This window comes from Balaenoptera borealis (genome assembly GCF_965194805.1).
Source record: "Balaenoptera borealis genome assembly, chromosome: 1".
NCBI lineage: Eukaryota > Metazoa > Chordata > Mammalia > Artiodactyla > Balaenopteridae > Balaenoptera > Balaenoptera borealis.
The window spans coordinates 108,116,676-109,270,108 of NC_138860.1; the positions used below are offsets into that span (position 1 = coordinate 108,116,676).

General features: G+C 35.6%; 2 protein-coding genes, 3 long non-coding RNA genes and 1 pseudogene across 13 annotated transcripts; 3 read left to right on the forward strand and 3 right to left on the reverse strand.

Annotated features, from left to right (window-relative positions):
* The first annotated feature begins 26,225 nt into the window (after nucleotides 1-26,225).
* Nucleotides 26,226-26,752, forward strand: LOC309626254 (small ribosomal subunit protein uS12 pseudogene; annotated as a pseudogene). The gene has a single exon. The product of its transcript is annotated as a small ribosomal subunit protein uS12 pseudogene (transcript).
* Nucleotides 26,753-26,758: 6 nt separating this feature from the next.
* LOC309626360 lies at nucleotides 26,759-136,648 on the reverse strand. 4 transcript variants are annotated; one of them, XR_014243132.1, is made up of 6 exons: nucleotides 136,495-136,648; nucleotides 136,346-136,412; nucleotides 87,719-87,781; nucleotides 44,925-45,182; nucleotides 37,521-43,397; nucleotides 26,759-37,223 (listed from the first exon to the last, which is right to left on the reverse strand). It is a non-coding gene; the product is annotated as an uncharacterized lncRNA (long non-coding RNA). The 4 variants fall into 4 exon arrangements; XR_014243133.1 differs by having other exon boundaries at nucleotides 26,759-37,626; nucleotides 43,325-43,397; nucleotides 136,495-136,646; XR_014243134.1 differs by having other exon boundaries at nucleotides 26,759-37,626; nucleotides 43,325-43,397; nucleotides 45,090-45,182; nucleotides 136,495-136,643.
* On the reverse strand, nucleotides 111,416-122,774 carry LOC309609642 (endogenous retrovirus group K member 25 Env polyprotein-like; the record flags this gene model as incomplete). Its single annotated transcript, XM_082351353.1, has 3 exons — nucleotides 122,604-122,774; nucleotides 115,898-117,564; nucleotides 111,416-111,475 (listed from the first exon to the last, which is right to left on the reverse strand). Exons 2-3 carry the CDS (start codon nucleotides 117,512-117,514, stop codon nucleotides 111,416-111,418), a joined length of 1,677 nt encoding a protein of 558 aa, XP_082207479.1. The 5' UTR covers nucleotides 117,515-117,564; nucleotides 122,604-122,774.
* Nucleotides 136,649-136,692: 44 nt separating the features above from the next.
* Nucleotides 136,693-952,634, forward strand: DPYD (dihydropyrimidine dehydrogenase). Of its 5 annotated transcripts, XM_082383233.1 has the most exons (23): nucleotides 136,693-136,897; nucleotides 176,234-176,344; nucleotides 248,790-248,872; nucleotides 331,287-331,374; nucleotides 350,126-350,287; nucleotides 366,122-366,318; nucleotides 372,298-372,379; nucleotides 381,270-381,357; nucleotides 483,402-483,509; nucleotides 485,545-485,714; nucleotides 501,259-501,469; nucleotides 523,917-524,101; nucleotides 556,318-556,533; nucleotides 609,030-609,194; nucleotides 666,909-666,977; nucleotides 676,002-676,085; nucleotides 724,517-724,637; nucleotides 725,452-725,571; nucleotides 792,374-792,516; nucleotides 826,900-827,079; nucleotides 911,716-911,859; nucleotides 936,464-936,604; nucleotides 939,436-952,634. In XM_082383233.1, exons 1-23 carry the CDS (start codon nucleotides 136,859-136,861, stop codon nucleotides 939,604-939,606), a joined length of 3,078 nt encoding a protein of 1,025 aa, XP_082239359.1. In that variant the 5' UTR covers nucleotides 136,693-136,858; the 3' UTR covers nucleotides 939,607-952,634. The 5 variants fall into 5 exon arrangements, 4 of the variants coding, with proteins under 4 accessions (XP_082239359.1, XP_082239360.1, XP_082239361.1 ...); XM_082383234.1 differs by lacking the exon at nucleotides 826,900-827,079 and having other exon boundaries at nucleotides 136,738-136,897; XM_082383235.1 differs by lacking the exons at nucleotides 792,374-792,516; nucleotides 826,900-827,079; nucleotides 911,716-911,859; nucleotides 936,464-936,604; nucleotides 939,436-952,634 and adding an exon at nucleotides 757,823-763,466 and having other exon boundaries at nucleotides 136,738-136,897.
* Nucleotides 952,635-980,002: 27,368 nt separating this feature from the next.
* On the forward strand, nucleotides 980,003-1,006,833 carry LOC309626465. Its single transcript, XR_014243205.1, has 2 exons — nucleotides 980,003-984,346; nucleotides 984,659-1,006,833. It is a non-coding gene; the product is annotated as an uncharacterized lncRNA (long non-coding RNA).
* A 110,420-nt stretch (nucleotides 1,006,834-1,117,253) lies between these two features.
* Nucleotides 1,117,254-1,127,979, reverse strand: LOC309626511. Its single transcript, XR_014243240.1, has 2 exons — nucleotides 1,123,657-1,127,979; nucleotides 1,117,254-1,123,339 (listed from the first exon to the last, which is right to left on the reverse strand). It is a non-coding gene; the product is annotated as an uncharacterized lncRNA (long non-coding RNA).
* Nucleotides 1,127,980-1,153,433: the final 25,454 nt, after the last annotated feature.

Sequence of the window (1,153,433 nt, forward strand, 5' to 3'; positions counted from 1 at the left end):
ATTGGAGTGACAAATATTTGTCATGTAGCACATTCAATGGAAAATTTAAAATAAGATTAGTAAGTAACACTGACTGATTTTCACACACCAGAACAGAAATCAAATCACATCTTTAATATACAAATTAAAATTGTATTTACTCTCTTTTATTTCAGCTTTTAAGTATTCAAAGCTATCTTGAATAAAGAAAGACAGAATGACTCTTGGATTAGAATAGAGTCAAAATAAAATTCTCAATTTTACTAAACCCTTGTCCATTGCTATTATGCTGTGTATGAAAATTATGTGGTGGGTTACCTTTAATACTAACCATTTAGGAGCCTGAGAGGGTGATTTCTCACTGTGTAGTCACCCAGCTTATCAATCAAGGAAATATACTTCTTATACTCGAAAGATGATTGTTCCCAAATCAGACCTCACTGACAGCAGTGAGAGTTCTCTTGAAAAATGCTGTAAGTAACTATTATGGTTTTAAAATTTACCAAGATAAAAATATATCTTTTGACTATTTTGTCCTTATCAAAAGGTTTTCCTTTTTCATTAACTGTAAACAATAACTGTAAATAATTATGTTCATTATTTTCTTCAATTTTTTAAAAACAAAATGTAAACATAACTCTAAGATAGATAGAAAGATAAAGAGTTGAAACATGGAGGGAGGGAAGCAAAGTTGGTGGGAGGGAGAAAGGAAGGGAAGAGAAGAGGAAGGGAGGGAGGGGGGAGAGAGAGAGAGAGAAAGAGAGAGAAGGAGAGAGAGATTTTCTTCTGATCTATTTTGGTGCCTAGTTCAAGGTAATAAATACAGTTGCGAAACTGACTGTGAGAAGCCACACCTAAAACAATAACATTTTGTCCAAGGAAAGATGTTTTATGGATTCACGTAATTTGGTCAAGAACAGAAGGCTTTAAAATTTGTAAAGGATAGATTTTAATCCTCAAACCAGCTAATTAAGCTTCTTCTGTACAACATACAGCTTTAAGTTAACAGTAATTAATATAGGCAGCTTGGAACCTCAGGAAGCTAAAGCCAGCAAGTGCTTTTTGGTTCACTCGAGAGGATGCGGTTTGATTGCTGGCGCCAGTAAACAGGTTGGGAATTGTCAGCATTGTAATTAGCAGCAAGTTTCTGGATTCTTAGCCTGCCAGACTAGTGGGCTGATGCTTGGAGCAGTTGCCCCAGGGGAGAGAGGGAAAAATAAAAGAAGGGAATTTGAGCAACCTTGCAATGCTCTGCCAGCATATGCCACTGGACCAATGTTTTTCTTGGCAAAGGTCTATTTTAAGACATCTAGCAGTGGTTTCCACAAAATATGAAATTCACCATAGCAACCAAAATGGCAAGTATCTCTAGGAAACTTTCCTTGATTGGCTATCAGGTCAAAACTGTGTTCAGAGCTGTATTGCCTCCTGTGCAGCATAGGCTGTACTCTGCACAATGTGATTATTAACAGTACGATTAAAAGGGTTAAAATCTGTTTTGGCAGCAATCCTGTAATGCTCCGCTATAAAGCCATCAAAGAAAAGGTTATGCAAACCTTATTAACCCTTCGTGTAGTACAAACAGAAGGAAACGTCAACCTTAATACCACCAAGAATCCAATCCTCAGTGCGTAAATGATAATTTAAATGCACTTTTCTTAATTCAAAACCATGCGACTGTTGTGGAGAAAGGTTGTCGGAGATTTAAATATCCAAACAGTATTTGCAAGGACTCTAAGACTAAGGGCTACATTAATAAAGTTTATGGGTAATTTATAACCCAAACGAACGAAAATTAGGCTAGCTTTTAGAACGTATTCGATAAAAGTTCGTGTGTGTATGTGTGTGGAAAATTTCACTGATCTTACAGCAGAATAGGATCTGAAACAACATATATACTTTAAGTAGCTACAGGATAAAAGTACTAAATCTACTTACCTTGTGGCCAAAGCATAATAACAAACACTTTCTCTTTAAAGCAGCTCTGCAGTATATTAATTTTACCTTCCAGTTGAAAAAGGTCAAGGTTGCTGAGCATTGCTAAAATACACATATTAATTTCTCCCAAATAAACGCTTGGAATCATATCAAGGGTATTCTTACTGTCACTTTCTACCTTTGCCAAAATATGAGGAGGCTTCAAAGAGATAAACAGGATATAGAGAGACAAACAAAATAGCTTTCTATTCTGTAAAAAAAAAAAGTCTCAAATGGATCAATGTGCAATTGCTGCAGGTGGATTATCAAAAGTGCCCAAGAAATGGCTGTGTAGATCTGGCACCCAGGTGTCTGGTGTTGCATTTAACGGATCTTTTGTGGGGAGAAAGATTACTCCTATTTGTTGGAGAGAGTACAGTTCTCTAATCCTCCAGGACAGAATCCTTATTGGAGTAAACCAGCAACACATTTCTTACCCACTCTCCTCTAGACTCAGAGAAATTCTCCACAGTTATTCATTATATTCAGTGAAATTAGATGCCTACAGGTGGCCCCAGAATGTGCCTCCAGGCATACAACCTGCTGTAAATTTTTAAGTTACATTAACTTAGCAGTATGTTGTCTTCTAACAACAGTTCATTCAGTTTATGAGGAAAGGGAGAAGGAAGCAGAAAGAGTCTTTCGTGTTAAGCAGCATTACAGTTCTTGCCCAACCTGTTCTTTCTTTGAAGGTGGTAAAGGATATTTGCCAGAAGCAGGGCTGCTGGCGTGTTAGTCGGGGCTGTGTCTCCTTATAGAGTCACATGGGCTGTCACAGACAGCAGGCCTCAGTACTGTGTCCTGTAACTGGTGTATTGGGGGTCAATATTAAAAATAGACGCAGAGCAGTAGGACTTTTTCTTTCATTTTTCGTTTTCTTTCTTCCTTAAAAAAAAAAAAAAACCTTTAAATGACTTCTGTTATTAAAGTGTTTTGTCATCAGTGGTTTTTCATATTGTGTTAGAAAAACTTAGTTCAGCTTTATCAAGGCATTTGGGTTTATCAGATGTTATTGCAATTTCTCCTGTACCACACATCCTATATGCTGTAATTGTTTTTCCTGGGCTTTTAGGTTACCAATCAGTGAGAGGAAGACAGAACTCCTTCATAACTTTTTTGTCATTGGGTTTCACACTCATCCTTTCTTTGTAATGATGTAATTGTCATTTAATGTATGCAGTTAAATCCCCCTGCGTATGTTAGGGTACAATTCTCAGAACTGATGAAAAAACAAAGATAATATCTGAGTTAATATACTTTAAAAGCAGAAATTAAATTAACATTTCAGGTGCAATACACAGGTCTATTTAAACCTCAGAAGACCTAGTTCTAGGTTATAAAGCTCTTTCTCACAGCCACAAGCAGAACCAAATCTGGCTTTCACCATTCTAGTCTCCTTAAACCTGTAGCTTAGACTACAAGTAACAGTGATGATATGTGTATTTTGAATATATGTTTTGTTTATACAGGGTCATAGCTACATTATTAAAAATGAGAAAACTTTTAAAATATAGAAACAGGTTTTTATTGTAATGCCTGTAGCATAGACATGGGCAAAATGAATAACTTAAGGCCAATTTGGTATTTATCAAGTCATCTGCCTTAATGCAAGGATATTTAGACCATCCCACGTTTCATTTTACAGCTTCTGACGAACATGCTGAGATCAAACAGATTGTATAGTCAAAAGAGCTAGGATATCTTTCAGAATAAATCAGTAAATATCTATTATGCATGTACTCTTCATGAGTCATGTATTCATGGCTGTCAACATTTATGAAGCACCTACTATGTACCTGGCATTCTTCTAAATGTTGGGGTGACATTGTCCTTAAGTCATTCATGCCCTCTAGGACATCTCACAGTCCAGGCTCTTACGAGCTCTGTGGGGGATTCAAAAGAATGTAAAGTAACATCTTCCTTTCAAGAAATTTACAAGATTGTGGTTAATATAACAAATATTAAATTGTGTAAAAGTGAATGTTGCTATAAGCCATTACTGTTGTCTCTATTCACCAGAAAACACTTACCCATCACAGATATAATAATATTAAAAATTCTTTCTAAAAGGACTTGTATTTCTTTTCCTTAGAGTATAGACTACCTTTCAGAACCGAAGAGACCAAGGAAGCACCTGATAAGAAAAGAATTAAGTACACAGTTTTTCACCTCAAAGCAATAGTTACTTTATTACCATTTCTAAGGTATTATAACACCATTTATAACTACACATAATTATACTGTCCTAGGAAAAATTGTTAGTGTATCTATGGTTATCAGAAATTTTATTTTAGTAACTATTAAAATGATAGTGAATACATGTAATTCCCAAATCCATTAATAATCTTAGGCTCCAGAGTCAATAAATGTCTTTTGAGAATGTGATGATAGGCTTTCTCAAAGAAGGTGCTAAGAGTACAATGCTGCAGTTAAGATCAGTGGTTCTCAAAATGTGGTCTCTTGATCGGTAGTCTCAGCATCACTTGGGAACTTGTTAGAAACGCAGGCTCCCAGATGGCATCACGGGCCCACTGGATCCAAAAATCTGGAGGTGAGGGCCTGCTAGTCTGTTTTAACAAGCCTGATTCTGATGCCTGCTAGAGTTTGAGAACCACTGCTTCCTATTGATTAAAAATAATTCACACTGTTCTATCCAACAGTGACCCAAATATCAATAATTTAGGCTCTGTTGTAGATTTATAGTAATACTTTATTATTAATTACTAATTATAGCAGATACTTTAAATTCAAAATCAGGACTTCACCTCACTGGCAAATTCTGTAACATTTGGGAAATATTTTAGGTTCCCAAATATTCCACTTTATTTGGAGATCTATGTATATGGAACTTATATAGTACTCTTATTAGTGTTATATAATACTCTTAATAGTACTCTTATTGCTAATAGCTTTATAATTCTGATAATGCATATTGAATTGAATTTTTCCAGAATTTAAACTTTTCTTTTGATTTAAGTTACTATCATTGTAGTAATTCCAATAGCTTCCCAAATTTTACTCTGGTGTTAAATTATGTCCCAATGCAGAAGCAAGGAGAATCAGCTTCATTTTATAAAAGGCGTAAAGCATTTAATAAGTACTTTGTGTGTGTGTTATTGTCCCATGGATCATTATTAACATTTTCTCATTCATCCATGACACAAAGAATTTTTAAATTCTCATGTAAGTGAATTGCCCTGATCAAATTCTTTGAGCATTTACAAAACGTTCCAGTAAGTAATACAATAGTATAAAATAAATTTCCTAAATATGTTTATTAGAACTTCATTTGATTAAAGTTTACTTAGAATATAGATTATTGTATAATAGTAAAAATGAATGTTACTGGTTAAACAGTTAGATTATATCAGTTCTCATTATGCCGATTGGAGACTTTCATAGAACTATAATATGTTCTTAGTTTGTCAGACCACAGCTTTTTATTCAAGCTTTCATGGAAATACTAGGAATTTAAAGGCTAAAATAATGCAGCTCTAAAGTGCAGGGAATTGTTTCTGTTTATACTTTAAATTCAAATTAAAAGGACAACTAATAAACTATATCACTCTGGATTGTAAGACCTAGAATAGTTCTCTGATCCATTAAAGTTGTCTTTTGTATTTAGCACAAAAAATAATCTCAAACCACCCTTGAGTTAATGTTAAAGTAACCGATTGACAACATAACTGAAATTTTTCTCAGTCTAACGTCTTCCTTCTATTAATAAGACACTGTACTTGCTTTTGACAAAGTGTAAGTTTAGTCATATGCATTATAGGATGCCAGAATATATAATGAAGGACTAATGATAATATTTCTTAGTAAAAATACAACTGTTACTAATGTATAAAGAGAGAAGGTGTAGGCCAAATATCAAAAAATTACCTAATGGAGAATATGTATAACATTAAATAATACATCGTGTAGTATTTCACATTATAATTTTAATGCATTAAAGTGTTCTATGATATCCTGTTTTCTCAAAAAAAATTTTTATAGTTGCTCCATTACTTGTCAGAATAATAGAACTTTCTGTCTCTAAAAATACATTCTGACTATGAGCAAAAGACTATAAATTCATTTTAGAATATGATCTTATTTCTTTTTCACAGTAGAGATGAGCAATGCTGTCCAGACTTAAACACTAAAGAGGGAATCTCAATGGTGGAACAATTTATGCACACCCAGTTTAGATAGAATGATTGACCAGAGATATGTTAGAAATCCAAGTTATTCTTATGGAGGAAAAAAGAAGTCCATTATTTTGACAGTTAACATTTAAGATTAAGCACTTCAGATTATCCAGAAAGGAAAATGAAATCATTTTAGTAAGTCTGAAGTTTGATGGATTTAGTTATTAAATTAAATAGACACTAATTTAAAGGTTAGTACTTCAGACCTCAAACAAAGAAGTTTTGACTGTAAAAAAGGATACAAAATACGTACCAAGTAGCCTATCTTTAGGCAGAAAAGATACAATTTGGAAATGTCAAAAACAGCTTATTTTTCTCTTGTATTTTTATTAAATGTTTCAGTTTATTATTGGTTCTATTTCTTAAGTTATAGGGTGGATTCAGAGGTGTTCAATTATTACATTGTTGATGTTTCACACAGTCTTTTTTGTTGTTGTTGTTTTGTTTTGTTTATGGCTGTGTTGGGTCTTCGTTTCTGTGCGAGGGCTTTCTCTAGTTGTGGCAAGCGGGGGCCACTCTTCATCGCAGTGCGCAGGCCTCTCACTATCGCGGCCTCTCTTGTTGCGGAGCACAGGCTCCAGACGCGCAGGCTCAGTAGTTGTGGCTCACGGGCCCACTTGCTCCGCGGCATGTGGGATCTTCCCAGACCAGGGCTCGAACACCATGTCCCCTGCATTGGCAGGCAGATTCTCAACCACTGCGCCACCAGGGAAGCCCACACATTCTTTTTTTATGTAGCAAAGGTAACTTTAAATATTTTGTAAAGGAAAAGTCAGTTTGAAAATTTTGTTAACATTATAAAGCCCATTAAAATCTTTCTCAAATGAGTATATGGATTTACTTTTTAGCCACATCTCATTTGGCTTATTGTGGACCTCTAGTGCTGATAATCTCATCATTGTGGATTTATACTTAATATAAATTAGTATGTTGATAGCTGGAAACTTATCAGATGTGAGCTCATTAATTATCAACAATAAAACATTAGTGGTTTAAAATCTCTGTTCTAGAATGCTTGAAACCTTTTGCAAAATTGACTTAGTCACATCTCAACCATTTTATTTGCAAACTGCTACCTGATGCTACTTAGAAAGTTTTTCAATATGCATATAAAAGTAGATCTATGCAGGAAATTTTAAACAATTATTCACCCGAAAACGTGTTATTTTATAGTTTTTGAACTCTAGTTTTTAAATGATGTACGTTTTAAAGTTTGTAGTAAATAAAATTTCCTAAAACACTCAAATAATATTTATATAACAAACATTTTCCTGTAAAGAAGAAAACTTGAAATTTTTAGCCATACAGGAAAAGATAATTGGAAAAAAATACTAAGGAAATAAAAGTGAAAGCACACTTTGGCCAAGTATTCAGTCCAAGTATTAAAATTAGCATGTTAAAATATGAAATATTAGGTGTAACATGTTTATTAAATCGAATTATTTCTATTACCCATCCTTTCTGTTCTTTCTTTTTGATATATATTGATTTTAATGCCATGACTGGCTCACTAACAAGAACCAGGCCAGATCAAAATTTTAGCACTTACCTCAAATTTCATGAAAATAGAATCCAAGAATGTCATACTGCAACAAGGTCTGTTTTCTTGCGTCAAAATGAATTATTGTACATTATAAATGATACTCCATGATGTTTTTATAATGATTCATGAAACTATGGGGCTGACATTTTAGCGCAAAGATTGCCATAGAATGCTAATAAAGCAGGAAAACTAATTTCAAAGTACTCCTAGATGATGATAAAGCAAGGTATTCAAATAATTTAAATCCTTTTCTATCACTGTGTATAATGCTTTTAAAAAAAATCTATAAAAACAATCCAAAATATTTTAGTAGCTAAATTAATTGGGATTAAGAGTTTCTAATCAAAGCTAGGCCATGATAAAAGGCCATCACATGATATACTTTTGCTTTTACATCTCTTAGAAAAATATGACCACTTACAAAACGTGCAGTCTTTAGGATGATTAAATAGCTTAGTCTAATGTAGAAACAATTATAAAATATATCATTTATATCCTTTTAAAATTATGATCTATTTTTCTTTAAAAAAACTTTATATCAAATTTGAAATTCTGTTCTGATTTATTAACTGTTATCCTAATTTATCTTGGTTTCTTAGTCTTTAAAAAGGAATCCCACATATCTCATATACATTAGTTAAATTTATTTAAATACATTTAAAAATGTAAAATAATATTTTAAATAACCCTCACTTGTTAGTCATACTAGCTTATTTGAAAAAACTAGGCTATTGTGTTGAGGAAGCCACTATTTATTTTCAGTCAAGAGATAAAAATCCAGGTTGACTTAAAAGATTCTGAAATGATTTCCCAAAATTATATTTGGTGAATGGTGATTACTGTTTTCATTTTCCTCTCTTTAACTTTACATGTTGTTTATCAGCAGAAAGAACACATGGTAAAAATTTGTTTAGAGAAATTTGCTTTAAAAGAATTAGCTTCATTTCGATTTCTCTCCACTATTTAGTAGGAGGGACATTTATATGGATTTGTTTTTTTACATTTATTATAATACAAAATTACACTAATTTAAGGAATAAAGTTTATATTTAGGAAAGGCATTTTCTTTATTTTATTTTCATTTTCTAATATACACAATTTGCTTTCTGTGGTAGATCCATATGGCTTCAGAAATTAATTATTTTGAAAAAAAATACATTAAACTGTAATGTATTAAGTTCCTTTAGTAGTATATTTTTAAGAACTATTTATGAATAATTAAATGTTATTCATACATATCTATGTATTTGATTTACATTGATTTGTGAGGATTACTGTGTTTCCAGTTTGTCTTTACTATGATTATTATATTTTTCCCCAAGGTATCTAATTTTAACCAGAAGAGTAATTTGTCAATGTGAAATTCTTGGTATAGCAAATTTAAAATTTAAACTACAAATAGAGGTAGATTGAAGTACATCTACTTAGTGTTTAAATGTGATCTTAATTTCTGTGAATTTCATGCTCTCATCCCGTTCATCTCTTTTTGCAAGTGGCCACTTTGTCATATGCTTTAACTGTAGGAGGACGAAAAAACTCTAAAAGTGCCCACCATCAGCATAAAGTGAGGCATTTTGAGCTCTACTGTGCAAAATGAAAGTATAATATTCACTGCAAAGAAGACTTAGAGATCTATTATCCTGTCATTTACCTTTAAAGGCACTTCGATTTCTGGAGTAGGTTAAACAAAGGAAATTTGGAATGGATGTCTCTTTAAAATTTAGTAAAATTGGAATCCTGAGGCTTGAAGACCACTGAATACCTTCAGCCATGTTCCAGACAACACATGGATGAAGGATAATTTGTGATGTAACAAGCTATAAGTGTCAAAATATGTGAGCATAAAAAAAAGGGAAGCTGATTTTGTGAGTTCACTTATGTCACAGCCACCGAGGGAATGGGTTAGTACACTGAAACGTATTTCCCAGTTCTGGACATCAGTGCAGTTCTGCTTCTGGCCTTGAATTTAGGATTCCCTGCTGAAGTCAAAACTAGGTTTATGCTGTCCTGAAGGGTCAGGAACAAACTAGGTTGTGATTATAGAAGCAGTATCTCTGGGATCACTCCTAAATCCTCTAATAATCCTGGGTATTGATTTGATTGATAACAGGAACCTCACAGGGTAGAATATCTCCCCTCAAGCCTCAGTCCTGATGGATTCTGGGTGCATGTATAGGAAGGACTCTATCTTTGAACTGATGATAGAATTGTTTTCAGAGTTTAATGCTGAAAGAGACTTAAATGGTCATTTGGTACTATTACTCTTATTTTAAAGATGAGAAACAGCTTTAGAGAAATCACAACTTCCAGTCTTAATATGATACTATTTTCTCCAAGAAAAGTCCTGCTGATAGTAACAACTCCAGAGTCACGGATCACGTCTAGTTCAACATGTATGGGGTTTAACCTGCCAAGTATTTGCATGATCATCTCTATAATTATCACAAAAAATTTCTTCCTCACATAGTATATCCCTAATTGTCACATTCTTTACTCAATTACTGGGTAATTTATGAAACTTATTTAATTTATAAAATATTTCTAGGCCTTTATTTGAAGTGAAAATATTGTTCAAACATAACATGACAAACATGGGATTCTTTTATCCTTTATGAAACATAGAAACTAGAAGGACAACTCTATGTCCAGTTATTACTGTTAATATTTACATTAACACTAAAAATAACTGATTTTCACATTCAGCACATCTTCTCATTGGCATTCCCATGATGGCACATCCCCTCCTTTTCTGTGTAAATCTGATTAAGGGGCTGCCCCAGCTGTCATTTTGCACACAAAACTTCCATGCCATTTCAACAACGATCCTATTTACACAAGGACCTCAAGGTTGAACATTGAAAGAACCTAACCATTACTGAATATTGAATCATTTCCCTCCACATAAAACTGCAAATATGGTCTGAGAGCCAATTTCCCGATTACCTTGGTTGAGTAGGACTAATTACTGCTAAACTGGGTGCAGCCACGGTCTGCCACAGCAAAGCTAGATCCTTCCAATGTGAGGAGAGCTCTGCCCACCCAATGATTGTCTCATACTGTAGAATGCTGTGATTACTCATGCTTATAGTAATGATTAACTTTTAAAAGAATGCTAATTGTAAATAATCATAACAGTATACTTTATTTGAATGCCTCCCACACGGCAGGCATTGTATAAAGTATCTATTATCTCGTTTTACTTACTTCTGAAACTGTGTCAGGTACTATTACTGACATTTTATAAATAGGAAAACTGAGTTTCATAGGGATTGTCACATACCCAAAGCCACACAGCTAATAAGTTCAAGAGCCTAAGGGCTACTTTATATTCAGTTCTTCCCACTTCACTGCCATTTCCATGTTTTCTTAAAACAACCAGTGAAGATGAGTGACGCCTGAGAAGAGCATCAGTTTAGGAATTAGTAGAATTGAGCTCTATTTCTGCTTCGGCCATTAGCTGAAATGTGACCTTAAACCAGCACTTTGTGTCTCATTTCCTTCATCTGTAGAATTAAGTGATAGAACTAGCTGTAGCCTTCTGTGATTTTAAGTAATCTCAGAGATTTTTTTTTTTTTGAGAAAGAAAATTGAAAAAAATATCATTCACAGTAATAATGCCATTGAACAATATTTCTCCAGTATTTCCCAGGTTCTCATCTGATTTCATGGCTTCAATCACAGAACAATCCTGTTCGTATAAAAAGAAGTCCGTATTCTGACCAGATCAGTGAAGCACAGAGAAAGATATGGAATTGACTTATCATGGGTCAGACTCTTACAGAGTTTGAATTTAGCATCATGCATTTATTATGCAACATATATAAAAAAATTAAATGGATGATATGAAGCAAGGTGGGAATTTAGTACAAGCATAAAGGATATTTACACTATGTGTGATGAAGCATAAAAATACATTTATCTCCCTCAAAAAGCAAAAATATTGTATATATTCATGTGAAACACCTTAGGCTATATCAAGAACACTATATTTAAATACTTAAATACATTTACATACTATTCAAGTACATATATTGACTTAATCATAGCAGCTCTAGGGATTCATGATAAGCTATGGAAATTGTCTATAAAAGATAAGTGAATAAAAATTAACTGTAGCACACCAGCAATTTCAGACACATATACATACCATTTTGAAAATCTGTGCTTCTGCAATGTTAACAGTTTCTTATGTATTTCTCACAATGATGCATCCATATCACATATACAGTTTCCTAAACATATTGTATTTTTCTTAGAACATCAAACATCATTATGTCCCATGTCAATTTTGTAATATTTTGAAAGAACAAAATATGGTATAGTAAGCTGACATATTTTCCTTCGTTGAAATATTCTTTTGTGTGTAAACTTTTTACAGATTTTTCTCACCATTTTCTCCTTTTCTAAAGTTGACAAAAATGTAAATGATGGCAAAATGAAAAGAATTATCATTTCTTTCAGCAGTTATTACTCTGTGCCCTCATATTGCTATTGCATAGATATTGGCAGAATGCCACAATTTTTGTATTAGAAATAATAATAAATAATTGTTCCACAGAATTTGTAAGCCCCTAGAACACTTTCTTGGAATATATGATTTTCACACACACAAAAATATGTCACTTTAGGCTATTTTGAGGTAGTAGAAATTTTGGCCAAAAAAGAAGTGTGGTTAAGTTTGATTTCACTCATTTATTTATTCAACATGTATTTATTTGAACTGCTACTACGTGTCAGACACTATGCAAGGTGCTGGGTTTTGTTGCTAAAAAACACAAAGTTCATACTTACCTGAAGCTTCCAGAACAATAAGAGAGACCAATAAGCAATTAAACCAATAGAAAGAAAAGTAATTACAAATTGTGAAAACTTCCACAAAGGAAATTAACATCTTGAGGAGACAAAGATTAACTGGAGGAAGCCAACTGAGATAAGGTGAATTTCTGAGATCAGGAAAGCCAGGAATGGAACCAATCCTTGGTGAAGAGTGTTCTAAGCTAAGGCAGGATCAAGTACAAAGACACTGAGACATATCAAAATATTTTAGGAATAAATTGTCTGCTTTGTCCTTCAGTTTCATTAATTAGCATGATTCTCAGGAAAATTCCAACTCTCTATTGAAAGATTTGCTAAAGGAAGGCATTTTTTTAAAGTTGTAGTAATTTAGAAAAATAAAGAAATTACTCCTAAGAAACAGCTTTAAGAGTGAGGGTAGATGAAGTATTTAATATCTAAAATATTATTACTTATTGGATATTATATTTTTAAGAAACATATCCCAGAGCAAAGATCTCTGCTTGAATTTACTGTTTATAGTAGTCTGTAAGATAGTTTGATGTGTTTTTATAAAACGCAAAACTTATTCTGATAATTTTCTGTCCTTAGAGGAGTAACTGTTCTTATTTGTTTCTTCTTATTTACAATGAACACAGTTGAGTCCCAAAATACACACCATATTTGGTGAAGACAGAAAAAGCTAAAATTTGCTTGTCAAAAACATCTAAAAATATTTTCATGTAAACTCATTGTTTCAGAAGAAAGACGTGGACTATCTGAAAGATTGGTTTACTACACTATCCTGTCATTATATTATACACATACATGGGTGCTAGTTAGAGACTGCCTTACTTTATTTTGAAATATTTACATTGTATGATGAAAAAATAAATTAAATAATATTTAATAAAATAATTATAGATGTTTTTATGAAACTGAATTTTAATCAGTTTTACACACAAATTCATGATAATAATAACATATCTACCTAATGCCAAATCAAATTAATAAAAAGTAACAGTAAAATCAATTAAATTGGTTTTGTACACAAAATATAAGGATTTGCCTTTTTATGACTATTCTGAAATTTGTTTAGGTCTAATTGTTCTTAATTGACTAGTACAAAGTGACAAGAATTAAATACAAAGTTGAATTAGTTCACTAACTTTGCATTTCTCTATCAGATGATAATGCCATTAGATTTAAAATAAATTAAAACTAGTATACGTCTCGTAAATCTTTAGCCTAGTACTTGAAATAGGTATCATCCAATCTTCAGATTATTTCTGACAATCCTAATTCTCATTTAAATTAATTCTAAAACATAGATAACCGTTAAATGTCATTGTTCAATCAATTTTGAAATAAATTTAGAACTTAATAGGGACTAACACATCTCTTCTGAGATGAAAGAAACAGAATCCAAATCCACTTTGAAGAAGGTAAATTCTAGAGCAAGCATTTTGTGAAAGTTGAAGATATCAAGAATTTCTCAGAAAAGCTCATAAAATACAACATGATAATCTTAACTGGAGGCTAAAGCTTGAAAGTCGAAGCTAAATTCTGGTCCCATTATAAAGGTTATAATATAAATATTCTTTACCCAAAGAATGAATAGTCACTAGGCAAGAATCATGAACATCTTTTCCATTTTTGCATGGAAAAGAAAGAGGGAATAATTAATTCAGAAATATTTCATACATGTTTTACACAGATGAGGCAAATTGGAAAGTATGTTCCAATTTCAGTTAGGGTTTGCTTGTTAAGGTTTTAAGCCTGCTGCAAATACTTCCACTTATACAACAAATGATGTCATTAAACATGCTTCAGCAAATCTTGTGTGAAAGATAAAATAAAGCAGATATTTATGTACAGATAGTGATTCAGGAAAACATGAAGATGTATTAATCTGGAATCCAACTAACAGAGTTAGGGGGCTTTCTGTGGTTTCACATCTCCTTATGAATACCTTCTGGTACCCATCGCACTTTATTGTAATTACTGGTTCACATACCGTTTTTCCTCCTCACTAAGAGCTCCCTGCGTGATTTTCTCTAAATCACCTGTTATCTTTCCTGAATCTCCAGTAGGTATTCAGTAAACTTAAAAGGAAAGGATAAATGAATGAATGAGAATGGGAAAGGTAACTGAGATGAAATTAAAATCAGCTAAGCATAAAAAAGGAGTTGGTTAGGGAGAGGGGAGAGCAATTTTTTACCCCAGTCCTGTTTACAAAACCATGGAGAAATGGAGAATGTTGAAGGATAAATTAAGAAACTATACATTTTTGGTGTTCCAAATTGCAGTAAAGATTTGGCATGTTTTGGTAAGGAGGAAGAAAAGGAGCTTGATGAACCATGATCTTCTTTAGACACATTTATATTCACATGAGGATATACATCATAATTTCCTCACATCTTTACACTCTTGCCTCATATCACATCTTCGTGGTATCATTATGATCTGATTCTATTTCCGCTGATTGATCCTTATAGCTCTGTGGGTCTGCCTCATTGTCGTGCAGAAGTTTAAACTCATATGCTTTGTTACTTCAATAGTTGTCCTTCAAGGAACAAAGATGTTCTGTATGTAAGGATGCTGTTTCCACTAAAATGTCATCTTAGCCAGTATAGAAGGGTAAAAATGGAAACAATTTTGGATAACCAACAGTAAGAGTAGCCATCTGTTTCTCAGAAAGATATGAATGTGTTTTCCTGTTTCTTTCTTTAAATAATCCATAAGATTTCATTCCTAAAATCTAAGATTATGATATATTCTCCAGATAAAATTTATATTTTATGACCAAATAATTAACTTGCAAAAATCTTGGATAAACTTTAAATAACTCATCAAATATTGTCGATGGATACTACATAGAATGATCCAGTAGCCATCTGGAGACCTGTTGGATGATCGACCTACCATATTCCAGATTGAGAAAGCAATCAAAATGAGGAAAATGGGAAGAGTACCACACCAAATGGTGTTCCAGCTAAACTATACAAGTGTGGGTACACAGCAAATAGTGAATACTTTCCCCACTTGTTCAAAACCATATGGACATGGAAAGATAGATGCAGACATCTGAGGAACACCCATTTCTTAAGAGAAAAAGAGAGAAGATAAATTAGGATACTAAAAGCTACTGTGTTAACTGACAGGAAGTCGCTGACTTAAATTTTTACTAAATTCTCTGTTATCTAAAATAATTTACTTTGCAATATTATAACTATGACAATATCCCATAACCTCATAAAGTAAATGAGATAATAGAATAAAAATATTTTATAGAATATGTTGAAATACATTGAATTAATTTCAACTGCATTTATTTTTTTCAGGTCAAAATTTTTAAGAAATGCAAACACTCTAAACTTTAGGTGTTATCTAGTATTTCTATATGGTATAAATTCCACAACTTTATACTGAGGTCATAGTTGCTTTTTAAAATTTCAGTAGAATAAAGCAATCTAAAAAAAATTTATTAAAACACCTAACATTTAGAACTTATTTGGATTATAATATTAGGTTACATACACCTACTCCTGTCATTGAGAAAAATTTTAATCTCATAGAAGCCTATAGAGAGGTTTTGTGTGTATGTGTGCAAAATATAGCAGATGATTTATTTGCTATTGTCACAAAAGGTCTTGACCAATTTCAGACAAAGCAAGGAACTATATTCTTGCATGGTTTTGACCATTGAAACATGTCAGTGCCAAGTTTACTAACCAGTAACCAGTACACCCAGTACAAATATTGGAAAACTCAGCCAAAACAACAGGACTCCGAAGTACAAAGTAAATGTATGCATAAAGAGAAAATATAAGGGGCGTGTTTTGATTTTTCCTATCTATCTTAGTTACTTTTTCCTACTAAGCATTTTATTATGAAGCTGCTTGGAATATATAGTAATATAAATGATACATATGTAGAGATAACTCCAATGATAATTGAATCAATGAAACTATTTAAACCCATGTTGACTTTTGCAGAATATTTTAGCATGCAGTGCTATACTTATCTCATCTACATTGGTGTAGAATACAGGAAACAGAGAGGAGGCTTCTAGAGGTAATTTTAGAGATAGTATCTTAGAAACATGTTCAAATAGTTGTTCAAGTGCAATGCAAACAACTGAAATTCCACATTTAAGTTTGCAAGGAAGAAAGAAGTCAGAAATATGTTCTCCTCAAATATTGTCAACATTTCTTAAAACCAACACCCCTCAAACTGTAAGTAAAAATGTCAAACTCCACAGTCTTAAAATTTACTGACCAATTTATTTTTAAACTGAGACTACCTCAATTTTAACAGCATTACTATAATACTGAAAAGGTATGGAGCATTTTCTATGTGTCAGGCACAGTGCTTAGTTGAAATGGATTCTTTTATTTAATTCTCACAACCACCCTGTGGGATAGGCATTATTTTTTCCATCTTATGGATAGGAAACGGACACAGAGAGGTTAAGCAATTTGTCCAAGAGAAAACATTAGCAATGTCAGAGCAGGGCTTTAAAAAAGCAATCCGACTGAAGAGCCCTTTCAGAAATTTATTACCATGCTATGCTGCTTCCCTTAAAATGATCTACCTAAAACATTCTGGTACTCATTATTTTTAGAAATGAAGAAAACTCACATTTGAAAGGAGTCATATCTTTGCTTGGTAGCTAACATTAAGATTTAGTTGCTTCTAGATGAAATTTGATATAGCTGATTTTTTCCCTAAGGGTTTGGTAAAAATTAGTATGCCAGGAATTCCTGATATATGTAAATCATTTTATCAATTCAATGAAAATTAACTTTAGTGGGGTTTTTTTTGCTTATAAACTGATCAATACATTCCTAAGGTATTTTACCCTTTACATCTAGTCTTTCTTTGTAGGAGAAGTATTGATAATGCTTTAGTCTATATGAATAACTCATATTAAAGATCTGGAAAACCTATTTCAAGTATCAGTATCAGTTGAAATTCATGAAAATTAATCAAAGTATTGGCAATCATGAATATGTAAAAATTAATACTTGCCTGCTCTAAGTTTAAATGGGTGAAATCACTTATTCGAATATTAACTCTTACCTTTCACTTGGAGAACTGACTCCCAGGTATGAATGAAAAAGGCATACACAGATTGGATGTGGTAAAATTAATATTTTTATGCTAATGAAATATTATTACACTAATGAACTGAAAAATCAATTTATAAGCTACAACTCTGAAGTGATATACTTTTTTTCATTTATGGAATCTATCTTAAGTTGAAAAACTGAAAAAGAGGAAACTGCTTTGTGTCATATCTCCATACTTTAAATGGAGATGTCATAGGTCTGATATACTCTACTTCTCTACTTGTGCCTGTGTGTATATCTGCAGTTGTCATTCATGAAAGCAATTAGGGCACAGGTGTTAGACCTGATTCCTGTCTCATACCCTCATAGCCAATTCATTCTCAGCATGTAAAGTTACATAATCAATGTATTTAGGTCCTTTATCTGTCTCTTTCTGTCTCTCTCTCTCACTCTTTCTCTCAAGTTTCTATTATACATGGAAAAATATTCCCCAAGATCACATAGGGGAGAAAATTCTTACGTGTTCTATGTAACAGTCCAATTTTCCTAACCTATGAAAACCAGAAGACTGCTTTTCTTTGTGGCTTTTTCTCTTCCTGATTGTAAGGTTTATAAAATTAGCCTATTGGAGACATACATAATATACTGTAAATTATTCTTGAGACCTATTTCCTTTAATGATTAACAAATAAATGTCTTTGTGATGCTTGACTTCTGTGTCAGGCGGTATATAAATGCTAAATAATGCTGTTTACACCATTTACAAAGAATATGAATACACATAACCAATATCTGCTGGCTTCATGTAGCTATACTTTGAAAAACTCTGAAATATATATTCACATTTTGAAGGTTTCTCAAACTTTCATAATTATGTATTTCCCAGTTACAGTAGTTCAAGTTCAATAGCTATTTCAGATGTCTAGTTTAAAAAAAAAGGCCTTTCCCCCCATTCCACTGTAATGTTGATTTTAAAATAAATGACCAATTACTTCTAGTAGTGGAACTTATTTTTTCAAAACAGAAAGAAAAAAGCATTTGAATATTTTAAATAACCCACAGATTTTTAAATTATATGTGTGTGTGTATATATATATATATATATATATATATATTCTTTTTTAAAATCGTGGTAAGAAGACTTGACATGAGATCTACCCTCTTAACACAATTGTACATGTACAATAAAATATTGTTAACTATACATAAAATGTCCAGCAGATTGCTAGAACTTATTCATTTCACATAACTGAAACTTTATATCCATGGATTAGCAACTCTTCTTTTCTCCCTATTCCCATCCCCTGGCAACCACCATTCTACTCTTGGCTTCTATGAGTTTGACTATTTTAGATAGCTTATATATGTGGAATCATGCAGTACTTGTCCTTCTGTGACTGACTTATTTCACTTAGCATAAGGTGTCACATATTGCAGAATTTCCTTCCTTTTGAAGGTTGAATAATATTCCATTGTATGTATATACCATATTTCTTTATCCTTTCATTTTTTTAATGGACATTTAGGTTGTTTCTACATCTTGCCTGTTGAGAATAGTGCTATAATGAACATAGAAGTGCTAATAACTCCTTGAGATGAGATCCTGATTTCAGTTCTTCTGGATAAATACCCAGAAGTGGAACTGCTGGATCATATGACAGTTCTATTTTTAACTTTTTGAGGAACTGCCTTCTGTTTTCCACAGCAGCTCCACCTTTTTACATTCCCACCAACAGTATAAGGGTTTCAATTTCTCCACATCTTCGCCAACATTGTCTTTTGATTTTTTGATCATAACCATTTTAACGGATGTGAGGTGGTATCTCATTGTGGTTTTGTTCTTCATTTCCCTGGTGATTACCAATGCTGAGCATATTTTAATATACCTGTTGGCCATTTGCATATCTTCTTTGGAGAAATGTCTATTCAAGTCCTTAACCCTTTATTAAAAAATTGGATTATTAGATTTTTTTGCTATGGAATTGTAGGAATTTCTTATGTATTTTGGAAATTAACCCCTTATCAGATATATGGTTTGTAAATATTTTCTCCCATTCCATATGTTCACTCTGTTGATTGTTATTCCGTAAAGACAAAAAACAAAAACAAAAAAAAACACCACAACAAAAACACCTATTAAACTAAAAACAACTGTAGTAAAGCTGCAGGATACAAAATCAACATAAAAAATCAGTTGCATTTCTATACACTAACAGTGAACTATCCGAAAAGGAAAATGGGAAAATAGTTTCATTTACAAAAAAGAATAAAAATACTTAGAAATAAACTTAACTGAGGCAATTAAAGAAGTACACTAAAAAACTACAAAACATTGATGAAAGAAATTAAGGAATAGAATCACAGAAAAATAGGGAAATATCCTGTGTTAATGGATTAGAAGGTTTAATATTGTTAAAATGTCCATACTACTCAAAGAAATCTACAGATTCAATGCAATCCCAATCAAAATCCCAAAGGCAATTTTTTTTATCGAAAAAGAGAAAACAATTCTAAAATTCATATGGAACCTTAAAGGACCTCAAAGAGCCAAAACAATCTTAAAAAGATTAACAAAGCTGTAGGCATCACATTTTCTGATTTCAAAATATATTACAAAGCTACAGTATGGTGCTGGCATAAAGACTGACATATCAACCATAGGAACAGAATAAAGAGCTCAGAAATGAATCCACATATATATATAGTCAACTGATCTTCCACAAGGGTACAAAGAATACATAATGATGATGGGATAATGTCTTCAGGAATGGTGTTGGGAAAACTGGATATCCGTATGCACAAGAATGAAATTAGACCCTTATCTTACACCATGCAAAAAAAAGAAAGAGACCACCTCAAGATGGGCCTAATGACTTAAATGTAAGACCTGAAACTGTAAAATTCCTAGAAGAAAACATAGAGCAAAAGCTTCATGACATTGGTCTTAGCCATGATTTCACTGATATGCCACAAAAAGCACAGGCAACAAAAACAAAAATAGACAAGTGGGACTACATCAAACTATATATGTATATTCTGAACATATATATATATATATATATATATATATATATATATATATATAAACATATATATATTCCTAATGTACATAATATATATGTTCTTCAAAATGTAATTTAACCTGTAGTTATAGAGCACTAATGTTGTATTCATGCTTTAAGTTTGGCAAGCATGTAAAATAATATAAGATCAAATTATGTTCTCAAATATTTTAAAAGTGCATGACGTATATTACAAGAATTAGGAAAATAGGTCTTTTAACTTACCCTATAATCAAATAAAATAGCTGCCTTTTTTTAATTAACTTGAAGTAATTAAATTCAAATGTAAGATCTATAGTATGTGATATTAATAATTAGCGGACCTATTTATAACCACTAGATCACTTTTCCTATTAATATAATTCAAATATTTTCCCACAATCTGTATTCAGCATATCTAGAGCATGTAGACATGTGCAAATATAAATTATACAATATAATTATATATTTGGAAAGAAATACACATTTCTTGAGAATTTCAAGGAGAATTGCACCAAATTAAAAGTTATGAATGTGTTGGTTTGGGACAATGAAGTTTATATTTTCATTTATTAGAGAATTGAGAAATCCTGGAGAAAGTGTAGTTTTATGGGAGTAGGGCTTCTAGGCCAGAAAATCTTCAGATTATAGTCATGACTATATTGCAAGAATAATTTATGACATAAGCTCTTTCAAAAATATGTTGATCTGCTCTAATATCACTTAGTTTGGGCTTGAAATTTAACTTTAATACGTGAGATTAACTCTTGATCCTATAAATATATGAGGTTTCTGGTTTCTTCAGAAAAACTTTACGAAACTGATGTAGCAGTTTTAGGAACAGGAATGGAGTATGGAGAACTTTATTCCTCTCCATGATTCATGCTTTTATCTTCAAGTTCAGGGTTGTTTAACATGTTTCCTGACCTAAGTCATTTTATGTGTCGAAATAGTCATAGAGGAAAAGTTGAATCTCAGGTATGCTCGTTTGCTATTAATACTTTTAGGGTCATTGTTTCACTCATTTGGCAAGTACTTATGGAGAGTCATTTCCTGTTCTAGGGACTTTGAATCCAGATACATATAAAGTTCATGCCTTCATGTGAGCTTTAATGTGGACAATAAATAATAAGCATATGGCAATAACTCCTCAGAAAAAACTGAAGTAGGTTAAGGAGACAGAGAGTACAGATTAGGGAGTACTACCTGGCATTTGATCAGAGAACTGACTGAAATGAGAGAAAAAAAAACATTTGACTTTCTGGGGGATAAGCATTCCAGAAGGAAAAACAGCAAGTGCAAGGGCCCTGAGATGGGAACATGCTTGATTCATCAGGTACTTTATTGTCTAAGCCCATGTCTTGGTACCTGCTGTCTCCCTTGCCTGGAACTCCCTTCACCTCCTTTTATTGATCCTTAAGACTCAGCATCATCTCCACCACATTTTTATAAAGCCTTCAAACTGGTGCAAATGCCCTCCCTTCTCTGCTCCTATGGCGCTTGCACAAAGCTCTAGCTAATTCTTTTGCAAACATTTGCATTTTCTGTTATTGTGTCTATCTTCCTACTTGATTATTAACTCTTCAAAAGCAGGCGCTGTCTCTAATTAACTTTGGTTGTCCCAGGGCCTAGTACACTGCTCAGGATGTCACAGCCCTCAGTGTAGAAAGATAATAATATTTGGTCATAAAATTATTTATACAACCTGTTTTCCTTTCCTCGGATTGTAATTGGAAAACCTTGATTTAAGTCATATCCTCAGGCAAAAACAAATAACTAGGCCTATTTTTTAGATATGTTGTCATTATGAAAGATTCCTAATCTTAAAATTCAGCATTTTTCTGGGAATCTTATATGAATAAAACAATATGTTAAAGACTATTTGTTTTGTATCAAGAGACAGAAATCACACTAAGTGGAATAAATATAAAATGTTTAAAGGAGAATCAAAAGAAGAGAACTATTCCAGATTGAATTCTTGCTTCATCAGATTTTCATAATTAGAACAATTATCAAACTAAGAAAAATTTTTCTAGGTCTGGTATCTATATTATTTAATATTATAATAAGAAAGCATGTAAGAACATGAAGATCATTAAAAGATAAATTAGTGGCATACATTTATAATTTATCTTTTTGAATGCATAGATACAACCTAAATTACATATATGGTTGAGTTTTGTAATTTATGCCTCTTTCAAGAAGATATTTTATTTGCATTTTTTTTTAAGTTTAGAACATTACTGCATTATCCTAAATGTTTTATTTCCTCTGGATATGAAGCACATCTGGCTGAATCATTTTGACAAAGTACTGCCTGGTAGGCTCAGAATCCAACCCAATCATATGATCATTGAACAAATGGCTACTGTATTTCTTGGATTTGATGCAAGTTTATTCTCCAGTGAGGTTGCTCTTTTCTCACTTGGCAGTGTACTGTCAGCTCTCAATTAACTGCACATCGATGCTCTGTATATACTGAATACTGCTGCCTTTCAGCTTTTTCTTCCTTCCAAGACAGCATCCGCCTCACCTCATCATCCCATTCTCCCAGACGGGCCTTCTTCTCCACCTGGTTCTCCTAACTTTATCGAAATTAAGTGAATGTTTACTCTTCTAGGCACTTTGATGTGCACTGGGGATACCCACTAATTGAAAAAAAAAACATGGTCTAACCCCTTAATAAGCTAAAGTCCTAGTGATGGAGATACCAGTGTAGAGAGGAGCACATGAATGGATAACCTCATTACAATGGGAAACGTCATGAGAAGTCTGTATAGAGTGCTGAGTAGACTCAAGCAAAGATGCTCCACTCTCCTTGGCAAGGTTTCCTGGAGAAATTACCACCTGAGCTGAATCTGGAACAAATACAGCACTTAGGCATAGAGGGGGAATAAAAGGCATATGCAAAGATACAGCAGAATGAAAAGGAAAGTGAATAATCAGAGGACCATATGACCAGAAATAGAAGTCTTTAAATCCAGAAGGTGAGGAATATCTTTGGAAGGAACCTTATTTGTAACAATGCTTTATTTTAATCTCTGTTAATCCCATACTCTGCATAAATAGGCACTCAATGAGTATTTTTTTTGTTTGACTAAATGAATATTAAATTGACCTCTTAGCAAACTCAAATGTGTCCAGTGTTGAAAATAAGAGAATTGGTATTAAAGGATATACCAAAAGGGTAGTAGACTCCTGATATTTTCGATATTTGAAATCTGAAGTTTCCAAATTTATAAACAGAAACACTGCTTTCAGTGTTGGGTTATTTCAGTTGAGAAATTCTTTCACCAGAAGTTAATCACTTTTGTTTTTGACTCTCTAATCTCCTCTTCTCTTTTGAAGACCAGTTCCTTTCCACAAAGAAATAGTTGTGTTTTTTAAACCATTCTAAGTGAGATGCTTTGTATGCAGAGATGGTTAGAGAACAACAGGCAGCACTGACGCCCAGTGAGTAACTAAATTCACATACTAGCTAAGTGATTTTCTTCAAATTACCAGAGTTGAAAAAAAAATAATTCAAATTTTAAGGTTCAAAAAATGATCACAACTTTTAAATGTCATAAACCTTTGGGGCAGTTTGTGAAGAGTCAAATTTCAAATGGTAAATCCATAAATGGTGAGAATCTAATACCAATGACAATGTTCACATTTCCGGAGTCTTCCTAGCTATTGGTTCTCCTGTTACCTACTTATCAGAATTATTAAATCTCTCAGTCTTAAAGACTGCTGAACCAGAAAGAAAAGTCTTCAATCAGTCGCCCTCCTTTTTGAGCTATCCTTGTTCATACTTCCATTAGGCTAAATATCCTAAATTAACTTAATTGCAATACCTAAAGGCAAGTTTGCAGTATGTGAAAGTGCTTTGGAAAAAAATGAAGTGCTCTAATATTACCAGGGCTGCTGAAAGATGAGTGACACATCAAAGAAATTTGAGCTGGTTTTTTCATGATAATTTAAGGGACTCAAAGTCCTTCTAAATCAAATCAGTCCTCTAATATATCCTCTGGTCTAAGATTCAACAAAGCACTAGGAATAGAAATTTAGTGTTACATTTATTAGCCAACACAAACAATTAAACCATGATACGGTTAATTTTTTTCCTTCAAGGTCCTATAGAACTGTAAGGATTTAGAATAACTGGAAATACTATAACCTACTAGACCATTTTAATAATACTAGCATGATCATCACCAGATTGAAAAGACTAGAAAACAAAGAATTGTCAAATATGATGAAATAAAATGTTTGCCCATTTATGTTTTGCTTGTTTATATTGTTGTTTCTAATTACAAGGTGATATACAAATTTAATAATACCAAAATAAAGAGAATAAAAAGAAAATAGATCTTCATTCCAACCCCCTCCTCCCATCTTTCTTATAGATAATCAATATTAAAATTACATTTAACTGTGGATGCCTTATTCACTGAAATACTATTGGACTTCTGGATTTGATTTCATACTCATCATAGGGTACCTGGATTCAAGAAAGCGAGGATTTGACCAGGAGGCGAGGATTCAAGTCTTTTGTTTCTCCATAGTCAAAAGTATTTGATTCCAAATATTTAAACGTGGGATTTTTCTATTTATACTATTTTTGTGAGTCACAGCAGCCTCAGTGACTATCTAGGAGTGTATATCTCTAACCTACACTTTAGAAGAGGTGATTTCATTTTGCATTGCAGCACATGATGCATTATTAAAAGTAACAGTTTCCTATAAACTCTTCAAATTTCCAGGCCAGTCTTCTAAGGTTACAACTACCAACAAGGGACAGGCAGTTATGGTAAATGGGTGAAATGGGTCTGCTGGAGGCTGTGCTACACTGGAAAGTACAAGTGCTATGTAGAGGGAACAGCTGCTGTTCAGTTCCAGCCAATTGTTGCCACGTGAGAATATGGGCCCAGTGTTATCAGAGCCTCCAAATTTTCAAGAGAAGCTGTAAACCCAGAGATTCATGTAAAAAACAAATACCCTGGTGTTTAAATACTGTCTTAAATTTTTTAAAAATATCAGGCAGAACAAACAACATGTTTATGGGCCAAATTCAGTCCACGGGCAGCCAATTTGCAATCTCTGCTATCCGTATATAAGCACAACTTTGTTCCCACTGATTAATTTATAATTCACATGTTTGAGCATTGACCCAAATATGTCTGGGCGTGATCTCAATAATCTGGATCAATACATTTTCATCCATGTCAGCTATTTGCCAATGCTGCTCAGTTTTCATGATAAAAAGTACTTTGCCCAACTCACCTTGGTTGTGGAAACATGTTTTACTTTTCTTTTAAATCCCAACCTCATTGAAATATTCAGATAAAAGCTTGATTGAGTAAATAACCCTTTAAAAAACTCATGATGGGATGCAAGGATAAATTTTGTACAGTTCATAACAAGCTCACTCTCCAACACAAAGAGAAATAAACATTTTCTGAGGAGTTGAACATGTCACTACCTTGACCCAGTGTTTTTCAAACATTGTTTCAGGAAACCTAAAGGATCTCAATTTCCTTAGAAGCCACATCATTGAGATAACTGTAGGTTGTCATTTTAAATGTGGATTTTACTTAAAAGCGAAAAGTTTGATAATATTTGTTCATCAGATTATAGAATTAAAAATTTGATCTGGGTGGCTCCTTCCTGCCTTGCTTCTCTCTTTCGCTCAGGCCCGTGGCGCTGGCAGGATGGGCAAGTGTCGCGGTCTTCGTACTGCCAGGAAGCTCCGTAGCCACCGACGAGACCAAAAGTGGCATGATAAACAGTACAAGAAAGCCCATTTGGGCACAGCCCTGAAGGCCAACGCTTTTGGAGGTGCTTCTCATGCCAAGGGAATTGTGCTTGAAAAAGTAGGGGTTGAAGCCAAACAGCCAAATTCTGCCATCAGGAAGTGTGTCAGGGTTCAACTAATCAAGAATGGCAAAAAAATCACCGCCTTTGTACCCAATGATGGTTGTTTGAATTTTATTGAGGAAAATGATGAAGTTCTGGTTGCTGGATTTGGTCGCAGAGGTCATGCTGTTGGTGACATTCCTGGAGTCCGCTTTAAGGTTGTCAAAGTAGCCAATGTCTCTCTTTTGGCCTTATACAAAGGCAAGAAGGAAAGACCAAGATCATAAGTTTTGATGATGAAAGCAGGATAGTAATAAATTTCCATATGCCAAATCCTCAGAAGATCCATGAGCTACATGATATGGGAATGGATTTGCAAATGGTATTTTAAAACTTACTTTTATCATATTCTTATAGGAGTTTGCAAATCAACATATGATGTTTAAAATAAATAATTATATGTGTTTAAAAGCATGGATTCTGAAGTTAGATCTACCTAAGTGGTTCATCTAGGACTAATTGCAAATTTTTAAGCCTCAGTTTGTTCATCAGTAAGCTAGGGATGAAATAACATCTATTGATACCTCACTGTGTTGCAGTGAGGTCCAGATGAGATAAGCAACATAAAGGGCACAGTACAGTGCCTTACATATAGGAAGTATTCCATAAATGTTATTACTGTTGTTCTCCTTGTTATTATTGTTTAGCAAACTGAAGCTCATATAGGAAAGGTCACAAGAAATTAACATGACATTGTTTGTGAGCAAAGTGATGCTGAAGTACAAAAGGCAGAATGACTATTTCTTCTTGGATGAGTCAGTGTAGACTTCCAGAAGATGTGCCATTTGATCTGGGTCTTGAAGATGAATAGGAGTTTTATCAAGAGAAGAGGTGGGAGAAGACCTTTCCAAAGAGGGGGCAGGAACAGTCTGGGTAGATATAGAGTATTCGCAGGGATCGGAGAGCTCAGTGAATGGTGAGAAGGTTGGTACAATTTAGTCAATAGAAGCCAGGAGTGGAGAGACAGGAAATGAGGTTAGAGAAGTAGACTGGAGTTAAAATATCCAGGTGAGTGTAATTTTTAAGCAATGGGAATTCAATGAAGATTTTCAATAGGAGAATATGATCAGAATTTTAAAGGAAGATCATTCTAATGGTATTGTCTGGGATAAACTGAAGTGAGAAGGTAACTAATATATGTACGTGTTTAATATATGCCAGGAATTATATTATACAATAATTTTCTCAACAAATTTGAAATGTTCATATTATTACTTCATGTCATACATGAGAAACTGAAGCTTGGAGTAAGTAGTTCACTATCCAAGATCACATATATAGTCAGTGGTGCAGCTGTGCTTTTAATCATTTTGAAAGATTCCAAAGCCCTGTATATTTCCACTAGTCTACATGGTAGGGAAATAGGATATGAAATTATTGCCATTCATCCAGATGAGAGGTGATGTAGGACTGAAATAAGAAAGTGGCAGTGAGGAATTGATATTCAGAAGCCAAAGAAAATAAGTAGACTTACATTCCGAGGAAAATGAGTAGATTTTTTTTTTTTTTAAACACATTCAGTGTAAGAAAGGAAATAGAAAGCACTAGTCAAGGATAATTTAGAGGTTAGGTTATAAGACTGAGAAAGTATTAACAGAAGTGGCAACATTCAAGACCAAGAATCAAGTAGATGAACTATGATTTTTTTTTCTGGAAGTTAAAGTATAATTGGTTCAGAAAAAAATTTAATTTGTGACGCATTGAGTTTTAAGTGTCTAGAGGACATCCAAAGAGAGAGGTCTAGTAAGGAGCTGGAAATACAGCTGCGGGTTAAGTGTCAGGGATAGGCAGCACACACTGTAGTTGAGGTCTTGAGGATCAGTGAGATTACCTGGGCAGAACATGCAGAGAAGAGAAGCACTGACATCATTCAGTTAGATATGTTTACACGCTTTCTTCACTATTAAAGGTCAAGGTCTTCAGGATAGTGCCTTTATTGTATGCACTTTTGAATACCTCAGAGATTTCACACTATAGTACACATAGTAATTGCTTCACAAATGTTCTTTGGATAAATGAGAAGAGAACCAAAAAGGAGAATCTAAGGAATGGGAAAAGGGAAGGGACCCAGAAAGGAAATTGAGAAAGATTGGTTAGTGATAGGATGAGAAGAGAAGGAGAAGAATGGAAGCCAAAGGAAAAGAATATTTCAAGATATAGAGAATTGTCCCACAGATTGAAGTGCTTCAGAGAGATGAGTTGGGACAAGGACTTAAAATCAGCCATTAAATATGACAGTGGGAGAACACTGAAAAATCTGTTTCCTAATTCTCAACTGATCACTGGAACTAATTCACTGGGACTTTGGAATACATCCTTTGATGAGCTGGGAGTCAACCTGTATAAAGCAAGTTTCCAAACCCACAATTTAGCAACATAACTAGTAGTATAGATCTAGTGTAAGAGACTAACAGGCAATTAATTGTGCTGAGTTTCATTACAGGTGTCCTAATTTAAAATGTTTCCTGCTGATAGGAGAGGGTAAGTGTATATTAAAGGAAAAAAATGAAACAAAATATATTTTCATTGTAATTCTTTAATAATTAAAACCCCCAAACACAGACATATTATTTGAGAATGCATTGATTTGCCTAAAGATTTCAAAAAATTTGTCAGTTAACATCTTCTCACAATGAAAAATAAACTGAGAATGCAAAAATAAGGTATCACAATTCTTTGAAAAAAAAATCAGATGTCTTTGATATTTCTGTTTTTGTGTTTCATGCTTCCAATGCTTGTATCTTTCCATGACAAGCAAATAGCCATTCAGTCTGATACGAATCAGTATGCTGTTCCTGGAAAATTAAAGACTCATAAATACGCTATACCTTCCTGTAACTCAACTATTTTCATTATTCTTTCTAATCAGATGGACTTTTTGGATAATAAGTATTCAGACATATTCAGTTATGTATGATATAGTGCTGTTTTAATATTTCATTGGAATGCTTTGAGAGAAAGGCACTGAAATCTAATAATAATTGCATTTGAATAGTATTGTTTTAGTGTTAAAAAAATAGTGGTAGAAAAGTAATTGTAGTTTCTTTACAAAAATCAGCATAGGTGTCCTCTAAGCATCAGACACATAACAGTGCTTTACAATTTTATTTAGACAATGTTTTATAAAGTCCAAAAGTAACAACCAAGATTTTTTTTAACAACAAGAGAATCTGACACCTCTGAAATACTGAGCAATCACTGATCAAGAACTGGCATGACCTCTTAAAGCCTGTAATAGCTAACGGGAATATAGCTATAGGCTATAGAGTTAGGGATTTAAAAATGTCAAGCAACACTAATAATTCGTGCATCCTGGGACCGTAAAGCTAGCAGCATGTCAATAATAATGGCATGCTCTTTGGAAAACAGGTACAATTAACATGCTAGTGTTTTAAGTTAAGAGAATATTACAAAACTTTTGTAAAAAAAAAAGATTTTCTCTGGCATAGGATGTTGCTGATTTTGTGTTTTATGTTGCTGCTACCTATTATGCCTCCTAGACATGTATCCCAAATGCAGGGCTACACATACTGTCAGTTGACAAAGGGCCTGACATGGCATAATAGCAAAATGTGTAGGCAATAAAAATAAATGTGCATATACACTACCAAATGTAAAGTAGATAGCTAGTGGGAAGCAGCCGCATAGCACAGGGAGATCAGCTCGGTGCTTTGTGACCACCTAGAGGGCTGGGATAGGGAGGGTGGGAGGGAGACCCAAGAGGGAGGAGATATGGGGATACATGTATATGTATAGCTGATTCACTTTGTTATAAAGCAGAAACTAACACACCATTGTAAAGCAATTATACTCCAATAAAGATGTTAAAAATAAATAAATAAATGCACAAAATAAATATCAATACCTAACAAGTCATGTGTGCTAGAGGATACAAGAGATTTCACATGCAGGAAACATTTAAGAAAAGAGATGACAAAATAATGAAAGCTATCTTTAAGAAGGCTACTCTTTTGTTAAAATAAAATTTGCTGAGATTTGTTATTTTTATTTTTATTATTTCAAGATAGCCTATCTTAGAAGCCACACAGTGCTTAGAAGCAACACTTCGATTCAGTGCTTTAAGAAGCTACTTGGCTCTTCAGAAACGGTCTTTTTTTTTTTTTTTTTTTTTTCCCCATGGCCTTCACTTTTGAAAGCATCCTTAAGAAAACAGCTGCATTTGAAGAGGAAGGGAGTACCGGACACAAGAGAAACGGGAAATGGTGTTTTATTGACCGATTTTTTTATTGCCACTCTGGGAACCAAAAAAGTGGCTACATCTATCAAATAAGTCTCCCTCAAAAAAATCTTTAGATCAATCTTTAATGAGAAAGAGAGGGGAAAAAAAATGATATTCACCCAGGTCTCGTGTCATGCAAAAAATTCTATATCTTTTCCTAACTCATCAATATGCTCATGGTTCTTAAATTTAGTATTTGAATTAAATGCCCAAGAGCCTTGAATGACATTCATCCACCCATTAAAAGATATATAGCTCAATTATATGGCATCGATGAAATCCTTGATATGATTTGTGACCCTTTAACTAACGACATTTCCTCTAAAGTGACAAAATCGCAACAAAACATAAAAAAGGAGCGCCTCATTACAAAGGAACCCGCCATACATTATTTAAATCTTTCCCTCTGAGAGGAAGAGCTAGAATGCATACTGAGTAACTGCTACTCAACATGAAATGATTCTTTTTCATAAACTCAGAGTACTGATTTCTGACTGGTCATGAGGAGAAAAACAAATACCATCTGCAAATAATAATTAGAATGTAATACTATTTAAGCTTCTGAAAAGAACATAAAATATGTATATAGAAACTCTGAAGCTAATAAAAATATAATGTAGATTACTTCAAAGCGTTTCACATTTATGTTGCTCAAGCACTAATAAAATGAAACAATATTAAATCCACTTTTCTTAAGTCCTATTTAAAAATCTCTCAGTTGAATCAGGAATGGTTCAGCTCACTTGAAGTTACAGCCTGGTTTAAGAAAATTGCATTTTACTGCTCTTCTATTGATTTTTAGCAAATTTAACTCTGTCACTATCTGCTGATTCCGCTTATCTTTGAATTTAAAATGTCCACAGTATTTACCCAGCATTGAAAAATTACTGTTTCGACGTATTGTATTTTTAATGCAGCTCTATTTTTTGGTTTACATAGCTAGTTTGCTACCAACAGGACACTTTGATGTCATCCTCCTTTGTAGCATACAATGAAATCTCATATCTTTCTTTAATCAGCAATGACAAGTTTACTGAGAAATAAAACCATTTCTCATTTCCTTCCTTTACCCCGACTCCTTTTTTTTTTTTTTTTCCCAGTGATCAATGTTTCAATTGCTTTGCATTTGTAGTTTTCAATAAAACTTGTATTTAGTATTACTGGGTAGTTCAAAACTTTAAAATTATTTTCAAACAAATGCAACTTCAGTTTCAAATTACCCCAAGCAGAGATATCAAATTTTAGTTTCTTATTTAGCTTACTGGTGAAAATTCTACCCAAAGATAAATATATTATTCAGTTTCTGCTATCCATAAAACCACATATATAAAATACACATAACATTCAAATCACAAGGCGTTTGTTGAATGCTACTCCCATCAATTATGCTTTATTTGCCTATGAGTTTGCAAATGATTTATTCAGAAGATGAGCTTGGGGGATGTTTAAATATTCTGGTAAACAATTAATGTGCATCAATCAATCAATATAAAAACCAGAATTTTTTCTAACTCCTGTTGAATGTGATTTTTTTCCCTAAAATATACATTACCAAACAAAAGCTATAGATTCAGTTGCTAAGCATCCATTAAAAATGTAATAGCCACATGTGATGAAAGTCAGATCACTATGACAAAAAATGAAATTTACATTCTTCATGCAAATTCATCCTGATATGCAGCTCTCAGCAGTGTAACTGTAGGGGTCTATTAGTAATTTTATTTTACTCATGAAAACATATAGGGTTATTAATAGGCACATATAAAAATGTCCACTTTCCTGAGATTTTAACTAAAAACCATGGCATTTTGCCTACTATTTGAATTTACTCTGGAGATTTAAAAAATTATGTTAATCAAAATAAATTTAATACCATTGGGTTGTACACTGATAAATATATTTGTGTTTGTTTGTTTTGTATTGTTTTTAGCATGAAATCTTCCAGGCCACACTGCAGACCTGAATTTTTGACTCACCTATCAATTAAGGAAGAAACAGTGATGAAGGAGAAGGAAATCAGGGTTCATTAAATGCCTATCATTTATTCATTCATTCTACTTTCTTTTCAACTTGTTCCTATTGTGAACAGAATGCTGTGCCACAGCGTGCCTGGTGCCAAGTAAATTTCATACACGTTAACTTAATGCAGTCCATTCGTAAACATTTTCCCTGCCTGTATTTATTCAGTGAAAAAATGCTGAAATAAAGGTGTTAGCTGTGGTGTTTACCATGAACAAAAATCATCTCATAGCAACATTGTTCTTCCTCAGACCTCTGTTACCAGGACAAAATTGAGCTATTGTGTCTATTTCCAATTTATTCTTGCCCTAAGACCATTCTTCCATATCTGTAGTTACTAGCTTGGTGGCAATATAACAAAACACAGTAATCATTAGTACCATGGCAAAGGTCCTTTAACAACTCTAAGACTTGGCTTTAAATACCCTAAATGAAATTAATAAACTCCTATTAGTTTCCAAACATTTCAGACTCAAGTCTTCCAGTCAATATTGTTTATAAAAAGGCACTTAAAGTATACATTGAAATAATCTCCTCAGGAAATAATTAATTTTATAGTATATTTCGTGAGTTGAAAAGGTCTTGTTCTGTATGATTTTTAAATTATTTCTCAGTTATTATTTTCGCAACTTCTTTGGGATTTTAGAAAAACTCTCAACTCACCCTTGTTGTCTTACACTTGAAAAGGGGAAGTATTGGAAATTTTACTATACATGAAGCCAAGTGCCTCAATTATTAGTAATAAATATACAAACCAAGTTATCAAATATATCCGAATTTGTCATCCATGAGTAAGTGATGGAATGTTTTAGTATATGGGGACTGTCTGATAGTGTATTTTTGTGCTGTCAGACAGACACATCAGCTGATGAAGGGCACTCTTTCTCCATTATTAGGGGCTGAGTCTATTTTTTAAAATAAGATTCTTGTGATTATAACTATAATATCTAATTTTATGCAATTTTGAAAATGTGTAAAAGTGTAAAGAAATTTAAAAGAACACAAAGGACATTTCATTATCTCCTTAAGGACATTTCATTATGCATTTTAAATATAGTTAGAAAAATGCAGAAATAGGTACAAAATATAGTTATGCACATACATGCAGATACAATTCCTCATGAATTTATGTAATCCTTTCTTAAAGTTTGTTTTTCAATTGTCATTTTTTATTTATTCTAAAGCATTTCCCATATTATGAACAATCTTATGAACAAGTTTAATTATTTGTAATCTCTTTTCCTCAGAGTGTATTATAATTTATTTACCCAGTAACATCGTGTTGGATGTTTAAATTATTCCTATATTACAAATGTCACTGTCATAAAAACCTTTCAATACAACTTTTAGTCAGTATTCTAGTTTTTCCGTATGACAGATCCCCAGAAATAGAATTTACTACCTAAAATGATACAAATATTTTAAGGTTCCTGATGCATTTTTGCCAAATTGATTTTTAGAATTATCAATTCATTCCCACTATCCATGTTTTAAAATGTTGATCCCACTGTCCTTATATTGTTTGTAAGTTCCAATTTCAGTAAAATGTTGCTAAATTGATAGCGGAAGTGGTATCACGTGTTGTTTAAAAGTGTATCCTCCATCATCTAAAGAGGAGGGCCAGACTGCATTAAGATATAGGCTCACAGCAGATGGTGGGGTCCCACAAGTGATCTAGCCTGGCTAGAATTTCTCACTAATAAACGTGTAACTAGACTTCCAGGTGAAGCTCAGGGCCAGACAAATCTGGAATTTTACACTGCACATGCATTGGACTTGACCTCCAAACAAATAGCCTCTTTTGGGGTAGAAAGAAAAGAACTTCCCAAATCCATAGACCAGGATGCACCCCTTTTGTCTTCGTGTCTTTAAAATATGGACTTCATATTAAAATGTACTCCTAAATTTATAGATGAAGGAGATTCTTTGGTAGATAAGCAGAGACAACCTATCCATTTATGCTGTAGTAATAATTTAGTGATAATTATCTTTGCAAAATGATATCATTCAAAATAGCAGTTTTCTAAGTAGCTGGTGAATGATTTGGAAAGAACCTCATGTGATTGTCTTTAAAAACACAAAGCTTCATCTGTAACTCTACTTTGCTTTATACAGTTTTAACTATAGGAACTGGTAAAAGCATATAACAGTATCACTAATAATCAGATTTAAAAAATCAGGAAATTATTTTGACTTTTCTACTTTCTCATGAATAACATTTCACTTATTAGTCCATATATTCAGCTACTGGCATCAGTTAATAAAATGGTGAATGGAGCTACATTTCTGAAATTAAATTTTATTATCTAAACTGAACTCACCTTAACAAAAGATCATTTAGACTAATTCTATATGTTGCCAAAATAAATTCATTCAAATTGGTTACTGAATAGAGAAAACCTTAGACCTACCAAGTTCATAGAAAAGGTAGTATTGTAATTAGCTGATAGTTCAAATCAAGAATCTACAAAAAATAGCAAAGTTCATTTGACAGTTAGGAAATATGTTCAGTTAGTACTTGGTAAAAAACTGTTACAGAAGAATCATAACTCAGAAATGGCATAATTTATATCAATTCAAAATTGTAAAATGGCTTAATAGGAAACATTAGTTTAAATGTTCTGGAAATAAATTTAACCATCATATAAATTTATTCATGAGTGAAAGTTTTTTTGTGTGGGCATCTGGAATGTGTTTCTCTAACCAGAACTTCAGAAGTTACACATGAACAGAAAGACACCACCCCCCCGCCCCCCGCAATCTATTGGTGCCCAGGATTTAATTAATTATCAATTTGGAAAAATATGAGAGTAACAATTTCTAGATAATATGTGAGATAGCACCAACTCACCTTATTTGTTTCTCTAAATGCTATAGAATAACAATAGTGTGTACTACCTATGTGTTTAATAATTTTGAGACATTTTTACTGTGTGTCAATTCAATGTTTGTAATAAAACTCTAATAAATAGTTGATATACTGTGTAAATTTAATACATTATATGTACAATTATTGAAGATCATCAGAAATGTTATAAATATGTTAGGGATAGTTGGTATATAGTTTCATGTCCTCTGCATTTCAAAATGTTGAGGAAATGGATCCATCGTGCCCTTTAAAAATGGGAAAAATCCCATTGTTTATCCATTTGAAGCACAATACAAAAGGCACAATCAAGGGACATATATGTTGAAACCAACAGTTTCTCCAAAACTTTCTAGGAGTGTGATAAAGTTCAAATGTACTTCAATAAGTTCCTTAGAAGAGATTTGATGTTGAATAGTCTTCTTAAGTCATTTCAAGTACAAGAGCTGCCATTAAGATGTCTGAGACAAATAGTTGCAGACTGGGTATTTTTCTGTAATTGTGATCCAATTTTACACTGGTTTTAAGGTCATAAACGCTCAAAGGGTATTCCTGGTATATGATCTCAGTCTCCAACAGATGAGACTAGTCCTCATGAGTACATGTTGCAATGAGACTACTTTCAAAATTGAAGAGATTATTATGGAAGTACGAGCAGGTTAATGTGTTGGGAAATATACAAAAGATTATTAATAAAGCAGAATGAACATAGGAATCAATTGCTTAAGTGTCACAGGTTACTGACATCTTCATGGTGACATACAACTTCTTTTAGACTTCACTTGTGCTTTTAAAAGCTTTTGAAATAAATACAATTGACTTTATCATGTGTACAGACATGATTCTTTTCCTTTGGACAACAAGAAAGACTTTTTTTTTTTTAATTTTCCACTATTGGACATTATTTCCAAAGTTTAAGGGCTATAGAACAAGTGGAATAGCTTTCATTTTATAGTTGTGGCAACGCTACCCAATCACAGTTGTAGAGCTGGTTATTCTTTAACTTCTCTTACACTCTTGGGGCCCTCTGCCTTCCAAGACATAAAAAGAGAAAATGAAGTTGCATTGTAGTAGAAGAGATTAAAGCTACATATAACAGTTTCTAGACAGGAAAAATTGTTAAATTTTGAACACACTGAGGGAAATTGATAAATCAATCCTCTCCCCCCAACCCCCACTCTCACCTCTCTAATTGCTTTAAAGACATTTCTTTTTTTTTTTTTTTTTTTTAAGAATGAAGGGAACAAGTACTTTTTTTTTTTTTTTTTTTAAAGAATTTCACTTTATTTATTTATTTATTTATTTTCTATTTTTGGCTGTGTTGGGTCTTCGTTTCTGTGCGAGGGCTTTCTCTAGTTGCGGCAAGCGGGGGCCACTCTTCATCGCGGTGCGCGGGCCTCTCACTGTTGCAGCCTCTCTTGTTGCGGAGCACAGGCTCCAGACGCGCAGGCTCAGTAGTTGTGGCACACGGGATTAGTTGCTTCGCGGCATGTGGGATCTTCCCAGACCAGGGCTCGAACCCGTGTCCCCTGCATTAGCAGGCAGATTCTCAACCACTGCGCCACCAGGGAAGCCCAAGACATTTCTTTCTGAAGTTAAACTGGCTGGTATGCTTAATTCTGTTTTAGAGATTGTCATTGTTATACACGAGTTAGATGAAAAACATTATATCTTAAACTAGAAAAATAAAAGATATTTAAAATAAAGTAAATCAAGTTACATGGATATGCCACCTTACTCTTTTCTTCCAAACCATTAATAATTACCTTAGAAAAAAATTGCTAAGCAATCCAATTTGCTACTTTGAACCCCCAATTTTTTATTGAAAATTTCAGGAAAAAAGAAAAACCTGAGTCACTACAAACAGATTCGCTTATGCTAATTGCATTTATTTGAGACAAAACTCAAGTACTTACTTCTCATCATCTTCATCATTGGGGACATTGGAAGCAATCTATTCCAATAGAAAGCTGAGATATAAAATACAGAAATATTTCCTGCTAAAATTTTGGCTCAAGGAAACTGAAAAAAAGAAAAAAGGAACACGTAGTCTTTTTAGTGTTACCATCTCTTTAAAAGCAAACACAGAGCTCCCCAACAGGTATGCCAATACACCCTGATGTATGCAAACGGACTATGAGTGTGCCACAGTAGTGATGCCTGCAGCCCTCAGGGCTTCTGGGTTGGGCCTGGGGCCCAGACCTTCCCCAGCTTTCAGACTCTGCAGGAAGAAGCCTTCTTTTTGGTTTTTTTCACCCCAGTGTGCTATACAAATGCTACTTTCAATGAGTGCTATGATGTGGAAGAATTTAAGAAACCCTGTTGTACAATATACATGGTAGATGTTGATGTCGGTGGTAGTGTTGGGAATTATCCTAATTTCAATGATAAATACTTAAATGTGGGCTCATAAAACCCCTGGAAGGAAAAGAGGTAACTTCTCTTTTTAATCTACTAGTTTTTAAAATAGTTTGTGTTTGATGCAGTCATCTTCAAAACATCCCAGAAAAACGTGAACAGTAAAGGAAACTATTAAATGCTTTAACTTTCTTATATTTACAGCATAGTAATTAGTAAAACTCCCTCTCCCTCTAATAAACAAAACAAAAAGGATATTTATTTTGATATCCTGGCTTTCTACTTTCATAAGTCAAGTGCACCATTCCATAGACTTTAAGACCACTGCTAATAAACATCATTTTCTCGTTTTATTTTTGCAACTACAAGTGGAATTTTAGGGAAATTCCAAAAGTAAGGTAGTTCTTTTGCTTTTCGGTGGGTGTATTATCTATGTAAGAGTCTATATAATTCCCATTTAGTGGCCAATATATTTCTTCTGGTCTTTGGAAATACACTCACAGAAATTACCATGACATTCTTGGCTCTTGTTGAAAATTCTTCCATTTTCCGAAGCATCCACATCTATAAAACTGTTGATTAAAAATCAAAACGAAAAACCCCCATGCTTACTATTTTGTTTTTAGTTTTTGTATTTGCAGTTCTATTTTTATTTCAGTATGGTCTTTTATTGTCTTTAGATTTAATTTAGTAGACTTCGCCTTTAGAATAATTTCCTTGTAAAAATGTAGTAATTTAATTTTAATGTTACCACAGAGAAATGAAATACCAAGAATCATAAGCCTTGACTACCGCACAGGATTTTAAAAATAGAGTAGAAAACATTGTCTCAAGGCCATCATTTTAACTCACCATACTTCACAGAAACATTAGGTGTACTAAAAAGTTGACAATGTTTGAAGACACTTTTGTTATCATAAATAAATATTTACAAGTCATTGTAGCCACCTCAAATTTCAGTTTAACATCCTGTAAAATGCAGACAAATGAACACAGTAATTTTTTTTTTTTTTTTTTTTTTGCATGTGTTGGGTCTTTGTTTCTGTGCAAGGGCTTTCTCTAGTTGCGGCAAGCGGGGACCACTCTTCATCGCGGTGCGCGGGCCTCTCACTATCGCGGCCTCTCTTGTTGCGGAGCACAGGCTCCAGACGCGCAGGCTCAGTAGTTGTGGCTCACGGGCCCTGTTGCCCCGTGGCATGTGGGATCTTCCCAGAACAGGGCTCGAACCCGTGTCCCCTGCATTGGCAGGCAGATTCTCAACCACTGTGCCACCAGGGAAGCCCAACACAGTAATTTTAATGTATAGATGTTAAATGCTAGTCAATATAACACTCTATTTTATAACTCATTTAATTTCACAGCTTGTGAGGTAAGAACAATTCTCCACACTTCACCATCCTGCCTCTACAGCTTGAAATATTTATAGGATTATCAATGTGAGCAGAAAAATGCCAGGTTCAAAAGATAAAAATAAGAAATACAATGTATTTTCACCTAAAATGATAGGGCATTTAATAGTCAGAGATTCGGGGCTAGGCCTAGAATGAACTCTTCATAAGAGTTCATGTAAGATATAAACAGGTTTCATAGGGTGAGAAGTTGTGCCTGATAACCTGGATCCAACTGTTATACTTTCAGAGTTTTCAGTCAGACCAAAAACCCTCGACACTTATTTTTAACAAGGATAATGATGGCTCTTTGGGGAAGATTGTTTTCAGTTTGCATAAGAGCCAAGTGGCTATGAAAATTACTCTTAACTGGAGAGTTCTAGAGTCAAGCATGGTGAGTTGGGACAGATCGCCTGGAAGAATGCTGAGATTATGTAAGTTATTGCTATATCCCAACACCTAAAACTATACCTGGCACATAATAGGTGTTCAACAAATAGTTGTTAAATTAATAAACAAATGTGGGGCTAGAGAATGATTTCCCTTAGAATCCTTGACAATTGGTCATAACTCTCCAGATCTGGTGACCCTGGACCCAGTCATTTGTTCCCAAACTCCTCCTATCTGCATTCAGGTAAATCTCAAGTCAATTATCTGCATCTACACATGTGTAAACTGTGACCTCCATAGAATCCCAGTTCCTCAAAATTCATGGAAGGGAATGACTTTAGGGTCACATATCCCAGCTTTCCACACTGAGCAGGCATCTAGTCTCCAGATATTAACTATAACTCCAAGGGATCTTTCCCAAACCTGCCTGGACAGGAGAATCGATTAGAGCAATTATTAAAAAAAAAAATTAAAGATTCTCAAGTTTTCCTTAGCAAGTTCTAATTCCAGAAATCTTCATTCTAAAGATACACCTCATTTATCCCTCCAGGGAATATGGGATTTACATATACACACTACTATATATAAAATAGATAATCAACAAGGACCTACTGTATAGCACAGGGAACTCTACTCAATATCCTGTAATAACCTATATGGGAAAAGAATATGAATAAGAATAGATATATGTGTATGTATAACTGAATCACTATGCTGTACACCTGAAACTAACACAACATTGTAAATCAACTATACTCCAATATAAAATAAAAACTAAAAAAAAAAGCAAAACACACACACACACCCACACCTCCACCTTGGATGATTTTTATCAACAGGCCCAGTGTGTGAAATGCTTTCCTAAAGCACCCATCTGCATTTTCAAACATCTCTATTAAAAAACTTCCATGAACAAACTTGCCTGCCCAAATTTTGGCATAAGTAGGCTACAATAGACATCTATATTTATTCATTTCTGCAGGGTTTATTCACCAATATTTAATGAACATCATAAGTGGAGCACTTCAGGGAGAAAAGTGAAAAGACAGGATTTTTCATATACTCCTAGAACTAAGTATTTCCAGGTAAAATAACCCTGGAATCTTGATTCATTGTGGAGTGAAAGGCAGGCTTTGAAGAGTTCTGAGCATGACTGTGACATAATCAGATTTGAATGTTGGAAATATCACTTTGGGAGTGAAGTCAGACATAGAGTGGGTGGGGACATTTGACTTATGTCAAGTAAGTGGTAAGAAGGTTATTTCTGTGATCCAACCAAGAGAGGATGAGAACATGCACTGGAATGAAGGCAATCCAGATAGAATGGCACAGGATTGTTTCCATCCAATTTCAGCAAACAAGAATATTAGACTAAGATAATCAATCACATTGAAAGTCATATATAAAAGAAATAGATATCAGCAAGTACCTAACATTGATAAGTCATGCTAGTAGTCATTGCTTCAAAAATATTAATCAAGTACTTATATGTTTGTGGTCAGGTTGGAGATATAAAGGTGTATACAGTGCATATGACACAAACCCTGCTTTCAGGGGTCCACTTTTAGCAAGAGAATCACAATGAGGCAGAGACAATTTTCATAATATAGTATTTAAAAGAAGGGCTATAATGATATTATTAAAAAGTATCATCATATTAAAGAAGGGGATGCATTTAACATCTTAGAGAATATTTATGCGGGAACATATTGAATAAACGATCCTTTCAGAAACTGTCATTTCTTGAATAGTCTTCTGTAAATTATGGAATGGTTTCATATATTTATTTACAATCCATTCTCCTTGAAAAGGAGTGGTGGGTGGCAGGGTGATATTTCTGGTCATAATCAACAGCGAGAGGCATACAACTCCAACAGTAAAATTAAATCCATAAAAAGCACAGAAGACTTCCCAGAATATTATTTACAAAAATCACCATGTTTTGGATCAAACTTCTATTTAAAATTGCTTTTCCATATTACTCTATTGAGGCTTCCTACTTAATGAGATGTCTGGCAGGGAAGATTTGGAGAACATTTATTTAAAATGCCAGAACTGCTTTCCCCTTGCTAAAATGCTAGCAAGATGCTTTGAAAGTGGCAACACATTTGCGAGACATCATTGTCAAATTTCCCCTAAAGGAAAAATGTGAATAGATAGTAAGAGAGCCGTGAATCAGATTGTCAGTGCCAAGCTATGCTATTGAATTTCCACAAACATGTTCCTAATTTTGCAGTCACTTCTCCATTTCAGGAATGAATTCCACTATTTGAATTATTTTTTACTGATGTTTAATCTCACATGACCCTTTATCCTATCATTCATCATATTCTATCATTTGTCCTACTCCTAAATAATATGTATGTAAGCAATTAAAGCAATTTAAAGATTAGCCAATCCAGCACAAAAGTTAATAAAACAAACTTGCTTGGCCACAATCAGAATGCATTCCAAATTGAAACAGAAATAGCATACTTGGTCTGCCAGATTGGATTATCCATTGGGCTAGGTAGTCTCTCAGTGACTCTACGTATTTCTATGATAGATCTGACTGCCCTGTATTGATGTTAATTTGTTTTCACATCCACATCATCTACCTTTCTTAATAGAGTATGTAATTTTGGAGGAGTCGTACTATGTCTTTTCAACTTGGTATCTACAGAAATCCCTGGCACAAAGTTATGCTCTCGATATTGTATGATGGATGACTGATTGACGGCCTAAAATAAATTAATGAGATTCTTCTCTGTCTGACTATTTATATTGGGCTTATGCCCTTTTACTTATATCAGTAATTCAATTTTTGGATTGGCATAAAATTTAATTTGAAATTCTTTGAACTTATATGTGAACTGAAAGCCATGATATAAAAATAAATACTATATTATTTTTCATTCTAAAAATGAACAAATGTATTAATCAGTTCTGAAATTCATGAATATTTAATAGAAAATATTTATCTGAGTACTTGCACGCTCCTGGAATATTTTTTCAAACAGGAAGAAAAAATTACCAGCTATAAGCTTGAAAAACTGTCATGAAAAAAAAAAAGAAACCTAGAATAAAACTATTTGAAAGTAAGAGAAAACAGCTGCTGACTTCCAGAAATAATATAAGTATTCAGTAATCCGTTTCCAGTATTCATCCATTTGTTCAACTGCATTTTCTTCCAGTGTTCTCTGAAGGGTAATTAGGTAAATACTTAGCATTCTCATAATAATAATAAAAAACGTATTTTGCCGCTCAGAGACAATACACAATCTAACAAGGGAAAGAATAGTAAAGAAAAGTATAGTTATGCCAGATCTAAGGGGAGGACGAGCATAAAAGAAGCAAATAACATAATCAGCTAAGATGTCAGAATGTAAATCAGTGGAAAACATAACTGTACTTTATAAATAAGACAATAGCCCAAGATAATTTGTACAGTCTCCCCATGATCTCTGTTATCATTTATACTGAAAATAATGCCATATGAAATGTTGTCATTTGTATATGAAGATGGTGCTATGACCCATCAATAACAAATCTACAAAATTGTTTTGTTTGGGGAGTAGGAAAGGGTTGGCAATAAATTCATTCACACTCTCTCATCTGGTCCTCTTGTGAGCAATGGTGTACATTGGCAAGTTGAAGTTACAGCTGCAGTCGGAGAGCCTAGAACAAAACAAAACAAAAATCCGGTGAGTGAAAAATCAATCAGATTGTAATTAGTACATGAGGGAGACTGAATACCCTAACCTGACATACTAGTACCAAGTTCTGACCAACTAAGCTCGAATATCCATATGGTGTCAAATAATACAACTACATTTAATCCAGTTTTAAAAATAAACTGGTGTCATTATACCCTGATGAATTTCAAAAAGCATCCCCAGTTCCTTTTTATTGTAAAGCCTTCAGCCTGTGCATTCAAAATAGAATGTCAGGCATCACTTAACGCTACAACTATGAGAAAATAAAAGGAAAATACTTTGTATGTCTCACCCTTTTTTGGTGGGGAAACACAACCCAAGTAATATTTTGAGTGGTCGGATCATATGGGCCAGGCCAATCACTGACAGGTGAGTTTGATGTCCCCACAAAATAAATGAATAGGAATCATTACATTTTTTGACTAAATGCCACCATCAGAATGTTGTAAGAAGGTGTGTTTAAATGTTAAAGTATTATCCAGCACAGGTTTTATAGCCAAGCAAAAATAAAAACTATCATAGCCAAGCAAAAATAAAAACTATCACTGACCCAGAAGCTACCCTATGCCTTGTGCTATACACGTTCCTTATATAATATATTGTGCTTGATCCTGACAATAGAACTATGTGGTAAGAATCATCTTCATTTTCAAGGTAAGAAACTAAATCTTGGAGTAAAAAACTTGTCTAGAGCCAAAGATAGTGAAAGCTTCAGAATTTGGCCAGAAAGACTTACTCCAAATACCATGATCATTTTTATTTAAAATAAAAATAATATAAATATAACCAAAAAACTTGATAGAATTCAGATAATTTGTATTATTTATACTAACAAATGGATATAACTATTGACCTAAAAACCCAAGTGGAGAACATGGATTTTCAGAGAACCATAATTTGTGACCAAGAGTTTTATAGATATGGGACATATTGACAGAGATATCTTATTTTCTCAGTTATTCTAGATTTATCTTAAAGACTTTGCTAGACTGGCAGAATTCCTGGGTAGTTGCAGCATTCCAGTGATTCTAATGTTTTAAGAGATGGTTATAAACCAGAAACTAAACATCTGTTAGGCTAAAAATAAAAGCATTTCTTTTGTTAATTTACCCAAGACTTTTTAAAATGCTACTATCAGCATGGCTTATCAAGACCCCTATAAAAATAGATAGCCCAGTATTCATTGTATTAACCACATGCTCCAAGTGCAATCAAAGCAATTCTAATTTACCATTCTCCATGAATTTTTTCCATTTGAACAAACTCGGGAACATTATTTTATTTACAGATTAGGTAGGTAGCAACTGAGAAAGAGTAAAGCTACATACTATATGTATATACACATACGTGCAAACTTTCAAATAATTGATATGCATGTATGTAAGTGAATCACAGCAAAACAATAATTTCAAAAACAATTGGAAGGTTGGTTTAAAGGTTGTCCCTCTGCATTCCCAGGACCTCCTATGAATTCTACTATATTACTTACCATGTTGTATTGTCAATGCCTTTCTCCGTAACCAGAGTATGAGCTTTATAAGGTCAGAGACTGTGTCTTTTTTCTCTATGATCCCAGTGTATAACGCAGTTCTGGCATTCACTATTTACTTATTGAATAAATAAATATATAATATAAAGTAAAATATCAAATTACATAATGGCATCATAGGTTAATTCATATTTGCATCCATGGATGGATCTTTCTTCATAGTACCCTTGAATTCTTGGAAATACATCTTTAGTTCACCTAGGCACAAATTTTATAGAAGAAAGTTATATTTAATCATGTATAGATGAAATAGAATTATTACTCAAAAGCAACAGGAGCCACCTATAGTGCCCATGACAGAAGCTGAAAGGAGTTGACTTTCCTTGAATTCTAAGCAATTGTTGCATGCTGGTCCCAGGACAATAATATAAAGCTGGTAAAGTTTGTAGTTGAGGTGACCTTCACCCTCCATTTTTTGAACTTCTTTGACCTTTTGCCTCTGTTCCCAGGCATCCAGAGCCTTTGGGATGTGCTCTGACTGTCAAGACTCTGATGTTGTGGAAAAAGAGCATAAGCTTTGCCTCCACTCGAACTAGGTAACCGTCTTGGTTGTGAGTTAATTTCTCTGACACTTAGTCCCCTCAGTGTAAATTTAGAATAATAATGATGTTCCTCTGGAAGAAAAGGTGTGGGCCTATATGAAAGGAAGCAAGTGAGAATACTCTGTAAACTATATGACATTGAATAGATATTTAATATTATATGAAACAACCTTAAAATTGGAGAACTTCTTATGTCCTCTCTGCTCTGAAGTATCTATGACCTAAATAACTTCATTCTCTCCCCTCATCTAACAGTGCAACTGTTGGGACAAAAAATAATCTGATTGTTGTCTAAATTTTTTCACTTTAAGCTAAAATACCTGATAAACATAAAACCACCCTAGCTTGTTGATATTTTTAAAGAGGCGATTGTGAATCCAGTTATTCTAGAGGCTGCTGGGGACAAGTCCCACTTTTGTCTAATCTGATTGCTAATCCCTACCCTAATACATACAGGGGTCTGAAAGGTGGCATCCTAGAAGGAAAAGACTATTCATCTCAGTTTAAGCCTCCAACACATAAAGGATGGTAATTTAATTTCCTGAAATTTGCTTGTCTGAAAGTTTAATTGACAAACCAAGACACTAAAATAGTTTTGTATCAAATATATAGAATAGTGGTACTAACTACTAGATGACTTATGTTTCTATGGTGATTGTTAAAATTATATTTATGAAAGAAACCAAGTGTAACCATTTTAGCAATTCTAGAAAGGCATACTCTAAGAGGTAAAATTAAAATTAGGGAAAATGAGACCATTTATAATGGGTCGTTATGACTCAATAAAGATGATTATTGGTTCTGCTTAATAAAACTGTCATCTAACACAAAATAGATATTAAGCTAAATTACATTACATTATCATTCTGTGATTGTACAAAATTCAATGCAAAGCTTTCTTTAAAAAAATAAATCCACAAGCAAAAAAGACTCAATATTAACCTTTTCTACCGATTTTCAAATGGTTTTAACTAAGGAAACCATGTAAAGACTTAAAAAAATGTATGCTGTAAAATGCTGCTTTTTACTAGAGCAAATGACCAAACATTTATTATTTACATATTTTTTAAAGGATCTAGCTTTGATATAATACTTGATAAGGGCAGGATCAGCCTTTCTCAAATTTTTCTCCTGTTATTCAGCTTTATTCCAAAGGTCTTCTCTCCTGTCAGTTTCAACTGTCCTCTCTACTGACTAAATCATGTAGAGGAATCTTTGGTTTACCTACCTCTACTATCATTTCTAAATCTGATTACACTCAGGTAATATTTCTCTAAATACTTTCTGTACTCCCAGAATCAAAATCAAACATGTGAAAATACAGACTTCTAGACATTTTCCAAACCTACTGAATCAGAAACTCTGTGGTGAGGCCTGTAAATCTTCATTTTAAAGTTCTCCTGAAGTGTTTTTTTAATATCTCTGGTTTGAGAATCATTGTACTTGAACCACTGACAATTAGAAAGGACAACCTATCAATGCTAGCATATACTATTGCTAAGTTTATCACTTAGTTGGTTTATATTTAATCTATACTGTAAACACTTATTGAGATATACAATTTGCCAGGCTGTTTACTAGATGCTAAGGCTACTAAGATAATGATTCATCCTTTCTTGCATGCATCTTGTAGCTTAATCATAGGATTTTCCTCTCTGGAATTACTACCTCAATATTTTGGCATTATTTATTCAAGACTTAGTATAGAATCCTGAGTTCACAGCTTCCACGAGTATAAACCAAAAAAGGTTTTCAATCAAATAAAACAATAAAGTCATTGGAATAAAACAATACTGAAAAGTATATAAAGTAGACTAGACATAGATGGAGAGAAAATGAGTGAATAGGAAGATTGAAGCATGCAAAATGCTGCACAAAGAGAGAGATGGAAAGAAAAAAAAAGACATTAAAGAGAATTTAAAAGACGTGGAGACAAAAAAGCAATCAAGAAGCTCTGACATATGTCTAATAATAATCCAAGTAAGAAATAATAGTGTTCATAGGGAGGGGGAAATAGTTGAAATGATGGCTGAAAAATATCTTGAACTGAAGACAGAAATGAGTCCTCATATCAAAAAGTTAGATAAAAAATAAAACAAATTATACTTAGTCACTTTTTGTCATGAATTGCAGAACATCAGGGACAAAGAGAAAATCTTGGAATCAAATAGAGATAAAGGAGAAATAAGTTCCTTATTTACAAAGGAACAATCAGACTGATAACAGACCTCATCATCATTAGGAGAGGCTAGAAGAGAATGGAGTAATAACTTCAAAGGCTGAGGAAATAACATTCAAAGTAAAGTTAACATTTACAAAAGAGGGTAGAATAAAAAAGTTTAAAGACATACAATGACACACAAAGTGTGTCACTTGAAAGAAATACTAAAGGACATATTTCATTAATAAATAAATCCATAGAGATTTATTTATTTATAAATAAATAATTTATAAAGTATAAATTAGGGAGCCACTGTGCAAATAAGTGGGTAAAGTATATTGCTAAATCTAGCTAAGTTTTAGGTAGAAATGACAATAATATTGCAAACACTAAGTTTTATTGTTTAAATACAAACTAGAACTAAATGATAGATAATGCAAATCTTTCTTAACAAGAGATTTATAAAACCAGATGTCAACAGGCAATTTTATAGCTTAAATTAATTTAAGGTGATATCAAGAGGCACTTGAATTAACATTAAATGTATAATCAAAAGTCAGTTTATTTTCCTTTATATCATCATTTAAATAGCAACTTAAACTCTATGGATTTAAAAACAGATTTTATTGTTACTAGTTTTCCCTAAAAAGATTGTTTTGTTTTAAGCAACAATCAGTTCTGTTACATAGTTTTTAATTATTATATAATTTAGAAGGTTTCTTATGAAGTTGGATTGATGTGCTACAGATCAATTACTCTCATTTATATCGCAGCTATATTTTTTAAAAAAACACATGTTCTCTTACTTTTTTCACTGCTTAATATAGCATTTTCCCCTGAATTAAACAACAACAATAACAGCAAATTTTGAGTAACAGTTCTTGGTAAAGTCAAGGAGGTAAATTCCTTTTTTCCTCTCTAAGAGATGTTTGGCCCTGTTTGTAAGAGTTTTTTCAAGAGTACAACAAGGAAATAATATGAACTTTCATATTTAATGAGAAATTCAAAGGATAGTCTCAGTTTAGTATTTATTAAAAAAAAACTGTTGGCATGACTGACATCAATACGCTGTCAACGTCCACTAGAAGTTATCAACATTTGGTTGGTTCACTCAATCAGGAAAAAGATAGTTACTAAATTCACTGAAAAAATAAGTAATTGAATCATTTTGGTGTGGATAATTCTTTTTGAATCTATTTGTGTAGAAACTGTGAAAATAAATTGATTAAAGTTTTCTTTTCTCTACTAATTGTTACAGAAATGCAATTTTTAGTCTTTTTTCCTAGATTTTTTTCTTCCTACATTTCCATGTAATTAAGAAAATGATCCCCTTACTTTTTTCTCTACAATTAATGGGTGCATTCTTCTTTCAGACTCCTTAATCTTATGTCCCTGATAAACAACTCTCTAGTTGTGCCACTATGACTTCCATTCCTGACTGCAGGTTGTAATTATGAAGCACGAAGATAGAAGTGTCCCTTTTATCTCTCATGATGCAGCATTAGAGGATTTTTTTTTTCTGTACAATTAAAAGGCTAGAAATACACTAAAAGTGCCAACACAATTAGAAGAAAAACTACTATGAAAAATACAAACATTCTACACATAAAATGTTCAAAAACAAACAAAAAACATCTGCTGCTAATTGGGCTACATAAAACTGAAGAAAACAGGTCAATATAGATATTGAGATCAAATGGAATCCTTCTTGCAGTAATCCAAACACATTAGTATTCTAATATATCTTAGGTAATCTATGATTTAAAAAAAAGAATATAAGGAAAGAAAGAAAAGAAATTGTGGAAAATTTTAATATGTTAGAGTTATATGTGGCAGTAAGAAGCTGAATGGAAAAAAAATTGAGAAATGTTGGGAAAAAGAGAACATAAAGAAATCGTTAAGAAAAAGAGAACAGGTAAAGGGATTCCATGGTAATGAAAAGGCATTGCTCAGTTTTATTTATTTAGTTAATTAGTTATTTACCATTGTCTCAATTCATAAAACCTGGGCATTCCCAATTTTTAAAAATCAGTGATAGCTATAAATATTAAAAAGCCATTTTCTTCAAATTTGGAATAATGTTTACAATGTTACTATCTCCTGGTTAAATCTTGTACTTGTGCAACATATGTTCTAATGTGAACCTGAGATCACAGACTGCCATATCCACATTTTATAAAGAAAATTTCAGGTACTGTAATCAACTAGTTGATTATTCATTTATATTAGCTTGCAGGAAGTTAATACTGTAACTTGTCATAATACAGGAAACCTGAAAAGTATTCTAAATGCATTAAAGAAGGATTTCATCACCTATAGAGTACCTACCATATCCAGGCACTATACATTTGTTGTATCATTTATTCTCACATTGAGAGAATAAAAGACATTAAATTCTAAGCACTGTGGATTTAACTATAAGGAGGATTTTCTTATAATATGAATTGTTAATATTTTTTTTAAAAGATAGATATTTATTTTAGGTGGTTTAAGGATTTTTTTTTTTTCTGGAAGGATTTTGAACATGTGGACTTATTTAGGTCAATTTCAACCCAATAATTGTGTGTCTGACAGATTCTCAGCTGCTTTTATTAAAAAACAGATTTTCTAAATAATGACCATAGTCAAAAGTTCACCACTGTTTATAGTGTGACTTCTCAGAGTCTCACAGTCAGCATAGCATTTTGCCAAATTGAAACCATGTATGATACTCATTACTTATTAAGATGGTATTTCTTTGTAATAATTTTATAGTAAATTGCTTACTTATATATACTTATGATTTCTGATTTAGAGCATTATTGAAGCATTTATTTTTCTTACCAAATGTAGCATTCTTTTTGAGGACAAGGATAGACTAAGCTGGACCGCAGTGAATGGTTGTGTAGGTTGCTTACTGCACAATCCTAGAGGAGCCATTCACATTGTATGCCTTGCAGATTTAAGTATTTATTACAACACTTTTCTGCTGATGGCAGTATGATGGCTTCTTCTAATAAAATTAGTTTATTATGACAAATTCCTCAAGATGGACACAAAAATGTCTTGAGGAAGAGTGTCTTTTCCAAATTGTACAACGATGCCCTATGAATTAGTGGCTGGCAGCTCTGTTAGGTCAGATTGTTCAGTGCCTGGCACATAGGAAACACTGGGGAAGTGCTCGTATGTTCAATGAAGATAATTTTTAAAATTTATACCATATTTTATTAGTTTCAGGTTTACAACATAGTGATTCGATATTTTTGTAGATTATACTCCATTTAAAGTTATTATAAAATATTCCCTGTGCTGTACATTACACCCTTGTATCTTATTTATTTTATACCTAGTAGCTTGTATTTCTTAATTCCCTTCCCCTACGTCCCCCCTCCCCCCACCCCTCTCCCAACTGGTAACCACTAGTTTGTTCTCTGTACCTGGGAGTCTGTTTCTGTTTTATTATGTTCACTAGTTTGTTGTATTTTTTAAGATGCCACATATAATTGAAAACATGCAATATTTGTCTTTCTCTGACTTATTTCACTAAGCATAATCCCCTCCAGGTCTGTCCATGTTGTTGCAAATGGCAAAATTTCATTCTTTTTCATGGCTAACATTCCATTGTATATATATTTACGCACAACAGCTCCTTTTCCTTTCATCTGTTGATAGATACTTAGGTTGCTTCCATATCTTGGCTATCAATGAAGATAATTTGAGTACAAGAGATTTAACAACAACAACTAAACTTTACTGAGTTCTTACATATAGTATTATATGTAATACATAGGTATTTCACTGTGACTAATGTTTTAATTTTAAAAAATCCACTGAATATAAACACATCTTAAATGTAATCTGACTGCTATAATGATAAAGAAAATTAAAGCTTTAAAGATATTTTATACCCATTTGCACTATTTGTATTAAGGAACACCTTGATTAAATGTAAACTGCATCCTTAACTCTCATTTTCAATCATGGTAAATTTCCGAAGTCACCAAATGCAGTTTGTTATTAACTGGGTAGAGCGTTTGATAATTGAGTGGATTACTATAAGAAAATGAGGTTTTTATGGTGGCAAACTCCCCACATATTGAGATGTCTCACTTGATAATAGGCTGGGAGAAAGAGTACCATGCAAATAATCGTTTAAAAAAGAAATTACATTTGCTCTCACAGAGGAGTGGTCAAGGAGAGGTAAAAGGCTGAGGGTGGAGTGATGAGAGTGGGGTGAAATGGACACTGTGAACCAAACCCACTTGGAAGGAAGCCAGGATCAGCCTCAAACTGAAGGCAACATCTGAAGAGAGCCTTAAAAATAGGTTTTTCCAGTAAGACAAGTCAAATAAGGCAGAGGCAGTTTAGATCCTGACATTTCTAAAATGTCTTATTCTTATGCTGCAGACCTCGATTATGCTCTCAGAACTCACTGTGTCTCCCTCTGTCTTAGCATTTGCTATTTTATACTGAAATATATATTTATAGTTTCTCCCATAGACTATGATATTCTCCAGGTCAGAAGAAATACCCCAACACCTAGCACAGAGCCTTGTATCATTGGCTTGTTGAATGAGACTGACCTTTGGTATTGCCTTCTTCACCACACCATCCATAATCCCCATTTCCACCTTCCGTTAATACCTGACATATTCCTTGTTAAAGCATTCACCACTTGGTGTTCAATTATTAATGTGTTCTTTTCCTAATTAGACTGTGAGATCCTTGAGAGAAGAGATTAGATACTATTCATTTTATGATTGTCATTGACTCGCTGGCACATAGCAGGGTTCCTGTTTTTTTGTTTGTTTTTTAATAGTAAACTATCATTAAGTATTTCACTATTACGATAAATGAGTCTGCTATAGGTAGGAGTGAGAGGAGGGAAGATGGGATAACTTTTAAGGCTGGAAAAATATGGGGAAATTCATTGTTCGGATTAACTGATTAACAACGAGGAGCCCAGGATGACTCCTGTGTTTTGTATAACAGCATTCGCCAAGGTAAGCTCTACTAGAAGGATAAGTTGGGGCGATAATAATGAGTTGAGACATCTGTGGGACATCCAGGCATCTAGCAGAGTCAGATACATGGGTCAGTGCTCAAAAAACTGGGAACAAAGATTTAGCCCTCAGGAAGAGGCAATAAAGAATAATAACAATAAGTAACCATTAAAGCACTTTCTAAGTGCTGGTATTGTTCTAAGTGCCTTACATTTATTATCCCACTTAACACTCCCATAAATCCTGGGAGACAGGCATAACGATCCCAATTTTATAAATTAGAAACTGAGGCCCAGATCTATTAAACGGTTTACCCCGGGTCACACAGCTCCCAGCCAAGTAGGATTCAAACCCAGACAGTCTGCTTCTAAAAACCACACTTAGTAGAAATCCAGTGTGGAGATTCAGACTTTCATTTTTTCCTTTCCCATCTATGAGCTGTGTGACCTTGGTTATGTTGCCTACTCATTCTGTGCCTCAGTTTTTTCATTTGCAAAATGAAGATAATACTACCTATCTCCAAAAAGTGTTTGGTATACAGTAGCATTCAATCGATGTTAAGTCATTATTTTTATTAGCCTATCATCAATGAATGTTGCAATCATGGAGGAAAAGGAGATTGGGTTAATGTGGGGAATGAGAAAATGAGAGGATCCTTGATCCTTTAAGGGGAAGTTGGATAGACAGAAGTCTACTGTGGAGGCTGTGTGATCATCCCAAGGAGAAAAGGGAGGTGAGGCTTCTGGACCTGGGGCCTGGGAAGAATCTTGGAAGTCTGGTCCAGTGCAGAGGCAGTGTGTCCTCCTCTTATCAGAAGCACATTAGGTGCTGAGAGGATGAAACAGGGGGGAAGATGCCAAATCAAAAGGCTGGTATGCCATCTAAATGCAAGGTCCAAGTAAAGGGATTGAGCAAAGAAAAATGAAGAAATTCAGCTTAGATGGTAGGAGGCAAAGCTTGGAGAAGTGTCTTAAGCAGGTGTCAGGGTCTTTCTAGGATGCCTGTGACCTAGAGTGTTGGGTAGAAGACAACTCTTAAAGACAGTGGTCTTACATGAACTGAGTTTGAGAGAATAGTCAAGATAATAGGAAGGAATGAGGATGAAGCATCATCACAGAGCCAAGGGAGGAAAAAGATGTTGACATACGTGGGGAGCTGGGAGGTCTGAGTGAGACCACATCTTCTCCAGCATCCCCAACTCAGTTAATTCCTGCCACAGCTCTATGAGGTAGATATTTTATTTATCCCCATTTTTTACAGTATAGAAAAAATTAGGCAACATAATTGCCAGTATCTTGCCTGGGGTCACACATTTAGTGAACGCCTGAGTTGGGATTTGAACACAGGCAGTCTGGCTCGAGTCCACGTTTGTAATCATCTATTACACATTCCTTATTCCTGCCTGCTTTACTCTTTCAGGTGGCTCACTTTATTTCATCCCTTCTATATTTCTAATGATAGATAATCTCTTTATATCACTTCTACTCCACCTCCTCCATGCCCAGCAAGCCTAGATGGGGGTGGGGGTGACACATTTTTAGTTTTTCACAAATTTCCCTCTCATAAATATATCTATACTCTGAGACTTCTCCATACCTCCAAAGGCTTCAGGTTTTTTGACACCAGTTTCAGAATTAAAAAAAATTTTTTTTCCTGCATTTACCTCTATATTATTCTGAAATATTGACAGTTTTGGAGCAGAGTTAAGGTAGAGGAGGGAGGGTAGTGACACAGGAGGAACTTATTAAGAAAAAAAATTGGTTAGCATTTCAGAACTAGTTAATGAATTACTGAGTCACAAATGGTGGTGTTAAAAACAATTACTTTCTAAAATAATAAGGGTTAGATAAATAATACCGTTTGGCTGCTTGGTGATATCTAAAATGTAAAACATATTCCCAAATATGTGTTATATCTGTATTTAAAGAGAGAGCAAGACAAAATAATGGAATATTAAAAACTCAGAAATGATTACATCATTTGTACCCTTTCCCTCTTTAAAGCATAAAGGATTCAAAACGCTTAATGAGCTTGAAGATCTTACCAAGGTCCAATAACTCAATACTGTTAATGATTACATAGGATGTATTAAGGATCAATAAACTCTAGAATTTAAAACAATCTGATATGAAATTACTTCTGTATAAATTAAAATTGCAATTATAAACAACCAACACATAACTGAATATTAATGTTGGTTGAATAAACAGATCACTGCATAATTAGAATAAAAGAACCAGGCATAAATTACGGTGGTTTACTTTCAGGGCTAATATTCTTTTTGAATAGTTTAATCTCAGATAATTACCTATAGATTTTAAAAATCTAATATTCTATTAAAACTAATTCTTTTTTCTATGTATATTTTCCATTAGCCGTAGATCTATTAAGTATCCAATTCTGATGCTAGAGACAGTGAAAAGATTCATTTGGGTGGATTTTATTGTTGGGGTAAATATAGTATGTGAAAATTAATCTTGAACTAAATTCAAAATTCCAATTTCCCCAGCCCACACTTTCTCTCTAGCTCAAAAGTTTTTAACTTTGGGCGTACTTCAAATTACCTGGAGAACGTTTAAAAATACCGTTTTGCTGAATCCCACCCAGGACGATTAAATGAGTCTCCGGAGGTGGAGCGTTACTGTTTCTCATAATCTTCCCAGTGATTCCAGGGTGCATCCAGGGCTGTGACCCACCACTCTGGCTTTTTTTATTAGGTTTGATCTTAAGAGAATTCTATTGCTAGTCTGGAATGTTAGAATTTCCAGGATGAAGAGGTGGTGGGTAAAAGCTACTTCATTCATTTATTCATTCACTATGAAAACATGTATATTGAGATCCTAGAATAAAATGTTGTGTGAAGGTCTAGGGAACACGCAGACAAATAATAACCAAGCCCTAACTCTTAAGAAACTTACAGTCTATTGTAAGGGAGAAAAGACAGGGGAAATGTATCTTAAAAGTTACAGAATTTAAAAATAAGGCTAGACAAGTATATGTGGCCAAAGAGTAGAGGTTATTGAAATTTAAAAACAAGTAATTTAGAATTCTCATAAAAAGTCATTGGAGGTTTCTGAACATGATCAGAGTTATGTTTTACAGGAAGAAAGTGAATATAGAGAATCAAGTTATATAATTATTTTGATATTTTAGATCAAAGTTAAATGAGAGACTAACAGCAAAAATGAGAATCCGGATGGGGAAGCAGATGTTAGGAATATTGTGAAGGCAAAATCCACACAATTTCTAAACTCAAGACATGTGGTGAGGATGGTGGGGTGGGGAGTGAGACCCCAGTGCAGTATTCCTGTCTGGTTTTCTAGGATTATGGTCCTGCTACCCAAGGAATATGAAAGTGTGTGGAGAGAGGAGAGAAAAGCTTTTGGACGCGTTGAGTTTGAGGTGCTGGTGGCATGTCAGGTTGATCCAGTGGGCGGTGTGGAGTGAGAGAGAGTGATTTCAGGAAAATCCTCACAGAGATTAAAGTAGGGAGAGACAAGAGCTACATTCCACAGAAGATTAGAAAACTAAAGGAAAAAAAGAAAGCGGATCCTTAGGAAATACCTGCATTCCAGGGCAAAAAAGGGAAGGAGGCAAACAAATCGTCAAAGTTAAAAGAAGTCAAGGAAGCCAAAAGAAATACATTTTAAGATAAGAGTGATAAGTAATATAAAAAAGCAAAAGGTGACTCAGAATTAGTTCTGAGGAAAGGCCGTGAGTTTGCTAACTAAAGAGTCTTGCTATCTACAGCTGGGGTACAGGACGCCAAATTGAAAAGTAGCTGAGGGGCGAAATGTGTGGTAAACAACAAAGCGGTGAATATTGACCGTTCTTTGAAGAGTCATAATCTTTAAAAGAAAAAGATAACTTTTTAGTAGTATATGTTATACGGATATCATATTTAATTGAAGGAATAAGTCTAATTGCTACATTGCAGAGGAGTTTATGGAAAGGAGGGATTAGAATAAGTGGAAAGAAACAAAGTAAAAGGAGAAGCCAGCTCACTGACTAAACAGCATTTGACAACCACGATCTTCTCATCACATCTTTTTCTTAAAAGAGTCCTCAGCTGAGATCAACTAGTATGGCTTGATTAATACTGAACTTCAATTGGACAGGCAATTAATAGTAAGATAAAATGATAAGCCTGATGCTAGGTAGTTTGTTTGAATATTGCTAAAAATTAATGAAAGAAAGCAAAATTAAAGAATTCATACAGTTCAAAGATAAACACTTACAAACACATTACAAAGCAAAATGCAAGAATTTATAACATGTGAATATTAAACAAATTTTAGTATAAATTATTCATAGAGTCAATTAATAAAAGTATTATTAAAATACTAGAAATGTAGAGAAAATTTAATTATTTAAGACAAATTGAAACCAAAATAAAATTCTTTGGCTTTATAAATTTGTGATCTTAAGTGGAAAAGCTTCATTCAATCCATTTTGTTGTATTTTTCTAACTGATTGATAAGCTCTTGTCACATCTACGTGGTCTGGGAAATGCTGCCGAGGAAGTTATAAACTGTTTCTACACATTTTCCTCTAATTCTTTCATTTTCAAATAATTCTACCTATTGTTTGATAAACTTAAGATTTTTTTATTACCTTTTTTCTTTCCAGGAACTGCAGTTTTTAAAATTAAGGCAGAACTGTGGTTTCGATTTTTTTTGTTTAAACATTTTCAGTTTGTCTTTACCATCTTTAATTGTATTTTATGTACTTGGAGATTCCTACAGAGTTACTCTCTCACTTTCAATACTGTCTTATTTATATGCCATCAGAGTAGGATGATTCTTGCAATATATGTTTGCAGCAGCATGATACGTTTGCTTATTAGGCAGTGACCACTTTAGAATTGTAGATTATTTTTTGGTTTGTCATTTTTGTACAAATTGAACAAATAAATTGTTGATTTAATCTTATCATATAAAATATTCAGAATAAAAATAAAAATATTATACAAACAAAATTACTGGTATCTTGGTACTTCAAATTGGTGTCATAGAGTTGAATGTGAAATACCAAAAACCTGTATTGAAATCACTGCTTTGCTAATAATATCTTAGTTCTTATGTCTTAAAATAGTGGCATTCATACTTGGTGGACTTTTATAAGTGAGGCACTGTATGTTCAGTGGTTCAAATTTACATGATGCTCTATGATATTCTGTAATTTAATTATTATGACCCTAGTGTAAAGTAATAAAATTGCTAAGGTAATAAGTTGCTTATTAGGGGAAGCAATTCTCTTGCCATTCAGTTTTGTTCTTTACATTAGACTGTAATGTTAGATATCCACAGGAAAGAATACTAATACTTTAATAACTGTGTTTTTATTCTTTGAATTGTTTATGAGATTTTTAAAAATTATCATTTAAATTATTGTTTTACTTGAAGAAAATGGTTTATTAAATTATTTTGCACTTCCATTGTTTGCATTTAACATGTGACAGTAAATGATATGAATGTAAAAGCAATTCTATTTCAAGTGTTTCAGTTTTAATAATTTAAGATCATGCTTTAGGTGAGGAAAACTACAAAAAAATTAAGATTGCCTATTGTGATTTAATTTTTAGAATTTTTAATTTTATTTATTTTGTTTCTAATTTTATTTATTTTCTTTGGAATACCCACACATTTCACACACATATACATAGATGTTCTGACTCTACGCTTCTGCTTGAAAGTTGTGTTATGCCTAGAATAACCTAGTTTGTCCTTCCCACCTTTCCAAATCTCATTCATTCTTCAAGATACTGTACAAATCCTACCTGTTCTAAAAATTTTCCTTAATCACCATAGCATGAAATTCTCTCTCCTTCCTCTGAATGTCTTTAGTCTTTAATATTTATATCACTAATTCATTACACATGTACTTCTTCCTCGTAGTTCTTGGAATGTTACACTGCTAAAATATTTTTACTTAACTTTTATTTACAATCAACTAAATTGTAAAATTATTGAGAACAGGTTGTTTCCTGAGTAGATCTTTATCAATTTGATCTCTGATTGCCTTTTGCAAAAAATAGCAAATACAAGATAAACAAGCAATAAAATCTCCACTGCAGCTATATCTTATATGGGAAAGATATATATATAGATATATGTATGTAGAGACTTTAATAACAATTAAATATAAGTTAATTCTGATTAGCCTATTACAACTTTTCAAATTTATTCTCATGTATGGCCTTATGACTGATAATAACTCGGAAAGGTGAGTTTCCTTACAGAGGAAACTGATATTTAGATGATTCTAATATGACTGCAAAGATTTGATTATTATTACTTAATTAGCTAGGCAAGCACCATAGTTAGAACTCTAGGAGTCTTCTAAACCAGTGCCTATCAAAATATCTGTAGTGATAGATGAGTTTACCACCCACTTTCAATGTCACCATTATTTTTTAATAATATAATATAAATTAATTACTAGGAAAAGAAAAACCAAAAATGTATACAAAGCACAAATCTAAACTTTTTGTTATTGGATTCAACGGCCATCAAATGACTTTAACAAATAGCTGTAAAAGTTCTGACATGGTTATCCTCAATGTGCTTATCATTTTGGTTGGGTAACAAATAGCACAGGGACCAGCTCCAGTCTCTGGACTACACTTTGAGTATTGTCTATGTCAGTCATGACATATTCCTTCTAAGAGAATCATTTTCATCCAGAACATCTGCCACCTAAGTGGAGATGTTTACTCACAAGTAATCTCTGCTTCCCACCATTTAGAGCTGATTGAATTGGGACCAAAGAATAGGCTGGCTGGCAATCTATGAACTGTGGCCAGGCTTGAAAAGATGATGGGCCCTTCAGTCTTTTTGTCTCTGGATTTAGATCTAATAAGTGAAAAAATGATTTTCTATGATAGCCCAAGGTTTTGTACATGCTTAAAATATGAGCTAGCAGAAACTCTGAGTAAACTGTGAAATTTGGATTGGGGCAGAGAAGAAAGAGGAAGAAGTGAAATACAGCTGAGTCATATTAATAGTGGCTCACTAAAGATTCAAAAACGCTGATGCTGAGGTACAAAAAGCTGCCATAACTCTAGAATTGCCTTTTAACTCTAATCTCTCTTAGCCCCAGGCATGAAACAGCATTTTCTTTGAATGTCCTAAGATACAGATCCCATACTTCTTGCAATGTACATATATATCCTAGCTGGCATAAATGGGTCTAAATTATAGAAGAAACTTAGCTTATCTAAGACATAGTCCAAGGCTCTTTCCCTTATTCCAAATAAGCTCACTTCAGAAACAACAGATGTCGTATTTGAAAGGCAGGTTGTTAGTGTACCTGTCTCTAATTGGCTTCCAGTCTGCAATGAGATTGTAAGCCAAACTGGGTTGGTCTGGTGGAACTTTATGTTTGCTATCAAATATCTGTCTCCCACGTACTTATCTCCTTTTAAAATTCTTTGTTTCCAACATATTCCCTCCAAAAGATTGCTTACAACATTTTCCATAATTAATTATAGTCTGATTTTTCTCAAGGAGGGAATCCTTTAAAATTTATATTAAATTATTTCAGTAATGGATGCGCCTCTACAGCTTACCTGCCCTCTGTCTGTCCTCTGATTTGCAGAACTCTTTAGAACCAGACCTCTGTCTAATGGACCAGGCATGTGCTTTTAGTTTGTATGAATCCAGACGCATATCATGTGTTAGTGGCTTTTGGAATCACCCCAGAAATCAAAGGTGCAGGTTTGAGATTGAGTGCACAGTGATTCTCAAAACATGTTTTATTGCCCTGATGCTTGTTTTTTTTCTTTTTTCAAACCAACGTGTTCAGATTATTTTTAACTCCTTAGCTACATTAAAGTAGCATACTTGCTTTGTAGTAAAGAAGTATCTTTTAGTTTAAAAATGGAAACATAAGTTCTTTTATTATTCTCCAGTAAATTCTAAATTTGAAATTACTGCTAAACTAAATGGTTTATATCAGAAGGTAACAATATGGGGTATTAGATTAAAACAAACTCCATGTAATCTTATTGAGCCAGTAGGACACAGAAATAAGAGAAAATGTGTTTGAATCACAGGAAAGAAAGGATGTTGGACGGATCTGTAAAATGCTTTATGTTGTGGTATCAGCTGATTGATAGCAGCGATTCTCAGAAGGGTTCCAATATTATGCCTTTTAAAAGCTGGGGATTAGTGCAACCATGGTGAACAGCACAGCGACACTCTGGCAAAGAAAAAGGGTCAGGGCTGGCAAAATGTGGCAGGTGTCAAAATAAAAGGTTAGGCTCTGTGCCTGGGGACCCATCTGTCAGATACAAGTATGATAAGGCAATTAATGTATTTATTTATATTGCTCATGACAAATCACGTACTCCATAAAAATGGTCAATTTAAACATTCTCCACTGTTCTCTAGAAGTTAGAATTAATATAAAAATAAAATGTTCAAGACAAAAAGCAAAGTCTAATAATAAAATGGCTTGTCTATATAAATAAATAAAGGTTTGAGGAATTATAGTAGTCTACATTGCAGGATAAAAACTATTAGATATAACATCTTGACAATATAGTGATTATATTCAGGATAATACAAAATCCATATTTATGTTGCAAGATAATTTTGGTGGCATTCTTTGTAAGTTCAGCATGCTTATTATTCCATTAGGTTAGATTTCATAACCTAATAATAAAATGAAGCCCAGAAAAACTATGAGGAAATAGAAATTTAGAAATCCAAGATATGTCTTGCATTTTCTTTAAATGTTTAGTTCACAACCTTGTCATTATTAGAGCTTTCGTTTTCACTTTGTGACTAATCCTGACTCCTCTTTAATTTATCTATCATTTATTTAGCTTTCTCACTACTTCTGCTTTACAATCTGTTTAAACTAGAGTATGTTTAGATTCAATATTCATCAGTGATACATTTTTACATATAAAATAAATTATTGTAAATGTTTTAAACATCATGCTATTTTATTAGTCAATAAAAATCTAACCCATAATACTGAGAAAAATGAGATTTACTACAGTCTAAAGTTTTATGCAAAAACTGACCCCCATATTTTCCCCTGAATAAAATAAAGCTCTCAATTATCTTGTTTTAATAAGTGAAGCTCACACCTTATGGCAATACCAAAATTTGAAGAGAAACAACATATAAGTCTATAGTGTAATATGCTATATAGAGGGAAAGTTCAAGTTATTTAATTGTAGGAGGAAAAAATGCCAATATGACTATATTATTGCCAAGTTGCACATTTTTTCTGCTAAGCGATGAAATTTAACAAGTGAAGCCATTGGAATAGTAAAGAGAATCAGTTGGCTTTGGAAAGAACAGAGGTATTATATTCAATAGGTTTCTTTTCTTTATGTTGAGGCAGCATTTATGCCCTCATCAGTACTTTCCATTTATTAGAAGGATATTGGTTAAATTCTAAGTCAATGATTTTTCTCTCCAGAATTTCCTTCTAGCCCTTGACATTATTACATTATTAAACTACCTTCTATTGGTCATATGAAACTTGGCTTTCCATAGTATAACAACGTTAGAGTAGGAGTTGAGGAAGGAAAGTAAATTAAAATATATTAAACACAAACTATGTTATATTTTCTATTTAGTGTTCTGATACATGATTTACAAGTTATGTTTGAAGTTTAATTGTAATTAACCACTGCTTAAAATCGAATTCACTCATGGCTTCATTTCCTGATTCAGAGTTCAATGTTGTTCCTATTGCCGGTTTTATTTCATTTGAACCTCAATCTTCTTAATTAGCTCTGTTTCCTATCTATTTATTTTCATTTGCCTGAATGTACTTGAAAATGCATCAGGTCAAAAAAAATTCTTATTCACCATTCTGTACAACTCTTCAAAACTCTAGGGTATGCTACATGATAAAATAATAATTTCAACAGAAAATCGTGATATCACTGAATTTTGTTATGGAGTAACAAGAATAATACATCAAACAGAAGGTAAGATTTTGTTTTACTACTAGACAGTGAGAATTCTTCATTTTAAGTTTGTTCTTTTGCAGTATATGTTCTATCTTTATATGGGAAGAAAATATATAATGGGGCTCATTTTATAAAAAGAGAAATCACCTCAATTTGTACTTTTATTTTTCTACAGAAGTATATGAAAAAAATTTTTGCTGGGTATCCACTCACTTCAATTCAGCTATTTGAAGAAATTATGAAAATTCTGATGAGTTTTAAACTTCTCATTTTCTCCAACATAGTATAAACATGTATTGGTCTATCATCACAGGTATGCTTTCATAAATTTCCTCTTACCAATCAGATAAAAATTCATACCAATTTGCAAAATTGTTTTCTCTATTTTTCTTAAAGCTTAACACATATGAGAATATTTGGGGAAAAATTCATTTTCTCATCTGTCATTCTTTCAATCCATGGTAACAGTAAATGGTATTCATGAGTATCTTAATTATTTTAACAAAGGATGAAATTCTTAGTATAAAATCTGTTATGCAAAGAAAATACTCTAGTGCAATTTTATTTCATGTTATGAAAAAAATGCTATCATTTTCAAGAGTCTTTTTGTTTACAAATCTTTGAGATGTGTTCCCACCAAACATCAAATGATGTTTTTCATCAGCATAAAATGATGTTGGATCTCATCCATTCTCAAAGCATCATCCGTACCGCCATTTCATACCCTCCATTTTTGTTCCTGCTATAGTTCCTGGTTTGTTTGTTTTTTAAACGATCAATCACTCATACCTCACAAGGTAAGTACTATTATTATCCTCATTTACAGATGAGGATACTCTGGTATTAAAAAAGGTTAAATAATTCTTAAAATGTGAACCCATCTTATTTTACTAGTTAGACTTCTATCCATCTACTTACTTGCTCAAACAAGGAATGCCAGAATGTTGAAGAACTAAAGAGCATAAGTGAGAAAGTTACACTACAAGGTAAGAAAAAATTTAATAAACTATGAAAATGATAAAAAAGCAGCCAACATTCTGAAACAGCAAAAAAATTTGTTGGGGACCAAGTATATGGATATTAAGATGAAAAGTGGCAATGAAATATGAATAAGAAGCAACACTAGCAAAATGTGTGAAAGCTTAAGATAATGGAAAGGGAAGAATAATAGAAATGGTGATGGAAGAAGCATACAGTTTTTCTTGGCCTCTAACATATGATTATTGAATAATTCTAAGAGACTATTTCTTGTATTTGTTTCAATAAAATAGAGAATAAAGAAGTATCTATGTTTCTGGGATTAAAGATGTTGTAGACCTTCATGATCTTTTGTGACTTTTCAGGTGAATAGTTTATTATGTCAGAAGGCATTATTGTATGATGGTTTAAAGGATGGACTTTGTAGACAGCCAGGAGCTCAAATCCTGGCTCTCCAACTTCCTATTATGCTTATGATCTTGGCAGTGGAGTATCAGAGCCACCTCCTACTGGATCATGATAGCTGATTATGTGCATCTCTTCCCAACATCATGTTCACTGTCATCACACTGATAATTTGAAATCAGCCAAGTTGAGATTAGTTACATGGCAAAAATTGGCAAACCATATAAATCAGGGCTTTTACCCCCATGTGCCAGCTTACCAGCACACCCCTGGACCTTGGGAAATTCCCTAATCTTTCTGGGCTTTTAATTTTTTTCATCTGAGAAGAAAAAATAAATACGACAGGTCCTCATAATGTTCTGCATACCTTTCCATGGATAATATATTTCACATGATGCCTGGTACTTAGTATAAACATCAATAATGGTAGCACTCTAGTAATTTAATTCAGCCTATTACATAAAACACTGAACCATTTTGCTTTTCTAATACACTAGAAAACATTTCAATTAGTACATCAAAATTCCAGGAGAGGAGGATTTGTAAAAATTATTTTACTGGCTTTACAGATGGAATGATTTCTCCTATATATTTTTAGATTTTGTAAAGAAGACAATTGCTAATACTTGTATATTTCTTCTGTACATTAGTTTAGAAAAACTTCTGCTTTCTACAGTGAGTCATATAGAAGCTCAAGGGCATCTTTTGGGGTTTTAACCCACCATCCCCTAAATTAGATTAAGTCAATGGCTTTAGTTCTTCAAAACTTCTTGATAAGTTAATTCAAGGACTGATGTTGGCTGTATACCCCACTATTTGGAAAGCTCAAACAGAAAATTCTGAGCCAGAGGCCACTATGTCTATCAAGATGACAGGCTGTACGTATACCTTGAAACTTTGAAGGTAGCAACTGCAGGAAATAAGGAATTTAAGAAAAGATTAAACAGTCTAGAGATAACCCCGCTTAGTTGCTTACTTAACAACCCTCTCATCTAGGTAGTCTTCAATATGGATTTATTCTTAAGATCCTTGTTTCATTTCTCTGGCCTTGGAATATAATTCTGTGTAATATTTTAAGATAAGCTATACCTATCCACTTTCCACTATAGTTCACAAAGTATGAAGATCATCTTATTGTTAAAAATATTAAGTTGAATTGTAATGTCCTTTAGTACTTCAAAGACTTCATGGTAGATTGTTTACAAAAATGACTAAAATAATCCCTCCTATCCCTGTCTGCACACAACTTTTGCATTATGACTTTGCTGTTCCTCTCATCAAGAGCTAAAGTTTCTCTGTTCCTTCAATCTGGGCTTTATCAGGTGGCTTGCTTTGGCCAATAAGACATCAGGAAACATGTTGAAAGTAGAGATTTGACAAGCACTTGCACATCTGCGCTTGCTGTCTTTGCTGCCCTGAGACTGACATGTGAAGAAGCTCGAGCTAGCTTCCTGGAGTATGAGAGACCACATGGGGTGGAGATGAGCCATACCAGCTAAGGTCCCCAAGATCAACCAACCTGCTAAACACCAGGCACATGAGCAAGCCCATTCTAGATTATTTAGCCTTAGATGACCTGTCTGCTAACTGGACAATCAACTTATCATCCCACAGAATCATAAGCAAAAATAGAATAGTTGTTGTTTGAAGCCAGAGGTCAGCCAACCTACAGCCCATGAGCATAATGTAGAACACGACATGTTTTTGAAAATAAAGTTTTATTGGAACACAGCCATAGTCATTTGTTTATGTATTGTCTATTGTTGCTTTCATACTGCAATGGCAGAGTTGAATAGTTGTAACAAAGACTATATAGGCTTCAACGCCTTACATATTTACTATCTTCCCATTACAGAAAAAAAAATTGCTGATCCCTGTTTTAAGCCACTAAGTTTTGGGGTGGTTTGTTAAGTAGCAATAGAAAAATGACACAGACTTATTTTCCATAAAAGGGAATATATCTCATTTCTTAAGCTAATAAAGTCCTATGCTCATGAACAAAATACATGCATTTTTTTCAGCGTCAATAATTTCTTTTATGGCAAAAATAATACCATTTTGGTTTGCATGTCTAAGGTACAGTTATGAGGACTGCTAGCTGTACACCAATATCTGTTTTTTTCCTTTTTCCATAGTAATACATTTGGCACCGGGCTTATAGCCACTCAGTCAGAGATTACATCTATGAGCCTGATTCTCAGTAGTGTGTGACCACAGGACAAAGTTGGCACTTCTGGGCTATGAATGGAAATGATGTACGCATTTACTGTGCTTTCTCCATGCTCCCATTCCCCTTCTCCTTCCATTCCCCTAACTGGAAGGTACAGAAACCTGATTTACCATGCAGACAGGTAGAATGCTCTAGAGAATGGAGGAGATACAATGAAAGGAAATTTAGTCAGTTAAAAACCATGTGGAGTAGTGCCACACCCCCCAACTTGGACCACGAGTTAATGTTGGACTATTAACATGAGAGAGAAATAAACTTGACTCTTCCTTAGGCCACTGAATTCTCCTTAAGAGTCTTTTTGGCAGCAGACTAATCTTATCCTAACTAATACAATAGTTTTGTGCAATATATTTTGGTACCCAAATGATTTAGTTAGTACAACATTGGATCTTGGGTCAAAAACTCTAGGGTACTTTGATAAATTTTGCCCCAATTTTCTGAATTGGCTAGAGGCTAGTCACTTATAGGAATTGTGATTTTGTTTCCCTAGATAAAAATATACAACTCCAGATAGGCTAAGCAGGAATTTTGAAAACTGACCTTACTAATTCCTATTTCTACCAAGTAAGAGGGCCACAATAACTGGTGATTGCCCTAGGCATGTGTCATTTTAGTCCCAAGAAATGCTTATATACCAACATAGTGCCTTAGGTAATATAATGGGAAATAATCAAGGTGAGTTTTTTGGCACTTGGACAGCTAGGGATAGTTCTCCTTGAAAAGACACATATACTCCATTTTGAGGCAATGAGAAGAAAACTGGGGAAGAGGATTTTAGTTACATTCCGAATATACACTCAATGATGGCAGCCAATAAGTCTCAAACCTTAGTGTGTGAGGGGAATTGTTAAGCATGCAAATTTTAGTTCTCTCTCTTCCTCTCCTCACACTCCCAGAGATTATGTTTCAGTAGGACCAGGAGGCTTACCTATAATCTCCATATTTAAATATTACCCTAAGTGATTCTGAGATAGGGGGTCAGTGACTCCTCTTTGGAAACCACAGCCATGACAGAAATTAAATTCACGTATTAAGAGTTCCAGGAAGTGGAGAAATCTAGATGTCACAAATAAATTGTGGAGAAAAAGAATTAAGGTTTCCAGAAGAAAAGCTTCTAGTTTTTAAATATTCTTTCACGAACAATTTTGTTGAAAAACTAATGAGGAATAATTCTGCTGAAAAACTAATGAGGAAACTAATTACCAAACACAAGAGTAAAAAGGAAATTGACCTATTTTGCCTGTGAGCTTCCTACTCAGTGTTCAGTGTCCAGTTTAAAAGTTATATCAGGCCTCTGTCACGTGCCTTCATCATACTCCATAATTGCTGGATCAGAGCAAGAATCGCGTTGAGTTTAGTTGTCTAGTTGCATGTCTTCCCGAGTGGACTAAATGCTCTTTAAGGAAAGAAATTGTCTCTTTCTTGTGCACCAAGTTGCCAGCGGCTGGATGGAGGGGGAAATGGGGAGATGTTGGCCAAAGGGTACATCCTGTAATTTATAAGTTGAATGAATCCTGAGGAACCTAATGTACAGCATGGTGAATATAGTTAATAATAGTGTGATTGTATACCTGAAATTTGCTTATAGAGTAGATCTTAGGTGTTCTCACTATAAAGAAACAGAAACAAAAACGATAACTATGTAAGATGAGAGATGTGTTAATTAGCTTGTTTGTGGTAATCATTTCACAATGTATAGCAAATCATTACATCTTACACCTTAAATATATACAATTTTGGTTTCTCAATTATACCTCAGTAAATCTGGGGCGGGGGGGTGGGGAGGAAACACAACTGACTTAAAACATAATCCATCTCTCCAGATTATGTTTTTAACAGAATTGTTTACAATTTAAGTAAAATATATTATTTGCCTGCTTTAAAATTCAGGTTTTATAGTTTCTGTGTATTCCAAGCATGCCAGAGAAGAAATGAAGGACACAAATACATTAGAGAAGAAAAGGAAAGAACTTGTGAAAAAAGGTACAAATGCAGCCTGAAAAGGGTGCAAGCCAGTCCCAGAAAGCAGTTAGCCAGCTGCACGAACTGGGAGAAGTCACTTAACCTCTTCTCTACCTGAATCTCATTAGTAAAATTAGGAGAAAGGATGAAATAATTTATAAGGTTGCTATTAGCTTTAAAATTTTTATGAGTTCAGAGCCTTTAAAAACTTGGCGTCTTCAAAAAAATCAGCACTGAGAATTTTTTTTCAATATTCCTTTTATCTATAATGGAAACAAGTTAAAAATAATTGGCCTAATGTTCACAAATCCATTAAATATTTACTGCTTACTCTCTTGATGACCATTTTGATTCAATATGCATGTATAAATCATCAATATTTCCAAAATTCAAAAATGTGCACTAAGGAATTTTATAGCTTCTGTGATGGCTTTGAACTAAAATATGATATACTTTCTTGTTTGTGTAAGTGTTTTTATGCTTATCATTTGTCAGTAAGCCCTAGAATCTAAGTATAATATTATATATACATGCTAAGTGCTTAGTTTATCATTATAATTTTCATCTTGAATTGCAAATTGCATAAATTTTCTAGAGTTTCTCCATTTATTTTTTAAGTGTTAGTGTCCAGGTAACAACCAGAAAAAAAAAAAGGAACTTCTCCAAACCATGTGGTATGCTAACACTGAAAATAAAATGAGTGTTATTTCCCATGAGGGAAAAGTAGTTAAGGATAAAGAGGAGATATACATAGATAAGAACATTTGCTTATACACAAATAATGCGATCATTCTACTTTATAATTCCGTACATTTTTCTTATTTTAATTGAATCTATGTCCCTGCTAGTATTTTGCTTTTTTAATAAAGAATTTATTATTGATTTTTCTTCTTAATGACATACTGCCATCTTTTTTTGTATTTACCCCAAATATTTATAGAATAATTCTCTATACTTGATGTTGTACAGTAAATATTTGTTGATGTTGATTGATTAACATTTTAAATGCTGCTTCCAACACTTCCTTCCCATCCTCAATGTGACAAATACTGTCACTACCTACCTTCACAGCCTTCCACCCCTGCTTCTTCTAGGGACATGTGAGGCTGTTGTGGCCAATGAGACACAAGACTACATCATCTTGCAAGATTTTTTTCATACTCTTCAGACAAAGGGGAGGGATGCCTTTTCATTCAATCTTTGAATAGTCTTTTGAGAAGCTATCTGAAGCTATTGTAGCCTTCTTGTAAGGCTGGAGAGAGTAACACACATGCAGAGGATGGCAGAAAAGAGAGATTCTGAACCAACTGTGTAGTACCACCCTACATCTAAAAAAGAATTCTTGACACATGACATAATAAATTTTCCTTATTGTTTAAGGCACTTTTAATTGGGTCTTCTGTATCTTGCAGCTGAAACTGATACACTCATTCCTTTATTTCCAATGTCCATACGTATAAACATGGTATTCTTATAGAGCCTACATAGTCTGAAATCTTAGATAAGAGTAAAATAGCACACCAGTACTATTTCCTTTGAGAAAAACACTGGTCACAGGTGTAAGCACTACCTCAACTATATAATAATAATGACAGTAGTTTACAATCATTGAGCACTTTCAATGAATAAAAAGGACATTGTGCTACGAACTTCACATATATTATTTTATATTCACAACAAACGTCTAAATTGGGGAATAACATTATCTATATTTTTAAAATGCAGAAAATGTGGCAGCAAGATAATAAGTAACCCAAAGCTAATAAGTGAATAAACTGAAGGTTTGATTGGAATCAGCTAGTTATCATTATGCTATCTCTTAATGAATATGTGTATTTAAGATATGGGGTATATATGGGTTTTTGGCAGCATTTAGGAATAAAATGAACAGACTAGCACATCACCTTGGTGTTCTCTAAGCTTATCACTCATAGCTCTGTGCACAGACTGAACTAATAATTTACAGGTATGGGAGTGGGGGGATATAGCACTGTATGTATAGCATATGTAATTCAAGGAAGAATAATTAAATGACATGTAGCAACACTAATATTTCTCTACATTAAGAAAATTTTACACGTTCACTGATAGTTTCAAAGTTATAGATAGACACACCTCTGAACACAATTAGAAAAACATGCCATATTTCCCTGGACATACTTTATACCCCTTCTATATTGAAAAAAAATACTGAATTGAATTGGAAAGCAGACCATTAAGTTGAATCAGAGTTTATCATTTTAAAAATTACTCTTTTATTGACTTTGAGAATCTAGGAGACTCAGGATATAAAGTATGTTTTTTTTCTGAGTAGACCACAATTCAAGATCTACAGTGACTAAAATTTGGTACTGAAATTGTCAAAATTAATTTTCTTAAACAATTTTATCACTAACTAATGATATATCAATATTTTACTCAATAGACATGATCTTTAAGACTAATTTTTAAATTTTACATATTATTTTATAATATATAATATTTGTTATATAAAATTGATATATATCAGTGAAAATATTTTATATATAAAAATCATGAAGCATGAAAATATAACAGTCATGAACCCTGCAGCCAGCTCAGGAAGTAGAATATTACCCATGTCACTGAGGCTGTACATATGCTTTCCTCCAAACCCCATCCCCCTGCCAATCCCAAAAGGTAACCAATATCTTGAATGTTGGGTTTATTGTTCCTTTGCTTTTTCAAATAGTTTCTGTTGTAGGTGTATCTATTTCTAGATTTTGAAGTGTATAACATGATATTATTAGCTTCGTGGTTTGCAACTTGCTTTTCTCACTCAAGGCTATGTTTCTTAGATTCACTGTCTTGCATGTAGCTATAATTTGTTCGTTTTCATGGCTACATAATTTTCCACTGAGTGCCTGTATAACAGTCTCTTAATTCAGTCACTTAACAAAGAATATTTTGGGTTTTTTCCAGTTTTTAAAATTTCTACTAAAATATGTTTATTGTGTGTACAAATTATCTCTATTTTTAAATTTCTTTCTTCTTAATGTATCAGCAATTGAAAGGGTGACTGGAAGTCTCTATGATTGGAGATTTATCACTTTGCTCTTGTTTCAACCATTTTTCCTGTATATATTTTAAAGATGTTTTATTAGGTGCACACAATTTAATTATTTAATATTTCTGATGAATTTTTTGACATGTATTTGGCCACTTTATTCCTAATTATGTTGCTTTATTCATTGAAGTTTATTTTATCAGTCTTTAATAAAACTACAGTGGGTTTTAAAAATTAATATTTGCCGGCTATATATTTTTCTATACTTCTTTCAACTTTTTCATGTCCTTATGTTTTAGTGGTGGCCATTTAGAAGAGGGACTCTAAAATTGTCTTTTTAGTTGCTGTTTAGTCCATGTCTTAAATAAACTTCCCTAGAAAATGGACCTTGAGGCAAAAGCTTATGTGCTATGACTTTCTTGGGTATGCAATCCAGAGAAGCAGGAGTGAAGGAAAACCTGAGGATAATAAGGAGTATATTTTTGAGCTTGTCACAGCTTTGCATCACAGTTGGTTGTTAATTGTTGCAGGATATCCCAGAAGGGTTATATGTAACTATTACAACTTGGGACAGTCCAGTGAGGGGAAGGAAAAGCAAACAATTTATTTGCAGGATCTTCTGTTTTCTTTATGCCCCATGCAGTAATAACTCCCCAGTGTCTGGGTTGTGTTAGTTGGCCCCTCCAGGTATATGCTGGGGAAGCCAGAGCCTCCAGGCATGTAATACAGCCAACGGGCAGATGTAATGTCTTTATGTCAGTTGGTGCAACATGTGAAGGCTTCTAAATTTGTGGCAATGAAGGTGGCAGTGGCAGTGGCAGTGTCCGGAGCTTCATAACTGTGCAAGGTGTGACTGTTTGCTAGAGTGTCTCTCCCTCTACCCCGTCACTAGTGAGGGAAGTGTCTGAGGTCTGGAGATGTAGGTGGTTTCAAGCAGATCTCAGGTAGTGCATAAACCAAGCCCAGTTTGGTCCATCCCTGGCACCACTTGGATCAGCTTGCAGTCAATCTCATGTGAGTACAAGTGCCCACACTTTTTTCTCTGAGAGCCGAGGTGCAAGTCCAATCTGTTTAGGAGGTAGTGAATTGTAAGAAACTGAAAAGCTTACAGAGTTTTAGCAAATCATAGTTACAGGCCTCGTTGCTGCAGCTGGTCCAGTGCTATAATTAAAGGATTTAAGGAATAAAAAGTGCAGAGAGTAACAGAAATGCAGAGAGAAAGAAGATGGCATTATGCTAGGTTTAGAATATTTAAAACTTGTAAGGATTCAGAAATTATATCATCTTTAGGTTTTTCTTATTTTCATCCCCCCTCCCACTAACCACATGTCAAACATTTTTCACTTATTATGGAATTGATCTTCTTAACATTTACCCCTTTATGAGTACTTTTAGAATGAAAAATACATTTTTTAACTTCTAAATGCAGTGAGAATGGATTTGTTCTGTAAATTCTAAAATTGATTCTACTTATGAGTGGTCCATCATGCAGCAAAATGTCAATTAGATAACGAAGTTTCTCACTATCCTACGTGATTCTTTGAATGAGGCTATGAAGTTAAGCCACTATAAAAAATATAAGAACAAAACGTAAAGCTGATTGTTCTAGACCCTATATAGAGAATGTATTTATATAATACAAAAGTTATTTGAAATGTTAACCAAAAAGGTTCCTAGGTACAACTTGATGGGATATAACTCAATACTGGAAGACAGAAAAGAAGGGTAAATATATTTTTAACAAGCTTAGTGGAAGGTGGAGGAGCATAACATTTTATGACAAGAAGATATTCCACACCTACGTAGAAATCTTCAAACTTTGGAAGGAACAGAGGGAATAAGGAAAGAAGGGAAGGGGACAAAAGGAGTGAAACCATTGGAGAATTCTGTAAAGAATTCCCCTCCTGGGTATATAGCCAAAAAAACAAAAACACTAATTCAAAAAGATACATGCACCCCAATGTTCACAGCAGCATTATTTACAATTGCCAAGATATGGAAGCAACTTATGTGTCCATCAGCAGATGAACGGATAAAGAAAGAAATACTACTCAGCCATAAAAGTGAATGAAATTTCACCATTTGCAGCAACATGGATGGACTTGCAGGGCATTATGCTAAGTGAAATAAGTCAGACAGAGAAAGGCAAATACTGTATGATATCACTTGTATGTGGAATCTAAAAAATAGAACAAATTAGTGAATATAACAAAACAAAGCAGACTCACAGATATAGAGAACAAACTAGCGGTTACCAGTGTGGAGAGGGAAGGGGGGAGGGGCAATTCAGGGGTAGAACTGCGTTGCGTCTTTATTCCTGTCCTGCCCCTGGGTTCTTCAGAACCATTTTTTGTTTCTAGATTCCATATATGTATGTTAGCATACGGTATTTGCTTTTCTCTTTCTGACTTACTTCACTCAGTATGACGGACACTAGGTCCATCCACCTCACTACAAATAACTCCATTTCGTTTCTTTTTATGGCTGAGTAATATTCCACTGTATACATGTGTCACAACTTCTTTATCCATTCATTGGTCGATGGACACTTAGGTTGCTTCCATGTCCTGGTTCTTGTAAATAGAGCTGCAGTGAACATTGTGGTACATGACTCTTTTTGAATTATGGTTTTCTCAGGGTATATGCCCAGTAGTGGGATTGCTGGGTCATATGGTATTTCTATTTTTAGTTTTTTAAGGAACCTCCATACTGTTCTCCATAGTGGCTGTATCAATTTACATTCCCACCAACAGTGCAAGAGTGTTCCCTTTTCTCCACACCCTCTCCAGCATTTATCGTTTGTAGATTTTTTGATGATGGCCATTCTAACTGGTGTGAGGTGATACCTCATTGTAGTTTTGATTTGCATTTCTCTAATAATTAGTGATGTTGAATATTCTTTCATGTGTTTGTTGGCAATCTTTATATCTTTGGAGAAATATCTATTTAGGTCTTCTACCTATTTTTGGATTGGGTTGTTTGGCTTTTTTTGATATTGAGCTGCATGAGCTGCTTGTAAATTTTGGAGATTAATCCTTTGTCAGTTGCTTCGTTTGCAAATATTTTCTCCCATTCTGAGGGTTGTCCTTTTGTCTTGTTTATGGTTTCCTTTGCTGTGCAAAAGCTTTTAAGTTTTGTTAGGTCCCATTTGTTTATTTTTGTTTTTATTTCCATTTCTCTAGCAGGTGGGTCAAAAAGGATCTTGCTGTGATTTATGTCATAGAGTGTTCTGCCTATGTTTTCCTCTAAGAGTTTTATAGTGTCTGGCCTTACAGTTAGGTCTTTAATCCATTTTGAGTTTATTTTTGTGTATGGTGTTAGGGAGTGTTCTAATTTCATTCTTTTACATGTAGCTGTCCAGTTTTCCCAGCACCACTTATTGAAGAGGCTGTCTTTTCTCCATTGTATATTTTTGCCTCCTTTATCAAACATAAGGTGACCATAGGTGCATGGGTCTATCTCTGGGCTTTCTATCCTGTTCCATTGATCTATATTTCTGTTTTTCTGCCAGTACTGTACTGTCTTGATTACTGTGGGTTTGTAGTATAGTCTGAAGTCAGGGAGTCTGATTCCGCCAGCTCCATTTTTCTTTCTCAGAATTGTTCTGGCTATTTGGGGTCTTTTGTGTTTCCATGCAAATTGTGAAATTTTTTGTTCTAGTCCTGTGAAAAATGCCAGTGGTAGTGTGATAGGGATTGCATTGAATCTGTAGATTGCTTTGGGTTGTATAGCCATTTTCACAGTGTTGTTTCTTCCAGTCCAACAGTATGGTATATTTCTCCAACTGTTTGTACCATCTTTAATTTCTTTCATCAGTGTCTTATAGTTTTCTGCATACAGGTCTTTTGTCTCCTTAGGTAAGTTTATTTGTAGGTACCTTATTCTTTTTGTTGCAATGGTAAATGGGAGTGTTTCCTTAATTTCTCTTTCAGATTTTTCATCATTAGTATATAAGAATGCAAGAGATTTCTGTGCATTAATTTTGTATCCTGCTACTTTACCACATTCATTGATTAGCTCTAGTAGTTTTCTGGTAGCATCTTTAGGATTCTCTATGTATAGTATCATGTTATCTGCAAACAGTGACAGCTTTACTTCTTTTCTGATTTTGATTCCTTTTATTTCTTTTTCTTCTCTGATTGCTGTGGCTAAAACTTTCAAAACTATGTTGAATAATAGTGGTGAGAGTGGACAACCTTGTCTTTTTCCTGATCTTAGAGGAAATGGTTTCAGTTTTTCACCATTGAGAAAGATGTTGGCTGTGGGTTTCTCATATATGGCCTTTATATGTTGAGGTAAGTTCCCTCTAAGCCTACTTTCCACAGTGTTTTTATCATAAATAGGTGTGGAATTTTGTCAAAAGCTTTTTCTGCATCTTAGAGATGATCATATGGTTTTTCTCCTTCAATTTGTTAATATGGTTTATCACATTGATTGATTTGCATATATTGAAGAATCCTTGCATTCCTGGGATAAACCCCACTTCATCATGGTGTATGATATTTTTAATGTGCTGTTGGATTCTGTTTGCTAGTATTTTGTTCAGGATTTTGCATCTATGTTCATCAGTGATATTGCCCTGTAGTTTTCTTTTTTTATGACATCTTTGTCTGCTTTTGGTATCAGGGTGATGGTGGCCTCGTAAAATGAGTTTGGGAGTGTTCCTCCCTCTGCTATATTTTGGGAGAGATTGAGAAGGATAAGTGTTAGCTCTTCTCTAAATGTTTGATAGAATTTGCCTGTGAAGCCATCTGGTCTTGGGCTTTTGTTTTTTGGAAGATTTTTCATCAGAGTCTCAATTGCAGTGCTTGTGATTGTTCTGTTTATATTTTCAATTTTTCCTAGTTCAATCTCGGAAGTTGTACTTTTCTAAGAATTTGTCCAGTTCTTCCAGGTTTTCCATTTAATTGGCATATAGCTGCTTGTAGAAATCTCTCATGATCCATTGTATTTCTGCAGTGTAACTTGTTACTTCTCCTTTTTCACTTCTAATTCTATTGATTTGTTTTCTCCCTTTTTTTCTTGATGAGTCTGGCTAATGGTTTATCAGTTTCGTTTATCTTCTCAAAGAACCAGCTTTTAGCTTTATTGATGTTTGCCATTGTTTCCTTCATTTCTTTTAAATTTATTTCTGATCTGATCTTTATGATACCTTTCCTTCTGCTCACTTTGGGTTTTTTTTTGTTCTTCTTTCTCTAATTGCTTTAGGTGTAAGGTTAGGTTGTTTATTTGAGATGTTTGTTGTTTCTTGAGGAAGGATTATATTGCTATAAACTTCCCTCTTAGAACTGCTTTTGCTGCATCCTATAGGTTTTGTGTTGTCGTGTTTTCATTGTCATTTGTTTCTAGGTATTTTTTGATTTCCTCTTTGATTTCTTCAGTGATCTCTTGGTTATTTAGTAGTGTATTGTTTAGCCTCCATGTGTTTGTATTTTTTGCAGATTTTTTCCTGTAATTGATATCTAGTCTCATAGCATTGTGGTTGGAAAAGATACTTGATACAATTTCAATTTTCTTAAATTTACCAAGGCTTGATTTGTGACCCAAGATATGATCTATCCTGTAGAATGTTCCATGAGCACTTGAGAAGAATGTCCTGAGAAGAACATTGAAAGAATGTTCTATGAGCACTTGTTTTTGGATGGAATGTTCTATAAATATCAATTAAGTCCATCTTGTTTAATGCATCATTTAAAGCTTGTGTTTCCTTATATATTTTCATTTTGGATGATCTGTCCATTGGTGAAAGTGGGGTGTTAAAGTCCCCTACTATGATTGTGTTACTGTCAATTTCCCCTTTTATGGCTGTTAGTATTTGCCTTATGTATTGAGGTGCTCCTATGTTGGGTGCATAAATATTTACAATCATTATATCTTCTTCTTGGATTGATCCCTTGATCATTATGTAGTGTCCTTCTTTGTCTCTTGTAATAGTCTTTATGTTAAAGTCTATTTTGTCTGATTTGAGAATTGTGACTCCAGCTTTCTTCTGATTTCCATTTGCATGGAATATCTTTTTCCATCCCCTCACTTTCAGTCTGTGTGTGTCCCTAGGTCTGAAGTTGGTCTCTTGTAGACAGCATATATACAGGTCTTGTTTTTGAATCCATTCAGCCAGTCTATGTCTTTTGGTTGGAACATTTAATCCATTTACATTTATGGTAAATATTGATATGTATGTTCCTATTACTATTTGCTCAATTGTTTTGGGTTTGTTATTGTAGGTCTTTTCCTTCTCTTGTGTTTCCTGCCTAGAGAAGTCCCTTTAGCATTTGTTGTAAAGCTGGTTTGGTGGTGCTGAATTCTCTTAGCTTTTGCTTGCCTATAAAGGTTTTAATTTCTTCATCGAATCTGAATGAGATCCTTGCTGAGTAGAGTAATCTTGGTTGTAGGTTTTTCCCTTTCTTCACTTTAAATATGTCCTGCCACTCCCTTCTGGCTTGCAGAGTTTCTGCTGAAAGATCAGCTGTTAACTTTATGGGGATTTCGTTGTATGTTATTTGTTGTTTTTCCCCTGCTGGTTTTAATATTTTTTCTTTTTATTTAATTTTTGATAGTTTGATTAATATGTGTCTTAGAGTGTTTCTCATTGGTTTTATCCTGTATGGGACTCTCTGTGCCTCCTGGACTTGATTGACTATTTACTTTCCCGTATTAGGGAAGTTTTCAACTATAATCTCTTCAAATATTTTCTCAGTCCCTTTCTTTTTCTCTTCTTCTTCTGGGACCCCTATAATTCGAATGTTGGTGTGTCTAATGTTGTCCCAGAGGTCTCTAAGACTGTCCTGAATTCTTTTCATTCTTTTTTCTTTATTCAGCTCTGTGGCAGTTATTTCCACTATTTTATGTTCCGGGTCACTTCTCCGTTCTTCTGCTTCAGTTATTCTGCTATGGATTCCTTCTAGAGAATTTTTAATTTCATTTATTATGTTGTTCATCATTGTTTGCTCTTTAGTTCTTCTAGGTCCCTGTTAAACATTTCTTGTATTTTCCCCATTCTATTTCCAAGATTTTGAATCATCTTTACTATCATTACTCTGAATTCTTTTTCAGGTAGACTGCCTATTTCCTCTTCATTTGTTAGGTCTGGTGGGTTTTTATCTTGCTCCTTCATCTGCTGTGTGTTTCTCTGTCTCCTCATTTTGCTTAACTTACTGTGTTTGGGGTCTCCTTTTCACAGGCTGCAGGTTCGTAGTTCCCATTGTTTTTGTGCCTTCCCCCAGTGGCTAAGGTTGGTTCAGTGGGTTGTGTAGGCTTGCTGGTGGAGGGGACTGGTGCCTGTGTTCTGGTGGATGAGGCTGGATCTTGTCTTTCTGGTGGGCAGGTCTGCATCTGGTGGTGTGTTTTGGGATGTCTGTGACCTTATTATGATTTTAGGCAGGTTCTCTGCTAATGGGTTGTGTTGTGTTCCTGTCTTGCTGGTTTTTTGGTACAGGGTGTCCAGCACTGTATCTTGCTAGTCGTTGAGTGGAGCTGGGTCTTAGCGTTGAGATGGAGATCTCTGGGAGAGCTTTTGCCATTTGATATTACGTGGAGCTGGGAGGTCTCTGGTGGACCAATGTCCTGAACTCGGCTCTCCCACCTCAGAGGCACAGGCCTGACACCTGGCTGGAGCACCAAGACTGTGTCAGCCACACGGCTTGTTTTTAGGTTTCACTTCACCACAAAGCTTCATAAGGTCTGAAGACAGTGAGCTTCCTTCTTATCATGGGCTGTTTAAAGGTACATCCTCGTCAGTGCTGTCCTCTACATTTTAGCGAGTCCAACAGCTGGGCAGATGGGAACCATTAAGAAATGATGCACCTCTTGGTGTCTACCTGTATTTTTCATTTTACTCATTCTGGTGGGTGAGTAATGTTATCTCAATCTGGTCTTAGTTTGCACTAACTTGATGATCAATGATATTAAGCATGTCTTATCATATTCACTGGCTATTTGGACGTCCTCCTATGTGAACTGTCTATTCAAATCATTTGCCTATTTTTCTCCTGGACTGTATGCTTTTTTCTTGTTGATTTGAAGATGTTCTTAATATATTCTAGACAAAAGTCTTTTGTCAGATATCCATCTGTCTATCTATCTATCTATCATATATCTATATCTTTACCATTGTTTCTTGATTTTGATTCTATTAATGGTGTTTTTGATCAGTGGACATTCTTAATTCTATGCAGTAAACCTTACATACTTAACTTAAATATTATCCAGTTAATCATTCTTTCCTTTTTGTAAACTTAATGTTGTGTCCTGATGAATAAATCTTTGCTTACTCCAAAACCAAACAAAAAATCCATTATGCTTTTTCTTAATCTTTATTGTTTTAACTTTAATAATTTGATCTACAATCCTTCTGAAATTTACTTTTCTGTATGGCATGAGGTAGTTGTTGCATTTCTACACAGTAACAATGAAGCATCTAAAAAAAAAATAAGGAAAAAAATTCCATTCACAGTAGCATCAAAAACAATAAAATACTTGGGAATAAATTTAACCAAGGAGGTGAAAGATCCATACACAGAAAACTACAAAACTTTGGTGAAACAAATTGAAGAAGAAGCAAAAAATGGAAAGATAACCATGTTCATGGATTAGGAATTAATATCTTTAAAATGTTCATACTACCCAAAGGCATCTATAGATTCAATGCAATCCCTATCAAAATTCCAGTGGCATTTTTCACAATAACAGCAAAAAAATTCTAAAATTTGTATGGAACCACAAAAGACGTCAAATATCCAAAGCAATCCTGAGAAAGAAGAACAAAGCTGGAGGCGTCACACTTCCAGATTTCAAACTATACTACAAAGCTATAGTAATCAAAAGAGTATGGTACTGGCATTAAAAATAAACACACTGATCAATGGAACAGAATCAAAAGCCCTTAAGGAATACTCAGTGGGGAAAGGATAGTCTCTTCAATAAATGGTGCTGGGAAAACTGGATAACCATATTCAGAAGAATGAAATTGGACCCCTATCTTACACCACTGACAAAAAATTAACTCAAAATGGTTGATTTAAACATAAGACCTGAAACTGTAAAGCTCCTAGAAGAAAGCATAGGAAAATAGCTCCATGACATTAGTCTTGTAATGATTTCATAGATATGACATCAAAAGCACAAGCAACAAAAAAGCAAAACTTAATCAGTCAGACTACTTCAAGCTAAAAAGCTTCTGCACAGTGAAAGAAATGAACAAAGTGAAAAGACAACCCATGGAATGGGAGAAAATATTTGCAAATTATATATCTGATAAGGATTTAATATTCAAAATATATAAAAAACTCACACAATAGCAAAAAATAATCAATTAAAAATGGGCAGAGGAACTGAATATTCATTTTTCCAAAGAAGACATACAAATGACCAACAGTTACATGAAAAAGTACTCAACATCACTAATCATCAGAGAAATGCAAATCAAAACACAAGACATATCACTACACGTTAGAATGGCTTTCATCAAAAAGACAAGAGATAACAAGTACTGTCAAGGATGTGCAGAAATTGGAACTCTTGTGCACTGCTGGTGGGAATGTAAATTGGTATAGCCACTATGGAAAACTGCATGGATGTTCTTCAAAAAATTAAAAACAGAACTACCATATTATCCAGCAATCCCACTTCTGGGTATATATCTAAAGGATATGAAAACAGATCCTTGAAGAGATATCTGCACTCCTGTGTTCAATGCACCATTATTCACAATAGCCAAGATATGGAAACAACAATGTGAATGATGAATGAATAAAGATGTGATAAATCTCTATCATCTATCTATCTATCATCTATCTATCTATCTATCATCTATCTATCTATCTATCTATCTATCTATCTATCTATCTATCATCTATCTATCATCTATCTATCTATCTATCATCTATCTATATATCACATACACAATGGAACATTATTCAACCATGAGAAAGAAGGATATACTGCCATTTGTGACAACATGGATGAAACTTGAGGGCATTATGATAACTGAAATAAGTCAGAAAAGAAAGACAAATACTGTATGATATCACTTATATGTGGATTCTAAAAAGGTGAACTTTTAAAATAAGATGAATAAGTTCTGGGGAACTTAATGTGCAGCATTGTGATTACAGTTAATGATACTGTATTATACACTTGAAAGTTGCTAGGAGAGTAGTTGTGAATGTTCTCACCATAAAAAAGAAATGGTAATTATGTAACGTGATGGAAGTGTTAGCTAACACTATGGCAGTAATCATTTTGCAATATATAAGTGTATCAAATCACCACATTGTACACCTTATACTCACACAGAATTATGTGTTAAGTATATCTTAATAAAGCTGGGGGAATAACTATCATTTTTTCATATGGATATTCAATGGAACCAGTACCCCTTATTCTCCACTGCCGTGCAGTGTCATCTTTGTCATACATAAAGGGACCAGGTGAGTGTGTGTCTGTTTCTGAATTCTCATCTGTTTCTTTGGCCTATTATTTTGTCAGTACCATACCGTCTTCATTACTGCAGCTTGACAATAAGACATGGTAACTGGCACTGGAAATTCTTCCACTTTATTCTTCTACAAGATCGTCTTGACTATTTTTGGACCTTTGTATTTCTATGTAAATTTTAGAATCAGCTAATCAATTTCCACCAAAAAAAAAACAAAACTCTTCTGGGATTTAAGTTGGAATGCATTGAATCTATAGATCACTTATAAGGGGGAGAATAGTTATACACTATTATATCTTCCAATTCATGAACATATTATATCCATTCATTTATTTAGGTTTTTAATTTCTCTCAACAATGTTTTGTAGTTACATATTCTGTTAGATTTATATCTAGATAGTTTATGTTTTATGCTATTGTAAAAGTAATCTTTAACATTTTTATTTTATATTTTCTGTATATATAGCTGGTATATAGCTATACAGTTGATTTTTGGTATATTGACCTTGTATTTAGTAATCTTGATGAATTCACTTATAAATTTTAGTAATTTGTCCACATTTTTTTTGGATTTACCACATATGTAATTATATTGTTTATAAATAATGACAGCTTTATTTCTTCCTGTAATATGATTTTCATTTCTTTTTTTCAGATATTTTTGCACAGACTGAAACCTCCAGACACTCTTGTCCCATTCCCAAACTCTGAGGAAAGCTTTCAATAAAATGGAAAAGCCCAACTGTTCCCAGCTTACACAATTCTTTTTTTTTCATGAATTGTATTTTATTTTTCCTTATCTATTGATATGATTGTATGTGTTTTCTCCTTTTTTTCCATTAAGGTCAATTATATTGATTTATTTTTGGTTGCTAAAACACCATTACAATTCATGGAATAAAACTGACTCATTTTAACACACTTCACTTTTTGGTGCAGGATTTTTTTTCATCTGTGCTCATGTAAAAAAATTTGTGTGATTTTAATTTTTTATAATATTTCCAGATTTTCTGGAATTATACCCTCATAAAAAGCCCTCATAAAAAGAATGGGAAGTTTTTCTTCTGTTTTTTTTTTTTTTTTAATCCTCTGGAAGTGTTTCCATAGAATTGGTGTTGTTTCTTCATAAATATTTGGAAGAAGTCACTGGAGAAATCATCTTGACAGGATTTTTTTGTGTAAAATTTTCAATAATGGGTTCCATTGTTAAAATAGACACAGAATTATTTAATTTTCTATTCCTTTTCCTGATGTCTTTTGCAAATTTTGTTTTTTAAAGTATCTATTCCTTTCATCTAAACTGTCAAACGTATTTGTGTAGTCATTCAAAACATCCTTTATTATCTTTCTAATATCGATAGAACCTATAATGACATCTCATTTTTGTTCCTGATTTTCGTAAGCTGATTTTCTCTCTTTTTTTAAAAAAACGTGGTCAGGCCTGTCTCCTGTCTGTGATAATCAATTTTATTATTCAAAAACAAAAGACAACTTTGCACTTCATTGAATTTTTCTGTTGTGTGTTTGCTTTCTATTTCATCTATTTCAACTTTTATTTTTATTTCATTCAAACTATTTTTCTGTGTTTAATATGCTGTTCCTTTTTCTAGCTTTTTGAGATGGAAACTTTGATATTGATTATTAGCCCTTTCTTTTCCAATATAAGATGTTAAAGCTATAAACTGTCTCTAGAGAACATTGCTGTAACTAAGTTTTCATGTGCTGTATTATTATTTAGTTCCTAAGATTTTCTCATTTCCACTGTGGTTTTGTCTTTCAAGCATGCAAACTATATTGCTTAATTTCCAAAACTTGGAGATTCTCTAGTTATCTCTGTTATTACTTTATAGCTTAATTCAGCAGTGGCCAGAAGCCTATACTCTGTATTATTCAATTATTTGAAACTTGTTTTTGGAATTCTTTTTATTTTTATGGAACTTGCCAAGTTTAGATTTTGGTACATATTCAATATGCATTTAAAGATAATGTATATTCTATCATGATTGTATGCACTGTTCAATTTATGCCAATAAATAATTTCCTGTGTTGTTCAGATCTATAGTCTTACAATGTTTTTGTCTGTTTGTTCTATCAGCTATGAATAGTGGTGAGTTAAACTCTCTCATATGCTTTGGACTTGTTTATTTCTCTTTTTACTTGCATCAACTTTTGCTTATATCTATCTATCTATCATAATATATATTTGCTATGTTAATAGGTGTATACAAATTTACAATTGTATATTCTGTTGTTGTTTTGACCTATTATTAGTATGAAATAGTTCTTTTTTCTGTATGAATTCTTCTAGTCTTAAAACCTAGTTTGTCTTATATTAATGTAATACCCAACTTCCTTTTGAATACATTCTCATGATATATCTTTTCATATCCTTTTACAGTCACTCTTTTTGTGCCCTTATACTTAAGACGTACTTCTAATAAGTAGCATAGTTAAGTTTTATTTTTTGTCTTTTAGTCAGAATATTTAATGCCTTTTTATTTAGTAGAGTTACTGAGGGGGTTGATAGGTATTATATAATTTGTTTTCTATATAACCCATCTGTTTTATAGTTTTATGTCCTTTCTTAACTTCTTTGGGGTTAATTATATTTTGCCATTCTATTTCCCTACTGTTTGTTAGTTCTATGTTCTTTTTTCTTCTGTGATTGCCATAGTTACTAAAATATGCATACTTGTCTATAAATTATTGCTTTTTCACTGCTGAGGTCTTGGAATGGTTTGCCTCAATTTATTCCACTCTCCCCTTTTGTGTTATTATCTTCTTGGCTTTATTAAGGTATAGTTGAGATAAAAATAAAATTTTAAGATTTTTAAAGTGTGCAATGTTATGATTTATGTATATATTATGAAAATATTATCCTCATTGAGATAATTTTTTGTTATTATGATGCACTTAATTATATAACATTGGAAAGTGTTCAAGACATTAGTATTATTACTTAATATCAATATTCATTTATATTTACTCATATACTTACCTTTTTCCTTTCTTAATTATTTTTCCCTTCTGAGATTATTTTCCGTCTGTCTGTAGAGCTCTATTTCTTTTCTTTTCCTTTTTTTGGTTTAACTCTTCTAGCAACAAATTCTATCAGTCTTTATTTGTCTGAAAAACTATTTCATCATAGTTTTGGGAGGATACTTTCTCTGAAAATAGGATTCCCTTACAGCACTTGGAATATCATTTCATTGTTTTATGCTTTTGTTCTTTAAAGAATGATCTATCTTGTTGTTCTTTTAAGGCAATGTTTTTATTATCTTGACTGTTTTTATAACTTTATTTCTGTCTTTAGATTTAAGCAGTTCTACTATGGTGTCCTTACATGTGGTTTTGGTTATGTATAGCTTTCCCAGTTTTGGAAAAACTTCTGAACTGTATGGTAAATATCTTCCATCATTTTCTGAAAATATGTGACCATTATGTATTCAAATATTTCTGCTTCCTTATTCTCTCTCTCTCCTTATGGGAACCAGTCACATGTACATTAGATCTTTTCACTATGTCATACTTTCATTTACGTTTTTCTGGATTTTCATTTTTTCTGTGCTTCAGTCTGCATGATTTCATTAACACACTTTGCAGTTGACCCCCCATTTAAAGTTCTCAATCTGTTATTTTATTTTTCAGTTCTAAAATTTCTATTTATTTATTTTTACATATTATAATTCACTAGTAAAATTCTTAATATTTTCACCTATTTTCTCCACCTTTCCCTCTATTTAGTTAATATTAATCATATTAATTAAAAGTTCTTGCCTGGTAATTTCTAATATCTTTTTATCTGTTATCATCTCTCTTTTTTCAGTTTTTAATTCCTGTTTCCTTTGTCTTTTTGCATGTCTAGTAATTTATAATTGAATGTCATTCATACATACTGTAGAGTCACCTTTTGATGTTATTTTCCTGCAGAGAGGGTTCATATTTTCTTTTGCCAGGCAGAAAAGTGAGGACTTAATTTAATCAGGGGGTGGACTAAGTCAGGATCAGTTGTAACTCTGGTATGATTTTTCCTAATTCTGTTTTGCTTTTCTTTTCTGCATCTATCTACTACTTCCAAACTAGAGGTTAGTTTGTTCATTTGGGTTCATTTCCCTGGTAGATACTGAAATATTACTCTTGTCTACTCATTTTAACAAGAGTGCCAAAACCACAAGACATTTTTTAGAAACTATCTTCTTAGCTCTCACCTGTGTACCTTCAGAAATTGGCAAATATCCTGCAGGGAAAACTTGCCATGTGCAAAGGTCAGTTTTCTACCCCTCCTTTCTTACTAGGCTCTTAGCCCCACAGGTCCCAAATTTCATCTTTTAACCAGGTTACTACTTTTAACTGTCCCTCTGTCCAAAGTCTTGTGTCTCCCTAGTCCTCTCTGCTTCTGTAGTTCACCAGTACCTTTAAACACATTTTTTTAATTAACAGACTTTATTTTTTAGAGAAGTTTTAGGTTTACAGGAAGATTGAGCAGAAAATACACAGAAGTCATATGCATTTTTAAAATCTCCTTCCATTGTTCTCAACAGGAATGCTGGTCTACTGCAAGATACTCTTATCATACCAACAAGCAGATGTACATTGTAAGCAATACTTCTGGAAGGGATCAATATATTAAAGAAGAAACATTAACTTAATATATACAAATTCTCCATGCTGCAGACAATATACTTATATATTTAAATGAAAGACTGGGAAAATATTTTCAGCGAATATAAAAGGCTGACTATATTATACAAAGAGCTCATAAGTTGATAACTGGAATAATACCTCAATAACTAGCTAAAGTTTATAAAAGTTTTAATGAGAAGCTAGATTTAATAGAGTGACATTTAATTTTAAACTGATTAATTTATCAAAATAAAAATGAAAAAAAGTAGTTTTTGTCCATTAAATCAGTTCTGATAAGTGGTACATATGACTTCGTAGGTATTGGACCCTGACCTTAATGCAGTTAGCTGGATTTTGCTTTAAACTGGAAAATGCTGCATTCAAATCCTGGTGCTATCACTGACCTGGCTACAAGAATACCACGATCTGAAATCCCTGCTGCTCTGCTTCAGTCCACTAGCTTATACTTAGATATTACTGGCAGAAAAAATTAAGTGAGTCTGCCATATCCTCTTCAGCTATGATTTGGTTTGCTCACTACTCTCCTTAGTGCCCACCCTGTAATCAAATGAATTCCCATATGCTCTCCCTCCCCATTTCTGACTTTCTTCCCTCTCTATACCAAAGTCCTATTATTCCTATGATTAAAGTACATATGGGTTATAACAATATCCACCATTTATGAGGAAGTGGTAAAATTGGCAATTTAAAACATTGATAGTGTCAGAGCAAGATTAGGCTATATTACGAAAGCAGAAAAACAGTGAAAGAAACTAAATGTTCAAAACTAAGAGAATGGTTAGGGAAATTATCAGTTTATATATATATTTTATCCAATCAACATTTTAGTACATATACTATTTTAAATGGATTGCAAAAGTATTTGGAACATCATGGATATAATAAACATATTAAAATCAAACAAAAATTAAAAAGCTTAGAGAAAATAAAATCAGAGATAAGGTTGGTACAAAAAACACGCATGGGTTTTGCACGGTTTTGGAAAAAACCTGCCTCTGTTTTTTGAGCTTCTCACAAGCCAAAGAGGAAAGAAGCAGTCAGTTATGAGACCACTGTCTGAAACATAATAAGTATACCAGTTGATTAGAAGCAATATGATTTGTCCTGAGATCTGAGAGAAACTTCTGCCTTAGGTAAGTTCCCTCCCACCTAGATGCAATAACTAAAAAAAAAAAAAATTTTTTTTTTGAGCAGTAAACTGCTTTTTCAAGAGAAGTTGTATACAAATCCCTGCTATTTGAAAAAATGAACTAGATTAAATGGGCCTGCTTAGATATAACGAACTCGAAAAGATTTTCTTAGCAAAGAGAAGTCTTAGAATGAGCAAAAGGGTACAAAGCAGTGGAAAGAACATCAGCTTTCAGGTTAGGCAGACTAACCTGAACAGACACCATTTCAATCATTTAGGTCCTGAGACTGAACAAACTACTCACCTCTTTGAATCTCAGTTTCCTCAGCTTTGAAATGTAGTAATCTTTCCTTACAGGGTTGTGAAGCTTAAATAAACGAGAAAAAGTATGTAAAGTACATGGCATACATAATGTGCTACAAAAATATTGATTTCCTTCCTTCTTCTCTGCTTCATATTTCCAACATCTTAAGTTGATTTTATTACTATAACAGATTTATGTATTAATTACTTTATAGACAAGAGCGCTTTTTGTAGGCTAGGGCCTATTAACTAATTAAAACTAAGCTCCTGTTACTTGTGTTAGGTGTTCCGCTAGGCACTGCACTAGGTGATGATATATGCTTGTGATTGTAAATCTTCCTTTGTGTTTGTGATTATATTCACTCTTTCATACATAATGTAAAGAGCTTGCATCTTCCTTTTTTATTGACTTGCGTTTTCTGCAGTTTGTCCCTTTTAATGGTCTTTTGCAGAGCCAGCATTTACATTTATTTACCATTCTGCTGTTTTTTCTCATTTATAAATTATTAACCTGCAATTTTATCTTTATTAATTTTTCCCTGCTTTTCTTCTACTCATTTTAAAGAATTATTTCTAACTTCTTCATTTGAGTGATTAATTCATTTTCATTCTTTCTTGTTTAATATAAGATCATTTAAGCATTCAATTTTTTTCTGAGTATAGGTATGGCAGCATCCCACCAGTTTTAAACCTGCTGTAACTATAGTTTTGATTTCATTGTGTATCTGAGTAAAGAGAATATTTTCTTCTAGATTGGCCAAATCTATTGGTTGCCCCAACATCCCAATATCTGTTATCCCCTTCTTATGTGGCAATATGTTTTTTAGCTGAGCACATGGTCACCATCCTGAAGACTACTACTTCCTAGTTGCTCTTGAAGCTAGGTGTTGCCATGTAATAGTTCCACAAGGAGATCTGAGTGAAAGTGATGGAATGATGAAGTGATATAAATGCTTACTCTGAAAATGAAAGAGTGTGCTCCCTTCTTCTCAATGTCTGAAATGCAGACATGAAGGAGAGAGGTGCTGAGGCAGCTAACTTGGACCATGATGTGGAAGCGAAAGGTTGAGGTGTGTAGAATAAGAAAGTAGAAGATGCCTGGGTCCCTGATACCAGGAGCTGCCCTATCCACCCTGATGGTTTATGATAGAATTCTTTGTGTGACAAAAATAAACTTCTAACTCATTTAAGAGCTGTTATTTTGAGGCTCTGTATCAGCAGCTATAATTATAGCATAACTAATACAGTTAATAATTTTTTGTTTCTTTGCATTGTTAACAAGGAATATAGAAAGCATAATTTCTGCCCAGAATATGTTGAGATATTTTTGGTTGCCTAATAAAATGATCAAGTTTTGTAAACATTTTCTGTATTTTGTTAGTTTTCAAAGCTATGTAACTGTGCGTGTGTAAGTTTCACATTATGTTTATATTTTATTCAACTACTTAATCGTATTAACACTTTCCATATTATGCTCTATAAAATACTACTTCTGCAGAATATTAATAGGTTCACCTCAAAATACAAAAGTTTAATAGTCCCTATATGCCCTGCTTCCTGTCTTTATTGTAGTGGTTAATAACACAGACTCTAAACTAGATTGTTTGAATCCTAGCTCCCCCAATTGACAGGCTGTGTGAATTTTCACAAGTTATTTAACCTCACTTTCCATGTCAGTAAAAGAGGAAAAATAACAGTACAGTACTTATAGGACTGTTCTGAGGACTGTAAGATGAATATATATTATATTGAACATAGTGTCTGGCAGAGAGTAAGCATTTTTAAAAACAGTTAGGTATTGATACATTGCATATATAAGGCTCTGAGAAGTAATGAAGTAGTGGAATCTGCTTAGTATTGCTTATCCTATCAGTTCCCAAACTTGAGTATGGGACACTTTGGTCTTAGCCAGTTGGGGAAAAAATGTATTCCATGGAATACTGGTTTTGGAAATATTGAACTAGATTATTCAGATCCACTGCATAATGGGAATTCTTCACCTTAACATAGGGTACATGTATGCAATTTGGGAGGTCTGCGAACCTGTTTAAATTGATAAGAGTTTTTGGTGTATATGCATGTGTACCTGTTTCTGGGGAAAAGATCCATGGAGTTTATCTTATTCTCAAATTTCTCCATAATGCATTTTATGTTTAATTAAAACATCAGAGACTAAAATAGCAAAAGTCATTTTCTACTGTTTTATTGTTCTTCTGTTTCTTGTTTGACTCAAGTTTATCCTCTACATCATCATTAAGCTTTTTGAGATATCAATGGATTGTTATTCTTTTAATATAATTTTTAATTTCTTTACAATTCTTTCTTATTTTAAGTCATTCCTTTACCATTTCACCTGAACATTGTCTCTCTAAATGACTTTCTTCTATTGTTTTCTAAAAAACAATGATTTCTTGCACACTTTTTTGAATGCTGATTGTTTTCTAATATTTCCTTCTGGTTCCTGCAGCAAATCACTTTCAGAAAAAAGCCCTTTCACCAGGTCAAGCAGATGCTTCTTTTCCATTGTCTTGTATTGTTATTTAATATATTCAGGTATGGCCTTTATTTTTTTGGTTTTTCTCATTATTAAACAGATGATATCTAATCCCACTTCAAATGAATTGGTTTAGGTGGTGAATAAACTTACTTATTCCAACACATTTTCCAACAGTGATTCTCAATAATCTTTTCAGATATAAAGCTGATGGGGAGGATTTTATATATATATATATATATATATATACACACACACACACATACATACACTCCGTACATTTCACATGAAATGTGAATTTCTATCAGATTTTGCCTATTATCCCTCCTTCATTTGAGAGAACCTTTCTATACCCAAAATTGATACTCTTCTACTTCAAAATAATGCAAATATCTCTGCATAAAATATATTTGAAGTAACTTGGTTTATTAGGTTGGCATTGCTCTGACATACACACCGGACAATTACATTATAAGAAAGACAATTTTATCTTTTTATTTTTTATTTTTTTAATAGATCTTTATTGGAGTATAATTACTTCACAATACTGTGTTAGTTTCTGTTGCACAACAAAGCAAATCAGCCATTTGCATATACATGTCCCCATATCCCTTCCCTCTTGAGCCTCGCTCCCATCCTCTCTATCCCACCCCTCTAGGTCATCACAAAACACTGAACCAGTCTCCATGTGCTATGCTGCTGCTTCCCACCAGCCAACTATTTTACATTCGGCAGTATATGTATGTTGATGCTACTATCCCTTCACCCCAGCTTCGCCCTCCCACCCCATGTCCTCAAGTCCATTTTCTATGTCTGTCTCTTTATTCCTGCCCTGCAACTAGGTTCATCAGTACCATTTTTTTTTTTTTTTTTAGATTTCATATATATGTGTTAGCATATGGTATTTGTTTTTCTCTTTCTGACTTACTTCACTCTATATGACAGACTCTAGGTCCATTCACATCATTACAAATAACTCAATGTCGTTTCTTTTTACGGCCAGGTAATATTTCTTTGTATATATGTGCCACATCTTCTTTATCCATTCATCTGTCGATGGACATTTAGGTTGGTTCCATATCCTGGCTATTGTAAATAGTGTTGCAATGAACATTGTGGTACATGACTCTTTTTGAATTATGGTTTTCTCAGGGTATATGCCCAGTAGTGGAATTGCTGGGTCATATGGTAGTTCTATTTTTAGCTTTTTAAGGAACCTCCATACTGTTCTCCATAGTGGCTGTATCAATTTACATTCCCACCAACAGTGCAAGAGGGTTCACTTTTCACCACACCCTTTCCAGCATTTATTGTTTCTAGATTTTTTGATAATGGCCATTCTGACTGGCGTGAGGTGATACCTCATTGTAGTTTTGATTTGCATTTCTTTAATAATTAGTGATGTTGAGCATCTTTTCATGTGTCTCTTGGCCAACTGTATGTCTTCCTTGGTGAAATGTCTATTTAGGTCTTCTGCCCATTGTTTAGCTGGATTGTTTGTTTTTTTGATATTGATCTCCATGAGCTGTTTGTATATTTTGGAGATTAATCCTTTGTTGTTTCATTTGCAAATATTTTCTCCCATTCTGAGGGTTGTCTTTTTGTCTTGTTTATGATTGCCTTTGCTGTGCAAAAGCTTTTAAGTTTTATTAAGTCCCATTTGTTTTTATTTCCATTACTTTAGGAGGTGGGTCAGAAAAGATCTTGCTGTGGTTTATGTCAAAGAGTGTTTCTCCTATGTTTTCCTCTAAGAGTTTTATAGTGTCTGGTCTTACATATAAGTCTTTAATCCATTTGGATTTTATTTTTGTGTATGTGTTAGGGAGCGTTCTAATTTCATTCTTTTATATGTAGCTGTCCAATTTTTCCAGCACCACTTATTGAAGAGGCTGTCTTTTCTCCATTGTATGTTCTTGCCTCCTTTGTTGTAAATTAGGTGCCCATATGTGCGTGGGTTTATCTCTGGGCATTCTATCCTGTACCATTGATCTATATTTCTGTTTTTGTGCCAGTACCACACTGTCTTGATTACTGTAGTTTTGAAGCTACAGATTTTTGTAGCTTGAAGTCAGGGAGCCTGATTCCTCCAGCTCTGTTTTTCTTTCTCAAGATTGCTTTGGCTATTCGGGGTCTTTTGTGTTTCCATATGAATTGTAAAATTTTTTGTTCTAATTCTGTGAAGAATGCCATTGGTAGTTTGATAGGGATTGCACTGAATATGTAGGTTGCTTTGGGTAGTATAGTCATTTTCACAATATTGAATCTTCCAATACAAGAACATGGTATATTTCTCCATCTGTTTATGTCATCTTTGATTTCTTTCATCAGTGTTTTATAGTTTTCTGAGTACAAGTCTTTTGCCTCCTTAGGCAGGTTTATTCCTAGGTATTTTATTTATTCTTTTCATTGCAATGGTAAATGGGAGTGTTTTCTTAATTTCTCTCTCTGATTTTTCATTGTTGGTGTATAGGAATACCAGACATTTCTGTGCATTGATTTTGTATCCTGCAACCTTGCCAAATTCATTGATTAGTTCTAGTAGTTTTCTGGTGGCATCTTTAGGATTTTCTATGTATAGTATCATGTCATTGGCAAACAGTGACAGTTTTACTTCTTTTCCAATCTGTATTCCTTTTATTTCTTTTTCTTCTCTGATTGCTGTGGCTAGGACTTCCAAAACTATGTTGAATACGAGTTGCGAGAGTGGACATCCTTGTCTTGTTCCTGATCTTAGTGGAAATGCTTTCAGTTTTTCACCATTGAGTACGATGCTTGCTGTGGGTTTGTCATATATGGCCTTTATTATGTTGAGGTAGGGTCCCTCTATCCCCACTTTCTGAAGAGTTTTTATCATAAATCGGTGTTGAATTTTGTCAAAAGCTTTTTCTGCATCTATTGAGGTGAGCATATGGTTTTTATTCCTTAATTTGTTAATGTAGTGTATCATATTGATTGATTTGCGTATATTGAAGAAACCTTGCATCCCTCAGATAAATCCCACTTGATCATGGTGTATGATCCTTTTAATGCGCTGTTGGATTCTGTTTGCTAGTATTTTGTTCAGGATTTTTGCATCTATGTTCATCAGTGATATTGGTCTATAATTTTCTTTTTTTGTGTGATATTTTTGCCTGGTTTTGGTATCAGGGTGATGGTGGCTTTGTAGAATGAATTTGGGAGTGTTTCTCCCTCTGCAATTTTTTGGAAGAGTTTGAGAAGGATCGGTGTTAGCTCTTTTCTAAATGTTTGATAGAATTCGCCTGTGAAGCCATCTGGTCCTGGAGTTCTGTTTGTTGGAAGATTTTTAATTACGGTTTCAATTTCATTACTTGTGATAGGCCTGTTTATATTTTCTAATTCTTCCTGGTTCAGTCTTGGAAAATTGTACCTTTCCAAGAATTTGAGAAAGACAATTTTAGACAATAAATATGGATGTAAAAATGTGTAACAAATAGTAGTTACTCACATTTTTATTTCATTTATCTGTCCTAACATCTATTTGATTGCACAATATTTTTATTTCATCTCTGCAACGTCATCTACCTCTTGCTTCCATTCATTCTGTTATTGTCCTAGTTCAGATTCTTAATACCTATCACCTGGATTATTATAGTAATTTCCTTACTTGTCTCCACACCTTCACTTTATTCTTTCCATTACCCACTACCAGAGTTTTTTTCTTAAACCAACATCTCATCATGTTACACCAGGATTTGGGTCTTGAAAGACTTTGAACAGTTTTACAGGTCTATTTAATACAATTAATACCTCTTATCCCAACATTTGAAATTCTCCATTACTACAGTCAACTTACTTTTTTTAGGCTTTTACACCACTGTACACGCTGTATGCATGCTCAGTCAGGGCAACTCCACAATCTTGCTCCATCTTCCTTACGTTAGTACCTTTGCTATACTGTTCCCTCTACATGAAAACTTAGTGTATTAAAATCCCATTTCCTCTTCCCCAATTTTAATCTCTCCACCTTTTGTGCTCCCATGCTACTTGGTTTTAACACTTATCACATTCCACCTTCTATCATAGCTGAATATAGCACTTATTATTTGTACACGTATTTGGAACATAGCAGATGATACCAGATCTTATCTTCCTTCTATAGGTGTCTCTTGGATTTCTAATAGGATTGGAAAACTTAAGATTCTTAACTATGTCTAACGATTCTCTGTCTTATCATCATCTAACATAGTATTGTACATACATAAATGTTAGGTTATTAATACATACTTAATGATGGTATCAGATACATTTAGTGATAGACTGGAGTAGAGCCTGAAATCCCTTCTTCTGGACGCAAGCCTCATTTGGAAATATCTGAATTTGTTTCTCTTCTATTTAGCAGCATCTTTTAAACTGAAACTAAATCACACACATCAAAATGTGTGGATTTTCTGCATCTCTGATTCTGTAATTTTCTTGTCCAATGAGTAATAAAAGTATTTTTCACACTTTTGGTTAGTTCATGGCTATCCTTACTTCTATCCCTGTTCATCTTTGACCCTCTTTCTCCTCACCCAACTCCAAGCTTGCTGTAAGCATTGCTTCTCCCATTCAGTGAAAGAACTTCTTTAATGTATATACAATACCAATTTTGAATATTTAAGGACTTTTTCTCATCTAATACATACACAACTTGGGACACTAAAATTCTCACTCAACCACAAGAAATATCATTTATTTTTCCATTTACTGTAAAACAAACAGAACACTAACCCAAATACATACCTACTCACACACACAGAGGCAACTCATTCTACCATAATTTCTTATGCTGCCTAGAAAATTCTTATTTTCAGTTTGAGTGGACATAGCTTAAGAAATACACCTTTAAATATTTCATTTAATATCTAGACACTTGTACTCTTTCTTTCATTGCTCGGGTTTATATTTTAAAAATTCATGTTCAAGAGGCATTATTGAAAAGATCAAAGCATTTGATACACAAAAAATTGCCTTCAATACTTTCCAGAAATCAGTTATTTGTACACTAGAAATATAAATATTGAGTCAAAATTTGCAAATCACATATTTGCTTCATAAAATAACCAAAAATGGCACCAACATTCATACCTCTTTACTGTGTCTAATCTGTACAATAGAAAAATAAACCACAATTTTTATTAAATTCAAATAAGTAGCAGAAGATTCATAATTAGTGGACATGTTTGCATTTAGCATTCATTTTGAAAATATTTATTGAGCACCTACCATTTGCCAAGCACTCTTCAGTAGAGGATGAGTGTTTCCTTAGCAAAAGGTACCAACAATTTCAGTTTAATTTAATTTTTTAAAATTTAATTTTATTTATTTATTTTTTATACAGCAGGTTCTTATTAGTTATCTGTTTTATACATATTAGTGTATATATGTCAATCCCAATCTCCCAGTTCATCCCACCACCACCACCACCCACACTGCAAATTTCAGTTTAATTTTAAAGAGAATACTTTAGTGGGAAAAATGTAATCAATAATTTGTTTCTCAACCTCAGAACAATTAAGTTGTCCCTGTTTCCAAATACCCAACTGGAGAGTTTCCAACTTGCCTACGTCTCTATTGTAGTATGAATAATGTTTCTAACTCACTAATTTTGCTGCTAATCAAACCCTGAAAAGAGATTCTTTATACTTTCAGATATGCTTTGAAAAAAAGCCTTCCAACATATGCACAAGGGAACTATAAGTTCATTAGTATACAGTTTTTCAAATTGTAGATTCATGGTTCATTATGTTACCTTAGAGATAAAAATACAATTTTACACTTATATGACAGTAAAAAGAATTAGAATTAACAGCTGATTATGAGTTTTAATCTTTGAAATTAATCTACAGGCATCTAATTTAAATATCTCAAATCAAAAGCTACCTTTAATATTTTATCACAAACAATACTTAAAACCTAAATTAGATCCATTTAGAGGAATGCCTTCCAAAACCATGCAGTATCTCCAGATTTTAAAAGAATTTCCATATTTTATAGTATAGGTCCTAATGTAGACAAATCTAAAAATATATGCAGACTTTGCATTTTAGCAACATTTGCTATGCTTCTTATTTGACTCATTCTTTATTCATTTAAAGTTTGTGCCTACATATTTCAATGGGAAATGGATTATCTGTAATCCAGTGATACAACATAACACTCCAAATCACAGAAGCACATATCACATACATTCTGGCCAAGGAAATGTCTCAAGTTGTTATTACATGTCACTAAAGCCTAAATTAGCTCCAAGACCAATCCAGGAAATTTAGCTAAATACTAAGCCCTCTAAAAAGCTTTACCTAATTTGGAAAGGCTTCCACCAAATTCTACAAAGCTGTATAGAATAGAATATTCAGGTTGTGTGTTAGAAGAAATCCTAACACAGCTCATCTTCCTAGGAATATAAATTGGACTGACCTTATGGACCTGCCTTTCTAGCACTAACTCTAGCCATAACTGGGTATTGAACACGAGGCCTGTCCTTTGAAGAGTATTTGTGCATAAATGAATCTTTGGTTACAAATTTTATAAAGGTAATAAATTTTAACAAGATATTTTTCTCAGTTCTTATGATACTCCCTATGCAATTACAAATAATAATATGAAGTATAGGTATATGTTCGTAGAGGATACCTTTAAGATATTCTAAGAGATACTTTGGACTAAACTGAGAGATAGGGAGAACATTGTTCATTTTATTTTTCATCCTGACTCAATTATTCCTTTAGAGTCCGCCTGAATTTCTTTGTCTTGAACATCTTTTTTCATTACAAGAAGACACATTCACAATTATTTAGTGACATTTAAATGTGTAAGAAAATGCTCTGCTGTTTAACGTTTGTCAAAATATGAAAAATCATGTCCAGCATAAGAGACCGAAAGAAAAATACATATATACATATACAAGCACTATAAAGTTTCTAAGGAAAGTCAACATAAACAAAATTGTTTGAGGATGAAAAAGGTTATGGTTGCAAAAAGTATACATCTCTTTATTTACAGTATCATGGAACAGCCCAGGATGATCATTGAAGTTACATGACCAAAGAATTAACTTTTTGATCAAGAAGATATGGTAGTCTTTCTAATTTGTTGTTATTATGACATTATATGAAAGTATTTGACTAAACAGCAAAAGTACTTATTACTATTTATTGCAATTATTTTATACTTCTGTTTTAAAAAACCTCTTTTGAATACTAGAGAAAGTTTCTGAAAACACTGGATGTCAGTAAGATTTTTCATGATTTTGTTAAACCTCTCCCTCTTCTACTCTGTCCTCAGAATTGCTGCCAAATTCATAAGTCTAAAACATGGCCTAATCATGTAATTTCCTTGCTAAGTTACCTTTGGGTAATTCCTTTAAAATCCTCTTAACCCATCCAGTGTGAATCTAAACCAAGTCTTTAAGTACCCTTCTAAGATGGCAGCTTCCCCCAGGCCACTGTGCCTCATTTAGCATGTCACACCTCATTTATAATGTCTGTCTTGTTCTTCTACACCTGGCTCACTCCAACTCTTTCCTTCCTATCAGTTCCGGGTACCAAAGTGGCTCGCACCTTTCTTGAATTGCTCAGGCAGGTCCAAATTTCTCCCTTGCCTGAATTACTGCAATAATTGAAAGTTATACCTTGAAGTACTATATGTGATGATACAGACAACACTCAGTAAACTAATGCCTTCCAAAAGTTCATTTATAAGCTACTTATTAGAAGATGAAAACTTATTCACTCACAAAAATGCTAAATATAATTAATATTCCATGCTATATTTTGGATAATCTAAAATGTAGCTAAAATATATTACTGATAAAAAAATGTAGTTTCTAAAACTTCCAGTGAAAAGATGTATAGTATACTCAAGACTAGAAGTCAATTATATGAGGTATTTAAAATATCCAAATTCATAGAATCAGAGTGGAAAGGTGGTAGCCAGTGGCTGGGGGGAGAGGGTAGAGGAGTTACTAACCAGTAGGCATAAAGTATTAGTTAAGCAATATGAACAAGTTCCAGAGATCTGCTGTACAACATCATACCTATAGTCAACAATATGGTATTCTACACTTAACAACTGTTAAGGAAGTACATCTCAGGTTAAGTGTTCTTACCTCAATAAAATAAAATTTAAATAAAATAAGACAAAATAAAATAAAATAAACCTGGAAGTCAAACATGCATCACTCCATCATCTATTCTTTGTACCTCCTTGGCAAACTATGCAGTGTCAGATATTCTGTAAGTGCTTTTTCTGGTCATTCATTGCCAAAACTTACTGGCTTGAAACAACTGTTTTATTTGCTTGCACGTTTGTAGTCTGGGCTGGGCTCAGCTTCTGATTCTTCTGACGGTCCTATTGCTGGTCACTTTTGTAGGTAAATTCAGCGGGCAAGTCAGCTGTGGGCAACAGGGAGGTTGAGAGGGCTAGGCATCTCTCTTTCATGTAGTCTCAGGGCCTCTCATTCTCCTCGCTGCTTCTTATGGCCTTTCTAAAAGCATAGCTGAATTTCTTGTCTAGAGGGTCAAGGCTCCTATGAGTGCAAAAGTGGAAGCTGCCAGACTTTTTAAGGCTTAGGCCTGGAACTGGCACAGTCACCTTAGACCTATTCTTTTAGTTAAGCACATTGTTAGTCCAGTCCAGATTCACAGGGAAAGGACTGCACAAGGGAACAAATACCAGGAGACTAATTCATCCAGGGCCACCAATGGAATAGACCACCACATGGCTTAACCACTACTTATTGCCTTGGCTGCTGATAATACAGAACAATGTATTCCAGGTTCTAATCACTAGGGAAAAAATGACTTCAGCATTTTGGTAACATGCAAAATTCAAGTATATGGAAAGTAAATGCTTTAGTATATACAGAATGTAACTTGGTTATACTTTTGACAAAGTTCTACTTTAACCACAACTTAAGCTATAATTCCTACCTATGGGTGTTATTGAGAAGTTTTCACTTTTTTCCATGTTAATTCATGATTTATAATGTTGAATACATTTGTGAAATACTAAGCTTTCTGAAACAACAAACCACACAATGTGAGTAAACTTGAAACGTACTGGCTTTTTTTTCTCCTCCCCAAATATTTGGTATGAAATTTGCTTCCATTTCATAATGTGGAGTTTTCTCAGAAACCAATTTACTAGAATCACATAGAAAAAAAACAACTAATCAAAGTATCCCAAATAATGAGTTTGCCAGGTTAATATTTAAAGATACCACCATTACTTGTAACATTTTAACCACATGCAAATATTAGTCCTAACAGCTTATAATGAATAACTTCAGAGTAAAGTGGACCTCCCTCTTCAAATTCCACCCTCTCCATATCTTTATGGGGGAAAAAAAGGTATGTTAGTTAGCATCTCTTGATTGCAAAACCTGACACTCAGGTAATCTACATAATGTTAGGTGGTCAGGATGAAGATACAAAATATAAATAAGGAAAACAAGATTCTCAAGTGACCCAGGGGTCGTTAAATAGAGACTATAACATATAGAGTTCCCAGAGATGACATGACTCAAGACAGCTCTAGGAAGATCATATCACCTCTCAGTCCCAGGAAGTTGTCCTTAACCACTATTTTCTTTCCATCACTTGCAAATTTTGAACTCTACCCCTCACTTTTTTCTACCTTTTGGTTTCTGCTGACTCATACGTCTGGCTGTTATTTTCATCTGGGACGCTCAATGACATTTGAGATAGGGTGTTTCTTAATTGTGCAAGACTCTTTCACACACTGCGCAATATTGACTGGGCCTCAGACAAATAAACGCCTGTAGCACACACTGTTCGTTGTTAAACCAAAAGTATCCCACCACTTCTCCAAGCTTCCCTAGAGGGTGAAATGTCTCCTACCCACTCAGGAAAGAACGACACGGGGTAATAGGAGCTTTCTGCCTCCTCTCTGGCTAACAAATGGCTAGCTGTCATAGCTTGTAACAGGTAGGAGTTTTTCCACAAATGTTGGTCGCAATTCATCATATTTATTCGATTGAATACAAATAAAGAGACCATAGTCTTAACACATAATCCAACAATAATGCTTCTAGGTATTTGCCAAATTGATTTGAAAACTACGCTCATACAAAAATCTGCACATGAAGCACAAGAAAATATGCTCAACGTCATTAGTCATTAGAGAAATGGAAATCAGAACTCCAGTAAGATACTGCTTCATACTCCTTAGATGGCTCTAATAAAAATAATGGACAACGACGAGTATTGGTGAGAACGGAGAGTAATTGAAACTTTCATACATTGCTGGTGGGAATTTAAAATGGTAAAACTGCTTTGGAAAACAGTTTGGCAGTTCCACAAAGAGTAAAACATAGAGTTAGCATATGCCCCAGCAATTCCACTCCTAGGTATAGACCCAAGAGAAATGAAAACATATGTTCATATAAAAATTGTACATAAATATTTATAGCAGTATTATTCTTAATAGCCAAAAAGTACAAACAACCCAAACGTCCATCAACGGAAGAAAGGATAAACAAAGTATGCTATATCCATAGAATGGACTATTATTCAGACATAAAGACCAGTTAGTATTGTTACATGGTACAACATGGATGAACTTTGAAAACATTATAAGTTAAAGAAGTCAGAAACAAAACACAACATATTGTATGATTCCATTTATATGAAATGTCCCCAGATAGACAAAGCCACAGAGACAAAAAGTAGATTAGTGATTGCCAGGGACTGGGGGCAAGGGAGACTGTGGAGTAACTTCTAATGGATACAAGTTTTCATTTTGGGGAGCTGAGATTATTCTGGAATTAGACAGTGGTGATGATTATACAATATTGTAAATGTACTAGAAATACTTAAATATACATCTTTAAAGGATGAATTTTATGGTATGTAAATTATGTCAAAAATTTTTTAAAAGTAAGATAAAGCTAAAAATCAATATTACATATGCATGTTTACAGAAACTTTATTCATAGTCACTAAAAGTTGGAAGCAACCAAGATGTCCTTCTTTTTGTTAAACAAACTGTGGTATATCTAAATAACAGAATACTAGTCAGTGATAAAAGTAATGAGCTAGCAAGGCATACAAAAATATGCATGAATCTTAAATGCTTATTACTAAGCGAAAGACGTCGGTCTGAAAAGGCTACATACTGTGTGAGCCCATCTAAACGATATTCTGGAAAAGGTAAAACTATAGAATGGGTAAACAGACCAGTAGTTGCCAAGGGTTCCAGAAGAGGGAAGGTTTGAATAGACGAAATAAAGGAGATATTTTAGGACAATTAAACTATTCTGCATGATACTAATAGAGAATATATGACATAATGCATTTGTCAATCAATACCCATAGAACTTTACAACACCAATAGCAAACCTTAATGTATGCAAATTAAAAAGAAATTATTTAGGAAATCAAGAGATCCCAAGATAGAATGCAGACTGTGACAGAAGAATCTAACTGTATTACAAATGCACAAAATAACCTTACTGAAGGAAGTGGGGGAACAGGTGTTAACCAAAGCAACTTTGGAAATTCGCAGAGTCTGTAAAACTAGGCAAAAGTAACTACAAAAGCAATGTATTGCTGCTTCCCACTGGATCGTGGGTTAACAGTTCTGGTACTGCTATACATGTGCACTGAAATTGAACAATTAAGTAAATGGATGGTGGATGGTGGATGGTGGGAGTCAGTTCTCTCACTGTTGGAATAAGAGGTTACAGAAAAGCAAGGGGAGAAGGTTAGATGATCTATGTAGTAGTGGATTAGAGTTGAAGACATCAGTATGAACTCACATTTAGTTTAATATAGTCACAGATAGATACATAGGAAGTATTTATAGATATTTATCTACACGAGGGTTAGTATACATACACATATTTCCTTGCTCTGTCTGCTGAGAAGGCCTAGAAGCAATGACACTCCAGTAGCAGTAAGAATACCTAGTGCCCAGATCTTGGTTTCTAATACCATTCTCCAATAAAATGAACCAGGGCTCCTTGGAGAAATCGTTGCTTCCAGACTGTGCAGGAAATACACACGATGAGCCTGCAGCATATTGTAGTGCCAGAAAGAAAATGCTAAAACACACACACACGCTGTTATAGCTGAATGTTTGTATCTCCTCCAAATTCATATGTTGAAGCCCTAATCCCCAATTTGGAGATGGAGGCTTTGAGAGATAATTAGGTTTAGAGGAAGGTGGGGCCCCCATGATGGCATTAAAATCAGAGCTTACTCTTTCTTTCTCTCTCATTCTCTCTTTCTCTTTCTCTCCCCACCATGTGAGGATAAAATAAAAAGGCAATCATCTGCAAACCAGGAAGAGGGCCCTCACTGAGGAACTGAATGAGCTGGCATCTTGTTCTTGGATTTCCCAGCCTCCAGAACTGTAAGAAATAACTTTTTTTAAAAAATTAATTAATTAATTAATTAATTTTTGGCTGTGTTGGGTCTTCATTTCTGTGCACAGGCTTTCTCTAGTTGCGGCGAGTGGGGGCTACTCTTCATCGCGGTGCGCGGGCTTCTCATTGTCGTGGCTTCTCTTGTTGTGGAGCACAGGCTCTACACACACAGGCTCAGTAGCTGTGGCTCACGGGCCCAGTTGTTCCGCGGCATGTGGGATCTTCCCAGACCAGGGCTCGAACCCGTGTCCTCTGTATTGGCAGGCAGATTCTTAACCACTGCGCCACCAGAGAAGCCCAGAAATAAATTCTTGTTGTTTAAGCAACCCAGTCTATGGTATTCTGTTACAGCAGCCTCCTGAGTCGACTAATACTCACACACACACACACACACACACACACACACACAAATGGAATCTTAAAGCAACACTGAAGCCAACTTAAGGAGCTCTCAATGTTTAAAGCTGGAATAATTTGAGTAACAAAATAAAGTGGTACTGGATTATAACCTAAAGTATTAAATAAATATCCATGAGTCTACACTAATATAAATTAATTATTGAATAAGTAAATACATGGGAGAGAATTTTAAAAGCTTCCATGCAGAAGAATTCCAGGTAATTTATATAGATTCTCAGCCCTCAAGGAAGGGGAGCATGACTTCCCATCCTCTGTTCTTTCTGCCTATCCAAACCTACCTCTGATTCGAAGCACAGATCAGACTCTATCTCTTTTATATACTTCTCAACCTATTCACTCTTCCCTACCAACCACTGATCTTCTTTTTTCTAAACATTAAATATGAGCTTTTATAGTGACTTCATCACTCCGTTCCCGCCCCGCGCCCCCTGCAAATACAGTATGGAAGAAGAGAGAGGGAAAAAGTGTAACTTCACAGTGGAGAAACCTGACAAATACAGTTTCAGGCAAATGATCAAGTTTAATATCAAAAGTGATGTCAGATTGATAGCATATACTCTTGATATTATGCAATGAGAATGGCATTTCACTTCTGTGGTCTTCCTCCCCAAAATCCTTAACCCAGTGTAATCATGAGAAAAACATCAGACAAATCTTCATTAAGGGTCATTCTACAAAATACCTAGCCAGCACTCCTCAAAACTGTTAATATCATCAAAAAAAAAGGATTTCTGAGAAACTACCAGAGCCAAGAAGAATCTTAGGAGACATGCCAACTAAATATAACATGGTATAGACGATGGGATCTTGCAACATTAAAAAATTTGGTTAAAAACTAAGGAAATATGAATGAAGTTTGAACTTTAGTTAGTAATAGTGGACCAATATTGGTTCATTAACCTGACCTATGTACCGTACTAATTTCAGATGTAAATAATAATGAAAACTGGATGTGAGATACATGGGAACTCTCTGTACTACCTTTGCAACTTTTCTGTAAATCTAACATTTTTCTAAAATAAAAGGTTTATAAAAAAAATAAAGAGACCATCTAGGGTCTACGTAATGTCATGTAATATTAGACTTTGATCTTTCACTATGTGCTCTTTCATAATTTTTATCAGAATTCCTGCCTAGACAGCACAGTGCCTTTGAGGACTGTTGCTCCAATGGAAGGTCAACTTCCACTTTATCTGGTTAAGTTGTGGGGGACACTTTCCACGATCCTCAAAAGTGTGAAACTTAGCACTCGGTCTTTGCAGAAACGAGCCTTCAGTTTCTAAGACCCTACCTATTCAGAGGGCCTCTACTCTGTGGAAGCTGCACTCACTTTTCTTTTTTCACACTCCTTCCCATTTCCACTCAGGACTGAGGGTCAACTCTCATTCTCACCCCACTCCCAAAACATAAGGCCTCTACTAACCCTGTCCTTTTCTTTCTCAAAATATGAATTCATATCTCAAAAAGGGCTTCTTCAGCCAAAAATCCCTCTACCAGAATGACAAAATAATCTATTTTTCTAACTTTGCTTGATGGGCAGGAGGATTGGAAAATAATTCCTTAGAAACAAGACAGAGCTTCCTTCCCAGGAGCCAGATGAAGGGAGAGAGGGAATTCACAAGTAATTCACAATTAATGAATTAACATTCACAACTAATGAATCACCTACCCACAGTGATAGACAAAATGCTTCTTCTAAAGTAACAACCAACCAACAAATGAACAAACAGCAATAATCCCCCGTTTCACTACCACCACTTCTAAAGGTATATAATAAAATTTTATTCCTAGGAACACCTGAGTCTCTAAGCAAAATTCTAAGGTTGAGAATATGATTGAGCCACACATTATTACAGGAGAAGTTTGGCTCCAGGATCCCAAATAAACACTAGACAGTCAGGATTTATTAGATAACATAGTTGCATGCTGCAGAATATGGCCACCTTACACAGAAGAAACCAGCTATGAGTACTTGGTTAGCAGATTGCAGAATATCTTGATAATTTGCTATGTATTTTTCTTTTTCCTTTCCTCATTTTTTGCCTTTCCTCTATTTATTCAGTCAGATTATAGCCTGAAATGAGGGTTGTAAAACACGAGTAAAATGAGTCAGATTTTATCTTTTTCATTTTAAAACCTGAGATCCAGGAACAAGGTTATGCTACATCATAATATTTGGGAAGAATATGTGATCAATCTCTATATTCCTCATTTTTCCTATCAAGAATGAAAGATTAGTCACTTGTGGGTTTCTCAGAAAAGAACTCGAGCTCTGCTTGTTTTGCATCCCCTCACGCTCATCCCATCCCTAACACATTCCCAATGTAGCTACCGTAGCAAAATAATGTGTTCCCTCTGTTCCATAGGCCCACAGTAGTAACTGAGAGAGAACAGGATGCTTTGGAGGCCTTGTCTTCAGGAAAGAAAAGCAAACTGTACTTACATGTGTGGACAGTGAACAAATGGATGATGGTCATCTCATCTTTTATCACAGAGAAACATGAAAATGACCAAGGACCAGGTGCCCACCCTCCTTACTAAGATGCTGGCACTTTGTCAACTGCCTAGAATTTAGAAGAAGCAACTCTGTGTGAAAGGGAAAAGAAGCCTTACAAAGAGCGAGATTTTGGTTTTGCCATTTGACTGATTAAGGATTCAGAATAAAAATTAAGTTCTATTAGAGAAGAATTTAAGTTATATTTCTGGTGAACCTAACTAAGTCTGAACTCTAAGGTTAGTAACTGCTACATTTTTATCAACACTTGAAAAATGGGAAGAATGCCTTTCTTGATAATCATAACTTTGAGAAATCTCTGTTAATATAAAACTGAAGGAATTATATTGAAGGAGAAAAGTGAGGAAGATTAGTTATATAAAATATTCCATATGTTTCCTTACAGTTTTCAGCCCCCTTGCAATTAGGAGGGTAATATAACTTGTTTTGGCTATCGGACTATGAGTGGAAATGACACGTGTCATTTCGAGTTTAAGTATTTAATTGCTAAGATGAAAATTTCCTGCATCTTTTTAATGTGCTGCAGTGACTGAGGAGGCCACATGTTCCAGAAGGTACAACCAAAGGAAAGTGAAACGTCTGGCAACTAGGTCCCAGGATGACTGTATGGAGCAGAGGCTCCGGGTCAACCCACATGGGAAATGTAACATGAGTAAGACATAAACCTTTGTGGTATTAAGCCTGTGAAATTTCTGCCATCATTTGTTATTGCAGCATAACCTAACCTATACTTAATAACATTCAAAATTTAGAATACCATGAATCTACTAAATATCATATTTTGTGTTAAGTGAAAAAAATCAGGTTATAAATCAAGGTTATTAAAATAATTCCAATTGTGTAAAACAGTTGTATAAATTGACATAGATTAAAGCATTGATGGTGGAATTATGAGTGTTACATATTTTCTCCCTTACTTTTTTTTTACATTTTTATTATCACATATTCAGAAAAAATAAATTATGAATACAAAATGATCACATATCCCTCAAAACCTCACTAGTGGATTGTATATAGTCTTAGGTACCATAATAGCAAGTAGGATAATTTTTCTTTCAAATTAAAATCAAAATTTGCAGGGCACAAACTTCTGAATTTCCATAACCTGATAATTTTATTAGAACATCAATTCAAAGCTATAAGCATATGTTGAGCATTTATTCAGTGCCCAATAATGTGTCATATGTTTTCTAAGACAAAAAGAAAATACATGTCAGTTACTGGATTATTACACTCAAAATCTTACTGGGTGACAAAGACTTAACCAAGAATTGGTCCACAATGGCACATAAGCATAACTCTACTTCATTCTACCAAATATATTAAATAAAGCACTGAGTTGAATGCATATGCATAATACTTCCTTGAAGCAAACTTGATATATTATGGTAAATCTCAGGCTAGACCTTAGGTGCTTAAATAGGCGGATCAAATCACAAAATATTAGAGTTTGAAGACATCGTGGCAATACTGGTTAAGAAAATGGGCTGTGAATTTGGAAATATCTATGTTCAGCCTGAACCTTTGATATTTCTGGCAGTGTGACTTTGGTCACGTACTTAAACTCCCGAAAGCTCAATTTCCTTTACTATAAAACAAGCATAATAATATCTCCTGAGATAGATTTAAGTATTGAATGAGATAATATACATAATGCACTCAAGGCAGTGCCTGGCATAGAGTAATCTCTCAATAAAAGGTAGATATTTTTATTACTCCGTCCCACCATGTAGTTTTACTCTGGGAATAAACATAGAAGTTAAAGAATTCGGGGATTATGTAAAGTCATAAGGCTACGTGAACTCATACTATACTTGAAATGTAGTATTAAATGTACTAAATATTCCAATAAACATATGACTCTAATAAATACGGGAAAATAGGCTATGAAAGGTAATCACCATGTAGTTTTCCAACTAGGGATTCTCAGAAGCTACCCCCACCTTTTGATCTCACCTCATGACTGACACTTTCCATCTGCTTTCTCCTTTATCTACTTTATTATGTCAAGGGGATGGGGGCGTCCCTGGTTATAAGCTTTCGTTGTATCCTTCATGGTTTAGAGTGGATAGTACAGCAAGTTAGGGTAGGCAGTGTCAACTAGGGGCACCAGAACCAGGGTGAGGATCCAGGTGAGATTTTGGAGTGAGAATGAGGATATGGCTCCACGGGATGTGGCTAATTAACTGTAGTGGAAGCTGGGGAAGGAGAAAATAGAGGAATAGAGAAGTTCAAGAAATATGGGAATGGTGACATTTATTCCCCCACCTATAATAGCGTTACTCATACTGGTATATTTATCATCAGGTAACTGGATACCAAGCAAGGTCAGGAATAAGAAAATTATAATCCTTAGGATTATTGGGAGATGTATCATGGAGAGGGAGAAGGAATGAGTTGAATGACTTGAAGAACTAGATTAGGTACAGAGAAAAAATGGACAACAATCCAGAAGAGGGCAACAACATGGGAAAAGGAAGACTGAAATAAATGGAGGCTGGTTTGCATTGGGGTAATGAGGATACTGCCCTAACTTTGTCCTTATTAGTCCTTCTAGTCTCAAGAATTGTCAACACTGTGGCAATTGAGAATAACAGGAATAGCTGTTTTATGACAAATAAGCTTGAGAGCACTGACACAGTTCACAACCACCTTTAGCCAGTGAAGCTACCCAACTGTGCCAGACTCAAACCAATGACCTTGAGGTGAAAAGTTCTATTGTCACAACATTTCTGATCACCAAGCTTTCCATGTTTTTTAAACTCCTTTCCTTAATATTCTACAGTGTGCTTATTTTCATGGCTATAAAGTCATCCTCAGATTTTCAGTGATATTTGCTGCTATATTGCAGAGTATTTTAACTGATGTTAGTTCAAATCAATTCTGGAGAAACTTTCCAGCCAAGGGAATTGCAAGCTAGCTGGTTGACACTGGAGGTCAAATACTCCAGGGTATGTGTCTCAAATCACTTAATTCTTCACAGCAAATTAGAAATGGGACTCCAGCTGGTGCTAAAGCATAAGACAGACTTGCTGTATAAGGACAAGCTGCTGCTTGGATTTCGAGTCTTTATATTCCTAAAATAAAAAATATGAGACTCCATTTCCCTCCCCCAATCTCATTCTTTCAGAGAAAAGCTTTCTTAACAACAGCAAAAATCTGGCCAACTGATTTCAATACATAAATCTTGCCAAGGTATAAAAATAAAATATGATTTAAACAGCAACCTGTAATCTCCTGTTGACGACCAGCTGTGCCTCCTATTAGTATTAATGGAAGTTACACAGGCATAATAAGAAGGAGGGGAAAATGCCACCTTATGCTTTTTGCACACCTTAACATTTTTACAGCAAGTCTGATTACGAGGGTTTACTTGAGCAGCAATTAAACACTGATTGATTACTAAGTACAATTTGTATTCCAGGCAACATGCAAATGGCAATGAAATTCTCGGATAGGGAATGTAATAAATTCTTCTCACATCAGAGAGAGAATCACATTTTTTTAAATAGCAAATGTTTTCTTACATGCAGAAAAGAAGTTCACTGTAATTTTTTTTTTAATAATACATTTTTACCCAAAGACAATAAGCCTTGATTCATTTTAGAAAGAATAAATGATATAATTTCTTCAAATTGTACTTCCCAGTTCACCTTCAGACTACATCTCTCTTTCCATTATGACAAACCATACGGATGAAAAGTGTAATATTCAGTTACAAATATACTGACTTTGGCTATAGTCACAACTATAAACAACATTTTTTTTTCCATCAGATTTTGGCACTGTGGAAATAATGTCTACGTTTAAATTGAAAGTGAAATGAAAGGCTGATTTATTAAATGTCTATCATGTGCCAGATACTATACTAGGTGTAGGCACTATAACAGAGAATAAGAAAGAAAGCAGTCTTTGATCATAGTACTCATGACATAGAAGGAGAAACTGACACTAGATGGGTATACAAAACAGATATAATGTCAGTGGGTGTGCAGCAAAGAAAAATGTTCAGTAGAAAGATATGGATGTCGATGTGTATGTCTGCCTATGTATGTCCAGGGGAAAATGACAGAAAGAGAGCATTCAGAGCTTTGTACTTGCTGTTCCCTGAGTGTGGAATATCCTCATACAACATTGTTGACTGGTCACCTGCTCAGTATCATTTTGGTATTAATCCAAGGAAAAAGACTAGGAAGAGCTAAGAAGTTGGTGTGTTGGATAAGTAGTAAGGCCAGAGTGGCTGAAGTGGTGTGAGTTGGAGAAGACTGGGAGGAGAGGAGAACAGAGATACAGGATGTTCAGATCCTGAAAGGCCTTGTAGACCATACTACGGAATTTGGATTTTACTTTAGTTTAATGAGAAGCCATTGATAGGTTTTGAACAGGGGAGTGTTATGATTTAACAATATTTTTCAATCATCGATCTAGTTGCTATATGTATGTAAGGAATACATTTTATGTGGGTTCTCCCTTGCAATCTGCATTTTTCCTGAAAAACTGGCTCATATATAACTGTTTTCACTTCTTGACAATGGAATGTAAAAGACAAACTGCAGTTAATAGTCTTATAATCAGATGTGCTTAAAAAGAAAAGGCAGAAATGGGCAGAAGACCTAAATAGACATTTCTCCAAAGAAGATATACAGATTGCCAACAAACACACGAAAGAATGCTCAACATCATTAATCATTAGAGAAATGCAAATCAAAACTACAATGAGATATCATCTCACACCGGTCAGAATGGCCATCATCAAAAAATCTACAAACAATAAATGCTGGAGAGGGTGTGGAGAAAAGGGAACCCTCTTGCACTGTTGGTGGGAATGTAAATTGATATAGCCACTATGGAGAACAGTATAGAGGTTCCTTAAAAAACTAAAAATAGAACTACCATACGACCCAGCAATCCCACTACTGGGCATATACCCTGAGAAAACTATAATTCAAAAAGAGTCATGTACCAAAATGTTCATTGCAGCTCTATTTACAATAGCCAGGACAAGGAAGTAACCTAAGTGTCCCTCAACAGATGAATGGATAAAGAAGATGTGGCACATATATACAATGGAATATTACTCAGCCATAAACAGGAACAAAACTGAGTTATTTGTAGTGAGGTGGATGGACCTAGGGACTGTCATACAGAGTGAAGTAAGTCAGAAAGAGAAAAACAAATACCGTATGCTAACACATATATATGGAATCTAAAAAAAAAAAGAAAGAAAATGGTCAGAAGACCCTGGGGCAAGACGGGAATAAAGATGCAGACCTACTAGAGGATGGACTTGAGGATACAGGGAGGGGGAAGGGTAAGCTGGGACAAAGTGAGAGTGGCATGGACATATATACACTACCAAACGTAAAATAGATAGCTAGTGGGAAGCAGCTGCATAGCACAGGGAGATCAGCTCTGTGCTTTGTGACCACCTAGAGGGGTGGGATAGTGAGGGTGGGAGGGAGGGAGATGCAAGCAGGAAGAGATATGGGGACATATGTATATGTATAGCTGATTCACTTTGTTATAAAGCAGAAACTGACACACCATTGTAAAGCAATTATACTCTAATAAAGATGTTTAAAAAAAAAAAGAAAAGGCAGAAATTGTTACTGTTTAGGTTATTGTTATGAATGGCAGGGAGAGATGGAAGAAAAGTAAGGAAAGAGCTATGATGTCTATAAAACAAAAATTTAGAAAAGACTACTTGAGATCTTGTTGTCCAGTAGCTTACTTTTGGGGGAAGGATGGTTGTTTATATTCTTTGTGCAGATTTCCAGTATAAAGACTTCATATCTTCCTTAGTAATTTGTTCTAATATTTCATCACTTTGGCATAGAGGTTATTTTCCTTATAGGCAATTAAACTCTTTTATAATTTATTAATTCATTTCTTGATCTGATGTCAAAATAGAAAACTGCTCGCTATTCTTATCAAAAACCTATTTAAATGAATCATTTATTCAAATTTAGCAAGCTTTATCTTCTCTAGGCTGAATGATCTCACATTCTTCATCTTTCTCTACTTTTATTGCTTTAGCCAATTTTTTTCTTATTCTCAGAACAATCTATTTTAAAGTGTGAATTGCTTTTTGTATCACTGCATCATATGAGTTGTTTTGAGATTTGTGTTGTATGCTTAGTAATTCAGCTTAGTGCAAATGATGGGAGAAAGATGACAATAGAGCTTATCACCTAGGCATGGATTTACTATATGTATCAACCACAAATACATGTATTTACATAGGATGTAGTTGATACATATAGTTACATATGTAACTTATATGTTTGATTCTTACTGTAGCACAGAAAAGTCACCATTTAGATAATATCATTCCCCAAACATCAGGATTATTGTAGGTCACAGGTAGACTAGACTAGACTAGACTAGAATAGATAGATACATAGTTAGGAAGATAGGTGGATTCTGTAGGAGAATATAGGCTACTATTACACTATTTCAAGATGAAACACATACTGAATGAAGGAGTCCTAGGCAAGAATCCAGGATATGCCTGGATTCAGTCTTGAGAAGATACACAGTTAATCTTACTAAGCCTCTTTTCTTTTCACTGTGATAATTAATATGAAGTTTAGCATAGTAGACACTTTAAAAGTTAGTACCATTCTCCTTGAAGAAAACTAAAAATGCACTTTTTAAATTCCAATGCATTTACAACAAACAAACAAACCCACACATTTCTAACATTATCTTATCAATAATAACTTCTACACACACACAAAAAAAGTAGTTATCAGAAATTCCCATAAAATACATGAGCATCAGTTTCTCTATCTTTAAATTCTGATTGCTGTGATGATTAAATCGGAAATTATATGTAATGTTCTAGGCATACAGTAGCTGATCAATAAGGCAGGTATTTTTATTAGTCCTAAGCAAAATTAATGACTAAGCATGCATGGTTCAACAGAGGACACCACACAGCAATCGATGGTAGTTAAGGCTAGTACAGATGGGAAGGTGGCTCTGTCCACACATTCTAGTCATTCATTACCCAGCAACAACAAGTGTGGGCCAGGAATATCTTTCCCTAGAACAATAGTGCATGCCAAGATCCTAACTGTTCAATACAATTTCTCAGAAAGAAACATTTGGTGGCCTTTAAATAGAAAGCATGATGCCAAAAGGATGCTTTTGGGTCCATATTTTTTAATCTCCAAATTGCAAATAGTGGTGTTGAAAAATGTTTCTCGACTGAAAGATATATTCTTTAGGGGGCCAAAGTCAATCCTGAAATATGTTAATGTTTTTATATCCCAATGATGGCACTGAGGGGGACAAAAAAATAATCTAAAACCCTTAAAAAACAAACTTTTGTGTGTGTGTAACACAGATGGTTGGAATAAATTATGGGACTCAATAAAAAGCAGTTCAATTTACTTAGTTTTAAAATCCATTTGAACATTTATCAAAGATCACATTGTGAAATGTATTTGCGCTACTTGGAAGAGTCATGCTAATCAGTATCCCTCACCTTCCCACTCCTCTGATTGAAAAAAAAAAAAAAAGGAAAAGAATAAGATGATATTTAAAATAATTTCTTTCAATTGAAGTTCAAAACAAGATAGTTGAATTTATGATTTCAGTGATGACTAACCTTAAGCAATAAATCTCAACAGTATACTGAGTGATAAAATATATCTATATACACACAGACATGTCACAAACATGTAATTATTAGTGCTTCTAAAAGAGTGTTAAAATACTTTAGGAACGATTATCCTGCCTATGATACAAACTGTTGTTGGGTAGGAAGAAATTTTCCTCTACCTTTCTAGGTTCTTCTGGCTGGTCTAAGAATTAAATTGACATGAGACAGATTAACAAGAGAAAATCAAACAAAAATTTAGTAACATGCATACATGGGAGAGACCCAGAAAAACTGAATAACTCGCCAAAATGGCTGAAGCCCTCACCATAAACACCATCTTCAGCTAAAGACAAAAGAGGGATAAATTGGAAGATTGGGATTGACATATACACACTACTATATATAAAATTGATAACTAATAAGGACCTGCTGAATAGCACAGGGAACTCTACTCAATACTCTGTAATGGTCTATATGGGAAAAGAATCTGAAAAAGAGTGGATATATGTATTTGTATAATAGATTCACTTTGCTGTACACCTGAAACTAACACAATATTGTAAGTCAATTATACCTCAATAAAAATTTAAAAAATAAGAGGATATTGAGGGTGGGAGAGTCAGTTTGGGGAGGTATCAGGAAAAACATAGTAAACAAGGGTGATTGCGATGCAGATTCAAGTCACTGCTTTCTCTGCTGATAAGAGTTTCTAGATATTTGGTCATCCTCCTCTCAGGCACAGAAAGACACACTTAAAATGGAGATTCCTCTTACAAATTATGTTTCTTCCAAAAGGGCAACTCCTATGTGGTTTTCAGAGCCCTTTCATGTCTGCTGTTTCTCAGAAAATAACCAGTTTAAAACAATTAATATGCCAAAGAGACATATTTTGGGCTGGCAAATGCTGCTCCCCAACACTACCAAATAATTGTTCTCTAGCATTCTGCAAATTAGATGCAATTTTTTTTTAAAGCATAATTTGATAACATTTTCAATAGATGGAGAAGGGATTGCTCAGGACACTTGAAAAAACAAAACTAATGAAACTCTTTGAATGTGTTTAAGACATGAAATAAGAAAATGGAAATATTTTCCAATTTATTTACTTTATACAGGTGACTATATTTATCAAATATTGCCAAGTAAGTTGCTAAGACAAGAATGAGAACAGGAAACATGTTTCAGAGTAAGCTTCTAGCTTGGAGTTTCTCTGATTGCCATACATGATAAATTTCAACTTTTAAATGTCTAAGGATGCACTGGGGCAAGTGCTACTGGGAAAATATACAAATATGCTGATTTTTAATCCATTTGTTTGTTCAATCAACACATATCTGAGTGCATCTACTTATTTCTAGACACTATGTAAGCTAAGGATTCAAAGATTAACAAGACATAGTCCTTGCTCTTGAACAATTCTCTCTGGTGGGTGAGACAGACTCATAAATGTATAATATTCAATGTTAAATGCTAATACAGAAGTATGAAAAGGTGAAAGGGGACTATCATGTACTAGCTGTATCATGCATTCAGGCAAAATATTTGTTAAGCATATACAGTGTGCTAGGTAGTAGTCCAGATAGTGAGGGTACAGCAGTGAACAAAACAACTTTACAGAACTTAAGGTAGATGATGAATGGACACATAATTAATTAAAGCAAATAGAATGCTAGTTTGCAGTAAAGCAGGAAAGGGGGTATGGTGAATGTGAGAAATGGGAGCTGCAGTTTTAATTAGGTAGTCAGAATAGACCTTACCAAAAAGGTGAATTTTACATAGATGCTTGAAGCTGATGAGGGGCTAGTTGTTAGAATATCTGGTAGAATATCACTGCAGGCAGAGGGAACAGCAAATGTGCCGCAGACCGGCTGCAGAAAGCTAGAAGTTCCTGGTGGTGAGGGGTAAGGAACTGAAAAGCACCAGTATGGGGTCAGAAGGGCCAAGACAACTGATGGTTGCAAGGCTAGTTTATTCAAAGAGCATGAATGTATATATAGGTTTAGTACGGAACGAATACCAGACAACAAATCAGCAAACCTTGTATTTCCACATAATTCTGTCGCCACTATCTATGCGCCATTATCTATGCGCCATTATCTATGCATCACTATCTATGCGTCAGCATGCCTTATGGGCCGTTCTTTGGAGATACAGACTTCCCCCTCAGGGCAGCACGTCCTTCTTCTGGGGAGCAACCAGGGGCTCTTAGATCCAGAGCAGGCACCTGGAACGAAACTGGCCGCAAGCCATTTTCCTTTTTTACGCTCAATACCGCAGCGTCAGGAGTGCATACCAAGAAAGAGACAAGCAGTTCTCCGCAAAGCAGAAAGCTGAATAAGCTTACAGCTTGGGGGCCACCACATTTCCCCCTTTTTTATTATTTTTTAAAGCTTGATAATGTAGTTTTAAGCCATGAACATCCTGACGCAAGACAGCGAAGCGCCCCATTACAAATCTAACAATACAAGGTAATAAACCGATCACCAATAAAAGTAGTACACCAATTGATATCAGGCCTGAGAGCCCTCCATGAATCCATTGTATCGGATTTAGCCCTTGTAGTTGATCTAATAATCCTTGAATCAAATTCTGGGGTCCATCTTCGTCCAGGTGGGCCTCTTGAATAGCTTGTATTTCGGCATTTAACTTTTGAATATCAAGGCTAATGTGTCCATCAGTCCATACACTTAATATATGCATTTTTACTTTTTCCCAATCCCATTGTGAATCATTATATAAATGTTGAGTTACACAAATCCAGGTATATTTGGCATGACAAATCAAACGCATTTTTAATTTTAAAGCCATAACTTGATTCCCTATTCCTATTAGAACATTTTTTAATTCATCTACTTCCGTTTTTAGTTGGGTATCAATATGACTTTGTAGGGCTAATGCTACACTAGTATTTTTAGATAACTGATTAACATAATGAGCCTGGTGAATAGTTTGTGAAAGAGCAATCCCAGCAGTGGCCGCAGTAGCAGTTAAAGCTGCTAAGGCTAGGATTGCACATATTAGAACACCTATAAATCTCTTTGGTCGTTTTAATGCTTCAGTCAATTCCAGCCAGGCTTGCATGCCAGTGTTATGATACCATGGTTCAGACAAATTAACAGGTAACATTACATAAGAAGGTTGCTTCATAATCATAACAGATGTAGATCCTTTAACGGGCAAAACACAACTACTAAAGATACAATTAACACAAGTAATATTATAACCTATAGGATTCATAGTGTTTTCTACAATTAAATCTCCAATCAATAAAGCATAAGGAGGAGCGACGCAAGTAATCACCGGTCTATAAGAAAAGGATAAGGCAAGTTTCCAGAATTCCCATTGCTTGTAAAAAACAAGGCTGTTATTATTAACGGGGACAGAAGAAACTAGTATGGTGCCATTATCATAATCTAAAGTACACCAGACAGAGGCTTTAGTCCATGTATCATTACAAACAGGAAAATCAAACTGCGGGAATTCAGAAGCCATAAAAGCAGGAAATTGTAGTCCTGTGACAGTCTTTACGACCGTAATTTGATGTCCAGCTAATAACGTCCCTTGATTACCTATGGTAGTTTCAATACACAAATAATGTCCAGTATCTTCAATTCTCAAGCGATATATGCATAGAGAATGATCCAACGAAGTATTAGAAGCAAGCTTAGTTACTCTAGCATTCATGTGAATGGGAACGTTATCCTTATACCAAAATACAAAGGTGGATAAATCTTCTCGTCTAGGAACAGTCTGTTTGCAAGGAAGACAAATATTAGATCCCACAGCTTTATAATTTTTACGTAAATGAGTAAAAAATTGAGAATTTACAGTGGTTTGGTAAGAAATAGCATGTTCTAAAGCAACAGCCTTAACACAACCAGAATTGGTACTCATAGGACTTAAACAAACAGGGAGAGTATTAAACCAATTAGAGTAATTAACAGAAGTATTAGTAATAGGCAAATTTCCTAGCACTCTTCCAAAAGTAGAATCATTATAGAAAATTGGAAGGTCAGCTTCAGACCATGTAACAGGTTGTAATAAAGGAGGATCGGGTACATAAGCCCAATAAGATTTAGCCTCTATAGGTGGGGCTGCCAATACAGCTATCATGGCTAAAAAAAAGGTAAGAGGAGAGCGAGGATGAGCACTCTCCTCCATAATCCTACGTGCTTGAAATACTAAACATTGCAATTGATACCAAGTAATTTGATTTCGATCTCCCCTCGCCTCCCTGACAAGTTGTCTCCTACTCCATCGCCGCATTCTTCTCGTCCGCCGGGGGAACCGGTTGGGGTGTGCTGTGGTCGATTGCGAGAGCCTCAGGCGACGCATTCTTCGAGTCAGGGTGTTTATTGGTGATGGCATGATAATGTCGAACCAAGCGCTCCGGGAGCCACCGCGGAGAGTCTGCCTCCCTAGGGAAAACACAAACATGGCCTCGGCCCCATACTAAAACAGGGTCTGGTCCATGCCAAAGGTTAGTCATGGGATCTTTCCATTTAACAAGCGCTTTTTCAGTAGGGGTTCCCGAAAGACCCGTAAACAATCGTTCATAAGGCGTGTGACTAAATGCATCTAAAGTTAAAAAATTTAAAATAAATAAAGCATGATTAAGCATAATCTGAGGAGATCTATCATATTCCCCCTTTTTTATTTTTTGTAATGTAATTTTTAATTGTCGGTTGGCACGTTCTACAATACCTTGACCCTGAGGATTGTAGGGAATGCCTGTTTTATGTGAAATATGGAAAGTTGCACAAAAATTGGCAAAAGCTTTACTCGTATATCCTGGAGCATTATCTGTTTTTAAAGCTTTAGGAATTCCCATAGATGCAAAACAATGAAATAAATGAGTAATTACATATTTAGTAGATTCCCCAGCCAAAGGCGTAGCACATATAAAATTAGAGTAAGTATCAACAGTTACATGAACAAATTGTAATTTACCAAAAGAGGGAATATGAGTAACATCCATTTGCCAAAGACGATGAGGGAGTAAACCCCGAGGATTGACTCCAAATTGTGGAACAGGAAGGTGGGGTAAACATTTAGAGCAGGACTTAACAATGTATCGGGCTGTTTCTCTAGAAATAGAGAATTGTTTTTGAAGCATAGCAGCAGATTGATGATGTAAATTATGTGATTGAGTAGCAAGATCCTGAGGTTGAGATAAACTTAAGCCTATAATCTTTGTATTTTCGTCAGCCAATTGATTTCCCAAAGACAATGGGCCAGGGAGACCTGAATGGGCTCGAATATGTAATATGGCTACAGGAAACTCATGCTGACGAATAATCTTTTGTAGTTGAAAGAAAGTCTGAAACAATTGAGAATCAACAGTATTGCCAATTATAGCAGTTTCTATGTTACGCAAAATAGTAACCAAATAATGGCTATCTGTATAGAGATTAAAAGAACAATGTGAAAAGATTTGAAAAGCCAAGGAAATCGCATGTAATTCAACTCGTTGGGCAGAGGTATGATCTGTTTGTTCTTTATGAAGTAAGTCATCAGAAATAACCACAGCGATGCCATTGGCAGAACCATCAGTAAAAACATTTGGGGCATTGAGAATAGGAGTTGAACAGATAGTTTTTGGAAAAATAAATAGATGTTGAGTAGCAAAATGAAGGAGCTTATTAGAAGGATAATGATTATCAATAATTCCTGAATATCCAGCAAAAGCAAGAGCCCAAAAATCAGAGACAAATAATAGCCAAGAATATTGATAAGTAGTATAAGGTATAATAATAGAATTTGGTTCATATCCTACCAACTGAATATTTCTTCTACGACCCAATTGAACAAGGGTTGCTATTAACTCATAATAAGGTGTAATGACTTTATTAGGCGTATTTTTCATATGAATCCATTCAAGAATTCCTGTTTCTTGCCATAATAAGGCGGTAGGGGTATGTGACGTAGCACAGATTATTAATAGTATAGGTAAAGAAGGCTCAATTCTAGTTAGCTGAGCAGATTGTATTGCTTTGTTTACAAGCTTGAGTGCTTGTTGAGCTTCAGAAGTTAAAATACGAGGGGAAGAAGGATCAGGACTTCCCTTTAGGATATTAAAAAGAGGCTGTAACTGACCCGTAGTTAATTTTAAAGAAGGTCGCAGCCAATTAATATCTCCTAATAACTTTTGAAAATCATTTAAAGTTTTAAGAACGTCAGTCCGTATCTCTATCTTCTGAGGTGTAATATTATAATTTGTGATATACTTACCAAGATATGAGAAAGGTGGGTTCATCTGTACTTTGTCAGCAGCAATGACTAGTCCTGATCGTGACAAATGACTTTGAAGGGAATTATAAGCCTTAAGTAAAATATGTTTATCAGAATAAGCAAGTAATAAGTCATCCATATAATGAATAAAATATATCTGAGGGAACTGTTTACGAACAGGGGCAATAACTTGAGCTACAAACTGTTGACATAAAGTAGGACTATTAGCCATACCCTGAGGCAGCATTTTCCATTGATAACGTTGCATAGGTTCTATAAAATTTAAAGAGGGTAAGCTAAAAGCAAATCGCAACTTACCAGCCGGAAATAGAGGAATAGTAAAAAGGCAATCCTTAAGATCAATAATAATAATCATATAATTTTTAGGTATGGCTGCAGGAGAAGGCAAACCTGGTTGCAGAGCTCCCATAATTACCATAGTTTGGTTAACAGCACGTAAATCTTGCAATAAACGATATTTTCCCGATTTTTTCTTTATAACAAATATAGGAGTATTCCAAGGGCTATTAGACTTTTCTAGTCTGCCCAAAGCAAGCTGTTCATTAATTATATTATGAGCCGCCATTAATTTCTCCTTAGAAAGGGGCCATTGGTCCACCCAGACAGGATTATCAGAAATCCAAGTTATAGGGTCAGCATGTGGTGGAGGAGAATCCAAGGCCCCTAGAAAAAACCCAAGCCTGTTTTATCCCGTTTATTATCAGTCTGTAAGGGTAATTTATTTCCCTGTTGATTTTTTCCCAAACCATTCCTAGGATCATAACCTTGATTTAACAATATATTAGTTACAGTAGGGTTGGGACTAAGCAATAGGATTCCCATTTGTTGTAATATATCTCTTCCCCAAAGGTTAACTGGCAGTCCGGGCAATACGTAGGGTTTGAATATTCCTTGATTACCTTCAGCATCCTGCCAATGTAGGTATTGCGAACTTTGTTGTGGAGAATTAGATTGGCCAATACCTTGCAACTGTGTAATGGTTTGGTGCACGGGCCAATTTTTTGGCCAATGTATAAACGAAATAACAGAAACATCAGCACCAGTATCTAATAACCCAGAAAAAGGCCTTCCATTTATTTTTAATACCAATTGTGGTCTTTCCCTACCAATTTGTTGAATCCAGTAAACTGCATCAGAGGAACCGAAAGCCCCAGTTCCTCTTTTGTTATGTTGTAAAATTTTTCCTTCTGGTATGAATGGAATTAATAGAAGCTGAGCTATTCGCATACCGGGTGTGATAAGAAAAGATCCTTTTGATGTTTGAACCATAACCTTTAATTCCCCTTCATAATCAGCATCAATCACCCCAGGAATAATAGTTAAGCCTTTCATAGACATACTACTTCTTCCAAGGATTATACCAACTGTTCCCTGGGGTAAAGGCCCAAAAGTTCCCGTAGGAAGGGCTTGGGGTCCCATATCCGAGGTTAATAAGAATTGGGTGGAGGCACAGAGGTCCAGTCCTGCACTATTTGGCGTGGCCCTTTGAAGGGAGGAGATTCCATTCCCTGAGGAACAAAGGTCTGAGCTGGAGGCGGTGGAGCAGGTTGTGGGGGGATTATTGACATTGCTCCAATTGTTTGATGGGGCCGGAGCAGGCCCCTCCGGAAGTTTCCCGACAAGGGAGTTCCATCTTTATGAGTCACTGATCGACATTCTTTAGCCCAATGCCGTCCTCTTTTGCATCGGGGACAAATTGTGGGAGGAGGAGATTTACCTTGAGGCACAGAACTTACGATAGGCATATTAAGAGTATCAACAGTACAATTTTTTGCAAAATGACCTGGCTTCCCACATTTAAAACAGTTTTTACTTTTAGCATTTGGGCCAAATCCTGCCTTAGTTAGGGCTGCAGCTATAGCTGCTCCCTGTAAGTAAGATGATCCAATATCAGAACAAACTCGAATATAATCCTCTAAATTTCCTTTCCTTTTCCATGGACGTATAGCTGCTTGACAAATATTATTAGCATTTTCGAAAGCCAATTATTTGACGATAATTGCTCCAGAAGGACCATCAGAAATAATTCTATTAACAGCCTGTAATAATCTAGCCACAAAATCAGCATAAGGTTCATCTGCCCCTTGCCTTATTTTAGCAAGGTCTTCAGTCCTAGTGGAGGCAGGTAAATGTTTCCATGCATGTAGAGCTATATGATTGATCTGAGCATAAGCCACAAAAGGGAAAGCTAATTGATCCTGTAATAACTGATGTTGTCCTTCCCCAATCAACATCTCATAATTTACTAGCACATTATGTGCAGTATTTCTTTCAGCTTGTTCAGCAACCTTTTCATAATATTCTGATTTCCAAAGTAAATAGTCGCCACCAGTGAGACAAGCACGAGCAATAGATTTCCAGTCTGCTGGAGGCAATGCTTCTGTTGCAATAGTATCCAACATAGTAATAGTGAAAGGGGCTATAGGCCCATATTGTGCACAGGCTGCTTTTAAATCTTTCAAAACCTTAAAGGAGAGAGGCTGATATTCCCGATTATTTTGTTGTGGATTTTGAGGATTGGGTCGTTCCACCACCGGGCAGCAGAATAAAGGATCCTCCCCTCTATTAAGAGCTCCCCGTACTGCTTGTTGTAAAGGACTAAGCTTAGGAGGGATAGGGACAGAGACATGTAATTGCTGTAATCGCGGAAGAATATTTTCATCAGGATATTTTTCAGCCTCATATTTGGCTTCTTCACCCACTAAATCAAAAGAAAAGTCATCATCATCAAGTGAATTAACACTTTTTATCCTCGGTGGCAACGGAGGAGCAGTAGCTACTGCAGCAACATGTTCTACAGATTTAGCTGTTAATTTTGGAACTGAATCATAAATTGGATTAAAACAATCTCTTATTAAATTCCACAAGCTAAAAATGGAAACTGAAACAGAAGATGGTCCATGAGCTTCATGATATTTAGATAATTCATCTCCTACACGAGTCCAAATTGCTAAGTCCACTGATCCTCCTTCAGGGAACCAAGGACAAGCATCATATACTAATTGCAAAAATTCCAGAAGTTGTGAGGTAGTTACCTTAGTTCCACGGGCTTTTAACATTGAAAGCAAAACCTGAGCAAATAAATCACGCTCCTTAGAGCCCTTTTGTCCCATATTATTTTACTTCTGACTCTTTCTCGAGTTACCGTCCTAAAAACGAAATTATTTCTTGTGGCCACACTATCTCACTCGAGAGTTCTACTTACCTGAAATCTTCCGAAATGCCTCACGCACTCAGGTCCCTGTTCGGGCGCCACTTGCCGCAGACCGGCTGCAGAAAGCTAGAAGTTCCTGGTGGTGAGGGGTAAGGAACTGAAAAGCACCAGTATGGGGTCAGAAGGGCCAAGACAACTGATGGTTGCAAGGCTAGTTTATTCAAAGAGCATGAATGTATATATAGGTTTAGTACGGAACGAATACCAGACAACAAATCAGCAAACCTTGTATTTCCACATAATTCTGTCGCCACTATCTATGCGCCATTATCTATGCGCCATTATCTATGCATCACTATCTATGCGTCAGCATGCCTTATGGGCCGTTCTTTGGAGATACAGACTTCCCCCTCAGGGCAGCACGTCCTTCTTCTGGGGAGCAACCAGGGGCTCTTAGATCCAGAGCAGGCACCTGGAACGAAACTGGCCGCAAGCCATTTTCCTTTTTTACGCTCAATACCGCAGCGTCAGGAGTGCATACCAAGAAAGAGACAAGCAGTTCTCCGCAAAGCAGAAAGCTGAATAAGCTTACAGCTTGGGGGCCACCACACAAATGGAAAGGCCTATCTGGATAGAGTTGGAGTGAACAAGAACAGCAGGAATTAGGGGGAGAGAGGAATCAAACAGCTAGATCATGCATGCCTTATAGGGCACTGTAAATTTTACTGAGTAAATTGGGAAGCCGTGAAGGGTTTGGAGCAAAAGACTGATGTAGTTATTACTTTATAGATTAAATAAATCAATACAATCAATTATTTTGTAATAGGACGTTATTCAAATATTCAGATTATTTTGTCTAGTTAGATGAGGCTTAAGTAGTGTTCACTATTTGCCAGTTTCTGGCAAACTTAAAAAATAACTTAAAAAATTGTAGCCAGGACTATGATATTAATAATTCTACTTGCCAGTTTCTATAACTCTTAAAAAATTTTCATCCAGAAATACAATATGAATGATTATTTTCATAGAATGGACTGTAGAATATTATCGACAATTTTGGTATTCAGTTTTTCATATAAAATACTTCATATGAAAATTACAGAGTGCCTAACGTGTCAAGCACCATGGAAGGAGTAAGGAAGGTCTTCCTTGCACGCACATATACAAATTTATAAAAGGTATATGTGCTTGTGTATTTGCTCATGATGCAATAGAGTTTTTAAAATAACTTTTACTTTTTCCTATAATTAACTAATATGTGTTTGTTACTTATCCATGTATATTCAGACCATATAATCTCATATGTTCTTTGATATATTGTCAGTACCTTTCACTGTGGGTAAAATTCTACAACCCCAGTTCTCAAGACTGCATAAGATTTAACTGTATCCATTCAATACAGTTATCAATCCGTCACCTTTTGTAGGACATTTATGTTGTTACCTTTTTGTTTTTGCATAAACAACATTGGAATGAACCATATTTTTAGGTAAATTTTGCATGGAAGCATAACTTTTTTTTTAAGATAAAAAAATAAGAAAGGAAGTTGCTGGGACAAAGATAATGCACATGTTTAAAATTTGGGTATGTACTGCTAAACTGCTGTAACTATACACCGTAAGAAATTTTTACTCATTATAGAGTCTTATGAATCCATTAATTTTCCTATGCCTTGATCACTCCTTAAATTTTCTTTGCCAGTCTGATAGGTGAAAAATCATATCTCATTATCATTTAATTGGCATTTCTTTGATTACTAGCTTGGTTGATACAATTTCACTTCTTTATCATCTGGTTGTATTCTTTGTTTTTTTGTGAATGGCCCATTAATGCCCTTTATTTATTCATTTATTACTAGAAATCTTTTCCTCTCAGGCTTTCTGTATGCTGTCAAGTTTAGAGAGAGTAATAATTAATATTAATTCCAACATATTTATGTATGTACTATCACTAGGTACCGTGTTAGGCATGAAGAATGAAAAGATAAGACACACTCAATATTAAGAAGGACCTCACAATATAGAGGAGGTGGTGATCATGAAAACAAACCAAGGAACAAGAATAGCCTGTCATTCATTATTCAGAAGATTAAAAATGGATCTTTATAGTTTCATGTTGGAAAATAGGAAGGTAGCCACTGATTGAGAGACAGAATTCCTTCTGGGGTTTAGGTTTTTCTTTCTAGACTTTGATTAAAACCATAGAGATCTGTTTCATTTTTTTGATTCCACATATAAGTGATAACATACAGTATTTGTTTTTCTCTTTCTGACATTTCACTAAGCATAATGCCCTCCAAATCTCTCCATGTTACTGCAAATGGCAAAATTTCATTCCTTTTTTATGGCTGAGCAGTATTCCATTGTGTATAGATATATCACATCTTCTTTATTCATTCATATGATGATGGGCACTTAGGCCACTTCCATATTTGGCTACTGTAAATAATGTTGCTGTGAACCTTGGGGTACATATATATTTTTGACTTTGTGTTTTCATTCTCTTCAGATACATACCCAGAAGTGGAATTGTTGGACCATATGGTAGTTTTATTTTTAAGTTTTTGAGGAACCTCCATACTGTACTCCATAGTGGCTGTACCAATTTACATTCCCACCAACACTGTACAAGCTTTCCCTTTTCTCCACATCCTCACCAACATATGCTATTTGTGATTTTTTTGATGATAACCATTCTGACAGGTGTGAGGTGATATCTCATTGTGATTTTGATTTGCATTTCTTTGATGATTAGTGATGTTGAGCATCTTTTCATGTGCCTGTTGGCAATCTGTATGTCTTCTTTGGAAAAATGCCTATTCAGGCCTTCTGCCAATTTTAAAATCAAGTTGTTTGTTTGTTTGTTTATTTGTTTTTTTGATATTGAGTTGTATGAGTTGTTTATATTTTTTGGATATTAACCCCTCATCAGTCATATCATTTGCAAATATTTTCTCCCAGTAAGTAAGTTTTCTTTTCATTTTGTTGATAGTTTCCCTAGCTGAGCAAACGTTTTTAAGTTTAATTAGGTTCCAAGTGTTTATATTTGCTTTTGTTTTCTTTGCCTTAGGAGACAGATCCAAAAAAATATTGATTTATGTCAAAGAGTGTTCTGCCTATGTTTTCCTCTAGGAGTTTTATGGTTTCCTGTCTTACATTTAGGTCTTTAATATATTTTGATTTTATTTTTGTATATGATGTGAGAAAATGTTCTAATTTCATTCTTTTACATATAGCTGCCCAGTTTTCCCAGCTCAATGCATTGAAGAGACTGTATTTTCACCATTATATCTTTCCCCCTCCTTTGTTGTAGATAAACTGACCATAAATGAGTGAGGTTATTTCTGGGCTCTCTATTCTGTTCCACTAATCTATGTGCTTGTTTTTGGGCCACTACCATACTGCCTTGATTACTGTAGCTTTGTAGTATAGTCTAAAGTCAGGGAGTGTGATACTTCTTGCTCTGTTCATCTTTCTCAAGATTGTTTTTGCTATTTGGAATCTCCAGTGTTTCCACACAAATTTTAAAATTATTTGTTCTAGTTCTGTGAAAAATGCCATTGGTATTTTGATAGGGATTGCACTGAATCTGTAGATTGTTTTGGGTAGTATAAATATTTTAACAATGTTAATTCTTTCAACACATGAACACAGTATATCTTTCAATCTATTTGTGTTGTCTACAATTTCTTTCATCAGTGTCTTATAGTTTTACGAGTACAGGTCTTTTACCTCTTTTGTTAGACTTATTCCTAGGCATTTTATTCTTTATTAAGCAATTATAAATAGGACTGTTTCCTTAATTTTTCTTTCTGATAGTTTGTTTTTAGTGTATAGAAATGCAACAGATTTCTGCTTATTAATTTTGTATCATGCAACTGTACCAAATTCACTGATGAACTCTAGTAGTTTTTTGGTGGCATCTTTAGAATTTTCTATGGTATCATGTCATGTGCACACAGTGACAGTCTTACTTCTTCCTTTCCAATTTGGACTATTTTTATTTCTTTTTCTTGTTTGAGTGTTGTGGCTAGGACTTCCACTGTTATGTTGAGTAAAAGTAGTGAGACTGGGCATCCCTGTCATATTCTTGATCTTAGAGGAAATGCTGTCAGCTTTTCACTGTGGAGTATGACATTAGCTGTGAGCTTACCATGTATGGTCTTTATTATGCCAAGGTATGTTTCCTTTACACAGACTTTGTGAAGTTTTTTTTTTTTTTTTTATCATAAATGGATATTTAATTTTGTGAAAAGCTTTTTCTGCATCTATTGAAATGACTGTATAGTTTTTATTCTTCAGTTTGTTAATGTGGTGTATCACATTGATTGATCTGCAGATACTGAACCATCCTTGCATCCCTGGGATAAATCCCACTTTATCATGGAGTAAGAACCTTTTAATGTATTGTTGGACTTGGTTTGCTAATATTTTGTTGAGGATTTTTGCATCTATGTTCATCAGTGATGTTGACCTGTAATTTTTTGTGTGTGTGTGCGACATTTTTGTCTGGTTTTAGTATCAGAGTAATGCTGGCCTTGCAGAATGAGTTTGGAAGTATTCCTTCCTCTGTAATTTTTTGGAATAATTTGAGAAGGATAGGTGTTAACTCTTCTGTGCATGTTTGGTAGAATTGACCTGTGAAGCCATCTGGCCCTGGACTTTTGGGGAAGTTTTTAAAATTACTGATTCAATTTAATTACCGTAATTCGTCTGTTCGTATTTCCTATTTCTTTCTTTTTCGGTATTGGAAGATGGTACATTTCTAGGAATTTGTTCATTTCTTCTAGGTTCTTCAATTTATTGGAGTATAATTGTTTGTAGTAATCTCTTATGATCCTTTGTATTTCTGTGATGTCTGTTGTAACTTCTCCTTTTTCATTTCTGATTTATTGATTTAGGCCTTCTCTGTTTTTTCTTGGTGAGTCTGGCTCAAGGTTTATCAATATTGTTTACCTTTTTAAAGAACCAGCTTAGTTTCACTGATCTTTTCTATTGTATTTTTAGTCTTTATTTCCTTTATTTCTGCTCTGATGTTTAGGAGTTCTTTCCTTCTACTATCTTTGGATTTTGTTTGTTCTTCTAGTTCCTTAGGTGTAAGATTAGGTTGTTTACTTGAGGTTTTTCATATTTCCTTGGGTAGGCTTGTATCACTATAAACTTCCCTCTTAAAAGTGCTTTTGCTGCATCCCATAGATTATCCATTGTTGTGTTTTTGTTTTCATTTGCCTCCAGGTTTTTAAAAATTTCTTCTTTGATTTCTTCAGTAATCCATTAATCGTTCAGTAGCATATTGTTTAGCTTCCACGTGTTTGTCTTTATTTGCAGTTTTTTTTTCTTGTCATTGATTTCAAGTCTCATGGAACTGTGGCTGGAAAACATGCTTGATATGATTTCAATTTTCTTAAATTAACCAAGGCTTGTACTGTGGCCTAACATGTGTTCTGTCCTGGAGAATGTTCCATATGCACTTGAAAAGAACGCATATTATGATGCTTTTGGATGGAATGTTATCTATATATCTATTAAGTCCACCTGCTCTAATGTGTTATTTAAGGCCAGTGTTTCCTTATTGGTTTTCTGTATGGATGATCCGTCCATTGATGCAACTGGGGAGTTAAATTCCCCTACTATTATTGTGTTACTGTGAATTTCTCCCTTAATGTCTGTTAATATTTGCTTTATGTATTTAGGTGCTCTTATGTTCGGTGCATATATGTTTAAAATTGCTACATGTTCTTGGATTGATTCCTTAATCATTACGTAATGTCCTTCTTTGTCTCTGTTACAGTCTTTATTTTAAAGTCTATTTAGTCTGATATAAGTATTGCTACCCCAGCTTTCTTTTGATTTACATTTGAATGGAATACTTTTTCCCCATCCTCTCGCTTTTAGTCTGTATATGTTTTTAGATCTGAAATGAGTCCCTTGTAGGCAGCATATTACATGGGTTATTTTTTTTGGTCTCCATTCAGCCCCTCTATATCTTTGATTGGAGCATTCAGTTTATTTACATTTAAAGTAATTATTGATAGGTATGTACTTATTGCCATTTTGCTAATTGTTTGAGGGTTGTTTTTATAGCTCTTTATTGTTCCTTTCTTCTTATTTTGTTCTTTTCCCTTGTGTCTTGATGACTATCTTTAATGTTGTTTGAATTCATTTCTCTTTTTTCAGTGTGTATGTATTACAGATATACATATATATATATATATATGATTGTTTTAAGTTGCTGATCTAATTTCAAATGCATTTTAACAACCCTGCATTTTTACTCCTCACCCCCTCACTACTACTGTTTTTGACATCATATTTTACATCTTTTTGTTTTGTGTATCCCTTAACTTCCTATTGCAGATATAGATGATTTTATTACTTTTGTCTTTTAACCTTCTTACTAGCTTTGTATGTGGTGGATTTACTACCTTTAGTGTATATTTGCCTTTACCAATGAGCTTTTTCCGTTTGTAATTTTCATGTTTCTAGTTGTGGCCTTTTCTTTTTCCCTTAGAGAAGTCTCTTTACTGTTTCTTGTAAAGCTGGTGCTGAACTCTTTCTCCTTTTGCTTGTCTGTAAAACTTTTGATTTCTCCATCAAATCTGAAAGAAAGCCTTGCCAGGTAAAGTATTCTTAGTTGTAGGTTTTCCCCTTTATCACTTTAAATATATCATGCCACTTCCTTCTGGCCTGCAGAGTTTCTGCTGAAAAGTCAGCAATAGCCTTCTGAGAGTTCCCTTGTACATAACTCATTGCTTTTCCCTTGATGCTTTTTAATAATCTAGCCTCTGTCTTTAATTTTTGCTTTGTCATTTTAATTACAATGTACCTTGGTGTGGTCCTCTTTGGATTGATCTTGTTTGGGACTCTCTGTGCTTCCTGGACCTGGAGGTCTGTTTACATTCCCAGGCTAGGGAAGTTTTCAGCTATTAAACCTTCAAATACATTCTCTGCCCCTTTTTCTCTCTCTCTTCTCCTGGGACCACTATAAGGTGAACATTTCTATGTTTTATGTTGTCCTAGAGGTCTTGTAAACTGTCCTTCTTTCTTTTCATTCTTCTTTCTTTTTTTTGTTCAGCTTCAGTGATTTCCACTACTCTTGTCTTCCAGCTCACTGTTCCATTCCTCTGTATCATTTCATCTACTGTTGATTCCTTGTAGTGTATTTTTCATTTCAATTATTATATTCTTCACCTCTGTTTGGTTCTTCTTTATATTTTCTAACTCTTTGCTAAAAACCTCTGACTTCTCACTTTGTTCATCCATTCTTCTCCTGAGATCTTTGACCATCTTCACAATCATTATTTTGAACTCTTTATCTGGTAGACTGCCTATCTAGCTCCACTTCACTTAGTTCTTCTGGAGTTTTATCTTGTTCCTTTGTCACTTCATTTTGCCTAAGTTGCTGTTTTTATCTCTATGTATCTGATAGGTTGGTTACGCTTCCTGACCTGGGAAAAGTGGCCATTTTTGAAGATGTTCTCTGAGTCCCAGCAATGTACTCCCTTCTCTCTGGTCACTGCAGCTACATGTTCTAGGGGTACCCCCTCTGTTGGCTGCATGGGTACTTCTGTTGTGGTTGGCTGTGGGTGGCTGCTGTCAGTCTGGTTGGTTGCTAGGCCCTGCTTTGTGTGGAAGCTGATGGCCACTCTTTGGTGGGGCCAAGTTGTGAAGCAGCTGACTGTGGAATCCCGGGGAGGGGGCCAGGGTCCCAGGGCTAGTGCTGGCTCACTGGTGAGCAGAACCAGGTTCTGGGGTGGGTGGTTGCAGGGTTAGGGTTTCCAGAGCTAGTGTTGGCCTGCTGGTGGGTGGGAACAGATCCTGACATCACTGGCTATGGGTTCTGCGGTGTCCCAAAGCTGGTGCTTGCCTTTTGGTGAGTGGGGCTGGATCCTGGGGCAGAATCAATGTAACAAAACAGAAAAAGACTCACAGATATAGAGAACAAACTAGTAGTTACCAGTGGGAAGAGGGAAAGGTGGAGGGGAAAAATAGAGCTAGAAGATTAAGAAGTACAAACTAGTATGTATAAAATAAATAAGCTACAAAGATATATTATAGAGCATATGGAATATAGTCAATATTTTATAATAACTTCAAATGGAGTATAATCTCTAAAAATTTTGAATCATTATGTTGTACCTCTGAAACAACTAATATAATATTATAAATCAACTACACCTCAATTATAAAGAAAATAGAGGGACTTCCCTAGTTGGGCAGTGGTTAAGAATCCACCTGCTAATGCAGGGGACATGGGTTTGATTCCTGGTCCGGGAAGATCCCACATGCCATGGAGCAACTAAGCCCGTGCGCCACAACTACTGAAGCCTGCGCACCTAGAGCTCGTGCTCCGCAACAAGAGAAGCCACTGCAATGAGAAGCCCGCGCACCGCAACGAAGAGCAGCCCCTGCTCACTGCAACTAGAGAATGCCTGTGCGCAGCAATGAAGACCCAACACAGCCAAAAAATAAATAAATTAATTTAAAAAAAGAAAAAAGTTTAAAAAATTAAGAAAAAAAAGAAAATAGAGATCTGCTTTTTAATTATTAGAAAATAATAGATGACAATGACATTAATACATGGTAGGAAACTCACTATATTGGTTTCTATGACCATGGTGACTATCAGCCAGGTTAACATGTGGAGGAAATGACTGAGCCCATCCCCAGAAATCACTTGCCTTGGTTGATTTTCACATATTTACCCAAGTGAGTATATGAATATGCAATTACACATACACTGCAATCAGAGTGATACTTCAAAATACATATTTGATCATGTCATTCCACTGCTTTAAAAAACTTCCATTACTTCTCATTTCTTATAGGATAATATTCAAAATCCTAAACTAAGATTAAAACACCGCAGTCCATTCTTGTTTCTACTGCCTCACTCTGGGACACTTTACCCCTAGCTTCCTGATCTGCAGATATCAGAGCCTTCTTTCCCTTCCATTAGGATACCATTGTTCTTGTAGTCTTTGCAGAGATTATTTCCTTGCCTGGAATGCTTTTGATCTCTTCTTTTTTGCCTTCTTAACTTCTACTGTCCTTCAGAAATTAGCAGCAAGGTCATTTACTCAAGGTGTCCTTCACTGATTTCCCAGTCCTTCTGATATAACAGTTCTCTATATTTTCCTTGATATTGTTATTCATAGTAAATATTATATTTTTGTGTGATTACTTGACAAACGTTTATCTCTCTAACTCACCTGCAAGCTGCATAAGCAGACTTCATTTCTTTTTTGCTTACCATGGTATCTCTAATGTTATTCACTATACCTAGTATGTATTAGGCATATAGTTATTTGTGGTATAAATAAATATATGAACAAATATAGGAATATCTCAGAATACTGAAATAAATGATGAGACTTTATTATATGAGTCAATTTTTTTTTATGTCCAGACACGTGGATAATTAAGTACATTTTACATGCAATATATTTTATCAGTGAAATAATATACAGTGGTGATAATGCAGCTTAGGTCCCCTGGGAAGTGGACCTAAGATAGAAATGTGCATGCAGGAAGTTTATTTATTAGGAATTGCTATCTGGATGAGGACCTGTGGGAGTGGAGAATGAAGCAGGATGGACAGAGGGAGAAGTTGAACTCTTGGCAATTCCAACAAATGTCTCAGATGATCCCTCCAGGGACCTCTGAAGTTGGGATGGCCCCTCAAAGATATCTTGAATTTAGGCAAGTGTCAAACCTTTATGGTCCCACATCAATCAGTTACTGGATGTGCATTACCTGAGGAAGAGGAATGACCCTTAAGTGAATAGCTCTCTTTAGCCAGGGGCGATTTCCGAAGAGTGACTCGGCAAAGTCACTCTTCCACCAACATGCCCAGCAGCTGTGAGAATGAGTACCTTAGTCTTAACCTGCAGGGAAGGGTGGGAACCTGTGAGGCACATCAGACATCCACTGCAGTTGACCAAAAGAAACACTGAATAATTTCAGTAAGGTTCTGTCTCAATCCCAAATATAAACACACTTGAAACTATGAAAGAGTAAAATCTCAGCAAGAAAACCAAGAGACAGCTATTAACTGCCAGCTGCTGGGATTATGGTAAGTTTTGATTGTGAGAGACAAGCAACAAGCCTGAGAAAAAGGCCTCGAGGTAATGACAAAAATTCAGGGAATATTCATTCTAGAGGATATTTTTTTCCTAGTTTAAGTCAGCTAAGTCTATAAACCTCTAACTCACACTGCATTTTACCCCAAATCATTCATAGTCAACCATACCCCAGTGGTGTATTTCTGGAATATGAGCATTGGAGAATATATCTTTAAACATTTAACGTGTAAAACTGCATGGTGTTTTGCAATGTACAAAATACTATCACATATTTTGTCATTTAACTCTCATAATAACCCCATTCATTTAAATCACTTACTCAAAATCACTATGTGACAGTATGAGTTTTTGAACTAGTGGCTTAATTTTTGTGATGACAAGGATATTGTCTTTACTATACACTGGGGTATCACTAATGCCTATCTCAGGGCCTGAAACAATAGCATTCAGTAAGTAATCATTGAATAAATTTCTGACAGGAATTTATATTTTCTCTTTGTTATCTGTGATTTTTATGGCATTACATAATATATATGCATATATGTAGCACCCACATGTGTGTATGCATGTGCACATGCAGGCTTATAAAGGATACATGGCATATGCAGCTGAATAAATTATACCATGTTTATTCCATAAAATAGGACTAATATATACATTATTACCTTTTTGAGCAGGAATACTTGATATATTTGAGCCCAACTGAATTTTAGTCATTATCCTCTTGGTCAGTTTGGATAGGAGTTAATCTGGCCTTAGAAAATCAGATGGGGGAAAAAAGGTTTCATGCTAAATCAAAGGCTCTGACTTTTTGGGAGAAAATCATCTTCCAAAGAATGTTTTAAAAATTGCTTAATTCTAGACTAAAGAGGGGAAATAAAAGCATATGGAAATCTAAATTTTTATTGTGTTTCCAAAATCGTGGTACTGAATAACTTTCCAGAAATGAAAGATGACTCATAAGCCTTCCTTCTGACTATGGTAATAATAATAATATTCATTTGTGTAATGTAAATTATTAGGCTGAGATGCATTTTGGTAAATTTTTACACTATTAGATATGCTGTCCCTCTAAAGCCTACAAAAAATTAATGTGGAACACCTGATATTTGACTGTGCTTCCAGACGGAGGGACAGCTTGACAAGTGCCATCATAATTTACAACTTTGAAAAAGTGTAGTGTGAATGCATTTGCAGTAAGCTTTAAACAGCTTGGATTATTTACAGGTACAACTGTGTTTAATGTGGAATTTCAATGGATTTAAAATATTACTAGATTCCATCACTGATAATGGAGTATAGGTGTGGCATGTGAGCAATGTGATTATATGCCTTAATTAAATATCTCAGAATAGGATACATCTGTTTGGTGAGATTGAGAGGATGGTAAAATAACATTTAAATTTTCTATTTGATTATTGAGCATCACTGAAGAAGCTCTCACCTTTGGAAAGACGGCATATTTTGGGCTTTTATCCTCTATGGTGGTTTAGGAGAATAATAATCACATAAAATCAAAATGCAGATATAGTGTCTAACTCTTAAGGATAATGTGGACAACTAAAGTATGGATTGCTAACTGATAAGATTTGTATTAGTGTGCAACCTAAAACAACACATAAATCCATATCTCTGGTGGTCAGGAAATTGACTATTGAAACTTTCTGGTTAAACTGGAGAAGGAATCATACATATTAAAATTATATATATCATATTATATACATATCATATGTGGATAAATGCACACATGTGTATATCCTTTTCTCTCCTTCTAATTATGTGTATATGTACGTATGATATATGTATGCATATATAAAAAATATCTCCAAGAAAGAGGATATAGATGACTTTGGTGGTGCGTAAGGTATGGTCGTAGGACGATGAAGGAAATCAGACTTTGGAATATTACTCCATGAAAAGAAAAGTAGTTAGTTTGACACATTTTAACTAGAAAATCATTGATAGATACTATGATTTTACTTCCCAGGAATAAGTGGAACATTGAGAAGAATATATGGTAAAGTGAAACTGTAAAGTAAAACTAAAGTTTCTAAAATGAATTGCTTACTGCATAAACTAACTTCAGGATTTACTGAGTTCATTCAGTCACCTAGTATTCCTGGTCTCATGTTTCAGTCCTGGCCTAGAAACTGAATATTCAGTAGGCTACCAAGCCAGATGTGGACCCTCCCTTCCTGGCTTACATTCTAAATAGAAGACAGATATTAAACAAATCACACTCAAATAACTATGCAAATAAAATCTGACAGGGCTATGGAGACAAAAATAGGGTGCCCTGAAAGAGAACAACAGAGACAGGGTGGGTCTAATTTTGTTGGTGGTGGGGATAGGTCAGGGAAGATTTCTCTGAAACCTAAAGTACAAGTAGAATGGAGGACATGTGTAAAGGGAGAAAAGTGGTTGGAGAATGGGAAGATTACTTTGTGGCTGGAAAATAATGACTCATGGCAAGAGTAGCCCTAGGTGAGGTTGGAGAAGAGGGGAAGAGCAGGTTATTCAGAGGTCACCATGGAGTTTGTATTTTATTCTGAATACAGTGGGAACCACTGAAAGATTTATGCTCTGTGTGTGTGTGTGTGTGTGTGTGTGTGTGTGTGTGTGTGTGATGAGCCAATCGATACTTTTTAAAGCTCAATCTGGAGGGAAGAGGGGTAAGAGTAGAAGCTGCAATACCAGCAGCCTGGATCTTGGTGGATGCAGTGAAGATGGAGAAATAAAGAAATGTTCCAAGATGTATTTAGGAGGTTGGATCCTGAGAGCTTGGGATGCATTAAATGTGGGAGAAAAGGGGAGTCAAGAATAGTCCAAGGTTTCTATGTAACTTTCTACTTTCTCTTAATATACTATTAGATTTAAGAAAAAAGTATCCAGCCTCAATCCAGGTTCTGGACGGTAATCTGATGGTTTGTTTAAAGTAGTCTTCCCAACCACTCAAGGTAGTGAACACTCACACCCCAGTTATTCTGTCCTAGTCCTCTAATCTTCCAAGCAGGCATCTCAGACTCCTATTAGTTTGCTCACTTCCTTACGCTGAGTAAAATTTCCATGAGACTGATGTGTCTTCTTGAAGATTATGGGCAGAGCACCTAACACAGTGTTTGGTAATTGAAAATGTTTACTAAATATCTGTTGAATGAATGAAAATGTTTAATAAATATTTGTTGAAAGAATAATGATAAAGAGGAAATACTAGAATCCAAGGTGCTCACTATCTAGTCAAGAGGACTAAGAAGTGTGATAAAAGCCTTAACAGAAGTAAGCAGGACGAGTTACAGGAGAAGAGAGGACGATGGAGGGAGAAAGGAGGGACGTCTGGAGTACAGATACACTCAAAAATGAGGAGAATATTTTCTGGATTGAGACCGTCTCTAAATGAAATCGTTCCCCTCTCCCCAGCAAGCTCTAGAACAAAACATGAAGAACAATTCTTCAAAAGAGCTTCACATTTTAGAATAATTTTTTAAAACAGACATTAGAACGCACTGCCCTGCAAAAATACAACCTTGATTTTGTACCACCTACAGGACTTGCTACTTGCAGCTTCTGTCTGTAGAAATTTTTGCTCACTTCCATCCCGGGCCCCCTTTCTCTTCGCCCCCGCCCCCAGGGACTGTCAATTCTCAGAAGACCACTGCCCTTGCCTGCTCCCGCCTATTTGTTGGATGGCCTGAGGAACATTTACTACTACCTTATCCCTGAGGAATTCTGAAGATGCAGCTGCCCATAAGACAATGTTTCTGCACCTCGCAGGGCTCCTGCGGAAGGAGAGAAAAGGAGTAATTAGTTACTTAGAGCGCCGACTGTTTTTACCCTTAATCACATCTGGCCCCTACGTACCTAGCTCAGCCTTTAACAGTTTACACAGCAAAGGCCAGTCCCCAGAGCGAGCGCTCTCTCCCTCCCTTCCTTCCGCGAGTAGAAGGAAAACAAGCTGCTAGGCTGGGGGGCGGAGGCGGGAGACGGAGGGCGGGCTCCTTCCCGCCACTCGGCCCACGGTTCGGCGCGCTGGGAACCGCGGGGCCGAGCGCGCAGCCCCGCCCCGGGGGCGTCACCGCCCGGCGCCCGCCCCGTCCCCGCGCCGCCTGCCTTCTGCTTTCCATATCCACAGGCGCTCGGGAAAGCTGTTGCTTTGGTCTCCGGCTGGAGCCTGAGGACGCGGGGAGGGTTCGTCTGTAGGAGACTCCAGGCTGTGGGCAACGCCATGGCCGCTGTGCTAAGCAAGGACGTGGTGGACATCGAGGTACCGACTGCGCGCGGGCTCGCTTAGGGAGCGCGGGGGACGCAGCTGGCGGGTGCCCGGAAGGCCGCCGCGGCCACCGCAGGGCCGGGTAAAGTGGGAGAGGCGGGAAACTTTGCCTCCGCGGGAGGTCTGCGGGGGAGGCGGAGGAGCGAGGACCCAGAGACCCGTGTGGGCTGGCAGGGAGGGAAGTGGGGGGCCCGCGACGGTAGGGGTGTTCTTTGGCTTGGGACCTGGCTGTTTACTTCGGAGTGGGGGTTAAAGAAGTCCCTGAGTGGCAGTGACTGAAGAACCACGAGTGTTCGAGAGAGATGGATTTTCTCAAAGGAGCGCTCATGTCTCACGCAGTCTATCCCGCACCTTCCCCTTTGCCCCTGTAAGCGTTTCGCGTTTCCAGACACCTCCAGTCTGCTGCCCCACCTCCAGTCGCGGAATTCTGCATATTTGCAAAGTATAGAAATAAAGATCTGTGTGTCAGCTAGAGCAGCCCCTGCTAGCCTTAGTATTGCTTATGAAAATAACATAGGGAAGAATGGGATAAGGTATTGAAAGCATGAAAAATACAGTGCCTTCAGAAATACAAAATAAACTGTATTTTCCTCTCGTCAGCAGTTTTTGATTCTCTCTTGCACTCTGTTTCTGTAAAAATGTCATCTTTCTTCCTGTGAATAAAGTCCTCCCTGAAATACATGACCATTTCCTTTGACTTCTCCCTAAGACCTTTATGTATGCGATGAGACAGATATAATAACAAACAGTGATTTTAGACGTACTAACCCAATGTCGGCACGTTTGAGCTAAAATAAACTGCTTTGTAGTTTTTTGTTGTGTTTTGTTTGGGGCTTTTAAAAATTTGAGTCTCCTACGCTGGTAAAACGTGTGTATGTGCACGCCTGTGTTTTCCCTAGAATGAAAAATTTTTCGTTTCCTCAGTCCTTTCAGTGGCTTAAGTAAAATTTTAAAACCACCTGTTTGCAGAAGAGCTGCTTTTTGCCATTGTGCTGCCACTGTGTTATCTCTGTCAGTGATTGAAGGAACTTTGTGTTCTGTTTGGGGGATGGTAGTAGTGTTTTCTCCAGATTCCATACATTGGTTTGAAAAATCCACTCTAGTAATAAGAGCCAAAGTATATTATGTGGACATGTCTACTTAATTTACTTGTGGTTTCTCTTGTGGATAGTTTACTTTTTCATATTGATCAATATGATATATTTAACCCAATATTTATTCATGCACAGGGTAAAAGATACTTGATTTACGTCATTGTCCTTTTTGGTCCTTGTTACTTTGACTTCACCAAATGCCCCCTCTGCCCCCCCCGCCTTTTGAAGCAAAGTCAAATAGTAAGTTTCTGACAGTGTTAGGCAGTAGTGATGTACTGATTTCAGAGATAAGAATGTCAGAGGGCAGATGGCTTTTGGCTTTTGAATTTATCTGTATCTCTTTTGCAGTTGTCCATGAAATCAGTTCATAACCATATTACACTAAGGAAAAAGATGCCAGTGAAACATTAACAACCAGCTTAATTTCTTGAATTGTTTCAACTAAGACCATTTAAGAAAGTCAAACCCTCACATTTACTCCCCTTAATCTAAACTTAGTTGGCTCGATATTACTTGTGATATAGAATAGTGGCATTCAAGCTTTTTCACCTTTTATGTAGTTCATATATGCACCACACTTTAATCAGTAACATCTTTCATCGTGCATGGGAATTTTCTTTTCCCTCAAAGTAATACCCACGATTCAGGAGCTAGAGTACCATGAAAGGGTGTGAAATTAATCATTAAAATATAATGCAGTGAGGAAAAATACATTAAATTTAGAGGAACACATCCAAGCATAGATGTCTCAGGTGATCCTATTGACTCACCAAAGCTCTTTTTTTTTTTTTTTTTTGGAAGAGTCAGAATGAATTATGAAGGTTCAATTTTCTATCAAATTTGAATGTATACATTGGATTTGCCTTTTTTGAATGAATTCTTTAAAATCATTGTCTAGAGATTGATCTGCTTGTGACCATTGCCTTGTCTCAAATATGTGGAGAAGCATGTAATCTTTAAAAAAAATTATCTGTATAAAACAGTAAGTGTTCAGTTGATAAATGTGAAAAGAACAGAAGGTGATGGTGACAACCTGCTATGATAGTGACTTAATTTTCTCCTTAAGCTACCTATAGAACCTCAGTTTTCAGTGAAGCAGCCAAGAAATATTTTTGTTTCTGGGGACAAAAGTTATTGAGGTTTACAAAGTTGTTTTGTGTGCTCACTCCATATTTCTAGCCTCAATCCAATAGCGCATCAGGGTTTGAAGGGTTGGGAGCATAAAAAACAGTCAGAAGGTCACCAGACTCCAAAACTGAAATATCCCTGGGCTGGAAGATAGGCATAGCAAGGATGCATTAGTAGGTAATAGATACTAGGCAATAGAATCTAGCTCATACACTAAAAAATTATTGTAGTAATGGTAGCAGATGTATGAGAAGTCAGACATTTTTCCAGACCTATTAATGTGGTTCAGGGCCTGGGATCTGGAGCAAACTGCCTGTGGTTGAGGTCTATTTCTACCCCTTTTTAGACAGGTGACTTTGTTTAGGTTACATAGCTTCTCTGTGTCACATCTGCACAATCTGCTAAGTAAGGAAAATAATCATAGACAAGATAATAAACAAGATATAAAATAGACAAGATATAAACATAGACAAGATGTAAAATTAATAAATAAATGTCACAACTTCACATCTTGTTAGGAAAAGGACAAAGCATGTTAAAAAATAAAAATATAGAACAACTATCTTAGGAAAATCACTGTCTGTGAAATAACTACTATTTTAAAGTTCATTAATGGTAGCTATATACTTTTAAAAGTTATTTTGCTTTGTGGGCTTACTTTTTGGATATAGCTAAATTTTGTCAAGAATGACTTTTGAATACAAATTCTCCTGGGAAGGTTTCAAGAAAGGTGAATATCAGACATTGATCACTTTCCCTGACCTCAGCAATACCTTAACAATAATTCATTTAGTTTGAACTGACAACTGGTCTGTTGTCAATATCTACACTTTTAAAAGCAAGTAAGAATGATTTTGGAAGAGTTCACTTTTGTTCAATGTCTTGTTCCCCTCCACTGACATGGGTAATTGAGAATTTACTGTAAAAGTATAGCAGAATGAAAATGTATGCAGGTACAGTGAGCTTTTAATTAATTCTTTGGATATTAGTAATTTTGGTAAGTATTTATAGCTGAACTAAATTGCTGTCTACCCCTTTACTGTTTCCACAATCCCAAGTCAAGGTCTATTCTTAGAATTGTCAGTTAATGACTCATAAGGGGTTATAAGCTCATTTCAAATTTATCTTGAATAAAAAAGGGATTTCACTCCAATGTCCACAAAATCATAATGCTTTTAGAGTTATATAGAAATGGTTTCTGAATTACCGATACTGTGACTTCTATTCATTTGAGAAGATAATCTAGAATTTTCTGTGTTTATTAATTGAGAAAATAAGATAATAAAATGATGGCTTTGGGAAATGGCAGTATAATGGAAACAACTTGGAGAAAGTAAATTTTCAGGAGAATTTTGAAAAAAGGCTTCTGAATTGGTAGAGATGGCAAAAGATATTTCAGAATGCCCTTTATCATAACTGCTTTTGCCCCTGGGGAGGGAGGTGGTTCATAGATCCAAAGGAGAGAATAAGGATTCAACTTTGCAGAAGTTATGGGTTACTTATTTATTTATTTAAACTTAAATGTTTTTTACTGCATCCATTTTTGTCTCCTTCCTTTTATTGATTGGGCACAACAAATCTCTGGGAATGCTATCTTGACTTGCCAAGGCTTTTAAAGCATTAAAAAAATTTTTTTAAAAAAATTTGTTTTGTGAGTTTGAGTTGTTAAAAATGTTATTGTTCTCCTTTTTTTAAGCTGTCCCGTGGACAATACTTAATTTTATTTTAAAGTATTTCTCCTTTCTAAGGAACTTAGCTGGGCAGTAGAAATGTGTCTGATTATGTGATTTGGAAAGTTACTCCAAATTTGGAGAGTTATTCCAATGATAGCTCCTTGCAGTTTTAAGGTACTACACATTCCTATTGTTAAGAATGGTTATATATGTATTTCATTACAGTTTTAAAAAAAATTTTACCTCCTACACATGAGGTAGATGGCTAGTTTCAGTGGTTTAATTAAAAACTGTGAGATTAATGACTAATGATGAATCTATCACTAGGGAGATTTTTAGATTGGATCTGCTTAATCTTAATCATAGCAGGTAGTGTTGACTGATTGCCTAATTGTTAAAATGTGCTAAAGTTCAGTAGTCTCCTTTCTTACATTCTAGAAGGAAAACCCAGTTTTGGAAAGCTCTACGTTTACAGTAAGGAATTAGTAAGAATACCAAGAAGATCTCTAGTCAGAATGCTGAGATAATTGGATGATCATTAAGCAATCATATCTTTCCTAAACTATTGGAATACAGCATTTTACCAAACTCTGTATATAAACAAGCAACAACACAAGAGCTGAAAAATAGACCTTCCAATAAGGTAAACATGTGTGGTCACTGTGGGAGAATTCTAGTAATTAGCATAAAGTTAAGTCACAAAATTAGAAACACTAAAATTGAAGACAATGAGACTAAAAAAAAATTGTCATGAAATAATATGACAAAGGAACTGTAAGAGATTTGATATAGTCTAGGCTTCAATGTGGCTAAAGAGATTGAAAAGTAGAATTGACCAATTTGCTTTTCTGCCTCTTAGCTAAATGGACACAATGATAAATAGGAGGAAGAAATCTTCAGTCCTTAAAACTGTAAGGAAAGTTCTGGTCATTTATATCCTGCCTTAATTAAAAAATATTTAATAAGGCATTCTAAGGTTATAAATTTATCTGATTTTGATTTTCAGATGTGACATGTTTCCCTTCTGGACTTCATTTGCTCTTAATCCTCCATGTTAAGACAGAAGGTATTTTTTGGCCTCAAACATCAATAATGTGGGTGTTCACAGATATCCTGGAGCCAATTATACTAGTGATAACTCTTAATAGGATTATGTCTTTCCTGTGGTTTATAATTATTACTGCTTCCATTGCTTTTAATTAAAATGTTATACTAGTAGATATGAAACATCTGTATTTAACTCAACATATAACTTCTTTCAGACTCTTCACCACAGTTATCTATATATTGATGTTAGGAACTCATTATTTTTGTATAAAAATTTTTATTTTGTATTTCACAAAATCAAGCTTCATTTCATGGTTAGTTTGAAAAATAAACCAAAACAAACAAACAAAAATTGTGTTAAAACAGTCCTGAATCCTGGCACTATTATTTTTTTATTTGTGTGATTGTGGTCAAGTTGTTTCCTGGACTATCATTTCGTCCTCTGTTAGTTGGTTTTAATCTTAATTTATTTCATGCAATAAATTAAGGATTTAATTTACTAACTTTAATTTTATTTAATAAATAAGGATTAATTGGAGTCATGTACATATAATGCCTTAGACAGCATCTGTCACTTAAAATACGTGCTTTTTGAAAAGGTAGTAGTTATTGTAAATGTTATTATTGCATATATCATCTGTGTTATGTAAATGTCATTTGGCTAGAATGTTGTTCAACTCCAAGAATTAACTAGTGGTATCAAAAGCTGTTAAAATATGTGAAGAAAGGGAGAGTTAATGAAGTTAAAAGAATTATGAGTGAGGCTTATTACAGATTAAAAAATGTTGCAGACATGACTTATGAGAAAATTCCTGAATTCTTTTAGTCAGTATTACCAATGAGATGGGGGAGTTTTTAAAATTCAGGTCAAATTAAAGAGACCCTCTTCATTTTGAGTTTTATTTCTATTTAAAAAATATTTTTAATACCCACTGTATTACCAACCCTCTAGTATAAGCTGCAGGAGATTCAAAGGCAGTATGTGGCACAGGCTTTGTCTATATAGAATTATCCACATCTAATTCTCTGGGGAATAAGACTCAGATTCAGCATTGACTGTTCTCCTACCCCTTAACCCTTGCTGTTTTACTGCAGTGTACATATGGATTGATTTTCTGGTGTTTTTCTGAGTGTTTTTGTGACTAGATCAGGCCCAAGCATTGGTGAAAATGATTTCTTGGCATTCTCAATGATATATAGAAGGGATTGGTGTTATCCTTTTCTGAAAAGAAATCCCTATACAATTATTTTAAGAAAAAGTGTCCAACTCCATATCTCTTTGTGTAAACTGGACTAAACTTATAGTTTCTCTAAGTGAGCATATTAGCTTCAAAGGAAATTTCTTTCTGGACTTCTAAGCATCCCTGCACACACTATATTTGTATTTATAACTTTTTTAATTCCTAGGAAGGAGGGAATTGGAGATCAACCTATTTTGCACCAGGAAAAGGTAAAGTGTGCTCTTTCTAAAGGATGACTCAGATAATAAACTTTTTATACTAGGTTATAGTAATTTAATTTCTTTGAGGATTTCAGCTTGGTTGTGTAATAGCATTCTCACTATCTTCTACCTCTATCATAATAATTAAAGAGACAATCCGTGTCCCTACCTCCCAGGTGCTTGGAAATTGATATTATGAGTGCTTATGAATGTCCCCTTGAGGCACTCCTGGCTAGGCCACTTTGAAGAAAAATCTCTTCATCAGTAATGAAGCCCTGAGGGCCACTTCTCAGGGGACCCACACAAAATTACATGTCAACTCCAGGCCTGATTTATACAGATGGTGCTCAAGGATGGAGCCTGACTGCACTTCTCCCTCCCCCAATATTTTATTACCTACCACTCTCTGCTGATCCTCCACATGCCCTTCCCCACTTTCACCTCTCTCCCAAGACTTCATCCTCCAGTTTTCAACTTGTTTTACCTACTGAAGATTGACTCATCTAAGTAGATCTGTTTGTTTAGTCTTTGTGAAATCCTTTGAATGATATTAAAAATTGACCATAGTAGCATGTTAAAACTTTAGAAATGTTAGTATGTTTAATTAAAGGCCAAGAGGAAGTCTTCAGCAAAACAATAGAAGATAATGTGTATTTACTATATGTTAATTAAGATAAGTATCCTGGGATAGGGGCCAAGCCTGGGGATATTTTTGCTCCATAAGTGAGATCCCTTGCTGTCTGACCTTGTGGAAATCATTCAACCACTGTGAAGAGTTTGCTGATTCCTCAGTGAGTTTGCTATTGATCAGTCTTTTACAGATGGTTTGTGATACAATATGGCAATGGTGAAATCGTTTGGAAACGTGACCTGCTGGGTGATCATATTAAGGAAATGCAAGGTAGTGGTGTAGAGTTATGTATTTTACATGCTAGGTAGGATTAAGTGCACCATTTATACCAGCTATATGGATTTGATATACTTATTCACCTGATTTTTAAACTTTCTTCATGCTTGCCTGCTTCCTTTTCTTTTTTAATCAAATGAATGAGTTAAGTCTAAATCTCTCCTGAGTACACAGAAAAAGTCCGATCCTTCTTTATATGTCTGGAGTTCTGTGAGGGTGATCTGGAATTAATAAATTCATATTTTTGTGTGTCTGTAGAGTGATGCTGTATTTAACTAGGAATTAAGACCAGAGATTCCGAAAGGAATCAGTTTTTCCAGTGTGCTTTTTGATTGATAACTGTCAGTGGAAACTAGAGTACAGATAGTGGATCCCCAGCCCCACAGAAATTCAAGTTACCTTTCTCTGACTCTTTGCACCACAGTGTCCTCAAAGCTTTCGGAATCTTCTTCCAAATGTTCTTCCATGACAGATTTTGGGGAGTGCTGGTGAAAAGTTTGAAATCCTTGGTAATTCATAGAAGAAAAAGTCATTCAGTTCTCTTCACAGATCCTTAGGATTAAAGCATAACAACATTCACAGCAAAATACTCTTTTTTGGGGGGTTAATTTTCATTAATTTTTAAAAATTTCTCTAACTTAATTTTAATTATTTTTCATGATCATTACAGAAGATTTAAAAGATGCAAAAAAAAAGTGAAAAGAAGATCCCAAACATACAGTCACACCACATGAAACAGTCATGCTGATAGTAATTTAGTATTTTCCTATACATGAGGTTTTTTTCCCTAAATAGTTTAATCACGTATAATATTCATTTAGGTATAGTTGATTTACAATATTGTATTAGTTTCAGGTGTATAACATAGTGATTCAAAGTTTTTATAGATTATACTCCATTTAAAGTTATTATAAAATATTGGCTATATTCCCTGTGCTGTACAATATAACCTTGTAGCTTATTTATTTTACACATAGTATTTTGTATCTCTTAATTCCCTACCCTTATCTTGCCCCTTTCTGATTCCTTCTCCCTACTGGTAACCACTAGTTCTCTGTATCATTGAGTATGTTTCTTTTTTTGTTATTTTCATTCATTTGCTGTGTTTTATTTTATTTTTTGATTCCACATGTAAGTGATAACATACAGTACTTGTCTTTCTCTGTCTGACTTATTTCACTAAGCATGATACCCTTAAGGTCCATCCATGTCATTGCAAATGGAAAAATTGGCAAAATTTCATTCTCTGTTTTGGCTGAGTAATATTCCATTATACACACACATGCACGCACACATGCACACACACATGTGTGTGCACGGCCCCACCCACCAGCAAGCAGGCTGCCTTAAGACCCCCTGAACCCACAGCCTCCCCTGGGCATGGCCCTGTCCATCAGAGGGCCTAAGACTTGATGCCACACACCAGGGAGCAGGCACTAGAACTGGGAAACCCCAGCGCCCTTCAACCAGAGACTCAAGGACCCAGCTCTTTCCTCCCGTGGACAGGTACTAGTTCCAGAACCCCCTGGGTCCCACCCCACCCACCAGTACGTGGTCACCAGTCCCAGGTCAGTTGTACCTGGCAGCCTGCCATGGCAGGACCCAGCTCACTTACCAGCAGGCCACCACCAGCACTGGGACCCAGTGGGCCCTGACCCCTCCTACCAGCAGGCTAACACCAGCTCTGAGAAACCTTGGGCCCCTCAGCCAGCCACCCCAGGGCTGGCCACTCACCAGTGGGTTAACACAAGCCTTGGGACACCCTGGGGCCCTGCAGTCAGAGACCCTGGGACTTGGCTCTGCCCAACAGTGAGCTGGCACTAGCCCTGGGACCCCATGGGCCCTGGACCTACCTACCAGTGTCCAGCACAAGCCTCAGGCCCCGCCAACCCTGGCCCCACCTACCAGCAGGCCAATATCAGTTCTGAGATATCTTGGACTCCTCAGCCAGCTGCCCTGTTTTCCAGCTTCACTCACCAGCACACCAGCACCAGGTTTGGGACACCCAGAAACCCACAGCCTGCCATGTCAGGAACCGGCACCACAAACTAGCAGACTGACACTAGATCCAGGAACCTTAGCTCTGCACACCCACTCCAGAGCCCAGCTCTGCCTACCACTGAGCCAGTACTAGTCCCAAGACCCCCTGGGGTTCCACAGCCAGCTGTCTTGTGACCCAGTGCTGCCAACCAGTAGCCAGCAGCATCTGCACAAGGCAAGGCCTGGCAACCAACTGGACGAAGGGCCGGCCACGCCTACCAGGCCATCCACAGTAGTCAGCCTGCCACAACAGAAGTACCCATGCAGCCTTCATAGAGGCACCACTAATGCATATAGCTCTGGTGATCAGAGGGGAGTATACTGCTGGGATGCATAAGGCATCTCCTACAGAAGGCCACTTTTCCCAGGTCAGGAAACATAACCAATCTACCAGATACATAGAAATAAATACAGCAACTTAGGCAAAATGAGGTGACAGAGGAACATGTTCCAAACAAAGGAGCAACGTGAAACCCCAGAAGAAAAACTAAGTGAAGAGATAGACAGTCTTCCAGATAAAGAGTTCAAAGTAATGATTGTGAAGATGATCAAAGAACTTGAGAGAAGAATGGATGAACAAAGTGAGAAGTCAGAGGTTTATAACAAAGAGTTAGAAAACATAAAGAACAAAATAGAGGTGAAGAATACAATAATTGAAATGAAAAATACACTAGAAGGAATCAACAGTAAATGAAATGATACAGAGGAACAAATCAGTGAGCTGGAAGACAGAGTAGTGGAAATCACTGAAGCTGAACAGAAAAAAGAATGAAAAGAAATGACGACAGTTTAAGAGACCTCTAGGACAACATCAAGCTCACTGATATTCCCATTATAGTGGTCCCAGAAGAAGAGAGAGAGAAAGGGAAGAGAACATGTTTGAAGGTATCATAGGTGAAAACTTACCTAGCCTGGGAAAGTAAACAGACATCCAGGTCCAGGAAACACAGAGAGTCCCAAATAGGATCAACCCAAAGAGGACCACATGAAGACACACTGTAATTACAATGGCAAAAATTAAAGATAGAGAATATTAAAAGCAATGAGGGAAAAGCAACGAGTTATGTAGAAGGGGACTCCCATAGGCTATCAACTAACTTTTCTGCAGAAACACTGCAGGCATAATATATTTAAAGTGATGAAGGGGAAAACCTACAACCAAGAATACTCTACCCAGCAAGGCTTTCATTCAGATTTGATGGAGAAATCAAAAGTTTTTACAGACAAGCAAAGGAAAAAGAGTTCAGCACCACCAAACCAGCTTTACAAGAAACGTTAAAGAGAGTTCTCTAAGGGAATAAGAAAAGGCCAAAGTTAGAAACATGAAAATTATGAAAGGAAAAAGCTCATTGGGGAAGGCAAGTCCACCACATACAAAGCTAGTAAGAAGGTTAAAAGACAAAAGTAGTAAAGTCATCTATATCTGCAATAGGATACACAAAACAAAAAGATGTAAAACATGATGTCAAAAACAGTAGTAGTGAGGGGGTGGGGAGTAAAAATGCAGGGTCGTTAAAATGCATTTGAAATTAAGAGATCAGCAACTTAAAACAATCATATATATATGTGTGTATATATATATATATATATATATAGCTATATATAAACCTCATATTAACCACAGACCAAAAATCTATAATACATACACACACGAAAAAGAGAAGGAATCATATATAATTTTATATTTGCTTTTTTTTATCCTGTCAGAAGTATTTCCCTACATTCTTACTAACTTTTTAAAAGGCAGCATGATTCTCTGGGAGTGGAGATACCAAAGTTTTTTGAAAACATTTATTATCAGACATTTGTTTTTAGTGTGGTTATTAAAAATAATACTTCAGGGCTTCCCTGGTGGCGCAGTAGTTGAGAATCTGCCTGCCAGTGCAGGGGACATGGGTTCGAGCCCTGGTCTGGGAGGATCCCACATGCCGCGGAGCAACTGGGCCCATGAGCCACAATTACTGAGCCTGCGCGTCTGGAGCCTGTGCTCTGCAACAAGAGAGGCCGCAATAGTGAGAGGCCCGCGCACCGCGATGAAGAGTGGCCCCCGCTTGCCACAACTGGAGAAAGCCCTCACACAGAAACGAAGACCCAACACAGCCATAAATAAATAAAAATAAAATAAATTTAAAAAAAAGCTTCAACAAAATTCTTAAAATGTTGTAAATATACTTGAGAGGGTGGCTTTAATGATTTATAGTGCATTTCAGTTCTGCCCTTCTAACCTACAGTGATTCAACTGAATTAAGCATCTTTAAAAAGTATTTTTTAAATGGAAAAGTGTCTCATTATTGGGTACAAAGACAGAAAGGACAAAATGGAATTGGAACCAATCACCCATTTGCCTCATCCTCCCACCACTGACACAAGGCTGTGGAACACTCAGGCATCTGGATGTCCTTTCCTTTGATGTGGATATGACTTGATTTGCACTCAGTCCTGATCTGATGCTTATTTCTAGATTGTGGCTTTACTGCCTGATGATGGTTCCTTATTTTTTCTGCCCTGGGAGAACAGGATGAGTAAGGTTGGGTCTCAAGTTGTTATCTTGAATGAATAAATCTCAGGATGTGATTGCAAATGAATAAATGTAACACCAACTGCAGATGTCCCAACATGTGACCAAGGATGGAAAATTTTACATTGTAGCCCCACCTTCAAAATCACTCTGTCAGGCCAGATTCTCAAAGGATTCTTTCACCTTAGGTCTTTACATCAGAAGAATGAGTAGTGTGTGTGTGTGTGTGTGTGTGTGTGTGTGTGTGTGTACACACAAACACATGTATGTTTGCAATTTTTTCCTTTTTCTTTCCTCATAGTACTTAGGAAGAGGAAAGGGGCAGTTAGTGTAACTACTTTTGCTTCAACACAGTTTTCTCACATGACAAATTTAATAAAGCAAAACTTTTTTTTTGTCTTAGATGTGTTAACCAAAATAACTTTTTAAAAAACATTTTCTTTTCTTTATTTTTATTTTTCAATTTTTTTAATCTTTTGGCTGTGCCTCGTGGCATGTGAGATCTTAATTCCCCGACCAGAGATCCAACCTGTACCCCCTGCATTGGAAGCATGGAGTCTTAACCACTGGACCGCTAGAGAAGACCCAAAATAACTTTGATTCATGCTTCATTTTAAAGCTAAAATTTACTTGCAACCTGAACTCTGAACATTGGTATGCTTAAGCCTCTATATTTTTTGAAAGAGATAAAAACATTTGTAGAAGAAAATTCTCATATGTTCATGAATATTACTGCCCATCACCCCTTCACACCAAAACTAGACAGTAACAAACAAAACTTTAAAATATTTTTATACATGTTAAGATCATATTATCATGAAAGGATTCTAGAAGAGAAATTATCCACTGCAGGTATGACTGTTTTAAGGATTTGAAATATTTTTGAGTTGTACAAATTCATATGGCTGCTATCAGTGTATGAATGTGTATGAAATGAAACCCTTTGAAGGTTAATATTGATTTTTAATTTTTAAATAAACAATTTGATGAAAACTCCTGTCTGATTAGTTCAATTTGCATTTATTTGAATATTGTAAGTTTGAACATTTTTTCACATTTTAAAATAGTTTGCATTTTCTTTTTTTTTTTTAATTTTTTTTTATAGCTACTTTATTTATTTATTTATTTATTTATTTATTTTTTAATTTTTGGCTGTGTTGGGTCTTCGGTTCGTGCGAGGGCTTTCTCTAGTTGCGGCAAGCGGGGGCCACTCTTCATCGCGGTGCGCGGGCCTTTCACTATCGCGGCCCCTCCCGTTGCGGGGCACAGGCTCCAGATGCGCAGGCTCAGTAGTTGTGGCTCATGGGCCCAGCTGCTCCGTGGCATGTGGGATCTTCCCAGACCAGGGCTCAAACCCGTGTCCCCTGCATTAGCAGGCAGATTCTCAACCACTGCGCCACCAGGGAAGCCCTGCATTTTCTTTTAAACAAATTATGTTAACAGAATTTTAATGTAGTAATAAAATAAGAGAAAATAAGAAAAACAAATAAGAACAGTAGAAATATCACCGATTTTAAGAAAATTAAGTGGTAATGAATTACAAAATCAGAACAAAACTAATGCTATTTTGGAAACATACCATCCACTAAAACTACCCTCAGATAAATTCAGAAACGGCAATAGATCAGTAGACTTAACCTATTAAAATATTTATTGATAATATGTAATGGATCATTATTATTTATTTTAATTGTAATGAAAGGGTAGCATGGATTAGTGATTAAGAGTATAGGCTGTGGAAGGAAAGCACTAGTGTTTGTATCCTAGCTCTGCCACTTACTAGTTTTTGACCTTAGCAAATAACTTTAACTTTCTGTTTGTTTCCTTGCCTGAAAAATCGGGGCAGTAATAGTACCTATATCATAAGATTGTTGTATGGTTGAAGGAAATAGTGCATATTCAGTACTACATATTTTTAATAGTTCTAACGCATAGCAACTGTGTAATTAATGTCAGCTTTTAAAATATTAATAATGGCTACTAATTATTGTTTTGACTCCAATGGACTTTGTATCTCTGAATATGTTGTTTTGATATTTTAAAAACACAGAAATTTACTTTTTTTGTTTTGTCCATTTAAAAATATTTATAAATTTCTTACTATGTGCTAGGCACTGGTCTAGATTTCAGAAACACATCTGCAAACAAGACCAAAAAGATTTCTGCTCTCAATAAAATTGCACTACAGTAGACGAATAACAGACAGTAAAAAAACTTTAAAATGTGTGGTAGTTTTAGACAGTATGACGAGTTTTGGTAAAAATAAACCAGAATAAAATGATGCAGAATGACTAGTAGAGCCTTCTTTACATGTAGCAGTCAGAGCAGGCTTCCTTATGGAGGTGACTTTTGAACTCAAACCTGAAAGATCAGAAGTCTGCCATGGCTTTTGAGTTAAAAAAGAAAGCAAATCAAAGAGGTAGGATAGAACTTAGTTTGAAGAGCAAAAAGAAGTAACCGGTGTGAGGGAGATACAGGTGTTGTATCTAATGGCATTAAGTTTGAAATCCCTATTTGATATCAAAGTGAAGATATCAAATAGGCAGCTGGAAATAAGCATCTGAAGATCAGTGAAGCAGTCCTAGTGGAGATAGATATTGGAGAATTATGGGGCTAAGACCACTTAGAGACAGTGGAGCTGGACAAGGGGCTGAGGAGTCTCTGGTATCACAGAGACCAGGGAAAGAGGAAGGATGTGTTAAAGTCAGCTGTCTTTATTGCTATTGAGAGGGTAAGATGAGGGCATAAAGGTTCTTTAGTTTGTTAACATGGAGAAATTGTGAGCTTGACAATAGCTAGCTTGGAGAAAGGAGCCAATAAGAGTGGACTGAGAAGAGAACAGAATATAAGGAAGTGATAGTATGACAAGTGAAAACTCTGGGGAAAAATTCTGCTGTAAAGAGGAACATGGAAATGGGGAAGTAGCTGGAAGGGGATAAAAGAGCATATACACATGTTAATGGAAGAGGTCCAGTGGAAAGAGACACCAGTGTTGAATACATAGGAGGGATAATTACATGTATGAAAGGATTCTTTTGGTGAGAGGGAATAGGATTGATAATATAAGCATTGGAGTAGAAGAAAAGGTAGAGAGGTGGTATATTGGGTGGTGGGAAATTGAGGGGGTTCCCATGTGATGGTTTTTATTTTCTCAATAAGCGTATGAGGCAAGATCGTTAACTGAGGCTAAGAGGAAAATGGAATATAGATTTGAAGAACAGATGAAAGTATGAATAGATTTTCTGCAGAGTGGGAGAATGAAAACAATAAGAAAGTACAGTAGGATTGTTAGTCAGTGTTTGTTTTCCATTTGGAATTTGTCAAAAATTTAACATGAGAACAGTGAACATAATTGGGAATTCTCCAGCCACTTTTAGCTGCTTGGGTAGCTAGAGAACGTAGTTAAAGGGCTTAATTGGGTTCAGATTTGCCTGGGCAATGAAGTTGATGTGAGAGAGTTTGGGAAGCGAGTTAAGGGTGTTTTGAAGACGAGGGAAGTCAGAATACCAGGGGTGCACTCAGTGGATTGGCAGTCTTAATAAGGTCAAAGAAGTTTTGTAAGGGGGAAGAGTATAAGAGGTGAAGATTAGAGTGGTGTGTTTGAAATAATGCTTTTGGAGGTGGTGCAATAATTAATAACAAGGCTAAGGGAGACTGGTGGCTGAAGTGATGTGGAAGAAAAAAAAATTGTTGGTGAGACTGTTGAGTAAGAGGCAGATGCTGGATGATCTAAGTGGCTGTTGAAGTCACTGGACTGCTGAAAAGAATGGAGGGTATGGAAAGAAAACTCCATGTTAAATTTTCACTGAATTTGGGCAGAGGGTGGTGTGGTGACCCAGGGGTGGGTAGATGACAGGAACACAGAGTTATAAGGAGGAGAATACAGAGGAAAGATGATGTGAAGATACATGAGGAAAGATGGCCATATGACTACGGAGACCGAGATTGGAGTGATGCATCTGCAAACGCCAGAGCCTCCAAGAGACAACCTACAGGTTTCAGAGGAAATATGGCCAGTTGACGCTTTAATTTCAGACTTATAGGCCTTAGAACTGTGAGCCTGTTGTTTTAAGCCACCCAGTTTGTGGTATTTTTTAATGGCAACCCTAGCAGATGAATACAGATTTTAATATGAATTGCAAAAAAGCTGGGATATTTGTGGAAGGAAGCAAGGGAAGGAAGGATGAGATTTTGGAAGTAGATATAGTAAGGCTAGGGATAACTAAAGTTTGTAAAAGAGAAGATCTTTATTCACATTCTTAGTTTAAGGAAGTAATTAGGGTTAAATATCATAATATATTTTAGAGAACCCTACATATGCTATTAAAGTCCTAGTTCTGCCACTGTATAGCTTTGTCAAATTAAGCTAATTTCCTCCGTATCTATAAAATGGAGATCATGATCATTGTCCTGTCTACCTCATACTATTATTGATTGGAACAAATGAATTAAGAACAAATGCATCTGGAAGCTGATGTTATCACGAAGTTCTTTAACTTACAGACATGTACAGTCCTTGTATGAGGGGAAAATATGTTTATTGTCAAATATGATAAAGAACCAAATATATACATTCTAAAATCTACACTAAAAATTAAATATGTATTTTTCCAAAGCTGAAGTTACCAACAAGGTATATACCTTCATTCAGTTTTATAAGTAATTGTTAAGTATCTGCTATATCCTAAGCACTACATTAAGTACCATGTGGGAACTGGCTAAAAAGATAAATGCGTCTTCCCTCAATGAGCTTATGACATCAGAATGGAATTTGAAGCAAATTCACAAATAAGTATAAATCAGGACAGAAAGTGAAAAGTGCTTGGGTGTGATGGTTCAGAATTATGGTGTTAGAATTAAAGTATGCATGTTATAAATCCACATTCATGCAGCTTGGTGATTTAGTTTTACACTATTTTCATTTTATTAAATAAATGATAATAAAGAGATTCATGTAAGTTGTGTTATAATCTTCTCCCACTTTCACTCCAATCTCCTGTCATTCAGGGGCCAAAAATGAGTTAGGTGTCTGTTTCTAGGGACAGGTAGAGGAGGGCTCTCCTGGCTGAAATGGGTCAGGTGTAAGACAGGTGTAAGTACAGGAGCTGGCAGTGTTAGAGTTAAGAAGGGTGATTGTGGGTCTGTGTAATCACAGCACTTCTTTCCTCCCTGCCTTACTTAAAAACATGTTTCCAGCCTTACAAAGATATATTAGTTTCGGAAATGATAAAACCAAGGGCATAGAAAGGTTAAATGGTTTGACTAAAGTCAGTAGTGAACTAGAAACTAAAATCTATGAATATGAGCCCAGTTTTACATTGCTCTTTATTCAGACATTAAAATACATGACATGAAAATGAGGAGTCAAAGAAGTACAGGAGTGGGAAGTCCTTCAAACGTTACCTCATTTTTTCCCACTGTATGCGTTCACAAAATTTCTCAATAAGATGTTTTATATTCAGTTCTTCAAGGAGTCCTTCACATGTGTAAATGAAACAAGGTATGAATGGCTTCTAATCCACAGGCCAGATGGTTGCAGTGGAGGGGAGCTGATGGGGTTTCATCAATCACTTCTCAACATGGTGTCAACTGACCAGTTTTGCCCTTTGCCAGGCTATGTTGATCTCTGACAGGACACAGTCTTTAATTGTTGGAGAAATTAGGAAAAATAGGCAAAATGGACTGCAGAACTGGAATTGGCTTTGGGATTCTATATATATATTTTTTTTTTTTTTCTTTAGTTTCTATACATTTAGACATTTGTTATAAAACATTCACTGGATCCCTTGACTGAAGGACATTATTCTTTTGCAATTCTGCTTTATAACAGTGATGATGCCACTGTCAAGACAATCAGTTCATATTTGAGAATTAGAAAAAAATCGTTACAAGGCTATGATCTGTGGTTAATTTATATAAGCCTAACCATTGCCTCTTTTGCATCTTTAGTACTAATACAATTTTGAATTAATTATGCTACAATGGCAAATACTTAGAGTTGCATATTGTGTAATTGTAATTTACAATGTTCAAAACAAAGCAATTTGTCTAGTTCTCAGTTAATCTGAAAATGAAATAAATCAGGAGTCTATGTAAATATTTCATGTCTCAATTTTAAAATAGTATACCTCCATATAAACCTGTGGTTTAAAAATACAACCTTTGGGTTTGATAACTTTTATTCTTTGAGTCAACTTTTCTGGGGATATTAAATTACATTGGCTAGTTATGCAAATGCTCATGCTATTACTCAAGCTCACCAGTGCCTTTTAATATCCATGGGAACTACTTTGGATTAATATGGAACTTTGAGTTCTTTCCATATTATTCAGGTACTGTCACTGAAATGATATGATTACCTTGCTGCCCAGTGAATCCTGTGGAATAATCTCTGAATTATCTCATTGTTTTAATAAAGGTATCTTTAAATGTAATTTAATTAGTGTAACAAATGGACAAAATAAAAATAAAAAATAAAGAAAAGCTTTTAAGGAAATCAGTGGTGCTCTTTATTATTCCTCCCAGTGATAGGCTGGTAAACAACTGATTGGGAGTGGAGAGAGGGGGACGGGGAGCAGGGAAGCCATGATTTGTAGTGTTTGCTGATTACCGGGGGTAAATACATCCTCCACAGCAGGTTTTACACCCTAAAAACATGAAGTTGGGAAAAAATGTTAACTGTAGGCTCTCCAGTACCTGCTGGAGCTGGGTCCAGCACAAACAACACTGACTTCTCTGCAGCTCTCTCCATCTTCTCTCCATTCCTTTTCTAGAGGCAACACTTTTAGCTGTTCCTGCTTTTAATTTACCCACTAGTATAATTCATCTGTCACATTTTTGGACATTTTTCGTCTTGTCGGCTATTTGCCTAGCAGTTTTGGAAAAGTACAGTTTTTTAAAAGACCACCTAAAGGTTAAATTAAGATTTTAAAACACTAAATATTTGGATCTCTGGGTTCCTCTAGTAGAGTTGAAACTAATTTAAATTACCAAATAGTGGGCTAGAAAGTGAAAAACAGTGAAATATAAGATAGTTCCAAGAAAAGTTTTCCAAGGAATAATTTAAAAAAGATATTAGTGAACCTAAAGATATTGCTATGTTAATAATAAAATTAATGTAATAACATAGGACATTTCTACAGCCTTGCTCATATTAGATATTGCTTTGCTAGTCTAGTATGTTTTGCCTATTTCAAGATTCTGGTTATGGCAGAAGCTCTACTTTGGAACTGATTCATGAATTGTGAGAAACACCATTTTTTTATATACTTAAAAGTTGTCAAATGCTTCAGTTCCATAACCTGTATTTTTAGGAGGGTTAAATTTAATTTTATTTAAAACTTTTCTTACCTTTTCCAATAAAAATTATTATGTTCAATGTAAAAAAAAAAACAGCAAAAGAAGTCTGAGATCTCTCATTCTCTGTGATAATGTTAAACAGATCATTTCTAGTACTTCAGGTTTTTATTTCACTGCATAGTAAATACTACAAGAGATGTATTAATCATCCAGCCTTTGCTTCCTTAAATCTTAACAAGTGTGTAAATAGCACAAATGTTGCTCACAATCAATTTTGTTATGTAATTATGTAGCAATCTTGTTAATTTACATCACAGAGTCTTCCATTAAGTCAAATCCTCGTCTATGCCAACATAATAACCTTAATTACAAGTTAATATCCATAATTTTTGAGGAAAATGTTTATACCTTTGAATAAGTTTAAATGCCAGGAAGGCTTATAGAAAGTATGTGGACCTATACAGTGATGGAATTGCCTTTTATCAAACACCTGGAAGTTACTACAGTTATTTAGATTGAAATAGAGAGTAATAGATGATTGTTTCCTAGTAGTATGCCTCATTTTAGAAAAGTCTTAAAAGGTAAATGGTTCTGTTTAGTATACTCTTTTTACTAAATATTCTATGACTAAAATAAATCTCACTAGAAGCTGAATGCTACTAATTTGATAAAATTATTACTCATTACACAGCAATGTAATTCTGCTTAAAATTTATTTTCAGTTATGAATCTGTAAAATGACAGCTGAAGTGCAAGAAGCTTTGTATTGAAAGTGACAGTGATAATTTACTCATCTTGAGATGAATAGTATTTCAGTGGCAATGGAAAACTTTTAATGCTTAAAGAATTATTTTAAATATGGGGATCATGTGATCTTTCCTGTGGAAACAAAAGAAGCCTAGTTTTATCCAAAAAATCTGAAACACTGAACTTCTGACCTATTATGCCTCTCTCTGGTCTTATTATTTATACAGCTCTTGATTGTTGTTCCATTTCTGCTTTTATATATACTTCCAGTCAGAAGTGTGGTCAGAGACAATGTAAAATAGTGGATAACTCAAAATGTTTTGTAGCTTCTTTGTAGTAATATTTTTATATGCATATGGTAAGGTAATGGAATCAGGAGACTTGGTCCTAATCTTGACTGCCTTTAACTTGGGTTGTCCTTCCTAGGTTCATCTGTAAATGGAGGTCCCTTACGGCTCTAACACTCAAAGGAGGTGCAATTCAATTCACTGTGAGCCTCATTTATGTTATATCTATACAAGGTGCTGAAGATACTGAGATGAGTCATAGCCAGTCATTATAGTTGATATGCTCAAGTCTTGTTGGGCAGACAGGCACATAAGTAGACTTTTTTTTTTTTACAGTGTAGATTTCAGTTGGAACACATGATCTAATAATATATGTAAAAAATTTTATAAACTGGAAGTGTTAAGCATATAATTTCTATTATAATGGAAGTAGTGTTACTTGGCATTTCTAAGTTGTAAATTGTATTTTTGGTACCAGAGCATCTGTGATTTCTTCACAATTAAGGAAAGATCTTAGCTTTTCAGATAAGATGTCTGGACTTAATTCAAATTCAACAATTGAAAGGCACTGGTAACATGCTGTATTTCACTGTCAGTTTTTTTAGTCTATGTGTCATTTGTAAGATAACACCAGTACTCAAGTGATGTGTCAAAAAGAATTGAACACTTTTTCCTAAGCCAGTTCTGTATCCCAATTTTTATTTTCTGTGGTTACCCTTTCTCTTATAATCGCAAATTCTTGACATGGGAGATACACTTATTTTTCTCTCTCTTACAGCTTGCATTCATTGTCATCACCTCCTTCCAGAGTTTCCTTAACAATATTTCTAAGATTTGCCTCTTTCTTTTCATTTAACCTCGAAACAGGTAATCAATGTATACCAGTTAGTTTGTTAGATGCTGTGGCTAACAGACAGATAATAGATTTTTCTTTAAGTCTGACTTGTTCATGTCTTATTTACATTGTTATATGTCCAATACAAAACTCATTTCATTATTTACAATGAATATACAGCAATCTTTGAGTTACATACATTAAAAATAAATATGAAGCTAATATTATTGCTGCCCATGGAGGAAGTAGAGTAGTGATTAACAGTATAGAATCTGAAGACACTGCCACTTTCTGGGCAAGTTACTTAACCTCCTTGTGATTTTGTTTCCTCATCTATAAACTGGCAATAATAATAGTAATGGCATCATAGGATCAACTTGAAAAGCACTTAGAATGGTGCCTCGTGTACTGGAAGCTCCCATTTAACATCAGCTATTATAAACAGTCGTCCAGTGTAAGAACATTAGAAAAATGTGCCTAAGTATTTCTACAAAGAAGAAACGTTATAAAATTTTGAGAAAGAGGAGTTAAGCTGTCTTCTTGTTTGAAATATATATTAGGCTGAGAATAAATTCTGAAATTAAGTCCAAAAATATTGATAGAGACAGTATATCTTGGGAGCACAGAGTGTGTAATCTACCACAGCCTGGTAAGTTGGGTTTAACATGGCTTGGTTCGAGTGTGGATTGAAGGCAGGGAGTGTGCAAAGGATGGTTATGGAAGGTTTCCAGAAAACAGTGTACAAAGGAACATTGGGTAAATTTTTATTCACGTCATCGTGCCATATTGTAAAAAATTCATGTCAGTTAAAATGGAGAAACCTATTAGCAGTCAATCAATGGAGATTAAAATGAATCTTTTTTTTTTTTCTGTGCTGGCACAACAAAGTTTCTATTGATCATTTTTTGAAATGAGTAATTTTTGGTTTAGGATTTTTGATGTGATGGATTTCAAGAAAAATACTAACTTATGCTGATGTGATTTCCCATTTTTCTTTTAAGTACATAAGCCAAATGCTTTCATTTTGATGTTTATATATATTCTGGCTCCAAATAGTTTGCTTGTTGATGGGACTATCAGTGCTTCCCACACCTAGTTGGCCACCAGAATCACCTTGGGCACTGTAAGAACCAGTTTATGAGGCATATTATAGAAAAAATTAATAAAAGTGTCTTAAACAAGACAGTGATTTATTTCTTCCTCATGTAAAGCATCCCAGAGACACATAGTGCAGGGCATGCAGCACCTTTTTCTTGTCAGCAGGCTTCTGTCTTTACACTCTGATATCCTCAAGTCCACCTCATTGTTCAGTTTGGAAGTTAGAGCTCCAAAAGGATGGAGGAAGGGGAAAAGAAGGGTGCACCCCTCCCTTTAATGAGACTTCCTAAAAGACCCACACTTCTAAATACTTCTTACTGGCTGACACTTAGCTGAATATATGAGTGGAGAAATCACTTTGTTGCCATTTAGAGAATTTTTCTATGTTTTTTTGTCAAGATGCTTTAGAAAGTTAAGTTGTGTGGGAGAGAGTGACCGTTAAAATATGGTACTCTTGTCTCTACTACTTCCACTTCTGCTCAAGGTCGAGTAAAAGGGAATGAGTTTACATTTTGTGTCAGGGGTCCCCAAGACCACTGTCAGACTCATTGATTCACTAGAAGTATTCACAGAACTCAGAAGTTATTATATTCATGATTACAGTTTATTACATGAAAGATATATTAAAATCAACAAAGAGAAAAGGAACATAGGTCAAATCCAGAGGAAACCAGGCACAAGCATTCAGGTGTCCTCTCTCAGTGGAGTTATGTGGGACATGCTTAATTCCCCCAACCACAATGTATAACCACATGTGTGAAGTGTTGCCAACCAAGGGCACTGACCCAGGCCTTAGTGTTCACAGTTTTTATTTGTCATTAGTCACAGAGGCATATAGTGCTACATGGCTGACTTCAGTTACTCAAGCACCAGACCCCCAGAGAAAAAGCAGATGTTCATCATTAATCACACTGTAAGCTTAAACTATCTAGTCAGGTTAGTGTAGCATGGCCCAAGACCTTAGGCATATAAAAGTACTCTGATCAGAGCATTCCCAGCTTGGTTCCCAGGAGTGGGTCAAGGACCACTTCTGAAAATAGTCCTTTTCTGGTACTGTGCAGGATTTGAGCAACTCAGGCCTACTGAATGAACCCGTTCCTGCATACCTTCCCACCTGACAGTAAAAAACAAATGAAGCATATGAAACCATGGTTTTTAATAAACTAGCTATCAGGCAACAAAAGATTCTGATCCCTGAGAGACAGCTAACAAAGGAGGAGAGCCCCCAATATTTGCCCAGCTTACTCTCTTGAGAGAGTTTATAAGCTTCAGCTCAGGAAGTGGGAACCCACCCAGGGCCTGTGGACTCTGGGGAGACCAAGGCCATTGGAGTTTGTAGCACAGAGTAACAGAGGAGAGTGCTTCTCAGAGGGAAACCCGGAGCTCTGCAGGGGGCCTCCCCCTGAGTCTTCCACAGAGGAATGATCAGCACATGAATGTGAGAAAAGTGACCCAAAGCTGGGTAAAGAACAATCTGAGAGAACTAGAGGGAACAGTACCTGACATTTACACTGGTCTGGGAAGAATGCCTGCTCCCACCAGCCAGACTGGAACACTTCATGATTCATAGGGCATTGGGCACTTGCCTCAGTAGTGGAAAATAATTAACCCTAAACTAAATGCTGCTCAGATACCACCTCACAAATCTTAAAAGCAAGACCCAAGAGGATCAAACGATTTCCACATAACTATGTCTTAGAACAAAACTCAAGAATATTAATAGGAATACAAAAACATCCCAACAAGGTGCAATCCACAATACCTGGCATCCAATTAAACATTACTAGACATTTTTGAAAAGAAGTAGGAAAATACAACCCATAATGAGGATAAAAATGAATGAATTGAAACAAACTCAGAACTGACACAGATGTTAGAATGAGTAGAGGACATTAAAATAGTTATAACATGTTCTATGTGTTCAAAAAGTTAAGTAGAGGCACAGAAGATAAGACAGAAGTGCTAAATTGAACTTATAGAAATGATAACTACAATATCTATGATGAAAGATACACTGGATAAGATGAAACACTGATTAGATAGTGCAGAAGAAAAGATAGTGAACTTAGGACATAGCAATAGTAAATATCTGAAATGAAGCATAGAGAGAAAAAAAACATGAGCTGCAAGTTGTGGGACAGCTTCAAGTGGCCTAATATATATGCGTACATGGAATCCCCTAAGGAGAGGAGTGGTGATGGGATGAGAAATCAGAAAAAAATTTGAGAAAATAAATCCATAGGTCCAAAAAGCCCAATGAAGCCAAGCAGAAGAAATATGAAGAAAATCACACAAAGACACATCATAATCAAATTGCTGAAAACCAGTTATAAGGAGAAAATCTTCAAAGCAGACAGAAAAAAACAGGCAAACTAGGTACAGAAGAACAAAGATAGGGTAAACAGATTTCTTCTTGGAAACCATGCAAGTGAGAAGACAGCAGAGCGACGTATTTAAAGTACTGGGAAAAACACACAACTCCCAACCTAGAATACTATACCCAGTGAAATTGGCATTCGAAAACTAAGGTGAAAAAGACTTTTTCAGACAAAAGCTGAAAGAACGTATCGGCAGCAAACCTGCACTGTAAGAAATGTGAAAGGAAGTCACGTCCTTCAGACAAGGAAAATGATATCAGGCAGAAATATTGATTTACACAAAGGAATACAAAACTGCAAAAATGGTAACTGCATGGGTAAATATATGGTTTTTACTTATTTAAAGGTCATAAAAAGGTAATTATTTAAATGAAAACTATGTAGTGTGGGGTTTATAATATATATAAAAGTAAAATGCAACATGGATAAAACATTGAAAACATTGTGCAAAATGAAAGAAAGCAGTTACAAAAGACCATATATTGTGTGATTCTGTTTATATGACACGTCTGGAATAGGGGAATCCATAGTGAGAAAACAAATAATCCAATTAAAAAGGCAGATGCAAATAGACGTTTCTCAAAGAAGTCATACAAATGGCTAATAGGTATATATGAAAAGGTGCTCAACACCTCTAATCATCAGTGAAATGAAAATTGAAACCACAATGAGAGCCTACCTCACACTGTTAGGGCTGTTATCAGAAAGACGAAAGATAATGAGTGCTGGCGAGAATGTGGAGAAAAGGGAACTCTTGTGCACTGTTGTTGGGATTGTAAATTGGTACAGCGATTAGGGAAAAGAGTGTGAAATTTCCTCAAAAAATTAAAAATGGAACTACCACATGATCAGCAAGCCCCCTTCTGGATATATATTCGAAGGACAGAAATCAGTATCAGAAGAGAAGATACTTGCACTCCCATGTTCATTGCAGCACTAGTCAAAATAGTCCAGATACAGAAACAACTCAAGTGTCCATCAATGGACGAGTAAATAACTAAAATGGAGTACACACACACACAGGAATATTCAGCCATAAAAATGAAGGGAATTCTCTCATTTGCAATGTCATGGATGAACCTGGAGGACATTGTGCTAAGTGAAATAAGCTGGGCACAGAAAGGCAAAAATAGGGGCTGGGAGGTGGGGGAAATGGAGAGATGATTGTCAAAGGGTACGAAGTTTCAGTTATGCAGAGTGAACATGTTCTAGAAATCTGATACATACAGCGTGGTGACCATAGTTAATCTGTATTACTTGACATTTACTGAGAGTAGACCTAAAATGTTCTTCCCCCCCCACACACACAAAAGGTAACTGTAAGGGGATGGGTACTTTAATTAGCTCGATTGTGGTAACATTTCATGATGTATATGTATATTAGAACAACATTGTATACCTTAAATATATATATAATTTTATAATCTCTCAATTATACTGCAGTGAAGCTGGGAAAAAAGAACAGATAAATCGGTAGTCAAGAAGTAGATTAATGATTGCCTGAATCTGGGAGTTTGGGGGAAATGGAAAGTGACTGCTAATGGGTATGGATTTTTTTGGGGAGGGGGAATTGATGCAGTGTTCTAAAATTGATTATGATGATGGCTGCACAACTCTGTGAACATACTAAAAGCCATTAAATTGTATACTTTAAATGGGTAAACTGTGTGGTAAGTGAATTATATCTCAATAAAGCTATTATAAAAATTACTTGAAAAGTTAAAAAAAGGTGAAAAATTTGAAAAAAAAGTAAAATGTATGACAACAGTAGCACAAAGAGAAATACTGGGCAACTTGTTCGTCATCAGAGAGTTGACAAGAGCTTTTCTAGTAGTGATAGGAGCAGAAAATTATTTCAATGAAGACCCAGTGGGTGGCTGAACATTTTTTAACTGGAAATATACATGCATTCCTCTGTGAAGTGTATATGCCCTTTTTGTATTTATCTTTTAGCATTTTCTTGTTTTCTTAATAATTTGTGTGAGCCTTGTATATGTTATAGATTAATGCTTTGTCATATTTCTTTGATAAATTTGATATCGTTTAATAAGTGTTTGGAATAAGATTTCTGAGTTAGGATGGGAAATCAAATATTAATATCTAAAGTCCATTCCAACTCTAATGTACTAAATCCTAGAGACCCTGAGAAGATGCAGAGAGTTAATTTTATTTATTCCTGAAAGGAAACCAGTTTAGGTCAAGTAGTATTTAATTACAACTGAAGAGTAGTAAAAGAGGCTTCATTTCTTCATATCTTAATTTAGGTTTAAATCAAAAGTATTTAAAGTGAGATATTTATGCCCCTAGTTGGAATTGCTAGATCATGTTTGTTAAAGAATTGAGATATCTTGATCTGACTTCATACTGCATATTTTCCATTAGCTAATACTACTTTTTATAATAAATGGAGATCATTCTCTTAGGCACTCAAACAAAGGTCATTAAGAATACAAGATATCACTTAAGAGAAGGGGCTTAGATAGTAATTATATCCATGAATTTTATATTAATTAAAATAGTTATTTAATACACAAAATTATATCTTTCTCATGGAACTGATCTTATTTCATATATAAATTTGATTTTTCCTCCTTTTAAAAACTTTTCATAATTTTTTCTCCACATCAGTAAGTATTTTTTTAAACACGATTTATAAGTATGTATATTACTCAACTGTAGACAGACCATAATTTAACTTTTCTCTTCTTGCCAGGTATTTTCCAGGTTTTTGTTGTTATAAACAAGAAGTCATACTTTCTTTTAAGAGGATCTCCTTTTTATTTTAAAGATTACAAGGGAAGCACTTCAGAAATACACTTCAAATCTAGCCTTTCCTAGACTCACCTTCTGGGCTGACTTAGCACCATGCATTGCTCTATGAACATACTTAGACCACTTTATTTTTATTTTTTTGTGTCTACTTCGTCCAGTGGTCTGCATCTTCTTTTGTCATAGGGACCACATCTATCATATGTTGGAGATGTCTGTGTTGTGTAATAAAATCCAAAATTTTGACCCTAGAACATGTTCAAAGTGGATAACAAGTAATTCATTTGTTTTCTTGTCAGAACTTGTTGCTGGTGTTATATTACCACAGATTGCAAGGTTCAGTTCAAAGTGTTTCCCTGCTGCTTCAGCAAGTGAGTTGCACGATTAAACCTTCCAATGAAAGTAGGAAAACACTGACCTCCCATTTTGGAGCAGTTAATGATTATATGGCTTAAAAATCTTTGTAAGTACTGACAGATACTGAATGGTGTTCTTTGTCCTCTGCAATAGAATGAACACTAAGAAGAAAACAAAATTCTGTTTGTTTTGCCATCATTAAAGTTCGTTCTCCAGTGGAAGTTTTTTGCTGCTTTTTATGACTGTTTTGCTAAAGAACTTTTCTTATTAACAATTTTTTGCATAATTTTACTAATGAAAAATTATGCTTGGTTTTGAGGACAGGAGGATATATAAACTATATCATTGCTTTTGAGGCTTTTACTGAACAGTTTGATGAGAGGGCATATATATTAATAATTACTTAATATCCTATCTGATGTGTCCAATGACAGTGGCAATAGGTTATCTAGAAGTTCATGGATGTGATCTAAATAGAGGCAGGGACAGTTCTTCTTAATTTTTGGAGGAAATAGTTCTTAGTTCTTAAAGGAAAGTTAGCATTTAAACTAACATAAAGTGGCTGCATCCTAGACAGGAAGTGATGTGAGCAGAGGTGTGGATGTAGGATTGTACATAGACTCAATAAACAACAAATAGGTGAGAGTGGAAGTAGGTTGGAGTGGTAGGTGGTACCAGATTGAATAACAAAGTGATAATTTTTATTGGCACTAGGTATGTAACAGGGAGACATTCAAGCTTTGTGGTGTGTCTATGTGTGGGTACCAGATTGAATAGCAAGGTGATAGCTTTATTGGCATTATGTATGTAATGGGGAGACATTTAAGCTTTGTGGTGTGTATATGTGTGTGTGCACGTGCATTTATATGTGTGTAGGATGTCTGTTATATAGGAAAGAGAGAAAGTACAGAATTGAGGTGAATAGTTTAATTGGGAGAGTATTATTATATCATGATCCAAGTATACTGTAATAGGATCTGCAATAATTTGTAGAAATAGGAGAAATAGGAAATACAGAGGCTGGGCCAAATGTAAATAACATTGGCATTGAGTGGGTTTAAGGAACAAAAGAAATAGTAGTTATAGATTGACCGCATGTGAAGTTCAATTTACTGGAGAAGTGGTATTATTGACAGAAGTCAAGTGGAGTTAAAAAGTTGGGTGAAAAAGACAATACATTGGTTTTTTTTGTTTGTTTTTGTTATTGTTTTTTATAAATTTATTTATTTATTTTTGGCTGTGTTGGGTCTTCGTTTCTGTGCGAGGGCTTTCTCCAGTTGCGGCGAGTGGGGGCCACTCTTCATCGCGGTGCGCGGGCCTCTCACTGTCGCGGCCTCTCTTGTTGCGGAGCACAGGCTCCAGACGCGCAGGCTCAGCAGTTGTGGCTCAGGGCTTAGTTGCCCCGCGGCATGTGGGATCTTCCCAGACCAGGGCTCGAACCCATGTCCCCTGCATTGGCAGGCAGATTCTCAACCACTGCGCCACCAGGGAAGCCCCAATACATTGTTTTTTGATGTGAAGAAATTGAGATAATGATGGAACATGCAAGTGGGTTATTTGGCATTCAGTGAAGTAGATAACTGTAGATCAAGACAGAGAGAGATCTCAGGGTTTGGAATATAGATATAAGACTCAGCTGCAGAAAAGAAATCATCAATAAAGGGGCATGCAGAAGAGGTCCAAGGACCCTTAATTGTGGTCAAGAGGGCAATGGAAGTCACAAAAGTAAAGGCAGTGAATAGAAAGAGAGGCCTTAAAACTCTGATACCAGAGAAACCAAAGACGATGTATTTCTGGATAGAAGAGCAAATCAACAGCATTGAATATGGCATAAAAGTCATGGAGAGTTGAGAAGTAAACTAAAGCTTATAGCATAATTAAAAAAAACGTTTTCAAAAGTTGCATTTTCTTGATTTTAAATAGTTCAACTCCCAAACTCACCACATCGTTGCCTCACACTTATCCTTCTCAAATTCTTACTGACCCCCTCCTGGATCAGGTGGATCCCAGCTGGGTCCTTTCCTTGCCTGGTGCTGCTTGCACCAACTGAAGGGGAGCAGGTTCGGCACAGCAGAGCAGGAAACTTTATTTATTGATTAAGGAATGAGGAAGGGAAAGCTACGTGTTCTACTGAACCATTCTCCCTCAGGGAGGGAGGCGAGAAACTTTTAAGGGCTAACAGGTGAGTATGCCATCAGAATTTGGGAAAGGGGCGGCAATTTCCAGAAACAACCAGAGCATGAGTAGTCCTTTGGGCTTCTTTGCACGCAGCACAAACTGTGTCTCGCAAAGTGCAAGCCCCCTCTTTGGACGGAGATCTTAGCATGGTAATGAGGAAAAGGCAACTTGTGGACACTTTGGGTCTCGTCTGCACAGGCGCTGCCCTCGTGGTTGGGCTGGAACCGGTTCAGGGCGGTTGACTGTCTTGGCGCTTTCTGGCTGGGGCTGGTTCAACGGTTTTGCCTTAGTTTTTGTTAAGCAAGCACAGTTGTGGGGATAGACTAGGGGATGGTGGGGCGGAAAAAAGGAAGAAAGTAGGTTAGTCTCTGCACAGGTGTGGATCTCTTCCTGGTGGCAAAAAGAAAATGTATCTTATGATAATTCTTCATGTTAATAAAATCAAGAAATTAATAGATCACTTAAAAATAATTTTAGTTTTTATTTCTGTTATAAATCACTGGCTAGCCCATATATGTTTCCTTTTAGCTGTTAACCATATAAATGAAGGGCAACTAGTCAATCCTTGATTTATTACGATTTTGTGAACCTGAAAATCATGCTACTTGCTCAATTTAGTTAGTTAAAAAAAAAAATCTAAACTCAGCCAAGGTCATACTCTCTTCTTTCCCCTTAAATCTTGTTTTCTAGCTTTTCCATTGGCTCTCCAGTATTGCTTTATTTTTAGCATGCTGGCATACACTTAGCCTCTCTTGAACTAAAATGACCCTTTGTCTTGTAAACACAGCTCTTTTGAGAAACAGTGTATCTTATACACAAAAGTTAATAGATTAAAGGTAAATTGTAATAGTTTTCATATTACTTAAAAAGACTCTCAAAGGCTGATTTTTGAGGCCAAAAAATTTCTGTAAAGCAAGTTTTGAGATAAAGTTACTAATTTTTCTTGAATATAAAAAAGTATAAATTCTAGAATATGAATTTTCTTAATTATCAGTGAACTGGTGAATATCTTTTGGTAATGTAATAATTCTCTTTAATTCTCTTTGTGCATAATTTTATCTTGAGATTCTGTGTATACATTCATATATATATATACAACTCTTGCTAATGTAAGATACTATTTTAGCATGAATTTTTATAGTTATGCCTTTTCCAAATATTGGTTTTTATTTAAATATATAATGCAGGGATACTTTGCAATGATATATTAAATAGAAAATAGTTTATAAAGTAGTGAAAGTTTTAAATAAAATGGGTATAGTACAGGTTCTCATCTTTTTTATTTTTTTAAACTTTGGGTTTGTTTATTTATTTATTTATTTATTTATTTATTTATGGCTGTGTTGGGTCTTCGTTTCTGTGCGAGGGCTTTCTCTAGTTGCGGCAAGTGGGGGCCACTCTTCATCGCGGTGCGGCGGGCCTCTCATTATCGCGGCCTCTCTTGTTGCGGAGCACAGGCTCCAGATGCGCAAGCTCAGTAATTGTGGCTCACGGGCCTAGGTGCTCCGCGGCATGTGGGATCCTCCCAGACCAGGGCTCGAACCTGTGTCCCCTGCATTGGCAGGCAGATTCTCAACCACTGCGCCACCAGGGAAGCCCTTTTTATATTTTTGATACCGCTTTATAAGGGTTTTCATGTGACACTTTGTTTTCAATTCCTGTGATGAAAATATATAAACAGTACATAACTAGGTATATATGCTATTCAAATGGTTAAAGGAATAAAGGAAGATACATAATTAATGGCTAGTATTAATTTCTTTGTCAATATTGTTTTTATTTATTAAAATTTAAGCTATACCATGTAATATCTCTTTAGTTTAATCTGAAGTTTCTTCTTGATAAAATAAAAGTGTAGACTCAATGTAGTACCACTGCAATCTTAAGAGAAAAATATCTTTTAAGTTAATGCCCAGGATTAACAGCATTTGCATAGTTCCACAGATAGTAGAATCCTTTACATGGCTGTTACGGACTGAATGTTTGTGTCCCCCTTAAATTTTATGTGTTGAAGCCCTAACTCTCAATGTGATAGTATTTAGAGACAGGGCCTTCTCGGAACTGTGAGAAAGAAATGTCTGTGAGATTCTTTTATAGCAGTCCAAGCTGACTAATACAGTGTCTAAGTCAGAATCAGTCACCACCTTTGGTATGCTCTGTTCTGTATTAAGAATTAGGAGATTAATATCAGATGTATAAGTTATGGATCCTGTGTTTGAATTCTTAATCTTTTCTGAAAGACATTAAAAGACGTTTTTCAATTAGGGAGCACTTAGGTGCCTAATGTGTGGTGTGTATTCTGTAAGTGAAGGAGAGTGCATACTGGACCCTGCAAAGGCAGACAGCAGCTTCACGTGTCAGACCTTTGCTTGTTGAATAGGAGAGTGACATGATGAATGCAATGTTTTAAGATACATAAACTATTTTATTTGTGTTCACTATTGGTTCAGTAGAAATAGATCAAATTTCCCAGGCATGGAATTCCCAGAGTGACTAGCATTCTGAAGGGGTTCATTCACTTCCAGTTGATGAATTTTTTGATATTTTATAAATTCATCACTTTTGACTTGCCCTGTCTTTCTTGGGAAGGAAATGTAATGTGAGTTCACCTAAACATGTTGCAACCAAAGGTCCATGAGTTATATAGAGTTGTATGTATTATAAAATGATATCTACATTGCTATATACATGTACTGGATTTTAAAAATCTGTAATTGAATTTCATGACCCTTCCATTTTAATTTGTGAAGAGCATGTTGCATTTTCAGGCAATGTGCCTTTGTAATTGCAGGCTTAGGGCAAAGATAAGTTCAGAGACCAATGATTTGGTTTCACCTGGGATACATCTCTACTTACAGTCTCATTTATAGTTATCTTTTCACCTGTTGCCTTCATCTGTTTCTATATTCCTGTATGATTCATATATACATATGTATTCAAAATTAACAATACAAGAATATGAATATAAATGGGTTGAGTGGAGTCTAAAATCTAGTCCCATCGTATACTAATTGATAACATGTATTAAGCACTTTCTGCATGCACCATTCTAAGTTTTATATGTCATTTTATTTAATCCTCAAAACAACCCTATGGGGTAGGTACTATTACTAATGACCATTTTACAGTTGAAGAAGTAGAGGGACTGAGAGTTTAAGTAACCAGCAAAAATAGTAGAGCTAAAATCTAAGCCCAAATTTAATCTGAAACACTATGCATATTGCTTAGTAAATATTTAATACAATGAAAGTTGTAAAATTTAGGACTGTTAGAGACTCCATCCTTCATCAATTATGTATTAACTGCAGTGAGTTAGTCATTGTGCATAAAGGAAAAAATGTTCTTGCATAGAGCTAGTAAAATGAAAAATATGGAAGATAAGTTATTTGGAAAGGTAGTCCAACCTAAAGGAAAAGAAATCTGAGCCTGGACAAAGAATGAAAGTGCATTAAGAATAATTAGATTTCTTGACCCGGACTGATTACCATGGTTTTCCAAGGTTTTCAGACTTCAAGGTTATTTATATCTCAAGTGTGGGTGCAAGGTGCAAAATGGAGGCTGCATTCTCTCCTCTTCAGCTCCCAACCCAGCTGGAGTTCTGAGCTTATCCAAGAACCAAAGACACCTTTGTAAATTCCTAAGTTACTTACTTAAACTTGCCTTATACTGTGACTAGTGATAGACATAGGAAAGGGTAGGGTAATTGGCTGAGATTGGGGCCTGTAAGCAAGAGACTGTTAAGCAAATGAGTACTGAAAAGTTCAGTTCTCCATTGATGAACATTTGTTAGATTGTTACCTGGATGAAGCAAGAGATACTTAGCAAAAGCATTAAGCAATAGTTGTTTCTGTTTTTCTGTTAGCTGAGAATATTTCTAGAGGAAAAGAATGGCAGCACAATACAATGTTTTGTTGAAATCAAGATAGTTATACCGAATTATGAAAAAATGAGAAAAGCATGTTTTAAATTTTACTTATTTTTTACCTGATGCAATGGAAAGTAGGAGACCGTTATAGAGAACTCAGGATAAGTTATCAGAGACAAAATTTAAGCATAATTTAAATAAGACAAAATCTAATTCATTAAGTTCAGCCTGTAAATAAAAAATGTCAGTGTATGTGTATTATGTTAATGGGTCAGTAAGCAATGACCAGTACTGAAGAGGAAACATTTGCTTATAATTTAAAATGCAAAGGATGAAGGGAGCTTAATGGTGCAGTATGTTTTAATAATCGATATTGTGATATAAAACAAAGCTGTGTTTTTAGAAAGAGAATATGTTGGCCAAGTGGTTTTCTGCAATTGGAATTCACGCTCTCAGTACTCAGTTCCAGTATTTTTGGGCTAAGACTTAATGCTTTTATTTGTGAAGTGAGGGCCTGTGATTGTAGGCAATATGGGCTCCTCTTTGTGTTCTCTATGGCAGTACAGAAGGATGCTCCTCAGATGCACAATTCTAGTTTGTGTGTTGTGGCGTTCCAGCTGCTTCCCAGAATAGCACTGACAGACAGCACAGTGACAACGCATGCCTCTGATTTGATCTCATGTGTAAATCTGTCTCTGGATCATATTCTATCATTTCTTAACCTAAATAAAATTAGTGCAATGAAATTTTCTCAAATTCTGTTTTTTGTCTTTAGAATCACCAGTACATTTTTATTGTGTTACTGAAAATGGGAAAGCCAAAGGCCAAATTCTTTGCATGGGAGAAAATCTCCCTTTATAAGCAATATGCCTTATATCTGAAGGGGTTAATGGGCCTCTTATAGTGCTCAATTTATCCAGAGAGGGGACCCTGTGACCCTTTTAGGACCTGGCTTTGGTCATTTCTTAGGAAGAACACAATTTAGAACTCTCCTGTATTATTCTGCCAGCTGCTTAGTTATTGATGATATTGACTTTTAGTTTTAAAAAGTCTTGCTTTGGAAAATTGTTTTTAACAGCTCTCAACCACTCATGTCTCGTATTTTTATTTTATATCACTTTTCATTTGGGATATTATTAAGTCAAATCCTTGGTAACCATTCTCCACAATCCAATTTATTTTTAGCCAAGATCCACTGAATTCAACTCACTGCCTTTTTGCAAAAGGTTAACCCAATATTTCATGTTGTGTTATACTTTCTACTTATGCTGTGTAAAAGAAAAGTTACTGTGATAAGCAGCCAATAAGTTGCATTCAGAATATTTATTCTCAAAGTTACATTACTATGCCGACATAGATAAACATAATCATTTATCACAATATGGATTGTGGAAGTAAAAACTAAATGAAATACAGCCATCTTTCTTGCATATTACCCAGTTTTTTATTTTCCTTTAAATGTTGGCCACAATAACTACCTTTAAAAAATGTCATCTTTTTATTTATCAGTTTGAATTAATGTGTGAGATTAGTAATGGTTCAGGTTGAATAACTAAAAGAAAACTGCATCTATTTGATAATAAGAAAGTGTTTTCAACTTTTTTTGTATAAAAATGAGATTACTTATGTTTTCTTTCTTTTTTTTAAATAAATTTATTTATTTTTGGCTGTATTGGGTCTTCGTTGCTGCTAGTGGGCTTTCTCTAGTTGCGGTGAGCGGGCTTCTTCTCATTGTGGTGGCTTCTCTTGCTGCGGAGCATGGGCTCTAGGTGCACGGGCTTCAGTAGTTGTGGCACGCGGGCTCAATAGTGGTGGCTCGTGGGCTCTAGAGCGCAGACTCAGTAGTTGTGGCGCATGGGCTTAGTTGCTCCACGGCATGTGGGATCTTCCCGGACCAGGGCTCGAACCCGTGTCCCCTGCATTGGCAGGTGGATTCTTAACCACTGCACCGCCAGGGGAGCCCACTTATGTTTTCTAATGTTGGCTCTTATTACTAGGTTGCTTTGGCATTATTTCATCATAAGGAATACACTGTTTAAAACTCATAGCTCTATTGTTTGTTTGTTGTCCAGAACACAGACATCTAAATTGATAGATTGAAGAAATATCATGTATATCATATATAGCAATTACTAAAGGTAATCTTCATTTATACTGGGATAATAAAATAAATCCCAATGATATTTATTAGAATGAATGCAGTATACAGTGAAATCCACTGAATGTAGAATATGTGTTTATTATTATTATTATTATTTGGTAACAGCCTTATTGAGATATAATTCACATACTGTACAATTTACCTGTATAAAGTGTAGAATTCAAAGGCTTTTAGTGTATTCATAGCTGTGCTGCTATCACCACAATCAATTTTCATCATCCCCAAAGAAACCATATACCCTTTAGCAGTAATGTTGCATTTGCCCCTAATCCCCCAGCCCCTGGCACCCACAGTCTACTTTCTGTCTCTATAGCTTTGCCTATTTTGGACATTGTGTATAAACAGAATCATACAATATGTGTTATTTTGTAACTGACTCCTCTCAGCACAATGTTTACTATGTGCATGTAAGCTGTTTGTGAATTTCCCAGATTTCTTTCTGTTATTGATATCTGTTTCGATTCCATTGTGGTTGGAGAACTACTTTGTATGATTTTAATCCTTTAAAATTTATTAAGGCTTGTTTTATGGCCTAGCATCTGATCTGTCATAGAGAATGTTTTGTGTACACTTGAGAAGAATGTATATTCTGTTGTTGGGTGGAGTGTGGTTATAGATATCTATTAGGTCTAGTTGGTTTACAATATACTTCAAATCTATTTCCTTTTTGTTCTTCTGCCTTCAGTATAGGATTCTTGGTTGACAATTTTTTTCTTTTAGTACCTTGTAAATGTTATCCTTCTACTTTCAGACATTTATTGTTCCTGATGAGAAGTCAACCATTAAACTTATTGGAGTTCCCTTGTACATATGAGTATTTTTCTCTTGCTGCTTTCAAGATTTTTTCTTTGGTGTTGACTTTTAGCATTTTTACCAATGTGCCTATGTGTGGATCTTTTTGCGTTTATCCTACTTCAAATTTCTTGAGCTTATTGGATATATATTTTAATGTTTTTTCTGTCTTTTTTTTAAATCAAAATTTTAGTCATTTTACTCCTTTTATTTTTTTCTCCTCCTTTCTTTCCTCTCCTTCTGATATCCTGCTACAATATTTTGGGGTACTTAGTGGTGTACCACATATCTTTAAGGCTCTGTTAATTTTAAAAAAAATTATTTTTTCTCTTTGTTTGTTGGATTGCATAATCTCTCTTGAGTTCTCTTAAAATTTGCTGATTCTTTCTTCTGCAAGTTAAAATATACTATTGAGCCCCTCTAGCAAATTTTTCATTTCAGTTATTGTAGTTTATTATCTCCAGAATTTTTAAAATAATTTCTATCTCTGTATGAATATTCTCTGTTTGATGAGATGTTGTTACTATACCTTCCTTATAATGGCTGATTTGAAGTTTTTATTAAATCTTATACCTGGAACCTCTGAAAGGCAATTTCTGTTATCTGTTTTTTTTCTTGCATGGATCACATAATCCTGCTTCTTTGAATGTCTTATAATTTTTTTTTTATTAAAAGCTGAACATTTCAGGTAATATAGCAATTCAGGATACTAATTTCCCTCTCCCCCACCCCAGGGATGGGGACTTGTTGTTGTTTGCATATTTGTTTAGTGATTTGGTGGACTACTTTAGGGAAGTCTATTTCCCTCAAGGTGTGAACCTCTGATAGCACTCATGTAGGGTGAAGTCGTGGGTGTGTGCCCAGTAACTCTGGGATGACAGTGGTTTTAGTGGGACTCTCTGTGTCTTCTCTTTGGATTTCTTTGTTAAACTATCCACCTCTGTTGGTATCACAGCCAGTTCTTAGTCTCTATTGATTGCTAGTTGATTGCTCTGCTGTTTTTGACAATGCCCTGGGATATAAATTGCTCCACAGTGTGATTCAGTTAAATTTGGGCCCCTTTGCAAGGGTAGTTTTCAGGTGAGTCTTTGTGGCTTCTTGTGGCCCTACAGGAGCTGTTAGCTCTTTCTTTCTGGTAAACTGTCTGCCTTATGATTTACTTTATTGCTCTCATGAAACTACCAGTTTTGTCTTAATTGTTTGGCATCAAAATCTTTATTGTTTTTGAGACTACCCTTAGGCTTGAACTTCCTATGTATTAATTCAAATACAGTCACTTCTTCTGGGGAGAGCTGTCTGTTCTTATGGCCTGCCTCTTTCTCTGGGAAAAATCTCTGAGCTACAGCTCCAGATCTAGGGGTGGTTACAGTGGCCTGCTTTTCACAGAGTGACACTCCTGCTTTTATGAGCAGGGCCCTGGTATAGGCAGTAACCTCTGATCTCAGTTTGCTTCTCTTGGTTTGCTAACTCTAAACCATGAGTGAGCTGAGATGACGGTGATCAGGACCCCATTGTTACTGGTATGTTTGCTCCTGAAGTAGAGCCTCTGCTCTATGAGTGGGGGCTGGGTGAAGCAAAGGAGCTCCTGACTTCTCAGCTGCACTTTCTGGCATTTAGTTGCTGCATAGCTGGTAGAGTAGGGAGAGGGGATGAGAAATGTTCATGTCCTGCCTCTCTCTGGGAGACACCACAGCCTCAGCTAGAGGCTGGGGGCAGAGGGAGCTCTGTGTTCTTGGCTGTACTCACCTGAGGTAGAATTTCCGTCAGGCTGAACTGGGAACGTGGAGGCTGGGGGCAGACTGCACTTCAAATGCCACAGACCCTCGCCATTCTTACCAAGTTTTAGATTTTTCCTGAATAAATGTTTCTTCATTTGCTCTTTGGCTTTACGACAATTTCTGGAGATTTCAAAGGATTCTCAGTTTTACTAATTTTTATCAGTTATATTGTTCTGCTGGGGAGTTGATCTGCAGAGGTCCTCATGTGATTGTTCTGGAAGACTCCTAGTGGTTATGTTTTAAAGCATTGCTTAAGACAGGGATTTGGAATTAATTCTTTATTCAGTTACTCAGGTGCTGCTTTACATGTGTGGTTAGAAAGGTTTTCTCTTCTACTTTATACCTCACAAAGTCACAGTAAAATATATTGATTTCATCTTTGGGTGAATTCACATGTAAGCCCAACACTCAGAAGAACTGAGTTCTGATTCATTCCCTTCCACATATTAATTGTGAGATCTTGAACAGGTTACTTAACCACCCTGAATTTATTTGATCATCCAAGATTTGGGGATAATAGTAGCTGTTTGTAAGTTAAATTAAATAATACGTTTGAAAGCAATTGGTAAAACTCTAAAAACTTAAAGTAGAGAGTATTATTACTACTTTAAATCAAATCTGGAATGAAGTGCCTCTCTTTTCATTCTCATGTAAGAATACTAATTATAAAATTTATCTTAAAGAGTTATTTGTTATATTTCACATGTTTTTGAACTCTGTATTATCATTAATAAATATTTTTATAAAGTCAGCTGGGATATCACCTAGTAAATAATTACTTTAGATAAGTTTGTTGTGGAATTACAATAGTAGAAGGGAAAAACAACATTTTTAATATATGTCTTTGGGGTATGTGTGGGGAATCTTAAAATAAAATTTGATTTTTTAAAATGCCAACATATTTACACTTGCTTATACTTTGTTTATACTGTCTTCAGAGTATCCTGGCTTTAAATCCTCGAACACAATCTCATGCAACTCTCCATTCCACTTTGGCCAAGAAATTAGCCAAGAAACATTGGAAAAGAAATCCTGATAAGAACTGCTTTGTAAGTACCACTGATACATGAGTTTATGCTGAAAATTATCTCATTCTACACACTGTAAGACCAGATTTTATATGTAGTTAGAAACATAATTAAATATGTGTAAAGTACAGCTGTGATTTTTTTCTTATTTTAAATATTTTATATTTGAATAATCTCAAAAGTGTGTTTAACTTTGATGCTTAAAAAATCTGTTGAAATAGTTTAAAATCATATAAATTTAGTTTGGTGCCAAAATTTATTTTCTTAAAAATCTATAAAAACCTCTTAAAATCATTTTGTAATGACACAATGATACAGAAGAGTTTCAAAGTTATAAATATAATTCAGTTGAACAGGGGTATACTAATATATACAAACTGTTGTAAAATATGCTTTGGGGGAACATTTGAACATTAGGTATTCAATATGAACATCTCATAGTTCCAGGTGAGGTACAGGTGCAAAAATCTGAGATTACTGATTGCTAGAATGTTATTTAATTGGGCCCATGAAATGATTACTGGGCTGGGATTGTTAGGCCACAAATGAGGATTAAGTACAACCTTGAAGGCAATTTTAAAATGCTGTCTTAGGGGGTATAAATCTTTAAATTTGGGAAAGCAATTTCCTTTTTAACTGATTTCCCAAAATTAATTTTCTCAAAGTAACTAGTGAGCTAATTAATAGTATTAGCTTATTTAACATTAGCTCTTTTGGTACCTTGTGTATATATTCTGTTCAATACAATGATTTTAATTTATTTTTATGCACTTCTTTCCTCCATATAAACTCTTCGAGGATAGGAATTGAGGGTATGTACTCATGTGCATTTGTTTTTATCTGATTTTTAATCTTTCTGTCACTGACCAACCAGCAAAGTTTTTTGAGTAAAAAAAGAGAAATAGAAATACGGAGAAACAACATGACTTGAGATGATAACACAGCCACTTACTAGCAGATCTGGATTTGAAATTCAGTTTTCCTTGCTCCGGCTTTGTGAGCTTTGCATTCTACTATGACATTTCTAGTAGAGGTCTCTGGAAGGACACTAATGTGGTCCAAATTAGATCAAGGAATAGATCAACTATCAGTCATGTTCCTGTATAATGATGTGAACAATTGAAGGACACTGAAAAAAGAATCACGTAATTTTCAGACTTAGAATGCCTTTAAAGATTATCAAGTCCAACTCTCTCATTTTAAATGTGATCCAGATAAATTAGATTAAATTAGATAAATCTCTAAGGGCCCCTTTATAGATTATTAAACTGTTTATTTAGAAAGAGAGGCTTTCTCTATTATTATTATTGTTATTGTTGTTATTTTATAAAAATTAGCATTTTCATTCCGTAATGTTAGCCTGTAAACTGAGTGGTGCATATTGGGTTGGCCAAAAAGTTCATTCGGGTTTTTCCATAAGGTGTTAACAGAAAACTCGGATGAACTTTTTGGCCAGTCCAATATTATCATATTTTTTGTAACTGGCAAAGATACAGTGAGAAGTGTATTTCTCCATTGAATATATATTGGCACAAATTCCTAGAAAAGCAATTTGACAGTATCTTTGGCAATATCTTTGACAATATTTGTTAATACCTGTGTTAGTTTGCTAGGGCTGCCATAACGAAGTACCACAGACTGGGTGGCCTAAAGAACAGTTTATTTTCTCAGTGCTCTGGAGGCTAGGAATCTGAGATCAAGGTGTCAGCAGGGACGATTTATTCTGAGGCCTCTCTCTGGATTGCAGCTGGCTGTCTTTTCTCTGTGTCTTCACATGGTCTTCACTCTGTACTTGTCCAAATTTCCTCTTACAATGACACCAGTATCTCAGATAAGATCCACTCTGATGACCTCATTTTAATTACCTTTTTAAAGGCTGTCTCCAAATGTCTCCAAATACAGTTACATTCTGAGTTACTGGGGGTTAGGACTTCAATAAATTAATTTGAGGGGATATACATACAGTTCAGTCCATAATAATACCTTTAAATTATCAAACACTTACACCCAGTAATTCATCTCCTAGTAAACTATCCTAAGGAAAGAATTAGGAATGTAGGTAAATAATTAAATAGAAAGAAGATCATCCCAAAATTATTTATTTGTAGAGAAAAATGTGGGGGAAAAAAACCTACTGAATTCCAACCATTGGGTTATGGTTAAGTGAATTAGGGCAGATCTATTCAGTGGTAAATTGTGCAACCATTAAAATTACTTTTGAAATAATTAATAATCTGAAAAAATACTTACAATCTATATTATATGAACAAGGCACGAAACAGCACTGTACTTAAGAATGATTGTATGCACTTTTACACAACCACACTTATATACATAGTCACAAAGAAAAAAAGAATGAAATGTTAATAGTAATTAATATTTGTTTTCTTAGCACTTTTGTATATTTCAAATTTTCTATAATGAGCAAGTGTTAGAGGAAAAATAAAAGCTTTAAATATATGTTAAAATAATCTCAATTTATAACAGCAGATATATTGCTCTGGATGTAAACCATTTTGAAAACTCTATGTGATACACTGGATTAACAAAGAACAGTGAAATAACATTCCCAAGGGGAAATATGGAGCTAGAGCTGAAAGTTATCCTCAGTGTCATTAAAGAATGCATTTTTTTTCCTTTTCATTATTATTCTCTTTGTGCATGAAGAATTGAATAAAAGTATCACCACAAGATATGATTTATTTTTTAATTGATAAGTTTTCATACTTGAGTTTTATAATCACTCATCTAAACTAAAAAGCCTTACAGGTAAAACAAACATAAGAAGATTCTGAAAGGTGAAGAGAAGGCCAACCAGCTAGGGATATGGACCTGAAACATGACACAGTGATGAGTTCCCTGGGTTTTCTTTTATCTGCCTTGGAGCTGAAGAAATTGGAAAACCAGAAATGCTAACTGATACACACACACACGCACATGCACGCACACACACACACACACACACACACACATACATACATACATACATACACAGATCTCAACAAAGTCTGCTCTCTCTAGCCAAAATACCAGGAAAGGAACAGTCTAGCAACAGAAGACTTTTCGACAGTAACTGCTTTAATCTAGCCAAACACAACAAAAAAAAATTGTGACCTTATCCCAATGCATTCATAAAGGCCGAGTGGGAGCCTAGACTTCCATCTTGTGATGAGAGGATGAGATGCTCCAATCCTTCTGCTGGGTGAAAGAGTAGGGAGTCAGGATTTTCATACCCACTAGCTAGCCGGTAACCAAGGCAGCCCACATCCCCAGTCACCCTCTCTGGTGTCAGTGGTGAGACCACTGAACTTCTACCCCTATCAAGAAGAGAAGACCCGGGGTGAGGCTGAAAAATACCCCAAAAGGAAATAATAGCTAAAAACTTCCCAAATTTAACAAGAGACATAAATCTACAGATTCAAAAGCCTCTGTGAAACACAAAGGAATCCATAGCAAGACGTATCATAATTAACCTCCTGAGAACTAAAAAGAAAGACAGTATCTTAGAAGAAGCCAGCCCGCTTGCCTCAAGGTAAGGACAGCTCCTATGGGCAGTTGTGTTCCAGATCCTTGCCCTGTAGCTTTGACTAAGACTAGACACTATCACTGACAAATGCTTGCTCAGCATTTTTTTTTTTCCCTACCCTGCTTCACCCCTCCTGTATTGGTGTTTCCTGAAGAGCACTCACTCCATAATCACGTGAACCCAAATCCCTGTTTCAAATTTTGCTTTTAGGGAAAACGAACTTTAAATTGCTAAATTAAGAGCCAAATCTTGGCCTGTATCAGCAGTACTTGACATAGGCAGTCACTCTCTTTTTCCTGAAATATTTTTTTCACTTGACTTCCAGGATATCAGACTCCCTGGTGTTCTTCTTTCCTTATTGGTATCTCCTTCTCACTCAGCGTATTTGTTGGTTATTCCTCATCTTCTCACCCTTAAATATCAGAGTGCCCAGGGCTCAGATCTTTCTTTCTCTCTTTAGAGACTCACTAAGTTGGTGATCACATTTTGTCTCCTCATTTTAAATACCATATATAGACAGATGGCTCCTGCATTTATATCTCTTGCCTGGACCACTTTCTTAAATTCTAGTCCTCTATAACCAAGTGCCTAATGAATACCACCACTTGAATGTCTAATCGCCATTTCAGTGTACACATACTGAAAATCCAAATTACGATCTTACCTCCAAAATGTATTATTCCTGGAGTCATGTCCATCCACCCTTTCTCTGAGAGCAAAATACTGAGTCCTCGATTTTGTTATTTCTCTCACCTTCCATACCTAAGTAGAAGATCCTTTTGGCTTCAAATATATCTAGAATCTGATTATTTCTCACCACTTCTACCACTACCAACCTTTCTAAGCCATCACCATTATCTTTCATCTGGATTATTTCAGTTGCTTTGTAATGGTTTCCATGCTTATGCCCTTTCCTGGTAGAGTCTCTTCATAATAATTCATCTGAGAAATCCTTTTAATATTCCTGTGCTCAGAATCTTTCAGTGGTTTTCCAGCTTACTTGGAGTTTGCATAATTTCCTTTGTACAGTTGTCACCTCAGCAAGGTCTTCTCCAGCCACCCTATTTAAAACTCTAACCTGCCACCCTACCAAGCTCTCTTTAGACTTCTTTGCTTAATTTTTTTTATAGCACTCATCACTGATATACTCTTTTTTTTTACTCACTGATTTGTTTATTGTCATTTTTTTTCCACTAGTATATAAAATCCAGGAGGGCAGGGATTTCTGTTTTGTTTGTCATATGTTTTGTTTCTTAAGCTATGTCCCCAGCTTCATGAACCCTTGGTGCTTACTAAAGATCTGTTGAATGAATATGACCCCTCTTTTACATAGTCCTTACATACTAGACATAAGGATCACATATTTTCTTGTATAGTGCTATACAGTTTCCAGAGTACCTTTGCATATTCCATTTGATTTTTACCATGATGTGAATGGACAACCCAGATTTGTTTCCTCATTGTACTGATCTGTTTCCTCATTTTACTGACTATGCTGAAAATGTTAAATTATTTACTTAAACTCATTGAAATTACTTAGTGTTGGAGCCGTATCTAGAATTCTGGTTATCTGAATCTAGTGTGTCCTTTCCAGTGTATTACCTGGCCTCCTTAAAAAACACGAATAAGATGATTAGAAAATAGATATGTTAAAGTTAAGGAAAATGTAGATTGTAGTGGTGGTCACATTTGTGACCAGTAATCTTACATCATTTCTGAAGGCAGCCAAAGAGCTCATTTTGATCCAACTTCCCAACTACCAAATAGAAAGGCTTTACTTATTTGTGTTTATTTTGTTTTATTTTCTAATGATTTTGCTTTGGCTTTACAATTCTCTGTTTTGGTTTGACTCAGATAATTACTGCCTTATCATTCTTAGCATATCTGCATGGGGCTGTGGTTTGGGTTTATTAGGGTAGAGTCCTCTCTGTCTCTCTCTCTTTCCACTTTGGTCCTTGAAGCAACCGTATGTCAGGCACTGTATTGAATGCCACTCAAAGGTGAATAAAATATGCAAAATAAGTAGTCTAAAATTGTCTATTAAATTACATCACATTTACTTTTAATAAACAAATATTTGTTTATAGGCTTTTTAGAAAATAGGCATCTGTTTTGGCCTGTAGAAGTACCCTAAGAACGGCAATTCTGAAATTTTTTACCCAGGAATTTCTTTCCTTGCCAAGTTAATACCATTCTAGTAATAATTAGAAATTCTGAATTCAGTAGGGAATTTAAACTGGCAAATGTGTTTTTACTGGTTAATGAAGCACGAAGAAGTTATTTCCAGTATCTTTTAAGCAGGTGTTCCATAACTGCTGTTTATTTTTGCCATTTTTGAAAATGTTGAACTGTCTTAATTACATAAATATTTTGTCCTCATTTTCCGTTAGCAATTTTTAAAGAGCAGAAAATGTTACAAATCAGAAAACTTATCCTGGGTGAAAATAAAAAGGAAAGGCAATTAAAGACAGCCAATTATTTGACATGTTTTGAGAATTTTAGCTAATTTGTTTTAAACACATGGCACGTAGTAGGTGCTCAAAGTAAAATAATACAAATAAAAATAAACCATAGTGTATATTAAGAATTTGCTGACTGCAGTTATATTTCAAAGTGCTTTCTATGAAGTAATTCTTTTTAGCCTCAGAACCACCCTGTGAGGTAGGTATTATATTTTATCTCCATTCACAGATGAGGGAAGCTTAAGAAACCTGTCTAAGAGTCCACAACTAAATGGTAGAACTAGAGGCTGAATCCATGCAGTCTGGTACCAGAGCTCTTTAAGTAGACTATTAAAATAAGTAAATAAAAATAAATCACTGACCTTTTTTCTTCTAGGAGGTGACTAAAGTAATATATAGGTTTTGGTAATCATTTTTTTTTCCCCTGGGTGAGCTTCACAATCTTAGTCACTACTTTGTTTCTACATTTATTGCCTGTTTACAATGGGCCAGGCATTGTGCCGCTTAGCACTCTGGAATAAAAATGAACATGATGTAGGCCCTGCCACGAAGGTCTCACATTCTTTAGAAGAAGAAAGAAATACCAACGTATAGTCCTCTTTCAAAGGACGAACGCTGAAGGAATTTTAATTATCAGTATGAGTTGGTCAGATTTGCCTTGAGATGAATCAGTCTAACTTTCAGTATGGAAGATGGGTTCAAGGAGAAAGATGGGAGGCCAGGTCTCTGGGACTGATGTGCAAGGCTGGAAGACAAATCATGGAGACCAGGGGCAGGGGGCATGTAGGAGAGAGGATAAGCTTGAATATATTTAGGAGGTGTCTTAGTCTGTTTGGGCTGCTATAACAAAAATATCACAGACTGGGTGGCTTAAACAACAAACATTTATTTCTTATACTTTTGGAGGCTGGGAAGTCCAAGATCGAGGCACTGGAAGATTTAGTATCTGGTGAGGGCCTGCTTCCTCATTCATAGATGGCTTTTTGCTGTGCCCTCACATGGCAGAAGGGATGAGAGAGCTCTCTGGAGCCTCTTTTATAAGCACTAATCCCATTCATGAGGGCTCCACCCTCATAACCTAAAAGCCTCGCAAAGGCCTTACCTCCTAATACCATCACAATGAGAGTTAGGATTTCAGCATGTGAACTTTGACGGGACACAAACATTTAGTCCATAACAAGAGGTAAAATAAATATGACTTGGGAGTTGACTTTATGTGTATGCTTAATTGTTCATAGGATAAATTGAGAGAACTCGTGAATTCAATTTGGGATCTTTTGAGTTTCTTGTACCTGTGGGTCATCCTGTTTAGTTTAAAGGTTGAAGCTCAGTAACGGGGTCAGGAATGCAGATGAAGAGTTTTGAATAATCAGAATATATGTGGGTAATTAAAAGCCTGTGGGCAGAGTTACCCAGGAAGGGTGTGTGGAGTGGGAAGAGTATGGAGGTTAGACTTTGGGCAGGGATTAGGGAGAGAGGAGTTAGACACTGGCCTCAGGTGAAAAGTGTAAAGGAGGCACCAAAAGACTCAATAATCAAGGTAAATAATACAAAAATATAAATCATACAAAATATATAAATAATACAAAAAAATATAAAATGTGTATATGGAAGCACACTTCTTTCCTTTTGCCTCAGGCTCCATTGTGGCTCAGATTGGCACTGAGCACCAGGCAAGGGCAGGCAGAGATGAGAATTCAGCCAAGAAGTGCTATGATGGGTGAGATGAGAACCAGAGGAGCGTAGTGGGAGAGTTCCTACAAAGAAGGAGAGATCAGTGTGCTTTTCCTCTAATACCGGAATACCGAATGTGGCTATTTTTTCTACTTCGGAAATTATCCTTCTAGCTTGCCTTATCTGCTGAGTCCATTTTTCCCTCTCAATTTTACATGACTATTAAGAGATGAAATCCACGTAGTTAATAAAGTTATTAGTCAACCAGTCTCATTCAGAGGGTTGCCCAGCTACTTGGCCCTGTTAAACTTGATATAGAATGCAGGTCCCAATATTGGTACATATCAAATTCACAATATGAATTTTTATTTTTAAGCTCCAAAATTAAATGAGCTTTTGACCAGATTCACAGTAAGAAAGCAATCCTATTCTGCCCTGGCCTTTTCTTACACCACAGTTTAAAACAACTTCTCAAGCTTGAGCTTTCTTTCCTGATTGCTGACAATAGCTTTCTTCCAAAAATAGACTCAATGCCTGAAGGAGTTTCTGGAATTAAAAAAATAACCAAAACCAAGATTCTTTACAACTTAATGCCTTCTTCAATAGTTGAAAAATACATGGTTTGTATACATAATACAAATATCAGACTAGAAACTCAGGCATGCAGGAAATAAAACCTCCTTTATTTTCCTATAACTGAACTTAATTTTTATTTTGAACTTCTCTAAGAGTAGAAGTTTAGTCACTGTCACTTTCAGAATTCTCTTTTCCCTGTTTGTCCCCCCACTCCCCCTTATTTCTCTGAGCTAATATCTGAGTTTCTGGGGATTTGGTGGCAAGTGTGATAGGTGAGCTGAGCCCTGCTGATTCTTCATGACATCTTTCTTCTAATAACCATCACGGGGAATGTGGAGTCATCCTTCATTCCCATTCACCGGGTCCCTTCCTGTCCCTCACCTCTCTTCTACTTTGAAGTCACTCTCGAACACATGACAATCATTCTAATGTTCTTCTCAACACAGGGGCTTGGGGAACTTCACGGTTTAGTCACCTTTTCCCAGGGCTTCATCTAGTTAGTAGTGGGTGACAGGTTCTCCAAGCTCATGATTTCCACGCACCTGGCTAGGGTTTGTCATTCCCCCTGTCTCCAGCCTGAGGAACTGAGCTTCTTTCTCTGGATCGACCATTATTCCTGGACCCTTCCCTTTCCTTTTGATCCTCATTTTGTTTTTCCATTCTTAAAATATTTATATAGTTTAGATGGGAAGGTAAGAGTGGAGGATAAAATTTGCTTTTAACTCATCACACATATCCTCCTAAATCCACACTGTCAATCACCCAAGTTCTTCCAGTTTCCTTGAAAACTTGACTTCTGAAATCCGAAGTCTCACAGAAAATCTTTGTGTCGCTGCTTTCTGCACTTACATTCTTCTCTTTAAGAAATGAAAACCAGTGGCCTAGCTGCCTGACATGTGTAAACTTTAGGAGGAAGGAGACAAAAATTACAGTAAAGCATCCCCTATCCCACAAAGTCTGATTTTGAATTTGGATTTAACAGAATCGGTGATTATCTCCCATCCTTCATCCAGCAGAGTATCAAATGAGGTCTCTTGGGGTGGGAAGTTAGGGTAGGGTAAGTTCCTACTTTGGGTCAGAGAGACTAAGAAAGAAGGGCTAGGCCAGGCAAAGCCATTCAGAACCCTGTGTTGGGAAGCTGAGATAGTAACTGCAGGACTCTGAGAGTGAGTGTCTCCTTAAATTTTGTGACATAGACACCTCACTTATGTCACCATAGTACTGACCCTGAAAACTGCTGCCAACCAAAGGCTTGCACTGTGCCGGAGGTACCAGCATGCCTTGGGACCCAGCAATGTCCCCATGAGTGTTTAAACTTGGGTAGCAACTGCCAACCTGCAGCAGGGACTCAGATGGATTTGGATGGCACAGGTGGCCCCAGAAATCCTAGCTGGCTCACTGGGTGGGCTTCCCTGGTCCTTACATTAATTTCCCAGTAATGCTACTGCATATATTATTGGATTTTTTGGAATCATTAATCTGGTATGGTTTTATCATTTATATTTTAAGAACAGTTATCCTGCTGCATTTGTTGAGAACATTGTAATGGATTAGAAAAATAAGTTTGTTTTTAAATAGGTATATTTTAAGTGATCTTTATTGGACAATCTCTTCCATTCTTCTAACAAAGGTTAGAAGTTATTACTGTATAAATTTAGTAATTAACTTTATGTGTGTGTTAGGATAGACATTAACTAGAAAAAACTAATCCTTTAAAGAAAATGCAAGTTTAAAAGTTCAGCAGAGGGAAAATTTTACAGAGTTAAAATGTACTGTGAAATGTGACTGCCTAAAAATCCTGTTGTCAGAATATACAACTTTAAGAAGAACAGGGATTCTGAGCCTGAACTCTTGCTGCATGGTCATTTAGACATAATGTAAACGGTGTAATTTTGAAATTGGGATGGGGTCTTCAGTCATATGAATTTTGACACATAACCAGTATTTATTTTAATATAGTAGCATACTGCTTATGTGAAGGGCATTTTTGGTAGAAGTCTTAAAGTCTAGTTACAAATTTCTAAAGGAGAATTTTGGGCAATCTCAATTTCTTTAAGAATACAAAGTAGACTCTGTACTTAAAATATGAAATCATTGATTGGTTTCCATTGTCTGTATATGAATTATGAACTCCAAAGAGCATCTTCTGAACATTTTTGGGCATTGATCCAATGGCTGGAAATAAGGTACTTTTTGTAGCATTGACCTCTCTTAGATAATTAATATATTGCATCACGTTTTTCCATATTTATACAACACTGATCTTGGTTGGCCTCGGCCTGCAGCGGCTTGAAGCAGGGTTTCTGTTCCTGGCCAGAGATTAAGGTTGGGTCATGGCAGTGAGAGCACCGATTTCTAGCCACTAGACCAGTGGTCAGTGACAAGGCCCTGGCCCTTCGGCTTTGCAGAAAAGAATTCCCACAAAGACGGAAAGTAGTGACACAAGTGAAGTGTTTATTAGGAGAAAAAAAAGAGTACAGTACGTGTGGATAGACACATGGGCGGACTCAGAGAGAGGGTTGCGCCCTCGTGGTAGTTTAAATCGCTTTTATGGGGCATTTCTTCCAGGTTTCCCTTGGCCAATCATTTTGATTTGCCTGGCTCAGAGTCCATATTTGGTATATCTCAGGATCCTCCCGTGTGTGCATGCATCTCTCAGCCAAGATGGATTCCACCGAAGAGACCTATGGGTAGCTTGACATAACTCCTCTTTTGACCTCCAAGGAGCTTTCTGGTCGGGAAGGTCTCCTTGACTTCAAGAATGAGAAATATATGGTCTCTTATCTTCTATCTGGGCAGGGCCCAGCCTCCTCTCTCGATTGTCCTGCTATTCTCATCTTGGAGTATCCACAGGGGACAAACTCCAATTGCTTACCCTGGTGGGGGGTGCCCATCTACCTCCTGCCTCAACACTACTATAGATAAATTATTTTACTAAATACTTATAGTATATTTGCTTGAAATCTGGGTTGTACAGTTTAATTAATTACCAAATATTAATGGAAGGCCAAATATGTGCCAACCACTGTGAAAAGTGGGGAAAGGGACAGATGCTTTTCCTGCCCTGACAGCTTACAGTCATTCGAACAGACATTAAACTCATTCACAACCAAGTGTTGTGAGTATTGCCATCCATGGGACTTATAGCTGAAGTATGTAACCTAGTCTCAGGATTTAGGGTTAGAAAACAGAAAATTCTGTTTTCTCTCTTGAGAAAACAGAATTTAAGTTGAAAATGTAGATGAAGGAAGGAAAGAAGAAGAAGGATCCCACCAGAGTACAGACTGTATATTGCAGACACTTAAGATGAGGGAGGATATTGAACTAACGATATTGATACTTTAACAGTTTTAGTGCTGCATGGCTGTGTAGAATATGGGGGAAGTACCAAGTGATAAGACAGAAGAGATCAGAGGGGAGTAGTACAAGTAACAATAACAGTAAGGATATTAATAATTACATTTATTGAAAAGTTCTGTATTCTGTTTCTTTCACTGAGAGAAGTGCATGCCATCTCATTAAGAAAGCACACTCTGCTACCTGCTAGAATTTGAAATTTTGCCATATATTAGGTTCTGTCTTTGAAAGTATGTGTTTTCTTGGCACTTTATTCCACACATAGAATTAGAATAGTATTGTCAGAGATTTATTCTCCAGGCAAAATATGTAATAAAATGTTAATTGACTAAAAAGAAGAAAAGTGTTAACTCTTGATTTCCTGAGGCTGTTACAAGAAAGCTTTGCTTTAATTATTGATTTCAGAATGATCACAACTTTCTCCACATCCATGTGACACACAAATTAAACTCGTTTGTAATTGTCAGCTGTCAGCCCTGTTACTTTTATTTTGTTCTTCTTTAGTTTGAAATTTTATAATAGTTAAGTGGGAGTGAAATTTTATAGTAGTTAAGTGGCAGTTCTTGTTGTTGTTGTTGTTGTTTTTAACCAACTTTACTGTTAATTAGAATGGAGTGTAGTTATCTAGTCAGGGTTTAAATTGAACTGGAAAAAACTTTCCTCTGAGTAAGGTGTGTTTCAGTTAGCTTTATTAGCAAAAGAAAGAAATCTTTCCCTTTAAAGCTAGCTGCCTTATCTTTGAGGTTGGCTTTTTATGAAAGAAGACAGTGGAACCTGAAGGGATGACTTATCAGCAGAAAGGTTGGTTTAAGAGTGAGTTACAGAGATACACTAATTGGGTTCAATTATTGGTTCTGCCATTTACTACCTATGTGCCCTTGAGTAAATTCCTTAATCTCTTCCTGCCTCCATTTCCTCTTCTGTAAAATGAGGGTAATAATAGCATCTACCTGATATAGTTGTTGTTAGGATTAAATGAGTCAATTTGCATACTGTACTTAAAACACTTCCTGGCATATATATAATCCTCTATAACTGTCATTGTTTAGCATTGATGGGTTGATGCTCCCAGGTCTGTTTCTGTTACTACATATGTAGGTCCATAATGATAGTGGGTACAGAACAGAGTAACTAAATATGGAAACAATGTGGAAGGGTAATAAACAGGAAGATATTAAGGACGGTAATGGAAAACAGAGCAGACATTTCCTGTATTGCCCAGAAATTTCTTAGCAGCAAGTTGTTTGTGTGTGTGTGTGTGTGTGTGTGAGAGAGAGAGAGAGAGAGAGAGAGAGAGAGAGAGAGAGAGAGGGAAACAACAGAGGTACCAGATTTTCTGAGCACTGCCTAATATATGCATGAAGTTGGAATGAATTATCTTCCTGTGAATTTTTTTACCATACTTTGCACTCTCCAAAAAGCTTCAACGTGACACCTTGGTCCTGCCCAGTTTCACCAGTCTATAGCTCTTCGTTGTCATGGGGATCTCGCCCTGGCCAATGCTCTGTTGTGTGAGCCCCTGTAGGGAACTAAGTGCTAACCTGAAATGTTTCTCTTCCCTTAAAATGGCCGAGAGTGAAACATTTCCTCTAACCATTTGACAAGGAAGTTTCTCTTTGGAGAAGTTGTTCATATAGATTACATATTAGTCCAGGAATATTGAGAAGGGAATCCAAAAGATCTGAAACCAAACTGATTTGGTTTGTTTATATAGAAATTCTTTGCATAGTCATAAATACTAAACTGGAATTATATGATGTATTGTAGGTCAATAAGTAGTATATAATAAAGCAGATGTGTTAAGACTATGTCTATAAAAACAGGATATGTATATTTTAAAAGATATTAATGAAGCATATTACTGTATTTGCAAATAAGAAATAACTTTGCATATGGGAAAATAGAGTGCTCTGAACTAAAGAAATCAGCTAAATTGTCTTTAGAGCCTAATGGTATATTTTACCTTTGCAAAACATTTATTTGGTGCTCATAACAAATAAATATGCGAGTTTTGCTGTTTTCCGAATGGGCATACAATGGCAGCTGTCTTTCTAATCGCTCCCCTATTCAAACACTAATCGGTGGAACCCACGTAGAATGCTAGGCGCCTGAATAGGTAGACAATGGCAGCAGCGTTTTTAATCACAGTCCTATTCAAGCACTAATCGGAGTGATGATTAAGGGACATTAGAGGGAGCACTTTGACATCTGATCCTTTGAACTGACGTCTGTGCAGGCTGCACTCCACAGAGCTCACTCGGCCAGACTGATTTCCTTAAATAAAGTGCAGTGATTTCCAATGTAGGAAATATTACATTAGAGCCTATTGAAATGATTAGGAATTGAGGAGCTTTTCTTTTAGTGAGGATTTGGTGTATGCCGTATACTCACAAAGCTAGAACATTAATATTGCATGCACTCTGGGTATCAGGGACTATAGAGAAATAGCTTGAAAAAGATCCTCCTCTAGTCACACACTTACAATTGAATATGAACAGAGATGTGAAACTCTGCTGTTATAGTCCTCCATTATGGAAGTTTATTTGGATTTTTATATAACTCAGTCAAGATCGGAACATCCTAACTGCACTGCACTTTTTTGTTTTCTTTAGACCAGGGTATTTTAGTGTTACCTCTTTTCAGTTGCTTTAATAACAACAAAAACAAAAATTGTGTTATATCCTATGCATGGTTATACTTTGATTCAGTAGTCTTTCATAAGACAGAATGGAATATTTCTTTTTTTAGTCTCTCAGAATTTCTAATATCTATTTAAATTTTACTAACCTATTCTCCAGAACATTACACAGGATTGATCCTGAAAACATTAGTATCTATTCAAGATTTGCAGATTGGATCAGTGGTTAACATTTCAACATCAACATTTGAAGATGTAGCTCCAAATATCTGTATATTTCTATATCTATCTATCATCTATCTATCCAAATTTATAATTTATGTAAAAGAGAAAAAATTTTTCTTCTATCTTCTTATGTTCAATATATGAGGTCTATGAATTAAACTGGCAAAAAAACATTAATAGAAGAAAAGGTGTACACATTTTATTTGATGTTAACAGTTTATGTCCATGAAGGCTTTCATAGATAAGAAGTGAAGACTCAAAGAAGCAGTTAGACTCATGGGCTTATATACCATTTTAACAAAGGGCAGTATATTGTAGAGAAGTGACCAAAGGAAAACGGATTTGACTTCTAGGGGTGGTTAGTTGTGGGAAGGAAAGTATGTGGGGGAAACTAATGGCTGATAGGACTTATTTTAGTAAGGTTTGTTTTTGCATCTTTGTGTCAACTTTCTGTCTCCAGTGATAAGGGTTGTTCTTCAGGAGAAGGGAGGAGGAACGCATTCAGGAAGGGAAGTTTATGTCCTGCTTTTAGACAGATAGTGGAGGACAAAGAGCTCTTTCTGCACTTGCTTTTTCTTAATTGCCTTCAGCTCAAAATAATCTTTAAAAATTGAGTAAAGTAGCATATTTTGGGATAGCATACTCTGATTGCCTTCATGTACAACCTCTTAGGATTGAGTTCCCTATAGTTTTTATGTTCCTTAGTTATAGGATTCTTTTCTACAAGAGGCAAATATTTATCATAAATTCGGGAATAAATATGACTGTGGTGTATACTTTTGAGGGTATCTGCCCCCCAATTCACAGGTGCATAGGTGTGGGCCCTTGAAACTATACTTGCACCATCTGACTCTGACCCCAATTCTGGGGTCAGATTCTGAATCTGACTGAGAAAACTCACCCAACCCAGGAAAAGCAGATTCTGTCTTAGAAATCTGGGACAACAGATAACATTTCATTCTAGGTTGTTTCAGTAGAAAAAAAAAAATGAAACCTGGGTGTTGTGGGGTGGCCATTTTCCACCTGCCAATTATATTAAAAGCAGAAAAAGCCAGTCTAAAGAGAGAGAAGATTGAGGCAAATGTAGATAAAAAAGCTGCCTGGGTTACTCATGGCTTTTCATCAGGAGAGTTTTGCAATTTTGTGTTTTGTGAGATACTCTTGTATCCAAATATAGTCTTCTTTTTTTGGCTTAAACTACCTAAAGCAGATTTTAGGTATAGACAACCAAAAAATCCTAAGGGGCACAGTGGTATATATCAAATTCTAATGACTTAGAAAAGGGTGTTTTAGTTTTAGGGAATATGTGAAAATTATAATTAAGTAGGAAAGGAAAAACAGAGTAAGGGGTAAGCATAGTTAAATTTTATGTGTTGGGTGAAGCAGTAGAGTGTAATGTAATCAGCTCCCACTTAGAGACAGACTGCCTGGGTACAAATCATGTCTCTGCATTTACTAACTTGACCTTGGGTACTATTCTTCACTTCTATCAGCTAGCTCTAGTTTCCTTCAATAAAAAATGGAAATACTAATAATTATAGCAATCTAATTAAATTATTTTGAGGAGTAAATGAACTAATGAATTTTAAAAGGGTATAATACAAAGCTTAGCACATGGTAAATGCTCACTAAATGGTGTGTTATTTTATTATTTTATTTTTATGTGCATATGGGGAATGTCTCAGGGTCAGATGATAAAACATTTATCTAGGATTTCTTACATCTTCAGTCATAATTTACAGATAGTAAAAATTGAGTAAAGTGATAATACATTTATTTATCCTGTGTGACTTTTTTTCAAATGTCATATACTTTTTAAAAAATAGAGGTAAAATTGGTGTGTAACATTATATAAGTTTCAGGTGTACAACATTGTAATTCTACATCTTTATACACTACAAAGTGATCACCACCAAAGGTCCAGTTACCACTCATCACCATACAGTTGACCCGCTTCATCCATTTGGGTATTTGGTAAACAAATCCAGGTTGATATAACCATATGATTTTCATGATTAAATAGACCCTTTATCATAAACTCTCTCAGTGTTCCTTATTCTATAAGAGACAAAACGTATACAGATGTAGTATTCTTTGTTTATTTCCATGTTACATGAAGTAATTGTAGTTGGTTATTTTGGATTACTTCCATTTTTTCCTCCCTGAGCTCCAGTAAGAATACAGATAGCATTTATGGTATACTTTTGCCCTTATTATCTATTCGTTCATCCTATCTATTTTCTATCCATTTGCTTTTAGGTTTATTATGTTTCATTTTAAATTGCCTCTCATGTGTTTTGAGAATTGGAATCTATATCTATACCTCTATATTAACCTATCTATCTCTCTTTATCTCTAAATCTATATCTATATGCCTTCTTTTTAAAGTTATACTCTCTGGTTTTAAAGCCAGCAGATTTGTAACCTACAAATCAACAAGTAATCTACCCAAATCATTTCCCCACAGCACTGCCTAAGAAAGTTTGACAGTGTGGTTGTTTTTCTTGCACATATTTGGAATAACTTTTCTATCATATTTGGGTTCTTGCCATATTTTGGTTTAGTAGGGGAGGATTTAAAAGAGTGAGTAAAAGGAAGAGGGCCAGGAGGTCCAGCAAGGAGAACAGATTTTTGAATGTGGAATATGCATAGTATGTTTGGGAGGCAAAAATCCAGTAGATAATTCAGGCTCCAGAAGGGATTCATGCCTGAGAGCAACAGAAGAGTTTTGGAAGGAAGGGTGGAGGTGAAAATGTCTAGAAAAGAAGACTGGATTGAGCTTGTGAAAAAAAATTAAGTACACTTTAGGGATTTGGATGTTTTTCTTAGGGCAGTAAACTCATGATTTTGACTAAGATACTACCATCATAAAAGTAATGTTTTAAAATTAATGAGTAATCTTTAGAATGTTAATTTGGAACTTACTTTTTAGTTAGGGGCATCAGTAAAGGTGGGAGTTATGTGAATAAAGAGAATGGGATTAAAGATTCTTCAGATATTGTGAAAATTATTCAGGAAGAATGAACAGCACTCTTTGTTGGATGAAAAAATTAAATAAAATGCCATTCATCATTCATTAAATACATATTGAGTACCATAGTTGGGATATAAGAAGGTATCCATACTCGTATTAGGGAGAAACAGGCAGCAATGGCATGTAGCACTGATGTACGGTGGGAAATACCAGCTATGGTGCCATCTTGGCCCATTGTTCTCCCAGCTGGCATAGTGCCTGGCATATAGTAGGCACTCAACGATTGCTAGCTATTATATTCATCCTTGATAGATTTTTCTGTCACTGTTGCTGATTTTTTCTCTTATTATTGCTCTTATTATAGACATTCAGTGGTAAAGTCACTTCTTGCTAATTACTGGTAATGTTACACGTTCTGTGGTTCTGGCTGTACCAGAATTGCTTCTAGGCAGAGATGAAAAAAAAAGAAAAAACAAGTGGAAGAGAAGATAACTTCACTCCAACCCAGAAAAAGGCTGAAAGAACTTATCAAGCCTCAAACTTTGGGTATATATTGGACAAGTTATCTGCGATGCAAGGTTTAGACTTTATCAGATGTATACTAAGCTTTGTTAGATTAAATATCGTAGCTTGTAATTTTTTCACGGAAAGTGTTCTTTTGAACACTCTTACTTATCTCTGCTATAAAAGCATTATTCCTTTTTACTGCATTTATCTTATACCTTCTTGGAAAAACACTTCATAGTATATTTTGTCCAGCACTGAAACATTGCTTGCTTTGTGATGAATGTCATCATCATAGTAACCTAGTTTTAATCTTTTGAGTGGGAAATATTATGAATCAATTGAACAAATATTTAATCCCTCAAACAGAAATAAATAGAAATGGTGGCATTTCAGTCTTCTTTTCATTCATTCAACAAACCGGGTTTGGACCAATGGTAGAAAGGTGAAGAGTACAGGTCGAAATAAAAACAATTATATTTTTAAGATAAATCTTGAATAGATATTCTAAAGCATAGAAAAATTCTAGAACATTGGATAACGTTGGAAATTCTATACGTATTTGAGAACTAAATAACTGGATAATTGTAGAAGTTACCTTTGCCAGGAGGGAATACGATGAATAACCGGAGAAGATGATGGGTCATTTGAATCTTGAAGATGCAGTGGGCCTTTAACCAGGCAGGAAAGAGAAGGGGAAAAGGAAGCAATACAAGCAGAAGAACAGCATGTGTAGCCTCATAGATTTATAAAACAGTGACATATTTTCAATGAACTGCAGATAACTATAGTATTACCAGAATAGACAGGATAATAAGGACCAGCATATGAAGGCCTTTAAATGTATATTACTATGCACCCTTTTAGAAGAAGAAATTAAACAACACCTACTTAATTTTCACAATAATTCAGTGATGTAAGTGCTAGAGTTATCCCTATTCAAAGGTGAGGGGACTGAGAATTAGAGGTGTTAAGTTCCTTGTCCAAGTCATGTAGCTAGTAAGTAAACTGTTAACACCTAGGGATGAAACTGGACATCTGCAAGTCCTAGCACACTCCAGAATATATAAAAATATGTTTATATTTTTGCAAGAAGAAAGTAAATGTTTGGAATATTTTTGTACTAAACTGAAACAAGATAGGAACAGTTGTTACGTTTACCCACCTTTTTTTAGTTGTTTTCATTACCAATATATCATTAGGCAAGTTTTACTGGGTTTGCCCAAAATTCAAATCAAGTTTTCCAAAGAAACTAATTTGCAAAAGAGTGATCTAATTATACTCAGCAGCTTGATATATCTGACAGAAAATTGTCTCAAAGCAATAATGTTATTGTACTGTCATAAGGGCAGTAACTTTAAGAAAAATAAAAATATTTTATTATTAATTTAAAAATAGATATTTTAATAATGGGAATAAACATCTAGAAAGCTACATGTGAAAGATCAGTAAAATTCAGTAATGCTGAAAACAGTGCTGAAGTGCTGAAAACAGTAATGTTGATGAAAGAAAAAAATTTTTCTGAGATTTGCCTTGTATTTGAGTCTTTCATTGGAACTGTTAACACAGTGTTGGCATCAGAAAAGAATCCAGACAGAATATATACTCAATAAATCATTTTAAAACTATCATAAATAATATCAAGATAGCAGTTCCAGTTTGCATTTATAGAATATTTTCCTCCAAGGAACTCAAAACACTTGACATTTATCTTACCACCTTGGTGAAGTATTTCTATGGTAGGTATTATTGTTCTATCATTCCTCTTAAGAGAAAATACATAGAAAGTGTCAGGAGTTGTTTTTTTTTAACAGTTACCTAAACTTTTTTCTTTTTAATAGCCAAATAAGTCTCAGTAAAAGATAACTTTATCCACTTAATTCCTCTGGCCAAAAATATTGAATTCTTGATTTCTTATTTTCTCCACACATCATATCTAGTCTGTTAAAAAATTAGCTTTCCCTTCAAAATATATACAGAAAAGACAGCTTCTCACCTTCTCCACCTCACGGGAGCTTCATCTATATTGTGATCTGTGGGTGTGGTTTCTCTTAGAATTATGTGTACAACTGCACAACCATACCTGGTCTTCTGGCTGTTACCCTGGCCTGGACATTTGTTTGGCTCAGGCAAGAATACAAATAGAGGCCCACATCTCATATATCTGAATATTTACAAGCTATTATGCAAGACAAAAAAGTGTTAAAAAATCATATTCTAGCATCCAACTTTAACAAATACATGTTCATAATGATAAAGTTGAAAAATATGTTTTTTGTTTTTTGTTTTTTTTAAAGATCTTATGTGGCCAATTTACTAGTTTTTTTTTTTTAATTAATTAATTAATCAGTTTATTTTTGGATGTGTTGGGTCTTCCTTTCTGTGAGGGCTTTCTCTAGTTGTGGCAAGTGGGGGCCACTCTTCATCGCGGTGCGCGGGCCTCTCACTATCGCGGCCTCTCTTGTTGTGGAGCACAGGCTCCAGACGCGCAGGCTCAGTAGTTGTGGCTCATGGGCCTAGTTGCTCCGCGGCATGTGGGATCTTCCCAGACCAGGGCTCGAACCCGTGTCCCCTGCATTGGCAGGCAGATTCTCAACCACTGCGCCACCAGGGACGCCCGAAAAATATGGTTTTTATACATGGCTGTTCTGTTGGTGGGCTGGTGATGCTTAGGTGAGTAATAAAGTAAACGTGTATAGTTTATAAAATTGCTATATTTATATTATGAAATTTATTTTTTCTTGCCTTTGTTTCAGCAGAAACAAACTGTGTTGTGATAATTGAACATGCCATATAATTTGTATTCTAGTGGCAATAATGTTTTAAAGGATTAAAATATAATGGAATTTATTCAAAATATACCAAGTTGAATATATTTCATTAAAATGTAAATTAAAGTAAATATTTAAACATTTACAAACTATTTTCATATATTTAAAACTTTTTTTCTAAAATATTCACATTATTTATTAAAATGGTATAATAAAATAATATAAACAAAATCATTCAATGAAGTAAAACAATTTATAATTATTAAATATCAAAATATTAAAAACAAATATTTAACTGAAGTTGGAATTTATATTGAACTTTTTTGTAAATGTTATCAAATATTAGTATTTGATAAAAATAAATCAATTTGAATATAAGCTTTAGTTTTCATGTCTATGGTACTATAAAGAATCATGTTTCACATATTATATCTAGATCTATATATGTGTACAAACTTAACAGTAATATGGATTGTTTAATATTACTAGTTAACCTCTGGCTGCCACGTGCAGATTTTGTAAGGATTGTGTGGGGGAGGAAAAACACATTCCTTTCCAGGCCCTGGGCCACACTTAGCTCGTGTTCTTTGTAGATATCTCTGGTGACAGTGCTCCTTCTGGACCAAGCCCTTTATAAAAATTTTTAATTGGCAGTTAAGGGGAGGAGGTTAAAAACTCTTCCTGAACCTTTTGTTTCTTTAAAGCAGTCAGCCTAAAATAATCCTCAAGCCAAAGAAACACATTTTGGGGTGGCAAATTTTGTTTCCCTACAATTATAATAACGTGTTCCTGGAATTATAAGTTAGAAGATGGAAAGAATCAAGTCAGTGGACTCTTGGCACTCCTAGAAAATGATACAAGAAACATCGAATTTATGTTATCTGTAAGGAAGGACTTTAATTCTCTGTTGTATATTTAAAGGCTTCTGCAACTCAAATCCTCCCTTCATTCCAAAGCAGTTTTTATCTCATATGTCAGTAATGACATACCCACACTTATTCATTTTATTCTCTTTTTTTGAAGGAGATAGGTTGGAAGATGTAGAGAAGTGTTCTCTGGAGCCTCAATGGTTTAGAACTTTTCGGATTCTAAACCCTTAAAATGGTTTAGAACCCTTTTAGGGTTTAGAACTGTGTCAGCACCTAATATCAGTTTCAGAATGATAGAAGCAGGCATTTGTTCTTTAATAAATGTATTATGGGTATATATGTTTGAGAGGTAGAGGTTCTCCAGTGTGACCATCTCTTGCCCAGATCTAAAGCAATATTGAACTTAGGTATTCTCCTATATGGTCTCCTTGTTTTCCCCTTTTCCTCAGACTTTTAAAACAAAAAAACAAAACCTTAAAAACCCCATATTATTATTATCTTGAAACATAAAATACAGCATGTCTTCTCATTGTCTTCCCATCACAATCGAGATAAAATACAGTGTTGTACAATCTTCAACACTACCCTTCTTACTCCAACTTCTGTTGTTCTCCCAATGACTTACTCTGGAAGGAAGACCTTGAGTTTTAAAGGAATTTTTAGGTTCACAGGAAAATTGAGGGGAAGGTACAGAAATTTTCCATATATGTACTACCTCCCAAACATGCATAGCCTCTTCCATTATCAGCATCTCTCACCAGAGCGGTACATTTAACCGCTTTAAAAATCCTCTGTGCTCTGCCTGTTCATAGTTCTCCTCCCCTAGACCCCTGGCAACCACTGAACTTTTTACTGTCTCTTTAGTTTTGCCTTTTCCAGAATGTCATATAGTAGGAATCATACAGCCTGTAGCTTTTTCAGATTGGCTTCTTTCACTTTTTTTATGCATTTAAGATTCCTGCATGCCTTTTCATGGCTTGATAGCTAATTTCTTTTTGGTGCTGAGTAATATTCCATTGCCTGTATGTACCATAGTTTATTTATCGATTCATCTACTTAAGGACATTTTGGCTGCTTCCAGGTTTTGGCAATTAAGAATAAAGCTGCCATACATATCCATGTGCAAGTTTGTGTGTGAATAATAATTTTTCAGCTTCTTTGGGTAAATACCAAGGGGTGTGATAGCTGGAGCATATGGTAAAAGTATGTTTAGTTTTGTAAGAAACTGCTAAATTGTCTCCCAAAGTGGTTGTATCATTTTGCATTCCCACCAACAATGAATGAGAGTTTCTGTTGCTCTACATCCTTGCCAGCATTTGGTGTTGCATAGTTTAGTCATTCTAATAGTTATGTATGGTATCTCGTTGTTGTTTTAATTTGCATTTCCCTGATGACATATGATATGGAACATCTTTTCATAAGCTTATTTGCCATCTATATATCTTCCTTGGTGAAGTGTTTGTTAAGATCTTTGGCCCATTTTAAAATCAGGATGTTTGCTTTCTCATTGTGAGTTTTAAGAATTCTTTTTATATTTTGGATAATGGTACTTTCTCAGATAAATCTTTTGCAAATATCTTCTCCCTGTCTGAGGCTTGCTTTCCCATTCTCTTGACATTATCTTTTCAGAGAAGAAGCTTTTAATTTTAATGATGTCCAAATTATCAGTTATTTCTTCATAAGTGCCTTTGGTGTTGTATCTAAAGAGCCATTGCCATACCCAAGGATCATCTAGGTTTTCTCTATGTTATCTTCTAGTTTTATAGTTTTTCTTATATTTAGGTCTGTGATCTAGTTTGATTTAATTTTTGTGAAGGGTGTAAGGTCTATGCCTAGATTATTTTTTAATTTTTTTTTTTTTTCATGTAGATGTCCAGTTTTTCCAGCACCCTTTGATGAAAAGACTGTCTTTGCACCATTGTATTGCCTTTGCTCTCTTGTCAAAGATCAGTTTGTGTGGGTCTATTTCTGGGCTCTCTGTTCTGTACCATTGATCTATTTATCTTTTTTTTTTTTTTTTTTGGCAGTACCACACTGTATTGATTACTGTAATTTTATGGTAAGTCTTGAAATTGGTTACTGTCAGTCTTCCAACTTTGTTCTTCTTCTCCAATATTGTGTTGGGTGTTGTGGGGTCTTTTGCCTTTCTATGTAAACTTTAGAATCAGTTTGTCAGTATCCATAAAATAACTTGCTGAGATTTAGACTTGGATTACATTTAATCTATAGATCAAGTTAAGAAGAAATGACGCCTTGACAATGTTGAGCCTTTCTATATAGGATCATTTATTTATCTCCATTTATTTAGTTCCTCTTTGATTTCATTCATTAGAGTTTTGTAGTTTTCCTTGTATAGATCTTGTACATATTTTATTAGATTTATACCTAAGTATTTCACTTTTTTGGCTGCTAATGTAAATGACAGTGTGTTTTTAATTTCAAATTCCCTTTGTTCAAGTATAGAGGAAAGCAGTTGACTTTTATTAACCTTGTGCTCTGCAAGCTTGCTATAATAGCTTATTATTTTCAGGAGTGTTTTGGTAGATTCTTTCCAATTTTCTACATAGACAGTAATATCATCTGTGAACAAAGACAGCATTATTTTCTCCTTCCCAGTCTGTTTACCTTTTATTTTCCTATTTCATTAGCTAGAACTTCCATTACGATGTTGGAAAGGAGTGGTGAGAGGAAGTGGTTTAGAGGGGATATCTTTGACTTGCACCCGATCTTAGTGGGAAAGCTACAAGTTTCTCACCATTAGGTATGTTGGCTGTAGATTTTTTGTGGATATCCATTATCCAGTTGAGGAAGTTCTCCTCTGTTTCTAATTTACCAAGAGGTTTGTTTATTTGTTTGTTTTTTTTTATTGTGAATGAGTATTCGATTTTGTCAAGTACTTTTTCTGCATTTATTGATATGATTGTGTGATTTTTCTTTTTTAGCCTGTTGATGGATTGTATTAATTTTTGAATGTTGGATCAGACTTGCATATCTGGAATAAGTCCTACTTGGTCATGATGTATAATTCTTATTATACATTGTTGGATTTGATTTGCCAATATTTTGTTGAGGATTTTTGCATCTATGTTCATCAGAATGTTGGTCTATAGTTTTCTTTTTTAATAATGTCTTTGTCTTGTTTTGGTATTAGGGTAATGCTGGCCTCAGAATGAGTTAGGAAGTATTTTCTCTGCTTCAGAGGATAACTCTGAAAAAGGTTGTAGTGAATAGGTATAATTTCTTCCTTATATGTTTGGTAGAATTCACCAGGGGATAGAATTCACCCTCTGGGCCTAGTGCTTTCTGTTTTGAAAGGTTATTGATTATTGATTCAATTTTGTTAATAAATATAGTCCTATTCAGATTGTCTGTTTCTTTGTGTGTGAGTTTTGGCAGCTTGTGTCTTTCAAGATATTGGTCCATTTCATCTAGATCATCAAATTTGTGGGCATAGAGTTGTTTTTAGTATTCCTTTATTATCCTTTTCATGTACATAGGATCTGTAGTGATGTCCCCTCTTTGATTTCTGATGTTAGTAATTTGTGCCCTCTGTCTTTTTTTCTTAGTTAGCTTGGCTAGAGGCTTACCCATTTTACTGATGTCCTGAAAGAACCAGCTTTTGGTTTAATTGATTTTCTTTATTGATTTCCTGTTTTCAATTTTATTAATTCCTCTCATTCTCTAATTTTGCTTAATTTGCTCTTCTTTTTCTAGTTTCCTAAGGTGGAAGTTTAGGTTATTGATTTTAGATCTTCTTTTCTAATATATGTATTTAATACTATAAATTTCCTTCTAAGCACTGCTTTCACTGCATTCCATAAATTTTGGTAAGTCGTATTTTCATTTTTATTTAGTTCAACATATTTTAAACTTCTCTTGAGATTTCTTTGACCCATATGTTATTTAAAAGTGTGTTATTAAATCTCCATGTATTTTACAATTTTCCAGTTGTTTTTCTGTTACTAATTTCTAGTATAATTACACTGTGTTCTGAGAGCAGACACTGTATGTTTTGTAGTCTTTTAAATCTGTTAAGGTGTGTCTTATGGCCCAGAATGTGTTCTGTGTTGGTGAATGTTCCATGTGAGCTTGAGAAAAATGTGCGTTCTCCTGTTGTTAGATATAGTCTATAGATGTCAATTATGTCCAGTCGATTGATGTAGTTGTTGAGTTCAACTATATTATTACTTTTTCTGCCTGTTGGATCTGTCCATTTCTGATGAGGGGTGTTAAAGTCTCCAATTATGATAGTAGATTCATCTATTTCTCTTTGCAATTCTATAAGTTTTTATGCTGACTTAGTTTGACATGCTGTTGTTAAGCATGTACACATTAAGGATTTTTATGTCTTTCTGGAGAATTGACCCCTTTATCATTGTGTAATGCCCTTCTTTTTATTTTTTTATTTTTCTAATGATTCTTCCCTTCACGTTAATGAACACATCCGTTCCTTCACACGTTTACTTTATTTATTTAGAGAATTTAAGTTCTACTCTTTTAGCAAATTTCAATTATACGTTACAGCGTTATCAGTTATACTCACCATGTTATACATGAGATGGTCAGACCTTATTCATCTTATAATTGAAAGTTTGTACTCTTTACTAACCCATGGCAACCACTTTTTTTACTGTCTATTTCTATGAGTTTGACCTTTTTTTTTTAGATTCCACATATAAGTTATATACCATGTGGCATTTGTTGTTCTCTGTCTGGCTTCCTTTACTTACCATAATGACCTCCAGGTTCATCCATGTTTTTGCAAGTGACAGGATTTCCTTCTTTTCAAAGGCTGAATAGTATTCCACTGTATATATACATATACCACACATTGTTTTTCTCCAATCATCCATCACTTGACACTTAGGTTGTTTCCATACCTTTGCTAGTGTGAATAATGCTGCCATGAACATGAGAGTACAGATATCTCTTTGAGATAATGATTTCATTTCCTTTGAATATACATCCAAATGTGGGATTGCTGGGTCATTTCGTAGTTCTAGTTTTAATATCTTGAGGAACCTCCATATGTTCTCAATATAGTGGTATCAGTTTATATTCCCACCAACAGTATACAAGTGTTCCCTTTTTTCCACATCCTCCCCAGCATTTATTATCTTTGTCTTTTTGATAATAGACATCCTAACAGGTGTGAGGTGATATTTCATTGTAGTTTTGATTTGCATTTCCCTCATGATTAGTGATGTTGCTCACCTTTTCATGTACATATTGGCCATTTGTATGCCTTTGGAAAAATGTCTAAGTCCTATGCCCATTTTTAAATTGGGTTATTTTTGCTATTGAGTTGTGTGTGTCCCTTGTATATTTTGGATATTAACTCCTTATTAGATATGTGGTTTGTAAATATTTTCTCCCATTTCATAGGCTGCCTTTTTATTTTGTTGATGGTTTCCTTTGCTGTGCAGAAGCTTTTTAGTTAGATGTAGTCCCCCGCTTATTTATTTTTGCTTTTGTTGCTTTTGCTTGTGGTGTCAGATCCAAAAAGTCTTTCCAAGACCAATGTCAAGAAGTTTTTCTCCTTTGTTTTCTTCTAGGAGTTTTACAGTTTTAGGTCTTATGTTTAAGTCTTAATCAATTTGGAGTTGATTTTTATGTATGGTGTAAGATAGGGGTCAGGTTTCATTCTTTTGCATGTGGCTTCTTTTTCTATGATAATTTTCCTTGCTTTGAAGTCTGCTCTCTCTCAAGTTAATATATCTACTCTTGGAGGTAAATCTGACAATATTTTGGGGGCTTCCCTATGATTGGGTTCCCTGGAATTTTTCACTCTCAGACTTGTTCACATTGAGCATGCAACAATTTACCAATTACAGTTCAGCTTTTCCTACCCTGGCACTGGTTCCTGTGGCAATTTCCTCTCCTTAGTCTTTACACAGGTACGCTCTGACTCCCTGTATGCACCTGTCTGTCCAGTCTTGGGGAAAACACTTTGCTCTGGGTCCTCCCCTCTTTTACAAGCCCAAGAAAAGCTGTTGATTTTTCAGTTTGTTCAGGCTTTTTACTTGTTGTTAGGTTGCAGTAGTGACTTCCAGGCTCTTTACATGCAGAACCAGGAACTGGAAGTCTGTGTCTCCTTAATTTTTCATGAAACATCATACAGCTTCCTGCTTCATGGCATTTACACTATCTTTTTTTTTTTTTTTTGTCTGAAATACTCCTTCCCAGATATCTGCATAGCACACTCTCTTAACTTCCTTCAGATCTCTGCTTATATGTAATGTAATTGGAAAGATCTTTCTTGAGACTGAAAGTCACATAGCAACGTCTCCCATCCCAGCATTTCTTATTATCTCTAACCACATTTAAGTTTCCTGTATAGCATTTATTATCATCTACATATTTGCTGGTTTATTTGTTTATTGACTTTCTCCCTCTCTAGAATTTAAATTTCTTGAGGGCAGTGGCTCAGTCAGTTTTGTTCACATCTATATCCTCAGGACCAAGACAAATACTTGTCAAAAGTATATACACAGATTAATGAAACAAAGATTCTAGAAACGAGTCCATGTTATTATCTCAAATCTAATTAATGACACAAAAAAAATACAGTCACACGTATCAAAATTGAAGTTCACATTTAAAGTTTGGTTTTTCAAATTCATTTGCTTCTTTGAACACCAGTATTTTCATGTTGTATCCATTTTGAGGTGGATTGGAATTAGAAATATTTAGCCCCCAGTGGGCTCGATAAATTGTTTTCTCTAACCATCTAACAGTATCTTTTAGTGAGCAAAATGATTCTCAATTTCTATAAGTAAATATAATACAGCTGTCATCCTGGATTTTAACTGAAAAGACTGTTTTAGGTCATAAGAAGAGAAATATCACATAGCTTATATCTTTGGATTGTTATGATGAGACGTTTTTATTTTGTCTGGAATTATTCTGTATAAAGGACTTGAAGAGGAGCATATTATGCTTTTTCTATGGTGCCCAAATGAAATCAGTAATAATGTTTCTTACCCTGATGCACTTAAGACCTGGACATTTTATGAAATTGTGAGATCCTTCGAGGCATACTTTGTAATATTGTTTATAGGTTAAAATTTCACAAACAGAATAATCTAGCTGAGGAGAGCACCACTACTGCAGATAGGCCAGTTTTCCCATCATTACAAATTGAGTAATCATTTAGTATAGCACTTCCCAACCTTTTTCTTTATTTTTCTTTTGTTTTAGAACACACATAGAAATATTTGCATGCCACACTGAGATACCAGGGAGTATTTGGAGGTGTATAAATGGGGCTTGGTAAATGAGTTAGTTACATTTCCCTATATAAGTTAATTTATGTAAATAAAAATATGTATATATAAGTAAATATATGAAATAAATATGTCATTATATAAAACAAATATATATAAAGAATATAATATAATGTAGTAAAAATCAAGTACAGAAAGAAGATATTAAGTATTTATAATTTATAATTTATAAAAACAACCTTTCAAATAGGATATTTTTGAAATTATTAAGATCAGAAAGTTAACAGAAGGACCTGTATAGTTTTCAAATATATTTTCAAGTGTGGTAAATTTTGAATGTGTACAATGACTCAGTTTTTATCAATATAAAAAATGTTATCACTTTACATCCATCAGTATGTCCTGCCACACCTCTAACCCATTTGCAAAAAGCCGATTAAGAAGCTCCCTTATGGAAGTCACACTGAGAGGCCACAACATGTGTGATTACTCTACATTTGCCCTCCTGTGGCATCTGTTGATTGAAACAATCAAAGGTGACAATGTGGTTTGGAAAGTGAATGGAAAAATAAAAATTATTTTATATGTACTTTTGGAAGTGCTTCTTGAGTTTCATCCTAGTTTTAAGGAAGGAAGTTTTCTATCTGTGCCGTGTAACTACATGGATTCCCATGTCTTATATTATAACATCAGAGATGATTTGAGCTGCTTGATGATAGGGTTTGTGTCTTAGTCATCTTTGGTTCTTCTATGTCTGTATAACCACTTATAGCTCAATAATGAATAATTTAAAAAGGCAGCCCTATGTATGCTAGTTTAAAATGTGTGTCAGTGTTGATACTTTAAATTATTTTAGATCCTTGTTTATATAAATCTTATTTTTAAAAACCTGGGGTTTTAGGCAGAGACATTATGGTCATGGTTTGACCAGAATAACTGTTTCTTAAAAAAAGCTTATTGGTATGCCCATATACAGTTCTCCCAATTACACATTCCCAAATATTGTCGCTTAACTGTAAAAAAAAAAAGCTTTAAAACAGGAGTGCCAGTTACCACATTATAATATGGTCAAGTATTTTATAATTTTATAACTAATTTTAAAAGTAAAAGCAATGTACTTATATTGGTATGATATAGGTGAAATTTCTGGGTTACTTTTGCAATAAATTTAAGTATAACAAAATAAATGCAATGTTATTGACTCATGCTCATTTGAAATCTATCTCTTAATGCTATAACACACTTTATTATTATTTATTATTAACTTTCAGCAAATATTTATTATTATTATAAATATTATTAACTTTCAGCAAATATTTCTTGACAGTAAATTGTGGAGAGAATGGAACTATGTAGATAATCAAAGAGTGAGGGAGGATGGCAAGAAAGAGACAGAAAAAAAAATAGAATGAAGAAATGGTAGTGATGGAAATGCTATGATAATTTTCCATTATATAAATGAACGAATATCCAGTAATCAATAAATTATGAATTTTAGGTCTCAATATTTCTTATTCTTTGGAATAAATGTTTTTAAATATCTGCAGAAATATTTTGATATTTTCAAAGGTATTGTCCTAGAACAACCAAAACCACAGAGATATACAAGCTTGAGTACACTCCTGGAGAGAAAAATTAAATGCATTTCATGTATTTCAGTGGACAAGCTTACTCTGCTTGTTAAAGCTGTTTGTTTTTCTTTTCTTTTCACATCCAAATAATAGGCAGGCAAATCTTTCTCCTCACCAACTAGTGTCAATAAATAATTTTATACTGTTGAATTCTCAAAGCTCCTGGTGAGAATGTCCAGAAGCCTATGGAAGACGCTCATTTTGAGTGCAGTGCACATTTTTCCCCCTCTACCTCTGCAGCAGTATTTCCTCTTCCACATGCAAACATATAGCCTAGGCTTGTCATTTTAAAAAAATTAGTTGAAGTATATATTATAACTAGAGGTATTCACAGATGTAACCAGCTACATCTCCTTCCCTCATCCAGACCTCAAAATCACTGCCTATTCTCTGGAAATGCCAAGCGCTCATTTCTCTTTTACTCCTAAACCCTCCACAATCTGGTTTCCACTTCCTCTGCTTGAACGAAATCACTCTCATCAAGGTCACAAATGGCCTCTGTGTTGCTAAGTCCAGTGAACATATTTCCAATCATTTTTCTTACTAGAACTCTCTGTATAATTTGATATATGTATCAAATTCTACCTATCTATCTATCTATCTATCTATCTATCTATCTATCTATCTATCTATCTATCAACATCTTCACCTTGGATACACCACTGGAACATTAGTTGCAAAATAAAACAATATTTTTACAGAAATCAGTTCCACTTATCTCTGTCTAAGCAGTCTTCCATTTATTTGATCAAGTACTTAAGATAATCTCACACCATTCAAATACTTTCACTAAATTCAATCTTGTCCTCAGGTCTCAGCTAAGATTTTATATCTTCTGGAAAACCTTCTCTGATTACTCCCTGGCCTCCCAACACCATGAACCTACCTCCAGTATAGCCCACCTTCCCTCCTTTCTGCTATCCCTTATTTTCTTTCCCTTTCTTCATTCAATCAACTAATCTGTTGAGGACTTATTAATTCCCTGGCACTGCTATAAGCATTTAGAATACAACTAGACAAAAATCTTTTCTTCATGGAACTCTCATTCTTGTCAGGGAGACAGACAATAAAAACTTACAAACAAGTAAATTATATTATACTATTAAGAAATTTCTTACACTGTGTTTACATTGCTGCTTTACTTGTCACTCTTCCCAATGATACTATAAGTTCTTATACCTACTAAGTGCCTAGCATCTTACTAGGTGCTTAAAAGGTTTTATTCAGTCTAAGATCTGCCTTTCCCACTAATTGGTGAGTTCTTTTCCCAAATTAGCCTAGCCTCCATTCCCATATTCCAGGGTCTTATACAAATTAACTTTAGACTAATGTCACTTTCATGCTTTGCTAGGACCCTAAAGAGAAGTTCTCTTTGAACAGATCTATACTACTATGTTACATGCATTATTATTTTCCTTTTATTACAGTTTGGGGGTTTACTTGTTTATTGATTGCATTCCAGAAACTTAGTGTTATATATACTTTTATGTAACATTAGAACTTATACTGTTATACTGGATTTATCTTCAGGTTATAGACTTTTAGAAGAGTCTGCTGTTAGTTGCTACATATAAAACAGATTTTACCTGATTCCTGGGCAGTACATGTTGATCTATTTCATTAATTTTAATGGCTACATTATATTCTGTTATATACATATGTAATTACATATCTGATCATCCTTTTTTATTTTTATTTTTTAAAATTAGTTAATTTATTTTTGGCTGCGTTGGGTCTTCATTGCTGTGTGCAGGCTTTCTCTAGTTGCGGCGAGCAGGGGCTACTCTCTGTTGTGGTGCGCAGGCTTCTCATTGCAGTGGCTTCTCTTGTTGCGGAGCATGGGCTCTAGGCGCGTGGGCTTCAGTGGTTGTGGCACATGGGCTCAGTAGTTGTGGCTTGCGGGCTCTAGAGCACAGGCTCAGTAGTTGTGGCAGACAGACTTAGTTGCTCCGCGGCATGTGGGATCTTCCCGGACCAGGGATCAAACCTGTGTCCCTTGCATTGGCAGGTGGATTCTTAACCACTGTGCCACCAGGGAAGTCCCTGATCACCCCTTTTTAAAAGACTTTTAGTACTTCCCAGTTCTATACCATTACAAACCACGTTGTAGTGAAGCTCCTTCTGTCTACCTTCTTTTTACATATCTGCACGTTTCTTTTTGGCCACACCATGGGGCATGTGGGACCTTAGTTCCCTAACCAGGGAACCTGTGCCCCCTGCATTGAGAGCACGGAGTCTTAACCACTGGACTGCCAGGGAAGTCCCTCTGCATGTTTCTATAGTATAGATTCCTAGAAGTGAAATTGCTTGTTCAAACAATGAATGCTGACAAATTTTCCTCCAGAAAGGGTTTACCAGTTTATACGCCCCCAAAAGTGTAGCTGCTGTTTCCCTTTCTTCTTTACAGATCTTTCCTGTGTGTGTGTGTATGTGTGTGTTTAATTTTCATATCCTCTGTTGATCATATAGCATTTCTTTATGAGAGGAAGGGAAGTTTGCCCTTGAATCTGTAGCCTAGCTCATGTGTCTCTGCTGGATGCCCTCGTAGCATGCCACATCACATTTTATCCTTATTACTAATATCACTACTATTTTATTTCACTTTTTTACTATCACTCTGGTTTTTTAAAGTCATAACTTCTTGACTTAAATATACCATTAAGATTAAAAAATAGTAATTACAGCTTGGATAGGTCTTTAGTACAATAAGTCTCCTACATACAAACGAGTTCCATTCTGAGAGTGCATTTGTAAATCCAGTTTGTTCATAAGTCCAACAAAGTTAGCCTAGGTACCCAACTAATACAATTGGCTATATAGTACTGTACTGTAATAGGTTTATAATATTTTTCACACAAATAATACATAAAAAGCAAACACAAAAAGTAAACATTTTTAATCTTACAGTACAGCACCTTGAAAAAGTGCAGTACTACAGTACAACAGCTGGCATACAGGGGCTGGCATCAAGTGAACAGGTAAGAAGAGTTACTGACCGGAGGAGGGAGAGGAGGTGGGAGATGGTAGAGCTGAAGGATCGTCAGCAATAGGAGATGGTGAGGAAGCCAAAATTTCACTCACGTGTGACGTTGATGGCACAGGTTCTGGTTCTTTGCTGGATTCAATTCTGTCTACCTCCTGAAAAAATGATCCAGGGATGTCTGGGTAGTAGCTCTTTTTTTCTCATCATGGATGACACGGTAGCACTGGATTGCATTCTGAATGGCTGCTGCAACCTTCGTGTACCATTCTACGTTCGGGTCCTGTGCCACAAAAACTAACAGTGCCTCCTCAAAGGAAGAAAATCCCCTTGCCATTTCCTGCGTTGTGAGTCTCTTCAGTTCTTCAGTTACTTCTTCCTCTTGTGTCTCTTCTCTCCGTCCTTCTCTGGGCCTCCAGTTCCATTAGGTCTTCATTAGTAAGCTCCTCGTGTTGCACAGCAAGGAGTTCAATGCTATAGGAACCAGTGACGTCTACCATCTTTTCGCCTCGCTCCACTCTCAATTATTTTCACTTTTGTTTCCATCGTTATTGCTCGGCGCTTCTTGGCAGGACCAGCTACATCACTGCTGCTTTTACACTTGCTTCCAGACATCCTGGGCTTGAAATAAAGGTACTGTACTACTGTACTCTATACAGTACTGTACCGTAAAGTACACAAAAGCACAACCACTCGTAGAGGATGCACGCACGTGACAATGTACGCCAGACACGTGAACTAACTTACGTGATTGGACGTGCGAAGGCATGTTCGCATCTTTGAAAGTTGGCAACTTGAAGATTCATATGTAGGGGACTTACTGTATGGAGTTTTTTCATTTTACTTATTTAAAACAAGTTTTTTTTTTTTAATTATAGTTTTACCTAATAGCTGTTCAGGATAATGGTTGGCGCTTTTGTCCAAATGATCGTATTTTTCTTGTTATGTTATCATTTTCTCATTATACTGCATTGTAGTGAGAATGCCTGTATAAAAATTGCTTTTTAGAATTGACTGTAACATATTATTTTAAATTTGTGTAATATTAGGTTATTAGTTTTTAATGTCCTAAGAACAACTGAAAGTAAATATATCCCCTAATTATGGGATAGCATGTGAAATTTGATATATGTTTATTAATTTAAACTTGTTAGCTGTGTTATTTAAACAATACTATCAGGTGTCTGTTTAAATGGGACTGAATACTTGGTGAGTACAATTTAGTTAGGGAAGATGAGCAGTAATTAAGTAGATAAAATTTTGGGTACTATAAATATATTGTGGTGAATGTAAGTAGAGGGAAATGAGAGGAAGTGACTAGACAGGGAATCTAGGTTGGATGGCCTCTGAAGAGGTAGCATTCAAGTTAGGCAGCCATATATTTTATTATGTGTTGAAACTCAATTTAAAATTTTTGCTTTGTATTTTATCTGTTGGTATATTATTGTAGCTGTTTTATTTTTGTTTGCTTATTAATACATTTTTGTGCATGCTTTTATCTTAAAAAGTTTGTTTGTTTCTGGCTTTGTTTTGTTTTGTTTCTCCTAAGTAGTATAGATTTGGATTTAATTACAGTTCAAGGTGAAAAACTTTGTCTATTATTGGTGAATGCAAATGATCATAAATGATAAATTTGTTAAATGCCTTCTATTATTTGGTTTTAAAATCTTTTTACTGTTTTCTACATTTTAGTGCATATACTGAGCTATATTTACCTCTGTCTTCTGCAATAATTTGGTAGGAAAATTTCCTTTATTGGTAAAAAAGGGTACTTTAATAACTATATTTAAGCTGACATTGTTCTAACTTTAAAAGTCAATAATTGAATAGTAGTAAGGATGTTAGTATCTTAAAAGTGTTTTCTAGCTATAAATAAGGTATTTTAAAATACGACCTCATAAAAATATTTAGAATTTGTTGTTTTCCATGATTATGAAAATCTAAGGCTATCTCATTTAATCTACCAGAGAGAAATTTTAAAAAAAGATTAAATTGTTATGAATACTGGTATTAATAGTGGAACGTATCTTTGTCATTTATATCTTTCTTCTGTTTACCAGTGAGTCGATATACAGTGAAAGAAAGGTTTTGCGTAGTATACTAAGGAGACAGAAAGGGAAGGAATCCTTGTTACTGCTCTGTGTTAAAAAGGACAGTGAATAATGTTGCTAGACCATGCAACAGTCCCATAGAGAGCATTTTATTTTAACCTGTTAATTTTTTGGTTTAGAAAGAGTACTGCTTAGGGTCATTTGGGTAATAGGCAAGAAGATATAAAGCTGCAGAATAAAACAAAGATAACAAAAAAATAAATTGCCTGATATTTTCAAAAACAGAGAAGTAAATGGTCCAAAAGGGAGAGAATGATTAAAAATTACCAGTGGAAAATAAACATAAGAAAAAAAATCAAGTAGAAATTAGAAAAACAGAAATAATATCAAACATTAACTATAGGTCACTGTAAATTCATAGAACTATAATACATGTATTTTCATTCAAAATTAGAACTAGTCACATAATATTTGTCAAATACATTCTGCATTTGGCATTAAAGATTTCAAGTATATATTCATTAAGCATATATTATGACTAATATTAAAATTGTTTTGACAGTAGTATAGATTTGATACTTCTTAATTGAAGTACTAGACAGTAATGTCTATTTTTCTTTCCCAGAGCCTAGATATTTAGGTAGTTTAATATTTTTAAATCAAAGTTTATTTTGGTAAACATACTAGTTTCACCAATACATTAAATTTGATCGCTGGTTACAGAATAAAGTTCAAGTTTCAAATGTCTTTATGGCAGGATTTCCCTTGTAAAACTCTTACTACAGCTAATGTTAGGGAAGACTTGTAAAACAGCAAAACAGAAGTACTGTCTTTATATTATCTAGAAACAGAGGAAAACAAGCAATGTACCCACAAAATTCACTTTTCAATAAAATTCATTTATAAAATATTATCCTAAGAATTGTAATCCTATCAAGTTTTTCCATAATCACTTAAATAATAGCTATTAAAAAAAGGAAAAAAATCACATTTATTTTTGAAGAAAGACAAAAATACTTGCCTGTGTTTCTGGATTATTTTAGTGGATTTAAGAACAAAAATACTGTAATTACACTAACTACAAATTGAATAAGATGGAAGCAATTTACGTATGATTCACATTTAAATAACACACAGTTATAAAACATTTTCCTATGGATTATAATCCTATCAAACTTTCATTTGAGCCATTGCGTAACCACTTAATAGTAAAAAAAACAAAAAAAGTGAGAGAGAGAGAAAAAATTCCTTTAGTAAAGGGAAAAACAAAGCATCTTGCTATGGTTCTGGATCTTCAGAAACAGACTCATGGGAAGGTGAGATGAACTAGGAAATTGACTTATTTCTATTTTCAGGCTATGTGATTAGAAGACAAAATTCAGTGCTTGGTATACAGACCTTTCTTGTTGTCAGGGGAGGATGTACTGAGTGAGGGAGTTTCTTCAGGGGGGTGGATTCTTCAGGAAGTTCATCTTCACTTTACAGAATTGGGGGAAGGTCAAGGGTTTCTCTTAATACCTGCCCCTGAGTATCCGTCTGTAACATCTCACGTTTAACAGAAAGACTTAGACCACCAGAGTCTGGACCAGCAACTCCACGTCAAGTGGGAGAGTTGAGCCCAAAGAAAGCCCAAAACACCTGCCAGTGCAAGGTCAGTTTTGCTGTTATGGAGGACCTGCTCTGTCAGGAAGGAGTTGCCTTGATGGAAGGGCCTGCTCATGTGGCTCTAACCCTGGGACAGGAGCACGTGGCACCTGGTCCATTCTGGACTTGAAACTCTGCAGCTGCACAACACCACAGCTGGATGTTCCTCCTTTCCCAGAGATCTGTTCATCCAGAGCATTTCCAGGTAGTCCTCCTTGGTCTCTGCTAAGTGCCCCACTTGGAGTATTGAGGATTTTAGGATACTTTTCAGAATATTTAAATTCTTAATAATTTGTCTAATGTGTAGGCATCTTGTTTTCTTATGATATCAGAGTTTCCCTCAGCCAACAGATCTCTCATTCTATTATCTGAGTTTTTTTCTCATGGAAGATAAGCTGCCTTTGATAATAGCCAATGATATTTTTTGAAATTATTTCTAAAAGACTTTTGGCAATAATTTTAGAGATGTCTATCTCTTTACATGTGTAGCTGATCTTTTCATCTCTGTTGGGAAGTTTCCCCTCCGTCTTTATGGAATAAATTCACTCTAAATTGGATACTTTGTGAAAATGCATTTTTTTTTTCTTTTTTTTTTGATTCAGTTCAGGAAAAACTTGAAGTTTCCACCAGAGCTTTTGCTTCTACCTTTCAGTGTGTGTGTGTGTGTGTGTGTGTGTGTGTGTTTTCTGACTGCAATGAAGCTTTGCCAGTTTGGAAACTTTTGATACAACCTTTAAGTACATAAATTCTCCTATCTTCTTCAGTTAGCTTAGTTAGCATTTATTTATTTTTATTGAGTTGTTAAATAAGTAACTTATCCATTCATCTGTTGATGGACATTTAAGTTCTTTCATGTCCTGGCTATTGTAGATAGTGCTGCAATGAACATTGTGGTACACGACATTAAATTATATCTCTTTTTGAATATACTGGGTATATGCCCAGTACTGGGGTTGCTGGGTCGTATGGTAGTTCTATTTTTAGTTTTTTAAGGAACCTCCATACTGTTTTCCATAGTGGCTGTATCAAGTTACGTTCCCACCAGCCGTGCAGGAGGGTTCCCTTTACACCACACCCTCTCCAGCATTTATTGTTTCTAGATTTTTTGATGATGGCCATTCTGACCAGTGTGAGGTGATACCTCATTGTGGTTTTCATTTGCATTTCTCTAATGATTAGTGATGTTGAGCATCTTTTCATGTGTTGGCAGTCTGTATGTCTTCTATGGAGAAATGTCTATTTAGGTCTTCCGCCCATTTTTCGATTGAGTTGTTTGTTTTTTTGATATTGAGCTGCATGAGCTGCTTGTAAATTTTGGAGATGAATACTTTGTCAGTTGCTTCATTTGCAAATATTTTCTCCCATTCTGAGTGTTGTCTTTTCATCTTGTTTATGGTTTCCTTTGCTGTGCAAAGCTTTTAAGTTTCATTAGGTCCCATTTGTTTATTTTTGTTTTTATTTCCATTACTCTAGGAGGTGGGTCAAAAAGGATCTTGCTGTGATTTAGGTCATGAGTGTTCTGCCTATGTTTTCCTCTAAGAGTTTTATAGTGTCTGGCCTTACATTTAGGTCTTAAATCCATTTTAAGTTTATTTTTGTGTATGGTGTTAGGAAATGTTCTAATTTCATTCTTTTACATGTAGCTGTCCAGTTTTCCCAGCACCACTTATTGAAGAGACTATTTTTCTCCATTGTATATTCTTGCCTCCTTTGTCAAAGATGAGGTGACCATAGGTGCATGAGTTTATCTCTGGGCTTTCTATCCTGTTCCATTGATGTGGCACATATATATATATACACACACACAATGGAATATTATTCAGCCATAAAAAGGAACGAAATTGAGTTATTTGTAGTGAGGTGGATGGACCTAGAGCCTGTCATACAGAGTGAAGTAAGTCAGAAAGAGAAAAACAAATACCGTATGCTAACGCACATATATATGGAATCTAAAAAAACGGTCCTGATGAACCTAGTGGCAAGGCAGGAATAAAGACGCAGATGTACAGAATGGACTTGAGGACATGGAGGGGAGAAGGAGAAGCTGGGACTAAGTGAGAGAGTAGCATTGACATATATACACTACCAAATGTAAAATGGATGGCTAGTGGGAAGCAGCCGCATAGCACAGGGAGATCAACTCGATGCTTTGTGACGAGCTAGAGGGATGGGATAGGGAGAGTAGGAGGGAGGCTCAAGAGAGAGGGGATATGGGGTTATATATATGCATATAGCTGATTCACTTTGTTGTACAGCAGAAACTAGCACAACATTGTAAAGCAATTGTACTCCAATAAAGATGTGAAAAAAAACAAATAACTTAGCTGCATCAATTAATTTCTTCAAAATGACTTTTAATTCATCTTCTAAGAGGGTTTAATTTTCTAATGCATTCTTTATTTTAATTAAAGTTTAGTTGACTTACAATATTGTATTAGTTTCAGATGTATAACATAGTAATTCGATAGTTTATTATAGAGTATACTCTGTACAAAGTTACTGAAAATATTGACTGTATTCCCTTAATCCCCATCCCCCCAGAAACAACTGCTTTGTTCTCTGTGTCCATGAATCTGTTTCTGTTTTATGCTTTTTCATTTGTTTTATTTTTTAGATTCCACATATAAGTGAAAACACACATTATTTGTCCTTTGTCTGACTTATTTCACTAAGCATAATACCCTTCAGGTCCATCCATGTTGTCACAAATGGCAAAATTTCATTCTTTTTATGGCTGAGTAATATTCCAGTGTGTGTGTGTGTGTGTGTGTGTGTGTGTGTGTGTGTGTGTATCACATCTTCTTTATCCATTCATCTGTTGATGGACACTTAGGATCTAATGCATTATTTATATTCCCTTCCAAGTTCCCACCATCTATGTTATCTTCTCCAAGAGCAGTAGCCCAATCCCTCATCTTTAGCTAGTGTTCACCCAAGGCTTGATCTTTCTTTATCTTTTAGAATTCATTTCATACACACTTTAGAGTTTTCTAACATTTTATTTTGTTTAATATGTTTGTTCCCTTTCCCTTTTCCATTCTCTGGCTTCTTGTGAAAGTAGTTTTGTACTTCCCTCAAGAATGAAATTTTTATCCAGTGCACTGCTTTTAGTGTTATCTGAAGTCGTTCTTAATTCTTCTGATGTATTTTGAAGGCTGTTTTGGTTGCAGATACGTGAAATTGGCTGTGTTTTGATGTGTCTTCTAAAGACTGAAACTTTCTTGGAAATTCAGCTCCCAGCTTAACTTATTCTAAACATTTAGATTTTTCTTATTTTGGCTCTTTTCTAAAAGGAACTTTCTACCTGTGTATTAAAGATTTATAAGTTTGCATATTTCTAATGATTTGTTCCTGAATCTGGCTTCTGTTAAAGTTGATTCTAGTCCTCCAAATTCTTTTTGAAGCCCTCTGATTCTTTTTGAATCAGATTAATTTTCTTAAAAATTTGTTCTTTTCTCCAGAATGTTTGCCCAGAACCAAACATTGTAATTAGGAATGTTTTTCCATCCATCTTTATTATTTCTTATTATTATTCTTTTATGGTTGTAAATGTTTTTATTTTTGTGAGGATAAGGCATTTACTTCCATGTGGCCTGGTTTATTCTTATAACTGCTGCTTTTTTTTTTTTTTTTGGAAGATAGTTTCATAAAGCACAGCAGCACTGGAAAATGGAAGCAGACTCTATGCTAACTACTCAGTATTAGATAAGTCGTGTGACTCGTGTGTTATCTGATGATCTCTTATTATCTGAAGACATCCTTCATGTCAGCCTTCTAATAAAAGTGTATCTGAAGATAATTGAAGATGGTGTGTAATATATTTTGAAAGAAAAATTAAATGTTAAATAAATTTTGCCTGTTTGTTTACACAGTTTAGTAGATTTATTAAACATTTTAATTCAGATAGTGTTCTAGTTTAGACTCTAGGTTAGGTGTGGTGTAGTATGTCTCATACTTGGATAGGAAAAAATCAGCCTTGAGGTTGTACTCAGCAATTTTATATAGGTTGCTGCTCATCAGATGTGCCCCCATTTGGCAGCAGAATCTTAATTATTCTTTTCAGAGTGATTCACCTAGTTCAGAAATTTAAGTATGATAATGCCCAAGGAGTTTATTGATCAAAAATTTTGAAGACTGCACATGACTAAACTAATAGCGTAGAAGTTCCTGAAGAGTTGAACTAAATATAAATCAATCGTTAATTAATCCAGTAAGTGGATATTGAGCACCTACTATCGCTCAAACACTGGGTTATGCATGAACTTTTATACACAGAAGAATGTTTAGTCAAGTGAGGGAGAGAAACCCGTTAATAAAGGACTTTAATACAAGAGAAATAACCAGACAGACAGATACCCAAGTGCTAGAAAGCACTTCTGAAGCATTAACCCAGAATGGGATTAATGGGTTTTAGGGAGATATGCCTGTAGGTGATGTCAAGATACAAAGAATGCACTGTGGGGTCTGGGTATTGACAGCCAATTGGTTCTCATTAATAAATTGGTAAACTATTTCTGAGGGAAATATATGGGACCAGTTCTTCCTAACTTTCAGTGTGCCAGTTCGTTAGTTTATAATGAGGAAAGTAACTCTTCCATGTATCAGAACACTAGAAAGGAACTCCGTTAAAAGCCAAATAATAATCAGAATATTACTATGTGAGCATCAGATCGATTGAATTTCAGTAAGATGAATAGCAAGTTGCCATTCTGCAAAGCAATTTCACAATGGAGATGACCTTTTTAGAAAATGCAGGTGTTCAGTGCTCATTGGCTACAACTCCACCTTACAATTTGGATAACATCATCATTAATAAATAATAATAATTATTATAATGCATTACATGTATTATACTGTGTTCCATTTTAAAGACGGGGAAACTGAGGTTTAGAAAATTACTAGCCCTGTAAAAAAAAAAAAAAGAAAAGAAAATTACTAGCTCTGTAATATTAGGGAGGTTATTTCCACTATCTGGTGCTCAGTTTCCTCATCTATAAAATGAGGATGATATTAATATATACTAATCTTAATAATACTAACATATAATAATAATATTGTTAGCAAATGTGACACCCTATATATGGCACATAACAAACACTATGTAAGCCATAGTAACACTTAGTCGGTATTATTATAACTAAGAGAAAGCAGAAAGAAAATTAAAACAGAGAATTAGTTTTTAATGTGAGAATTTCTGATTTTAAGAATCTAGCTAATTATAGTTTAGTCTCTAATGTTGATCCTTGAATATTTGTTAAAAGTGGCCTAATTTCCACTTCATTTCTCCATTCCTTCATTTGGTTTTCTTCAGTCATCATATAACTGTACTTCCTGACTGGTTCAGACATGCAAGATTTAACAGCTCAGTTTCTTTCAGGTGTTCAGTCCTGGTTTACCTGAATCAAGCACAAACACACACACACATAGACATCAATTCTTATTTATGGTGCTTTACAATTACAGAAAGCTTTCATATTTATTTGTCCAGCTCCCAATTATTTTTTTTTTCTTGCTGCTGGCACCATTAGCCACTGTGAAATTTATAAAAGTAGATATGGTCTGGTTTGATATTTGCAGAATTTTGGGGACTAGGGTTGAATATCTAATTTTGATTTAAGGTCAGAAACTTTCTGTAAAATGGTGTAAATATATGGATATCTGAAAAAGACTACATAAGGGAGGGAGGTCCAAATGTCCTTGCATATTTAAATTATAATTACTCTTTCTTGAATTTCCATCATAGTATATTACCATTCAAGAATTTCACCTTTGACCTTGACCTTATATGTAGTATCTACACTTAGGTGATTTATATATACGTCATAGTTTATAGGTGAAAGGAATAATAAGTGAGGTGATATACTACACTACCTTAAAAATAAGGAGGATCCTAATTAGACCTCATCATAGCGAATACTTTTAATTACTTTGTTTGAATGAGAATATTAAATAAAGTGTAACAGAAATGACATATATATGGGAATTAGGCAAGTGATAATTTGTGTTCCAAAATTATAACTTGTTAGAGACATATTTTAAAAAATTTAATTAAGATGTCCTTCTCTATATATCTTTTCTATTACTATAGATATGACAGTTTCCTTTGTCAAATATTACTCTTTGAGCATCATTGCTTTGTCAAATGATAAAACAGTGATATACTTAGGAAAGACATTAAAGTTCTATTCTGTGTTTTACATAAATTATGTTGTTTTATTTTATTACATAGACAATTTATGAAAAAAGAGAACAATGTATTTTTCCCTTTCATTTGCAAATTAGTAAGGAATCATGGGAGATATATTCTAAAAATGGACATATATTTTAAAAATCATTATTGATTTGATTTTAATATATCATTTATAGAGGAACAGTTGGTAGAGTTATATTTATAAGCAATGAAATACAAAAATCACCTAGCCTGGTGGTTTTTAGTAGGCACTTTGCATGATTAAATTAAGTTGGAAAAAATTGGAGACTTAATTCTATAGATGACATTATTGGTAGTTTTATTTTCCCTATGATCTCATGTATTTCTTATCTCTCATGGTTGCACAGCACCCCTCATATTATTCCTCTTCTCATTTTTCCTTTTATTCAGTCACCCTAGTATTCTGAGGCTGATTTTCTTAGAGATTTAAAGCCAGATTCTGGTGTGAAAATCCATTTGTGTTAAAGAATTCGTATGAAATAAAAGGACTATTGAATCAAAGCACAAAATAGTTCATTAAGAAGCATTGTAGAAGTGAAAAGTGTCCTAATAAAGAGTTTTAAACTTCATTTTCATAACTAAAATTTTAGTTAACCTTAATTTACTTCCTTAATTAATACTACTTTGCAAGTTAAGTAACAGAGAAACTGGAAATTTAACCTGCATTTTACCATTTGTAAGAGAGGTACAAAAAATATTCTATACCAGTTGTAATCGTGCATGACTTTAATCAGATATTTGGAGACCTATTTCAATTGCCTGCAGTGTTAGCTATTCAAACTGAAAATATTCTGTAAGATTCCCTTATAACTTGAGAATCAGATGACTCATTTTCCTTAGACAGCTTAGCTTGTGCAATTTTAGCTGTGGAGAATGAGCTGTCCATTACTCTTTATCACCATTCTCTGCTGAGTGCATTTGCTCTTTCTTCCTTTCCATTGCTTGTGTTTGTTTATCTAATTTGGATTATTAGCATGCCATAATAGTCTATAATTTTTTTCCCCTCAGTCATTTACTTCTCAGACAGGAAATTTCTTAGTGCTCCTGAGGACAACAACATGTGATTTTTTTGTTTTTGTTAAAGGAAAGTCACAAAATTAAAGGTTTGGAAGAGACTCATGTCTTTAGGAAAAGCTTTATTCAAGCATTGCTACAGAATATTTGCCCATATTTTTTCCTGTAAATATGCATAAAAGGAGATAGAACTGATCATGGCAATCTTTATATTCATCAGGTTTGTTTCTTTAATTTTTAATATAACTATTATAATGCTTTGAGAATTATAAAAGATCATTCTTTTCTTGTTTGTGGAATGCTTAGAGTGTAGTGCAGGTCCTGGTACCATACGTGTAAGGTTCAAGTCTGAGCGCTGTCAGTTGCTACCCAGGAAATCTTAGGCAACAAGTTATTTAACCTCTTTGCCTCACTTTCCTCATCTGAAACAACAAATTTAGCAATGGCTCTTTTGTAATTCTTTTAAACCCTACCCTCTGTTGTAGGGTTTAAAAGAATTAGAACAATGCCTGATACAGAGCAAGAATTCAGTAAAAGTTAGCTATTAAAGAATTTTTGATAGCGTTAGAGAATTTTAGGAAATATACATAGAGCAGAGCAAAGTGGAATGAATCACTTGAAATCCTACCCCTCAAAAATAAAGTCACAAACATTTTGGTGTGTTGTTTCAGTCTTAGTTAATACTTCTATATTTTTATTAAATATGGGATTATATAGATACCTCTTAGTTTATAACCTCGTTTTGTTCACTTTAAATGGAAAATTTACATATTATTTTATCACATATCATACTACATATTATTTAAATGCTTCTAGTACCACAGTAATATGATAATTTATGTATTCAGTACCCTAAAGCTGAACATGCAATTTTTATACAGGTTTTGTTTTGTTTTGTTTTATTTTTTTGCTACTGTCAACAATGCCTCAATGGTATTGATATAAAGGCCCTGATTTCACATATTTACATATTTAAGATTATTTCCTTAAAATATACTGTATAAGAAATTTCTCTCACATCTAATCTTCAATTGTTAGTTATAACTTAAAGCAAACTGAAACTGATTACATTTCAAATGTTTGGAAACGTTTGACTCATAATCTCATAATACACAGAAAAAAGTCCTTAATCTTTCCTCATTGTTTTCCTCTGAAAACTCTTTGATTTTTTATTTGAGCTTCTCCAAAACAAACATAGCACTCAAGATGCTGAGTAATGGTGATGGTACAGAGGGAGATAACACTTGCTGTTAATTATACAATACCGTTTTATAACTATGACATGAATAACACTGATTCATATCTAATTAGGCATAATTGTATAATTAGTAATTTCATATATTTGTAGATTTTTTAAAAAGACAATTTAAATGTGTATTATACACATATATTGTAAGTATTCATATAATAATATTGTTTGATATTTATATGCTATATACACACAAAATAAAACTTTTAAAATTAGATCTGCTGCCCTAATAACGTAAAATATAATTGCATGTCACAGCCCAACCTCCTATCTCCTCTACAATGACACTTCACACATCCTCTTAAAGGATGAACTGTTTTGAATTTATTTTATTTTATCTATTCAATATGACATTTTAGGAGAATAGTCACCATTTTTAAAAGTTCTTAAACAGAAATGATATTTTCTTATTGTTAAATAGAGAATATGAAAAAGAATATGTATAACTGAGTCACTTTGCTGTACAGCAGAAATTAAACACAACATTGTAAATCAGCTATACTTCAATAAGATATTAAAAGAATGCAGATAAACAGTACCTTAAAAAAAACAAAATATGGTGTATATATACAATGGAATATTACTCAGCCATAAAAATAATGAAATAATGCCATTTGCAGCAACATGGATGGACCTAGAGACTATCGTACTAAGTAAGTCAGAAACAGAAAAACAAATACCATATGATGTCACTTGTATGTGGAATCTAAAATATGACATAAATGAACTTCCATGAAACAGAAACAGACTCACAGACATAGAACACAGACTTGTGGTTGCCAAGGAGGAGGTGGGTAGGGGAAGGATAGATTGGGAGTTTGGGATTAGCAGATGCAAACTATTGTGTATAGAATGGATAAACAACAAGGTCCTACTGTATAGCACAGGGAACTATATTCAATATCCTGTGATAAACCATAATGGAAAAGAATGTATATATATAATATATATATATATATAAAAAACTGAATAACTGAATATATGTATATATATATATATATAACTGAATAACTTTGCTGTACAGCCGAAACTAACGCAACATTGTAAATCAACTATACTTCAATAAAATAATTTAAAAAAGAGAAAAAAATAGAGAAATGTCTTAAAGTTTTCCATTGATATTGACTATTTAAAAAATGTTTTGAATGCTTTATTTCCATCTCAGTTTAATGTTACTGTATCTTCTTTGCAGATTTTACTATTTATCAATATAAAACAATCTTTTTCTTTGCATTTACCTGGCCCATCCTATTATTTATAATTGTCATTTGATATAGAGGTATATCTTGTTATTTTTTATTCTGAGAATGTCTTTTAATAGAGAAGCTTAACCATTTTACATTTATGTTTAATTGGTATATTTGGACTTGCATTCAAATGCTATCTTAATCCCTACCCTACCCTCATCACATCTATGATATTTCTCTTTCTTTCTTCCTTTTTTGCTGAAATTTTAATCTTTTCCTTTAGACTAATAAATCATACACTGTATATTGATTCTATAAGTGTATAATATTAAATTTTTAACATATTTGAATTAATTGACTTCTCTATCACAATCAGTAAATACCAGAGTCAATAAATGGAGTGAGGCTCTCTTTCATCCCTTCATTTAAGCTGATAAATATAGCATGCTTTTATTTCCTGCCTAATGATCCTTTTTATTATTTTGTTAGGATAAACTTGTGTTTTAAATCTGTTTTATTTTTAAAGTACTATGAGACTTTTCAGAATAATTTATTTTTACTAAGCTTCATAGGTATGTTAAGGACACATTTTACCAATTGCTTATGTTTTTTTACAATTTTATCCCTCACTTATCTTTAGTTTTTACACTACATCTTTTTTTTTTTGTACTTAAGAAATAAAATAAGTAGAGAGAGTTCTTGACTGAATAATTATTTGAGATTCTTTTTTGTAGCAATTGTATTCTTAGTTTTCAACAGTCACTGCATCCCAAAAGTATTTGGTTGTTCCTGGGAAGAAAATTATTTATTTATTTATTTATTGGCCATGCTGTGCAGCTTGCAGAATCTTAATTCCCTGACTAGGGATCGAGCCTTGCCCCCCAGCAGTGGAAGTGTGGAGTCCTAACCACTGGACCGCCAGGGAATTCCCCAAAATAATTTATATTGAGGAAAAATATACAGTTCAGTGTCAAACATGTTCTAAATACCTAGCAGTAAGTTGGAAATACAGCACTGATTCTTAGTGAAAGATGAGCAGTGCAAGTCAGACCTGAGGGTGGCTAACTAAAAATGATGACTGGGACAGCCATTCATCCCTCCCTTTTGTTCATCATATTTAATCCCACAAGCTAAAAGGTAATTTATCTGTTGTGCAGTTTTTTAGAAATCTACACTTCTTGATGAATACGTGTTTTATAGAAGCACATGATGAACTAATATTTTAAGAAGTTAAAAAATTAGTAAACGAGGAATAGTGATTTAAAAAGAGAACAGAAAATATTATGTGATGATTTTCTTATGCTTTTAAGACAATGATGCTAAATAAGTATCTCCCTGTGAAGGGCTCATGTTGTAATTCCAATGAATTACAAACTCCTTACCACGGTTTAACAAGATTCTTTATGATCTGGATCCTGTCTACCTCTCCTGTTTTAAGTTCTACCATTATGCACTTTATCAAACTTTAAGGAACACTGTTTCATTTACTTGAAATTAGCCAAGTTCATAGCCATCTCAGGGTCTTTGCAATTCCTTTTTCCTCTATCATGACCTTAGAAACTATGCCTTCCCTGACCATTCTGTTTGTACTAGGTCCACATCTCCCTCACTATCGCATTACCTTCCTTTCTTTCCCTAAAGCATTTAACAGTATTTGAGGCTATCAGTGTTAAATGTTGACATTTGAAGTGTGTATTTTACTATATTTTAAATAGATATTTGAAGTATATATTTGTATCATTTCTCTCCCCTCCTTTAAAATGTAAACTTTACGAGGACAGAGAGCTAGAATATTCAGAATAAATTCTAAAAGTATTATTACTTTATTTCTAGTAAATCCATACCAATAAAATCCATAAAATGATTTATGTATGCAAATAATATGGAGTGTCTATTTCAGAGTATTACTCAGTTAATGAACATTTGACTTTTTAAGGAGAGAGGTGCAGCTATCATTTAATCTAGTTAATACACGAAGCAAGGTCAGCCTGATTGTATGCTATAAGTGTTTAGAAAATCAAGTTTACATTTCCAACTTAGCTGAGGAAATAAAAGTTCTTATGCAGCAGATATCACATTCACAGGGGGATTGTCAGAGGCTCCATAAATAATGGATTTGGGGAAGACAGTGGAATTATTCAAATCTACCATGTAATGGCACATGGGTGTCACTTTTTACTCTGTTTTGTTTTGTCTTAAAATTGTATTCAGTTTACATGTAATTGGCTTGTGCTGAGAAAAATTATGATAAAACTCTACGGAATGTACTGAAGGGAAACATTATTTGCTATGAGGGAAAATAGCTTCTTCCAGTAAATCTGTATGTTCTAGTGGGTCAAAGTGTCATTTTAATTCCTAAGAACATCTAGATTGGGCTGCTGGAGAGGGAGTTATTGCTGTAGTAAGAAGCTGTAAAGCAACATTTTGTTGATTATGTTCAAAATTGGTTAAATGCATAGAACAAGTTGTCCAGTTTTGAGCCCCATTAATAAGAAGGAAAGTTGAGAAATGCAGTGGATTCCTGAGATAAGCATGTGTATAAATTGAGAGTTGAAAACAAATCAGAATGATGAAGCAAGGCTAAAGCATTGGATTGTTCAATCTTGAGACTATAAGAATAGGGAGTTAATAACAGTCTTTAAGGATGAAGAGTTCTTACAAAAGAAAGATGACTAGCTGTTTTCCGTCTTCAGTGAGAACAGAACAAAAGGATGGAGTTTAACAAATATTTATTGGACATCTCCATTGAGTGCAGAACAAGAGGATGGGACACGTAAGGACTTTAGATTAGAACTAAAGAATATCCTAAGAGTGAAGATTTTAATTCCTTGAGAGGTGGTGAAGTTTGTTTTTTGGAAGTCTTTTAAACAATATAGATTTTCACTTCATAACTACCAATAGGCAGTAGTTTCAATTCAGTTCAACAAACATTTATTGCATTTTCAAGGCCCCCTCCAGTTCAGTGGTCTCAGCAGCAATCTGTCAGTGAATACAATATTGAGCAGATCTTTGTAGAACTAGTAATATATAAACTATTTAAGATAATACCATAATCATGTTAATTATGATAATAATAATTTAGTGAAATTAGTAAAAGGTATTAATAGTATCATTTGGTGGAGAGTTATACCAAGTAAGCTCCTATATGAATTGTAGGATATGTTTAAGTGTATGTATGTAATATATGTGTATGTAATATGTATAAAATGCTTAATTTAAGAATTAAGATATTTGGACTATTTAAATATATTATATAGATGTCTTCTGATAGAAATAACTAAATAATATATTAGTGAGAGAGGAAATTATCTTGAATTGCAGTTTAGTATGATTTTCCTTAAAAAAGTACATTTGAGAATTAAGCCCTAAAATAATTTTTTCATCTTTGCAATTTTAACATATTCACTGACAATTTTATTATACTTGTTATTCTGTTAATGATTGCAGCCAACATTTAATTATTCTAACAAGGATGGCAAGATATCTACTCAGTTTATCAAGTTGAAATATTTAATATGCTTAATAGAAATATTACTTTATAATAATTTAAATAATACATTACTTTATGTATTACTAATAGTCATTAAAGAAAAATTAAGATATGCTTATCATCTTCCCCTGTGAAGCAAGTCAGTTTTTAAGAACTGTATCAATAAAGTAGTGCTTTTCAAAGGAGCTCCTGCATACTAGAGAAGGTCTGGGCCTTTAGCCCAGGGGAAATGTCTATAAAGTCTCTTTTGTTTAATTTTAGTATTTATGCAAATTTTTAATTCTACATCTAATATGGTTTTAATTCATTCATTGAATGCCTATTATGGTCAGGCACTGCTTGATGCCCTGCGAACACAGCAGTGAACAAAATATAGGAAAATACCTTCTCTTGTGGAAATTGCATTCTAGTTTGATAAAATTAATAGCAAACAAAATAAGTAAAATATGTAGTATGTCAGATTACTTTAAGATTTGTTCATTTTGACATTAAAATATTTGAATTGCTTATGCCAAGGAACAATATTTTTCCCCAGGTATTCCTTTGGATAGTTGGTAGGATGCTGTTTCAATGATCCTATCAATGTCAGGAAGCTGGTTTAATTAAGAAGTACTTATATCACATATTCATTTCAGCAACGTGGTGATTATCATTCTTTTTTAGCCTTCCCAGCATTGGCGATTGCACACAGTCATGTGGGGGAGAGATGCCATCACTCTCTTTTCCTCACTGCTTACTAAGTACCTCCAGATAATCACTAATAAGTGAGATCCAGAATCAAGTCAAAGAGGCAGTGCAGTGCAATATTTCCAGGCTGTGTTGACGGAAATTTTGATAAGTATATTTTTTGATGACAAGTTAAGCCACTTGTGGTTTATGATGGGATGAAAGGGATAAAAGGGTCACTAATCTTTTGGTCCATCTTCTCTTGTCTCTGTGATAATCTCATAAAAGGACTGATTCAGGGAAAAACGATGACTGATAATGCCATTAATTTAAAAACTGATACTGTAATTTTCATCACATGTAAATTATCTGAGCCTTGCAATCTGCATAATCAACTCTCTTCATTCAATTTTCAAATTTCATTTTCATTGCAGCATTTTGGTCATGTACCATAAATAGACTGTTTTCCTTATAATTTTTTAATGAATCATGCCCAAACTTGTAAGAATGTTTAAATAGACCAAATTTGCAAATCTCTGTATTAGAGTGAGCAATGAATTTAAGTTGATTTACCTTATTTCAGTTTTTAACTTCTGACAGAGCATCATATTCCTTCATGATGGAAATTTCTTAGACCAACGCTTGTCTCCAGTGAAGTGCAGCAGAGAAAACTATACACAATCTTGTCTATTTCATTAAAAATTATCTAAAATTACAGTTATTGATACTTCAAACTTTTAAATACGTAAAACTACCTGTTTTGCTACTCAAACCAGTCAGGAAAAAAGAAGCAAACTCATGGAGACACAGTATAAACTGAGAATGTGGCTATAGCTCCTGGAGCATTCAAAGTAGCTATAGTAGCAGGTGAATCTCCTTGCCTTTCATGGATTTGGCATCATTGTACACATGACTCCATTCATTTTTCTCTAATTAAATACAATATTTTAAAATAATAATAAAAAGAAATAAAAGGAAAAGACTCAAATAGCCTAGTGAAATTTTCTTCACAGATTATTTTATCTTTAAATGTTTGGAAAATGAACATACCATCATAAATAATGGTGAAATGGTGAACATGGAAAAATTAAGGAAATTAGTGAAGTTCATGCTTTCATCTAAGAAAAATACAGTATTTGGTTAACCTCTATTCTCAACTAGTTATTCAGATGTCATTTGAATATATTAAATTTTATGATTTAAACATAAATAACAACCCTATTTTCTGCTTGGATGCTTCTTTCTGATACAAAGCAGATCCAACCAAAATCTTACAGCCCTGGGTTTCAAAAATGTATTCCCATTTCCATCAGATAAGTGTGGAGGGATTCTCTTTTCTTTTTCTCTGTTATGAACTGTTATAAATACTTTATAATTTTCAATATTTTATGATTGTTTCCTATGTTATTTCTTTTAATGTTATAAATTTTCCTCTAAAAAATCCATTTTAGCTTCATTTTATAGATTTTATTTATTGTGTTGTTCATTGTTGCTTGGTTCCTCTTTAGTTCTTCTACGTCCTTGTTAAATGTTTCTTGCATTTTGTCTATTCTATTTCCAAGATTTTGGATCATCCTTACTATCATTATTCTGAATTATTTTTCAGGTAGACTACCTATTTCCTCTTCATTTGTTAGGTCTGGTGCGTTTTGACCCTGCTCCTTCATCTGCTGTGTGTTTTTCTGTCTTCTCATTTTGCTTATCTTACTGTGTTTGGGGTCTCCTTTTCACAGGCTGCAGGTTCGTAGTTCCCGTTGTTTTTGGTATCTGTCTCCAGTGGCTAAGGTTGGTTCAATGGGTTGTGTAGGCTTCCTGGTGGAGGGGACTAGTGCCTGAGTTCTGGTGGATGAGGCTGGATCTTGTCTTTCTGGTGGGCACGTCCACGTCTGGTGGTGTATTTTGGGGTGTCTGTGGCCTTATTATGATTTTAGGCAGCCTCTCTGCTAATGGATGGGGCTGTGTTCCTGTCTTGCTGGTTGTTTGGCATAGGGTGTCCAGCACTGTAGCTTGCTGGTCGTTGAGTGAAGCTGGGTCTTGATGTTGAGATGGAGATCTCAGAGAGATTTTCGCCATTTGGTATTACGTGGAGCTGGGAGGTCTCTTGTGGACCAGTGTCCTGAAGTTGGCTCTCCCACCTCAGAGGCACAGCCCTGATGCCTGGCTGGAGCACCAAGAGCCTTTCATCCACACGGCCAAGTACGTGGGGAGTTTCTTGCCTTTTGGGACGTCTGACGTCTTCTGCCAGCGTTCAGTGGGTGTTCTGTAGGAGCAGTTCCACGTGTAGATGTATTTCTAATGTATCTGTGGGAAAGAAGGTGATCTCCGTGTCTGACTCTTCCGCCATCTTGCCCCGAGTCCCCATTTTATAGATTTTATGTCATTTTTTGTCATTGCTTTTAATATACTTTAAAAACAAGCAACAAAATAACAAGGAATGATTGTGTGGCAAAATGTACCCTAAACTAGTCAAATAGGAGCAATTGTCTGGGAATATATTTATAACATAAATGATTAAGAAAAATGTCAAAGGATATGAATAGGCAGTATCTAAAAGAGACAGTATAAACAGCCAGTAAACACATGAAAGGATGCTCAACCTCATTAGGAGTCAGGTAAATGTAAAATGATTTCCAGCCTTAAGGTGGCAAACGTGTAGGAGATTAATAATATCTAGCATTAGCAAAGTTGCAGGTAACTAAGCGCTTTCATACACTACTAGTGAGTTGTAAATTGGTACAAAATTTTGGTGAAAAATCTAGTAATATATATTAAAATGAAAAAAAAAAAGTCCTAACATGTCCACTACGAAAAAGTTTATCCCACAATAAGAAAAATTATCATCACCCATGTACAGTGGTACGTATTATAGTATTATTTGTAGCAATAAAATGCTAGGATAAAAAGTACATTTCTATCATTAATAAAATTACTAAAAATATGGAACTTGATGTAGTTTTTGGAATTTTAGAGACATATTTATTGATCTGGTAGGATATCTACATATTCATGTTTTGTGAAAAAAAAATTGCTGACTTTTTAAAAAGGTGAACTTTATTGGAAAACACCCGCCCCCCCACCCCCCCCACACAGGAAAACTACAGCATAAAGTATATGTTTCTGTGAGCATGGAAAACTCTATAGAAAGATAGTAATTGTGCTTAAAATGACTAGTACAGAGGATTAGAATAGACTTTAATATGGGGTAGATTATTATTTTTTATATAACTTCATATTTTTTTCCAGTTTTACAAGGAAAATATATTAATTTTACAATTGAACATCTAATTATTAAATAAAATTTGAAATTAAAGAAAAATTAAACTTAAATATGCTAATTCACTTAAGCACAATTTTAAACTTGTTTTTTATATTGGGGAGTATACTGAGAAAGGATTGAAGCTTGATAATGTGTATTACTAAAACATTTTTAAGGAAGTTGTTGTGGAAAATGTTGATGTATTTTGTGGGAAAGAGTTTTGTCTATTGGTTGGTTTAATTGATGAGGAAAGAAGCCTGGTTTCGAAGGTTACAAACTTATTTTTCAGAAAATTGAATCATGGGAGTCTGCTGAAATCATTGGTTCTAGTTGCTACACTCCTTTTTGGGCTAGCAGTGGTCCTGTTAATTTGATGTGACTGCAGAGTTTATAATGTTAAATTCAGCAATAATACTCAATTTCCATTATTTACCAATTATTTAGTACACATAACTATTTTCCACTCTGAGATTTCATGGAAAAGACATAGTATTGGATAACATGGAAAATGTGACTATTGATTATAGTTGATTGGCAAAATTTCAAAATTTTTCCCAAAATATCTTTCATGAAATTAATGTTTCAGGAAAATATACCCTTTTTTTCACCTGTCTTTGAATACCCACAACTTTCAGCCACATGCCTTTAACTATTACATCCAGCCATTTTGATAAGTTATAGCATTGATGTATTCAGAGAACTGGAACTTTTATCTTTGCTAATTCTAAAATGCTTGATGTGGTGAGAAATACACCAAAAATACTTCCTGCTATTTAGCTATTAATTAAGTATAAAGATAACGATCTAAGACTTTGGTTTTTATTATGGTTACTAAGCTTATGTCAGAATTCCATCTTTTAGTCTAATTTGTTTAATCAGAAAAAAATCAAAACACACCTGTAATTTATGATTATTGGACAAAAGGGAGAGAACTTATTATTCATTTCATACCTCCTGAAATGAAGGTTATATTTTTTTACAAGAAAGAAAAATCATATATTAACAGATGATAAGAAACTTGACACATATTTCAGATACACAGATACTATGTTTCATGTGTTTCTAGTGTTGAAATTAAAAGGATATATGTCTTAGAATTTCTACTCAAATGTATACCTCTATGTGCCTACTATCTGCTATGTTAGATTTTTAATCAATCAATATTTTAAAAAAATTGTTAACACATTCAAGTGTTTAGTTCCTGAGGATGGAGTGTTCATGAGCACTGAATTTATACTTTCCATATTGATCCACTTATTACTGATACTTAAAATTTTAGAACTGATAATCACTTACTATTCTGGGCAATATAAATTATTTAATCAGTTCCAAACTTTTGAAATAATTGTCTGATGTTTTAGAAACCAGAAACAAAAATTATAATAGGAGTTTAGACTATAATATATTGCTGCAAGGATAATTATTAAGGGAAAACACAGCTGACATTTTCTGATTTATGCACACAATCAGAGATGGAGTCCAAGGACTGTGACATAATTATCTTCATGCTAACAATTTTTGTAAATCTCTTGACGGAATTTTAGCTAATTTTAAAATGCCTTCTGAAGATTAGCACTTAAAATTGTTGGGGAAAATAGCACAATTTATTAGCAAGGGTATAATTGTAAACCTTCTAAATACTCATTGTGAATATCATTTAGACAGTAACTCCTGCTTTAGCAGCTGGTATATAAGACACCAGTTTATGGAGTCTTGAAACAACAGAGAGTGGAATCTAATTAAAGAGGATTACATGCCAACGAAAAATTATTAAAAACAGACTAATAGACAATTGTTATGAATTTAGAAGTCTCTGCCAACTTCTCTTTTTGATACAAATTTATGTAAGTAACTGTCAAGTAAAAACCTTTATTTCTTCAAAACCAAAAGGATATTAGAAGGCTTTATTTTTGTGACTTAAAAATTATTGCTTTTCTGAATTTTAACTTAACACAAGAACTTAAATGATTCTATTAAACTTTTCTCACATATTTAAAATGCACGTGTGCTTTTAAAGATATATGATTAGAAATACTATTTTAGGGTCTTTTGTTTGTTTGATATCTATCTAGTACCAAGCATTCCATGTTTATAGAGAAATCTTAGGCATATGTTTTTGTAAACAAAAATCAGTTTATCAATTTACTGTTTATGGAGACTTATGTTGGATTGGATTGCATATTTTTTTTTGTAATGTACATTTAAAATTTTTGATGCACTGAAGATTGTTAAATTTCAGTACTTCCAGTACTGAATTACTCCTTCCTGTTTGAATTGACTCACTTTGCTGCGATCTCAAGGGTTTTATTCCGAACAAGAGAATGAGATAGCTTAACATGATACATAGCCAACTTTTAATTATTTTTTAATAGAATTTGAAAATAAGTGGTCCTTCCCAGCACTGGAGAAAAGACTATGTTCGTGTATGTTCACATCTGTGAGTTTACCTGATGTCTAACTTTACATCGTACATGCTATGTATGGTACTGTTGTAATACATCATGCGTTGCATTATGCAGCCATATGGTCTGTAGACATTTGTAGATTTTGACCAAAGTAAACATATTAAAGATTAAGTGCTAAACACTGAGAATAATGTGTTTTCTATGTAATTAAGTGCATGAATAAGCAGATTGGATTCAGTAAATGAGACACTTGTTTAAGATTTTTAAGGTGGATGATATTCCTAAAAACAATCCTTCACGTGAAAAACTTAACTATCTAAAATTGTCTTTGAGATGTAGAAAAATACCACTGATGTCAGAGTAGTAATAATGGAATTATTCCACTCCCCCAACACTGTCAACCTTGACCTCAAACTTTTCCTCATCTGCTGAGATATCCCTATTCTGGAAAGAACACCCACTGCTTCTGAGATAAGCTGCCCAAGGACAAGGGATTGTTTAATTTTAAAGCCTCCAGATTATATCAAATTTTTAATTTTGAATAGGCTTAAGATCCTATATAGAACAACTGTGTACCTCTGCCATTCTAGTGGTGGTAATTAATTTAGTGGGGGCATACTGATGTTAGTAAAACTATTAGTAAATAGTTTATTTTCAAGCTTCCACATGACAAAGGTAAATAGCTGTTGGATCATGTGATTGATGGGCATTTTAATGTAGATTACGCAGACTGGTATTGATCCTTCTCTACGATAACAAATCAGCCAGTATATGAAGTGCTTGGTACCATGAATTTATTAGTATTAAGAAAATGAATTTAATTTTTTGTTTTGGTAGAAATACCTTTTATAGAAATTAACTCATAAATATATAACACTTGAAGAGTTGTCTTTTGGGAAAGTTCTGATCTTGTTGGAATTAGGTTTTTCTTATTGGCCTCATTTAGCATAGCAGGACTCAAAATATCTACCAGAGGGTTATTTGAAGGTATACAAAGTTCTGTCATTTATTTGAAGTTCATAGCAAGGAACTGCCGAAAGGGAGCTAATTCATGGTGAACTGTGGTCTGCATGCACTCCAGTGCTAAAGAGGTATTTAAGTAGGAGGGCACATACCCAAACTTAGGAGACAAATAAGGTGATCAAAGCTTCCATTCCTTCTGTAGCTTTCTGTCCATCTTCCACTGTATCACTGAACACAGGAAGGTCTAGTTTGGCCAGTAAGCTTTTGCCATTCATCAAAAAAATATACACCCATGCTATTTAGTAGATATCATAGGCTGAACTGGATGAGAGTGCTGTAAATGAGCTAGGATTTGAAGCAATGTCTTGAGAAAATGATAGAAATGTAGATTATGATTTGTAATCCAAATTTTTCCCCAATATTCTTATTTTTAGCAGGCATATTCTATAAACATCAGTTTCTAGTACTTTCAGGGCTTTTTTGGTTTTGTTCTGCTTTCTTGTTTTTTTTCCCTTCCATTTTAGCAATTTATTAAGCACTTAATTGGAAGTCCTTGTTTTCTTACTATAGTGACTTGAAAATAGTTTTCTTTTTGATTTTTTTTTTTTTTTTGGCACCACAAAGAACATTTTGTTGTGACTTACAAGTATGTACAGGAAAAATTATCTTGAAAAGTTTGGGAGATTCAACTGGCAGATAGACTTGTTTGGGTTAGCTATACCCAAATGTCCATTAGGAGTACTTAACTCTAGAATCACAGGAGAAGATGAGTTATAGAGCTCAACAAGGGCAGTGTCTATTCATGTCCAGTAAAGCACTGGTAATGAATGATCTCTTTGTGGAATGCAAGAATACTCTATGCTGTCTCTTTTGAAGTAACACTTTTTAAAGTCTGATTTCTTTTCATTAGAATCTATGCTCACTAACCAACATTGATTTTTATTTGCCATTCCATATTGAATTTCCTGAAAGTTAAATTTCACTGTTTATGTTATCATAATAGTCTGGTCCATGTAACAGTTTCATGTAATAAATGACTGCATTTGCACTGTAATTTGGTATCTCTGTTTCCTTTAACTTGGTTAATGTGAGACAAAATATGAAAGGCAGACTGACAAAATTAGCTATTAGTCTGCAAGACTGAATAACCAAATTTGGACCATGAAGTAGTTGTCAAGATAAGGCTACAATGGAAGGCCTCTTGGAGGAAAGATAGCTAGCTGCCTTCACTGACATCATTTTGCACTTTTAATTGAAGCTAGCATCTGATTCATGTATGTGAAAGTTCCTAGACCATCCATTCAACAAGCCTTTAATGGTTAAGTACTATGTGGAAATGTAGTAGTAAATAAATTAATAAAAAAATCCTCTTGCCTTCATAAATAGTCAATATTTATAAATAAAAAACAACCACTTGCCTTTATGAATACAGTCAGTATTTTTAAAATACCATAACATGTAATATAATGTTAGGTATAATAAATGTTATGAAGAAGAATAGTAAAGTAGGGAAAGGCGGCAGAGAGAGTGAAGATAAATTCATTTTTAGAGACAGTGGTTAGGGAAGATGTTTATAAAGAAGTGCCATTTAAATAGAGACCTGAATGAAATGAGAGAGTAAACCATGTGAATATTTGGCAGAAGAACATTTCAGGCAGAGGGAGCAGCATGTGCAAAGGCCCTGAGGAGAAGGGGTGCTTTTGTGTAGAAGGAACAGCAAGGAGGCACTGTCACGGGAGCAAATTGAGTTCAGGAAGCCTGGTAGCAAATGAGATCGGTCCTATCAAACAGAGCTTGAAGGTGAGCAAACTTCGCAGTTGAAGTAGTAGATTTTCATTATTTAAATTGCTCTTTGAAAGGCTATTCCCCCTCAAGATTAGGTGAATAAGTAATAATGACTTCTAAGAAGCAAATATTAAGATTTGTATAGCGATTTGAGATTGGCAGTGTCTGGCACATAGTACTCCACAATATTTTTTGAAATAATGATAATTGTTTTTCATTTGGTTATCCTGTAAACCAAGTGAGATTCATTGAAAATCTAACCATACGGGGACTTCCCTGGTGGTCCAGTGGTAAAGAATCCGCCTTCCAATGCAGGGGATGCGGGTTCGATCCCTGGTCAGGGAACTAAGATCCCACATGCCTCAGGGCAACTAAGCCTGTGTGCCACGACTACTGAGCTCGAGTGCCTCAACCAGAGAGCCCGCGTGCCACAGACTACAGAGCCCACGCTCCCTAGAGCCCGCGCACCCTCAACTAGAGAAGAGAAAAAAACCCACACGCCACAACTAGAGAGAAGTCTGTGAGCTGCAACTAAGAGCCTGCGTGCTGCAACAAAGACCTGAAACAGGCAAATAAATAAATAAATAAATATTAAAAAAAAAATAGAATCCAAAAAAGACAAAATATAACCATACGTTATGTAAAGGACTATGTGGTAATTTGAATAAGAAATTAAGATTAAAAAGTAAATACTCAATCTTGAATTTTGTTTACCTACTTTAGATATAGGAATTAATGCTCAGCAGGTAGGATTCTGCAGCAGAACTGTTTAATTTTTGCTCACCTTGGGAAAGTACTAAAATATTACTTAATTCTTACCATGGATAAGAGTTAAAATTTAAAATACTTAAAGGTAATTGTAGCTAAAATACATTTTGACTTAGACTATGAGCCTGGAAATGAGATTTATTCTATCCATTTAAAAATGTATAGCACTATTTGAACAGTGCTTTCTTGTTTAGAGCATATTTTCACATACATGATCTCATTTAATTTTTCCTCACAACACTTTGAAGTGTGTGTCATTACTTTTATCATTTTCATTGATATCTTCATTTCATGAGGAAATATTTGCAGATTGAGATGTTAAGCATTTTCCTAAGAACATATAAACAGTTTACTTGCAAAGCTGGAACTTAAAAACAGATTTCCTGTCTCCACAGCTCCTACGTCTCCTACTATATTATATTCTATTTCACTGTGACTCATACGAGATTCTCCTAGACAGGCCTTGATTGTAAGCTGGCCACCATTAGTGAAATGACATTAGCTAAACATGATTGTCTTAATGTTCACTGAAAGGATTAGACTAGTTAAGACATACCGAAGGGAAAAGCAATTATCTATTGAAATATGAAACTCTGGATTAGAACTGGAAATCGTATATTGGTATTAGAATATTCATCTGGAATTTAAAAAATCTGAATATAGTTATTATTTCTTACTTCACTCATAAAGAACTTCAGTGGGGCTAGTTTTGAGGTTTTTTCTGAGTGCCAAGATTTAAAACGTAACATTTTACTGGAAGAGTAAGTTCATCTAATTGACTCATTCTTTGGAGGAACTTAGACCTTAGGAATTTCTGACTTCATGAGAAACATAGGCATTGGTATTAACTTTTCCCTGTTTGCCTTACTGCCTAAAGAAAATCATTAAATTAATCAATGCTAAATTACCTTAGAGTTGTAGCTTTATAGCTTGGAGTGTGCTGTTTTACGTAAATTGTTCAGATTTTGAAATGTAAATTTATAATTGCCTCCATAAAACTTGTGACCTCGGTGGTGTTAATTCCCTGTGGGTCCTGCAGGCTTCCAGTCATCTGAGATTTGTAATGATCGCAGTAATATGCAAGGATTCTTCCACTGGATGTGGGACATACTTGCCTGATAATAGTTTCCTTATTGAATTATTGAATTGAAATTGTGTTTTTGAACATGAAGAGGTTTTTTTTTTTTTTTTTTTTTTTAACCTTCGTATCCCCAGTGACTACCGTGGTGTATCTGGCACCTATTAGAATCTAAATAAATATTGAATGAATGAATGAGTGAATGACTTGCTTTCATTTTAGCTTGGCAACAGGATTGACTTGTGCAACATAGTTTTTATGAGTAATATGAATACTTAAACTTAAGCATCATTATCAAACAATAGAAATTTGCCAGCTATTGGACCCCTTGCTTCTCAATGTACTTGGACATTATATTTGTAACTTTCATTTCTATGTCGTCTAGGTCCATTACAAAATCATCCTTCCTCATATTAAAATTTGGTGCACATAGACATAGGGCCATAGATGGGCTTCAGGGGATCCACTGGCTCATTGAAATTGTATGTAGCATATTGTATGTATATGCATATGAATTTTTTGTGAATATTTAATTTTTTAAGAGGAAAGGATCATGATTTTCATTATATTCTCATAGGGATCTTATGATCAAAAAGTTAAAAATCTTCTTTTTCCCATAAAGACTGTATTGATTTTACTTTATTACTCATTAGAATCACTTGGGAGACATGAAAAATGCACTTTTTTCTACCTCACTCCATAATGTCTGATTCATTAGGATTATGGTGGGGTTCATGGATACTCTTCCTCTTCCTCCTCTTAATTCTTTTCCTTTGCTTCCTCCATTTATTGAAAACCTTCTATTTGGTGTACTAAGTGATTTACATGTATTATTTAATTTTGATGGCAGTGCTAGAAGGTTCAAGTATATTTTGCTTAGGATAAACTGAGTGTCCTGCCTAAGGACCTATAACTAGTAGGCAGTAATGCTGAGGTCTGAGGCTAGAGCCAATTCCACTACCTTTGCCTTCTCGCCCCTCCTCAGCCCCCCTTAATCTGGAAAATTTTGCCTCATTTCAAAGACATGTTTAGAAGTCATTAACTCATAGACATCTCTGCTCTAGGAGAGTTAATTCCTCTCTCTTCTCTATGTTATCACTGGATTGTTATCAATATGGGGGTCTTTTCTTATTTACCTTTATATCCCTGATGCTTAGTATGATGCCTAACAGTAGATTTTCAAGTTTTTTTTTTCTGAATTGAAATTTAATTGTTATTAACTTCAGCTTTTGTTATTCAGTAATTATGAGACTAAAGTTCTAGTAGCTGTGCCATTAACTCTCTGTGACCTTAATAATATAAAACTGTTTCCTCATTTATTAAAATTAATTTACTAATTTAAAAAAATTAGGTTACTATGTAAATTTTAGATCCAATCTATTTAGTTCTAGTTATTGTGATTATTTCATAAAGGAAATGCTGTCCTAATAGAAATTAAATTATATGGTAATACCATCAATTCTTTTGTTTAATAATGTAATTTGCTGAATTTTTTGCTTCTTTCCTGCCCCATCCAGCATGTGAATCACTAGATACTTGGTTGAATTTGTTATTGTTTGGTTTAGTTTAAGCAAAGATACTTCAGTGATCGTGTTTAAACTTCTCAGCGTTCAGAGATCTTCTTGTGTGTTACTTTGCCTCCATGTTGCTGTTGATATTTTACTTATTTGTTTTATCATACTTTTATACAATCCTTAATACAGATGAGATATTAAAACACTGTAAAATCTATCACAGTTGAAACCCTAGACCTTCTCTCAACCCATGGGGATTCATTTGGCAGGAGGCCACCAAAACCAGTTCTTTTTGATGCTTAGTTTCTAGTTTCTACTTTAATTGCTGCCAAAATCTGAGCACTTGGGAATTTAATTGCTCATTATATTTGTCACAGTGGTGTCACAGACCCAAATAAAGACTGTTGCATGCAAAATATTTATGGGTATTAATTTTGCCTAAACATCTGTATATTGGATTCCTTATTTTTCTACCTTGTAAAGTATAGCACATCCAGAAAGAAATAAAACAGTATTCTGTACGAACTTATGCCTCACTTTATTTGTAAACTATTACCATCCAATCCAGTTATCTAAATTTAACAACAAACATATAGAGGAGGACCTATGAAGAACTTTATTATATTCACTTTATTCAGTTTACTATTTTGAAGCAGTCTCTGCGGGATTTGAGTCTGGCTCTGAGGACAGACTCCTTGGGTTCAAATCCCTGCTTTATCCCTTACTAGGTATATGACCTTAGGCAAGTTATCTTAATCTCCCTGTGCCTGTTTCCTCAGTTGTAAAGTATGGATCTCAATGGTTGTTGTGCAGATTAAATGGGTAAAGTTCCTAGAAAAGTGTCTAACACAGAGTAAGTCCTTCATGTTATTAGCTAGTTTACTATTAATATAATTCATCTTTATACGCCAAAAAACTATAACATTTACCTTGGTTGCTGATATGGATTTCCAGTTTCCTACTAATTAAGTAGAGATAACATTTGCCTGTTGTAGCCAATGGAATGTCTGGTCAGCACTAAATTCAATACTTTTCATGTCCTTCCATTTTTTCTGTGTGTTCCCACTTTCTTGCTCCATGGTATTTAGGCTAATAGGCCTGTTTTTTGTTCCAATGTTTTATTACTAATCACTGATTTTTCTTGTTCTTGTACTTGCTAATCTGAGGAGTAGTTTGTTCATTCATTCTCTCCCTGTGTCCCCTTTTCCTTTTTAGTTACCCTTTGCCTTTCCCTTCCTTCTTTCCTACAAAATAGATTGTCTGTCTTGCATCTGCTGTGATGGTTGCAGCTCTCTCATGCAATTATCTTGGTCAAGGGAAATTACAAGGCACTTGAAAGATAGGAAGTATCAGTCATCACCACGGGTGAGTTCATTTTTAGAATTGTTTGAAAGTTTTTTACATCCTGGAAAGTCCCCTATGCCTTACTTATACCTGAAATTGTATTTTGGGATAATCCTACACTAACATATAGAATCCCCTTGAAACAGGAGGGAAGGGGGCAGGGCACAGCCTTTAAAATAATGACATAGCCATAGGACATTACAAAAACTGGTTAAAACCAACTAGGTACAAGATGGTGGATGATTTGGCTTCCAGGGTACCTTGAGCCTCATTAAACGTTCATTGTAATACATTAGCATGCTAAATGACACATGCACTAGCGCCATGACAGTTCTGAGCCCAACTATAAAAGGTCAAAAAGTGAGTGGTGGCTCAATTCCTGGAAATCCCCACCCCAGCCCCAAAATAATTGGAATAATCCTCCCACTCATTAGCCTATGAAATTACCCAGCAAGTAAAAGCTAACCACCTCATATTTCGGGGCCTCTTGCCTTCTGAGATGGCCCACACTCTGCCTGTGGAGTGTTTCTTTCTTAATAAATCCACTTCTTACCTATCACTTTGTCTTTCACTGAATTCTTTCTGCGACAAGAACATCAAGAACCTGAGCTTCATTAAGTCCTGAGACCAGGTGTGTGATCTCAATTAAAAGACAGTGGGTTCAAGTCCCAATCTGGGTTTAGGCCAGGTTTGAGTCCTGGCATGTGGCTTCAAGTCCCAATCTGAGCTACATGGTTTCACCCTGTAATGAACAGCGTATTAAGTTATTTGTTATTTAAACATAAGTTTATAATTTTTCTCAGATCCGTACTCATATGAACTGGGCTGAGAATAGACTTTGATAGGAAGACATTGGCTCCATTTTACTTACAGTTGTCCCTAATGTTAGGAAAATGTTACTGATGGTGGACATGAGACTGAGTCTCTCTGCCTCTCATCTAAAGCATCTGATGCTTAATTTTATTTATGGAGAGGATGAGCAGATAAAAATGTTAGTTGCTTGAGATGTTTATCTCATTCTGGAAAAAGACCAACATTTGTCTTAATTTGAATTTAACTCTTGTATCTCTTCTTTGGTACTTTCATATATTGTTCTTGAAAAAAAAATCTTGGATTTGATTTTTTCAGGACACAGGTATTTTTGGTGAAGGTAACAATTAGACTGTTTAAATGTTTACAAGACTTATTTATTTCCTCTATTGTACTGTTGGGCACAATAAGTTTTGTGCAGACTCAGGGAGTGTGAAACATGGAGCATTCTTTCCTTTTCTGTTATTCAATACTCATTTTGGGTTCCCATTCCACTTCATGGTAAAATATGTCATTTTAAGCACTTCCAGATAAAATCACTATTAAATTTGAGGCTTCTCATCATTAAAATGAAGAAATACCTTCAGATGCTCTGGAACACTTTATCTCTCAGTCACCTCTGATATCTTTGCCTGTCCTCAATTCCTGGAGCCATAGTGAGCTCAGTGGGGCCACTTAAGGCTTCTGTGTCCAATTTTTCTCTCACTCTGTCTTCAGAAGAATGTTGTTATCTCCTATCTCTGTGGCTGGAAAAGCTAGATAATCAAGCAGTCTTTCCACCCTATTGTTTATGTATGCTAGGAATAGGCCTTTAAAAACTCAAAATCCAGTAATTTTGTTTGTTTCTTCCTTAATGTCCTTCACGAACTTGTTTCTCTGCAGCAGTGGAGACCAAAATAAAGTTTAAAACCACAATGCGGGTAGCGAAGAGGAGGAAAGTGATGAGGGATTTCAGGACCAAAAGAAAAAACAGACAAACAAGAAAGTATATGTATTTTTTCTTTATGCTCTCAATTTACCACATAGAAGGGAGGCAGATGCATTTTTCTGTAGTAGCATCTAGACTCGTTTGAGATTCTGAAACCATCTGTATAATTTTTAAAAATATAAATCTGAAAGAGTAAAATTTCCACAAGAATTCTGTTTTGAAAAGGTTGTCTACACATGGATTTTACTGTGAATTGACCTTTTCCAAAAATTGATCAGATTAACATTCACTTTTTTGAAATGATTTATAAATTATAAGAAATAAAAAAGCTTATTTTTTATTTTTGCTTTTTACATTTTATTATACAGTTTTTCCCAAGGGACTCAGAAATGGATATTGGGATGAAAAGAGGTTTTTGTGGACTGCATCGGTGTTTGCTCTTGATTCTAAGCTGCTGTGTCACACGGTTGTATCAGGCTGCCTTAAATATTTGTTATCTATGACTTTGTTTTGCCGTGGGCATTATTGCTCTGGTCTAGGGAGTTACTTTAAATGGCTAAATTGAGATCTTAAAATTCTCTCTTAATTACAGTAGCGTGACTTTCTAGCCTTTCCATTGGTTTTAATGATTAAATCTCACATTTCCTATAGGTAGCGTGTGAGAAGACAGTACCCTAACTGAATACAGTTGTTCTTAAATAAAGATTCAGATATAACGTTATTTGATTTTGTTAATCTCTGTTGGTAAAATCAAAGTTTCTAAGATTTTCTTGAAAACCAACCATACAAAACAAAAATACCTTGTCAAGGTACAGATTTATTTCTATTAAATGACTCCATTTAGCAAACACATTTGTATTTATATATGTGTGTGTATCTGTGTATATATTTATGTATATCCAAAGTAGGAGATATATTAAAAATGAAAAATATGCCCAAAACAATTAAATAGAAATATCTATTTCCACATCTGATTTGTAAACCACCTGTGGGGAAGTGATAGGTGCTGTTTTCCATATCAAGAGCCAGTAAAGTTTGAAAGAACAAGGTTATGAAACCTTTTTACAACTTAAGATTTAAATGTAAGACTCTTAGCAGTGATTCATCTAAATTGATGGGGTTGGCTTTATGGCAAACCTAGAAAAAAATAAGTATAATTATACGACCACAGGCAAAACATGCATTGTTTTCCATTAACAGTTAAATTCGGGAAGAGAATGAGATATAGAATCAGTAATCCTGAATTTGAGTATTGACTCTACCATAGTCACGTAATTTGAATATATTTTAGATGAAAACAATTTGAGTTAGATGGGAAATTAGTTGGAATGAATAATCCCAGTCAATGAATATTTATTTTTTCTTAATACTTTTTAAGCTTTTATTTCATTTTTAGCCATCTATTCTTGTTTTATGTTTATAATAGCATTAGCAACAAACAACCAAACCAAACCAAAAAGGAATTAGCTAAATAAATAATAGCACATGGGTGCAGTAGAATATTATGCAACTCTAAAAATTGTATTGCGAAGTCTGTTTAGAATCATGAATAAATACTAGTCATCTGTTATTAAGTTTAAATATATGAAAGTTAAAAACAGTACATTCCAAATATTATATAACTAGTAGTTGTGTTTGGGTCTTTTCAGGTATTCACTTAGCCCAAGTGGCACTATTTGAGTATCAGTTGTTCACATTAAGCTATGTTGTAGGTTGAATATAGCAAATAAAGGTAACTGATTTTATTATATGACTTTATTTTCGTTTACTGCTTTGTGTACATCCTTATACCTCTTTTTGGGTGTGCAAAAGTAAAGAAAGCAAACTGATTGGAAACTTTTTTTGGACAATTTGAAATATTAAAACTTTCATGAACTCATTGGCAAATAATCAGAGGAAGCAGAAATCTTAATTAGTCAAGTGCATATTTAATAGAAAAAATAAATATTGGAAAAGTCAAGTCCTATCTTATATTAAATTTCTTTTGCTAGCAATTATTTTGTTGTATTATATTTTACAAAAATAGCATATTCAGCATAGAATATACAAATACTTCCAAAATCTTTATAAAAACTCTTAATTTTTTAAATCTTGAAGTCAAAAAGAAATATAAACCTATAACTGAAACTTTGGAAAATATTGAAAACTATAAGTAAAAAAATAAACCCTTGTTTATTCAACATTTTGAGATAATCTGAGTTACTATTTCATTTCTAGGTCTTTTTTGGCTTTGCTTGTTTTGTTTTCCAAAATTGTAATCATATCATACAACATATTCAATTTTATAGTGTCTTTTTAAAAAAATTACACAATGTCATACAAACATTGGCTAACTCTATCTAAACAGCATTTGTAATTAATGCATAATATCCCTCAAATTTAAAGTGCTTTATTTAACCATTCTTTTATTGTTGAAAATTTAGGATCCCCCCCAATATTTCACTGTCATAAAAATGCTGCATTGAACATCTATGAATATAAAGCTTCTAAAAAATATTATTATTTCCATAGAAATATTTGAAAGGGCACTATAATCTTTTCAGTGTAAAATTTATATTTGTCCCCCCCCTCTTTTTTTCCTGAATAAAGAAAGGAAAACTCTGCTTTCTGCCTTAGAGGTCCAGACTAATTTTTATCCCAGAAGTACTGGGAAAGTGTTCTTCAAAGGCCATCTAATTCAAATAATTTAGTTATTCATCTTTGCAATTATAGTCATATAAATGTCATTCTTTAAGATTATCACTGTATAGAGAAAAAGTTCATAATTTAGTTCATGAAGTATCAAAAATTTATCAAGGTAAGTTACAAGAATTGGATCTTTAGTACAGAATTTTAGTAAATAATAAAATGTTATTTTATTATTATTAGCTGGTAGCTAACACTTACTGTGTCAGATACTTTGAACTTCTTGATCTGCATTCTTTAACTGTAGTAATATATTACTGCATTATGATCCCTTCACCAGAATTTGAACTCTCTTCTAAAAGCTTTTTATTGCAGTATTACATATGGAAAACTAAACACATCTTAAGTATTCAGTTCCATGAATTTTCACAAAATGAATTAAACTGTGCCCTAGAAGACCCTCTTCTGTCTCCTGTAGTCACTATCCACTAATTTCCAACACCTTGATTAGTTTTACCTACTTTTAAAATAGTAGCTTTATTGAGATATATTCACATACCATAAGGTTCACTCATTTAAAGTGCATATAATTCAGTGGTTTTTAGTATATTCACAGTGTTGTGTATTGATCGCCACTAATTTCAGAACTTTCATGTCCCCAAAAAGAAACCCTGTTGCCACTAGCAGTAATTCCTTCCCTCTCTGCAGCCCCTGGCAACCACTAATCTTCTGGCTCTATGGATATGCCTGTATTCAACATTTTATATAAATGAATTGATACAATGTGACCTTTTGTATCTGGCTTTTTCACTTAGCATAATGTTTTCAAAGCTCATCATGTATCAGAACTTACCTTTTCATGGCTGAATAGTATATCATTATATTGGTATACCATATTTGCTTATCCATTTATCATTTTATTGACTTGCATTTTTTCTACTTTTTATCTGTTATGAATAATGCTGCTATGAACATTTGTGTATATATATATATATGTGGATATATGTCTTGATAACTGTAGGTTTATAGTCATTTTTGAAATCAGGAAGTGTTAGGCCTTCAACTCTGCACTTCTGTTTTTAAGAAGGTTTTGGCTATTCTGGGTCCCTTCTATTTTCATATGAATTTTAGAATCAGCTTATCAAAATCTGCACAAAAAAGATAAAGTCAGCTGGGATTTTGACAGGAATCGCATTGAAACTTTAGATTAATTTAGGGAGTAGTGCCACCTTAACAATATTGTCTTCTAATTCATGAACATGGGATGTCTTAGCATTTATTTTGGTCTTCTTTAATTTTTGTCATGATGTTTTTTACTTTTCAGTACACAAGTCTTATGCTTCTTTTGTTAAAGTTATTAAGTAGTATTCTATTTTTTATGTTCTTATAAATGGAATTGTTTTCTTACTTTTATTGTTGAACTATTCACTGTAGCTTTGCTTATTTTTGTTTCCAAGTTGTTTTTTTAAAGGTAATTTAAAACAATTTATTTATTTAATTTATTTTTGGCTGCGTTGGGTCTTCGTTGCTGTGTGCAGGCTTTCTCTAGTTGCGGTGAGCGGGGTCTACTCTTCGTTGTGGCGCGCGGGCTTCTCATTGCGGTGGCTTCTCTTGTTAAGGAGGACGGGCTCTAGGCACCCGGGCTTCAGGAGTTGTGGCTCGCGGGCTCGAGTGCAGGCTCAGTAGTTGTGGCACATGGGCTTAGTCACTCCGCGGCATGTGGGATCTTCCCGAACCAGGGCTCGAACCCGTGTCCCCTACATTGGCAGGCGGATTCTTAACCACTGTGCCACCAGGGAAGCCCAGCTTTGCTTATTTTTGAAATTCATGTAAGTGGAATAATTTTCCTATGTGATCTTTTGTGTGTCAATTTATTTAATACTATGGCTGTGAGATAATCCATGTTATTCCACATAGATGTAGTTTGTTCATTCTCATTGCTATGTATTTTCCATTGTAGTAATATAACACAGTTGATTTATATATTCCATCTTTATGTGCATTTGACTTGTTTCCCGTCTGGGGAATTTGGATAGTGCTACAATTAACATTCTTGTATACGACTTTAGGCGAACATATTATATATTTGTTCTGGGTGTATTCCAAGACATGAATGCTCAGCTTCTGAAAGTGCTACCAAAAAGCTTTATCAAGTGGTTTTAACAATTTACAGTTCCACCAGCAGTGCTGCAGTTGCTTTTTATACTATAAAAACCCACTTTTGTATCATCTATCTTTTTCATTTTACACATTTTCAAAGTGTGTAGTGAAGTTTCATTTTTAAAATTTGCATCTTTCTCATTACTAATGCTGTTGAGCATGTTTTTTTAAATTAGTTATTTGTATAGTCTCTGTTATATAGTGTTTATATAAGTCTTTTGCCCATTTTATATTGAATTGTCTGTTTTATTTTCATATTTACTTGTAGGAGTTCTTTATTTATTATAGATATAAGTAATTAAAACAGTGTGATACTAGCAAAAATATAGGAAATTGAGCAGTTGGCCATTATGGACTCCAGAAACAGACCCTATGTATACTGTGTCTTACTTTATGGAAAAGATGAATTAAAGTGGGGAAATGATGGCCTTTTCAATAAATAGTACTGATTTAACTGCTGACCTGTATGGTGTGATTTTCTATTATACACCATATACAAATATCAATCCCAGATGAATTACACATCTAAATGTGAAATGCAAAGTAATAAAGCTCTGTGGAAAAAGTATAGGAAAATAAATTTATAACCTTGAGGAAATCAAAGATTTCTTAAACAGGACACAAATAGCACTAACCATAAATTAAAGCAATAATAAATTGGGCCTCTTTAAAAATAAGAAATTCTCTTTATGAAAAGATACTATTAAAAAGTGAAAAGACAAGACACAGAGCAGGAGACATTTGCAACTTACATATCCAAAAAAGGACTTTTATTCAGAATTCAAATTATTTTAGATACATTTTGCTAATTTTCATTGTAAAACATATAACTGTGTTAAAAAGGATCTTTGCCTTAATTTGGCTGATCTAAAAAAGATATCAAGGTAAGATAATGGTATATATAACAATGGGTTTTAAATCAATGAATTCTTACACATTGGAAATTATTAATCTAAATTCTGTATTTTTGTGAAATCCAGCATACTTATTTACAATTTAAAATAGAACCCATTAATGTTTAAATTTTTATTATTTAGTTTTACTGTCTGTTAAATTAACTAAAATGCTAAATCCAACTATTTTATTTTTTTTTTAAATCCAATTATTTTATTACCTAAATACATGAAATCTAATGTGCCAAAAGATTCATATGGATACATTTTTTAGGCTAAAATTTAATCCTATATATTATGTTCTGATAACTTATTAGGGTCATGTGAGATTAAGTTAGTTTTACATATAAAAACATAATTAAAATTAAAAAAAAAAACTCTTAGAAAATTCAGTCCAGTAATGCTAAGAGCCTGATGTAATGTCACAATTTTAATGATTGGACTTATTTATTTTCAAATACAGATACATATATATATATTTGTGAACAATTTGTATATAACTGTTATTTAAAGATCTAATTTTAAAATTTTGATTTCAAAATGTTTGAACTTTTATTATTATATTATGCCTGGGCTTTATCTTTCCATATCAGTAAATACTAATATTTTAGAACTGGGTATTTATCATATACAATTTATTGTGATTTCAAACTTTATTGACTTTCTTTTGAATTCCAGTTGGCTTTGATATACTTGAGATTATTTTAGAGAACTAATTTTTAAACCTCAAAACTCTAGAAGTTGTACTACTTTTATATAATATTCATTTCTTCTATTTACCCAATTTTGAAAAATTGATAAGAAGACTTCTGTGACAGCTGTATCATAAAACGTTGTTATTTTGTTACTGTTGAATTCACACTGTCAATTTTAATGAATCCTACCCAATTAAAATGGTGTGCATATTTTTGAGTCCATAATCAATATAATCAATTATATTTTACATAATTGCATAGATATAATTTTATCTCAGGATGTTGGAGGATTAATGCATTTTTCTAATATGTTGCAGAATTGTGAGAAGCTGGAGAATAATTTTGATGACATCAAGCACACGACTCTTGGTGAGCGAGGAGCTCTCCGAGAAGCAATGAGGTAAGTCTGGGTCACCATAGCAACAGTCACAGATGTGGTAAAGAAAAAGTCATTCTTCATTATTGGGGGAACAAATGAGTTCATTGCCACCATTCAGCTCTGTTCTCTAAGGTATTAATTTGTCAGTGGAGAGACTTCCCTTGAGGCTGTACTTTGGTTTTGAAGCTGCATAAATGTTAAGCCTCAGTGCACAGTAAAAAATGTAAATGTTTAATTTGTTACTTAAAATGCTTAAGGGGTGTCTTGTTTTATATTTATACTAAACTGTGTGATTGAATGGAAATGTTGTTCATCTACATTCTGCCTGTATAAAAAAATAAATAGTACAATGGTGTTTTAACTGAGTAGTATTTTCTCCTAATTAATATTTAATTAAAATATTTTATAGGATTATACCATAGTATTTTTAAACCGATATACGTTTTCATACTATTATAAAGCATACAGATTAACTTTTTTTCAAATACAGCAGTCTGTAATGAACCTGATGGGTTTTCTTTTTTTTCCTTTTTAACATTACTATTTCTGAATATTTTTCTGAAATCTCCCTAAACTTAATACCTTTTCAATAACTTTTAGGAAGCAGTCTTTAAATCCATCTGATCAGAATCAATGAAGGCTTTTACTAGACATTGAAAATGTGTGAAGAATAAAACTTAGCATCCTTACAGCTGGAGAAATGACAACAAATGATGTTAATCTTAAAAGTTCTGAGCTTGAACCTTTGAGTGGGATAATTTCCAATATATTTGTACAGAAATAGTATATTTGCCTTGATTTAGCCTGTGGAACTAAAATTGATTTTTAAAATATATCTCCTTCTATCCATGCTCATTTTTTAAGGGCTTAAATTAAGGCTAAAGAAAAAATTTTAAATAGGAGAAAGGATAAACCTATGAAGCTCCCTAGAAGGGTATTTTGGGCACAATTTTTTTATTGCTGGCACACAGTTACCATATACTTTAGTCTAGAAGCTGCTCTCATTTAGTGACCTCCCTTTTACCACGCAAGCAGCAGGGGAAAGTAATTAAATTTAATAGAAGCTGCCCTCATTTTGAAGCCACTTCTATTTAAAACCACAGGGGGAGGTAATTAAATTTAATGGAAACAGTAGCTTCTACACAAAGATACATGGTACTTCTATATAGATGATTATGATGTCACAAAAAGAGGAATAATATATTACTAATACTGAGAAATTACCAGCTGGAGCAAGTGAGCCTATTTTATTGTTAATATCTTTACTAATAAAAAAGAGGGAAAAATAAAACTGAGTCCACAATAGAGAATTTGTATCTATATACAATGCAAGTGGACATTCTCAGAAAGTTAAAGTTATTGAAAATAGTCGTAAATATAAAGTAAAATGTATTGTGGAAAAGGCCAATGCAGAAGTCATGACTGAACTGCTGTTTTTCAATATATTCTTTATCCTCTACCTGAGGTATAAATTGAAAACATCATTTTTGTAAATGTTTATTATAATAACTTTGAATATGTTAAGCATAACATCAACATTTATTTAGAACTGTACAGTTATTCTCTGTATTTTTATATCTATTCAGTTTGAAGTAAACCCATAGACCCACAGGAAGACAAAGAGAATGCCAGCTCTGAAGCTTTGAATAAAAGGCCAAAAACATAGAAAGAATTGCAAAGGGGCAATGTGAATGAAAATGGATGTGAGTGAGGGAAATACAATGAACAAGGGAAGGATGTAATTAGTATAGAAAATTCATCATCAAGAAAAAAAACAAATTGAATTATGGGAGAACTGTGTTGGAAGAGATTATTAAATTCTGCCAAATTTTGTAATACTTGCCATTTTCGAAAATTCTGCTTTTTAAAAAGTAGAGATGAATTAATGAGAAAAACAAGTATTACCTGATTGGAGTAACCTCTCAACCACCCATGCTATGAGATAAAGCAATAGGCTAGATAATTTAAATCAGCATTTAATCATATGGCTGTGTAATGTACTTTGTTTACATTGGCAGCATATTTTACACATACATACACACACTCATAATCTTTAGATTTACTAAACACAACTAAATAATCTTGTTACCAAAAGCATTCAACAGTTTAGTGTACTGTGGGCCTAGCACTTTTTAAAAACTTCTGGTTTTTGCCTTTAGAAAATACAGCAGGAGCTCATTCTTTATATGTGAGACTATGGAAGCATGTAAACAAAAAGTTATAACGTTATGTGACTAATAGAATAAAAGGAGAATGCATCAAGGGGCAAAAATTAATTGTTCTCTCATCTATGATCATTTTTTTTTGTCTTCCATGAAGAGTGTCAAATCAAAGAAAACCATGGAGAGGATAAGAAATTTGATCTAGGCCTTGAATATGGCCAGTTTTACAGGTAGAGGGAAAGGTATTGAACAAAAGTGCAAGATGTATTTCAAGAACAGTAAAATGGTCTGATGTAAAGCAAATTTTTTTCAAGCTTTTTTGAATGTATGTTTTCCTGCAAAACTCACATAGGCAGAATTCTTTGGTAGTATCTCTCCTTATATGCCAAGAATCCTTGGGTATAAATAAAGCAGTACGAGGTTGGCAGGGATGGTGGGAACTATTCAGAATTTCAGAGTGTGAGAGGGGGCAGTGGGAGACAGGTATGAATAATTTGCCAACAATTTCAGTTAGCTCAGGGGCTGGTCTCAGGAGGCTTGTTGGAAATGTGTTTGTTACCATATACTAGAGGTCAGTTACATAGAGTCTAGCTTGCCATGATAGATACTTTAAATTACTTCAAGGAGTGATTGTGGTTTTTAAGGAAGGGGATGACAGAATTAAATATACTGATAAAACTATGAAGATTATTTTACAGCTTTTTAGAACTCTAATAGGGTAAGAAAATACAATGTGGGGATAGATACGATCATTCATTTATTTAATAAACATTTATTGTGTTTCTGTAATACACCAGGTAATGGGGTTACAGATATGAATGAGAGAATCTCTGCCCTCAAGGGGCTAATGGCCTAGTTGGGGAGACAGATACAAAAATCAAATGCCTGATGTGAAGACTCAGAGCCCCAGTACTTGAGTTGTTTCCCTGGTCCCAAAAATGCCATGGCATTTTTTCTCTTGGTCCATGGGCATGACATAGCTTGGCTATTGAACATCCTTTTTTTCTCACTAACTTAACCTCTGCAGCAGCCCTCAGGTGGCTCCGGGCACCCACAGTGGTACCCTCCTCTTGAGTGTGTCTGTAGTCTGGAGAAATTGGAGCAAAACTGGACTGAATCTGAAGAGTGACATTTTGTGGTTGCTGTGTTTGGGCCTTATCATCAAGTTGGGCATTACCTCCTTATTTATTAAGGTTCTACTACTGCTATGAGCTTAGAACAAAAAAGAGAGGTCTCTGCCCTTGCTCAATTCTCTGTCATCTCATCCAATCCCTGTTCGTGGGCAGTCTTTGCCATGCAGTCTTGGACATGTTCTTTCATCAGTGTCCCAGCTCAGGAATCATTTTAGACCCCTCCGGTGCTTCTTCCTGATCCCAGATGTGTGGATCTAATCCTGGATGTTAGGACCTGTGGCCGGCTGTTTAAAACGTATAAGGGGCTACAGCCTACTCTGGAATGTGCTGGCTAAATGAAACAAGTATTTTATTAGGTTTTAACTCATACCCAGACTGGGAGAAAATAATTCAAAAGTTCGTTTTGGCAGTAGAGTGGAGGGTACAGTGGAGGGAATGAGAGATCTAGAGAAATCAGTGACCCCACTAAGATAAAGGTAGAAGGGTATAGAGGTCAACAGAGTAGAGTGTGTTTGAGAAATTTAGAAATATTTAGAAGGTAGATCTGATGAGACTCTGTGACTTAATAGCCTCAATATATGAAAAACTTGATTTAATCTCTGTTGCTCTGTTTAAAACCTTTTAAAGTTTTCTTATGCTTTCAGAATAAAGTCTAATTTATTTGTGTATCCTACTAGATAGTAAATCTCATGAGGGTAGGAGGATTGCTATTTTGCTCTCCTTTGTATTCTTAGCCTTACCATAGTATTAGCATATTAGGTGCTTAATAATTATCTGTTGAATTATTGATAAAGATAAAAAATAAGAAGAAGGACATTTATCAAGGGCAAGTCAAAAAATTGTTTTCACTTTGTATGCAACTTTTTTTTCCTTTCCAGTTTTATTGAGATATAATTGACATACAGCACTGTGTAAGTTTAAACTCAAATGTTTTTATTTTGAGTATTTGGATATACATTAATTGAGATAAGGAAAGAGAAAAGAAGAGGAGGATTAAGTAAGACGATTTTAGTTTTCAGATGAATTTGAGATAGCTATGGTAAACTCATGTGTAAATTTGCAGTAGGCAAAGGAAAATACAACTCTGCAACTCAGGAAAAAGACTGGAGGTTGCAGACTGGGATTTGTTAAGTATTTTGATATTTGTAGCCATGGGAAAGCATCTGATTTCGAATGATAGTGCATGGAATCAGAAAGGAGGAGAGTCTAACCAGATGCCTAAGAAAATACTTGATTTAGGAAAATATGTGTCAGAGAGAAACGTATTTTGGGATTTAAAAATTTTAAATAACTTTCTCCAACAGAATAAATTGGGACTCTGATATGGTGTGTCTGAGCACTTGAACTGTGGCTAGTGTAACTGAAGAACTGAATGTTTAATTTTATTTAATTTTTATTATTTTAAATGTAAATTGTTACATGTGGTTAGTGGCTATGGTTTGGACAGCAACGCCCCAGAGGGATGTTTTTGAGTTGCTAACATGAAATTCACCTTTCTCTCACGGATGGAATTATCATCAAAGGAGAGTCTAGGGTAAGGCTAAACCACGTTCACACACATCACACATACACATCATGCACACTCTCAAGAAATGAAGAGTTAAACTGGATTCAGAACATAGTAATGGATATAAAACCAAAATTAACAAATATGATATGGAGGAGACAGGTGACTATTATTTTCTAAAGACATGACTTGTATGTAGAAATCTCTATGGAATTAACAACAAAAACACTCTAGAAATTTATAAAAGAATCTAGTAATGTGGTCAGTTTTAAGATAAAGATGGAAATTTGTGAACTTTTCTGTGTATTACCTATTCTATGAAGATCCTATGAGGTAGTTACATTAGAGTACACCAATCATCCAGAACGTGTTGAATTGCTCGGCAAATGGTATAAGAGGCAGTTGTTTTGCTGTTTAGAAAAAAGAAATCACCTTATATTTTCACCTCACAGGTGTTAAAGGAAGTTTCGTGTATATTAAAGAGCTAAAGTAATTTTCAGTGAACATGATGATACTCGTGCCACTCAAAAACACTGTGTTAAAGATCATTTTAATATCCAGATATAACTAAATACGCCACAATTTACCATTATGTATATATATTTATTGATATACCATATATATTATTTTATATTCTAGAAACTTCATTTTCTTATTGTTTCCTTAATAGTAGACAATTAGGTTTTACTCAATTTGTTTACTGTTATATTCTATAATTTGAGAAACAGTTTCAGATTGTCCATAATTTCTATGTCATGTGCATAGTATATTTCATGAAGTTAAATTTATATGAAAAGGGGTATGTTTGTTTCAAGGTTCTTAGTACTTATTGGTGCACTCCTTTCCTTAAATGCAGAAGTAATTTCAGATAAATTACATATGTCATACATAATGGAATTGACTGGAAAACTTCGGTGTGGTCTTAGAATGTAGAATGCCAGAGGGAATATTTTTTGTTTAACTTATAGAGTCCATTGTAGTTCCATGGCTGTGTGGAAATACTGTACAGGATTTCTGAAAATGATGACATGAAAAAATTTTAAGGACAGAAAAAAATGTATCATCTCCAGGTGAAATCTCTGTCTATAGTATGATAATAGTGAATTTAGAGGTGAAATTCTCAATTTCTTTTCATTTTTTTCCCCTTATCTCTGCCAATTCAACCCTCTTATCATACCAAAGTGATTTGATTACTGTATTATATTTTGCACCTGTCATAGCCCCTGTAATAACTTCTAAACATCAAGGGGAAAAGTGGGACCTTTTTAAAAAACTTGGTGACTCTTTGTCACCTTTTTACTTCCCCAGGCAGTAGTGGGCCATGTGTAGTAGAAATAATGAAATTGGAAGGTACTTCAGTTGAATAACTTAAGAAAATGGGGTGTCAAAATCTGAAAGAAAAGTTACATATAGAATATAGTTCATTAAGAAAAAAATGTAAAAAACTATACGAAGCTTTCTGATAATGACTTAATACACAAAAATATAGATTGGTGAGATCTATGGATATACCTCTATGGTGAGAATATAAATTACATTTTAGAGTACAAGCATAGCCAATTAAGGGTTAGTATTTTATTTGCAGAGCCATACATATTCAGTGAGAGCTGTTACATTTAGGTGATTAATCTAAACTACCAGGACATTGTATCTCTGAAATCTATTCCTTTTTGCTCAGCTTTGTCACGTGTTAGGAATTCTGTCACTAGATGGTGATGTTGAGTTGCACAGTTTATGTTCTTGGCTTTTTTTCTGGTGTGTGTAATAGTAATTGTAGGGGTACCATAAACCCAGCCAAGTATCCAGAGTTAAAACTGAAAGTATAACTATGTAAATTAGGAAAATAATTTTAAGAGATACAGTACATTGTAAATATCATTTAAGTCGAAAGGTAAAAAACCTTTAAAGCTATTGCTTTACTTTAGACTCATAGACTTTGAGAGGTAGAAGGGATATAAATAGCAATCTAAACTTTTCATTGAAAGAGTGAGGTCTGAAGAGAGATTCAAAGACATTAAAAAGAAGTATTTTTCAGTTTTTCCCTTCTAGATGTGTTAGTCTATAAAGTACAACTTTAGTTTCATTCCTGTGTTAATATCTAGTGGTACTGAGGCTGTTTGCCATCTGATCTAAGGGATGTGTTACTCCTGGTACCTAGATATTGTTTTAGTTGCTTATTGTTTTATTGTTTTAGTTATATTAATTTTGCATCCCTTGCTAAGCATAATGGTTAAACTACACTGGTATTTCTTTAACTGGTACGTCTACATGAATTGAAGTAAAAGACTGTCTCTATGAGTAATTTTGTCCATCTGAATAAGACTTGGAGATAAGAATATTACCACTATCCTACTTAACCTTACACTTGTAGATAAGTTTGTGTGTGTATGTGTATATATAATATGCAGAAATGTGTGTTTGTATATATACATATGTCCATATATATGTACTCTATCTCTATTAATTTCTATATTTATTTCCATCTCTATATGAATCTCCCTGTCCCAGTCAAGGAAATCTTGCAGTGTGACAGCATTTGAAATTTGGAGATCCATTTGCTTTTTAGACATATCTGTTAGAATTACAGTTTTATGCACAACTTTCAATGAAATTCTTTTATAATGGTAAAAAAAGAGGAGGGGGAAGAGAAGGCAACCTAAATATTTATGAATAGTGAATTGAATAAGTAGTTTAGAAAACAAATCTAAGGCATGAGAAAATTTGAAGTGGTGTTGAAGAGAAGTATAAAATAAATAAAATGAGAAATTATTAAAATATTTCTCATGAAAGCAGCAGGTTGTTTAATGGTATGAAAAGTAAACACAAATTGTTTAAAATCCTGAATATGTTATATAATGATCAGTGATTATATATGATTCAATATCAGTAAGATATTTTTGTTTTCAAAAATAAAGGTAATTACAAAGCCCGTGTGTGTGTATGTGTGTGTTTTAACTACATGCAAAATTTGACCTGTGAAATTGGATACAGAAGCAATGTGTAAGCTTTCTATTTTAATCATATTTCTTGATCCTATAATAATTATATTTCTCCAAATTTTTTTTTTGCTAAATGAATCAGCAGGAATCTCTGGAAAACACCCCCCACCCTCTGCCCCCAGTAAGCAGGTTACAAGAGTATCCTCTTTTCTTCCATGCAGAGGAGAATATCTTGTCTTTATCACTTCTGTTAGAGAGAGAGGCACATACTCTACTATGCACATAAGCACATGTGTCTGTGGTTTGTGTCACCTAACATAGAAAGAGGGCAACCAGGCTGAATATCTTCAGATTTTATAAAATATAAAGACAAAAGCACACCATCACTTTTTCTAGATAATGATGATGAAACTACTTTAATAACATTATTGAAATGCAGCTTAGAAAATGTAGATTAAGCATTAGGAAAATGCTTAATTATGTAAAAATATATGTAATTAATGGCATTTGATTATATATTCCGTGTAATTAAGTTAATGTAATTTGTGTACTATGAATACATATGTATACACACAGTTTACACATGTGTGCAAATGTGCACACATGTATGCACACACATATACATTTGGTATTATCTGTTTACTGCGTAACTTAGGAGTGTTACTTTCATTCATTTCAGGGATGAGTGAAAGCAAGATTTGTCATTCAGTTTCAAATGGGCCAAAGATAATTTAATTTTTTCACCGTTCATGGGAAATAGAAGAAAAGTTCTATGTTAATTTTCACTAATGTTTAATAAAACCAAATATATGTGTAATACCTGAGGATTATTTATGGATTTGGTAGCAATTGGCATATATGAATTAGGAGCTATGTTAATTTGCTGTTTTTCTCTACTTTGAACTTTAATTAGAACTTGAATGTGAGAAATGATTACCTACTTATTAATTATAAATTCTGAGAAACAACAGCACAAGTAAATCAGGCATGACTTTATACAGTTATATACTTATAAAATGCATTATCATATTCGTTAATCCGAGCATTGGTTCTTTCACCCTGGTGCCCACTGTGTAACTAGACAATATTTTCTTAAAAGAAACATGTACAGAAAAAAATCAAATTAATATTGTAACTGCTATTTTATGACAACTTGATACATTTAGAACGATAAAACCAAAACAGAAAATATGTATTATTATATTAGAAGTTACTATTTAAAACAACATTAGCAACAACATAAATAAATAGTCCTTAACTAAGGTAAAAAAAATTGCATTTTTCCCTTAGTAGCAAAAGATTGTGTGTTAAAGACTGCAGAGAAAGGATACAGCTTTTGTTTTGCTACTGAAGAAAAGTACAGAGCTGTCTTACTCTAGAATGCTTATCATTTTAGATACAGACTTTGAATGAGCAGCTAATAGCTAAAATTATTTAGGAGATAAAAATTGGTACTGTGAGGATTAGCTTTAATTTTAAGTATCCATAATTGAAGTGCCACATTATGATTTTAATGTTATGATAATCTTGTTAACAAGCTGTTGTGTATATACTATCATATTTTAATGTAGTTACAAAGCTTAAGTAAACCATAAAGTAAATTGCTTTTTGAATCAGGCTTTTACAAGTGGAAAATTAGTGGTTTACATGTTTTGAATACGTATTTTGTAATTATATTTGGCATTTTCTACAACTTAAGAAGAATAATAGAATGGGTTTATAGATAATTCATTATTGTTTATAAGTACATTGGTATATTTTGTTATTGCTCATTCTAATTAATTTAGATTCATTCCGCATATAACACAATAGCTGATTCTATTTTTTTCTGTAATAGTCTTCTCTTCTAGAAGATATACATTGCAGTTTAGTTTTTCTATTTACCATTTCTCATATATCAGCACACTACATTTAAAAGAAAATTTCTACCCTTTCTTATCTATTATTTCTACAGGTTATTGTGATGTATACTGAATTCTATCCATCGAGAGTTTGTGTTTACTCTATTTTTTGGGAAAAAAAAAGTCTCTCATGCTGACAGTTGGTGAAGATAGCTAACTGGTTAGATTTACTTTTTCTGAATTTGTTGCTTCAATAAACAGAACATGGTAATTTGATAGTCTAAAGCAGAAGTAAGCAAACCGTTTATGTAGAAGTCTGGATAGTACCTTCAGCTTTCTGGGTCATATGGTCTCTAATTGGAACTATTCAGTTGTGCTGGTATAGTGCAAATGCACCCACATAGACAATATGTCATCCAACGAGTGTGGCTGCATTGTTGTGGCTGTGTTCTAATGAAATTTTATTTATGGAAATTGGCAGCCAGCTGGATTTGTCCCATGGGTCATAGTTCACTGACCCCTGGTTAAGAGCAAACTTGACATAAACCAATTAAAATAAATTTCAAAGAATTGTTTGGTACATATATTATGAATTTGTGATTTTCTCTGATTAATAGTAAAAATACTATGAAGCTCTTCCAATGTTATTAATAAGTGTGACTTAGAACATTTACTGAGGTGTCATATCTCCTAGTTTCTGGGCTGTTCCTTGAAATTGAATAAGTTACATTTCCTAGATTACTCATGCAAGTGAACAAGCATGATTAAGAATTAAATCATCAGTTGCAATTGTAAAATCACCAATATGCAGCCAACATGAGGTATCCATATCAATGCCACTGAATCAGCATTAATCTGTTATGCTTGTGGTTGAAGAACCATGTACATTATGAAACAGTATAATGTTACTCTCCGGTTTTACACTAGTTAACCACAATGAGGTACCTATGAAAATACAACATTGTGATATTATAGTTTATCAATTATTTTTATAAATGGATGAAGAATCATGGCATCTACTAAAGCACATAACATGATAGCTGATATTTATTGGAAAATATTCATTGTGATGTGTTTTTTGTCTATTTAACTCCTTTATAAAGTTTTGTACCCATGGGACTCTCTGAGGAATTACCTCTATTTTAAAATTTAATCAATCAATATTTACTTAATAAATCAGTGAATAATGAATAAATCTTTTTCTTCTAGTGCACAAAGAAGTTTTTTCTAGGATTCAGTGAGAGGCCATATGGGATACTCTGTACTCTTTTTAAAAAAATGTTACTGATGTTTAAAATTCAGTCTTCCTAATATCTTCCAAGAAACCTCCTAAGAAATTTAGTTAATTTAGTTCATGTCCTAACTTTTAGCCCTATAGTTCTCTCCCATTTTAAGGGCCATTACTTTGGCTGGCAAATAGAAGAAATAATAGTAGTCATTTTATTTAGAAATCTTCCATAACATCAACTTCCATCAAGTTTTAGTGGAAATGGGTGCCTGTCATTGGACCTCATAGGTGATAACTTTTAGTCGATATCTGTGCTGTGTTTACAAACCAGTTATCCTGCCAGTATCTCCCTCTATCTTTGAGGAGAGTTTAGAGCAATCTTTTTTTTTTTTTTTTAGATGGGTAAGAAAAATGATTTACAATAAGGTTAAATTACTTACTGGTATTATATTTGTCATTGTCATATTTTTCCTTCATATTTCATTTCTTCCTTCATCCACTTAGATGTTGCTTATAATTTCATATTCTGTAAGGGAATATTGCTTGAGACATTTCTCACCCAGGGCTAAGAACTGTGTTGAAATTTAAACAGTTTGGATGAAAAAGCTGTTTGAGGAATCAGATTTTTTCTTTTTAATAGTGAAACAAGAAATTTTTTCATTGTAAAGAAATAAATTACTAGTTTTGACATATAGTTAAATGATTGCATATGAATAAAATATATTAAATAATTAAAAAGCATTGGGTAGCAAGTTTGAGCCAGTTAGAACCATTAATTGAAGCCTGAGAATCATTGCTTAGGTTGGGTCATTCCATTAAAATGAAAGTCTATTTTTATTTGGTAGTAATACAAGACTTGTCTTGCAATTCATATTTCTTCAGGATTATTCTGCTCACTTGAAATTTTTAGAGAATTGATTGTCCTTTCAGCACTTCCACCAAAATATTTACCTGCTTTTAAGGGTCATGATAAGTATTTTTGTCACATATATTTCTATAGATGATATAGTTATTCCAGAAAGATATCTTGACTATATCAATACTAATACATACTATTTGCAACCTATAAATATATGAGCAAGCTTAAGATTATCTAAACATGCTAAATTATTGTATGCCTCTGATTATTTATTATTTTTATCTGCTTATATGTAACAATAAATACATTTTATATATGATGTTGCATAGAAGTAGTATATTTACACAAATTTCCAAACAGTCTATTTAGGATATGAATAAATTCCTTAAGTTTTATATTTTATATCCTCATAAGTATGTAACATGGTAGATTATTTGGACTTGACTCAATCTAGGCTCATCTGTTAATGTTACAGTACTCAGGTTTTAAAATGTACTTTGGAAAGAAACCCTCAGTGTTTGAAAACATATAACTATTAAATACACACACACACATACAACATATATATCACACACAAACACACACACACACAGAGTCACACTCACATGTTCCTTGTAGCATAATTCAATTGAATATCTTTGAATGTCTTATCACATTCCAGGTTTATCTTGTGCTCAGAAGTGATTGTAGTTATCATATATGTTTCCTAAAAACAAAAGTAAGCAAGCCTTTTTCTATTCTTGATTATTCAAATCAGTGTAATTATGGGGCCTGCCAAATACCAAGTGTGGGCTGGGTGCCAGAGTCAAGGGGTGAACTGCCCTCAACCTCTGCGTTCAGAGCATAGTGCCTTGGGGTAGGACTCCCGGTAAAAGAGATGGCTTGTATAAAGTATTTAGATAGAATCCAGCGATGTGCAGAAAATTGTGTAAGTCATTAACATGTATTTATTAATTTTAAAATCATAAGAGAAGATTAAAACAAAACCAGTGGTGAGGAGCAATGGATGAAGCTAAAAACCTAGAAATAGTCACAGTTAGGAGGTTATTGATAAGGAAACAAGTTACCATCAGCAAGGGATGATTTCCTTGTATTGGTTTTTTAAATTACAGTTTATATACTCAGTGAGTTTTTCATCTTGACTGCTATTCTTGAAATATAGATGTATCAGGTGTTTATTTGTGGTTTTAATTAATTTCTTTAAATTAGTAACCTCAGGCTCTTTTTATTAGGTTGGAAATTAAATGGTATTAGAGTTTATTAGGACTATCTGTATCAAGAATTACAGTGAGCCTTAACATAAAATTTGAATTTCAATTTATAATTTGAGATTATAATTTAGGATAAGTTATATATATATATATATATTTGTAACATGGTTATGTTTTCTAATAGAATTTTAAAATTTTGTGTGTATATTGGAGTGTAATATACTGATTGATAGTACAATTTATTGAATTTTAAGAATGAAGTTAAGGTAAAGAAGTCATGGTACATATATACAATGGAATATTACTCAGTCATAGAAAAGAACGAAATAATGCCACTGCAGTGACATGGATGGACCTAGAGATTGTCATACTGAGTGAAGTAAGTCAGACAAAGACAAATATCATTTGATATTGTTTATATGTGGAATCTAAAAAAAAATGGTACACATGAACCTATTTACAAAACAAAAATAGAGCCACAGATGTAGAAAACAAACTTATGGTTACCAAAGGGGAAAGCGGGGGGAGGGACAAATTGGGAGATTGGGATTGACATATACACACTGCTATGTATATAAAATAGATAACTAATAAGGACCTACTGTATAGCACAGGGAACTCTACTCAGTACTCTGTAATGACCTATATGGGAATAGAATCTAAAAAAGAGTAGATATATGTATGTGTATAACTGTTTCAATTTGCTGTACAACAGAAACTAACACAACATTGTAAATCAAATATACTCCAATAAAAATTAATTTTAAAAAAAGGATAATTTTAACATACTCCACTCAATAGCTTTCCTTTTGGTGTTTTTCCGAAATGAAAATTCAACACTGATCAAAAAAAAAAAAGGAATGAAGTTATACTTTACATGCAAGAGTCTCAAATCTCATCTGTGGCATTTTAGAAGATTTGAATAAGAAAGAGGGCTTTGTTATTACACTAATTTTTTTATTGTTTTGAGCTATGTATGTATTTGTGAACTCTAGTAGCATTTATATCTAAAAGGGTGATTCTAGTATAATAGATACAAGGCCACTGAAAACACAATGACATTGAAAGTTTGTGGAGATAGCTACTCTTAGACATGGTTCAAATATTCATTATTTTCTTTTTTATTTATTTATTTATTTATTTATTTATTTATTTATTTATTTATTTATGGCTGTGTTGGGTCTTTGTTTCTGTGCGAGGGCTTTCTCTAGTTGCAGCAAGCGGGGGCCACTCTTCATCGCAGTGTGCGGGCCTCTCATTATCGCGGCCTCTCTTGTTGCGGAGTACAGGCTCCAGACGCGCAGGCTCAGTATTTGTGGCTCATGGGCCCAGTTGCTCCGCGGCATGTGGGATCTTCCCCGACCAGGGATTGAACCCGTGTCCCCTGCCTTGGCAGGCAGATTCTCAACCACTGCGCCACCAGGGAAGCCCTAAATATTAAATTCTTAAGTGTGCAAAGCACAAGCAGGCACGAGAGTTACAGTCTTGAGCAAATTTTTATGAACTTTATCATCATAGTGTAATGAGAGAAGAGGTAGGCATTTATCAAATAACCACATAAATGTATATTAAATTGTAACTAAGATAATTCTCCAAAGGAGAATTGTATTGGTAAGAGTGTAGATTATAGGATGATGTGACAAGGAAGATTCCCCAAGGGGGTTAATTGAGCTGAGCTCTGAAGAAGGGCTAGGAGGCTATAGGCTAAGAGAAAAGGTGAAGACATAAATGGGAAACCACTGTGGTGCACAGTTCTTTGGGAATATGGTGCATGAAAGGAACCTCAGCCAACCTAGACCTCTCCATTACCACTAATTCACCTTGTAGTTTACCAGAAGTCAGGCTAGCCAAACAAGTGGGTCATTCTTAACTCTTTTTATTCTTCATTTTTCTCATACACTGCACTCTATTAGAATTCCTCAGAAAACATTGTTTACTTTCTTTAAAAATATATTCAGAATGTTCAAACTCAGTAGTTCTGAACCTTGAATGCACATTGGAATCACCAATGAGGGGACAAGGGAAGTTTAAAAACTTCCAGTTCTTAAGCCAAACTCCAGACCAGTTAAATGAGAAGTGTGTGTGTGTGCGTGCGTGTGTGTGTGTGTGTGTGTATGTGTTGGGGAGGCTTTAGTTAGCATCAATATTTTTAAAGCATCTCAGGTGATTCCTGAATGCAGCCAAGGTTGTGGACTATACTTCCAAATGGGCTCCATAAAGTCTGTTCTCCACACAGCAGCTAGAATGACCTTATTAATTTGTCAGATCATATTTCTCCTCTGATCAAAACCCCTCATTGGCTTCCTACCTCACCTAAAGTAAAAGGGAAAATTTCTACAATTTTCCCTTTTACAAAATACCCCTTGTATTTCAGATTCTCTTGACTGCTTCTCTGACCTTATATTTTGTGACTCAGTTTCTCTCTTACTTACTTCCAGCCAATTTCTCTCTTACTTACTTCCAGCCACTTACTTACAGTGGCCTAACTATTTAGAAATTAAACAACAAATTTAAAAATAACCATGGTTCAGAGGAGAAATCACAGGGGAAATTTAAAAAACATTTTGAATAATAATGAAAATAAAACTTCAAAATATGTCAGATGCAATTAAAGCATAATTGAGGGGAAAGTTTACAGACACTCTGGAAGACAGTTTCACAGTTTATTATAAAACTAAACTACCCTTACCATTTTTACTATATTTGGAAAAAAGATTAATTGACCATAGGTGAGTGGGTTTATTTCTGGGCTTTCTATCCTGTTTCATTGATCTGCATATGTTTTTTTTTGCCAGTACCATGCTGTTTTTATGACTGTAGCTTTGTAGCATAGTCTGAGATCAGGGAGCCTGATTCCTCCAGCTCTATGTTTTCTTCTCAAGATGGCTTTGGTATTTGAGGTTCTTTTGTGTTTCTATACAAAAGTAAAAATCTTTTGTTCTAGTTCTGTGAAAAATGCCACTGGTAATTTGATGGGGATTGCACTGGATCTGTAGATTGCCTTGGATAGTATGATCATTTTTAAAATATTGATTCTTCCATAGTATATCTTTCCATCTGTTTGTGTCTTCTTTGATTGCTTTCATCAGTGTCATAGTTTTCAGAGTGCAGGTCTTTTGCCTTCTCAGGTAGGTTTATTCCTAGGTATTTTATTCTTTTTGATGTGATGGTAAATGGGATTGTTTCCTTAATTTATCTTTCTGATCTTTCATTGTTAGTGTATAGAAATGCAACAGATTTCTGTGTATTAATTTTGTATCCTGCAACTTTACTGAATTCATCGATGAGCTCTAGTAAGTTTTCTGGTAGTGTCTTTAGGATTTTCTGTATATAGTATCATGTTGTCCACAAACAGTGACAGTTTTCCTTCTTTTCAAGTTTGGATCCCTTTTATCTCTTTTTCTTCTCTGATTGCTGTGGCTAGGATTTCCAAAACTATGTTGAATAAAAGTGGTAAGATATTGATTAATGTTAAATCAATTAATCAATTAATGGTCAATCTATGACAAAAGAGGCAAGAATATACAATGGAGAAAAGTCTCTTTAATAAGTGGTGCTGGGAAAACTGGACAGCTACATGTAAAAGAATGAAATTAGAACATTCTGTAACACCATACACAAAAATAAATTCAAAATGGATTAAAGACCTAAGTAAGACTGGATGCAATAAAACTCCTAGAGGAACACATAGGCAAGACACTCTTTGACATAAATTGCAGCAATATATTTTTGGATCTGTCTCCCAGAGTAATGGAAATAATAACAAAAATAAACAAATGGGGCTTAATTAAACTTAAAAGTTTTTGCACAGCAAAGGAAACCATGAACAAAACAAAAAGACAACCTACAGAATGGGAGAAGATATTTGCAAATGATGTGACTGACAAGGGATTAATTTCCAAAATATACAAACAGCTCATACAGCTAAATATCAAAAAAACAAAAAACCCAATTCAAAAATGAGCAGAAGACCTAAATAGACATTCCTCCAAAGAAGACAAACAGTTGGCCAAAAGGCACATGAAAAGATGCTCAACATCACTAATTATTAGAGAAATGCAAATCAAAACTACAATGAAGTATTACCTCACACTGGTCAGAATGGCCATCATCAAAAAGTTTACAAATACTAAATGCTGGAGAACGTGTGGAGAAAAAGGAAACTTCCTACACTGTTGGTGGGAATGTAAATTGGTACAGCCACTATGGAGAACAGTATAGTGGTTCCTTAAAAAACTAAAAATAGAGCTCCTGTATTCCCACTCCTGGGCATATACCCAGAGAAAACCATAATTCAAAGAAATACATGCACCCCAATGTTCATAGCAACACTATTTACAATAGCCAAGACATGGAAGCAACCTAAATATCCACTGACAGATGAATGGATAAAGAAGATGTGGTATATTTATATAATTGAATATTACTCAGCCATAAAAGAATGAAATAATGCCATTTGCAGCAACATGGATAGACCTAGAGATTATCATCCTAAGTGAAGTAAGCCAGACCGAGAAAGACAAATATCATATGATATCGCTTATATGTGGAATCTAAAAGGAAAAAAAAGACACAAATGAACTTATTTCCAAAACAGAAAGAGACTCACAGACATAGAAAACAAACTTATGGTTACCAAAGGGGAAAGAGAGGTGGTGGGAGGGATAAATTAGGAGTCTGGAATTAACATATACACAGTCCTATGTATAAAATAGATAACCGTCAAGGACCTACTGTATAGCACAGGGAACTATCAATATAGTCAATATTTTGTAATAACCTGTAAGGGAAAAGAATCTAAATATGATTTTTTTATATATATATAACTGAATTGCTGTGCTGTACACTGGAAACTTACATGATATAGTAAATCAACTATACTTCAATAAAAAAATTGTTTTAAATAAATAAAAAGAAAAAAGATAATGGATGCATACATCATTCTTTTAAATAACAAAAAAGAAAAAAAGACCCAAATAAAAAGATGATCTACCTGATAAGATTCAGAACAAAGCGAGAATGTCCACTCTTAACACTCCTTTTTAATACCATATTGGAAGTCCTAAGTAATGCATAAAACAAGAAAAGGAAATAAAAGTTATACAGATTGAGAAGGTAGAAATAAAACTGTATTTGTTCACAGATGACATGATTGTCTATGTGGAAAATCTGAAAAATATTGACAAAAAACCCTTCTGATATAATAAACAGTATATCAAGGTTGCAAGATACATGGTTAATATACAAAAATCAATTGTTTTTCTCATACCAACAATGAGCAATTGGAATGTGAAATTCAAAACACATTATGATTTATATTAGCAACCCCCAAAATGAAATACTTAGGTATATAAATCTAACAAAATATATATAAGATCTATATGAAGAAAACTATGAAACTCCAATGGACAAAATCAAAGAAAAACTAAATAAATGGAGAGATTCCATGTTCTTCGATAGGAAGACTCAGTTTTCTTAAGATATCAGTTCTTCCCAAGTTGATCTTTAGCTTCAATACAATCCCAGTCAAAATCCTAGCAAGTTATTTTGTGGGTATTGACAAACTGATTCTAAAGTTTATGTGGAGAGGTAAAAGATCCAGAATAGCCAGTACAATATTGAAGGAGAAGAACAAAGTCAGAGAATTTACACTACCCAATTTTAAGACATTCTAGGTACAATATTGTGGTGTAGTATTGGCTATAGAACAGACAGATAAATGGAACAGAATAGATAGCCCAGAAACAGACCCACACAAATATAGTCAACTGATCTTTGACAAAGGATCAAAGGCAATATGATGGATACAGGATAGTCTTTTCAATAAATGGGGCTGGAACAACTGGATATCCATGTGCATAAAAATGAATATAAACACAGACCTTACAGCCTTCACAAAAATTAACTCAAAGTGGATCATAGACTTAAATGTAGAATGCAAAACTAGAAAATTCCCAGAACATAGGAGAAAACATAGATGATCTTGAGTCACTGATAACTTTTAAATACAATACCAAGGCATGATCTGTGAAAGAAATGTTGATAATCTGGACCTCATTAAAATTAAAGATTTCTCTGCAAAGACACTGCCAACAGAATAAGAAGACAAGTCACACACTGGGAAAATATTTTCAAAAGACACATTTGATAAAGGACTTTTACTCAAAATATACAATGAACTCTTAAAACTCAATGATAATAAAACAAGCAGCCTGATTAAAAAATAGGCAAAAGATCTGAACATTTTAGTGACCCTAAAGTACACTATGGACTTTGGGTGATCAAGATGTGTCAATGTTGATTGATCAATTGTAAAAGATTATGGCCAGAAAATCTCTACGATTTTAATATTTTCAAAATTGATATCTATCTCAGCATATGGTTTATGCCTAGTGAATATTTCATGTGGACTTGACAAGAAGGTTTATTCTGCAATTGTTGGGTGTAGTGTCCTATAAATGTCAATTAGAGACAGTTGATAGTGTTATCTAGATCTTCAATATCCTTACTGATTTTTATTTATTTATATACTTATTTTTTTCTGAGAGAGGGTTGTTAAACTCTTCTAGTATGATTTGAAATTTGTCAATTTTCTCCTTTTGTTTCTAACAGTTTTTATTTCATGCCCCATTCCCTCGTCCCTTTTTTTTTTCTGTTTGCCTTTTAGAACTTTTTAGTCTCCATAAGCCTCCCACACACCACTAGAATTCTGCATATATCCAGCAGGGAGACAGACGTGTTTGTCCTCTTAATGTTCCACTTATAGCACCCCTTCCCTTGTGCCAATGATCACTAAAAGTTTTGGTAATTTCTCCTCAACTCATCTTGAGAACACTCTCCCTTCTCAAGATCTTTAGTTTGTGTAATTTTCCTTGCTTTTTCAGATCTCTGATGCCTCTGAAAATGTTTGTGGTTTATTCAGCTTTTTCTAGTTTTTGGCAATTCAAGCATCGATTGACCTACTGTGACCTACTACATTCTGTCTAGAAGTTGAAGTCCCCCCTCTGTCTAGCTTAACACATTGTGTTGGTTATTAAATTTATGTACTGGTTGAATATAAGCAATTACATGTCATTATAACTTTAGAGAAAAACAAATTTTGTTTTTCTTTTGTTTGTTTTATTCATTTCAAGCAGAATATTTTTTCTTTTAATTAAAAAAAATTTCTTTTATATTGGCATACAGTTGATTTACAATGTTTTGTTAGTTTCAGTACAGCAAAGTGATTCAGTTATGCATATACATGTATCTATTCTTTTTCAGATTCTTTTCCCATTTAGGATATTACAGAAGATCCTTATCCTAAATAATATCCTAATAATAGTAGAGTTCCCTGTGCTATACAGTAGGTCCTTGTTGATTATCTATTTTATATATTGTAGTGTGTACATGTCAACCCCAAATTTCTAATTTATCCCTTCCCCACCCCCACCTTTCCCCTTTGGTAAGCATAAGTTTGTTTCTGAAGCCTGTGAGACTGTTTCTGTTTTGTAAATAAATTCACTTGTATCCTTTTTTAAAAATTCCACATATAAGGGATATCATATGATATTTGTCTTTGTCTGACTTACTTCACTTAGTATGATAATCTCTAGGTCCATCCATGTTGCTATAAATGGCATTATTTCATTCTTTTTTATGGCTGAGTAATAGTCCATTGTGTATATATACATATGTATATATGTATATATAAACATATATATGTATATACATATATCTTATATGTATATCTTTTTTTAAACATCTTTATTGGAGTATAATGGCTTTACAATGTTGTGTTAGTTTCTGCTGTATAACAAAGTGAATCAGCTATATGTATACATATATCCCCATATCCCCTCCCTCTTGTGTCTCCTTCCCTCAAGCAGAATACTTAATCCACTTTTTTTTTTCCTATTCTCTCTAAAGTATTTTTCCTCTTGGGTCCTGTTCTCACTTTGCATTCATGCCTTTAGTGATCTCACCTACTTATTTTGCCTTTATTCGTAGTCTGTGTGTTAGTTAGTGTCTCTTAAATCTGTATTATCTGCCACATCACTTTCTTGAACCCCAGACCCAAAGCTCTAAATGCTTATTTGACATTTGCATGTTTGTCGTGCAAAACTCAACTGCCTTAAACCAAAATTAATTTGCTTTACCTTTCAATTGGTCAGTCTTCTATACTTCCAGAGTTTTAATTTTGGCTCTGTCCCTCAGACTGACTGTAATTTTTAGTAAGCTCCTTAACTTCTATGAGCCTTATTTTTCAAAACATTTTTAATTTATACTTCATTTAAATGAATCGAAATAGAGCCCCAGGTCATTGCTTGTTTTAACAGAATATTTTAGCAAGTGTCAAGTTAGTGTTTATCTATTTTTTCAAAACCATAATAATATACATGCAGGTTATCCCAAATGTAAATGAAGTAATTCACTACTTTGATAAGAATTAGTTATCGATTGGTCTTGTCAACTCAGTTCAGTGCTCAAAAGTATAGGTTTACAAATCCTAAGAGACAAAGCTTAATTGGTTTTAATTGGGCTTTTTATATGACCACTTAAGCACTTACTTTTCCTAAAGTGACTGTTTTTACAACTAGAATATGCAACCTGTTATCTTCTAATTTCTTTAATTCCCTCTTCTTTACTCAGGAGAGAGTTCTGTATCACTGAGTATGCTACACCTGGGTGAACACAATCAAATGCCATAGACTTTGGTGTAGGAAGAGAAATATCAGTGAGATTCTGTAGGGATAGATAATGTCAAAGACACGTTGTAGGATGTGTCTAATTAAAGTTTTATGAAGTAAATGCATTTATTTATTTTTCTTAATGAATTTGTATAACATGTTAAAATCCTCAGAAATAGTGAGTTTTGGGACAGAGCTTTAGGACATGATACCGTAGTATGTAATTTGAAAAATTATATTTAGTTTTCGTTACTATTATATTCACAAGTGTCTGTTCCTGAAGAAATTCTATGTGTGCTTTTATATAAAATAAAGTTTTTTGGTATCCTTATAATCTGATCCTCAGTAAGTTCTGATAGTACTTAAGGAACAGGTGGTATTTATATAGAGCTCCAAATTATATGTTATATCCCATTATATGCACTCCTTTTTTCCCCCTCAAAGATGTCTGCATTAAATGAGAATTAGGGTTAAGAAAAAAACATTTAACATATTAACAAGTTTGTTTTTTCTCTAAATAGAATGTGATAAGACTTTTCATTATTCACTAGAAATAACATTTTATTGCTGTTAGCACAACTGTTCATAAAGCTACTCCAGCTTAAAAACCTTTTAAGTGCATTTTTTACTTCATTGACAAAATTCTCTTTAACGGTGGTCTTAACATGTGGAATCCAGGGAGAGATGGAGTGGAGTTATCAAGCATTTTCTAAAGATCGTTTTTAATGCTTCTATGAAGATATTAGCACTTTCATAAAAGTTATTTATTTTGGCAAAATTAACCAAGGAACACATAATATATAAGCATCACTGAATATAACCCTAGATGATAGTCTCCAGATACAAATTTCAAGACTACTTTGTATACAAGGAGACTTTGCTCTTTAGCCTTATTTTGTTTAATAATTGAAAGGAAAAAAACAACAACTTTGTAATCTTTGAATAGTAAGATATATGGTGTTAATCATTTAAAACATTTGGAGAAGACACTTTTTTTTTCAGAATGCTTCTTATCTCTCTATCTCTGTGTAGTCGCATTTTATAGATACTTGATATAAGTATGTGTGCCCATATTTCCATGGTCAAAAAATACATTCAATCATATTATTAGGAGCATTTGCCATTACAAGTAGTTCTAACACACCTTTTGATTAATATCTTTAAATTTTTTGTCATATTATTTTTATCCCTAATATAAAATAATAATTCAGAAATCCTTATATTGTATATAAAGGAAGAGCATGAAACAAGATTATTATACTAACTCAGTGATATAAAGAAGAGTATTTCCTGTAGGGTAGTCCAATTACAAAATAGTAAAACAGTAACAAAACAAAATAAAGTGTTTTTTCTATTTGTTTCAGTAAGTTTAGCACAGCAGGAATTGTAGCATTCCTCCTGGCTGGTGTGTCAAATCTGCAGTTTGAAACATAACTGCAAATAGGAGTTATTTTAAAGACATTATATATAAGCTAATAACCTTAGCCATATAAATGAGATAATTATACAGCATTTAACATATTTAATTTGCTTTTATTGTAATAATTTCATACCTTCGGTTTGAGAAAATAATGTGTTTATTTGAAAAGAATAATAAACTAGTATGTTGAAGACATGTAAGAACAAAACTTTGAATCATTTAAATGCTGCTTTTGCCTGTATCAAGTTTTTTGCAGATGTCTTTTTACTTTACTGTATCTTGATGAGCCAGTTCAGTTTAGTTTGAGAAAAAAAATGTTACTGGTGGGGTAAATCAAACAACAACAGCAACCTTAAGGAAAACAAACAAAAAGAAAAACTGATATAGGATCCTATAGAATTTTTGAAGAAAAAACCTGAAGCCATTTCAGGGCCATACCTTGGACTATAGCCTGAGAGGGAAAAATGTGTTCATTATATAGATTTGTAGACATGTAAAACATATATTTTTTAATGGTAAAAGTTCTAGCTTTCAGAAAGATCAGTCAAGGCATGAAGGATAAGTAGACGGCTCTGACATCTGCACTAAAGAGAATATGGTCCCTAAATTAAGGATCTCACATAGTGAGTCTTGCAAAGATTAAGCTGGGAGTCTTGGTAACAGAGATATCTGAGGAATATATCTGGGACACCCAAAGGGCAACAAATGGTACTTTGAGTAGTAGAAATTGCTTCTGACTCAGTGGTTTCTTGTATATTTCTTCAAGTTCAAAGTTCTTACTGGAGCATGGATGGCCCTGAACCTGTGTGAGAATGTGCTTAGTGGTTCCTGGTAGCATGGCACGTTGTATGTAAATGTGGAGACTGTAAAATGAGTTTAGACAGAAACTTTTAGTCTTGCCCTCCGACATTTAAGCAGTTTCTTATTTAGGCAGAAGAAAGATTCGTCTTAATTAAGGCTTATGTTCATAATTAAATAGTTTTAAAAACCTGAAAGAATTCACTAAGAGCCAGCTGTCAGAATTGTGCTGTATCTGACTACAAATTTATCTGGAAGGTGTTTCACTGCCAACCTTTTGGAATATGTAATCTAAACAGTGTGACTCCATGTCTTTACCTTTCAGTCATACCGCTACCCACTACAATCTGGCTTCTTTGCATCTCTTTTTCTATTAAGCATAGTGCCCTTTCTTTACAAAGTAAAAGCTCAACTCACATACTGATGTATTTTACTTTGATTTATTATATTATTTACATCCTGCTTACTTCTAAAATAAAAGAGGATCTGTTTGCATGAAGATAAGACACTACTATTCAAATAATAAAATAAATCATGTTTATCATTTATTGCAAAGTAAACAATTAAGAAAGGCATAAAAAATTTTTAAAAAATGCTAGGCAGTGAATAGTTAATATACATGGCTGAAAATTCGATTAGAGAGGGAGGAGGCAAACCATAAAAAGTTTCACAGAACACAGGAATTTGCCATTCTCTATGCCCTTTGCTTCCTCTCAGTCTTCAGTTCTCTCTGAAGAACTGAAATCGTACCTTCTTAGAGACACCTTCCTTGGCTGCTATCTAAACATAACCCAAGTTACATCATCAACATTTCTTATTCATCTTTCCTAATTTATGTTTCTCCTGAGAATTCACAACTATCTAATATACTGTCTATATTACTTGTTTATATTTAATGTAACTCCCTCAATAGAATAAAGCTCTATGAAGGCAGGAAGTTTTTTGTGTTTGTTCAATGTACATCCCTACCATTTAGAATTGTTCCTGGGGCATGACAGATGTTCACTATGTATCTGTTGAATGAACAATGAAGGAATTAATAATTATATTTGACATACATGCCCAAAGATAAGGACGGAGATGGGCTGTAGTGTGGAGATCTGAGAATGCAGGACATAAAGATGATAAGTATGGAGATATAGTTGAAGCCATGGAAATGAGTGTAGAATGAGACAAAAGACCACAGTAGACTCTTGAAGAACTCCAATATTAACAATTTAGGAAAGGAATGGGAAAACACAAATGAAAACAAAGGAGACTGGGGAATGACCAAAAAAGCAAGGGGAAAATATACTATTTTTAAAGTTGAAAGAAAGAGAATGCTTTAAGAGGGAGAGAGTAGACAACTTTATTGAATGCTTCTGAAAGATTAAATAGGAGGAGATCTGAAAACGTATTCTCTGGAGTGAATGGCATGGGCATACTTAGTAACATGAGTGTATCCATGGAGAAGTAGGAGCAGAAACTAGACCAGAATAGACTGTGGAATGAATGAATAAATAAGTAGGCAGGAAGAAAATGGGGATGGTCAGTATAGGCAACAAACTTCTTTCTACTTTTTGGCTGTTCATAGGAGGAAGGAGATGTAGGATTCAGAGAAGAATGTTATTACACTGGAGTGACTAAAAATAATTAGATGCTAATAAGGAGGTTCTAGGAGATGAAAGGAGAAGAGGTGAAAATTGAAAGCATGTGACTTTAGAGACAGTAGAAGGAGATGGAATCCATTTACATTTGTGGGGATTCACCTTTGATAGGAAGAGGACCAGAAACACCATTATGATAAGGGGCAGAAGAAACACAGTGGTCATTACAAGCAGGTTTAGAGAATTGGTGACAGCTCTGTTAGGGAGCATCAACTAAAGGCTTTTGTCACAAAAATAAAAAGGAAGGTTATCATGCTGAGGATAAAGGAATGGAACAGAAATGGCTTGGCAGTCAGGAGAAAAGATGAAAGTTTTCCATAGTTGTTCCGGAGAATGGAAGAATGAGAAGTTGACCAAAGAAATAGGTCCCGTTTCTGTGAAGTCTTGAGAGCTCAGATAATTGGTGACATTGGCTATATTATGGTGCTGGTTTCTGCATGTATGTATGGTTTTCTCTGTGGGCATGAAAGTTTTCATTCAGAATATGAATTTTCTAAGAAAAGCATAATGGAAGAACTGAGAAACAAGGGGATAGGCATCTTTATAGAAGGTTCTTTAAAATCATTAAAATGGAGTTTAAGTAAAAAAAGGGATGAACTAAAATAGATAAAGAAAAAATGAAGGACTCAATCATAATAGCTGTAATTTATTGCTTACTTACCTTATGCCAGGAACTTTTCTAAATACTTTATGTATGATTACTCACTTAATTCTTGTGACAATACAATGAGGTGGGTATTATTATTACTTAAATTCAAGGTATTATTCTTACATTAATTTCACAGTTAAGAGAACCATGCCTAAGGTTACACAGATAGTGAATAGCAAATCAGGGACTTGAACCATTTGATAGTCTAGTTCTGCGTGTCTTCACTTTATCTATTTTTCAACACAGAGTACAGCAGAGATCTTGGAGAACATAAAGACCAGTAGTAACTGGGAAACTGAGCAAGCAAAATGGGAGGCTAAGAGATTCATGTTGGAATTGTGGGATTTTGAATTAGTAAATTCAGAGAGAATACACTTTAAAGTGACAACAAGGTTCTAGTTTTGGCATGTGAACTTATATTTTTTCCTGCTCTCCTCCAATGGAACAATTCAACACTCCAGGTATAAAATACTTTAGTCACACTTACTGTAGATTATGTTTTTTATATATCATTTTTGAAACATAGGAGTGTTGTTGAGTCATTGAGACCCTAGTAATTTGTTACGGATTTTTAAGAAACTGGATTAAAGTATTCTCAGTGAAAACTCCATGGGAGAGCATCTTGAGGTAATAATCTCAAGAAATGGGTCAGACAGAGATAAAGACCAAAATCACAGAGTAGCAATACATGTTTATTTCACGTTATGATGGATCACATAGTTTGTAGTTCACCTTTGTTATTTCAGATAACTAGCATGGACTTTCAGAAGGTAATTTTTTTTTCAGGATGAGATCTTATTCATGCAGGTATAAATTTGCCTCTAGAAGTTACTGTCATATACTCAGTAATTTCCTTGAAAATTTGCTTATTGATCACACAAATCAGGGTCACATTTTATTGTAAGGCTAGGATAATCATTTGTGATTCCTAAGAAATACTGAAGTTACTCAAATGTACAAACTTCCTGGAAACCTTATTTCAGTTGACATAATGTGCCCGACTAATCATTATATAAATCCTCTATGCCTCAATGTTGCTTTCCATGGGTGAGGGGAGGTGTACCACTGAGGTAAAGTACGTGGGTTTCCAGGCTCACCTTGAATGGATATCAAGCATGGCATGTATGAGGACTCTGAAGACAGCAATGTGGATGGAGTTTGGTGGAGGAAGATGAGTTCTACGACCCATTGGCTATGGAAAGGAGTATGAATTTTATTCTAAAAATCAGAAGAAGGTAGTGGACACTTATAATCTCTACCCTTTTTAATAGAAAATTAACATTCAAGAAGCTTCAGTAATTGCAGATGAGAACTCTCTTAAGTGACAAAGCTATAACTTATACTCTTGTCTGCTTGACACCAAAATCTGTTTCTTTTCAATACCACCTTTAGTTTCTGGTACAAAGAAGATTATTCAGCAAAGGTTTTGGAACATATCCAGGCTAGGTGACATGGTAGATAAAACTTTAAGCACTGAAGTGAATATATCTTAAGTATCAATACTTTTGATGTGTTTAATATAATATTATTATAACAATAACATAAACATTTAATATGATCTTTCTGTTTTTCAACACTATGCTAAATACTTTACATGGATTATCTTATTTCTCCCTAATAATAATCCCATGAGGTAGGTACTATTATTATACCCATTGTATGTATGAAGATACTGCGATTCAAGTGTGTCAAGAAACTTGCCCATGATCATACACTGAATAGGTGGTAACTTCATAACAGCAAAAACTATTTCACTATTTATTGGGTTATTATGGAGAATTCTGTTAAACCATGGTTTATTAGCTTAGTTTGTGGTTAGCCTATCTGTGGTTAGTTCTTATAAAAATAAAATAAAATAAAATAATATCCTATAATTCCCATTCTCATTGATCTTTTCCAAGATATTACAGAGAGAATATCCAGAGATCTAAATTAGGAGAATAACTCTGGAGAAATAGATGTCAGGGGAGATGACTGTAAATGTAGGTTAGGACAATGTCCTTATGGGGAATATAGCCAAATAGGATTTTGAGAATATTTATTCAATTATTCAGCAAATATTGTAAACCTACTCTGTGCCAGGTACTTTGGGGGAAAAAAAAAAAAATTGGTGGGTAGGGGCCAGCCAAGCTTAATACATTTCTGTCTGTGATTTAACTTTTCTGCAGAACTTGTCAGAACCTAATAGTCCCTGAAGTTAGGCTGACAGGAGTCTATGATACGCCAAACAAAGGACTTTCTAGTAACTATTGACCTTGCATTTCATATATACGGAAAATATCACTCAGCAAAAGCTTATCATAAATATTAAGATGCAGTTATATCTCTAGGTACAGTTTGATCATATCAAAAGCAAAAATAGATTTTAAAATAGACTTACTGAACTCTGAAGAATTCATATCTGAATTTTCTATCTGAAAAATGACCAAACAGTGCCAGTCTCATGATGCTTAGTTTAGCACAGACACATAAACGTTAGCTAATCTAAACAGTGTGCTCAGCCAATTTGTCGCTGTTCTGGAGTGGTATTCAGCCTACTTAGTGTTATGAAAGAAGGGGCGAGCTGGAGAATCTGCCCTTTGCCTCTAGGTTGTTAAGCCATCCAAAGCTTGGGGTGCATGGCTTTTAAAATACACATCTCTAATTCAGAATTTCTTGTGATATCATACAGTTATGCTCTTCCACTTGAGTGTATACTCTCTTCAATATTTTATGTTGAAAAAGAAAAAGTAGAAATGTAAGCTACTAGAGTTTTGGCCACATGTTCAACTTTTCCTTCTGTGACTTTGAAGGTAGTAGACTGCAGATGTAAAAGATCTTCCTTCTTAAATGAATATCCTTAAGCAAAATAGTTTTAAAAATATGCCTAGTATCTTTGTTTATACCTAAGGGTTGCCTAGCTATCAGCTGCATGCATGCTTTTCATTGAACTGTGTATGTTTGTGTGTGTGTGTATACATTTGGTATGGCTTCTAAAGGCATGTAATAATTTCAGGGGAGGAAAGAGAAAAGAGAGCAAGATAAATGTAATACATTTTTGTACTTTCTCCTCATAATTTTTAAAGATAAGAAGGTTCTGTTACTAAATATGAACGGGTAATTTGATCATTACCTGCTATTCATTTGAACTAACTATAGTCAACAGATACTGGAGAGTGAACAGAGGGAACTCTTTTGGAAAGCCATGTAGTTTCTTCAAAGGTGATTGCTATGCTATGTGTATTTAGATAGAAGCTTTCCCATGTATAATCAGCTTGCTGCTGTCCATTTTGCTGCCAAATATTCCTTCCCTATGGTAGCATAATACTGTTACCAAGGGAATAGCTTATGGCCAACACTTACAGTAGTGCCACAAATTAATTTCACAGTTATCAGGATATAGGATGATAACAGTAACGTGAGCTACTGTGAAATTACCATTGTACCCATGGAGTTACAGTGTAATTATTACTTTTGTGATAACTAAAAAAATAATTCATATCACTACTGCTGGATGTTTGTTCTCTCTTCTCTCTATTTCTCTGTCTCTCCCTCCTTATCTCTCTTTCCCCTTCCCTTCCTGTATTTTCCTCCTTTGTTGGTTCAGAATCTCCCTGATGTCTTTTTTCACAAGTAACAATAAAGAGTAATTTTTATACTGGCATTAAGAAAGAGTTACAGTGAATTGGGGTGAAAACTTATTTATGTGAGTCATGTCCATAATTAGGATGTTTACTATATAAGTGCTAAAACTTAGATTTTCCTGGTGTATTGAGAGGATATTTTAAATTTGTGATTAGTGTGGAATGAGAAATTACAGTATTATTTTCATAGAAAATTAAATCCATATGTTGAATAGAGGAATCCATTTAATGTGATTAAAAGCCCTGAAGAAAAATGAATGTTACCTAACTTCCTTAATTAGCTGTGTAATTTGACACACACACAAAAAACCTTCCTTAAGCATCAATACTTATGTCTGTAAAATGGGGGATAATAATAATATCTACCTAACAGAATTGATATGTAGATTAAAAGAGAAAGTGAATTTTAAACTGTACAGTACAATACAAGTTTTAAGATGTCACCATCATTGCTGTGTCTTTAATGGGGGCGTCGATTGATGAAGTACTGTTTTTGTTAGTAGGAGAAGATTTATAGGGAGACCTTAAAATCACAACAGTAACACAGGGAAAGATCGTTTTTATTGCATTTTATTAGAATAATAAGTAGTATTTCATTATATCTTGGTACAACAAAATGAGACATGCAATCATTATTACAACAGTTATTTTTAATAGATAACTTCCTCAGAGAATGTAATTTCTATTTTATACTATCTTTATTGAGCATATACGTATATTAAAGAAAAGTTAAACACTCTTATGCATAGAAGTGTGTATACTATGTTCATTGTTTAAAAAAAACTGCAATGATGAATGCAAAATTTTATTTGCTATGTCAAAAAGTGAAATTGTTAAGATAAAGGTAAAAGTATATAAAGTCAAATTTATGTAGGAATATTTGTTCTGATTATTTGCTGTAATGTATACTATTCTCCATTCTACTTTAGTTTGATTTTTAATATATTTTGTGTATTCTATTAGTAGGACCCACATATGACTTACAGTTAATATTTTTCACTAAATGTTCAATAGTTGATTGCATAGTTATTTATTATTCCAACACTTTAAATTACATATCCCTAGCATTTAAACAATTGATAAATGATGGAATAAAATAATATGATCATATTTGTTGTAGGTAGATACATTTGTTGAATGAATGAATGAATTATGATGAATATATGTAGTAAGCTGCCTCCAGTTGCTGAATCTCTTTTTAGAGAGGATAGGAAAGTACAAATAGAAACTATTTTCTCTCCTATATTTTTCTGCTACCCATTTTGAAATTACCGAAGACTGATAACTTACATAAAGGAGCGTGACTTTAACTGAGTTTTCTGGTTCTCTTATTAATCATCAGTTTTCTTATATTATTTTAATGACACTTATCTGTGGTGTGACATATTTGAGGCTTAGCTTCATCTTTGGTAAAATGGAGATGCTGCTGCTGAAATGCTGTGGAACTAAGTTAGAAAAAAAAATATAAGAAGTATTTAGCGCAAGAACGGCCCGCTGCAGACTGAAGAGTCAGTAGCAGTATCTTTCTCTTTTCCTCTGGGAGATGGGCAAAGTACTATGACTAAATTGGTGTCAGAAAGGTATCTCTGATTAAGGTCTTCTGATAGTATAGTCCTTCTTTGTATTTAATGGGCCTAAAATGAACAATTATTAGTTGAAGTATCTTTATACTGCATTATGACTGCATAAAAGTGTTAGCAGAAGAAGGTTCTCTTTGAGAGCTATGAAGAAGCATCAACTTATTCCCTCATTTAAAAAATACTTATAATTTTTTGAAATCAGTTTCTTAAACCCAAAATATTATGAACACTGTGCTTCCTAGAGCAATTAAGAATCGAAAAGATTTTGTTTTTTTCTCTTTTCCCATTACTAACTCCTTTTCTATATTCCTATTTCCTTGTCTTCCCCCACAATTTAACAAAAAAAGAAAGGTCTAATAAAATATTGATGTAGCTGAATATTTAATTGGACAAATTTCAGTGATCAGAATAGTTTTAGACAAGTCTATAAAATACTTGTTTTCGTGTTGTCCGCAAATGTGGGATACTGATTGAAATGAATTAGTTTAGTGTAACATTTAAATATTCTTTTTCTCAAAGAAAGGGGATTTTGAAGTAGTAAAAAGAACTGTACCTGGGGCCAATTGATTCATGAGCAGACCATGATATAGTTACTAGACTTAAGCCGAGTTTCCCCGTAAGCTTTCTGCCTTATCGCAAATGCAAATTTCTCACTCCTTCAAAAATGTTTAGCACAGCTATACTATAAATACACACTAGACCATAAAACTTGTTACAGTACTGCTAATGCTACAGTTGCAAAAGCAGAGTACTGTGGTTTCCAAGTTAAGTAGAGGTTTCATTGGTTTCAGTTTTGTAAAAGATTTTTATTCCCTCCTGAATTATAAAGTGAATCTAGTAATTCTTAACTGGGGGAGTAGGTGTTATTACCCCTCAGGGGCCATTTGAAAACGTGGGGAGGCGTTTTTGGTTGTTGTCACAATGATGGGTGGGTGCTTTGGCATCTAACAAGAGTGCATCACAGATCTCAGACATCCCCTGTACAAAAAAGAGTTGTTCCTTACAAAATGTGAATGATGCCTCTTAAGAAACTGTGGGTATAACTGACCTGTCATATTGGGTATTTATTTATAATATATATATAACTCTTATTTAGACACTTTGGATGAACCAACTGCCTATTTCCTGACTGAATGTATAAACATTAATAAAGAAGTTATAAGCTCAATAGAGTAGCTTATCTACTTATAAAACATATTATGATAATTTAATAGATAATTGGAAACCTTTTGATTGCAGTTTATACTAAAGCAAAGAAGGACATTTACCGTGTGATACTTGTAGATAATCTTTAATCATGACTATAAATGTGATTAAATGATGTATCGATTTTTTTTCCTAATTGAATATTTTGAACTCAACAGAATGTCCTCTCTAGTAATTCTACTTTTCCCAATATAAATGATCATACATAAACCTAATATTTTGAAGAATTGTAAAGAAGGGTAAAGAAGAGATGTAAAGAGAGTAACAAATAATATTCAAATGATAGGTGAACATAGAAAATAATCACACTGTTTTTTACTTTTTCAACATATGTTATTATCCACATTTTGCCAAAAAAAAAAAAAAAAGAGTGTATTCAGGCAATTGCTCTGAAACAAATGTCAAAAAAGTAAGAGAACCATATAAATCACATTGTTGCAGAATATTCTATACCCTCCCTGGAAACATGGTACTTCTGTTTGAAATGCATAGATTCTGTAGAAAATCTGTTCTCTCCTGGGTCCTGATGCGGAATCCCTCCAGGCGTTGTACCATCCTTTTCAATATGTGTAAGAAAGAACTTTTAGAGACTAAAATGCTAATATCATTCCTCTCCCTCTTGTGCAAGGAGAGTGGCCTCTTCCAGCAACACCTTTTCTGTTTAAAAAGAGCATAATCCTGAAGTCACTTGGGTCTATGAGTAGTATCTGTTTTGAGCCCAGAGTAACTTTGAGACAGAATTTATCACTTTTCTCCATCAACAGAAAGAGTTCTTTCTTAGAAATTGTTAGTAAGCAGTGGATAAATTACTGAAGATTTTCTGAGGGAGGTGAGTGAAGGATTTACAACACACATGCCAGCTTCCTGTCAGTGTGGATCCTCAGTAACCTCTCCCTTCTCCAAAGGCGCACCTTCCCTCTTGCACACATCCTCAGGTACTGCTGGTGTGATTCTCTGCTCTTTGATTTGATTCTCTCCCTTGCACTATTGAAGGCCTCCCTCCTTGATTTTTCAAAGCATCCATCTCTAAGTCTATCAGAGATTTAAAGAGGTATTTTTATTAGCCATGTGTTGAAGCTTTCTTGCTAATAACTAGCTGATACCAGCTGTATTCAGAGACTGAACGTGTTGATTTGGGGGAAAGAGTTGAGTGATTTGGGGACATGGAGTCCTTTGGGAGATGTATCTAAAAAGACATATTTATGTTATACTTAATTTTGTTATTCAAATATTGCTTTTCTGAGGAATTGAGAAAATTGTGAAATAACAAAAGGAACTCAGGCCAGCATGAGATCCCATGGGCTGAGAAAGAAGTGTGGGAGGTGAGAGAAAAGCAGAAAAAAGAAATGGGGCTATTTAAAATTTTGCTTAACATCTATAATAAAAAATATGATTTATTTTCTGGGAAGAAAAACCTAAAATTCATGTTCACAAACTATTTTCCCAGAAATTAAACTACTAGAATTTACCACACAGGTTTTTGTATCCTAGTGATCAATAGTAAGTATGTGAGTAATAGCTTATCATTCAGTTTTAGAAAAGAAAGAGATGCTGTTCAATGATTGATGCTCCCAGTACAGTCAGAAGCCTTATCATTAAACCATATCTCATATAAAGCATTTTTGAAGGAGGCTCAGCTTATATGGTCCTGTTATATTTGTTTCTGAAATATAATATGTGGATATCACTTTCAAAATTTTAATACTGAATACTTAACAAATTATTTGTAATATTTTAAATTGGGGCTGTTATATGAATCTTTGCCAGATTCTGGATCACTGTGAATTTATTATTGAGTGAGGATACTAATGTGTCCCACCGAGGTAGGTCATCTTTTGTATTGGTTAATGTGATTCATATTCAGCCACAGGATTTTGTGTTCAACTTGAGAATAGAGCTTGTATTTTTGCCTTTGCACTATACTTCCATCTTGGGTGGAAATTCAGGGGAATTGGTTTTTTGTCGTTTACTAACTGATCATTCTTGGGAAAATTAGATTAGATTCTATAGGTCTATGAATGCAATGATTATTTTTTCCTTATTTTGTATCATTTATCCATCGTTACGTTACAAACCATCCCAAAACTTAGTGGCCTAAAACAACAGTTTACTGTTTCTTATAATTCCTTTGGCTGGACTCAGCTGGATAGTTCTGCTGTTCTTAGGTGGGCTCACTTGTGTGGTTGCAATCCTGTGGGACCTCAGTTGGCGCTGGAATACCAGAATGGTCTCACTCACATGGCTCTCCCACATGGCCTCTCATTCTCCAGTAGGCTAAACTAGCATCACATAGCGTTGCGGTTAGATTCTAAGAGAGCAAAAGTGAAAGCTGCTGGGCCCCTTAAAGCCTTGTTTCAGAACTGGTTCAGTGGCACTTCTGCCACCATCTTATTGGTCATGGGGAGTCACAAATGTAGTCCACATTCAAGAGGGAAGATCCCATCTCTTAAAGGGAGAAGTGGCATGCACATACGAGGATGGGAGGGATTGTTGGTACCCTCTGAAGAAAATCTATCACATATTATAATAAAGTACTTGTTACATTGTACTGCAATGATTATTTCAACCTTTTCATGCATATTTCCCCACTGTGGTATAATTTTTCCTAGGGGAAGACTTATTATTAAACTTTGTCTTTCAAATGTGTGCAGTAGGTGACCAATAACAGTCAATGGCAAAGTGAACTCTGTGCAGAGGTATTGATAATATCAATGTTAATGCTCACTTATATTTTAGCACTTAATGTATAAATATCTTCTATTTTCAGAAAAGAGCATTTTGAGAGTCATTAGCTCTATTTTTAAAAGTACGTTTATTACCATAGTTTTACTCAATTGAACTTGTTTGTTCAGAGTTTAGCTTTTTTTTTTTTTTTTTTTAAAGTAAAGGACATCATAAAAATTGCAGAAGGATCATTATTTTGAATTTTGTATCTTGGACTTCTAGTCTTTGCCAAGAATCGTTCTTTAAAGTGTTTGCTACTTCTCTGCCTACGGGTAAGTTGAATCTTGTAAATAGACCTCTTTCTTCTTTTTCATGTATTACAGAGTAGCAGGGGAACCTTGCCATGAAAGACTGCCACTATTCTAAATGAAGACTAGAAATGCAGGTTGACAATGTAAGCCAGCAGTTATGATATAGCATCGTGAAACTTCTTTCTTTCCAAAGTGTCATTATGATCTATTTCACTGTTTAGGATGAAGGTCTCACTTCTTCCATTTCACTTTAGATATAGATGCAATTATGACTTAACTAAGTTATGCTTTCAAATATTTATACTGCTTATATGAAGTATCCTCCTAGGAAATCTGTGAAATGAGAGGGGAGGCTTTGTTTTCTTCTTGAATTTACATATTATTTGTCTGCATATATAACTTGAAATTTTTAGTAGTCTTTTTCTGTAATTGAACAAAATGTTCAATTTTCTCATTACTATTGTATGAAGAATAGAAGGCGGCATGAATATTTTAAGGACTGCTCTTAGTTCACAGTGACCTGTGTATTTTTTCCTCCAAAGCCAGGGAAATAAAGCATAAATTATGAAGCTGTGATTAAGTAGTCTAGAAGTTAGGAACTTCCATGCAAAAAGAGAACGATTTACCCAATTTTCCCCCTCAGCAGTTATGCCAACATTAGTTTTTTATTTCCACCCAAATTCTTGCAGGTATATGCTGTATTTCAACAAACTTTACCTTTGCAATTTTTTGCTATTTTAAAATCAAACAAAATAAGTGATAACTGCTCGTTGCCAAGATAGTGTAAATTAACTCATGGGCCTCAGAATGTGTAAATTAATAGAAGCCCTCAGAAATCACACTCTTTAGCCTAAAAAGAATGATACTCTTCAGGTGTAAACTTCTCAGGTGTCTATTCTAAGGTTCATTCAGAGACGAGCTAATAAAATGACTAATATTCATATCTCCTCAGGTAGGGACCTAATCTTGTATGAGCATATTTCCAGGATGAGGAGGATGAATATTTAATGGATGTTCCCTTGGTATAAAATAAGATAATCTCTGACAGATGGTGGTTTTAAATGAGAACATTACAGTAATTCAGAGTGGACTGGACACATTTTATCTTTCTGCTTTATAAAAAAATATTATTTGCAAGGGTGATGTCTTTTGTGTAGAAATGAAGGCTAATCACAAGTCACAAATGTAAAAATTTTTACATATTGCACTATTTTTTTTTTTCATTTTTATGTTTGGAAAAGGCATGGATTTCCTTAGAAATATCATTAAATTTTGGGGGCACCAACCATCATATTTGATAGGATTCGTAAAGTAATGGTTACTAATAAACATGTTATAAAAAGAGAAGGGAATGCTTTTTAAAAAAATTGCCTTTGTTCTTTTCAGAGTAATAAGATTTAAATGCCATTCATCTTCTATGAGGTCGTCTTGAGTATTTTTGGAGAAATGCTGAGCCTTTTTTTTTTTTTTTTTTTTTTAATTTGGCTGAGGCATATCATTGACCTAAGATTTAAAGGCCAAATTGGGCACACATTATTTCAGTCAGGAGGCAGTGACCTATAAGGAAAGGTCATCTTTCTCTTTCAACTCACATAAAGATCAATTAATAAACACAGAGGTGTCTGATGTGCTTGAAACCCACTGAATATTTAGGTTCCCTTTGTGTTTAGAGAACTGCTATAAAAACATATGGCATGAAAGACTATTGATGGGTGGGCATCATTGCCTAAATGAAAGCTTTGAATCACAAATGCGTGTGAGTAGTTATCTTCTTCCACTTGGAAAATACTACTCTAAATATATATTCAAAATGAATAATATGCATAGCATAAAACAATGGCCCAAGCTGCTTCATATGATACTAGTAGAGGAAATGTGTGTTATATCTCTGGTACATACTCCAAAAGATACATATTTGATCTTTCTCATATTCAGTAAAGCATATTAAAATATGGTAAATGTTATAACAGTAAATGTTATCACCAAGGAAATAGGCATATTAAATTAAATTAAATTAAATGTTTAATGGACTTCATGGTGTTTGAAGCTTGTTGGAAAGGCAAGTATATTTTTATTTTTCTGCTATATATTTTTCCCTTCTACAAAGTCTGAGTTAGTTATATTCTCTTTTAATGATTTTATTAAACTGCAAAATGTGAATCTAATTCGCATTACACAACAAAAATCTAACAAATGTCCTTGTGTTTACTAAAGTTAGAGCGCCATGTACATCATAGTTCTACATTATTTCCTGACACAAAAGTTACCAACACAGGAATTACTTTCCCGGCTTCTGTTGGTGTTAAAATTCCTCTGGACACACATTTTTATGTATTGGCTACCTTTATTCCTGTGTACTTAACGCTGTGAAAAATGAGACATTAAGAAGAAGTTGATATAGATGACTGTCAAAATCACAGTCTCATAACAATGCCACTTTGGATAACATCTGTCAGCTTAGTCACGTAATATGAATCCCTTGCATGTTTTTCATAGAAGTAGTTAGAAAGTATTCTGAAAGGGGAGCAAAGAGAGGGGCTGTGTTTTTAAATATAAACCATCTATGAGAAACAGTGCTTCCCTAGTGCCCTTATGAGTAAGAGGAAATATATAATCTGGTTGATTCATAGCCTATTGTATTAAATGAGAACCCCCCCCCCCAGAATACATTGTGTGCTCCATTTCTTGAAGACAATGGTTTAGTCTTGTAAAATTGTATATATTTACATTTTCCTTAATACACTTAGAGACTTAAGTTGTATTCTCTTGTTCTGTATATCCTTTTCCTCTAAAAAGCTTCTTCATATATCCCCTAGAGCTTTTTGCCAGGGAGACTAGGTTACTGAATAGATATCTATACTTTCAAATGTTGTTATGAAAAGCTGAAAAATTGGTTTTATTTTCACTGTAAGAGTAATTTGAAAAAAAAGGAAAAGAAAAAGCATGGCTCATGCCTAAGGAAACACTATTGCTTGGAGAGATAATGATCACTGGGAATTGAGATGTCCTTAGTTTTGCTTTTATTTACTATTCCTTCTATATTGAACATTTTTTTGTCTCTTGGGGATAGAAATTCAAATGAGATCAAATATTGCACATCAGATTGGTTACACCATAAAGTGACTCATGTTCTTGTAAACTATTACTACTATTCCTAACAAAAAATGTAAGAGGATATTAAGGTCAGTGTAGTATCAGTCCTGCTCCTTAAACCACAATTATGTTTATTGTTTCTACTCTGAACTTGCCTCTCCTAAGATATCATCTGTTGCCACGGGGAGCATGATTTTATTAGAAGTATGAGGGATTGTGTGGAAAAGCTGATGTTTCCTATTACTGACATGGGGACAAGTCTGGGATTTAGGATAAAGTACTGATCTTAAGAGAGGTATGGCCTTCCATTGAACAAGTTGTCATGAGGTTCTATCTCCAGCTTTATGATCCCCAAGAAATGATGCCTTCTTATTCTTGCCTGAAAGTAAAATAGTGTAGATTCTTCCCTTGTTTATCAACATCATTCCTGGGGTAACAACCCCTTCACCTTCAACCCAAGAATGAAAGTACATCTTATTTCCTATGGTCCAAGTCCACTCGTATAAAAATATTTTTTTTAAATAAGAAGGATTTTTTAAAAATAAGATGATCAGTATGTATCTACATAAAACTGAGCCATGGAGTTCTTAATATTGTAGAAGAGGCCAATCACCTATAGTCATAATTATTCAAAAATTATTTTGTCAAGATCAAAGTTTTCTATTCTGTTTTTATATTCCATAGTCTTGATTCTATAAGAACTAGGAACAGAATGTTTGAGAGACAGGTAACACAGGAACAATAAATGTTAACATTTTGTGCTTCTCCCTTACCCCACGCTCCCCCACTCTCCAAGAATTCTTGAGAATTCAAGTGCCTGTCACATCATTGCACATTTCTCTAGGATTGTGCCTTCATTATGTTGATTCACATTTTATATTTTTGAGTCACAAAGAACCATAGCAGCACCCTGATGGTACTACCAGCTGATATTCAGGGAATATATTCTAAGGCTTGATTCATACAGACAAATGCAGAAAAGGAGTTTAGTCATTTATTCTGTTTTTCAAATGTAGCCAAGGAAAATAGTTTACTCTTTATATATGACTTAAGGCAGTTGACTAATCCTGTTAATGCTAGAGTGGGTATATATACAATAGTAGTATGATTCTGTGGCCTTTTTCTGAGTGGGCCTTCCCCACCTACCCCCTTGCCTTTGCACCACTTTCACTTTCTGTGTTTTTGTTGGAAGTTTTAAATGTAAATAGGCAACTGAATGAAATTGGAATGCAGCTTGGCAGGGTGGGAAGAAAAGTGTGTGCATGGCAGTGTCCGGAGCAAATGGGTAATTCCCAATGCAGATGTTCTACCTGCAGATAATCAAGAGCTCTCTGTGGTAGGCTTCCATTTTCCGGGAAAGAGGTAGCTATCAGGATGAGGACCTTCAATAGAGCATGTGCCAAGCAAGGCTGCAGTGACTGTCATCGTTTATATTGTTAACCACAGCAGCTATCTGGTGCCACAAAAGGAAATGGGATGATGGTGTGAAAAGAAAGGCGAGGTAAAACGACTTGCAAAGTGAGGATTGTGGAAGTAGTAGTTATGAGTATATCTCCTACAGTGAGTTATGTAACTCACAGAAACCGGGCAGTATGAACTACACCTCCTGCATAGAACTTCTTTGTTTGCAGTGGTTTAATTGTGCATCTATTAGCGGGAGAGGATAAGGAAGAGAGAAGGTGGAAAATAGTGGCTGGGTTTCCTGCCTCAACATCTTAAGTGCCATCTTTCTGTCCCTTAAAGTTTCCTTTACAATGTATACTGAAGAGTACATTCTAGTATTTAACTTTTGTGCCTAAAAGCTTTATCAAGGGATAAAGGACTGGAATGAGACATGGGCTGGACACAAACATGAATCAGTTAGTCAAAACCCCAGTATTCTCACTTTCTGTGTGATCTTAGGTAGCTCTCTGAACCTTTGTGAGGCTCAGCTTTCTCACCTGTAGTGCTGGGTGTAAAGATGTCTATTTCTCATGAATGATGTGGTTGTTGTATTTAAATAATGTAAAATTTTAAGCATTTGAAAAGTGGATAATATTGTTAATAAAATACTGCTTATTGTTGGTTAACCACATTAAGATATTTTATTACTGGTATAGAAAAATGAGAGTTGGCTTGCTAAAATCATTTATATAATTCTTAGGCTTTATGTAGAAGAGAAGCAAACAATTTGTGTCATTAAGAAGCTTTTAGGAAATTGTTTATACTACAATTTAGTTTAGTGAGTTTAGTGAGAAATTTATGAATGCTCATGGGGATTCAGTGATCTCTATCACACCATCATTAAGACATCATACCCAATGGAGACCATTTACGACGTGATTCACATTCTTGATACAAATCATTCTCTTTCAGATTTTATAGGGTATTTTTCCTGCCCTAAACTAGACTTCAGCTATAAAAGAAATGTTTAGTGATGTTTAAGGAATGGCTCCGTGTAAATAAAAATGCATGGTATATGTTATATGGTAGATACTCAATTAATGTTTTTATGCGGCCATAAGAGAATGGATGGACAAATTAACACATTCCCAGTGACACCTCAGAAATAGTGAAGCTTGAACTCTAAATATTGAATAATTATGTGTCCAATTTTGTGAAAAGCATCTTATGATCTTAATATCGTAAGTAATTTTTGGTAGCAATAATATATCACAAAATTACTAGTTTCTGATCTTTGTATACATTAATGATTAAATCTGGCCACAGTATATTTAAAATTATTATGGTAATTTCATATAATGGATGGAAATAAAAGTCTGCAATGGAGATACAGGTGGAGGTTTAGCCCTAGCAGCACAGGTAGGATTGCTATATCATGAATAAAAATGCTTGTTTTCTGGTTTTCTGTGGCTGTGTGCTCCAAGCAGATTGCACCATTAACTGTTGTGAGAGATGGCTAGTCATGCAGCAGTCACAGTCATTCTGGACATTATTCAGCTTCTAGAATGATGTCTCTTATTTCTTCATTCTGATATTATGTTAAAGATACAGTCATATTGCCATTGTCTTTACATTTATTGTATTCTCTTAGAGATGTGGTGTTGTCTTTACCTGGAAAAGCATCCGGTATCTTTATTTTTATTTTAAAATGTCAGTGAAATTATTCTGAGAATTGAGTGACCAAGTATTTAAAGCTGAACATACGATACATGCAATACGATTTATATGAATTCTTTATTTGCCGTTTGACAAGTTGCATGTTTCCATCTGGCTTCTTTTCAGTTAAAAGAAGGGATAGAATGAGGTTTTGTAGAATACTACTTGCTTGGTAGAACTTAGAATATACCTCCTTCTGAGTTGACAGCTGTTGCAGTATGTTCAAGAAGTATCCATGATTTCTTCCCTGTGGCGTCACCAGGTGCTGCAATGCCTAGAAGAGTTAACGAGGCACTAACTTTTACAGATGTCTCCACTGGTATCCACATGTAAGAACTCCCTTGATTAAAACTTTGGGCAAACAGCAAGTCAGTAACTAAACTAAGCAATGTGTTATTGTGCACAAATTCTTTTTTAAAGTTTTGTTCCTTTGTTCATAAATTTTAAACAAAAATAGAAAAATTTGGTGAATTGTCAACTTTTTCCCTTAAAACTGTAAATCAGAGTCTTTATTACATCCTTTATTTGTTTATTCTTCATTCATAATTTAACTTCAACTGAGCATTTCATTGAAATAGTTTTGTTAATAATTCTGCTTAGTTCAAAAAGAGCATGAGGGTGATTATAAAAAAACAGCACAATAAGTTAATACTGTTTTTTCTAGATTCTAAGACATCACTGATTTAAAAACATCTTTTTTGAGAGAATACTACTGTATTAATTGCAATTATAAAATACAACTTGATTTCAGAAGCTTTATTGAAATCAAAATGTAGAAATTAAGTTATATAAGTAACCATTACATATCAAGCACTCAATAAATATTAGTTATCTCTAATCATTGTCCCTAATCATTACGATAATTGTGCAAAGAAGGTATTTTAACCCTAATTTATGAATGACAAATCTATAGTTTATCCTGGAGATGGAGTAATTTATCAGGATCTTACAGCTAGTAAAAGTTAGAGCTGGTTCTGTTTGTTCAGCTTCCAAAATCCATACTCATTCCACAGTACCAAGTATATACATAAAAATGAAAGTAAATGGTACTATCAGGCCAAAGTAAAAATAAGGCAGAAAAATAAGGTGTAGCCAGGAGTGATAGTAGAGTACAAAATGCATACAATGACTTCTTATATACTTGATAAATATGAACCATAAATTCGTCTATAAGTACCTTAGGAGCTAATGCAAAAAAGGAAACAAAACCCAATACAGACATGAATCACTGGATCCATAGAGAAAAATAAGCCAGCTGCTGGATAAAAGCTTCACATTTTCTGGTACAATAGAAATTTCTACTGTGGAAACAAAAAGAGGATTCTATGTAAATCGGTACTTTAATTTGTAGTAGTAATAATACTTATTTTACTTTACTGTAAATTTCACACAATAAAGACTTTATTCAGGTATACCGTCTTTCTTAATTTTAGTGTCTCTCTCCCCTATACTTCCAAACAGAACCATTGCAATTTTTATATCTTTTGTGTGTGTGTATGCAGTATGATAGATACAATAAGGGACTAAAGCTTTGGATATAACTTCTCAAACTATAATTGGAAAGTAGACTCAAAATTTAAGTCCATTGCTAGCATGCAATCAGTTATATCCTGGTCTCTTGAATTTAAAAATGCTTACATCATGTTATCAAGATCATTGTGTTATTTAAAATCTAAAAATATTATTTTAAATATAGCATTTTTCTCTCAGTCTGTTTTCAATAGAGCTAGGGATTTTATTTGTTTATTTTAAATTTTATATAATTTCTGTACTTCATGGTCATATTCCTGGCAAGAGTTTATTTTTAAAACAGAGTTTTCTGAAAATTAAGATATAAAAAGAATTGTCATAAGGTGGCAGTATGTTTCAATGATAACCATCAGTATAGAAAGAGAGCTTGTTGCACCAAGTGGTTCCTTAACCAATGTTGTGCTGTACATAAAAATTCACTGTACCTAAGGGTTTTTTTGTTTTGTTTTGTTTTTTTTTTTGAGGAAAATTGAGCAGCTATTTCTTAGGGAATATGTGGAAAATTATCAAAGATACTACTCTTGAGTTTTACCGTTGCTAACTCCAATTTGTTAAATAGGTTCAAGTATTCACTGCTGCATAAAGGGAAACCTTTCCCTTCACCCTGTCTATGCCTATATACAATGACGTAACAGTGAAAAGAAATGATTTCTATTATAATCATTGACATGTTTTAGTGAGAAGTGATAGCTAAGTTTACACATTTTAAGAAATATATCTTAGGTTATAGTAATTTTGAATGTTGAGGGTAATAATTATAATTTTCATTTTGGTGGTATTGAATACAGGAGTTTTTGGACATGGTTTAATAAACAGCATTCGTGTGTGGAGAAGTGATAGAAAGAGAAAGAATTTAAGCTTCTTAATGAAATGGACTAAGTTTAATTTCCTGCCTTCCTATTCATTAGCTTTGAGACATTGAGCCAGTTACTTTGTCTCTGAGATTTTTCTTCTTATTAGTAATTTGGAGATAATAATAATGTTTACTAAATAAGGCCATTGAAAGATTAAATGAGATGACATTATTGATGTGCTTACTAAACTTTGAGATATTTTAATTATTATTACAACCAAAGAAAATATTTTTTTATTTCTAAGTATTTTCTGATGTGACCTTACTTGGAGGACACATTTGAGGTTTATCACATTTAGTTGTCACATTTTTATGATATGGTACATAATTGCTACTTAACCATGCAGCCAAGCTAGAACAGCAACCGAAAAACAAAAGCATGTCTTGCTTATCGTCCCTCATTTATCAGCGCTTCAACATTTTTCACTTATTACCCATATTATGAAAGAGGTTACTAGGACATAGAGGACATGATCTCTGTCCTTAAATACCTTCCCATCTGGCTAGAAAAATAAAACTGGAAAAGTAATGGTAAGACCTGTGTTCTAGCCTCAGTTCTGCCATTAGCTAGCTTTGCAATCTTGAATATGTCTCTGTGGTTCTGTTCTCTCATTTGTAAATTGAACTTGATAATCTGTAAGGTCCCTTCTGGCACTTCTATCTTAAGAACATTTCATGCTATGAATTTGCAAATAAGTAAGCACTGAATTGCATGTTAGTGAGTGAATGTGCAGTAGATGTTCAAAGAAAGGAGAAATTAATGTGGGCTTGATGTTTGGAGTATCTTTGACACTGTTTCCAAGAAACAGATTTATAGTTGCTCATAAGCAAAGGGAAAGTCATTTTCATTACAAAGTCATTTTTTCTATATTGCAAGTGAAAAATCAGGCATACATAATATGAAAAAGCCTGCCATATATAAATTTTAAAATATTAATATTTTAGATAATCTGGGTTAAAAATGAATCATTATGGATTTTCACTGCCAGCTGGTAGGTGGCAAATAATGACTACCCAGGGAAGAAAAGGAAGAAAGACATATAAATAAATAATTATTAATTGTAGTTAGTAGTTTAATCATGGTAAATAGTAGCCACACTTCATGTGGTATTTAAGATAATTTTGTTAGAAGTATATAATATCTGTCAGAAAACTTGAATACTACTTTAATTAAAATTGAAATGTAGCCTTTTCCAGCCTTTATGAACTCTTAAGGAGATACACTAAAAATGTCAAACCTTACAAAAACAGTGACAACTAAGTCTGATGGACAATTTAATAGTCTTGAAGAATTACATACTACATATACATCAGAAGGAATTCCCCTAAGAAAACTTTGGCTAGGTTTCTTATTTTTATTGTGCCTGAAATTTATATCATAAAGACTGCCTGAGACTGAGGGAGGAGGATGCTTCATTGCTCTAGAATCTCGCTCCTGTCTCCACCATGCCTCCTTCCTCCTTCTACATATAGGCAGATCTTGAAAGTCCTAAAGAAACTGGATAGGAAGTCTGCAAAACTAATCAAGTCATAGGATCTTCTTTGAAAGGTAGTCCTAAGATAGTCACAGGACTTGGTCATGTGAAGCAGATGAACTCTGGTAGCAATGCCTGTAACTGTTACCCATTGTCTTTTGTCTAAATATAAGTACATAGACATGCACGCACCTTGGAAGAATTTTAGGACCTCAACACAGTCATGAAAGCATGACTTCTATGAAAAAAGAGCAGAATACAGGAAGAGATAAGATAAGGGAGAGAAGTAAGACAGAACTGCTAAGAATCTAAAAAAAAAAAAAAATCCCACATTGGAGACAGTAATGAGTAGAACTAGGGCTAAAAAAATAAAATCTGTGGTAAAAAGAAGAAATTTGAGCAGTTCTTAGTAATGCAGATGAAAATTATAATGTTTAACATGAGACAATCAATTATATTAAGGATCAAATGATGGCCCAATATATATGATTTCAGTGATTCACTCAAAACATTTATATTCTAGCTACATTCTAGGTATACTAGATCTCAGTCAATTCTCTAGGGATACAGCAATGAACAAAGTAAATACTGTACCTGCTCTCACAGAGCTGACATCCTGTGGAGGGATGAAGAATTATAGACATGGGGACATAGAAATATATAATACATTAGGAATGATAAATACTTTGAATAAAAAGAGCAGAGTAAGGGAATAGAGAGTAGGGGGGCAGAAATAGATGTGCCCCAAAGAGAAAGCAAAAATGTGGAAATGAGACAATAATCAGAGGCATAATAGAAGAATATTTTATTTACCTTGCAGTAATTTCTTTTTCTTTTTGTTACTGTCAAATTATTGTACTGCAATAATTAAGAAAATTTCTATCAATATCTAGGCCAAAGAAACAGATTATAAGAGGGGGAAATATCAGTCGGCTTCACACATCTTATTTTCAATTCCATATGTCAGAAGACAGTGGAGAAATTCTATCTATAGAATTTTAAGGAAAAAATATATTGTGTTTAATAGTTTTATGAAAAGCCAAGATGTTTATCTATGGTAGTGACAGAAAGATGTTCTTAAACATCAAGTGTTCAGAATATATACCGTTTAACCTATTAGGGAAAATTACTGGAAAATGTTTTCCAACTGAATGAAAAAAATTGAGAAATCAAGAATTGAAGTTTAAAATATCTTGTGTACAAGTGAATGTAAAAGACAAATATTCTTGAAAGAATAGGTTTTAATGCAAACATGTCAATATAATGATGATAATTTGCATGTAAGACCCCAGACTGTAATAATGAAGAATGAGTAATTATGGAGTAGGGAAATTAAAGAAGTCAAAAATATACAATTTTACTTTTAACTGACCAGGAGAAAAATAGGTTCACTTATGCTATTAAACAGAACACACAGAGAACAACTAGAAAAATTCAAAGTAGAATATGTGCCTTGTAAAACATTGGGGAGACCAAAAAAAACCCAGAAAAATGTTATGTACTAATTAACACTGCACTATTTATAATGAGAAAACTATTAAAATTAGGATGCTTGATAGAAGCTCAATAGTAGTGAGAAATATGATAGCAGTAGGCAAATCAGTAAAAATTAATGAAGATATCAAATAAAAAATGAAAAACTGATAACTCAGTCTAAAAGCTGGTTTTTCGAAAAATCATTTATTTAGATAGAACATACCAAATGGATAAAAATAAATGCTATGAAACGTAAATTGAGAATATTAGGAATGAGGAAGGAGATCTACCCATAGATGCAGAAAAATTATTAGTTATTGCCCCACCTGAGGCAGGGCAGGAGTTTGTTTTTAATATAAATGTCAAATAGCTCTTTAAAGTTGATAACAACTGATGGGTTATTAATATGTCTGTTTCCCATTTACTTTCCAACCCTGGACACTTTTTAATACTTGCCAATCTGATGTGGGAAAAATTACATTTTGATTTAACTGTAAATTTTTTGATAAAATTAAGTTTAAACATTTAAAAATATCTCAAATGGATGGCCATTTGTTTTTCACAATTGCCAATTTTTAGTATTTATAGTGTTATGGTCTATTTTATCTACATACACACAAATAAATACATCCTATATGTATAGATGTATATGTGTGTGCCCATATATATTTATATTTTATATTTTAATGTTTTAAGATGTATTAAGGATGTAATAAATAAATGTAAGAAATAGAATATTTGAATGAGACTTGTGCAGTAAATAAATTGTTACACTGAAATTTTGGATATCATATCTAATATATTTCATGTCATTGCCTATGCTTGATCTAACATATATAAAGATTTATTTACAAGAGTATTATAAATTTTCCCAGTTTAATAATATAGAAATGACTGTTATATTATCCAGTCATCCTAGACTGAGCCTATATCAAAAAGCTGTCATGGGGCTTCCCTGGTGGCATAGCGGTTAGGAATCCACCTGCCAGTTCAGGGGATATGGGTTTGAGCCCTGGTCCAGGAAGATCCCACATGCCACAGAGCAGCTGGGCCCATGGTCCGCAACAAGAGAAGCCACCACAATGAGAAGCCTGCACACCACAACGAAGTGTAGCCCCTGCTTGCTGCAACTGGAGAAAGCCCACGTGCAGCAATGGAGACCCAACTCAGCCAAAAATAAATAAATAAATAAATTTATTTAAAAAAAAAAGGTGTCATGAAAATATAGTATGTTTTCTAGTTACTCAAAATAGTATGTTCTCATGTAAGGTGTTAGTCACTTACAATTATCTTTTTTTTTAAATTGAACTATAGTTGCCATACAATATCATGTTAATTTCAGGTGTGCAACATAGTGATTCTACATTTAAATACATTATGAAATGATCATCACTGTAAGTGTAGTAACCATCTATCACCATACAAAATTATTACAGTATTATTGACTGTATTCCTTATGATGCATTTTACATCCCTGTGACATTTATTTTATCGCTGGAAGTTGGTACCCCTTAATCCCTTTCACCTATTTCAGCAACCCCCCACCTCCCTCCCCTCGGGTGACCACCAGTTTGTTCTCTGTATCTATGGGTCTGTTTCTGTTTTGTTTAGTTTGTTCATTTGTTTTGTGTTTTATATTCCACATGTGAGATCGTACAATATTTGTCTTTCTCTGTCTGACTTCTTTCACTTAGCATAATACCCTTTAGATGCATCTGTGTTGTCTCAAATGACAAGATTTCATTATTTTTTATGGCTGAGCAATATGCCATTGAGTATATATATACCACATCTTCTTTATCCATTCATCTATCAGTGGACACTTTGGTTGCTTCCATGTTTTGCCTATTGTAAATAATGCTGTAATGAACATAGGGGTGCTTTTTATTCCAGTGGGTATTTTCTCATTCACAACATTACTTATGCAATTATGTATTTTTGTATGTTCTAATTTGGAAAATGTTGGTACTCATAGAAAAAATGCATGCAAAAGTTTTAAAAAACTTTTGAAAAAGTTTTGTTCTTGAAAAGTTTATTAAATATATCAGTCATTTCCTTATTTACATAGCTTAAGTAATGGCATTTTATCTTTTCCTAATAGTTAAAATCAATATACACACTCATATATCATACTGCTACAAAAACATTTATTTTCATTAACTAATAGACTTTTATTAATCAACTGTTGGAAATTTAGAGTTATACTGATAATAATGTTCATATAAAGCAACTAGGGTAACGTAATCTCTGAACTCAGGCAACTGCAGTTTAGTTATGGAAGTGCAGCATGAACGTGTTAATGAGCAGTGATACTTGGCATTTACAGAGCCTCCCGCCAAAACACTCTTCCTTCCGGGTCTTCTGATAGCTGGTTTTTTAATATCATTTGGACTTACTTCAAATATTGTGTCTTAAGGGAAGCCCCAACTACCTAATCTAAATGATCCTCGCTCCTATTAGTCAATCGCTTTTTTGTGTGTGTGTTTTTTGTTTGTTTCAAAGCATTTATCAGTAGCTAAAATCATACTGATGATTAATTTGCTTACTGATTTATTCCTTTATTTTCCCCAACCTCCACTCCCACTCAAAATGGAAGGTTTAAAGTAGAAGGGTGATAACTTCTTCCTAATGTCTCCTATTTTCTGCTTTATTTCCCCAGACACTGTGTTCTTTATAAGTTATGGAGAAAAATAATGTTTGAATATTTTAAAGTTATTATCCCATGTGGAAAGAGCAGCTAATTTGTGGCAGAAGTTTGAAAATATGTGCATCTATATTTTAACAGCTAAGAAATATTTCTAAATTAAGTTCACATTTGACTTCGAGATGTTTTCCACAAAATATATTGAGGGTAGTCTTGAGATCTTGTCCCATACTTTGACAGTGTTAATTTTTTTTTTAATCTAAAAAATGTAATGATTTAACAGTCACAGTCTCATAATTGTTCAAAATGAACACATCATTACTCAATGACAAATGTTTTCTAACCTGGTATGTTAAATGTTGTTTTATAACTCAAATGTATGATGGAGATTATTCTTATGCTTGAAGAATGTTGGTAAAAGATTGAGGAGTTTTTTTAAGGTAAAAAACCTTAAAAACCTAAAAAAATGATGAATTGGTTGAAACTTGCTGTTCTATTGCTTTAGAAAAATTTGTATAATTCTATCCAGCTCTTGTATTCTTTGAGCATGAAAATTGTTATACCAGAGAGTACTTCATTTCTTCCAAAAAATCTTTTTCCTTCCTGCAGAATAGTGCTAGTAAATGGAAATCAAGGCAAGACCAGCAATTTCTACCTAATTTGTAAGAATCTGGGACATTCTGTCAACAGAAAGATGAATGGCTATAGAAAGTCATCTTATAAGCTATAACCTAGTAAATGCTATTTTTTTTGGTAATTTTATTTATTTATTTATTTTTGGCTGTGTTGGGTCTTCGTTTCTGTGCGAGGGCTTTCCCCAGTTGCGGCGAGCGGGGGCCACTCTTCATCACGGTGCGCGGGCCTCTCACTGTCGCGGCCTCTCCTGTTGCAGAGCACGGGCTCCAGACGCGCAGGCTCAGTAGCTGTGGCTCACGGGCTTAGTTGCTCCGCGGCGTGTGGGGTCCTCCCAGACCAGGGCTCGAACCTGTGTCCCCTGCATTGGCAGGCAGACTCTCAACCACTGCACCACCAGGGAAGCCCATTTTTTGTAATTTTATATGAAAAACTGAATAGAGTTTTCATTTTTAAAATCTAATGCTCTTTATTTTTTATTTGGGGGGGGATTATGTGATATAGTTAATATTATAAATAAATTTTATTTATTTCTTTTATTACTATATGACAAATATTTATCATATCTTGATAAAATAGCTTGTATTTTGTGAAATTTGGCTAAATTTGAAAGAGCTCTCATTTAACCTTCAATAAGTGGTAGACTAATATGGACTTTTCCTTGTTAGGAAAAGATGCATTTTGAAATAAATACTTGTGATTTTGGGAGTCCTACAGGCATAAAAAGTAGTTTTACTTACAGCAAAAAATGTTGAACATTTATCCCTCTTGTAGTAGGAATTTAGCTTTTGTAATTGAAATATTCCCATTTTCACACGACTGTGAAATAACTGCTTAACTGCTAAACTGCAAAGAAAATGACTAAATTTAGAATGTGAAAGGATACTTGAAATTTTTACATTATCATCACAGATCTTAATGTCTTCTAAAATGCCAATAAAAAGGATGAGTGAATTTCTTTCACTGTCAATCTATGATTTGTGGGAAATTCTTGCCTATAGAATGATGTTTGGCAATGCTTGCTTGCATAAAAAGAGTATTTAGAATCAGTGAACATAGAAATAAATGCTGATAAGAGCACACTCAGGGTAAAAGTACATTTTCTGCTTCCCAGGACTGTAGCCCGATTACAGTGAATTTTAGAATTATTATGTTTAATACACAAATATGCACACAGTATTTTTTAGAAAACTGTAGATTATGTGTCTCCTGGCATTACAAAATCTAGAACTTTTAGATATAGAAAGATGCTTGCTCAGTAATTTCCATAATTAGGAAGGGATATATGTACATATTTGAGATAATTCTTCTCAGATTCCCAAAACTTCAGAGGAACTGATTGCTCTTTTTCTGGGTCATCTCCTTCTTAAACTGAGCCATTATAAATTTATTCATGGAAACATTTAAGTAAAAAGTAGATATTGTAGTAGTGTGTTTTCTCTTAACTTTGCCAAATCGCAGCCTCTCTTTTGTGCATCGGCAGAAAGAACAAAATCATAAGATGAAAGAACCTAAAATGACCATCTGGTTCTGGCCCTATTTAAAGAGAGGACTGTGGAAATTAATTCTAGATGTTGTTAAAAATTTGGCTGTTATTTAGTCTGCATTTGAGATTTGTAGAGGATCATTGCATGTATCAATTAGCTATTGCTGCATAACAAGCAATCCCCAATCTCAGTAGCTTAAAACAATAGTATTTATTATTGTACATGAGTATACTTACGCATCCCGTCAGGGCTAAGTTGTGCAGATAGCTTTGCTGATCTTGACTAAACTCTTTCACATGTTTGAGGTTGGCGGCCTGTTGGGAGGTCTGGGTAGCCTTGGCTTTTACAACTGGACTCTCCTCCCTGTGGTCACTCATGTAGTAGCTACATCAGACTAGATAGGAGTTGTTCACACAGGAATGGCAGGGTTCCAGGAGAGGGGGCATAAGCATGAAAGATCTCTTGAGGCCTAGCTTCAGAACTGGCACACGATTTGCCACATTCTCTTGGCCAAGGCAGTTCACAGCATCAGCTTAAATTCAAGGATTTGGGAAATAGATCTACCCTTTGATGAAAGGAGCTGCAAAGTCACATTGCAAAGGGTGTAGATATGGGAAGGGGTGAAGAAATTGTCCCATTTTTCTACCACTCTATTATAGACAACTTCTTGCATCAGTTACACATGTCTCTCCCCAAAGCAAAATGTCCTCACTTCCAACTCAGCACCATCAGAAATCTTGTCCAGTTCTAGTATCATGTTAATTACAGGGTCTCAAAAACTACATAAAGTTCTGATGTGATTCCTCAGATGCAGCTTCAAAAAGGGGGAAAATGAGAGGCACCAAACAGTCACTGGTCCACAGTAATTCTGAAACCATGCTGGAAAAATATTATCAAGTTCCTCAACTCCAAAAATAGGAAATGTTCCTTGATTAGGTCCTGACTCTTCCCCTTGGGAGTAAGTTTCCAGTTCATTGTTCCCCATGGCCCCTTCTGAGATTTTTGCTCTGCTCTTTGTGATGTCCTTCCTAATCTGTTACTTTTCTCGGCTACTTCTGAAGAAATACTTCTCAGGTCCATTTTGGGACCAGAGTAGTTTTCTTAGACTTATTCCTCTCATAGAAAGTTAGAGGCCCAGAAGATATTTTGCAATTTGAACAATTTAAATCGCTTTTATTACAAGTTGGTGGCTCTTTTACCTATGAAACTTACTATAAAATTTTGTGGACTTTCTCTATGTCTGTTATAGTTTACTCTTCACCACAAAAGCCAAACCACAATTGTTTTCCAGAAATGCTTCTCTTTATACACTTTATTATTGCTATTTTTTTTGATTTGGTGTCTGTGAGACCACACCTTAAAGATTTCTAGAAGCCCATGTCTTTGTCCTCATCTTTTCTGTCCCCACTGGACACCACTTAATTCTTTTAGAGATCTTAGCAAAGGGCCTTACAGCCTTAGCCTTGATTTGATTGTACTCCTTGGGCCTCATTTCACTTTGAAAATCTTTTGCCAGCTGGGAAGACTAGAGATGAGAAAAATTTTATTTTCAAACTTAGCTACCCTCAGCTTCACTATATTCCCTCTAAAATCGACTTGCAAATGGACAAGTACTTTCTTGGTTCACTCTTTATTAATATACCTTATATGTAGTAAGACCAACTGCCATTCCGAATATATCACCTGAAAAGTCATCTTGCCAAGGTCCATAAATTCATTAGGTATATTATAATATCTTGCTTTAGATTTACTACAGGGCACAGTGTTAAATTTGCTGCTACAAAACACAAGTCGCCATTATTTTTCCAGCATCCCTAATAATTCCAGCACCTTCCCAACCTTCACTAATAATTCTCTTGCCATTTTTCTATATTTTGTAAGAATTCTACGCCTCTGACTACCTCCTCATTGTAGAGCCAGTGCCGCATATTTTAGGTTTTTGTTATGATAGTACTGAACTTCTAGGTACAGTTTTCCTATCAATTAGCTATTGTCACATTAAAAACCGCCCCCAGCTCATTGGTTTGAACAATGTGCATATATTACTGCTTACCAGACTATGGGTTGGATGGAGAGTCCAATAGATTGGCATTAAGTTTGATTGATTGGCCAGTTTTTGCGCCAGTTGTTAGTATCTCCTCAAGAGTAAGGCTACCAGAATGGAGCCCGTGTTTGGGCAGAGCTGCAACTCCTGGCTTGGGGTCCCTCTCCTCTGCCATCACCGAGCTGCCCCTGAGCCCCAGGGCAGGGTGGCCTCACTATGCTGCCAGATCTGGAGAGGTGCCACTGACTGAAGCCGCAACCCTCCTGGGGACCGCAGGCTGGCCATGTGGCTGACAGGGTCTTGGTGCTCCAACTGTGTGTCAGGCCTGAGCCTCTGAGGTGAGAAAGCCTAGATCAAGACATTGGACCACCAGAGACCTCCTGACCCCACCTAATATCACATGGAGAGAGCTCTCCCAGAGATCTCCGTCTCAGTGCTAAGACCCAGCTCCACCAAACGACCAGCAAGTTCCAGTGCTGGACACCCCATGCCAAACAACTAGCAAGACAGGAACACAACCACACCCATTAGAAGAGAGGCTGCCTAAAATCATATTAAGTTCACAGACATCCGAAAACACACCACCGGATACGGTCCTGCCCAACAGAAAGACAAGAGCCAGCCTCATTCACCAGAACACAGGCACAAGTCCCCTCCACCAGGAAGCCTGGAAAACCCACTGAACCAACCTAACCAACTGGGGGCAGACACCAAAAACAATGGGAACTACAAACATGCAGCCTGCTGAAAGGAGACCCCAAACACAGTAAGTTAAGCAAAAAGAGAAGATAGAGAAATACGTAGCAGATGAAGGAACAAGGTAAAAACTAACCAAGCCAAACAAATGAAGAGGAAATAGACAGTCTACCTGAAAAAAGAATTCAGAGTAATGATAGTAAAGATGATCCAAAATCTTGGAAATACAATGGAGAAAATTTAAGAAACGTTTAACAAGGACCTAGAGGAACTAAAGAGCAAACAATGATGAACAACACAATAAGTGAAATTAAAAGTTCTCTAGGAGGAATCAATAGCAGAATACCTGAGGCAAAAGAACACATAAGTGACCTGGAAGATAAAATAGTGGAAATAACTACTGCAGAGCAGACTAAAGATAAAAGAATGAAAAGAATTGAGGACAGTCTCAGAGACCTCTGGGACAACATTAAATGCACCAACATTAGAATTATAGGGGTCACAGAGAAGAAGAGAAAAAGAAAAGGTCTGAGAAAATATTTGAAGAGATTATAGTTGAAAACTTCCCTGATATGGGAAAGGAAATAGTCAAGTCCAGGAAGTGCAGAGAGTCCCATACAGGATAAATCCAGGAGAAACACACCAAGACACATATTAATCAAACTATCAAAAATTAAATACAAAGAAAAACTATTAAAAGCAGCAAGGGAAAAGCAACAAATAACATACAAGCGAATCCCCATAAATTTAACAGCTGATCTTTCAGCAGAAACTCTGCAAGCCAGAAGGGAGTGGCAGGACCTATTTAAAGTGATGAAAGGGAAAACCCTACAATAAAGATTACTCTACCCAGCAAGGATCTCATTCAGATTTGACAGAGAAATTAAAACCTTTACAGACAAGCAAAAGCTAAGAGAATTCAGCACCACTAAACCAGCTCTACAACAAGTGCTAAAGGAACTTCTCTAGGCCGGAAACACAAGAGAAGAAAAAGACCTACAATAACAAACCCAAAATAATTAAGAAAATGGGAATAAGAACATACATATCGATAATTACCTTAAATGTAAATGGATTAAATGCTCCAACCAAAAGACATAGACTGGCTGAATGGATACAAAAACAAGACCCATATATATGCTGTCTACAAGAGACCCACTTCAGACCTAGGGACACATACAGACTGAAAGTGAGGGGGTGGAAAAAGATATTCCATGCAAATGGAAATCAAAAGAAAGCTGGAGTAGCAATTCTCATATCAGACAAAATAGACTTTAAAACAAAAGACTATTACAAGAGACAAAGAAGGACACTACATAATGATCAAGGGATCAATCCAAGAAGAAGATATAACAATTGTAAATATTTATGCACCCAACATAGGAGCACTTCAATACATAAGGCAAATGCTAACAGCTATAAAAAGGGAAATCGACAGTAACACAATAATAGTAGGGGACTTTAACACCCCAGTTTCACCAATGGACAGATCATCCAAAATGAAAATAAATAAGGAAACACAAGCTTTAAATGCTACATTAAACAAGATGGAGTTAATTGATATTTATAGGACATTCCATCCAAAAACAACAGAATACACTTTCTTCTCAAGTGCTCATGGAACATTCTCTAGGATAGATCATATCTTGGGTCACAAATCAAGCCTTGGTAAATTTAAGAAAATTGAAATCATATCAAGTATGTTTTCTGACCACAACGCTATGAGACTAGATATTACAGGAAAAAAAACTAAAAAATACAAAGACATGGAGGCTAAACAATATGCTACTAAATAACCAAGAGATCACTGAAGAAATCAAAGAGGAAATCAAAATATACCTAGAAACAAATGACAATGAAAACACGACGGCCCAAAACCTATGGGATGCAGCAAAGAAGTTCTAAGTGGGAAGTTTATAGCAATACAATCCTACCTCAAGAAACAAGAAACATCTCAAATAAACAACCTACCCTTACACCTAAAGCAATTGGAGAAAGAAGAACAAAAATCCCCTAAAGTTAGCAGAAGGAAAGAAATCATAAAGATCAGATCAGAAATAAATGAAAAAGAAATGAAGGAAACGATAATAAAGATCAATGAAACTAGAAGCTGGTTCTTTGAGAAGATAAACAAAATTGATAAACCATTAGTCAGACTCATCAAGGAAAAAAGGAAGAAGACTCAAATCAACAGAATTAGAAATGAAAAAGGAGAAGTAACAACTGACAGTGCAGAAATACAAAGGATCATGAGAGATTCCTACAAGCAACTCTATGCCAATAAAATGGAAAAACTGGAAGAAATGGTCATATTCTTAGTAAAACATAACCTTCTGAGACTGTATCAGGAAGAAATAGAAAATATAAACAGACCAATCACAAGCACTGATATTGTAACTGTGATTCAAAATCTTCCAACAAACAAAAGCCCAGGACCAGATCGCTTCACAGGGGAATTCTCTCAAACATTTAGAGAAGAGATAACACCTATCCTTCTCAAACTCTTTCAAAATATAGCAGAGGGAGCAACGCTCCCAAACTCATTCTGTGAGGCCACCATCACACTGATATCAAAACCAGACAAAGATGCCACAAAGAAAGAATACTACAAGCCAATATCACTGATGAACATAGATGCAAAAATCCTCAACAAAATATTAGCAAACAGAATCCAGCAGCACATTAAAAGGATCATACACCATGGTCAAGTGAGGTTTATCCCAGGAATGCAAGGATTCTTCAGTATATGCAAATCAATCTACATGATACACGTATTAACTAATTGAAGGATAAAAACAATATGATAATCTCAATAGATGCAGAAAAAGCTTTTGACAAAATTCAACACCCATTTATGATAAAAACTCTCCAGTAGTCATAGAGGGAAGTTACCCCAACATAATAAAGGCCAGATATGACACACCCACAACCACATTGTTCTCAGTGGTGAAAAACTGAAACCATTTCCAAGATCAGGAACAAGACAAGGTTGCCCATTCTCACCACTATTATTCAACATAGGTTGGAAGTTTTAGCCACAGCAATCAGAGACGAAAAATAAAAAAGGAATCCAAATTGGAAAAGAAGAAGTAAAACTGTCACTGTTTGCAGATGACATGATTCTATACATAGAGAATCCTAAAGATGCTACCAGAAAACTACTAGAGCTAATCAATGATTTTGGTAAAGTAGCAAGATACAAAATTAATGCACAGAAATCTCTTGCATTCCTATACACTAATGATGAAAAATCTGAAAGAGAAATTTAGGAAACACTCCCATTTACCATTGCAACAAAAAGAATAAAATACTGAGGAATAAACCTACCTAAGGAGACAAAAGACCTGTATGCAGAAAAGTATAAGACATTGATGAAAGAAATTAAAGATGATACCAACAGATGGAGAGATATACCATGGTCTTGGATTGGAAGAATCAACATTGTGAAAATGTCTCTACTACCCAAAGCAATACACAGATTCAGTGCAATCCCTATCAAACTACCAATGGCATTTTTCACAGAACTAGGACAAAAAAAAAAATACAAATTGTATGGAAACACAAAAGTCTCCAAATAGCCAAAGCAATCTGGAGAAAGAAAAACGGAGCTGGAGGAATCAGGCTCCCTGACTGCAGAGTATACTACAAAGCTACAGTAATCAAGACAGTATGGTACTGGCACAAAAAAAGAAGTATAGAGCAGTGGAACAGCATAGAAAGCCCAGAGATAAACCCACACACATATGGTCACCTGATCTTTGATAAAGGAGGCAAGAATATGCAATGGAGAAAAGACAGCCTCTTCAATAAGTGGTGCTGGGAAAACTGGACAGCTATATGGAAAAAATGAGTTTAGAAGACTCTCTAACACCATACATAAAAATAAACTCAAAATGGATTAAAGACATAAGTGTAAGGCCAGACACTATAAAACTCTTAGAGAACTACATAGGCAGAACACTCTATGACATAAATCATAGCAAGATCCTTTTGACCCACCTCCTAGAGAAATGGAAATAAAAACAAAAATAAACAAATGAGGCTGAATGGAACTTAAAAACTTTTGCACAGCAAAGGAAACCAAAAATAAGATGAAAAGACAACCCTCAGAATGGGAGAAAATATTTGCAAATGAAGCAACTGACAAAGGATTAATCTCCAAAATATACAAGCAGCTCATGCAGCTCAATATCAAAAAACCAAATAACCCAATCCAATATTGGGCAGAAGACCTAAACAGATATATATTCAAAGAAGATATACAGATTGCCAACAAACACATGAAAGGATGCTGAGCATCACTAATCATTAGAAAAATGCAAATCAAAGCTACAATGAGGCATCACCTCACACCCGTCAGAATGGCCATCATCAAAAAATCTTCAAGTAACAAATGCTGTAGAGGGTGTGGAGAAAAGGGAACCCTCTTGCACTGTTGGTAGGAATGTAAATTGATACAGCCACTCTGGAGAACAGTATCAAGGTTCCTTAGAAAACTCAAAATAGAACTACTATACAACCCAGCAATCCCAGTACTGGGCATATACCCTGAGAAAACCATAATTCAAAAAGACACATATACCCCAATGTTCATGGCAGCTCTGTTTACAATAGCCAGGAAAGGGAGGCAACCTAAGTGTCCATCGACAGATGAATGGATAAAGAAAATGTGGCACATATATACAATGGAATATTACTCAGCCATAAAAAGAAACAAAACAGTTATTTGTAGTGAGGTGGATGGACCTAGAGTGTGTCATACAGAGTGAAGTAAGTCAGAAAGAGAAAAACGAATACTGTATGCTAACACATATATATGGAATCTAAAAAAAGAAAAAAAAGGTTCTGAAGAACCTAGGGGCAGAACAGGAATAATGACGCAGATGTAGAGAATGGACTTGAGGACACAGGGAGGGGAAGAGTAAGCTGAGATGAAGTGAGAGAGTGGCATGGACATATATACACTACCAAATGTAAAATAGATAGCTAGTGGGAAGCAGCCACATAGCACAGGGAGATCAGCTCATGGTTTGTGACCACTTAGGGGGGTGGGATAAGGAGGGTGGGAGGGAGACGCAAGAGGGAGGGGATATAGGAATATATGTATATGTATAGCTGATTCACTTTGTTATACAGCAGAAACTAACACAACAACGTAAAGCAGTTATACTCCAATAAAGATGTTAAAGCAGAAAAAAAAAGAGTAAGGCTACTGGCTGCTCTCCTGTTTATATTGTAAGCCCACCTGTGAGGTGTGAGTTTTTGACTAGAGATGGAATTTGGAAATTCTTGAGTGGTATTCTTATGTGGTATTACCTGCCACAGGTGCTTGTTTTCTACGGCTGATTCTGTGTCCTCTGAGCTTGCACCTGAATTTCTCAGATGTCCTACCTTAGTGTAATGGCTGTTGAGCGTAGTGACCTTGAGGTGGTCCAATAGCCTGTCTGTAGCCATGGCCCATACAAATGTATTAAACAAAAAATTTCTTGAGACATTTTGCTGTGGTATGTTAAAATATCCAAGCAATGAAACATAATCTGCAAAAGCATTTCCTTCCCACAAACTCTATAAAGAACTCCCACAAGTTTATGACAGTGTCATACATTAATACCTAAAACAAAAAGCAAAGAACCTCATCAGAGTGAAAGTTAAATGTTGAAGAACATTTAAATCTATCACAATGGTAGGGAGCTCAAGGCATTTAAGCCTTTAAGCCTCAGAAAGGATGAGTCTTTTTAATGTTTTGTGGCAGGAGAATATCATTATTAAATATTTAAAGAAGATTAAGGAATTCCCTGGCAGTCCAGTGGTTAGGACTCTGTGCTTACACTGCAGAGGGCACGGGTTTGATCCCTCATCGGGGAACTATCATCCTGCATGCTGCCTGGTGGGGCCAAATAAATAAATAAATAATATTAAAAAATAAATAAGGAAAATTAGCTTGGTAGTAATAGGTAGGATAGAATGGAAGAAGCAGACACAATGTGTCAAATGTGAAAAGATGAGTTCACAAAAGAATTAATCAAAAATGCTTAAACCATTAACATCTCATTGGTATATTCATTCATTCATTCATTCAACAAACACTTGTTGAATGTATAAATTGTTGGGTACTGTGCAAAGAATGAGAGCTGCAACATGAATTAGAATTAATTTCAGTTTCAAGAAGGAGAGAATTATAAAATAAATGTATAAAATAAATCTTACGCACAAAATATGAGAAGCTATTCATAAGTCAGCATTGTAGGTCCAAATAAAGTACTATAAATATTCTTAGGAAAACCAGTCTTATTCCTAGAGTTTTATGATTATTGTAAAGCATGGGCTAATTATGAATAGAAACTATTTTTACCTCTTTTAACCTAATATATGAAAATACGATTTGACAGATAATTTTGTGTAAAGAGATAAAGTAAAAGTTTATTCTTTGGCTTGAAACTGCATGAAAAATGGTGGAAAGTATGCATTGATATTAATGTGAACATGTATATGTAAAGTCGCCTTTATGCTAAACCAAAATAGATGGCTGTAATCTAAATCCAGATCTCATCTTTTAAGTGCTTTGGAATTGCACAACAATTTCTGAGCTGGAAATGGGCCAAATAGTAAAAAACTGTCTCAGGAAAGCTGAGTCATTTTCTCTTATACTATATTTTAATTTCATAATGCTAGAATTTTATATATAAGGATAGAATAAATACCATATGCATCTAACATTTTTTCCCTTTCTATGCTTTGTTCTTTTTTCTTGTTTTTCTCTTCTTTCTTTCTGTATTCTTCCTTCTTGTTTCATTGTTACTTTTTTCACCCCTTTATCAGTTCTCTTCCTTTTTTATTCTGTTCTTTTTGTTTTTGTTTTTCCTTTTTTCTGAACATTGTCACCTCTTTCTTCCAGTTTCTTATTCTCCTTTTCTCCCCTCTTTCTCATGCTTTCCTTCTTACCTCAACAGACTGTCAGCAGTGTTCTTATTATTTTTTATATATAGTGTTATCTTACTTTATTTTAATTCTAAATTAATAAAATATTTAGTAGCTATTAGTACAAGCAATTATGACCTGATTAGAAAAAAAAGTAAAATCCTTGAGGATGTTTTCACACACAATAAATGCATGCTAATTAGGTTGGTATGAAGCTTTACTTTCAGAGAGAAATAAGATTCATAATAGATGTTTGAATGAATATTGAGAATCTTAATATCCTATTTGGATTTTTAAATCCTCGTTTCAGATCCCTGGCATAAATCAAAATAATCGAGTTAATAAATCATGATAATTTAAAATATGCATTATCTTTTTATGATGCATTCTACTGCTATGAAAAAACTTTTAATTAATTGGCAAGATTATTTATTTATTTATTTATTTTGAAATAAATTTATTTATTTATTTTTGGCTGCGTTGGGTCTTCGTTTCTGCGCAAGGGCTTTCTCCAGTTGCGGCAAGCGGGGGCCACTCTTCATCGCGGTGCGCGGGCCTCTCACTGTCACGGCCTCTCCCGTTGTGGAGCACAGGCTCCAGACGCGCCAGCTCAGTAGTTGTGGCTCACGGGCCTAGCCGCTTCGCGGCATGTGGGATATTCCCGGACCGGGGCACGAACCCGTGTCCCCTGCATTGGCAGGCGGATTCCCAACCACTGCGCCACCAGGGAAGCCCAATTGGCAAGATTATTGAAGTCAGTTTAACAAACTTGAACTCCTACTATGTGTGATAAACTAGCCTAGGAAACAGAATATATTATTGGATATGATAATTAAGATCCTTTCTCTTTCTTGATTGAGGAATTCAGAGAAGTGATAGGTCAGTTTTGAGGGAGATAATAAAGAAAATCAGTCGAAGAGGTAGATTGGATGTGCTTTTGCTAGGAGGAGGAAAGTCGAGGGGAATGATAGAAGAACAAGAGGGAGAGACTTGTAAAGGTAATTTAAGAATATCATACTGTACAGTTTTAAAAAGCATTGGTTGCATGTAGGGGCAGCAAGTGGGAGATAAATGAGATGGTAGCTACATTAATTTGTTTATCTAGCGTTTATTAAGCCTCTTCTATTAGCTGGGCACTGTGCTAGGTATAGAGTGATGCAGAGAGGAATAAAAGTGGGCACTGCTCTGAAAGTTTTACAGACTAGAAGGGGAGACAGCTGGGTAAATAAATTAGTTTAACCAAATACATAAACAGAGAAAGGTAAGACACAATGGGGGCATTGGTCTTTTCTTTGTTGGTTAATCAGGAATGTTAGAGAATGCTGTTCTTATTGGGTATTCAAGGGGATGGGGGAGTAACATTTATTAAGCACTTACTACATTACAAATATTTAGCAAGACTGTAGATATTTAATCTCCTTTTGTCCTGATAATAACTCTATGAATCCACTTGTATAGGTTCAGAAGGTGAGGCTCACAACAGTTGTGACTTGTCACATTAATAAGTGGAAAAGACAGGATTTGAACCCAGATCTATTTGACTTTTAAGATAGTACTATTTTCTATTATCATTTTTCAAGAGTCTGCACTTCCTTTGACAGTTATTAGAAAATAGTATGACTGCCATATAATAATATGATTGGAGATATCCAATCATCCTGAAAATAAATAATACTCTGGGTAGTAGGTAGTAATAAGGCTCTATGCTAGGGGGATTGGAAGGAAAGAATGAAGATAGGAATACTTGTGGAGAAAGAATCTGAGGCCAAGAAAGAGAGGATTCAGAGAATAACTAAAGAAGTTTTGACCTAAGTAATTTTTTTAAATATGGAAACTAACTTAATCAAGTGAGAGAAAAGCTGGGGAAAATAATGTATCTCTTTCCCTTCCTTCTACTACCTATTTGCTCATGACCTCATCATGACTTGGCAGGAATATGACAGTGACCTGTTGTTCGTTCTTTATACTGACACCAGAATTAGTTCCTAAAGAATCTTCTGAATAGTAATTCCCCACTCTCCGCTGTACAATGATGTTTAAACTCCTTATCCCAGAATACAAATGTATTAATCTTTTTCACTATGTGCTGCGGGTTATATGAATTCTCCAGTATCATACTACAATTGAGTAAATTTCTCTCTGACTGCATCCACTCTAGAATGTGTCCCATCTATTATACTTTCATTTCAATGACAAAACTTCCTATTTCCTGATTTTCTGTTTGGTTCTTTTCAATATCCTCCCATTTCTTTTTCATTTCTGCTTGTTTTTGTTTCATATGTTATTCTTTTGTTTTTAAGGAATGGTATTTACTACTTTTTTTTTACAGTTGAACTTTTAAAATATATTTTATTTTATTTTTTTAATCTGGGTATAGTTGCTTTACAATGTTGTGTTAGTTTCTGCTGTACCAGCAAAGTGAATCAGCTATGTGTATACATATATCCTCTCTTTTTTGGATTTCCTTCCCATTTAGTTCACCACAGAGCATTGAGTAGACTTCCCTGTGCTATATACAGCAGGTTCTACTCCATTATTTTATTTTATTATGAGGATTATAAACATAGTAATCTTGAAATTTTCAGATTACTCTGTATTTTCACTTTGTAATAAATTCAATTCCTGATTATTGGCAGTCTTTTACATAAGTTTTTCATTGTCTGTTTTTAGAAATTTTGTGTGTTCGTGTATATTGAGTGATTGTTGCGCTTATTTGTTTTTCTCTTGAGGAAATGTGTTTTTCTTCCCTTCCCATGTAATAATTCCATGGTTGCCTCAATATGGATCTCATGTCTTTTATTGGTGGCTCTGGAAGTTATCCCATAGTAATATTGTGTTGATGTTGTATCTGTGGTAACCACATGAGGGGTGGCTTGACCCATGTCTTAGAATCAAGTCTGTGTTAGCTTCCTTCTGTCTCTCTTTGGCATAAAGCTTTATATGAGTCTTTATTCAAATTAGCACAACTCTCAGTGTTTTTCTAATTTCTGACATGGTAAAGATCCATGATTTTAAGCAGAGAGTCGTATTCCAGTCCCCCATCTCAGGTGGGGCACTTTTGGTCTCAGTTATACCAAAAGAGTTGATTCTAGGCTCTCTATGCTTGCTTCAGGGCCTGGAGCCCATCAGACCTGTTGCTTCCAATCTGCTTGCTACTCTGTGTTTTTGTTTCTTTTCCTATCCATTGAGGTATCTCGGTTGTTCTTTAGGTTACCTCTGCACTTTTAACATATGTATATATGGAGGGAGGGAGACGGGGTGGCAGAGAGAGAGAGAGAGAATGTCATGTGGCTATTTGAATTGAAGATGAACTTCAAATCAAAATTTTACAATGTCATTTTAACCAAAATTCTTAGAAGACTAGTAAAACTTAGTTCTAATCCAGACTATATTTCTGGACATTTTTTTCTAGCTACCGCTTCTCAGGTACCTGTTACTCTAACCTTCCTGTAGAACAGCTTTTTCAGGAACACACCATGTAGTTTTATGTTCCATGCCTTTTCTCATTCTGTTTCTTCCACCAGAATACCCCGCCCCTTTCATTCTCTCTCTGTCACAGTCATTGTTCTTTAAGACCAGATTGATTAAAAGCCACTTTCCGTAGAATACTTCCCTTGAGTCTCCCCACTATAAACTTATCACTGCTTTCTTTTTGCTTCTGGAGCATTTTGTACTATCTTTTAATTTATCTCACCATATATAGCCATGATTAGGTGTTTAAATATTTGCTGCCCAACAATATGGTTATTGTGTAAAGTCATGGATCACATTCTATTCATTTTTGAAACGCTGGTGTGTGTTTGTCACATGGTAGCTACTTAGAAAATGCCTGATAAATAAATATGATGTTATTGCTGAAACAAATTAGAGTCATGTCTTTTCTTAATAGCATCTCAGTTTAGGAATGTGAGTTTAATACAAATATATATGTATACACATATATATAAAAGATTATACAAGGTGGCAATACAGTATAAAAATTGTGTGTCTTACAAATATTCATCTAAAACAAAATATCATTTTAAAAAAAAATATATGTAGTGGTTTATATACAAAATTAACCAAAAATATAGTTTATTATTTGTCTTCTAAGAGAAATATACCAATGTTAATTTAGACAAATGCTGTTTTCCACTATTATGTAACTTGATGGCTAGGAAGGAAAGGAAATATCAAAGAGAGTGGTGAGGTTATAAGAAGCCACATGAATAAATCCATTGGATTATCGAAGAATAGATAAGCATAATATTAAAAGCCAAATTGGCAGTGAAGACTCAAAATTCAGGATTTTAGCAATTTTAAGAAGTATAGACTAGAGATGGAGAGAGACAGGATGACAGAAATAAAAAACCTGACCTAATGAGTAGTCAACAGATCTTTGGAGTTTTAGGGCCTTAGGAAAGTTAGTGAAATATTTCTGAATACCAACCCAGGAAAAGGTGTATGTCTGTGGGATTCAGTAATTCTGGCTTATAGCTTGGGCAGCAAGTAAACAAAATACAGGTCAAAAGACTTAGTCCCCGAGAGACATGCTTCAGGTAAGGTGTTGGTGGGATGAGTAGGAACACCAGCAAACAGAATGTGTAAGTGAATACATGTCTGTTTTGAATAGCTACTTGGGCTTCAGCCCTTCATGTACATTATTAAATTCTCATGATTCTAAGGTAAGTATTATCTCATTTTCAGATGGAAAAAGGTAGGCATAGAAAGATTAGGTGGCTTACCCAAGCCCCACAGCCTTCAAGTAGCAGTGACAGGATATAAGCCCATATTTTCTGGCCCCAAACTGTTTTCTTTTGATACACTTTCTAGAAAGGAGCTTGACGTTTCCTGTGCAGGAGACTAAAATGGCATGATGAAGATAGAAATAAATGGGAACTTCAGACTGTAGTGTAGGTAGAGGCGGTCAGTTCCTAACACTTAAAAATGGAATTAAATACCTTTCTTAAGGACTTTTTAATCCCAAATTAAGTCAGACTGCCAAGAAATACAGGGTGGAGGAATTGGAAACGTTCTATATCCTCATCACTTAATGTAGCCGAACATTTTGGACCAGATCAAAATTGTCAGATATTTTACCATTTTTATTACTGTGGGTTGGGTTTCTTTCAAGTTCTTCACATTACTTTTAAAATAAGGGTTTCCATGTCACTAATGAAATTTTAGGACAGGTCTCACTATTGGGTTCAAACTATGTTCCATTTATTAAAAGGTTCATTTCTCTCATTTAAAAAAATTTAGAGTTTAAAATTTTGGTGATCCTTTATTGACTCCCCAAACCGAAAACTGAATGGTGTTTATACTTTTTCTTAAGAATTTTACTCTCCTAGTCTCATAACATTTGAGAAACATGTGAAGAGGACATCAGACCATGGCCCTTTTATGTTAGAAGGCACTTAGAGACCACTTAATCATACACCCATACCTTTAAGATAAGAAAACTGAGGCCTGATCAGGTTAAATGATGTGATCAGGGTTATATAATTTGTTCATAACAGAATAGGAGCATGAAGGCACTCTTTATCCAGTGCTCTTTCAATGCAGAGGACAATTATGGATTAGATTCTTGAATTTGTCTTCCCCTGAGAGTTTATTTTTAGGTGTCTTTGCCTCATGACTGAATCACTTCGTGATGGGAAATGTCTATAATGAGATGATCAGTCAGGGGCAGGTGTTCCTTTTTCTTGGGTAGTGTATATTATGGGAATTCAGTAGTGCAGACAAAAGAAATGGTTAGTGCCAAGCTGTCTTTGGGGGCATTCATTTGGTAAGGCTATGCGGAAAACGATCATTTTTCTCCTAAAGAGATTGTACAATTTCCTCTTCTTGGAATCCACAGAGAAACTTTGTAAATATTATAAATATTTCCTCTGGAAGCAGATGTATGTAAGATGCCTATTTTTCAAGTTAGCTGCATCATAAATATTGTATTTTAATCTGAATTATAGCTCTCTAAATTACTTTTAAATATATGAGAAAGGGAAAGTCTTAATAAGGCAAAAATATTCATTCCTATTGATAGTAATGTGAAGTAAATTACCTTGAAAAAATTTTAATTTTCTCAAGATAGAAATAATATAAGCCCTCAAAAACCAAGCAAGTGCATAGTCTTCTTTTTATTATTATTATTATTTGTTTAATTATTCAGCAAACATTTTTTGAGCCCCTGGTATGGCTATCTGATGGAAGTCCCAGAATAAATCTGAAGTCTCCCAGCCCTTGTTAGTCACCCTCTCGCTCACTTCCTGTTCCAGGCACCAGCATCTTCCTTCAAAACCTCCAACCTCTGAGCCTCCTGCCATCTCACAGCATTTGCACATGTTTCATTTGCCTTCTCCCTTCCTCTCCTCACTTGGGGTAACTCCTACTCATCCTTGAGATGGCAGGAAGACTTCCCTGATCCCCTGGTCCCACTGCTCTATGCTATTATAATCCTTCTTCATCTTCAATGAAATGTTTGTTTGTTTAACCCTAAGCTACAGAAAGGAAGTATCTGTGTCTGTTTTTTTAGCCATTATTTTCTCATGACCTTATTCCTAACGGGTGCTCAATCAATATTTTTTGAATGAATGAATGTCCCCTGACACCTATCAGCTACTTGGGGATATAGTTAGTTTAAAAAATAATTATAGTATAGTGTGAAAAATGTGGGGATATGAAGTAAATGAATAACCTTTAAGCAGGGAAAGGAGGTAATTGAGGAAGACTTCTCAAGAGGAGATGATACCTGTTCTGCATCCTGAAGGATGCCCAAGAATTTGCCAGACGAGGAATATGAGTGAGGAGTCATCCATTTTATATTGAGGGAAAAGTAAGAGCAAAGGCAGGAAAATGGAAAGAATATGGCATGTTTAAATAAAAATATTGCTTTTGTATCAGCATTACGAAAATCAATACTGTACTGTCGTCTTATATATAGAACTTTACCAACACCTCTTCAATAAAAAAGGATTTATGCACTCACTCTACTGGGAGAACAGATTCATATCTTCCTAGCTTGTAAAACAATTTCCTCTCCGTGGGATTGTTCGGAGAGGAAAAAATATCAAGAAGGGAACAGGTGGGACATTTCACAGCTTGAATAAAAAGGTAGTACATAAGAAAAATTATTCTCTAAAAATATTTTTGAATATAAGTTTCTCTTCTTTCTCTTTCTGTTTAAAGTAGAAAATTTAGGTGTCCTATCATATGAAATGTGTTCATGTATTGGAAAAATATCCATTCTAGATGTGGGAAATAAAAGAGGCAAAAAATTATACCTCTATCAGAGGTGCTTCCCTTGAAAAAGCAAGATTCATTTGCCTCCCTGACTACTTTCGCCAACCTAGGCTCCAGTACCTCTTTTCATTGTTGACATATAAATTTGCCTACACTAACTACCCAAATACAGAATTGGTTACTAACACAGTCTCATTAAAACTATTAATAATGAGCTAAAGAAGAGATCATTTGGAGAAACGAGGTAATGATTGCCAAGTCATTTCTAAATTTGACCCATCATGCTAGTAGGGTATCTGTAGAGATCAGTTTATTTTTGGCTTTGGGTGTGGCTGCTGTTTTCTTTATAAACCTATGGATGCACATAACACATCTTACATATTTTATTTTATATAATCTTTCATGGTTACACATTCTATTTTTATTCAATATGATACCACTTCACTTCTGTATTCCACAAACTCCCTTGAAGTGGCTTGGAAGATATTTTTTTAAATGTTTTCTACTTATCATTTATTGGGCAACATTGTTGTTGGTCCTCTTCATAATTATCTTATTTGGTTTTCACAGTAACCTGTGTGGTAGTCATTATTTTGCAGTTTCATCATAACATTGTGCTTCCCATTAGCTGTGGAAAAACAGTGCTCATTTATTCCATTGCATTCTCCATTGTTCCTAGACAATAATGATTTACAACAGTGATTTACATCATTGAGCATTTATTATGTGGCAGACACTAAATGTTTTACATGTATTAATTTATGCAATCCTCCCTATAGTTGTATGGTGTCTAGTCTATAATTAGCAAGTTAGATGAGGAAGCTGGGGGCACAAAGTATTTAAGTAACTTTTCTAAGATCACAAAGCTAGTAAGTGATAGAGCTGGATTTAAGTCCAGAATCCATCAAACTATATTGTCTCTTATGGTATTGTGTTGTGATGAGTACCTACTGGCTGGTGTGTGGGTAAAAGAAGAGAGATCATTTGAAAGAGATTATGTGTTTGTGATTGAGGTGAATCTAAAAGTAATTGGGCAGAGAGCTCTGTGCTACTTTCAGTAGACAGTAGTAAATACTTCCAGTTCCTCACTTTTTATATCTTCCTCAAGCCCTGTATTACTTGGCCTATCCACAGGACACACCTATACACATGTAGACACACACACACACACACACACACACATCCTAGAGAAACATATCTGTTCATTGTGTCCTTAGCATTATACTAAGAAAGAGGAGTGAACAGATTGGGCAAGTATGTACATCCCTCATCTTTCCATTACCACACCTTTGCATCATCTGAGAACGTGTATTCATTTGTCTGACTTCTCCACTGTGAGCTTCTTGAGGGCAGAACCCAAGGCTTTCTCATCTTGTTTACTCCAGAATGCAGCAGATTACAAATCCTCAGCAAATAACAAGTGCTCTATAGGTATCTGTTGATTGAGAAAAAAGGGAAGGAAGGAAATGAATGAAAAAACGAAGGAAATGATGTGTTAAGATTCCATAGACCACAAACATATTTAAGTTCTATTACTTCCACTCAAATTCTTCATTTAAATTTCTTAGATTTAATGGTGCATGTGACAAACTGTGACAGCACTGTCAGTGTTATAATGCATTTCACTAGAAGCGTAGTCAATGGAATTTTCCATTTTTATAAAAATATATGTGATTTGCCCCTAGCTTTTTATTTTGCTGTTTTTAGAGTTTAAATAATATTAAGCTGTAGGCAGCTAATTTTGATGACAATGTTCAAGATGTTATTTCTGAACATTGTGTCCTTTGGCTTCTAGACTAATTTTTTTCAAAATATTCTGATAATGATCAGACCATCATAACATTAGTTCATTTCCAAGCAGTGCTATTACCTGAAGCCTTGGTCCACCTTAAGATATGAATTAAATTAAGAAGATTAAATGTTTATATTCTTATCTGTTTTTCTCCCATATTCATTAATTTCCTGAAATTTCTGCATATTCTTCTTGTGCGAGGTCAGCGTTGACTCTTAGGCATTAAACTCCCAAGTACTGAAATAGTGTTTTAAGTCAGTTCACACAAAACCTAGTGGGAAGTAATAGTGGTCTGGACAACATCTTTAACAGAAAAATTTTGGTCTTAATTATTTTTTTGCCACAATATATAATGTTCCAAATGTTATAATTATAGTGACATAATTATTTTAGGCTGGTCATGATTACAGATGTTGAATACATTTTTAGTTTACCTATTTTGACTCATAGTTGTGATATCTGTAGGTTGTTTTTAATTGCTTTTATTTTGTCTATCTGGTATTTCTACTGAAAAGATTGATCTTAGTGATTTCTGTAGGTAATTTACATATAAGAAACTGCTTTGTAAAGAATAACACGATCTGCAAGTGTTATTGCTGGGTACCTCGTAAAGCAAATGAGGAATTTTGTTAGATTGCATTTGAAGCCAACCATATATGGCATATATTGTATAATAACGACTATAACATATATGGTTTTCTTATATCAGAAACTTTCTCAAGTTCTCTGGGGCTCCTGGCTATCATTATGAGAAATACTGCAGAAATGAAATGATGATACCTACAGACTGGACTTTGGAGAAAGTCACACCTGGATAATAGTCCTGAATTCAGCTTTCACAACCTGTGAGGCAAGCCCTGATATCACCATACACTATTACGATTTTAGAATGAAGTGGAAGAGAAAACTGGGAATCCCAGGACTTTAGGAAATGTCTATTAACTTAATAATCACCAGGATCACAGAAATAAGCAATAAAATATTTCAAACCTAAATCAGAGAGAAAATTTTGTGCCTTACTATCTTTAAAATGAGAATAACAACAGTATCTACCTCATCAGGTTCTTATAAAGATATAGTGAGTTAATATTTATGTCTACCTCACTGAGTGGTTATGAAGAGTAAATGAGTTAATATTTATAAAACACTTAAAATAGTACTAGCATATAGCAACTTCTACACAAGTATTTATTAAATAAATTAAACCAAATATAAATATTTTTCATTGTAAGTGTATGTTATTTACATAAGTTTGAAAGTCAATTATTAAAATAATTTTTCCCAAACATTAAAAACAATAACTGGCATATTCCCAAAGTTCTGGTTGTCTTTTTCAGCCAATTTAAAATGAATCTATTTCCAAGCAGACCAACAACAAAGACAAGGGACCCAACCATTTTCTCACTGGAGGAGGAAATAGTAGAGAAACCAGAAAATCAACTGTTATAGTCCAATGTGTTAATTACTTTGATAAAGAAATCCACAGGGTGCTCTGGGAGATCAGAATGGTAAGAACCAGGGGGCTCCATGAGAGACAGCTGAGATGAATTCTGCAGCAGGTTTGAAGTGCGGCTCTTCAGGCAAGGGACGAGCCTGTTGGAATACATAGAGGTTGAAAAATGACTTGACCTGCTCATGGAACTGCAGGGTTCTAGAGTGGGGCAGGTGTTGCAGCTGGAGCTGGAGGAATGCAATAGGCAGGGGCCAAGTTCAAAGGTCATTATATGCCAGTTCTCCCTTTAAGCAGGAGAATGTCATGATCAGATATGGGTTTTTAAAAAGATCACCAGGATTGTGTAAAACACTTGAAAAAATTTGTGCTGAATACAGTTTTCTTTTACTTGGGGTAATCAACATAGATTTAACTAAGTAAAAGGAATGAATATTTAAATTTAAATTTAATTTAAAGTGTGTTTAAAAACTTTTACTTTTAGAAAAGGAGGAGTGACATTATTTTTATGAAGTAAAACGTTTAGATAAATTTGTACGGGCTCCACACTTGAAACTGAATACTAGTTCCAACAGGAAGAAAATTCAGATATGGCATTTGCTCTCAAAATCTGTTCTTTCAGCACCTAAAGTATTGCAATCACTGTTGCACTTACAAAGAAAAAAAAAAAACTGAACAAAAATCTCTTTTACATGAAGTAAGTCCAGTATATTTTTAAGTCAACATCTTCCAAGTAAGTGTCAGTAAATTCTCTCCTTCGCCGGCACAGAACTTAGAACATGGTGGCTTTTTAATAAATGTATTCCTACATTCCTGCTGCACTTAGATAGCTGAGATTTGGATAAATTTAAATACTATTATTGGCAAATACCGTCTTATAATTTTAAGACCAAGTATTTTATTCAGCTGTTGTTTTAACTTAATTAATGACTCCCTCCAGCACTTGTGCTGTCACTCACTCACTCTTTCTTTTTTTTTTTTTTTTTGGCCAGACCTGACCCTTTGTTCTGTTAGCTTTGTGAACCACCGGCTACTCAGAAGTATACTTCATTGTGGTCTTCCTATTAAAACCTTTAACTGGCCCCTTGTAAAACTTAAAGAGGATATGGGAGCATCGTGGGTTGGCTTTGGCCTTGGCAATTAAAATGACCAAAATGAAAATTACACAAGATAATGTGATTTTAGTTGCCAATCAACATCTAAATCTTTTTTATATTACATGTTTTATTTACACATTGCAAAAAATTCAAATAATATAACATTGTAAAAAGTAAAATCTATCCTAAATCTTAGTCCCCATGCACTTAAGTAGGTTTACATATTTACGCAAATGTTCTTTTTTCATGATCAATATATCCCACATATCTAGGAATTGTATTTTATTTATAGATTAAACTGTTTGACTTTGTTTCTCTTTTACATGTTTATTAGAAATCAAAGATCTGTCAATATTACTATTATTATTATATTTTTTCTGAAATTGCCTGCACAAAGTCATAAAATGTAAAGCTTTTTCAGTTTTGAAATTTGCTGAAAATTTTGCTTTTAGAGCATCTGTGACTAATATAAATTACTTTTTTTGGTTGCCCTTCCTAAAGGGGCTTCATTGACATTAAGATAAACATACAACAGGTGTTCCAAAGTTTGAAAATATAATTTGCACAGCATATGGACATGCTACGAAAAATAATTTCTTCTTTCTAGGAAGCCTGGAAGGATTCTCAGTATAAATCAAAGAGTTTATGACACTACTGGGGAAATAGTCCAGGTGAAACAAGATTATTGAGTAGTAGGAAAGCTATAATAAAAACTGTCAGTACTGTCACCTAGTTCTCTCTGAGGTCTGTAAAGGATCAAAAGTGTATTGAGCATCATGTAACAGCTGTCTAGAATGTGAAGGGAACCACAATTGTGCTGAGCAACAATATACTGGTTTGAAAAATAATTACATATGGCTTGTTGTAGTTAAAAATGGTAGGCTAGACTATAAAATGTATTGTGAATCCTGGGTTTTTGAAAACGACTACATGCTAACTAAACGTGTAACTGATCTTTATTATGGATGTATGTCGTCACATGTATGTAAATGTATTCAAATTAAAATGGTATGTAAAATATAGGTATTTTCTTATTTGCAAACAGTTACCTAAGGAAATATTTTATTTGTGCATAGATAGCATATTTTGTCAGGACAAAGTGCTACCTGACCTTGGAGGGTAAGAAATACTTTGTCACCATCTCACCAGGTGGCAGCAATTGAAAAGGGGAAGGGAGAAATATGCCTTACACAGGCATTGAAAATACAGAAGTACTAGGAGATAATGTGTGGAGCAGGAATGAAGGAAAGCCTCTTTCATCGCATGGATTCTCATATTTGCTATTTGCTTTTGTTAGTTACTTACTCAACTATACACCCATAATAAAGGTCAGTTTACATTTTTAGTTAGGATATATCCATTTTTCAAAAGCACAAACTTCACAGTATACTCAGTTGCCCAACCTATCATCTTTAATTTAACTGATTTTTGGGAGAAGAATATGTTTGTGTCATACTATTAGCATGAAGAAACAACCAGAAACCTCATGAGGAAAGGATTCTGTATAAATGGCATTGGGTCACTGATGAGATTGACATGTATTTTAGCAGTATGATTCCTGAAGAAGTGCATTGACAGGAATTTTCCATAAACATTTGTAATACTGAGAACCAAAGATGGGTTACATAGTCTCTGCCCTGGATGAACCCATAATCTTTTTTTTTTTTTTTTAATGAATTGCATTAGGCAACAGAATTTATTTTCCTCTCATTCCTTTTATTCGTTCATTCCTCCTATATTATTGGGCAGGTAAAATGTACATGGTGTAGTAGCTGCTGTGTGGAATACGGAGAAACCACATATGCATCCATAACTTGCTCTCAATATCAAGCTCTAGTAGACTCATTGGTCCATAGTAAAATCCTACTTGTTCTTCAGTCTCCAGCATAAGTATCTTTGTTTGAGAAGGCTTCTCTGATTTTCCTGAAGTAGAAATATTTTTTCCTTCTTCTGAAATCCCATAACGAGAAAATGAAGATTTAAAGCATATATTTATGTTTGTCAGATATCCACTACATTTAATGTATGTAAATAACTGTAAAACATTATACTGTGACTCTTCACTGACCCCCTTCATATTAAAGGAGAGAAAGCAATGCATAACTTTCAGAGCATTTTGAGGGTTATAGAGAATGCCTGTTAAATAACTAAAGAAGTACATACTATTTGGTGTAAGTGTATAATATTTAAACATTTTCACAACAAACCTCTGAAGTACAAATTATTATCTCCATTTGCATATGAGAAAACTGATCCCCAGAGAGGTTAGGTCATTTGCCTAAAGTCTTAACACCAGTACAGTGAAGTCAAGAATTAAATATGGGCAATCAAGATCCAGAGCTTGTTCTCTTAACCTCTATGCTATGCTTTCTGAGGTAATACATTTAAAGGCTTTGGACAAGCAAGCACATTTGAGCACTTAGTAATTAATATTAGTGTACACATAAGTCTGGGTGTGTGCACACACACGCTCTATATATCATACCTATATGCTATGTATAATCTGGCTTGTTTATGCTGCCTATATTTAGTATAACCAAGTCTTACAAGTAACCCTATCCAGGTACATGGCTTATCACCCTCTCATTACTGCAAGACAGAGGAAGCTCTTTATGTTCTTCTTGAATCTGGCCATCTTCTTCAATCCCTTTAATTACTCTCAATCCCCACCATCTTTAAGGTGGATAAAAAATGGTTTCCTAAGAGTGTTGCCAAGTGGACCATCCCTCCAGGACATAAAGCAGGACTTTTATCTATAGTATTCTCTGGTTTTCTTGATCAAAGTATACCTCTGTTGTAGCTGCAAATGACAGGGATAAAATTATATCATAGGTTTTAGGGCCTAGATATCTACTTGGCAGAAAAAAACATTTAATAAATACTTTGTTCTGTATTCATTGACTTTAAGTGTTTCTGTGTTATTGACATGTTTTTAAAACTTGTGAATGTGTAATATTTACTTTTTTTTTTTTTGGCTACACCACGTGGCATGTGTGATCTTAGTTCCCCGACTGGGGATTGAACCCATGCCCCCTGCATTGGGAGCACAGAATCTTAACCCCTCGACCACCAGGGAAATCCCTAATTACTTGTAATAGTTACAATATAATAACATTTTTTTATTCCATTTCAACAATTCAATTTGTAAGTCATGATCTTGTACTCTTCAAAAAAATTTATAGCAGAGAGAAATTGGAAATGGGGGCACTCTTCCTTCACTGCTGTAACCTACATTAGGCAAATAAACCTATTTTCTTTAGATTTTGGTATTGGTATTTAAATCTTGGCTTATTATTTAAAACTGCTATTTCTAGTATCTTAAAGCCCCAGTAGATTCTGAAAGCCTTAAGGACTGACCCCACTTCCTTTAATCATACTTGGTTCTCTTTTCATACCTAATTAGTTCTGTCTTATGCATATATGCATGATGTATGTTTATTTTCTTTCAGTGACTTCCTGCAGTTTATAATATATACAGATTCCATCACATTCTTCTTGTTCCACCTCTGTACAACAAAAACTTAAAGTCCCATTGGCTCCTGTAAGAAAGAGAAAAATCTAAGTTTAAGAGCAGCATTCTTCAGATACTCATGATGATACTCTCTTTGTGTAGTAAAATAGGGCGATATGTTTGTTTAAAAATTTTCAGGAGGTAATATATACTAAGTTCTTATGGAAGTGTTTTATTTGCTTGCAGGACAATGTGTATGCAAATTTATGGCTTCTTATGCTGTTGAGGTTTCTGTAGCACACACAGTTTTTTCAAAAATAAGAATATGCTCAAAAAGTATCTTTCCAGTAGAAGTGGCTATAGCCAAAGCTGTTTAAAGCTGTAATTGAATTAGCCTTCGAAACTGTGTAATATCATAAAGCTCTAATGTTTTCATCTTGACTTGAGAAGCCTCTTGAGGAGATGGTTAAGACTACCTTCCACTTTTTTTTTTCTTAAACTAAAATTGAACTCTAGGAGAGAGGATACTATAGCCTTTTTCTAGCTGTGACTTCTCAACTGCTTTTTTCTCAGTCTTCAGATTACTCTGAGAAGGAGGCACTAGTGTTGTCAAGAGATGAGGTCAGTAAAACATCACCTTTTAAAATTTTGAGTTGTCTTCATACCTGAATGGGCTAGATGGGTGTAAGATGGTAAATATGTTCCAGTAGTTCCTTCAGCTGCCTTGGCCAGTGGTTTCATTATGCTTCTGGGAGATTTACAGAGGCTCAATATTCTCATCTATGAAGTGGACATAAAAGTGGTCTTATTAATTTTTAAGAATCAGTTATATATGAAGATCAAAAATGAGTATTATTTTTAACTTTAAGTTCCTTCATTTAACTCAAAATATGCAAAAAGTGTAAAATGCACATTTTTAGCCATTAGTATTTGAGACAAACAATTTTTTGACACAGACTATAGAAATATTGTAGAAAAGTTTTTAACTATGTTATATTCCTAGACTCATGATCATCCAACAAAATGTTTTGAGCATTGATTGTGTGAATTGTGTACTGTTCTAAATTTTGCTTCTTTTGAACTGTCTTGGAGCACCCACATGTGAATGGAAATTTCTAGTGGATAAGTAGCTTTACTTAAAAATTGTTTTGTTGTTAACCTATAAAATCAAATAAATATTAAAAGCCTTAAAACATGAACATCATTGGTGGGGTTAAAAGGCAGAATGGTGCACAGGATAAAAAAATTCAGTTATTGTAAATGATGTTGCCATAGCTTTCCAGCCCAGCGGAATGTAGAAACTGGGCCAAGATGCATATTAGGAATATTCAAAGTTAGTTCCAAATACCCTTGAGTTAGTAAGAACCTGTGGTGTAATCAGAGAAGCAGAGTCAGAAAGTATATAGGAAAGGCTGTTAATGGAATACTGAGAGAAGCAGAGAGAATTATTGGAAGCTGAGAATGGCTCTTGTATATTTAATGCATCAGAACATTGGATTAGTCTCATCATGTTTTAAAGATGCCAACCAGCTTTCTTGGGTCCTTTTATTATGACAGAATCTGGGTGCAAGTGATGTAAGCTGTGGAACTCAGATATATGTATGACACTTCTAACCTCCATTTCTTGATTCACACGCCTTCCATTCAATCTGATACTCCATTCTGCCCAGTTTCAGTAGAAATGTTGCCAAGTTGGGGAAGGATATTAGACTATATATTTGCCTACACTGGTTATTATAGGGTGGAGAAGTTAGATCCTGTACCCACTGCTACACCTGAATTAGTTAGACCTTCCAAATAAAGGTACTGAATATCAAAGATCTGAGGAAATATAACATGAATATTAAGAAAATATTTGAATTTTTTAATGTAAATACTGACTTGCCCAGTTTGATTATATAAGCTAACGTAGATTATACATAACCTGATGAAACAGTGCTGACTTGATTGAACCAAAGTCTAGCAAAAAACCCAAAGCCAATGCAATGTGAGCTTTTAAGTCTTTCAAACAGATTTGTGTGATTTTTTTAAACTGAGAAAGAAATTAATTATTATTTAAACTCATGGATTAGAAAATTCTTCAACAAGCATATGTTACTCTTCCAACTGCTATGTATGCTTAACAATAAAAGAAGCAGGCATCTGTTCTCAGATGTGTGAAGAATGAAATGCTTTAGTTCATTGCTCACTATAATGTTTTTTGGTGTCATACTACGGAGTAAAACTGTCCAGCCTCACTGATATTTGGGGAGAGGAATCATAGCTCTCTTTCCCTAGAGAAAGATCCTGGATAAATATATCTTTAATAGTTTTTGTCCTTTAAGTAGCGGTACTAAAGTTTTCATACATTTTTTATGGTGATGTTGAATCATGAAGGATTAACATTATTAAAGATTGTATATTTTGCTTTTAATGAAATCTGTAGTTATCCTGCCTATTAAATATAAAAATGAAAAAAGTTCATCATTGGTAAAAAATCTAAGACTTTTTATTGCTTGAAAAATAATTTAACGTACTCAGTATAAATGTAATTATTTGGGGATTAAAATATTACATAAATGTTTATCTGAATTAACTTTTGCCTCTTACAATGCATTTAAAAATAAACTGCACTATAAAAGAGTAACTTTGAAACATAAAAGGGGAATTAAATGACTGACGATAAAAACAAGTGTAATTTAAATGTTACTTCTAATGAAAAATTTATGTAGGACTGTGGTTTGCAATAATTGTTGACATATTCCCCTAAGTACTGTGTCTGTGATTTTTCATGGTATCAATCATTTAAAGCAATTTAGGTAATAACATTCTGACATGCATTTCTGCTATTTTATTTACACCATTTGCCTACATCATTGTAATGCAGTACCTTTCTGATTTGGTACAGTAAATGCACTCTGTAATATCTATTATGGCATGGTCAAAGGATAATTTATTGTCAAATAGAAAAATAGGTCAACACTAATGTCACTTGATGATCAACTCCCCCCCCCAAGTTTAATAAAACATCTCCCCAGTATGCATTCCACTGCAGTGGTTGGTATTTTATTAGGACTACCTGGCTATAGCAGTAGTGTAATTACTGAGCTGTCAAAGTGATAAGTGGGATTAATGGCAGCCTGATGCACTTTAGTCTGCAGAGCGCTTAGAGAATTGCAAGATGGTATTATTATCAGAGTCTGCCCATTCTGGCATATTCATGGCACCAAAGAAAAAAAGAATGCTACAATTCAGGTTTCCATTGCCCTGCCTCATTAACATCTGACATTTCCAACAGCTGTTATTTGTGAACTAGCTCAATAATAAAAGGAGAATTATTTGGTAAAGAGGCTTAATAACCACAACTAAAACTCCTTACGTTGTCAGTGCTGTTAAGTGAATCTGTTTATGTTGAATATAAGATTTCTCTGGAAGAACAGAAAAATACACTTTGAATTAATTTGGCTCATTCATACCTGCTGACATTATAACTTTATTTTTTAATTGCCTTATTATTCAAGTTGGGTGTTAGAAAAAAGAAAAGCCGAAAACTTGTGACTTAATTAGGGACAACCAGAATCTTCTACCTATGTATCTATATCTTTATCTATCATAGCAAGTATTTTTGTTGCTTTATTCTTATGGAGTGACAAATATTTAAAAAATTGTCAAAATGACTTTTTTACAAATCAGAAGACATTTAAGATTGCTTATTATTTTATAGCTATTTTTATTTTAGCTACTATATTTTACCACATAATAGGAAATCCTTTCAAACCACTATTAATGTACAACATATTTATCCATGTGAAGATAACACATATAGGTATCACCTCGTTTCAACATCAAGGACCAAATAGACCATGCTTTGTTTTCTTTTTGGATTGTTGTCCTACTGATCATACTTCCAAGAAATTCTTTTTAAACTCAGTGACAGTGTTTTAGGGGAAAAAAAACCCATAAGTATAAGAAGATAGGAATTCAACTAAATTATAAATGTGAATCTAACAATGGCATTTAGAGAAATGATAGGGGAGAGGTTTAATGACTGCATTTCAGAGAGGACAATTGATTATGAAAAGCCTTCGGTACTCATTGTGTAAAATTTAATTTAGAGAGAAGGCTAAAGGCACAAACCAGAGAGAAGAGATCAGATTTAAAAACAAGATATTAATTAGGTACTGAGAAATTGGTTCAGACAATGAAGAGGACTCTCTGACTCACAAAAGAATGACAAGGAGCGGTATTGTTTTCTTGAAGGAAATGAACCAACGTCTTTACACATGGAAGTGGGTAGAAAATGAGCCAGCTAGTGACCTTTGTCACTGAGCAACGTGGGACTCATTCTCAGTGAAATTCTCAGAGAATTCTCGTCTTCTGACACATGTGACAATGGTATATGTTAAATTTCAGATCACCAGCTTAATTTTTCACTGCTCCCACTTTCACTTTATGCCAGACCAGATTCCATTAGTTCACCTACCCTCTCATGTTTTTTTTCTCTCCAGGCCTTGGCACATACTGTTTTTATCCTTCGTCATTTTCTTGAATGACCCTGCACTCCAAATCCCACCCTCCTTTGCTTCCCTAATGCCCACTCATTCTTCAAGAATCCCTTTAAGTGTTATTGTTCCCAATAAGCTTTGCCTGACTCTCTCCCTCCAGGACTACTGTTCCTCTTATATGCTCCCTTAGCATGCTGTTTTTACCCAAATTCACATTGACCACTCTGACTACTACAAGTGCCTTTTATATGTCTGAACTTCCTCCAAACTGCAAGTTCCATGAGAGCAGGACCATGGTGGTCTTGTTCATCACTTTTATAACCTCATATCCCAGGTTCTGCCATGTAACAAGGGCTCATTAAATATTTTTCAAATGAATACACAAATTTGTATATGAATGTACAAACCAGTGGTTTCAGTCCTAAAGTAGTAATTATAGAACTGTGATTCTCACTGTGTGGCTCCAACCATGTTTATCAGAATCACCTTAAAGGGGTTTCCCAAAATGCAGATTCCCAGGCCAATAACTCAGACTCAGGAGGGGCTTCTCTGTGGAAATTATGACATTTATCAAGCTTCCCAGGTGGTTCTTAGGAACACTGAAGTTTCAACATGTCTCTGGTCATTTCCCCAGAAAGCAGATTCTGATACGAGATTAGTATGTGGGAAGTTTATTAGAAGATCCACACCTGTACAAGAGTGAAGGAATCAGGATTGGACAGACATAGCTGCAGTAGATCCCTGCAGACCTGTTCCCCAAGTGGGGGCAAGGAGACTGGGCCTCTACCTCCCCTCACTGACCTGTGTTTGGAAACTGGCTGCAACTGGAAAGGGGGCATGACCTTGGTTCCGCCTGTTCTCTTCATGTGAGGGCACAGTGCTGGAGGAATAAATGCTTCAGTCTGAAAGGGGGTAGATCTGGTCTATGCATTGAGGCATCTACTGCAAAGCCCAATTGCCATGTGAATAATGCGTAGGTTAAACGACATCAGAAAATTGGAGGAGGGAGGGAGGGAGGGAGGGAGGGATGATGGCAGGGGAAGAAGTAGGCTGGGGGGAGAGGTGGGTGGAAAAGTGGGAGGGATGAATGGAGGAAGAAAGGAATTTACACGTGGTAAAAAGAGAGACTTTACCTTTGTGTTTGTATAATAATTGTGGTCTAAAAGGCATATGAAACTTTTATCATAAAAGACTCCATTCTCTAAGCATTATCAGTGTAGTGAGGGATCCAAATAAGACTGATTTAGTAAATGGATGGATGAATGATGTATCTTAAATAAGTATGATCTTCTTAAACTCTAGGAGGAACACCAAGAGAAAGGGCAGTTATTAGCCTCAATGGTGCCATTTCATACACCTTAGGAGGTGTGCAAAAAGTGAAACACAAGTACTCTATGTTTATTGCTTAAAAAATTTTTGTACCTAAAAATAGTACAATTTTATTTGTTCTTACTAGACACTAACTCTGAATGGGTATAGGGTAGAGAATATATAGAATATTATCTCACTTACTTTATAGCTTCTTTAATTCAGTTATTTTATTCCCTAGATGCCTGAAATGTGCAGATGCCCCCTGTCAGAAGAGCTGTCCAACTAATCTAGATATTAAATCGTTCATCACAAGTATCTCAAACAAGGTAAATTTGGATTCAGTTCTGCAAATGAAAATTAATAACAGCCTTTGATCTTGTTCTCTATCTATTATGACCATGATTAAAGCATAAAGCTTCTCTTAGTAAATTGGGTTAAAGTATTAAAAACATGATTTCTATAGGCGTGTGAAAACGTGGCACATCTTATTAAGTCTCTCCCAGTTTGTGATAAGATTGTGAAATGCGTATTCACTGTTTATTGTCTTAAAAATTAGTTCATGTTGAAATTAATCATTTTTTAATACAAAGCATTCACTGAATAGATTTACTCTAGCTTAGGCTTGCTAAATGCTTATAGATGGGAACTGTCATTGATTATCAAAACACATTAAAATCTGTGACGTATCTTTGTTTTAAAATGTGCTTTGGTATTAACTCTGGCACATTGAAACAAATCAAGGGAATTTGTTTTAAGATTTGGAATAATTCATAGAGACTGACAGAGTTGTAACCAAAAACCCCCCAACAATTAAAAAATAGAAAACAGACGTTTATGGACATGAGTAGAAAAAAAAGGAATTTTGATCTTTCAGTTTTTGGGTTTCTTTTAAATCAATGTAAGGCTAAGCCTAATTTTTATTCACTAAGAGAATGATTTATTGATTGAATAATTAATTAATAGTATCTTTTGTTTGTGAAAGGAGCATTACAAGCTCTTAGCCAAGTATCTTATCTTTTAACTGAGCAAAAGCTGAAGGAATCTTCCCATAAGGATGTAGTGAATCCTTCTTTTCACAGGGTTTAACACTTAAGTTCTAAAATGCTGCAAAAATCCAGTTGAGTGCCCCTTCAACTACTAGGTACCTTTTAATATATAAAGATCATTTCTCAATATGTCAATGATTTAAAAAATATTGTAGGAGAAAAATTATAAATTTATATAGCTTTAGGATTTCAAAAGAATTAGAGGTTATTACTTAGGTATAGGACGTGGTATTAATCTACGTGGTCAGTTTCTTTAGGATTTGAAGTCCAGGTTGAATTTTTAGATTGAACGCTTGTGAACCCAGGGAAAATTACTTATTTCTTTACCTTCATTTATGAAAGATAGCATCTGTCTTACAGGATTATGGTATAAACTAAATAATATTTGTGTGTGAAAATCTCTAATATGGTAATTATTCAGCAAATATTTTGTTGATGTGGAATTATTAACTTCCCTATTCATTCAATATGGTAAATACTATACAAGTGATTACTTTTTTTGTAGCCGGTGTTATTCATTGAACACCTACTATCTGCCAAACACAGTGACAGGCACTGGGTAAGAAAGGGTCCCTGCTATGACCTTGCCTTTTGGAAATTCATAATCTATGAGCAAAGCCAGATACATTAGAAAACAAAGCAACACAAAAACCTAGCCATAATTCAATATGGTTAGTGCTGCAATCCATGCAGTTCAGGAAGAGTATTCAGCATATGAAAAAGCAGGAATATGGGTGTATACACGGCATATTTGGAGAAATATAATAAATTCAGTGTAGCTAAAATGAAGCCTAGATTACACGAAGAAGAGTGATGGGAAAGAGACCAGACAATTAGGTTGGGATTAGGTCGTGAAAATATTTTAATTCTATGCTCAATATTTGAGACTTAATTCTGTAGATAGTAGGAAATCATCAATGATTTATGTTTGTTTTGTAAATAAGATGGAATCTGAAAAGGGATACTAACTTTGTAGTATCCCAAACATTTATCATCACAGGATCTCTGTCTTGTATGTGAGAATGAATAATTTATGTGAAATGTGTGCATGAAATCTCATTTATTTAATAATAACCTCATGAGAAAAGGAGTAAAGCAAAATGTCCAAAATTTGAAGTAGAAAGTGTTTTGGCTAAAATTATATCTAAGGTAGTACTCTTGGCTTCATGCATGAGGAGATACTAGAATTATGATCCATGCTAGCTAAATTTTCCTTAGATATTCTATAATTCAAAAGTGATTTTGTGATTCTAATTAGTGTATAGCACATTCATTTAACGTCTACAATAGTTTATTAAAAAAAGACAAAATGGGAATAACGATATTCTTTGAAAAGTTTATAAAGTGTCTAAACAAGATCAGAATCATTTCTATTTTAGGAAAAATGTTGTTTCATTAATTCTTTACTACCTGATGAAGCATTGCACTTCGGTATTTATTTAAACAGATTTCCGTATGAAGAGAAGATATTTAGAGGTATTTAATTGAAAATGTAATCTTTTGCCAGACTTTTAAGGAACTCTGTTGTAAGTAGTATTTTGTTGAAGAATCATTACAGCAATCATGAAAGGTCAGAGATTCTTGTACTTTAAAGCCTGCAGCTTTTTAGCTATTTACCAGCTGTGTACAATGTAGGCTGTCCCACATTGCTCTGCCAGTGGACTTCAAATCAGGAGGGGGGTTCTTTCCAGGTTGAGAGGGTAATTGAATCACCCAACTCAATGAACCTTGTGCCTTTTTGAGAAAAGGATGTCACTTGTGTTGTATTGTGTTAGGTTTCTGTGATTCAGTGGAGTTTAGGCCAGTACTTCCATTCTTTACTTTCTTACAAACTGGATTACAGCTCTCGTTTCCAAAGGTACACTCAATTCTGTCGTACCTCTTCAGTCAGTTTTTCTCTCCTTCGTTCGTGCAGGCTGTTGTTTGCAATTGTATCTCTCAATCGGAAGTACACGTTTCAGATTAATCAAACTGTGACTACTAGGTTATAACTTTTGATAGTTTTCTTTTGAAAAAACAGTATGCATAAGGTCAATCTATAAATTTAGTGAAAAATGACTTAAAAAATGTTTCTTCGTTTCATGATGCTTTATTTCAAACAATAGTTATTTTCTCTTTCAAAATTTTATATTAAGTTGTTAAGCTTTGGTTTTTCCACAGATTTGCATATTTTACAGAATCTGTGTACTTAGATTTTGTGACTTTTATATCTAGATAAATAAATTTAATAATATACATTAGAAAAAATACTGACTAAATGACTCAATGTAAAATAAAAGACTCTTCTTTATCATAGATTCCTATTGAAAGTAACAAGAAGTCAGAGGAGCAACACAATTTAACCAGCAGAATTTATTGATAAATATTCTTGATAACAATATTTTTATTTAAATATGTTATCTTGATATATGTGTGTGTGTGCATATGCACACACATGCACAAAGGTTACAAAGCAGAAGTACAATCAATAGATTTAGTCCATCCTCCTTTTGGGTTTGCTTTTCAATTTCAATGGCTAAGTGGTTTATACCCTTATCAAATAAAATGTTGATCATTTTCAGAATAATTTTTTAAAATCGTAACTCTAATTACGTTACACCCTTGTTCAAAAAGCTTCAGTGGCTCCCCATTGCCTAGAAACTAATGTCCCATTACATAACCTATTATGTAAGCCAATTGGGCTTTCTCCCACTATTATGAAAGAGAAGTAAGCAGATGAAAAAAAAGTATTAGGAAGTCCATAATTTATTACTCAGTAATTTAAAAAATATGAATATTTTGGATACATAAAACAAAATGTAGTGATGAGATTTTAGGTTTTCTTTGGTACACAAGGCTAGTTCCCTCACTTTTATTGCCAGATGATAGTGTGAGCACCTCTATCCATCCCAAGAAAACTGACAGAAATTTACCTACCTGCCATAAGATGATGTTCAAGGGAACACAGCTTTTAAAGTCTATGTGGTGCTCCAAGAGGACTAACAAGCCATTATCCTTCGGAGTTAAATCCGCCATTTGGTTTAAATAAGTAGTTCTGAACTTGTCTGTCAGTTTCCCTTACAGTTGAGATGCCAGTTTTTGAGTAATGTGAAAGATGTATTTTTTTTCTAGGACTGATTGTATTCTAAATTTTACAACAAGTAAATATTATGGGTCTGTGCCATTTGGGGACCTAATCTGAGTGGGTCTTGTGGCATAGACTAAGGTACTGTAATTCTAATTGGCCCCTCCCTATCATAATGTAATAATTCTATCCTTTTAAAACTTGATCAGTAGTATTGTTAGTGCTTGATTAGCCAATATTGGATTAGCTTTATTCAAATTTTTGCCAATTTTCTTCAGTTTTTTTTCCCATGTTGAGATTTCCAAGGGAAATCAGTTTACTTTTGCTTACAATAAATACTTTAAATCTTTATTCAGTAAGGGTATGGTGTTGACCAACTCTTTTTGTTTCTGAAACTGTTTATGCATTTCTTAACTCTTGAAAAATAGTTTGACTATGTATAAAATTCTGGGTTGGCAGTTATTATTTTTTTTTACCTCTCAGACAATATCATTTTAGTGTCTTTGGTCATGCATTGGTGCTATTGGAAAGTCACCAGCAGCCTAGTTATTGCTCATTTGAGAGTCATAATGTCTTTGGAGGGGAGTTGATTTAAAGATCTTTTTATCTTTAGTGTTCAACAGTTTTACAGTGATTTATCTAAGTCTGGATTTTGTTTTATTTATTTTGCTTGGTTTTCCTTGTGATTCTTGAATCTGTGGATTGATGTCTTTCATCATGTGGGGGAATTTCTCATTGTCTTTCTCCTCGCTTTATGGAGCTCTCATTAGATATATGTTAAACATTCTGACTTTATTCTCAATGACTCAATTTATTTTTTAAACTTTCATCTCTGTTTTTTGGGGGTTACATCTTAGATCATTTTCTTCAATTCTACTTTCAGGTTTACTAATACTTTCTTCACCAGTTTCAAACATGTTGTTAAAATGGACCACTGAGTTTTGAATTACAGTTTTATCTTTCATTTCTAGGAGTCCTTTTTTTACATTAAAAAAAATCTGGTAGCTTTTTATTTATTTTTCAAGCCTATCTTTAATTTTTTAAAACAGATAAAATTACTTATTTTTGTACTCTGGGAATTCCACTATCTAAAGTATTTGTGAGCCTGATTATATTGTCTGTGATGTCTACTGGCTCCACTCATAGTGTTTTGTTTCCCTGTATGTTTAATATTTTTTTTAATTTTCATTTTTTTTATTATTATTTTTTAACTTTGGTTGCTCATTTTCTTTGAGGCTTTATCTGTGGAAGTTCTTTGAGGACAGCAATGAAGACATGTTTCTTTAGAAGGAATTTGTATTTGCTATGTTCTCAAAGGCCCTGAAAATGAAAACCTTTTTTACCTGGTTTGACGAATGCCTTTAAGATGGTTCCACTTATTTCTCTGCTTACTGCCTTGTCATTTTCAGTCCCTGGGCATGAAAGCTCATGGATGCGTTCACAGTGACTTTTTAAAACATATTTTACCTATAATTTTAACTTTTTAAATTAGAAGAGTCATAGTAGATAACTATTTCTCAATACATGTGGAAAAGTGCTATAAATATTTAAGATCTAGTGGGTAGTCTAGAATGATTGAAACCCACATTTTTATTAGTAAATACTGAAATAGTAATTGAGAAGACATATGGAAGAAACTGTTGAAAAATAAGACAAAAAGATTTGCCATCAGATATTGATACTCACTATAAAGCTACTATAGTCAACATAATATAGAGTTGGTATAGGAATGCACATTTCTGGAACTGATGAAAGTCTGTAAATAGAACCAAGTAAGTAAGAGAACATAATATATAATGAAGAGGACATTTTAATTCAGTGGAAAATGATGAGTTCTTTGAAAAGTGGTTCTGATATAATTTTACTTTACTTTTAGAACCCTTCATCAGGCCATCTAAGATAAATTTTAGGTGGACTAAGTTTTTAAATATAAAAAGAAAAAGATTTAAGGATAATTTTGAAGCTGTGAAATATGTGAGAGAAAATTTTACTACACACATTTTAAAATGTATTTTAAAATAAAATCTAACCAAACTTGAAACAAGTGAACATTTTTTTTGCTCTGCATGTTTAGGCTAAGTGGTAACTTCTCTGTTAAATCAGAGTTCCTAAAAATTTAAATGAGAAAAAATAACCTGACCCTGTGTATGCATGGGCAAAAGTTATAAACATTAAAGAAAAGGTCATGCAAATGATTAATGACCATATTAGAGATGTCCTACTTCCATACTGGCCAGAAATATGTAAATCAAAGGGTGGGACACCAGTTTTCTCTCATCATATTTTTAAAGTTAAAAAATTAAATAGCCTCCTATGCTATTTAGCAGAAAGGAAGCAAGAAGTCTCATACAGTAGTAATGTATATGAAAATTTCAAATATATACCCTGTTGTACTAGCAATGCTTTGCTATCTGTTCTTCCTAGAGAAATAAAAGTATGACCATTTAATGGCACATGTACAATAGTATTTATTATACCAATCATAGCATTGTTTGAGGTAGCAAAAACTTGAGACAACTATAGTGCCATCCATCATTAGGAAAATTGCTATATCTGTTAGGTTATATTTATATTATGGAATGTTATGAGACTATGCATTATTATTATATTTGTTGATCTAGAGAGATATCCCTATTAAATGAAAAAAGTACGTTGCATATTAATGTGAATAGCATAACACTATCTTTAAAAAAAATTCTAATTTATATATAAACTAAAAGTGGCATAGAAGGAAATAACTTAAACTTTAGATTCCTCAGTTGATTGAGGTTGAGGGCAGGGTAAAAAGGTTATTAACATTTTTCTTATAAATGTCCATATTATTTTACTGCTACAATGAGCATGTATATTTTTAAAAATATCTATTTATTTTATTTATTTATTTTATTTATTTTTTTGGCTGTGTTGGGTCTTAGTTGCAGCATGCAGGATCTTTTGTTGCGGCGCATGGGCTTCTTTCTAGTTGTGGCATATGGGTTTTCTGTCTGTAGTTGTGGCGCAGGCTCCAGAGCGCATGGACTCTGTAGTTTGTGGCACGTGGGCTCTCACGTTGAGGCGCGTGAGCTCAGTAGTTGTGGCGCGTGGGCTTAGTTGCCCCGCAGCATGTGGGATCTTAGTTCCCTGACCAGGGATGGAACCCACGTCCCCTGCATTGGAAGGCAGATTCTTTACCACTGTACCACCAGAGAAGTCCCAGCATGTATATTTTAAATAAAAACAATAAATTAAAATTCAATAGTAAAATAAAATAAAGCTAAGGGGTTACAGAATAACGTGTGCAGGCCTTATTCTAAGTTTTTATTTTGGTATAAAGGATGAGAGAAAGATTCAGCCTTTTTTTTTTCTAAATAACTAATAGTTCCAAATCTGTTGAATAATACATTTCCCACTATTCTGAAATGCCACATCTATCATATACTTAATTTTATATTTATTCCCCTGATAGTATATTTATTTTCAGAATATCCTAACTCTTCTCAACATGTAAAATTGATTTTATGAAATGGAAAGAGGCTCTACAAAATAATTATTGAACACTGTGTTTGGACTCTAATAACATATTAATTTAAATTTATTAATGCAAATGTATGCTTATCTTACCTCATTCATTTATCAGTTGGTATAACATTAAATTTTCTGGAATTCAGCCTTTAATATATAGCCTCTCAGTTTTGAGTCTAGCAAATGGTAGAATGCTAAATTTACTAGTGCTAAAGACAAAAGACTATAATATTATTGTCAAAATGTCCCCTCTTTTCTAATGCATTGTACTGGAAAAGATAGATGGATGTTAAATTGTCTATTGAATCATTAATGCTTATGCAAAGTCTGTCCTGTTTCTGTTTTATAATATATGTCTTTGGGCCTTTACAAGGTTACATTTTTACTTTTAATCACAGCCAACACATGTAACATTAACTACTTTTCTTCGTATTCACTTCAAAAGATTAACATTTAGTTCTGAAAACCTATAACACAAAGCATTATTAGTCAATCCATTATAAAATATAAGCAATATAAAATCTAAAAGTAATATAACTAAATGAGAAAAGATATTCATGTACATATGAAACCAATTTTATATGAAACAGGTAAAGCCACACTGTGGTTGTGTGTATGTTTGGAAACATTTAAACATATGCTATTGTAAATATATTTTAAAAATTAATTATTTTTAAAACAGAACAATGATTTATAGTCTATATAGTATATGTAAATTAAACTGGAATTACGGCTTTTTTCTTTAGTATAATCCAGACAAAGAAAAATCTATACAAACACATGAGATACTACTTAGAATATTTGTCATTATTAATAAGTAAAATTCAGTGTAACAGAATCTAGACAAATGGAATTTTAATCTAACTAACCATCCCATTATATGGAGAAGAAATTTGAAATCCAGCAAGGTTAAATGATTTATCCCAGGTCACACAACCACTTGATAAAGTAACTGGATTTTCCTGAGTGTGCTTTTTCTTGTGGAGTGTGCTTTTGTTTGCATCACACTACACTATTTATATGAATGAAGTATGTATATTTATAAGTCATTATTAAAATATAAAGAGCTAAATAAGTAACACATTTGATATCATGACAGAGTTTTATAAGTAGTATTAATATATTGAAGAGTGGGCAAAATGTATAACACAGTAGACGTCATCTTAAAGAAATTTGGGTTTCAGTTTTAGACAACTACTTTGATAAATTGAAGAATTTTAAGTAAATTATTATAATCAAAACTAATTATAATCTTGAAAGTAGTTTGGGTTTAAATTAATGCACTTGGAAAGGAGACTTTTCTGATAAATCTATTTGTACCCACTGTACAGATTGTAACTGACAGCTGGTTTTATGAGCCATATATAATAACACACTATGGTAGACACCAAAACACCCTGTCAGTTAAGAAATCTCTCATTTCTGTCAGAGAAGAGCAAACCTTCATAAAATAGTCTGACTTTATTTTGCTTGAATAGAAGAAAATAGGAGTGTTAAATTATAGTCTATTTCTAATATCATAAGTAGTAAAATTTTGTCAAGTTATTATCATATATGTGATGTGCAACAACGGTCACTGAGTTTGTTGTTTTAAATCTTGTTTGGGGTAAGATGATTTGGAGTGAGATTATTTGAGCTCTTTCTTACCTTCAGGTTTTTTTTTTAATTTTATTTAGCTATTATATATATTTGTTATTGAAAATATAAATTTATTTTTAAAACTTGGCCAAAAACTTGATTGACTTGTACTTTTTTGCCCTTTTCAATAACAAAAGATTTTTAAAGAACAAAGAAACAACAACAAAACCTCCACAGTTTTTCTTTTTGTAGCCAAATATTAGTAACCAGTATATTTAAATTATATCCGAGATGACACAGTTCTCAATTATTTGCTGAGTAGGCAGCGCATGTGATATAGCTTTGTTTTTAGTGTAAAGCCTTTCAGAAGAGAGAGACATATGAAGTGCAACAATACATCCAGATACTAAATTTCTAGTTCAAATTTTTAGACACCAAATGCCCTTTTAGTATAGAATGTGTGTATATATTTGTTTAAGTATGAAGAATCATATTTAAGCCATATTTCTGGTTACTTTTAAAAAGATGTACAGTTTAGTTGGGTTGTAAGGAAAAATAATCTCAGTAAAAAATAAAATTTATAATATAAAATTAGATAAAAATCTTTTAGCTTTTTTATGTAGTTTATAAATAGGGGATTCTATCAATGTTAATTTTACTTCACCTTCAATTTCTCAAATTAAAATATTTCTATTTGCTTTCAAGTTATGTAATATTTATAAATGATACTTGTAGATTTCTACTTCCACATTTTTTTTCTTAACTTTAATGATCATTCTAACATTATGATCATGACTCTAACATATGTGTTTCTATATTTGCATTGCAGTTTAGATGTAGAAAGGCATCCTATCTCCTTGAAGAAATTATATCATGAATTATGGTAAATTACTATATGCAAACTCTAGCATACACTAAATGAAATAATCTTACGTTCTACTGTCTCTTTCTGTGCTTCTTAATATCTCTCTAAGAATGAAAAAAATTATACCTTTGTAAATTTCTTACAAAATCTATTGCACATTTTATTATTTTCTCTGGATAAAGTGGGCTTTTTAGTTTTCACAACAGATATTCACATTATTTACTTTAAAATGATCATTCAAAACTGTGAAGTACTTGACACTTTTTGAATTTTACCTAAATGTTTATTTTTGATATTAAAAGATAAATGCTAATCAATTGAGTTTCTAATATTCTACTGCTTGCTTAGAGGAAAAGAATATAGATTAGATATGGTTTCTGAAATTTTAAAAATTAATAAAAGACACATCAGAAAAATATACAACTATCATAAATTTATATTAACAAATACAGTGGTTGAAAAGGTGTAGTGCAAAGAAAGGACATACCTGCATTATGCTTCCAGTTGGAAAATGGTGAAAAATTGATAAAGCTTTTTAAAGGAAATGTTATTTGAACAATGATATATGATATGAAAAGGATACATATTGGTATAGATGATAATTGTATTCCATTTAACCAGAACAATCTAGAGCAAAAATACTGATTCTTCATGTATATCTGGTGCTTACCAAAAGACCTCTCACAGAGTAGATGCTCGTAAATACTTGATGATTAGTGAATTGAGTACATGTACACATACACACTAAGTTGTCTTAACTAACTTGGGTAATATTATATGTTCTCAGGTCAATTTAATAGAGAAAGGTGGATAGGGTGCAAAAAATTGGAGAAGTAGAAGTGACAGTTTTACATTTCTATAATGTATATAAATTATTATGCCTCTACTTACATGCCTCCATGCCATTTCTTTTTTATGACTTAGTAGATTGATGATAGTTTTTCTTTCTGTACTTTTTGCTCTTTTTTGCTGTCTTCTACTTCCTAACATGAGTTTTCTTTAATAAGTGTTAAAATCTTAAACTCTTAGAATTAACATGTTAAGAAAACCTTTTTAGGGAGAAAAAGCCTAGGGGAAGGGGTGGGGACTTAAATTCATTAAATCTGCCCTATGCTCCATAATGTACTAGGCATCTTATCTGTGTCAAGTATTTAAACAATATTTAACATAAATATGACTAATTAAGAAGGAATTTTGATCTGTATTTCTTAGGTGATGAAACTGAGGCTGAGAGATACTACATTTTCCTCCAATCATATGGTATAAGCATGATTCAAATCCAGGAGCATATGGCTCAGAAGCCCGTGTGTGTGTGTGTGTGTGTGTGTGTGTGTGTGTGTGCACGCACTTGAATGTGTGTTTTCTAGTTCAGCATCTCAAGGTCAGATAAAAACTTTATTTTCTACAAGAATGATTTTTTTTTATTTCCTTACGCATTGAGACTAAAATAAATTCATAGTTCTAAAGTCTACACATGTAAAAATTTTGTAAAATTTAGTGTATGTGGTATGAAGGGAGGATTTTCAGAATAAAAGCATCCAAATCTATTCTTCCATCTCCATTTGTCTCTACAAGAATGTGAGTACTGTGAGGGCAGGAATTTTTGTGTATTCTGTTCGTGATATATCCCTACCTCTCCTTTGCCAAATATGTGAAGATACATAGATTGTTTATTGAGGGATGGTGAGTGCCAGAGAGATGTCCTTTTGCCTATACTTTTGTATGTGCTACTAGAGATATTTTCTATTCAACTAATGTACATCATGACACTCACCATTATATAGCTCAATCCAGAAATACAAGTAATGTTAATTCACCCTTCTCACACATGCAAACTTATTGAAGTTTAGCCCAAGTATTTTTTAAATGCAACAGATTGGAGTTTATCTTGGAAGGGTGCTTCCATCTGTGAAAACACTCATTGGAAGAAGGAATAACACTTTAAAATAAATCCACCAGCTGTATTGATAATGCTGTAGTGACATGAAGGCCTGAATATGATAGAACTATTTGTTAAAATAGTTATACCATATGAGAGAATAGCTGGCTTGTGAGTTTTTTGTGTTTCTTGATAATGACTTTAAAAATCATTAAATTGTAGAGGGATGACACTAATGAAGTTTCAAGCTATAACTTTAAAATGAAAAACAAAGAATAAAAGTTGAAGTTATCTTAAAATTAACTCACATAAATGGCACAAGTTGTACCTTAGAATATGCTTTAAAAGTCCCAATGAGTAATAGAAAATTCAGCACCGACAAGACACTGGGTAAGTTAATGGACTGGATAACAGTCAACGCCTGTTCTTTTGTGTTGAGATAAAAACAGCAAACATATCAAACATCATTTTTGTCTTTTAGATTTTTGTTTAAAGAAGGGTAAAAGTCATCATCCTTTATATATAAAATAAATCTGTGCACAAAAGATCAGATATTTATTTTCTATCCCTCCTAACATAGCCCTGTACATTTTTTCTTTCACACAGTAGAAGACTAAAATACTTGTGACTGATTGAATAACATGAAGAAACCAGTTGAAATGGTTGTGTATTTTCTAGAAGGAGACTGCTGGGTTGTCTTTAAAGTACCCTTCTAAATTTAAATTTTATAGCCTTTACTTTTAGAAAGGTTTAAGAGCTCACAGAATAGGAGTCAAAACTCTTGTTTAGAAGGAGGGCTCAAGAAATCTTCCCACTTACTATGAGAGAAATAATTGATATTGATCTTGACATTCTTGATGGGAAGAGTTGAGGAAGTGTTCCCTTTCTAATAGGTTTCTGAATGTCTTTGACTCTGAGTACCCAGATCTCTACACATGGAGTTATCTACCGTTTCTTCAAAATTATTTGTAAGAGGTCGATTGCAAAGGTGACTTCTGAATAGTTGCTTTATGTTGGCTTAGCCCATTTTCAAAACCATGTTTCTATATTCTGTGATATATGCCAATGATTTCCGCTTTTTAGGTTTAAATTGTTTCTTCTTCAAATTCCCTGTATTTCCACTCCCTTTCTGAGAATTTCCACATCATCTGTACAGTAGTCTTCCTAGTTAGTCCCGTAGTACTGTCACCCTTCTATTAAAAACTTCAATTAAATACCAAACTTTTAAGCTGACAGAGAAGATTCTCCATAATTTGGTCCAAACACATTTTCCAGATATATCTCCTAATCATCATTTCCTAAGTGAATGAATGAACTACTCTAGCCAAACTGCCAAGTCATTATGCTGAGACATATTTTGAACTTTTTTGATTATTTACTCATTTCAAGCTACAATGACTGTATGGCATTCCCTCTCATCTCTTAGGTCTGTCACCTCCAGAGTCATTTTGAATACCACCAATTTTAAAACTGATTCTAAACCTTAGCCTGAAATGACTTCTTACTCCGATAGCAAATCATTTTGATATCAGGGAACGTAAATTTGGCTTTAAAAAAAATTGTCATGGTGATGTTTTAATTTAAGAAACATTCAGTAATTCTTATTAATTTAAAAAATTTTATAACCTCCTATAATTTTATTTTGATGTAAGGGTTACACTTGGAGTTATGAGAGTGCTGAAGAATTACTAGACAGCTTTATTGTCAATGATAGGCTAGGATAGATCAGGCCCTAGTAAGTTTGATAGCAGTAGCATATCGTGAGCCATAAGTGTAATTTTAAATGTTTTATTTGTTGCATTTAAAAAAAATATGTATCTCTTTCTCTTCTTCTGTCATTTTTTTATGTGCAGTCTTGAAACTAATTTGGGGCTCATAAAACAATCAGTATTCTTGTGGAAAGATCCTTAGGTGTTTAAGTAGATTATATTCTTTCTGCATTTTTTTTTCCTCAAATATCCTTAAAAGTTATCTGCAATTGACATTTTTTGCTATGATACTCTTTTTATGTTATAAAAACTTCTAATTATGCAATAGGATTTTTTAGTCAGTGAGTCAGTAAATATTTGTTAATCAATCATGTCAGATGTTCCTGATGTGTCAAGTAAGATGAGGAAAGAATACTGACAATGACTTTGAGATTTTCTCAGCAGTAATTAACTGCTTGCTTAATTGCAGGTGCTGAGTTAGTGGATCAATGGGTTTAAGTAGGAACTAAAGAAGTTTGCTTAGGAATAGACCAATTAATTTTAAGTTCGTAACTGTTCATTATGAACAGTTTGTTTAATGTTTACCACTATTAGGCAAAATTATCCAAAACCAGACCAACGACCAATGAGATAAGTCTGTATTTGTTTACCATTATCATACTAAAGCATTTTGTAAGTAAATGCAAGGTGACACCTAAGTATTATTTAATTTTTAGGAAAAAGAACTATTAATATGTAACATTAAAATTTTAGACTGCAAATTTACATCTTTACTTTTAGATTTGTGTACAGTAGAGATGCAAATTATTTCCATTCAATAGAATATACAACTCCAAAAGTTATGTTTTATTGCCTATTAGGATATTGTCCAGTTTTGCATCTAATTTAGCAGTCTTATTCAAATATCCCTTTATTAAAAAATTTTATTTTCTACAAGAATGATTTTTTTATTGCCTTACACATTGCCTATATAATTCCCAGTCCTGTAAGTGTACTTTTTAAAATAACAGCTTTATTGAGATATAATTCATATCGCATACAATTTGCCAATGTAAAGTGCACAGTTCAGTGACGGTGAATAAATTTGCAGAGTTACAATCGTTACCACAATCAAATTGAGCATATTTTTATCATCCCAAAATGAAACTGTATACCCATTAGCAGCTGTTTTCCATTTCTTTTCAGACCCCCAGTCATAGGCAATTATCAATCTGCTTTGTCTCTTTAGTTTTGCCTATTCTACATATTTTCTATAAATGGAATCATATAATATGTAGTGTTTTGTGAATGGCTTCTTTCACTTAGCATAATATTTTCAAGGTTCAACCATGTCCTAGCATTTATCATTACTTCATTACTTTTTATTGCCAAATAACGCCGATTATATGGATATACATTTTTTTTAGCCTTTCATCAGTTGATGGCCAGTTGAGTTGTTTTCATTTTAGCCATTAGGAATAGTAGTGCTATGGACATTAGTGTACAAAGTTTTGCATAGATATATGTTGTGAATTTTCTTGGGTGTACACCGAAGAGTGAAATTGCTGAATCTCATGGTAACTTTACTTTTAAAACTTATGAGGAACTGCCAAACTATATTTTAAAGCAGCTACATCATTTTACAATCCCATCAGTAGCTTATGAGAGTTTCAATTTCTTCACATCCTTGCCAACACTTTTCATTGTATGTCTTTTCAACTATAGCCCACTAAGCAGGTGAAAAGTGATATTACATTGTCATTTTGACTAGCATTTCTCTGATAGATGATGTTGAGCGTCATTTCTTATGCTTGTTGGCCATTTGTATGTTTTGGAGAAATGTTTATACTAATACTTTGCTCGTTTTAATTGGCTGTTTGTTTGTTATTAGTGAGTTGTAGATATTCTTCACATATTCAAGATGCAAATTTCTTATTATGTATGGTTTTCTCCTGTTCTGGTTTTCTTTTAACTTTTCTGATGGTGTCCTTTTAATTTTGATGAAATCCAATTTATCTATATTTTTGCTGTTGCTTGTGCATTGTTGTCATATCTAAAAACCATTGCCTAATCCAAGGTCATGAAGATTTGATCCTATGTTGTCTTCTAAGAGTTTTATATATTTAGCTCTAAAATTTATATCTATCATCCATTTTTAGTTAACTTTTATGTACGGTGTAAGGTAGAGATTCAACTTAATTCTTTTGCATGTGGAATTTGGTTATTACAGTATCACTTGTTGAAGAGAATGTTCTTTACCTATTGAATTGTCTTGGAACCCTTTTAAAAATCAGGTGAACATATTGGGTTGGCCAAAAAGTCATTCGGGTTCCAAGTGTACTGAAGAAACATTTACATGTGTCAGATGTGACTGTTGGTTTCTAAGAAGACAAATACTCCATTGAGCAATACTCCATTGTATACTATATCTTCTTTATCCATTCATCCGTCGATGGACATCCGGGTTGCCTCCACATCCCGGCTTTTGTAAATAATGCTTCTATGAACATGGGGTGCATGTAACCCTTCAAATTAATGTTTTCGTTTTCTTCATATATATGCCCAGGAGTGGAATGGCTGAACCACATGGTAGTTCTATTTTTGGTTTTTTGAGGAACCTCCATACTGTTTTCCACAGTGGCTACACCAATTAACTTTCCCACCAACAGGGCACAATGATTTCCTTTTCCCAGACAGAGGCTTGAGGGCCTGAAATAAGGTGGTAAGCACAGAAATGGAGTGGAGAGACAGATCTGAGAATAAGAGAAATATTGTTAAACCACCATGAATGCTGTTAAAACCATGCATTTAGATCTATTTTAAAATGTTTTACTCAGTTATGGAATGCCAGTTTGATTCTTTTTTAACAGATTACAATATTCTAATTATATTTTTATTGTTTCATCTATTTTGTGTGTCTTTTTAGACTGAATTTTTATTAAAATTAAAGTTTTCATCTGCTAACTTTACTTTCTGGATCACCTGTGGGTCTGCTTCATTTATTTATTTGTTTTTCTGATTATCAGGGATTTAATTCTGTCTTTTCTTATGCCTAGAAAATTTTTATTTAGTGCTGGACATCTTATATAAGATGATTGGTGTTAAAACTTAAATAAAGTCCTGGTAAAGTGCTAGGAATGTAGTGAAGAGTCAATAAATAGTAAAGATGATTGTTGTTGTTTATTATCATCAGTATTTTATATAGGAATTTGTATTTATGATTGAAGTTAGTTATGGAAGCAATGTATGTGTTTTTGAAGACCTTCAAAAGTACTTTAAACAAAAGCCAAAAGAAAAATAAATGCATTTGTTTCATATTGTTAAATATATTCTACCATCTCTTTTTTAAAAAGTATTTTTAGAGCATTTTTATATTTATTAAAAAATTGTGAAGATGGTACAGAGAATTTCCATACAAAGTTTCATATTATTATTAGCTAAGTTTATAGTTTCTTCAGATTTCCTTTGTTTTCACCTCATGCCCTTTTTCTGATCCAGGATCCTGTCCAAAATAACAGATTACATTTAGTTGTCACATCTCCTTAGGGACCTCTTGACTGTTACAGTTTCTCAAAATTTTCCTCATTTTCGACAGAATACTTGACAGCTTTGAAGAATACTGGTCAGGCCCAATATTTTAATTTGCATTAGAGGAAAACATGCTTCTGAAATATTCAACTTATTATTTATTATTTAGTAAATGATGATGTAGTCGTATAACTTATGAACAAGTCGGGTTCCAAAAAAAAAATTTTTTTTAACATCTTTATTGGAGTATAATTGCTTTACAACGTTGTGTTAGTTTCTGCTGTATAACAAAGTGAATCAGCTATATGCATAGGTATATCCCTATATCCCCTCCCTCTTGCGTCTCCCTCCCACCCTCCTTATCCCACCCCTCTAGGTGGTCACAAAGCACCGAACTGATCTCCCTGTGCTATGCAGCTGCTTCCCACTAGCTATCTATTTACATTTGGTAGTGTATATATGTCAATGTTACTCTCTCACTTCGTCGCAGCTTACCCTTCCCCCTCCCCGTGTCCTCAAGTCCATTCTCTATGTCTGTGTCTTTATTCCTGTCCTGCCCCGAGGGTCCTCAGAACAATTTTTTTTTTTTTTTAGATTCCATATGTATGTGTTAGCATACAGTATTTGTTTTTCTCTTTCTGACTTCACTCTGTATGACAGACTCTATGTCCATCCACCTCACTACAAATAACTCAATTTCGTTTCTTTTTCTGGCTGAGTAATTAATATTCCATTGTATACATGTGCCACATCTTCTTTATCCATTCATCTGTCGATGGACACTTACGTTGCTTCCATGTCCTGGCTATTGTAAATAGTGCTGCAATGAACATTGTGGTACATGACTCATGGTTTTCTCAGGGTATATACCCAGTAGTGGGATTGCTGGGTCATATGGCAGTTCTCTTTTTAGTCCAAAAATTCTTTTTTTTTTTTTTAAATTATTTATTTATTTATGGCTGCGTTGGGTCTTCTTTGCTGCCCACAGGCTTTCTCTAGTTGTGGCGAGTGGAGGCTACTCTTTGTTGCGGTGCGTGGGTTTCTCATTGTGGTACTCTCTTCTCTTGTTGCGGAGCACGGGCTCTAGGCACATGGACTTCAGTTGTTGTGGCTCGCAGGCTCTAGAGCACAGGCTCAGTAGTTGTGGTGCACGGGCTTAGTTGCTCCATGGCATGTGGGATCTTCCCGGACCAGGGATTGAACCTGTGTCCCCTGCATTGGCAGGCGGATTCTTAACCACTGCGCCACCAGGGAAGTCCCCCAAAATTCTTAATGAAATGTAAAGGATTCTAAGCTAATCTATAATAGTCAAATGTGTGGAAGGGAGCGATTAGGGATGAACTTGTTAAGGTTTAGGCCTATATAATGAGTTTTGTCTGCATATTTGGTTAATAGGATATTACTGAAGGAGGATACTCAACACAGAGTGTCACAGTACATAGTATCCACGGACAGACCAGATGAAATGAAGGGAAATAGAGCCCTGGTTGCTTTTAATTTAGTTAAATGGAGGATAACCTGGATAACCTGAGCATAATCTTTTTTTTTTTTTTCTTAAGGTTTAGATTTTAAGCTTGTTCAAGCAATCTACCTAACTAATCTTTGTTAAAACTGAAAAGATATTTATAGCAGGATAGAGTTAGATGCCTTGTGAAAGAAAAATAGTTACAGAACATTCATATTTTAAATTTTGACTACCAAAATTAATTATTCATTTAGTAATATGATGTATATTGAATACTCCTATATATTACTTTGCTAATAATTGCTTTATAGCTCCTGATGGTAAACAGTATTATAACCTCTGCATCTTATACATATCTTGATTTTCAATCCAGTAATCTAATAGAAAAAAAATAGGTCATAATTTGAATGTTTAAAAGGTACATTGTTACATAAGAAAATTTTATTTTATTTTATTTTTGCAGAACTATTATGGAGCTGCTAAGATGATTTTTTCTGATAACCCACTTGGTCTAACCTGTGGAATGGTATGTCCAACTTCTGATCTTTGTGTAGGTGGATGCAATTTATATGCCACTGAAGAGGGACCAATTAATATTGGTGGATTGCAACAGTTTGCTACTGAGGTATGTAAGATGTATACATTGTTCCCCTCCCCGCAAAGCACAAAAATCTTAAAATAACTTTAATTCTTGATGCTTTGTTGATATTCAATATTTTTAGTGTGATATACAGGTAAAGTGTAAGTGTTTTGTGCCATAAACAGTATTTTTATTCAACAACTTGGCTTCAAAAATGGAACTTTCTAAAACCATGTCAAATTAATTGTAATCCCAGAAGGTTATTAAAATACTTTCACTGAAAATTATATAAAGTGGAGGATCTGAAAATGGGATATATTCATTAACTTCACATTGGAGTGTGGCTAGGAGCCCCCATTATGAAAAGACTATCTTGCTTAACTGATTCTTTTTCCTGAAACTGTCTTTAATCTTTACAGCTTGAAATAATGCATCAGTATTCTTCTGTAATATTTTTTGAGTAATAGAGGTTGTAGAATTATCAAACACCCTGAAACTGAATAATATTCTTTAACATTAGCTTTTGTGAATTTATGGATTAAAAGCAGGTGTGTTATTTGGATGCAAATTTATAATGAAGTAATATGAAAATATTTTGTCCCTATTTATCCTGTAAGTTTGCGCCATGTCTTTCTTTTATGAATCCTTTTTAAATGACTTTGATTCTCTGGGACATCTTATTCTCTCTGGGGTCTCCTTTTTGGAATCAACTACCAGGTCAATTCCCATGTATCATTTAAATGACCAGCTTATATGGAGGTTCCAGTAAAATTTTGTAATCCTTGGTGTCCAGTTGGCTAGAATACCAAATTAAATGCCTGTCAACACTAGATTTTTAGTTAATGACTTCCCTGTCTGATTTTGTCAACTTAAACGCAATATTTTCTTTCTTTATAGGACCCTTCCCATAGTATCCCTCAAGCTTAAATCTCACTTTGCTTTTAGTAATAAATCAGGGTTATTCCCTTCCTGCTTTCTGACAGGTTAATTCTAAGGAAGGGCTCCTGGGAATGAGAAAATAGAAACAATTTGAGGTTGTGAGTTGTTGCAATAAATTCTTGGATTTAATTTCTTTTCCTACCAAATTCAAAATTGCATTAGGCTTACCTGACCAGTGCAAGGTATGATCTTTACAACCTGAGAAAATCCTTAGTTGATGGAGAAGATTCACTTGAATTCTTCCACATTTTTCTTTGGGGACTCATTGCCTCTTCATTAAAACAGGGCAAGCTTGCAAGGATGTAGTAAGTAAAAGGTCACGCAATATGTATACGAACTAAGACTGCATTTCAAAACAAGATGAGTTAAAATAATATTGTTAGTTTGTCAGTGACCTGACAACAGAGAGGGAGAAGGCGAAAGGGGGAGAGCGATAAGGAAAGGGAAGGGGGGGAGAGAGAGAGAGAGAGAAAGAGAGAGAGAGAGAGAGCGGGAGAGAGGAAACAGAGAGAGGGAGAGAAAGGGAAACACCATTCCTCTGAGAACTCTCACTTGGTTTTAGTGAGGTTACTACCACTGCTTTCCAAAGCACTCTATTTATTTAAGACATAGCATAGATTAGAATGGCATTAAGTGCATTTTAAGTGACTCATGGAATTTAGATAGGAATGTATCTTCTTATTACGTTCCATTTTTACTTTGTATTACTGTGGCTTCAAATGTATCTATCAAATCATAAATAAAAATATCCCAGTAGAACTATATAGAAAAGCTTTCCATTCTTTTTTTTTTTTTTTTTTTTAAGTTGACTACTTAGGGCAAGTTATTTTAGAGAGTTCTGTCAAAGGGTTGTTTACTTAAATATACCCAGCTATCAAAGTTGTGAAGGTAAGCAGAAACAGACTCACAGATATAGAAAACAAACTTGTGGTTACCAAAGGGGAGAGGGAATGGGGTGGACAAACTAGGGATATGGAATTAACAGATACAAACTACTATGTATAAAATAGATAAGCAGCAAGGATATACTATATAGCACAGGGAATTATACTCATTATCTTGTAATAACCTAAAATGGAGTATAATCTGCAAAATACTGAATCACTATGCTGTACACCTGAAACTAACACTAAATCAACTATACTTCAATTAAAAAAATAAGCAAAATACAATGAACTAATTGGCTTCCAGTGAAAAGAAAAAGTATAAATATTTTAAATAATATTAAAATAAAAATATTAAATTATTAATTTATAAATAACAGTATACAAAATACTATTATTCTTTCAAACTACTAAACTACTGACATGAATACTTAAGTCAAAGTGGGACATGATGCAGATAATTTCATGTTTTGGTTGTTTGATAAAACAATGATTGATTTTTGACCTTTAAAGAAATATAAATCTATTTTTCAGCCAAATTAAGCAAAGGTTAGGAAAGCAAAGTAAAATAGTATGATATTTTTCAAAATTGTTTTTCCTATAACTTATAAGTGATTTTTAAAATATCAACTCTGTAGTCTGCCATTATCATTTAAATCCGTACCTTACACCTTTCCATTTGAACATGGGCATATGATTTGGAGGGACTGTGGTAGAAAAGGAATAAATCACACAAAGGATAGCATGAGGAGAATCAGGAGACCAGCTACTCAGCTACTTTCTTTTTGCCCTGTATTGTCAATCCTTTGCTGTCCTCACATCTGCGGTGACCTTGCTTCATACACTTTTGTGTGCCTGTGGGACAAACAGGCTACAGGGTGATTCCAAATCTCTCATGGAGGCAGTTTTTCCTAGTTCAGTTAGGTATAATAATAGTGCTTCAATAAAACAATTTTGGAAATAATAGTTTGCTATGGATTTTCATATCAATTTCATCAGGGTCTTAAAAATTTCTCTACACAAATGTAACACTTGAAAATTTTATTTTAAAATGTGTTTGATCATTTAGTTAAATTTTAAAGAAATCATATATTTATCACATTTAATAAACCAACTACACTCTCATTACCTCTCAAATTTAACTAATGAATTGTTGCAAAAGGATAATGAAATGAGAATGCATTTTTCTACTCATTTCTAAAGTTTGAAAAACAACTATAAGTAGATAATTAGCCGCATGTCAAATCACTTCCCTTCTACTGATGTTAAAGAGTTTTAGAGACAATTTAGAAAAATTAAAATTGAAAGTCCAAGGTTCTAAAGTTTGACTCTAAATCTTAAAGTGAATGAGGTTCAGAGGATTAGTACTTAAGATTGCTGCCTCAATTATGAATTTTTAGGAATACATTAGATTATGAAATTGGTATCTAAAAACAGTATCTGTTTTTCCCAGTAAATGTTTTATGAGATTATTTTAATACCCATTAAATATACTGTTTTGTGTGGCATATACTTCTTGACACTGTACTTTTAGTTTACTTTTCATATTTTCAGTTAAGAATGGAACTGACAAACGGAATTCCAGACTAAATCAGATGACTCACTGAGAACAGAATTACTCTTTAGGTTTTTCTCTAATTGTATCTCTCAGCAGGTTTTTTATATCACCTCTCATTTGTAATACCCAGTTCTTAGCCCACCATCATATACTATTTATATACCATCATATACTATTTATATACCATCATATACTATTTGTATTTATTTCTATGTTTTATTGAGTAGGCACAGTTGAAATCAAATTGACCAGTGCTTATAATATAATAAAAAAATACACTGATATGATTCAAACAGCCAGGTATTATGAGGCTACATTAAGTAACCTAGTAAAATTACTTAAATGACATCAATATTTGTATTTTGTTAAATGCTACAATAAATACTTAAAAGAATTGTGAATGAAGAAGGAACATGATTACTTGAGTTAGTGATTATTTTAATAGGACAAATATTATTTCTACCATATCTTCATCTTGAACATGGAGCCACTGAAAGCCTTAAACTTTTGCCTTCTACAGGTATATCAGAGGAGAATATAGACACACATACACTAATAAATAATAGAGTATTGCATGTCCTCTCTCAAATAATGTTTTTTTGTGATGCATCCCATCTATCAAATAGATAAGTAGAGACGAATAAAAAATATAGGCGCAGTCCTCATATTAAAATCAATTATTAAGAAAAAGTGCATAAACTGAAATGTGAGATTGGATATACTCTGTGTGTTATGTCGATTGCTTTATAAATCAGTTAATAAAACAAATGACCGAGATACTTTGGAGAGTGAATGAGAACACTATTAATAATTAATTCAGGGCAACAGAAACAAACCAGGACTATACCAGGAAAACTGGCTTGTATGAACACCCAGTGTATTAAGCTCCCACTAGGTAAGGATTCAGTTAATCAAACAAACATTGATTGAACATCGATTAGAATTAAGTATTGTTGTAGGCTGCTTCTACATACTACATGTCCTGAGAAACATTGTAGTTTCTCAGGAAATAATACAAACCAACAACGAAATTTCATAACAGACTTAATAAGGCATATGCATTTACATTAGTATCCCTGAACTAATAATCCAATCTTCATTAATTTTTTGTTGTTGTTGTTAAATTGTTTATTTGAGATTTTTCTTGTTTCTTGAGGTAGGCTTGTATAGCTATAAACTTCCCTCTTAGACTGCTTTTGCTGCATCCCATAGGTTTTGGATTGTCGTGTTTTCATTGTCATTTGTCTCTAGGTATTTTTTGATTTCCTCTTTGATTTCTTCAGTGATCTCTTGGTTATTTATTTAGTAACGTATTGTTTAGCCTCCATGTGTTTGTGTTTTTTACGTTTTTTCCCCAGTAATTGATTTCTAATCTCATAGCGTTGTGGTCAGAAAAGATGCTTGATATGATTTCAATTTTCTTAAATTTACTGAGGCTTGATTTGTGACCCAAGATATGATCTATCCTGGAGAATGTTCCATGAGCACTTGAGAAGACAGTGTTATCTGCTGTTTTTGGATGGAATGTCCTATAAATATCAATTAAATCTACGTGGTCTATCGTTCATTTAAAGCTTCTGTTTCCTTATTTATTTTCATTTTGGATGATCTGTCCATTGGTGTAAGTGGGGTGTTAATGTCCCCCACTATTATTGTGTTACTGTTGATTTCCTCTTTTATATCTGTTAGCAGTTGCCTTATGTATTGAGGTGCTCCTATGTTGGGTGCATATATATTTATAATTGTTATATCTTCTTCTTGGATTGATCCCTTGATCATTATGTAGTGTCCTTCCTTGTCTCTTGTAGCATTCTTTATTTTAAAGTCTATTTTATCTGATATGAGTATTGCTACTCCAGCTTTCTTTTGATTTCCATTTGCATGGAATATCTTTTTCCATCCCCTCACTTTCAGTCTGTATGTGTCCCTAGGTCGGAAATGGGTCTCTTGTAGACAGCACATATATGGGTCTTGTTTTTGTATCCATTCAGCAAGCCTGTGCCTTTTGGTTGGAGCATTTAATCCATTCACGTTTAAGGTAATTATCGATATGTATGTTCCTATTACCATTTTCTTAATTGTTTTGGGTTTGTTTTTGTATGTCCTTTTCTTCTCTTGTGTTTCCCACTTAGAGAAGTTCCTTTAGCATTTGTTGTAGAGCTGGTTTGGTGGTGCTGAATTCTCTTAGCTTTTGCTTGTCTGTAAAGCTTTTGATGTCTCCATTGAATCTGAATGAGATCCTTGCCGGGTAGAGTAATCTTGGTTGTAGGTTCTTCCCTTTCATCACTTTAAGTATATCGTGCCACTCCCTTCTGGCTTGGAGAGTTTCTGCTGAGAAATCAGCTGTTAACCTTATGGGAGTTCCCTTGTATGTTATTTGTCATTTTTCCCTTGCTGCTTTCAATAATTTTTCTTTGTCTTTAATTTTTGCCGATTTGATTACTATGTATCTCGGCGTGTTTCTCCTTGGGTTTATCCTGTATGGGACTCTGTACTTCCTGGACTTGGGTGGCTCTTACTTTCCCATGTTAGGGAAGTTTTCGACTATAATCTCTTCAAATATTTTCTCTGGTCCTTTCTCTCTCTCTTCTCCTTCTGGGACCCGTATAATGCGAATGTTCTTAGGTTTAATGTTGTCCCAGAGGTCTCTGAGGCTGTCTTCATTGCTTTTCATTCTTTTTTCTTTATTCTGTTCTGCAGCAGTGAATTCCACCATTCTGTCTTTCACGTCACTTATCTGTTCTTCTGCCTCAGTTATTCTGCTATTGATTCCTTCTAGTGTAGTTTTCATTTCAGTTATTGTATTGTTCATTTCTGTTTGTTTGTTCTTTAATTCTTCTAGGCCTTTGTTAAACATTTCTTGCATCTTCTTGATCTTTGCCTCCATTCTTTTTCTGAGGTCCTGGATCATCTTCACTATCATTATTCTGAATTCTTTATCTGGAAGGTGCCTATCTCCACTTCATTTAGTTGTTTTTCTGGGGTTTTATCTTGTTCCTTCATCTGGTACTTAGCCCTCTGCCTTTTCATCTTTTCTGTCTTTCTGTGAATATGGTTTTTGTTCCACAGGCTGCAGGATTGTAGTTCTTCTTGCGTCTGCTGTCTCCCCTCTCTAATCTTCATTAATTTTTGATATTTGGTTTTGGAGGTGATTAGACCTTAGTACAAAGGATAGGATCAGGTATGGGGAAAATGTAGCATCATAATACTCCATACTTGCATAGCACTTCAATCCTTTTTTATACTATCTCACTTAAAAAAAAATCTCACTTTAAAATGTTGAAAAACAACCATTAAGACATGTAAACTAGCCAATGTTTTTCCCATTTTAGGCATGAGGAAACCAAGGATCAAAATGATTAGAAAATCATAGTTTGTTAAACAAACTCCTTTAGCCCTGGACAATGTTAGGTACTTTACTTAGAACTTGACTGATACTCAAAATAACCCTCTAGGTAAATGTCATCACTCTCATTTTTTTGTATGAGTAACAAGAGGCTTACACAATTTCACATGTAATAAAGGGCAGAGGCTTACACAATTTCACATGTAATAAAGGGCAGATAAACAAAACATCTAATTCCCATTATTTCACAAACTGTCACTTGTCCCGCCTCATGTTATAATTCATTGATACAAAGTCAATGTAAACTTGGGTTTTCTGGTTGCAAGCTCACAGTGTTACACCTTGTTGACTCAGCCACAAATACCTCAGTCACTGTACCTTACAACTCACAAAATGAGGTCACTGTACCTCATTTTCTGTTAGATATGAAGCAACTATATTAAAATAGGTTGTGTAAGACCAACACATATGGCTTAGTCATTTTCTTTATTTATATATGTTACCAGTGAGCTTTTTTGTTTCTTTTCTTCTTGCCATTGAAGGATTATTATACAGCTAGTATTCAGGTTTCATGGAGCCTGAGATGATAAACTTTGGGCTCCTTCTTTGAAGAATTACACAAAAGTACTGCTACAAATTTAAATGCAGGGCCTTGGAAGGGACCCATGCAATTGAGAGCCCTGAAGTTTAAGCTTTTATCTAAAGTTTTATATTAATTAGGAAAACCTAAGCCTGATTTTGTGGTAACTGGTCTATAAATACATTTAAGAATGAGTCTAACACATTTATGATACAGTTTGGCAAACTGGTTAATAAGATCTGCTAGTTCATGTGTATAATCTAAGATATATTACCATGATAATGGATAGTAACCAATATTTATGGATAATAACCAATATTTATGGCTAATGCCTTGTGCAGTTCATCTATAAATAGAATATGGATTAGCGAATAGTTGTTAGATTTGATGACACCTCACACTTGCCTTATTGTCCCAAACTTGTATCATCTTTGAATAAAATTTCTCCATACTACTCCTATTTGAAAGCAGTGTTATCAATAGTTTGTGAATACTGTTCATAGAAAAGAAAAAAAGTATTTCTGAGAGAAATAAGACGTACATGAAAGATATGCATTAAAGAGTAATAAAATCAATAGTTTGTATCAATAAAATCAAGAGGGCTGCTCTTGGGGATGCAAACACAAGTAATGTCCATACAGGCTTCATTTGTGTCTCTCCTTTTGGTCTTAATGCAATGATTAATAGAAAAAAATAATGTCTTGATAAAGATTTCAGTAAATATTTGCCATTCTTTTCCAAAAATCTTTAGAAATTTATTAAACATACTTAGTGTGGGGTTGGGGGGTGAGATGAATTGGGAGATTGGGATTGACATATATACACTCTTGATACTATGTATAAAATAGATAACTAATGAGAACCTACTATATAGCACAGGAACTCTACGCAGTACTCTGTGGTGACCTAAATGGGAAGGAAATCCAAAAAAGGGGGGGTATATGTATACATATAGCTGATTCACTTTGCTGTACAGTAGAAACTAACACAACATTGTAAAGCAACTATACTCCAATAAAAATTTAAAAAAAATACTCAGTGCTGGCACAATGATGAATAATTAAACTGCAGTATGGATAAATTGTTAGATGATTTTCATCACATTTTAGTTTGTCTTAAAACTATATATTAGTATCTGGAGTTTTAACACATAACAATACGTTCAGAGATTTGGGGCAATAACATTGAAATTTACCGAAATCACATGGTTTTTAAGATTATTTGCTATTAATGTTTTTTTTGAATTTGTTTTTTATAAGTTCAAATATATATACTCTTGTGGGCACGTTACAGTGTAGAAGGATGGACTTTCATTCGTTTGAATCTTAACAACTTAAAAATATGTATTTTTTTCTCAAATATATTTGATGAGTAGTACTATAAAGTAGTACAAAGCAGTAATAGTGTATCAGCATGAATCACTTGTAAGAGCCATTATGCTGGGAGTTAAAATTTAAATACTCATTTGCTCCAAAGTGTAACGATAAATGAAATATAATAAGCACACAAGAAAAGTTAATAGCTGAACTAAAAAGGAAGATAAATACCTTTTGGGGCCAGAAATGGTATAGAAATATTCAATAGTAAACAGGGGACTTGGGCCACTGTCTGCTAGGCTCTGTATAAGCAAACAATCAGGGGCTGCTGGGGAGTTTGACTGGTGTGGGATAATAAGTACCAAAAACATTATGTATCGTAGAGGACTGGATTTACCTACCCCTGGTAGAAAGTTTTTAAAAAAAATAGGTGCAGGGCTAGGGCTTATATGAAGCTACAAAGAGAAGCAGTGAGAGCTGTGCCCCAGTGTTTTGGGCATGTGCCTAGTGGCCCAGTAACTTGCTTCTGTGTTATCTCTAAGTATCACCTGGGGACTAGAGCCCTGGGCTTCCAGTTAGAGACCTGGTTCTGCAGTGGGGTAGAGGGAGAGGAGTGATGCTGGGTGGAGGCCATCACGTACTGTACATAAGAAGCAAGAGGGTAAGTGCAAAGACAGAAAACTTTCTCTCAGAATAAGTCTGGAACAAAAAGTCCAAAGCCACATTAAAAAAGCTAATGCTGCCAGTGATAATCAAAAGACTCAACCTATAGATGATTTTATCCTAATCAAACCAAATACTACCATAATCAGGCCTTTAAAATAAATAGAAAACAATATCCATAAAAATAAGGTAAAATTATGAAAAAAACCAATGAATTTGGTATGAAAAATAGTTGATTGGAAATATTCACTGTAGTAAAAATACCAGTAAAAAGTTAAATTTAGAAATGGAATAGAAAGAGATTGGTGAAGAGCAGCCTTAAGGCAGTTATGGTAGAGAATTTTCCAAAAGAAAGGAAAGATGTAAGCCCCTCTATTAGACACACGATTATAATATTGTGAAATACCAAAGATCTCAAAAGAAGCAGCTTCCAGAAAAAGAAAAAACAGATTACTTTAAAACCAAACAACATTTAGACTGACCCCAGACTTTTCGTCAGCATCCATAGATGTTAGAAGCCAAGAACACTTTTTTTAAAGGACTAAGATAAAGAACTGTATTTCTCCCTTAACAATACAAGCATGAGTAAAGGTATTTTAAGCATTTAAAATCTAAGGTGACTTATTACTCACCTTGTTATAAGAACTGCTAAAAGTTATTCTTCAGCATGACTGAGACAAACTTGGAATGAGAGAGAGATGTAAGAAATGATGGTAAGCAAATAAACCAGAAAAATATGGTGGTAAATAAAATTAACTATTGACTTTAAGGTAATGATAACAACTCATTTTGGGGTGTTAAAAAAGATAGAGATAAAATTTTATATAAAATTGACAAGGAAGGTGTTGAGATGGGTGTGGTAGAGCACAGTTAAGGGTGCTAAGGGCCTTTAGTGTTGGGAGGAAAGAGATACTTGATATCTCTCTTCAATGTTTTAAAAACATTGAAATATCTATGTTAAAAATTAAAAGGTAATCACAAAAAATATAGAAATACCACCTGTAACTTCTAAGAAATCATAGAATCAAAGAGGGGTGGGTGGGTAGAAAACTTAATCCAGTGAGAGACAGGAAAGGAAAAATAAAAAACGAGAGAGAGAAGCAAATACAAAATATGGTAAACAGGAAACACAGAGCAGATAGTAGAAATACGTACAAATATATAGTTAATCATAATAACTTACATTTATTAAGTTTACTTATTAAAACATAAGTGACTTTATTATGGATTAAAAATAAATACTCCAAACAGCTATATGAGGTTTAGAAGAGAAAGACCTTATCAGATATCTTGAAAATAAGGTGGTTGAAAAAAGAAACCTTGCAGATAGTAACCAAAAAAAGTTAACGTAGTGATATTCATATGTAACAAAAGTGGAATTTTAGGGAAAGTGTACTAATAAAAATAAAGAGAAAAACAATTAATGAAAAGAAGAATAAATGTCTTAAAAATATAAAATTCATAAATTTACATATACATTACAATATGGCCTTACTCAAAATTTGTAAGATTTTTTTGAATAAAGTTTATTAGATTGATTTAATAAATCCAGAAAGGTTCCTGTACCCAACTAATATAGAGTGAGTGCATATAGATATATATGTGTGTGTATATATATGTATATATTGTTTCCAAATAAATACATACAGACTGCATTTTTCTGCAACACAACTAAATTAGAAATCAAAAATAAAAATGTTGTCAAAATGAAGGCAATAGCAACAAATTTAAAACACACATTTGTAAATAGCTCATGGGTTAAAGAGGTTATCACAATAGAAATTATAAAATATTTAGACCTGAATGACACAATTTCCATTGACAACCTGTAAAATGTAGCCGAAGCCGTTTTTACATGAAAATTTATTGTGTTAAGTGTGTATAACAGAAGAGATAAGGATTATATATAAGTAAGCAGGTTTCATTTCAAGAAGCTAGAGAGAGAGGAAACAGGTGGAGGAGGGATGTGTTGGTGGTAAATGTGGAAAAAGTAGAAGAAAGGAACTGAAAATAATAGAAAAATAATGAAATAGAAAATGAGAACAAAAATAATGATGATCTACAAAGAAAACCTGGCTCTTTGAAAATAGTTTAGTAAATGATTATCTGGCATATCACATAACAACCAGTACATTTCAATTATGGCTGCCTTCTAATTACTGTTCTTTTATTATTTTATTGATCTGCTTATAAGTAGTTAACCATTACTGCTGTTTCTAGAAAAATCATATTAAAAATCAGTTGAAGCTGATAGGACGGGGGAATGATCTCTCCAGTCTACCATGTCTCCATCACTCTCTGTTGCCTCCCTGCTCTCCTTTTGTCCCCAGCAAGCTGTAGCATGGATTGCCTGACCCCCGGCAGCTTTATTTTCCAACTCCAGCATTGAACACATATTTGAGTGACTAACTAGGTACTAGGCAGTGTCTGGGTGCTAAGGATACAGTGATGAACAACATAGGAATGATACTAGCCCTCAGGGAGCTTATTGCCTAGTGAGAAAGACAATAAAGCAAGCAAATTACAATGAAGTGCGGCGAGGGTGCAGTCAGACAATACTGTGGGAGCCAGTAGCTAGGAACCCTAACAGATAGTCTAGCAGGGAGGGGAAGCTGAGTTGAGAAAGTGAAATTTAAACCGAATCCTGAAAGGTGTTCATCAAGTGTGGTAAAGTCGGGAGTGGGTGAGAATTCAAGGCACAGAGAACAGCATGAGCAAATTCTGAAGGCAAATGAGTGCTTGCACTGATTAGTTTGAACCTACATATGATTTTGGATCAGTAAAGTTGCTCATAACCAAAGTACACACACCTATGTTTTCTAATTGTATTTTGTCAACTTAACTATTTAATTCAGTTGTAGCCTTAAATCACGAATAGAACATATAGTTTAATCATAATAAAAATATGAACTATAATGTAGAAAAATAAGTTAGGAATCAGTTCTGCTGTCTATAAAATGAGCAATCATACCTAACTTTAAAGATTCTTAGGGCTGGAGATATAAATGTTAAGCACCTACGAGAGTGCCTTATAAAGAGAAAGCATTAATCCCGGGAGGTTATCATCATTGATTTATTCAATCTTCACAATAAATTGTTGAAGTAATTATTACTCTCTTAATTTTAGAGCTGACATTTAGAGAGGTGAAATCCTCTCCACAATAACATGTGTCATTTTTTTAAGATTTGGCTAAGGCGTTATCTTTCTTCCCTTCTGGGATAACATTTCTTTCTCACCAGCTCCAACAGCACCATGTATAAAAATGAACCCTACACATGGACAGATTGCATTGTAATAATTTTTCTATATTTAAGACATATGAGTACCCTGTAACACAGGGAACTACTTACTGGAAGGTCTGTGTTTGTCTTATTCATACTAGTATCTAGTGCATAGAGGGCACATAAAGATATTTACCAAATTAAGGTGGAAATTTAATGGAACAGAATATTCTGATTTCAAATTACACAGTATTTTTACCATGCCAGCGATGTCTCACAATAACGTCTATTTTAATAAGAAAAGAACGAAACAACATTTTTTAAGAATCACTAATGCATTAATAATTTTGATAACTAAAAATTTGCCATAGCGTGAAGTTTTCCTTATTTCTGATGTGTTTGAAACACAGGTCCCACTTTTGGTGTCCCTTGTTTAATTGTGGTGAAGAAACTGTCAGACAGCCCAGGAATATTTCTTTTCAAAGGATGAGTGCAGTGAATAGTATGTACTCAGTACTTCCTTTGACTTCTTTCACAAAAGGAAGCAAGTTACAAAGAAAATTACATAGAAGCGTCTCCTAGAAGGCATGTAATTTGAGGTAACTTACTTATGGATGCACAAATAACAATCTCTCTCCATTTAAGCATTCAAAAGGTAACCAGACTGTCATATTGCTAATTAATTAACTCAAAGAAACTGAAACCAGCAAAATGAAAACCAAGTATTATTTTTATTAAGTTTCCTCTTAGACCTACACTGATGAAATAGTATCTCTTTAGAAATGACCAGAAATTATGTTTTATTCTATAATAAAATCAAGTTAAATACTTGCAAAAATATAAAAGTCTTATGGGATTTGTTGAATACAACTCACCTTTTACAATATATGCTTCAACTAGTGGAGATATTCTGAAATATCCAAGAAAACTTTGTCATGATTCCCCTATAGTTTATAGTTGCTATTGCTTGGTTAATAAGAACAAGTAGAGTAGTTGAGGAAGAAATACAGCTACCAAATATTTGTGTTTATTTCCATTAAGTACCATTTTAGAAACTAAGATTTAAATGAGAAAAAGGGTACTCTCAAATTAGAATCGGTAAATATCTTTGCATTTACCATGTTATGTCCTTTTCCATTTAGAAAGCACTGCATAATTATTAGAAAATTATACTGTTTCTGTCTCCAGAACGTGAGGAGGCTTGGGGGAAAATTACATGGCCCCTCTCTGTGTCTCAGTCTTTCCATTTTAAAAATCAGGAAAATTTCCCCCTTGCCTCAAAATAATATGAAAATTATGGGGAAAATGCTAGTAAAGTCAATATGGAGTGATGAAAGAAATGCACTTTCCAGATGAGTGAAAAGTCAGAAATCACAGGGCGATTATACAAGGAAATCTATTTAAAATGTTCCTCAAGATTATTCACTTACAAATAACCTATAAATAACCATCCTTTTGTATCACTGAGGAAGAACTGCATGTGTTACTCATTTGTTGAAACCTATCACTGGAGTTCAGGAATTTTGAAATTCATCAAAATCTTGCTGGATGCCTACTGTGTGGTACAATTCTCCTGTGCCCTGGCATTCATTACAGATGGGAAGAGAAACCCTCAGATTAGGTTTACATGTATCAACTCATTTAATCCTCATATTAGCCCTATGAGATAGATATTATTAACCCCACTTTACAGTTTGAGGAGACTGAAGCATGGAGATGTGAAAGCACTTATTCAATACTGTACACTGTGAGAATGACGGAGGTCACGACTCAACCCCAAGAGCATAATTTTAAAGCCAGACTTCTAAACATGTTGCTTTTGTGATGAAGTTTACAAAATTTCATCCAAATATTCAGTTCATCTGAAAAACTACCAAGGTTGATGCACCCTACTATAAAACTAAGGGGGAAAATCCAGTGCAATAGTAATTTACAAATAACAGAACAAAACATTGACCCATCTTCAGTTTATGAGTCCATTTTTGTTCACCTGTTCAAATTACTGTTAAGTACATTTATTTAGTTTTCAATTTTAATTTTGAATTTTTTTCTTTTCTAAAGTTTCTTTTATTTTTTTTAAACAAATTCAAGTTTCCTGCTAAAGTTCACATTCTTATGTATTTTTTGAACATGTTCATTATAGTTATTCTAAAATCTATCTTTGATAACTACACTTACTGGATTATGTATGCATATCTTTATGTTTTCTGAGTTATTGGCAGTTCTTAGTTCTTAGTTAATGAGAGGCCTGGGCTTCTTTGATCAAAAGCCAGGCCTTGTATATGAAAATTTGTAGATGTTGCAGTTGACTTATTATCCTCCACAGAAGGTTCACCCTACCATTTGGGAGGTAGACAGGAGTGAGACCTTATCACCTTCATCTAAATCAGGCTGGGTTACATGTCTACCTCTGGTTCGCCCCACTTGCAGAGTACAGCCCTCCAGAAGTTTCAGCTGTATGCTAAGGTGTTTACTAGGACTTCTTCTTCAGCTACTCCTGTACTCCAGTTGTTTCTTCTGGCCTCTCAGAGTGCAGAAAGCTCCCTTCTGCTTTATAGAGATTTGTTTTGTTTATAAACACTGTGTCTCTCTAGTCCTAGAAAATTAGCTAAAATCTCTCTTACTGTCTCTTCTGAGCTGTGGTCATCTATCTACAAGATTCCTCACTCTGCTAAGAAGTGGCGAATTCCCTCAGGGTAAAAGTAACTCCTAAACTGTCATCTCACTTCTCTGCTGTTCCCTTTTTTCTGAGATCTTGACTCCTCTAGTCAGGCTTACTTCAGAGGCTCTCCAGTGCTTCCAACATATTTTTGAAACGTTATCCTTCAAAAGCTAATCTATCATAACCAGAAGCAGGTGTCATAAATTATCTACTGAATGTCTATGTGCCAGGTTAGTGCTCACTGCTGGTTATACAATGGTAACATGTTTCTAAAAATATTTAAAACAAATAGTTAATAAGTTATATGTGTGTGTTTTTATATATGACATATTCTCTGACTCAAGAACTAATGTTCCGCTGACTAACATGGAAACGTGACACACATGGTAAATGGTTTCGTTAATAGCATACACAGTATGATACAGGAGCTCAGAGGAGGAGCAATTAACTTGGACCAGGGCTGGAGTAGGGAAAGCGAGTCAGAATGCTTCCTAGAGGACCTTAGACAGGAATTTCAAAGACTGAGAAAGAGTTAGTCAAGCATAAGTTGCCATTGGCTTGACCCAGTATAACTTCTAAGTATGCTAATACTTAAAATGTACTGCTTATTTCTATTAAAAGCACAAATGGATTTGAAACATTAAAAATATGTTTGAGGATGTAAAAGTTAGCTTAAAAATTTTAACCATGCCAATTGATTTCTCCGTAGGTGTTCAAAGCAATGAATATCCCACAAATCAGGAATCATCTTCTGCCTCCCCCAGAAAAAATGCCTGAAGCCTATTCTGCAAAGATTGCTCTTTTGGGTGCTGGGCCTGCAAGTATAAGTTGTGCTTCCTTCTTGGCTCGATTAGGCTACTCTGACATCACTATATTTGAAAAACAAGAATACGTTGGTGGTTTAAGGTAATGCCTACATTTATTTCATGTTCACAGTGTCAAAAATGATGGGGTAAAACGATTATGAATATTGTTGGTTCGTAATCGTATAGGAACTTCAGGCTCACAGATGGTATTTTAAGTGTTCTTTTTCCAAATGCTCAAATTTTGATTTCATTATTCACTTTAAATTTGCAGTTGGCTTTAAGCAATATTTATTTTAAAATTTCTCTGTCTAGTTCTGTGAATTTAAGAGAAATCTCAGCAAAATATTTTATGAATAGAGGAACCAATCATATGAAAGTTTATTTCAGGACTTCCCTGGCTGTCCAGCAGTTAAGACTTTGCCTTCGAATGCAGGGGGTGCGGGTTAAATCCATGGTCAGGGAGGTAAGATCACACATGCCTCGTGGCCAAAAAAACCAAAACATAAAACAGAAGCACTATTATAACAAATTCAATAAAGACTTTAAAAAAATGGTCCACATCAAAAAAATATTTAAAAAAAAAAAAAGAAAGCTTATTTCACCCCTGTGAATCTTTCCTTTAACGGCAATATATATATGTGAAAATTATGCTAATTAGAGATGGGGAAACCAAACTCCACAGAATATAGGATGATTCATTTTGTGGTGTACACAGACGTTCTGTCCTGGTCACGTATTTTCATTCTCCAATCTCTTTAAGTTTTGCATTTGATTACAATTATGTTAGAATCTACTAAAAATGTTCCATTTTAATGTACATTTATGCAGTGTTTATCACATAGATACCATATTATTATTTGCTATTAATCAGCATCATTATTAAACCAGGATTCAGTCACATAATCATTTATTCCCATGAAGATTCATACACTGAAATGGAAAGTATTCACTTTGTATCTGATTTTCAGAAATTCATATCAAGCTTAGAAATTGGATGGAGTTTGCTTTATTTAAAATAAATGGAACTCTATAGAATATACAATGGAGAAAAGGCAATCTCTTCAACGACTGATGTTGGGCAACCTGGACAGCTTACATGTAAATCAATGAACTTAAAACACTCACGCCATATAGAAAAATAAACTCAAAATGGTTTAAAGACCTAAATATAAGACATGACACCATAGAAGTCCTGCAAGAGAACAGAGGCAAAACATTCTCTGACATGAATCTTAGCAATATTTTCTTAGATCAGTCTCCCAAGGCAAAAGAAATAGAAACAAAAATAAGCAAATGGGACCTAATCAAACTTAAAAGCTTTTGCACAGCAAAGGAAATCATCAACAAAACAAAAAGACAACCTATGGATTCACAATAAGGAAATGGGATTTAAGTGAAATAGTTTTAGTCATAGAAAATATTTTGAGAACGTGTGTGATGTAACACAAATTTAAAGTGTGGTACCTGTAGCGTAATAAACTACAGCAAAGTTTTATCAGAGTATGAGCATCGTGCTTTAAAAAGAATGGAAGGAGGTTGTTACTGGTTAATTCCATTTAGATGAAAGAAACATGAACATACAAGAACAATTATTTTTTTAGGTTATCTGGGCATTCCACTGATTGTACTAAAGGATTTGTGGCCACAGGGAAAATTTCTTTCAAAACTTTAGATTGTTAAAAGAGCACGTATAGAAGAATGAAAGTCTGTTTTTATAAGTACAACAAATTTGGGAAGTAACCATTCCAATTAAATTCCGTCTTCTATCCTTGTATCCCCTTTCTCAACATGCAGTCTTGAGGGTAATCTCCCTCCCTTCCTCCCTTCCTTCCTTCCTTCCTTTTTTATTTATTGATCTCCTACTATGTGCTAGTCATTGTCTCCGGCCCTAGAGATACAAAGGTAAATAAAGCAAAGTGCCTGTTCTCATGGGGCTTTTCTGGTAGTGGGGGGGTAGACAATAAAGCAACAATAAACCAAATATAGAGTATGTCAGGGTGTTTATAAATGCATGAGGGGGTTTCAAAAATGGCAGTTTAGTGTTGTCCCTAGAGCATTTGATATATGGAATAGATAATTTTAAAAATATGGTTATCCTCTAGTCTGTACAATAAAATAATCTTCAAAGAGAACTATGTAATAATTGGTGATTATAATTATTTTTATTCACTCCCCTAAAACAAAATATTAGCAATTAAAACAAAATAATTTCAATATTAAAGGTATAGTTCACAGTTTCACTATTTTAAAGTTTAAACCCAAGTTAAAAACTTCTGGTCACACAAAATGATAGAATTGAAGTAGATTCATGTTGCTTCATGTGTTATCATTTTATCAATCACAGATCAACTGTTTAAACATTGGAATACGTAGTCTTGCAGGGGTGGAGACACATGCTGCCTATGGCCATTGGAATGAGGAATATGCTTGTAGGTGAATCAGCATGTGCCAGTGGCTGCTGTTTAACTGGAGTTCTCCATATTAACTGTTCTGTAGAACTCAGTTTATTAATGAATGGGTAATAAAATTGGGATTATTTAAAGCTTACACATTTTTTTAACATCTTTATTGGAGTATAATTGCTTCACCTTTGATAGCTCAGCTGGTAGAGCGGAGGACTGTAGACCTGACACATGTGGATATTTATTTTAAAAACATTTATTACTAAAACTCTATAACAACTGTAGCCATTATTTAGAATTTAGATCCACCAAAGAGTTTTTTGGGGGGAGACAGTGTTTAGAATATCACGGACTTGTTTAGAGTTACCTGCTCATGGTGATAATACAAAAAGGCTTATTTTTGTCAGTTTTATAACTTTTTAAATCGTCTAAAAACAGTGCACCTCCTTATTGCCTGCACCTGAACTTAGTGTGTTGCTGGTAAGGGAATAGAGTACGAGTTTAGGGGTTGAGTGACTCATAGGAAGGAGTTGTCTGAGGACATGTGTTGGGGTGGAGGAACCAAAGTTTAGTTTGGCGTATAAAAAATTTGAGATACCTATTAGACGTCCAAGAGAATATAAAGGTCTGGAATTTAGGTTTGAGGATAAAAATGTGGGTGCCATCACATATGGACGGCATTTAGAGCTCTGAAATACGGAGGAATTTGCCTGGTACCTGGGGTGGTAGTGTTCCTGTTAAAGCCTGCTGACAACCCTCTGCTCCATTGCCCATCCCCTGAACACAGCATGTACACTTTTTTTTTTTCCCTCCTCCCCCTTCTGTTCCTCCCCCTTATCATTTTCGTCATCTTGAGATGCCTTTACTTGTCTGAAAGCTGATCATATGTCACATTTCACCTGATGATCTCATCTTGCAATAAGCTAATTCTCCTTTGAAACACTCTCGTTCACATTTGGTATTTTATACTTGTCACGTTGTACCATGAGAGTGTGTGTGTGTGTGAGTGTGTGTGTGTTTGTGTGTATCGCCCATCTGTCTGCTGACCTCATCTACTGGTGAATATAATTGTGTCATGTTTATAACAATCAATAATTACCTCCTTATCCCCTGCCTACTTGATTATGATCAAATCTAACTCTTTTTAGTATCTCACATTACTTTTATTTCCTATAGAAGATGCTTGGAGATGTGATTCTCACACATTTATTCATAACACATGTGCTAAGTAAGTGTGGGCTACAACGCTTTCAGGGCAGTATGTGATTCTAAGCGGAGCTGCTCAAGCCCTAGCAGCCTGGCATTCCATTTGGTCTGCTGGCTACTTCAGCTTTCAGAGTTATACTTCCTCCTTGCTCCGGTTTCTTCTTGCTAGGTTGAGTGTGTTCTCCTTTTTTTCTGGTCAATAGAAAAATTGTTCCTGCTTCATTAACCTGCTGTTTCAGAGCTGTATCTTAAATTAGAACCATTGACCTAAACTAGCATCATTTTTTTTTTCTTACATATTGTATACTTCTATTCAGAGCCCATAAAAATCCCAAGTCAGAGGAAGGTACTCAGCCTCAGAGTGTATCTGTCTGTATTTAGAGGCTCACCTTGCTGTGGTTGGTTTATTTAGCTGGAATTTTTGCTTTCCCGTCTAGCCTTTTGAGGACTTTCATCAGACTCCAATGTTAGTCCATTTTCAGTCTCTCTTCCGCAGACTCCCTGGCCTATCAAGATTGGGTGTCTGTTTGTGCCTACTTATAATCCATATTATTTAAGAATTTTTCTCCTTAGCCTCGGAAGGTACAAGGAGGGAAAAAAAATATCCTCTATCCTCTTAGGTCAGTAGTTGCCTTGTGAAATAAACTAACATAAGACAAATTAAGGAGAAAAACAGTGTTTATTAACACATGTATTGTACATACATGTGGGAGAACTCAGTGATGAGTCATTCAGAGAAGGGGGGTCAGAACTTCAGGTTTATGTAGCATCTTAACAAAGAATGATAAATTTGTGGAGAAGTGACAAGACAAAGGAAAAGGGGTTTATGCTTTTAGGGACAGCAAACTGTGAGAAGGTAAATATATGGGAGAATCTAATGGAACATAAGAGTTATTTAGTAAGGCTTGTAATGTAAATTCCTCTTGGTGCCCATCTTTGGGCTGGTAAGGGTCTACAATTGTTTCCTGGTGATTAAGAGTTTTGCCCTTCTTGGTACAGGAAAGGAAGACACACCGTTGCGAATTTATGTACTGCTTTTTGGCAGATAATAGGGGACCGGAGAGCTTTTCTTGTATCTGTTTCTTCTTAATTGTCTTCAGCTCAAAATAATCCTGTGCCAAAGTGGCATATTTGGAGGGGCATATTCTGCTACCCTACAAAGGCAGAGTCCTGTGTGGTGCCCAGAGCATTATGATAACCGCTGAGGTAGTGTGGTTGGCCAAAGATCAGCTTAGGAGGTTTTTCTCTCTTAACCTATGCCCTAAATCACTCTTATGTATAATCTTACACCCTAACTAGATAGAAAGCTCCTTTAATATAGGGCCTTGATTTTGTACTGTTCACTACTTTGCATTTTCTATAGCACTGAGCATGGTGCCTTGCTGATTGATGTATGGAAATTAATTGAATAATCAAGTTCTTAGGTCACCAAAGAATGAAAAGACTACAGATGCACTTTCGAAGACCTTGCACTGAATGATCCAGAAAGTTCATCTTCAACAGTTATTTATTTATTTTACAAATCAATCTCTATAGTGCTTGGATATAGCTCTTTCACTGAATGTACTACATTCTGTTGTAATGATCTGTTTATATATCTTTGCTCACAAGAATGAGAGCTTATTAAAAGTGGTAATTTGGTCAAATTCACCATTAAATCACTGCAGCTAACACTGTACCTGGTACTTTGTAAATGCTTGTTGGATGAATAGATGAATGACTACATGAATTGCTATATATTCATGAACATATGTAGCCTTTTTATTGCTATAAGATATTGAAAAGTTATTTGAACTTACCTTTAATACTATGTATGAACTATTAACTCTTGAAGTGATTGTATTTGAAGACAGAAAACAATGAGCACTGAAATCAAATAGGATTACTTTTTAATGACTGAATCCTTTGGGGACACATTGCTTTCATAGAAGATTGTTTTACTGTAAAAATATTCTGTAGATCACATTACGGAACTTATTCTGTAATGTCCTGAACAGCATGGTAATACAAAGTTACAGATTTGAATTTGAACAAGCTAGAGGTATAGTTATAGAGTATATGTGTGTATGTACATATACATATATGTATATATGATATGTATATTAAACACTATACTTTCAAATTTTTGTTTTTTTAAGATTTTCTTTTCTTAGGAATTTATAGAAGTGTTAGTAAATAAATCAACTAAATACTGTAATAAACTTAAAAGTATAGTCCAATTGTCTACTCACTATTTGTTTTTCATTGTTTTTATTTACTTTTGCATCAGTTTCTACTGTTTCTCTTGTAACCCATATCATATTCTGTCATGCATATAAAAATGCATATAAAAATGTGATATGATATCACATTATGTGATATGAAAATGCCCTCAGAAGAGATACTTATTCCTTTAATACTGATCAATAAAGACATGTTGCATTTTTTAAATTGGTGATTTTCCCACAAATGCTTCTCGTTTTTATTTTCAGTATTTCTGAAATCCCTCAGTTCCGGCTACCATATGATGTAGTAAATTTTGAGATTGAGCTTATGAAGGACCTTGGTGTAAAGGTAAGTGAAAAACATAACACTTACATGTGTATTGCTCCAAAAGAAAGGAGTAAGCTCTACACTAAAGATTAACAACAAAATGTCACACACTTTAGGAAAGAACAATTAAAAGCTACACCAGGCAGAAGCAGAAAGATGCTTCTCCTTGCTTAGGGCATTTGTCTGTCTACTGTCTGAATGCCACTAGCCTGGAAAAGGGCAATCAATAGTTCTCATCTGGCACGCCTGCATGTGATTAATTGTCTGTAAGAAACAAATTCCTAAATTGCTTTAGGGGTTCAGTGCAGCTAATAGAAGGATTTGGTTGCTTTAATCACGTTTTTTTCACGCAAGTTTTGTGCACTCTGAAACATTCGTATTTCACAATTTGGAACATAATTTCTTATAGAGGTTTATTTTATTTACTATATGCGTAATGTCAATAGTGTTACTGTGATAATCCTTTTTCAACATAAACAGTTAATCAGCAAGGTAGAAAGCAACAGCTCTGTATTTTTAATTGTTTTGTGAAATAAATATTGTGTTCTTTTAAAGATGGTCAAAAAATTAGTACATTTTACTTTCGTAATATAGCTTTAGATATTCCTATTCTTTTGTATTATTTAAGAGTATCATACTCTGGCTCTTCACTTGAACCTATTGCTATTTTTATTTCAAAAGTTTTACCTTTCTGTAATAGCTATAAAATAATAGATTAACAGAGTGCTATGATTTACATAATACATTCTGTAAGTACATATAGGAGCTGTTTTGAAAAGTGCAAACTATTCATGGCTCTTGCATTTAGAAATAAAAATTAAAATAATCAATAAAAAGGGAAACACTCAAAACAGTATTTTTGTGCATTTACACTTATAATTACATCTTATTTGGCAATGGTTAGGCGATGAAACATTTACACATAATCACCAAACAAAAAATCTTATAGCAAGTATGCAGTACAGATGTGCACAACTTTATGAAAACAGAGTTCAAAAATAGTGTTCAAAATAGATTTAAGGGTGATTACTTGCTTTATATAAATATATTCTGAAAAGTTCTTTAAATGTATTTCATTTTGAATGCAAGTTCTTACCTAAATCTCATTAGATAAGGACATGATTATTGAGACTTCAAACTAATATATTAAGTGATACTTCAGATTGAAGATGAATCAAAAATTAAGACACCTCTGAATTCATCTTATAAGTAATTACAAAATTGCATTTGATTTCTACTGTACCAGATATATTGCATAAATTAGGGCATACCCATTTCTCTTACTAGGAAACTCAAAACATAATAGTATTCAATGCACTGAGTGCCAGAAAATGTACATTTCAGCTACAATTATGCCACTTTCAAATTTTATAGTCAGATAACCTTGACAAAGTCAATTAATGTCCCTTGCCTTGGTCAATATTTGTTCAAAGGGAAAAGTATGCTACTACAATTTGTGTAAAATATAAACGTATCTGCTTCTTTATGCCTGGAAATATATGTGCTCTGGAAATGTATAGAATCTGATAGTATAGATTGCTTTTGGGAAGGTGTATGAAGGAGTTTATCACCATTTTGTACATTTGAATTTTAAACCCTATGAATTTATGAAATTATCAGGAAAGAATTAGAACCTGAATTAAAGAGAAGGTTAATACTGTCTTGTCCATCACTCTGAGGAGAGACAGTAATGAGGTTCTTTTTCAGCTTTGAGGACTTGTATCCATTGATGAAATACTTGCATCTTTTATGACTTATCAACTTTATTCATGAAAGGATATATATTTTTAAAAATGTTCTACACTTGTTACCACATTTTTCTCATCACCAAATTCGTCTTATAACCTGCCTTCCGTTTTTACCTCTCAACTAACACTGTATATTTTAAAGTCAACAATAATTTCCTGGCAATGAAATGAATTTTTCTCTGGGTTTATACTGTTCGGCTCCTGTGCAGCATGTGATATATTCTGATATGTATGCATGCATGTATCTATGCATGCATGTTTGTTCATGTATGTATGTATTTTTAGCTTTCATGATCTAGCATTATCTTGGTTATTATCTGATTTTTTTCTCTTTCTAATAGGTTTGTTTCATTTATTTGATAAATAATTACTGAGAATTTACTTTTGCCTAGAGGTGTGCTAAGGACTTGTCTAGAACCATCTTTCTTTTGAACTCCAGTCCTGTAATCTTAATAGTTTAATGAACACATTTATCATCCAAATAACATACACTCATCATATATAAACTTAGTTTAATTCATCATCTTCCCTCCCAACTATGTTCTTCAGCTAAATTTCTTGTTGAGTAATTTCAATTTATTTCATATCTAATAGCTGATAGATTAGTTCTTGTTTATTCTAAGACGAATTTTTCCAGTCAAATATTGTGTCACAAAAAACCCCTCTATTTGTATGTTATATATATATATTTTTTTTTCTTCCACTATTTCATTGTCACTAGTATGTTATAAAAGTGGTAATGCATGGCATCTTTTCTGATCTCTGAAATAGCATTTTTATCATATTGAGTAAATGTTTTCTTTTTCTAGACTTAGAATAGTAACATATTCTAAGTTATTTTGTTTTATTTTAATGGAGGAGGGGTGTTAAATTTTTTAATTGCCCCTTTTGAAAATCTGTGTTCAGATAATGTATTGAGTTATATTAATCTTTGCATTTCTGGATTATATACATCTTGCATATTGTTTTATTATATCTGTACATCTAGAACTAGGTTTGTTCTATGAGTTTTTTTAAAAAAAATTCTTTTGCATTCACTTATTTATGCACTGAATATTAAAACTGTAAATACAACAGGGAATAGATTCTGTTGCTCGCTTTATAGAGTTTCAAAGCTACTGAAAGTCTGTCTTTGTTTTGCTTTATTTTTTATTTGTTATCTTTGTGAGTTTTGGTTATGCTATAGATTTTGGTTATAGATTTATGCTAGCTTTATAGAAATAAATTTCCAAGCATTTCATTATTTTATTATTGGTAAGAATATTGTCTTGATAATTATATTTTTGCTAAATTTGAAAATTTTATCCATCTGATTTCAGTCTTTTTATGAGAAACAGAACATTGATGTTTTAAAAAAAATCTTCCACAGTCTTTCCACCTATTTTATTCTTATGCTAATTTGGTCAGTATATATTTTCCTAGAAAAAATTTCTGTTTCATTGAGACTTTTGAATTAATTAGCATAGATTTAAACATATTATTCTAGTATACAATAAAAATACCTCATCTGTGCCTGTGATGGTATTTGCTCTCACATCTTAAAACTTATATATTGTGTGTTCTTAACTTTTTTTCTTGATAAGACTAGATAGTGGTTTCTCTAGTTAATGTAATCTTTGAAAGAATCAGGTCTCAGAGTTTTATGTTTCCTTATTCACTAATTGCTGACTCTATTAATTCTTTCCCCCTGCTATGATTACACTTGCTTGTTATTCTTTCTCAACCTTTTGAGTTGCATACTGATTTAATTTTTATTTTTCTAGGTTGAATAATTTTTCCCTTTTAAAACAGAGTTTTTAGGATAATGTTTTTATTTGCTTCTGTATTCTTGTGATAGAATTCAAATTTTAATTTTTTACTTTACTTATCAGCAAGTTATAAGATTTTTAACTTATCAAGTATACTCTCAACTAATTTCACATCAAAGGATTTTTCCTAGTATAATAAAAATATTCTTTAGAGGAAATAGCCTCTAAGCTGTTATATTTTTATAAAACTATTTTAGAATAAAAATTTCAGCATAAACCACTGTCAATTATTTTTAACCCTAGGTAGACTTTAACAAAGTCCCCTGTGATATTTGTGTCTGAAAATGTTACCAATCTTTTAGACTAAATACTCTTTTCTTGTTTTGCAATTCAGAATTTAGGTATATATAAATATTCTTGTTTCATAGTCTTTATAATATTTCTACTGACTTTATTTTTTAAAGCTAAAAATGTAAATCCCCATAAAGATTTTATATTTTTCTAAATATGTTTAAAATATGTATATTTGTCATTTTTCAATATTTTGACAGAATTCTACTTTGATTAAACTAAATTTATAATCGCTAGGAATTTGTCTTCATAATTTGAACAAAAATATCTGAGATATCTTTTTTTTTTTTTAAAGAGTTTTTTTTTTTAAAGAATTTCACTTTTATTTATTTATTTATTTTTGGCTGTGCTGGGTCTTCGTTTCTGTGCGAGGGCTTTCTCTAGTTGCGGCAAGTGGGCGCCACTCTTCATCGCGGTGTGTGGCCTTTCACTGTCGCAGCCTCTCTTGTTGCGGAGCACAGGCTCCAGACGCGCAGGCTCAGTAGTTGTGGCTCACGGGCTTAGCTGCTCCGCGGCATGTGGGATCTTCCCAGACCAGGGCTCGAACCCGTATCCCCTGCATCGGCAGGCAGACTCTCAACCACTGAGCCACCAGGCAAGCCCTGAGATATCTTTCTTGATAAATTTTCTACATCATCTTGTTTGTCATTATGCTTATTTGCAGCAAGCATTTCCATATTATAGGATGTTACTGAAAACTAATATGAAGTCATATTTTATGTCTACTGGAAGGCGAGAAACATGTACATTAATAGCCAACAAAATAATTTTGTGTCTAAAAAGAGCTGAATTTATTTTTTAAATTATTTTATCTTATTTTCTATGTTAGAGATTCTGGATATACTTGGTCTATTTAGCCAAATTTTCTATGAGAAAAATGTGAAGAGCATGTACATTATTATCTGTATTTTTTAATAATGGGTGTCACATAGTTCGTTTCAAAAAAGAGTTCCACACCAAAAAAGTTGTAAACCTTAATCCTACATTAAAATTATTATTATATGTATGAAGACATATTATGGATGCATAAAGAAAGTTTTTGTCAAGTCCTGGAGTAGATATTAGGTGGAACTTTGGCTCAGGGCTTATTATTCAGCCCTTCTATTGAAATAGTAATAACTCTTACACTAAGCTTGATGTGGAGCGAATTTTATTCTGAATTTAGCTGGGATGTTTGAGTACCCAGGCATATATTATTAAAGCCATTAGAGGGACGTTAATATATGCTATAATCCATATCTAAGAAAATCATGACGGAAAATATTACATATATGAAAAATGTGGGAGAAAAAGGAGCAAAAACACAAACAAAATGCCCATAATGTGATTTTTCTACCATCATATATATTTAACAAATAATCTTAAGACTTCATAGTATATCAGCCACAAAATGTTTTTGATGTCTGTAGTTGTCATATAATCCCAGTTTTAGTTAAGTTTTACACGTCTTGGTCCAATTTCCTAAGTCATAATGTAAGCAAAATTTTAACATTTTGTCAAAGAATCTTTCTCCTTGTTCTTTCTGAGAGTGAGTTTTTGATTTGATGGCAAATGTTTGGGGGTTTTAGGCTTTAGAAAAGGGAAATTTGACTAGATTCCCCAACATAGGGAAGAGTTCTTGTGCTTGCCACTCCACTGATTATAGTTTTTATTGCTTTGTTCTCATTTGCACCATGGAGCTACTTACTGCATAGTTATGGTTATTCTCCCCCTGTCCCACAGTGTCTGGCTACAGTAAGTAAAGTCTTACTGGTCCCAGTCCCAGTAAATTAACACTAGGAGTTAAGCTACTTGTCTTTCCAGTTTTTGATACACAAAAGTATAATTCAACTTTTTTGATTCCTCAGTTGCACGCTGTTGCCTGCTAGGGTGGAAACAGACTGAGAAACGCAAAATATCTGTGCATCCTTTCTATATGTTACAAATTCCGGGACATGTTCACTCTATCAGGGTGGAAAAATTGGGATATTTTCAATCCCGTTTGACAAATCACATAACGCCACTACTCAACTACGCACACGCACACACACACGCATGCACACAAACACTACCTCAGGAAGGATGGGGGTCTTTCTTCAATTTTTTTGCTGAGTCAATTAGTAAACCAAACCTAAAGTCAAGTATTCTGAGTATCACTTCCACTGATAGACTCATTGGCAGGGCACTCCACTGCTCAACTTTGGAAATTGTAGTATTATTCAGTTTACTAAAATTTTATTTAGAATATTTGGACCTGTAGTTTTCTTTTATGTCTAACCTTCATTGTATATTGGTATTGAGGTCATTTCAAAAAATAAGCACTAGAACTTTTTATCTTTCTTTATGATCAGAAATAGTTTAATAAAAAATCTACTCTTTGAAAAATAAAATTCTAAAACTTCATTATCCATTACTTTTAATAGCATCTAACTCTACTAACTCTAATAGTAATACCCACTATTAGATACTTAGTATTAAGTACTTTTAATAATATGTGTTTATTTAATTGTCCAATTTATTTCATGGTATTTGATATGTTCCAGAGTTCTGAATATTAGTTATTAATCTCACCTTGGTTGTCCCCTGGTTGTAAACTTTCAAATGGTTCCTTTATCTGCCAATAAAATTAGAACTAGTATTTTAGTAAAACAAAAATGCCCTCCTATGTTATATGCAGAGTCATTTTATCCCCCTACTTTCTCTTTCTATTCTTTGTTTTGCACTTTATACTCCAGAAACACTACATTTTCAAGTAGTTCTCCACATGCAGTATGTTGTTCTGTGCCTTTGAGGATGGTGCTGGTTCTGCCCTTCATTCTCAAGAGACGTTAGAGCATAGCTGTTACACGTGCTGGTTCTGCAGTTAAATTACATATTTGACTTTGGTAAAGGTTGTCAAAGCTCTCTTGTCCCTTACTATCATCATCTGTAAAATGAGGATAAAGATAACCACCTCATAATGCTATTGTGAGGATGAAAGAAGTCCATCTATGCAGTATTTAGAAGAGAGTCTTGCACTTAATTAGGTACTCTATGCAAGTTAGGTGCAATTATTGTTTTAATGGGTAAACTTTGTTCTTCTGCTATGAAACAGTTTAGAGACTTTTGTTTTTAGGAACATGTTGACTTCAGAACTCAAAGAAACCTACCAGACATTGTGCTTCCTTATTTATAATGGTAAATGAGTGCAAAATTGCAGCAAAGTCATGTATTTTAGAGAGTATATACTGGCACATACCTGAGAAGTAGACCCCTTTACTTCACTCAAGTGGCTAGTCCCTGATCTTCATAAGGTTCATCTTCCGCCCTGTGGAGGGCAGGCATATTAAAGTCTCCGGCATACTAGCTACCCCTTGCTTATGCTGTCCAATCTGCATGACGTTCTTAGTGTAATGGATCACTATGATGTTCTGTGGTATGGCCAGGTCGTTTCAGATTATATATATTATTACAGAAGAGAGTTGACATATTCCTGAGGCAAACCTGTAAATGAATATTCTTATCTTTCCCCCATGAACGTGAACTGTTTCTGATCCCTCTTCCACAGAAACATGATGAAAAGTGTGCATTCATCATATCAATGGCTACGTGCAGTGTACCTGTGGCCTTACTAATCTGCAATAATACCACATCTGTCACAGACACCGCAGTCAGGGCTACACTTTGGTCAAGCCTGCAGGAGTTTACAGTCATTCTCCAGAAATCATCTAGTCTCAGCAGGGCCAGACTGGGAAATAAAACAGAAGTATAACATGGACCACCACCATCTTTCCCCATCCCACCGACTCCAGGCTATCATTGTGGTTGATTTACTCTCTCGACCAGGGTTTCAGAAGTTTTCTGGCCTTCCCAATATTATAGCTATAATAGCTCTTACTTTGCAGACCAGAGACCCAACATGGGGATTCTTTCTACTGACATGTATAACAATTTTTATTATACACTTGGAGACTTGGGAATAACCACTAACTGGATCTGTGATCCCCTTAGGCCCACTGTGAACCAGACTTTATCCAGGTTCCATTTTTCACCTTATCACTGTAGGTCCCCACTCTTCAGGTGTCAATGTCAGTGAAGAACCTTGTCCAGTGTCCTTGAAATGTGTGATTATTCCCCTTTCCCCAGTGTACAGTCACCTGGGTAAATGGCTATAATTCCCTTTGGAGAAGGAATAGAGGAATCATTATAGTATTTACTTGCCAGGATGTTTCAGGGTCTTTCTTTCTAGGGACCTGACCACCTCTTCAGTCAGCAGATTCAAGATCTGAAAATAGGCTCATGTCTGGGAATTGAGCAAAGTACTGTGATTTTTAATAGAAGTATCTACACTCTGACTCTTGACTTTACTCATCTTCCCTGGACAGTGTCCCCTACCAAAATCCTATCCATTTTTTAAGATGGCTTTATTGACAGGGAACTATTTTCAATATCTTACAACAAACTATAATGGAAAAGAATTAAAAAAAGAATATAGATATACACACATATATATGTTTAACCAAATCACTTTGCTATACACCTGAAACTAACACAATATTGTAAATCAACTATACTTCAGTTTAAAAAGGGCTTTATTGAAATCCCACTACTTCTCTTTTTTCTCATCTATATGACTGCAGCCAAAATGAATTTCTCCATCCCTTGAGTTCTTGTAGACATGTGCTGATCACACTCTGTTATTTATTATACTTATTTCTGTACATCTTCTGCACAGATCTTGACTGCACATTGAGGCAGAAACTGTCTCATTTATCATTTTATTCTTTAAAATGCCCCACATAGTGCCTTGAACATACTAATTAAACTGTGAAAAGCTACTGACTTGATTTTAAATACACTAGCTTTTCTTCTGGTACTTAATTAAAAGGCAAAAATGCATTTAGCTATGAAGTAAAACATGTTTGTTCTATTTATATACTATTTAGTATACATAAGCCTATATACTAAAAGACAAACATATTTTCATATCTATATATGGAATCATACATATGTGTATATGGAGTTTTTATTATTTTTGATGTTAAAGATTAAGGTTTTAGTCATTCAAATGCCAAAATACAGTTACCGAAATGTTTTTTCTTACAGATAATTTGTGGTAAAAGCCTCTCAGTGAATGAAATTACTCTTAGCACTTTGAAAGAAGAAGGGTACAAAGCTGCTTTCATTGGGATAGGTGAGTAGCTTACTTTAAAATATTTTTCTTCATAATATTTTTTTACTTCCTGATAATATCCAGAAGAATAACTACCTTCAGACATTTTCATGGTAGAAGTTGTGTTTGTTCAGGGAGGAGCAGACAGAAATGAATGGCCAAAGAAAATTTCCTATTTTGTAACGTGTTGTACTGCCTCACCTCATTATGGATTGACTTTGGCAAGACTGTCTTTATCTTCCCATTCTCTCACCATACTCTCATCACCAGCGAACATCTAAGAAGCAAAGTGTTTTCAAGTCATGCCACAGAAGCTCAGAATTTGGGCTTAGAAATATCTTGATGCTGTAGCTTTCTCTTTATGATTAAACAAATTGGTTAAGTTGATATTAAAGGAGAGAATTAGCTCATTTTCTTTTTCTATTTTTTTCAATATTTTCTAAAGACTTTTCATATTTGGCTGAATTTTAAAGATGTTTAATCATAGTTCTGAATGTCACATGGACAGTGTATAACTGCTAAGGCAATTAATGTATCTTATGGTTCCATATTTTGCCTAAATATCCCACGGAGATTGAGTTTTCTAATACTTTTCCCTTCCACTTCCTGTATACTGAGAAACCAGAAAGAGCAAATGGTTGATTTAATTTATTCTTTGTCTTATGAACTTTGTATTTATTCTCTTATATGATCATACTATGAACAATTATGGCGTATAAACTAAGTGCATCCTCATGTCTTTTAGTTTGTCTCCTCTCTAGTTCATATTCTTTGAATAGGAATGTCTAATAAACCTGCACAGAGGTGAAAACTGTTCCATCTCTTTAAGTAATCACACACTGGATAACATTTGTTTTAGGGCTCTCTTTTTTCATAGTGTTTCTGGAGTAAAATAATCAGGAATGCTTTACTGCCTACTAAATTTTCTTATCAGGACGGTATGTGTTCTCTTACTAGATAATTGATACCAAGTCTAAGACCATCTCTGTCACTCCCTTTACTTAGATGAAAAATTATGAACAGGAAGATAAATTTTCCTGCCTTCTAGCTCCTAAATATCTGTACTGACCCTCCTTTCTTTCAGAAACTTGAGTGCCATTGTCAGCAGTATTTCCCTATGTTATCTAAGTACAATAATCATGTGTAGATACAAAGAGGAAAGAGAAAATATCTAGAGATATATTCTCTAGGTTCCATTTTTAGCAGCACTACCCTTGATTTTGGTTTTATTTTTCAACATTACATTTGTACTGAGAATTTTACTTAAAGAAATTGGGCAAGTATTTTTTGATGTATATTCTACTAATAACCAGCAAAATTGGATCAGTAAGTTGCTGTTACTCTCAACAAATGTGTATTAAAAAATGTTTGGTTAATAATAAATGAAAAATTTAGTCAGGCAATAGAGCTGAAACATTGGCAGTGTTTTCAAATAGCTATTTGAAATTCACCATTGTGGTTTCCTACAGCAGTTGTAATGTAAAAGATATATTTTCTATTAATGGAGTTGTATATGCTAATGCAATTTAGTGTATCTCTATGAACTTTGTCTACAAAGAATCTCTGTACTGAAGAGATAAGGGGCCAAATAAATAACCAATACATTGAAATATCTCCAAATTAATTGCTCAAGAAGCAAATTATAACAAAATTTGGAAGAGCTGAATTTTATCACTCTGAGTGTTTTCAGCCATGGAGATATCTTCCATCTGCAAGAATCAGGAATGTTTCAGAGTTTTCTTTTCTTTTATTCCATTAAGTCCCCTTACATATGTTATTTGATAGTGCTACATCCCATTCACAATACTCCATTTGACTCTGCACTGAGGTGTGAATAAAACATTTAAAATGTGAAGTCCTTTCATATTTATGTTTCTGTGCATTTTCATGCTGAGAAGTGACTCTTTTGACATTTTGGTGTAGTGATGTGTAGAATGCAGTTATGTTCTATTTCAGTATTTTGTATGAAACGTATACAAGAAAGTTTCATTTTGTCAAAAAAAAAGGATCTGTGTGTAGAAGACAAGTAGCCTTATTCTCCAGGAAGTATTTATTTGACACTCTTGATTGCCGAGTTGGGAATTTGTGACCTTTCTATTACCGTATAACTGCCTATTACTTAGACAGCCTCACATCCTTACATGCTTTTGTTCATTCACCATGCTTCTATGTTGTAATTAAACTTCACTCACTTTGTTTATCTCCTTTTTCCCACTCAGTATAGAGGAGTACATTTTGGAATAGGAAATCTACATTACTTAGGATATAGGTTTGGCCACTTTAAGAAAGGAAAATAATAGAGGCTTAAATAAGATATAAGTTTAGTTCTCTCTCATTTTAACAGTATGAACCATCCTCAACACCTAACTTCCATCTTTGGTTCTCAGGTGGCCAATATTTCCACATTCCTGCCAACAAAAATTGGAAATAAGGAAGGGGACTCCTTTCCTTTTAAGTTTATGACCCAGAAATTGCACATATCACTTCTGTTTGTATCTTATTGTCTACATCCTTGTCACATAAACATACCTGGCAGCAAAGGATGTTGGGACATAAAACCTTTAGCTGGGTGGACATAATGCTCCATTAAACTTCTATTTCTATAGAGAAGGGGGATAATAGATATAGAGAGAGGAAAAAAATACAGGTCTCTGCCATACATGTGCATCATCATTTGTATCTGACACATGGAATCCTTATTGAGAGAAATCAGTAAAGCAGTTAATAGCAAAGAAAAAACTCTTGGAACTTAGTACTTGCATGCTGGTTACATAGGTTACTTAATGATAAAAGAGTATTTTCTCCTTCTGTAATTGGGAATACCGTATTATAGCTCTTCTGTAATTATAACTACTGTCTCATCCTATGTTAGTTTGTCTAAAAGAAAAAAAGTTATTTTTTAATTAAACATGACTTATTAAGGATAGCTTTATAAATCCATTGCATTAACAGAAGTGTGTTCTCATGTTTCCTGATTTTTAGTATTGTGTATAATATTGCTGGTGAAAACTTGCTCACTTTTAGGTTTTTCCCTAACTAATTCCAGAATCCATTAAGGAAATTATCTCATTGTGTGTACATCATTGTGAGACTGAAAGAGTACGTCTCTTTACCCATGAGATGTTTAGTTTTTTCTAAGTGAAATAAAGGTAAGTGAGATAAAGCTCTGTGTCTTATTCAAACTGGATTGAGTTGTCTTTGAGATAATTGGTATTTTTTTAAAAGACTCTAAATTTTGGGTATTTTTACTGAAATAAAAGCACCGGCACAGTGTGTTACTTTCAGTATTCAGAAATAGAGTTAGAACATCCTCTGTACGAGGTTTTTTCAGAGTATTTGATGGCTTTCTTTGGTTGGTATTGAAATCAATATAATGGTTTACAACCATGATTTTTTTATTATTAAAAAATGAGCACAAACAAATAGAAAATATCAAAAAGTGTGCTGCACATTGTTGTGGTGTTACTTTGCGAAAAATATTTTTCCATCATATGTGTATTTGTTTTTGGTGTATGTGCTTGCACGTGCATACTGCATTATATGGAAAATATGTTTTTAAGATGTGGCTTAATAGTCAGTGCTTGAAAGCCACTGCTCTACGTTGTAAAGACCCTCAAGTACTAATTGCTTTTTCCCCATAGTATGCCCAACACCTCTCAATAAGCAGCTGTTGAGTGAATTAAATAAGTATTGAGTGACTATAATGTTCTAGGTATATATTTTTTTTAAGTTCTTTGGGTGATTATATTCTGGAGCCAATCTAAGCATCACTGTTCTAGGTGACTGAAGAATTGAATCCTTAATCTTTGCTTCAAAGGAGCCTATTTCTCTTCCCATTTCTGATTGTCCATTTTATGGTACTTTACCTCTTATATTCTCACAAAACATGGCAGTGATGAAAAGGCTAAGCAAGCATGTCAGGGAAAGAACATCCACTAAGACACCCTCAGAAAAATGGTAATACTTTATAGATTCTTCTGGCAAAGTATTTTTTTTTCTGAATTGTTGTTTTTAATACTTGAGAGAGGGAAGAAATTACGGGGTGAATACCAGTAAAATCCATAATTACAGTCACAGTAAATACAAAGGAAGCAGAGGCTGCAGGAAGATATTATAGAGCTGAATAGTCTCTGTCTCACCACTATATGCTTTACTTGTGTTGACTCTTGAATTCACTTCTCACTATCACTATTCGCCTCTCTTCATGTTACTAGGCTACTCCTTAGCCTCCTAACCAGTCTCTTTGGCCACTGTTAACCACACAACAGAAATAGTGATCTTTCTAAAATTAGATCTCATCATGTCATTTCCTCATTTAAATCGCCGCTACCCCCCACCCAATTAGCTCCCTATTTCCTTCAGGATACAGGAAAAACTCCTTAAACTAAGACTTTCAAGGCTCTTCATGATTTATTCACAACTTATGTCTTAGTCACTTATAAAATTGGGTGTTGCAAACATGTGAAATGTTTTCACTTTTACCTCATCTCAATTTTTTTAACTTGGTTTTTGGACCTGGTGTTGCTTGGATCCAGAACTGTCATTATTTTCATATTTGAGTTCTTCCATATCCTTTTTTCTACTTCATGGAGTTCTCTCTACTTGTGACGATCCACTCCCTACCTTCACTCTTTAGCCTGGATGAATGAAGCCACTTCCTTACCACCAATCCTCACACCATTATGTCCCTGTTCCCTCTCTGGATGTTCAGATCAGATTTTAGCACTTATTTCCATGTATTATAATTGACTGGTTACATGTCTGTTTCTGCTAGTAGAAGTTAAACTCTTGTAGGCTGAAGAGTCTGTCTGCCTTACTCACTGATAAATCTTCAGTGTATAGTGTAGTCCCTGGCACATAGTAGAAAGTCTATAAATATTTTTAAATTATTGATTTTAATGCAACTGTTTTGACTATTTGCCAAAATAAATTGATAGGATGTTAAAATATGTTGGCAATTCTGGAGTATTATAATATTAACCAAACACAAGGGAAAATAGCTACTACATAATTTTAAAGTTGGCATTACACTATAAATGAAATAAACAAGTAGGAATAGTGATATGACTGGTGGTGATAATGCTAGTAGTAGCAGTATTAGCTAAAATATTCCATTCTCAATTTTTAATATAATTTATGACATTAACTTTTAAAATGGCCCTTGAGGTAGATATTATTAACTCTATTTTATGGATAAGAAATAAAGATTAAGCAAAGTTAAAGAAAACAAGTAAATAGCCAACAAAACGTGGAAAGTGAGTTATATAGAGAATGTAGGAAAAATGTAATAAATGCAAACATCCATACTTCGACATAAAAAGCTGTTTCAGGGGAACCTACAAGGTGGCAGATGAGTAAGACATGGAGATCACCTTCCTCCCCACAAATACATCAAAAATACATCTATCTACCTGTGGAACAGCTCCTACAGAACACCTACTGAATGCTGGCAGCAGACTTCAGACTTCCCAAAAGGCAAGAAACTCCCCACGTACCTGGGTAGGGCAAAAGAAAAAAGAAAAAACAGAAACAAAAGAATAGGGATGGGACCTGCACCTCAGGGAAGGAGCTGTGAAGGAGGAAAAGTTTCCACGCACTAGGAAGGCCCTTCATTGGTGGAGACGGGGTGGGCCGGGGGGAAGATTTGGAACCATGGAGGAGAGCGCAGCAACAGGGGTGCAGAGGGCAAAGCAGAGAGATTCCCGCACAGAGGATCGGTGCCGACCAGCACTCACCAGCCTGAGAGGCTTGTCTGCTCACCTGCTGGGGCGGGCAGGGGCTGGGAGCTGAGGCTCGGGCTTTGGAGGTCAGATCCCAGGGAGAGGACTGGGGTTGGCTGCGTGAACACAGCCTGAAGGAGGCTAGTGCACCACAGCTAGCTGGGAGGGAGTCCAGGAAAAACACTGGACCTGCGGAAGAGGCAAGAGACCATTGTTGCTGGGTACCTGAGGAGAGGGGATTCAGAGAACCACCTAAACGAGCTCCAGGGGTGGGTGTGAGCCGCGGCTATCAGTGCAGACACCAGAGATGGGCATGAAACTCTAACGCTGCTGCTGCAGCCACCAAGAAGCCTGTGTGCAAGCACAGGTCACTATCCACACCTCCCCTCCCAGGAGCCTGTGCAGCCCGCCACTGCCAGGGTCCGATGATCCAGGGACAACTTTCCCAGGAGAACACATGGCATGCCTCAGGCTGGTGCAGTGTCACGCCGGCCTCTGCCACCGCAGACTCACCCTGCATTGTGTACCCCTCCCTCCCCCCGGCCTGAGTGAGCCAGAGTCCCCGAATCAGCTGCTACTTTAACCCCATACTGTCTGGGCAGGAACAGACACCCTCAGGCCACCTACGTGCAGAGGCGGGGCCAAATCCAAAACTGAACCGCGGGAGCTGTGCGAACAAAGGAGAGAAAGGGAAATCTCTCCCAGCAGCCTCAGGAGCAGCGGATTAAATCTCCACAATCAACTTGATGTACCCTGCATCTGTGAAATACCTGAATAGACAACAAATCATCCCAAAATAGAGGCAGTGGACTTTGGGAGCAACTGTAGACTTAAGGTGTGCTTTCTGCATCTAATTTGTTTCTGGTTTTATGTTTATCTTAGTTTAATATTTAGAGCTTTTTATCACTGGTAGATTAGTTTATTGATTTGGTTACCCTCTACCTTTTTTTTATATATATATATATATATTTTTTTTTTTTTTCCTTTTTCACTTTTTGTGAGTGTGTATGTGTATGGTTTTTTGTGTGATTTTTCTTTTACCATTTTGCTTTTACCATTTGCCCTAGGGTTCTGTCTGTATTTTTTTTTTTTTTTAAGTATAGATTTTAATGCTTGTCATCATTGGTAGATTTGTTTATTGGTTTGGTTGCTCTCTTTCTTTTTTTTAAATTAATTTTTAATTTCTTTATTTTAATATTTTTTTATTTTTTACTTTAATAACTTTATTCTTTTCCCTTTATTTATTTATTTATTTATTTTTTCCTTTTCTTCTGAGCCGAGTGGCTGACAGGGTCTTGGTGCTCCGGCTGGCTGTCAGGCCTGAGCCTCTGAGGTGGGAAAGCCAAGTTCAGGACATTGGTCCACCAGAGACCTCCCGGCCCCACTTAATGTCAGTCAGCGAGAGCTCTCCCAGAGATCTCTGTCTCAACACGAAGACCCAACCCCACTCAACGACCATCAAGCTCCAGTGCTGGACACCCCATGCCAAACAACTGGCAAGACAGGAACAGAACCCCACCCATTAGCAGAAAGGCTGCCTAAAATCATACTAAGTTCACAGAAATCCCAAAACACACCACTGTATATGGCACTGCCCACCAGAAAGACAAGATCCACCCCCACCCACCAGAACACAGGCACCAGTCCCCTTCACCAGGCACCTACACAAGCCACTGAACCAACCTCACCCACTGGGGACAGACACCAAAAACAATGGGAATGACGAACATGCAGCCTGCGCAAAGGAGACCACAAACACACCAAGTAAAACAAAATGAGAAGACAGAGAAGTATGCAGCAGATAAAGGAGCAAGGTAAAAACCCACCAGACCAAACAAATGAAGAGGAAATGGGCAGTCTACCTGAAAAGAATTCATAGTAATGATAGTAAAGATGATCCAAAATCTTGGAAATACAATGGAGAAAATACAAGAAACGTTTAACAAGGACCTAGAAGAACTAAAGAGCAAACAAACAATGATGAACAACACAATAAATGAAATTTAAAATTCTCTAGAAGGAATCAATAGCAGAATACCTGAGGCAGAAGAACGGTTAAGTGACCTAGAAGATAAAATAGAGGAGAAAACTACCACAGAGCAGAATAAAGAAAAAAAAAATGAAAATAATTGAGGACAGTCTCATAGACCTCTGGGACAACATTAAACGTACCAACATTCGAATTATAGGGGTCCCAGAAGAAGAAGAGAAAAAGAAAGGGACTGAAAAATATTTGAAGAGATTATAGTTGAAAACTTCCCTGATATGGGAAAGGAAATAGTTAATCAAGTCCAGGAAGCACAGGGAGTCCCATACAGGATAAATCCAAGGAGAAACATGCCAAGACACATATTAAACTATCAAAAATTAAATACAAGGAAAAAATATTGAAAGCAGCAAGGGAAAAGCAACACATAACATACAAGGGAATCCCCATAAGGTTAACAGCTGATCTTTCAGCAGAAACTCTGCAAGCCAGAAAAGAGTGGCAGGACCTGTTTAAAGTCATGAAAGGGAAAAACCTACAACCAAGATTACTCTACACAGCAAGGATCTCATTCAGATTTGATGGAGAAATTAAAACCTTTACAGACAAGTAAAAGCTAAGAGAATTCAGCACCACCAGACCAGCTTTACAACAAATGCTAAAGGAACTTCTCTAGGCACGAAACACAAGAGTAGGAAAAGACCTGCAATAACAAACCCAAAATAATTAATAAAATGGGAATAGGAACATACATATCGATAATTACCTTAAATGTGAATGGATTAAATTCTCCAACCAAAAAAAGTAGACTGGCTAAATGGATAAAAAAACAAGACCCGTATATATGCTGTCTACAAGAGACCCACTTCAGACCTAGGGACACATACAGACTAAAAGTGAGGGGAAGGAAAAAGATATTCCATGTAAATGGAAATCAAAAGAAAGCTGGAGTAGCAATTCTCATATCAGAAAAAATAGACTTTAAATTAAAGACTATACAAGAGACAAAGAAGGACATTACATAATGATCAAGGGATCAATCCAAGAAGAAGATATAACAATTGTAAATATTTATGCACCCAACATGGGAGCACCTCAACACATAAGGCAAATGCTAACAGCCATAAAAGGGGAAATCGACAGTTACACAATCATAGTAGGGGACATTAACACCTCACTCTCACCAATGGACAGATCATCCAAAATGAAAATAAATAAGGAAACACAAGCTTTAAATGATACATTAAACAAGATGGAATTAATTAATATTTATAGGACATTCCATCCAAAAACAACAGAATACTTTCTTCTCAAGTGCTCATGGAGCATTCCTTGGGTCACACCAAGGTATAGATCATACCTTGGGTCACAAATCAAGCCTTGGTAAATATAAGAAAATTGAAATTGTATCAAGTATCTTTTCCAACCACAACTCTTTGAGACTAGATATCAATTACTGGAAAAAAATCTGTAAAAAATACAAACACATGGAGGCTAAACAGTACATTACTAAATAACCAAGGGATCACTGAAGAAATCAAAGAGGAAATCAAAAAATACCTAGAAACAAATGACAATGAAAACACGGCAACCCAAAACGTATGGGATGCAGCAAAAGCAGTTCTAAGAGGGAAGTTTACAGCAATACAATCCTACCTCAAGAAACAGAAACATCTCAAATAAACAACCTAAACTTACACCTGAAGATTAGAGAAAAAAGAACAAAAACACCTCAAAGTTAGCAGAAGGAAAGAAATCATAAAGATCAGATCAGAAATCAATGAAAAAGAAATCAAAGAAATGATAGCAAAGATCAGTAAAACTAAAAGCTGGTTCTTTGAGAAGATAAACAAAGATAAACCATTAGCCAGACTCATCAAGAAAAAAAGGGAGAAGACTCAATAGAATTAAAAATGAAAAAGGAGAAGTAACAACTGACACTGTGGAAATACAAAAGATCATGAGAGATTACTACAAGCAACTCTATCCCAATAAAATGGACAACCTGGGAGAAATGAACAAATTCTTTGAAAAGCACAACCTTCTGAAACTGAACCAGGAAGAAATCGAAAATATAAACAGACAATCACAAGCACTGAAATTGAAACTGTGATTAAAAATCTTCCAACAACAAATGTCCTGGACCAGATGGCTTCAAAGGCAAATTCTATCAAACATTTAGAGAAGAGTTAACACCTATCCTTCTCAAACTCTTCCAAAATATAGCAGAGGGAGGAACACTCCCAAACTCTTTCTACGAGGGCACCATCACCCTGATACCAAAACCAGAAAAAGATGTCACAAAGAAAGAAAACTACAGGCCAATATCACTGATGCACATAGATGCAAAAATCCTCAACAAGATACTAGCAAACAGAATCCAACAGCACATTAAAAGGATCACATACCATGATCAAGTGGGGTTTATCCCAGGAATGCAAGGATTCTTCAATATATGCAAATCAGTCAATGTGATAAACCATATTAACAATTGAAGGAGAAAAACCATATGATCATCTCAATAGATGCAGAAAAAGCTTTCGACAAAATTCAACACCCATTTATGATAAAAACCCTCCAGGAAGTAGGCATAGAGGGAAATTACCTCAACATAATAAAGGCCATATATGACAAACCCACAGCCAACATCATTCTCAATGGTGAAGAACTGAAACAATTTCCACTAAGATGAGGAACAAGACAAGGTTGCCCACTCTCACCACTATTATTCAACATAGCTTTGGAAGTTTTAGCCACAGCAATCAGAAGAATAAGAAATAAAGGGAATCCAAATCGGAAAAGAAGTAAAACTCACTGTTTGCAGATGACATGATAGTCTACATGGAGAATCCTAAAAATGCTACCAGAAAACTACTAGAGCTAATCAATGAATTTGGTAAAGTAGCAGGATACAAAATTAATGCACAGAAATCTCTTGCATCCCTATACACTAATGATGAAAAATCTGAAAGAGAAATTAAAGAAACACTCTTATTTACCACTGTAACAAAAAGAATAAAATACCTAGGAATAAACCTACCTAAGGAGACAAAAGACCTGTATGCAGAAAACTATAAGACACTCATGAAAGAAATTAAAAAGATGATAGAAACAGATCGAAGGATATACCATGTTCTTGGACTGGAAGAATCAACATTGTGAAAATGACTCTACTACACAAAGCAATCTACAGATTCAGTGCAATCCCTATGAAACTACCACTGATATTTTTCACAGAACTAGAACAAAAAATTTCACAATTTGTATGGAAACCCAAAAGACCCCGAGGAGCCAAAGCAATCTTGAGAAAGAAAAACAGAGCTGGAGGAATTAGGCTCCCTAACTTCAGACTATACTACAAAGCTACAGTAATCAAGACAGTATGGTACTGGCACAATAACAGAATTATAGATCAATGGAACAGGATAGAAAGCCCAGAGATAAACCCACACACATATGGTCACCTTATCTTTGATAAAGGAGGCAAGAATATACAATGGAGCAAAGACAGCCTCTTCAATACGTGGTTCTGGGAAAACTGGAGAGCTACATGTAAAAGAATGAAGTTAGAACATTCCCTAACACCATACACAAAAATAAACTCCAAATGGATTAAAGACCTAAATGTAAAGCCAGACACTATAAAACTCTTAGAGGAAAACATAGGTAGAACACTCTGTGACATAAATCACAGCAAGATCCTTTTTGACCCACCTCCTAGAGAAATGGAAATAAAAACAAAGATAAACAAATGGGACCGAATGAACCTCAAAAACATTTGCACAACAAAGGAAACCATAAACAAGACGAAAAGACATCCCTCAAAATGGGAGAAAATATTTGCAAACGAAGCAACTGACAAAGGATTAATCTCCAAAATTTACAATTAGCTCATGCAACTCAATATCAAAAACACAAACAACCCAATCCAAAAATGGGCAGAAGACCTAAATAGACATTTCTCCAAAGAAGATATACGACTGCCAACAAACACATGAACGGATGCTCAACATCACTAATCATTAGAGAAATGCAAATCAAAACTACAATGAGGTATCACCTCACACCCGTCAGAATGGCCATCCTCACAAAATCTTCAAACAACAAATGCTGGAGAGGGTGTGGAGAAAAGGGAACCCTCTTACACTGTTAGTAGGAATGTAAATTGATACAGCCACTATGGAGAACAGTATGGAGGTTCCTTAAAACACTAAAAATAGAACTACTATACAACCCAGCAATACCGCAACTGGACATATACCCTGAGAAAACCATAATTCAAAAAGACACATTTACCCCAATGTTCATTTCAGCTCTGTGTACAATAGCCAGGACACAGAAACAACCTAAGTTTCCATTGACAGATGAATGGATAAGGAAGATGTGGCACATATATACAATGGAATATTAGTCAGCCATACAAGGAAACAAAACTGAGTTATTTGTAGTGAGGTGGATGGACCTAGAGTCTGTCATACAGAGTGAAGTAAGTCAGAAAGAGAAAAGCAAATACTGTATGCTAACACATACATATGGAATCTAAAAAAAAAAAAAAAAGGATTCTGATGAACCTCGGGGCAGGATAGGAATAAAGACACAGACGTAGAGAATGGACTTGAGGACCCAGGGAAGAGTGAGCTGGGACAAAGAGAGTCGCATTGACATATATACACTACCAAATATAAAATAGATAGCTAGTGGGAAGCAGCTGCATAGCACAGGGAGATTAGCACGGTGCTTTTGTGACCACCTAGAGGGGTGTGATAGGGAGGGGATGTAGGGATATATGTATACTTTTAGCTGATTCACTTTGTTATACAGCAGAAACTAACACAGCATTGTTAAGCAATTATACTCCAATAAAGATGTTAAAAAATACATAAAAATAAAAAATAAAAAAAATAAAAAGTTGTTCCAGATGCAATGACTGAAAATGAACAATTTAGCTGATGACACCTGCTTACATGGAGTTGTCCAACTTAATGATCTTGAATATGGGACTTCATAATCTGCAAGAATTAGGCTTTATAGTTAGCATCACTTTTCTCATTGTTACTACCAATTGGTTTTCTCCCAGTACTGTCAGAAAAGAATGTTTTTTAAATGTGATGAAGCCCAAATATTGTAACAGTGGAAGAAGAGATAATTACAATTAAGAAAATCCATTGAGAGATTATGGTGTTAAATTTTCTCTAGTGTGGCCTTTAGTTAAATCTCCTGTGCCTTCTTAGAGCCAGAATTCTTCTCTGTGAAAGTTATTCTTAATTAGCTTCTTAATCAGTAGTTTCTAAATTGTACACAATCATGTATACTTCCTATTTATTTAGAAGAAAATGAAATAGGTTTTTAGCCCACCCACTTAACTTCTGTCTACAGATAAAAACTGAAGTTGTTTAAGAACTATGCACAATTCTGAATAGATTATTTTAAAATAATAAGCCTGTCTTAATTGTAAGTGAGAAAAGGGCATGGATATTTTGCCAATCCACTTTTTAAAATTTGTAATAATGTCTAATCTAGTGTCACTTGTAAGTACTCGGGTATAATTGTGAGATGGCTCCCAAGAATTCAGAAATGAGGGAAATAGAATTCCAGCTGAGAGTTCATTAAATCATCACTTAATGAGTTCAAGCAAAGCCCCCAGAAGGAGATAAAATAGATGTAGGGCAATTAGTCTTTGATCATATTAACATATCTATAGAAAGTGCATCTTAATCTGCAGAAGCAGGTAATAGGGGCTGGTCAACTTTCCAAGCATAGAAAAGGAGAAAAAAAAAAAAAAGAACCTGAGGAAATATTGGCAGTGTCTCTTTAAAGGCACATGAATCAATGAACCTGGAGTTATTTGAGCCCCTATCATGAAGATACATAGTAAGTCCATTTTAAAGATCCCTAAATCTCCTTGTTCTAATTTCAAGTTCACCAAGCTGGCACTGATTCCTAAACAGTTTGATTATATTAGGAGACCATGCTAATCATGTTGGTAAGAGTAATCCTGGTCCCTAGGATGGTTATCACTGCTTCTCTGAGTAATGTGATACTCTAATTTGAAGAACTCTCCACCTGAGATAACACTACGTAAAATAAGCTATAAATGTCTCAAACATTTTTTGTGGCTGTCACTGCATTCAGAATAAGTCCAATTTTCTTAGTATGACTTTCAACTGGCTACCATAGCTGTCCAAATATACCCTTTTTTCCTTAAAACTATACCCCTTATTGACCTCTCCCACTACCACATCTCTAGCCATTCCTCAAAAGTAACCTGTACTTTTATAACCGCCATTATACCTTGGCTTATACTCTTTCCTTTACTGAGAAAAATTTTCACTCGGTCCCCGTATGGTAAAGTCAATACATATAATATTCATCTCAAATGGTACTTTCTACATGAGACTGTCATACTCATCCTGCTGAGATAAATGTTCACTCTATGTTCACACATAGCAAAATGTTTTATATGTCATTTATAGGACTGAATTTAGTTTTCTTCGTATTTTTGGTGTGTTCATATATCCACTTCTCTGCCCCATGCACAAATATGCAATATTAAAAACCTGTGAGAACTGAGATTAGTTTTTTAAATCTTTGTATTCTACAGTTTCAGCACATTTCTTGACACATAGTATATCAATACAGTTTTTTGAAGTAAAATAATTGGAAGAGTGAAAAGAAAAGAGAAATAAAGGAAAAAATGAAAAGTAACATCATAACTTATTGAGAAGTTTAAAACTATACTTGATCATTTAACCTTGTTTAAAATTCATGTACTTTCCAGGCATCTTTTTTTTTGATGAAATGCAAAGACGTGTTCATGGTTTTGATTACCCACTCAAAGGCAATAAATTTAAAATTCTGTTATAGTGAATGTCATTCTTACGCTTATGTCTATCATTACATCAAGTATTACACTGCTAAATTGAATATTAGGGGTTTTTTGATAAAGGCAAAGCTATTTGCTTGAGGGTGTTTAATAAGTGTTTTATGATGAAGATGGTGATACAGGAAAATCTTTTTTAAAAAATGCCTTTTTCTGCTGGTAGAATTCCTGGAATATTGTAGGTGCTCAATAAATATCTGTTGAATTAACCATTTGTTTAATTAAAACATATTGATTGCTTTCATATGGTAGTCAAAGAGGAAGTAATTTATTTAGCAAGAGGGTTATTTTAAAATATTCTGTAGTCCATGTTCTTTTTATTAAAAAATTATAAAAGAATGTAGATTATATTTTAAAATATTGAACACATCTTTGGATGGAGACATGGAGGAATTTTTATTATATTTCTCTCTATATATTTTATGAAACGAAAATATATTTCACTTACTGTAGTTGCTGAAATTAAAGAAGCACCTTGTTAAAGCAGTTTTTTTAGCAGTTCCCAATGGCTTATGGCCAATGGTTACATCTTTTGATGGGTGAAAATCATCATCTGAACTTGGAAGGGGATATTATTGAACATTCACTATGGGCAACACGATGGATGTTTTTAAATGTACTAATCATCCGATAGGTATGGGTTGTCCTCTAGAGGTAGAATGTTGATGTCGAAGGATAAACTTCAGAATAATTAACAAAATTAGAAGTCACTAAGATAGTGGATATTATCATAGAAGTATTAAGTAATGCCACAGTACACAACCTCCATCCCCAACCCCCCAATTCAATGAATTTGAAATTCACAACTACATCGAACACATATGTACAAAACATCAATGATTTCCAATTAAAGATGAGGCATACTACTAGAGAGCTTTATTCATTCTACAAATTACACAACTCTGCATATCTTACCCTTTTGTAAATCACTCTATGTGAAAGTTGGTAAAGTAAGGGAGTCCATTATACACAGTGAAAGAGAGATTAATAAGAGAAGCATGAGAAATGATATGGAAATGGCAGAGTTGATGCAAGGTAGAGGAAAGTAGGTATATTTCTACATATGCTTTAGCATTCTTTCTAGAGATACTTTTTCCGTAGAATAGAAATGAGAAAATTCACAGGCTAATTTGTGTCTTATTTGTCACTTATTTTCTATTTATACAGGTTAGGCTATACCATCTTTGGCCAGCAGCACTAGATCAAATGAACTAATATTCTTTTCCATGGACTTTTAAACACCTTCTTTGACATAAATGCTTAAAAACAGTATGTTCTAAAGCAAGACGAGTGCTTTGAAGAGGAGACTTCATTAAGACATTGTATTTTAAGTAATACATCTATTTTAAAAGCAATTCAATTGAAATTTATATCAAATCAGTTTTTCTCCAGATCCTGTCTTTGAATCGTTTAAGGGGCCTCCAGCAAAATCATGTTCTGAATTCCCCAAGGCTCTTTTGTATGACACAGATTTATTTAAATGAATAAGTGGAAATCAATGGGGGAGAACCTAGTTTGGTTACATTACTCTTTCTTAATTTCTTAAACTCATATTACTTCGTAATATTATTTAAGTTATATAAGGAGTTAATATATGAGGAAAACAATACTTCATGATTAATTTATAACTATTAACTCAAACAACATAAACCTTTAGAGTATATTTTTAAGCATATTTGCCATGGACATTTAAGAAAACAATTTTAAAACAAAATTTTGATTTATTTACTTTCTTATCTCAAAATATGTGAGAAACTTGATGTGTGTTATCTTCTGATTAGCCATGCGATGCCGCCTGGTGTGCAGATGGAAAGAACATTACACATCAGAGGCTCTGTTCATCAGAGGCTCTGTTCACATCCCCTACCTCCCCAAACAAAAACTTACACGACAGAAAATTAACAGATGTTCACTTTGCTTGTGTTACTGAGATAAATTGTGCATCCAACTCTTAATTCATGTTAAATTTGGAGAAGATATTGATATTGAGTTAATCAGTCAAAGATTATGTCAGTACATCCAGTTTAGTGGAAAAAAGTCATAGTAAATGGAAAATTGCTTCCTTGACTCTTTAAGTTCCTATTTTGTACTTCTACTCTTCCTTTTTTTATGTACATGATGGTTTTGTTTTTTGAACCTTAATATTTATACTTTACTGATAAATTTATCAGTGCCAGATTAATGTATTTTTAAATTGACTGCAATTTAGTATCTCTATGGTTGTTTCCCTTTTACTGAAAGGAAATAGTCTTTCTTCTGTATTTTATAAAGACCATACCATAGTCAGGTGCATTGCCACTGTTCTTATTCCTTTAATCTTACCATTGGCTGATCATATTTCAAAGTATATTTTTAAACTTCTACCATATGTGCTAAGGATTATAGATTACAAAATAAATTTAAAGGGTTATGATTCATTTAGAAAAACAATAAAACTACTTTAATGCAATTAATAAATAAGAATTGTGTACATATGAATATAATAAATATAGTAGCTAAATTTCTTGGAGTACTGGCTGTATTCTTTGCATAAATTATTTTAATTATCTTGAAGTAATTTTGGATTGGTATTATTGATACTTTTGTTTCACACATACATAAATTGTGTCTAAAAGAAGTTAAGTAATTTTCTTAGTACTAGAACCTAGATTTGAATGGAGGTCCATCTGAAACCAAAGCCTTTCTCTTAACCAATACAATAAGGTGGCGTTGCTCATATATAATGGTTTAAACTTTTTAAATTCATTTTTAAAAATTGTGGTAAAATGCACATAACATAAAATGTATTGTTTTAACCATTTTTTACATGTACAGTTCAGCGACATTAAGTACATTCACTTTGTTATGCTACCATCACTACCATTCATTCACAGAACAATTTTCAACATGCAGAACTGAAACTCTATACCCATTTTTTTTTTTTTTTTCCAGGCAAGGCTTTAATGGGACTCCTGAGCAAAAACAAGTAACACATTTCTCTGCTCATTCACTGAGGTGGGGCTAGCTGGTTCCTTATATGGGGTGAGGGTAGGGGTGGGTCCAGGTGTTGGGTCTGGAGGGGTGGTTTAGGTGATTTGTCCACCCCTTTGGTGGTGTTGTGGGCAGGGGGCATGCACAGTTCTCTGATTTTGTTCTGGACCCCCTGCTTTTGCTCAGAAGTGGCAGATGGGTTTTTGGTCTTTTTGTATCTTGTTGTCCATAATTTACCCCAACTGTGCACGCATGCACATATTTTTAGTCCCTTATAGTTTCTTTGCATTTTTTTTTAACATCTTTATTGGAGTATAATTGCTTTACAATGGTGTGTTAGTTTCTGCTTTATAACAGAGTGAATCAGTTATACATATACATTTGTCCCCATATCTCTTCCGGCTTGTGTCTCCCTCCCTCCCACCCTCCCTATCCCACCCCTCTAGGTGGTCACAAAGCACTGAGCTGATCTCCCTGTGCTATGCAGCTGTTTCCCACTAGCTATCTATTTTACGTTTGGTAGTGTATATATGTCCATACCACTCTCTCACTTCGTCCCAGTTTACCCTTCCCCCTCCTCATATCCTTAAGTCCATTCTCTAGTAGGTCTGTGTCTTTATTCCCGTCTTGCCACTAGGTTCTTCATGACCTTTTTTTTTTTTTTTCTTAGATTCCATATATATGTGTTAGCATACGGTATTTGTTTTTCTCTTTCTGACTTACTTCACTCTGTATGACAGACTCTAGGTCCATCCACCTCACTACAAATAACTCAAATTTGCTTCTTTTTATGGCTGAGTAATATTCCATTGTATATATGTGCCACATCTTCTTTATCCATTCATCTATCGATGGACACTTAGGTTGCTTCCATGTTCTGGCTATTGTAAATAGAGCTGCAATGAACATTTTGGTACACAACTCTTTTTGAATTATGGTCTTCTCAGGGTATATGCCTAGTAGTGGGATTGCTGGGTTGTATGGTAGTTCTATTTTTAGTTTTTTAAGGAACCTCCATACTGTTCTCCATAGTGGCTGTGTCAAGTTACCTTCCCACCAACAGTGTATGATGGTTCCCTTTTCTCCACACCCTCTCCAGCATTTATTGTTTGTAGATTTTTAAATGATGGCCATTTTGACCGGTGTGAGATGATATCTCATTGTAGTTTTGATTTGCATTTCTCTAATCATTCATGATGTTGAGCATTCTTTCATGTGTTTGTTGGCAATCTGTATATCTTCTTTGGAGAAATGTCTATTTAGGTCTTCTGCCCATTTTTGGATTGGGTTGTTTGTTTTTTTGATATTGAGCTGCATGAGCTGCTTGTAAATTTTGGAGATTAATCCTTTGTCAGTTGCTTCGTTTGCAAATATTTTCTCCCATTCTGAGGGTTGTCTTTTCGTCTTGTTTATGGTTTCCTTTGCTGTACAAAAGCTTTTAAGTTTCATTAGGTCCCATTTGTTTATTTTTGTTTTTATTTCCATTTCTCTAGGAGGTGGGTCTAAAAGGATTTTGCTGTGATTTATGTCATAGAGTGTTCTGCCTATGTTTTCCTCTAAGAGTTTGATAGTGTGTGGCCTTACATTTAGGTCTTTAATCCATTTTGAGTTTATTTTTGTGTATGGTGTTAGAGAGTGTTCTAATTTCATACTTTTACATGTACCTGTCCAGTTTTCCCAGCACCACTTATTGAAGAGGCTGTCTTTTCTCCACTGTATATGCTTGCCTCCTTTATCAAAGATAAGGTGACCATATGTGCGTGGGTTTACCTCTGGGCTTTCTATCCTGTTCCATTGATCTATAATTCTGTTATTGTGCCAGTACCATACTGTCTTGATTACTGTAGCTTTGTAGTATAGTCTGAAGTCAGGGAGCCTAATTCCTCCAGCTCCGTTTTTCTTTCTCAAGATTGCTTTGGCTCTTCGGGGTCTTTTGTGTTTCCATACAAATTGTGAAATTTTTTGTTCTAGTTCTGTGAAAAATACAAGTGGTAGTTTGATAGGGATTGCATTGAATCTGTAGATTGCTTTGTGTAGTAGAGTCATTTTCACAATGTTGATTCTTCCAATCCAAGAACATGGTATATCTCTCCATCTATTTGTATCATCTTTAATTTCTTTCATCAGTGTCTTATAATTTTCTGCATACAGGTCTTTTGTCTCCTTAGGTAGGTTTATTCCTAGATATTTTATTCTTTTTCTTGCAATGGTAAATGACTCTATACGCATTTAACAACTGTCTCTTCTCCCCTTCCGTCATTCTCTGACAACCACCATTCTACTTTCTATGTCTATAAATTCAACTACTCTAGATACATCCTATAGGTGGAATCATACAGTATTTGTTCTTTTTTGCTGGCTTATTTAGCAAATGTCTTCCAGTTTCATCTATGTTTTAGCATGTGTCAGAATTTCCTTTATTTTTAAGGCTAAACAACTTTCCATTTTATGTATTACTGCATTTTGTTTATCCTTTCTTCTGTCAGTGGACACTTGGGTTACTTCCATCTTTTGGCTGTTTTGAACAATACTGCTATGAATGTGGGTAAATATCTTTTAGGTCCCTGCTTTCACTTAATTTTGGTATATACCCAGAAGTGGAATTGCTAGTTCATATAGTAATCCTATTTTTAATTTTTCAAGGAAATGCCATAATATTTTGCATAGTGCCTGAACCATTTTACATTTCCACCAACAGTGCACAAGGGTTTCCATTTCTCCATATCTTTGTCAACACTTGTTATTTTCTGATGTTTTGTTAGTAGCCATCGTAATGGGTATGAGGTAGTTTATAGTGATTTTTAATACTTTTATTTGCATCCTACCTATTACCAACAAAAACTTACAGTGCTAATATAGATGTAATGAATATTAAAAATATATAGGATAAGTGCAGAATTAATCGAGAAGATGGATTAGCAGATAAAAACCTCTCTGAGTAAAAATGAAATTGTATTTATCTTTTTGATGTCATGAGGACCTCAATTGGATTTTAAGCCAAAAGGATGGGGAAAGGGCCAAATACAGCAAGAAGATCAGTTTAAAAGAGGTAAATTGGAGAGAGGAATATTAGAAGACAGAACTTAAATATCTTCTATTTGAGCTTCTATCTAGTGGGAAAAAAAGTTAAATGAGAAGTCAGCAAAATTTTTATTTAAAAAACAGCAAGTATTTTACATTTTGTGGGCTGTAGGTCTCTGCCTTTATAGTGCAAAAGCAGGCATAGAAAAGAGTAATTGTAAACAAAAGAACACAGCTGGCTGTGTGTCAATAAAACTATATTGTAGGTGGAAGGCCAGATTTGCCCAGCAGGTTGTAGACCAAGGAATTACTTAAGAACAGTAACTGCTTATATTTTCTCATAGTTTTGAGACAAGAGAAGCCTTTACCTGGACGTCCACATGCAGTGTAAATCAAGTTAATTTTTTTGTCTAATACCACCTAACTTGTTTTGAGAGTATGGACCTGTTTTTTGAATACTTTCAAGAACACCAATGTAAAACCTGTCTTTGAAGCAGAAGATGTATCCATCACTGATTATTTTGTACTAGCACTTTAAAATAGCCGGTTTTAGGTGGGTCCCCACATTTTCGTGTTCATTAAAGCACCTGGCTTCCTCACATCTTAGTTACTATTTTAGCAAATAACTTATCTGAAACGTGTATCCAGAAATATTTTTCTTCCTGACGCCATGCCTATATTAATTTTTTAAAAACATTACTAACATAGGTAAACCTGCTATTTTTTTCCCTCAGGTTTAATTTTTATCCTTTTAAAGTAGTCTTCAGTAAATAAGTATATACCTAGTTTCACAATCAAAGAAAAAACAAAAACACATCCATGAATTAAAGTCGCAGCAGGAATTGAGAACTGAAATTAGTCAGTTGTCTATGAAGTGATTGATGGTTCTAAGGTGTAATCTTATAAATTGTGATTCATGCTTAGTTTTATGTTTTCTCGTCAATTTTTTAAATGAATTTTTTTGGAGTATAGTTGATTTACAATGTTGTGTTAGTTTCTACTGTATCTCATCAATTTTTGATAGGTAAATAGGAAACATACACAATAAAAATCTTTGTTTTTAGGCTAGGACATGATTTATTAAATATATGTAACTTTCCTTTGTACCTTATTTTGTCCTCTCAACTCTCCATTATAATTTCTAACAATTAGCACCTGTTGATTCAGCCCAGGAGTAACAAAGAGACATTCAGACCGTAATTCCTCTTATTCTTGGTACTCAGGGAAGTAAGCTGGGCATTATTTGGAACATATCCTTACATTTTTATGTAAGTGTATCCATCGTCTTATACAAAAAACAGATAAGGTGTTTGTTATGTAGCAAAGTTTATTAAAGACCATAGAAAAAGTATAACTGGTAAGGGAAAAGAGATAACATTAAACTAAATACTGAATAAGAAAAGAATGTGGATAGTGAATACAACTTATGATTTTTCTTAACTTTAAAGACAGTAAGATCAGGTAGAAATGCAGTTTTTTTGTGCTAATTGGTGGGACAAATCGTGTTTTATTTTATTTCAATATCTGTTTGACCTACTGTAAAAATATATTGAATTCAGGACTGATTTATTCAATTTTTGTTTTTTCTTAAATTTGCGTTAAACTGCATTCAGGTTTGCCTTTATGCTACTTAGAAAAATGCCAAAACAAAAAAAGTATATGAAAACTAAAACCCAAATGCTAACCAAGATTAATAATGAAAAATCCTATTGCCATTTTTTGGAAAGTATAATCAGTTATTATTATATTGTTATTATAAAATAGAAACCTTTTGTGTATATAGACTAAAGTTATTTTCTAAAGAATACCACTCTGATATGGTCAAATAAGTAAATTTTTGGAGTTGTGTTTGCATATGTATGTTTTCCTCTGCTATTGACTGTAGAAATTCTTGATTAATGGGGGACTCTAGGGAAAGTTGAATCACTGTTATGTATCTGTGCTTTTCCCCCTTCTAATACATATTTGGTAGCTATTGACTAGAATTTCTGGTGGGAAAATTCTGGGCTACTATAGAGTGGATCATATAGGGACTAAAGAAAACTAAGTCTCTAATGATTGGTTCAACAGAGAGGTTTCCTATTAGAGTGGTATAGATTTGGCCCTAAGGCTGTCTTAGGTTTCTTTGCAACTATTTTCCATTATATTTAAATGTGTTCTTTTTTCTTCTACATATGTGTGTGTTTCTGTGTATGGTATACACATATTGCATACACACATGCACATATAAGTTATGAAACAATCCTTCTTGGTTCTGGGCAGGTTTTTTTGGGGGGGTGGTGGGATTGTTTGTTTTGTTCTAATTCTTAGCTACCAGCCTTTTGCAATTTAACGTCAACTTTCTGAGAAATGGAAGCTTGAGGAGGATAAAGTGAGGAAAGGGTAATTTTTTCAAGGCAACATAATCTTAAGGTTATTTTCATTCTGTCGCCCCTTTTTTTCTGTGTAAGAAGAGTCAAAAAGCAGTCTAGGGGAAGCAAACCTCACTCCTAGACTTTAATAAAAGTTTTCTAAGAATCAAGACCTCTAAGAACAGGGACCAAAATGAGGCACAGATTAAAAAATGTTTTGATTCAACATCATATTAAAAAAATAGTTTTGAATAGTTTAACATATGTAGCTGTATTTTTTACTTAATTATGCCCATACAACCTGAAAATGCTATTTGAAAAATCTAATATTTATAAGTTATCTTTAGAATCCAACTCTGGCATCACTGGAAAAAATATCAACAGACATGTGCTTAAAGTATTAACAATAATAAATGACCTTCATTCTTATAATTTTTCTAATGCTAAGGCTTTCACTCCCGTTATTGCTTATATTACTTCATTCAGTTGTTCATTCAGTAAATATTAAATTCCTGATAGGTGATTAATATGTCCTTGCTATCAAGAAGCTTGCAGTTTTAAGGGGAGATAAACAAACATTTCCTGATTGTTCCCCAGGTAACTCTTTCTTTCTTTCCTACAATATGTAACATGGTGGCACAACCTCTAAACATTGTATTCACTTACTTATATGTGTTCCTATTAATTCATCCTAGCCATTAGCCTCTATATGAAAAAGACAAATCAGGGAACATGTAGGAGGCAGAAGATGAGGAGGACACCAGATATAGGGAATATCATCTGGAACAGCTCCATATTGTTGCTGGAGCTTTTACTGCCAGGGGTGTGTGCTAGAAAGTAGGGTCAAACAGATAGAACCAGTCAGATTCTGTAGATGTTGCATGATATGCATGTGAGTTTAGTTTAGTTAGTGTATTTCCTTTTTACTGTGGAAGATGAAGGAATGTGATGTGAGAGGTAAGAGATGAGAAAGATTAATTTGGTGGCACTATGGAAATGGATTGGGGAAGGACAAGATCAGATACTGGGAGATTTTACATTGTACCTATTGCAATAATTCAGGTAAAATAAAATTGAGCGTCTGAAGTAGGGCTGTGAGAGCTGAGAGCAGGGAACAAATGTGAGGAAGTGTAATGAGTAGTTCTTAGCATCTGATTAGATATGGTCAGTGAAGAATAGGAGCAAGAATCAGCAAGGCGGGTGCAAAATTTAAGGAATAGCTCTAAGTCAGGATGTCTCCAACACTTCTTTTGACCAATTGCATGGTGGTGTCAATTTACCAATAGAATAAGAGAGGGGAAGATTATGAGTTCTGATTTGACCTCTTACGTTTAGGATTCCTGTGATATCCTGGTGGAAAGATCCAGTAAGCCCTCAGGTATACCTGATTATGTCTGTAAATCAAGTGTGAAGTGTGGGCAGGAGAGGTAGATTTAGTATTACTTGCTGTATGCTCTAGCAGAAAAACTATAAGCCTTAAAGCTGGTCAAATTCAATTATTATTCCACCATTCATGATTATTGGGAGTAATAGAAATAATGTAAGTTATTTTTTCACTGAAATTGGCATGTGGTAGGAATAAAAAAATGGCAATCATTAGTATTATCAGCTTATAGGTATTATGTGAAGCCATAGCATCAGTGGAATTACATATTTGTTCTTCATAACCGCCCTATGTGGCGTGAGAAACTAAGGCCCAGTGAAATTGTATGACTGCCCACGCTCACAGAGTGGGATATTCAGACACACTGCAATGACTATGTTCTAATTCTGTGTTTAGGGATATTATTTCAACATGACTTATTCATAGTTATTTTTAGTTCTGTTATTGTCCCATTCTTTTGACCTTAGCATAGATTAGATAACTCTCTGGTTAGAGGGATCTTTTGTGATAAGAGAGAAAAAGTAAAGTTAACTCACATGAGTACTGAACTTCTGTAGTGCGATGCTAGTATTAGCTGCTGATGTACAGAGCCAATATTCTCAAACCTGGTTATTACTTGCTAAGGAGTTGACTTGGAAATACTAGAAATTTGTCATAAGTAAGTTGGAAATATTAAATAATTACACGAAAATATACCTTTTAAAAGAAAATTTTGTATAATACATGTATATTTAGAAAATAAATGAATTGGGAAAGAAAATTTTTACTTTAAAACGCATAATCTTGCAGTCCTTAAAAAAGCAAATTTCCTTAACAAGAATTAACATAAGATATAGTTTATAAAATTTATTGATTATTTTTCCCTAGAGACATGTTTATCATATAAAGTGAGATGTGAGTTTACCATCCTTTTTTCAATAACCAATAAAATTCTTTTGCAAAAGAAATTCAATTTTGCCATAATTTGTTCCTGTTTAAGTTTGCTTCTTCCCTAGAGTATTCTTACTGGCTTTCTGTATTTTCTCTTTTACCAAAATATAGTACTAGTATATGGCTTAATACATTTAGAAATTCTCTTAATTACATAACTATTAAATAGATACATCTCTAAAATTAACTTTTTGCCATCATTAGAGTTCAATGTTGTATTCCCCTGACGTCTGGCAAGAAAATATACATTATGTATTATGGAAATGTGAAATCAATCCTCACAGATTCTTTTAAGTTTTCACAATGCAGAATAACTGAACATACGGTCTCCGCAAACCACTGTAGGTTGATTGGTAGAGGAAATAAAGGAGTGGGGAGGAAAATCTTAGGCAAGTTATGATCTCAGGATTTATGTTTACCCTCTTGACAAAATGAATTTGTAGTAATGAGTTGCATTAAACTCTACCTAATACTTATTACTACAGACCTAATTTATGTTAAATCAAATAAACAGATCTTTTTAAACATTGGTAATTGTTGTTGTGCTAAATTCTTTTTCCCTCAACATTGTAACTTTTTAGAATCCTGGTAACAATATATAATATTAACCACTGGCAATCATTATTTGTATTCAATTTTTAAAATTACACTGGTTTTATTTCTATTAAAAAATAACTAATTTTCCAAAAATGCTTAAACCTGCTATTAAAATCACCTACCTTTCAGCTGAAAAGTGATGTATACTTTTCTTATCAAATTGGCTTTAGTGGAGAGTTCCTTTTTATTTATAACAGGATGCTGAAAGGATTCTGGGATCCTGTGGGAATTTTTACCATGTTCCTGATCATTCCACCAACCAGTGTAGATGAGTGGCAGGACACAGCACAGGCTTGTTGATCACAGATGTGAGCTCTCCTCAAATGGTTACAATGGAAATGAACTAAAATCCTGAGCCAAGTCATTCAGAAGATTTTAAATGTCTATTAATCAGGCTAGCAAATGTTTCATGATTACTTTGTGAAGACTGTTTTGAAATGCAGCTTTTTTTTAGGGTCCTGAATCTAAGTTGTGGTAATTGCCTTTGTTGAGTGTTTTGAAAGAGCCTTAAAAGCTCTATCAGTAACTTGATAAACTTGAGAAAAGTAAGAAAAACCAATAACTCTAGAAAGTACACTTGGTGTTTTTGAGAGTTTTTCTTATCTAATGCAAATAAATCACATCTGTCACATTGTAAATGTCAACTTTGGCTTGAACCATCAGTGCCTAAGTGCTTTGCTAACGTTTTTTTTGAATGCCTACTATGTGTTAGAGGCCTTGCACATATGATCTCATTGGATCTCATGTAAACTGCACTATAATCCCAGGGAGCAGGTGTTCATTACATCAAATTTAATGCTGAAGAAACGATGTCTAGGTGGAAAAGTGGCTTGCCTAAGGTCACCAAGGATCTCAAGAACTAAAGCATATATCCAAACTTTGTGGTCTTCTTACCATTCCACAGTACCCCATACAATAATCACAGGAAAGTAAGTAAAGAGTGGTAAAATGGCTTAAGGGAAGAGGAGAGGTGAGAAAGTTGTAGCTATTGCTTTAATAGAGAAATCTGAATACATTTTCTGGCAAGGCAAGAAGTAAATGGAAAACAAAAGTTTGAAATATTTAAAGAGGAGAAGGTGGGGAAGAATATGAGACTAGAAAAGAACAGCATAGGCAGCTGTGTTAGTGTTTGAAAGTTGTAAGGATACTTTTCCTCATTGAGAGTTTGGTGATGATGGAAAAAATTCTAAGGTAGAACATGAGAGCCAAGTGAGTGGGTGGGGGAGTAGGGGAGGGAGAGAGAGAGAAGAGAAAACCTTATCTCCAGGAACACACCCAACAGAAAATGTTAAGTGGGGAAAGGAAACTCCACAGCAAAGTAGAGAAATATAGACAAAGAACATTAAAATGTTCCTTAACTACTTTTACATTTATGGGATATCTTAGCTAGTTAACTTTTATGGGGTAGAAGGAAGAAAAGAACAAAACAAAACATTTTATTTTAACAGATGGAACAAGTGGGAATGATACCTTTATTGAACATTAGTTTTATTTTTTATTTGTATTTAAAAAAAGTAATATCTCTTGAATGTATTACAATGAAATAAGTTATTATTTTTTCAATGGAATTCTAAGAGATCTACAAAATTGTTATCCCTTCAAGCATATAAAAATAAAACCAACACACAAAGCTGGTTTGAGCCAGTTTGTCTAGCTATAAGTTTTACTCAGCTATAAATAATTAATTGCTTTGAAAAGGAGTTAATGCTATCAGGTCACTGAATAACCCCATTAGTAACTTATTATGACAAATATATTATTTTCAAAAATGCAGGAACAGTAGTATTTTAGCAGATTACTAGTCCGTAGCAAGAGCTTGTGTTTTGCTTGAGTATAGTGATGAAATCTGCCACCATGCCATTAGAGAATATTACTATTAGGAAAAATGTAGGGCATTTTGTAAGTTAAAAATTGAGGATAAATTCATCCTTAAGCGTATTATGCTATGTTGCTGGAGCTTTTTAGGCTCCAGTAACCTGGATGACTAAAATGAATGTACTATATGAATGATGACTATATGAATGTACAATACTCATGTATGAGGAGGTGGAAATGGAAGAAATGAAAGTGAATGAGGAGAAAGAGACAAGAGAGCAAAATAAATGTATGTAAAATTCAATACAGAATGACCTAATTGAGCATTCATTCAAAAACTTGAGTTCTTATACTTTGTGCATGTATTTCACTTTTAAATAATCTAAGTCATCTATAGAGCATAAGTGAAAAAAATAAGTTAACAAGTCTTATTTGCTGACTTGAAAAATGAGGTAGTTCATTTTGAGCTAAGCCTTTAGGCCAAAACTTTAGTCAAAAGAAAAAAGTGAGTTCTGCCAAAGACTTACTTAGCCATATGTTAAGGAACAATAGTTCAATATATGTAGTATGGTAACTACTTCTTATTATGGATTGACCTTTTTAAACTATAACTATTCAGAACAATACAGGTAACCAAAGAATTTCCATTACTGAATATATGGAGCAGGTACCACCCATATACTGGTGCACAAACTGTATTATGTAATATAAAAAAGGTCATTGGAATCTTTCTCCCAAATCTCCAAAGTGCCAATTTACAAGCAGCCTATTTGGATGTATCTAATTATATCAAAATTTTATATTCATCCTACAGATATTTCCCATGATCTCTTTTAGCAGTAAAAACATTCCAGATTTTTTAAATTTCCAGCTAATTATCACCTGGGCCTGAAATTATAGAGGCAGTAAAGCAGTAAAAGTTAGGAGCAGGGAATTCAAGGTTAGAAAGACCAGAATATAATCCCAACTCTGTCTCATATTAGCTGTGTGCCCTTGAGTAAATTCTTTTAACTTCTCATTGTTTAGGTTTCCTTATCTTTTAAATGGAAATAATAATTTGCCTCATGGGGGTTACTCTGATGATTAAGTTAATTTAGCACAGTGCTTAGTACCAAGGGCTCAGTGGTTGTTAGTATAATTTTCATTGAAAATATGGATTTCCCTTAAAATCCTTGGGATCATTAGATAGGTTAAAAAATACTTGTGAGAAAGGAAAATTAAAAAATGAAACATTAAAATTTGAGAAAAAATTGTACTTCATTAAAATTAAAAAATGCTCTTCAAATGAAATGGTAAATACTCTCTCTCTATATATATAGAGAGAATTTGTATATTTCCTGAATATGGTAGGAATTCTTTATGGCATATAAGATAAATAGTCCAGTTTAAAAAAAAAAAATGAGGCAAAAGGTTTGAACAGACAAATGAATATGTAGGACTAGCCAATAAGTATATGACAAAGATGCTAAACATCAGTAATCATTAGAGAAATGCAGATTAAAACCACAAAGGGAAACCACTTCACACCCACTAGCATGACTAAGGTAAAAAGACTAATAATACCAAAGATCGGCAAGAGTATAAAGCAACTGGAACTTTCATACATTCCTGGTTGGAGTGTAAAATGTACTTTGGAAAGCAGTTTAGTAAATTTTTATATAGTTAAACATACACCTACCCTGTGATGCCACAGCTAGATATTTAACCAAGAGAAAAAAGAACATGTCCACAACAAAGACTCCTACATGAATATTCATATTAGTCAAAAATGGGGAAAAAAACCCCACAAATGTCCATTAATAGATGAATGGATTAAACAAATTCTGGAATATTCACCAATGAAATATTACTCAGCAACAAAAGAGAATGAATTAGGGATACATGAAACAACATGGATGGATCTTGATAGACATTGTATCGAACAAAAGAAATTGTAGGTACTGCTTGTTAAGCATTCAGTAACGGGGAAAACATTGTACTTGGCTTCATGAAGACTAAAGACTCATGGGGTGTAGAGTAACATAATTTCAAAGCATCGTGGTAATGTATGTAGTGACTGAGAGTTGCCCAGTTTTGTGGGCACAGTGAGGATGCCCAACATTATCCATGGCCCTGATGAATTTAAGTGTAAGAATGTTTTTTAGGGTTGGGGGAAGGGAGTCATGGATACTTACTAGAGGGAGTGGCATCTTTACTGAGTTGAAAGAATGATTAAGAGGTAGTAGGAAAAGAGAAGTTGGAGGGAGGAAGTTATTTCTGACAGAAGGCTCAAGAGAGCAAGTTTTCAGTGAACTAGCATAATAAATCCTGAGTACTTCAGTGTTGTTGGAGTGTGTGAATCTCTAATTGTTGAGTGTTTGGGTTGGAGAGTTAGGCAAGAAGCAGATCACAGAGGGTCAGCTTAGCAAGCTAAGGACCTTGGGCTGTTATTCTATTGAATATGAAAGACGATTGAAAGGTTTTAAGCAGCACAGTCTGTATGGATGCATTTGAGAGTAACAAGACTGGACATGTGGAGGTAAGCTGGGCAATTGTTATACAATGTAGGTAAGAGGTGATTAGAGCTTGAACTTGGGCAAAAGATGAGTTAAGCAATTAATATTTAGGTCTAAAGTCTTAGGTCTTTTTCCTTATGATTTAAAATTAGGAACCTTAATGAGGACATTGGAAAACAAATGGCCACTTAGTAAGTAGCTATTAGAATTATATATACAGTCTTTTACTCTTAAATTACTGTAGCTTAGGCTTTTCAATGTTGTATTAATCTCTATGTACATAGGATAAAAATCTAACATTCTCTTAAAAGTGAAAATTATTATTTTCACCAAATAAAGCTATATTGTCCCAGCAGTGACATTATTGAAATGATATACTTTGATCAGCATTTTCAGACTATGTAATATTATTCTTATAATTGGTTTCAAAGCATTTTCTCATATTTATCACTTGGAATATTAAAGCTTATTAGGAAATGTGTATTTACATATTTGAGAAGATTAATTTATAAAACTAAACATAAACATAACAACTAATTGAAATGCTTAAAAGGGCATCAACAAAAATTGAATTCTGGTATAACTAAACAAAATGTTTTCTTGATGTTGTTCTTGTGGTTTATTTGATGCAAACTGCAGGTACTGTCTGTAGAATAAAACTAATAGAATTTTATGAACGGAAATAAGCAACTAAATAACTTTTAATTTCTTCAGGTGTGGTCCTATAGGTATATTTGAACCATTAGTTGGCCTTAAAAATCTTTTAATATTTGTATGAAATTCAAAAGCATAAGCTGTATCTGTTTTTAAAATTCTTCAGGAATAATTCTAATTAGCCAATTGTTATAGTTAAATGAGAATGCTCTCTGAGAAGAGTTGAGGAAACAATCATCTTCAATATCCCCCATTAGTTGTATAATAAATATATTTCTATTTGGAATATATTATTGATGTTAATTTATTAGTTTTCTGATACCACTAGCAGAAGAAAAATGCAGTGTGAACTGAATTTTCTGGACACCTGTTGCTCCTTTGTTAGGGAACCATTTTTTATCAGATGTACCTGTGACTATAAGAAAATGGATGGTTTTTCATTTACATACAATGTATTAAAAATAAAACCAGTTGCTTAGTCTGTAATGGCAATAGGATGTGATGTCATTGATTGACAGAAGCCCCAACACTGTCAAAAAATAATTTGGTTTTATATTACATTGGCTTATATAAAATATTGACAACTTTAAGAGTCACAAGCGTGAGCCAACTCATGGGCAAGACTGTGTATGTTAGAATTTAGAAATTTAAAAATAAAAATTTTAATACTTTCTAGAAGTTTTTGTAAATAAATATCTACAGAGAGCCATAGCTGATTTTTTTTGCCTTACATCTTGCTTACTGGTGTGATAATTGTACAGTGAAGTTGCTAAAGAATACAGTTATGCAATGGGCTTAAGAAATTACAGTTGAACTTAAAAGTTCAAATTCATTCTTGGAATGTAGACCGAAGAGAGAAAAGTCACACCTACAAATAAATTTTCTAGTTCTATTCAGGTTATTGAAAAGAAAATAGAAAATTTTCCAAGTATTAACACAAAGTAAGATATGATACAGAAGTTCTTATTTTTATAATTAAAGTGAGACTTCTATTTGAAAATGTCAGGCTGAATACAAGCATATCCTTCTATCTTACCCTGAATTGCCACTAAAACAAAAGCAATAGAATTTTTCAAATGCCATAAACCCAGAAGAAAAAAGAGTAGGCGAGAAAACAACAATAAAACTTTAGAAGCTGAAAATCAGATGGCTATATGAGATCGGACTGAGCAGACCCTAGAAAACTGCGTCCTGAACTGGACAACAAGGAATCCACTTAAACTTTCAATATTAGTAATACCAGGCAGCTGTGAGTGTAGGAGTAAAGGAAGAGATTTGTCAAAAGTCTGTTAAAAAGCAGCTAAATCTCTTGATCCCTTGTCTACCTTGAAGAGCTTAAGAACCCCATTTGTTCAGAAGAGTAAACCCAGTGCCTAGACTAGAGGACACGAGGCAGAAGGGTACTCTAGTGAAAAAAAGGAGGATTAAGTGAATTTCTACATTTTGAGTGAGTGAATTTCTCTATAAGTTGAGAAACTTTTTATCCCTTCTCTCACTGGGCTCTCAGAGCAACTGCTTTGTAGGTAAAATATGACAGTTAGGCATGGTTGTTTGTTATAAAAGATGTGTTGTTATGACTTGTAAAGAGATCAATAGCTAATGGAAAATGGTACTTTAGATTTATAAGAGAAATGGAAATACAATAACGTCAGAGCTCAAGAGATGTTGCTTTTTTGAGAAGTTCCTTCAATCTTCTAAGTCCTCATTCTTGCAGAAGAAATAATGATATTCTTTAGCAATTATTTTTCTTTAAAAATTAAAGAGGAAAATGTGTCCTTATTTTGAGTTTCCTGAGCATGCTATTCCCCCCTTTCAGCCTTATTTCCCCCCAAACAGTGAAAGCTAGATGACTCAGAAAAATATTTAAATGTCAATATTTTTATTAATTGCCTCACAACACAAGATAACACAAGTCCATTCATATTTATCTCAAATGTGTACAATTTTTAAATTTTGTTTTCTTGAGTGGGAGGAGATGCCAGCACTTTGTGTACTCATGTGTGTGTTACACTCATTTGATTGCTTCTTCTATAAGAAGACTATTTTTAAATATTTTAACTTTTATTATTGAATCCCAAAGGTTTTATTTTCCTTGCCCTAGCTGAGTTTTAGGAATCAATGTGTTTAAACAAAAACAAAATTAAACTGTGACACTCCATGAGAGATTACCACTCTCACTTTGGAGCTGGGATGGCTAGATGTGTTTCAGCAGGCAACATGGAAAGAAACTCACAAAAAGCATCTTCTGAGCGCTGAAACAGCAGTCACAAATGTGTCTCGCTCTGTTTGAGGCTTAACAGAGTAGTGGAGCTGAGCTTCAGTGAGACCATGTTTTTAGCCTGTAAGGAAAAAGGGATACATATTAGTTTGTAACAAAGCGGTGTAGTGATTTTAAAAATCAAATCCATGACACTTCATTGTGGGATCACATAGGATTTTATTTTCAAAATGCCTCATTGCAAAATTAATTGTCAAGATTTTTTTCTTGGGAAATGCAAGTGTTTAATCATATTTGTGTATATTCAAGTAGAACACAATAGATAGAAAATATCCCTTTTATGGTAGCCCATATTTGATTTTGATTGATTGTTTTTCAAGCTATTTTTATTATTGTTTATTATTATTGCTATTTAATATTTTATTTTTATAAAAGATATTTCTGATAGATAGGATAATATAGTCATCGAATTGTTTTTTCTAAAGGTATGTATTTGCTGCTCAGATCAGATAATACATATTAGTGATTCTGTACAGAAAGGTTATAAGGATATCAGGTTATAGCCTTACAAAGGTTATATAAAGGTTACAATAAGATATCTCACATAATCTTGAAAATTATATGGAAATATATATATATAGTTATTTTATTACAATTCCCAAGACTTCTTCAAATTTTAAAAAGCCAAGTAAAGAAATCTTATTCCTTTGGTACAGTTACTATTGAACATTGTTATATTGGTCAGTAAATTTTATATATTGATTGGTATAACAAAATTCCTTGAAAAAAAAGTCTCTCCTGATGAATTGGTAAACCTTCTTTCATTAGATATTGATATCTATGTAGTTTATAATCATCTCATTTTTACTCCATTGCCAGGAAACTCAGAGTTAATGTGAGTGTTCAGTCATTGTAATTATCCAATTATTAGATTATCTCAAATATTATACTATCTCAAATACATCATGAAAGCAGGAGAATATATATTATAGGTACATATCTGTAACCTATTTGGCCTTACACAAATTTGTGAATGGCATCTCTACTTATCCCATTAATTTTTGAGATTGTTGGGTTAGTTGAGATAAGATGGGGGTTATAAACTACAGATGACACCTTGATAAGTTATTGTACATACAGATAGCACATGCACAGTATTGATCACTGCTCGACATTAAGTTCAGACTTAAATAGAGATCTGATTCTGATTTCTCTCCTCAAACACTTTTAAGCCCAAACCTACAATTTCACAGCTAAAGGCTTGTTATTTAGCATAAGGACAACATCATATGCTTATCTTTAGTTAAATGCATTTGTGTATGGAAGAATAAAATTTTAACACTATCACTTATTTTAAACCTAATACAAAAGTGTTTCAGATCCTTCCCTTGTGGGAAACTAAAACGAGAAGATAGAATGGATAGAGAAAGAAAAGGGAGGAGGGATTGATTTTATGAAAATATAAGGACAAGAACATATCAAGGCATAAATAAGAAATTCAAATTTTGACTGCTAAAGACAACTTTTACCCATGTCCATTATTTTATTCAATTATTTGTCATATTTTTAACAATTATTATTGGTCTAGGCACTCTACTAGTCACTAACAATTCCATGATTATTTAGACATACTTCCTGGAGACTCTCGTAATTTTTTTTTTTTTTTTAAATCACTGTACTAATGGTAGGGTGGGAGTTTTTTAGACAGAGAAGGTGAGGTAACTCCATTGCTGGCAGAGAAGATCGTGTCCACCACAACACAGGAACTTGAAAGAACGGAGTGAAATTTGAAAACTGTGGCAAGTATTGTATGATGTATTCCTAAGATTCATGCTGAAGGGTTAGAAAGTATATGACAGGGATAGGGCATGACAGCAGGGCATGAATAAATTGTTATGGGTCATATCTGAGGTTAAGAAGTTTATGGAGTTTGGATTTATTCCCAAGGCGGTGGGAGGCATCTGGATTTCTGGATTGATGACATCGGAGTCTCCATGCTTTAGGCCTCCAGGCTTAAGAGCATCACCATACCAAAAAAATTGCAGTGGTACTGTTACTCTCCCCTCTGCCCTCAAATTAATATTCTGTAAGGTTAGTTGATACCTGAGTGAAATCATGGTAACATGCTTTTCACGTCGCTTTTCTTACTGACTTTGAATCCCTCAGATCTTGATCTGAAAAAGGATCTTGCAAAAATTCACATAATTGTTATTATAAATTTACTGGAAAGGGGACCGTATCAATATGTATGGCTTTTAGCACCATACCTTAATGAGAGAAAGTTTATGAATAATCACTAATGATATCGATTCATACTGGTGAAATGAAATATTTATAAAACATTTCCTTTATGCTTAATTGGGTGGGGACTTCCCTGGTGGCACAGTGGTTAAGAATCCGCCTGCCAATGCAGGGGACACAGGTTCGAGCCCTGGTCCAGGAAGATCCCACATGCCGTGGAGCAACTAAGCCTGTGCGCCACAACTACTGAAGCTGGAGTGCCTAGAGCCCATGCTCCACAACAAAGAGTAGCCCCCGCTCACCACAACTAGAGAAAGCCCGCGCACAGCAACGAAGACCCAACACAGTCATAAATAAATAAATAAATTTAATTGCATGGCAGTTTCCAGTTCATTAATTTATTGTCAAATCAATTTTGGTCTTTGAGTTGGCTTTGAGTTCTTATTGTTCAAGACTTGTTAGTCAAAGAGAATGAATAACATGAGACTGTGTTTTTGAAAAGAAAATGAAAGTGATACAGAAATTCTTTTTTGTAGTATCTGTATTATTGGGCTAATTTTAAGGCAGTAAAGAAATGCAGTTTACATCAGTTGTCTGTTCTTTAGGTCGTAAGGATGTTATGGGGTGTCTCCAGTGACTCATGATCCATAAGATCATCCATAATATCTGGTATTACAAGTCGATCCATTTTCCATAATGTGTTTCCCTAGAGAGAAAAAAATTCAGAAAGATTTTACAGTTGTCTCTTTGTTCCAGTTTCTTTTTGTAGGCTTAAAAATTACTGTGGGTAGACAAACTGCCCTTCATTGTCTTCTGAAATGATTTAAATAGCTTAAGCAAATTTTTAAAAAAGTATATCCCTGCACCTGTGTTCTAGAAATTTGATGTTAGGTATATTCATAGAAACACAGCATACGTTATAAATTTATTATTTTTGTGGGTATAGTTCTGAATGGATATTATGACTGCATTTATTTGCCATTTTAGATATGTAGTGTGATTTAGCTCAGGATAAAGCAATACAGAATCCAAAAAATATAATACCATTTAGGATTTTTGCTGTAAAATCTATTACACTGTAGGAGGTTTCACATTTCTAAAGTGCAAACAGTGAGTACTGTGGGGTCAGGGACTAACCAGTGAATGAAAGTCAGAACTCAAAATGAAGTGCCTTTTCTGTTTAACACTGGGCAATGATAGAAACTGATAATGTTTGATTAATGAACGGCAGCCTTGCAGCGGGTGAAAACATCTGCAAGAAGTGATTTATTATTTCAAAGGTATTGGAAGCTTGCAGTATCTTGCAGATTTAAGTATGTGTGCCTGAGTAAAATAAATGAGATGCAACATGTGAAAAATGAAAACGCATTACTTGTAAAGGATGTGTCACAAGCAGGGTATTTTTGTTCAAGTACACTTTGTCATGGGGACTTTTAATGCTGTTCTGAATACAAATCATTTAACTGGTTCATAAAATCGCCTCAGTTGGAATTCTTGCATCTATCATCCAAGACGTAAATGAGGGTTAAACTTAATGTGGTGTAACAACATCCCTTAAATGTTCAAATTCTGCATCATATACAACTATTAAAATTGCACATATGTTTTATGTATAAAGATGAATAAATTGTAGATACTTGAAAGAACAGTCCCCAAACAGAAACAAGGTTTGAAGTCTTGAGGTCTTGACACTCATCAAATACTCTGAGTTAAGGATTTCACTGCAACTATTATAGCTAGACGTTTGAATAATCTATCATTTTATGATTGAACAATTTTTAGTTAGGTGACGTTATATGATAAATAATAAAATGCAATGAAGGGAGTGGTACTATTTTAAGCACTGCTGTTGGAGTTCTAATGTGCTTGTGTGTTGTGTATGTGAGTGTGTGTGTGTACACACCTGGAATTATTCACTGTTGCTTAGGTAAAAATGATACCTTTTCTATGAACGTAGTTACCTTATATTTCACATATACTAGGTAATTATTTCAGAAAATAAAATTCAAAATTCTTTCCAGTTACTAGTAACCTGATAATAGTCATAGTGGGTTAAACCCAATGAAAAACAATGTGACAATAAACTTGGAACAGTAGCAGAATTATGCCATCAAGACTACTAATTCCTTTTTGTGTGGTTTGTGAGATGTATCTGCTTGTTTAACGCAACCCTAAAAGGCACTTCTGCAAAGTTGAGTGTTGTTACTATGAGGGACATGCTCTTCAGATCAACAAGATTTTTAAACATGTAATCACTATCATAAGAAAACTAACCTCTATGAAAGAATCTTTTTTAGTATTATGGAACTTATTATATGTTATCCTTAATGAATTAGAAAGTAAATTGGAGCAAGGTTTATGCATCCCTTTTGCCCATGGTAGCTTTAGGACTGAGCATAAACTAAATCCTTTTTAAATGTTTTATTGAATGATTGAATAAATGAAGAGATTAGTAAAGAAAATATTATTCACTGCAAATTTACTCATTCATTTAACAGAGTACTGGGGAACCTGCTTCATGTCAGGCATTGGGCAGGTTCTGGAAATATAAACGTGAAGAGGACACACATAATCCCTGCTCTTAAGGAGATCCTAGGCTGATGGGAGACAAATATTAAATACAACACATACCGCATCGTGAAACAATGTTAAAAGTGATATAATGAATTGTAAAGGACTATGAGGCTGCATTCCAAGGGGACCTACCCTGCGTGGGAGACACGGGAGGGATCATGTAAGCTGAGCGGGGAGAGAGCAAAGAAAGGAGACTAGTGGCCAGAGAGGGGAGGTATCTGGATGGGGAGTGAAAGAATCAGGTCTCCATTTTTTTTTTAAACATCTTTACTGGAATAGAATTGCTGTACAATGGTGTGTTAGTTCCTGCTTTATAACAAAGTGAATCAGCTATACATATACATATATCCCCATATCCTCTCCCTCTTGCGTCTCCCTCCACCCTCCCTATCCCACCCCTCTAAGTGGTCACAAAGCACCGAGCTGATCTCCCTGTGCTATGCGGCTGCTTCCCACTAGCTATCTATTTTACATTTGGTAGTGTATATATGTCCATGCCACTCTCTCACTTTGTCCCAGCTTACCCTTCCCCCTCCCTGTGTCCTCAAGTCCATTCTCTATGTCTGTGTCTTTATTCCTGTCCTGCCCCTAGGTTCTTCATAACCATTTTTTTTCTTTTTTTCAATTCCATATATAGGTGTTAGCATACGGTATTTGTTTTTCTCTTTCTGACTTACTTCACTCTGTATGACAGACTCTAAGTCCATCTACCTCACTACAAATACCTCCATTTTGTTTCTTTCTATGGCTGAGTAACATTCCATTGTATATATGTGCCACATCTTCTTTATCCATTATCTGTCGATGGGCACTTAGGTTGCTTGCATGTCCTGGCTATTGTAAATAGAGCTTCAGTGAACATTGTGGTACATGATTCTTTTTGAATTATGGTTTTCTCAGGGTATATGCCCAGTAGTGGGATTTCTAGGTCATATGGTAGTTCTATTTTTAGTTTCTTAAGGAACTTCCATACTGTTCTCCATAGTGGCTGTATCAATTTACATTCCCATCAACAGTGCAAGAGGGTCCTCTTTTCTCCACACCATCTCCAGAATGTATTGTTTGTAGATTTTTTGATGATGGCCATTCTGACTGGTGTGAGGTGATACCTCATTGTAGTTTTGATTTGCATTTCTCTAATGATTAGTGATGTTGAGCTTTCTTTCATGTGTTTGTTGGCAATCTGTATATCTTCTTTGGAGAAATGTCTGTTTAGGTCTTCTGCTCATTTTTGGATTGGGTTGTTTGTTTTTTTTGATATTGAGCTGCATGAACTGCTTATAAATTTTGGAGATTAATCCTTTGTCAGTTTCTTCATTTGCAAATATTTTCTCCCATTCTGAGGGTTGTCCTTTCGTCTTATTTATGGTTTCCTTTGCTGTGCAAAAGCTTTTAAGTTTCATTAGGTCCCATTTGTTTATTTTTGTTTTTATTTCCATTTCCGTAGGAGGTGGGTCAAAAAGGATCTTGCTGTGATTTATGTCATAGAGTGTTCTTCCTATGTTTTCATCTCAGAGTTTTATAGTGTCTGGCCTTACATTTAAGTCTTTACTCCATTTTGAGTTTATTTTTGTGTATGATGTTAGGGAGTGTTCTAATTTCATTCTTTTACACCTAGCTGTCCAGTTTTCCCGGCACCACTTATTAAAGAGGCTGTCTTTTCTTCATTGTATATTCTTGCCTCCTTTATCAAAAATAAGGTGACCATATGTGCGTGGGTTTATCCCTGGGCTTTCTATCCTGTTCCATTGATCTATATTTCTGTTTTTGTGCCAGTACCATACTGTCTTGATTACTGTAGCTTTGTAGTATAGGCTGAAGTCTGGGAGCCTGATTCCTCCAGCTCCCATTTTTCTTTCTCAAGATTGCTTTGGCTATTTGGGGTCTTTTTTACTTCCATACAAAGTGTGAAATTTTTTGTTCTAGTTCTGTGAAAAATGCCATTGGTAGTTCGATAGGGATTGCACTGAATCTATAGATTGCTTTGGATAATATAGTCATTTTCACAATGTTGATCCTTCCAACCCAAGAACATGATATATCTCTCCATCTGTGTGTATCATCTTTAATTTCTTTCATCAGTGTCTTATAATTTTCTGCATACAGGTCTTTTGTCTCCTTAGGTAGGTTTCCTCCTAGGTATTTTATTCTTTTTGTTGCAATGGTAAATGGGAGAGTTTCCTTAATTTCTCTTTCAGATTTTTCATCATTAGTGTATAGGAATGCAAGAGATTTCTGTGCATTAATTTTGTATCCTGCTACTTTACCAAATTTATTGATTAGCTCTAGTAGTTTCCTGGTAGCATTTTTAGGATTCTCCATGTAGACTATCATGTCATCTGCAAACAGTGAGTTTTACTTTTTCTTTGGTGATTTGGATTCCCTTTATTTCTTATTCTTCTCTGATTGCTCTGGCTACAACTTCCAAAACTATGTTGAATAATAGTAGTGAGAGTGGGCAACCTTGTCTTGTTCCTGATCTTAGTAGAAGTGGTTTCAGTTTTTCCCCTTTGAGAATGATGTTGGCCCTGGGTTTGTCATATATGGCCTTTATTATGTTGAGGTAAGTTTTCTCTATGCCTACTTTCTGGAGAGTTTTGTCATAAATGAGTATTGAATTTTGTCAAAAGCTTTTTCTGCATCTATTGAGATGATCAGATAGTTTTTATCCTTCAATTTGTTACTATGGTGCATCACATTGATTGATATGCATATATTGAAGAATCCTTGCATTCCTGGGATAAACCCCATTTGATCATGGTGTATGATCCTTTTAATGTGCTGTTGGATTCTGTTTGCTAGTATTTTGTTGAGGATTTTTGCATCTATGTTCATCAGTGATATTGGCCTGTAGTTTTCTTTCTTTGTGACATCTTTGTCTGGTTTTGGTATCAGGGTGATGGTGGCCTCGTAGAATTAGTTTGGGAGTGTTCCTCCCTCTGCTGTATTTTGGAAGAGTTTAAGAAGGATAGGTGTTAGCTCTTCTCTAAATGTTGGATAGAATTCACCTGTGAAGCCATCTGGTCCTGGGCTTTTGTTTGGTGGAATATTTTTAATCCCAGTCTCAATTTCAGTGCTTGTGATTTGTTTGTTTATAGTTTCTATTTCTTCCTGGTTCAGTCTTGGAAGTTTGTGCTTTTCTAAGAATTTGTCCATTTCTTCCAGGTTGTCCATTTTATTGGCATATAGTTGCTTGTAGTAATCTCTCATGATCCTTTGTATTTCTGCAGTGTCAGTTGTTATTTCTCCTTTTTCATTTCTAATTCTGTTAATTTGGGTCTTCTCCTTTTTTTCTTGATGAGTCTGGCTATTGGGTTATCAATTTTATTTACCTTCTCAAAGAACCAGCTTTTAGTTTTATTTATCTTTGCTATCATTTCCTTCATTTCTTTTTCATTTATTTCTGATCTGATCTTGATGATTTCTTTCCTTCTGCTAACTTTAGGGGGTTTTCTGTTCTTCTTTCTCTAATTGCTTTAGATGTAAGATTAAGTTGTTTATTTGAGTTGTTTCTTGTTTCTTGAGTTAGGACTCTATTGCTATAAAGTTCCCTCTTAGAAATGCTTTTGCTGCATCCCATAGGTTTTGGTGTATCCTGTTTTCACTGTCATTTGTTTCTAGGTATTTTTTGATCTCCTCTTTGATTTCTTCAGTGATCTCTGAGTTATTAAGTAGTGTATTGTTTAGCCTCCATGTGTTTGTATTTTTTACAGGTTTTTTCCTGTACTTGATATCTAGTCTCATAACGTTGTGGTCAGAAAAGATACTTGATACGATTTCAATTTTCTTAAATTTACCAAGGCTTGATTTGTGACCCAAGATATGATCTATCCTAGAGAATGTTCCATGAGCACTTGAGAAGAAAGTGTATTCTGTTGTTTTTGGATAGAATGTCCTATAAATATTTAATTAAGTCCATCTTGTTTAATGTAGCATTTAAAGCTTGTGTTTCCTTATTTATTTTCATTTTGGATGATCTGTACATTGGTGAAAGTGGGGTGTTAAAGTCCCCTACTATGATTGTGTTACTTTTGATTTCCCCGTATATGGCTGTTAGCATTTGCCTTATGTGTTGAGGTGCTCATATGTTGGGTGCATACATATTTAGAATTGTTATATCTTCTTCTTGGATTGATCCCTTGATCATTATGTAATGTCCTTCTTTGTCTCTTACAATAGTCTTTATTTTAAAGTCCATTTTGTCTGATATGAGAATTGCTACTCCAGCTTTCTTTTGATTTCCATTTGCATGGAATATCTTTTTTCTTCCCCTCACTTTCAGTCTGTATGTGTCCCTAGGTCTGAAGTGGGTCTCTACTTGGAGACACCATATATACGGGTCTTGTTTTTGTACCTATTCAGCCAGTCTATGTTTTTTGTTTGGAGCATTTAATCCATTTACATTTAAGGTAATCATCAATATGTGTGTTCCAATTCCCATTTTCTTACTTGTTTTGGGTTTGTTATTTTAGGACTTATCCTCCTCTTGTTTCCTGCCTAGAGAAGTTCCTTTAGCATTTGTTGTAAAGCTGATTTGATGGTGCTGAATCCTCTTAGCTTTTGCTTGTCTGTAAAGGTTTTAATTTCTCCTTCAAATCTGAATGAGATCCTTGCTGGATAGAGTAATCTTGGTTGTAGGATTTTCCCTTTCATCACTTTAAATAGGTCCTGTCACTCCCTTCTGGCTTGCAGAGTTTCTGCTGAAAGATCAGCTGTTAACTTTTCGGTGATTCCCTTGTATGTTATTTGTTGTTTTTTCCTTGCTGCTTTTAGTATTTTTTCTTTGTATTTAATTTTTGATAGTTTGATTAATATGTGTCTTGGGATGTTTCTCCTTGGATTTATCCTGTATGGAACTCTGTGCTTCCTGGACTTGATTAACTATTTCTTTTCCCATATTAGGGAAGTTTTCAACTATTATCTCTTCAAATACTTTTCAGTCCCTTTCTTTTTCTCTTCTTCTTCTGGGACCCCTATAATTCGAATGTTGGTGCATTTAATGTTGTCCCAGAGGTCTCTGAGAGTGTCCTCAATTCTTTTCATTCTTTTTTCTTTATTCTGCTCTGCAGTAGTTATTTCCACTATTTCATCTTCCAGGTCACTTATCTGTTATTCTGCCTCAGTTATTCTGCTATTGATTCCTTCTAGAGAATTTTAAATTTCATTTACTGTGTTGTTCAACGTTGTTTGTTTGCTCTTTATTTCTTCTAGGTCCTTGTTAAACGTTTCTTGTATTTTCTCCATTCTATTTCCAAGATTTTGCATCATCTTTACTATCATTACTCTGAATTCTTTTTCAGGTATACTGACTATTTCCTCTTCATTTGTTTGGTCTGGTGGGTTTTTACCTTGCTGCTTCATCTGCTGTGTGTTTCTCTGACTTCTCATTTTACTTAGTTTACTGTGTTTGGGGTCTCCTTTTCGCAGGATGCAGGTTCATAGTTCCCCTTATTTTTGGTGTCTGCCCCCAGTGGCTATTTTTAGTTTAGTGGGTTGTGTAGGCTTCCTGGTGGAGGGGACTTGAGCCTGTGTTCTGGTGGATGAGGCTGGATCTGTCTTTCTGGTGGGCAGGTCTGCGTCTGAGGGTGTGTTTTGGGGTGCCTGTGACTTTATTATGATTTTAGGCAGCCTCTCTGCTAATGGGTGTGGTTGTGTTCCTGTCTTGCTAGTTGTTTGGCATAGGGTGTCCAGCACTGTAGCTTGCTGGTCGTTGACTGGAGCTGGGTCTTAGAGTTGAGTTGGAGATCTCTGGGAGAGCTTTTTCTGCTTGACATTACTTGGAGCCAGGAGGTCTCTGGTGGACCAGTGTCCTGTGCTCGGCTCTCCCACCTCAGAGGCACAGGTCTGACACCCGGCTGGAGCACCAAGACCCTGTCAACCACATGGGTCATAAGAAAAGGCAGAGAAAGAAAGAAAGAAAGAAGGAAAGAAAGAAAGAAAGAGAGAGAGAGAGAAAGAGAGAGGGAGAGAGAGAAAGGAAGGAAGGAAGGAAAAGGAAAGAAAGTTATTAAAATAAAAAATAATTATTAAAAATAAAAGAAAATTAAAAATTAATAAAAAAAGGAAACAAAGAAGAAAGAAAGAAGAGAACAGCCAAACCAAAAAACAAATCCAGCAATGATGACAAGCACTTAAAACTATACTAAAAAAATAAACAAACAACAACAAAAAAAAACAGACAGAACCCTAGGACAAATGGTAAAAGCAAAGCTACAGAGACAAAATCACAGAAAGAAGCATACACATACACACTCATAAAAATAGAAAAAGGAAAAAAATATATATATCATTGCTCCCAAAGTCCACCACCTCAATTTGGGATGATTCCTTGTCTATTCAGGTATTCCAGAGATGCAGGGTACATCAAGTTGACTGTGAACATTTAATCTGCTGCTCCTGAGGCTGCTGGGAGAAATTTCCCTTTCTCTTCTTTGTTCGCACAGCTCCTGGGGTTCAGCTTTGGATTTGTCCCCGCCTCTGCGTGCAGGTCGCCTGAGGACATCTGTTCTTCACCCAGACAGGAAGGGGTTAAAGGAGCAGCTGATTCGGGTGCTCTGGCTCACTCAGGCCAGGGAGAGGGAGGGGTACGGATGAGGCCAGCATGATGTTGCACCAGCCTGATGCATGCCGTGCGTTCTCCCAGGGAAGTTGTCCCTGGATCACGGGACCCTGGCAGTGGCGGGCTGCACAGGCTCCCAGGAGGGGAGGTGTGTAGAGTGACCTGTGCTTGCACATAGGCTTGTTGGTGGCTGCAGCAGCAGCCTTAGCGTCTCCTGCCCGTCTCTGGTGTCCACGCTGATAGCCATGGCTTGCGCCCGAGTCTGGAGGTTGTTTAGGCGGTGCTCTGAATACCCTCTCCTCGCTCACCCCGAAACAATGGTCTCTTGCCTCTTCGGCAGCTCCAGACATTTTCCTGGACTCCCTCCCGGCTAGCTGTGGCTCACTAGCCCCCTTCAGGATGTGTTCACGCAGCCAACCCCAGTCCTCTCCCTGCGATCCGATCGAAGCCTGAGCCTCAGCTCCCAGCCCCAGCCCGCCCCGGCGGGTGAGCAGACAAGCCTCTCGGGCTGGTGAGTGCTGGTCGGCACTGACCCTCTGTGTGGGAATCTCTCCGCTTTGCCCTCCGCACCCCTGTGGCTGCGCTCTCCTCCATGGCTCCGAAGCTTCCCCCACCCACCCACTCCCCGTCTCTGCCAGTGAAGGGCCTTCCTAGTGTGTGGAAACTTTTCCTCCTTCACAGCTCCCTCCCAGAGGTGCAGGTCCCGTCCCTATTCTTTTGTCTCTGTTTTTTCTTTTTTCTTTTGCCCTACCCAGGTACGTGGGGAGTTTCTTGCCTTTTGCGAAGTCTGAGGTCTTCTGCCAGCGTTCAGTAGGTGTTCTGTAGGAGTTGTTCCACATGTAGATGTATTTCTGATGTATTTGTGGGGAGGAAGGTGATCTCTACATCTTTCTCTTCCGCCATCTTGAAGGTCTCTCATGACCCTGTCATTTCTCCAGCTGTTTCAGCTCCCAGTTCCATAGTAACCAGCTGTGGATACAGCCACTTTTCATTGCTCTTCCCAAACTTCGCCCAAAAATGTGTGAGTGTAGCAGACTTTTCCAAAGTTTGGTGCTTTATTTAAATCTTTCTTCTTATATTGAGGAAAAGTTGAAACCTCCGCATCACCAGTATCAACTGCTGTTATGAAGCCACAGTGAACCGCCTCCTGTGTTCACAAAGCATCTTACAGATCCCAGCATTCTTAACACTCCTGGTTCTTCTGCCTCAGACTCTTTTGTCCACAGAGGTCACTTGGTCACAGGAGGCACGGGGCAGGTGATGGTGGTATGGACAGTGGTTTCTGAGTGCACAGGAGCGGGTGGTTTTTGGAGGGAGCTGTCCTCGGTTAAGCGGCACAAAGAGGAGACCGAGAGCAGTGGCCTCGGTCAGGAGAGGGAGGGCTGTAAGAGCGGACAGCGCCAGCTACTATCAGGTGGGCTCCATTCCGGTGGCCTCCTGCCCCACATCCCCTAAGTTTCTGATATTGGGAAGGAATGGTGGCCTCCCATTGCTGAGACCTTGATCCTTGGTAGGCGCATGTGGCCGCCTACAGATTTCCATTTTAAAGGAATCTCTTTGTCAGCTGTATAGAGGGAAGAGTAGAGGTGGGAAAATCATTTAAGAGGCTTTAGTAATAGGAACACAAGATCATGGCATTGATTCTGCTCTTTTCAGGAACGCAGATCTCTGCCTATTATAGTATCTCGACCTCTCCCCTGTCTCTCATTTTCTCTGTTCTCTGGGAGCATTCATGGCCTAAAAATAAGGGGCTTTTCATCATTACTGTTTGGTACCTTCCAACTCCCCCTTCTTATATTTAACTTAGAATTATTTATGAAATCTTAACTATCATTTAAATTAAACACAGGAATACTTGTCTGGCAACAAGACAGTCCCCCCAAATTTTTCTTTGTACTTTTTGCTTATTTTCAAAATTTTGACTCCCCTGAAGTGTCAAAAAAATTAAATACCATCTTTTAATTACCAAATAGTAATACATGGTTAATTGCATTGTGATCAGATTTAAATACATTACTATATGCAGCCACAAAATCATTCAAAACTGCAAAAGAAACATTATTTTTAAGTAACTTATGTGCAGACAAAATTATAACTAGAATAAGAAATATGAAGATTTAATAACAGTCATGAAAGAATTTCTATAACCTTTGTGTTTTCTAAAATTTGCTAACCTTCACTGTCAGGAATATTTTCCTCATCTTTTTTACTTATAAATCAGTTTTAAGTGGAAATAGGCATGATCATCTTGAGAGCTCCTTATGTAGCTGAAAATCTTCATTAAATTGACTTCTCCAGGCTGAATAATTACAGTTCCAATTAATTAAAGACTAAAAATTGCTTCCTCAATTAAACTGAAATATGTAGGCAAACATATGAAAATATAAGCCTTCTAGATTTAAGAGTTTTCTTAGAACTCCTTGCTAAGATGTCAAATATTAATATTGCCTAGCATCCTTAACATCAAAGAACATACAGAGGTATGTCCTTCTTTCTAATTATGTAGATATAACATATGTAAAACAAAATTAAGATCCAGGGCATACTTAGTAGGAACCTAATAAGAATTCATAATAAATATAGGTTTCTGGTTCTTCCTGTCTTTAAACTGGATCTGCAACCCTGGACAAGTTACACCCTTCCCAGGTCCCAAATGCAGGGTTGATATGATGATGAAAAGAAATGACACATGTGAAAAGTTGATAATTATGCATCAGTCTGTAATCTTTATAAATATTAATTGTTGGTACTGACATTGATTCCCACTTTTCATCTCCTATAAAACTGAGCACAGTTTCAGACTCATATAAATGACATAAGCAGACTCTATGTCCTTATGTGCGTCCTTCATAAGAAAATTTGAACACCAGCCAATCCCACATTAAGATTACTTCTTGCAAGGTTTTGTACCTTCGACTTAACATTGTGGGGCATTTTTTAGGCTGCCTGTGGGGACAGAAGGTAGCGCTTGGTGATTTAAACAACTAGAAACTAATTGTCAGTATTGAGAGATTTTCATAATGGACGAAAATTTGACAGTTTACACTTTCAGTAGGGTTTCTGTTCTAGGAAAGAATCCAGGATAACAAGAGAAAGAACCATAATTTAGGTTATTTTGTAATAAAAGTATGAAAGAAATGAATACATACAAAAGGATACCTATGTGCTTTGGAGGAGATAGTTCAGAAAGTGATTGTGGACAGTGAATATTAAATAGCTGTATTAAAGAGCTATTTAAATAGTCTTTCTCCATTCCTTTCTACATATACACACATATAAAGCTGTCATCGCACAATAATTTGAACTAAATGATTTTGGGATTTAAAGAGAAAAGTTGAAGTGACTAGTACTCCATAAAATCATACAATATTTTATATATGTGTATATATATATATAATGTATATAATATTTTATACACACACACACACATACCGACACATATAGAAAGACAGAGACAGAGAAATTATATAGTATAAGCCAGTCATATTGGAAATGAGAGTAAAGCCCAAAGGACTTGAGAAAGTATTGAAAGATAGAGGGTAATAAAACAAAATATCAAGAAAGACCTAATTTAAACAATCACTGTCAACAAGCAGATTATGAAATTGACCAGTCAGGAGGAATAACCAGGATGACCAATTTTCTAATGGATTTTTGTGTTTAAAGTGTGTCAATTCCCTATTGCTACGTAAGAAACAACCCCACATTTATTTGCTTATGATTCCGTGGGATGGCATTTTGATCTGGGATCAACCAGAAGTTCTGCTACACATGTTTTCAGCTGTTTTTACATGAATTGGAATCAGTTAGGAGGCTGCTTAGAGGCTGGTTGGCCTGGGCTGGGCTTCTCACATGTCTCAGGTCTCAATTGGGAAAATTGGATTTTTTTAAACTACACATTTATCCCTCTTCACATGATATCCCATCCTCTATCTCTCTTCACATGGTATCTCATCCTCAAAGAGGTTAGCCCAGTTGTTCACAAGGTAGGTTTGTTCCAAGAGAATGAATGTACAAGCTTCAAGCCTTCTTGAAGCTAAGGCTTAGAAGTCACACAGTGTTATTCTCACCCCATTATTTTGGTCAAAGCAATCGTCACAGGATAATCCAAATGCAAGGGCAGGGTCATAGATTCCCCTTAAATTTTAAGGAGAGGAATGGCAAAGTCACTTACAATGGGTCGTGCATACAAGGATGGAAGGAGTTCTTATGGCCTTCTGTGCAAACAACCTACAATCCACAGGTAGTATGTTATATTGAGAAAACAGTAGATTTTTTTTTCCAGGTGGTTTCTCTTTCACCATAGGCTTCCTGCATAAAAACTGTTCTATGGAGGATCTCATCTGACTGAAATGAGATAGCAGGAGTCATATGCCTATGCATAGTTCCAAAGAATCATGTATTCCAAATGATTATGATTGAAGATTCCAGAACTGTAGTGCCTGGGTTTAAACTTAGTTTTTTTATTGAATGAGTTACTCAATAACTCCTTGTTTCAGTCTTCTTAACTTTAAGTCTGGAAAATAATATAACTGCCTCAAAGGATCATAGACACAATTAAATGATTTGGTACAGATAAAATGCGTAAAATAGTGCCTGGCATAAAATAAATGCTTAACATGTGTTAGCTATTGTTATATCTTAATCCCAGTTCTCCTTACAAATGGTGAAATTTTTTGTTCTAGTTCTGTGAAAAATGCCAGTGGTAGTTTAATAGGGATTGCATTGAATCTGTAGATTGCTTTGGGTAGTATAGTCATTTTCAAAAAGTTGATTCTTCCAATGCAAGAACATGGTATATCTCTCTATCTGTTTGTATCATCTTTAATTTCTTTCATCAGTGTCTTATAATTTTCTGCATATAGGTCTTTTGTCTCCTTAGGTAGGTTTATTCCTAGGTATTTTATTCTTTTTGTTGCAATGGTAAATGGGAGTGTTTCCTTAATTTCTCTTTCAGATTTTTCATCGTTAGTGTATAGGAATGCAAGAGATTTCTGTGCATTAATTTTGTATCCTCCTACTTTACCAAATTCATTGATTAGCTCTAGTAGTTTTCTGGTAGCATCTTTAGGATTCTCTATGTATCGTGTCATGTCATCTGAAAATAGTGACAACTTTACTTCTTCATTTCTGATTTGGGTTCCTTTTATTTCTTTTTCTTCTCTGATTGCTGTGGCTAAAACTTCCAAAACAATGTTGAATAATAGTGGTGAGAGTGGGCAACCTTGTCTTGTTCCTGATCTTAGTGGAAATGGTTTCAGTTTTTCACCATTGAGGATAACACAAAAGACCCTGAATAGCCAAAGCAATCTTGAGAAAGAAAAACGGAGCTGGAGGAATCAGGCTCCCTGACTTCAGACTATACTACAAAGCTACAGTAATCAAGACAGTACGGTACTGGCACAAAAACAGAAATATAGATCAATAGAACAGGATAGAAAGCCCAAAGATAAACCCATGCACATATGGTCACCTTATTTTTGATAAAGGAGGCAAGAATATACAATGGAGAAAAGACAGCCTCTTTAATAAGTGGTGCCGGGAAAACTGGACAGCTACATGTAAAAGAATGAAATTAGAACACTTCCTAACACCATACACAAAAATAAATTCAAAATGGAGTAAAGAACTAAATGTAAGGCCAGACACTATAAAACTCTTAGAGGAAAACATAGGCAGAACACTCTATGACATAAATCACAGCAAGATCCTTTTTGACCCACCTCCTACGGAAATGGAAATAAAAACAAAAATAAACAAATGGGACCTAATGAAACTTAAAAGCTTTTGCATGGCAAATGAAACCATAAAGAAGACGAAAAGACAACCCTCAGAATGGGAGACAATATTTGCAAATGAAGAAAATGACAAAAGATTAATCTCCAAAATTTACAAGCAGCTCATGAAGCTCAATATCAAAAAAACAAACAACCCAATCCAAAAATGGGCAGAGACCTAAACAGACATTTCTCCAAAGAAGATATACAGATTGCCAACAAACATATGAAAGGATGCTCAACACCACTAATCATTAGAGAAATGCAAATCAAAACTACAGTGAGGCATCACCTCACACCAGTCAGAATGGCCATCATCAAAAAATCTACAAACAGTACATTCTGGAGAAGGTGCGGAGAAAAGGGAACCCTCTTGCACTGTTGGTGGGAATGTAAATTGATACAGCCACTATGGAGAACAGTATGGAGGGGTTCCTTAAAAAACTAAAGATAGAACTACCATACGACGCAGCAATCCCACTACTGGGCATATACCCTGAGAAAACCATAATTCAAAAAGAGTCATGTACCACAATGTTCACTGAAGCTCTATTTACAATAGCCAGGACATTGAAGCAACTTAAGTGTCCTTCGACAGATGAATGGATAAAGAAGATGAGGCACATATATACAATGGAATATTACTCAGCCGTAAAAAGAAACGAAATTGACTTATTTGTAGTGAGGTGGATGGACCTAGAGTCTGTCATACAGAGTGAAGTAAGTCAGAAAAAGAAAAACAAATACCATATGCTAACACATATATATGGAATCTAAAAAAAAAAAAAAAAATGGTTATGAAGAACGTAAGGGCAGGATGGGAATACAGATGCAGACCTACTAGAGAATGTACTTGAGGACATGGGGAGGGGTAAGGGTAAGCTGGGACAAAGTGAGAGAGTGGCATGGACATATATACCCTACCAAACATAAAATAGATAACTAGTGGGAAGCAGCTGCATAGCACAGGGAGATCAGCTCGGTGCTTTGTGACCACCTAGAGGGGTGGGATATGGAGAGAGGGAGAGTCAAGAAAGAGGAGATATGAGGATATATGTGTATGTACAGCTGATTCACTTTGTTATAAAGCAGAAATTAACACCTCATTGTAGAGCAATTATACTCCAATAAAGATGTTAAAAATAAATAAATAAATAAATAAATAAATAAATAAAAAATGAACCATTACAATACACTGAGATAAATGTAAAAAAACAAAAATCCCAGTTCTCAATAGTGAATAAAACTATATGTCCTTATGATATAAATCAATATAATCTATAGTTTTAATTCTATTTCTACCTGTTTTCTGTTACTTTTTACTTGTATAGCTACTTTCTTTCAGTAATTATGTTCTAAACTTTATTCTCAAAACATTAATTTTAACCATAATCATATAACAGAAATAAAGTTTATTCCCCAAGTATCTGGTTTCCTATCAAGCCCAAGACATAATATCTAATGAGATGATCCACAGACATTAAATTGCTTCTAAGGCTCAGCTCCCTAATTCCTTTTCTTATTACGTTAACACAGTCCACAGCACCTGGCCCACTTTTACTTTAGTTTTAGATTAGTTTGCCTATAGTGCCTTAGACATTCACTCTAAACCCCAGACTGATTTCCATAGTTCTATCAAAGGTTAGTTTTTCTGGATGACAGCTGCTACTTGATTGAATCCAGTATGGATCTCACCACCTAGATTCCTTACTACTATTTCTGTTAGACCTAAACTATACTGATAGTCTCAAACCATCACCTAGTAATAGCTGCAATTAAATCCAGACCTGATATTTGGTGGCCTAGTTATGATCGCAGAGTTCCTTTCAACAATAAGTTTTCATGTTTCTATGAGGCTATTGTCAAGGTGAAAGATAATGAAAATTTGATTTGGTAGTAGCAGCAGAAATGAAAATGAGAAGATGAATGAAAGAGAAAGGGCAGAGTTGACTCATCAGTAATTGGCAAAATATCAAATGTATGAATTGGAAAAAAATAGAGGAGAGTCTGAGGAGACTTTTGTTTTGGTAATCCTATTGGACATAACTTTTGTGATGATATAGTACTTGACAGTGTAATAATTTTAATATTTTATTAGGAAAACAAATACAGAGTGAATGTATTTATCTTTATTTTCAGAAGTTATATAATTATACAAAGGTACTACGCAGATATAATATAGTCTGATAAGTATTTTAAGATAAACTTTCTTTGGCTTATTTAGAGAAATTATAAAGATGTAGCACTGTTGAATGAAATTATGTTCAATAGTTTATTACATATTATAATAGGCAAATTTCCCTCTTTGAAAACATGTGTAATCTTGGATTTAAAGTTTTCTGCTTTTAGTAAGAAACACATACTATATAAGTATATATTAGAATAAAGACTGTATATTATACTGTTATCTTTGTTTTTCCTAGTTCTATACATGGTATATCTCACCTCCAGGGAATTTGTCTTCCATTTCTAATCAGATAAATAATTGGGCTCTGTACTTCCCATTGTTTTGGGCGACCACATATAAAATTTGCTTAGAAAAAATATATAAACTCATGTTAAAATTTAAGAATAATATACGTCAATTTAATTTTCTTTATTTGTGAAAAGGACACCAAAATATTTAAACTTATATTTCCTAGTAAGTAAGCTCACATTTCTTCTTAAAGTCAACATCAATAATATCAAAAACATCCAAACACATTTTTTTTTCAGTAAAATCAGAATATAGATATATCGTATACTCCAAAGTATTTTAGGAGCTGCCAAGAGCTGCTTAAATCAGACAAAAACTGTAGAAGAGAAAGTGAAAACAAATATTATAGAGTCAGAAGTGAGAGATCTCAGACAGCATGGCAATCTGCCCTTCTTTGCATAAATAAGTGTTGGAACTTGGGTGGGCAATGCTTGTAGGAAAAAACAAAAACAAAAAGCTCTTCCTGTACTTGATTTTGTTCAGCAAAGCAGAGTAAGTGAAATTACTCAAGGAATCCCACATAAAAAAGCTATATTTGCAGGAAGCCATCTGTGTGCGTGGCTGCAAAAAAAGAATAGAACCTTTGGGTTAATAATCTTGGAACGTTACCTTCTCTCGCTGCCTAACCACCTCTGCAGGATCATCCTCTAAATAACCAGTCTAAACGAAGTCAAAACATTAGGTAATGAGTAATAAGATATTATTCTGGCCTTAAAACATAAATACTGTAAGAAATTGTGGAAAAAAGCAAATACATTTACCAATAGATGAATCATACTCCCCAGAAACATACTGCAGTTGAACATATAAAAATAATGACTCATATTTTGCTATTTATTTAAAACAAGAAAACAGCGTATCATCACCTCTATGAGTGAAAGCTGTAAAGCCTAAGTGCCAGAACCAAGGCAGAAGAATAGGAGGAGCTAGAAAATGAGTTGGCAGAATATAAGAAAGATGACAAAAAAACAACATAATCACTTAAATAAAGACAGAATGGAAGAAAAATTAATAAAGATTGCAAAGCACTGTAAAGGACATATAACATGGAAATGAGAACAGCAAAAAATGATATGGATAAAGGGAAAGAATTGAAAGAGAAAATAATAACTATAAGAAACAGTCAAAAGAGATCTAACATACACATAATTGGAGTCCTTCAGAAGAAAACCTCTTCCTCCTCCAATGAAACAGAACAAATATTTGAAATAATAATTCAAGAAAACTTCTATGCATGAAATAAAAGATTATAAATCATACTTTGAGTGTCTTGCCAGGAAAAATTACCCTGGAGTGCTTAAGACTGTGAAATATCCTAGGAAAATTAATGGATTTTTTTTAAAGAATAAAAAAATATATATTTCGGTTATATAGGGGAAAAGATCATGTCATACTTAAGAGAAAAAAATATTAGACTGGCTTCATACAACTCTGCAGCATTATTCTAGAACAGAAAACACTGAAGCAATACCTACAAGAGAGTCAAGGAAAGAAAGTATGAGCTAAGTATTTTATTTTCAGCCAAACTGTCCTCAGGTATAAAGTCTACAGACAAACATTTTGAACATTCAAGAACTCAGGAAAGATTGTTTTCAGGAGACCATTCTTGGTGAAACTATTAGAGAACAAACTTCAGTCAATCAGAAAAGATGCTGGAAGGTGGGTCAAAAGTGTTAGTGCTACAAACATAACTGAAGAATAAATTCTAGAACAAATGTGGGGATCATGGTGATAGAACAGAATATGAATGATATGTGCTATGATAATGCTGAAATGATAAAAATAACAGAAATATGGAGGAAAAGTGGGAAACAATGTGGGGCTTTATCTTTAATAGCTAGGTAATCATTTAAAGCTGACTGAGTCAGCTTTAAAAGTAATCATTTAAAGCTGACTGAGTCAATAGAAGTATAAGTACGTTGAGCTTACGTAAGCACATTACTCTTAACGTGTAATGGAAAAGCATAAGGCTGGAAATAGTATTGACTAAAGGCCAGTGGTGGAGAATGGGTGTTAGGGGAAGAAATCTTATCATTTTTCATATTAGGGAACTACTGATGCTATCTAAAATATTAGTAGGTTGAGGGTATTGTTTTTGTAAAAATATCAAAAGAACTACCCATTTTATTTTATTTTATTTTTAACATTTTTATTGGAGTATAATTGCTTTACAATGGTGTGTTAGTTTCTGCTTTATAACAAAGTGAATCAGCTATATATATACATATATCCCCATATCTCTTCCCTCTTGCGTCTCCCTCCCTCCCACCCTCCCTATCCCACCCCTTTAAGGGGTCACAAAGCACCGAGCTGATCTCCCTGTGCTATGCTGCTGCTTCCCACATATATATGGAATCTAAAAAAAAAAAAAAGTGGTCATGAAGAGCCTAGGGGCAAGACAGGAATAAAGATGCAGACCTACTAGAGAATGGACTTGAGGTTATGGGGAGGGTGAAGGGTAAGCTGGGACAAAGTGAGAGAGTGGCATGGACATATATACACTACCCATTTTAAATTTTTAGAAAGCAGCTGACCAAGTGGTAAAACATGGAAAAAACAGGAAAAATAACATGAAATAGGATGACTGAGCTCACCAACTATATTGACTATATCATAAAAGGCACAAAACAAAAATGAAAACAAATCCTTTAGATTACATCTCAAATCAAGACCCAATTCTATGCTTTATTTAGTAGGTACAGCTCAAACAAAGTGAATTGGAAAGGCTGAAATAAAAGGATGATAATGTTACACCAGGTAAATGAAAACAAAAGTAAAGCAAGGGTCATGATGCTAATAACAGGCAAGGTGAAATTCAGTTCAAAAGCAATAAAATGAGAAATAGGGCACTTTCTAAGACCAAATGCTGAAAATCACAATGAAGATGTAGTAGTGATGAAAATCTATCTATATAATGTTCATAACTTTTATGCCAAACCTGACAAAAATTGCCCAATTCTCCCCAAAAGAAAAAAAAAAAAAAAAACTATGTATGAGTCTTACCAATCTCACTTATAAATATTAATACAAAATATTAAATGAAATTTATCAAGCAGATTCCACCAACACATTTAAAGAATAATGCACCAGGAAAAAGGGAGGTTCATTACAGAATAGAAGCATTGTTCAACATTAGGGAAAGTTAGTGATATACTATATTAATAAGTCTAAGGAGAATATGATAATTTATATCAAAATTGGGAAGTCATTTGACAGAGTTCAATAGTCATTATTGATTTTCAAAGAAAAATACTGTAAGTAGGATGAGATGGATATATTCTTAACACAAATATATATCTATCCTAATGCATTTCTAACATAGCATTTCTCTAATGGAGAAACATTCTCAGTAAACTCAGGACCAATACAATAATAATAATGTCCATTTTCATTATTGTTATTTCACATTTACTGGAAGTAGTAGTCAGAACACTTAGGGAAAAGAAAGAAGATAGAGATATAAGAATTGTATTGGCTGAGAAAAAATATTTCATTCTAGATGAGTACCAAAGAAAAATCAACTGATAAACTTTCACAAACAAATTTCAGGAAAACTGGAGTTCAAAATTTGTGTACTGAGATCAGTAGCTTTTATATATGCAAACAAAAAATGATTCTAATTAACCTATTAGAAGATGTGGTGAAATGAAAGTATGTATTTATAAGAGCAACAGAAGTTAAAATATATTGTAATAAACCTAAAACATCATTAAATCTCATCAATTAAAATAATATGGTATTAGTGCATGAAAAGACAGATCAACAGAATAGATTAGAAAAACCCAGAAATGGACACAAATGCACATAGGAATTTAGTATATGTAAAAGGTGGTATTCCAAATTAGTGTGGAAAAACAAATTATTCATTACATGGTTTTGGTATAACTGGGATATCCTCTGCAATAAAGTTGGATCTATATTTCACATCCTACACTAAGATAGAATAGCATGTTTCACAGAAAAGGAAGTAAAAAATGACCCTTAGACAGTTGAAAAAATGCTGAACTTCACTCATAATAAATGAAATGCAAATTAACACTCCATTGAGATGCCATTTTATCTATTAGACTGGCAGATTGTTGATGAGGCTGTGAGGAAATAGACACTCTCATACAATGCTTATGTAAAGCCATCAATTCCACTTCTGAGAAATTTCTTTACACATAAGAAATGATGTGTCTACTAGTTTATTAACTGCAGTACTTTTTAAAGTAGCAAAGTAATGGAAACAACCTAAATGTCCATCAGGAGAGACTAGCTAATAATCAACAAATAAATTATGGTATATTTATACAACAGAATACTAGGAAGCTTTAAAAATATTGAAGAACATCTTTATATATCAATGGGGAAATATCTCTGAGACGGATCAGTAAAGTGAAAAAAGTTGGTGTACAACAATATATGCTGTCATTTATGCAAAAAATAGGGTAATAAGAATATTTACTTGTGTATGCATGAAAATTTCATATATTCAGTGCTATCCAAAAAAGTTAAAACAGTGAAGACAATCGGGAAGAGGGACTGTTCACAATGTATGTTTCTGTATCTTATCTTTGAACTATGTGAAAGTATTACTTATTCCAAAATGTAACTTTAAAATATTTTCCTTTAAAAACATGTGATAAGTTTCACTCTGTAGTGCCTTATCATCTGACATATATACACAAATATTTGCAACATGTGGAGCCCTGATAACTAAGGGTAAAAAGCAATGGGAAGACATTTTAACATGACATTTTGGTAGTTATACAAAGTTACAGTTTTGTTTATTACATCTTAGAGATGGAGGAGCTTGAGAGTTCTAGTTCAAATTTTATAGACAGTAATAATAAATATGTTTGCTGTGTTGTTCTCAATGGTAGTCTTCTTTGCAGAAAGCCACGGAAGCTAGCCCAAGTAAAGAGATTCATTGTAAATATAGGACATGAGATGTTGCCAGGCTTTATGGGAAGTAGAAAGCATCAGGAATAGAAATAAAGCTCTTCATTTCTTGGTTGCCAAACACTCTTGTATCTGATCTCTTTTTGTTTCTGCTATTTTCATCCTCTACTTTTCTCTATAACTTTACATGTGCTTACTGTACGTGTCTCCAAAAGAAGTCCTTAACCTTCTGCATTACAGATATCAACCAAATTCCCCACTACAGACTGCGTATAGTATCTGGGTGGACTGATCAGAGGTTAGGACCTGGATTAAGCATTCATCCCCCGTCCAACCAGTTGTGTCCAAAGGAAGAATCATTTGGTTTATTCCCACTGTAAGACTTGGGACAGGCTAAGCACTGACATATGTCTTTTATATTCCATGCATGTGTCAGCCAGGCAGTCATAATCTTCATCTAAGAAAGACAGGGAAGCTAAAAATCACTTTTCAAATTGAAGAGGAAAAGTGAAGCATTGACTTCATAATAAACATTTTATGCTAGAAGACCAGCTACTGGGATCTATCTCTTTAAGGGGATTGACCTCTTAAAGTCATAGCAGGCAAGAATAAACAAGATATTTAGACTAACTTTCAGACCTTAGAGCTAGAGCACCAGAGTCAAGTATGAGTCACCTTTTTCCGCTATCACCTTACTGACCTCTGTGACTTTTCTATAAAAATGACCATTTTATTCACCCAGGGAAAATTTCCATGACGCATGGCATCTGTGAAGGGTCAGGAGCCTCCAGGCAGTGACAGTTGTTGCAAATGTAGGCTGTGTCCTAACTTCTCCAAAACTACCTAGGAACCACTTACACTGGTTAGGCCATGGTGTTGGATGTTGGCCTTGTCGGCCATGGTGTTGTTATGCGACCGGTACAATTACAGACTCACATAATCTTTTAACAGAATAAATATGTCAATAAAAATACCTCTGCTAGAGGTTGAAAGCAATACTAAAAAAAAAAAATCTTAAGTGCCTCAAGGGGAGTTGGAAAATGCCCTTTCTCCTCCTTAGGAATTTATTTTTAAAAAACAAATCAATGAATTTGTACTCTTCAAATTCTGCAAGTCACTGTGTAACCTGACTTCATTCATATATATTTAAATATTTTGATGAGTTGTCAGTTATATATGCAGACTAGATAAAGAGATAGATTCTCTGATGATTGATTGCCCTTGGGTTGCTTCTGTTTCAATAGTTAACTCCTTTTTTGTGATATCATAAAAATACAGTTTCTGTCCCTATATTTCAATTAGGTTGAGTAGAATAAGAACCAGCTTTCACATGACTGTTGACCTTATCAGTGTCACTCAGAAATCATATCGGCTTGCATAGGAATGTGAAGCATCATTTAGTGATGCATACATGTGTTTGAGGATCTAATTTGGTTATATTTTTTTAATGGATCTTAAGCCTCCAGTGGGCTCCTTAAATTAACAATGAGATAATTGGAATCAATGTCATAGCTGAAAATCCTATTTCTTTGTTTACCTACCAATTATATGAAATTAAATACACAGACATACACCACTGCAACTCAAGGACCCAGCTTCATAGACTATTTGTAAGACCGCTGTCGTTTTTAATGAGACCATTGATTATTTGATATAGCACATCACTTTAATGATCATTAGGAAAGGAGATTTTTTTAAACTTTCAGAAAATTCAACTGTTTCTTATTTGTACTTTTTAAAATGCACAGTGCTTACAAATTCTTATTTCCAAAATGTCTATAATAGATAAGAAAAAGACAGGATGGGAGGAAACAACCAAATAAATATGCGCAAAATAACAGTTAATGTTGAGTATAGTACGGTAGTTTTGTTCAGTGTCTGAGCCGTGGGACAGCAGATAACAGAAGATGATAGAACATTATTCTTAATTCAGTACACATACATTTATTTTACGACAATAGCATTATCAATAAGGGGTAAGGAATGAGCATTTATTAAATGTTTATATATATCAATCATATACAATGACTTTTTAAATCACTGTGGCAATTCTAGAATAGACAGTCTTATTCCCAGTTTATAAATGGGGAGAGCAATAGCTGCACCCTGGCCACACTTAGCCCTTGGTCTGCAGACATGACACTAAGGATGGTATAATAACCAAAGAAGAGGCCGCAGGCCCAGGAAGCAGGCTCAGGCCTTTGGTGAAAGGAATTCCATCCCGAAGCGTGGACTCCAGGTGGGCACATAGCTTAGGCTCCACAGAACACCTCACCCCTTGGAGTACAGCCAAAAAATTACTGGAACATTTCCGTCTGAAATCCAGAGCCAGGAGCGCAGAGAGGCTGAGTCTGAAGGCAGTGCTGTTCCAGACCTTCTCTTCAGAAACATCACTCTCAACAGATCTCTTACGGTGCTTTGTGCCTCTTCACTTTTTTGAACACCCCATCTAAGTAAACAGAGCTTGGACTGAATACATTCTTTCTTCCTGGTTATTTGCATTTTAAGTCTTTTATCTCTATCTACAGATTGCAAGCCTTTGTCTCCAGTTAAAGGAATTTCAGGCAATTGCAACTAGATGGAGGAGATTAGATTTGGTCCTGAGGGTTTTTCTTTGTCCCTAAAAATCCTGCTCTTGTCAGTTGTACTACACCCAGACATGGATAGGTTTTATTCTGACACTGTTCTATAAGCCTTGTGGAAGCATAAGTGCCCACTTTGGCCACCAGTGTTAAATAATGTAAAATACTCACCTACTATTTTTTTAAATTATACTTCTCTATTTTTCTATTTTATTCTTGGAACTTCAAAGACATCTGTTGGTATCTGTCATATTGTTCCCGGTGAATTTGAGGTTCTTTCTTCATTGCGAAAGAATTCGGAGACGAAGTGATAGGTAAGAAGTGTATTTATTTAGAGGGTAACACACTCCGCAGACAGAGCGTGGGCCATCTCAGAAGGTGAGAGAGAGCCTCGAGATATGGCGTGGTTAATTTTTATGGGCTGGTAATTTCATAGGCTAATGAGTGGGAGGATTATTCCAATTATTTTGGGTAAGGGTCGAGGATTTCTAGGAATTGGGCCACCGCCCACTTTTTGACCTCTTATGGTTGGCCTCAGAACTGTCAGGGCACTGGTGGGTGTGTCATTTAGTTTATGCTAATGTATTACAGTGAGCATATAATGAGGCTCAAGGTCCACTGGAAGTCTAATCTTCCATCATCTTGGACCCAGTTGGTTCTAACCAGTCTTTGTCTTGTACTATGGCTATATCATTCTTTTAAAGGTTGTCCCTGCCCCCTTTCCTCCTGCTTCAATATATTCTACCTACTTATTCCTGTTTTAGTTTTTCTTCTGCCTTGTGGATGAATTTTTCAGTATCATTTCTAATTATCTTTGTGACATCTTCAGAGCAAGAGTTATTTTTTCATTTATTGTTATTTTATTAATTGTATTTTATTTCCATTATTTTATATCAATTATTTTTTTCAAATCTGTTGTTTCATATTTAATTTCCCCCTTTTTGTACCAGAAGTTGATACTTTGTTAAGAAAAACCAATATATCATTTTCTATTCTAAGCATTCTGGACATACTTATTGTAATGTTTTTGTCAGCGTGTTCCATAAAATTAGTTTATTTTTTTGTAATTCCTGTTTCACATATTGACTTAGATGGTTTTCCTTCTTAACATTTGAATCCTTTGTAACATTTGTTTTTGCATATTCATTTGTAATAGAATTTAAAAATTTTGTGTTGGTTTACTTTTCTCTCTCTCCTCATCTATACCCTCCTTTCCCTATCCAGTGGTTTTGCAGTTTCCTAATCTGTTCCTCTAGAACTTTAGTCTTGAATCAGGTCTTTGAAGGGAATCAGAATATGCCTCCCCAAAATATGCCTCTTAGGCATAGGATTATTTTGAATTGAAAGCAATTAAGAATCACAGATACAGGAAGAGTACTCTGCCCTCCCCTTATCTGCCTAAAAACAGGGCATAAATTTCTCTGTGTGGAAGTGCCCCTTAGTCATGCCCCTGCCCACCAGGAAAGGAAGGGAAGAGGAACTCAATGCCAAAGATTGGATTCAACACTTGAGACGAGTTTGCATAAACAGACTTTACTAAAATAACCCTTATCTTTCTTTATTTCCCTCATATAGTTCTTAGTCATTTCCCCATAATTTGTCTTCCCTTGTAGCACAAACCTCCTTTCCTTTGTTAAAAGAGTATGTAAGCCCCCAAGTCAAACTGCCTCTTTGAGTTTTGCTTATTTTCTGTGAACTCTTATGCATGTAAATATTAATAAAAACCATACATCTTTTCTCCTGTTAATCTTTTATTTGTTGAATTCACAGGTCCCAGACACTGAATCTAAGGATAGAGTGAACGGTTTTCCTCCTTGACATCTTAATAATGTGTCTGGGGGCTTCTTCCCACAGTGATCTAATGTCTGAAGTGGTTGATGTCTTGGTTTGATTAATAGTGAAGAGGCTGTGTCTATGCCCAGCTATCCCCTGTAGGCTCACATTTTAAAATGTCATAGTTCCAGACGGCGTGTTGGCAATGGTTTTGGCCACTTTTCCCTGGCCGGTTAGCCCAGCCCCAGACCTAGACTTTCAGGGGAAACCTGGTTCCATATCCTATCTCATTTTTAGTCCCCTTTACTTTATGAGGGCCTTAATATTGCTTGCTGTTTTATATTTCTGTCTCATTTTCTGGCCCAAGATGACCTTCATCTTATATTTGGCACTAAGTCTTTTCTTTTTAAAATTTACTTATTGTTGGCATATCCCATCTTGATTCATAATTCTTATTAATATGTTTGACTTCACATTTTAGATTTAGCTTTCAGATCTCTTAAATATTATCACTATCTTTTTGGAAACTCTTAATCAAAAGCATGTAATTAGCAAGAAAACCAAAGAAAGTTGTGTGGCTTCAGCAAATTTGTTAGTGTTAGAAAAGCATGCCCCACAATTTTGTGTTAGAATTACTTATATATTTTTGAAACTTGGGAAGAAGCCAGGGACATTTTTTCTTAGTAATGTGCATGTTGCCTATATCCTTAGGCTTTAAAGACCAAACTAAGAATAACCAGAAACTGCAAAAATGTTGACTGCTCTGAAACCATTTTGCACATTTCACCTTAAAAAATAGCCCATCCTCAAACTTAGGTATATAGTTTATACAAGTGAAGGTAATGACACCTGTATGTATATTAAAAATTCTGGGACTATCATTATAAGACTAATGACAGCGAGCAACTATTTCAACAACGAGCGTATCACCCAATATCTGTGTTAGTCGAAATTGTGAAAGTCACCAGCAAGATTGGGGCCATTATTTGGCTTAAAAGTTTTCCAGTGAGAGTCAAACAGGATGAATAGCAATGGACATGTATGACTTATATTCCCAGAGAGATTTTTTTTTTTACATGTTGTGTGTATTAAAATATTTTGTTAATCTCATTTATGCCCAGCTTTTGAGTAGATTTGGCAGTATATCTGTATATCTGTAGTAGTATGACTAATTATCTCTATATGCATTTATCATTAAATAAACCTCACAGGAGACAGCAAGATTGTTTACTTAAGCAGTATAATACCAGGGACGGTAGATAGCTCTAGAACACAAGATTACATTGCCAGAATGGCACTATTTATTAAGCTATGATAACGCTAATGTTCCTCTTTGATGTATAGCATGTGCGACTTCAGCTGAACTCGTAGAGAGCCTTAAGGATGTTTCATTGAACATTTAGTATGGCAGCCAGCCAGAATACATTTAGCCTAAGCCCAGATGACGGGCTGGTAATGAGGTAGTGATTGATGACCACAGCTTCCTTATGAAAACCTGCTTGATATGCTGGGGGGGAAATGCATTGCCAGCTCTTTTCATTTCACTCCCTGTTATATTAGTTATTTTTACTATGGAAGAAGTTACATGGTCTTGTGCTTATGTACTCTTGGCATTACTTTTAGGTTACAATTGAGTGGTGGTATGGAATTTTAGAAGTCCAACCCTGTGGCTGTATTTATGTATAATTCAAGTCTCAATTTCAAAGGGGTCTTTAAAAATCATTTCAAAAAACTATAACTGTGTTATCCATAAAATGATCTAATATTCTTATTTTGCATCTTTTAATGTTATGGTTTCTCTGACTCTTTTATCCCCTTACTGTATTATAAAGATCTCTCCACAAATTTTTTTTCCTACTCGCATACCTTTAAAGAGCAAACATTTGTCCAAAATTGCAAATTGTGTTTCAAGAAAATTCCATTTTCATTTCTTTTTATATTTTAGCAGTTTTCATGTGTTTCCTTTTTCCTGAATAAAACATAGAAAAGTTATTCATTCATATCTACTTTTTTACATGAAATTCCTTCAACTTAGTTCTGAATAACAAGTTCCTTAGAAGCACATATTTTTCTGTCCATCTCTTTATTGCTTTATGCATTTGATCTCTTACTCTTTGTCAACATAAATCATTTCTCAAATTGGTTTCACATAAGTGCTTATGATTGCAAAATGCCACTTTCTAGAATGACCACTTTCATTGCCTACTGACCTGGGACAAGGTGGAGCAAGGCCCAAGACTGACATTTCACCCTTAATAAATCTTGCTTGTTGAAATGCCAGCAACAAATAGGGTTTGCTAGATTGACAAGAGAAGATAAACTATACTCTGAGCTGGCTTGATAGTGGCTGGCTGGGCTTTCAATTTTGCCGATCAGAAGAGAGTTTATGCCTTTTCTTGACTTACAGTCTTTTGGGCTTGGAATGACTAACAGAATGCCCAGTACTCTTGATCCCACTCCCATCATTGGGGCAGCTCAGACTATGACAGTTTGAAGTGACTGGGAAATCCTTCTGGGATCCCTGTAAGCCACATTAGGTGCGGTATCAGCAAAATGAAAATCGGTAAGCCACTCTCAGAAGCCTGTTACATACCTACCTTTTTGTTGTTGTTTCAACTACCTCCATTTCTTCAATTATTTAAGTTATTATAGAACCTAGAATGAAACATATCAAGACAACAGGAGTATTAGTGTCCCATTGAGGTTTGGCTTATGTCTTGAAGCTTTTGACAGTACCGCCTATTGACAGGCTTTCTGAAGGGCAGGAAGCTGTATTACCACCGTAATTCTTTGCTTTGCTCCCCAAAACAAAAAAATAGTAGCAAATAGTGTCGTACCAAAGTCGAAGGCTTATGCCTTCCTATTATAGAACTTATCTTTTATTAATAAGTTGCTTAGCACTAGTACCACCAAACCATACTCTCTTACTGGAGATAAATAAACTTGTTATTTACTGGGAAAAGTTTCTAGTAACAAAAACTTGACCTGAAATGAATTATTTACAGGTTTAGAAGAAAGACTTGCTAAGTCAATGCTACAGCTAAGAAATAAGCCAACACTTTCTCCAAAACAGCTTGAAGCTGACAAAACATTAAGCTCCGAGGTCCTAGAGAAGCAGCAGTTCAGGGTCTTGTTAGCTTCAAGCGGCAGGAGAGACAATACTGGCAGAATGCTCAGAGGAAGGAACAAACCCTCCAGGAGGAGGGTGGAGGGAGCTAGAAAAAGAGTGACTGAGAAGTCGTGGAGAAATAGAGCAGCGTCAGATTAGACACATAAGAGATGGAATACAGAGTATTTGAAGGGACTTAGGAAGCAAACAACAAAACAAAACAGACTAAATTAAGTGGTTAAGGAAGGAAAATGGAAATGAAATAAAATGAACCGTATGGAAAACTTTAGTACAAAATATTAAAAAGTGTTAAGTATTAGAACACTGCATTTGTAGTACATTTATATAGTGCTTTATAGCATATTTGTATTATTTTATTCAATTCTTATACCCCTGAAAATAGATTTTATTATCCCCATTTTATAGGTGTAATAATAAAATTTAAAAGATTTGTATAAATCATAGTGCTGTCTAGATTCTAATTTCTAAAACCCATTCATAGAATTTGCGGAATATATTGATCTTAAACAAAAGATTGCTAACATTTGAAATAAACTTTTGACTTTTAAGGGGAGTGGGGTGCTATTTTAAATAGAATGATCCAAAATGGCATCTCTGAGGAGAGTCACTTGAGTAACTGAATTATGTGAGGATGTGAGTCATGCTGGCTTTACTACATTTGATAAAATATGGCTGTATCAATCTAAAGTAAGGGGCCAGTATGAGATGACAGTGGAGAGGCAGGATGTACCAAAAGAAATAATGCCTCTGTGAGCCGCCTTCAAACTATCACTAATGCCCCCTAAATGCTCCGGTTACCAGACCCCCGGGATGGGATAGCTCTGAGGCAAGTGTCCTACACTGGCTCCCAGAATCCCTAACAGATCTGAGCTCATTACTCATGGGTTAACTTTTTGGAAAACGCCCTTTGTTTTCATTCTTCCCTTCCCTGACTCATGTCCTCATCCTCCAAGGATGTAATCATCTCCCAAGTAAAGTACTTGCAATTGATTTCTTGTCTTAGGCTGTTTCTGGGAAAGCCCAAACCAAGTGGTAGCAACCTAAGCGGTAAAAAGATGTCAGATCTAGCATGTGACTTAGAGGTGGACAGATAGCATTTTCTGCTAGAGTAGTTATGGTCTGGGAGGAAAACAGAAAATCAAATAAATCAGTGATTTGCTTTTTTTTTGTTTTAAAGATAACTATTAACTTAAAAGGAGGAGAGATAATATCTAATGTGTGTGAGAGTTTACTAATTGCCAGGCATTCTTCTAATTCTGTTACACATGTTAAGTCAAATGAATTATGCGTATCTCCCCATCATTGGGATTCCCAGTTGAAAATTCATCCCAGGTCCTTTTGTTAGTATGTAGAGGCTAGGATTTGAACCCAGGTGTCTAGTTTCAAAGTCTAAGCACATAATGCTCTTTTACATATAATACATGGCCCATAAAACAGCACAGTCATACATTAGTATTTACTAGTTCTATTTGCATATAATGAAATGAGAATCCTGAATTTTTCTCCTTTTAACCATTTTAATTTTCATATATAAATCATTTTGTAAGTCTAAGTAGGACTTGGCTATCACCTCACAAATCATGGTTGTTCTCATCTCCTAAAAATTATGAAGAGGTATTATTATTATCATTGTTATTATTGGTAAGATTTCCAAGTACTAGATTTCCTATAATTAACTGTTATTTGATACAATTGTTTGAGACTATTGCTATGTGCTTGATTGCAGGACCTAAAATAGCAGGCAAAACATATATGATGCCAAAGGCATTTTTTCTTATTACTAGTTGATTTTCAAATAGCAATTTAACCATTAATGTCTGAGAATTTTTTCTCTTTGGCATACACAATAAGAGAATCACTGTGTATACTGGGTGATATCTGGGGATGGAATATGTATCAAGATGCAGGGAGGAGTGATGAATACACATCGGGCGTGAGCTAAAGCAGGATGTGGAAATAGGTTCCTGGAGTATAAATGGAGAGTATTAGAGAGCTGGGGCAATAGGATGGGTAAATCCAGGAAGCAAGTGCTCCTGAAGATTTAGTCAATGGAAGTGACCAAAGTTTCAGAGACTTTTTCTCTCCCTTTCCTTCCATATCCAGGCAGTTTTCATATCCTAAAGAGTCTACTGCTAAATGTCTCTAAAATGGGTCCCTTTCTTATCATTCCTTAGTCCTAGCACTTGTCTTTTCCTTACTAGATAGTTACAACTCAGCTTGCAAACTGGTCTTTCTCAGGATGGCATCCAAAGTCTTTAGTGTGGCTCAAAAGGCTCTTTATAATTTTTGCCTTTTTGAACCTGATAGTATTATAATTATAATAATGTATTTTATTTGTATATATTATATATGCTATATATATAAATATATATTATTATAATTCAATGCAATTAGCAATGTAGTGTCAAATGATAATCAGTTGATAGCACTCAATCCCCCTGAGTCATCCAGTCTGGAAAAGATGTTCCAAAACACAGTACATAGAGAGAAGGAAATGTGTTATTCAGAGCAGGATTTTCTGTCATAGGCAAGATGAGGAAGGGGGAACTTGCAAACTTGCTGGCCTTGCAACAGACAAAAGCATAGTTGGGCCTCCAAGTGCAGTGTCATAATTGGGAAGGCGAGGGGGCGTACATTCTTTGGTACCTAGAAACCTGAGAAATTGAAGAGCAGGAGGGTGATCTGGGAAGAATACCTGAAACAATGTGAGTTGCCACAGGCTGGGTCCTTACACTCTCAGTTTATAATGCAACAAGAGGTGATATGCAGGTAACAGCAGTTTACTTACTTGGAAGCGATAATTGAAATGATTATAGTTATTAAATTATTGTTGTTAATATTTACATACAAAGTTTCATTAATGCTGGAAGGCAGTGTGCTCTAAATTAAAGTATGTAGGCTTTGGAGCCAAATCCTTGATCTGCCACTTAGTGAATATAATACCTTGGGAAGTTACTTCAACATATTTAAGCTCCAATTCCCCCTTAGATAAACTAGAAACAGTAATATATTTCACTGAGATGCTGTGGGAATTGAATGTATGTCACCTAGAAAATACCTGGCACATAATATGTATTTCAAGAATTATAGTTCCCCTCCAATCTCTTCCCTTTCTATGTCTTTTCATTTTGACAGTTGTCAAGCTAATACAGAAGGGAGACATGATAAGACTTGATCCTTCTCACCTATACAAGTCAGGCAAATACTAACAACTGATAGCAACTTAACATTGTTTTAGAAGACTATTGTTTATGTTGGAAATATATACATCATATTTAGAAACAATAGACTGAAGTAGAAATGTGAGAGAGAACACAAACCCATTTTCAGTTAGGCAGAAGTTTTCGGAGGGACTTAGAAGTCATTGCTTGCTTTTTTTCCTGTCATTTGGAGTAACCAGTTATAGGCATTGGAAGTATTCACTTCCAAATTAAATTGAGATTAAAATCATCTTAAAGAACTTGAAGTAGCTGGATATCTGCATGATATTTTTCCCATTACTTTAATAATTGTTTTCTCATGTAAATTATGTTGGTATCATTGACATTTAAAAATAATTATAACTTTGACTAGGGCTTAAAACATTTTTTCCTATTGATTTGTTTCAACAAACATTAATGAAGCACTGATAAATGCAAGACACTCTGGGCTTGGCACTGTGGGAAATATAAATTCATTAGCTTAACAAATACTTATATATTTCTTGCTATGTTTCAAGATCACAGAGAGTGAAAAATAAGAAGGAAGTGGTCTCAGACCTCACTTTGCCCACAGGCTAGTAGGTACACAGTCAAGAGGACAAGCTATTTTATCCTTGATTTTTTAAATGACCCAAAGAGGGCAATGATTTATCTGTGTTGAGGGATTTATCATCTGCCACAGCCCACATGAACTTCCTCCTCCATTTTCCCAGTTACTTTTAGTGATGTCGTGGTTATTGTACTAGGTTGCAAAACTTCAGAATTGAGAATTATTGTTTTATCATTATATTAATTTTCCAAGGCTACCATAACAAAGTACCACAAAGTGGGTGGCCTAAACAACAAAGTTTGTTTTCCTACAATTCTGGGAGCTAGAAGTCTGAGATCAATGTGTCAACAGGGTTAGTTTCCTCTGAGACCTCTCTCCATAGCTTGTAGATGGCTATCTTCTCCCTGTGTCTGTCTTCACATGGTCTTCCCTTGTGTGTGTCTGTGTCTTAATTTCCTCTTCTTATAAGGATGCCAGTCTTAATGGATTAGGACCTACCCCGATGACCTTAACTTAATTTTAATTTAGTTACCTCTTTAAAGACCCTATCTCCAGATACAATCACATTTTGAAGTATTGAAGGTTAGGACTTCAACATATGAATTTTGGAGCACACAACTCAGACCATAACAATTACTGTCCTGTATATCATCTACAATTAATCTCTAATAATTCTATATCATTTTTTTCTTCTATTGTATCTGCTGTTACTCTATTTCAGATGTTTATAAACAATAATATTTTCTCTTATAGACATGCTCTCTGTATCAGAATTTCTTCTTTCATTTCATCCCGCCAACTAAAATTATCTTCCTTAATAATTCTTTTCATTATATTGTGTCCCTGGTCAAAAAACCCCTCATTAAAATGCTTCTATTGCTTAGGGCTGACTTTATGAGGTCTTGGTAACAACTGAACACTCTATGGTTCCAAATTTATTTCCAATTATTCTGCAGTGAATCATCTCTACTCTAGGTTGGTCATTCTTTTCACTTTCTATGACAGTCCACCTTCAATAACTTGTTCTAGTCTACCTGGCTAACGTAGTGTATGCCAGGTTTCCCCACTAATAAGTTACTCTTTTGCCCCCTTTTCATACTCTTAGGAAGGAAGTCATTATGAGCAGGCCATACTTAAGAGTTGGGGAGTTATGCTCCCCTTCTTTGAGAGTAGAGTACCTACATAAATTATTTGGAATTATACTGTGTGGAGATTTGTCTATTCTTCCTGTTTATTCATTTATCTAATCATTTATTTATATAAGTGTGAACTCAAGGATGCTTATTTTGTGCTTTGGGATATAATCTAATATTAAGCTATTTATTTTGTTGCTCTAATTTTTCCAGCTGTGGCCATTAGGAGTTCTGTAAGTTGGCTCCAGTGCTTCTTTGATGTATGCCCATCATCCTCTGTGTGTGTGTGTGTGTGTGTGTGTGTGTGTGTGTGTTTGTGTATTTGTGTTTTAGCACTTAACTTCTGGCACTACAAGAGACTACAGGTATATCTTGCATATTTTTTGCCCTAGTCCTAGAATCAGCCATTTCTCCAAGGTCCTTTTATTAAAAACAAAGATCTCGGAGCTAAGTATGCTCATTGCTACTGCAGTGTTATTGCTTCTAGGACCTCTTAACTGACAGAGTAAGAAAATATATATGTGTATACTCACCTGTGTACATACATATATCTATAAATATATAATCATCTGTATCTATACTAAGCTGAACATGAGTACATACTGGTGTCTCCAGCTCTAATTCATTAACACTTGGTCATTTTAGCATCTTCCCTTTATTTGCCTATATCCTCCTATGCCAACAGTGAGAAAGCTGACACCCATCATCTGCCATTGATTTACCTAATTGTTCAATTCCAGTGTACATGTATAGTGGTATTCAAATTAACTCATATCCCTATCCTAACACATTAAATATAAAATAATATATAAGTACAGGTACATATATTTCTGTACTACTCAAAGTACCTAGAAGAGTGATAAATTTATAGTAGGTTCTCAATGTTTGTGCTAAAAATAGTTAATATTTTTATTATACTCAAATTCAAATTTCTTTGATATCCAAAAGACATTCAGCTTCTTACAATGCTGACATGGTCATCATTATGAATTTAGGTACTCTTATACGGTAGGTGTATAAATTTGCCAATTATTAGATAGTTGAGTTTGAAGCAAATATGATAGTTCTCTTAATGGGATGAAAACTTCTAATTATCCAATTTCATATAAAGCTATAGTACATTTGCAAATGGGAGGCTGATTTTTTTAATTAGAAAAGATAATAAAAATAGAACCATAAAACTCTAATTAAAATGATTAGATGAAGGCAGAAGTATGAAGGAAGCCTAAAAAGCTTAGACCTCCACGTGTTGGGAGACTGAAGAATGAAAGAGCATATACTAATAAAAGTCATACACTAGTGAACAGTATAAAAAGTAAATATGGATTTCTGGTCTAATATGGGAAACTGTAAGCTATTTGAAGCTTGAGTGAAATGTTTTGGCCAATTATGTTTGCCTGATTTTGAGAAGGTGATATGGAAATGGTTCTTATAACCAACGAGATGCTCTTAGTGAGAAATCTAAATATATTCAAATGGGTATGGAAACACCAATACATAGCAGAACTTTAATATTAATGTCCTATGTATACCTTGAGATAGTGATGTAGCCAAGTAGTCCTGGAATCTGAGTTTGATCAAGGGTAATAATTCTAGGGTTCCTATATATACATATATTTTTTACTTATTCTAGGGAATTTTGCCTAACTATAACATTAAATAAAAAACAATGACTAAATTGGTTCTCATAGCATTGAGCTATTTTATATTTTGAATCAGTCATGGCAATTACAGATGTGTGAATTTGCTTTAACTTCCCCAAATCTATTTTTCAACTTGAGAAAAAGCTGTCAAATAGTATAGGCACAAATGCCACTGGCAATATTTAAAAATGCTTTAAGCCTAGAAAATAATGTTGCCATATTAAAAATATCCATTTTTAATGGATAAAAATTGCTTCCAGATTTCCTAGAAACTAAGTGAAATTTGAGTTTGTATATATGGTAAAAATACAAAAGATACCAAGACTAAGGAGGAAAACTGAAACTTTTTAAAGGAATAAAAAACATAGCTGCTCGATTTTTGATGCTGGTCAGTATTGTAAAAATATAACCAATGGTTCTAACAATATCATTAGTTAGCTTTTCTTGAATTGTTTAAAACATGGGTATGGATTGAATATATGTAACACATTTGAAAGGAAAGGAAATTATTTTTTCAGAATTCTCATGTGACATTATAAACAGTTAAGTACAAAAATGCGCTTAGGGGCTTCCCTGGTGGCACAGTGGTTAAGAATCCGCCTGCCGATGCAGGGTACACGGGTTCGAGCCCTGGTCCGGGAAGATCCCACATGCCGCGGAGCAACTAAGCTCGTGTGCCACAACTACTGAGCCCGTGTGCCACAACTACTGAAGCCCTTGCGCCTAGAGCCCGTGCTCGCAACTAGAGAAGCCACCGTAATGAGAAAGCCCGTGCACCGCAACAAAGAGTAGCCCCCGCTCACCACAACTAGAGAAAGCCTGCATGCAGCAACGAAGACCCAATGTAGCCACAAATAAGTAAATAAAATTTAAAAAAAAAATTCGCTTAATTCCAATTGCATGGAAAGTAGTTAACTTGTTATCTTTACATATTACTAAATGCTAAAGGCAACTGAATCAATCAGAACACTGTATTTTATCATGCCAACCAGCATATCCATTTTGATCATAAACTGGTAGTTGTCAGTTTGATGTAAATAAGATTCTTGAATATAATTTGGTGTAAATTGTCTAGGAATAATTTTATTAAGCATCTCTAGCAATTCTAAGAGAAATGAAAATATGTTTTGACTACCTAATTGATTGGAAACCAAACAATTGATTACATTTCTATAGAAGATTAGATTTTGTAAACTAACAATCTGTATAAAATAAAATAATAAAACTTCGTCAAAGTATATAATCCATATAACAACCCAGTGATGTGACACATTAGTCGGTTACAGTCTGGAGTATATCACACACCAAATATAAACAAAATAAAAATAATGAAGATAAATAAAAACATCTTCATTGAGATTACATACTAGTTGCAAAACTGAAACACAAAACTACATACTCTGATGTTTCTGGTATATTATTATTTCTTCTATGTTACACTGCCTTATGATTTGATCTGGTTCATTGACAAAAGCTAAGCACTGGTCTATAAGCAAGGAACCCTGTGCTCCGGCTGGACTGTTCCTTTCACGGGTCAGTGATGATGGTGCCATGGTTGAAAGTGGTGCTTTTGAGGCCTGACTATCTAGATTCAAATCTATTTATTTCTGAAGTGTATGACCACCTGGGTTCAAATTCTATGTGATCTGTAGCAGTGCCACGGACAGTGTACCCATAGACTGGTACCAGTCTCTGAAGTGGTTGTTACTGGTCAATAATAACCTGGTCGATAATAACTGACAGAGTAATTTCATGTATGATGAATCAAATGGTAAAATATCAGGGCATACATTTGTATGCTTGCTATTTTTTTGAATTCATATTTCTTGTAATTTATTTTTATATTGTTTTACCAAAATTATTTTTTGAAATGGATTGGAATTAAAGAAGAATGGTCCCTCACCACAGAGAGTTTGAGAAACACTGATCTAGAACAGCACTAAGCAATGCTCTAATTTCCTCATCAGTGGAATGGGACAAAAAGAAAGCAGGGAAATGATTTTTATACCATTTAGGTGACAGCATTCAAAAGGGTCTACTGTAGCATTCCCAAAATTCTTTCTCTATATACTTGCCTATTTGGTTTCTTATGCAGTTATCAAACCTACAACAGGTCTGGCTGTGGTATGACCTATGTTTCAGTGGGACCAAGGGGCAAACAAGAACTTTTCAAGAGAAGGCAGGTTGGAACTTTTTCCTTTTTTTCATAAAAATTTATTCTTACTTCAGGGTGAGAACTGATGGTTTAATCGTACTTCTCGAACTTTAATATACATACGAATTACCTGGAGATCTGCTTCCAGCTGACTCAGTGGGTCTGGGGTGGAGGTTGGAGTTTCTGCATTTGTCACAAGCTCTAACGTGACGTAGATGCTGCAGACTTGCAGACCTTGCTTAGAGAAGCAAGGGTTTAACAAGCCTTGTTTCTCAGATACACTCTCCCACCTAAGTGTCCAGCAGCAGACACACGCCCCACTCAGAGACAGAATCTTCCTGCACATAGTCTGTAACTCTCCCTAGGTCATAAGACAAATTTCATCCTCAGCCTGGCCTCATCCTCAATAATGGTGTTTTTCACTGGACATGTAAACCACCAAAAGTTAAAGATCCAGCAAAGCTAAGGGTCTAGAAAGTCTAGTGTAAGCCTAACTTTATTTAAGTTTAAATTGTTTTTTTAATGCTAACTTGCAAATATGACTGGTCTGTTCCAGTCACCGTATCTTAGTGATCTATAAGCCTGGTAAAAGGCTTATAATTATGCCTGAAATCAATAGCCCATTGTCAATTTATTTTATTGTAGATTGGTTTGGTGTTCTTGTATAGTATTTTGTACATTTTCAAAACTGACTTCTGTGGAATCATGGTCTTGTGGTTTTGATGAAGAAAGTGTAAGCATTGTAAACATGTACATTGTGCATTTTTTTTCTTTCTTCATAGTTAATCCTCATCTTAATATGTAGGATTTGGGCCTTTTGATCATTTATGAATTGTGAAAGAAAGGCAGGAAGGAATGGAAGGAGGGAGGAAGGAAAGGGGCAAAGATGGAGGGAAGAAAGGAGAGAAAGAGAGAAAAGGAAAGAAAGAATATTTTCATAACCTTAATTTTAGAACAAATCTCTGCTCTAATAAACTTAGAAATTTTAACACAACTGTAGCATATTCATTCTTTGGGCTTTCTTTTTGTCAATAGCATTAAAATTGAAATGAAAAATTATAATTATAATATTTACTATTGTACAAATCATTCACCTAGGACATATGTATGTGTATATATATATATATTTTGTGTGTGAATCAGTTTTCTACTTATTGTGTCATCACAGTTATCCAAGCACTCTAATTTGAGCTGATACGTGAGTAGTGACAGTTATTAATATTTCTCATTCTTAGGTTTAAAATATTGCCTCGCTTGGAAATCTTGGTTCTAGTGCAACATCCAAACTATTTGTATGAATGATTAAGTGAACTATCCAGAGTCTCTGTATTATCCCTCTGGTCTCTGAATAGTAATCCTATTTTGTCTCAAAAAGATAATATTTTGAAGAAGAATTCTCTTCTTAGAATAATTTCTAATTTCATTATCCTAAAATTACATTTGGATACTTGAATGTTAAAAGAGAAAAAGGATGAATCATTAACGTACGTAGGGAGGCTTTTTTTTTTTTATGACGCTGAGAAAAGTGTGAAAGTAAATGAAAAATGAACAAACAACTGAATTTACCATTCCGTCATTGGACTAGTATTTATTGAATACCTACTGTGTACTAGGCAGAAAGTATACAGACAATAACAAAGCAGGGACTTCTCCTTAAAGAATTCACACACAAAAAATAAAAAATTAGAGTGTAGTGTAAAGACCGATAAAATAGACTCAAACGCTGGTTATAATAATAATAAAGAAGGGGGATACAAAGTGGGAATTTCATATCTCACTTTGGGGTAGGGAGTGACACTGGTCTGTAAATCTTCTCAGAGGAGTTGATTTATCATTTGCTTCTTAAAGACAAGGTAAGAAATAGCTAGACAAAGAAGGAGGGCATGGTATTCCAATCAGAGGGAATCAATAATACATGGAGAAATGAGAAGGAATACTCTGTTCAGGGTACTACACGATGAAAGTCAAATTAGTCTATAGGGAGTGAAGTGTAGTTGTTAAAAGAATAGGAGAGATGAGACTAAAGTTCAAACAACTTGAATAGGGCCTTATATTCCATGCTAAGGAGTTAAACACGGGGGAGTCCCTGACTGTGATATGGCTAATTTTCCATTTCAGAAAATTTTCTCTGCCAGTATGGTGGGGAACGATTCCAATAAAAATGAGCTAGAAGCAGGAAGATCAGTTTGGGAGATTATTTTTGTCAGCCAGGAAAAGGTTAGGGCCTGAACTATGGTAGTGAGTTTGAGAAGATTAACTTGAGAAATTATTAAGTGAAAAAAATAGGATTTTGTGATTTAATAAAAATGAGGTTTGATGACGAGGGAGATATTTAGGTGGATGATTCTTACTTTTCTACATATCTGATGAGCTGGATAGTTGGTATGTACTTTGCACTACACTTTTCTTTTTTACATGAAGGTAGCCATCAATTCAGTATTGGTCATCATAGATTCTCAGCACACTGTCAGGCTCATAGTAGGTACTCTATAAATATATTTTGAATGAATGATTAGCTTATTGTTCATAAAAAGGGGAGATAGGATCAAGAGTACATTTGGGGAGGAAAATGATGGATCAAATTTTGGACATGTTGAATTTGATGTATTATTAGGCCAACCAGTGGAAAATGTTCAGTAAGTAATTGGATACATGGATATATGAATTTTTTTAAACAAGAATCATGTCTTAATCACCTCTTTTTATTCAACAGTCTTTAAATGTGTGTTAACTTGAATCATAGTTGCCAACAACATTCAACAGTATTTCAGAGTTTAGCAGCCTAAGCTAGTTCTTTTAGGCATATATAAAAAAGTTGAAATGGTTCTGAATTTTTAAAAGCCTGAAATCTTTATCTATTCATCCACTGATAGACACTTAGGTTGTTTCCGTATCTTGGCTATTTAAAAAAAAATTTTTATTGGGGTATAGTTGATTTACAATGTTATGTTAGTTTCAGGTGTACAGCAAAGTGAATCTGTTATGCATATACATATATCCACTCTTTTTTAGCTTCTTCTCCCACATAGGCCATTACAGAGTACTGAGTAGAGTTCCCTGTGCTATACAGTAAGTTCTTATAAGTTATCTATTTTATATATAGTAGCGTGTATGTGTCAATCCCAATCTTCCAGTTTATCCCACTCCCCCCCGCTTACCCAGAGTAACCATAAGTTTATTTTCTACATCTGTAACTCTATTTCTGTTTTGTAGGCAAGTTCATTTGTAGACTTTTGTAGATTCCACATATAAGTGATATCATATGATATTTGTCTTCCTGTGTCTGACTTACTTCACTCGGTATGACAATCTCTAGGTCCATCCATGTTGCTGCAAATGGCATTATTTTGTTCTTTTTTATGGTCGAGTAATATTCCATTGTATATATGTACCACATCTTCTTTATCCATTCCTCTGTTGATGGACATTTAGGTTGCTTCCATGTCCTAGCTATTGTAAATAGTGCTGCAATGAACATTGGGGTGCATGTATCTTCTCAAATTATGGCTATCGTAAATAGTGCTGCTAGGAACATTGGAGTGTATGTATCTTTTCGAATTATGGTTTTCTCCAGGTATATGCCCAGTAGTGGGATTGCTGGGTCATATGGTAGCTCTATTTTTAGTTTTTAAGGAACCTCCATATTGTTCTCCAGAGTGGCTGTGCCAGTTTACATGCCCACCAACAGTGCAAGAGGGTTCCCTTTTCTCCACACCCTCTCCAGCACTTACTGTTGAGAGATTTTTTGATGATGGCCATTCTGACCGTTGTGAGGTGGCTATTTTTAATAGCTGCATTGAACAGTGAAGTGCACATATCTCTTTATGATACAGATTTCATTTCCTTTGGCTATATACCCAGAAGTGGGATTTCTGGATCAAATGGTAGTACTATTTTTTTTTAATTTTTTGAGGAAGCTTTATAGTGTTTTCCCTAATGGCTGTATCAATTTACATTATTACTAATAGTGTACATTTCCTAAAGAAAACGTGATATATATGTATATATATATGAATAATATATGTATGTGTGTATATGTACACATACATATACTATCCCGTTGTGTGTGTTTGCGTGTATACATATACATATACACACACACACACACACACAATGGGATAGTATTCAGCAGTAAAAAAAAAAAGAAAGAAATTCTACCATTTGTGAGAACAAGGATGAACCCGAAGGGCATTATGCTAAGTGAAATAAGTCGATCACAGAAAGACAAATACTGTATGATCTCACTTATATATGGAACCTATAAAGGTCAAACTCATAGAACCAGAGAGTAGAATGGTGATTACCAGGGACTGAGGGGTAGGGAAAATGCGGATATGTTGGTCAAGGGGTACATGCTTTCAGTATAGGCTAGGTTCTATGGTTCTAATGTAGAGCACGGTGACTATAGTTAGTAATACTGTATTGTATACTTGAAACTTGCTAACAGAGTAGATCTTAAGTATTTTCACCACACACACACAAAACAAGCAAAAACACTTGTGTGAGATGATGGATGTATTAATTTGGTCATGATAATCATTTCATTTCATATGTTTATTAAATCATCACATCTTACACCTTAAATATATACAATTTTTATTTGTCAGTTATACTTCAATAAAGTTGGGGAAAAAAAGTAGATCAAAGCCTGCCATTATAGAATAAATAAGGAAGAAATAAAAGGCAGCTTTGATTGTGGAAAGAGCATCGATGTTTGAATTAGAAGATCTCGAAGTCTCAGTTTTGCCCTTAACTAGCTTTTGGTACCCAAATATTTTAAAAGTTTGTAAGCTTCATTTTCTCACTACTAAAATGAGACAGTGAGCTCTGATGATATCCAAGGTCTCTGCAACTTATAACATTAAATAATCCTGTATATTCACACTTAAACATGGTTTTTAAAAATACGTTGAAAAGTGCATGTTTTGGTGAGTAGGGAAGATGTACATTTGATTTCTTTTGGTGGGTAATCATGATGCTTTCATTGTTAATGAAAATTAAGTGGGCTGAGAATTAAGTAACTGGGTCCAGACCCCAGCTTGGTCACTTAGTTGACTATGCAGTTTTGGACAAGTCAAGCCCCTTCTGGGAGCAAATCATCCTCGAAGTACTTTTTATCTCAGTTTTATCTGGTTTTATAAAAAGTTTCTATGTTTGATTTTGCTCTGTCAAACTTATGGGGCAAATAACCTCACTGTGTTGTAAATACTATATGCTATAATATCTAATAGGTGACTCTTGATCTACTGAAAACAGAGTGAAAGTGTTAGATTATCTGGCAGAACCATTGATGTTCGATTAATTCTTCTAGCCCCAAGTCTCTGTCCCTTGTAATTCCTTAACATCTTACCTGCACCTGTGTAATTTCTCCTTTGTAAACAAAATCTCCTGGAGTTATTATCCTTTAAGAGTGAAATCTGTTTCTTGTGGGAACCCGATTTGATACACCGTGTTATAAAACTTTGTTAAAAAATTTAAATCAACTTTAAAGATTTGTCTCATTTTAAAACATTTATTATATTTTAAATCACTATATTTCAGTGCCATGAGTAGAACTTTGTAGGTGCAGTATAAAATTTCCCATAGGTCAGTTATTTGAGTATTGACCCCATGAGAGATACCACTGGGATTATAAGTAAGATCCAGTCTCTCTGGCTCTTCATGAGCCGGAAAGTTAGAAAAAAAGATGATCCAGCAGCGAAAATTCAAAGAAAATTATAATATTGTAAGTATACACAAAAGAAAATACATTTGACCCTTAAACAATTGGGGCGTTGGGGGGGCCAATCCTCCATGCAGTCAAAAATCCAGGCATAACTTTATAACTGGCCCTCGGTATCTGCAGTTCCTCTGTATCCACAGTTCCTCCGTATCTGTAGTCCCACATCCTTAGATTCAACCAAAGTTCAGATCACGTAGTACTATAGTACTTATTATTGAAAAAAAATCTGAATATAAGTCAACCTGCCCAGTTCAAACCCATATTGTTCAAGGGTCAACTATAGAGTAACTACCACTTGTATGGTGCCCATAGTTCTGGCTCTGTGCAATTGTCCTCCGTACGTTCAAGGAATCTAATTTCATTTTCTTTTCTATACTGTGTATGGAAAAGAAAAGTAAATTTAGATTTACTTTCTAAATCTAATTTCATTTTCTTTTCTTTACTCATTGTTGGTGTTAAGTGACATGTAATGATACCCTCATTATTTATTTAATATAATAAAATTTATAAATTAGAATGAATTCATTATATGTTTATATTCATACCCTACCTCTTTAAAACTGTAATTTTAATTTGTAAATGTATATAAAATAAATGAACAGATTTAGACACATACTGGCAATTCAGGATTAGTAACAGTTGTTTTGGAAGTTTCACCAGCACCTATCAGCGTGCTCCTTCCTCTGTCCTCTCCTCCTGCCCTCCTTCCTCCAGGATCAACACATCTCTCCTCCTTCAGCTGACTCATCCTTCACCTCGACCTGCTACACAGGGAAAAACATATTTGCCATTTGAGAAATGGTATGTAATGAAAATTTCTACATATAGCATCAAAATGCCTACATTTTGTGATTGAAACTACCTGTTTATGTAAAACAGGTGATGAGCATTGTGTTAGAGGATGAACAATGATAAAGAATTTATTAAAGATTTTAATGACATGCACACTCTTCCCTAATTATTTTCAGAGAAGTATGATTGATTTCTATAAGCACACTGAACAGTTTGCCCCCTTGTATTATCAAGACATAAAATGTTTTTCCTTTGAAAGAGGGTTTTTCAGACAAACTTCATCAACTATTGACAACTGAAATTATGCTTTGATTGTGCAAATAGACTTTACATTAAATTAGTATATGATTTAAGACAAATTTAGATAAATTTTCCCAGAAGAGAACAATGCCTATCATATCAAGGCTGCTTAATTAATATTTATTGAAGGGAGGAAGGAATCTAGGGAAGGGGAGAAAGAAAGTAGGGGGAGAGGGAGGGAGGGAAGAAAAATGTATGCCTAATTTGGCTTAACCTTTTTATTCTAACATTTCACATTTTAAGCAATGAAAATCTGATTCATAACATTCACTAGATTATTCAATACTCTACATTAATCAATAAAAAAATGTCAAAATTAGATACAATTAGACTCTTAATGGAAAAACATTCATAACTTGTTGTCTTGCCCTTGATTTTCTCAGCATTTCAGAGAAGTGCCTGCTCATAAAAAGGAAGCTTGAGGTCAATTACAACCTTGTTTAGCACTGGAGGTGGGTGGAAAGTAGGGGGTAGAAGAAACAAACCCTATTGCCATGACATAATTTGTCCTGGGGCTTTGGAAGGCATTTTCCATATAATGATTAAAGCTTAAATTAAAGATATATTAAAACCAAAATTAAAGATGTAATTTGTTGCTTAATAAATGATATATGTTTTATAACTTCATTAAGGATGCTACCTTCCTTAATTTTTGCAGACCATGAGATTTTCAGTGAGGTGCATATTAACTGCAGAGATAATAATGTTTCTATATGTTAATAATTTTAAATGAAAAACACTTGAGCTATTTTCCAGCCACATGGGAGGAATCATTTACATCCTTAAAGGCTTATTTTACCATTAACCCCTTCATTTGAGTAGAGTGGATATCCATATGTAAAGTATTAATTCTTTTTACATTAGTGCTAATGGCAAGTATTTTAGACCCACTGGTGTGAGAGGATTAAAAGCCACAACGTTAGGCATGCACCAACATTTCTGAGATTAATCCTTGTTAGAGCAACCTAGTGGGAATATGTAACTTGATTTTCTGTTTATTGATCAGATGCTTCTTGTTTCTTTTATCATGTGAAATGAAACTCCACAGAGACAATATCATATTGCATTAATATGCTGAATTTAATGAATGCAACACAGGATTAAGTTAGTCTCTTAACCCTTTCTACTTTTAATATCAATTACTATATAAATGCAGGTTTTAAGGAGATATCTGTGGAAATAGGATACACTCTAAATATTTGTCATTATGGCCCAAATAATAGATGAGCCATTCATGCTTTTTCTAGTTGTAAACTAATGCTTGAAAGTCATGTTAACAATAAATCTCTGGGAATATTTACTTTCATTTGGTAGAAGGAGGAATTAAGGAGTCAGTGAAGAAGAGAAGCGCTCTGAGATTTTGTTATATATTTTGATAAGAGGCAAGGGACAACATGTCTGTGTTTTCTCATTTCTCTGTTACTCCTACCCCTAACCCATCCCACTCCACCTTGTTGCCATGTTAGCATAGAAAATATTTCCTGGCCTCTCATCCTCATGTTCACTTTAATTTGGCTAGGTCCCAGGAGTGACATTCAAATATTGACTAACCAGCAAAGCATGGGCACAGACCAATCAGGAGGTGCATCGGTTATAAAAGACTTGGTGATGAATGACTTGATTGTTTGGCTAAAACTTAGCCTGGCCTAGTGGTCATCTTATCCCTAATTTGTCTGGGTGTCTTAAACCATCTTGGATAATGGCAGTCAATGGATTCTTGGTGATTTCTATCCTATAGGAAGGTTATGAGATAAAGGTAGGAAAGGAGAGAGACCATTCTACCTAAAGCAGCTATACCTACTGATTCTTGTGAATGATTTTCGAGCTGGTAAAGGGGACAAGATAAGTCAATTAATTGTCTTATTTTTTTAAAAAAAATTTATTGGAGTATAGTTGATTTACAATGTTATGTTAGTTTCAGGTGTACAGCAAAGTGAATCAGTTACACATACATATATCCACTTTTTTTTTTTTTTTTTGGACTCTTTTCCCATATAGGCCATTACAGAGTATTGATAGGGTTCCCTGTGCTATACAGCTTATTAGTGACCTATTTAATATATAGTAGTGTGTATATGTCAGTCCCAATCTCCCAATTCATCCCACCCCACCCCTTTCCTCCTTGGTATCCATACATTTCTTCTCTATGTCTGTGTCTCTATTTCTGTTTTGCAAATAAGATCATCTATAACATTTTTCTAGATTCTACATATATGCGTTAATATACGATATATGTTTTCCTCTTTCTGACTTCACTCTGTATGATACTCTCTAGTGTCATACAGAATGCCATCCATGTCTCTTCAAATGACCCAATTTCATTCCTTTTTATGGCTGAGTAATATTCCATTGTATATATGTACCACATCCTCTTTATCCCTCCCCCCTAACCCTTATCACCTGGTAACCATAAGTTTGTTTTCTACATGCGTGACTCTACTTCTTTTTGCAAATGAGTTCATTTGTACCCTTTTTTTTTTTTTTTTTAGATGCCACATATAAGCCATATCATATTATTAGTCTTTCTGTGTCTGACTTACTTCACTCAGTATGACAGTCTCTAGGTCCATCCATGTTGCTGCAAATGGCGTTATTTTATGGCTGAGTAATATTCCATTGTATATATGTACCACTTCTTTATCCATTCCTCTGTCAATGGACATTTAGGTTGCTTCCATGTCCTGGCTATTGTAAATAGTGCTGCAATGAACTTTGGGGTGCATGTATCTTCTCGAATTATGGCTGTTGTAAATAGTGCTGCAAGGAACATTGGAGTGTATGTATCTTTTTGAATTATGGTTTTCACCATTGAGAATGATGTTTGCTGTGGGTTTGTCGTATATGGCCTTTATTATGTTGAGGTAGGTTCCCTCTGTGCCCACTTTCTGGAGAGTTTTTTTTATCATAAATGGGTGCTGAATTTTGTTAAAAGCTTTTCTGCATCTATTGAGATGATCATATGGTTTTTATTCTTCAATTTGTTAACATGGTGTATCACATTGATTGATTTGCATATATTGAAGAATCCTTCCGTTCCTGGCATAAATCCCACTTGGTCATGGTGTATGATCCTTTTAATGTGTTTGTGGATTCTGTTTGCTAGTATTTTGTTGAGGATTTTTGCGTCTATGTTCATTAGTGATATTGGCCTGTAATTTTCTTTTTTTGTGATATCTTTGTCTGGTTTTGGTATCAAGGTGATGGTGGGGATCAGGGTGAGCTTGGGAGTGTTCCTTCTTCTGCAGTTTTTTGGAAGAGTTTGAGAAGGATAGGTGTTTTACTTTTTGATAAAGCTACAATATGTTTGTTACTAACTAATACTTCTAAACCATACATATACATATCCATATGCAGCTAGATAAGTAGATATGGAGTTACTTGTGTACCTGTAGTTGTGAATATGTTTGCATGCATCATAATATATATTATACACACACATGTACACACATATGCAAAGTCTATCCTCAGTTAAGAAAAGTTGGGTTCTGGGACTCCAAGCTCCCAAGGCAGGGGACCTGGGTTCAATCCCTTGTCGGGGAACTAGATCCCACATGCATGCCTCAAGTAAGAGTCCACAAGCTGCAACTAAGATCTGGTGCAGCCTAAATAAATAATTTTTTTTAAAAACCCAAAAACAAAACAAAAACAAAACAAAACAAAACAAAAAAAAAAACAAGAGATGAGTTCTGTACATAAGCTGGCATTTACAGTAGTCAGTTTATAGCACTTTGTTTGGTCAGATAGTATAGTACTGTTAAGATATCTAAAATAAATATTTTTAGTTCCACAAAGCTTTCCTGAACCAGTGTTCAAGAAGTGCTACTTGATTTTGTTCTAAATGCCCTCTTTTCTGCCCCTTACCCAGCTCTGCCAGATCTGGGCTCCGAGTTTCATGCTCTTCTACCTGGATCTGGGTGTCTTTTACTTGAGCACATTGCAATTAGATTTATCATTCTATTTACCACTTGACTGGGTCTGATAGCCCCCAGTTTCTTTACCATTTAAGATGCTGGCACACCCCTGAGTTCTTTCTCATTATACCATTAATTTAGCCTGGCATTAACTAGGAAAAAAATGAATGCTTGGTGGTATTACTTTCATAGAACAACTCATTAAAACTGATCAGCTTCGAGCATACATAGAACAGAATTGGACTGAATTGGCACACTGGATAGGTTAAAATGTTACTATCCTTTCAAATCAATATATATTTTAACTATCTGGTTAATAGTCATTTTAAGAGTCAGAATAAACATAATTTTCCATTACTAAAATTCACATAGAGAAACAGATTCCTTTACTAATTCACTTCTGTTGGCTGAGGTGGAGTCATTGTTCTTAAAATAAAAATGTCAAGATGATTCCCACTTCTGTTTTCTAGGTTTTTTTTTTTTTTTTCCAGAGTTTTCAAGCCAATCAAAATGTCATGGATTTCATTACATCTTTAAAATCAAATGATAAAATAAATCACTCCTCCCTGGTAAACAGCACCATACCCTGCTTTATTGGTTTTAGAATATCATTTGACTACCCCTGCCAAATTTGGGCCTTTTGAACTGATAAACAGAGAAAAGGCAGCTCCTGTGAAAGGAATCTATATTTATCCTTTACATTTTCACTAGATGCTGATTTCTCTATGGGAGGAAACAGGACAAATGTACTTTTTGCCAGGACTTCATGTAAAAACCTTGTTACCTGCCATATTTCAATTTTTTCGTCTAGAAATATTTGAAATTCACTTATAAATGTGTGCTCTGAGCTGATGACTGATTGATTCACTCTTGTTTCTTCTCTGCCTAAGGCATAATATATATCCATCCATCCATCCAGTTCTTTATTCCTTCATTCAATAAACATCTATTGATCATCCCCTATGTTAGCTGGTGTTATGATTGACACTTTATGTAATTAATTTCATTTGATCCCTATAGCAGTCTTTCAAGACAAATGTTAATATCTTAATTTTGTAAATAAGAAGGCTGATGTCCAAAAGTTAAACAGCTTGCAAACATCAGATTGTTGTCTTCTGCTCATCTTTGTTTCCTAACACAGTCCTTTTTACATAGGGAGCACTTACTGAATGTTTATTAATGAATGAATGAATGAGCCAGAATACATTTTATTATAGCTAACACCTATTTTATACCCATGAAGCACCACACATACTTCCGTGTTTGTCTGTGTTCTCTCATTTAGTCATTACAAAAGCTCCACTAAGTTCAGTGCTATTCATGACCTTATACTTGCTTTATGGATGAGGGACCTGCGGCAAAGGTGGCAAATTAATATGCTCAAGATCAAACAGCTTGGAAGAAGCAGAGCTGGGAATTGAACTGAGGCTCTGCCTTTGGGGTCCATGTTCTTCACCACCTTGCTCTGTTTGTTTGTTTGTTTGTTTTTGTCTAGCACAGTACATGATGCATCATGAATGCTCAAAAACTGTTTGCTGCAATGATGATGGTGATGATGTGGAATGGGAATTTTTGTCTGATGTATTGAAAATGCTATTTTATAGGAACTAGGGAATTTTCAAATTACAGTTGCCTGAATTGTCCCTGTAAACTGCAAGAACACTTTATATTTACTTTAACAATTAAATATCTTATTTCTTATTTTTATAGAAAAATAAGAATATTTCTGCATTTGTTTGTAAATGCATTATCATATATATGTATGTGCATAGAGAGAGAGAGACATGGGTATAGATATAAAGATATAAAACTAATAAACTGTTGATGTCTTTTCTTTCTCATATCAATTTGTAATTTAAAGTTCCAAAATGTAACAGTGTACCTAAATGTAGGATTTGAAAACAACTAATCATGATTATTTTAAATGATGATTTTAGTAAATTATGCATTCTTTAATTGCTTAAACATAAAGATTTTCACACAAAGAAGTCTGGCACAAAATTATAACCTTTATAAGGAAATTCAAGATAGAAAAAGTGATTCCACTTTAAGTCATGTAGCAATAAGACAAATCACTATAAAGTCTGTTTCTGTAGTCAGTTGATCATATGTCCACAAAGACAGCTTTGCTTTTTAACCCATTGTGTACACATTTTTCAGTATTTAGCTCTGTCGATAGAGGACCCTGGAAGCAGTGAGGGTAATGAGGAGGAATGATAGTTTAGATGTATTCTTTCCTGGAATGCCAGTTGAATTAAATCTTTCGTTCCCACTGCAGACATACAAATCTATACTCTCCTTTCAAGATGAATCCAGAATCAGGAGTCTGCATTCTTTTATTCTTGGTCAGGAGATTAAAATTGATCACAGACCACACAAGGGAGTCGGCTGTAGTATCACAGCTCAATGCGGTTAACGAGGACAGCGCTTGCCTTCTGATCTCCTTAACTGTGCGCTTACAAGTTACAAATATTATTGATTCCAGGGGTCATCTGAGGCTGTGGGGAGGTTGTGTGACTTGACAATATTTTGCTGTTTTTTAAGGGATAAGAGCTTTGAGCCTTGATAGCAACTGGAACAGGGATAGTTTAAATTTGACAAATGAAGATTTATACTTTTTTGAGCTGGCAAAATCCTTCATGTAGAAATAATGAATGAAAATTTGAGAGTTGATTTAACATAGGTCAAATGACTTGCAGTGAAAGAAGGAAAATAACGCTTTCATTATTACCCTTTCAACAAAATGAATTGATGATAGGTTTGTCATTGTAGATCTGTGCTTTAAACAAATGAATAATGCTTAGAAAATCCTTTTTACAAGACATCATTTAAATTTAAGTAGGCATAGTTTACCTAAAATCTTTGAAAATGTAGCGTAGGTGGGATATGTGAATAATTACCTGCTAATCTGTAAAGCATGTTTTTATCTTTCTTATGAATAAAATGACTGTATTAACATTCAGAAAATTTAAGGTGCCACAGATCATTGTATGCTAAATTCTCAAAGACTAGGTTATGGTTCCTTTTTTTCCCCTGATAATAAAGATTATAGACTATCCTAAACATATATTCTATGTAATGGTGGAAGAAACACTGTATTTAAGAGCTTTTGCTGGATTAATTCTGGCTTTGGCACTTACTAGCTCTGAGACTTCAGAGAGCTTGTTTCACTGCCTTGAACCTCAGTTTGCTCATTTTTTAAATGGTCCTAAAGATGCCTAGCCGATAAAGCTGTTGTGGAGCTCCAGTACACAAGAATTATTGTTAAGTGGCAAAACACGCTACAAACGTTAACTCAAAATATTTATTACTACTGAGCTTATATGAAGTTGAGCCTGAATTTAGGACAGGGGGTGCTGAAGAGAGCTTCTGAACTGAATTCTGTCTCCTCTCCTTCATAATCTACAGAGTACACTGGCAAGACAGCAAGTTAGAGTCACAGAAGTGTTCATCGTGGCTAGAATTTACAACTATTGGATTAGATGCAATTGCTGATATTGGTTTTACATGAACCATGCTGTAAGCAGCAGAACTCAAACAGCTTAGCAGTAGACTATGACTTATTTAAAAAAACTGAAAATATTTACGATAAGAAATGACCCTAATATCATATTTCAGAAACTGAAAAAAAAAAAGATCAAACATCTACTGCTCACTTCATTAAACCACAGGCATTTGGGATAGAATTCATTATTCTATGTTGACTTTAAAAAGTGTAAGATTTTTACTGATGATGTCAAGATATATGCTTTTATACCATGGTTAGAGTGGTTCAGGTGCTTTTGAGTATAATTTAATATTTGACTGTGTGTATATTGCATAGTTCATAGGGAATTTCAATCATTTCCAAAGAGCAACCCAGAATTTCAATTTGATCTCCCTGATTAATCCACCATCCACTGTTACTGTAGTTTCTTCACCTCGTAGTAGTAAAAGAGAAGATGATACTCTTCGTCTATGTAATAGACTCCATTATAATGAAAATATTTTCAATTATTATTAAATCTCTTATGTCTGTATAATGCTTCGTGATTCAAGAGTTCTTGGAAAAGCTCAGGGCACGAGGTGCTAAAAACTTCAGTTTACAGAAGTAAAAGCTAAGGTACAGAGAAATAGGCTAATTTGCTACACATCACACAGCAAGTAGGTGGGGGAACTGAGAGCAAACATAGGTGTTGCTACCGTGGCCATGTATTTCACCTGTCCGGGAGTCATTATTTGGTTTTGCTTTCAGAAGTCAGAAAATTTGTTGCAGGGTGAACCACATATCAGTGGGCCCTTTTGTGGGATTTCCAAACCTACTAGAGGTGGAACAACAGCTCCCTAATTCAAAGCTTCAGTTTTGACGAAATTCTTTAAGAAGCCCTCCTAAAGGCAGTTTCTAATCAAACAAATATTATACAAGCTAAGCTACATCCATTTTCTGTTATTCGCTCAGAATTTAATTAATGCAGAGTTGCCATTGTTGACTAATTTTTTCTTCTTAAAAAAGCATTTTAGTATGAATATATTCTCCACTGATACTGATTCCTAGAAAGGCATGTGATATATTGCTCTTCTAGCAAAATCTTTTCATACTTTGGCAGGCATTACCACTAGAATACCTTGCAGTGTGGGTGTCAGTATAGGGTTTATCCTGTTTCCTCTTCCTCTTCTGATTTGCCTCATTTAAATTGATTTTCATAGCTACAATACATATATTTCTATTTTGTTGTTTTTATTCTCTTTTATGTTCTCTCTCAATAAATCTCCTTTAGTTATATTATCTCCAAAAACAACTAATTAATTAATTAATGCTTTTATTTCCAAAATTATAGTATAGTGACCTTGTACTATACTTAAAATTCAAGAAGGATGAGTCCTAAAATCAAAAGTACTCTTTAAACACCTGTTTCTTGGTACATTTTTCTGCACTGGAGATATATATATATATATATATATATATATATATATATATATATATATATATATATATATATATATATATATATATATATAAGTCTGAACTCATACCTCTCTTCTCTTGGCTTCCAGCATACTGCTTTCTCCTGCCTCTCCTGACTGACTGATCCCTCCTCAATTTCCATTTGGGCTCCTTTTCCTCTTTCTTCCTTTAAATGTTGATATGTTATCTAGGGCTCCACTGTTGGCTTTCTTGTCCTCAGGATTAGCTCATTAGCATTGATGGCTTCCAGTACAGTCTGTTTGCTGATACTTTTCAAATCTCTTGGTCCAGACCAGATTTCTCTCATGAGCTTCAGACTTGAAATTTTACTTGTTAATTATCTGTAGATTAACTTTACTGGCTGTCCCACGCTCCATTAAATATGTTCAAAGTGGAACAATACTGTTGCCCCGGCATCTGCTCCTCTTCCACTGTCCTGGGCCACAGTCAAGCACACCACTGTTGAGGAACCCACCAAAACAGGAAGCTGAGGCTCAGCTGTGACCCTTCCTTTCCCTCTACTCCTTTCAACCGCGAGGTGCCAAATCCAATGAAATTAACCCTTAAAGACCTTCAGGATATGTTTTTATTCTCCTGTATGTATCCCCACTGTCAGTATCTTAGTGTGAATCCTTTTTTTTTTTTTTTTTTCCCCATTAAAGTTACTGTAATAGGAGAAGAAAGTGAAAACATACCTCTAAGGAATCCAGAGGCACAGTTTCAAATCCCATATACAGAATTTCTTTGAAGTAGTAAAATTTTATTCGAAATTTGCATTTCATTCCTCAACATCTCCATTTTTGTCTTAATATAAACACCATCATTTAAAGTACTTATCTTTGATTGAAATTGTTGCCCCAGGAAAGTAGGCTGTGTTTGTACTGAGGCCGTGGACACTCCCTGCAATGCCATGTTAGTGGAGGTTACTAATAATCCAAGTTGAGAAGTACAAGGTGAGTGTTCCTGTCTTATCCGGATTTATGCAGCATCCCCTTACATGATCTAGTTCCTTCATTCTCACTGCCTGCAGATCAGTTCTACATACTGCTACCGATTTGTCCTTGTTAATATACAAAGCTGACGGTATCATTTCCCTGCTGTGTTTCCTCTGCGTAAAATCCAAACTCCTTGGTGTGGCTTGCATGGCCTTTTATGGTCTGGGGCCTGCCTATCTGTCAAATTTCAAATTTTGCTATTCCTTCTCTCCTATCTGCTCCCCTGACCACACCCTAGTTTCACTCAGATTGAACTCTTACCCCTTCACACCTTTGTATATGTTGCTGATTCTTCCTCTTTCTTTTTCTACCATGGGAAACATTCATCTTTCAAGGCTGAGCGTAAGTGTCATTGTCACCAGCTGAGGTGAACTGTGTTTTGTAAGGGCTCCTGTGCACTTACCTAAGCATCCGTTTGTCATAGCACTTATCTTGCTTTCTTCTATTTCTGGTTATGTGTTCTTCTCCCACTAGATTGGAAGCTATTCATCTCTGTATATCCCAAGTACCCCTGTATCCCAAGTACAGTAGGCACTCCATAGGTATTAATGAATAAGTGCTTAAATAAATGAAACATCCAAAATTTCTATTTTCATCTTATCTTAATAACAATTAAAAATCACAACTAGTATCCAAATTTGAAAGTTGAACAGGATAGACTGTAGTTTTTCTTGGCTTTTTTAAGTAACAGAAATTTCAGATATGTAGTGGATGTGGATATGTAGTGAATATACATTGAATCTGCCAAGTTTTATATGGTTAATTACCCATATCAAAGGAAATTTCAATTGGCATTAAGTTTTTAAAATTATCTGTAGTTTTGGTGGTTGTTGTGGTGTTTTATATTAAAATTATGTTAAGTATTAAGAAAGAAAAATATCAAGGAAGGTACAAGTATGAAAGTCATAGGATTTTGGAAGTTAAAATACATAAAAGCCAATTCATTTACTAGTATTTACCACATGCTAGTCACTGTGGTAAGCATTTATCATATTATTGAGATATATTATCTAAATTAATCTATCTGATTTCATAGATAAGGAAATTGAGACTTGAAATTTAAGTAACTGTGATTATGCAGGTTATACAGCCAATATACAGTGTAGTAAAAATATGAACATAGTTATGTCTGACATCAAAACTATAACTTTATTTTACCAGATCTTAATATATTTACAAATTCTTATATAAAATGGTATTTATATACTTGTCAGGTGTGGATAATTACATTGCATTTTGGCATTTGAGACCACACTCCATGCACTTGGAATGGCAGCTGGATAAGTGGTATGGTATAGTTGAATTAATCTTAGTGAATGTGATTCTTTAACCATTTTTGAGTCACAGGCTCTGTAGGGGGTATAATGAAAGGTATGGACCCTCTGTGCACATACACAATAAAATGCACACATGTACAAAGATACGTTTTCATAGTCTTGGATTCCTTGAAAATCACAGGCAAGTTTCAGAATTTGGTTTCTAGATAATCTGCCTATTTTGTGGATGAACAAACTGAGGTTCAAGGTCAACCATATGTTTCTGAAATGGTTGACCATGTCTATCCATCAAGAGTGTCTTTGGAAAGTGATTACTTTGTGGAATTTTCTGAATTCCTAGAAAAGTATTCTAATTTCAAGACTCTAACTCAGCAGTGTGTCAGTAATACTAAGCACATTCCAAGTATATTTAATCATGGAAATAATTTAATATTTTTCTTATTACATACACATTTCTTGAAAAAAATCTACTAAGTATTTTCTTGTAAGATTTTTAAAAACTACAGCAGTGACTTAGAATAAGATAAATAAATTTGCACAGAAATGTATCATTTGAGTAAAGAACAAAATGCATAATTAAAAGATAAAAGAATTATATGGTAGCAAAACCAATATCTATGATTGTGAATTGCATTTTCTACGTGTAAAATTAAGTTGTTTCAGCAGTATAGAACTGTACTATGCTTACTTGTCCACATAACAGTTCTATAAGGAAATGCATTTTTGTAATTCTTCTAATTTTAAAGATGAGGAAACTGAGGTTTAAAATTTAATGACTTAGGCATGAGCTTATAGCTAATAGCTAAAAAGTAGAGGTCAGGAGTCCATTAGAAGTCTTTTGATTCTGAATCAGGCAGCTCTCCATTGTTTCACAGATAATGCCTGGGGAGAATCAGGTAGATGCAGAAACAAGTTTCAGCAGCTGAGAGAGTCACCAAGCACATTTGGTGCATGGTCTTTATTTTAAGGCCTGCCACTTGCTTCCTCAGACTTGTATTGTTTCACTTTGCAGAGCTCTGAAGGCCAGAGCATACTTGGGTAATTCAGAATGATTCTTAGCTTTCATTTCAGTTTTAATCCATGACCTTAACTCTTGCATTGTGTTTCACTCTTTTTATTTCAGTACTATAGCAAAGGTTAGTTTGGCTTTAAAGAAAACAGTTTAACTGCATTATCTATTATAAATGCATGTTATATTAAAAATTTTTTACATAAAGTTTTTGATATACAGAATACTTTAGCCTCACAATATAGCTGTAAAATTCATTAGAACGATTACAAATAAAGAGGTTACCAGTACATATATTTAAGAATTTACTTGAGTAAAAAATTTAGAAGTACAATTAATAAATACCTTTGAGAAAGTAACTAATACAATACAATGAATGTATGGTACATTTACTGGTGATTAACACATTAGTAATACTTTTGAGATTACATTTTTAAAGGGGTGTTCTCCCTTCTACAGAATGTGTGTTTACGGTGGCAGCTTTAATGCTGTTTCCTGCTGTGCAGTTCAATAAAGTATGGTTTTAGGTGGTTGGTTGAGGGTTTTTTTCGTAATGTATGTCGATGGAGATAAGTGTTTTAATTACTTTTTTAATGTCTGTGCTTTTGTATTTTTCTCCTCTCTTCTCTTTTATTTCCTGCTGTTGAGATTACTGCCTCATCTCCACAGCAGGTAGCTGTAGCAAATTTGTTTTCTTTGTAAGCCTGGTAGATTTATTTTGTAATATAACTGTTCCTTTTAAGTATTTTATTATTAATGATTTCTTTACTTTAGAATATAGTATACTTACATAGTCCTAAATAGTAATTTTCTAACACCATCTAAGAATTCCAGTCATTAAGAAAAAAAAAATCTTTGCCTGAGGCATATTCTTTGAACTTTTTTGCTTACCCTTACTTCATGGTGTGAGGATTAAAATTTAAGGAAATTGTTTTATAACAAAAGCCAAATGAGAATGAGAAACAGAGAAAAGAGAAGGGAGGAAAACAAATAGAAAAGGCCCAAGAGATAAAGCACACTTTAATAAATAATACCAAAAATCAAAAGGACATGTATAATTTTGTGACAGAAAAAGAAAATTACATTAACATATTTTTTCTAAAAGAGGGATTTTAATGAGATCTTATTTTTATATTAAAATTAAATTTTAATTAGTAAAATAACTTCTGCTAATTACAAGAAAATTGGATTGCAAAAATATAAAGAAAAATAGTTCATCTTCTTGTTTTTGGTCCAGGATTTTGTTGTTTTGGTTCCTTCATATGTCCCTTTATATAGAAGAACAATAGATAAGGTGGATCCTGAATATAGAAGTTATTTATCAGGAAAGTAAAAAAACACTCAAGGATATTTTATCCATCTTTGAGTTCTTGGACAATATTTTATTCATTAAAATAAGGTCTCTCTCTCTCTCTCTCTATTTTTTCCAAATGTGTAAAAGGAGTAAAAATTATGAGACTACAAATGCATAGTGAACCTTATTCTCATTTTGTTATATGAAATTGCTAGATATTTTATTACAGATTAAAAATCCTCTAGAAGAATTTTAACCACTTAGATTCAATTTACTTCATATGTGTTGATCTTGTGAACACATTGCTTTATTAATACGTTTATATTGTCTGTCATTCATACAAACTCTAAATTGGAGCCTGATATTAAGCTCTAATATGAAATTTTATGAACTGATCTCGTTGGTATAATAGAACTTATACATATTTTCTACATGAAATCATAAAAGCAAACTGAAATACATTTGTAACTTCATAGGAATTATTATATTTGCTTACTTTATTCTCTTCTCCAATGCTTTTAAAATTCTACTGTTTTCATAATTAAATACAAAAAGAAGATCTTAGTTCAGCGTCTCTCCGATTTTCAAAATTGTATGAGTGTTCTTTACTCCTCTTAGTTCTGGATGTCATTATTGTTATATGTTTCTGTACAGAAAAATATCTTGTGTAATGGGAAAAAATATGATTTGAGATGGTGATTTCATTCATAACATTTTTTAAAAGTCTTCATCTTGTTATGCTCTAACGAATTACGTGATCCATACAATTAATGCTTGTGGTCACATTGAGAGAGAGAGACTAGACAGCAGTTATACAGAACAGATATTTAATGGGGATTTGAAAAATCAATGAAATGAATACTATTGTGATATATGGTGATCTGATTTCATATGTGTTATATTGAATCACTCCACTCTTTCTGAATTCAGTCTGAACACTCAAGAGCTAAACGCATTTACAGTGGGTTGTCAGAAAAAGATGGGGAGTTTTATTGAGAAAAGAATCACAATAGGGCATCATTGATCTGTTCTCTTTCTAATCCATATATAGATCCTAGAATTATAACCCTTATGGCACTGTTTTCCCTTGGAAGTAAATCCTTTGAGTCATATAAGTGATCTTTAAGTGACAGATGAAGAACTTTATAATCCATTGTGAAATTGTGGAACGCTTAGGCCCTTGAAAAGAATATTTTATTTCCATATTGTAATCTCAACTGTTTGGGCTTGATATCGAAATAGTTTACTTTTTCTAGTAAGTATATAAACACATATATCCATAATACATGTATTTATGAGTTATACCTACATTTACATATCTATATACAGCCATTTAAATATCTTCTTATGATTAATTGCAGTATCTTCTGTTTGTGAAAGTGTATACTATGAATCTTTTATAATGTGAGTCTTTATTTTCCATAGTTTTTATATTTTACCCAAGACAGTAATAATGACTTACATTTGAATGTTGTTTTAGATTTACCAGAGTGCTTTTATGTGCACTTTTCCACCTCATTTCAGAACAACCCTGTACATAAGTCAGAGATATCTTCGTTCCAATCAAGGCAGTTAACTCGACTTACTGTGGTAATCATTTTGCAATATATACAAATACTGAATCTTTATGTTGTACACCTGAAATTAATATATGTCAATTATACCTTAATAAAACATAATTAGATAAAATAAAGGAATTTGACAGCCACAGTGTTAAAAGTAATTTTACCCAAATACAGCTAGAAAGGGGATATAATGAGACTAGAGCCCAGTTCTCCAGACTCCTAGGTCAGTGGTCTCTGAGGCAGGATGTTAACTAACTGATGCAATTTGAATGATGCCTTAACCAATAGAGAGTCTTAACCTTGCTATTTCCTGGTCTTGAAGCACGTATGGTTTGCGTCCATTGTAGTCTGTAGAATGAATGAGGTTAGAGGAATACCCTTGTCTTACCACAGCCTTTCATTCTAACCAGTCTGTCCAACACTGACCGCTTAAGTGTGCAACAGTGTGAATTGTGTATATCATGGATTAGATGAACATTTAATTTATGGCTATCCGAACGTATCCTTTCATTATATCAAACAAAGGCTTTTAGGGAGAGAATGCAAATAAAAGGAAATGTTTATTTCACATCTATGCAAAGAGCTTTACATATATTGTTTTCATTTTACTCTCCTAACAACCCTATGATGAGGCCGCTGCTGCCCAGAAAGAATAATTTACTTGCCCAAGGTCAATGGCTAGTAAGAGCTAGAATGAGAATTTTAACGCAGAAAGTCCGACTTAGAGGTTTCACTCTTATTCAGTACGCTGTATTTACAAATGATAGAAATAAGTCAGTTGGCATTAAGATATTTTAAAAAGATTTAATAAACAGAAATAAAGAAAAACAATGGTTACACAGGGACATTTCTTACAAAGACACAACTGCATAGCTGTGGTAGATAGCCTCGTGTCCCTTAGTGAGAGTTTGTTTAATGAATCCACGTTTAACCTTCACATGTTAATATTCTTCCTCATGCGGCGCCATTCCCCAAACCAGGCTTAGCAATGAGGACTGAGATCACACAACGTGCTTTCTTCTTTGAGAAGACAGCAAAATCTCAGACACAAAAGTACTTGGAAAAGTGAAAAACTTAGGACATTTGCCATCAACTACATTTTGCTGTGCTCAGCCAGTACACTTGAGAATAGGACATAATCAGAGGGATCTTATATGTCTACTAAAATCTTCTTATTGAAAAAGCACTCGTGTGAAATAACAGGATGGTATACCTGCAGAGAGAGTTCAGAATACTAGAACATTGCCCATTTCCATAAGCCAGGAAACTGAGGCAGTCTCACAATGTTCTGTTCTGTCTTCTCCACTTCTGTGGGATGTGTGAGGCTGTCTCCTGTGGCATGTCTATCTGATCACCATCTTCCGCATGACGGCTTAGCTGTCATTCAAGTGAATGCCTTCAAGAATGAGAGGCGTCACACAAATTGTTGCTCAATTCAGTTAGCACTGAATGAGTGGACCCAGTGAAGTAACACATGCAGACATTATAAAATCTGAGAAATTCTTAAACACGTCCTACAATAGCTATGAAGACTCAGCCTTAGAAACTTATTCCTCGTCTGTTACTTACTAGATGATAACACAAAACAGAATATTTAATGTCTTGTTAATGTTAATTGAAGTTGTGCAGAACTTAATATGAGTACAAAGAATTTACTAAATACACTGCTGTTGTTTATTCTGTAGTTGTTTCAGAGGGAGGTGCTTTGGAAACAAAGCAAAGATACAGATTTCAAAGAATATCAAATATTGAAAAATAACCAGCAGATACCCAAGGGGAATGCACTTAAGAAGGAAGACATTTTAGAGAGGAATTGTGCTCGAGAAAAGAATCGCAAAACAAAGATGCAGCCTAGGGAAGCAGCCAGTCTTTTCTCTACCACTAGATTGGAACATTCTGTGTTGTATGCGTATCCATAGCCTTACAATGGAACTTAATACATATACGTTGAATGATTACTTTAGACATCACTTGTTATGTAGCAACACATTATAACAGGGCTTAATTATAACCTTATACATGGCAAAGGCAGCATTTTGAAGTTAAAGCATACACTCTACAGCCAGACCATCCAGGTTAGAAATTGGCATTACTACTTACTTGTTCTATGACCTTCAGCAAAGTTACTTAATCTTTGTGTGCCTCAGTTTCCTCATATCTAAAATGCAGATAATAATGCGAGTTGTCTTATAGAGTTGTTTTGAGCATTAAATGAGTTAGTATATAAAAATCACCTACCTATATGTCAGACACTTAGAACAGTGCCTATAAGTAATCAATACATGTTAAGTTAGATTTTCTGTAGTATAAGCAACATTTTAGTTCTTTCTTTTCTTTTTGGAGAACTTGAAAATGATAATCTTTCAGTACTTCTTAAGAAGGTGTTCCTTTGTATAAATGCATGCTGAAACACCAAAAACTTCAGTAACTATTCTAGGGGAACAAAGAAACTATCTGGCCTTCTTGAAAAACAAAGAACACTATACGTATACTACCCTGAGCTGTTTTGTTTGTCAAATCTTTGTCAATTCCTCTTTATTCATAATCCTCCTTCTTCCCACTGAAAGGTGAATTAAAAAGTCATTTCAGTGTCATTTTGAAATCATCCTGGTATAGACACATACCTTATTTATTAATATGCCACCTACTCTCAGGGAAATCTTCCTTTGATAGCTGGGTATTTGCAAGTTTCATTATCTTTCATATTTCACTTAAGGTTGCTTCATTTTTCTTCTTTTGTAGCACTTTGTTTAAATTTGCTAAGGTTTTAATACTTTACTTTGATTTAAGCTTTATTCTTCCTTGCCACAAGATGTGGAATTTGAAAAAAAAATTATAAACTACAGAATAATAAACCTATCATAATATTAATAGATAGTGTTTATTGAGCATTCACTATGTGCCAGGTCCCAATGCTTTATATATATATGTATGGATAGATAGATAGATAGATATTCCTTTAAGTCGCACATCTGTGAGAGAAGAGAAATATAATTATTATCTCTGTTTTAGAAATGCAGAGGTGGAAGATCAGAGCAATTAATGAATTGTTTCAGGGCTCTCTAGAAAGATAAAGCCTTTAAGAGATATATAAAATAGATGAATAGGTAGATAGATAGATAGATAGATTGAGTGGTATGATTTATTTCAAGGAATTGGCTTATGCAGTTGTGGGAGCTGGCAAATCTAAAATCTGTAGGCCAGGCCAGCAGACAGACAGAATTTCTTCTTTCTTAAGGAAACCTCAATTTTTTTCTTAAGACCTTTGGACTGATTGGATGAAGCTTATCCAGATTATTGAGGTAATCTCCTTTACTTAAAATCAACTGATTATAGATATTAACCACATCTATAAATTGCCTTCACAGTAATACCTGGATTAGTGTTTGATTGGATAATTTGATGTGTGTACTTAGCTATGTACACATAAAACTAACAGTCATAGGAACTTACAGAAGATCACAATCAGATAAATGGGAGAGGTAGAACTCACACCAAACTCTGTCTGATGACAAAGACCCTCTTCCTAATCACCCAGCAGCATCATGGTTAGCAGAGAATAGGGTACTTCTGCCAGCTGGGCTGGACTGCCAAAGAGTATGTGAGCAGAGCTTCACATACATGGTCCTAATAGATGATCTGCCACCCAGGTAGGGGAGAAGGGCTCCGTGGACACTGGGAATCTAAAAGTGAGCATGACTTGAGGTGTGGCTAAATAGGCTGCAGAGATAACCCAATCATAATCATCCCATCCAGTTACTGGCTCATTTTTCCTCTCCTCAAGCCAGTATCTATAGGTCAGAACATTTAGCTGGTGCCCTCTTGAACATTTACAGGGAGAATCTGACCCAGTAAATGTTAAATTCATTACAGTGATAAATGCAGAGTGGGGTGAAAGCACAGGAAACTCAGTTGTCCTTGTCAGTGTATGATTCAAGTGAAAAACTGAAATTTAAATTTTACCAAAGCTTTTTTCTTGTGAAATAATTCTTGCAGGAGACAAAAAGTCATCTCTATGGGTCAGGCGGTGTGTTTAATACGAATGCCTTGCATTTCTTTATATAACAGTTATTTTAGCAGTGGGTCTATAGAAAATAAGCACAGATGTAAATCTCCCTTTTACCTTAACCATGGCAAGTAATGAAAAAGCTCAGATTAGGAATTAGTAAAGGAAGGATCTTAGACTTCATTACCAGAAACTGTAGAATTCTTATCCACCACTTACATTCTCTGTGCTTTGTTTTTGATCTGTCTTAAAGGTGTTTGCTTATCATATCACCTTGAAATTGGAAAACCCTTCACATTGTTTTCCTTGTTGTGGTTTTTTAACAGGAAAATGGGAAAATGAAGTACCATAGAACATATGTAATCTCTATAGTATAGTAATATGAAAGGGGAGACAGGTCCTTATTATTTAAATATGTATATTTTATATATATATATAAAATGATACATGTTGGCTTGACTAATCAATGTAGCTTAAACTACAATCATCTTTTAATAGCTTTCAAGAAAAATTGTTTTGTCATTAGACTCTTCAAGTACATATTCAGCTATATTTATGTAACTGTAACCACCCCCATCTCAGTCCTTCGAAAAGAATTGCATTAATATATATAACCACACATTTATGTAATAGTTTCCATGTTACAAATACACTAAGAGATATTCCTCCGTGTCAGAAAATGAAGAAATAAAGGTATCCCCGTTTTGTTTATAGAGAAGCCAGAGCAAAGACCAGTCAAATGACTTGCCTAACTCTCTTAGATAATTAAAATAATTTTAAAAAATGGTCTTAAAATAACCTAAAAACAAAGGGCAAATCTTTTGGGGGGAGGAAATGAAAGAGGTGCTAGACAGGAAAGAAAAATGTTTGATTTAATTTGAAGGGACAGCAGTGGTTTATTGCTGGCTACGCACTCAACCCACCAGCACCTTCAGTTTTCAGGTCAGATACAGTATCAACCTTATCGCACACAACAAAACTCATCTCCTGGGCCATGCTTTTTACTCCGAGTGTCTACCAGCAACTACCATTTGCTTTCATTTAACTATGAAATAAGCTCCTGTTTCTCTGGAATGGTCTATTGGTAGACTGAGATTTGGATAGTAAATAACATTAAACTATAAATTTCCCCCTTATGGAATTGAGATGAAAAGCTTTCCTGTAGTGGGGTGAAAACTATCAGATTTGCTTCATTTGTAGTTTGAAAACATTTTAACCAGCTATTCATATTCTTTTCAAAATGTTGGCAATTATTTCCTAATTAGTTGATACATGCATGTTATAGAACATTTGGAAAATAAGGAAATAATTTTTAAAAACCCAGAATATCCACAATCTCACCACCAGAAATGATTACAGTTCAGATTATATAGTTTATATATTTTTATAAAACTTAAATCATACTATACACAGTGTTTTATGTCCTGCTAGTTTATTTAACACTGTATTTTGACTACAATCTGTTACCACATTTTTCAAATGTTTGTTTTAATGGCTGCATTTTGTTCTGTCATGTTTTTCATCTCTTAAAGTAAAACTGGATTATTCATTCTGTTGGCATTTTGATATTCCTCCACCCTTTCTCTCTCTCTCTTATATTTTTTTTCCACTGACCATTTTTGTACATCAAACCTTTATTTGCATGTCTTAGTATTTTCTTATGATAGATTCAAAACTGTTTTTTAGAATTAGATACAAGTTTCTACCAAATTTCTACCAAAAGAGCATAACAAATCCCATCTTTAACCTTGCCATATAGTGTAATTTTCTTAAACCCTTTACTTTTTAATAGAGGAGAAATCATATCTCATTGTTTTAACTTGCAGTTCTTAAATTACTAGGGGATTTAAGATTTTTGGTGCTTATAAACTATTTATATTTTTTATTATCCCAATTTTTGTTACCCTTTGTTTATGCTTCTATTGAAAAGTTAATATGTTCCTCATTAAAACTGAGAAATGTCTTTATATAGAAAAGACATTTTATTTGTTAAAATATTCTTCTAGCTAATCACTTGGCATTTAATTTGTTTATAATATTTTTGAAGTGTAAAACTAGCTGAATTTTTGTGGTAAAATACTTTTTTTTCCTTCGAAATTTTTTAGTCTTTCCTTCCCCCCTACCCCCTTAGAAAGACCTTCCATATTCAGGAACTAGATAAACATATATCCATATTTTCTTTTAGGTTTTGTGATGAATTTTTTATATTTAGCACTTTAATACACCAGAAATTTATTTTTATTTATGACATGAGGAAAGAATATAACTTGATTTTCCCCTTAACACTATATGTGAGTATCCATGTTTCTGTATATGTACATGTGCACATGAATGTGTGATTTATGATGTATTCTTAGTTATGTATTAAAGGTATACTCTGAGGTCTGTTACATTGTGTTATGTACATTCTTTTATGTTAATTTGGTTATAGATTTTTTTCCTCTAAGAACCACATTATCTTAATGATTACAGCTTTCTACTTTCTTTCTAATAGTCGGTAGGAAAAGTCACTCCTCCTGCTAATGATATTTTATAAATTTTTTTACTTAGGTTTGCCAGAACCCAAAAAGGACCACATCTTCCAAGGCCTGACACAGGACCAGGGGTTTTATACATCCAAAGACTTTCTGCCACTTGTAGCCAAAAGCAGTAAAGCAGGTATCACATATTGTCTTCTGTTCCTAATGTTACCTGTGTTGTTATGTGTATTATGAATGTATATTAAGTCCAGGCTCAGTAGGAAATTGTCCAGATCTCCAATGCATCCTTTTATAACACCAATGTAAAATGAAAAAAAAAAAATCTGATATTACTGTGAGCCAGAATCATCTATCTGTCCATCCTCCCAATCAAACATCATCATAAGGATTTTTCACTGTGTTATATACAGGTCTAAACTGCATTATGAAAAGTTGCTTCAAAATAAGAGTGCCCTTAACAAACATCAGAAGATGTTCTTAAAAGAAAAGGCAGGAACTTCACTTTGGGAACTGTTTTATTTTTTTGTTTAAAATAGGACAAGTGACCATGTCTTCCATGATTTGTATCCACACCAGCAGAAAGATTCAGTCTCTTCTTGAACCACAGTTTTATGAAATTAAAATAAAACACTTCGATGGATACCCTAATACCTAGTCTCTGTGTGAAATCACTTCACACACCAAAGGAAGAACAACTGGAAGCTATGCCTGTCCTCTGCTTTGACTGGGCTAGAGTCATCGTCTTAGTGTTAAAGAAGCTATAATATAGTCCCTAAAACCCGATAGTCAAACTCCTTTAAATATATATTTTTAAAGAATTCTGGGGCTTCCCTGGTGGCGCAGTGGTTGAGAATCTGCCTGCTAATGCAGGGGACACGGGTTCGAGCCCTGGTCTGGGAGGATCCCACATGCCGCGGAGCAACTAGGCCCGTGAGCCACAACTACTGAGCCTGCGCGTCAGGAGCCTGTGCTCCGCAACAAGAGAGGCCGCGATAGTGAGAGGCCCGCGCACTGCGATGAAGAGTGGCCCCCGCTTGTCGCAACTGGAGAAAGCCCTCGCACAGAAACGAAGACCCAACACAGCCATAAATAAATAAATAAACAAATAAATAAATTAAAAAAAAAAAAAGAGTTCTGAACTTCAGATAGTCTAACATCAATTACACATGGAAAAGATAAGAATCTACATTTATTCTCCTAAAATTGAAAAAGATAAGAAACTTTCTCTCTTAGATTAATCTGTAGAACTTTACAGCTAAAGTTGTGTACCATCTTCGTCCTCTTCCTTCCAAGAGAACATGATGCTTGCTAGGGAAGATCATTGTACACATAGCATGTATTTGAGAATTACAAAAGGCTAATTATGTAATCCCAAATACAAACTCTTTCAAGCAAAATGATTATGCTATCTGTGGTGCCATTTCAAAAATTATAGTAATTTATCTTGTCAACAGTTTTATTTAATCCAATAATACAGCGCTACCTAATACATAGCGAACACCTGCATTTTACTTTTTAAAGAATCTTCATATGGGCATCAAATATTCATATAAATGCTGTTGAGAAATGTTCACTTGGAGAGTCATATTTCTTTTATTGCTCAGTTTTACAAACAAAACCAGGAAAAAAGCAGTAAAAGGGAGGAAGTTTTATTTTAACTATTTCAAGAAAATAGTTCTCAGAAATTCTTCAGTTACATAAAGGGAACATATTCAGCATGTTAATTTTCAAAATTTACTAAATATACTATGCAGCAGGGCTATATGTTAGAAATCTTATAAGATGATTTCTAAATAAAATGTTTTAATGAAATACTGCAGATTATTAACTTAGATCACAAGGATCACTTGTTTTCTTCTAACAAACAAATTTAATGACAATAAGTTAAAAATACATATCACAACTTTGACAGAGAGTTTAAATTGATTGATTCCAGTTTATTATGACCCACACTCTTCAAAATGTGTTATAGCTATCCTTCTAGAAGGAAAAAAAGAAGTTAAAGGTATTGACTATGAAATTACATGTATGAGCATATTTTTAAAGTGGGAATAAAACTGTCTTTCAATGAAGCAGAATAATTTGATAGTGACACTCCATCCTCGAAAACTGCAAGCTGCAATTTTACACTGCTTTGAGTACAAGTATCTTTTGAGCTGTCATGCAGAAATGGTTTCTCTACTTGAAAATGGGGTCTTCCTTTCATCATTCAGGAATGTGTGCCTGTCACTCTCCATTGCCATCGATACGGGGAGCCGTGATTGTACTTGGAGCTGGAGACACAGCTTTCGACTGTGCAACATCCGCTTTACGTTGTGGAGCCCGCCGAGTGTTCATCGTCTTCAGAAAAGGCTTTGTTCATATAAGAGCTGTCCCTGAGGAGGTAAAATGGAACCATCAGAAAATATGGAGTTGTCATGCAACAAATTTTAGAAGATGTAACTGTTAATGTGCAGTCTCCTAGTTTAAATCATTAGACTGTTCTTCAGATTGTGAGACGCACATTTAAAAATTTCTGGGTTACCCATAGTTGCTTTTTCTAGTACAGACATTCAAAGTAAAAGAAAATTATTTTATAATACTGATTTGGATACAATGAGAAGTTTATCTTTGTCAATACACAAGTGCTTCTTATTCTCAGGGTTAATATCTTTGAAAGGTACTGTATTTAACTAGTAACAGTGGAATGTGCTAAGTCTTGCATATCCAAATACTAGATACTCTTCACAAAATATATGGATATTAATTAGGAGAATGTGGTAATTAGAGACATTCGGAATTTTCCATAAGTCAAATTTACAAGCTGCATTCAGATATATATATATATATATATATATATATAATACGTATAGTTAATTCATTCTGCTATGAAGGCAGTAGAACAAAGAGTTTTCCATTTATTTCTTAAAAGAGCTCTAACATAAGCATTATTTAGAATTAATAATTAGTTAACTTACTAAAAATGACAGATTTAAAATCATTTCATTCTAACAGGTGACTGGTGACTAATCTTGGGTGAAACATCAGCTGGGTACATGCACCACAGACTTCTCAAATTTTAACATTAAGGAAGATAATGCCTTATAAAGGGTATTAGTTCTGAGAACAAGAACCAAATGTATTTATAGAAAGATAAATTACTCATTTTATCCAAATCAGTATTATGAATTTGATTTGCTTTAGAATGCCTGAACATATTTGGAGTCTCTATTCTAGGCAAGAATTATAACTGTAGTCAATAGGTAATTTGTCACATATAGACTAACCACATTACAGATTAATCTCACTAAAATATCAGAGTCACCACTGGTTCATGACTGAGTTAAAAATGTCAACTTTATTCTCCAGGTTTTTCTCTATCCACTCTACCCTTTCAGACTTTTCCAAAATCCAAGGTGGAGATAGTCTTGTAATCATAGGAGTTTTTTCTGGAGCACCATTTTATTTTACTTATTTTTTATTTATTTATTTATTTATTTATTTAAACATCTTTATTGGAGTATAATTGCTTTACAATGGTGTGTTAGTTTCTGCTTTATAACACAGTGAATCAGTTATACATATACATATGTCCCCATAACTCTTCCCTCTTGCGTCTCCCTCCCTTACACCCTCCCTATCCCACCCCTCTAGGTGGTCACAAAGCACCGGAGCTGATCTCCCTGTGCTATGCGGCTGCTTCCCACTAGCTATCTATTTTATGTTTGGTAGTGTATATATGTCCATGCCACTCTCTCACTTTGTCCCAGCTTACCCTTCCCCCTCCCCGTGTCCTCAAGTCCATCCTCTAGTAGGTCTGCGTCTTTATTCCCGTTTTGCCCCTCTTGCCCCTAGGTTCTTCTGACCATTTTCTTTTTTTTTTTTAGATTCCATATATGTGTGTTAACATATGGTATTTGTTTTTCTCTTTCTGACTTACTTCACTCTGTATGACAGTCTCTAGGTCCATCCACCTCACTACAGATAACTCAGTTTCGTTCCTTTTTATGGCTGAGTAATATTCCATTGTATATATGTGCCTCATCTTCTTTATCCATTCATCTATTGATGGACACTTAGGTTGCTTCCATGTCCTGGCTATTGTAAATAGAGCTGCAATGAACATTTTGGTACATGACTCTTTTTGAATTATGGTTTTCTCAGGGTATATGCCCAGTAGTGGGATTGCTGCGTCGTATGGTAGTTCTATCTTTAGTTTTTTAAGGAACCCCTCCATACTGTTCTCCATAGTGGCTGTATCAATTTACATTCCCACCAACAGTGAAAGAGGGTTCCCTTTTCTCCACACCCTCTCTGGAGCACCATTTTAGGCATCAATTAGTGCAATCTTATCATGGTACAAATAAAAGGAAAATAGCTGTACTGGAGTAAAGTGACTTGCCTAAGATAAAAAAAGACAGAAGCTAATTTGATTCATCTTTGTCTCCTCATGCATAGCATAGGACCTCAGCAAATAATAAGTACTTGAGCAATATGTTTTGAGCTAAATATTTTAAATCTTATTTTTCTAAATCTAAAGTCAGAGAAGTTTTCATTATGAAAGGCTGCACCTTGAAAGTTGGAAGGCAAGACACCCCTGAATGACAATGTCAGTTTACTTCATACTTTATATGATAGTCATCTTCCATTGGCAAGGGTCACTAGAAATGAGTAGTGGCTATTTCTTCTGCATAAGTAGAACACACATAGACACACAAAACGAGACCAAATAATTAATTACTTGAGAAGGTAGAAGTTTTGTTTGCTTGTTTGTTTTTTTGTTTGTTTAATCAACCTACATTTATTGAGCATCCACTGTGTATCAAGCACTGCTTTAGGCAATTGGAATACAGCAGTGAACACATCAGATAGAAATTCTTGCCCTCATGGAGCTCATACCTAGTAAGGAAAGACACTCAACCAAACAAATTGTCACATAAATGTATGTTGAACAGTGGTTAATGCAATGGAGAAAATAGTTAAAATAGGAGTAAACAAAGTGTGAATTTGGGGAGAGGGTATGGTGGAAGAGGAGACAGGACTTGCCATTTTAAATGGGGTGGTCCAGGAATGCCTCTCTAATATGATGACTTTGGGGATAGAGATGAAAACATTGAGGGAATGTAGACATTTGGGAGAAAAAGGTTCCATATCAAGGTAAATGCATTCATCCTTGATTGAGGAAGGCTCTTGGACTTCTAGGAATAGGGGAAAAAAAAAAAAAGTCAGCATAACTGGAACAGAGTATGAGAGGATAGTATGTGGCAGTATGTGGTGAGGTCTTGTAAGTGTTCATAAGGTCTTTAGTTTTTACTGAGTGAAAGGGTAAACAACTGAACTGTTTTGAGCACACAAACATCAAGATCTGAGTTAAATTTTAAAAGGACTGCTCTACTGATAATTGACTAAGGGGGATTGGGTCAGAAGCAGGGAGGCTATTCAGGGGCTAATTGTTAAAGCGGCTGGATTATAGGAACGAAAGGATCAGAGTCCAGGCATGGCTCAGTCAGAAGACCAAAGCTTGGTGGGATGAACTGTGTTTATCAAAGTATTGGGAGGAAGCTATGGGTTGGTGGGATAACTTGTTGTACGCCTGCAGTTGAACTTAGTAGAACTCAGGCGGATCTGGGGCTTAATTAAAACTAGAAGAACAAACGTTTGGATGTTTATTGTTAGCTTACAAGAAACTAAAATGTTTACATGGTCTTAAAACTACTGAGCTGTGAGCTCTATGAGAACAGTGCCTTGATCATCACTTTTTTCTTCCCCTGCCTAGCACAATCGATGCCACATAAGAAGTGTTCAACAAATAATTGTGGAATGAATGTTTTCTGGAGAGAATAAGCATCCAGGGCTTCTAGCATTAAAAAGGCTCATAGTTTCCAAGTTAGATAAATGTAATTACTTGATTTGGTATACATCAAAGAGGCCCACTTCCGCCCTTTCACCGGAGGGAGAGCGGCGTGGGGTGAGGCTGGGTAGAACTGTGGCGAGGTGTGTGGAAGGCGCCTGCGGGCTGAGTGTGTGAGTGGACGCGTGAATGTGTGAGTGCGCGCGTGGTGCGTGCAAGGCGAGTGCGTGCGCCCGCCCCCGTGCCCCTCTCCCGGCCTACACCTTGATCTTATTTGATCGGGTTGTGACTCCAGCCCCGCCGGACCAACCCGAAATGAAAAGCTCCCCTCCTGCGAAGCCCCTTCTTCGGGGCGCTGTGCAGCGAGGCCCCTTGGGCGGTGGCAACGCTGCGGTCCCGGAGGTCCCGGAGCTGGTCCTACGGGGCCCGGCGCTCAGAAGTGATGAATTGATCAGATAGACGAGGCTGGGCTTGTCCTGGGCCACTGATTATCGAGGCGATTCTGATCTGAAAAAAAAAGAGGCCCAAGACATGGTAGTGCTAACACTTATGAAACTGGTAAGTCAATATCATGCATCTACTTCAAGATACAGGTTTTGAAAGAATGTTCTCAGACAAATTTTCAACCTATATGAAGAATTTAATATCAAACCCAGTTTCTTTGTATTTCTTCTATTCCTCCTATGCTTTCTACCCCCAGTACACACAAACTGCAATCACACTGGTTTCTTTGAAGTCAATGAAGATTGACATTTAGAGTTTTTCTCAAATATGTATATTGTTTATTGGGCTTTGGCTCTTTGATGGAATTTGGAAATAACATAATTTGTCTGTTGGTAAAAGGCCTTACTGTCAGGCATGTCAGCATGTATATATCCAAATCTGTGGTCTAATTCTCAAATGATTTTTGAAGGGGGAGGGAAATACAGAACAATATAAAGTTTTCCCATCATTTAGTGGCAAATATGAATTATTACATAGGCCAGTTAGACTTAACAAGGAATTGTTACATGGTTAGTAACAAAGAACCATATAATTAGATCCAGAAATGTTTTAATCTACTAAGTTAGGAGGCACCACTGATAGATTCTGCAGTGACAAGCGCATCCCATTTCTCTAATGCAGAGGTTTTCTTACTTCAGTGTGCATCAAAATCACCTGGAGGGCTTGCTCAACACAGCTTGCTGGGCCCTAGTCCCAATTTCTGACTGAGTAGCTGTGGGATGCGCCTGAGAATGTGCATTTTTAACAAGTTCACTGGTGATGTTGAGGCTGCTGATCTGCTGCTCTAGTGTACCATCAATGTGGCTTCCAGCTGTCTAATTAGAGCCATAAGCAGTGTGGTGTTTGGGGGCACTTTCCATCTTAGTTAACGAAGCATTAATGCTACAGGATATAAGGTTTGATGAAATGAAGATATGGAGGCATCATCAGCATATTGATGTAATTCTGATTCCAAATGTCTTTCAGTCTCCCTTGTGGCCTCACACACATGCTAAATAGGACGCTACTGACAAACTAGCACTGCTCAGCCATGGGTCCTTAGGGAAACCAGCCAATCATTCAGCACTGTCCTCTAAGAAGATGAGGGAAAATCTGTTAATAATTCCCTCCAGAACTTTCTGCAAGCTTAAATAGGTGAGATTAAATTTCACAGGATAACAGAATCCCCAAAAATGCTGGTATTAAAAGTTGTTGACAGATCAGATAGAACTGCAAGAATGCTTTAGGCAGTTGGGAATCCCTAGAAGGAGGCATGAAGGTCAGGACTCAACAGACCCTCTTGAGTTGATAAATTTAAAGGATAAGGTTAGGGAAGGACTTTGTAGTTCTTATTAATTATTACTGAGAAGAATATGGTACAAAATTATTTTAATAGCGTAGTCCCACACACAGAGAACATACCAAGAATCTATTGTTCACATAGTCAATTTCCCAATGGCAGCAAAACATGACAGGTCTTTAATTCTGCTATATTTTAAACGGGCTCTCTATCTTACTCCCTAGCACCCCCTGGCTTCCCCCCTGTTTATTTGCCAAAATGATAACTGATTTAACTTTGATGATGCCTGTTTCTATGTATTTTAGCTATTCAGATGGTCAACTATTTTGATAACGCTACTTTATTATTTTTAATAATAAAATAACAGAACCAGATTGCCTGGTCTGTTAGTCAAAAATTTCTTCAACTATTATTACAACTCTGAAATAACACATCTTAGTGTGAAAAAATATACCTTTTAATTGAATCCTTCTGGTACCACACAGCATGCCCCATTATAGATCATTCATGTGGCATGATCCGTAGGTCTCCCCTCAGATATTTTTAATATCAAATAATCATGTTAAAGCTACATCCGTAGATACTTTCATCATCTAAATATGGCTAACTAAACATTTCCTACCAGTAGCTAACGTTTTCTAGTTTTTTAGTTATGAGACATATGACCGTGGGACTATTTTTAGAAAATAAACTTTATAAGGTGGCAAATTTAATTTTACTTAGTAAGGGTGATGCTTATAGCAGCTCTTCAATATTTGTCACCTGCACATCATTTCGGTTGACGTTCTCCATGGAAGGTAATCAGAGACCTGTTAGCATGGTTGGAGATATGAAGGTACCTGCAAACAAACACACACACACAATTGTCCCCAGGAACACAAAGTTAATTAATGGTAGTTAATGACTCCCTTGGTACTAAGATATTAAGTATGCCTTTAATAATTTATGATGATGTGGGAATGACATTCCAAGGATCTGTATGTGTTTACATTTTGAAAAGCCTGAAATTTCAGTGTAGTATGAGAGGTAGAATGGAACAGTCAAAAAGGAATTAACTAAAAGTTGAAGTACTTGGTTCTAGGTTATATATTCTAGTCTGATGTGCCCATCTGTAAAATCAGTGTTATAACTATGCTTCTCAGAGTTCCTTCTATTTCCCCAAGTTCTGTATTTTGAACATTTAGAGAAAGATCTGTGAATGATAATGGAATCTGGACAGGAAGGCTTTCTTTATCTCTTCATAGAATGAGAGCAACTCTGTACTGAAAATTTTAGCAATATCTATAAATATTACACTTGAAACGAGTTGCAATTAATGTTTCCTCAGTCAGTTGGTGAGGTAAAATCTGCTGCACTCAAGACATGGATATCAAAGAAGCTGACAGGTGTGGTTGTCAGAATTCTACACTACATGTGATAATTCAGATGGTGAGTGGAAAAAAAGGACTGCAAGTAGGCCAGGAGCCAACAAATCCTGTGCCCATTCATGATTATATATTCTAAATGCTTAATTATTTTAAAAAATCCCAAGGGGGTGGCTGCATTGTGTTGACTTAGGAATATCTGTAGAGCTCAAAACTATGTACCTTTTTTTACCAACTTTCCAATGTACATATATATACTATATATGTGAAAAAAATATATATACACATACATACACACAGATTCATTAACAGTGAACATTTTAAACTGGTATCAAGTCACTATCAAACCTTATTAAATAATGATATTTTGTTATTACTCTATTAAACTTTATGTTGCTATTACTCTATTAACTTTTATGTGAAATTTAGAAGCGCCTCTCCCATTAATAATATTCATCTCAGCTTTCCAATATCTTTTCTTATATATAAATTGAAAATATTAAAAATTAATTTGTATAATTTTTTAAACACATGTTCGACATGCATACAATGTAAAATATAAAAATAAATGAAAAGCACGCATGGATTAATGCAAAAACCAAAAAAAATTGTCATTCTTTTTTTTTTTTTTTTTAAGATTTATTTATTTTTTTATTGATTGATTGATTGGTCGCTATGTTGGGTCTTCGTTTCTGTGCTAGGGCTTTCTCTAGTTGCGGCAAGCGGGGGCCACTCTTCATCGCGGTGCGCGGGCCTCTCACTATCGCGGCCTCTCCTGCCGCGAAGCACAGGCTCCAGACGTGCAGGCTCAGCAGTTGTGGCTCACGGGCCTAGCCGCTCCGTGGCATGTGGGATCTTCCCGGACCAGGGCTCGAACCCGTGTCCCCTGCATTAGCAGGCAGACCCTCAACCACTGCGCCACCAGGGAAGCCCCTGTCATTCTTTTTAAAGTGATTTTTTTTCTCTTAAGAGGTGAGCTCATCCTTCAAGGTCTGCTCTAAATGTCATTTTCTCTTTGAAGGCTTCCTTAATCCCATTCTAATTAGCCTCTCCCTCCTGTGAGACCTTATATCTCTTTATGCTTCCAATATTAGAGCACTTACCGCATAGGGTAGTTATTACTTTATACTCATCCCACAAATTAAAAGTGCAGTCTCCTTCAAATGGATTGGCTCATTCAACTTGGGTCTGACTGAAAGTATAGAATAGTGCTTGATCCAAGACAACAGATCAATGAAGCATGTTGAATAAAATATTTTAGGGACATTGAAAACCTTATAGGAAGACTTTAAATGAATATGAAATATTCAAAATATATAATTTATATTTATATATATACATATACCTCAAAGTTACTTCTGAGAGCTTTTAAATAAGTAGTTATTGTTATTTAATTATTTATATTTTAATTTAAATTTTTAAAATGTATTATATTACAATATCTACCTAGTATTAAAAGTAGATTGAAAAATGTTAATTGTTCCTGGTCTTCAGTCTCTTAAAAAATAGCTGAGAATTTTTTTTAAAAAAAGGAAACAAAGAAATTCAACCAAGCAATGTATGAAACCAAAGGAAAAATGAATAAAAAGTTGTAGAATCAGAGAGGATTAACGAGTTGCATAAAACAGAGGATCCTGATTTGTACAGAATTTATATGAAGAGGCATTTCAAGATGGAAGAAGGTACTGCAAAGGCACCAAAGTTATGCAGAAGGTAATTTTGTGAGATACTCCAATAGCCAGGAATGCTTGACTGTAGCAAAATCTAAGATGAGGAACAATAAGAGCTAGTCAGATTTAAGAAAATGTTGTCAATCATAAATGAGTAATGTTTAAAAATACCCTCTTCCTGTTAGAAAAGATGTATTTTATGATACCTGTGCAAAGGCATTTTAAGCCTATAAATTATGCATGCATTGCATTTCTGGTTTTTGCAGCTCAGTCATGACACAAAATAGTTAAGGGGCAACTATATTAAATGTGTAGTACAACTCTCATGTGAAGAAATGTTTCCTTCTGTTCAAGATTCTTCAATTTTAAAAGCTTAAAATTAAAAGAAGCCAAATGCTTGTAACACCATAGGAGGTACTAAAAGAAGGAAACTCAACTTGTGGTTTCAGCAAACTTTTTTGCCCAAGAAAAGAATAATTGCAGAATTAGCTTGTAGATTCCAGAGAGTGGTAAGCATATCAAAATTGCTCTGCATTCCACCACAGACTGTGAGTCTGTATAAACCAAAAAGTACAAAATACATTAGGAAGTTTTTAGTAAATTAAAGATGAGATCAAGAGTGGATCGTCAGAGTTTACTGACTCTTTCTTTATCTTCCTTCGTCTCCTTGGTAACCAAAATAACCAGAAGATTGGATTGTGAAATCAAACTCATATGAATTAGAGATATAACTTGCATCGAGCTTTATAAATAATTTCAAGGATATAAGTAAACATGAAGTGTGGGGTAAACAAGAAGAGGTGAAGACCGCTAGTACAGTTCTCCAGGTCCCATCCTGCTGCATCAGGGTGTGCTTTTATCCAGAATAATGTAGGGTCTCTAACATTTGTAGCTCCATCACTTACACAAAAAGAAGCTGTTTTAACTATAAAACATCTCCAGTTTATACTCAGATAGTTACATAGTTTATTTGACTCTTTAGAGAGAGGCTTGCTGTATAAATCCATATTTCCCAGGTTTTGTTTACCATAGCAATCCTAGACTAGCAGGTATATCTTGCCAAAAGCTTTACGCAGATAAGGGCTCTCCCACTTGCAAATGCTGGTTGATAGTTTGTTTTCCATTAACATGTTTACAAGGGGATTTAACCAGGTCACTTTCCTTTCTTTCTTGAGATTAACTCTTTTACTGTCCTACATCTTCCCTCACCAAAGGAAGATAATCTATTCCATACCAGAATTTCTCAGTAACTAATTCCTACTCATCCTTCAAGATTAGTTTATGCTGTATCTTTTCCAGGCTGACCTTTCTTGACCTGCACAACTGCTGTGTAAAATGCCCTTTTATCTGTCATTAGAACAGAAGGTGTTTATATGTTATCACACAATATAATTGCAGATTTGTCTGCCTCTATGAGATTTTTGAAAGTAGGGATTATTTTATTAACTGCAGCACCTAGCACCATTTTTGTACATAATAAGTACTTAATAAATGTATGGTAAATTTATAAATTAATTGGACTCATTATGTAGTATGAATAAATTTAACAGTGATGAAATAAAAGATAATATTGTCCAGGATTATCACTGGCCAAAGCAGACTACCAGACAATTTTGATTTGAAATACCATCTCTGAGGTCCTCATGTTCATACAGAATTGATAACTTGTTAAATGTCTAGCTATTAGAGGATAATCTTTACAAAGAATATAGTTTCTTCATATCGTTTCTCAAACTTTGGCAACTAGAATTTAATGTATGCTAGTTTTGAATTCTGCTAATTATGGTTTATAACCTATGCTTACTTTGCCTATATGCAATCTAAAAATGAGTTGACATCATGCTTTTAATTATAGTAAATTAAGTTGTTTCATAATTTCCACAGTATGATGCCTGTAATATTAATCAGACCAAATCATCACATTACATAAAGTTAATCATTAAAATGATGATCATTATTGCATGTTATAGCACTCTATTTTTATTTCACTCTGCATCAACCACATATTTTCCCTGAATATGGAGATAAAAATCAAAGCTAAGAAGTGTTTTTTTTTTCACTTTCCTCATACAGTATGAAAAGAAAGTAACAATTTGATTTATTGAACCTCAAAAATGGAACCTTATAGATGCTTTTGTCTTTTATTCCCTTGAGTAATTATTGGTGGAGAAAAAGACAAGAGATATTTGTATGTTTGCTTGATGTACCAGTTGTTCCTCATGAGAACAGGCTCCATCAAACAAGTAAATAAATACGTGTGCCATGAACAGAAGTGTCCATATACCAAACTCTGAGCTGCTGATTATTAATGATCATTAACAAACATTAGGTATTAAAAGGCACTAACACTGACATCTGTGAACTAATTAGCACAGAAGGCTGATTAATTTGAACAATAAAATATTAAGACCCACTGCATGAGGTTAGACCACTGGTCACTTTGGTCCATCATTTTCATATGGCAGTGTAACTGACATACTGAGGAAAAGTACCATTTGCTTTCTGATTTCAAACTCACAACATAGGATGTTCTGGTCAGGTAGCATGTCTTTTGCATGCTCTGTGTTCCTTGCTTTGGGATGGATGTTTAGTAGCTGTTGACTCCACATACTACTAATTGGTTTTCCTTTTGTTAGCTTGAATGTCCTCTGGGTTTTCATATTAATCATTCATTCTGGTAAACAAAATGTTATTCAGTGTCTACTGTGTGCCAGTCATTTTGATAGATACTGATACGGCTGAAATTCACTTGATAACCTTCCATGTGGCATATCAGCTGGAGTATATCCTGATTTGCCAGGCATCTGTCTGAATGTTCATTTGTGTGTGCTTATCATTTGTTAAATATTCGAGTGTCACTCCTGGACACTGGGGATAGAAAGTTAGTAAGATATTCTTTCTGTACTTAAAGAGTTTTTTTGAAGTTTACTGTCTAACAAATAAATGTATTTAAATTCTATTTTAATTTTCCACCTTTATATCTTGAGATAATATGTTTTATGTCTGTACTATTTGCTTTATGAAGTAGTACTTCTTTGTTCTAAACGTATCCTTCCTCTGGATTCAAGGAGTCTCCATGAACTAATTTACAATATTGGGTTCATAAGTCCATCACTTGGTTCCTGTATTTCATGATTATATAGTACCTCTAAACTTACTTAGACTAGGAAGCTTGGATTTCCTCTTCCCACTGAAGGCAGCCTTTATCCAGCCAACTCCTTACCTTTAATTTGCCTTTGGCTGGATCCTTTCCTGTTCTAATTCGCCTTGTTTTGAGAGTCAACAACTGGAACCATACAAAGTCTCATTATTTCAAATATACCACAATTTCTGCCTTTGAATGAAACTGAATACCACAGGATTTTGTTCCAGCCATATCAGGATTTTAGCTAAGCTTTGCCATCTCTTAATATACCTTTGGTTTCTCTGATCCTCAGTTTCTCTTCTGTAGGAAGGAAATAATACTTCTTCCCACAAAGTGTTGGTTGTGAGGCCAGCAAGCAGCAGAGTGCCTGAGGTCGGTTGATAAATCTGTAAATCATGATGATATCCAGGGTGTCATTGGCTTTTTGAGCCACAACAGGGAGAAAAACTTGGTTTCAAGAAATACTTAAAAAATAACTAATATATAGGTGTCATATCTCCTGTGTGAAAATTAAAATGAGTTATATATAAAGCACTTAAAGGGTAGCTGCTATATAAGTATTTATTATTATTATTTTTGTCTTGTCAGACAGATTTCTTAAACAGTGAAAGTAAATTCCTCTGTTGTCCACAAATAATGCAAAGGATATTTCACTTAACATATGGCTTCACTTACTTTCAATTCTCATTTTCCTAATATTCCCCTGTTGACTAAGATATATCTTATTATCTCAGTTCTTTTTTCAATATAATATCAATACTTTCCAAATAATTACATATGTTCGTCATGTCTTTCTATCTTTCCTTTAAAAGCTTTTTCCCCTCTTTTATGTAAAATGAAAAATCTAGGCACCTAATAGCAAAATAGCAGGAAGGAGTGTGATTTGTGTCTGTTGCCCAATAGTCTAATCTTAAATGTTTGAGAAAGTAAATAACATTGCAAGTTTCAAAAGCTGAATTTTAGAATAGTCTCTTTGGGGGCCAATGTATATACCTGCTGACTTCCATGCACTGTCAGATAGCTGGCATGAATACTAAATATTTGGTATCAACCCTGGCATATATGGAAAATTATGATATGAGCTAAGGATACATTAACATATGGTTTCTTCATGTTCATAACTCTACGTAGGTTTTAGACTATAGGTTTTAGTCAAAAGCCATGGTAAGAGTACTACTAAAGCATGTTCAAGCATAAATCATTGGTAACCTTATTTAAAATTCTTAAAAGTTTTGATTTGTTTGCAGTGTTCAATTTTTGTTTCTAAATTAAATGCCAAATTTGGCAAAAAGTATGTGAGATTATCTACATATAATAGTATATACTAAGTATTCATAGTTAAGAAGAGTAGAATGGGACAAAACAGACCCTAAATCAGTCTGAGACATGCTCCCAATATGTGTACAGCCAAGTTCAGGGTTTTATTTCTGCCCTCCACAGAAAGGAGTACTATTATAAATACACATCATGTATTGATTTATTCAAACGATAAACATTTGGCATTGTTATCCAGTCAAGTTTGGCATTATCATTAAAATTTAGCATCACTTGACATTTTTGAAACACAATAACTGGTTTATATTGAGCTATAAGGCACTGCATTATGCAAATAGGACAAAAATGATACAGAAAACATATCATGGTATGTTTTATTTATTTTGTAATTTGAGGTATTTAAGGAATATTTTGCTTTCCAGACATCACACATTTTTATTTTGTAGAAAATTAAAGAGTAGTCCAAGTTTCTTGGGCCTTTCCTTTTTTTACCTTTGTTGTTGGGCTACCTTTCTATTGGAGTCATAATCCTATTGCTAAGTGGTACTAAATAGATGGAAGAATGATTTGGGGAAAAAGTGAATTCAGAAAATGACAACTACAAATAAATTGCATTTATTTTCACCTTCTACATGTTAGTTCTGCTTTAGGTGTTTTACATTTCTGAATTGCCTTAAACAACACCACATACCAATTAGTTAGGTATTGTTATCCCCTTCTTATATATAAGGAACTTGAAGGTCAAAGAGATTCAGCAACTATCTCAAATAAGCAATGGAAGTGGGTTTCAAAACTGATTCAGTTCCACTTACTTCTCTTTTCCTTCTAAACCATGAGCAGTTTGAGATCCACTGTTCTGTATACTTACCACCCACACTACCCACTTATGTAGTACTTTTGCTATTGCTAACCTCTTAATTTTATAATGCAAAGTAAAATATTGTGTGATAATAGCTTAGGTAGTTCAATTTTTAAGCCATTAAAACCAGTATTCGGGCTTCCCTGGTGGCGCAGTGGTTGAGAATCTGCCTGCCAATGCAGGGGACACGGGTTCGAGCCCTGGTCTGGGAAGATCCCACATGCCGCGGAGCAACTGGGCCCGTGAGCCACAATTACTGAGCTTGCGCATCTGGAGCCTGTGCTCCGCAACACGAGAGGCCGCGATAGTGAGAGGCCCGCGCACCGCGATGAAGCGTGGCCCTCACTTGCCGCAACTAGAGAAAGCCCTCGCACAGAAACGAAGACCCAACACAGCCATAAACAAACAAACAAACACACAAATAAATAAATAAATAAATAAAACTGTTAAAAAAAACAAAAAAAAAAACAGTATTCAAAAAATATCCTAAATAAGATGTAGACTGAAATAGCTTCTTGCCAATATTTGGCAATATATTGCATTTCTCAAATTAAAAAAAAAATTATCATCCCTCAAAGGAGTCATTTTAGATTCTTTTTCTAATTACCCCCACACTGTTATTTTAATATCCTAGATATTCTGTATATCTGTTTATAAGCTATGGCTCTATGCTTTATGTTATCTAAGAATTTTTCTTCCCCAAGAATCAATTTTTCTCCCTTATGGGCAATATTAGTCTCATGGAGAATACATGGTATAGATCAATTAAGTTCAGAGACAGCTATAATCTAAAATGACAGTAGTTCACAAAATGCCACTTCTGGACCAGCAACAAAGCATCACCTAGGAATTTGTTAGAAATGCACATCCTCAGGACTCATCCAGTCCTACAGAACTAGGAACCTTAGGGGTGGGCCTATGTAGTGTTTTAACAAGCCCTCTAAGGTGATTCTGATGCACTGTAAAGTTTGGAACTGCTAGTTACGGATAGAGTGCTGAGAGATGGGTCCATGGCTTCAGAGCAACATTGAGCAAGTTACTCTATGGCTCAGTTTTTTCATCTTGATGTAGCCCAGATAATTCCTGGTTTGAAGCCTTACACACACAGCTTTCTCAGCCTCACTTGTCAACTGACAATCTACCTGTCTTCCATGGGGTAGGGAAAGAATAAGACTCGAAACCCTCTCAACCTCTTTAGTGGGATGTTTTTACATCTTTTGAAAAAGACTACTCAACATACTGGTTAGGATCACATTACCAAATGCCTGGATTTCCTCCAAAACAGTAAGTGGAATAAATAAATATCAACATTCTGTCTTAATAGAAATCCCTTTATGGGCACGAAAACAAACAAAAACTAGGGTGTCTAATTTTATGGCACAATAAATTATGTGAGATATGTGGAATAACTGGGAATTTGTCAAGAGGAGCATACTTGTTTCCTGAAATTTTCGTGTATATTTTTACACGAAAAGTAAAAATAAATCTTATTTATTTCTTGGTTCTACAGAATTCCTCCAATCTATTTTCCTACCTACCATTCTAATCACTTACTTCCAGAGACTGGCTCACCCACTTTATTGACTTTTTTCCAGCTTAGATATATACAGTCTGGTAATAATAATAAGAATTTATTTTCATATAATGCAGGATTAAAAAGAGAACTTAACCTACAGAAATGAAAGCGTAAAGAGACCAGGCTACTGTAGTGAGAAACCTCACACATCACCAACCGTAGGGCATGCACAACCTAAAACTTGAGAAGTATCTTGTGATGCCATGATCTATAAAATTCCACATGACAACTTCAGTCTAAGACTCTCCTGAGTCAGTGATTTATAAAATGTGAATAGCTGATAACTGAATCTCAGCTTTGGTGAAAGAAAAAACTTCACGTTTATTTAAACATTATAAGCTTTAGCATGTATAATTGAATTAAAAATCAAATATTAAATAAAGAAGAAACATTTTCATGTTTTCCTCTCTTCTGTTTCATTTTAGATGGAGCTTGCGAAGGAAGAAAAATGTGAATTTTTGCCTTTCCTGTCCCCACGGAAGGTTATAGTAAAAGGCGGGAGAATTGTTGCTGTGCAGTTTGTTCGGACAGAGCAAGATGAAACTGGAAAATGGAATGAAGATGAAGATCAGGTAGTCCGTCTGAAAGCCGATGTGGTCATCAGTGCCTTTGGCTCAGTTCTGAGTGATCCTAAAGGTAGAGTGCTCGGGAGCTGAAATGTGTTAGGCAATTGTCTGTTATTTTACTGCCATAATGGTTTCCAGCTTTCAGGGAATTGTTTTTCACTTGAACATTCATTTCCTTCTTCTAGTATGGAATGCAAGAAATCTTGATTTATAAGACGTAGAAATGGTTAATGTTTATAGAGAATTATTTTTAAAGTAGTGGGAATTGAGAAGAACATTAATCTTTCTTTTAAGCTTATAATCAAAATACATGTTCTACTTTGTAATAATTTTTGCCTTGTTTCCTCTATAAGAATAGCTTTTTCTTCAATTAGACCTAGAGTAAGAAAATGTGACAGATAAGTTGTAAGAGCCAATCTTCAATGATTCAAGCAAATTAGGATCTAATGAATAGTCAAAAATAGAATTCATGTTGACTACTATCTTCATGCCAAATCATCACTAGAAACATCAAAATTATCAAATTAGGAAGTTTGAACTCCTGTCATTTCATTTAAATGGCATAAATGGACATGCTAAGAAAGAACAAAATGCTTAAAAAAAAGATAATGAGAAAAGGAAATGTTTTATATAGCATTCCAAATGAATAATAAGTCAATCAACTAAGACTATTTTGTGTTGTTTTCCCCACACACAGTGTTTTTGTGGGCCATTGTATATAAAGCCTTGGTACCTCCATGCCTTCATTTTGCAAATCTTTTACCTTTTACTACACGCTGTCAAAATGACAATTAACTATTTTATTAACTAAAAGGAAAATAAAAGAAAGACGTTTCTCTAGGTCAGAGATTCATTAAGAAAAACAGTAACTAAAGAAAAAAAAATCTAAACCTGACGAGTCCTATAACTTCCTACTATATCCATGCTAAAATTACATTTTGTGTCTGAAATAGAAAGAGATATATGCTTGCAAATGTGCATATTTCTGCAACAGATAAGTGAAAATTTTAACCACTCATCAAGATATTTTATCTGCAGGACATCAAACATCTTGGTATTTGGAAACATCCAGATGTTTAATGTCATCAAGATAAATGTTTTTGAATAGCTGGATGATGGCCTGAATTTGTCACTTTTCATCTAGACGTTTATGTGATATGTAGACATAGTCACAGTGTGGTTTGTTATTTGTTGATGAGTTCAGCAAGGAAAAAAAGAACAACGTATAAATTGCATTCTATTATCTAAAAAAATCATACTGTTCTTACTGCTCTGCATATGACCAAAAAATGAGTAAAAAGTTGAATCATATTTAACTTGCGATTCTGTTGATTATTTGCCTATCAAAAAATAATTTATTTTACCATCTAAATTTATGTTCCACAACTGACAACTCTAATATTAAGAAAAATATATCTTTTCCTAAGCAAACTTAAGTAGATGTGACTTAGAAGATCATAGGAAACAGCTTTCCAAAGCTTATGTTCCTGTGTGTGTGAAGAGTGAAAGATTTAACTTAGTATATAAAATACGAAGTAGAAGAAAAGAGAATTTGATTTATTTGTGCTTATTTGACGAAGTCATTTAAGAATTTATTTGTGTATTTTATTCCAAAATTTACTTGTGTTTGTTTCTTCCAGTGCTCTACATGTGTTACGCCTTATACATTAGAGAAATCAAGGAAAAATGGTTCTTCACTTTCCTTTCTTCCCCCCTCCTGCTGACTTGAAAAACAAACTGCTTGGGAAATTTTTCCTCAAATAGAATTACTTGCTTTACGAGGGCCCTTCAATATTGACATTAATAAGAGCTACTTTCAGGTTAGAGGGGAGCTGGAAGAGCTGGAATATTAAATAGCATTCATGCCTCTACTGCTTTCTAAATATATTCAATATTGTTTTTTGAATGGAAAGCATTTAAAAAATAGTAGAGAGAATCATTATTTGTTAGAAGTTGATCAAGAAGATCTTATCTAAATGGTATTTAAAATCTTAATCATTTCAAAGAAAACTTTCATGTGCACATGTATCAGGTATAGTGAAAATCAGTTTATAGGAAGCAAGTTGTCCATTTGGGTAAGAAAAGAAGATATTCATGTCTCTCTCTTCTACCCTGAATATTATCCCATCTTGATACCCGTGTGATGTGATTTATGTGTGGTACCTTTGTGATTATTACATATGTGGTATGATATATTTTAATATATTTACTTATAATCTCTTTACTTAAACATCAACCTGCTTTTCTACCCTTCTTGTTCCATCATTCCCAACCTCACTTTGCACAGGCTCCAGTGAACTTCATGCCAAACTCAGTGACATCTTTTCAGTCCATATTCTATTTTCTGCATTTGACAGTGTTAAATATTTCTTTCTGTTTGAAAAACTCTCTTCTGAGTCACTTAACCTTTCTGAGCCTCAGCTTTCTTCCTCTATAAAAAAACAATGATAATAATATATACTCTTCCTACCTCTCAGGACTGTTGTCAGAATTAAAATGAAATAATGGGAAAGTGCTTTGGAAATGAAACTGTAACACATTATTAATGTTTATGACACTCCATTTTCTTTCTTTTTTTAAAAAAAATTATGTACTTTATTTATTTATTTTTGGCTGTGTTGGGTCTTCGTTGCTGCAAGTGGGCTTTCTCTAGTCGCGGTGAGCCGGGGCTACTCTTCATTGAGGTGCTCGGGCTTCTCATTGTGGTGGCTTCTCTTGTTGAGGAGCACGGGCTCTAGGCGCATGGGCTTCAGTAATTGCAGCACACGGGCTCAGTGGTTGTGGCTCGTAGGCTTAGTTGCTCCGCGGCATTGGGATCTTCGCAGACCAGGGCTCGAACCCGTGTCCCCTGCATTGGCAGGTGGATTCTTAACCACTGTGCCACCAGGGAAGTCCAACACTCCATTTTCTTGCTTTTTCTTTTAATTATTCCTTTCCTACTGTCACTGACTGCTTTTCTTCCTCTAGCTTTCCAAAGTTCAGACTTTGCCCATTTCTCTTCTTAATATATTTATTCCTTCACTGAACTGATTCATTCATTCATTCATTTATTCATACATGCATTAATTCCTGTAAGAAATATTTAATGAACAACTTCTATGTGCCAAGTAATAGCTAGATTACAGTAGGCACTCTTGCACTTCTGTGTAAAATGACTCTGCAATCTCTTTCTCCACTCTCTGTGTCTCAGAAGACATTTCATCATATATTTATGCTCATGCATGTAACAATGATTTAGTGAGTTTCCAGTGAATGCCAGGTACCAAGTTGTATTCTGGAGAGTACAAAGATGAATGAGGCATTCCTTATACTTAAAAACCTCACAAACTGGTGTTGGAGGCAGACCTGCAAACAAATAGTTGTTTTATCAAGTTAAGAATACATTTAGAGAGATATGCCCAAAGTAAGGAAGGATCACCTCATCAGGTTTCCTTAAGGCAGATTTCTTCTCAAGTTCGCTATCATACCATAGTTCTCCTATCACTGAAGTCCAAAAATGGTATCCCAGATTCAGATATCTAATTCCAGTTTTACTTTTCATTAAATTCAACCATTTTACCCTACACAATAGGATGAAGCGCCTACTCCTTAGTACTTGAGAACTTCAGCAAATGATTTTATGTATACTACGTGCCTGACTTTACGTTCCACTGTTCCCTGTTGAACTGTTCCTGCCAGTATCTAATACAGGGTGAATTCCAAAGCGGTTAATTTAGAAAGTCCTTGGTGAATGCATTATGTAAATATATGCTGAAGAATTCAAGGAATGAAATAAACTTGACAGAGTACATATAAGGTACAGTGATAATTTATACTCAGCATTGTCTGATTACAATAATATTTTAAATGAAAATAGTAGTGAAATGAAATTGTAGTGTCTCAATTATATCAATAATAGGTATTTGTAAAGGTAAACTAAGTTGGGAATTTGCAGAAAATTAAATTTTTAATCTTATTTTTTTCTGATATACTGCATCACTTTTGCAAGTCCCTTAATTTGTGTGTTTCGCAAAGGAGAATATAAAATAACTTTATTTAGTATTAAGCACCCAATATATCTGTAATAAATATTTCTTGTCAGAAAAATAGTAAGTGCCTCAATAGCTTAAAGAAAAGTACGTCAAATTTATAAAACAAATTTGTATAATATCCTTGGATTACAGTTGCTAATTATTTCATTGTTCCTAAGGCTTGTAACAATTATAAGTAATCATCATTATTTTATTTAATTCTATTTTATTTCTCTTTTTTTTGGATTGTAGCAGTAAGTGGGAAATAAGAACAAAAGACTCTGTATTCCACATCCCTGTGCATGGAATATATGTGTGCTTATTATGAGCACAATTTAATTGAATCCTTCATTAACTACTGTCCAAATTCTAAAGGCAGTGTGGTGTCCAATTTCTAATTTGATTGGTATGATAAAGTCTTAGCCTTATTTAATATGTTTCCTATGAAAAACTGAGAGTGGTTCCACATTTTCAAAATTCTCATCCATTTTCTCTAAGTATGTAAGATTCCAAATCACCTCAAATTTAGATTTTAGTATTGAAGACTGATTTTAAAGGCTGTCAGTAAATTAAGCACAAGCTACCTTTAACTGGCATTTCTACTCCACAAATATTGCCCTTCACTGGAAATTATTAAACATTTATTTATTTATTTTAAAAGTGTGTATTTCGTAATATAGGAAGTCTCCTCTTCTATTAAACACCAACGTCAGTGTTTATGGAATTGAATTTTCCCTCTTTTTGTTTGTTTGGACAATGTCAAGTTTAAGAGACTTTTTCCTTATTTTATTCCCTTCTCTTTCTGCTTTGAACCAAACTGCCAGTTGTGAAAGCGTGCATATCTTCACTGTTGGTTTGGAATTGATAAGGAGAATGCGTTACCATTTTCACTGACCTCACAGTTTCATTTTTCCAATGGAGGTGATAACAGTCGCCTTGTCCTCACATTCCTAGGAGATCTAGTTGACATAGTTTTATGTGTCTTTGACTATGCTTTCAGACAACTGAAGGAAGGCACTTTAGCCTATGCCATGACCTCTGTGCCTCTTTCATACACTACACCACGTCATCCTCTCATTCTTTTGAAATGTCCACTTTGAAAAGAGCTATTTTCATCTTCCAGATGTTTTCATCTTCCAGAACCTATTACAATTTATCTTCCAATTAGATTGTAAACCTCAAAAAGGCATAGACTGTGCCTTTATAGTAAGTTGTAGTCCCAATAGTGGCCAACATATTATTGTACCCATAATAGATGCACAATATATATTTGTGCATTTGGCTTGACTTGATTCATGTTAAGATATTAATTTTATTACACCTAGTTGTTATTTTTTCCTGTTGTGGGGTCAGTTTGGTTTACTTTTCTTAGAAAGCATAAATGTCAGACAAGTAGTTCTGTTTTTCTATTGCTATTGATTTTTTTCCCTGTTTTGGCGTAAATTGTTGCACTCTTTATAATCCAATAAATATGACACTAATTAGAGTCCATCTGGTAGAGCAGCTTAGAGCAGGGGCTCTGGAGTCAGGCTACCCAGCTGGAAATCTGGCTCCCTTAGTCTCTTCATACTCCGTGGTCTTGTGGTCTTGATCTTTTAAGAGGGAAGATTATAGCATCTACCTTCTAGAGTTATTTTAAGAATAAAAAAATTAATAATATATGTAAAGCACTTAGGTATATGTCAAGCACATAGTGAGCAAGCATCTCGCACATTTTAGATATTATGCTTGTGTAACAAAGTCATATTTTAATAATTAAATTGAGTTATATTACACCCTTATGACGTTATGAATGTTGTCTAGGAGTAAAAGCATTTGAAAATTAGGACTTCATTTGGGGCCCCGCAGGCTTCGTCCACATGTCTTTATAAAATAACTGAAGCAGATGCTCTTACAATGTATGATTTTTTAAATGAGAAAATGTTTCCTATATTTGGTTACTTTTACTTACAGAAAAAAGATTACACAGCTTGTAACTGTATCACATGTTTTAAAAATGTTTTATTATCAATTCTGATGATTTTCATACCACTGAGAGGAATTTTCTTTCAACTAATTTTTAGTAGTTAGAAAACTCCATTTTGGGTTTTCATAAATCAAGTACATAAGGAGCAGAGGATATGTTTAATATCTTTGTTTTTTTCCTCTTCAACATGGTAAAACTGGGCCAGATTTTTGGTTTGTTTGCTCACTTTTATCTTAAAGTGGAAAGAGAAGCACTTCAGAGGATACTAAGTTTGAGCTCTTAAGCATTTGAAAATTAGGGTATGAGCTAACTAAGATTAAAAACCTTTGTTTTTGGCAGGAAAGATAGGATGAATGGTGTGTAAAGCTGACTCAGGATAACGCTGCGCAGCACTGCTCAGGAGAGCAAATCACAAGGTGACTGAACTCTCTGGGCGTAGCAGGGAGTGCCTGGCTTTTCTTCTAGGAAAGGAGTTTATACACTTCACCCAGCGCCTACGTTTTCTTCCTGCTCATCTCACTAGAGACAAGGAAACACGAAGCCCAGTTCTTTCTGAAGATTTTAGGAAACCCTCAGAAAGCAACTTCCTTCATAGCATTAGTTGCAATTAGTTCCATAAGGGAGTGAGGTTTTTTGGGGAGGGGGGGGGGCGGGGAGGGGGATGGTGGTGGAGAGGCTTTAAAACTGCTTACCAGTTCCCTCAGAAAATTATTTCAAAACCTCATGGGGTAAATAAAAGGTTCTGCCAGTACTAGCTTCAAGTGTAGTTTGATTCACTTGCCTCCTACCCTGAGAAAAGATGCAGGCCATGGGTTAGTTTGCCTTGTTCTGGCCTAAGCCAGAGCTAGAAATTGCGAGGTAGGCAAGAAATGGTGTGCATGAGACTGTGACAGTGCAGATATTCAGGAATTTTTCAAGTGGGCCCATTTTTTCCTCAATTATTTTAGGTGTTGGGAAAAACCTAGAAAAGGTGTTTTAAACTGAGCACTGGATGAGTCAAGTGCCCAATAATAATAGTTACCTGTGCTTGAAAAGACATGGCATCAGTATGTTTGATTTGTTTTTTTCCTTATTAAAATGTTACTTATATGCTACTTCTCTAATGGAAGTGGGAACACTGAGGCATTTTAATAACCCCTTTTTTTTTTTAACCAATATGTTTCATTTTTCAAACAATAAAGTATGTCCTTCAGAAACCACTCATGGCACTTAGAGATTCAGCAAACTTTTCTTTGAACAATTGTCCACTCTTTGTGGCCCTCAGCTTTCATCATTCCTCTTCTGCCTTACCAAAAATAAAGAGGAAGGGGAAAGAATGGAGTACCAAGTTGAAAATGTGTCATAATTGGTCAGATTATCCCTGTTGCATGCATTTTTATAAACAGAAATGTTTACAATATAGTTTCAAAGAACAGGTTAAGGAATACTGTACTTTACTGATAGATCGGAGAACTTTTTAACTAATGGCACAAGTGTTAGAGGAAGGGCCTCACTAGTGATTAATACAACTAAGAATGGATGAGAAAGAACTGAAAAATAAAGTTGTCAGTCCAGTGTAACTTATGGATATGTTACAATACAGTAACTTGCGTTGAAGTTTTCCTTACATACATTTCCAAACGTGCTGGAAGGGATTTAAGAGATAATGTATTCTAGACTCCTAATTTCACAGATTTATTTGTTTAGCTAATGACTTTTTTTTTTTTAAACATCTTTATTGAAGTATAATTGCTTTACAATGGTGTGTTAGTTTCTGCTTTATAACAAAGTGAATCAGTTATACATATACATATGTTCCCATATCTCTTCCCTCTTGCATCTCCCTCCCTCCCACCCTCCCTATCCCACCCCTCTAGGTGGTCACAAATCACCCAGCTGATCTCCCTGTGCTATGCGGCTGCTTCCCACTAGCTATCTATTTTACATTTGGTAGTGTATATATGTCCATGGGGAGGGGGAGGGGTGAGATGTGACAGCATGAGAGAGTGGTATAGATAATGACTTTTGCTGGCCTGCTATTCCAGGCCCTGGGCTGTATTCTGGGGATAACGTGTGGAAAAGGTGAATGCAAACTTTGCCTCCAGGAATGCAGTTTAATCAATTGTGCTGGGAGAAGTTTAGAGTCCTAGGGAAGCGCAAAACATAGTCTGAAGGTTCAGAGAAACTTCCTAGAGGAAGTGGGTTGTAAATTGAAGGCTGAGTGATGTGTAGGAGTTTCCAGGTGGAATGGGGGTGGAAGGGAGGGAGCCACGGGGAGATTATGCAACTTGCTCAACACCATACTGTTAGATTAAGTAGTCATTTTACAGTCATTTTTAAAAGCTATATTAAAAAAAACAGCATGTCTTTAGAAAGTTGTCATCAGCCTACTTATTTCATGCATGTTCTCATCTTTATAAATGAAGGTCTGAATTTTTCATTTTTATTTCTAAAATTGAACTTTTAATTTTATGATTTTTACTATTCATTCTCTCATTATTTTTCATGCAATGAACATTTTATAATATCCAAATATCTTATAGGCCCTGTCCAGGCACTAAGAATACAAGCATGAGTAAAAGAGAGTCTTTGCCTTCCAGGGACTCAAGGGCTAATGAGAGAAACAGGCTTGTAAATACATAAATTGTAGCATAATGTGCTAATTTGAGATGATATTTGGACTGGGTTTTAGGGCTTGAGTAGGAGTTTCTCTGTTAGAGGGAATATTCATACACAAAGTACAAGCTGATGAATGGCCTCAGGTGACCAGACAATAGTGAGAAAGTCTGTTTAGCTGGAGCAGATGCTGTATGATAAGATAAGGTGGGAAGTGGGTAGGGGTAAGATGGCAGGAAATTTGGCTACAAATTTATGTGGAGTTAAGAGACTTATATGCTAAGCCAGGGGTTTTGAATTTTATCCTATAGACACCCAGGTGACAAATGAGGGGGTTTAAATATGGGAGAGATTTTTTTTTTTTTTTTTAAAGAAATCTCCATTTTAATTTTTCTTTCTTTCTTTCTTTCTTTATGGCTGTGTTGGGTCTTCGTTTCTGTGCGAGGGCTTTCTCTAGTTGTGGCAAGTGGGGGCCACTCTTCATCGCGGTGCGTGGGCCTCTCACTGTCGCGGCCTCTCTTGTTGCGGAGCACAGGCTCCAGACGCGCAGGCTCAGTAGTTGTGGCTCACGGGCCCAGCCGCTCCGTGGCATGTGGGATCCTCCCAGACCAGGGCTCGAACCCGTGTCCCCTGCATTGGCAGGCAGATTCTCAACCACTGCGCCACCAGGGAAGCCCCTGGGAGAGATTTTTATGTTAATGAGGTAATTCTGGTAGGTGATGGATCTTCCTTATCTCTGCTTGGGTTTGCAGCATTTGTAATATTCTTCAAATAGTTGGGAGTTAGAAACCATGAAGTCACCTTTGAGGTGGTTCATATCAGAAGACAAGTGTGTTTCCTAGTATTGGATGCCTGAAATACGCAAAGTTACTCACCAGTCACAGGTTAAGATCCAACAATTGCAGGTGCCCTGTTGGGAAGCTGCAGCAGTAAGATTTTCAGTGTTCAGGGAGGGAGACAACCTGTGCTCAACTGGGCAGCTGCCAAGCTATAGGCTTGACAAGGGTGTGTCATGCATGCCTAATTTCTTCTTCCAGATCCACTAATTATAACTACTGAATTCAGCTTTTCTAAGAGAGGTGAGTAAGATACAGAGAGACACCGCGAGTGTTATACCAATAATTGTTTCCCCACATGGAAGGAAGCATCAGGAGTGTGGAATAAGCATGTTGCTCCAAGGTGGCCTGGGATTAAGACAGAATAGTATCGATGAAACCAGTTAAAAGACTGTTTTCGTCAGTTTGCGTGGCTACTAATTAAGGCCCAGATTAAGTTAAAGGCCATAGAACTGCAGAAGAACATTCAGAATCCAGACATATTTTTTACGTAGACAGTCAGGGTTTGGTCATCTGGTAAAGGGGTGGAATATGGAGTATCTAGCATGGGAATCTGATCAGATGTTCATGATGCCTACAGAACTCACAAATGCAGCAGACAGAACAGATCTGAGGGAAATGGTGATGTGTGTCGTTTGGATTTGCTAATCCATTCAACAACTGGAAATAGGACGAGAACTAAGAACATTCTGATTGAAAAGAGACATTAGGAATCATTATCTATCATTTGTCTGTCTTTTCACTGTCATAACCTAGTGCCCAGAACCGTGGTTATTCATTGATTGAATTAATGAATAAAAGCTGTTATAACTTGTACTTTAGATAACAACTTCTTAAAAGTATGATGAAAGAGGACATGTGGTATTTGGAAATCCAGAAGGATCTCACCTACCATATTATGAAGAGGAAAAAAATCAGCTTTTGTTATTGCTGCTTTTTAGGTGGTAAATATCTTTGGAGGACATGGCATCAAGACAGTTTTAATCCATGGTTCTGTACCTTCCCCCTTTCACTAATGCATTTTGTTCCTGATGCTACCGTTTCATTTCATAATGCCTGAGTAATAAAAGATTGGTATATCCTTTGTATCGTTGGCCCAGTGATGAGAATGAATCCTTTTTTAGCCTTCCCTGTACATTGTCTGGCTTTTAACTGTATTTTAGGCAAGAAGCGTTCTCAGGAAACCAATAGTAAAACTGTACATATTTTCTTAAAAATTGTCCTAATTGTCAGATTTTTTTTCTGGCTGAAAGATTTATTGTCTTTCTATTATAGAATACACTGTGCAGAGTGAGGATAAAGTGGTAGGATTTAAAGCAAGTACTGGCATTTCTGCAGAGTAACCATCCAAAATAATGGAATCTTTGCACAGTTTTTCTTTGGAATTATTTTAAACGGGTGAAGGTGATGAGGAGGGAGGTCAAACTGATAACAGTGTTGAAAGTGATTTGGACTCAACATCACATCACTTACAACTGCCTTAGACATCCATTTGAAGCACAACATGATATTTCTGTAATTATTTTACTTCCCTCTAATAACTGCATAGGAATAGGTTTGTTTCCCCAGTGAATAGCTCTGTTCAGAGCCTTCCCTTATCTTTGTTTTCCAGGTTTCACTAGTGGTTGATATCATATGCATTCTTACAGGGAGACAGTGGATAAATCAGTACTTTTCCATCAAATCAAAGATTACATACAAGAAGTAGAGCAGTGGCATGTAACAAGTTTTGCTGGGGAAAGAAGGTAGAAAATGGACAAAATAACAATTGTTTCAGAGAACAGAAATTTTAAAACATAGGAAAATGTTATTCAACATAGAGTGAGTATAATACATGTCCAGAGCTTTGTTTACCATAGCCTATTATATTTGTCTTTTAAATACTAGTTAGCTTATGGTATACTTAAGGTTTATTCTGAAACCTAATATTCTTGTGAAGTGTTAAACTACAATAAGCTGCTGCTGTGAGATGTAAAATCAAGATGTAAAATATAGTGAAATTATAAATTTAGTAATGATGTATATTGTATACTAATGTTCTTAGTAATATGTATTTGGTATTACAGATTATTTTTGTTAATTACTTTGCATTTGTATTCTTGGCTCAAATCACAAGATAAAAATGACAATATACCTATTTAAAATAGTCTTTGGTTAAATTAGATATTGACCTACATACATGTAAGTTGTAATTTCATCAGTTGGAAAATTACATTGAATCATATTTAATAGATAGCCCCCCAGTATGGAAGCTACCCAATTCAAATGTAATATGCACATGTAATTTATTAGGTGTCTCGAATGTGCTGGCATTGCTGGAGGTGAAAGCCAGCACTTACTTGAACATAAATTCAGAGGTCTCGCCTAAGCTTTATATGTTCTAATGCTATCCAGTGCCAACCTTTTTTCCATGCTAGCCATTCTTATAATATTTTGTAATTATGAAGCTTTTTAAATGTTTTCAAAGGACTTTCATTTACACAGCCATTTTTTCCATACAAGTGCACGAAAGAGTGTCAAGCATATTATGTTCAGTGAACATCCAATGATTTTCCAAGACCTCTGAAAAGCGTATTGACAATTCACTTTGTTTAACATGGCCCAATGTTTTCCCTGTATTTGCACACTGCTGCCAAATGAGCTACTACATCACCAGTATCATTGCATTACTCTCATAGTTTAGAATCTAAAATTATTCTCCCCTGATGGTGGGATTGAAACCAAATGCTTCAGTTTAATTTTAACACCCTTCTAATCCGCCCTCCTACATACTTGTGGGACCTTATTTCCCATTCTTTCATTCTATATTTATTGAGTTTACAAGATTCTGGGTTAGTTTCTCCTGGGTTCACACACACAAAAAAAATACATTGTCCCTGTCTACAGGAGCTTGCAGTCTAATAGAGAGGGAAAAATGCAAAATGCCATTAGATAGACTCAAGGAGAAATAGATAAACTGCTAGCATAACACACAGGGTGGAGAGATGACTTCCAGTTGTAAACATCAAAGAAGTTTTTATGGAGGCAGTGGCACTGGTAATAGAGATGAGGACTGGGCAGGAATTAAGAGACTAGAGACGGGAAAGCACATTTCATCACAGTGAACAGGCTAGATACCTACAAGGGGTAATTCCTTTGGCTAGATCACAATGCACACAACAAGAAATAGTAAAGGTGGAGAAATGTATCATTGCTAATTCACAAAATGTTTTAGTGTTAGGCTAAAGTATCTGAATTTTATTCTAAAGTTGGTGGGTACCGGAAATCTAAAGGGCCATGTCAATAAAATATGTTCCCCTCACGCACAGAGGGAAACATATAATTAATTTTGTGTCTCCTTTTTGGCTCCTGCTCTTCTCCTATTTCAAGCTATACAGCTTATATACTCTAAATTATGTTAACAGTAGGACTGCAGGGTAACTTATTCATATTTTAACCCTAAGTACCCAGCACAATCTCAAGGGTTCACTGAATGAATGGATAAATGGATGAATGAAGAGATGGATAAATGTTGGGATGAATAGAATGAAATGATTGCTTTATTCTAAATACTCCTACAGAAAATTCACAGTTAAGAGAAAAGCATATGAAAGCAATGTTTATGTAAAGTATCACATGAAGGCCAGCAAGTCCTCCTTCTGTTGAGGGAATGGTCAGATGCTTGATACTTTCACTTGCATTGAAAATAGTAGCTTTCTCACTGGTCACCCTGCATTTACTCTTGCTTCCTTATAATCCTACCAGAATCAGCTTTATAAACAGGAATTACATCATTTCATTCCCCTGTTCCAAACCCTCTAGTGGTTTCCTACTTTATTTAGAATAAAATTCTTCCCACAGCTTATGAAGCCCTCCTTGATCAGCCCTCTGCCTATCTCTAGGCCCCCTCTCCTCTTCTCTTGCTTGCTTTCTTCCACTCACATAAAGCCTCCCTTCTACTCTTCAAGTACATCAACTTCAGCTCATTCTAACTCCTCTGTAACTCCTCTGTAACTCCTCCTCTTCAGCTCATTCTAACTCCTCTACTCTTCAAGTACATCAACTTCAGCTCCTCTAACTCCTCCCTCCTTGATCAGCCCTCTGCCTATCTCTAGGCCCCCTCTCCTCTTCTCTTGCTTGCTTTCTTCCACTCACATAAAGCCTCCCTTCTACTCTTCAAGTACATCAACTTCAGCTCATTCTAACTCCTCTGTAACAGTTCCCTCTGCCTGGAATGATCTGCCTCAAGGTCTTCACATGCTGGCTCATTCTTATCCTTTGTTTTAGCTCAGATGTCGTCTCATCAAAGAGCCCTCTGTGCCTCTCCATCCCCACCATGATCTTCCATTTCTCAGCCCCCTCACCTCATAACACTCTCATTGATATATCTCTCTTCATAGCCATTTTCACTATCATATAGTTCACTTACTTGTTTACCTTTTATTTTTTATCTTCTGCCAACTGAAATGTACATCCCACAAGGACAGTTCCCTTATCTATGGTTTACTACAGTGCCTACAGCTGGATTTAGTACACAGCAGACAATATTTGCTAATTGAATGAACGAATGCAAGCTAGTACCGTATTTTTTTCCTATGCAATCATTATTAAAGTCCCAGAAGAACATCCTGTATGCACTGCCTTGCTGTCTGTGCCAGATCCTTTCTCCTTAACCCCTTTTATTCTGCCTTTTGCCTTCATCATTTACCTGCACATGTCATCTTTTTACTGCTCATTGAACTCCAAATCCCCAAATCTGGTTACCTACCTTACATTTCTCCTGTATCTGACATTTCTTGAAATGATCACTTCTTGGCTGTATGGCTCAGAAACATCTTGATTCTCATGAAACTCTGATGATTCCTCTTCTGGCTTTAGTTCAGGTTGTGATTGCTGCCACTTTAAAAAATAAATGGTTCATTCTATTTTAACCCAGGTTTGTGTTCTTTTTCTAGAATTTCATCCATCATGTGACTGTATCTAATTCCAAGGTGTAGGGCCCTCTAGTAAGGTCTAGGTGTTTATCTCCAAATGCCTCTGAAGGTATTCCCAGTTGGTACAGCTGTGGCGGATTTGTAGTTAGGTTCAAATCCTGAGAATGTGATCTGTGTAACTTATCTCAGTCTCAGTTTCCTCAGCTATAAAATTAAAATAATACCTATTCTGTGAAGATCCAGAGAGATAACATATACATTGCCTCATCCCAAACCAACCACATGTTCCTGGGGCACTCGATAAATGTTTGTCATTATTATCATCATGAATTCTATTGAATATAGCCTTTGTCAATACCAAAGATAGTTCTTGACTGCATGGTAATACAACCAGTACTCTATATAAAGAAGCTGTATTTTTGAATCGTGCATTTACTTATGTGCTAAAATTGTTTAAAATAAATTCTACTGTATGTTTTAAGTTTGCACTGAAGTATGCCTACAGCCGATTGACAAGGAAAAAAAAAGTCATAAGATGGATATCAAAAAGTAACATTAATGAGCTGCTAAAGCTAAAATTACAGGAACTTATGAAATTGGTTAAACATAAAAACCATTAAACTGTTTACTGAAGCTTCACAGATATACTGCAGCTAATGAGCATTTCTGCTATTTAAATAAGCCCAAATTGAACACACATTACATGGATACATAATTAGTCATGGCAGTCAAACACACATAGACTTACTTTTAAAGCTCTATTTAGGAAATCTTTTCCATTTGATTTATTTTGTTAATTAAAATATTTTTCAGTATTCACTTATATTTTAATAATATTGTTTTCACAAGTAGTGTAATTTACTTCTGGCTTTCTATTTGTTTTTATTTATGCTTTAAATGCAGCAAATGAGGATTTTATATTAAACATTTTTTAACCCCTTTCTGTAATTATTTATATCACTTGATGGTATCATCCAGCATTTTAAAAAGTTCTTTCACTGAGAAGTATACATAAAATATTTCAGTAGCCTTTCCACTTTTTTCACTGTCTCCTAATTATCAAGAGGTATTAGGCACCCAAATGTGCATAGAATTATGATGATTATGGTCCAAATCAGATTAAAGGATGATCTATTCCTTCAAGGAGTTTGTAGTCTTAAGTAGATGGTATCATTGAATATAAATAAGCAAATCAAAGTGCAGCATTTGGGAATCCAACTGAGAATTTGAAAACAATCCCCATATATTTTCCTCAAGGACACTGACCTCCTTGAGGAGATCTCTTCCAGAGAAAATGAAATCAAATCTTCAAGGAGTTTAGTGTTTTAAATAGACGGAATTATTGCAGAGAAATAAGCAAATCAAGGTGAAGTGCTTAGACAATTTTAATTCTGAATTGATTAGTTGGTCAGTTTAGGAAATGAGAATGAGACTCCCTATAGAATACAAGTAAAACAAAAGGAGTTGCTACAGGCTATTATTGACATCCATCTTTTGTATTTAACTTGGGGAGCCTAAGCTTGTCTTGGGCATGGAGGGAAAGAAAATTAAATCTGTACTTTTACACTGCCTGAATTCTACAAGCATATCCAAACTGAGCATTATTTAACCATAGCAGTAGGAAAGTCAAATAGTTAAATCAATCAAAAGAAATTAGCGAAGTGCCTATTCTTCTCTAATCAGTGTGTTTGTCACTGTAGAGACTTTCTTTAGAAGCTTTGGGAAGCTTTTGGAAAATACTTGGGTTTCTTCTCTACAATGAACTGATTCTCTAATTGTGGAAATAAGACCTACAAGAAAGATAATTGCTGCCCCTCCAACCCCAATCTGCTTCATTTAAATTATTCCCATGGTTCCCAAGAGTGAAACTTTAAGAGACTGTTTCTGGCCTATTCCTGGCTTTTTCTTTCCCTCACACCAAGGGTCAGTGGCAAGGAGAGCTTTGGCGTGAGAAATAACTGGATTCATATACTGGCTTTACCACCTCTTGGCTGTATTTAGCATGCTAATACCTACCTTAAAGAGTTGTGCTGTGGTCTAAATGAGACTACTGTATGGAAATAGTCAGCATCATGTCTGCCTCACACAAGGGATCAATGAATGCTGATTGCTTTCCTTAACATTCTTCATTAGGTGAGGAAGATATAAATGAGATGTAAGAAGTAACTAGGAGAGAATTTCCTTTGGTTGAATTGTTAGAACATGGTAACTGACTGCATGCTGAGATAAGTAGAGAGAAAAGATTCAAAGATTATGCCAAGATTAAGATCTATTTCTAGGTTTTTTTGAGAAGGAAGAATAGGAAAAAGCAGCAGTGAAGGTTAAAGAGTGATCATGGAGGCAAATGGAAAAGCGGAAAGTGTGGTGTCATTGAAGCCAAGATAAGGGACTTTTATGAGGAGGAAGTGGTCATCTGTTGAATGCTACTGAGAAATCAAGGAAGACAGTGCCATGCGTAGGGTGAGACAGTTGAGGCACCGACCTGCCCTTGCACGATCTTGAGCCTAAGGACCTTCTTAAATCTTGTTCTCTGGGTGTCTCACCCCACCCCACCCTAGTTCCTGAAGTGAGGTGATGACGGGAAGGGTCACTGCCTGTGGCAATCTGGATCATCTTAGTGATAAGAGTTTCAGTGAAGCTTTGGTGGTCACAATGAGTAGGAGACGTGAAAAAGCAAGCTTACTAATAATTGTGAAATGTGAAAATCCCAGAGGAAGCTTGTGAACTGGGTTTTAGATGTGACCATTTAGAAGGGACAGTAAAGCATCCACATTGGAATCTCTAACAGGCAACTAGAAGTGTCAGAATAAAAAAGCAGAAGGTAGTGTTTGAGATCATTTCCAGAGAGATGAAGTTAAAAGCACAAGACAACTATATTTTCTGACACAGAAAAGTGTAGTAGACAATATTTGAGAGCTGGGAAGAGGATGATGACACGATGAGGAGGAGCCAGATAGAGCCTAAGGACAGTTTAAAAAGAAGGAGAGTCCGGATAGAGTAGCATTCCGCAAATCAGAGAAGGAGATCAAAATTACCGTGATTTGGATATTGGATGCTATAGAAAGGCAAAAAGGAGGAGAACTGAAGTCACGGAATTTGGTGACCATAGAGACCATATTTTCATAAGAGGGATACACTGGAAGGAATAATTGGGTGGTAAAAAATGTACGTAGTGTAAATTACTCCAGAAATTAGATAAAAGAAGATGTAAGAATGGCAGTGAGATGAGAGAACCAGGTTAAGACCAGTTTTTCAACATAGAAGATGAGAGAGGAGAATATGAGAAAGACAATAGTCTAAAAAGAATCAGAGGTACTTGAGGTTCTGTAGGAGCAGGAAGGTACAGTATCAAGGTTGACTTTTGAGGGGTTTACAGAAAGAAAATGATGAATTGTCATTGTCCGCTCCATTGTGTTTGGGAATGGACAGCATATTGATTCGAATACTCAGAGGCAGAAGGGAGGTGTGAGAACAAAGCTCGTGCCAACCGGACTTGATATTCTTAGTTGAAGGCATTCTGTGGTTCTGTCCCCTCCTTACCCCAGGTTATTCTGTTTAAACACAGCTCTGATATCCTGGCCCCGTAATTAGAATTTATTTGCTCTTGCTGAGATTTTGCTTTCAGCTCTGATTTACTGAGATTATTGCCTCAGCTCGCCTTTTTGTTTCATTGTGCTTTGGTCCTCTTGGCTAATACGTTATGTAAAATTAAACAACAAGCACATTGATGAATTCATCTGTTTTCAAGATATCATTTTATTATAAATGTTGAAATTTTTTATTCCCCCCATTGTTTTATAGCATCTCAAACTCTCCAAAGAATACTAATAATCCTTCTTCATTATGATTTCTGTTGTATTGTTTTATTGTTTATGGAGAATTCATTTATATTTATGTACTAAAATATAACATTCTTGACATCTTTTTATAAATACTGAGAAATATACTTGTCATATGCTTGTGGGTTTCTCTTCTACATATATGACAGCACAGCTACATCAGTTTAATTGACCTTGGCAATCTGCATCTGCCAGTGATGTGTCCCTGAGGGACGGTTTCTGCAATTTTAAGCTGTGGCTTATTGAAGAACTTGTGTGTCACAATACAATTAAGTCTATATGAAAAAATCATCTCATGCATAACATTAAGTTGACTAAAAGTTCCTATTTCAAAACCATTTCTTGTTTTAAAGCTACCTCAGAGTGTCTTTGTTTTTTAAGTAAGCTCATTCGAACATAGTAGTGATTAAAGCAGAAAATTAACATAAATCTTGAATGTTTGGTATGAATTAAGGATGTTTTCATTCCTTTTAAAGACTGCATAAAATTCCAGGCACCATAACATTTAACACATTTCTATCCCATTTGCAGAATAATATAGACTGTGAATAAGCACGTTTTGCGATTCTTTTTCAAGTTCTTTTTCTGTTCATCTATGGAACTACCAGGACATATGCTGCAGTCTCCAACAAGATGCAATCTCATGGAAATCTGTGGGGAAACTGTGTATGATCATAACAGAAAATCCCTCTTCCCCCACCCCCATTATTTTATAAACAAGAAAGAAAATAATACAATCCTTCTATTAATATTCATTTAACACTTCATAGGATATGGCAAGCAGTTATTTGGTTTGCAAATGTAAATATACATTTTTCATCCACTTATGCTTTCATTCCTTCCAAGCTAGATAAAGGCAAAACAGAAGATATCCTTCTGAGACTTATTTTTATTGTATTCCAAGTTAAACGTATCAGCAGAGATGTCAGAGAGCTGTGAGGAGTCCATAGGAGGATAGTTACAATGACGAGGAGGATGAAAGTCCCTCTAATAAGAAGCAGCTAAATAAATGAACTCCTTCCTGCCAAATTATGAATAAAAGCATATAGATTTTTTTCACTGAATCCTTAATTTGAGTTCTAAGTTAAATACTTTGGAGCTTTAAAAATATGATTAAGTAATAGAAATAACTACATTTCAAAAGAGTCATCGAAATCGTGAAAAGTGTTATTAGGATCCACAATCAGAGTCAACAAAGTTTCAAAAAATTAATTAATCCCCTCTCTCTGTCTCTCATGTTTAAATATTGAGTCCACTGTGCCTACAGGGAAACGATCCTAATCATTTGATGTTCAAGTTGTAATGAATAGTCATTCTTGTGTTAGCTGCTTAGTGCCACTGATTGAAAACATTTCTGACCGACTAAGGCATCACTTATATTCTTATAAGCTGTCCATGTTCTATTTTTTCAATTTTTTCTATTTTTTCTATGATCCTTTATCGTTTGGACAAAGAAAAAGTTAAAATATTAGATATTAAAATGCAAACAAATGATCTCTGTTTTGATTGATGTAAGCTTTGCTATACTATTTAATAACATCATAACCAATTGCTTGATCTCTCATTTTTTCTATTTATTTCTTAAATGAAACTATGAACATGTTAAACTTGAAGCCCTCTAAAAAGAGTAGGGGGAAAATTAAATAGGTGATTTTCAAAAGGGGGCTGAGATAATTTTTGCTGTGAGAGAAAAGTTCTGTTTTGGAATACAGTGTCATAGTTATTTGATTATTTGTGAGGTTAGTTGGATGTTACAAATGATAGAAAAATTAAAAGTTTATATTCAGGTCTGACTTAAAGTTATAATTGAGTTAAATATTGAGGAAAGAAAGCACATTTTAAAAAGTAAACATGAGTATGTATGAATGTTCAGAGACATAAAGTAATACAAAGTGTATCCAATGGAAAGACCCATGAGTAGAATAGTGCTTTTGAATTCACAAATAAATATTCCTAGGTTGGCTTATAGTGTTGGTGCTAAATATTTTAAGAAATGCAAGAATTACTTATTCAACTTCTAGTAACATCTCCTATTTATTGACTGAGTTAGTGATAGAGCTCTAATATTAAAGTGAATCATACCATATGCATTTGTAAATCATAAAAAAGTTATAAAGCACGTTACTCATGAACTTCAACTTAATTCAGCAAGCATTTATTCAGCACCTACTATTTAAGGTGCACTGTACTGAAGAGTAGATTCAAGTTTTGCGAGACCTGAAGCCTATATAACTTGAAGACTTTCTATAAAAAAGAAAAAAATTACAAATTCAAATTTAGGCCTTGAAAGAGGCCCATGCAAGTGAGGGACCCTGAAGCTTAAGCTTCAATAACTTCACAGTATATATGTCTTTGACTCTAATAGCTGCTGTGGGAAATCAAAGATAACTAAGGCATAATCCCTGCATTGCTCAAGCTTAGAGTGAAATCTGTGCTAATCTTCAAGGATATTCTTGTAAAAAAATGAGGAAAATGTATAAAAGAGCTTTGATCTAGTGAAATAATTTTGAATTCCTTCTCATTTAAAAACCATCTTTATTTCAGATCTCTATGTAGGACAAGGTTGTATCAAAGTCTTGGACAAATAAGGTCATTTCTTATATAGGAGAATTATTTTTTACCCCTTGCATGTGAGTGTGTGTGTGTGTGTATGTTTCTATACCATTCAATGATGGTGTGTTACAGTTACCATTATTATAATAGGTTGAATTGACGAGCCATGCTCACTATTGACGTTTTGCAACTCAGGTAACTGTCAACAGATGGTAGTGATGATCTGTTATGCAACGGGGAACAAATGCTAAAGGTCTCTTTTCATGTGACCTTTAAAGACAATAGAAAAATCTTCTTAGAATGCCATTCTGTATTGAAAATAATTACATGAATATTTAATTTTACTCTCAATGAAGGGTGAAATTGCATCAGAGGTACAAACAATAGAAGATTTTTAAATAAAAACCTGAGCATGATGGCATTAATCCATCTACTCATCCATCCATCCATCCATCCATCCATCCATTGAATTGAGTGTCTCTTATGTTTTAAGTGCTGTACGAGGCTTGGTGGCATAGTGGTAAGCAGCATAGCATGGACACATTCTTGTTCTCATGGAACCTACAGTCTTGTGCAGAAAACACAGTCAACAGTAGTCCCTTAATAGTTTTCTAGAATTCTAATATTCTTCAAGTATTCTTCTAATATTCTACAAATATGCACCTGGGTTTATTTTTATGTTTTTTTTCTATTATTGCTCAGAAAAAAATAATTTTAGAATAACATGGTTTACATTTGGCTATTTTATTTTAAACTTAAATTATTCATCTATTCAACAACTAATTTTTGTATTCTAAGAACTTCCAATATTTTCTCCTTTTGTTTATATTGTTATATTTTCTTTTCAATTGGAGTAAAAAATAGCTCCCTTAGTCTATCTTGAGAAGCTGTGCTTAAAATTCATGATATGAATACCTGGAAAGAACATTTCATCTTAAACACTGGCTCAGTTTGCTCCATCATATATGGTACTGTCTACCTTTCTTCATTTCTTCTCTAGATCAACCCCTTAATCTAACTTAGTTTCTTTTATCTCTTTCAAATATCCAGATCGTGTGACGAGTGAATTTCCTTTAGGTAATTTTTCTTAAAGGGACTCAACCTCTTCCTTTTCCTGACATGTTTAGATTCATTGGAACACAGCATATTTAGCAGATAATTTAAATCTCTTTTACAGAGCAATTTCCACATGGAACTAATGTTAATGGTTGTATTTGTAGATTTTTACAAAATAGAACAGAAATTGCTGGCTAAATGTAACTGTATTCTGGGTCCATTAAATCGCTTAACATTAAGTGTAAGTAATTTGATGGAAACGTAGAAGATATTGTCTTGTTTTGTTCATAAAACTTGCTGTGAAAGGAAGAGATTGGCAGTTGATTCAAATTCACAATATAACTTACATCTATGTTACACAGGAATAAATTTGGGATCATATGAGTAATAACAAATTTGTGAAAATAATGGTCATGGACAAAGTTTTAGAAAATGCATTTTATAACCATTAGAATATTTAAAGGACTGTAGTCTGCCAAACTTCTTACACATAAATACCAGATCTGAAACATTGCCCAAATCTGTGGTCTTTAACACCTACATGTGAGTTTTATTTTGAATTGGTTAAGTCAGTACACTTTGAATGTGTTGTTAACTAAGACATTTCATTAACTTTCCATTTTTATGGTTCATTAAAAACAGTTGCTTGAATCCCTAGAACAATAATTACGTCATAATTTTTCTTAATTTTCAAATTATTATGTGATGCACAGATTAGTCATTGCCTGTTGTCTTTCACTTTTTTCCAGTAAAAGAAGCCTTGAGCCCTATAAAATTTAACAGATGGGATCTCCCAGAAGTAGATCCAGAAACTATGCAAACCAGTGAACCATGGGTGTTTGCAGGTGGTGATGTTGTTGGTATGGCTAACACTACAGTGGAATCCGTGAATGACGGAAAGCAAGCCTCTTGGTACATTCACAAATATATACAGGTAGGTGTTTGCCATCAATTTCAGTTAATTTTTTTCCAATGGATAAGTACTTCTTTGTTTTTGCTACTCATTCATATGAGCATTTCTATAAGGTATATAGTAACTATATGTGCAATAGGTCAGATACATATTTGCTTGGATACAATTTTTTAAACGTGGACTGGATAGCAGACCTGTTTAGGTGATTGAAAATTCATTTGTGCATTTCTACCAGTGGAATACTATGAAGTTATTCATCCTGTATTCAAAACATTTATCAATGCTTAAAGACATAGCTAATACATTTATCAAATCTGGATGATATGCAGTATGATATAGAATCTATATTCCTAATAATCTTGCACAGTCCAGAAAATTATGTTGTCTGTCCACATGGATCAGTGAGTTCCTATTCAATTCCTAAATTATATGCACCTAATTGAAAAAAAAACAAATATTTTATAAATTTCAATTGTAATTATTTTTTCACTATTTACTGTTATGATACAAATGCAGAATGTAAAAATGATAAAATACAAAGTTAAACATACTCTGGTACAGTAATTTTGTGCTCTTGGGGAAAAAAGCCATATCTACTAGATTTCAGTTGTCTTACTTTTTGACAAAATGCTCTGTTCTTTTCTTGCTCTATAATTTAACTAAATGTAGACACAGTGACCTCATTTACATAAAATGTTTCTGGAAAAGTTTGCTCTTGTAAATAAAATCCTTATTTTCCTTTCCTATTCAAGAAAGGCTCTAAATTCACGATATAATTCCTGCCTCCCTTCTTTGGGTTTCTTTGGTTGCTCACATACTAGCAAAATTCACTTTGTCTTTAATGTTTCCTTGAATATTTTTCTTCCTCTTTGTCACCACCATTTAGTCTATTCTGGTTGTTCTCTACTCTTTCTGTAATTCATCCATGACTACTTACTTACTAGGTAGGGCCTGGACTTGGTACTGATTACATCATATTTTTTATGTTGTTAGTTAACCAACCTACTCCCACCTCACCTCGGCATCTCTGAGTAGTGGGGCTTGAGATGTTGGGATCTGGGCCAGAGTGTGGTGTGGTGTCCCATAGAGGTAAAGCTCTAAGAATGGGTGTAAATCACAGCCTATTGGTTGTGCATAGAGACAAAGGAAGCAGTGTTTTGGGGAGATGATAAATCTAAAATTAAGAATTCTGTCCAAATCATTCATAAATCGAAAGGGACTAGGCTAGGAAGAAAAGGGGAAAAGGAATGCAATTTTAACAGACAGAAATCTGGTAATACAGAGGAGACATGTCGTTAGTGGTTTTGGCTCTAGTTGCTGCAGCATCTGTATTTTGGAGAGTCCATATGGCCTCAGAAATTCACAGCAGGAACAGTTCAAGACAACTACCCAGGATGGACTCCTGCTTTGGCTATTTCACTTTTTCTGTCCCAAAACTTATCACTCTTTTAATTTTCTCATTCTACTCTTATTTCTTATTTTCATAGTGTTCTCCCAAGGCTCCCAAGTGCGTAACTCCCTAATCTGTATCTCCAGTAGGGCATTCTCTTCCATGATCCAGCTGTCTGCTAAACATCTTCACTTGTCTAAACTACATTTCAAATTCACCACTGCATTTGGATATATATCTTACCTACACTTCAAACTCACTGCTTTTAAACCAAACATGATCTCCTAAACTTGCTTCATCTCCAGTATTTAACATTTCTGGTTCCCAGAGTCAAATCCTCTACATCAATGCTCCTCAAACTCTGGATTACTCAGACTAATAAAATTTTCAAAATCAATTTGGAAACCAATATAGGGCTGATTGCTTCTTGTTTTGCTGAGTAACAGCATTAAAATAAACACTCAAACACATGAAATTATAATATTTACTCGCATTTATTAACAAGAAAGTTTATGAGAAAAGTAGGAAACAGCACAGTCTCAGAATAGAGATAATTCTTAAGAAAACACAGTTGAAAGATTTATGCTAGTGTGTTCACACACCTATTTTTCTCATAAAACAGCACTGCTGTACACACCCTTATTTATGAGTTATTTATCTAAATTTTCTTTTCTTCTCTCTCTCATATATGCCTGGTCAATTCTATCCCTGTAAAGACTTTCATACACTTATTTTAATTTGCTTATTTTTTGTGTGAAATACGATTTTTGGTTGACTAGACATCTCACTGACCAGCCTGTTAACTCCTTGAAGAAATGAAAGTAGACCCAGGAGAAGGGAAAAGGCTTTTGTGCTACGCCAGATAAAACCTAGTGAAGATGTGAATTCAGTTTGCAGAAGTGAAAATGGTGGGAAGGCAGAGATGCTAGAGAGATTTGAAAAGGTAAAATTGAACATAGGCAAGTGGAGAATGGCGTGTGTTATTGTTTTCTAAATATTTAAATCCATTTGTAGCTTTTAAATTAAAAGACATAGAGAATGTTTACTGTATTTTATGATGATGGTGGTTTTGTAGTGCTTCACAATTATCATTCAGAAAGATTCTTAAGGGTATTTTTTTTTTTTTTTTACTTCACTGTTATCTTTCTACTTCCCTGAATCTGATAAATGTGTGCTGATAAAAATGAGCAATCATTTTACTTAGTTGCCACTTACTCATGGAAAGAAAGACACAGACTCTTAGGTATTATGAAAAAAAAAAGTGCATGTGCTTTAAATATGTATTGCTAGGAATGATAGTGTTTAAAATATAAAAAAATTAAAAATTTGTGACCAGTAAAAGTTTTGGGTTTGGCTGAAGAATTCAGACTGGTCAAAGAGAGTATTGAATGGCATTTTAGAAATACAGTAAAAACAGAAGGTAGATAAAATCTCTGTCAGGTAAAATGAACACTTTCACTTTCCTGTGAGGGTGTTGGATACAAAGTGCTAAGCACTTATGAGACTAAAAAGCAACGTATAGACAAAGTAGGATTTTTCTCTCTTTACACTGTCGGTAACTTAGTTCTGGCCTCTATCACCTCCTAAAATTGCCCCCAATTTCCCCCTGTCAAATCCAAGGCCCCTATGCTGCAGCCAGAGTCATCTTTCTAGAATACAAATTTGATCCTAATTTCCTCACTTAAAACCCTTCAGAGGCTCCTCTTTATACTCAAGATAAAGCCCAAACTCTTTAGCTTGTGATACCAATTTGAATTTCCCCCAACACATCAAGATATCTCCTACATCTGGGCCTTTCCCGACTCCACCCATTTCACCTGTCTGTATCCCGGTTGTCCTTCAGGTTTTGCTTCCTTCTCCTCTTCCAGAAACACATTCCTTCTAGTGTGTTCTTTAGCATCCTATGTTTCCCTGATTGAAGCCTTCTTACTAGTCTGATGCTACACAAGCCAGTGGCGTGCTAGTTTACTAATATACCCTCAAAATAAAGAGTGTATTCATCATTAAATAGGAAAAAACGTAGGGATAATTGATTTTAAAGGAATTTAAAGAAGAGTTAAGAAAACTAATATATTTGTTATATAAGTTAATTAGCAAATAACTAGTGTTTTCTTACCAATGTAGCATTAGTTTAGAAAAATTTATATAATGCCTGAAGTGTATTCATGAATGAAGGTTTATAACACCTTGTCTTATGTTATACTTTGGGGAAACATGCAACACTAGATAGTGGACTTAAAAAAATGATTTTATACGTACATTATAGTATTAATTCATACATGCAATCATTGCAATTGGATATTTAGAATTTCTTTGAAATACACTTTTTCAGGTAAATGAGATTATTTAAAGACACACATGTTGGGATTTCAGTAATTCCCATAGTGATCTGAAGTGAGCTTCACTTAAATTTTATTAGTTAGTTTAATCAATTACCACTTATTGAGTACCAGCTGTTGGGTCTAACACTTGACTTTGAGAGGGTACCAAAGTGAATAAATGAGGAGAAGTATAATAGAGTAGTTAGAAATTTGAGCTCTGAACTAAACAGATCTGATTTCAACAATACTTTCAAACTGTATGACCTTGGGAAAGTCACTTCATTGCTCTAAGATGTGGTCTTCTTAGGGGTAAAGAAATGATTTATTAGTAAAGGAGCAATAAGAAAGTTCCTACCCTTTTGGGTTTCAGGGAAGAATACATAAGGGAGTTTATGGAAAGTTCTTAGTAAAGAGTCCGAGCTATAAATATTTATTGTTTGTGAATTATTAGAGATTATTCCCTTTGGACTGTTAAAATGGTATCAGAGAAAAATTATAAAATAGGAGATTTGAATAGAAAGTCAAAGTATAGTATTTTAACAGATGAAGATTGAAAGAGGCTGTTTCAGGTCATGACAAGAACATTTTATCTAACCATTCATTTATTCATCCATATACATCCATCTGTCTATCCATGTAGTCATTCATGCATGGATTCATTCATTCATTCAGTAAGCAGTAGTTTTTTAAATGGTACTTTACAAATAGTTATGGAAGCATACACATAATACAAAATAACAAATGTAGTAATAAAAAATGTAAAGGCACGAGGCAGTAGGAAGAGATAATGATTGATTCTGCCTGGAGGTGGGTATCAGGATATGGAGTGAGCAGACTTCATAAAAATCAAGATACACGTAAAGAGGGAAGATAAGAAAAACTGGAAGAATGCTGAGTGATTTGAATCGCTGGAACTTAAAGAAGCCTACTGGATAAGATTGCATAGCTTGCCCACTGTGCAAGGGCTACCCAAACAAGGGTACCAGTTGCCTGAAATCCAGACCAAGCTCCACTCACCAAACAATGGCATCTTTTGCTGTGCTGCTTCTATTCAGAGGCAGGAGTGCCTTCCTTGAATTTTCACAAAGGTGCTTTCTGCCTGCTCCCTAAGCCTTGCACCTGTGCTACAGCTTTTTTTTTTTTTTTTTTCACCGAAAGGCAGTCTGGGCTAGTGGAGGCCCTGAACATGGAGACTATATAGGAAACATGGGAGAAAGGATCTGGAATTTATTATACTGGGGTTAGAACATGATGAGAATACCCAATTTGGGAATTTAATTTGGAGTATGTAATGAGGCAGGAATGTGGTTAGGAACTGTTTGAATAAAGAAGTGATAGTGTCAGATCTGGAATTTATATAGAGAGAAATATTTTTCATTTTGTCAACAGTTTTCTCCTTGTAAGTCATTATTTTAAAATATTAAACTTGCCCTTCTTTAGTTGTACTAATAAGTGATCCAATATGACTTCACCTTACTTGTTCATAATACTATGATATTAGTGGAGTCCAGGCATATTTGAGTTTTCTTCTTTCACTTAAATGAGAATACTGACTATCTAAGATAATTTTGACAGTGTACCCAAAGAAAGAGTATGTGACTGAAAGAATGTCTACAGGTAAACAAAAAAATTCTATAAATTTTCAAATTTGCACTTTTACTTGTATCTTTGTAATGGATTTATTTAACTAGTGTGTGTATGTGTCTGTGTGTGTGTGTGTGTGTGTGTGCATGTATGTGGACAGGTGGATAGATAAAAAGTTCTGTAATAGGAAAAAAAAAGAAATTAACCACATTAACCCATCAGCCTTTCTTCTCTAAAGGAGCTTATAATGATGTTTGAATTCAATTATTTCATCCAGGTGAAATAGTTAGAGAAAAATATATATGATGTAATAGAAAGCTAAATTTACTATAACAAATAAATGCTAAATTAGTCAAGGAACAGAAATCAATGTTAACTAGAATTATTAGAGAAGACTCAGAAGAAGTAGTCCCTGATTTTTATCCTCCCTGGAACATGCCTTTTATATTCACTTGTCAACCATTGAAATAACAGCCACTAATTGTTTAGCATCTATCATACATCGTACAGTTTTTGGTTATAATGACCCTGTTAAACAGCCATCGTTATCTATGTTTCATAGCTGGAAAAAATACTTTACCAACTTTACTTTACCTACTTTACTTTAGGCTCAAATGATAAACCTATTAAAGGTCAGTGTCCTGTTAGAAGTGAAGCCAAGATTTGAACACACAAATGTCTAGCTGTTAAGTTCCCCTGTACTGAACTACTTCCCTGGTACATTTCAACTCTGGAATCTTAGTTTTCTTGCCAATTAGCAGCAGTCCTTGATATCTTCCCCTACAGTATGTGTTAAAATTTAAAAATATAATAATGCAATAGAACTTCTCCTGAGAGTTCCTCTGTAGTTTGAAACTGAAATTAGAAGATTGTGATTGGAGGCTGTAGTCTGTGTATAACTTAATTCTGGTTAAAAATATACCTTAACCAGAATGATTAAGTGTATAGAAAAGTTCTAGGAATTTGAACTTTCCAGAGAAAGAAAATAGAAGGGCAATTAGCTCAGTTAGTATGATTAAAGACTATTTAATTATTAATTGGAGTAAAAATTAGACATTTAATTATATAGGTAAATCCAGAACATTTATCAGTGATAAATTGGTTAAATCCAGAACATTTATTTAAAAACACAGGAGTACAAAAAAGTTATCTTGTCCTATGAAACAATAATCAATAATTTTTTGGTTAATCTGAAAAAGTTAAAATGGGGACGTATAAAAAGGATATACACATATATTAAGCATATCATTGTATTTTAAAGCATTTAGATATTTTCTCATTTTCATTTCTCTTAAAAAAAATAAGCAGGGCCAAGATCTTTTCAATCCAGTCACTGGAGTTCTAGCATACTTCTTATCTAAACCTACCTATAATATATTGTCTACAGCTTCCATTTTTGTTTTTTAAAGTGGAGCCACATTTTCATGGAACATACATAGCAATTTTCTGGGTTTTTATGATTGCCCTGAAGTCATTTCAGTTGTTTCTGTCACACTTAATTTGACAGCAACTGTTTTTTAGTAACTCACCTTTTTATCATATCTTTTGAAAACATTCAACTTAGTTTTCACAGAATCAACCCTCTTTCTTTTCACATTCGTATAGCTCATCGATTTATATAATTTTTATTTACAATTTGAGCCAACACAAATGGGGTAAAGAATGTACAACTGACTCTTAATAAGCACACAACTCAACAGGTAGAGTGGAAGGTTCATAGGCACACAGGAGCACCCCACCCATTACAAAGATTCAGTACTCCTTGGCCTTCCTTTGTATATCTCAGAGAGGAAAAGGAGAGAAGAAACTAATCTAGTGAATCTGTTTGGTGTAACCAACTTGGTTAAGAGAGTGTAAAAGATGCCTAAGGTCCTACTTTACCAAAGAGGACCTTAATACCTTAATACCAAATGTTCTTTACAAAAATACAATCATTCAGAAGATTCAGCACTTACTTTGTTCTAGTACTGACAGACAAACAAAAATTTAGTCACAAAACGTAGAGGGAAAAAACGCTATATGGTATCTCACCATGCTATGCCCTTCTCTGAGAACTTGGAGGTAGAACACAAGCTAAATTCTTCTAAGTCTAATCCTAGATCAGAAGTTCATTTTTCCTAAAGTAATCATGGTAGTTCTCAGAAAATGATCTTCTAAACATGAGATATTTTGTCAAATAAAGCAATCTAAATATATGGAAATTATCTCAAAAGTCACTGGTTTGATTACATCATTAGAGTGATCCTTTAGTCATGTCATTATTCTGTGATTCAGAATTCTATTTTAAATTCACTATCTCTTATATGTAACATTAAAAAAAACACAATATTTATTACGGGTAGTGGAAGGGTTTATCTAAATATACATGCTGCTGCTATGAAATCAGTTGTGGTGGTACAAAGATAAATATTGAAAGGCAAAAGACAAGAGTTATTAGTGGAAGGATAAATATGGAATGAATAGAAACTCAGATAAAGGACAGAATTTGTATAGAGCTTATTCAACTATAGGCAAGAAATGAAAAGGATAACGCCTGGTTTCTTCTAGGTAGAATTCATGAGAAACTGCAAAGGGTAAGGAAAGAGGCATTGGGTCATTAAACATTAAAAAAATGTTTTGGTTACTGAGTTTACAAGTGACTTTAGGTGTCACTGAATACTTAGTTACAGAATAGTTGAAGTTAAATAGTTACAGACTATTGTTTATTGGCACAGCATTTGAGGTCAAATTTCTACAACAACAAAATGTTAATTTTGTTATTGGTTTAGTTTCAGTGTTCCTTCTATATACATGAGTTTGTCTACATGCATGTTCCCAAATGATATTCTTTTTTTTTTTCTTTCTCAAACTTTACCCTTAATTAAATAAGCTGTATTCCTATAATAAGTATCCATGTTAAAGTGCCTGATACTGTTATGATTATTTCATTTATGATTATTTCTTTATGTTATACTTTCCATTTTGTCAGTCCCTCCTGAAACTAATTCTTGTGGCAAAATTATCTTAGAATGTATGTACAAGATACACACATAAATATTAGAGCATCATACTAGATCTAAAATGTCTTTCCTAACCCTGTAAGATCACAGAGCACAGGTATCTTTAAGTTTTAGCTTTCTACAGTGTTTTTTCAGCTCAACTTTCTACAGTGTTGTTCGGCTTCAGTGAAGCTTATATGATATTTTAATAAAGGTTATAATGAACTTCTCTCACAGTTAATGTGATTCTACTTAGTTGTGTGTAGTATATGGGTATATTTTGAAATAGGTGTTTGTAAAGTTCTTCAGAACTATCAAATTCCTTGCATGGATGACCTGCTTCTCTACTGCTTGAGGTTTTTGTGTATTTTCTTTTGGTTTCATTGAGGCACAAAAGAATAGTTAGTTGTTGAGAGAACTAGATCTCTCAGGGGGTTAGTAATGAGATACAGAGCCTTTAACCTTTTGGTCACTAGTTCAGATCTGCCCCAGGTCAAGAGTGACAGAAAGTCATTACCATCTATCTGATGGTAGTTCAATAGGCTATGTGAAACAAATTTGTGATTTCAGTACCTAGTGGAGAGAGAGACATGCCATAGTCCCACCATATAGTGAGTACAACATGGTAGTTGTGATTTTAGTTTGAAGAGAAAAGAGTCATCCAGTCATTGCTAAGTATTTCATTTTCTCTCTGTGAGCTGAGACTCCTCTTGGTGGATTTGTTAATGGAATGTTGTGAGAAAGCTAGGTTTGTGTTCGTGTTGTTTTGTGATTTGGGGCCATGAGATTCCCATCCAGAGGAATCCCTATCTGTCATTGTCGCTAATAGGGTAAAATTCAGCCTCACTAAATTGACTTTTAAAAAGTGATTTCAGTCTCAGATGGTGATTAATTCAAGATTCAAAGTTACATCATTCATGTCTGCTGTTTCTTCAATGCCCTTCTGCATATATTTTTTAAATGTTTCATTTTCCTCTTTAATCATTAATTTTATCTACATTTGGACATATGACTGAACATTTAGAGAGGCCTATTCATTCTTGTGAATCTTTCACATGGGAAATACTGAGTTAACAACCAAGAATAGAAAATTGTAAGGACACTTTGAAGATGGGGAATTCAAAACTGGGCACAGTGCAGAAGGATCATTGCTATAAAGCTAATTGAATTATGTGCATTCATATCAATAAATGAAATCTTTCACCTTCTGCCATCTTTAGGATTTGAGATTATGTGAAGGATTTTATCTATCTAATACCTTTAGTGAACTGTCAGGTTATTAAAACTTTTTGATTTGGGGGTCTCTTCGAAAGGTCTCTTTCTAAAGAGAAAAAAGTCCTATGTTTATACTTGAAAGATTTATAAGATCACAGCATTTTCTTAATACTGGAATATTTACAATTTTATTTTATATTGGGGTCAATGATTTTCCAAACAAACCCACACTGTTGGATTGTTAAAACTTTAAACCTATCTCTAATAACATCTATGATGTGAAAATAAAGCCCAAAGAATGGTAGTGACAGTGCCTTATGTTTAAGATTTCTGCGCTGGACAAAGATGAACAGTTGCTAAAAAAACATGACAGTCTGGGATTTTAGAAAACAAACTTAGAAGAAATTATCTATGTCCAAGTCTCTCTTGCTTAGAAGACCTTCAGTGCCAACTTTAAATAAAAGGCACTTATCATCATCGTTGCTTAAAATATCACTTTAATTCCACATCTTCAAAGGCATTCTTTTGCCCTGAAATATACCAGTGGTTTCTACAGTATCTGAAGAACTATGATTTGAGAATTAGAAATTTAAATCACACAGGCTTAATATTAGAGTATTTCCGTTACCCTTTGCAGGTTTTGAGGCAGCTTATTCGACCTTACAGTCTCACCAGGACGCTAATGGGAAAGCCTTGCAGCAATCTTCACAGGAAAGTTTCCAAATGTCAAGTGTCATCTTTCCAGCTGTTAGATGAATGGGTAGCCAAGAGGCATTTATTTGGGTGTGCAGCCCCTGTGAAATCTGGGTGAGGCAGGAGAAAAGGCTATAATTTGGTGGTTAGTTTACCAGCATTGGTATAGTTGCAAATATCTTAACCAGGCAAAGGACTTCATTTGTGGTTTAACGATTGACAGCCAGCTACAGTCTTCTTCTACTTAGGGAATAAAAATGCCTTTCAAAAAAGGCATCATCAATATGTCATACTAATTTTTGAATCCTCCACTGCTTCAAATAAAAACAGGCTTATCAAGGGAGCTGGTTTCTTCTCTAAACCCTTCTCCAACTGAGAGGAGGTAAGGCTTTTCAAATGACAGCTGTATTAAAATCTGGAGGCCTATTGAAAAAGTGTCCTTTAAGATATATTTCAAACTCTTTAATTCCTGTGTTAAAAGAAAATTGGAATAAATCATTGGCCACTGTCAGGTTGAAAAACAATGAATATCAATAAAAAGACAGTTTTAAATCATAATGGATTTAGTTTGAGATAGTGATAGCCTCCAAAAAATAATATTGAAGTATGTCATGGCTAAATGCTGTTTCCATGCTAAGTTTTTCCACTTGGTCAGGATCACAGTATTGAGACGACTTCAGCCCGGTTTCTCATTGGAAAACTGGGCCTTTAGACTGAAAAAGAATCAGAAGTGCATGTGATCTCATTTTTATCCCTTTCAATGGGAAGTAGTAAAGTTAAATTTGCTTACAGTTATTGAAAAATAAAGTCCATTTTAAGTGCTTGTAAATAAGCATACAATAAACCCTATTGTGCTATCTATAGAATTTGCCTTTGGTGGTACATTCATGTTAATTTTTGGTGTATTCCCTAGCTAATGTTTAAGGTAATTATTATCAGAGACAATACTTTTTCTATTAAAAATTCAATTTTAATAATGTGTAGCTTTTTGTATATGAAGGGGGATTTATTTTTTATATCATCTATATGTTGTAAAAGGAAATCAAGGAAAAAATGAGGAATGAGCCTATATCTAATGGAGCTATCAAAACAAAACTATCTAGTTGGTGATAGGGGAAGAAAATGCCATGACTAATAAGTAATTTTAACGCCTTTTATTGACTTTGTATAAGGTTCCAAACCTTATTAAATGGCAGCATTTGACCTGAAAAGTAATTTAAAATGAAATTGTCTCCATAAAGGCAGAATATTTCCTTACCAATATAGCAGTAGATTGCTACTTCAGGCAGATAACTCAAGATTAGAATGGGTAGAAAAAATAACTCTGAAAAATCTGATCCATGCCATACAGAACCTGATCTCAGCGTGTGCTGATGTTGAATGAAAGAACTTAGCCACTGCAGTGTCACTTGGTCCAAATGGGCTATAGGTGTTAAGAATTCTATACCGTATCTTTAACACCTTAATGCCTGGAGCTGTATGGTGCTAAGGACAATATCACAGTAGAACAAAGAACTAAAAATCTTTAGTTTACTGGGGGAAATTCAAATGCAAAATAACTCAGTTGAAAATTTTAGCTAGAATTTTATTCTCTGCATTCAGTGATTTAGTAAAGTTGACTCTTATACAAGTTGTAAAGAATCCAAGTTTGGGATTGATATGTACACATTACTATATTTAAAATAGATAACCAAAAAGGACCTACTGTATAGCACAAGGAACTCTTCTCAATATTCTGTAATAACCTAAATGGGAAAAGAATTTGAAAAAGAATATATACATGTATATGTATAACTGAATCACATTGCTGTACACCTGAAACTAACACGACATTGTTAATCAACTATACTCCAATATAAAATAAAAATTAAAAAAAAGAAAATTATCCTGATAAGGTGATGTAATGGAAACCTAAAAGTCAAGAGACCTGGGTTCAAGCCCTGACTTAATTATTCATTAATTATCCCTTCAGACCTTTGGGAATGTCACATTGCCTTTTGGTTATCTCACTAATGGCTCTGAGGCAGCACAATATACTTATAGAGGTGGAATTCCCAGTTTAAAGACTTGAAACCTGTTAAAGTTTCTGATGTGTTATCTTGTGCCTTACTATTTTCATCCATAAAAAGGACAAAATTATAATTTTTTTGTGGTTCTGAAACCCAAATAATACATGTTAAAAATAAAGAATCTAATTTACTGAACACCTGCTACATGCTCATTTCCTTTTTAGGAGCTTAACATTCATGTTACACTGAAAAATTACCTCTGGAGTAACCATTTTTCCCCCATTTTACAAATTAGAAAACCTATGCTGAAGTTGTTTGAGAGAGATATGAATATCATCTGATTCAACCCCTTAATACATAGGGCAGGAAGCGCTATGTATACATAGGGAGGAACAGACTTTGAAAGATTAAATTCAATTTATAGGAGAATTGAATAATAGAACTATCTTCTGAAAGGGTTTTAAAATAAGTATGTTAAAGATCCTCAAAGAGATAAAGACAGCAATAAGATCCACAAAAAAGAACAGGAGAAATGTAATGCCGTCGTTAAGGTGTTGAAACTGTGTGATGGCCATGTTGGGGCTGTAGCCAAGTTTTTTCATCCTCAGCCCTGCTGTTCATTTCGGTAACTGTCGAGCCTCTTCCTTGTGGTGTTCTCTTGGCTGAACTTTAGCCGAGCTTGTGGAAGGCAGAATACGTAGGTAAGTTCCTGCCAGTCATCAGAGAACTCTGTACCAGAGTGGGGATGAGAACAAGGGTACTGGGCTTTTGTAATCCATACAACTACCCCTCGAAATGATGTTATTTCATTTTTGGATGACTTAGCATATATTGCATAGTCACTGCCTGCAGGACAACATCCCATGGGAATGTAGCCTTCAATGTGATGTTTTGTCAGTTTTGTTCTCTATGGTATCCTCGATGCCTAGAACAACGCCTGTGTTATAGTAGGTGATTGGACAACAAACGCCTACCATATGGTAGGTACTTGATAACTGTGGTTGAAAAATTGAATGTGCTGAGGATTACAGGGCACATGAGGTTTAGGAAGTAGATTTTACAAATTCACTCGGATCATTGGTGATAAATACTACTTTCAACTGCTAAAACAGGTGGTGGGGTACGGTTAACATGGAAATGGAAGGGTGAAAATGAGCATAACGGTGTTACAATTTTTCTCGTCTGATTCCCGCAACATCCTTCACAATCGTTGTTTTAAAGATGAGGCAGATGAGTTTTAAAGAGACCTAACTGACTTGTTGAGGGTGGCACAATAACCTCTGAGAGACTGTACTGGTTTTCTCCCTGTATCCTATCCCCGCCTTAGCCTATATCAGAGACTTCTCCTCCCAGAAACACAGAGTTAATAGCTTAACACAAAAGCAGGGATTGCCTGATAGGTTGTTGACTTACAATTTTGAGCTTTTTATTCCAAGTCTTAATATTTAACATTGCTGCTGTCACCTTTCTTAAATGTCAGCTTCTGTTATTTACCTTCATCACTCTCACCTTGCTCATACTGACTCCTTTGTACTACATGGATTTGCTGTCAGGCACCACCTTGTGCTGGTCACCAGGCTTTTCTTACACTAGTCATTGACATCTTGTCAGCAGTGTTGCCGCATTTGCCCCTGGGCCTGTGAATATGGCAATTGTTACCTTCTTGACTGACACTTTTGAAAATTTGTCAACATGTGATTTATTATTTGGGAGGGATCCTTGGCTAACTTAGAAGCCATTTCTTAAAGTACTGTATTATCCTTTTAACTGACCCTTATGGTTGTATGAAGTAGAGGTTCTGTGTAATAGTCTACATGCTGTTTACTTTTCTAAAAATTAATTAATTAATTTTAAAATTAATTAATTTTATTGAGGTATAGTTGATTTACAATGTTGTATTAGTTTCTGGCGTACAGCAAAGTGATTCGGTTATACAAATATATATATATTCTTTTTTTAAATTCTTTTCCATGATAATTTTTTACAAGATATTGAATATAGGGCCCTGTGGTATACAGTAGGGTTTTGTTGTTCATCAGTTTTATATATAGTGATTTGTATCTACTAATCCCAAACTCCTAATTTATCCTTGTCCCCCTTTCCCCTTTGGAAACCATAAGTTTGTTTTCTATATCTGTGAGTCTGTTTCTGTTTTGTAAATAAGTTCATTTGTATTATTTTTTAGATTCCACATGTAAGTGATATCATATGATATTTGTCTTTCTCTGTCTGACTCCACTCAGTATGACAATTTCTAGGTCCATCCATGTTGCTACAGATGGCATTATTTCATTCTTTTTCATGGCTGAGTAATATTCCATTATATATATACTACATCTTCCTTATCCATTCATCTGTGGATGGACATTTAGGTTGCTTCTATGTCTTGGCTATTGTAAATAGTGCTTCTATGAACATTAGGGTGCATGTATTTTTTCAAATTAGAGTTTTCTCTGGATATATGCCCAGGAGTGGAATTGCTGGATCATATGATAACTATATTATTAGCTTTTTAAGGAACTTCCATGTGGGTTTCCACAGTGGCTGCACCAATTTACATTCCCACCAAGAGTGTAGGAGGGTTCCTTTTTCTCCATACCGTCTCCAGCATTTATTTTTTGTAGACTTTTTAATGGCCATTCTGACCAATGTAACATGATACCTCCTTGGAGTTTTGATTTGCATTTCTCTAATAATTAACGTTGAGAAATTACCTATTGGTCATCTGGATGTGTTTTTTGGAGAAATGTCTGTTTAGGTCCTCTGCCCATTTTTTGATTGGGTTGTTTATTTCTTTTTGTTATTGAGCTGTATGAGCTGTTTGTATATTTTGGGAATTAATCCCTTGACAGTCTCATCATTTGCAAATATTTTTTTGCATTCCGTAGGTTGTCTTTTTGTTTTATGGTTTCCTTTGTTGTGCAAAAGCTTATACGTTTGATTAGGTCCCACTTGTTTATTTTTGCTTTTATTTCTATTGCCTTGGGAGACTGATACATTCTGTTTTCTTAATGGATGATATTATACTTAGTAGAAGGTAGAAACCAATGTTATTGCTGTAGCTAAATTGATAAATTGGGCCATTCATTTCAAAGTCATAAAAAGGGTATACCAAAACTCTGTTGATACACACATGACCCTTTGCTCACCTCCTTCTGGTATCTGCTCAGGTGTTACTTTATTAAAGAAGCCTCTGTGGGTACCAAATGGAAAACTTCCCTGACCCCAGCCATACTATTCCCTAACCCACATATTCTGCATTCTGTTTCTGAGGAAAAACCACTTTAAGACACAATATTTTGGGTCCCTGGACTTAATACCAACAGGTGTGTGTAGAGGGGGAGTGGTTCTGTACACCACCAAGCAATACTCACGACCCCAGTTGGGTATCCTACAGTTTAACTCAATTCTGACACTATGTACCTGGGGATAAGTGTCATATCCCACAGGGAAGAGGTCAATCCCACAAGACTGACACCTTCCTCCCTTCTACCACTTCAGGTACCAGTCACCAAGTCCAGGTTATCACATGTGTTTCTGACTAATAGGCTATAGATTGGAGGTTCCAGCGACCCCCCTCTATCTTAGGATGCCAATCACAAGAGCAGGTTGTTATCTGTACTTCTGACAGGCTGTAAATCAGATGTTCCCATGATCCCCTCCTTGGGTTCAATTAATTTCCTAGAGTGGCTCATAGAATTCAGAGAAACATTTTACTTACTAGATCACTGGCTTATAATAAAAGGATATAACTCAGGAACAGCCAGATGGAAGAATTATTATGTAGGGCAAGATATGGAAAAAGGGCACGGAGTTTCCATGCCTTCACCAGGCACACCACTCTCACCCAAATCTGGTGTTCCTACCTTGGAAGCTCTCCACATCCTGTTCTTTTGGATTTTTATAGAGGCTTCATTACCTAGGTATGATTGATTAAATCATTGGCCATTGGCGATTGATTGAACCTCCAGCCCCTCTCCCCTCCACTGAGGTCAGGGAGTCAGGTGGGTGGGACTGAAAGTTCCAACTTACCACAAGGTTGATTCTCCTGGCAACCAGCCCCTATCCTATGGTTCTTTCCAAAAGTCACCTCATTGACGTAGCAAAAGACACTTTCATTGTTTTCATCATTGAGGAAAGTCCAAGAGTTTTAGGAGCAATGTGCCAGAAACAGGACAAAGACCAAATATATATATCTTTCATTATGAATCACACTATCTCACACACACACACATACACACACACACACAGAGATACATTAATCTATGTTTGTGTTTGTCTCCCACCCCCTAGCCCCCATCACTCTGTATAAGATCCATGAAACTAGAAAGTGTAATTTGTTTACTGCTGTGTTCCTAGACCTGGTCACAATGTCTACCATATAGTAAGCACTTCGTAAATATTGTTGAAAAATTGAATATGCCTAGGAAACATTTTAGGTCATGGGACACATGAGATTTAGGAAGCACGTTTTACAAGTACACTTGACTAATTGGTGATTCTACATTGGGTTGCTCTATTATTCAGCTCAGGCCACCATAACAATATACCATGAAGTGGGTAGCTTAAACACCAGAAATTAATTTTCTCACAGTTCTGGAGGCTGGAAGTCTGAGATCAGGGTGCCAGCATGATTGGGTTCTGGTGAGGGTTCTCCTGGCTTGTAGATGGCCACCTTCTTGCTGTGCTCACATGGTGGAGAGTGAGCTAGAAAAAGAGAGAGAGAGAGAGAGAGAGAGAGAGAGAGAGAGAGAGAGGGAGAGAGAGGGAGAGAGGAGCGCAAGTGAGCTGTGAGCTAGCTCTCCGATGTCTCTTCCTATAAGGGCACTAATACCATCGTGAGGGCCTCACCTCCATGACCTCACGTCCTCATCTTAACCTAAGTAACCCTCAAAAGCCCAGTCTCTAAATGCCATCACTTTGGGGGTTAGGGCTTCAATATATGAATTTGGGGAGAACACAGTTCAGTCCATAGCAGTTGCTAAAAGTGCTGGTACTTGGAAATGGGAGTAAAGTTTTACATGGAAACTGAAGAATTAAAGAAAAAAAAAAAAAAAAAACATGCCAGGTAGAGAGAAGAGTACATGCAAACCCCCAGGGAAAGTTAGAGTTTGGTGGAAGTCACATGTGACTGATATGTATATTTATATAGAGAGTGGAATAAGGTAAGTTTGGATAGGGACACAGGACCAAATCATGAAGGATCTTGTAGACTATAATAAAGAGTTTGAATATTAACAAAATGCAATGAGAAGCCAATGAAAATTTTTAAACAATCAAATTTATGTATTTAAAAGGCTATTCTGGTGCAAAGTAAAGAGTGGATTTCAGTAGGAGGCAAGGAAAATGGGGAAACTGGGGAAACCAGTAAGAAATAGTCCCAGTAAGAGATAATGGTGGCAGTGAAAATGAATGGAAGTGCTTGGATTCATATATTTTGGAGACACTGCCATTAGATTTGCTGGTGGAAGAGAAATGGGGAATGAGAGAGAACAATATCAAGAAAGATTCACAGATTTTTGGCTTAACCTGGGTAAATGGCAGTGTCATAATAAAGTAAATGGGAAAAACTAGGAGAGGAATAGTTTTTTTCTATTGAAGAACAGAGGAATGTTTTCATGATACTACTTTAAGTTGCTTAACAGCTGGTAGTTAGGGGTGGAGGTAGGGTTTAGATGGAGAAAAAGATCACATTGATTTGAGTTAATATCATTTAATTTTGTAGCCTTATTTTGTGTTCAGGTTACAAATATCTTATTAAAAGCAATGTGAATATAGTCCTTTAAATAAGTGAATAAAATGGGATCATTATTTTTTAGAAACTTTTTTATAGACTCATATCTTTCTAAAATTTTCATTATAAATAATAATTTCTCAAAATGGAGAAATGAAATCTGATTTTCTGTTATAATTATAATCACTGTACCTAGGCCTTTCCATCATGGAAACAGCTAATCCAAATTAATTTCTGCTTTGTAAGTTTTTTCCCTCAGATATTTCTTCAAATGGCAAAGTAACTGAGCTGGAGTTAATTAATGCATTAATCCAACCTATGAATTAATCTAGCTGTAGGTAGCTGCACAATATTATTTATTCTTTGCCTTAAAATAATCTCAGAATGGATGCTTCTAGAGCAGCTGTACCCCAAGATAGGGACCATTATAGTTATATCACAATGAAATATAAATAAAATGAGTAAGTGAAAGCTGTTTGATGATTTTACATAGGAAGCAACAAAGTGATAGTTATTTTCTCTTTTTCAATCAAACATAACACTACCAATAGTCCTGCTTTTAACAGTGCTTTCTTAAAAAAATCATTCTACTAAAGCAAATTGGGGAAAAAGTGAAATTGGGATACATAATTATGATGTGATTTGCTTTTCCCTCAACAGAATAACAATTATGTATGCAAATTTCTCTGTGATTCCATGACCCAGCCAGGTATAATAGAAGAATACCAGTGATAAAGAGTAATAATAAAATAATAGGTCATTGTAGTGTAGCATTGTACTTGTTTTTATTTCTATTCTCAAATGAAAAGCATTATGATTGATTATCTCATTAATATCTGACTGGTATATACTTTTCTTTCTTTTTTGTTTTTTTTAATTTGGACCTTAGATATAAGAGTCTGTTCACCAGCGTTGGTTTTTTTTTTTTAATTAATTAATTAATTAATTAATTTTATTTTTGGCTGCGTTGGGTCTTCGTTGTTGTGCACAGGCTTTCTCTGGTTGCTGTGAGCGGGGGCTACTCTTTGTTGCGGTGCGTGGGCTCCCCATTGCGGTGGCTTCTCTTGTTGTGGAGCATGGGTTCCAGGCACATGGGCTCCAGGTGCATGGGCTTCAGTAGTTGTGTCATGTGGGCTCAGAAGTTGTGACTCACGGGCTCTAGAGTGCAGCTCAGTAGTTGTAGTAAGCACGGGCTTAGTTGCTCCGCAGCATGTGGGATCTTCCCGGACCAGGGCTCAAACCCATCTCCCCTGCATTGGCAAGCAGATTCTTAACCACTGCACCACCAGGAAGCCCTGCTTTTCATTTTTGATAATAGATTTTTCAGTGCATGTGTACATGTGTTTTGTGTGTGTGTGTGTGTGCGCTTAATCAAACCATCATGAATAATTTTTAAGTCAGTTTCCTATTTTGAGGGCATTAATACTTTAGAAAAACAATGTTTATGTAAATAGGGGCAACTTGATATAATGTAGTAAGGGAAAGCTCTGAATGCAGATCTTGCTCTACCATGTATTAGCTGCTTATCTTTGGACAAGTAATTTGCTTTCTTTGAACCTCACTTTTCTCATCTTCAGTAGGAGAATGATGCCTAACTTGAAGAGTTGTGATCAAAAAGAGAGAATAAGTACAAAACACTTATCACTGGGCCCAGCATAAGTATTATTTGCAAATAGACAAGTATCTTGTTCATTTTGAGAATAAAGTAGTGACCTATTTTTACAGTGGGCCTTAACATTTGGAAAATGTATTGATGGTTGTCAGAACTAATGCCTTTTAAGCAGGTAAGCACTTTTTAGAGTATGTGCCCAGCTTATTTGAAAAATGTAGATATTTAAGATGATGGTGGCTAAACTTGAATGTCTCACTTGAGAATAAGAATTAGGAGAAGCGTTAATACGGCTAAAGAAATGGTTTTCAAGCTTGGATGCACAGTGCAATCTCCTGGAGAGATTTTTAAAAATTACAGTGCTTGAGTCCTACTCAGAGCAATTCTGATGTAATTAGCATGGAGTCTCTCTTGCCAAGACATCAGAATTTTAAAAAACTCTCCAAATGTTTTAAAATGTAGAGTTAAAAATGACTGGGCTAGACCTATAAAATATCAACCATTCTGGATAATGAAGCAGAGGAAGTCAATTTGCAGAGACAGAATAAACCTAGATGCACACAGAAGAGAGAGCAAGAGACAGATCCTATGGCTTTCCATGAGGATTCCCAGCCCTTCCTGGATGCCTTGCTGTTTTCCTGCTGAGTTACATGAGATACTTTTATACCCTCATAATAACCTTCTGAACCTAGTTTCTGTTACTTGGAACCAAAGGAGTCCATTTGAATCTGGAAGTTAAAAGTCATGGAGGGCCGAAAAATGTGTTATTTTAATCTGGATCCTGGCAAAATTGTGAGGTGAATTTTTATGTCACTTTGTGTGACTGAATTATAGAATACCTGTATTTACATAGGAACTTGATTGCCCAGAACAGTTATTTACCATTCCTACTAGATGGCTCTTTTGAGAGCCTTTGCTAAATTCAGTAGTCTTCCAGAGGTAAGAGTTGAATGTTACTCTACATTAAAATAGTAGAATATTGGACTTTTTTAATATCTGGAATACAGTTAATGATTATTTCATCTAAACTGATTATCATCTTATGGGAACTGATGTAAAAAGAGGCTAAGTACCCATGGACGGTAGTCTGATGCATTCAACAAATATTTTAAGCATCTTTCTGCTAAGTCTTATGCTTGGTGCTGAAAGTAAATTAGATGGGAGACACATACATGTAAGCAGCCAAGTACAGAGTATGATAAGGGAATAAGTGAGCTTGTGGATAGCTGGGGAAGTTTCCTGGTGGAGATGACAGCAAGACTGACTCTTGCAGGATTAGTTGGAATTTTCAGAGCAGAAAAGCCAGGCAGGAAGTAACATTTTAGGAAAAATAAAAAGTCATAATGCATAGATGCATTAATGATATTGTTTTGTTTGAGAAATTATAAGTGGTTTAATAAACTGAAGCATAAGATGTTGTGAGGGAACGGTAGTAGACGAGATTAGAAAGTGTGAAAGATGTGATTAGAAAGTGTAGGGAAAGGAAAGAGCCCAGATAACAACTGGAATTATATAGTGCTGAAGAGATTATACTGTATTCTGCAGGTAGTGAAGCTCCTTGAAGGATTTTGTAGATGGAAATGAAATGAGAACATTTAAGTGTAACTCATATAAATTTGGGAACTCTCATGGTCTATGCATGTCATCGAGTTATTTTTTTTAGATTGAATTGTAAGTAACTAAAATCTTTTCTCAGTCTCCCCTAAAAAATTCTGAGGGGGAAAAAGCAAATTTTTACAAAAGTCATCTTTCGACATCTCTCTCATTCTCAATATCTCATGAGGCTGACAATGGCTTTTATAAAAGAAGTGTTACTTTTTATTTTTACTCTCTAAAAATCTGCTGAGTATTTAGTTTTTCCTTAATCTCTATTTTTACCCTTGCCCTCCATCCTGATCTCAGTTCTTTATCACTTCAACCTCTTGATTCTGTAGTTTTCTTTTGGTTTCTATTAAGTGCATTTTGAACAACCAGAGAGATTGTGGTGATGTCCAGATTATAAGTTGATTCCTGAATTAGAGAGCGGAGAGAGGGGGAAAATTTTTAAAATTCAAGTTTCTGTATTGAACCCTTTTAACTACTTTAGCAGACTCCTCAGTTTCAGAAAATAGAAGGTAAATGAGATATCCAACAAAGGACAATGAGAATGTCGAAAAGCACTGTGTATTAAAAATAATTATAAAGATATAAATAATGAGGGTTGCCTTATGGAAAAGTGATTTTATTTATCTTTGTCTCTACAAGGGGCAGAGTTGCCTTTAAGAGTAGGTATTTTATATGTAATATGATATAATGTAATCTAAACATATATTTTGCAAATATTTCAAATTCTAATGGTCATACTAATTTGAATAGGTTATAGTCACTGCCCTCAAGGAGCTTATGTTCTGTTTGAAGAGAAAATCAACATGTACTGCACAGTATGATGACTACTGAGGTACAGCCATATTTTAAATGAGAAAATATCAAAGAAAAGAGTCAGCTACTTTAGACAACTATATGAAGTCTATTAAGGAAATGCCCCAGGAAGCACATTCTTGCACGAATGAGTTGAGTTTGGAAGGATGATTAGGAGCCTGATGGGTGAAGAAAGTGTTAGGTTATATTTCAGGCTAGTCGGAATACCTAAGATAATGCTTGGAGACAAGTGGCAGTGTGATGAATGATCTGTGGTTTTAATTTTGTGTTCAGTTGGTTGGTTGGTAGTTTTATTTACATTTTTCTGTATGTGAGTTCCAGAGACCTTGTCTGTTTTGTTCATCACTAATTTTTTCACTTATTACAGGATAATCACTCTTCTACGTCAATACATTCTTTTTTTCTGTGTCATTCCTGACGCCAGTATAACATTCTTTGTACAGTAGTATCATTGGGGAGCTAGTCCTCATTATTCAACATCTAGGTTGTTTCTTACATTCATTATTTACTAACACTATCAGATGACTGGAAAAATAATACAGTCTGAAATTGAAAATCTGAATAACATATTCTTTAGAAGGGAATGTACGATGAGGTACATTTTGAAGGAGTTGAGTTTTGAATTAACGACAAAGCATCCACATCCAAAGGTCTTGAAGTCTCTTGGAAATCTGAATTTGGAGGTTGCAACTTGGATTTGGGAGGAATTAGCCTTGTGGTGAGAGCTGAAATCTGAGATGCTTAAGTTCCCTGAGGAAGGGTGCAGAGGGGAACAAGCTTTTAAATTTCAGAAAATGAAGCATACATTAAGCCTTGAGTATAGTGTGAGGTTGAACAGACTGGTTTGCTGTAGCACCACACTGTGGTAAAAAGTCACAAAGACAAAACCAAAATATAGCCCTGTATGTACAATATGAAAAAAGACTGCCTATTACAACTAAAGATTTTAGGTTATGTCATATCTGCATATACATCAGTAGTAGTTTTGTCAATTAAATAAAGTATACATTTTTATAAGAAGGTATACTTCTCATTTGAGTTTTGTGTATATATTGATTTTTTTATCATTTGTTTTGTTGTTTGCTTTTCGTTTTTGTTTTGAAGCTTAAGGAAAATCTTGCAGAGTTTGTCCACATCATTCCCTTTCTAAACATTAAGGCAGCAACCTTCTTAAGAATTCCAAAGCAATGCTTTATGTATTTAACACTATGTAAATTAAGAAATGCAAGTTGAACTACACATATATATCTACGTCCTTGGGCTATTGTCTAATGCTATATAGCTATAATTATTGACAAACTAAAATTCATCTGTGAGATTGAAGAGATCAGTTATTTCAGTACAAAGCCATGAAGAAAGGAGAAAATATAGTGTCATTCACCTCACCTAGTAATGAACATGGAACCATAAGTATTTCTGCTATCATCATCAGATCAAAGATTGCCCAAAATTTCTAAGGCTCCTCAAACATGGAAGGTGCTTCTAAAATTTCCCTGGTGTTAACCAAATTGTGGTGTCAGGAAATTCTTCCATAGTCTAACCTTGAAGTTCCTTGATTCAATTTAAATTATGATTATTCAGAGCTAAGAAAATCTTACCGAGGGTGTTTATTTCCTCACCTATCCCTGTACATACTCACACAGACACAGACAGACACACACCTCAAATTAACATGACTCAGATTATCCCTCACTTCCTTATAATATACATTATAACTTTTGTCTTTGCTAATAATCCTTTTAATAGTATTGCCATCCACGTGAGAACAGAAGACATTATGCTCACAATAGGACTGCACAATATTCAGAAATGTCCCTTGAAACCCAGAACATTGTTGGCAGAAGATGCCTTCCACAGCTGAAGGCTAGATGCCATCAGGTACCTCTTTGCAGGCACCAGAGACACATTAGTCTTTCAATTGACAAGTTTGATGTTTTTTTATATATTACGTGAACTTAACTTTACATTATAAATGGTGGAGGTCTAGAAATAATTTTTATTTAGGTCATGGCAATCTTTATCTACATAAGACACACTCCTGTAAAATTAAAGTTCTGCTCAAACAACTTTTGAGTGATGATTCACAAGACAAAAGAGTTCTTACTTTAGAATTAATTAGACCTGTCCATTCAGTAACCACTTTGGCTGAGAAAATTCATCCTCTTTATATTTGCCAGTATTATTTGTCTTTCAGAGATAAACAGAGAGAAAGGGAGGGAGGAGGACAAGGAGAGAGACAGAGACTTTTTTCAAAACATTTTTATTGGAGTCTAATTGCTTTATAATGGTGTGTTAGTTTCTGCTTTATAACGAAGTGAATCAGTTACACATATACATATATCCCCATATCTCCTCCCTCTTGCGTCTCCCTCCCTCCCACCCTCCCTATCCCACCCTTCTAGCTGGTTACAAAGCACCGAGCTGATCACCCTGTGCTATGCGACTGCTTCCCACTAGCTATCTATTTTACATTTGGTAGTGTATATATGAACATATATACACTACCACTCTGTCACTTTGTCCCAGCTTACCCTTCCCCCTCCCCGTGTCCTCAAGTCCATCCTCTAGTAGGTCTGCATCGTTATTCCCGTCTTGCCCCTAGGTTCTTCATGACCATTTTTGTTTAGATTCTATATATATGTGTTAGCATACGGTATTTGTTTTTCTCTTTCTTGACTTACTTCACTCTGTATGACAGACTCTGGGTCCATCCACCTCACTACAAATAACTCAATTTCGTTTCTTTTTATGGCTCAGTAATATTCCGTTGTATATACGTGCCACGCCTTCTTTATCCATTCATCTGTCGATGGACTCTTTGGTTGCTTCCAAGTCCTGGCTGTTGTAAATAGAGCTACAATGAACATTGTGGTACATGACTCTTTTTGAATGATGGTTTTCTCAGGGTATATGCCCAGTAGTGGGATTGCTGAGTCGTATGGTAGTTCTATTTTTAGTTTTTTAAGGAACCTCCTTGATGTTCTCCATAGTGGCTGTATCAATTTACATTCCCACCAACAGTGTATGACGGTTCCCTTTTCTCCACACCCTCTCCAGCATTTATTGTTTGTAGATTTTTTCATGATGGCCATTCTGACCGGTGTGAGATGATATCGCATTGTAGTTTTGATTTGCATTTCTCTAATGATTAATGATGTTGAGCATTCTTTCATGTGTTTGTTGGCAATGTGTATATCTTCGTTGGAGAAATGTCTATTTAGGTCTTCTGCCCATTTTTGGATTGGGTTGTTTGTTTTTTTGTTATTGAGCTGCATGAGCTGCTTGTAAATTTTGGAGATTAATCTGTTGTCAGTTGCTTCATTTGCAAATATTTTCTCCCATTCTGAGGGTTGTCTTTTGGTCTTGTTTATGGTTTCCTTTGCAGTGCAAAAGCTTTTAAGTTGCATTAGGTCCCATTTGTTTATTTTTGTTTTTATTTCCATTTCTCTAGGAGGTGGGTCAAAAAAGATCTTGCTGTGATTTATGTCATAGATTGTTCTGCCTATGTTTTCCTCTAAGAGTTTTATAGTGGCTGGCCTTACATTTAGGTCTTTAATCCATTTTGAGTTATTTTTGTGTATGGTGTAAGGGAGTGTTCTAATTTCATTCTTTTTACATGTAGCTGTCCAGTTTTCCGAGCACCACTTATTGAAGAGGCTGTCTTTTCTCCATTGTATATTCTTGCCTCCTTTATCAAAGATAAGGTGACCATATGTGCGTGGGTTTATCCCTGAGCTTTCTATCCTGCTCCATTGATCTATATTTCTGTTTTTGTGCCAGTACCATACTGTCTTGATTACTGTAGCTTTGTAGTGTAGTCTGAAGTCAGGGAGCCTGATTCCTCCAGCTCCATTTTTCTTTCTCAAGATTGCTTTTTCTATTCAGGGTCTTTTATGTTTCCATATAAATTGTGAAATTTTTTGTTCTAGTTCTGTGAAAAATGCCAGTGGTAGTTTGATAGGGATTGCATTGAATCTGTAGATTGCTTTGGGTAGTAGAGTCATTTTCACAATGTTGATTCTTCCAATCCAAGAACATGGTATATCTCTCCATCTATTTGTATCATCTTTAATTTCTTTCATCAGTGTCTTATAATTTTCTGCATACGGGTCTTTTGTCTCCTTAGGTAGGTTTATTCCTAGGTATTTTATTCTTTTTATTCCAATGGTAAATGGGAGTGTTTCCTTAATTTCTCTTTCAGATTTTTCATCATTAGTGTATAGGAATGCTAGAGATTTCTGTGCATTCATTTTGTATCCTGCTATTTCACCAAATTCACTGATTACCTCTAGTAGTTTTCTGGTAGCGTCTTTAGAATTCTCTATGTATAGTATCATGTCATCTGCAAACAGTGACAGCTTTATTTTCTTTTCCGATTTGTATTCCTTTTATTTCTTTTTCCTCTCTGATTGCTGTGGCTAAAACTTCCAAAACTATGTTGAATAATAGTGGTGAGAGTGGGCAACCTTGTTTTCTTCCTGAACTTAGTGGAAATGGTTTCAGTTTTTCACCTTTGAGGACGATGTTGGCTGTGGGTTTGTCATATATGGTCTTTATGATGTTGAGGTACGTTCCCTCTATGCCTACTTTCTGGAGGGTTTTTATCATAAATGGGTGTTGAATTTTGTCCAAAGCTTTCTCTGCATCTATTGAGATGATCATATGGTTTTTCTCCTTCAGTTTGTTAATATGGTGTCTCACATTGATTGATTTGCGTATACTGAAGAATCCTTGCATTCCTGGGATGAACCCCACTTGATCATGGTGTATGATCCTTTTAATGTGCTGTTGGATTCTGTTTAATAGTATTTTGTTGAGGATTTTTGCATCTGTGTTCATCAGTGATATTGGTCTGTAGTTTTGTTGTTTTGTGACATTGTTTTCTGGTTTTGGTATCAGGGTGATGGTGGCCTCGTAGAATGAGTTTGGGAGTGTTCCTCCCTCTGCTATATTTTGGAAGAGTTTGAGAAGGATAGGTGTTAGCTCTTCCCTAAATGTTTGATAGAATTCGCCTGTGAAGCCATGTGGTCCCGGGCTTTTGTTTGTTGGAAGATTTTTAATCACAGTTTCAATTTCAGTGCTTGTGATTGGTCTGTTTATATTTTCTATTTCTTCCTGGCTCAGTCTCAGAAGGTTGTGCTTTTCTAAGAATTTGTTCGTTTCTTCCAGGTTGTCCATTTTATTGTCATATAGTTGCTTGTAGTAATCTCTCATGATCCTTTGTATTTCTGCAGTGTCAGTTGTTACTTCTTCTTTTTCATTTCTAATTCTGTTGATTTGAGTCTTCTCCCTTTTTTTCTTGATGAGTCTGGCTAATAGTTTATCAATTTTGTTTATCTTCTCAAAGAACCAGCTTTTAGTTTTATTGATCTTTGCTATCGATTTCTTCATTTCTTTTTCATTTATTTCTGATCTGATCTTGATGATTTCTTTCCTTCTGCTAACTTTGGGGTTTTTGTGTTCTTTCTCTAATTGCTTTAGGTGTAAGGTTAGGTTGTTTATTTGAGATGTTTCTTGTTTCTTAAGGTAGGGTTGTATTGCTATAAACTTCCCTCTTAGAACTGCTTTTGCTGGATCCCATAGGTTTTGAGTCGTCCTGTTTTCATTGTCATTTGTTTTGAGTTATTTTTTGATTTCCTCTTTGATTTCTTCAGTGATTTCTTGGTTATTAAGTAGTGTATTGTTTGGCCTCCATGTGTTTGTATTTTTTCCAGATTTTTTCCTGTAATTGATATCTAGTCTCATAGCATTGTGGTAAGAAAAGATACTTGATACGATTTCAATTTTCTTAAATTTAACAAGGCTTGATTTGTGACCCAAGATATGATCTATCCTGGAGAATGTTCCATGAGTACTTGAGAAGAAAGTGTATTCTGTTGTTTTTGGATGGAATGTCCTATAAATATCAGTGAAGTCCATCTTGTTTAATGTAGCATTTAAGGCTTGTGTTTCCTTATTTATTGTCATTTTGTATGATCTGTCCATTGGTGAAAGTGGGGTGTTAAAGTTCCCTACTATGATTGTGTCACTGTCGATTTCCCCTTTTATGGCTGTTAGTATTTGCCTTATGTATTGAGGTGCTCCTATGTTGGGTGCATAAATATTTACAATTGTTGTATCTTCTTCTTGGATTAATCCCTTGATCATTATGTAGTATCCTTCTTTGTCTCTTGTAGTAGTCTTTGTTTTAAAGTCTATTTTCTCTGATATGAGAATTGCTACTCCAGCTTTCTTTTGATTTCCATTTGCATGGAATATCTTTTTCCATCCCCTCACTTTCAGTCTGTATGTGTCCCTAGGTCTAAAGTGGGTCTCTTGTAGACAGCATATATATGGGTCTTGTTTTTGTATCCATTCAGCCAGTCTCTGTCTTTTGGTTGGAACATTTAATCCATTTACATTTAAGGTAATTATTGATATGTATGTTCCTGTTACCATTTTCTTCTTGTTTTGGGTTTGTTATTGTAGGTCTTTTCCTTCTCTTGTGTTTCCTGCCTAGAGAAGTTCCTTTAGCATTTGTTGTAAAGCTGGCTTGGTTGTGCTAAATTCTCTTAGCTTTTGCCTGTCTGTAAAGTTTCTAATTTCTCCATCAAATCTGAATGAGATCCTTGCTGGATAGAGTAATCTTGGTTGTAGGTTTTTCCCTTTCATCACTTTAAATAGGTCCTGCCACTCCCTTCTGGCTTGCAGAGTTTCTGCTGAAAGATCAGCTGTTAACCTTATGGGGATTCCCTTGTATGTTATTTGTTGTTTTTCCCTTGCTGCTTTTAATATTTTTGCTTTGTATTCAATTTTTGATAGTTTGATTAATATGTGTCTTGGCATACTTCTTCTTGGATTTATCCTGTATGGGACTCTCTGTGCCTCCAGGACTTGATTAACTATGTCCTTTCCCATATTAGGGAATTTTTTGACTATAATCTCTTCAAATATTTTCTCAGACCTTTTCTTTTTCTCTTCTTCTTCTGAGACCCCAATAATTCGAATGTTGGTGCGTTTAATATTGTCCCAGAGTTCTCTGATAGTGTCCTCAGTTCTTTTCCTTTTTTTTTCTTTATTCTGCTCTGCAGTAGTTATTTCCACTATTTTATCTTCCAGGTCACTTATCTGTTCTTCTGCCTCAGTTATTCTGCTATTGATCCCTTCTAGAGAATTTTTAATTTCATTTATTGTGTTGTTCATGATTGTTTGTTTGCTCCTTAGTTCTTCTTGGTCCTTGTTAAACGTTTCTTGTATTTTCTCCATTCTCTTTCCAAGATTTTGGATCATCTTTACTATCATTATTCTGAATTTTTTTTCAGGTACACTGCCTATTTCCTCCTCATTTCTTAGGTTTGGTGGGTTTTTACCTTGCTTCTTCATCTGCTGTGTGTTTCTTTGTCTTCTCATTTTGCTTAACTTACTCTATTTGAGGTCTCCTTCTCGCAGGCTGCAGGTTCATAATTCCCCTTGTTTTTGGCGTCTGCCCCCAGTGGCTAAGGTTGGTTCAGTGGGTTGTGTAGGCTTCCTGGTGAAGGGGACCAATGCCTGTGTCCTGGGTCGATGAGGCTGGATCTTGTCTTTCTGGTGGGCAGGTCCACGTGTGGTGGTGTGTTTTGGGGTGTCTGTCACTTTATTATGATTTGAGGCAGCCTCTCTGCTAATGGGTGGGGTTATGTTCCTGTCTTGCTAGTTGTTTGGCATAGGGTGTCCAGCACTGTAGCTTGCTGGTCGTTGACTGGAACTGGGTCTTGGCATTGAGATGGAGATCTCTGGGAGATTTTCGCCATTTGATATTACGTGGAGCTGGGAGGTCGGTCGGTGGACCAATGTCCTGAACTTGGCTCTCCCACCTCAGAGGCACAGCCCTGACACCTGGCTGGAGCACCAAGAGCCTGGCATCCACACAGCTCAGAATAAAAGGGAGAAAGAAAAAGATTTTAAAAATAAAGTTATTATAATAAAAAACAAAAAATAATTATTAAAAAAATTTTTTTTAAGTAATTAAAAAAAAAATAAAGAAAGAAGAGAACAACCAAACCAAAAAACAAATTCACCAATGATAACAAGTGCTGAAAACTATACTAAAAAAAAACCCAGACAGACAGAACCCTAGGACAAATGGTAAAAGGAAAGCTATACAGACAAAATCACACACAGAAGCATACGCATACACCCTCACAAAAAGAGAAAAAGGGAAAATATATATATATATCTTGCTCCCAAAGTCCACCTCCTCAATTTGGGATGATTCGTTGTCTATACAGCTATTCCACAGATGCAGGTTACATCAAGTTGATTGTAGAGCTTTAATCCGCTGCTCCTGAGGCTGCTGGGAGAAATTTCCCTTTCTCTTCTTTGTTCGCACAGCTCCCGGGGTTCAGCTTTGGATTTGGACCCGCCTCTGTGTGTAGGTGGCCTGAGGGCATCTGTTCTTCGCTCAGACAGGACGGGGTTAAAGGAGCAGCTGCTTCGGGGGCTCTGGCTCATTCAGGCGGTGGGGGGGAGGGAAGGGTACAGATGCGGGGCGAGCCTGCGGTGGCAGAGGCCGGCGTGACGTTGTACCAGCCTGAGGCGCGCAGTGCGTTCTCCCAGGGAAGTTGTCTCTGGATCACAGGACCCTGACAGTGGCAGGCTGCACAGGCTCCCGGGAGGAGCGGTGTGGATAGTGACCTGTGCTTGCACACAGGCTTCTTGGTGGCGGCAGCAGCAGCCTTAGCGTCTCACGCCTGTCTCTGGGGTCTGCGCTGATAGCCGCGGCTGGCGCCCATCTCTGGGGCTCCTTTAAGCAGTGCTCTTAATCCCCTCTCCTCTCCAGGAAACAAAGAGGCAAGAAAAAGTCTCTTGCCTCTTTGGCAGCTGCAGACTTTTTCCCGGACTCCCTCCCGGCCAGCTGTGGCGCACTAACCCCTTCAGGCTGTGTTCACGCCACCAACCCCAGTCCTCTCCCTGGCATCCGACCTCCGAAGCCCGAGCCTCAGCTCCCAGCCCCACCCGTCCCGGCGGGTGAGCAGACAAGCCTCTCGGGCTGGTGGGTGCTGGTCGGCACCGCTTCTCTGTGCGGGAATCTCTCCGCTTTGCCCTCCGCACCCCTGTGGCTGCGCTCTCCTCCGTGGCTCCGAAGCTTCCCCCCTCTGCCACCCGCAGTCTCCGCCCGCGAAGGGGCTTCCTAGTGTGTGGAAACCTTTCCTCCTTCACAGCTCCCTCCCGCTGGTGCAGGTCCCGTCCCTATTCTTTTGTCTCTGTTATTTCTTTTTTCTTTTGCCCTACCCAGGTACGTGGGGAGTTTCTTGCCTTTTGGGAGGACTGAGGTCTTCTGCCAGCGTTCAGTAGGTGTTCTGTAGGAGTTGTTCCACATGTAGATGTATTTCTGATGTATTTGTGGGGAGGAAGGTGATCTCCACGTCTTACTCTTCCGCCATCTTGAAGCACCTCCGAGACAGAGACATTTTACAAACAAAAGACCTGATGAAATGTTCAATAACCTCTGCAGTCAGAGAGACAACATTTAGCAAGCACCTACTATGTTTCAGTAGGCCATGCACTTTGTAAAGGGTTTTTTGATTGAATCTTTCCAATTATGTAAAGTTGCTTTATTACTATGTTCATTTAACAAAGGTAATTTTACAGTTTTGAGAGATTACAGTTGAAATTTCTAACTGTTTGGTACCTGTTAGGTTTTTGAAGAAAGTCCCCTCATGCACATGAATACATTACCCACTTTCCAAATTAGATGTCTCCCTGTGGCTTTTGATCTCCTGCATTTTCCAGTATCCCTAGGAGGTAGGAAATTAGGCAACCGGCATTCATGCTGCTGTACTGAAAATGGTAAAGGAGAAAAGGAAAGGATGTGTTAGGTGGCTTTCCTAAAATCTCATAAATAGAGTGAGGTTACTGGAAATTGAATTTAGGACTCCTGACTTGCTGTTGCCCGTATCTCTGAGCACTAAAGACATTTCTACAAATTAAGTACAAAAAGGTTGGGCTAATGGGACCAAGGAGATACATTCTGAAATTATTCCCTTTTGTGTTTGAATCTCAGAATGTTTTAAGTGTAGTTTTTTTGTTTATTTAATTGATATTATTTCCATTAGTACTCTCTAAACTACCTTTTAAATTAGAAAAAGATGATATTATATGAATTTGGTTCTCTGCTAACTGACTTTTGTGCTAGTTTTCATCATTCCAAACAGACCAATGTAATCTATATTAATTTAAATGCTGTGTTGAAGTGATTTTTGTAAAAGATGATATGGAAAAATCAGATGTGATACAAGAATAATTATTGGCTGTTTGTTTTTTTGCAGTCACAATATGGAGCTTCAGTTTCTGCCACGCCTGAGCTACCCCTCTTTTATACTCCTATTGATCTGGTGGACATTAGTGTGGAAATGGCTGGATTGAAGTTCACAAATCCTTTTGGTCTTGCCAGTGCGACTCCAGCTACCAGTTCATCCATGATTCGTAGAGCTTTTGAAGCTGGATGGGGCTTTGCTCTGACCAAAACTTTCTCTCTTGATAAGGTAAGAAATTATTTTTGAAGTCATGTTTCAATATCTATCATGTATTTTAATTAGGGCATAAATATTATAATGGAAAGATTTTTGTGACCAATAAATAACAGTTATTAAACTACTGGATAAAACCTATTATTACAAATGAGTCTTTAATTTCCTTCCATTCCTTCTGTCCCATGGAGGGGGAATGGCATAGAGTTTTCATTGTGTTTTGTCTAAGAAGCATCAAAAATATAAATACTACAGAGTGTCTATTTCATTGAATAATCACAAACTCACTTATTCTTCTGTTGGCATTATTAATTGTTTTGTGATTTCTGGATGTATGTGAATGAGGACATATGCCTCAACTCAAAGTTAGAGAGACAATGAATTTTATTTGCACATAATCCTGGAATCCAAGTCATGTCAAAAAAAATCACTTATTGTAACTTACTGGTGCTGGGAATAAGATGCTTCTTGAATTTTTAAATACAGAAACCTTTCCCCAAATACAATACCTGAGTTTAATTTGACATTATGGCGTTGTACTCACAATGCAAGTGGACATACTTAGTAGAAAATAAACTACATATTAAAGTTCAGATTGATTCTTTAAAGTACAGAAAGCATATAAGTGAATGTTTTCAAAGTGGAATAATTTATGCAGTGGAGGATTGCATCCTTATACGGTTTTGTATTAGAAAAAAGCAGCAAAATTTAACATTTTTAGGCCCTTTATTGACAAAATTGTAAATGATACACCTATCGATATATTTAGTACTTACTAGTAGTTAGTAATAATTAATGTATATGAATGTGTGAATCTACTGACTGAGAAAAGAGTATCATTATTTAAATCAGCCTTATCCTTAGGCAAAGAAAATAATACACAACAAATATGCCCCATTAAGCACATTCTCTTCTTCTTTCACCTCTTACTAGGATCAATAGTTGGCATTATTATGGCTAAAACATCACAGCTGTTTTATTCTGACAGCTTTACAAGATGCTATGTGTAAGTGTGATCAAGAATATCTAGAGAATCCTCAAAAGTTAGAAAACTAGTGCATGAAAAAAAAGTTAAATATTTTAATGTTTAAATAGCTAAAGGGAGGTTTTTTTCATAAATTGGCTGAATACTTAGAAATGCTTTGGTTAAACAAGGTGTAAAAATAAACAACATATTGGATTTAGCTTTAGAATATCATTAATCAATTGTTTACAACCTTGTAGAATATTGACATTACATTTGTTTTTATTTCAGTTCTTCCTTTAAGAATTACTTGGAATATAATCCAAGTGTTTGACTATAATCAAATGTTTAATCCGTTGAGAAAAACTGAGTCTCTGATATCACTTAATGACTACTTTAGTTATGCTATTTAAAAAATTGTATATGTAAACAGAAATAGGGTGGCTAATCAGGTATAAGGGAAGAATTGTAGGGGAAAAAAAAGTGTTTGCTTTGAACTTCCTGTTTGCTTACAAAAATTGAATTCTGATTAATCAGAGACATCTGTCTTTACTCTGTTGTTGACATGCATTGATTTGTGAAGCTATCTCTTTCAATAACCTAAGAGCAGTTGCCTTTATTAGGATCACCAGCAGAAATAAATGTGGGAGCTAACTTCCTTCTGAACCTCCAATTTGAATTTAATCTACCAATTCAGAAGTCTGTGATGCTGGTTCAAAAGGAGAGTTATGGACAAATGCAAATTAAAGTTGGCACATAAAATATAATGACAGGGGGTTTTAGGAAGCTCCACTTTACTTACTTTGATGGTGCGTACAACAAAATATTTGTGCAAAAACTATTTTAAATGTATTTGTGCAGATTGTAATGACATAAATAACAACGCCACCTTGGGCTTATATAATTCTATTTTCAAAAATGATTTTTTCCCGTACTTGATTTTGCAAAGTAGTCGTTTTGCTTCATAGAGATCTACTTCTTTTCGTTTTGTGTTCTTATATTGTCTCTAATTAGTGATTACCTTTTTGTGAATTTATTATCGTCTTATGAGTTTTGTGCTTTCTTATTGGTGAAATATTGTAGTATAAACACACGTTTTTCACAGCCTCTTACTAAAGACATCTATTAAAGTATTATGTGTACTATACATTTGTGTGGCATTATAGCATACCAATTTAGATTAGCCTTATTACAGTTTAGTATGTGATTTCAAGAGTCTACTTAAAATGTATTAAAATTCAGAGTCTTGACATTTGAAATTTGTATGCTCTTAATATGACAAAGGTTATTCTATGGAGTTTTGTTATCATATGAAATATTAATATTTCACAATACAGTTTTGATGAAGTACAATTTGCCGAGCTTGCATATGATAAAGAAATTAAATGCTTGCCAAGGGAGTTCAGTAAAAATTAGAGCTCTGCCTGAACATCTGCTGGAAATTTTATTATCCTGTCCTACTGACAGTGTGGCTCCCTCATTGTTTTTCTAGATTGACAGCTGAATATTACACTGATTTCTGCCGCAAATATGTTTAGGTGAACTTTGTTTCCCTTTTCTTATTTTTTTGGGGAGTTTGGAACATGCTTTGATTTTCATCCTACATATATATTTTTTATACTCTTGACATTTGTAGATGCCAGATTGAGGTCTAATATGCTGTAGCAACGAAAGACCATTGACTTACAGTGAAATGCCAGTTGATATCTCAGTAAACAGAAATATTATTATTCTTTACTGTGCAGTCTGTATAAAAGCTGTATGTGCTTTCTTTAGGGAGGCAAATGATAAGATTTTTAATGTCAAATATAAAAAGATCTATGTTTGCTCTTGTGTTAAATAACATCAAAGGTGGCTTTTATTAACTATATTTTTTCTTCCCAAATCAGACTTTCCTAGAGTGTCCCAAAATACCTAGCTTGCTTTTCTTGAGATTCTGTTTATGTGTTATAAAGACAATATTTGAAATATCATGATAAAAATATTTAAAATATAATTGTAAATTTTAATATAAATATATATTGAGTTCAAGTTTAAAAAGGTAGGGGAGAAATCAATCTGTCAAGCTTAATTAAAGCTAAAGTGTCCTGACAAACCAGAGTAATGCTCTGTTTAACTGGGAATATTAGAAATTGTTTAGATGTCACATAAAATAACCTCCTGACCTGTGTTTGCATTATACTGATAAGAAATAGATAAAACACTTTGTTTTTGCTGATTATATCATAAATTTTTTCTCATAGGTAGCCACATATTATATACTGCAAATATGGAATATCTAACTGCAGGGTGCATATATCTTCATCACTACACAGATAAACTCAGAAGTGTTTCTAACTATCATAAATCAAATTCAAACCTAAGCAGAAGTTCACTTCATTTATAAGCTACATATAGCTATTACAGTACACTTGTAATTTATTTTTAGTAAGAAAATGTCTTGAATGCATATATTTTGTTTTAATAAGTATCAAATAATTAGGTATGTAGGTATACAAATAATGAGTCTCTCTCAGCATAAAATACTGAAAACTAAAATCTGAGAAATATTTAAGGTTCTTCATTATTTCTTTGGCATCAAAGTATTGATTGTAACTGTTTCCATAAAATACAATCTTATACCACATAGCACGGTGCTTAGTGTGTAGGAAGAGTTTGATAAATGTTTTATAGATATTCTTTGGATAAATGAATTAGTAAATGAATACATAGATTTCTTGGCAACAGCATATTGAGTTTATTTTTCTTCCAGCCATATGAACAGACAGTTAACACATAAAAAATGGATTGTTCTGATTATTGATCTCAATCAAGGGAGAAAAGGCCAATTTAAAATTTTCATATCCCAGGTCGCTTTTATAGTACATGTATACATGTCTAAAAATGAAAATGTCAGTGGAATTTCTAAATGCATGGATTGTGTATTAAGATTTAGGTTGTTGACTAAGCCTTTAAAATGCAGAGAATTTTTGAGAAAATGGAATAAGTATTGTACAGTATTAGGACGGGAAATAAAAATTATCTGGCCAAATTATGTGTCAATAGCCCTGACAGAAGAAATGTAGCCTGTTCTTGAATGCCTTTAGTGACAGAACATGCTAGATCTTTAAGGCACTGCAGCCTGTTATAGCTATAGAAAGATCTGTTTTAGAAATGTATTCCTTTTATTGTCCCCAAATCGGCCTTCTCATAAGTTGCATCCATATTTTATAGTTCTGCCCTCGGAGACATCATGACATAAATTAATCTAACTTATTAACATAAATGAATTGTTGATTTTAAAATATGGTGTTCTTTTCTTTTTTCCTTCCAAGTAAATAAATACCTTAGAGGAAGGCTAACAAGTATGGCGAGGCAGTGCCATCTAGGGAAAATAAATTTGACCTGGGCAACAACAGTCTCTGTCCAAAGTTGCTTCTGTATCACTATCTTGAACATGTTGTTTGAAATTGCGGGTCGTTGTTATGATTATTATTTTTATACACATTACTAACTACCATTTATCAATTACTTAGAATGTATAGATATTGCCAAATACTTTTCATAAGTTATTCATTGAATCTTCACGACATCCCTATAAGATAGATAGTATAATTTTTTTAGATGAAATACAGCCCACCCTTGAACAACACTGGTGTTAGGAGCACCGACCCCCTGCAAAGTCAAAAATCTGCTTATAACTTTATAGTCAGCCCTCCGTATTTGTGGTTCCACATCTGCATATTGGACCAACCATGGGTCCATATAGTACTGTAGTACTTAATTACTGAAAAAAATATGCATATAAGTGGATGCAGTTCAAGTCTGCATTGTTCCAGGATCAACCGTAATAGTCTGAGAAAGCTAAATAAGTAGCCCAGGAGTTGGAACAACAATTATTTATTCACTCAGTTATACACATTGGTAGTTTGGCTGAGCTCACATGGGAAGTTCTTCTGCATCACATGATGTCTGCTGGGCTCATTCATGCATTTGCAGTCAGTTGGAGGGATGCCTGGGGACAGGCAAGATGGCCCCACTCATGTGTCTGGTCGGAGTTGCTGTAATTGCTGAGATGGCCGGGCCCTTTTCTCCATCTCTTCATAATCTCTCTTGTCTCTTGGTATCTCAACATCAAGGAGAGTATCTTGGGCTTGTTCACAAGGTAGCAGTGTTCTAAGAAGGCAAAACTCGAAGCTGCAAGGCCTTGCTGAGACCTCAGAAGTCACACACTGTCACTTCCACTGTACTTTCTGTGACAAAGCAAGTTACAAGGTACAATATACATGCTGTATTCAAGAAGTAGGTAAATACCATCTGCTCATTGATGGGAAGAACAGCAAAGTCATATCACAAAGGGGCATGCATACAGCATGGAAGGATTATTGCAGCTGTCTTTGTAACTTGCCCTCTGGTCACAATAATTCACATCCCTTCCACGTGCAAAATGCATCCACCCCATTCTAAGACACTCAAAATGTCATCCAATCATGATTTGGGGCTCAATGTCTATGATCTAGTGATCTGTATCAGGTCCTAACCCATATAAGGCTGTTCGGGTTCAGCTTCACTTTATCCAGGATTCTGTGAAATAGAAAGACAAGTTGTCTATCTGCTATACAGCCAACATATAATGATATGGTCATGAGAACCACAGCAGATACTCTCATTCAGGTAGAGAAGAAATGGAAGGAAAATAGCAATCACTTGTCCATTGCAATTTTGAAATTCAGTTGGGCACATGTTGTCAGGGCCCCTTGCTTAATTAAGATCCAGTTCTACTCTCTAGTAGTGGTTCCCTAATCCATTGTTCCTATCCACTATTGGCCCTAACTTCTGGGATCTTGCTTCTGTCCTCTGAGTTTTGTTTTGCTTTGTTTTGTTTAGAAATGACCACTGATGGTCCATGTTGGCAGTTGAGTAGCCTTTTCAGCCTGTTTCTGCCCATAGAAAGTTAGGAATCCCTATTCCTCGCTTTATTTTGAATTATTCCTTTTAGTCCTAGGTCATAGTGATGTCACCACAAAACTGTCTTAAAAACTTTTCAGATCTGTTAAGGGCCGACTCCATGCCCCAAAGCCACATCCATAAGTCTTTTTGAGACAGACTTCTCTTCATTTTGAATATGTCTTGCTGCTGTGACACAGTGTCCTAAAGATTCTTAGAATCGATATTGTCTACTTGAAAGAATCTACTAGGACCTGATTGAAATCTTTGTAAAGTCCTAACAAAGTATCATATAGCAACGCTCTTGATGTGATCTTTACCCCAGGGTCATTTCTTATTTGGAAAGTCTTTTTCCTTCCAGGAGAGATGAAGTGTGAAGAATAGCTTTATTTTCCAACCCAGCAAGTCCTAGGCTCCTTTGGTTTACTCACTCTAAGTTTGCTAACAGTCAAATATATCCTTATTTGGCTCTTTTCTCTCTTACAGTACCTTACTATACTTGGGCAGAAACACTCAACTGACACTTCCAGCATTCTGTCTAGAGATTTCTTTAGTCAGATCCGCAAATGCATTATATACATTTTCTATCTTCTGAATGATCACCAGTGACATTCTTGCCACTTGTTCTGTCACTGCATAATACAGGCCACTCTTTTTTTTTAATTAATTAATTAATTTTATTTATTTATTTGGCTGCGTTGGGTCTTCGTTGCTGCGCGCGGGCTTTTCTCTAGTTGCGGCAAGCAGGGGCTGCTCCTCGTTGCGGTGTGCGAGCTTCTCATTGCGGTGGCTTCTCTTGTTTGTGGAGCACGGGCTCTAGGCACACAAGCTTCAGTAGTTGTGGCACGTGCTCTCAGTAGTTGTGCCTCGTGGGCTCTAGAGTGCAGGCTCAGTAGTTGTGGCGCACAGGCTTAGTTGCTCCGCGGCATGTGGGAATCTTCCTGGAGCAGGGCTCGAACCCGTGTCCCCTGCATTGGCAGGCAGATTCTTAACCACTTCGCCACCAGGGAAGTCCCAAGGCCACTCTTTTCCCAGTCTCCAATAGCAATTTTCACACTGTGTTTCAAGCCTCCACTAACATTCTTCCAGATTACTAACAGACTACTCTTGAACTTTCAAGAGAGGCCTCTGCCTGCCTCTCAATCTGAGATCCGGTGCTGCATGTTTTCGATTTTAGGCTAGCAAATATTTCTGTATCATTTATCAGTTGCTGTATATCAAACCACCCCACAATTTAGTGGCTTAAAGCAACAAGTAATCTGCTCTTGATCCTATAGTTTGGTAATCTGGTCAGGGCTCAGTTGGGTAGGCCTTTTTTGCCCCATGTGATGTTACTTATTCTCACTAGCGCATTTGTGGCCAGGTGACAGACAGCTTGGTGGCTGGCTTGTCCCTGATGGCTTCATTCACATGCTTCGGTCCTCAGACGGGACCCAGGAGCGTGGGAATGGTTCTACTCATCCAAAGGCTTAAATTTGCCATGCCAGGTTTTGAACCAAGGTCTATTTGGTCTATTTCAGGCTCTTTCCTCTATATGATGCTGTTTCCTGATTTATCCTCACTGGACCTCATTACTTTATGTCTAAAATGAAGGCAGTTTGGCTCCATCCGCGTTTGGAGTTCAACTGAACAGGTGCACTGAGGGCCTCCCACCCCCTGCTTCAAGCAGAGTGTCACTTAGGATTTTATGTCTATTTTGTTTCTATCTACCATTTCACTGAGAGAGAGAGAGAGAGAGAGATCGAGAGAAAGAAAGAGAGAGAGAGAGAGATTTATGAAAAAGCTCTGGGAATCCATTGTCATGGAAAGCCAATCTTCCTGTACCATCCTTCTCCAGCCACCCTGGCCACCCTCCTAGTCCTCCAACATGGTAGGCTCTGCCTGGAGGGCTCTGCCCTCAGCTTTTTATACAGCTACTCTTGCTTCTCATTCAGTTTTCACATCAAAAATTCTCTCCTCAGAGAATTCTTTGCTGACCACTCAAAACTCATTCTGTCTGTCCCCCATTTCCCTGGTTGTTTTATCTTCACCGTGCTTGGCACCATATGAAATTACCATGCTCTTAATCACTTATTTATTTACTTGTATATTTTCTGTTTTAGCCATTTGAAGTAAGCTTCATAAGAAGAGAGATGTTATCTTTCTTGTTTGCTACCGTATGCCCAGTGCCAAGAACCATGTCTGGCAGATAGGAAGGATGCAATACATACTTGTTAGATGAATGAATAATTATAGGATTCTAATTTAAACCACAATTCCACATGACAGCTCTTCAGTTACTTGGAGACAGCTCTCATGTCCTATCTGCAAGCCTTGTCTTTTTCCTTTTTAAATAGTCCCATTTTCCTTCCCATAATAAGGTTTGCAGACTTTTCACCGTGTCGGTTGTCGGTTCTCCCATGTGGATTTCCAGAAACTTGTTTCGATCCACATTATGTTAATGGAGAGGAAGTTGCCTACATTTGCACAAATTGCCAGCACCTATGAACCAGACAAAAATCAGGACTAACATTGTCAGGACTATAAATGCAAGAAATAATATTTAAAGGTGTTAAGAAAAATTTCACAAATATGATACATAATTATATTTTAGAGCCTAAGTAATTCTCTTTGGATTACAATACAGAAAATCACAGTTTACTCTTATAACTCCTTTTGGAAGGCCTTATGAGAAATAAAGGTCTGAATTTTTAAAAGATTATATCAAAACTAATATATTTTATTATTATTGAGCTTCTACATTACTTTATCATGAAAGTCTATGAAACAATGAATGAACAACATTCCATTGCATTATTTTCACTGCTATAGTTCTGGCTTTAAATTTAGTACATAAATAGGTTTTTTTTTATGTGTAGTACTATTCTCCTATTGTATATCTAACTATACATTAGCTAAGGACTATAATTATTTAAACACATTCAATATAAGCTTTTCCTCTGGGAAACTTTTAACATGCTAAAACCATAAGTGATTTCTGTGTAGTAGTAGTTTGATTTTCACTGGTTAGGTTCTTTAATTGTTATTTAGATGAACTGTATTCATAATTTTGACTGAATTCATAATTCATAAAATTGACTCACCCTCAGATTATAAAGAATAGGTTTTTTAAAAGGCTACAGTTCACATGTAGTAGCCTTACGGGCGATTTCATCCAAATGTTCACTTCAGGACTGTTTAGCAAGCTCTTCTCTGAAGCAAACTTGATCGCTTCAACAACAAAAGAATGTGTGTGTGCTTGCATACCCATTTGTGTGTACACTTGCAATAATGAAGCTAAGTCTTGCAAGTTAGAATCCAATAAAAATACTCCCTACCTCTCCCCAAAGTTCTAAATGAATAATTTTCAAGCATGCCATGTATGCCAGGCTTAGTTTGTTCAGTAAAATATAGATTATGATGTTTCCAAACAGGTTGACATACTTCTAATATTAAACATAACTCTTTTAATTGTAACCAAAGTAGCATTTTTAACCAAGTATATTATTAAAGTTATTTAAATTGTTCTCAAATTTTTTTGCCTTCTATTTCACAATTTGGGCTAGTCGACTATGAAGGAGACCAATCAATTTTCCAATATAATTACGTCTTCACCTCTTTTCCATTTCAGGCTGCGATTTCACACTTGTTAATTAGTTAATCATTTTGGTAGAGTGGACAAGGTGAGACTCAAATAGGCTTTTTGATAATATAAATTGTTGTGTACAATTTTGGTCTGGGTTAGCTGGTAACAGAACCTAACTTGTAGTGGAAAATACCTCTTATTCAGCTCCTTTTTTCTTAAGCAACTAGTGTCAAGGTTAATGGAAAATTCTCATAATTATGGCTAATGGAAATTTCCTTAGAGTATAGCCCTGCTGTTGGGAAACTGATTTTACCCTCATCCCATCTCACTTAATCTTTTTGCAGATTTTAAATTTAACTAGTTGAAAAATATCCATATTCTGGGAATGTTTGAATGATGCAGTCTTGGTTGAAATTAAGATGACTTGAATTCCATAATACCGTCCTTGGCTTTGTATTTTCTTTATTGATTTTTAACAAGATTCTAGTCATACTACATAAAGATAGTCTTTAACCTTCATTAAAAAAAAACCACTTTAAATATAAAACCCAGTGATTAGCTCACTGTCAAATTTTTATTAAAGATATACCTCCATTGGCTATTTTGTTATAAGAATTTATTCAGTTTTAAATTGCAGTTCTATTTGTGTTCCTTTTTCTTACGTGACTTGCGATGAGCTTCATGTTCAATATTCGTCACTTCACATTCACGACTATTTCTGAAATAAGGTGTCACTAGATGCTTAAGGAAATAACTGTTTTTTTAGAGAAACATTCAGCCAAACTTTCTTTTCATACATCAGTTACCTTTACTTACCCGACTTACCCATCTGCTTCTTTCATTTCAGCTAAATCCCTGCCCTTTTCATCCTGCTCTGCTTATTCATTTGCATGTTTTCCCACAATATCCCATATGTTTGGAACAATTTATCATTAGCTTCTGCCAAATTCACTCTATATTAAAGTTAAAATTTATCTAAAAGTGTCATAAGTGTCACTTTTAGGTATACTGACTAGACTGGATGTATTTTGAGAACTGTTGTTGTCTTTATATACACTTTTTTTTTCTCATTCACTCAAACATTTGTTAGGCACTGACCATTCATATGGTGTGCATGTGTGTGTGTGTGTGTGTGTGTGTGTGTGTATGTGTATAAATGGTTTTTGCTCTACAAGGTTTAAACTCGTTCAGAATATACAACAAAAAGATGCAGGAAGACCGACTAAATGTTGACATAAGGCAGCAGAGATTCTTAGACTAAAAATGTTACTTCAAAAGCAGTATTTTCCTCAGTTTTTTAAAAAGAAAAATAACTCCACATTTGAGCTGTATCTTTATTCTAGGCAGAAAGGATAGTACACGGACATCCATGGTCTTGAGAGTGCCAAGCATATTTAAGATTCAGCAGCTGAATCTTAAGTGAGATTCAGCATAACGCATCACAGGGTGGTATAAGTATCTGTGGCGACTATGGGAAAGGCCTGTTAGGCTCGGAATTTAAATGTGATTTTATAGGCAACAGGGAACTAAAGAGGTTTTAAGTAGAGGAATTACATAATTCAATTTGGAAGTCACTATTAATCACGATGTAACTCCCATTCACCATTTCAGTAATGACTTCCACTTCCCCCCAACACAGTCTCTTTTTTCTGATTAATCCAGTCTAATCACGAGGCTTATGTTTGTATCATCTATACCTTATACTTACAATATACATCTATACTTCTCTAAACCTTCTGTAAAACAAGACGAAAATATCTGTTTTCCCTTCTTTATGGTATTCTAGTGAAGATCAGTTTGAGTTAAAAAAAGAAATTGTAAAAATGATTTTTTAACATGTGAAATACTATATCAGTAGAGCTGTCATTATTGTCACCACAATCTGCATGCCAAACTAAAATGTTAATAGTTATGTAATCATTTTTTAAAGCATAGAAAATCACTATATTTTTGCCCTTCTCATTTAAGGTCTTATCTCCACTAGTATCACCCACATCTAAGCCGCCACCATCATTTCTCACTGAAAACTACGCCAGCCTCCAAACCACAGTCTAAGTGATCTCTTACAACCTAAGTCATATCATGCCCCTCCTTTGCTTAAAACATTCTAATGGCTTTCCATAGCCCGTAAACTAAGATCCAAAATTCTTGTACAAATCGCTTTATCATCTAGCTCTTGCCTGTCTCTCAGACCTCATCTCGTTCTACTTGTACCAATTAAGCTACAGCCACAATGGCCTTTTCTAGTTTTCTCCAATGAGCCAACCTCATTGTCACCTGTTGCCTTTCACTAATTGTTCTTCTTGCCTAGAATTTTTGGGCCCTTACATTCAAAAAGAAGAAAGAAAAAAATCATTGCTAATGGGGAAGTGTAAATAATATAGGAAAAAATCTATTGTAATAAGTACTTTATGTTTATTGCAGTTTATCAGATAACAGAAAATATAGAAGACAACTGACCAATTAAACTGTGAAGGAATGGTCACATATTCTTCATTTCTGTTCCTTTCAAATAGCAGAAGATTTGTGACTTTTAAATCATTCAATAAAATTCATCTTTAATATTTCTGAAAAGCAAAACAGATAAAGAATTGTTCTTTCTTATAGCTGTTGGAATCTCATTAGTTACCAATCATAAAATCCCCCCAAAAAGGAAAGGATTTTATAAGGATCAGAAATTGCACTGCAAAGAGCAGTGGATGTTATGTAACATACACACGGGCTCAGAGGAAAACATTTTTAAAAACGCTTTTTCATCTAAACTTAATAAGTATTAATGTAAATGTTAAAACACCAAGCTGTGATTCCTGATTTCTGAACCTGTTTATAATTCACTGAAAACTAGAAAATGCTTCCCAACTCTAGAATGCCTTCCATCAGTGTGTATGGGGTTTGTATCTATAACTGCTATTAACATTAATAGGATTTAATCGAATAGTTCTCTTACACGCAGATCAGAAAAGTCACTCAAATTATTATAGGCATAGTCAGTCGTGGAGCATAATTCATAGTACATGTAATTTGCAGTGTTTTACATTAAAACATGAAATAAAACATATTAAGAAGTTGCCGCTATAGCCATTTTTGGAGCAAGTACTTAAAGTATATTTAATATTGAACTTTCAGTATTAAATAAAAGACAAGTTTATAAGCAGTTCAATAATTGGACAGACTACATATTGATTTTTTCCTTTGTTGTATAATATTACCCACTTCTCCATCCAGAACCATGTCGTACCGGGTTGAAGAGTGCTAGAAACAGGGTCGCTGTTGTGTATTGGAATGTGGAGAGACGGAAAGGCTGTCACAGCAGTCAGTAAGATCTGAGAGGTGTTGACTAATTGCCTGCTAATTACACAGTAAATTGTCTAATTAAGCTGATGGTTAATTAGGGTACGCTTGCACAGCAGTCTTGTGGAATTTGTGTCTGATGTCTGGGAAGCAGCTTGTGTAATTGGCAAACTGGTAAGGACTGGCAGAGAACATGACTGGAAAACTCATGCCAGTGGATGACAGAATAAGGATTTTTGTGGAAACAAAGGGGTTTTCATTTTTATACTGAAAGTTTTGTTTCAGTTCTGCAGCTATTCTGTAGTGAGCAATTGAGAAATACATTTGAAGCCTAGATTACGTGAGCAAAGGAAGGCTTAAAGTGTGCTTCAACATGTTAAATGTGCTGTTTGCTTGGCATTTATCAGCTCTGATACACTATATCATATTATATTAATATACACATTGTGTTTTTACAGTTCCCCCTTTTAACATGTTATTTGGTGTTCGTGTGCAAAAAAAAAAAAAAAAAATTCCACGCATTTAAGGGGAAAAAAATGCCTCTTTTATGAAAATATGAGAAGACAACAAATATGACTGATTAAAAGACATTTGAAGTAAGAATTTTGGGTTAATTATTTAATTTTTAATTTATGCTTCACCAAGAGCCATAAAATATTAGACATACTACAGGTATGTTTGGATATACTTTTAAGAAATAAAAAAATTTTATTTGTAATGGGAGAATTTCAGTTTTATTATTTATACAATTTTACCACATAAATGGCTTTTGCTTAAATTTAGTAAAATATAAGAACAGAGTACTTCGGTATTGAATTACATGTATTTCATTTCTGAATGCATGTGAGTACTGTTGGAGTTATAACTTGCAAAATGTTAGTGCCTTAAAAATAAAAGATCTAGAAGTTTGTTTTGTTGCTATTGTTGTTCTTTATAGCTGAGGAAGTATAACTTTTCATTTCAGAAAGTTATCTATGGTTGAAATACAAACATGAAAATTCTCCTTGTAAATAAACTAAACTAATCCACTGAAGAATACAGGCCCTTTATAAATGAAGTTAGGTATACACATACATCTCCCTTTTAAAAGAGACCTGAATACAAATGATTGTTTCTGCCATTTGCCTCTAGATTCCAACATTTTTGAGGATTTTGAAATAAGATTTTGAATAGAACTTTAAGTTGCAGTTGAAACAATGGGTCACAGATGCATAATAAATCTTGGATTTATACTTTTATGTTAATGAAGAAAGATAAAATTTTAAGTGTTTCAAAACAAGATTTCTGAAAGAGAAGGTCTTGATTAAATTATAGTGTCAACATTTTTTATTGCATTCTTAGCAAATAAAATGCATGTATGCCTGTGATTAGATGAATGTGTATGTTTTTTATTCTCACTGTTTTCCACGGAGGATTTGAAGTTGTGTGTATGCTATATATTTTTAAATAGAAAGAGAGAAATACACATTATATACTCTGTAAAATATCTTTGAATTAGCATTAACCTTGGAGATATATACATGGTAAATGAAAATATTTGCTATTTTAACACAAAAGGTATTTTTTAACCTGTCTTAAAGCAATACCTTAAAATATTAAGTCACAGATATTAATAAAAGATGTAAAATAAAATTCTTTATTTCAAGGGTAAAGAAAAATCATATTCATTCCATTTGGAGTCTTAGGTTATGAAGTCTTTATAAAGAAATTATGCAAGATAGAAGAAAAGTGAATTTACCAAAGGAATACAAGGCTAAACACTGAAATTGCTTATTTAAAGGTATATCTCCTGAGGGAGAGAAATCAGATAGAGGTCAGTGTTGCAACTCCAACCATTCTACATTTTGATCTACTCAGTTTTTCATTTTATTCCTTAGAGAGTAATATGAAAAGTTTATTTATTGTAAGTGATATAAGTTTGCATAAGAAGAAATCACGTATATCTGTCTATCATTGTTGATAAAGTTTTAAAGAAGAATTTTTACAAAACACAATCTTCAAAAAAAAATTCCTCATTTACATTTACATATAAATTTCAATGTTTTTTCTATTAATTCAAAAGCTAGATAATTTCCATTTATATATAGCTATCACAAGACTAAAGTATATATATGTATATCATGAGATTATGTAGTTATCTGTTGAGAACTTATAATACTTTACTTTGGTCTAAGTATATTATATAAAATATGTATATTTTATATATCTATATATGTGTGTGTGTGTGTGTTATGTAATCACAGTTTTTTTTTTTTTAATTCTTTGGAAAGTTTTATCCCTGCAATTAAAAAAAAGAAATACAATATTTAGCAACCTTAGCTATCAACCTCATTCTAGAATTCTTTTCTTTTACAATTTATATATCATAAAGTTCACTCTTTAAAAATATGTATTTCCACGTTTTTTAGTGTATTTAGTGTATTCACAGAATTGTGTAACCATCAACACTAATTAATTTCAGAGCATTTCCATCACTCCAGAATAGAAACTTTATACCTACAAGCAATGGCTCCCTATTCCCCCCACCCCCAGCCCCTGGAGACCACTAATACACATTCTATCTTCATGGATTTGACTATTTTGTACATTTTATATAAATGGAATCATACAATATGTGACCTTTTATGTCTGGTTGCTTTTACTTAGCATGATATTTTCAAGAGATCATCCATGTTGTAGCATGTATCAAAACTACATTCCTTTTTATGGATATACTAACATTTTGTTTATCCATTCATTAGTTCATGAATATTTAGAGTCTTTTTCTACTTTTTACTTATTATGAGTAGTATTTTCTTGAACATTCATGGATAAGTTTTTGACTGGATGTATGTATTTAATTTACTTGTGAATATACCTAGGAGTAGAATTGTTGGGTAAGACGGTGACCCTATATTTAACTTTTGTTGAATCACCAAACTTTTCTCCAAAATGGCTGCACCAATTTGCAATGCCACCAGCAGTGTATGAGGTCTCTAGTTGCTTCACATACTCACCAACATTGTTGGTTGTCTTTTTTATTATAGCTATCAGAATGAGTTTGAAGTTGTTTCTCATTGTGATATTCACTTCTAGTATAATTGATAACTAAATAGTAAAAGTATGAAAGCCTAATAATTGCCTTAATATTCTTTTTTTAAATTAATTTTTATTGGAGTATAGTTGATTTTCAATGTTGTGTTAGTTTCTGCTGTACAGCAAAGTGAGTCAGTTATACCTATACATAGATCCACTCTTTTTTAGATTCTTTTCCCATATGGGTCATTACAGAGTATTGAGGAGAATTCCCTGTGCTATACAGTAGGTTCTTATTAATTATCTATTCTATATATAGTAGTGTGTATATGTCAATTTATTTACAAAACAGAAATAGAGTCACAGATGTAGAAAACGAACTTACGGTTACCCAGGAGAAAGGTGGGGGGAGGGATAAATTGGGAGATTGGGATTGCCTTACTATTCTTAATAACATATCACCATAACAACTAGTTGTCATAACTAGCAGTTAAAATAGCTGCCATTTTTCACTCTTTTCTCTTGATCTAGGAAGTGCGGTCATCAGGAAAGGCTGATCCACTTCCACTGCAGGCATGACATGAGAGCAAGTCTTTCTGAAAATTAAGAGTTTAGGGTTGGGGGTAGAAGGCAACCTGTAAAGAATAGCCAGTTTATATGGGTCCCCGGCCTTTGGGAGACAGTGTTACAGGATGTCATATATTCAAAGAGTACTCTCTTACTGTTTGGTTATTTATATAGTTCAAGGAAATGGATAAATGTTCCAAGCTATATTATGAGCATAACTTACTAAATTAGAAGCCTAAGGAGAAACAGTTAATACACTCTAGATAGCAAGACTAAAGAATATCACTCTAGGAATCTGGAGCAAATGTTTTTCCCTGCTCTCTGCTACCCTACTTGGTACTTTTCTCATTCTGTGCAAGAGGGGGAGGATCAATGTATTCATTCCACAAGTATTTATAAGCTACTCTATTTCCAAGTGCTGTACGTGGACCCTGAGGATAGAGTGGTGAGGAGCATGGCAAGGAACATCCAGTCTTCCTGGACTTTACAGGAGCATTCTACTGGAGAAGAAATGGTATTGGCCCAACGTTGTAGACTGAGTAACGTGAACCTGTATAAAATGTATAAAGGAGACTGCAGTAGCAGCCTTGGTGACTGATGGCTTGAAGCTAGAGATGGGGAGGGACAAGGCAAGAATGACTCCCAGATCTCTGACTTGGCAGCTGTTTATGGTTGCCCCATTCATAAAGAAAGTGAAGATAGGAGGAGAAAAACGTGGTTTCTGTGTTCTGTGCCAGTCACTGAAGTAGGACTTTTCAATAGCAAAAGAAAATTGTCAGTGGGTACTTTCATTCTCCAGCTATAATTACTTCAAATATTTGGAAGGAAAAGGTCACCCTGCTAGAAGAATTGCAGTTATTAAAATTGAACTGAAAATGTTAATAATTTTTCAGATGAGATATATGTACTAATGTAGAGTTTGAAAGTTTGAACTCAATTTAATTATTCTAAAATAAGATCTAAAACTAACATCTACAGGGGAAAAGTTAACAGAACAGGTTGTTAAATCAATATGATTAATTAACTTGATATAAATAACTTGAGTATTGCTGTTTATCTGTAAATCATTTATCATGGTACCAGCTGTAAAAGAAAATCTTAATAATAATGATAATGATGTATGTCATCCTCCCACCCATCAGAGGTATCATGACAAATTGTTAACAAACTGTCTTAACAGCACTTCACAGATTCAAATGCTAATGTAATAATAATATAATCAATAATAATAAAATCAACAATGGAACAAATAACTTTGATGCAGCTTAGGAAGGGAAATTTATTAAAACTTTGAGTTCACAAGTGAATAAAGTACCAGCACAGAACTGTTCATCCATTTAAGTCCATATCTGCATTTTGACTCTTGATTTTCAATGAAGGAAAGAGGGAGCAGAGAGAAAGGCATGAGAAACATTTTTACAGTTTATTAAGATGTGGAAACTGATCGATCTCTCTCTCTCTCCTTCTGTCCCTCTGTCCTTCTGTCCCTCTCCCTCTCCCTCTCTTTCCTTCTTTCTCTCCTTCTTTCTCAAATGGAGTGTTGACTATTCCCATAGAATCAGTTACCAAATCCGAACACTCCATACACATTATCTTCCATCCCTGCTCTGACTTTCCTTGTTCAAGGCCTCATTTGTCCTCACTTAGAACATTTCATGAACCTCTTGAAGGGTCTAATTTCCATGGTCTCTCCCAATAGAAATTAATGCGATTATTTTCAACCAAATTTATCCCCCTAAAGTATATTTGGGCATGTCACTATCCTTTCTACCTGTAGGAGAAACTTCATACTCCTTACCATGTCATACGAGGCCCTCTGTCATCTCAACCCAATATTTTCTTAGCCTTGATTTCCACTCCACCTTTTAACAAAAAGGAGGTTTAGTAACAGAGAGTCTATGATTTTTTTAAATAGAAATGTTCCCTTTGTATATACAATTATACAATTTCCTATAATTGTATAATACAATTGTGTAATATCTCATACAATTTCTCAGACCCCGTGTGTTCTTTTTATTATCCAATCTACAGACTATGCTTGTGCACAAGATTTATAAATTGCTCACTGCTCTAGTCACACGTGCCCGAGGGCACCCTCACGTCCCCCGAAGATGCCGGGTGCTGCCTTTCCCCAGCACTTGTTCATGTGGTGAGCGTCCATCTGAAGACCCCTCCCCAGTATCTTGCCTGTGGGAAACTCAATTCAGCCTCAGGAGCCAGTTTAGATGTAACCCTCCCTGGAAACTTTCTCCTCCCTTAAAATTGCATAAACCTTTGGAATACTAGAACTGCCTGTTTTAATAGGAAGAAGACGAAAATTGCAATGGAATTGCAACTAACACACTATGTAACCTTGTAAAATGAGGTAGGTGAACCAACTTATTAGCCAGCTCTTTTCTCTTTTACCATGCTAAATGTTTAATTAGAACATTTAAAATTTTTTAGAGTTATCTGAGTTCCAGATTTATCTTCCTCTGAAAAAACTAGCATTGGGTATTTCTTATATATATATTATATGTCAGGAGTTCTGAAAGCCACATAATTTACATTTTGTTTTTTACTACTCACAAATCACTACAGTAGATGTCATAATCCCCACTGCATGGTTAAACTGAGGCTTAACAATTTTTTTGTTTTCTAAATTTTTAACCTTTTTTTTTTTAAATTGAAGTATAGTTCATTTACAATGTTGTGTTAGTTTCAGGTGTACAGCGAAGTGATTCAGCTATATATTCCTTTTCAGATTCTTTTCCACTATATGTTATTACAAGATATTGAATGTAGTTCCTTTTCCACTATATGTTATTACAAGCAATAGGTCCTTGTTGTTTATCTATTTTATATATAGTAGTGTGTGTATGTTAGCTTAACAATTTCTGTGTCCCCTTGTTCTTTGTGTCTGCTACAGTCATAGTTCAGTGCCACAAACACAGCCGCCACTCAGCAAAAGCCAAATTCCCCTCTTCTGTTTTAAGTTAGGATTTTTATTCTTCCAGATGGAAATATGATGTAATTTATCATTTGATACAAACTGATCAATAATATTTTTTTCATAATTTAGCTATAGGTTGAATTTAAGTTGCTGTAGGTTTTTAGGAAAGAAATGAGAAACTTATTAAAAGATTTACTATCGGTCTCATTTTAACTATCTTATTTTATGGGACAAGATTTCTCCCTCGTAAGTCCCACTGCTCTTGGGATCATGTTTGACTATTCATTGGTCATCATTGTTTTGTTGGTTTTATCTCTCTGGCCCTTGTTCCAGTAAGATGTTTTACACTCCATGAATTCCCAGTTCTTGGACAAAAATGACTCAACTCCAACATTCACCCAGTTTACTAGCAACGTTTTATGTTAGGTAGAGCTCATTTAAATCCAGTGCCCGCACAGGGAAGGTGATGACCCTGGACTCACACCTTTATTTCTTAACATTTTTAAACACTGCACATAATTTCAGAGGCAGCAAAAACGTTTCTTCTGAATTGAACTCCTCTGGGCTCTGGATTTCCCTGGCTTTCTTCATTGCTTATATTTTAGTTCAGTGGCATGAATAGGAAAACCGTTAGTACTAGGCGAATATCCTCTCCCTAGTGCTCTGTGCAATATTTAAAGGTGTCCTGACATTATAGATTATGCTGAAATAATAGAGCCTACTTGGTATAACATTTTGTATTCATATTTACTATAAAATGTATTGCTATATCACATTCCTTAACTTCCTATAGAAAGAAGGTAATGTACAATAGAGAAGTGCATTTTTTAGAAACACTGAAATGAAAGTTGTTGATTTTAAAAGACATTTTGTCACAGATGAGTGAGAGAGAAAGACATCAAACCAGCAAGTCTAGCCAATCCAAGGTTTCATTCGTGCATCTCTTCTGCTTAGTGCTTTCCCCTTCGGTATCATTAGCATTTTCATTTCGAAAAATGACAGTCTGCCGTAGAAGAAGTAAAAATGTTCAACCTGTGGTTTAAATTATTGATTTTTTTAAAATATTGAAGCAGTATTTCAAATGGATTTTGTTAGAGATACTTCTGGGTGGGGGGTTTCAAAGGTAATTTGATATCCAAAAGCCTGTATATTTCAAAGACTTTTCATTCTTTGAATTTATTTAGACTCTGGTTGATGGGATAAAAATGTTTATTGTCTTCAGGGTTGTAAGTAGCAGATCATTGCTGCTTGAACTTGAGACATATCTTTGCAGGCTGTGCTTTTTGTGATTTATGCTGTGATCAACTGGCAAAATAAATCTTAATTTGGAAACAGAAGCTGCTTTTAAAATGAAGGAAAATGTACTATGATTTGCATGCATAGAAGTTCAACAGTGGTAGCTAATTTATTGTAATAAAGCATCCAAGGTGTGGTTCTGTAAGAATGGATTTTAATGAGGCTCCTCAAATTGTGTTATGCTAATAGGGAGTAGAGTGTGGCTACAGAGGTTTTCCTTAAAGTCTTTTTAAGTCTCTTGACGACAGTCAACACTCCCATATGAACAGAAAATGTTTTGACGAGGAGCGGGATTACTGACTGCTGTGTGTTATGCTATGCAGGTAGTTTGCTGTTTGCAGCATGTTTCTACTTATGGAAAAAAGCTACTTAAAAAAATTACATTATATCAAAATGGCTTGATCTGCAATCATTCTACAAGTCGAAGCCTTATTGAAGTCGGTGAGGGCTTGGAGTGCAAATTTATGACCGTGTCGAGCTTAATATGTGGAAACTTGCGTCATCTTTTGTGATGTGAAGTATCACACAGCAATGGCATGACACAAATTTGAAATAAAACCTGATAGTCCCTCCTTGGCAAGTGGAAATGAATCAAAAATACCGTATCAGAAGAGCTCCGTTTGAGGCATTGGGACATAATAGGGAAACCTGCTACTGAATGCTGAATACATGAGATATATCCATAATAGTCCTGTTGATGTTTCAACCAGCTTAAAAATGCATTCCCAATGGCAGTGCTACCATGAAAGTTGGGTGGAGAATCTGCTGATGTTGCAACTTTTGGGGGAAAAATATTTAATCTGCGGATGCAAAACTCTAGGATCAAATCTTTTAGTAGAGCCTACCTTCCTCTAAAAACTTGATACAGAGGAAAATATGACTGAAACAATTTATGTATTACTATGACATAGATCATCTGATTCAATCTTCATGACAGCTCTTAGAAATAAGAATTTTATATCTTTTCATATTGTTTCATAATACTGTAATTAAGGAAACTAAATCCCAAAGAAGTAAGTAAACTATTCAGGGTCACACAGCTATTAAATGGTGAAGCCAGAATTCTTAGTCAGGTTTACCTAACTCCAAAACCAATGTCTTTCTACTACACAGCACTATCTCCCCTTATTCTTAAAAAATGTTACTCTAAAAATGGCATCAAAAGAAACTTAAAAAAATAATGATGACACAGAAGAGCAGTGAGCCCTCAACAATTGCACAGTATATATGATATTTAATTATTTTTTGGTTTCAGGGGCAAAGCCATTCATACCTGCTCCATTCCCCCATTCATTAGGACCTTACCCAATTGAAAACAATTCTTGTGTGTTTATATTCCAGGAGCTGTGGGTTAATGTACTCACTAAATCTCCACAAGGCTATGCAGTATATATTAATATTAGTCCCATCCAGTAGATGAGGATGAGACACGGAATGGTTGCTCTAGTGAAGCTGTTAGTAAGTGGTAGAGCAGATGAGAATATCTAACATAAGGAATTGTTGTGAATAGTCACTGAGTTGATGATAGTGATGATGATGATAATGTACTAGTAAAGGTACTATAATTATCAATACTTTATAGAAAGGAAACAGAGTCACAGAAAGGTTAATGATTTGCCCAACCAACATCATGCTGTGGTGGTTGATTTGGCATAGTGATGAAAATACTAGATACATTTCTTGGCATCTAGTAAGTGGTCAGAAAATATTAAGGGTAACATTATTAAGGTGCATGTTTAGAGCAAGAATCAAAATTTTGTTGAATTATAAACTAATGAATAAAGCCCATTTCTGCTTTATTCTGATTCACCAACCAACTTTCATGGTAGCACTGCCATTGGGAATGAATTTTCAAGCTGGTTTAAACACCAACAGGACTTATTATGGATACATCTCATGTATTCAGTAGCAGGTTTCCCTTTCATGTCCCAATTTGCTAGGGGACTCTGTGCAAGTTATTTCAACTCTAAGTTTCAGTCTCCTATTTGTAAAGTTGTTGCAATGAAATAGTAATAACTATAATTTACCGAGTTCACCCATGTGTCAAGTACATTTCTAGCAGGTAATAGAAGTAAAACCTTAACAAGTGCTGAGGGCATAGTAAGTGCTCAACAAAGGGTAACTATCATTATTGACATATTTTCTCATCTTCATGATAGTAGGAGAGGATTAACCAGGGCAATGACCTCAGGTCAAGCCTGTGATGTGTCCTAGAGTAGCTCTAGCACATGTGGTTGTGACGTGAATAGACCCCTCAGGGACAGTCTGAGAATTACTGAGTTAGGATTTCCCTGAGTTTGCTGTGCTAAATTCATCCAGTTTTTAGAACTGAGCTTTTGCCTTGATGTCAAAATAAGAACATAGGCTGTAATCTTTTTTTTTCTGTTTCATTATATTCATTTGTTTGTTTTAGTGTTTAGATTCCACATATAAGCAATATCATACAGCATTTGTCTTTCTCTGTCTGACTTATTTCACTAAGCATAGTACCCTCCAGGTCCATTCATGTTGTTGCAAATGACAAAATTACATCCTTTTTTATGGCTGAGTAATATTCCACTATATATATATATATATATATATATATATATATATATATATATATATATATATATATACATACACACACACACACACACATATATATATATCACATCTTCTTTATCCATTCATCTGTTGCTGGACACTTAGGTTGCTTCCATATCTTGGCTATTGTAAATAATGCTGCTATGAACATTGGGGTGCATGTATCTTTTCAAATTAGTTTCTTGAGGAACCTCCATACTATTTTCCACAGTGGCTACACCAATTTACATTACCACCAACAGTGTAAAAGGGTTCCCTTTTCTCCACATCCTCATCAACATTTTTTATTTGTGGTCTTTTTGATGACAGCCATTCTGACAAGTGTGAGATGATATCTCATGTGGTTTTGATTTGCATTTGTCTAATAATTAGCAATGTTGAGCATCATTTCATGTGCCTGTTGGTCATCTCTATGTCTTTTTTGGAAAAATGTCTATTCAAGTGTTCTGCCCAGTTTTTAATCGGGTTGTTTGGTTTTTGATATTTAGTTGTATGAGCTGTTTATATATTTTGGATATTAACTCTTTAGTGTAGCACATGCCCCAAACTCATTAGTTCCTTAAAAATATATTTTTCCTCATAATAATTTCTCCTAAAAATAGGGTGTCCGATATCAGCAAGTATAAATAGTTTCATGAAGCTATGGATTGTCTTTTCAACTAAGTTTTATGTCCTCAAACAGTGGTATCATCTAGTCAGAGCCATCGTTTTTCAGACTTTACACCTGTAGGTTCATACCAATTTGTGGTTAGCTTATGAAAAAGAAATTAAATTTACAATAGGCACAAATATTCTTTTGATATATATAATCATTTAAGATGGGGACACAGATTGAGATATTACAGATTTTCATAGGACCCGTTTTGAGTATCTGAAAGGGATAACAAAGCTTAGTATTCATGTCATATTAAAAAATTTAATTACAGAAAAATTCAAAATGTAAAAAACATGTCCATCCCCAAGCTGCAATAATTATAAGTTCAAAGCCAACTTTCATCCATTTTTACCTCACCACTCTTCCTGTTCCCGATTATTTTGAAGTAAATATCAGTTGTTTTATGATTTAATTGGTAAATATCTTAATATATATCTCTAAAAAGATTCTCTTTTAATATGAAAACAGTACTGGAATAACAACTAAAAATAATTAACAATTCCTTAATATCATAAAATATCTAGTCAACTTTTGTGTTTGCTTCTAATTTTGTTTATTTGTTTACTTGAATTAGTATGTCCAAATAAGATCCCTAAATAGCAATTGTATGATATTTCTCTTAAATCTCTTTAAAATTTTCCCTCTTTAAAATTTTTTCTGTCAGTTTTTGTTAGAAAAGCCAGCTGATCTGTCCTTTAGAGTTTTTTAAAGCCTAGATTTCGTTGATTGCCTCCCTGAGCTTTCATTTAAATTATCCCTAGACCCTTAGATTTATCGTAATGTGGTGGTTAGATCTAGAGGATTGATAGTGTTTGTTGTTCTTGTTGTTGTTTTGGCAAGAATATCTAGTAGGTATCTATCCTAATCTATCAGGGTATACAAAATAGCCACTTTTCTCTATTGATGATGGTTGTAAGTAACTATTGGTCATCTCAAGAAATCATACATCCCAAAGAACCCAGGTTACATTCGTTTTTCCAGTGTCTCAATAGTACACTGATTTAGGAAACAAATTTTGTTATGACTCTACATGGATCTGTTAATTTATTTGGTGTTGCATAAACATGATACTTTAATTCTATCTTACCTTCTTCAAATGTTAACTAGAATTCTATAAAGAGTAATTTCCTACCATGAATTATTTGGTTACACTGAGCTAGAGTTCATATAGGAGAAGCAGGATAAATGCTTTATTTTTTTCCACTTATTTATAAGCTTTCACATGACTCTAATATGCTTGTATTTTTTGACAGCTGCCTTGTTTTTTGATGGGACAAAATGTTCTAGGCTCACTTTGCTTACTTCCTGCCCTGAAGTAGAAAGTCATTTCTCTGAGTAATCTGGTTCCACTTAATAAAAAAATAGTATTTAGAGACCATAATCTGGGTCCTGAGGCTGCCCACTGATGCTAGGTTGGTCATTGCTTCTAGGCTTTTTTAGTAGACAGCGATCTGAGTATTAATTGTTTTAGAATAAAATAAATAATGATACTTATTATTTCCAATTCCAGTTCAGAGCTATATGATTTTTAAGTGACATTGTCAATGTTACATCTATACTTTCTTTCTTCTATACTATACACAGCAAACCACTATCCCAACAAGTTTAATACCAAAAAAAAATTTGACATATATTTTATTTTGTTTTGTTTGCCATTATTTTTGTCCCACTGGAGATGTACAAATCACAGTGCTTTAAAGTAGCTGTGTTGTGTAGCACCTCTCTGTGTGGTTATGCTACTGGCTGCTTTTAAATTATGTAAAATATGTGCCTGGTCCAGAGTCAAATGTAAACAAGATGTAGTCAAAGAAGTCAAGCTTGTATTTCTGTTCTTTCCCCCTATTCTCACTCTATCCCAATATTTACCTAGTTACAAACATAAAAATATTGATTGGAGATTTAACTGAAAATGTGTTCAGATATGTTGGGAGGTTGGAGGAGGGTAAGTTTGCATGAGAGGTAATATAAAAAGAACTAAAATCTTAACTTTCGTAATGGGAAATTATAGGTGAAGGCAGAGGCAGGTGGGGGACTTTTTCTGCACAAAGGTGACTGGCCTATTCTCAGTACCCAGAAATACAAACTTTTCTTTTAGTTGCTACTCCTATTATGAAAACTAAATTTGCTATCTTTGATTGCCAATAAAATAATAAAAATTCTTCCTTGTTATTGCTAATGAAACTGGCCTGCACATATCCTTTATTTATCCAAACCAGTTTTTTACCCATGTGTAACCGAATCTGGTTCAGCCTTTACCTGAAGAAAAACACAGTGGAATGTAAGTATATATTTTCTATTAAAGTACTCACATGGAAACGGTATCTTTGCCTCAAGTTCTTCACCCTAAATAATCTAATGAAGTGAGTCAATACTTATAGAATTGTAGCAATCTTAAACTCTAATGGAGAAAGAAAAATATAGGTGTCTATGATGTGTGCATTGATTTTTAGCAGTTCATCCTTAGTGGAAAATGTAATTGAATGTGTGTTCAGGTGGATAACACCACTTTAAAGGAGGAATAAGGCAATTTAATGCAATGGGAAGAACTGAATACATCCACATATTAAATAACTGTATAGTTCACTGATTGACAGTAAATCTTTATATCTAGATTTTATATATATATCCCCTAGACTGTTCTCTCAACAACAGCACTGTGCTTCGTCAATTGTTGTCGACATGTAGTATCACTTTTATAACTTTCAACGTGATAGACCTTTGCTTCTCCCACCGCCCTCACCACCCCACAATAGGAGAAGGTAATGCATCTGCTTTAGTAAAAGCTATATGGAAAAAAAAAGATACTTTCAAGGCAATGATGATTTATCATCCACTATCAGTAATTTCTTTCTCTAGGAATGGGTGTGTGTTTCTTAATATATCTATGTGTGTGAATGATCATACATATACAGAGAGAGAAGGAGAAAGTGGAGCTTATACAGTTTTCTAAGAGGAACTGGTAATTTAAAATACTTGTTAGATAAAAATATGTGCCAATGCAGGTATCAGTTAGATAAATGAAACAACCAAAGGAACTGTGGCTTCTTAACTTTAAAAAATACCTTTAACTTTATCAAGATTTTAAGGTTCTAACAAGATGGTTATATTAATATATGCAGTTTTATTTATCTGTTTATGGTCTACCTCTCAAAGTAGAATGTAAGCAAGTTCACTCATTTTTTAAAATGGCTCCCTAATTCTCATAGTATGGATTGGATATAGCAGGATTTATTCAACTATTTTTTTCTTGATGGACATTAGGGTTTTATAAATTTTTGTCACTATGAAATGTTCATATTTGGTGTTCTGGACTATTATTTCTCTAAACTAGATTCCTATAAGGGGAATGTTGATTCAAAAGTATATGTATTATTTAATTTTGAGAAACACTGAAGATTAATTTTCAAAAATGTCCTAGCAGTTCACACACCCAATAACGTAAAAGTATCCATCTTCACCGTGAATTTCAGCATTGAATGTTATATCAATCTTTTCAACTTTTTGACTGTCAACGTTTAAAACATAAAGGTAAGCAGTTTAGCCAACAAAACAAGTTTATTTGGGAATAGCAGAGAAATTGCAATTCAGGACATGCCGACTATGGGTGAACCACAGACGTGTCTGAAGAACAAAGTAGACGAATATTCTTTCATAGAGGAAAGGAGGGAGTTGAGAGGGGCTGTTTGAATGAAGGTTCATTGGAGGAGAACAAGAGTTTAGGTTAGTGGCAGTTTCTCATTGGTTGAATGTGGCTGTGTCTCATTGGTTGGGCTATTGCTGGGCAAGGAGAAAATCTTGGGAGTGGTGGTGCATGAGAGCTTCCCCTTCAGGGCTTCCCAACTCCATTTAGAATAAGGTTTTCTTTACTTATTTTCACACACCATATTGCAAAATCCTATGGGTGAAAAATGGCATCTCCTGGTTATCATGTGCATTTTCCTGACTACTGGTAAATTTAAGTGTCTTTTTACATTGTTATCAATATTTACCTTCCTTCCTCTATGAAATGACTGTGCACTTCCTTTAACTATGTTTTTTCCTTTTTTTCCCGAAGCTTTATTGAGGAATAATTGACAAATATTGACTAATTTTCTATTGAGTCATATGTCTGTAACATTTTGAGAGGTGTTTTTGCACATAGAGTATAGTAATCTTTAACATAGTAGTTTTTATACCATATTTTCTTTTAGCCTACTTTTTATAACTTTTTTAAAACAAAAGTTTGCTGTTAGCAAAGTAATATGTGCCCGAAGTTAAACCTCAAATAATACTAAAAATATATTTATGAAATTCAGCTGTTCCCTGCCCCACCTTTTCACACTGTTTTTTCTTGCTATTGCAAAGCAACTACTTTCAATTTTTACCATTTTTTAGGTTTTTAAAAAAGTATGAGTCTAATGCACTTACATTGCATTTTTTTAGTTATACATTTTCTATTGACTTCCTGTTACAGTTCCTAAGAATTTCATTCTCAATTATTAATGTTTACCTTACTTTGTCTATGTAAATATTGTTCATTGTTGACTCAAGTTGTGTGTGATGATTGTTTCCTTTGACTTACAAATGTTTGTTTTACATGGATTTAATAATTACACCTTTTAAAAAAGTTTTATTTTTTATATAACTCATTATTTTTTCCTATATATTTTACCTGATTTCTTACATATGCATAAGCAGTTTTTCCACGAAAAGTTCCAAAGATTCAGTCAGTTTACTCATCTTATGGAGACCACCCACTCCTGTTCTAACCTATACTCATATCTCTGAGTCCTCAATTTACTTTATGCTACTCTCCATGTTTCCTGAATCCCATTTCTTCCTTTCTTGGTTTGAGCTCTTATTTGCCTAAAACCAGTCCTCCAGAAAGCTCCACAGAAAGGGTGTATAGTAGGTACATTTAAAAAATTCTCATTGATTTAAAATTTCTAGCTTAAAAGTTATTTCTCTTCAAAAATTTGAGGCGTTTCTCCTTGCTTTTTATCATTTAAATGCTGCTATTGGGAAATATGTTTTTCAGGCAGAAAGAAAGGAAAAGCAGGAAAGTGCAATGTCTATATCAGGAAGCAAAGCTTTTTCAGAAATTCTCAGATTACTTCTCACTGACCAGATCTATGTCAAATGGCCTCCCCTAAGTGGAAGGGAATATACAGAGGCAAGTCTTAAATTGGGCACATTTTCCCCTAAATGATATCAGGATTCTGTAAGAACAAAAATAGGACTGGGTATTAGATAGGCAGTGAACAATGTCTGCTGAATTTGGTTTTGATATAATTTTTTTTCACTTATTATTTGACATTTAAGGCTGTATTTAGTTTATTTGCTGTTACAAATAATTTCTTTGCTGTGCATTATTTGTATACACATATTTTGTATTACTTACATTTGAAATAAAATCCCAGAAATGAGATTATTGTTCAAAAAGTACATTTTATTTCACCTTCTGTTGCTAAATTCTTTCAAGTTTTCCAATGTAAACTCCATGAAGTTTCCTATTCCCTCAAGTTTTACCAATACACAGTTTTATCATTAAAATAAATTCTGATTTGATAGGTATATAATGGGGTGTCATTTAAACTTCTTTGATTACTAATGAGGTAAAACATTTTTATTGTTTCTCTTTATTTTTCATATGAAATTTTATTTTGTCAGCTGTTTATTCATATTTTGGGGCCATTTTCCTATTAGAAGGTTCATCTTTTTCTTAGTGATTTCAAACCCTTTATAATCATACATATATTTTACTCTTCCCAGCAGCAGTTGTCTTTGGATTTGGATTGATAGTCAAGCTCAGAGACTCAGTATCAGGTTTACTTAGGTTTGAAAAAGATCTGGGACAGATCTGTTCAGCATGCAGAGTGACAGCAGAGTGGAAGTGGCATGAGTCTCTGGCAGAGTTTCCAACATCCACAAATCATTCTGCACTGTGGACTTCCATGGTTACTATAAAAGAGGCTGCCTGGGTGAGGACTCTCAGTTCAGAGACACCATCAGCTCTCGGATCCATCCGGTCTTTTTTACCTTGCTAGTTTATGGCTCTCTCAGTGGTAGGTACATCATTTGATGTAGCTGCATCTCATCAATTAATTAATTAATGACCAAACTCAACAACAAGGTGCAGCCATCCAGTGAGTAGAGCATAACCTCAGCAGGACTCTCATTTAACTTGTATGGGATATACATTCTTTGAATTACTGTTGCAAGGAGAATTTGGCCAGAGGTCAAGTCTTTAGGCATCTCTGAGGGTAGAACAAAGGTCAGCAAACTAAGGCCCACAGGCCAAATCTGTCCCCTTGCCTAGTTTTGTAAATAAAGTCTTCTTGGAACACAGCTACACCCATTAGTTTATATTGTCTGTGGTAGCTTTCATGGTACAATTGCAGAGTAGTTATGACTGAGACTTTGAACCACAAAGACTGAAATATTAACTAAATAGCTCTTTACAGAAAAAATTTTGCTGACACTAGAGCTAGAAGAAAGGCCACAACTCAGCTGTTAATCCTTTCCTTCTAATAGATGGAGTATTAATCCAAGCTCTCCATGCTGCAAACATTTTCCCATGTTTTCATTTGTATTTTTATGATTATATGGTATGGAAGTATAGATATTTTAAATTTTTATTAAGTCTAGTTTGTCCAATTTATTTGTTTCTTTGTTTTCATTGCTTTTATACTTAGAAAATGTATCAACATATAAAATTGAGGTACACTGTAACATATATTTCTTCTATTTCCTCTTGTTCATTTACTTATTTTTACTTTATAAAATTTAGTGTTTATTTTGGTGTATGGCAAGTCATAATTATTTTTAGCTTATTTTTCACTAAATGATTTATCAATTGTCCTAGGACAATTGATGACTAATTCATATTTTCCCATTAACTGAATATTATAGCCTAACTATCCACCATATTCACACACATGCCCGCATACACTGGCTTCCTATTTTGCTCCATTGTTCTTTGTGTTTCTTCTTGCAACAAAACCATACTGTTAAAATTACTGATTTTTATTATATGTGTTAATTTTACTAATATATATTATTGCCCTTTTCTTCTTTTTACATTTCCTTAGCTATTCTCGCTACTTTATTTTTATAGGCAAAATTTGGAATCATTTTTTTATAATTCCAAAAGTCAATCAAAGGAATTTTTATTGGAATTGCATTTTATTCATGATTTATAGAATTTATACAATAAAAATGATGTCCAAAATTTGTTATAATTATATTATATATGTTTCATTCAGGCTAAATAAAAGATTAGGAAAGATATTCAAAATGACAAAATTACGTCTGTATGCATTTTCTATATTATATACCACCATAATATTTTGTACCTAAATATGAAAAACACATATCTTATATGTTTATTATTCATTTGAGGGTTATTTATTAATTTTAATGGGAAGTAACTGGTACAGACTAATTGCCCTCTAAATTTTTACTGAATGAATGAACAGTAAATATATTCAAAATTTCTAGTATACAATTACCACAAATAAAATTAGTCTGTACATTATTTTAAGAAGAGAGTTGACTTAATACCTAGACACTAATCAAAGAACACCAAATATCTAAAAGTTATTAGAGATAGTCCCAGAAATTTAAAATGTGAAATAACGTCTATTGGAACTCCCGATCTATATCTAATTCGAAATATATCTTTAGTATGTTCTCATATATGTAATCAAACGTTGAAAGTATATATACCTGGGCTGTATTGGCATTTACACTTCATTGTGTTAATGTCCATATTTACACTCAGAATTTGAAATAATTATATTTCTATTCTTTCTCCCTAAACTGCATTGTTCATCATTAGAATATTTTATTACAACTTCGACTTGTCATTTCAGTGACCTGTGATCAATACTTAACATCTGTTCAAAAATTCAGTATCTTTTTTTAGATTTGTTGAACTATAATTGATAGACAAAAAATTGCACACATTTAGTTTTTACATTTCGATCAGTTTGGACATATGCATGCACCCACGAGTGATACTATCATCACAACCGAGACACTAAACATATTCATCACCTCCAGAAATTTCCTTGTGTTTTTTGTGGATTTTTATTTTTATTTTTTGGTAAGAATACTTAACATGAGATTTATCCTCAACATATTTTAAAGTGCACGATACCATATTGTTATAACTATAGGTACAGTTTTTTACAGCGGACCTCTAAAACTTACTCATCTTGTATAACATAAATTTTATACCCATCACTAATAATCAGGGAAATTTGGACCTAAACCACAAGTAGATATTACCTCACACCTGTTAGGTTGGCTGTTATTAAAAAAACAAAACCATATAACAACTGTTGGTGAGGATGTGGAAAAAATGGAACCCTTATACACTGTTGGGTGGGAATGTGGAACTGTACAGTTGCTGTGAAAAACAGTAAGGAGGTTCCTCAAAATATTAAAAACAGAACTACTATAAAGTCCAACAATCCCATTTCTGGATATATACCCAAAACAGTTGAAATCAGGATCGCAAAGGGATATCTGTGCCCCACATGTTCATTGCAACATTATCCACAATAGTCAAGGTATGAAAACAATCCATATGTCCATTGACAGATGAATGGATAAAGAAAATGTAGTATATACATGCAATGAAATATTAGCCTTGAAAAAGAAGAAAATTCTGCCATTTGTAACAACATAGATGAACCTAGAGGACATTACGATAGGTGAAATAAACCAGTCACAGGAGGACAAATACTGCATGATTCCACTTATGTGAGTTACCTAAAATAGTTAACTCATAGAAGCAGCGTATAGAATGGTGGTTGCCAGGGACTTGGGGGGAGAGGGAAAATGGGGAATTATTTCTCAAAAATTCAGTATTTTAATGATTTGGGGAACATTTTATCCTATTTTCTTCTCTTTTTAAGGTCATGTGAGCTAACAAGATTTGGGTAAATGTTGGGGTTTGTGATAAAACTTCTAAATCCCACCCTTAAAAATGGATGTTTATTGAAAATTGGTAACCACAAAAATGCAAACTATCAGGTGGAAGAGGATTTGCAGGTTTATTTGCTGTCATCTGCCTGTTCCATCGTTATCAATTAGTATGCTTACCAATAGGTATGTTAGTTTTGTTTTGCTTGCAGCAACTTAAGTCTAAGTGAGAAGTATATAATGGGATGTCCTACAAGATCCCAAAGACAAGAAATCAGTTCACCTAAGGAAGAAAATGTAATTAAAAATTGCAACCATGTCTGGACTCTCTTTAAAATGCTTGCCCCCAAATCAATCTAAAGTTGTGTATAGGGCTCCCACAACCAAGTGGATGAAGGAGAGTAAAGACAGTTCTCAGAAAAGAAGTGCTGGGTAGATAATCTAGTAGGTGTCTACTACATTATTCTCAAATACTTCAGTTAAGAGGAACTCTCTAGAGACAAATAATTGCCTCTTTAAACAGCTTTGGACGTTAGAAAGCATAGTTGAAATGCTTTTGAATAGTTTCTAATTATTGTGCAAGTTATTCCTTCTTAAGGTAATTTGAGAAAAAGTCTAAACCTCCTTTATATGACTGTCCTTCAGATAAATGATCAAAGCTTTTACATATCTCTTGTTTTACCTTATCTAAGCTAAATATGCTTACTTCTTTGAATTACTCCTCATATGATATCATTTTAAGTCTCTTAACCAATTTTTGTTGTTGTTATTTTTTAATGAAAGTGTTCAGTTGCCCCAAACTGGAAGCAGTACTCTGAACAGCTCTGAAAAGAGTGGGACCATCACATCCTTTTTTCTAATACAAATTTACTATTAATATATTCACTATTTTTTTGTGTGTAGCTTCCTTTTTTTTTATAACCATGTTGAAATAAAAGCACCATAGTATTTTATTTTTTTTCCATTGATGAACTATGCCTTTTCTATCTTGTACTTGTGTATTTGGAGTGTTAGATCCAAAATATAATTACTCATTACATGCTTTTTTGCTAAATTAAGTCTATCATTCTGGCCCATCAACATCTCTTTGGAATTTGATTCTGTATCCAATATATTGGTGTCCCTTTCTGACTCTAGCTTTTTTTTTTTTTTCTTGTCCTGTCTTGGGACTGTCCACCTTAGTCTTTATGATCTCCCTTAAAACATATTGAAGGTAGAGGCAGTGTAATTTGCGACTGTTGGGGAAACTTTATTGATCTCATTACACATACACATTTGCAGAAGTGAAGTAGGCATCTCAAGCTTTGTACAAAGTTTTTTTTAAAAAGAAAACACAAAAATACACATAGCCATCAGAGAAATGACACTACAGTCTATGTAGACTCTGAAAATCTCCACCATACACTGAGAGAGAAAGGATGTGTAAAAGGCAAGTATATACAACGGACTGTTACTCAGCCATAAAAATAAACAAAACTGAGTTATTTGTAGTGAGGTGGATGGACCTAGAGTCTGTCATACAGAGTGAAGTAAGTCAGAAAGAGAAAAACAAATACCGTATGCTAACACATATATATGGAATCTAAACAAAAGGTTCTGATGAACCTAGGGGCAGGACAGGAATAAAGACGCAGACCTAGAGAATGGACTTGAGGACACAGGGAGTGGGAAGGGCAAGCTGGGACAAAGTGAGAGAGTGGCATGGACATATATACACTACCAAATGTAAAATAGATAGCTAGTGGGAAGCAGCCGCATAGCACAGGGAGATCAGCTCGGTGCTTTGTGACCACCTAGAGGGGTGGGATAGGGAGGGTGGGAGGGAGATGCAAGAGGGAGGAGATATGGGGATATATGTATATGTATAGCTGATTCACTTTGTTATAAAGCAGAAACTAACACATCATTGTAAAGCAATTATACTCCAATAAAGATGTTAAAAAAATAAAGGGTATGTATGACCTAGATCTTTGCCACATTGTAGCACTCACAATCTCCAGCTTAAATTCTTTCCCTTTACCAGGACAAGCAGTGTGGCATGTTATCAGGAGACCTAATTCAGAAATCTTATAATCCTTTTGTGGGTCCAATTGTGTCAGCTAACATGTGCAGCTTCAGTAAATTAGCAGAAGCCCTCCTGAAGACCAGAGTTCTCCCAGTATCTTTGTGCAGGTGTACTACTCAGAGCAGTGCACAACCTCCCCAATACCCAGTATCAATTCACCAAAATAAGGTTGACATCAATATTATATCATATATATTGGAACTAGAGGAGGGTAAAGAATGTTAATGCACAGAAGACCATTGAACTATAATAAATGTTTATATTTTATCACATACTGTTCCAAGTACTTTACATGTACCTTGTTTTACCTTATCCAAGATAACTTTTTGAAATGTTATCCCTAACTGTTTTCATGTTACCAAAGAGGAAAGTGAAGTAGAAAGAGGTTGTAACTTGTCTAGGTACCACAGCTAGTAGGATGAAAGAATTAGGATGTGAACTAGGTAGTTTGACTTTATTCTTTTTAACCAATACACCATACTGCCTCTTCATATTAAAAAAAAAAAAAAAAAAAAAGCCTCTGAAAATGCCAGGGGAATGGGTGCAGTAGGTTTATGGTAATCAGTATTGACCTGTGTCTCTTAGTCTGGTCTCTTAGTCCGTTGGAGTAATTTCTTCTAATTCCCCTCAATACCATCAGCACATTTAATAAATATGATCTCTCTATATCTGTATTCAGGTCTTTATATGGCTGCCATCAGTTATTTATAAAAATGATGATCATGACTTGGCTGAAAGTGGAGCCCTTTTGTTCAATATTAGAAATCCTTTTCCATGTGAATAAGCAAATATTTAAGTTTTTTTTTTTTTCCTAGCTCATATCCTTCATCTTATCTAAGGGAACAATCAGATACCTTACTTGCTGTGGTTCAGGTACTTGGGATCTTCCACATTTCTCTATATATTAGATTTGTAACCATTTCAAAAAAGAAATAAGATTATTTTGAAATTACTCCCATTACAAAATTGATCCAAGACATTGCAATCCAATTATAAGATTGTTATATGATGCTGTGGTTAGTATCTACAGTCTAAGTTGTGAACTGTTAATAGAACTTAATTTTGTTATAGAAATAGAAACTTACCAATATGCTAATGAATGAAATTCAACATTCTCTTGTTTACAACTAGTATTAAACTGTGTTGCCTGTAACTACTGTTTTATTTTTGCTACTGGAAAATCAGAAATAATAATACTATTTTTAAAAAAATCAACCACAACCAAAAAAGTTTGTGAGGAAATAATGGCATTTTATTTGTGTCCTTTGTCTTTGCAATTGGAGCTTCCCCTGAGGGCTATTTTATCACACAAGTTGTACATCTGTAGGCCTGCAGTGTATAAATTACTCATTCTTTAGCCTTTGGTAATCAGAACCATGAGGTTTTATTATGTTTACATATATCAGATAAAAGACTTCTGGAGATCTATGATGTTTGTGTAACCCTCACCTAAATTTGAAAATAATTATATGTAGTGCTATGAAACATTACAGATGTTAGCAGTGCATTTTGTTCCTAATGAGGTTGATATATTAAAAGGCCGTTCCTTTGTATCATTTTTGCAAGGACAAGTGCAACTAGTAAACATTGGTGCTGACTCTCCACAGAGGGCCATCAGGACCATGGCGCCAGCTCTGACTAATCTTGGAGTTTCCTGAAAACTTGTCAAAGTGGCCATCATTTTAAAAAATATTTTGGAAAGTATTCCTCTACACATTTATATTTTGGAATCAGTTATATATTGACCAGCTGTATTTCGTATTGCTGCTTACTGTCAAGCAGCTTAAATGTCTTAAGCCTACTAAACCTTAAGAAACAGAATCATCTTTATCTAATTATTTGTGTTTCACCCTGTAAAGCTTTGTAGGAAAATCAAAATGGTGCTTTCCCTCATCCCCATCCTTTGCTTTGCTCTTTAATCTGACCCTTTACACTTAGGACAAGGGGTCTGGAAACTATGGCCCACTGGCCAAATCTGGCCTTCTGCCTGTTTTTATACAGCCCATGAACTGAGAATGATTTTTACATTTTTAAATGTTTGGGTGGGGGGGGGGGAAATCAAAGGAAGAATAATATTGTAAGTAGTGAAAATTATATGAAATGTATGTAAGTAGCAGTAAGAAATGAAATTCAGTGTCCATAAATATATTTTCATCAGAACACAGGTTGCTTTGTCATTACATTTTGTCTATGACTGCTTTCATGTGACAATGGCAGAATTGAGTAGTTGTGACAGAGATCACATTGCCCGCAAAGCCTAAAATATTTATTACCTGGCTCTTTACAACAGAAGTTTACCGACCTCTGCTCTGGACAATCTTCCTGTCCTTTGTAAGATTTTAAGCTTTCTCTCTGGACAGGTTTTTCTTCTTTCTGTACTCCAGAGAGATATTTTTCAGTGCCCTCCTGTTCACTGTGAGTTCAAACATCCCTGAAGCGTTGGCATATTGTAAGAAAGTAGGAAAGTATTTTATTTTTGCAAATTATTTATTTGGAGATGACTGGTCAAATGTTTGCTCTTATTGATGTGTACAAGATAAAAAATTTTAAAGACCACTGCCATATATGTATATCATAATCTGTTTTCTGTAAAATATTAAAGTATGCAGGATATTAATTGGCAATATGTGAGAAAAAGTTTCAGAGTCCTGTGGGTTTGTGAGATAATGGATTATGGAAAGGTTGACAGATAGGTTTAGTACTGGATATCTTACGGCCTTTCATATGCTTAGGGTGCATTGTGAATCACCAAGAGGAGCTATAACTTTGATGTTTTCCCAAGGTGGTATGGTCAAAGAACTTCCCATCCATACCCAAATATCCCAGCAAGCACCCTTGGGAAATGTTTCATTTCATAGGACATTTAAAAGCATTAAATTTTATTGTATATGTGAAAGCACAGAAGATATTGTAGAGCACTATACAAATATGAGGTATCGTTTGGAGGGGCTTTTACCAGTCTTGGCACTTGGACAAGCATTTAAGTGACTGAATTAATTGCTACTTAAAATATATTCATTGTTATTATTATAGTTGTTTAATTAATTAATTTTGAATATACTTAAAGTCAGAACATGATTACAGCCCAAAGGAAAACTGAGCACTGGATTGTTCCCTCTAACCATCTAATGATCTCTAAGGCTACTTCAGCAAGCTAGTGGTAGACTCTCAAATTAGTATTTTAGTCAAAGTGATGGAAGATTTTGATTGTAACATCTCTACCAGGAATCAGTTTATTTTTAGGTCAACCTGTAAGAATATTTTGTGGTTATATCCAGCATTTGCATCTGCCCACCACTTTGCTGTTATGATTTTGATTATACCATTTTCAGAATTAATAACTATTATGATTAAAGTAATTCATTAAGTAATTTAAATGGTGAAATTCTACAGTTCATGCTGTCTTCTGAAGGATGAGTGGACAAGAAAGTATATTATCTCAGAATACTGGGTTTGAACCAACTGACAAATCCATTTCTAGGGGAAGAAAAAGTTTTCCTGGACCCTCGTAGGGTCCCTGGCTGGATTCTAAAAGTTAAACTGACAAAGACAGATTAAGAGACAAAAAGCATACACATTTTGTTGAGTTTTTACATGTACACAGAATACTTCACAAGACAATGAAGACCCAAAGAAGTGACCAGAGCAGGAAGCTTTAATACCTTTTAGACAAAGAAACAATAAATTTGTGAAGAATGGACAAGACAAAGCAGTTTGGACTAGGGGGTAGTAAGTGGTGAAGAAATAACTAGGAAGTTAAGGGTGAGTTTAACAAGGTTTGTTTGTACAGATTTCTTGGCCCCCAATTCCCCGTCTCTGGTATAAGAATGTCTCCCTCCTCCAGGTACAAGAAGGGTACTTTTCACATGAAAGTTGTATAACGTGTTTCAGGAGAAAAGGGTGAGAGGAATGAGGTCAGCATGACCTTTCTGCTTCTGCCATTTTAAACAATTTCTTCAGCTTAAGGTGTTAAATACGCCAACGTGCCATATATTGGGGTAGCATGGCCTGAAACCCATCAAAGCAAAGACTTTGCCATTCAATTTTCTTTCTTACAATAATGCCTAAAAAGTGGTCCTGATAATTAAAATAGAGTGCTACTATGAATAACACATTCTGAAGTTCAGAATTCTCAGTTTCTTTGTTTGCTTGGTTATTTGTTCTTGTTTTATTTTATTCTAATTTGTAAAGCCTTTCCCTATGAAGCCGTATCGACCACCTTTTAAGTGTAACATGAATGATTATTCCTTATGAAACTAAAAAAAAAAAAAAAAACAACTTGAAAAAACTAGAGGACACAGACAGGAAGTTTTTCAAATGTCCTTCAGTTTACTTGTATGCATTTCCTCAGAAGAGACTGGTACAAAGCAGTTTGGAGTTTATAATAGCTGTGAAAGCATTTATTGTTCCAAGGCTAATTTTAACCTGTGATAAAGATTGCTTTTTGTATTCAATTGAATGTGATATCCAGTAATTGTTTGTCAAGGCTAAGTGCTGTAGGACATAATACATTTTTTTAAATGGTGTTTTGTAATTATAATGCAAGCATCTTTATGGCCTAATATATGAAAGAATGTTATTGAGTTGGGGTGTAATAATTATGAAAAAATAGACTTTAAACTTTATTATTTCAATTATTAAATCTCATGGCTGCTTAACTTACATTTAGGGGAGTTTGACTGTATATTTTCTCAGATGAATGATCTTTTGTTAGCTGATTGGTTTCACAGATTCTTGGCAGAAACAAACTTCTTTTTTCTCCCTCATATTGTGTCTTCTTATTTTAGTCAGTAGAATATTGGTGGGGAGGATTCCCTAAGATAGCCACAGCATGTGTGTGTGTTACCTAAAGTGGTTTTAATAATGAGTTTGAGATTATCCCAAAATCATAAATTTGTGTCATGGATGGAAAACGTTCAGATAGTAACATTTCTAATCTGAAAGATTTGCATGTTGAATGTTTTATAGTTTTATGGATAAATGACTTTTTGCTATCCTAATCAGTGGTGGCAGAAAGTGATGGTAGGGATCATGTCATACAACCTCATTATTTTCTTAGAGGGACACTAGAACCAGTATTCTCTAAAATATCATACAGGGCTCTATATCAACAGAGGTGTTAAGGTTGAGGAAGAACACACCAATCTTAGAGTTTTAGATGACTTACTCTAGAATACTTCCACCATCAGGTCTGCATCCTATCATTTTTTCTATTTCCTGCTTGATATTTTTTTTGTTTCTTTTTGTTTTACTTTTTTTAAAACCATGAAACGTAGCATGCATACCAAAAAAGTATGTGTAATTTAGATATATAGTTTAAGTAATAATAAAATGCGTTTATTATTTCTCATTTCACAAATTAAGATGTAGAATATAAGACATTTCTGTACCTTTGACTCTATGCACCCCTCCTCAGTTGCATTCCTTTCTCTTTCCTCTAGAGGTAATAACTTAGATTTGGGGATAATCACTTTCTTGCTTTTGTTTATGTTTTGCCACATATGAATCCCTAAATAGTATATTTAGTTTTGCCTGTTTTAATACTTTATATAAGTATGATCACACAGTTTATATTCTTATGCTTTTCACTTATTGTTTAATCTTCTGGTTTTCGCATTTATTTTAGTTGAATTAGCATTAGTTCATTCATTGTCACTGCCATATACTATTTGCTCATCATTCCTTTTATTTGAAAATGTCTTTATTTTATCCTCATTCTTTTTTTTAATGTTTTATTTATTTATATATTTATTTATTTATAATTTGGACTTATCGCGGTGGCTTCTCTTGTTGCAGATCACGGGCTCTAGGCACGCAGGCTTCAGTAGTTGCAGCATGCGGGCACAGTAGTTGTGGCACGTGGGCCCTACAGTGCGTGGGCTTCAGTAGTTGTGGCACATGAGCTCAGTAGTTGTGGTACATGGGCTCTAGGGCACATGGTCTTCAGTAGTTGTGGTGCGCGGGCTCAGTAGTTGTGGCTCATGGGCTCTAGAGTGCAGGCTCAGTAGTTGTGGCGCACGGGCTTAGTTGCTTCGCGGCATGTGGGATCTTCCCGTACAGGGATCGAACCATGTCCCCTGCATTGGCAGGCAGATTCTCAACCACTGCGCCACCAGGGAAGTCCCTATCCTCATTCTTGAGTTATAATTTTGAAGGTATACAGTTATTCTCAGTCAACATTTCTTCTTTATAGAAAATAGATTACTCTTTTCTGACTTCCACTGGCACTGTCAAGAAGTGCACTATCAATCTGCTTTTCCTTATAGGTAGTCTTTTTAACTTTGGTTCCTTTTTAAGTCTTCTCTTTGCTTTTAGTGCTTTATTTACTACAAGGTACTAATTTTATTTATTTATTTATGAAGTAAAATTAACCTACAATATTATATTAGTTTCAGGTGTACCATGTACTGATTCAATATTTTTATACATTATGGAATGATCATCATGATAAATCTAGTTACCATATGTCACCATACAAAGTTATGTTATTGACTATATCCCCTATGCTGTACATTACATATCTGTGTCTTGTCTATTTTATGACTGTAAGTTTGTACCTCTTAATCCCCTTCCCCTATTTTGCCCATCTCCCTATACCCCTTGCCTCTGGCAACCACCAGTCTGTTCTCTGTATCTGTGAGTCTGTTTCTTTTGTGTTGTTTGTTGTTTTTTAGATTTGACAAGTAAGTGAAATCATGCAGTATTTCTCTTTCTCTGTATGATGTTTCACTTAGTATAGTGCCCTCTAGGTGCATCCATCTTGTTGCAAATGGCAAATTCATTCTTCTTTATGGCTGAGTAATATTTCATTGTATATACACGTCATGTCTTCTTTATCTATTCCTCCATCAGTGGATACTTAGGTTGCTTCCATAACTTTGCTATTGTAAATAAAGCTGCAGTGAACATTGGGGTACATATATCTTTTTGAATTAGTGTTTTTGTTTTCTTTGGTTAAATATCCAGAAATTGCTGGGTCATATGATAGTTCTATTTTTAATTTTATGAGGAACTTATATATTGTTTTCCATTGTGGTTGTACCAATCTACATTCCCACCAACAGTGCATGAGCGTTCCCTTTTCTTCACATCTTCAACAATGCTTGTTATTATTGTCTTTCTGATAATAGCCATTCTGACAGGTATGGGGTGATATGCCATTGTCATTTGATTTGCATTTCTCTGATGATTAGTGATGTTGAGCATCTTTCCATGTGTCTGTTGGCCATCCGTACACCTTCTTTGGAAAGTGTCTATTCAGGTCCTCTGCCCATTTTTTAATCAGGTTTGTTTTTTGTAATTGAATTGTATGAGTTCTTTATGTATTTTGGATATTAATCCCTTATTGGACGGGTCATTTGCAAATATCTTCTCCCATTCAGTAGGCTGCTTTTTGTTTTCTTGATGGTTTCTTTCATCTGTGCAAAACTTTTTAGTTTGATGTAGTCCCATCTGCTTATTTTTACTTTTGTTGCCCTTCCCTGAGGAGACAGATCCAGAAAAATATTGCTAAGACCAGTGTCAAAGAGCTTACGGCATATGTTTTCTTCTAGAAGTTTAATAGTTTCAGATCTTATTTAAGTCTTAATCCATTTTGAGTCTGTTTTTTATATGGTATAAGATAGTAAGTCTAGTGTCACTATTTTGCATGTAGTTGTTCAGTTTTCCCAACATCATTTATTGAAGGGACTATCTTTTCCCCATTGTATATTCTTGCCTTCTTTGTTGAATATTAATTCACCATGTAAGTGTGGGTTTATTTCTGGGCTCTCTATTCTTTTCCATTGATCTAATGTGTTTTCCTTGAGATTTTTGGTGTCCCTGGATCTGAAGACTGACATCTTTCATTAATTCTATTAAATCTCTGACAATACTTATTGAAATATTTTCTCTTCTGATTGTCCCCATTATCTTCTTGTGAACTCCAGTTAGATTTCTCCTTTAATTCTCAATCTGTGTTTCATGTCTCTTTACCTCCATCTCATTTGTTTGTGCTACCTTTCAGGTAATTTTCCCAGATATATCATCAAATTGACTACTTCTCTTCATCTATGTCTAATCTCTTATTTACCCCAAACTATTAAGGTTCTTTTTTTTCCCAATTATTACTTTTTTATTTCTAGAAATTCTTTTTTTTATATTTTAAATTTTTATGGTAAGTTTTGAATTTCTTATTCTTTGATTATACATTCAAGCCTCTCTTTTATTTTTCAAACATACTAAACTTTTACATTCCATATTTGAAAATCTCAGTATCTGTGGGGGATTTTTGTTTTGCTTTGTTTTGTAGATTTGATTTTATAGCTTTTTCTTCCTACTGACTTTAATTTATGATGCCTTTTTTCCCCTCATTTGATTAGTAGAAATCTATTGTGAACTCACATCCCTGGGGTAAAATTTCCTCCAGAGAGATTTTGATACTGCTTCTACTTATTATCTGAAGACACTATGGCCAAGAGCCTTTTTTTTTTTTTTTTTAAATAAATTTATTTATTTATTTATTTTTGGCTGTGTTGGGTCTTCGTTTCTGTGCGAGGGCTTTCTCCAGTTGTGGCGAGCAGGGGCCACTCTTCATCGCGGTGCGCGAGCCTCTCACTGTCACGGCCTCTCCCGTTGTGGAGCACAGGCTCCAGACGCGCAGGCTCAGTAGTTGTGGCTCACGGGCTTAGTTGCTCCAGGGCATGTGGGATCTTCCCAGACCAGGGCTCGAACCCATGTCCCCTGCATTGGTAGGCAGACTCCCAACCACTGCGCCACCAGGGAAGCCCCTTTTAAACCAAATTTTCAACTTGTGGTTTTGGGGCCCACACAAGTTTGTATTCTTAGGAGAGATATTTTCTTTCTCATCCAATATTTAGGCTCAAATGGACACATACCCCATCATTACTCTATAGTTATTCTTTAGCTCAGAAAATGAGAGCATAACTTTTTGTTGGTGCTACCATTATTTGGAGGCTTCTTGTCACATGACCACCATGCTTGTACCCTGACTATGTGGCTCTGTCAGATGTTTCTAAGCCATTAGAACTCAGGCTGTAGGCCACCTGGGACTGGCAGAAACCTTGAGGGCAAATATCACCCTACAAAAGGTTTGCCTTGTGGATCTCTGCTTGGTTGTCATTTCTGATCTCTGAGAAATTTCCTTATTTTGACACAGGTACAGTTGTGCATCTTTTGCTTTTGCTTTTTCATATCCTGTCAGGTATTTTTAAATGCACTATATTGTGAGGGCTTTCTCTCAATATCTTATTAATCATAATGCAAAAATGGAGAACTCCTGTCTGATTCTTTTAGATGTCCCCTTCCTTAAATAATAGCCATTTCATTTACAGTGGCTTCTCAAGTAAGACCACAGCATTTATACAAGTTTTATAAAAAGTAAAGTTTTTTTTTTTTAATATTTATCATTTTCAATGAAAATCCTGCCCTAATACTTGAAGATGTTTAATAATTATTAGAAGTGACTCATGCTTATACCTTCACAGCTGCTGTTTTGGGCCCTAAAAGATTTCTTCAAAGCATATCACATGATCATCTTATGAGCAGGCCAGCAGAAATTTCTAAGTTAATTACAGTTTGGCAGAGTATATCCAAAACCTCTTATCTGAACAGTGAACCCAATAATTTAATCAGTCTGTCTGCTGATTAATCACGTTCTAATCCATCTGATATCAGCACTGAAAAAGCTCTTCATCTGTTTCTTGTAAGACTTATCTCTGTGAATGCACAGCTGCTGTGAGCTATTGGTATTAATAACTTGAATAAGAGACAGAACACAATGGATTCTCAAAGCCTGTGAAAGAAGTTTGAACTCTTTAAAACAGTCATTCAAGACTCTCTAATTTGACCTAACTATATGCAATCTTCCCATCCTAATTTCCTGTTGAGTGCCCAGCTTCAGCCCATGCACAGTTGCCTGAACTTTCACAACTTCTACTTTGTCTCTAAAGTTGGTGAATTGATGAATGAATAAATATTTATTTATCAAATACCACATGTCAGCCATGTGCTCTATTATGTCATGTAATATCCTACAGCCTCTCTGTGATATAGTGAAGCCATTTTGATAGATGAAAAAGTCAAAGAGCAAATCAAATTACTTTTTAGTGGCCTGTTTGCAAAGTTATAAACTCCTTGAAAAGGGGCAAGAGGAAAGACAAAAGGCTACAAATCTGTGACCCAGAATTTTACCAGTCAGACATGAATAAAATTCAAAAATTAAATCTCCATATTTGTGCAGTGTGAGAAACCCAATCTTCTAGATGTCTGACACTATCCAAGAGGAGGAAGACATTTGGCCCCAGGTGTGCACTAAGGGCATGTGAGTAAAATTCCTTCCTTGACATAGACATTCAGTATATTTAGTTTCTGTTCATCATTTCCTTTTTAAGCCTAAACAGGTTCTAAATTGTTTCCCTAATTATTCTACTGCACAATGTGCTGTTGTTTGTATGTTTTTCCTCTTGCTCCTTCCACTCTCTTACCTTCCTTACAGAGGGTAGCTATCAGTCAGTTCTGTCCAGCCCAAGATTGAGATTAAGTGCACCCCAGGCCATTTGTGTTGACAGTCATCAGCACACCAGCACACTGGAAATACAGAATTCCCAATGTGTTCTAAAACATGAGAAGGTTTCAAAGGGTTCTTAGGACTTTGATCTTGCAAAGTTTGGGGCCACAGGAATAAGAAATGGATTATCAAGGTTGGTTCAAGACTATGGAAAGTTTAATTTCACTAAATGATAATGATTTTGTCTTTTTGCAGCCATTTTCCAAATTAATGACACTTTATGAATGCCCATATCGTAATTTCTTCTTTCTAAGGTGAACCTGCATAGACTAGTCCTGGGTAGAAGACTTGTTTAATAAGACTACTTGTTCAGCTCTCAGTTACTACATCTTTGTTTACATGAGCATCTGTGTGAATCCTGATTAATTCTACCCTGCTAGATACAGTTAATTAGACAAACGGTGACTATCAAACCCAAGTTATGCGTGTCAGAGTCTCCACCACAGGAGTTGGTGGGCCTGAGAGATTACAAGTTTTGGGGAGAGACTATACATCTTGTAACTTGGGACCTGTCACAGACCTGTGTTCTATCATAAGAACTGAAACAGAGGACGCCCTCTGTAGAAAGAGAAAAGAATGAAGCGATATGCAAATAGAAGCAGAGAAAAGAGACAGAGGAACATTCCTAACATTCTGGCATTATGTAATATATTTCTTTTCCTTAAAGCTCATATGCCACATCCCACTTTTAAAATTTAAGTTGTTCAAGTTGATTTATTTTTCTTGCAACTAAAATTAGTCCTAATTATTATCATATACATCAAATGTTAAATCACTAATAATTTTATTACTCATATCACATAAATACATCTAGATTCTAGTCTCATCTCTAATGCTCATTAGAGCTGTGCAACAGTGGACAAGTCACTTTAATTTCTCTAAGACCTGGTTGTAGCATTAACTGCATGATGACAGAGTTGTGAAGATCAAATAGATGATCTATGTGAAAGATCTGTGCTATACAAATCTAAATTATTATTGTTTCTGCATTTTCAACACCACTGTTTCTCCGATAAATTATTTTGTATTTGTAGGATAACATTGTTAATCTTATTTACAGTGTTTTCCCTATGGATAGACAGATTTAAAGTTCCTGATGACAAATGGGTAAATTTTGTCACTAATTTAGGTTTTTGAGTGCTATCATTGTATAAGATACTAAGATGGAAAATTTATGTATTAAGAACAAATTCTCATCCTACCCATGTCACCCCTCCAAAACAACCAAGTGGAAATTATTCTGACCATTATAAAGTTTATTTTAGGGAGTAATCAAATATTAATATACTTAGTTCATGAAGAAAATAAAATGTTAGAGGGTTCTTTCATAACAGTGGAGTTGCACTAGAAACTGGGCCACTGTTGAATTTTATTTTACTTTTTGCTATTACCAGGGTAACAGTATGCCAGATTTATAATGATGGAATCATATTATGTAACAGGATATTTGTTAGATTTATCTGTAAAGTGAGTCTACTCTTTTATGGAATAATGAATACTTAAATCCCACTTATATAGAAGATGATATCTTTTAGAGGATGATTTTTCCTGCAGTGCATTACATTTTTGAAATTCTAGTTATTAAAACCAAATAATTAAAAGATTTTTTTGGATAAAAAACAACCAATTCACAGCAGAATCTTGGAAATTAAAAAGGAACAAATATCCCTAAGATTTAAGTTGCAGGTTTTCAGGTAAACCAACAAACCTTTAGCGATAGCTTATAACAGTATTCACTATGCTAGCACAAAGCTCATTAAACAGATTTCTCATTCTACCATGTGTTTCTACAGTTCAGGAATAAAGCTTCTTTGAAATTGCATATCACTAATACTTTTAGAAAGCCTTTGTTGCTCCTCCATCTCCAATTTCTCCCCCAGCATCTACCTACTCCAAAAAGTAACAAAAGTAATTGTTTTAAATTATTCTCTTACTTATTTTTAATTTCATCACAGAAGTATGTTTTAAGTATCATATTCTATATTTTTTTACATCTTGCTCTTTTCACTCAACAACATATTTTTAAAATTCATCCGTTGTAGTATAGTAGCTGTGGTTCACTGTGCAAATTTTATTTTTCATTTTCAACTACCATTTTTAGACCCCAATTCTTTTCCTAGTTTTTTACCAAGTCATCTCTGCAAACTTTCCTTTTCCTATTCATTGAGCCCATTGTGACTATCTTACTCCAGAAGTAACCATGGAAACAGCATGGTTTTTTGTTTTTTTAGGATAAGAGAGGTCAAGTAAATGAACTTAAACAAACAAATATAATCAGCCTATTTACCATTTCAATCTCTTTACTAGTGCTGAAAAGTCACTATCATCACTTCAAATGTTAAGAGGTCACTAGCACTCCATTTTATAATGGTAATTACAAAATCACATGAAGCAGTGATATCACCTAATGATTTCTTATAAATAAACATCAATTTTTTAAAAAGTCTGAATATTGCTAATGTACTGAACACTAGAACTATGGTAATTCATCTTCTTCGTTATAGAGAATAAACTCTTATCTGTTCTAACTATTCTTGAATATGTTTATTTTGTTATATTAACTCCCTTAAGCAATGCTCATATGATTTTGCTGTTAAATATTAAAGCAAAATATCATCTTGTAAAATCATACTCAGATTCTAGTATTCCCAGGTCAAATGCTTTAGTAAGTTATTGCCCAATTATTGAAGCTCTAACTTTAATCAGATAACCAAGGATAATTTGTTGTATCCAAGTTTTCATTCATCTTTCACTTAATTTAAAAAGTCTAAGTCTCAAGTCAGTGGAGAAGATTTTTGACAAAGTAGTGGTAAATATGACTGAATTTGGGAAACAAAACCTAGAATAAAATTTATATTATTGATTTATCACTGGATGACCATATTGGAATTTTGGCACTTTAGTTGAATTTGGAATATGCTGAATTTTTTAATTGCTGTGATGGTAACAGTTGACTCATGGATAGTTGACAAGTTCTACACAATAGGTGGCTGTAATCTGGGCCGTTATTAAGGATCTTTTTCTTTGCTTGAGTTAAGGAGAGAGAAAACTGACCTGTATAGAGAGGCACTACCTGTCATAAATCAACATAAATGAGTAAACAATCCCTGTCATACAATAGATAAAATTTCCCTTTGATTTGCCTTGTACTTGCTGTTGGATCTTGGTTAAAGAAATCATTGATAATCCTCCCACAGTATATTTACAGTTTAACATTGGATTATAGAAGAGGAAAATAAAACAATCCCAACATTAACAGTAGATTCAACTCACAGTACACAAAATCTCTAATGGAAGAATTTGAGGTTTTAAGGTATCACTGAGGGAGGACATTTGAAGAAAGAAGCATTTGCTTGACTGTCCTCCAATTAAACGTTGTCATCTTATTGACCCTTTTGGCTGTTGTGAGTTCTTGGCCGAATTGTTATTAGGAGGAATACTGTAAAATAGCATATGGCTTAAAATTCCTGGACTATTGAGATTTTCCTTATTCAGTATAGCTGTGATTCTTCCACTCATGTCTTTTTTATTTTATGATATTAAAAAAATATCTACACATTCTATGAAGATATGGGCACAGCCTAGGGCACAGATATAAGAGGCAACTATAGTTGGTTAGGGTCCTGATAGGAAGAAATCATCTTATCAGGACTTTAACCTAAGAAATCTCTTAACCCAAGAAGTCCCCTAGGTGGCCATGGACCAGGTTAGGAATTCTTATCCACTTGAACTGGAAAAGCATAAGAGTTGGTTTATATCTGAATGGGGCCATTCTATTTGGATCCTAGAGATCAGATAAATCCAGCAACTTAGGGTCAACAGTCAAAAAGGTCTTAGAAGCTACAGGGTGATCAAGTTCAAATATGCTTTCTGTCATCAAAGATCTGCAGTAGGCTAGGATGGGGAGAAGTGGAGTAATGGGCAATCTGCATCACTGCATGATGGTATCGGGATCTAGCCATAGTGTGGGGTGGGGGACTGTATTCAAAGAAGGGGTCCCTGAGGGATCAGGGGAAGCAAGTAAATGGTCCAGTAGGAAAGGATTTAAGCAAAGAACGAGTTCCTAAAATTTGACTATAAGCCCAAACCCATTTGTTTGTTCAGCAACAGAATGAGGCCAGCAACGAATACCTTATAGTTCCTGCCTCAGGACAAGACCTATTCTAGTGCCTAGGGTTCTAGTTTAGGTTCCTTCATAATACATTATTTGAAACAACAAGGACCTACTGCATAGCCCAGGGAAGTATATTCAGTATCTTGCAATAACCTATAATGGAAAAGAATCTGGAAAAGTATATATACATATATATGTGTGTGTATATATATATGTATATGTGTATATATATGTATGTGTGTATATATATGTATATGTGTATATATATGTATATGTATATATATGTATATGTATATATATGTATATTTGTATATCTGAATCACTTAGCTCTACACCCAAAACTAACACAACATTGTAAATCAACTGTACTTCAATTGAAACAAAAAAAAAAAGAAAGAAAAATACATTATATGAGCACTTACTAAAGGCCAGGCTAGAAGCTGGACATGTAATAGTAAACAAGATATAGTTCCTTCTCTTCAAAAGTTTACACTCTACTGAAAAGTACTGACAAGAATATAGACAATCACAATACAGAATGTGAAGAGTACCAAATGGGGAATGGTACTCTTGGTACCATTGTTATTGTTATGATGGTGTGAGTCAGAGCAGATTAAGACTTAATGGTGCTGGAGAGATCAGAAAAGATTCCTAAATAGACTGAAGTCTAAGCTAAGACCTGAAGAATGGGCAGGAGCAGGGAGTCTAACACACGAGTCAGTTTTGTTGAATAAGCAGAAAGTGCCTCTTCCAATGTAGGGGTTCAGAATTAGCATCCCCAAAATGTGTCACTTTGGCATGAAGGTTACTTTGAGATAAAGGCAGTCAAGATAAAGGCAGTCAAGAGAAACTACTGCCCCTCCTTTAAGTACCTAGAAGAATTTAAATTTGGGATTTTTCCCTGAAAAGAGTTATTTACCTAGGTGTCTCCATCTATTCAACAGGGCAAACATCTAGTTACCAAACAAACATCTACTCTTCTTATTGTCCTATAATGACCCTTCTGTTCTTGGAAGCCCCAGATCCCTATCTCTTTCCTTAGCTCAGGATGGCATTTATACTTCATTTAACCTTTCTGTCTCTGAACCTCTCATGTATGTGGGGACTCTGACCCTCTCATGTATGTAGGATTCCTGTACATATGAAGTTAAATTCCATTTCTCCTGTTAATCTATCTCATGTCAATTTAGTTCTTAGACCAGCCTGAAGAACCTAGGAGGGTAGAGGAAAGTTTTCTTCCTCCTCAACACAAGTCAATAAATTACAAAATGGTCATTTAAAATAGGTGCCCTTTCATTTGTGGAACTACCCATTGCCAGGGCACATGACTTGGTAAACTGAATATGGACTCTCTTCACCTCCTTGGTCCAGTTCTCCTGTGCAGAGTACAAACTGTGACCTAGATTGGACTTATCTAGGTGAAGAAAATTTAGAGTAGAGGGGATAGCAGAGGAAAGGAGGAACTCAAGGCTTAAATGTATGGCTCTTGAAAATTGAAACATAAGAGAAAATCAGCCTAATTTGAATGAAACATTTCTAGAATTGTTTTCTCAGACCATGACAGCATGAGAGTACCTACCTGGGTGAGCTGCACAGAAACCACCTGCAGGTACGCATTTAAGCATTTGCCAAGATAGAAATTGGACCCACTAGGCTTGAGCTTCCTGGAGTGACTCTACTTGTCATCTTACCCATTAAGATCGCGTAGCATGGTTTCACAATAGCAAATCAAAGTAAGGCTGGTGGTATTCCTACGATTACAATAAAAGTAGAATGGCTTAATTAGTAAAACATTAACTGGCAGGATTCCTATAAGTAAAAATGTACGTATTTAAGGTGGCTTATTGTAACATTTATAACATTTATTTTATAATATACTAATTCGTATGTAAAAGTGAATGTAAATTGCCAGAAATTAACATGCAATGTGAAGAAAAGTCCTTTTATCCTCTGCAACTGTAGCATTTGGCAGATTCAGGAATAAATAATCTTTTGTGGCAAGGGTATGCCTTATCAAACATATGCAGATCAGCACTAATTAATGCTAATTAAGGTTTCCTGTCTATCTAGTTGGAAAAACGTCCAAATGTTATGAAATCCAGTTAGTATGCCTATTACGCTAATTGTTTTATATGGGGTGGTTCTTAATTAAAATATGTAAATTGACCTTAATTGCTATATACTAATGGGGGTTCATGTTATCTCACTAAAAGTGACAAGATGGTGAGGAGGGGTACTTAAAGGAATAGTTCTGATAGCTCCTTAACTAAATGACCTTTACTCAAAATTAATTTTAATTGGAAGCTGACTAAAGAAACATTTTTCTGTCTTTGTTTCTTTTTAGTTTTTAGCAATGTAAGAATGTTACTCTTCTTTGTTAATACAGCTTTAGAAGCAGTATGGATTGTTAATTACACTTAACAAGCAAGTTAATTTGACTGTTTACTGTTTATAGTTATCAGGAAGTTATTGATATCCTCATTTCAGTCTTGGGAAAAATTAGTTCTCATTGAATGTGAATTTATAGTTAGAATCATATAGGTAAGTCAACCTAGTTAGTTTGTTAGAATGTGTGTTAAAGTTTGATGAGCCAGTCTTGCTAATATGTACTCCTTAGCTGATTTATATTGAAATTACTTTTTAGAAAAAAAATTTTTTTTCTTTACAAACATTAACTCTTATTTGAGTTAAAATCTCATTGGAGATGCTTGGATTAAATAGACTGAAATGATTTTCTTACATTTTACTTATCGCGTTTTTATTTATTATTTAATTGCAGACAAATTAAAGTGTGTATGCCCAAAACCAGTGTAAATGAATTTACATATTTTTCCACTGTGCTAACCTTACAATTATAGGAAGTAATTTAAATAAAGCTAACAAATATTTTATTTTACTTTTTCATTTGATAGTAGTTTATTTTCAACTGTAATTTAAAATATATTAAAAATGTGAGGCAGGACTTAGTAGAATACTGTCATATGGAAATGAGCATAGAATGAAGATAACAGTTTTTCCTTTGTAGAAAGGAGACCCAATATCTTTATTCTTTCAACAGGACATAGTGACAAATGTTTCACCCAGAATCATCCGGGGAACCACCTCTGGCCCCATGTATGGCCCTGGACAAAGCTCCTTCCTGAATATTGAGCTCATCAGTGAAAAAACGGCTGCATATTGGTGTCAAAGTGTCACTGAACTAAAAGCTGACTTTCCAGACAATGTAAGTGTGATTTAACGTCTAAAACAAAAGAATTGGCATAAGTTGGTGAATGTTTATTTAAACATCCAATTCATAGGCTTATAAATATTAATGTGTATAATATATTTTATTAAAGAATCTGCCAGTTGCTTTGCTGATGCATAGAAAGATAAAAAAGAAAGAAATGCTCAAGAACTCATAAAAATGTGCACAATGTGAGGCTTTGTTATAAATGGGTGCCATGTAGATGGAAGAAGTATCTACATAAGCAGGAGGAAGAGAAATGAAATACTCATTTTATTGAGTTGGTTTTCACTGTATGTGGCTAGTATTTATGAAGGTGATGACCTTAGGAAGAAATTGCAGACTGTAAATCATTTTAAGTATAAAGCTGAGGCAGAAGCAGAATTTCTTGTATAGTTTAGATTTTTTCAGTGGGAAATAATTCACCAAATAATTTTAACACCTTTATTCTGAATGAGTCAACTGTCTTTTATAAAACGTTTTTTTTTCTTCTAAAGTACTATACACAAACATTACAGTAATATCAGGCTTATGTATGATATTTCATTTTTTGTGGATTTTTATATATTGCCTATAGTTTTTTAGTCCACAGATAGTATTTTCTCTTCAATAATTGGTTAGTGTTGTCTTTAATGTCATTCATTCATTCTCCTCCTCCTCCCCCCAGCCCCCTTCACCGTACACACACATGCACACACACACATTTCTCTCTCTCTCAGTGAGCTGGTGGTGAATTGAGGTTGAAGTTTGGGGTGATGTATGTTTGCATTGTAGAAAAGATTTCAAAGACAAATGAGAACACTTCAAGTATTCTAATAATAAATATTTTAAAATCTAATGAAATTTGTGGATGTTTGCCCACAAACTGATAAATCAGGAAATTTACGAAGGAACTTTAGCTATCACACTATCACCTAGCTCATCAAGTTTCTTTTTCTGTTTTAGAAGGCTCTAATTGTTTCAAAATTCTCTCTTATCTTGAAACAAAATATAATCACATAAGATACAATTTATCTTCCTCAATTCAACCCTTCAGATGTGAAGGGAACTATAAAGGCCATCTGAAATCTATAGCTTCTGGTCAGGAATTTTTCACTTTCTGAGCTTGATGTTGCAATTATCTGTTTGCACATTATATAATCAACTCTAGTAACAATTTTGTTGGACTATTTGTGTTTTAAAGAATCCACATGTTTTGGGAAGTTTTTCTCAGAATGACAAGGACAAAAAGTGGGCAACCATAGAAATAATTATTAATATATTTTTAAACAATCTACAGTGTTAAGTAATACTATGCTAGGTACTGAACATTCAATAAAATAATAATAAATGGTAATAAGTGTGAGCACTTACATAGTATTCACTCTGTGCTAGTTATGGTTATAAATGCTTTATATATTTTAACACTCATTTAATTTTTCAACAACTTTATAAGATAGATAGTATTATTTTCCCCATTTCACAGATGAGGAACTGAGGCACACAGAGTTAAGTAGCATGCCCAAGGTTCACAGCTATTATATGGTGAAGCCAGAATTTGAACTTGAAATTTGATTTTAGCATCCATGCTCCTGTCTAGTAATAGTGTTCACTAGTGCACCTACTTATATTGCAATATCATTTCAGGCTCAGTGTTACTTATATTAATGCAAAATAAGAACAGTATGAAATATTCTTTCAATAGTATTTAGATGAGCCAATGTATCTGAAAAAAATCCCTTTCTCTGGAAAATAACACCTACCAATAACTTGTCTTAAGCTCACATGATACTTTCTACCCTCTCTTGAGGAGGAATAAGATGTAATAATAATGGCCTCCAAGAAATGACAGTAAGTAGACAAGAAAGTTGAGACAAAACCCTTGCTTTGTGATCCTACAGTCAAGCAGAAAGACTTGAACACATTTAAATGTTCTTTTCAATTTCCCTGGAAATAATTTTCTTTTCCTATAACACTTTTTCTTCTGAGAAAACAATGCAGCTTTTCTTGTTTCTAATTCTTTCACCATTTAGATTATATTCATTATTCTTTTTCTGTGTTCTTAGAATTAATTTCTAACATTTTTACTCCCCATATCAAAGATAACATTTTAAATACAATTAAAATGGCATTCCCATTTGAACCCATAGAAATAATATGTGTGCACCTAGATATTGCCATGCTGAGAGTAGAATATCCCCCACTGTTTTGGAATTACTCTGATGCCATACCCAATGAGCTGAATGAAAGAAGGTGACCCTTCCTTTTCCACGTTTAATTATCACTCTCACTGGAGTTTTCCCACATCATTCTCGAGTGTGTGGCTGCCACCTTTAATGGTGGGGATCAGATAATTCAACCTATTATGGCAGCTTCTAAGCAAGGGCTAACTTTTCTGAAAAAGGAATTGTGCCGGGGAGCATATAGTTCAGCTAACATCAGCAGCCAGTATCTTTCTTTCCAGAGAAAGTAGGCACCAGTTGACCGTGAACTAAAGGAGACAGCTGGAAGAACATGTTGAATATAAAGACATTAAGACCCCCTGAAATATATTGTAAAGGCTTGTTTCTTAACTGTCACAGAATTATACCAAAGCCTACACTTATACCAGATTTCTGCTTGGCTTTCAAGGTTTCCTTTTATTTACCTGTGAATTAAACTTGGCACACTGATCATTGTAGTGACAGTTTATTACTAAGAGTTTTGGTTTTTTTTTTTCTTTCCTAAGCTGAGATTTTGCAATGCTTATTATGAAATGTATTGTGTAATTAGGGCTTACAGAAATCAATTTTAAGTGACTCCTTTAATTCTCACTGCAAAAACCTTAGACATCATATACTTTAGGCTTGCAAAAATTTTTTACCAAGAAATACATGCTGCATTTTGTCTGAATGCACTGAATTAGCAAGCGAAGACTGGCATTTTCTACCATTTGTGGCAGCTAAAGTGAGAGTTAGGCAAAAGATAGGGATTCATCAGTGAATCAGCTGGTGAAGATAGAAAAGGGAATGATGGCTTTGTTAGAGAAATTAATAAGGGAAGAACAATTGGTATGTAAATATACTTCTATTATAATACACCTCATTTCTACTGAAACCCATTCTCAGTTTATTACTGAGAGATCGGCGTTGCACACGTTATGTTCAAAATGACTCCAAAGAAGTTGCTCTCCGTCAGCATTCTGAAGATGCTTTCCTGACCAGTAGCCTCTAAATACAGTTCTTTTTTTTTTTTTTTTTTAATAAATTTATTTATTTAGTTAGTTAGTTTTGGCTGTGTTGGGTCTTCGTTTCTGTGCGAGGGCTTTCTCAAGTTGCGGCAAGCGGGGTCCACTCTTCATCGCGGTGCGCGGGCCTCTCACTATCGCGGCCTCTCTTGTTGCGGAGCACAGGCTCCAGACGCGCAGGCTCAGCAGTTGTGGCTCACGGGCCCAGTTGCTCCGCGGCATGTGGGATCCTCCCAGACCAAGGCTCGAACCCGTGTGCCCTGCATTAGCAGGCAGATTCTCAACCACTGTGCCACCAGGGAAGCCCTAAATACAGAGTTCTTAACCTTGTGTGTGTGCCATGGCCTCCATAAGCACCCTGGTGAAGCCTAAAAGCCTCTTTTAGAGTTTTTTAGAATGTTTTTCAATGCATAAAACAAAATTCGTAAGGTAATAAAGGATTCCCATTATATTAAAATAAAATTCTTGAAATATTTTTAAAAATATGATGTAGCAAAATATGTTACTCTTTAGTAAGGCACTAAAAATACAATCTAATGGCAGATCTAATACCTACTGCAGTCTTGATATAATGGTGACTCCAACTGATACCCTGAGATAGCTGCAGCAACTCTACATCTCTATGTGATTTTCTCTGGTTTCTGTTGGTGCAAAGTCATAGGTATTGATAGTGTTACACTGGTTTGTTGCTTCATGATGGAGGAAGTGCTAAATTTCAGTGAAAGGCTAGTGAAAATAAAGATCTAATTTTTTTTTTCCATCCAAGTTCATGAATTTTCTGTTTTCTATCAAGGGTTCTAAGGACCTCAGATTAAGAACCTGTGTCCAGCGTTTCTCAATTCTGGTTGCGTATTAGAATCTCCTAGAGAGCTTCAAAAATGGTATTTATGGTTAGGCCCTATACTAGTTGAATCATTTTAGAATTCTGGCATGGATACAGTGAATATAGATCTGTGTGTGTGTATGTAAGTATGTGTATAGATATGTATATGTGTATGTGTGTGTGTTTATATTTTTTATAAAGTTCCTCAATTGATTCTACTACATATACCATCAATGTCACTCATGAATTTTGACATATATCATTAAATATTTATAAAACTCCTATACCAGAACTATTTACTGGGAGCTGTTTATATGTGCTAAGGGTTTTATGTGTCTGTGAAACAGAGATTTTCCCCATTTTACAGATGAGGGAACTGACATTTAGAGACATTGCATTAACTGTTAGTATGTAAATGTTTTGGGACTGGAAATCTTTCCATTACACCATGAAGAGGTGTTCTATTTGACCACAAAGAACCTGAGAAATTAAGAACATACGTGTTACAATCCTCCCTTGTCAGCCCACTCAGATGGGCCAATTAGATTGAGCTTTCTCAACTGCAGACTGTCAAAAGAAAAAAAAACGAACAAACAAATCTTTTCATTTGACAAAGAAAGTTCTGTCATCAGTCAATCATTATCTTGTCATTAGTTCCAGTGAAGAACACTTTATAGCTCAGCTCTTTTTGCTTTGTAGGGATGTAGGTGTCTATAGAAAACAATGCCAGTGACTCAGTGTGGACCTTGGCTTGAATTGTTACCTGGCCTCATTTTAAGTTCTGTATTTGAAAATAGGGAAGTCGAGGGACTGAGTCAGATCTAGTTATCCTCCAAGCAGGAGGATGCTCACTACTTATTCAGTGGACATTCGTCACCCCATTACTCCTGCACAGTCTTCTTACAGGTGCCACAAAGGCTGACTCAGCAGAAGTGGTCTTCCTTTTCTTTGAAGTATGTATAATTAAGTCCAGCTAATTAGAAATAGGGGATTGTGTTACCCATTCAGTCTGTTCAGATACATTTGTAACAAATGGAACTACAATAAATGTATTGTCAGGAAGCAATGATCAGTGTAAGTTCATTACTTTTGCTTTCTGATCACAGAGCTTACAAAGCACAAACAGCACCTTAGCTCTTCTCTCCTCCTATCCCAAAAAGGGTATTCACCAACAGAAACGTAAGAGTCTCTGCAACTGGAGGCATTCCTTCTTTGCTCCATCTGGAATTATTTGAGCTTATAAAGTCCCTGTTTCTATAAATGTCTACATATTCCCATGCTGATTTATTTTAAATAGATTAGAAAACTGCTGGATCAGGTATTGAAGGGAAGCCTAGTATATCCTCCAGGAAGCTCTTCTCTTTTTTACACCACAGCTTAAGTAATGATTTTGTAATATTGTTCGTGAATTCCAGAGGACATAGATATTTCCCAGCCTCGCTTTTTTGCTAAAATCCAGTACAATTATCTAGTGGCACTACTTTATTATTTTTTTGAAAAAAGATCTGTCTAATGTACAAAAATCAAAATAAATCCAAAATGATTCACAATTAGCCATAGGCCAAGCACTGATTTGGTTATGCCCAACAAACCTTAAAGACCAGACCTGAAAGGATAAAAATATGTCCAAGTAATTTAATTGCAACTCAGGAAAAAGCTCAAGAATATTTTTAGGAATACAAAATATCTAGTACCAAGCAAGATAAAGTTCAATGTCTGGCATCCAATTAAAAATTACCTAGTATGTAAAGAAATAGGAAAATAGTCCCAAAATAATAAAAAAAATCAATCAGTTAAAACTGATATGATGTTAAAATTAACAGGCAAGTACATTAAAACTGTTATTCCATACATTCAAAAGGCTAAGTTAAGCCATGGAAGATAGATAAAAGACCTAAATCAAAATTCCAAGCATGAAAACTACAACAAAAGGGATGGAAAACACACTGGAAGTTATTATCAGCATATTGGCACTGAAGAAGAAATAATTAGTAAATTTGAAGATACAGCAATAAAAACTATCCAAAGTGAAACACACACACACACAAACACACATACACACACACACACACACACACACACACATACACACAGAGGTTGAGAGAGAGAGAGAAGAAAGTAAACATACCATTCGTGAGCTGGGAGAAACTTCAAGTGGCCTAATATGTACTGGAATTCCTGAAATTTGAAGAAATAATAGACCAAACTTTCCCAATTTTTCTTAAAACTATAAGCCTCCCACTATGCAAACAAAACAAAAACAAACAAATAAAAATAATAAACAAGAAACTTGATGAACTCCAAGCACAAGAAACATGAATAAAATTACACCAAGGTAATACATCATAATCAACTTAATTAAACCAGTGATAAAGAGAAAAACTTCAAAGCAGTCAGGGACAAAAAGCATGTTCCATACAGAGGAACCTAACACAAGGGTTACTGCTCTGATTTGTCATCAGAAACAGTGCAGGTTACGGGCTCTGCAGCTCAGAACTGGGTCCAGCTCTGCCTCTTCACCACGGGAACTCTGGAAAGACACCTCTCCGGTTGTCACTTCTTCTATAAACTGGGTTAGCCACAGGTGGTTCTGTTTTTAATTTGCCAAGGAGCCTCCATACTGTTTTTCCATTGAGGCTACACCGTTTTGTGTTCCCACCAGGATGAACATTGAGGACATGTGCTGAGTGGAATAAACCAGTCCCAGAAAGACAAATCCTGCGTGATCCGACTCATATGAGCTATCTTACATGGTCTAATTCATAGACTCGAAGAGCGGAAAGATGGTGGCTAGGGGCTGAAGGGTTGGGGAGATGAGGAGTTATCATCAACGGGCAAAAAGCTTCAGGCGAAAGGCAGATGAACGAGTTCTAGAGAACCTGAGTACAGCACTGCGTCTGTAGCCAACAGCACTGTATTGTGCCCTTAAAACCGTGCTAAGAGGGTAGAACTCATGCTAAGTGTTCTTCCAAAATACAATAAGATTTTTTAAAAAATAAAGAGGGATGAGCCATCCATCCCTGGCCCTGCTGGCGGTGGGGTGATTCGTGCTTGTGGATGGGGCACCTTTGCCCACCAGGCACACCGCATGGGGTGGGGTTCATGTCATCGGAGGGGAAAGCCTGACTGGCTCTAGGTTCTTCGTCAGACTTGGGCCGAGGGGCCTTTCTCTCACTGGGAAATTTCAATGCAGTTTTGGTGATTAGAGCTTGAGAGAAGCCCCTGCTCTCAGGGGTTTAGAACAGGCTTCACTGGGCAGCACACCAAGAGCCACAAGTCTGGGTCCAAATCCTGCTTCTGCTGTGAATCAACCGTGGGGCCCTAGGCGAGTCATTTCCCTTCCTTGGTCTTGAAGACTCTTCTAGAAAAATAATGATGTCTCAGGCATATTGAGCCCTAAGCACTATGCATACATGATTTCATTACTTAATTTTCCTAAGGCCTACGAGACAGGTACCGTGATTATCACCCCCATCTCACCATGGAGGATTCTGAGGCTGAGAGGCCCTGAGTAACTGATGAGTTACCCTCTCTGTAGAGTGTCGGCTCAGAGACAAACCCATGCTTTATTCTAGCAGGTGAGTAGATAACGTTCCCGTAGTCTGGGATTCTAGCCCGATCATGGAGTTAGCGTCACTGAATAGAAAAGTGTCCTCCCTTGAGACAGGTTTGGTTTTTGGTAATTCACTTCGTTTCTTCCTCCCTCCCTCGCTTTTTCAGGTTTATTAAGGTATAATTTATTATTATTGAGGTATAATTGACATGTAAAGTTGTAAGATAATTAAAGTTGTGCATTGAGGTGAAAAAAAAAAAGAAACAGTGCAAGTTAGAGATCATCTTTAAAGTGCTGAAAGATTTAAAAAACAAGCAAACAAAAACTGTTAACCTAGATTTCAAAATTCAGTAACATATCTTTCAGAATACAGTGAAATAAGTACTTTTTCAATCATAAAAAGATGGAAAGAATTCATCACCAGGAATCTGCACTACAGGAAATGTTAAAAGAAACTGTTTAGGTTGAAGGAAAATGATGCCAGGTTGAAATATGGATCTACACAAAGGAGTAAAGAGCACCAAGATTTGTAACTACATGGGTAAATAATTCTTTAAATTATTTATTCACTTTAGAAGAGAATTGGTTGTTTAAACAAAAACATATTATAAGATAGTGTGGGGAGTTTATAACATACATGAAGGTAAAATATATGACAACAATAGTGCAAAAGTTGTGAGGAAGAAATGGAAGTATACTACTGTAAGCTTCTAAAACCTTATGTAAAGTTTTATATCCCTTGAAGGTAGACTGTGATAACTTAGAGATATATACTCTAAGCTCTATACAACCACTAAAATAATGTGACTTAGTAACAGATAAAACATGAACAATAAAGGTGTAAGATAGAATTAAACAAAGTACTCACACCAAAAGAAAGTAAAATTAAACCTAACCATATCAATAGTCAAATTAAATGTAAATGGTCTAAACATCTCAATTAAAAGGCAGAGATTTTCATATTTGGTTAAAAAAAAACCAAGATTCAACTGTATGCTGCCTACAAGAAAAAACAATTTAAAATATGAAGAAACAAATAGGAGAATACTGAAGCAATGGAAGGAGATATACAGTGGTAATTCTATTCAAATAAAATATCATAATACTGATAGCAAAGTAATTGTAAAAGCAAAGATATTATCAGGGGCAAAAAAAGATCAACTTATAATGATGAAAAAAATTCATCCAGAGTTGATAACAATCCTAAATGTTTTATGACTTAATAACAGAGCTCAAGAAACCTGAATAAAAAACTGATAGAGCTGCAAGGAGCAATGGGAAAACTCAAAATTATAATTGGAGATTTCCATACCCGCCTGTCAGTAATTAATAAAACAATAGAATGAGGCTGTTGAAGATTTGAAAAATGCTATCAACTTATCTAATTGAAGTTTATTGGACACACCATCCAAAGGCAACAGAATACACAGTCATTTCAAGTACATGCATAATATTTACTACAATAGGCCATATTCTGAGCCATGCAAGTCTAAACAATTAAGAAAAAATTTAAATCATCCAAGGTATATACTCTGCCCACAACAGAATTAAATTTGTAATCAAAAACAGGAATGTATTTGGAAAATCCCCAAATATTTAGAAAATAAATAATATACTTCAATAACCCTCAGTTAAAAGAGAAATCACAAGCAAAATTAAAAATTATTTTGAATGGAATGAAAATTAAAATACAAAATATCAAAATTTGTAGTATATCATACAAGCATTACTTGAGGGAAAATCTATAGCATCAAATACATGTATCAGAAATGAAGAAAGATCTCAAATTAATGACTACAACTTCCACCTTTAAAAACTAGAAAAAGAGAAAATTAAACCCAAAATAACATAAAGGATATAATGAAGATGAGAGGAGGAAATTGATGAAATAAATAACAGAAAAATAATAGAAAATGTCAAGGAAGGTAAAGCTGATTCCTTAAGAAGACAAATAAAATTGATAAAACTTTAGCCAGACTGATCAGGAAAAAAAAAGGAGAAGAAACATAAATTACCAATATAGGGAATGAGAGAAGTAACACCACTGCAGATTTTACAGATATAAGACAGAAAATTACAGAATATTATGAACAATTTTATGCAGATAATCAACTTAGGTGAACTGGACAAATCCCTTTAAAGACACAAATTTTCAAAGTGTATTCAAGAAGCAATGGATAACGTTAAAGAAATTGAATTACTGGTTTAAAACATTTCCATGAAGAAAACTAGAAGCCCAGATGGCTTCATGAGTGAGTTTTACCTACCATTTAAGAAAGAATAATGCCAATTCTACACCTACTTTTTCAGAAAAGAAAAACAGAGGAAATACTAACTAAATCTGTAATGCCACACTTTGATATCACAACCAGATAAAGGCAGGACAAGAAAAGAAAACTATGGACCAGTGTTCCTCATTAACATAGATGCAAAAGTTCTAAACAAATTTACAAATATTAACCAACAATATATAAAGAATATAATACATCATGAACAAATGAGGTTTATTCCAGGAATTCTGGTAGGTTTAACATTTGAAAATAATATAATTCACATAAGTTGCAAACTAAATAATAACAACAACACAAACAGGAAAAAACATTTGAAGAAATTCAAAAATACTTTCCTAACTTTTAAGTAATTTCAGCAAACTAAGAATATACAAGTAATTTCTTAGCCCTCTAAAATGCATTTTAAAAAAATCCCTAGAGCTAACATTCTAGTTAATGGTAAAAGACTGAATACTTTCTTCCTAAGGGAAATAAAATAACGATATTTGCTTTTGCCATTTCTAGTACACATTGTGCTAGAGTTCCTGTACTGTTTAATAAGAGAAGACAAATAAAAGATATGCACATTGCAAAGGAAGAAGTAAAACTACCTTTATTCACAGATGACATGATTATTTATGTAGAAAATCTGACTGAATATACCAATAAAAACCACTTTATTTACAAAAGCAGGCAGCTAGCTTACAAGTTACTGTTTTCAGATTTGATTTTTTAAAGAGTTGCATTAAAATACTGTTTATCTTCATTACTATCTTGTCTTGCACTCCGTTAAATTCTGCACTCCAGGCAAATGCCTAACGACTCAACCTGGCCTTGGCCTGCCAAAATACAACTTTAAATAATAAATGAGTTTAGCAAGATTGAAGATACAAGATCAACTTTTAAAACTCATTTGTACTTTTTATATACTAGCAATTAACAATTGGAAACTGAAATAAGTATATCTTATCAATATATCAGTATAGCAAAAAAATAAAATAGGGATAAATTTGACATAAGATGTGAAAGATGTGAACACTGAAAACTACAATATATTACTATAGAAATTAAAGAATTAAGTAAATGGGAGGCTATATCATGTTCAGTGATCAGAAGAGTATTGTTAAGATGTCAAGTAACCTCATTGATTTAAAGGTAAAATGAAATTACAATCAAAATATTAACATGATTTTTTTGCAGAATTTAACAAGTTGATTCTGAAATTCATATGGAAGTATAAAGAACTTACAGTAGCCAAAATAATTTAAAAAGAACCAAATTGGAAATCTAAAACTTTCCGATGTCAAGACTTATTTTAAAACTACAGTAATTAGGATAGTGTGGTATTGGCATAAAGATAGATAGACAAATAGGTTAATGGAGCAGAATAACAAGTCCAGAAAACAACCTACAAATTATTTATATGAACAAATGATTTTTGACAAAGATGCTAAAAGGAAATTCAGTGGGCAACATATAGTCTTTTCAACACATGATGCTGGTAAAATTGGGTATCCATATGCAAAAAATAAAAATAAAATAAATGACTCATGTCTGACATGACATATAAAAATTAACTCAAAATATTCATAGACCCAAATGACAAACGTAAAACTATAAAACTCCTTTAACAAAAAAGGGGAGAAAGTTCTGTTATCTTAGGTTAGAGAAATACTGAATATTTCTTAGATGCATACCGGAAGTATAGTCTTTGAAAGAAAAAGATGATAGATGTGATTTCTTTCAAATTAAAACTTCGGTCTTCAAACCTGTTGCTAAGAAAATGAAAATACAAACTACAGACTGGGAAAAATATTTGCAAATCATGTATCTGGTAAAAGACTTGTATCCCAAATGTTTAAAGGACTTTCAAAACCCAGTAATAAGAAAGCAAACAACCCTTCCCACTTGGAGCAAAACATGTGAAGAGACACTTCACCAAAGAAGATCATGAATGACAAATAAGCACAAGAAAAGGTGCTCAACATCATTAGTCATTATAGAAATCCAAATTAAAGCCACAGTGAGATATACATCTATTAGAATGTCTAAAATTTGAAAGACTGATCATATCAAATGTTAGCAAGGATATGGAACTACAAGAACTCTCATACATTGCTAGTGATAAAACCACTTTTGAAAATAGTTTGGTAGTTTCTTAAAAAGTTAAACATACACCTACCATATGACCCAGATAATCCACTTTTGGCTATTTACCCAGGAAACACCAAAACATATGTCCATACAAAGACTTGTACAGAACTGTTCACAGCAGCTTTATTTGTAACAGCAAAAAACTGTGAATGATTCAAATGTCCAGCTGAATAGATCAACAAATTGTGGTGTATGTATACAATAAAATACTACTTAGTAGTAAGAAGAATGAGCTATTTGATACATACAACATGGATTAATCTCAAAAATTATGCTGAGAAAAAAAACCCAGCCCCTCTTCCCCTCAAAAAATGCATATTTTATGATAAAACTGTAGAAACTGTTAACTAATCTATAGGGATGTAAAATAGATTAATGGTTGCATCATAGACAGGGGAGGAGTTGGAGGGAGGGATTATAAAGCATCACAAGGAAATTTGGGGGCATGATAGACATATTCATTATCTTGATTGTGATGGTAGTTTCAAAGTATGTAAAATTGTAAGCTTTAAATATGTGCAATTATTATATGTTATACTCTATATAATATATAGTATATAGAGAATTATATTTCAATAAATCTGTTTTAGCATATTCAATAGGTTAAATTTAAAATTATAAAAGCACTTTTCATGGGATGTGCCCTGGGAATTAATCACAGGTTGGATTAAATGGCTAAACCCCTGTCACCCGGCTGTTCAATCCCTACCCATTGCCCAAGCCACCAGTCAGTTATTACCTTCTGTGAAATTTTCTAGTGTTTTGATTGTATTCACTTTGATATGGAGACACGGGAATTAACATGAGGTTAAAAATGATGTTATGCAGTGTTAAGAAAGAAAAGAAATGTTGGGTGTTTTTTTTAAGCTTCTGCTTTGTGGGAGATTAATAATGCTAGGGCTTTATCTCATTCAGTAAAGGAAAAATCTTAAGAAAATCCATCAAAGCTTTTAGTCACTTTATATATACAAGTATTAACTGCCTGCAACATACTTTTTCTCAAATTCTCCTCCACTTTGTAATTTGTCAGGCTGCCTTTTGAGTAACAATATTGTCTCCTCAGTTTGGAAGTATAGCATCCAACACACTGAACCATGTTGAAAGAGACCCTGGGGATGGCGATGTTGCATTGAATTTAGACTCTTTCTTGGTTATATACTAGCTCATGAGAGAGGCAATGGATACAATTTATCAATTATATATGTTTGCTACATAACCAGACCATGTCATAAACTAAAAACAAAGCCCATACTCAAACTGCTGAAGAGGTTTGCTCAGTGGACTCATTTACTTAATATCACTTTGGTAATATTTCACATCAGTCAGTGTTCTGTTTTTGTGGAGAAATCAGCTCTAATCATTCTTCTCTTAAAGTATTAGGGAAACTAGGAGAGAGAAAGGAGAAAGTAAAACCTCTTACTGCCCCTGACCCCTCAAGTCCCTAACTGTATCTTTTTTTTTTTTTTTTTATCTTGAAGGGTCCATTTAATTTATTAATTTTTTAAAAAGCACCAACGTTTTATGAGAGGCTAAAAAGTTGGAGATTATTAAATAGAGGCTGTTATTTAACATAAGATACTATAGTTATGTGTGTTGCATTAACTTTGTTACAAACTACTTATTCTATTTTACTTTTTTTTTTTTTTTTTTGCCACTGGGCATTTTATTCTTTTACACTGTACCCTACAGGGAATATTCCAGAGATTTATTTTTCACAAGGAACAAATTTCATATTTTTCCCCTTAGGTCTTCTAAGGTATTTACTTAAAATTATTCCGTTTATTCTTTAAGACAGTTTTCAAAAAAATAAATACTTAGTACTATTTTAAAGGCCTATAGACTGCTCTTTAACAACTGTTTCTATTTCAACCATTATTTATGTTTGGGTAATTGATTCAATTTAATCAGAATTTAAAACTATATCTGTGATGCACAAATATGATCTAATTAATTGTAAACAATATAAAAGGAGAATGGTCACGGAGGCACTGGACTTCTAATTTAATCACTAGGCAAATTTAGTACTTCATCCTTAAAATATCACAAATGAGGCAAACTTTAATAGAACAAACATGTGTAAAATGAACCCTCTAATTTACTTAAAATTTCACTCTATGGGATGTGTCTTCATTTTAAAAATCAAAGTCATGAAAATATACATTAAAATGAGGTCCATTCATACAGGTAACTTGTGATTATCCATTTTAATAGCAGATAGAGAAGAATTATGAATGAAATACAACAGTAAAGATATGATATTTTTGCCAGTAGCTTCTACTTTTCTACCAAGAGTGCATTTCATAACTGTGTTAAGAGAAGAGAGATTTTTAAAAAAGAAGGAAGGAAGAAAAAAAAAAAAAAAAAAACCCACATTTTTTGGCAAGGAGCCATTTCCCAAGGCAAGCCCTGAATCTTAACAGAAGGAAAAGAAGCAAGAATTTGACAAAGAGATTTTATGAATTCAAATAACCTTGTAAGGAATACATGAATATCATCCCCATTTTGTATTAGAATCTGATATCCAGATGAAGGTAATTTCCCAAGGATATTTCTCAGACTGTTAGTGGTAAAATTTCAAATTGATGACAAGAGGTCTGATGTACAAACACTCACAATAGAAAAAAAATATTACTTTTTAAAGTCAAGCTTCAGAATACTTAAAAATGTCCATGTATGATTCACTTTTTCTTTTCACCTGGATTTTCCTCCCCTTCTGGTGGAGGTGCTAAAGGGCAGAGAAATGGGAAAGGTAATCAGCCAGGGGGAAGAGAAGAAGCAAAGACCTAGATAATTTACAAACTGGAAAATGAGCTCCTAACTAATCAAGACTAGATTGTAAATAAGATAGAGAGAATTTATGCATCCCTGGTATTGGCCTGAATAGCATTTGCACCCAGTCCAAGGAAAGTATTTGTGAATTTCACAGTTGGCTATTTTTTTCTCCCTTTGAGATTTTTCCTAAGCTAATTATCCATTATGTACATGAAGCAAAGAAATAACTTATCATTAAAGTCATTTTTGAGGTAGATACTTCACTTTGCATGTTGTTAAAATGCCTAGAGTACTAATAAAGAATGAGTTAACTATTAATACAGCTTCTTTGGGGAGTTTCTGATCTATATACTGATCACCCAAAAGGAAATTTTGTGTAATATTTTATTCATGAAAAATTTAGAGAAGTAACTAGATTAACTAATCTTTCCATAATAAATAATTTAATTTAACTTTGTGCTGCTTTTTGCATTTTAATTTTTTCATAATGTGTCCTTTAAAATCCCCAATATTAAAATGATCAGTAACTGTTTTGTGGTTGATTTAGTTTAAATTGTAAATTTAGTTATGGCTCTTGGGTTGCAAGGTTGGGGGGGGAGGTGTCAATACAGAAAATGAACACATTTATAGACTGGAAAACTTATGTATGCAATAAGTTTTTAGATGAATTATTAGAAAACAGATGGGAAATCAATGTGAAAATGACATATAACAGTAATTTTTGTTGTTACCCAGACTATAATTACACCTCAAATACTTTACATTCAACATACTTTCCTACTTACTATTCAATAAGTTTTTGTATCATGTGTTACGACTCAGAGTTTTTGCCTTATTTCTGCTTAACACCTTCCAAGACCTTCTCAGTTCAAACTCAGCTAGGATAGATACAATATAATTAGGTTGTGTCTTTGAATTTCAGGCAGGACTTCTGCTTCTAGTTAGGAGATAGAAAGCCAGAAGAGATTACACTCCCACCCTAAAAACCAGAGTAAGTCAGATAATCAGCAAAATTGGATTTTTTTTTTTAACCCATGCAGATTAACCCAAACGAAATAAATTCCAGAAAGTGATAAGCTCTTTTTGGGAGAGGAGAGACTCTTGACTGTTTTGCTCCCTGTAGGAATGGTGGGAAGGGAAGGAAATCACAACAGAGAAACCAGTAAAGATTTAAAGAATGTTTAATGGATGTGTTTGGAGTGGTATGATGCGTGAGAACCTCAGGGAGCCCAGGCAGAGAACTTGTCAGCCATTAGCAACCAACTCTTTCCCATGTTATTTCATTGAGCTGCCTACCAGATGTGGGGCTGAGGCAGCAGAGCTCAGAGAGATCATCCTGAAGGGAATCAGAACCTTCTCAAGTTACAAGGCAGAGGCCTACTGAAGCCTGGGGTGGGGAAAGAGCCCTGAGAGGAATTCTCCAAGGCATTCTAGGCCTTCACCAGTTGTATTGCAGTAGCCCTTTTGAAGGCTTGAGGAAGCCATGCTCAGCAGAAAGATGTTCGGAAGCACGGAAGGCCAGTGTGGAAGTAGAGAGCAAAAAGAACTCCCCGGCAACACAAAAAGCTAGCAGCTGGTCTGCAGGCAGCAAGAGACATCCCATGGTTTGGAAAGTTGGTGGCTGGACTAATCATAATAAAGAGACTCTGGAGTCTTTCTGGGGCTCAGTTCCCAAGTCCTACTGAAGAGAAATTTCTAATCCAACACTCAAACATTTGAAGCCAGTGGAGAACTAGATCTAGTAAAATCAACACAAAGCCCAGACTCAGCTTAACTACAGATTTGATCAACTCAGTCTCCTACATTAGCAGCCTCATAAGAAGGGGTACACCCTTTTCTGAGATAAGTTTTATTTATTTAAGTCTCTACTGTTCTTTTACACAAACTCTCAGACATACAATGAAAAGTTATAAGGTTTGAGGGAAAAAAAAAAAATGTGACCCAGGTCAAGAGAGTTTTCTCGCAAGTTGTTTGTAGAAGCATATCCAGAGATAGAATTGGAATTATCAGATAAAGACTCTAGAATTAACATGATAAATGTGGGGAAAAAAAAAAGGTCTAGTGGAAAAACATTCATGAAAAGATGGTAGAATTTTATCAGAGGGTTGTAAAATATTAAAAAGATCCAAATAGACATATATGAAGGATACTATTTCAGAAATGAAGAATTCATAGTATAGGCTTGAGGGAGACTGGATATAGCAGAGAGAAGAATCAGTGAAGTTGAAGACAGAGTAAAAGAAGTTACCCAAACTGAGAAAACAAAGAAGAAATATGTCACAGTGTCTGAGATCTGTGGGACAATATCAAATCCTCTAACATTCATGTAATTGAATCTTATAAAGAAATGAGAGATTCTAGCACAAGTTATCTATTCGAATAATACCATCTTACAGTGGCTTTCCTTGACTGTCATGTGGAGAGCAGTCCCCTATCACAAACTCCAATTGTACTCATTACTATCAAAATTGTTCCCTTTTTTTTATTCTACCAATATTTATTGAATATATAGTAAGTGTCAGAAACTATTTTAGAATATAATATTCAACTAGACCGTATATTTCAGTATTTCAGTATATATTCAATAATATATTTGTCCCTTTTCTCACAAAACTTATTTCTTCTCTAGAGTGTGAATTTCATAAGGGTAGGGACCTTTTTTATTTTTCCTCATTTGTTCCTGAATCTCGACCTTCTAGAACAGTAGCTTGTGCATAGTGGGACTCAATTAATATATCTCAAGAAAAATGAATAAATGAATTTTTCTAAGGGTTAGTTCTAAGGCCCTATTTTATAGTGTCTTGCCAAAGATTGTCTGACAAAAACTCATAAGCCTGTTCTGCTATGTACTATTTCTCTTTCTTTGTTCTTTCTAACCCCCAGGCTCCAGGCTCCACTTCTACATTCTCAAAAGGATTGATTCACATAGGCACATTTTACAGATACAAAAAGGTGTACAGATGTAAACCAAAATTTTTATAAGAGGAACTAGATATGGGAGAAGGATAATAGTGCTTCTATCAATGCATATATAACTCTATCTTGTAATTATTTGCATATAAGTCTCTGTTCCCTCCAGATAGTGGTCTCTTGGTATTCCTAGGGCCAAGGCACATGCCCCGCCAAGTTCAATTGCTTCTCTGTCATATACATCATGATATGTTATTTAATTTCATGTGGAAGTGGGCATTTCTTAAATTTTTCAATAATTTATAGAAAATCAGCCATATAATTAAAGGACTCAAGCTGTGAAAGGTTTTTTTGTTTGCTTGTTTTTTTGTTTTTTTGTTTTTTAAGAAAAGGCAACTGTCAAAATACTTAGTTTAAATTATTATTCTTATTTAAAAATCCATGTCCCCTAGGCCATGTTGGCCGAGTCTAACAAACAGGTGACCAAATCTGTTTAAGTCGATCAGTGATTGATTAGATAGGCTATATCAAAGCACACACTTGAATTTTCCAAGGGTAATATTCCTTTCTCATAGTTCTAACTAAGGAACGTCTATGCATCTCCTGTGATGTTCTGATTTATATTAAGATTTACTTCCAATCATCACTGAAACAGCCTTCTAATCTTAGAGAGAAATCTGATGATGGTAGAAAAAAAATTGAAGTTGCCATTCTTTATCATTCTCAATAAATGTAACTGAATTGTTAAGTCATAGGGTCCTTGAATGCCAGAATCTTTGAATCACTAATTAGCAAGCATCATCTGGCTCAGTCTGTTTACTAAGGAGAAAAATGAAGTTTAGAGATATTGGTACCCAAGTCATGCAAACTGGTGTTCAGTTTGTCCACATTTATTAAGCACCTCATGCCTCTTTTCCTAAATACATGTTTTTTGGTTATTGCTAACCTTCCCTTCCCCCCACCCACAAATAAAACACACCCAAGAGAATACTATTAAAACCCAGGTGCACATCCTTTAGACTTATATGTTGTCAGTATCTATTAGTCAGTGTATGGTAATTAACGATGACTAAATTAATTAGTAATAACTGCCCATTATTGTGCAAGTTGCCATGCTGAGTAATACCTACTTTATCACTAATGCACATCACAATTTTAAACAAAGTATTTTCCTCACTTTACAAATGTGCATACTAATCCTAAAAAAATAAGTAAATTACCTAAGATAAAAGTGCTAGAATGTAGCAAAGCCAGGAATTGAACTTCAAAGCTTTCAGTCTCACCAATATGCAACACTTACCTATAACAATATCTACTTAATCATACCTCCTGACCAGAAAGCAAAGCAAAACAAAACAAAAAGGAAGAAGGAAAAGGAAAGACAAGAAAAAGAAAAAGGAAGAAATTGCAGACCACAATGACAGATATTTCTTTGTATTTAGGTTTAAGGCAGACAAAGTTATGCTGAATTTATTTCTTATATAAAATATTTTCACCAATATATTATTGATTTACTGAAATTTAAAAAGCATACAAGTTAATTAAGTGAAATATAAAATCAAATTATGTGAAATAAAACAAGTTATAAAGCATACCAATCTTTACAGTCATATACATAGCACAAATTGTAGTCCACATTAACTCAAATTTACCAAGATCTATATCATGTTATACCATTAATAGTCCGAGCTAAACATTTAACATTTCTCTGTATAGTTACAAAGGTGGCATAATAGTTTGTATTAATTCTACCAAAATCGAAATTTATGTCTAATGTCCACTTCTAAAAATGCTCACTATTTTACTAAGTTTTCCTGAACTGATATTCTGATGCCATTTGCATCCTTGTAAAATTTTCTAAATGTTTTAAAATTTTAATACTCTATTTACCAAATATTCTGTTTAGCAAAGTAAACCATTTTCTCAATCCAAATTAATACTGTAATTTAATCATAACCATATGAGCACTTTGAAAAGAAACCTTTCTTACTGGTGCTCACATGAACAGACTTAAAAACACCTAAACACACTCAGAAAAACTTAAGGACTTGATGCATTTTGAACGTGTTCATTTTCAAATTATATGAATCACTTATTTGTGTAAGTGATGTTTTCAAGTGTTTTTTAAGGACCTCAGGTAGATTTTGTTGTTGTTTAGCTTTTAGTTTTTGTTGTAGTTCCTTGGCTGGTTGACTGGATGTCTGTCTTAACTGTCTCCTATCACATGGTCCCCTTGTTATTTTAAGTAATGAGCTCAAACTCTTGAAACTTCCTTGTGTAAACAAAACCTGCTGCTTTTCTACCTCTACTGATTCCACCTTATTAATTTTGTTCTACAGTGCCTGGCACATGGTAATCACTCAAATAAATATTTGTTGGCTATTAACTTTTTGAATTGTTTTTCCTTTTCAGGTTTAGAATTTGAAGAACTATTTTTCTTTCCAAAATAATTTCAAGCAACTGATTGAAACTGAAAATAGGGAGTCTGCAGCTTGGTGGTGGGGGGGAGTGGGGAGAGGAGGATGAGTTAGGAAAACAATCATGGAGTGTAGGGAATAAATGAATAAATGCTGGGCCCAGTCTGCAAGAACTACAATCTTTTGCAGCTCTGTTGGCAGCTATATGACTTGGCCAAATCACAGTCTCATCCATAAACAAAGAGATGGAGTGATGCTATCACCGCCTTAAAGATACTACATGTCTGGCAATGATTTGATTAAAAAGATCTCTCACTGAGGCTGAGAAATCTTATTGTACCATATAACCTACATTGCAGTAGTATTTGTTGCAGTGGATATTGAATAATAGAAGAAAGAGCTTTTACATTTTAACTGAACCATAAATACTTAGTCATCTTTTTAGGCATCTTTGAATTGCACATAAGAGAAGCCAGTGGGATCTCATGCTCAGAAAAGATATGAGATCATTCCAGAGGTGAATACATATTATTTTCTATTCCCTACTCCATTTTAGTCATATGTAATGAACTAGTTTGATGGGAGCAACATAGAAAATTACTGAGAATTTTTATATTTGGAGGTTTTTTGACTATTGGCTGAGTGGGCAAAGGGGCAGGATTAATATCCATTCCTGGAAAAAGAAATTTGAGATGGAGGTACATTTTCAGAGAGAAATTTTTTTCTTCTTGCTTCATTGGGCAAGAAAGCTTTATCTTGTCTGTGAGGTTAACTATGGGAACAGACCACTGCTGGGAGCTGGGGAACACACGGCAGAAAGAGGAAGGGAGAGAATGCTCTGTTAGTTTCCTGGCTAGACAGGTCACATTGCACTTGGGGCATGAAGATGAGGGTAAGAGTTTTAAATCAGCTGTGAAATTATTTTGGTATCTAGTGTAGAGTGAAGGATTGGGGTTATGTTTTCTTAGTAGTTTCCTAGAATAGACAAACAGGAGTTTTGTATTATAGTTTATATGTGATGAAGGTATAGATCTTTGGACACACAAAAATGTCAGTCATTTGACCAAGCAGAAATAGGAATAGGTTCATGTTGGCTCTTGAGATAATAACCAGGAAAAAAAATTGAGAAAGTCATTTTTGTCTAATTCTCAAGATTTCCAATATCAGAAAGCTTATATTTTGACTGGATTTACCAACATATAGATAATTAACTTCAAAAAACAAAGGACAAAGGCTTGGCTATATGCCTTTCCTTTTGCCTCAAAGTATTCCAAGTCAGTGGTTGTTGATAGAAATTTTCTCAAAGAATGTATTTGAGGATTAAATATGAAATAGTGCAGGATCAAAACAACTTAATTAATATATTAAATGCTGCATAAATGATGAAATTCTTCTGCCAACTCTGAATCTGAAATCTCTCATGCTATAGGAATTTGCAGGAACATCATATAAAACAAAATCCTAAGTAGTCGAAATGGCCTAAATAGTGACATCTACATTATATCTATAGTAAAGAAGACATGGGTTTTCTTTTTCAGTTAGCTGAAGCCAATAGATATAATATGTATGAAAGTGTACAGTTAAAATGCAAGAAAGGAATGAAAGTTGTGAAAAGGGGAATAATTAAAAGAATGCTGCCAAAGGTTCAAGTAAGAATGTTTTTAGAATCGAATACAGAAGGATTTGACCAGAGTTGTAGGATTGGCTTGAAGCCATAGCATGTTTGGATGAAGGCTGTTTTGTAAAATGTCAAATATACTTTTATCTCCATTGAAGTTTTTTTATAATCTAAGAGCATAATCATGTGTGAAACCTTACTGATCATAGACATCTGTTTCTTTAAAATGTCCCTTCTAAATTTTCCTCTGGAGTAACAAAGAACTGGATCATTATAGGAGATTAGAGTTTTCAAGAAGTTGTAGTCATAGAAGGAGAGTAGAAATTTCCAATTCCCCTTTTCTTCTGATATCTTTATAGTTTTATTTTTAGTAATAAAATATTCCTAATAATTAATAAGACAATATGATAATTCTACCTTTACTTTGAAATTGTTGCTGTCACACTGAAATATCTTGATTTGCCTAATTGTGTTCTACCAAAACGTACAAATCATCAGTTTATTAAAGATATCAGCTTAATAATCTATTGTATTGTATTGTTGTAAAGAGGAAACTAAATAGTTTTCTTTGTTTTTCTTGAGAAATATTTTGGTAACATCTAGTTATCCTGCTGATTTTAATATACACTTAATAAAAGAATTAACTATGTATGCCAAATATATACATATTTATCATCTAGGGATTTCAAATTAATTTTATCAGTTTTTTATAATACACTACCCTAAGCATAGTCATGATATGCCCTAAAATTTTTAAGGCAGACTCGTTATCTATGTAATCTATATTCAATAAACGTGGTTCAATTCTTTTAATTTATATGTTTTTTAATATAAGGAAAATTTTAAATCTGAAAAACTGGATTGGTTACTTGATGCATTTGGAACATATTAGAATAAAGATAATGTGGGATGCTGGGAATGGCCAATCTAAGAACTCTTAATTGCTTGGTTTTTATATTTTAGAAGAATCTAAGAAAAATTTAATCTTCACTAAAACAGCATTTGGAAAAGGGTTTTATTCACTGTGGGCACAAGAATTTCAAATACAATACTCAAGGGCCCACTAGGTCATATACTAATATCAGTGTCTGGAGGAGAGGAAGGCTCTTTCAAATTGATCTTATGAAGGTGACAGAAGGATCCTGGAAGAATTACTGAGCCCAAACTCAGTAATGAGTGTTATGGAGAATTTCACTATAAGTATTTGCATAACAAATAATAAATGATGCATAGTATCATAATCCATGTTCATTTCCTCCTTTCTATAGTTCTGGTGATATAGTTTAACCACTGGGGCCAAAGAATCTTTCTTTCACAGTCTAGCAGGTCGTTCTTATCTGAGCCACATGTCTCTGTTTTCTTTGCCAGTAGTATTCTGACTACCACTCTACTTTCACTTGTCTTTTCTACTTGTGTGATGAAAGACTCATTTCCATCTTGTCCATCCAGCAGCACCATGACTGTTTCTGAATAAACCACCCTAGCAAAAGTTCTGGAGTGTCCCCATGTAACCACTGAACACCCATTATTATAGGGACTACTTTCCCACTGGTATTTTGGTTGAAAAAGTATTAAATGTTTCCCAGATATCATGTTTATTAGTTTCATGAACCACTCTGGAAGTGTTTTTTTAAAATCCTCTTTGACTATGTATTTTATTGGAATTATCTCTTATCATCAGTAGACAAAAATAAATGTAATAGTTATTATTGATATATACTCAGAAAGTTCCACAAGAAAAGACAAACAGATATGACATAGTGTTGGTTAATTAAAAAGGTACAAATCTTAGAATCAAGATGCCTAGCTATATTTCTGGTTATATATCTGGTTTTATTACAAGCTTATAGGCAAGATTTTGTATTCATAGGTTAATAGAAAGATAAGCAACACTGTGCATATCTTGTTTTAAAGTCAATGTCAAAGAAGATTTTCAGCACAAAGTGCCTGAAAAGAGAAAAGGACTGGAAAGTAAAGGGCACATTAAGCTGGAACCTGAAGTGACAGGGCTGTGTCACATTGCAGGAATCCTACAGTATGTCAAAGGGTTGGTGATTTAATTGTCTGAATGCATGATTTGGTGAGTCAGTTTAGACTAGAGCAAACTGGACCTGTCACTGAAATCACAATGGGCCAAAATGGACCTATTCAATCTGCCTCTCAATACCCCAAATTCTTCCTGGTTGTAAATTAGAGCTTCTGGACAATACATTAACTCATTCGGGTCACCAGGGTACTATGTCAGCTCAGTGCTCACAATTGCCCATGACCAATTCTGCACTCTCCCCAGCAGGAGGGATGCAATGTCATTTTGTACTCTCTTCTTCAGGATAAAATCAGGTCTGAAAGGAAAGGAACAAAAGAAGTTGCTGCTTTCCTTTCACCTACCCCACTTAGCCATAATCATACTCCTCCTCCCCCTAGGCCAGATGACACACCAGACAGAAAAAGAGCTTACAGTATGGATGTGTGGTTACCTGCAGACTTGAATGAAATCAAGAATTCAGTGATGTTCAACTCCACCCTCAAGTTGAAAAAAATAGGCATACGGGCAGCATGGGAGAGCTAGAGAGTTTTCTAGCTAATTCCTCGTAAGATCATCACGGTATGGTTTCTTTTGCTGGAACCAACATTTTACTCTGGTTACTGTTTGCTTCCCTGACAGCATCTTATTCCGTTCCCTCCTGTCGATACCATCCAGCAACACTAGTCTTCTTTTATGTATTTAAACATGGCTAGTTCTCACTGCATCTGGGTCTTGATATATGATAGTCCGCTTAGTTGAATTTGGCCATTTTTCACCCCCCCAATTCCACTCATCTGTCAGATATTCAATTGCAAGTCACTTCTATGGGTAGACATTACCTGAAAGGATTATCTATGTCAAGTGCCCATTATTTTATGTATGTATGTGTTTGTTTGGATACCATAACAACCTACTTGCAGCACTCATCACAATTTGTAGGCATACACCATTTTATGTTCTTTGAGTGTCTCTATTCCTCACTAGACTGTAATCGTGAGGTATGTATGCTGATATCACATCTGTTTTCTTGACTATTGTATACCTAGAACCTAGCACAACTCCTGGCAAACAGTAGGTGCTCAGTGAGTGAAGCACCAGAGCCTACCACCCTGTCATGTGCTAAGACTCTCTATTCTGACCTGCAGGATCTGAGGCAACGCCACTGACCTAACAACACCATGCAAGTAGGAAGTGGGATGTCTTAGACCGTGATGAGAAAAGTTTATTGTGCTTTACCCCACCTTTAGTTTGCTGACTTCAGGATCTCCTACCACAATCCCTACTCATCAGTGGACATGTTATCAGAGGAAGTCTGCAAATGTGACCTTAATCCCCTCATTTAATATCATTTGCCCTTGTCATTTGCCCTCTATCCAGTCATTTTCATGGTGCCTTGATAAGGACTAAATAATCAAATCGTGAAAGCCTTCTTGCGTCAAATTGTAAAACTCTCCCTAATGAATGTATTATTTGTTTAAAATGTGCATTTTCTAAACTGTATCCAAATAGTGGTACTTTTCTTAATATTGTAAATTATAATTTAAAAGTCAGATTTATTTTTTTAGTTTATTCATAATACCACTTAGAATTAATGGTGAGGAGAATTCTATTTCTCTCCCTTTTCCCAAAGATAAAACAAGGAGTAAGAATGAATCAGAATTTCAGGAGCATTTGACTCAGAAGCAGCACTCAGTATTAACACAGAACTCCAATCCCCATTGCTTCTATGCTCTATCTCCTTGCTCCTGTCCTCAGTACTTTACATGTCTTACTATTTTAGAACCTCACCTCTTACAGAAATTCTTCCTGCTTCTGCTCTTGGAAACATTCTTCCTATTGATTCTGCCATCAGGTTTTCAAAGCTGAGGGAGAATTTCCCACCAGAGATAGCAGTTTTTAAGACCCTACATTGTTGCCATGCTTTTTGAATAGTGTTTCCACCCTCCTGAGGAGTTGCAATAATTTCCCAGTCACTGACAATGGGCTTGTGTGGCACTTTAGGCCACAACAGTGGTTCATATCAATAAGCAGTTTGTGTCCCCCCAACCTAAGACATATACATTCTTCCACCAAGTATTATTATCCCCCGTTATATGTTAGACACTCTTGTATGCTATGGATTACACAATGAACAATAACTGACAAAACAAGTCTATCCTTGTATTTCTCTAGTTACCCAGAGATTTGAACAACCACTTGTTTCTTTTGTTTGTCTAGAAATCTTAAATTTGATGCCCTCAGGAGTTTTAATGTCAGGCCTCAAACCTTTTCACATTACTCTAGGGAAAGGTAGTGTTTTTTCATGCAAATAGTCGCTGTGAACCTCTTGGAAATGGAATCCTTGGTGGTTTGATATGATACGTAAACATTCTGGAACAAACAAGATTAATGACTAACAATTTATTGAGTGCTTCTATACCAGACATAGTGCTAAAGGTTTGGCAGACTTAAAGCTCTTTTAACTCTCACAACAATCGTAAGAGTGAGGCGCTAAGATTACGTCCATTTTATAAGCTAAGGAACTTGGAGAAATGAAAGGACTTTACCAAGTACACACAGCAAATTAGTGAAGGCCCCAGGACTCACACTCATCAGACATCAGAGTCTCTGCTCTATACCAAAGAGGAAGATGAAAAACTGAGCAAGCAACAAGCCCTGCTCTCAAGTTGTTCACAATCTGAAGGGGAGGATAAGCAAGTAAACAGGTTCAGAAAACTGTGTGCAAGGGAAAAATGCACAATGTCACATAGAGGTTGAGAGTACCGAGTGTCTAACTTTGCCAAAAGAGAGTTGGTTGGGAAGAGCCTTCCAGAGGTAGGGACTCTGGAGTGGCATCTTGAAGAATGAATAGGAGTTGACCATGTGTACAAAGGAGGAGCTGGCTTTGCTGACCAAGTAATATAGTCACATACAAGTGTGAGAAAATGGTTCACAACTGGGAACTGCAAATCGCTCAGCAGTGCTTGAGAGCTGAATACAAACGGGCAGTTTTTTGGTAGCAGGCATGATGGCTAGAGAGATGGCCCCAGACCACAGGGGCCCAATTATGAAAGCCATTTATTCTTGCCTAGGAGTTTGAACTTTATCCCAGAATAATGGAGAACTACAGAGAGATTTTATGCAGAGAAATGGCATGACCCCTCTTACATTTTGGAAAGATCCCTGAGTAGCTCTACCGAAACTTGTTGGAAAAAGAACAAGAGTAGAGACACCAAAACCACTTAGCAAAGGAGTATTTAATAGTTCAGAAAGCAGCATGACAGAATAGAAATACCCACATGGTTCAACATTATGCACAAACCCTTTTTAACTTTCAACTCTGGGAAATTATAAGGTCCGGTCGACATCATCAGTGTGCTGCTCAGATCCACTGTCCCCTTTCACACCATATCTGGATCTGGAAGGCTGACCTGCATCAGTGGGCCACCTTGTCCTCTGGCTTCCAGCTGGGCTCAGTCAGGAGGACCAGATAGATTGTGGAAAGGTTGAGAGCTCCCTCCCTGAAGAGTCACTGTGAGGTGGCTGTGAATGCCACTAAATCTCAGCTCCTGTCTGATGGCCCTCCCTTCTCACCAGCCTTCAGGTCTTGGGATGGTAATGGCTCCCTACTGGCTCCTTTGGTATCCTCCACTGTCCCTTGTGGTTTTCTGCCACAAGCCTACCCCTTTGTAAATAGCCCTTTTATTAATCTTTACTCAAATTACCCAAATTGAGTGTGCCATCTGTTTCCTGCCAGGATTCTGATTAATAGAATATGGGAAAATAGGCATTTTCATATGCTGATAGTGGGATTAGTACACACTTTCTACAGAAGAATTTGACCATAGCAATAAAATTTTGAATGCAAGTGCCCTTTGACCGAGAAATCTCTTCATTAAGATTTTACTCAGTGGATATAATCTCCAACATATGTGTACAAAAGTAGTTTTTGCGGTATTGCTTAATGGTTTTTGAAAATTTTGAAAAAATACATAGAGGCTGATTTAATAAATATCAAAGATAATTTTGGAATTGAAGTTCAAGTTGCAGAACCATGTGCGTAATATGATCTCTTTGGTGTGAAAATGTATGTTTTTAAATAGATAAGTAACATTAATAGTGTTCACATTTGTGGAAAAAGGGCCTAGAGGTAGAGAATAGAGTTAGAGGTAGGTTTTTATTCTTCATATTGCATTTTTCTAAACTGTTGCAATTATCTAAACTTTAATACAAGTTATTTTTAATTTTAAAAATTCTTTAAAATGGGAATATTTGTGCCTATGTCATAAAATTGTTGTGAGAATTAAAGCCATAATGTATCTTATGTAGCTATTAGGTACCAGCTCTATAGAAGGACCTGACATAGGTAATAAATGGGAACAACCTGGACAAGGGCAGTGGACATGAAAGAGGTGATAAATTTTAGAGGGTGTAAGAGTTGGAATTGCCAGAGATAGTGACTATTCAAGTAGCAAGTGTAGGGCTTATTGCATAAAGAAATGAAGTATTATAGAATGATTCTCAGTTCTCATTTACATAAGTGTGTATTTGATGGCCCCATTCACTAAAGATGGAATGTAGCAGGAGACACAGATCTGGGGAGGGAAATGGTGAGTTTGGTTTTGAGTACATAGTGTTTCTGGTGCCTGTTAAGATATCTAGCTGGGTTGCCCACAAGGCATTTGGACAAGAACACGTCGAATGATCTCATGGCAAGTTAGCCCTCTCTTCACCCTGGAATATAATCGTCTGGGGTGGGGACGGTGGGAGTAATAGTTCAAAATCAGTTGGAAATTTCAAGAACCTTTTCTAGAATCCTTACTTCCACCTTGAACTTCTTTTCCCCTTATCAATATGTGTTCTTCCTTCCACAGTTTTTAGGCATTAAGGATGTCATTACTTCTAGGTTTTGGCTAAAACTTGTGTCCATTAATGCAATTTAATATGCACCAGCAATCTAAGATACCAAAACATCTCAGTAATTTTACAATGCAACTGAACTGATTTCTTACTTTCTGCTTCTTCTTATAATGTATTTTTGTACTGAGAAGATTTTCATTCTTTTCTAGTACTGTATATTTGATTGATATATTTATACTTATGATTTTTACTTTTCTTGTCATATATTCTCATGGGAAAATGTATGACACATTTAATGTAAAGAATCATCTTATATCCATCTGAATTAGAACTAGAGGCAATTTTAATGCAAAACAGCAGAGGTAAACTATGTTTTGCAGAAAGCTTGCTAAAGCAAAGAGCTGAATCAATACCTTATATCTGCTTTTTACATCTCTGTAATTATTAATACTTCATTCATCTAAAACCTCAGAATAATATTTTACATGCAGGTTATGTTAAAGCAAACAAAGGAAGAAGAAGAAAATTTGTTAAATTATTTACTAACCCCTTCCACAAAATATTTTTTTAAATAAAAGGATTATAGATCAGTAATGTCAAGATATTCTGCGTAGCTTGTCTTTATCAAAATAAGGAATCTTTTTATTAAGGTATCCCAGAAAGGGTAGATTTATGGATTGAAGGGAGTATGTTTAATATGTCCGTATCCATCTGGATTGACAGTTCTCACAGACATGAATTTCCCCAGAGAGACAGTGTTACTGGTGTCAGTGGATGGCATCATTTACTTCAGTGTTCCATTATTAAATTGATAACAAGATAATTCCTTTGCTTCTCAGAGACATGACAGGGTTTACAATGGTTAACACTCTTACTGCATGGGATTTGATGTTCTAGGTAGTTTTTAATAAGAAGCATATTTGTATTTCAATACTGAAAAAAATTGAAGTGAAAACACACAGTAAAATAAAATCAAAATCAGATTTACGAGGCAACAGACTATGTCTATTTAAAGAATATTCTTTTTACTATATGTAGCTTTGTTTAAAAGAAATGTAGTTCCTATACTTCCTTCAACCATTAAGTTAATGCAATTCTCCTGCTTAAAGGCATGTATTATAATATGTTATTTGTTGAAATTGAAATTTACATATTGGATTTAATATTTGTATATAAGAAATATGTGCTAATTTTAGATAATTACAGAGGCAAAGGAGCTAGCTGATACTTTTGGGGTGTTTTATGTTTATCATTTAGAAATACAGGTGTATGGGCTTCCCTGGTGGCACAGTGGTTGAGAGTCTGCCTGCCGATGCAGGGGACACGGGTTCGAGCCCTGTTCTGGGAAGATCCCACATGCCACGGAGCAACTAGGCCCGTGAGCCACAATTACTGAGCCTGCGTGTCTGGAGCCTGTGCTCCGCAACAAGAGAGGCCGCGATAATGAGAGGCCCGCGCACCGCGATGAAGAGAGGCCCCCACTTGCCACAACTAGAGAAAGCCCTCGCACAGAAACGAAGACCCAGCACAGCCATAAATTAATTAATTAATTAATTAATTAATTTAAAAAACTTTAAAAAAAAAAAGAAATATAGGTGTAGTAGTAGAGATGGAGATAGGATTAGAGAAAGCGACAGAGATGGATATAGAAATAGACAAATAAATAGAAATGCTTTCCAAAAAATAGCTCAAGAATTCACTAAGGCAGCTATTATTAACCCCATGTTACAGATAAGGAAATTGAGTCTCACGGAAATTACTGACTTGCCCAAGGAACTAAGAAATTTACCTAAGCTCCACATCTAATAAATGTGGAAGCCCAAGCTCTTTTCACTATGTCATGTGACATCCCTTGTAGAGTTTAGGGATGTATGTTTCCTGTCAGTGATCAAACAGCTAACAAGCAAGGGAGACAGGAGTCAAAGATCTTTCTGAACACACCTTAGAAAATTTAAAATTAATTAATTAATCTTTAGTGGCTATATTATATTAGAGGGTGAATGTTGAGAACCAATGGTAGGAAAATACGAGTCAATAAGAAATCTTTTGGGCTTGAGATGAAGCCAGGGCCTAATTAAAGGGGGGATTCAGTGACCACCTCTCAGTTAAGGATATCCCAGAAGGTCTGGATTAATTCCATCCGAATGATGAATGGAGCAACACTTTCACATTTGTTTAAATTTGTGTGGGGTTTGCAAATAGCTTTATAGGTCATGGACCTCTAATGATTTCCAGATAGAAGTTTTTCTATTTCACCAAGAATAATGTGACGTGTTGGCAACTGCTAACTACCACAAGACATATGTCGAGAGAAGTTCTATGCCAGTTGCTTCAAAGTATTCTAGGATCCATTTCTGATAGGAAAATGTTGCTGTATAGCTAGAAACTAAAACAAAATAGTGTCTTTAAAGTTAAAAATGAGGGAGGTCCAAAATTTGATACTTATGGATATGGCGAATCAGAGAGTTAAGCATTTACTCAGTCAATGATTCTGGAAGGATCTAACACCATGAACAGTCACTAGATACATTTCCTTAACATATTCCAAATTATAGCTCTACATGAACCATTGACAAGACAAGAAGTTTCTGCACCACATTACATGAGTGATGAGTGAGAGTGACAGTCTAATGAGTGAGAGTCTAATTCATGTGAATTTAGACCTTATAGGTAGATGTAATGACACAGTTTGAAATCCTTTCAAAGCTATAAGGAACCTTCAAGATGGCAGAGGAGTAACACTTGGAGATCACCTTCCTCCCCACAAATACATCAGAAATACATCTACATGTGTAACAACACCTACAGAACACCTACTGAATGCTGGCAGAAGACCTCAGACTTCCCAAAAGGAAAGAAACTCCCCACGTACCTGGGTAGGGCAAAAGAAAAAAGGAAAAGCAGACACAAAAGAATAGGGATGGGACCTGCACCTCTGGGAGGGAGCTGTAAAGGAGGAAAAGTTTCCACACACTAGGAAGCCCCTTTGTGGGCAGAGACGAGGGATGGGCAGGAAGGAAGCTTCAGACCCATGGAGGAAAGCGCAGCCACAGGGGTGCAGAGGGCAAAGTGGAGAGATTCCCACACAGAGGATCAGTGCTGACCAGCACTCACCAGCCGGAGAGGCTTGTCTGGTCACCCGCTGGGGTGAATGGGGGCTGGGAGATGAGGCTTGGGCTTCGGAGGTCAGATCCCAGGGAGAGGACTGGGGTTGGCTGCATGAACACAGCCTGAAGGGAGCTAGTGCACCACAGCTAGCCAGGAGGGAGTCCGGGAAAAAGTCTGGACCTGCCTAAGAGGCAAGAGACCATTGTTTTGGGGTGTGCGAGGAGAGGGGATTCAGAGCACCGCCTAAACAACCTCCAGAGACAGATGGGAGCTGCAACTACCAGCGTGGACACCAGAGATGGGCATGGAACGCTAAGGCTCCTGCTGCAGCCACCAAGAAGCCTGTGTGCAAGCACAGGTCACTATCCACACCTCTTCTCCTGGGAGCCTGTGCAGCCCACCACTGCCAGGGTCCCATGATCCAGGTACAACTTCCCCAGGAGAACACATGGCACGCCTCTGGCTGTTGCAACGTCACACTGGCCTCTGCCTCCGCAAGCTCACCCCGCATTCCGTACCCCTCCCACCCATGGCCTGAGTGAGCCAGGGCCCCCTAATCAGCTGCTCCTTTAACCCCCTCCTGTCTGGGTGAAGAACAGATGCCAGAGGGCGACCTACATGCAGAGGCAGGGCCAAATCCAAAGCTGAACCCCAGGAGCTGTGCAAACAAAGAAGAGAAAGGGAAATTTCCCCAGCAGCCTCAGGAGCAGCAGATTAAATCTCCACAATCAACTTGATGTAGCCTGCATCTATGGAATACCTGAAGAGACAACGAATCATCCCAAAATTGAGGCGGGGGACTTTGGGAGCAAATGTAGACTTCGGGCTTGCTTTCTGAATCTAATTTTTTTCTAGTTTTATGTTAATTTTAGTTTAGTATTTAGAGCTTATTATCATTGGTAGATTTGTTTGTTGATTGGGTTGCTCTGTTCCTATTTATTTTTATATATATATATATTTTTTTTCCCTTTTTCTCTTTTTGTGAGTGTGTATGTGTATGCTTCTTTGTGTGACTTTGTCTGTATAGCTTTACTTTTACCATTTGTCCTAGGGTTCTGTCTGTCTTTTTTTGTTGCTGTTTTATTTTTTTAGTATAGTTATTAGCACTTGTTATCATTGGTGGATTTGTTTTTTGGTTTGGTTGCTCTCTTCTTTCTTTCTTTTTTTAAATTACTTAAAAAATTTTTTTTATTTTTAATAATATTTATATTTTATTTTAATAACTTTATTTTATTTTATTTTATTTCTTTTGTTCTTTTTTCTCCCTTTTCTTCTGAGCTGAGTAGCTGACAGGGTCTTGGTGCTCTGGCTGGGTGTCAGGCCTGAGATTCTGAGGTGGGAGAGCCAAGTTCAGGACATAGGTCCACCAGAGAACTCCCAGCCCCACATAATATCAAATGGCGAAAGCTGTCCCAGAGATCTCCATCTCAATGCTAAGGCCCAACTCCACTCAACAAACAGCAAGCCACAGTGCTGGATGCCCTGTGCCAAACAACTAGCAAGACAGGAACACAACCCCACCCATTAGCAGAGAGGCTGCCTAAAATCATACTAAGGTCACAGACATCGCAAAACACACCACTGGATGCAGTCATGCCCACCAGCAAGACATGATCCAGCCTCAACCACCAGAACACAGGCACCAGTTCCCTTCACCAGGAAGCCTATACAACCCACTAAACCAATCTCACCCACTGGGGGCAGATGCCAAAAACAATGGGAAATACGAGCCTGCAGCCTATGAAAAGGAGACCCCAAACACAATGAGTTAAGCAAAATGAGAAGACAGAGAAATACATAGCAGATGAAGGAGCAAGGTAAAAACCCACCAGACCAAACAAATGAATTGGAAATAGGCAGCCTACCTGAAAAAGAGTTCAGAGTGATGATAGTAAAGATGATCCAAAATCTTGGAAATAAAATGAAGAAAATACAAGAAACATTTAACAACGATCTAGAAGAACTAAAGAGCAAACAAACAATGATGAACAACACAATAAATGAAATTGAAAATTCTCTAGAAGGAAACAATGGCAGAATAACTGAGGCAGAAGAACGGATAAGTGACCTGGAAGATAAAATAGTGGAAATAACTACCACAGAGCAGAATAAAGAAAAAAGAATGAAAAGAATTGAGGACAGTCTCAGAGACCTCTGGGACAACATTAAATGCACCAACATTCGAATTATAGGCGTCCCAGAAGAAGAAGAGAAAAAAAAAAAAAAGGGATTGAGAAAATATTTGAAGAAATTATAGTTGAAAACGTCCCTAATATGGGAAAGGAAATAGTTAATCAAGTCCAGAGAAGCACAGAGAGAGTCCCGTACAGGATAAATCCAAAGACAAACACGCCAAGCCCCATATTAATCGAACTATCAAAAATTAAATACGAAGAAAAAATATTAAAAGCAGCAAGGGAAAAGCAACAAATAACATACAAGAGAATCCCCATAAGCTAATTTTTCAGCAGAAACTCTGCAAGCCAGAAGGGAGTGGCAGGACCTATTTAAAGTGATGAAAGGGAAAAACCTACAACCAAGATTACTCTACCCAGCAAGGATCTCATTTAGGTTTGATGGAGAAATTAAAACCTTTACAGACAAGCAAAAGCTAAGAGAATTCAGCACAACCAAGCCAGCTTTACAACAAATGCTAAAGGAACTTCTCTAAGCAGGAAACACAAGAGAACGAAAAGACCTACAATAACAAACCCCCAACAATTGAGAAAATGGTAATAGGAACATACATATCGATAACTACCTTAAATGTAAATGGATTAAAGGCTCCAACCAAAATACATAGACTGGCTGAATGGATACAAAAACAAGACCCATATATATGCTGTCTACAAGAGACCCACTTCAGACCTAGGGACACATACAGACTGAAAGTGAGGGGATGGAAAAAGATATTCCATGTAAATGGAAATCAAAAGAAAGCTGGAGTAGCAATTCTCATATCAGACAAAATAGACTTTAAGCTAAAGACTACTGCAAGAGACAAGGAAGGACACTACATAATGATCAAGGGATCAATCCAAGAAGAAGATATAACAATTGTTAATATTTATGCACCCAACATAGAAGCACCTCAATACATAAGGCAAATGCTAACAGCCATAAAAGAGGAAATTGACAGTAACACAATCAGAATAGGGGACTTTAACACCCCACTATCACCAATGGACACATCATCCAAAATGAAAATAAATAAGGAAACACAAGCTTTAAATGATACATTAAACAAGATGGACGTAATTGATATTTATAGGACATTCCATCCAAAAAGAGCAGAATACACTTCCTTCTCAAGTGCTCATGGAGCATTCTCCAGGATAGATCATACCTTGGGTCACAAATCAAGCCTTGGTAAATTTAAGAAAATTGAAATCATACCAAGTATCTTTTCCGACCACAACCCTGTGAGACTAGATATCAATTACAGGAAAAAATCTGTAAAAAATACAAACACATGGAGGCTAAACAATACACTACTGAATAACCAAGAGATCACTGAAGAAATCAAAGAGAAAATCAAAAAATACATAGAAACAAATGACAATGAAAAAATGACGACCCAAAACCTATGGGATGTAGCAAAAGGTGTTCTAAGAGGGAAGTTTATAGCAATACAATCCTACCTCAAGTAACAAGAAAAATCTCAAATAAACAACCTAAGCTTACACCTAGAGCAATTAGAGAAACAAAAGCAAAAATTCCCCAAAGTTAGCAGAAGGAAAGAAATCATAAAGATCAGATCAGAAATCAATGAAAAAGAAATGAAGGAAATGATAGCAAAGATCAATAAAATGAAAAGCTGGTTCTTTGAGAAGATAAACAAAGATAAACCATTTGCCAGACTCATCAAGAAAAAAAGGGAGAAGACTCAAATCAATAGAATTAAAAATGAAAAAGAAGTAACAACTGACACTGTGGAAATACAAAGGATCATGAGAGATTACTACAAGCAACTCTATGCCAATAAAATGGACAACCTGGGAGAAATGAACAAATTCTTTGAAAAGCACAACCTTCTGAAACTGAACCAGGAAGAAATCGAAAATATAAACAGACCAATCACAAGCACTGAAATTGAAACTGTGATTAAAAATCTTCCAACAACAAATGTCCTGGACCAGATGGCTTCAAAGGCAAATTCTATCAAACATTTAGAGAAGAGTTAACACCTATCCTTCTCAAACTCTTCCAAAATATAGCAGAGGGAGGAACAGTCCCAAACTCTTTCTATTAGGGCACCATCACCCTGATACCAAAATCAGACAAAGATGTCACAAAAAAAGAAAACTACAGGCCAAGATCACTGATGAACATAGATGCAAAAATCCTCAACAAAATACCAGGAAACAGAATCCAACAGCACATTAAAAGGATCATACACCAAGATCTAGTGGGGTTTATACCAGGAATGCAATGATTCTTCAACATATGAAAATCAATCAATGTGATACACCATATTAACAAATTGAAGGAGAAAAACCATATGATCATCTCAATAGATGCAGAAAAAGCTTTCGATAAAATTCAACACCCATTTTTGATGAGAACCCTCCAGAAAGTAGGCATAGAAGGAACTTACCTCGACATAATAAAAGGCATATAAGACAAACCCAAAGCCAACATCGTTCTCAATGGTGAAAAACTGAAAACATTTCCACTAAGATCAGGAAGAAGACAAGGTTGCCCACTCTCACCACTATTATTCAGCATAGTTTTGGAAGTCAGCCACAGCAATCAGAGAAGAAAAAGAAATAAAAGGAATCAAAATCGGAAAAGAAGTAAAACTATCACTGTTTGCAGATGACATGATACTATACATAGAGAATCCTAAAGATGCTACCAGAAAACTACTAGAGCTAATCAATGCATCTGGTAATGTAGCAGGACACAAAATTAATGCACAGAAACCTGTTGCATTCCTATACACTAATGATGAAAAATCTGAAAGAGAAATTAAGGAAACACTCCCATTTACCACTGCAACAAAAAGAATAAAATACCTAGGAAGAAACCTACCTAAGGAGACAAAAGACCTGTATGCAGAAAACTATAAGACACTGATGAAAGAAATTAAAGATGATACCAACAGATGGAGAGATATACCATGTTGTTGGATTGGAAGAAATGACATTGTGAAAATGACTATACTATGCAAAGCAATCTACAGATTCAATGCAATCCCTATGAAACTACCAAGGGCATTTTTCACAGAACTAGAACAAAAAATTTCACAATTTGTATGGAAACACAAAAGACCCCGAATAGCCAAAGCAATCTTGAGAAAGAAAAACGGAGCTGGAGGAATCAGGCTCCCTGACTTCAGACTATATTACAAAGCTACAGTAATCAAGACAGTATGGTACTGGCACAAAAACAGAAATATAGATCAATGGAACAGGATAGAAAGCCCAGAGATAAATGCAGGCACATATGGTCACCTTATCTTTGATAAAGGAGGCAAGAATATAAAATGGAGAAAAGACAGCCTCTTCAATAAGTGTTGCTGGGAAAACTGGACAGCCACATGTAAAAGGATGAAATTAGAGCACTCCCTAACACCATACACAAAAATAAACTCAAAATGGATTAAAGACCTAAATGTAAGGCCAGACACTATCAAACTCTTAGAGGAAAACATCGGCAGAGCACTCTATGACATAAATCACAGCAAGATCCTTTTTGACCCACCTCCTAGAGAAATGGAAATAAAAACAAAAATAAACAAATGGGACCTAATAAAGCTTAAATGCTTTTGCACAGCAAAAGAAACCATAGACAAGACGAAAAGACAACCCTCAGGATGAGAGAAAATATTTGCAAATGAAGCAACTGACAAAGGATTAATCTCCAAGATATACAAGCAGCTCATGCAGCTCAGTATCAAAAAAACAAACAATGCAATCCAAAAATGGGCAGAAGACCTAGACCTAGACCTTCTCCAAAGAAGATGTACAGATTGCCAACAAACACATGAAAGGATGCTCAATGTCTCTAATCATTAGAGAAATGCAAATCAAAACTACAATGAGGTATCACCTCACACAGGTCAGAATGGCCATCATAAAAGAATCTACAAACAATTAATGCTGGAGAGGGTGTGGAGAAAAGGGAACCCTCTTGCACTTTTGGTGGGAATGTAAGTTGATACAGCCACTATGGAGAACAGTATGGAGGTTCCTTAAAAAACTAAAAATAGAACTACTTTATGTCCAGCAATCCCAGTACTGGGCATATACCCTGAGAAAGCCATAATTCAAAAAGAGTCATGTACCACAATGTTCATTGCAGCACTATTTACAGTAGCCAGGACATGGAAGCAACCTAAGTGTCCATCAACAGATGAATGGATAAAGAAGATGTGGCACATATATATAATGGAATATTACTCAGCCATAAAAAGAAACGAAATTGAATTATTTGCAGTGAGGTGGCTGGACCTAGAGACTGTCATACAGAGTGAAGTAAGTCAGTAAGAGAAAAACAAATTCCGTATGCTAACACATGTATATGGAATCTAAAAAACCAAATGGTTCTGAAGAACCTAGGGACAGGATAGGAATAAAGATGCAGATGTGGAGAATGGACTTGAAGACACAGGGGGTGGGAAGGGTAAGCTGGGACAAAGTGAGAGAGTGGCATGGACATATATACATTACCAAATGTAAAATAGATAGGTAGTGGGAAGCAGCTTCATAGCACAGGGAGATCAGCTCAGTGCTTTGTGTCCACCTAGAGAGATGGGATAGGGAAGGTGGGAGGGAGACTCAAGAGGGAGGAGAAACAGGAATGTATGTATATGTATAGCTGAATCACTTTATTATACAGCAGAAACTAGCATACCATTGTAAAGCAATTATACTCCAATAAAGATGTTAAAAAAAAAAAAGAAAAAACTATAAGAAATTAGACTGCCCTCTTTTTAAAGCATCCTATATTGTGACATGTTTTTTCAGGTTCTCAATGAAAAGTGATTTAATAGCAAATTCTGACAAAATGGGAACTGAAAAAGTTAATGGTCCTTAAACATCAATATGACTGGATTTCTCTTTCTATTCTAATCATTTCCTTCATCTTTTTTATAGTAAGACAGGTGATATTGAATAGTTGCCGTATCTACTAATCAGAAGTACAGCAAATATATGTAAGACACCCTACCTGGGAAAATAAAGCATATAAGGGTCCCTGCCATCAAAGGTGTATACACTTGGGAAACACGACAAACGTATCCAATATAATTAATTTAAAAGAGACTATTTTATAAAATTCATATCTTCACAAGCTGTAAATGCTACTGGAGTAAACACACACACACACACACACACACACACACACGCATACCAAATAGTGTAACTCTATCAAAGAAAAGGGATGATGCTATAGGGATGTCAAGAAAAACTTTGTCAGTAATAAGGCATGGAAGATGCCATATTGCTGATAAGTATCTCATTGAAATATGGACAACCCAGGAAGCCTAGTGGTTTTTCTTTCTTTCTTTCTTTCTTTCTTTCTTTCTTTCTTTCTTTCTTTCTTTCTTTCTTTCTGGCTGTGCTGGGTCTTTGTTTCTGTGCGAGGGCTTTCTCTAGTTGGGGCAAGCAGGGGCCACTCTTCATTGCGGTGCGTGGGCCTCTCACTATCGCGGCCTCTCTTCTTGCGGAGCACAGGCTCCAGACGCGCAGGCTCAGTAATTGTGGCTCACGGGCCTAGTTGCTCCGTGGCATGTGGGATCTTCCCAGACCAGGGCTCGAACCCATGTCCCCTGCATTGGCAGGCAGATTCTCAACCACTGCACCACCAGGGAAGCCCGCTAATGGTTTTTCTTATTGTAAATGAAGTGTTGTTTCATCAAAGATGGAGATTATGGAAGGATTACCTGATCAGTTTAGTTAGGATGGATGACTGCTATAACACTAGCTTCAAAAGGAAGTCCTTGAGAAATATGTAGACTGATAGTAGTTTCCCCGTTTTTTCATTCTGCAAGTCTCCTAGAGGTTTTTTGTTTGTATGTTTTTCCTTGAAGTTGTTTTCTTCTTCCTCATAGCTTCAGGAAGGGGTAGGGTGGCTTCATAGGAAGTAAAAACAGCCATGCTACTGGCAAAGACATTTTAATTTGGTAAAAGAAAATTTAGGGAAAAGTAGGGGAAGTTGATGAGTTTCTTTAAAAAAGAATGAGATGCCTAGTTTAATAAAGATTCTTTAGAGTGATCTAAAAAATGTTCATTGACTTTTTGATATTGAGCTGCATGAGCTGCTTGTATATTTTGTAGATTAATCCTTTGTCAGTTACTTCCTTTGCAAATATTTTCTCCCATTCTGAGGGTTGTCTTTTCGTCTTGTTTATGGTTTCCTTTGCTGTGCAAAAGCTTTTAAGTTTCATTACGTCCCATTTGTTTATTTTTGTTTTTATTTCCATTTCTCTAGGAGGTGGGTCAAAAAAGATCTTGCTGTGATTTATGTCATACAGAATGATGTAAGTCAGAAAGAGAAAAATAAACACCGTATGTTAACACATGTATATGGAATCTAAGAAAAAAAAAAAAAGTGGTTCTGAAGAACCTAGGGGCAGGACAGGAATAAAGACAGAGACGTAGAGAATGGACTTGAGGACATGGGGAGGGGGAAGGGTAAGCTGGGACAAAGTGAGAGAGTGGCATGGACATATATACACTACCAAATGTAAAATAGATAGCTAGTGGGAAGCAGCTGCATAGCACAGGGAGATCAGCTCAGTGCTTTGTGACCACCTAGAGGGGTGGGATAGGGAGGGTGGGACAGAGACGCAAGAGGGAGGGCATATGGGGATATATGTATACTTACAGCTGCTTCACTTTGTTATACAGCAGCAACTAACACAACAATGTAAAGCAATTATACTCCAATAAAGATCTTAAAAAATATAATCATTGACAAAGTTATTCAAGATGAAATGAACAGAGGAAGAAGCTGACACTTTAAACCAGACCAAAGGCCAAGTCAGGCAATAGAAATGCTTCAATACTGCTTGCTGTTAGCATGCATAGTAAGATACAGGTTGTGAACTAAAATACTTTGCACCTAGAGAGACTTGATTCTTAGCAGTTTTATAGATACAGCATACTCAGTGGAGAGTGATGGCTTTTCTGCAAATAAATAAGAAGGCAGTAAGAAATGGAGTGGGGCAGAGTATCTCTATATGAGAAAAAAAACACCATTGAGGCATAAGTATTTTTAGGCGATGAGCATCTTGCTCTGCCAGTTAAAAAGCCCAAGTTAATTTTCCACCATGGGTCCCTTCTGATGCACATCAGTAAAATGACACCATGAAACTGATACCAGACCAAAACTATACATGTCCTTTAATACATGAAATGTAGCCACTAATTTGCTTTGAGTGAATTTTTTCTAGCAGTTCTTAAGACCAAAGTATATGATAGAGATAATATTCCATATAATGAGGTTCTCAGAACCTATAGCTTATTGGTTAAGGTATTTTGATACAATGAGTCCTTTACCAGAAATTGCTTGTGCACTCAACCAAGGCTGGTAACCAGTTGATAAAAAGACTAATTGTAATAAATCACAATTCAATAAGAAGGACTTTGCCTAGATAGGACAAAAATTTAAGGTTAAGGATTTTTCCTTTCAATTTATAGAATTTGTGTGTGTGTGTGTGTGTGTGTGTGTGTGTGTGTGTTTGTTTGGCTGAGTAATTCAGGCTCATAGGTGGCTGGATCATTGTAGAGTTATTGGGGTGTTTGATTAAGGGGAAGTGTATGTGTATATGTATGCATATAATATATATATGATTTCTAAGCATACATATGTATATATTATTTACATAAATAATTTGGGGGAATATATTATACATTTAGCCAATGCAGTAAATATCTCTGGCTTGGCTGATTAATATCTACTGAGAAATAATACTCCAAGTCATTAGAACATATTAAAAGAGGAAAGGGATTGCTTAGCCTGATTCAAGAGGCATACCCAAGAGTATCTTGAAGGGGGAAAGGAAAAAAAAAAAACTCTTGACAGTAACTTCCTACTTACTATATTGTGAATTCTTCCTAAAGAAATAATAAAGATTCATGTTACTTAAAGTATACTGAAGGAAGCATTTAATAGTATACTGTAGCAAACAGTTCTTTACTAAGCAGAAGATGGATTGGGTGACACATGAGGTCTACATCTGTATCTCTTTTCCTTCCTATCTGTCTCTCATTGAACACTTTTGTCTCAAGAAAAGAACAGCATGGTGCCCAAAGAAGCTTGCACTCAGTCTTTACAATTCTGCATTCATTCCTTTATTTAGTAAAAATGTAAGAGGTTTTTGTTTTGCTTTTATGCTTTTTGTTCCATATACAAGGCCAGGAGCCATTTGCTCTTTGTTCTTGGTTGTTGAAAAATGTAGCATATGGTAAACTTTTTCACTGAATAGGCATTCATGATCATGCATGTGAAAATGCATTAGAAGAATTTATGAGACATGTGGGGACATGGGCTGCATCTGATACTAAAATCCTCATCACGTGCTTTTATGGTATTCTACTGTGATGACTTGTTTGGTGGGGGAGGTAAGGACACCTCACTATTCCTTCGTTAACTGACAGAACAATTGGAGGTAGTTGTAAATAATTCCAAAGGTCTAAACAGGAATTTGTTTTTTAAATCAAATTATTATGGAGGCTGTTCTCTGCCATATTCTAAGTAATTAAAATAATCAGTGCTATAGTTTTTATAATGCTCTTTGAAAATATATAGTAATTATCAAAACAAAGCGTTTGATGACCCAAAATTTCAGTCTTATGCCTTTTCCCCAACTCTTAACTGTGTATACTTTTATACAGTAATTCCTAAGACATGTGAATGCTTATAAATTTATTTTTTAAATAAACTTCCAAATTGGCAAATCTTATATAGTAGGGAATATGTATAATCTACCTTTAATATAGAGGACTACAAATTCCAGCCATACAATTACTTTATTTTGAAAGGCTACTTTTATTTGTTGTGAAAGTTTCAAAGATCATGTAATTATATGTGGGATATGGGAGAGAAAAGATTACAAAACAAACACTTCATTGCTGTTTCTTAAAAACAGCATTTATATCACATCTGTGCAATCATGAGCAAGCTGGAAAGTATGAACAATGAGCAAAAAGAACATTTAAGAGAAAAACTTCTTAATTTTTAAACTTTAAATATATTATTGTGAAAAAACATCAAATTTTAAACTCTGAAAAGATCCTTCAGACCTTTGGATTAGAAGTGCTAATACATTGATTATTGACAAATGTGACTTTACCTCAGCCGTTGAAATAGCTAATATTGATGTTAGAAATATTTTATGAAATAACTCACTAAAGCAAAGAAATTTGGGGATTTTTTCCCATGTGCTTAATGAGATGTATACCCTTTTCATGCATTGTAAATATTAGTGCATATGTATTATCTTAGAGGTATATAAGTACGGCTTGAATAGCATTTCTTGATTTGAATTAGGCTACTCTGCCTTTTGGTATCTTCATTTAACAGGTAATGTGAATTTAACAGGGACTTTGTTGTACACTCTGTTTTATTTTTATAGTATGCAAATAAGTTCAAAATGCCAACACATTCATTATGCTGTGTAAAGTTTATACCGGAAAGGTTCCAATCACTCTGAAAAAGATCCTGTCATTATTTCTGTCGTAAATCACTATGCCAAGCTTCTGAGAAGGAACATTTTGAACTGAAATTTGAAATATAGATGAAACCCAAAGATGTTTACAAAATGTGGAAATATCTTTGGTTGATTCCCAAGTATCAACAGCATATTAAGGCAGGGAATCATTTATCAAAATTCAATGATACAATGAATGTTTTATTAGTTGAGTATCATTAATCGTTATCCTGAAAAGTGCAGCACGTTAGAGGGTTTGTTTCCACTGCTGTTTACCAAGGTGCCCCTTGTTGGCAGATGCGGCTCCTCCAGGTGGAGGAGGTGGAAGCACATGAGTCCCCACATGGAAATAGCTTCCTGTTCAGAAAGGTCTGATGAGGTGAGGGAAACTGTGGTGGGGATGGGATATGATGAAGAGGAGAAGGAAAGCAGGAAAAAAAAACTGAAGATGGCATCATTTGTGTAAACAGAGAGTGCACAGGATCATTAGTTTATTCAGTCATCTGGCTTTCCCTCAGCGCCTTCTCTGTGCCTGTCTCAAGGTGGGCACTGAAGCAGGTGGTTTCATGGGGAGAAAGGTGATGACTGACTACTTACAGAAGTGCATAGGGGAAGGACAGGAGCAATGGCAATACACGTGTCTCATGCAGAGCATGGGTGAGGAGAAAAGCTTCCCGCTTTATGGTCTAAAGTGTGTGTTCTTCAGACGTCTCAGGAAAAGGGGACGGCGCTAACCCCTCCCCCACTCTCCAGACCTTCCTCATTGCAGCACACTGCTCTATCCTTCACGTGCTACCTGTTGGCAGTATGGGCCCTCTTTGGGTCTTCCAAATAGGGAATCATACATGTCTGGGGCTCAGAGTTCTTAGAATTTTTTCTGAGTGAGTAGGAAAAAAATTTTAATCTCAATTCTGATAAAACAGTTTAAGCCAAGAAACATAATTTAATGAAAGGTGTCCTAGATATTAGTGAATTTCCTAATATTTCAGTGAAATCTAAAAAGAATTTTTAAATATCTTTAAAATGTGAATCGATCTATAAAGTTTGATCCTGTGGATCTGCCTCTTTTTTTTTTTAAACTGCATTAATTTACAAATATGCCCACAAGATGACACTACCAAAAGATCAAAGGAGCATATAAAGATGATGCTTTCTACCCTTTCCAATGACATATTTTTAAAAGTCTTATCAGTGGATGTTTAAAACCAAAGTGGTGCACTATTTCAAAATGTCATTGTTTGCACTCTAACTAAATTGTAGAAAATGGCAAATCTGAATATGGCATTATTCTCTTAATCATAAAAAACCATTGAATTTCACTGAAAAGTATTTAATGTCAAATATATAAAGCCATGTTATTCTCAGAATAATCCCTATGAAAAAAGTGTGGGAAGCCAAGTTATTCCCATTTTATAGATCAGGTAGCTGATGCAAAAAGACATTTAAATGACATGTTAGTATTTGATTATTCATTTCACAAGTAAGGGGCATCACCATATATGCCAGCACTGTTCTGTATCCAAAACAAAGGTTCTTACTTTAGTGGAGCTTACATTTGCACTGAGGCAAGAAAGACATTAACTATATTAAATAAAATGATATAATAGAAAGTTCCATGGGAAAGAAAATAGAGCTGGGAGGGGATGGTTTGCAGTCTTAAGTAAAGTGTCACTGAGGCAATGACATTTGAGCAGAGAATGGAAGGAAGTGTGGGAGAGTGCCTGTGGATGTCTAGGGGAGAATATGTAAGGTTGAAGAAGTCCCCAGAACAGAGTCAGAGTCTCCCAAGGGTGGGCAGCATGTTCCACAGTGAACTGGATTTAGGGCTTCCTATAGAATTTCTGTGAGGTAATAGCATATAGTTGGGAAAGAATAAGTTGTTTGTTTTTAGAAGTCCCTGACTTCTTAAAAACATTGCATTTGGGCTTGCCTGGTGGCGCAGTGGTTGAGAATCTGCCTGCCAATGCAGGGGACACGGGTTCGAGCCCTGGTCCAGGAAGATCTCACATGCTGCGGAGCAACTGGGCCCGTGAGCCACAACTACTGAGCCTGCGCGTCTGGAGCCTGTGCTCCGCAACAAGAGAGGCTGCGATAGTGAGAGGCCCGCGCACTGCGATGAAGAGTGGCCCCCGCTTGCCGCAACTAGAGAAAGCCCTCGCACAGAAACGAAGACCCAACACAGCCAAAAATAAATATTAAAAAAATAAATAAATAAAACAATCTTATTAAAAAAAATTGCAACTTTAAAAACAAAACAAAACAAAAAACATTGCATTTAACAAATATTTATTGCATTTCAGCTATTCTTTTATTTATTTCTACACTCAACAAATATTTTGTGAGTTCCTAGTATGTGTCAGGTACATTAGTAAACAGAACAGGCAATCCCAGCCCACAAGGGACATAGGCTGAGATGGAAGACACAGCCAATGTCCTCCAGAAGCTTACCATCCAGAACTTAAGACACAATACCACTAACTCACACAACAGGATTATCTAATTGAATATGCATTAAACGTGCAATCATAGTTAATGAGAGCAAAAGAGCTACATCTCATAAAATAATTACAATAACAGTATTTACATAAAATTTTCATTTGGGATTTAAAATCTTTACAGAAAATGTTTCAATAATCTTTATAACGCCCATGTGTTATATGTATAGTATTGGAAGAAGCGCCCAGACTATTTAAGGTAGCGCATTATTCCATGTAATTATCTTGAGAGGTTTTTTTTAAATTAATACTTTATTTTTAACCTCTTTTTTAACCTCAGATTCCTATATCACATTTTAATACTGTATTTATTAACCTTATTAATTTATGAAGGCATTTCATTAAATGAATATTTGTTATAGCCTCTAAATAGAAAAAGTTTAAAATTGGAATACAGATACTTTATAACATATTTCAAGTCAACTCCTTTATGTGCCTTTGAAAGGCTGTGTCCCTGAATGAACCACATCAATACAGGCAACATATCATGACCTTTTAAGTAAAAGAAAAATCAAATCTCATTCACAGGTTTTATGTAGGTGACACCATTTTTGTGTACAGTGAATTCAAATTTTATGACTTCAGTTGACTTACTGCAACCTCAGTGAAGGGTCAACAGTGATAGAACAACCTAAATCCAGTTAGACATCATAGGTTAAAGCCAGTGCCAAAATCATGCTATGAAGACAGTAAATGGCTTATAGGTATGAAAATATACGGTAGTCTTGGTAGTTTCATATATGAACTTTTTCTCCATTGTTGCAGCAAGTACTATAATCTTTACAAGGATGAACTGGAAAATTTTTTTAAATTAATAAAAAATAACAAAAGGCCATCTTTCCTTCTACAGACATTTGTTAAATTCACATTAGGTGCCATTCAGTGCTGAACCAAATGATAAGAAAATGAAGGTGAATAAAAATTAGCATGTTTTCCCATTGAGTGGAGTAAGGGAAGACAATGGTATACATAAACATGCATCTGTGATATAGTGTGATAGGAACTGAGGTAGATGCATCACACTCAAATACCTAGTAAAAACAGTAATTCTGTGTCTGAGATCATTGAGGGCAGTATGATAGAAGTTAGCTCTGTGTTAGAACTTGAAGAATGAATAGGAGATATACTGTCAGAGGAGTAGGGTCAACACAGGGAAAAGAATGGAAGCCAAAAAAAGTCTGGTGGCCCGTATATATAGTGTATTCAGTTTGGTGTGTCAAGATAAGGGGCAGCAAGGTGATTTGGGGCCAAATTATAAAGAGCCAACACTACCCTGTTTTCATTCCTTAACATGTTTAGGTGGTTAGGAAACAGCGATCATCTCATTGGGTCTTTCTCACTTGATCTTCCCTTTGACTTCATGATTTCCTAGGCAGTTCAGTCTGCCTATCTAGCTTAGATGGTACTTATGGAGTCACAGTGAAATAATACATTGAGCAAGAACACAGAAATAAGGTTAGCCTCTGAAAATAAAAGTAATAAAAATTGGCACGCATTGAGTGAAATGCATCATGTATAAAGATAAACCCACATAGTTTTCTATAAATGTGTGTTTAAGGAGCAAAGAAAAATGATTCAGAGAAAATATATTATAGGTAGAGAGTTTAAGATTTATATTTACTCTTGGTAGCTGTACAATCGTGAGTACTTAACCTCTTTAAATAAGTTTTTTCTTTCCTATCTGTAAATTGGAGCTGATAATTTCCACTTTATCATGATTAGAGATAATAATGAAATGCTTAACATAGTGCTTGACACATGCAAGTACAGAGCAAGTGCTAGTTCTTGTTGTTCTTGTTAAACTTAATAAAAGTGGTATCAGTTAGCTTTGGCTACATAACAAAACACCCCAAACTTAGTTGATTGAAGCAACTATGAATTTAGTTCACAATTCTGCATGCATGTTAGCGATTTGGGCTGAGCTAAGCTGTGTGGTTCTTCTGGTCTCAGCTGGTCTTACTCAGTCTATAGTCAACTTCCAGGTGGGCTATGTGCTGGCTGGTCCCGAGTGGCCTCAGCTGGATGGTTCATCCCTGTTCCATGTGGTCTCTGATCCTTCAGCAGGCTGTACTAGCTTGATCACATGGCTAGGCGGGATTTCAAGAGAGTAAACAGAAGAGGACAAGACCTCTTCAAGCTGTGGTTTGACACTGGCACAACATCACTTCTGTGATATTCTGTGGATTAAAACAAGTCACAAAGCCCACATTCAAAAGGCAGGTAAATAAATCCCCCACTTTATCAGAGTAGCTGCACAGTTACTTTGCAAGGGGGTATGGATACAGGGAGGGGAACGCTTTCTTTCAAATAGACTACCACAAGAGGGTTGAGGACACAAAATTAGCTAGAATCTCTAATGTAAATTGAAAGGATAGGAAATCAATATGGTATAGTCTTGATGTAGTCAAGAGGAACTTGGAGTCAAAAGACCTGAGCTTAATCCCTGCCTCTGCTATTGATTTACTTTATGCTGGTAAAGTAAATTATCTGTGCTCATTATTCTCAATATAAGGTTTTCTAAGTTCAAAATTATTGTGTGGAATAAATGAGATAATGTATGTGAAAATGTGTATTAAGTGTAAATCTATAAACAAATATAATGGATTCTTATTCATTGATATAAAGTATACTTTATAAAATGTGAGAGGTTCTTGAACTTCTACCTTGTACCACCTACCTGTCCTTCTCATTCTCTCTGTAGAATGTAGAAATTTACTTACATTTAGATATTGTAAATGTAATGCAATACATTATTTAACTGCTTGGATTACTTGCAATGTGTGTTACTTGCGCTTTCTTTTCTCAGCTACCTATTTCATTATTCCTTTGAGGCAAACATTTTTGAATACTAATTAAATATAAGGTACAATACTAGATACTAGATATATAGAGATGAAAAACTGGGCCCTGTCCCCAAAAACTTTGGTCATCTTTTGAAAGACATACAAACCACAATTTAATACAATATAGTAAATGTTATGATAAAGATATGCAAAGGGTGCTATGGGATCTCAGAAGACAGGTGTCTGACACAGGGGAGGAGGGGTGAACAGGTAAGCCTTCCTGGGAAAGGTAATGGGCAAAAGAGGAGCAGGAATTTACTAGACAAAATAATCTAAAATTCAAAGCCAAATGCTCAGCTGATTAGAAACCATTGTTTTAACCTCTTGCCTGAATAAATCTGGTTTCAACCTACGCATCCAGCTCCATTGCCCTCGAAGTGTAGCCATTCATTTCCCCCAAAGCTAAATTGAACTCCTTGATATTCCTTAAGCAGAGCATATTCCTTAAACACAGCACCCTGTGCCTTTGTTTCTGCTGCTTACTACAACTGGAGTACTCTTGGCCTTTTCATTTCTAATCAGTTTCCAATAAATACCCATGGATGATTTCATAGTCGATTAAGAGTTCCTTTTCTCTGAGGCCTTCCGTGATTCACACAGATACAGATAATCACTCTTTCCTTTCTGCTCTCACTGTATTCTGGTTCATACACTATAATTATTTTTGTTTCAATTTACATATGTCTCCTTTATTATTCCATATGAGCACAGGGACCATTCCTTATTCATTCAGACAAAAGGAGTAGACATATGGTCAAGAGATTGCAGAATCCATGTTACATTCAGGAAGCAAAGTAATTCAGTGCGGTTGGAGCAAATGTCCCATTGTGGTATTGTATAGCATATTAAAGAGTTAGATTTTATCTTGAACTTGGATTTGAAGCAGAGGTGTGATATGATCAGGTTTGTCTCTTAGATGGATCTGGCAGATGACATAGGCTGATATCAGAGATGGGGAGACTAATAAGGAAGGTACTTCAGTAATCCAGGGGAGCAGTGGTGAAGGTCTTAACTAAGACAGTCGTGATGAAGAGTCAGGAACACCTAGAAGAGATATTTGACGAGTAGACTAGAGCAATACTTCTCAGACTATCCTGCATGTTAGAATTATCTGGAGATCCTTGACAAAGCACTGATCCCTGGGCCTAACTACATACAGATCTTGGGGTTATGTTTTTAGCTCTCCAGGTGATTTCAGTGCTCAGCCAAGTCTGAGAACCAGTGGACTAGAGAGTATTTGGTAAGTAATGGGATGTAGGCATTGAGGGTGAAATGAAGAAAGAATATCTCCTCCATGTTTTCTAACTTGGGACAAAAGGGTAGAGTATAAGCAAATTTAATGTGGGGAAAATGCAAATTCAGGGTGGAGAAATTTAAGTTTGATTTGGGGCAAGTTGAACATAGGTGCTCAAAGATAGCTGAATATGCTGTTCTTGCACTCAGGAGAAAGACACAGGTTGGAGGTGTTTACTTTGTGAATTTTCTGCATATAGGTATTCTCTGAATTCATTGTGAACATGATGTCTATGTTAAAAGAGGACCATGAGTAGAACCTGGGGACATCAACGTGGAAAAGTTGGCTAAAGGCAGGAGAGCCTGAGAAGGAATAGCAAAAATAGGAAAAATAGGGATAAAAGGAGGTATCTCCAAAGCTCATACAGAGGAGGGTCTCAGGAAGCTGGAGGTGGTTACCTGTCTCAGTACTGGAAAGAGTTCCAGTATAGATTTGGGCTGAAAAGTATCTAGTAATTTTGCCAAGGTTACTGCTGACCTAGGGTAGATCAGTTGCTAAATACAGTGGGGACGGAAACTACATAAAAACCTAGCAAGAAGTGATGAAAAGGAGAGGAAAAAACAGCAGTTACTGTAGTTCCTGAATAGTCTACAGTGGTTTTTTATTTCTTGTTCTAATGGAAAACATCTCTGATTTTCTATGGACACTATGTGCATATTTTATAGCTTTGAACATGACTTTTCTGTATTAAGAATAGTTGTGTAAGCAAGGTAGTTGTGGGTCCCAAAATAAGCAAAGAAAATGATAAATTTTAAAATAATATAGAAGACAGCTTTAAGAGTACTATTCTCATTTGCAACCATTAAATTAGCAGTAACCATAAAAAATTTGAAGAGCTTATAAGTTTTACTTTTAATGTTCTATTCTCAATGTGTACATTTCAGGAAAATTGTACCAATCTCACTTTAGTATATTTGTACAGTGGTATAAATAAAGAACATTTACAATTTGAATGTTGTACAATTAATTAATATTTAGTAAACATGTTTTCTTAGTTTTAAATGTCTTTGAAAATCACATGTCCCATGCTATTTTTCCTCCTCAATATAATATAATCCCAGTAGTGTTAGCAATGATTTTGTTAAATTGTTTGACAAAACCTAACTCGGCCACTTGTAATTTACAATTGTTCACCTTTGTCACTTTGCAGTTTTTCCGTACTAAAAAATTTAGGTTGTCTGGAAGCTGAATTGTTGACTGAATTTCCAATATAGTTCACAGTATGATCACAGAATACCAAATCAGTGTTTCCAACCTGTGTTCTAGGCATAGACTGTAAATATTGGGGAATTTGACAAGACGGCCTGCTGGTAACTACTTGGAAATTTTATGTTGCTCTTCACATTAATTTCTGATGTGCAGACTTTACTGTCATTCAGATTGAAAAAATAAATACTTAATAAAATCATTTATTCCATAAGGAAATGAATTATAAAAAAAATAATTTGACTATGAATCGTGATTCTTTAATTTAAAAGTTTGGAAGGATGACAGTTGAAGCCATTTAACACTACTTTTTCTTGTTGCAGAGTAAGTGTCCTGTCGTTTTTAACCTTTGAAGTATTTTTCAGGGAGAAACAACACCCAAAATTTGATTCATAAATTATTATAGATTCATCATCACCTCTTGCCTTTTCAACAGCTTCTTCCTCTTTTCCACATCATTTCCACCGGCATAAAAACATACTCAAGTATAGTCCATTTAAAAAAATATATATCTCACTAGACCTCCCACGGCCCTTCATCTGCTGCCTCATTGCTCTTTGAGCTAGCCCACAAAAACTATTATAGAGAGCTTTGTGTATCTGTTCTCTCACTCCTTCATATTCGGTTCATTCCATCGACTCCAGTCTGACTTCTGTCTTCCCTGTTTCACCGACACCCTTCTTGTAAAGCTTACCAATGGCATCTGTACTGCCAAATCCTGTGAACACTTCTCTGTTTTCTTACACCAGCTGTCAGAAGCATTCATCCCCGTTGATTGCTCCTTACTTTTTGGAACACTTCCCTCTCTTAGCATTTTCTTGTGGCTCTGGGTTAATCTTCATCTCTTTCATTTTCTCTATTTTATTCTATTCTGTTTAGAAGTCACTAAGCCAGGTAGGTTTAAATACCATTATATGTTGAAGTCTCTACAATGTTCACTTTCATCCCTAACCTCTTCAGTGAATTCTAGACTCATGTATCCAGTGGCACACTTGATGTTATCACTAATGGGATGCTTGCTAGACATTTTATATGTAATATATTAAAAACTGAACCTCTTAACAGTCCCCCACTTGTTACTGCACTATGCTTTGTTCCATCTTGGTGAAGTCTCTATGCTCCACTCAGTGGCTCAAGCCAATAATCTAGGGATCATCCTTAATTCTTTCTCTCCTCTCACCTCCTGAGTCTAACCATTGATCCGCCTTGTTGGTCTTAGCTCAGAATTCCACTTCTTGGTATCTCCATGAATATTATGCAAGCCACATTATTTCAACTCAACTGGACTCTTTGCTTTTACCCTACAGCCCCTCATTCCGTTCTCTATAAAGTAGCCAGAAGCATCTTTTGAAAATGTAAATCGGATCATTTTATCACCCTCCTTTAAACCTTTCAGTGGTCTCCCATTATACCTACAATAAAATCCAAACTCCCACAGGTTTCAGCTCCCAGAGATATGGCTACTGCCTGCTTCTCTCGTCTCCTCTTACACTCTTCTTGCCCTGTCATGGAATACCATCTACGAAGGGCTTCTCTTTTTAAGTATATCATGCTCACTCCTACTTCAGAGTCTTTGCACATGCAGTTTTCTCTACCTGGAATGTCAATTTTCACTCAGGTCCCAATCCATTCTTCTGTGTGAGGTGCCTTCTTATCTTTTTATTTCTCAACTCAGAGAGCCCTTTACTGACCATCTTCTAATGAGGCTCTGTGCACCCCTGTGATTCTCCATCTTGCTCTCCTCTATTTTTCCTTAATCTTGACCTGGAAATAGTCCTAATAATGTACTTTTTTTTTTTAATTAATTAATTAATTTATTTATTTATTTATTTATGGCTGTGTTGGGTCTTCGTTTCTGTGCCAGGGCTTTCTCTAGTTGCAGCAAACGGGGGCCACTCTTCATCGCGGTGCGCGGGCCTCTCACTATCGCGGCCTCTCTTGTTGCGGAGCACAGGCTCCAGACGTGCAGGCTCAGTAGCTGTGGCTCACTGGCCTAGTTGCTCCGTGGCATGTGGGATCTTCCCAGACCAGGGCTCGAGCCCGTGTCCCCTGCATTAGCAGGCGGATTCTCAACCACTGCGCCACCAGGGACGCCCGATAATGTACTTTTTAAATGACTTTTTCCCTCCCTAAAAATGTAAGCTGCAGGAAGGTAGGGGGACTTTTCCTCTTTTGCTCATCACTTTTGAGTTACAGTTACTGACGCATAGAAGGTCTCAAAAAATACTGGTTAAATGGTGATAAACAAAGACTCTGAATCAATATCTTAAACTCCTCTGCATGTCATCCAGTGCCTACCCCAGCAGATGCTCAGCTTCCATATTAATTGATTAACTGACATTGTTTGAATCTCTCACTAGACTGTGTATCAAAAAATGTAGGATATAGTTATGTATAGACTCATCCAATAATGTTTTAAAATTTAGCCATGAAAAACGGAGCACTTAGAAATGACATAAATTAAATGAAAGATAGGGAAATGTTACTTGGTTTTAAAAATGTTTTATTGGGTATTCATTTCTAGTAACATTTCATGATGTTTCACAATGTAAAATACCCATCAATTCTTTTTTTTTTCCACGGGAAAGAAGTAACCTATCTTCCTTTGTTTGATTAAAAACTAAGCACAGCAAAACACTGAAGGGCTTTCTAATCATCAAAGAAAGATTAAATTCTGTCTAGCGTTCTTTTAGTGTTAATGTCTTTTAGCCTGACTTTTCGAAAAATCCTAATATTTTTTAATAAAAAATAAAATAACTTGGAGTCATCATTATTCCTCTGAAATAGAATGTTACCATATATTTTCACAGACTATCCCTTGGTTTTAGATAAAGATTTCTAGACTTCTTAGATAATTTAACATTTAAAAATAGTGTATAAAGTTATTTTTCCCTTAAATTTACTTGACAGAAAAAAAATGCTTAGGAAGTTATTTTAAAAGTGACAATTTTAGTTTTGCATGTAGTAGTAACTGTCAAGACTGTCAGTGATAGAAAATAGAATATAACTTGGGTTTTCTTAAGCCAAAAGTGGTATTTATTGGTTCACTTGTACAGGCAGGTTAGTGGTACACCTGACTTAAAAGGGGTGGAAACATCTCTCCATCTTGCATCTCTACTTTCCTCTGTCTCTGCTTTGTTTTTACCTAGTGCAGGTGGGTAGGAGTGGGAGGGTTGGGTTGGTTAAGTAAGCAGCCAGTGATTACCAGCTACTCTGAACATACTTCATTCCAGTTCAGGGACCAAAGAGGAAAAAAGCCTTTAACTCCCCAGCTCCATTGAAGGACTTTAATGAGACCAGAGTAGTTGATCACTGTGATTAACCCTGTTGGGGATATTTTCCCAGCTTTTTGGGCAAGAAGGTAAAGTCTGGTTTTAGATGATGAGGAAAGAAGAGGGTAGTGCTCAGCTGCTCAGAGCGTACAAATAAAACTTGTATCTGTTCAACATAATGTATCTCTCCCACCTGTGGTCACCCTTCCCCAATGACAATGTGCCCCAAATCATATCTAGTCACTGCGTTCCTAGGCATTTGATGGCACCAGTGTTCTCAAAGTTCAGGAAAATTCTCTGGGTGATGCTTATTTCTCTCCATCAAACTCAAGTGTAGTGCCTCGTGATCCTCAGGCCTTATAAGGCAAATGACGATTTTAACCAATCCAGACACAATCAATATATATTTGAAGCAAAAGCAGCTTTATCAAAATAAAAATCGCCATTCAGTAAAGAGGAACTATCTTAGTCACTAGTTGAGAGCATCTATCATATCCAGTTGTCAGTGCTAGTAAACCTTACTTCCCTGGAAGTGGCTTTCTTGATCAGCCCGTCTGCCTACCTGGATCCTGCCCAGTAGAAGCCTCTCCCCTGTTGTCCTCCGTGGCACCCTGAGAGGGACACTGGGGAGTAGGACGCTGTGCTGATTTAGCAGCTACTTCATATTTGTATGGGAATGTGAACTCGAGGATGCTTTGTCATAACTGGAGGCCTGTTTTGTTTTTGTTTTTTGTCTGTCTTGATTTGCTTTGAATAGTAAAACTCCCTAAAATCCTAGGTCTGTTTTGTCTCTTTCACCACAGGAGAATTAATATCTAATGCTAAAGTCGTTTTTTTAAGTCTGAATCTTTGGAGCTAACCCTGCCCTTGAAGTTTTACCAACAAGCTTGGGGAGTTTGCTCCTCCCCTAAATCCTTAGGTTAACCATTTAAAAAAAAATGTTTGTTTGTTTACTTGACGTCGAGGCCACTGAAGACAATAGGAATCTGTCACCTGCCCCCAGCCTTCATCCCAATTGATTTTCTTTTCAAATGAGGTCCCCCCCCCTTTTTTTTTCATGCAAGGATACGTGCAAGATGGTATTAATCTAGTCCCAGAAGATCTGGTGTCCCCTTTGGAATTCCTCCCTGGTCTGTCTTCTACCTGGAGAGTGGGGCAGATCGTCCCCAAGATCTTAGAGCACGTGGAAATGGCAGAAAGAGCATCTATTACTGAAGACGCACAATTAGGCTAGTGACCCTTTTTTGCTTGCAAATGGGCAAGTTTGGAATTTGACTTTTCACTTTCTTTTAACCCCTAGAGAAAAGGCCAAGGATCACTCTTAGGTATTTCTCTCAAATTCTTTAAAGCTGAATCCTAACTGGACACAAAAGTTGAATCCTGAACTCTGTGCATTCTTAATTTCCCTCCTCTATTCATCATCTACTTTTACTTTTCTCTCTCTACAGAGGAAAAGTAGAATCTGTCTACAGAGGAATCTCTTTGAATATACTGTTTCTCCTGGCTTCCTTTTTTTTCCTCATTGTTCTACTTTTATCTGACTAAAGTTCTGAGATTTTCTCAGTAACTCAGAATCAGCCTCTCAGATCTCTTGATTCTTCTTTCTTAATTGCTCCTTCTAGTTCACGAGTTCTATGTATTTTGACATCTGACCCTTTTTTCTATCGCCAAGACCAGCACTCTCAACTGCCCTGCTCACTCTTCACTCTGACTCGTATACTAATTATTTGCCAACAGTTTTCACCAATTGTTTATTTTTTTTCCCTTCTCTAACTCATGGTGTTCATGGTGTTTCTGCTTAATTTTAAAAGGATGAGCTGAAAAAGCAACTCTGTTCCTAAACCTTTAGTGCCCTCGTACGTTTATTCACTCAGTTTTACTATGTGCCAAACATCATGCCGGTTATTGTAGATAAAATGATGCATGATGCAGAGCATTCCAAGCACCCATGGAGATTACAGTCTATCAGGAGAGAAAAAATTGACCCAATCTTAAGGACAGACTTATTCAGTATTTCGAACTCTGGTATTCAGAACTCTCTCCAACGTATTTTCTGTCTTTCTCTTAATATTAAAAGCATTCATCTGACTTGTACAGCATATCTTTGTTTTGTTTTATTTTTTAGACATACATTAAAAAGCTGTATGTGGTGAGAGCCCAGTGGCTTTTAGTGGACTCTTCCACTGAACTCTGTGACTTTAGGCTTGGCACAAACTCTTTGTGTCACAATCTCATAGTCTTTAAATGGTAATAATAAAAAGAATTACTGACATATATTGAAGATTTACATTAGGCCAGCAAAACCTAGTGGTTAAAAGCACAGACTGTCAGTCAAATTTCTGGGTCTGAGTCCTGGCTGTGCTCTTTATTAGCTCTGTGACCTTTACATATCAGTGCCTCAGCATCTTCATCTGTAAAATGGGGAGAATACTGTTGAGAATGATTAAGTAAGTTAATAAAGTAAAATCCATTAAAACATTACCTAGCACATCATTAGAGCCATAAAATCTTAGCAATTCAATTATCACTTTTCTAAGTAGGAAGGTACTATTGTGCATATTTCACCAGTGAGAAAACTGAATATCTTGCCCAGGGCCACACAGTTAGTGGTAGAGTCTGAGCTCTGATCTAGACATTCTGGCTTCAGAGCAGATACTAGTAAATACTACTCTTTGTAGCCTCCATTATAAGGTTACTGTAAGACTGTGGTTAAATAATCAATATTTAACAAACTCTAAAACTATAATTCACTCTGAATATGTAAGGGGTTATTATCCATACTATAATAAGATATGATTGAAGAAGACACTAATTTACTTCCTTTCTATACCTTGAAACCTTTTAGCTATACCAGTAATTATATTAATAAATATTTCTGTGTCCTTGTATAATTTAAACAACCCTTTCACATACACAAATCCGTGTAATTCCAACTATCACTTTTTGAGGTTGGCAAGGTCAGGATTATTATCTCCATTTTAAAAATGAGAATGCTGAGGATCAGAAAGTAACTTGCTCAAGTATGCAAAGAGAGTAAATGAGAAAGTCTCTAACGTAAGTCTGAAGCCCCAGATCTCATCCTTTGCTTCACTATAATGCCCTGCTGTTTTTTTAATGATTTCTTTCAACAGATGGAAAACTAATTTTTATAATATAGTTTATCATTATAAACATATACATATCATATACCCTTGTGTACAAAGGCATAACTATTTGATCTAATATTCTTTCCTTTCTCTTTTTAAAGATTGTGATTGCTAGCATCATGTGCAGTTACAACAAAAATGACTGGATGGAACTCTCCAGAAAGGCTGAGGTAATGATATCTTTCTAGTATATTTATTTTATTTCTTCTCTTCTATTTTTATTAGTTTTAAATAAAGAGCTGTCATGAAAAATAACCCAGTAGAAGTAAAATTGAATGGAAAATGGTAACTTAAAACATTTCTATTAAAATTTGTTTACACTATGTTTTCATTAAAATGATGGAAATGTAAATTTAAAAGGAATCTATTCTATAAAAGTGGTCCCTTGGATTTCACACACTGCCTAAAAATCCTTTATTCTTTGAATCCATATACTCTTTATTTGCATATTAAGCAAACTGTACATTATGATGGATGCCATGATAAAATTTAATTCTACCTTTGAGAGTCTAACTTGATCTTACCTTGCCTTTAGGCAAGCTAGTTTGACAGCGAGAAAAGAAATTTTGAATATAAAGCTCTTGAATATTTAAAATATAAAAGGTTCATTTAATACTATTCTAGTTTGAATACAGACATGCATAAAATGGTAGGACAGAATGCTCCTGAATGGAACACTAGTCAGCAGGTTTTCTATAATATAAATTGAATCTTGCACAAATGCAAACAACTAACCATGTGCCTCAAATTTGTATTTCAAATGGAAAAATACATAATTAAAATTGTATACTTATGTCCATCGTGTTGTCGTGAAAAATACTGTAGACAGCTTGAGCTGGGGTTTCTTGAAAACCTCTCAGAAATATAGAAGACTAAATCTAACAATACTTATGAACTAAGGACTCTACATTATAAAATATTATAAAGCTTTCTATAGTGTTCAAAAATATTGATTGTATATTTTATTTGGGTATCTTAAACCTGCGAGGGCAAAAATTATTTCTGGGGCTTGGATGGGTGAAATTAACATGATTAGTAATTGGCTTTATGATCTTTGTAGCTGGGTCAATTTTATACATGTATTTGTCTAATTGACCATGAAATCTTCCACAGAGCCCATGTTTGGCATGAGTTTTGCCAATTTAAAGCTTGACTATGATGAATGGCTTTATCACGCTACTAGCTTCTCTGCCTTCTGTAGAATAAAATACTTAAAGAATTTTCTTCAGTAATGAGCATTAATTTTTAAATAAGCAAATTTTACTTTTAAAAAGTCAAAAACCTTTATACATGTAACCAACTTAAAGATATTTTTCATATTTCTCACATCCTATTCTTTAATTGTAGTTTAAAACTACAATTCGATATCATTTTCTAGGTTCTTATCGCAATCAATCAATCAATCAATAAAAGTAAAAGGGGAAGTAAGGAAGAAAAAAAAAGGAAAACATTAAAAAAAAAGAAAAAGATATGCCTTCCATTCAGTCAAAACAGTCTGTGGGATCTCTCCACAGGAAAGCAATGTACATATCAAGAAGTTCAATCCATAGACGGTGACAATTAAAAAAAAACACTTCCCTCTAATCTTAAAATATGGACCAACTCAGGTATAGCACATGAAGGAACTATCCCCAGGTCTTCACATCCCCCTGGAGGGCAGCGATAGGCAGCATGATTCCATCACAGCTTACATGGGAGACACCCAGTAAAGCTTTGTAGAGTCAGTATTTGGTTTTGTTTCTATGAACACATGCTTCAAAACAGATTAAAACAGATTTTCTTACAATGGAAGAGCCCACATTAAAACAAATCAACAAAAACAAAAAGTGTTCAAGCCAAAGTTACTATACCACTTAGATGTACATTTCTTTCGGGGTGGTGATAATGAGGGGTAAGAAATCTGAGATAACACACCAGCTGTTGTTAACAAGCCACTGCTTTTAAGTTCGGCAAATCACTTAATGTGGTGATGGGTATACTTTAAATTCATGAAGTTTCTCTCCTTAGAGTAGATTAATTCTTGAATTACGCAGTAGGGAATTGAGGAAATCTGCTCTTTACTATTATATCTGAAAACAGAAATGCACATGTGTAACAGCAGAACAGATCCAGTTGTATAAGAACATGAAAAAATAGAGACAGAAACTCTATATCAGAAAGAAAATTTGCACAAGAAGGGATCATTATTAGTTGTTTCACCAGGGGCTACCATTTTATTTCACTATTTTGAATAAACATTTAAGACCACGTGGGTGGTTAAAAAAAAAAAAGAACCTAGTACATTCTTAAAATATGGTAAATTCTACTAAATGCTGTTTTTAAAAGTTAATGCACATACAGTATATCTTTTTTGTCACATGCATATTCTGGGAAATAGAACCATGTTGAACCAAACCTTCCTTTTCAGTCTAACCCTAGACTACCCACACTTTTAATGTCTTCTTTTATGCCTTCCTCAACCTGGTTTTCATATGTCTTGTCTTTTGAACACCATAAGACAGAAGCAGCCTCTGGAAAAGTTTTTACAGCTTGGTGTCAAATCAGTAGCATGGTTAGGCTCTGCTCAATTTTTTTTGGTTCAGTTATCTGATCACACATTATCCTACTTTTCTGGGACATTGATAACCTATTCCAATTCCATGCAAGGAAGATCTATGAAGTACCTACTATGTTCAGAGTCCCTGGCCAGCCAAAACAAAGGTGAATAAGGTAGAGCCTCAGCTGTGTAGATATGTTCACAGTTTAAACATGTATACCAAATTGAACCATACACAATAGTAGGTCTTAGATAGATCTTGAACTCATTTGAATAGATTTTTGAATCCATTTCTTTCTTAATGCACGTTAGCTTAGAAAACAGAACCTGAGTCAAAATTAATGTGAAGATGCTTCATTGAAGTATTCAATTCCAGAGCAGTAAGAGTGAGGGCAGGGAAAGGCGATAGGAAGAAGAGAAAGCAGAGAGAGCATGGTGCATTCCAGAGCTGGCTGCCACTTCCCAAGGAGATGGAGCCAATCGCTCAGTCGTGTGGGATGGAGAGGGCTGTATGGAATTGTCCTACCTCACAGCAGTTTAGAGGAGAAGAAGGGGGAGGGAGCTATCTACTGGTTCCTTCCTGTCTCCTGTCTCTCATTGGTAAAATTTTACACTACAACGCTTTACTTTCTTCTGCACTTTTGGGTTATGTGTCCTTCCCCCTTTAGGTAGCTGCTAGGGAAGTCAAATCCCACAGCATGTTGAGGGCACTGACCCTCCTGGAGCTCCCACTTTGACAGGTACAGTGGAGGCTGTGACAGAGCCCCACTCTCATCCTGAGGGAGCTGTGAGAGCTGGCAATGATGGGAGATGTAGAATAGCACTTTTTAAGCTAGTGGCAAAAGCTTGGGTGGCAATTAAAGCCATCAGATTTGAGGAGACATATAAATTAGGTGTGGCTCAATAAGCATTGCTACCATCCTAATCTAAGTTTATCTCAGGATGCCCCACTAATCTCTCCCTCAATCAATCCACAGTCTTCCCACTACCTTTCTTAAGATGCAAAACTCCTGACTTGACCTACATGGTATGGTACCTTGCCACTTCCCCAGTGTCACCTTGGGTTTGTTCTTTACATTCCAGTCCCCGATGGCCTTCTTTTACTCCTCCAATACATTTACACCTCAGAGCCTTTGCTGTTCCCCTGGCCTGGAATATTCCCTCTTCCTCCACTCTGAGCTCCCTGACTAGTAGGTTAACCCCCTGTCCTACTCCTTCTAAGATCCTGTCCTCAGAAACTGGTTTACCATAAAGCTAATGAAGGTTAAGTTTCAGAGCTCTTACTTGTACAAGCTACTTCCATGCGCCTGTACTAATTTTCTGTTTGTCATTTTTAAATTATTTTTCATTTTTAAAGCAGTTTCCCCAAATTGTACAAACTTCAGGCTCCACCAAATCTGGGTCTACCTTTGCTTGTACCTTTTTTCTGCAGAATTTAATAAAATGGTGATTAACAGTGGTGTCATCAGCCCTGTAACCTATCTTCCTTATGACAAAGCAAACTCAGGGGGGTTAGAGACCCCCGTCTGGTTCACTGTTTAATTCCCATTTCCAAACATATGGCTTTGCCAGCCAGCGGATAATCCTCAGATATTTGTTGAGTGAAGCAAAATAGAGGCACAGAGCTGGCATACTGGCATGTGACGAACAAAAAGGAAGCAATTATACAATAAATGGGAAGAGTGCACTTTATTGGGCACCAATGAACTTGAGGTGATTAAGATCCAAAGCTGAAGATTTTAAGTCAGGGACTTGATGAGTGATTGCCAAGGGTCTGGCTGTAACTGTTAGGATGAGACAAGGAAGGCCCAGCTGAGAGGCATAGATGTCAAAACCAGGCGGCCACACTATTCCAGGCAGAGAGTCCACGTAAACCACTTTGAAGCCAGGTTCATTTTTGACCTGGATCTGGGCTAGCAGTATTTTATAAAATTAAATAGATGTTGAAGTTAGGAAATCTCAAATAGGCTGAGGTAGAAAGCAGAGAGGCGCATTACAGAAATACGTAGGACCAGTTGGATATAAGTCCTGGAACACAAACAGTAAGCAGGACAGAATGGAATCAGGGAAGATAGACACCTAGTTGGAGACAAGAGATAGTCACAGACTTTGTGCCCAGTGGGTCCCAAGCCAGTTCAGTGTTTACCTGTGCCACGTCCACTTCAGAGTGGTTTAAGATCCCAGAAAACTTGTGTCCCCAGTTTTGGATAGTTGAGACTAGTTGGCAATGTTGCTACATAGAAAGTTGGCCGTGGACCTTGCGTATTCTTTTAACAGAAGAAATTAAGAGAGAGTCCAAAAAGTGTAGCATCATGCCTCTCCACCCTGCTTGGGCTCTGATGTCCTTTGCCTTGTCCCCTGATCCATGGAAGATTTCCCTTCCCACTAGGGCTCTGATGCACTACACCAAGCCACCCTCCACATGTCTGTCCTTCTCACCGTGCTCGGGCTCTGATATCCCACACTGGACCCTCGTGGCTCTTCCTTAGATCTTCCTAGTCACCTACCTTTCTCTGCCCCAACCAATGACTTTAGAACTACATTGATCGGGAAGGAAGGGAGAGGTAAGGAAAGGAGAAGGGAAAGAGCTGTGTACCCGATTTTGCTGTATATGTTGTACAAGGGTTTGTGGTTTTGCTTCCCTAGTTTCTGTGAGAGTTTTTATAAAATGATTCAGAAGATTTTAGAAATCACACTACTACCACTACTCTGAGAATTCCTTAGAATAGTTTTCTTTTTTCCCCCTGAAGTATGGATAGCTACTCTAAATTTTTTTCAGATCAAAGCTGAGGAAGGGCAAGTTGGAGATTCTAATTGGATGGATGGATGGATGGATGGACTGAGAGACAGGTAGATAGATAGCAATTGTTTATACTTAACATAGTATTTAATGTAGTCCAGGCACTTTTCTAAGTCATTCACTTTGATTAAATTTATTTATACCTTAGAAAAGCAACCTTACGAGTTACTTTTATTGTTTTCCACCTTTTAGAAGTGAGGAAACTGAGGCCAAAAGTTGTTAAATAATATGCCCAAACTCACACAGCTAGTATGTGGTAAAAGTGGGATTCCAACCCATGAACTCTGACTCCATAGTCCACGCTATTAACATATCATTTTACTTCATGCCGATAGATGGGTGATAGATAATATATGAAATTAGAAACAGCAAATTTTGTCACTGCCTTCACTAGATTACTTTATTGTATAATCATTTAGGTGAGGCAGAATAAACTCTGGGCTAAGTGACTAAACTAAAAAGCTTGTGACTAACAGGAGTAAGAATGCATGCCCAGTTTCAGTTAATTTAACATTTCATGCTAATTCAGCAATTAAGGCTTTTTGAATGCATATAGTTGCTTGGAAATAGAATTAACTACCTTTTAAGGTGGTGTACATCCTATGACAGAAACATTCAAGCAGAGGCCAATTGAATATTCCCCATCTCTTGGTGTTACCTTGAGCAGGATTATCTGTTTTTGAAGCCTAGATGCTCATTTCAAAGGTCTTTCCAGGTGTGTTTGGTGGGTCAGTGTTTGTATACGTGTATAACACTGGGGATATTTTTAGCAATTAGACACTGAACAGACTTTAAATTGGATAAGTGGTTTTACAAGATTTTAATATTTATTTAAAGTTTAGAAGCTTTGAGGATGTCGAGTTGTAATGTTTTGTTAACACACTGAAACAACTCCAGCCATGGAATAAGTGATTTCTAATCAGTTATGATAGTGACTAAGAATACAGGCTCTGGACTCAGAATGCTTGGGTTCAAGACCCTGCTCTCATTTACAAGCTATAGAACAATAAGTGAGTCACTTGAACTCTTTGTGCTTTGGTTTTATCACTTGCAAAATGGGGATAATGGTATATCCCATTACAAAGAGCCTAGTAAAATGTCTGACATATTGTAAGTACTCAGTAAATGTTAGTTATTATTGTCTACTATGATAGCTAATTGTAAACTTGCACTTAAAATTTAGTAAATATGTATAATGTAAATATGTATACGAATGGTACCTAAAACTTATTCCAAAATGTTGTTGAATTGATTTACTATTAATTGCTGCAATTCAACCAGCAGTCTAAAAGAAATAAAGAAGTCTAAAAGAAGTATTTGAAATAACTAAGAAATAATAAGAAAAGCACAGTATTGTGTATAATTACAATGTACAATGTTTTAATTAAGCTGGAAATTCCCACATGACATGGTTTTGAGATAGGTCATATTATCTCTGGTTTACACTTAAATGGAGACAAAGAAAGTTAACTGACTTGCCCAAATTCCTCAGCAGCTCTAGGATTAGAGCTCAAGAGTTTAGCAGGTTGTGCTTTGTCCGAGCTTACCACCAAACCAGCAGGAAAAAATGTAGCATGATTCATGGTAATTTTCAAATAACATGAAGCATTTTAAAATTAAATTAAAGAAACAAAAACCGTAATAAAACCATGTTAGAAAATAGGCTGAATGAGCAAATGAATTTTCACAAATGTACAGAAGAAAAAGCAGACTCACTAACGAATAAAGGTAGGTAGGAAGTCAACCAAAAAAGAACTAACTAGAATTTTTAAGTTTGTTGAGGTCCTATTTAAAATTCATGAAACAGGAAAAAATAGGCTAAAATCTTGATCGATTAGGAAGAAAAGAGAGACTTGAAGAAACTCTGTTGACCTAAAGAAAGGTTTGGTACACCTAGAAAATAATGAACTTTATTGTGATGCTATAGACATGTTATAATATTATGGGAACTGATTCAAGCTTCTGGTTTACCTTACTTAAAAGGAAATTGTGGCATTGGAGGAGTTCCAGAAGTTAGGGAAAAGGATTGTTTAGTTTATCCTCCATTCCTCAAATTAAAAAGTGTTCTATTTGTTCTTAGAGTTTTTACAGAAGACTTCTCAAAAATTCTGTGTTTCTCCAATTATTATAAGAATGCTTAGCGTGAAATTTTTTTTTCATTTTTGTAAGACCCATTTGTATACTAATGAATTAATGAGTTAAATAAGAAAGATTCCTGTTTAATTATTAAAGTAAGACAAAATTATCTATACTTCATGTTTCTTAGCATGGACTTTTAAGAAATACAGTAAAATTGATTATCAGTTAGAAAACATGAGAGAAATAGGAGAGAGAGATTAAGAGGTACAGACTTCTAATTACAAAATAAATGAGTCATGGGTATGAAATGTACAGTATGATAAATATAGTCAGTAGTAGTGTAATATCTTTATATGGTGACAGATGGTGACTAGACTTACCATGGTGATCATTTTGTAATGTATAGAAATGTATAGAAATATTGAATCACTATGTTGTGCACTAGGAATTAGCACAGTGTTGTAGGTCAATTATACTTCGAAAATAAACAAACAAACAAACAAACTCATAGAAAAAGAGATCAGATGTATGGTTATCAGAGTCAGGGTGTGTTGGGTGAAGGCAGTCAAAAGGCATAAACTTCTGGTTATAAGATATACAAGTATTAGGGATGTAACGTACAACTTGACTAATATAATTATCACTGCTGTCTGTCATATGTAAAGTTGTTAACAGAGTAAACCCTAAGAGTTCTCATCACAAGGGCTTTTTTTCTTTTTCTTTTATTTGGTACCTATATGAGATAATGGATGTTCTCTACACTTCTTGTGGTAATCATTTCGTTATGCATGTGAGTCAGATCATTATGCTGCACACCTTAAACTTATATAGTTTAAGTTTATAGCTCATATAGCTCTATGTCAGTTATATCTCAATGAAACTGGAAGAAAAAAAAGAAAAATATAAAGAGCAAAACCAAGAAGAAAAAAACAGCCCGATGCATGTGTTATATGTATGTTTTACTTTTTTATATACATAGAAAAAGTAGAAAATTACACATTAAATTGTTAACATTGATTACTTTAGAGGTAGGAAATGGAAGGAGAGAAGAGAAAGACTATTTATATTTTTATGTACTTTGGTTTAATTTGAACTGTTACCAAAATTTTATTTTACTTTTGAATTTTTTTAAAGCAACATAGAACATAATGAATGGTGTTCCAGTTTGGGGAATTAACATGCTTGAATGCTCTGAAGCATATGAAAGCAGTATTAATGAATAATAAAAGTTAATTGATAAAAGAGGAACATTTAAAATTTTACTCAAATTCATTCCAGCTAGCCTACTACATTTTTCTTTGCACTGCTACCTCCAGTACCAATTATCCAGAATTAGTAAGATTTGTTTCTATGAAAATGGAAGCTGTGTAGGGCAGAATCAATGTGATGTCAAACAGACCTGAGTTAAAATCTCTGCTGTGGCATTTGATAACCAGGTTTGTCATTTAATTCCCTTGAGCTTCAGTCTCCTCATCTGTAAAATTGGTACCCTAATCATCCAAGGATTATGAGAGTCAGAGATAACAAATATAACTCACATAGTGCAGTGAGTGTCATCTTATAAGCACTCAATAAATATTTGCTGTTGTTATTATTATTGCTGCCATACACACTCTCATTTGAGAGAGTCAGATTATACCTCACAAGGTAGCCGTGGTGCAGAAAGCATAGTAGTTAAAATTTGGCAAATGTGACCTATGTTGAGTTATCAGTGGTGAAACCTATCAGTACACGAATAAAGCTTTGCCTTTACTTTCATTTTCCTTCCACATCTTAAAGGCTTCTGGAGCAGATGCCCTGGAGTTAAATTTATCGTGTCCACATGGCATGGGAGAAAGAGGAATGGGCCTGGCTTGCGGGCAGGTAAGGACCTCAACGGCTGCCATTATGTATGTCTGTGTGACAGAACAGGCCCTGTACGGATAGTTACTATACCTTAGGCAGGAAGATGGGAGGATCAGATGAGTGGCTTGAGACTTCCAGGTCTGCATTGTTTAAATATTTAATGCTTAAAAGGTGGAAAATGGGAGAAGTTGAAATTACAGCAACTGTTTAGGTTTATTGAGGAAAATATCACATTATGTGCTTGACAGGAGGTAATATCATAACAAATAGTTTTTAAAAGCGCTGAAGCAGAATTAGCTGATTTCAAATGCAATGTTCTTTATTCATTCCTGATGCTGATCCAGTTTCCCTGGAGCAATATACTGTACAAAATGCATTGTTCGTAGTGATTTTGTAGTAAATGGGGCACAGCACAAATTGCATTTTACATTTTTTAGCATATGATCATTATTCCCTAACTGTGTTTTGGGAGTTGCAAAAAGTACTTTAATGCTATTTTTATTTTTGGATACAATAAATGGAAACTTCATGCTAAAATACTTTCAAAAACCTAATGAATAAAATGTGGAAATATATGTTAATACGTAGAAAATATTGCATCTTTGTGTAACTAGATACAGTGTTATACTTTAAGGAACAATGTAAAAGCTTAATGCTAAAAAGGGGAGTATTTTGCATCTAATTTAGCTTTTAAGCCCAGAGGGAAATGATGTGAATTAAATAATACAAAATGTTGTAATTTATGACAAATTTCCTAGTCCTAGAAAGTTTAGTTTTATTTCCACATCTGACACAGGGCCTTGTACATAGTAGGTGCTCAATTCTTCAGTTCTGTTTTTTCAAGTCATAGAATTATTTGAATTAAACTCAGAGGCCAGAGGCCCTTAACTTGGGCAGAAATTTCTGCTTATTCAAATGAACATAGGTTGCTCTTTTCATATTAGCATTCAGGGAGGATTTTTAAAGTACCTTGTAAATATTTAATTAACATTCAGAATAGATTTGTGACTCAGGAAGAAACCATTCTTTTATGGCAGCAGGAAAGGATGGCCTAGTCAAATGTTGTTCAAGTACATTCTCTATTCCACTCACAACAGATTATCCAGAAGTGTGGTAATAGAACGAGCCTCAGAATTACCTGTAGAGGAAAAATACCGTTATATTAAATCATAACTTTTATAAGTCATATGATCAGGCAGCAGTCAGTGTGTCAAGATGTGTAACTTCATTAAAATGAGGAAGGTTCCTAAAAGGACACCTGGAGCAGGGCCTGAGGGAGTCGAGTTTCTCTCTTTAGCCCTTTCCCAGTGTCTGAAACTTAGAACCAAAATATCTTTTAGTTACATGGATTAAAACAGCTATGGAAAATTTAAATCTATTGACTAATTTTTAAAAGAAAGATGTATTTTAATATATATTCCTTGCCACAAATATGACAATTGTTTTGAAAATGTTGCCCAGCTTTGAGTTTATTTTTTAGAGTAGACTTTTGCTCTGGGAACACCTCTAAACTTACCCAGCTGTTAAGTGTCTTAGGTGTATCCTCTCCAGAAAGTTATTTAGCCACACAAATTTTCTCACAGCCTTTGGCCGAATGAAGATGCAAGTGCTAAAATTTTGCAGTCAGTTATCATTAAGATTTCTAAAACTCATGGAAAACATATGTTCCAAAAACCATTATATCTTAGACTAGAGGAAACCTAGAACCATTTCCATTTCACTTGTTAGTTATAATCTCTAAAACTATAACCAATTCTTTCTGTTAGCCAAGTTTAGAAATTTCCTTTTGAATTATATCCTCAAATTATATAATAGGAAAATAAAGCTAATTTAATCATTTTGCTCCAACATAATTTAAATGATTACTCTGCCTCGGGACACCTGTATGATCAATATTTTAAATAGCAGGAAGGAAGAATATTAGTGCATTGAAAAAAAAATCTTTACTATAACTCTGAATTTTTAGAGTGGGCACAAAACCATCTGGGGCTTATTCGTCTCTTCTTTTATTTCCTTTTTTCCTTTCTCTGCCTCCTGTTCCCATTGGCTCTTCTTCCCTCCCTAAGGTTCATAGTTTTAAACACTTGCAAGTTGGTGGGATGGGGAATTTGTACTCAGTGTAGGGGGACTGAGGAGCCATTCCAATTCATTTTTCCCATCACAGTGTGATCCTGAATCCCATCTGCTGACAGCTCCCTTTGTGCCAAGCACAGACCTGTGTGTATCGCCAGAGCCTGATAAATGTTTGCTTCATGAATGAAACAAACTGACCTTAATTCCATGGCTAGAATATTTATCCATTGGAAACACTCTCTTGTACTGTCCACATTTCTGGTGTTTCTAGAAACAATAGTGATTTTAGCTCCTTAAGATGGGATAAGACATCATAATACAGTATATTTTCCTCTCTAAACATCTGTTTTATTCTCCTTTATCTCAAATATTTTCTTGCAAATATCAAATAAGTGAAAAATACTGCCTTTGTACCTAAGTGCTTTTAAATTAGCTGTATATATTTAAACATATACATATATATTTAAACTCTTTATGTTTCCATAAGTGACTAAAAATTGTGAAATATATGAATAGAAAAGGCTCTAACTTTTACAGCACAGAGACATCATATACATTTATGGAATTTATAGAAATAAATAATATCTCAAGCTGACCTTGGGAATTTGAATTGTATATTCCCTGCATGGTGAAACTTCATACAAAATCTTAAACACTTAGCATGACACTTTCTAAGTGTTTAAAGGCAGTCTCATTCTTTATTCTTTCCATCAACCATCTGTGTCACCTTGATCAAGCCACTTACTCTCCTAAAGCATCAGTTTCCATCTCTATAACATGGAATTTGAACTAGATGATCTCTAAATCCCCTCCAGCTTTAATGTTCTTTAAATGCTAACATTATAGGCAGCAGGCTAACATGAAATTTTTTAATCTACCCATAAAGAGCATTGGTAAAGCAAGAACAACTAAAGAAATAAATGCATATCATGTTGTTCTTTTTAAAAACATTAACATTTTCCCTGGCCTGCATAAAAGTCAACGTTTTACTTATTGCTCAAGTAAAGGTGAAAATGTGCTCTAGTTTGGGTTGTGTATACTCCAAAGAGTCAGAGTTATATTACAACATGAAAATTTTTTCTGTCTTCTTCCTTTTGCTCATAACAATCCTCTGAAGTAGGATGAGTTATCATCCCATTTAACAAATCAAAAAATAAGAAACAAAAAAACCTGAGCTTCCATGTTTCCCAGGTCACAAAGCTGGTCAGTGGCCCCTGGGGCCTGAGCTTTAATTAGCATGTAAGCCTGAATATAGGAAAGGCACAGAGAACAGTTCCTAATAAATCAGTACTTGAATATGAGCATAAATACTATTGTTATTAATTTAAAATTAAGTGCAGGACTAAGTCAGCTCTAAAGTCACAAACAAACCTGAACCTACTATTTAGGTGTTCTGTCTCTTGGGAATAAGGAAGCTTCTCTGATGTCTTGACATTCAAATTTAAAGTTGTCTACATGCAATCTGTGTAAACCAATTTCCTGTGGCAGCATATTACTTTATAAAGGTACTTGAACTACAATAAATTCTGTAAAGTCCAGATGAAATGGCACCTCTTTGAGGTCTTCTCCTTTTCTGAAATGCTAAGTGTTCATAGGGCATTGAGTGAATATTCCTCTTTTGTCCTTTTAGAATTATACTGAATATTTTTACTTCCACCCTGTAGAACCTCCTAACCTAGATTCACATAGAAGCTGAAAAGACCTTGAGTAACTTTCTACTGTTGTTGTGGTTGTTTTGTTTTTGAAATTATTACCAACATTTTAAAAACAGGTGGCTGGACAAAAAAATTCTACTTCTTATGTCTCTTGCAATAAGGAAGATATGGCCACACTTGGCCTGCACTGCCATGCAGCAATGAGGAACTAGAGCTTAATTAGGCTCCTTTAACAACATATCTGGTACATGTAAACAGCAGCAAACATTTGACCAAGGATAAGTGCTCATTCGCAACATGGATTTGATCAGTATGTGCCTGTCTGGTTCAACCTTTAAGTATTGAAACCAAGCCTTCCCAGCATTTTTGCTAATCCTCTGGGTTCCTGACATTGAAGATTCTCTAGGCTGCCTTCTTCAGCCAGCAGTGCCTTTAATTCTTAGACCCTCCATCAGCTACCGAAAGAAAAATAGTTGGTGGGGCGGGGGGGCGTGGGGTATGGGATAAGTTGCCTTGTCTTCCTACCTTCCTATTTTATCTTCCACATAGCAAAAAAGGAGAGCAAGAGGAAACATGCTCCACAGGACTTTAAAATACTGGTTACGTAATCCCCATGATTTTTTTGTCCTTGCCATCAGAAAGCATACATTTTTAAAGTCTTTTCTTGAGTTACTTTTCACACCAGCTGTTTCCTTCTTTGCCTTGAGTCAATGATGTGGCATAGACTCCCAGAACTGAGAGGAACCTTGAAGATTTCCCAGTTCAGCCTCCTTATTTAGAGGACAGGAATTGGGGACTGGGAAGTGATCTAAATAACCTTAGCCTGAGGTAACCAACTAACAAGACTCAGAGCCTGTGATGCCCTTGTCATTGACCCCCATCCGGTGTTCTGTCCAGTATTTTCTACTTTGTCATTTGGGTGTAACCAAATCTCTAGTCAACTGAATAAGTCAGTCAATTGCCCTGGAAACTTCTTACTCCGTACCTTTTTGAATACTATTATTCCCTCCGCCTGGAATTCGTATCTTTTCAACTGAAATTATTCAAATAAAAATCACCTGTCTAATTCTATTTCAAATGACATCTAATTCATTAATTGGGTATGTTTTATCAATCAAACAAATTTTCCATGAGAAAGGAAAAATAATATTTTATATATGAACAGGTTAAAGATAGAAACTAGGTACATACTCTCATTTCAGTCTATGGTGACCTAGAGATTGAATCACTGTCAATGAATTTGGATTTCTTTACCTAACAGTTCTAAGAGGCTACAGAGGTGTTATTTATCTGGCCCTTGGAGGATTCTCATTGTTCAGTGTTTTGGATGCCATGGTTAGGCCTTCATTGTGGGTATGATTGCTAAATAGTGCACAACTAGCTTGGTAACAATTCCTTTGGATGGAAAATTCCAAAATGCTAGTATGTAATTGGAGAGAAGACTACCACCACCTAGCTTTACAGGCAAAGCAGAGTCCTGAATAAAGATGGCGGTGCCACCATCATCACCTGCTATGTCTTTCTATCTCACAGCCCCCTCCATTTATTTACATACATTCTCTGCATAGAATTTCCGAACACTGGATTATTCAACTAAAACAGTCTTAACATTAATTTTCTCATCAGGAAATACATATACAGTCCTGCTTTTTATGATGATTTAGCTAAGCAAAACAAACTAGTTTACAAGTGGTAAATCTTAAAATGTTCAGTGATCTTAAATAATTGTTGAGTTATATTAAGGTCACCTAAAGCAACACTTTGATATTTCCCTCATGATCTGTTCTGTGTCCAAATTTAATTTACATAAACTCTGTATTTTTATTAAAAAAAAGAGAGAAAGGGTTTGCTTCTGTTAAAACATGCCAACGTTTTTCATAAAACACAGATTATTGTTCTTGCCCTTGCCAGACAGCAGATGTCTGTCACCAGGAAGAGAATCCAGAACTAAGTGTGAGGACCACATTGCCCCAGATGTGCTAGCACTTCCCTTAGGAAGTAAAACCTTTTTCCAGCGGCTGGGCTAACAGACCCTCTATCTCATACGCAATACAAGGTCTAGGGAACAATGACCACAGCCCTGCCTCAATCTGGTCCCCATTGAATGTCTGCGGAGGGGACAGTATAAAGATACCTCTTTTAAAGCCAAAACAGCTGACAAGTGATAGCACTTCCTATATTTCCCAGAGGGGTGAAATGCAGGAACTCAAGAGTATGAGAAATCTTAAAGGTTAGAGAAAGAAATGTGGGAGCCCCACCAGTGGTAAAATACAACAAACTCAAGTCCCAGTGACCTCTCTGACATCTCTTGGGGGAATCTAAGGTGAGGCTTACTGCTGAGTTAAATTTTCTTTTTGATACTGATTAGGTATGTGCCCACGAGACCTCCTCTGTTTAAGGTTCTTGATTCTTCCCATCCCTTCTGACTCTAGCCCCTCTAAGAAACATGGGTGTCAAAGTGTTGCTTTGTCCTGAATGTGGTGTTTAACTTTGCTCTAATCAACATGGACGAATGTAAGTTCGGGCTAGGAAGTTGTTCTTGAGGTCTATGAGCTGACTGGCTAAACGTGGGCTAGGCTAGGTTAGCCTCAGTGGGTTGAGCCCCTGAGACGTCACAGGTTTGGAAATCATTGCACTGTAAAATAACCTCATTCCTGCAAGACAGACAAGAAACGGGTGCATGGTATAAGCTTCTGCAAAAGCGACTGAAATCTGATATTACCCAAATACATTTTACTATCCTGCCTTCTTTTATTTTTCCTTTTGGCGGTATAATTTTGGAAGTGCTTTAAAATAAATTATCAACTTGGTTATGAGAAAGAGTATCTCTGATTAAAAAGAAATATTTGCTTTACACTATATTATGTTGCCTAATTTTTTATTTGATTTTAATTCCCAGACATTCGCATAGACATGGGTGCTTGGATTAGTAGACAACTACAGGAGATCTGTAAGAGGCATTTACAGAACTGCCAATATTTTGCCTTAAGCTGGTTCTCTATGGGGTTTTCAATTTTAGTTATTAATGTTGGTTAATGATATAAAAATGATCCCTGTCTTTTAAAAATAAGAAATTTTAGTAGAAAGCAACACCCTTTAAGTCTAACTGAGATACTAGTTCTAGATCAGGAAGTGTCATTGTTTTTATCTAGAATAACAATCATTGGTCTGTCAGTTAAAATATATATATATATATATATATATATATATATATATATACATACATACATATATATACATATATATATATATATATATATATATATATGTATATATATGTATGTATATTTAGTACAAATAGGTGGACCACCCGGTGAATGGTTGCAGGAAAAACATCTAAATATGTATTTTCAAACTTAATGTGGTTTTTACTACACTCATCATGTTATATTCCTGAAATAAAGCAGCAATAGCATTTCAAATTGTTTTAAAATCACTCTCAAATGATCACATCACAGTGAATATGAGAGTTTTCTATATGTCTGTTGACTATAGCACAAAGATGAACCAAAAATATGTTTGACCTAAAGAGAGAGATGTGGGAATGAGGTGGGGAGAGGCTATGATCTTAGTCTATGATATCATGCAGTTTGTATACCATAATGTCACACCAGAATAAATAGGTATCAGCAGTGCAGAATAGAAACAAAGTTGGAAACCAAAATTACTAAGATAGAAATATTGGCAATGGAATGGCGGGTCCAGTCATGGGATCCAACTAGCCTAGAATATTTGAAAGAACTGGCAAATAGGACTTGAGTCCTGCATTAAAAGGGACAAAAGATCCAGGAGTAAAAGGACACTGCATTTTGGGCTAGAATGCAAGATTGGACCAGAAAACTAATAAGAACTCAGGAGCTAACAGACTCAGAGGCAGCAGAGTTCAAGATAAGGCAAGAGGGAGGATAATGAATAAGGCAAATCAAGGGAAGGCGTAAGAGGCACTACTTTTAAGAAGACCGTAAAATTAAGGCAACTTCTACTTCAGAGAGAAAGTTTTTACACATTTTTCGCTGGGGTAGAAGTAATCTTTTCAAGTACAATAAGTTTAAGGCTTCCAGCTGGGAGTAGGTGACCAATGTTAGGAAGGAGGCACATGGGTTTATTTGACTATAGAAGAAAATATTGCCCCTCCCCCCCCAGAAAAGTAAGTCAAAGAAAATAGATTTATCAAACTCATAGCATTTTACAGCCTAGGAGTACTGATTCAAAATTGAAATTTCTATGGCTTTTGTTACCATCGTCTGGCAGTCACATTCCCAGGGAACTATTACATCCCCCATCCCCTGAAACACACGAGGTGGTCCTTATGGGGAATCACGGATTTTACACAAACATGAAGTCTGTCTTGATGTTGATTACATTGCAGAAATCTTAATGACAGTCATGTTTGGAGCTAACATTGTTTTTGTTCTTTCAAAAAAAAGTCAATTTATCAAGTAGCAATATGATTAATTAATACATACTCTGAAAAAATGTTTTGTTTAAAGAGATACCAATTTAAAGCATGACTGTCAATTTTAGCCACTTTGAGATGTCTTAAATATCTTTGGTTCTTTCCTCGTATTACTTGCTATTTATTTTTTCTAGAATTGATAGATTGGGTGTTTATTCTTCCCTCCCTATCTGTTGTTCCTGGGTGTATTCAGCTTTAAAAGTCCTCATAGGTCAAAGGTAACTGCAAATTCAGTTACATTTAATGTATGTTAATCACTCATCAAAAAAGAGAATGCAGATTTTTTTCTCTTATTTGTAAAATTTCTAGTCCTCTATCAAATGAGATTTCTGTTGCCAGTTTTCCATTGCCAGCACATTTCTTGTCTTGACTACACAAGAGGTTGTATGGCATTCCACTCCTGTTTTTTCTATAACTATGTTTTGCCTAATATGGGAGAACTTGGTATATGAAGGACAGTTAGCTCCCTTCACGTCTAGTGTCTGTTCTCTATTCCTCTTTCCTGTGTTCACTCTTGATTCTCCTTCTATGTTCTATCACCTAGGTCTCAAACTTTTAGAGACTAGCCTTTTTATCTAGGAGAAATAGATTCTAGAGACCCTATTTTGCACTCCCCAGATCATCATATATTTCTCTACTTTCATTCATTCAACAAATATTTAGAGTATCTACCATGTACCAAGAATTGTGTGAAATGCTAAGAATATAATGATGAGCAAAATTAGACATGTTCTCTGTCCTCATGTAGCTTTCCATTTAGTAAAGTAGAGAGATATTGGATGAATAACCCCACAAACAGTAAAGTATGACTGGCATAGTAACCATGAAGCAGTGGTCCAGGATACTTGAAGAGCACATAGTATGAAGTTTCTGGGCTACTCTGAAAGGTCAAGGAAGGATAACTTAAGGAAGTGATATTTGATCTGATAACTGAAATATTTAGAGGATTTTTAACTAAGTGAAATGATTGGGGTGGGTTAGAGCATTCCAGGCAGTGGAAACAACATGAGCAAAAGCCTTGTGGCTGAAACACCTCCTGTTGAAGGGCAAGAAATAAGAATGGGGTACTTAGAGCAGATGTGTGTGGCGCAAGACAGTATTGGAGAGGAAAATATAGGTCATGCTGTCTAAGACCCCATAACCAGGCCTTGTTAAGCATTTTGATCTTATCCAAACAGCAGTGGAAAGCTAGTAAAGGGTTTATTGAATATGTGTGTGCATATGTGCATGTGCATGTGTTTGGTGAGTGGAACGGTGACAATGGTGGGGATGATAGGATTATATTTTCATTTTGAGAGAATAGAATAGAGGAGCATGAGAATGGACTTGAGAAGACCAGCTGAAATCTCTTGCAGAAAGTAATTCAAGTAAAAAATATCAATGGTTTGTAGCTTAGATGAGGAAAATGATGGTAGAGATGGAGAAATGGATATGCCAAAGGTAAGGAGTATATTGAACAGCAATTGAGGATGAATTGGATATGGGTTTTAAGGAAGAAACAAGTGGAAAGATAGTTCTTAGCTTTCTGTCTTCTGCAGATGGAGGAATTATGGTATTATAAACTAAGATAGGTATATTAGCTTATGTAACTGATGGTACAAGGTTGAAGTTGACTTCATGATTGTATGGATCCAGGAAAACAGATGATGCCTTCAGCATTCACACTCTCTCCAGCTTTCTCGTCTTTGTTCCATGGTGTAGTGAATGACTCATTCTTACCCACAACAGATAAACATTCTTTATCCGTCTGTTGACCTAGCCTCAGACAAATCCATGGTTTATAATCCCAACTATCAGGGGATCTTTACTTTTCCAATCTTGGACCATGCACTGATATCTGTGATTCTGATATTTTCAATATACTTTCTCCAATCCTTATCACTAAGCTCTTATTAAAAACTTTCCTCTAAATGGAGCCATCCTTATTTTAAACAAAAACTTACATATATAAAATTTTGAATATTATATATATTAGATATTCACTCTCTCTATAGAAATGATAGATTTAGGGTAAAGTGAAATAGAGTTTTCCCAATAGATAGTAAATAAGGAATTATATTTTTGAGGTGGCTACAAAGAAAGTTACCATGATATATATATATGTGTATATATATATAATAAATATATATATATATACACCAAGATAATAAATTCATGAAGAGTTTTTATGAACAATAGAAATTGAGCCTATTCACTTAGTGCCCATATTATTCTAGGCAATTTGCTAGGTCTTTCTATACATGGGATCACATCCACTCCTCAATCAACTTTGAGGTAGAAGATAGAACATTATCTATATTACAGACAAAGGAACTATGGCTAGAGTGACTTGCTCTACATTGAACCCCCAAGATTAATGTTATTCTGACACATGCTATGTTCAGTAAATATTTTTTGGACAGATTAATAAAGGTATGAATGAATGAGTGAATGAATGAATGAGTGGATGAATTAAGCCTTCATACAAAGTGTTTTTTTGTGCCATTTGCATTGAGAAGATCTGGAGCAGCACATTATTTTCTCCTGTCTCCATGCCCACCACCTAATGGCAGACAGTTCTGGATTACAAATGCCTCCTGAATGTCCCCTCACACTTTATTTGAGAGCAGGTTCCATCACTGACACCTGCCAGGCTCTGATTCAAGGTCTAACTCATGTAATCCTCACCACAACTCTATGGCATATGTACTATTATTAATTCCCACTGTACAGAGGGGAGAGTCCAGAGACTGAAAGTGTAAGTAATGTGGCAGAGTCACATAGCAAGTAAACGGCAGCATCAGGATCCAAATCCTGGGCATCTGAATCATGAACCTCTGCTCCCAACCTCAGGCACTAGTGCCCCTCAAAAAAGAATTTTAAAGAAGTAATCCCTGGCTTTACTAATCATAGAAATGGATACATATCTTAATGATGCATCTCTCTTTGAAGATAGTGCTGTTTGTGGAAGTAATGAAAACTCTTCTATATAAATACTACTGAAAAGGCCATGCTCCTGAAAATGATGGGTAAAAATAATTTGAATGATCTTTATTTTTATGTCATATTTATTTTTTCTGTATCCAAGTTCATTTCTAAAAAGAAGCCCTAACAGTTCTTTTTTAAATCTCCAGACGTGATTAAAATACAGTGCAATTTTACAGCCATGAATGTTCATTTTCAAGTACTGTTTTTATTCTAAAAATCCATTTTTTGTTGTTGTTGTTTCAATTTAACATCATCCCTCCCCTAGAGGAGGCAATATGTGATATTGGGCATTCAGAATCTACTCCTGATAGATGGTGATTATTCAGGAGAAGCTGAAGAGGGGTGAAAAAACTCCCACAGAGGTGCCCCAGAGTTAATTCGCCCTTTCTTCACAGGGTAGAGAGCACTAAATATGCAGAGCACCATCCTGACCATAAGTGGTTCTGTCCTCGCTGGCCATTCCACAGCCCTACCCCTCTACAAAGGGTGGATCATTAAGCCATCCAACGGTGGGGAGTATTTTCATATAGCTGTTGCCCTTTAGAACAGCCTGGCAGCGAGTGACCATAATAAATTATGCACTGTTCTCTGAGGCTGTGACACAATGCACTGGTGGAACAGCAGGGGTGATAGAAAATCCATTATTTGAAATTTTTGTTTCTTTTTCTTACTAGATTCCATGCTGCTCTTTTCCTGTCATCTTGATCCTTTTTTTCATATCTATTGTTTTGAGGGTTTTGTGTCTGACAGTTCTTTTCTACTGCTGGTTTTGTCCTTTTTGTTATGTTGTTTCTGCCTTCGTGGGCTCCCCCACCTCCTTTTCTTGGTCTTGTATGTCGTGAGCCTCGTTCTTTTCTGTCACACAGTCATTTGCTTTACTTTTCTTTCTCTTTCTGCCTTATTGTCTCATATAACACAAAAACAAATTCTCTTTTTGTTGGCATTCTTTTACATGGTATTATGTGGTTGTCATTTTCCCTTCAGGATAGGTGCACTTTACTGTATGTGATATTCGTTTTGGTTCCAAGAATCCTACACACACGTCCAGAGGAGTGCCAAGGCTGATGACAATAAAAAACAATCAAAGCAATCAGTAAGAATTGTTCTTTGAGAACAGTGCAGACCTATTTCTTCCCTGTAGATCAATTCACATAGAATCTGTATGTTTTTGTTCCTAATTTTCTGGATTATTCAGGGTTTTCATCTTTTTCCAAAAGTAGGTCTGTTATTCCAAAGTGGCGATTATGTTGACACTATTCCTGGCAAATCTACCTATTTGCTTTTACTTCATTGTTTCTCTATTGATGAACACAGCCTGAAAAGATAGTCTGGTAGTTGAAACATCCATTCATTCAATTAATTAATTAGTTATTAATTGAGCAACTATTATGTGGCAGGAATTGTGCAGGTGTTGAGGATACTGGATACCATCAGCTTTGTTTTGCATTTTTGCATTCTTTAATTAGTCATGTCCCTTATTCCCAATTTCTTTCCTCTTTCTGTGGACACCTCATATTGCTGTCTGTTTTTCTGCCTTCTCCATTTTCTCTTCCTTGATCCTTTTGGACCTAGCACTCCTATTCTTTATTTAGATTTATTTACAAAGAATTTCTGATTTTCTTCCTAAATTGGATTAGAAAGCTCAAATTTCCTTGGCAGTGAATATCCGAGAATATGCCAGATTCTTCAATCTCATTTTTGAGTTGCATTTAAAGACAAACATACACAGTATCCTCACCTCTGGTATGATTATGGATTTTTGTAATATTTGCGGTAGCTGAATTTAATTGTATTAATATGTATACTTATTAAATATTAGTGTAATTAAATAAAAATCTATAATTAAACTCTTCCTTTTGTAGCATTTAGTTCCTTGTTCCTTTTAAATGTTTTCCCCTCTGCTTTTATTTGGTTGTTTATTTTCTCTTTCTGTAAAATTACTATCTTCTAATTTGGTTTCTCCTGAATCACGTTTGGTTTTCTGTTTCTATCTCTACTGTATTTTTATATTTTCATTCTCTATTTTTTTTACTTTATTGTATTCCAGGGTTATTGCTGTTTTTATTTTTTTTGTACTTGATATTTTAAATAAGAATTGCTTTAGTAGCTCAGAAAAGCTAGTTTATTGTTTTTTGCCACTTAAATGATTTTCTTCTATCTCTATAATCATTTTCTTTATATTTTTCATCTCTCCACTCTTCCTCATGTCTCCAAATTTCTAGTTAAGTGTTTCCTTCATTTTGTGGTTTCTTTTTCTCTTTTCTTGCCACTTTGAATTCTGCCCCTTAACTTTTTCCTATATCAGTTTTTTGTTGTTTTTTTTTAAAGAAACACTGGTCCCTTTAATATCATTTTACAAATGCCGTTGGAACAACTTCTCTTATTTTTACTAATTGGCCTTCAGAGTAAACTGTCAAACTTGTAATATAGTGCATTTTATGCACCCAAAAGAATAAGTCAGTTGTCCTGTCAGCTTCCAGATGCAGTAAAATGCTCGTGTTATTTTCTCATATATTTCACACTTCCATTTTTAATATTGTCTTTCTTAGTTGGGAGAAGAGGGAGGAACATATATAAAGAGCTATGAAGATGTTGTAAAAGTGAAAGGGAGATAATAAACTGAAAGTAAATAAGCAAATGTGGTAACTAGGACACTTGCATCCTTAAAGGATGCCATGGGGGAAATATTTTTGGTGACAAGATAGAAGATGAGAAGTTCAGGAAACCTCCCACAGATTTGTTTCTAAAAGCAGGGCTTTGGTAGCTGATTCCACCAAACAAATCTGACTTTTGTATTAGGTGAACCCAGTTCACCCTCTGTAGTTTTATTCATCCCATTACTAAATGGCTCAGCCTTGACTAGGCATCACTCCTGTTTTGTGTACCTTTGACATGATGTCCTAATTTTTAAAAGTCAATAGTATCAATCTCTTTTGAATCTCCTATTGCATTTTTATCAACCAGATTCCACTTATGATATAAACCATTGACTAAATGATAACATTTTTAAAATCAGCATATAAAACAATCCAAAAGGGCTTCCCTGGTGGCACAGGGCTTGAGAATCTGCCTGCTAATGCAGGGGACACGGGTTCGAACCCTGGTTCTGGGAGGATCCCACATGCCGCGGAGCAGCTGGGCTTGTGAGCCACAATTACTGAGCCTGCACGTCTGGAGCCTGTGCTCCGCAACAAGAGAGGCCGCGATAATGAGAGGTCCGCGCACCGCGATGAAGAGTGGCCCCCACTTGCCGCAACTAGAGAAAGCCCTCGCACAGAAAGGAAGACCCAACACAGCCCAAATAAATAAATAAATAAATAGAAACCCTTCTTTAAAAAAAAAGGAGCTGCATTTAAAAAAAAGTAAAAATTGGAAAAAAAAAAAAAAACACAATCCAAAAATTACATCATATGTTTTCTCCTGATTTTGTGACTTATAGCACCATCAATAATTGAAGTTCAGTTCTTCCTGTGCCTTCCTGGACTGGTGTCAGTCTTAATATAAAACCTGTCATCTTTAAAAAAAAAAAAAAAAAAACTCTCCAAAATTAAACTATTAATTTACCAGTTAGTTTATTTGGCTGACTCCTGTACCCAAACTTTCAGATCACCTCGAATTTGTTCAAATGGAATAGTTACCTACAAAAGGTATCCAGTCTTATATGTAGATTAGTAAATATAAAATTGGCATGGGCAACACACATTCTGGTATAAGTTGTGAACATAAAAATAGAGAAAGCAGGTAAATTTAGAGGGCTATATTATTATTTTTTAAATGTTTGTATACAGTGCTACACTTCAGATTAGGAAGCTGTTTAAGTAACATATTTTGGGCTAAATCTTATGACTTGAATATTTAATTTCTTCCTTCTCACCACCAATACCCCAGTCAGTATTATAATACAGTTTAATTTACTTTGTTAAAAAGGAGGTTTTGATTTCCTCATGACTCCCTTTCTTCTGTGGTCCCCTTCCCTGTCATTTCTACCTCTCTCTCCTGCTCTGAAGAGGAGCAGTCCCAGGTCTGAGACTACTTTCATCTCACAAGATTTAAAAAAAAAAAAAAAAAATTCTCATGGTTTACTTTCTTTTATTTATTTAATTGTATTTTTCTTCTTTTTCTGCTTACTTAGCATTTTTCTTGTTTGAATGTGTCTTATGGTTTCTGATTCTCATAGAATCATCACTAATTTTTTGATAAGAATTTGTAGGATTGGCTTACATTGCTAGCAACAAATAGCTCTTGTTTTTTTGAGAGTTTATTATATGCCGGGAAATGTGTCAACATTTTACATAGATTATATTATTTAATCCTCAAACAACCCTCTGAGCTAGTGTTACCATGTTCCTGATTTTTGCAGACAAAGGAATAGAAGCATAGAAAGGTTAAGCAATTTGTCCAAAATCCTGCAGCCAAGACATGGCCAAGCCAGGCCTCAGAGTCAGGATGTGTGACTACAGGCCTGTACAATTCACCACTACTCCATAGCTCCTCTTCTAAAGTGATGCCACGTTATATTAATTTGTTTTTAATCTTGATGTTAGAATAAGCGATTTCCTCGTTGTATCTTTCTTCATCATTAAATCTGATGAGAGCAGAACTATATCTATATGGGAGGTTTGAATCCTGTGGTGTTGACATCTTGATCCATATGCTCCTTAGCATATTTTCTTGGCTCCTTTCTGCCCACCGACCACATGAGATTAGTTTATGCATGAAAGTGACTTTTGTCCTACCTCCATTTCTAAAGTAAGTATTTTCTAAGGGCAGGTCTATATCACATTCCTTTTCATATCCTCCTCATTGCCTTGTACCTTAATGGTTTCCAGATAAAGGATCAAAATTATAAACCCTGCTTTCAGTGCTCATCTTACAGCAGATGAGTCTTCTCACAGTACAGGAGAAAAGAAGGCAAGGCATCATCCTTCCTTCAATGTAGGCCAAAGAGAGAAGTCTCAGAGTCCTTCCTAAGTGGTCTGTTTTGCAAGAATGTCATTCAGCTTTACACATTTTTATTTTCTTCGTTTACTGGAATTGAGTACAAAAGAGGCAGCAGGATAACTTGGCTAAGCAGTTAACTTTATAGAATCCAAGAATCTCATATACTTGAAAAGGTTTCGTAGAATTTTTAATAAATACTTCTAAAGAGCTTATGTTTTTATTTCGAATTACAATTCTACAACATTTAATCCCTTGTTATTGCTTTGTCAGACTTTTAATTGAATTATTCAAAACATGAAACAAAAGGAAAGAGTTGTAGATAGCACAGTAATATTAGCAGAATTACCAGAGTGCTGAGAATTATTAAAGAGGACATTATGTTTGTTAATCGGGCATTTAATTTTACTTCTGTTTATTGATGGAAAACATCCTCTTGGAAAGGATTTTTTCAAAAACCTTAATTGTGACAATACTGTCTTAACATCCATGAATATACTGTACAACCAAAAACTATTTGAAACCTAATTAGTCAAAAAGACTCATAATTTTCATTTTAACTATAGAATGGCTGACCAACATTACAGTCAGATCGGTCTTTTGTGCATAGGAAAAAGCAGCCCTTCCAAAACTAGCTTCAAAAAATGGGAAGTGTTTGGAGAAAAAATTTTAAAGTATTACAGACTATAGCAAAAAAAGGAATACCCCCCTCTCAACTCATTTTATAAGGCAGATATAACCTTGATATTGAAAGGTCAGTGTGAGAAATTGCAGGCTAATCTCACTCATGAGCATTGATACAAAATACCAGACAAAATATTAACATGTTGAATCCCACAATGCATAAAAAATGTGAATATAGCATGACACTTGGGGCTTACCTCAATAAAGCAAGGTTGGTTTAACCAAAAAAGAAAAAAATTAATTAAGGTAAATCATCACATAAACAGTTAAAAGGGAAAAAATTCATATGATCATCTCAATAGCTACAGAAAAAATGTTTGATAAAATTCAGTATCTATTCATAATTTTAAAACCATCTTAGAAAACTATGAATAGGAATGAATTTCCTTAAAGTGATCTAACATGTTTACAAAATAATTGCAATATATATTATTTTTGTAATAATATATATTGCAAACTTAATGGTAAGCATTTCTTTAAGATCAGTAGTGAAACAAGGATACCTGCTATTTGCATATCTGTCCTACATTGTACTAGATATAAAATGTCAATGCAGTAAGACTAATTAATTTTATATTATAAAATCAATTTATAATAAAATAAAAGTAGAAAAATTTTAAAATATAAGGATTAAAAAAATTAGATGATATATATCTTCTGATTATCTATAGTGAAATTCTAAACTAATCCACTGATAAATTATTAGAATTAAAAAGATTTTAGAAAGTTTCTAGGGAAAAAATCAATATGCAAACATCAATTCATTTCTATACACTAGCTACACCAAGTTAGGAATGTATTTTTTTAAACTATACACTACTGTTGCATTCAAAATATAAATAAATAGATTTAATCTAACAAAAGATGTATATAATCATTTTGTAGAAAATTAAAAAAATTTTTATTGAAAGACATTTTAAAAAGATGTAAAAAATGGATAATATCAACTTCAGGAATTAGATATTGCTATATAAAGATTTTCATTTTTTTCCAGGTAGATCTCTATGTTTATTGCAAACACAATCAAAATCCCAGCAAAATTATTTCATTGAAATTGACCAACTGAGTCTAAAGTTTATATGGATGACAAAAAAAAAAAAAATAGCCAAGGCATTCAATAATAATAATAATAACAAAGATCCATATAGCATTTATTCTGTTCTAAACATTGTTTTAAGCACTTAATATACATTGAGTTGGCCTTAACCACTATCAAAAATTCTTATAAAGCTATAGCTCTTAGGATAGTGGTTTTGGCACAGGTTTAGATATTCGAGCAAAGTTACAGTATAGAGAATTCATGAAAAAAACCCAAGCACATATGGAAGCTTGATTTAAGTGAGCTGTAATTGCAAACCAGTGCAAAAATATTGAACTACGAACAAAATGGTACTAGGACAATTGTTAGCAATACACAAAAATCAAATACATGTAGTTAAAGACTTAAATGTGATAGGCAAAAAACATTTACTAAAAACTTTAGAAAACAATGTTGAAGAATGTGTTATTGACCTCATGATCTGGAAGCTCTCTTTAAACAGGCAGAAAAAGCACAAATCATAAAAGAAAAGATTGATATCAAAAGATACCATGAGGAGAGTGAAAAGGCAAGATACAAACTGGGAGTAAACATTTGTTCTACAAACAATTGACAGAGGAGTAAAATTTAGAATGTATGCATTTCTTCAAATTTACAAGAAAAAGACAACTCAATAGAAAAATGGGCAAAAGAATTGAACAGCCGCTTAAGAGATAACATAAAAACTATAAACAACCAAACACCCATCCACAATAAAAAAGATAGAAAAATCTGTAATGTAGTTATATAGTGAAATACTATACAGCAATAAAAAAGATTGGTACACAGCTACATGCAAAAACATAAATGAATCCTAGGAATTTGATATTGAGCTAAAAAAGAAAGTTGCAGAAGAATAAGTAAGAAAGAATATAATTCCATGTATATATAATGGCTTGGCCAAAAAGTTCACTCGGGATTTTGTAACATCTTACAGAAAAACCTGAACAACTTTTTGGCCAACCCAATAATATAAAATCATTTAATATTAAATTATATGTTTTTTAGGGATGTAAATGTATATGGTAAAACTAATTTTGAAAAAGCAAGGAAATGAGAAACACAAGTATTTTTATGTAAAAAAATATATTTTATAAATATTCTTTTGTATTTATTCTATTCAGATTGTCATACTGAGTGCAGTAAGTCAGAGAAAGAGAAATATGTCACTTATATGCGGAATCTTAAAAAAAATGATACAAATGAATTTATTTACAAAACAGAAACAGACTCACAGACTTAGAGAATGAACTTACAGTTACAGGTGGGGAGGGAAGGGTGGAAGGGAGGGAGAGTTAGGGAGTTTGGAATTGACATGTACACATTGCTATATTTAAAATGGATAACAACAAGGGCCTACTGTATAGCACAGGGAACTCTGCTCGGTATTATGTAACAACCTAATTGGGAAAAGAATTTGAAAAAAAGCAGATACATTTATATGTATAACTGAATCACTTTGTTGTACAACTGAAACTAACACAACATTGTTAATCAACTATACTCCAATATAAAATAAAAAGTAAAAACAAACAAAAAGACAAATAATGAAAAAAATCCCTACGTTCAAAATCCCTGCAATGGGAAAAAAGTCTTGGGAAAAATAATTCACAGAACACCAATCCAAGTGCAAATGACTTCACTGCTGCTTTTGTACTTCCATTAGGCAGGTTGCATAGTCACTAAGAGCACAGATCACAAAACTGGATTACTGGATTCAGTCTGTATGCATACAATATGTTATATAAAGCAACTGCCTTTGCATTCAATTCCTCTTCTGTAAAATGGATTAATAATAGTATTCATCCTATAGAGTTGTAGTGAAGATTAAAATACATGTAAATATTTAGAAGAATAGAGTCTGCTTGCGTATGTAATTGCAATTAAGATTCTTGTCACTTTTCTTCCTGCTGTTTTCTACTTAGCAACTAAAAGGCATTTTCTTGCATTCCCACAGTTATCATGATCCAGTACAGGATATGAGTTATGAGAGGAAGCTGATTGAGCAGCTCGGCTTTGATTCAACTTTAATTTTGAGTTGTGAATGAACATTAAAAGTATAGAAAAATGCCAAGGCTATGTCGTTGAGTGAATAGAAGAGGTGACATAACAGAGTGGACACAATTATTCCATCTCATCATTCATGCTACTGACAAAACATATGCCAGAAATATTCCTCTCTGTGTGGGTAGCAACATGGACAGCTTTAATCTTGTTTTCGCCTGTATGTATTTTCTAAAGTGAGCATGCCTTATCCATATAAGCAGGGAGAAAAGAACATTAGAAAAAAAGATTTCTAGCCAATTAAGAAGAAGAGAAACAACCCAATAAAAAATGGATCGTCAGTTCAAAGAAGCAGAACTGCAAATGGCCAGTAAACATGAAAAGATAGCCAACTCAGTAGGTCAGCGTGGAAATGCAAATTAAGGCAACACAGACACTAAATTTTTCATCAGTTAAATTGGCAAAGAGTGATAACCTTCTGTGCTGTTGTGGATGTGGGGGAAGCAGTCACTCTCACATTTTGCTAATGGGGAAGTAAATCGTACCACACTTTGAGAAAGTGTTATGCTGAATCTGAGTAAATTTCAGGGCATGAACTTTTAGGCCCAGTAATCCAGTTCTAGAAATCTATCCTATAAAAATCTTAGCACATGCATAAACATGTTGAAAATAGTTCAGTGCAGCACTATTTGTAAAAACACAAAAACTGGAAACAACTTAAATGTTCATCTTTAAGGGACTGGCACATCCATACAACAGGATACTCTGCCATTATTAAAAAGAACGAGGTAGGTCTGTATGTTTTAATCAGGGGGAAGAAGTGAACATGTCACAGATATCAATGTATGTGGTGTGTGTGTGTGTGTGTAAACATATATATGTATATACATATATAGAGAGAGAGAACAAAGCAAACGATTAAATTATTGTTAAATAACAATAATACATAAGTATATATATAGATAGGCCTATATAAACATAGGGTAAAAAAATGAAAAGAACACACACTAATGTTCCTAGTGGTTAGAAACTCTGGGATTGGGAAGGGAGAAGTTTTCTTTCTTCTTTTATACAATTATATAGGAACAATTGTTAATTCTTGGGTGTTTTAAAATTTCAGTCAGGTTTTAAAAGGATATTATTATGTTTGAGTGCACAGGATAGGATCCTGTAGTTAAAATAATTTCACTACCACTGTTGTTATTAAGCTATGAAATGCTATTGCATGACATTAAGTCAGGCCCAATGTTTATTCTATTCAAAGAATAAACCAGGTTTATTTGGAAATATATTGCTTCACTTCCAAAATTCCTTAGAATGATTACTAACAACCACAGGTTAACTTTTAGGAGGAGTCTCATTTTTTTTTAGAAATAATGATCTACAATAAATTATCCTAAACTCATTTACTTGATCTAGGATTCCTGTCTATGAAATAGTCCAAAAATGACTAGTTTCCATCTAAGGAGAATTATAATTTGATAGTGCTATATAACTATTTAATGATACTATATCAATAAATAATAATTAAAATTATTGGAATAATATTTTTAAAATAAGGTACTTGTTAAAATTTTTACAGTGGACACAGCACATGAATCTTTATTTACCATTCATAAATAGGATAAATAGGTAGTGAGTCATGATATAAATATAAGCAACTTGAAATTGTAAAGACTTGTAGACTTTTAAAATTTGCCATTGCTTTTGTGAAGATTTATAATATCTTACCAGCTATTTTTTGCCTATTTATTATAGTAAAAGGACTTTATTCTTTCATACCTACCCATGAGAGAAAGCCATCTGTAGCTTCAGCACTCATATATTAAAGAAGTTGTATGCTTTCCTTTAAAATTCCTCATGGAAGACATAAACTTAATCAAACCTTTCTCCCCTCTAGCTGGTAACCTCTGCATGAACTAAGGGACTGAAATATTGTTTAATCATGCTACATACCACTTTTTACAGTTATGAGAAACATTATTTTGCTGCAATAGAAGCAACAAAGCAAAATGTTTTTACTCTGCGCAAAGAGAAATATATTTTTAAATTATTTATTATTTTAAATGGCTTGATTTCTTATAAAACTACATTTTCCTTTTCTGTATTTCGAATATTACTTTTGGGAGAAAGGCACATTTTAAAAGGGTGATAATATACGTGTAATCTGTGGAACACAGACCCTCATACTGACTTGTGACCCAGAAAGGAACAACGTGCTAATTTCAGTTGGCAATCTTTACTTGATTCCTTCAGTCCAAACTCAACTATTATTAACCTTTGTTTGTGACAATTGAAGAGAATAATGGTTGAATTTGGGGCCTTTAATGTCACATGGAAATCAATAGCTGTAAATGGTAGTTGCCACAGTTCTAACTGATCTGTCACATTCGAACAAAAGAAGGTCTTTCTCGGTTCATAGAAGATAGCTGAGACAATTAAACACACACACACACACACACACACACACACACACAGGACTCTCAGAAGACCTTTATAACATTAAGGAAATGCACTGATTCTCAGTATTTTTTATAAGGCTTTTTTTTAAGTTGTTTGGTGTTATCTTTGGTTGTTGTTGTTTTTTGTTGTTGTTGTTGTTTTTGGAGGTGGTTTTCTTCACTTCTTTAACAGTGTTTATTAAATACCTGAAACTGTAAGTCAAATACAGGGGGTAGCAGACTTCATCCAGACCTCAAAAACTGGTCTCTGTCATAAAAATAAATTGAATTGTCCTTCTTAGAGTGTTGACGACAGTGAGTGGTGGGGTGCTAATGATAAGCCCCTTCATGAGCTGGCAAGGGCAGAAATTACAAAGGCTGCTAAATAAAAACAACTCAAGCCCCTTAGAGCAGGGCTCTGCCTCCTCCTGACAAGCCCCTTATCATGACTTCAACTCCCAACACAAATCCCTCTTAGACTTCTGCACATTCATTGGTGTTCAACTTTCGGCGCTCGGTTTTGACCTTGTCTTTACCTTTCTTACTTTTCTGGACATTTTGTGGATGAAAATTAAGGGATTTCAGTTCATGTTCCCACACATGACTTTGAGAAGCACTTGTGCCCAGTCTGAACCTAATACTGGTTAAAATCAGCTGGACATTGATTAATTCCATTAAGAACATAAGTTCACGTCTGCTTAGCATTATTAAGTTGTATGAAGTAATAAAAATGTTTCAGTGCTTTATCAGAAAGAAAAAGCTTTGGTAATTTTTTTTTTTCCCCATAGAATAATAACAGGTCTCCAAGTTTTATTAAGGCATAATATGAAAAATTCTTATTCACTGAAATGCCATTCTAACCATCCTTTGAAAAATTAAATTAGTTGTTCTTGGAAGTAGAAACTAGAAAGATTCACTACTACAAGAATATAGGAGATTAAAAAGAGGAGAGTAGACAAGATCATGTTTTTAACTTGCCTTTAGCAAAAGTACAATTTTTTTCTAAGCTTATAATTTTATAAGATGATTTTTCAGACTTAACATTTCTTAAAATTATTAGTTTAAGGACTCCATGACTTTTTTAAAAAACTATACTTCTCAGAAATAAATTCATTTACTCAAGCAGAACATAATAAGTTTCTGAGAGGCCTTTTTTCTACTTTATTTCTTCCTACTAGAGCATGAGATTCCAAACTTTGTCAAATCGGCTACCTGGAACAAAAATCAGTAGTGTGCTGTTAAACTAGCTCTATGGAAAATGAACCCCTGATCTGTAGCATTTGTGGTTTCTGTGGTATAAATGCTCCCACTATGGCCAGTTTCAAGCTACACCTGATGTCACTGAATATAGAGTTGGCTCCAGCCCACCACTGGAATAGTTAGGCTTCATCTGTGAAAGACTTAGTTCTGCAGCCGCTATGAGTACTACTAGAACACTGACAACAGAAAAAGATGTGCCAATCTTTATCAAGGAGTGAAACACAGAGTGATAAAGTGGCTGACCAAGAAACCAGCTGTTCTTATCAGATCATCATGCTTATCTGCTTTGAGATAAAGGAAATGAGAACCATTAACTTTGTAGGTAAAACAGAAAAGTCTTTAAGGTAAATTTCACCTTTTTAAATTCTAAGCCAAAAAACTCAAAATGTTTATTTTTAATGATGTAGTCTGTGTTCAGTGAAAGAATTTAGAAACTTGAAAATTCCATGGGTTCCTAAGTATACTCTATGCTCAACAAATTTTTTTTTCTTAAATTATGCTATTCTGGGGAAGAAAAGGAAGGTTCATGAGAAAAGTCTAAACTTGTCAAGCCTTGTGCATATGGATATAAATCTGAGGATCTCTGCATTAATTTAGGGCCTTTGTAATTCAACATGACATAATTGAAGGTGTTTGTATAAGTTCAATATACATGTTTGCATGTATGTGTGGAGAGAAAGAGGGAGAGAGAACCTTGGGTTAGTTGGTCCTTTTTGTGGATGAAAATATAAACGCTTAAGCCAAATGAGGGAAATGTTGACTTGAGCCAAACCACAGGAATGATAGTACAGCTGACTCAGGGGAAAAGTGGAGACAAGAACTTGACGCCTCAGTACCCTCTCTATCTATTGAATCAGTTTCTCTCCATAGGTCAGCTTTATTATCACTCTCCTACAATGTCAGCAGTGGATGAAGGAGTGTGGTAGGTCATCGATTAGTGGTTGATGCATAAATTCATTAATTTCTAGTCAAAGAACTCAGTGAATAAAACTACTCTTTGCTGAGGTGTTCTTCTTGTGGCCAGTTGTATGCCCAGTGTATTCACATTGCTATCTGAGAAAAATACATGTGCTAGATTTGTTACATAATTCTACAATTATCTATTAAATCAAGCTTGTTAACTGTATCATTCAAATTATCTACATCCTTGCTTATTTTTCAGTCAACATCTAAAAGACATCTATTAAAATCTCCAATTATCATTGTGTTTTTATATATGTTCCTATTTGTTTCCTAGGGTTGTAAGCCTTATGCTAAACTCGTGCCTTAAAGTTATGTTACATGCCTTATCTTGTTTGCTATATAGTTTATGCATATAGTTTTGGGAATCAAGTCTGTTATCACTATATAATATCACTCCTTATCTTCATCAATGCTTTTGTTCTAGATTTTCACTCAAAACTAAATTGCTCTTCCTACATTCTTTTTTGCTTTTTGTTTTTTGTTTTCTATTTTAGCTATTTGATTTGATTTTTTAAACCCAACCTGGATATTTTTTACTTTGGTAAGGAATTCAGCCTACTCACACATATAGTGGTAACTGATCTATTTGACCTTGAGTATTTTCTACAGATAAGATATCAATACATGGGTGGCATATTTTCTGAATCCCTGAATGTTGAAAACCATTGTGCTTTTTCCTTAACATTTGAGTATTATATTGGCTAGTATAAAGATTCTTGGATCATAGGCCTTTTCTTTTAATAGCATAGTCAGATAATCTTTCCTTTGTAAGAAAACTATTTTTGTTCTGGGTAGAAGAAAGAATTTTTTTCATTAGCATTGGAGGTCAGACATTTCCCCTGATTATGTCTAGGTGTGTGGCTTTTCGTAAAATTAATCCTGTCTGAGTCTTAGTGAGCCTATTCATTCAAAAGGCACAAGTCTTTCTTCAACTCAGGGAATTTTTATTCTATTATTTCCTTGATTATCACTTCTATTCCATGCTCAATTTTTCCCCATCTGGAACTCCTCTTTGCATATTATGTCACCTAGATCTTCCTCTAAGTCTCTTATTTTATTGCTAATTTTCTTTTTTTTCCCCCTTTTATTTGATCATCCAGACAACTAATTCAGTTCTCAGCAGTGGCTACACTCTTTTTCAATTTCTCTATTTGGTTTTAGAATTCTGAAAATCATTATTGTCACTTCAAGTGATTATTATTTTTATTTTCTAATTGCAGCTCCTTGAGAATGCTCATTACATGTAAATTAACATTCTTCTCTGTCTAATTCATTAGCTGTTCTTTAATAGTAGCTACTGGTTCAGCTTGACCTCCTTCCCACAACTTACAGAGTCTATGAAATAGGTAGTAATTCTCCTTTGACTTCCCTATAATGTAGGTTTTGTCACTCAAGAACAGGCCAGGATTTGAGGTTCTCTTGAGCAAGTGGAAGGTTGTGGATGATGCAGAGGTTTTGTCTTGTGAGCTAGTGATCACACACTGGCATACCTGAACCCCTTCTCTGAGAAGGGTATAAGACCAGGTCCTAAGACTCTATAGGTGAAAGTAGGAAAAGGTCAGTTCCTCCTAAAATATGAATGGTTGGAGCAATTTATTCCACCTATTCCCCACCCTCCAACCCCTCCAGGTCTGTCAGCCCTAGCAGGATTATGTAGCCTCCCAGAGGACCATGTGAAGTATTGACAGATGTGCAAGATTGGAGCATCACTGGCATATGTTGGCTGAGCCCTCTTCAGTGGCAAAAAAAATCTGCTGTGTTAACTTCAGACCTAGTGGGACTTCTGCTTGTCTCCCCTTCCCAAGGTTAATGAAGCCTCATACTTGCTCTCTTCTCTGGGGAGCTCAAAGCTTCTTTAGGTGTTGTGTTATTCTGGCAACTTTCTTTCTTCCCAGAATCTGTCTTCACAGTTTTAAATATTGCCATCAAGTGTAAAGTTTTAATGTTATACAGTTTTTCACTTTCACAGTTATTTTGTTTGGGTTTTTTTCTACTGAGTCTAATTTTCCCAGAGTTACAGTCGAAATATCTTTTGGATTAAAATGGCAGGTCAAAATAATGGGATCATGATGTCCTACTACTTCATCTACAAAATTCTTTAATACAGTAATTGCCGTACTTAGTAAACAGTCATGGAGGAGACACCCATTTAGAAAAGTGGAAGAAGGGAACCAAGATATAGCTGTCAATGGAACTAAGCAGGGCCCACCTTCTGCTTGCCGATTTAGTGGTAACTCACTTCCTTTGAAGTAAACCAAGTCTTTATTTAGCCAGTGTGGCTGTCATGGGTTCAGATTCTGTTGCTGGGAGATAGTTCTTGCCCAGTATTGACACAGCCAAGCTTGTTAATATAGTTAAGTGGTATTTAGCTATTAAGCTATCCCTTGCCATTCTGCCAGACTGAGAGATTCTTGGCCATATGGTCCTTCAAAATCCTACTCAGCTCTGTATTAATTTCATTTGAGGCACTCTCTTAGCTAGAAACCAATTCCCAAAAATGTGTTGAGTCATAATTCTTCAATTCAGACTTGCCTTAGTAGTTTCTTTGCAAAAAGCCTAGGAGTTCAGCCCATCAGCTAAGATGTCTTTTAGAGGTCTTCTGCCTTAGAGCAGTTGCAGACAGTAGGGATCTGTCCTGGGAGACCTAACTGAATAAGTACCTTATACCATAGAGTTGGGCCTGTGGGTGGTGGTCTCAGCGAGGTGCAATGAGTACTTTTCTTGGAACAGAGAGTACAACAGGAAATATTTGGTAGAGGCCTGAGGAATTCTGCCTCCTCATTGCTCTGACACTCCTGGAAATGTATCTTTCTAGTCAGCATTCTCCTTTAACCCAAATGTCAGATAAGAGTCCCTCCTCCTTTCCAAGACAAACCCCTCTGCTCAAGTGCTTAATCCCAACCTCATCTACTTCTTTAATATCTCACTCTCTTCCCCATATTTATATTTTTCATTCTTCCTTCACTTTGGCCCCTTCCCCATCTCCTACGTGCATGAACAAAATCCTGAGATAAACCCTGTTCCAATCCTACCACCCTCTCAGTACACCTGTCTGGTTTTTTTTTTCTTTCATCCCTTCATTTCCAGTCATCTAGAAAACTGTCTTCACTTCTTCGCCATTTATACACTCCAAACTTCTGTCTGATTTTCCTCTCACTCTAGTCAAAATACTATCAGAAATGTCACCAATAACATTTTCACAATCGTCACCTTCTTATCTCTTGCACAGAATTTGACCTTATTTAGAACCCCTTCTTGAAATTATTTCCTTTCTTTTAAAAATTGTACTTTTCTGGTTCACTTCCCATCTCTCTAAGCACTTGTTTCCCCCCTTTTGAGGTCCATTTTCATCTTGTTCCTAAGCTCGAACTCAGGTTTCCTAGCTCCTGGTTCAATTCTCTTTTCTTGACATTATTTAAATATGTTGGCGCAGTTCTTCATCCTAAAACGCTTATTGAGCACCTACTAGTCAGGCTTAGAATAGTCTACAAGGTGTAATTCCAGAGACGCCTTTTAAAGGCGTACTTGCTCAAATGTATCTTTCCTACTATTGTGCCGTGGTGTCTGAACTATCCACCATCATTGAGTCATTCTATGAGGTGGAGACATTATTACATTGTTGTTTTCTGGAGTTATCTTTTAAAATGTGGCTATTCTTTATAAGGAAAAATCATTAATCTATTTATAACTTCATGATTTAAATTTATGAAACCAGTTACCTTGAAGAGAGAGAATGAGATGTAAGACAGGACATAAGGCACTGAATAAAGAAAATAACCCATGGGAGTAAAGGGAGAAGGAGGTCTGGGTAGCCTCAAGTCACTAGGATGAAGGTAGAGGAAGGCAAGAATAAAGAATATTAGAAGGAGTACACTGCATTGTGTCTTTGCCTCAAAAAGGCATGTGTACTACTTTTAAGAGAGCAGCAACTGCACTGTTTTATTTTCCAGTATGTTATTTTAAAATGTAAGAAATGTAGAGTTATCCTTGGTCCTTTCTGTTGAATTGGCCAAGTGGGAGGTAATGCAAGACTATGGGGACCCACTGGGTCAGACAGAGCTGTGGTAAATAAAGTAGGCTTTTGGGTATTGACAGCTCTACAATTAATCGACAAGGTGACATATTCCATTATTTTAAGGAGAAATGTACAGTTATCCCAAGGAGAAATAAGCATGCTATTGTATCTGAACAGGTGACTATCTTTGACCCGCATTTTAAATAAAGAAGGTATGAGCTACAAGTTCTCCCCCAATCATTTCTGAAGATTAAAATCACTGATGAAACTCTCTTTAAAATGTGCATGGACCCCTCTTCCCTAGATTCGTCCAGAAGTCTGGGCCCAAGGCCTGTGTGTGTGTATAACTCCACAAGTGATTCTGATGCACAGGCAGTGTTGAAAACAGCTAAGCTGGAAATTTGAGGAGCTGAGTTTGATTAGATAAAGTGCAGTAATGGAAAGAAGAGGGGAGGCTCTGCTTCTGTGTTAGGAAGCATCTTCTAATTAAATTTAGGAAGCAGCCTCTACAAAAAGCTGACAGCAGAGCTTCCTGTGCATGTTGCCAAGGAAAGCGTGATGAAAAACAAAGGAAGTACCCTCTCTAGAAGCTTATCACAGAGATAGGCAACCTGTCTTTCTTTCAAAATCTAGTTTTGATCTGATTTCCCCTCACCTGTCCACAGAACCTCCATGTCGCAACACTTATACACTCTGCTTTCCCCAGTATGCACCCCACTTTCTTGTTCCCTGCAGCACCTTCATTTGTGTTTGGGCCACAGAACAGATTTCCTTCCACCATCTGCCCAGTCAAACTTGTTTGTTCTCCAAGGATAGAGTCAAATATCTCTACTGACCACTGCTGCCCAAAATGACCCTTTCCTTCTCTAAACTTGGCAGCAGTTTGTGCTGCTTATCTTGTATGTCGACCTCCTGCTATGTGCTTGGTACCTGTCACATAGCTGGTAAGTGACAGATCCAGGAAAACAGAGGGTTAGCTGCCTCCAATCCCATATTCTTTTCATTATGCCATCATGCTGCCTCTAGCATCCCATACCAGCCTATACTATGATTACATGCTTTGCTTCCCTCTTAGACTATAAACTACGTATGACCACAGACTGTGTGTGAAACCCCATAAAGTCTGCCATCGTTTTCAAAAATGAGTCAAAAAATGACCAAACAGCAGGAAATCAGCAGCTGGGGATATGACTTTAACCATGGCCCATGCTAACACTTGGACATTTGGAGAAGTTGCAGTTCTTAAGGTATATTAAGTCCTAAGTTTCCATGCATTGTAGTGTCAAATTTAACAAAAACTTTCAAGAAAACTCTGCACCTTCATAAAGAGTTCCATAATAAGCTGAATAAGCCAAATTTTAGCAATTACTGAAGAATCAACAAGAAATTATAGCAGAAAAGTAAATCGACAAGTGCTGAGACTTAAATATTAATGAGGGATAGGTCCCAAGACCTTCTCAAATCCCTAAGCATCACTATACTATATAATTTTCCTCATAAAAAGCAGTAAAGTGTAACTGAAATATTTAAATGATCCCTGTAGACCCTAATGATTCTATAGAAACAGAACTAAAGTCATTTATAACGCTATTAACATAAATTCTGAATTGAGCACCGGCCGAAACGTTTTCAAACATCACTTTTTCTTGTTTCCCATATAGAGCATATGGTTACTAATTTTTACCTGAGTCACCACCAAATTTATACAGAACTTCTATTTTCTAAGATGCATCAATTTTATAAAACTTTCACTTTTTCCTTATTTCCGTCATGAGAATTAACAATTGGCTTTCTTTGGGGTTCACTCTACACAAAGTCTTTTGACATGTTCAAAAATTATTTTGTACTTCTAAGTATAAAAAAAAAAAAAAAAGTTCAGCCTGCACCTCAGCGTAGGTGCTAGCTAGAAAAGCTCTTAAAAGTTAGGCTTATTCCTGGCCAAGTGACTCACACGAAGCTCACAACATCATCCAAGTTTCATATAAAAATATATATTAATATTTGCTCTATGGGATCATTCACAAAGAGTTGAGACTTCAGATGTTTAGCCTATGAATATCAGAGACTTACTATACTAAGTATTAGTTTTAATTCTTGCTTTTTCTGTTTTTCAGTGTACATCAGTAATCATAAGGAATGTATTTATTCATTGACTCCTAACTTACAATTTATTTCCCCAGAGCTTGTGATTTATATTACTGCTTATAGTATGCCAGGACCCAATAAATGGTAAATATTTAGTCCCTGTCATATGATACATCACCACTATCATTTGTTGATGACTATCCTGAATTATATTCATGCTCAAACGTGAAGACAGGGTATTTGGCTTGGAGCAGATGAAGATGCCTTTAAGACAGAGAATCAGACAAAATGGTCAGGTCTTCAGAGATAGAATTCTTACTTCAAAAATTTGCCTATTTTACATTTGGTAGTGTATACATGTCCATGCCACTCTCTCACTTCGTCCCGGCTTACCCTTCCCCCTCCCTGTGTCCTCAAGTCCATTCTCTATGTCTGTGTCTTTATCACTGTCCTGCCCCTAGGTTCTTCAGAACCTTTTTTTTTTTTTTTTAGATTCCATATATATTGTTAGCATACAGTATTTGTTTTTCTCTTTCTGACTTACTTCACTCTGTATGACAGACTCTAGGTCCATCCACCTCACTACAAATAACTCAATTTCGTTTCTTGAAGCAGCCACATAGCACAGGGAGATCAGCTCGGTGCTTTGTGACCACCTAGAGGGGTGGGATAGGGAGGCTGGGTGGGAGACGCAAGAGGGAGGGGATATGGGGATATATGTATATGTACAGCTGATTCACTTTGTTATAGAGCAGAAAGTAACACACCATTGTAAAGCAATTATACTCCAATAAAGATGTTAAAAAAAAAATTGCGTATAGTGATGCTAGCCCTAGTCCTACTTTCATATTACTTCCACTGTTAATATGTTTACTAAATATATGTGGTTGTATATGTGTATATATATATATATTTATATAAGTTGTAAAGCAGAAACAGGAGAACTGGCTCAAAGACCTCATATACAGACAGGATGTGTCATCATTTTAAGGAGGCAGCTGAGACCTCAGAACGCCAAATAGCACAGCAAGGCAGGAGGGGTGTATCAAGGCCCAGACACACCAAGTGTATTCTCAGTGTTCCTAGGTACACAATCAGAGGTTAATTAACAGTGATTATCTCAGTAGCATCTCAGATGGAATAAAAAGGACCTGGAATATTAAACTTAAAGCTGAGAGAAATAAGGTATTCTTTCTTCTGATGTAAAAGTTCCTAGATAATATACATAGTACCAAGAATATTCCCTTAGTACTATGGAATTGTATTTCTCTGAACACCTGCTCTAGCATAAGCATTATGTAACTTTAAGTAGAACTTAAAGTTATTGTCTTAATAAAAGAAGGCATTCAGTTAATCTTATACTATTCTATATCTATGTCTGGAAAAGTAAAACCACCCGTTCTTAAACCACTCTAAACATATGGCACTATCATTTAATTTGTAACAAAAACCAAATACCATGATGCCTTGGAGGAGTTAATTCAGTTACTTAGGTCTAGTCTTCTTTAGCCTGACTGCCTGCCTATGTGCCTTCCTTCCTTCCTACCTTTCTCCCTTTCCTCCTTAAATCTCACTACCTAGCCATAACCCATTTTAACATGAGTGTGAACATTTGCAGTTTTAAATAGTGGTGAGTGATCTCATATAAAATATAGCAGTGTATAGTTTTGCAAGGAATTTGAATTGTACATTAAGGTTAGTGTAAGTGAATCACTTAGCTAAGAATTAGTCTAACCTTTACAAGCATTCTACCAGCTAACATCTGCATCTCAGTTTCCTGTTATTGTGTTAAACATAAAACTAGGTAATAGAAACAGGTAGTGATCATATAAAATCAACATAGTATTTGCTCTGAAGTCACATCTCATTCTAATAAAGTTTTATCTAAAGTGATGAATATTTAGTCAATGATTAGTACATCTATTGTGCCTGTTGTATATCAGTATTATGCTTGCCTCTATGGATGATATTGCATGATGAAAAAAAAAAAAAAATCGTCCCCAACTTGAAACAATTCAAAATCTAGGAACAAATTTAAAAAATTAACTAAATGAAATTAAAATAATTTTAAGGTACCATAAAAGCAAAGTGATTATTTGTTTTGGTCATAGAATATACATAAACTTAAATGTGACTTCCTCAGGTTTAAACCAAGCAACCCATCTTCAGTTTACCGTACCCACAGCCCCGTCACTCTTTCTCTCCTTATCTTCTTACCATGCTCTAAATTTTCTATTACCTACTTGAAATTGTGTTACGTATTTATTTCTTTTTTCCTTATTGTATTTCTCAGTTGAATGAAAACTCCGTGAGAACCATAACTTTGTCTTATTCACTTTACTTATTTACTTATTTACCCCAACAACTAAGATAGTAGTTGATTGAATATATATTTGTTGAATGAATGAATGAATGGATGAGTATCACCAAATAAGGAAAAGATGGTTACAACTGGTTACACAACACACAGCCCACTACTATGCAAATAAGTTGCATATGGCTGATGATGCCTTATTGTTTACTGTGGTGCAGATTTTAGTTATACAAGTTCACATCTTCATTAAGCAACAACTGTGACAATAAATGACAAGAAAATAATAAAAAAGAAAATAGACTGATCGTCTTTACAATTTCTTTAGAGCTGCTGCAAACTCATTTGTTGACATGGGACTCAGCCTGATTTCTTTTATAAACAGGAAAATCAGTATTTATTTTCAGGTCTTCATTTTTATATCAGGATGAATTATAGGATATTTAATGTTCAAACAGTTGTCCATTTTTCCATTTCCTATTAAGAAGAGAGGAATATATGTAAAATGTTCTTTGTATATTAAGATTTTATACGTATAACTAATAATAAAATTTATACTAAAGCTCTGATTTGAAATTTTTGGAAAGTCTAAATACATTGTCAAGTGTTCTTGAAACACATAGTGTACTTTTGATATTGCAGAAGTTATGGGAAATACCATAGAAATAAAAGATCATAGTATGTATATTCTTTTGTAAATTTGAATATGCTAATATTTAGTATTGATCAAACTCACAAATATGGTATAAGATAATCTGATAGTGTATTTTTTTTAACATCTTTATTGGAGTATAATTGCTTTACAATGGTGTGTTAGTTTCTGCTGTATAACAAAGTGAATCAGCTATACATATACATGTGTTCCCATATCTCTTCCCTCTTGCGTCTCCCTCCCTCCCACCCTCCCTATCCCAACCCTCTAGGTGGTCACAAAGCACTGAGCTGATCTCCCTGTGCTATGCGGCTGCTTCCCACTAGCTATCTATTTTACATTCGGTAGTGTAGAGTAAGATATTTATTTAGTGTCCCATTCATGCATGGTGACTCAAAGATATTTCTTACCCTTACCTGTTAGTAACCAGCAGAGTGCTCACCAAGCATCACTTTAATCCAGGATTAAATACTGGAAATAAAGAAAGTTAAAAGTGTACATTTGTAACTGTGATTACATCCCAAAGAGAAATATACTTGCTTTTGAATTTGCTTATAATATAAGTGGCTCTTACCAGTCCAATATGGATAATTCAAAGTTAATGGCATAACCATAAAAATGAATTTATGCATACTTCAAATTGGTAGCAGTTCCATATTCCAAAATATATTTTAGTTAATGCTCATTCCTATTCGTACAATTTTAACAAAATTCAGATTTACAACTATTCTTCTTCTTTTCTCTTGTTCTTAAATAGCTGTTTTAGGCTATTAAGTTCATCCTACCAAATTGCCCAAAAATGTAGGAAGTAACATTTAAAAATTGTCTCTTACTCAACTTGGGAAACAGTCTCTTTAATTTATCACACTTTAAACAAATTGTTAGCTTTAATTAAATGTGAAATAAAACAAAGATATAAACTAAAAAGCCTCTTGGTTATGAAGAACTGATGTAATAAAACTAACCTAAGAATTTATAAATGATACCTCTTTTCTGTAAGGATTGATTGCAACATAATCACAGTAAAATTTCAGCAAATTTTAAGGAAATTTAGTTGTATAAAAGTAAATATATGATTCTCAGATAATTAGAAAAAGATTACATAAGGATGCTTTATAAAAGCATGCCTGTATTTAATGTAGTTTGACCTTTTTTTTTTCCCTTAGTAGTATGTAGTCCTACTTTTTTCTAACTAATGTGTCTTTGGGAATGTATAGCCCTATTGACATTTTAAAGTTTTTTTTATCATATTATCCAGTTATATAACAAATAATATTCATTCATTCGTCTAATACATTTCTATTGAGCAATCCAAGTACAAGTATATATAAAATCCTAAGGAAAGATAAATGAGGAAATTAATTCTCTCAAGGGTTGGAACTAATGTGTGTGTTATGAATGGGGAAGTATATTGTGGATGGAGGAAGCGTATTAACAAATTCTGGTCTGGTAGTTAAACATAAGTGGGCTAACATGACTGTTCTAAAATTATGTAGTGACTGATTTTGACTGCATATCATGGTTTATATGTACAGCATAGGTTATTGTGTATTTCTTAATTATTTATAAATGACTGTGGCCACAGTATAATAGCATTATCATTTTATCTCTTAATAGGGATATCTGTGGTATATAAGGTTCAGGAAAATCCCATTATGAATAGCATTGGCTTAAATTAAACATTGTGGAGGAACCAAATTGTACATGTGCTTACTGAGGAGAGATCCATCTGTGAGTGAGACATGGAAGCCCTGTGTGCTCTAGGCCAGGGGTGGGGGGGGGCCTGGGGGGATGGGGGCGAGGCTAAAACTGATTGTTTGATTGTGGTTAGGCTCTCGCCTATTTTGCATCAACTGAAAAATCCAATTCTGTTTCCCTCACCAGTTGCTCCCATGATAACATATAGCAACATAAGTTTCCACTAGTGTCAGGCCCAGGTCTATTGACTATCCAGCTCTTCTAAGGGGTTATATATTCTAAATGTCTGATTTTGTTTCCTTGCTTTAAGAGAATTCATATTTTACCCATAAACACAGCACCTAGGAACAAAAACAAAGGAATTAGGAGCACCAATCACCAGAAGAGATTTAGTTCAATGTTATTTATAATGGGAACTGGACATATCTCAAAGTGCAAAAATTGGGAAATAATTAAGTAAAATAGGGTATATCTATATGATGAAATATTTTATGAATATCAAAATAGTATTTTTAAAGAAATTGAATGACATAGGAAGTGCACATAATATAATAAAAAAAAAAGGATATACAACTGTAAAAATGGTAAGAATTAACTTTTGAGGAAACTGTATTCTTACTCCAAGAAAATAGAAGGAAATAAAGCTTTTTAATAGTGCTGTTGTTTGGTTGTTTTATTATGAGTAATTTTTATTTTTCTTAGTCAATAATTTTTTAAATAATTTATTCAAAAAAATTACTCCATGATAGTTATGAAATCATCCTTTCATAATCATGGAAAACTTTCTTAAAAGTAACATTTGAAGAAAGATTTAATGCAAGGATAGTGTATAAATTATATTAAACAATTTTTCTTTTTTTTCTTTCAAGGTAAACAGAAATATATGATTTTAATTTTTATTAAGATGCGAAAGAGATTTGTGTGAATTTGTCTTCAAATGTTGTGAGAAGTGGGTCTACTGCATCTCTCACTAGGGATAACTTGATAGAAAACAAAACGTAGAATGATTTAAGGATAATTAAGTTATGATGTTTGAGAGCACTTGGTAAATCACTATGTTGTATTGTATGTTTGCTATTTTTAATATTGCCTGAGAATGGTCTAAATAACCTCTTTGAGTCCTATCTAGGCCTGTGATTTCAATAAGATATTTAATTAACAAAGCTAATTATTTAGATCTCAGACTGTCATGGATTTCACATTGTTAGAATTCAGAGATATTGTTTAAACTATAACCAATTCCTTTAAAAATGTCATATAGTCTCCCTTACATATATGCGTTGCCTCATAACATAGCAAATGATCTTCCACTGTGTCATTAGTTCTAATTGTGATAACAATAAAATGATAATTACTCAACATATTCATTGCATACACCTTTTATGTCAAGCACAGTTCTAAGCTCTGATAGTTCAGATTAAATTTATTATTGGTTTTCTTGGGCTGTGTGTATCTATAGCTATAACTACTTAACCCATTGTATTCTGTCTCCATCCCTATTATGTTTAGCTATATGTGCCATAAATTGCCAGTGACTTTAAGGGGTATAATCTATTGCCTGCATTTCAGCCCTCATCCTAGCTGATGTCTTTGGTGTATTTAATATCAAGAACTACACCTACATCTTCTTTATTGGAGTTTCCCTGCTTCCTTGGATTTTTCCTCATTGTTCTCTTCTCTCTCTGACATAGCAAGGGTTTCACAAGACGCCAACCACCAACTACATACTAACAACTCATGAATCTATGATTTAGTGATCCTGTGATCCAGATTCCTGTTAACTCTCAACTGGATTCTTTCAGCTAGGTGTCTTATAGGGACCTCAAACTCAATGTATCTAAAATTCATTCATCATTTTATTGCCAAACCTGCTTCTCTAGTATTTCCTCACTTGGGTGATGAAATTACTATTCTCCTACAATGACAAACCACAGAATTATTTTTGATTTTCATTCCCCAACTCCAATTTGTACAAATCTTGAAAGTTTTTAATATTCATCCTTAAAATGATGTTCTAGTCCACTTGAAGTTCTTGATTTTCACTAGCCCTAGGCCTTTTTTCTTTTTCAGATTGGTGTCCCTGCTTGTTCTGTGTCTTATCCTACTCAACCCACAGACATATGTGGTATTATATTTCTAAAACATGGATTTAACCATGTGGCTTTTCGTGTTTTCTTATTGTCTAAAGGATAAGGCACAGAATCTGTAGGAAGCTGACTCTAAACTCTAGTTGAACCATTTAGCCATATCTCCTCTCTGCTCCCTTCATAAGCAATAGTTTGGAATTTTTTTTCTATTTCCCATCGCACAGGGCATTCCCATGCTTTAGAGTCTTCCTATGCATTCCTTACCCATGTGTTTCTCCACAGGCCCTAATGCAGTTGCTGCCATTTTGTGACTCTTTCAAGACTCCAGTCCGCCCCGCCACACACACACACACACACACACACACACTTTAGAAGTAAATAAAAGTAATCATTCTACCACTAACTTCCCACTTTGTACACACTTCAAGGAGAGCAAATTGCTTGGGGTTGTTTTTATGTCTTTTTCTTATACCAAAATGAAACCATTCATAAAGTCTTTGTGGTTAACTGCAGGATGATTGCAAATGTCCAGTAAGGTTTAGATTCAATAGTTTTTGAATTCCCACAAATACCTTACATAGCAGAGAAAGGATAAAGTAAGAAGTAACTGTGTCGCGTTTGTGATTTCAACTGTTGCATGTTAAAATCTAGGAATATTAGCAACTGGAAATGTATGAGTAAAACCTTTTTGTGATGCTGGATGCTGCCTTTGCCCAATATTCTGAAAACCTAATTATATGCTGCAACATCTAGATGTTAATTACATGACCCAGTAAGGTTGACCACACTTATTATTTTTAAGTGGAAAAAAAAAATGCAAAGTTTTAAACTATCTAAGTTTAGCAGTTCTTTGGGTACTTTACATTTCTTGAATATTACAAAAGTAAATACTCACCCGCTTTTAATACTAATACGATTTTGTGTATCAAGTAATTTGAAGATTTTTCCCCCCATGCAAGCTTCCTAACTGTTTTATCAACCATGTAGGCTGCAGGCACCTTAGTAAAGTTGAGTTGGGATAAATGAAAGATCCTTGTCAAATTGGTAATCATGCAGGTATTCAGAGTGAAAGGGAGATCATATTTTAAATTAATTTCAGGGCCTCAGGATATTTTTTCTTATGGGCTATATTACCATTCTCTGTTTACATATCCATCTTTTAAGAACTCATAGCTACTCTTAATACATTTCAAATCAAGCTTTCCTGTACCTGGGTGATATGTATTACTTCTTTCTGCAAGGGTCTCTTGAATTATATGACATCTTGCTTATTATGACACATTCAAATGCTAAATGATTTATAGAAAAATAATGACATATACTAATCCCAAAGGCCATTTATATATTCTATTGACTTTGACCAATTTTTAGTGCCCTAAGTGATCTAATTTGACTGTATTTGAGGACAAATTAATACCTTATTTTTTTGTAATTTTCACATTTCATGCAACGTTTCAGGTTAATTATTAGGAGCTAAATAAAAAGTGTTATTTATTTATTTATTACTATACACAATCCACGTAGCTAAGGACCTGCCACACCTAAAGCTCCTTCCTAAAGGGAAGTGACCAAAAGCAATATCTTGTATACAAGCTGTCACAAAAACATGTGTCCTTTGACCACAATTCATTGGACTAGATATTGTATCCTGAGCAAAAAGTGACCAGCTGTAGTCTAAATAAAAAGAGATCAGCAGCCTTTCAGGGAGTGTGCCTGAAGGGAAGGCAGGAACAACAGGCTTAGAAAAGGGTCAGAAACCAAATGGACCCAGAGAATGGGCAGCAAGAATTGCCCAGATAATGCACAGCCTGTACCAGTGCTGTTATCTGCCACTACTGCCATTGTTGGATACTGTCAAGAGACATTGCACCACACACTACCACAAAGAAACTTCAGCCACTTTTCTGATTGTGAGATTGAAATTTTGGCTGGAGCATCAGTTGGCCATGCCTAGAATTATGTAATTGTTTCTTGGTTGCCAGAGAATAGAGAGACAAAAATTTTCTTTTCAGTGGGCTCCATAGTGGTGATAGTTTCTGTGTTCCACCAATACTTCATACAGTGGGAATTTAACAAAATAAATGGGAAGGGTGTGAAATAGGAAGGACGGCCAAAAAACAAAAACAAAAAACAAACAAAAAACAAAACAAAACAAAAAAATTATTCTGTTTTTATCTGAGGATCTTCTCTTGTGGGTTTGGTTTTGAAATATATAGATTATCTGGTGGATTGTAGAAAAACTGAATGGGAGAACCAAAAAGGCAATATAGAAAAAAAAGAAAGTGAGTAGAAGTAGAAATGGAAAAAGAGATACTGAAAAGTAAGAGCAGATTCATTAGTATCACAGAGTTTCTAATCCTAAAAGCAGTAGACACCAACTCTTAAAGGAAAAACAAGAAAGTAAGAGCTGCTCTTTGTCACTGATTTCACTGGTGGGTCACCAGAGCTGCTGTGTGTCCTACAAGATGAATGACAGGCATCCCAGACCCCAGAGGACCGACTCTTCCTTTGCCAAAAACATTTCACTTACCTTCTTACTTCTCCATGTATACTTGTAATAAGCCCTCAGTAATGGGGGGGTGGGCAGGGGTGGGCTTGCCATGGTTCCTTTCCTTGACACCTGAAAGACTTTAAAAATAGAGAATCCTCTTTTTACACACACACACCCCCACACACACACCTTATGATGTGTACTTTTATAAACCACATGAGTATAAATACACTGATAAAGATTAAGTTAGGTTCAGATTGCTCAAAATTTGGGGTAAAATCTAACATCCATGAATTTTCTATCAAGAGTTTGTTAATATTACACTTACAAAAGGTCATGTTTAATATCTTCCCCATCCCACATTTTCACACAAACACTTTTCAATAAAGTCACCCCACTTTTAGTTATCTCCAAGTCCTTTTCAGCTCAAAGAGGGAAATCAGTCTACTGAGCTGGCAAAACAAACAAAGGCCTAGATATTTCTTTCCAGCTCTTCTAGCAACAGTAGGAAGAAATCCCTTAAGGAACTGTACCAACTTGTTACGGATGAGCTCCCCTTAGCTGAAACCATTCATTGCCAAGGGATTGAGGTTTTCTCTGCTACGTTATTTAAAATTGCCTCAGCAGTTATTCCTTCTTTTTTTTTTTTTTTTTAATTTAATTAATTTATTTATTTATTTATTTATGGCTGTGTTGGGTCTTCGTTTCTGTGCGAGGGCTTTCTCTAGTTGCGGCAAGTGGGGGCCACTCTTCATCGCGGTGCGCGGGCCTCTCACTATCGCGGCCTCTCTTGTTGCGGAGCACAGGCTCCAGACGCGCAGGCTCAGTAGTTGTGGCTCACGGGCCCAGTCGCTCCGCGGCATGTGGGACCCTCCCAGACCAGGGCTCGAACCTACGACTCCTGCATTGGCAGGCAGACTCTCAACCACTGCGCCACCAGGGAAGCCCAGTTATTCCTTCTTGCTTGGATTTCATGAAGTTCCCAGGACAGAAGCATGGCTTCCCTAGACTCTCTTCATCTTAAATGTATCAGCATCATGGGTGCTCCAGGGCAGAAGGCTGTTTTACACTAGTCTCCTCCCTGTGTCGGTCAATCATTCACACGAATAGGGGATTATAAAGATACTGAGGTTTTGTGCTTCTGGTTGTTTTCTAACTCTAGCACTCAAAAACATAGGCTAAGTGAGTAGACCAACAGATGTATAAAATATCAATTGTTACACTGCTTACACTAATGCTTTGCATTAAGAAAACAAATGACAAGCTGCCTAAAGTCTGCAAAGAATAAAAACTCCATATTATACACTTAAATACTTACTTGCCCTTATCTAAAATGAATCCATACACAGAAGTGCAAGTGACGGCTGGCATTTCATTACCCACTGAAGCCTTTTTGGTGTGTTCTGAGCAGTGATGGAGCAGCCTGCTGAGTTTCAGTTTGGCTCAGCTGGTCCACAATTTTGAACCCCTGCCAGTGGTATCAGCAAAGCATGTTCATAGCCTATTTCTCCACATATAAGATTTTTCAGGTTACGCTGAATAACTTCATTAACAGACTATGGACAGCACTTTTTCTGCATCATGGACAATACTAACCTTTGAATTCACAAATAAATAAATAAATGATAATAAATAAGAGCCTCCCAAGACACTCACTGGCTAGAATAGCACATGGAACTGTGAGCAGGAGATGTTCATTGGCCTGACTACTGAAGAGGTACTTCTCCAACTCTATTGCCATGGTCAGTTGAGGCAGTGGATTTCTAGATGGGATTAAGATAGGATCAAGATAATCTGAGGAAATCTGAATCTGCTTCCATAGGGACAAATTTTGGAGGGGAAGATTTGAAGTTTGAACCGTTTTCAGAGCTGACCTCCATCATTACATTGCCACTTGGGAATAAAGAAGTGAGCTAGTGGACCAGAGGGAATAAAGAGGGGCTAGTCATCAGAGGGGATAAAAATAGTGACTCAAAGAATACCTACTTCTTAAGAATTATCTAAATAGTTCATGGCAATTCTCATCCATTTGTTAAAGGTTTAAGCTTCTGAAACGAAGTGTGTGGGAATGAGGAACACTGACACTAGGAATATCAGAGGAATGGTTCGCTAGGGAGATGCTGTCTGAATGGAAGAAACAGCAGCATTAAACCATAGTCACAGGAAATGGTATTTAAAGGAATGCAAGTTCCCTTTAACTGGCACAGCTATGGATAGACTTCCCCACCAGGCCCCAGGGACCAAGGACTGGGACTTGAGGCAAGGTTAGGAGTGCAGACTGGAAAATCTTCAATATCCTAAAGATTTAGACAGAAAGGACCATGGGCAGTCGGGACCTCAGGGAGTTTTTAATGGATTGCCAGGCCACAGGAGGAAACAGCTGTCTTCCAAGCAGTTCAGCTAGCTGGTAGAGAACAGCGAAAGACTGTTTCCAAATTCCACTGGCTTATGGAGCAAAAACTACTAATATCTCTGGGACAGTGGAGCTTATTTTGGCTCCACTGAAGGGAAGGGACAGTTGTTTTCTTGCTCACTGTGGAAATCGGATCCACATTTAGGAGTTCTTCATTCTTTTGTTCAACACAGTATTTATTATCTTTAGTGTCTTAGACTCTACATGAGAGGATCAGGATAAAAGAGTGGATATATCCCCTAAAAGACTAATAGTCTGGTGGAGACAGGGAAGAAAAAAAAAAACAGGATTATAAAACACTGTGATAAATGAAGTAATGAAGAAACATTATGAGAGTATTTAAAGGGGAGTCATTATTTATTAGTCCATCCTGTGTTGAGGTAGGATGGAAGTGATGTTATCCAAGGGACAAGAGATGAAGGACATTCTGGGCAGAGAGAGAGAAAGAAAAGCCTGAAGCAAGAATCAGAATGGAAGAGGCTACGGGTGCCTGGGGAGGAGAGAACACACAAGCAGTTAGTTCTGTGTCATCTTCAACTTGAAGCACAAGGGAAGTGGAGGAAAAAAAAAAAAAAAAAAATATATATATATATATAATATTTTATATGCATATACAGATACATTACTATAGACTTATAGCATTTTATGTTCATATTATATGTTTGTTATATGCATTTCCCCCCTGGATTATGAAGTGTTTTATTTTGTTTTGTTTTTAAGAATAGGGATAGTGTATTATATATCTTTAACACCATTGTCTAACATAGTGCATAGTGCCTGAAACAGTTGTCTATTAGGTTATCTTGGAACCAGTAATTTTATACTCCCAGGTTTCTTCTGAGTAAATAGAAATAAGAAAGTCAATGTTAATTTATGCAATGTGAGCTCTATCAAGTCGACAGTATTTGTTGAGTGCCTACTATGTGCTGAACTCTGTGCTACATGCTCTGAAATACTCTGAAATAAGAGAGCATATCAAGATCTCCTTTTTTATACTTAACATCCAACATACATGTTATTTATGTGCCTGGGTTGTACTTCCTAGTAGACTCTGCCTTCCTTGTCCCACTCATCTTTGTCTCCAGCATAGGCTAGTTGCAGTGCCTTGTCGTCAGTAAATAAATTTGTTAAAAGGATAGAACCCACATTGCCTAGAATGCCACTGGCTTTAATTTTTCTATTTATATTTGAACACCCTTGGAATTATTTTAAAATTTTAAATGAAATTTGTGGTGGTATAATTTACTTATAACAGAAAAAAATACACTTAAGTATAGAATTTGATATGTGTTGACAAATGTCTACTCTCATGTAAATACCATCACACTCAAGATACAGACCATTTCCATTACCCTAAAAAATTTCCTTGTGCCCTTTCCCACTTAATCTCTTTCCCATCCCCAAACCTCAGTGACAGCAACCAATGCTCTGCTTTCTGTCAGCATAGCTTTTCCTTTGTGGAATTTCATATAAATGTAATCATGCAGCATGTACTCTTTTGTGGACTTCTTTAACTGAGAATAATGTTTCCTTGATTAAGTCCAAGTTGTTGCATGATTCAGTAGTTTAGTTTTTTTTTTTAATTGATGAATAGTATTCCGTTGTGTAGACATGCCACTTCATTCACATACTAAATGGATATTTGAGTTGTTTCCAATTTGGAGCTATTTTGAAAAAGTTGCTATGAACTTTTGTGTGCAAGTCTTTGTGTGGATATATATTTTCACGTCTCTTGGATATATAACTCAGAGTAGAATTGCTGCATGGATTAGTAAGTGCACATTTACCTTTAGAGGAAACTGCCAAACGGTTTTCCAAGGTGATTATGCCATCGTTAGAATTCTTAAATCAGGAAAACTGGTGCAAGAAGGACACATGCTAAAATATAAGTTAATTAAAAACATCCCCATTCTGATGCCTAGTCTTTGCATTTACTAATAATTCTACCTGGTGTAGTTAACTCTTTCTGTCTTACTTTACTGACATAGAAGGATAAATAAATCACTTTTGCCTATTACTCTGAAGCTACAGCTAGTCTTACAGGTATAAATGAAGTAGAAGCCTTTTATAGTTCTAGTTTACAATTGATGGCTGCATTTTACTTTAAGGAGCAATTTTGCTAAAGAAGATGATGGTTTAGGACATGATAATGGGAAAGAAAATTAAGAAGGTGAAATAGGTACTCAGATTGATCTTCTGGACCCTAGTTCTGTCTATCAGAAAAGTGGACATAAAAATGCTAGCTACTTCCTAGCATGCCATGTGAATTAAGACTTCAGAGTTCCTTAGTAGAAAACATTTCATAACTGGTAAAATTTTTCAGTGGGTTCATTGAAATGCCACCTTCTAAGAAAGCCATTTTGAAAAGAATTGTGCAGAGTGGAAATTACCAGGGAAATTGGAGAAAATGTTTCTCAAAGTCAAAAATTTCACTAGCAATTTAACTTATCAAGAAATTCTCACAATCTCATTCTCTAGTGCTTATTCCTCTGTACAGGGCATGAAATCAGTGAGATTTGATGCCCTAGGTAATTGGTGAAAATACCTGTCCTACAATGGAGAGGTCATCTAAGGGTCCTCAAAAGCAGCAGGGTGCATCATATATAGAACCCCCTTAATGTGTAACTAGAGACATGCTAGTTACTAGAATTAAAAATTATTATCTTGTGGCCCAGATAGAAAATTAAGCTTTTAAACGCAGCCAGTTTTGGACAATGGAAATTTCTGCAACAAACAAGCTGCTCAGAACTACGTTTTCTGCTTTCTGCTGTTGTCACTGTTGTTTGGTTTTCATAGGAATCTATTCCAGAGTGTATTAATTGCAGACAGACACAGGGTTGCTCCTCATTAAAATTGTCAGAGGCCACATTTATCTCTAGTTTGCTTTTATCCTCTTCTTAGCACCTCACAAGCTTGATCTGTTACCTTCACGTCATGTAGTACCCCCAAGACCACCACGTGCTCCCCAGACCTGTCACTCATTCCTTTAAGGGCTTCACTGCTTTCTTGCTAGTAATATCACACACCTCCATCACAGGAAAACCCATTCTGCTCCATCACAGGAAAACCCATTCTGCTCCCTCACAGCTTTCTTTGGTGATCATATAAATAACAAAAGGGTTAACAGGTATTAAAGTAGTATACACACACACACACACACACACAAGCAATTGCTATGGGAGAGATTACAAATCATGATCAGGGATGGGCATTATGAATATCTGCAGGAAGAGCCAGTAAAAAATTGGTGATACAGGTGGGCTTTTTGTGGACTAGACACTTTAAAAGACTTGTTAAGCTGTTCTTTTTTCCATGATTATCTACCATTTTTCTTCAGAATTTTTCCTGCTTTGTAAAGAAGTCTTAGTGAATTTCACCCTTTTAGACAGTATCTATCATAAAATATATTTGTGTTTTTCTTAAACCCAAACATAATCTATAAATTGATGGATACGTAAAGAAATAAATTGAAAATCTGCCAAGTTTTCATTTAGTCTTCTTTCATTGACACAACAAATTTTTTTGAGTGCCTACAATGTTATATGCCTAGAAGTAGAAAAGCAGTCCAGAATTGTCTTCTTTTATTTAATTTTTGTTGATGTGGATAATGTTAAAGTCTCAGTCTGTCTGAGAGGTTGTAGTAATTTTGTGTATTTCCTATTCTGAAGACTTTTTGGAGGGGAGAATTAGAAATTGTCTAAAATTTATTCATTTCAATAAGATTCTAAAAATTGGCTTGTTAGGAAGGGCAATGCCACCTGATGCTATCACTAGCAAATGAGAAGGTCAAGATGCAGAAGCACTATTAATTGTTTTTAGATCTCGATCATTCATATCAAAAATGTAAGGAAATTAGGAATGTGTGAATAGTTTCCCCAAAGTATACAGGTTCATTTTTTCATGTTATTAGCCTCACCACATTTCTATTTGTATTAGAATATTCTCTATTATGCCTGTCAAACAAAACTTTGCAATTTATGGAACAGTCAATAATTTTTACAATAATGTTGGCTATAAGTTGTCTTTAAAATTCTCAGGTAATCAAATTGTGTTTCAGCTGGGTATGAGGATTAGTAAACAGCTGGCTTAACTGAGTATGAAGACAGGTAAAATATATCTGAACACCATAAACCTTACACATAGAACTATCAGAGGATTAAACTGTGGTATCTCAAAATAGCAGATGATTCAAGTAAATAAAGGTAACCAATGGACCATATTTTTTTACAAAAACTGAAAAACTCTGAACAAATTTCAAATTGTTAAACAATGTATTGAGGCATCCATTTAAAGTATTCAACTAGTGAGAATCAACAGAAAAAAGTGTGACAGATGTTCAAAGTAAATATAAAGACACGGTGGTCAATAGTATTGAAAGCCACTTAGAAACCTATATCAGATTATTAGTCTTTACTCTATTGGAACCAGATAATATTTTAAATTTGTTTTACTAATTCTTATCAGGCTACCTTCCATGTATTATGCAATTCAAGTGATCTTTAAATTATCGGCAAATTCTACCCTAAAGAGAGCTTTCACAAAGGACATGCAATTGATGTCATCTAGAGTTACTGTCATTTCTAGGCTAAGAAGTCCCATGGAAATTCATAACTTAAAAATGAAAGTCACAAAGATGCAACTGTCTTCATAATGCCAATGCAGTGGTTATAAATATTTCATGAACATTGCATGGGCAGGGGCAGATCTCCATTTTCATGAGTTAGAATTTGTACAGCTAAGTCTCCAGATTTTACTATTTATAATACACAGTATGCCCTGTAGAGCATTCCATATAGTGCTTTTTTAATATTTATGTTTAATGAAGAAATTACTGTTCTGAAAAGAGAACAAGCCAAGTCAAAGATTTCTTGTTGAAATTATTAGTTTTGCTGAATAGCGACAATAACAATCGAAAGAAATTACCTCATCACAGTGTCTTAGCACACAAACATGTAACTTGTAGAGTAATACAAGATGACTGCTCAAGATACATTAAACCTAAGTGAAAAGGTTCTTTCTAAAGGTTATAACATTAGAAATCTCACCTTAAAAGAATTCGAAAGGTTAAAATGCAAAGAGCAACTTTCTTACATGTAAAAATATTAATTACAAATGAAATTCTTGCCTACTGTTTCATAGTTTAAATATATGCATTTTTCTGGGTGGATCTTTTATTTTTTAAAAAAAGCATTTTAACTTCCTAAGATAATATTACCAAGTTCAATAATGAATTGCTATTGCATATTTTAATGTAATTTATCAAAGCACATTATCAGTACCTGTCAGAATAAATTTTGCACTAAAAGTAATGAAAAAAAAGGACTATTGTATGCGTTGAAATCAAAGAACATTACTACTGCTAAGTTATTTTCAATGGAAAGGATAGGTGATTGCCCTCTACATGATACTTGTCCCATGAGAAAATAGAAGCCTGAAAAATCACAAGAAACAGGGCAGGAAAACACCTATTCCTTGCTTTTAAAAATGAGCGTTTGATATTTTGTTTCATTCTTGTCATTTTGATCAATTCTTTCAAGTTGACCAATGTTGAAAAGTGCTACACAGCTCTTGGCAACATTTGCAAAAGTAAGCTAAAGTTACTGATCAGATCCTGTGTAACCTAAGGCTGAATTATCCCATATTAGCATATACTATATACCATAATTAAATTGATTAGGAAGTCACATATTTTCTTTTGAATACACTTCAACAAGACTAAGTCTTCTAATAATGAAAACAATAGACTTCAGATTTCATACCATTCACATGGGAGTCAGCTATTCAAATATTTTTGTTAGGCTTAAACCAATGAGGTCGTTAGAAATTCTGTAATGGTTCCCAAACTTATCACCAGAAGTTTATGTTTTATTTCTGACATTATTTAACTGGAAGTGGGAAACACTTTCTTCCATTTGGTTCTTTGTAATTTTATTTTCCAAAGGCTCCCTTGAGGAATTTAACCTTTATGTGATGAATTTGCAGTTCACTTGAAGTGTGTTAACCTTAGTTCCCTAATGAGTCTAGATGTAATACTGAGGAGGAATTTGAGAAATATATCATGTTGCTCATTGTCAAGTTGGATTTGTCTTGCACATCTCCAGCTTTGCTGTTGTTCCAGCACACATTTTGATCACAATTCTTTAATTATGTTCTATATTTAACTGACCTATTTGAACAGGATCCAGAGCTGGTGCGAAACATCTGTCGCTGGGTTAGGCAAGCTGTTCAGATTCCTTTTTTTGCCAAGTTGACCCCAAATGTCACTGATATCGTAAGCATCGCCAGAGCTGCAAAGGAAGGTAAGAACCTGACTTACATCAATTGCCTCGTTACGTAAGTATGGGCCTAAATTTCATAGCCATACTAAAGTATATCTTTATCCACAAATATATGTGCATATCTCTCTTTAAACTTTAAGAAAAGTATTAAACTGAGCGCTTGACCTCACAAATGTAAAAGATCCATACCTATACTCAAGCTAGTAAGTGGCCCGGGAATACAAGAATATCTATCATTTTTCCTAATAAACACCTGGTTTACACACAAACAATTATGAAACGAAGCCACAGTCACAACAAACCACTCCAAAATGAATGACTTCCCAATATAACAGTCCAGCAATAGCACCTGAACCTTTAATGAAACTTTTTAAAAAGATCGCTGCTTCCACAGGTGAAATTTCTTATGAGTTCCCTTTATATTTGATGGGATCTAGTACACTGCCTTAAACACATGCTCAATAAATATCTTGAATACATAAATCATACAGTCAATGCATGATTTACAAATCATATATGCTTGTGTGCTATCCAATGGAAATTGCATCCTGATTTGTAAAGATATTGTAAATTACCTGGAAAATAACACTGAGTACAAAACATTTGGCATCCACAAATCTGTATAATAATTGGAAAAATAAAGTGGTGGTAATTAAAAATTTTTATGTCTAGCATTTTAAGTATAATTATAGGAATGAAATTAGTGAATATATTTGAGGGGAGGAAATGTTCTCAAGAGAAAGTAGAGTGTGCATTTTTCTGGGTTGTGTGGGTTTGAATGGGTTTTAGCAATCGTCCCTTTAAGAACTGCAGAAAAATGTTGTGTTTTTCATAGGTGGCGCAGACGGTGTTACAGCCACCAACACGGTCTCAGGTCTCATGGGATTAAAAGCCGATGGCACACCCTGGCCAGCAGTGGGCACTGGGAAACGGACTACGTACGGAGGAGTGTCCGGTAAGTGTTACCCTCTCCTTGCATTTTTGCTTCCTTGGAGGTTGGTGAAAAATCAAGAGATCATGTTACAAGCAAGAATATTGTGCCTTTTATGATCCCAAATTCTTATAACTCACTGCTGGTCAAAACTCCTAATAGTTACAACAGATGGAACAGGTTGATCAAGTGACTGATAGCACAAGAGGAGAGTATACCAAGATAGGGTTTCATAAAAATTCTATTCTCTTGCAGTCTGTGCATTACTCAGAATTTCTCATTGTCACAATTGTCTCATCATTAATTAGTAAAGGCTAATAACAAGGCCTTTTAAAAGAAGAATATAAGCACCCTGATTTTAATATCTTTTTTCATAGTCTGGGTTAGTTTCCAGTCTTCCTAGAAGTTTGAAATCTACCTTCTTCAAAAATCTCACCTTCACAACTGTGAAAGAAATCATTAAAACATTACACTTATAGCTTCAGCTGACAAGATATTTGCAGACCTCATACCTTTGCACACTTTTTCTCATCATAAAACACTTGGATTTGAAACAGAAAGAGAAGCTTTAATCCCAAAGTCCTGTTCAATATCTTTGCCCTGTGCACTCTGTTGCTGTGACAACATGAACTTGGTCTTGCAAAGACAATGCTGTGAGGTTCTTGACTGTACTGGTATGGGGATTAGTCTCCTTGGTGATAGAGACTGTGGTAAATATACATAACATAGCAGTGTCCCACTGTTCAAGAAAAGCATTGCTGAATCAGACCAAAATGTGCTTTTGGAAGAGGCTGCATAGACACAAATAAAGCTCTCTCCATGCTGAGGTATTATGTTTTGAGAGCGTGAAGTGTGCTTATGAGCCATGACTTAAAAAAAAAAAAAATAGTATATTCTGCTTTTAATTGAATGCCATTCCCACAATGTCAGAAAGAGGAAGGCTGACGAGGAGCACCTGCTCAGGGTCCAGACAGAACTCCCTTTTATCAAGAGCTATCAAACAGGGCCTTAAATATTATTGTAATGCAGAATAACATGGAGCAAGTTAGCATGTGTCTCAGAAAGAGAGTCGAGAGATTCCAGAGTTGGGCTGTAACGTGCACTATGTTTTCTGTCAGCCCATTTCAATTTTTCCAGCCTGCCATGTTGACAGCAAGAGAATAAAGGAGGTCACAGAGGGTGCTGAACATTAAAAATTAATAAAAGAACTATTGCAGTAGTATTTTATATAAGTAACACCATTCACGTTTTCTCATTTAAGCTGCAGTTTCTGAATATTCTCCCATACCATAACTCAGTCTAATAAACTGATGGAATTACAGCATTAGAAAAAGTCTTTTGTGTTGCAGTCTTTTAAGCATACACACACTGGAAATTATAGCAGTATCTGCAAACAAGTTTAGCTGTACCTCAGGGCCCGTTAACATTTCCATAAAACTCTATTTCTAAGATTTATAAATTCATCTATAAATATTCACTTGGGTTATAAACTCAACCAAGCCTGGGTAGAACTTTCATTTTAAACAACAAAATGTCCCTAACATTTTTAAGGGTTTGTACCTCATTTCTAATAGGTTCTATATTAAGTCCCTTCACATTATGAACAATTTGTTTTGAAAATAGACTCTCTCAATATTGACAAAATTAATAGTTTTTCTCCTTTAAAGCAATGTTTGCTTTAATTTAAAGGTAATATAATCTGAAAAGCAGTTTAAACAGGCAATGATAATATATTTTAGGACAGAAGTAAGTTCTATAACAAAGTACCTTCAGAATGAGTTATAGCAAAACCTAGCCTAACAAAATGTGTTAAATAAAAATGGCTTCAAATTTTAGGAGTGATGAAAATATCAAAATGGCTAAATACCATTCCTAGTTTTATCAATAATGCTGCTTCAATATAGAAAACTACACAAAATATGCCAGGTATTTTTACAAAATTAAAAAAAAAAATTCCCACAGCACAGTGCTAATACTTACCCAAGTGTTCTCTCAGAACACTGGAATATCTACTTTTAGAAGAGCTGCTTGAATCATCGATTTTTTTTTTAAGTGAAAGCTAAAAAGAGTTCAATTTTGGATAGCCACCTGAAATACAGTACATACTTTTCATTACCAGGGAAGGCTATTTTTCTTTTTCAATACTTTCTAGCTCTCTATCAGTCTTTTTTTTTTTTCCCAGAATAAGATCCCTGCTATTTGAAATGAATATTTTGCTTTGTTTCAATGGGGAAATGGTGAGGAACTAGAGTAGGGCACGTGCTATAGAACAATGGTCACATTTCAGTAATGCCCTTCTTTTAAAACATATTAGCTAGTAAGGTGCAGTGACTAGCTTCAAAAACAGAACCTCAGCTAAGGAATGTCAGTTTAATTATTTCAAATATGATCAGTCTGGATTCTAGAGTATTCTAAAACAATGTTTCTCAAACTTTGGTTCCCAACTTATGAGTGTATTATGGAATCAAGCTTAATGAACTCTGAACAAATTTTTTATTTTAATGAAATAGAACAGAAAAAACTCTCAGAAGGCTTTGCACACAGTTGGGATAAACACTGGTCAAACATCTTTTTTTAGTTATACATGTAATGTGCACATATATATATTTCTATACTAGGTCATGATGTAAAATGAATTTTTTATTGTGGTTAACTTCAAAAATGTCAGAAAGCTGCTGTTTTAGAGGGAGGTCTCTTTGTTAGATAAAAGATGTCATTATGCCTGTAGAAGTCATTAAGTGAGGTAACTTCTACTTGTTGAAGTTTAAAATATGTATCAAGAGGGAGAGTTAGGACTTCATTCCAAGGTCTCATCCTCAGCTTTGTTATTTTAGAAACTGCATTTTCCAACTCACCTGTAGGTCATTGGAGTGGGGAAGGTGGTCAAACACAGGAATCAAATTCATAGTAAAATGACTTATAAACCTAAATTTTAATTGTAGGAGAAATGGCTGGCAAGATTTGTGATAACAGTAGGAGTCTATTAAAGGAGATTTCATAGCGAGAACAGTATCAAAAGAAAGCTTGTTCAGTATTCATAAGGAATATTTTCATGAAACTAGGATGACTAATTAAGCTCTCCACCATACAAGTACTTACGTCTAAATCATTGCCTCTAAAGAATCAATATTCTCTACTTTTCTTTGGACAGTAGAAACATAATACTGTAAGTTGTTACCACCTAACTTTCTTTTTTTCTAGAATCCATGCAGAACACTTTTTAATATCAAACAGCAATTAGTTCATGTATCACTACACAGTTGAATAAATTATTGTTGTTTTTTTTGTGGAGGAGGGGAGAAAATTCCTTGGCTTTATTTATTTGGTTAGAAGGAACACTAATCTCATCAGGAACATTATTTATAAACTCTGTCCTCAAGTGGATTACTCATTATTTTACCTAGTTTTAGTTTGGTAATTTTTTTTCTTGATTTAGTTTCAGATTTTGACCCTTTTCTTGACCTTGTCCCCAAGTAATAATGGTGTCTTAAGCTGGCCCCTAACTCCGTGATTACTATCACCTGTATAAATGGTGTTATCCAGCTGTGGTGGGACATTTTCACATGAAGTCCTCCCTGTAGATAAGATTCTTTTAGAGATGGTTAAAAATGAGTCCTGCATGGCATAACTAAAGATATGTCTTTCTTGCAACTGACTTCACAAGGATAACTTTTATTCACTTATAGCTGCATCGGGAGAAATAGTAATCAAGCAATGGGGTAAACTCATTTGAAGGAGTTTTTGTTATTGTTCCTTATTGTGTTTTAAAAGGTTATTTTTATTAATGGGGGATGGGCATATTCCTTAGGTTTGTTGTTATTCCGTTGTCCTGCACATATTTCATTTGTTTTACATGAAAACACATACACACACACCCACATATAGGGAAAAGTTCTGAAATTTCTCTGCAGAAGGCACTTTGAGATGATGATAGGTACTTTAGGCTCAATATAATTTACTTTCTACAAGGTTGAAAAATTAACTCGTTTTAAATTATTTTATTTGCTAAATTTGTTTTATTTTATCAAAAAAGGGAAATTCTTGTCCTTAATCTCAAATTTTAGACGTTTGAAATTATTGATTCTGTATCAACTTAGTTAAAACAGTAGAACGCTATTATTACTCACTACTAATACTTATAAACTTTATACTGATTTCTGAATAATTCATCAAAGACGAAACCCATATTTTACGAATATGGGTTTACTAATATGTTTCAGGAACCCATATTTTACTAATCATGTGAAGGATATTACAGAGGTTAAGAAATGATTGTGTATTTCTCAACAAATGATAATGGTATACTCCATAAATGCTCTTACATTCTACAAATAAATGATACATGATTTGAAATCTAGCTATGTGGGCTATTGGACAGTGCACACTAACTGAGCTCTTATAGTTACAAGCCTAAGGGTGTTTTCTTTGTAAAATCAACATGGGAATTACCAATAAAAGAAGGTGCAAGTTAGAAATTTGCTAGTAATTTGTAACTCCATGACAATGTAGGGCTAGAAATGAGTACAAAGTGTATAGTTCAGAAAACTTGAGGGAATCAATGTATCAATAATGTATCAATAGTAGCTTAAAAAAGAATCTTAAGCATTGGCTCCACACTGCATATTTTATGTTTGTCTTTAAAATAGTTACTCAAGAGTTGCCGGGACTTAGCAGCATGCCCTCAGCTACTGGGCACTACATAAACACAAATCCAATGAAACCCGCTCTAAGCATAAACTTAAACTTATTTTGTTGTATTTATTAGTGACTATTGTGTAAAATGGAGAAGATGACAAAACATACACTAGATTGGAAACTCAGAAGTTTCAGTTACATTTTGCTTTGAATAACTGTTTTCACACATGCAAGCAACTGAAAATTTTGGTAAGATTGCTTTAAGTTCTTATACTATACGTTACAATTATATCAAAATGCAGTACTGGTATTTTTTATAGGAAGTAGTTTTTAATGGGCTGGATTTTTTTATGTGTCAATCACATGATTACTGATGCATAAAAACCTTTCAGAAAAACACACCTACTATCCGTCATAAAATTTCAGCTATCTATTGTAACCATCTTTATCAATAAGAGCTTAGATTTTAATACTGAAATATCTAAAATAATCTGTTAAAGATAATATTTCAATGAATAAAAAAGCAGTAATAAATCATGCCAGAAAGAATAATTAAAAGGAGAGCCTTCCATTTTATACTCACTTATCTATTTTCTTTTTTTATATGTACCAACATAATGCAAAAAATTCTAGTCTATTATTCACATATGTAAAAACATTCTTAGACTATCACAAGTTTAACTGATCAAATTCTTAAAGAACTTGTTATATAAATATATGTACTATATTTGCAGAATAGTCAAAAGTAGGCATATCAAATAAAGATGTTGAATTACAATTTTCATTATAAATTATCAGTTTAGTTGAGAGGAGCTCACCATTAGAACTATTCTCATTTAAATCATGCTTATTTGAATATATTCATGTACAGGTTGACAAAGAATCCCCTTCTGCATTATATTGCTTTTCCCGAAGCCGGAGTTTCTCACTGTTTGGCCGTCGTTGGTCTATGCAGGAGATCAGAGCCCTAATAATAGATTTTTGACAGTGAGCGCGCCTGCTACCTGCCCTACACAGATCCTCACTGCTCGTGTTTGCTTCACGGCAACAAAGCAGACAGAAGGAAAATGCCAAGTGCTGAGTTTGAGGTACAGCCTTGCCTTGGCTTGACATTTCAGCAGAATAGCAGTTTATGAGATGCATAATTTTTCATCTGGGACTCAGCTGCCATATTCATAGACGCTTACAGCTCATTGACAGACTGGAGCAAGGGCAAAGGTTTAAAGCATAGATCAAGGTCTATATTCTTTCCTTAGGTATTTTAAAATAACTGCAGATAAATGATAAAATCGAATGATGTTTAAGAGCCAAAAAATTCTTGGGTATCTGGATAGTATATATGTTTTCTTTGTTCAAAATTAGGAAAATAATGTCTGTTACCAGCTCCTAAGAAAATATTTGATAGACTTCGTAAACTAAAGGACACTGACAAGCATATTAAGAAAACTTACCTTTGCAGCAGTGGTAATGAATTATTAAATTTCTTTCTTCTGTGTGTGTGTGTGTGTGTTTTCATAAAGAAAGATTTCAAGCTTGAAATTAATCAAAAAGGTTCTATTATGAAAGTAAAACTAGAGAGTATTTTGTCACTGTTTGAGCTTGAATTTAAATATTCACAGATTCATGCATATCTTCTGTACTGAAAATCAGTGTAGGTACATGTGAGTGACTGTTTAATTTAGAGCCACACATCCCTGTAAGCTTCAGGAACAGTTCACCATGTCACACTCTCATACAGAACAATGGTACAGTACATTGGATTAATTAAAGAAGACTTGCAGAGAACTGAGTTCTCAGTATGTCAAGATTTCAGTTGTATGTTAAATATTTTCTAAAGGCCAGACCCTTAAATCTCAGGGGCTGTACCAAGCAGTGAGCTGTGAATTTAACCATAGGCTAACTGCTAATGATAAGGAAAAGAGTCCTAGTTGAGGCAGCTGTAATACAGTCATTGGATTAGGCTATCAATCACTCGGCTCCCTAAGGAAAAGGGGAAGAAGACCAAACAGTGAAAAGGGAAATTAGGAAAGGAGGGCATGATTAGAATGAGATTCTTCACCATCTTTATCCATTCATCGGTTTAAATCCATAAACATTGGTCCAAACTCTCCAGCAAACTCTGACTATAAAGCTAACACATTTATTCCTAACATCCAGAGAACTATCAAATTGTCATTGGTTCTCAGTAGTTAAAGATCTTGAAACCCTCTAGAAGCAAATGCCTGATCACATAATAGAAAATAGATTAACCCTTAATTGTTGGACTTAAGATTTGTATATATGATTCCTTTATGTATCAGGATTCATGAATGTTGATAAAGGAAATATTTCTATTTAACTTCTAAACTGTAGCCAGTTTTTACTTATGGAAGTCCTGCTGGTGAGGTGAGACTCCAGGAGATCAGTGGTTCTCAAGCTTTAATGTGTACCAGTACCTGGAGGACTTATTAGAATACAGATTGCTGGAGTCTTCCTCTTGAATTTCTGATACATAAGTATGGGAGGGCCTGAGAATACGCATTGAACAGTAGATGAAGTACAGTTAGTGTCACTGAGCATTTTGGTTTGAATAACTTACTTCTCAAATAACTTAAAAGGCTTTAATCCAAGGTAAAATTAGAGAATCATGGTATTCTATAAATAAATGCAGAATCTCTGCCCACAGTTAAGTATCTGAAACAAATTGTAGTTAATAAGGTCAGAATTAATTCCTAGAAAAAGTATAGAGCACAGTATTTGATGTTTCAGAATAGAAAGAATATGTCACCTCATTCCAGATTAAATGTTGACTGCAAACCATTGTTTATGCGAAGAGAATCCATTCTGAGTGCCACTGAAGACAATTTATGGATATTAGTAATCCTTTGAAGGTGTCAGAGGTAGACAAGGGTAAAATTAAGCTCACGACTGTGAAATATTATGTTTTCCTTTTTGACTTTGTGCAGATACTAACATACTGAATAATAACAGTTTTCTCCCAGGACAAGCACTTAAATATCAATGAACCTAGTTACTTTCTCAGACTCTTAAAATATAGAAGACAACAGTATTGGTAGCCTTCTGTTCTCTCTTCACTTACTTCTTTCCTGTCGTCCCCATACAATGGTATCCTTTTATCAGTAAAAGGAAGGAGATAACCAATGTTGCGGAGATAAGCTATTTCAGTGTACAGTATCCCTGCTGTTTGCATGATTACACTATGCACTGAGAGTCTTCCAAAGTCATGTTTATAGCCTGTTTGCCATAATGCTCATCAACCATGGAAGCTGCCTACAGCCTTCTTGGATGGAGGAGTGTCCTGGTGTGCAGCCCAGACAATTTTGTATCATGTGAATACCTGATAAGTTCCAAGAGGTCCTTAAGTGTAGGGCATGGTAAACCTTTGAGAGACCCATGCAGTATCTGATGCATTAAAGGTACAGACTGCCAAGATGATACAGGAGTGATGGTACAGGAAGAGTTAGGATTGGAATAGAGGAGGCAAAGGAATCTGGTCAGGCCAGCTTAACCTCTTTGCTATGCTTTTGCAAAAGGTCCAGCACTTTGATTCAGTTTGGTGCAGAAAGTATACTAAGGATTCTATACATATTATGTCTGTGGTCTTCAAATTTTTATGCTCACAAATACCCCACATTTAAAAAATTATATACCATGTACCATTCACTCATTTTAGGTTGACCTTTATAAATTTTGACTATAAGTTTACTTGATAGCAAAAGACAGAATTTCCCGAGTTCTGCAAATATTCATTCTTAAAATGAAATTGCTACATCATTCTTGTAAATAAACCTAATAGAGTCTAAAGACCAGTGACTTTATACTCGTCATCTTATTTAAAAATACATAACCAAGCTCTAAATAATAGTTGAAAGTTTTACATAGATTTTTTTTCCCTTGAACTAATATTTTTAATTGAACTTCTCACCAGATTTTATTCTGTTTTATTCTGTTTTCATATATTTTTAAGCTTGAGCTTCTTTTATAAGCCCCTCTATGGAATTTGTCTTTAACAAAATATATGTCTATAACTGGACACTTATATTTTTTAAATTTCTGGGTTAAGACTTTAAATGATAAATTGTTTTTCTTTCGTATTGTTAGACTTTAAAATTTATACTTTATCATAATATAAATGTATTATAAGTTTTGATTATTTTTCAACATGAAACTAATTTTATTGGAACTGCGTTTCTTAATGGGAAAAATATGGCTTTTTAAAAAAAAATCTGATCATGTATCCATTGATGCATGTTATTCCTAAAAATGCCCAGGTTCAGCATCATTCTATCCTGCTTTTATTTGTAGATGTGAACATTGAAAGTCCTTGTTCATCTAAATAATTTTAATTTTAGAGTGGAAAGAGTTTTATAATATCATAGTCATTTCACTCAAATCTTTGGACACCTTTCATGTTATAAGCTAAACATTGCTTATTGATCTTAACCAAAAATACTTAAACAATTTGATGAGTTTCTCTTTCAGTTTTTTTGAAGCAATAACTTAGAAGTCATCTGACTTGCAAAAATAGTTTTTACTCAATCATAGACCAATGCCAATATTTTGAATTATCATTCCATTTGGTACCCCAGAATCTTTACACCACAGGGCACTATACCATTGCAGTATTTGAGATCACTGAGAAATATGCTTTTTTTCTAAGGTGGAAAGGACTGTTGAGACATGGGAGTTGGGAACAGAAGAGCCAGCATGATCTCTTGACTGTACTCTATCCCAGGCAATATAACTTAAGAAATAATACATATGGAAATATGAGATCTAGAAAGTGATTCCCTTAAAATCAATTTACCCATGGGATACATACTGCCATATGAAGTACATCACTGCGTATACATACTTTTAGGACAAGAGTGCTAGCTTATTTCATCTAATCTTTGCACAACTTTACGACAACAAAACAGTACCTTGGTTTTATTACTTTTTATGTAAACTCGACTATGTCTCTTAAAGTAGCACCAGCAATTCTGAGAAAATTTCCTTGCATGGGTTAATAAATTTCAGTATATAAGTTAATATGTGCTAATGGTGGTATCTGAACATTTATGCTGCTAGTCACTTGTGTTACTAGCAAAATTGATCAGCCTTTCTGCACTCCTCAGCCCCGGCAATTCAAAAAATGAGTAACAGCTGTGTGGAATATCCAGGCCTTTTTAATAATATGATCTTTGGGTGCCCAGCACTGTATTGAACACTCTAAGTGCATTCTTATTTAAATAACCCATGAGGTGGATATTACTGGGCCCATTTTACAGACTTAAAGACACAAACTCCAGATGGTTAAGCAACTTGCCAAAGTTTACATAGCCAGGTCATGTCATAGTTTGGATTCAAACTAAGATCTATCTCCAAAGATGAACTGCTAGGCATTTTTATCAATGTCTTCATCCAAAATCTGCCACAATAAGTCTAAATGGTATAACTATGGTATACTCATTAAATTCTAATAGGCTACAGATGTCACTTAGTAATCTAAAATTTATTCTACGATTTGACAGTCTGTGAACATTGTCAAAATTATGTCCCTTATTATCTATATCACTTCATCTCCACATGGGAAAACTGAGTCAAATAGGTGAATTAGGGAAAAATTCTTGAATTTATTCCAAAGAACAAAAAAAAAGACAAGAAGGGACTTCCCTGGCGGTCCAGTGGTTGAGAGTTCGCCTTCCAATGCAGGGGGAGTGAGTTTGATCCCTGGTCAGGGAGCTAAGATCCCACATGCCTCGTGGCCAAAAAAAAAACCAAAACATAAAAACAGAAGCAATATTGCAACAAATTCAATAAAGACTTTAAAAATGGTCCACATCAAAAAAAAAAAAAAAAAAAAAAACACACAGGAAGCATTCAGGCATTTTTCTTAAAATGTAAGCATGCAGCATTCACTTGAAATGAAACTGTCATCAATATAGCCATAAATAACCTTATTTGTTACTGGCTTAGATAAACTGTATGAGGGCTTGGTCCAACTGTGATGCTGAGAACAAACTTTGGGGTCCTTCTTAATTCCTTCTTTGTAATCTTCAGTCAGTTACAAATGACCATGTATTCCTGCAACTGTCTCACCTTCTTTTTGGACAGATCCATCTTTTTCCCCAGGAGCAGTATCGTCTCCTTTATAATTTCAACTGAGCTTGCAAAAAGCACTATTAAGTAATTCAGAGATGTTAGTTTTTCATTAAGTGGGGAGCGCGAAAAGGACATTTTGAAAGTAGTGAGGTGGGGAAGATATTGGGCCAAAAAACCTATGCTAAGCCCTTACTGAAAGGGAAAAAGTAAACTACACTATTTCTCACTTTCCCTGGTTTAAAACAAAAGAAGATAAAATATAATTAAAATAAGAAGAGGGTGAAACCCTCTTAGCATACATTGGGCATCATATGGTATGAGAAATTTTAATCAGTGTGAATTAATTTGAAAAAAAGTACGTAGATGTAGTCAAGAGTCCAAGGAATATTTCTTGGACATCTTTGTTCATTTAGCACATCTGTTTAATTATTGACCTATTTAGATTATAAGCTTCTTAAAAGCAGGAGCCATTACTGTTTCTTCGTTATCTCCACCAAAATGTAGGAAAGTTAGAGGCACATTTTAGACCTGCAAGAAACACCTTTTGATTCTTAATTTTCAGCTGTGTACAATTCAGAAGGTTTTGGAGATCAGACTGTCTCTTAATCTCTGCCATCCACCTTGACTTGCTGGTGAGCTTTTTGTAACTGAGTAAGAAATTCTCATAGACTATAGGCCATCTTACTATGCACCAGACACTAAGAACTTTTCATGTGTGATGTCATTTAATCATTACAACCTGGTCAGGTGGTCTCAGTTAGTGACCTGTTTTACTGAAAAAGAAACTGAGGCACAGAAAGGTCAAGTAAATTCTGTAATGTCACACAGCTGATATCTAGGTATATTGGGATTCATGCTGTCTGACTCTAGATATTATGAATTTAACCACTATGTTATAGCAACTTTCCTACCCCAGCTCATTCTGTATTAATTTACTCTATTATGCTTTTGTAATGTTCTTAACATATTGTAGGATGAAAATACACAGAGACCCACTTTTGTATTTCTTTAACAACAACAAAAAAATTAGACTGAAAATAATCTATAAATATGCCACTAAGATTAATCACTGTTTAAAAAACATCACAGTAATGACAGGTCACAATTATACTGTAAGTGGTCTAGTAAACCTCTCAGTATTCCTATTAACCTCTGTGCTTCATGCATTTCTCATATTAATATGCTGAGAAATAACACAAAGAAACATATGTACTTTTCAAGGCAGATGCCAAAGGTTTAATGGATCAAATTATTTCTGTGCTGGATTTTTATTCACTAGCTCCAAACATTTGGTCTTTTACTTTAGCCCAATGTTAAAATGGAATTATAAATTTCTGTCTGAAATAGTGTAAAATAAAACATAATAGAAAAGAATTGGACTAACAATAATAGTTTGAGTAGCGGAAATATCTTTTTGCCTTGGCCCTTCTAGCTCCCTAAATCCTTGTTTTAATAGCAGGTTTATACTTGATGGGGGTATGGTAACTTTTTGGTAGAAATAATGTGTGTGTGTGTGTGTGTGTGTGTGTGTGTGTGTGTGTGTGTGTGTGTGTGTATTTGCATGTTTGTTCCTTATGCATTATTCTAAATCATTCCCAAAAGACTTTTCTTTAGTTTCACCATTTTTGTATAGGTTTATAATATAGCAGGGATCACCAAAGTGTTTAGTGTGATAGTAGTCACCTAAGGAGCTCGTTAAATATGCCACTTCCTGGGCCGGGAGGGCATCTAATTCAGTAGATCTGAGGTGAGGCCAGGAATACATACTCTTCTCAACAAGAATCTCAGAGTATTCTGACACCTGTGATCTTCAGTCCCCATTTGGCACAGGGTTGGCGGGGGCATTTTAATGTGGGGAATGTCACCATTACAAGGTATAATACTTCGTATAAAAATTTGAGATGCTTGTTTTAAGGAGAATGAAGTGAACCAATATATCGTTGATGGTTCAGTTTAGTCATTGATCTTTCTAATAATAATTTAGATTTTTAAATGAGTAGACCCTCAGAAGGATTCTCCAAAATTCTCACTAACATTTATGAACAAATAAAGAGTGACAAAATTCAAAGGAACAGCAAAATGTTGACTTAACTCTTAGCCAAATGTCACACTTGTCAAGCAATTTTTACTAACTTTCTATTTGGTGAGCTTTACGTATAGGTATTAAATTTGGGGTGATGGGATATATATTTAGAGGCCATTCTTTGCTACTCCTATAGGATTCCTGACCAGGTATTTCTGAGAATGTGCATATGATTGGATGTATCAAAAGAACTGTTTTTATGATAATATTTTGGATGATTTTTTTGTTTTTCTAAACCAGGAATAGATAAAAACAGAGCCAAGAAGCACTTTCAGCACTTTTATACCTACTTTAAGGCAAGCAGCATTGCTGTTGTTCCAATGCCCTAAGATAGATTCTAGAATGAATGAAAACTTCATATCTCTCTCTCTGTGAGGGGTGGCCAGGAGTAGCTGGAGGCAATGCCTAATGTTTAAGAGCTCTAATCCTCATAAGCTAAGATCTTCAAGTAGAATTAGAGACTCGAAGACTCCTAGTATCAGTTCACTGGGAATTATGTAGTTTTACATATATTCCATCTGTAAAGAGTGCCAGAGATCAAGGCAAGGAGAAAAAAATAAAACTTTCCCACTTTAGTCTCACAGACTCCCATGATCTGCTAGATTCTGCCAATTTGCCTTTGAAATGTGAACATCAATGCTGCACATACCTTTAGTCCTGAAGAGGGGATTTGCCTAACCATGCAGACAGAAAAAGCAGGGGCAATTCATGCTGGACTGAGATGAGAAGATGCAGAATGGATAGGGAAATAGTTGAGAAAAGGAAAAATAGTAAAAAAGCAAAAATACAATAGCACAAATAAAATCCACATTGCTTTTATGACAGAGAAAAATTGAAACCATGGAAACTCAATTCAGTGTTGTGAAGGGTGGCCTTAGGAATCTCTCCAAAATGTAGACAAATAGAACAGAGAAGTCAATATCATGAAAGAGAAGGTGATGGACATACAGACAACCAAAAACGGAATTCCTGATGAAAGTAGCAGGATGGGGGTGGGGCAGCAGGTAATTAAAGAAAAAATACCAGTCACTATTCTAAGCTTACTTTCTACATTTTAGTTTCTTTAATAGGCACTTTCCATATGTTAATTCATAATGAAAGGCATATATTTTTAAACTTTTTAAACACTCTCCTAAATTAAAAAATAAAAAAAGAATTCACTGATTACCAGAAAAATCTGTAAAGAGACTTACCTAGCACATTCTACAAAATATTTTGAATTACAAGAATAGATGGATAAAATTAGGCTAGCCACAGATATGGTCTCAAGAACACTAAATAGCAGAAGAAAATGGAGTGGCACATATTTTTAGAAGAAAGGGTAATCAAATATCCAAGTTGATATTAATGTGTGAAAATTCTCAGATATACAAGGGCTCAGAAAATATATCATTCTTTAAAAATATTATTGAAGATATATGTACTAAATAACTGAGTGATAAATTACAACAGTGGTTTTCAAATTATGGTTTCTGGACCAGCGGTAAGCATCACCTGGGAACTTATTAGAAGCACAGATTTTTCAGGGAGAACCCCAAGACTTACTAAATCAGAAATTTTGAAGTGTAGGGCCCAGCAGTCTGTTTTAACAAGCCCTCCAGGTGATTCTGATGCACACTAAAGTATGAGAACCATTGAATTAAATTATGATTCCAAGAGTTAGGAGGACATTGCATAAATGTTAAGCTTTTAAAATGTTAACCATATATGTAGGCCTAAATATTTATTGGAAATCGAGTTTCAAAATTAAATGCCTGTGTCAAAACTTAATCCTGAAAAAGAAGCCACAAATATTAACAAAACTTTAAAAGGAAAAATTTATATCTAAATTCCAGATTATTTTAACAAAGGATAATTTGTGAGAAATAACAGAAGTAGGTGGGTGGAAATTCAGGTGTGCAAATTTCTTATCCTAAATCGGAGATGTTTTTTGCTTCACTCTTGACGTAGATAATTTTAAAAACTTGAAACAGCCTTTTGAAAAACTTAAGGATAATTATTATTTGAAGTAGTGAAATTTAAAAAGGACATATACTATAAAATGCCTAGGAATAAATCTAACTAAGAGGTAAAAGACCTGTACTCGGAAAACTGTAAGACACTGATGAAAGACATTGAAGACAACACAAAAAATGGAAGGATATACCATGCTCATGGGTTGGAAGAATTAATATTGTTAAGATGGCCATGCTACCCAAGGTAATCTACAGATTCAATGCAATCTATATCAAAATACCAAGTACATTTTTCAAAGAACTAGAATAAATAATTTGGTGGAAACACAAAAGATTCCAAACAGCCAAATCAATCTTGAGAAGGAAGAACAAAGCTGAAGGTATCATGCTGCCTGGTTTCAAACTCAAAGCTATAGTCATCAAAACAATATGGTACTGGCACAGAAACAGACACATAGACCAATGGAACATAATAGAGAGCCCAGAAATGAACCCACACTTAGATGGTCAATTAATCTACAACAAAGGAGGCAAAAATATACAATGTGGAAAAGATACCCCCTTCAATAAATGGTGTTGGGAAAACTGGACAGCCACATGCAAAAGAAGCAAACTGGACTACTTTCTCATACAAAAATAAACTCAAAATGGATTAAAAACTTAAATGTAAGGCCTGAAACCATAAAACTCCTAGAAGACAACATAGGCAGTACTTTTGACATTGGTCTTAGAAATATTTTTTTGGGTATGTCTCCTCAGGCAAGGGCAAAAAAAGGGAAAACAAACAGATGGGACAACATCAAACTAAAAAGTTTTTGCACAGCAGAGGGAACTATCAACAAAACAAAAAGGCCGCCTAATGAATGGGAGAAGATATTTGCAAATGATATATCTGATGAGTTTCATATGCAAATATATACAAAGAATTCATACAACTCAACATCAAGAAAACAAACAACCTGATTTAAAAATGAGCAGAGGAGCTGAATAGACATTTCTCCATAGAAGACATACAGGTGACCAATAGATACATGAAAAGATGCTCAACACCACTAATCATCAGGGAAATGCAAATCAAAACCATAGTGAGATATCACCTCACACCTGTCAGAATGGCTATTATAAAAAAGACAACAAATTGAAAATATTGGCAAGGATGTGATGAAAAGAGAACCCTCATGTACTTTTGGTGGGAGTGTAAATTGGTGTAGCCATTATGGAAAACAGAATGGAGATTCCTGAAAAATTAAAAATAGAACTACCATATGATTCAGCAATTCCTCTCCTGGGTGTTTACCTGAAAAAAACAGAAACACTAATTCAAAAAGATATATGCTTCCCAATGTTCATAGCAGCATAATTTACAATAACCAAGATTGAAAGCAACCTAATTGCTCATCGATAGATGAATGGATAAAGAAGATGTGGTATGTATATAGGGAGTATTACTCAGCCATAAAAAATGAAATGATGCCATTTTCTACAGCATGGTTGGACCTAGAGGGTATTATGCTAAGTGAAATAAGTCAGACAGAGAAAGACAAATACTGTTTTCACTTATATGTAGAATCTAAAAAAAACAAAACAAATGAACAAACAGAAACAGATTCATAGATACAGAGAACAAACAGATGGTTACCAGAGGGGAGGGGATGGGGGAAGAGAGAAATAGGTGAAGGAGATTAACAAGTACAAACTTTCATTTATAAAATAAGTGAGTCATGGGTATGAAATGTACAGTGTGGGGAATATAGTCAATAATGTAATATCTTTGTGTGATGACAGATGGCAACTAGACTTATCATGGTGATCATTTTCTAATGTATAGAAATATCGAATCACTTTTTTGTGTGTATCAGGAGTGAACATAATGTTGTAGATCAATTATACTTCAAAAACAAAGAAGCAAACTCACTGAAAAAGAGATCAGATTTTACCAGAGGTGAGGGGTGAGGAGATGGGGAATTAGATGAAGGTGGTCAAAAGGTACAAACTCCCAGTTATAAGATAAATAAGCCCTAGGAATGTAATATACAATGTGATTAATAAAATTATACTGCTGTATGTTATATATGAAAGCTGTTAAGTAAGTAAATCTTGAGTTCTCATTACAAAGAAAAAGATTTTTTTTCTTTTTTTTTGTGTCTGTATGAGATGATGGATGTTCACTAAACTTACTGTAGTAATCATTTCATGGTGTATGTAAGTCAAATCATTATGCTGTACACAGACTTACACAGTGCTGTATGTCAATTATATCTCAATAAAACTGGAAGGAAAGAGGACACATATACTTATTTATAATTCTTTTAATGTTTATTATCTTTAATGTTTTAGAATCTATAATTATTAGCCTCTTTCATTCCTATTATTAGTAATTTGAGCGTTATCTTTTATTTCCTTGATAATTCTACTTAGAAGTTATTAATGTTGTTGATCTTTTCAGAGAACCACCTTTTGGCTTTATTGATTTGTTCTAGCTTTTGTTCATTTGCTCTTTTCATTTCTTACCTCTATTATTTCCTTCCTTTTGCTTATCTTGGATTTAATTTGTTCCTCTTTTTCTAGATTCTTAGAATAGAAAGTGGATGTACAGATAATTGGCTTTATACTTTTTTTCTCTTTTAATATAAATATATAAAACTATAAATTTCCCTCTAAGTGTTGCTTTAGACACAGCCCACAAATGATTTACTTACTTATTATGTTTATGGTCTGCTACTACTCATTAAAATGTAAACTTCCCAAGAGCAGAGATATTTTACTGTATTACTTACTGATATATATTCTGTTGCTGGAACAGTGGCTGGCACATAGTAGGTGCTCAATAAACACTGTTGAATGAATGAATATTAAAAATTGGGACCTGACATAAAGAATGGTGGTCTTGCAATATAATTAGAAAATAATATTTTTGAAAGTCATGTTAAGCAGTGTAGTGCTCAAAAGCACAGATTTTTAAATTAATATATTTTGACACCTTGGGAAACATTTATCTCCTGCGTTTTCTCATCTGTATAATAGGAATAAGAATAATGTTTACTTCAGAGGGTTTTTGTGATGGTTAAACTAAATGATATGTACAAAATAAATGGTTACATTTATAAGGTGCTTCCTCTTTGCCAATACTACAAAAATAGTACCAGAATATTTCTGTAATGGAAGTTATTATGAAACTCAGCACACTAGAAAGTTGATTTTTTAAAAAGCACTAAATAAAAATTTTGGATCATTTCAGTTATGAATCTAAATGTACATTAATTACTAAGAAGTTAAATTCAATACTATATTAAAATATCCATCTTGACCAAAGAATAATACGCCAGGAATGCAAGGGTGGCTTAATATTATGAATATTATTTATATAATATCATCAGATTGTTACTTAATGTTGTTCTAGAAGTTATGTGTAACATACGTTACATGAAAAAAAGGGATATGAATTTTTAGAAAATATAGTTACTTATCTGGAGGTGCACTGCTCATATACCTAGGAAATGCAAAATGAAATATTAAATCTTAGAATTAATAAGAGTATAGGACAGTGTAATGACAATGGTGGCACTAAGATATTATATAGCAGCTACCTTTTATTAAAGGGCCCCTTAGTGCCAGGAACTGAGCTAAGCAGCCTTTACAAAGAATCATTTCATAAATGAGGAAAATTGTGCCAGAGACTCAGGTTCATTTTTATTTGAGGCCAAGTCTGACTGATTCCCAAGCCTATGCTCTTGGGGCAGTAAGGCCTGCACCACACAGCAGACATACAAACATGAGTTGCTCTCTTATACACTAACATTCACACTAGCAAAAAAAAAAAAAAAACTTAAAATATTCATCCGGGGGCTGAAAGGAAGAAACAACATAACTGCAGAGCATGGAGAAGCAGATTTGAATAAATGACAAAACATAGTACACCCTTGTAGTAAAATAGGGGTCCCCAAACCCTGGGCCATAGACCAGTACCAGTCTGTGGCCTGTTGGGAACCAGGCCTCACAGCAGGAGGTGAACAGCAGGTGAGCAAGTGAAGCTTCATCTATATTTACAGCCGCTCCCCATCACTTGCATTACCCGCTGAGCTCCACCTCCTGTCAGATCAGTGGCGGCATTAGATTCTCATAGGTGCGCAAACCCTACTGTGAACTGTGCATGCGAGGGATCTAGGTTGCGTGCTCCTTATGAGGATCTAATGCCTGATGATCTGAGGGGGAGCTGAGGTGGTGATGCTAGTGCTGGGGAGTGGCTGCAAATACAGATTATCGTTAGCAGAGAGGTTTGACTGCACAGAGACCATAATAAATCAACTGCTTGCAGACTCATCAAAACCCTATCAGTGAGTGGCAAGTGACAATTAAGTGCATCTGGTGGCAGGCTTTATAGTGGCAAGTGAGTTGACGTACTTCAATTGTACAGCTGCATCTGGTGGCAGGCTTTAAGTCAGAATCTGACACTTATTTTAGTCCTCACGTGGCCCACGCATTATTTTATTTACCACTTCCATCCATGCCTCTTTCCTGCACTGTGCACTTGTCTCAGTCACAGTTTTGGTAAGCCCACAAGCTAACGCGAGCCAAAATGAGTAAAAACCTAACGTCGCTGGAGAGCTTCTTTGAAAAGGGGGAAAGACCCAATGATGAGACAACAGAAGACTCTAAGACTGCGCACAAAAAGAAAGCTGCATTTAAAAGAAAATACCAAGAGTCCTACTTAAATTTTGGGTTCGTTGAAACAGGTGATTCGCATTCTCCAAGCTCGCTTTGCGTAATATGTGGCGACCGGCTATCCAATGAAGCCATGAAACATTCAAAACTGCTTCGCTACATGGAGACCAAGCACCCTGCATTAAAAAACAAGCCTTTGGAGTTTTTCAAAGGGAAAAAATGTGAACACGAAGAACAGAAGCAATTATTGAGGACCACCACTTTGTCAAATGTGTCTGCGCTGAGAGCATCATTCTTAGTGGCTAACTGCATTGCTAAAGCTAAGAAGCCCTTTACTATTGGTGAAGAGTGGATCCTGCCTGCTGCTAAGGACGTTTGTCGTGAACTTTCAGGAGAGGCTGCAGTTCAAAAGGTGCCATGTGCTTCTCTTTCAGCTAGCACCATAACTAGATGAATTGATGAAATAGCAGAGGATATTGAGGCACAGTTGTTCAAGAGGACTGAGTCACCATGGTACACGATCCAGGTTGATGAGTCTACCGATGTTGACAACAAAGCAACAATGCGTGTTTTTGTTCGATATATTTTTCAGGAGATTGTGCATGAGGATATGTTATGTGCACTTTTGTTGCCAACCAACACCAGCTGCAGAACTAGTCAAGTCTTTGAGTGATTACATATCAGGAAAACTGAACTGGTCATTTTGTGTCGGTATATGCACGGGGACAGAGCGGCTGCCACGACTGGACGGCTTTCTGGTTTCACTACTCGGGTCAAAGAGGTCGCTTCTGAATGTGAGTCTACGCACTGTGTCGTCCATGGGGAAATGCTGACTAGCCAAAAAATATCACCTGAACTTAACAACGTTTTGCAGGATATGATTAAAATTATCAACCACATTAAAGCACATGCCCTTAATTCACGTCTGTTCACGCAGCTCTGTGAGGAGATGGACGCAGAGCACACACGTCTTCTCTTATACACAGAAGTGAGATGACTTTCTAAAGATAGATCACTGGCCAGAGTTTTTGAGCTATGAGAGCCGCTCCAGAGATTTCTTTTAGAAAAACAGTCACCACTGGCAGCACATTTCAGTGACACACAATGGGTCACAAAACTTGCTTACTTGTGTGACATATTCAACCTGCTCAACGAACTCAATCTGTCACTTCAGGGGAGAACGACAACTGTGTTCAAGTAGACAGATAAAGTGGCTGCATTCAAAGTCAAACTGGAATTATGGGGGCGACGAGTGAACACTGGGGTTTTTGACATATTTCAAACATTAGCAGAGATTTTGAAAGAGTCTGAGCCAGGGCCTTCTTTCTCCCAGCTGGTGCATGATCACCTATCTCAGCTTTCAGAAGACTTTGAGCATTACTTCCCAACCACAAAAGACCCCCAAACTGGGAAGGAATGGATCCGTGACCCATTTGTGAATAAGCCAGGTGAATTGACTTTGTCCGTGCTAGAAGAGGATCAACTGCTTGAGATCGCAAATGACGGTGGCCTTAAAAGTATGTTTGAGACAACTTCAAATCCCCATACGTTCTGGATTAAAGTCATGGAGGAATATCCAGAGATTGCCACAAAAGCACTGAAATGCCTGCTTCCATTTCCAGCATCCTATCTTTGTGAAGCAGGGTTTTCTGCAGTGACAGCAACCAAAACGAGATTACGGAGTAGACTGGACATAAGCAACACACTTCGGGTGTCACTGTCTCCCATCACCCCCACATGGGACCATATAGCTGCAGGAAAACAAGCTCAGGGCTCCCAGTGATTCTGCATGAGAATGGTGAGTTATGGTGAGTTGTATAATTATTTCATTATATATTACAATGTAATAATAATAGATATAAAGTGCACAATAAATATAATGTGCTTGAATCATCCCCAAACCATCTCCCACCCCCATCCATGGAAAAATTGTCTTCCACAAAACTGGTCCCTGGTGCCAAAAAGGCTGGGGACCACTGTCACAAAAGACTCATTACTGTAAATATGGCATTTATTTCAAATTAAGTTGTATGTTTAATGCAATTATAGAATTACAATAAGCTTTTTTCTAAGACATACAAAACTATTTTAAAGTTCAGAAGCAAGAGAAAATAGGGAAAAAAAGTTACTAAGTAATATTTTCAACCAGAAGAAAGGTGAAAAAGGACATACACAATTGATGATACAAGACAATTGCAAAATTATGATAATTTTAAAATGTTTGCTGGCATAACAATCAATGAAAAACCAAGGAACCAAACAGAAAACCCGGAAACTCTGTATTCCAAAGAACATAACATATTATAAAAGGAGACTCTCAAGTCAATTGGGAAAAGATCTTTTATTAAACTTATAATGAATGGGTAAATTAGCTCCTTGGGAAAAATAATCTAAGTATCTCCTTTCTTCATACTATACATCAAAATAAGTTTTATATTAAAATCTAAAAGAAGAACTGTACTAGATTAAACTATTGAAAAAAGAAAAACGATAGGTGGATAGTTACCCTATTTGGGTAAATGGAAAAGAAAAGCTTTCTAAAGATGAAAGAAATGAAAAAATATCACAGTGAAGACATTGACTGTATCTGCATGTAATTTTAAACATCTATATATTTTTTAAAAGCATGAACAAAACTAAAATATGAATGTAAAAAGTGTTTGTAAGATAATAACGCAGTTGCTTCAGAACCAAGGTGCATGCCTTCTCATTAAGTGAATACCATATAATATAATAGCTCTGTCCTCAACAAAAGGCTTAACAGCCAACATGCTATCACCAGGGAGTTGGCTTTCTAATGACATCCCTCAGTTTATAGCATAATATCCAGGTGTAAGTCAAAAAAGCAGCTCTTTTCTGGTCTGTCTTAAACTAAAGGTGGAGTTTTAAAGTTCTTTGAGCAAAAAAGGAAAATAAATAATAACACAAGGAAAAGAAAACTTTTAAAACTCAGTTTACAGAGACGTGCAAAGTGAAGCAACAGTGAGCTATTTTTAAGTATCAAATTGGTAAAATATTTTAAAGGTAATATTTAAGTCAAAAAATGGTGGTGAAGTAGAGATGTTGACACTCGATTGGTAGAATTGTAACTTGATATACATTTTCAAAACAAAACCTATGCCCTGTATGCCTATTTGATATCATTTAGGAATGCCCCTTAACTTAGTACTTGTGTTGGATTCTCTATTTCTGTTTCCTCCATGTTCCTCGTTCTTAGTGTAATTACTTAGCATATTTTTCTGGAACTTAGCTTGAGAACTTCCTGAGATAGTCTAAGCATACTCATAAATTTTCAGCTCATGCATATTTAAAAATATCTTTATTCTATTTTCATACTTAATAATTTGATTAAGCATAAATTTCCACATTAAAGTCATTTTTAACTAAACATTTTAAGCCATTATACTGATTTATTCTATCAGTTGAGAAATCTGATTGCAATTAATATCTGCTCTTTTAAGATTATATATATTATATATTATATTATATATATATATATTTCCCCCCTTTCAGATCTCTTTACCCCTTGTGATCTGATTTTTGCAGTGAGGATTTTCCTTTCAATTTATTGTTTAGCTCTCAGGTCTTTTCTATCTGAAAATTTATACCTTTAGATCTAAGAAACTTTCTGGTGTTATTTTGTTATAATTTGTCTTCATTTTTCTCCAGTCTTTTTTAGTCATTCTTCTTGCTAATTTTCAAAAATCTTTTTTTTCCTACTTGAATCTTACTGTTCTCTCTTTTGGGAGATTTATTATTCTATCTTTTGGGATATAATTTTATATCATTTTTAATCCCCTAACCTATTATTTTATTGGTAGTTATATTTTAATTTTCTTAAAATTCTTTCTTGTTTTCCAATATTTTCTTTTTCTTTTTTTTTTAAGTTAATTTATTTATTTATTTATTTATTTTTGGCTGTGTTGGGTCTTCGTTTCTGTGCGAGGGCTTTCTCTAGTTGCGGCAAGTGGGGGCCACTCTTCATCGCGGTGCGCAGGCCTCTCACTATCGCGGCCTCTCTTGTTGCGGAGCACAGGCTCCAGACGCGCAGGCTCAGCAATTGTGGCTCACGGGCCTAGCTGCTCGGCGGCATGTGGGATCTTCCCAGACCAGGGCTCGAACCCGTGTCCCCTGCATTGGCAGGCAGATTCTCAACCACTGCGCCACCAGGGAAGCCCCCAATAGTTTCTTTTTTATTGCATGCTGATCTTTTGAATGCAATGCCTTATCTTACTCTTTCTAAGGATATTAACTGTTTGTTTTTTTTCTTTCAGTTTTCCTTCAATTATTATATGCTTACTATTTCCTCCTCATTATTCATTCTTTTATTTATTTTGATGATTTGTTTTGGTTTCTCTAGTTCATGTAGGAGACTTTCTGAAATGTCTGGGGATCCAGGGCTCTTTTTCTTGATTTACTTTTGAGTGTGAGACACTAAAAAGCTGACTGGAAGCTTTGAGTTTGTGAGTGAAGTTGAGCAGTTATAGAGTTTAAATGTAGAATGATTGAACAGTAAGCTGTCCTTTTTATTGGGGCTCATACATATGGGGTCTTTTCTCTAGGAACAAATAGTTTCTTAGGAAAAGAATACTCAAGTCTCCTATCATGGAAGTACATGTCCTCTGATATAAAAGGAAAGGAGGGTGAATGGTGGTCTCAGTGTTCAATATGCAGACTTTGATTTCATTTCCCTACTTTTCATTATCATCTCAATCACAGCCTTCCACTAGTTTTGATATCTGGTGTATCTCTAGTACACTTTCTCCATAAAAATAAATCTCTGGTCTTCAGCGGACTACTAGAAACCTGACTGCAAAGGGTGGGAGAGGGGACCTGGGGTCCTGCTGATTCTACATATCAATCTTCACATGGTGTTCCCATTTTTAGTCCCTTGTGGGCCCTTCATTCCACCGCATTGCTGCGTTCCACAGTCCTGAGCCTTTCTGGGAGTTTCACACCATGCATGTTCGTAGGTTTCTACTACATCAGTTACCACTTCTCAATTCACTTTCCAAGTTCCAAAATTTTTCATCTATAGAAGATACCTTCCTTACTCTCTTTGTCTCCATGAATCTGTGCTTTTTTTCTTTTAATATTTACTTTCTGTCATTAAGGTGGGGTTTTCAGGAAGGAGTGTATAGGTGTGGTGAATCTGCAATGTTTCATAAAAATATGTTACATTTTTAGATAATTAAAAAACAATCCTTTGAAAAATTTCAATGTAAGAACCTTGATACTTAGAGATTCAGCATGTCACATTATATTTTAAATATAAATTCTTGCCATTCATAAGCTCAAGTTCAATGTCTACCAAGAGCTATGGAAAAATTTCTGTGAAATACCATTGTCTTATTAAGAGTGTAATGCATATGTATGTGTATGTGTGTTGTTTTGTCTGTGCGTGTGTACACATACACACGTAATTAAAACTGATATGGAACTAGTAAATTTCCTTGTGCGAGGAAAATATTCTCTGCACAGAATTCAGGATTTTAGATTTCTCTAGCTTTTTGCGTCATTGCCAAATGACAGGAAGCTATTTTTTTTTTCTTAAATGATGCTTTCTTTCCAATTATGCACACCAAATTAGCCTGATTTGGTTGTCCTCATTTTCCTCTACACAGTTTTAGAGGAGAGCAATGGCAGGAAGTCGGCTTGGGGGTTAGTAATACCACCAGGTAATTCAGCATAATTGGAGTCCTGATCTGTGACTTTCTAAATCTGGGCATTGAGTTAAGAACATTGAGGAACATTTAACTAGTGCAGCTTAGTCATGTGTTGTTATATTATCAACAACAATTGTGTATCTCTTTCCCTATCCACTCACCTTCTGGAGTTTTTGGTTGTCCTGCCCTGAATTGTAATGTGGTAAAGGGGCAGTCAAGTAGTAAATGTTAACTTTTAAAAATTGGAACCTCAAAGGACACTGCTCTGTTATAGACTGGCACACTACTTTTGGCTTTGAAGTCCCTGAGTAGGCAGACTTTCATTGACATTACACGTCATTCAAGTCAGAGGGGAATACATCTCTGAAGATGAAAAATATTAAGCCACAATCAAAGAGAAATTAATTTTCTTTTTGATCTTTGCATTTCCTGGAACAGGCTGAGTCATGAGATGAATGACAGTAAACACTTACATGGCACATTAGTCAGAGTTAGTTACGTAAATTGAACTGAACAATAGCAAACTAAATACATAGATCAGCACCACCAAAAGAAAACATGTTGAAGAAAGTGCCTTACAGAGGAAACCTAGAAGGTAAGCTATCAGCCAGGAATGTTCAGTTAAATTATGAAGAAAAGATTGGTGGATTAAGAGACAGTTGAGCATGATCTTGATCAGACTGCATCCAAATGCTAAACTGGCCCATTACTTGAAATCAGTTATTCAAATATATTTATAATGCCTGTTTTATTAAACATGTATTAATTGAATATTTATTCAATAAGTATTCGGTCTTGCTATTTTCAGTTGCTCAGGAATATAGGACTGCACAAGGTAGATAAGCTTTTTTGCTATCACGAAGGTTAACATTCTAATAGAGAAGAGAGGGAATAAATAAATAGGTAAATAGATACCTAATGCAATATAGTGATAAGTTCTGTAGAGAAAAGATCAGAGAAGGGGCAAGGGAAGTATATAATCACAGTTTTAGAAAGTATGGTGGTCAGAAAAGGCTTGAGTTAAATGTGGGCACAAGCCATGTGTTCACCTGCAGAGGCAAGCACAGCACACAGGCCCTGCGATGGCGGGGTGCTTGGGAACAGCAGTGAGGGTATGTGATGTGAAGCAGGGTGAGCAAGGAAGAGAGTGTTTGACAATACGATGAGAGGGGGAACCAGAGGTCATGTGGGCCCTCTGTGGATTTTGGATTTTATTCTAATTTTTAGGGTAGGCATATGACCTGCTTTCCATTTTTAAATCAAATGTCACAGTAGCTATTCTGTGGCAGACAGAATGGAGGCAGGGAGATCATTTTGCCAGCTAATGCAGGAATCCAGGCCAAAGATGATGGTGATTTAGACTAGTGAGGTAGCAATGGAAGCGATGGAGGGTGGGGATGTTGCATTCAGGGTATATTTTATAAGTAAGTCAGGCTGAGGGATTGGGTTTTGGAAATGAGAGGAAGGGAAATTATAGACGATTCCAAGTAGTTTGGGTCAAGGATCTGAATGAATAATGGTGCCACTTAAAGTGATGGAGAACCCTGAAGAAGAACAGCTTTATGGCAGGGGAGTGGGGAAGAAGATCAGTAGTTCATTTTGGATGTGTTGGATTTACAATGTCTATTAAAAATGCAAGTGAAGATGTATAGTCACTGATTGGATATTTGATTATGAAGCTCAGGGTAAAGGAAGAGCTTAAGACATAAATAGAACATTCGGACTGTAAACAGTGTATGGTATTTAAAAATCATGGGACCTGACGAGATACACTAGAAATGCATACAGATCAGATAAAGAAAAGAAGAGATCCAAAGACTGTTTCAACATTCTGTGATCAGGAAGAGTAGGAGGATCCAGCAAAGGAAGCTGAGAGGAGGAAGATTAGAAGGCATAGTATGGCAAGTACCATGCAATAGCTGTGCACGTGTGTGTGAATCAAGAAGAGGGGAAGTAACGCGTCAGGGAGAGGGACAAAGCAAAGGTTTCCTGGAAGAAGTAAAGATTGAGATTAATCTTCAAGGTTTTAGGCTTATAAATAATTGGCAAACTACTGTCCACCCCTCCTAGAGTCTAATTCTTGTCCCTTTTAGAGGTGTGTACATTCTTATAGGAAATACATGATATATACTCAGATAACTCAAGTAACATTTCAGAATTTCTAGAGCACTTTCACATACTCACAATAACCCTGTGTGGTAAATGCTTATAAATATTGTTACCCAGAATTAATAAGGTTAACAAATTTGTCCAAAGGCACAATTGAGAGTAGACCTCTTGCCTTCTGAGTCCTACTTCCCTATTCTTTTCACTCCACCACCTGTTGCAAGAGAAAATGTGGTGAATGCCAAAAGATCAACTCAAAGAAAGCTCTGTAGGAGCTCCATGGAGAGAGAGCTCACTTCTCTCTGGAAGGATCAGAGAAGGTTTGTGGGAGAGGTATCATTTTTAACCAGAATTTATAAAATGGATAGAATTCCAGGATAAAAGTTGCCTTACAGTGGCATCCCAGGGCCCTGCATGATTTTGTCCCAGCCAAGTCAACCTCATCTGTTGTCATTCCTTACAGCTACCCTGGGCCATGATCAACCATGCTGAGCTACTCACACATCTACATGATGCCAAGCTCTCTCTTGCTGATGCACCTACAAACATACTGCTCCCTTAGACATAGAGGCATTCCTACCGTAAGAGCCACTCCTTCATGTATTCTTCAAGACAAAGTCCACTGTTTTACTTATATGCCCCCAAACACTTTCGAAGGCCCTCCCCCTGAGCCCATGCATACCGTGCACCTCTCTGTCACGGTTCTGTGGTATTCTACTTCTAATTTCTTGTCTGTCCTCCTTAGACTGTGAACTTCAGGAGAGAAGGACTTGCCTAGCATGTAATTGATGCTAGTCCCACATACTGGATACAGTGGTCACTAACACTGATCACTCCTTGTCCCCATGGGGCTTCTAGCATAGCAATCCTTAGTAAATGCTCATTGGACATTTAGTTATTATTATTATGATCATTGTTAATGAGTATCTGTACTTTGTTCATATAGTTCCAAATTACTTGCACTTAGATGTATGTATCTGAGCTAATGTTTATTTTGCTTATTTTAAAGTAAAGTTTATTTTACTTCATTTTATTCTTTAAAGTATAAGCTTCTAAAATAAAGATTGCCTTAACTTTATGGTGTATAAAGTCTCCTGTGAGCAAAATGGGCATCCAGTAATAATTCACAGGCTATGATGACAATAATTTAGTCTGTGCTTCCTTCAAAATAGACATTTTCTCCAACTTTACTCCTAAAATTCAACAGGAAAATTGAAAAGATTGCTTGTGAAGTTTTTGTTATATGTATGTTTCATTAGACATCATCTTATCCTTAGAATCTTATTACTAAATAATTTTGTTCCTGACCTGTACGGACTCCAAGAAATTGGGGGGCTGCAGGATTCCAAATAATGCAAATGACATATATCAGACAAATAAGACACCTGCATTTTAATGTATGTGAATTCATACAAGAAAGAGGACAAGAGTGAGAGAGCTGGATAAATGTTTCACCAAAAAAAGCAATAAACACAGAAATCCTCCAGGAAAACTGGTATGGTAATTTAATCACATATTGACAATATATATTCCTAGACAAATGCAAAAGACCTTCCAATTTATAAATAGCTTACTACCTTCCTTAGTCCTCTCCAACACTTCTTAAAGCCCTGCCGGGTAAACACTCAAAAGTAAAGATTTACACTTTAAAGCTTTAACTGCCATTTTGCAGTCACTATGGAGGTAATTTCACCGTATTAAAAAATGATATCTTGTGAGAGGGAATAGTTTATAGATGAATATCAATGTTGCCCCATTAGTATGTTAGTATAGTTTTTAAACTTCTGTGTTGATTTTCTGCATTCCTTTTTTTGCAAAGATTTCAGGGATCAGAAAATATTGAGTTTTAGCCTTAGCCCTGTTGGGCCCATGGCAAACCATGTTTTGAAAGGCTTGATTATGTTGGAAAATTACATTTTTTAAATTCACCTCTTTGCTGGAAACTACTAGCTAGTTTGCCTTGAAACTGACTTTAATTCTGAAATTGTACATTATGAATTTAAAATATAGTCACCTACGAGTTATTTTTCGAAATAACTATTTTATATTTAATGAACGGGAATATCAAGTATTTCTGTTTTTTTAATTTTGTGGTACCACATGTAAAATGCCCTTATTTTGTCAGGTAACTTTAGGGTTAAAGTCTTGCACATTGATTTTAGCTCAAATATAATTTAAAAACTAATTGTCACTCCTTCAAAACTGATGAGAAAAAGTGCACTTTGTTTATTTTACTACAACCGAAAATAAAGACCAGTGATAGACCACATGCAATTTATCTGATCTCAGAGACACCTTATAATCAGAAAGTTCGAGGTGTTTGTTGTTAAATATTCTAGAGAAATTATCCCTGTAAGTCTGGTCAGAGCGATAGCTTGTAAGTAAAGTATCTTTTCCACAGTCAAAAAAAGCTTGAAATGAGTAAAGATCACTACGTCATTAATCTACTTAAAGATTAACCTTTTAAACAGCCAAGATTTGTAACATACTTGTTCTTATTCAAAGTTCAATTGTGTTCAGCACCAAGGAAAGTTTTATGATTGAGTATATGTAATTATAGTGTATGAAGATTTAAAAATAACTCAAGGGATTGGACAAAGTTTTCCAGTAGTTAATCATTAATGAAGATCTTAAATCTGTGCTTTAAATACAGACAAAACTACTTATAATGGTCTCATTAGTGCCTTATTAAGGTTATCTATTTTGGTATTTGTCAGGAGAATTCAGATGGAAATGAACTCCTTAACATATTTAGAAAGGGTTGTTGATCATTTACTCAGATAAAAGACATACTATAGCTGATTAATTGTTGTGTAAATAAAGATTCAAACTAGAAGCAACAGAATATGCTTCTAGCTAAATGTAGCCCTCTCAAAAAAAATAAGCTTCTATGCCTGTGCTCTCTGCCATCTTTTAATTTGTTTTTATTAATTTAGTCAGGAAATAATTTTAGAATGTAGTGGAAGTTGGAGAAAAAGTAGAGAAGAAATAAACATGACTGTGAGTTGGGGTTTTTCTAGGACGTGACGGAGTGTCAAATTGAGTTGAGACCTTTCACAGATGTTCAAAACTTGGGTTTTTAAAAGAGAAAAATGTGCTTGTTTGCCTTTGACAAAATCTGTTGCCCTAAATTCAAATTGCAGGAAACAAATCATCTTTCAAAAAGAGGCTCACAGTTATCTCAGGGTACTGGTTTGCTCTTAAAACGAACACTGTGATATAAGGGCCAATGAAGCTACAGTTACTCATATAAAAACACTTCAGAGAGAAGAATACAATGAATGTTAAATCCTAAGAGACCATGCTTGAGGTCAATTATTATTATTCAAAGTGTGGAAGTCCTTCGATTTGAACACCGTGATTCAGTCGTTCACCAAGTGGGAGAATGGGGAATACAGACAATTATTTTGGAATGTGGTGAAGTAGAAGACAGTGGTGAGTGGGCAATAAGTTGAAAAATGGTCTGTATATTTATGCTTTAGTAATTTGTTCTCTACATTCTTTTAATCAGCATTCATGAAATTTGATGCTTTCGCAGGGCTTTCAAAATATAGTATCATCAGAGTGTGGAAAATATGCAGATTTCTTGAAAAATATTGAATTTAAAAAGACAGCCTCTTTGACTTGTATTACAATTTTACCTTCAATGCACATTACCTCTTCCAAAATGATAAGAGGAGGCTACGATAAGATTACCATATCTGATTGATCTCTAAAGCCTAAAAAACCTACTTACTTAATGTTTTTCTCAGCTGGTCTTTTTCTTCTAACCCCCAAGACTATCGCTGACTGGGCATATTGAAATAAACTCCCACCTGATTTTACTTCCATGATTTCTCTCCCATCTTCTGTCTATTCTTTCTTTACACTACAGACAACTTTCTTTAATCTTCAAACTCCTTACGCCCACAAACTCATCCCTAAGCACGTTTCTAGCCTTAGTTTTTTCTGCCTGCCCACCTCCCTAGACTCAGCTGTGCTCCAGTCACAGGGAACCACTCTCTGGTCTTCAAATGCTCCCTGGTCCCCATGCTTCTTGCTTATCTCTTGCTTTTCCCCTGTCTGGGGAAATCCCAGTTTTTCTTCAGTGTGCAAACAAATCTTCTCTGGGAACTCTCTAGCTAAATTAGATGTTCCCTTCAATGGCTTCCACATACTCTCCATGTGCTTCTGTCAAAGAAGTCAATCATTTGTGTGGTTATTATTTGTTTACATTTCTCTCTTAGTAGTCTGAAAGATCTTTTAGCGCATAAATGCTATATTGGTCAATTTTTTTTAAAATCTTCTATTAGCAAAGTCGCTGGTATGTAGTAGTAGTAGTAGATACTCAATAACAGTTTAGGGAATCAACACAAGAGACAGATATTAAGTAAAGAACAGAAATCTTCCTGACTAAAATTACTCAAAACACATAAAACAGTTTGTGAGAGAACATATATAACTAATTCCTTTAAAATGTTCAGCATAGGCAGGGCTGTACTCTAGAAGAACTTAACTAAACAAAGTTTTTGTTTCTCTCACTTTTACTTCCTCTTTTAGCAGACAAATTCCCAGTGTCCATATTGCCTTTCGGTGTTTGAGCCCAACTTTTGTCTCCCAAGCCCCACCTTGAGGTAGTGATTGCCTGTATTCCAAATATTTTCTGGCCCCAAACTCACAGCAGAATTTACCTGTTCTATGTTTTATCCCCTCACAGACATCATAGCTGTCCATGTGAGTGAGCTTTGGCGTAAATGGCTTAGCTAATTAACTTCCACAGATAATGTATGTATATTTTACTTAGATTCTTCTGGAGATCTGTGATGTAACCCAAAGGAGTAGCTCATATACGAGGAGTGTCAGCACTTGGTTCAGAAATGCAAGGAGGCAGGTTTGGGGAGAGAGGAGGATGGAGATTTAGAGTTTGTAGACATTCTTCTGCAGTAGCATTCTGTCTTTCAACACCACAATAGCATAGATCCTTGGGGAAAGTGAAACTCATTCTCCCACTCTTTATGAATTCAGACTCCTAGTGGAAGATTATTAGGTGCTTAGTGATTCTGCTGCTTCTTGCTAACTTTTCCAACCTCTTTCCTTCCTTTAAGAAATATATATGCCAGGCAATCTGCTGGAATGAAGTGAAGGAAACATGTACAGCCCCAGGCCTTCAAGGTAATGGGAATAACCTTGAAGTAAGGGAATAACTCTTGAACATTTAGAAGATAATTGCAATTGTGCTAAGTGAATGAAGAAAACTATCAATTAGATGAGCATCTCTCTCCAGCGTTTCAAAATAATATCCACAGAGTTAGTGTTAAATACTATTTTTTGTGTAGTTCACACACTACAATCTTTGTGGATTAAGTGTCTGGTAAAGGCAGTTTATGTCCAAATACAAGGTGCCTAGGATTATAAGGCAATCCTCTATTTTGAGTGAGATGATTGAGAAAAAAAGCTTTCAGCCAATTTGAATAAATAAATTGTACAGATGTGAAGAAAAATTTCAAATACTTAATAATAATATTTAATATCATAATTTCCTTATACATACATAAAAGTACATTGTGTATAAAATAATATGTTAATTTGGAAGTAATCTTTCTCATGTTCATTTCATGAACAATCTTATTCAAACTCTCAGACACACCATCAATAAGTGATTTCTCATCAATGAAGCTACTTTTTAGTTACCCAATACAGTTTTCCTAAAGACATTTTTACTTATATCTAATATATTTGCCATAAAACAGTTTCGGAATCATATGTAATTTTGTCAGTGAAAATTTTATATCACGCTACAAATGCCAGTTCACCTAAATTTTGGTCTTTTTTCCCCTTTATCATGTACGGATACATTCATGATCTTGACAACTTTTAAATTTTAAATTGATTTTTATTCTGATATCCAGCCTTTTCAGTTGTGAGGTCATTCCCCACCATGCAAGAATAATGATTAAATAATTTAAAAAATATTTGCCTGCTTATAATTCTATCAGATAAATACTGACATATCCAAAATATCATATTAAGTTGTTTCCTTTTCAAAATAAGTTTATTGGGAGAGTACAGCATAATTGAAAGACTAGCAGGGCTTGAATATAGGTAACTCTCTTCTGAGTGGGATAATTTGAGGAGTTAACAGTTCATCTTCAGTTTGAGTGCTTATGTACAGTTGAATACTTTAGCTCAGTTTAAGTGAATTATTTAACAGTGTGTTGAATTATGCCCCCCCCCGCCCCCAAATTCATGTTCACTATGAAGCCCTAGTTCCCAGTGTGTTTGGAGACAGGACATGTTAAGAAGTAATACACTTAAATAAAGTCACAAGGGTGGTGCCCTTCTAAGAAGAGGAAGAGACACCAGAGTGCTCTCTCTCCTCCATGTGAGGACATAGCAAGAAGGCTGCTGACTGAAAGCCAAGAGGGGAGCCCTCCCCTCCTAAGGAATTGAATCAGTTGGCACCTTGATCTTGAACTTCCCAGACTCCAGAACTCTGAGAAATAAATTTCTACTGTTTAAGCCACTCAGTCCATGGTATTTTGGTATGGCAGCCCAACCTACCTGATTAATACAATGAGTAAGTACACATTTACAGCAAGCAAGCATTAATGGTAAAAAGCAAGTTGTCATAGAACAGCATCTGGGGGAAAAGACATAAAATGCTTCTCCTTTTTATGGCTAACTGTGGTACCCTTGGATGGCAGAAATTACATCCATGCATTGGTCCCAGTTGAGGCTGGGAAAGAGAAGAGACTTAAGCAGTGAGTGACAAGGCTACCAGTAATATAACAAATAGTCCTCATACCAAATCATTCCAAATTGTAATAATCTCAAAGCCAATGGCTTTGACACTTCCAAATTATTATCAAAACAGACATTATTGTTGAAAATTTTTACCTGGATAATAGAGGAATATGTAAAAAAGAAGGTAAAAATCAGTAATTCTATCCTCTATTCACTATTAATATATGTGTGTGCATGCATACATTATATATATGTATGTGTATACACACAAGCAATTTATATTTTATCATCATAGAAAAACACTATATATTCAATTTTATTTGCATTCTTTTTCACTTAAAATTATGTCATCATAAGTACTTTGCCATGCGATTAAAAATTATCATGATTATCATTTGTAATAGTTGCATAATATTCCTAGATTGCCTACAATATAAGAAAAAATGGCAAACACACTGAAAAGTTATTATTAGCTCAAAGATCTAGCCTTTGGAGCAAGTGGGGAGCCAGCCAGAGCTGTTGACAAGTATATTCTTCTTGAGGGACTAATGGTGACAATTCCCAAAGAAAAGACAACTGCTGAGTCAGATTTCTCCTTGGTGTGATCCTTGTCCGGAGCACAAACATTGAGCTCCCCCAATAGCTAGTAGGGACCTTGTGCTTAGCTAACAAAGCTGACAGAAAAGCCAAAGAACGTGCCTCCATATGACACTCAGACCTCCCAGGCTCTTCTCTCACTTAATCCTCTGAAGAATCCTAGTGAACACTTCAAGATAACAGCACCAAGATGCAGACAGGGGAAGTGGTTGTCCATGTATGCTAAATGATGAGATCAGAATTAAAGGACTCTGATGTGATGTTAAGTACAATATTCTTTCATTGACAAGAAAGCTTCTCCTCAGTGGCTTAGCAGAAAGCACACTGCTGAAAAAAAGGAATCTAGCACCTGATCTTTCGGACTGGCTATGGAGTTTTGTGAGGTTGTTTTCTAACTCTGCACTTCTTCAGAGCCAACAGACATGAAATCAGGTCTTAATCCTACTTATTCTCACGAAAATTAAAGAGTGATCTGGAATATAATCCTTTGCAGCCTACAACTTCAGGCTGCCTTGAAGGCTTGTCCCAGCTCAGAGAGGAAAAAAAAAAAAAAAAAAAATGTGTTCCCAACTCCATCTCTCTTTTTAAATCAGCATTCGAGCTAAGATGCTGAGCTCTTCAGGAACTTTCTGCTGTGGGTCAGTTAAATTACTCTGACCTAAATAAAACTCTTGTTTCTCACTAGTCTGCTAAAGGGAGGGGCAGAACTAGATGATACAGCATTCATCTGAAATATTCACATAAAAGATGAAGAAAACTGCAAATCCACCAGAGATCCCTTGACGAGGTATAATGAAGTATTGAACTGAATTGCATGGGAAGGCCAAAGATCCAGGACCCTGAATTTCAGGCCACAGCAATGTTATTTAATCAGGTCCTGGGTGACACTCCTAGAGTCTGTCTGGATGCTTCCCGTGCACTCTGTCCGTGGTGCAGAGATTTCTTCTCCTAGCAGCTGAGCGTTCTGAGCACAGCGGCACTATTTTTCATTCCCTGGCTAGTATTCGCCCTTGACGTCCTAAGCCAAGTGGAAGTTGCTGCCTAGGGACATTTATTAATACCCTTCTGAACTCGGACGAATCATACAGATTTTATAGCACAGTATTTCTCTGAAATTCATATTCTATTAAAATTATTATGAGCTAATTCTTAGGAAACTTAGATTAAGTTCTTCATTTCTGGAGATCTCCATCTTTTTTAGCTTAAAAAATCTGGTAATTGGTAATAACTTTAGTCAATACTGCTATTTGTCTAAATTCATATGACTTAAAAGTAATTTTTACTTTTACTCGAAGTACAATATATTACTTTTCTCAATAAAAATGTTGTAGAATACATCTGATATGGAATGTCTAATTTATAAAATTCTGAGTGGAGGAATCAAACTTATACTATAATAAAGGAATGGGGTTTTCTTAGAAAACTGATCATCTAAGTGGAGAATACTAAATGTTCTGACTTATGAATAGATAGGTTACGTGTTTGAAATTGAGCTAGTCAGTAGGCGACCTGAAATGATTAAATAAATATTGTGTTTAAAAGTTTAGTGGAAAGATTAAAATACCAGATTTATCTCAAATCAGTATTTATATTAAAAATACATTACATCATAGAAAATAGACAGTGAGGTTGTTTATACATCACAGTAACACAAATTCTGCTATGATTAAATTCCCAGAGATGGGGCTGATAATGACAAATGTTATTCTTAAAAATATTTTTGTGGGATATATTATATTTGGATGTTAAAGAGACTGATTCAATTCTTTATCCTTTAAACATATTTGTTAGAGAGCCTACCATGTGCTAGGTACTGTTCTAGACTCTTAGCAAACAACAATGAGCAGGACGGGAGGTGAGGAATAAACAATAAATAAGGATAATCTCAAATACTCCTAACTGTTATGAATATAGAAAAACTAGGTGATATAATTTTGATAGAGGAAGAAAGGGGTGGAGCTTTAAATTGGGGCTCAGAGTAGGTGCCTCTGAGAAATAACATTTGAGCTGAGACTTGTGTGAATAAAAGGTGCCAATCATGCAATCATGTGGATACTTATAGCACCAGGCAGAGGGAAGAGGGCATTCAAAGGACCTACTACCACGAGTTTAGGAATTTAAGAAACAGTAAATACTAGTGAGGCAGAAGTATGGTGAACCACAGCAAGAGTAATAGGGTGTAATTTATAGTTAGGATTCCCAGCATCCAATAAGGCAGTGTCCAAGGATAAAAGGGATAGTGAATAAAAACTGATTTGCCATTGTCATCTACTGGGGGGAAATTGAAGTGGTTTTCTAAGAAAAGACAACACACAATATAACTGAAAACCATAATGTTTTATCTTTCCCTAACTAAATCTTTGACACATGATGGAGAGTAACGTTTCTCTAAAAACAAAAACATTTTTAGGTCCGGAAGTCTCATCATTGTTTGTATGCAAGCTTTGCGTCAATCAAGAAATCTCTGATATGTTGATAAAGACAGAGCCCAAGGTTGTAATCAACAAAACCAGGTTCAAGTCCTGGTTAAATACTGGTAGCTTTCTGGTGCTACCTTGTGCTCACTTGATCCATCCATCTATAAAATATGATAATAGTTTTGAGGGTCAATTGACATTTAGGAAGCTTAAATTAGGGACAATGATGGGAAGATTTATCACTACATAAAAGCTCAAATAGAACTTAAGAATGTATCTCAGACATTTGTCTTACCTTAGTAAAACAAATATGATAAATCAAAACTGTATTGTTTCAATGAATCGTCAGAGTTTTCAATTCAGAAACTTGTAGACTGAGAAGAGAAATTTGCCATTTGTGTATTAAAAATCAGCATTGTCAATCACAGCTGTCTATAGCTAACCGAAAATAGCTGGATCATGCTCTGGTTCTGGTCGTTTCAGCCTGATTCTCACTAGTGCAGCATTGATCTGATTTCATCTTTAGTCATTATTTGGGTAAAAAACTAAGATGATAGATGATATCAAGGCCATTTTCTGCTATGTTATAAGGACTTGACATATATAAAAATTTTGATCACCAAGTGAAGGGGGTAATTTTTCAATTATGTGAGATATACGTTTAACATTTTGTTTTTATTTTTGCCATAATCTTCGTCATACTCAATTTCATAAATGCTTTGTCAGGCTCAATAAAAGGGAAATGTAGATTGCTAACCTCTATCTATTAAACCAGAAAAGTCAGATGGGAAAGAGAAATGTATTAGTTTAGGAAAAAAATGCTAATTTTCATATCATGTTTTATTCTTAATCACCATAGAGGATGTAGGTTTTCTTCATTATAAGATTGATCCTCACTATATTTTCTTTTTTTTTTTTTAAACATCTTTATTGAAGTATAATTGCTTTACAATGGTGTGTTAGTTTCTGCTTTATAACAAAGTGAATCAGTTATACATATACATATGTTCCCATATCTCTTCCCTCTTGCATCTCCCTCCCTCCCACCCTCCCCATCCCACCCCTCTAGGTGGTCACAAAGCATCGAGCTGATCTCCCTGTGCTATGCGGCTGCTTCCCACTATCTATTTTACATTTGGTAGTGTATATATGTCCATGACACTCTCTCACCCTGTCACATCTCACCCTTCCCCCTCCCCATATCCTCAAGTTCATTCTCTAGTAGGTCTGTGTCTTTATTCCCGTCTTGCCACTAGGTTCTTCATGGCCTTTTTTTTTTTTTTTTTCCCCTTAGATTCCATATATATGTGTTAGCATACTGTATTTGTTTTTCTCTTTCTGACTTACTTCACTCTGTATGACAGACTCTAACTCCATCCACCTCATTACAAATACCTCCATTTCATTTCTTTTTATGGCTGAGTAATATTCCATTGTATATATGTGCCACATCTTCTTTATCCATTCATCCAATGATGGACACTTAGGTTGCTTCCATGTCCTGGCTATTGTAAATAGAGCTGCAATGAACATTTTGGTACATGACTCTTTTTGAACTATGTTTTTCTCAGGGTATATGCCCAGTAGTGGGATTGCTGGGTCGTATGGTAGTTCTATTTGTAGTTTTTTAAGGAACCTCCATACTGTTCTCCATAGTGGCTGTATCAATTTACATTCCCACCAACAGTGCAAGAGTGTTCCCTTTCCTCCACACCCTCTCCAGCATTTATTGTTTCTAGATTTTTTGATGATGGCCATTCTGACCGGTCTCACTATATTTTCTTAAATGTAAAGAATAATGGCTACAGAAGTCTAGAAACCTCATAGCATCATTGTAGCAGAAGATTCTAAGTATAGAGTTACTAAATTGCAAGCCATTTGTTTTTAAGTTTGTAGGAATCATTACCCGTCATCTCATCTGTATTATATTTATTTCTCAATACAGATTAAAGTTTTTTTCCACACTTTTCCCCATATTGTAATCATGGTGGGGAAATTCTATTTCAAACCTCAGATAAAAACCTTATAGTGATTTCATGTGACAGAATTTTATCTGGGTTTCAAGAAATCCTAATAACAGCATTTACAATTCTTCTATGCAATTTCTCCTCTTCTTCTTACTGTAGAAATATGGAAAACACGTTCCTGGTTTAAAAAGCTAGAAGAAAAAAAAATCAGCAGTTTAATCTGAGTGTTAGGAAAAGGATCACAAATCCTCCTATAGTATTTTGTATTTAAGCTAGTTTCTGTAAAGGCCCCTGACATGCCCCCTGGGAGCTAAATATTGACAAGCATGCTTTGGCAATCAAGATCAAGCTTGTTGAATTAACACAGCTCAAGTCTTGCATTGACACTATAACCCAAGACTGAGAACTCTTATCTTACCCCATTTATTTTGGCTTTATAGGTGATACTGTACACTTGAATTAGGGATTTTCACTGTATCTTAAATGCTACAACTATAGATTAATTTGATTTGAGAATATACTAGTCCTTATCATTTTCACAGTGGAAATCATAAATGAAGTGGAACATTCATTGTTTTCTCTCCCAGCATGGATCCAGAATAAAACTGACTATATACCCAAGTCTGGTATCTTTTCTACCAGAAAATGTCTTATAATTTCCACCTCCTAAAAGAGAAAGAGAAATAAGAAGGGTAATATTGTCCTTTATGTATCTTCTAGTAAAAGTTAACGTACCCCAAATTGCTAATTCTTTCGAGGCTTTGATCAAAAGTTAAGACGAAATATAAATTATAAAAGAAATAAAAGTTAATGTATGTTTCATCATGACATTTAAAACTCCAATGGCAGTCGCCCAATGACAATCATTTTTATAAAACTTAAAATTGTCTTCAAGTTTTAGAGGAAAGCATAACGCTTTTCGATCTTTTAGGAAGTTAAGGAATGAATTTTCTAGGAATAATGATGGTAGTGGCAGCGGTGGTAAGAAATAACACGCGTTGGTGGCTTACAGTGTGGCAGGTTCTATGTGGAACACTTTACATACAGTTTCCTGTTTAACCCTGGGGGGTGGGTTTTTCCATTGGCCCCATTTAACACATGAAGAAACGGACTGAAGAGAGCTTCATGAACTCATCCAACCATGCTCAGTGTTTCCTAAAGCTTCCTTTCATTTTCTTTCCCATGGATACACCCACAATCAAGGTAGTAACTAGATTTTTCTGCTGCCTTTACAGAGCTCATACCACAAAGGAAGAGGCATGCATGCCTGTTTGGCTGTCATTCAAGGTGATGGCTGCTAGGGCTAGAGGGAACAAGAAGGAAGGAATGTGGTGATTGGGGACGATCCAGGAGGGCCCCCCAAAGGATATAACATTTCATATGGGCCTCAAAGGAGGAATAGGAGAAGAAGGTGAAGAACATTTCAGGCAGTGAGAATAGCAAGAGAATTGACACAGAGATGGGAATAAACATGATCTCAAGAAACTGCAAGTAATTCAGTGTTTCCCGAGTTACTGGATGGAGGCCACATAAATGATGCAAAGAACTTACTGAGTTTAAACGTCAAAAGCATACTTATCAGCTGATGACCTCTGTATCTTCACTGGGAATTGAAGATAATACTCAAAATCAGACCTACCAGAGCTGTTATGAGGAATAAATGAGATAGTGCATGCCGAATGCCTGGCCTACTCTTACTTCTCAATTCTAAGAACACTGTTATCTTCTCAAGTAAAATCATACCCTTCACAGCCTTCAGAAATAATTTTGGAACCACCTTCTGAAACTAATTTTTTTAAAATAAAACAACCATTTGGCACAATTTTCCTTCTAATTTTCCTCCCTCCTATAGCACGGTAGGAGAGAGATGCAAATTGATTCTTTCTTGATATATAAGTTCTTCTTTTCTCTCTTTCTCAAAGAGGGTTGTCATAACTTCATCCCCATGAGCAAGTGTCATTTAGTACTAAACTTTCCCATATTTGTGCGATTGGTTTTCTAAAATAATTTTGAATTAATGTGATTTCAAATACATATATTAATAATGAAGTATAATTATAAGGATGACATATTTAAAGTCAAAGCTGTCTATCACACTGCCCAACATATAGAGGCACCTAGTGAGTTCCCCTTCCCTTTCTCTCCCTTCACCTTTATATTAAAATCCCCTACAAAATCTGCTCAATGCCACACAGAAAGAACTCTGTGTATTATGCCAATGTCCTGTTTGTCAAACTTCTTAGTCATCCTAGACTACATCTCTGCAATCTAGCAAGCATTACTTCCCAATTTACATCTCAGTGATCATTTTACACGCTGTCTACCCAAGGTGAATGCTTATCTCCTTGTTCTGTAAAATCAGTGTGTACATTCTCACTTCCATGCCTTCCTTCAAAAACTTTCTGAAGTTTGGAATGCCTGACGTCCACTTATCTCATTTTGTACTTTGAGGATAACTTTCTCCCAGCACATCCTGGAATTCACCAGCTCTTTAATCTCCTTTAGAAGCGTCCACTGTATTTCTTTGGCATTTAGATATGTTACATTATATAGTTAGGTTCAGTCTGCAAACCCTCTCTCCAGCAAAATATAACTCAATTTAAGTAAGGGACCCACTTTCTCTATGTATTTGACACAAAATGAAGTTTTGCTTTTGAAAATAAAAATCATCATGGTTTTTACCAAAGAGCACATTCAATAAAGTATATGTATCTATTTCATAAATTGCTTAAACTTTTAACTTCATGTAATTGCAAGATGTATCACAAACATTCTTACTTCAAGTCCATACTTTTGCAGTAAATTAAAATACTCTCAAATCATGCTTTTAGTAATCATTAAAATGGGGTAGTTTTCAGATTAAATGACCTAGAGCCACCACACCTATCCCGAGTACTTTCATATAGTTCTTGAATATATTTCTATATCTTATTTCTTATGTCAGTACAGGACACTGCCATATAAGTTTCGTTACAAAAAAGATACAGAAATCTTAAAAACTAAATATTTAGAAACTGATGTAACTAGTTATAAAACCATAATTATATGAGAGTGTTCTTTTATAACAAGAAGACTTCACATCTGTCATCCAGTGTTTTCAAGCCTAGCATACTTCTTAGCTGACTATTTCTATTGTTACCATTCTACAAGCAGCTGCCATTCTTGAAACTGATTGATGTTTAGGAATAAAGCACATTTATTACATCGTGCCCACTTCAGAGGAGCAGTCTTATAGCCTACAGCGCTTTTTGAGAAGTGATGATACCTTATATTTCTGGAACTAATCACTGCTAAAGAAAGTAAAAGGGTGAAAACATAATATTTTTTTTTCCTGGGAAGACCTTTCATTGCACTGTATGCCATTCAACTATAAAATGATTATAGTGTTTTACCTGCCAAGAATGACAGTGGTGAAAGGCAGGCAACTTTATATATATGTAGAGGTATGTGTACATACCGATCTATCCATATATGCCACTGTCCAAAGCTTGTTGAGTTTTAATGCGATCAAAAATTAATGATGTTCATATAATTGTTTTATTATTTTACTCCTTCCAAATTATTGCTGTACGGTCTTCAATCACCATTCTTTGAAGTTCTGGTCTTCTTTATACCACCTCGACTTTTTGCACTGACCTTGCCTCAGTTATGCCACTTGATCTCATCTACTGTCCTTAAGTCACTCTCTCACCTTGGTTGAACACTTTGGTCCTTGGTTCATTGGTCTATCACTCCAATTTCTGCCATCATCATTAAGGGATAATCATTATAAAGTACTTAAAGATCTAGCTAGCAGATAGTAAGGGTAATAGATTTTAGCTTTCATCATCATCATCATCATTCTCAGAAACATCAGAATCCATGTTGCTATATATTCATCAATTTCCAAAGCTATTTTTAAAATGATGTGGTAACTAATATTTGTGTAACACTTTTACTGTTTCAAAGCATTTTCAGAATTTCATTTGATTCTCACAACCACCTTATGAGGTAGGTGTTGTTAGCTTTATTTTTAGAGTGCTTAAAATCCAGCTCACAGTGGCTATTAAGAGAGGAAAGCAGAATTTATACCAAGGTTTTATGACACTAAAGTCCATAGATGGTTTTTCAACTGGACAACATTTTAGGAAATGCTTTGCAGTAGTCAACACTGTCACATCCTCTTTCAGCCCTAGGCTACTATATATAAATAAGACATTTACAGAATCCCAATTATACAGTGCACTATGCATGGCAAACCAAAATATAAATAATGGACTGTATTTCATGTTCCTAAGTAGCTCAGATGTTTTCCATCTAGATAACCTCAGGTACTCACCCAAATCCGAATTATTATCTTCTACAAACACTAAAAATTATCATAGTTAATAACATTAACCTCCCAGCCTCTTATTCTGTATATCTAATTAATCACAAGGTACAATATGGTCCATCTCTGAGTGTGACAGAGCTCTTTTACCTCATTTTCTGTCTCTATAACCTTGATTTAGTCCAAGACCTGAACTTACAGATGATGAACTTAATTCTTTTTTTAAAATCATGTCTGTTTTAGCCACTATCCAATCAGAGAGCAGTGTACACTTTAAGTAACTTCGTTTCACTGCAGTTACTATTATTTTTAGTAGTTACTATTTTTTTAGTAGCTTCCAATGGATTTTTTCAAAGCTGATGTTAAATATGTGGAGAATAGTTAATTCCACATGTTTTTCACCAGCAAACAACCTCGCGGAACTCTTCTACAAAGATACACTTATTGCTTAATATCACTAGTTTGGGGCTCATTTGTTTGGATTATCTCGGATGCACAAAAATGGGTCTTCAGTCACAAAACACTATCATGATTGGTCCATGAATGGTACTCTTTTATTTGCTTATTTACTTATTAATTCATTATTTCATTAATATTATAAGTCTATGATCCCACTAACCCAATGTAAGAACTAGAATGTTGCCAATAACCGGCACTTACCTGCTCTTCCCTATCCCGTTCTCCTGTCTCACACTCAGAGATAACTACCATCCTAAATTTATCATTATGTTTACCAAGTTCTTGTTTTTTCTTTAATTTTATCGTGTGTGTGTGTGTGTGTGTGTGTGTGTGTGTGTGATACACCTAAGCAATATGATATTTAATTTTGCTTGGATTTGCACTTTATACAAAGCAGATGCTACTGTATAGAGTATCTTTGGGGACTTACATTTTTTACTCCAACAGACTTAATTCTTAAATGACCTTTTAATAATCTCTTCACTTTCACTTTCATCTCCTTCTGATCCTTATTTAACACCACTACCATTTATAACTTCTAAAATACCATCTAATCTGGTGACCACTCTGCTCAAAATTCGCAGAGGCTTTCCTGCTCCTGTAAGAAAAAATCCAGAATGCTGAGTGGAGTACAGGACCCTTCACACACTGGCCCTGTTGTAACTCTCACTGCCTTAGTTTGAGTTCTTCTGAAAGCTAACGCCGAGACAAAAACTTGGATGCAGGTTGTTTATTTGGGAGTTGATCTCAGGAAGCAGGCGTTAAGGAGGAAAGAGAGTAAGGCAAAGAAGAAGCAAAAGCCAATTAAGAGTGTTATTTTGAGATCACAGTTGCAAACTCCTGAGAAGTATAGAGACGGCAGAGGGTCTTGCTGAATTTTCCACCTGAAGGATGGAAAGCCGAAGCATTTATCCAGTGGTGCCCATCACCCCCTACTTGAAAGCTGTCCAGGGAATTTTAACTGCTTGGCACTTCTGTGGATGCAGTTGCGCAGACCTGGTAGGCTTCTGCTGTGTCAGCAGCAACCCTGGGGCACAAAGAAGAAAGAAGCCTAGCAGAACTTAGAGTGGGCCTCTGCCTTCTTGGGTTAATAATAGCTGGCATGGAACTGTCCATGGCAGCAACAGTTGAAATCGGAGGTGGTTAAGGAGGTGAGATGTGGGTCACAGAGATACCTGCCACACCCTCCTTTCAGACTTGTCCCCTTCCTGTCCCTCCTAATCCATCCTTTACTCTAGGCCTTGTTACACATCTCATGTTCCGATTACTTCCAGATCTTTGACCTTTTGCTCATGCAGTTCTTTCTATCTGTGATTCCTTTGCCTGCCTTCTCTGTCTTCTAAAATGCCACTTCTTCTTTAAGATTTAGCTCATATTATCTTAAAGATGACCCAGCAAAGTATACTACTGCACCTTCCTCTGAGCTGTCATGGTCATTTGCCCAGGTTTTTCTGGAGCCATTAGCATGTATTACACGCTAATGTTATTTCACCACCTCCAAACATAATAGCTACTTTATAGTTAGCATTCAAGAAATGCCTGGTGATTTAATGGATGAAAATATTTGAATACTTTAAATGTATACTTTAAATTTGTATAAAAGTTCATTTTTAATTTAAACTTTGTTTTCTGGTTGAAGGTCTGAAACTTTTCTTAAACTGAGGAAAAGCTGTTAAGATATTCACACTCAGACAACATATATATATATATTTCTTATTTTAGTCCCAGTAGTTAAAAAAAAAAATTTGTTCTCAATAATAATTCTTAAATATCAGGTTTCTTTATGAAAAGATAGATCTCATTCATCTAGTATATGCAATATATGATAGTTATCAAAATTATACTATTGAAGTATTAGTTTATATTCTAATAATATATCAAATATAGAGATTTTAAACATATTGGTATATATTTTAATATTAACCAAATTGTCCTTTGAAAAAAAATCCTACACCTCTTTTTGTGAAATACATTTCATAATTTCTCTACACTTTAGTTTTCTCTTTTGAAATGCCAGATACCCCTATAATAATCTCTCTAAGAATTTTTTTCCCCATTGTGGTATGTTAAAAGTATGTTCTTCATATGTCACAATGCCCTCTGTCTCCTGACTTCTTTTTACCAATTTTTGGCCTTGAGATTGTCAAAGGGATTGGTTGGTGTTATGGACTGAAGGTTTGTGTCCTTCCAAAATCCATATGTTGAAATCCCAACCCTCAGTGTGATGGTACTAGGAGGTAGGGCCTTTGGGAGGTGATTAAATGATGAGGGTGGCACCCTCGTGAATGGGGTTAGAGACATTATAAAAGAGACCCCAGAGACATGTTCAGGATATGAAGTCTACTGCTATTGGGTTTGCTTGAAAATGGAAACATTTGCCAGCATTTTTGCCTTGAGGCCATAGAAACATCCTAGAGGGAAATAACTTAGTCACTATCAGAGATTCTCATTTTAACCATAGACCTTTTGTAGGACAATAAAATCTTAAAATAGGCAAAACTGAAAGAATTCATAACTATCATCAGTCATCAGTCAATACTAATATCTTATAGAAACATCATTAATTATTTGTATTTATATGTCTTATTTGCAAAGGGGAGAAATTTTCACCTATTTAGGTTGGCCCTGCCTGAAGATGAATTGATGAACTGGACAACTTCTCAAGCTTACATAACTTCTAGACCATAACACAAAATAGTCTGCTATCCTATTTCTAAGAGACAGCAGCCTAGCCCAGGGATGAAGTGTGGGGACTCTGGTGCTAACTGCTTGGGGTAAAATCCTGGTGCCACCACTTACTGGTTTCTCTTGGATTGGTTACTCAACCACTTTGTATCTCAATTTTCTCATCTGGGGAAAAAAAAAAAAAAAAGGCTGAAATAAGAGAACCCACCTCTCCAAATTGTTGTGAGGATTACATTAGTTGATATTTGTACAGCACTTAGAATGGAGCATGGCATATAAGAAGTGCTATATAAGCTTTATTATACTTATGAAACGCTGCCTTTATTCTTGGAAGCTTTGTTTCCTGCGGAGTTTGGGTTACATCAGACTCTTCTAATTAGTGGAGACATGAAATAGAACATATGTTTTCTTTGTAGAAATACCACCAAACAGTACATTTCATTTGCAGTTTGATGCTCAGGCATGCCTTGAAGTCTCAAAATCAGTTTAGACAAATGTGATGTCTAAATGAAGTCAATGTGGGTGATGTTGCTTACCACAAGCATAGAGCTTTTACCAGGTGTGAAGCATCAAACTTCCCATCGTACCTTCTGGTCTAGCCTCTCCAAACCAAGAGCTCTAACATTGAAACTCCAATTTTAGCCGCTGTGTCTTGGCCTCTTGACATATCTTAGCAAAGGAAATCTTTCCTTTTTGTCTGGGTGAGCTTTCTTAAGTAGAAAGTGTTGAAATAAATGGCTTATGACATGTATAGTGTTGAAATAAACGTTTATTTTAACACTTCATAAGTCATGAGCCATTTATTTTAACACTTTTCACTTGAAGTGTTTAAATAATAGGTTTTATACAGGGATGTGTCATCCACTCTGTTTAATGTAAAAGTGAATATGTAAATATATCCATCTATCTAATCTGGATTTTACACCCTTTGACTGCCAAACAGCCTGGTTGCCATAGTTTCTGGAGTAACCTGAAATTAAATTTTCTGCTTTTTCTTTTTCAGTTGATAGGTAATTTGGTGATACATAAGGTGATTGGACATCAATCCATTAACGAAGAAATGGCTAAATATAGATTTTTTTTTTTTTTTTTTAGTAACCTGAGGAAGTGTCAGCAAAGACTAGAGTTGGCAATGAAATGCTTTCATAACTAGAACAGCTTTTACTAGAAAACGTCAGGGTGTTTCCTTTTGTTTTTAGGACTAATAGCAACTTGTTTTCAGGGTTACTTTTGAGCACTCTTACAAATATGTAACCTAGTACAGTGCCTGGAATCATATTAGTATGAACGTAAGTACACACAAATGCTAACTGTTTGAAGTGAGGCAACGTGGAAAGCAGCACTGATTTGGGAGTCAACAGATTTGGGTGGAAACTAAGATCTTTCAGTTATTATTACAAGGGCAGGGTATTTAATCACTTTGAGCATCAAAAGTAATAGCTCCTAAGGATTTTCTGAGATTTAAATGAAACTATTTAAGTAAAAGCCTTAATAGAGTGCTTTGCACATAGTAGACAGTTCAATAAAAGATATTATTACTATTATTTCTTAATAGGAAATGGCAATTAATAAAAACAACTATAAGTACTGTGTTTTTAAAAAACTATTTCCAGTATGCACAAGTTTGTGTCTTCGTTTTTGCCAAATAATGTAGACAAAGTGATATTTTTGTAAGAGCAGGAAGAATCCAAGTGCTGTATAAGGGATTTTTTAAAATAAACTTTTTGTTCTGAAATGATTTGGGGTTTAAAGAAAAGTTGAAAAGATAGTACCCAGAGTTTCCCTATACCCCTCACACAGTTTCTTTTATTTTTAATTATAAGGAGCATTTTAATTTACGAATTTACCAAAGTAATATCTTGTGATAGAAAGCATTTGTGCCAAAACCTTTATTTTGACATGCTAACAAAGAGTTTTTTGAATTGAAACAAAGGGAACAAAGTGAGATTGGAGGCTGAGAAGGTCATAAGGGAGAGAAGCCAAAAGGGACAAAGACTAAAGGAGAAAACTTGGGACAAACCTTAGTTCTCATGAAGACTTGTCACTTTCCTGTATATAAAACAGCTCCCGACAAATCTGAGTCTGTTGGAAGAGTTAATTGAGACATGAAAGGGCAAATGTTTGCTTTTGCTTTTAGGTACTAGGAAATCTTTTAAGGAATAATTAAAATCTGAGTAGTGAGAATGCTCCAGAAAGAATACAAGCACTGGCATTCATTTTCCATTTGACATTTTCCAATGTCTATAAATGCTATTGATTTCAAATTCTAAATTATTTCACTTCTCAACACGCCTTGTAGAATTATTACAATGCTGTTTGTGTGGGCTTGTAATTATTGATTGCGGCATTATACTCTCCATAAATGTGCCATTGTGAATAATTAAACTTGTTAGCATTTTGTTTGCCTACAGTCTTTAGAGTGCTAGCCCTTTTTGGCAATCACAAATATGTTTCTCTAGTTCAGTTTGTGCTAGATATGGGACATACATTATTTTTTCTTGAAACTTTTTATAGTTTGCCATTTTAAAATTTCAAATTTCAAGAGCTGCCCTGTAACAATTTAGCTTTTAGTAAATAAGAACTCTGGGAGTCTTATGATTTGTATTTTGGCGTTTATAAATAAATGATCTTCTAGAAGGCAAACAGGAGACCTTTTCCAAGCCACTTACTGCCCGTGAGCATGCCATTTCTCACACCTTTTTCTTATTGCCTAGAGTAAAACAAATATTAGTGTTAGAAAAGAGACATACACTGTGACTGCTGGCCCTATTTACACCCATTGCAGATATACTTGAAAAGATTTGAAAGATTGGTATAGTCCTATATGATTTCTGTCAGCTTCTACACAATTACAAAGAGTCTCTGAACTCTGTTGAGAAAACAATATGTAGCAGTTTTGGCAAAGGTTACTAAAACAGTCTCTCCCCTTGAGGCATGGAAACCATGTCCTAGCCAGGCCACTGTAGCTGGATTTAGCACAGCTGTGATGCCCAGTGCCCAGTTCGGAACGGTCCAATGCTATCTGGAATCATTATGCACAATTTAAGCATTTGGTTGACGAAACACTTCCGGCAACAATATAAACTGAATGAGCATCTATGAATGAGGAAAAACATATGCATCCCACTTCTGCTTAGATACGTGCATTAGATACTGACTATATATCCTTTTTCCACCAAGTTGGTCCTGATAATAGGCTGTCTCCTTTTCATGCATGCAGAAGTTAGCTAAATGCCATTTGGCAACGAGTTGAATCATCCGGGGTTGCACACTTGCCAATTCAGTCTAAATAGCCTTGCCAGTCTACAAAGTAACGACCTCAATTTGACAAGAGCCTGAAATTTCATCAGAAAACATAAAAGATTGGAAGAGCGGCAAATAGGGAGAGGATTTTTTCATTGCAAACCCATCATAGACTTGACAGAAGCTATAAGCCAAATATTCTTTAAAGATTCGGCTGGGAAGATCAGTTTATGATTACAAGGTTTTAATAGGAATAACACCCTTGAGTGCTCACTCTCTTGTTTTGGAGAGGTAAAGATATACTCAAACAGCAATTTGGGCATAAAGGGCAGAAACAGAAACTCTCATTATATGTTAACAATATTTGTGATCAGTTGACGACGTTTTTGAAATTTGGCTCTGGGGTCTTAACTTAGTACAACAGTCAGCAAAGGGCCAAATTGCCTTTGCAGCTTACTGGAGCTGTGTCCTACATGGAGCGGTGCTTACAATGCCTGGGCTAATTCAGAGGCTGTGCTTTAGATCTAGGGTCTGGCTGTAATACCTGTCTTTATATTTGCATCATTTTTATACTCCATGTTATCTTTATTCTTAACAATCAGTAATTTATCACTGACAGTGTGTATATGTTCCTGTACATGCTTATATGGGATATATATGGCTTCTTTAAAAGCACTGCTTCCAAGAAAATTTCATGGAGATTACAAGCATTGAAGAGGCCAACAATATCATAAAAAGTGCTTCTGATGGGTCATGTAGTTCTCCGGATTTCTTGTTCATGATGTACTGCAGATATGATCTTTAGTCCTATTGACCTGTAAAATATAAGATTCACTTTCTCTTGGATGTAGTTTCTGCCCGCTAATGGGAAGATGCTCTCATATTTTATAAAATGAAGTCTTTGAGTGATCTGACCATCAAAGATTTCTTAGATGTGGATCCAACTGGGAGATGCTTACTTTTAAGATGGACATTTTTGCTACCTCTAATATGTATTTACATATTTTTTTATTGTTTGAATGAAGTGTATTTACATACAGTACAATGCACAGATATTAAGTGTTCAGCTAAATTAGCACTGACAATTGTATACATCTGTAGTAACTACAGTTTGAAATAATATAGAGTATATTTCTTTCATACCAGAAAATTCTCTTAAGACTGGCAGTCAATTCCTTCACCATATTATATATATATGTCACTGTAGATATATATAGATATTGACTATTCTTAAAGTTCATATAAATGAAATTATTCATTCTCTCTCTCTGTGATCTCTGTCTCTCTCTTTCTCACACCCCTACCACTGTGTGTGTGTGTGTGTGTGTGTGTGTGTGTGTGTGTGTGTGTGTGTGTTTACTCTTTGGTCTCATTTACTCAACGTAATATTTTTTATAACCATCTGTGTTGTTTCAGTATCAGTAGGCAAGTCCTTTTTATTGATGATAATTTTCACTAAATTAATTGACCACAATTTGTTTATCCATTCTCTTGTTGAAGGACATTTGGGTGGTTTCCAGTCTGGGGCTATTATAAGTAAGGCTGCAGTGAACATTCTTGTACATACACTTTTGTAGTCTTGTTTTCATTTCTCCTGGGCAAAAATCTAGGAATGAAATGGCTGAGTCATAGGATAGATGTATGTTTAATTTTTAAAGAGATTTTCAAACAATTATCCAAAGTGATTTTCTCATTTTATACTCCAACTAGCCAATATATGAGAGTTCTACTTGTTCCACACTCTTGTCAACGTTTGGTGTTATCAGCCTTCTTGACTTTTACCTATTTTTTAACAAGTGTGAAATGGAGTCTTACGAAGGTTTTGATTTTATTTCCCTAAGATGGAGTACTTTTTTATGTACTGATTGCCCATTTATATGTTTTCTTTTTTGAAACGTCTGCTCAAGTTTTGCTTATTTTAGCTATGATTCATCTTGTAATTATTGTTTTATAGGAGCTCTTTATACATTTTAGATATGAGTTCTTTTTCAAATTTATGTGTATAAATATATATTTTTTCTAGACTTTCACTTCTTTATTGATTTCTTATAAAATCCAGTTTATCAATTTTTTAAAATTTAATAAGTGCTTTTATTTTATTTTTTTAACACCTTTATTGGAGTATATTTGCTTTACAATGGTGTGTTAGTTTCTGCTTTATAACAAAGTGAATCAGCTATACATATACATATATCCCCATATCTCCTCCCTCTTGCGTCTCCCTCCCACCCTCCCTATCCCACCCCTCTAGGTGGTCACAAAGCACTGAGCTGACCTCCCTCTGCTATGTGGCTGCTTCCCACTAGCTATCTATTTTACATTTGGTAGTGTATATATGTCCATGCCACTCTCTCACTTCGTCCCAGCTTACCCTTCCCCCTCCGCATGCCCTCAAATCCATTCTCTACGTCTGCATCTTTATTCCTGTCCTGCCCCTAGGTTGTTCAAAGCTTTTGTTTTGTTTTGTTTTGTTTTGTTTTAGGTTCCATATATATGTGTTAGCATACGGTATTTGTTTTTCTCTTTCTGACTTACTTCACTCTGTCTAACAGACTCTAGGTCTATACACCTCACTACAAATAACTCAATTTTGTTTCTTTTTATGGCTGGGTAATATTCCATTGTATATATGTACCACTTCTTCTTTATCCATTCATCTGTCGATGGGCATTTAGGTTGCTTCCATGTCCTGGCTATTGTAAATCGTGCTGCTATGAACATTGGGGTGCATGTGTCTTTTTGAATTATGGTTTTCTCAGGGTATATGCCCAGTAGTAGTATTCCTGGGTCATATTGTAGTTCTACCTTTAGTTGTTTAAGGAACCTCCATACTGTTCTCCATAGCGGCCGTAGCAATTTACATTCCCACCAACAGTGCAAGGGGGTTCCCTTTTCTCCACACCCTCTCCAGCATTTGTTGTTTGTAGATTTTTTGATGATGGCCATTCTGACTGGTGTGAGGTGATACCTCATTGTAGTTTTGATTTGCATTTCTCTAATGAGTGATATTGAGCATCCTGTCATGTGCTTGGCCATCTGTATGTCTTCTTTGGAGAAATGTCTGTTTAGGTTTTCTGCCCATTTTTGGATTGGGTTGTTTGTTTTTTTGATATTGAGCTGCATGAGCTGTTTGTGTATTTTGGAGATTAATTTTTTGTCAGTTGCTTCATTTGCAAATATTTTCTCCCATTCTGAGGGTTGTCTTTAGTAAGTGCTTTTCATATTCTTTCCAAAAAATCTTGCTTAACTCCAGACTACAGAGATATTCTCCTATGTTTTTCTCCTAGAAACTTTATAGTTTCAGGTTTTACATTTAGGTCCTCAGTCCATTCTGAATCTTTAAAAAGTTTTTTGTATGAAGTAAGATAGCAACTAAGGTTCTTTTTTGCCCCTTTTTCTTACAAATATCCAGTTGTTCCAGCACCATTTGTTAAAATGATTTTTCTTTCCCCCACTGAGCTAACTTAGTGACTTGGTCAAAAATCAATTGACTTTATATGTAGGGACTATTTCTGGGTTCCATCCTGTTCTATATTTTTATACTGTTATCTTGATCCTGTAGATTTATGGCAAGTCCTGAAATGAAATAGCATCCTTGAATTCTGTTTTCTTTTTCACAGTTGTTTTAGTTATTCTAGTTTATATTTTTATATAAATTTTGAATCAGCTTATCAGTTTCTTCAAAAAGAGTTTACCAGAATTTTATTAAAGATATTTGGGTCTATATTAATGAAGGATATTGGCCTATAGTTTTATTTTCTTTCAGTGTATTTGCTGGGTTTTGGTATCAGAATTATACTGGCCTCATAAAATGAGTTGCGAATTGTTCCTTCTTGTTCTATCTTCTGCAAGAGTTTGTGTAAGATTGGTATTATTTCTTCCTTAAGCTTGATAGAATTTACCAGTGAAGCCATCTGGGGCTGCAGTTTGCTTGGTACAAATGTTTTTTGTTATGATGATGATGATGAATTCAATTTCGGTGATAGTTATGGGGTTGTTTTTATTTTGACTTTCTGTTTTTTGTTGTCAGTTTTGGTTAGCTGTGTTTTGCTTGGAATTCATCCATTTCATTTCAGTTGTTGAATTTATTGCATAAAGTTGTTCACAGTATTCCCTTACATTTTTATTGTTTTTAAAATCTGTTGTGATGGTACTGCTTTAAGCACTTAATGTGTGCTTGTCACTGTGCTACCTGCTTTACATAGATTATTGTATTTGATTTTACCTGGTTCTATTTAGGTCCAATAGATGTTCTTTCCCACTATATGGTTATCCAAGTAGCTGCTGGTTTCTAACTCCCCACTTGCCTGAGGGGCATGCTTGCTTATAGTCCAAAGCCCTAAAATATCAGGGGCCACGTGGATAGGCACATGTTGAGACTAGATGACCAGTTTTAGGCCCCTAGCTGCCCGCTGGCATGGTAGAAGAGGTTACCAGAGTGATGCGCATCCCCAATGTCTAGTATAGTATGAGAGCTCCTCTAGGTAATACTTTGGAAGATCTTATCTGAAGTAATGTAATGTTAAATTGTTTTCCCTTTCCTAATTGCTTGATCACGTGCTCTATTTTATGCTTGCTGCAGATTTCTGCAATATTTATGATGTTTGTTAAGAGTATAAATGCATTTATGAAAATAAAAATGTGCGATACTGGTGACAGTTGTTGAATGGTTGAATGGAACGGAACTTGTACGCTCTTCCATTACATAAGGTCTCTACATTGTAGAAAGAGGAATCTTACTATTTTAATTGTAACCTTTGTCTCTTCTGACTGATAAAAATCCTATTACTTTTTAATTATTTATTTATTTATTTATTTTTTGCTGTGTTGGGTCTTCGTTTCTGTGCGAGGGCTTCCTCTAGTTGCGGCAAACGGGGGCCACTCCTCATCGCGGTGCATGGGCCTCTCACTATCGCGGCCTCTCTTCTTGCGGAGCACAGGCTCCAGACGCGCAGGCTCAGTAGTTGTGGCGCACGGGCTTAGTTGCTCCGTGGCATGTGGGATCCTCCCAGACCAGGGCTCGAACCCGTGTGCCCTGCACTGGCAGGCAGATTCTCAACCACTGCGCCACCAGGGAAGCCCCCTATTACTTTTTAAATCAGACTGAAAAGATCCTCATGATCTATATAAAGGCTATAGCCAGGGACATGTACATAGACTATATATTCTGTTTAGTTCCCTCGGAGAAATATTTTTTATTAACAATGAAATAAAGCTGGACTTCTTTCATTTTATTATATCTTTTGTTCAGACACTGTTGAAATTCATAAGAATTGAAGGATTCTTATGCCAGGTCAATATTTTAAAAATCATTTTTTTAAATAAAATATCATACAGAAATTTATGATGATAGCTGGGGGAGTGGGGGAGGGGCTGTCCCTCTGCTCACCAGGTGACACCTCTCCCCACCCAAATGAGTCATATACCATATCCCAACCTGAGAGGCTGCTTTAGTTTTGCTATTAATGTTGTGTCTCACAAACATGAATTGTTCATTACTGTATCTGCAGTTTTGCTCACCTTGTCCCCAACCCCTGCCAGAATTTTAAATATCCTAGTTCTCAACCCCACACCTACCTATCCATCTTTGGAGAGCCCAGTTGACATCCTGCATCTCCCACAAAGCCTTCCTGAACCACTTCAGTCTCCTGGATCATCCTATCCTCTGAGTTTCAGAAATTCTTTAGTTTGCTCCACATAATCAGGATGTGGGCATGCATTGCCCATGTTTTCATCACATCTATTCAGTCTCATAAGCTTGCTGAGAGGAAGTACCTTTAAGTAACTGACATAGTGCTGGGTACAAGCAATACTTTTGACTAAAAATGATTTCTCGTTTTTTTACCCTATTGTAATTTAGGAAGAAATTTTATTGTCAACTAACTGAGAGAGCAATTACTAATCAGTGGAGCAAATATTAATGAGTGGAGCCTCTACTTTCCTAAGTGCCTAGTCAGTTTACAGAGAGCATTGGTACTCAGAGTTCTGATCAGGTCCACCTGGAGATGTCCTCGTCCACATTAATATCTTTTAACACCTGCCAGAATGCTATCATCAAAAAGTCTACCAATAACAAATGTTGGAGAGGATGTGAAGAAAAGGGAACCTTTGTACCTGTTGGTGGGAATGTAAATCTGTGTGACCACTATGGAAAACAGTATGAAGGTTCTTCAAAAAACTAAAAATAGGACTACAGTATGATCCAGCAATTTCACTCCTGAGTACACATCTGAAGAAAACGAAAACACTAATTCAAAACGATACATGCACCCCATGTTCATAGCAGCACTATTTACAATAGCCAACATATGGAAGCAACCCAAGTGCCCATCAAGAGATGAATGGATAAAGAAGGTGAGTTATACACAATGGAATACTACTCAGCCGTAAGAAAGAATGAAATTCTGCCATTTGCATCAACGTGGTTGGAGCTAGAGAATATTATACTTACTGAAATAAGTCAGACAGAGAAAGACAACTACTATATATCACTTATATCTCGAATGTATATGCAAATGAATGTATATGCAAAACAGAAACAGACTCACAGATGTAGAAAACAAATTAGTGGTTACTGATGGGGAGAGGGGCAAAATAGGGGTATGGGATTAAGAGATACAAACTACTGTGTATAAAATAGATAAGCAACAAGGATGTATTGTATAGCACAGGAAATTAACTGATTCTCTTCTGATAACTTTTAATGGACTAAAATCAGTAAAAGTACCGAATCACTGTGCTGTACATCTGAAACTAATATAATACTGTAAGTCAACTATACTTCAATAAAAAAAATGTTAAAGCCCATTAATATCTTTGAGAGATGTCCAGCCCAGAGGAGAGAACAAAACCTCAGTGCTTGCTGTACAACCTGGGTTTCAGCAGACTCTGTGGAATGCAGCCTTATCACAAGGCCCAGAGATTTACACATGTAATTCATTGTAAAGTGAAAAAGAGAATGAGAATAAAAGGAATAGTTGGACAGTAGGGCAAGTGCTACCATGGACACCCTGACCATGGAACCACCCACAGTGTAAACAGAGTACAGAATTTCAGAGAGGAAAGAAATCATGGCTTTGCAAAGAAAGAGATAATATGATCCTAGTGGATGTGGGAAATTTTTTGTTATCTTTTATGTCTTCAGAAAAATGCCCCCTTCTAATTGTCCTGGGTTCTCCAAGAGCAAAGACTAGTTCTGGTCATCAGCATTATCATCGTCATTTTAATCTTTCTCTTTCTCCTCTTCGCATAACCATTTTTGAATAGACTGTGAGATTTTTATGTGGTATGATGACATTTGCCCTGAACATCCTTAGGCAAAATCTTATGAGATATGTTTATACACCAAGTTTGCTAAGTCTGTCATGGTTCAGAATCTCTTCTCTAAAGAAATATGTGTATTTTTTAAACAGTCATATATTAATAGGTAAATTCATTATATTTACAAGCTTACAGTACTGCCAGAAGTACTTATAAGGGGGGAACCGAGGCATATGGTAATCTGGAAATAAAGAAAAGCCCTCAAATTCAAACCCATCAATGAATTTTATGGTCACATTGTGAACTAATTGTTTTATTGCTATAATGTGTTATTTTACTACACAACCCTGCCTTTCTTATATACATATGCTGTTTAACTTTTTTGAGCCTGAATTTCTTCATCTGTACAAGGAGGATAATGCATATGTGACCTGTGAGCATATAAATAATGTGTAAGTAACTTAGCAGAGCACCTGGTATTCAGTAGGTTCTCAGCATTATTTCCTTTTAGCCATAAAATGATATTGTCATTGCTTTTGAATTCTAGTTGTTGTTTTTTTAAAAATTTTTATTAGGGTATGGGTATAGTTGATTTGCAATGTTGTGTTAGTTTCAGGTGTACAACAAAGTGAATCAGTTATTCATATACATATATCCACTCTTTTTAAAATTCTTTTCCCATATAGGCCATTACGGAGTATTGAGTAGAGTTCCCTGTGCTATACAGTAGGTCCTTATTAGTTATCTCTTTTATATATAGTAGTGTGTATATGTCAATCTCAATCTGAAGACCAACAGCTTAAAAATTGTGACGGTCTCAGAGAGTTTTATCTCTGGTAACTCAGAAACACACTATGAGCCCTCATCAATAGGTCTTATAATAGGGAACTGAATAACAAGGAAGAAACTGAGATTAGAACCCTGGTCCATTTTAAATGCTAAATACCATCTGAGATGTAAAAGCCATTTATAGTTTTTCCTTGATGACTCTACTTTGAAAATTTGTACCATTTTGTAAGTAAAAACACAAATACATGAAAAATGAGAGTAAGAAAAATTCCCTACTTGTTTCTTGTGTGTGGAGGTTACTGAACAAGTAATATGATGAGTATATTTTACATATTCATAGATTCATATGATTTTAATTGACACCATCCAATTACATGAATCAATTTACAAAACTCTCCATTCTTGTTTCCAAAGAGAGTACATATGTTGTAGTATCTACTATGAAAACTAAACCAAGTTGGAAATAGCAATAATGTACTTATTTCAATAATCCTTTTTCTTTTGTCTGTGTGTCTTTCCTCTATGTTAACATGTCTGGATTTCTTTCTAAATCCGAATGTCCTCGCTGGCCATATTGAAGAATGTGCTTACTGTACTGTTTCATTAAACTGCTGTGTTATCGGGTAATTGTTTAAACATAATGCCATAGCACTATCAAAAGGAAAGGTGAACTAATGGCATTTGCAAATGTCAGGGATTATCTTAACACTTTTATTATAGTTTATGAAAAAGTAGGTTCAGGGCATTTCATGGCAATTATTTCTACAGAAATTGGTTATTTAAATAAATTGCTAATTATCTGAAGATGACAGTATTGAAAATGCTACTAATGAGTTGTTTAATAAGTGTAGCTTGTGGTGGCCACCTACAGGTTGAAAACAGAAAGAACATATAGACTAATTATGCCTAGATATCACATATGAATGCCATATATTTTTCCCTCTAGTAACAAATTCAAGGAAATTTATCTCTTCATGCCATCCTTTGAGTCTTGGAAGGTGTAGTTAGTTTCTAAGTTTTTCATAGATTATGGTTTTGTTCTAAATCAACTTTCACTTTGCTTCCATAATTATCTTTGTCCTATAATTCCTAGATATAATTATCATTATAATTGATTAACCAAACTAGATTACTTTTAGAGTGAAAGAGGATGCTGTTTATAATTACATCATGTGATTATAAATAAATATAGGTGTGATAAACTGGAACTCTCCTGGGTAAACCAGGTCATATGGTCTCTCTAGTTATACCAATTACTAACTACTATCGTTTCTATCTAGTTACTAGCCAACAATTAATATAATGCCAATATTCTTGGTTTTATCATACGTGGACAACATATCTTTATTATTTATAAAAATTATTAACTCCTCTCTCTATAACTTAATCAATATGCAAACAATTAAAATAGGAAAGAAATATAGTATTGTGGTTAAGAGCATGGTATTAGGAGTCAGGTAGACCTAGATTCAAATACTGGACCCACACTGTCTAACTGAGTGATCTTGAGGGTGAGATATTTATTTCTTATGATCTCACTTACATATCTAAAAATATGAGGACAAAAAAATACCTAAAGTAATGTCACTGAGACAATGCATGAAAAAACACTTAGGAAAACACCTAGCAATTAGAAACCACTCAAAAGAGGAGTCTCTATAATGAACGTATTGCATGTTAAAATTTCACTTTAACTCATACTTAATTCTTTTATAAGTTAACTTCATCACTGGTATCTACTGGGAAACCCCAGAGCATATAAAATTGCTCCTTAAAATACCATGACAAAGTTCATATTATCCTGGAATTTTGAATTGGAAGAGATCATCTAATCCAATATTTTCTATAGTACAGAGGTCTTTTTTATTGCATCCTACCTGCCACTACCTGCCAAATATCCATTTAGGTTTAAGGGATATGGGCATCCAAATGTAGCTACTTCTGTTGCTGAATTTACAACAAATTAATGATAAAGATAACAATAATAAAACCAATAGTGTGTGCTTAACCATTTGTTCTAGTTGTCTTTTGAGGAAAACATAAATGAAGCCTTTCTTTATGGTTATCCCTTAAATATTTGAAGACAACTATTGGGATTACTTTCAGCCATTTTATACATACACACATATTATTTAAAAAAATTTTTATTTCAAAATCAATCTTATTGCACCATAACAGTGGAATTAATTGTACGTAATAAACTATTTATATATAATATATGTATACTATATATACATATATATATACATATACATTTTAAGTTATGGGGAATAAAGTTTATTTTGGCAGATAATGTTAAAATTAAAGTTTCATACACTAGTAACATAACTCAACATCCTTAATATGATATGTGTGAAACACTTTCTTGCTTTTCTGTGCTCTTCTAAATCACCATATCCTAAACTACTTCAGATAACTGACATACTGAAATTTCTGGTTTTGCTTACCCTTTGATTCCAAACAAAACTTTTCATAGGCTTTTTCCATCTCTGGGTCCATCCCGTTATGTGTGTGTATGTGTATATGTGTGTGTAGCAGGGCGGGGAGAATGAGAGGAAGAGAGAGAGAGAGAGATCATTCTATTCACCCTGTTTTGGATATATTCTAAGTTTGTTAATATTTTACTTAAAATATTGGATATAGAACAAAATGTGCTCTTCTGAATGTACAGAGGGTAGAATCATTGCACATCCCATATATAAATGTTTCACAGCACAGAATCTGAAAATGCCTATTCCTGTATTGTTTTAGAAGCATTATAAAAAATAGTCACTTTTCATTGCAGAAGTGAATCATAAACACTTTCTTAACTAAAAGAATTAAATAATATGGACGTATAGATATCAAACTTGAAAGTTCCTCTTCAACCTGTTCCCCAGAAATAACTATTAGCAGTTTAAAACTCAACATTCTATGCATTTACATGACCACATACTAAATGTAATCATACATTTTTTACCTAAAATGGGACTACACCCTATATGTTATTCTGCTACTTGTCATTTAACACATAACATCGTATCCTAGAGATATTTCCACGTCAGTTTTAAAGGTTTCCTGTGATATCATACATACATGGATGAACTATAATTTATTTACTAGCATAACTGCTAGTGATTATTTAGGTTGTTTTCACTGTTTTGCTATAAGAAACAATATTTCAAGGAACATCTTTTGTACATGTAACTTTATGTCTATGCACTAATGGATTAGATTTCTCAAAATAGAGTTTCTAGATAAGACATATACATTTAGATATTGCAATTGCATTATAAATCTAATAAAGAGTTATTCACACAAATATATGCATTTACAATCATAGACTCAAACTATAATTTTTAGAAATGAAATGACTTAGGATCTCCAAATTTAATATCTAGGAGATTAATTAACACCCCTTAAGTATTAAGTGTTTATCCTCACATGTTTATAGTGAATGCTTATTTTTCTGATCAATTTTCTCTGGCTTTGAAGTAATATTAGCTTATATATACTATGAACCAGGCCCTGTGCCGCGTGCTTTCCACAAATTGTATCATGTAATAGTCCCCAAGTTGCTATGATATTATTGTTATTGATGTCCCTGTTTCACAGATAGGGAAAACTGATGTTCTAGGAAGCTAACTAAGGAGCTTGCTCAGAGTCACAATTGTGTAAAGTAATAGAGCAAAGACTTACACCTAATTGGTTGGACTTTAGAACCTGCGCTCTGAGCATTAGACCACAGACGATACTGATACTGGTTTTCTTAGGCAAAGACAACGTGCAAGTGATCCTCGTCATCATTGCTGCACTGTCGTTTCTCAGTAGCAGCTGAAAAGTATGGACTCTGATAGTCACAGAGACTTGGTGTTTAAACTTTTAAACTGTGGCATAAAACAAGTTTTATTCATCTTGAACTTCCATTTCTTCACATACGAAACAGAGATGATAGCATGTACCTGCACAGCACTCTAAGGGTTAAATCACACACTGTATGAAGCCCCAGTCTCCGTGTCAGGCTATGGAAATCACTCCAAGAACAGATGCTCAGAAAGGAAAATGGCCCCTTCTCTGGTAAATAGTATTAATTCTATTGCTTTAAAATAAAATGCCTGGCACATGCTAGGTACCAAATTATTGAATATGAATTGACTATGAATATATTGAATATGTTATGAAGCAGATAAACAGCTATAAAGATATGAAGACTCAGAAAAAATATCTTGAAATATTCAACAAAAATTAAAACGTTTTCATAAGAAAATTTTTAGCTTTTTCAGTAAACCTAAAATAACAACGTAAAATAATTGGTTTTCTTTCTCCCATTTCTCCTCTTTAGATTTCATATCTCTTGATATAACCCTGTATCCTTGTAGTACTTCAGTTTCTAGTTGAATTATGGTAATTTTCTCAGGGGACTTTAATCCATGTGTAAAGATGTATTTTTAAATAGCTGTGCTTTACATATTTATCAGTATGTTAAGTTCATTAATATTTTAAAGTTGTTTTAAAGGATAAATTTTTGGTGCTTGATTTATGTTTATTTTATAAAAATCAATCTCTCAACTCCTAAATCCTTGAAATTCTTGATTTGCTAATATTTTCTTTCTTCTTGGGTGATGTTAAAACTGTTAACAATTAGACAGTCAAAGTTCAATTTCTAAGGAATTTGTTATCCACTTAATTCATTATATTTTAATTAATGTAAGCAAATTAAAACTACATATTCTTTTTGTATACACAGTGAGCATGAGTGAGTATTATAACCCAATTCTGTTTTATTGCCAGCTAGAGCCATTATCAGGGAGTTTATTGTGGACTTAGCTTTAACAATTAACTCTGTAACAGTAGCTGTCTTAGGAGTCAAATGATTAAGGAAAAAACAAACAGAATTAAACTCAATTATTCAAAATTTCAGTTATCCAAAATTAGCATATGTTCCACACTATCTTGCCCATTAAAAATGTCTTTTCTCTTCAAGGATTTAGTCATGCTAAGTAAAGCTCTGCCTCCTTCTCACCAATAAACTCAACTTCTGATGTCGTCATTAAAAGTCTTGCATATTGATTTAGTGCATGGACCTTTTGATTCTCAAAATAAAATCTTAAATATATGGATGTCTGCCTTTGAGATTTTTAGCTTTGGAGTCAGTTAATCCTACCAACATTATGACACCACTAAATGAAATGTGCTGGAGAGGGGAAAAGGGAGAGGGAGATGTGTGGTTCTTCTAAGGGAGCAGAGGTTATAAAGTTTCATCATCCTAGGCATCATGATCTTGTCTCCAATAAAAAAAAAAAAAAAGTTTCTTTGCATTACTAAGCACACAGCAACAGCATAAAAGGCACAAAGTAAACTAAATAAATGCTCCTTCTGAAATCAATTGTCCTCCTAGGTAGTACAGGTTATAATAGCAAACATCTGTATAATCTTTATTATGTGCTAGCCCTTTATATATATTAAATAATTTAATCCTCAAAACAGCTCTATGAAGTTGTATAATTTTATTATTTTATAGATGAAAAGACTAAGAAATTTTCACAAGATTACAGAGCTTGTAAATAGTGGAGCTAGAATTTGAACCTAAGCAGTTGGCCCTGTTGTCTCTCTGATGTAACTAATTCATCCTCAGATTCTCTTCTTTCTAGAATTTATATTAATAGTAATTATAAAATATATGATGTTTAAATGAATGTGGAGTTTTCCTAATGGGATGTGTACAGAATGAATAACTGAACTCATATTATTTACCTTGAAACTACCTCCTAAGATCATTGAGACTGGTGTTTTGGGTATCCACCCTGGGTGACAATATGGTTACAACATAAACTGATTAACTGAGATTGTCTTTTAAGCTTTTCCAATTCAGTTACAATTACCTCTTTTTTAAAAGAAGGCACAGGTGCTTAATATTTCTTGAATAGACAGATGAACAGATGAATGGATAAATGAGGCCTGAGTAAGGAACCTAAGTCATAATACATTAATTCTTACTTGCATATCAATATGTAATACCACTACTAACGGTAGCATTTTTGAAATTGCAATTAAAGTATTTTCTTTAGAAAAAAAAATCATCGAATTCAGATTGGTTACCTTTGAATTCAACATCTCTGGCTTACTGAAATGTTTTTCTAGATCATGAATCAATCAAATGTAATGTGAAGTTTATCAAAGATCTATGAATTCAACATACTGATTTGCATTTTAGGATGTGACTATATGGAGGGCCTAGATTGATTAGATACCAAAAGTTCATTCTAGTCCCCCAGGTTTTCCGCTAGGGGGAAAACAGTTTAGTACAAATCAGGACTCTTCACAGCAATGTTGGAACTCAAAGGTCTAGTTCAATTTTTGTTTGTTTGAACCTGCAGCTTGTTTCAAAATGTGGGGATTCAGAATGGCTGACTTTCATTGGCACCTCCCACACTGTTGAAACAGAAAGGCTTGATGTAATTAATTTCCCATCAGGTTCATCTGGTTACCCCATGTAGATGAAGGCTTAATTTAAATTGCACATTGCCTATTAATTAATTTAAGCTTATAGGATTTCATTTTTTTGATTTAAACCTTGTTGTTTCCTTTAGGATGGAGTCCACTTTTAATTCCTTGAGCTTCTCAACTGGCTTCTTCCTCCCTGGTCTTTGGTCTAAAATCATTAATTACTGTAGCAGTGACAAAGTTTTAAAAATTCTTATCTCAATAACTGTGATTCTGGAAATCTGTATGCATTTTAATTAACATATGTACAATCTCGTATGGTATTGATATATGTATTTCTTTCACACCAAAAGTTTTATTTTTATATTGAATCTATTATTTTTTCATTTCTGTCACTTTAAAACTAAAAAGAAATTTCTGTATAACAATTTAGAAAGATCCTTTTACATACCTTCAGTTTCCTTCCAAAAACCTTTCATGGCGAATAAAAGTCATTTTTAAAATCTATTCCCCATAAAAATGCTGAGAACAGGTAGATTATATTTCATACTAAATCAATTGAGTTATAAAGAAAACCAATCAAATGGAATTTATAATGGAAATTAAAACTGAATTTACTATTACCCAGCAACAGAAGGATCCATTTCTTCATTTTTGGATCCCATTTCCTCAGATAACATAATTACTCTTAATTTTTGAAAAGATACCTTTATTAGTTTGAAAGGTTTTCATGTTCATTAGGTAAATTAGAAAAGTTTTAAAAAAGAAGAAAAACATCAAATAGAAAATGTCTCATTGACCTAATTGAACATCTTCAAATGCCACTGAGCATTTGCTGATGTTTTTTAACACCTGTGTAATAATGTTGCCCTTTAAATGTAACTGGTTAAATTTTCAAAGCTGTGTTCTGGGATTTTGCCATTTGATGTCCATTAATATCAATTGGAATATGTGGCCAAATCCCTGTGTACCACTTTGAAATTTTACCCCTTAGTGTTAATGATAGTCTTCTAACAGTGCAGTTAGAAATAAATTATTTATCTGCTTAGCAAAAATTTCCTTTACTCTCCAGGGTCAACTAAATAAGAAAAAAAAGAATCCCAGTATTTCTTTATTACTTCAAAGTAGCATGTGTGTAAAGGAGCCATCAACTTAGCATATATGGAACGTATCAGTTATATTATGCCAAGATAGCTGTATGTCTGTCTAAAAGGTTTATTTAAGTTACAACTTCCCTTAAAAATGCTTTCCTCTAACTTTTACTCTCGAATTTCTTTTTAGTATAGCTAAAGATAGGTTTCTATAAATATGTGTGTGTGTATTCTTTCCATGCATTCTCCTGTCCACTATGTTAATCTTTTTTATGGGTAAAACATATAGACTAAGAAGAAGTCACTGATAAATATTTTGAAATAGAAATAGAATCTTGACGTTCAGTTTCTAATTTGCCCTAACTTACTACCTTGTATTTAAATGTCAGTTATGGAATCCTGAAGTGTCAGCATTGAATATTCTTGACTAAGAAACTCTACTATCTAGAGGAAGATTTTTTAGGTGTGGGAGCGCCAAGGAGACATTTCCACAAACATTTTTGGTGTTGAGTGCTAAAGCATTAGTTACACGTAAATTTAGTTTCATCTGAAATGAACAGGATAAAAAGAAAACCACCGATTTTAATGAAAGTTCTTTGTGCTTCCTTAATAGGAGCACCAATGAATACATACTGAGAATGCTGGTAAGGATGCTTGTGGTGGTGGAGGAGATGCCAAAGTACTCACCACATGAGGCTTATTTTACCCTTTGCTTGTTTTGTTGTTTGTGGAGCCCTTATTTGAGGCAATGCCACATTGTTGCACAAAAGGAACAATTTTTACTTCAGAAAATGCCTTTAAAGGACCATTGACTTATGAGTGTACATCAGAAATATCAAATTATATTACTATGTTATGAGAGCATTAATTTACTCCCGATTGGGTTAACCCTTGAGAGTCTAAGCAGCCTTATACAGTGTAATCATGTAAAAAATGACCTCAGAGTGTTCTGTCCATCCATACAACCTTTATTACAATTAGCAAATAATGTATTGGTAATGTTTGGTTAAATAATGTATACAAACTCAAACGCATACTCTAATTACTGAATTCTAGTAAATTCTCTTTAACTTGATTAAAATTTTCTAATGGATGAAAAATTAGATTAGGCTCACTATATTTGAGTAAAATCACTATCAGATTTTGGGAAATACATGTAAAATGCAATATGGAATCTGCAAGTTCATCAGCACCTTGCTTGTTTTTGCAGTATCTCTATTCACACCAGCTGCTTTATACTTCGCAGAAACATAACAGAGCTGTATGTCTATTTATGCACTGTATGTGATTGTTTTTCTTTTACAAAATCTGCTATTCCTTGTTCTTTTTAAAACAGATGCTCAAGTGTTCCATACCATCTTTTACACATTACTGTATATCAAATTGTGATATGTATGTATTTTATGTGAGAGTTCTAGAGTTGCTATACCCACTTGCATAACATGCCTGCATGCAATAATAGCATCAAAGTCCTTAAAGTAAGTACACATCCATTTACAAATTAACATACTTTGAAACATAGCAATGCTTGTATCTTACATACGTATATATCTTAAGTAGAGATAAAATTGAATTTTGTCTAGTACAACACTGGCATCACATGATAGTGATTATAAGGCAATATGCTCAAGTGGTCAATATACTAACCATTGATCATCCTCATTTTCTGTAGGCACAGCCATCAGACCTATTGCTTTGAGAGCCGTGACCACCATTGCTCACGCTTTGCCTGGATTTCCCATTTTGGCCACTGGTGGAATTGACTCAGCTGAAAGTGGTCTTCAGTTTCTCCACAGTGGTGCTTCGGTCCTCCAGGTAGTACTTGTGTTTGTCTGTCCCTTCACAAAACTCCGTCTAACAAATAAAGTGAAAATTATGTGACAACAAGTATGTTCTTGTAGGGTCTCTTGAGAAAGAGGCCTTGCAGGATCAAAAGGGTGGCACTCATTAAATTTCTATTACGAGTTGAGAACAAACTGGAGGTTCATTTCCTGTCCTTTTGAGGGCTTACAAACCCTCTATTTTTTTTTTAACGTATTTGTTCACCTGTATGTTTCTAAAATAAATGAGATCACGTTCCAAAATGCATACTGTACTACTGGATAAAAACCAAATATATGAGGAACTCTGGGTAAAAGTAAAATCTTGATTGAAAAATAAAAGGAGTCAAGGGCAAGGCCAATACACAAAATCTATGCCATATGGTACTGGAGGCATTAACAAACTTGACTCTGAACTTCCTAGGAGCCAAAGCAAAGAAATCACAGCTTTCAAAATATAGAAATAAATTGGGAAAATCATCCATTGTCTTCATAAGGTGATACTTTGAGATGTAGTACATCATACTCTTATTAGCCCTCTACAAATAACTTAGAAATTACTTAATTTTTTATTATTTATACACTTGCTTTTTATATTATAATGTTGTTCAGCATAGATGCAGTACAGTGCCTCAGCACTTTATAGCATAAGCATTTCTCTCAGGGACCAGATGGTCTGACATGACCCAGGTAAAATTTTTCATATGAGGACTAGACTGTGACCGCTGGGGTAAATCCCACTTTAATACGGCTGCTTACTACCTAACACTGATGGTAACTGGGGAGCAGAGTCTGTAGCATCACTTATATTCTCTGGCAAGAAAGTGGAGTGCAGTATCTTGTGTTGCCAATTTAACAATCAGAATTAACATCCTGTTATGAAATATAAATTGGAAATAACATATATCAAAATGCTAATGGAGGAGGACTTCTGCTTCCAGGAAGATGGAGTAGGTGTACTTTTCCCTATGCTTCTGAGTAAGTACAATTAAAAACCTTTATATATCTAGAATGAACATAAAGAGATTCTGAAAGGTGGGGAGAAGGCAGTCTGGCTAGGAATCTCAGGGCCCAAGGCACAACACATTGGAGAATTTCCTGGGTTTTCTTTTTGCCTCATATATCCCAGACTTGGAGCCAAAGAAGCCAGCAACCCAGAAACAACAGGTGCAGACAAAAAAACCCCTACTCTTTCTAGCCAGAGAACCAGGAAAGGGCAGCCTAGTGAGACAGAAAACTTTTAGACCATAACTGTTCTTCTCTAGCCAAACACCACAGCTAAAAACTGCAGCGCCACACCTGTCCACACAAGCAAAGGACAAGCACGGGTCTTATACTTCCAGCCTCAGGAGGCTGTAACAAGGCACCCAGCATCGCTCCTGGGCTATAATGAGCTCCCATATGTAGGAGGCATGGACTTCCACCCCACTGACAGTAATGAGGTGTCCCTTCTCCTTACCCCCTGGGGTCTTGTCAGAGGAAGTCTAATGGAGAGTCAGGACTTTTATCACCACCCAGCGGTAACAAGGCCATTCTGTCCGCCCCATCACAGCCCCCTGGTGTCAGATGAGGCCTAGAGGGGAGCCAGAACTCCTATCTTCTCTTGGCAGTAACAAGGAGTTATGTCCCTCAGGTGTCAAAGGAGGACAAGTAAGGCATCTGGACAGTAATGAGGCAGCATCCTTGCCCTCCTCTGCCAGAATGGTATCCAAAAAAGCCAGCTAAACAAAAGGTTTAAATAAGATGAAGAGTCCCTTAGCATAATACCCCAAATGTCAGTGTTTCAATTGAAAATCACTCATCATACCAAGACCCAGGAAGACCTCAAGCTGAATGGTAAAAGACAATTAATAGATGCCAATACCAAGATAGCAATAACAGAGATTTAGAATGATCTGATGAAGATTTTTAAAGCAGACATCATAAAGTTGCTCTAAGAAGCAATTACAAACAGGCTTGAAGCAAATGGAAAATATGGAAAGTCTCAAAAAAGACATAGATATAAAGAACCAAATGGAAATTTCAGTACTGAAAAACATAATAACAAATACAAAACTCAGTTGATGGGCTCAACGAAAGAATGGGGAGGACAAAGAAATAATCAGTGAACTAGAAGATAGAGCAGTAGAAATTAACCAATCTGAAAAACAGGGAGAAAAAAGACTGAAAGGAAAAAAATGAACAGAGTCTCAGGGAACTGTGGGAGTGTAACAAAAGTTGTAATATTCATGTTATCAGAGTACCAGAGGAGAGGTCAAAGATGGAGGGGATGAAAAAGAAATAATGGAGACATGGGTTCGAGCCCTGGTCTGGGAAGATCCCACATGCCGCGGAGCAACTAGGCCCGTGAGCCACAACTACTGAGCCTGCACGTCTGGAACCTGTGCTCCGCAACAAGAGAAGCCGCGATAGTGAGAGGCCCGTGCACCGCGATGAAGAGTGGCCCCCGCTTGCCACAACTAGAGAAAGCCCTCGCACAGAAATGAAGACCCAACACAGCCAAAAATAAATAAATAAATAAATTAATTAATTATTTAAAAAAAGAAATAAGATCTGAAAACTCCCCAAGTTTTGTAAGAGGCATAAACCTACAAGATTCAAGAAGCTGAATGCATCTCAAACATGAGAGATACAAAGAAACCCATACCAAAACACATCATCATCAAACTTCTGAAAACTAAAGACAAAAAAGGCCCTTGAAAGCAAGAAAGAAAATGACATCTTACCTATAAGGAGCAAACAATTATAATGACAATAGATTTCTCATCATCAGAAACCGTCAAGTCCAGAAAGTGAGACAAAATTTTTCAACTGTTGAAAGAAAAGAACTGTCAACCCATAATCCTATTTCCTTCAAGAAGGAAAGATAAAACAAGACATTCTTAACTCAAGAAATACTAAGAATTTATTTCCAGGAAGCATAACTAAAAGAATGACTGAAGGAATTTCCTTAAGAAGAAGGGAAATGATAAAAGAAGGGACTTGTGGGCATCAGAAATGAAGGGAGAATACAGAGCAGTATCTTCAAGAAGAATCTGGAAGATAATGGATGTCTAGGCTTGAATATCACCTGAATTTATTTTCATGAACATGGAGGAATACATGAACTCAAGGATAAAAACGCATTATGAGTGGGTTCCAGAAAGGACTCCTGCTCATTTCCAGATGTGTGAGCTTGGGCGAGTCACACATGAGGGGTGGAAATTGTTGACTGTCTACCGTGTGCTGATTCTAGCTACTGCTAGATACAGTATTTCCATGCCTACCTGAGAGTGAAATCATTTTATACTTCTTTGACATCATCTGAGGCTTGGAGGATGAAAGTAGTGTAGCCAAAGCCACATGACTAGTGCTAAAGCCAGAACTAAAACATTGAGTTTCTCGACTGCAAAGCCAAAGCTCTTCCAACTGGTCATACCGCCTGCCCCTCTCCCAGAACCTCTAAGGTGGAGTAGCAGTAATAGTCAGATCTTCCCCATCTACTCAAAGCTTCCATGTTCAGGCTACAAGTTGATTCTTAGAGCAAGGATTCAAAGAAGAGAAGAAATGTGGGAACATAGAAAAATAAATAACATGATACGTTCCAAACACAGATGTGCACTCAGTTTATGGACCCTGGTATATAAATATATAGAGTACTTTGTGTCTTCATACAAACATGTGGTGAAATAATCACTCAGATGGCAGTTTCTGCTTGGGCTCATCTTGGATCAAGAAGCAGAGACTCACTCAAACTACTTGAAGAAAATGAAGCCTCTTGTATTCTATATGTGAATGGAGACGGGAACTGCAAGAACCAATGGGGCAGTTCTGGGCAGAGACCTTTTCCATCTCTTTTGTGAGCCATGTGATTTCTCCCTCAAAGGAATCTATAACTCCGTTCAGTCCTTTGTCTCCAGGACTTACTCCTTGTTCCTGCCTCCTCTGAACTTCTGCCTAGCCCGTGCTCATCATGGACCCATTCCACATGGTGGTCTTTCAGCTCCACCTTCTACATGAAATACCTCACCAGCTTCGTATCTGTTGGCTCAGATTTTCAAAAGAGGAAATCTGTTTGGCTCAATGTATCTTTTCATGCCAGGCCTCATCGTAGAACACTGGTCACCTGATGTATTGACCAGGGTATAGGAAAAACACATTAAATATTTGTTGAATGAATTTTTTAAATGAGTATGCTCGAGTTGTCATTTTTTTAAACCAGATTATGAAGAGGGGATGACAAGGTCAACATCGTATTAAAAAGTGGCTGCCAGGGCTTCCCTGGTGGCGCAGTGGTTGGGAGTCTGCCTGCCAATGCAGGGGACACGGGTTCGAGCCCTGGTCTGGGAAGATCCCACATGCCGCGGAGCAACTGGGCCCGTGAGCCACAATTACTGAGCCTGCGCGTCTGGAGCCTGTGCTCCGCAACAAGAGAGGCCGCGATAGTGAGAGGCCCGCGCACCGCGATGAAGAGTGGCCCCCGCTCGCCGCAACTAGAGGAAGCCCTCGCACAGAAACGAAGACCCAACACAGCCCAAATAAATAAATAAATAAATAAATAAATAAATAAATAAATAAATAAAGAACCTCTGTTCCAAGTTGATTTATAAAAAAAAAAAAAAAAAAAATAAAAAGTGGCTGCCAAAGCACTGCCCCTTCAGCTCTGGCTAGGAATGGCCCGGAAACTTTCCAGTCATGGAAAATATTGACTCCCAATTGATGTTGTTAAAAAGGTAAATTTCCACACATAGGCTTTTACTGATATAAAATTACAGATTATGTATCAATTATGTGTCATTAGCTTTAGTCATGTTTTAATTCAGCCAGAAAATATTTTTAAACCAATTTTAGCTAAAGTATGAACTAAAATCAGTGTTAAGATATATTTAGGACAGTTATGAGTGGGAAAATCCTTGAATATACAATTTTGGCTTGGCATTTGAATGGGGTGGAGAATGTATAATATTTCTATCTCTCTTCCATTGTAACTGAATTTTACCCTGTTCCACTCCCTAGTCCTGGGTTAATCTAAGCTTTCATTTTCTATACTTCTGGGATGCTGAATATTATTAGAGAAATTCAGGTAACTTTGCCAATTGGATTTACTCCAAATTCGCAGTGTTTAATGTCAGCTGGGCCTTGGTGTGCTAGTAAGTATCAGTTTTTATTCATCTTTTAAAAAAAATTTCCCATCAAATTCCCTCTGGCAGTTGGTTCAAATCTTTTTTGTACACCTCCCTCCATCATCACCTTCTCATTTCTCTGTTGCCATTTGTTCACTGGTGCTTACTGCCCACCTCATGCCCCTTCTCTGGTTCTACAATATTTCCCTTGAAGAGCTCATCTACTTACATATCTTAAGGTGGAATACTATCAAATCTATCTTTCTGTTTCTACTCAGATGTAAAGTATGTACTGACAAGATGCATTTTTTTACAAGACATAATCAGACAGATGATAATGTATTTAAATAGTGTGATGGTGCTGATATACTGGAGTTTAGAAAGAGAAGTAATAAACACAGAAATAGTGATATAAATTAAACATTTTGATTCTGATTTTCTTGATGCACATATATAAACTATGTAGGTAGGCGAGTGTACTACTGGAATAAGGATTTATTCTCAAAGTAGCAACTTCAAATTCAATTTTTAAGTGAATTTAATAACCATGACCTTCTATGTGACTTTAGAAAAAGTATTGACATTTCAAAAATGGAAAGCTAAAATTTTTTTCATAAGTTTGATAAGTGGGATAGAACATTCTTTTCTTGTTAATCAGTATGCATCACAGAGAAGCATTCATTCATTTATTCATTCAGTAAATATTTATTGAGAATCTACATGCCTAGCACTATTCTAGGAATTTGGAATACATACTTCTGTGAGTAGAACAGACAAAAGTCCATTACCTCATGGGGCTTACATTCTAGTGAGGACAAAGATATAATATAATAAATATGAAACATAAGTATATTATCTGGTATGTAAGATGGTATGTGCTGTGAAAAAGGAAAAAAAAAGAGGTCTCATTACAAACGTAGTATATGTATAAAAAACTGAAGGCGAGGAATCAGGGAAATTTTTATTGAATTAAAATACTTAGGTTATAGCATCACTTGCTTAAATTTTTGCTAATTGAGAGTTTGACTGAAATATAAAAATCACAAGATATTTTAGACCACCTTGCAGTTTATAAATGGAAAATGCCTTTTAGGTTTCAGGTTGCATTTTAATGGGCAATTTTTTGCTTTTTGAAGTCTTCTTACAATTTTTAGGAATGTACCATTTCTCATTGGCACTATTTATTTCTATTACCTTATTTTACAACTTGCTTTGATGAGGATTTTAACATTTCAATGGTAAAGCATCCAATAACCCTACCTTAAAAATACTTCAGTTAATGTTTTGTATAAAAACTAAGGAGTTAGCTAGAGAATAATTTGAGTATTCCAGATCATTTCCCTGGAACAACTTTGGAGTAAAAATGACTATTACAACAGAATCAGATGCAACACTCTGGCCAAGAAATAAGGTTCAAAACTAATTATGGGTGTGTATTCTTGGGTAGCTACTCCTATTACTTTGTCAGTCAACCCAACTGACTTCTAATTTATTTAAGTGAACCCCAGTGTCTTTGAAATCTTATTTTTCATCTTTTTTGATAGGCTCTCATTAGTTAGAATACGCAAGTTAGATCTATAAAAATTCTAAGTGAAAATTGTTATTAAATTTAAGATACCGAACACTGAAATTTATAAATACCTCTTTGTTAAATTACATTCTCAAACTCTTCATAAACTCTTGAGGTCTTAAATCTTTTGAAAGGCTACTCTGAAAAAAAGAAGTTTGCTTCTGGCTGCCAATTAGTTATTCAGGAAAGGCATAAATAAACAACTTGAATAATTTCCCTTTAAAACAGTTTGAAAAGATTACTTTAATAAATTAACACTGGCTTTTTTTTAAACTTGTAGTTTAAGTTGTTTGTCCCAGATCTAGCCTTCAGAATGAATTCTATATCCCCTTCATCTGATTTAAGTACTAGTCTACAATTTCTGTTAATAAAAACTATTTAGGGATTTCTATTGCAACCAAAACCCAGACTGAGTCAGTTGCTTTTAGTAATAGGTTTCATCACAAAATGTTCACTCTCCTCTATTGTATATAGATAGAGGATATAAGTACTATACTACCTTTTTTTTCACTGAATTACTTTGGGTTTCTATAATTTAATTTAATGATATTGCCACTACAATTCAATCTTTTAAGGACTTTGATTCAGGACATCAGAAATTATAGGAAGTTCATTCATGTACGATTATGGCCTGTGCCTTCACTGAGATTGTATGGGTGGTTTTTTTTATTCCATTTCTTTTGTATGGGTTTGTCACTGAAGTTAATAGAAAATCCTGAAATACAGCAGAAAGAGGGAGTATAGTGGGCATTTGCTGTGAGTCATGGTCATGTGACAGACACTCACTAGAGTTATATAACCAAATCAATTTTTGACAATAATTAGCTGCTCTGATGGAGCTATTTCAAGCTAAATGGAATTTTTTAATGTGATCAAGAGATGTATTATTTCATTGAAACTAGAGAAAAAGAGGTAATTGAAGCAGCACGATGACACTATTTCCACATGAGTGCAGATGCGTTGTGGACATTCTCTCTTGGTCATAATGCACAGGAAGACTGCAGTGCTTCAAATATATAGATGGGGGTCTTTAGATGGTAAAAATTTTGCATACTATATTTTAAATTCTTATTGAGTAAGTGGGAAATATATTTATTCAATTATTTCTTATTTTTTATTTAATCATCATTCACTTTAAAGTCAGTGTATGATACACGAAGGAAGAATAGTTGATACCATTCAAAGTTATTTTAAATGGCATCAGAATTATTTCACATAGCTAGTTAAAATAGACACATTTTTCTTTCCACTATGCAGTTTCTTGTTTCCTAGCTTTAATGAGTGTTTCATGTACAGTGTTAAGAACAATATGCAAGTAGTTATTTTAAAAAATAGAAACCCTATATTCACAGAATAATATATAGGAAAAAAATAGTATCCATTCAGTGAAATTCAAATTACTGTGTCAGTTATTACATTATTTTAAATTACTTTAATGGATGGTGTCTTTAATGGAAGAGGTTTTAATTTTTGAAAAGTATCTTGATTGCAGTGCAACAATGTTGTTTATAAGAAAACAGAGGAAATTAAATGGAAACCTGCTAGGCTTTCGAATGATTACACACTCGCCACTTGATAGAAAGATTAATATCTAGATTCAAAAGAAATTAATTGAAATTAAATCTAATCTTTTTGAATGACAGTTTTACTATAAGAAAAAGTAACTCTACCACACAATGACTATTTTATGTGAGAAAATAACCATGAGTTAGCCAAGATGTTTGCAGTTAGCCATATGAAATTTCTGATCTTGTATAAACTTCCTTGGCTAAATTTTTTCCTGACTCTGGCCAGATCCTTTATATTGTCTGTTCCTTTTTGCATTGTATGCAGAGCTATGGTTAATTACTAGTTTCACTTCTTCATCAAAGAATCTTCATATGTCTGACCAAAGTTTTAAACTACTATTTACCTTTTTATTCTTCAGTTTAAAAAAAAATCCCAGTTGTTTAGATATTCTTATTTCACATATTATTTTCCAAACATTGTGTTTTCTATGTTGGTTTTCTCTGAATCTTTCCAATTTATCAATTTATCATTTGAAATGAATTGTGATTTAACATAACTAATTTTTTAATAATCATTCCATAACTTATCCACCCAAATGACTATTAGAAATAGTCACTTGGGAGCTAATGTGTTTTCAATACCATCAGTAACTACTCTTCATACTTTGAGAATGGATCTCATTTCCTGTAAACAAAGCTAAAGACAGCCAAGCCAAGTGAACAACGTTGGTTACTGAACTGAGTTAGGTATACAAAGTCATGAGTCTCCTTTTCTGTCAGTCCATAAACTGACTTTAATAAACTGTTCAAAAAAATGTGTAACAAAATTATTCTGAGCAGTGCCAACATCCACCAACATTATTATTTTGAAAAACCCAAACTAATTTAGCTGTGTATAATTGTGTATTTGTTTAAAAATCCACCTCAATATTTTAGAGACTCGTTTTGGTACTAAGTTAGGGTTCAGAATTCAGACTGAATAGAGAGTTATTAGAAAACGCTAAGCCATAGCAAATATATTGTAAAGAATATTAATGATGAATTACCATCTGTTTTTCAAAAAGTCCTCTCTAGTTATTAATTCATTTGGCTCTTACAAAGCTAAGGGCATATCAATAAGCATTTTTAACCCCATTTTGTAGATTTGCAAATATGTAATTACCTTAACTTTGTTTCATCAGTTGGCTAACCGGTGTGATTAGAAACCATGTTTCCTGATTTCTACCCCATGATTTGTCTCTGCATCTCCTACCATCCATGTTATTGTGCTCAAGAAATGTTCTAGAAAATGAAAAAGAAATTCAGCATTATTCACAAACACGTGAATGCATGCTCTGTCCTTGACTTATTAACTGATGATTCATTCTCAACTCTTGAACTACACCTGTGTATCATTTGTTTACCCCAGTCTTATAATTTTCCAGGTGAACTGCTTACTCCTTATTAAATAATTTATCCCTGAAGTCTTCAGTTTCCAAAATTACTTTAAATTCTAATAAATTTTCTCATGTGCTGAGTAAAGGAAATCATGAGATTTCTAGAAAGCTGGCTAACTTAGGGCTCCTGAGTTCTGTTTGGGGGAAACATAAAAATCCAGTTGATCAAATTTTTAAGTAACATGAAATAGGAAGGCACAGTAACTTCCAATGTAGCAGGAAAAGCAAGAGACACATATGTGTCTCATACCATATAAGAAGATAAAGCTGGTTGTTGATAAATATAAAGTCCCATCCTTGGGTGTAAAAACTTAATTATACTCTATAATAGAGGTAACTATGGCAAAGAAAAGATTTTGTGGAAAAGCTGTGAAGGGATTTAATTCACAATAAGGTCAACAAAAATAGCATATTGATGTAGCTTCCCAGTAAACGTTGATGTGATCTTAGTTGTATTTGAGATACGATATTTAGTAAAAGGGAAATGATGTCCTCAGTGAACTCGCATCAGATGACATCTTCATTTATCACATGGTGGGTGCCCACTGTGTGCCAGGCATAGTTCTAGTCCCAAGGGTACAAGGATGTTTTCAGACAACTGGGAATGCTTTCAGGAACCTTGCATGCTAGAAGGCCCCTCAAAGGAGTGATAAGATAATCGAGCCCAGATTCGGATGAGTAAAAAAAAAAAAGTCAGCCATGCAGAGGTCTGGGAGAAAAGTGTCCTCCTGGCAGAAGGAAGAGCAAGATCATAAATACAAAGGCCTGGCACACAAGGGTGAGAGCAGTCTTGTCTTGTTTCAGGACAGAAAGACACAGCAGAGATGAGGCTGATAGGAGATGAAGGGGCAGTCACAGGCAGAGGCGGATCCTGTGGGGTACTGTAGGCCACGATAAAAATTTTAGATGTTATTCTCTGTTTAATGGGAAGCTATTAAAGAGTGACAAGGTCTTTACATTTTCACAGTCTGACACCATACCCCTTCTCTCTCTCCACAAATCCAGGAGCAAATAAATGCTCAGTGGGCCCTTTCTACTTTGAACTTCCAGAGCACATGGTTCCCTTTTAATTTATGGTTTTTATCCTTTGTGATTCAACTCTCCTCTCTTTTAGGGCTGCAGCCAGCCTCCCTCATCCTTGCCTTGCAAATATTTTTTTACTGTTTCCAAGGTTGATGTTCCCCAAAGTGTGTTTTTATCAACACAAATCCATCACTTCTAGAAAAAAACATATCTCCCAGTACATGTTCTGTTAATGGTAGAACATCATCGTCAACTTTCTATACAACAAAAATGTTATTAAATATGAATCCAAAAATCAGACTAACACAAACCCCTTTCCAGAATCATTCAGTTCTATCACATGCTTAATATATTTGAATTTTTTCCCCAAGAGCTCAGATCAGAATAGATTGTTTGTGCCATTCTAAGTATTTCTTTTACAAGAAAAAAATGAAAGTACAGACCACAAAGATTCTAAATATGAAAATACAGACCACAAAAAGACATTTCACAGTTGGTTTCTCATAAGTGCCTACCCCCCCCAAGAGCTTCCAGGCCTGACATTCAATTTTGTACTCTACTATTTTGCTTTGTATGTGCTGTCCCAATTCTTCAACACTTTTCTTTTCTTTTCTTTTCTTTCTTTTTTTTTTTTTTTTGGCCACGGTAACCTGGATTTATTTACATTAGAACATTCCAAAAGACATTTTACTCTGTGAATCAAAATAAATCCTACAATTTTGCAATTTGTGTATTTAACAAATTATTTTTACTTGGAGCATACTACAGAGTTAATTTTCTCCTTTGTGAGAGAAGAAATAAGTATGAAGAAGAAAATGCCTTTGTGCACTACAAATAATTGTCATACACATATGAATTTTCACCTGTCCTGTTTATTAAAAATATTGTTTTGGGTATAATATGCAGTATTTAAAATATGAACACCTAGCTCATTTCTTACGGAGTAGCCTTGAAAAAGTCTTATTTCTAACCATCTTCGAAGATTAGAAATGTGAAGATTTGTTTATTCACTTTCTGATCTTCATACAGGATGTGTCTAAGGTAGAGGAAGAGGGAGGACGACTCTGTTAGGCAGTAGCTGCACTACAGGACACCTAGGGCTCTGCACCAAAGACATAACTGAGCTCTGAGAGCCGCCTTAAGAAGGTTAGTGGGATCTCTTCCTAGTGCGGTAAAATTGAAGCTGAACAGTTCTGCTTTATACCTCTACATCATTGTCTAATATGTGGTGTTTTGTTTTGTTTATCTTGCCAACCAGTGTCTCAAGTTCCTTGCTCTTCATGCATTCAGTTAAGAAAGCCTGTTGTTGGTCCCTAACGTTTTTCAAAATCCTTTGTTTATTCTAGTCTTGAAGATTCTTGACAGTATTTGTGTGCCTCTGTTATGTATCCAGATCTGGTTGTATTGCCATGTATATTATGGTAGTTAAGAGAAGGAGATTTAAAGTCCTACAGTTCTTTGCTCAACTCCTGGACTCACCACTTTAGAACTAAATAAATTTAAGCTAACTATTTAACCTCTGTAAACCTTGGTTTATTCATCTGTATAATGGAAGTTATAGTATCTACCTTATTGGGTTGTTGTGAGAAATATTTAATATGTTAAAGGCAGTATCACAATTCGGAGTCCCCGTACGTCTAGTGCCTCCCTCCTGCTCCAGCCTCTCTGGTCCTGCCAACCTCTTGCCATCCAGCGATGCCTGGCACATCAGGGAGGCTCCAGCACCCTGGTCCAGCTCTCAGATTGGTTGGAAAATGCATATCAACTCTTGATCGTGTTGGTCTCTCATTATAAACTCCTAGAAGAAAGAGTACCAAGATCATGTAATTTTAGTCATGTAATTGACATTTATTAGAGGTTTTCTTGCTACAGATGATAATGATTGACTGAGGATTAAAGAATAAGCAAATAATTTGGATGCACATTTATTTTCATAGTATTGATTAGGACTCATGCAAATAATGATTATGAAAGAAATTACAGTAAAATATCAAAGTTCTCATAGGCCTAAAACATTCTTAAAAGACTTTTATTGGAAATCACAACTATGTCTCCCATTTAGAAGTTTTAAAAAAATCAGTGATAAGTTTAAGGTGTATGAGAAGTACAGGAAATTTCTGTCAGGAAATTTCAGTCTCCAGTTCAAGTGACTCCTAATTCACAATTCAGAAACCAGGCTTAGGCCAGATGACCTTTGTATAAACTAGGAGCATGACCAAATTCATCATTGAAATACAAGCTTATGATCAGTTCCATTCGGTAGAAGAATTTTTATCAATTGAGTTTGCCACAAACAAGAGGAAATCTGGATTCTGTCAGAAGTATTCTGTGCAGATGTGTATAAATATTTACTGGATTTTTGCATCTTCCTCTCACATTTACACTCCTTTAAAAAAATGTATCTGATAGAAACTGTTTACTTATATGTTAAAAGTTTGCTCGAGGAAGGGAATCACATCATCAATGCTCCCAAGCAAAATGCTTTTAGGGGAAATTTTTGAATATTTTATTGCAGACTATTCAACAAATTGTAATTTCAGATAGAGGACCAAATGGATTTCTGTTTTATCTAAGTTTTAAAAAAATCATTCAAAAGCTTGGCCTTCTAGAAATATGTATCTGTGCATCATGTACGTGTTTTATGGCATCAAAGTTACAGTTCAGTAGATTTCCAAAAGCCTTTTGAGACAGAGACATGAATTTTTACAGATTCTAATTACAAGTTAGAAGTCATCTCGCTGTGGGAAGTTAAAAATGGAGACAATTAGAGAAAATTCCAGTTGAAAGAAAAATGCGTTATGGAAAAAGCAATAAAAGCACAAAAAAATAGGAAAATAAAATCACTTCTCAGTAGTTCTTCTATGATTCAATTGTAGATCAATAGTGTGTAGTTAATGCATTACCAGGAGAGCATTAATTTGCAATTATGGCAGGTGATCTGATCCTCTGTGTTCTTTCCATTGACCCAGATGACCTTTTGTTGAAAGAGATTCTGTGGTCATTATTTTAAATAGAGCAAGAGGAAGGCAAAATGAAAGTATAGGTCACTCTCAGCTGTAAGTATCTTACACAACACAAAGTAGGAACCTTTGTAGTACAGCCCCAATAGTCACATAAGTATAATGAGCCTGAGCGTGGGCATGTCTGTTTGTGTGCAGGATGGATGTAATATGCACTGTATGATGGTGGGTAAAAATGATGCAAGGTGAAACTACAAATGCCCTGAATTAAGCATAAAATAAAAGTCTGTTTTATTACAGGTCTCTGTAATAAACCTCTACACAGGAAGATATGAGAAACTTTGGTGCAACTAAGTGTGTGTTTTACAATGCTTCCTTTTGAACGTGTGAGCTAAGTAGGCTGGGAGGTAGAGAGTCTGATGCCCCAAGCACGCATTCTTGAAAGCAAGTGGACCTCAGCTCTTTAGCGACCACATTCTAATCATAAAAGTGTGTCAAGGACCCAAGTGGCCTTGTCCAGAGTCGGCTACACAGGCAATGATATCAGCCTCAGAATTGCCAGCTAAGCACAGGGGACCTCAGAAGACTGCACCTTACTGATGTATGTTTCAACACAAATGAAAATGCTTCAGACTGCTTAGAGTGAAATCCTAGCTCTGCTGCTCGTTAGCTATATGACCTTGGCTTTAATAGGTGTGTGAACTTTTTATACTTCAGTTTTGTTATCTGTAAAGTGGGGATAATAGTAATACCTACTTCGAAGGATGGATGTGAGGATTAAACGTTATCACATGTAAAGCACTTCAAATAGTACCTGCAAAAAAGTACCCCACAGATGTTAGATAGGAATGATCGTCATCATCATCCCCCACTAGCATTTTTATACATTTACAAAGAATTTTAAAACAAAACTTACAGCCCTCTATTCTAGCTTTTGACTAGCATGTAGCTAGTCTTAGCTCAGGTTGGTTGAAAATGAGCCTGAGGGAAAGGTCAAGTGCTAATGTTTTGTTGGAAGGTAAAATCTAGGATAGTTAGAGTAAAAGAAACTAGAAATGAGACAGAGGAAGATGCGATTTGAATACAAGTTAATGTGTTACTGAGTTGGCCACTGCTTCACAAGATGCAAAGAGAAGCTACAGTCAGTTGGCCACATGGACTGCCTCCAGACAGACTAGAGAAACAGTGCCTTGGGGGAATTCCTGGGCGGTCCAATGGTTAGAACTCGGAGCTTTCACTGCAGTGGCCTGGGTTCAATCCCTAGTCGAGGAACTAAGATCCCGCAAGCAGCATGGCGTGGCAAGAAACAAACAAACAAACACAACTGTGCCTTGGGAAAATCCATCACAGGGAAAATGAAGAAAAAATTTATCTGCCATTCCCTTTGGCCTTCTCTCTCCCATTGGTTAAAGTTCATCCTTCTGGAGAGTTAACTCTCCCTCCTTCTGGGTTTTATCACCCTGTGAAAGCGGGCTCCTCCAAACTGTAGGGTGGCCCATTGTGGCACTTCATCCAGGATTCTAATCTCTTCTACACATCTGGTTATCAAGCCTCTATATTCACAGTGACAGATAACTTATTACCTGACAAGTTATCCAGTTAAAATTATAAACAAATTCTGCCTCATATTGTGGAAAATCTACTTCCATGTATCTTTCATCCATTGGCCTTACTACTTCTTTTTAAACAGAATATATTCATCTTATTTTCTAAAAGCATAAAATTTCAGAAATGGAGAAAAACCCTGTCAGTACAGAAACAGTTAAATGTTATATTCATACTGTTAATTTCTTTGGTTATAACCATAAGTGCTAATATAGGTAAGTGAAAATAGTGTGCAACTTTATAGTAATATTTTTACCACACTATAACCTAGATCACTTCACTCCCAGGATGAGACACAGAAAGCTAAGAAGTTGGGTGCTCTCAGGTAGGAATAGCTTGCTGTGAGAGAATTAAATGGGTACCCAAAGACTTTCTGGAACCTGGAGAAATTAGCACAGCAGTGACCTAAGCATGCAGAAGTGATTCCTGCTTATACCTGGAAACCCAAGGGAAGTGCTCTGAAATGCTTTCAGTAATATTTAAAAACTGAGTAGCATGCGTGCAAAACACATTCTAAAGTTATTAATCAGAAATATACCTGATAAGAAGATGGGACTTGTTTCTCTCTGGAAAAGTGTCTAAAATGAGCATTGTAGTGATTTGAGAAGGGAGAATATCATTCTTTGGCTGTTTCTCCACTCATTCCTTGGTTGAAGCACACAATGATTCATTAATCATCCAAACAGTCAAGCAAAGGAAAAAAGGAATCAAAGAAACAAATATACAGGTAAAGAAAAGGGAGGAAGAAGATCCTTATGGTCAAGTAATTGAGAACTGAATGCAACTTTATATAGGAAAACAACTTGTCTATCCTAGTTTTTCATTTTTTTTCATGGATAGATACATTTTATGAATAAATGAAACCACTGCTTAAATCAGTCTAAGTCCCAATTTTAACCGAAGTTGTCTGATAGGTCATTCTGGCCATTTGGAATCTTACCCATTCTAGTTATATGTAAGATCTTTAGTTCGATTTTTATAAAACTTGACATTCTAGTTCCTGGATATTGTGATAACTATCTTAGCCCAACATCATATAAGAAACTCTTAATGAAGAGAACATAAATAGCTTCCCAAAGCCTCACTATAATCCACAAACAGGCTATACGTACATTATAACTTTGCAAATCATAATAACAAAGCTATTATAATGGCTAATGCTTACACAGAATTGACTATGTGTCAGATACTTTTGTAAGCTATTAGTTATATTAATTCATTTACCCCTCCAGTAATCCTCTGAGATAGATATTAGCATTGTCCCCATCTATAGATAGGAATGTTAAATAACAAGATGGTAAATGGCAAAGCTGTCATCTAAGCTCACATAATTTGGCTTAGCGTCTCTGATTTTAACCACTATGCTATATTGACATTTTTGCCCACTAGAATGACTATTTTCAAAAGACAGACAGTAATAAGTGCTGGTGAGGATGTGGAGAAACTGGAAACCTCATGTATTGCTTGTGGGAATGTAAAATGGTGCAACTACTTTCGAAAACAGTTTGACAGCTCTTAGAAAGTTAAAAACATAAATTTACCATACAATCCAGAAATTTCACTCCTAGGTACCGATCCAAGATAAATAAAAACATATATCCGCACAAAGACTTGTACACAGATGGTTATGACAGCAGTGTTCCTAATACCCTCAAATTGGAGAAAATCCAGATTCACATCAGCTGATGAATGGATAAACAAAATGTGGTACGTCCAATGGCATAATATTCAGCAATGAAATTAACTGATTCCATAACAGCATAGGTTGTTTTAACATGTGTAAAAACATTATGCTAAGTGAAGACAAGCAGACACAAAGTACTGTACTATTTGTATTACATAATTCTATTTATATGAAAATGATCCAAAGGGGCAAATCTCTGAGGACAGAAGACAGATCAGCATTTGCCGGCAGCTTGGGGAGGAAGTGGGAGGATGACTGTAGAGGGCACATGGGAACATTTGGGTGGTGGAAATATTTTTTAATTGGGTTGGAGTGATGGCTGCACAACTCCGTAAGTTTACTAAAAATCATTGACTATTACACTTGTAATAGATAAGTTTTATGGTGTTAAATTATACCTTCTTAATGCTATTTTTTAAATGCACATACCTAGAGATAGATTGCTTGAGTACTGTATGTAACAAAATTGTTAAATATAAAGGTTTGAAATCTGGATTAATAGTGATTCACAGTGAAAAACCTGGCAGGTAAGCACGAGGGATATCAATAATGCTTAGGAGTTCTATTTCTTTAATTTTACTGGGAAATGAGACATAATACCTTTTATAAGAATCCACTAATATTTATACTAATATTATGATCACAAATGTAATCAAATTAAATAAATGTTTATGAGCCCTGCCTAACTTAAAAGTAAGCACATTCAAATGAGTCTGCCTAATCAAGGCATCCTTGGCGGAGGCATTCCTAGATTCCACAAATGTGTTCTATGCATTAAAGTATTAAAATTAGACCATTTTCCTATAAATAAACATAGATCATACTTGGTATAACTGTTTATGTCTGATGCAAGTATTTTAATTTTTAAAACTCTATGTTATTTAGGAAAAGTTAAATACATCAGGGAGAGATTGGCTTTAATGGTATCGATAACTAACGCGTTGAGAACTTCAGTCATGAGATTCGCGTTGTCAAGCCGTGTTAGGTCGTGGTTATAAATAATGTCCATTCATTCTCTGAAGAGTTAATGAGTATCTTATAGGTATCAGACACAGTAATAAGAAACAAACATATAAGAAAAATACCACAGGTAGTGAAAAGTGCTAGCAGAAAACTTAAAATAGAAAATAGTGACCGGGCCGCTGGATTGTCTGCTGGGGGAAGTCCTCTCTGGAGAGGTGACATTTAAGAGGAGAACTGAATGAGAAGACTACCCAGCCATATGAAAATATAGAGAAGAGCATCACCGGCAGATAAGGCAAAACCCTTAAGGCAAAAATAAAGGCATGAGTGACAAAATAAAAGGCGTGCCATTTTTTGGCATGCTCAGAAAAGGCCAATGTGGCTAGAGCATATCGGGCATTAGTAAGAGAGGTAAGCAGGAACCAGGTCATACAGGGCTTTGTCAGGTATTATATCAGGTGTTCCCATTTTTTCAAAGTGAGATAAGACGTTTCTGGTTTTAAGCAGTGTTGAAATATGATCTAATTTATATCGTAAAATAATCATTCTAGTTGTTGGGTAGGTGATTAATTTGGAGATGGTCAAGAGTGGAAGGTAAAAACTATTCCTATGGTCCAGGTGAGAGATGATGATGGACTTGAAAAACAAAAAACAATGGACGTGGAGAGAAATGAAGCAATTCACAATATATATTTGAAGGAGTGCAACAAGACTTGCTGAGAGATTAGAATTTTGTGGGCAGGAATCAAAAGGAATAAGGGATGATTCCTAAGTTTTGGACTATTGGAGAAGTAGGTTGTAAGGAGCGGGAAAATTAAGAATGCTATTCTGGCCATAGTTAACATGCCTAGGAGACATCTCAGTGGAGATGTCAGATAGGCAGTTGCATCTCCTTTTCTCTATCCTACTTTCCAGAGATGTACCGAGCCTTCAAATGCATGTATAACCCATAAATGTATGTCTTCTCTCTCAGCTAGGATGTATATTCCTTTCCATTTCTTATGAATGCCTGGTAGTGATTAGTCACAAAGTAGATACATGGATACATGCTCGTGGATAGATGCTGAGAAATGAATGGGTAGATGTCTCTATCAGTGAATGTCTAGAAATAGACAAAAAGCCTCTGGGTGTTGAATAGTTCAGAGGGCAGTTTCAGTTACCCCTCATCATTCTCAGATATATATATTTATATATATATCCTGAAGCTGAGTTCTAGAAGATTATGTTAGAGGAAAAGATTAAAAGAAATGAAATTTGCATCAAATGTATATTTTTAAATAAAGTAAATAAAAGGTCTAGAAAACATTTCCTTCCAAAGGAAAAAAAAGCCTAAATTTATTAGCCTTTAAAATCATGCTCATCCATTTTCCTAACCCATTTTCTTCAAACATTCAGGAAATATTGCTTCTCTCCTGTGTTTAAGTGGTCAGATTTCCCACACATTTAATTTTCTTGTGACTTGTGGGTCTTTTGAAAACTTTCATACCAGATTCTCCTGGTCTGAAACATACATATTCCTAGTTAAACACTTAAACACCTCTCTTATCCTGTTTACTGATCCCGCCCCACAAAATCAGAGGAAAGAGAGACAGTGATGGTTGTTTTCTTCTTTTGTTTAAGCTGACAGATCTGAACCAAGAGGACCTAAAAACTTCTTGGAATTAAAAATTGGAATATGCAGATATAAGCCTTCATTATCTCCGAATCAATTATGCTGTGTTTGTAAGACAAAGAAGATAGTATATCTAAGGATCAAAATATCAACCCTGTTTCGGATAGCTGGCTTAATCCCACAGTGATAGACGTGTCAGATATTATAATATTTAGCATATTTCCTCATGTGGAAAAGGATAGGATTTCAGTTGTCATGCTTTAAGGGCATGAGCCATAATCCCATTATCATCTCCATAAATCAATCACTACCTATGTTAACTCCATCCTAATGATACCAGATGCAGTAATATATATGAGGTGAGAGAAAAGTTCCGTGACTCATCACGGGACCTGAAAACAATGATGCAAGCTAAAAATCAGTTTAATCACTGGTGAATTCAGCATGGCCAAATACACCACACGTTGCACATGCCTGGTTTTACAGAGCTAAATTAAGAATAATGTTGCATATTCATAGGGCATGATGTCTCTGAAACACACAAAGTAAATGTGAGTAATCTAAAGAGAGTTAAAAAAAAATAAGCCAGTTCTATTGCATTTTAGAGCATTATGTAATTAGGGACTGTTCCTTATAACAGCTTCAGGATGTAAGCAATAGTTTAACTCACAGTGTGACATTTTATAGATAAGACTGAAATGTAAAACACATAAAATTCACTTAACCTGCATTTACCTTATTTATCTTTTTCTTTAATTCATATACATATTCTAATTCATATTCTTAATTGATTTAAAACTTGCAGTATGTTGATATGTGGAGAGGGGATGGCAATCAGATTTTAGTTTATGTTGTCAAAGCATGACAGTTGAAATTCAGTTATTTCTTGGTCTTCACATTTTATCTTATATATTCATCTGTGTGTGATAAGCCAATTGCTTACAACATAGATGTGATAATTTTAGTCCTGGGGCTCAATGTAGTAACTTATCTTAGAAATTAATCATTATGGAAAGAAAACTCAAAAGGCACTAGTTTCACATCAAGATACACAATTAAAAACTTGAACAGTTATTCTTACCTCTGAATGAGACCCACTGTGTCATACATATAACAAGAAAGCCTTCCTGTATATAGTTCTTCATAATTCTTTCCTCATTTGGTCCCGACAACATCTTTTTGAGGAGGGTTCATTCTGATAGATATAAAACAAACAGCATAATCTCAGGATGCTGCAGTCAGAAGTTGTGTTTGATAATAGAATTTGAAAAGAAACCAGAGGACTGGTTCATAAATTAGTATCTTTGAATGAAAAAATAAATGAATGAGTGGGTAATTTTTGAGTAAAAACTTTTTTGAAGAAATGATGTCATAAAACTTCTCCCTTATGATTAAAATTCATAATGATCTATTAAACACTCCTGACTACATCCCAAGCAAATAGAGAGAAAAGGTCTTTACTGGGAAGATGCAGCAATTTTGCAGGATATATTTTAAAGGAGGGCAAATTGTTTTAAATGCCAGTGTTTCCACAAATCTGTTCAGTAGTAAATTTGATTATTTACCTTGAACTACTTAGAGTAAGTTGATGAAGTTCTGAACTTTAAATTTAAAGGATGAACTTGAAATAATCAAAGATAGAGAAAGAATTCTTTAGAATGGAAATATTGGTCCTGATCCAAGGAGCCAACTGGATATAAGAGTGATGCAGAAACAAAAAAATTAAATAAGCGAATCCATACACAAATGAACTTAGAGACCTTTCCCTTAGTTTCTCCTGGCTCTATTTTATCTGTTCTTCACCACGGCTAGCATCTAGATTGCTATATATAAACACTTCAACATATATGCATATATGAATGAAAATTAGTAGTTTAGAACATTGCATAATTTGGACATGATACTATAAGTTCAGTCACTGTTAAATGAGGTCTTTATAGAATAATAAATTACATGTTTATCCAGTTGTTATTAAAGGAGACTACTAGAAGAGAAAAATCAAATGACAGCTGCTATCAACATTGAGGTATCTAGAGTGGGACCACCAGATAAGTAATAATCCAAATACAGGCCAAGTTCGGCTGTGACAAACAGTAGGCTGAGTATCAAGAAGAATGCTAGAGAAGTAGAGCTGCTTCTTTGCATCCTAGAAATACATTGGTATTCCCAGAAAAGAGTTAAGTGCAAAGAAATTAATGTTTAATGGTGCAATGAATGGAACAGACTCTAAATGCAATAGAAATTGAAATAAAAACATCTTATTTTAGAGGAAGAGAAAATGAATTATTGACAGAAAATGAAAGAGAACTGTGCTCATCACTGAGTGCTGTTACTCTGATATCTTTATCTTGCTTCATTCATTTATTCATTGAACAAATCACATGCCAAGCACAAATCTTTATGTGAGTGTGCAGTGATGAACAAAACAGATATAGTACCTATCCTTTTATTGTGTCTCTGAAAACTGGTGAATGAGATCCAGACAATGACACCTACCATACACGTACTTTAGGTACTGACCCAGATACTTACATATTTTATTCGCTATAGTCCTCACAAGAGTTCTATTTTAGATAGATAGATAGATAGATAGATTCATAATATATGTATATAAAAATATATATAATACAAAATTTATTTATTTATTTATTTATTTATTTATTTATTTATTCATTTGTTTATCCCTGTTTCCACATGAGTGATTGTAGTGGTTACAACAGAAAAGCAAGAGTACACAGTAGTTATGAGAAAGGGTCCTAGAAGCAGACTGACCCAGGATTTGAACCTTTGCTCTGCTATTTATTAGCTGTATGATCTTAGTCAAGGTCCTTAGTTCTCTGACCCTCTTTTACCCATCTGCTAATTGAAGAAAATAATACCACATTTCATGGTGTTATTGTGAAGTTTAAATGTGGTGCTACACATGAACTTGGAACGTAATACCCACTAGGTGAATTTCAAAGCACAGTAAGCCTACAGGAATTTGGGTAAAGTATAAAGAAATGATAGCTACAAAAGAACAGACTGGTAAATATGTAAAGTACATCAGATTTTTCCACCCTTAAGGGTGGTTTACAAGATTCTGGCTTATAAGATTCAGATTTGGGACGATCCTTATTGTTTCTATTCTTCTTGAGTTCTTCTTCTGCCAAAAGACCCTTGGAGGCCAAGAGGGCCCCTTTAACCCTAGGGCTATCTGGATCAGGTCAGCTATCCAAGACTCCAAATTCCCACCTAAGCAGTAAAGGCACTGTGACTTCAATCCATTGTTAAAGTTCTGAGGCCTGCATAAGTACCTGAAGGACCAGAATATTAAACCAAACCAGAAGTGACAGAGCATTTCAGAACACATTCCATGAGGATAAGCGAAAATCTCCCTCCGATCTAAACATGGGGGAAAAAACCTTCTAATAGGTAAGGAAACCATAGATCTAGGTTTGTCTAGGACAATTTTTTTTTTTTTAAACATTGCCTTTTTTTTTTTTTTTTTTTTTTTAGTTAGTTAGTTAGTTAGTTATGGTTGTGTTGGATCTTCGTCTCTGTGCGAGGGCTTCCTCTAGTTGCGGCAAGCGGGGGCCACTCCTCATCGCGGTGCGTGGGCCTCTCACTATCGCGGCCTCTCTTGTTGCGGAGCACAGGCTCCAGACGCGCAGGCTCAGTAGTTGTGGCTCACGGGCCCAGTTGCTCCGCGGCATGTGGGATCTTCCCAGACCAGGGCTCGAACCTGTGTCCCCTGCATTGGCAGGCAGACTCTCAACCACTGCGCCACCAGGGAAGCCCCAGGACAATTTTAATTTATGCTGATTGTCCTGGTGTTTTCATGAATAATTTCCCTGTTTACTCTCAAGTGTCATAGTTTCGATGGTAAATCACATGATCACCTCTGAGTATCCTCCTAAAACTCTCAGCCTAGAACTTTTACTGGTGTTTGTTATCTTCCTTCAGGTTAACTCTCATACTCACAAATCATAAAATATGTGCCCTTTTAGTGAGAAATGCAGAAATAAAACTGCTTGTTTGGTCATTGCATTTATTCATCTGTAACCATATTCCAGCGATCCATTTGTGGAAGCTTGAAAACCAGGCATTTTGTTTTCGGGTTCTTGGTCTTCATTAATGTAAAAAATAAAAACCTAGTATACAATTTATTTCCCTGGTCTTTCCACAAAGTCACAAACTTTGTGAGCCTCATGTTTTCTACCTGTATAGTAAAGGAATTAAGAACAAGTCTTTAATGTTCTTTGTCTTTAGGTCTTTAATGTTTAAAAAGAACACATCTTTTTAAAAATACAAACCTTTTTGCTTTGCTTCTCCAGCCTTCCATCAGTGTATACGAGTGCTTTCAGTATATTAACTTGAACATTGGTAGGGTTTTTTTCTATAGCACTTAACTCTGTAAGTATTCACTCAATCAGCTGAAATTTGTCTAACTTTTTTGTCCCAGACTATATCGGCAACTCAGTCAAGATTCTTGACTCACTGATACTAGCTACACACTACTCTCACAAATTTGTGTTTTCATCAGTAATGCATTAACCATAAAATCAACTACTGAATTGTGAGGGCTTTGAGTTAAGAAGTGGACAGTATTATTTGAGATGCTATTTTCACATTAATAGCATTTTTCTCGTTGCAGGCAAATAGTCCTTTTTTCTTGGAATGATGAATGTCTGCTTATGTTGTTGAATAACCACATACCTTTATCCATCTTCAAGGTCCAGAAAAAATTTTCCATGGGATAATTTGCCCAATAGACATTTCCTTTCTAGGCATTATGACTTATTCTCCTTCTGTCATCCAAACCCCATGTGGTATTTTAGTAAATGATATTGTAAGTCAAGTTTTCGCAGCTGTGTTGACTGTTGAAAAAGAGAGATTGCCTAAAATTATGGATTTTAGTCATCTGACAGCTATTGTTTGGATATTTAGTTTCCTTTTCTTGCCCCACTTTGATCATGCGAGGTGCTGAGCTTGCACAATGCTCTATGAAACCCTTGCACCACCACCTGTGTTACTGCAGAGTAATTGAAAATTACTGTGGTAACTGATGCTGCACCACAGCAATAGCCCAGGATGGTGAGATTCTTTTTTTTAGTAGAAAAATCCTACTGCTTCTGAAGCAAAAGGGACCAACCTTCCTCAAACTGCAGCCACAGCCCCTAACTGAAGAATGGGCTACATAAGACCCTGATGTGCAGAAGACTCCAGGCCTTGCCTCGGTTTTTTTTTGTCTTGTATTTATGTCTGTGGGGAAGCATGGCCATCAACAGCAATGTCTTTGAGGAGGCAGGTGAGCACTCACCATTCTTTGGCCCTACATGTTGTGCCTGGCTTACCCATTTTATCTCTAGCCCCTCATAAAAGGCAGACAGCGGTGCTGTGTCTCTGTATGATTCTTTTCTATTATTATTTCTTGGTTCAGGTCATAATTGAGATCTGAATCCAGTTGGAACTGACTTTGTAAAGGACGATATAAGGAAGGAGACAGAGGCAATCTCACCTGCAGGGCACATCCCTTTGACTAATCAGCCCAGGCCATCTTCAGTCAGGTTGTGTCATCAACAAAGTACAAGTGAGAAGATCAGTCCCACAGTGCTGTTCTGAATAATAGTCGAGGGCGTGGCCCATCACCTGTGCTGCCTGTAAGAACGTACTTGGAGAATAGATGAATATATTCTGGTTGGCAAAATGTGGTCTGAATCTCAGTATAAAATACCTTGGAAACACTTTATTCTCTTTAGTCTGTCTTCAGCTGAATGTGGGTTAAGAAATTAATCAGATAGAGAATGACCACAGATGGACATTGAAAAATAGCCTTTCAAGCTCCATGAAATTCCTTCCTTATTGGGAAAAAATAGGTATTCATATACTTAGAATTTGTCAGAAAATATGTAATTTAAAATGCTAGATAAGAGGATAAGGAATGTAATCGACAATGAAATAGATGACATACAAAACAAAAATTAAGTGACTCCTATACCTTTAGGATTTATCAATGAGTAGCAATTAAAGGACAACTTTCAAAAAAAATTAGTAAGCTTAACTGCTTATCCATTGGGCTTTTTCTGAACTGAACCTTCGCAAGAACAACATCTGTGGGGCTATTTGTTTTTTGTTCTTTTTTCCCCAATCCAATTTGCTATGGTCAGAACATAGAAAACTGAACTCAAAGCCAGATTTCTTAATAGGATGGCATTTGGATAGCTATTTTACTTAGTGATCCTGTGCAGTTTAGTAGCAAAGCTGAAATAAGCCCTCTCCTTTTGGGGCAAACAAGACGGTATTCTGCTGAATGCTAGAATTTTATCACTTTGAAAAAAAAAAAAGCTGCTTGAGAGACCTAAGAGTATAAAAGCATTTGAGATCTCAGAAGGAGTTTAAATCAATGCACTGCTACAGTTACAGAGCACATGAAAGAGCCTGCTGTCTCAATTGCCAGGAAACTACTTAGAAACTCTCACTTTGATTTCTTCACGTAGTCCATTACATTACTGCTAAATGCAGTATATAGGGACGTCACAACTTTGATGTTGTACAGCTCCAACAAATGGAAACTAATATGATAGAGCTACTAAGATTTGTGGTTTTATGTGGATATGCAAATATATCCCTATCTAGCTCCCTATGTACTATGTATCTCCAGGGGCTGTCTTTTCACCCATAGCTTTATAAAATCATAATTTTTGTGTTTTATTCATGAATTCTAGTAAGCAGTACCATGTTTATGTAGTACCAAAACCTCACAGGAGGATATTGTTATTCTGAATTATTACTTTAGCAGTACGTATTGTACACAGGTTTCAAAAGTACAATGTAGTTTTATACATGTTTATCAGTACTGGTCAGAACTCAATTCAGTGAGGAATGACTGATTCCATGCCTTCGGAAGATCTGATGTTTTTAATCAGTGGGTGTGGACAGATGGGATTGGAAACTGCATTTTCATCCAACAACAGTAGAGGTCTGTTTTCTAGTTTTAGTAGTAAACCTTCAAGTAGTCCTCCAATTATTAGGATGCTTTTAAAAATCTGTGGATTTCTGCCATTATTGATTAAATAATAAATTTGAAATCATTGTTCAATAATGTGCTTCTTCTTATGAAAATTATAAATATGAGCATATTGAACCATGGAAGACAGATTACAATTAAGATTTCGGAATTTAGAGAAATAAGATAAAAGCAGAGGTCAGAAGATCTGAACCTGACCGTTGACTCAACCACCTACTAATCTTTTGAGTTGGGACATTCAATGTTTAGTTTCCATTTCTTCACTCACTAAACATTTAATAACACCTTCTCTGTCTTCCTCTCCGAATTGGTGTATGGACTAAGTGATGACACTTGAAAGGCAGTGCCTTAGCCCAAAAGCTTCAGACCAGGTGGGGAGGCCAGCCCTGCCTCCACCTGTGTGACCACAGACAGTTCATTCAACCTTTCTGGACTCCTAAGCTGTGAAACAAGGAGGCTGGTCTGAAAAATGTCTAAATTCCCTTTTGTCTTTGAAAACAATAAAGCACTATGTAAAATATTGCAGGTGTTTTACATTGCTTAAACAGATTAACCCTTTATCAAAAGAGATTAGTAAAGAGAGATCATAGGATCACTTTTTTCTTCTTTTTCTGGGAAATCTTTTAAGAATTGGATGGATAATCCTCCTTATTCAGTGTTTCATCTATGATTCGTTTCATGGGAATATTCTTGAACTTCTTCCGGCCACATAAGACTCTGTTATTAGTATATTTTGGAATGTGATAAGCATTGCAGAATTTCCATTTTTGCTTAAATGTAGTTACCCTCCAGTATCCCTCTTACTAATGAATGTACAGAAACTTTGAGACTACTTTGGACTTAAATTGTAAACATGTATTTTACTTGCTTACAGTCTGGTGGCACACATTTCTGAGACCTGGAGTGTAGTTTGTCCACCTATGTGGTAAGAAATGAAAAGGAATCATTGTGATCATGAGTTCATCTGAGCTGTGTCTGATACATCAAGATCTCTATTTAAGAACCTTGTCCTAATGAAACTTAAAAGTTTTGCACAGCAAAGGAAACCATAAACAAGACCAAAAGACAACCCTCAGAATGGGAGAAAATATTTGCAAATGAAGCAACTGACAAAGGATTAATCTTCAAAATTTACAAGCAGCTCATGCAGCTCAATAACAAAAAAACAAACAACCCAATCCAAAAATGGGCAGAAGACCTAAATAGACATTTCTCCAAAGAAGATATACAGATTGCCAACAAACACATGAAAGAATGCTCAACATCATTGATCATTGGGGAGGTGCAAATCAAAACTACGATGAGGTATCATCTCACACCGGTCAGAATGGCCATCATCAAAAAATCTAGAAACAATAAATGCTGGTGAGGGTGTGGAGAAAAGGGAACACTTTTGCACTGTTGGTGGGAATGTAAATTGATACAGCCACTATGGAGAACAGTATGGAGGTTCCTTAGAAAACTAAAAATAGAACTACCATACGACCCAGCAATCCCACTACTGGGCATATACCCTGAGAAAACCATAATTCAAAAAGAGTCACGTACCAAAATGTTCATTGCAGCTCTATTTACAATAGCCAGGACATGGAAGCAACCTAAGTGTCCATCATCAGATGAATGGATAAAGAAGATGTGGCACATATATACAATGGAATATTACTCAGCCATAAAAAGAAACAAAATGGAGTTATTTGTAGTGAAGTGGATGGAGTTAGAGTCTGTCATACAGAGTGAAGTAAGTCAGAAAGAGAAAAACAAATACAGTATGCTAACACATATATATGGAATCTAAGGAAAAAAAAAAAAAAGGTCATGAAGAACCTAGTGGCAAGACGGGAATAAAGACACAGACCTACTAGAGAATGGACTTGAGGATACGGGGAGGGGGAAGGGTAAGCTGGGACAAAGTGAGAGAGTGGCATGGACATATATACACTACCAAACGTAAAATAGATAGCTAGTGGGAAGCAACCGCATAGCACAGGGAGATCAGCTCGGTGCTTTGTGACCACCTAGAGGGGTGGGATAGGGAGGGTGGGAGGGAGGGAGATGCAAGAGGGAAGAGATATGGGAACATATGTATATGTATAGCTGATTCACTTTGTTATAAAGCAGAAACTAACACACCATTGTAAGCAATTATACTCCAATAAAGATGTTAAAAAAAAAAAGAAAGAAAAGAACCTTGTCACATTTTCAAAATATCATTTGAAAGAGGTGCTACTCTGTTGCACAAAAACAAGTGCCAGCCCCACAGTTTTCTATTTCTATAGAACTCTTCTTGGCCAAGTTATTTGCCTGGGATTAGTATTTTTAATCCAGTTTGAATTCTGTTTGCTAGTTTTCTAGTACATTGTCTTTTACGTTTCAAGGAGTTTGTTTTCCTTTACAGGCAAAAGTTTCCATTTTGACCTCCACCAGGCCCTTTAAATTCTAGATTACCTGCTAATAACTATGAGGTTTGATACCATTCTGTCTGAATGGTACTATAATTTCCACAGCAGTTCCACCTACATGAGGTAATTGAATCCTCACAGTAATGAATTAGCTATCATCATCCACTGTTTTCAAATTGGGAGGTGTGAGAGGAGGAATCAAAAAGCTAAAAGACTAGCTTCAGTCACACAGGTGCTGAAGGACAAAGCTGGGTCTCAGACATGTCTTCTGACAACAAGACCAGAGCTTTGTTGGAGGTCATTACTTAATGTAAATAAAAATAATATCCGTGACCTTCTTTTACTGCATTAGACCAAAAAAGTATAGATTTAAAAAATTATATTCTGCCTAATTCATGCTCTAATCATTTATTCATGTTATGAAATTTATTTTTGGTGCCAATCTAGCTTACTAAGTGCTAGCTACTAGTTTATGCACTTAAATACGTTGCCTTTTACGTTGCCTCTCCTGTGTGCTAAGTATTTAATCTCCATTTTTAAGTGAAGAAAGTTGCTCATACTTAGGCAGCTAAGATGCAGTTTAAACCTGATTCTGCCCAACTTCTACATGTATGCTCTTAACCCCTAGGCTATACTACTTGCTATGGCATAAAAACCACTCAATTAGACTTTAAGAAATAGTTCTTCAAGTCCAAGCTCTTTCCATTGTTAAAGTAAAAATACTACCCTCTCCCCTGCCTAATTCACAGTTTTATTCGGAGTATTGAAAGTAATCGTGTATGTAAAGGACATTTTTAAAATATAAATCACCATAAATAGGTAATTTACTATTAATATGGTTAATCTCATTTAATGAGAAATAATGAGAAAGGAATAGCACCCCTCAACCCTCTGTCACCTCCCAGGTATTTTTACAGTCGCTTTACGTAGACAGGCTTCAATTAAATGTGGTTGCACCTAAAGTGAAAATCCAGGGCCCTGTGTCAGACCTCTAGAGGATACTGTTCGGTGGCCCCAAGGGCTCCTATCTAGAACAGCTCACCGTAGGGAGAGTCACGCTTATGGAAATAATTAATGGTGGCAATGATCCTTATAATGGCACCTGATGCCCTGCTGCGAAGAAAGATAAACCAGCCTTCACCATAAAGAACTTACAAATTATACTGAGCAAACACGTTAACAGCTATTAAGAGTCCTAATCAGAGCTGTTAAACAAACAATTAAGAGATGTCATATAAAATACACCCATTTAGGAATAGCAGCTACATGTTTGGAGTTTTAAAAGGAACCATTTACCTTTGAGATAGAGATAAAGCCCTCAGTGCAGGTGAGGCAAGAGCGAGGCACCTTTCTGAGCAAAACCATTTTCTGAGCATCAAATCCCATGGACAAAGCTCTGTTCCCAGTGGTGTGCTTGCATCCTAAGTTTATTTTGGGTCTCATTACTATTTCATCAGAAAATTACTCTCGTTTTCTCAGAGGTGACTTACTATTATAAGTAGTGCTGCTTTAAAGGGCCTTGAAAATGTTGCTACAGTCTAATAGTAAAAATCAAGAAATTATTTGTTTGGAAGAAATTTACTTTGCAGACAGCATTTCAGGATAAGATGAGATTCATCCCCACCAGTGCTTAAATCCTTGCTCTTCTAAGTGTAGACCAGCGACATCAGCACCACCTGGGAGCTTGTCACAGATGCAGAATCTTGGACCTCACTCCAAACCTACAGAAACAGAATCTGCATTTTAATAAGACCCTCCGATAATATATATATATATTAAAATTTTCAAAGAAATATCAATGTGAAAGCTTCTGTTATCAGAAATTCTATCAGAAAATTAATATTTAATCTTATGGATAGTAAAAGGTAAATTACTCACTTTAGGAAGGTATATAAATAGTGTGACATTTGCTTGATGATGAAACACATCTGAAGTGGTCCCCTCTGACACCCATGCCTGATGGTGGCGTCCAGGGTTTCCGGCATATCACACCATCCCAGCCATGTTCAGTCGCCATCTGGTAGTCTCTCCTCCCTCTTCAAGTTCTGTGTCCCCTTCACATGCTCAGTGTAGCTCCCAGTTATGTGAAACACTAGCACTACAGGGTAAAGTGCATACAAGAGGGTGGGAAAAGAGGGAGTCTTTTTAGCCCCACATGTTCTTCCACAGTTAAAATACACAAGTCTACTTTTTGATCACTCCAGCACCACTTGGCTGAGTCTACTCTATATAAATTGTGCCATGTTTGTGGATTAAGAGAAGTAGTGGCTCTTGTATCTTCTCATTGGAAAAGTTAGGGAGGACTGAGATTCAACTTGACTATTCATACACTGCAGAGTATCTAGAGTCCTTTTAGCAGCAGGTTTTCACAGCAGTCATGAACATCCCATAAATTACATGACGTGATGTGATTTTCAAAATCTGATTTCTTATGTTCATATGGGGAACTATTTTAAGACTATAGTAAAAGTATACCCATTAACATACACTACAAAAAAAACAGAATCTCACAGTGAACAAAGAAGATTAAGTAAAGCATCAGTTGACTTTTACAGTTGAAAAAAAAATCCTGTGGAGGAAATTATAATGATGTTCTTTATAATTGTTCTGAAAAGAAAATCAACTCTAAGAAAGTTATAACAGGCCTAATTAATGCTTAAATTGTTCCTCCTGAGAAACAAATTTTTTTATGTGATATAAATGGACTTCCTAGAAAATATTCTTGTCTGTATTTAGTGGTTATTCAATGTTCTTTCCTGCACTGTGGTAACATACAGTCCTTCACAATAGGAAATGAAAGGTTTTTATTTCTGCTTTTTGGTTTTGCCTTGTTGTTTTTACTCATAGTGTACAAGTAAGAAGTAAATAAAACAGGAGGACATTGACAATTTTTATCTAGCAGTATCGAGTTTTCAAAACAATAGTTATATTTGGGTTGAAGATAATTGATCATTTAAAATTGTATATACATGTGTTTGGGTCATGGAAAAGATAATTGTAGTTACATGAAAAGAGTTTTCCTCCGTGAATGTCTACACCTTAGTCACCTTAGACTGCACGGTCATGAATTATGCAGTATAATCCACTTTCTAACCATGTGGCCTGCCTGGGGCAAGTCTCTGCATCTCACTTCCCTCATCTGTAAAATAGGGCTAAAAATTAAACCTACCTCAGCGTTATTTTGAGGACTAAATGATATAACTTCCTTATGGAAAAACCGGAATGAACTTTTTGGACAACCCAGTACATTAAAAAGTGTTTAACAGAGTGTGTGGCCCATAGTAAGAGCTCATCTCATGTTAGATATTACATTGTTTTCTTCTTACCACACCATCATTCAGCCAATTTTGACAGAAATTTAATATACAGAAGCCATTCTGTCCTATTCTGAAATATAAAATGTCCACATTCCCCTAAAACATAGCTATTTCCATCCTTATAAAAATAAGATACAAAATTCTCCCACTTATACCCCTAGCTCTCCTCTTTCTCTTAATAGGAGCAAAACTTCTCATCAGAGCAGTCTGACTTCATATCGTCACATCCTCAATCCTCATCTATTCTTCAACTCGCTATAAGATGGCTTCTGCCCTGTTGCAGAGCTTCTCCCCCATAAATGCTAAAGTCTTTTGATTGGTAAATTTAACGATCACTTTTCACCTCTGATGTTACTGACCTTCGTGCAGCATTTGATGTCTTCCATGATGCTGTCTTGTATCTCTTCTGCTTAGTGTCCTTCATGGTCTTCCTTAGCCTTCCTTTTAAATGCTCATATTCCCAGAATTCCACACTTGGACTTCTTTTTCATATATATGACGAAATCACTACCACTTTTTGCTGAGAACTCTTAGGTATATATTTTTCTTGCCCTTTCTCTGTCTCTATTTACTTCCCATTCCCTATTCTGGAACCCCTTAGTGTGTTTTCAATAAATTTTCTCAACCAGCCTAGCAATAGCTAGGTATCAGGTAGTGCACGAGGCATGAGGATTACAATAAAATGTATTAATTAAAGACTCAGAAGGCTTTAAGAGAACTTGAAATAGAATATGATTTATTCTATTTTCAGGTATTTCTTCATCTACATTCATGTATGACATGGTTTTTCTTTATTGGCTGCAATCACCAGCAACTATGTTATACGCTAAGAATTTAACATCTGGGAAGATGGGATAGAAGTGAGTTTTGCTTTGCTTAGTTTTGTTTGGATGGCTGTTTCTCTGGATTGATTTGAAATATAGATGAGGAGAGGTGTTGAATTCTATATGGTAAGTTTTGAATTTGAAGTGATGATGGGCCATATGGGCGAGGAGGTCCTACTGGCAGTTGTAAATGAATCTCTGGAGACTATGTATGGTATCAAAATTGGAGAAGTATCTTTGTAAATAATCAACCTGGAGTGTTTCTCTAAATCCACTAAATTCAAGCTCTAACTCAAATCCTAACACAGACTCTCAAGTATATTTTTATTTGAATGATCCTAATTTCTCAGAATCAACCTTCCTTAACTCTAGAATTAAATCTCTATTTTCTAAGAAATGTCACTCACATTTAAAAAAATCTCTTCTGAATTACGCATTCATTCAACATATACTTATTAAGAGCAGAATAAATGACAAACTCTGTGCTGGTCCCTGGGGATAATAAGTTGACCAAAATAAAATAGCTTCTTCCCTCCTGAAGCTTCAGTCTATTGGGGGAGGGAGCTGTCAATCAAATAACCTTGCAAGACTTAGAAGTCAAAAATATATGAGCTAAAGAAGGTCTTAACTTATTTTGGGCTCCTGGAGGCCTCCTTGAGGAAGTGATAATTCCCATGAGACTGAAGCTGGGCTGTTAGCCATACGTAGAAGGGAAAGACCTTCTAGGCAGCGAGATCTCATGAGGTCTTAAGGCAAAGAAAGAATGTGGCGAATTCGAGGAAAAGAGGAAAGATCTGGGTGACTGGAGCACAGTGAATGCAAAGGGAGACAGTGATAGATGAGGCTGAAGAGGCAGGCAGTGGTACATGAGGGCTGAGTTCATGGGTGAGCCGCACTCCAGCTCAGCAGGACCACCTCCTCGCGTGAGAACCACCTCCAGGCTGCACGTCTCAACGGAGGGAGAATGAGAGAGTTAAAATGTCCATTCTCATGTTGTGCTAAATTTCACTCCTTGGAAATTCTTCTGGTTGGACCTAATTTTTTACAGCCATACTGACTATACCTGCCATACAGTAAACCGCACGTGTTTAAAGTGTACCTTCTGATGTTTTGAAATATGCGTATACCTGTGAGACCATCACCACGTCAAGCTGATGAACGTATTCACAGTCCCTGAAAGTTTCCTGTGCCCTTTTGTAGTCCTTCCCTCCCTACCACTCCCAGCCCCTCCAGGCAACAACTGACGTGTCATGCTTAGAACAGTGCCTGGCACATAAAATAAATTGTGTTGACTATGTGAAAAGTGAGGCTGTTTGGAGAATTAGCTCTTAGCTTGACTTTTAGTTGGTTGCTCCACCTTTTCTAGGTATGCAGTGCTGTTCAGAATCAGGATTTCACTGTCATTCAAGACTACTGCACTGGCCTCAAAGCCTTGCTTTATCTGAAAAGCATTGAAGAGCTACAAGACTGGGACGGGCAGAGTCCAGCCACCGAGAGTCACCAGAAAGGGAAACCAGTTCCTCGCATTGCTGAACTCGTGGGAAAGGTATGTGGCCACCTCTCCTGGGTTGTCCTTGAGAACTCTGCCTTTTCCACTTTCTATTTCAGGTCTTGTTTGCCCTCCTACCATCTCACTAACAGAGGAAACACAGTGCCCATTTGATGTGATTTCTGCTGTAGAATCGTTCTGAAGGAGGCTTGATTACAATTCTATGATAGGTCTCTGAGTTACATTTTTATGAAACCAATATAACACAAGGTCATATAAAAGAAAAAGATTGAAGTTTATAGTGTAAAGTGCCTCCAAATTCTTGCTTACTGTGGTGATGACTGCCATTCTTTCCAGTGGGAGGCTGGAGATTTCTTTACTCTTTAACAAGCTCTGGAAATTATAACATTACCTTTCTATTTTCAAGACAATCAAATCACTGGAGCCCTGAATAATATGATGAAGTTTTTAAAATTAAAATCTAATCAGTATCTTTTGTAACTGCTTCTGCTATGTGGTTAAACCTGGGCTCAAAAGGTTATGTCCCAACTTTCTCACTAACTGCTATTTTCAGAGAAATATACACTACATTTACATTTTGTATAATACAGTGATTTTAACAAATCTTTTCTAAAACAACATTCAGCATTTCGCCTTTGTATTTCCTTTGTATTATTCTAAATAGATAACCATTGTCAGAAGACGTTTCTTGAGTCCCGAATGAGGGGAGGAAAAATTATAATTCTTAGTCTTTTCAGCTTGTCACTACATCAATAATTAACTTTAAAAAAAGAGAGGCAAGTAAAAAGATTCTTTAAGGAAGAATTTAATAATTCAAATGAATTTTAACTTGAAACAGGTCACATGAAAAAGAATGGAAAACAAAAACCCTGGGTACTCTGCCTTGGGTGGCAGGGTTAGGGACTCAGAAAGAATAAGAAAAACATCATATAACAATTTACATTTGGCTAGTTTTAATGGGAAATATCACTATTCCTCTCCAAACAGATAGCCAAAAATAAGGGCTTCTTGGAGAATAATGTGTATCACTGCAAGTCCAGTGATGAAAAATAAAAGGGAGAAAGAAATAAAATCTTACAGTGTGGATTCCAGAAAAATATCGTGATGAATGACTCCATGAGTGACAATCAAACAAAAAGGCTGGGTGACATTAATATTTATAATATTATAATTAGCAAGACTGTGCCTAAGCAGCATTATTAGTGTAACTAATCATATCATCATAAACTGAGTCTGCAAGTATTTAGACAGTGAGTGTTCTTGCCTTTATCAATGACCATCAATATCCTAAAATTGTTCATAACTAAAAAAAAATTACAAATAACTTTACACTCATCCAATGTAAATGTATCAAGTCAATTGTTTCTGACATGGTAGTTTTGATAGTTTATGACTGTCTATAAAAGCATTGTCTCAAATGTATGCAGTCACCATGCAAGCTGAAATGGAAGTAGCTGCATTGCACTGTGCCATTTTTGTCTTTAAAAGACTTCCACACTCATTTGAAAACTTACATATTCAAATAAAAGATGGATAATGATGGAGACACTTGTGTCAGTGACTTAAGTGGAAATTGATTTTCTGATAGTTTGAATCTAGATTCAGACTTTATTTTAGTAAGTCCAGCCTTCATCAAAATCATAAGTGTAATTTCCAGCATTATCATTTGTTAAAAAAAAAAGAAAAGATTTTGCCTATGTGATTATATTAGCAATTCATTTCTCAGCACTAAGTTGAGGAACAAGCAGATGGTCTGGTAATAGATCTATGCTCCAGAGTCTCTGGTGAGGGCTGACATGACTCAAACAATAGGTGACTATCCCCTTTAGGTTAATATCCCTAATAGTGAATCAAAGCACTGTGGCTTCCTAGCTGTTCGTTCCTAGTGTTGCAGGTGTGTGTGTGTGTATGTGTGTGTGTGTGCATCTTTGAAAATAATTCATATTATATTCTCATTAGCTAAAGAATAGGATGCTGGTTCTTACCCTGTTTTCATGCTAAAGGGACAAGAGAAGTTGCAGACCCTTTTTAGAAAGCTCCGCTGGAAGTAGCTGGCTTCTTTAGACAGGAAAAATTTGTTTGGAAAGTACAACTGTTACTCTCTTTCATCTTTCACTCAGATGTCAGGCTAGAATAAATTAGAGTAGAAATTTCGAAGAAACGAATTACAGTACAGTGTTTGAAGATGGAGGAAAAATGAGACTTGAGCCATGGAAACAAATTAGTTTGGCCAAATTAGTCATGTTATCTTTCAAGTGATTAGTATATTTAATATATGTAATTAGTATATTTAATATAGTCTCCCTAATGCATACCTCACATATAAATTGATTAAACTTCCCAAGCAATGTTTCTTCATGTGACTTTGGAAGAGCAAGAAGTCAGGCATTTATGGTTTGCTCTGGTCTTACGGTGCAAGTTGTATAAATTCGTGCCCGCAAGCATGAAAGCGGATCCCACAGGAAGAGCAGTCATCACCTCTGCTACACCACAAAGCTATTGATCTCCAACTCGTGGTGCTTAAAAACCATGTGGCATGCTTATGAAAATGTAGATTCCCAGGCTCCGCTCCTAGAGATCCTGATTTCATTGGTCAAAGGTGAGTCCAGGAATCTGCATTTTAACATCCTGATTCTGATGGAAGCATACAAGGATCCACATTGCCAAGAAGAATGAAGGCAAGAATAGCAACCGAATATAATCAGAGCTTGAGAATGGGAACAACACAAGCTTCTCTTGAGGGAGAAAACTGGTAAGAAATGATTTTGAGCTGGAAGAGAAATGAAATAGAGAGTCAGGAGAGGAAATCTGAAAAAGCAGCACACTGGGCTCTGAATGGCCAGTGGTTGAAAATACCCATTGAGGAACCAGGGGCAGGGAGTTAGTTCAGCAGCTGGGTCAAAGACATGTAAGCAAGAAGAATTGTAAGGACAGATACAGTTCTCAAAGCATGACATCCAGAGTCCACGCAGACAGTCAGCAACGAGGAAGTCTGTGAGGATAAGGAAGGGGAGGCTATTCACAGTATCATCAAAAAGGAGGCGCATCGGTAGCAAAGCACTCTTATTGTATACTCAGTTACCTTAATCCCCTCTTCTACCTGGTGAAAACCTGGCGACTTAATAAAAGTGAAGTGTTTGCTTGCTACGTACGGGACAGTGGTTACCAACAGATTTCCGAGTAAGACTGTTAGGTTTCCATGATGCTTCCTTACTTACTAGCTAAGCAACTTGGACAAGTTAATTAATCTCTCTAAATCTGTTTCTAAAACTATGAAATGTGGATAACCACAATACAAGTCCACCATCTCTCATTAACACTTCTGAAACTCAAAATGCTCTGAAACCAAATGTTTCACATAACTCATTTGGCAGCAAACCCGGCCTGAACTGATGTGAGGCTTTTATAATCTTTATTTATTACTCTTAGAGTGAACATTTACGCGTGTACTGCAGAGCGACGAATGTGTTGAAGTCCAGGTTGCCACACCACATCTTGCTGTAGGTGCTAGGGAAAAGGTAGTATGTGTACCATTTTTCTTTCCTAAAGTCCAAAAAAAAATTCTGCATTTTGAGCTACGTTTGGCCCCAAGTATTTTAGATAAAGCGTTGTGAAGAATACTGAAATGAGAATATAGCTGCAATTATACCTTTATCCACAAATTCTTCTTTAGAGTTGGAGACAAAGTATATATTTTAGTGATATTAGAAAGGAAACTGTTAGTATTTGGCATTTTTAGGTGTGGAAATAAGAATTATGTGGAGATTATTTGCTTGAGAAACATGAAAGAAATTGGATGCTCCAATATTAGAACAGAAAATGTTACAGTCAGAAAGCATGGGAGGAAATGCCTTCACTTCTTTGTGCCTGAGATGAAGGATTCCTAAGCAAGAGCCTTTGAAAGGGAAGCAGCACAGGACAACACTACTGATTGCTTGGGCTCTGCGTTCATTTTCACATGCTGTTCCTTACATCTGAAATGTCTTTCCAATTCACTAAAGAGTAATGAAAGCATCTGCTTCTCTTTGAGTTATCCTCTGACCTCTACACCAGAATTAATTTCTCCTTCTCTTCTTCAACCTTAGTTGCAACCAGTATCACACAGCATTTGAATTTTTGCATCTCTGTTTCTTCTACCAGACAGTCTTCTTCACCTTTGTATCCCAATTCCTGGGGACCCACTGATACTCAGAAAGGGCTTAATAAATGATGCTCAAATAAGTAACTGGGGCTTCCCTGGTGGCGCAGTGGTTGAGAATCTGCCTGCCAATGCAGGGCACACGGGTTTGAGCCCTGGTCTGGGAAGATCCCACATGCTGCGGAGCAACTAGGCCCGTGAGCCACAATTACTGAGCCTGCGCGTCTGGCTCCGCAACAAGAGAGGCTGCAACAGTGAGAGGCCCGCGCACCGCGATGAGGAGTGGCCCCCACTTGCCGCAACTAGAGAGAGCCTTCACACAGAAACGAAGACCCAACACAGCCATAAATAAAATAAATAAATAAAATAAATAACTCCCCCCCAAAATAAGTAACTGAATGAATAAATCAATGTTGTAAGAAAACAGCTAAGTGGTAGAACTAAATATTAGTAGTCAATGACTTATCAAGCCATCACTTTTCCCATGACATCAGAAATGAAAAAATGTAAAAAGGAAAATAATAACTTTGAACTTAAAGTTCCTTTTGGTGTATAAGTCTAGTTTAGTAAAATGAAATGGAAAGAAGCCAGAGTGGAAAGAGTGAGATAGGCAAGTGAGCAACCTGCATTCCTTCTAGGATTGGCAAAATGTACCTAGAGTATAAGCTTCTTTAGGGCCTAGACCACACACTGCGTGCCAGTGCCTGACCCAATGTCTACCATGTAGGAGCAACAGCGTGGTAGCCGAATTGATGAATGATATATTGATCACTCTTCTTTTTTTTTTTTTAAGATCTGTCTTAAATGTCACTTACTTTGTGAAGCCATCTATGACTCTCTTCCTCTTCCTCTGGGAAAATTGTCACTCCTTTCTCCTACAGCCCTTTGTTCATACAACTGCTATTGCAGTTATGACATTATCTTCTAGTTAACATTACTTCTTGTCCATCGCTGAGCTCATTATGAGCATCTTGAAAACAGAGATCATGTCTTACTTACACTTGAGTTTTCAAGCACCTAGCACAATGCTACATGTTTATAGAATTAAGTTGCACAGACTATCTGTGGTGTCCTTATTTAGAAGGAAAAAAAGGAAGCAAATTTATAATTAAAATTCCAGCCAGGCCCTTTCAAAAATAGCAGGCACTTTAGAAGAAAACAGTAAATGTGCCAAATTACTTTCAGTAGGTATTAAAATATGATGAAATACATATCAGTGATATTAATAAGTGAACATAATGTGTACTCATTAAATAGCTTTCATTAGGATAAAATCAGAGAAACTGTCGTGGTGCTTGTATAATGACTCATAAAACAAGGCTTTATTTTGATGATAGAAACCAAAATTGGTGCATCTATATGACCAGATGCATCATTCTCATGTTTTTAAAACCGAAAGTAATATGATTTTGTAAAACTAGTGCTATCTGGTTATGGTGTTTGATATGTAGATGTCTATCTATTTATTTGTCTCTGGTATATTATCCAACACAGAGAACAAAGAAGTATCCACAAGGAATATATAATGTCATAAGCATGACCATCACAAAAGTCCTACTAATAACAGTCTCAGAAGAGGAGAGTGATATCTCCTGTTTACCCACAACTTTAAAAGTTTTATGTCTTCATGCTATTTATATTTTCATGCTTTTTATGTTTCCAAATTGAGATATTATTTACATAAAGAAAAAAGGTCTGTCTTTAAAAACACAGGTCTTAAATAAACCATTTGATGAGTTTTGACAAATGATATACCCATGCAACTCTTAATTCTATCAAGATACAGAACATTGTCAACACCTCAAAGATTCCCTTTTGCACTCTCCCAGTCATTATCTCTCCCTCCTCCTCACCACCAGAAGCAAACACAATCTAATTTCCATCAACATAGATTAGTTTGTTCATACTCTTTAGCATTGTATAATTAGAATTCCACATTGTATGTTTTTTTGTGTGTAGTTACTCTCACTCAGCACAGTGTTTCAGAGATTCATCCATGGTCTGGGGAGTGTTAAGTAATTCATTTTTTTTTATTGGTAAAAAATATTTTATTGTATAAATATACCACAATTTGTGTATTTATTCAAAATGACATTTGGGCTGTTTTCACTTTCCCATTATTATAAATATATCTGAAATAAGCATTCAGGCATAACTGGTTTTGTGTATACATATTTTCATTTCTCTTGAGTAAAACCCAGGAGTGTAATATCTGAATCATAAGGTGATGTGTATGCTTTATAAGAAACCTATAAACAGATTTCCAAAGTGGTGGTACCATTTTACACTGCTACCAACTGTGGATGGGTGTTTCGGTTCTTCCAGCCAACATTTAGTATCCTCTGTCTTTTTAATTTTAGACATTTTAGTACATGCACATTGGTATGCCATTGCAATTTTAATTTTCATCTCCCTGAAAATTAATGATTTAAACACTTCTTTGTGTCCTTATTGTCCATCCATATATCTTCTTCTGTGAAGTGTCTGTTCAAATCTTTTGTCCACTTAGAAGCTGGGTTTATTTTTAATTAAACTTTAGGAGTTCTTTATATGTTCTCAGTACAAGTCCTTAGATGCAGGAAAAGCATTTGAAAAAATCCATCATTTACTCATCATAAAACCCTAAGCAATCTAGTGGGAGGAAACTTCCTCAATCTGATAAAGGGAATGTACAAAAATTCTACAGCTCATTTCATATGTAATGGCAAAAAAATAAACTTTTTCTCCTAAGATCAAGAACTAAGTGTAAATGTCTGTGCTCACTACTTATATCCAGTATTATACTGGAGGTCCTAACTCTTGCAATAAGGACATGAAAAGAAAGAAATGGCATCCAGTTTGGAAACAAAGGACTAAGACTGTTTTCATTTGCAGATAGTAATATTGTGTACATAAAACATCCTAAAGAACCTATAAAAACACTATTAAAGTCAATAAATGAACTAAGCAAAGTTTCAGGACAAAAGACAATATACAAAAGTCAGTTGTATTTCTATATGAACAACAGGAACAATAAACAATCAGAAAATTAAATTTAAAAATGCCATTTACAATAGCATTTAAAAACTACAAAGTACTTAGGAACAAATTAAAATATATGCAATAGCCACCCACTGAAAACTACAAAGAATTGTCGAGAAAGATTAATGAAGAAATATCAATGGAGAGATATGTTAAGATCTCAGTTCTCTCCAAATTGATCTGTAGAGTTATGACAATCCCAATCAAAATCCCAGCACACGTTTTTGTAGAAGTTGATAAACTGATTCTAAAATTTACATTGGATTCCAAAGGTGCAAGAATAGCCAAAACAATCTTGAAAAAGAACAGACTTAAATGATTTGACCTATCTGCCTTGAAGACTTTCTATAAATCTTCAGTAATCAAGCAAGTGTGTTTTAGTGTCAGGATAGACAAATAGATCAATGGAAAGTCCAGAAGTAAACCCACACATATACACTCAATTGATTTTTGACAAAGGCACTAAAGCAATCCAATGGAGAAAGGAAAGTCCTTTTGATAAATGGTGCTGGAATTAATGGATAACCATAGATATAGATATATATTAATGAACCTCATACTTTCCTCACACAGGACACAAAAGTAATTTTAAATATATCATAGATATAAAAGTAAAAAGTAAGACTATAAAATTTTTAAAGAAAATATAAGTAAATATATTTACTTATAAGGAAAAATTTTTAGATAGGATACAAAAAGCACTAACCATACAAGAAAAAAAAATGATAAGTTGCACTTCAAAAGGCAAGTGCTCATCAAAAGGCAAGTTAAGGAAATGAAAATTTAAGTCACAGACTGAGAGAAAATATCCATAATACTTATATCTCACAAAGAACTTGTGACCAGAATAAATATATGTAATACTTTATGAAAGTAAACTGGATTTGAAATAATTTAATCTTATCAACAAGTACACGGAATCTTACAATGAAAAATCCACTGTGAGGGAGCCCGTGGGCTCTTGCAGCGAACTCCCATCCATGACCACTTGCACAGCTAGCCCAGAAAAGAGAGAGAAAAAGTGATGAAAGCCATTTTCTTTCAACTTCATCTTACGGCCTTGTAGATCTTGTCCATGCTATTTTCTCTCATTGCAGCTTTGTCCCTGCGGTTATGTTTTGGGGATACATTATACAGTTAGAGAAGTTCCAGATGACATGTTACATTTCTGTCAGTTACTTGGGTAACGATTGAAATAGAAATCAATATTATTGCTTTCTATGACTGATTGCATGAGGCTAAATATTTTTTATTGTTTTAGTTCATTTCATAGAACATGGCAAAAAAACCAAAGCATCAGTTCCTGGAAATTCAAACTTTCCAAAATTACCAAATGAGCCTACTGCATAGATATTATGGGAACTTATCTACATCTCTAAATATCATCAGATGGTTTGAGTAGTATCTTAGGTAGAATGCTGAATTGCCAAGTATCCTTTAAGAATAGGGCAATCACCTGTTATAAATGGTGATTATTCCTACTTATAAGCAAAAAATGTTGGATAAGATTTGATATCCCCCTCTTGTAGTCCTGAGTGTCTCATCAGCTCATTAATGTGTAAGGATCCCACAAAGGAGTCAATGTGCTGCTGTAGTAAAAAGAGCACTGTGTTTGGAGTCCAGCAGGTCTGGGTTTGAATCCCACCTCAGTATCTTACTACTGGGTGAACTTGGGCCAACCACATGAATCCTACAGTTCTCCTTTGCTGAAACGCCAAAGTGAGATAATGATACTGATTTCATGGGTGCTTTGTGAGGACCAGAAATCATATATATGATGTATGTAGCACATAGCAGGCATTCAATGTATGGCAGTTATTTTTATAGTTAATTCTAACATAGATAGATTGGGGTAATTTGGATATGTGATATATCTGTATCCAAAATATATGGATAACCTTAGGGTAAGCATAAACATTTGAGCAATGCTTTATGAGTGGATTTCTTCCATCTTCTGTGTAGATTTTCCAGCTGATACTCATACATTATTTTTATACATTCTCTTGGCTTTCTATTGATAACATGCCCTTATTAGGTTAGTTTTGTTTGATCTGCTTAAAAGCCTGCAACTTTGTCCTTTGAAGCACTCCCTTTCATACACACAGAAAAGCTCCTAAACAAATCAGAAATGTTTGCTTTCCAAGCAAAATGGAGATGAATTTGTTAATTTGGGGTTTGGGCAGTAAACTAGCATGAATGGTTCACCATTGGTCCTAAAATAGGTGAAAGGGAGGGGCCTACTTTGTTGCCAAATCAGAGTAACTATATCAGAATTTAATATCAACAGTTACAGGAGGTGCTGGTAGAAGTCTCTCATGTTATGGGAAGAGATAGTTTTGCATTGCTTATAACCAGAATAGTGTGTGTCCCTATAAACCTTCCCAGCTTGTTTTCTCTCCCATCTCAGGCGTAGGTGGGTTCATTTCACAGGGGAACTCTGATATTTGGTAGCAGTTACTGAGAGCAATTTGTAGAGGAGAATTCTAACTCAAAGCCAAGCGCAGCGGAGGTATGTGATCAATTGGTAATGCCTGCATGAGCACCGACACAGAAAGATGTTGCAGGATATGTATGGCTTTCCACTTCCTGGAGTGTGGAGCACTGACAGCTTGACTGGTTTAGGAATTTGGGCAGCAATGAGCTCTTGAATTTTTAACCATTATACCTACCTCGTTGCAGTCCACCACTGCGTGCCTGAAATAAAATATAAGCCATACAACATTTTTACTGTTGCCAGCATTCCATCATGCTTTTAAACATTATGATTCCCTATTTCTTCTCACTCATTAAATTGATATCTAATTGCCAAGTACAAATGAAATTATTCCCTTTGTCACTTTCATGAAAGTAAGTGGTTCAGTATAATTCCTCATACTTCATCAAATATACTACTTTAATCAGAATGCACCTCATTAATATTAATTATATACTTAGAACTTGTGTAAAAGTGCTTTTCATCTTCAACACAAGTTACCCACATTAATTCTGATGGTACTTTTAAGCCAGGAAAAAAAATCAGGATTTTTCTTGTTCTGGTGGGGACTGAGGATTTGTAAAGAAACCATTAGTATAAGCATGTAAGATAAAATCTGAATTCAAATACTATCCTTAAACTCATCTCCTATCCTCCCTCCTAAGAACTCTACAAAATCAGTGAACATTTATCGCAAACCAGTTAGCTTTGTTCCTAATCCTGATTTTATGGAATAAAGCAAAATCTCTCTCTGTAATTCTGAGCTATGCCCCTGAGATTCCCCTGAGAAAAAAATAGGTATTTGTTATATCTCTGTTTAAGCTCACTGACCACTTGAATAAATGGAGCATTATATAAAAGATATAATATTCTGGTATTAAAGGAGTCAAAGGAGTCATTTTGATAATGCAAAGAGTCAACAGAGATTCTAATTATATTCAGCTTTATGACAATTTATCCTAATCTAAGATTTGAGAAAAAAATTAAATGTCTGCTATTTGAAATTCAAAAGAAGGATGTGATTTACCCCTTCCCCAAAAACATCAAACAAGACAAACCATAGTTCTGTGGTTTTGTTTTTGTATTTTGGTTTTGGTTTTGTATTTTGTATTTTTTTACCTTTGAAATTATATGCATGTAACTGCCATTGAATAGCATTACCAAAACCCTGGAAGTTTAGGAAGGATAGGCCAAGATATCTTCAATTGTTCTGAATAATTGGCAGTCTCCCAATTAACTAAATCCATTTAGATATCCAGATGAAATATCTATCCCTTTTCCTCTTCTCCTTAGAAACCCGATTACTCTGTTTGGTTGCCATATTGACCTAATTAACCACCTAATTTCTAAATATCCTCTCCGTTTCATGCTGTATAGATATTGGAAAGCAATCTTATTAGTGTCTAAAATCCATGCCCTATATTAGTCTGTGCTTCATGGCCACGAGTGACCCCTAGAAATGTGTTTGAGAAGATGTGACTACAACCTGCCCAGAGAACGTGACTAATGCTACATAGAGAATTCTTTGACTTGCAGCTTCAGGCTCTGTCTGTGAAGTTGCCTCATAGACTTGGAAGTGCCCTGAAGCCTTACTCCCATGCTGGCCCATCTGTTGTGGATTGTTCCTGGCAAACCACATCAAGACCGTGCCTCCTGAACCTCTGTTGCCATATATCTTTACAGCATTTTTCTTGTCTTTCCTGCTTATCAATTTTATCCTATTTCATCTCAAACTAGAGAACCTTCTCTAGATCCTCTGCTTTCAATTATTCTCTGCATATGCCCATTCCAACTGAGCTATAGAATGTCACCCATCATTTCAGGGCTATCAAGCCGGTTATCTTTTGGAGCCTAAATGTTACCAAATGTTACCTAAATGTTTCTTTACATTTAACATAGGTCCCAAGTGAAATTAATGAAAGTAAACATATGGCATTTGTGGTAATCCGGGCCTCCTAAGAAAATAGAATTATCAGGACTACTGTATACATTCTTCACTGAGATATAGAACAAGCCTGCAAGATTATCCTTCTCTGTTCATACCCTCAGGGTTTGTGGTCAGCATTGGTGGTGCTCACTAATATTTCCTTGTTCTGTAAGAGAAGTTAACCTCCTTGCCTTTGGATGCTTCATATGACTAGGTGACTAGATCTCGTTGATGCAATGTGAGTGAAATGTGGCATGTGATTCTGAGTGGAAACATTTCACAGCTGGCACTCAATTCTCTAAATTCCCTTTCCTTTGCCATAGCAAACTCTGAAGTCCCATGTTGAGAAAGTGGCAACATAAAATGGATGGCCTAGATTGCTGACCACCACATTGAGGATATCCAGAGACACAACAGGCTTTTTTTATGAGTGAGAAATCAACTTTTATTGTGTTAAGTCACTGACATTTCAAGTATGATTATTACCAGAGTACAACCAGCCAGTGAGGATTAATACAGAATTGCAAATAACTTGTAGCTGTTGCCAGAGGACTGATAGCTCTGTAGCCCTTTGAAAATTGTAAAACGGAAGAGCTCCTCTTTAGTGACCTTCATCTTCCTTTCTGCACCTCTTTCCACGTGCTGGCAGCTGGTACCATAATGCAGTTTTCCATTACATCACTCCACCCTGGGCCTGATCTCTTGGCAAAATGCCGGAAGATACCAGATAGCCTTGTTTCCAAACCATACAGCAAAAATATTTATTCCTGCTTTGTAGCTGGCTTTAAATAGGTTATTGTGAAGAGATCCCACCATTGGCTTAATCCAACTAATGAAACTGAGCAGAGTTTATGATTTTCACCTAGCTTCTTTCTTGTTAGTAGTAAGGCCTTGGGCAACTTACATACTTTCCTCTTAGCCACCATTTCCTTGTTTATAAACTTGGGATAACAATAGGTATCCCATAGGATTGTTGAGAAAAATAAATAACAGGGTCTGAATTTTTCTTCCTTTCACAGGAAGAAAAAAGCGCTTTTCTGAAAGGAAGAATTTTTTCTTCCTTTCACAGGTCAGGTTCCAGAAAACATCACCTCTACTCATTGTCTCTCATTCCTTACTTGCTTTACTATCTCCAACCCATCAAAATTAGATTTCTATCCATCCCCACCCCCCAAATCACTAGAGCTGCTCTTTTTCAAGTTATGTGATTTAGTGATCACCAAATCCAGTAATGTCCAGTCTTGTCTTTACTAGATCTTGTTACGTTCAACAATTGACCACTTCTTCCTATTAGAAATTTCTTCTTTGATTTTTGAACACTCTTTTCTCCTGGTTTCTCCCTTACTTTTTATCAAGCAAACAATTGTTAGCACCTAGTATGTGCCAGGCATTATAATGCTGCCTTCTTTAAAAGGATCACAGACTAGTGTGGAAATTAGGCAATTAAAGAGTTGTTTATATAATATAGTATGATAATTACAGTGATATAGAGATATGCACAGAATAGCAGGGGTGGCAGGGCACTTGAGAATATTTTCCAAAATAATCTGAAATTAAGGTCTAGGAAGTGTGGGAAGGCTAAGGCCGAAAGTATGGCAGAGGCTTGGGATCAAACAACATTTCTGTGTCTGAAGAGAAGCTTCCTGGACTTAATCTTTTAGAACCCCTCCCCCTTTTTGGCCCTCACATAACATTCCGCTGTCCATGGCTCTTCTATTACTGTCTGTGCTCATCAGACCCAGAAGCCAATTTTAATCTCCTTGCTGTTATCATCCAAATTTGTACTCTCACCAAGACCCCCCTCTGGACCCCACACGCCCATCTCTCCAGCTTTCTGGTGGACTTTGCCACCCAGTAGCCCAGTTCAGTGCTCTTCCTGCAACCTAGGAATAAAACAACAGTAGTGATTATCCCTGACAATTATATAAGCACTTTATAATTTACAAAGCACTTTGGCATACATTATCTCACCAGCTGCTTCCTTAATGTAATAGCAGCAGTGGGCAGAAAACCGTGTCACTGCCAACAGCACTTTTCTGACCTTGGTCTCCCAACCCCACCTACTAAAAACACAAGAGCAGCTGGATGGGAGCTGATTAGAGGCTGGAAGCTGACCTTGTTTGGGGACCAGGGGAGTGTGACAGCAGTAGTTGCCACCTCCACCTTCTCCATCTCCGGAGGGGTGACAGAGCAAGCCAGAGGTTTCATGGCAAAGTCTAGCAGCCTGCACAGAGCAGCAAGGCTTTTCATGGGCTGCCTAAGCGCAGGCTGGGGGTGGCAGGCATCAGCTTGTGGGAGGTTAAGCACTTATCCACTCTCCCCCTACGTTTCAGATTTCTCATTTCTTACATGCATTAACTATCATTTTGAAAGTTTCAGTGGGTTAATTAAATTCTTCTAGTGTTGACGCTAAGAAAGCTGAAAGATTTTCAACCGAGATCGACACCTACTCAAGACACAGGCTTCACTGATGTTTGTTCAGTAACACTCCAGTATGTCACAGGATTGCTGAGAGCACATCTGAGAGCTGTAATGAGCTAAAAGTCAAGTACAGGGGAAAATGTGTTCCAGACTGCTGCAGATGTTCTCAAATCAAATCATATTTCTGTGAAATGCCATATAGAATATTCAGCAGTTGAAGGATGCAACATGAAAGGACAGTTCAATTGATTTGCACTGTGTTTAAAAAATTTATTTAGCCTAAATTGTATGAAATGTGGTGGGTTTTTTTCACTTTAAATCAATTAATAAGAGATACACTTGATTCTAAGGAGCTTCAAGGATAATTTCCGTGGGCTAAGGAGGAATGCATTAACTGGTTAGGTAGGTGTCAAGGCCTAGAGCAGGCAGTAATTGAATAAAAGGAACAAGGTAGAGTCCAAGGACAGACATTCTATAGCCCCACTTCCTTGCCCCACTCCTTTTTTCTTCCATTAGTCCTTTGGCACCAAAATTGAGCAGACTTCTGTTTAATTAATTTACCAAAATTAACTTACCAAAAGCCTAATAAGCCTATCTGCGATGGTGGTACATCCTGCCCCTCCTGGAAAACCCAAAGGAAGCTTAGCAGGAGTGAGTCAAGGAAATGTTTTGGTAGATGCATCTTCTGTCATCACCAACTTATATTCCATCACACAGGTGACCTTGCACATCACCATAGTTTAGGTAGCCTGACCTGTGATTAGGAATGATATTCTCCTAAGTGAAGGACAGCACTAGGTAAGAACTGACAAACCTGGGTAAGGAAAAACAGAAAAAGCTTACGTGACATTAAAAAGTGCAGCAAAACACCACAATGAGATACCTCTTCACACCCACTGTAATGGCTAAAATTAAAAAGACTGACAATGTCAAATGTTGGCAAGAATATGGAGCAACTAGACCTCTGTATTTTGCCAGTGGGAATATAAAATCCTACAACCACTTTGTAAAACTCTTTGGCACTTTCTTGTAAGACCCAGCAGTTCTCCTCCCAGGTATTTATCAAAGAGAAATAAAAACATATCTCCTTAAAGTTTGAGGTAGATGAATTTCAAAAACATTATGTTAAGAGGAAGAAGCCAGACACAAAAGAGTACTTACGAAATAATTCCCTTTATGTGGAATTTTAGTATGGGAAAAATAAATCTATGTTAGAAATTGATGCTGAAAACTTGGCCTCTGTGCACCTGGTGCTGTATTGAATCTTGGAGACAGAGTTTTGTGTGAAGTAGCACAGAATAGCTTTATTGCTTTGCCAGGCAAAGGGGGACACAGCAGGCTCCTGCCCCCAAACTGTGTGGTCCAACCCCGGGGGATTTGGTAAGGAATTTTATAGCAGTGGTTCAAGGGTAGGGTTGCTGATAAGGATTAGGGTGTGTGCAGGGCCTGTATTCCTTTCATCTGTCCTCAGGTGGTTTCCTGATGAGCTTCTGTGATTCTTGAGGTTATCAAACTGTGACCTTCTCTCTGAAATGAAGAATGCTTCATCAAGTAGTTAACGTCTTCCATTCGTTGGGGGGTTTGGTTCTGCAGAAGAGCTCAAAGATATTGTTATGTGTATGCCTTGAGGCGGAAGCAGGACCCTGCCCCAAGGCTGCGCTATTGTTTTTGGACTGTTCCTCCCTTGTCTGTCTCTGTGTCCCCTCCCTTCCCTGATCAGCAACAGTTTGAACCGGCCCTTTGGAATTCAGGGAAGGTCATGGAAGCTGAAGCCTATTCCCTATAAACAAGAAATGGAGGACATAGAAAAGCTTCCGTGCCCGGGATCCCCACAGGGTCCTACTTGATTTCAAAATCACAACAGTGATAAGTAGAAATTCACTGGAAGAAGGCACAAGGGAATTTTCTGGAGTGATAAGAAGGTCCTATACCTTGATTAGGGTCTTAGTTTCATGGATATATTTATTTATTCAAACTCCTCCAACTGTCTACTGTGTATTTTACTGTGTGTAAATATACATAAATACGTTAAATTAACTTTTAAAAAAGTAAACAACTAATTCTGAAAGAAACTAGACAAGAAGCATTCAGTAATATTTCTAGGGACAAAGTAAGATATATCATACAAGAAATACTAGAGACACTTTTTATGTCCAAATTACTTTAATCAGGTAGCCTTTGGGAACCTAAAACCTTATGAATTTAACTATTGGAAAAGAATAACTGGTACCTAGATAACAATCTTGGCTGGAAACCAGCTTAAAGAAAATGGATGGCTGGGGGCATAAACAAATGTATTCCCCTCTGCCAACTCCCTCTGCCAACTGGGCGTGGAATTGGAATACTTTAGGCCTTGCACATCAGGGAGGTTGGCTAGGGCTTAGAAATCTAGAAGGGGAACAACTGGCTCCTTGAGGAGTGACATAGGTAAGGGATGTGGCATCACAATGCAAATGAGAAGCTGTTTCAGAAAGATGGAAGATTTGATTAGGTTCTTTGGTAGGCCTTCAACTTCCTTTACTTTGTATGATCAGCCAGTGCCTGCAGCCTCTGTTAAGAAAAGCTGGGCTTGCCTGAGGCCACAGCTCCCAGAACAGAACCTTAAATTGATTGCTGATAGAGTGTTACATGCAGGGCTGGGCTCCTTTGCCCTAATGTCCTACCCACCCTTATACAGACAAACCCAGTGGGACATTTGTCTGGAAATTTAAGCCAAATACCTTTCTGATGCTTTAATATATGCATTGACATTTTGTCTTGTAATAGCACCATTATTAATAGATAATAAAATTATAACATTTATAGAAATAAAGACAAAACTCTTGAGGTTGAATTTCCATTCACACATGTACATTTTGTGCATTTTGTGAGGCATTACTAGGGCAAAGTTGTAAAAAGTTCAAAACTATATTTTGATGCTGGTATTTTTTTCCTTCAAGTTTCTGCTTTTGTGCTTCCTATTATCTAAGATGCATCTCCTAAAAAATTATGGCTGAAAACAAATATCACATATCTTTTCTGAATTCATAACTTTTGTGACAGGTTTGATTTTCGGTACTAACTAGAATTTATGTCTCTCTGCCTAGCTCAGAAGCTTTAATTTGAGTTTGGCTTTTAATCATTTAAACATATGTATATTCATTCAACAAATACTGAGTATCTGTTACATACCAGGCATTGTGGTAGATAATTGAGATTGAGTGATGAACAAGATAAACCCTTTATCATCAAGGGATGGTCAATTGCAAAAAAATAATAATAATAATAAGATAATAGTAATAAATTCATTAAATGCTTTACATAACTATCTACACATATACATATACACATGCATTTACTTATATGTATGTACACCCTCATTTTATAAAGGTGGAAGCTGAGGCTTAAAGAGGTTTAGTTATTACTAGTGGAAGCAGGATACAAACCCAGTTCTGTTTATTGCAAAAACTGTGCCTTTAACCACTAAACTATACCTCCTTTCAACATAACTGCTATTATGATACTGGAGTTATAGAAGCAGAAAGGAACAAGTGTCCATCTCAACCTGGGAAATTAGGAGCAATTGGGAAAGGACAGATGAACTGTCTCGAGGGTGGAAAATGGTAGTATAAGCTTTATGTAAATGTCCTCATTAATTCCAATCTATACTAGGCAATGGCTGTGGCCAAATGATCACTTGTGAAAACTGCTGCATTTTTATTTATAGCAGAGAAAGAGTTACAAATCTGTTAGATAATTAATTCCGTCCCCTGATAGGGTACAGGCTTCATTCTTAGCTTGTGTTTTTGGGTGCTGTTGTCTTTTAGCATAAAACCCATCAAATCTTTGTGAGTTTTGCTTTTACATTTCCTTCATCTGTGACGAGAAGATTCTATTAGCAGCCCTGGCACCTTCCATTAAAGTCTACAACTTCCAACTGCCAGGAAGGGATAATGAAGTGATAAATTTAATTTGCTACCAAAATATGTAAGGCAGAGATATCTATATGAATTTATAGCGTTAGCTATGTCTTTCCTCTTAGCATTAAGAAAAGTTTTATGGCAGGTTATCAAAATCAGTGCGACAAAAACAAATTTATATGAATTTCCACACACAGAAACCAGATCTATAACTCTGTATCAAATCATGTCTTTCCCTCTCCTTAGCATTTCTAGGCTCATCAGAACTTAATCCAATGAGTTTGAAGTACTTTATTTGTTACTTGAAGGATGTCCAATAAAAACTGTTAGCCAGAGTAAGACACACTTTTTACTCATTAATATATGTACTCTAGAGTTTATAAAATACAAATCCCCTTCTCACACTGACCACTAGAGACTCTAAAGGCTACGAAGAAAGATAACAGCATCATCTACCTATGATTGTGACAATGAGGGTGCTTCAAATTCTATGGGACACAAAATCTACTTTCACCTGATTCCTTAATTCCTGTGTCATTGTCATAAACACAATGATTCCTTAGCTTGAAAATTTTCTTACATCTTCTCTAGACGTTAATATTCCCATTTCAAGAATTCCTTTGTTCCAATGAACTTCCTCTTACATGGTCTCATCATCCCATGTCTTGTCAGTGGGATCAGTCTTGTTATTCCAAGGGGCCAATGATGCCCCTCAACTGCACCCACTGAAGGCACAGCCTGGCCAAGCCCTGCGTCTACCATTCAGTCACGTATGTGTTCATCTTATAAAACAGACAAAGCTGTTAGAGTCAGTTCATGACTTCCTAGTTATTTGCCCAAAGAAATGTAGAATTAATAATTATGATGATATGATAAAAATACTTTCAACTGGTTGCTGTGTAGTATTGTTTTGACAGCTTTGTATGTTACCTACTTTCATCCTTATAACAATCCATGTAAGGTTTGAACCATTATCCTCTTTTTCCTGCAGAGAAAAGGGACTCAGGGAGGTTAAGAAAGTTGTACAAGTTCCCACGCTAGTACAAGCAGAGACAGCATTCTAGCCCAGGTGTATGTGCTCACAAAATCTGCACACTTGCCCACTATGCTCCACTGCCTTTACTTATCATTCTGTGCTGAGACAATCACTGTTTCTAATGCTTTAGATTTGAGCTGGGTTGACAGCAGATTAAGATTCTATTAATCTGTGGGCAAAGTGGTGAACTTTCTATCTGCCTTCCAGTGACCTATGGTAGTGGATAGTACTGGGAATAACACGACACCTGCTTGCTCACCTGTGTTCAGTGGACTCAGGATAAATCATTACTTTTGCAGGCGCATCACCTCCTTCCCTAGGTCCTTCACTGCTGGCATCAAGATCGTTAGCCACATCGCCATCCTGCCCACTGGCCTGTTCCTCACCATGTACTCTGTTTACAGGCAAAGGTCACGAACCCATCTCTTCCTTCAGTTCTGTCTCTTTATTTTGGATTTCTTGACTTTGAGCTCCTCTACAACAGTTCCAGTTTGGGTTTTGAATTTAGGTATTTGTTTATATGCATATATTTTCCCCACCAATTGCCTTAATGAATCTAGTCCTTCTTGTCTGCTGATTTATGTCTTTAAGCATGTTTGAGATAAAGAGAGCTGGTGGGTAATGGAGAAGAGAGAGCCTTCAGACAATGGGGAGGAGCCTGCAGACTTCTTTGCCCGCCCCAGCATCGGGCCTCTCCTTCAGCAGCTGCAGTGCCTGTCTAGATTTGTGTGCACGTCTGGCTGGATGCCCAGCCGAACTGTGAACACCGCCCTCTTTCTCGCTTAAGTCATCTCGATTCCGTATAAAATCAGCCATCTAGGCAGTAACTGGTATTTGAATGGACTTTAGACTCTCCTATGGTACACAGTCTCCTATGTGCTTCTAGTGCCCTTCACCGGTCAGGGTACCAGGCAATGACTGATTTATGCTTAATGGTAAGCAAACCCCTACATACACTTGCCACGAACATTAGAACATTTTCATTATACTCCAGGCGAAGCTCCCATTCATGCAGTCCTTATTCAAGCATTGTGGTGCATGTGGGTCTGCAGAGAACCAAAATTAAACCTACAAGTGGTGTTTGAAAGTACCCTCGATCTGTATGTGGGTACTATGCCCTAGCTTTACAATGCTTGTATATTTCCTGTGTTTACTCCTATAAGGTTCTTTCTGGAAGTCCTACAGGATACCGGGCCTTATATTCTTGGACCTAAGAAAAATTCGCAGGAAAACAATTAAAATTTTTATCTACTCCTTATTTTTAATTTGGTGTGACAAGGTATAGCATGCCAGAGCTCGGTGGGGTGAGGTGAAGCAGCAGCAGGATTTGGGGGTTGAGGGACGAGCTTCAAGGTTGTCTTTGAGGAGATTTCATCACAGTGATTGTACAAAGTCAAGTGACAATCCCAGGCAGAGCGTAATTGGTGTATACAAGAGTTACACCATCGGTCACCATCAGAGAGTGTTTTTGAGGTTTTTTTATTTATTATGCCAAATATGTACGCCTGTTCTAATGCAGGTTAGAACAATATAACCTGATTCAGTAGTGATTAACTGCTGCAAGTTGAGGATAGAGTTCATCTAAAGAGCAAAGTATGGCAGTGTTTCAAAACTTAACCCAATTTGTCCAAAAAAAAAAAAAAGAAGAAGAAGAAGAAGAAACTCTGATCATTATTACAGGCATTTGTAAGCACATTTTCATACTAAGGGTATTTCCCCCAACTGTTTTGCCTTGGAAAGAAATAAATTCTTCATCTAAGACAAAATGTAAGAAGATTGCTAATATGTAGACATTTTGATTTGGAGAGAAAAAAATAGAGTAATATGGATGGTATCCATCTCATCAGTAATATTTTTTTTAGAGCTACCAGATGAAAACGGTAGTGATCAGACCATTTCTTAGGAAAGTAAATGTAAAATTGTTAAGTGTTTACAGGCGACACAGTTGACAGAACTACTCAACTCCTATTTTGTTTCCATCCTCTCCACTAAGAAGGATCATCTCAGTCTGGAAAGAGCAGAACAAAAATCACTAAATGGAAATTGAAACCCTGTTTTGATGTGAGCAAGTTTAGTCAGGTAGTACTTAACCACTTTAAATGCAAGTCTCCAGCCCCAGACAGATTGCATCAAGGGAACTGAGAGAGCTTGAAAATGTGATCGAACACAGTACTGGTCATCTCTGAGAAATCATCACCCCTGGGGGCAGGGCCAAAACTTTGAAGATACATTGATTTTACCAAAGGGAAAAAAATGTGAATTCTGAAAATTTCTGAATATTAAAGTTGAATTTGGCCCCCTGGAAAAAACTTGAACTAACTGGTTTTAAATATATATATAATTGTGAAAAAAAGAAAACAGTGTTCTTTTGGAAGCAGAATTTGTCTAATGCAATGCTCATGGGTAGGGGTAGGGAGAAATGAAAACTCGATAAGAACAATTCATGCCAAATGAACCTAACTTCCTTTGGATATGTTTCTAGCAAACAGATAACAATTGTTAACATTCTCCTGGTTCCTACTAGGTACTGTGTGCTGGACTGAGTGCCACATTTAAGCCTCAGACCAACCTGTGAAATAGGTCTTGCTGGTGTCCCTGCTTCACAGATTAGAAGACAGTCAAGGCTAGTAAATAGCCAAGCTGGGATTTGAACCCAGACAACAGGAAATCAGAACACAAACCCGAACCAGTCCACATCCTTCTCAAAAGAGAAGAATGGCTGCTGGTAAAATGTACTTTGATTTCTGGAACTCATTTGACACTTGACTGTGATAGCCTGTTGAACACTGTAGGGGTGACTGTCACAGAGCAAGATAGGTATTAATTAGGTAAGCCTCATAATATTCTTATTTCCCTATGAAAAGCTTAACTTGCTGGTTGGAGAATATCACGCTTGTAAAAAGGTTTCATATTCTCAGAGTTCCTCAGATTTACAATTAGAATCTGTGACTATGTCACTGAAAGAAAAAGTTTAAGCTTATCATGCACTATAGAAATCTGTCATCCAAACTTGAAAACATAACTCTCTCAGGATATGATCATATTGAATTAAAGTTATATATTTGTGAATATTGAATAAGAATAGTGGACCTCTGAAAGAAAGGCCTAGAATTTTTCCAGAGACTAGTAATGAAAAACTACAGACTTGTAAATTTGAGACATAACTAATTTAAAATGCAGGATGTTTAGTCATTAGTAGCTGTAATATACCTTTATGCTATTTCATATAAAAAGGACTGCTTTGCTAAACAAATTATCAGTATAAACACATTGCAAGAAACTGTTTAACCTACTTTAGATAATTAACAGCTTTCAAGTATGCTATCAAAATGCTTATGAAAACCAACAGTGTAGGTACTGTTTTAAATGAGCACTTGTTAGTGGTTTCTTCCAGTGGATGTGCATTTCTTTCCCAATAATCTATAATTCAGACTTTTCACCAGCTCGAAAGATCTCTCCACACTATTCATCCAAATCAGTGAGCTTTTCATGTAGAATTTTATGGAATACAGAGAGCACCATATTCCCTGCGGATATAATTTGATCTCAGTTATGTAGTCATTGTCTCATTCTATCTGCTTCTACCAGGAAGCTTTCATGAGTTGCTTACTGACATTACTCTAGGGACTCAAAGTAATTACGTCCAAGAATTGTACAGTGTCAAGAAGTGGTAACTTACAGGAAATGGAGTGATATGGGCTTTAACTTTTAAATCTAATAGCGGGATACTAAATAAATCCAGGGAGTATATAAATATGAGGTAGATAGTCCACAGAAGTGTTTATTGTGCTCTTCCTATGACAGGAATAATTCTAACTTTTATCCTGCACTAAAACTCTTGATAAATATAAAATTTCCATTGGCTATCTGCTGAGAAGAAAAAAAAATGCCACTCTAAAAACTTAATGTGTAAATCTGTTCTTCCATTTTTTAATAAATCTAAACTTTTGCTATCAGAAACATTCCAATTATCTACTTTAGCGTTAATATACTCTCTAAAGTTATTGAAAACATTAGTGGTATTAAAAATTACTGAAAATAAAATATAAGGAAAATTTCCAAATGCTCAGATAATGCAGAACATAGGTAATATTCCTGTATATGCATTAAATTCTGATTTTTTTATTTTTAAACTTTAAAACACAAGTTTTAGCCCATTTGGCAAATTTCTGGATTCTTGCTTATGTCTGGAGAGTTCTCAATACAAAATGTAATTCCTGGTAGGTAATTCCTGGTACCTCTGAACTGGGAGGATAGAGAAGTTTGAAAGGAGTAGGTAGCTGGGTTGATCAGCTTCCAAAGGCTGAGGGGATAGCACAGGTAAACCACCAAGCATCTTAAGGAAACCCCAAGAGGAAAGTGATTTTTTTTTCCCATTCAAGTGAAGACTCAGTTTTACTGTACAACTTTTTAACCTTCCACTTTTTTTTAAGAATCAAACTCTAGGAACCAGAAACAAGTGAATACCACAACTTTATCCTCTCAGCCCTGTTTCCAAAGGAGGGTGGTCCCATTCCTCTTATACTGTTCACAGTGTGTGGACTTGGTTGGTAGGTTGTTTTCTTTCTACTTGGAAAATCACTTTAACTACACATGGTTTCGATTTCATGTTGAATTTAACATTAAAAAGGAGAATACCTCTACAGATGCCAAATATATAGCTCTTTCTTGACTGGCTTAGAAATACCCTCAGATCCCTCATGATTGCAGCACCTTTCAGAAGGTGAGAGTTCTTCTTTACAGAGTCTTAATTTATTGGAACACTGATACTGTTATTTCTTATACTTGTATCAATGTAGAATAATGATGGATTTCCAGGCTCTTTTCTATGACAGAGCTTCTAACATTAAAAATGAAAGTATTCAAAGATAGTGGTGTATTATATAGCTGGGTTGTTTGAGACATTCCCTGCAGCTGTGTATAAAAGATGCTTTATTTAAGGAAAAATCCTTGGAGAAATTAATTGATATGAGGCAGAAGTTGTTCAGCCAATTTAATCGCTAATCTGCTGTTGTTTCTAAATTGCATGAGATACAGAAGGAAGTCTGCCTGCCTCCAAATCAGCCAATTCAAGATAGGAACGCAGGATGGAATTTAACCACTATATGCTAAAATGCCTGCTTGAAATTAAATAGGCTTTGCTTGGGGTAGGGATGAGGGAGAGACTGGCCAAGTTGTTAAACATGCTAATTCATTTCTGAGGGCATTTTGCCAAGTTAACTAAAGCTATCCTGAAGCTATTTGAAGAATTAACTGGAGAACAGACAGTGACCAGGTCCAAATTTATGTTTTCAAAATTTGTTAAGAACTGGGCTTTGAAAAAAAATGAAAGCAGTAATTAAAGAAAGGCTTTTATTCAGATACCACATTATTGAATCCCAGTAATGGTACAGTCTCTTGTAGACGAACTAAATAATTTGGGTGGTACCCTTCCAACTATGACTGATTCTGTGTGTAAGGCTGTTGTGTTCTCTTTGAAATTCAGATGTTCAAAATTGGTGACAATAAGGGAAAATTCAAGTACCAATGAAATTGTAATTGAGTTTAAACCTTGGGAATTAGAGGGGGGCTGATAGAAGGGGGTAAGTCTCATGCAATCTTTCATTTCTATTTAAAGAGTTAGCTTATCTCTCAGAATCAGACACCCCATCATTTGGCCTTCAAAATTCTGCAGGACCTTTAATCTCTTATTTGTCAGGTGGTACATTAAAGAGACATCCATTTTGAACTCTCTTATCAATATTATAGAAAAGCTCCAGGGCATTGGTTCAGTTGAGGATGTATAATTAACATTCTACTATGAGTAGTGTAGAGAAAACATTCTATCTTGCATTTTCAGTATAATTTCCCAGTCACCCTATTCTAATATTCTGAATGGTTAATAGAGAAAAGTTGCTTGTTATTTTTCCTTTATCACCTATTTTCACAAAATAATTTTCTGTTTTAATTTCATATCTTTTAAATAGAAATTATTTTAAAATCATCTTAGAAAGCCCAGCACTCTACTCTATAATAATTGTGGAGAAATTAGTTAAATATGCAATATTATAAATATAAAACTATTGGTTATCACAATAACTCTTGACCCAAATAATAAAGTGTCATTTCTTCCTCAATCTAATGGTACCAATAAGAAAAACTATGTTCTTTGCCTTTCTCCAGGATAAAAGGGAGAGAGGGAAGGAGAGAGAGAGGGAGAAAGTGAGGAAGGGAGGGAGGGAAACGAAAGGAAATCTTAGAATTTATTTAAGTGGCATAGTGACTGAATAATATTATTTTTATTTAGTTATCTAATGGATAATTCATTCTTATAGTACTGCTGTTTAACATTCTAATAATAGATTTAAAAGGAACAAAATGCATTTCTAGTTCATTTTTGTTATTTTCCCATTTTTCCATATCCCCTTTGCTACATTTTTCTCCAAACATATTACAAATTCAGAGCCCCCAAATTTTTCCCCAACTTGCCCCCTACATAGTATTAAAATGTTATAAACCTTCAAAAATCATCTATAGTATTTATTCAGCTTAAGTTTCTCTGGGCTTCTTGAATTTGTAAATGTATGCATCTTACTAAATTTGGGCAATATTTAGTTACTATTTCTTCAAGTAGTTTTTGTGTCCCATTCTTTCTTTCCTCTTTTCTGGGACTCCAATTAAATATTTATTAGAGTTTGATATTGTTCCACAGGTCCCTGAAGTTCTTTTATTTATTTATTTTTTCAATTGTTTATTTTCTCTATTTTTCAGATTGGATAATTTCTATTGGTCTCCCTTCATGTTCACTGAATCTTTCTTCTTGTACCATCACCATTATGCTGTTAAGCCCACCTAGTGAAATTTTTTTATCTCAGATACCACATTTTTCAGTTTTAGAATGTCTTCTTGGTTTATTTTTATAGATTTTCTTTCCGGCAAGATTTCTTATCACTCATTATCATTATATATTTTTTATACCCTGAGTATAGTTATGATAGCTGCCTGAAAATCCTTGACCTCTAATTCCAATATCTGGATCGTCTCAGGATTGATCTACATTGACTGCCCTTTCTCTTGAGAATTGGCACAATTTCCTGCTTTTTCGTGTGTCTGGTAATTTTTTATTGTTTCTGGACTGTGTGAATGATACGTTGTGGTGACTCTGGACTCTATTATTTGCTACCTAAGAGTGCTGACTTTTGTTTGTTTCAGCAGACAGTTAACTCATATGAACACAAACCCCAAGCTCTGACCCCTCTGCACTTAGTGGAAGCTGAAATATCTTTTCAGCTATTTCAGTTATTTCAGCTTTGGCTGGGCTGCTTGAAGTCCACCAAGCACGTGCATAGCTCAGAAGTCAGCCAGAGACTTGGGTCAAGTACACATGCAGAATTCAATGCTCTCTGTAGCTTTCCCCTTTCCTAGAAATTCCCCCAGTTTCTAGATGCTTTGATGGCACTGAACTCTGGTTTCTCAACTAGTAGGACTGTGGATTTCTCTCTGAATTTTAACCTCCCTGCTTGATACCACCTGAACCCATCCTCAAGCAAAAAGAATGGTGTTATTCATTTCTTCCAAATATCAACCTCCCTTCAGTTTCTGCTTTCTTTTAATCATTCTTAAATCCCTTTGGATAACTTCGTATGTGTGTGTGTGGTGAGTTACCTGCAGAAGTTCAACACAAGGTACTTTGCCATTACCGGAAGTGGACTCTCCAAAATTCATCTCTAGTTAATGAGGAACATGAAGAATCCTCATAAAAAGAACATTCACCTAGATATAAAACTTTCTGAAATTGCGAATTTGTATAAATTGAAGACCTAAATGTTTTTTGCTATTGTTGTTTTTAAATTCTCATCCAATGTACTGCTATCTCTAAATCAGAGCAATGAATTCAGTGGTTGTGAGCAACTTGACATGATTTGTAGAAGCACAAAAGGCCCTGGGGAATTAGACTTGGTATTGCTCACTTTTAAGCTAATAAAGAGAAAACCCCACAATCAAATGCAGTGAAGGGTATAATTGGTGCAATACTGCTTGCTATCAGTGTACTTTTCAGGGTCATTTTTGTTAACTTCGGAATGAAGTAAAGCATTTTTAAGCACCCAGCGCTTCAATAAGAATATATATGGTTACCCTGAGCAGTCAAGTCCAAATACATGATGCCTGATTCCTGTAGAAGCACCTATTCAACACTGCTCATTGTAAAGAATCTTATTCTCTGGTTGCAGATATATATCACCTGAAATCAAGCCATGTCTAGAAAATATATCACTTTTAGCTCCATGTACCATTAAGTGTAAATAAAATTGTCAAAAATAAAGGAGAGCTTATACACATATTACAGGTATGAGAATGCTTGTACAACTTCAAAATATATCCATCAAGAGGTGTGGGCAGTTTTCACAGAAAGTGAAATATTTCAGAAGTGATACTCCATTCTGTGCCATGGAATACATATTTCCTAAGAAATTTCAAGCCTCCTTTTTTCTGTCTCATATGCTCTGGCTGGCTCCTTGTAATCATTGCTTCTTCATTCAGTCACCATGGAAATGAGAGGGACTTTGTTGTCCTGCATAGAGAACTGACTTAATAATAGGAAATTACAAATAGGGATAACTAGGCATTTGTGTTCCTCAGGGGTCAGTAATCAAACCTATCTTATTTGAGGAATAAAATCCCACATAAGTAGATAAATCTCCCCAATAAGCAAAAGGCAAGAGGATGGCAATACACTGAAAAGGGATCTCTAAAGTTATGTGAATGGGCAGAAAAGGTGACATGTGATTGAATGGGAGCAAACACTAGGTAATATAGCTTACCATCAAGAAGGGTTTGAAAGAACCACGTAAGCATTTTCATACCCCAAAGCAGAACCCTAGATTCTGAAGAAGGGAAAATCAAATCCTAATCACCCTCTTAGGCCATATAGAAGTAAGATCCTTTCTCTAATACAAAGTCTAATACAAAGAAATTCATCTCAAGTAACCACCATTTCAAATAAGTTCCATGTGTAAAAACATGAACAGTTTCCTTAAAACTTTATTTGAAATCAGTTAGGTTATTTATGTTATTTGCATGAACTAAAATTGTCTAGATAAATGCTCCTCAAAGCATGGTACATGAACCAGCGACATCAACATCACCTGGAGCTTGTTTGAAATGCAGAATCTCAGGCCCAACCCCAGATCTACTTAATCACAATCTGTATTTTAACAAGATCTCCAGGTGATTGATGTGTATGTTAAAGTTTGAGAAATACTGGTGTATATAATACAATAAAGTCATATCTCAAAGTAGGAAGGATTTTGTATGTCTCATTTAATGAAATCATTGGAAAATGAGGTCAAAAGAACAGTAAGGAAATTTGTAGATGGTTATAATTTGAGAGCCACTTTTCAATTCTCAGAAAAAGCTGACTTCTACAAAAGAATCTAAAGAGGTTACAAATAAGGACAAAGAAATGAAGCGAAACCTGGTTAAATGTAAAATATGAATCTGTGAAATAACAATGCCAAATAAGACATTTAATAGACACAATTTAGAAAACAGATTATCAGGAGACCTAGAACTGGGATGAAAATGAAGAACAAATTATAGTAAAATCAGGCTTTCAATGTATTAGGATAATAAAAACAGCTAATGCAATTTGGGGCCTCCTATCCAGAGACAAACCATGGAAGAGGCAGATAATGACTCAGGTGAAAATTCAAAGAGAATAGTTGGCCACAAAAGCAGAAAGGCTCATGCTTCATACAGGATCCAGAGAACAACAGGTTATAAAATTTGATAGATGAAAAGAGCTATGAATAGTTTAAATGATGATTCCAAGGTCAGACGTATGACAGCACACGGAAATATGAAATGCGAAAAGGCTTTGATTTTAGGAAGCACGAAGTTTGACGTATAGTAGTGAAATCAAACAGAAAACTATGTCCCAAATGTTACATCCCACATACCTAATAGTACCCAGCCCAAGTCTGGGTACTCATTCAGGCCAGGTAAGCCTTACCCCACACAGAAGGTAACCAGTAGAGGCCAACTTGCCACCTCACTACCAGGTCTTGAGAAAAGTTCAGTCTAATACAGCCCTAGCCTGTTCCACTTTCGTGATGACACAGGTAAAAACACATTTAACTTACCTAGGACAAGGGTACCTACTGCGCAGATTACCTAGACACGTGCTCTTAACACTGTCTTCACTACGTTCTACAGCCTACAGCCAGGCCTTAATTCACCTATCGTGCCATGTTACCAAATAGTCCACAAAAAAGACAGTGCTAGAAAAGGAGTGTGGATGCAGTGTAGCTGTTATTCTCTTTCCCCCTCAGCTGAACCTAAATCCTGTTCTTCTGGCTTTTAATTCTGCTCATTAGGCCCTAAACTAATTTTGTTACAATAGCAATGCAAAAAAAATTTTTTTTAAATAGGCTGTTATCAGCTATCAGATTAAGCTGCAGAGCATACTACAGGTTTGCCCTGCAAAAGAATACCTCTACTATATGAACATCAGTAGTTAAAGCACAGATAAATAAATCACTGATTACAAAAGATTTTCTGACATTTCAGAAGGCTTCTCTGTAGGGTTTCTTTTAAAAAACGAACTCCTCTAGTGTTTTTAAGTGTTTTACAGATCATTAAGTACATGACAGAGGGGCAGTGAGAAGGGATTTCTAAATTTAATGAACTAGGAAGCACTCCAATTGAGGACAGATAAAAATAAAACAAGTTATATTTAAAATTCTACTTTATCAGTGGGAAAATACAATGAAAATCATCAAACATAAGCTTAAAAAAGTATCCATTTCTTAGTCATGCTATACCTGAGAGAGTAACAACTTGACCAAAAAAAGCTGATAGTGTTAATATCATATAGATAATTATATATATTAATATATATAAAATATCATATGTCAATATCGATTTTGTATTGTATATGTCAATATCTATTGTATGTATGCCTATCTGCATATATTATATATAATAGCATATATTATGTATACTATATAATATATTAATATCTATTAAATATGAGTGTCTGTGTATGTATATGTGATATCACACCATCATTTAATAGATACACTAATAGATATTAAATATGGGCCTCTGCATATGTATGTGTTCATATATATGTATACACAATATATGTGAGTCAGTCATCTTCTAAAAAAGTGAGAACGTCAAACTTCCTACCTTTGCTTTTAAAACCAAATTTGATACTGACACTGACCTTGCAAATCTCATTAGTCTGAATGTAATGTAGCCCAGCCGTACATTCACTACCAGCTTTTTTTTTTTCCCAAGGCATAATAGTTTTATTTGTGAACGCAAATTTATTTTGTACATGAAATATTTTACTTAACTTGAATATCTTTTATATTTTCATATATATATTTATTTATTTGGTTGCACTGGGTCTTACTTGCGGCACGCCGCCTCCTTAGTTGTGGCATGTGAACTCTTAGTTGCGGCATGCGTGTGGGACCTCATTCCCTGACCAGGGATCAAACTGGGCCCTCTGCATTGGGAGTGTGGAGTCTTAACCACTGCACCACCAGGGAAGTCCCTTAATTTGAATATATTTTATTTATTTATTTTTTAAACATCTTTATTGGACTATAATTGCTTTACAATGGTGTGTTAGTTTCTGCTTTATAACAGAGTGAATCAGCTATACATATACATATATCCCCATATCTCCTCCCTCTTGCGTCTCCCTCCCACCCTCCCTATCCCACCCCTCTAGGGGGTCACAAAGCACTGAGCTGATCTCCCTGTGCTATGCAGCTGCTTCCCACTAGCTATCTATTTTACATTTAGTAGTATACATAAGTCCATGCCACTCTCTCACTTCGTCCTAGCTTACGCTTCCCCCTCCCTGTGTCCTCAAGTCCATTCTCTACATCTGCGTCTTTATTCCTGTCCTGCCCCTAGGTTCTTCATAACCATTTTTTTTTTTTTTTTAGATTCCATATATATGTGCTGGCATATGATATTTGTTTTTCTCTTTCTGACTTACTTCACTCTGTATGACCTCATCCACCAGAACACAGGCACTACTCCCCTCCACCACCAGCTTTTAAACTCTTAAATCTCATTTAGAGATGGTTTAGGCCAGGAAATAAATCCTCCATATCCCTGGAAACTTGGGCTGAAATTGCACAGTGTAATTTCCTATAGAAAGTATTGAAAATATTTCCTATGAAGTGAATGCTTTACCAAGTTAGCATAAGGAATTTCCTGGAAATACCAGTTTAAATATCCGCAACTGCATTTTGATGGAAAACCAAGAAATCATAATTAATACTTTATCCATAAAGTTAAATCAGGCTAGAAAAAAATTAGTTCTTAAATAACTATAATGTTAATTTAATACACTTCTTTTTGATGGGGAAATGTTGAAGAGGGCTTAGTAAATAATACTAGACCGATTCCGATTCAGATAATGTACGATCGTAAATCTTCTTCATGAATTAACTTTTTGCTATTAAGTTCTTCCATGGAATAGTAGAATATGTTCATCAAAATGTTTTTAATTTAAAATGCTTTTTATATCTGCTGCATTTGTTAAACATAGAACAGTAAAATAGAAAGAACAGGAATCTGAAGATCTGAATTCTGACTCTATCATTAGCTGATTGCATGGTCATAGGTAATATTTCTGAGCCTCAGTTTTCTCATCTAGAGAATGGAGATAACTAAATCTTCCTCTGCTGATTTCACAGAACTGTTATAGAGAGTCAAAAGAAAGTTTACACATATATATTTATATCTATAATATATATTATATATGTAAGCATAATATATATATAATAAAAACATATATATAATAAAAAGCTTCTAAATGAAGTAAGGTGCTATATAAATATATATAAAGTATTTTAATGTTTTCTATAGCATTCAAGTTATAAATGGAATACATTTCATAGAAGACTATTTTAAGAATGTAATGATTTTTTATTTTGAGCATAAGATAGCTGGATTTGATATCAATATTAATTTTCCATGTATGTACTGACTTTGCTGCTTATCTCTTAACAAGAGGCCATAATCCTAGCATAGTTTTATTCTATTGACTTTATTACTTTGTCAAAGCTAGTACTTATACTTCTAGTATTTCCAGGCCAACAACAAAAACAGTTGAACATAATGCAATGAATATTGCTATGAAAAACATTTGTCATAATAATGTACTAGAATTCCAGGAAGAGGCAATATACTCTATTTGTGTGTAGTTTCTTAAAAACGGCCCTAGTTCTATTTGAAGCCAAAGAAGGACAAGATGGCTAGTGAAAAATAACAGCTCATTGTTCTGAAATAGAATAGAAAATGGGAAAGAGAAGGCCCTAGAAAGAGGCATTATATTTCAGACCACCCAGGAGTCATGAAAACAGATGACGAGGGAATGTACTTAGTGCTGGGTCCTATTTTGTATAACAAAAATAAATATTAATAAATGCTCATTATCCTGAGAAAATAGCTTCTTCCTGGGTACAGAACAGAGCCTGGTACTCCCCCCTCCAAATGCCAGAGTGAACTTGTATATTTCTGGTTGCCCAAGCAAATTACATCTTAACTTCATTAAAAGAATGAGCAAAATGTCATTGAGCATTTGAATGAACCTTTCATTCATTCATTCATTCAACAAATGTTTATTAAGCACCTATTGTAAGCTAGGCTCTGTGCCAGATGTTATACTATGGTGAGTAAGATAGACTGGGCTCTGGCCCTCTTGGAGATTACAGTCAGATAATGGAGAGAAACAATTTTAATTTTTTAAAAAGTTAAAGTTTGTGATAACTATAATGAAGGAGAAAAAGGTGTGCTTAGGAAAATATGTGGAATGTGTAGCTACTTTGGTTTGGGTATCAAGAAAGGGTTCTCTGAGGGAGTGATATTTGAAATGAGATCTGAAGGATGAGAAGGAGTCAGGGAACAGCAGTCCACTGGGAGAGAAAAGCATCTGTGATTCAGTTTAACAGACTGAAAGAAGGCCTGTATGGTCAAAGTTAGAGAAAAAGGGTAAAAGTCACACCACATAAGATTAGAGAGGCTGGCAGTGACCACATCATGTGGAGCTTTATGATAAAGAATTTGGATTATATTAAGTGTGCAAGGGGAAGCTGTCAAATGGCTTTGCCCAGAAACAATGATGTTATCTAAATTTCATTTTAAATACATCATTGTGCTGCTGTGGGAAAATAGAAAATATGCAAAATCAAATCAGAGAGATCATTAGAAGACTATTATGAGGGCCAGCTTCACGGGTGTGTGACCTGTGCAGTCTCACAGCACTCCCCTCTTCAGAAAAGTTCTGCTCTTGGTTTAATGCCCTGCTCACTCCATCTTGAAGTTCTTAATGCTTTTTAAAACAATGGGCCTTGCATTTTTATTTTGCACTGGGCAGGTGGGACTGACTGTTAGAGAAATCTAGTTACAAAACGATGTTGCCATAGACTAAGATGATAGCACTGGGGATGGAGTAAAGTAATCTGTCTTTTGCAGGTGAAATATAGTTAGAATCCAATATCATATTGCCACCAATATGAGCTTTCAGTTTGGTCCTTGTAAAGCATTTTAATTGTTTATACAACACTAACTTATAACATATATTCCATCCATTTAATAAATACTAGTTTTCAAAAGACTGCTATTTTTTGTCATCCTCTGTTAGCACATCTGCATGTTTCTATAATAGAGAGGAACTCTGAAAAGTGTGAAACGTTTAGATTTACCTTTCTATTCCACTAATATCTATTGAGCCCAAAGCACATGAAAGGCTCTGTGCTGTGAACTTAGAGTGATGCAGGTGTTATCTATTGAGAACTTATAGTTTAGTTGAAAGGTAAGATTTAAATAGCTATAATGCAAGGAAGAATATTCAAGAATATAAAGAAAATATAAGCAATGCACTGTAGGGGATTCCATTTACGTAGAACAATCATTAGAAATTTTATCAAGTGTTTCTGATTATTTAACAGGTGTTCAATGATTTTTGTCATGACATCAGCATGTGGAATGATACTATTGAGACAGATATTTCCAGGGATCTCATAGTAGACATGTCCCAGTATGTAGTAAGCCATAAGATACCCCTGGTATATTTGAAGATTCCATCTAGAAGATAAATATTATTGAGGTCTTTAAAGAAAAAAAATTCATAATACTTCTTATTCCCTACAAAATGAAATAGAGCTATAAGTAAAATAATTCTTAGTATTCATCATCAGAGTTGAAAAATAAAACCAGTATTTTGACCAGTAGATGCAAATCTAATGAAATTAAAAGGTGAATGAAAGCATTCTGGTTACCGTGCAGTGTGTCTGTCTTCAGTTTAGCAAGTTACACAAACTGCAGGCAAATGTGGATGTTTTCTCTATCGGATGGTGCTCTCACCAGGGAAAAGCCTAGTTTGATGACCAGACTTCAAAGCAAATATCCCAAAGGAAAACACACACATACATACATGTACACACACACACACACACACAAACACACACACACAGATACACCCCAAACAGAAGACTTGAGCAATGGAGGGATGTATTAGTGCCCCAGAGACAGAGACCTCTGGCACTGAAGAGCTTAGCTTGTCATGCATCACAGCTTTAAGACTCCAGACATTACATCCCAGGACATTTGTTACACTTTCAGGCTTCCATGATTCAACTGTGGGCAGAGAGCTTCTAGCTTGTATCTCCTGAGACAAACTCGGGGCTCTGGTTTGCCTTGCACTTATCTTCCTTTGCAGACCTGCACCTATAAAATAAAGTAGTTATGTCCCCAAAGTGCTCACACTTTTAAACATTAAAGCAAAAGAAAATGCCTACTAGCTTAGGCTATACCACGTCACATAGACTCACCCTCTTGGTCCTGAGCATTCTCAAAGTAGAGCTCAAGACCGGTCTCGTGCTCTCCAATCACTGAGCCTGAGACAAGGCACAGCAGAGATGGACATGAAAACAAGATGGACTGATGGCTGAGGGCACGGAAGACATTGAGAAGATATGATGCAACTTGGGGAATATGTGCAAGCCTCACAGTAGAAATATTTCAGAAAGAATGGGAGCACTTGGATGAGCCCCATTTATCTGACTCAAATATCAATATTCTAGTTTAGGTTTTTAGGACCTTTCTCCTGCTCTTCAACTGTAGGTTTTCTTCTCCCAGCTTCTCCCGCTCCAGCCCTCTTATATATCACTGCCAGTTTACTCTTTCCAAAACTCATTTTCCTGTTCAGAGCCTTCAATGACACTGGTTGATCAATAGACATAAGGGATTCTTTTATTTGGCATTCAAGGCTCTTTGGGATCTCACTGCAACCTGTTACACCGATCTTACTTTTGTTACTCCTCTTCACATACAGCACCATCTCTGAGTCAAGTGGTCCTGAAACATGCCCTGCTCCTATCACAACCTCAACGTCTCGGCTTACGATGTGCAATTAATTCCCCTGACTCGATTCTCCTTGCCTAATGAAATCCTACTCATTCTTCAGGATGTCATTACCTACTTCAGGAAGCTTTGTTCATTTTTCCTCACCAGCAAGGATATTTCTCTCCTCTGAACTAAGGGACCATCTGGTTTATACCTACCTGAACATTTACTATGTGTGTACCTGTTTGTTTGAGTCACTGTGGTACTTGTCTTTAACCATCTTTCCACCCCCAGTCCTGTTTATAAACACCATGAGGACCATACTTTTATAAATTGCTGTCTCTCATAGTGTCTGCTGATCAAATAAAATGTGTTTAAATGAGTGGTTAGAAAAGAGTGGAACGGTGGATTCTTCTCCCTCTTCTGCAATTGTCTTCCAGTCATTGTACTTCTAGCCAGACTTTATGGAGAGTCCATTAGCTGAAGGCAAGAACAAAAACAAAAACAAAACTCCTACATGTTTAATGCAGTTTGCCTAAAATAACAGAATGTGTTGTACTGCCTTTGGTCACTGTGAGTTTCTTTCACATTTACCAATCCAAAAACCTACAGTTAGGATAATCGTATAGGCCAGTTTGCCTGTGACAAACCTGGTTTTTATGCCTTCAATTGTTGATACCCCTCTCCCTTTCATTCTCAATTGAGTTCTGGTTTAGGTGATAAATTATATGGTCACTCTCCCTAAGGACCATTTTTATTGACAAGTGAAAAGACTTGCCTTATACACTGTATTGGTTTTCTTAAACTGGCTAGTGTGGAAGCTTCGGGTTAATCCAAAAAGGCGAACCAACAGACAGACAGACAAAAAAGCAAGAAACAGACAAACAGATACAAAACCCAGGGAAAAAAAAAAAAACCAAACAAACAAAAAACAAGCCCCAAAGCTTAAGCCATTTGAAGTAGGAAAGGATAAAACATAAGGCATCATATCATTGGGAGAGATTTTCTTATCCTTCTTTTTTTCCTTTTGTCTCCAAGGGATTCTTCATTAGACTCAGTTTAAGCTTTGAGTTTGAGGTTTTGTATTCTCCGTTGGTAAGCACACCTATTAAAAAGCAATGTATTCACGTAAACCCCCTGGCATCAGAAGGCTCTGTGTATACACTGCTAGCAGTGGACACCATGCCAGGAGAACCTGACTCCTGGTGCAAAAGGATTAAAAAAAGAAATCGAGCAATGCCAAAAAACAAAACAAAACAAAACAAAAAAACTACCGCATAATTCTTTTCTGTACTCTGTGGTTTGTTTTACTTAGGAAAACGGCCTGGTTTTACCCTGCAGCACGCATTCATTACTGTGATCTCTGACTGGCAGATGCACAGTAATAGGATGCATATTTTAGTGCTTATTATAATACCCTGTCCAAAAACAACTTGACAAATTTGTGATTTCGACAATATCTCATTTTGCGGGCTGCAGTGCTCTGTGATTGTCTGGCCCACGTGGCTTCCAGATTATGCATACCACCAATACTTCTCATTAAAATGGCCACAGTTCACCAGTTTCGGTAGCTTGGAACGAACTCGGAATGAATGATTATACAACAAAGAGGCTGCTGTCATGCAGAACAAAAGACAAGCAAAAGAGAGCTTTGGCTTAATGAGGCTAAGTGAGTGTCTCCCCTGCATCACAGCTACTTGACGGCCTTTGAGCATGGATTTTTTTCTCCACAGGCCAAAACCTTTGGTCTATTATTTTGTGTTTATGCACCTTGAGGCTAATATACATTTTAATATGCTGCACATGGAGAAAAAAAAAATCAGCCATTAGATTAGAACATGTGCACTCCCTGTTAAATTAATGACAACCGAACATAGAGATAAATTTAGGTTTTCATATTTAATTATAGCACACTGCAGTACGTTTAGCAAGGATAAATTGCACTATTATTATGCTTCATTTTTTTTGACATCTTCTCCTATTAACGGTGCACACTTGCTCCCCCACCACCAACACCCTGTACCATACTAGCATCTCTCTACGTATCATCCTTCCCTCAACATCACTGAATCTCAGCCACTACATTGAAAGGTGTTTTATTTTATTTGTTAAATTTGCTGAGAGAACGAATGCTGTTTTGGCGTAACTGTAGAATGAATAAGAATGTAATTTGTAAGAAAAAATGATAACTCGTCTAAGACTACTTCAGTTGTCACTCCTCTTTGCTGCATCAGATTGCGGTGATGGACCCAAGTTCTCTCTTTATCTGATCTACCAAAGGGATAAAGCACAGCATGTGACTCCAAACAGGTGATATTTCACTATGACTCAAAAGACCTCCATTATAAAGAAGTAAGCATAGCAATCTCAGGAAAACCCAATAACTTTGTCACTCTTTGGAACTTTTCTCTGTTGATTTTAATCTATTTGTTATAGAAATGAGAACACTTCAAGTAGTGAAAAGTCGTAGGTTAATAAATATCCAGTGGTCTTCAAAAAAAATTAACAAGGCTGATAGTAGAGACTATGAATATTGCTGTTCATTCTTCCAAGGCCACCAAAGCAGGAACAGATTGTTAATACAACAGAAATGTCAAAATGGACTTTTCATGTAGAATGACCTGATAACTTTTAGTTTGTTCCATTTGTGGGCTGTGACTTTACCTTCCATGGACTGAGTGCATTTGTTCCCTATTACATCTGGAATATATAGTTTAGTTTACTTCATCTACCAGTTAATAGAGTTCTGGTTGGTTGCCCAGAATATAAAAGATTCTTCTACTATATTTGTGCAAAGCAGAAAGAAAAACACTTGCCTATGTATCTACTTTAAGGAAGCATACCTATTTCTTGTCCTTCTGCTTTAAAAAGTCACTTGAATTATCAAAGGCCTTAAGATCAGAGAATATTGTTCCGAAGTCTTGAGAGTCAAACGTTCAGCTCTGGGGTTCTCCTGAGACAATCGTTTATTTGACATTTGTTTCATGGTGATACATACTGGGGTTTGATGACCAGAAAAGAAACGCAGGAATAATGATTACCGTGTAGGAAAGGTCTGTAACTGGGGATACTGCGTAGACTAGAAGAATAAGTCGGCGTGTGCTGGGGGATAACTCTTCTTGATGACACAGAAAAGCAGCCTTTACACACTTATTAAGAATAACTCTGCCCAAATTCTGGTAGAGTAAAATTTGCAAGATGACATATAAGAAATGGCCCTACAAAGATGGGTTGTAAATTTTCTTTTCAGAATGCTTTTTGGTTTATAATTGTACTCACCTCAGAAACTAAACCTGTGAGGTAATGAATAGCTAAGTTCGCTGGTAATATGCTATAGGAAAAAAATTCTTATGATTAAAAAGAACTCATTTTTAACCTGTGAACGCTTGACAAACTTAAATTCTAAGAAAGTACTTGTGGAATATAGATGAAGATTGTATTTGCTATTTTGTAGATAGCATTATAAATGTATGCATTATATTTACTGAGTTACTGCATAGAAGGGTTTACCTAATTGCTACAGTCACTGGATGATGCTAAAATGCCTTACTCAGGAGTCTATGTCCACTCATCCCTGAGGTTTCTTTCCACTGTGGACAAGAGAATCAGATATCTCAATCAGTAATAGTGGTCCTCAAATCACTTTTCTGGGTTTATTTACTTTGCTGTTCAAGGAATTTACTCTAATTGGTCAAGTGTTCTCAGTTCCAAATGTGCTGGCCATATTTCAGTGTGTTTAAAGCAAATGCTGAGATACCCCACTTCTTATATAACTGTTCTACCAAGCAGGATTTCAAAAATATATCTTGTTATAAACACCCTTGGGAGAATGAAAGTGACTCCTTTTTTAAATAAATATAATATTTAAAAATAATGTACACTGTACCTAGGAAATGCTCGTATTAAGTTAAAAAAAAAAGCAGGAAACTAAATGATATCTAAATATAATTCCAGCTTTGTTCAAAAAACATGTATATGTGGACAGGGAAAAAAGCAATGGAGATATCTGTATATTAACTGGCATTTCTGAGAGCAGGCATTCTGGGTGATTTTGGTTTCCTTCTTTTTCTTTTCTGTATTTCCTTAATTTCCCATAGTGAACATTTATTTTTTATAGTGACAAAGGCTAAAAATGAAAGTAGTAGCTTTAGAAGGTTTTGTAGGAGTCTCTAAAGAATATTGATCAAATATTTCATCAAAATAGCCCTGGAAGAGCCAAATTTAAAAGAATCCAGACTATTCAAGTGCCAAAAAGCAAAATCAGGAAGGGCATTATTTAGCTTGTAGACTAAATTAAACTTAGTATAGCCAAAAAAAGAAAGGTTGAAGAAAAATTGTTACTTTTCTTTTATAAAAAGGATTATCATGTAAAGTTTTTTTTAAAGGAGTACAGTTTTCTAAGTCTACCACCAAGGAAGGGAAATTAAACCAATATGAGGAAGTTAAATCTGATAGAAGTTATGAGAATAAACTATTTGAAGAGGACTGAAATAAAAATCCCTAGAATCTTTTCTTTTTCTTTTTCTTTCTTTTCTCCTTTTTTTCTTTATCTCTTTATTTTTTTCTTAGGTCTTTGAGAAAAAGAGAGATTCTCATGTATCTATAATTCTAAATGTGTAGAACTATATGAAAGATGTGAGTTTCTTTTCCTTCCCTAATGTTATATGAAGTTTTCTTTAAAATGCATTCACCAGAATTCTCAAGTTAGTTCTTCACACTAACACCGGAAATATTTGGTGAAGTCCTACTGAAGACAGATTTATTTATCCTTAATGTGAAGTTTGATTATTTTTGACCAAAAAAATGCTCCTGTGTTCTCTGAGTGCAAGTTGATTTGAAGAACTATCTAATCTAAATTGATTCCATTTCAATATATTTTAATTTCCAATGGTATCTAAATTCCTATCCTCTCTGCATTATATAGGGATAGCTCTCAAACCTTGAGTACCTCTAAATCTAATTTAGTAGACCCTGCTTCCAAACAGCCAAGGAGGAATTCAAAGGAGCTCTTCGACCTGCCATTTGACTTGAGAGTCCCTGAGTAGTTCTCTTTTTTTTTCAGCTTTATTGAAATATAACTGACAAATAAAATTGTAAGATATTTAAAGTGTACAAGGTGATGATTTGATATTTGTATACATTGTGAAAGGATTCTCCCCCCATAGAGTTAATTAACACATACCTCACCTCACATATTTACCTTGTTTTTTGTTTTTTTTTTTTACTTTTGTGATAACATTTAAGTCTTACTCTCTTAGCAAATTTCAGATATACAATACAGTGTTATCAACTATAGTCATCATTTATACATTAGATCCTCAGACTTTATTCATCTTATAACTGAGCTTGTACCCTTTTACCAACTTCTCTCAATTTCCTCCACCACCCTCCCCCCAGCCCCCGGCAACCACTTTTCTACTCTGTTTCTCTCAGTTTGTCTTTTCTTTTTCCTTTTTGTTTAGAGTTCACGTGTAAATAATACCATGCAGTATTTATCTTTTCTTGTCTGGCTTATTCCCTTTAGCATAATGCCCTCAAGCTCCATCCATTTTGTTGCAAATGGCAGAAATTCCTTCTTTTTCATGGCTGAATAATATTCCTGTGTGTGTGTGTGTGTGTGTGTGTTTGTGTGTGACACAAGTTGCTTCCATACCTTGGCTATTGTGAATACTTCTGCAGTGAACATGGGAATGCATATATCTCTTTGAGAGCCACTGAGTAATTCTTGAATGTGATTTTAGAATACCCAGGATGCTGGCTTTTGGTAGGAGGTCACGGATATGCACTGCAGCTACTTAGCATAGGAGTCAATAATTCCTTACTCGCCCTCAGCATATATTCTGTGATGCTTCAAAGGGAATTCAGTTCACATGGCACAGAAACCTAAGATAACTATCAAATCCCTGTTTGCCAGACATTGTTCTAGACAGTTAGGACACATCAATAAAAATAAGTCCTACCCCTGTAGAACTTCATAAAAATGAACAATAGGATAAGAAGTGATAGTGTGTTAGGAGGCATGGCTATGTAAATGGAAGAACAGAGCAGGGTAAGGCAGTCAAAAGTATGGGAGTCAGGAGACAGGTTGCAGTTCATTGAGAAGGTGACATCTGAGCACAGTGGTGAAGGATGTGAATAGGCCACGTGGATGCCTGAGAGGGGATTTCCAAGCAGAGGAACAGGCAGTGTGAAAGTCTTAAGGAACAGCAAGGAGCAGTGTGTTGGAGTAGAATGGTTAGGGGAAGTAACAGGAGATAGTGTTGGAGTAGAATGGTTAGGGGAAGTAACAGGAGATAGTGTTGGAGTAGAATGGTTGGGGGAAGTAACAGGAGATAAATTCAAGGAGGTAAGGCAGAGTGGAGCAAGGGTGCCCATCTTCATGCCCTAACTTAGTTCCCTTCTAACTCAGGAACCTGCTGGCCACCTCCTGTGCCCTTCCGCCCCATGGTCTCCCAAGCTTCGAAGTTCTGTCTGACGTGCATGTATAGAGCTTCCATTATGTGCCAGGAACTGTGCTAGAAAATGCAAGCACCCTCTTCCATGAAGCCAGGTCCCCACAGTAGCACTTCCCATTCCACCCTGTTTGGGATGATAATGACAAGGTTTGCAGGTGTAATATCTACTCAGAAGGGAGCTTTCCCTACCCTCCACCTGTTTGCAAACCCATGTGACTTAAGGCCCACTCTCAGCTCACACTTATGTTCACCTTTGTAGTATAACACAAAACTAAATTACCTGAGATTTGGAAAAACTGATACTACAGTTTAGTGAATGAGCTTCACTTTCAGAACTAGCCAGGAACATCTCTATTCTCTCTCAAACCCACTAGGTTCTTTTCTTGCTTTTGGATAAAACCCTAGGCAGATCTCAGAGCTTTTCAGGTCACTCTCATATGTTAGGATTAAACCCAGATTCTAGGGAGAGAAGTTTTAAATACCAGAAGTCCAAGATTTTTTTTAAATCCATGAATAAAACCAAGTCTTTGGCTTTGGCACTGTTTCATTGTTCTGTTGCATATCTGGAAGTTGTATTATTGGGTTTTTCATGATGTTTTGACTTTTCTTTGATTCATCTTGTGATACCACTTTAACAGTAAATATTTTTATTTTTATAACTTGTTCTCAGAAGAATGAAAAGTACCTTGCAGTTTTCTAAAAATCCCATTTACTTGATCAGTTGTAATTGGGAAGATCCTGCTATAGCCTCAGAAATGAGGGAGAAGCATCTGAGGCACCAGGACCTACTCAGCACTAATGAACCAGAGCCGGCATGGATCAAAACTGGACGAATGGAATTTCAGGATACCTAATTTGGAGGTATTTCAGGAAATTAATCTATATTTTAATAAGATTTGTGAACCCACAAAGCTTCAGAAGAAATACGCAATTGTGACAGGTTTCTTTTTTTCAAAAGGACCAAACTAAATGACAAAATTTCCAGATTTCTGAAAAAATGTTAAAGTGGAATCACCTTGGTATTTTATTCTGTGACTAATGTGACTATATTACTGCCCACGAGTTTTTGTTGTGAGAGTGAAATGCATCTAACCAAGTCAGCCATGTGAGTAGAATCAGTGAAAGCTAGTCACTGCTATTGCATTATAACCCATGAGTGGTCATAAAGTCAGACGGGCTCTGGGTTTCCTAAATCCCTGGAAAATGCATTGCCTTAATTAGCAGACACCAACTTGAGCTGCTCCCCCCAGAGACTCCCAATTAACTAAGCTTCTAGACTAGCATCATTAATGCTTCTCTCTTACTAGTTACTACGTATATACATATATACATACACACGCACATATGTGAGTGTGTGTGTGTGTGTGTGTGTATATATATATATATGTATATAAAATCAACAAACATTCTCAACACTTTGTCACCCTAAAACCCAACCCATATGAATATTTTCTGATAGTAAAATGAGAAAGAATGAAACGAACGCAGTTTATTAAGCAAGTAATCTTAGAAGCAGCACACCACACAGTTGCTCCCAAGCTCACCAGATTATATTTGCTGCTGTTTTCAGTCACTTCTATTTATACTGCTAACCGGACGAACTCACCATGCCCTCTACTGCTTAGGAGCAATACTACCACAGTGTGTAGCACAACACAACACACTCTGGTATTCTCTAGAGATTTATTCCTGGCCATATGCTATCTTTCAGAATGCTTGTTGAACAACGTTGTTTGTCTCCCCTTGGTCACCAATGCCAGGATAAATCTGTGGAGTCATGCTGGCAGGAGAAATGGCCTCCAATCGGCAACAACAAACAAGTTCCTTATTACTGACCCCGCCATCTGTTCCAATTTCCACATGCCACACTCATATAGGAACAGGTTTCAGCCAGGCCACATTCAGTGTGCAGCCAACATCCACCAGTAGGGTCAGCTTGAATACCCAGATTGCATCTGTGCTTAGACCCATACCTAGCTAACATCCTTCCTCCACACTGGAACGTGGTTGGTGAACACTGAAAAAACCTTTGAGAGCTCCACTGCCGATAAGAAATGTGTTCACTAACATCTTGGATCAGGGATGTGTACTCAGTGAAGCCATCAGTCTCTCTGTGGGAAAGGCAAGAGCTGATGTTATGCTATGTTAAGGTGTGTACCTACCAAGACCACTCTCCCTGTAGGCAGTGAGTACAGGAGTGCTGCCTGGCACATTAACTATTAGCCTTTTAGAAAAAATTGTGCAGAATAGCCAGACGTATCCCCAAGATGAAATAATTTCCTAAAGGCTCATTTTATAAAGAGGTAGATGAACCTACATGTTCTCCATTTCAGTCTCAATATTAATCAGTCTCAATATTTATCCCCACTTGCAGTGTATCTTGAAAGCTCAAAATATCACATTTGGTGACAAGGATAAAAAAAGCAGTACTCTCAAACCGGCAATCCTAAAGTAAGCGTGCCAAGAGCACATTATGGAAAAACTGATAGAGATACAGAGCAGGCAGAGTGTCTACAGAGGAGCACAGTGAGAGCAATTGTCTTTTCCTGTTACCATTATGAGAAAGCTTACAGAAAAGTTGTTCTATTTAGTGTTGATTCCTCTGTCTGGAATTTAATGCTACACAATGAACTAAATTGTTAAGCTTCAAGAGAGATGATAAACCTGGAAGAATTACATTACTACCCAAAGTATTGGTCATTGTACAGTGATTTAAAATTTAACAACCACATTAAACACCAAGCTAAATCAATAGTACTATTTTCTGTCTCTCCAAGGCAGATGATTAAATATGCTGAAAGCATTGATGGGTTGTGTGGCATGGTATTAGCTGGCACATGCGTGATTGAGGCTGGCATCTAGTAGAGTCGGCTCCGGGAAGGCACTGCCCTCTCAGCATTTTCAGAAGGCCCTCTATTCCACAGCTACAAAAAGACCCACAACCACTACACAGAACTGTGGCACCAACAGGTGAACAATTAATCTGGTTCAAATTGAACTATTTCCTCAGCATTTGCCACATGATTCCTTAGGCTTCATCAGAAACATTAGCAGGTGATCACCTTTGGCAAATATCATACTTACGGAATGAAGTGGTTAGTTAGCTGAGACTTTCTCTGATATGTGTCACTTTGAAATACTATGGTGTTAGTTGTCCATTTTAGCTATTCTTTCTAGTCCAAGACAACCTAGTACACTACTCTTTACCGGTGTTGAGGATGGCATAAACAAAGAAAGGATCCAGTTGCTTTCACCTTAGATTCCTTCCTTCTCTTCACAAATTTGATTCCTACATTCTTCCAAGGTACTCCTTAATTGCAGCATCTTCTTTTCACTGACTTTTGAAGGAATTCAGATGATTCCTCCCCGATTTGTCTGAATACTTGGTGTTTTATTGAATTCCAGCACTACTTGTGACTTCAGTGCTGAAGGGCTGAGTATGAATTCCTGTTTTGATGGCAGGAAGTTTCCAGGGAAAAGGCCTAAGTGGGTAGGAATTAAGAATTCTAGTAGAGGATTATTAGCGTAGCCCAGTCTGGCTTAGGAAAAAATATCTACCTATCTAAAAAGGAAAGCATGTACTGTAATGGATTTGTGAGGCAATACTCATAGTAAATGAGAGCTCAGCTCAGCTGAATCTTGGTACTAAGCATGGGGCCTGACACCCATTTTCTCATCTGTAAAATGGGAATAACAGTAATACTTACATCGAAGGTTACTGTGAAGATTGTATGAAATAATTAAACATGTTTAACACAGGGCCTGGCACAGTGAGCTCTCAGAACTTTGTTATTTGTGTCATGACTCCTAGCACTTTTAAAGCATAGAGTTTTATGAATGAAGATTCTAATTAAGGTCATGCTTGATTTCAAACCTTAAAATGTGTGCAAGTCATTCTTATTGTGTGGATGTAGAAGGTGAATAGATGGATTGGCCTCAGATGACTCAACTGGAAAATGAGAAGCCTTAATTCCAGTCTTGACTTTCTAATGACTTCACATGTAACCTTTGCAAATGATATAAAGTCTCTGGGCCTTGTTTTCTTAATCCCTGAAATAAAGGAACTGGGCTCTGTCAAAATCCCTTCCAGTTTAAAGAGTGGTGATCCTGGATATACTCTCCCTTACATATAGAAAATAATCATAGACCATTGTGGAGTAATTTGAAAATAACAGAAAGCCTCTGTTGGCTCAATATTTCTATTAACCCATCATTTTTTAACAAAAATTAGACATCCTCTTTTAAAAGACAGCTATCAGCCAATCAAGTTATTTATTGAGTACCTATAAGTGAAGGGTGTAGAAGGTATAAAACAAGAAATCCTATCCTGCTGTAGGACCTTGAAATTTACTTGGAAAGAAAAAAAATTACCACTGTCTTTTAAAAATTAACATTTAATAAAGGTCTAAAGAGGAATACAGATAATAACTATTTCATTCATGTACCTATATGCTTTTTAAAATAGCTTATAGATTTAAAATATTTAAGATAATACCATTTTTTTTTAATTTAAGAGTGATCAGGAATCATCTAGGAAGTAAGAAGTACTTGTATCAGAAACCAAAGATAAGCTGTACTACTGAAACAGGACACCAAGTTTAGCTTTAAACTTAGTGGTAGCCAAGAAACTAAAGAAGGTCATGGGCTTTGCAGTGCTTGTGGTCTGATAAAAGGAGAAGTCTAGGTTTGCCTTAAGAGACAATATTTTGCTCTGACAGGCACTAAATATTGGGAAATTTTGTTACATGGATCCATATTTAAGAAATATTCCTTAATATAATGTACAATGCCTATAACTGCTGTTTTGTGAAAGATACAAAAATGTCCTTCAAATAACTATACCATGTCAATTCTTAGTGGAAGCTAAGGATTAGCTAAATCAACTAAGTAGAAGTGTGTGTTAGTAGAGCTAAGCTAATAACTGTAGGATTATTGCTTCATGGTGACCAAATTTAATGCTTAGAGAAACCCAGAAAAATAATGGCTTAAGCTGCCCTTTAGGGTGATATTTTTAAATATCAATTATTTCTGAGACACTTTTTAAATAAAAAATGTACATAAGATCCTGCCTAAAAGAAGTAACCCACTAGCTACTATTCACCTTTGTGTAAATTATTCTATCAGATCTTTTACCATGTATACTCTCAACACCGGGGTACTCTCAGCACTAGTTCTACCGAGAGGAGATAGCTGTCAAAGGCAGCATTGACATACTTCATCATTAGGCCTAAGACTTCTTTGAAAAAAAAAGGCAAAAGATTTATATGATCTGAAGAGAAACCTATGCTAGAACTTCTTTGAAAAAGCAATATTCTACTTGTCCCAGCAGAGCTGGGCAGAACTTTCTAAAAGTATGTAGTAAAAATTCTCTGCTAAATCGGCAACCACCAACTTCCGGAACTGGTGTCAAAATGGAAAATTCAAATAGTGAACGTCTACTTAATGTTTTAAGATTTAGCCAAATGATAACCCTTTCTAGGAAACTTTTGTTAACACAGTTTCCCCTTTTCCTCTAAAACTAGGTAGAACAATATAAATATTCGTCCAATCCTTGTAATAACCCCAGGAGATAATGACTCTTATTATTGTCATTTTATATATGAGGAAAGTAGTGCACAAAGAGATTAAGTAATTTGCCCCAAACTATCCAGCCTGTCAGTAGCAGCCGAGAGAATTATACTCGGCCAGTCTGGCTTCAGAATCCATGCTCACAATACTATGTGATGATACAAAATGCAGTTTTATTTTAAACAGTTCATTTACCAAAGGAAAACAAACATTTATACTCAGATTTAATGAGAAGGGTTATTTTCATTTTGGAGATAGAATAATAACTTAGTTTAAAAATTGAAGGCAATATTCTTCTCATTTCTTGAAAACTTATGATCAGCCCAGTGCCAACTCTACAAAGCTCCAGCTTGGTCAAAAGTCATTCCCTAGAAGATAAGGAAATTATCAGTGTAATGTTGCTTCCCGTAATTATCATATATTATCAATGTAATTAGCCCTTAACGAATAGTCTCTACCTACATGGAATATAATTTTTTAAATTAAAAATAGAACCTTGTATGTATAATAAGTTCTATGAATTCTATGTATCATAGAAAGTTTCATACAACAGTGGGAAAGTATTTTTTAATTAAAATGTATTACATGATAATGTATAGCAGTTACGTAGAAAAAAAATCGAAAATGTCTCATACCGTACACCTAAGCAAATTCCAAATGGATTAAATAGTTAGATATAAAAAACAAACCAGAGAACAGGTAGAAATTAAAACTGAATATTTATCAAACTTCTGTAGGTAATCAATTTTAAAAAGCAACAAAAAGGAAAAATATACCAACAAATAGATTTCTCTGTATGTTAGCTATAAACTTTAAGAAGTTAGAAGAAAATAAAGTATAATATCCCTGTACGTTATCACTATCGAAAAGCAATTTAAAAATAAAATAAAGGTAATACCAACAATTATAGAATCCATTTATTAATATAAATATAAATTATAATTTATAGATTTATATGCATAAATTTAAAAACCTGTGTACATAATATATAGCCTAAATTTAAAAGGCTAACAATAGATTAGGGAGAGTATAATAAATGTGGCAGAGTTACTATTTTTATTTAATAAAAGGTTAAATTAAAATTTTAAGAAAAATATCTTGATACCTCTGTAGTCAAATACATGAACAAAAGTACAACTAATAAAGAACATAGAAAAAATTTTCAAGCCCACTGCTTTTTGAAAAAAAATAAAAGAAAGATAAGGTCTCATTTTTATATCACATAACAAATAAGCAGAAAAATTACAATTATGTATATTAAGACAATGTCAAGTATTGGTATGAAACTGGTGATCTTGTAAATATTGATAACTTTGGAAATAGTTTCAACTCTTTGGAAAAGAAATCCTATAATCTAAAGCCTTTGAATTAATTCTAAGGAAATATTCCCAAATACATTTTTTAAAATGTGCACACAAGTTCACTTCATCATTATTTAATAATCAAATAGTACTAACTATAAAAACTTGGAAGCAATATGGAAAATTGATTAAATTATGGTATATCATTAAAATAGAGTGTTTCAGTTTCTAGGCAGTGATCTGGCACACTCTACATGATAAAATGCAAAGTGAGCAAACATATTCTAACAGTAATTTTACATCATCATGACTTGCACATGACAAAGATGGAAGGAGGACCCATAAGAATACCAATTTTAGAGCGCTGGATTTGTGTGTGTTTTTTTTCTTTTGCTTTTCTCTCTGTGTCAGTTTTTTCTATAGTATTATTTTACCTTTATAATTGAAAAATATAGAAACAAGATGTTTTATGCATATTTCTTATGCTATAAAGATTTCCTGCATCTTATCCATTTCCTATCCTAGTAAACTATACTATAGCCAAGGTAATGAACGTGGAATAGATTAATGAAATGATATATAATAGTAGTTTATCTGTAGGGGCATTTTCTATATCACTTAAGGGAAAAAGTTCTTAGCATTATAATTTTTTATTATAATGTAACAGCTCTCGCACAGATGTGTTAACCTCAATCATGATGTTCCTGTTGATGAAAGCATTAGCAGTGATTTGACTGATTGACCTAAAGAATGCTGAGATGTAAGAAAGTCTGATGAGGATAATGAAGGAATTACATTTTGTGTGTGTGTCTTTAAAAACATCTTTAAAAACAATTTTTTTCCTCGGCTTCTTTCTCCATGTCCCTCCCAATTTTAGTTGTGTTCACTCTTAATAGCATGGTAATTGTGAAAGTCACAGAAATCTTTTCAAATGTATTTTAAATTGTAGACACCTTAGCAACCATATATCTTCATTTAAAAAGCATGTAATAAAAGATAAATAAGTGAATGAAAAGTTTTGTAATGTAAAAAAATAAAATAAGGTAACCCTAGAAACTAAAATTATTCAGTTTTTAATGATCTTTCTTCATTGCTAGTCCAACTGAGCATAATATGAAAAGTGTGTTCATGGATTTCCTTCCCGTTATGACTGGATCTCTTGGCTTGCTGCAGTCTTATTCTTCAGGAGTCTATACTTTGAACTTCTCAGTAGGGGCATCTTGATTTCACCTCTGTATTGAGTCATATGTGATCAGGTCATGAAAACTGACATTTGTACTGAGGTTTCTTCAGATCCTATGAACATTTACACACACACACAAACACTTGTCTCTTCAGCTTCCACTGCTCTTGACCTTCTCAGTGTATTTCAGTTGTCTTGCTCTGACATATAGCAGGGACCAGCAATCCATGCTCCTTGCCCTTCTTCTTGTGTACATCCCATAACACTAACCTTTCTCAGGTGGAGGTAAGAGAAATATTGATGTCATTTTTGTGACTGCTGTTTGAGTTAGCTGATATAGTGGTGCCTGAGTATTAGTACATGCATGAAAAATACCATTCTCTTTCAGATCCTCTTTATGAGGATTATAGTAGGGAAAAATACTGCATATGTTGCCTCACTCTTTTTATGTAAAATTATGAAGTATGAGTCACTATAAATACATGAAACCCAATAATGATGAGTACCATATTATTGTGTTCAACTTTGACCACAAGCCTATTTGGGTTCCTTCTAGTGACTGATTACATCTGACCTATAGCCTTTTTCTCTGGGATTTTTCAGTGCTTTGAAATTCTTTGGGTTCAGTCAGGAAACCCTTGAGTACCTTCTACAAATAAAGTACTATCTTATGTAGTTTGTATGAAATAGAAATTTCTAAAATATTTTTTTCCTCAACTCTGTTCATATTTAAAACTTCTTACAATGATTTTCAAGTTATAAGTAATAACTGGATAAGTAGATGATAGATAGATGGTTAGATAGGTAGATGTTAGAAAGGGAAAAAATCAGAGGGTAGATATTAAAGTGCGAAAAATAAAATGGAAAAGGAATGGAGTTAGTAGCCATTGTCTATGAGTGGCCTTATGTTCGTTAATAAAGCATTGTTGAAAATAAGATTCTAAACTGCCTAGCAACTAATGCAAAAATTGGAACAATCACATATACAATTCATAATACCTATAGGTATAAACCAACAGAAGTGAATGAAGCACAGCTTTTTCTGGTAAGAATCCCTCAAGAAATGTCTGTTATATCCTTACAAAGATACTGTGTTCTAGAGCCACATCCCTGATACAAATGCAATAGTGGGTTTCCTAGTGCAGAACTTCATACTGTCCTTCACTGTTGACAGTGATGAGATTTTTACAAAGGACCATCTAGTTAAGTAGATCTCTAAAACTTGAATTTAGAACACCTAGAAATAAAATTTAGAAAATCTAGAAAAATTTATCCTTCAAACCATTCTCCTTGAATATTTTATTTTCAAATCTGTTTGATCATCACTGAGTGTTACTAAGGCAGATCCATGCCATTTTATCTTACCTGTTACTAGAATATCTACAAGGAAGGCTGGGTCATTTAAAAATGTCAGAATATAGACCAAAAAAGTCCTCACGAGTAGAGCCAATACTTTCTGCAAAGATAATTTTAGGTCCACTTAAAACACACTGTCAAATGGGTAATGGAGATGCTGAAGAAGACAGGAAGATGCAACTCACTGGGTGCTACAGGAATTAAAGTTACAAATTCTAATTAAAAGCAGAATAAAAATGCTGCAATGGAGATGCGGTAACAATAGTGTCAGGGAGCATAGAAGGGAGACTCTTTCTAATTGGAGAAATCCAGGAATACATACGAGAGTCTTTGAGCCACATTTGACAGAGGAGCCTTATTTCAGAGGTGAAGAAGTTCAAGAGGATTTAAGGTTGAGTAGAATGTGCAGAAGACCCTGAGTGCATCCAGTGCTGCTGATGTAAAGAGTGTGTGGAGCAGTGCAATCCCAAAGTCCTCTGGGACTTAGTAGCCAGGAGGGAGGGGGCTGTTGTTTATTTAAGGGGCTATTTAAGGCTTTCTTAAAGGAACAGTCATCCTATGGTGGCATGTTGGAGGGTAATCTGAGTGGGAAAGGCTAGAGTCGGAAGAGATCAATTAAGATATGACTGAAGTAGGCCATGGGAGATAAGGTCAAGGCCTGAAACTAGGGAAGAGCAAAGAAGATGGAGGCGAGAAGTGGGTAAGAGAGAACTGAGAGGAGAAATGGCTGTACTTGTTGACCAATTAGGGAGCAAGGAGAAAGGTTAGAGACCATGCTAAGATTTCTGGACTCTGTGTCTCCATGGTTAGATGACTGTGATGAGAAAGACAAATAGAGACTCTATATCGGAGGCAGCTCAAAATTTGAATCGAGAGCTCAACAAGTGAAGCATTTTAAGAACACAAAAGGGTCTTTCAAAACAAGAATCTGTAGGCTTACAAAAATGATTATGGAAAGACAAGTTCTCCAAGAACTAACTGTGGCCTGACAAAGTCTTGGGGGGCGGGGGGCTCCAATGGGAGAGGACAGTAAAATTGTATTTGGTTTCATACCTCTGTCCACACGCTAAATTCCTCTCCTTCCTAATAGATATTATTCTATAGCACACAGAATTTAAGTACCATTTAAGGAACTACTGACTTCAGTCTCCAGCAGGAAAAACAAAAAAACAAAACAAAAAACCCCTAAAAGCATCAGAGTTGGCAGAGTACATTCCCAGACTTCTGTTCATTGCGGAAACAGAAGAGTCTGATTCAGGTTGCAAGAGTCTGATAGACTGCAGTGTTCCTGCCATGCAGGCAGGTAGTAATCCCTCCCAAGTCCCGTAGGAGCACTTTACATTTTCTTCCCATCTTTCAGCTCATAAACATGTTTCTCTTCAGAACACACACCATATGCCATTGGAAAAGGGTTGTAAAGTTTTATAGATATATTTGAGAGTATTATAAGAGTATAATAAAGCAAAAGTAATGCAAAGGAATGGGAATTATTGAACAATGGAATTAAAATATTAGGTACAGATAACTCTAAGCACATCCAGCTTCTGTTTGTTTGTGCAAGTCATAAAAACCCAGAACTCTTGTTTAGTTCAAAGATATGAAACCTTTGAGGTGGGCTTTAAAAAAAATCAACAATGGCTATATTTTATTAAAAGCATATAGGCCAAGCATCAGTAAATGAGAGCTAAAGTGCATTTCTGTATTATCTTAAATACCATATATGAGGCTCTGAGTATTTTGAGGTGAGAAAATTTATTCTCTTTGGCACTTCCTTGGGATTTTTCCACAGCATTCCTTTTTCTGAAAGGATTAATTACATTCATTTAATTAGCATTTGTTGAGTGTCTGTACCAGTGAGAGTAGAGGAGGGTGTAGAATATAAAAATTAATTCCTATTCATAAGGAACATGTATTCCAACATGAATCAAGATTCATTCCATTCATTTATTCACTAAGCACTCATTAAATACCTACTACTATGTGCTTGATTCATGCAAGATGAGCAATACAGACCAGGTTTATTATGGCAACATATAACATCATGTGGGGGGGGCGGTTAATGACTTCTATTTAATATGCTTTATCCATAATCCAAGACGTCCAAGGGAGCTTGGCCGTGAGTTGGTGTTTCAAAAAAGAGAGACAACACAGAGGTATATAAGACAAGGAAATGGCTCCAGAAATGGAAGAGTTGGAGTCAAAGGTCTCAAAAGGACCAGGAAAATGTATAGCAGGTAAATTGGAATTGGAAGGATGCCAGCAGGAAACTACAGAAGAGGCTAATTATTAGGATTTTTAACTTGATATAAGTAATAAAGCTTAATGAGGATGGGGGAAAATAGTTTGACATTGACCTTTCCAGCAGCCTTCAAGTGGAGCTTTTTAGAAGAATCAATTACTATGTCATAAAATAATAGGAAAAGGAACAGGAACAGGATGAGAAGTATTTCTGTGGCTTTGTAGGAAAAAAAAGTTAGATACAGAAATATTGTGTAGGAAGATGAAGCAAGGCTCAACCAGACGATGAGAGATTTACAGATCTGCTCATAAGCTTCAATAGTCCCCTTTGTCTGCCAAAAAATCTAACTCTTAGCTCAGCATTCAACGATCTCCACTATCTAGACCCAGGCTCCCTTCTCAACATACCATCAGTATTGTTCCAATTCTTCATAAACCCTGAGCTCCAAACAGATTTTGTCTGTGTTTACATGCTCTCTGTTTTCCTCTTTCTTCTTTGCACACATTATCTCATTGCTTGCAATGTCTTTTCTCTGTATGCCATGATGTCCAGACCCTGCACATGCTTTAAGACCTTGTTCGTGTTTAGGAAGACCTGTCTTATGTCTCCAACTGAATACAACATTTCCTTTCCCTGACACTATTCTCTACTTTGATGATAGTGTTCTTTATGCCAGTCTTTCCTTTTCTATTAGACTGTAAACTTTTTGAGGGCAACACCCAAGTATGATTTCTCTTGGAGTTCTTCTCACAACCTTGCAAAATGCCTTGTACATAAACAAAACTCAAAAATATTTGTGAATGAATAAATGATTGTCCAGGTAGAGCAAGGCAGAAAAGTTCCAAAGAAAACAGAGTATTTGAGAACATTTCAAGGTACTATTTCCAGGAGAAAAAAAAGAACTGAAATGGGGAAATCATGTACAGAAAGCACATTAAAGAAAAGATGATGTTTTCACTACCCACTCATCCTTTCATTTATTCAACGAATGTATTTGAACGCAGCTATGTGACAGGCATTGTGCTAATAATACTGCAACATTCAATCCTTGCCCTTCGAGGAATTAGCCTAGGGGGAAACTAAGGTACTCAAGGTAGCAGAGGAAATGCTCTGAAAATGGGTTAATCCCAGGTGCTATAGAAGTAAGTGTTGACAGGAGTGCTTCCTAGAAGAAACGATATCAAAGCTTAGACCTAAAGAAATAGTCTTAGTCTTCACAAGACTAAGACTAGAGAAAAGGTATATAAGACCCAGAGAACAGTATGTGCATGATGGAGAGGCATGAAACATAATGGAGCATTTGGGAATTGAAAGAAGTCTAGTGTGGCTGCAGCTTAAGTATGGAAGGGGCCAGGGAAGCAAGTCAAAGCAAGTGCTTGTTTTGTTAAGATCCAGAGCTTTCAGCAAGACATTTGTATACAAATGCTTTATAATCTACAGATAATAAAAATTACTAGGATAGAGTCAGGTTTGTCAAATATTCACATTTAGAAGTTCTACTCAAGCAAATTTATCAGATTTATATATAGATATTGGTATCTAAAGAGAAGATATCCCAAACCAAATCAACTGGGAAACTTGTGCTGAAAGTGGAGAAGTAGCTACTGCCTCTCAATTTCTCCAACTATTGATATTTATCACTTAAGACCACATCTGTTAAAATGAGAGCCAAAGAACAGTTCTGGAAAAAGTCTCACACATACAGTAAATTTCACTCACTGTTATCCCAAAAATTGAGAATCTGTGACAAGTCAGACAAGAGCAAGGCTAAAGCTGATCATTGTACTAGTAATCTCAAAAGGATTTATAAAACATTAATAGTATCAAAAGAAAGGAATGGTATAAATTATATCTCCACTAAGCAGAGTGAACTATTTCTAAGCATTTATATAAAAATAATTTATTGCTCATCATGGTTTATTCTGTCATGTTCAGTAAATTAAGGCTCTTAAACCTCAGGCCTATGCAAGTATTCAGCATAGTTCTAATAAATATATGTACTAGGAAGTTATAAAACTTGAATTTCTCTTTCACACCTATGTAGATGATCCGGTATAAAACCAAAATATACTTTACTTTCTGTGGTAAAATGAGATGCTTTGATGCTTTGTCTAAGAATCAGAATGTCTAAGATGCAATACTTTTTTGGTTTGTTTGTTACAAAAAAAAATGAACTCATGCGGTTGAGACAGTCTTTTGAAAAAGAGATTCATCCACATAAAACAGGAGACATAGTGATACAAGTTCAGTTTCCATTCACCAACGAACCATCTTCACCTTAGATAGGAAAATGTGATTATTTTAAAATATTTCCTCTTTTCTGAAAATTTTAATCTAAGAGCTAATTTGGGAGGTTACTACTACAGGGTCCTAAAATCATTTATTACTTCCAAAAATAAGTGGTTTATTTCTTTCTCACTAGTTAGTTTATTCTAAAAGAATCCTTTTTAAAGATTTCAAAATTAAGGTTAAAACAATATTATAGAAGTTGTGGTTTTACCTTACTGATTCATTTCCTCCAGATGTTATTTAGGATGAAACTAGAGTTTTTCTTTCACACCAAGTAGGAAAAAGTAAGGGCCCACAGATAGAAGGAGTTTCCTAAATTCATAAAACAGAGATTGTCCAGCAAATCATTAAGAGAAGAGCATGCAAACCATTCTGTTTTCTGTGTGGATGCACAGACATTTGGGACAGGAGGAGAGTAAGAGAAGGATCATACGGGCTGTCCAAAGATGCAGGCAAATTTTAGTAGCATCTAGTTTTTCTCAGTGGGCTTCTATCCATGGAAACCAAATACTTTACCCCTAGTATCTGTCCAAATATGGAGGAATAAATTCCAAATGGACCATGGAAAATATATTTTCTCATCCTTGAGAGACACTGAAACAAGTTGAAGGGAATAATATAAAATGCAAAACACAAATTCTAATGTGGACATTGACCTATGGAGTCTGTGCTTGGAATAAATCTAGTTCTTTGGTTTCCCTTGGCTGTCTGTTGGGAACTGTGCCTCTCTGTGTTTTTAAAATTACTGAGAAAAGTTACTAAAAGTTATAATATTAAAGCATTGTGACCCAGTTAACATGACTATTTGCCTTTTCTCATAGCAAAGTATTAAGAGAAATAAGTTAAGGTTTAGGAGAATTATTTTATTAGGGATTAAAATCTGTCTGGTCCAACTAATGATATATTAAAATGCCAGAAATATGTGCTATTTGGAGCAGGGCAGGGGGAACCATTTGCTTCAGTAAAATGATAAGGAAGGAGTTCATTATGAAATTTTTTTCTGGTTCCTACATATCAGGCATTGTGTCATTGTAAACCATAAATCCACCGATTGATCAGTGACTTTCACACAGAGATTGGAAGTGTGAAATACTTCTTCCGAAGTTGTTTAATGAAACAAAATCCAAGGAAAAAGTGAAATGCAAGAAACTCCAGCACGATTTAAAATGCAGGGATGGAACTTCACAATGGCAGACCATATTTGGCAGGGACCCAGATTCATTACTGCATATTGACTTCTATATGCTGAGGGCTCAGAACCTTCATCGTCCTGACAACTCAATAAAAGTATCCACCTAAGCCCAGCAGTGGCTTAATATGAAATAGGATGCTTAGGATGTTGTAATGTAGCTTTCTAAAAATCTGTTAAAGATTAGATAGGAAATAAAATAGAAAAATTAGGGAACAATGAAAGAATAAAAACACAAAAGTAAATGTTGATATACATTCATGTATATTTTCTTGGTTAATAAGTGCTCTCATCCATTTTTAAAGCATCTAGGTTTCTTATTTTCTTACATTCAAAGGACCAATAAAGAAAAATTTCGTAAATAAGCTAGTATATAAATGTGATGTCAAGGAGCATATATATTTTTCTTCATATATTTACTTTTTTTATCAGATTTAGAAAGTAACAGAGTCCTCTGGGCTATTGAAGGTGCTATATTTCAAACCCTATTCTGTTGAATTTTTACTGGTTTTCTTAAATTCACTTGATAGTACCAATTTCAGAGGGTAATAAAGGACCAAGTCTCAATGAACTGGTCAAACTCCAACCTTATTATTAGAGGCAGAATTTATTAGAAAAATAAATTTTATCTACAGGAACTGTGGTAAACTCTTTGTGTGTATATCTTAGTACTGGCTGGTATGCAAGGCAAATATGTTTCTGATATGTAAAGATACCCAGAATTTTCAGAATGTTATTGTTGGCATTAAAATTTGCAGTCTATATTTTATCAACTTAAAACTGAGAGTTTTACCTTTAAAACAAATTAATATGTCAAAACCATGTTTCCCTGTTCCCTGGTCACGTGGTAGTTAACCTTTACTCTGAAGATAACGGAGGATGATCTGATCTAACTAGGTGTGAGTATAGAAGAAAGAAAAATCTGAGGGTATAGGCAATCTTATATTTAATCAGGCTAATCAGAGCAATGCAATTGAGGACTAAAAAGTCAATCAATGACATTAAACAGTCACAAAATGATCATCCACTAGTCTCCTCAATAGACATACTCTTCTAGGTACAGTTTTAATGCCAATCTTTGGAAGGAAATAGAAAGATAGCAAAGAGACCTAAGAGTTTTGTTCTGTTTTGTTTCTTTTCACTGAAGGGATAAAATGAGTGACATTAGGAAAGATTAAAGCAACAAGGTTTTTAGAGAACAGTAGATTATTTCAACAAAATTTACTTGCTTACTCTCTTCAGGCATATAGCAGGCTGACTTTTTGTATGGCATATGGTAATTCTCTGTATACATACAGGATGAAGTCAGATAAAATTGGCTACAATGAAGGTTAAGAGGTTTGGTTTGGAAATAAAGAAGAATTTCTTAACTGTTCAGAGTACTAGAAAGATTGATGAGCAAAGTTGCAAAGTCTCTATCTGGGAGGTCTTTGAAAAGCAAATACATGACTCTATTCTAGAATATTCTTTTATCAAAGATTAGAAGTTGGATGGATTTCATAGTTCTTAAGTTTTATAGTTCAGCACTCATAAATATTTATTTACTTAACTAATTATGTTTACCACCACCCCATTACCCCCACAAAAACAAAATAAAATAAAACATCCTGCCTAAAGCACAGACTTCCAAAGGAGTCTGCCCTCTCCTTAAAAGCTATTGGTGGTTCCCCAATAAAATAATACAACTTATAAAACCCATCTCCAATATAATTAGCCACCGATCTTTCTAGATTTATCTCCCTTTTCAGTTTCCCTCCAGTAAACATGTCTGCAAGGTAAGTGGATTACGTGATTGTTGTTATTCCTCAAATGCATTCTGCTTCTCTTAACACCATTCCCATTACATTTAATGTCATTCGTCTCATCTCTGCCACGGGAAGCACTGCCATTCTTCAAGATTGAAGATAGTAAACCCCATGTCTTGCTCTGGACTTGAAACATAAGCTAACTTCTATACGTCAGAATCAACTTGTAGACATAGGCCAGCTGCTGTCTCCTCTGCAGTGGCTGGCATGGTACCTATACCATAATGGCCCTCACTGAATGACTCTGCTGCAGCGTGCTGGCCCAGTAGCTGAAGCCTTGTATCAAACTGAAACCAGCTAGGTTTGTCTCTACAATTCCCAAGTCCCAGGATCTGACTATTTATAAGCCCACACTTGGGCTACTTCCTTGATCTGGTTTGGAGTTGGGCTTCCTCTCCTCTACCAGTCTCAGTTCTTATGGAAGTCCTGAGGGTTCTCAGAGCAATAGGTGATTTTCTTCCCAAACGCGTCCATGATGTGAGTCAGCCTCCAGGAAACCCTCTACGGCGGGCCTTGGTCTGGGGTGACAACAGAGGTGCAACGCAGCCATTTCCACACCCAAAGGACAACTTGGCAGATGCAGGCCTGTAACATTTCTTTGGGAAACGTAATTACTGAGCACATACAGTGTGCCAAACACTATGCCATGCTCTGAGGATAATTTAGTGAACAAGCAGTCAGGGCACTTAACATTTTACCTGGAATGGAGGTAGATAATAAATAAGTAAATTATAAAGGAGGTTGAAAGTCACAAGTGCTAAGGAGAAAAAAAGAAAAAAGTTATGTAAGTGGTCTAGGTAGGGCTGGGGAACGGCAAGAGGCAGGAAAAATTCTCAATTTAAATTGGATGTTTCGGAAGAGTCAGATTTGAACAAAGACTTGAAAAAGCAATTCCTTTGACATGAGATTCCTATTGAAAAGGCAGCAGAATCCACCTCCCTTGTGGGGTCTGCACCTCTCCCAGGCCCCACTCCTGCTCATCCCACTGTGGCCCTGATGGCTGTGTGGCGTTGAGGTGGCCTCCTTCCCCTACGACAGCGTGGCATCCAGAGCAGAGTAAGGCTCTGTCTGCCGGTCGTTCTCAAGCTCATTTTACGGTGCCCTAACAGAAAACACAGTGTTGTTCATTACTTAGAACTCTCCCCAAGGATGAATCATGATTAAACAGCCCCAGTTTACTAAAATGACCAGGCTTCACCACCACATACAGACTGCAGATACTTGGCATCTTATTTCCAAAGTGTTTCACAGGCATCTTTAGCAAAGCTAACAAACAATGTAGGCCCAGATTTTTTTCTCCCTAGAGACCCTCCACATTTCTCTAACTTGCTGCGCTCACATTGATTTCAAAAGGAGCTCTGCACTCACAAGAAAATCACGGAGGCCTCAGTATGTGACCCATGGTTTTTACAGCCATACTATTTTTGAAAAGGGAAGAAACTCAAAGCATTTTCACATTGACAGGAATTGGCTGTTTTGACAAGGGGAAGTCATGGCATAGGATTTTTTAGATAAATTAACAGAATGAAACTGCTAAATTAAAATTGCCACATTGATTTCCTTTTTAGCTCAGCTGTGCATTATATAAAAGGGTCAGAGGAAGGATTTATTATGGGCGATGAGTCTCTGTCGTCCACTAAGAGAGATCAGTGTAGAAAATAAAGTTGTCCATTTCAGACACCCTTTGTCTTCAAGGAACGCTGTCTAGGGGGCCCACGGGTGGCAGAGGCGCTGAAAGGAAATGGAAATTGATAATCGGTCCTGTTAGGCTGATTCTCTGCATGTTCAATTCATATCCTTTTGAAAAGAAGAGATTAGGATGAAACCTCATTGAGGAATACACATTTTGAAGAAAATAGAAACAAAGGTTCTGCGAGGCTATTTCAGTTGGTGTCAAATGTGAGAACAAGGAGACACAAACTTATATGAAGAAAGGGCATTAACAAAATCCCCAGACAAAGAAGGAGCTAATAGCAAATATATGCAGCCGTCTTTGCGGTTGCTCACAGGAGAAGTGGTACAACTTGATTTACAAAGGACCTGGATAATTATTTGTTACTTGGAGCCAACCCTGCTTCTCCCTCTGCAGAGGGCAGACACTGACCATCTGCGTGTCTTAGTTTTGCTTTTGTGTGGATGAGAATTAGCCACATTTTTGTGTCTGGTAAGTATTGCACGAAGAGATGTTTGAAGCACTGGCTTTGTTTTGTTCTAAATCTTTAAACTGTTCCCTCGGCTTCGGTCAGAGGATTATTGCACATCTAACCACAAATAAATGGAAATATCAGCTGAAGAGAGCGCGTGTTGCTCGCTGATGGAATAATGGACGGCAGGTGGTAGAGGGTTTTGTTTTCAGAAAAGCACAGGAGGCTAGAAGTGACAAGAGTGATTTTGTGAGAGGGCTGAAACTGTCAGGATGAAGTCATGGGGGTCAGTAGTGCCTGAGCTGACCTTTTTAAACAAACCCTGAGAAGACCTTTTACTGGATCCTCACAGCAGTAGAGTATTCATGCCAGAAAGGTTGCTCCTCCCTCTCGATACTGAGAGCTTTAACAAAAAGCCTATTTTCTATGATAGGGCCCATGTCCGTGGCTTCACTCACCGGGTAGCCGACACTCCCTCTGCTGTCAGCGTGTGACTCGCGATCCTGACTGCTCACCTATTCCTTAACACCTTCCTTCAGCCTTTGATATCATCTCCTGTCAAATCATGGAAATCAAGGGACTGGGCCGCAAAGTGGGACACGCGGTGTGCTGATTTCCATGTCGTTGTCTTCAGCGGTCTTCTCGTGCAGGGCTGTTACACGGAACTCCTACCTGACTTGTGGGGACACGCTGAAGGGATGAGATGTGTTGTCGATGGCATAAAATTGACGTCTTACTGGTTGTGAGCCAGAGTTATAGAATGCACGGCATTGGTCTTTCTTTTCAAATACTCTTCTGCTTGGCCTCTCATACGTCACTAGCAATCACAATAAATAACACACCTAGTGTGCTTTATACTGAAGGCTTTTTATTCAAAATTGCCAGGACCTGAAGGCAAGAACCTTTTGTCTCCAAAGCCTGTGAAAAACAATGAGGAGTTTTTTTGCCTTTATTACTAAATAATATTACATTATTTTTTGTCTCATTACATCTTTTTGAAATGATGATAGTTTGTCTTACATACATAAGAGCTATCCACTGGGGGAGCTGTGCTCCTTGCCCAGGTCAGTGTGCAGATAGCAGGTTCATCCCAGAGTCAAAGATCTCCAAAGCCACGAACCTAAATTTAGAAACTTCTTTTCCATTTGCAACTGGCACAGTAATTTTCTCACTAAACTTCAATCCTCAGATGACCTGGTCTAAACCACTGAAAGGTAAATTATTAAAAATAAACAAATAAGCTTTTACAAAGTTTTGAAGCAGATTCACCAGACCATAAAACTTACAATTAGTTTTGTTGTTATTGTTTTTGTTTTGTTTTGTTTTTCGGTTTGGCTGTATGTACTTCTCTAATATTTTGAGTAAAAAGAGAGAAATTTGGTAAAAGATCCCTTAGAGAAGCCTTAATTTTTGAATCTGGCAGAAAAAATAATTTAAACAAAGACCTAAAACCTTAATCTTTTTTTTTTTTTTAAAGAAATTAACCTTTTTTTAAAAAAATTTGTTTGTTTATTTATTTATTTATGGCTGTGCTGGGTCTTCGTTTCTGCGCGAGGGCTTACTCCAGTTGCGGCAAGTGGGGGCCACTCTTCATCGCGATGCGCGGGCCTCTCACTATCACGGCTTCTCTTGTTGCGGAGTACAGGCTCCGGACGCGCAGGCTCAGTAATTGTGGCTCACGGGCCTAGCCGCTGCGCGGCACGTGGGGTCCTCCCAGACCAGGGCTCGAACCCGTGTCCCTTGCGTTGGCAGGCAGACTCTCAACCACTGCGCCACCAGGGAAGCCCTTAATCTTCTAATCTGATTCCAGGCTCAGTATTCTTTTCAGTAGATGCTGCTGTTTCCTGGTACTTAAACAGACAGAAAACCTAATAATGTCACTCATTATTGCTGGATCAAATTTTTGACGCCCTTGCCATCCCTACTTCTTTGCAGAAGCCAAGAAACATGGGAATCTATTTTATAATCATCTACTGCTTTCTACACATGTACATTTAAATGCTCTGTATGCTGGGAAGCCAAAGTTTCTGGCCTGAAAAAGAAACGCTGAAAAGAAAGAGTAATCTAATGTTAAAAAGAAAGACCATCTAGGCAGAAGGTTAAGGACAGGGGCAAAATAGAAGGGAAAAGAAAGAAGGTGTTTTCACAATAGAACCTGAAGATTATAAAGAGAGCTCAGGATGCTCAGAGAAGGGAAGGTCAGCCTGCACCAGGGGGAAATACACTGGATCTACAAGGAATATGCTCTTCTCCTGGGTGTCAGCAAGGACTGTTTGGGAAATAACCAAAATTAATTAATTAATTAACTAATTAATTTTTAAATGACATTTGAAAAGAAAAAGCCAATAAATAGATAAAATTACTATTAAAACTCAAAAAGGAGGAAGTAAAAATATATTCTGTAAGAATGAAAGCAGAAGTAACCTCAGATACAGGAGAATTAGAGAATAATGTGTTATGTATAACTCTTTGGCCATAAAATCTAGAGAGAGTAGCTAATTTCTCATCAAATATAAACAAGAAAAATTTTGAAATATGTAACCAGTTATCTATAGAACTGGAAAGCAAACTTTAAATTTTACCATTAAAAAGATATCAGGCAAGAGTAGTTTTGCAACTGAATAGCTGACAGTTTTGTCAGAGTTTCTATGTTATTTAAACAATACCTGCTTATAGAAAGATACAGAAAACCCCCCAATAAATTTATAAACCTTGATCAACTTTACTACTAAAACCAGATAATACTGCAATAAAAAATTATAGACCATTTTCAACTTATGAATAAAGATGCAAAATTCTAAACCAAATAATATCAAAAACTGCATCTTTGACATTACAATGATACTAAAAGTTCCAAGCAATGTATCTACACCATGGATTAACTTTCTCCTCTAATCTCTGTATTAGCTTTCTAGAATGTGGATAAACCCCAGTATATAGGTTGAATCAGTATATGAGAAAGATGGTAACAGTGCTTGACCTAGCTTCCTTTGAGTGTCCTCTGCAATTATACTACATTAAGAAAGCTTCAGCTGATGATTCTGAAGTGATCTTTTAGTGAAGACCGTTCGGGAAAAAGTAGTTCATCCATACATTCACATATACTTGAAAGCATCAGATAAATGAGTGACTCTAGATGATGATAAGGCATTTAATCAATAAAGGTTTTAGTGGGGAAACCTATAGTGTTAGCACATTCAACCTGTCATTATGCTTTTTATCCCACGGGGACTTGAGTTACTTGTTCAAGCATCTGCTGGGATAGATATTAGAAGACAATAACAGTAATTCATCTTCACTACAAAATGCTGCAAGAAAGAGGTTGTGTACAGAAATGAATTCTGTGAGAAGAGCTCCCCTGTATCCATCGCCGATCCAGGGTTGTCATTTCACACCAGCTGTACGTCTCTACGCCTCCTGAGCTGGTGCCTCAGTACAATACAGCATAGCCGCCTTTAGAAGGTGTCCATGGTGCAGTCAGCCTGAGTCTCCTTGCTGAACAGTGAATCAGTGAGAGAGGGCAATGCCTAAAAAACTGTAGCTTCTCAGTAAACATTGGTGTAACTTAACTGGATTATTGAGACAGAAGATTATTCAGCTTTCAAATGACATCCGATGTCTCAGCATTTGCAGAGTTTCCATAGCTACTTTTTCTGAACTTCATTATCATATGCAATGGGAAGATTTTATGGACTCATTAATATTTTCCTTCATTTATCTTTTTTTAGATCATGTGCACATGCCCAGTTTCCCTTTTATGCATTTGTCCTTTGCTTCCAGAGGAAGATGGAGTTTAAATTACAGTTGGCTTCTCTCCATGTGTACTTACGTGTGTGTGTATACACATACAATATATATATTTATATAGTATATATTGTTATATATTCATATACATGTTATATATGTGTGTATAGCAAGCCTTAGTGAAATACAGATACCTGCTTTTAAGTGTTTGGGAAGTAGATATCACCTTAATGGGTCTTCAGTGCTTGTAAAATCCAAGCCTTCGCTATGTCTCACCAACTGTTGTTTACAATCCTCTCTCTACTGATACCTTATTTTTCCAGCATCAGTGTATTTGCTTCTATGACCTCTAATCTATGTATAGTCTTTGTTTCATATTTTTAGAAATTGGTTTTATTATTCTAGTGAAACTTCTCTCATACTCACTGACTTCTACATAAAAAGACTGGCCTACAAAAGACATCACTAGCCAGTCAAAAGTGTTCTTTTTCAATCCACAAATGGACTCATCGACACTGAATGTGAGGGTAACTCTTAGCTTGATAGCTCTTCTCAGCTCCGTTCAGTGCAGATGATACTTGCCACCAAAGATCCTTCTGGAGATGCAATATTTTTAGGCTCAGGGACATTCAGAAAACTACAGTTGTTTAGGTAGCTCAAAGTTTTATTCTGAGTGTGCGTGTAAATATTTTATATGTACATCTATCTAAATGTATGTGTTCCTTCAGAAATATAAATTTAAAATAGCTCACTCTAATAAAAGCTAGTATTCGAATTTTAATTCTTAAAAAGTTTACATTACAGTTTAATTCTTGGAGGCACATTAATTTGCCAACACCCCACATAGGACAGAAATTTAGTCATTTATTCAGAAATAAACACCTCTAACCTCAAATGTGCACAGTGCTTTGCTGGAGTGGATGAACATTTCCGATTTAATATGTATTTAACAATATTTTAGAATTTGGCCTGAGGTCTGCTTATCATATTTCTGTCTCATCATTGCTTGTGCTTTCTCCCACAACTTAGATTTGCATGGTAGCTACAGTTCTAAATTAATTTTTGAAGCTCATAGTTTTAAAAAAAGAGAACAATTTTTGCCATAATGATAACTGTAATTTTATTCCCACAAAGGTTTTTATAATATTTCCCATTAGTATACCTTTTAAGACAATATTTGTTTTAATAACATTTTTCTGATTATAAAAGTAATATGTGTTCACTGTAGAAAATTAGCAAAATACATTGAGTATAAAAAAGATCACTGCTAATCTTACTACTCAGAGATCCCAACTGTGTGTGCAGGTGTGTGTATACACATACAAACAATAATTTCTCAAACTAAATTAGTATCCTACTGCATATACTGCTCTAATTCTGCTTTTTATTTCTCTTATTATGTAAGCATTTTCTATACTTCTTATAATCCTCCTGTATATGATTTTCTATTTAATGGCCATCTAGAATTTTGAGGAATGAATTCCAATTTAGCCAATCCACTATTTTGCAACTTTTAAGAAATCAAAATCCATTTTGATGACAAAGCAAAGAACTTACTGCAGCCAATCTTGGCCCTCTGGGACTTTTCTCTCAAACGTGAAATGTAAGACCATATGAAAGAAGTAGGAACAGAAGGAGACCCCAAAGTCAGTGCCCAGCTTTGATTCTGTGTGTTGACACGAAACATTGCTGAAGGCGCGCGAGCAGTGAGGCTCCCCAGATTGTCGTATGTGTAATAGAACCTGGACCATGGTATAACCAGTAATGGCTTCTTTGGTCATAACTCGAAGACATCTTATTTACACTAGGGTCCTTTTTTCAGCAGTGAATAGATTGCTTTTAAATTATAAACTTGGAAAGGTGAGGTAAAAAGATTACTGAGTATGAGAGATGAATGAAGAAAAGCAGTAAAGCCTGTGCAATCAGAAGGATAAGCATCACAGTTCAACTGACATAAGAGATGGATTACAATGGCTCTGAAGTGAGGGATGGTTTACTTAGGAATTTAGCAGTAATTTACATTTAAGGAATCCATTAGTGCCATCACATACACAGTTCCATCACTAGATGACTAACAGGAATGTATGGTATTTGCTTATGATTTTATTGAGTCTAATAAAATATGACGTTATCTTTTTGATTCATTTTTATTCAGGGAAAACCTACTTTCCCCGGACTATTGGCTGACGTAACCCACACCAGCCGTTAAATGGCATAATGATGCTGTATCTTTTGACATTGTCTTGTGTATCTTTCTCCCTGTGGCTCATTCTGTCCTAGAAAAAATATCTCCAAGGGGCTGTGCTAGAATTATTCCCTGAACTCTGATCAACAGGAGTTTCTCCTGGAAATAACTAAGTCCATCAACTGCTCAGGTATTTAGCTCATGCAAAGACATTCATAAGAAATAGAAGAGGTGAATTTTGCTTTTTAAAAAATGGTCAGATGTCATGATTTTCTTTGAAGGAACACTATTGCATATGATCATTTCTTCTTGAACTCACATTAATCTTATTTTTAAAATGGCACTACCTACCTCTAGAGTAGATATAGGGGGAAAATAGAATTCAGGAAACAACAGATACCTATCTCAGAAGCATTCAGATCTGGACTCCACCCAAATCAGAGGCGTCCAGTGAGTTCTCCTCTCTGCCTTCTCTTTCTTTCAGATACTCACATTGTTTTCTGGGATAAAGCTGGAAATAAAACAATATTTATTCCCTGCCTTTTTCTGATGATAAGGTTTTTGTTATTGTTTTATACTTCTAAAATTTGGACGTTTATTTATAAATAGAATTTTAGGGATGATGATGTAATTTTCACACAGCATTGCTCTAGGAATAATGAAATACCATTGTTACAACTACTAACAATGATGAGAAAGAACCTTAGAACTGCGCCAGTAAGTATTTGGGGAACATACTGCATTCCATCAATTATAAGACATGCATTTTTTTCACATTTTAATACCTCTGAATCAGAATGTCTTGCGATTAATTCATGGCATCTTTAAATTAGCAGACTCTGAAGGTGTAAAAAGTTTTATTAATATTTTAAACAATTTATTTTGCTTATATTTTTCCTCTTATAGTATGCATAATGATAATATAACATCTTAAAGGTGATTAAATACAACATTGTGCTTTTAATCTGTAATAAATAAAGATAAAATTATCCAGTACTTATAACTGGCATTCTAATACATCAACATAGACCCTCTCCCAAACTCCACTAGACAGAGAAAAACACATTCTCTTGGAATGATCTTCCATAAAAGGAAATTCAAAATCTCATCCTCATTCTGTTTAAAAAACTCACTTTCTGAAATCTAACTAATAGGCCATTGGGCCAGGATGGATTAATGAATACTATAGATAATCCACCAAAACTCAAATTATTCATTAATATATTATTCATAAATATATTCCCAAAGCTTGATGGGTAACCAGATTAATTAATTTGTTATATATCCTTACCCTTCCTTTCTGATAGTCAACAATGAAATAAAAATCCAAAGTCAAATAGAAGATGCAGCACAAGAACCCAGATAATCCCTAAACTGAGTAGCCACTCCTGGACAACAGAGAGCCTACTATGTTTTACATCCTTCTATAGAATTCAAAATATTGCATTAGAGTATGGATGTCATATTTATATGTGTGTGTGTATGAATGTATATACACACAGTAAGCACATACATATTTAATTTCATAGTTATATGTATTAAAAAGGCTTTGACCATTATGTTCTGAAACCACTGCTAAGAAAGCAAGAATGTACATGTTGAAATCTCTTTCTGGTTTATTGGAGATGAGGGGAAAAGTTATTGGGGTTTGAAAATTTATTTTAAACAAAATCTTAAAAAACCCACTGACCTACATTTATTGAAAGAAAAAACAGTCAACTCCAAATGTAATTGTTATCTTGTCAGGTATTTATTAATAGACAGACAGCTGTCATCTTTGTTAAAATGCGCTGAGTTGACAGAATTTCATTTACATAAATGGGTAGACAGTCCTTTTCTTACTTGTCCAACAAACTGGAGACAAAGTGCCTGCCAATGTTTTAATTTCTTTTTCATGTTCTGGTTAGAGAGTGAGAAGAATGCTTTCACTCCACAGTGTCATGAATATGATAATCTATGGAAATCACGGAAAGCAGGTACTTAAGTTAAGCATATACTGTACTATGGGATTCCCTGATGAATTCAAGTCTCTTCTGTTTAGAGAAGATGTTGTTGCCTGTGAAGTGACAGACTGCCAGATGTTCGTGAAGTAGCGCGGTAATGGGCTCAGATCTTAGGATCTTTCCCCAACCCCTACAGATGACAGCATTCACTTTAGGCTACAGAATGGGCTTGCCTTCATTCTTTAAGCACTAGTGTTTACATTTACTTCTCAACTATCAAATCTTCATTTCCTTAATTTTACTTACTTAAACATGCGGAGCATAAAATTATATAACTATGTTAGCAATTCTTACTTTATAGAGGGTATGCAGTCTGGATGTGAAATAAACAATTTTCCACCATGTAAAACATGCTTAATCCATTGACTTTCCTTGTAAAAGATGGAAAAATAGTTTACTGGAGGGAGGGGAACGTCAATTCTAGGGTAATGGTAAGCCCATAGCAAAATATGCTAAAGCACATGTAAGATAATAATTGAAAAAACTATAATACACTGCTGGAATTTCTATAATAATGATGATGTTGAAGACAAGGACTAACATTTATTAAGTGCCTGCTATGTACAAAGCTCTAGCTTCATTTTATATACAGTGTATAAATTATATAATCCTTACTACAACCCTATGAAATATTATTCCCATTTTATGAATGAGGCAACTGAGATATTATGAAAGTTAAGCAAAATTTGACTAGGTCAAAAACCTAGTAAATAATGGAACCAGGATTGGAAGCCAAGCTCAGTTCAAGGACTGCACTGTTTATCCTAAATATACTGCCACCCAGTACCTTCATTCACTAAGAATATACAATGAGTCAGTCAGGGTTCAAGGTTCTGGGGAAACATCAGTGAACAAAATTGATGAATGACCTATTCTGGTAGTTCATACCTTTTAGAGAGGATGGAGAAATGAACTTATTAATTAATTAATTATAGGATTATTATTAAAAGGGAGATACGCAGAGTGTGATTTGGAGGGCCTACTTTAACTGTAAAGTCCCTAAGCCTATAGGAATTTATAAGACTTGAGAAAAGCAAGACCAGTGTGCCTGCAGTATAGTGAATTAAGAGGAGAACAGTAAAAAAGAAAACTGAAGAAGTAGTCGGGGACCAGATAAATCTGCAGTCATTGTGAAGCTTATAGATTTTATTTTAAGTGTGCTGGGAAATCATTGGAGGATTTTAAGCAGAGGAGTGACCTGTTCTCATTTGTGTTTGAGATAACTGCTCTGGTTGCTATGTGGAGAATACATTATAGCAAGTCAAAAGAGAAAGCAGGCAGGTCAGTTAGGAGGCTATTGCCATGTTCACTGTGAGAGACAGTGAAGCCTTAGACTAGTGCCGTATCAATGAAGATGGTGAGGAGTGGGGAATTTGGGGATGTGTGTTGGGGATGGAGCCTGGAGGTTTTGCTGAAGGATTAATCTACACAGGATGGTAAGGGGAAGAAAGAAGCCAGAATAACCCTAAGGTTTTTACTTGAGCAAATGGGTGAGCAGTCACTCCATTATCTGAGATGGGAAAGATTGGAAAAGAAACCTATTTGGAGTGAAATAACAAGGAATCTACTTAAGACATGTCAATTTTTGAGATTGCTTCTCAACATTTAATTAAATATGTTAATTAAGGTGCTGGACATAAGAGTCTAGAGCTCAGTTTAAAGAATAGAACTGGAGCTATAAATTTGAAAGCCATAGTTTAAATGATATTTAAGACCATAAGACAAGATTAAATCACTTGGAAAGAGTATGTCAACAGAGGGGGAAAAAAGAGTGCCTAGGACTGAGCCTTGGATATTCTAAGTTTCACAGAGAAAGATTTAACCAGCAAAAGAAATACAGAAGTGATGTAGGAGGAAAAGAAGGGTAATATTTTAAGAAGGAGGGAGGGCTTATCTAGGTTGAATATTTCTGAGAGATAAAGTAAAATGAGCACAAAAATGTGGCTATGTAATTTGAGAAATAAAGGTGTTTGTTGACCTCATTACCAAAGCATTTCCGTGGTTTGGAATGGAGGACAAATTCCTGAAAAGAGTATACTGAGGAGTAAATGGGAGGTGAGGGTGTGAGGACAGACACGATTAACCATTCTTAAAAGAAATTTAAAAGGCAGTAGATAAATAATACCTAGAAGTGGCTGTAGATTCAAAGGAGTTATTTTGTTTTATGTATCTGTTTTCAGGATGAGAGATTAAAGCACATCTGTGTGTTAATGGAAATACTTTTTTAAAGTGAGAGTGAATCATGGGGTGGGCAGAGATAAAAATTACAGAGGCACATTCCTTCGGATGACCAGGCAGATGTGAGATAGAGCCCTCAGTGGAGCCTTTGAATGAACCAGGACACTTCCCCTCATAGCAAGAAGAAAAGATGAAGAATGATAGTACAGATGGGGTGGATTTATAAAATTTAGAATAGAACAATTACTTCAAAAATGTTAACCAATAATGTAATGATCTTTAACCAAGATCATCAACTAACAATGAGAAAGAGTGGCAGTTTTGTTTTTAGGAGGAGAAAGAAGGTATAAGAATGTCATTTTGTAGTGAGAAAGCTCAAGAATGACAGTGGTAACGTACCAAGGCTTACTGAGTACTTAGTGCCCATTTGGGGGATGGAGAGCAGTCATATTCTCCAGCCATATTCAGTTTTCAAGTGTAAATATAGAATAGCTGGATAATTGAGTTAAATACGGGCTAAGATTTTGCCTGGTGAGTAAAGCAAAGGGTTAGAGGTTGTTGTCTGATAGGATTAGACTTTAAACAAATAATCAGATAACTATATATCATTGAAAATTGTGATAAATGTTGTATATATTCATAGAATTATTTATTTATGTTTAATCCTATTACATGACAAACTACTACAAACTCCCTGAGGATAGGGATCATATCTATTTTGCCCTCTGTTATATCTTCAATGCTTAGCACATAGAATGAGCCTTCCACAAGAACACATTTTATTAGATCTTTCCCTTGGTCAAATGCCAAAAACCATACCGTAATTTTAGGTGAAATAGCAGCCAAAAAGCTTGGGAAGGACATGGCCAGTCCATATAGAGGAGAAGGGGCTAAGCTTGGAGTTGGGAGACCTAGGTTTGAGTTTGCTCTGCTGCCTACTGTTATGTGGACTTGGGCATTAAGTGTTTGCCACATCTGTGGGGCCTCAAGTTTCAGCAATATTATAATAATCATGTATTGTGGAAATTGAGATAATACACAAAAACAATTTCTAAAACCATAACCGCTATGGTTTTATGGTTTTAGAAATTTAGAGCTCCATAAGAGTTTTAGAGTTTGGTGCTAATGATTCTTAGGACATGTGATATTCAACAATTGGCTGATGTCTGATGAAGCTCAGAAAATTATGTACTAATGGCTGGTTTCTTTGACTGCTGTCCTCATTTTGTGGTATTAGCCAATGCAAAGCATTAGGCTCATCTTTATAAAAGACTATGGCAGCCAATGGCTGGGGTAGGGGGTCAAAAGAACAGTAGCATGTACTGCGCAGCCATATGGCCTTCGTAAAGGCCACAGAATCAAGTGGATTATTCTTTTCCTGAAGCTGAGTATTTGACTTAACGTGATAATTGCCTAGATTCACAATTGTTCAAAGTAAATTTTTAATAAAATAATGGTTTTTGTAACTATGGTCCATAAAATGTTTTGTTGTTTGATTTTTTTGTTATGAATAGGAAAATGAAATAGTTGGTCATTACTATTTTCTTGATAGAAAACTTTAAACAAAGAACCTGGAAAATACAAAGAAATTATTTGTATTGAGCTCTAAGCCATTGAATCTAAATTGATTGCTGGAACTATACCTTACAATACCTTATCACTACAAATGCTATTTGTTTTTACAATTCCCTGTTATTATCAGGGATTGGTTTATGCAATATTATGGACCAGGCTAAATTTTATTTGCCTGGTCATTAGGCATTAGATCAATCCCACTCTTGCCCAGCATTGTGCATAGAGAGAATCTTTCTGAATATTTTATATGAAAAGTGTTTAGACTAGATCACTTATTGTCATCATTAAGCTGTGACCACATATGGTTAGCTGAAATTTCTTGTCAGCACAGCTTTCTGTTGATTTTAATCCTTCATTCATTCATCAAATATTTAATTAAAGCCAACTATATGTAAAGAATTAAGAGGAATGATAAAACATGTTAAAAAAGTATCCTGTTCTCAAAATGTTTATGATCTATTCAGAAAAATAGAAAATACATAAATAATGATATTATAGTTTAGAAAGTGATGTGGAAGAGACAGAGAGGAAAATCCAAATCTGTGGGGCAAGGATTGCCTTCAGTAGTGACCTAGGTTTGGATGAGTCTGATGTTACAGATGGGCGTTAGCTAGTGTTTTCTATTCTGTATGCAGAAGCTATTGCTTATGGAGCACTTTGCCATGCATATAAAAGATTCTTTTCCCACGTTAAATACTTCCTACTAGCATGGTAATTAATTATGTTAGAAAAGTCTTTTCCTTTCAACTAAAAACTTGCACTTACTTTTATTTTCTCTCCAATATAAATCTCCTGCTTAGCATAGAAACCCTAAAAATTGACTTTCAAAATGATGATCTTTTTTTCCGGTATGTCCTGAAATGTAACTCCAAATAGTTTTGATTGTATCAAAATGTAACAGTTTTTGTCTTGTGCCACACTTTGAGGTAAGAAGGCTTAAAGCAGTAATCCAGGTGTTTCTGTGTAGGGAAATATTAGGGTATCATATTGAATAAATATGGAAAAGATTGATTAATCTTCTACTCTGGCTCCAAATATAGCCTGAATCCTGAATGCATTTTTCATATTTATAGCAGTCCCATTTTCTTCATCACTCCATTTTTCTGTTTTCCTTTGCTTCCATACCATTGAATGAAGTAATTTTTATTCCATTTTCCCTTATTGGTGTTTGCCCTTGACATTCTATGCAATATTTAGCCATGAAAGCAGTAGCATTTTGAAGGTGGATTTCAAAAGCCAATTATTTCATTCAAGTCGTCCTAAAGCATTGGAAGAACTATAGCTCAGGAAGTCTTTCTTCATGTGTAGCTAGTATTTTGTGACATTTTTATAATTCAGCATACTTCATCTTTATATTGTTTATCATATTGAGCATAAATCATATTTATATTCAATATATTAAAAAACACTTGGGTTCTACGCTGCTTTATCGTTTTTAAAATGGTAAAAGCTGTATTTTAGCAATCTATTAGTGCCTTCCTATTTCAAAAAATTATGAAGAGTAGGGAGGAAGAGTGGTCATTGTTATTTCTGTTTTACACAGATGACAACTGAGGCTCACAGAGGGCAGGTGATTTGTCTTAGAAACTAAGTGTCTTAGTCTCTGCATCCCAAGACGAGTGACCATTCTGTATATTGCACTGCTTTAGTAGAAGGCTCTATTTTCCCTTAACAACCTAAAACTTTGAATATACACAAATGCAGTCGAAGTGTATTTGTGTTTTAATCTTACTCACTTGGCAATTTCATGCCTGTTATCACTTATATCTACTTCTAATATGTGTGTAGTTGATTTTGTATAGAGTATGTCTCAGGTGAGTTTGTAGCTAGACATCAAAGTTTGTAAAGATAATTACAGTGTAGTGTTAGTTGTGATCGTAGGAATTTCCCAATTTATACAGATTATAATAGCTTTCTTTTTAAAATTGTTTTTATTTCTGTTAATTATCTATACAGATTTCATTATTTAATAATGAGATAACATAGCAATGCTATCTGTGGTTGTACTGATGAAGCCTAAAACAGTTTAACTCCAACCTTAGGAGTTTGATAAACATTATTTATAATATCCATATTTTACAGCTTCAACAGATGCAGAATGTTCTATAGTTAAATAGGAGGGAAAGAGGTATATATCAATATAATTTATGACTCAACCCAACGTTTCATCTACAGACTATGTGATGCTACCTGGGCAGAAGCCCTAAGGATTTCTAACTGAATTTGAAAACAAAACAAAACATCACACTGGAAGGAACCTTATACATTATCTGGTCCAACCTCCTCATTTTACAGATAAGAGAACTGAGACTAAGAGAGAGTCACTGCACTGCCATAGGTCACAAGGAGAGCTGACAGCAAGGCTGAGATCGGAGCCCCATCTCCCAACTCGGAAGCAAGTGCTACTTCCAATGTACCACATTATTTCCCCCAGAAAGATGCCTCCCACGAGGCACTGCATCTTGAGAATGAAGTATATTAAATTCACATTTGGCTGCTAATCATTTTCTCAGCAGCTCTATGGTATTTCATTAACCGCTACATGTAACACTCTGGCCTTTCACCTGTATTAACTTGAGCTCATTAAACTTGAGGCCAGTAATAAACAGGACTAAACTAATACAGATATTTTGCATGGCATGTGTTCAGCATTTTCTTTAATGATGTCTACTGTGTGAGGTGCTTTTCACTTCACAGTTTGTGGAAAAAGAAAAACAGGAAGCATAGATTTCAAGGAATGCAATATGTGAGTAGTATGCTTCTTTATATCAATCAAAAATACATTAAATACTCATTTTAATAAGCTTTGTAAGTACTACATCGAAATATGAGTGACAGCGTAGCAGAGTCTAGCATCTGGCAGACTAGAATTTGAATCCTGGCTCTGCCATTTATTAATAAGAGAACTGGAGCAAGTTATTTAGCCTTTCTGAGCCTCAGTTTTCTCATCTGTAAACGGGGACAAGAACAATACCCACCTCATGGGGTTGCAATGAAGAAGAGATTAGGTACTCATGCGCTTTGCAAAGGACTTGGTGTATAGCGGTGCTCAATAAATATGCTGATTTTGATGAAGATAATAATGATGGTGCAGTTCCTTCCTGTATAGGACTTACAATCACCTCTCACTAGAGCTATTGTTGAGGAAGTTGATTTCCTTCACTTCTCCCCCAATTCATCATCACTACAAAACACAAGCAGGAGTCCTCCAGCATGCACGGAAAGAAAAACCAATCCTATTTCATCCCTCCCAGGTTCCCTACCGCCATTGTTTTATGTTCATTTTCACTAAGGTGTAACTCTTCTGTAGTTCACAGCCTATGAAGCCACCCATGAACACAGTTCCCATGTGATTTTGAAAATGTTTGAGACTCTGATTGAGCAGGGGATGGTGAGAGAGGAGGGGTCATTTGCAGAAAGATGAGCAGCAAAGAGGTAGAGACAGAAGTTTGTCAGAGAGGGTTCTGTGTCAGAAAGAATGAAAGCTAGGTGGTTTCAGGCAGGAGTCCCTGTCAGAGCAGGGGTGCAGCAGCTGGTGGGTTGTGAGGGAGTGAAGATCAATGTGTACTGTTGGAGTTGGGATGTGTAGTCAGTAGTGGCTGTCTATTTTCCAGAGTACTGTATAATCTTTTAAAAAATGTTATGTCATCTATTTCCCTTTTCTGCTACAATTGGAATCCCATCTCCAACATTCTGGATCATTCTCCTCTTTTTTCTAAAGCACCTACCCACAATTCATCCTTCTTTCTGCCACCACAAAGCCCTGACTACATATTTTCAAATATCTGGTGTTTCCCTACACCCTGAAGAATAAAAATCCAAACTGTTTTGCCCAGAATTCAGAGGCCTTCATAGATTTCCCAGCTTTACCTGCTGCTATTCCTCAGGCACTTACTCTGTTTTAGTCATGTAAGAATAAGTTCATTCTGTAGTTTCTTAATGTTTCAACCCTTTGCTCATCCATTCCTTTCTCTTTTTTTCCCCCTTTCCAACACCACACACTATTTCTCCCTTTTATAATCTTTCATCACAATTTAAATTCCTCCTTCACTAAGAAGTCTCTTAGTTGGAATTAATTGCTCATTAGATCAGGGTTACATCAAACTGTGTGTACATCTCTTCCTCTGTTTATCCCTTTCTTCCTTATAGTTACCTACATAACCCAAATGTCACCTGAGATCAACCAGTCCCATCCTTCTGGATATTGCTACAAAATTCCTAGAGATTATGTTCTCTATGTCACTTCTGGCAATAAATTCCTATTCCCACTGATTTCTGAATCTCCCTCAAATCTTATCTCTTGTTGGTCTCTATTCTTTGAGAATATATGCCAATCCAACCATGAAACTCAACCCTATTTCCCTGACTTTCTTCCAAATTTCTCTCCAGGATATGTAAGTGGGTAGGAGACGTTTTTAAAGTTTTAGGGGTCATAGAGGAGGATTTGGATTGCTTAAAATTGGGTCTTAGCGCTTCCTCTTTATAGAAGTACTCCAGTCATCACATCAATAGGCTCTTCTCCCTCTACATCTCTCGCTTTTCCTTCTCTTCCTGCATGTTCCTCTTCCCTGTCCTCTCTGCTTTCTTTTTTTTTTTTAACATCTTTATTGGAGTATAATTGCTTTACAATGGTGTGTTAGTTTCTGCTTTATAACAAAGTGAATCAGCTAAACATATACATATATCCCCATATCTCTTCCCTCTTGCGTCTCTGCTTCAAAATTCTTCTGCATTTCGCATGCATAGTGGTTTGACCATCTCTTTGGTTTTGTTTCTCTTCAGTCATGCCATCAGGGCTTAATCTCCCGAACTCCAAGCTAAAGATATTGCTTTAAAAGTTATCGCTTTAAGCAATGAAGTTTATTTCTTTGGAGGAATCTGCTATACATCATTTAAATGATATTTCAATATAAAACAATAACGTTCTCACCTCAGTTCCACTGAATATGAGTCAGTCTTCCTACAGGCCATAAACTGCTTTTGGAAAGAACCACCTCCTAGTTGTCTTTGCAGCTCCAGCACCTGCACAGTCCTTGGCAAAAAGCAAGTCTTAATCTCCTTCATCCTTTGCTGGCATTCCATTCATGTTAGATTTTCTTCTCTTGGTTGACATTCTTCCTAACATACATCCCGACTTTATCACTTCACAACAAAATGTGCTCTGCTTCCCCTTCACCGAAGAAGCTGCTCACCCTTTGTATCTTATGAAACACGGAGCAGAGGGTCAGCAGTCTGCTGGCTCCCAGCATCTCTTCCAAAGTATCACCCTTCTCCCTCTGGTGTTTCTTCCACTTGGAGGATTTTCCTCCCCTCTCCTGACCCTCACACCTCCAACTTCACTACTTGCCAGCCGACTTTCACCCTCTCCTTCAGAACTCAGCTCGGATGTCATTTCTAGAAAAGTTCTGTCCTCTCAGCTGGGGTTAGGGGCACATTGTCATGGTTCATGTGGCATCCTGGGTCACCTGTGCCACAGCCTCTGTCTTGCAGTATTGCAATTGCTATTAACTACAGGCTCTTTAAGGAGACAGATTGTCTTTTATATATAAATTGTAAGTGTCTTGCACTCTACAAGTGTTTTTTTTTTAATTTATGAATCACAGCTGTTGTGTAAGTATGATATAATTTTTAATTTTAAAGAACCTATTTCTGTAACTTAATTTCTTTCTGAAAGTAATTGTTTGGGATTGTCTGACATTTCAAACCACCAGCAGGATTTTTAAAATACATTCAAGATATTCATGCATGCATTCATTCAATAATTTTTCAAGTTTTGAAAAACCTATTGAGAAAAAAGCTAAGCAACAAGCCAAAAACAAGGGGGGGGGAAAAGCATATTGAGTACCTGTTACGTGCTGGATCAAAAACTAACTAGGACCTCAAGTGGAGAAGATGGAGGCAGAGGCGAATAGTGATAAGGCAGTGGCATAAGTGCAAGGCTAAAAAGTACCCATAGTGCCCTGCAGCACTGCAAGGGGCCCCTAACACTGGGGACAGAGGGGAGTCAGTAAAGGACATTACTGCAATGCTGTGAATACCGAGCTGAGAGGAAAACGCCAAATGGGCGTGTACCAGGTAAAAAAGACAGGGTGGGCTCGTTGTAGCATGAGCAAACGTGGAAATACAGAGCCTGGTACACAGTGCAACATAAGCAGTTAAGGCTTGTGGGAATAAATTGGCAGGCATGCACTTTACAAATATTATTCCATTTAATGCTTATACCAAGCATTAAATGTATCGTGAGTTAGATACTATCATTCTCATTTCATTGATAAGGAAAATTAGTAGCAGAATGGTTAAGTAATTGGCTCATAGTCACACAGCTAATGAGTGTAAAACTGTGATTTTAATGCAAATTCGACTTCTAAATCAGTATCCTAACCACTATGCAAATGCTGGCTTTCTGCTTTCACTATGAAGCATGAGTTATCTTTGCTTTTGACTGCTGTAGACGTTGCATTTTTGATCAGAAGTTGTCCACTTAAATTTATCAGGTTAAACTAAGAGTTATATTTCATTAATTTCATATATTTTGCATGTCCAACTCCAGTGTCCCAATTTGCACCACTGGGCACCACATAGTACTACGGTAATATAATGTACAGACGGTCCTTCTCTCTTTGTCTTCTTATTGTTTTCCACTGTCCAAATCTGATAATATCATGAAAAATGGCTTACTGTTATATGAGTGATTAAGTATTACAAGCCAGTTATTCATGGGGAAAACCTGAGTTTCTGAATGTAAGCCATGTGAAAGCAGATTTTGGAATAAAAATCAGGATCAAATGTAAGTAATTGATTACTGTCATAATTGAAGGAAGGGAAGAAGAAAAGTAACTGAATTCAGACAGAACAGAGCAGAGACCTCTCATGTCTGTCTCCCACACTTCCTTGCATCACACCAAGTGCACAATGATTGAAATTAGGGTGTGCCCGGTCAGAATGGCCATCATCAAAAAATCTAGAAACAATAAATGCTGGAGAGGGTGTGGAGAAAAGGGAACCCTCTTGCACTGTTGGTGGGAATGTAAATTGATACAGCCACTATGGAGAACAGTATGGAGGTTCCTTAAAAAACTAAAAATAGAACTACCATACGACCCAGCAATCCCACTACTGGGCATATACCCTGAGAAAACCATAATTCAAAAAGAGTCATGTACCACAATGTTCACTGCAGCTCTATTTACAATAGCCAGGACATGGAAGCAACCTAAGTGTCCATCATCAGATGAATGGATAAAGAAGATGTGGCACATATATACAATGGAATATTACTCAGCCATAAAAAGAAATGAAATTGAGTTATTTGTAGTGAGGTGGATGGACCTAGAGTCTGTCATACAGAGTGAAGTAAGTCAGAAAGAGAAAAACAAATACCGTATGCTAACATATATATGGAATCTAAAAAAAAAAAGGTTCTGAAGAACCTAGGGGCAGGACAGGTATAAAGACGCAGACGTAGAGAATGGACTTGAGGACACAGGGAGGGGGAAGGGTAAGCTGGGACGAAGTGAGACAGGGGCATGGACATATATACACTACTAAATGTAAAATAGATAGCTAGTGGGAAGCAACCGCATAGCACAGGGAGATCAGCTTGGTGCTTTGTGACCACCTAGAGAGGTGGGATACGGAGGGTGGGAGGGAGGGAGACGCAAGAGGGAAGAGATATGGGAACATATGTATATGTATAACTGATTCACTTTGTTATAAAGCAGAAACTAACACACTATTGTAAAGCAATTATACTCCAATAAAGATGTTTAAAAAAAAAAAAAAGAAATTAGGGTGTGCTAGGAACACACTCAGAGAACCCAGGTTCCCAGCCATCGTGCTCCTGCATTTTTTATCTTAGGTATCCAAGAGTACTCCGTTGCCTTTCTGAGTTTTGTTAAAGATCAACTCTTTGAAAGTTTGTTTTCTTCACTTTTCTCTTTGTTGGTCATTTGATTGAGATTAAATAGTTTTCCAAGGAGCTTTGTGTACAATGCCTTTAGATAACTGCAATAACCAGATATACTTCACATATAATTCAGCCTGACACCACCCCTTAATGAATGACAGGAGATACTTATAAAATTAGTCACAATGATAATTACACACATTACGTATGGAAATTATTCAACCTTTAATGTAGCGAAGGACAGTTCCTGGCCCAGAGTAGGCATTTGATATTGTATATGTTGAATAAATGACAAAAGATAGATAGTGTAACTAAGTCATATGTGAATGTGTTTTTGTAAAAAATATAAAATAAATTCTTAGTCGTGAAGCATACTATATCCTTTACCTCTAATTTATTCTTCAATCTGTCAGTGTATACACACAGAAATGAGACATATATATATTTGGATTTCAGGTTTATACTGAGTGCAAAATATATATACAATTTAAAATACACACAGATATATATTGCACTCAGTGTGTGTGTGTGTGTGTGTGTATATATTTACAGTATATGCACTATATATATACATATATATATCTCGCACTCAGTATAAACCTGAAATCATTTTATCTTGTAACTTATTACCATTTGAATATCAAAGAAATTACTTTTCTTGCCCTCATTGTTTCAAATCAGATGAGAGAGTATGATTAGGAAAATAAGAGTTGATCTCTTACAACACTATAGACCAGTGCTATTAGCCAACTTGCAGCCATTCTCATAAAAATTATGCAATTTAAACTGGAAGATACTAGTGCCTGCTTCTATTAGAAACAAGAACCCTCTTCTACTTCATAATATGCTCAATTACCTTTAGATTGATCCATGAATAAATTATAATCCAAATAGACCTCTTTACCTTAAAGCTTTGCTGGCTTAAGGTATCCTTGTTGATTCATTATGTTGTCACTTTTCTATCGGCAGTGTAATGCTTTTAATATCTGGACAGAGACAGTTTTAGTGTGAGATACTGTTATCTTTAAATGAGTAGGATTTAGCTTTTCTGGTGAGGACAAATTCATCAATGATGAATCCCTGGAGAAAGCATTGAAACAAAAATCACACCATTTCTGAGCTTTGTTCAGCTCATCAGTTACAAAGCAGCTTTCGAGAGTCCTAAAGAACTTTTTCCTTTGTTTAAGAAATATAGCATGACGCTCAAAACTGCTCTCTTTGAGTTACCGCAGGCTACAACTTTTTCTGCAAGAAAATAATGAATGAAGAGGAAAAGCTCCTGCTGCTGGCCCTGTCAGGCCCTGCTGCTTCTCCTCCTGCAATAGGAAATCAATTAACTATATGTTCAGACAGAGATTTGAACTAAATGCTTTATTAATCATCGCTGATTGCACACATATACAGTGGCCTGCTCTGCCTTCACCTTCACTCTTCCTTATTTTTATTTTGATCTGGTTTGTTCCTTTGGCAAGATCTGAACACAAACATATGCCTAAATGTAATATGTGATCCTCTGGTGCAGGGGAGAATTGATCTTTTTATTTGCAGAAAATTTAACTTTTCAAATGTTCAGTTCTCAGCTCTCCTAGAGGCATTCTAACGTGCGATATAATAATAATTTTTTAAAGGCAGTGAAATTTCTCATACTAATGCAGAAAGCAAAATGACTATGGCAGGCTTGAAGTTTTGGAACCTGGTACTACAACACTTCGGCCTCTGGGATCTCCATATGGCAGTGAGAAGCTACATGCAAATAGACCCTCTTTGATTTGGAGATAAATGGCAGAACGGCCAGGGGGCAGTCACTGATATTCTGTGTGGGTGTGCTTTCAATTTAAAGAAAACTTTGGCAACAGTTTTCTTTTTTTTCCACTGATTCTTCAACCCACACACAAAGAAAATCCTATAGGAATCTCTATGTTAAATTGAAAACCTCTCCTTAGGACTAGTTATAAAAGATTAGCACATTAGAATCATAGCACCTTTAGTTATGGAAAGGCTGCATTAGTTAAATATGGTAAATGTGGTCAACCATGGTAAAAAAGTTACAGAAAACATCGGGTGGTTGGTGTCTATTCAGGCTGTATTCTATTCTGAATCAAGGGATTTCCTATTATTAATTATTGTTATTATTATTACCATTATTGGAACAATTTGAAATCATCACAGTTTAAATTTAACTGCTTTATTTCTCTCTGGATAAAGAATAATCTAAATGGAAAAAAATATCTCCTCTGGTCTATGTTTAAAAGAAGATAGATTAAAAAGTTCTGAGAATAATTTCTTTTGAATAATTTTACAGAACATTTAGGTGGAATGAGATAGTGTTGAGGAAGGTAAGGCCCCATCAAGGAATCAGGATAATGGTTCAGATTTTCATAGAGCTTGCCTTCATCATGAGGGATCTGCTAGACTCAGAGGTCATGTGTTTCACACTAAGAAGTCTTGATAATAATCTTCAAGGATATAAGATTAGGGTAGAGGTGTCCTTGATGTGTAAGAGAAGTGTGGGGAGATTGATATTCTGACAAGATTTATATCAAGTGGAGGTGCATTCACCAAAGAAAGGACCCTCGGGGCATTTCTTTGGCACCAAGTGTAATCCGTAACACCTCACCTGCCCTAGGAGAAGAATCATTTCATAATAGGACAAGCAAGCACTGTCTTTTCTACATTAAAGGGGCTTACATATGTGATAATATTGAGGATTTGTTTTATACTCTATTTTATGCTTTTTAACAAGACAGCATCACTTATTTTACGATAAAATAGGTACAACATATTCATATATTTTCTCTCTCTGTCATATCATTTCATAGTACTGTAATCATTAAATATTGTAATTTAGAAAAGCATTAAAGTGCAGAGATGAAGTATATAGTTCTGGTTTAATTGTGTGTATTAATTTGGCATTCATAACATTGTTTCTATTTGCTCAACTTGTTGACATAATTACAGTAAATTGGTAATGGAAGTAACAATCTTAGATAGTTCCACATGAATATTTTCTGCTAATATAAATTTTCAGTTGCAGATTGGCCGAATTGGGACACAGTTTAAGTTTAGTTTACCTACCGTAGTGACATCTCTAAAGGACCAGAGAACTCATATTCCTAGAGTGTTATGCAACCTGGTAGGTAGAGGCCAGCGTTTTAAAACAAGTGTGATTTTTTCACCTAATTACTTGCTAGGGCAGAGATCAGGATGACCTTGGAATGCTGTAGTTTTCCAAGCCTTCATTGGCTAGGTAAATCTGCTTTATTCTGCAGGAGAGCTGGGGGTGGTGGTGGTATTTTTGCAGTCTTTGAAAAGAGACTTAGCAATTCCAGGTTCCAGGCAGACACAGAACATTTGGAATTCAGTGGTGTCTATCACCAGCAGTATATGTCAGTAAAAGTGAAGATCAAAGGTTCTAGAAGAGAAGGACAAAGTGAAGAGGAAATAATTGTAGGATAATGAATAGTGTGAGGGCATATTCGTGTTAACGTGAAACCACTTAGCATTTTTCCATGACACCCAGGTATCTTTCTAAATGAACTTTGTAAAGTACAATTGAATAACCTTGAGATTTAAAGCTCCATAATGTGATTTTGAATACTGAGGGAGTTTATTTAAGCACTGTGATATTTCCTCTGCTTTTCATTTCTATTTTTGCCTCTTTCATGCAAAATAAACTTTATTTTCTGTGCAGAGAAATCAATATTTTTACCATTTTGTTTTTCAGCTATTCCAGTAAACTGCAATCAACATTAGTTACAATCTTTAAAGAGATGTAGTGAGAATTTGAACACAATAAAACAGAGATACAGATTTGAACTTTGGCAAAGTACCTTTGCTATTGACAAAAGCATTTGTCAGAGACTAGGCTGTGTCTATATTGTGCTAAAAACCTGATGAAGAGGAAAAAAAGCATCAATAGGTTTCACCTTCTGTCTATATGAACTAAACAAATGGTTTAACTAATAGCTATTGTTTTAAGTGAATGGTTTGGTTTACCATTGTGAATTTTATTCTGTTTAGAAATGTATTTCAATTAATATTTGTATATCTAATACATACATATTTGGTAAAGGTGTTGTTCTATTGTGTTCTTTTTAATAATTAATGGACTCTGATACGTAGAAGACTATAGTGTCCAAGAATGAATGAAGACCTTGTTACAGTATAAGTGAAACAGTCTCAAAACACACATTTGTTTGTTTATAATATTTGTGTTTATATCCTCACATTTTTCTCTTCTGTGAGCTAACATACTTTCTTATTTGTGTGTTTTCCTATTAGAAACTGCCAAGTTTTGGACCTTATCTTGAGCAGCGCAAGAAAATCATAGCAGAGGAAAAGATTAGACTGAAAGAACAAAATGCAACTTTTCCACCACTTGAGAGAAACCATTTTATCCCCAGAAAGCCTATTCCCACTATTAAGGTAAAGATTAAACTGTATATGTAAGTATGTCTATTTTACTGTTTACTTTGTGTTTATTTCCTGTTTAAATGTACCACTGATTTTGTTTTTAAAATATATTGAGCTTTAAAAATTCTGTCTGCAGTGACAGGATAGCCTCTTTTATTTGTATATTTTATACTTTTTAGAACACTGTCAAATATGTGTTTCATACAAATTTTGGATGTATTAAATAGGCCATAAAATATTACAGTGAATTCTTTGTCTTCTTACACTCATTTAAAAATTACTGTAATCTACAATTAAATCGAAGAGGTATCTTAGTCATACAGTACAACTAAATGATCAATATGCACCATCAATATCAACATGATACCTTACATTTTGGACAGACTTTCTCTGGTTCAGCCTTGGGAAAGCCTGTACAAATTTGGGTTTCAGGAAATTATTTTCTGGATAATATCAAAAATCATCATTAAGATGGAATTATGTGTGCATTATATTTCTTATTTTTCTTCTTTAACTTCTTATTTTGAAAAAGATGTAGATTCACATACAGGTGTAAGAAATAATACAGAGAGGTCTCATGTATGCTTTAACCAGTTTCCCCAATGGTAGCATGTTGTAAAACTGTAATACAGCATCACAACAAGGATAATGACACAGATACAATCTACTGATCTTATTCAGATTTCCCCAGTTGTACTTCTACTCATTTGCATGTGTGAGCACACACGTGTGTTTAGTTCTGTGTCATTTCACCCCATGGGTAGGTTCCTGTGTCCACCACCACAGTCAAGATATGAGTTCCATCAGCACAAAGATCCCTCAGCTTGCACTTTTATAGCCACACCTACTTCCCTCCTGCCCATCTCCCTCAAGATGGAATTATTTTAAAGTAATCATAATTTAAAAAAAAGAAAAAAAGGAGTATTACAGGTCCACATCCTCTCTGAAGTCACCATCAGGGAATGTGGTTTTCAGTCACGGAAACTTACTCTTCTCCATTTAGTGACTATCTCCATTTCCTGGTTGAAGCATCAGCTGAAAAGCTTACTCTTAGGAGCGCTTTGAAATTCCTCTTTAGTAGTCAAACAGGAGTTGGAACCCTTAAAAATCCCCTCTATCTATGAGAAAGAAGAAATGTGTCCTATGCTAAAAACAGTGGAATTTAGACGATGTTGAGAGGGTTAAGTTATTCAGAGTTCTGAAAGGAAATATGGAAGTGGCTGAACACAAATTCTACCAGCACGTGAACGCCATAATTCCAAATAAAGTGAACACTTGGGACTTTCAGCAGTATAATAGCCCCAAAGAGTCTCTTGAGCTGTTTCCTTTAAATTATTTGTGTGATACTAGAAGGATGAACTGGACACTGAAGGTAAAGAAGAAGTGAGATCCTTTGGCTCTTATACCCCCCACCCTTTGGCTATAACTAATATATGATGTGGGGTTAAGTGGGAATTGTCCCTACTTGTTTTTTCCTACTTAATTAATTTGAAATAAATGTAAGATCTCCATCTTTTCCTTATGTATACAAAATTCAAAAGAAAAATATTATTTATATTTGAAATAAAGGAAGAGCAAGGTGATTATAAAAGCATTGCGGCCTTTTGTAGGCTTCTATTCTGTCAGGGAATATATTGACAACCTAGAAGCAAAACCAAAACAGAACAAACAAAAAACCTGCTGAAGTTGAATTAAAGCTAGCCGATCACTAATCCAAATAAAATATCAAACTCAGCAGAATTAAATAAACCAAAGAAATGGGAAGTCAGGAAAGTAAGTAAACATTTTTTAAAGTCTCAAGGAGATATGAGGAGTCTTATTAGAAATAGTACAGGCTTACATTCCTCTCCTAAATTGTTACTTCAGAGATGATCCAAATTGAAGTACCCCTGGTATTACATTACATAAGCCTCAAGACACCATTGACACCGTCTTCCCATCACTAAGACCATAACAGTGCTGACATATTAAGGGGCTGCTATGGTAGATTTTTCTCAATGTCCAGTGGATTTTCCACTACCTTGTTTTTCTTCCCAGGGTGTCTATACCCATTCTATAATACCTGTTGTCATTTCTAGGAATATGGTGTGTCCTGTCAGAAAGCATAATGGTAGCTGATAATGGTGAGGTTTTTCTGCAGAGAGAGGGGGAATTTTCACCAGTTATAGGTGCAACTATTTCTGGAAAATGAGGAATTACATATGCTATGACAATGACTGCTCATTTCATCTTGCTTTCTATAAGGCTTTATATTTCTATAGAGTGGGGCAGAGCTTATGTTTTAGAGGAAGAAGGAAGATAGAGATCTGTCCCTGTCCCAGAGATATTCGTGGTGGTATTAGATGACACTTGATCTCTAGAGCCATGATGTTGTTACCAAAAGTGAGCTCTGTGTGTGTGTATGATTGTATTTTTAATTCGAGCAGTTGTCCTCTAATAAATTCACTTTTACTCATATTCCAGTATGATTTTCCAGAGTAGGAGAGAAATTTCATCTCCTGAAAGCATCAATGGAAGTATGTAGCAACCAATAGCTCTAATATGCCAATACTGTTCCAAGTGCTATACATATTTTATCTCATTTAATCTTCACAATACCTGTGATAGGTACTATCTTTATATTCATTTTACAGATAAGAAAATTGAGGAATTAAAAAACATTAAATAATTTGATCAAGTCACATAGTAAACAGTGGTAGAGTGGGGGATGGAGGTGAAATTGAGAATTGTTGGCTTAGGATTGAAAAGATTGGCTCATAATAGGGACCAAAATGTTTGGATCCATTCTAGAAACTATACAAAATATACCTAGAGATTGCTCATGGAAGATGAAGGTGTCAGTATAGAACAAGGAGAATAACGTTTAGTAAGGGAATTGTGACACATGGGTTTTGTCACCACTGTGCTACTAATCACTTGATTTGGGGCAGATATCTAATGAGAGATCTGTAAGAGGAGACCACTGGACAAAGAAGTCTCTTTTCCTTTCTGCTTTTCTTCCTCCTCCTGACCTTCTGTAGTTTCATTTGTTTGTTTTGTTTTGTCTCTGTTAAAAGCACAAAGATTAATCTAAAATTTACCCATAATCCTACCACCTCAACTTAATCACTATTAAAATTTAGATTTATAAAATTCTAGTTCTTTTTCTAAACCTAAATGTAATACATTAAAATAAATATAGAATACTCAAATTTTCCATATAAAAACCTCATAATTATTTATATATCACTCTAATGGTTTTATAATATTTCATAATATGAACTTATTAACTTCTAAAAATTAACCTATTGTTGAATTTTTAGGCTATTTCCAGAATTTTTTACAAATAATGCTATTATAACTATTGTTGTACAAAAATCTTTGTGTAGATCTCTTATTGTTTTCTCAAGAGAAATTGCAGGTGAAATTTTAGGGCTTTTGATACATAGTGCCAAATTGTTCTCCAGGAAGAACATGCAAATTTACATTCTGCCAAAAAATGTAAGAGAGGACTCATATTCTTAGACACCCATCAACAATAGATTTATTTTTAATTTTAACTAACATAATAGTCAAAAAAGTATTTTTTGTTTAATTTCCAGTGTCTAAATAGTAGTAAGATTGGCATGATTTTTTAATATATTTTTGACCATTTCTTCTTTTGTGAATTTGTTACTTATTTCTTTTGACCAGTTTTCTGTTGTAGTATTTATCTTTGTTTTATAGATTTTTTTAAATAAAATTTTTATATATTGCCATTTGCCTCATAATTTGTATGATGGTGTTTTTAGATATACATACAGAAGTTTTACTTTTATGAAATCATATCTGGCAAAAGCTAGTTTTGTGTTTTCTCCCTTTCTTTATTTGCTTAGTTTAGCTTTTTCTACCTTAAGATTATATGGATTCACCCCATATGGTTCTTTTGGAATTTACGTTTGATTATTTAATTAATCTAAAATTTGTTCTGCTCTAAAGTATCAGATATGGCTATATCTTTAATTTTTTTTCACAAATAAGCAATCATTCCAAGATCTCAATATTTGCATTTTAAAGTGGCTCCTTCCATCTCTCAAGTTATGATTCAATGACAAAAAATGTATCATAAATTGCATGACTTACTTTACATTTAAATGTCCAATGTCTCAAAATTCGCCAAAACTTTTCAAGAGTGAATCAAAAATGGGTTAGACAAAGTTCTAATAAGGATGGCCAATTTCTATAAAAAGTTTCATACCTTAAGTAAACCTTTGTCTAATAAGGAAGAGTTTAACAAAAAACTTTACAAATAAAAACTTCTGACAAAGTCCAAAATTCTTGGCTATAAGCCCCTCACTTGAAACCAAGACCTTAGTACTACTTTTAACATTTCTGTGAAGACAAAAATGTTTCTTCTAAAACAGTGCTGATTCTTTACTTTGAAATATGTTCAACATAGTTCCTTTTTCTTCTCGATATTAACCAGATGGAAAAGGTAGCAGAAGGTGGACCTTGAGGGGAAGAGTGATGTGTTCAGGTAGCAGCATGTAGCTTCACATGACAGAAGCAGATGCAGGTTGGGGTACAATAAGAGAAAAGGGTGGAGAGAGAACATGATGATGGTGTCTGGACTCCGCTCTCTGCTCCCTTCTTTCTATATCATTTCCGTTTATGATTCATTTAAACTTTTCCTATATATCGACTCAACTATCTTCTATCCTTACCTCTTTTTTTTTTTTTTAAACACCTTTATTGGAGTATAATTGCTTTACAATGGTGTGTTAGTTTCTGCTTTATAACAAAGTGAATCAGGTATACATATACATATATCCCCTTATCTCCTCCCTCTTGCGTCTCCCTCCCACCCTCCCTATCCCACCCCTCTAGGTGGTCACAAAGCACCGAGCTGATCTCCCTGTGCTATGCGGCTGCTTCCCACTAGCTATCTATTTTACATTTGGTAGTGTATATATGTCTATGACCCTGTCTCACTTCGTCCCAGCTTCCCCTTCCCCCTCCCTGTGTCCTCAAGTCCATTCTCTACGTCTGCGTCTTTATACCTGTCCTGCCCCTAGGTTCTTCAGAACCTTTTTTTTTTTTTTTTTTAGATTCCATATATATGTGTTAGCATACGGTATTTGTTTTTCTCTTTCTGACTTACTTCACTCTGTATGACAGTCTCTAGGTCCATCCACCTCACTACAAATAACTCAATTTCGTTTCTTTTTATGGCTGAGTAATATTCCATTGTATATATGTGCCACATCTTCTTTATCCATTCATCTGTCGATGGACACTTAGCTTGCTTCCATGTCCTGGCTATTGTAAATAGAGCTGCAGTGAACATTGTGGTACATGACTCTTTTTGAATTATGGTTTTCTCAGGGTATATGCCCAGTAGTGGGATTGCTGGGTCGTATGGTAGTTCTATTTTTAGTTTTCTAAGGAACCTCCATACTGTTCTCCATAGCGGCCATATCAATTTACATTCCCACTAACAGTGCAAGGGGGTTCCCTTTTCTCCACACCCTCTCCAGCATTTAATGTTTGTAGATTTTTTGATGATGGCCATTCTGACTGGTGTGAGGTGATACCTCATTGTAGTTTTGATTTGCATTTCTCTAATGATTAGTGATGTTGAGCATCCTTTCATGTGTTTGTTGCCAATCTGTATATCTTCTTTGGAGAAATGTCTATTTAGGTCTTCTGCCCATTTTTGGATTGCATCTCTACCTCTTTTTATGCTTCAAACCTGTGTCACCCACTATCTTCTGGATACCTCCACCTGGATAGTCTAAGCAAGGTGCATAAAGGCCATCGTACTTCAAACTAAACTGATTATCATTCCTTCTAAGCCTGATCTTCCTCCTGAGTCCTGTGTCTCAATGAACAGCACTCTATCTACCCTCTTACCTAAGCAGAAACCTGAAATTCGGCCTAGATTTCATCCTATGACTCATCTCACGCATGAATGGGATCATGGACATTCACCAATGTCCACCATTTTTATCTGTCATGTCTTCTTCCCTTCTGCTCTTCCCTTCTGTTCTTTACACATTCTTTCCTGGAATTCTGAAATATTCTACAAACTGACCTCCCACCTTCTTTTCTCATTCTTATCTAATGTATCCTCCAACAATTATGAAGTATTCTTTGTTAAATGCAAATCTGATTGTTTTACCCTTTGCTTAAAATTCCCACATCTTAACCATGATCTTAAGGTAAACTCCTTAGCATAAACATCAGACCTTCATATTTTAGCTTATCTTGGCCTAAGCAGATTCAGTGGAGTGGTGAAAAGTAGAATCCAGCAGGTGGTAAATTGAAGAGTGGATAAAGGTTTCAAAATTAAGGACAAGGCATATGGAATACTCTTTCCTGAACTTGAGAAAGATCAAAAGGAAAGTGACAAGAAGAAATGTAGTAGAGGGAAAGGTTGGTTTGTATATGTTAGGATACTCTAAGCTTGCATGTGTTTATACGCTCGGAAAGGATAGCTAAAGCTACCAGAAAGGGCATGATTAAAGAAGCTATATCCTTGGCAAATAAGGAAGGAATGGAGTCCCGACAATACATTAAGTCATCTTGGATAAGAGGTGACATATGATTTTCTACCTACTGCAATGCCATAGGCATTTAATGAAACTGAATTTGGGCTTACCAGTGTCATTTTAGTAAGTAGCCCATGTTTGAAGAAAGTGACTGCTAGAAAGTCTTAAGAAGCTATTTCCTTCATTGAAATATGTAGCAAGGTTTATAAGATTTTAGCAGATTACATTTATGGGAAAAGAGTTTCCTGAATTAAGCCTGGAACTACTCTGTTATGCTGCTTGGGTTCAAATTATGCCACTGCCATTTAGCAGCTACATGAACTCGCCTCAGTTAACTAATCTGTAAGATGGACATAATTAAAGAGTCTGCCTCATGGGATTATAAATTAGGTAGTGTGTGAAGTGCTTTTAGCCTGCACCAAACATATCCTAAATACTGTATATGTTACCTACTATTAGTTATGATGTTAGGAATGGACAGCTTGAAGGAGATAACACGTTAGGGTGACCCTCCATTTCCATATGTCCAGTAAAGTGAACTCAAGAATGTTAGTAGGAATACATAAAGCTCTGGAAGTCAACCAAGTTGGAAGTTTTGAAGAAGTCCGTATATTTTTCAGGAAATCTTTATCATATACCTACCATGAGACAAGCAGTGTGCTAGGAATTGAGCATCTATAGTACAAAAAATAAAACAGACACAGCCTCTGTCCTCATGAAGCATACAGAATAGAGAAAGAAACAGGTATTAAAACAAAGAATCACACTAATAATATAAAGCTATATTTGTAATACAAATTATAAAGAAAAATACAGGATGTATGGAGTCTCTTTCATAGCAAGACCTAATTTAGATTGAAGGAGATGAGGAAGGCCTCTCTGAGGAACTGGCGTTTAAGGAGCCCGGTAGACTGGGTAGTGATTAGAAGGGTAAGTGGAAAAAGGGATGTTCCCAGTGATTCATAATGTGGTCCTAGATTTGGTGAGTGGCCATGGTTATGGAAACAGAAGCAGAGGTTAAATTGATGAAGTCTTGATAATTCTTCCTCTAAAATTTGATGATTCTCATTATATACTGAGGTATAAGGGACAGTAAGGAGTTGAAAATAAGGAGACTAAGATGATTAGATTTTTGATAGTCCCACTAACTGAGATAAAGAAAAATGAAAGATAATGAATCAGGGTTTTGTTCTTGGTGTTTTAGGTTTGATGAGTTTTTTAATGTGGGGTGAAAAATTTAGATTTGAGCATATTGAAATTAGTGAACTCAAGCTAATTTTGCACCTGTGCTGGATGATATAAAGAAAAAAGAACTGACATGCTGACTGCCTACTGGGTGCCAGACACAAGACAGAAGCTTCACGTATATTTTCTTCATTTCTTGCTTAACCTAATACCCTATGAGGGAGTAGGAAGTTCTGGGGAAGCAAATGGGAACAAGTGATCAAAAAAATAAGAGAATAACCAGAAGGAAATGATGACATGGAGAAAAAAAAAGAGGAAGTCTTAAGAATGAGGAAGTGGCCCACAGGTCAGAAAGCACTGCTCATCTTGGCAAGGACATCTGGTATTGTTTCTTTTTGTCTTTCACATGTAACCACTGAGATTCCAATTTCCAGTTGGCAATAATTGTCTTATTCACCCATACATCCATTTTGTCATTTATCCAACAACTATTATTGTCCACCCACTATGTTCCAGCACTGCTCTAGTCACTAGCGATTCAGTAGTGAACAAAACAAAAGCCCAGCTTTCATAGTGTCTACATTTTAGTAAGGAGAACAGACAATAAACAAATGAACGAGTGGGTACATACTAGGTCAGATGGTCACAGTGCTGTGGAGAAGATACAGCAGGATTAGGAGAAAAGTAATTGCTGGAGAGGCTGATCAGGAGATGCCTGCCTGGTTAAATGGCATATGAGTAAACACTTCAAAGAGTAAGAGAGTGATCAATGCAGATAAATATCGGGGGGAGAACGTTCCGTTCAGAAGGAACCGAAAATGCAAAGACCCCGAAGTAGGAAAGTCCTTGGCAGGAAACTATTGAGGCTTTTTAAAAGGAAGAATGATGTGATCTGACAAAATTTTTCAGAGGCTCATTCTGGCTGCGGTGTTGATACAAGATCCTAGATGGGCAAGGACAGAAGCAGGAAGACTGGTTAGAAGGTTATTGTAACAGTCTAGGTGGGAGATGGGCAGGAAGGAGAATAAATACTAGATAATGTCAGAAGACCTCAACTCCATTGTTCTAAATGAAATGATGTGTGTGAAAGTATTGCACGAGGCATAGTTCTATTCAAATGTAAGGAGCCACGGTTGTTGTCATTTTCGTACGAGCCCCTTGCCCCCTTGCCCATTATTTTAGACTCCATCTGGATGATGCGGCCGTGTGGTTGTTCAGTCCCCATTGAAATTAACAGCCACGTTCCCTTTAAGAGTCATTTTCTCTCTGCATGTGAATCAGACATTTCTTCTGGTGCTTTTGTTGTTTTATCGTACCACACTTACCCAGGCACGCTACGTACTTCCCTCTGCTGCTTCATCATTACTTTTATGTTTTCCCGACAGTCTTTCTTCTGTTCTCCACATACCATTTCTCCATCTTCCCTTTTTCCTGAGGGCCTGGGTTATCTGTTTTCATGCTCAATATTTTCCCTGTCCACCTATCTGTTTATTTTAGCGTGTTTCTTCCCTCCTCGCTGCTGGCCTCTTTATAGATTCCTCTGTTCAATAGTTTAAACTCTGTGTCACTGCTTTGTTTATCCTCTCAGCTAGCACAGTATATTATTCCCCATCTGCTATAGAAAGGGCCCCAGTGTCCCACAAAGTTAACTAAGCCCCTCTTGTCTGAACAAGTTTTTCAGTCATGCATTCAAATTTCTAATCTACCCCCATCTTCTCTGGTTATGAGTGTGACGATATTATTTCTAAGCAAGCCATGCTCAGTAGATCTCATCTTTTGTTCTTCTTTTCTTTCAAATGCCTCAGATAAGACTTAATGGTCTGCTGCTTCAGAAGTAGGCAGTTTCAATATCAGTCATTCAGTAAGTATTTATTGAGTATTTGCTATGTGACCTTAGCAGTGTGCTAAGGACTGGGTCTACGTCCAGAGACTAACAAGGCATGGTTCAAGGCACCAGGATTTTCCTGATCTTGGTGGAGATGTAGTGCTAACATATATTTATTATGCACTCGCTGCAATCCGGGAAACTGGGAATACAACATGAATTTTAAAAAGAAAGATATCTATCCTTACGGAGCTCATAGTCTAACAAGGGAGAAAGACACATGTTAAAAATTATTTACAGTTCAATCAAATATGTACAAAATGCTCTGGGAACACAGAGGAGTGAAAGGGATTAGTTCCGCCTCGGGTAATTGTGCAAAGCTTCACAGAGATGGTGATATTTAACATGGAGTTTAATAAATTAGTGTTAATTAAGCAGAGAATTAATAATAAAAGCTAATATTTATTGAGTACTTATGAGGTTTCAGGCACTGTTCTGCATGCTTGTGAATTAACTCATTTAATCCTCACCATAACCCTATCAGGTATCCATATTTTCCCTATTTTACTGATTAAGTAATTAATAAACAGAGAGGTTAAATAACTTGTCTAAGGTCACACAGCTAGGAAGACATGAAAACCAAGACTTGATTCCAAAATCTGGCTCTAAAACTTGGGCCTTAATCACTATCTTCTTCTGTCTTTCATGAAAGGGGAAAAAAAAAAAAAAGGAAGGTGGCATTTCAAGCATATGAGTATGTTTGCAAAGCATAGTGTTAATACATACTTGGAATAAATTCAGCCATGGGACCTTAAATCCAATACAAAACTCATTCTTTTGTTCAATAGGATTTCCTAGAAAGGACCAAACTGAGAGGCAGTAATGAGGAAAATAATCCAGTTTTCTTGCTCAGTCTTAACATGATGTAAAAGGGCAAGGGGATATACTGATTAAGCATCTAAGGATTTCAGCTAGAGCATCAAGAGTGGTTAATCCCAGTGTTACACTGTGACTAGGGGGTCCTTGAGAACCAGAAGTCTTCGCTAGCCAACATGGTATCCAGCTTTTCCTTGCGTCCTTGGAAGCCAAAAAATGGTCTCAGAGGCTGTCAGTCCCACCGCAGGGAATAGTCTGGGGCCCTCGAGTCAGCCTGGCATCCAGTCAATTTCCTCTTTATCAATCCTACATCTGGATTTCCATTTCATAGTGACACAACATTTACCATACATATTGCCATATTGCGGAGCTGTCGCTTTTGTGAAAGAAAAGGCTTCTGAGGAAGAGGAGGGTAGTCAAAATCAGTGCTGAAGGGGAAGGGAAAGAATGAGATAAAGTAAGAAAAAGACAACTGACCTCCAGCAATAGATGTAAAGGTCTCCTTCTAAAAGATGAACCAGGACCTTCTGAAGAAGCTCCTAACACATTCCACAGGTTCACCTGTGCTAGAGAAAAGAAACCGAATAGGAAGCCGTTTTATCTCCTGGCTGAAGAGAACTGAAGTGACAGTGTGCACATTTGGCCCTGCTAAATGAGAAACGTGCTTTAGTCCCAGGCAGCATATAACAGAGATTTGAGAGTCTGCCAAGACTTATAAAGTTCCCCGAATGCTTCCCACTTCTGTTGATATATATGAGAATGAATTCTCATTCTCTTTATGAAGCCAGGAATGTATCTCTAACGTCTTTGAATTTCTGGGTAGGAAAATGAATGGTTTAGGGGCACTAGTGATGTTTTCATCTCTTCTTCCTGCTGCTTCTAGGAAGAGATAGACTGCATCTCATAAGACTGGCAAGACAGTGTTGGCAGGAGACCAGTCAGCCTGATCGAGAGGTTTATTATTTCAATTGAGTTGTGAGGGGAAGGAGAAAAGTACTCATATAAAACTGTAAGGCATATTAGATAATATGGAGCATAAAAGGAATGGCACAGGAAGAAAAATAGTGGAGGATTTTCCCAGCAATTTTCAGAAGATACCAGAGAAATGGGCGGGAGGCATTAACATTCTCAGTTGTCTATATACAGACAAACAGCAGATGAAAAATTATCAAACTGCACTTTAAAACACATGAACAGAATATGGTAAAAATCAACTCTTAAGTCTTACGGGGATGTTTTGAGATGTGATTCCTGACCGGAATATGATGATGGAAAGGTATATCTTCTTTGGAATAAATAAGTCTAATGAAAGGGCTGGGAGGGGGGAGCAGTATATGTCAAAAAGATATACACATGCATGGAAATCCACATACGTGAAAGTGAAGCATGGAGGAAGCAGCTTCAGGAGAGTGAAATGAAAGGAAAACAGAAATGTTTTTGGGGACTACATCAGAGACCCCGTAACCAGATGGTTAATATGGACAGGCAAGATAGAGCAGTGATGCAAGCCTTTACAGACTTCAGATGAAAATCCCACTCCACTAAAGGCAAAACATTGGCAAAATTATTGAATTGCCTTGTTGGAAATTTAATCTCACAAAGGAGAGAGAAGCAATGAGAGACTTACTGCATTGACTTATTTCTGGTTCCTTATAAAAATCTGTTTGGGGAAAATGGCAGCTAAAAGAATCTTGAAGGAAAGTAACCATCCCATATCATCGTAGAGTTTGTTAGGCCACAGAAAGGAAGTCTGAGCTTAAATGTACAAGTATGCCACCTTTAGTAAATCTACTTTCAGGGAGCTCAGAAACAACAATAGAAAACAATCCCGTAGTCAGAGCTCTAACCTGAACATGGTTCAAGAAGAATGAGAGGCTGTCAAATTGAAATTTGATGACATAATCTCTGAGTTTCACGAGGAACAGGAAAAGAGTGAAGCATTTAGATAACTCAGTATGCAATGGTCATATGAGAAAATAGAGATCACATTACCAACGATGATCATAAAAGAGTAGCATCAAGATTTTAAAATGTTTCAGAAATACCAAAGCCTCAAATTATCTGAATTTGGAGAAAATATTAGGAAAAATGGAAAAGTATTTTGTCTATTAAAAGTTAAAAAAAAAAGAGAGAGTACACCCACTATTTAGGGCAGATGGTATACTGTTAACTTTTACAATTAGAACTGTTCAGCTCCTATTATCTTTGTAGCATCCCCATAAAGAATGCTCTTAGAACTGAAAAGGATAGGGAAAACATATTCGAGAGGTGAAGCCCAAGATAGGTAAGGATAAAGTAGAAACGCATCACATTTAGCCTCATTAAATGTATTTAAATCCAAAGTGTCTGGCAAGAACTTGCTACTTTAAAGCCTGAGCCAGCCCACATGAAAAGAATACAGTGATCAGGGCCACAGATCTGTACTGAACCAACCTTGACTACACCCAAACCTCACCCATCTGTCTCTCAGTAACAAGCTCCCTTCCACTCCACCCTCTCTCACCCACTTCAGTTCCCAGGTCGTCGCTAGCTTTTACCCCATCTCTTGGTTTGCTTGCTTCTCTCACCTTCTCCACTAATTTACTTACTACTTTATTTCCTGAATCATGCTTTGTCTCTGCCCTCCCAACTCAGCTTATTCACGCTGAGTCCTGTTATCAGAGTTCTGCTGAATTTAAACTCAAGACTTCCCTTTCTAATTGTACAGTCGCCATCCCTGTCTCCTAGCTCAGAGGACATTGTATAGGATATCGAAAATAAATTGTATGCTATATTTTTGAAACTATTTTAGTATGATATTGCTGTATCACACTGCTAAAAAATAAATGGTGCTCCAGGTTCTTTAGAAAAGGAAAAGGTTGATGTGGCAAGGGGAGTGAAGAAAAGATAGAAGTAGACCAGAAAGCTTCATTAAGGATCATTAAACTTTTGACTTGAGAGCATTAGTAAAGGAAGAAATTATCAAGTGTCAGCATAAATTCTGTGAGAACAAACCAAATTATCTCATTTCCTATTTTGATAGGTTTATTAGGCAAGCAGTGAACTTGATACAACAGATAAGAACCTGTGACATTGGTAATGGTACAGATAAGGAAATGGTAAAGTAATTAAACAGCTATGTCCAAATAATTTTGATCTGTTTTGGATAGACATCATAGTGATTGCCCACAGCACACTGTCCTTGGTCCTGGCCTTTGAATGACACTTTTTTACAGGCATCGTAAATAGTATGCTAATCAGATGTGTAGAAGACTTAAATCTAAGGACAGTTAACACGCCAGATATCAATCACAACTTGAAAATACTTCAATCACCTGTAAAAATAAAACAGGCCAAAACTAAGAATTTCATACTAAGCCTAATACATTAAGTATGATGCAGCAGGGATGCGATGGGGGCCCTCTAGTTCCTCACTTTTTTATTTTTTTTTTTAAACATCTTTATTGAAGTATAATTGCCTTACAATGGTGTGTTAGCTTCTGCTTTATAACAAAGTGAATCAGTTATACATATACAATATGTTCCCATTTCTCTTCCCTCTTGCATCTCCCTCCCTCCCACCCTCCCCATCCCACCCCTCTAGGTGGTCACAAAGCACCGAGCTGATCTCCCTGTGCTATGCGGCTGCTTCCCACTAGTTATCTATTTTACATTTGGTAGTGTATATATGTCCATGACACTCTCTTACCCTGTCACATCTCACCCCACCCCCTCCCCATATCCTCAAGTCCATTCTCTAGTAGGTCTGTGTCTTTATTCCGTCTTGCCACTAGGTTCTTCATGGCCTTTTTTTTTTTTTTCCCCTTAGATTCCGTATATATGTGTTAGCATACTGTATTTGTTTTTCTCTTTCTGACTTACTTCACTCTGTATGACAGACTCTAACTCCATCCACCTCATTACAAATACCTCCATTTCATTTCTTTTTATGGCTGAGTAATATTCCATTGTATATATGTGCCACATCTTCTTTATCCATTCATCTGTCGATGGACATTTAGGTTGCTTCCATGTCCTGGCTATTGTAAATAGAGCTGCAATGAACATTTTGGTACATGACACTTTTTGACCTATGGTTTTCTCAGGGTATATGCCCAGTATTGGGCTTGCTGGGTCGTATGGTAGTTCTATTTGTAGTTTTTTAAGGAACCTCCATACTGTTCTCCATAGTGGCTGTATCAATTTACATTCCCACCAACAGTGCAAGAGTGTTCCCTTTCCTCCACACCCTCTCCAGCATTTATTGTTTCTAGATTTTTTGATGATGGCCATTCTGACTGGTGTGAGATGATATCTCACTGTAGTTTTGATTTGCATTTCTCTAATGATTAATGATGTTGAGCATTCTTTCATGTGTCTGTAGGCCATCTGTATATCTTCTTTGGAGAAATGTCTATTTAGGTCTTCTGCCCATTTTTGGATTGGGTTGTTCGTTTTTTTGTTATTGAGCTGCATGAGCTGCTTGTAAATCTTGGAGATTAATCCTTTGTCAGTTGCTTCATTTGCAAATATTTTCTCCCATTCTGATGGTTGTCTTTTGGTCTTGTTTATGGTTTCCTTTGTTGTGCAAAAGCTTTTAAGTTTCATTAGGTCCCATTTGTTTATTTGTGTTCTTATTTCCATTTCTCTGGGAGCTGGGTCAAAAAGAATCTTGCTGTGATGTATGTCATAGAGTGTTCTGCCTATGTTTTCCTCTAAGAGTTTGATAGTGTCTGGCCTTACACTTAGGTCTTTAATCCATTTTGAGTTTATTTTTGTGCATGGTGTCAGGGAGTGTTCTAATTTCATACTTTTACATGTACCTGTCCAATTTTCCCAGCACCACTTATTGAAGAGGCTGTCTTTTCTCCACTGTATATGCTTGCCTCCTTTATCAAAGATAAGGTGACCATATGTGTGTGGGTTTATCTCTGGGCTTTCTATCCTGTTCCATTGATCTATATTTCTGTTTTTGTGCCAGTACCAAACTGTCTTGATTACTGAAGATTTGTAATATAGTCTGAAGTCAGGGAGCCTGATTCCCCCAGCTCCATTTTTCGTTCTCAAGATTGCTTTGGCTATTCGGGGTCTTTTGTGTTTCCATACAAATTGTGAAATTTTTTGTTCTAGTTCTGTGAAAAATGCCAGTGGTAGTTTGATAGGGATTGCATTGAATCTGTAGATTGCTTTGGGTAGTAGAGTCATTTTCACAATGTTGATTCTTCCAATCCAGGAACATGGTATATCTCTCCATCTATTTGTATCATCTTTAATTTCTTTCATCAGTGTCTTATAATTTTCTGCATACAGGTCTTTTGTCTCCTTAGGTAGGTTTATTCCTAGATATTTTATTCTTTTTGTTGCAATGGTAAATGGGAGTGTTTTCTTAATTTCACTTTCAGATTTTTCATCATTAGTGTATAGAAATGCAAGAGATTTCTGTGCATTAATTTTGTATCCTGCTACTTTACCAAATTCATTGATTAGCTCTAGGAGTTTTCTGGTAGCATCTTTAGGATTCTCTATGTATAGTATCATGTCATCTGCAAATAGTGACAGCTTTACTTCTTCTTTTCCGATTTGGATTCCTTTTATTTCTTTGTCTTCTCTGATTGCTGTGGCTAACACTTCCAAAACTATGTTGAATAATAGTGGTGAGAGTGGGCAACCTTGTCTTGTTCCTGATCTTAGTGGAAATGGTTTCAGTTTTTCACCATTGAGGACAATGTTGGCTGTGGGTTTGTCATATATGGCCTTTATTATGTTGAGGAAAGTTCCCTCTATGCCTACTTTCTGCAAGGCTTTTATCATAAATGGGTGTTGAATTATGTCGAAAGCTTTCTCTGCATCTATTGAGATGATCATATGGTTTTTCTCCTTCAATTTGTTAATATGGTGTATCACATTGATTGATTTGCGTATATTGAAGAATCCTTGAATTCCTGGGATGAACCCCACTTGATCATGGTGTATGATCCTTTTAATGTGCTGTTGGATTCTGTTTGCGAGTATTTTGTTGAGGATTTTTGCATCTATGTTCATCAGTGATATTGGCCTGTAGTTTTCTTTCTTTGTGACATCTTTGTCTGGTTTTGGTATCAGGGTGATGGTGGCCTCGTAGAATGAGTTTGGGAGTGTTCCTCCCTCTGCAATATTTTGGAAGAGTTTGAGAAGGATAGGTGTTAGCTCTTCTCTAAATGTTTGATAGAATTCACCTGTGAAGCCATCTGGTCCTGGGCTTTTGTTTGTTGGAAGGTTTTTAATCACAGTTTCAATTTCAGTGCTTGTGATTGGTCTGTTCATATTTTCTATTTCTTCCTGGTTCAATCTCGGCAGTTTGTGCATTTCTAAGAATCTGTCCATTTCTTCCAGGTTGTCCATTTTATTGGCATAGAGTTGCTTGTAGTAATCTCTCATGATCTTTTGTATTTCTGCAGTGTCAGTGGTTACTTCTCCTTTTTCATTTCTAATTCTATTGATTTGAGTCTTCTCCCTTTTTCTCTTGATGAGTCTGGCAAATGGTTTATCAATTTTGTTTATCTTCTCAAAGAATCAGCTTTTAGTTTCATTGATTTTTGCTATTGTTTCCTTCATTTCTTTTTCATTTATTTCTGACCTGATCTTTATAATTTCTTTCCTTCTGCTGGCTTTGGGGTTTTTTTGTTCTTCTTTCTCTAATTGCTTTAGGTGCACGGTTAGGTTGTTTATTCGAGATGTTTCCTGTTTCTTGAGGTAGGCTTGTATTGCTATAAACTTCCCTCTTAGCACTGCTTTTGCTGCGTCCCATAGGTTTTGGGTCGTCGTATCTCCATTGTCATTTGTTTCTAGGTATTTTTTGATTTCCCCTTTGATTTCTTCAGTAATCACTTCGTTATTAAGTAGTGTATTGTGTAGCCTCCATGTGTTTGTATTTTTTACAGATCTTTTCCTGTAATTGATATCTAGTCTCATAGCGTTGTGGTCAGAAAAGATACTTGATACGATTTCAATTTTCTTAAATTTACCAAGGCTTGATTTGTGACCCAAGGTATGATCTATCCTGGAGAATGTTCCATGAGCACTTGAGAAAAATGTGTATTCTGTTGTTTTTGGGTGGAATGTCCTATAAATATCAATTAAGTCCATATTGTTTAATGTATCATTTAAAGCTTGTGTTTCCTTATTTATTTTCATTTTGGATGATCTGTCCATTGGTGAAAGTGGGGTGTTAAAGTCCCCTACTATGATTGTGTTACTGTCGATTTCCCCTTTTATGGCTGTTAGTATTTGCCTTATGTATTGAGGTGCTCCTATGTTGGGTGCATAAATATTTACAATTGTTATACCTTCCTCTTGGATCGATCCCTTGATCATTATATAGTGTCCTTCTTTGTCTCTTGTAATAGTCTTTATTTTAAAGTCTATTTTGTCTGATATGAGAATTGCTACTCCAGCTTTCTTTTGATTTCCATTTGCATGGAATATCTTTTTCCATCCCCTCACTTTCAGTCTGTATGTGTCTCTAGGTCTGAAGTGGGTCTCTTGTAGACAGCATATATATGGGTCTTGTTTTTGTATCCATTCAGCCAGCCTGTGTCTTTTGGTGGGAGCATTTAATCCATTTACATTCAAGGTAATTATCGATATGTATGTTCCTATTCCCATTTTCTTAAATGTTTTGGGTTTGTTATTGTAGGTGTTTTCCTTCTCTTGTGTTTCTTGCCTAGAGAAGTTCCTTTAGCATTTGTTGTAAAGCTGGTTTGGTGGTGCTGAACTCTCTCAGCTTTTGCTTGTCTGTAAAGGTTTTAATTTCTCCATCGAATCTGAATGAGATCCTTGCTGGGTAGAGTAATCTTGGTTGTAGGTTTTTCTCCTTCATCACTTTAAGTATATCCTGCCACTCCCTTCTGGCTTGCAGAGTTTCTGCTGAAAGATCAGATGTTAACCTTATGGGGATTCCCTTGTGTGTTATTTGTTGTTTTTCCCTTGCTGCCTTTAATATGTTTTCCTTATATTTAATTTTTGACAGTTTGATTAATATGTGTCTTGGCGTGTTTCTCCTTGGGTTTATCCTGTATGGGACTCTCTGTGCTTCCAGGACTTGATTAACTATTTCCTTTCCCATATTAGGGAAGTTTTCAACTATAATCTCTTCAAATATTTTCTCAGTCCCTTTCTTTTTCTCTTCTTCTTCTGGGACCCCTATAATTCAAATGTTGGTGCGTTTAATGTTGTCCCAGAGGTCTCTGAGACTGTCCTCAGTTCTTTTCATTCTTTTTTCTTTATCCTGCTCTGTAGTAGTTATTTCCACCATTTTATCTTCCAGGTCACTTATCCTTTCTTCTGCCTCAGTTATTCTGCTATTGATCCCATCTAGAGTATTTTTAATTTCATTTATTGTGTTTTTCATCATTGCTTGTTTCCTCTTTAGTTCTTCTATGTCCTTGTTAAATGTTTATTGCATTTTGTCTATTCTATTTCCAAGATTTTGGATCATCCTTACTATCATTATTCTGAATTCTTTTTCAGGTAGACTACCTATTTCCTCTTCATTTGTTAAGTCTGGTGTATTTTGACCCTGCTCCTTCATCTGCTGTGTGTTTTTCTGTCGTCTCATTTTGCTTATCTTACTGTGTTTGGGGTCTCCTTTTCACAGGCTGCAGGTTTGTAGTTCCCGTTGTTTTTGGTATCTGTCCCCAGTGGCTAAGGTTGGTTCAGTGGGTTGTGTAGGCTTCCTGGTGGAGGGAACTAGTGCCTGAGCTCTGGTGGATGAGGCTGGATCTTGTCTTTCTGGTGGGCACGTCCACGTCTGGTGGTGTATTTTGGGGTTTCTGTGGCCTTATTATGATTTTAGGCAGCCTCTCTGCTAATGGATGGGGCTGTGTTCCTGTCTTGCTAGTTGTTTGGCATAGGGTGTCCAGCACTGTAGCTTGCTGGTTGTTGAGTGAAGCTGGGTCTTGATGTTGAGATGGAGATCTCTGAGAGATTTTTGCCGTTTGGTATTACGTGGAGCTGGGAGGTCTCTTGTGGACCAGTGTCCTGAAGTTGGCTCTCCCACCTCAGAGGCACGGCCCTGATGCCTGGCTGGAGCACCAAGAGCCTTTCGTCCACACGGCTCAGAGTAAAAGGGAGAAAAAATAGAAAGAAAGAAAGAAAGAGGCTATAAGATAGTGAAGTAAAATAAAGCTATTGTAAAGCAAAGCTATACAGACAAAATCTCACCCAGAAGCATATACATATACACTCACAAAAAAAAGGAAAAGGGGAAAAATTAATATATCCTGCTCCCAAAGTCCACCTCCTGAATTTGGGATGATTCGTTGTCTATTCAGGTATTCTACAGATGCAGGCATATCAAGTTGTTTGTGGAGATTTAATCCGCTGCTTCTGAGGCTGCTGGGAGAGATTTCCCCTTCTCTTCCCTGTTCGCACAGCTCCTGGGGTTCAGCTTTGGATTTGGACCCGCCTCTGCGTGTAGGTCGCCTGAGGGCGTCTATTCCCCGCCCAGACAGGACGGGGTTAAAGGAGCAGCTGCTTCAGGGGCTCTGGCTCACCCAGGCCGGGGGGAGGGAGGGGTACAGAGGAGGCGGGGCGAGCCTGCAGCGGCCGAGGCCGGCGTGACGTTGTAGCAGCCTGAGGCGCGCAGTGCGTTCTCCCGGGGAATTTGTCCCTGGATCACGGGACCCTGGCAGTGGCGGGCGGCACAGGCTCCCGGGAGGGGCGGTGTGGAGAGTGACCTGTGCTCACACACAGGCTTTTTGGAGGCGGCAGCAGCAGCCCCAGCGTCTCACGCCCGTCTCTGGGGTCCGCGCTGATCGCCACGGCTCGCGCCCTTCTCTGGAGTTCGTTTAGGCGGCGCTCTGAATCCCCTCTCCTCGCGCACCAGGAAACAAAGAGGGAAGAAAAAGTCTCTTGCCTCTTCGGCAGCTGCAGACTTTTTCCCCGGACTCCCTCCCGGCTAGCAGTGGTGCACTAACCCCTTCAGGCTGTGTTCACGCCGCCAACCCCAGTCCTCTCCCTGCGATCCGACCAAAGCTCGAGCCTCAGCTCCCAGCCCCGCCCGCCCCGGCGGCTGAGCAGACAAGCCTCTCGGGCTGGTGAGTGCTGGTTGGCGCCGAGCCTCTGTGCAGGAATCTCTCCGCTTTGCCCTCCGCACCCCTGTGGCTGCGCTCTCCTCCGTGGCTCCGAAGCTTCCCCCCTCTGCCACCCGCAGTCTCTGCCCGAGAAGGGGCTCCTAGTGCGTGGAAATCTTTCCTCCTTCACGGCTCCCTCCCACTGGTGCAGGTGCCGTCCCTATTCTTTTGTCTCTGTTATTTCTTTTTTCTTTTGCCCTACCCAAGTATGGGGGAAGTTTCTTGCCTTTTTGGAGGTCGGACGTTTTCTGCCAGCGTTCAGTGGGTGTTCTGTAGGAGCAGTTCCACGTGTAGATGTATTTCTACTGTATCTGTGGGAAGGAAGGTGATCTCCGCGTCTTACTCTTCCGCCATCTTCTCTCCTCCCCTAGTTCCTCACTTTTGATCCCAAACTTTATATCAAACAGAAATATTGACTGATCTAGTTTTTAAAAATACTTTTGATTATCCCAAACAAATAATTAATTGACAAAGATGTGACTCTAGAATTCTGTACTACTTCCCAACATTAATTTTGGGAAAACATATTTAAATCAAACGTATCACCTACACTTTAAAGAACTTGGCATCACTTTTCCCACATACACATTCACACATAAACTTTTCCACTAATCAGGGATGGCTATAGCAGATCGCGCGACCTTTGTATATCCACACCCTGCTTGGAATAATGAATGTAGGTACCCTAATCTCCACAGGTGTGTGTCCAACAGGGACTAGACTAGCCATATGTGCTTTACTGATTATATGCAACTTTCAGCAAACTCCAAATTCCAGAACGTGTACTCAAGCGTATTTATAAGCTGGCAGTACTACCTGAAAGCTTTGAGTTTTAAACAAATGTCCACGTTTTCTGCCACATAGAATGATAATTCATTTTCTTTGATTACTCTTTACAAAATAACTTAAAATAGTTGCCATTCTTTTATCCTCTTCCAGATTAAATATATATATATACATAATTTTCTTAAGAACTATGATGAATGAGGGGTGATTTTTAACACCATGTGTAAATAATTTTTAGAGGCTCCAAGGACTTTGTTTTATTTAGTTTCACATTAAACAAGGATGTTTTAATAGATGACAACAGCAAATCTCCAATATAGAGCAAAAGGCATATTTGATATACACAGAATGAGAATTTGCTTCCTACAATAAAATCTCTTAGAAATATGCATTGTTTCTTTGGAATAAGCCTTATAAGCTGGATGACCATCTAGGGAGTTTCCTGTTTAATCATCTTTTGAATATTTACTGATGATTTCAGTCAAGCCATGATCTAATTCAATGAAACAACTGCTTTGACTAATTTGTTTACTAGATTGAAAAAATTATTTTCTATCATGTATAGTCTTTTACAGCCATAGAGTGACCTCATGCATTTACTGTCTTAAAATATTAGAAAATATTAAACATATCCAGATACTTTGACTATGATTATTTTGTATTTAAAGAGGTACTCAAATCTTTTTGTGAATCTCATATTAACAAAAGTATTCGGTAAATCAAAAAGTAGCTGTTAGCTCATACAACTGTGTGCCTAATATTTTGCTGAATATTTAGTATATAGAAAAACTAAAGGTACATTTATTTTAACAAATATTTGAGTACCCATTATGTTTCAGTGATCTGAGGCGCAAGATACACAACATGAGATACCAAGATGAATAAAGCCTACTAAGAGACTGCAAATAAGGAGCTAAATGTAGAAAATATCTACATCATGAAGTAAAATTTGCTAAATAGAGAAATAACAGATGAGCCAGTAAAGCAGAGTGCTTATGATCATAGAATTTGAAGTTAGGCAGCACTGGTCTGAATCCCTGCTTCATCATTTACTTAATTTTATACCTTAAATGTCAGTAATCTCATCCTCTATAAAATGTGTGAGATTTAAATGAGAAAATGCTTAAAAATTATGGCACTGGCCTGATACATAGTAAGAACTCAAAGTAATCTGTAACCATTAGTTCCACATAATAGATAAAACACTATAGGCCGAAAAAAAAACAAAAAAACAAAAAAAAAACACTATAGGCCATTGCATTGGTAGGAGGGGGAGAGAGAGAGAGGATGAAGAGGGGAAAAGGGCAGGAGGAAAAGATGTAGGAGACAGAGGAAGAAGAGAATGAAGAAGAGGGAGATCACATCTTCAATTTGGTTAGGAAAGGAGAAGGAAGAATTAAGGAGATTTTCATGAAGTAGTGGCATGTGAGATGTCTTTGAAGGATGGACAGGATTTTTCAAAGTGAAGATGGGAAGGAAGGGTATTCTGGACAGAGGGCTCAAGATAAAATTAGGTGCCAGAGGAGTTGACTGACAAGTGTGTTCAGTGTAGGGCATGTGTCCAGTGTAGCTAAAGCACATGGTGTTTGGAAGTGAGAAATAAGACCAAAAAAGACTAGTTGGTAGAAAGCCTTAAATGCTAGACTTAAATGTGAAACTGTATTTGATTCAACAGATTTTTGAGTAAGGTAGTGAGAAAATTTAATCTGTGCTCTACAGCGTAGATGAAGATGATAACACTGCATAAGGTGGAAAGGAAAGGGAGAATACGAGGATGAGACTTAGGTAGGCTCTTGTAACTACATTAGAAGTAATGGGAAATTAATTAGTAATGGTTAAAGATTATAGTAGACATGGAAAGAGGATTCAAAAGATATTGCAGATCCAGAGCTCAGAAGACTTGGCAACTGATGAGATTTTGGAGTAGGGAGAAGTCAGAGTGAAATACAGCTCTGAAATTTCAAGCCTCAGTGACTGAAGATATCCTAACAGTGTTAATAAGACTAAGGAAATCAGAAGGAAGATCCAGTTTTGTGATGCTAGTGAAAAATTCAGTGAGTGGTGAATTTGACATACCAAATTCTAATGACAATGCTCATCATGCAGCTGATAAAAGTAGATCTTAAGTTTGTGAGAGAAATTCAGAATGGAGATATTGATTTGGACATCAAGTGCCCCCCCCCTACAAACAGACTGTGGTATCACTGAAATTATACCTTCAACACACTGAAAAGAAAATAGTAAAGACAGTAAGTTTTTGATCACCTTATTTTTTTAGAGACACACGAATGGTATATAATGATGTAAACTTTATTTCAGTTTAAAAGCTCAAAGTCATGAGCATATTGTCACTTAGAGCTGAAATAGGGAAAAAATAGAGTAAAGAAGGGTAACCAAGGTCATAAAAAGAAGAGCAGAAAATAAGATACCATAGAGAATATAGGAAGATGGCTTTAAATATGAGTCAAACCACCTTGAACACGGACCTTGAATTCAAACAAAAGACTGTCTTCTTAAAAGTTAAAAACAGAAGCAGAAAATCTTGACAGCATACTAATTTGACAAACATTGTTACATTCTTCTGTTTTGTTTTATGAAACAAAGTGTTTCTTATTGTTGATGAAACATCTTCTGTGCTTCACATTTTAAGCACACTTCCAATTAATATGAAGAACAAAGCAATGTGTAACAGCATGAAAAATCTTCAGTGGTGAATGAAGAAAATCCTAGTTCTTTAATAGTAAAAGAGCATCTTATTTAGCTATTAAATTAACCTAATAAATTAACATAAATTAGAATTTTTAAGTAATGAAATGTACTCTTCAAGGCATGACAGGTGGGTATGCTATCAAAGCACTCTTCTAAATGAAATCTAGACTCCAAATGCAGTGCTATAAATGCATAGTGTCCACATTTTTATTCCCCTCATTCCTAGCAGTCTAAAGTTTTCTAGTATCAGTGCATTACCCTTTGTCACTTTTCATTACTTTTGGATCATTCAAAGTCCAAAATTGAGAAAAAGTAAGCCACAACCACTGAAAAGGGTATCATTTCTTCTGTCCACAGAAACACTGATTTAGATCATTTGTAGAAAACCTGTTGAATGCAATTAGTTAGGTCTTGTGTTTCTACGCTAGATATATAGAGAAAGCCCATCTTTCAGGAGACAGAAATATGTAAGCTACAATTATAAAAAGTATATCTGTGAGAACTACAATATCCAAAAGCTTCTAAGTTATATAATGCAGCATTCTATAAAAACAGGGAAATTTGGACAGATATTAATCATCACATGGTAATGTTTTACAATGAACACTGTAAGTAATTCCGTGCCTATCTTTCAGGATGTGATTGGAAAAGCACTGCAGTACCTTGGAACATTTGGTGAACTGAGCAACTTCGAGCAAGTTGTGGCTGTGATTGATGAAGAAATGTGTATCAGCTGTGGCAAATGCTACATGACCTGTAATGACTCTGGCTACCAGGTAAGAATCCTGCTGCAATTAGGCTGCTGTGAGGCATGTTTCTTCTTGGCTTTATGTAGCAGAAAGCATCTTCTGTCACAAAGTGTGGGATTCAGACCAGACGTGCCAAACATTGCTACTTAGCAGTGACATAGCTGTCTGTCCTCTCACCCTCATAACATAGTGATTTTCTTTAAAGAGAAGCCATAACTCATACTAACGATACCACCATTCAGTGCACAGTATTGTTTTAGTATCATTTCATCACTCATAAAATTGGAAGGAAAAATTCAAACAAAAAAAGAAATTCACACAATTATGGCCATGAGGAAGCATTATGCTCTCGTGCAGAGGGAAAAGAACTACAATTTATTGCCATGACCCTGAAAGGACTTGCTTCCTTCTACCAAAGAGAATGCCCTTCCATTCAGTATTGATTGAGCTTCAGTTAGAAAGAAAAAGCATTTTCCCACCAACTAGGTGGTCTGGTTGGGACCAGAAATCCTCTATAGCTGGAAGAGCCAACAAGTTGTATTCCTACCACATGAAATGATCCAGAGATTCTTCCCAGTTCATCCTTCAGCTGAGAGTCTGCCATGGAACAACAAAGAAAAAATGGGCATTCAACTGTCTTCAGGCTAAAAACTACAGAATAATATTATTTTCATTAAATATTTCAAGCTATAAAGAAGTATAATAAAGTAAAATAAGATCCCTTTAAGATGATTAATGAATTTTCAAAATAGAGAAAATGGCCATTGTTAAAAATTGTAGTTCATTTACCTTATTCAGCTTGGAGAAAGTTCCTATTTGCTTGTGGTACGATATTACATATTCTTCTGATCACCTAATACAGGTATGACAGACATAATTTTAATTTTTAAAAAATCTCTTCGTCCTTAATTTAACACTACTTCTATACCAAATTTTCACCCATTGTATCACTTTTTTTTCTGAGAAGTGTCTCTAACGGTTACTTTGAAAATGCTAATCATATCACATGCATTTTCATTTCCTCTTTTCTCTAATTAACCAATCAGAGATAAGTAAGGAAGTTCCGTCACTAAAATCACAGCATCAGGGTTCTAACATCTTAAATCTTAGAGGTTATGACTCCCACCTTGTAATTCTAGCCTTGGTACAATTTTTAGCAAAAATAATCTTATTAATGAGGGGAAAAGATCACAATTATACATTTTAAAAGATTTTAAAAGTCCTTTGACTCTTTTGTCTCTAAAAGATAAAAAATAGAAAATCAGAATCTTCAACTGTAAAGTTTTACATGTTTGCAAATTTTCAAAGTATAAGATTTCTAAAACATAAGTATTATTTTATTTTCATCAATTGTTTCTTGGATTTCTATTTATAAAAGGGTACATAAGGAAGAGAAATAGCTTTTACTCATTTAAACAGCCATCTGAGATGTTGTTTTACAAAACATGGCAACAATTTGTTTAGACAAATTTTCTAATAGTTTGTCATAACTACAGCTCTTGTTCAGATATATGATTGTTTCCTAAAGATCAGAAATTTTTTAAAAATATTAAGCAGCCTGAGATAATTTACTCTAATGAGACCATTTTCATTTTTATGTGCATAAAAGAGAAAAAAATTATAGTTACAAGTAACCTCATTTGGGGGAGGAAAATTTTAAACATAAAAAATATTTTGAATTGGATTATATAGCATGCTGTATATGACACAGAACAAAAAAAAAACCCAACAGAATTCAGTAATTATTTCAAAATGTAAGATTTGCAGACCTAGCCTCAAGGAGTATCTGGAGTGAGGTGGGGGCTTAATGACCCTCATAATTTTTCTCAACCCCCTAGCTCGTCCCTCCAAATTAGTGCACCATCTGAGTAAAAACATCGAATTGTTCTGCAAGATTCCAGACAAGTCCTCAAGTCTCCTCTGCCCCCACGTAGCTACCCTGAAGTCTCCCCTAGATGGAAATTCTTGCATGTTGTTTCCACTGTTGAAATATCTCTCTTTAACAAATAATCATCATGACTTTAAATAAAAATCTCAATTGTAAATTTCACACTAGGTATTTTCATTGCATATTATAGATTGCTTCATGTTAAAAGAAAGGAAGGAAGGAAAGAAGGGAGGGGGAAAAATGGAATAAATTATTGAATTTCTCAAAATCCTGAGCAGTTTTAGAGCTGGAAGCCTTATCCTGGTTCTCCCAGCTGAGGAGTGTCAGGCCAGGACCGGGAAGCCAGGTGTCCAGGCTCCCACCTTTCAGTGATTTTTCCCCTTGGTGGTCGGGTAATGCCTAGAATCAGCTTGGAAATCCTCAAACCTGAAAGCTGGCACTTAAGCTAATTTTTTTTCCTATTGCCTTCTTCTAAACACTACACACATAATTTGAAATCGAAACAAGTGCATTCATTGCCCCATCTGACAGTGACACTTCTCCACTGTCGAGAACCATGAGTGTGAGAAGGGCAAGGTGTGGAAGCACCCTGCCCCCCTCAGGTAGCCGACACCTACCCAGTCATGGTCAGACTGACAAGACCTACGTTCTTCTCAGAACACAGGACACTAGAGAGTTACTATTTTATGAAATATTTTCCTCACACAAAGAGAGAAAAATACCTCTAAGGAATTTTAAACATTGGGTTTCTAATTTTAAAAGCATTTCTTTTCTGTCCTTTTTTTTTTTTTTTTTTTTTTTTCCCCCTTCTCCCTGGCAGCTCAACTGTTGCTATAGCTGCACCACAGTGCTGGGCGTAGTTGTCTCCAAGTGCAGCTCTCCTGCAGTGGAAAAAAACGTTGATGCTAAAATGGGGGCATTCTTGACCTTTGTGGGCAGTGACAGCAAGACTCTTTATTTCTGTTCGCAGGCTATCCAGTTTGATCCTGAAACCCACCTGCCCACCATTACTGACACTTGTACAGGCTGTACCCTGTGTCTCTCCGTCTGCCCTATTATCGACTGCATCAGAATGGTTTCCAGGACAACACCTTATGAACCAAAGAGAGGCTTGCCCTTGGCTGTGAATCCCGTGTGTTAAGGTGATTTGTGAAACAGTTGCTGTGGACCTTGAGGTCACCTACTTATGCTGATCTTTTTAATTGTGATTATTATGCTCAGCTCTTTCTAAATTCAAACAAATATATAATTTCGAAATAAAAAAAGATAATTTCTAAAGAAATTTCTAAATTTTAAAAATGGCTACTGCCAGTGACCATTCAATTAATGGTCATAAAATAGAATAATTCTTTTTTGAGGAGAGTTGTTAAATGTAACTGTGTAGCAGTTAATTGGATGTTCACCATCAGTTGTCCATTATGAAAAATATTAGCAGTTTTGTGGCAATTAATGCTACAGTTTCCAAATTGCCCTATGCTCGGCTCTGTCTTTGATTTCTAATTGTAAAAGAAGTAAGTATTTTAGAACAAAGTACAATTTAACTTATGAGCAAATGTTTCCAAGGAAACATTTTATAATTAAAAATTACATTTAATTTTAACTCTGTTTCTAAGCAAAGGTAATTAGCTCCATAAAGCTGCAATGAAGTCAAATAATAATTTACTGTGGCAGGAAAAGAAAGCCAGCAAGGGTTTGGGAAACTTTTTTAAGGCCACTTCACTGAAATAACTTCTTTTTGGTGCTGGATACTGAAGGGGAGAGTATTTAGTAACCATTCATATCACGCTGTGCTATTCATCACTCACTCCTGAGATGGGTGTCCAAACGCCACCAATGAATCTACATGACATTCTTCTTTAAATATTTAAACTATGTTCCTAACAAAGTAAGACGAGTTAGGACGGAACTCTGGTTAAAACCACTCTTTTGCTGTGCACAGATCTGTTCTATCTGCTTCTGATAGTAACCTTCATGATTACAGCAGTTAATGTTTGAACACAACCCAGATTATACAACAGTGGGTCATGTGCTTCATTTTTCAAGAATGAAAAATATAGTATTGGAAATATATATTAAGTGTGTGATACCACTTTACCAACTCTTTATTTTAGTGTTTATGTTGAATTTCCAAAGTAATTAAATAAAAAAGAAATATTTTCTGTTATTGCCAAATAATATTTTCGTATTTCTCTATTTTCATAATCAGCAAATAGCATCCTATAAATCAGTTTATCTCTTCTTTGTGGCATATTTTAATATGAATCCATAAGTAGTAAATCTTTATGTAATCACCTGTGGCATATTTCTATGACAAATGCAAGATCAAGAAAAATTAAATGTTTGATTATGCACTTTTAGAAATGCACATTTACCATAAAATCTGTATGATTGAATAATACCAAATAAAATTTTATAAAGCATTTTAAATAACACGGTCTTTTGCTATCTCTTGGTAGAGCAGTTTGGGGTTAATTCTACAGCAAATTCCATTCACAGTCAGTCATACATATCAAGCTAGTTCAAATCTAATGAAGGTGTCCTTAAGATTTCTTCTCACTCTTGACTCTGATTACCCCTTCTACACAGATGTGCTAACATCTATACCTCCAAGTTGGACTTCTATCCATGTATCTGACCACTTGCTGTATTTAAGCATTTCAAACTCAATTTCAAAAGTCAAAATAGTTACCTCTCCTGCTTTTTGTCTTCCCTGCTTTCATGCAGTCCCTTACCACGTCCAACAATTTTACTCCTAAAACATTCCCCAAGTCTTTCCCCAGCTCTAAATTGTAGAAACTGCCATGGTTCTTTCCTCCAATGTGTATTATCCAGCTCTTGTAATACCTCCTAACAGGCCATCCAACATGTCCTCCCACTTCTTCAGTGCTATTCTATTGATAGATTACTTGCCAACATGAATGTCCCATCATATTTCTCTACCACCATAAAAACCTCCAGATCCTTTCATGTGTTAACAAATTAAATGCAGTCTCATTAAAATGGAATTCAATACTCTCCTACTAAGAGCCTCCACTACTATTCCAAACATATGTCCTTTACATACTCTGGGCTTTAACCAAAGTTGGAAGATAATTGCAGTCTTTGGAGTTTGATACCTGGCTGTCACTTAATTGCTTGTTACCTCAGACAACCAAACTTCCTAATCTATTAAATTGGTATTAAAGTAGTTTCTAATTCCTAAGATTATTGTGAGGATGAAGCAAAATAATACAGGTTAATTAAATAACTCTTATTGAATAAGTATTCAGTTTTTTTTTCTCATTTAAAAACATCCTATAGTGAAGCAATTTAGAAAACAAAGATGTGTTTTGGATACAAATCATCTTCTGTCTCTTCTATTATGTATTGTTATTTTAAAATTAAAATGTTTATACTGGAACAAGTTGTAAATCTTACTGGTTCCCTTGTTAACAATGAGTTCATTAAAATCTTTAATGTGTTCACTTAAAAATATGTTTATATTAGAGCTCATATAATCAGGTTATACTTTATAATAAACACAGAATTTCAATAATATAAAAACATTCAGTTACTAAGATCTTATCTAATATTGTCTGAAGAGACCATCAGCGGTCTATCTTGTACTACTCAAGTGAGAGCCTTGTCATTACAATAAAATAACTTAAAGATTCTTCTTGACTTTGTATATTAAGAAAAAAAATTACCTGTAAATACTGTTTATATAAGTCAAACATTTTTTAATGCAGAACAAATTCTTCTACCATTGTTTTAAAACTCTATCAACCAAAGTGACAGCAACAAACCAAAACTAAAATGTAAATAAAACATCTCATTTAAGCACACAGTAATTTGATCAGAATAGAGATTATTAGCCCCATTTCACAGATGAAAAACCAAGGCTCAAAGAGTTTATGCAATTTGCCCAAGACCATACATTGAAGAGGGCAAAGTCCATATTTAAACCCAATACTCCACTCGCCCACTCCACAGCCCACAGTGCATGTTCCCCAGCTTCACTTGCACCTCCCAAACCTTCCTACAAATATGAAAAAAGTTATTCATCTTACACACAGGTTATTAGAATCTGGATCTGCTGCTTGCCAAGTACATGAACTTGGATATGTTAACTAGACCACTGAACCTCAATTTATTCATCTGTAAAATTTCATCAGAAGATGATAGCTTTGCATTTAATACATTAGATATAATTTCTGTTGCTACTATTTATGAACATAGAAACTTCAAATACACTTTAAAGAGATAAAAGGCTACTAGCAAAAATCTACATTTGCTAGACTCAAAATCAGACTGTCTTAGTATTAACTGGTGGTATGACTTCCTAAGCATTCATTCATCACCATAGCAATCTGGAAAAAGATATTCCAAGCAGTTGGAAGATCAAGATTCTTTTAAAAAGAGAGTAGGGTAGCTAATTCTAACAAAAATGAAAGATCCCGGTAATGAAACTTAACATATAAATATCCAATTACCATATTTAGAAATGAAGCTCAGCTGACTTGACTTTCAGACGATGCCCTCTCTTCCAGATTATTTTGCTAAGCGGGTATTATCTATTTTTCCACAATATGAATATTTGGAGATGCATTATTCACTTTTGCTGGTCTTAGGATGCCATTTAATGGCCTGAAGAAATTATGAAATAACCATTGTCTGAAAGGGCTAAGATACGGTCCTTAGAAATGAGCTTATTACATGGCAGGATCTGATCTACTTCTAGCCTACGAAGTTAATTCAATTAACTGGAAAGCCATTAGACATACTATTATCCACCCAGAGCTGTAACTTTTCCTCTTATCCACGGATGCATACAATTCAGCAAACTGCCTGCAGAGTGAAAATTTGGACCAGATCTTTAATGATTCTGGGAGGTTCCTGTAGTCTAGCTCTTTTTTTATTAATTAATATGGTAACATTAATTAATATAGTACCTCTTTTATTAATTAGTACAGATTTTCTGCTTAAATTTTTTAAATTACAAAATGACATTTTTAAAGTGAATAGTCCCATTCAGGTTGGAAACTTGCATGGCTAATTGTCCCTCTGAGTATGTTAGCCTTTCATTAACTGATCTATAGCATTTATAAACTCTGATATTGTCTATCATTGTTTTCATATTTACTATTCTTCTAATATGCACTATAAACTTCTGTGCCATCAAAGAAACCAAGCCATCTTGTCACTGGTAGATAGTCTATGGTAGTGAGTCATATTGATTAATGTATCTGTGCAGTTATTTATTTACAGAATTTATGTAGTGCTTTTCCATATGCTGTGTTCCGCAAGCACCAAGAGTCTTCTGTGTCCCTGCCTTCTCTATTCCACTACCATTGATGAATTCAAATTCATATACTGCTGGAAGTTTTTGAAGATTTGCATTAGTCAACATACGGGTCAAGACCTCCTCTCTTACCAATAATTTTCCTTCATGTGTTTCTGTTGAAAATAAGATCTACCTGCCTGTTACTAGTGCTGGCTTATTCATCTTTCCTGGCCTTCTATGATTTTATGGTATCCAGCTCCATGGAATCTAGGTATTTGGTCAAAGATAAAACGCCAAGTATACACACACACGCACACAAGTGTGAGAAAGACACACGTATGTTAAGACTCAATTATTGAAAAGGTTAAGTCTGCATATTTTCTTGGAGGTATAAGAACCTGAGTGAAAGATAAGAAACTTTCAATTCAATTTATGTCTTTATGTAAGAAACTCAAAAATGCTTATTTTCTCTGTTTTAAAAGAAACTCTTTTGAGTGAAAGGGAGAGGGAGGGCTTAGGGATTTGGGACAGGACTGTAGGAAGCTAACCATAATTTTTTTTTACATTCCCCTTTTGTTTTGCAACATTTGGGAGACTACATCTTGCTCTTCCTTCGTATAGGTTGTGATGTTTTGATGGGGCTACATATGTGATTGGGGGGGCATGGTGTATTTAATAATGAAAGTTCGTTTTCTCTTTTGAGACTACAAGCATGAGTAATTTTTATCCTACTGCAAAGGCTTGCCAACAACTATGGCCAATGGCAATGCCTCTTATTCCAGTATTATTCTGAGCTAACCCTTAAAATAAAAATCTTTGAAAGTTTCCTGAAGACAAGAACATGGCAGCTTTATGCTCTCTTCTGCTAAAGACAGCAGTATAGGAGTCCAAGGACCTAGCAAAGAACACCATAGATAAAACATCTACATTAAAGATAAGAGGAGAAAGACTGGGGACTCCAAAGTCTATGTGTCATCCCCCCTTCTCTGACTTTCAAATGTGTATATCAGAGTGCTTGTTGTACAATGGATATTCAGTTACAAAGCCTAACTTTGGATGCCTAAAGTCAACTCTTATCTCCTCCTTAGTTCATCTCTTCCCATCCTTCTTCATGTATCATAGCTTTGCTCCTCGTCTAGTCACTCAGGATTGATCCAATAAAATCACAATAAGCTCTTCCTTTCCTTCCTGCCCCATATCAGTCAGGATGCTTAATTTCAAGTGACAGAAAATCCAATTCAAACTATTTTAGGAAAAGAAAGAAGGATGTTATTGGCTTACATAACTAAAAACCCAGGGGTCGTATTTATTGGATCCAGAGTTTCAAATAATGGCATCAGCAGCACTCAGATTCCCTTCATCTCTCTGTTCTGCTTTCTGTGGCTTTATTTTCAGGCTCCACGTGTGACCCCCGGAGCTCTAAGTTCACATCGTCTTTGTTGTACCATAACAAATATATTGTTGCGTGATAGACAAAAATGTCCCCTCCCCAAGCTGCTTATGTCCTAATGCCTGGAACCTGTGAATTTATCATGCTACATGACAAGGGGGAGAATAAATACCAGATTGAATTAAGGTTGCTAATCAACTGACCTTAAAATAGGGAGATTATCCTAGATTATCTGGGTGAGCTGAATGTAATCACAAGAGTCCTCAGTAAGAGGGAGGCAGAAGAGACAGAATGTCAGTAATGCAATCGAGAAATACTCAGCTGGTCACTTAGGGCTTTAAAAATGGAAGGGGGTCACAAGGCAGGGAATTCAAGCACCTAGAGAAGCTAGAAAAAGCAAGAAAATGGACTTTCCCCTAGAACCTCTAGAAAGGAAGGCAGTTCAGCCCATCTTTAGTTTTTAACCAATGGAGACTTCTTAGACTCTGACCTCCAGAACTGTGAGATGATTAGTATTGGTGTTGCTTTCAGTAACTTAGTTTGTGATAGTTACAGCAACAATAGGAATCTCATATATTCTGCAAGGATCAAGAGCCTCTGCTGTTACCAAATTTGGGTAAACGGATGGACCAAAGAATAAAAATCAACTACAGTCTGTCCCACTGCATTCCTCCCATCCATTGCCAGTTTTTATCAATTCTACCTCTGAAATAAGAAGTGCTTCTGTATCTTCTTCTATTCTCATTGCCCTACTTCAGGTCTTTATCAAGGGACTTAAAGATAATTTTTAAGGTCCATAATAGTTCCATGTTGCTAGAATCTAGTACCTAAGATATGAAAAAAAAATTTGTCTGAAGTAGAAACTTACATGACCTTAGAAGTAAAAACAAAGCATTCATTTGTGCCCAAAAATATCAGATTACACTGATATATATAGGAGATGAGACAGGAAAATGTAGAGCCAAGTATTCTCAAAAAGAAATTTAATATGATTTTTGTCTTATGTGCTAACTTTATTTTCATAAACTTCTTTTATTAAAATATAGCACACACAGAAAAGTTCACAAAAGTCATAAGTTTCATCTTATCACACAAAGAGAACAATAGTCATTTAATTCCCACCCAAGTCAAAAATCTCCCTGCATCTCTGAAATCCTCCTTGGACCTCTTCCTTTCTCCTGCAAAGTAACCACTGTCCTGACCTCTAACACCATGCTGGTTTGCCAGCATTTTATATAAATATTTTTGAACTTTATATAAATAGAACCACACAATAAGTTTTTTTTTTTTTTTTTTTTTTTGGCCACACCGCACAGCATGAAGGATCTTAGTTTCCAGATGAGGGATGGAACCAGTGCCCTTGCAGTGGAAGTCTTAACCACTGGACCACCATGGAAGTCCCCCACGATATGTATTTTTTTTAATAAATTTATTCAAATTATTTAATTTATTTATTTATTTTTGGCTGTGTTGGTTCTTCGTTTCTGTGCAAGGGCTTTCTCTAGTTACGGCAAGCGGGGGCCTCTCACTATCGCGGCCTCTCTTGTTGCGGAGCACAAGCTCCAGACGCGCAGGCTCAGTAGTTGTGGCTCACGGGCCCAGTTGCTCCGTGGCACGTGGGATCTTCCCAGACTAGGGCTCGAACCCGTGTCCCCTGCATTGGCAGGCGGATTCTCAACCACTGCGCCACCAGGGAAGCCCTGTATTTTTTTAAATGATTGATTTCTTTCACTCAATATTAGCCTTTGGAGAGTCATATACGCCATTGGATGTAATGGCAATTTGACGATTTTTATTCCTGTGTAGTATTCCAGTGCATAAGTATGGCATAATTTCATATCTATGTTATTATTGAAGAAAATATAGGTCGTTGGTAGTCTTTCTTACTATTACAGATAATGCTGCTATGAAGATTCTTGTGTTTGTATTTCGGTGCATAGATGTATGCATTTCTTTTAAGAAATAACCAGGAAGGGGATAGCTGAATCATAGGAATTGTGTCTTTATTATTATTTGTGCTACTGAAATGTTTTGCAAAATGATTATAGCCATTTGCACTTCACCAGCAGCATTCAAGTTCCTCTTCACCCTTGTTAACACTTTATATTGGAAGGAGGGGTGTTGTTAGCAATCTGATGGGTTCATAGTGGTAAATATTTAATAAACAGAAAACAAAAATCTTAATCATGAAGGAAAAAGTTGATAAAGACAACATTAAAATTAGGAGTTTCTGGGAAACTCCCACTGGTGATCCAGTGGTTAGGACTTCTCGCTTCCACTGCCGAGGGCCTGGGTTCAGTCCCTGGTTGGGGAACTAAGATCCTGCAAGCTGTGAGGCACGGCCAAAAATTTTAAAAATTTTTTAAATTTAGGAGTTTCTTTTCATCAAAAGGACCACTAAGAGTATGAACAGGTAAGTCACAGAGTGAGAAAATACATTTGCAATACATATAACTGACAAAGAACTCACTTACAAAATATTGGAACACCTACAAATCATAAGAAAAAAACAGACCACCAATAGAGCAAATGGGCAAAAGACATAAATAGATGCCACACAAAAAGAGGATATTCTAACTGTAAACAAATGTATAAAAAGGTGCTTCAAGGTATTGAAAACTAAAATATAAGGTACAGCTCCACTAGATAGAAAAGAAACTGAAAGAATTGTGTAGTAAATAGAAAATACTGAAGCTGCTTGGCCCCTAACCAGATTGTGTAATTGAGCAGTAAATAAAATTTAGCCTACCAGTTTCATGCTGAGGCAAAATGAGAAATGAAGTTTTCTTAATCTTTATGCATTGTAAAGGATTTGTTATTTAGGAAAGGAAGTGTATTAGTTCCTGCATCAAGTGAGATTTTAATGAATGAATGACTGTCAATTTCAGAGAGTTTAGAAGATACCTTCCTTAGAGAAGATGTTCATTACTACATACAGACCCATATGGAATTTGTCGGGTGGTTGAAAAATCTTAGATGGCTTGTTTGGTACAGCAACAGTAAAGAAAACCATACTTTGCATATTATCAATAGTATTGCATCAACCATTTTTACACTCAGCCAGGAGGTGTTTACAAATTAACTCTTCATTACCATGCCTTAAATAGCAGAGACAACTCCACATTCATCAAATAATAATTATTAAGGACTTTCAGGTGGTGGAGCTGTCCAAATTGTGACATTATTGGGTCTAATTATATATACATTTAGCTTCAGATCAATTTTATCAGCAGGGAAACTGTAGAGTCTTTTGATTGCACAAAGGCTTACTAAGAGTATCTCATATCATGACATATGGTGATGAGTATGGTAGCACAAAGTTTAATTACAGTGCCCTTACAGCCACTCAAACAAGAAATTTTGAGAACTTGAACTGATAAGGCAGCAATAGTGGGGTTAGAGAGGAAGGAATGGATTGAAGATATATTTAGCAGTAGAGTTGAGAACACCATAGATTTATTAATAACCAGTAGATACCGGCCACTGTGTAAAGTAATGGAAAAACACTAGAAATACACAGTAATTTTCTTCTAATAGAATGTTGATCGTGCTATTATGGAAATAATATAAATGGATCCTTAAGTCCTGGGAAAGACAAAGGATACTTCACAGAAGATATATACCAGGTGAACAGAATCTTGTGGACAGGTGACACGGCGTAGTGATTTAGAATGCAGATTCTGGAATCAAACTCCTTGTGCTTGAATCCTGGCTCTGCGGTTTAGATGTGCCTTCTTGTGGAAGGTACTTAATAATCTCAGCCTGTTTTCTCAGGAGAAAGGAGATGACTGATGACAACTAACATTTAACCAGTTGGCACTACATGCCAGGCACTATTCCAAACACCGTACATCCTATAATCTTTTTAACCATCACAGTCTTATGAAGTATGTACTATTATTATCATCAGTTTTAGAGCCGAGGCAACTGAGGCACAGAGCTACTAAACAATTTGTACAAGCCTCACTGCCGGTAAATGGCAGAGCTGAGATTTGAACGCATGCAGTCTAGCTCCTGAATCCATGCCATCAACCAATACACCACTCTGTCAGGGATCAACTTCTCAGCACTATTGTGAGGTCAAAAGGAGATAATGCATGCAAAGTGCTTCTCTCAGTGCCTGCACGTGCAAAGTGTGTAATAAATATTAGTTTAATAATACAAAATTATAGTATAATATCAAATATTTTTTTAAATTAGCTTTTCAGGATGGTGCCCCTGGCAGTAGGATCTGCTGGCTGGATGTTATAAAGAGTAAAAAGGAAGGAAGGAGGCAGCTGTCCTGAAACATGAGACCAGGGCCTGCATCTCCAACTTCTCTGGGTGTAGGTGGTGGCAGTGCCCATGCTCAAGGGCAGGGCTTCCTAGCACAGTCTCTTTGGGCTTGACAGGAGAGCTGGGTTCATTCCATCAACAATCACTTTCCAAGGACCAGGGATGGGCCAAGCCTTGTGGCAGGTTTCTCAGGGGAGGCAAAATAAAGGAGTGGCTAAAAGTTCAGTTTCTGGAGACAGAGTTCCCAGGTTTGAATCCCAATCTTGCCACTTAGCTTTAGACTTTGGACAAGTTACCTAACTTCTCTGTGCCTCACTTCCCTTGTCTCTAAAGTGGAAAAAGTGTAAACAGACCTTATAGGGGGGCTGCTGCAGATGAAGAGAGCTGACGCACAGAGGTCCAGAGTGAGGGCTCCATGAACATGCCCCCTGCGTGGCCCTTGCCCTCCATTCCATCCCACACTTTCGACCAGAACTGACATCTTCCCACTTCTCATCAATACTAGAACAATTGCCCAATGAAGTGCTTTCTAAACTTCTTTATTTTTCCCTTTTTTAGCATAGAAGTTTAAAAAATGAACCCTATACCAAAATATATAAAACACCCTAATGCTTTAGCATGTGCTGTTTCCTTGTTCTGTATTGCTCTTCATACAAGGAGTAATTTTTTTTCCTTTCTTCAAAAACTAACACAAGACGTTGGGACCTCTTCTCTAGGGCATCCCCAGACACGAGAGTTAATCATTCCCTCCTGATAATATCTTTGCTCCTTATGCATCTGCCTATGAGTGCAATAAGTTGCAAGCACTTGCCATATGCATCTTTGCATTCCCAGGGCCAGGTTGAGGGCCTGGCATATTGTGGGCTGGGTACACAACAGATTATTTTTTTAACAGCTTTACTGAGGTATAATTCACATAGCATAAAATTCAGCCATTTAAAGTATAAAATTCACTTGCTATTAGTATATTCAGAGTGGTGCAACCATCACCACTATCAATTTTATCACTCCCCGAAAGAAACCCCATACCCACTAGCGGTCAGTCCCCATTCCTCTCTGCCCCAGCCTCAGGCAAACATCAATCTACTTTCTGTCTATGGATTTGCTTATTCCGGACATTTCATAAATGGAATCATAAAATATTTGGTCCTTTGTGACTGGCTTCTTTCACCTTGCATAATCTTTTTAAGTTTCATCCAACTTGTAGCATGTATCAATACTTCATTTCTTTTTGTGGCTACATAATATTCCATTGTATGATATACCAATGTTTTATTTATCCATTCATCAGGTGATGGACATTTGTTTTCATTTTTGGCTAATTAATAAAGCTGCTATAAACATTCATGTCCAAGCCTTAGTGTAGACATGTTTTCATTTTTCTTGGGTGTATACTTACGAGTGGAATTGGTGTGTCATGTAGTAACTATGTTTAACCTTTTAAGGCACTACCAGATTGCTTTCCAAAGTCACTGCTGCACCATTTCACATTCCTACCAACAGTGTATGAATGTCCAGTATCTCCACATCCTCACCAACACTTGTTATTATCTGTCCTTTTGATTATAGTCATCCTAACAAAGTGAAATGGTATCTCCTTGTGGGTTTTTTTTTTTTATTAGTTTATTTATTTATTTTTGGCTGTGTTGGGTCTTCGTTTCTGTGCGAGGGCTTTCTCTAGTCGCAGCGAGTGGGGGCCACTCTTCATCACGGTGCGCAGGCCTCTCACTGTCGTGGCCTCTCTTGTTGCGGAGCACAGGCACCAGACGCGCAGGCTCAGTAGTTGTGGCTCACGGGCCTAGTTGCTCCGCAGCATGTGGGATCTTCCCAAACCAGTGCTCGAACCCGTGTCCCCTGCATTGGCAGGCAGATTCTCAACCACTGCGCCACCAGGGAAGCCCTTCTCCTTGTGGTTTTGACTTGCATTTTCCTGATAGCTTTTTGTTACGCATTTTTTCTTGTGTGTATTATTTTTATCTCTGCTTTGGAGAAATGTCTATTCATATTCTCTTCTTATGTTTAATTAGGTTATTTGTCTTTTTTATACTGAGTTGTAGAGTTCTTTTTATATTCTAGATAAAAGCCCCTGCTCAGACAAACAATTGGTAAAAATTCTTTTCATTCCGTATGTTGCCTTTTCACTTTCTTGATAGTGTCCTTTGAAGCACAAAATTTTTTAAATTTTGATGATGTCCAATTTATCTACTTTATTTTGTTGCTTATATTTTTGGTGTAATATCTAAGAAACTATTACCTAATGTAAGGTCATAAAATTTACACCTATGTTTTTGTCTAAGATTTTTATATTTTTAGCTTTTACATTTAGGCTTTTGATCCATTTTGAGTTAATGTTTTTAGATGGTGTAAAGTAGGAGTCTAGCTTCATTCTGTTGCACATGGATGTCCATTTGTCCCAGCACTATTTGTTGGAAAGACCATTCTTTCTCCCGTAATAAAATTTTGAATTAAATGGCATGGCTCCTCCCTTCAGGGAACTCACAGTACGATGATAGAGACTGGTAGGTACACCAGAAAATCCTATAACAGTGTGTAAGCCCAGAGGAGTGCAAGGGTCAGCTGAGAATCTCTTCTTCTAGGTTTCTAAACTAAGCCCTGATATTGAACATAGAACTACTACAAACAATTGTTCTTTCTTCCTATGAGATATAGTTTAAAAAGACACCTGCATAATATCTGGATTTCTAGGGGGGCACTAGTCTTTCCACCTCATGGGAACATCAATTAGTAATCACGAAGATGCCTTTAATGACATCATCCTGGCCATTGTTAAATCGATCCATTCATTTTAAATAGGAACCTCCACACTTCCTTTTCCCACCCTCTGTCTCCTTCTCCATTCTGAATCAGGTGCCTGGCTTCTCTGCAGACATTGCTAAAATCACCAAACTCGGGCTTCCCTGGTGGCGCAGTGGTTAAGAATCCGCCTGCCAATGCAGGGGACACAGGTTCGAGCCCTGGTCCGGGAAGATCCCACATGCCGCGGAGCAACTGGGCCCGTGAGCCACAACTACTGAGCCTGTGCTCTAGAGCCCGCGAGCCACAACTACTGAAGCCCGTGCGCCTAGAGCCTGTGCTCTGCAGCAAGAGAAGCCACCGCAATGAGAAGCCTGCGCACCACAACTAAGAGTAGCCCCCGCTTGCCACAACTAGAGAAAGCCCGCGAGCAACAACGAAGACCCAACGCAGCCAAAAATAAATTAATTAATTAATTTTTAAAAAAATCACCAAACTCAATTAGGGAGAAAGGCCTGCAGGCCCTGCTTTAGGATGTCTGTCAGGGTGTCACAAAGGGTCTGGTGAAGGCCAAGAGATTGAGCAGAGTTTTTCAATCCTGGCCTCTAATTTCAGAGTCTGCACCAAGCTTTGGACTTGATACTTCTACGATGATAAAGAAAACTTTGACATTAAATGACATTATTCATCAAAATGTTGCCATTTATCTCTCAATTACAATAAATTAACAATGTACTAGTACCATTTTCTTTCCTTAATCTGACATCATGGTTATGGGTGTGAACAAATACATATATGCAGTGTTCCATAATTATGCCTTTCCAATAAGAAAAACAATTTGTAAATAATTTTTACTCATTGAATAGTATGGAGGTTTCTAAATCCTCTAGAATTTTACCCATAAAGATCTAAAATATTCTTTGTTACATAAAGAAGTATCCTAGGGGGTTATCGCTTGCTCTAACATGTGGCACCACTTTGCTGATACCTGTGGAAGATGTGCTTGCCTTGCCAGCATCTGGCTACGTGGCAGACTCCAAAGGCAGCTGCGGAAGAAACTTCAGAGTTGCTTCCGGGTCTTCCACATAATTAGCCTGTTTATAGGCCATCTGGATTGCTTTAATTTCACCATCGCCATTTCTTTCTTTCTGAAGAATTTCTGTGTGTCTCTCCCTTTGGGACTAAAATCATTAATAAATCCTTCCTTAGTCAGAGACACTAGCTTCTTTACTGTGCCTGGCAGCTCTCTGTCCCCCTGGATCCATCTTATTATGAAGCCCCCTACAGACCAAAGGAGGGTGGTGTTGATGCTTGAGAAGGCTGTCATCAAATTAACAGGACTCATTAGAAGGAAATTACAGATTTGGGGCTCCCCAATAGAATAGGTTTTTAGAAACCCTCAGCCAAAGAATTGCAAAGCGTACTTAAAGAGAACTATTGCAAGAAGGGCTGAATTTTAGTGAGGACAGCTCCGATGGGGACACATGCTGAACTGTCAGCCCTGGGCTAATCAGTGCTCATGTGAACTGTTCACCTGATTGGAGTATCTTCAGGCCTCACTAGGTCACTGTGTGGACCAATGAGGTCACACTGACATTACGAAATAAATGTTCACAGCCAACCCTCACCTGCAAGCCTACCTATGTCAGCCGTTTTTGAAGAGCACACCCCGCTCCCAATTTCCAACAACAACAAAAGGATTAGCACCTGTCTCCAAGGGGCCGTGTGCTCCCGCATCCTCTTGCACACCAGCACCGCTCCTGGAGACACCAGGGTCCCATCACTCTAAACCTGGATTCTGCTCCTCCGAGTTTCCACTTCATCATTAACATCCTCTTATTCACATCCTGCCAGTCCCAGAGCCAACAAAACTCTCAATCTTCTTAGTGTGACATCAGCTCTACTTTCAGGTAAAAAGAATAAAAGCTGCCCCCACTCCTTACATGACCTTCTGTTAAAAGGGTCCAACGAGTTGGCCCTGATATTTACAGTGCCTGGAGTAAAAGTACAAATGGAAACTGCCTTCCCAGCCTAAACCTTTCTCTCCACACTCTCTCTCTGTCCCTATCTGTCAGTGGCCTCAGACACATGCCTGTGGACACCTTAGTGCAAATATTCAGGTCAGTGGAAAAAAAAACCCAAAAACTTCTTTTCCTCCAAAGAGCCTGTTCCACATCGCACAGGACACGTCTCATGGTAGGATCTGCCTTTGGAAAGGGCACCCAGGGAACAGGCCTGGGCAAGTCCTAGAAGTGACGGTTGGGAATTCTGGGCTCCTGAAGCATAGGCTCAAGAGCCTCTACCTGCTAGATGATTCTAATCTCAGCTCAGGCCTAGAGAAGACACCCTTATACAGGGATGTAGCAATAACACTATCGTTCTCTGAGTTTTGCTGCAAATGTCACAGAGAAGATAATGTGCTTTTGTGAGGAGGCAGTGACAGGCACTGCAGGAGCTTCCAGAAGGATAAAGCAGATGCAAGTGGAATTGCTCTGGTTGAAACAGGCCACGAATAAACGTCCTATGTGCCTTCCTCCCTTCCTTTATTTATGTATCGATATTTATTCATTTAACAAATACCTAGTGCATATTCTAGGACTTGGTGATTTCAACATAAAGACAGACAATGAAAACCCCAGCTACCAAAGAGGAAAGGACATGGGCATTGATGTTAAACCGGGTTTGAGTTTCTGCCACTGCCACTTAGCAGCAGCAAGCTACTGGACTTGGAGAATGAGGGAAGACTGTCATATTTACTTCACAGGATTGTGGTACGAATTCTGATACCTTAAGGAGCAATTAGCATATAATAGATTTCCTTAGATGTTCCTTCTCTCTTCTCCCTCCCAAGTTGGTATATATAGTCTATCTGGTCCCCTTTGGGATCAAGAGACACATTTGCAGAGTGAGTGACCAGTCAGGAGTGGAGTTTGACTCCGGACCAAATGGAAGTTGTCTGCCTGTGTAGAATTCACTAATCTCTACTACAAATAATAAAGCACCCATATCAATGGAAAATGGACAATGAGTGAAAAATTTTGCACTTATTCCTAATAGTAAGCTGGCCTAAACATCTAGCTTGTTATTTACAAGTCCTCTTAACAGGTCTTTTTATTATTATTAATCCTGTAGCTATTTGGTGATTCCTCTGTGCCAGGGATTGTTTCAAGGACTTTTACAAATAATAACTAATTTAATCCTTGCTATGCAGAGATGGGAAACCCAAGCCTGGGAGGTGAGGTCATTGGTCCAAGGTCTCACAGCTAGAAGATGGCTTTAGTGTTTATACCCCTAAACCACCCACCACGAGCACCTTCCGTTCCCTGATCGTCCTTCTCATGCTATTGTTTTTATTAGAAAGTTCTTCTTTCTCCTCATCAGCTGTCAAATCCTGCTTATCCCCAAGCCTATATCAAATCTTACTGAGAGTGAACAAATTGGCTGCAATGGGGCCATAGAAATGATTTTGCTTGGATCAGATGGCATTAAAAATTTTACTGAGTAAACATCTTAAAATCAAAATTCGTCACATCACGATCCTGATTTCTAAATCCTTTTGAAAACTCAGATCCAACAACCATCAGTTCTAGAGCAGGGGTTGGCATACTCCAGGAGCCACACCAAGGCAGCTTCTCTTTGTAAATAAAGTTTTACTGGAACAAAGCCACATCCATTCACTAACCGAACTGTCTATGGCTGCTGTCATGGGTAACAAGTTGCATAGTGGGGTTGCAACAGAGTTTCACAGTCACAAGTTATGACAGAGAGAGTACGGCTGAAATATTTACTATCTATCTGGCACTTTCCAGGAAAGGTTTGCTGACCCCTGAGCTAAAACTAGAAGCAGCTGCCCCTTCAGGCAGGGCTCTCCAAGTGGACAGACCACCTCCACTCACCCCTCTCATTGCCTGCCTGGCCCCTGCAGATATGCAAGTGTCTTCCCTGTTTACAAGTTTCTAGAACCTCTCACCACCTCTGCTCACACCTCTCTCCCCCTCCTTTAACTAAGTCTGTCCCCAATTCTCCCCACTGTCAATCAAACCAGCCACAGTTACCTGCCCTGGTTTAGCTGCAGGAATGGTTTCGTCTTGTTTAAAGCTTGTTTGGAACATATCTCCCCTTCTTTCACACACCCCTAAGGCCTAGCGCTGTGAGGATAAAACAACAGACGCTTAGTAAATATTTTTATTTGACAAACTGTTGTCAACCTGATATACCCTAACCTTAGAAAAGAATAAAGAATACCAAAATAGATGTTTCCTTCAGGAAGAAAACCTGGAGGGGAAGATGCACATTTCCCATCTGACAACTAGGGACGTTACCCGTGTCAGCTTCTCCTAATCACCCATCCGCTCTCTGCAGGCAAAGGCAGGCAGTCTCAGGAAGGGCTGCCACCCGCCTACAAGAATGCCTCCAGGGTGGTAGCTCCGTCTTGGGGGCTTATTAGGGCACACAGCAGACTAGCTCCACATCTTGGGGTAAACTCCTATCACCTCCACTCAGAGACACAGTTCTATGAAACAGACTGTGCAGTAAGAACTAGAACAGCCAAGGAGCTTGGACTCTCAAGCCTTTGGGTCAACATTTTTTCTCTCTAGCAAGGAAAACATAGGAATAAAGTAAAGGGAGTTGGTTAGATGGTTGGAATGTTCACTGACATTACTTTCTAATCGTCCAGAGCACCTGGGCTGGTAAGTCACCTCCCCTGGCCAGAGTCCCTTCCCTCCAAGGTGCTTTAATGATTTCCATCTGTGATCCCATTTCTAGGATTTCATTACTAAACAAACACCTTTCCAATTCACACTCCTTCTCTAGAATATTTAAGTACCAAGACTAGCATCTATGTTTAGTCTTTCTTTAACATGACCTTATATGTCTGCTATGATTTGTTAGATACTGATAAATCTCAGAGGTAGTGTCTTATTTTCAAGATGAGTGGAAAAAAGAGGGAAGGCGTCAGCCCAGAGTGGTCCCAACGTACTAGCTACATTACTGAAGTGGGGGCAAAGTGTGGATATCTCACTACGGCAGGAGCTCTCAGCACCAAACTGAAAACCAAAGATGGGTAGGAGCCCAAGTCTCCAATATACAAAGGCTTTATTGGAACTAGAAATGTTCGACCCACAAGGCCATATTCTAATCTCACTGGGGAGGTCACCCTTCAGATTGAATTCTGATTGTCCAAATAGTCTTTAAATTTTGACTCCTGGCTTCAAAAACGTGGGGACGGGTTGCTTTCTCTAAGGCAAGAAGTCGCCACAGTCAGGCCGTGGCTTCAGTCTCGATGGCCTCCCTTCTCTTGGTGAGCCCACCAGGGCCGCATGGAGATGACAGATGCCTCCCCAGGAGTGGGCACTCAGAGGTAGTGGCCCAGGGAGGAATCGATGGATCACACTGGGTCAGCTCACCCTACCAGATCAAAATGAATCTGTGAGGAGATGTAGTTCTTTTTTTTTTTTTATAAATTTATTTTATTTATTTTATTTTTGGCTGCATTGGGTCTTCGTTACTGTATGCGGGCTTTCTCTAGTTGTGGTGAGCAGGGGCTACTCTTCGTTGCAGTGTGCAGTCTTCTCATTGTGGTGGCTTCTCTTGTTGCGGAGCATGGGCTCTAGGCGCATGGGCTTCAGTAGTTGTGGCGCACGGGCTTAGTTGCTCCGTGGCACGTGGGATCTTCCCGGACCAGGGCTCGAACCCGTGTCCCCTGCATTGGCAGGCAGACTCTTAACCACTGCGCCACCAGGGAAGCCCGGAGATGTAGTTCTTAATCCTTTATCCACAAAGCTTGGGGCCACACGTGTTTCCCATTTCAGAATTTCTCACATTTTAGGAAAAAATGCATATGCATATGCTGAATATCATATACATCCCTAGAAAGATGAGGGCAGCGCTCCATATACGAGGTCATTCATATTTCTGGATCAGTGTATCCACTCTAAGGGCGATGACGATGTTACAATAGACTCACATCACATCAGTTCAGATTTCACCCCCAAATGCGTGCAAGTCAGGTTAATTTTACTGGCAAATGATAAGTTACTAAAAAACAAACAAAAACAAAAAAACCCAAACCCTCTTGGATATTGGAGGTTTTGTTTAGAATTGTGGAAAAAAGGATCATGGACCTGTATTTCCAAATAAAACTGTGACTTGATTACCACTGACTCTTGACTCATCTTTGGTGCTCTCTCAGCACAGTTGGAAACACGGTCATGTCCCACGACCTTGGCTCAGGCCAAGATCTCCCATGACATTCTTTCCCCCCAAGATGAAAGCCTGAAAGGCTTACACCGCTTCCTTCTATCTGTTAAGTAGGACACGGTGATCTCTAATGTTTGAGGATACTTCTCTCCAGAAGGCCAATGTCAGTTCCTGATCACCCCCAAAGATGAATGCTCAGCTCTTTTCATTTTACAGACTTTACCCTAAACATTACAGAAACCAGAGAGGAGTTATCCATAATAATAATAAAAGTGGAAAATAATAGTATTAACAATAGTACTAATAGTAAAACTAATATTTACTGAGCCCGTACTAAGTGTCATCAATTGTCCTAGTGGATTGTTTAAATAATTTGATTTAACTTCACAGTAAGTCAATGACAAAGATAGTATGATTATCTTCATTTTCTAGACAAGGATATTGAGGCAATGGTAGGTTAATTAACAAAATTACAAACTTTAAAAATTCCTGTCTTTATTGATGAGATGGAACATTACAACTGGGTTAGAGTTTGGGTCTCGGTTTGTTGGTTTTTAATTGTTGAGGATAAAATTATATATCATTCTTTCTTCCCTCCAAGAACCCTCTTCTTCAATCATTAGGATTTTAAATTATGGCAGAACAATAGAGGCCACCTTTCCCCCCAAGATGGTAACTGATTTCTTCCAGGGCTTTCTGTCTGTGTGAAAACCGTTGCTGTCTCTTTCAGAGTTTTCTCATACAAATGTAAGCGAGACAAAGTTCACTGCCGTCTCCAAGACTTTCTACAGTAATGCCTATCAGCTGCTGGAAGAAATTAGAAAACTTGAAAAATAAGCCTTGTTGCTTTTTAAGGAACTCTATAACCAGTCGTCCTGTAGAAGGACGAAAGAATTATCATGAAGCAGCTGGTAAAGTTTAGTAAATGTAATAGGGCAATGCATTGGCCAGATTAAGGGATGATCTCAATTCAATTTAACACAAGTTAACAAGCAGTTCTGAATTCACCAATAATTAGACAACAGCCTTGTGTTCCCCAGAAATGCATTCCTGTCTGGAAAAGCTAAAGATTATAATGTGTATTTTCTCTATTTGCACTCCAAAAAATGTGTGTGTTTTTCTGTCTTCAAAGCTGTTACCAAATGTATCCAGGTGCATATTTCCACCCACAGGTAGTGATTTATTCTCAAAACTGAAGACAGAAGCTAAACTCAGAGGAAACTAGTGTTTGTAAAAAGTCCCTATCCTGTAGAATGCTACCATAAAATTAAAAATGCTTTAATCTCCCATCTTAAATCTTGATACTAAAAAACCTGCCTGTTAAGTATTATCATAAAAGGAAAAATACATCCCATGCCTAAAATAGTAGTCAATGATCAATTTATCCAGATAAAAAATCCTTCCACACTCCCGATTGCCTTTTCTATTTACACATGAATGACTAGATAACTAGAATTTATCATCTGCTGAAAGAACATTTTCTTTATTCATATGTTTTGAGACTTCTTGCAATCACCATTTCTATTTGCCCTTATTAGAAAAAGGTTCAAACGTAGTAACCAATAATGATATATCTAATATCTTGGAGTTAATGTTTCACAGGAAATGAGTTACCAGTATCATGCTGATTAGAGAGCCTGAGGATGAAATCATCCAATTTGATTATACAGATAATGACACTGGTGTCCTGATTCTAATGACTGAGGAATACATAGACAACATCTATGTAAAGAATGATCGTAGTCTTGTTAATAATTAAGACATTTAAACTGACTTGAGATCTGATCTGACCACTTCTAATAAAGAAGAAAAGGAGATAGCTCCATGAAGGCATCTGGGGCCCCATTTTTATTTAAAGATGAACTCTCCTAAAAAAAAAAATGAAAAAATTTTATTTGCCTGATCCCTCTCCTTTTAGGAGTCATCAGCTCTGCAGAGGCCCCAGAGTAACAGCTCACTTGGTTGAGTCGCTACAAACAAAACTCTGCTATAAACTTTTCTCAGTCTTCTATCAAATTCTCATTTATTTGGGTTGTCCACCTTCATATTTATTAAATAAGTTAAAAACAAATAAGCAAATAAGCAAAAAACCCTCTCAAATAAATGGATAGTGTATCTGAAACAATGGCACTAAAAAATGCAAGGCTCAATTTTTATCACTCCATTTCATTCATCAGCACACTTTTTTCAGGTAGCTAGTAAGTGCTAGGAATCCTGCTAGGCACAGAGAATATAGAGATTTGTCGATATACAGTATTCTGCCTTTCATTTATTCAACTATAAGCTACTTATTTGCAAGGTCTGTATTTCATATATAACTTGTGTTCCCAGTTCCAGGCATAGTTCCTGGCACATTGTAGGTGCTCAGTAATATTTGCTGAATGAATTCAATCAAATTTTATTGTGCACTGACTATGTCAGATACTGAGCCAGGTTCTAGGAATGTGAAGATGAAAGACACAATTAAGTTCTTGTCTGTGTTTGAGAGATGTGCTTATGCTTTATTTTTACCAAAACATAATCATGTAAAAACTTCTCTTATTTAAAAGAAACCATTAAGAAAATGAAATGTCAAGCCATAGACAAGGAGAAAATATTATGTAATACTATGTAAATATTACATAAAACATTATGTAATATTGTGTAATACATACATAAAACAGAACTTGTTTCCAGAAAAAAAAATTTTAATTCTTACAAATCAAGAAAAAGACAAATTTAAAAATGAGCAAAAGATTTGAATAGATACCCGAAAGATAAACAGATGACCAAGCACATGAAAAGATGCTCAATGTCATTAATCAACAGGTAAATACAAATAAAAACCACAGTGAAATACCTCTACACACCCACTAGAATGGCCAGTATTGGAACGAATGGCACTACTAAACTTGGTAAGACTACAGAGGAACTGGAATCTCATGCATTGAAGATGGAAATGTAAAATTGTTCAGCCACTTTGGAAAACAATTTGGCAGTTTCCTATAAAGTTAAACATACATTTACCAATCAACTGAGCAATTCTGCTCCTAGATAGTTACCCAAGAGAAAAGAAAGCACATGTCCATGCAAAGACGTGTACTTGAATGTTCATAGCAGCTTTATTAATATTAGGCAAAAACTGGAAATAACCCAAATGTCCATCAACATGTGAATAGATAAATTACTGAATAATGAAGTAGAGTACCACTCAGCAATAAAATGAAAGGATTATCGATAAAACAACATGGGGGAATCTCAAAATCTATGTGCTGGAAGAAAAAAGCCAAACACAAAAAGCACATGCTATATGGTTTCATTGAAACTCTAGGAAAGAAAATCAAATCTATATTAATAGAAGGGAAATCAGTGGTTGCTTGGGGCCAGGGGTAGCAGTGGGATTAACTAGTAAGGGGAGCCAGTGAAAGTTTTGGGTGATGCAATATTCTTTATCTTGATTGTGACGATGGTCACGTGCTAGTATGCATTAAAAAAACCCCCATCAAACTATACAATTAAAATGTGTGCATTTTATAGTACGTAAATTATACATCAATAAAGTTAATTTTAAAAACTTGAATCACATTGAACATACTGTTTTTTCACCTGATAGTAACCTAAAAAGATAGCAGTAAATATTTTCTGTATCAATACATGTATGTCTCTGGCATAGTTTGTAATGGCTTCAAAACATTCCATATTGCGTCTATGCCACAATTTATTTAACTAAATTATTTAACTATGGGACATTTAATTTTTTTTTTTTTTGCATTACATATAATACTATGCTGCCCACCTTTGAAAATATGAGTTAGATCTAAAATTACAAATCGGAGAGTATTAGATGGAGAAGCAAAAAGACATTCAAATTAAAGGAAGAAAGAGTTGCAAAATGGCACAGACATTGAGAACATATTGCCCATTTGGAAAGCTTCAAAAGATCTTTTTGGCCAGAGATGAAGATGTGCGGCATCACAGGAGATGAGAGTGAAATCACTAAGGTTCAGATCATGAAGCGCCTTCTAAGAAGGAGATTCTGCCCTTTGCAACAACAGGGATAAAACTGGAGGACACTATACTAAGCGAAATAAGCCAGACACAGAAAGAAAATACTTCAGGCTCTTACTTATATGTGTAATTTTTAAAAGTTGAAAACACGGAAGCAGAGAACAAAATGGTGGTTACCAAGGGCAGAGAGGTTGGGGAATGAGGAGATGTTGGTCGCAGGATACAAAGCTGCCACTCTGTAGGATGCGTTAAGTCTAGAGATCTAGCGAACGGCCTGACTGTACTTAATAACACTGTATTATACACTTGAAATTTGCTAAGAGAATAGATTTCAGGTGCTTTCATTACCAAAAAAAAAATGGTAACTATGTGAGGAGATGGATATGTTAATTAGCTTGACTGTTGTAATCTTTTCCCTATGTATAGGTACATCAAATCATCAAGTACACCTTAAATATATAGTGTTTATTTAAAAAATAAAGACATGAATAAATAAAGAAGTTTGGATTTTTTTTCTGAATGTAAAGGGAGACTCTCTGAAAGATTTTAAGACAAATGACACAATTTGATTTGTGTTTTAAAAAGATCACTCTGACATCTGAGAAGACATTAAATTGGGACCCATTCAGTTATTAGAGTAATGCAGGGAAGGCACTACGAGTACCCGAGCTATAAACATGGAAGAGAGTGGAGAGAATAGTTCTGATAGAGACCCATGAGGAGCAGAGATGAGGAAGACCAAGAAAGCTAGGACATCTTCCAGGAACCAGAAGGTGGAGAGAAGAGGTTTATGAAGAAAGATGAAATATTACATGGGTCTTTATCAGAGTCCAAAATTGATCTGCAGTCCGGGGTGGATTTACTGGTGTGATTATTCAGCGAATTGAAGTGAATTCACTTTCACACAAACAACACTGATGGGCCTGGAAAAAAACTCATTCACTTATTATGTTCTGGTGAGTTTTAAAAATTGAGTTACTTTTGCTGTTGCATTGTTGTTGTTGACAGTGATATTGTTATCTCAGATATAATACATTCCTACTGACTGGCTAGATAATAATGTGCTTGATAATTACTCTGATATCCCATTTGAACATATTTTATTTTTTACAATTTCCACTCAGTAAAGGTTTTTATTTTTCCAGGAGCATATGTTTACCTTCCAGATCCCCTCTTAAGATTGAGCACAGGTAAACTTCTTTTATAAGGTTTATAATGTACAAACATATATTCCTTTTTATGCTACTTGTCTATTTATTGGATTAACTGGGAGGATTTGACATGAAAGCTTAGGATGATATTGAAAACACATCACTTCTATTGTAGCTAAGAAAATCAGCTTTAGAACTAGAGAGACCTTGTATTGGGCATTATGTATAGACCTTTAGCTTTTTTATCACAGCTGTTCTTTGTTGCCATGACAACAGAATTAACCATTTCATTAATATCACTGAGAAAAGACACTTATTTATGCATGTCTGACTTCGAACCTAGTCTCTGTTCAGATTTCAAGGTTTTTGGCATGGCTATGTGCTTGTTTTTATCCCTTAATATTTTGCTTAATGCTTCTACAGGATATTTAAAGCAAAGCTTTGTATTTTTAAAGTTAAATTTCTATTAGCTACATTGGTTTGGCTGCTTTCAAAGTGTCCCCGGAGTGGCAAAACGGGCTTCAGACTCTGAAGCTGGGGAAAGCAATAGGGAAGGAAATTTAATACAAAAGAAAGCAGTTACCTGGTATAAGGAAAGTCACTTGTTTGTTTTTTCCTTCTTTTGGGCTCCACTTGGTGAAATGGGTGTTACTATAAATACTGAAGAGTAATCCCTCATCAAAATGGGTGATCCAGCTGTTTCTGTTGTTGTTGACAGCAGGTAGTGTGCTGATTGCAATTGTAATGAAAAGGCAGAAAAAAATTCCTTAGACAAGTAAAATCCATTATTTTGAAAATAATACCTGAAGAGAATAATTTTGTCCATTCTCCCAAAGCTGTGATGACTCCTTACATGTTTCTATCTAGCTTTTTTTTTAAGGAAAAAAAAAAATGCATCTTCATATTGAACTCTCTAGAAATATTCATATTTTTAAAAACCAAAGCAAAAACTCCCTAATTAACATTAAAGTGGCTTGAGGAAGCTAACTCTTTTCTAGAAATGTACTTTAGTTAAATAAACGGAATTGTTTCCTTCAGAATTATTATTAATCTTTTTGAATATCTATCATGTGCTAAGCAACTTTGCAAAGTGCTTTAAATGCATTATCTCATCTAATACACGAGAGAACAGCTGTATGAAGCTGTCCCCATTTTACAGCTAAGGAAATTGAGACTCAAAAAGAGGACTTGTGCTAGATTTCACAACTAATAAGCAGGATTTGAATCTTAATCGGTCAGACCTCAAAGCCTGTGCTCGGATCTGTTAGGGCAAAGTGCCGCCCTTGGCTCTTTGTTTCTGCACATATAAATATTGTAACAACACTTAAAATATTTACATTCCCTGCAAGGCATTTTGTCCTGGAAGGGGGGAAAAATGTCTGAAGGAATATTATTCATAATAATTAAACTCATAAAACAAGAAGGCAGATTTGAACCAGTGACATAAAATCTTTAAAAACTAAGGAAGGTTCTGTGAGGCTAGCTGCACACATAAGAAGAGTTTTGAATGCCAAATGTCGGACACTGACAATAAAGGAAAAGACTTTGTTACAGAACACAGTGGGCAGGGTTTTTTTTTTTTCTTTTTACCTTTTTTGTTTTTAAAAATAACAGCTTTATCGAGATGTAATTCCAATACCATACAATTCATCTAAAGTGTACAATTCAACGGTTTTTAATATATTCACAAAGTTGTGCCACCATCACCACAATCAAGTTTAGAACAGTTTTATCACCTCCTGAGGAAATCCTGTGCTCATTAATAGCAGCTCTCCTTTTCTTCTCTCCCTCTCCAACCTTTCCTGTTACCCCTACTCCTAGGAAACCACTAATCTTACTTTCTATCTTTATAGGTTTGCCTGTTCTGAACATTTCATGAAAATGGAATCATACATTATGTAGCCTTTTGTGTCTGGCTTATTTCACTTAGCATAATGTTTTCAAGATTCATCCATGTTGTAGTAGGTATAAGTACTTCATTTTTTTTATAGATGAATAATATTCCATTGTATGGATAAACCACATTTTTTCCACTGATAGACATTAGGATTGTTTCCATTTTTTTGGCTATTATGGTTATTATGAATAATACTGCTATGAACATTTGCTTGCAACTTCTTGTGTGGACATATGTTTTTATTTTTCTTGGGGCTCTTTTTGCTTTTAAGTCATTCTTATCTTTTAAAAAGATGGAGTTCGAACATCATCCGACTACTAAAGACCTCATGGAATTCTAAAGTGTAAGCCACATCAAAGCTTTACTTCTCCATTCTGTGAGTTATGGGTTAGAGACAGAGTAATTAATTCAGATAGCATGGCTCAGGATTCTTCATTGCTCATACCTTTCACAGATAGTCAACTAATTCTTTTCTAAATGACAATAATTATTTGTTAAGTTCTTTAAAACCCTAAATTTAAAAAGTACAAGAAAGCATTTGCATAAAATAAAACATTATTAAAGTATCAGATAGAAATAATCCACTTATTATCTACTGCTATTATCTACTATTATCTATCTACTTATCAAAGATGAATTTTGGGATCACTACTTCAGTGAAACTAAATACTTGGAAAAATAAGACCAAAAAAGGGTGGGAGAGTGTGTGTGCTCTATTTTTCACTTTTAAGTGCTAATTTTGGAAGGATTTTCCAAGTTTCTTCTCTCCCTCTGGTGACAAAGTCAAGAACCAGCCTTCAACAGATCAAAAGGAATAATTCTGACTTCATTTTTATTTAGTTATATGACTCTGTTTGTTAACAGATCAGAAGATTTAATAATTAGAAATAAGCACATCATTTACTTATTTTTTTTCATGAGAGAATATTTTAATGAAATGTAAATACAGATGAATGGATAAAGAAGATGTGGCACATATATACAATGGAATATTACTCAGCCATAAAAAGAAACAAAACTGAGTTATTTGTAGTGAGGTGGATAGACCTAGAGTCTGTCATACAGAGTGAAGTAAGTCAGAAAGAGAAAAACAAATACCGTATGCCAACACATATATATATGGAATCTAAAAAAAAAAAAATTTGTCATGAAGAACCTAGGGGCAGGATGGGAATAAAGACACAGACCTACTAGAGAAAGGACTTGAGGACATGGGGAGGGGGAAGGGTAAGCTGGGATATTTATTTTTTAAAAGGGGAACCATGTAGATTCTTCCTATTAGTGGGTTATTTTCTTATATTGAAGTGAAAGTTTACCTTTGGCCCGAGTTGTATAAAAGAATTATGAAAATCATAATTCATTTATAAAGTACAAGGAGTCCAAAGGAAGGTTAAGAGTGGCTTCTTAGTATTTCTAAATGATGATTTGCGTGTGTCAAGCAAAGTCTTAATGTTCATTTCAGTATCCAACAGTAATTGCATCACTAATAAGGCAAATGAGGTTTTTAAACAGTTGCTTCTCATCTCTGCACAAGAGGGCAGCCTCTCACCAAAACCAAGGAAACAGTTGGGCAGAACTTTTTCTTAATTTGTATGGAGGCCCCTCCAATCATAGAACTGCCAAGAAGAAGAGCTCCCTTGCTGTGAAGAATGAAGAAATTGTGAGACAGTTAATACCACGTGCTGTCAATCCCAGAAAATAACTTCACATCTAGATCACATACAAATGTTCGCAGTTTAAGTGACATTTTGCCTTTTTTGTTATGTAAATGTTTGGATTTCTTAAACTGCTGTGGACAACTAATGTGAAATTAATGCTAGAGATAAGCTATTTTTTAAAACTGCTCCTAAATCGAATCACTCAACCCTAAAAGATAATATTTTATTGTCTCTCACATGAATTTTTTTTATTGGTTATCCATAATCAGATTTCAAGGTTTTAAAATCAAATTGCCAAAATCAATTCAAAATGAGTGATAATTCATATTGGAACAATTATAAATTTAAATGATAGAATACAGTAGAAGAGATTTACCAAGAAATTAAGAGAAGCCAAAAAGAGGTGCTATAATGCACACACTTTCAAAATAATTAACCATGCTTGACAGGAAATATGTGATTTAAATGTATTATGATGGGACTCAAAATGCTATTTAAAAGGGGGTTAGAGTTAATTTGTCACACAGGAAGGTAAATGTAACTATCTTTATGTCCAAAACTTTGGATAATATTTTTGTAAAGTATAAACTTTACAAAATGTAAAGTTACAAAATCACAGTCCTTTTTTTCTCTTAAAGTTTATGAAACTTTCAACTAAATATCTCACAGGAAATTACTGCCTCCAAGAATATAAAGGGTTTTATATGAAGGATGTCGATCAGTTGTTCTCCATGGATACAGAGAAGCAAACAAGCAGAAATTGTTTTAATAAAGCAGGAGGAATTTCAACTGGACACAAAGCAGGACTTCTGGACTGTCATGGTGATAAAGAAAAATGGGGGAACCTTTTCAATATTTTTCAAAGATAACTGTCAAAAAATATCCAGTGAAATGGATAGGAGATGTCTTTACTTTTATTACTTATATTTACAAAACTGAGGACGAGGCAAGGAAATTAATATATACCTAATAAAATTTCTACCATTTTATTTATTTTTCAACAAAAGCAGTCATTTCATATTAGTTCATCAGCTATTAAGGTAAACAAGTAACAACATTTCAATCTCCTTCAGGTTCAGCTTTGTAAATAGATACAAGTATGTTTCCTTGTAGACCCAGTGAAGAACTGGGCAGATACCTAACTTTCATTTTCCTCTAGATAACATTTACTGGTGGAGAACAAAAAGGATAGCCAGCAGAAAAATGTTCTTTCATTCTCACTTGCTCCACAAATTGTACTAAATTGAGAGCTCTTAAATTGTACAGTAGGTACCAAGCACACTGCCAGTAGAAACTTAATATCGGTTTACTGAATTATGTCTCCAAAAATTGCATTTTTTTTCTGATCATTTCAGGATGAAACTCTAAGCACTATTATCATTTTCATGGCTCACAGCCATACTAGAGACAGAGCTAAATCTACAGTAGAGGTGTGCTTGACTGTTTGTAAAGCCTGTTCATAATCTGCAGGAACCTACACTACTTTTCACCTGCTTTGTAGCAAATCATACTAACCATACACAGTCTTACTTCACTGACAGTAAACTTCATTCAACAACAAATATGTATCTAACATTTACTAGGTACTGGAGAGTGAGCCAGGTGCTAGAGACATAGCCATCAATAACGTAGGCATGGTTTCCCCTCCTGGAGCTTACACTCTAGAAAAAGTAGGCAAGTTAAGTTGGAAGTTAAGCATTTCATTATTTAATTACAGTTGCAATAAGTGCTACAAGGGAGAGGTCCAGGGTGTTATGAAAGAATATCATGGTGGGCGGGTAATCAGAGAACCTACTGATGGTAGAGAAAAGGCAGTAGATTTGGATGCTATTGAGAATTGATTTTATAAACTGAGATCCAAAGGATGAGAAGGAGTAGCTAGGAAGGGAGTTAGGGGAGAGTTTGGGGGAAAAAATTATATTTCAAGTATAAGGAAGACGATACGCACAGACGCAAGTCAAGGAAAAGCATGGTACCACAGAGGGAAGAAAATAAAGCCAACATGGGCAGACAGGGAGAGGGAAGGGAAGTTTTCATCGAAAGAGCAAACAAGACAAAAATGAAAGAGATGAAAGACCAAATCAAAGTACTACCTGCTGGGGAGAGGTTCACTCCTCATTGGTCTCTCCCTTATTCAATACCAAAACTACTTTTTTGTCATTCCTCCACAGCTGATTTCTACATGCCCCACCATCTTCCTAACCGTGTGTCAGCTCCTACACTCTAGGAAAAGGGATGGATACTCTCGTGCAATTATTTTTATGGAATTTACTTGTCTATGGAAGCATCCCTTTGAGGATTTAATCATAATGTGGAACATTCTCTATCAGAGCAATGCTGAAATGGGAGGCATAAATGATGCATAATTCTTGAAAAGCCCATTGTAGGCTTGGGTCTTTATAACAAAATAAAAGCTCCATATTAAGCTATAAGGCATTACACTTCTGTAAAATATATTAAATAAATGACCAGCAAGGGTGTTTTACACAATTTATTGGTGCCCTCTGCAGTCAATGCTACATCTCATTAGTGGCTCTGTCACTCATGAAAAATGTGGCACCCATCAGCATCACTCATTAACTTAAAGCATGTGCCCACATATCAAATATATAGTTTTAAATTATGGGAACATGCTATAAAGCAGATGTGCGTGTGTGCCATGAACAACAAGGACCATTCAAACCTCTCCAATCCTCTTCTGGATTTTTTTTCTTTCTACAAAAATGGTGAATGAGATACTGTTCTCATCCTTTCAAAGTTTTTTTCCTCTCTACTGACTTTTTCTGCTTGCATTCATTGCAATAGTCCAGACTTTGCCAATTTTTTTTCCTTCTTGACATTTCATTTTTAATTAAAAATGACATTTTAATTAAAAGGAAACATATGTAGAATAAACAGAATAACTCACCAACAGCAGAGAGCTGGGGCTGTCCTTTCATCACAGTTTTAACCTTTCTGGCTCATGAAAGGCTGTGCGGGGCTTCTCCACAATGCTTGCCAAGGCACATTCTGGATAGAAAGAAAGGAAAAAAGAAAAATTTAAAAAGATGGTCATTGAACCAAAATCCACCCACATTCAGAAAGCCCTAGGAATTACAGAGGGTGGAGAAGGAAGAAGGTATACCCACTCCAAACTAAATTGTTTGGGACTTTCCGGACCGGAAAAATCATTCTTTCTTCTGTTCAGAATATTAAAACTTATCACTTTGGTGAAAGACCCCAGTTTTACAACTTTTCATGTTTACAGATGGCCTGATTTGGCAATCTTAAATGTTAAGGGAATTAGAAATCTGGCAGGAGGTAAGCATAGCCAAAAGTAAAGTATTACAATTAAAACTAACCACTCTTCTTTGAGCATCCGTAACTTAGGACAGTTTGTGTCTTCCAGAGCCATCTTGCCTCCTGTATCAGAACAGGTGCTCCTGGGGTCCACTATCTGTGGACGTTAACCCTCTCCCTATAGTGATTTGATTCCTTGCACAAAAGCATATTGTGGTGTGGAAGAGATTGCGGTAAAACTGAATAAAATGACAAAGAAAGAAGCCAACAGTGGGTAAACACTGCATGAGGTGCCAGTAAGTGCTTCTCTAAACAAAAACACCAAATACCATTAATTAGCCCATGTCCTCAGAAACCAGCGTGACGATGAGAACCAATAGAGATCAACGTGGTGACCCAACTTTCACCACATTCAGTGCACATTTTTGGAAAAAGATTAAGGACATTGGGACAGACTGAAATCAGTCATGGGCAGACACTGTAATTATAACCCAGCATGAAGGAGAAGGAAGGGAATATAACTTTGTGGCACTTACTAGATGCCAAGCAATTGATCAGTCATTCTAGTTCAAACAAGAATGCCATAGGTTAGTGTTACGGGTTGAAATGGTCCCACCAAGAAAGATATGTTAAAGTCTTAATCTCCAGGATCTCAGCATATGAATTTATTTGGAAATAAGGTCATTGCAGATGTGATTAGTTAAGTTAAAATGAGGTCATACTGGAGTAGGGTGGGCCTCTAATACAATGTAACTGGTCCTTATAAGAAGATGGCCATGTGAAGACATAGACACAGGGAGAAAACATGTGATTACAAAGACGGAGATTGGAGTTACCCAACTGCAAGCCAATGAATGCTAAAGATTGCCAGCAACCCACCAGAATCTGGAAAGAGGCAAAACTGCGGGTCTCAGAAGGAGCATGGTTCTGCTAACAACTAAATTTCTTGCTTCTAGTTTCTAAAACTGTGAGACTGCCATCCAGGTCATGGTACTTTGTTGTGGCAGCCCTAGGAAACAAACAGGTAAGTATAATTATCTTGGCGTATTATTGAGGGGAAACAAGACATAAAAAGCTAAAATATTTTCTCAAAATCCCATAGTTATTGAGAAGCCACAATCAGTCTGTCTCAAAGCTTATGCTCTTCATCATATATTACAACTGGGGCAGAAAACTAAGAAGTTAAAGAGATGGGGCAAAGAAGAAAACCCCTAGAAAGGAGACTAAGAAGTAAAAAAATTGGGAAAATATCAAGAGAGTTAGTTATCATGCAGTCCAAAGGTAGAGAGTATTTCAACAAGTAAGAAAGGGTCACGGGGCTAAATACTGCCCAAATCACACACACACACAAACAAGATTGTGGGATTTACCACAAAGTGTCCTCCAAAGAAGAGCTAGTTCAAATCTAATTAATCACAAAATGACTTTATGCTTCAAGCTGATTTGATTGCTCTGCAATGTACATCATCGACTTTGGGGGCACATAATTCTGACTTCTTAGAAATGAGTGAGCCTAGCTGATAAAGAATGAAGTGGTTTTCATGAAAATAAACAAAAAATGTCGTGAACTAAATTACATAGTGAGGAGATTGGCTTAGTTTAATTTTTTTTAAATAAACATCAGCTTTCCTGGAGCTCTTTAATTATCAAACTTGTTCCACTGTATTACCTTAAACCCTGATCAAAATGAGACAGCAATATTTTTTTTTTTGGTCATTTCATAATCATCCATTAAAACAGTGGGATCATTTATGCGATCATTTAATTCTCATCCTGTCTCCCACAAGACTATGTGTCATATCCCTGGCTGCTAAACAAAAGCTTTTCTCTTAGTCACTTAAATTTCTTTGGTTTTGCTTTTAAGCAAAGGGATTTATCAGTTTCTGGGTTTGTTTTGCTTTTGAAGCTTAGGCACTTTATCAGCTTTAGATATGCTCAATTTGTTTTTGAGCCATAGCTTCCTAGAGAGGCAAGACAATTGACTGAGTGATTTGCCTTCTATGACCAAGCAAGTTTTGGTTTTCTGACTTTTTCTCCTCCCCTGGATGGGCAAACATAAAGCCAACATGTGAATGTGAAAGTTAGATCACTTAATGGTGGTGGCATTATGCAGACGCTGCCTGATTTACTGACCTTAGGAAATAATTTTGACATAGGCCAAATCATCCTTAGTAATCCTGGAGCATCAAGACTTTGTTTAGATGTGAATTGAACTCAGTGACAATTATCCAGAAACTACCTAGGACCTCTAGTAGCATTTATTAGTGTTTGATGAAAGAATAAATCTATCTGATGGTTAAAAATTATTGCTGTGGAGAAAAATGCTAAATATATACCTTAAAGAATAAAGATTATCAAAAGCCAATCAAGACATCATTTAATTAGTATTTTTGGCCACTCACTAAGTCTAAGCCATTGTACCAGCTGGTGAGGAAGGGAGACGTTAGGGAGAGAAGAGAAGTGCTGTATAAGGCAGCTTCTTTCCTGAAAAAGTTTAGAATTTGAGTCATCTGGGACAACTGTTAGTTTGATGCATAATGCCAGGTTATCATTAATATAATATCTTTTATAATGTATTTTAACAGTCCTATGTGTAATACTACGTATGTGTGTGTGTGTGTGTGTGTATATATATATATATATATATATATATACCTAAAATACACACAATAGAGAACAAGAGCCTCAAGGGAATAGCTTAGGAACTCTGTTCGTATTTGTATCGAAAATGCTAATCCCAGTGCCTGGCACCAAATAATTACTTAAAAAGAGTTTGTGGAAGGAATAAATGATTGCATTAAACCATTTGTGTTCTTATTGTGATTGTTATTGTAGAAATAGAAAAGATATTAAGGATAGGTAAGTAATTGATTATCAGTTACCTCCAGGAGGGTACTAGAGACTAGTATCAATAAATCTACATCATTGTTTTTCTTCAGGTTCCACACTAAGAGCATGGTGACTCTAAGGATGCTAATAATAGCATTCTTCCCCCACAAAAACATTTCTTCCCATTTAGACTGTTCGTACTTTATATTCTGGAGGTTGTCTGTGGAGTTGCTACTAAATGGCTTCATTTGAGAGCATTTTTAGGCTACATAAAATGGTCCCACTCTCAAAGTGCTGAGAGCTTTTTCTGCTGAGGTGTAAGCCACAGTACAAGACTGTGAACAGTTTTTAGAAGTCATTACACAAAAATATTATAATTTTTAATACACAGTGAAATTTATAGTTTAAACTTGCCTTATACTTTCAATTTTAAGTACAAACAAAACAAATGTAATGCAGGGGAAAGTACTACTAGGATATTTGAAACCCATTCAAGACCATGCTTTTCCTCTCCACCCCTTGTAACCTTAGTCAAGTCACTTAACATGTTTCCTCATGTGTAAAACAGGATAATGACACCTATTTCACAGGATTTTTGTGAGTATTAAATGAGATGTGTGTTAAAGCTCATATTTAACTACATTTAATTCATTTAACATTTTGCTAGGCACTATGTGAAAAGTTCTCTCCTTTCTGATATGTGTAATGTGCCATTAATAAGTTAGATAGGCTCTAATGCCATTGTTTTAATGAAGCTAAGATAAAGTTACCTGAGTCATCATATATATTACATGTTTAAGTAATATAGGAAATTACTCAAAACTAAGGCTTTTGTGTATCATAGTTAGAGTAACTGGAGATGTGTGTGTGTGTTTGTTATAAGACTTTCTTTAATGAAGGTCCAGAGTCTGAAAAATTGTTAAAAATTTCTTCAGAAAACATGCAAGTGATATTGAAATGTGCCAAACATTGAAAAAATCAGCAAACTTTTCTCTTGGCTTCCCTGAAATTACTCCCTGGATTCACTTTTCTTCTCTATCTTGGTCACAAGCTCCTTTCCTTCCCTCCTTGGATTACAATAATAAGAAATAGGTCCATTGGCTAATGAAGAGCCTGAGCTAGGGAAATCACTATCGAGCCATGTTTCCTCACACCATGGTGTCCAATCCCTATAACTAACAACAAATCCGTCTTTTTGACACCATGATCAAGTGGAATTTATCCCAGGGATGCAAGGATGCTTCAATATCTGCACATTGATCAATATGATATGCCACATTAACCAACTGAAGAAGTAAAATCATTTGATTATCTCAATAAATACAGAAAAAGCTTTGGGCAGAGTTAATTCATTTATGATAAAAATGTCAACAAAGTGGGTATAGAGGAAACATATCTCAACATAATAAAAGCCATATATTACAAGCCTGCAGCCAACATCATACTCCACAGTCAGAAGCTAAAATCATTTCCTCTAAGATAAGAAACAAGACAAGGATGACCACTCTTGTTACTTTTATTCAACATAGTATTGGAAGTCCTAGCCACAGCAACAAGACAAGAAAAAGAAATAAAAGGAATCCAAATTGTAAAAGAAGAAGTAAAATTGTCGCTTTTTGCAGATGATGTGATACTTTATATAGAAAATACTAAAGATGCCATCAAAAACTACTAGAGCTCATCAATGAATTTGGTAAAGTTGCAAGATATGAAATTAAAATGCAGAAATTTGTTGTGTTTCTGTGCACTAACAATGAACTATCAGAAAGAAAAATTAAGAAAGCAATCCCATTTACTATTGCATTAAAAATAATTAAATATCTAGGAATAAATCTAACTAAGGAGACAAAAGACCTGTACTTGGAAAACTATAAGGCACTGATGAAAGAAATTGAAAACAACACAAACAAATGGAAAAATATGCTGTGCTCATGGTTTGGAAGAATAAATATTGGTAAAATTAACATGCTACCCAAGGCAATCTACAGATTCAATGCAATCCCTGTCAAAACACCAATGTCATTTGTCATAGAAGTGAACAAATATTCTATAAAAAACCAACACAAAAGACTTAGAATAGCCAAAAAAAGAAAAAAGAACAAAGCTGGAGGTATCACGTGCCCTGATTTCAGACTGTTACAAAGCAACAGTAAACAAAACAGCATGGTATTGGCACAAAACCAGACACATAGATCAATGGAACAGAATAGAGAGCCCAGAAATAAACCCAAGTCTATATGGTTAATTAATCTATGGCTAAAGGGGTAAAAATACACAATGTGGAAAAGACAGTCTCTTCAATAAATGATGCTGGGAAAACTGGAGAGCTACATGCAAAAGACTCAAACTGGACTACTTTCTCACACCATATACAAAAATTAACTCAAAATGGATTAAAGACTTAAACATAAGACCTGAAACCATAAAACTCCTTGGAGAAAACATAGGCAGTATGCTCTTTGACATTGATCTTAGCAATATTTTTTGATATGTTTCTTCAATTAAGTAAACAAAAGAAAAAACAAATCAGACTAAAAAGCTTTTTCACAGCAAAAGAAACTAACAACAAAAATGAAAAGGCTGCCTACTGAATGGGAGAAGATGCATGCAAATGATGTAGCCAAAAGAGGTTAATATCCAAAATATACAAAGAACTCATACAATTCAATATCAAAAAGCAACCAGATTAAAAAATGGGCCAAGGCCCTGAATAGACATTTTTCCAAAGAAAACATAGAGATGATCAACAGACACATGAAAAGATGCTTAACATCATCAAGGAAATGCAAATTGAAAACACAATGAGACGCCACCTCACACCTTTCAGAATGACTATCATCAAAAAGACAACAAATAACAAGTGTTGGTGAGGATGTGGAGAAATGAAAACCTTTGCGCACTATTGGTGGGATTGTAACTTGGTACAGCCACTATGGAAACAAAATAGAGGTTCCTCAAAACATTAAAAGTAGAACTTCCATGTATCCAGCAATTTCACTTCTGGGTATTTTCCTGAAGAAAACAAAACCACGAATTCAAATAGATATATGCAATTTTCATTGCAGCATTATTTACAATAGCCAAGATATATAAACAATCTAAGTGTCCATTGATAGATGACTTGATAAAGGAGCTGTTTTATATATATATATATATATATATATATATATATATATATATATATATATATATATATATATATATATAAAACAGAACATTACTCAGCCATAAAAAAAAGGAAATCTTGTTATTGCAACAACATGGATGGAGCTAAGTGTATTATGCTAAATGAAATAAGTCAGAGAAAGACAAATACCATATGATCTTACTTATATGTGGAATCCCAAAAAACAAGACAAAACAAAATGAAAACAGATTCATAGATACAGAGAACAAAAGGGTGTTTGCCTAAAGGGTGGGGTGTGGGGGCAGTGTGAAACAGCTGAAGAGGATTAAGATATACAAACTTCCAGTTATAAAATAAATAAGGCACAGGGATGTAATACACAGTTTAAAGAATATGGTCAATGCTATTGTAATAACTTTGTATGGGGACAGATGGTTACTAGACTTATCATGGTGATCATTTCATAATGTATGCAAATATCAAATCACTATGTAGTACACCTGAAACTAACATAATATTGTATGTCAACTATATTTCAATAAATAAATTAAATAAAATTGTATATCCCTCCCAAGAAAGGGTGGGATGATTGCATCTTTAATCACTTTGTCTCCATCAACTCCTCCCCTCTGACAATCACTCTTACATCTATTCCATGCTTACTTTGAAAAGCTCTCCTTTTTAAAAATACCTATAACTAATCTCATGCTTGCTCCCCAGGCCCTCAATACCAAATACCAAATTTCTCAAAAGAACAGGCTTCACTTACTGTCTTCACTTTTTTATGCCCTATTCTTTTTTTAAGTTTAATCAGGAAATCATGTCCATGCACTAATGCTTCCATGAACCACTCAGAAATACCATTGATGTTCTAGTTATCAAACATCTTTCTTTGCTTTTTTCACCAGTCACCCTATTTTATATCTCTGTTGCTTTTGATACCACCTTCTGTTTTGGAAAGTCCAGTCTTTTATGGTATCAGGAATCCAACCTTCTTCCATCTTCTGGCTCCACCCTCTTCTACAGCTTCAAAATTCTTCTCAGTAAAACACTCCATCCTAGAAGAAAAGCAAGAAAAGGTCACAGTCAGCTATCTCTGTGTTACTTTACCATCTGTGGCTCCATTTCTTCACACGTAAATTGGGGATAACAGTAGTGCCTACATCATAGGCTTGTTGTGAGGACTAAATGAATAACTTATGTAAAGTGTTTAGAAAGGTTCCTGGCACACAAAAAAATCCTATGTAAGTCATTATTATTATTTTGCTATAATTATTCACATTCTATTATGTGTATATTAGTTCTAAGTCTTATCCCAGTTTAATTTATATCATAGTGAAATATGTACATGGCAAACTCTATTGAAAATTTCTTGAAGACTAACACAGTGTCTTATTTACATATCTCCCTCAATGCCTTGCACATTGTAGGCTGCAAGTAATGTTATTTAATTGAATTGTTAAACTGCTTGCATTAGTAAAGTTTTACCTTGTATTTCTTTTACTTTTTATACTTCTTGCTAAATATTTCTCTTAGAGGCTCAAATGTAATTCATAAATTAGGGTTACACATAAAACTGCTGGTTCTTGAAACTTAAGCCCTGGATGTATTTTAATTTTATTATGAAATCAAGAAGTTGTGTCAATTTTTTTCTAAGAAATTAATTCTACCTTTAGATGAGAGGTTAGCATAGTGTGGTTTCTAGACCACTGATGGCCCACAAGTGCCCTCTGAGTGGTCTTCAGGCTCATTGCTTTGCAGTTTGCAGGTTTATAATAAGACACCATCTGTGCTTTTGTTGCTGCCATGATTTCATAATCTATTTATGACGGTCAATAAAATTCAAATATTACTTCAAGGGTACACTATTCATGCCGTTAATTCTAAAATTTATTCTATTCTTATGCTGAGAGAAAGTGGGCAGATGAGGGGGTTCACTGCATTTTATGTACAGCAACTGACCTGAAGATTGGTGAAGTGTGATAACCATTCCTTCAGATAGCCTCTGGGCAGGAAAGGTTGAAAAGGCTTTAAGACTTTCTCACTTAATCTTTCTAATCACAAAGTAAAGGTTTACTGTTGACTAGCTGCATATAATTGGATCCTTCTCTTTGAATCAAAGACAAAAATAGATATCAGCCATCGGTAACAAAAGACAGAAACCAAAAACTGAGAGTCAGCTGAGGCTACTGATAGATTACCAAGACATGAACTGTGTTCTCAGTTCTGTAGAACCTTCCCAAATAACTCCAACTAACCAATGTCGTGACTAGTATTATTTATTTCCCCCATTTAAATGGAAGCCCTAGTTACTCTAGAAACCAGCTTGATAATGCATAACTTCTCCATTAGGAATATTTTTATGAAGCCCATCGTTATGAATTCATTTGCTATTCACCATAATAGCACATATCGTAATGAATTCATTTAGTATTCATGGAGATAACACAAACACCATTTAGCGACTGGTTAATGAACTGAGTGGGGCTCTTTATCCTTCCCGGGTTTTATAAGAAACAATTCTCATTTATTTAAATCATCAACTTCTTTTTCAGCTTCATTTTACATGAGCTCCCTTTTGTTCCCCAATGTCCAAGTATAATGCTGGGGTATAGAACATCTTTCTCTGGATAACAGAAAACCAACAGCTAATAGCCAAGAGGCATGGAGTTAAGGCAATAAAGTGTAATTACATTCCAGTTCATTGCAGGCGGGTTTTGACAATTTTATCTTGAACATTTTAAATCATCAAAACAATAATACTGCTCATGAGCCAGGCTCTGAGCTAAGTTAAAAGTGTCATTTTGGGCCCATTTTACAGATTAAAAAACAAAAACAATAAAGTACAGAAAGACTAAGTTACTTGTTCAAAACCATGTGGCAAAGAAATGAAGAATCTGGGGTTCAAACCCAAGAAGTCCTACTCCAGATCCATGGCTTTCACCATGTGCTAACCCACATGCCATCTTAGTTATCAGAGTCTCAGCAATCCTTCTGTAAAAAATAATGTTACATGTGTATCCTGCTCACTAAAGTTTTTGTTGTAAATGACAAAAACGCTCTTGAAACTATTTGCAAAATTAAAATGCGAAACCCCTTCAATAATCTATAGTAAATTACTAAATCAAGGACTGGCATGAGCCAGCTACATTCTGTGGGTAATGTGGCTTGCAATAACCAATTGTTTTTAAGTAAGGTACAAACTGAGTAATTCAGGAACAATTTTGTCCGGAGTCCATCTTCTCAACGTAAAATATGACATATTCCAAAATAAAATATGGGATATTCTCAAACAAAAGAAAAGAGATGTATAGAGAAGAGAAAAATATCAGACTTCACTAGCAAAATTAAGACCATAAGGGAAAGTCAGGTATGATACGGGGTACGAGTTATCACTGTAGATTTCTTCTTACCAGATAGCGTAGAATAACATCTGCAAGCCAAACAGAAATCCACATGCAAAAATTAGAGGTTGGGAGAGGAGAAAGAGCCGACGCCTCTCTCTTTGTCCACGTGCACAAATTATGAGTCGTTGATTTTACGCCGGAGATAAACGGAGACTAAGAAGGCGAGTGAATGAAATGGCCTCTGGAGGAAATGGTATCTGTGAGCGCTAAGAAGTTAGAGAAGCCAGAGGAGGGAGGAGAGTTGTTTACTAATGTATACTCTGAATTTTTCTAGGGAGGATTTGAGGTAAATATCATAAAATAGAAAAATCTGAAAACGTTGTTTTTTAAACACCAGGATCTGGGATAATAAAATATACATTGTAAGCTGTAAAGACAACTTCAGTTGCTAGAATTGAGATTTGAATTTGACTGTAAGTTTCCTAGATGCCAATATGAAATAGTGGAATGGCTTTCATACATGAGCCACGCTGAATAATGTAGAAGGCAATGTCCGCAATAATATTCCTGAACAACTAACACAATGGTGTGATTCATAAACATTTTTCTTATAGTGTCCCTCAATGAAAGGGCTAATGGCCTCAGACACCAAAAAACACCTTTCAATTAAAGAGTCAGGTTGACACGGTCCATACCACTAGTATTCAGGACGGGTAAAAGCATCTAGTCTATGTCTTTTTTAATTTAGAGATGAGAAAAGAGAAAAAAATGTGTTTAATTTTTTTGTTCTCTTTCTCAATCGTCATGGACTCCACATTTTGAAAGATGTAATTCCCAGAAAAAAAAGTGTTTATAAGTTGATTCTTTTTTCCCATTCTCTCTCTCTCTTATTAATGCAAGACATTTATAACTCCTCATCAGAGCTGCTGATAAACAGGAAGCAGACAGTTTCTCTACACTGAGTTCACCTAATTGGAGTCAAAAGAAAAGAAACAATGAAGTGCTATTACAGATCAATTTAAGACTTCCCTCAGGCTCTTGAAATACTTAAATATCCTTAAGTATATCCAATACAGCCCTTGCTTGAGACTCACTGGATTGGGTCACAGGCAAAGGTGTGCATATACTATGTTATTGTTAGGAGAAAGAGAAAACTGGACAGTAAAGGAGAGGGGAGGAGAGGAGAGGAGATGGGACCAAAATGAAAGAGATAATAAGGAAAGAGAATAAGAAATATACAAATAGTTTCCATTTGTGGAGTGCTGATACTATGCAGCAATTCACTAGACTAAGTGCTTTATAAATGTCATCTCATTTATTCTTCAGCACCAATTAAGACATGAGGAAACTAAGGGAGAAAAAAGGATAAGAAACTCGTCCAAGTCGGCACAGCAAGCGTAGGGCCAGGATTTCAATTCCTGATCTGATTCCAATGTGCCTTGAAACAAGACACGATAATTTTCCCCATGAACTTTAAAAGGTGAGAAGGAAGAAATATACAAATGGATGCTTTTAACAACAAGGCCATAGGAAGGAGTCAGGGATGTGCAGGGGCAGGAAACAAGACAAAAGCTGAGCTGGCAGCCTCACTGGCCTCCAGTTACTTTTATTGTATCTCTGCCTTATAAGAAACTCGAGGTTTCCATTACAATGGGTAATTGATGGCAGATCATATAGGAATGGGCACGAGATGAAGTATACAGATAAAAATAAATATGGTAAGAGGTTTCTGAAACCTGTCTGGCTTCTTAGCTCAGCACACTTTAGATTTGTCTCCCATTTGGGGCAAAAGATCATGGCCTAGCTCCATTTCTGAAAGTCACCTCTTTGGCCCAGAAGATGTCCTGGCTTTAAATAAAAGATATGAAAGGTACTTTTCTATTTTATGTGAAATACTCCAAAGTTTAGAAAATGCAAGCAAGACACAAAATTCCATTCTTAAGGTAAACCTTTAATGGAGATATATAGGATTTTTGGAGGCGGAAGATAACAAAAATCTGTCTCTCATCTTAGTTGGGTGAAATAATTCTCTGTCTTGTTTGCTCTCCATAAAAGCCAGAGTTTCAATGGGTTTATTGTAGCATCAGTGCTGAAAAGAGCTGTCAAAGATTGCCAAAAATAGAAATAATCCTTAAATAAAATAAAAACATAGCCACTGTGCAACTTTTGATTTTGAACATCTAAAAGACAGTGAGCAGCATTGATATTTGGCTAGAAAGTTACTATAAAAAATGTAAAATCAAAGACAAGCTGACAGGATTGGAAATGTTCCACCGTGGTGAGTGTACACAGCAGTGAGAGCTGGACAGGAGCAAAGCCTTTATGTTAGGGTTGGCAGACTTCTTGGAAATCCATTCTCAGGGTTACAGAAAATCTTTTGTTCCAGAGACTTCAGATTTTTGCAGAGAGAGCTGGTGTAGGATTTGGGACTTAACCTTGGTCAAAGAGCCAAAGTAATCACTGTCTACCTTATATCTTCCAAATCCTGATGGCTCAAAATGTAAGTGGTGAGCCCACCTTGCATCGCTCTACCTTACGGAAATATTACTCCGATGAAAAACACAAAAACTTCTGCTCACCTCTGCCTGGATGACCATTTTTATGATGCTGGCAGGCTGACAAGCTACTCTGCTGTTATGGGCTGAGTTGTGTCTCCCCCAAATCATATGGTGAAGTCCAAACACCCAGTACCTTAGGATGTGACTGCACTTGGAGATAAGGCTTTTAAGGAGGGGATTAAGAAAATGAGGCCGTTAAGGTGGCCCTAATCCAATCTGACTGGTGTTCTTATAAGAGGAAATTTGAACACACAAAAGAGACACCAGGGATGTGCAAACTCAGAGGAAATACCGTGTGAGGACACAGAGAGAAGGTGGTCATCTGTAAGCCAAGAAAAGAAGCCTCAGTAGAAACCAACCCTGCTGACACATTGATCTTGGACTTCCGGACTCCAAAACTGTGAGAAAATAAGTGTCTGTTGTGTAAGCCACCCAGTCTGTGGAGTTTTGTTATGATATCCCTCGTATGCTAATGCACTTGCTCTTCTATCTGGGGGCTTTAGGCTAGGTTGAAAGGGACAGTGGGGGTCCTCTGTCTGCCACCAACAGAGGGGTGGATGAACAGCTGGCAATCTGATCTCCCTGTGCTTCTCTCTCCTTTCCTCTCCTCTCTCCCCTCTCACCACTCTGATGCTTTGCCTCACCTTCTTATTCCTTCACTAATACTCTAATAACCATTTGTTACTTTGAAAGCAAATCACTCCTTTTCCTTCCATTCTCTTATGTCTACCACTGTTCACTCTTTTGCATACAGAGAGATGCTTGTAACTTTTCCAAAAGAAAAAAATAAATCATTCCACCACTGACGAGAAAACTTTAGTTTGGCTATAAGTTTCCAGCTGAACCACAAGTCATCATCTGCAGGAGGTAAAGAAAGCAATGATTTGGGGCAATTTTTTTCTCTGTTATGAGCACAAATCTAGAGGCACCATCTCATTTCACATGTTCTTGATATAATAAAAATTAGAACAGCCACACATATGGACATACTCCCACATTTATGTTTTTCCTAGTTTATTCTTTGCTCTGTTCCTGAGGGATTTGTTAGAAATTTTTTTTCTTGGAGTTGGTTGTGTATTTCTTGAAACATTTCCAAAGGATGCAGGGGGTAAGACCTCTAGGTTCAAACCAGCTTTAAAATATAACATAAGTCATTGCTTCTAGATCTCCCGTTCCTGTGTCTATGGTCTAGAGAACAGGGGGAAGAGAGAATGAAAGTCTCTACATGAAGGACATGGATGGGAAGAAAAACAAAGATGAATCTAACCGGAAGTTATTTTTTTCAAGGTGCAAAATCAGGAGGGTGTTGATCAGCTAGAGTCCATAACCAAGAGCCTGTGAAAGTGTGTGTGTGTGTTGGGTGTGGTGGTGGGGGATTTCCCTGAGATTGTATGCAAAATGTGTTATATGTGCAGAGATACACTGGTTGAGGATAAAGTCTACAGCTTTTGTCAGGTGCTCATAGAGGTTCCTGGCCCCCAGAGGATCTTAAGAATAAATGTTATAATGGAAAAATCATTAATGTAACACCAGTTAGTTGGGTAATCTTATGAAGGATGCATAGGCATTCTGGGACTCAGCTTACCCATCAGTAGGAATGGTAGTTACGACTTTGTCACTATCTTGAGCAGTCCATTACTATCCCTTGGTCAAAGAGTTATCCATGATCAGACAACGTTAAGGCCATTCCAGTGAGTACTGAAGCCACGAATATGACCAGGATGTGCATGTGCGTGTTGGGACAGACTTTTCTATCCATAAGTGAGGAGGGGGAATTAATGACTGAGTCATAAATAATAGGAAACTTTATTAAACGGTTGCTGTATAGCAGGCACTATGGTAGTAACATTATATGGATTTGCTCATTTAATCAGAATAACCTTCTCGAGCAGCTTCTGTTCTTACCCACATGCTGAAGATGGTAGATCTGAGATTTAAAAGATTAAGTTGTCCAAGGTCACACAACCAGTCAGAAAGATTTTTGAACTTAGACTCTACAGCCCATACTCTTGACCAACTATATATTAACGCCTTCCAATGGCATAATGGGTAACGAGTCATAATTCTAAATGACCAAGAAGCATGCTGGATTTTCTTTCTCACAAATTATAATTCTAACATCCTATTTTCTTTTTCCTCTATGTAGAATCAGTGCCTGTGATTATGTATAAACACACTTTGTTTCTTTTTTAAAAAAATTTATTTATTTATTTATTTATTTTTTGCTGTGTTGGGTCTTCGCCTCTGTGCGAGGGCTTTCTCTAGTTGCGGCAAGTGGGGGCCACTCCTCATCGCGGTGCGCGGGCCCCTCACCGTCGCGGCCTCTCCCCTTGCGGGGCACAGGCTCCAGACGCGCAGGCTCAGTAGGTGTGGCTCACGGGCCCAGTTGCTCCGCGGCATGTGGGATCCTCCCAGACCAGGGCCCGAACCCGTGTCCCCTGCATTGGCAGGCAGACTCTCAACCACTGCGCCACCAGGGAAGCCCATACTTTGTTTCTTACCAATTTCACACCCTTCTTGCATTTTCCCCACCATATCTCATCCTTCTGTTCCCTCTCTCCCCATATATACCATCGTGTCCCTTTCAAGCTACTGAGGTGGCCTACTATCACCATAAATTAGTGTTTACATTTGTTCAATCTTAAATTGTCCTTTGAACTTGCTGTGCAAATGTGCACATCTACTCCCCCCCAAAAACTGCTACAAATTGATATTAAGGTTCCATCATCATGCTCCCAGAGTTAATGGTAGATGAAAGAGATTTTAAAATATTAACTATAAATCTAAACATAAAGTACATTTTTAAAAAGCATTAAAGCTAAAACTTCCTGCTATTCATTTTTCCAAATGATGGAGTTCAGAGCTGCACGTGCCCATCCACAGCACATTGTTTCTCACACTCACTCAAGCTGGTCAAGGAGAAAGGCTTCAATCTGACTCCCACATATTTTTTTTTAAATGGCAGATCTGGTATTTATTTATTTATTATTTTTTAAGTTGGAGTATAGTTGCTTTGCAATGTTGTGTTAGTTTCTACTGTACAGCAAAGTGAATCAGCTATATGTATACATATATCCCCTCTTTTTTGGATTTCCTTCCCATTTAGGTCACCTCAGAGCATTGAGCAGAGTTCCCTGTGCTATATAGTAGGTCCTTATTGGTTATATTTTATACATAGTATCAATAGTGTATATATGTCAATCCCCATCTCCCAATTCATCCCATCCCCACCCCTGGCATCCATACACTTGTTCTCTATACCTGTGTCTCTATTTCTGCTTTGCAAATAAGATCATCTATACCACTTTTAAGATTCCACATATATGCATTAGTATATGATATTTGTTTTTCTCTTTCTGACTTACTTCACTCTGAATGACAGTCTCTAGGTCCATCCATGTCTCTACAAATAACCCCATTTCATTCCTTTCCATGGCTGAGTAATATTCCACTCTGTATAGGTACCACATCTTCTTTATCCATTCCTCCATTGATGGACATTTAGGTTGCTTCCATGTCCTGGCTATTGTAAATAGTGCTGCAGTGAACACTGGGGTGCATGTGTCTTTTTGGCTTATGGTTTTCTCAGGGTATATGCCTAGTAGTGGGATTGCTGGGTCATATGGTAGTTCTATTTTTAGTTTTTTAAGGAACCACCATACTGTTCTCCATAGTGGTTGCATCAATTTACACTCCCACCAACGGTGCAAGTGGGTTCCATTTTCTCCACACCCTCTCCAGCATTTATTGTTTGTAGATTTTTTGATGATGGCCATTCTGACCAGTGTGAAGTGATATCTCATTGTAATATTGATTTGCATTCCTCTAATAATTAGCGATGTTGAGCATCCTTTCATGTGTTTGTTGCCCATCTGTATGTCTTCTTTGGAGAAATGTCTATTTAGGTCTTCCACCCATTTTTTGATTGGGTTGTTTGTTTTTTGGATGTATGAGCTGCATGAGCTGCTTGTAAATTTTGGAGATTAATCCTTTGTCAGTTGCTTCATTTGCAAATATTTTCTCCCATTCTGAGGGTTGTCTTTTTGTCTTATTTATGGTTTCTTTTGTTGTGCCAAAGCTTTTAAGCTTAATTAGGTCCCATTTGTTTATTTTTGTTTTTATTTTCATTACTCTAGGAGGTGGGTCAAAAAAGATCTTGCTGTGATTTACGTCAAAGAGTGTTCTGCCTATGTTTTCCTCTAAGAGTTTTATAGTGTCTTTAATCCATTTTGAGTTTATTTTTCAGTATGTTGTTAGGGAGTGTTCTAATTTCATTCTTTTACGTGTCCACTTTTCCTAGCACCACTTATTGAAGAGGCTGTCCTGACTCGCATGTATTTTTAAATACATAAAGTCTCACACGTAAATTTCTTTTTCTCACTTAATATGAGTGAGACAGAATGATAAACTTGTCCTTCACATCCTGATTCTTGTTCAATGCTGAAAATTCGACCTCCATAAGGTACAAGCCTTTATTACTAACATAATTCCTGAGAACACGCTTGTGTAGAAGCATCTTTTACTCAGCACAGTGACAGCAATGGAAGGCAAGTGTAGCTACACCAGTGAAATCTCCCTCTCGAAAACTACAGATTCTTCTAGGAGCGGACTCAGGCCCATGTCTCAGAATCATGTTACTTAAAATGTCATGTGTATTAATTCTATTTTGCTTATTTCATTAAAAAGCATCAGGTGGCATTAGACTATGAGGAAACCTCTGACACATCAGTCCATAAATAGTGCCCGTCCACTTTGCTTCTGAGCTTAGTTCCCTCAGCGCAAATCCCAGACTCCTCCAGAAGGTCATTCGGCAGGACGCCACAGCTGTGCTTTGAAGAAAGGTGCTTCTTATTCCCGTTGGCTTCCCATTACAATTTTATCTCACTCTAAACTGATATGAAAATCCAAATTAAGGTTGATATTATTTACTGTAATAACATTACTTTTGCTGAAATATTTATAATAAAAGTTTTCCAAACAGTCACTTATTTACTGGATTAACACAAATTTGATTTGCACACCATTTTTTCCCAATGTGTAAAGCAAGAAATAAGTTTTCAAGCCCTCTTTCCAATAGTTTTCTATAATTTAATGCTAACTTCAAGCAAATAAATTGAGTTGAGTTTTCTTTCATAACCATTCGGTAAGGGTTGTCTATCACTCCTTCCCTTTTTCCTGGGAACTTCTCGCTTCCTACTCCATCCACATACTTCTATGGACCTAATATGTTTTCAAATGATCCAACCCCTCTATCCCTAGTCCCATTTTATTTGTTCCAGGGAACAAACCCTTGGGAAATTAAACCAAGTTGTGTCCATAAAATATATTGTCTTAGATTCTTGAACTGGACATGAAGAAAATGAGAAAACTGTCTCCCTTTTGTGATTAAGATGTAAAATGTAAAACGTGTAAGCTATGGTGCTTCATGTTTCCTGCCATTTGGAAAAGGCCAGTTAGCAATAAGGGAAAATGAATAAAAGGAAAAGCAGATGAGGACAAAAGATATCCAAGAGTATTAGCTTCTCTGTATTTTTCCATGACTTCACTGTTCTGTAGATCTTTGGAGATCATGACCCAATAATTTTTTTTCTTCCTTAAGTTATAACAAGTTAAATTTCTGATACTTGCAGCCACGTGTCCTAAATAATATTATTTTTATTAAATAGTCTTTGAAATTATATTTTGATTGTAAAACAAACAGTAATGTGTAATTACCCTGTTCTGAAAAGTAGGTATAGTCCTTTTAGGAATCGGAATCAAATTGTAAAACTGCTAGAAATCAATTCAAGTGCTTACCAAGGGGACTGATTGTAAGACTGGCTGGATGTAGTTGTAGGTCAGCAGCCAGCTTCAAGTACTAAGAGGCGGCACATCCTCTTCTAAGGAGGGAAGCACTGGTAGAAATGGCCACTGTCACAGGGTCACAATTTGATGGTACAGTATAGCCATGATCATCTTCTCTTCTCTTTTTACCAAACTGAGTAGAAAGGAAACCCGGTTAATTTTATACTGCATAGTGGTTAAGAGCTTGGACTCTCAAACCAGACTTTCTGACCTCAAATCATGACTCAGTCACTTACTAGTTGTGTTTTCTAGGCAAATTCCTTAACCTTCCTGTACCTCAGTTTCCTTAACAGTAAAATGAGGATAACAGCACATTTGTCATCAGGTTGTGATAAACGGTAAATGAGTTAACTGTTACTAGTGCCTGTACATCTTTAAGCATTTGATGAATGTTAGCTATTCAATCTTAGTATTCTGTCCTTATCATCCTTATAGGTCCCCTCTAAAGTGATGATATAGGAGAGAATATTAGATTGTGAGAATGTGGACCACCTGCTAGCTGAAGGAGAAATCTGTGGTGGTCTAGAGAATCTTAGTTAAAAATTATAGGACCATGAATGGATCTTGATTTTTGTTTATGTTGAGTTTGAATGTTTATAGTACCTTTTTCTGGGAAAGGGTCCTTTCAGAATCTACTCAAATCTCGGACCTACAAAAACATTAAGAATCCCTACCAACATAAAATAAGTCATAGAGGTTTGAACAAATTAGAGATCTTAGAGCTGAGAATACGCTACATACAAGTTTTTTAAGTCTTAATGTTTCTATTCTATCTCAAAGAGACTGTCAGGGTGATGCTAAATAATATTCTGTTGAGAGTTAGTAGTGGAGGGGAGGTAAGGGAAGGGAGAAAAAAGAGAAAAGAGAGGGAGCAAAGAGAAGAAGAACGTGAAAGATAGCTATTTAAATCAATTAGGCCAGCAGGTTCGGCAATTTCACTCAGTCCCTATAAATCTCAGAGAGAATTGTGGATGGAATGTGAGAAGATGAAAATCTATTCCTTCAACCTGCCCCGGTTCTTACATGCCCCTCATCATGTGACTGTCCTTGCTCTGTTGACTCAGACTCTGGTGCTTATACATATATCCTTCTTGTGCATTATGGCCCTAAATAGATGACATCTACTGCCTCTGGTGTGCACAGAAATCTGATCTACACGACCTGGGATAAAACTGGCAGCTCTGGATTTCCTAAGAGGGTGTCTAGGTCTTTGATAGGGCAACTTCCTGAGGTTTTCAAGAGTAATTTTGATGATATGTCTCTCACCCTTCGTGATTATATTAGAACTTATCACTTAGAAACAGCCCACTAAGTCCTGTCTCAGAATTTAGTGTTCCACATTTGAGAATAACAAAGAATTATTGTCACGTGTTCTCTATAAGTTTATGTGCAATTATTTTCTGACCTGAGCACTGAGAAATCAGTCTAGGCCTCCCATTTCACAGCAGCAGAATGCCACCTATGTTGTTTCTTCTCCATCTCATAAATACTTGTAACACATGACTCTCACAGACTCAACAGTCCTAGCACTGATGGAACCCTTTGGGAGGAGATAAAATTATAGCACATTATTCTGTTAAGGACCTATTTGTCATTTTACATTTTGTCCTTGACATCCGGTTGTAGTAAGATCTCATGGAACATTTCTAGGAATGACTTGTCCAGTGTTTTTACTGTGATATTCATTGACAACCTAACCTCTGGCTGAGAAGCTTCAAGCACTTAAGATTTTCAAAGTTTAAACCTGAAATATCCAGTGCTCCTCATCTGGCTTTATCTCTCATCCTATAATTGATCTTAGTTTCCCTTTCATTAGTTATATCCCCAAAACCACATACAGTACATAATGTGATAGACTCCATTGAAAATCTTTCTTCATAATATCATAGCATCAACACAGAATCTGCCCACATGTCCCAATTCCCTTAGTCAAACTGAATACTCACCTTCTGAAGCATAAGCTTATTATTTCTGGTACTAATTTGCTTAAGAATATAGGACACAATTCATCAATATACAAATGAATTGGGAATTCATGTACTCAACCAAGAATTCACTAGTAGTGAGTTAGTGTCTTCTAACTTTTTAAAGAAAATGTTTTATAGCTAAGTATGCAGCTAAAAAACGTGAAACAAAAACTCATTAAAATCAATATTAAATTAACATGAAGGAAGCAGAATAGCAACTTTAGAAAAGTTAACCCCGAAAGTGTGTTTTTAAGAAAAATTTATTGTTTATTTGAATATGATATTTTAAATTCATGTATAACAGAAAATTAATAGAAATGCTAGGAACAAAGTAATTTTTCAGCGCTAACATCACTTAATCACTACTGTCCATCAATAGTCCATGCAATAATACCATGCAACATTTAGCCTGACCTCTTTCCTTTATGTGTAATTATCACCAGGAAAAAGTTCTACCTGTATCAGTTAACAGTTTTAAATTACCTCTATGTGATAATTTATGTTAATAGCATAATAGCATAACAATGATGGATAATGTGTACCAACATTTACAAATTGGTGGCAATGCGTTTCAATTACAATTCTCTTCATATCTCTGATCAGCAGCAAAATCAAATTAGCAGTGCAACCATTAGTTAGTGAATTATCCTCACATGTAGAGTCTTTACTTGGACACCCTTTCATTTGCAGATCTGCTCTAGAATTCTGAGTGTAGCAAAACTGGCAGGTGAATCAACCAAATCATGCACAGTACTGCTAATGATTTTTTTTTTTTGTGGGCAGGGGGAGCAAGAATGAAAATAATTAGGAGGTAGCACTGGACATCTAAAGGACTCACTGGCTCAGGCCAAAAAGAGAACCGTGTTGGTATTACTCCGGAGTGAAATGGATTGGTGATGTGGAGTGATATGGAATGAATTGAAATAAATGAACCAATGGCTCATCCATCTCCTGTGTCCTGGCCACAGACCAAGGTGAGGTATACACGTGAGTCTCCAAGGGCAGCGTTTCAACTGGTCCTTATTGTATTAGGTTCCTTGGGAATACCAGTCACTCAGTACTACCTCAGATACTTGCAACATCTCAGAATTCAGGGGGAACCAAGACTCATTGTGAGACAGGGCTAGACCTAATAGGAGCAAATCAAAACTTTCTACTCAAAGGCATCCCTTGAACTGTCTAGTCCTTGATCAAATGCACCATCTACAGAAAATGCATTTATAGAAAATGTCCTACAACTGTGTGTGAAGCTAACAAATGATTGGCGGGTACAGCAGCACTCCTTACTCAGGTACAATCGCCAGCCAAATGGTTTAATATAGCGAACCCTGCATTCCTTTGGAGTGGAACCCTATCTCCTTCTTAGGTAAGACTTAAAACTGTGGGTGGTACCAGTTCTGGAAACATCTATTCTATTACCACCACATGGGGTAAGAAAATCTTTATGTTCATATCCCTTACTAGTTGCAATTTTTTCATGTATTTTACACATTCAGAATATTTTTGTTGCAAAAGGAGAAAATGTGTAGCTACAATAGATTTAGGATTTTCCCCCAAATTGAGGACTCTTAGATACTCTTGCTAACAGGGCAAAGTAGCCTGAAAAACCAAGAAGTTTATGTGTCATAAATCAGAGGTTTCTAGCCTCTCCTCTGGATTGACCTGATATTAAAAAATTTCCTTACTGCTACTTCTACGTAAAAGCTGTCTCTCAAAGTCCATGGCCATAGTGGTTAAAAGCACTGGACATGTTTCCCCTCTGCCACTTACCGTGTGACACTAAGAAAATCACTTAACCTTGCTGTGTTTTAATATCCTCATCAGGAAATTGGGACAATAGTAATGCTACTTAATAGGATTGCTATGCTGATTAAATGGACTAACACATGTAAAGCCCTTAGAACCTGCCTAGAACATAGTACTCAGTAAATACTAGCTTATCTGTTGTTCTACCAAAGAAATACGCAATATACCCAGGGCAAGAACAACTTAAATATTCCAAACCATAGCTGCATTTTAAATAAATTACTGGACAGCTCTGGGTCCAGAGTTGCAGATAGAAGGAAAGCTCAGGTCTATGGTAGAGGAGGGGCACCAATGAATCCCTCTCTTTTGTTGTTGCTCCCAAACCCAGAGCCACTTGGAATCCAATATGGCAGCCCCTGAGAGCCTTGGTAGGAGACGATGCTCCACATGTGATAATACAGCGTTCTGAACCACCACAGGACCGAGTATAAACCAAATACACCTCGAATGACAAGCCTCTGTATCCTGACTCCACCATTCTCTAAAGACATTTAAGTCAGTGAACTGCTCTCATTCCTGGCAGACTAATACAAGCACAGTAACACATAGAGTTACTATACTGATATGCACGCATCACACACAGGTTGAAGGCTCACCATGTATTTTCATTATGTGCAAAATACATGCAGTCAGAAGCCCTTAGATTCCTTGGCTGGGAGATTTTGGAGGCCAAAATATGTCCTGAAGCTAGTGAGTTTCCATTTTTAAAGCATTATGCCTGTTGAGTAAAAGATAACATGCTTTTATACAGTCTAGGAAGTGCTGTGCACTCTGCAAACTTCCTTCATTTATTATTGCTCTAATCAGCAATCCAATGTACACAAGACCAGATTCCAAACTAAAGAATACGCCTTAGTGTCTGTGCTGCTACCTGAGGAGTTGTTATTAGGATAGAAGAAAGGTCTTGGGTTTTGAAATGCTTCTGTTTGAATTTTGGTAGTCATCGATTCTCAAACAGATAAATTTAGCATTTCTATTAATTGAAGACAAAGATTGTTATAACTGTCAAAAATAAGCAGGAGGCAGATTTTGTGTTTTTATCATGTATCTTTCTGGATGTTGTGCATTGGACAGGTTTGGAGAAAACAAATCATATTTTAAAAGCCATCGCGGAACTACTAGGAGGCACAGCCGAGTTCCTGCAATGTTGCATGTGCACGCTGACAGCCCCATCCGATCTCCGAGTATTAGCTGGACCAGCTAAGTGAGTGATGCTGCATAAAGATGAGGGCTGGGGTTGTTACGAATCACAGCTACCACAATATAATTAGTAACCCATTCTTGGTCCCACTCCCAGGTGGAAAGAGAAACCAAAGGGACAGAAAAAGAAAAATGTTTCAGATTCCGAAATAATGCTGGTCGTTGACAAGGTTTTGCTATGAGGAAGCTCCCCACAATCTCATCCTCCTGACACTGGCATGCAGCCAGCTGGCATTTCTGTGGGCTACACTTGAGAACCAGTGAATACCATGTGGGTGGTTGTCAACATTAGAAACAAGAAAAATAGAGAGGAAAAATGCATTGAGAGTTATAATGTCAACTTTCAGGGGTTTTTAATTTCTACCCAGATGGCACAAATATTCCTAGGTATTGGTACCCACACAGTAGGCATCCCAGAATGATAATTATAAAAGCTTTAAAGTTTACAAAGTACATGCACAGGCTCGACTGTGAAGGCAGGACTCTGCAGCCTGGGATCTGATGCGGTAGTGGTCAGGTGCACTGACCTTCTCACATAGCTGCTGGGGGTTTTGTTATTATTGTTGTTTTAGTTTGCACGTAGATCAGGGCCACCTGAACTAGTACAAGAGTCGAGTAAAATGGGAACACTGTGGTCTTCTCTTGACAGTGATATAACATGTACCTGTGTGATACAGCACATGATGTGTTTACCACTATTTCTTATGTTAGAATGAAACATTCATTAGTTATATACAAATGTCAGAAGTCTGTTATGGGGCCATTTTGGCCTCTGCACCACTGGAAGATATATAGCCTGAAACAAACCTGACTTTAAGTCCAGACATACCGCCTATCATGGTGCAGTTTAGGATCACTTGCATTTGATTTATTCTTCTCATTTTTGACAGGAGGACAAATATAATACTGATATTTATACAGCTGATATTTATGGATCGCTTACTATGGGCTGAGTGTTTTTCTAGTTTCTTAATATGCCAGATTTTGTTTCTTTATATTATCACATTTAGTCCTTGAAGCCACTCTCTGCAGTTGGTACCCTTATTATCCTCACTATTACTATTCATATTACTCAGATGAAAAAAATTCAAGAAAAATGGGGATCCAGATCACACAGCAATGAGTGATGCTACCAAAATTCTAACCCAGACAGTTTGGCTTCAGAGCTTTGGCCCTAACCACCATGTACATGGCCTCCCAAACCCCACTTCATGTGTATCTGAGATAGGCAAAGAGATGAACATAGTGACCCAGAACATAAGAAGATATTTAATGAATGGTAGCTGTCAATATTAGCATACTTAACATCATTACTGCCATTATTTACTAACCTGTCTCCTATACTTTGCTCAAGCCTCTCAGAAAAGAAGACGATGTTTATTTCAAGAACAAAATAGACTCTGCAGAATCAGCAACTGAAAACAAGTCAGGAATGACAATGGACCTGTGGGCACCTCAACAGAGTGGGAGTTTTATATTATGTCAGTGATGCAGAGAAGATCGGTCCACGTGCATCTACTTAGAAAGATGGCGTCCATCCCCAGTGATATGAAATAGAGCATTTGCTTCCACTGTCATGTCTGAACACACGTGGGGAAGATGGATGTGTGAAGGAGAGGTAAATGTGGAGGTAAATAGAAGGAAAGGAGTGAGAGGTACATGCCTTAAATTTCTCCTCATCATGAAGCATGAGTATGACACAAGGACGGTAAAAACCCCAACAGACAGATGTATATGCAGGCCCAGCTCTCAAAGATGTTATTTTTAGAAGTTAAAGAGGTGGAAACAGTGGGAGGCAAGTGGCTTTTGTTAGTGTTCAATCTCCTCATTCATGTCTACTCTTCTTGTGCCTTTGTATTAAACCAGGAGGCTACAAAAGGATAGGACTTTTCTTCTCAAAATATTGACCTGGGTGGCATGCAAATTGTGTCCTCACTACTCCTTCTGTGAAGCTTGTAGGGAGTGTGGGCAGGTTTGCCTCTCTCCCTTCCTCATGGGAAACCACACAGATGTCTAAGAATTTTGTACTCAGCACCAATACATACCCTCTAGGTCAACTAAATCCACTCCTACTTTTCCATTTTTCTTAGGCTTATGGTCAAGGGAAAAGGAAAATCAGTCAAGCTTCCATCCCCCATCCCAGCTGTGCATGCAGTGTTGCCAAAAGATAACTAGTGAAAGGCATACATTCTTCAAACACTTGAATTGCCAAGGACCAGCCATGCCCTGGCACATAAACACTATTTGCTGATAATGCCTACATTTTATCTCCAGTGTAGCCCTCTTTTCTGAATTTCAGGCTCACATACCTAAATGCCTACTCATCCTTTCCATTTAGATGTCTAATAGGCATCTCAAATTTAACATGTGCAAAATAGAACTTTTGATCTCCCCCTGCAAAACTGTGCTCTTCTCACAATCTTACCCACCTCCTTGAAAGGAATCTCCTATTTTTAAATTTAGAAAAAATTTTTTACTGAAGTATAGTTAATGTACAATATTATATAAGTTAAAAGTGTACAATATAGTTACTCACAAGTTTTAAATGTTATACTCCATTTCTAGTTATTATAAAATATTGGCTATATTCCCATGTTCTCACTCTCCCATTTTTTTTTTTCTACACATACAAACATGCACACCTTGGGGCTTCCCTGGTGGCGCAGTGGTTGAGAATCTGCCTGCCAATGCAGGGGACACGGGTTCAAGCCCTTGTCTGGGAAGATCCCACATGCCGCGGAGCAAATAGGCCCGTGAGCCACAACTACTGAGCCTCCGTGTCTGGAGCCTGTGCTCCGCAACACGAGAGGCCGCGATAGTGAGAGGCCCGCGCACCGCGACGAAGAGTGGCCCCCGCTTGCCGCAACTAGAGAAAGCCCTCGCACAGAAACGAAGACCCAACACAGCCAATAAATAAATAAATAAATAAATAAATAAATAAAAATTAAAAAAACAAAACAAACATGCACACCTATACTACCAGTTAATAGAGGAGAATATAAATGTTAATCTAATCTGGTAAACTTAGATCCAATAGTTTAATTATTCCCTTAAGGCAGCTCAGTCTCTTTTGGTATAACAGTCTCTTTTAAGTATTTTAAACTGTCTTATCCTTGCCCTGCTATTTGTAAAAATGTTGTCAGAGTATATGGAGGAATGTAGCTAACGCAACCTAGTGCTTGTGCGAAGGAGATAGAATGTACAAATAACCCCGTGTCCTCTGTAACATGTGGTCTGGTCTTGTCTGTTCTGCTCCGTGAACTTAAGCTGCAGAGGCACAGTGCTTCTATCTCACAGTTTTTTGACAGTGAGAAGAGTCTGGTGTTCATTTCCAGAGTTCACAGTCCCAACCGTTTAAACTCATTCCCCGCATGCAGCTTGGAGTCTTTTGCTCCATGACCATCCCAACTTCTGGCAGTCTTCTGGCCTCTCAAGGCCTCTACATCCCCACACCAGGCCAGTTCTGCTAAGCCTTACAAAGGCCAAGGAGAGCCAATGATGCTCCCTCAGCCTCATCCCTAAGAGTGATGGCACCATCATTTCTAAGCCAAGTTGGGCGGAGACCCACTGCAAAGATTGGGATTGTTATGAGAGCCTGCATCCTCTCCCCACACCATGCCATTAGCACTCACTTCTCAGGATCACAAAATTATTTTGGTGATTCTTAAGTTTCCTTGTGCCGATGAGAAGTGGACCCAACCAGGGGCAGGAAGAACTCCTCACTCTATCTCAGGTCACCCTTTCCCCAAATCCTCCTGGAACAGAAGAGGCCAATTTCGGGCTTCCCATTTCCTTTCCCCCCTGGCCTCCTTCCATGCCGGGGCAATGAGTCTCATGGCCTTGCTGGCTGAGGTAGAAGGGCAATCCTCTTTAAGTGATAAAAGAAACATCATGCTTAAAATCCTCTATATTTGGTCCTTGAAAAGTTAAATTGGAGACAGTAGAATGGGGAAAAAAAGTCTTATCTAGCTTAAAAAAAATCTAGATTTCAAAATGATCATCTAAGCACAAAGATACCATTTAGCTAATTAAAAGCTAAAGGACTCTTTCTTTTTGCATTCTTGCTACACTAGTTCTTCTTCCTCAGCACCCCCCAATTGCAAGTAGGTTGACATCTTGGACTGACTGTTAAACAACCATATATTGAACACTCATTCTGTGGTCGATGTGTGTAAAGCATATGTTGTAATACAAGCTTTACATACATTATCTTTTTTAATCCTCAAAACAATCCTGAAAGGAAGGCATTTTTCTTACTCTCATTTTACAAATAAGGAAGCTGAGCGTCAAATTGGTTAAGTTGCCCAAAAGGAATATATCTATATATAAGAGCCAGAATTCAGTCTGTTTGTCTTGTGATCACTGCACTATGAATAGAATCTTTTAAAATACACCAATGAGCTATTAGTCTTTATTTTGAAAGTTCAAGGTAGTTCATTCCTCAAATTGCATTTACTTTGTATCATGAGATCATTTGTCTAAATTGTCTAATTTTTATGTGATAGATGCAAGAAATATAGGAAAGTAAGAAAAGAGGAAGGAAGAAAGAAGGGAGGGAGAGAAGGAGAGAGGGAGGGAGGGAGGGAGGAAGGGAAGGATCATCCATAGGACAATTTCCCAAAGACAATTATCTTACAAGTTCGGAAGAGTCACTACTGTGGTTTCCTGATTCTCTGTATGTGTCAGGATTTTAAAAATTGACATACACTACACTCAGAGATTTAGATAACAAAAACTTTACTAGAGACATTGTAAGATAATAGTTAAGGCAAAGCTTTAGAGTTATATTGCTGGGTTCACAGGATGATTTTGTGCTCAAGAAATGTTGGCTTTTATTGTTGTTATTACCATTGATGGTTTTCTTTGACGTGTCTAATCATCTCCATGAGCTTGCCACCTCATTCTGTAACAAGGAAATAAGTAAATTTTAATCCAACTAATAAATGCAGCCTGATCCATTGATTTAAAAAACATCTTAGGTAACTATTCCTTTTCCATAAATAGTCTTTCAGATTCTGCAGCGAAAACTCCTTAAGGGCTTTTATTCACATTTTTGCCTCTAGCACTTAGCACTGTGCCTGGAAAATAGTAGGTACTCAATAACCACTTGTCGAGCTTTTCTAAAATATTAACCAGAGCCTTAAACCAACTTTTACTATCTAGCACTCAACGCTGAAGAAAACGCACATATATTTGATCTTTTGGCCGTGACACAGAGAACCACTAAAAGCTAACATTTGCCACGCAGCCACTCCCGGTAAGGCACATGCCAGCATTTAACTGCGTGACCTCATTCGATCAATCTGGTAACCCCAAGAGTTGGTGTTATTTTCTTCATTTTTTAATAGATGAGGAAAAGGAGGCCCTGAAAATTTGATTTAGATATCAGAGTCGCATAGCTAACAGTAAGTTGCAAGGTTGGAACTCCACTCTGCCTGACCCCTAAGCCAGTGCTGTCAACAATAGACTCTTATGTCCTGCCCATCAGTGCTTCATGGACTTAAGTACCTACCATAGGGGTCACCCAAGAGGAAGTCGATTGTTGACGGCAGCTCTTCTCTGACTTGTTACGGTAGGATTACTTGGCTCAACGTGGGAACCACCAGCCACCCTGGGCAACTGAGTGCTTGAAATGTGGCTGGTCCCAACTGCGATGTGGTATAAGTGTAAGATACACACCAGATTTTGAAGGTTTAGCACAAAACAAAGAACGTAAAATATCTTGTTAATGATTTTTAGATTGATCCCATGTTGAAATTGGGTTAATTCATTTCCCCAATCCAAATAAAGTCCGTAGTTTAGTTAATAATATTGTGTCGATGTTAATTTCTTAGTTTTGATAACCTTACCATGGTTATGCAGAATGCTAACATGAAGAGAAGCTGAATGAAAGATGTCTGGGAATGTTGCGTTATTTTTGTAACTCTTTTATGTCTAAATTTATTTCAAAATATAAAGGTTAAAAATTAGTTCCACCTGTTTCTTTCTACTTCTTTGAATGTGGCTTCTAGAAAATTTCAAAGTGGTGCATATGTGGCTCACATCATATTTCTATTCGACGGTGCTGCAGTAGAATCTCAAGCTACAGGAAGAACCAAAGTAACATCTGTACAGCTCTGCACTGTCAACTGCAGGCCTATGTTTAGAGATAGTTTAGTTTACTTAATAAGCAGTTTTATTGTTGGAAAGCTAATTGGGCCATCAGTTAATGCAGCCCCCATCACACCACTACACCAAGATAAGTAATGATTTGGCTTCAGAGGTCATCTAGTCAATCTATGATTCCAGGCAGAAATATACTAAAACTCTTCCTGGAAGACAGCCCTATTCTTCAAAACCTCCTGTGGACGTTTCTACCACCCCCCTTTCTTCACAGCATTGAGGTCAGGAAATGTTCCCTCTTTGCTCTAATAAGTAGGTATGACTTTATGAACTTTTCTTTTATGTATCTTAGGGTTGTGAAGAAAATAAACTACCAGAAAAATAGCCTGAGGGCAGAGAATAGGTTGTGCTTTTTGTGCTTGCTTGAAAATGCTGTGAGTTGATGCTCATGCTTGAATAAATATACTAAGCATGGTTAAGTTGTAGGATAATGAGAAAGAAAATGCTCTTTAAAAAAAAATCCTTCATTTGCACCTTTTTGGAGACCAGAATGAGAAAGTAAACTAAACAAAATGAACAGCTCACATTAGATCACTGCTTGTGCTGCAGCTTTTACAGCACTGTGGTGAGTGGCAGAGCTTTAGCCTCTGAGCCATGAGACCTGCATTCTAGTTCTGCCTCCGCCCAACAAGTCTCCCAACCCCACGAATCTTCAGCAACCTCATCTGTAAAATGAATAGATAGGATTAGGTTGGTATTTTTCAGATCACGATGCTACCCCATCGGTAGATCATAAAATCAGTTGCAATGGGTCAAGACCAACTTTCTTTAAAATGAAGCAGAATAAAAACAGCAGAGTTCAATGCATGTATTGAAGATCAATATTCTTTCATGAAACTACTAAGTGTATGTTTTTAAAGTTTTCTTATACTGGATCGTGCTATAAGATGTTTCTTACTATGGATAACCATAAAATTGTTTGAGAAACACCTTTTTTTTGCCTTTGACTTTTTTAAACTTTTTATTTTATATTGGAGTATAGTTGATTAACAATGTTGTGTTAGTTTCAAGTGTACAGCAAAGTGATTCATTTATACACACACATTTGTCTATTCTTTTGCAAATTCTTTTCCCATTTATGTTGTTACATAATACTGAGCGGAGTTCCCTGTGCTTTACAGTAGGTCCTTGTTGGTTATCCATTTTAAATATAGTAGTTTGTACATGGAGAAACACCTTTTAAATGATGCCTAGGGTACCTCATATCCCTGAAATAATATGCTCTACACTAGAAATAAACTATCTACAAGCAATGAATCCAATGTCCAATGCTCCTCAGTCCCCACCAGAGCAGTCAGGAGGTCTCTCTAAGGTCCCTAAAGGTCAATTCCTTCCCTCTTGTACATATATGGTGCATCTTCGTCTCCTAAGAGGGGAAATAGCTATCTCCCCTCCCTTGAGTCTGGGCTGGCCCCATCACCTGCTTTAATCAGTACAGTGTAGCAGAAATAATGTTATGGGACAAGCCCTGGATTTAAAAGGACCGGAAGTTTCTGCCTCTTCCCTCTTGGATGCCAGGCACCATGTAAGAAGTCAGATTCTCTGAGACCATGATCCCATCAGGAGGCCCAACCTTGCCACATGAAGAGGCCATGTGGAGAGAGATGCCTGACCAGCCCCCAGCTGTTCTAGACAACCCAGGCGAGGCCCAGACATGTGAGTAAAGAAACCATCTTCTTATGTTCCAGACCCAACTAACACCAGATGGAGAAGAAGAACTCCATCACTCAGCCCAATCCAGACTGTAGAATAATGAGAGATGATAAACTATTATTTAAAGCCACTGAGTTTTGGAGCAGCTTGTTACAAAGCAATATATTACAGAAACAATGTCTATGGAACTGTTATAAGAGTGCTGTGGATCACAGGGGCTAAATACTTCTTTAATTGTAACAAGACCTCAGTTTATTCTGGAGAGTTATTTCACAGCATGGGATGTCAATATTTACCTAGCACCTTGGGGAAACCCTGGCAAATCATGGACAATGCAATGCAAATTGCAACACTATGCTAGCAACATGGGGAATTTACCGGATGCAGAATAAGGTAAGAGCTGAGAAAGTATATTCTATTCACGTAAATAAAGGATTTCAAGCATCTCAAGATTCCCAGGTTGTTAAATTTGCTGAAGTGTGGTTAGAGACAAATATTCTGGAAGGCAAATGTAGAAGGAAAGTCTAAGACTCTTCTAACACACAAGTCTATGGACAAAAGTAACACTGAAACGTAGCAAATGATTTTCAAGTGGCAGCCCTTTTGTTTGTATCCAGAGCTGCTGTTAAGGACCACCACTGCCTCAGCTTGATCCAATTACTGCGCTGGGTACCTTATCACACAGCTTCATTTTGTTCCTCTCCTGTCCTAGGATCTGTGCCTCATTAAGATAAGATCTGACAGCCTCTGTCAATGCCGAGTTAGAACCGGTGGCTTCTCTTTATTTGGGCACAACTGCAAGTTCCATGGACTTATATTCAGTCACACAAAAGGGAGGGTGCCATTTGCTGGTGAGATTTTCATTTACTCTGCTGTTATTTATCCCATCCTGGGCATTTAAGCAAGTACGATTTTCTAGTCTTTTATCAAAAACTTCTCATACCCCTTCACATCCCTTTTCTTGAGGCTAAAGTGTTACTTCTTGATTAGAAAAATATCTCTAATAGGGAGGTTATAAATTCATACAGTGTTTTGTGACATGGGTCAACGTGTTCTCCTTCATTTTAGTATTCTTGCTGTTCTCCCAAAGAGCCATAAATAACAATAAATGATAATACAGGATCTTGTCAAGAAAATTCAGCTCCTTCACCTTTAGGGGGCTTGATTTCCTTTCAAACTGACAAGGACTCAGTTCCTACCTGTCTGCCTTCATTTATCCTTTACACTTTAGATCTGCCTTCTGCACTGGCTCCTGGCATAGTCCATATGGAGATAAAATACATCCACATGTGAAACGAGAGTGCCTTCCCTCCCTGGTATTTGTTTCCAATATGATATATTTATTTCAGTGACAAGGTCCAATGGTTAAAGACATAGTAAGACCAGAGTTACGTGAGCAGAGAGAGGATTGAAGTGATTCCCTAGTTACTCAGGCAAAAGCAGCAGAAGGAGAAAGGGGTCCCAAGGGCCTGGTAGGTTCTGCCTGAATTATCTAGATAATTGCTTCAACCCTTTACTTTGACAATGGAGACCTGGACTACAATTACACAGGCCAAGAAAAGTTTAACTTTTTTTTTCACATTCCCTTAATAATGACAGAAATGAAAGTGAGTCGAGCTATCTGTCAGGATTTAGGCTGAAGCTTAATTCCATGACTGTGATGTTTTGGGGGGATTTGTAAAGTGTTATAGAGGTAAATTCTGAAATAAATAGAAAGAAAACGAATCCAACTTTAGTAGCTCCTTCTCAGCCCAACCTCTAGACTTTGGCGTGCTAGAGGGCTCCCTGCTAGGCTGTACCCTCTCTTCAATCTATGTTCTTTCCTTAATCTCACTCCACTACCATGACTTGAAGTACTATTCATACTCCCAAATGTATAGCTCCAGCCAGGACCTCCCCCCGAGAGCACACTTGACATACCATTGCAGAAATAGCCCCTTTTTTCCAATCCCACTACGACTTGTACTATCTCCGCTTCCATCCACTACCAATAGTTAACACTTATGGAATGCTTGCTGTACCCCATACTGTACATAAACATTTATAGGTGTGATCTCCTTTAACGCTCACAAGTAGAATCTACAGTTGTATTTTTTTCTGGATAAAGAAACTGAGACTAACGGAGGGTCCATGAGTCATCCAGTGTTTCACAGTCACGAAGGAATGGAACTTGGACTTCAGGGCAGAACTGTTTGATTCTCAAACGTCTGTTTACGGGGTGCTGCTTCTCTACTGTGTTTACTATTTCTTGTGCACATTCGTGACTTAGCACATGCTACTTTGGATTGCCATCATCATCATCATTGTCAACATTATTATTATTTTATTATTAAGTCTTGCTTCTTCCTACCCTAATGCCAGCCCTTAGGAACAGGAACCCTGTCTGGTGTCTCTGCATGCTTAGTTCTAGCAAAGCCTTACTCCATACTTTATTACTGAGGCTGAAGTTTCATAGAAAGCCAATATTAGAATTAATAGCCTAGCTAGAAGACTAAGTCAAGAGGTTTAAAAGAGCATTTTTACTAATCAGGGTTTTAACCCATTACTCAGGTCTCTAAAAAGCTATAGAACATGTGGTCTGTGCTGTACCTGATTTATAGGGGGACACAGATCCTGCGGCTTCCTCTCCAGAATACACTTTGCAGAGATAGATGGAAACTAAACATTAAACACAGGTCAGATTCCTTCAACTTTGCAAATTGCACTTTGGAGGTCATCAGACCAAAATCTAGGAGACCAGCCTAGAAAGCCTTTTGAGGGTAGGGATTTACTATTCGTGGGACAAAAGATGTAATCAAAAGACTTGTTCCTAACACTACTGGGGATCAGCCTCTTGTCTTAAAGACTGATTTTTGTTGTTGTTGTTTTTAGCTTTTGTCACATTGTTCTGTCATTTAGTGTCAAATGGGGCAAGTTCTCTTTCCCTTTGTAACTAGTCATCGCTGACATGTAGTTAAAAATCTTTTACTCCAGAGAATATGCCTGTAGTGTTTTAGGTCAACCTCACCCCAGGTGAAAAGACCATACATGGTGTCTCTGAGTCTGGGATCTAAAAATACAACAAGCTGGTTGTATGCTGGCACTTTGTAGTACATCAGGCTGGATCATCTTTCACTGAGGCAATGTGCTGTCCAATGGTCCACAGCAAGTCCATCTCTGGCTTTGTCAAAGTGCTCTGGATGCAGCGAATAAAAGGGGTCCTCACTGACTCGCTCTCTCTTGCCCAGCCCTTGGGAAAGGCTTCAGCGTGGGATCTGGTTTTCTCTTGACTTTTGAGGTAGCTTCCCAGAAGTTCAACACTGTGCAGCCATGTGGTTGTTTGTTTGCTCTGATTTCTTTTCCAGTTGATTTTTGTTAGTGTAAAGAAATCCCGTTTTTAATCAGGGTGATTGCGATATAATTATCTACACAGTAAAATCCACCCTTTTTGGTGAGCACTTCTATGAGTTTCGGCAAATGTGTAGTCATGTAACCACCACCACAATCCAGATATAGAAGAGTTCCCTCCCTCCGAAATATTCACTCGTGCCCTTTGCACTCAACTCCTTTCCACAATCCCAGACCATCACATTGCTGATCTGTTCTCTGTCTTTATAGATTGTCTTTATAGAATCAGACGATATATAGCCTTTGAATCTGGTTTTTAAACTTACCGTGACACATTTGAAATTCATCCATGTTGGTGTGTGTAGCTGTAGTTTGTTTTTTATTGCTAAATAGTATTCCATGGTAAGGATGTACCACAGTTTATCGATTCACCAGTTGAAGGAAGGACATTTGGGTTGTTTCCAGTTTGGGGCAGTTATGAATAAAGCCACTACAAATAGGTGTGTACAGGTTTTTGTGTTACCATAAGTTTTTATTTCTTTTGGGTAAATATGCTTGCTGGGTCTATGGGGAGTACATATAACTTTATAAGAATAAACTTCCTGTTTTCCAAAGTGGCTGTACCATTTTACATTCCTAACCATCAGAGTCTTAGCTGCTCTGTATCCTCCTTAGCATTTGGTTCTATCAGTTTTTTGTTTTCTTCTTTTGTTTTTGCTTTTTAGTTATTTTAGTAGGTGTGCAGTGATATCTCATTATGATTTTAACTTGCATTTCCGTAAAGACTAATGATACTATGCATCTCTTCATGTGCTTATTTGCAATTTTTATATCTTCTCTGATAAAGTTCTAGTTCAAATTTTTTGTCTATGTTTTAATCAAGGGTTTGTTTTCTTATTATTGAATTTTGAACATTCTTTATATATTCCAGATGCAAGTCTGTGGCAGTTAAGAGACATTCAAAAAACATCAAATTTCCCCTGGTGTTACTATACCTTCTCTTTCAGCAGAAACCCAGCAAAAGCAGGACAACTTACATTTTTCACAGTTACAAGTCACAAGAGTGATCAAATGTAGATATGGGCTCTTTTGAATAATGTTGCTCTTCCTTTAAATTTTGGGAGACATCATTTAATGAAGTAAACTGTCCCACGGCTCAACAGCTGGTACTCTTTACTATCACACTAATTTGCTTGGTGATCTCATCCAGTCTATGGCTTTAAGTACCATCTCCATGCAAGTGATTTCCAAATTTGTATCTCCAGTCTGACCTCTAGATACATATCTCTAACTCCAGATCCATATCTCTAACTCTAGATGCATACCTCTCACTGCCTAATCGACCTAGAATTAAATAAACATTTTAAAATTCAACATGTGGCAAACTGAACTCCTGATCTTCCACCCCAAATCTGCTCCACTTCAGTTGTCCCCCTCCCAGATGGTGGCACTTTATCCTTCCACTTGGCCAGGACAAAACTTTCAAGTGATTCTGAACTCTTCTTTTCTCTTGCACCCTACATCCAACCCATCTACAATGCTATTGTCTCTACTTTGAATATACATCAAGAATATAATTACTTCTCAAAAGTTCTGCTGCAACCATCCTCATCTGAGGTACCACCAACTCTCGCTTGGATTACTACAATCTCCACCCAATGGGTCTTTCTGCCTACTGCCTTACCTTTCTCCCCAGATCCCACCCCATAGGTTAGTGTCAACACAGCAACCACAAGAGTCAGTTAAAAACCTAATTCAGGTAACTGTACTCCTCTACTGAAAACCCTGACATGGTAGAAGTCAAAGTCACCATCTTCACAATGGTCAACAAGGCTCTGTGTGATCTATTCCCTCCCCCATTATCTCCAGATTCCTTTCTGAAAACACTTTTGGGCTCTGTTATTATCACCAAATTCCAACATCATATTTTTCAGATAAGTTAAAAATTAAATGGCACAAGTAAGAAGGTACGTTCCTAATGCCAAATATGTAATGAGTCGATAGTAGAGCTAAAAACAGAATTTTGCACCTTGCCCACTTCTAATACTATATTCCAACCACTAGATATTCTGTCTTCCCAGGGGCTATAATAACCTTGTTAAAAAATAAAAATAGCTGACAATTATTCATTACTTACTGTGTTCTGGGTACTTTGTATACATTTTCTTTAATCTTCACAACTCTACATGGTTGTTATAATGGTACTTATTCTTAGGGGGTAAGCCTGAGACTCAGGACTGTCGGGAACCTCCTTCAGGCCACACTGAGGGGTAGAGGGGGGCTCAGGTGGACCAGGCTCCAAAGCCCATCTCATTATTGCCTTATCTTCCTCCCTTTGTCAAAAGTAGGTCAGAATGGGCTTCCCTGGTGGCGCAATGATTAAGAATCTGCCTGCCAATGCAGAGGACACGGGTTCGAGCCCTGGTCTGGGAAGATCCCACATGCCGTGGAGCAACTAAGCCCGTGAGCCACAACTACTGAGCCTGCACGTGTAGAGCCTATGCTCCGCAACAAGAGAGGCCACGACAATGAGAAGCCCGCGCACCGCGATGAGGAGTAGCCCCCACTCGCCGCAACTAGAGAAAGCCCTCGCACAGAAACGAAGACCCAACACAGCCAAAAATAAATAAATAAAATAAATAAATTTTTTTAAAAAGTAGGTTAAAATATGAAGAGAAATATAAAGATTATTTTCCTGAGGTTTCTTATACAAAAGATATCAAAGGTAAACATTTTTTATGCTTTGTAATTCTATCTTCAAAATATTCTGTTCATGCTGCTGTCTTCCTCTCCTGTTTTTTTCTTCTTTACCCATGCCTATGTAGGTGGCAAAGGCCTTAACACCCTGGGAGAAACGCTGTCAGTGAAGATCCTGAAACTCTAAAGAGAGTAGTGAATTTACAGGAGATGAATCAAGTTCTCCTGCCCTGGGAACAAGCCAGCCTAATCAATATATAGATCTACTTAGCTGTATGCACTAAATGTTTCTGAAATGTTGTCTGTAAAATAAATATTTGTATATGAAAATCATATATTCCCACCACCTTCCTTTGTGATTTTAGAAATGTGCTCCCACACACACAAAGAAAAATATTTACCTTAATATATTACAAAAGGACGCTGGTGGAGCCAAACATGCTCTTGAAGGAACAGTCTGACTGTCAACACCACTCATGCAAGAAGTTCATCAAACGGACAAACAATCCATATGATCATTGATACTCCTGCAAAAGCACAACTATGTCAAAACACACAATCAATTCCCGCTCGAATATTTAAACAGCCTTCCTAAGCTGTAATGCTGGATGTTTAATAAAACCCAATGGAAATAAATGAAAATACTTTCAGGGAAATTGTTAGGCATCCTCTGCTTTGCAGTTAAGTTGCTACTGCCCCCTTAACTAGCCACATACTCCTTTACCAATCAATGAAAGTTTGCTAACCTTAATGAGTAGTTAATTGATAAAAAAAAGAGATTCTATGTCTCTTACCTGATAAGGACAATTGTAGTGCCACCTGAGATAAAAGGAAGCTTCCTGTTACTTCTGTATAAGCCTGAAAACTGTGGAGCAAGATGTCAGGTATATAAATCAGAACGTGGCCTCCTGTTTTAACTACATGGATGCCATTCTGTGCAACTTGGGGAGAATCATATTTGGGAGAATCCTGCTTGCCTCCTCTACAAAAATGTGCATAATGATATCAATCTCATAGCGTCATCCATAGAATTAAATATTAATTTACTCACATGTCTTCTCTAATTTAACCCTCATCAATCATGAGATAAGTTTTCTTTATCACAATCTGACAGATTTAGAAACTGAAATTTGAAGGGTTGAACTCACTTATTCAGTCTTAGGCAACTAATAGGATTTGAATTAAGGTCTTTCCTAATACGAGGTCTGTGCTCTCCTTTTTAGCATAGCAGTTACCTTATCGTAGGCCTTCAAATAAGTTTATACATTTAGTGACAAATTTATGGATCAGCAAGTAAGTATTTGTCCAATGGATGAATGAATACAGTAAGTGTGTAAATGCATGTGCATGTGCACATAATGTGTGTGCAGATCCACAGCATGGAAACTTTAGTACCTGTTACAGCCGGTGCAACAGAATGAGTCCTGATTAGAAAGTTACTGCCCATAACAAATTATCAAAGAACTAGAAGAAACAAAAACACCTAAACACCACTAATCCTATGCTAAAACTAACTTCTTTTTTCTTGGGATGAATTCACAGTTTTCCTAGACAAATTTTCTTTATTGAAATAAGAGCTATGGGCTTTGGGAAATTTTCATCAAATCAGACTATTCAGTGCAGAAACAAATGTGTCAGTGCTTAGCAATCATACTATTTCTGAAAAAGAAAGCCAGCGCAATTATAAATATGGGCAAACATTGTCACATTTTCTAATATAATGTGAGAAAACGCTTGTATTGTTACTAAAGCATTTGAATTATTAATAGATCCGTTTTTAAGAGTGTTGACGTTTTGGTTGATTTGAATGGCCCTTAATGGAGTGGGGTTTAGCATTCTGGCTAGGTTGGCAGGCCAATTTACAGATCCCAGTCCTAGACACACAAAAGCCATTATCAGTCAGGGCCGAGAATTCCCAGTGAGGGAACCCTTTCGTTGCCATCATTGGTGGCAACTACTGTTCCCAGCCTCCTCGGCTCGGGGACTCCCTAATGAGGGAAAGGTGGAACTAAATGAAAAGAGCACCTCTCTTGAGATCAGGGGTTCTTGATTCAAATCCCAATTTTTAATTTATTGTTCCATTTAGAAAATACTGATTTTCATTAAACAGGTACTAGCCACCTTCTTAGGAGCTACCAAAACAAAGACCGACGATCATAAACGGCCCAGTATCCCAGCCAGTCTTCCTTCTTCCTTGCTACATCCTTCTCTGTGGCATGGGGGTAGGGAGGGCTTTCATTTCAAAAAACCACACCAGCAAACTGCACGGAGCAGGTTCTGACCAAAGGAAAGGAGAGGTCTCTACATTTCTGGGTCACAGACCAGTAAAGTATAGAAGTGTATTTCTCCTCATATCTTTGAATAGAGCAGTAGTAGACGGGGCAGTGAGTGGCCTGCCCATTCCCTTTGCCTCTGCACCAATGCAAGCTATTATCGGCTTCCGACTGCGAGCACCTATGACTCTGCACGGAGGGCTTTCTGTGGTTTCTAACAGAGGGCGGGGCCTGCCAGAAATGCTGAGGGAGCTCATCCCTCCCAGAGTAGCGTGCCATTAGTAACAGAGAAGAATAAATACCCGTCTTCCCCGCCCCTTGGGTGGGACACTTCTGATGTAAGTTCCTTACAGTCTCCCAGAGTTTGGCGGAGGACTGAGCCCGGGGGGGTCCACTGCACACACATTAGCTTCCTTCCTTCCCTTTCCTGTCTCACACCTTCATTCCGCTATTGGCGTTTCCTGAGATCATCTCCCAGATAAACTAATTATACTTAAATCCTTGTCTCGGGGTCTGTTTCTGGGGGACCCAACCTAAGACAGAGACTAAAGGACTTGTGTGAAAACATACTGAGTGTGCACAGGGCACGGCCCCTCATCCCCAGCAGTGCCGTTCGTGCTGGTGCACGGTGAAAACTACTTGCAAGTCCTTCCACCTCTACACCCCAACTCTGTGGTCAGGGAGAAATTTGGGGAGCCGTCTTACCCCACCACACATGTGCATAGTTGACGCTGGAACAATGCGGGTTTGAACTGCACAGGTCCACTTATCCATGCTTTTATTTTTTCAATAGTAAATACTACAGTACTACACGATCTGAGGTTGGTTAAATCCCCGGATGTGGAACCATGGGTGTGGAGGGCAGACTATAAGTGATACGGGCATTTTTGACTAAGCGGGAGGGTTAGTGCCCTTGACTCCCATGTTGTTCAAGGGTCAACTTGTAAACCCATGTCCATGAGTTAATTTTCAAAGAGGCTGAGTTTCATCTGAGAAAGAAGAGATTTCGATTTGGTGCCATCCATGCCAATGAATGTAAGGAATGTAATGCAGGGGAACATATAAAGCCAGGTTCATTCTCAAGAAACAATGTCAAAGGTCTGTTAATAAGGAGAAATGGGAATCTGTACCAAAGATTACGTACCAGGTCTTCCAAAGGACAGCTTCCTGGGAAAAGGAAGAGGGGGAGCATGTTTTCTGGAGCTCCAGTGGGCTCTAGTTGAGAGCGCATTCGGTGGACCAGCAAAAAGCCCATAGAAGGAAAAAGCCACAACATCTAGTGGATGCATGAGGCCCACATTGTGGACTTTTCTGGACACAAGGAGAGAATACAGCGGCTCCATTATTCTGGCGAGGGTGTTGAATTTCTGGGAGAACTTGTGGGAGTAGGAAGGGAATAGGGATGGTGCTGGGAACCCACGTGGGAAAGGGCTTTAAAGGGGTGAGAGGAGAGAAGAGGGAGAATTAGTGAGCAAGAGAGAGCATCCACTTGGCATACCCTCAAGGCCAATGTAGGGAGTCAGAAGCCATGCAATCTCCCCACATTCATCCCCTTACTATATGGTTTGAGCGCAAGCATGTGAGCTCTTCAATAAAGAACTGATGAGAACGGTCACCAGCATGCTCTGTTCTCCTGGAAGCCAGCTGAGGCGGACACACGGAGAACAGGATCTACCTCTGACAACCACCCAGCCTAAGAAACAACTGCCAGCCAGAAGGAACCAGACGCCCTGACAGTGTGAGAGGAAGGGCCTCACCACCTGATTGGCTCCAGCCTTTCCTACTCTGAATTCCTACACTGCTCAAGGATTTCAGGAAGAGAACTTTCCTATCCAATTGCTTCTCCATCCTGCCCCACCACACACGTGGATATTCATTTCCATGAGTGAATTTTCAAAGAGGCTGGAGTTTCAACTGAAGGAGGCACTGCGGGGTTAGTAGCGTTGCTGTGGTTGTATATATGAGGGGTGCTGAGGAGGAAGGAGGGATGGAGGGGATAGTACAGTATCCTTCCATTCTCCCAACTGCTCTCCTCCCCACCACCAGTCTGATAGGCAGCCGTCTTGGACACAAAGGGAGGAAGATGTTAGGATGTACAGAGCTGAATGTTATAAGATTCTGAACCCAAGTTATTCTACTCTGGAGTCCAGGTGACAAAGTACAACACAGAGCAGGGGAGAAGGCCTTTCTTATCTCTTCTCTTGGGTCTCCGGCCCCATGACACCCCCCCATAATGGTGCAGCTCAGTCTCCCAAAAGGATCTTGGGGCCATTCCCAGACAAATGCTGTGCCCTGGAAGAGTCTTCTTTCTAAGGACACTGCAAGGCTGGTAAAGCACCTTGCAAAGAACTTGACAGACTGAATCCTAAGTGAATGTATCCCAGGGTGGGCCTACATACATGATTAGTGAGTCAAGTGGGAGAGGGACTGAGATTCTCAAATGAGCAACTGGGGGCTGAGCTGGTAAAGTTCAGGTAGTAAAGTTTATGAGCCATCATTTATAAGATCTTGGTCTTCAGATTACACAAGTAGTTAGGCATCCAGATATGTGGTACATAAGTAGATGTAACAGAGCTCAGTGCTGGCTCCACATTAGTGAAGGTGATTCTGCAAAGCTCTTTTGGGAACAGATAATATGTAGGGAACAGATGTTGCCACCTTTGAAACATCTTCTAACTTTTAGAGACCTAGGAGAATAAAATGTTTCTACCAGAGAAAAACAATTTGGGGATGGAGTAAGAAATGCTTTGGGGTGGTTTAAAACTTACTATTAGAGAGGAAGCTTCACCAACTCTTCATTAGGCAAAATGCATAATTCTAAGAGCAAATAGGAAAAGAAAAACTAAAGTTGCCTTGTATTGACTTCACCTGTCATTCTGGTGGTTGCTCAAACATCCCCTTAATTCCCAGAGAAGGCCTTTTGAACTATTGAACTGTGCCCTTGAGTTTGGTGTCCATCTTTTGTTAGGCCTTGTGTAAATGCACCACTGAAGGAAAAACGAATAGAGGAAACAAATCATTGTGGAAGGAAAAAAAATATGACGGCTCACCCAGAGCCATCCTTTGGGATAAGACAGAGTTGACAACAAGCCACAATTATGCATCCTGTAAATCTTGAGGAATGAAAACCGTCTCCTTCCGTCAAATTGAATGCCCATGGCCATAACCACTGCCTCCCATTCATCCAGAACAGCAGTGGAAGGGGCATCACTGAAGCTCTTTTTTCTGATCTGTTTGTATCTAGAAGACTATTGGAATGACCACTGGCCCGAACTGAGAGTGATTTCATCAAACAACTAGCCAAACAGCCAATTTAAGAGTCCCTTCCCCATCAGCAACTCATCCTCCCTTCCCCTGCCAAGGAATGAATTGACTGAATAACTGTATTGTTTACATGGATCAGTTGTTTTATGAACAAGTTGTCTTTGCTTTCAGACTTGTATCCACAAATATTAGATTATGTTTTATTCTATGAGATATAAAAGGCACAATACTAGGAATTAGGAGTCCAAGGCTCTTATCCTACTTAGTAACTGAAGAGCAGTGCGGCCATTTTATGTTTTTCTGTTTCCTCATCTGTGAAATGGGCTGAGCAGTGAGTTTGGTGCTCTCCAAGGTGCTGTTGGGTCTAATATTCTCTGACGTTTGATTCTGGTAACAAAGTACAGAAATGCTTTTGGAAACTGCCACCACACATATTTTGCACCTTCAGAGAGAGTTTTATGAGGTGTGAGGCCTTCTTATGACAAAATTTACTACTCGATAGGGCAAAGATTAGTTAATGGATTCCTCAAGTCATCTTTACTTTCATTTACTCTTTAAATCAAGAAATAATTGACACATAGCATTATATTAGTTTCAGGTGTACAACATAATGATTTGATGTAGGTATATACTGTGAAATAATCAAGACCAAGAAAAGTTTCTTATGTTAAGAGTTCTGTAACATATATTTGATATAAAATTACACTCAGAAAAGTTCCTTTGTGGGTTTCTGACATGGTACAACAGAGAAAGCTGGCATTTGGGGGCTTTGACCAAGAAAGCACACTACAGAAAAGACTAAGCTCAAGAAAATTCTGAATCCACAGCTACTATGCATCACAGAGACATGAGTTGTTTGGTTCAGCATGGGTCTGTGGTGACCGCAAGTTTGCTCACATTGTCTCTTTAATCCTTACCAATACCTAAATAAATAATCCTATGAGGTGGTTATCAATATTACCTCCATTTTACAGATGAGGAAGACTCAGACTAAGTGTCAAAGCCAGGGTTTAAATCCAGGCATGTCTTGACACCAAAATCTATGATTGCTGCCTCTACTCAATCCTTCAGGACACATTAAGCTGCCTTGGTTTTGGAGATACAAGTCCAGACTGAGTGGTAGGAACACACATTTCCTCATAAAATCTCTTCTGACCACATCTGATGCCAATGCGATGGCTCAAGATTACTAGGTCATGCTGAGGCTGTCCGCATAAGCTGAGTTTAAGGGAAAAGGGGGATTAAAATCAAAGAGCATGTCTTTCAGATTGATTCAAGTCCTGGGACCCCCCCCTCTCCCTTCCCTCCAGGCAAGACTTGAAGCAGTGTGCAACTGAGTACAGAAAATATTGAAAGGGAAATATATCAGAAAAATAACTTGAAAAGGGATTCAACAAGAAGCACCTAATCTTGTATCACCAGACACCACTCCACACATCCACGGCTCTAGTCTTCATCACAGCCATCTCTTAACTGCAGAGGCAGAAATGAGATCTGCCCACTCTGCCTCACCAGAATGCTGTAAAAGTCAATGAAAATGCATGAAAAGTGTTTAAATCGCATTGAAATTGGTTAAATGAATTCAGGGTGCTCTATTTAAATATTATTACAAATTATCTTTGGTATCATATGTAGCAGCCATTCAAGAGAGCTCTACCCCCTCTCCATGGAGAAACTTATTTTTGCCACCCACAGAGCGGTTTTTGATAAAACTGTTCTTCCTCTTGTAAAGAAAACCAGCAACTGGCTATAAACTGTTTTCTTGGGATTATATTTGAAACGACACAACTCCAACAATTTCCCACTCCATAATATACTCCTGAGTTCTTCTTCTTTAAACCCTCTGCATATTCTCATCTCTATCCCAAGTGTGTGTGTGTGTGTGTGTGTGTGTGTCTGTGTCTGTGGGTGTGTGTGTGTTTAAAAGCCAGACTCCTAGGACTGAGACAGAACAAATGAATGCATCCTCAGGAGAAATGCTCAATCAGTGACGTGAAGGTGATGTAAAGATCCTGAGGGGCATCCAATATTATTTAGCTTAAAGCACAGCCCCGGCTTCTCCAAGGCAATAGAGCCAGCTGAAACTACCATCCTCAAATTAAGAGAGAGAGAGAGAGAGAATGTTGTATTTACAACTCCCATGTTAACTCAAAAAGAGAAAGACATTTCCAGAGAGGAAATATTTTTTTTCTAGATTCATCGCGTAGGCGAATTCAGTGCTTTTCTGAAAAGCTCTGTGTAGGATGCTTTTTAACTCAATTTAGTCCCCACTTTAAATTCTGTTTCTTGGGGCAAGAGAGCTTATTTTAGAGCAGAACCAGGTAATAGTCAGCCTCCTGGATAGTTTGAAGCTTATGAAAGTCATACTCTTGCCTTTCATCTCTCCATAAACCTGTATACTCTCCTGATTACCCCAAATTACAATGTTTGCTGCTACTCCCTTTAATCAGATTTGAGCAATTCTCTTTTGTTTAAAAAAAAAAAATCAGATGGCATTTCCCTTTCATAAGGTTTTACACTTCAAGAGGAGTGAATTCTGTTATCCTTCATTGCTCCCCATAAGAGATTTTTCTTTTAATGTTTTGAAGCCATGATTGTTGTGTATCGAGATGCTCAGTCTTGGCCCCATGGTGGTGGATTAGATTACTTCGCTGATTTCTTACCTGCAGTGTAAGACTCCCATGTAGATTAGGACATGGTTTAAGAGGAATTATCTCCTTTTTTTAATAGATCACATACTGAGTCTCAAGCTCTAAATTCAACAGAAAATCAAGCTAATTGTTCATTTCTTCCAGGATATCCCTGAAGGATAATTGACCTCTACAGAGCAACTTCTTCATAGGAAACTAAATAATTAAGTTGGAAGAAATACATTTCTTGTTCACGATTCCAGTTGTAAAGGGTTTTTTGTATGTGTGATGAGATCATAACCCTGCATGCATTTTATACAAAAAATAAAATGCACCTTTTCCCCCAGCCTATTTTGAACTAGTTATTTTAAGCAGGACACACATTCAAATTACTGTTAGAGGTAAAAATCTTTACCTTTCAAGTTATTAACATGAAATACTCTCAACCAAATTGAAACTCTCCTCATCCAATAAATCAAATTCTTCTACACCCATTGGGTTAATCCCTACATAAAAAAAAATGACCTGGAAACATACAATATAAACAGCTTTGAAAAATTATAGGTTTGGATGTTTTTCCCAATTGGCACATTTTTCTTTATTATTTTAATCTACTATGTCTATGTGCCTATCCTACAAATTTTCAGCAGTAACTATGCTTCACACACTCCCTAAATGATAAAAAAGAATGTTAACCCCAAACTCCTAACTCAGTAAGAACACAAATCAACAGCCTTGATGAGGCAGTTGTATTTCCTATGATGTTTGAAAGCATTTCAACCCAGAACATTATAAATATATAGTCTTCTCAAAATAAGAGCACACCAGAGGAGATCCTAACATATGCCTCCAAACCCACTAAAAATTACCCTTAAATTACAGAGGCCTTGATATTTCCTAGAATCAACCCCAATTTAAGTCAATTCAGTCAATGCAATTTTAACTTAATTATAACCTCCAAAAGGAGCTTTACCATGATATTTCAAGGTACTTGAGAAAAACGGAATAATGTTCGCCAGTGTGGCCTGAGGCATGGGAAATCTTCCCTAGGAGAGGACAACTTTTTTACCTCAGTGCACATCCTTCCCCCCACCCCCACCCCCCCCCCCCCCCCCGGGCAAAGTCTCTAATTTGTAAATTGCTGAATCAGTTCGTGCACATTTGGAAAATTACTGCTTTCCTGCAATTTTCTGTAAAGCTATTGCTAAATTGTTCTGTTGAATGTTAGTGAAAAATTATATTTTTAAACTACCTCTGAATCCTAAAAGCCCATGGCACAGTATTCTGTTTATGTGAGCAATTTAGCTTTATTAAACAGCATGACATAGACTAAGGGAGCTAAGATAAGCTTGGACACTACGCTCTCCAGAATCATCAGCCAGAGAAGCCAATCAGTTTCCATCCTGATTACTGAAAACTGAATGGACACCTGGGAAAAAAGGGGGGCGCTGCTCCCCAGATAGATTCGACTCCCTCTTTCACCTTGGATATTATTAGAGGAATTTTTCTGACAGTGCAAATTTGAAGAACACTTTCTAGAAAGTATTTATTTCTGAACTTCTCTACTTTCGGCATTTTACCAAAACACCCATTATAGTTTGCTTTGCTTATCTTGGGCAGTATCATAATATGATTCCCAAATAGAGTTTGACGTGCTCTACTCCGAAGACAGAATTTGTTCATTCATTAAACAAATGGAATCAGGTAACCCAGCTATAACCCCAGAAGTGAGAAAGAATAGACACATTTTTAATTATTTGCTAACATACAAAGCGATGTTAGCTTTGCAGACCAAGGGAATAAACATGGTTACTGAGATCTGTTAGTCCACCTGTGCCCTCCCGACTCATCCTGACTGCAAGTTTTAGAAAGGGTGGATTAAAAGGAAACATGCAGAAATTCAGCGAATCATCACATAATGTGTTCTCATGTTTCACTATGAGAAGTAATATTCTTGCTAAGCAGTTTGTTCCACTTTAAATCTTCAGATACTCAGCCTTTTCTAAGGTCATTGTATGAATTTAGACACACCATTCTGGAAACTAAATTAGCCTGCATTTGCTGGGAAGTTGAATGCAGCCAGACTAATGGTAGTGCAAGTGTAATTGGTTCCCAACATGTGTCACTGTGTATACTTCTCAAGCCCTAGAAAAGATGCATTATGGGACTAATTTTTAAATGTTAATGGATATTGGACATTTGCCAGACACCCAGCTGTGCACAAAACACTGAGATGGTAAATAGCTCTTGATCTGTTTAGAAACAAATGATGATGGTTTTTAGGATTCCGCAGGACTGGCGGCATGGCAACCGACTCAGACTCGGAGACTGACCCCATTAATGACATTGAAGGGAAATGGTTTGATTTTTACCATCAAAATTAAGGAACAAGGGCACTGTGTTAAGGCTCAAATTATTTTTTATTAATATTAAGGAAAGTCTAGTCCCTCACACCTATTAACCTCACCTGTGTCAGCACAGCTCTCCGACAAGTGTTTGGGATTTGTTTGTCTGTTTTCTATGGGATCAGGTCAAAATGAAAATGTCTTCCTCAATTAGCTTGGGTGTAAAAGCTGCACTCTGCATGACCTGCTCACCTGTGCTTGCAGAGACCGCCTTGCTCTCCCACCGGGCACCAGCCTCAGGGTTGACAGAAACGCCAACAGGTTTCCTATCACTTGATCTGTTGCTGTTACCATTTTAATTGAAAGTCAAAGAATGGAGCATTTTCTGTACATTCTTCCTCCAAAAGGTCTTACTAATTGTGTGCACTTGGCCAGTCAAGCCTACTAGCAATGACTTTTTTTTTTCATTATTGGTGGTGAGTTGGTTTTGATTAAAAAGCATTAGGAGGAAGCATCATTTTTAGCATAAATATGGGAGAGAGACAGATGCAGGGCACTGCAGCCTACTGTTCCTCTGGAAAGAGACCCACAGGGTGGTGTATTCAGCATCTAAAATGCCATCTGAGGCTATCAGCACGGTTTAAATATTTCATCAGCCAAGGAGAATATGAACATGAGCCGAGCTGGTCTGACATCGTTTCTGGAGATGTGTGAGAAGCACCAGGGGAGCTCTGGTTTGTTGGCAGCTCAACAGCTAGCAATTTGTGTAGGGTGAAGGCAAGAGAAAAAGACAGAGCAAGAGCGCTGCCATTTGAATCCAGTAATCACGAAACAAGAAAATTTGGAATTTTCAAGACTTTGAGCAATGGTATTGACCTATTAAGAAATAATCGGGAGAACTCACTTTAGGATGTGTTTTCACTTTTGATAACTTTGTGGAGGGAACTTTTACATAGCCAGGTTTCTTGCTTACCTCTTAGGTTGTTTTGTACTCCTTAGCAGTAAGGACGTTCAAGCTGCAGTTTTGGTCCGCTTTCTTCAGAGGCAACTTGTAAAAGCAGACTGATGTCTGAAAGACACAGATTCAAGCCTTGGCTCTGCCACTGAACCAAAAACAGTGATTTGAAGCAAATTACAGTGTCTCTAAACTGTTTCTTTAACTCTAAAGAGAATTATGACTAAGGTATTTAAAAGCGACTGGGCACAATAGATACTCAGTAAGTACCAATAAGTAAAAATTTTATTATTTCATATAACAAGCAATAAAATCATGAAATTTTAATATTTTGTTCCTTATTATAAATTTCAAGCATGTATTGATAAGTGATACCCTTCTTTTATTATACGTTTCTTTTAAAAATTGTTCTTTTTGATAAAAGTTCATTGAGAGATGAAGAGTAGCAACTGATTTGTGAATTTTCTCAGATCTTTCTCTCTTCTGAATCTTATCGTTGCGTCCTTAGGAGTGAGAACCTAGGACAAAGGACACAGAAAGCACTAAAAAAAGGCAGGAGTTATCTTTCAGAAAACCCAGTTTCCCCAAGTCATCAGACAATGTCTGATTTCCATACTTGCTAAAATAGAGAATTAAAAGGCTCAAAAGGAGCCTGAAATGGACTCTCTCTTTTCCTTCAAACCAAACCTGTAATTTGGAGTGTCTCATAATCTGGTTTGAAAAGTTGAAACCACAGATTCAAATATTACTTCTTCTTTTAACAGCTTTTTAACGCTGTAGTTCATGTCATTTAGTCACTTAAAGTATACAGTTTTAGCATATTCACAGATATGTGCAGACTTTGTCACCATCAATTTTAGAACATTTTCATCACCTCAAAAAGAAATTAGCTTTCATTCTCCTAGCCCCCCAACCCCTCTGCCAGCTCTAGACAATCACTAATCTATTTCTTGTCTCTATAGATTTCCCTATCCTGTACTTTCATATGAATGGAATCGTACAATATGTGGTGTTTTGTGACTGGCTTATTTCATGTAGCATAATCTTTTCAAGGTTTGTCCATGTTGTAACATGTATCAGTACTTCATTCCTTTTTATGGCCAATAAAAAGGGCAATAAAATAATATTCCATTTATTTTATCTGATCGTCAGTTGATGGACATTTGGATTGTTTCCCCCTTTTCTCTATTATGAATAATGCTGCTATAAACATTCATGGATGACTTTTTGTATGCATATATGTTTTCATTTCTCTTGTGTATATACCTAGAAGTGGAATTGTTGGGTCGTATGGTAAATGTATGTTTAATCATTTGAGGAACTGTCATACTGTTTTCCAAAGCAGCTGCACAATTTACATTCCCGCCAGCAGTATATTAGGGTTCTACAGAGACAGGTGAAGTAAAACTCTAATTGCTAGCAAGTTCTTTCTTATATTGAGCAAGATCTGCCTCCCTAATCCTCCCCGTTGACCCTGGTCCTGTCTACACAGCAACACCAAATAGAAATATGAGTTCCTCTCTCTTCTAAAATTCAGGCCATGTACTATATACAATTGTCAAATCTCATTCTCCCTTCCCCAGGGTTTCTCTTCTTCTTATGGATAAGCTCTTGAAGTTCCCTAGGTACTCTTTATATTTATCCACATCGACTAAAAAAAATGCACAACCTAAAAGTTGAGAATTATGGTTTTTTCGGTGGACTTGCTGAGGACTTAAGCCCAGAAGACAGCCTCTCAGACAGCTCTGAGGGACAGCTTTGAAGAGGTAAGGGAGGAGCCAGGATATATAGGAGTTTCTGCAACAAAAAAATCAGGTAGTCGGAGCATCAAAATATTACCGTTAATTAAAGAAAACCAGACATCTCAGGTTAATGAATTTAGTGCTTTTCTATGTATGGGAAGATGCAAAAGTCTGGACTTATTGACATCATTCCTTTGATATTCACCTTAGCTATCTAGGACCAGTATCCTGCTTTTCTCCATCCTGAATCCCCTCAGGGTGCACAGTTGGGGCAGCTGCAGTGGCTGAAGGTTTGATAACCGCAACATCCTTTGTTGACTGATATGGCAGGTGACATTTTTCATCCACACCCATATCCTCTTTCTTATTTTACTTACCAGAATACAAGCTCCCTCAGGATAGAGACTTTTTCTACCTTATTTAACACTTTGCCATTCTGTTCTCAGCACCGAAAAAAAGAGCTGGCCTGTAGAGTGCAAGAAATATTTGTTGAATAAATATGTTGAATGATTGGGTCCCAGTTGCCCTCCGAGAGATGTACTGTTTGTATCCAGAATTGTATAATGTACTCCAGGGGAGGTTGACTAGGGTTGAGTACAATGAGATCATTTTTCCCCTTGTAGAAGCTTAGAAAACTAATTTCATAACCTAATGCCTCTGTATATACAACTCTACAAACTAGGAGTGAGAGACTTCCTTGCTTCGAACTGCTCTAATGAAATCACTACAAGAGAATTTTGTAAATATAAATACAGACTGATAACAACCAGATTGATACAAAACCCTTCACAGTTTTTGTTACAAGTATCATGCACACTTTTCCAAGTATACTGTGGTAACTAAAGATAAATACCCATCTGGTTTAAAGAATTTTAGGAGACTCTAGTGAGGTCAGGATATCTAGCTAAACAACGTGGGAGCTAGGGCAATAGACATCTCAAGTTTGCCTCTGAAATTGGACATTGTGAGGAAAGCTTATATGGGAAATATTTTATTATTCCAATATTTTATAATTCCACTCAAATTTTACCTCTACCAGTATAACAGTGGGCAATGGGTGCAATGCTTTCAAAATGCCTTCTGAGTTGAAATCCTTTATTGGTGAATTGGATTCTCTGTTTAAACCTCAGTGACCAGTGGGAATGATCTCTGCAAGGGAAATGTAGGATGTAAGAAGTCCTGAGCAGAAAGGAAGAGAAAGTAAAATAAAAGCCCAACCTTGCCAGCTCTGAGCGATGGCAGGAAGGAAAGAAACAGAGGAAGGGAGGCATATGCATTTTCGTATGCATACAATCCCCCTCCCCTGCCCCACCCATCCTGAGGTCACAGCCCAAGAGGGGACGATAATTAAAAACTTACAGTTCTAGGGGAATTTAGGAACACTGCAACTAGTGCCTGCCTGCTTTTCCAGGCTCCAGATCTCTAGGACATCCCTAAACTTTGGGACCAAGCCAAGTCCCCATGGTGCAGGCGCAGCAGCCCATAGGCAGTCCTGGGAGGAGGCCAGACAGATGAACCAGAGGCTGAAATGAGACTGTTTAAAGCAGAGGAGACTGATATCTTGTTTATTGGCAACTCAAATCATCCAGGAGAGAGGGGACTCATAAAGAAGACTCAGATCAATTATAGAATATAAAGACACTACATTTTCCCAGCACGGCTGTGTATGGCTTGAGCAAATGTGTGACACCACTACTAATCTATAGAGGGTATGGTGGATGGGAAAAACCATGTCAGAAGAGGGAGAAATCAGCCTGTCACTTCAACTGTCATCCTTTACCTGGAGACTTGAGTCCTGGGAGTTTTAACTTCTCTGTGTGGCTCTCCCTACTCTGTAATATTCTGCTCATTATCTTGGTACCAAGGTCTTCGTCCCCGTGTCAGTATTAATCCAACAGATCAGGTCAATGCCCAGATCTATAGAGATCCTAAATGTCAGCTGGGTGGGTGGGGAGGAAGCATTCTGGGACAAAGCCAGCGCAAGTTTACTGGGGAGCCGTGTGTGAAGCAGGCCAGCGGTTTGCCGCCGAGTCCCTCCAGGAAGGCCTTGGACTTCTCATCTTTCCCTGCTTCTCAAATGGGGATTCCAGAATCTCTCCTCAGTGCCAAGTGAAGCCACACTCATAGTTTGGTGTTGAGATTGTATTTGTAATTTTGGAAGAAAGAGTACTCAGCTTTCTGGCTAAATAGTTTTCATCATTCTCTCCAGTATTTACAAGACTGTGTGTGTTGATACTGAATAAACAGCTGCAGGAGTGAGGGTCTAAGAGGAAAGTACATGTGGTAACTGTTTGCTTTGGAAAAACAATTTCCACTATAAATTCATTTCCATCAATTTCATCAATTCACTTAAGCCGCCTAATCCAAATGATATGCCACATATTAAAGCAGAAATGGGAGTGATTTCAAATCTCTTCTAGTCCTTCATATTCCTGCACTAAAAACCCAGGGCCAGAGGGCTGCAGACTTAACTCCATTGTCATAGCTCTTGTTTGGGATTCACGAGTTTATTGTGTCACTGAGCTGTATGGAAAGGGGAATAAACCCATGTTCTTCCCTTCAAGCTGCCTGTAGTCATTATGTGATCTGATGTCTCACCCAGTTGTATGCTGCACTGAAGTTGCTAACAGGAAAACAAGGGATGATTTTCTGTATGCTGCTAGATTTGGCGAATATTCTCAATCAGAAAAAAGAGCAGGGGGTATGCAGGATAGAAAAAAAATACATGATTCCATTTCCTGACAGATTGATACCCAAAGCAGGTTTCACAGATATACTAATTTTAACAAATTCATCTTTGGAAATTTTTTATTTACAGAACTCATTGCTGCCTCCTTTTAATGTAATGAGATTTCATAATGAAGTCCAAATACAATCTGGTAGAGGAAGAGGGCATGTAACACTGATTCTAATAAGCTTGGCTAAAATCAATAATGTTGTTAGTTTCCCTGAAACCCGCCTGCACTGCTTACAGAACCATGTTCTGCCTAGAGCACAGTATTAGTGGTTTATGTTATGTCAGGTAGATTTCCTCCATACGGGGAAAAAGATAGAAACTTAAAGAAATTAAGAAATGTTATTAAATGTGTCTTTAGGCTTTAAATGACCGCAGATTTGTTTGCTTCTCTCTTTAAACCAGTTCTTGGTTTCTGTGGAAATAGTCTGATAGCATCCTTGTTACTGCTCATTTCTCTGTGCCTACTTCTTCACCATTTATTTTGCTTTGCTTTCAAGGTATCACATGAGTAGGGGACTGCTTACAAGTGTATTTTGAGGAGGGCACCCAAGAGAGCCCTGAATCAGGAAACCACTGTCGATGTCCCATATCTCAGCAGTAGAGACATTCTTTAAACATTAAGGTATTGTCTGCTTATAATGCAAACACCCATGTCAGAATTAGTGGGGCTTGAAATGGAACAGTTAAATTTTCTTTTTTTATTGAAGTATAGTAGATCTACAATATTGTGTTAGTTTTGGGTGTACAGCATAGTGATTCAGTACTTTTGCTGATTATACTCCATTATAGGTTATTATAAGATAATGGCAATGATTCCCTGTACTATACAGTATATCCTTGGTGCTTATCTATTTTATGTATAGTAGTTTGTAACTGTTAATCCCATACCGCTAATTTGTCCCTCCCTACTTCCCTCTGCCCCTTGGTAACTACTTTGTTTTCTATATCTGTGAGTCTCTCTCTGTTTTCCATAATTTGTAGATTCCACATATAAGTGATAAAGTATTTGTCTTTCTCTATCTGGCTTATTTCACTTAGCATAATATTCTCTAGGTCCAGCCACGTTGCTGCAAATGGCAGTATTTCATTTCACTGAGTAGTATTCCATAGTATATAAATGCCACATCTTCTTAATTCAATTGTCTGTTGATGGGCACTTGGGTTGCTTCCAGGCCTTGGCTCTTGTAAATAGTGTTGCTACGTACACTGGGGTGCATGTATCTTTTCAATTTAGTGTTTTAATTTTTCCCGGATATACACCCAAGAGTGGAATTGCTGGATTACATGATATGGAACAGTTAAGTTTTGATTGTGGAAAGTCAAGAGGAAGGACTGGAGGCCCACACATCCTTCAAGAGGGGCTTGGGGAGGGTTGCAAACATCCAGGGAGGGCATGCAGACACCAGGGCAGCTTAGCACTGACAGGAGAAATGTGTAAAGGGAGAAGAATGGAAAACGGGAGAATTAGAAGATGATTAGCCTTAATAACAACAATATTGAGTACTTTCTATCTGTCAAAAAACTTTCTAATGCTTTGCATCTATTAATTCACCAAAACTTCGCAATATCCTGTGGGATGGATATACTATTATGGTCTTCTTTTTACAAATGAGACATCCAGGGACAATTTTGGTTAGAATCAATCCTAGTGAGCAATCCTCTGGGCTCTATCTCTGGCTATCTCCTCTGTAATCTCTTGCCTATATAGCGTACCTATCTGGTGTCAGTAGTCATCTCCTGTTCTTGACTTCCAAATCGACACCTCTATTCCTGATCCAAGCTTCAGAGGCTCTGGCTGAAAGAAAAAACAGCAGATCAGAGAACTCTTGCTATCAAGTCCACTGAGCCTACACTGCTGATAAGGCAAGGGAAATTAGGTTGAATTAGAAACCATAATAAATAAGTCATAAAAGAGGCTGTGTGGCTTGGTGGGCTCTGTGTTGGGGATGAGGTCCACATTTATTGGCTGATTGTTTGTTTAGATCCTGCAAACTTTTTCTCTTAGTTAAATCTTCCTAAATAAAAACATCCTCCTTTGGCCCTCAAGGCTGCCTCTCTGAATCATTCTCTCACTGCATAGAGTAGACAGCCCGAAGCAATTGGCCCAGTTTTCCAGGCCCGAGGTATGCCTCTGAGGCCTATTCAGTTCCAATCCCTCCAAGGTGGTGCAGCTGCAGATATCTGAGAAAACTCATGTTCATAAAATTTGAATAGACCTTCTCCATCAGAGTTATTATTCTCCTCCCTTGTGGCCAGTTCTCCTGCCAAAGGCCAGCTCACATCTTATGTCTGCCTGTTTGTGTACCGAGCGTCCCAGGGAGCTTGATTATTTGATGCATATATAACCTTAAAACCATTAGTCAACCCTTTACATGTATTTGACATGTTTCTCCAAATATATTGCAAGCTCCTTGATGAAAAGCACCTTTTACATACTTTAGAGCAGGTAGAATGGAGTACTAGTGGGGTTACTCAAAAGGCATTGTAGATTAATTGGCTGATTAATTACAGAAAGTGAAGCTAGCATCCTAGAGAAGCAGAATGAGTTCAGAGTCTGATTATCTCCATCTATGTTGATATCAGCACAAAATTAAACACAAAAGAAAAGATATCTGGGTCCTGGACATTTCTCACAGTTGAGTCTGGTTCAAATTCAATTAAACTTATCACAGGGAAATGCCAGAGAGAGAGCAAAGCCAAATAGCCTGAGGGAACTTCGTTTTAATTTCATTTTTAAACCTAAAATCAAATCAACTGATGCTGATTGAGAGCCTACTATGTACAAAGAAGTGGATATTCTGTACAAATAAACAGATATCTGAGAGGGCTGTCTTCTCTTAATCCAAACACCTTCCAGGACAGACTTAGAGAGAGAACAATGGGCACTGTGTTCCATATATGCTCCTGGATCCTGGAATAAATTATTTAACTCTCTGAGGCCAAGATCTTTGTTTCCGTTTTTCTTTTATGATGTGCTTGAACCCGAGATATAGGAGCAAATGGAGCCATTCTGCTTCCCTGTGGAGCTTGGGAATTAAGCCACCACTGAGTTCAGAGGTAAAACAGTACAATTTGATGCATCAGACTTTGCTATCTTTAAGAAACTTTGCTAGATCTTGTGTTGTTTGGCAATGTGAACTGTGACTCCTGGAGCTGTGGCAGCCATTTTATGACCATGAAGACACAAGCTGAGTGTGAATCCAGTGTGCTCTGAGAACAGCAGAGCAGAAAGACCATGGCAGACGTTTAGTCCTTGAAGACATCATTCTGCCCTGGAACCACTCTACACTGAAGCTTCTTGTTGTGTGAGATAGTATTTTCCCTTGTGTTTAGGACATTTTGATTTGACCAGTCCCTGCTCAGAGAACAGAAAAAAGAATTCTCCTACCTAGAGTATTTCTCCTCTTCTTTACTTAAAATACACATATATACAAATATGTATATAGAATTTTTAACAGGAGGTAATAATTATATATTCTCAAAGGGATGGTATGAGAATCAGTGAGATAAAGATGCAAAAAAACACTATAGAAGTATCAATAATTTCCTTGATTACCTTCATTCTCCCACCACCAGGCTTCTCTCCTCTGCTCTGTTCCCAGCAACACTCATTGCCTCAGATCTGCCTGTTGTCAGCGCCTTGGTGTTGGGGAGGCGGCGCAGCAGCGCTTCTCTTCAAAACTGAGACAGCAGGGGTGGAGAGAGCTGCGTGCTGTCAGTTACATTGTCGAGCGAGGAATAAGCGGGTTAGCTGCTTCCTTCGCGATTTTGGAACCCTGTAGCTATTCACCCTGTTTATGTAACAGATGCTAAAAAGAAAAGAGATGTCAGCTTTGAAAGCAGAAACCCACACTAACCGACTCTGAAGTGAGAACTCTAATGAAAGCCAAAAATAACAAACTCTTCTCCGTGACAAGAAAGCGGTATTAAAAATGCAGGCAACCTGAAACAATCCATTCAAAATGGTATAAATCTTCCTATAAGCTTTTCCCATGTGCCAGCATGTAACCTTTTCTGCACTCAACCAGGCACAACTGTGATGGAAAGCAAAATGGACACTACTCATAAACAGGTGCTAAGAAATATGAATAACAAAATTCAAAACTCTGATTGATCAACCAGCACTGCAGTCTATATTTTCAGTGAAAGCCGTAAAAGGTATAATTTTATAGTAAAGTATGTTATTTCAATGATGTGCAGTGTACATTCATGTTTTTATTTACTTTTTAAATTGCCACACATATTCATAAAGTCTAGGTCTCCCTGCCAAAAAAGGAGAATCACAAAGATCCAAAGTTAAACACATGTGTACATATGGGGATATAAAAAGACATTAATTTAAAAATGTCATAAAATTTCTTTTTAATAAGAATATATATAGACTTTATATTTAGATAACTATCATTCAATAATAATATTTTTAGATTGCTACTGCACAAAACTAGTGCAAGAAACTCTTGCTAGTGATTTGAAGGTGTTTGCTATTGTTTTTTATAGGTAAGTTTACTGAGGAACAGTTAAGATATATGAAGTTCTATGGCTTCTTCCCTTTATACATCCGGTCCAGGGTGATGAAAATGGCCAAAATTCTTTAGTTAAAGTTTGCGAATGATATTTTGGTTACCAAAATATCATTGGCTGGAAATATCTGTCACTCTCCAAGGAATTCTTCAGTAACAGTCAGCAGGCTGCCCAATTAGTGTTAGTGTTTAAATATGTAATAAGGTGGTTACATAAATAATATCTAAACATGTAAGGAGATGGCTAATTAAAATTTTTGGAGTCTGTCTGTGAAATCAAGATTTGTTGAACCTTGACTGTGTTTCCTCAGTGAAAAGTTCCTACTGGGGCAGCAGAGACACGGTTCTTAAAAGTTCTGAAGCACCATTTCTATCCATTCAAAGATCTCCACTGTTCAGAATTGTTGCCCTTTTGCTTTGGAATCCTGCTTAAATGATTAGAAGTGTTAGTGTGAGAAAAAGTCAGGAAAGTTCCTTTTATTCAGACATGAGAAAACATCTGTGTGGATTTGTTTTAACAGACCAATTCTGGACATTGAGAGAGTATTCTGAACCCGGCATTGATATTTTAATTGAAGCTATAGAAGTTGGAAATGTTCACTGGGATAAATAAAAGATATTATGTCATGATAACAAGAAGAAAAATAATAACTGGTTCTTCTCATTACTGTGGCTTGTAATGTATTGAAAATATGGTTATTCATCATGGGAAATACCGTGAATGTGTTACTGGTGTGCACTAGTTACTAGTGCCCTCTGCTGGACAGAATGAGCATTTCAAGTACCACCAGGGCTGTGACTGAGCTAGTTCTCCCATGTTATAAGCAATGAGGATGGATCTATATTTCCTCCATTTCAGATACTGTTGTTGTAGAACACACAATGCACAGCATCACACTCAAAAAGAAAAATATCTTTCCAAATTGAAGATACAAAGACTCATACCTACTATGTGATTCTGTTAGGAATAATGGTTTGCTCTTAGCTTAGCCTCTGAAGGATTCCTTCCTTACGGATCCTTCCTGCCTTCTTTCTTCTTTTAAACAAACTACATAGTTAAATTCCTCACACTTACGTTTATTCCATGGTAACCCTTCCCTCTCACTTTTTCCCTATCTTAGACATATTACCTAAAACATTCCTTTTAAATATCATGTATTTCATATTGGTTTTAGTTGTAAAATGCATCAATGTAGTGTCATTTCAAATGTAGACAGCAGCCATGACATTGCTCACCTGAAAAGGCTCCAGTTTATCATAAATGATCAGTAGCAGAGAGTGGGAAATCAAAGTTAGAGGAACATGAAAGACCTCCTCCTGATGGCAAATCCTTTAAGGCCAGTTTGGACCAGCAGTCCAGCAGTAGGAGACCCAGCAGTGGAGGTGTGCTGGGGCTCGTGTGAACAGTTCACCGTTATTCACACCCCCTGAGTTGGACTGCTGAATAGAAAGTTCAAACATATTTCCTCAACTCAAAGCAACACTAACCTGAAAACATAAATTGGTCCATTTGGGCTTCAAACTTGACCCAAATGGACAAAAAGGGGTTCACAAACTTCAGGGGACCTGATTCAACCTTTTAGTTTGTTAAGAAACCCAGAAGAGAGGGTCTTTATAGTGATCAAAGACCTGAACATTACCTCGCCAATGGAAGTGTGCTGTTAATAAAAGCCATTCCCCAACATGTCAGGGGCACCAACCCACTGTGCCTCAGAAGTCCCCAAATGTTCTTGCATGGTCCAACCTTTTCGTTAGGCTACATTTATACTCTCTCCGGTTAAACTCTGATGAGCAGAGTGCCGGTTACTTCAGTTAAACAAACAGCTGATGCCGGAAATAAAGAAAGCCTGATGATGTGTAGTAGAGAAAAAGAAATTGAATATATGAAGGTATCATGTCATTGACCAGTTAATAATAACTTTAAAAACTTACAGCAAGGACGCTAAAATATTTTACATTAGCCTTGTCCTTTTTCCTGGAATATTTTAAAATGTTTGAAAATGACCTACAGTCCTGCGATATCTGCTAGATGGTCACATAAGTGTCAGCACCTTCAATGTCATTTGGCTTCTATAAATAGTGAATGTGCCTGAAGCTTCTCAAACATCACTTACATTTTTCCTGGGGGTTTGTTTCCCCTCTACATAGGGACAGAATTTTTAAAATGTGTAATGTGTAAGCAATCCTAATACCATTGTTCTCTTTCTCATTCTTGGATCATTCCTTGCCTTTTGCCATATCTGCTACTGCTTTAATATGCAAAAATCAGACAAAATGTCAAAAGAAGAAGAAAGCACCAGCAGAGATTTAGTATAAATGGAAATATTTCGTATCTATAGTAAAAGAAAACTTTAATTTTAAAAATGCCAGAAATGGCTCAGTGTGAAAATGAAGATGTCATGACTAAATAGGAATTTTCAGTCCCTTAGCTGTCAATAATTAATAGATTATTTACACTGGCACACTCACATTTCCCAGCTTTCAGGATTCCATTTACACTGTGATCCTTTGCTCAGCAGCAAATTTAACATCAGTGTGACCTTCCTCTGCCCAACACCATTCGCCCATCAGACAGGGAGCGAGCATCATCTGATATGTGCATTTATTAAGGCAGCAAGCTCCAAATATTGGAAAAATGACAAATGCCAGTGTTTCCTATAATAAACTGGAAGAGAAACAGATTGTTCCTAAGGAAAAATCAATTAGCGAACCTTCTCTACGATGCCTTTCTTAGGAGCCAAGATGTTTGCACCCTATGGTGAGGTATAGTTCTTCAAAGATTGTTTCTGATTTAAATTCTCCAGAATTTGTAGCAAGTTTGCAATAGTTATGTAATGCTTGTAGGCATACAGAAGAAACGTAAATATTAAGATTCAGTGTCTTGTTTAATTGCATTGCAAACAATAGTGTAAAATAATTGAAGCATCATTAACATCATGATGCTAGAAAACCCTGAATTGTATTAAAAATTGCACATTTAATGAAGATTTAAGAAAAGGAAATGAGAAATAAAAAATTATGACCCCAAAATCATATAATGAAAGTCCATATATATTAATGGGGAAAAAATCAACACAAAACCATTGAATCTTAAAACTGTGTAGTAATCAATGTGATAATATTTGGTGGCGATGTACAAGACTGTTAGTGTGGAAAATCATTTTGAAGCTGATTTTTCCTTTGATGTTGGTTCAGGTTTGCATATTAAAAGATTTTGAACTAGGCCAAAATGATGTGGCGCTCCAATAAGCAGTAAAGATACAAAGAACAGTGAAAAATACACACTGTAGCTGCTATGCAAACAAGATGTCAAGTGTTATTTGTGGATTTCCTTACTAGAAAATGGTTGTGCAGATAATGTGTCAACATTTGCATTAATGATAACACTATTAATAATGAAACTGTGCAGGATGAAGCTCTTGGTGCCATGTTTCAGCTTGGAATATGTGTGTGTGTGATGGTGGGGGGCATATATTATACCTCTAAAAACAAAAGCAGCAATATTATCAATATATCACAGGGAGAGTATTCATTATGAGTAAGCAAATACCGTGCTTCCTTCCTGTGACCTCTTTTTAAGCTATATTGATTCTGACTCACAAAGGGAACAAGGGTTTTGGGGAGGGGGGTATAACGTTATATGAGATTGAAGTGACACCTGTACTGCTTTTGTGCTGATTTGGAAATTCTAAGCTCTTTTCAACTGTTCCCCATCACGACCACTCAGCAGGCTAATGCTTCTTTCACTTGCCTTGAAAAGCTCCATAGAGAGACAGTCTTTTTCTCAGCCTTTTTCTCAGACCTGGTTTTATTATTACCCCTTCACTCTTTAGCATCTAACCAACAGTTAAGATAATAAAAATGATAGCTAGAATGTATGGAGGGCTTTTATTTCAATGCAAATATTTTTATATTTGTTATTATTAAATCATGAAAACTTAGGTCTTGAAAGGAATTCAAGGAGTTCTCTGGACTATCGCCCATCCAGAGGTTCGCTCTCATCTGATATGATCCTAAACAGCTGAAAACATATTTCACCTGAGAAATGAATGGTAATAAACCATTAATAAACCATCTCCAAGGCCCCCTTTATCACTGTGATTTTTTAATTCGATGATTATTCTTATATAAACTTCCCAACAAGATACCTCCAAAAAGTCCTCTGAGAAACCCCTCTGGGTAGTTGGACAGATTGCACTGCCAGAAAGGTCTTCCATTAATCTAACATCGATGCCCAGTCCAGAATTACCTAAATGTGTTTAATCACTATATTAGTTGCAAAGCCAAGTGTGAATGTCTACAACATTCCAGATCACAAAAAACAGTTTCTTCCAAATAGGTAGAAACATGAGACTATTACCCTATCTCCTTTATCTTTATCTCCAGAGCTGTGTACTTACTTGTCCTCTCTTGTGACAATGACTCACGGAGGTCAGAAGAACAGGGTAAGTTTTTCTAGTCTAAGCTTTTTTTTTTTTTCTGCTGAGAGCACATATTTTTATTCATGTGGTAGGTACTCAAGAGTCCCGGCAGATTACATTCTTCATGCACTACCCAAGCACAGCAATTTCCTTTGCAAAATTCTTTGGCAGGAAACACCACCAAATGCTAACCTAGTCCCAGAAATAACTGCATATCAGACTATATGAAATGTACTACACAATATACCTTAACTGTGCTTAAAGAAATGGTGATGTCACGGAAATCACAAAGTATGAATGAAATTTGAAGCTCAGGTAACTTTCTACTGCAAGTTTCAATCCACATACCAATAATCTTGGTGGGAAAATTACCACCGCGTTTTAAAAAAGACATTCAACTGCTATCTCTCTGGAAGATATTCTTTGCCTTGGAGGCAGCAAGATGAATGGCTAGTAATATTCTTTCTTATTAACCTGTTTCACAACACCAAATTATCTTTTTATCAGTGATCTATGTATTATACAGGATTCTACTCTAATGCAAGAAACCCTTAGTGTTTCAAGATGACTAAAGATAAAGAGAAGAAAAATATTACATAAAGTTGATTTATTACCAGGCAACCCTACAATATTTAGACAACTAAAATAAACCTAGGAAGCATTCCATTTGTGACATGGGCCAACAGAAAGGTAAGGAATTTCCACCAGAAGTGAATTTTCAGCTTGAGCTCTGACCTCTGAAGAAATGAGATTTGTAAAGTAAATGCTAATAGAGCCTCTTCCATGGCAGCTGAACACACTGCTATGAAAACACAAAATAACAAGCATCTTTCGACTTCTTCAGTTTAGTTTTAATTACTGCAGAACAGCCTTTTGCTTTTCCAGTCTTGCCTCTGTCAACACTCCACTCTGAACCTGGGTTCTCTGAAGCTTATGGGTTTGCAGTATAAGTTCACTCTTGAAAGCCTTTGTTTTGTGAGGTTTTTAAAAATCTCTATTTTCAGCTGGTTGAATGTAATTCCCTCCTACCATTTCCCACTGACTCCTTCTTTAAATTCTACCCAGAGAAATAGATATTGGTGTGTTTGAAACACTCAGGTTAAAAATTGCAGCCAGGAAAACGATTGCCTCAGGAGTCTCACATCCTTATCTTGAACAATGCAGTGTTAAAATTGGTGTATTGGACATCCAAGAAGTCTACAGTATTTCCTTGCACTTGAAACACACTTAGGTACACACTAATACTTTTATTAGTTAGCTTCTCTCCCTGAAAAGCTGTTTTCCCCAAACCTCTCAACTTGCCTCCATATTTACTTCAACTTTCCTCCATAGAGGAAGCTAATTTCTTTTTGTACCTTTTACCTCAATGACTCTCAAATTGTGGAATGCAGAATGTCAGGGGTCCCTAAAATCTTTCAGGGCATCTTCAAGGTCAAAACTACTTTCATAATAATACTAAGACATTATTTGCCTTTATCATTTTGTTGATGGTTTGCATTAATGGTGCAAAAGGAATGGTGGATAGGACTTCTGGTGCCTTTGCAAAATCAAGGCAGTGACCTCCAGCTATACAATATAATCGTATTTTTCAACTGCCATGCAATTACAGTTTTAAAAAATGCCAGTTTCACTTAAGAATGTCCTTTATGAAACAATAAAATTAATTTTATTAAAACTACTCTTGGGCTTCCCTGGTGGCGCAGTGGTTGAGAGTCTGCCTGCCAATGCAGGAGACACGGGTTCGAGCCCTGGTCTGGGAAGATCCCACATGCCGCGGAGCAGCTAGGCCCCTGAGCCACAATTACTGAGCCTGCGCGTCTGGAGCCTGTGCTCCGCAACAAGAGAGGCCGCGATAATGAGAGGCCCGCGCACCGCGATGAAGAGTGGCCCCCACTTGCCGCAACTAGAGGAAGCCCTCGCACAGAAACGAAGACCCAACACAGCCATAAATAAATAAATAAATAAATAAATAAATAAATAAATAAATAAAAACAAAAAAAAACTACTCTTGAATACACTATTTAATAATCAAGATGATGAAATGGGAAGTAGATATGAAGTGCTTTGGTTGCATAGAGAAGCACAAGATTTGTCTCAAGGAGAGACACTTGTGTGATTGTGTTGTGAGCTGAAAAAGCCACTTTGTGGAAAAGCATTTTTACTTGAAAGAATGACTGACAAACTATGATTATTAAATCTTGTGTATTTGGGAGACATTTTCTCAAAAACAAATGAAGTGAACCATCGTTTCAAGAAAAGCAACTGACGTTTGTTGTCATTGATAAAATTAAATTTCATTCACATGAAAATTGAAATTTTGGAAATCTTGTATCCATAATGATGAGTTTGACAGCTTCCCAAAGTTAAAGATTTTGGGGTGAGATTGATGGTGATATTAGTGAATGCAATTTTTTAATGCTGTATAATGAAATGTGTCAAGAAGATCTGCAAAACTCAGTGAATTTACATTTCCAAATAACATTGTGAAATTTTATAAAAATCATGCAGGAGCAAAAGATCCACTCAAAATGCAAAAAAAACTAGTGGACTTTCAAGTAACAGTACAAAAAGTTCGTTAATATGGTTTCAAGTTTGACATTTCAAATAACTTTTAAGAAATAACCACTTGCCAAGTTTTGGTGGAATATCAAAGAAGAACATCCACAATGACCTTATGAAACTATTCAAGGTACTCCTCCCTTTCCCACTACATATCTATGTGAGAGTGCTTTTTCTTCATATGCTCAACGAAAATAACATATCCCAACAGGTTAAAAGCAACAGCAGACTTGAGAATCCAGCTATCTTCTATGGAGAAAGACATTAAAGAGATTTACAGAAATGTAAACTAATACCATTTGTGTTGCTAATTTTGTGATTTGGAAATCATAGTTATATTCTATAACACATTTATGTAAGCATATAATGGGGGTTGTTGTAATTTTTGAATTAGTAGGCAATATTTTTAAATTTCTCTGTTCTAATTTCTCACATAAGTATAGATTGATATAATCCACATAAACCAAAAACTTGGGGTGAGGGTGGTCTTCAATAATTTTTAAAGATGTAAAGAGGTCCCTCAGGACCAGAAAGTTTAAGAACAACTGATCTGTACTCATGGCCATTATATACTAGTAAGCTTATTACTCATCCAACTTGCCGTCCTTTAGACCAGGGGTCCCTAACCTGGGGTCCTGAGTGGTTTTAGAGAGTTCACAAACACCTTGAAATTTCACAGAATTCCACACAGGTGTATTTTTTTTCCTGGGTCAAGGTCATAGATTTTATAAAATTCTCTACAAATCAACAGGAACCACTACTTTCAGTTAAAATCAGGGCACATGTCTTCTCTAAACTCTCCCCAGACACTGTGGCACCCAAGATCACCAACATGGAAGTCCCTGGTGTTGGGAAAGAGTAACTTAATTCAGACAATTAAACATTAAACTGATCTACTTATTCAATTTCTCTGTGCAGAATCCCATGCCAGGAGCTAGAGGATAAGGAAAGGACCAAGCAAATAGGATGCAGCCCCAGTCATGGGTATCTCTTCCTTTAGCTTTCCTTCAGTTTCCTGCTCCCATTCCTCCAGATGAGTTATATGCCCTTCCAATTGCTTCTCTAATTCCCTCTCTACATGCCTGTCTCTCTTTTCCCACAATGCAGTCTAGTTTCATGTATATCTCCCCTGCTAGACTGTGAACCCCTGGAGAGCAGGGGCTATATTTACTCATCTATGCATCCACCCAGCCTGGCACAGTGCCTGGGATATAGCAAATGCTCGATTATTATCATTTTTAAAGCAGGGAGTTTACACTCTAAAAGAAGGAAGTAGAGCTTAAGTAACTGTCATAGTAATGCATATAAACAACATGACATTGAGACTAAGAGAGTAGACTCTGGATTCAGACTTCCTGTATTCAAAGTCAAGGTTCTACCACTTAATACTTCAGTGACCTTGGGCAAGATACTCATTCTCTCTGTGGTTCAGTTTTCTCATCTGTAAAATAGGAATAATAATAGTGTCTACCTCATAACATTGTTATGAGCTAATTGTTAGGAGATTAAATGAGGTAAGTCATGTAAAATTCTTAGACTAGTGTCTGCACATAAGCAGGACGCTCTAGATAAAGAAGATGAAGTCATCCATATCTGACTAAACAGGGGGAAGCTTTAATGGGGGGCAGCATTTGAGTAAAGTGCATTTTATTCCAATATCATGTTAATTATCATTAACATCCTTGCACTTGTTTGAGGGTAAATTTATAGAACTCAGTACCAAGGTAGCAATCAAGGGTTCATCAACTTTTCATTTTATACCCAGTTAATCTCTGATAACTTTTCTCTTCGAGTGACACACTGTAGCATCGTAAGGCATTGTGCAGCATTACACGTTATGCACAAATAGGTACCTAATGGTGGGTTTAAGGATGTTGCAGCAGTCCAAGTTCTTTCATTTTCCTGATTATAACTGCATTTGCATAATGTATGAATTCAAACATTATTGCTGTTAAATAATGCATAAATATTCTCCCATGCCGAAATATGTCTATTTCCTCTTCATGAATCCTGTTGAGTGAATCGTTCAGTTGTTGTTCTATTTAAAATGTACTTAGAGATCTGCATACATCAGAACCATGCATGACTGGGGGAAATGTCGTAGCCAGAAGAACGAAGCTCCTTGGAACTGTAAATGAAGTATACGTTATTAAATGAGCCAGGTTTTCCCCTCTTCAGGGTGCATTATCTTCAGAATCTAATGTTTAGTATTTTAGAAATGACAAATACTTCCTTGATCACCTGATAATCAGAAGGGATTTGCATGTCGAATAAGACTCCTGGAAGCTCTTCGAAAGAAAAAGATTTTTTTCTTTGTTTTGTTTTTTCGAACCTAAATATAAATATGAACATGATCATATACTTTAGAGATTTTCTTGCATACTAGGAAATACTATCTAAATTATTAGAGGCAATGATAATTGGTATGAATTCCCACTTCAACTTTACAGCTTTAAATATTCCATTTAATGCACTCTCAATGGTTCTCTTATGGAAAACACAGCTGCTTCTTTGTTTTATAAAATATATGTTTAAAACAAAATATGACTGTTTATTTCTAACTATATTGTCTCCTTTTCTTTTCCAAATAGATGACTTGCCTTTTAAATTCCCTTTCACTTATAAAAGAGATATAACCTAGGACTTAATTTAGAATCTAATGTAGTAGATTCACTTGTCTTAGCCTATTTTCTATTTGCTGCTAGTGTGAAATAATCAAGTGACCAAAACAGACCACATTTTTAAAATTGTATTTTATTTTCTGACTTGCCATTATGATGCCAAAAGATGTCTATACTTGCATTATGATTACTTAATGTTACACACATGCAATCACATACACATATGAAGAGAGCCTATTTTCTCTGCCAAATGGATTTTCTGTCACTTCCCTATTCTATCCTCTACTTACTACTGCTGATAAAACGGTGTGATGCATTCAAATGTCTAATAAAAAAAAGATGTGCCTTTAAAAGAATGCATTTTTAATTCCAAGTGTTTCATTATAAGCAAAAGATAGCTCTAAACTGCATCACATGAACTTCAATGGGAAATACAAAAATACTTTTGTTCTAAAATTGAATATACCAGTGCAAAAAAGAAAACAAAATGAACTGTGACACTGCATGTCAGTTTCACACATGAAACTCCCAAACTAATATTTGCTAAGGAAATCAATTTCATGTACCACAAGGCTATTCATTAAATCTTTTCCACTTTGCCATGGGATATATGCAAGGGAGCCACCAAAGCATGAGGTAAGGGCTGCAGAGCCCTAGTGCTAGGCAGTTCAGATTTAGAGAGTGCAAATTTTCAGCACAAAAACTTGAACCAAATTTACTTCTTTTCAACCTCCTTAATGAGCAATTCTAAAGCCCCATGGTGCAATTGATTTAGAAAACAAAAATCAATAGAAAGCACACCACCGGGCATGGAAATCCAAGGATCATCCAGTGGAGAATCATGGCTACAATTTGGGAACTTGAGGCTCTGGCTCATTTCTCTTCACAGTTTACACCTATGGGATGTTACCTACCTCAGTCTTAGAAAGTAGCAGGAGCTGTCAAAAGCAACATGCCCAAACATTACATGATCTCCAATGGAAAGAAAGTTTATAAGAACTTCAATCCAAATTCCAATTTTTTTAATCCAACTGCTGTCAATTTTTTGAAGTATTAAAATGAGAAATAAAAGACCCCAGACTGAATGCCGTATAGAAGGAAATTTGAAAAGATGCTCAGAGGTAGGAAGCCACCGTTAGAGCAAAATAAGAGGCAACAGAGACTGCCCAGCCAAGTCCCTCCCAGGCACCCTCCACCTGGGGAACTCTAAGGCTTAAACTCCGCTCTTACCCCAGCAGAAGAGCAGACCCAAGACCACCATCCCTCCACTCCACCCAACACCACCAAGCCTTACGTTGCCAAAAGAGTTCTGCCTTGGAACCACAGTTTTTACTTTTATCAACTAAGACCTTGATTCAACAAACCAAATGGCATATGATTTTTGATGGCGTGCTTGTTTGTATCAAAGTATATTAAGTAGGATAAATAAAGTTGAAACTCAAGTTGTATCTGTGAGAATGCTATGGCAACACTGGGGAATTTTGCAATTTTTATCAGTCTTCTATGTTGGGTATTTCCAGAACCTTTAGATTGTTTTGTGGGTGTCCCCACATCCATTCAATGTGCTGCCCTTTCTTTATCTTGCACATTTCCTCAACCAAAAGAGCTTATTAGTGGAGAGCTTATTAGTGGAGAATTCAGTGTCTTTGGAAAGACACTGAATTTCATCAAGGTACTAGAAATCCACACATTACATGGGTTCTATTGAACGCAAAATTACTCTGTAAGGTCTGAATATTATGTCTGGCCCTGACGTTGTCCCAGTTGCCTGCACTGACAAGGATTACTGACTCAAGGTCTTGGGAAAGTCAAAGCCTAGGTGACATTTGGACTCACCGTGGTGTTTCCCTCTAGCCCCGACTGTAGGTCCCATCCCCAGCTCCTACTCATTTAGGCAGTTTCTGTATGGCTGAGACAAAGGAGTGTTTAATCAGAAAATGTATTGACTAATTGGTAAAGCCTCTTATAAAAATCCCCCTAATTACCCCGTGGTGTCAAGAAAAAGGGCCTGTCAGGAGAGTATCAGCATTACAACAGTGACAGCAAAAAGCAACATTTGGAAGTCCTCCTCCCCTGGGCCTTTTCTTTGATTTCTGCCTGTAATACTGATAAGAAGTGACAGTAGTTGGATAAAACAATCAAAACTTGAGTTGAAGAGCTTATAAACCTTCTGACACATCAATAAACCAAAAGATGATATGAAAGTAGCAAAACGGTTTTATTTTAACTCTGGCTAGCCACACACTGCAGACACGACAGCCATTTATGGAGCTCCAAGCTATCTCCTTGATATAATATTTTACTAGCTCATTTCACATCTTTTAAATCAGAAATAAATGCTAAATTCTACCAAGAGAAATAAAATCTTTTATAATCTTTTAGACAGTTGTTGTCATCCCTCAGGAGAGCTTTATGCCTGCTGCTAAATGTCTACAAATCAATATTTAATATTTTGAAACATGAAGTCTTAATTATCCATCTCCCCTTTAAGCGTGAAACCCTTACTGAGTGAAAATAAAACCATTTGTTGGCTGATAGATTGATTGCCACTTATTAGCACTTTTTTGATCTGCAGGTCAGATTACAGGGTTCCATTCCAAACACATACGATGCCTTATCATTTATGCCTGGATGTATGAGTGAGTAGAAAAGAATTTGTTAACTTGGGACTGTGTGAAGATCTTTTTCACTTCGGTTCATTGGACTAACACTGACGAATTAAAAATGAAAAAAAGAAATGATCAAGTCATAACTATTATTTACACTCCAGACAAACATTTTTACTCTTAGGTACAATAACAACACACATTCTAATGCTCTATGTACAAACTGAAACATGAAAGAGAGCTGTGTATCAAGGAGAGAAAGGGAAATTATATGATTTTGGTGAATTCTGAAATATCACAAAACTCCCAAATACAAAATGGAAAAACATCCATGGGCTTCTGTAGACTTTTAACTTGTCTATATTTGGTCAGAAGCCTTAACCACAGCAAGAGAGCTGCACCCTGACCAGGGAGGTCTTCTGCCTCTGGAAGCAAAGAGAACACAACCAGATTGGTAATACCCTGGGTTTTCTCTGGATGTTCATCCAGAACACAGGAGGAGCTTCCTGAAATGGAACACGTGGTAAAGTGGGAAAAAGATGTGCCCATGCTCTCGAACCTGTGAATCCGATCTTACTGGAAAAAGGATCTTTGCATTTAAATTTGAGGATCTACAGGTGAGATCATCCTGGATTATCCAGTCCTAAACACAAGGACACGTGTCCTATAAGAGACACACTGAGAAGAGACACACTGAGTAAAGAAGAAGAGACCATGTAAAATGGAGGCAGAGAATGGAGTTATGCAGCCACAAGCCAAGGAAGGCCTGGAGCCATCAGTGGAAGAGGCAAGCAAAGATGCTCCTCAGGGCCTTTGGAGGGAACACGGACCAGCTGACATCTTGATTTCTTGTGGCCTCCAGAATCTTGACGGAATAAATTTCTACTGTTGAGTTTGTGATTATTTGTTACGGAAACCCTAGGAAACTAATATGCACGGCACGGACACGAGGTGACTTAAAGGGTTGCTGGTGAATTACACAGGTAGAATGACAAATAGATTTTGTGGGTTTGTCCTAAATTCAGTCAGAATGAGAGGTTCAGGAATATTGAAGGGCCTTCCTCAAATCACATCTTTCTTGTTTATCTCGCTTTGTCTACTGTTAACCCTTTCCAGTTGTTTCTCTATTTAAATAAACTACATACCTAGGACTGTGGAAGGTAGGGCTATATAGCTGTGGTTTGCACATCAGCTTTACCACTTACCTTAATCATCTCTTAATCACTCTGAGCCTGCATTCTATTATTTAAAATAAGGAGATAATAATACTTCCTGACAGGTTTGCTGTGAGAGTAGAGATTTATTTGTAAAGTATTTATTATGGTGCTTTGAATACTGTCAGTACCCAATAAAGAGTAACAATTATTACCTCACCAGGTGTTGTGAGGATTAAATAACAACATAGAAACCTCCTGACACCAAGGAAGCATTTAATAAATGCTCCTGTAGCTGGTATCATTACATATTTTTGCTCCCTGGAGTTTCCATCATCACAAATTGGCAATCACAGGCTGAAATCCTTTGGTGGCTGCCTTTGCACTGGGATTAAAATCTCAAACCTCTAACGCAGTCCACCAGCCCTCCACAGTCAGGTCTACATACTAGCCCAGCGCACTATGACACCCATGCCATACCCTTGCGTTCACCCTGATTCAGCCCCCACCAACCACCACTAGCTTCCTTTTGGTTCCTCAGAGGAGCGTCCTTCCTCCTTTTTGCCTTGGCACTCCTGAAACACTCTCCCCCTGCTCCCTGCTAAATCCTACTCTTCCTTCAAGTCCCAGCTGAAATCTTTCTTAGAGAGGAATTCCCTACTGCCACCCATTCCCATCTCAATAGGTCCTATATTTGCTTTCATCACACTTACTCCTCTTCATAATTACTTATTCGCTTGTGTGATTATATGTTAAAGCTTGTCTCCTCCACTAAAGCCATGTAGCAGGGATAATACTTTGAGGATATTAAACTAATGCATTTTCATGCTAGTTTCACTGTTACAAATTATTCCATGACTACCATAAGAACAGTCATGCCTGATAGACTCAAATCATGGATTTATTTTTTTTATTAGTGTAGGGGGAGTTACCCTTTCTTCCATCATGGGTGTATTATGAGGCTTGGTACCTAGGAGAAAAAGGAAGATTAAAATAGGAAAGTATTATGCACAGGAAATGGGAAGTCCAACTTTCCTGCTCCAGTAAATCACAGAAAGGGAAGAGAGATGAAAGAGCCAAGAAGTCATAAGGATAAGTCTTCGACTTTCTGCTTTGGGAGTTGTGTTAGTCGGCTTGGGCTGCCATAAGAAGATATCGTAGTCTGGGTGGCTTAAACAGAAATTCATTTTCTCACCATTCTGAAGCCTAGTCGTCCAAGATCAAAATGTTGGCAGCTTTAGTTTCTTCTGAGGCCTCTCTCCTTGTCTCGCAGATGGCCACCTTCTAGCTGTGTCTTCACATGGTCTTTCCTTTGCGTGCATAACCCTGGTGTCTCTCTGTGTGTCCAACTTTCCTTGTCTTATAAAGATACCAGTCAATTTGGATTAAGGTCCACCCATATGACCTCATTTAACCTTAATTAAAGGCCCTATCTCTAGATACATTTACATTCCAAGGAACTGGAGGTTAGAGCTTCAACGTATGAATTAGGGTGAGGGAGATAATTCAGACTGAAACAGGGCTAAAGTCTTCAGGATGTGGGGAGTTTTAGAAACATGTGGGTAAGTCTGAGAAAGCCAATGTGAGTCAGTCTGAGAAAGCCAATGTGGGTAAGTCTGAGAAAGCCCACTGATACCATGTGGAAGAGAAGAGGGTCGGTTGCATGTTTCTTCTCAGGCATCACATAGGAAGGCTGAGAATAACAGTGCAACAATGGTCTGGGAAGGCAGCTGGAGAGATGGAGACAGTTCCCCTGGTGCCACAGAGCCCACGTGGGACATGGAGGGGTCCTGTGTGCCCTGGTGAGCACGCATGCATTTGTTGCTAGGGGAGGTGGACCATCAGGGCCTGCGTCAGGACATGGAAGACAACAGAATCTGAGACAAATGGTTTAACTGTGGATTCCAGGGATAGACCTCATCTATCATTCCAAATATTCAGATAGCTCTGGTTGTGCCTTATCAGCTCAGATCACCAGTATCTTAAAGACACCCTGTGAATACCTACCTTCTTTTCCATGACCTCAAGGTCACTGAAACAAGCCTTCCATAGCCAGATGCCACTGTGGAAAAGAGCAGGAAGAAGAACAAAAAAATCTGAAAGACTAAAGATTTGCCTAAAAGATTGAGTCATGTGAAAGAGACAATCTAAACTAACCCTAATGGGGAATTGAAAATTCTGGATTTACTAAAGATTTAACCCACAGAGACTGTTAAATGATTGAGATTGAGAAAGATGAGATGGAATATTATTAATGGGCAATGTTATACTTTCACTCAGTGGGATAAGAATGAGGAGGAAGATTAGACAAGTTGTAGAAAAAGAAGCTACTTTTTCTCTACCCCAAAGTAGTAGTGTGTATTAAATATGGACATCATTCAAATTATTTAAAAAGAGGCAACAGGCCCCAAATGGAGTCACTTGTGCTAAGGCCTATGTCAGCAAACCAAGACTTAATACCTAACCTAACTGCAGTTTCACCCTCTGCCAGGAATGTAACCTTTAACCAGTCAATCTGGAATAATCTTGTCAGCACTAATGAAGTAATCTGCTCAAGAAAACCCTTCCATCCCCCAAAGGAAGTTGACCTTGCCTTAAACAAGCTGCTCTTTCCTGTCCCTCTCCACTTTCTGCCTATAAAGCCTTCCATTTTGTACAGCTCCTCAGAGTTCCTTTCTTTCTGCTAGATGCTGCCCTGTTCATGAATCATTGAATAAAGACAATAGGCTCTTTAAAATTTACTCAGTTAAATTTTGCTTTTTAACACAACTATGAACTCCAGGAGGATAGGGAGCTTGTCCATTGGGTGTATCTAGCACAGTGCTGGTACTGACAAATGTTTTTTAAATGAATGATGTCACCAAGTTTGCAGCAACTTCTATGCTAAATTATATTCCTCTCCACCTTTAAAAAGTTTGCCTCTACTATTGCACAATTTGTTCAACTCTCATCTTCCCAAATAATTCCATTAGGCAAGTCTCCAACCTTACAAAATAGTGGTGAAGGTAGAGCTTACCTCCAAATCTAAATTCATTCATCCACTAAACCATATGTCATCTCCAGTTTAGAACCCTATAATGGGTTCCACATTAATTCCAGCTCTGTCTAGCTTTCTTGGACTATTTGCCTACTTTGTTTTATCTTCTGTAATTCCAAATCAAGAAAAATTAGCCCCCATTAAGCAGATCCTTTCACTGCCTCCCTGACTCCAACCTCTATCTTGGCTCAAGCTCTTTGTCACAACTAATTGTTTTGTTCCTCTCATCTATGCACCTGAATGTCCAGATCAAGTTGTCTCTGATGTCTCTATTCATATTCATTTTTCTTAAAAATTCTCCTTTACAATATATGTATTGCATATTGCGTAACTGACAGTTTTTTATATGCCAGTACCTCACAATTTAACATTTAGTCTTATCTATATGTGATATACATATACTATTAATTCAAGACCTGTTGCTAATATAATTCTACAGATAGATGATATATAGACAGATACATAGATGCATAGATAGATATATATATAGATAGACAAATAGATATAGACAAACATACACACATGTGTGTGCAGCTTGTCCTGGTAATCATATGTACTCTCCTTAGAAGCAGTCCGTATCTTTAAAACTCATTAATTTTGTACTCCATAGTTCATAACAGATATTTAGTAGGCCCTCAACAAATGCTCCTTGATTAATTCTAGGCCAAACATGATTTTATTGTTTAGGAAACATACCAAGAAACACGAAAAATTGATTTGTATTTGCTTAATTTTTAAAAATCACTTTTCCTTCTTTAGTACTTTATGAGTTGTTTTCATCTAGCAAGTAAGAGAATTTTCCAGAGCCAGCCCATCTGCTCCTCGTCTTGATTTTGAAGTGGTCGGCAGGCTAAATTGGTAACATCTTTCATCCTGTGGCAACGCCCCGTGTTGTCACAGGCATGCAATTCTGATTTCATTGCCGTATTGAGCCAAGGCAAAGAGAGGCAACAAGAGATAAATCCCTTCAAAAACTCAATAAGTTTAATAATAGCTAACAGACACAGAATACTACCCGCCATAGAAATGCTTAATTACTCTTTGTCATTAAGTTGGCTCTAATGATAAAGGCTCTTTGTGAAGTTTCCTTCCCTTTGGTATTAGACTCTGAAGGATTGGACTGGAAGGGGCTTTGGATACACACCCTCCACCACTGCCTCCACCACCACACTTCAGCTACCACTGCACTGAGTATACTATAAACAGGAAGGAAGCCAGTCTCTTCAGAAAATTCTCAAGGGAAGATATTTTCACAATCATTCTAGATAATACATCACAGTGTTTCAAAAATCTTCATCTGAGCCTCTGTCTTCCAAATCACTCCTGTTACACTTTGAATGCAATTCATCTTAGTCTGCCCGCTATGGAAACCAAAAACAAATTAATAGGTGTGAACCTAAAATTAATAGAAGAGGAGCCAATTGCTTCTCTCAGGCATGTTAAATTTATTCTTACATTTCATTTACAATAGTCAAGGTTAAAATCCAAGTGAATTTATAGGAAGGATTCACTTGTCCTGTGGTCATTACAGTCGATTTTTAAAAAGCTCTTTTTCCTACAAAAGAAATTCACTAACTGAACATAAGGACAGCAAATGATTTCTACCAAGTTGAAAAGTGGGGAAAAAATAGAGAAATTTAAAGTAGAACACACTGGTGTGAACATAAAATACAGAAGACACATTTATGTTTAGCCACGAATCCACTTGCACTAACTTTCTCTTGCTTCATTATTTTCCTCTAGAAAGCCAAAGGTCACACCTACAACAGCAGTATGCCTATGAATTACGAGAAGACTGAGGCAAATTGTGGGACAAAGCCCAGCCCTAGACAAAGGTACAAAGCTATAAAAATGTTGTTTCTGTTGTCCCTTTTTCCTCCCTCTCTACCACCTCAGTCTTTCTACTCAACATCCCCTCTACTCCTTTTGAGAAATAAGTAAGATTGAGAGTTTAAAACTCAGACAAAATGCCAGGCTTTTCCCACTCAATAAGTGCTATAGTTTAGAAATTATTTATCTGAACCTTCAAGCCTACTTAATGAGATAGGTGCTATGGTTAGCCCAGTTTTCTAGTGAGGAAAACGTGGCTCAGAGAGATTAAGCAACTTGCCTAAGTCACCAAGCTGATTACTATTTTAATCATGGCACTGCATGGACACTGTAGGAGAGGGCCAGAATATCCTAACCTTGCATCCTTCTCCTGTATCCTTGGTGGATCCAGTCCTATGAGAGCTATAACCTTCATTCAACAACTCCACATTCATAACTGGTTTGTGGAAACTGAGGTAGATAGAGATCAGCTCCAACCCTGAAGGAATATAAAGTCCTTCCCTCCCTGCCTCATCGACATTGCTGCTTTAGCACCACGGCCCTAACGGCCCATCAACAGAGTCTGGTAACCCAACCACTTTGCCAGATTCATCTAACCCCTGAAATTGTGGGCCTTCAGACAATGACTTGAATTCACGGAATTCATAGAGTGTTAGAACTAAGAAGCATCTCAGAGGGAATATAATTGAATTTGCTCATTTTACAGATAAGAAGACCAAGGCATATATTGCTTAAATGAATTTTCCACCATCCCAGAGCCAATATGTGGCAGAGTCAGGTCTTGGACTTATGTCTTTGGACATGACTCAGAAGATGGACTTCTACTCTATCACATGGGTAGTAGCTCTGGCTTTGCTTTGTCATCACTACTCACTACCACCCGAGACATCAAATGATCATGGCTTCCACCTGCAAAATTCCTTCCACTTCTTCCTGGGCTGAGTCTGATTAAGCCAAACATCATGACATCATGATATTTTTCTAGAGTTTTAATTCTTTGTAAACACATGTGGGTTTCTACTGCATATGTTCATTATATATTTTTTTTAACATTTTAAAAGTCTTATTAGTATATAAGACCTTGGAGATGGATGATATAGTGTGTTTAATTACTTTTCCTGACTCCATAATATCATAATATACTCCAGTTCTCTCATGAATCCAGCAGGCTCTTCAAATACACCCTGAACGGCAAGATTCTTCTTTTTGAATATGGGATCTGAGACTTCTTATGTAAAAAAATACAGTTTTCCGTGATTAGAGAAAGCATTCCTTTCCGTGGACACAGACAAGACAGCTAATTTTTCCAAGGATGACTTACATTACGCATCACAGTTGTCATTGTCACCATTGATTAATAGTTTGGCCATAGACTGGCATGAGGCTCTACATTAGGCCTGCAGACACCATTGCCATCAGCTCTACAGTATCCCAAGTCCCATAATCAGTCTCATCAACTCTTAAATAAAATTTGATTCTGCTTTAATCAGGAGAGAAAGTTTGGGCTCCACAATTACCTTTAAGGCCATTTCCCCACCAAACGTGCACAACAGTTTTGTCCAAATACTGCTGAGCAAAGCAGCTTACAAATGAGCTTGAACTTGCTTAAATGCCAAGGGTTTGGTTGAATTTCAGATACGTGCACTGGGTTGGGGAAAATAACAGTGATTTTGTACCCTGAGAGCAGTAAAGTCATGCCAGAGCTGATTCTTTTGTTATAGGGCAAATAAATCATTAACGATTATCAGTACACGATCATTATCAATAAAATCCTTCTCTCCACTAAGGTTGAGTTTTCATATAAACATCTCCAGAAAATCAAATTCTGAGCAATGTCATTCAGTATTTATAGGCAGCTTCCTATTACCTTCTCTCCAAATTGCGCCCCACCTGACACCAAAATGATCTTCCTACAAAAAAATATATATATATAAACAAGCATGTCACTCTCATGTTTCAAAACCTTCAGACTCTACTACATTCAGAATATAATACGACCACTTTAGAAAAATCACACTAAGCCCTTCCCCATCAGAGCCCAACTCTCCTTTTCATCTCCATCCCTCTATCTCGCTTTCATGCCCAACCTCTCTTTCCTCTGCCTCCTCTCAGTGTTGCACCCTCCTTTCTAGCCATGAAGACCTGGTTCAAAAGTCACTTTCTCACCTAAATAGACATTTCGTCAGAGAAATATACAGATGGCCAACAAACACATGAAAGGATGCTCAACATCACTAATCATCAGAGAAATGCAAATCAAAACCACAATGAGGTATCACCTCACACTGGTCAGAATGGCCATCATCAAAAAATCTACAAACAATAAATGCTGGAGAGGGTGTGGAGAAAAGGGAACCCTCTTGCACTATTGGTGGGAATGTAAATTGATACAGCCACTATGGAGAACAGTATGGAGGTTCCTTAAAAAACTAAAAATAGAACTACCATACGACCCAGCAATCCCACTACTGGGCATATACCCTGAGAATACCATAATTCAAAAAGAGTCATATACCACAATGTTTATTGCAGCACTATTTACAATAGCCAGGACATGGAAACAACCTAAGTGTCCATCGACAGATGAATGGATAAAGAAGATGTGGCGCATATATACAATGGAATATTACTCATCCATAAAAAGAAATGAAATTCAGTTATTTGTAGTGAGGTGGTTGGAGCTAGAGTCTGTCATACAGACTGAAGTAAGTCAGAAAGAGAAAAACAAATACCGTATGCTAACACATATATATGGAATCTAAAAAAAAAAAAAAAGGTTCTGAACCTAGGGTCAGGATAGGAATAAAGACGCAGATGTAGAGAATGGACTTGAGGACACGGGGAGGGGGAAGGGTAAGCTGGGATGAAGTGAAAGAGTGGCATGGACTTATATATACTACCAAATGTAAAATTGGTAGTATATATAAGCTAAAGCTCGGTGCTTTGTGACCACCTAGAGGGGTGGGATAGGGAGGGTGGGAGGGAGACGCAAGAGGGAGCGGATGTGGGGATATATGTATATGTATAGCTGATTCACTTTGTTATACAGCAGATACTAACACAACACTGTAAAGCAATTATACTCCAATAAAGATGTTAAAAAAAAAAGTCACTTTCTCTAAGTACTCTAGGAACTTAATCACTCTTCCTTCTGTAAATACCCAATATTTTTGTTGATACACAACTTGGCAGTATCCTTTCACCAGACTGAACTCCTCAAGGGCAGGTGTCAGTTCTTATTCATCTTTATATGCTCCGCCTGATCTAGCACCTGACCAGGCACATGATAGAACATCAGTAAATATTAGTTAAAAAAATGGATGAATGAAGAAATAAATGTCTCCCTTTAAAGCTATAGGAGCTACAGCTTTCAGGCAAGAGGGAAATGTCTTCAACTATTACAGATTAGTTTATTTTGACTACAGCATTAGCTTCAGAATTTCTCCCAGGCACTTGCATGGCATAATAAAGTAAGATTAAGTAGATTGTTGTCTGTGTGACCAGCCCTTCTTCATGAGCAAGGTAAAGGTCATGCTTGTATGGGGTGGGCTGCTGTAATAAATAATCCCCAAACTTTAACCTTCAAAAATAAATGAATCCACATTCTATCATCCAAAGCCTCAAACTATGCATACGCTTCTGATACACAAAATCATATTAGCAGGAGGGATATAACATTTAACAACCAGGAAATATATTTCAAATATAGTCAAAAACAAAGGGTAGACACTCTTTGTAGTAAGAGGAGAAATGAATAATGGTTGGCTAACATGAGCATGTTTAATGCCTGTTTTGTTTCAGTTCTCATTACAAAGGCCACTATTGTCAGAGACATAATATAATTCCTACCAGAGGACTTAAGAAATAGGATTTAAAACAGGCCAGGGACTTAGTCACCCAGATCAGATTTGCCAAAATGTCCAAAAAATTAATCAGTTCATCCTGCATTACAAGAAGAACACAAGGACTAACTCATGAATTATGGAGCAGTTGGTCTGACTCTCAAACCTGAAAGTTTCTGGGGCAATTCATTAAGAAAAAGATCAATTTGTAAAACCCTGGAGGTTATTAAGTTGTTTAAAAGCAGCCCACAAAATTTGTCATGTCAAACCAATTCCACTTTCTTCCTCAGCCAGGAGGAGGTGAGAGGTGGCGTGAAAGAAATAAAGGAGATGGCTTACTCTGGTCTTAATAAGGTTTTTTTTGATAAATCAACATATTGACCATCAACTAATATGTTGTTTGGTTAAATTTAGAGTCAACCAAACCACAGAAAGTGATGCGGTAACAAAATAAGAGAATCAATCCTTCACCCAATATTTATTGAGTTTCTGAATGTGTAAGGCACCCTGCTAGGCAATGTGGGGCAACCAGAGAAAATCAAACAGCTGCTCTACACTCAAGAAGGTTAAAGGAGGAAAGGAAGCTGCCATCAACATCTTTAACATTACATATAAAGCACTGACAATATTTAGGCATTACAGAATAAGGGCTGAAAACATGGACCCTAGAACCAGACTGTCTAGGTTTGAATCCTTGATCTGTTATATACTAAGAGCACGAAATCAAGAAAGTCATGCGATTGTTATGCCTTAATTTTCTCATCTGTAAAATAGTGGTGATTATAAGGTTATGTACATCATAGGGTTATGGTTAATATTGAATGAGTTAGCACATGCACAGTACGTAGAATAGTGTGGGAAGTTTAAGGAGAGAGAATTACTTCCCAGGGTGGATAGGTTTGAAAGGGAAGGGGATGAGAGGGATGAGGTAAGCAAGAGGAATCAGAAATATATAGCATTTAAGCAGAGTCAAGTAAGTAGGCCTTGGTCATATAGAGATTAAAATAGGAAAGGCTGCGGTTTACATGGGAAACACTGTATTAGCTCAGTAATAACTAATATACTAACCATGTGGGGAATAGATTTCTGTCATATTGTGGATAGTCCAATTTTATCGAGCATAATGTGCATAAAAGCCAGAAATGAGAAAAAAGGTTGGGATTCATTTACTTGACATCATTATTACTGCAAATCACATAAAATTACAAAGGGAAAGAGGGTAGAGAAAAGAGAAGGGTCCATTGAGCAGCTCAAAAAATATGAGAATCAAGAAAAATATACACATACAAGGCAGGAAGATGGAAATTAGAATAGGAAGGATTATTTCTACTTCAATTTAATACTTATTCATCTTCCTTTGTTGTACATCTGGTCTCCCTCAAAAAATTACAGATATCCATGCAAACTAGCTTCAGCCAGAAAAGGGAGCTGATTCTAAGAAACAGTTGTATTGCAGTGAATTCAAAGGCAAGAAGTCCTGCCAGGCTACATGAGAAGGTAGAGAGCTGTCAGGAGCTGGAGGGTTTACTCTCTCAGTGATACACCCCCCACCCGCTTCTCTCTCTCTTTCCCCAGGCAACATGGTGGTCTCCAGAGCAGGTGAATATGTGCTTGTCAGACACCCGCAAGGACTCTAGAATGTCTTTCCCTCTGCTGTCTCCGACCCACATGGGCCACTGTCTCATACAAAGCTGGACCTCCGGGAAGAGTCAGGGAGTTGTTGCTGGATGAGACCCCTGCTTCTTTAGACCTCCCTGCTGGACCTAGCAATGAACTTGGCACAAATTGCTTACTCCGTAAGTGTTGAGAAACTTACAATTATATGGAAGCCTCAGTTTACCCTCATTCCTGACATGCTATTTTCAAATGAGATCCTTTTTTCTTCAGTGTGAGAAATGTGTATGTTTCAAGAGGTAGTTGACTTGATTTTGAGAGAAACCAGTTCCTGTGTTATAGATCAGAGACAACCTAGTTTCTTTGATAATTGTGTCCCCATGTCAGCTCTACACTTAAGCTGCCTTTCCCTTTTTTTACTCCTCAAATGTACAGTGTTTCAGCCCCTTACTCTTTTTACATGTTAGAAGCTATGAGGGATCTTGTCTCCACCGCTATCACAGATTCAGCGCTCAGATCTCAGGGAAAAGCAGCCTCCGCCCCAGCAGCACATCACCTCCACAACCATAGCGACACACCTCCTCACCCCATCTGAGGACCTCCTGAGGAAATACAGAGTGGTGGCTGCCATGACAGTCAGATGTCAGCTGTCGCTGTACCCACCCTCAGCCAAGCTCCTGCCTAAGGGTCTGCATGAATGGAATCCCTGCCCACGGCACCACCTTGCCTCCACTGTGTAACCACAGCAGATAAATGCTGTTTAAGTGTGTCTGATCTCCCTGTATGTAGGGAGTGAATCTGTATCACTGAGCTTCAAAAGCAACGTGAATGGCAAATTATCACAAAATGCACGAGGTTCCATCATGCGGCTCTTTATACAAACATTTAAGGTGCATGATGTATCTGGGTGTGGACACTCTCCATTCCTGTGTACTTTGCCCCTCAAGGTATTTCACCTGAACCACCTCCAAATTCAAGCTAAGCTGAAACCCCACAGAGAGTTGTATCCTTCCTTGACTACTTTCTCTCCAACTTCAAATCCCAGGAGAGAGGTATTTGCTGATGTGAGATATGACTTCAGTGAATTGAAAACTCATCTGGAATTTTTCTGAGCTTTGTCCTGCCCTTTGCAATAATCAGACTTCCTGTTGACAGTTCCGCCTTCAACCATACACTGCAGCTAGTGAGACTCCTTTTTCTATGTACTTTGCTGTCTAGAGTCCTATTAACTTCAGATTTATTAGCTTTTTTTGTCAATTACTTATACCGCCAGCCTCCCAAGAGAAGAACACATCACAAAGCAGAGAAACTCTAAGAGACACATACATAGAAAAATATCTCAAATAGCAAACATTTACTGAAAGCAGTCAGATGATAGCACTTGAATAACCCTTCTCCCCCACAAGCACATTCTATAGATACACTCATGGAAGTTGTGCAAATAAATCTCATTATGCCACCGAAGTGCGGAATTATTGTCTCTCAGAATACTGAGATGAAGCTGAGAATCTTCACAGATTTACTGGGCTGGCTCCAGACACATACTAGATTATATTCATCAAAATGAATGGATTTTAAAGCGAGTCCAAAATAGATTCTTTCAAAAATCTAAGACTTTGCCTCAGAGGGACTTCTTTTTTTCCTTCTGTCCTCTCTCTGGCCTCCAGGGAGGAGAATAGAAGAGTATAGTTATTAAAACAAAGAGAAAAGGGTAATTTGACTTAAGTTACTGAGTCAGAGAGCTGCCAGATGTCAACTGAGCCAGCAGAGGTTACTGGCAGCTTGGGACCAGAAATAGAAATTAGAGCAAATATATCTATAAAAAATGTCTGAAAAGTCCATTCAGCTCTAAATACAGAGCAATTTTGAGATCCCTAGATGGAACCTCTCTCGGCTGGCCAGGGTAGGTGGCTGTTTCTTTGGTTGGTTCCACAGACATTTTCCTCATGATTTTTCTTCATAAGTGTCATGCTTTTGATTATTCCACTTTAATATATCAAACCTGATATATGTGGCTCAGTTTAACTATAAGACCAACCAAAAGGGACATAAAGGAACATGATTTGCCACTGGATCCATTTTTTTATCCAGGTCATTTATAAGGTGTTTCCAAATACACGTACATACACACACACAGACACACACTCACAAACTCACACACACACTCACACACTGGATTCATTTTTCATCCAGGTCATCTATAAGTTGTTTCCAAATACACATACATACACACACACACACACACACACACACACACACACACACACACACACAGTGAAATACTCAGAGCTAACATTCTTGAATGCTTACTATGCACCTTCCACTGTTTGATCTTATTTAACTTACCTAAGACCTTTGTCTTAGAATAAGAGAATAAGAACCTTGTCTAAAGTCACACAGTAGATTATGGAGGCAGTATAGGAAAATAGGCAATCTAGCTCAGAGCTTGGCTTCTTAACCATTGCTATCCCTCCCTAAAATAGTGCTTAGACTGAGAAATGTGCTAGATAATGCAATATGTGTCTTAAGAAAGTAAATTTTTGAAGTTATCTTATTAGCTTCCATGTATTTATAGAAGGACAAAATATATATTCAACTACAAGTTAATTTTGTATATACTTGTCTTTTATCCTCTAGATTTGTACTATTCAATATGACAGCTATTAGACACATGTGGCTATGGGGCACTTGAAATGTGGCTAATCAAAGCTGAGGTGTGCTGTAAGCGTAAAATACATACTGGATTTCAAAGACTCAGTACCAAAGACAAGACTATAAAATATCTCATAATTTTTATATTGATTATATGTTGAAATAATATTTTTGGATATATTGAGTTAAACGAAATATAACATAAAATTAATTGTATACATTTCTGTTTACTTTTTTTTTTGAATTTTATTTTTTTTTTATACAGCAGGTTCTTATCAGTTATCTGTTTTATACATATTAGTGTATATACGTCAATCCCAATCTCCCAGTTCATCCCACCATCACCATCACCAACCCCCTCAACACTTTCCCCCCTTGGTGTCCATACATTTGTTCTCTACATCTGGGTCTCTATTTCTGCCTTGTAAACTGGTTCATCTGAACCATTTTTCTAGATTCCACATATATGCGTTAATATATGATATTTGTTTTTCTCTTTCTGACTTACTTCACTCCGTATGACAGTCTCTAAGTCCATCCACATCTCTACAAATGACCCAATTTCGTTCCTTTATATGGCTGAGTAACTTTCCATTGTACATATGTACCACATCTTCTTTATCCATTCATCTGTCGATGGGCATTTAGGTTGCTTCCATGACCTGGCTATTGTAAATAGTGCTGCAGTGAACATTGGGGTGCATGTGTCTTTTTGAGTTATGGTTTTCTCTGGGTATATGCCCAGTAGTGGGATTGCCAACAAGATTTTAAAAATACAAATCACAAAGTTAATTCTTACATTTATGTGGAAAGAGCCTACAATATCTAAAATGACTTTGAATAAGGAAGAAAAAATCTGGACTCACAATGCCTAATTTCAAAATTTATTATAAATAGTATGGTATTACATAAAGATTAAAAAATAGATCAATGAAACAGAACATAGAGTTCAGAAATATTCCAGAAACATATATGGTCGATTGACTTTTGACAAATGCCCCAAGACAATTCAATAGGGAAAAAAATAGTCTTTTCAAAAAATAATGCAGGATTACTGGATAAATACATGGAGCAAAAATAAATCTCAACCTCTACCTCACAGAAAAATTAACTTGAAATGGGTCATAGACCTAAAACCAAAAGTTAAAACTTTAAAGCTTCCAGAGGAAAACATAGAATATCTTTGTGACTCTTGAAGAGGAAAATTTTTTTTAAAGATGAGACAAAAAGCCCTGACCATAAAAGAAAAAAGTGTCAAACTGACTTCAAATATTTTAAAAATATTGCTCATCAAAAGACATGGTTAAAAAATGAAAATGCAAGCTACAGCTTGGGAGAAAATATTCACAGTACATATATCCGACAGCAGACTTATATGAAAAAGGATTATGCCAGATTGTTTAAGTAACAGATTGTATTCATAAGAACCTAAAACTGGAAACAACCCGAATGTCCATCAACATTTGAATGAATAGACAAATTGTGGTAGTCATACAATGAAATCATACTCAGCAATAAAAAGGAACGTACTACTGATACAACAACATGAATGAATCTCAGAAACTTTATGCTGAGTGAAAGAAGTAAGACACAATAGTGCATACTCTATAATTCTATTTAATAAAATCTAAGAAAAAGAAGAAGCAATCTTTGGTTGTCAAAATCAGAACAGTCATTCCTGTTGCGGTGTATGGGTTCTTTAGGAAAGAGCATGAGAAAACTTTCTGCAGAGATGGAAATGTCCTATACTTTGACTGCAGTTATAAACCCAGGTGTATATATTCATCAAAATTTGTCAGACTGTTTACTTCTTACCTGTATATTACACTCTATATAAATTTTACTTCAATAAAAAGCCAGTTACATTGCTCAATCTTATACACAATTCTCATTAAATATTTCATTGCAATGTTGTAATTAAAGTCAACATGGAATTAGTGTTCCACAAAGGCAGGGATTTTCGTTTGATTTGTTTACGGCTAAATCTCCAATCCCTGGTACTTAGTAGGCATTCAATAAATATTTGTCAGGGAATGAGTCATGGGATACATTACTAACGCCAGCTAAGGATCTTAACTTCAGTTATATACATCATTCTGTGTCTAGTTATGTGTATGTATAGATATATTATTTATAATCCAACTCAGTAGAGCCTCTCGGACAGTGGTATGCCTAACTGATAGAAAATAGGGATTAGGGAGTAAAGCATTCATTCATTGGTCACTTGGTTATAAATTTAACTTTACCAGCTTAATAACTAATAGCTATAACTGTCATGCCAAACGCTCCAAGCATTTCATCTTTCACGCAGGCACTCAACAGGTAACTAGATTTTAACATTAAGCATGATGAAAACAAGTCTACACAGATTAAAAAATTAAAGTTTTTGAGAGATTTATGACCAATTTTAAGGGTTCAGGATATAGTTACATACATGGTTCACATAATTCTTCCCCTGCAAAGCATTAGGATAGAATTACATTTTTCTATTGAGTAAACATTTGTCCTTTGAGAAGTGATCAGAACTAGTCAAACATCATTAAGAATCATATAAGGATACTAAGTAAGGAAGGTCAAGATCATTGACTATTTTACCCTCCTAGTTTTAATGTGAAAGTTTGATTTATTCTTATATTTTAGCAAGTATTCAAAAAATGAGCAGGGTTTGTATGTGATAGGCTATTATAACAGATTTTTAAAGATATGTGTCACCACCACTTCCAAAACACCTCCACTTTTATACAGTAGCATGAAATTATTTCCAACATATTAAAATATGAAAGGAAATTAGTAGAATCTTAAAGTAGGTGCACAAACATTTATTGTCATTGAGGAGTATTATTTCCAGGTGAATTACTATTTAACTCCATGAACTGAATGAGTAAACTTGGACTTGTACCACACAACAGCTGTTTCTCATGGGATCATACCCAAGAAGAGCCCACATACATTTTATTTTACATCAAATTGGGATTTTCTGATTAATCTTGAGCATTATTATCTTAGGGAAATATTTCAGAAAGAAATATTTTAAAAGAAATGCCACATGAAAGTAGGTTGTGTTGGTTAGATAGTTCTGTATATGTACATTCTAAGATTCTCTACATGGTTAGTCCTGAGAGAAGAGAAAGTGAGAGAGAGAGTGAGAGAGAGAATGAGGAGGAATGTTTACAAAGGAAGGAAGAAGGCTCTCCCCTGAAGAAAAAAATAAAAGTTGTCTAACCAATGCAAGTAATTTATCGTTTTGCTATTTCCCAAGTACCCTAAGAGATCTTTTTATGCTCCCTCCTATTCTTTATAAGAGAATCTAGCTTGAGCAGGTTTGAAAAGTAATGGCTATGTATATTCTATTCTATGCAGACTTATTTTTGAATACCAAATAAAACACACACATACACATACAAAAAAACTGTACATGTAACTTGACTTCCATAGTTTTATTTATTTATTTATTTATTTATTTTAAACATTTTTATTGAAGTATAATTGCCTTACAATGGTGTGTTAGCTTCTGCTTTATAACAAAGTGAATCAGTTATACATATACAATATGTTCCCATTTCTCTTCCCTCTTGCATCCCCCTCCATAGTTTTATGTGAGAGTCAATTTCTGATTGGGTGACTCTGCCTCAGTGGTTGCTAGGTAAAGAGCTTTTAGGATAAATACATTTCCTACCTCCAAATCAATAATTGTACAATGTTAATTTAGAACATGATCTCCATGGTCACCAACAATTACCATGAGAATTTGCTTTTCATGAAACAACATTTGCACAAAACTTGTCCCTGCCAATGGACAGGGACAAGTTTGAGTACTTACTTGAGTACTTACTATTATTTGACATTGGCAGCTGTACTACCATGGCTTGCTCTTTTCCTGTTGGATCTATTGATTGAAATGCCGTTCATTTTGTGCAGATTAAAAAAAAATATGGCTTAGCTGGCTTCTGTTTATTAAGACATTGCCAAGTAGAAATTTCATTTAACTTTAAGAAGCCCTGATATCATTTTTCTTCCATATTTGCTTCTCACATAAAGTATTTGAAATTCAGGGAAGAATTATAAGCCCTTCACCTGTGGTTTGGTAAAAAAGTCTTCAGCTTCTAGTTAGTCCTCTATGATTAGCTTTTATTTACACCACAATACACTTGCACTATGAAAGCAAACTGTCTCATAGATGTACTTTTAAAAGAAAACATCTACCCTACATGAGAACAAAAACGCTTGATGGGTGAAAGAAAGAAAATGGGTCGACACAGAGTATTGCAAATCAACTAGTAACAGACCACTTGTTTGAAAGTTTTCCCCGGTTAAACAGAATGATTTTACAAAAGAAAATGTGAGAGAAGAGAATTATTTGAAGGTAGTGAAGATATATCAAAATGGGTGAGTATCTGTATTAGTTTGCAAGGGCTGACATTAACAAATTACGAACTACAAACTGGGTGGTTTAAAACATCAGAAAGTTATTGTCTCATAGTTCAGGAGGCTAGAACTCTGAAATCAAGGTGTGGGCAGGGCTATGCTCTCTCTGTATCCTTCTAGCTTCTGGTGACTGTCAGCCATCCTTGGCATTACTTGGGGCAGCATAACTCTAACCTATGCCTTCGTCTTCACATGGCTGCCTTCCTTCTATTTGTGTCTGTGTTCAAATAACCCTCCTCCTATAAGGATGCCACAGTGTGATCTCATCTTAACTTATTACATTTGCAAAGACCCTATTTCCAAATAAGGTCACACTCTGAGGTTTGGCAAACCACATTCTGAGGTAGACATGAATTTTAGGGGGACACAATTCAACCCAATACCATTGGTTATGTTGGAAGATTAGATTATGTGTTACATGAGATCAAGGACCATTACTGACTAATCTCCATATTCTCCACACCTAGTATGAAGTCTAGTACCATGTAGATACATAATAAATGTTAGTTTAATAGGGTAGATGGATGAATAAATAACAGGCTAGATAATGATCCTTAGCGATGAAAAACCAATAAATTGCAAATGGAAAATAAAAGTAAATAATACCTTTGTATTGAATTATATTTTCTGCTGTTTATCTTTGTGTTTCTGTTTGGGAATTATCCAGTTAGAATTCAAGATTCCCATTGTAACCTAGACCAGAAAGCACTACCAGGCCCATCAACCTCTCTTTGAACCACACCGTGAGTTCTGCAATAAAACAACAATGTTAAAGCACCAGTGAGGATTTTTCTAGTTTAATCAAACTCCCCTGATCTTCTTTGAAGTGCATGAAAATAAAATAGAGCTTCTTATAAAACAGCATTTCCAATTAAGGAAAAAAGACAGAATAGTAAGCTGTCTTCATTTCATGTCAGGCTCTCTTGGTTCCTTATATACTATTTTTCCAGAAGTCTAGAAAAATGTGTCAGAAGTTTTCTCAGAATTTTGTTGCTTTAGCAGAGCTATGACAGATTATAAGGTTAGCTCTGCCACTTAAGAGAGAGAGACATCTCCTTTGTCTTTATTAAATGGTAGGGGTGACTAGAGTTAGCATCTTGTGTTATGAGGACACCACTGTGCTCTCATTTTCCAAAGATGTCTAAGTTTAGCATTGTGATAATGGGCCAAAGGGCTAAAAGAAGAAAATATTGGGAATCTTTGTGGTACCTATTATTCACTTTGGTGAAAAACCCTGGAAATGAATCACAGCTTTAAAAGATAACCATAGGACAGCAAAAAAGAAGATTTACAAACATGCTACCCCCTTAAACCTTTCCTTGTTTCTATTCTTTTCTTGTTCTGGAGTTAAGTGGCACACTCACCCAGACATTAATGAATAACCTCTGTTGGAAGTAAATATCTAAAAATCACAACTGCTTATTTATAAAGGTCCAAATTCATGCATCCATTAATGACAGTATACTGTTATTTGAGGAACAACAGTTGTACTCATTCTCCAATAACATTTCCTCACCAACCTTATTACTGAAATCTGAAGTTCTACTATTCAATCATCAGGTATTGGGTAATGGTTTCTCCTACTGTTGAAAATGTAAATGTTCCCAGAGAGTGTATGACATTAAAGGCTTCATAATACTTTGTTATGATCCAGAAAGAGAAAATATCTTTACAAATTTAAAAAGTATTATAGCACCAATGATTATGATTCAGTTTCAATCTTTTATCCCTGGGGGAGCTAGAGAAAAACACAGAACCATGCTGAACTTCACCACCAGCATCCTACCACATCTGCCTAGTATACTCTCACCTCTAATCTCCTAGGTGATCCCGTCTTCTCTTTCCTCAAACTCTTCGCAGCTCCTCTGTTCTTTTCACTCTCTCCTGATGACCTTGCATTTTACTTCACTGAGACATTAGAAGTTCTCAGAAGCAATGAGAACATCTACCAAACTACCAATCTATCTGTATCTGGACCTGCATCCTCCACCTTCTCTCTTGTCACTTTCCATGGTTCTGTGTAAGTCCGGTGCTTCCCTGAGCTGCATCCCCACATCCTGTTACCTACTTATTTTGACAATTGTCCTGACTCCTGAGTCATCAATTTCTCCTATTAGTTCATTCCTATAAGCCTACAAATATACTATAATTTCTACCATTAAAAAAAAAACTTCCCTTGTACACCTTAAATTTACACAGTTATATATCAAATATGTTTCAATTAAAAAATAAAATTTCAAAAATAGAAAAATAAAAAAACCTCTCTTGACTCATGATCCTCTCCACTACTGTTCAATTTTACTGCTCCTCTTCACAGATATCGTCTTTAAAGGGTGTCTATACTTGCTGTCTCTTTCTTTCATGCTGTCACTCTGGAGCTCACTCCAATCAGTTTCATCTTTACCATGTCACTGTAAACACTCCTGTCAAGGTTATCAAATTCCTCTCTACATTGCTACATCCAACAGGCAATTTTCAATTTTATATTTTTCCCCGTACTAGCTGCATTTTTTTAAATTAATTAACTAATTTATTTATTTTTGGTTGCATTGGGTCTTTGTTGCTGCGAGCAGGCTTTCATTGCAGCAAGCTGGGGCTACTCTTCGTTGCTGTGCGCAGGCTTCTCATTGCGGTGGCTTCTCTTGTTGCAGAGCACAGGCTCTAGGCATGCGGGCTTCAGTAGTTGTGGCACACGGGCTCAGTAGTTGTGGCTCACACGCTCTAGAGCGCAGGCTCAGTAGTCGTGGTGCACGGGCTTAGTTGCTCTGTGGCATGTGGGATCTTCCCAGACCAGGGCTCAAACTCATGTCCCCTGCATTGGCAGGCGGATTCTTAACCACTGCGCCACCAGGGAGTCCCTACTAGCTGCATTTTTGCTCTCCTTCTGGAAGCACTTTCTTCACTTGACTCTGAGGTTGTTACTCTATTTAGATTCTCTTCCTATCTCACTGGCCCTTCCTCAGCTTCTTTTACTAATTTTCACCTCTTTTCTCCAACTGCTAAATATCGAGACACACCAGGAAATAAGACTTAAGATGACTTGCAACTTATATATCCAGTTTTAAAGTCCACACTTACATATCCAACTGCTTATTTGACATTGCAACTTGAGTATCCAACAGGAAGTTCAATCTTAACATGTCCAAAGCCACAATCCGCATTTTCTTCTCCAAACCTACCCTGTCCCTGGATTTATTCATCAAAGTAAATATCAACTCTGTTCTCTCAGTTGCTCAATTAAATTCCTTGGCTTTATCTTTGACTCCTCCCTTTCCCTCACACCACACTTCCCCTTCATTAGCAATCTTTACAGATTTACCTTCAAATTATACTCACAATCTGGCCCCTTCTCCACCTCAGGGGCTACCATTATCCCTCAGTAGGATGATTTTCATGGCCTGCTGACTGGTCTCTCTTCCCCTTATTCCCTTTCTCACCCTCAGCAGTCAGAGTGATCTTTTCAAAACTGAAGTCAGATCTCACTTCTCTGTTCCAAAAACCCAGTGGATCCTCATCTCACTCAGAATAAAAACAAATTTCTCAAATATTAGGCTATAGTCTTGTCCCTACCACTTTTTTGAACTCATTTCCTATTTCTGTCTGGTTTTCTCCCTCTGCTTCACTTACAATAATTTCTTCCCAGCAGTTCTACTTCTGGATGTATACACAAAGAAAATGAACACAAGATATAAAAGAGATATCTGCATTCTCATATTTATTGCAGCATTACTCACAATAGCCAAGATATGGAAACAACTTAAGGGTCCATCAATGGTTGAATGGATAAAGAGATGTGGTATATATACATATATATGTGTGTGTGTGTGTGTGTGTGTGTATACACACACATACATAATGAAATATTATTCAGCTATTAGAAATAAGGACATCCTGCCATTTGTGACAACATGGATGGATCTTGAGGGCATTATGCTAGGTGAAATAAGTCAGACAATAAAAGACAAATACTGTATGATATCACTTACTTGTGGAATCTAAAAAAGCCAAACTTATAAAAACAGAGAGTAGAGTGGTGGTTACCAGGGGCTGGGAGATGAGGGAAATGGGGAGATGTTGGTTAAAAGGTACAAACTTCCAGTTAGAAGATGAATAAGTTCTGGGGATCTAATATATAGCATGGTGTTTATAGTTAATAAGACTGTATTTTACACTTGAACATTGCTAAGAGTAAATCTTAAATGTTCTCACCAAAAAAAAGAGAAATGGTAATGATGTGACATGATGCATGTATTAGCTAAGGTTATGGTGGTAATCATTTTGCAATATAAGTTCATCAAGTCAATACAGTATATACCTTAAACTCACACAACTATATATGTCAATTGTACCTCAATAATGCTGGGAAAATGAAATAAAATAATTTCTTTGCTCTTCTTCCAATATGCCAAGAATATTCCCACCTCAGGACATTTGGACTTTCTATTCCCTCTGTCTGAAACCCTTGTACCCGTATATTCACATGGCTCTGTCTCTTACTTCCTTTTGGTCTCCGTTCACAATAGTAACTTATCAGGGGGGTCTTCTTTGGCCAACCTGTAGAAAATAGCAACCATCAACTTGACTGGTTCTTCTCAGACTTCCCAGCACTTACCACTGCTAAATATTACATATGTACTTGTTAATTTGTTCATTATCTATCTCTTCTTCTAGAAATTGCTGTCTAAGCTCCTTAGACAGGGATTCTTGGCTATTTTATTCATTACTGTTTTGCCTAGAGCCTAGAACATTGCCTAGCCTATGGTAAGTGTTCCATATGGCTTTTCAATGAATAAATGCTTTCCTTTTACTAACTTCACTCTTACTTCTCCTAACAATGTCTACTTTATTCTCATTTTCCTTTTATTGATGAGATAAACTAGCTCCAAGACCGGTCATCTGCAAATAATACTCAGAATCCTCCCACAGAGTTCCTTGAAAACTAAACTAAAAAATAATACAAAGCTGTGGGAAATTTTAATGCATTTATTTTAGGTTAAAATTATAATTTTTACTAGGCCTACACAGTATAATTTATTTTTGGGAAAAAAGAAACCATTTGTGAAACAAGGCAGGATAAAAAGAAAAAGCAAAAAAAGCAGGGCAGGAGGGTTAATTAACCATCAAATTTAACCTAGTTACCTCCAGGTGATCTATGGGCATCAGATGTGTGTGAAAACACTCTAAAGTACACAGTACTATGCAAATCCAGCTGTTTTATTAAAAATTCATATTTTCGAGGCTCTTCATTATTAATCAAGTTGTTTTTGTTTACATTTTTATTTTCGAAAGTCTTTTAAAAACATCCTGGTGACATTTTCTACCTGAGTAAATGTAGTACTGCATACCAAACCTCACTGAATCTTCCTTTCTGTGAAAAGAGAAAGAACAGTGTAGTAGGCAGAGTAATGTCCTCCAAAGACGTTCATGTCCGTTGAGTATGTTAAGTTACAGAGCGAAGGGAAATTAAAGTTGCAGATGGAATTAATATTGTTATTCAGCAGACCTTTAAAGTAGGGAGAATCCTCTCGATTATCCAGGTGTGCTCAATGTAATTACAAGCGTTCTTAATAGCGGATGCTGGCGAGATTCTAGAGAGAGCAGCGCGAGGGAATGTTGCTGGCTTTAAAAATGGAAGGAGGCCAGGAGCCAACGAATGTGGCCGGACTCTCAAAGTTGGAGAAAGCAAAGAAGTTGATTCTCCCCTAGAGCCTCCAGAAGGAATGCGACCCTGCCAACACCTTACTTTAGCCCAGTGAGACTCGTGTTGAACTTCTGACCTCTGGAACGGTAAGATAAAACTTTGTGTTGTTTTAAACCACTGAGTCTGTGGTAATTGTTACAAGAGCGATAGAAAACTAACACAAACAGCTTTGGGGCGTGAGCCGGCTCCAGTGTCAAAAAGACCTGAGTCTCCATTCCAGACCCATCAACTTCTCTAAACCTTGGTTCCTCATCAGAAAAACGAAGATAGCAATAGTGTTTTCTCCATAGGAATATAGTGAGCATAAAATAAGATAGTTTACGTAAAGACTCAAAACAGGGCCCACAACATGGTAACTTCTCAGTAATGGTTAGTTGTTAACTCATCATTTTTCTATGAACTTCAAGTGTGAATTATTTGTAAAATCAAAGGACTAGTAAAATAAGCTGTACATGTGTTGGGATGAAGATAGAATTTGGAGTCAGAAGAAAGGAGCTAAAGTGCAGGCTCTCCTAGCAGTGTGATCTTGGGCAAATCATTTAATGGCCTTCATCTGGAAACTAAGATAATTACAGTTGCCTAATCACTACCAAATTAGATACTCGATGTGAAAGCATTTTGGAAATCACAGTCATGCAGCTGGAATTATTGCACATCTCATAAATCCTTCCCATTAGCTTCTTTTGTTGACATTTATTTTTCTAAATGTGGAATAATAAAGAAAAACTCTTTGGTTACAGCCAGAGGAATCTAGCTAGTTGGATTTGGGTTATGATAATTTTTATAGTAGGTAATGAGGTTGCAGAGAGAGAGAACAACAATATTACCCAAACAGGATTTCTTTTTTAATGAAATGTGGGTCATAACCATGTTCTAGAGAGAATCAGAGCAATTTTTCTGAAATCGTCATAAAGAACTTGACATTTCTTTCTCTGTACTAATGTTTCTTGCTTATCTCGAGCTCAGCTCACATTCATCCCGATTCTTTTGAACGGGCTATATGTCTAAAGACTAGATTGCCTCTAGTAGGAAACCTAAAATCACATACAGTAATCCAGAAAGCCTATTCCCTTACTCTCTTTTTCTTCTCCCTAAATTTGATATTCATGTGAAAAGTCCTTGATCAGCTTGGTTGGTTTTCTGATCTAACACCATCTTGGTTCTGGATCTCTCTCTGCCCTCTAGTAGCTTCACTTTCCTCTTTTTCCCACCTATTTTCTGAAATTCAACTTCTTTCTCCTCTTAGGTCTTCAGTAATACAGATGAATAAAGGCCCACAGTAATAGAACTAAAGTAACAGGATAGAAAATGTAATGCAGGTAAAGTGAGTTAACACAGTATTCCCCAAAGTGTGTAATACAGATCTCTAGCTCTGCAGACTGTTAGTAAGTTATTGTAAAGAGTTCCCTACTTTCATGAATTTGGAGAATGCTGGGTTAAATTTCAACATATTTCATTATTTCAGGTTTCTCCGGCCTTTAACATGTTAATATGCATGGGGTTATAGCACACAGCTTTTTAGGTTTACCTGGCCAGGAGCTCTTTTTTGAATGTAGACCATTTGGGGGACTGGAATGTTTGGTAAACTTAGGTAAAATCCTGGTTAAATGCCTGCCCTCTAAAAAAATATATATATATATATTCCACAGAAGACCAGGTAGGGCTGTAGGGGGAGGAAAAAACCCAGAAAGTACATTTACCAAAGGAATAAGGTGTATTTCAAAGAAGATAAGGAAGCTCCAAAATTATTGTTAGATGTCTCAGGCTAATACAATATTATGCTTGTGTGTAAAGAAACAATCCCCATTCTAACTCTCCTTGTCTTGGTTGGGAAAGGCCCACTCAATCAATTTCCTCCTGTCCTCTCATACTTTTCCTTTCTCCTCCTCAACCCTAAAAACATTATCTTTGCCCAGTTTTCCTCCTTTATCTATTTTCTTCTCTACTACCCTCCCACCCAAGTCAAGAAATAGTGATAATTCTACAAAGCATCTGGGTGTTTATCTTTTTCTCTCTCTCTCAGTGGAGAGATGAATAAGCCATAGCAGAATGCTTTATTGATATCTCATAACTAAAATGTTTCAAAATCCAGGAATTAATTGCCATTCAGATTTCTCTGGCTTGAGTTTTCCCCACTTTTTTAAAGCCTAACAACTTACTATGATCACACCTTAATTATTCTTACCAGCAAATAATCATGTACTTGAATTTTACTATGATCCTACATCCTTGGAGTTGGAATTGGAATTTCAGAAGAGACTTGAAATTCCAATTCTGTCTCTTTGATTCTCACATACTACTCAGTAACTAGGCATTCCTCATTCATTGAATGAAGACTTATCAGGTGCTGGTGTATGCAAGACTTTGTGCATGGTACTAAGGATTCAAATAGGTAGCTTACAATTACTGGTGATAGCAACAGTGGTGGTAGTGATAATATGGTCTCCCATAAAAGATTTTCCTCCATTATATAAAGAGCCAGTGAAGTGGAAGTCCCCACCATTCTAAATGGATGAGCAGGGCACCATCCTACAGACAGAGGGTAATTATTATTGTTGGTGAGTGGCTTATTGGACAAATCACTTGTTCTGGATCAGTGGTTCTAAATTCAAGCTGCACAGTAGAGATCTAAAATATTGATGCCTGGGTCCCACGACAAATCAACTGAAGTGTAATCTCTGAAAGAGATGGGTTCTTGGACATGGTTATTTTATTAAAGGTCCATTGGTGAGTGTAATATGTATCCAGTGTTAAGAACCATTGTTATAGATAGGAGGAGTAAGAAGGAAATTGGGTGCAGTAAGGATATCTACCTCAATAGTAACTGAATTGAGAGGAAGGCCAAGGGAGGAATTATTAACTCTACATAAATTAACTAAAGAGCTCAGAAGTTGAGCATGCCACTGAATTGTGACCGAGGGTCACGGCACCTACAAAATTACATAAGCCAGATCTCTGATCTCCCAAGCAACTCCATTCTCTTAGAGCATGGGGAGGAGGACTGCTGCAAAAGGAATCCCAAATTTCTAGGGAACTCAGCTCACAGGTTACATTTATCAGAGTTAAAATTATAAATATTGCACATGGTCTCAATATCCAGAGGTAAACATTTACATAACAGATCTTATTAGCAGACAATTGTGAAAACAAATAATGATTTTTTCTGCAGAGTTGCACATGTAAGAACAAACACAAATTAAAAATAAGAGGCTTAATTCTCCCTGTTGAAAATGGGGGAAGAGATTTCCTTCCCCTCCCTTTTCACAGAGCATTTGCTTTATAAAACTTATCATTGTAAGTACTTCCTCACTTCTTTGAAATACATATAAATCCTTTTGAAGACTAGATAGGTCTTTTGTCACCTGGCCTCCTGTCATCTTTCTGACCTGGAATGTCTTTCTGAAGAACTGGGGAACTATCTCTTTGAAATGCAAACATCAAGGGAGATAGTACCCCTATCTTCCAGATTCTGTGGCAGATAGGAACGTAACTTCAGTGGGCACTTTGCTCTAAGTTGCAAAATTGCCTCCTGCTATAAAGAAATGAGGTTTGTTTTTTCTCTAGATAAAACCAATTAGCTAATACATATTGTCTCCCCAGTTACCAGGTAAAGTTAGGATGAACTATGTGTGACAAATGATGTTGAGTCCTTTACTTATTTACTTATTATTCATCTTGAAACATGTATGTAATAGGTTAGTCAGCATGGCTATATAAAGGGATGAGATTTCTTTCTCTCTTTGAAATCCGTTTTTAATTGAAGTATAGTTGATTTACAATATTGTGTTAGTTTCATGAGTTTCATGTATTAGTTTCAATTCAGTTTTTTTGCAGATTATATTCTGTCATAAATTATTACAAGATACTGGGTATAATTCTCTCTTCTGTACAGCAAATCCTTCTTGCTTATCTATTTTATATCTAGTACTTTGTTAATCCCATACTCCTAATTTGTCTTCCCCCCCTTTCATGTTTGGTAACCATAAGTTTGTTTTCTACGTCTGTGAGTCTGTTTCTGTTTTGTATATACATTCATTTGTATTGTTTTTTAAGATTCCACATATGAGTGATATCATACAGTATTTGTCTTTCTCTGTCAGACTTATTTCACTAAGCATAATATTCTCTAAGTTCATCCATGATGATGCAAATGGCAATATCTCATCCCTTTTTTATGGCTGAGTAATATTCCATTGTATATTCCATTGTGTGTGTGTATATATATATATATATATATATATATATATATATACACACACATACATATATATATATACATACATACATACATACATACACACACACCACATCTTCTTAAGCCAGTCATCTGTTTACGGGCACTTGGGTTGCTTCCATGTCTTGGCTACTGTAAATAGTGCTGCTATGAACACTGGGGTGCATGTATCTTTTTGATTGTGTTCATATTTTTTTCTAGATATATACCCAAGAGTGGAATTGCTGGCTCATATAGTAGTTCTATTTTCAGGTTTTTTTCTTTTTTTTTTAGGAGACTCCATACTGTTTTCCATAGTGGCTGCACCAATTTACATTCCCACCAACAGTGTACAAGAGTTCCCTTTCTCCACACACTCTCCAGTATTTGTTATTTGTAGACATTTTGATGATAGCCATTCTGAGAGTTGCGAGGTGATACCTCATTGTGGTTTTGATTTGCATTTCTCTAATAATTAGTGATGTTAAGCATCTTTTCCTATGCCTGTTAACCATCTGTATGTCTTCTTTGGAAAGATGTCTATTCTTCTGTCCACTTTTTGATTGGATTGTTTGTTTTTTTGATATTGAATTGTATGAGCTCTTTATATATTTTGGGTATTAACCTCTTGTTGGTTGCATCCTCTGCAAATATTTTCTCCCATTCCATAGGTTGTCTTTTTGTTTGTTGATGGTGTCCTTTGCTGTGCAAAAGCTTTTAAGTTTAATTAGGTCCCATTTGTTTATTTTTGCTTTTATTTATTTTGCCTTGGGAGACTGATCTGAGAAAATATTGCTACAATTTATGTCAGAGAGTCTTTTGCCTATGTTCTCTTCTAGGAGTTTTATGGTGTCTTGTCTTACATTTAAGTCTCTAAACCATTTTTAGTTTAGTTTTTTTTTTTTAATATGGTGTAAGGGAATGTTCTAATTTCACTGTTTTACAAGTAACTGTCCAACTCCCAGAACCACTTGTTGAAGAAACTGTCTTTTCCCCATTGTATATCCTTGCCTCCTTTGTCAAAGAATAATTGACTATAGGTGTGTGGGCTCTCTATTCTGTTCCACTGATCCATGTATCTGTTTTTGTGCCAATACAATGCTTTTATTACTATAGCTTTGTAGTAGAGTCTGAAGTCTGTAGGGTAATATCTCCAACTTTGTTTTTTCTCAGGTTTCTTTGGCAATTCAGGGGTTTTCATGGTTCCATATAAATTTTAGGATTATTCTTATTCTGTGAAAAATGTCCTGGATACTTTGATAGGGATTGCTTTAAATCTATAGATGGCTTTGGGTAGTGCAGCCATTTTAATAATATTGATTCTTCCAATCCAAGAGCATGGGCTATCTTTCCATTTCTTTGAATCATCTTCAATTTTATCAGTGTTTTGTAGTTTTCAGTGTATAAGTCTTTCATACCTTTGGTTAAGTTTATTACTAGATTTTTTTTTTTGATGAGACTTTAAATGATTTTTTTTTACATTCTCCTTCTGATATTTCATTATTAGTATATAGAAATGAGACAGATTTCTGTACATTAATCTTGTATCCTGCTACCTTGCTGAATTCATTTACTAGCTCTAATAGTTTTTGGGTTGAGACTTTAGGATTCGTTATATAGAGTATCACGTCATCTGCAAATAGTGACAGTTTTACCTCTTCTCTTCCAATTTAGATACATCTAATTTTCTTTTCTGATTGTTGTGGTTAGGATTTATAATACTGTGTTAAATAGAAGCAGTGAGAGTGGACATCCTTATCTTGTTCCTTGATCTAGCAAGAAGGCTCTTAGCTTCTCACCATTGTGTGTTTCACTGGCTGTGGATTGACATAAATGGCCTTTATTATGTTGAGATATGTTCCCTCTATACACACATTGAGAGTCTTTATCATGAATGGATGTTGAATTTTTGTCAAATCCTTTTTTTTGCATATATTGAGATGATCAAGTGGTTTTTGTTTTTCCTTTTGTTAATATGATGTATCACATTGACTTGCATATATTGAACCATCCTTGTGACCCTGGAATAAATCCAACCTGATCATGGTATATGGTCCTTCTTATGTATTGTTGGATTCGGTTTGCTAATATTTTGTTGAGGATTTTTGAATCTATATTCATCAAAGATATTCGCCTATAATTTCTTTTTTTGTAATGTCTTTGTCTGGTTTTGATGTCAAGGTAATGGTGGTCTCATAGAATGAATTTGAATTTGGGAATAGTTTGAGAAGAATAAGTATAAGTTCTTTATATGTCTGGCATAATTTCCCAGTAAAGCCATTGGTCCTAGACTTTTGTTGCAGGGAGTTTTTTAAATTACGGATTCTATTTCACTTCTGGTGATCAGTCTGCTCAAATTATTTGTTTCTTCTTGACTCAGACTTGTCAGGCTGTATGTTTCTAGAAATTTGTTCATTACTTCTAGGTTGTCCAATTTGTTGGCATATAACTGTTCATACTATTTTCTTATGATTTTTTGTATCTCTGTGGTATTGGTTGTTTCTCCTCTTCATTTTGAATTTTATCTGGGTCCTCTCTCTTTTCTTCTTTGTGAGCCTGGCTAGAAGTTTGTCGATTTTTATTTATCTTTTTAAAAAATCCCAACTTCTGGCTTCATCGATCTTTTCTATTGTTTTTTCAATCTCTATTCTTTTTCCTGTCTGATCTTTGTTATTTTATTCTGCTGAATTTTGGCTTTATTTTTTCTAATTTGTTTAGGTGGTAGCTTATGTTGTTTTGAGATTTTTCTTGTTTCTTGAGGAAGGCCTGTATCACTATAAGCTTCTCTCTTACAAATGCTTTTGCTGCATCCCATAGATCTTGTAAAGTTGTGCTGTCATTTTTGTTTGTCTTGGCATATTCTGATTTCTTCTTTGATTTTATTGTTGATCCACTGGTTTTTTTAGTCTCCATGTGTTTGTTTTTTTCTAATTTTTCTTTCTGTAGTTGACTTCTAGTTTTATACCACTGTGGTTGGAAAAGATCCGTGATATAATTTCTAGCCTCTTAAACTTGTTGAGGCTTTATGACCTAGTATGTGGGCCATCCTGGAGAATGTTCCATGTGTGCTTGAAAAGAATGTATAATCTGCTTTTTGGGGGATGTAGCGTCCTTTAATTAGATACCATTTAAATCCAATGGTTCTGCTGTATCATTTAAGACCTTAGTTGCCTTACTGATTTTCTGTCTGATGATCTCTCCACTGATGTCACTGGGGTGTTAAAAGGTCTCCTACTATTATTGTACTATTATCAGTTTCTCTTTTTCTGTCTTAGTATTTGCTTTATGTATTTAGGTATTCCTGTATTAGGCATGTATGTTTTTTTTAATTGAAATATAGTTGACTTACAGTGTTGTGTTAATTTCTGCTATATAGCAAAGTGATTCAGTTATACAGATATATACATTCTTTTTTATATTCTTTTCTATTATATACTTTTCCATTATGGTTTATCACAGGATACTGAATATACTTCCCTGTGCTATACAGTAGGACCTTGCTGTTTATCCATTCTATAGGGAACAGTTTGTATCTGCTAACCCCAAATTCCCAGTCCATCACCCCCTACCCTACCTCTCCTGTGGCAACCACAAGTCTGTTCTCTATGTCTGTGAGTCTGCTTCTGTTTTGTAGATAGGTTCACTTGTGTCATATTTTAGATTCCACATATAAGTGATATCATATGGTATTTGTCTTTCTTTCTGTCTTACTTCACTTAGTATGATAATCTCTAGTTCCATCCATGTTGCTGCAAATGGCATTATTTCATTCCTTTTTATGGCTGACTAGTATTCCATTGTATATATGTACCAACATCTTCTCTATCCATTCATCTGTTGATAGACATTTAGGTTGTTTCCATGTCTTGGCTATTGTAAATAGTGCTGCTATGAACATAGGGGTGCATGTATCTTTTTGAATTATACTTTTGTCCAGATATATGCCCAGGAGTGGGATTGCTGGATTATAAGGTAATTCTATTTTTAGTTTTTTGCGGAACATCCGTACTGTTTTCCATAGTGGCTGCACCAACTTACATTCCCACTAGCATTGTAGGAGGGTTCCCTTTCCTCCACACCCTCTCTAGCATTTATTTGTAGACTTTTTAATGATGGCCATTCTGACTGGTGTGAGGTGGTACCTCATTGTAGTTTTGATTTGCATTTCTCTAATAATTAGCTATGTTGAGCATCTTTTCACGTGCCTATTGGCCATCTGTATGTCTTCTTTGGAGAAATTTCTATTTATGTCTTCTGCTTATTTTTCGATTGGGTTGTTTTTTTTGTTGAGTTGTATGAGCTGTTTGTATATTTTGGAAATTAAGCCTTTGTCAGTCACATCATTTGCAGATATTTTCTCCCATTCTGTAGGTTGTCTTTTTGATTACAGTTTCCTTTGCAGTGCAAAAGCTTGTAACTTTGATTAGGTCCCATTTGTTTTATTTTTGTTCTTATTTCTATTGTCTTGGAGGACTGACCTAAGAAAATATTGGTATGATTTATGTCAAAGAATGGTTTACCTATGATCTCTTCTAGTAGTTTTACGGTGTCACGTCTTATGTTTACATCTTTAAGGCCTTTTTGAGTTTACTCTGTGTATGGTGTGAGGGTGTGTTCTAACTTCATTGATTGACATACAGCTGCCCAATTTTCCCAGCACCACTTGCTGAAGAGACTGTCTTTTTCCCATTGTATGTTCTTGTTGAGCGTGTATGCTAACGAGTATAATATCCTCTTCCTGTATTGATCCCTTTGTCATTATATAATGCCTTTCTTTGTCTTTTTTTATAGCATTTGTTTTGAAGTCTATTTTGTCTGATATGAGTATTGCTACCCCCTGCTTTCTTGTCATTTCCATTTGCATGAGATCTTTTCCATCTCCTCACTTTGTCCGTGTGTCTTTCACCCTGAAGTGAGTCTCTTGTAGGCATCATATTAAAGGTTTTTTTTTTTTAATCCAATTGACCACTCTGTCTTTTGATCAGAGAATTTAGTCCATTGAAATTTGAAGTAATTATTGATAGGTATGTACTTATTGCCATTTTATTCCTTGTTTTCCAGTTGTTTTTGTAGTTCTTCTTTGTTCATTTCTTTTTGTTTTTATGTTGTAGTTTGATTTTCTTTCATAGTATGCTTGAGTTCCTTTCTTTTTGGTTTTTGTGAATCTATTGTAGGTTTTTGATTTGTGGTTACCCTGGTGTTCATGGATGTTGACCTATAACTACATCTACTTGCTGTAAACTGATAATCATTTAAGTTCAAACACATTCTAAAAGATCTATAGTTTTTACTCCCCTCCACCACATTTTGTGTTTTTTGATGTCCTATATTTCATCTTCATGTCTGTCCTTTTAATATTTACTGTAGTTATGGTTGCTTTAACAATTTTTGTTTGTTTTTTAATCTACCTACTGGCTTACCTAAATGATCTTTAATCCTTACTATATATTTACATTTCCTATTGGGATCTTTCCCTTTCCTATAAATTCTTGCTTCTTTTCAATTTAGAGAAAACCCTTCAACATTTCTTTTAGAATAGGTTTTAATATTCTTAATTCTTTTTATTTTTGCTTGCCTGAGAAATTCTTTCTCTCTCCTTCTATTCTAAATGATGGTCTTGCTGGGTAGACTATCCTAGGTTGCAGGCTTTTCCCCTTCAGGACTTTTCAAGCCAGAAAGGAGTGACATGATATATTTAAACTTTCTGCAGAGAAATCAGCTGACAACCTTATGGGGGTTCCCTTGTAACTAACCCTGTTTTTCTCTTGCTGCATTTAGAATCCTTTCTTTATCTCTAACTTTTACCATTTTAATTATGATATGTCTTGGTGTGGTTCTGTTTGAGTTCATTTTGTTTGGGACCCTCTGTGCTTCCTGTATCTGGATATCTGTTGTCTTCTTTAGGTATGGGAAGTTCTCAGCCATAATTTCTTTAAACACATTTTTGATCTCCTTCTCTCTCTCTCTCTCCTCCTTCTGGAGCATCTATTATGTGTAAGTTGGCACATTTTATATTTTCCCATAGATCTTGTATGTTGCTTTCATTTTCTTTTCATTTGCTTTTCTATGTGCTGTTCTAATTTGGTGATTTCCATTAGTCTATCTTTCAAATCGCTTATATGTTCTTCTGTATCATTTAGTCAGCTATTCATTGCTTCTAGATTGCTTTTTATCTCAGAAATTGAGTTATCTATTTTTGATTGGGTCATCTTTATAGTTTCTAGTTCCTTGTTACAATGATCTACATTTATATCGATAATCTTAATTCAATTAGCATTTTTATTATCTCCTTTTTAAACTCATTGTCTGGTAGACTGATCTGTTTCATTATTTAGACTTTCAGGGTTTTTCTCTTGCTCTTTAGTTGGGAGTAGTTCTTCAACCTTTTCACTTAACTTTCTCTGTCTCTATGAATTTAGAAGAAACACTTATCTATTGTGGTCTTGAAAGGGTGTTTTTATGTGGGAGTATCCCTATGTAGACTGTGTGTATCCAGTGTCTTTGTTGTGAAGGCTTGTTTTGATGTGGATGACAACCACATTTTTCCCGAGGTGTACTGACCACTATCACCTTGATAGGGAGTGCAGTTTGTGTTAGGGGATCTAAAGCCTGCACAGAGTGTGAGGCAGGACTTCCTCTCTGCTCCTTGGATATCACCACCCTGTCAAGGTATCAGGTCTCCTCCCAAGTTGTTGGAGCAGAAGCCCTGAGCGTTGAGCTTGAGCAGGCTCTGTTTCCCTTGAATGTGTTCTTTGCCCCAAAGGACAGGAGTGCTGAAGTGAGGCTCTTGCACTCACACAGGTCTGATGCACTGCCCATGTAGGAATTCATGGCTCTGCTCAGACATAGCACAAGGTGGCGTCTCTTCCCCTCTTGTGGTTGTCCCAAGGTTGTGGCACGGAGTGAGTTGGGCCAGTGTGTCATCTAAGCTGGGGCTAGAGGTTGGAGCTTTGTGGCTGCAGGAACTGAAGCAGCTGTGCTGCCATCATAAATCTGGGTTTCCCCTGTGGTGCTGATTTGAGCTAGTGCCAACACTGGCTGCTGCTGCCCTACCTGAACCACATCCCAGGCCCCCAACCCACCTGTGTCCCTAGACAGAGTCTTTTCACCAGACCCAGCTCACCCAGATCTCATGCCAAGCTGTGGTGTGGAGTAAGCAAGTCCAGGGTGTTTGCCTGGCTCAGATTGGGGAACACAGTGAGGTAGCAGCTGCCAGTGCAGAGCTCCCTCTGCCCTGTTTGTTGGCAAGCCTGTACCCATGCACTCTTCATGAGTGGGTCTAGGTTCCCCAGCCCTTCTACTTGTCCCAGCAGTTCTCCCAGCAGCCAGGGGGATTTGTCTTCTCCATGTAGGACTCCAGGACTGGGACACCCAGTGTGTGGCTCAACCTGCTTGCTCCCCAGTGTGAAGGTGACCCGTGTGGACCTTTTCTTCCTTTCAAAGCCCTCCTAGGGATAGAGGTCCCAATCCCATGCATTTTTTCCATCCTACCCAGTTACATGGAAATCCTTCTTACAGCTTTGGTTGTATAAGAGTTCTTCGGCCAGTTTCCAGTTTTCCTTGAGAATTGTTCCACATGTAGATATATTTTTGATGTGTCTGTGGTGGGGAGGTGAGCTCCACATCCTCCTACTCTGCCATCTTGATCCCTCCTGTCTTTGCAATCTCTTATCAAATTGCCTGTGACCTGCATCACATTGTGGTTTAACGCTTGTGGTTTAATGCTTATTCAATAAGTTTTCTACTACCATTGTGGAGAATTTTTCTGAGTTGGGAAATGATTTTGTTTTAATTAGTAAAAATTTCCCCAACACACAAGAGAGAGTAAAAATTATTCTCAATTTGTTTTTTATCTCAGACTATCATCAGATACAAATAATTGAAATACTATAGTCAGATTTCAGATACGAATAATTGAGATATTATTCAGATTTCAAATTCTCTCCAATGTTCACAGATCAGACTGAAAATTTTTTAAAATTTGAGTTATAATCTTGTTTTTCAATCTAAGAAAAACTGCAAGAATTTCCAAGAATTCTCAAAATAATATCTGCTGCTTTCTGGAAAAAAAGTGTCCATTTTGGCAACTTAGATAGCTCATACCGCTCTGAGTACTGCCAACCAACTGGTCAAGAAAATTAGGAATTTAGAAAAAATATTGAAATTCGTTCCTGCTTAGTACCTACTTTTACTCAAGGCATTCCAAGGCAAAGATGGTCACTGGCAGCACTGAAAAGCAAGTTGCCTCAGGGAAAACATCTTCTTTCTTCCCCTGCTACATGCCTTCATCTCTAGTCCCATTTCATTTAGACAATTTTGTGGCAGTGAAAGTGTCATTCAACAAGTGTGAAGTACTTGTTTCTGAAGAAAAGCTTACTTTGTTTAACAAGTACAGAGAGCTAGAGGGAATCCATTGTTAGCTCATTATGATGAGGGTTCGGAGGAATCACAGGTCCCATTACGTCCTGTAGCAACAGAGCGACCACAACAGAAATATACAATCTTCCTCCCAAAAGGAAAGGGCACCGCTGTTCTCAGAGCACCATTTACGCAAGTAACACTTGGGTCCCCAGGCTGATCAGAGGGATGGTTAACTCGAAGGAGGAGAGGGAAGACAGAGGACTGGTGCAAACAACCTCTCACAAGTGATCAAGACAAGGAAAACTGAACTAGTCCAGGAGACATTTTTCAGGGTCTGGGACCTGGTAGTTGTAGAACAGAAGTGAGGAGGGAGGTCAGGATGATGTTAGATGGTATCAGGCAGTGACTCAAATGAGCTGGAGCACATCCACTTAGCACAGTTCCTGGGATGTAGCAAGTGCTTAATGAATATTAGTTGAGGAATTAAATTAATAAAGATGTCTTTCTTTCCTGTACATCTTGTATGGTGCGCGGCAATCTTGTTGAAATTCATAAGGACAAAGTGAACACAAAATATTTGTATTAACTCAGTCTGTGGGGTGGCTCTTATTTGTCGCCCAACATCAGTGTAGACTTGAAACTTTCACTGAGTGCTAAAACTCACTTCCCCTACGTTCTTATCGTAAGGGAAGTTATCTTGTATAGGTAAGAAGTTCTCTGGAAATGTGATCCAACGATTATTTAAATAGCACACATACCTTATCATTCACCTACTATCCACCGATGGATCCAAATTTAGCTCCAATTTGCTGCTTCTTCCCAGCAGCTTTCAAAATCAGTCCGAAAAAGTTATCCATTTTCTTTTATAAACTAATAGGTTCCTTGTCTCAAGAGTTAAATAAAAAGTGTAATATATTAAATGTTTAACAGAAAAGATATGTTAGAAATGCTGCTTGATCTATATTTAAAATGAAAGCATAAAAACTACACCTTGGATGCAGTTATTGATAATTAGAAAAAAGTTCTAAATTAAGAATATAGATCATGTCACCTTTTCCTAGATCTTATTCTGACTCAGAGTCTGAAGAAATTCTCCTACCATAGAATTCTCCATCTTTTAGATGATAGAACCATACACAGGAAAAACTGACAGCAGCAACAACTGGTTCTGCAGCAAAATCATAAGAAGCTTGATTAATATGAACTATCCAATTGATAACGGCTGAAAAAATAAATGTATGGGCATTGTGATATCTCATGGGATTAACTCAGTAATATCCTCTCCGAGTAGGTCTGTACCTTTTTTGATATTTGCAGTTTTACATGGTAATGAAATCTCAGTATAAAAATGAACCGAAAAAAAGATTAGCTTTGAAAAACAGCAACTCCAGGACAGCAGACAGGCTGTCGGCAGCAGCCAGTGTCATTGCCCCATCGTTCCTCAGAAGAAGCTCAGGACCATGCCAGTGAGAAAGCTGTTCCCTGACTCCTAATGGTCTCTGAGCCCCTCACATAGAACCCTGGGTGGCTGCCTAGGCTTGCAGCCTGGGTGGAGAGAGAGAGATCTTAGCAGAACAGGATCTGAAGAGTTTGATTCAAAAGCTTGCATCCCCACAGTGACTTACTGGTAAAGTTCTGAGGAATCACAATTCAAAAGGAGAACTTTTTGATTGATTGAATTTACAGGGATGACTGAGCTCAAAATGCATTTACTAAATAAGTTTGGAAATTAGGAATGAGGCATTTAATTTGTGCCAGGATGAAAAGCCTTTGCATTTGACAAGTGAGAGTGGATATTTATTTTTTAGTATCTTGAACTCACTAGTATAGATATTACAAATGCTCTGGCAATGTTTTAATAGTTAAAGTTCACTTAACACCTATACCTCAAAAGTGCTATGTATAATTTACCTGTCAAAAATAAATTTCCCCCAAATCTAGTCTTCATTCTTCTAGAGGAGAGAATAGAAACACCAGGGGTACTTCCTCCTGGGGTGGGGTATGGGCTGGGGAACACCATGGCAAAAGCAAAAAAATAGGTATCAAAATTTCTGCTTAATAATTCTTATGGTAAATATTTTTCCTATTAAAATATTATTCAAAATCACACTAATAACACTACCGCAGTCCACCAATTCACCCAACTAGATAATTATGTTATTGCAGTGTTTAAATTTTTAGCGATGAGCAATGATAGTATTACATTCTGTACATAGCTATTCTGACACATACATGTCTTTTCATCACCCTTATACTGCCAATAATGCAAGACCAAGCCCCCTACCCCTCATCCTTCAGTTTCCTATTACCTTAGGCAACCCAACAGAGGTGATATTATTTCAGGACATATCTGAAAATAACTTCTTTAAAAAAAATTTCTTTTATATAACCAACCACCTGCATGGCAGGAAAATCACAGGAAGCAAATAACCATCCCTGCATGAGTCACTGTTGCCAGCAATCTCACAAGGTAATGAAACAAATTCCACACTTTGCTGGTAGTCTGTAACTGGAGGGTAAAAACCAAAGGGTTTTGATCATCCTGAAAGCGAAGCCTAGAACAATTCCTGGATTTAAACAAAGAAGAAAGGCAGAGTTTCCCGAGTTCATTGTTCTCAGCTATTTAATTGTCCTCCTGATTCAATGTTCATCTAAGTGCGTAAAACACTACTGGACTTCTAGAGACCAAACTGAGCTCAAATGAAGAAAATCATGACCAAGGAGAGAAAGTCTATAATCAGGGCTGCAGGAAGCTGCAACCCAGAAATTTGAATTTTGAGTTCTGACAAACAAGTTCTTCCAAAGGCATAAAGAAGTCTCCTGATAATTCTTTCACTAAGTAAATCAGAGTTCTGTTCAACTGCTGGGATCTTGGAAAATTCAAACCCTGTCTACATAGATGGTAATCAGGCTGCAACATCTTGAAATACCAAGCAGTATACATAATTCTGGTGAGATTATGAATGGGATAAGAAATCTCTTCCCCCGATGGGCTGGGTAGACCAGGATACATCCAGACATAAACAAGTAGCCTAGTCAGTGCTTACATTCTGTTTTCCCAAAGCCAAATCCAATGAGAGAATTGGTAGAATGAATTTTCTCTCTTGAAGTCAAGTTTAAGCATTTCAGACAAGATTCAATAAAAATTTTTAATCTAGTTTTTGTCAGCAAAGCCATAGAAATCAGCACAAGCCCTGAAAAATTGAAGAGGCACTGTTTTTTATTGAATCCATAAATCTAAGAACTTAGCACTTAAAAGAAAAATTTTGTGTTTCTTTAAAAAAAAAAAAAAAGAATTAGTGTAATAACAGACAGGGAAATTGAGCCCAAGGGTCTAAGAGCCTTATTCAAATCCCAAAAGCAAGAAGTATTTGGGAAAATAATGTTGCCTAAATAAACTTGACTAAAATATCTGAATCCAAACCTAACAATTGAATGTATCTTGTTTCAACGGGTTTTGGTTTGGATTTTGGTTCCCTTATATGTGTTCTAAAACCCCAGTGAGAGTCACAGCAAGAAGAAGGTGCTTTGAAATCCATTTATTTTTCAAGTGAAACCCTTAGAGACAGACTTGGAAATTTGGCAGGGAAGTTGGCAGAAAGGCACAAAGGGAGAATTTGGAGGTGGCAGCATTCAGAATTCTCTCCTCACTAACAAGTTTTTTGATCACTTTAATTTTTATTTATATAGAGTTGCCATCTAACTTCCAATTACAAACCAAGAAGAATATGTATCAATATATAGTTCTTCCTGTTCTATAAACCACAGCATCATGTGCCTTATTTTATTCCAGGAACAAGGTCTTGTTTGCTTCCCAGGAAAGCTACCTGAAGTGTGAAGTGGCAGAAAGCACATTGTGTTTTTAGTGGCGATTCAGGTTATAAAGTTTGTTCTGCCATCAACATCTATGTTCTTACAACTCCAAGTGTGGTCCACTGAGCATCAGCATTGAAACCACAGGCAAAATCTCAGGTTCCACTCAGACCCACTGAATCAGAATCTGCATTTTAACCAACTCCCCAGGTATTCATATGCACATTAAAGTGTGGGAGACATTGTTCTATATAACTTCAGCACACTAATCCCTTCTGTATTTCATTTCCCCTATTGGTAAAATGAAAAAGACTTAAGTAGCCACTAAGGTGCTGTGCACAATTTGATTTATAGCACAGGCAAGCTGGAAAACCCCCTTTCTTGGATATCATTTTGAGTTCCTGTAGTTCTTCCAAGCAAACACCATCTACATACGGAGACTGAGATTTAATGAGCCTTTGCTGCCTCTAAGTTTACTTCTTTACTGAAGCTTTAAATCAAGCCAAATGTTTAGCTTTATCTTAGCCCCAAATAGAACACATTAAAGAGTAAAGGGGAAAGAGAACTAGGGGTCTAACATACCTTGAACCTTAATAAACACTTTAAAGTTACATCCACTTTAATTCTGTGAAGTAGGATTCTATAAAATGTTACAGATGAGAAAACAATCTCAGAAACCTTAGATAACTTGTTCTGTGTCACAAAGTCAGATGACACAACCAGGATTTTAGCTGAAGTGTCTCTCATTCCAAATCCCCTGAAAAACAGAGTTGCATAGTAATGTGCAGACAAATTCAGTGATATCAACTGCTTTTACTATTTCTGGTTTCCTGTGTAACTAAGTCACACTGAGGTCATCTAAATCCTAAATAACAAAAATGACACCAAAATTACACACTTGCTTTGCTTCACCTTCCTCCAAACCACCTACCCTAATGATACATTGGTAAGTCTAGATTTCGAGCACAGTTTTAATATGCAATTGGATCACTCTTTTTCTGAGTGGATTAATGGATTAAATACTTGGTATATTTAATCCATTAACATTTATTTTGATTACTGATTTATTTAGACTCATTTATACTATATTATTTTGTGTTTTCTTTTTTCCATATTTTATCTTTTGTCCCTTTCTTTTCCAGCCTATTGTTTGATAACATTTATTTGCTCTCACTCCCTCTTTTCCTCTCTGCCAGTTTAGAATTATAGCTTGTATTTCTATTCTTTTAGCGTCAATATTAAAATTTTTAACAATCCTACTTAATTTCATATTTTTCTAACAAAGCCTAAAATTTTCACTATTTCTCTTACTCCTAAAATATCTTAGCACGTTTTACCCTCCAAACACCAGCCCTCCCTTTTTCTAGGGTATTATAATTTCCATTAGTTCTAAGATAATTGGCAGCTCAGAATCACTGTTCTTGGAGTTAAAACCGATCAAGCATCAAAGTTAGTATATGGCTTGAGCCATATCCAGCTGTCTTTGCTTCCTCCTACCATGCTACTGAGTAGTACACTATGGGCTACAGCCCCTGAGAATGATTTTGAATTTTTTTCTTACTTCAGCTCCTGACTAGAGTATGGAAAGCTTAGGTCCTGGTTCCCCATAGAAATGGAGCCCACAGCTGCCTCTGTGTTTTCATCCTGTAATGTAGTAGATCTCCAGCTTCAGCCTCCCTAATTGCAATTTTTAAAAAAATTTTTGGTCCATAAGAGATGTTTATGTTCCAGAACAATGACTCTATAAATATTATTTATATTATTATATTTATATTATTTATAGATATTATTGTCATATGTTTATAGTTGGGAGGAGACAGTTTTATACATAAACTTACAGCCCCATTTTGATCAGAATACTACCTCTCTAGGAATCTGAGTTTTTATCCCAAGGAATGAAGTGGAACCACAATTAGAATCCATTGAGAATTAATTCATTTTTTATGTGATCAATCATATTTAAACAAAAAATTGTTTTTCAGAAATCTTGCAAATCAAAGCCACAGAGCATTAATAGTCATTGCTAACAAAAATGCCCCCCAAGAAATAATTTATGATGAGTTTGAGACAAGCTGGACTGACTTTAAGTCAAATGATGAGGATAGCAAAGCTGATTGTCTTCTCCAACTAGCCTGTTCTGCCACTTTTCTTCACCTATCACCTCATGTCCACCACTTCCCCCAGCTCACGTGTCCCAAGTGATCATCTCCTCTTTGTCTCTTCCCCTTTGGAAAACTCGAAAGGATTTAAAATCGGTAATTTGAAATTCTCAACTTATAAATAGGGTATATTCTAATGAGTGAATTTCAGACATTGTATTAACTTATTTGAATAGTGAACTTTTTGTAGCTAATAAGAAATAAAAGATTTTGTTTTGTCACCTACAAATTGGCACTTGTCGTTGGCACTTGCCATCTACCTGTACAGGATTAAATCATGAGCCGCTGTAGCTGCTGACCTTCAATACCCCCTGAAAGGAGTTCAGGGTGGAGATCAGGAATGAGGCACTCTTTGCTCTGGGAAAAACTGGCAGAACAAGTCTTCAGGTAGTTACATATTTTCAGGAGAGGATTTTATGAGCCCAATTCTTGCATCTCCTCGTATCTAGAAAAGCACTAAAATCCTTCATGGTGACATCTGTTCCTCATGACTAGCAGTAACTTTTACAAGATTAACAGAAATCTTCTGCAAAAAATATGTGCTCGATTGCATGTACTCCCCCTTCTCCAAAATCACATATATACTGACCTTCCCCCCTACCTCTTTGAAGCAGTTTCTCAGAGCTATCTGAAATACTGTCTCCCAGGCTATAGTCCTCATTTTGCCCCAAATAAAACTTAACTCACAACTGTCACATTGTGCTTTTATTTTCAGTTGACATTTTCCTGTTAAGGAGTTTGTTAGTAAGCAAGCTAAGTTGTTATTTGTTCATTTGGAGCAGAAAGGCCTTAATTTCACATTAAGCCAATTTATTGGGCAAGCCATGAAAACACAACAGAGTTGAGAGAAGACCAGAAAGCATAGACTATGATCTGTGAGCCCCAAATCAGGAGTTAGAAAATTATGCCTGCAGGCCAAACCCAGCCCAATGCCTGATTTTGTAGATAAAATTTAATTGGACCACTTACATATAGTCTATGGCTGTTTTCACAGGAGCAGAGTTGAGAATTTTCTACAGAGACTGTATGGCCTGCAAAGCTGAAAATAATTAGTATAGGGCCCTTTATAGAAAAAGTTTGCTGACCCCTGCCCTAGATGGTCTCCCTACTTTCTTGAAGAAAAATTAATAAGTGCCTGGCCAACAAAGGGAGGTCTGAGAATCTTTCATAATAGAAAAACTTAGGTCCATGATGTTACACCAGCTTCTGAAAGAGATGGGTCTCCCCTGCCCTAATTCTGGTATCCCAGTCATCCCTCTATATGTGTGCACACCCACTTCCCTGTCAAACTCTTTTTCTTCTTCTAGGTCAGCTCCTCTTTCCCTCTATACCAAAATCTTAGTGCCCAGTTGCATACGTTATATCATCCTTTCATTTTCCCAACATTTAATCATGCTGTGCCATAACCTTTTTCATCTGCCATAACCCTTTGCTCCATGTGTAACCAGCCAGTCTCCCTCTGATATGTCTTGTACATCCTATATTTTTCTAGTTTCACAGCATTTTAGATTCACTCATTCATCCAGTCTTTCAAACAAATCAACACATTCTTGCAGCACCTACTGTGTGTACCGTGGATATTGCAAAACACAGGGAGACAAAGGAGCACATGGTCCAGAAAGAGAAGCAAACAGATAAACCAAGCACATGCAACAAACTGTTACAATTGAGTTTCATTGGGGACAAAAAAGAATATGGAATCAATTCTACCTTGGAGGAAATGAGGAAATCTGTGAGGCACAAAATCTGTGAGGAGGTTTCTTTTTGTTAATAAAAAATATTACTGTGTATGTCCTAAAAGCCCCAAGAAAGCTAAGATTTTTATGAATTTGGTGTATTAAAATTCCTTAAAAAATTAAGTTATTTTAAGAGAAGAATGTATCACAAATATGCTTTTCTCAAATGCTTTAAAGTAGTTATAAAAGACAAGTGAGGCAACACAAAGTTAATATAAATAGAACATGATTGATCTCCTGCCCTTAGGAATTCATTAACTCTCCCTGATTGAATTTGAATAAATCAGAATATATAGTTACCTTCAGTGGAGTTGGTGCTGGAGTACAGGCTCCAAGAGCAACTGGCAAAGGATTCTTCAGATTAAAAAAAAAATCCCTAAAAGAAACAATGGGTCAAATAGAGAGGCAAGTAGTTGTATAGGAAATTTATATTGGTTTCTGATAACAAAGAGAAAAAGGAGGAGGAAGTAAGCAAGAGGAGGGAGGGAGAAATATCCTCCCCACTGATTTGGAAACTCTGCTGGAAGATCAGAATTTCTAAACATCAGTTCTCAATTTGACAAAAGAGACACAGTCAAACTGTCTTGATTTGGAAATTGATCAAGGCAACCAGACTAGACCATTTCCAATGTGTTCTGTCCAACGGGACAGGAGCCAAAGCTGCCCAGCCGCTTGTTCCTTTGGAGAAAGGTTGGCTTTCTCCTTGCAGGCTGCTCTAGTGGAGAGTGGGTGATAAAATCTAGTTACAACACAGGTTAAAAAAAAAAAAAAAAAAAAAAAAAAGGATTAAAGCTGAGATTTGAAGAATGGGCTACTTTGAAAGAACGTAAATTCCAATCGCAGAAAGTTTTTGAGTGAGACTTAAACTGTTCGGAATGTTGTATCATCCCTCCACCCCAACCCCCCGATGGGTGTCCGACCCTTGTATCTATAGGAAGGTTGAACTACTTAACCTTTTGTGGTCATTGTAACTCTGCGGTTTTATCCAGTGGTTGCATTTTATGAGTCTATGAAAGCCTGTAAGCCAGAATCTAGTGCAGAAAATGTATTCAGTGTGGGTCTGTACAAAGAATAAGTGGAGTAATATGGATGAAGAGACAGGAGGAAGGGAGAAATAAGGAAGGGGAAGAAAGGACCCAGTTTGTCACTTCAAGGCAGTCAAACAGATCTGCCTTGAATGGATATGCATTCACTAGTAAGTAACTTTGAGGAAAATTACTTAACCTCCCTGAGTCTTGATTTCTCATTTGTAAGACTGGGATAATGCCAGTCTCACTGGGCTGATTTGAGGAATAAGTGACTTGCATGTAAAGTGTATATCATACTTCATAGTAGATAGTAAGAATTCTATAGGTACCATTTCACTTCTTGACAATCTTGTTGTCATTCCTGTTATCCATATCAAAATGTGGTATTTGAAAGAATTCTAGAAATATAAAGGTATGGTAAACTGAATTCCATCCACCAGCATGAAGGCTATGAGGACACCGCTAAGTAGAAGTCAATGTAGAGGTGTAGACATCTAAGGAATTTTATTTTTCTGCAGTTAACTTTTATACTAAGAGCCTACATGGCCTCTTTCATATTTTCTTATTTTAGCCACTGAGAGTTCTGGGATTTTAAGGTGACATAGATGCAGGGAAGCCTGTGATTTCTTTTGTTATTATTCGTATCTCTTCAGTCTGTTGGCAACTAAGGAAAGCAGTAAGTCACTGTTCAGAGATGCCTGTGTGGGAAGATTTAAACCATATCAATTTCAAAGTGTGTCTATAGCAAGAAAATATTGCTACTTTTAAAAAGACTAATGTAAATCAGATTAAGTGATTTAAATAGAAATAAACCTGTAAAGGTTACTACAGTGCTGATAAGCTTTTATAGCTGTTAGACAAAGAGGGTATATCTTTTATATTTTTAAAGGAGGCTTACAGAGCCAGCATTTATTAAAGTAAAGAACAGTAACCTAATGAAAAACCAAAAACCAAAAACACCCACGATCCTGGATGTTTCTTAGTTCCTGGAACGCTTTCACTAGTTCTCTGCTTTTGTCAACAGTCAACAAGGAAAACACGATTTTCTCAAAGATGTTTTAAACATCTGAATTGAAATGAGTATGGGCATTTATCCACTGGACACCCTCGCTCATTGGTTAAGGGCTGCCCCCGAGGCCGTCAACTACTTCCCCACTTCAAGGCTGACAGGCTCTGCAGAGTGCCGTTGAGGTGGAAGGGAGGTTCTGGGTTCCCGTGCAACTGTCCGTCACAGCCATGGCGGAAATCAGAGGTGGCCCAAGGGGATGTGACACCGGGCACAAAAGGCGTCGGCTACAGTGCCCTCTGTGGTAGGGTGACAGGGTTTCAGGAACAAAGCTTTCTGCACTGAGGACATGCTGTACGTATGTCCAGGTGGAAAGCACTGGATGCAGGCCACACCCATGGAACGTGACCTACCACGTCTTGTGTAGCTTGTGGGGGGAGGGGAACAGAAGGGGAGGTGTGCTCGCCGAGCAACTGGAATGCTAGAACCAAAGCCAACCATATGGAGACCTTGCCTCTGTGCACTTCCTTTGTGTGCTCTCTCCTCCTTAAATTTACCTAGCAAAATCCTACACCCCTCAAAATATTGCTCACATCCCTCTTTCTAGACTGCTTCTAATCACTAAGATTTTCTCTGGCTCTTTGAGACCATATGTTTGTTCTAGGCGGTTGAAGGACACAGGGAACAAAAAATATCCACCTAACTGGGAAGACATCTTTAGACTGCAAAATGAGGCAGACAGCTCCATATAATCAATAGATCGGTTTATTATAGGGTAACATACTCGATGGCGTGAACAACAATCCAAAAGCATTAACAGCTACACTCCAGACTGGCCAGGCGCCATTGGGACAGTTTTATAGTCAACCTAGGGTATGAAGGTAGGTGCTTGGAAACAGGATGTGCATTTCAACATCAAGATTTATGAATGGGTAACTAGTGTCACAGGCCCCGGAAATATGTCAGGGAAGATTGTCATCATCGTTTGGGGACTAACAGAGCATAGAGCCCCCGTGGTCCTAATGATTATTAAACAATGCTAACTACAAAGTCCTTGACAGCAGAGAAGTGGTTCACTGCACAGTACTGTCCTGGGTAAGGTCAGCAGAAGGACAGGAGGAACTATACAGGCCCAAGATGGCATCAGTTATGCTAACAGCCATACACAGGCATATTTCTGGAACACTCAGACCAAGCCTGTACCTTCTTCTTCCCCAGTTTGAGTTAAAGTCTGTCCCTCTTCCTGGCATTCTTTCTGTTCATATCCATGTTCAAAGTCTTCCTTGTTTTAGTCTATGTCAACACATCTCTCTTCTAAAACCCTTTCTTGATTTCTCCACCTAGGTACAATCTCCTGTTTCATGGCACTTCTTACTTTCTATCTTATAGCTATTTATGTGCCTGTTTCATCTCCTCTCTCAGATAGTAAATCCTCAACAGAAGGATCCAAATCCCATTGTTTCTGTATACCTCATGTCATTTAGCATATGGCACGGCTTATAGCAGATAGTCAGTAAATATTTATTGACTGAGTAGAGATTGAATTATAAGCTCTTTGCAGATAGAAGTTGTGGAAACTTTTGTGTGTGTCTCAACATTGCCACATGTCTCATGCTGCTTGAGGTAGAGATTTTTGTGTGCTTCCCAAACCCCATTTCCTCTCCCTCCTGGCACACATCTAGTCTATATGTCTAGCCTTTCTTGCAGTTAGGTAGGGCCATGTGACTGAGTTTTGCTGGTAGATGGGAATGCAAGTGATGCGTGCCACACCTAGGCTGGTTCCCAAGCCTCCAGCAGAGTCCTCTGTGCTGTCACTCTTCCCTTCATGTAGAAGGTCCATGAGAAGATGCCACTAACCCAGTGGATGTGGAAGCCACATCCAGATGGAACAAGCATAGGCCCTGAAAGACTGTAGACAACAGACTTCCCTCATCTCTTCTCTGACACACATTAGACTGGAACATGAGTGAAGACTAAACCTTTAATAGGCCACTGAGATTTGTGGTTATTTATTATGGCACTCAGCCTACCCTGACCAATACAGACACTTAATGGATATTTTTAACTGATGTTATTAACTCTAGTTGGAAGTAGTAATGCCATATTTCTTTGAATTTAGGACACCATCAAAAGTAAGACACCTCATTATTTTATGTTCCATTAAGAAAGAATGAATGCTGCCAATCAAGCTATGACAACCCGTTCCAATTTCAGGAGTTAAATTGTGCAAGATGGTGAATCTTAGAATCAATGAAATACCGTAACAATAACTCATGTGTAAAATCATTCTACAATTTATGAAATGCTTTAGTGAATTATCCAACCCAGTTTTGCAACATGAATTCACTGGTCACTTTTTTATTTTTGTTTAACATTACGCTTGGTCCTGAGTATAAGACATATACCTTCATGGGGTGAATAGTAAGAGATACTCATAGTTAAAAATAATTAAAATTCAGTTCAGGAGGCATAAGAATTGCTAATACATACGGTACACACTGTGTACTAGATGCTGTGAATTACACATATTTCAGGCTTATGTCAATCCCTTAGGATCAGTAGTATTTTGCCTATTTTACTGCTGTGCTGCCCAGTAAGTACACTAACAGAGGTCAGTCTACACAGTCCAGAAACAGCATTGTAAAGGGCGTGACTAAGTGTGTGATTGGGGTGGGCTGGGCCAAGGGATACAACACAAGGGTCAAGGGCCATGTTACAGAGAAGACAAGGCTTTAACTATGCCTTGAAACTGAAAAGTGTCCACAGGGGCACGGCAAACATTCCAGGTTGAGGGAAAGCATGTGTAGAGAGCAAAGAGGTAATGAATGTTTGCAAAATGCTGGTGTACACGTTTTGAGGGGATGGGAGGTAAAGTAAGATGAGTTTGGAAAGAATGTGGTGGACAGTTCACAAAGAGTTTCACGTGTGAGATTAAAGTGTTTGGACCAGTTCATTGGGACGATAGGAATTTCAGAGAGATTTTAGGGAGGAGCGGATGTGGGTCTGGATATTACCCAAATAAGGTCAAAATGGCAACTTAAAAAATTAATCCTTAAAATTATCCACATTTATAGGCATTCAGTTCAAATTAGCAAAGAAATATGATCCTTTGTGTCTCAGTATCAGTCGACCAACAAGAATAAAAGATAAATAGGGAGATCCATTAAGATGGCAAAAACATCAAGAACATTTGTTACTGGAATTCATTTGAATTGATTTCATATTACACATGCATAAAAAGATAATTTTCTATTCCTTTTGCAGTTTTGTGAGTTATTACTTTAAGAAGACTTTATGGCAATCATTCACAAATCCATTCAGTTCACTTATTACCTCTGGAATATTTTCTTTTAAAAATATTGCTAGGAGCGATTTTAACCAGACCAAGTTCCAAGCTGTAAAAGGTGGCTATTTTACATACACAGTAAGTACTTTTTCTGAAAATTTTGTGTTATAAATTCATAATTCACAGTGGGCTACCCCTGTTAATATGCACTCACGGCTGCATGCAGCCCTAGGAACCATTATTATATTAAGAATAATGTAAAGACACTTAAACTTATTCTGTATCATCACGTTTATTACTGCATGTGTGTCATTATGAATAGCAGTCACAGCACACAGCATAATGGTATGTTAAAGACGACGTTGTGGTGTAAACTAAATGCACGTTAAGAATACACAAAACTCTGCTGAATTTTAATCATCCTTATTCATAGGACAGAGAGCTCTAATGATCCTCAAAATGCATATGATTTAAATAAGCCATCTTCATTCCATTCCATTTAAACCCTTGGTGTGAGTTAATCAGCTTGGGTGGACGCATTCCTAGTGATGAAAGTGAAGAAAGCTTGGCTCACATGTAGAGAAATGTGTGGTACGTAGTGAAAAAACAAAGTGAGTCATCTCTACTCCACCTCACTAAAGACACCCTACTCACTTCCAGGCCTGATCATAAAGTTGCATGAATTTAGAAGAAACTCACTGATTGAATCTCCCCTTCTGAAAGCTCATCTCCAAAGGACTTGCATATAAAAGAATTACAACTAAATAAGAATGTTGCCAAAGTTACTCTCAAAGTGCAAAGGTGAGATCTTTACGGTTATTCTGATATTTAATTTAAGATATAACATTAGCGAAAACCATAACTAACAAAACCCTATCAGTCGAACTCATCTCAGTCATTTCAGTACCTTTATTTCCTCTGATATGGTCAGTGTAGCATTGCAGAGGAAAATACCAGGCCTATTACCAGGAATTGCATGATTACTCCCAAATTTCTTCCAAATCTGGTTACAAGAATATGAATTTCCAATGAGTAGATACGAGGTCTTATGTTCTGATAAAGTGGAACACACACGTGATCTTTCTGTTTTTCATATTTAAAACACTTGCTCTTGGTGATTTGTTTTCAGAGGAGTGAGAAAGTACATGAGCAATGTTAATATGGACGTGATATTAAATCCTTTACAGGCTTCCAACAAGTCAGAGTAGACTGCTGTGGCTATGGTTTTGTCTGCTGCTTCTGATATATATCCACTTTCCTTTGGGAACCATTGCTTCCTGGTCCCCCTTGGGGTTGTTAATCCCAGTGTCCTGCCCTCACCTGGTCAATGGTGAGTCCAAACCTTGCCAAAGTAGCCTGGCATCGGGGCCTAGTCATTAATGAAGGGATAGAAATCTGACCCAAGCAGGGCAGAAAGTCTTCTCCAAGGGTTCTGGAGCTAATGGGAAAGACTATTATCTACTGGAAATGCTGAAGTAGTCAAATGTTTCCAGCTACATAACAAGTATGAGGTTTCCAGTTGCCAATTCGCTCACCTTGTGCAGAGGCCTAAATACTAAAATAACACCAAATAGAATGCAAGTGAAAGAGTCACGCCAACATCATTTGAGCTCCTGGCCACTGCCTTGAATGAGGTCAGCTGCACCTCTGGACTTCTCATGGAAGTGAACTCATGAAGATTCCTTTATCCTTAAGTTATTTTGAGCTGGGTTCCTATAAGTTGAAAGAGAGCAAGAATCCTAAACACAGATGGCTTTTTTCAGTCATTCAGCATCTACTCACCGTTTTTCCAATAAGCTCAAATTCCCCTGGAGCATCCTGTTTCCAGTTCTTAGTCCTGGTGCTTCAGGTGGGCCTCCACCTTCAGCTACAAGCATGACCAACTAGAGCATCAAATTCCCGTGAACCACAGTGATTGGTTCAAGAATGGGAATATGCTCCAATCCGAGCCAATGAAGCAGAATGAGAATTTTATAAAATCTTTTTTGGATTTTGAACATTGGAGAAACCAAGTATTGAGTTGACAGAGATTACCATGCTGGGCCTAATAGTGAAGCCAGTAAACCAGAAAGTAGAGTGGAGAAATGGAGAGAGAGAGAAAGTACTAATATATCATTTGCAATGCTAAGACCCTAGATCTACCTGTATCAGAAGCTGTAGCTACTTCTCGATTTTTAATCAATTATTTTTCTTTTTTAGTTAAATCAGCTTGAAGTTTTGTTTTCAGTTTTGTTTTGTTTTTAATTTTGATCACTTGTAATTGATCATCGATCATTCTAATGCACTAACAATTATTTAATAAGTAGGTTACATAGTTTGTGTAATGTATATAGATTTCCCTTGATTTTTATCTCTTCATTTCTGGAATGAAATGGTTCTGTGGCCTTTTCTCTACTCTGAGATACCTGGGAATATGACCCTGCAAATCCTCCTGTAACAATAATGGAAGAAATTTTAGGAGTATGCCTGTACCAGATCCAAGATAAACATGAATCCGGCCAAGAACTATGTACTAGACCAAGAACCTATACCTTATTGTCAAGATTATTTATCAAATAATGAATAACTTTTATTGGTGAGAATCAGCTGCACTAAAGAATAAAAGTTAGAATTATAGTTCTGAGACGGTCTAAGTAACTAGCTAGTCATGAAAGCTGAAAGGACCCAGAGGTTTCCCTAAGCTGAGGTTGTCTACATCTACTCACTTTCATTTCATTCCAGGTGCAGAGTGAGAGGGACCTCAAAGTGTGCCTGGGAGTCATGGCACCTTTGCTCTGCTGATCTTATATCCTGTAGCCTTTCCTAAAGCTAAACAATGCTGGGTGAAGCCAACAGTGTCTTCCTAGTTTGTCAATCCAAACCCAAGATCAATGCTGCTGTAAAGTAGACAGGGCATGGCAATTACAGAACAGAATTGCCTCCTATGCTGGGAGGCTAATAAACATAATTATGACAGGAATTATCTATCTTTGAAAATATGTCATAGATTTTAAGGAAAGAAATTAAGTAAAATTTATGTATATAACTTGCAACCAACCCATAATTCTGTTGATTATTCCAAACATTCTCTTTTCCATAATGCTCTCCTTCACATAGTCTTCCTTATCAAATAATACTTTCGGTGGAATTTTATCTTACTCAAAAGTCTCAACTTCCATATTTTTTCCTCTGCCTCTTAAATTTATAACTCCAGCCCAAGATTCCTTCTGAACCCCAGATATGTGTTTCCACTGTACCTCTCCACCTGGATGTCCTTGTCAGCATCTAACTCAGCTCCTAAAGCAATGTAGTATAACAATGGCAAAAGATGCAGTATTCCAATTCAAGCAAACCTAGATATAAATCTTGCCCCCACCATTCAATAGCTGTGTGAACTTAACAAATAATTTAACCTCTCTGGGCCTTGTTTTGTGGTCTATAAAATGGAGATAAAAATACCTATCTCACAGTATTGTTGCAAGTGTTGAAATGAGTACTATCAATACTAGAGCAAATGTTTATTTTCTACTCCTCTTATTTCCATAGATGTGAATAATTCCAATGCCTCTTCCAAGAATGAAAAAGAAAACCAAGGACCACTTCCTTCATCTCTCCACCCTTTACTCATTTCTCCCCAGAAGATGAGAAGCACTCTGTTGAATTCAGAAGGACTTGAAGCTGCTCAGGTCAGTGCCTTCTAAGTTCTTTCTCCTTCAGAAGTGCCTGCCTTTTAGAAGGGTTTGTTCTTGATCTGTTCCCAGCTCTGTGATAAATGCCTACACTTGTCCAGTTTCACTAGTGGATAAATCTGTTTGATTCAGGTGAAAAATATGGGCAAGCCCACCTGGCCAGAAACTTTGATCTGCATGTGACTAACTCCAGTGTCCTATTCTTCAGTGGTTTCCAAATTTGGGAGAGAAATAAGAATATTATTTCTTGACCCCCTAAACTCCAATAGTCATGGAAAGTGCCCAGCACATGCTAGCACACACTAGGAGCTCAAAAATTGTCAAGGTCCTTTCTCCATAAGCACCTGCTGCTGCCCATGTTCCCTAATTCAGATCCTCAAGCAAGAGACTTGGTTGACTTCCTAATCTTCTTCCTCTCCTTTGTTTCCATATCTAACTGTTCACCAAGTGGGTCGGTTCCACTGTACTGATTTGTCTTGAATCTATCCTGTTCCCTCTAACCTCACTTCCATTGTCTTGGTTCATAAACTAGTCACTTCAGTCCTGAATTAGGTCAACAAATGGGGAGCTGAAATTGCTGTCTGCCTTCTGTCTCCCCTCCTGCCAATGCATCCTTCATACTGCAATGAGAGTGATCTAACATATGATAAAAGCTATATCCCTTTTCCAAAGAGCTAAGTCTGTTCCAATTTTTCTTTTTAGTCTCATGTTCCATTATTTCCCATCATCTCAATACGCACGTATACCCTATACTGTTCACATGCATACAACCCATGTTGGGATACTTGCCCCAGTTTATCACTGCCCATGACCATGAGGGAAATTCAGGGTAATTCTGGGGATTGCTCATGTCAACCTAAATAAAGGAGTAAACTGAGGCAAGCTTGATTTGCCAGAAACTGAGTTTATTTGGGAATAGCAGAGGACTTGCAGTTTGGAAACACATGCTGTAGCAAGCTATAGGTGAGTCCCTTGATGGTGTGAAGTGGGCTGTATTTATGCACACAGAGTGAAAAGAGGAGGGGGTCCAACCAGAGTCCAAGCAGTAAGCTCATTGGCTTGGGAATGGGAAGAGAATATTGGCTGATGTTCATTGGTCAGGAGATAAGTCTCAGTCTTTTGTAAAGCAGGCAGTTACAGGAAATCAGTTTCTTAGTTCTTAAGTTCTGTTCTTTTGAGAGTACATGTGTGAGATTCTCCATTTCATATCCTCCAGTTCCATTTTAGACTGAAATTCTTTTACATTCAGCAGAACTACCCTAAGTTATATTCTCCAACTTGGCATATATCAGTAATAAACATTATATTCAGTTGTCCATCTGCTGCTCCATTGTCTTATTTGACAATTTGTTCCAAACCCAAGGTAGAGAAGAGAGATGCTATGATTAGCCACTTTTCCAAACACTCCAAAACTCCTGTGCCCAAAATATGTACCTGTCTTCTACCTTTGACATTCTCTGTCTTACCTTCAAAACCTAGTCCAAATAGCTCTGCCTCTGGAAAGCCTGTCCTGACAATCAAAGGTATTCAAGTTTAGGAGTGCTAATTACAGGTCTTTCTTCCTTTGGATTCAAATCAATAGATAATAGACACATGAGTCAAAATAGGGATCAAAGTAGCCATGTTATTAATGGTAAAACTGGATTGGGGAATTCAACAGAGCCTCATATAACCACCCGCTGCACAAACACACTCAAGCATATACACCAGTCACCAGTGAAAAGATAGAGAAGAGTCAGCTCCCTCACCCTTGCCCAGAGCCCCATCCATTGAGGAATTAACCTTACAAAAACTGGAAACAAAGCCTGTTGCTTCCAAAGATAACAGTCCTAGAAATCAAGCATCTGGATCATATATAAACAAAAACACATTTATCAATGCCCCATAAAAATATGATACCCAGTGAATGTCAGGGTCTTACCATTTCACCAATTAGTTAGTTCAGTTAAGGGGGTGGAGAAGGAAGAATCTACTTCCCCACAACTTCTTCAAGTTCAATGTTAGAGGACGTTCCTTCCTGTATGGGTAAAGATGGAAATTAGGGAGAGAAGAGTTATCTAATATCCCTGTGATATTGTGATTTATAATAAGAAATCTATTATTTGGTCCTTGTTTCCATTCCTGGCTCAGAGTTCTAAAACTTTGGAATTTCCTGAAGGAGAACTGAAAAGGTGCCTTTTATGTTAATGAAGTGACTTTTGGAAAGCCCCTAGGTAACCTAGGGAATGGGGGCTTGTTGCCAGGGGAACAAACCTTGTGATTAGGGTGTTGGAACTTTCAGTCCCACCCCTGACCTCCTGGGAGGGGAGGGGCTGGGGATTCAGTTCTGTCACCAATGGCCAATGATTTAATCAATCATGTCTATGTCATGAAGCCTCCATAAAACCCCAAAGGACAGTGTTCAAAGAGCTTCTGGGTTGGTGAACATTCAGGAAGAGTGGCACCCCCTTCCCACATACCTTGCCTGATGCAGGTCTTCCACCTGGTTGTTTCTGAGTTATATCCTTTTATAATCTGGTAAATATAAGTAAATATTTCTCTGAGTTCTCTAAGCCTCTCTAACAAATTAATCAAACTGAGGAGAGGGTCATGGGAACCAGTTGGTGGGTCTGAAGCAGGGGCAACAACCTGGACTTGCAATTGGCATCTGAAGGGGAGGTGGGGGAGGGCATTTTTGTAGGACTGAGCCCTTAACCTGTGGGATCTGGCATGAACTCCAGTTAGTATCAGAATTGAATTGAATTGTAGGATACCCAGCTGGTATGGGAGAATTGCTTGGTGGTGTGGAAAAAGCACACATTATAATTCCCCAATTTAATTTTCTTAACCCCCAACTCTCCTGAGCTCCCCAAGAAATTTATACATTCCTCTATTAATAGATTTATTTTGCTGTATATGTATATGTCTATGTATATTCCTAAAATATTGTTTGTTTAAATACAAGTATTTGTCTATGTTCCAATGCCTGGCACATGGAAGGTTCTCAATATATTTATTGGCTGAATGGATGAAGTGGAATCATAGACTCTGATAAATAGAAAAGGATCTGAGAAGTCATCTACCTCAATTTCACATCCAAAGCCAAGAATACTACATCTACTCACTGTTTCAGTACTTCTATGAACAGTAACTCAACTTTACAAGTTGTATCTAAACATAGAGAATATTAAAAAAATAACCTCTATGCACTGGAAAGGACACGACATCATTACTTTGGTATTCTTGTCAGAAAGGCATAAGTTTATTCTAAACATGAGAAAACATCATATGAACACAAACTTGAGAGACATTCTACAAAATAAACGATCAGTATTTTTCAAAAGTGTCAAAGTCATGAAAGACAAAGAAAGGTGAAAAAATGTCACAGACTGGAGGAGACTAAGGAGACACAACAACTAAATGCAATGTGGGATTCTGGAACAGAATAAGGACATTAATGGAAAAACGGGTGAAGTTAAAATAAGGTATGAAGTATTAAATAAGGTATGGCATTTAGTTAATAGTACTAAACCATGACAATTTCCTGGCTTTGACAATTGGAGGATGGTTATTTAAGGTGTTAACATTAGGGAAAAGAGGTAAGGGATATACAGGTACTCTGGGTACCATCTCTGCAACTTTTCCATAAATCTAAAATGAATTCAGGGTTCAAGATGGTGGAGTAGAAGGATGTGCACTTACTCCCTCTTGCGACAGCACTGGAATCACAACTAACTGCTGAACAATCATCAACAGGAAGACACTGGAACCCACCAAAAAAATATCCCACATCCAAACACAAAGGAGAAGCCGCAATGAGATGGTAGGAGGGGAACAATCACAATAAAGTCAAATCCCATAACCTCTGGGTGGGTGACTCACAAACTGGAGAACAGTTATACCACAGAAGTCTACCCACTGAAGTGAAGGTTCCGAGCCCCACATCAGGCTTCCCAACCTGGGGGTCCAGCAATGGGAGGAGGAATTCCCAGGGAATCAGGCTTTGAAAGCTGGTGGGATTTGATTGCAGGACTTTGACAAGACTGAGGGAAACAGAGACTCCACTCTTGGAGGGCACACACAAAGTTGTGTGCGCATCAGGACCCGGGGGAAGGAGCAGTGGCCCCATAGGAGACTGAACCAGACCTATCTGCTAGTGTTGGAGGGTCTTCTGCAGAGGCGAGGGCGTGGCTGTGGCTCACAGCAGGGACAAGGACACTGGCATCAGAAGTTCTGGGAAATACTCCTTGGCATGAGCCCTCCTGGAGCCTATCATTAGCCCCATCAGAGGAGCCTGTAGGCTCCACTGCTGGGTCGCCTCAGGCCAAACAACCAACAGGGAGGGAACTCAGACCCACCCATCAGCAGACACGTGGATTAAAGTTTTACTTAGTTCTGCCCACCAGAACAACACCCAGCTCTACCCACCACCAGTCCCCCCCATCAGGAAGCTTGCACAAACCTCTTAGATAGCCTCATCCACCAGAGGGCAGACAGCAGAAGCATGAAGAACTACAGTCCCTCAGCCTGTGGGACGGAAACCTCATTCACAGAGAGATAGACAAAATGAAAAAGCAGAGGACTATGGACCAGATGAAGGAACAAGATAAAACCCCAGAAAAACAACTAAATGAAGTAGAGATAGGCAACTTCCAGAAAAAGAAAACAGAATATTGATAGTGAAGATGATCCAGGACCTCGGAAAAAGAATGGAGGCAAAGATCGAGAAGATGCAAGAAAAGTTTAACAAAGACCTAGAAGAATTAAAGAACGAGCACCTAGAAGAACTAAAGAACAAACAGAGATGAACAATAATTGAAATGAAAAATACACTAGAAGGAATCAATAGCAGAATACCTGAGGCAGAAAAACAGATAAGTGACCTGGAACACAGAATGGTGGAATTCACTGCCATGGAACAGAATAAAGAAAAAAGAATGAAAAGAAATGAAGACAGACTAAGAGACCTCTGGCACAGCATTAAACGCACCAACATTCGCATCATGGGGTCCCAGAGGGAGAAGAGAGAGGGAAAGGACCCGAGAAAATATTTGAAGAGATTATAGTCGAAAACTTCCCTAACATGGGAAAGGAAATAGCCACCCAAGTCCAGGAAGTGCAGACAGTTCCAGGCAGGATAAACCCATGGAGAAACACACTGAGACACACAATAATCAAATTGACAAAAATTAAAGGCAAAGAAAAATTATTGAAAGCAACAAGTGAAAAATGACAGATAACATACAAGGGAACTCTCATAAGGTTAACAGCTGACTTCTCAGCAGAAACTCTACAAGCCAGAAGGGAGTGGCACATTATACATAAAGTAATGAAAGGGAAGAACCTACAACCAAGATTACTCTACCTGGCAAGGATCTCATTCAGATTCGATGGAGAAATCAAAAGCTTTACAGACAAGCAAAAGCTAAGAGAATTCAGCACCACCAAACCAGCTCTGCAACAACTGCTAAAGGAACTTCTCTAAGTAGGAAACACAAGAGAAGAAAAGGACCTACAAAAACAAACCCAAAACAATTAAGAAAATGGTAATAGGAACATACATATTGATAATTACCTAAAATGTGAATGGATTAAATGCTCCAACCAAAAGACCCAGGCTTGCTGAATGGATACAAAAACATGACACATATATATGCTGTCTACAAGAGACCCACTTCAGACCTAGGAACACATACAGACTGAAAGTGAGGGGGTGGAAAAAGGTATTCCATGCCAATGGAAGGCAAAAGAAAGCTGGAATAGCAATAGTCATATCAGATAAAATAAACGTTAAAATAAAGAATGTGACAAGAGACAAGGAAGGACACTACATAATGACCAAGGGATCAATCCAAGAAGAAGATGTAACAATTAGAAATATATATGCACCCAACATAGGAGCACCTCAATACATAAGGCAACTGCTAACAGCTATAAAAGAGGAAATTGACAGTAACACAATCATAGTGGGGGACTTTAACACCTCACTTACACCAATGGACAGATCATCCAAAATGAAAATAAATAAGGAAACAGAAGCTTTAAATGACACAATAGACCAGATAGATTTAATTGATATTTATAGAACATTCCATCCAAAAACAGCAGACTACATGTTCTTCTCAAGTGCACACGGAACGTTCTCCAGGATAGATCACATCTTGGGTCACAAATCAAGCCTCAGTAAATTTAAGAAAATTGAAATCATATCAAGCATCTTTTCTGACCACAACGCTATGAGATTAGAAATGAATTACAGGGAAAAAAACGTAAAAAAGACAAACACATGGAGGCTAAACAATACGTTACTAAATAACCAAGAGATCACTGAAGAAATCAAAGAGGAAATAAAAAAATACCTAGAGACAAATGACAATGAAAATACGATGATCCAAAATCTATGGGATGCAACAAAAGCAGTTCTAAGAGGGAAATTTATAGCAATACAACCCTGCCTCAAGAAACAAGAAAAATCTCAAATAAACAAGCTAACCTTACACCTAAAGCAACTAGAGAAAGAAAAACAAACAAAACCTAAAGTTAGTAGAAGGAAAGAAATCATAAAGATCAGAGCAGAAATAAATGAAATAGAAACAAAGAAAACAATAGCAAAGATCAATAAAACTAAAAGCTGGTTCTTTGAGAAGATAAACAAGATCAATAAACCTTTAGCCAGACTCATCAAGGAAAAGAGGGAAAGGACTCAAATCAATAAAATTAGAAATGAAAAAGGGGAAGTTACAATGGACATTGCATAAATACAAAGTATCATAAGAGACTACTACAAGCAACTCTATGCCAATAAAATGGACAACCTGGAAGCAAAGGACAAATTCTTAGAAAGTTATAACCTTCCAAGACTGAACCAGGAAGAAATAGAAAATATGAACAGACCAATCACAAGCACTGAAATTGAAACTGTGATTAAAAATCTTCCAACAAACAAAACTCCAGGACCAGGAGGCTTCATAGGTGAATTCTATCAAACATTTAGAGAAGAGCTAACACCCATCCTTCTCAAACTCTTCCAAAAAATTGCAGAGGAAGGAACACTCCGAAACTCATTCTACAAGTCCACCATCACCCTGATAACAAAACCAGACAAAGATACTACAAAAAAAGAAAATTACAGACCAATATCACTGATGAATATAGATGCAAAAATCCTCAACAAAATAGCAAAGATGTCCACTCTTGCCACTATTATTCAAGATAATTTTGGAAGTCCTAGCCACATCAGTCAGAGAAGAAAAGAAATAAAAGGAACACAAATTGAAAAAGAAGAAGTAACACTGTCACTGTTTGCAGGTGACATGATACTATACATGGATATTCCTAAAGATGCCACCGGTGAACTACTAGAGCTAATCAATGAATTTGGTAAAGTTGCAGGATACAAAATTAATGCACAGAAATCTCTTGCATTCCTATACACTAACAACAAAAGATCAGAAAGAGAAATTAAGGAAACAATCCCATTCACCATTGCAACAAAAAGAATAAAATACCTAGGAATAAACCTACCTAAGGAGGTAAAAGACGTGTATGCAGAAAACTGTAAGACACTGATTAAAGAAATCAAAGATGACACAAACAGATGGAGAGATATACCATGTTCTTGGATTGGAAGAATGAATATTGTGAAAATGACTATACTACCCAAAGCAATCTACAGATTCAATGCAATCCCTATCAAATTACCAATGGCATTTTTTACAGAACTAGAACAAAAAATCTTAAAATTTCTATGGAGACACAAAAGACCCTGAATAGCCAAAGCAGTCTTGAGTGAAAAAAACAGAGCTGGAGGAATCAGACTCCCTGACTTCAGACTATAATACAAAGCTACAGTAATCAAGACAATATGGTACTGGAACAAAAACAGAAATATAGATCAATGGAACATGATAGAAAGCCCAGAGATAAACCCACTCACCTGTGGTCAACTAATCTATCACAAAGGAGGCAAGGATGTACAATGGAGAAAAGACAGTCTCTTCAGTAAGTGGTGCTCATTTCATTACAGAATGAAATTAGAACACTCCCTAACACCATACACAAAAATAAACTCAGAATGGATTAAAGACCTAAATGTAAGAACGGACACCATAAAAGTCTCAGAGGAAAACATAGGAAGAACACTCTTTGACATAAATCACAGCAAGATCTTTTCTGACCCACCTCCCAGAGTAATAGAAATAGAAACAAAAATAAACACATGGGACCTAATGAAACTTAAAAGCTTTTGCACAGCAAAGGAAACTGTAAACAACATGAAAAGACAACCCTCAAAATGGGAGAAAGTATTTAGAAACGAATCACCGGACAAAGGATTAATCTCCAAAATATATAAACAGCTCATGAAGCTCAATATTAAAAAAACCAACAATCCAATCACAAACTGGGCAGAAGACCTACATAGCCATTTCTCCAAAGAAGACATACAGATGACCAAGAAGCACATGAAAAGCTGCTCAACATCACTAATTATTAGAGAAATGTAAATCAAAACTACAGTGAGATATCAGAGAATCTACAAACACAAATGCTGGAGAGGGGAGTGGGTGTGGAGAAAAGGGAACCCTCTTGCACTGTTGGTGGGAATGTAGATTGATACAGCCACTATGGAGAACAGTATGGAGGTTCCTTAAAAAACTAAAAATAGAACTACCATATGACCCAGCAATCCCACTACTGGGCATATACCCAGAGAAAACCATAATTCAACAAGACACATGCATCCCAATGTTCATTGCAGCACTATTTACAATAGCCAGTTCATGGAAGCAACCTAAATGCCCATCAACAGATGAATGGGTAAAGAAGATGTGGCACATATATACAATGGAATATTACTCAGCCATAAAAAGGAATGAGGTTGGGTCATTTGTAGAGACATGGATGGACCTAGAGACTGTCATACAGAGTGAAGTTAAGTCAGAAACAGAAAAACAATATCATATATTAATGCATATATGTGGAGTCTAGAAAAATGGTACAGATGAACTGGTTTGCAAGGCAGAAATAGAAACACAGATGTAGAGAACAAACGTATGGACACCAAGGGGGGAAAGTGGGGCAGGGGTGGTGGTGGGATGAATTGGGAGATTGGGATTGACATATATACACTAAGTATAAAATAGATAACTAATAAGAACCTGATGTATAGAAAAGTAAATAAAATTCAAATCTACCCCCAAAAATAAAATGAATTCAAAATGTAAGTTTAAAAAAAAAATCACTGATAACACATATATGAGTGTAGGTTTACAATAGTGTAAGATCTTACCAATGTTTTGGTCTACTTAGCACAGTTGTGACAGCTCTAAAATTATGTCTGGGCCATAATGACACTATCACATATCACTGCATCACTGCCAGTGAGAAGTAGCTGAATGTTGATAGTTAAGCAGCAAACAGTATACAAGTATTTCAGTAGTTCATTGTCACAAACCCATTTTGTCACTGGATTTAAAACAGTTCTCTTATCTCTGGGATTAATTTGCTATTGTGAAAAGGCTAGCAGCAGGGTGGTGAAAACATCTGAAATGGGTCTCCAGGGATTTCCAACCTTCCTGCTCCTCTTTCTCAAGAGCCCAGTGTCCTCACTTCTTACCCACCAGCCTTGTGCTTGAGTTACTCTTAAATTCCCTTGCATAGAGTCTATGTGTTACCACTATCCATCTAATGGATTTCACAAAGACAGAGGTATTTCACATAGAAAGTAAGATGAGGGCCTTTCAGAGTTATAGGAGAGGCTGTGGGGAAATGGGCTCACACTAGGGGAGTTTAGTAGATGTGGTGTTGATTCTCTAATTCTCACAATATCAGGACATGAAAAATCTTAGAACATCTGTAAACTTCTGAGCAATAATAGCTCTTTCCATTTTGTTAGTATCTAGGGTAACGCTAAATCTAATAGAAAACAACTGTCAGGGAGGAGGAAATTTTCCTCTACCCTTCTAGGTTTTTTTCTGGCTGGTCTAAGAATTAAATTAACCTGAGACAGATTAACAGGAGAAAAATCACATAAAATTTTAGCAACATGTACACATAGCAGAGACCCAAGAGAACTGAGTAACTCCCCAAAATGGCCAAAACCCGCACCTTACATACCTTCTTTAGCTACAAACAAGAGGAGGTTGGGGTTAATTGTTTGGGGTTTCACAGGGGAGGAAGGTAATCGACATGGAGATGGAAGAGTAAATGTTTGGTGAATAAATGTTTGCTGGGCCATGCAGAGACAATGGGACATAGAGTAGAATTTTAACAAACAGACTTTGCTAGGTTCCTTCCTGTCAGTTGCACCTAGTTCATACTACAGTTATCTATGATGATGGCTCCCTTCCTGGAAAAGGTCCCCTATCTATTGATACGTTCTTTGGGCAACTAGGGGGAAAGTTAAAAGTTCTTCCTAAGTCTTCTGGACCTTCATTATTTTCAGCTCAAAACAATCTGTATGGGCTTCCCTGGTGGCGCAGTGGTTAAGAATCCGCCTGCCAATGCAGGGGATTCGGATTCGAGCCCTGGTCTGGGAAGATCCCACATGCCGCAGAGCAACTAAGTCCATGCACCACAACTACTGAGCCTGCACTCTAGAGCCCACGTGCCACAACTACTGAAGCCCATGGTCCTAGAGCCTGTGCTCCGCAACAAGAGAAGCCACTGCAATGAGACGCCCGTGCACCGCAACGAAAAGTAACCCCCGCTCGCCACAACTAAAGTCCGCGCACAGCAACAAAGACCCAATGCAGCCAAAAATAAATAAAATAAAATAAAATTAAATTTAAAAAAAAAGCTATCTGTATGCCAAAGAGACATTTTGGAGTGGCAAATTCTGCTCCCCTACACAACTCTGCTCTATCCCAGATTAAAGCATCTGATGCTTCTTCAGCCTTTACTGAGAGCCTGGTATGTCCCCAATAGGTCCCTTCTACCAACCTCTCCACACTCTGTTGTATATTTCTCCAGCCACTGCTCAAGTGATTGGATCTGCATGGCCCATGTGGTTTCAAGGAGGAGCATTGCAATAGCACCTGGCTTCCAGTCTGTGCTGCATGCCTTGGCCTCCTGCCCAGGGTTTTGTAGGTTGATTCCAGGAACCTGTTCAGTATCCACATATGTGCAACTCATGAGTTAACCCCCCATGGGCAGAAACTTTAATAAGAGATGGGGACTAATAGACACTGTCCCTAACACCAGGTGCTAACACAAGGTTAGGGTTTTTTGTTTGTTTGTTTAGCTTTTATATTCGAGTTTATTCTTCATTTAACTTTTAAAACACTACTATAGTTGAATATTAAAACAAACAATAGCAAGCAGTGAGCATATTATGATTACAGTCCTTCACTCAATCACTACTGCAAATAAAATGCCAGCAGTGAGTGTTATTCACTGGCCCTATTAAGAGGTCTGACACTGAACACCATCCTGAGGATGATATTCGTCATCCTCATATGCTTCTCCATTGTAACGGCTCCATCTTTCCTGATTTGCATCAAAGTCCACTAGTTCTACCTGGTCCATTTCATCAGTCTCTTCTACTTCCTTTCAGGTAGGAGTTTTTCCACCAAAGATTATACATTTTATGTTGTTTCTCAGCTATCTGACAGGATTGATCAGCCAGTCACCCATAGTGGAAATCAACTCCATGCCACACCCTTGGAATGGCTCTCCCTCCTTTCTTGCTTCAGACTCCGCTCCCTGGAGCCACATTCTGAATGAAGTATAAGCCCCATGCTCTACTTTCTGAGGAATCCAGATGAAAAGAGCAGCCTTGCAAATTTCAATTAAAATATCCCATGGGGGGAAAAAGTAAAAAAACTAACAACAGAAGTACAGAGCAAAACTTCTAAGAGAACATATGTTAAAGTCTGGGGAGATTTTCCATTGAATCTATCACTGAGATTTATGCATTAATAAACATTCAGATTTCATATATTCTGTGGATCAACCAAGAATAACAGAGAATACCAAAAACACTATAGAGAAGGAGGAAAAAACCTCGATTCAGCTCCAATATTTGCTCTTTGCTATGGGATGCATAGTGGTCTTCCCATAACCAACTGACCCCCAAAAATGCATCTCTCCTTGCTTCCCATGCATTCGTGGCTTTCTACACAGAGACTGCAAAAGTCATGGTCAGAAATAGATGGGAACACTCAATAGTGTACAGCATCTTAGGATGTATAGGTGCCTGAGAACAGTGCTTGCTGTGAGGAGACATGAAGTCTGATGGCAGAAGTGCATGCTGGCAGAAAGCAGTCTTCCCTATTCTAAACTTGTGTTAAGAATTGCTGTAGATTCCTCTGTCTTGCAAGCATAGGCAGAGAGCCTGACCACAGAAAAAATATCCGTCTCAGCCCAGCAGACCCACTCCAGATGACAAAGTTGCAAGGAACTGATTGTAGGGACTATACATATCACTCTGCCCTTAGGACTGAAGTCTGAGAGGAGGAATTTCTGATCAACTAGTAGAAAGGGAGAGTTGCTAGAAGCATACTCCCCATGTGTACAAAAAAACATGAGACCCAGAGAATTTTCTCCCCAACCAAGGAAGAGTAGATAAAAAAAGCAACACCTGAGAAAAGGAGGAACATGTTGAAAACTCAGAAAAATTGCTACAGGAAGCATAAGACCATTTTAGAATAACATCTCTTTGATGCCCTCATGGCACTGGTGCCAAAAACAATGAAAAAGACAAACATGATACTAGATGAAGTTTTAAAAGGATTTTAATGAGTCCTAAAATGTAATTCAGAATTTTTAAAATTAGGCAATCAAAAACAAATTTAACATTGCATAAAATCAAATCTTTGAAGAGAGCATCCAACTCAAAATGCTCTCCTAGAACTCAAAATGACTGAATATGATAAAGATGTAAGATAAAGTGCTGAGATAAAAGCTAATAGATGTAGATGACCTAAAGAAAAGAATCTGAAACTTAGACCCCTTGAGGAGACAGTGTCAATTAGTAGCTGAGGGCGTTTGATTTTTCCCCCCAGTTTTATTGAGATATAATTGATGTACAGCACTGTATAAGTTTAAGGTGTACAGCATAATGATTTGACTTACATACCTCATGAAATGATTATCACAGTAAGTTTAGTGAATATCCATCATCTCATATAGATATAAAAGAAAAAGAAAAAAAGGTTTTTCCTTGTGATGAGAACTCAGGATTTTCATGTACAACATACAACAGTGTTAATTATATTCACTGTATTGTGCATTACATCCTTAGAATTTATTTATCTTATAACTGGAAGTTTGTGCCCATTGACCACCTTCATCTGGCCCCCCCCCCCCCACCTCCTGCCTCTGGTAACCACAAATCTGATCTCTTTTTCTATGAAGTATAATTGGCCTACAACACTGTTAGTTCCTGGTGTACAACATAGTGATTCAGTATTTCTGTACATTTCAAAGTGATCACCAGGTTAAGTCTAGTTACCATCTGTAACCATACAAAAATATTACATTACTATTGACTGTATTCCCCATGCTGTACATTTCATACCAGTAACTCCTTTTGATTCAGAGTGAGGCCTTTGGGGTTCAAACTCCCTCCTATTTACTAGTTGTGAAGGCGTTGGAAAGTTAATCAACATCTCTGAGCTTCAGTTTGCTTATTTTTAAGATGAGGATAATAGTAGACATTGTTATGATTAAATTAGATATCATGTAAATTATTTAATATAAGCATTTCAAGTAGTCAATGAATAACTGTTATCAATACCATCATCATCATTAAATACAACAATCAAATACATGTTCAATGAAATTTTTCCTGAGCTCAAAAGAAAACATGCAGTGTGTAAATTGGAAGAGCTCACAATGACCTAGACATGGTTAATAAAAAAAGACCTAAACTTGGCTGTAGTCAGGCTATTAAAGCTAATTGTAAGATAACAACAAAAAATCCTACAAACACCAAAGCTTCTGACTCAGAACAAAAACCAGGCTAGCCTCCAACTTTTCCTACAATATTAAAACCTAAAGACAAAAAAACAGAATGACATTCTCAAATTATGCCACTTACAAATCTCTCTAGAAAAAAATTAAAGATGTTCAAGCTTACTAAGAGATAATCAAAATCAAGAGATCCAGAATGGGAAAATTGTATTAAAACCAATGGGTGCAACTTCTGCAGATACATTTACAATATTTATATGGACATGTATTATGCACACACAAGCAATGCTTCTACATTCTACAGTCTTCAAAGATCACTCTGAGGAGGAGAAGTAGAATGATGGATAAATTCCTCAGTGCATGATGGGATGTAGTCTCTTGGTTCTTGATTTTAATAAATGGAGGAATGAAGATTACATATGTGTTTGATAAACTATAAGCAATTAGAGGTAGAACTTAAAACAATATATGTACTTGCCACATTATTAAAGAAAATAAAAATAAAATATATCAAAGACAAAAAATAGAAGCTAGAAAGCACAAAGCAAGTTGAAAAAGGAAAATATTAGATTTGATGTAAATGAAAATAGGTTATATGTTATTAACAGCAAAAATAAGATTAAAAAGAAATAACAATGATTAAAGATGTACTGAGAAAATGTCAAAAACATGAAAGAAGGATGAAAGAAGGGAGAGGGGAAGGGAGAAGGAGGGGGAGGAGGGAGAGAGAAGCAGTATAAATATGAAACAAAAGAGAGGCAAAGCCAAAACACAGTGTTAAATTGAACATATATACAGATATGTAAATATGAAGAAAAGTTTGAAAATATAAGGAGAAATTGTGAGAAATATAATTGTAGAAGAACTTTGCAAGCCACTGTCAATCTGTAGAAGATATAGTTGCCAGCATTATAACATAGATGGGTCAAATAATTAATAGAGTTTATTAAGTAATAAGATTTATTAATTAAAAATAATAAAATATACTTTTTTAAACATTCATAGAACATTTCCACAGAACACTGAATACATACTAAACTATGAAAAAACTCAAGATTCAAATATAGAATTTTTAAAATTATGGTTAAAACACATAATACAAAATATACCCAATTAACAATTTTTAAGTGTATGGTATAGTATTGTTCACTGTATGTGCATTGTTGTACATCAGGTATCTAGAACTTTTTGTCTTGCATGACTAAAACTCTATACTCATTGCCTAGCAACTCCTTATTTTCCCTTCCCCCAGGCCCTAGCCATTACCATTCTACTACCTGTTCTATGAGTTTGACTACATTAAACACCTCATATAAGTGGAATCATGCAATATTTGTCCTTTTGTAACTGGCTTATTTCACTTAGCATAAAGGCCTCAAGATTCATCTGTATTGTAGTATATGAGAGGATTTCCTTCTTTACTGAAGGACAAATAATATCATTGTATGTTTATATTACCTTTTCTTTTTTTATGCATCAATGACATTTAGGTTGTTTCTGCCTCTTGGTTATTGTGAATAATGCCACAATGAACATGGGAGCACAAATATCTCTGAAGTCCTGTTTTCAATTCTTTTGGATGAATACCCAGAAATAGAATTGCTGGATCATATGACAGTTCCATTTTTCATTTTTTAAGGAACATCATTCTTTTTGTAGAGGTTTCACCAATTTACATTCCCACCAACAGTGCACAAATGTTCTCTTTTCTCCACATCCTTGTCAACTTCTCCCTTGTCTTTTTTGAATATACCCATTGTAACAAGTGTGAAGTGATATTGTGGCTTTGATTTGCATTTCCCTGGTGATTAGTGGTGGTGAGCATCTTTTCATGTACCTGTTGGCCATCTGTATGTCTTCTTTGGAAAAAAAATGTCTATTTAGGTCTTCTGCCCATTTTTTAATGAGGTTGTTTGTGTTTTTTATGTTGAGTTGAATAAATTCTTTGTATATTTTGAATATTAGCCCCTTATGGGATATATCATTTGCAAATATCTTCTCCTATTTAGTAGGCTGCTTTTTTGTCTTGTTGATAGTTTCTGTTGCTGTGCAAAAGCTTTTTAGTTTGATGTAGTCCTACTTGTTTATTTTTGCTTTTGTTGCCTATGCTTTATTGTATTGTATCTAGAAATCATTGTCAAGTCTAATGTCATGTTTTCTTCTAGAAGTTTTATAGTTTCAGGTTTTATGTTTAAGCATTTAATTCATCTTGAGTTGATTTTTGTGTATACTGTAAGATGAATATCCATTTTTATTCCTTTGCATGTACATATGCAGTTTCCCCACTACTGTTTACTGAAGAGCATAAGCTTTCTCCATTGTGTGTGGTCTTGGCAGACTTGTCAAGGATCATGTGACCATATATACATGGGTTTATTTCTGGGCTCCCTTTTCTGTTCCATTAGTCTATATGTCTTTATGCCAGTACCATACTGTTTTGATTATTATAGCTTTGCACATGTTTTGAAGTCAACAAATGTGAGGCTCCCACCTTTGTTCTTTCTCAAGAAAGATTATTTTGGCTATTTAGGGTTCTTTGTGGTTATATATGAATTTTAGGATTCTTTTTTCTATTTCTACAAAAAACATACCAGTGGGATTTGGCTAGGGATTGTCCTGAATTTATAGATAGTTTTATGTATTATGAACATTTTCACAATATTAAGGTCTTCCAATTCATGAACACAGGATATCTTTCCATTTATTTGTGTCTTTAATTTTTTTCAGCAATGTTTTATAGTTTTCAATGTACAAGCCTTTTACCTCCTTGATTATGTTTACTCCTAAGTATTTTATTATTTTTGATACTATTACAAATGGAATTGTTTTCTAAATTTCTTTTTTGAATTGTTCATTTTTAGTGTTGAAAATGCGCTGGTATTTTTATGTTGATTTTTGTATCAGTTTTGCTGAACTCAGTTAATTAGTTCTAACAGCTCTTTGGTGGAATCTTTAGAATTTTCTGCATATAAGATCATGTCATTGACAAACAGAGATAATTTTACTTAGTTTTTGATTTGGATGATTTGGATTTCTTTTTCTTACCTACTTGCTCTATCTAGGCCTTCCACTACTATGTTGAACAGAAGTGGCAAGAGTAGGCATCCTTGTCTTGTTCCTGATCTTAGAGGAAAAGCTTTCAGTATTTTTACCATTGAGTGTGATATTAGCTGTAGGCTTTTCATTTATGGTCTTTATTATGTTGAGATACTTCAACATTCCTTCTATTCCTAGTTTGCTGAACGTTTTTATCATAAAAGGGTGTTTAATTTTTTTTAATGCTTTTTCTGAATCTTTTGAGATTGTCATGTGATATTTTTATCCTTCATTCTGTTAATGTGGTGTATCACATTGACTGATTTTTTAAATGTTGAAACATCTTGCATTCCAGGGATAAATCCCATTTGTTCATGATGTATAATCTATTTAGTGTGCTGGTGAATTCAGTTTGCTAGTATTTTGCTGAGGATTTTAACATCTATTTTCACCAGGGATATTGGTCTATAGTTCTCCTCTTGTTGTGTCTCTGTATGGCTTTGGTATCAGAGTAATTTTGGCTTCCTAAAAGGAGTTTAGAAGTATTTCCTTCTCTTTGGCATTTGAAAGAGTTTGAGAAGGATTGGTATTAATTCTTTAAATGTTGGGAGAATTCTCCAGTAAATCAATCTGATCCTGAGCTTTTCTTTGTTGGGAGGTTTTTGATTACTGACTCAGTCTCCTTACTAGTGATAGATCTGTTCAGATTTTCTGTTTCTTCATGATGTAGTCTTGGTAGGTTGTATATTTCTATGAATTTATCTATTTCTTCTAGATTATCCAATTTGTTGTCATACAGTGGTTCATAGTAGTCTCTCACAATCCTTTTTTATTTCTGTGGCATCAATTGAAATATTTAATCTTTCTAGCTTTTCTTTCTAGCTTCATTTTTTATTTTATTTATTTGAGTTCTCTCTCTTTTTTTTCTTAGCCTAGCTGAGTTTGTCAATTTTGTTAATCTTTTCAAAAGACCAATTCACTGATTTTTTTCTGTTGTTTTTCTATTCTCTGTTTCACTTATTTCTGCTTTCACCTTTATTGGTTTTTTTCCTTCTGCTAACCTTGGGCTTAGTTTGTTCTTTTGCAGGTTCACTGAGGTATAATGTTAGGTTGCTTGAGTTCTTTCTTTTTTTTATATATAGGCATTTACACTGTAAACTTGCCTCTTGGTACTGCGTTTGCTGTATCCCATAAGTTTTGGTATATTGTGTTTTCATTTCCTTTGTCTCAAGATATTTTCTTTTTTTTTTTTTTTTTCACACCCACACACTGTATTTTATTTTTACAAGAGATAAATAGACTGACACCAAGCATTGTACATGGATGACCACAACAAAAGCAACAATGATTGCAATTACCAAACATGAAACACACTCATACTATGTCATAATATTGACATTCAGTCCAGTAATCCTCCACTGTAACAGCTCCTTTACTTTGCAGTGAAAATTGATTTGTATATTCTTTGCCTCTGAGTCCTTGTGGGATTTTTTTTTTTTAAATTCAGACAGAAAGTCACAAAAATTATACTCATCCTCATCAGTTCACTCAGTCCCATGTAATTAATTTTTTTTTTCATCTTGATCTTTTGTTAGCACTTTTATGAGTTCATCAGTTTTTCATTAGAGTTCTGAAAATGCTTATTCATTCAGTTCAGCAGTACAGTCAGTTACCAGAAACCTGTACTTGTCAGAGTCTTTTCCATGAATTTCTTGAAGATGAAACCCTTTTATAGGAACATATTTGCAAAATCATCAGAGTACACCCAGAACTGTCTTTAAATGACAAAAGACTTAAAAATGACCACGGTTAAAGATTTGATGAAAGTTCATAATAATGCAGTTGACAAGAAAATTAGTTATTTCTGAGATATACATTTTAAAGTAATAACTAGGATTATTACTTATAACATTATACCAGAACATATAAGATTTTTAGAAATTTCATGCAATGTCTGAAACATTTATATTAACATATTTCCATACATATTTCCATACAAATACAAATATAAGATTTTTAGAAATTTCATGTAATGTCTGAAACATTTATATTAACATATTTCCATACAAATAACCCAATGAAAGTTTAGTATTAGTTGTTTTGTTTGTTTTTTTATACTGCAGGTTCTTATTAGGCATCAATTTTATACACATCAGTGTATACATGTCAATCCCAATCGCCCAATTCAGCACACCACCATCCCCACCTCACCGCAGTTTTCCCCCCTTGGTGTCCATATGTCCATTCTCCACATCTGTGTCTCAACTTCTGCCCTGCAAACTGGCTCATCTGTACCATTTTTCTAGGTTCCACGTACATGCATTAATATACGATATTTGTTTTTCTCTTTCTGACTTACTTCACTCTGTATGACAGTCTCTAGATCCATCCACGTCTCAACAAATGACTCAATTTCGTTCCTTTTTATGGCTGAGTAATATTCCATTGTATATATGTACCACAACTTCTTTATCCATTCGTCTGTTGATGGGCATTTAGGTTGCTTCCATGACCTGGCTATTGTAAATAGTGCTGCAATGAACATTCGGGTGCATGTGTCTTTTTGAATTACGGTTTTCTCTGGGTATATGCCCAGTAGTGGGATTGCTGGGTCATATGGTAATTCTATTTTTAGTTTTTTAAGGAACCTCCATATTGTTCTCCATAGTGGCTGTATCAATTTACATTCCCACCAACAGTGCAAGAGGGTTCCCTTTTCTCCACACCCTCTCCAGCATTTGTTGTTTGTAGATTTTCTGATGATGCCCATTCTAACAGGAGTGAGGTGATACCTCATTGTAGTTTTGATTTGCATTTCTCTAATAATTAGTGATGTTGAGCATCTTTTCATGTGCTTCGTGGCCGTCTGTATGTCTTCTTTGGAGAAATGTCTATTTAGGTCTTCTGCCCATTTTTGGATTGGGGTGTTTGTTTCTTTGATATTGAGCTGAATGAGCTGTTTATATATTTTGGAGATTAATCCTTTGTCCGTTGATTCAATTGCAAATATTTTCTCCCATTCTGAGGGTTGTCTTTTTGTCTTGTTTATGGTTTCCTTTGCTGTGCAAAAGCTTTGAAGTTTCATTAGGTCCCACTTGTTTATTTTTGTTTTTATTTCCATTACTCTAGGAGGTGGATCAAAAAAGATCTTGCTGTGATTTATGTCAAAGAGTGTTCTTCCTATGTTTTCCTCTAAGAGTTTTATAGTGTCCAGTCTTATATTTAGGTCTCTAATCCATTTTGAGTTTATTTTTGTGTATGGTGTTAGGGAGTATTCTAATTTCATTCTTTTACATGTAGCTGTCCAGTTTTCCCAGCACCACTTATTGAAGAGACTGTCTTTTCTCCATTGTATATCTTTGCCTCCTTTGTCATAGATTAGTTGACCATAGGTGCATGGGTTAATCTCTGGGCTTTCTATCTTGTTCCATTGATCTATGTTTCTGTTTTTGTGCCAGTACCATATTGTCTTGATTACTGTAGCTTTGTAGTATAGTCTGAAGTCTGGGAGTCTGATTCCTCCAGCTCCATTTTTTTGCCTCAAGACTGCTTTGGCTTTTCGGGGTCTTTTGTGTCTCCATACAAATTTTAAGATGATTTGTTCTAGCTCCGTAAAAAATGCCATTGGTAATTTGATAGTGATTGCATTGAATCTGTAGATTGCTTTGGGTAGTATACTCATTTTCACAATGTTGATTCTTCCAATCCAAGAACATGGTATATCTCTCCATTTGTTGGTATCATCTTTAATTTCTTTCACCAGTGTCTTATAGTTTTCTGCATACAGGTCTTTTGTCTCCTTAGGTAGGTTTATTCCTAGGTATTTTATTCTTTTTGTTGCAATGGTAAATGGGAGTGTTTCCATAATTTCTCTTTCAGATTTTTCATCATTAGTGTATAGGAATGCAAGAGATTTCTGTGCATTAATTTTGTATCCTGCAACTTTACCATATTCATTAATTAGCTCTAGCAGTTTTCTGGTGGCAGTTTTAGGATTCTCTATGTATAGTATCATGTCATCCGCAAACAGTGACAGTTTTACTTCTTCCTTTCCAATTTGTATTCCTTTTATTTCTTTTTCTTCTCTGATTGCCGTGGCTAGGACTTCCAGAACTATGTTGAATAATAGTGGTGAGAGTGGACATCCTTGTCTCGTTCCTGATCTTAGAGGAAATGCTTTCAGTTTTTCACCATTGAGAATGATGTTTGCTGTGGGTTTGTCATATATGGCCTTTATTATGTTGAGGTAGGTTCCCTCTATGCCCACTTTCTGGAGAGTTTTTATCAGAAATGGGTGTTGAATTTTGTCAAAAGCTTTTTCTGCATCTATTGAGATGATCATATGGTTTTTATTCTTCAATTTGTTAATATGGTGTATCACATTGATTGATTTGCGTATATTGAAGAATCCTTGCATCCCTGGGATAAATCCCACTTGATCGTGGTGTATGATCCTTTTAATGTGTTGTTGGATTCTGTTTGCTAGTATTTTGTTGAGGATTTTTGCATCTATATTCATCAGTGATATTGGTCTGTAATTTTCTTTTTTTGTAGTGTCTTTGTCTGGTTTTGGTATCAGGGTGATGGTGGCCTCATAGAATGAGTTTGGGAGTGTTCCTTCCTCTGCCATTTTTTGGAAGAGTTTGAGAAGGATGGGTGTTAGCTCTTCTCTAAATGTTTGATAGAATTCACCTGTGAAGCCATCTGGTCCTGGACTTTTGTTTGTTGGAAGATTTTTAATCACAGTTTCAATTTCATTACTTGTGATTGGTCTGTTCATATTTTCTGTTTCTTCCTGATTCAGTCTTGGAAGGTTATACCTTTCTAAGAATTTGTCCATTTCTTCCAGGTTGTCCATTTTATTGGCATAAAGTTGCTTGTAGTAGTCTCTTAGGATGCTTTGTATTTCTGCAGTGTCTGTTGTAACTTCTCCTTTTTCATTTCTGATTTTATTGATTTGAGTCCTCTCCCTCTTTTTCTTGATGAGTCTGGCTAATGGCTTATCAATTTTGTTTATCTTCTCAAAGAACCAACTTTTAGTTTTATTGATCTTTGCTATTGTTTTCTTTGTTTCTATTTCATTTATTTCTGCTCTGATCTTTATGATTTCTTTCCTTCTGCTAACTTTGGGTTTTGTTTGTTCTTCTTTCTCTAGTTTCTTTAGGTGTAAGGTTAGATTGTTTACTTGAGATTTTTCTTGTTTCTTTAGGTAGGCTTGTATAGCTATAAACTTCCCTCTTAGAACCGCTTTTGCTGCATCCCATAGGTTTTGGGTCGTCGTGTTTTCATTGTCATTTGTCTCTAGGTATTTTTTGATTTCCTCTTTGATTTCTTCAGTGATCTCTTGGTTATTTAGTAACGTATTGTTTAGCCTCCATGTGTTTGTCTTTTTTACGTTTTTTTTCAAGATATTTTCTAATTTCCCTTTTGATTTCTTCTTTGACTCATTGGTTATAGACTAGTATGTTGTTTAATTTCCACCTATTTTTGGATTTTCAAGTTTTCCTTCCGCTATTGATTTCTAGTTTCATTTCATTATGATCAGGAAAGATTCTTGGTATGATTTCAATGTTCTTAAATTTGCTAACACTTGTTTTGTTATCTAACACGTGATCTATACTGGAGAATGTTCCATGTGCACTTGAGAAAACTGTATTTTGCTTCTGTTGCGTGGAATGTTCTGTATATGTCTGTTAGGTCAATTTGATCTAAAGTATAGTTCAAGTCAGTTCCTCATTGATTTTCTGTCTGGATGCTCTATTTATTATTGAAATATATTATTATTGTGTTGCTGTGTTTTTCTGCTTTCAGTTCTATCAATGGTTGCTTCATATATTTGGGTTCTCTGATGTTGGATGCATATATATTGATAATAGTTATATCTTCCTGTTGAACTGACCCTTTATAATTACAGTTGACCATTGAACAATGCAGGTTTGAACTGTGCAGGTCCACTTATATGCAGATTTTTTTAATAGCAAATACTGTTGTGCTACACAGTAGTTGTTGGTTGAATTCACAGATGTGGATGAACTATGGATACAGAGGACCAACTATGATTTATATGCAGCTAAACCCCCACATTGTTCAAGGATCAATGTATATAATGTCCTTCTTTGTCTCTTCTGAGATTTTTTGACTTAAAGTCTATTATGTCTGTTATAGGTATGGCTGCCTCTGCTCTCTTTTGGTTACCATTTACATGGAGTGTCTTTTTCTATGCTTTCCTGTCAGCCTATGTGTGTCCTTAAATCTAAAGTCTTTGGTAGACAGCATATAATTGAATCATGTTTTCTGTTCATTCAGCCTCTCCATGTCTTTTGACTGGGGAGTTTAATTCATTTACATTTAAAGTAATTACTGGTAGGGAAGGACTTACTACTGCCATTTTGTTAATTTTTTTCCCTGTCTTGTAGATTTTGTGTCCCTCTTTCCTCTCTTGCTGTCTCCCTTTGTGTTTCATTAATTATTTTGTAATGACATCCTTTTATTCTTTCCTCATTTTCTTTTGTGTATCTTCTATAGGTATTTTCTGTGTGGTTACCATGGGGTTTACATGCAACATATTATAACAATCTATTTTAAACCAATAGTAACTTCAATTTCAAATATTTTTCTTTATTTTATTTTACAAATTTAAATTTTCTTCTGTGTGGGGTGTTTATGTCATAAACATGTATTATTTTAATAATTAAAACAAACAATTAAGCAATTTTTATTTTAAAAATAAGGTGATGGTCACATAAGCAATCCTTGAAGAGGCAGATCACATAAGTAGGAAACATGCTGGGACTTCCCTGGCAGTCCGGTGGTTAAAACTCCATGCTCTCAATGCACGGAAAATGGGTTTTATCCCTGGTCGGGAAACTAAGATCCTGCATACCACACAACATGGCAAATAAATAAAAAAATAAATAAATATGTGTCCATTTTAAAAAAAAGTAGGAAACAGGCCATCTTTGTGGCTCCTTTTTCCCTACAGAAAGTTCTAGGAGTGATTTAAGTCTAAAGCAGAAGCTAAAAGGAAAGTGAGTAACTAGAACTATTTCCACTAGTACTAATGAAGAGCTGGAAAGAGTCAGAGAGGAAGAGAGCGATGAGGGAAAGAACAAAGACGGGGAATACTTCTCTGTCTACTTGTATTGACAGAGGGGATGATGGAAGAACATTATTTCTGGAAGTCTGCTGCCCTGATGGGACAAACAATTCTATGGAATTACAAGAGTCTATCAGGCTTCTAAGAACTAGTCATTTCTTTTTTTTTTTTTTTTTTAATTAAGCACTGAATATTCTTTTTTTTTTTTTTTAATTTTGTTTATTTATTTATTTATTTATTTATGGCTGTGTTGGGTCTTGGTTTCTGTGCGAGGGCTTTCTCCAGTTGTGGTGAGCGGGGGCCACTCTTCATCGCGGTGCGCGGGCCTCTCACTGTTGCGGCCCCTCTCGTTGTGGAGCATAGGCTCCAGACACGCAGGCTCAGTAGGTGTGGCTCATGGGCCCAGTTGCTCCACAGCATGTGGGATCTTCCCAGACCAGGGCTCGAACCCGTGTCCCCTGCATTGGCAGGCAGATTCTCAACCACTGCACCACCAGGGAAGCCAGAACTAGTCATTTCTATTTGGTTGAAGTGGCTGGAGTTCTACAAACTAGAATGCAAACAGGAGGCGTTTCAGGAATCCTAGTTTCTGAGTTCTTTAGGGCTTTAATTCAATTCAAATTGTATTAAATATGTAGCAGTTTCAATTATTTACTTTCAGAAGATGAAAACTGAGTAAATTTAATGGTTACTGTACATTTTACAGTTTTACATAATCATAAAGGTTACCCAAATTTCTGCTTTCTGAAAAATATGTAATCTACCCACAAAGAGGCCATCAGAGACAAACAAAATAAAACAAGCCAAAAATTTTAAACCCATATTCATAGGCTTTTACATGGATATCTTGAAAGTTGCCTTACACCCTCTCATCTTTTCAGAATGGTTTATTGGGTCTGAGTTCTGTGCATATGACAGCCAGTTGGTCAAGAAGTGTTATCTTTTCCAATCATATATTAGAGGAATATAGGACATAGTTCTATAAAATGGAGACTCATAGACATCTTTCCTCATGAAATTGTACAAGAGATTTGTGAAACCAACTATGACATTCTGTTAGCTATTTTACCCCAGAATTATCTAACATCCAGGTGAAACTGAATTAATCTTATCAACATAACTAATCTAGATAAAAGATGTGGCAGAGAAATGAAACATTCATACAATCAAATGCTTTATAATAATTTGGCTTAAGACAAGTTTCAGTACAGTGTTTCAACTACTCAGCAACCCAAAGCTAATTTAAAAAATACACTACCATGCATTATGTGACAAAAGAGAAAAACCCAGCAAGCTTTTAGCCTGGGAAATTAAGAAGGAGACAGCACACACCTGATATTTTCAATTAACACTCTATATGTTTCTTCATTCCCATGACCTGCCTGAAATTAATGAAACCTTTCCTACATGCTGCCTCAATTTGTATGAATCAATCCAGAGTGTGAGAAAGAATAGAGTGAACAAATTCTTCTCTCTGGTCATTGGCACTGATGTAAATACCACAAAGTCATGAAATAACAAACACAAGAAAATACATAAAACACCCCTGTGGGGACTGCACAAAAGAAGGCTGGATTCAGGTGGATTAAGTAAGAAGCTTATTTAAGAGACCATCTATCACCCAGATCAAATCATCATAACAGCTATGATTAATTCTTTTTTTTCCAAATAACTTCCTATACCCCTGTCCCAAAATATAATTCCTGTTGCAGACTTCTCATAACCCCAAGGAGAAAAAGACCTATTGATCAGTGTTTTGTTCAATTCTAATTATAATTGGAAAGGTACTTGCACCAACTTTAAATCCCCCTGTCCACATTGTATGCACAAAAATCTAAAAGGGTTATTAAAATAGACTCTGCTCTGATAATCTCTATAGATGCTTTAATCACATATTCTGTGTTTTTAAACCAACATCTAAGTTCTTGTCACATCTTTTGAAACTGGCAGGGGATGGGGGGGGGTGTGGAGAGAGATGACAGTAATTGAATTTGAAGTTGATTTTGTGAAGTCTATCAAACCTGAGCCAAAAAACAAAAACAAAACATACTTCACATAATACGATTCAGAAAAATAACCTTGTTTTTAACACCCTTACCTTAGAAAGAATAAAACATTGTTTTTCTTTTTATCTACTTGTATTTCTGATGTAATTCATCATGAAGACTTTATAGACAGCTATGAAAAGAATTGTCCTATACCTATTTAAGCATCAAATTAGAGTGATCATTCCATTCCTGCAACCCTTGCATTACTGGACATGAGGCTCACAGTTGCTTCATCTTATTCACATGCATATGACACAATTCTATGTGGTAGTAAACCATATTGTGAGGTGTGTAGGGAAACAGAATGTAAATAGAATGCCAAAGCAAGGTGGAAAGTTTCATCTGATGTTTGGAAGAAGACAGAATCTATAAAATGGATTGATAGTGAAAGCTGAAAGAGGGCAAGTTCTCGTGTGATGTGGAGGGCTCCGCACCATCTCTGGCTGAGTTCAGCAAAAACAATCCCTGAGAAAACTCTCACACTCCTTCCTGTTTTCTTTATAAGTTTACTCCCACCCTCATCTGCCTCCAGCAGTTCAATCTCTTTCTCACTACAAGCTGTATCCCATCTATTCCCTTTCCTTCCACCTTGAAGTATTTTATTTCCCCTGGTTAACAATCCTTTTCTACTTCATTTTAATGCCGTTTCTACTTACCAATCAATAGCATCCTTTCCTTTTTATGCCAACAATCTAAACAAATACCCCCAATTCTTGACCTTCATTTTCATCATAATTTCCCACAACCTGTCTCTTACCCCTACCATCATTGCCGGTGACCTCTCCTGTTTGCCAAATCGCATGACTTTCTGTCAGTCAGTATCATTGATTTTTCTGGAGCGTATTTGATACTAGAGAATTTACTGGAAACATTCTCCTCTCTTGGCATTTTTAACTTTCATTGTCCTCCTCCAATCGTATAACTAATCCAACGCTGTTTCGTCTTCCTCATTTTAATAGATATAGTTATAATGATGATTATAAAAATCAAAACCAATATTTTATGGCATTTTAGTATATACAATACATGCCTATTTACTTGGCTTATTTGATTCTTCAACATTCTTTCTCTCCGTTGATTTACTTCCTCACTGAGCTTAAGTGTATTTCAGATTTCAACCATAAAACTGTTGAAATTAGATTCCAAAGCTACCTCTCCAGTTCAGATCTCCTACCTCGATTCTAGTTTCTTACTTCAAACTATTTTCAAAAGACTTCCTCTTGGAAATTTGCTTACTGGTTCAAATTCAAAATACCCAAATTAAACATATCTTCCCCCTTCTACACAATGTGCCCTGCCTCTGGAAAAAAAAAAAAAAAAAAGAATAGAGGATAGGCAATAATCTTTTACCACCTTATTCTAGCTCTAGAAGTGGAATTTCCAGTGCAGGTGATATGACAAAGGTAAATTAGGCAAGGAAAAGCCCCATCTGCTTCTTCCTAATCCATTTTTCTTCATCCTTGCCATGAGGTAAGGGTTATTAAGCACAGAACAACATGCAATGTGGATGAACATGTCCCAAATAGCTGAAATTAAGCCAACAGAAGGGGGCTTGTCCCTCAAAGTAAACAAACAAATTAGCTTGGTAAACAGACTTTGGGGTGGATGATTTGAGAGGCAGCTATCCCTAGAATTGGCTTTTAAAAAATTAATTGGAGTTTCTAAAGTGAATGGGGAGAGGTTTTAAGAGGGTTGAAGCATCAGGGAAAATCCCAAGCTTAGAGAGTAGTGGTTTATGTTTGATGCAAACTGACTGGGAGGGTCACCCGGGCTAAGACCAGGACAAAGTACGATGAATATCTGTGCCATCGAGAACTGAACAGCTATGAGAATGCAGACACATATGTACACTACGAAATTATTCCTGGTTCTCTATTAAGGAGGGCCCTATAGAGAATACTCGACTAGAGAAACCACCTAGCCAGCCTGGGTCAGGGAGTCAGATTTCCTGGCCAAGGAAAGTGCTCTAATGCCAAGAAATGGGTCTGACAATTTATTTTCCATGGATGTCTCTGCTCCCATAATATACCTTATTATTCTATCCAGAGGATGCAGGATATGATCAATACATGGTGGAGAGCTGTAATTTTCTTACTGGTTCTTCCCAAGTGCAATTTCTGTTTTCATTGCCTTGTTTTTCCTTTACTATTGAATATTAAATATTAAATGGGTTGGTTCTGAGTGAGTGTTTTATTTAGTCTATAAATTGTATAATCATGAAGATCATGGCAAGTTGAGGCATCTTTGGAATTGTATATATGGGAAGAAGGCGATATGTGTATTGGGCTGCCAGGTGATGAAATGTAGTAGATATGGATTAAGGTATCTTCTAAGACCTCTTTTAAAAGTATATTTCTAAGCCACAGAAGAAAGTTCTAGGAAGGCTTGTGGTTATTATGTGACTCACATCCTTCATCATATTTGAGCAGGAAGGGAGTAGAAAAACTGTTATGCACACAGGCAAACATACACACAAATACACACACACTCAATTTAAAATGGTACTACAGATTCCATGAGGAAATGGTACCAGTGTATTTATAACCCATATGTAGTATAGTGCTCAATAAATAATAGGCATTTAATGAACAGTGTTTGAACTACCTAGGCATTTTAGAAGGAGGTACAGCACAAGCCAGTATAAAACAATGGAGTAGGAGTGTGTGGGCTCTGTGTTGGAACATCAAGTAGTAGCTGCATGATGGATGGATGGCAGAATTGGTGAATGGGAGGAGAAAGATAAGAGAGTCCAACTTCCAGATGCTACCACCTTAATAAAGGAATTGGGAATTATAAACCGTGGACTACAACATTTTAAAGTGTGAAAGATTTCTTAACCTCTGTTACTTCTCCACGTTTGCTATCAAGCTGTGTCTGTATTATAAATTCCATAAAATGCAAAAGACCTGTGTTCTTGTGGTCAGAAACATTTAGAAAGGGAAGAACCTAGACCATGTCCTATCTGCTACTACTCTTTGAGGTAGTGGGGGGAAAAGTCATATAAGAGAGAGTGAAAAGGAACAGATAAAAAAGAAAATAGAGTAGGCTAAACCCCTATGACTAGTGAAAATAAAGGCCGAGCTTGAAGACTCCTGGGCCTGAAAAGTCATCCTGGGGCTTGAGAACATGAAGGCCCTTTTTGGGTAGGGTCAGTGGATGGAATTACTGGTCAGGAATCTCTGAAGCACAAGAATTCTAGATTTAAAGTTACCTATTCTACTGTGGAAGTGGAAGAGACCCCAAGCAATATGGATAAAGAGAGAAAATGAAGAAAAGTGGGCTGAGACAGAACCTATACTCAGGATGTTGGCAAATATGAAAAGCAACACACACACACACACACACACAAACTCACACAGAGCCACCTTCAGAAATAGGAGAAGCTATGCAGGCACAGGAGCCAAGGGCAAAGAATTTTCTAGGATGGAAGAAATGGTCAAGTATCAAAGAATGCCACAGAAAAGTAAGGGAGGACAAGGAGACAAGAACCAAGAATGTTCAAGGTGAAGGTCATTGGTATGACCCTGTCTGTCTCTGGCACAAGAAGAAAGTCAGTGAGAGGAAGAATGGGTGGAGTAAGGTTCAGGTTTTATGAGAAACCACAGATCTTGCACAGAGAGACACAGTTCTCTGGGCTTCTTGAGGGATATGGATAAATATAGGCAAGAACCTTAATTCATGCCAAAAATGTTTAGTGGCTCCCTGGTAATCATGGAGTTGAAGTACCTTATCTTAAACCTGACCTATAAGGCCCTTTACAAGGGGACCCCAATTTTGCCCTTCTTAGTGTTACATTCTTCACTCTTACAGGAACTCTTGACTCCATCCAAAAGGAACTACTCACTTTTTTGAAAAGTTACTTGTACTTTCCTACCCCAGTGATCTCACTGACCTATCCAAAAGGTCTTCCATTTCAACTCCACTCGTCCTCTAAAGTTTCACTTTAACTCATCCCCTTCAGGAGGTATTTGGCATAAAAACTAAGAACACGTGGGCTGCATAGGCCATGCTAACTGGCCTCCATGCTGGTTCCACTGCTTACTAGATGCATGACCTTGATCAAGTTGCTTCACATGTGCTCCAGTTTCTTCATGTGTAAGATGGGAAAAATAGCACCTTCCTCTTAGGGTGATTGTAAGGTTTATATGAGATAAAATGTGTAAAGCACTTAGAACAGTGCCTAGAATATCATAAGCTTTCAATAAATGTTAGCTCTTGTTAATCATGAAACCTTTTTTTTTTTTTTTAAAGATTTATTGATTGATTGATTGATTGATTGCTATGTTGGGTCTTCGTTTCTGTGCTAGGGCTTTCTGTAGTTGCGGCAAGCGGGGGCCACTCTTCATCGCGGTGCGCGGGCCTCTCACGATTGTGGCCTCTCTTGTTGCGGAGCACAGGCTCCAGACGCGCAGGCTCAGTAGCTGTGGCTCACGGGCCCAGTTGGTCCGCGGCATGTGGGATCCTCCCAGACCAGGGCGCGAACCCGTGTCCCCTGCATTAGCAGGCAGACTCTCAACCACTGCGCCACCAGGGAAGCCCCCATGAAACCTTTTTAATCATTCTATATGTAAGTTATCTCACCTGCCTTTTTGGTTCTTTTAAGCAATATGGTCTGGTCTGTTTACTCGGTCTTTAGGTTTTATTTTCAGTTATCATTCCATTTGCCTGTGTTTGCTTTCTCTTTCAGTTGGGTTATAAGCTACTTGAGAAGAGAGGCCATGTCTCATACTCCTTCTTACCTCTTAGTATCTAGAATATCCCTTTGCAATACATGAATGCTTAAAAATATTTAGATGATATATTTCTATCAAAGTCATCTGTAGAATCCAAACAGAGACTTTATTAGGGAATTACTTATATAATTCTCTATATACAAAAACTCTCAAATGTCTAGAAACATTATGCAAATATTCATATAGTTAACATATTAACCACAAAACTAAAAACAAATGGAACCTATATGTATGCGTGTGTGTGTATATGTATGTGTGTGTACATGTATATATATATGCGTGTGTGTGTGTGTGTGTATATATATATATACACACACACATATAAAATCAGATCATTGAACCACTAGGAGCTGACCACAGCCCAGAAAATTAGAGAAACAAGCTTTAAATCTTATTTTCCTCTTGACTACTTCTTATAAGTACTACTTGAATTAATCTTTATCGACTGGGAAAGGCAATATATTTTAGCAGGGTTTATTCCATCATTGAAATGTCATGAGGGAAAACAGTAATTTCATAGGAGATCAGTTGGGACATAAAGATATTGTTGGGTGCTATCCTATTTAAGTCATTTTGTTTCCAAAGCTGGCACAGGGCTGGGTGTGGGAGGGAAATGGTGAGCAGCCTGTCTGATCCTCTCCCGTGATCAGGACACCTGAGGGTCTGAAGGATCAGGAATGGTTAGAAGACTTGAGGGTCTGAAGTTCTATTTCCGCATGGAGAAGAAAGTCCAGAGCCCCAGTAGTTGCCTTTCCTCTTTATCTCCCAATGCAGTAGTTCAAATCTTAAGAGAAACTCTACAAGTTATAGAGATTAATAAACTGAGGCTGAGAGTTAAGTAATATGCCTAAACACGTCTTAGTTTAGGTTGTACCTAAAATCATCAGACTCCAAATGCACTCCATTTCCCCTGAACAATCACACTGTGCTCCCCTAAAATCATGGGCTTTTATAATGCTAAACATCACTAGTAGCATTTCAAATAGGGGAAGCTTGAGTTGTCAAAGTTTGGATATGCCTCCATCATGTCCTTGTGAAATATTAACTAAATTGAAGGTGATTATGATAATAAAATCCAGTCTTGGCATCCACATGCCTGGCATTGAGTATGGTTAGAAGTGCTGTTCACACTTTAAGGACATTGCTTATTAATCCTCATAATCCATGAGGAAAGTATATATTACCTCTATTTTATAGATGAGGAAGTTCAGACTTGCAGGTAGAAGATAGAGAGCCAGAAATTGCTCTGTAGTCTGCTGGTCTCACAAGCTGTGTTTTTAACCGAAGCTATTCTGCAAACACCGTCAGGAAAATCTGTACAGTGTCTGCAAAACAGAAGAATTTCTATCCTTCTCTTAATGTGAAATTCCCTGTTGTGATAGGACTAGTTCCACAAATGTTTCTAATTCTCTGAGTTACATGTCTAATGGTTAATCTCAAAGAATTACCTTTTTTCCTGCCTTTGAAGAGAGCTTCTAGTTTTCCAAAGATGTTCAAACAAAGAAAAAAATAGTAATCCAAGCTGAGTTCTGGATAAATGTGATCTGAGTAGCTAGAGAAAAGTCCCATGGGTAGAAAGTGCTACAGACCTTGGCTATTTCCTGGCCAGGGTCTAAAAGTTCTGTGCAGGTCAGCACTTCAAGTTAAATATCAAGGCAAGCATCAGGACCCAAAGTCAAGAAACAAGCTGACAGGAAGGCCCATGTCTACATGAGATCCTCTTTACAGCAAGGATTTCCTTTGCATTGTCCAGAAGTTTATACTCAGACCCAGTAGTGTTTTCTGCTTTACTCAATTTCCTAACTATTGCATTTATAATAGCTATACTAGTGCAATTACTGGGTGACAGCTCCCTAGAAACATAGCCGCAGAGGAAAATTCTTCCTTTATGTCCGGATATTGCTGGGAAGTAATTAAAACCTTATGCCTTTGTACACATAAAGTACCCAGACACTAGGAGACATTCCATACACGGAGAGTACAACATGCAAACCTCAAAATAAATTTACTAGTAATAAATAAATTAACTGAATGATCAAATATAACATCACCAATTATGGGACAAACTGACATAAGGTGCCTTTTGATGTCATGCTCTGAGGACACAGCGTCACCTACATAGTAGCTCCTGAACAAAATGCAAACCAAATGTAAGCCTGACTCTCATTATGAACAAACAATCAGACTAATGCAAACTGAAGGACATACTGCAAACAACTGGCCTGGACTCAAAAGAGTGTCAATATTTGAAAGATGAAAATAAATAGGTAGATAAATAACAACTAGGGAACTCTTCTAGTTTAAAAGAGATTAAAGAGAAATGATAACTAAATACAATATATGATTCTTGACTGGATCCTAGATTTTTTAACAAAAGGTGAAATCTGAATATGGGCTGTATATTAGATAAGGGTGTTATATCAAAATTTAATTTCCTGAATATGATAATTGAAATTTATTTATGTAGGTGACTATTCTAAGGAGATAAATGCTGATACATACACACATACACATACATATTGGAGGGAAAGTGGCAAAAATAAGTTTATTAACTTCAACTAGAGCAGTTGAAATTCTAATGCTAATGGGTGAATGAGCAACCCCGGTCAGTTGTGTTGGGATAATGTATTTCATTCAACTCATTTATTCAGTAAACTATTGAGTGTCCATCTTATATCAGGTACTGTGCTAGAGAGAAAATTTTAAAAATTAATGAAATATTAATCCTGCCCTCAAGTTGCTTACTTTCTAGTTCTTTTTATAGGACGTCCACCTCTAACACCATGCTTCTTTAGAGTACGTTCTGTTGTAATTTTAAATTGTCACATTTTCTCATGAGGCAAAATTTGAATGAGACCCAATTCTAAGATTGAAAGACGAGTTGGCAGTACTCAAATATGTCCTTGGCATCCGTTTCTCTCCTTTCTTTTTCATGAGCTATGCCCTAAGGGAAAGAACACTACAATCCTCATTCCTCAGACATTCTTATAGCTGGACCTATAAATGCAAATTAATTTCTGTTACTTACATGGGCTCTCATGAGATCTGGAAGGTGGAAGAGAAATAGAGAGCAGTTCTTGTTAACTAGTGCTGGCGATCGTGGTCATGGCGACAACGGCGGTTGTGGAGGCTCTACTCAGCTTCCCAGGGTCAGGTCATTGGCTTTACCTTAGTCGAGTGACAGTTGTGGCAGTGCGGTGGGAGGACTGCAGCATCTTCCTGACTCCTGAATTGCAGCTGTGGTGGTATATCCTTAATCTCTACAGTTGTGTTAATCACTAATCCCTGACTCACACTCCTCCAACTTTTCCAACAATTTTGTAAGTTTCTAATACTCTATATTATATCCCCTACTATTTGAAATACAATAATGTTCTATTTTATGAACTAAACTTTGATTGATAAACATTATTTGTCTCTAGATATAGCCCTGATCAGTAAATTCTTAGCCTCCTGAGTTCGACTGAAAACAATGTTTCAAGCCTTTTTTTTTTTTTTTTTTCATTTGGGACAGAAGATTAAATGGGCTTAATTCAATCTTCTTGTATTGTCCACTGAGCTCCAAAATGTTTGGGAAAAAAAGTTGGAGGTAGGCAAGGCTTTAAAGCCACTTTAAATGCAAACTTCATTTTATTAAATACAACAGTTATTTATAAATTATATTTCAATTTACGAAATTACATCTTTTCCATCAACCATCATTTCAAAATGGTGAACTGTATTCTCAGTGGAGGGGAAAATGGAATCAGCTGATATAGAAATTCTAAAAATCACACATTTAAAGGAAAAGTAGATATGCTGATAAATATTAACACCATTTAAAATAAATCACAAAACTTAGCTATAACTTTAAACAATGTAGCAGAAACTCTTTACTAGCACTGTTAGATTTACACAAAGGAAGCACATCCTAGTGTGTTGGTAAACATTGCAACTCGTTTGGTGATCTCTACATCCAGATAAACAAGACAAAACTTCCATTAATCAGCATCCAATCTGATAGAGTTCTCAAATAGGTGGGATGCAGTGCCATCCATGAGCTGGTGTGTATTTACTCGTCCTGCTTCACTTCCCATGGCTCCAACCTACAACCCTTAAATGTTATACCCCTACAATATTTTTTTAAAATACTACCTTTCATAAGGTAGTCTGACACCTCCTCCAATAGCTTCAGCACACTTCAGTGGCCCTTCACTGGACATCCACCGCACATGTACATTCCTCCATCCCGCCAATGACAAAAGTATGTCACAATTACTTGCTCACCTGTCTGTTCACCAAGTGCAAGTTTCTTAAAGACAGGGACTGTGCTTTTTCTTTATGGCATATTAATATTGCTACTTATTGACTACACAGTCTGTAATAACAACAAAAAAATAATAAGATTGAGGTGACCGAAACCATACAACTAATAATTAGCCAGGATTAGAGGCCAAGTTTACTGATTCCATAGCCTATGTTGTGCTATCTTATTCAAAGAGTGAATGAATGAATGAATGAATGAAATCAGTGTCACTCAAAGAGGGAAAATGGAATGATTAAATTTATTTTCTAGTTTTCTTTGATTTAAATATGACTTTATTAATCAGAAAATCATCCATCAAATGAGAAAATCAGAGGCACGCAACCAGGTCAAAATATGGGTTATTTTAGACATTAAATTCATTAATGAAAAAGTAAGAATACTGTAGGAGCACAGTTTCTCATTTAACCTGTATCAATTATTTTAAAGCTATTATGTAAATTATGTAAAGCTCCTGTATCAATTATTTTACATTAACTTGTTCTAAAGAAAATTGTTCATTAAATAGAAACATTCAAGTCTTCCATTATTTATTAGTTTTATTTTTAAATACTGGTTATAATTTTCATGCTATAAAAGGAACTCATTTTAACTACACGATTAAATGAGTTTTGACAAATTAATAACCCATTTAACCACTATAATAATCAAGATGTACAGTATTTTCATCATCCCAAAAGTTCTTCTATGTTCCATTTGCAGGTAACGTTCTACCAACTCTGACCTCATGCAACATTTGATCTATTTTCTTGTTGATATATTAGTTTTGTCTGCTCTAAAATATCATACAAATAAAATTTAGAGTATATATTTTTTCTGTCTAGCTTATTTTACTCAGCATACTATTTTACAGATTCACCTATGTTGTTGCATGCATCAATAGTTCATTCCTTTAGCCCTGAGTAGTATTCTATTGGATGAATAAAACACAATTTGTTCATCATTCACCAGTTTATATACCTTTGGTTCAGTTCCAGCCTGTGGCCACTATGAATGTTTATCCTAAATGAAGATGACATCTATGAACATCTGTGTTAAAGTCGTTGTGAGGTACATGCTTCATTTCTCTTGTGTAAATAATGAGGAGCAAATTTCTTGAGTTATACAGTAAGAGTATGTTTATAAGATCATTGTTGTACCATTTTACATTCACACAACATACAAGAGTTTCAATTCTTTGTGCTATTGTCATACATTTTGCTTTTACATATGCTATAAAATCCCACAAAATATTATTAGTCTAAATAGTCAATTTTTTAATTAAAAACAAGAAAAAATGTCATTTTTGTTACCTCAAATATTCACCATTTCCAGGGTTCTTAATTTCTTTTTTTTAGATCCAAGTTCCCATTTTATATTATCTTTTCTTCCACTTGAAAACTTAACATATTTTCATAGTTTAGAGCAGCTGGCAATTAAATTCGCTCAGATTTTGTTTATCTGAAATATTTTTATCTCTCCTTTGTTTCTAATGGATATTTTTGCTATAAGTAAAATTCTAGGTTCTCAGGGTTTTTTCTTTCAGAACTTTCATTGTATTGTCTTCCAGTCTGCATTATTTCTAATGAGAAGCCAGCAGTCATTATTAGAATATGGAACCTTGTTCCACTGTATATTTTTCTTTTAAAACTATTTTTATTGATTGTTTTTTAGTTATTTTATCATGTCCTGGTGTGTATTTTTTATAATTATCTTGCTTGGAATTCATTGGAGCTTCCTGGATCTACACATTTATAGTTTTTACCATATTTGTAAAATTTGGAATCATTACTTAATTTTTTCTGCATATTCCAACCCCCTTTCTGAGATTCCACTTCATATATGTTAGATGTCTTCATGTTGTCCCAGAGATCATTAGGCTCTGTTCAGATTTTTTCAGTCTTTTTTTTTTCTGTATGCTTAAGTTTGAATAGTTTCTATTGCTATGTATTCAAGTTCATGGATGTTTTCTTCTACAATGCTTAATTTTTTGGTATGCTTATTCGATTAATTTTTCAGCAACGACAAAGTTATTTTTGATCTCTAAAATTTCCTGTTTTTAAATCTTCCATTTTTCTCATTATGTTCACAGCTTTCCCTTAAATCCATGAACATATTAATAATAGCTATTTTTAAGTCATTGTTTGCTAATAACAATGTCTTTGTCACTTCTGTATCTATTTCAGCTCACTGATTTTTCTTCTGGTTATGGGTCATGTTTTTTTGCTTCATTTTATGGCAGGTGAACTTGGATCGAAAGCTGGGTATTGGAAATGTTACTTTGTTGCATATGTTTTCTTCTTTTTAAGAGTTTGGATTAAGAGTGTTTAATAGGCAGTTCGGTTACATTGATCAGCTTGATCCTTCTGAAGCTTGTTTTTAAGTTTTGCTAGGGCATGTCTAGAGCAACCTTTACTCTAGGGGGTTTAGCCCTGCTTTTAAGGAATGATCATGTTGCAGGAAAAATGGGGTATGAGAGGATGGTCATGTCCTAGGTCTCAGGTGAGTCCTTGGGATTGGCTGACAACTGAGCGTCCTTGGCTTTGCACAGGAAAGAATTCAAGAGTGAACCATAGTAAAGTGAAGGCAGATTTATTCAGGGAGATGCACACTCCATAGACAGAGTGTGGGCTATCTCAGAAGGTGAGAGGTGGTGGGGTGGTTAGTTTTTATAGGCTGGGTAATTTCATAGGCTAATGAGTAGGAAGAATATTCTAACTATCTTGGAGAAGGGGTGGGGATTCCCAGGATTTGGGACACCACCCACTTTTTGGCCTTTTATGGTGAGCCTGGGAACTGTCCTGGCACCTGTGTGTTTGTCATGTAACATATGCTAATATACTACAATGACCATATAATGAGACTCAAGGTCAACTGGAAGTCAAATCTTCCACCATCTTGGGCCGAGTAGGTTCTAACCAGTTTTTGTGCCATCCTGTTCTTAACGGTTTTGTCATTCTTTTAATGGTTGTGCCCTGCCCCCTTTCTTCCTGTCTCAATCCTTCTGGGTTCACTACTGAATGTTTCAGATGTTCAGAGAGAAACTGTACTAAGCTATTCAGAGGCTGAACATTTCCCAGCCTTGTTTGAGGTCTGAGAATTATTTGTTTTACGGTGCTTGTAGTTCTTTGCTTATTCGTGTAGTATTGTATCATATGATATGCACTTTAGTAGTCAAGTAAAGGCACAGTGGATTCCTATGGAGACTTCTGGAGCTTCTTACCCTAGATAACCCTCTCCTGTATGCTGACCCACAAATTCTAACTGCTTCAGCCTCCCTGAGCTTGATCTCTGATGCCACAACTCAGTGACATCTCTGTGCTCTGTTTAAGTTCACCTTCCTTTTGTCACCATAGGGAAAGAATAACTAGGCAGAAATCTAGGACAATTGTTGGGATAATCTCATCTGTTTTCCTTTTCTTGAGGGGCACAGTCCTGCTATACCTGTTATCCAGTGTCTGAAAACTGTTGTTCAGTACATTTTGTCCAGTGTTCTAGTTATTTACAGTGGACAAGCATTTCAAGCACTAGTTATTTTGTCATGGCTAGAAAGAGAAGTAGTTGAAATTTTTAAAGAGAAAACCTTATGAATTTTTAAAATAAAAAAGCTTTTGGGAGTAAGCTTCCTTAAACCCAGTTTCCTTCACCTTATCAAACTCAATGAGAATTCATATTCAGAATGATGGTCCAGAAGCACTATAATATTCTAAATTATCAAACAATGTACATTAAGAGTATTATAGCTATTTTTTAAGAGTAAATAAAATTACATTAAAAAATTTGTGAGGGCTAAACCAATCATTTTTTGCTTGTTCAAGTTGACTAGAAAACTATATTCATGCGCCCATTCCGTTACCTGAGTATTCTGGTAAATTAAGTGTTTATTACATTATATCATTACTAACATTTTGATCATTTATGTTTTCCATGCTTATCATGTATATGTTTTACTTTTCATTTACCCAGGGCTGAGTGTGAATATTAAAATATATTTTTCACTTTTGGTAAGGTGTTTTGAGAGCAAGTTCTGATTTATCTTTCTTCAAAGCAGAACAAGGAACACCATTAAAAAGAGTCTCATTTATTGCCCCAAGTAGATAATTGTCCATACTGAATTTCCTGAAAAAGAGTTGTACCCGGACATAGAAAGAAGAAACCTCAAATCATGCCAAAATGAACAATTGAATCAGTGTCTGAGTAGGCAAAAAATGGCCTTCTCAGACCTCAATACAGCACTTGGCCTACTTTTTTCCTTAAGATTTTGTTTCTGGCTCCCAGTTTATCATTTTTGTAATGGGCCTTTAAATGACTTTTTTCTTCAGGAAGGTAGCATTTATCATGATGGTAGAAAGAGCCCTGGGATGCAACTTGGGAGAACTAGGTTATGGTCTTTCTGGTTCTATGCATCTATGAGCTATGTGATTTGTGGAAAATTATTTACCTTGTCTGAGGTTTGGAATAGAACTAGGAGTTTTTTCATTCTAAGTTTTTTTGTTTTGCTTTGTTTTGTGGCTTGTTTGCTTTAGCAGTGGTTTTTAAGCTGGCGAATATTGTATCTAAAATATTATTTCATAAAAGTGCAAGTGTAAAAGAGCTGAAACTAGATCTTCCCTGATCAGTGGGAATGCTCGAAGGCTCTCCAGCTCATCCTCTCCTGCTGGCCCCTGAAAGTTCCTCAAGGGAGCCCAGAGCTCCCAGGAGAAGAGTGTGAAAAAGTTTCTGCGACCTTTACTCCATTCCATACAACTCAACCATGATAGCTCAGAGGAAAATTTTCTCCTCTAAAGAAGGCATTGTCAACATCACAGAAAAAAACAAAAGATTTGAGTAAAGTCTTGTCTCCTCTTAGCTGAAGGATCTTGAATAAGGCCTTTATTCCCCCTTTATTTTTCTTTTTTTCCAGTTTTATTGACATATAATTGACGGCACTATACAAGTTTAAGATGTACAGCATAATGATTTGTCCTCACGTATCGTGAAATATTACAAGTTTAGTTAATATCTATCATCTCATATAGATACAAAATAAAAGAAAAAGAAAAAATATTTTTCTTGTGATAAGAACTCTTACGATTTACTCTCTTAACTTTCGTATATATCATAGAGCAGTGTTAAGAATAGCCATCGTGTTGTATGTTACAGTCCCAGTACTTGTTTCTTTGATAACTGAAATTTGTACCTTTTGACCACCTTTATCCAATGTCCCCTCCCACCACTTCCTGTCCTTGATAACCACAAATCTGATCACTTTTTCTATGAGTTTGGTTTGTTTTAGAGTTCAGATATAAGTGAAATCATTCAGTATTTGTCTTTTTCTGTCTCACTTATCTCACTTAATATAATGCCCTCAAAAATCCATCCATGTTGTAACAAATGTCAGGATTTTCTCATTTTTTATGGCTGAATAATATTCCATTATATATATATATACCACAACTTCTTTATCCATTCATCTGTCAGTGAACACTTTGGCTGTTTCCATATCTTGGCTATTATAAATAATGCTGCTATGAACATAGGGCACAAATATCTCTTCAACATACTGATTTAATTTCCTCTGAATATTTTCCCAGGAGTGGGATTGCTGAATCATGTGTAGTTCTAGTTTTAATATTTGAGGAAGCTCCATACCATTTTCTATAATGGCTTTACCAATTTACAATCCCACCAATAGTATATAAGGGTTTCCTTTTCTCCATATTCTTGTCAGCATTTGTTATATCTTGTCTCTTTTATGCTAGCCATTCTACCAGGTATTTTACTGTGGTTTTGATTTGCATTTCCCTAATAATTAATGATGTTGAGCATCTTTTCATGCATCTGTTGGCCATTCATATATCTTCTTTGGAAAAGTGTCTATTCAGGTCCTTTGCCCATTTTTTAATTGGGTTAATTGGTTTTTTGCTATTGAATTGTGTGAGTTTCCTATATGTTTTAGATATTAACTCCTTATTGAATATTTGGTTTGCAAACATTTTTTCCCATTCCATAAGTTGTCTTTTCATTTTACTGATTATTTCTTTTGCTGTGCAGAAGCTTTTTAGTTTGACGTAGTCCCACTTATTTATTTTTGATTTTGTTGCTTATGTTTTAATTGTCACATCCAAAAAAATCATCGCCAAGACATATCAGGGAGTTTTTTTCCTGTTTCCTTCTAGGTGTTTTATGGTTTCTTGTCTTACATTTAAGTTTTTATTCCATTTTTTAGTTAATTTTTGTGAGTTGAGTAGGGTAGGAGCCTAGTATCATTCTATTACATGTGGCTATCCAATTTTCCCAGGACCATTTATTGAAGAGACTGTCTTCTCTCCATTGAGTATTCTTGGTTCCTTCATCAAATATTAGTTGATGGTATATGCTTGGATTTATCTCTGGGCTCTTGAATTGGTTCCATTGGCCTATGTGTCTGTTTTAATGCCAGAACCATACTGTTTTGATTACTATAGCTTTATAGAATAGTTTGAAATCAGGAAGTATAATGCCTTTTGTTGTTCTTCCTCATGATATTTTTGTTCTTCTTCCTTAGGATTGCTTTGGTTATTCAGGGTATTTTTTGGTTCCATATAAATTTTAGGATCATTTTTTCTACTTCTGTAGAAATTGCCATTGGAATCTTGATAGGGCTTGCATTGAATATATAGATGGCTTTTAATAGTATTGACATATTAACAATATTAATTTTTCCAATCCATAAACATGGGATACTTTTCCATTTATTTGTTTTCTTTCATCACTGTCTTGTAGTTTTCAGAGTAGAGATCTTTTACCTCCTTGGTTTCATTTACTCCTAAGTTTATTGCTTTTGATGCTACTGTAAATGGGATTGTTTTATTTCATTTTAAGATAATTCATTGTAAGTGTATAGAAATGTTACTGATTTTTTGTGTATTAATTTTGTTTCCTGTAACTTGACTGAATGTGTTTATTAGACCTAAATTGTTTGGGGTGGCATATTTAGGATTTTCTATATATAAAATTATTTAGTCTGCAAGTAGAGGCAATTTTACTTCCTTTTAAATTCTGATGCCTTTTATTTCTTTTTCTCACCTCATTGCTTTGGCTAGGACTTCCAGTATGATGTTGAAAAGGAGTGGTAAGAGTGCATATACTTGTCTTGTTCCTGATCTTAGAGGAAAAGCTTTCAAACTTTTCTTTTGTATGATGTTAGCTGTGGGCCTGTCATATATGGTCTTTATTATGTTGATATACATTCTTTCAATACTTAATTTGTTAAGAGTTTTTAGCATAAACTGATGTTGAATTTTGTCAAATGCTTTTTTTTTGGCATCTACTGAGATGATGATATGATTTGTTTCTTTTATTTTATTAATGTGATGTAGCACATTAATTGATTTGCATATGTTGAACCATCCTTGCATCCCGGGGATAAATCCCACTTGACCATGGTGAATGATCCTTATTAATGTTCTCCTGAGCTTGATTTGCTGTATTTTATGTCATCTATATTCATCTGGGATATTGGCCTGTAGTTTTCTTTTCCTGTAGTGTCTTTTTCTGGCTTTGGTATCAGGGTAATGCTGGCCTTGTAACAAGAGTTTGTAAAAAGAGTTTCTTCCTCTTGAATTTTTTGAAAGAGTTTGAGAAGAATTAGCATTAATTCTTCTTTAAATGTTTAGTAAAATTCACCCATGAAGCCAACTGGCCCTGGGCTTTTTTCATTGGAAGATTTTTTTATTGCTGATTCAATTCCTTAATAGTATTTGGTCTGTTCAGATGATCTATTTCTTCCTGATTCAGTCTTGGTAGGTTGTATTTTTTTAAAAGAATTTTCCATTTCTTCTGAATTGTCCAGTTTGTTGGTGTTCTGATAGTCTCTTATGATCCTTTGTATTTCTATGGTATCAGGTGTAATGTCTCCTTTTTCACTTATAATTTTGTTGATTTGGGTCTCCTCCCTTTTTTCCATGATAAATCTAGCTAAATGTTTGTAAATTTTATTAATTTTCTTTAAAGAGCCAACTCTTAATCTGGTTAATCTTTTGTACTGTTTTCCTGTTCTTTATTTATTTCTGCTCTAATCTATATTATTTCTTTCCCTCTGCTAATTTTGGACCAGATTCTTTCTTATTCTTCTAGTTCCATAAAGTGTAGAGTTAGGTTGTTTCTTTGCGAGCTTTCTTGTTTCTTAATGTAGGTGCTTATTGATATGAACTTCCCTCTTAGAACTGCTTTTGCTGCATCTTATAAGTTTTGGTATGTTGTGTTTCCATTTTTGTTTATCTTAAAATACTTTTTAAAATTTCCCTTTTAATTTCCTCTTTGATCCATTAGTTGTTGAAGAGAGTGTTGTTTAGTTTCCATGTATTTGTGAATTTTTCGGTTTTCCTCCTGTTACTGATTTTTTAGTTTTATACCATTGTGATCAAAGAAGATACTTGGTATGGTTTCAGTCTTCCTGAATTTGCTAAGACATGTTTTGTGACCTAACATGTTGTCTATCCTAGAAAATGTTCCATGTCCCCTTGAGAAGAATGTGTATTATGCTGTTGTTGGATAGAATGTTCAGTAAATGTCTGTTTAGTCTACAGTGTTGTTCAAATCTGCTATTTCCTTATTGATTCTCTCTATGGATAATCTGTCCATTACTGAGAATGGGGTATTGAAGTCCCCAACTATGATTTTATTGCTATTTGTTTCTCCTTTTAGCTCTGTTAGTTTTTGCTTTATATATATTTTAGGTGTTCTGATGTTGGGTGCATAAATATTTACAATTGTTGTATCTTTTTACTGGATTGACCCATTTATCATTATAGAATAACCTTCTTTGTATCTTTTTACCATTTTTAGTTGAAAGTCTATTTTGTCTAATATAAGTATAGCTACCTCTGCTTTTTTTGGTTTCCATTTACTTGAAATACCTTTCTCCATTCCTTCTCTCACTCTGTGTCTTTAAAACTAAAGGAAGCATATCACTGGATATTGTATTTGTATCCACTCAACCATTATATGTCCTTTTTTTAATGTGTTATTTGTATTGTAATTTATTTTTATTGAGTTATAGTTGATTTACAATATTACATTAGTTTTAGATGTAGAACAAAGTAATTCAAAATTTTTATAGATTATACTCCATTTAAAGTTATTATAAAATGTTGGCTATATTCCCTGTGTTGTACAATATATCCTTGTAGCTTATTTATTTTATATATAGTAGTTTGTACCTGTTAATCCCCTACCCTATCTTGCCCCTCCCCCTTCCTTCTCCCCACTGGTAACCACTAGTTTGTTCTCTATATCTGTGTCTATTTTTGTTTTGTTATATCCATTTGTTTGTTTTATTTTTTACATTCCACATATAAGTGATAACACACAATATTTGTCTATGTCTGACTTATTTCACTTTAGTATAATACCCTCCAGGTCCATCTGCGTTGTTGCAAATGGCAAAATTGCATTCTTTTTTATAGCCGAGTAGTATTCCATTGTGTGTGTGTGTGTGTGTGTGTGTGTGTATGCATGTATGTATGTGGTATGTGTGTGTGGGTGTATGTATGTACATATACATACATACATATATATATATATATATATATATATATATATATATATAGACACATACATCTTACCGAAAAACCCAAATGAACTTTTTGGCCAACCCAATGTGTGTGTGTGTGTATGTGTGTGTGTATACACACACACACACATATCCCACATCTTCTTTAAACATTTATCTGTTTATGAACACTTAGGTTGTTTCCATATCTTGACTATTGTAAATAATGCTGCTATGAACATTGGGGTGCATGTATCTTTTTGAATTAGTGTTTTCTTTTTTTCTGGATATATACCCAGGAGTAGAATTGTTAGATTACATGGTAATTCTATTTTTAGTTATGTGACAAGCCTCCATAATGTTTTCCACAGTGGCTGCATCAATTTATATTCCCACCAACAGTGTGCAAGGGTTTCCTTTTCTCCACATCCTTGCCAACATTTGTTATTTATGTCTTTTTGATGATAGCCATTTTGAAAGGTATGAGATGATATCTCATTATGGTTTTGGTTTGCATTTCTCTAATAATTTGCATTGTTGAGCATCTTTTCATGTAGCTGTTGGCCATCTGTATTTCTTCTCTGGAAAAATATCTATTCAGGCCTTCTACTCATTTTTAAATTGGGTTGTTTGGGGTTTTTTTGATATTGAGTTGTATGAGCTGATAAATATGTTTTGGATATTAACCCCTTATTGGTCATATCATTTATAAATATTTTCTCCCATTCAGTAGGTTGTATTTTTCATTTTGTCAATGGTTTTCTTTGCTGTACAAAAGCCTTTAAGTTTAATTAGGTTCCATTTGTTTATTTTTGCATTTGTTTCCTTTATCTTAAGAGACAGATCCAAAAATATATTGCTACAATTTATGTCAATGAGTGTTCCTATGTTTTCTTCTTGGATTTTTATGGTTTCTGGTCTTACATTTAAGTCTTTAGTAAATTTTGGGTTTATTTTTACACATGGTGTGAGAAAATGTTCTAATTTTTTTTTTTTTACATATAGCCATCTGAAGTCCCAGCACCAATTATTGAAGAGACTGTCTTTCCCCCATTGTATATTCATGTGTTCTTTGTCATAGATTAATTGGCCATAAGTGTGTGGGTTTATTCTGGGCTCTCTATTCTGTTCCGTTGATCTATGTGTCTGTTTTTGTGCCATTATCATACTGTTTTGATGATTGTAGCTTTGTAGTATAGTCTGAAGTCTGGGAGCATGATACCTCCAGCTCTGTTTTTCTTACTCAAGATTGATTTGGCTATTTGGGGTCTTTCGTGTTTCAAACAATTTTAGAATTATTTGTCCTACTTCTGTGAAAAGTGTCATTGGTATTTTGATAGGAATTGCTTTGAATCTGTAGATTGCCTTGGGTCATTTAAACAATATTAATTCTTCCAATCCATGAACATGGTATATTTTCCCATCTGTTTGTGTCTTCAATTTCGTTCATTAGCATCTTGCAGTATAGGTACTTACCTCCTTTGTTAGATTTACTCCTAGGTATTTTATTCTTTTTGATGTAATGGTAAATGGGATAGTTTCTTAATTTCTCTTTCTGATAGTTTGTAGTTAGTGTATAGAAATGCAACAGATTTCTTTGTATTAATTTTGTATCCTACAATTTTACCAAATTCATTGATGAGCTATAGTAGTTTTTTAGTGGTTTCTTTAGGATTTTCTATGTATAGTATCATGTCATCTGCAAACATTGACAATTGTACTTCTTCCTTTCCAATTTTGACTTCTTTTATTTCTTCTTCTTGTCTGATTGCTGTGGTTAGGACTAGGATACTATGTTGAATAAAAGGTGAGAGTGGGCATCCTTGTCTTGTTCCTAATCTTAGAGGAAATACTTTCAGCTTTTCACCATTGAGTATGATATTAGATATGGGCTTACCATATATGGCCTTTATTATGTTGAGGTATATGCCCTCTATACCCACTTTGTGGAGAGTTTTTATGATAAATGGATGTTGAATTTTGTCAAAACTTTTTGTATCTATTGAGACGATCATATGATCTTTATTCTTCAGTTTGTTAAAGTGATCTATCACATTGATTGATTTACGGATATTGAACCATCTTACATCACTGGGATAAATCCAACTTCATCAAGGTGTATGATCCTTTTTATATACTGTTGGATTTGGTTTTCTAATATTTTTTTGAGGCTTTTTACATCTATGCTCATCAGTGATATTGGCCTGTAATTTTCTTTTTTTGTGTGATATCTTTGTCTGGTTTAGATATCAGGGCGATTCTTGGCTCATAGAATGAGTTTAGAAGCAATCCTTCCTCTGCACGTTTTTGGAATAGTTTCAGAAGGATAGGTGTTAACTCTTCTCTAAATGTTTGGTAGAATTCACCTGTAAAGCCATGTGTCCTTGACTTTTGTTTTGAGGAGTTTTGGGTTTTTTTAAATTACTGATTCAATTTAATTACTGGTAATTGGTCTGTTCATATTCTCTGTTTCTTACTAGTTCAGTCTTGGGAGATGGTACATTTCTAGGAATTTGTCCATTTCTTCTAGGTTATCCATTTTATTGGCATATAGCTGTTCATAGTAATCTCTGTGATCCTTTATATTTCTGTCGTATTGGTTGTAACTTCTCCTCTTTTATTTCTGATTATATTGATTTGACCCCCCTTTTTTGATGATTCTCACTAAAGATTTATCAATTTCATTTGTCTTTTCAAAACACCAGCTCTTAGTTTTATTGATCTTGTCTTTTTTTTTAGTCTCTTTTTCATTCATTTCTGCTCTGGTCTTTATGATTTCTTTCCTTCTACCCACTTTGCAGTTTGTTTGTTCTTCCTTTTCTAGTTCCTTTAGGTGTAAACTTAGGTTGTTTAAGTTTTTTCTTGTTTCCTGAGGTAGGCTTGTATCACTATAAACTTCCATCTTAGAACTTCTTTTGCTTCATTTCATAGATTTTGGATGATAGTGGTTTTTGTTTTCATTTACTCCAGGTATTTTTAAAAATTTCTTCTTTGATTCCTTCAGTGATCCATTGATTGTTTAGTAGCATATTGTTTAGTGTCTATGTGTTTGTGTTTTTGCAGTTTTTTCCTTCTAGTTGATTTCTAGTCTCATAGTGTTGTGGTTGAAAAAGATGATTGACACAATTTCCGTTTTCTTAAATTTACTGAGGCTTATTTTGTGGCCTAGCATGTGATCTATCCTGGGGGAAGTGTTCCATGTGAACTTGAAAATAATGTGTATTCTGCAGCTTTTGGATACAATGTTCTATATATATCTATTAAGTCCATTTGGTTTAATGTGTCATTTAAGGCCTGTGTTCCCTTATTGATTTTCTGTCTGGATGATCTGTCCACTGATGTAAGTAGGGTGTTAAAGTCCCCTACTATTATTGTGTTACTGTCAATTTCTCCCTTTATGTCTGTTAATATTTGCTTTATGTATTTTAGGTGCTCCTATGCTGGGTGTGTATATATTTACAATTGTTATATCTTCTTTTTGAATTGGTCCCTTGATCATTATGTAGTGTGCTTTTTTTCTCTTATAGCGTCTGTATTTTAAAGTCTATTTTATCTAAGTATTGCTACGCCAGCTTTCTTTTTATTTCCATTTGCATAGAATACCTTTTTCTATCCCCTCACTTTCAGTCTGCGTGTGTCTTTAGATCTGAAGTGAGTCTCTTGTAGGCAGCATACATATGGTTTTGTTTTTGTATCCGTTCAGCCACTCTGTGTCTTTTGACTTGTGCAGTTAGTCCATTTACATTTAAGGTAGTTATTGATATGTGTGTTGTTACTGCCATTTTGTTAATTGTTGTTTTTGTAGGTCTTTTTTGCTCATTTCTTCTTGTGTTCACTTCCCTTGTGATTTGATGACTATCTTCAGTGTTGAGTTTTGATTCCCTTCTATTTTGTGTGTGTGTATCATTTATATATCATATATATATGATTGTTTTAAGTTGCTAATCTCTTGATTTCAAATGCATTTTTACAACCCTGAATTTTTACTCTCCTCCCTCCATGATTACTTTTTGACATCATATTTTACATCTTCTTGTTTTGTGTATCCTTTAACTACTTATTGCAGATATAAATGATCTTACTACTTTTGTCTTTTAACCTTCCTACTAACTTTGAACTTGGTTGATTTACTACCTTTACTGTATATTTGCCTTTACCAATGAGCTTTTTCCTTTCAGAATTTTCATGTTTGTAGTTGTGGCCTTTTCTTTTTCACTTAGAGATGTCCCTTTAACATTTCTTGTAAAGCTGGTTTGGTGGTGCTGAATTCTTTTAACTTTTGCTTTTCTTTAAAACTTTTTATCTCTCTATCAAATCTGAATGAAACCCTTGCCAGGTAGAATATTCTTGATTGTAGGTTTTCCCCTTTCATTGCTTTAAGTATGCCATGCCATTCCCTTCTGACTTACAGAGTTTCAGCGGAAAAGTCAGCTGATAGCCTTATGGGAGTTCCCTTGTACATAACGTGTTGCTTCTCCCTTGCTGCTTTTACCTTTCTCTCTATATCTTTAATTTTTGCCATTTAAATTACAGTGTGTCTTGGTGTGTTCCTCTTTGGATTGATCCTGCTTAGGACTCTCTCTGCTTTCCAGACCTGGATGTCTGTTTCTTTTCCCAGGGTAGGGAAGTTTTCAGCTATTATGTCTTCAAATATGTTCTCTGCCCCTTTCTCTCTTCTTCTGGGACCCCTATAATGTGAATGTTAGTACTCTTGATATTGTCTCAGAGGTCTGTTAATTACTCCTCATTTCTTTTCATTCTCTTCTCTTTTTTTCTGTTCAGCTTCAATGATTTCCACTGCTCTGTTTTCCAGCTTGCTGATCCAGTCCTTTGTATCATATAATCTACTTACTTTTGATTCCTTCTAGTGTGTTCTTCATTTCAGTTATTGTATTCTTCATCTCTGCTTCTTTTTTTTTTAATTGGGATATAGTTGTTTTACCATGTTGTGTTAGTTTCTACTGTACAGCAAAGTGGAGTTCCCTGTGCTATACAGCAGGTTCTTATTAGTTATCTATTTTATACATATTAGTGTATATATGTCAATCCCAATCTCCCAATTGGTTCTTCTGGTTCTTCTTTGTATTTTCTCTTTGAATAAAACTTCTAAATTCTCATTTTGTTCATCCATTCTTCTCCCGACTTTTTGATCATCTTTACAGTCATTCCCTTGAACTCTTTATCAGGAAGATTGTTTATCTCCACTTCACTTAGTTCTTCTTCTAGGGTTTTATTTTGTTCCTTTATTTGAAACATGTTCCTCTATCACCATATTTTTGCCTAATTTGCTGGGTTTACTCCTATGTATCTAGTAGTTTGGTTATAGTTCCTGACCTTGAAGAAGTGGCCTTTTGCAGGAGATATTCTCTGCATCCGAGTAGCACACTTTCCTTTGACCACCAGAGCTATATACTCTAGGGATGCCCCCATGCAGGTTGTGTGAGTCCTTCTATTGTGGTAGGCTTACTACTGTTGGAGGTCTGGTAGGTGTGGCTGGCCCTCGGCCTGGTTGGTTGCTAGGTTATGACTTTGCAGAGGCTGCTGGCCACTGGTTGGTGGGGCTGGGTCATGAGGTGATTGGCTGTAGAACCCCAGGGGGGTCCCAGGGCTAGTGTTGGCTCACTGGTGGGCAGAAGGCAGAACCAAGTTCTGGGGTGTATGGTTGCAGGGCTGGGGTTTCCAGATCTAGTGTTGTCCTGCTGGTGGGCAAGGCCAGGGCCCAGGTGTTCCCAGGGTTAGTGCCAGCTCACTGGTGGGTGCACATGGATCCTAGAATCTCTGGCTACAGGGCCCCAGTGCTGGTGTCGGCCCCCTGGTGGGTGGGACCAGTGCCTGACACTTCTGGCTACAGGTTCTGGGGTGTCCTGAATCTTGTGTGTGTCTACTGTTTTGTTGACTGGATCCCAGGGCTGCTGGCTGAGGGGCCTTAGGTGCATCAGAGCTGGTGCTGCCCTGCTGGTGGTCTGAGTCTTGCCACTCCAAGCTGCAAGGCTGCAGTGGTCCTGGGGATGATATTGGCCCACTGGTGGCAGAGTTCAGTCCCAGGCTCTCAGGCTACAGGACCCTGGGTGTGCCAGAGCTAGTGCATGCACACTGGTGTGTGGGACATGATCCTGGGCCCTCTAGTAAACAGTGTGTCCCAGGGCAGCTTTGGGCTCACTCAGAGGGGCAGGCTGATTGCTGGTCAGTGAGGCTGTGTCCCCACCAATATAATTGCTCGGCCTGAGGCATCCCAGTACTGGTACCAACAGGCTGGTGGGTGGATGAGGGTCCAAGTGCTAATAAGCTAGAGGAAGGATTCCAAAATGGGGCTTGCCAGCACCAGTGTCCTCATGGTAGAACAAGCTCCCAAAAATAGCTGCCATCAGTGTCTACATCATCCCAACTGGATGAGCTCCAGGTGCCTCCTGCCTCTCTGGGAGACTCTCCGAGAACACCAGGTAGGTCTGACCCAGGGTCCTTTAAAATTACTTCTTCTACACTGGGTCCCAGCGCATGTGAGATTTTGTGTGCACCCTTTAAGAATGTAGTCTCTATCATAACTCTTTGGGTCTCCTGAAAGTAAGCCCCCTGGCCTTCAAAGCCAAATGTTCTGGGGGCTCATCTTTCCGGTGCAGGACCCCTGGGCTGGGGAGCTCGATGTGGAGCTCAGACCCATTCCTCCTTGGGGAAAATTTCTGCAATTGTAATTAATCTCCCATTTGTGGGTTGCCTACTCAGGGGTATGGATCTTGACTATACAGTGACTCCACCCCTACCTGTCTCATGATTCCTTCTTTATATCTTCAGTTGTAGACCTTTTCTGCTAGATTCTGGTCTTTCTCATCAATAGATGCTCTGTAAACAGCTGTGATTTTGGTGTGCCTGTGAGAGGAGGTGAGCTCAGGGTTTTCCTATCTGACATCTTGGCCCAAGTCTCCATTCTGTCTTTTGACTAGAATACTTAATCCACTTACATTTAAGGTAATTATTTATAGGTAAGGACTACAATTATCATTTTGTTAATTGTTTTCTGGCTGTTTTGTAGACCCATTGTTCCTTGTTTCTTATCTTGCTATCTTTTTTTGTGTTTTGATGTCTTTGGTCAGTATGTTTGACTTCTTTACTATGTACTTTTGTGTGATTACCACAGGTTTTTCCCTTGTGGTTACCATGAGGCTTACATAAAGCATTTGAAAATTGTAACACCCTGTTTTAAGCTGATAACAACTTAACTTCAAGGCATTCCCAAACTATACAGTTTTACTCCTCCTCTCCCTCACAAGTTTATGTCACAGTTTACCTTTTATACTGGGTAACCATACAGATAATTATAGTTATTTTTACCACTTTTTTTTTTTAACTTTTAGAGTTGTAAATGTATTATGTGCCACTATTACCATATAACAGAATCTGACTATATATTTATCATAACCAGTGAGTTTTACACTACCTTCTTGTGGTATTATGATGTTGATTAGTGTCCTTTTATTTCCACTTAAAGAACTCCCTTTAGCATTCCTTGTAAGACAGGTCTAGTGGTGATGAACTCCCTCTGTTTTTATTTGTCTGAGAAAGTCTTTACTTTTCCTTCATTTTTGAAGGACAGCTTTGCTGGGTATAGAATTCTTGGTTGACAGTTTTTTCTTCCAATATTTTGAATGTATCATCCCATTCTCTCCTGGTGTGAAAAGTTTCTGTTGAGAAATCCATTGATAATCTTATGGAGTTTCTTAGTATATAAATTCTCTCTTTTCTCTTGCTGCTTTCAGAATTATTTCTTTCTCTTTGACTTTTGACAATTTAATTAGAATCTGTCTCGATGTAGCCCTATTCAGATTCAACCTTTTTGGGGTCTTTTGGGCCTCTCTTTTAAGATTTGGGAAATTTTCAGCCTTTATTGCTTTAAATATACTTTTTGTCCCTTTCTCTTTCTATTCTTCTGGAATTCCCATAATGCAGATATCATTTGTTTTGATTGTGTCCCATAAATCCTTTCTTTACTCTTTTTTATTCTTTTTTTTTTTTTTTGCTTTCTTTACTCTTTTTAATTTTTTTTGCTTTTGCTCCTCTGATGGGATAATTTCAAATATCCTGTCTTCTAGGTCACTGATTCTTTCTTCTGCATGGTTGAGTCTGCTTTTGAAGCTGTCTATTGAATTCTTCAATTCAGTTATTGTATTTTTCAGTTCTAGGATTTCTTTTTTTGTTTTTTGTTTTTTGTGGGGTTTTTTTGGAGGGTTTCTATTTCTCTTTGTTGAAATTCTTATTTTGTTCACACATTGTTTTCCTAATTTTGTTTACTTGCCTGGGTGTTCTTGTAGTTCACTAAACTTTTTTAAGAGAGCTATTCTAAATTCCTTGTCTGACAGTTCATAGTCCTCCATTTCTTTACAGTTAGCTGTTGGCGCTTTATTAGTTTTCTTTGGTGGTATCATGTTTACCTGATTTTTATGATCCTTGATTCCTTACATTGGTGTCTCTGCATTTGAGTCCTCTTCCAGACTTTATAGGTTCACTTTGGCAGAGATAGTTCTTCACCAGTCAGCTCAGTTTGAGTGTCTGGACATATCTTCTGGTAATGTCCTAGACTGATATGTCTTGCTATCAGGGTCTATTTTTGTGCAAGGCCACTGTCTGAGCTCTGGTGTCAGGCAGGAGATTTGGGGAGCTGCTGCTGGCTGAGAACAGTTGGATAGGACTGCTGGCTTGGTTCTCTGCCCAAGCAAGGGTGTAGGATGAGCTGATGACCTACACATTTGCCTGGATTCTCTGGTCAGGCTGACTAGACAGTCAGAACTGGGTACTATACTCATCAGTAGATGGCGCTATGAATTAACTTCTCTGCACTGGCAGGGCAGCAGGATGGGCCTCAGGGCCTGCACAGCTTGTTGTTTGGGAATCTGAATTGGGCAAGACTGTGCACTGAATTCCCCAGCCACATGAGGCCATTAGTTTACTCTACAGAAGGGGAAAGCCACAGGCTGTGTTCTCTGTTCAAGTGCCACTGTAAGCAGGGCTGTTGAATGGGATACACAGCTTCCCATGGGCTCTGTTTATGTTCCCCAGTTGGGTGGGCTGAAGGCTGTATCCAGCAATGAGCAGGGCTATGAATTCTCTTCCCTGCCCAGGAGAGCATAAGAACTGTCTCCAAGCCTGGCAAAGCTTTTCATTTGTGGTCTTGACTCAAACCAACTGACACCCCAGGTTCCCTAGCCAAACAGGACCACTGGGTTTGCTCTGCAGATGATCAGCTCTGTCTGCCATACCCTCTGCATGAGCACTGTTAGGCTATGCAGCTTCCAGGTGTTCTGGCCAGCCATTTTGATCAGGCAGGGCTGGGAGCTAATCAGCAGTGGGCTGGGATATGACTCAGCTTCCCTACCTGTGTGGGGGCACCTAGTGGTAAGGCCGGCAAAGCTCTTTGTTTGTGGACCCAAATCAGGCAGACCTGTACCCTGCCAAGTTTCCCGAACAGACTGTGCCACTGTCTCGGCTCTGCAGATGAGCAAAGCCACTGGTTGAGACCATACCTGGGTGCTGCAGGTAGGAACTCATACTGCCAAAATCCAAGTGCTGATTATTGCAAGCCCCTTCTTCCCTTTCCTGTCACAACCAGATTCCCAGTAGTTGAGTCCCGCAGATACCCTGCAATCCCTGTGAGACAAGATTGGAGTGGAGCTTCTCAACAAGTGACCCACAATGCTGGGTGAGCTGAATGTCCACCCTGGGCTTTCTTTTCTTACTGGAGGAACTGGAGGCTCAAGGGAGACCTCTTGGCATGGTGCTGCCCCAGCCTGGGGGAGGGTCAATGTAGTCAGCATGTTGCCACTCCTCTTATTCTAATATAGGCTCTCTTGGTCTCTAGTTTAAAGTGGTGCTTCAGTCTCTCCCCCGTATTCTAGGGTTCTTTCAGTGGTGTCTTGTCCGTGAATAGTGGTTAGTTGTTCTCCTTGTGAGGGAGAGCCAAGTCAGGAACAACCTATGTCACCACATTGGTGACGTCAGTCCTAACATAAGAAACTTTACCTCTCTGAACTTCAGTTTGTTTTCTGCAAAATAGGAATATGAATGAAATCCACTTTGTAATTAAAATATTATGTGAGAATTCTTGGTAAACCATTAAATTCCATTCAAGTGTTGGCTGTTATTAATAAGTAGGAAAAGCAGGTTAGGCGAAGGGACAAATTTGAGGGTATGATCAGGAGTATTAACTATTGAGGTAAAGAGTGTTGAGTGGAGAAAGTCCTTGGGATACTTCTGGAAAGGCACTAGATACTGAAAAAAATGGTATAACATTGTCAATAAGAGCAGTGCTTTGGACCAGACTGTCTGGGTTTGGATCTTGAGTCCACTACTTACTATCAATGTTACTTCCCTGAGCCCCACTTTCCTCATTTGTAAAGTGAAGAAACTTAGAGAGTTATAATGAGGGTTAAATGAGTTAATATACCTGAAGTTATTTTAAAACACTCAGTAAATATTTGGTATTTGATGATATATTAAATATTATTTATCATAACTCTATAAAAATGATCTTTCTCCAAAGTTTGGTAGTTAAAAGAAAAGTGATATTTTACTACTGAGATGCATGATTATGAAAAATAGTTTTGCTAATAATGCGTCTAAGAGGTATCTAATGTTCTTTTAAAACATATGTTTTATTAACAATTTTAAGGATTTTTTTTCATTTAGCTATAAAATACTATAACCTGAAACACTATAACCTGAAATACTATAACAGGCACAATTCACTGTTTTATAGTCTTAAAGATCCAGTGTTACAAATTTCTTATCTTTTTTTTTTCATTTTTAAAAATTTTATTGAAGCATAGTTGATTTACAATGTTATATTAATTTCTGCTGTACAGCAAAGGGACTCAGTTATACACATATATATACATATTCTTTTTCATATTTTTTGCCATTATGGTTTATCACAGGATACTGAATATAGTTCCCTGTGCTATATAGTAGGACATTGTTGTTTATCCATCTTACATATCACAGTTTGCATCTGCTAATCCCAAACTCCCAATCCATCCATGCCCCGACCCTTTCTCCCCCTTGGCATTTTCCACATGAAGGATTTTTTCCCCTTAGGCTAGATTCCCAGAAATAAAATGACTAGGTTTAAGGTTAAGAATATTAAGCCCCCTGAGACACATTTTCAGGCATCTAGTTTAAGAACAACATCTAAATAGTGAAGCTACCTTAATGGCACACATGCCATCAGGCCTACTGCTGAGTCATCTTATTTGTGCAGGCTCTCTGGGGGCACCACTTTGCACTAAAATTAGGTCTTTGCCTCTACACTGAACCCCAAACAATTTCTTATCTTTTTAAACATACCATACAGAACAAAACACCACCCAAAAAAGTTGCAAATATTTGTGTTAAAAACTTTTAAAATCTTAAAAAAAAAACACAAATATTTGCTTAAAATATTGGCCACAAAAGCAAGTATTTGCCTTAAAACAAAAAAAAGTATTCTCTTTATGTATTATAGCAAAAATGAGGGTATCTCTCTCTCCCTTTTTTCTCTTAATTGACAAGGATAACTTTTCACAGAGGGAGCGTGCTTGAAGAGACCTTCCCAGTGACAGCTACCTTTCAGCCAGGTTGCCCTGCTGTGTGTCACCCATGCTTTAGCTTGGCTAAAGTAGTCTCTTCACTGAGAAGGTGTTGCTTTGGCAAAGGGTCTAGTCTACCTGACAAGTAATGAATTTGAACTCATTCTTCTTTAAAAGCACAGGATCCTGAGGAAACAAACAGGTTGCAGTTATGGTACATTCAAACACACTGAAAAGGGGATGTTAAAAGATTAAAAGCCTAGTGTTATCTGACCCTCGGGAGGAAGCAATACCGCAGTTTACTCACCAATCTTCATTTCACAGCTTCTCCACAGAGCAACATCTCTGTAGATTAGGGAATTAACCTCAGATCAAAGGCTAGACCTGATTGGTTTGAGTTTAATCCCATCCCTTTGATTGGTTCAGAGCATGTGTGCTAATTCCAACCAATAAGACAAAAGAAAATGTTTGCTAGAATCTTCAGAGACAGTTTTTCTTTACTCTAAAAAGAATACCATCTCTCTCTTCTGCCATTGCTACTGGCAGACATCCAGCTGCCATACTGAGAAGGAGCTAAATCAATTCGAGTTAATTTTATATTACTTACAAAAGTGGACTAACAGATATAGAAAGTATGTTATCAAAACTATATTTCAGGTTACTGGATGTTTTATGGTTAAAGGGATTCTGAAAGAGAAAGCAATGTTATAATAAAAGTATTAGAGTCAGACAAAATTGGATATTAGTTTTGACTCCATCTCTTACAAACTCTGTGACCTTGGGCAAATTACTAAACATCTCTGATTGTCAGTTTCTTCACCTATGAGATATCTACCCTATTTCAAATGAAGATAAATGTGCTTAACTAAAAATAAGGGATACTTATTAAAAGAGAAGTGCAGAGCAATGTAAGCAAATTTTGCTTTTTTAATGCTTTTCCTACAAACAGTTATCTCTACCCATATTTCAGTCAGAAATTCCCAGAAACTTCTGTAAGGTGAAAATCTGTATACCATGCACTAATTGAAATATATTTCTAGCAGAACAGGATTTTGTGAAGGGGCAAGGTGACTTTGAATGGAATGCTGTAGGCACAATGCTTTCTAAATTAGATGGTATGAAAAAGGATATTTCAGAAAAAATAAATCATGTTGGTGGATTTCAATACGTCTCTATAATTAACATTCAAGGGGACTTCATTAGGTGATTACATCATCCTTGTGAAATATTACTTGGTTAAAAATATAATTCTGAAACTGTAATACATAACCTGAATGCTTTGGGCAGATGGAATTACTTTCATCTAGGACCTCAAGGTGCTTGACAAACATTTATTCACTTCTGCTTTGCCTCTGTAAGTCAGGTCAAGGTTTTTGTTTTAAGGATTGGAAAACTGAGACCCATGGAGTATTTGGGAGACTTGGTTATGACAGTCCATCTGCTTCCAACATTGAAAAGCAGATGATTTTATAAAGTTACTTACTTCCATTTTTTATCAATCCACCATCCTGTGCTTGGTGTAAATATTCCAGTATTATATAGATACCTTTTTAAAGTATCAGAGTTGGGATTCTGTCATGGGCTGAATTGTGTCCCCCTAAAATTCAATATTGAAGTCCTAACTCTCAGTACTTTAGAATATAAGTCTACTGTATTTAAAGACAGGGACTTTGAAAAGGTAATTTAGTTTTTAGCTTCACTTTATGAGGTAATTAGGGTAGATCTTAATCCAATATGATTGGTGTCCTTATAAGAAGAGGAGATTAAGACCCAGACACTTACAGAGGGAAGACCATGTGAAAATATAGAAAAACAGCCATCTACAAGCTAAAGAGAGAGGCCTATGAGAGAAACTAACCCTGCCCACCATTTGATCTCAGACTTCCAGCCTCCAGAGCTGTGAGGAAATAAATTTCTTCTGTTTAAACCACTTAGCCTGTGGTTCTTTGTTATGGCTGCTCTAGCACACTAATACAAATCCCATGGGAGTTTGGATCCTGGAGCAGAGAAGGTTATATATTGCAAATCTTGCCTTCTCCTTAAATTCTTGTAGTCTGAAGGAGTAATTCCTAAGTCCTCAAAACCGCTAGGATTCAGATAGGAGGCTTGCATGTTGGGTCTTCTTTTTGGAACTGAGTAAGACTTAAATGTCTGAACTCACCAATTCTAACTCTAGTCGACTTCCACCTGTTCTTAACCCCCGACTCAGGCTGCACTTTGTGACTTGCAGTTGTAGGAAGTCCCAGGGATGGAGGTTCTACTCTAGGACCTGTCACTAATGAGCTAGATTGTAATAGTAGGTCAGTTGACTATTGGTCTCAGTTTGTTTATCTGTACAATGAGTGAAGTAATTTTAACAACAGCTTAAAGTTCATTCTGGCTCTTAAATTTTGGTTCTAATACACAGATAATGATAGTTTAAGGGAAAGAAAAAAATTTTAGCAAAATATGGTTCATGACCCAAATCCAACCCACTGCTTGTTTTTACACAACTCATGAGCTAAGAATGGTTTTACATTTTTTAGTAGTTGTTTTTAAAAGTTAAAAGAAGGATCATATTTATATCAAGTGCTTTATAATATGTCATGCACGGTACTAAATCTTTGCATTTTTAAATTTATTTAATCTTTACAACAATCCTATGAAGTAGGTGCTACTTTTCATTTTATAGATGAGCAAACTGAAGTAAGTAATCAAAGGTTACACAATGAATGCATTTCAGATTCTACTGGAATTCACACTCAGAGAGTCTTACCCCAGAGCCTGTGCTCTAAAACTGCCTCCCCACTTTAAAAAGAGTCCAATGCTATGAGGTTAGTATATTGAGTACCAAAACAGAGGTGCTAACAACACATTCTGGAGCGTTCCCTGGAAAAAAGATCACTGTGTTTCAGAGAAGCAAGAGAAAGCTTTGTAGGAGAATGAGGGAACACTAGATTTCAACCTCAATTAAGCAAAATTCTATCCCCCCCAGAAGAATTCTATTCTTCTCATTAATAGACCCATATTATTTAAAAATGTATTTAATTATTGTTATATTAACTGTTATATTGATGAATAATATTTAATTATTATTTTTAAAATTTGTGGACATTTGTTTTCTCTCTTTTATATAAGTCCTTGTGTAATATCCTAGATTTTGCCTCTTGGTCCAGAAAACCTAAAATATTTACTCTCTGCCACTTTACAGAAAAGTTTGCTGGCCTCTGCTCTAGAATATTAAAGTGTAAAAAGAAATTTGGGTGATTGGAAATATGATTGACACCATTCATATTAACCTTTCTCTCCTTTATTAGCAAATTGTTGTCAGTAAAATTAGGTACATTTCAGCTATGATGATGCTAATTATATTTTAATTTTTAATATATCATTTTAAGTTTAAGACGTGATTATTGTTTGAATGGCAGAAATAAAAATGTCTTTTGAATGATGACAAAATGGGAATAAATGTATGCAAAGAAGCATCATACAGTGACTGTTTTAACCAGATATTCATATGTTGTTCCTATCCATGCAATGATAACTGATAACAAATGTTCTAGATATATAAAAAGCAACAATGAGGTAAATCTTAATACAAAGTACCACGAACCTAAGACAGATGTGCTACATCCTCTATTTGGAGTTTAGTTTATTATTTTGCTTATTTATTTATCCATGTACCCCCATATGGAAATTTCCCCACTACACACACTCATGATCTGCATAAAAACATTGCCATTATTTGTGTGAAATTAAATGTGAGTTAGAAACTGAGCATGAGTAATTCCTATTGCTTTCGCTGGGTACTTACGTTTTAAAAAAAGAATACATATGGTCCAATGAGCTGAGAATTTTTAGTCCTGAGTTCTTTTTCAGTTTGACCTAGGCCCAACAAAATGTTCAAAATCTGTTCTGCAGAAATGCTAACACATTGCTATTTCTCTAAGTGTTGAAAACTGGATTCAGAATTTTTATACAACTGTACTATTTTAGTGACTCTACCCTCACTATATCCGGTAGTGCATGAAACACCTCAAGAGGCAAATTCTAGCAAAATCAAAACCCTGGGTGTTCTATCATCTCTTCAAACACAACATGGGTGAAAGTCCAAGCACCTTGCCAAGCTAATAAATTATCCTCCTGTCTGCTGTATTTCTGAAAAATAGTACTAAAATTCACTCCAGGGATAAAACCTCATAGTCTTATTTTTTTTCCTCTATGGCTTCAACAACTAATCAGTTACTAAAACTGTAAACCTTTAT

Excerpts from the sequence above, each read along its gene's own strand:
- DPYD (XM_082383233.1), top strand. The coding sequence starts at position 136,859 with ATGGCCGCTGTGCTAAGCAAGGACGTGGTGGACATCGAG. Across the intron at positions 485,715-501,258 it reads TAAGAGCTGTCCCTGAGGAG|ATGGAGCTTGCGAAGGAAGA; the intron begins GTAAAATGGAAC and ends GTTTCATTTTAG. Across the intron at positions 556,534-609,029 it reads AAACTTTCTCTCTTGATAAG|GACATAGTGACAAATGTTTC; the intron begins GTAAGAAATTAT and ends TTCTTTCAACAG.